Consider the following 1,153,433-nt stretch of genomic DNA (forward strand, 5'->3'; position numbering starts at 1 on the left):
CTGGCGACCACTCTCCTGTGCCCCCAGGTCACCATTACATGACCCAGCTCTAGGCATGTCTTTCCACTTTCACTCACTACTACTGACTGACTTGTCCACTCCCACCAGGCTGCCTAGTCCCCTGGTCTAGCTCCGCCATCTAGGTGGCCATCCCCTTTTATCTGACTAGTCCATGCCCCATGCTGTGTCGTGGGAACTAGGATTTTGGTGTGTGTATCTGTTACTGGCACTGGTGTTCCAGGTCCCAGGGGGTAGGCCCTGCATCCTGGTGAGGATTCAGTACCTAGTAGTGACCTGAGTGGCTCAGGGGTGCTACAGTAAGGCTTATTTTCTAACAGAAAAGCTGATGGACTGGTCTTCTGGTCAGATGCTGCTCCATCAGCAGTCATTTTATATCTAACAAGAGAGGATTATATAATAAAGAGAGGGAGCTGTGAATAACAAACATAATGAGAATACTATACATGTTACATAAGAGACAGTGCTATACATAACAAGAGAGAACACTACGTAATAAGGGACAGCGCCATACATAACTAGCGAGGATGCTAATAAGGGACAGTGTTATACATAATAAAAGGGGATACTATGTAATTAAAAATGACACTTTACGCAGTGAGTATGTGACGCCCTGGCAAAACCAGGTAGTCACAGCTAGGCCCCCGCATAACATCTTCCCTCACTAGGAAACACACAGCCAACCAGTAAACCCTAGTCACCCCCCCTTAGGGAAAGATAGACACACCAGTGGGCGTGACCAGGCAGTTGGGACACGCCCACCCTGGGGTCCAGACAGCTCAGGGCGGGAAAAGCAGGAGATGAGTTGAAGTCTGAGTTCAGTTTGGAGAGGAGTGTGGACTGGAGCTAGGGGCAGCTCCAGCAGAGAAGTTCAAGTTGAACGGTACCAGGGTAGGAGCCCTGGTGCCAGTGGCTAGGAGGCAGACAGTGGTCTCCTTTAGCAGGAGTCGGGAAGACGGCTCGGTGGAACTGAGGTGGACCGGGACAGGGTTGTAGCCCGCCGGTACCGACCCGGGGAATCGATCCGGAAACCGGAGCACAAAGGGGGGTACTCGGACCCTGAATCCAGGACCAGAACCAACTGGAGCTGGTTAATTTACTGATTGAAGCCAGGACAAGAGGTCCTGTCCCACCCAAAGTCCCTCATAGAAGACAACAGCCCACCGATTAGGGATAAGAGGTCACTGCCAGGGTCCATAGATCCCACAAGCCAGTGTCTGCAGTCACGGCTCCTTAGGCCACATCCAGCTGGGAGCGGACTCCTGAGTTTCACACTAGTAAAGTCCACCTTACACAAAGCAGTGCAGGAAAAGGATAGAGACCACCAGCCGGGTGGGGGACAAGAACGCAACCGGCCGCGGCACCGGCCACCATCATCTTGGTTTATCAGAGACTGGTTGAGAGAGTGTTTTACTAACAGTGAGTACACCAGCACCCCCCCTGCGGTCGCCATCCCCTGCACACGCCAACCGGGTCCCGGGGCTACCATCCCTGCCCATGGAGGGGTTAACAACTTGCTGCACAATATCTCCCCCAGGTGCCCCGTAACAGCAGCGGTGGTGTCCTACCTCACCACATACCGTGAGTGGCGTCACGAACTTAATACGATCCAGCCCGTACATATACGTCCCCCCATTTATTCGGCGTGTCCGCGAGACCCCCGGGTCCGGAGACCCTCGAGCCACCACCCCTGAAGGCCCGGATCCGAGCAGCGCCGGCTGCTGGCACGGGGGCGGCACAAGTACACTAAATAATAATGGACAGTGCTATACATAATAAGGTTACATTCCTATATCGGTGTGCAGTGTCAGTGTGCAGTTTTTTCTCGGCCAACAAAATCTTATTTCCAGCTCGCCACATGTTGTTGGAAGTCCATATCGGATGGTGCACTGAAAAAAGTATTGGCTAAAACACTAGGAACAAAAGGGGAAAATGTCCAGCAACAACATCCTGCTAATTAAAATTGAAAAATGTAATTAATCCATATTAAAATATATTAAAAAGTGGACAAAAAAGATGCGTTTCGGAATTGCTTCCTTACTCACAGTCCATCTCATATGACACATATGTCTCACATAAAAAGACAAGGGTTGGGAGAAAAAGCAGGAAATGACATCAAATACTTGAAAGAAAATACAGACATATGGTGGATAATTAGAAATAGAAAATTAATACAAGTAAAGCAAATCATTTTTGAGATCCATTCACTGTGGATATCTTGTATTTATATAATAAATCCATTTAGCTTCCTTGTAACGTAGAATTTCTTTTATATTACCACCTCTCTTGGGGAAACTGACCTTTTCTATAGCACTAACTTTGAGACTGCTGCAATCTCCACGATGTTCCTTTAAAAAGTGTTGAGAAGCCCCCGAAAGGCTTCTCGTGGCAGTATTGGCAGCATCATAAACATGTTCAGATATACGTCATCTCATAGTCCGCAGAGTACTCCCGACATATTGTTTTTTACATGAAATACAAGATATAATATATATGAGATTAGTTGTGCCACAATTAATTAGGGAGTTAATGTTATAGCTTTTATCGGTAACATAAGAGACTACTTGTTTGGTGTTATACATAAATTTACATAAACCGCTATTTTTTGGCCACATTTAACTGTTCCAATTGTAGGTAACCACATAGAGTTGTAGTTTTTTGGTTTTTTTTTTGAAACATGCATTTGATATTATGATCGCTACGGGAAAGAATATTTCCTAAGGTTCTATTATTTTTGGAAAAAAATGTAACCCCTTGTCCCAGATTTTTTTTTCAGTGTAGCATCAGTGGATAAAATTGGAAGAAATGTTTTGATAATGTGAGAAATGTCATGATTATCTTTGCTAAATTTAGTAGAAAAAACTACCCTAGATTTAGCAGGTTTTGATAAAGATTTGTTTACCAAATATTGGGTTCTTGTTTTAGTATCCGTTTTTATTTTTGCTTTTCCAATAATTTCATTCTGTGCAGCAAAAGAAATTGTGGAGCTGAAGACATTACCTAGACATTCCAAGATTTTTCATAATTCTGATCCAACTGCACTAAAGGTAAGAGGTATTAAATTGTTGGATGATGAAAGCAGCAGCAAGTGAAAAAAGTTTCTTGCGCAAGAGGAAACACGTATATTCCCTAAGGGCTTGAATGACACATCTAGTTTTAGATCCAATTTTATGATTTTTTTTCTGTTTCTGGCTATTAACTTGCTTTTTTTATTAATAAAATAAAAACAAATATTTATACTGATTTTGAATTGTTTTTGTATATTTATTTGTTTACTCTTTTTTTCTTGCAATAATTTCACCACAACCTAGGACCTATGTCATGACATATATTCCCTTATTTTACTATTTATATGTGGACTAATTTTTCACCATATTTATTCACGCTTTTAAATGTTTTTTGTGTTTTTTTCTACATGTATTTTTTATACATATATTTATTATTAATTTTCTTTTTGATATATTTTTTTTGACTTATTTTTTCAATTACACTCACCACCCTCCCATGGGCTGATGTTATCTCCCCTCAGAGCGGTACTGTCACGCCGGGTGCAAGAGGACAGCCGGCGAATGACGCATCACAAAGGGAAAACCAGGGAAGCAAACCTGAGGCTGATCCCTGCACTCCCTAGCATCCCAATACAGGTTCTTCCTCCTGTGCACCGTCACGTGCCTAGGCCCTCACTTGCTCTGAACTCATCCTGCCTACTTTGAAGGCCAGTGAGATGCTAGTCTTGCCACTGCAATAAGACAATACCAGGGACGTAAGACAAACAGCTGGGAAAAGACACGACAAATAGCACTCCTTGGCTTCTCCAGCGGGAAACTTCTCAGCTGCAACAGAAATCAACACCTAAGCTTCTTCAGAGACAGGCTCCTTCAAAGTGGACAGCATGGTATGAACTATAACTGACATAGAGAGGAATGAGGAGTGAATATTTATAGCTGAAGAAAGTGGCATTAGCTGAGATTACAACTACCTGTTAAATTACTGCAGGATAGAAAGGAACCTTAACCCCTTGCATACCGGATGGAATAAAATAAGCTCCAACTCGAAGGGGTGGAAAAAAGGATCTGCGATCAACTATACACTGTGACCTTCTGATCTCAGATCCCCTTGACACTACATTAGAACATTACACACTGGTGACAGGTACACGCCTTATGGGTGCACACCTATCTGAAGAGCTGTAACCTAAGGTTCCTGTTCCTGCCTCACTAGGCGCTCCAACATTAGAAAATATACCAGCAAAACACCGGGTACATATTTACTTATATCTGTGTTAACAGATCTTTCTTGCAGATGATTTAATTGGCCCACTGAGGTATAAAATGTAATGAATTCATATATTCAGTGTTCATCTATCAAAGCAATAGGCTAAATGCGTGTTGGGATATCAGCACTATCTCTGTGAGGGTCTGTATTACTTAAGTTACTGTAGGTGCATTAATGGTCTAACATTGAATTATCATTCTATTGGATAGCACTTTGCATTTTATATATCAAATACTGATCTAATCTACTTATTATACTATTTCTCTGCCCCACAACATATATGTACACTGTTTACATCTACACCCCTCATAGTATGTGTTGGTGCTTATTCATTTGTGGGGTTTTTTCTTTCCCTTTCAATGTGAATATGTATATTATATGCAGAAACGTAGGGGTTGAAAAGATCTAAGTGCCCCTAACCAGGTAACCCTGATTACAACTACGTGGACCATCCTAATTGTGGGTACAAGGAGGGAACCTAAGTAGATGACCACTTCACTGTTACTGAAAAGAAATCTCTACACAAAGCGCAGAACTGATATCCCCCACCATCTAGTGACCATATAGTGGTAGACACCAGTCCTGCAGAATATGCACTACTCACAAAAAGTTAGGGATATTTGGCTTTTGGTTAAAATGTCAGTATGACCCTAAAATGCCCTCTAACCTTTCCAGATGAACTTAATATGACCTTCTCTAAACTCTTGAATGCACATGTCCAACTGTTCAATGTTTCAGTACTTTTTGCACAACTTGCTGTTCTCTAACAAGGAGCTTAACGGCAAAATTCATATGCAGTGTTTGATCCATGAATCGCCCAATAAATTTTGGGGTTCTTTTAGAAATGGTATTTAAACAGTCCTGTTCACATTTTGACATCATGAGACCTAGACAATAGCTAACGATTGATCAATAGTACCACGCCATTGCGAGGCTTCAAGCAGGAAGTGGCCTCTGAGCTTGGAATGTCACAGAGTGTCATCAGCAGGTTGTGACTGAGATACAGAGAGACTGGAAGAGTCACTGAAAGGCATAGAAGTGGAAGTCTTTTGGCCACATCCCAAACTGATAACCGCTTGATTGTGAACAATGCTCTTCGGAACCAGATAATGAATGCCACACAACTCCATGCACATTTAAGGGAGGTCAGAGGAACCCAAGTGTCACGTCAGACCTTTCCATACTGTTTAGATTGGCGTGGTCTGCATGCTAGCTGTTGTGCAAGAGGCAAGAGTACCTGACCACTCCACCATATAAATATAAAATATGAAAACTTGTTTTAGCCGCGCTAAAAAACCACTGTTGCCAGGATATTAACAAAAATCTCTTTTTATTTCAGCATTCCAACGCGTTTCAGAGACAAAAACCGTCTCCTTATTCAGGGAAAGAAGAAATCATCATTGATTTTTCTTTTCCCTGAAGAAGGAGACGGTTTTTGTCTCTGAAACACGTTGGAATGCTGAAATAAAAAAAGATTTTTGTTAATATCCTGGCAACAGTGTTTTTTTAGCGCGGCTAAAACCCGTTTTCCTATTTTATATTTATATCACGTTATACACGGGGCTGCTGCTTGAACCACGCGGACACTCACATGCTCACCAAGGGGTTGTGACTGGCACAACCTTACCAGGTGAGTGTACCTTTCTATACTTCTATACGGTAAATACCGGGTAAGACCCTATTGCGCCTTTTGTCTCCCCGTCTTTAGCTGACCACTCCACCAGGCACAGACATCATCTACGCTGGATGAGGGACCAGTGGGCCTCAGTGCTGTTCACTGATGAAAGTCGATTCACAGTGAGCAGAAATGATGGATGTCAACTGTGCTATTGAGGCCACGTGACAAGTTATTGAGACATTGACATTTTTTTGGGGGTATACCCACTATACTTGGGTTTTGTTCAATACCTTATTTGAAATTAGAAAGTCATCATCATCTAGTCTTCCGGTATTTACCTGCACGTAACCTTCGATCCTCACAAGATCTCCTTCTCTACTCCCCTCTCATCTTCTCTTCCCACCATCGCATCCAAGATTTCTCCTGTGCCTCCCCCATGCTCTGGAATGCTCTGCCACAACATATCAGACTCTCACCTACCTTGACAAGTTTCAAAAGGAACCTGAAGACACACCTCTTACGACAAGCGTACAATCTGCCGTAACCCTGTCTGATACAGCACCTCACGACAATCTCTACCCTCATCTACTGTATCCTCACCCATCCCTGTAGACTGTGAGCCCTCGCGGGCAGGGTCTACTCTCCTCCTGTACCATTCTGTGCCTTGTATTGTTTATGACTATTGTACTTGTCTCTATTATGTATACACCTTTCATATATAAAGCGCCATGGAATAAAATGATGTTATAATAATAGATAATAATAATAATCATTGCTGCTTCTACTTGTACTTCTAGAAATGCCCTTTCTTTGATGATAAAATATTACTGCAGCATGCACTATTTACATACATTTTCCATAAATGTCACCCCGAAGCCCAATATCCCCACCTTTTTGAGAGTAGTGTATAAGAGATTACACTGCAGCTATAGATAGTGACATACAGCTAATGTTATTTCTGATGGAGTCATTCACTTCTCCTATCTTTTCCATTTGGCTCAGACTGACACAACGTCTTCCAGCCAGGACTCGTCTGCAGGGATTATAACAAAGACACATCTGACTGCTCACATTTCCTGCACCATCCAATCTACTCCCAACCAGAACAACCTCCTCATCCTACTGATACCCTAATGCTGACTGCTGTTGCCGCACGTGTTCCTATTACTGCACTTGCTCTGTAGCAAGAAAACAGTGCTCCTCTTACTGCCTGACATAATAATGTCCAAGATTGTGCCCCCTACAAAGTAAAATGCCTCCTTTGTGCCCTCTAAATGGTAAAACTGCTCATTAAAAAGTAATAATGCCCTGTGCAAATGCCCTAGATAAGTGTCCACATGTTGACCATAGAAATTAATAATGCCCCCTGTGCATCTTTGACTGTTTCACTACAATGAGTGCCCCTATAGCAGTAATGCTTCTAAAGTATCCAATTAACCTTTAATAATGTTCCCTGAGTCCCCCAATGTGCAGCTCCCCTTTACTCAGTGTGACTGGCCCACACCTCCCCTATACACAGTAGGATGGGTCCACAGTTTTCCTATACACAGTATAATGGGTCCACAGTTCTCCTATACACAGTGTAATGGGCCCACACAGGGACGGCGTCAGCACCTGGCAAACCCGGTCAAATGCCGGGGTCCTGGGCTGCCGGGGGGTCCACTCGCGGTGGCAATAATGGCGCACCGCTACTCAGGGGGGCCCGGTGCCCGCGCTGTCACCGGCCTCTCCCCGCCGAGGATCGGTGTTCAATAGTATCGGTATTGCAGTTGCCAATACAATTGAGAGCAATGATGAGAGAGGAAGCAGCGCACACCCTCTCTCATCATTCTCATCGCTGTGTCTGGAGTGTGGGCGCTCTGACTGCAGCGGACTGCAGCGGAGCTCGGTGACATCATCACTGCGTGCCTGCAGTGAGGTCAGAGCGAGCGACAGCAGTGGATTCGCTGATGAGACCAGAGCAGCGGGTGAACGAGGAGAAGGTGCCTAATGCTATCTGGCTCTGCACTGTGCTATATAGAGCTGTATACTACATGAAGGTGCCTGATGCTATCTGGGTCTGCACTGTGCTATGAAGGGCTGTATACTACATGAAGTGCCTAATGCTATCTGGGTCTTCATTGTGCTATATAGGGGCTGTGCACTACATGAAGGTGCCAAATGCTGTATGGCTCTGCACTGTGCTATATAGGGCTGTATGCTACATGAAGGTGTCTAATGCTATCTGGGTCTGCACTGTGCCATATACAGGCTGTACACTACATGAAGGTACCTAATGCTATCTGGGTGTGCACTGTGCTATATAGTGCTGTATACTACATGAAGGTGCCTAATGCTATCTGGGTGTGCACTGTGCTATATGGGGCTGTATACTACATGTAGGTGCCTAATGCTATCTGGGTCTGTACTGTGCTATATACGGGCTGTATACTACATGAAGGTGCCTAATGCTATCTGGGTCTGCACTCTGCTATATGCAGGTTGTATACTACATGAAGGTGCTTAATACTATCTGGCTCTGCACTGTGCTATATACAGGCTGTATACTACATGAAGTATATATAGGGGCTGTGCACTACATGAAGGTGCCAAATGCTGTCTGGCTCTGCACTGTGCTATATAGGGCTGTATGCTACATGAAGGTTGTCTAATGCTATCTGGGTCTGCACTGTGCCATATACAGGCTGTATATATTTGGGCTGTATACTACATGAAGGTGCCTAATGCTATCTGGGTCTGCACTGTGCTATATACAGGCTGTATACTACATGAAGTATATATAGGGGCTGTGCACTACATGAAGGTGCCAAATGCTGTCTGGCTCTGCACTGTGCTATATAGGGCTGTATGCTACATGAAGGTTGTCTAATGCTATCTGGGTCTGCACTGTGCCATATACAGGCTGTACACTACATGAAGGTACCTAATGCTATCTGGCTCTGCACTGTGCTATATAGTGCTGTATACTACATGAAGGTGCCTAATGCTATCTGGGTGTGCACTGTGCTATATGGGGCTGTATACTACATGTAGGTGCCTAATGCTATCTGGGTCTGTACTGTGCTATATGGGGCTGTATACTACATGAAGGTGCCTAATGCTATCTGGGTGTGCACTGTGCTATATGGGGCTGTATACTACATGTAGGTGCCTAATGCTATCTGGGTCTGTACTGTGCTATATGGGGCTGTATACTACATGAAGGTGCCTAATGTTATCTGGCTCTGCACTGTGCTATATAGGGGCTGTGCACTACATGAGGATGCCTAATGCTCTCTGGGTCTGTACTGTGCTATATGGGTCTGTATACTACATGAAGGTGCCTAATGCTATCTGGGCTTGCACTGGGCTATATAGGGGATGTATACTACATGAGGGTGCCTAATGCTATATTGGTCTGCATTGTGCTATATGGGGACTGCTTAATGTTATATGAGGGTTGCATAGTGCCATATGGGGTCTGCATAATGCCATATGGAGGCTGCATAATGCCATATGGGGGCTGCATAGTGCAATATGGGGCCTGCATAATGCTACATGGATCTACATAATAATATAAGGAGGACTATGGGGGCTTCATAACACTATATGGAAGAATAAGGGGGCTGCATACTACTACACCCCAGGAGTTGTATGTCCCCTCCACCTCAGAGCTGCATACCCCCAGAGCTGCATGTAATCCCCCACTTCAGAGCTGTTTGTCTCCCCACCTCAGAGCCACTGCCCCCCTCTAGAGCTGTATGCCCCCCTCTTGTGATGTATAGGTGCCGCCCCCACGATAGCCGACAGGCTGCTCGGATCCAGATCCGCAGTGGCTCGAGGGATCTCTGGACTTGAGGCGGGGTCACGCGGCTACTTGAAATGAAAAAAGGGTATTTACAAGGGGGTGAAAAATAAATAATGTTCGTGACGCCACCCACGGGTCATGGAAAAAGTGGGATACCCCCACTGCTGCGCTACGAGAGGGCGCCCGGGAGCGATGGCATGGCAGCTTGTGATGATAACCCCTCCGTGGGCAGGGGGAAGGTGTCCTGGAGCTCGGTGTTGGAAGGCTGGGGACCCATCGGGAGTAAAGGGGCACAAAGTACTCACACAGTCCAGAGATACTGACACTGACAAAGGGAAAACCAAAGTCCTGAATGCCCTGTAGCCTTTGTTTGAACACGCTGAGTCCGTGCCCTCTTGGCGTTGCTGGTTGGTCTGAAGCCTTGTCCCTTGGCACTGTTTACTCTTTGTGGATCCCTTTCACTTGAAACTACTCGGGTCCCGCTCACCGCGTGGCGGTGAATTACTAGGCTGCATAAAGCTACTTCCCAGCCTAGGGTTCGCGTACCCAGTTGTGCCCTGGCCCCTGCCCGGTTGCGGCACAAGGCAGCCGAACTGCCCTCCGTGGCAGTACCGTGCCCCCTGTCACTACCCCCTGCGACCGGGGTTCCAGCTCCTTCCAGGCCAGGCCAACGTCTGGCACCTGGGACGGGTACAGAAGCCCAGCTCCGCAGTGTGACCTTTTCCTGTCACGGCTCACTGACTACTCTTTGACACTTCTGGCCCTCCTTCTACCATCGCTCCATCTGGGTGGCCCTATTCCCTTCAGGCCGCCCAATTGGTGTCTGGTGGGTGGGGTGCAGAGTGTTCCTCAGGATTTGTGTATACCTGTTCTTAGCAACACCAAAGGGACAGGACCCGTAACCAAGGAGGAGCGGGTACCATACGGAAGGGCAGATTGCACGGCACCCTTGTGACGACCTGATAGGCCAGGGCATCACATTCCCCCTTGATTAAACGTAGCTCGTCCGCGAACTACAGGACACCAAGCATTTATTGAACTTGTAAGAGAAAAAAGGGTTATCATTAATAACATTTATTGACAGGTTCATCCCACATTAGGGAGGCCCTTTTACTTGAACGTTACCAATTTATTTGGGTTCCTCTGCTAACAGGGAGATGCCACCGGTTTTAATGGCAGCGGGGACTCAACCTGCCCCGTTGCAGTCCCTTCCTGCGACAGTCCAGTCCCAATGTCCCTGATCCCAATAACCCCCCACACAAACAACCTGTTCCCCCTGGAAACCTAAGGTGGGTCCTTGACCGGGTTAAGGTCCCGGGATGTGTCAGACGACTCTTGTGGGCACAGGAGGTGCAATTATTTACAAGACACAAGTTTGTGTTGGTCACTTCAGTCCTGTGACCGTGGTCCATTTTTACCTAACTATTAAAACAACAAAGTCCTTGTACCAGTTGTACACTTGTAGCAAATCTAGAGGAAAATCCGGTTACTTTTCCGTTCAATTTAAAACTGTTTCATTAAAGCACTCATTTTCTAGCAATTTCTATATGGAAAACAAGAAACTGTGAAAAACAACAAAAGAAAACACCGATACCTAACAATTCTATGGCATCGTTAACTTTGCAGTATTAACATTTTTAATAGTAGATGGCCGGATCTCGTAGCCACGCCTCTTTGTGGTTGCGTGCTACCTCTGCCGACACATACCCTTCTTCAAACATCACATGCTTTTTCACCTCTAGGGCATATTAGCCCCGTTCACCGCAGTGTCGGGTATCCGTGACCATTTCTTCAGGCTTCAAATTACGTGCGGGGTGCTTCCAAGGCAGATGCGGGGACACGTCCCGCCGAGACACAAACACCCCCGCTGTGAGGCCTGCTTCACGGATAAAACCCCATCCTTGCTCAGGGTCAAAATGATCCACAAGACCACGGCACCAAGGCCCTCTGACATGTGAAGCAGCCCTCCTCACCTGCTCCTTCTCTGCTCGGTTGCGGGCAGCAAGCTCCCGTCGTCGCCGCTCTCTGGTTACGATCTCCTGCTGTAACTCTTGGCTGTGTCGCTCCCAGTAGGGAGTGTTGGCGTCCGGCCTCAGCTCCCTTACTGGCTCTGGCTTGAACTGGACTCGTGAGGCCCCAACAGCCGTTGGGATGCCACGCGGTAGTGGACCTGGTGGACTGGAGGGTCCCACTGCTGTAGGTGGAAAGACCGACTGCTCCGCAGCCGGGGTTGCAGGGCCCGAGTGCTCCGCCTCTGATGACGGGCCCGGTCATGCAGCTGGGTCTGGTCTGGCTGGGGTCCGGGTGACCGTTGACGTGACTGGGACTCGGTGTTGGAAGGCTGGAGACCCGTCGGGAGTAAAGGGGCACAATGTACTCACACAGTCCAGAGATGCTGACACTGACAACGGGTAAACCAGTCCTGAATGCCCTGTAGCCTTTGTTTGAACATGCTGGGTCCGTGGCCTTTTGGCGTTGCTAGTTGGTCTGAAGCCTTGTCCCTTGGCACTGTGTTTATTCTTTGTGGATCCCTTTCACCTGAAACTACTCGGGTCCCGCTCACCCGCGTGGCTAGCGGGGTGAGCTTGCTCTCAGGGTTCATGCTTGGGTTTTTCTGGATGGTTTTGGAAAGTCCTATCCCCCTCGTTGCGCTAGTACCCCGATTTTGGAGCGGGTGGAGAACGGCTTGTGAAGACTCCGTCCTCGTCGGGTGAATTACTGGGCTGCATAAATCTACATCCCAGCCTAGGGTCCACGTACCCCGTTATGCCCTCTCCCCTGCCCGGTTGTAGCACAAGGCAGCCGAACTGCCCTCCGTGGCAGTACCGTGCCCCCTGTCACTAACCCCTGCGAACGGAGTTCCAGCCTCTTCCAGGCCAGGCCAACGTCTCGCACCTAGAATGGGTACAGGAGCCCAGCTTCACAGCATGACTTTTTTCTGTCACGGCTCACTGACTACTCTCTGACACTTCTGGCCCTCCTTCTACCATCCCTCCATCTGGGTGGCCCTATTCCCCTCAGGCCGCCCAATGGGTGTCTGGTGGGTGTGGTGCAGAGTGTTCCTCAGGATTTGTGTATACCTGTTCTTAGCAACACCAAAGGGACAGGACCCGTAACCAAAGAGGAGCGGGTACCATGCAGAAGGGCAGATTGCACGGCACCCTTGCGACAACCTGATAGGCCAGGGCGTCACATATATATAGCAGTGTTAGTGTTCTCTATGTGCAGACATGTCTCTTAGTGACGGTCACCAATCAGCGTGGCACAGACACATGCACAGGAGGAGCTGGATAGAGACAAGCGGGGAGGTGAATGCTTGTCTGTTGCCTGCTTCCCAAAATTAGAAATATCTCTAATGTGTCTGTGTGTGCATGTATGATGTGTATCTATGTATGTCAGAGTATATGACTGTGTCTAGATTTATGTCTGTTTATATGTGTTTTTGTGAATTTCTCTTTAAATATATGTGTACTTATGCCTGTATGTGTATGTATCTGTGCATGTCTATCTGTGGATGGGGCCCACTGAGACTCTCTTGCCCAGGGATCACAAAAACCTGGAGCTGGCCCTGGGCCCACACCTTCCCTATACACAATAATATGGGCCCACAGTTTTCCTATACACAGTGTAATGGGCCCATGGCTCCCCTGTGACGCCCTGGAAAAAAACAGGTAGTAACACGATAGGCCCCCGCAGAACACCATCCCTCACCTAGGTCACATACAGCCGACCTGAAACCTTAGTCACCGCCCCTCAGGGAAAGACAGGCACACCAGTGGGCGGGACCAGGTGATTGGGGAACGCCCACATAGGCGTCTAGACAGCCCACGGCGGGAAAACAGTCAGTTAACCCCTTCAGCCCCCGGGCATTTTGCATTTTTCCGTTTTGTTTTTTTCCTCCCCTTCTTCCGAGAGCCGTAACTTTTTTATTTTTCCGTCAATCTTGCCATATAAGGACTTGTTTTTTGCGGGACGAGTTGTACTTTTAAATAAATTCATAACTTTTACCATATAGTGTACTGGAAAATGGCAAAAAAATTCCAAGTGTGGAAAAATTGCAAAAAAAGTGTGATCACACAATAGTTATTGGGATATTTTATTCACCGTGTTTACTATATGGTAACACTGATGTGTCACTGTGATGCCTGAGGTGGGTGCGAGTTTGTAGACACCAAACATGAATAGGTTTACTTGTATTTAAGGGTTTAAAAAAAAATTCACAAGTGTGTCTAAAAAAAGTGGCGCACGTTTTGCGCCATTTTCCATAACCCGTAGCGTTCTCATTTTTCTTGATCTATGGCTCAGTGATGGCTTATTTTTTGCATCTCGAGCAGACGCTTCTAATGGTGCCATTTTTCGCAGATGCTATGTTTTGATCGTCTGTTATTGCATTTTGCGCAAAATTTGCAGCGACCAAAAAACGTAATTTTGGTGTTTGGAATTATTTGCCGCTACGCTGTTTACCAATCAGATTAATTGATTTTATATTTTGATAGATCGGGCATTTCTGAACGCGGCGATACCAAATATGTGTATATTTTTTATTTTTTTAACCCTTTAATTTTCAATGGGGCGAAAGGGGGGTGATTTGAACTTTAGTTTTTTTTTTTTTTTTTAATTTTTTAAAACTTTTATTTAACTTTTTTTTTTTATTTTACTAGTTCCCCTAGGGGGCTATAGTGATCAGCAATCTGATCGATCTGCCCTATCTGTAGATCTCAGCTACACAGCTGAGAACTGCAGATATGGTGCTTTACTTTCAATGCCGGTTGTATTCTGGCATTGAGAGGAAGTGACTCATGTTAGCTACAGGCGTCATCACATGACCCTGTGCTACCATGGCAACCACCGGAAGTCACGTGATCATGTCACGTGACTTCCGATGGAGACGGGGTAAGACACTGTAATGGTGACGCGCATATCTATCTCCCTGCCAGATTTTGGCAGCGATATGTAAGGGGTTAATAATCGCGGGTGGAAGCTATTCCACCAGCGACTAGCAGATACACATGTCAGCTGTTGAAAACAGCTGATATGTGCGCGGATCGCCGCGACCTGCCCATGGCAGGGGGCGGGGATTAACCATACACGATCCATGACGTACCCAGTATGTCATGGGTCGTTTAGGGGTTAAGCAAACAGTTCTAGTCTGTAGTTCAAGTTGAGAGAAGTGTGGGCTAGAGCTAGGTGTAGCTCCAGCAGAGGAGAAGTTCAAGTTGAACGGTGCCAGGGTTGGAGCCCTGGTGCCTTGGCTAGGTGGCAGACGGTGGTCTCCGTCAGCAGGATCTGGGAAGATGGCTCGGAAGATCCGAGGAGGACCGGAGTTGAGTTGGAGCCTGCCGGTACCAACACTGGAGACCCGACCGGAAACCGTGCACAGAGGGGCTACTCGGACCCTGAAGCCAGGACCGGAACCAACGGTCTAGCTAATCAACCGATTGAGGGCAGGATTACAGGTCCTGTCCCAACCAAAGTCCCAAAAGCAGACAACTATCCACAGATAGGGATAGGGCAACCGCCAGGGCCCATAGATCCCACGGGTCAGCATCAGCGAGCACGGCCCCTAAGGCACACAGCAAGCCGGGAGCGGACTCCCGTGTTCCACACCGGGAAGTCCAAACGTACAACCACAACCAGTGCAGAGGATGAGACGGCGACCACCAGCCCGGGTGGGGGAACAGAGTACAACCGGCCGCGGCGGCCGGCCACCAGCACCTTGGTTTACCAAAAGACTTGTGTGATTCATTTACTTGTGAGTAACCAAATATCCCCTGCTACGTCCGGGCGTACAGGCCCCTGCCATCGCCATCCCCTGCACAGAGACACTGGGCCCCGGGGCAACCATTCCTACCCACGGAGTGGTTAATATCCAGCTGCCATCACATCTTCCCCAGGTATCCCACAACAGCAGCGGTGGTGTCCCACTTCACCACACACCGTGGGTGGCATCACGAATCAAATACGGTCAAGGTCGTACAACTACATCCCCCTTTTCATTCGGCGTGTTCGCTTAACCCCCGAGTCCGGAGAATCCCTCGAGCCACGCAGCGGGTCCGGATCCGAGAAGCGCCGGCTGCTGGCACAGGGGCGGCACACCCCGAAACTTGGCATCACGAACAGGATTCATACCCATCCACCTACCTGGTGGAAGTGCGCCTTGAATTGGACAGTCAGCGGTGATCCGTTGAAAAATTTTCAGAAGTCGCCATTTTTGCCGTCATTTTTGGGCACAAAAAAACTACAGCCCAGCGTCTATTCCCCTGAGAAAGGGCGCAAAGCTGAAGCCCCGCCCCCCTGGGAACACAGCCGGAAGGAAACAACACCCTGAGGCCGAAAAACAAAACTAACCAGCCGCATGAAGGAGTGCTGGCAAAAGACCGAGGGGGAGAAGCGGAAAGATGTCCGCACCTAATCCCGATGGCTGTGCCGATCGCTGGAATGGCGGTGTCCCGAGGCCGAGTGGTGATTCCCGCGGAACAGCACGAATCAGATCGTTTACCAATGGGAACAGCTGCCTGGCTAGAGTGGGAGCTAGCGAGATTCTGTGTCCGGTGCTGGAATGGAAAGCGGAGGTCCGGAGAATGGTGGCTGTGGTGTAGGCTCGTGAGAGCTGGTTCGCCCATACAGTGCCGCGCTGGGAGAGAGGTACCCAGACTATCCCGACCTCGTTGGCCTGCCCGGAGCCGGAGCCTGTTCCCTACGTGGTGGGAGAGTGCCGGCCGGCACAGCTCCCCGGAGCGACAGCATCACCCACTATACCACCTCCGTTCCCGATAGAAGTTCAGAGTTCCGGGATGCATTGCAGCTGGTCCAGGGGTGCTGAATCCAGGGTGCCGAGTGAGCCATACAGCCCCATGCAGCAGTGGTAGCAAATTCCCGGCTACCCCAAGTGAGTTCCCCGTTGGGACCGTTAACCCTGTAAAATTCCCATTTAAAAGTTTTAAAAATGGACCATGGCCTTGAACTGGCAGGCCAACCCAAAAACTATTGGGCCTTGTAAATAGTCCCTGACCAACCTTCTAACCCTGCTGCTCTGGAGAGGCCTGCGGTAGAGTCGGCTGAGGTCCCGTCACCACCAAAACCGGTGACTACCCTTCGGGTCCGGGGTTTCCTTGGACGTGGGGCCCTTGAAAAAGACTGCCGGGTAAGGAACTTTTTACCCGGCCCATAAGGGCAACACCCGGACCTGTCCTGGACTTGGGCAAGGGGTGCGCACCAGTGCTTAGCGGTGGCACAAGGGGGCAGGTTGTTTTGGGTGGGGGTGAGGTGAGAAGGACCCGGTCCGTCCCGTCCCGGTTTTGCATGTGTAACGTTTAAGAAGAGTGCTTCCCGTAAGGGAAGAAAACCAAAATGTACCACTGTTAGTATACTTGTAAATGTTATATCTTTTCTCTTTTAAGTTCCCGTTAAAATAAATGTTGGTGGTCGGACAGCCCGCGGACGGTCTGTATTAAACCAAGGGGGAATGTGACGCCCTGGCAAAACCAGGTAGTCACACAATAGGCCCCCGCAAAACACCATCCATCACCTAGGTCACATACAGCCGACCTGAAACCCTAGTCACCCCCCTCAGGGCAAGACAGGCACACCAGTGGGCGGGACCAGGTGTTTGGGGAACGCCCACCTAGGGGTCTAAAAATGCAAAGCAAGAATGCCACGGAGACACCATCACATGTTTCTCAACGTTGGCAGGAAACTAGGCAGGTCTTTCACCGGGAAGGAACAACCACGGGAAGGGCAGTCTCCAGTCAAGGAGACCACCTATGCCAAACATGGTATCCATCCACAGACAGCTGTTTCGGGGTATTTGCCCCTCATCAGTGTGGAGTAGGAAACTGGCTAGTGGGAGCAGTGCCTAGTAGAAGACTACATAGGTAAGGATGGTTGACCTCAGGGAGATCAACATCCAACACCGCGGAGACACCATCATGTGTTTCTCAATGCAGTGACACTAGAACAAGGCCCCCTGGGAAAATATGCAAAACAAGAATGCCACGGAGACACCATCACATGTTTCTCAATGCTGGCAGGAAACTAGCCAAGTCTTTCACCAGGAAGGAACAACCACGGGAAGGGCAGTCTCCAGTCAAGGAGACCACCTATGCCAAACATGGTATCCATCCACAGACAGCTGTTTTGGGGTATTTGCCCCTCATCAGTGTGGAGTAGGAAACTGGCTAGTGGGAGCAATTCCTAGTAGAAGACAACATAGGTAAGGATGGTTGACCTCGGGGAGATAAACATCCAACACCGCGGAGACAACATCACGTGTTTCTCAACGCAGCGACACTAGAACAAGGCCCCCTAGGAAAATATGCAAAACAAGAATGCTGCGGAGAGACCATCACGTGTTTCTCAACGCTGACAGGAAACTAGCCAGGTCTTTCACTAGGAACGAACAACCACAGGAAGGGCAGTCTCCAGTCAAGGAGACCACCTATGTCAAACATGGTATCCATCCACAGACAGCTGTTTCGGGGTATTTGCCCCTCATCAGTGTGGAGTTGGAAACTGGCTAGTGGGAGCAATGCCTAGTAGAAGACTACATAGGTAAGGATGGTTGACCTCGGGGAGATCAACATCCAACACTGCGGAGACACCATCACGTGTTTCTCAACGCAGTGACACTAGAACAAGGCCCCCTGGGAAAATATGCAAAACAATGTGGATGGATACCATGTTTGGCATAGGTGGTCTCCTTGACTGGAGACTGCCCTTCCCGTGGTTGTTCCTCCCCGGTGAAAGACCTGGCTAGTTTCCTGCTAGCGTTGAGAAACATGTGATGGTGTCTCTGTGGCATTCTTGTTTTGCATATTTTCCAAGGGGGCCAAAATTCTGGCAATGGAATCTTGGGCTCCGGAGATGCCTCAGCCCGAGACCTGTAACCTGGCCTGTGGGGTACAGGATCTGCTGGGGCTAACTGAGCCAGGGCTGGATCATGGTGCCCCACTATAGTAGCACGATCCTGAAACATGCTTAACATATTCTCCATCTCCTCTGCCAGCTGCTTGGCTGGATCCATTAAATATCCCTCTCATTGATCAGCTGACACTGCTGTGGTAACTCCCAGTCTCCACCTTCAACCCAGAGGGGCAAAGAAGGGTGTGTGGAAGATTAAGTGGAAGCAACCTACCACCACATTGCTGAACCAGAAGACATGGCGTCCCATACCCCCTAGCAACAGCTGACACTAGAGGACCCGACGTCCTGGGACCCCTGCACAGCATAATTGCTGGGAGCAAAGCCACATCCCCTTCCAGCAATGCCATAACCTGAAGTGTTTTAGAGTGCAAAACTCTGCCAGAGCACCAGCACTAGCTCCGCCCTCCAGAGGCAATACCCCACTCCTCATGTCAGTGAGGGGTGATAGTGACCTGACAGAGAGACAGAATATGCCCAGGAGTGCAAGGGACTCATTTGGGGACAGAGGTATGAGAAGGATTTACCCCCCAGACCCCAGGAGACTTGCTATGATACCCATCAACATGCAAACTTCCAAACCTGACAATATAGTCACAAGATAGTGAAGGATGGTACGAACGCTGGTCTATGGAGGCTTCGCAGCCCTTCATTAGAGAGAGTCATTGTACGTATACCTTCAGGCAGGGGGTGCGATACTTACTATTTTCTTCTTGTTGGTGTCCATTACCCTGCAGCCAGTGCTCATCATAGACGAAGTAGACAAACACGTGTGTGACGCCCTGGGCAAGCCAGGGGTCACAGGTCACAACATCACATGCACCCCACATTCCCGGCAGGTACACCTAGGCTAACCTAAAATCCTTGTTGCCTTCCTCCAGGGGCTGGTGTCCACACCAGGGGGTGGGCCAGGTGGTTGGCTCCGCCCACCGAGGAGTTCACAGCCCTGGAGGCGGGAGAACCAGGCAGATAGAGTTTGGAGGAAGAAGTGGAAGGAGTAAACAGTGAAGTGGTAGAGGAGGACAGTGACAGAAAAGTGTCAGTTAAGAAAAGAAAGCCTGAAGTTGGTCCGGGTGTGTGCCCCGGACTGAGACAGCAAGGTCAGCAGACGGCGGTGATAGTCTGCAGGGGGACTGCTTGGAGGTTGCTGGAAGGACCGCGGACCGGTGGTGACCCGGCGTTACCGGAGCAGTATACGAAGAACAGTCAGCACCAGGGCAGGGGCCTTTCGGATCCCGGCAAGGCTAGGAGTCGCCATAATTTGCCAAATCCGTCAGTGAAGGGGGCCTCTGTCTCCTAACAACCAAGTCCCGATTGAAGGCAACAGTCCGACTGTTAAGGGGAGACACCGCCACCGCCAAGGCACCAGTTTCCCAGGGCCAGCACCTGCGGGCAAGAGAGAGGCTCCTCCGGCTCATGTCCAGGTCGGGGAGCGGGTAACCGGTGGGAACCCATCGCTACCAAAAAGACTTTACATAGGTGCAGGGAAGAGACCGTCACCGCTAACTGCAGGGAACAGCAGCACCGTAACCGTCCGAGGGACCCGTCCAACCAGCCATTTGTTTACCGAGAACTGTGTCGTGTTTACTGGCTGAGTGAGTACCTCCGTGCCGTGCGGTACAGCGCTGCCCCTGCGCCCCTGCACCTCCGCAGGCCCCATACCCGCCTGTCCACCATACCAACCCCATCACTGGGCCCCGGGACCACCAAAACCCCTACCCACGGAGGGGCAAACCAACAACTGGCTGCTCCATGCCATCACTCCCGGGCTCCCCAGAAAGAGCAGCGGCGGTGTCCACTTAATCACAACCATGGGTGGCGTCACGGACAATAAACTATCCCAAATCCCAATCCCCTTTCACTCACGGGCGAGGAGCGCCGCTCGAGTCCCTGGGATCCGGCCCATCGCTTGAGCCACCGAGCAGCAGCAGCAGCAGGCCGCAGCAGCAGCAGGCCGCAGCAGCCGCAGCGGCAGCCGGACCCGAGCAGTGGGAGAGCGCGGCGTCCCCTCCTCCGCCGGCGACACGTGACACTGAAGCACTCTTGGTAAACCAAAACTTTAACATTTTAATTTTTCACACTATGACACTACGACAGACATGGTCTCACTCCTAATGGTTCTATGGTAACTGTGCTTTTGTGGTTCTCTCACGACCTATCCCTGCTATCTTGGATATTGTTCTCAAGCTGCCAGACACTAGTGTCTCCATTTCCTCACGCTTTTTCTCACCGCTGTCTGCTCCTGGGACCCGATGGCTGTTTAATTGCATGGCTTCCCTGAGCCCGCTGGGGTGAGCTGTAGGCTCCGGACCTTTAGGTCCCTGACTGGCTCCTGACACCGTGCTGCCTCTTAACACAACAACTGAGGGTTTCCTCCTTGAGAAAGCAATAGTACCTTCGCGAAACGCGCGTTGGTGGTGATCCTGTTCCTTGTGGGTATGTGCACTTTATAACTAATCATGTATTTGATGTTGTCCTTTCAGTATTTGCACTGTATTGTATGAGACCGCAATTTACTGCACATAAGTCCCTTTGAATTTGGCATAGTTATGCACTTGCACTTTATGACTTTGACATTTATTTTTCATTTTTGACTGGGTACTTTGACTGCGGCATTTTTTGGTCTCTTCCAATCCAGTTTGCAACTGGCCTTACCTCTCCCACGGCTACCAGTGACAATTATATAGACATAACCCTGCCATCTTGTGTATCATTGTGCCTGTAAAATAGGTATTATACTCAATAAATAATGGGCATCAATGTTGGCTGGGTTTAACTCTGCTTTTGTGTTTGGTCCTTTCATCTCTAATTGATTGGCCTTACTCTTGCCACGGCTATTTGTGATAGACTTATATGGGCCAGATGTATTATTGTAAACTCTTTTCTTACATTGAATTATATGTACATTGTAGCCTTACCTCTTTCACGACTATTAGAGTTTGATTTGGACCGAACGCTTAGGCCCAGGTTCATTATATTTTTTCTTCCATTTTGAGTCTGGCCTTTACATGGACAACCTCGAATAATAATTAAAAAACTACACATCATGTGCCCCCCTTGATTATTGGTAGTTGTTTTTAATTATCTATGTCATGTTGCGTATGTCTCTTTCATATTAATAAAAATATTTCTATTGCATACATACTCGTTGTATCTCCTGTTTCTTGTATATTGTACGAGTAGTGCATGCACCCTGTCGGGGTACACACACACCGACAGCGTGCACACCATATGGCTCATCTATTGAGAATTGTTGTCACTCTTAACACAACAACTGCCTAATTTACAAAGTAGCTATATACGAACATCATTTATTTTCTCATTTTTGGAGAAAAAGTTGAAGTTTGTTAAAATGTAGACATTTAACTATACATAGAAAAAAAGGAGTTAAGCCAGCTCACCGTGATGTTTCGTTCAAATGGCCATATGGAGCACGGGTACGTTCCTCCAAGACGTGCATTACTATAGCTCATAGACTCCAGCCTCAAAGACTTGCAAACTTCTTTAATAGAAACATTTTTTTAGTGTAGTGTTGCCCAAAAATGTTTTATTTATTATTTTGCAATTTAAATTCGTAGAAAACTAATTAAGGTTAGAATAATTAACCTAACCAAAAATCTATATTCAGTATATCAGCATAATAAAAGAGCTATGCCGATTGGTGTTTCAACCCCGTTCTGTAAATGACAGTGCGGGAGACATTTCGGCATGAATATTCTATATGTGCTGGACATAGGTTGGAATCTGGTAGGCAAAGTCTGGATAATTCCTAAGGATAAGTGAATGAGGAGAGCCAAGCGGATTCACAATACTTGTCCCCGGGGAAAGAGATTGCCAAGAATGCTGGAACCGCACCGACACGGAAGAGAAGTATAGGGCCCCTTTCACACATGAGTTTTTTGCCATCAGTCACAATCCGTTTTCTTGACAGATCGAAGGATCCGTCACAGATTGTGGCTAAACTGATGCGACGGATCCATTTGTCGACGGATTCAACTAACTGAGGGCTAAATAATAAATTGGAGCATGCTCAGTTAAAAAAACGGAATCTGTCGCCAGATTCCATCATTTGACGGATGACGATGGGTCCTACGCCCATAGGCTTCCAGTCTACCAAACGATGGACGGCGACGGATCCATCACTATCCATTTTTTCAACGTACACAAAAAACGTTACTGTGGATGTCGTCTCCATCCGATGGACACTCATTTTTTGATGGATCCGTCGAATGACGGATGAAACGTGAGGCCATCCATCGCAATCCATCCCTAATACAAGTCAATGAGAGAAAAACAGATCCAGCGGCATCAGTCGCCAGATCCGTTTTTTTCAAACTTTGAAGGATCGTGACTGATGACAAAAAACTGATGTGTGAAAGGGGCCAAAAGGCTGCTTTACACGCAGCGACATCGCTAGCGATGTTGCTGGTGAAAGCACCCGCCCCTGTCGGTTGTGCGTCATGGGCAAATCGCTGCCCGTGGCGCATAACATCGCTCGGACCCATCACACGTGCTTACCTGCCTAGTGACGACACTGTGGCTGGCGAACCGCCTCCTTTCTAAGGGGGCGGTTCGTGCGGCATCACAGCGACGTCACACGGCAGCAGTCCAATAGAAGCGGAGGGGCGGAGAAGCAGCCGAAAGAAAGTCACGCCCACCTCGTTGCTGGAGGACGCAGGTACAGTGTTATTCCTCGTTCCTGGGGTGTCACACATAGAGATGTGTGCGCCTCAGGAACGACGAACAACCTGCGTCCTGCAACAGCAACGATATTTGGGATTAGAACGACGTGTCAACGATCAACGATTAGGTGAGTCATTTTGATCGTTAGCAGTCGTTCGTACGACATCGTTAGCGACATCGTTGTGTGTGAAACGTACGAACGACTGCTAACGAGGCCGGATGTGCGTCACGAATTCCGTGACCCCATCGACATCTCGTTAGCGATGTCGTTGCGTGTAAAGCCCCCTTAAGCCTTTTCATTTTAAAGGGGGACGAACATGGGGAGTGAGAAGGGGTTGTCTTAGTAGTGAAAAACCCCTTTAATTGACTTGTGCTAAAAATTTATCCCAAAAGATGAAATGTTTGGCTGTTGTACACTATTTTCACAATAGTATCCACAGTGCTATTTACAGCTTTGCATATATGCTTTGTAGGAATGTATCCTAAAGATATATCAACAGGGAAATGTGAATTCACGTAAATATTCTACAAACTGTACAGAAATCTGCATGAAATGTATATAGATTTTGCAGCAGATACACTGGATTTCAACCTGCTCAGTAAAGTGGTATAATCCGGTGTGTTTCAACCACTTCTCAATCGACTTTGCATATCAACTTATCAACTTACCTGCAGTTTTCGTGTACATTTTTCTGGCACCGTGTGTCTGAGATATCTCTCATTTACAATGCTGATAGTGCACAATCCCCAGCATATCCCCCATATGTGAACTCCCCCTTATAATGCAAAACTGCATGAACAGTTCTGCAGATGCTTCTAGAACTAGTCTAAGGCCGGTTCAGAACGTGACAATATTCATCCATATTGTCATCCATGTGTTTGTTTTTTACATACATGTGACATCCGTTTTTATTCCTCAGCATTTTACCATCTACATGATCAAATAGAGTATCTTAGGTAAATACAATCATTGTATCTGTAAAAAAAACACCAGATGCTGCACAGATGATCCATATGGGATCTGATTTTCCTTGCGCACCCAAAGACTTGAATAGACAAGTTTCATCAGATATTGGGTAGAGAAGGGGTCTCCAACCCGTGGCTTGCCAGTCTGTGATGTGTAACTTGCCAGCCCGTGGTGTGTGGCTTGCCAGCCCATGGTGTGTGGCTTGCCAGCCCATGGTGTGTGGTTTCCCAGCCTGTGATGTATGTGTAGCTTGCCAGCCTATAATGTATGGTTTGCCAGCCCATGGTGTGTGGCTTGCCAGGCCATGATGTATGGCTTATCAGCCCGTGGTGTGTGGCTTGCCAGGCCATGATGTATGGCTTGTCAGCCCGTGGTGTGTGGCTTGCCAGGCCATGATGTATGGCTTGTCAGCCCGTGGTGTGTGGCTTGCCAGGCCATGATGTATGGCTTGTCAGCCCGTGGTGTGTGGCTTGCCAGGCCATCATGTATGGCTTGTCAGCCCGTGGTGTGTGGCTTGCCAGGCCATCATGTATGGCTTGTCAGCCCGTGGTGTGTGGCTTGCCAGGCCATCATGTATCGCTTGTCAGCCCGTGGTGTGTGGCTTGAGAGCCCGTGGTATGTGGATCACAATTGTTTGCCAGCTTGGTACATTAGTGCCAAGTCTAGCATCTATGAAGGGAAGGTCTCCAGATGCTGGCTTTTTTGAGTGACCCTGCACCGTAGAGCAGATATATACCGGTCTTGAAGGTTTAGAGATAATTTAACTATGGTAAGCTGGAGATAGCACCCATCAGAGGAGGCGCTTGGACCTGGATGTGACAGTGTGATGGGAGCACTTGATGCGAAAACACTGACTGGGAGTAAGGTGGGCACCCCTGGATCTAGGTATTTTTCTATGTCACTATTGAAAGAGGGGTGGGCGCTGGTTTTCACTACTTTGGGGTCACTGGATGTGGCTTGCAACTCTTTCTCAGAGCAGAATGCGGCAAGGTCAGAAAGTTTGAAGACCACTGCAGTAGAGAATTGTACATATGTGACGCCCTGGACCCCCCAGGGGTCACAGTACACTAACATCACACACACACACCCCTTCCCCTGGGTAGGTGACACCAGTCAATCAAATCCTTGTTGCCTCCCTCCAGACTTGATGTCCACACCAGGTGGAGCGGAGCCAGGCAGTTGACCCCACCCACCGAGGAGTTCACAGGCCTGGAGGCGGGAAAAGACAGTAGTTAGTTTGTGGTAGGCAGTGAAAGAGAGAGGAGTGAAAACTGTTGGTGTCTGGGTTGGAGCCCAGGCACGTTCAGCAAGGTCGGCAGACGGTGGTGGCCGTCTGCAGGAGTTGGTGTAGGTCAGCAGAATCGTAGGACCGGGGTCGGGCGGTGGCCCACCGGTACCGAACCGGGGAGCAGATTGAAGCCAAGCACCAAGGCAGGGTACTCAGACCCCGACTAGGCTAGGAGCAGCCGAAAAGGTCAAATTATCTGATTGCGGTCTGGACCTCAGGGGTTCATTCCCACCTAAGTCCCGTCAGAAGGCAACAGCCCAACCCGTCCAGCTAAGTGCCACCGCCAAGGGCCAGAGATCCAAGGGCCAGCGCCTGCGGGCAAACGGGCTCTCCCGACACGTACACGCCGGGGAGCGGACTACCCGTGGGAAGCCATAGGAGTCAAATACACTTACACAGGTGCAGGAAAATGACAGCCACCATCAACCCGTCCGGGGAGAGTGAGAACACCGCAGCTGGCTGTGGGCCCCGTCCATCCAGCCGTTTGGTTTACCAGAGACTCAATCCTTCTGTGTCTGAGTAAGTACAACAGTGCCATCCAGCACCGCGCTGCACCGCAACGTTGCACCCGCGCCCACGCTGCCTCCCCGCCTCGGCACCTGCACCTATACCTCCTCCCTACTCCCCAACTGGGGCCCCGGGACCAACAGCCCCTACCCACGGAGGGGTCAACACCTCAGCTGCTCTCCGCCATCGCTCCCGGGATCTCCCGTCATCAGCAGCGGTGGTGCCCACCATCACCACAACCCCTGGGTGGCGTCACGACTGAAATCCCAAATACCCACCACAAACCTCCCCTTTTCACTCGTGGGCGAGGAGGCGCTGCTCGAGCCCCGAGTCCGGCCCCGTGCTCGAGCCACCGAGGAGCAGAAGCACCGGACCCGAGCGTCAGCGATTTCATTCGAGCGGCGTTCCCCACCCCTCCGCCCGCGACACATACAGTGATTTTTTTCACACAGAAACCTGTCCGTGTGGGAAAACTGTTGTTTGAACAGCCCAATTCTTAACTGTATATTATGCTCATCACAGTAAGCCCATAAAGGGCTTGTCCAGGTTTCTCATGAAAGTCTGCAGTCACTCTTTAGACTTGTGAATCCTCACAGTGCGCACAGTGTGTGCTGTGAGGATTCTCCTTTGCCGGTGGCGATGTGACCTTAAGTATGCGATATACATGCTCCTGGCCACATTCCGACTAGACATGCGCGGCCTCTCTGAATACAATTGAAGGCAGTATACATAGACCACTGGGCCTCACTGCTGACACCGAAGAATCCTCACAGCGCGGACTGTACACACGATGTGAGGATTTACAAGTCTGCAGTCACAAAAATAATAGCAGATTGTTGTGATAAACCTGGACAACCCCTTTAATCTTACTGACAGACCCAGTCCTAATACTATCACTGAACAGTACGTATGTCATATACCACAAAGTAGGGGGTAACTTGAAATTTATGGACCCTAGTGCATCCCTAACAGAGCACCAGACTATCAAGGGTCTTTATGAATTTTGGTCGTCTCATATTGGTCACTGGGACTTTTTTGTCCCCTTGAGTGTGACTTCACCCATTCTACAGTCATGGCCAAAAGTTTTGAGAATGACACCAAAATTATTTTTTCACATGATCTTTTGCCCTCTGGTTTTTAATTGTGTTTGTCTGATGTTTACATCACATACAGAAATATAATTGCAATCATATTATGAGTACCAAAAGGTTATATTGACAGTTAGAATGAGTTAATGCAGCAAGTCAATATTTGCAATGTTGACTCTTCTTCTTCAGGACCTCTGCAATTCTCCCGGGCATGCTCTCAATCAACTTCTGGACCAAATCCTGACTGATAGCTGTCCATTCTTGCATAAGCAATGCTTGCATTTTGCCAGAATTTGTTGGTTTTTGTTTGTCCACCCGTCTCTCGATGATTGCCCACAAGTTCTCAATGGGATTAAGATCTGGGGAGTTTCCATGCCATGGACCCAAAATCTCTATGTTTTGTTCCATGAGTCATTTAGTGATCACCTTTGCTTTATGGCAAGGTGGTCCATCATGCTGGAAAAGGCATTGTTGGGCGCCAAACTGCTCTTGGACAGTTGGGAGAAGTTGCTCTTGGAGGACATTCTGGTACCATTCTTTATTCATGGCTGTGTTTTTAGGCAAGACTATGAGTGAGCCGATTCCCTTGGTTGAGAAGCAACCCCACACATGAATCATTTCAGGATGCTTAACAGTTGGCATGAGACAAGACCTGTGGTAGCGCTCACCTCTTCTTCTCCTAATAAGCTGTTTTCCAGATGTCCCAAATAATCGAAAAGGGGATTCATCTGAGAAAATGACTTTACCCCAGTCCTCTGCAGTCCACTCCCTGTACCTTTTGCAGAATATCAGTCGGTCCATGATGTTTTTTCTGGAGAGAAGTGGCTTCTTTGCTGCCCTCCTTGAATCCAGGCCTTGCTCAAAGAGTCTCCGCCTCACAGTGCGTGCAGAAGCACTCACACCAGCCTGCTGCCATTGCTGAGCTAGCTCGGCACCGCTGGTAGTCCGATCCCGCAGCTGAAACAGTTTTAAGATATGGTACTGGCGTTTGCTGGTCCTTCTTGGGCGCCCTGGAGCCTTTTTGGCAACAATGGAAGCTCTCTCCTTGAAGTTCTTGATGATGCGATAGATTGTTGACTGAGGTGCAATCTTTGTAGCTGCGATACTCTTCCCTGTTAGGCCATTTTTGTGCAGAGCAATGATGTCTGCACGTGTTTCTTTAGAGATAACCATTAGTGATGAGCGAGCATGCTTGTCACTACTCGGTACTCGCACGAGTATCACTGTACTCGGGCTGCTCGGCGGGGACCGAGTAATCTCGCGATACTCGTGCTTTACTCGTGGTCTTCATTTCTGCATGTTGGCGCTCTTTTGAGAGCCAGCCCTCATGCAGGGATTGGCTGGCAGACCACTGCAATGCCACAGCCCTGTTAGTTGTGGAATTGCAGTGATTGGCCGGCCTGCACAGCGTCACCGAGCCTTTATATAGGCCGGCGCGCTGTGCTCTGCTCACAGCTATTCTGACAGTGAGTGTAGGGAGAGTGTCGCTGATTCAGGGAAAGCTTTGCGGCCCTTTATAGTTAGTTCCGGAGCAGGGCTGCAAACAGTGTGACCAGAAGTCCTTCTCAGGACTATTCTAGTTGTATACAGGCAGGCAGGGTATAGCCAGGTCGGAGTACAGTAGCAGAGTCCTTCTCAGGACTATTGTTGCTATATACAGGCAGGGTATAGCCAGGTCGGAATACAGGCTAGTGACCAGAAGAGTCCTTGTCAGGACTATTGTAGCAGTATACAGGCAGGCAGGCAGGGTATATATAGCCATTCCTAGTGGTGACCGTATACCAGCCTTCATCATATCTGGGGCTGGTGTACACAGTGTAAAACAGTCCAGATAGTGTCAGACTTCTCAGTAATTGTCGCTCCTAAAAACCAGTTATGTTCTTATTGCGTCCGTGCTTGCATTTAAAAACAGCACGTGTGTGGCAGTCGGTGGCAGGGTACAGGTGCGCGTTTTGCACAAACTATTATATAACGCACAAGTCTAGTGTATAATACACGTCAGTCAGCAGTGTCTGATAGTGTCAGACTTCTCAGTAATTGTCGCTCCTAAAAACCAGTTATGTTCTTATTGCGTCCGTGCTTGCATTTAAAAACAGCACGTGTGTGGCAGTCGGTGGCAGGGTACAGGTGCGCGTTTTGCACAAACTATTATATAACGCACAAGTCTAGTGTATAATACACGTCAGTCAGCAGTGTCTGATAGTGTCAGACTTCTCAGTAATTGTCGCTCCTAAAAACCAGTTAGGTTCTTATTGCGTCCGTGCTTGCATTTAAAAACAGCACGTGTGTGGCAGTCGGTGGCAGGGTACAGGTGCGCGTTTTGCACAAACTATTATATAACGCACAAGTCTAGTGTATAATACACGTCAGTCAGCAGTGTCTGATAGTGTCAGACTTCTCAGTAATTGTCGCTCCTAAAAACCAGTTAGGTTCTTATTGCGTCCGTGCTTGCATTTAAAAACAGCACGTGTGTGGCAGTCGGTGGCAGGGTACAGGTGCGCGTTTTGCACAAACTATTATATAACGCACAAGTCTAGTGTATAATACACGTCAGTCAGCAGTGTCTGATAGTGTCAGACTTCTCAGTAATTGTCGCTCCTAAAAACCAGTTAGGTTCTTATTGCGTCCGTGCTTGCATTTAAAAACAGCACGTGTGTGGCAGTCGGTGGCAGGGTACAGGTGCGCGTTTTGCACAAACTATTATATAACGCACAAGTCTAGTGTATAATACACGTCAGTCAGCAGTGTCTGATAGTGTCAGACTTCTCAGTAATTGTCGCTCCTAAAAACCAGTTAGGTTCTTATTGCGTCCGTGCTTGCATTTAAAAACAGCACGTGTGTGGCAGTCGGTGGCAGGGTACAGGTGCGCGTTTTGCACAAACTATTATATAACGCACAAGTCTAGTGTATAATACACGTCAGTCAGCAGTGTCTGATAGTGTCAGACTTCTCAGTAATTGTCGCTCCTAAAAACCAGTTAGGTTCTTATTGCGTCCGTGCTTGCATTTAAAAACAGCACGTGTGTGGCAGTCGGTGGCAGGGTACAGGTGCGCGTTTTGCACAAACTATTATATAACGCACAAGTCTAGTGTATAATACACGTCAGTCAGCAGTGTCTGATAGTGTCAGACTTCTCAGTAATTGTCGCTCCTAAAAACCAGTTAGGTTCTTATTGCGTCCGTGCTTGCATTTAAAAACAGCACGTGTGTGGCAGTCGGTGGCAGGGTACAGGTGCGCGTTTTGCACAAACTATTATATAACGCACAAGTCTAGTGTATAATACACGTCAGTCAGCAGTGTCTGATAGTGTCAGACTTCTCAGTAATTGTCGCTCCTAAAAACCAGTTAGGTTCTTATTGCGTCCGTGCTTGCATTTAAAAACAGCACGTGTGTGGCAGTCGGTGGCAGGGTACAGGTGCGCGTTTTGCACAAACTATTATATAACGCACAAGTCTAGTGTATAATACACGTCAGTCAGCAGTGTCTGATAGTGTCAGACTTCTCAGTAATTGTCGCTCCTAAAAACCAGTTATGTTCTTATTGCGTCCGTGCTTGCATTTAAAAACAGCACGTGTGTGGCAGTCGGTGGCAGGGTACAGGTGCGCGTTTTGCACAAACTATTATATAACGCACAAGTCTAGTGTATAATACACGTCAGTCAGCAGTGTCTGATAGTGTCAGACTTCTCAGTAATTGTCGCTCCTAAAAACCAGTTATGTTCTTATTGCGTCCGTGCTTGCATTTAAAAACAGCACGTGTGTGGCAGTCGGTGGCAGGGTACAGGTGCGCGTTTTGCACAAACTATTATATAACGCACAAGTCTAGTGTATAATACACGTCAGTCAGCAGTGTCTGATAGTGTCAGACTTCTCAGTAATTGTCGCTCCTAAAAACCAGTTATGTTCTTATTGCGTCCGTGCTTGCATTTAAAAACAGCACGTGTGTGGCAGTCGGTGGCAGGGTACAGGTGCGCGTTTTGCACAAACTATTATATAACGCACAAGTCTAGTGTATAATACACGTCAGTCAGCAGTGTCTGATAGTGTCAGACTTCTCAGTAATTGTCGCTCCTAAAAACCAGTTAGGTTCTTATTGCGTCCGTGCTTGCATTTAAAAACAGCACGTGTGTGGCAGTCGGTGGCAGGGTACAGGTGCGCGTTTTGCACAAACTATTATATAACGCACAAGTCTAGTGTATAATACACGTCAGTCAGCAGTGTCTGATAGTGTCAGACTTCTCAGTAATTGTCGCTCCTAAAAACCAGTTAGGTTCTTATTGCGTCCGTGCTTGCATTTAAAAACAGCACGTGTGTGGCAGTCGGTGGCAGGGTACAGGTGCGCGTTTTGCACAAACTATTATATAACGCACAAGTCTAGTGTATAATACACGTCAGTCAGCAGTGTCTGATAGTGTCAGACTTCTCAGTAATTGTCGCTCCTAAAAACCAGTTAGGTTCTTATTGCGTCCGTGCTTGCATTTAAAAACAGCACGTGTGTGGCAGTCGGTGGCAGCGTCAGGCTCCACGTTGTCCCTGGATAGAGACGTGCATGAGGGCCTCAAAACATTGTTCCCATTGCAAAGGAGTGGGTCTCCTGTCGTTGTAATGTCCATTCTGCAAAGAATGGGCGAAAAAATTTACCACTGGGGGTATACCTGAAACAAAGGCCTAAGTATTGCAATTTGTAACGGTCATCATCATGGTGGCGCATGAGGAGAAGGAGGAGCAGTCCAGCGATTAGCCAAACTCCAGAAGTGTGTACCCATGGGTGAGTGGAGGTACATGGCAAACTTTAAATTCCGCTCTCATTTGCTGGTGGTGTGGTGAAGTCTGGCCCAATCCAACCCTTGTTCATCTTGATCAGAGTCAGCTTGTCAGCATTTTCAGTTGACAGGCGGGTGCGTTTATCTGTAATGATTCCACCTGCGGCACTAAAAACACGCTCTGACAAAACGCTAGCAGCAGGGCAGGCCAGGCCTTCCAAGGCGTAGAGAGCCAATTCATGCCACGTGTCCAGCTTGGATACCCAATAATTGTAAGGCACAGAGGAATGTCGGAGTACAGTTGTTCGATCTGCAAGGTACTCCTTCAGCATCTGGGCAAACTTAGGATTTCTTGTGGCACTACCCCGCACCTCAGGGGCTGTGGTACGTGAGGGGCTGAGAAAACTGTCACACATCTTAAAGACTGTTCCCCTACCTCTGGCGGATTGGACTTGTGCCTCTCTCGGCTGTACGCCTCGGTTGTCCACTGATTCATGACCTATGCCGCTAGCGTTTTGTGAGGGGAATGCTTTGCCTACTTCCGTGACTATGGCCTTCTGGAACTGCTGCATTTTGCCTGACCTCTCCGCCTCGGGAATAAGAGACATAAAGTTCTCCTTTTAGCGTGGGTCTAACAGTGTTACCAACCAGTAATGATTGTCGGCCAAGATGTTCTTAACGCGAGGGTCACGAGACAGGCAGCTTACCATAAAGTCAGCCATGTGTGCCAGACTCTTAACAGCCATCACTTCAGTATCCTGACCGACACGATGACTGAACATGCTGTCCTCCTCCTCCTCATCATCTACCCTGTCCTCTGGCCAGCCACGCTGAACCGAGGATATGACTGCATGTCATATCCTCAATTTGGCCAGAGAGTTGCTCCATGTCTTCATCCTCCTCCTCGTCATAGTCCTCCACTGCACGTTGTGATGAGACGAGGCTGGGCTGTGTGTTATCATCACCCACACCCACTACTGTTTCTTGCTGAAACTCATCGCGCTCCGCCTGCAATGCATCATGTTTGTTTTCTGAGCAGAGACCATTTTAGAAGGCAGAGAAGCGGTATGGTGACGCTAATAATGTCGTCATCGCCGCTCACCATCTTGTTGTAGTCCTCAAAGTTTTGGCGGATGGTGCATAGGTCGGACATCCATCTCCACTCCTCAGGTGTTATGTGTGGAGTTTGACCCATTTCCCGACGGCTTAGGTGATGCAGGTACTCAACAACTGCCCTCTTCTGCTCACATATCCTGACCAACATGTGCAGAGTTGAATTCCAACGCGTGGGGACATCACACACCAGTCTGTGTGCCGGAAGATGCAAACGGCGTCTTAAGGCGGCAAGGCCGGCTGAAGCAGTAGGTGACTTTCGAAAATGTGCAGACAGGCGGCGAACTTTTACCAGCAGATCAGACAGCTCTGACTATGACTTTAGAAACCGCTGAACCTCGAGGTTGAGCACATGGGCCAAGCATGGAACATGTGTCAGCTGGCCTCGCCTCAAAGCCGCCACCAGGTTCCGGCCATTGTCACACACCACCTTTCCTGGCTTTAGGTTCAGAGTTGTGAGCCAGTGATCTGCCTGCTGTTTCAGAGCTGTCCACACCTCTTCTGCATTGTGGGGTTTGTCACCTATGCAGATTAGCTTCAGCACTGCCTGTTGCCGCTTCGCCGAGGCAGTGCTGCAGTGCTTCTGTGTCGCCCTGGACAAGCCAGGGGCCACAGAGCACAACACTTAAACACCCCACACTCCCTGCAGGCATATCATAGTCAAAACACAAAATCCTTGTTGCCTTCCCCAGGGGCTGTTGTCCACACCAGGGTGTGGAGCCAGGCGGTTGGTCTCCACCCACCGAGGAGGAGGGAAAACACAGGCAGTGAGAGTTAAGCTAAGGAAGTGGAAGGAGGAAAGTAGTAGAGAGGAGAAAAGTGACAGCAAAGAGCCTGAAGTTGGTCCGGGTGTGTGGCCTGGACAGGACAGCAAGGTTGGCAGGATGTGCTGACCGTCTGCAGTGGAGGCCGATTGGAGTCTGCCGTAAGGACCGTGGACGGGTGGTGACCCGGCCGTACCGGACCGGTATACAAAGCGAAGCCAGCACCATTGGCAGAGGACTTTCGGATCCCGGCAAGGCTTGGTGTCGCCGTGAATTTGCCAAATCCGTTATTGAAGGGGACCTCAGGGTTTCCAAACAGCCAAGTCCAGATAGAAGGCAACCGTACAACCGTGAAGGGGAGACACAGCCACCGGCAAGGGCAACCGTCTCCCAGGGCCAGCGCCTGTGGGCAAAAGGGGCTCCTCCGGCCCATATCCAGGTCAGGGAGCGGGTTACCGTTGGGAAACCATCACTACCAACACTTAACTTCGGTGCAGGGAGAGACAGTCATCACTAACCTGCAGGGAGGAACAACCGCAGCCGTCCGAGTGACCTGTCCATCCAGCCACTTGTTTTACCCTGAACTGTGTCATCATCATTGGGCTGAGTGAGTACCTCCGTGCCGTGCGGCACAGCGCTGCCCCTGCGACCATGCACTTCATCAGGCCCCGCAACCCGCCTGTCATCCATCTCTACCCCATCACCAGGCCCCGGGACAACCAACCCCCCTACCCACGTAGGGGAGAAATAACAACAAAGCTGCTCCCTGTCACAGGCTCCCGGGATCCCCGTCCAGAGCAGCGGTGGTGTCCACACAATCACCACAACCGTGGGTGGCGTCACGGACAATATCCCCAAAACCCAAACCACCCCTTTTCACTCACGGGCGAGTAGCGCCGCTCGAGTCCCCGGGATCCGGCCATCGCTCGAGCCAACGAGCAGCAGCAGCCGTAGAGCTGCGTCAGCCGGACCCGAGCAGTGGGAGAGCGCACCGTCCCCTCCTCCGCCAGCGACACTTACAGCTTGGGACTGGTGTGGAGGGTAAAGTGGATCAGGATGCGCAGGAGGAGGAGGAGGCTGAGGAGCATGACATTCCGGAGCTGTAGAGTGTGTGTGAAACCCTGACTGAGGTAGGGCCTGCAAAACTTGGTGTGTGAAGGACGTATTCCGTCCCTCGCTCAGACTGGGTCCCAGCTTGCACAATATTAACCCAGTGTGACGTCAACGAGATGTAGCGGCCTTGCCCACATGCACTTGTCCACGTGTCTGTGGTTAGGTGGACTTTGGCTGAAACAGCGTTGTTCCGGGCACGTGTGATGTTTTGTGACACGTGGTTAGTTATGCAATGCGGGGACGGCACACAGGGAGAAATAGTGGCGGCTGTGGACCGAGTAACGTGGGACAGCTGCCACCATCAGTTCGCGGAATGCTTCTGTCTCAACCAGCCTAAAAGGCAACATTTCCAGCGCAAGCAGTCGCGAAATGTTAGCATTTAGAACTGTGGCATGTGGGGTGTTGGCAGTGTATTTGCGCCTGCGCTCAAAGGTTTCCTGAATGGATAACTGAACGTTGCGCTGGGACAAGGACGTGCTTGATGATGGTGTTCTTTCTGCGTAGGCAACTGCAGGTGCAGGAGTGGAGGAGGCTTGTTCGCAGGCAGCATGGACAGGGGATTGGCTCGCATGCACAACCAGCGAAGACGTAGCAGTGACATCAGCAAGCACTGCTCCTCGACTCTGTTGTACTTCCCACAAAGTCGGGTGCTTGGCTGACATGTGCCTGATCATGCTGGTGGTGGTCAGGCTGCTAGTTTTGGTACCCCTGGTGATGCTGGCATGGCAGGTGTTGCAAATGGCCTTTTTAGAATCATCTGGAGCCAACTTAAAAAACTGCCAGTGTCAGAGTTCCTGGTTTTCCAGTTTTCTTTTGAAAGAGCTTGCCCTTTGTTAACATGGAGTTTTCTGTTATGTTGCCCTACTTCCTGTCCATCTGTTTAAAAGCCGCCCCTAAAGCTTAGTCCAGTGCCTGAGTATACTGCTTCCTGTGTGCTCCTGCCCTGCTGCTTTTGGTTCCTGATTGTTATTCGGATCCTCTTGGAAAACAACCGACACCGACTCTGGACTTCATCTGGTATCATCTAGCTGTACCTGGACTCCGTTTGCCGTCTTTGGTCGGAACTTCTGCCCGGTTCCTTCCGTTTAATACCACTCTGGACTCACATCACGTACAGACATTTTTCGACTTACCTATTGCCCTTTTGTGTCCCGGCTGCTGCGCATTTAGGGCTTCTGGGGTGATTGCCAGACAGTCCCTGTATAGGGGTTTGCTGTTGGTGGTCTCCCTGGGGGAGTCCGGTGCGCGGTACCGGGAATTCCCTTTCGCTCAGTCCCTGGAAGGTATTTCCTGTATTTATGTTCTACTGTGTTTTTGTTCCGTTTATGTACATATTTGCTGGTTGCATATTATAAATGTCTTGCACCAAGAACTCGTCTCTGGTTGTCATTGCCCTAACGCAATCGAAATCCTCAATACATACAATAGTATTACAGCCAGACTCGGGAAGACCTAACATTTGTACAGGCACCTTGTGTCGTGTTGTTCCGGGGAACAGTTGACTGACGTCTGCCTGGGGCCACCACTCTGCTTCTTACTGCCTGTTGTGATGCTACGCCTCCCTCCCCCTGTGCACTGCTGTCCTCGCTCTGCATATCCTCCTGCCAGGTTGGGTCAGTTACTGGATCATCCACCACGTCGTCTTCCTCTTCCGCACCCTGCTCCTCCTCCTGACTTCCTGACAATTGTGTCTCATCATCGGCCACCCCTTGTTGAGACACGTTGCCAACTTCGTGAGAACGTGGCTGCTCAAATATTTGTGCATCTGTACATACAATCTCGTCATGGCCCACTTCAACAGGAGCTGGCGAGAGGCCAGAATTTGTGAATGGAAACGTGAACGAACAGCTATTCCGAGTGTCCAAGTGTGGGATCAGTAATGTCCGTGGACGTGTACTCGGCCTGGTGGTAGGAAGGAGGATCAGGTTCTGAAATGTGCGGTGCAGTATCACGGCTACTGACACTTGACCGTGTGGAAGACAGAGTGTTTGTGGTGGTGCCAATCTGACTGGAAGCATTATCCGCTATCCAACTAACAACCTGTTGACACTGGTCTTGGTTCAAGAGGGGTGTACTGCTGCGGTCCCCAAGAATTTGGGACAGGACGTGCGAGCGACTAGATGTGGCCCTTTGTTGTGGCGAAATTAGAGCTTGCACACAACCTCGGTGTCTGCCTGCACCACCATCACGTCCACTTCCTTGTTCGTTGACAACGCCCTTGCGCATTTTGCAATGCTGTGCTGATGTGTATTCACTAGACTTGTGTGTTATATCCAAGTTTGTGCAAAACTCACACAAATGCAGCGGAAAGCTGCCACCAACAGGCACACACGTGCAATTTTTAAATGCAAGCACGGAGGCACTAAGAACCTAACAGGTCTCTATCCAGGGACAACGTAGAGCCTCCCAATGTTTGGCTTCCCTGCCTAAGGGCTATACTATAATACACCCACTTCCTTCCAATGGGCACTTCAGGTTTACAGGCCTTCATGCACGTCTCTATCCAGGGACAACGTGGAGCCTCCCAATGTTTGGCTTCCCTGCCTAAGGGCTATACTATAATACACCCACTTCCTTCCAATGGGCACTTCAGGTTTACAGGCCCTCATGCACGTCTGTATGCAGGGGCATTGGTGAACCTCACAATTTAGGACTGCCCTGGCAAAGGAAAATACTACAAAGACTCACTTCCTCAAAATGGGCACATTAGACTCAAGAGGCCTTCATGTACGTCTCTTCTCAGGGACATCGGAGTGCCACACAATGTTTTCACGTAAAATCTTTCATGTATTGATCTCAAAAAGTAACATACACCAGCTCTATCTCACTATTGGGTATGTGCCCTTAACATTTCCGCCATGAAAAATCATTTTGGGGTCATTTTGGAAGGTTTTCTGGTGAGTCCGTAAAAATGGCGTAAAACGCGGACAAAATTGTTCACAGCTGTGACTTTTGAGTGATAAATGCTTCAAGGGGTCTTCCCCATGCTGTTGCCATGTCATTTGAGCACTCTTCTGAGACTTTTGTGACATTTTTAGGGTTTCTCCATGCTGCCGGGAGGTCATTTCACAAAAATACTCGGGTCTCCCATAGGATAACATTGGGCTCGTTGCTCGGGCCGAGTACACGAGTATCTTGGGAGGCTCGGCCCGAGCTTCGAGCACCCGAGCTTTTTAGTACTCGCTCATCACTAATAACCATGGTTAACTGAAGAGAAACAATGATACCAAGCACCAGTCTCCTTTTAAAGTGTCCAGTGGTGTCATTCTTACTTAATCATGACTGATTGATCGCCAGCCCTGTCCTCATCAACACCCACACCTGTGTTAATGGAACAATCACTAAAACAATGTTAGCTGCTCTTTTTAAGGCAGGAATGCAATGATGTTGAAATGTGTTTTGGGGGTTAAAGTTCATTTTCTTAGCCAATATTGACTTTGCAAGTAATTGCTGTTAAGCTGATCACTCTTTATGACATTCTGGAGTATATGCAAATTGCCATTAGAAAAACTTAAGCACTAGACTTTGTAAAAATTAATATTTGTAGCATTCTCAAAACTTTTGGCCAAGACTGTAGTCATATGCCCCTGCCCAGAGGCAATCCATTGGAGGATAGAGCTTCCTAAATCATGCATTATACCATTTCTGATGTACATGCTAACAGAAGGCAAATCATAAGAGGCTACAATATTAGTAAATATGGGGATAACAGGCAATATGGGTGTATCTGAGTACACCCCGGGGTAGGATAAGGTATTGTTATGGGTGTACTCTGTATTTACCATGTCTGGTTGTAAATAAACAGCTTTTGGTACTTGTATCATTGTAAAGTCTGGATACAAATGACATGATGAAGAAGCAGTTGTATCTCTGGTGAATGTCTCCTGTGAAGTGTTCCCTGGATGGTGTGTATCAGGCAGATGGGAGGCTGCAGTACCGGGCGGCTGGGGCAGGGGGCGCCCTCTCCCCTTGTACCAGCAGCTGTCCTGCGTTCTGTCTGACTTTCCTATGTGCCAGGGAGTGGGAGTGAAGATGGATCAATACTGGAAGTGGCTGCACTGCCTGTGACTGAATGTTCTCCCCTGGATGAGGCTCTGCACACACTGGAGCGCCGCACAGCTGCTGCACTGCTGGGACCCTGTGTGGCAGCAGCACCCTCACCCCCTCTATTACACATAGCTGATGACAGGCACTCTCCAGGAGGACACTGATCCGGAGCAGCAGCTGTGTGTAGGGCTGGATCTGCCGCTCTATGTGTGACTACAGTGTGGCTACACCGTGCAGAGCTAGCCATTTCTGGGGGAAGCTTGCCACATGCTCAGGATCCCAGCAGTGGCAGCAGCAGCATGCTAAGTAATGGCTGATCTCCACTGACAGCTCGTCTGCCCGGCACCTGTCAGATCCGCAGCCGAGCACCCTGCCGGCATCCCTGCCCGGAGAAGCATGGCCCCGGGGAAAGTTACGGGTAATGTATAGAGATACACCGGCTCCACCACCGACCAGGGGAGCAAGGGGCAACCCCAGAGCATCCGGCACAGCACACACACCTGGAGGGTGTGCCCCTGATCACACTGCATGTAAGGAGGGGGCGAGCCAGGACTGGGGGGAGACAGGACCCTCTGCTGCTCTGTCTGCAGCTGTATCTAATACCTAGCTCATATCTATCCATCCATTATCTGTCTGTCTATCTATCTATCTATCTATCTATCTATCTATCTATCTATATCTATCTATCTATCTATCTATCTATCTATCTATCTATCTATCTGTCTATCCATCCCTCTATCTATCTATCTATGTATCTTTCTATCTACATATCTGTTATCTATCCATGTTTCTATTATCTATCCATCATCTATCTATCTATCTATCTATCTACCCATCTATTTTTCTTTATAATATCTATCTAGTATCTATTTATCTATCTATCTATCTATCTATCTGTCTATCTAATCTAATGTTTATCTCTCCATCTATTATGTATCTATTATCTATCCACTTTTCTACTATTTATCTATCTATTTTTCTATTTAATATCTATTATCTTTATCTATCTGTCTATTATCTAACTATCTATCTATACATTATCTATATACTTTTCTATTATCTATCTATGTATCTATTTATCTTTCTATCTAATATCTATCTATCATCTATCTATCTATCTATGTATCTATCTATTTGCCTAATATCTATCTATCTATCTATCTATCTATCTATTTGCCTAATATCTATCTATCTATTATCTATCTATCTATCTATCTATCATCTATCTATCTATCTATCTATGTATCTATCTATTTGCCTAATATCTATCTATCTATCTATCTATTTGCCTAATATCTATCTATCTATCTATCTATTATCTATCTATCTATCTATCATCTAATTATCTATTATCTATGTGTCTATCTATCCAGCCATCTATCTATCTATCTATCTATCTATATATCATCTATCTATCTATTATCTATCTATCTATTATCTATTTATCTATCTCTATCTATCTATCCCTCTATCTATCTATCTATCTATCTATATATCATCTATCTATCTATTTATCCCTCTATCTATCTATCCCTCTATCTATCTATCTATCTATCTATATATCATCTATCTATCTATTTATCCCTCTATCTATCTATCCCTCTATCTATCTATCTATCTATCTATATATCATCTATCTATCTATTATCTATTTATCTATCTATCTATCTATCTATCTATCTATCTATGTATCATCTATCTATCTATTATCTATTTGTCTATCTCTATCTCTATCTATCTATCGTATCTATCTATCTATCATCTATCTATCTATTATCTATTTATCTATCTCTATCTCTATCTATCGTATCTATCTATCTATTGTATCTATCTATCTATCGTATCTATCTATCTATGTATCATCTATCTATTATCTATTTATCTATCTCTATCTCTATCGCTATCTATCTATCTATCTATCGTATCTATCTATCTATAGTATCTATCTATCTCTATCTATCTATCTATTATCTATCTATCTATCATCTAATTATCTATTATCTATGTGTCTATCTATCTATCCCTCTATCTATATATCATCTATCTATCTATATATCATCTATCTATCTATCTATTTATCTATGTGTCTATCTATATCTATCTATCTATCGTATCTATCTATCTATCTATCTCTATCTATCTATTTATCTATCTATTATCTATCTGTCTATCTACGCCTGCAGCATGTGCTGTTTTCTTCTCTGGAGGTGTCCGTGGCCCCTCACCTCCAGGGCCCGTGGCCTGCGGTCTGTCCACCGCTGTATCTATCTTTCTATCTCGGGATATTCTGTTATATTCTGTATAGCATTCTCTAGTTATTACTAATCAATAAAAATAATTATTTTTTTGTAATTATTTCCCCCGTTAGAATCCCTAGTTTTATCATTTGATCCCCCATGTCCCTGTGCTGGATGTGATCCTATGCTCCTGGATCTGTATATCCATGATACAATATCCCTGTCTTTCCTGCCCACGTTCCCTGCGCTCCGGTATGGCATATTGGCTGGGCCACATCTCACAGAGTTGGGTGAAGGCCACTGATTTGTATTTTAATGCTGCACATTAATCCTGTACTTGTGTACATCTCATTATAAGCTGTGGCTGACATTGATGGTATTTCCTTTTCGGGAACCTATGTATGACTGTCGGCACACTTTTTTCCGACGGCCAAACATACGTCACAGCTTTGTGTACATACAGGAAGGCGCTCGGGAGCCACACTCCTTCGCTAAGGAGCCACTGTGTGCAGTTGGAACTTTGGGTGAGGTGCACAATGCTTACTGGTCCTTCAGGCCAGTATCTGTCACCCCGCTGGCGGTGATCGTTGTGGACACTTAGTAACACACGCGAGACCAGTACTCACTTAGCTAACCAGAAAGTTCACTTTATTCTTCACACTGTTATCACAGACATTGGCCTTCCTTTTCTTGCTTCCTCTTAGTATGGTGTACTACCTCTTGACTTGTCCCCCTCCACTATCTTGGATCCCATCCTCAAGCTCCAGGGTCTGTGTCTTCGTCACCATGACTCACTCACCTTCATCCAAGTTTGGACCCCGGTGGCTCTCTACTCGGACAACTCACTAAGCCCGCTGGGGTGTGCCATAGGCTCCATAACTTTCAACCATACCTCAAGGTTACCTGACTGACCCTAGCACCGAGGCCATGTCTTCTCAACCCTTAACGCTATCCTAGACTGCTCCTCTTGAGACCTCCCAGCCAACCTCTTTCCACATCTGTCATTACTCCTTTAACCCTATCTCTTCCATCCTGCCACTCTTAGCCCAACCACTAGGGGGTGCTTTTGGTAATGGTCCCACTCTCCTGTATCTGGAACCTCAACCTGGCTAGGCACAACACATTGCACTCTACATAACCATACACTTTACATTGCAGGGTTCGACAACCTCCTGCATATATTCCCAGAACATGGCGTAACTTGTTTTTATGTATTCTGGTGCATGTATTGTGACGTCGGAGTTTTATGTTTATTTTTATATTAGACTTTGCTTTCGCTGTTTTTCATTTCTCTCTGTATCCAGTCATCACACATAAATCCATGGTCAGTGGAGCAACACTTGGTGTAGAGATCAGTTGCTTTATGCTGAGTCGGTTTAGGTTTTATTACACTTTAGATGCTCTGAGTTCTGGTTTATTTATAACTTCATTATAAGGCATTAGTGAGAACTGTTCTGCCAAAAACAGAAGACTGAAATGAGATCATTCTGATCCATCACATCCTCAAAGACCATTGCCCACAGTCAGTATTGCTGTGGCATCAGAAATCTGGTTGAGGTTATGGACGTGTCCTCCTTACAATACATATTTTAGAAGTGAGAAGAAAATAAACAGGCGTGGATTTCACAAGTCAAAAAATACCCCATTATTAGGTTAAATTTATTGGCGAGGTAGGTATGAGTTGTCATAAGTAGTAGAACGCTTAGCATACACTAAACATATCGTATCCCTGATAGATGTCACCCTACTTCGTTCCATAGGCCTCTTTTTTCCATTTACGTCAGGAGCTTTTCTCGGTTTAATATATCATGTCCCTATGTAACTTAGTCATCAAAGGGTCACATTTGTGTGATGAACTTGCAGCTTTCTTGTTGGAAGAGATCTTGTATTTTTATCTAGTTTTATGCCAGCGTCACACGGTACGATATGTCGGGCGATATGTCGTCGGGGTCACGTCGTAAGTGACGCACATCCGGGATCGTTTGACATATCGTAGCGTGCGACAGCTACGAGTGACGGTGAACGAGCAAAAATGCTCACCTTATCGTTGCTCGTTGACACATCGCTCATTTTCAAAAAGTCGTTTCTTCTTCTGTGCCCCGGTTGTTCATCGTTCCCGGGGCAGCACACATCGCTCCGTGTGACACCCCGGGAACGATGAACACAGCTTACCTGCGTCCCGCTGGCAATGCGGAAGGAAAGAGGTGGGCGGGATGTTATGTCCCGCTCATCTCCACCCTCCGCTTCTATTGGCTGACCGCTGTGTGACGCTGAACGTCCCTCCCCCTTGAGGAAGAGGATGTGCGCCGCCCACAGCGACGTCATCCAGGAGGTAAGTGCATGTGACAGGGGGTTAACGACTTTGTGCGACACGGGCAACTAATTGCCCGTGACGCACAAACGACGGGGGCGGGTACGATCGCTCGTGCGATTGCACGATAGATCGTTACCGTGTGATGCCGGCATTAGAATGGGAATCTATAGATTTGCACTGGCTCCCCCAAGGAACAGGCCTACAAGGACCACCCATGAGCAGCTGAAAGTGAAGCAGAGCAACAATAGTCTTAAAGGGAATCTGCCACCAGGTTTTTGTCACCTAATCTGAGAGCAGCATAATATAGGGCCAAGACCCCAATTCAAACGACATATCACTTACTGGGCTGCTTGCTATAATTTTTATAAAACCACTGTTTTATCAGCTGAAAATTACAACTAGAGGACTAGTCGGCCTAGTCTCATATCATCCTCCACATTCATGAGCTCAGTATAGTCATCCCTGCCAGTAATTGGTAGCTCACTGTCTAAGCACAGTTTATACACATAGCTGTCAATCAGTGGTGTAGGCGGGGTTATGCAGAGCTCAGAAGGACAGTTATTTTATCAAAACTACATCAAGCATCCCAGTGTGTGGTACCTCTCTGGAGTTAAAGCTGCTCTCAGATGAGGTAGCAAAAACCTGGTGATAGATTCCAGCAATATCTTAATATGACCAGTCTGTTCCTCCGTTACTGAGAATTTAGTGTTTGAATTGATATGAATAGGACTATGTTAGATCTGAACCTTCCGTCACTCCAGCTCTGTTGCCTTTCCAGCATTTCCTCGTCCTGCTTCACGAACAATTCCTTTTCCTGAAGTCATACAGAATAGAGGAAATCAATGAAGCAGGAGGAGGCGGAGCTGGACAGGGAATAGAGCTGGAGTCGCGGAGGCTTCAGATCTACAGCCAAATTTGAATATCCAAACATTTATTTCTCAGTAAGTAAGGAACTAACGGATTGGCCATGTAAAGGTATTGTAAGACTTGACTTTGAAGGAGCTACGTGCACATATAAATAGTTTGGGGCTTGAAATCTTGCTGGCAGATTCCCTTTAAGTGCCTTATAGCATGTCAATTAGTATTAGTCTGAGATCACACATTATGCTAATGGACTTTCCCACGAGTTTCTCTGATCACGAGATCACTTTCATTGAATTGACACTCTGAGATGTTAAGGTAGCAAAGGGCAAAAGACTAGACTGATAAACATTTTTGGTCTTTTACTTTGTAGCTTTTTTCCCAGGGTGAATAGAAAATATAGATAAATATGTGGCTTAGAAATTGGTGCAGGAAGGAAGGGTTCGGGTTCATGGAGAACTGGGCCGACTTCTCAGTCGGCTACAGGCTCTACGGTAGGGACGGGCTGCACCTCAATGGGGAAGGTGCAGCTGTGCTGGGGGAGAAAATGGTCAGACGGATGGAGGAGCTTTTAAACTAGGATCGGGGGGGAGGGAGGGTAGTGGAGCAAATAAGGGGAGAGATAGAGCAGATAGAGACAGTGAGACGGTAGGGGTCAATGAAGGATTAGGGGGGGATGGGACATACAAGGAACGTAGGGAGGCTAGGAGTAATAAAGGTGTTAATAGGATTAAATGTCTACTGGCAAATGCAAGAAGTCTTGCAAACAAAATGAATGAATTGGAGACTCTTAAGCTGGGTTTACACACAGCAACATCGCAAAGGACATCGCTGTAACGTCACCGGTTTTGTGACGTAACAGCGACCTCCCTAAGTCTCTGCTAAGTCGCTGGTGAGCTGTCAAACAGGCAAACCTGGCCAACAACTCAACAGTGATCCGGACCTGCAGAGCGACCTAGCTGGTTGTTGGGGACGTTGATAAGCAGCCTTTTGAAAGGGAAGTTGCAAACAAAGTCTCTGCAAAGTCTTTCACACACGGAAACTTTCCAGCGATGCATGCTGCACAGCTGGAAACAAAGGACCTAGGAATGGTCCTGAACGATTTGTAACGATTACAACTTCACAGCAGGGGCCGGGTCGCTGATAGGTTTCACACACTGCAACATCGCAAACAACATCGCTATTGCGTCACAAAACCGGTGACGTTACAGCGATGTCGTTTGAGATGTTGCAGTGTGTAAACCCAGCTTAATGTCAACCATGGATTATGATGTGGTGGGCATTACGGAAACCTGGCTGGATGAAAGCCATGACTGGGTGACAAACATACAGGGTTATCGTACATTTAGGAAGGACAGGAAAGGCCAAAAAGGTGGTGGGGTGTGTATATTTATTAAATCTAACCTAAAACCTGTGTTGTATGATGACATTGAGGGGAACAGCAACAATGTAGAGTCAGTATGGGTAAATGTACATGGGGAGGGGAATAATGGAAAAATGCTAATTGGAGTTTGCTATAAGCCTCCTAACATACCTGAACAAATAGAGGGTGAAATGCTGGAACAAATTGAAAAGGCAGCTAATAATAATAATCGGGTTCTTATTATGGGGGATTTCAACTATCCAGACATACAGTGGGACATAGAATCTTCTGGTTCTGCTAAAAGCTGTAAGTTCTTATCTACCATTCAAGACCATTTCCTCTCTCAGATGGTAGATGAACCGACCAGGGGAGATAATTTGCTAGATCTGGTCCTGTCAAATAGACCGGATACAATTTCAGATCTACAGGTCCGGGAGTACTTGGGCACCAGCGATCATAATATGGTAAGCTTCAACATAATATTCAATAGAACATTTCAAAGGGGGAATGCTAAAACCTGGAATTTTAGGAAAGCTGATTTCAACAAATTAAGGGAAGAGCTTAAATGTGTAGATTGGGACAAAGTCATAATAACTGGGGATACCGAACATAAATGGGGTAAGTTTAAGGATATACTACTAGAGTCCTGTAAAAAACGTATACCCTCTGGTAATAAAATGTCCAGGAATAAAAAGAAACCACTATGGATAAATAAGACTGTACAAAGTATAATAAAACAAAAACAAAGGGCATTTAAAATCTTAAAGGCTGAGAATACAGAAATAGCATTTCAGAAGTATAAAGATATCAATAGGAAATGTAAAAAAGAAATCAAACAAGCAAAATTAGCTACTGAAACAAAAATCGCCAATGACATTAAAATAAATCCCAAAATCTTTTATAAATACATTAATGCCAAAAGGAAAACAAAGGATAGTATCGGCCCCTTAAAATATAATAACAAGTTAGTTATAGAGGACAAACAAAAGACTGAGATATTAAATAGGCATTTGTCATCTGTATTCACCAAGGAACTGACTGTACCAGGGATCATTCAACAAGTGAAAAATCAAAGTCCACCACCCGATATAATTAATTTAACACAAGATGAAGTACGCCTACGTCTGAGTAAATTAAACATTGACAAATCCCCAGGGCCAGATGGCATTCATCCACGAATATTGAGGGAATTGAGCTCTGTAATCGACAGACCGCTGTATCTCATCTTTTTAGACTCACTTGTAACAGGGTTGGTGCCTCAGGATTGGAGGATTGCTGATGTGGTACCGATATTTAAGAAAGGTAAGAGGGTAGATCCAGGCAACTACCATCCAGTAAGCCTGACATCAGTAGTATGCAAAGTTTTTGAGGGCATTTTAAGGGATGACATGCAAAAATATATTGCAGAAAATAATATGATAACTGACAAACAGCATGGATTCATGAAAGATAAGTCGTGTCTAACCAACCTGTTGGGGTTCTATGAGGGGGTAAGTTCAAACCTGGATATTGGTAATGCAGCTGATGTGATTTATTTGGACTTTGCAAAGGCATTTGATACTGTACCAAATAATAGCCTTATACTAAAGCTCCAGAAGCAAGGACTAGGGGACACAATATGCAACTGGGTAAGGAATTGGCTAAAAGATAGGAAACAAAGAGTAGTCATAAATGATACATTCTCTAAATGGGCTATAGTCAGCAGTGGGGTGCCGCAGGGATCTGTGCTTGGACCAATTCTTTTTAATCTCTTTATTAATGACCTTGTGGATGGGATTGATAGTACAGTGTCAGACTTTGCCGATGACACCAAACTATGTAGGATTTTAAAAACTGACCTGGATAGTACAATATTACAAAAAGATCTGGATAAGATGTCAGAATGGGCAGATACTTGGCAAATGAGATTTAATGTTGATAAATGTAAAGTAATGCACCTAGGACGGAGTAATCCTATAGCTGCGTATACATTAAATGGAAGTAAACTTGGGACTACAGAACAGGAGAAGGACTTGGGTATTCTCATTACAAATAAGCTGAGCAGCAGCACTCAATGTCAAGCAGCAGCTGCTAAAGCAAACAAGATTTTAGGGTGTATAAAAAGAGAGATTAGATCCCGTGATCCCAACGTATTGTTACCCCTCTATAAATCACTTGTAAGGCCACATCTGGAATACGGGATCCAGTTTTGGGCTCCACATTTTAAAAAGGACATTCAGAAGTTAGAGTCAGTTCAAAGGCGGGCAACTAGACTATTACAAGGAATGGAAGGCCTCCCATATGATGACAGGTTGAAAAAGTTAGATATGTTTAGCTTAGAAAAAAGACATCTCAGAGGAGATCTCATTTATATGTATAAATACATGTGTGGTCAATATAAAGGACTGGCACATGACTTATTTCTTCCAAAGACAGTACTAAGGACCAGGGGGCACTCACTGCGAGTGGAAGAAAAGCGATTCCAACAGCTAAATAGGAAAGCGTTATTTCCAGTTAGAGCAGTCAGACTGTGGAATGCCCGACCACAAGAGGTAGTAATGGCAGATACTATAACAGCTTTTAAAAAAGGGCTGGATGATTTCCTCACTACACAAAACATTGTTGGTTATAAATGACTTAGTGACTAAATGTAGAACTGGTGGAGGAAGGTTGAACTAGATGGACCTAGGTCTTTTTTCAACCTATGTAACTATGTAACTATGTTTTTAGAAATTATTTTCAGGTACATATGTGGTAGTGTTTGATTAATATGCTTTATTTTCTTTCAGCCTCAATTTTTTATACCATTTTTTTCCTACCATTCGGCACTGCTTTTCTTAAAACATGAATTTCATTGTGGGTTCATTTTGACTGCGGGGATACCTTTTGTGGATGCAAAAAAGGGTTTATTGTAAAAGAAAATGAAAAAAATACAATTATGTTATAAGATTTTAAAATGATTAATTTTTTTGTAATGATTTTTAACATTTTTAGTCTGATTTTACTTTAAATTACATAATTTAAACAGAAACATATTGTTAGATATTTATAGGACAGTGCCATAAAAATAAGGATAACCCCCTGTTCACATTCTCGTACCCAAGGCATCCCTTAAGTGATTATTCTCAAGTTGTGTCTTGAGCAGCTCAGAGCTCTGCAGTCTCCATACTTCCTGGTTAAAGGGAACCTGTCACCAGATTTGGGGCCTATAAGCTGCAGCTACCACTAGTGGGCTCTTATATACAGCAATCTAACATACTGTATATAAGAGCCCAGGCCGCTGTGTAGAACATAAAAAAACACTTTATAATACTCGCCTAGGAGGTCGCTCCAGTGCCGATTGGTCAAATGGGTGGCGCCGTTCTGCGGTGTCGGCGCCTCCTCTTTCCGCCATCTTGGTCTTCCTTCTTCTGAAGCCTGGGTGCATGACGCATTCTACGGCATCCACACTCGCTGGCAATAGGGTCATGCGCAAGCGCACTACAATACTTTGATCTGCTCTGAGCAATGCAGATCAAAGTGCACCTGCGCAGGACTTCAGTGAGTATTATAAAATATTTTGTATGTTCTACACAGCGGCCTGAGGTCTTATATACAGCATGTTAGAATGCTGTATATAAGAGCCTACTGGTGGTGGCCGCAGCTTATAGGCTTCAAATCTGGTGACAAGTTCTCTTTAAGCATTAAGTCCAGCTCACCATTAGATTTGTTCCTCCTCGTAATTGAGCCCAGAATCCAGCCTGTGCCAAAACCAACACAATCCAGCAAAGAAAAGAAGATTCTGTCTCTTTAACACTTGAGGTTCCATTTATTTTTCAATTTGGTGCACCATACAACATACAGTGGCACCACTCATGTTCTCACTGTATGTTGTATGGTGCACCAAATTGGAAAATAAATCATACTTCCTGATTCCTTGGGGCGAGTGCTCCTCCTTGAGTAAAATTTCTGGTGAGCTGATTTAGTGTACCACTACTGCTACGGCCGCTTTTACATTGCGTTTTTACATACATTCACTGGTCCCGTCGGGGCATCCATCCGAACCCCCCACTCAGAAAATGAGTTTCAGACCCATACGCCGACTGGGCCATTGACTATAATGGAGCAGACGGAGTCAGCGTGTGCTCCGTCTTGCACCATTTTTCAGGCATATACAATTTCTGCAAGCGGACACCCAAACGTAGTCTACTACGTCTGGGTGTCCGCCTGCAGAAAACATATACGCCTGAAAATGGTGCAAGACAGAGCACATGGTGACGTCATCTGCTCCATTATAGTCAATGGCACGATCAGCGCATGCGTGCGAATAATGTTTTGCGGGGGGATTTGGACGGATGCCCCGCCGGCACCAGTGAACGTAGGTAAAAACGCAATGTGAAAGTGGCCTACTATATTTTAACAGTCTGTTAGTGGTTGCTTTGAGTCTACATTGTTATTACTTTATTTACATATGGGGATAACATGACATTTCAACAAGTACACAGCTCAGGAAAGTGAGAGCCATGATTAGGAGAACTGTTGTGGTAACTACCCATGCTGGGGGCATGGGGATTATGATTCTACAGGCCCTGTCTGGAGCTCAGGGGGAGAGAGTGGAGTAGCTAATTGCTGTATAGAAATCAATAGGCTGGAGAGAGCTGACTAGTATGTTAGGAGTTAACCCCTCTCCTTAAATGTAGCTACTATGCTAGGGTCTGGACAGGCATCGGTCGTCAAGCTCCATGGAAACAAGCTGTATACTATGTTAGTACAAAGCTTTCATTGCAGAAGAATGACAGCATATAGAAAAAGCACATCAATTGCCATCTTGATTTTTTTATGCTGTCTAACTACACCAATTTAATAACAAGAGGCTACCCCATCAATAATACCTAAGTACTAGAGGTTTCAGTTGCTAGGTGGCAAAACCACTTTAAATGATGTATAGGGATAGGTCATTAATAACTAGTTCCTGAGAACCCCTTCTTTAATATCTAGTTCCTGACAACCCCTCTTTAATATCTAGTTCTTGACAATCCCTTCTTTACTATCTAGTTCTTGACAACCCCTTCTTTAATAACTAGTTCTTGACAACTCCTTCTTTACTATCTAGTTCCTGACAACCCCTTCAACCTTTAGCTCCCACCCCTTGCTTTATAGATAAGGCTTCTCCAGTGCATTTATGTACAATTTGTCATAATATTGTTTCCCTGAAGATTGTATTATTTCACTATGCGACTGTAGTAGTTTGCATACCATCCTAGACTATATATCTAATAGAATAATCATGCATGTTATTGGAAGAAAATGTGATAGTCTAAAAACTAAAAATATCCTTTCATTTAGGTAAAAAATGACTCTCAAGATATCCTAAATCTGGAATGGTTTAGCCAAACATGGAAACACTGGAGTCAGAACTAACCTGTCCTATTTGTCTGGAACTATTTGAGGATCCACTTCTGCTTCCGTGTGCCCATAGCCTGTGTTTCAGCTGTGCCCACCGTATACTGGTTTCTGGAAATTCTTCCAGCGAAATAGTGGAACCTGTTACAGCCTTTCAATGTCCAACCTGCAGATATGTCATTGCTCTTAATCATCGTGGTTTGGAAGGGTTGAAACGGAACGTGACTTTACAAAACATTATTGACCGCTTTCACAAGGCCTCCCTGAGTGTGCCAAGTTCTCCTAGTGACGAAAACAGAGACAAAATCTACAAAAGTATCCCAATCATGGCTACGGAACGAATCCCATGCCAGTTCTGTGAGGTGGAACCACCGAGAGATGCCGTGAAGACATGTATCACTTGTGAGGTGTCTTATTGTGACCGCTGTCTACGGGCAACTCACCCTAACAAGAAGCCTTTTACCAGTCACCGCCTGGTGGCACCAGTACCAGATGCACATTTTCGTGGACTTGTTTGTCTGGAACATGAGAACGAGAAGGTTAATATGTACTGTACTGTAGACGATCAGCTTATTTGTGCTTTGTGCAAATTAGTTGGTAGACACAGAGAACATCAGGTGGCTTCACTAAGCGATCGGTATGAAAAACTAAAGGTAAGACACAACTTACATTCCATAGCATTTATACAAACTGGAGGTGGAATTAAAGTTGTAGCGGCCTTCCATAGACCCCGCTATTGCAAGGTGGTCCATGGTGCCACGCAGGTAAGAAGAACCTACCTAGATCATGCAGTGCCACTTCTTACACTACCAACCCTTTCATTCAACAGTTCCAACCCTCCTGTTGTGCTGTCCACTTTGTAGGAAGTCACAGCAGTTACGGGTCGTGACTTTTTCAAGATTTTCTATGGGGGCTTTGATTTTCTAGTTATGCTTTCATTCTTTTGATGTATTTTTTTGTGTAGCCAGTAATTTGTTTTAGCTTTGCTTCCTCCATCACCATTAAATGTGATGTCTTATAAAGAAAACTGTCCTTACGCTCTATTAAAATATATGAATGTCCCAGAAGGAAGTATTTTGGATGGATTGTAGAGCTTCTATTCCTTGAGTATACCCATGGAGGCCATAAACAGCCTATCCTTGAAATGAAAGGTCTGTAATAACAAATGTTTAGTGCAGCTGTAGGCAAATATGTAACCAAAAGCAGATTTCCCATGGCAATAGCAGTTAATCTCCAGGGGTTATCTAAAATGTGATTATTTTGGTGACTCAAACTCTTTAAAGGGTTTGTCCAGTGAAGTTAAGGAAAGGTGATAACTAGTGATGAGCGAGCAGTGCCATCCTTGGGTGCTCAATACTAGTTACGAGCAGCTGGCACTCAGATGGGTTTGACTTGTGTACCGAGTATAATGAAAGTCAATGGGGTACTCTAGCATTTTTTCATTGGCTCCTGTGTGTGAACACAGCTTACAGGTTACAAATCATAATTACTTATTGACTTTTGCAATTGGTGTAACCAGTGGAGCCGCACAGGGGCCCGGGGGATGAGGGGGCCACTAACACCTCCAGCTTGTGGAATTGTGCATTATGATGAGCTATTGGCCTGAAAAAGGCCCATATATTGTTCTGCACAGGAGCCTTCTTCAGTCCAGTCTGAAAAGTTGGGGGCCCCAGAACCTCCTGTCATGAGATAAGAGGGAGATGGCATCAAGCATCATTTGAATGGGTCCTATGAGAAACAAAAACTTTCTTGAGCACAATCATCTGGTAATAAAACGTAGCATTTTTATTGAAAAAGGATAAAAACTGATGCGTTTCAGGCAATTTAAGCACTTAATCATACAGTGATTAAGGGCTTACATTTCCTGAAATGCGTCAGTTTTTAATATGGATCCAGTTCCTTTGTAACCTTTTTTCAATAAAAATTCTATTTTTTTATTACCGGATAGTTGTACTGAGAGTTAATTTGCGTTTTACGGTTTTCATTGGATTGCTAAATTCACCAGCATTATCGGCACCCAACGGTGACAGTCTCCTCCGCAAACTACAATTCAGTTTCGAGAGTCCTAATCTTTATTGTTGTTTGCAGATCCCCTCTTCTTTTATGATCATTGACTAAGATGTAGAAATATTTTAAAAGCTCTTTATTAATATTCTTCGAAAATACCTTGTTCCTGAATGAGGAAAGGCTGCAGTTCTGTAGGAAGCGAGTTTTGCTGTGGATTGATGGCTATGTCTGATATGTCAGGCAGCTCTTCTTGTCCTGAAATGTATCTGGATTTGCTCGTTCGCCCCACCTTCTGTAAAAATGTAGAGTCTGTTCACAGATACAGTGACAGAATGGGAATTGGATTTGTGAAAAGTGGGAAGTGCGCTGTCATTAAGTGCTGCCGGATCCCTCGATAAGGGCAGATCACTTTGTGAAGTTCACTGGTACACTTGGCAGGTGTATGGTGATTAGAGACTTGTCAGTCTCCTGTCATTATGGAGGTGTTCACACCTTCACTTCTTTCTACTCATTATTGTAAGTACCTTTGAGCACAGTCAGCTGTAGAGGAAAGTGCAGCTCAATGGCCTTTTCCTATAATATGGACACTGCATAAAACGTCTGTTGGATGGTTCTCTATGTTTCAGCACATTGACGGATTAGTTACATAACTACTTTGAGGCTATACAGGGGCATATATAGGAGGCAATGTGTACGTGTGTGACCACCAAGGCCCAAAACTGATGTTCCCTGAGGTGACATGACTTGTTGTGTCATATCCTGGCAGGAGACAATGAGCAGCTGCTCGTCCACAGAAAGCCATGGAACCCATAGGGTGGAGGGGCGACATGACTAGAGGGAAGGGAAGGAGTGATGGGGTTAATGGAAACAGGAATGGTTTGTTTATAAGGCAGAATAAAAGGGATTGGTGGGTAGGAGGAGTTCCCTGGAGGAAGAGGTGGGACAGTTGAGGGGTGTAAGTAAAGGACTTTGACTTACCCCCTCTCTCTTGACTTCCGGATATGGAACGATCTGACTGGAGAGGTTCCTATAAGGTGTCAGGACGTCACCTTCTATTTCTCCATGGAGGAGTGGGAGTATTTAGAAGGACACAAAGATCTGTACAAGGACGTCATAATGGAGGTTCCCCAGCCCCTCACATCACCAGACTTCCGGATATGGAACGATCCGGACGTGCGACAGGATGGCTGCTACCCGGGACCAGCGGATTCATCATGGCAGTGCACGGGCCCCTGGCAGCGCGGTCCCACGCCTTGGCTGCTGGGGGTTAACCCGTTGGCACTTTCCCCTCGCTCCCCTGTCAGCTGCGGGCGGCGTCCCCCCTCCCTCATATCTCAGGTACTTGCCGTGTGCGGGGGGAGCGAGGAGGAGATGTGAGAGCCCCTTCGGGGACCCTCCGCGGTAGGACGTGGGCAGGGCAGTACTCAGCTGCTGCTCCGGCCGCGGGAGGAATCTCCGTCCGGGCCGCGGCAGCCGGGAGGGGGGCGTGGCTTGTCTGCGGCCTATTTCCGGTCCGAGCCGCGGCCTGGATTGCTGGATGCGGCGGCTCCCGGACGGGGAGAGCGCCCGGCGGTGACAGAGGCCAGCTTTACCCCTCGCGGACAGTGGGGGGGGCCGCGGAGCTGCAGCCAGTGGTGGGTCCGGCACCAGGGCAGGCGGGCCTGGGGCGACGGGTGCCCAGGAGGCGTCGGTGAGTGGGGGTGACGGCAGGGGCCCTGCGGTTTCTGCTTGGTCACCCAGATCAGGTTGCAGCTCCCGGCCGCGGCGGTCTCCCCCAGGAGGGGGAGGGCCCAGCGGACAGAGGCTTTCATGGGGCCCAGGAGGGCTGGATGCGGCGGCTCCTGGCCAGGAGAGCGCCCGGCGAGGACGGAGGCCAGCGTTACCCCCCTTCCCCCGTGGGTGGAGGGGGGGTGGCCGGGGGGCTGCAGCCAGCAAGGGGTCCGGCACCAGGGCAGGCGAGCCTGGTGCGACGGATGCCCGGGAGGCGTCGGTACGTGGGGGTGACGGCGGGGACCCTGCGGTCCCCGCCTGGTCACCCAGAGCAGGCGTGCAGATCCCGGCAGCGGCGGTCTCCCCCAGGGGGGCGAGGACCCGGCGGACGGATGCCTTCTGGGCCCAGGTGGGCAGGAGGCTGGCGGCTCTGGATGGGAGTCTGCTGGCAGCGGGTCGGGCCACAGGTACCCCCTGTCCTTGCAGGCAGCAGGGGGGGGTCGGGCCAGAAGATGGGGCCCGCGGTGGCAGCCCGTGGGTCGGGACGGTTTCCGGGGTTGTCGCCGCGGGACAGAAGATGGAGCTTGGAGGATGGTGCCCACGCGGCGTACCAGGAGGACGGCCGTGGTGGTGGCAGCGCTTCGGCGGCGTCTGCATTACATGAGCCAGAGGCGGTCGGCTCCAGCGAGGAGGAGGAGGAAGCAGCGACGGAAGAATCAGACGTCTGGATGGCGTGACTTTTATTCCAGGATACGCCGGGTCGCGGTCGGGTGAGACGGCCGTGGATTCGGCAGGGTTGGGGCGCAGTTGGTGGGGGGGGCGGCTGCGGACACGGCAGCGCCGAGTGGGTTTGTGTTTTGACAAGGTATGGGGTTTACTGCAGTGGTGTATACGGTTGTGGAGGGTGCGCATGCACCGCCGGCGGCATGGACGGGATCGGTGGTTAGTAGGCGCAGGTGCGGCAGGCAGAGTGAGGGCGCATGAGGCGGCAGGGGAGCATTTTCGGGCAGGGGCGGCAAGGGCTGTGACAGAGTGAGTGGTGAGGAGCGAAGAGGGGGATGAGGTGGTGCATTGGGCTGACAGTGGTCAAGTGTGAGAGTTATGGGTGCTTCAAAGGCCCGCTGGGGGGGGGCTCACTTGCTGGAGGATGTGAGGGATAAGATTTGAATGGGGGAACGTGTAGCAATAGTTTCGCTGCTCCCCCTGGAACAGTTTCACCTGGATTAGGTTAAGCCAAGTGATTCCAGGAAGGATAAGTAGAGGGAGGGGAGCGCCGGTGGAGGCTCACCCCTCGTACATTTGCAACGTGGCTGCGGGCATTTGCGTTTTTGGCAAGGGTATCGGGGGAAGGAATTGGGTAATTGGTTCGGCATGGTTCGGTTATATGGATCCATTTGGGGTGGCTTGTTTAGGTCATATGGCGGTTTAGTCTGGCTTCAGTACGCCGTGTAATTTCAGCAAGGGAAGGTGTTGCGTGCCAGTATGCGGTAGGAGCATACGGGCACATCCTTATGGCTGCAGTGGATGGCGGCTCCTAGTCAGCCCCCCCCCTTTTGGGGGGTAGTTGGCTGTTCGGGGCGTGGAACCCGGCGACACGGTCGATGAGGGGTTTTTGGGGGGAATAGAATGATGGGTGGTGCAGATTTGGCGCGGACGGTTGTCTTAAGCATACGTGTTGGGTTGTGGTAAGGAACATAGTAATTCTGCGTCTTTCTATTTATATTGGTGGATCTTTGCCTCCTTATTGGAAGTTTGTGCTGGGCTAGGGGACACCTGGTGGTTGTCAGTGGAAAGAGGGGTCAGGACGTGGCTTTGGGCAGGATGGGTGGGCCATTCGGGGCCCTCCTTGTCATGATTGGGTTTCTCTGTTGGTGGGTAGTGCCGGAAATGAGCTGTATATAGATGTATATATTTCGGCTTGTTCAAAACGTATCTTATCTGGAGGAGTCATCGGTGTATGCCTGCTTGGCTCCAGAATTGTCGGCGGTTTATTATGTGTCGTTGGACAGAGGGTGGGATTTGGTAAAGGCGGTGAGCCGTGGAGCATTGATGGCAAAGGTGGATTTGGAGGCGGCATTTAGGTTGTTACTGGTCCACCCTGCTAGCTAGCAGTTCTGGTGCTGCGGTGGGGAGGGGAGTTATTATTATGCTGATCGGTGGGGGCTAATGGGTTTTGTCCCATTTTATGTTCCGTTGGGGGCGGTTATTTCTTTGTGGAGTGGTTTGTGCGTGGTGTGTCCCAGCTTACACCTCTTATTCATTATAGGTTGATTCTCTTTACATCGGGTTGGCGGGTTGATGATTCGTTGAGGTTGTTTGTTTCATTGCAGATGGTGGTGGATACTCTTTTGGGCCTGTTGGCGCAGGCGAAGACTGAGGGTCCAACGCCAGTGATACAGTTTGTGGGGGATAAAGTTTGATGTTATGGTCAGAGAGGTAGGATTCGAAGGTAATGGTGTGGTCCTATGGGCTGCGATAGAGGCAGTTAGGTCAGCTAAGACGGTGCGGTTTCAGGCGGTGCAGTCTTTGCAGGGGCGGTCGAACCACGGGTGCAGAGTTACGCCGCTGGGGGGCGTGTCTGCTGGACGGCTGGCGATGGCTGCGCCAAGGGTGCAGCCATCGGATCATTTGTGTGTGGTCACGAAGGAGATCAATGACGATCTGATGGTGTAGGAGGTTTTTTCTTACGGCGACTTAGTGGCCGCGGATTGTGGCTGGGTAAGGTGGTGTCTGATGGAACGTAGCTGCGGTACTCGGATGCAGCGGGTCCAGTTGGTTTTCTGGTTGGGCATTGTGGGGTAGCGCTTCCAATCGGTGGTAGTAGTCGGGTTGGGGAGGTTGGCAGTTTTTCCAAGAGGAAGGTGTGCTGTCATTCTGACTATCAGTTGGTGGAGAATTCGATTAATAGTTGGTTTGCTAATCCTGGGGCCAAGGGTGGCGTACTTGCGACAGTTGGTTTCGCAATTGTATGCGTTTAAAAAAAAAAAAAAAAAAAAAAATGGTATGCGTGGCGCAACCAGTACTGGGGTTCGCCAAGGGAATAGCAGCTGCTTTGTTTCCTTCCAGTTCTGCAGGTCTCGGGAGTTGAGGCCGCGTAACAGACGAGGTGGGCACGGTGTGTCCTGAGGGCTTGTGGAGTCTGGTGTGGCTGTGTTGGGGAGCGGCTCGGTGCCCAGTGACTGAGGTTATTTGGGGCTGATATCCAGAAGTGTGGGTGGCGCGGATAACGTTGTTTGGGACAATGTGTGAAGAAGGCCCGGTGGAGTATTTGGTGGGGGCGTTGGCAGTGGTGATTAACGGTTTTCAGGCTGCTAGGCCGGCGTCAGCAGTGGAGCAGAGGGTGGCGGCTGTGGCTGTCTTGTTGAGGATTAGATGTGGAGAGATGTTTTTTCGCAGGATCTTAGTGCGCGGCAGGCCTTGAAGGGTTTGGTCGTACGGGTGTGAAGCAGCGGGATACAAGGGTCCGTCTCCGTTGTTTTGTGGCAGCGTTTGGTGAGTGGTTTGTGGTGGCTATGTTCATCTGAGCACGAGCAGGTTTTGTTTCCCTTGTCCAAAACGGTTTGTGTTAGCCTTTTGGGAGGCTTTGAGATTGTGGGGTTGGTCAGCCCATCTACGGTTAGGAGCGGAGGTTGGATGTTGGAGGATGTGTCCGAGGTGGTGCAGTGGGTTGAGCGCCGGCTTTGTCGCTCACCGAATCAGATTAGGCGGGTGGTGAAGGTTGGTGTTGTTATACGCGGTCCCGGGTGCGGAATTTATGTTGTGAGGACGCCCAGGATCATTATTGTGTCGTGTTTGTTAAGGTACCATTTTGTGGCAGCGCTGCAGACTGGATTGCAGGTGGCGGGGGTGGGCGCCCGGAATACTACGGGTTGTCTTCCTTCTGGATTGGGCTTCCACGGAGGCCCCTCGGTGGGCTCAGAAAAGGGGTGGTGAGAAGTATTGGGAGGTGGGAGTCCTCTTGTTTCGGTGTTACGTTGGCCTCAGTTGTTATCGGGTTAAGGCCAATGGGGGCGTTTGAGTCTTTTGGGAGTGGAATGGGTTGGCGTAACAGGTTGGTGTTATCTGTGGGTTTATAACCTCTGGGTTTTGTGGTGAGGGTGTGCCTCATTTGGATATTTGGGCATTCGTTGGTTCTCGGGGCCTCGACGGTCTGAGGCTCGCCCAAATTTTGCCAGTGGGGTCTGGACAGGTCGATGGTACTGGTCCAGTGAGTGGGAGGCAGCGATTAGGTATCTCGAGAAGTTATTTATGAATGTTTTAAAAAAAAAAAAAATTGTTGGTTTGTTGCATTGTGGAAGACATACCCGGGCTTAATCGTGGGGTAGTTTTTGATAGTGTGACCGGTTTGGAATGGCGTGTGGCTTGTGCGGTAGGCAGTATCAATCGAGCCTTTATTGGGGGGCGGTGCCTAAAGTTGGTGGCGCTGAACTGGTGGTTTTGGTGATGCGATGGGGGTGCATCTTAACGTTCTTGGTGCTGTTTGTGGACGCTGGGATTGCGTGGAGGTGTGGTACAAGCTTTTGGTGTGTGGCGGGTCCAGGCCACGTAAGGAGTCACGTGCCCTGTCCTGTGGCGGGGGGTAGGTCTGGTCCAGAGGCGGTTGAAGGCAATGGTAACTGGACAGAGAGACACCATCTTGGTATGGTGGCTCCAGGTTCCGGGATGTTGCAGGCACGGGGTTCTGCAAAGTTGGAGGGTTAATCCGTAGGTGATTAATACCTCATCTCTGGGTCGGTGTGTTGCGGCCAGGGATACTGGGGTGAGAAGTGGTTCCTGGACTGGGCCTACTCAGGGTTGTATATTTACTGCATTGGTTACTGTGTTACCTATTGTTATTTGTTGGGGTCGCCCGTTGGACGGCGCCCCCTTGTGTTAGTATGTAAATAATAGGTAATAAAGGCTGCTGTGGCCAATTTTAAACCAAGTCACATGTAGTTCGTGTATTATTTACAGATGGTATTGGTGGGTAACACACATACAGCACGACTGGAGAATCCTTCCTCAATGGTCAAGAAAGCCATGGAACCCATAGGGTGGAGGGGCGACATGACTAGAGGGAAGGGAAGGAGTGATGGGGTTAATGGAAACAGGAATGGTTTGTTTATAAGGCAGAATAAAAGGGATTGGTGGGTAGGAGGAGTTCCCTGGAGGAAGAGGTGGGACAGTTGAGGGGTGTAAGTAAAGGACTTTGACTTACCCCCTCTCTCTTGACTTCCGGATATGGAACGATCCCCGCCCACCCTCCCTTGTGTTTAATACCGAGGGGAATTTTGTCTGGGTTGTTTCTTTGTCACAGCAGCGGGGGGTAGGTCTGGTCCAGAGGCGGTTGAAGGCAATGGTAACTGGACAGAGAGACACCATCTTGGTATGGTGGCTCCAGGTTCCGGGATGTTGCAGGCACGGGGTTCTGCAAAGTTGGAGGGTTAATCCGTAGGTGATTAATACCTCATCTCTGGGTCGGTGTGTTGCGGCCAGGGATACTGGGGTGAGAAGTGGTTCCTGGACTGGGCCTACTCAGGGTTGTATATTTACTGCATTGGTTACTGTGTTACCTATTGTTATTTGTTGGGGTCGCCCGTTGGACGGCGCCCCCTTGTGTTAGTATGTAAATAATAGGTAATAAAGGCTGCTGTGGCCAATTTTAAACCAAGTCACATGTAGTTCGTGTATTATTTACAGATGGTATTGGTGGGTAACACACATACAGCACGACTGGAGAATCCTTCCTCAATGGTCAAGCCTTTGCCATTTTATCAGAGCTTACAACCATCCTGATACAATATGCTAGCACTCATGGGCTGTAGCCGGCATCTCCGGGACCAATAGCACTAATATCGCTATAGGAGCATGTATCCAGGACTGAGTAAGTTGGTGTTGGCCATTATTGGACATGACTTGTTGTGTCATGTTCTGGTGGCAGCTCATGAGAAGATGCTCATCAGTGGCCTTTACCATTTTAGAGCTGACACCCACCCTGTTAGAATATGCTAGCACTCATGGGCTGTAGCCGGCATCTCCAGCACCAACAACAACAGTATCGCTGGTAGGAGCATGTATCCAGGACTGAGTAAGTTGGTGTTGGCCATTATTGGACATGACTTGTTGTGTCATGTTCTGGTGGCAGCTCATGAGAAGATGCTCATCAGTGGCCTTTACCATTTTAGAGCTGACACCCACCCTGTTAGAATATGCTAGCACTCATGGGCTGTAGCCGGCATCTCCAGCACCAACAACAACAGTATCGCTGGTAGGAGCATGTATCCAGGACTGAGTAAGTTGGTGTTGGCCATTATTGGACATGACTTGTTGTGTCATGTTCTGGTGGCAGCTCATGAGAAGATGCTCATCAGTGGCCTTTACCATTTTAGAGCTGACAACCACCCTGTTAGAATATGCTAGCACTCATGGGCTGTAGCCGGCATCTCCAGCACCAACAACAACAGTATCGCTGGTAGGAGCGTGTATGCAGGACTGAGTAAGTTGGTGTTGGCCATTATTGGACATGACTTGTTGTGTCATGTCCTTTTGGCAGCCAGTGAGCTGCCACTCGTCAGTAGCCTTTACCAGTTTAGAGCTGACAACCACCCTGATAGAATATGCTAGCACTCATGGGCTGTAGCTGGCATTTCCGGGAACAACAATACCAGTATCGCTGGTAGGAGCGAGTATCCTGGACTGAATAAGTTGGTGTTGGCTATTAGTGGACAGCCTGTCCAGAAACTGGATGTAGAAATAAACTGTGTCAAAGAGGGATGGAGGAGCAAATAAGTAAGAGTAAAGAGTTTTTTCAATGAAAACCCATGTAAGTTGTGTAAATTTGTATGATCTTTTAATGTGGCTGCTTGTAAAAGAGGCATCATGAGACAAACCCCTTTAAGACGTGGGAAGTACTTGTAATTTCTATAGATGCAGTGCCAGGTCTGTGATTCTCAGAACAGGTTTGGTATGCCTGAAGCAAATTAATGTCACACACATTCTGAAACTCCAGATTGCAGATGTAGCCGCGCTGAATCCACAATTTAACTTTAATGTAGAATACCCATGGCTACGTTGTGTGCCGCAGGTTGTACAGTGGCACAGATTGCCCCCTCGGGGATCCATGTAACGCTTCATGACACTCCACCAGGTGATGTTTGTTGGACATTATGCCTTCTACAAACCAATCTAACTAAAACAGCTCACCTGTACGGATACAGCCGAGGATACCGCAGCGCACAAAGCCTGCTGCCACATTGGGTGGCACAATATTCTTACTGGCTTGGAGGGATAACTCTTAAAAGTTGCGATCCACTTATTTTTCTTGGTCAGGTTTCTGTTCCCCTGGCAGGGACAGCAACCCATGTGTTACTTCACACTGTCTTACACAATATCTCAGTCTCGATTGTTTATCTAGAGAAAATATCACATTCTCTGTTATAGACTGACTCGTGAGACTCTGCCTTTCTGACCTACATTTTGCTTCTCAAGGACTCTGTCCACTCATACATTTGCTCGCTCTAAAGTTTATCGTCCAGTAAGCAGTCTTGCTAAAAGCCAATCAGTGACCCTTCCTGCCCACTCCTTTTTCACTCACAGACTTATATTAGGGATGTCTTCACAATTTGGCCCTGATTCTCAATGGCTCTAATGTGACAACCACTGTTTACAGTTCATTCAGTCCAGTCTAGTCCAGACTTTGATGCTAGTCACTACTTATGGATAGTATAGACTTAAGGGTAGTCAGAAAAGTCAGGGTCAGGAAACAGTAGGACACAACAGGACACAGGGAGTAAGCAGAAACAAAGTTAAGTCACAGGCCAAGGGTCAGAATTTCAGGAGAGTACATATTAGATTCCTGGAGCAGACTGAGACGTGGTCAGGTAACGGTCCGAGGTCAGGAGCAAGGAGGTAACGACAAAAACAGGGAGCGGGCAGAGAGGCGTCAAACAATGGCCCGGGATCAAAAAAATTAGATTAGAACACAAGAATAAACACAAGCCAAGAGCACAACTGCAGAACCAGAGGGTACGACTGGCGAGGTTCTGGGAAGGCATGCTCAGTAATGAAACAAAGCAATTACCAGGAAGGTGGAACACCTGAGTAATCAGCACCTCCCAGAACCTGCATGGAATCCTGTGCTGTCAAACAACCTGTCAACTAGTGCTCAAAGAAACACAGCTTAGCATCTCCAAATGCAAGATGCTCTGCACAAAGGAATAATGTCACTGCCGGCTCCGTAATTCAGGAAGGCGCAGCTGAGCATCACCTGTGTGCAAGATGCTCTGCACAGAGGAATCGTGACACAGACCATATCCCAGGCTTACAAGACAAGCAGACCTCACTATAGCTACTTACTGACACACTAGTCCCTGCTATATACCCTCCCAGCAGCTCAACCAACCACTGGTTCCCACATTCTGCAGGTTATTCTTACGGCCCCAGTCCCTATTCACATCTCTGCAAAGGCCTCTACCATTATTCAAAAATGTCCAGTTCTCTTCCTTCTCAGCCACAACTTAGAGATGTTCCATCTCTCTGCAGACAGAGACAAACTTTTTCCTAAACGCACATTTACACCGGTTGATAATCCAGCAAATTCTAACGGTAGTGACTAGAAATAAGGCGACCTGTTGAAGTTCAGTTCGACTTTAGATAAATTTTGGTTTGGGGCCTGGACTTGATCTGAACTAAAATGGAAGTCACTAATTGGGCAGTTCGGCTCTCCCCTACATGCAGCCAGCCACAAACAGAACACTTCCGGGAGAGGGAGGGGAGGTTTTTCCATTTTGTTACCCCCAGTGAGAGCCGTTCAGACACTATAAGCAGCTCGCACTAGGCTGATCACTGAGTGTACAGTGATGCATGCTCGAGTGGTCAGCATACATAAAGGGCCCAAACTCTGAACCCGAACGGGTTCACGTATCCCTAGTAGTGACCCATCGTTCATGATAATTGTGCACTCAATGGGTTGAGTGACTGATCGCTCTGTCCAAAAATGCTTCGTCATTGTACATTAAATTCTGTAGGTGATCAAAAATGTTCCTTCATCTTTTGCAGATTGTATAATGTAAATGGAGATTGTTCTGTTGTTGAATGAACCAGCAAAAACGAGGAGTGGAAGTTTTTCTGTTCAACCATATAATACATTATTATCAATCTGTAAAGCATTGTGTGCTACATTTCATCGTTCATTGAGCGAACCATGGTGAATTAAATCACGCCATGTTGTTTTTTTTTTGGATCTCTAAATACTCCTGATGAAGCGCAAATTGCAGCAAAACGTTTAGGATAATAAGGGGGATATAGAAGCACTTTACAGTCACACTGTGATTCCATGTTATGGTGATGAGGAATAATTATGAGCACTTTATCTCCACTTTATTTAATCGATATTGCTAGGACAGAGATTTGAAATGTTGCATAGAAGGAAACTATTATGATCACTTATGGCTGTTGATGAAGTAAGGAGATGTAGGAATTTGATTGTGAGAGGGAAATGTAATCCAAATGATGACATATAGGGTATATGTAAATGATATGAATGGAATAAAGAATAGTTATATAGATTGATAAGTAATGCAAAGTTTATATGCTACAGAATAGTGACCTAGAATCCCTCTACAGACATGTACATGATTAAAAAGAATGAATAGTAAGAAGTGATCTACTTACGCTGGAGCAATGACCCAAATATAACAACTGAAATATTTTGATTACTTTTCAATAATCAGATCACATATCTCCCGTCCTCAACAATAGATTAAATCTGAGATCGCTTCCTTTTATACAGCGAATAATATTGCATTGAGAAGTGGATGTGTAAAACAAATTTTATTAGACTCATGATTGCTTAAGCACCCCATGTCAAACAATATATTATGAAATCACATATTATTAAAATAGAGTTTTGTATTTTAATTTTAAATAGTACACCTCTATTCGGTCTGAAAAATAATGGAAACATATTTTCTTTCCCACTAAAATGTCTTCACATCAAATTTTTCATTTTTACACGAAATAAAAGAAAAAAAAACAACTCACAATTCATGACACAATTTATTTTAACTATGGCAAAATCCAATAAGGCTCAAAGGTATCATCCCCTGATGAAGCCACTGAAGTGGCGAAACATGCAGGGGAAAAAATTCTAATCTGTTTGAAAAAAAACATTGTTAGCTAAGTATTAACCAGTTATAGGACGATACCTTCTTTGCAGATAATTAAGTCACCAAACATATTCTATATGACATTCATTATGATGATCACCCCTAGCTACTGTCCAAGTTTTTAATTTTCACTTGATCCTCGTTTGTAAATAATTGTCATTATTTTAGTTTAAAATGGAAAAAAAGCAGCAGAATTAGGGGAGCTCAGGGATTTTTTCAATTTGTTTAACTCAATTTTTATAGCAAGTGCAAGGTGCTATTTAAAAAAAACAATGGTTTTTGGGATCACAGATTTTGCTAGATTGTTTTTTTGGCGCCAAGTTGCATTTCCCTAGTATTTTTTATTGTTCTGTTGACAAAGCCATAGGAGCCTCACAATTTGAGCTCATTCTGGGAAATGACTTTTTTTTTGTTAAGTGCTGTGTTAGAAGTGTTTGATCTTGAAAAGTCATTTATTAAAAAAAGAAACGAAGAAAAAAAAACTATAATTAACTGTGGGGGTGTAAGGGGAAAACGTTTCACCTTGCGGAGGATTTATGCCAGATCAGAACCTCAATTTGCAGACACGGTGTTTCGGGATAATTGTCCCTCATCAGTGCAAAGTATGAGATCTGATCTGGCTGTATGAGAAGCTATAGTGGGGTCCAAGGGGAAATCTTTTTTCCTTGCGGAGACTGAAAAACCAATCTGGCTGCCAGTGAGGAATCTTATAGCTTTAATGCTTGTCTGGGTAATAATTATTACTATATAGTTATTACTACTATATTATTACCCAGAGGAGTATTGCAGCTATAAGACTCCTCACCACAGCCAGATTGGTTTGTCGGTCTCCACAAGGAGAAAAGTTTTTCCCTTAGGCCCCACTATGACTTCTAATACAGCCAGATCAGATATCATACTTTGCACTGATTAGGGACAATCATCCCGAAACACCGTGTGTGCAAATTGAGATTCTGATCTGGCATAAATCCTAAGGGGTACTTTGCACACTACGACATCGCTAGCCGATGCTTGCGATGCCGAGCGTGATAGTCCCCACCCCCGTCGCAGCTGCTATCTCTTGTGATAGCTGCCGTAGCGAACATTATCGCTACGGCAGCTTCACATGCACTTACCTGCCCTGCGACGTCGCTCTGGCCGACGAACTGCCTCCTTCTTAAGGGGGCGGGTCGTGCGGCGTCACAGCGACGTCACACGGCAGGCAGCCAATAGAAGCGGAGGGGCAGAGATGAGCGGGACGTAAACATCCCGCCCACCTCCTTCCTTCCGCATAGCCGACGTGAGCCGCAGGACGCAGGTAAGGTGATATTCCTCTCTCCTGTGGCTTCACACACAGCGATGTTTGCTGCCGCAGGAACGAGGAACAACATCGTAACATCGTTCCTTCCGAAATTATGGAAATGACCAACGCTACACCGATGATACGATTTTGATGCTTTTGCTCTCGTTAATCGTATCAAATACGATTTACACACTCCGATATCGACAGCGACGCCGTATGTGCCTCACTTTTGATTTTACCCCACCGACATCGCACCTGCGATGTCGTAGTGTGCAAAATACCCCTTAGTCATATGAAAAGGCTTGTTAAAGGCCACTTTTGACTTTTAGGATTGCTACTTCCAATAGGTGGCGCTAGAGTTTGTCTCCTTCCTCCCTGAAGAGACAACTTGTATAGTAAACTATTACATTTCCCTGCAGTTCGCTATAGGTCCCAGTACCCCTCTGATCATTTTTATGACATTCTATGTGCAAAAATATTTTGTCCTATGAAGAAAGAATCAGGCTGTAACTAATAAGCAAACAAAACCTCAAAATAACATAAATGCCATAACAAGATCAGCATTACATGTGAATACAATACCTGTAAGTAGGATTGTAGTGGCCATGGAGCAGGACAGTCTCTAGGCCCTCGCAGTCTACTGTCATCACAGATCCGGTGGATGAATGCCTCGGCTCCTTCAAGTCAAGGTCTAACAATGATAAATTACTGGACTGATATTTACAGAAAGACACTTACATGAAGTTATTTCTGCCAGAGTATAAACCACTGTAATTGAATTATCCAGCAGCCTCTCTTTCTGTATGGGCATATTCCCTTTTTGCCTGTTCATCAATTTGCACCAAGCATCGCATGCATATTTCTTAATCACTTGAAATTAGCATAATTTAATTTCATTTGTACTCATACCAAATTAAAAAGAAAATAACCTAATCATATACTTGATGCAGGGAAATACTAAATTGTATTGTGCTAAAAAAAAAACCCCAACAGATTACCGGGTTTCCCTGAAAATAAGAAAGGTTCTTATATTATTATTTGCTCCAAAAGATGCGCTAGGGCTTAAATTCAGGGGACGTCTTATTATTTTTCCATGAACAAAAATCCAAATTTATTCTTGAACCAAAAAAATCAACATTTATTCAAATATACCATAATTATATTACATTCTGAAACATCAACATAACTCTCCAAACCCTCTGTGTAACCTGTGTAACCATGGTCTATCTATCCATCCATCTATCTATCTATCTATCTATCTATCTATCTATGTATCTATCTATCTATGTATCTATCTATCTATCTATCTATCCCTCTATCCCTCTATCTATCTTTCTATCTATGTATCTTTCTATCTATCTATGTATCTATCCCTCTATCCATCTATCTATCTATCCCTCTATCTATCTATGTATCTATCTATCTATCTATCTATCTATCTATCTATCCCTCTATCTATCTTTCTATCTATGTATCTATCTATCTATCTATCTATCTATCTATCTATCTATCTATCTATGTATCTATGTATCTATCCCTCTATCCATCTATCTATCTATGTATCTATCTATCTATCTATCTATCTATGTATCTATCTATCTATCTATCTATCCCTCTATCTATCTATCTATCTATCTATCTATCTATCTATGTATCTATCTATCTATCTATCTATCTATCCCTCTATCTATCTTTCTATCTATCTATCTATCTATCTATCTATCTATCTATCTATCTATCTATCTATGTATCTATCCCTCTATCCATCTATCTATCTATGTATCTATCTATCTATCTATCTATCCCTCTATCCCTCTATCTATCTTTCTATCTATGTATCTATCTATGTATCTATCTATCTATCTATCTATCTATCTATCTATCTATCCCTCTATGTATCTATCTATCTATCTATCTATCTATGTATCTATCCCTCTATCTATCCATCTATCTATCTATATATCTATCTATCATCTATCTATCCCTCAATCTATCTATCTATTTATTTATGTATCTATGTATCATCTATCTATCTATTTATCTATGTATCTATCTATCCCTCTATCTATCTATCTATCCCTCTATCTATCATCTATCTATCCCTCTATCTATCTGTCTGTCTGTCTGTCTATCTATCCTTCTATCTATCTCTCTATCCATCCATCAAGCCATCTATCCCTCTATCTATCTAGCTATCTATTAGCTATCTATCTATCTATCTATCCATCTATATGTCTCTTATATATCTGTTCTATCTATCTATTATCTTATTTATCTATTTTCTATCTTTTATATGTTATCTATCGATAACATATATTTCTTATCTATCTCTTATTTAGCTATTTATTATCTATATTTTATCAATCTATGTATCTATTATCTATCTATCATCTATTTATCTATCTTATATCTATTTTCTAGCTATCGCTTATCTATCTATCTATCCATTATCTAGCTACCTATCTGTCTACTCCATTATATTTCTATCTCTTATTTATCCCTCTATCTATCTATCTATCTATCTATCTATCTATCTATCTATCTCTATCTATCTATCTATCTATCTATCTATCTATCTATCTATCTATCTATCTGTCTGTCTCTTATCTATATCTATCTATCTATCTATAATCTATCTGCTACTTATTCACGTTTTATTTATCTATATATTCTATCTATCTATCTATCTATCTATCTATTTCTTATCTATTTATCTATCTATCTAATATCTAGTTATCTATTTTTTTAGTTATTATCTATGTATCTCTTATCTATTTCTTATCTATCATATATTATCTATCTCTATTATGTATCATCTCTCTTATTCATCTATCTATCTACAGTGCTGGCCAAAAGTATTGGCACCCCTGCAATGCTGTCAGATAATACTCAGTTTATTCTTGAAAATGATTGCAATCACAAATTCTTTGGTATTATTATCTTCATTTAATTTGTCTTCAGTGAAAAAAAATAAAAAAAATTGTCATAAAGCCAAATTGGATATAATTCCACACCAAACATAAAAAGGGGGTGGCCAAAAGTATTGGCACTGTTTGAAAAATCATGTGATGCTTCTCTAATTTGTGTAATTAACAGCACCTGTAACTTACCTGTGGCACCTAACAGGTGTTGGCAATAACTAAATCACACTTGCAGCCAGTTGACATGGATTAAAGTTGACTCAACCTCTGTCCTGTGTCCTTGTGTGTACCACATTGAGCATGGAGAAAAGAAAGAAGACCAAAGAACTGTCTGAGGACTTGAGAATCCAAATTGTGAGGAAGCATGAGCAAGCTCAAGGCTACAAGTCCATCTCCAAAGACCTGAAAGTTCCTGTGTCTACGGTGCGCAGTGTCATCAAGAAGTTTAAAGCCCATGGCACTGTGGCTAACCTCCCTAGATGTGGAAGGAAAAGAAAAATTGACGAGAGATTTCAACGCAAGATTGTGCGGATGGTGGATAAAGAACCTCGACTAACATCCAAACAAGTTCAAGCTGCCCTGCAGTCCGAGGGTACAACAGTGTCAACCCGTACTATCCGTTGGCATCTGAATGAAAAGGGACTGTATGGTATGGTAGGATAACTAGGAAGACCCCACTTCTTACCCCAAGACATAAAAAAGCCAGGCTGGAGTTTGCCAAAACTTACCTGAGAAAGCCTAAAACGTTTTGGAAGAATGTTCTCTGGTCAGATGAGACAAAAGTAGAGCTTTTTGAGAAAAGCCATAAACATAGAATTTACAGGAAAAAAAAGAGGCATTCAAAGAAAAGAACACGGTCCCTACAGTCTAACATGGCGGAGGTTCCCTGATGTTTTGGGGTTACTTTGCTGCCTCTGCCACTGGACTGCTTGACCATGTGCATGGCATTATGAAGTCTAAAGACTGCCAACAAATTTTGCAGCATAATGTAGGGCCCAGTGTGAGAAAGCTGAGTCTCCCTCAGAGGTCATGGGTCTTCCAGTAGGACAATGACCCAAAACTCACTTCAAAAAGCACTAGAAAATGGTTTGAGAGAAAGCACTGGAGACTACAAAAGTGGCCAGCAATGAGTCCAGACCTGAATCCCATAGAACACCTGTGGAGAGATCTCATAATGGCAGTTTGGAGAAGGCCCCCTTCAAATCTCAGGGACCTGGAGCAGTTTGCCAAAGAAGAATGGTCTAAAATTCCAGCAGAGCATTGTAAGAAACTCATTGATGGTTACCGGAAGCGGTTGTTCGCAGTTATTTTGGCTAAAGGTTGTGCAACCAAGTATTAGGCTAAGGGTGCAATACTTTTGTCTGGCCCATTTTTGGAGTTTTGTGTAAAATGATCAATGATTTGATTTTTGTTTCATTCTCTTTTATGTTTTTTCATTGCAAGCAAAATAAATGAAGATAATAATACCAAAGAATTTGTGATTGCAATAATTTTCAAGAAGAAACTGAGTATTATCTGACTGAATTGCAGGGGTGCCAATACTTTTGGCCAGCGCTGTGTCTATCTATCTATTCCTCTATCTAATTTCTATCTATCTATCAAATCAAATAAATCAAATTAAATAAGCTTTATTGGCAGGACCAAAATACAATTAGTGTAGCCAAAAGAAGAAAAAGAAATGTGACAGGAGAGTGAGTTAGGGTTGTGGGGATGGGGTGTTGGGGGCACAATTTGAGGAATAATGGTCTTTAGTTCCTCTCAGCTTATGACATGTGGTGACATATTGGGCAGCGATCTCCACCATTGATTCTTCTTCCTCCAGTAGGATAGAGAGATTCCTCTCCTCATCCATGGATGGTAAGTTTCTGGAAGTGGAAGGCTCTCACTGCTGAGTATTTGTTACAGTGCAGCAGGAAATGTACCTCATCCTCCAGAGCCCCCTGCTGGCAGTGCTGGCACAGTCTGTTCTCCCATGGCTTGAATGTCTGTCGGGGCCACCCTATTTCCACCTCTAGGGTGTGGGCACTCAGTCTGTACAGGCTCAGATATCTATCTATCCAACCATCCATCCATCTACACACATTGCGCATACATAGCTGCCCGTCTCCTCGTCAGCCTTAGAATCCTGCTATTAAGAGACCTTTTATTCACAACCTAGTCAACATGACATGATGTCACCAAGGTCCTTAAGCAGTATCCTCAGGACATAAATTATGGGGCCCTTAGGAGAATGGGGTCTTGTGAAATTGCTCAGTTTGCTCTCCCTTCCCCCTAATATCAGTCCTGCATGTTAGCCTGTCTCCTGTTCTTGTAGACTTCAACAATTAAGAATCCTTTGATTGCATCATGTCACATGACTGTGAAGTCATCAAAGGTCCTTAAACAATCTTAACCTGAGAATAGAACTGATGGGGTCCCTAAGAAAGTGGGGGCCCTGAGAAATTGTGCAGTTTGACTCCCCTTAACCCCGGCCCTGCCTGTAATTAGGGCTTATTTTTGGAGCAGGGCTTATATTTCAAGCATACCCAAAAATCCTGCAAAATCATGCTAGGGCTTCGGGGAAACCCAGTAACAGTTGAATGTTTATGAGATATATAGTTGAAGATGATAATCCTGAGGGGTGATAATAGAAGGTTGATTCTGCTATATTAATAGGATATTGATCCCGCATCTTTTCTGGCTGACTTCTTCATGATTTATGATTCTTCCATGATTCCTTCTTCTTATTTCGAGTCCATGAGTGACCAGCTGAGCTTTCATGGCATGTCATGGCATAATATGTATGGCTTTAAAATGTTGGGCTGTTCTTTCAAGCAAAAGCAGATGACAGGGCATGCTTCTGAGAGTATCTAAACACTTGGTAATTCATTTAGAAAAGAGAATTCAGGGCACTACTCAGCACTCGATAGATCCAATGTAATGACAGTCCTGCACAGAAGGCAAAATTCAGCGCAGCTCCGGGGTGCATACAATTGCAGAGATAGATATCATCCAATGTAGAAGATAAAAAATGCTTTCTGAGCTCTGCTACATTCTACATCTAATAACTGATTATGTCAAGGATGGAAACTGGTATCAAACCTACTTACATTAAAGTCAATGGAGCTGTCAGCTACAGGTCATTAACAAGAGCTCTGATTGGTTGCTATAGGAACAAAGGACATTCTTAGTATAAGACAGCTTATGTGTGAGGTAATATAATATTGGTAGAGGAGACACATACAGAAACACACAGAGACATAGACACACAGAGACACAAAGAGACAGACACAGAGACAGTGAAACACAAAAACGGAGACACACAGGGACAGAGATACACAGAGACACACACAGAGACAGAAACAGAGACACACGGAGACACACACAGATAAACACAGATATAGAGACAGACAGAGACAGAGATACACAAAGATACACAGAGATACACACAGACAGAGACACACAGACAGACACAGTGACAAACACAGAGACAGAAACACACAGAGATACACAAAAACAGACACACAGAGACAGAGCCACTCACACAGAGACACAGACACACAGAAACAGAGACAGACAGAGACACAGACACACACAAAGACACAGCTAGTACATAGTATTGTGGAATTTGAGGTTGGTTTGGTTTCGGGTCTGTGGAGAAGATCAGGATAAATGTGACTATAAGGCCTATAATAATCGCTTTAATGCATGGAACCATTTAATAATTTGGAAAAAAATGGAATGTGACACTTTATGGATCCATAATAATATATTTGCTATACAGTATACTAAATAATACAATGCAAGATTTATAAAAAGACAGGTGCCTCGTCTTCCAGAAGTGTTCTGCCGTCTCCTCCACTGACTGGCGGAAAGCATTCCTCCTTGTGATGATCTTTTACAGGGAGCCGTGATCTGAGCCTATAAAAGGAGACCAGGAACGAGAAGTGAGGAATGCCCTAGTTTATATAATGAAGACTCCAGCAATAGTCAGCCTGGTGTCTAAACACGGTGCACATAGCCTCAGCGTCTGGGATTACACCGGCACACGAGCACAGCAGGCGCATTATCTACCTGAATATGCAAGTTTATTTTCACACGGATTCATTTCCTGCGCTGACACAAAAAGCCCAGTCATTACACGGAGGGAAGATGGGCTGAGGGAAATTCTTTCCGAAGGAGTTATGTAAAAACAAACTCACAATGTCACCTTGAAGCCCGGTCTCCATATTAATATGATACCTTCATGGATTTCTGAGCAAGGTGCATCCAAATATTAAAGGGAACCTGTCACCACCTGAGAGCAGCATCATTTCAGCGATCAATTACAGGGCTGCTTTACAGTTTTGATAAAACCACAGTTTAATTTGCTGAAGATTTACCATTGTCATTCCTCGACTCTGCTCTATCCTTCGAGCCACACATCTAAACATCTAAACACATCCTTTTCACCTCCTGCCAACTACAACTCAAAAATATCTCCTGGATTCAAGCTTTCCTTAACCAAGAATCAACAAAAACACTAGTGCATGCCCTCATCATCTCTCTCCTCGACTACTGCAACCTACTGCTCTGTGGCCTCCCTTCTAGCACTCTTGCACCCCTCCATCTATCCTAAACTCTGAGGCCCAATTAATCCACCTGTCCCCTCGCTATTCCCTCGCCTCGCCACTCTGCCAATCCCTTCACTGGCTTCTCAAAGACTCCACTTCAAAACACTAACCATGACATACAAAGCCATCCACAACCTGTCTCCTCCTTACGTCTGTGACCTAGTCTCCTGGTACGTTCCTGCACACAACCTCAGATCCTCACAAGATCTCCTTCTCTACTCTTTTATCTCCTCTTCCCACAATCACATACAAGATTTCTCCTGTGCCTCCCCCATACTCTGGAATGCTCTACCCCAGCATATCAGACTCTCGCCTACTGTAGAAAGCTTCAAAAGGAATCTGAAGACCCACCTCTTCTGACAAGCCTACAGCCTACAATAAACCTCAGTTCATTACACGACTGCGCAACCAGCTCTGTCCTCACCTACTATGTCCTCACCCATTCCCTGTAGACTGTGAGCCCTCGCGGGCAGAGTCCTCTCTCCTCCTGTACCAGTCTGTTTTTGTAATGTTCATGATTGTTGTACTTGTTTGTTACGTATTGTTGTACTTGTTTGTTACGTATATGTCGCGGGTGGCGGGGCGCTGCGCTCACCACACTCGGGTCCGGCGCTGCTGCTGCTGCTGCTCGGTGGCTCGAGCGGTGGGCCGGATCTGGGGACTCGAGCGGCGCTCCTCGCCCGTGAGTGAAAGGGGGTGGTTTGGTTTGGGGATTTTGTCCGTGACGCCACCCATGGTTGTGGTGAAGTTGGGACACCACCGCTGCTCTGGACGGGGATCCCGGGAGCGATGACAGGGAGCAGCCGAGATGTTTCTCTCCCCTCCGTGGGTAGGGGGTTTTGGGGGTCCCGGGGCCCGGTGATGGTGACTGTAAGGTGGATGGCGGGGTTTGGTGAGGTGCAGGGTCGCGGGGGCAGCGCAGTGCCAGGCGCCACGGTAGTACTCACTCAGCCAGTGACGCAGACGGAGTCTCTGATAAAACAAATGGCTGGATGGACGGGTCCCGCAGCCGCCTGCGATGGTCACTCCCGGTAGGTTGGCGATGACTGTCTCTCCCTGCACCTGTAATGTGTCTTCGGCTCCAATGGCTTCCCACCGGTAACCCGGTCCCCAGCGGTGTATTTGCCAGAGGAGCCCCTTTTTGCCCGCAGGCTCTGGCCATGGGAACTCTAGCTGTGGCGGTAGCTGTATTTCCCTTCACGGTTGAGCGGTTGCCTTCAGTCAGGTCTTTGCTGCTGGGAAACCCCGGAGGTTCCCGTCGCTGACGGATTTGACCGGTTTAACGGCGACTCCAAGCCTGGTCGGTGTCCGTAGGCTCTGCTGAATGGTGCTGGCTTCTCTTCGCTCCCTGGTGCGGTACCGGCAGGCCACCGCCCGTCCCTGGTCCTTACGGTTGTGCGTCAATCGGCCTCGCCTGCAGACGGTCACCACCGTCTGCCAACCTTGCTCTTAGGTGCCCGGGCCACGTACCCGGACACGGTCAGTCTGCTCCACTACCACTTCACTCCTCTCCTTTCACTTTCCCTCACCCTTCTCAACTGCCTTCTTCCTGCCTCCAGGACTGTGAACTCCTCAGTGGGTGGGGCCAAATGCCTGGCTCCACCCCACCTGGTGTGGACATCAGCCCCTGGAGGGAGGCAACAAGGATTTGTGTGTGACTGATGTGCCTAACCGGGGTGTGGGGTGTGTTGTTGCAGTACCTGTGACGTCCTGGCTTGTCCAGGGTGCCACATATACCCTATGTTATGTACTTGTTTGTTATGAATACAGCCTCACCACCGTGCGGAGCTGCCGCCGCCTCACCACTGTGCGGAGTTGCTGCCTCATCACCATGTGGAGCTGCCGCCGCTTCCCCACCGTGCGGAGCTGCCGCCGCCTCACCCCTGGTTGGAGTTGCAGCCGCCTCACCACCATGCGGAGCCGTCGCCTGACCAACACCACACCTACTGTCTCCTCCCCAAAATCCTATAGAATGTAAGCCCGCAAGGACAGGGTTCTCTTCTCTCTGTACCAGTCTGTCTATTGTAACTTGGATATGTATTCTGTATGTAACCCCTTCTCATGTAAAGCACCATGGAATCAATGGTGCTCTATAAATAAATATTAATAATAATAATAATAATAATACCCTATTCACTTGTAAAGCGCCATGGAATAAATGATGCTATAATAATAATAATAATAATAATAATAATTCTCTGAAAGCTGAGTCCTGTATATTTTTGTGTAAACTGTGCAAAGGCAGAAAGCTGCTAATCAATAATGGGGGTGGGGTTATACAGAGCTTATGAATATAGAGGACTGCATGGTAGCAGGTTTACTAGTCCTCTAATGATAATCTCCTGCTGATAAAGCTATGATTTTCTAAAAACTACAACAAACATCCCAGTAAGTGACACATTACTGGAATCATAGTCTCTTTCTCTACATTATGAATATCTTTGGTTTGGTGGCAAATACCTTGTGAGAAATGCCTTTTACGTGGATAGATACAGAGATACATGGATAGAGAGATAGATACATAGATACATGGATAGAGGGATAGATAGATAGATAGATAGATAGATAGATAGATAATGGATAGATAGATAGATAATGGATAGATAGATAGATAGATAATGGATAGATAGATAGATAATGGATGGATAGATAGATAGATAGATAATGGATAGATAGATAGATAGATAGATAGATAGATAGATAATGGATAGATAGATAGATAGATAGATAGAATGCTGCTATGCGCAAATATTCCAGGAAAGAAAATTAAAGTCTATCTGATGCATTATAGTTCATTGACGGAAAACAAATTATAATAAATAATGCAATTTCCAAATTAATTACAAACACATAATGACAGATCTTTATGCATCATGAAGGCTGGAAATATGCACCTTGGACCTTGTAACAATGGAAGCCATTTAGCCTTGCTGTATTGATAACAAGGAGTTGGTGTGTTGCGGTCGCCTATGCTTGTGCATGAGGAGATGATATCTTTAGCAGTTGATTGTAGCTGGTAAGGTGAGCTATGAAGATATCACACGGGTCACTATCTACACTCGCATTATTATCTATCTATACCGTTTCACTAGGGCATGGTGATGTGTTCGGACGTCTTTAGTCGCTCTGCTCCCTCCATTCTCACACGCGGACTCTGATTTGCCTATAGATTTGCACCTGTCCTATTTTAATCTATCGTACACGTGTATCCTGGAGTTTTGATTTGCAAAATAAAAATTCCAATGTAGTTTTTGACTTTACAAGATGAACATTTACTTTTATTACGTTGAACTCCAACAATCTAGATACAATAATTATTGACACAAGGTAGTCACTAGTTGTTTAAGGTATATTTGCTAAACGTGCTGCACACAGGGCTGGAAACGTGATGGCAGCACAGTTTAGGATATCATTGCATAACCTGTGCAGGTTAGTCTGTTATTATGGGGGAACTATTGTTATTACCGTGGTCCTCATGTTTAGCGCCATTCTACCTCTACCCTTTATTCTTTTCCTGTACACATTCATGTGACTCGTTCTCTGATGTCACGGAGTCAGAATCATATGATTAGCTTTAGGACCCCGGGGAAAGTTGGCAGAGTATGTGTGCGCCATTACAATACCTTCTATTCACCATTCACAGAGCAATTCCAACTAATCTAGAAATAGGCAGAAGAGTCCAAATGCCAGGAGAACAATGCTCAGGGGAATCGCAAAACTGTCAGTTTAGTGTGCAGGAAGCATGGTTGAAGATTAACCTCTGAAATCCCTGTGGGCAGGTCATCAACCTTATCATCTTTACAGTTATGGTTTAATAGAGATACTCATTACTTTTGTGTAGACATTATTTCACAGTTACTTTACCAGTTTCATATAATATTGATCTCAATTTAGTGCTAATATGTTCCCTAGCTCTCAAATAGTGATGGTTGGACTCGCAAATACCCTGAATCGGCGGTGCAACCGGGTTTAAAAAACAACAACCTGGTTTGTGCCCAGAATTGATCCTGGTTATGGCCAGATGCCGGTCCCCATATAAGTCTATGGGGACCTGAATCAGGAGCTTAAGAATGGTGGTAAAAGAGATAGGGGGATTGGAGCATGCGCGTTATACTTACTGAGTCTCCTGCACAACTCTAATGCTACTTCCGGGGCCACTTATTAACCTCATACATATGCGCTACTTCCCCCAGCCCACCAGCCGTCCCCGCATTTCTGATTGTTTGCAGTCAGATGCGCCCCCACTCTGTGTGACAGAGTGTCTGACTGCAGCCAATTAAAGGTGCTGTGTGTCCATCTCTATTGCTGCTAGTTTTAGGCTGGGGGGCCCAATAAGCATGGGCATCCCCAACCTGAGAATACCAGCTCCCAGCTGTTAGCTTTATCATGGCTGGGTATCATAATTGGGGAGGACCATGCTTATTGGGAGACCGGTAAGTATGACGCAAGTGCTTTATTCTTATTTTCTTTCCTGTTGTTGATTTTTTTTTTCATTACCTGGGTGGCTGGACCTGGATCAATTCCCTGAGAACTCCGAGCCTGGGGTCGGTGCGTGGGTTCTTTTGAACCCGTGCAGAATCGGACTTTTACAGTCCGGGTCTGCCCATCACTACTCATAAGCTTACAATTTATAAAATTGGGATAATACAAAAGGTAGAAGTATTTGTCTAATGCAACGTTCCAGGGATCTTTTACTAAAAGAAAAAGTCTGCAGATATAGGTCCCTATCCCAGATGGATTTCCCTTTGGCCTCCATTCTAAATTATGTATGTGTAAGGAGCCCAGAAGCTCTTCGACACCTCCTTGAAGATTGTATAGTGGTATAGATGCATTGTCATTTTATATATGTGGTTTTATCTATTTGGTGGCCTGTTGCCCTTACTCGGCCAGTGGACAGAGTTAACTATCGGGGACAGCCCATGGTGGGAGATGTTACATGGGCAGAGGAAGTTACTTCCTGGTTATGAGGCAGATAGTGGAAACCACAGAAAAGGAAAAAGACCTACGGTCCTAATGTCTTCAGACTAGCACTGTCTTATGGATGTTCTGTGCAAAGAACAGAAACCATACTCAGATAGCAAGTGCTAGGGTGAACAATCATTAAGTGGCAGAAACATTCCTTTTCTCAGGCAATTAAGGATTTCAGCAAGAGTTATCTGTTAGATAAGAAGTGGAAGTGAAGCCAAACCGGCCTGGCTGGGACACCTGTTCCCCTACAGAGAATTGAAGATGCAGTGGCACACCAAGGAGCGTCTTGCCCACATTAACTGGAAGGTGAGAGTAGCTGTGAAGGGCCATAGTGACCCTTCTCGACCCAGACAGTGCTCACAGAGGAAGATGGATACTCCCCTGATGGTCTATTGGTTTAGTGCACTATGCATGTGTAACCGTGTAACTCTTAATTGTGCATAAGATGTGTTCTTTAAGTGTCGTGTCTGCTATTACATGTATATACATTTCACCAGTAAGTTTAGATTTGGACTTGGGTCTCCTTCCTTTATCTCACCTCATCGGGTCCTGGCCTGCCATGTCAAGGAGCAGCATGTAGTGTGCAGGGGTGTATCGCTAAGGTAAAAGCACACACACAGCCAGGATTCCGCTTTGTCTTTAGCATGGTGGGACACGGATATGACCCTTGTTCACGACCGTTCTTCCCGTTATATATGTGCAATAATAAGAAGTGCCAACTTTATTAAGAGGCTTACATCAATTAATGAGTCCAGCACATCTCATCAGTGCCTTGTGCCTCCATTGCACCTCACCAGAATAGTTACTCCACTCAGGGACTGAAGGCAAAGTTCTGCCACAAGAAATGACGATGCTTTTTATGAATTTTATTGGGAGTTGTAGTCATGCCCCTTCCTGCCATAGCTCATCCCCAACTATACTAATTTTGGCGCAGCTGCCAGAGACTGTTGTAAAAAATGCCAAAAGTTGCAAAACTTTTGTGCAATGCAAGTTTGTGACTTTTCATAGTGTTTTACTCCAGAACTTGCGTAAAAAAACATTCATGCCAATTTGGCTTCTCTGGTTTGGCTGTTTAACCTAAGTGATGGGGCAGTGCTCCTTATTGGATCAAAATTGACTTATAGGGTTTCTATATTCCTCTTGGAAGAGCATTTTAATTTATTTTTTTGCCAAGGAGTAATTCTTAGGGTATCTATCTGCTGTTCTAAAGGCGAAATGTACCTTCTAGACATTTATGAAAGACCTCTAACTCAGCCAACCAGTGTCCTACTCTGGAATCATGAGGGGTATAAACCTTGAAAGAGCTGTGTGCAATTTGTTGGCTTTTTTCTCTTGGAGAAGACTTTGGTTTGGCTGAACATCCTAAGTCACATGGCAAGACACAATGTAGGGGATACTAGATGTAAATCGTGCATGTTAATCTAATTGTAAGGGGTAATTGTCATGCTAGGTACGGGGAAGAACCAAGCGAACGATGAAAGGAAGGGAAACCCTGTGTCTAGGGAAAGTGAAGATGGTGACCCCGGACCAAACCTACTGCCGGTCCCTGGGGTCCCTCACCACCCTAGATAGGTTCCACTCCTACTGGCTGAGCCGGATATGTGACCATAAGTATCCCTAGTGCTGGGACCTAAATAGGGAACGCATGGAATGAGTTCTTCATCAAACCCACTAAGCAACTGTAGAAAATACAAGAGGGACACACAAGGGGGAAAGCATGAACTAGTTATCATTAGATGACTCAGATAGAAGTTCAGCAGAGTTTTCAGTAACGATACTACAGAGGAGTACAAGCCACCTGCTTGCAACCTTGGCTTGAAGTAACTGAAAATATCACCAGCACAGTACAAAGGAAGGAAGAGGTATTTAAACATCAATGGAATACTGAGGATTAACAGCTGGGTGGAAGTTGAGCTCCTGCTGGGTCCAAAAGGGAGAGAGATGAATCCAGAAGGAAAGCTACCTATACCAATGAATATTGACAACAGGAACAATGGAAAGTCAAAGCATTCAGCGCAGCCAGACACTGTGACCTTCGATGGCCAGAAACCACATGTGACACAACCGTGACAGTGATATATTCAACAGATAAAGAGTCGTATGTAGTCTATAGGCATGATTTAGGAAGAGGTTCGCTTCCGATATATTGTACACAGTCTAATGTCAGCACCAACAGGACACAGTCAGACTGTAAGACTATAGTACATTGACATGGAGAATGGTGACACTCAATTGTATACTTACCTATACAGTTCCAGTAGAATAACAGACAACACAGAGTACTAAGAAAAGATACTTCACAGCCTTCTGCAAATTGAAAAAGAAACCCTACAGAACCAGACGAGAACACTTGGAAAATGCTTGTTAAACACTCGTTATGTGTGAATGTAAAAGACATATGAAATGTAATAAAACGCAGCCTTTCTTGAAGGTTTACTCACTAGGCTCATCCCACCCTCCACAGTTCCTAAATTCTGTGCGGTGAAATAATGATGGCTGAGGGTCATTTAAGTCATTTATATAAATCTACCAAAGATAAAATACTAATTTTCCCGGCAGCAAATCTATAAAGGAAATCCTCGTGCAAATTGTTTTAGATGCTGTCTAAATACCAAAGATGAGAGAGAGGAATCAGAATGTACCAAACAGATGGGAGGAGATGAGTACAATTTCATAGACAACAGATCTGTGGAGCATTTCTAACAGCCATTTATAAAATTTGTTGGAATTCTGCATGAATCCACTTAAAGGGAAGCTATCATCAAAAAATTATTGATTATTCACATCAGGTTTTGGTGTTAGATGTATTTTTTCAGCAATGTGTTTTTTATTCCTCATATCACATTGTGTATTAAAAATAACAAATAGAAGTCATACTATTTTCACATTGGCTATTAGGGCTTTTTTTTGCCTGGCTTCCTTTTGTTTCAGGAAACAACACATGTACATAGCCACATGAGTAAACTACATTCCTATTTTTTTTATTGAAGTATTTATTGAGGTTTTTTAAAGGTCGTAGTGAAGGGAGGGAGAGCAGGGTAAAGTGTGAACTCACCACCTATTGTGAATGGTGGAATCTTCAATACTGAACCTTGGCTCTGTAAATTTTCACAATAACAGAAAAGAGGATGGGGGATGTCCTATGGTCTGATGATGTATTTATGAGCCGAGTTCCAAGGGGTTAGTGTGTAAAGGGGGTGTTACATGCTACGATATATCGGGCGATATGTCGTCGGGGTCACGGATTCCGTGACGCACATCTGGCATCATTTGACATATCGTAGCGTGTGACAGCTACGAGCGACTGTTAACGAGCAAAAATACTCACCCTATCATTGCTCGTTGACACGTCGTTCATTTTCAAAATATCGGTCACATTCCTGAATGCAGGTTGTTCGTCGTTCCTGAGGCAGCACACATCGCTCCGTGTGACACCTCGGGATCGACGAACACAGCTTATCTGCATCCCGCCGGCAATGAGGAAGCAAGGAGGTGGGCGGGATGTTACGTCCCGCTCATTTCCGCCCCTCCGCTCCTATTGGGCAGCCGCTGTGTGACGTCGCTGTGACACCAAACGTCCCTCACCCTTCAAAAAGAGGATGTTCGCTGCCCAGAGCGAGGTTGTTTGGGAGGTAAGTACGTGTGACAGGGGTAACCGACTTTGTGCGACACGGGCAACAAATTGCCCGTGACGCACAAACAATGGGGGTGGGTGCGATCACACATGCGATCGCACGATAAATCGACGCGTGTAACAGGGCCTTTACAGTTCCTATGTAAAATCTTTGGTACTGGACCCTGGCTTTGTCATTTGATATTGGTCTGTAAACATTTTGTCTCTCACGTGCTATTTTCAGTTTGATATTGGTCTGTAAACATTTAGTCTCTCACATGCTATCTTCAGTTTGATATTGGCCTGCAAACATTTAGTCTCTCATGTGCCATTTTCAGTTTACAAATTAAAAAAAGGATGGTGTCATGGAAAATGTCCAATAATCGGAAGTAATAAGGTTTATTGTGTAGATTGCTGTGAATTCTGTCATTCTGTTTCTTTTTCTCTTTGGGTCCGGGAAGCAGTGTTTTTTTAAATTAAGTAAATGGATATCCTCAACAACAAAAGTATTAAAATGCAATTATTTTGACTTTAGGCCAATCTTAAGTAACCGATAATCCGTCAGAATCTAACACAAACAATTCACGATAATTGTGTTATCTGATTAGACCTACAAATTTTAGGAAATTCAACTCAAAGTCGATTTGCAGTGGATCGATTTGATCATCTGTATTTATTATTTTTTGGTATTTGTGTGTAGTGTTTTAGAAAGCCATGGAACCCATAGGGTGGAGGGGCGACATGACTAGAGGGAAGGGAAGGAGTGATGGGGTTAATGGAAACAGGAATGGTTTGTTTATAAGGCAGAGTAAAGGGATTGGTGGGTAGGAGGAGTTCCCTGGAGGAAGAGGTGGGACAGTTGAGGGGTGTAAGTAAAGGACTTTGACTTACCCCCTCTCTCTTGACTTCCGGATATGGAACGATCTGACTGGAGAGGTTCCTATAAGGTGTCAGGACGTCACCTTCTATTTCTCCATGGAGGAGTGGGAGTATTTAGAAGGACACAAAGATCTGTACAAGGACGTCATGATGGAGGTTCCCCAGCCCCTCACATCACCAGACTTCCGGATATGGAACGATCCGGACGTGCGACAGGATGGCTGCTACCCGGGAGCAGCGGATTCATCATGGCAGTGCACGGGCCCCTGGCAGCGCGGTCCCACGTCTTGGCTGCTGGGGGTTAACCCGTTGGCACTTTCCCCTCGCTCCCCTGTCAGCTGCGGGCGGCGTCCCCCCTCCCTCATATCTCAGGTACTTGCCGTGTGCGGGGGGAGCGAGGAGGAGATGCGAGAGCCCCTTCGGGACCCTCCGCGGTAGGACGTGGGCAGGGCAGTACTCAGCTGCTGCTCCGGCCGCGGGAGGAATCTCCTTCCGGGCCGCGGCAGCCGGGAGGGGGGCGTGGCTTGGCTGCGGCCTACTTCCGGTCCGAGCCGCGGCCTGGCTTGCTGGATGCGGCGGCTCCCGGATGGGGAGAGCGCCCGGCGGTGACAGAGGCCAGCTTTACCCCTCGCGGAAGGCGGGGGGGGGGCCGCGGAGCTGCAGCCAGTGGTGGGTCCGGCACCAGGGCAGGCGGGCCTGGGGCGACGGGTGCCCAGGAAGCGTCGGTGAGTGGGGGTGACGGCAGGGGCCCTGCAGTTCCTGCTTGGTCACCCAGATCAGGTTGCAGCTCCCGGCCGCGGCGGTCTCCCCCAGGAGGGGGAGGGCCCAGCGGACAGAGGCTTTCATGGGGCCCAGGAGGGCTGGATGCGGCGGCTCCTGGCCAGGAGAGCGCCCGGCGAGGACGGAGGCCAGCGTTACCCCCCTTCGCCCCCGCGGGTGGAGGGGGGGGGGGCCGGGGGGCTGCAGCCAGCAAGGGGTCCGGCACCAGGGCAGGCGAGCATGGTGCGACGGATGCCCGGGAGGAGTCGGTACGTGGGGGTGACGGCGGGGGCCCTGCGGTCCCCGCCTGGTCACCCAGAGCAGGCGTGCAGCTCCCGGCAGCGGCGGTCTCCCCCAAGGGGGGGAGGGCCCGGCGGACGGATGCCTTCTGGGCCCAGGAGGGCAGGAGGCTGGCGGCTCTGGATGGGAGTCTGCTGGCAGCGGGTCGGGCCACAGGTACCCCCTGTCCTTGCAGGTAGCAAGGGGGGGTCAGGCCAGAAGATAAGGCCCGCGGTGGCAGCCCGTAGGACGGGACGGTTTCCGGGGTTGTCGCCGCGGGACAGAAGATGGAGCTTGGAGGATGGTGCCCACGCGGCGTACCAGGAGGACGGCCGTGGTGGTGGCAGCGCTTCGGCGGCGTCTGCATTACATGAGCCAGAGGCGGTCGGCTCCAGCGAGGAGGAGGAGGAAGCAGCGACGGATGAATCAGACGTTCGGATGGCGTGATTTTTATTCCAGGATATGCCGGGTCGCGGTCGGGTGAGACGGCCGTGGATTTGGCAGGGCTGGGGGAGGGCGGCTGCGGACACGGCAGCGCCGAGTGGGTTGGTGTTTTGACCAGGTATGGGGTTTACTGAAGTGGTGTATACGGTTGTGGAGAGTGCGCATGCACCGCCGGCGGCATGGACGGGATCGGTGGTTAGTAGGCGCAGGTGCGGCAGGCAGAGTGAGGGCGCATGAGGCGGCAGGGGAGCATTTTCGGGCAGAGGCGGCAAGGGCTGTGACAGAGTGAGTGGTGAGGAACGAAGAGGGGGATGAGGTGGTGCGTCTGGCTGACAGTGGCCAAGTGTGAGAGGTATGGGTGCTTCAAAGGCCCGCTGGGGGGGCTCACTTGCTGGAGGATGTGAGGGATAAGATTTGAATGGGGAACGTGTAGCAATAGTTTCGCTGCTCCCCCGGGAACAGTTTCACCTGGATTAGGTTAAGCCAAGTGATTCCAGGAAGGATAAGTAGAGGGAGGGGAGCGCCGGTGGAGGCTCACCCTCGTACATTTGCAACGTGGCTGCGGGCATTTGCGTTTTTTGGCAAGGGTATCGGGGGAAGGAATTGGGTAATTGGTTCGGCATGGTTCGGTTATATGGATCCATTTGGGGTGGCTTGTTAGGTCATATGGCGGTTTAGTCTGGCTTCAGTACGCCGAGTAATTTCAGCAAGGGAAGGTGTTGCGTGCCAGTATGCGGTAGGATCATACGGGCACATCCTTATGGCTGCAGTGGATGGCGGCTCCTAGTCAGCCCCCCCCCCCTTTTTGGGGGGTAGTTGGCTGTTCGGGGCTTGGAACCCCGGCGACACGGACGATGAGGGTTTTTTGGGGGGAATAGAAGGATGGGTGGTGCAGATTTGGCGCGGACGGTTGTCTTAAGCATAAGTGTTGGGTTGTGGTAAGGAACATAGTAATTCTGCGTCATTCTATTTATATTGGTGGATCTTTGCCTCCTTATTGGAAGTTTGCGCTGGGCTAGGGGACACCTGGTGGTTGTCAGTGGAAAGAGGGGTCAGGAAGTGGTGTTGGGCAGGATGGGTGGGCCATTCGGGGCCCTCCTTGTCACGATTGGGTTTCTCTGTTGGGGGGTAGTGCCGGAAATGAGCCGTATATAGATGTATATATTTCGGCTTGTTCAAAACGTATCTTATCTGGAGGAGTCATCGGTGTATGCCTGCTTGGCTCCAGAATTGTCGGCGGTTTATTATGTGTCGTTTGACAGAGGGTGGGATTTGGTAAAGGCGGTGAGCCGGGGAGCATTGATGGCAAAGGCGAATTTGGAGGCGGCATTTAGGTTGTTACTGGTCCACCCTGCTAGCTAGCAGTTCTGGTGCTGCGGTGGGGAGGGGAGTTATTATTATGTTGATCGGTGGGTGCTAATGGGTTGTTGTCCCATTTTATGTTCCTTTGGAGGCGGTTATTTCTTGGTGGAGTGGTTTGTGCGTGGTGTGTCCCAGCTTACACCTCTTATTCATTATAGGTTGATTCTCTTTACATCGGGTTGGCGGGTTGATGATTCGTTGAGGTTGATTGTTTTATTACAGATGGTGGTGGATACTCTTTTGGGCCTGTTGGCGCAGGCGAAGACTGAGGGTCCAACGCCAGTGATACGGTTTGTGGGGATAAAGTTTGATGTTATGGTCAGAGGGGTAGGATTCGTGGGTAATGGTGTGGTCCTATGGGCTGCGATAGAGGCAGTTAGGTCAGCTAAGACGGTGCGGTTTCAGGCGGTGCAGTCTTTGCAGGGGCGGTCGAACCACGGGTGCAGAGTTACGCCGCTGGGGTGCGTGTCTGCTGGACGGCTGGCGATGGCTGCGCCAAGGGTGCAGCCATCGGATCCTTTGTGTGTGGTCACGAGGGAGATCAATGATGATCTGATGGTGTAGGAGGTTTTTTCTTACGGCGATTTAGTGGCCGCGGATTGTGGCTGGGTAAGGTGCTACCTGATGGAACGTAGCTGCGGTACTCGGAGGCAGCGGGTCCAGTTGTTTTCTGGTTGGGCATTGTGGGGTAGCGCTTCCAATCAGTGGTAGTGGTTGGGTGGTGGAGGTTGGCAGTTTTTTCCAAGAGGAAGGTGTGCTGTCATTCTGGCTATCAGTTGGTGGAGAATTCGATTAATAGTTGGTTTGCTAATCCTGGGGCCAAGGGTGGCGTACTTGTGACAGTTGGTTTCTCAATTGGATGTGTTTTAAAAAAAAAAATGTTATGCGTGGCGCAACCAGTACTGGGGTTCGCCAAGGGAATAGCAGCTGCTGTGTTTCCTTCCAGTTCTGCAGGTCTCGGGAGTTGAGGCCGGGTAGCAGACGAGGTGGGCACGGTGTGTCCGGAGGGCTTGTGGAGTCTGGTGTGGCTGTGTTGGGGAGCGGCTCGGTGCCCAGTGACTGAGGTTATTTGGGGCTGATATTCAGAAGTATGGGTGGCGCGGATAACGTTTGGGACAATGTGTGAGGAAGGCCCAGTGGAGTATTTGATGGTGGTGTTGGCAGTGGTGAGTAACGGTTTTCAGGCTGCTAGGCCGGCGTCCGCAGTGGAGCAGAGGGTGGCGGCTGTGGCTGTCTTGTTAAGGATTAGATGTGGAGAGATGTTTTCGCAGGATCTTAGGGCGCGGCAGGCCTTGAAGGGTTTGGTCGTAAGGGTGTGAGGGAGCGGGATACAAGGGTCCGTCTCCGTTGTTTTGTGGCAGCGTTTGGTGAGTGGTTTGTGGCGGCTATGTTCATCTGAGCACGAGCGGGTTTTTGTTTCCCTTGTCCAAAACGGTTTGTGTTAGCCTTTTGGGGGGCTTTGAGATTGTGGGGTTGGTCAGCCCATCTACGGTCAAGAGCGGAGGTTGGATGTTGGAGGATGTGTCCGAGGTGGTGCAGTGGGTTGAGCGCCGGCTTTGTCGCTCACCGAATTAGATTAGGCGGGTGGTGAAGGTTGGTGTTGTTATACGCGGTCCCGGGTGCGGAATTATGTTGTGAGGGCGCCCAGGCTCATTATTGTGTCGCGTTTGTTAAGGTACCATTTTGTGGCAGTGCTGCAGACTTGATTGCAGGTGGCGGGGGTGGGCGCCCGGAATACTATGGGTCGTATTCCTTCTGGATTGGGCTGCCACGGAGGCCCCTCGGTGGGCTCAGAAAAGGGGTTGTGAGAAGTATTGGGAGGTGGGAGTCCTCTTGTTTCGGTGTTACGTTTGGCCTCAGTTGTTATCGGGTTAAGGCAATGGGGGCATTTGAGTCTTTTGGGAGTGGAATGGGTTGGCGTAACAGGTTGGTGTTATCTGTGGGTTTATAACCCCTGGGTTTTTGTGGTGAGGGTGTGCCTCATTTGGATATTTGGGCATTCGTTGGTTCTCGGGGCCTCGACGGTCTGAGGCTCGCCTGAATGTTGCCAGTTGGGTCTGGACGGGTCGATGGTACTGGTCCAGTAAATTGGAGGCAGCGATTTGGTATCTCGAGAAGTTATTTATGAATGTTTTAAAAAAAAAAAAAAAAAAAATTGTTGGTTGTTGCATTGTGTAAGACATACCTGAGCTTAATCGTGGGGTAGTTTTGATAGTGTGACCAGGTTGGAATGGCGTGTGGCTCGTGCGATAGGCAGTATCAATTGAGCCTTATTGGGGGGGCGGCGCCAAAAGTTGGTGGCGCTGAACGGGTGGTTTTGGGGATGCGATGGGGGTGCATCTTCACGTGCTTGGTGCTGTTTTGTGGATGCTGGGATTGCGTGGAGGTGTGGTACAAGCTTTTGGTGTGTGGCGGGTCCAGGCCACGTAAGGAGTCACGTGCCCTGTCCTGTGGCGGGGGGTAGGTCTGGTCCAGAGGCGGTTGAAGGCAATGGTAACTGGACAGAGAGACACCATCTTGGTATGGTGGCTCCAGGTTCCGGGATGTTGCAGGCACGGGGTTCTGCAAAGTTGGGGGGTTAATCCGTAGGTGATTAATACCTCATCTCTGGGTCGGTGTGTTGCGGCCAGGGATACTGGGGTGAGAAGTGGTTCCTGGACTGGGCCTACTCAGGGTTGTATATTTACTGTATTGGTTACTGTGTTACCTATTGTTATTTGTTGGGGTCGCCCGTTGGACGGCGCCCCCTTGTGTTAGTATGTAAATAATAGGTAATAAAGGCTGCTGTGGCCAATTTTAAACCAAGTCACATGCAGTTCGTGTATTATTTACAGATGGTATTGGTGGGTAACACACATACAGCACGACTGGAGAATCCTTCCTCAATGGTCATGTAATTAGAAGTAGGGTTTAGTGCAGTTGTAGTCATGATCTGTGTGTTATTGGATTGTAGTCCACTCCACAACTTTACCATTTATTTGGTCTAGCTCGCGGAGTGATCACTTCTTCTGCTTCATACGAGGGCTGTCGTATGTTGTCTGACTATTCCCTTCTGTGTACACATAACATCAGTATAAATCATAGTTATTACTGGAAGGACATTGGGGCTTTATTCAATTCATAAGGACCACAGAGTTAAATGGGTCTCAGTGGGGACATAAAATTGCTTCAATTACAGTATGTGGCTTAACATTACGCCAGAAAGCTCTCTGCTCAACATCTGTCATTGCTTCTGTCCAGGAACGATTTTAGTATCATGTTAAACTGCCTCTGTATGAGAATAAAGTTGAATAATAGGTTTGTAAATCCCTATATGACATTTTACCTTAACTTCCTCAACTCATTTATCCAATCATTGAAAAATTGTATTTGTATCCTTTATATTACAGGCATCAGAACATTTTTTGGGAAATTCTCCATTATATGTGTCTTTATTTAGCCAACCAAGAAGATTTTAAAATGAGAGATTAAATGAAAATGTCACCTACAGTATTTGATAACATTTCATTTTAAAGATCCTTGTTTTAGTTATGTAATTTATAAAAGTTGAAAAAAACCACAAGTGCAGCTATTCTCAGATCCAGCTATTTGACCAGTGGGTAATGGTAGCCAATTTTACCTCCTGGGGAAAAGAAAATTTCCTTCATGACCCCTCAAGGACATTCAGATACATGACCTGGATCAAGTTTATGGACAATACGCCGAGACTCCAGCATCACCAAGGATTAACTAAAGAGCTTGCACCATTGAACGGGTTAGAAGACCTTTCACCAAATTTTTCACATTGAGCACATATTATAACAGTGACTGTAGAGCAAAATAAAACTTTCCTTTTTTAAGTTCACCTCTTTTTTGGCGGAGATGTTAGCAGTCAATGTATTTGGCATCAAGTGAGTTAACAAGGATGTTATTAGATAATATTCACTAGGGTTGTATACTTCTCCTCCCTGTATGCATTTGCTATCTGATAGCCCCCACTTGGACTTAACCAAAGTTAACTCACTAATGTCACAAGGTGTCTGGCTCAAAACTCGTTGAGTGTCAGGACTACTTCTGACGCTGTTCACACAGCAGAATCAGACACTCCACCCGGCTCTGCTTTTGAGTTGCACAGTCAGGCTCAGGCGTCAACCAGCTGTGCACTTGTTAGTAATCGGGCTTGCAAGAGTTAATTTCTTCCAGCCTATGGATTACTGCTTGAGTCACATGCTGCAGGAGACCTATCATGGTCGCCTTGGTCCTTTTTAAGGTTGTAGAGTCTGTTCTCCCATGCTGATAATAGCTTAATGTGATTCTGGTCCTTGTGCTTTTATATCCAGTTACTAGGGTTCTTCTGTGTACTGTTTGGTGTGTTGTGGAAATTATATTGTCTGATTATTTCCTCCCTTCCTTTAGTTTCCTACTAATTACATATTATCTATACCTCTGTGAGTGATTGCTGTGAATTTGAGTTTTGATATTTCCCCTGTCTGTTTATTTGTGTGGGATTAACCACTCCTGTCCCAGCCCTCCACTGGGTGCAGGGAGGGGTCACTAGACCAGAGTTGTAGAGGAGCTAGGGAAGGAAGGTGACTCAAAAATCATCATCTTCAGACATACCTTTGGGATCAGGGTCAGCTCAGGTTCCCCTAGTCTGAGGGCCAGTTTTGGGTCCCTTGTTCATAGTGATCCCCTTGAAGCGACCGGTGGTAGGGCCGCGGGTGTGTGTGTATGCTCTATTCCAACAAAATCCCCATACTCAGATTTTACCGGTAGTAACATTTCTTTACTATGAAACATATTTATAACACAGTCAACCGAACTATCTGCGCACATGTGTATGGTGGAGTCCCCGGATCTTCACTCCTTCCGGGTATGCAGCAAGGAAAAAAAAAAAAGAAAAGAGAAAAACACAAAGAAATGGCGGCAACTTTCCCTAACTTTCCCTACAATCACGTACCAGTCTATCCCAGAAGAAGATGCCGCTCCCACGTCGCAGGCCTGGAGTCTCACGTTGATGGGTCCCGGTGCAGCGCTGAAGGGATGCAGCTCCTCGGTCTTCTCCTTTGATCTTCTCCCGCTGGTAACGGATTCTAGTCAGTCTCTTAGTCCCGGGGCACACCGAGCAGAAGAAGGGAGGTCACGGTTGCACGGATGGCTCCCTTGTGTCGGTAACGGCCCCTGCACTTGCACTCGGGGTGCGATGCTCTGCAGTCAAGTTGTCACAGCCCCTGGATATGCACTCCGGGCGCGATGCTCTGCAGTCCGGTTAGATCCTCGGTGAAAACAAAGTCCTGCAAACCGGGGATGACAGAAACCACTTTCACAGGGTGATTCTTCCAAGAATCCGGTTGCAAAAGAGCCCTCTGTTCAGGGAGACCACACGTAGCTCTGTGCTGGCTGAGCTCCGGGGCTGTACTGTCCTCCCGCTCTTTTTCTTCCTGGTTAGAACACACAAACTGTAGGGGATTTCCCACCTCTGTGTCTGTGATTGCACAGTCTGACACTGCCCCCTTGTGGGCAAGTGCTGAAGCAATGTTCAAATCCATTTCTACATTGATGATGCAGTCTGAATGGTTGATCCCATTACATACCCCCCCACTTAAAGGTTGGCAGTCCCTGTCAACTACCGTCGGTTCCCAGGCAGTGATGACTGCAGATGTCACAGGGGTTGTTTGAGAAGTGGGCCATATATACTGGTCCCTGTAAGACCGCCCGGGCGGGATCCCAGCAGTGGTGCGGTCAGTGCGTCTCAAGGGTCGGTTGTTCCCCTCCCCGTCACTGTCTTTACGCCCCACTTCAGTCAGCACTCCGGGGGAAGAACTGGGTTGTGTAGGTGGGTCACCGGTATCAGAGTCGACGTGATCACTATGCTGGGAAACGTCCGTGACGTCAGTCGTGTCGGCAGCGTCACCCCCTCCGGGTACTGTGGTAGGGGAGTCAGGCTGGGATCGGCAGGGACGCAACATATTTCAGTGCACAGTGCGGATGCTGCGACTGTCTTCACCCCGCACTCGGTATACATGCCCGTTGGGGTAGGGGCGTTCGATTACCCGGTAGACCTCAGTCTCCCACTTGGCTCGAAGTTTCCCTTGTGGCTTCTTGATACGGAGCACTTGTGGCTTCTTGATACGGAGCAGGACTAGCTGTCCCAACTTCAAGGGGTGCTCTTGCACGGGGAGTGGGTCAGCATGTATCTGGCCCCGGATTTGTTGGCTCACCAGCCGGTGTACAGTCTCCATCTTCTGTCGGTGAGCATTTAGCCAGGAGGGGTAGTTATGGCAGACATCATCTCCAGGGCGGAATAGGTTCAGGTCATGGACCCCTTTTCCGGGGCGGCCAAAGAGAAGGGTGTGTGGGGTGTAACCAGTCACGGAGTGGACCTGGTTGTTGTAGGCCCATACTAGATCGGGAAGGAATTGGGGCCATTGGTCTTTCTTATCATCGGCCAAGGTGCGGATCAGCTGGAGTAGAGTCCGGTTGAAGCGTTCACATGCACCGTTCCCTTGTGGGTGGTAAGGAGTGGTCCTTGACTTCTGGATCCCATACATTCGATGCAGCTCTTCGATGACTCGGCCTTCGAAACAAGCCCCCTGGTCAGAGTGCAACCTCTCCGGACACCCATAGACGTGGATGAACTGTCGACAGATGGCCCGTGCAGCCGATTCAGCCGTCTGGTCTTTGGTAGCAACAGTGACAGCGAATTTTGTGAAGTGATCCACCATGACTAGGCAGTACTGATAGCCACTGCTCGCCGTCCCAATCAGCAGATAGTCCACCATCAACAGCTCAAGGGGCCTGGATGTTTTAATTGTCTGGACAGGTGCACGCTGCTCAGGGGACTTGTGTAGTTCACAGGTGCGACAGGTTTGGCAGACGTCTTCAACCAGCTTGCGGAGCCCCGGACAGTAGATGGACTGTTGAATCCACCGAAAGGTCTTGTCTATTCCGAAGTGTCCATTCCTTTTGTGGGCTTTGGCCACCATCTCACGGGCCAATTGATCAGGCACCACAACTTGTGTGCATTCCTCCAGCATGTGCGACAAGAGAACCTTCCGGTATAGCACTCCTTCTCTCAGAATCAGCCGGTCCCACTGACTGAGCAGGGTCAAGGTCCCGGTAGACAGTCGTGCCCGTATATCGGCGGGAGGCTTCTGCTGCCGCTTCACCCATTGTTTGAGTAGAGATCATTCAGGGTTCTGGTCCTGGAGCCTGCACCACTCCTGGGGTGGCAAGGCGACCCCCACTGGAGTTCCAGCTTCGCCCACAACGAACTGGCGGTAATCCATCATCTGTTGGGCGAGCTTTGCAAAGTCAGGCGTCTCGTCCCCTTCTAATTCTTCATCCCGGTCTCGGTGGAATAAGGGGTATGACACTCTAGACAGGCTGTCCGCATTTTGATTCTCAGCTCCAGCCCTATATTTGATCTTGTAATTGAACTTGGAGAGCCGAGCCATCCAACGCTGCTCCATGACTCCGAGCTTCGCATTTTCTAAGTGGGCCAACGGGTTGTTATCGGTCAGGACTAGTACTTCGGTACCCTGCAAATTTCTCCGCCATAGCCCACGTTAGGGCCAACAGCTCCAGCCGGAACGAGCTATAATTGGTGGGATTCTTCTCGCCCTCATGTAGGGACCGACTGGCATAGGCTATGACCCGTTCCTTGCCTTCTTGTACCTGTGAAAGTACTGCCCCTAGACCCTGTAGACTGGCATCGGTGTGTAGTTGGAAGGGCAGGTTGTAGTCCGCATATGCCAGGATGGGGGGAGACATTAAGGCACCCTTTAGGGCTTGGAAGGACTCTTCCTGGCTGGGTCCCCAGCTGATGGGTCGTCCTCTGGGGCTGTTGGTTTTCCCTCGAAGCAGGTCATGCAAGGGTGCAGCAAGCCGGGCGAAGTTTTTGACGAACTGGCGGTAGTAGCCGGCCAACCCCAGGAAAGCCCTGACCTCCTTGACGTTTGTGGGCTGCGGCCAATCCCGTACGGCGGCTATCTTCTCTGAAGACGGCTGAACACCTTCGGCTGAGATCCGGTGGCCCAGGTAATTGATCTCGGACTGCAGAAGACGGCACTTGCTGAGTTTCAACTTCAGGCCATGTTCTCTCAACCTACTGAACACACGGCCCAGCTGTTGCAGGTGTTCTTCAAATGTGGCCGAATAGACTACAATGTCGTCCAGGTAGATGAGGGTGAAGTCAAAGTTGAAGTCTCCCAAGCAGCGCTCCATCAGCCGCTGGAAAGTCCCCGGTGCGTTGTTCAGACCAAAGGGCATCCGGTCGAACTCGTACAGGCCCATGGGTAGGATGAAAGCAGTCTTCTCTCTATCTTTCTCGTGCATGGGTACCTGCCAATATCCGCTGGCCAGATCCAACGAAGAGAAGTATTTGGCTTTCTTCAGGGCTGTCAGGGATTCTTCGATCCTTGGCAAAGGGTATGAGTCCCGGGTGGTGCAAGCATTGAAACGGCGGTAGTCCACACAGAACCTCAGGGACCCGTCCTTCTTCTTGACTATCACCACCGGTGCAGCCCAGGGGCTCTGGCTTTCTCGTACCACTCCAGCGTGTAGCATGGAATTCAGGAGATTTTTCACTTCTTGGTATTGCTGGGGAGGTATTTGGCGGTACCTTTCACGGATCGGAGCAGCGTCACCTGTGGGGATTTCGTGCTTGATACTGGTGGTGCACCCAAAGTTGGTGTCATGCCGGGCAAAGGACGCCTGATGCTCTTGAAGTAGCTCTTCCACCTGGGACACCTCCCGTTTGGAGTATTGGGATACGTCCAACTGACACTTCTCTCGTAGTTCTCGCCCCGCGTTGGTGTCACCCACGACAGCGGCCATGGCAGAGACCGTCACTGTCCAATCTCCCTCTGTAGGCGGTACAAACTGGAGGGGGCTCATAGGGTTCACCTCTTCGATTAGAGCGTAGACTCGGGCGAGCTGTGTCCCGGCTTCTAGGTCAACGCTCACGTTAGCTGTGTTGCCCAGCCTGACAGGAATTCTTCCCTTTCTCACTACTGCTAGAGTTCGAGCGACTAGTGGATTCAGCTTCCCTTCCTTCGGGGTGCGCGGCTCAAGCAGCACCTCCACGCCTTCAAGCTATCTCGTGGTGCTAAGGGGTAGTGAGATAACTGTCTCTTTCCCAGCCAGTAAGGTGATCCTAGTATGGCGGGGTACGGTGATCATGGCCAGTGGCAGTTGTTCTTCTGTCATTCGCTGGAGGTTGCAGGTCCGGACCACTTGCTGAAAGGCACGGCGGGTGGCCCTATGTGCGGTCACTTCTTGCCAGTACTTGGGCCCCCTCTTGGTAAACAACACCAGATTCAAGATGTTCATCCCAATAATCATGGGCGTATCTGATCCAAAGCCTTCCCTGACCACAATTATCCCTCTCTTCCCGAGATCTTGGCCACAGATTTCGGTGTTCATCCAGGCAACTCCCGTCACCGGAATGGGTAGATTATTGGCTGCTTTGATCTTGATGGCGGTATCAGGGTCATAGGCAACCCGCGGCTTTAGACACTCTTCGTAGAACTGCTCGGAGATGGTGGATACCTGAGACCCAGTATCCATTAACCCTTGTACGGCGATCCCTTCCAGTAATACTTCCAGGGTGGGGCTATTTGATGCAAGTTTGTTCCGTGGCTGGCTCTGTTTTCCCACACCCCTCTCTTTGGCCTCCCCTGCCGAGTGAGCCTCTTTGGCAGGGGCGTCTAGTTTAAAGGCGGCCGCTGTTGTGAGACATGACTTGCTGGTTCTGGTAGATCGGACCGTGGATGAACTTGAAAGTTCTGGGGGCAACGGTTGGCTCTATGGCGGGGGTCGCCGCATGTCCAGCATCTTCCCATCGGCCGGCTGGGTTGTTGTCTCGCTTGCCGGCCCGCCTGTTGGTCTAGGGTGAGCTGTAACACCTGTTTCTGCAACTCTGCCACCATCTGCTTCAGTTCTTCCGTGTCGCTGTTCGGAGTCCCGATACCAGATATGGACCTGCAAGCCGCGGTATATGTCTGTGTCTCCACGACAGGTCCCCTTGAACGTTCTATAGCTTCTTGTTTGACCTCAGCGAACGTCCGGACCGGATTTATCCGGAGTAGATCTTGCAATGAGCGGTTAAGGTACGGGTCTCTCAATCCGGTCACGAACTGATCTCTCAACACCAGGTCACGGGCACCCGTACTAGCTATCTGTTCTTCTTTTCTACAGGCTTGTTCTAGCAGCACTTGAAGGGCATTGGCATATTGAGGAATGTCCTCCGACTCGAGCTGAGTACGCCGGAAGAACATATAGCGCAATGTTCCCGCATATGTGGTCGGCCCATAGGTGTTCTCCAGCACCCGCACCAAGTCATCCAACGTACGCCGGCGCCTAACCGTCTCCAGCCTGACTGTCGTACACGCTTCCCCCTCTAATGTTAGCATGGCCATTTCTGCTAAGGTCTTAGGATCAGTGTTATACATTTCCCCCACTATCTTAAGTTGTTCAGTCCATTCAGTTACAGGATAGTTCCGTCCGTTAGACTTTCTCACCTGATTGACAATAGACGTCGGGGGAGCTGTCCGGTTATAAGTTACTACCGGGGGATGATTTTGTTGAGCACACATCCTGTCGACTACGCCACATGAAGCGACCGGTGGTAGGGCCGCGGGTGTGTGTGTATGCTCTATTCCAACAAAATCCCCATACTCAGATTTTACCGGTAGTAACATTTCTTTACTATGAATGAAACATATTTATAACACAGTCAACCGAACTATCTGCGCACCTGTGTATGGTGGAGTCCCCGGATCTCCACTCCTTCCGGGTACGCAGCAAGGAAAAAAAAAAAAGAAAAGAGAAAAACACAAAGAAATGGCGGCAACTTTCCCTAACTTTCCCTACAATCACGTACCAGTCTATCCCAGAAGAAGATGCCGCTCCCACGTCGCAGGCCTGGAGTCTCACGATGATGGGTCCCGGTGCAGCGCTGAAGGGATGCAGCTCCTCGGTCTTCTCCTTTGATCTTCTCCCGCTGGTAACGGATTCTAGTCAGTCTCTTAGTCCCGGGGCACACCGAGCAGAAGAAGGGAGGTCACGGTTGCACCGATGGCTCCCTTGTGTCGGTAACGGCCCCTGCACTTGCACTCGGGGTGCGATGCTCTGCAGTCAAGTTGTCACAACCCCTGGATATGCACTCCGGGCGCGATGCTCTGCAGTCCGGTTAGATCCTCGGTGAAAACAAAGTCCTGCAAACCGGGGATGGCAGAAACCACTTTCACAGGGTGATTCTTCCAAGAATCCGGTTGCAAAAGAGCCCTCTGTTCAGGGAGACCACACGTAGCTCTGTGCTGGCTGAGCTCCGGGGCTGTACTGTCCTCCCGCTCTTTTTCTTCCTGGTTAGAACACACAAACTGTAGGGGATTTCCCACCTCTGTGTCTGTGATTGCACAGTCTGACACTGCCCCCTTGTGGGCAAGTGCTGAAGCAATGTTCAAATCCATTTCTACATTGATGATGCAGTCTGAATGGTTGATCCCATTACACCCTCACACCCTTTGACATTGAAGTGACACTACTTTGATAGCTAATCTCTCCGCAAGAGATGCAAAATTATATATATATATTTCTCCAATCACCCAGTATAACATGAGGATAACTCCTCACCCTAATAAGGACAGGACACACAAAGAGTTTAAAAGGCCCCTCCCCACCCTCATCTGCAGTGTTTTTCCTGTCCCTATTGGGCATGAAAAGATTATCCTGTGGTGCCCATGGCCGGTGATTGGAGTTACCTAAATCTGGAACTGGGCAGCTGAGGTCGTGGCTCTGCCTCCTCCTTCTCTGTAGCTGCTCCCATCTCGTCATGATTCGGGACCCCCCACTCTTCCTGCGCCTTCGGGTAAAACGGAGTGGTGCACAAGCTGGGGGCTTCTCTGAGCTCCCTGGTTCTCCCTCCTCCTTCTCAGCCAGCGTCTCTGTGCATCAGCGTGCACCAAACGTGACTGTGGTTGTCACTTCTGGTTTCGGTTCCTGGCCTGTACGCATGCGCAGTGGTGCGTTCAAGGCCGGAATGCACAAGGCTTCCCTGTATATGCACTCTGCTGTGGTGGTATTCGCTTCTTCAGGTGCATTCCACCTTGGAGCGCACACCACGGATGACGTGGCTATCTGGGTGCGCACCTCGGGCCTACTCATGACAACCCCCCAGAGGGAGGAGCCAGCATCCAGTGATGCTATGCTGGAGGCCCGGGACTTCTGTATAAGTACCCATCCAGAAGACACCTCCAGGTAGGACACAATTACTCTGCATTTATGGAGAGTGAACTGTCGTCGCACTCTGCGTCTGTGGAGCCTGGCATCATCCACGGCACAGTGAGTCCTGTAACGGGTTGGGGAGAGTCAGTATATCTGCTCTCTCATACTCCCATTTCCTGTATGTTTGCGTAGTGTGTGGATTCTCCTCTGGTGCAGGTATCTGCGTAGCTTATTTTTTCCCCCTTAGGAGGACAAATTGCCTGCACACTTGTTCCACTCTACAGCTGCTATTGCATCATCTGTTTAGCTTAACATGAAAAATTTGGTGAAAAGTTGATTTATTATATAGTTGATTAAAAAATGACCAATTTTTTTAAAATTTTCATGCTTTATTCAACTAAAAATGTATGTACATACATGACTATATCAATATAGCTTTGTCGAAGATGAATACCAGGATGTATCAAAATAAAACTGGTTTCTTCAAAACATAAAATTTTAAGAACAGACAAAAATGCGCTAAAAACATGTAAAAGAGCATACTCAAAATTGCAATGAAAAAAAATAGCTAATAGGTGCATAAGTCAGCAAAATTGAAAACTCACAAAATGCCCATTGTGTGAACGTAGCCTTATGGGAAAAATCAACAAACAAAACTCAGTGCACTCACAAAAGAAATCGACATGTTGCGAATTCCAAACACGCACCGCAGGTCAGTGTACACAGCATAAAAACAAGCAGAGTGACCATTAGATTTCTACACCGTGTGCAGAATTATTAGGCAAGATGTATTTTAGAGGATTTTTTTGTTATTGAGCAACAGCTATGTTCTCAATCAACCCAAAAGACTCATAAATATCAAAGCTTAATATTTTTGGAAGTCGTAGTGTTTTTTTTTTTATAGATTTGGCTATCTTAGGAGGATATCTGTTTGTGCAGGTAACTATTACTGTGCAGAATTATTAGGCAACTTAATAAAAACCAAATATATTCCCATCTCACTTGTTTATTTTCACAAGGTAAACCAATATAACTGCACACAATTTAGAAATAAACATTTCTGACATGCAAAAACAAAACCCCCCAAAATTAGTGACCAATATAGCCACCTTTCTTTATGATGACACTCAACAGCCTACCATCCATAGATTCTGTCAGTTGCTTGATCTGTTTACTATCAACATTGCGTGCAGTAGCCACCACAGCCTCCCAGACACTGTTCCGAGAGGTGTACTGTTTTCCCTTCCTGTAGATCGCACATTTTATGAGGGACCACAGGTTCTCTATGGGGTTCAGATCAGGTGAATAAGGGGGCCATGTCATTATTTTTTCATCTTTTAGACTTTACTGGCCAGCCACGCTGTGGAGTAGTTGAATGCATGTGATGGAGCATTGTCCTGCATGAAAATCATGTTTTTCTTGAACGATACCGACTTCTTTCTGTACCACTGCTTGAAGAAGTTGTCTTCCAGAAACTGGCAGTAGGTCAAGGAGTTGAGCTTCACTCCATCCTCAACCCGAAAAGGTCCGACAAGTTAATCTTTGATAATACCAGCCCATACCAGTACTCCACCTCCACCTTGCTGGCGTCTTAGTCGGAGTAGAGCTCTCTGCCCTTTATTGATCCAGCCCCTGGCCCATCCATCTGGCCCATCAAGAGTCACTCTCATTTCATCAGTCTATAAAACTTTTGAAAAATCAGTCTTAAGATATTTCTTGGCCCAGTCTTGATGTTTTATCTTATGTTTCTTGTTCAAAGGTGGTCGTTTTTCAGCCTTCCTTACCTTGGCCATGTCCCTGAGTATGGCACACCTTGTGCTTTTGATACTCCAGTAATGTTGCAGCTTTGAAATATGGCCAAACTGGTGGCAAATGGCATCTTGTCAGCGTCACGCTTGATTTTCCTCAATTCATGGGCAGTTATTTTGCGCCTTTTTTGCCGAACACGCTTCTTGCGACCCTGTTGGCTATTTGCCATGAAACGCTTGATTGTTGAGTGATCATGCTTCAAAAGTTTGGCAATTTCAAGACTGCTGCATCCCTCTGCAAGACATCTCACAATTTTGGACTTTTCAGAGGCCATCAAATCTCCCTTCTGATGGATTTTTCCAAAGGAAAGGAAGTTGCCTAATGATTAAGCACACCTTATATACGGTGTTGATGTCATTACACCACACCCCTCCTCATTACAGAGATGCACATCACCTGATTTACTGTATTGGTAATTGGCTCTCAAGCCTATACAGCTTGGAGTAGGACAACATGTATAAAAAGTATCATGTGATGAAAATACTCATTTGCCTAATAATTCTGCATATGGTGTATAAATCCCATCTACTTTGCTGGAGCTGTAAAAGTCTGTGTTTTTTGGGACAGCAAAATAGGCAGCGTGAAAAACTCAATGTGGGAACTTAATACAGCCCTCAAGAACTCAGAAGGGTTACATATCGTTTCAGTAGATTTATGACCTTTATAAGTTCACAAATGAAGTCCTTATTATCTGAGTTTCACTGATCAGTATGGTTTTGTACCTTACACTGTATCTACCGTTTTTCTTTTCCATTAACCCCTACTGCCAATTTTCGTTTTTGCACTTTTTTCTCCGCCTCTCTTTCCAAGAGCCACGAGTAGTGATGAGCCAACTGCTCGGTGCTCAGGACACGTAACAAGGATTTTGATGCTCAAGTACTCGGTAGTCATTTTCCAAGTATAATGGAAGTCAATGGGGAACTTGACAAGCATTTTACAAGAAAATCTTTTGGATCCCAATTAATTTCCATTATACTCAGTAAATGAGTACTGACCACCTGAGCATCAAAATACTTGTTACGCGTCCATAGCACCGAACATCTCAATCATCACTAGAATTTCAATTTTGAATGACACGGCTGTGCCAAATAATGTGTTGAGAGATGGGAATACAATTGAATTGCAGTGAATTCTTTTTTAAAAAGTAACAATTCTTTCATTATTTTTTTTTTTTACAGTGTTCATTTTGCAGTAAATATGACCTAATAATTATGACCATTTTATGAAAAGTCTAAACACCAAACCTCAGGTTTGCTCATCTCTATTTATCACTAATGATGAGTGAGAGTGCTCACCACTGCTCGTTACTTGATTGAGAATTGGGGAATTGGGGTGCTTGGGTACTTGTGGAACTCGGCTGAGTATCGAGGGTGCTCAGATGTTTTGTCCATGAAACAATGACTACAACGCACAGGCTTGCCGCGGCCAGTCCGGGCAGTGTGATCCGATACTCGCACAAGTCGAGTTGGGCTCTGCATGCCACCACATTGGATTTGAAATGAAACCTCTACAACAGAATTCAAGTGCAGATTGTAATGTTTAATTTGAAGGTTTGAACAAAAATATCTGATAGAAATTGTAGGAATTGTACACATTTCTTTACAAACACTCCACATTTTAGGAGGTCAAAAGTAATTGGACAAATAAACCAAACCCAAACAAAATATTTTTATTTTCAATATTTTGTTGCGAATCCTTTGGAGGCAATCACTGCTTTAAGTCTGGAACCCATGGACATCACCAAACGCTGGGTTTCCTCCTTCTTAATGCTTTGCCAGGCCTTTACAGCCGCAGCCTTCAGGTCTTGCTTGTTTGTGGGTCTTACCGTCTTAAGTCTGGATTTGAGCAAGTGAAATGCATGCTCAATTGGGTTAAGATCTGGTGATTGACTTGGCCATTGCAGAATGTTCCACTTTTTTGCACTCATGAACTCCTGGGTAGCTTTGGCTGTATGCTTGGGGTCATTGTCCATCTGTACTATGAAGCGCCGTCCAATCAACTTTGCGGCATTTGGCTGAATCTGGGCTGAAAGTATATCCCGGTACACTTCAGAATTCATCCGGCTACTCTTGTCTGCTGTTATGTCATCAATAAACACAAGTGACCCAGTGCCATTGAAAGCCATGCATGCCCATGCCATCACGTTGCCTCCACCATGTTTTACAGAGGATGTGGTGTGCCTTGGATCATGTGCCATTCCCTTTCTTCTCCAAACTTTTTTCTTCCCATCATTCTGGTACAGGTTGATCTTGGTCTCATCTGTCCATAGAATACTTTTCCAGAACTGAGCTGGCTTCATGAGGTGTTTTTCAGCAAATTTAACTCTGGCCTGTCTATTTTTGGAATTGATGAATGGTTTGCATCTAGATGTGAACCCTTTGTATTTACTTTCATGGAGTCTTCTCTTTACTGTTGACTTAGAGACAGATACACCTACTTCACTGAGAGTGTTCTGGACTTCAGTTGATGTTGTGAACGGGTTCTTCTTCACCAAAGAAAGTATGCGGCGATCATCCACCACTGTTGTCATCCGTGGACGCCCAGGCCTTTTTGAGTTCCCAAGCTCACCAGTCAATTCCTTTATTCTCAGAATGTACCCGACTGTTGATTTTGCTACTCCAAGCATGTCTGCTATCTCTCTGATGGATTTTTTCTTTTTTTTCAGCCTCAGGATGTTCTGCTTCACCTCAATTGAGAGTTCCTTAGACCGCATGTTGTCTGGTCACAGCAACAGCTTCCAAATGCAAAACCACACACCTGTAATCAACCCCAGACCTTTTAACTACTTCATTGATTACAGGTTAACGAGGGAGATGCCTTCAGAGTTAAATGGAGCCCTTAGAGTCCCTTGTCCAATTACTTTTGGTCCCTTGAAAAAGAGCAGGCTATGCATTACAGAGCTATGATTCCTAAACCCTTTCTCCAATTTGGATGTGAAAACTCTTATATTGCAGCTGGGAGTGTGCACTTTCAGCCCATATTATATATATAATTGTATTTCTGAACATGTTTTTGTAAACAGCTAAAATAACAAAACTTGTGTCACTGTCCAAATATTTCTGGACCTAACTGTATGGCATCGGATATGAAATGCTAATCACACACAGCTCAAATTCTGCTGCGAGCATGAGCTGAGCATCATTCACTGTGCTCCGATCCTCTTGCATCCAAGAATCTGATCACAGGTGCGGAGAAGAAGGCGAGCGTAATCTCTCCATCTTCTCCATTGCTTATCTGTTGGAATATCGCATTGCACTTGCACTTGGATTTCATCAGTGCAGTCCAAAGTTTCACACGTCCTCATAGATATGTATGGGTGCGAGTGATTGGAAACTCGCTGACAATCAAGTATGCTGCAATTTTCTTCCTCTGTCCGATTACAGCTGGGGAAAAACTCCCCTTACTAACATAGGCCCCAGTTCATCGTCCGATTCATACGCTTGTGTGACCTCGGCCTTGGCCTAAGCTTCACTGTAGGACTAAGATGGTAGCCCTGGGGACCTTCACCAGGGTTCTGGTTGCCATAGCAACTAATATGCACCTCGCAATTGTGTTGTGGGGCCAATGGGAGTTGTGCTTGCTTGCACCAGCAATTACATCATTTACATGCAGCTATCAGTGATTGACAATGGCATTTAAATAGTTAAACAGCAGCAATTGGAGAAGGTTATGGTCGCTGCTGTTACAGATAAATACTGACTGTGATGTCTGCTGGGTACGGTGTCTTCCAGAAATTGTTTCAGTTATGGGGGTCTTCTTTATGTTTCATGCTACTTGTTATGGTTTTCACCAAAGGGGCGTGACTCATAGAATACTTATGCAGAACAATTTAAAGTCACTGCCCAGAGGATCCTGTGAGCAATGCTCCCTTGCTATACATTAGCACTAAATTAAAAGATCCACATTCGTGGAACAGTACGGCAGATCTTAAAAAATGAAACATAATACTCAGGGAAGCAAGGGCATAAATAGGATAAAAATGGCCATTTTTGAGCTGTTGACTATTCCTTTTAACAGGGAAGTGGACCTAGACATCAATTAGAAATTACGTTAAAAACTTAGCAAAAAAATGTGTATGTTATTTTATCACATTTTTTACAGTTATTTAGAGAGTCCTTTAGAAAGAAGGATTCTTATCCTCTAGACCCCAGGTAGATATCAATTTTTATAAGTCTGTCCAAAATGAGTAGCTACATTAATAATGTATTGGTTCATCCTTGCCCAAGGCTCTACTCGACATACATTTGATAAGAAACAATTACAAACAGGCAAAAAAGCAGCTATTTTCACTTTAGCCAGGGTGTATGTGTAAGCAGAGATATCTGAACTAGCATAACCTAATTGGATTTGTGGAGGACAGGAGTTCACTTACGAATACCGAGCATATCAAGAGTTTGATCTCCTGCCATTAGTCCAGTCAGTTCAAGCACTTGCGCAGCAATACTTCCTAAATTTGGTCTGGAATTCCTTTGATGAATATAAACATGAAAAAGTTTGTGCACGGTCACTTTCTTCACTAAGGTTTCCTATAAAGGCAAGGTTTGAAACAAGACCTTGATATACTGATGTGTCGGACAGGCATTTCCAGTAATTAAATTCTTTTTATTGTAGAAGTCATCACCAGTGTCGATGGTAGGGATGTACGCAAGGTTTTGGAAAGGGTGGAATTTATGAGAACAGGGTTATGCGGAAACTGACAGGGGCTCTGTGGACATGCAAAGCAGAGACAGTAGATAGGGAAGGTCTCAGTCATGGGGCAAACGGAAGAGATGATGTGGCGGTGCTAAGTGTGGGGTAGAAGCTGAGAAGTTGCAGAAGATGTGTCAACATGTCACAATTAGCCAGTTATATTCCCGTTGCTCTAGTGAGGATTCCATTTTTTTATATCTGTCCTATTGTTCCAGATACATGGGCCTTCTGTTTGGTGCTATTTTTTTATGATATTTACCAAGTGTGCATCTCATGCAGGATCTCCGGGGGCAGGTGTTTAGGCTCCTCTGCATTATTACCCTGTCTCCATTGGCCCCATGGTAAAGGCCATAAAAATTACTACAGAATAAAAAGGCACATATCTCTGGCACCATATTAGTGATTTAAAAACACCAATAATATAAGAATCAGGGGAGCAGCAAAAAGAAAATAGTGAAACCTGACCACTTTTGACTAATGATGAGCGAGCATGCTTGGGACTGCTTGTTACTCGGGTACTCGTGAACCCTGTCCGAGTATTGCGTGTGCTCGGATATTTCATCCATGAAACAATAACCACAACACCCAGGCTTCCTTCACTGCACGATGTATGCCGGCACCCTAGGGAGAGCCATTCGCAGTCTCTGAATGGCTCCCCCCGGGGACTAAAACAAAATTCTCAGACTTAGGGGTACTTTACACGCCGCGACATCGCTAGCGATTGCTAGCAATGTTGAGCGCGATAGCACCCGTCCCCGTCGTTCCAGCCATATGTGGTGATCACACGCACATACTTTGTCAGCGACATCGCTGTGACCGCCGAACAATCCCTCCCTCAAGGGGGAGGGGCGTTCGGCGTCATAGTGACGTCACTGCGGTGTCACTAAGTGGCCGGCCAATAGAAGAGGAGGGGTGGAGATGAGTGGGACATAACATCCCGCCCATCCCCTTCCTTCCTCATTGCCGGTGGAGGCAGGGAAGGAGACAGCTCCTGCTGTGTCACATATAGCGATGTGTGATGCCACAGGACCGACGAACAACATCGCTACGTACGAGACAACGATTTTTGGTGTTTGAATGACCTCTCTAAAACCAACGATTTTTGTCTCTTTTTCGATCGTTTAAGGTCGCTCGTACGTGTTACACGTTGCAATGCCGCTAACAACGCCGGATGTACGTCACAAACACCGTGACCCCGACGATAAATCGTTAGCGATATCGTAGCTTGTAAAGTACCCTTTAGTGTGACCAAAAAAAAAATGCCCTCCCTCCTGCTGGAAATGCTTTGTTTATGGCTGGCTGTAAGTAGACTTACACCCGAACAGGCCAATGATTGACTTACCTTGACTTACCATAATGCTCGTTACTTGTGTCACGCTCATCCGAGTATCTGACCAGCTCAAATCGAGTATCGAGCATTCGAGCATTTTAGTGCTCGCCCATTAGTACTATTGACCAAATGACTGGTTCTTTTGAAGTTACCAATCTCTCCAGTTGTAAGCTAAGCTAAATCATTTATTCAAGTTCTGACCACATAGAAGAGTGTCCAACAATAGTAAATGATAGCACATTAGCAAGAAATTAATTTCCTAAGTTTGACTACTTACTGTATATAAAGGGCTTGTCCACCCCTATGGAAAATTTCAACAAGCTCTAGTGCTTGCAAAATCCTAAAGGTGTGTATAGCACACCCCACTAAGATTCGGCTTCCCTTGCCGATTTCAGTGGTTGTCACAAAACGGCAAGTAGAGTTACAGTCACATGATGAACAGCGTGTCTATGCTTCTCTCAATGGAATTTATAATTAGGTTCTATAATATTTGAATCTTGTGATTTGGGCTCTGCATACCATCATTTTTTATTTAAAATGAAACAACTAAGATGCAATTGAAGTGTTGAATTTCAGGTTTAATTAAAGAGGTTGAATAAAATAATCCTGTGAAACATTTAGGAATTGCAACCTTTTTTCTACTAAGTCGCCTCATTAGAGATGAGGGAACATGAGTTTGGCGTTCATGCCAAACACAGACTTAAAAAAATAAGAGTTTAAATTCGGAGATCGTTGCTTTACATTTGAGAACCACTTTTGCGCGCATCACTGTGCTCGGGTACGCTTGGTGCTCACCCAGTGCAAGCTACTTGGAGTGTTTGAACAGCTCGCATTGGTGGTAACAACAGCGTGATTGGCTGTAGTGTGTACAAAAAAAATGGAATAACCTCGCTGACTCTCCCACGGACGTGAACGGTTATGTCTAGCTGCATGTGGGCGGAGACCCAACTTCCCAATTAGTGACTTCCATTGGGATTCAGGTCAAGTCCAGGTCCCAAACTGAACTTTATCTTTAATTCCACCTGCTGCCGCAAATCCAAGCTTTCACGGGTTCGCTCTTCTCTACTCCTAATTTATACATCTCAAAAGTTAATTGTATAAAGTAACTTTGCCATTAATAAAAAGTTACATACTTGGTAGAGAATCCTTTGCAGGCAATCACTTCCTGAAGTCTGTAAGACATGGACATCAGAAAATGCTGGGTTTCCTCATGTGCAATGATTTGCCACCTTTACTGCAGCTGACTTTAGTTGTTGCTTATTTCTAGATCTTTTTGTCTTAAATCTTTGTCTTAAGTATGTGAAATGTAGGCTGGATGGGGTCATTGCAAAATATTACACTTCTTTGCCTTAACAAGCTCCTGAATTGCTTTTTCAGTATGTTGTGGGTCATTGTCCATCTGTACTGTGAAGCTCCATCCAATCACCCTTGCTGCATTTGGTTAAAATTGACCAGAAAATCTGAGCAGAAAGTATTGCCTGTATTCTTCAGAATTCATCTGTCTGCTTCTGTCTTCAGTCATTAGTGACCCAGGGCCATTGGAAGTCATGCATGTCCATGCCCACCACACTGCCTCTACCATGTTTTACAGAGGATGTGCTGTGCTTTGGATCATGAGCCTTTCCAAGCCTTCTCCAAACTTTCTTCTTCCCATCATTCTGGTACAGGTTGACCTTAGATTCATCTGTCCAAAGAATGCATTTCCAGAACTGGGAGGCTTTTTTAGATGTCCTTTGGCAAAGTCTAATCTGGCCTTCATATTTTTATGACCAATTTTTGTTTTGCACCTTGTGGTGAACTCTCTGTATTAGGCCGGGGCCACACGGGGCACTAGGGCGATGCTCGCATGACACTCGGCTCGTGCTGGTAGTACAGCAGGAGCCGAGTGTCAAGCTAGTATCCCTGCGACTGCGGTCCGACCGTGCGAGAGGACCTCAGCTGCAGGGGGTGGGCCAGCTCTCAGGAGGGACGGGCCAGCGCTGCGGAGGGGCGGACTGGCACGGAGGAGGAGAGGGAGGGATTTATCTCCCTCTCTCCTCCGTAGCCGGCTATTGCGATTCTCGCTCTGCACGTGCGGTACACTGGAGTACCGCGAGTGCAGTGCTATTTTTTTCTCACCCCTTTCACTTGAATGGGTGCGAGAGAAATGAGTCTCGCATTAAAATCGCAGCATGCTGCGATTGTTTTCTCGGTCCGATTAGGGCTGAGAAAATAATCGCTCATGTGCGCTGACACACAGGCTAGAATTGGTCCGAGTGAAATGCAATGTTTTATGGCTTAGGCCTTAGCTCTTGTGTTGTCTTCTCTTTCTAATAGACTTAAGGTACCGTCACAGTAACCGACGCTCCAGTGATCCCACCAGCAACCTGACCTGGCAGGGATCGCTGGAGCGTCGCTACACGGGTTGCTGGTGAGCTGTCAAACAGGCAGATCTCACCAGCAACCAGTGGCCAGCCCCCAGCCAGCAGCGACGCGTGGAAGCGATGCTGCGCTTGGTAACGAAGGTAAACATTGGGTAACCAACCCGATATTTACATTGGTTACCAGCGCACACCGCTTAGCGCTGGCTCCCTGCACTCCTAGCCAGAGTAAACATCGGGTTAATTACCCGATGTGTAGTCTGGCTACATGTGCAGGGAGCAGGGAGCCGGCACTGACAGCGTGAGAGCGGCCGTCGCTGGTAACGAAGGTAAATACCGGGTAACCAAGGAAAGGGCTTCTTGGTTACCCGATGTCTACCGTGGTTACCAGCGTTTGCAGAAGCCGGCTCCCTGCTCACTGCACATTCAGTTGTTGCTCTCTCGCTGTCACACACAGCGATGTGTGCTTCACAGCAGGAGAGCAACAACTAAAAAATGGTCCAGGACATTCAGCAACAACCGGCGACCTCACAGCAGGGGCCAGGTTGTTGCTGGATGTCACACACAGCAACATCGCTAGCAACATCTCTGTTGCGTCACAAAAGTCGTGCCTCAGCAGCGATGTTGCTAGCGATGTTGCTTAGTGAGACGTGGCCTTTAGAAAAGAAACACCTACTTCCAGAAGAGTGATCTTCACTTGGGTGTATGTTTTGATGGAGGCTTCACCATGGAAAAGATTCAGTGATCATCCACCACTTTTGCCTTCCATGGATGTTAAGGCCTTTTTGAATTCCTAAGCTCACCAGTGAGCTCTTTTTCTTTCAGAATGTACAAACCCATCGATCTGGATGCTCCTAACATTTCTGCTATCTCTCTGATGAATTTCTTCATTTTTTTTTCAGCTTAATGATGGTCTGTTTCTCTTGTATTGAGAGCTCTTATGAGCCCATATCGTGGGTTCACAGCAACTGCCTCACCTGTAATCAGCTTCAGACCTTTCACCTACTTAACTGATGATAGATTAATGAGGGATTAATGAGGGAATAGCCCATACCGCCCATTAAAGATCTTTTGAGATTGTACATTTACCTTTAGTCCCTTGAAAAAGAGGCAGGTACATATTAAAAAGTTGTCATTCCTAAACCCTCTAATTAGGATGTTAGCAATAAATTAATTTTCAAAGGAAATTTTCAGCGAGCCCTAAAAGTGTGTAAAGTATAGCCCGCTAAGATTTGGCTTCACTTGCCGATTCCAAAGGTGGTTACATGACGGCAAATGCAGTTGTGGGGTGACGTGACATCTATAGTCTCTACTGAATTTCTCAACAGAATCTATTAAGTGGCTAAGACTTTAGTCTCCACTTGACTACAACTATCCAAATTACATACATGCATTCAATTGACGATCATTGATGCTGGCAAGAGGTGCCAAATCCTAGCAGTGCGTACATTACATTAGGATTTGGCTTGCCCAAAATTTACTCAGGTGAGAACAACCCCCTTATCTTAACTCCAAACATCCACGTGTCTCCTACCTAAGCTCAGCATGTTTTCCACCATATGCATATCATTTTCCAAGGTGCTTCTATGTATCAAGTATATGTATTGTAACATTGCGCCCTGCAACGTGGGGGTTCCACTCGCTTGCAGCGGTGTGAGGTAGCTTCAGCAACATATGTACACAGTCTCTTTATAGAAATTCCGGCAGTTTATTTAAAAACACTCAGCATAAACTGCCCTTAAACATAAACTATCCACGTACCGTGGGCATCCAGTCCATTATAAGTCCATAGTGGAAGTTTTAGCAACTTCCCTCCTCTCTGGCTCCTGCCAGCGTACAACTCTAGCCAAGGTTCCTTCCAGCACCCAGGGCCCTCTGCAGACCCGTCTGTCTCTCCTCCCGGAGAGATTCGACCCTACAGCCCTGGCCTGGCTGCACTCACCTCAGTCTCAACTCAGACTCAATTTCAGAGCTTTGTGTTCAGCCTCCACACAGGCTGATACACCCAGAGCTCCCTGCTCTGCTCTCACTCGTCTCCAGCACACACACTGGAAGTCTGGAGCCAGTCTCTCTCTAGACTCCCCTAGACACACTCCACCCAGGTTCAGAGACAGGATTGCTTTAACCCCTGGAGCCACAACCACAGGTGGTAAGGAGTGTGTAATCAGCATTACACACCCTTCCATGGCTCTGCATATAATGCAATCCTGTGCAACCACAAATCGCAGCCAACTTCACATTGCAGAGCACCCACGCTTCTGCAAAACATACCGGCCCTTTGTAATACAGCCGGTTGATACCTCACAGTATGCATATACTTTCTCCTTTGCTTTTTGGATTCTAACAGATTATAAGTCTGTAACAGAGTTTGATTTATATGCTGCATGACCTTTAGCGATCGCTAAGAAATCAGAGAGGAGGAGAGAATAAAGGCTGTTTGGAATCTGATAAGATATGTACTGTAGCTTCCTCCTTTTAATGTTAGGCTTACAAGATTAAAACCTGCTTGAAAGCATATCATTATATATAGCAATCCACAGAAAAGTCCATAAAGGATCCAGCACAATTCACAATGCCAGTTTCCTTAATAGGAATCTGTCAGCAGGTTTTTGCTATGTAATCTAAATACAGCATTCTTTTCAGGGTGAAAAGATTGCAATGATTTTTTTTAGCACCAGAACCTTATCATTGCTTTGACTACATTGCTTTATGTCTGGTAGTCTGACACGCCCCCTTCTGTGATTAGTAGCTCATTGTCTATAGACGTTGTACACAGAGCTTGGTATGGGGCAGCTTTATGAGCTCTGCTGCATTGCTAAATCTAAAACCTCTGTTTGTGTCCTAACTGCTGAACCTTGTAAACTAAGTGATACATCGATGGATTCAGCGTCTCTTTGCCTACATAATGCAGCTCTTAGATGAGGTAGCAAAAACCTGCTGACAGATTCCCTTTGAGGGTTTCCATTCTAAAGGGTCCACTTCAAATGCTCTTTTTTTACATATCTGCAGCATTTTCAGATTATGAAAAGGTGAAACACAAAGTAGTAATTACTATACAATTAAGCAGTTTATATTCAGCCATTTGTTTAATCCATTAGAAGTAATTATGTTTAGTTTAAAAATTTATTGAAGACAAGATGTCAAAATTAATTCAGACCATAGAACCCTTCTTAAATGCTCTATTTCTCTATTTAAAAAAAAAGAAAATAATTACGCACCATCACACTCTCACCATTCCAATCTTGTCAGTGCTGCATTTGTTGGCGTTTGTGTGACCTTTCCATGTGAGCTTCTGAGTGCTGCAGCCAGTCAGCGGCCACTAATGGACTGCAGCACTCACACCTTATGTCTAAAGGATGTGTGAGTGCTGCAGCCCATTAGTGGCAATTAATTTGCTGCAGCACTCAATGTCATACAAAGGCTTGCAGACCCATAATGGTGCCATTGCAGGAGGTGTGTATTTTTTTTAATTGGTGGAATTCAGGATTTAAGAATTAGCATCCCAAGTAGAGATGAGTGAACCTGAGATTCGAAGTTCAGGTTCGGGTTCGAAAACAGAGTTCCAATAAAACCAAGTTCAGGTTTCATGTTTGAATGAGTTACGAGAGCAAACCACTCAAGCGAGCAGCGCTGTGCTTGGGTATGAGTGATGCTCAGCTCTGTGTGAGCCGCATGCAGCGTTTGATCGGCTCACATTTGGGGTAAAATCAGCATGATCAGATACAGTGTCCACACAAACAAAAAAAATTTTGAAAAACCCTGCCCACCCTTACCCGGAAGTGTTCTGCTCATGGCTCATGGCCTGGCAGCATGTGGGTGGAGACTCGAACTGCCCAATTACTGTTCTTCCATTGAGGTTCGGATCAAGTTGGGGTAGAAAACCACACTTTTTTAGGGTTCGAATTTACCTGGCAAACTGAACCTCCAAAGGTTCGCTCATCTCAAATCCCAAGTCGACCCCTTATAAGATCTCTAATTTATAGAGAACCTGTCAGCAGGTTTTAAGATCCCAAAGTAACATGATCATAGTAAATTACATATAATGATTTCTTTAACCCTTTTATAGTATAACTAGAAGGTGGCCCGATTCTAACGTATCGGGTAGTCTAGAATGTGTATGTAGGTTAGCAGATTGAATAATAATATCATCAGTAAGTCTTGAATAATGATGGTTCATTTTTTGCTCGTTGGTCTCCTGCTGTGCAGCACGCATCGGCGTATTTGACAGTGGGAGACAAACGATCTGAATGGGCAGGGAGCCGGGTAAGCTAGTAACCATGGTACACATTGGGTAACTATGCAAAGCGGTTTCCATAGTTACCCGATGTGTACGCTGGTTAACAGCATACGCTGGCTCCGGCACACGTGTGCCAAGAGCCGGGGTAAGCTAGTAACCATGTTACACATTGGGTAACTAAGCAAAGCGGTTTCTATAGTTACCCGATGTGTACCATGGTTACCAGCCTACGCCGGCTCCGGCACACGTGTGCCGGGAGCCGGGGTAAGCTAGTGGTTTCACACATCCAGCTTTTCTCCACTTTGTCGGATCTGGCAAGCTGCCGTAGGCTGGTTTCAGACGTCCGTGTTTTAAGTACGTGTGACATCCGTTTTTAACACGGATGTCACACGTACCCATGTTATTCTACGATGTGCCTCACACGTCCGTGTTTGCACACGGACCGTGTGACTTTTCATGACCCCGCACGCACACACGCAAGCATCTCCGGCAGGACAGATGTCACACGGATCGCACACTGATGTGATCCGTGTAACATCAGTGTAAAACATACCGGAGAAAATATGGGTCTTTTTAATAAAAATATTTTCTATATTTACTTCTCTCCAGCGATGCGGTGTCCGGCTCTTCTGCCTCCCACTCCTTATCGCCGCTCATTATACTCACTGAATATTCAGTGCCCTGTGGAGCTGGAAGGGACAGCGCTGGAGACGTCAGTGCCGGGGACCGCATCGCTGGGTGAGTATACAGCAGAGTGTGTGTGTGTATACATGCATGTGCGCTATGTGTGTATGCGCTCGGTGTATCCATGTGTGTCTGCTATGTGTGTATATGTGCTCAGTGTGTGTGTGTGTGTGTGTGTGTGTGTATACATGCATGTGCGCTATGTGTGTATGCGCTCGGTGTATCCATGTGTGTCTGCTATGTGTGTATATGTGCTCAGTGTGTGTGTGTGTGTATACATATGCATATGCGCTATGTGTGTATGCGCTCGGTGTATCCATGTGTGTCTGCCATGTGTGTGTGTGTGTGTGTGTATGTGTGTCTGTCTGCTATGTGTGTGTGCTTAGTGTGTATATGTGCTCAGTGTGTGTGTGTGTGTGTGTACATGCATGTGTGTTATGTGTGTATGGGCTCGGTGTATCCATGTGTGTCTGCTATGTGTGTATATGTGCTCAGTGTGTGTGTGTGTGTATACATATGCATATGCGCTATGTGTGTATGCGCTCGGTGTATCCATGTGTGTCTGCCATGTGTGTGTGTGTGTGTGTATGTGTGTCTGTCTGCTATGTGTGTGTGCTCAGTGTGTATATGTGCTCAGTGTGTGCGTGTGTGTGTGTGTACATGCATGTGTGTTATGTGTGTATGGGCTCGGTGTATCCATGTGTGTCTGCTATGTGTGTATATGTGCTCAGTGTGTGTGTGTGTGTGTGTGTGTGTGTATACATGCATGTGCGCTATGTGTGTATGCGCTCAGTGTATTCATGTGTGTCTGCTATGTGTGTGTGTGTGTGTCTGTCTGCTATGTGTGTGTGATCAGTGTGTGTGTGTGTGTGTGTGTGTGTACTCAGTGTGTGTGTGCTCAGTGTGTGTGTGTGTGTACGTACATGCATGTGCGCTATGTGTGTATATATGCATGTGCTGACCTCTGCAGGGAGCTGGGGTAAGCTAATAACCATGTTACACATCGGATAACTAAGGAAAGCGGTTTCTATAGTTACCCGATGTGTACCATGGTTACCAGCCTACGCCGGCTCCGGCACACGTTTATCAGGAGCCGAGGTAAGCCAGTGGTTTCACACATCCGGCTTTTCTCCACTTTGTCTTGCCGGTGTAGGCTTCCGGGGGTGCAGCAGTCACCTGGGAGTCGGAGATCCATGTGGGTTCGGGGAATGCGTGCAGGGGGCGGGGCCAGGGCAGGCGTCCAATGCGTGAGGGGGGCGGGACAAGCGGCCAATCCGTGCAGGGGGCGGAGCCTGGCCAAGCGGCCAATCCGTGCGGGGGTGGAGCCGAGGCGAGCGGCCAATGCGACGGTTGTCACTGTAACAACATAATTTTGGAGCAAGACAGACAGACAGACAGACAGAATAAGGCAATTATATATATAGATTCTAAGTCTTCATTGTTTCATAATCCATAACCAAATTCTTATGCAAATGAGCTTGTTTGGGTTCGGCCTGGACTTACAGCTCTCCGACGTCTCCCCGTCATCCTCTTCCCGACTGTGCTGATCCTGGGAATAATGAGGCCTGCATGGGTTGGCAATGTCTATGACCTTCTCCCCACCTAAAATAGGTGCTGCTTTTTCCATAGATGGTGCTTCAAACAAATGGATACTCCTGATCTTGCACCTGCTGACAGGTACTCTTATTATTCAGACCACAGGTCCCACAGTTACAGAAATGTATACTTCCGCCTGTATCCCAATATGTCCTAATTCAGATCCATATTAAATTATTCAGGCCTATTTAAAAAGATTCCAAAAATAGACCCAAAAAGGCAATTCACACCATTAGACCAAACCTTTAAATGAGTTCCAACCCTAGGCCAGGTCCCAAAAATTATTGGGACCCCAGACAAGATTCCAAAATCAAATCAGACCCATTGAATTATTCAGATCTTATACCAGACTTCTTAAAGGGTATTCTCATGGTGTTCGATATGTTGAAGCAGATAGGCATCATGAAAATAAGTAAGTTTTGCCTTCTATTTGCCTCTGTTATTTGTCTCTATTCACCTGCAGTACACAGCCGGAACCCCCACCTCTGGTGTAGGTGGAGGCCGGGATGACTTTGGTTGGGGGGGAGGTGACCTAGGGGGGAGGGGTGGTTCTGAGGGGACCGTTGGGGTATACAAGGTTTTTCCTGGGGGGGGATCTCTTGGCCTGCGGCTTACCTGGGGATTGTAATGCTCACCCTCCCTTATGGAATTTTTTGCAGTGTCATGGTGGCTGTGGCGGATGGGGTGAGTCCTCGAAGTTCATGTAAATTAGATTGGGGATTGGCAATGAGATGTGGATACCTTTAATTTCTTGGTTTGGGTGGTGGTCTGGTGATTCTGGGGAGAACGCCGGCTATGGATTGTCGGGTCCCGTGTGTGGTGGTTTAACCCTTCCCCCTTCCCTTTTACATTGGTGCTCCTGAGTTGGTGGTTGTGGCTAGGAGTAAGTGTGGTTTAAGGGAAGGTAATGTTTGAGTTATTTGTTAATCACCAGATTTATGGGCTTCACCGGAACTCCACTATACCAAAGTCAAGAGTATTCTTTTGTATTTTTTGTTTGCTGCTTATTGTGAAGGAAACCAGCCATCACTCCAAGTAAGCAGTAGTGTCCTAGCCTCTTGACAATAGAATAGTGGTTGCCATATTCACTAAGGGGAGCCAGGATCTTGGGAGTGCTCATGTGTACTGACTCCTTATCATGGCTACCTCTCCAGCCCCATTTCTCTAGAATGACAGTTAGTAGTCCTGGAGCAGTTTGGCAGTATAGCTCCCATGTTGGCTTGATATCTTTTTTCAGACTTATACATTACAGTCATAAGGATTAGCTCTTTCGTCCCATCAGCTTTTGCTTTCTTCATCCCCCATCTGCCTACTGATGATCAGTGGTCCTCACCCCTCCAGATGGCTCTTGAACCGTTATCTGGGATATTACATTTCAGGTCAATAGGGCTATGGTGCTGTTGGGTTGAATTGTGAAGGATTGAGGAGCACCTGACCCCCAGCAACCAGGAAATTCGGCTTGATGAGCAGCGGTGTACTTGAGAAAATAGAAGACGGCTATATCCCTTTAAAGTAATTATGACTGAACACACTATATGGTCCAATATTTGAATTTGTCAACCAATGATGATGATCCGCTAAAAAAATCCAACTTGCCCATCCAGGGTTTTGAACAAATAGGAATGTTTGTTAGTTTTTCCTGGAAAAAGACCGATCGTTCTCTTTATCATATTAATCAACCAAGATTTTACCTAATTTTTATGTACTCCCTTCAAAGACACTAAAGGAAGGACAATCGCAATAGGATATTATCTTGGAGAAAATCAATAATGCTGACTAGCAGTGTGCCCACCTGGTGGGGGTTGTGTATGCACAACCACTGGAATTCACTCAAGAAGTGACTGCTGCGGCCCCTTGGATTGCAGAGATCGAAAACCGGAGATGAAGGGTTAAACTCCGTGCTGACAATGGACGAAATGCACAAGATGTGAAGAGGACAAGCCAATGCTTTTCATTTGTAGCAGTTTGTGTTCTGAAGTTTATACTTTGAAATGCGTTGTTCTAATAAATTACTTGGAAAATACTTACCTGGCTTGTCCCAAAGCTGAAGAAAAAGACAAGAACCGCACAACCAAAAATCATAAGTTGATCTAATGCCGCTAGGCAAAAATTAGTAAACTGAACATGCTATAGGGCTGAGTCCCCAAAACTCCATGCCACAAATTCACCGCAACAATAGCCGCCACACAGCACCAACACCCTGTGATAGGACCAACTCACCTTCCCCAGCTCCCAGACTGTGAACTGAGAGCAAAAAAGGCAGAACCTTTGTTGCAGTTCCTGCTAATTAAAACCGCTTGTGCCAAATGGGAGAAGTGCTGGTCCAAGTAAATAAAAAAAAGAAGGAACAGACCATGCAATATAACATAGCTGAAGAAAAAGACATGGACTTCACATCCAAAAATCATAAATTAATCTAATGCTGCTAGACAAAAATGATACAACTGAACACGAGCTTCTTAGTTTAACATTCTATTCACACTATATGAAGACAATTACCACATGACTGCGAACCTCTCAGTGAGTCCTTAAATTATTTAAGCCTTGAAGGAGCTGCACTGTGTGCTAACCACTGCCACATCGACAATGTGAAGAGTCAGTCGAGGGTTCTGCCGAAGCAGGGGGTTGTAGTTGTGATACCCCCGACCAACACATTTCATGAAACGGGGTTGTGTGAATGTGGGATCTGGTGTCAGGGGCTGATTTACTGTTACCTTCTTGATAATTTCACATCCCACTAAATCAGGAGGAGGACTGCAGCCAACATCTGTACTTTAATAACTTTATAAACTTCTTCTTTTCCAGAGAAAAGGCACAATTTCTTCACCGGACAAGACATACATTGCCACACAATTATCATTACCCCGGCTGTCAGAGAGTTCCATCGGCTTCCTGGATTACCAGCCCTTCTCCCTGCTGATTTGGACATTCTGGCCATTCTGATCCCCACTTTCTGGAACTCCTCAGCAATCCTACACGGTGGCGGTCCCTATGATTTGGCCCCACGCTTTCTGCATCCGTATCTTTCCATGCCAGTCCACAAGCCACAGGAGCGGCCTTCTACACCTCAGGATCCGATCTCTCTCCCACTCAGTTTGCACAGCCTCTCTCTACTTTGTCTTCTTCACTACACCTCCTCCTTTTTCTACTCTCTGCTGGGCTCATCCACTTCCCCCAACCAAACTATGGGGGTACTGTGTTACCTTGCAGTGGATGGCGAATCTACACCTCAACCCAGCCATTACATACCGTTAATTATCCAATACCCAATATATATCTCATACACCAACAAAGCCAGGTCGTCGGGGAGATTAATTTGGCTCTTGTCAACCCCTTACAAATGCACCAGCAGGGCAGGTGACCTGTTACCTCACAACACCCATGCTGCAAGGCTGAGTCCCCAAGACACCAGGCCACACCATCCCACAGAACAAAACCACTGCATCAATGGACGCCACACAACACAAACACCCTCTGAAAGATCGAAAACAAGAGATGAATGATTAAAATCTGCATTGACGATGAACGAGATGCACAAGATGTGAATAGGACAAACCAGGTAAGTATAACACTTGGCATTTGTAGTAGTTTCTGTGTTGAGGAAGAAGTTTATACTTTGAAATGCGTAGACCTAATTAACTACTTGAAATATACCTACCTGACTTGTCCTCTTCACATCTTGTGGATCTCATCCATTGGCAGTTCAAATTTTGTACTCCCTTAGCATTCACTGATGAACAAAAGGGTAACAATGTTTGAATTTTTGACTTTCAGGCTCTATATCTCACCATCCACTATAGCTTCGAGAGTGTGACTACCTGCATTCTATAGACAATCATCTTGGCTATCTCATACATAATTTTGACTTGCAGCTCTTTAACATTTGATTAATTATGGAAATGTTTGTCATGTCACTACATTGTTACTGTTTTGCTCCTGTTGCTGGAAAACAATCTTTTCTTCCGGTATACTTCAAATTACTACCTGTTCTCACATTTCCTAATAGCTCAGTGTGTTATTAAGTTGATTTCCAACTGAAAGGCTACTGGTTCAAATTGAGGATCAGCTATGAAGATTTTCCAAGAAAAAATAAACAAAATTAGTCTCTCGGTCAAGAAAATTGCCAAACTGCATCAAGTGTGTTCCATTACAGTTGGAAAAATACGAAAGGAACTCCGCCCATCAATTCAAAAGCCAAGTGTCATGGGTATGAGGGGATAACTGGGGACCGGGGCTTCTAGACTGTCCCTCAAGGTAGGGGGCCCTAGCTGTCCCTACTCCCAGAGATACGTCTAATGATGATGATGTCTGGGTCCTGTTTCTTGCCATTCTCCTGGCCAACCCTGATCTAATACCATCTTGTCTCCCCACCCCAGAGGAGGACCAGTACAAGAGTGGTAGAACCCACACATATGGACAAACTGTAGAAACCACAACTCCAGTACGCAGCACACTCACACAGTAATCAGACAACAAATAATAAAGAGGAAAATAAAGAGCACAGAGAAAATAACCAAACGACAGGAGGATTTCCACAACACACCAAGCAACATGCAGTAAATCACCAGTTACTGGAACACAACAGCACACAGACCAGTTTATCGAAAGCTATAGTCAGCATGGCAGCACAGATTCCTCCATCTTAAAATGTTGGGGAGTAACTGTGATAGGTCTCCCCTAACATGTGATCCAGAAGGTAACCAGCAGGCTAGCAAAAATTAACTCCTGCTAGCCCGATCACTAATGAGCACACAGCTGGTCGATGCCGTAGCCTGCTTGATCAAGCACCAGAGGAAACATAGTGTGGAATGTCAGAGTGTGTAGTCTGAACAGTGTCTGATGCCTCCATGACACTTGGTGAGTTTAGAGCCAAACACTGTTATAGTAACTCTCCCTCTACAAGGCGCCTCTACACTATCAGGTCCATGTCTCTTCAGATGACAGCAATGAAATGCCTTATCTAGGTACTTCACATGGATATCAGAGGCTAGTACCCAAGTCGTGTGCTCAGAACCATAATCCTGCAAGTGAACCAGGTACTGTAAAGAACGACAAACAATCTGAAAATCTATAATTCTTGCTATCTGAAACTCAAGCAGTCCATCAACTAAAGGCTGCATTACATGCAATGACATTGCTAACGCAATGTTGTTGGGGTCACTGAATTCGTGACGCACCTCCGGCCTAGTTAGCAATGTCGTTGCGTGTGACACGTACGAGCGACCGCTAACAAGCAAAAATACTCACCTTATCATTGACACGCTGTCCAGTTCCCAAATATTGTTGCTGCTACAGGCACGATGTTGATCGTCGTTCCTGCGGCAACACACATCGCTATGTGTGACACTGCAGGAACGAGAAACCTCACCTTACCTGCGGCCGCCGGCAATGCGGAAGGAAGGAGGTGGGCGGGATGTTACATCCCGCTCATCTCCGCCCCTCCACTTCTATTGGGCGGCCGCTTAGTGACGTCGCTGTGACGCCGAACGAACCACCCCCTTAGAAAGGAGGCGGTTCGCGGTCACTAGGCAGGTAAGTAGTGTGACGGGTCCGAGCGATGTTGTGCACCACGGGCAGCGATTTGGCCGTGACGCACAACCGATGGGGGCGGGTACGCATGCTAGCGATCTTGCTAGCGAGATTGCAGCGTGTAAAGTGGCCTTAAGACCGGAGGTGGAGGAGTGGGAAGAGGTGCTCCCAAACCCACAAATTTCTTTAATAGAGATTTATGGAAGACATTTTGGATTGTCTATGAAGTTGGTAAGGTCAGACAGAAAGCCCACGGATTGGTGAAAGCAGTAATCTTGAATAGACCAATGAACCGAGGTCCTAACTTAAGTGACGATACTTTAAGATCAATGTTTTTAGTGGACAACCACAACAGATCACCCACAGATAGGTCCGGCCAGGCACACATCTACAGTAAATCAACTAGAAATCCATAATTTATGGGCACACTTCGTTTAGACATAGTTACCACAACTCAGCATCGGGATCAACCTCAGCCAAGTAAGAAGTGATTAAACACCACAATTAGCTACAATAAATTTCAATTTTTATTCATAATGAATTTCATTTAAATACAAATAAACATGAGAGCCACCTGGGGGGCGCAGTGCAATCCAGATATAATAAGTACAATTGTGTCTACCTTAAAGCAGAATGATCTATCTATATATAATGATCACTATATCTCTAGAAAACTTCCACAGTGACTCATATTACATAATATAATCTATAAAGAACTGGAGAAACAAGAGTATAATGCTTGAAGGAATAACTTTATTAGAGGATACTGTGGCAATTAAAAAACCCCTAGAGGTTGAAAAAATAGGGGGAAATACGAGATAGTAGTGAAAAGAGGACCCAAAAACAATGGTTATGAGCTGATAAAAAATGTATAAACACATCCAATCAATACAGGGACAGAAAAATTACAATAAATTGCAGTAAATTAATTGCACAAAGCCCAAATGAATGATGGAAAGAGCGGACAAGAAATGAATAAATAACATATATAAAGTGCCTGTGTGCTACACAATATGTAAACAAAACCTGGCTGTGCAAGCCGGAGCTAAAGTGCTCATAGTGCAAAGGGGCGCCTTAAAATAAAGGTGCACACACCAGCAATTAAACACAGTATCAAGACATAAAGACAGGCATCAAGAGTCAGCAAACCATGGATCCTGGGACCAGAGAAAGACACCCTACGTACGTTTCACACGAGTGAGGTAACCACCAGCTTCATCAGGGGAAAGAAAGAGAAGTGATCCCAGGATGCGGTGTGCGCTGTTATAAACCCTCCGTCTAATGAGTTCATAGCGATCAGCTGATCGCGTATCAGGACACTGCTATAGAGGCGCATGCGTGCATTGTCCCACCCACCCCATCCACCGGATCCAGCCGTCCGGGCACACCGCGCACGCGCGGGCGGCACGGCAACAGCCATGACGACCGCGCAAGCGCAGAAGCCCTAGGGACGCCGGAGACGGAAGGCGGGGGAAGAGGAGCATGAACGCATGCGCACAAGCAGTGTACTCTGACAGAGATGGAAGTATACACATTGACATAGATTGCAGAAATGTATTAAAGACCAAAGTACCATAAATAGAAGATATATAATATAATATAATTAAACGGTAAGCCATATAGTAGTAACGGCAGTGGACCAAGATGATGGTATGTTTTCATATCCGCAGATACATCCAAATCCTCAGATGAAGTCAGTATCAAAATAGGATGAAAGCCAGGGCGCAGCACACAAATCACAGTAAATAACAATTTTATGTCTGGAAATTAAAAGACAAAAGAAGTAAAATTAATAAAAAATCATAAATAATATATATAAAAAGGCATCAAGGGAAAAGAAGGAAAACGTGAATAAACCAATAAATCAACAGTAAAAATAACCAACAGGGAAGAAACTTAAAGACAAAAACAAAATATCATAAGAATGACGAGAAACTGATATTCTCATTGAGGCCTTTGGGAGTAAGGGTCCCCAGAAAGGCAATCCACCTTGCCTCACAACGAGCCAGTACATTTTTTAGATTACCACCCCTATTGCCTCCGTGGATAACATCGATGCCCCTCACCTTTAATGAACTAGGGTCACAATTATGACACTTCATAAAGTGACGTGGCAGTGTTTTGAGGAGAGAGGCATCCTCCACTGATCTGGCTGCCCCAATCTCCCTCACATGCTCCCTCACCCGTACCCGGAGCTCACGAGACGTGAGGCCGACATAGATGAGGGAGCATGCACATGTGGCAAAATATACCACATGAGTTGTGCCACATGAGATGTGGTGTTTAATCCCATAAACACGTCCGCCATCAGCAGAGTGAAAAGTGGCACAATGAAGGACATTGGGGCACACCACACAATGGCCACATGGAAAACATCCGTGGTTTGGTCCCCTACTGCCAAAGGGGTTTCTGATAGGGGGGATGTAGTGGCTATGAACCAGTGCATCTCGTAAGTTGGGCGCTCTTCAAGAAGTCATGGATGGAGAGTCAGTTAGAACACTGGACAAGACAGGGTCTGTTCTGAGAACTGACCAATGCCGTTTGAGGACAGAACGAATAGTGTCCCACTCAGCGTTATAAGTGCTAATAAATCTGATCACTGGATCCTGTTTAGAGGTTTTCTTCTTGTATTGCAGTAATTCATTACGAGGAGTATTTTTGGCTCTTAAATAACCATGTTTGATGTTCCGCTTGCTATAACCTCTATCCAGGAAACGATGATGTAAGTCAATTGATTGTGCCTCAAATGTCTCCTGAGTGGAACAAATGCGTCTCATATGCAGAAATTGGCCCATAGGGATGGCGCGGATGGTCGAGGGGTCATGGGCTGAAGATGCATGTAAAAATGCATTAGTTGAGGTACTCTTTCTAAAAACATCAGTTTGTACCATATTACAAGAATCCACCGAAATGTTGATATCAAAAAAATCTATATGAGTTTTAATATATTTATATGTTAACTTGATACCAAACTCATTGCGGTTAAGATTCTGCATAAAAAGCTCAAGCTCCCCTGTTGTGCCCTGCCAAATCATAAAAATGTCATCGATAAAACGCAGCCAGCACTGCACATGGGCGCTGGCCTCGACACCTCCGTCACCAAAAACCAACTTCTCCCAGAAGCCCAGGAAGAGGTTGGCATACCAAGGCGCACGGGCCGCGCCCATCGCAGTGCCGCGCTGCTGGAGATAAAAGACACCCTTAAAAACAAAGAGGTTATGCGTAAGGGCAAAACGGAGGAGCTCTATGACCATATCGATCATCCTGCCATCCCGACCAGCTGCCTCCAAGTAAAAACGCACCGCTGCCAAACCATCCTCGTGTCTAATGATAGTATATAAAGTCTCCATGTCTGCCGTAACAAAATACATATCCTCCTCCACAAAGACACCGTCAATCCTGGTTAGGACGTCCGTTGTGTCCTGGACAAACGAGGGCAGTGTGTCCACTAATGATTTTAAGTGGAAATCAATAAATTTACATATAGGATCACACAAGCCCTCGATGCCAGACACAATCAGACGTCCAGGGGGAGTGACGGCGTCCTTGTGGATTTTCGGGAGGAGGTAAAACGTGGGAATACGAGGATATTTGACAAACAGGCCCTCGGCCATTTTTTTTATCAATTATGCCATCTTCAACGGCTTTAAAGAGTATCCCTTCTAACTGAGCAGAGAAGGAAGATAAGGGGCAAAAGTGTAATCTGCTGTAAGTTACTTTATTTTTTAATTGACGTAATGCCTCCCTTTCATACTTCTCCACCGGCCAAACCACTATGTTCCCCCCCTTGTCTGCTGGTTTAATAACTACATCATCCATCAGCTTCAGTTGTTCAAGTGCACTCCGCTGCAGATGTGTTAAGTTGTCAAAATTACGTCTTGAACTAATGGTTCTAAAATCTTCCATGACCAATTTAACAAACACATCGAGAGCTGGACATAAAGTAAAGGGAGGGAACCTAGTGGATTTTGGCAGTAGAGAAGAAGGAAACTTACCAGTAGAAGGAGGTAATTGTTCTTGCAGCAGATCCTCTAATGCCCTCAGAGCCTCCCTCTCCGCCCGATCTTCCGGGGTAGGTTCTTTGTGGTGAAGTTTAGCCAGGATAACTTTACGGGCAAAAAGGTGAACATCCTTCATGGCTGTAAATAGGTCAAAAGGGTTAGTAGGTGAAAAATTTAACCCCTTTGACAACACTTCAATCTGTGACGCCGAGAGAGCACGTGATGAAAGGTTGATTACCTGCAATTTATTGGTGGATTGTTTATGGTTCATGGCCACAGTTCGTGCAGGTTGATGGCGGATTTTGGTCTTTTTGGATCCTATAGCCATGCCAAGGTTATCATCACATGCTCTACTCGGACCCCCAGACTGCCATCTTCCATAGAAACCAAAGATTGTAACGAGGTAGATCGAGATAGTGAGTTATTACGAGTGGTTGATCTTCCTCGTGATTGATTATTCTTCCACTTGTAAATTCGGTTCGTAAGATAATCTTGTGAGTCTCTATGAAATTTCTTACACTTAAGGGTCTTGATTTCCTTTTCCCATTTAGTCAATTCACCCTCGACCTCAGTATTCAGTTTCTCAAGGGCCTCAGGTGTAAGCAACTTTTTCAAAGTGGAATCAATACCATCAATTTCCCGTTCAATTAGTAATAGGGAAGAACTATTGTGGTCTCTGAGTAATTCCAAGTACCCTTTAGAACAATTATGTGAGTATTGTTCCCATTGTGTTTTAAAATCGTCGTCTTCAATGGGAAAAGAGGGAAAAACTTGTACCCTGAAACCACGGGGAATGAGGTTTTTTTCCAAATATCTAAAAAAGTACGGTTCCACCAAATTTTAGTACGCTTATACAAGAGGCCCTTATACTTAGGAAGAAGTATAGCTGTTGACAAACTGTCCTCAGTTTCAGGATTAAAATTGCCATCAGTTTTCATTTCATCATTAAGTTTATTAAGCCACGTTTGGTCCCGGGCTCTGAAATCCATGGTAATCCAAGGAAAAACTGTGAAAAACACAGAGCAAATAGAAATAACAAGTTCCATAAGGATTACATATAGTGTGCCCTTAACAAAAAAGGAACAAAAAGCATACTCAAAATTAATAAAGAACTGGAGAAACAAGAGTATAATGCTTGAGGGAATAACTTTATTAGAGGATACTGTGGCAATTAAAAAACCCCTAGAGGTTGAAAAAATAGGGGGAAATACGAGATAGTAGTGAAAAGAGGACCCAAAAACAATGGTTATGAGCTGATAATAAATGTATAAACACGTCTGATCAATACAGGGACAGAAAAATTACAATAAATTGCAGTAAATTACACAAAACCCAAATGAATGATGGAAAGAGCGGACAAGAAATGAATAAATAACATATATAAAGTGAAAAGTGGCACAACGAAGGACATTGGGGCACGCCACGCAATGGCTACATGGAAAACATCCGTGGTTTGGTCCCCTACTGCCAAACCACGTATGTTTTCCATGTGGCCATTGCGTGGCGTGCCCCAATGTCCTTCGTTGTGCCACTTTTCACTCTGCTGATGGCGGACGTGTTTATGGGATTAAACACCACATCTCATGTGGCACAACTCATGTGGTATATTTTGCCACATGTGCATGCTCCCTCATCTATGTCGGCCTCACGTCTCGTGAGCTCCGGGTACGGGTGAGGGAGCATGTGAGGGAGATTGTGGCAGCCAGATCAGTGGAGGATGCCTCTCTCCTCAAAACACTGCCACGTCACTTTATGAAGTGTCATAATTGTGACCCTAGTTCATTAAAGGTGAGGGGCATCGATGTTATCCATGGAGGAAATAGGGGTGGTAATCTCAAAAAAGTACTGGCTCATTGTGAGGCAAGGTGGATTGCCGTTCTGGGGACCCTTACTCCCAAAGGCCTCAATGAGAATATCAGTTTCTCGTCATTCTTATGATATTTTGTTTCTGTCTTTCAGTTTCTTCCCTGTTGGTTATTTTTACTGTTGATTTATTGGTTTATTCACGTTTTCCTTCTTTTCCCTTGATGCCTTTTTATATATATATTCTTTATGATTTTTTTATTAATTTTTCTTCTTTTGTCTTTTAATTTCCAGACATAAAATTGTTATTTACTGTGATTTGTGTGCTGCGCCCTGGCTTTCATCCTATTTTGATACTGACTTCATCTGAGGATTTGGATGTATCTGCAGATATGAAAACATACCATCATCTTGGACCAACTGCCGTTACTACTATATGGCTTACCGTTTAATTATATTATATTATATATCTTCTATTTATGGCACTTTGGTCTTTAATACATTTCTGCAATCTATGTCAATGTGTATACTTCCATCTCCGTCAGAGTACACTGCTTGTGCGCGTGCGTTCATGCTCCTCTTCCCTAGGACTTCTGCGCTTGCGCGGTCGTCATGGCTGTTGCCGTGCCACCCGCGCGTTCACGGTGTGCCCGGACGGCTGGATCCGGTGGATGGGGTGGGTGGGACCATGCACGCATGCGCCGCTATAGCAGTGTCCTGATACGCGATCAGCTGATCGCTATGAACTCATTAGACGGAGGGTTTATAACAGCGCACACCGCATCCTGGGATCACTTCTCTCTCTTTCCCCTGATGAAGATGGTGGTTACCTCACTCGTGTGAAACGTACGTAGGGTGTCTTTCTCTGGTCCCAGGATCCATGGTTTGCAGACTCTTGATGCCTGTCTTAGTGTCTTGATACTGTGTTTAATTGCTGGTGTGTGCACCTTTATTTTAAGGCGCCCCTTTGCACTATGAGCACTTTAGCTCTGGCTTGCACATCCAGTTCTTGTTTACATATTGTGTAGCACACAGGCACTTTATATATGTTATTTATTCATTTCTTGTCCGCTCTTTCCATCATTCATTTGGACTTTGTGCAATTTACTGCAATTTATTGTAATTTTTCTGTCCTTGTATTGATCGGACGTGTTTATACATTTTTTATCAGCTCATAACCATTGTTTTTGGGTCCTCTTTTCACTACTATCTCGTATTTCCCCCTATTTTTTTAACCTCTAGGGGTTTTTTAATTGCCACAGTATCCTCTAATAAAGTTATTCCCTCAAGCATTATACTCTTGTTTCTCCAGTTCTTTATTAATTTTGAGTATGCTTTCTGTTCCAATTTTTGTTAAGGGCACACTATATGTAATCCTTATGGAACTTGTTATTTATAATATAATCTATTCAAGATCATTATATGTATTTAGATTAGTGATCCCAAATACACAGCATTAATGGAAAATAACATATACACAGTATATAGTGAAAAAAGATTATGTGACACATATCTAATCCATAGCCACTTTGTGATTCAGCTATATGAAAAAAGGGAAGAATCAATTGCCACTAGCCTGTGCATATGAATGAATCACCTATATGGCAAGACTGATTAACACTACTGCCACCTAATGCCTGTTATATCAAATAGACCTTATAATGTCACCATACAAATATTGGCGTCTATAGGTTCTGTGCCATAGTCTAACCTAAATATTACAAGTATATTTCCCAAATGCTGTTCAGATTAAATTAGTGGTAAAATACCTGGATAGATGATTCCTGGATGGAGTATCTGGCCACGCGTCCCACCACCCCTGACGTACGTTTCGCTGCTCACTTTTCCAAAAACCTATAGCTGCCATTATTAGCTAAACATTGAGTAACTCAATCAGAAACAATATCAGATAGGACTCCATGGAGTCTGACAATTTCACGTATAAATACCTAAGCAAACGTTTTAGCATTGGGCAAAGATGGTAAGGCAATAAAATGTGTCATTTTGGAAAATCTATATACTAGGGTATGAAAAAGAAAACATAATCTTCCAGCAGGACAACAACACGAAGCATACATCGACATTGCTGAAAAAACAGATCAATGACAATGAAGTAGAGGTGCTGGATTGGCCTCCACAGTCTCCAGACCTCAACCAAACTAAACACTTGTGGGTAGAATTGAAGAAAAAGCTGTACACATACCCAAGTGAGTCGACCAGTATACACCAACATTGGGAACGTGTAGTAGAGACCTGGGTTCAGATGTCGATCGAGACATGCTTGAATCTGGTACAGAGCATGCCCAGAACGATTCAAGCAGTGTTGAAAGCCAAACGTGGATTTATAAAATACTAACAAAATAATAAAAATTACAATTTAGATTTTTCAGAGAAAAACAGTAACAGTACAGTGACATAAGAAGAATCTGCATAACTAACCATATGCTAAATAAAAGCGAGTCAAATTTCTGTATGAGATAGCCAAGATGATTGTCTATAAAATGAAGGTCGTCTCACGCTCTAAACTGTAGTGGATGGGGAGATATGGAGCCTGAAAGTAAAAAGTTCAGAACATTGTTACACTTTGTTTGTCAGTCTATATTGCACCAAATTGTCATACATCACTGTACTGATTTTGTGCATTTCAGCACATCTGCAGTGTGTATGTTCTCCCCCTGTTTCGGTTTCCTGCGGGTTCTCTGGTTTCCACACCTTAAAGATAAAAAATGTTTGGTATCGCTGCTTTCAGAAATGCCCGATCTATCAAAATATAAAATAAATTAATCCGTTAATAGCATAATGAGAAAAAAAAATCAAAACACCAGAATTTCCGTTCTTTTGGTCCGCCAAACCAACAGAAAAAAATGTAATAACAGGCGATTAAAACATTATATATTTCCCAAAATAATGTCAATAGGGCTCTCGGAAATCGTGACACAAGCAAGATTTTTTTTTCAAAATTTTAGATTTTTTTTTTCACCATTTAACCCCTTAACAACCGCAGGCATTAATCTTATGTCCTAGCGGTCATAGTGTTAATCTCCCGCTGCTGCCGCCGGCAGCAGGGGGAGATCAGTGCATATCTCAGCTGATTTATATAGCAGATATGTGTGTCTGCCAGGCACAAGTGGAATCGCTATCTGCCCGTGCCTTTTAATCCCTTAAATGGCGCTGTCAATAAGTGACAGCGCCATTATAACCACAATCTCGCTGAAAATTTACAGACTGATACTAGAAGTCATGTGACGTGATCACGTGACTTTTGATGGTTGCCATGGTCATGTGATAACTCCTGTGCTTACATGACTAAGGTCCTGTAAACAAACGGCCAAATACTGGCTGTTACAGGAGATGATCATTTTTCCCGGTCTGAGCGATGGTTCTCTGATCGGGAGAAATGAATGAGCGATCAAATTGCTGATCCTTATAGATCCCTCGGGGACCTTGTAAAAAAACAAAACAAAAAACAGTTAAAAAAAGTTTTAAAAACTAAAAAAAAAACTAAAAGTTCAAATCACCCCCCTTTCGCCCCATTGAAAATGAAAGGGTTAAAAAATAAAAAATATACACACATTTGGTATTGCCGCGTTCAGAAATGCCCAATCTATCAAAATATAAAATCAATTAATCTGATCGACAAACAGCATAGCAGCAAAAAAAATCCAAACATCAAAATTACGTATTTTGGTCGCCACAAATTTTGCGCAAAATGCAATAACAGGCGATCAAAATGTAACATCTGCGCAAAAATGGTACCGTTAAAAACACAAAAAATAAGCGATAACTGAGCCATAGATCTCGAAAAATGAGAACGCTACGGGTTGTGGAAAATGGCACAAAATGTACTCTACTTTTTTCAAACAAACTTCTGATTTTTTAACCCCTTAGATAAAAATAAACCTATTCATGTTTGGTGTCTACGAACTCGCACTGACCTGAGGGATCACAGTGATACATCCGTTTTACCATATAGTGAACACTGTGAATAAAATATCTCAACAACAATAGTGCAATCACACTTTTTTTTTTGCAATTTTTTCCGCATTTGCCGTTTTCCAGTACACTATATGGTGAAACTCTAGGTTGTATTTAAAAGTACAGCTCGTTCTGCAAAAAAGGAGCCCTCACATGACCATATTGACTGAAAAATAAAAAAAGTTACGTCTCACTGAAGAATGTCGAAAAAAAACGGAAAGTGCAAAATCCGACAGTCGTGAAGGGATTAAATAAAACAAAAACTATACTTGTTTGGTATCTACGTAATCGTAATGACTTGGAGAATACTGCTGCTGGGTAAGTTTTATGGTAAATAGGAATGCTTTAAATAAAAACAAAAATACACATATTTGGTATCACTGTGTTCAGAAATGCCAAATCTATAAAAATATCAAATTAATTAATCTGATTGGCAAAGGGCATAATAAGACAAAAATCAAAGCGCCCAAATTATGTTGTTTTGGTTGCCACAACATTGCACTAAAATTTAATATCAGCCAATCAAAATATCGCATCTACCCAAAAATGGTATGATTAAAAACATCAGCTCAAGATGCAAAAAATGATGTCACTGAACCTAGATCTAAAAAATGAGAATGCTACAGGAATCAGGAAACAACGCCAATAGTGCTATTCTATTCTTTGACAAATGTCTGAATTTTTTCACCACTTAGATAAAAGTAAAACTCTACATATTTGGTATCTTTGAATTTGTACTGACCTGAGGAATCATAATGATAGTTCAGTTTTATCATATAGTAAACACGATAAATAAAAAATCCCGAAAAACAATTGTGGAATTGCACTTTTTTTTGCAATTTCACGCAGTTGATTTTTTTCCCCATTTTCCAGTAGAATATGGGGCAGAATGAATAGTGTCATTCAAAAGTACAAGATGTCCCACAAAAAACAAACCCTCATATGGCTATATTGACAGAAAAATAAAACAGTTATGGCTCTTGGAAGAAGGGGAGGAAAAAATGAAAACAAAAAACGGAAAAGTGCCGAGGAGTGAAGGGGTTAACTAACTTAAGTGTTCTCATGTCAATTAATATTGGACTTGTCTCTTTTTTCAAGCTATACAATAAGAGTTCATCACATTCTGTCTACATCTTAGGCCCATGCTATGGTACACTTGTATTCATGAGTTGAGATGAGCGAACCTGTACTGTTCGCGTTCGACAATTTCAGATTCGGTATGAACTTCGGGCTCGGCTTACCAAACATTTTCCTCAAAAGTTAGCAATCTTCGGTAAGTGTTTGTTTGCAGAAAACCCACTCCTGGCCCCATCACAGTCATGTCAAGTATTGGCTCCTCTTATTTAGATACACAGCCAAGATAAGCGCATGGCAGGGGCTGCAGCCTGTAGCCGTGGGCTTTACCTTGTAGACTGTGAGCCCTCGCGGGCAGGGACCTCTCTCCTCCTGTACCTGTCTGTGCCTTGTATTGTTTATGATTATTGTACTTGTCTCTATTATGTATACCCCTTTTCACATGTAAAGCGCCAAGGAATAAATAGCACTGTAATAACACATAATTATATCTGTGCTGGTATCAATAGATGGGGGGACCCTACACCAATTTTATTTATTTCTTTGTTTTATACCATGATAGACCCGCAGACAGCATCTGTGATTCCAACCAATCACAGATGCTGTCTGGAGGCGGGGTCACACTATAGCCAATCAGAGATGCTGGTGGGCGGGGAAAGCAATCAATATGTATGAGGGATAATCAGGGGACCCCGAAAGTACAGCTTTGGGAGCATTTACAGCCACGCCAGAGACTCAATAAGTATGTCCTGCTTTATTTTCTTTCTTTTACAGTCCCCCTCCACCATTTCACAACACATTAAGTTTTACCTACCATTGAATTCAATGGGCTCGGTATGTTCAGCGAATACTGGGAAGCTCGGTAAAGATCATCGAACCAAACTGTGAACAGTTCGCTCATATCTATTCATGAGACCTCACAGCTACATCTTAGGATTGTGGATATGTCCCTGGTATTATGTAGATCCACAGGGCCTTTGGGAACTCCACTTTCTGCTCATATACATTTGCAGATGTTGTTACGGGAATGTGGTGTCCCTCAGCATCTGTCTCTTGATGTCTGTTTACATAGTCTGATGAAAAGAGCAAATTCAGCATAAGTAATAGCCTTATATTGCTTTTATGAATTAGAAATAAACATAATGTAAAAGACCATATGCCAGTGGTAAACCAAGGTCTAATTAGCTCTTCCCGTAACATCAATCTGCAGTTAAATCCATACTACTATGGAAATACAAATACAGATAAACTAACAATGGTTCCATTTTGGGCTAAGGAAGGTAAACATAAAACATAATACATAATAGCAAAATACCCTTGGAGAAAAATAAATGCCGAAATCTAAAAACTTGGTTTCCTTGGCTTGAGTTGTCTACTCTAGTCTGAGAAAGCTTTCCACTACATCCTGGAAGAACGCCAATGGAATTCATGTCTTTATTCAGAAGACCACTAATGATGGTGGACACTGTCCTTGGGCAATATGGCTTGACTTATTCTGCATTCCCTTTTATCACAAAGGTGCTCAGTGGGGTTCATAGAAGGCTTTGTGTAGAGCTGTCAATTTCTTCCATACCATATTGGACACTCAGCTTACAATGTGAAGGTGGAAAAGCCATAAAGAGGTATAAATTAATATCATGTCATGTATTACAAGAGACACCGGCCTGTATCTTTCTTGGCTTTTAATGCATCAGACATCTTCAATACATACAAAAATGCCATTCAAACCCCCTGAATCCACTATTCTTGTGTCTTAGGTTATATAAACAGAGAATGAATGCAAACTAATTGCTCCGCAACGTATTCTTTATGAAGCTAGGAGGCTGATTGCTTCCCTTTGGCTCAGCAGCAATATTCCTGGAGTGTGAGAATTCCCAGATAGAATGAATACAGAGATGAGAGTAGAACAAGGGGGAGACAAGAAATGGAGAGCTCGAAATATACAATCATATCACCGGGAAACATTTACTGTATTTCTCTACATTTTCCATAGTTTTGGCTATACTGCAATATTTTTTGCGTCCAGCTATTAAAGGGAAACAATCAACCGGATTTTCCTATATAACCTAAAGCCAGTGCTATACTGGCACTATCAGGGTGATTCTATACATACCTGTAGTGATCAGCTCCGATGTTTAGGTTTTGAAATCCAAGAAAGTAACGTGTATAAAATCGGCAACTTCTTCAGTGACAGCAGCTGAGGATCAGATAATATCTGGGGGTATTCATAGTTATCCCCTCCCCCTGTTAGAATAAGGCTGGGGCCACACGGGGCACTACTGCTATGCTCGCATGAGACTCGGCTCGCGCTGGCAGGACAGCAGGAGCCGAGTGTCATACGAGTGTGCCTGCATCTGAGGTCCGATCATGTGAGCAGACCTCAGCTGCGGGGGGCGGGCTGGCACGGAGGAGGGGAGGGAGGGATTTCTCTCCCTCTCTTCTCCGTAGTCGGCTATTGCCATTCTCGCACTGCACTGGCAGTACACCAGTGTACCGCGAGTGCAGTGCGATTTTTCTCTCGCCCCATTCACTTGAATGGGTGCAAGAGAGAGAGTCTCGGCTTACAATCGCAGCATGCTGCAATTGTTTTCTCGGTCCGATTAGGGCTGAGAAAATAATCGCCCATGTGTGCTGACACACAGGCTAGAATTTGTCCGAGGGGAATGCGTTGTTTTATCGCACTCCACTCGCACCGATTTTCATGCCGTGTGGCTTAGGCCTAAAGGTCCAGTCACACTAAGCAACTTACCAGCGATCCCAACAACGATAGGGATCGCTGGTAAGTTGCTAGGAGGTTGCTGGTGAGCTGTCACACTGCGACGCTCCAGCGATCCCACCAGCAACCTGACCTGGCAGGGATCGCTGGAGCGTGGCTACACGAGTTGCTGGTGAGCTCACCAGCAACCAGTGACCAGCCCCCAGTCTCCTAGTTACAGCACACATCAGGTTAATTAACCCGATGTGTGCTGCAGCTAAATGTGCACAGAGCAGGGAGCAGCGCACAATGCTTAGCGCTGGCTCCTTGCTCTCCTAGTTACAGCACACATCGGGTTAATTACCTGATGTGTGCTGCAGCTACATGTGCACAGAGCAGGGAGCAGCGCACAATGCTTAGCGCTGGCTCCTTGCTCTCCTAGTTACAGCACACATCGGGTTAATTAACCCGATGTGTGCTGCAGCTACATGTGCACAGAGCTGGAGCCGGCACTGACAGTGAGAGCGGAGGAGGCTTGTATCAAAGGTAAATATCGGGTAACCAAGGACAGGGCTTCTTGGTTACCCGATGTTTACATTGGTTACCAGCCTCAGCAGAAGCTGGCTCCCTGCTCACTGCACATTAGTTGTTGCTGTCTCGCTGTCACACACAGCGATCTGTGCTTCACAGCAGGACAGCAACAACTAAAAAATGGCCCAGGACATTCAGCAACAACCAACGACCTCACAGCAGGGGCCAGGTTGTTGCTGGATGTCACACACAGCAACATCGCTAGCAACGTCACAAAAGTTGTTCGTTACCAGCGATGTTGCTAGCGATGTTGCTTAGTGTGACGGGGCCTTTAGCATAAGTATTTAATTTTTGACTTGCAAGACCTTTGGTGAGGTCATACCCATGTGACCAGAAGGGGCGGGGCATCAGTCAACAAAGTTGATACCAGGAAGCAACATTTTTTTATTGGCTGAAGCCCCACCCCTTCTCGTCACATGGGTATGACCTCACACAGGTCTTGCTAGTGAAAAAGTAAATCGATTGTATAATACTTATGCTAATTCTAACAGGGGGAGGGGATAACTATGAATCCCCCCCAGATATTATCTGATCCTCAGCTGGTGTCACTCAAGAAGCTGCAAATTTTATACGCTTTACTTTCTTGGGTTTCCAAACCTAAACATCTGAGGGGACCACTAAAGGTATGAATAGAATCAGCCTGATAGTGCCAGTATAGCCCTTTTTTAGTTTATATAAAAAAAATCATGATGATTGGTTCCCTTTAAGATGATCATCTCCATTGTACTCTAATGTTGTAAATTTCACGCTATTTTGCTTATGATCTTGATGTAGAGTGATGTAAAAGAAAATTTCTTTTTAACTGTTCCTAAAGACCCTGTCACACTAAGCAACATCGCTAGCAACATCGCTGCTAACGAACAACTTTTGTGACGTAGCAGCGATGTTGCTAGCGATGTTGCTGTGTGTGACATCCAGCAACAACCTGGCCCCTGCTGTGAGGTCGCTGGTTGTTGCTGAATGTCCTGGGCCATTTTTTAGTTGTTGCTGTCCCGCTATGAAGCACAGATCGCTGTGTGTGACAGCGAGACAGCAACAACTAAATGTGCAGGCAGCAGGAGCCGGCTTCTGCGGAGGCTGGTAACCACGGTAAACATCGGGTAACCAAGAAGCCCTGTCCTTGGTTACCCGATATTTACCTTTATTACCAGCCTCCGCCGCTCTCACTGTCAGTGCCGGCTCCTGCTCTGTGCACATGTAGCTGCAGGACACATCGGGTTAATTAACCCGATGTGTGCTGTAGCTAGGAGAGCAGGGAGCCAGCGCTAAGCATTGTGCGCTGCTCCCTGCTCTGTGCACATTTAGCTGCAGCACACATCGGGTTAATTAACCCGATGTGTGCTGTAACTAGGAGAGCAAGGAGCCAGCGCTCAGTGTGCGCTGCTCCCTGCTCTCTGCACGTGTAGCTGCGTGCGCTGGTAACCAAGGTAAATATCGGGTTGGTTACCCAATATTTACCTTAGTTACCAAGCGCAGCATCTTCCACGCAGCGCTGGGGGCTGGTCACTGGTTGCTGGTGAGCTCACCAGCAACTCGTGTAGCGACGCTCCAGCGATCCCTGCCAGGTCAGGTTGCTAGTGGGATCGCTGGAGCGTCTGACTGTGTGACATCTCACCAGCAACCTCCTAGCAACTTACCAGCGATCCCTATCGTTGTTGGGATCGCTGGTAAGTTGTTTAGTGTGACTGGACCTTTAACCAGATGGGGTAAGAGGGAAATTGGGGGAATTGATTTTATTTTTGCTTTTGTAAAAGGAAAAATCTTCCAAAAAATAAAAGTACATTGACTCAAAGGTCAGAGACATAATATTACTAGAGATGAGCAAACCCGACCTGTAAAGATCGAGGCTTGTACTGAATACTGGGTGTCCGGAGCTCGAAACCGAACACAGTGTTTAAAAAAAAAAGGTCCATGTCCGAGTTTGGGTGCTTTACGTATGCTGATCACACAATCGAGCATCGCTATGCTCGGGTACACTCGGGGCTCATCCCAGTGAGAACCAAGTGCAGTGTCTGGCTCTCACTGGGGGTGAAAACAACATTTATGGATGTTGTGTCTAAAAAAATATGTTTCTTTACCATGATTCCCTTTGGTGAATGTACGCCTCAGCATCAATCCTTGCTGTGGCCACTCTTAGGGGTACTTTGCACACTACGATATCGTAAGCCGATGGTAGCGATGCCGAGCGCGATAGTCCCCGCCCCCGTTGCAGCTGAGATATCTTGTGATAGCTGCCGTAGTGAACATTATCGCTACGGCAGCTTCACATGCACTTACCTGCCCTGCGACGTCGCTCCGGCCGGCGAACCGCCTCCTTCCTAAGGGGGCAGGTCGTGCGGCGTCACAGCGACGTCACACGGCAGGCATGCAATAGAAGCAGGGGGCGGAGATGAGTGGGACGTAATCATCCCGCCCACCTTCTTCCTTCCTCATTGCAGCCGGGACGCAGGTAAAGCGATGTGTGCTGCCGCAGGAACGAGGAACAACATCGTAACATTGGTCCTTCCGAAATTATGGAAATGACCGACGCTACACCGATCATACGATTTCGACGCTTTTGCGCTCATTAATCGTAGTAAAAACGATTCACATACTCCGATGTCGACAGCGACGCCGGATGTGCGTCACTTTCGATTTGACCCCACCGACATCGCACCTGCGATGTCGTAGTGTGCAAAGTACCCCTTAGGTGCAGACTTCCTGAGTGTATGTGCCCAACAGTGGGTACAAACGATGTCTGGTCCTAGCCTTTTTAACACATAGAGTGACGGATTTCAAAATTCTGGTCTGTTCAGAAGGTGATACTGGCTGTGGTGGGAAGGGGTTAAAATGAGAGATTATTAAATCATTAAAATTGAATTTGCCGGGTTCAACAACGCATTCCCTAAAAAATGATATATAGCAAATTGCAGTATTGGAAAGCCTCCAATAGCCTTAAAAAGTTGTACATAACACTTTAAAGTCGCTTAGAACTGTATCCAACCCCATTGAAGCTCTTTAAAGGGTCTCTGGCAGCAAAGAATGACTGTTCAAACCAAGTACAAGAACTTGGTACATTATGGCATGGCTAATCATTTCAGAGCACCTTCTCACCTGCTAGTTTTCAAACTATCTTTGTATTGGCACTACTGACTGAGATCGTTTGCTAGTGGTGGTGGTGCTTCCGTTGCTGCTACCAGCTTCCATGTTTTTGTCACGGGCGGAGGAGGGGACGCTGCGCTCTCCCACTGCTCGGGTCCGGCTGCTGCTCGGCGGTGGCTCGAGCGGTGGGCCGGATCCCGGGGACTCGAGCGGCGTTCCTCGCCTGTGAGTGAAAAGTGGTAGGGATTGGTTGGATGGTGGATTTGAGTATTGTCCGTGACGCCACCCACGGTTGTGGTGATATTGGTGACACCACCGCTGCTCTGGACGGGGATCCCGGGAGCGGTGACAGGGAGCAGCTTTGTTGTTAGTTCTCCCCTCCATGGGTAGGGGGTTGGTTATCCCGGGGCCCGGTGATGGGGGAAGGGATGGATGGCAGGCGGGTTACGGGGCCTGGTGAGGTGCAGGGTCGCAGGGGCAGCGCTGTGCCGCACGGCACGGTGGTACTCACTCAGCCAATGATGAGGACACAGTTCTCGGTAAAACACACGGCTGGATGGACGGGTCCCACAGACGGCTGCGGTGGTTTCTGCTCCCGGCAGGTTGATGGTGACTGCCTTTCCCTGCACCTATGTACGGTAGATGGTTACGATGGGTCCCCACCGGTAACCCGCTCCCCAGCTTGGATATGGGCTGGAGGAGCCCCTTTTTGCCCGCAGGCTCTGGCCCTGGAAAACGGTTGCCTTGGCGGTGGCGGTGTCTCCCTCTCACGGTTGGGCTGTTGTCTTTTGTCGGGACTTGGCTGCTGGGGAACCCAGGAGGTTCCCTTCGCTGATGGATTCGACAAATTCACGGCGACTCCTAGCCTTGTCAGGGTCCGTAAACCCCTGCCAGATGGTGCTGACTTCACCTTGTGTACCGGTCCGGTACCGCCGGGCCACCACCCGTCCACGGTCCTTACGGTAAACTCCGATCGGTCACTCCTGCAGACGGTCACCACCGTCTGCCAACCTTGCTGTACCGCCCGGGCCACACACCCGGACGCTGTCAGTTAGTTGCTCCACTACCACTTCACCTCCTTCCACTTTCACTTCCGTAGCTGATCTGATCTACTTTTCCCGCCTCCAGGACTGTGAACTCCTCGGTGGGCGGGGACAACCGCCTGGCCCACCCCCTGGTGTGGACATCAGCCCCTGGAGGAAGGAAACAAGGGTTTGTGTCTGACTTCGGTGTGCCTGACCGGGAGTGTGGGGTGTGTGGGTGTTGTTCTCTGTGGCCCCTGGCTTGTCCAGGGCGCCACATTTTTTTTTACATTACCCCATCAATTACCATTGTAACATTATACACAGGAGCTCTATATATATTGTATAGTGTGGAGATCATACAGGGATTACCAGTGACATTATACACAGGAGATATGCATATAGGGTACAGGTAATGCAGGGATCACCAGTGACATTATACGCATATGCTCTGTATATAGTGTCTAGAGTAAAGGGTAATTTACACGCTGCGATATCGGTACTGATATCGCTATCGAGCGTACCCACCCCAGTCGGTTGTGCGTCACGGGCAAATCGCTGCCCGTGGTGCACAACATCGCTAACACTCGTCACACGTACTTATCTTACGTACTTAGCGACGTCGCTGTGGCCGGCAATCCGCCTCCTTTCTAAGGGGGTGGTTCGTGCGGCGTCACATCGACGTCACACGGCAGCCGTCCAACAGAAGAGGAGGGGCGGAGATGAGCGGCCGGAACATGCCGCCCACCTCCTTCCTTCCTCATTGCCAGTGGACGCAGGTAAAGAGATGTTCGTCGTTCCTGCGGTGTCACACATAGCGATGTGTGCTGCCGCAGGAACGACGAAAAACATCGTAACTGCAGCAGCAACGATATTTGGAAAAGGAGCGACGTGTCAACGAACAACGATTTTTCACGTTTTTGCGCTCGTTGATCGTCGCTCCTTGGTGTCACACGCTGCGATGTCGCTAACGGCGCCGGATGTGCGTCACTAACGACGTGACCCCGATGATATATCGTTAGCGATGTTGTAGCGTGTAAAGCACCCTTAAAGGTAATACAGTAATGACCAGTGAAATTATACACAGTAGCTCTATATATAGTGTATAGTGTACAAGTAATACAGTGATCACCTCGGACAATATACTCAGGAGCTCCGTATATAATGTACAGGTAACCAGTTGAATCCCACCCATGTGTGTAATTATGAATTATGAATAATGCAAATCTGTACAATTTTCAAGATCTCGGCTTGTCATCATTTAGTAAGAAGTATCTGACTGATGCAGTTTTGTAGTGTATGAAATAACACAATTGTGAGAAGCACAGAAAAGCAATGTTGATTAGGTGAGAGGTGGGTCTAAGAAGCTAAAATGGGCTATATGACTTAAAAACGAGTCAAGCTTATGATGCTGTTAAAAAAAATAACATTTCACACTTACCTAACTTATCATGCGATACTCCTGTCCTGACGCTTCCCGATCTCTTTTGATTGCAATTATTGCCTGTGATTGGCTTAGTGTTTATTTTCTCTGAGCCATTAGATTGTCATAGGGTATCTGAAAAATGTCATTGGGGCAATGGTGACGATAGTACCATACCATAATCATGCGTTACCTGTCAATGTAATGTGGTACAGGAAAACTTTATATCAATTAAGAAAAGGAGTAATACTTGGATGCAATACTTTATATGAATATTGCAACCAGGAGTATGTATTAGAATGCGCTATTGGTAAATGCCAGGTGTTTTAGTACAAATCAATGTTTAATCAGTTTAGTAATGTTAATATATTCTAAATTACTTCTGACCCAGCTGTTCTCCAGCAGCTGCTATGAGATTACACTTGCTCCATATTGACAACTTTGATGTCACTTTTTTTGCATTTTTTTAATAAGTAGCTATGCTTAGTATGAAGCAAAATGGCAGCTTAGAAAAACCTCATTACAAGTTTCGGCTCAAGTTTGATAAATCGGAGAATTCTATAGGTTTGCTTGTTAATTCTGTAACTATACAGTTGGTATATTAGTATTAAAGTATTTTATCAGCTAACTTTATAGACACAGTGTAGCACAACACTTCCATTTAAAATGTTGGGATGTAAGAGGGAAGGTTTTCCTTGTGGAGCATGGCATGCCAGCATGAGGAGACTTAAGTGCCTTGTATGCTCCTCTGGGGAATTAAATATGAAAATTGCCTCTTCATGGAGGAAGAGGATTGAACTCTAGTGCTATCTATTGGAAGTCGTAATCCTAAAAGTCAATATCGAAACTTTAACAAGCCTTGTCATATGTTCATCCCTGAAGAGGCAATTTGCATATTTAATTCCCCAGAAGAGCCTATAAGGTGTTTAAGTCTCCCCATACTGGCATGTCTTTCTCCTCAAGGAGAAACAGAAACCTTACTCCTTAGATGCCAGTTTTAGCCTCTCACCTAATCAAACCAGATCTCATACTTTGCACTAATGAGGGGCAATCCCCCAAAACACTGTGTTTGGAAATAGAAATTCTAGTTTGACTTATATCCTAGGTCATATGACAAGGCTCGTTGACTTTTAGGATTGCTAAATCTAATTGGTAGCGCCAGAGTTTAAATTCTCTTCATCCCTGAAGAGGCAATTCGCAAACTTAAAATTTTGAGACATGTTAATATTAACCTTTCGGTGGCCCAGCACCAAAAATGTTCATAGAGATCAATAAAAAAACAACTCAAAAAAAGAAGAAGCTTTAATTGCAAATTTCTCAATAAATATAATATCTAGCTATGGGGATTTAATTAATATGAGAACTTTCTAAGGCTTAGAATAAATTCCAAATAATTTAGGTTTTGAAACATGTTATTCAATAGAGGAGTGCAAATGAATGATTTTTTTCATTGACCGATTCGTCATGTGAAAAAAAATTGTAGCATGAACAATTTTCCTCCGAGAATTAGATGGAATTCGGCCATTCAAGTCTATGGGTTTGTGAAAAAAATCAGACCCACTTGGATAACATCCAAGTAGGATCCGATTTTCATGCACTAACAGAATAGAGAAGGTGGAAAAAACTTTTTTCCCCCCTCCATGCCCAAGAAAAACTAATGCTGCTAGATAAAGCTCTGATTGTACTCTGAGCACACTGATCAGAGGCTGATCAGAATATTCAGACCTTTTTTCTTGAATGTGGAGAAAACACAAGTCCTTTATCAGGCTGGGTAACTGATTGCTGCATGCTGTCTATCATTACTTGACCAAGTATCGCAGGTGCTCACACGAAAGCTGGTCTGTTCTCAGATCTGGACATATGTCAAAATTGTAGGCATGAAGGCATGCAAAGAATATTATTCAGATTCACAGGATTTCTGAATGTAGCAGAGAAGTTAAACTTACTATTACAAAAAGGGCTTGGATTAGAAGACATAGCTCCTGTAGCTAAAGGCTGCTTTACACGCAGTGACATCGTTAGCGATGTCGCTCGTGAAAGCACCCGCCCCCGTCGTTTGTGCGTCACGGGCAAATCGCTGCCCGTGGCGGACAAAATCGCTAGTACCCGTCACACATTCTTACCTTCCTAGCGACGTCACTATGGACGGCGAACAACCTCTTTTTTAAGGGGGAGTGTTACGGTTGCTGCGAGCACTGGAGACTAAGTCCAGATTTCTTGCTACTGCACATGTGCGAGCGCTGGAGACAAAGTCCAGATTTCTTGCTACTGCACATGTGCGAGCGCTGGAGACTAAGTCCAGATTTCTTGCTACTGCACATGTGCGAGCGCCGGAGACTAAGTCCTATCTTGGAGCCATTGCACATGTGCGGGTGACATCATCGCTGACACGAGGTCACATGTCTCTGACACCTTCTATGCCGATTGGTCGCTGGTCATGTGCTTGTGACGCCTTGAACGGTGATAGGCCAGCATGACGTCACTCCTGTCGTTCTGGCAGCGGATTGGCCCTGGTGTCCTCCATCTTGGATGAGGCACAGAGTTTATATAAGACCCTGACACACGCCGCATGGCGCTCAGTCCTCTTGGTTCATGCATAAGAGTAGATGCTCTGTGCGCGTTCCTCTAGGTATTCCTCTGTCTATGCTAGGTGAGCGCTACCGGCAGGGTAGCATTCTTATACCTTACAGCTTCGGCTGCTGTCCGTATCCTTACCTCTTAGGGGAGCGGACATAGGCAGGTGCCTGAGGCACATGGTCTGGCTGGGCCTTGTGATTCGACTCGTAGGTGGACGTTGCCGCTAGGGTAACGTTCCTTATACTGCGTCTGGCAGTTGTTCGTATCCTCGCACACTAGGGGAGCGAACAGAGGTAGGAGCTTTGTGCGGCTTACGCTGCTGTTCGTCTCTTTTGCACCACTAGAAGAGCGGACCTAGGCAGGTGCCATATCTAGTGGTTCGTATCCTCGCACACTAGTGGAGCGAACGCAGGGAGGAGCTTTGTGCGGCTTACGCTGCTGTTCGTCTCTTTTGCACCACTAGAAGAGCGGACCTAGGTAGGTGCCATTTCGCACACATTGCCTTTGTCTCTGTGATTATTAACAGAGATCATTCTACACACCCTCCAAGTAAGGGAGGAATTGCTTTACTTACTTATTATATCCTTCTGTGAGTTAACAGAGGTATTGCACTCTGCCATAGTCTGCAGCAGAGTCTTTGCACGGTGGACCCTGACTGTCTGATACTCCTTTAGGTTATTATCAGACAGCCCCCCGTAACAGGGAGGTTCGTGCGCCATCACAGTGACGTCACACAGCGGGCCACCAACAGAAGCGGAGGGGCAGAGACCAGCCACATTAACGACACGCCCACCTCGTTGCCGGCAGGACGCAGATACGTTGTTGTTCGTCGTTCCTGGGGTGTCACACATAGCGATGTGTGCTGCCTCAGGAACGACAAACAACCTGCATCCAGCACCAGCAACGATATTTGGGAAATGAACGACGTGTCAACGATCAACGATTAGGTGAGTAATTTTGATCGTTAACACTCGCTCATAGGTGTCACACGCAACGACGTCGCTAACGACGGCGGATGTGCGTCACGAATTCCGTGACTCCGACGACATATCGTTAGCGATATTGTTGCGTGTAAAGCCCCCTTAAGAGAAGGAGAATAGAGAGAGTGAACAGATGGTTAAGTGATTTGTGAGAGCTTCTCTTGAGTAATATGATGGAAGTGAATAGATCTTTGTGGTATAAGAATGTGTAAAGAGCATGAGGGCATACATAGTAGAGGGGAGGAACAAGGAACTGATATAGATGGAGTGTACTGGGTGTGTGAAAGAGCGATAGATATGAGTGATTGAATCAGCTAGCATATAAATGATGCAAATACATATGGTGAAAACATTTTGCAACACAAATGAACTAGGAACAAGTTTGTTTGTCTCCTGCCCTGTATAACTGCCATGTTTAACTGTCAGGCACTTATAAAAACCTGTCACTCTGATAAAATCTGCACAGGTGCACCTCTGCACAACTGCCTTACCCTTAAAGCCGTTCTCACACATCCAGCTTTTCGCTGGTTTGCCGGATACGGCGCACGCCAGTAGAGTGTATACAGTACAATGTCAGCAAACTTCCGCCTCACATGCTCTGGTCACATGACAGCATGTGACCAGCACTTATCGCACTGCCATTGTACTGTATACACTGTACTGGCGTGCGCCGTATCCGGCAAACCGGCGAAAAGCCGGATGTGTGACAGCGGCCTTACTCTGTCCAAAAATATAGTGAGGTTTGTGCTAATTTAACTCGATAACAATCAATCAAGTAACTTAACAGCAGGGGGCGATAAGATACACAGGCAAACAAACTTGCTTGTGGGCCAAAAATCTTTGAACAAGTGATATGACTTTACAGCATCAAGGAACAAACTCCGTAAGATTTATGCAATATGTACCATTGATATAGGCTGATCAAAGTGGAGAAGGAGAAGGGGTTAAACCCGCGCAATCCGCCAGATAAATTCAGAGGAGATGTTGATAATTCAGAACATTCTTTTATTCCAATGGAATAAAAGAATGTTCTGAATTATCAACATCTCCTCTGAATTTATCTGGCGGATTGCGCGGGTTTAACCCCTTCTCCTTCTCCACTTTGATCTGCAAACACGTGGGGCCGCTGCAGCCGCCATTATCTGATGCTATCTATGGTGGTTGTGACCTCTCACAACCTGAATCGGTGAGTGTATTTTGATATATGCTAAACCGTATGTGTAATCTGGTAAAACCCTATCAGCGCTTCTCTTTTCTAGTTTCCATATTGATATAGGCTGGAAAGATGCGATAATCACAGCAGATATATGAAATATATACAATTGATACAGGCAGGAATTTTCTGAAATTGGGAATTTTCTGAAATTTCATGGATTCGTTGCAGAATTGAAGCAGTTACAATTCTGCAGCATGTCAATTAATTTAGTGTGTTTACTGTGATTTTTACTCATAATAACTGGGGAAAAACGCTTAAAAATGCATGCAAAATGCGGCAAAATTGCCTCAAAAAGACGCAGTTTTTAAGGTTTTTTGGTGCAGAAATGTCTGCAGCAAATACTTTGTGTGTGCACGTACCCTTACGGTTTTAATTAAAATAAATGTAACATAAGTGCCAGAGACTGATGGACTGGGTGGGCTTTTCTTGGCGCCTTGTATGTTCTCTGAGCAGTTCTCGGTTTCCCAATGTTCAGGTACCTCTCTCCCGACAGGTTATAAGATGTTGCCTTTCATCGCCTTTTCACCTAATAGCACATTTATTTCCTTTTCCATCTTGCATTCACGGTATTACTGTAGATGGACATCTTTGAGCAGTGAGACGTGTCTGCCAGCAGTATGGAGAATTCCGGGCGGCTGGAAAGTAAACATATTGCGGCTTCCCGTAATAAGATTTATTGCAAGCCTCAATTATTCACATGTTGGAACTTTAGCGTAATACTTTAGTTCATCTTTGTGGTGTTCGGAGGATTAATAATTTGGAAGCAGATGCCTTTTGTAGGGCAACTGTTTCAGTTTACGCTGGAGGCTCTTTTAGATGGACGGTACTGTTCCAGATTTCTTAGGGCACGGGCTCCAAATGTTGGAGCCAAATATTCTCTCTGTCAACAGCAGAGCGTATGTAAAATATTCTGAACTGGAAGATAAATGTTATTGGGGACATTATGTTGTGTTTCAGCAGAGATATTATACGATTTTCTTTCTATCTGTATAGAAGAAAGCAAATAGCAGTCGACAAGAACTGTCAAATAGGTATAGCTCCGAAAACTCTCATAGTGGTCATTTGTGTCATAAGGAATGATAAATTTACTGCAGATTGTTCTTCAATTTTGCACTTTTTGTTGCTCAAGGTCTCCGTAGTTTGACGCAAAGTAAATATATTTCAATAGGACAGTCTTATTATTGTGCTAGCCATAGCACAGAGGTGTCCAGCATGATCCCATCACTAATATACAGTGTGTCCACCCATAATCTGTCCACCGCCATTAACTTGAAAACGGCGGCAGCTATAGGCATAGAAGTGGTGTCTAGGTATAGTAAAGTAGCCATGCGCTACGCAATGAAACCACCTATAGCGCCACCTGGTGGAAAACAACAGAGCTAGCATTTTTATCACGAAAATGGAAAGAGATAGAAAAAAAAAGTGAATTACAAAGTTGTAGGGCATCATCAATTCAATACGAATCAACACCTTGCATACAAAAATGCTATGATATGAAACCCATGACCCTCCCCAAAACATTAAATGCTGGTCACGCATATGGTGCTCATTTAACTTTGATGCTCAAAGTATCCACCGTCAGCTGCAATGCACATACTATATATTGCTGCACGTTGTGCAATATGGTAGGTGACACATTTGCACAAGCATCTGTGATACGTCATCGTAGGTCCTGCAATGTTGGTGGAGGGGTCGCATACACCTGCTGTTTGATGTGACCTCACAGAAAAAAGGCCAGTGGGGTCAGGTCAGGTGAGCGTGGAGGCCACTCCACACAGCCACCATACACAATGACTTGTAGAAAGGTCTCCATGAGGTTCCGCTTCACGTCCGCAGCCTTGTGAGTTTTACACATTCTAATCATAGCATTTCTGTATGCAAGGTGTCGATTCGTATTGAATTGATAATGCCCTACAACTTTGTAATTCACTTTTTTTCTCTATCTCGTTCCGTTTTTGAGATAAAATTGCTAAATCCGTTGTTTTCCACCAGGTGGCGCTATAGGTAGTTTCGTTGCATAGTGCATGGGTACTTTACTATACCTAGACACCACTTCTATGCCTATAGCTGCCGCCGTTCTCATGTTAATGGCAGTGGACAGGATATGGATGGACACACTGTATAGTGTGCCAACAAAATCCAACACTAAGCTATATAGGGAATTGACAGTGACTCCATCCAGGAAAATTCAGTTGCAAGCTGGGGCAGTAGTCTCGAAAGAAGTCATCAAGTGATTGCTGAGTGGAGGCTTTGCCTAGGCACAGTCATCTACGGAGAACAGTGCAGCTCACTGTCACCATGTTCCTAAGTGTGATTAAGTAAGCATAAAAAACACAAATTGCCCAAAGGACAAATAGAGAGGGATAGGATGTTAGTATTATTAATGGTTTCGCCATGACTGGCTTCATCAGTAACTAAGGCTATATCCTTGATGAAGCCAGTCATGGCGAAAGATGTCGGGCAGGCTGATAGCTGAAATTTTAATTAGCAGATATTGGGGTAGGAAGCGATATTAGTTATATAGAAATACATAGGAATACAGTAATCAGTTGGTCCACAGCCAACTCACATCCTAATCTATATGAGGAATTAATACTATTAACATGCTATCCCTCTCTGTCTTTTTAATGATAGTCATTTAATTGTGAAATAAAAGTTATATTTTAATGATCTTTAGTTAGGGTACCTCTAGTTGTCCTTTGGGCAAATCATGTTTATAGTTAAATAGCTGTAGTATCCAGCGTTGCCTGGGATAATAAGTGTCTTTATGTCTCTCTCCCACTCTATCTGCCTCCCTCTCTGTCTGTCTCACTCTCTTTCTCCCTTTCTTTCTGTCTGCCTCCCTTTATTTCTGTCTGTTTGTCTTTCTCTGTCTGTTTCCCTGTCTGTCTGTCTCTTCCCTTTCTGTCTCTGTCTTTTTCCCTGTCTGTCTCTTTCCCTGTCTGTCTGCCTCTGTCTCTTTCCCTGTTTGTCTGCCTCTGTCTCTTTCCCTGTCTGCCTCTGTCTGTGTCTTTTCCTGTCTGTCTGTGACTGTCCATCCCTTACCCTTTCTGTCTCTCGCTGTCTGTCTCTTTCCCCGTCTCTCTCTGTCTGTCTCTGTTTGCCTCTTTACTTGTCAGTCTCTCTTTCCCTGTCTATCTCTGTCTGTTTGCCTCTTTCCCTGTCTGTCTCTTTCCCTGTCTTCCTCTGTCTATTTGTCTCTCTCATTCCCTGTCTGTTTCTGTCTGCCTCTTTCCCTGTCTGCCTGTCTCTTTCCCTTTCCGCCTGTTTCTTTCCCTGTCTATCTGTCTCTGTCTGTCTCTTTCCCTGTCTGTCTCAGTCTGCCTGTCTCCCTATCTCTGTCTCTGTCTGTCTCTATCTCTGTCTGTCTCTCTATCCGTTTCTACACTGATATATTACCTCACACATAAGCTTCTTATACTAACAATGTCCTCAGTTGCCTATAGCAACCAATCACAGCTCCTATTAATGACCTGTAGCTCCCAGCTCCATTGACTTTAATGTAAGCAGATTTTTTTTTGGTGAATAACTATAAAAATGTAAATTTTCCCCTCAAAACATAGACTATGATTTTCCCTGAGTCACATGGGGTGTCTGTGCAAAATTTTGTGATTGTAAATGCGACGGTGCGGATTCCTTTAGCGGACATACACACACACATACACTCAACTTTATATATTAGATTTAACCCTATGCTGATCAGGGAATTGTTTTGAGGGTTTTCGTGTGGTTAATTAAGTAAGCTTAGTAGAAGTCACCATAATCTTGGCTCACCAATGTGCACAGAGCCACAGGAGTGGATACGGACAGAAGATAGTGAGGGTGATCAGTGAGAGGAACAGGCTGCCACAAGAGGTGGTGAGTTCTCCTTCAATGGAAGTCTTTAAAAAGAGGTTGGACGGACATCTGTCTGGGATGATTTAGTGAATCCTGCTTTGAGCAGGGGGCTAGACTAGATGACACAGGAGTTCCATTCCAACTCTACCATTCTATGATTCTATGAGTCCCTATGCAAGAACAGTAGAGGTGGAAGTGGGCCCCTTTATCTCCTGGGCTGCAGGTTTCACCAACAGGATGTCCGCCCCTGTAGAGCCATAATTATACTCCAAGAATTAGTAGTTTGTTAGTGCAGTATTGTGCTCCACTAAGTGAAAAAATTACATCCTTGTAGTTTCTTACTCACATCACCCCAAGGCAGATAATCTGATAGTTTGGGTCACCAAGGTCTTCCCCAATCGTACATCTGCACTTAAACCAATAAACATTTTTCATTTTCATACTCTCAATTGTTGAGACATGGTCATGTTTCATTCTATAAATATACTGTTTGTTTTGTTTTTTGTTTTGACCGTAAGCAGCTTTTAACAAGACAATTGTCTAGCTACGCCGGATAACACTATGAACACATTATAAAGTATTGGAAATTGAATACCGTAATTGAAAAAAAAATATCCTCAGATTGTTGTACCATGTCAAAAGATAATGGTTTTGTGCTCTGTGCGGAGTCATAAATAAGACAAAGCCCCGGTATATTTCTCTCTGAAAGTTATCTTCGGTTAGACCTTAGATACACAACCTATGAATCACTACCTGAATTTTGCTCACAGAGTTTCACATTAAATTGACATATTTTCAGTACATTATTTGGTGCCCAAATTTCAGAAGAGACTTCTGGACCAGAATGTGCGGTACATAGATTTTAGAATACAAAACTACTTTATAAAATGGCTTCATTCTATTTTTTGTTGCCCCTTTACACCTTATCACCACCTGTCTGGTCCTTGTCCCATCTTTGGATCGGTGTCGGCAGTGCTGAAATCCCTGGGACTTTTGTCATTAGGCTGAGGCTTCTGAGATTGTTAGGCCAAGCATGGGTGTCAGATGTCATAGGCTGCAACCTTTCTGGACTCATGCGCAGAACTCTCCCAGGCTTACCTACCAAATCCTGAACCCTTGGCCTAGAGACCAAAGCCCAAAGTGATTTCAGAGCTGCCAATTCTTATGCAATGAGGCCAGACAGGTGGCTTTGAGTAGTTGAGGGGCCGGAGAGGTGAATGTACATTTTATTTTCATTTTTTTAATATTTTGATGACTTTTTATGGTTCAGAAAAATGGCGTCCATAGGCTGTCATTTTGCCGAATCCGTGCAGAATCAAATTACAAAAAAACCCCAACATTTTGGTTAAGGTGGATTTCCGTAAAATTCAAAATTCAGTTCCACTCTAATTTATTTATATACTAGCTGTAGTACCCGACGTTGCCCGGGATAGTAACTAAGTGACTCTCTGTCTCTCTCCCACTCTCTCTTTCTCCCACTCTCTCACTCTCCGTCTCCTTCTCTGTCTCTCTGTCTCTGCCTGTCTCTCTGTTTGTCTCTCGCTATCTCTCTGTACCTCTCTGTCTGTCTCTGTCTATCCTCTCTGTCTCTCTCTCTGTCTGTCTCTGTTTATTGGTCTGTTTCTCTCTCTCTGTCTGCCTCTCTCTTTTTCTTTGTCTGTCTCTTTGTTTCTCTCTGTCTCTCTCTGTCTGTGTCTCTGTCTGTCTTTGTCTGTCTTTGTCTGTCTTTCTGTATTAATAATAATAATAATATTAATAACAAATATTTATTTCTATAGCGCCAACATATTCCACAGCGCCTTACAATTCAGGAGGTTCATATACAAACAAATAACGGTTATAGAAAATACAATAATTAGAGGGAAAAAAAGAGACTACCCTGCTCGTGAGAGCTTACAATCTACAAATCTTCTGTCTGTCGCTCTGTCTGTCTCTCTCTCTTTGTCTCTGTCTCTCTTCATGTCTGTTTCTCTGTCTATGTCTATCTCTTTGTCTCTTTTTTTATCCTTCTCTTCACCGAAATCATATTACCTCACACATAAGCTTCTCATACTAAGAATGTACTTTGTTGCCTATAGCAATCAATCACAGCTCCTATTAATGACCTGTTGCTCCCAGATCCATTCACTTTAATGTAAGCAGGTTTTTTTGCGAATAACTGTAAAGTGCAGGCTTAAATCTTCCCCTCAAAACATAGTCTATGATGTTCCATGAGTTACGTGAGGCATCTGTACAAATTTCGTGATTGTAAATGCAATGATGCGGATTCATTTAGCGGACATACACACACATATTCACACACACACACACGCACATACATACGCACACACACTCACACATAAACACACACACACATACATACACACATACATACATACACACACACATACACACACACATACACACACACATACATACACACATGTGTACCATGTAACCATGGATACCTAAGGCCCTGCAATGCCCTGAACATGAGGCAAGGGACATAGTGAATCAGAAGAACTAAACTACATTTCTAATTGGAGGTATTTGCTAATATTCTTATTATTCTGCAGTTAAAGGCTCTTACAGGCTGCTCACTTGCATGGTCCTCAAAGGTAGCATCGTGCCTATGTAGTACTTATCTGGTTTCCCCTTTACATTGTAACGTATAACCCAATTCATTATTGCAATTTGCATATTTTTTTTTGCCTACTTTTTGTGTTTTTCTCCTGTTTTTCATTTGCATCTAATTTTTCTTGTCATTTGCGCCTTTTTCAAAGTCTACTTTTCAAAAAGGTGCAAATGTACTCCAGTCTCCCCAGGAGTAATTTTATGCACACCGGATAATTTGGTGTAATTTGGGTGCCTTTCTCCAAAAGATTTTGCTAAAAAGTTGCAAAATAGACCAAAGAAAAAAATAAAGATAATTTTTGACTTTGTGCACAATTCATGTGCTGCATGCGGCATTGTGATGGGGCATAAAAAATTACAACACAGACAAGAAAAGAAAAGTGGCTTAAAAAATACCCAAATGATGAATCGCAGTAGTAGTATCACCAAAATATTGCAGTGATGCAATGTTAAAGTACGGTATGCTACTTCTCAGGTTGCCCAATAAATCAAATAACACTGCAACATGTGCAGGGCTGCAGGGGCTTTTCTAGGTGCCCAGACTAGGTGCCTTATTTGCCATCTCAATTCAATGCTGACAGGAGATGATCTATCCTTTCAAGTTTGGATTCTTGTGGCTTAGATTGCACAAACAAAAGCTCTAAAGCCTGCTTTACACCATACGATCCAGCATACGATATCGTATGCGATCGTACCCGCCCCCATCGTATATGCGGCACATTCAATTTGTTTAACGTGTTGCACAAACGAGTAACCGCCCGTCACACGTACTTACCCGTCTATACGACCTCGATGTGGGCGGCGAACATCCACTTCCTGGAGTGGGAGGGACGTTTGGCGTCACATCAACGTCACGCGGCAGCCGGCCAATAGAAGCGGAGGGGCGGAGATGAGCGGGACGTAAACATCCCGCCCACCTCCTTCCTTCCGCATTGCCGGCGGGAGCCTCAGGACGCAGGTAGATCTGTTGATCGTTCCCAGGGGGGCCACACACTGCGATGTGTGCTACCCCGGGTACGATGAACAACCTGACGTTCAATTTTTAGGAATTGAACGACGTAATCACAATCAATCGTAATCACACGTAGCTGTTACATGCTTCAATGTAACTTACGATGCCGGATGTGCGTCACTTACGACGTGACCCCGCCGACACATCGTAAGATATATTGTAGCGTGTAAAGCGCCTTTTAGTCTCAATAGTGGTTTTTCATCCCCCCCCCCTCACTTTACATGTAAGGATTAAAAGAAGTCTCCAAATTGAAACAGCTTTGTTGCTATAGTTGTCCAGTGTACTGATAGCCTCCAGCACAGCTTAACATAAAAGTCTCAATTTTGGTATGGATATTCTTAGTATAATATGGGTAATACAATATTGCAGAAGACCTTATGTTTGGATAAGCAAGAGGTTATTTACTGTTATATATACACAAACAATGATACAATGTCCATTATACAAAAGTTTAGAATCCCAGTGGCAAGTGAAACTCTTGCCTTACATTGGGTTTCGCTTTCACAGCTTCTTCTTGGGTGCATAAACAACCATTGCAACCCAACTGTTCCACTTTGGAGACATTTTTAACCTCATGTTTATACAAAGGTGGTGAGTGGAAATCGTTATTCAGACTGTGACTATTTAAAGGTATGTTAAAGGGGTTCTCCACTACTAGGATAACCTTTTCTGATTCCATGTTTGCCCCAGGTAAATTAAAATAGCTTGTAGAGGTGGTAGGGGTCCATCGTCATGGGCAAGGTCGAACCCCTGCTTCCAGGCAGTGCTTCTCTTCTGGACTGCACATTGGCCACCTCCACAGTGCAACAAGAGACACCAAGACCCCAGTTTTCCGGGGTTAATTCAGACACAGAGTCCAGTATAACACTTAACACTTCTTCTAAAAAAACTCACATAGTGTACTTGCATCACATTCACTGCGGGCACAAAGCTTCAACATTATAGGATGGTTGCAGATTAGTTTCTTTTCACATTTTCCTGCACACTGTCCCCTTCTGTACATCACTCCAGCTACTTTAGGATTGTCTTTCTCTTCCAGCAACACCACATTGGCAGATGATGAATTCATAGAGTCCCACATGAATCTAACTGCGTCCCCTCCCACAGGGATTCATTTCATCACCAGACGGAGTTCCTGTTTCCATGCCGACCCGTTCGCCCAGGCCTATGTTACCTCATGCTGAGACCGGTCGTATTCGAGTCAGTCGCTTTCCAGAAGTCTCCTTAGAGCCAATGACCACTACTTCTGGAAACGGGCAGTGCTCTACTCTGACCCCGGCTACTAAAGAGTTTCTTTCCCACTTGCTCTGGTCTTCCTGTGATGACCATAAGGGTCTGGCCAAATTAACGCTTGACTTCCACTTGCTATACCTCCCACAGGTACAGCTTCTGTACTCCACTTTCTCATGTCCCTATCTGACTAAAACCAGGAAGTTCTCACTGCCATATTGCCTTAATGTGGGCCAGCCTCTTCCCTTTAACTCTCTTAGACCTTCCACTTCACCTCAGCCCTAAGCTCTCCCATACAGCTAAGGGACCGGTGACATCTAGTCGTGGCTGGCCAACAGTGCACCCGAAAGCCCACACATAAATAACATTTCACATAAACACACATATATAAACCATGACGTTTTCAAGGGTTTGCAGGGCAAAAAGACACCCTCCTACAAGCTTATACTCACCTCCTATGTCGGCACTGTCAAATGGGCTCCAGGCTTGCGTTCCCAGGGCTCATGTGATGTGACATTAGGTGAGCCCTGTGTCCAATCACTGCCAGCTTCTGTTTTCCCACCTTTGTTCTCCTTGTTTACAGTGTGGGAAGAATAAAAAGGCTGACCTGAAGGTGCTGTTACTTAATTATAGCCCAGATCAATGAATTCAGAATAAGGCTATGTGCCCATGTTGCATTGTGTCCCTGCAGAAATTTGTGCAGCGATTTGAACAGCAAATGTACCGCCCCGTGCTCGGCAGCCGAGCCGCTCGGATCCGGACCTTCAGTGGGTGGCTCGAGGTTCTCCGGACCCGGGGGTCTCACGGTCACTTCAACTAAAAGGGGGGTTGTGGTTTGGGGACGTAGATGTACGGCTGGAGCCGTGTTAAGTTCATGACGCCACCCACGGGATGTGGTGAAGGTGGACACCACTGCTGCAGTTACGGGCACCCGGGGGAGATGTTGCGCAGCAAGTTGTTAACCCCTCTGCGGGCAGGGATGGTGTCCCCGGGACCCGTTGGGGGTGTTTGGCGGTGCAGGGAGAAGGGCGACCGGAGGGTGCTGATGTACTCATTATTAGTAAACACACAAGTCTCTGGCAAACCAAGGTGATGGTGGTCGGTGCCCGCAGCCGGCTGCGGTCTGGTCCCCCAACCGGCTGGTGGTCTCTGTCTTTCTCCCGCACCTGTTTTGGATGGTGGTCTGCCTGTGCTTGCAACTTCAGGAGTCCGCTCCTGGCTTGTGGTCGCCTAAAGAACCCTTTGCCCGCAGACGCTGGCCCGTGGGATCTCTGAGCCGTGGACCCCTCGTTGGGCTGTTGCCTTCAGTCAGGACTTTGGGTGGGACAGGACCTCTAGTCCTGGCCTCAATCAGTTAATTAACTAGTGCCAGTCGCTTCTGGACCTAGCTTCAGGGTCTGAGTACCGCCCTTTGTGCTCCGGTTTCCGAGTCGGTTCCCCGAGTCGGTAACTGCGGGCCACTACCCTGTCCCGGTCCACCTCAGTTCCACCGAGCCATCTTCCTGGCTCCTGCAGACGGAGACCGCCGTCTGCCTCCTAGCCAAAGGTACCAGGGCTCCTACCCCGCCACCTGCTCAAATTGGTTTCTTTCCTCCACTGGAGCTGCACACAGTTCCAGCCCACACACCTCTCCAACTTGAACTCTAGACTTCAACTCCTCTCTTTCCCGCCCCAGGCTATCTGACACTCCTCGGTGGGCATCTTCCAACTGCCTGGTTCCGCCCCCTGGTGTGTCTATCAAGCCCTGAGGGGGTGACTAGGGTTTTAATGTTTAGCTGTATGTTACCTATGAGGGACAGGTGTAATGCGGGGCCCTATTTGTGACTACCTGGCCCGGCCAGGGCGTCACACACACGTGCGCTTCAAATCGCTGCAGAAACACTGCACAATGAATGCAGTGAAAAAGCCGATTTCATGCGCTCTGGATGCAACCCCCACCATAGACAGAGCGGGATCTGCATCCAAAGCGCATAAAAGAAGTGACATGTTGCTTTTTAGAACACAGCGATTTGGCAGTATGCAAATCGCTGCTTTGTAAAACGCAACGTGCGCATGGATTATGCACAATTTTCATAGATTGTGATGGGGACGCAGGACGCATGCAGTTACGCTGCAGTGCAATACGCAGTGTAACTGCATGCAATACGCACATGTGGGCACAGAGCCTTATACTGACTATGCAGCTCCTGCACCTTCCTATCTTTTTTGTTGCTTTGGATTATTACTCACAAATTGAGACTAAAGCCTGCTTTACACGCTGCAATTAATCGTGCGATCGCATTTGCGATTTCACCCGCCCCCATTGTTTGTGCGGCAAGGGCAATTTGTTGCCCGTGTCGCACAAAAGGGGGCTTTACACGGTAGCGATATCGCTAGCAATTTGTAGCGATAGCGAGCGTGTAAGTACCCGCCCCCGTTGCACATGTGATTGTTTGTGATCGCTGCCGTAGCGAACATTATCGCTACGGCAGCGTCACACATACTTACCTGGTCGGCGGCGGCGCTGTGACTGCCGAACAATCCCTCCTTCAAGGGGGAGGGACGTTCGGCATCACAGCGACGTCACCGCAACGTCACTAAGCGGCCGGCCAATCAAAGCGGAGGAGCGGAGATGAGCAGGACGTAATATCCCGCCCACCTCCTTCCTTCCTCATTGTGGCCGGCGGCAGGTAAGGAGACGTTCCTCGCTCCTGCGGTGTCACACATAGCAATGTGTGCTGCCGCATGAGCGATGAACCACCTGGATAAACAACCCTTACCGATTTTTGAGTTTGGGACGACCTCTCCATGGTGAACGATTTTCACCATTTTTGAGGTCGCTTCAGGTCGCTGGTCAGTTTCACACGCTGCGATATCGTTAATGATGCCGGATGTGCGTCACTAACAACTTGACCCCGACGACAAAACATTAACAATATATAAAGTCGTAACCCCCCGTCACTCGTACTTACCTTCCAAATGACCTCGCTGTGGGCGGCGAACATCCACTTCCTTAAGGGGGAGGGACGTGCGGCGTCACAGCGACATCACACAGCGGCCGGCCAATAGAAGTGGAGATGTAAACATCCCGCCCACCTCCTTCCTTCCGCATTGCCGGCGGGACGCAGGTAAGCTGCAGTTCAACGTTCACGGGGTGTCACACAGAGCGATGTGTGCTGCCTCGGGAACATTGAACAACCGGAGCACAGAAGGACGTTCGATATTTTGAAAATGAGCGACATGTCAACGAGCAACGATAAGGTGAGTATTATTTCTCGATCACACTCGCTCGTAGCTGTCACACGCTACGATATGTCAAACGATGCCGGATGTGCGTCACTTACGACGTGACCCGAACGACATATTGTTTGATATATCGTAGCGTGTAAAGCCCGCTTAACACTCCCATCTTCAGCACTGCAGCAGTACACCACAATCAGATTTAGGCTTTTTTCTATCCCTATGTATAATGAGCTGTGCACTCTGATTTTCTATCCCTAAACTGTAAGTGCATAAAATAGTGCTCCTTGGCTCCTTTCATCTTTTATACTGGCTGTGATAGCGCTTCTTATTGACAGCGGTACAACCATGTGATGCCATACCTGACAGGCATTATGGCAAAGACTGCACAGCCGTGCAAAACTCCATTAGTCTTCTCACTAATTCTTCAGCAGTGCGTGAAATGGCGCTGAACATTTATTTTTTGGCAATTCACTCAAATCAAAGTGCTCTAATTCACAGGGACCTAAGAATTTTAGGAAATTCAGCTCAAAGTTGATCTTCCGCGGATGAGTCCACTCATCTGTGTTCAGAAGTATATTAACAATTACCTTATTAATCAACATTCTGTGATCAAATTGATTGACAGGAGAAAGATGTATGTGGGTAACGATGTGTTCCAACAAAATGTAATGAAAAAGGATAAAAAAATGGAAAAAAAATCTCATTTCTAAATCCCTTGTCAGTGAAGTAAACTACATTTATGTGGCACTTTTTTCCTGGGATTTAATATTAGAAAATAACAAGTTGGCTGATTTGATGGAGCTAGTAATGAAATAAGCAACAATAAAACATTTACAACTTATCTGATGAGATGTATATAGCGGGTATAAAAGATGAAAACATTAGGCCTATATTCACTGTGATATAATGAGAGCAGTAAAAGTCGAAATATCGATAAAAATCCATACTGCAGTGTACAGAGGTAAATCAGTATACCTGTTCCCTGAAGGCTGAATACAGCTTTACAGTACATGAAGGGTCTGTAGGAATAAGGAAGCATTACTTAAAGGGAATCTCTTAGCAGGTTTTTGCCATGTAATCTGAGGACAGTGTGCTGTAGTGGTTAAAAAACAAAAGTCAACTATGCCTCTCTTATCAGGCTGTGTGTTGTTTACTTAAACTAAACGCTTTATCACCTGGTGATTATCATTGCTGGACTACAATGTCAAGTGTAGGGCAGTCTGGCACACCTCCTCCTTTATTAACACCTCACTGTCAATGTACAATCTCAATAGAGTACCTGGTATAGGTGGGACAGCACTCTCAGATCTGTGGCTTTGCTAAATCTAAAAGCTTTGATTATGTCAGAAGAGCTGCACCCAGTTATCTAAGTGATACATAATTGGATTCAGAATTTCGTCTCCTACATAATGTTGCAGTCAGATGAGGTAGCAATAACCTGCTTTAAATGGTATTTCAAGTTATATAGAAGTAAATTCTGCACATCATATTGAACCTGGGGTCATATTTCACAGAACAGAAAAATGTTAAGAACATAGCACCCTCCAGTCTTGCCAAATTACCTACTTTACCTGGGTTTACAGTTAACACTCTGTGTTATAGACACAAAGTGTTAACTGTAAACCCAGGCCTTAATATAATCTGCATGTCACGGCAGAGTGGAGTGACGCCAAGCACATGGCGAAAAGAAAAGTGAAACTGGTACAAGGGGGCCCTGGCGATAGGAGTGGTGGTATGGGTGACCCCTAAACACTCATCTGACATTGAACCCTGCCCCTAGATGAGTCCTTCCACCCATGCGCAATCACATGCTTAACCCTGGCTAGTGAGTTGGGCAGCAACTACTACAAAAAGACTACAACTACTAACTACTACAAAATGAAACGGGAACAGAGACAAACATGGGAAACATGGGAATAAAGCAACAAACAGATTTCCACAGCTTCCACAAGGACAACTTCTCCTGGGAAGCCAGTATAGAAGAACTGTCACTGGCATGTGGAAGATCCAGGAGTGAGTTTACATAATGAAGGGCAGTGGCAGCAAGGTGTAGCAGTGAGCTTAGAGCTAAATGGGATCTCAGCAGAATGACAAAGGAACTCTTAACACTTTCAACACCAAATGAAGTTAAATCCCCTCTACTCATGTTAAAGTGAGCCTCCGATCTGCAAATTGCCGTGCACTCAGCCCACCCAACAAATTGGTAATTAAATGACACAGCAGTGCCATCAGAGTTAACTACGACTGCTTAAAGGGGTCTAAAAACAACTGACACTCACTTACTGTACTGGCACCATTGCAGCAATATGACTGCTTGGACTCAAGGGGCACACAAGACATTATAATGCCATAGAAGCACTGCACCCTATCCGTAGCTGCTATTGGGTTGCTGTGAACTTGCTGCCTTGAGACATGCGGAAGTAGTGATGATGCAACAGCCCAATATGGGCCACTGATTACTTGCAGGGCTCACGTGACATAAACATGTCAAGTGAACCTCAGGAGACCTGGTGCCAACATATCTAAAATGGTGTCAGAGATAGAGGTGAGTAAATGTTTTGGGTTTTTTACAGTGGATAACTACTTTATTTAAAACGGGGTTGTCCGTAGTAGTGCCCTCAATAGAGATATCAAATTATTGAGTATTGAGGACCTGTTCTAGGATTATGATATTTTGACATTTACTCCTACATCTACATCAACATTTTAATATCTATATGGACGCACAATCAATTGAGATATACTGGCGGCACAGTGCAGAGACAAGCTCTCTGTACAGCTATAGCAATGCCATTCGCTGGCCAATCAGAGTCAGGCAGCAGACATTTGTATCTGACGTCAGCTACTGGCCTCTGTTTGATGTGTAATATCAGCTGCCCCCCTGGACCAAGGAGCGATTGTTAAGGGGTCTATTGTGCCTGTGGGCTGCATGTGTAGAAAAGAGAATGCAGAGGGAATGGAGGAAAGGTGAGAAGTATCTTTTTTATGTATATGTGAAGAACAGCACAATAGGGGATATTACAGAATGGGGACCAAGATGGAGACATTATTTCAAGAAGGTGACAAGGATGAGCACATTACTACAAGAAGGGGACAAGGGTGGGCAAATTACTTCAAGAAGGGAAGAAGGGTGTGAACATTACTACCAGATAGGAACAAAGGTGGGCACATTACTACAAGACAGAAACAAGAATGGGCACATTACTACATAATGGGAATAGTAATGGGTACATTACTACAAGTAGAGGACCAGGATGGGGCATTACTAAGGACCATGATGGGGCACTTTACTACAAGATGGAGACCAGGATGGGGATATTACTGAAAGGGGACCAGTATTGGATATTTCTTCAAGATGAGGACCAGGATGTTGTACATTGTTACAAGAAGGGTACAAGAATGGCCACATTGATACAGGAAGGGGACCAGGACAGAGCATTACTACAATATGAGGACCAGGATGGGGAACTTTACTACAAGATGGAGACAAGGATGGAGCACATAACCAGGATGGGGCATTACTACAAGATGAGGACCAGAATGTGGAACATTGCTACAAGACGTGCACAAGGATGTCCACATTAGTACAGGAAGGGTACCAGGATGGAGCATTACTACAATATGAGGATCAGGATGAGGAACTATACTACAAGATGGAGACCAGGATGGGGCCCATTACCAGGATGGGTCATTACTATAAGATGAGGACCAGTATGGGGGACATAACTGCAAGATAGGTACCAGGATGGGGGACATTACTACAAGAAGGGTACCAGGATTGTGCACATTACTATAAGATGTTGGACAAAATTATTATATGGTGTTAATGGAACGGAAATATGATAAAATGTACAGAAAGAGTAAAACATGTAAAAAAAATATCAAAAAGAAGGTATGATTTTATTTTTTACCACTGTTTATATATAAACTAAAATGAACAAAAAAAGCGCTCAAGTTTGTTATCACCACATCTGTAATGACTCAAGCTATAAAACTGTACCGTAACCCATACATACGATGGACAGCATTAAAAAAGAAATAAACAAGCTAAAAATGTTTAATGATCAAACGATGTATAGGGAAAAAAATACAGTATCACTAAAAATGTCACTTTGTCCTGCCAAGAATGCGGCCCCCCTAATTCAATTTTTTTCTATGTGCGGCCCATTTATTCAGCCGCGTTTGAAACCCCTGAAGTAAACTGACAATTTCTAGCAATCTATGAAGCTGTTAGTTTTGAGAACATAAGCCACGGAACTCGCGGTGACCTGGATTTCTTATTTTCTTATTGACTGGTAGTCAATATTTGGCCACAAAATGCATGGATAGACTTGCTGTGTGTGAAGAGTGTGGTGCGGCTGATACCTACAGAGTGGTGTCCTAATCCTACCACTCCATACCCCACAGGCAGTGTTAGAAGAGATTATCTGTTTGCTTTTCTTCTGGCTTAATCCATACAATTTCTCGGCTATTTTCTTCCTTTGTTTAGTTTTCCTCCCTAGCGTGTGAAGCATTACAAGTACAGCAAGAATATATAGGTCACATTGAAGTACCACCTAGAAAAACAGCGTTTATTTCTGATTGACCCTCATTTTTGTTACAAGAGATTTGCTCTAATTCTTATAGGTAACTTCTTTACTACCCCTCGATGTTAAAAAGGTTTTTTTCGGGGGGAATCAATATTTTTAGATCTCTGATTAGGGACTTTTTGGTTAAAGGGGTATTCTCATCTTATTTAGCCATGGGGTAAACAACAGCAACAACTAACGAGGCCGGAACTGCTGTGTGCACAAGTAGAAAAACAGACCCTCAAGAGGTTTACAACTGAGCCAAGGGCTCTGTGCAAAAGACACCCCAGTGGGGCTCAGCCGGCGAGATCAAAACGCAACCAAAATGAACAATGCAAAAGCAGAATTAAATCCTATCGCTGTACTCTTAATATACAGAAATAATGGTATTGGGATAAGGAATAGTCCAAAAAGCCATCAAAGTTATAGACTAAATCCACTACAAATATCTAACATAAGATCATCGGAGTATCAAGTCTCATTGATTAGCATGATCTTTGACCAGTTTTACATAAGGGAATATTCACTGTGGCATGTATGTTTCTGATGAATTTGTTCTATATGTGTCACGGGTGACAGACATTCATGTGATTTCTGGCAATAGAAGGTCACAGCGTTTGGCTGCACAAAATGTGCCCTTACTTTCCATTGTTCTTGCTGTTAGTATTCACTGGTATAGGTCTTCCCCTTTTGGACCCAGCATGAGTGCACCATCCACCCAGCTGCTGATGATCAGCATTCTCTCTGTGCTCTTATATTCCTTCCTTCCTTCCTTTGAACTCATTCTGGGTTTATTCTTCAGTTCATTCAAGCAGGTGGCTTGTACTCCTCTGTGGTCTTGTTGCAGAAAATTTTGCTGAACTTTTACCTGAGTCATCTGCAGATAAGTAGTTCATGCTTTTCCCCCCCGTGTGTCCCCCTTGTGTCATCTATGGTTGTTTAGTGGAGTTGACGTAGAGCTCATCCCACCTGTTCTCTATTTAGGGCCCAGCACTACGGATACCTAGGGTCAGGTATCCAGCTTGGCGCATAGATGTGGAACCTATCTAGGCTGGTGAGGGACCCCAGGGACCAGCGGTAGGATCAATCAGGGGTCACTATCTTCCCTTTCCCTAGTCTTAGGTATTCCCTTCCTCTCCCTTTTGCCATGCGCTTGGTTCTTCCCCGTACCTTGCATGACAATATGATGAGCATTACATGCTCTCTTTATATCGATAGTATATTTATAGTATATTTGTTGGTTTTATCAGTGCAAATGTGTCATAAATACATTTTTGAAATTTTGATGACCCCTATGGATATCTATAATAGTATATGTGCAAATGTTTCATAGCAGAAGAGACTAGTTGAGTCTAGAGTCTTACGAACAAATCTCCATGGGAAAAAGTATGTAAATTAATTTCTCTTGCTTTGCGAAAGGGCTACCTTGAACTCTAGGAAAGCGACCACCCTATAAGTTAATTTCTAACCCTTTAGAGAGCCTTGCAACATGGCCAGGAATAAATGCCAAGCCAGAAACTCATCTAAACATGGGATATATCACATTCTGTCTAAAATGAGGTGGAAAAAAGAGAAAGTAATAAAAAATATACACATAAAAACATTGGGAAAGTTCTGGTTCTCCTTAAGGAGTTCAGCTGAGTATGGCGTACTACAGAAAATACTCTTGGGAGAAAAGTATGCAAATTGGCTCCCTCACGGAGTGAAAGGACTGAAGGCTATCAGTCGTCACACCTAGGTGGGACATGTGAGACATTTGCTTTCATTCTAGTTTGCATAGTTCTCTAACATGGAACGTTGCCTGGAAAATGTCATACTCAACTGGTCTATTAAGGGGAATCAGTACTTACCCTACTTTGCACAGATGAAGACCAAACACTCCACTGTAGATGAGTTTTTGGCTTGGCATTTATCCCTAGTCATGCTGTAAGGCTTGTTAAAGGGTCGTACATTGACATATCAATTACCTAAGTACTTGTCAGATACTTTCTTTTTCTCTGCAAAGAAATGGCCTACGTGTATCATTAAAGTTATGTGTATTTAAGGGGTTCAAGTGAATTCCATGCCCTTGGTTAAGTATGGGAGGAGATGTAAATGCCTATAGATGTGGTCTATTTGTTTCTCATAGTAATATTTCTGTTTTGAGAAATCTGACAAGCGATTTATTAAAGCCTAGACTTCTTATTGCTATAATCAGAGGGAGTTGGACCTCTGTGTTATCTCTGTGGCCCCGCCAGAGTCTTTCCCACATGTTGGTGTCCCAGCCTCTTGCGGTGCAGGAAAACTAGAAATTGAGCATCATGTATTCAGCTGCTGCTATCTGCACAGCTGGGTGGCCAGAAATGCTGAATCAGCTCCGTGACCTCTTTATTCTGGATCAGTCGGGGCCTAGGAGGACAGAGTCCCACTGAACATACAGAGCCTTTAAAAAGTTTGTGAACTTTTCCACATTTTTTCACGTTACACTCACAAACTTAAATACATTTTTGGGGGATTTTATGTAATATACCAACACTAAGTAGCAAATATTTGTACATGGTTTTCACAATATTTTATAAATTTGAAAATTGTGATGTGCATTTGTATTCGGCCCCCCTGAGTCAATACTTTGTAGAACCACCTTTTGCTGCGGTTACTGCTGTAAGTCTTTTGGGGTATGTCTCTACCAGCTATACCCACCAGCCTTCCTCATCTAGAGGTGACATTTTTCCCCACTCTTCTTTGCAAAAAAGCTCTAGCTCAGTGAGATTGGATGGAGGCGTCTGTGAACTGCAATTACTATGTCTTGTCATAGATTTTCAATGGACAGTGATTGGGCTATTCACACACATGAATATGCTTTGATCTAAGCCAGGGGTCTCAAACAGGCGGCTTGCGGGCCACATGCGGCCCCTCAGGCTGCTTTGTGCGCCCCCCAGGCCCGTTTCCCTGTTCACTATCGCGGCCGGTGCAGGGGCCGCAGCCACTGTCTGCACTTTGTTAGATGAATGTTTTGCCGGCACTGCGCCCTCAGTCAAGGGCTCTGCGCGCGCAGCGCCGGCAAAACAATCATCTGACATAAATCTGCACCGACCGCGATAGTCACCGGGGGCACGGCCTGCAGACAGCAAGAAGCAGAGGTGAGGCAGCCGAGGGAACGCGGGACAGGTGAGAAGAATGGTGTGCTTTTTTGTGTGTGTGTGTATGTGAAGGACGTACTAGGTATATCATGGCTCCCTGGTACTTAAGGACCCATGACGTACCCAGTACGTCATGGCGAAATCGCGGCCCCGGAGCCCCGGTGGCTGAGACCGCTTTACATAGCAAATACCTTAGATTCGGGGAGGAGGGGACCTCAGGAGGGGTGGTGTCTCCTCCCTGGACCTACGGAGGCTGTGATTGGCTGATGAACACCGCTCAGCCATTCACAGCCACTGTAATGTTTTAGCCATTGAAAATGGCTGAAACATTAAAATCCAGCCCTGATCAGTGCAGCTATAGCACCGATCATTGGCTGGAGCTGGGTGACCTCTGCTTCACCCGCCCCCAGCTCTGATTGGAGACACCCATGTCTCCATTCACTGTGGATCTGGGGCCGGAGACCGCCCCCTCAGCTTCACTGCGGCGTCTGTGGAAGGTGAGGAGAGTGATCGGTAAGTCATAGCGCCACTGCTCACCCCCCTTCAGCCGCCGCCACTGATCCCCCCCCCGACCCATTACTACAGGATGGGGACATTACTATAGAATAGGGACAAGGTGGGCACATGACTATAGGATAGGGACAACGTGGGCACTTGACTATGGAATAGGGACAAGGTGGGCACATGACTATAGGATAGGGACAAGGTGGGCACATGACTATAGGATGGGACTTGTAGACTGTGAGCCCTCGCGGACAGGGACCTCTATCCTCTTGTACATGTCTGTGTCTTGTATTGTTTCTGATTATTGTACTTGCCCTATTATGTATACCCCTTTCACATGTAAAGCGCCATGGAATTGATTCCATGGCGCTATAATAATAAATAATAATGACTATAGGATGGGGACAAGGTGGGCACATGACTATAGAATAGGGACAAGGTGGCCACATGACTATAGGATAGGGACAAGGTGGGCACATGACTATAGGATAGGGACAAGGTGGGCACATGACTATAGGATGGGGACATGGTGGGCAAATGACTATAGGATGGTGAGCAGGTGGGCACATGACTATAGGATGGGAACAAGGTAGGCACACGACTATAGGATGGGGACAAGGTGGGCACATGACTATAGAATAGGGACAAGGTGGGCACATGACTATAGGATGGGGACAAGGTGGGCACATGACTATAGGATGGGGACAAGGTGGGCACATGACTATAGGATGGGGACAAGGTGGGGACATGACTATAGAATAGGGACAAGGTGGGCACATGACTATAGGATGGGGACAAGGTGGGCACATGACTATAGGATGGAAACAAGGTGGGCACATGACTATAGAATAGGGACAAGGTGGGCACATGACTATAGGATGGGGACATGGTGGGCAAATGACTATAGGATGGGGAGAAGGTGGGCACATGACTATAGGATGGGGACAAGGTGGGCACACGACTAGAGGATGGGGACAAGGTGGGCACATGTCTATAGAATAGGGACAAGGTGGGCACATTTCTATAGGATGGGGACAAGGTGGGCACATGACTATATCATGGGAACAAGGTGGGCACATGACTATAGGATGGGGACAAGGTGGGCACATGACTATAGGATGGGGACAAGGTGGACACATGACTATAGGATGGAAACAAGGTGGGCACATGACTATAGAATAGGGAAAAGGTGGGCACATGACTATAGGATCGGGACATGGTGGGCAAATGACTATAGGATAGGGAGAAGGTGGACATGACTATAGGATGGGGACAAGGTGGGCACACGACTAGAGGATGGGGACAAGGTGGGCACATGTCTATAGAATAGGGACAATGTGGGCACATGTCTATAGGATGGGGACAAGGTGGGCACATGACTATAGGATGGGAACAAGGTGGGCACATGACTATAGAATAGGGACAAGGTGGGCACATGACTATAGGATGGGGACATGGTGGGCAAATGACTATAGGATGGGGAGAAGGTGGACACATGACTATAGGATGGGGACAAGGTGGACACATGACTATAGGATGGGGACAAGGTGGGCACATGACTATAGGATGGGGACAAGGTGGGCCCATGACTATAGAATAGGAACAAGGTGGGGACATGACTATAGAATAGAGACAAGGTGGGGACATGACTATAGGATGGAAACAAGGTGGGCACATGACTATAGGATAGGGACAAGGTGGGCACACGACTATAGGATGGGGACAAGGTGGGCACACGACTATAGGATGGGGACAAAGTGGGCACACGACTATAGGATGGGGACAAGGTGGGCACACGACTAGAGGATGGGGACAAGGTGGGCACATGTCTATAGGATGGGGACAAGGTGGGCACATGACTATAGGATGGGGACAAGGTGGGCACATGACTATAGGATGGGGACAAGGTGGGCAGATTACTATAGAATAGGGGCAAGGTGGGCACATGACTATAAGATGGGGACAAGGTGGGCAGATTACTATAGAATAGGGACAAGGTGGGCACATGACTATAGAATGGGGACAAGGTGGGCACATGACTATAGAATAGGGACAAGGTGGGCACATGACCATAGGATGGGGAAAAGGTGGGCACATGACTATAGAATGGGGACAAGGTGGGCACATGACTATAGAATGGGGACAAGGTGGGCACATGACTATAGGATGGGGAAAAGGCTGGGGACATTACTAAAGGATGTGGACTAGGATGGGCACAGTACTACAGGATAGGGATATTACTACAAGGGGACAAGGATTAGAAACATTACTATAGGATAGGGATAAGGATAGGGATATTACTATAGGATGGGGACAAGGATGGGCACATTAGTACAGGATAGGCACATTATGATAAGATGGGGACAAGGCTGGGGACATTACTATAGGATGGGGACACTACTGTAGGATGGGCACATTACTAAAGAATGGGACAACTATATGATGAGACAGTACTACAGGATAGGGAGATTGCTACAAGGGGACAAGGATGGGGAACATTACTATAAGATGGGGACAAGGCTGGACACATTACTACAGGATGGACACATTACTACAGGATGGGCACATTACGATAAGATGGGGACAAAGCTGGGGACATTACTATAGAATGGGGACAATGATGAGCACATTACTATAGGATGGGGCACAATACTACAAGGGGACAAGGATGGGCACATTACAACAAGATGGGGAACATTACTATAAGATGTTGGCCAAAATTTCTATATAGTGATAATTGTAACACTATTAGTTACAAGAAAGGGATAAAATGTAAAAAAAGAAACCACAAAATAAGGCATGACTTTTTTTTTTTACCATCAAAATTTTTTTGAATGTGTTTTTAAAAAAAATGTTCCTGTGCAGAAATAATCTTATATATGTGCACCTGCTATGTACTGTGTAATAGTCATGTCTGTCCGTACAGAGACATGATCGAATTATACGACATCTCCTGGCCCAGTGGGGGAAGCAAAAGAGCTTAAAATCAGCTTCAGAGAGCATCAGTAGCGCTGTATGATCCACATTCAGTTGTGGTTGAGAGTTTGTGAAGCCTTTAGAATTTTCCATATTTCTACATAAATTTTACCTAAAACTTCATCAGGTTTTCATAGGTTCTAAAAGTAGACAAAGAAGATCAAATCACACAACCGAGTCAAAAATATTAGACTTTGTTATTTTTTAAATGAGGAAAATGATTCAATATCACGTGTGTGTGTGTGTGTGTGTGTGTGTGTGGCAAAAGTATGTGAACCTTTAGGACTACAAGCTATAATTAGCAATAATGATACACCCAGATACTAATTACACAATTTCTCAGAAAATATTTTAATATTAGGGTAATCGGCAACCAAGAATATATAAACAACTAGAAACATTTTTAATGCTGGCATACTAAAGAAATAGCCAAAACCCAGTATTAATTTAATAAAAGAACTGTCACACCGGCAGGACAAGTGTGACGCGTGCATTCAGATCTACAGGAAACCTGACGCATGATAAAAATACAACAAACAATACAACAAGTAAGGAGGAACACCGGGATACAATAACAATGATGGGCCTTAGCTCTAGTGAGAGGGGTAGATGGGTCACCTGCTATCCTCACCTGTAGCTTTCCCTACTCTCCTAGCCAGTCCCTATACAGTCTTCTCAACTGTCGCCGAGTAGGATCCTGAGACCCTGAGAAACCCTGTAGATGCCCTGGCTAGTGGATTGGCAGGTGGGAGATGTCAGCCCCACTGCTGCACTAATATTACTCAAGGAAAGGTAAGACAAATAGAGGAAAACAGCAACAAAAAAGGATAAAGTCTGGTTTCTAGAACACTCTTTCACAAGTCCTGCCACCAAGGCAGCAAAAGTACAATGGATTTGTATCTTCAGCAAGGACTTCTGGGAAAACACTACTACTTATACTTGAAGGGACGTGGCTACAAAGAAGGTACAGCTGAAATATGCTACTGGGAGCTGCTGGCAACAAAACTGATATTAACTCCTTAGGTCCCAAAGGAAGTGAAACTACATTTAAATATAGAGCCTAAGATGGTAATAAGTGACTCTAGTCTTGAACCTGTCACTAGCCTTCATTAACAGAGAGACGATCGTAACAGGAACATTTTATTAATACATTTCTACAATGATATAAATACACATATGACTATTAAAGTGCAAATTATCTCTCCAGGACAGGAGACAAACTCTATCACAGCGCCACCTATTGGAAGTAGCGATCCTAAAAGTTAAATGTGGATTTCTAACAATCCTTTACATATAACTTATGATATATATGCCAGATTAGAATCCCAATTTGCAGACATGGTGTTTCGGGGTGCTTGCCCCTCGTCAGTGCAAAGTATGGGGTGTCTGATCTGGCTCATGAGAAGCTTTGTGGGGACCACGGGGGAACACTATTCTCCTTATGGAGACTTTGCAAGCCAGTCTGGCTGCCAGTAAGTAAGGGGACTTATAGCTGCCACGCCCCTCTGCAAAATATTCAAATTACAGTTAGGTCCAGAAATATTTGGACTGTGACACAATTTTCGCGAGTTGGGCTCTGCATGCCACCACATTGGATTTCAAATGAAACCTCAACAACAGAATTCAAGTGCAGATTGTAACGTTTAATTTGAAGGTTTGAACAAAAATAACTGATAGAAATTGTAGGAATTGTACACATTTCTTTACAAACACTCCACATTTTAGAAGGTCAAAAGTAATTGGACAAATAAACCAAACCCAAACAAAATATTTTTATTTTCAATATTTTGTTGCGAATCATTTGGAGGCAATCACTGCCTTAAGTCTGGAACCCATGGACATCACCAAACGCTGGGTTTCCTCCTTCTTAATGCTTTGCCAGGCCTTTACAGCCGCAGCCTTCAGGTCTTGCTTGTTTGTGGGTCTTTCCGTCTTAAGTCTGGATTTGAGCAAGTGAAATGCATGCTCAATTGGGTTAAGATCTGGTGATTGACTTTGTCATTGCAGAATGTTCCACTTTTTTGCACTCATTAACTCCTGGGTAGCTTTGGCTGTATGCTTGGGGTCATTGTCCATCTGTACTATGAAGCGCCGTCCGATCAACTTTGCGGCATTTGGCTGAATCTGGGCTGAAAGTATATCCCGGTACACTTCAGAAGTCATCCGGCTACTCTTGTCTGCTGTTATGTCATCAATAAACACAAGTGACCCAGTGCCATTGAAAGCCATGCATGCCCATGCCATTACGTTGCCTCCACCATGTTTTACAGAGGATGTGGTGTGCCTTGGATCATGTGCCGTTCCCTTTCTTCTCCAAACTTTTTTTTTCCCATCATTCTGGTACAGGTTGATCTTTGTCTCATCTGTCCATAGAATACTTTTCCAGAACTGAGCTGGCTTCATGAGGTGTTTTTCAGCAAATTTAACTCTGGCCTGTCTATTTTTGGAATTGATGAATGGTTTGCATCTAGATGTGAACCCTTTGTATTTACTTTCATGGAGTCTTCTCTTTACTGTTGACTTAGAGACAGATACACCTACTTCACTGAGAGTGTCCTGGACTTCAGTTGATGTTGTGAACGGGTTCTTCCTCACCAAAGAAAGTATGCGGCGATCATCCACCACTGTTGTCATCCGTGGACGCCTAGGCCTTTTTGAGTTCCCAAGCTCACCAGTCAATTCCTTTTTTCTCAGAATGTACCCGACTGTTGATTTTGCTACTCCAAGCATGTCTGCTATCTCTCTGATGGATTTTTTCTTTTTTTTCAGCCTCAGGATGTTCTGCTTCATCTCAATTGAGAGTTCCTTAGACCGCATGTTGTCTGGTCACAGCAACAGCTTCCAAATGCAAAACCACACACCTGTAATCAACCCCAGACCTTTTAACTACTTCATTGATTACAGGTTAATGAGGGAGACGCCTTCAGAGTTAATTGCAGCTCTTAGAGTCCCTTGTCCAATTACTTTTGGTCCCTTGAAAAAGAGGAGGCTATGCATTACAGAGCTATGATTCCTAAACCCTTTCTCCGATTTGGATGTGAAAGCTCTCATATTGCAGCTGGGAGTGTGCACTTTCAGCCCATATTATATATATAATTGTATTTCTGAACATGTTTTTGTAAACAGCTAAAATAACAAAACTTGTGTCACTGTCCAAATATTTCTGGACCTAACTGTATCTCTCCAGGACAGGAGACAAACTCTAGCGCAGCCCCACCTATTGGAAGTAGCGATCCTAAAAGTTAAAGTGCAGTAATTGAATTGTACTGTATCCATAAAGGATAATAGTTTAATAATCACATACGGGTATTATGGATATATTAGTGTTATAATCTCATTGTCACTTATAAATATCAATTGCACAATATGTTATAATAGGAAAATAACCACCTAATATATCCATACAATTAACTTTATATTTTATTGGTGGGACTCAACTTAATCCTAAAAGGAAGAAACAAAAAACAAAAATATAGCTTTCTTCATACTATAACTTGAAATAACCATATATCTGAAGTCCACATCAGAGACTTTTAGGATTAGAAGATAATTTGAAAGTGAAATTAGAGTCTGGTATTTTCAATCCATGGGATGATAATCAGATGTGAGTGGGCAACCTGTTTTATTTAAAGGGGTATTCCAAGATCATATCCCAATATGTAGTACCTCTAGGTGTAATAATAAGAATATTATCAAACACCTCCAATTAGAAATATAGTATAGTTCTTCTGATTCACTATGTCACTTCCCTCATGTTCAGGGCATTGCAGAACTTTACTTATCCCTGGTTATGAACACTTGAAACTAACTAACTGTGACTATATGTGTGGTTGTAACCATGGATACCTAAGGCCCTGCAATGCCCTGAACGTGAGGTAAGCGACATAGTTAATCAGAAGAACTATACTACATTTCTAATTGGAGGTATCTGCTAATATTTGCATTATTACACCTACTACATATTAGGGCAGGATCTTAAGAAGGGGGGGAACTACACCCCTTAAGAAATGTATTAAGTGTTGGGGCAGGCATTTTGACCTTATGGCTTTGCTTTCATAACTTAATGCGCAGTGGGTGTTGCAAAGTAAAAATGTCAATGTTTCTACAGATATTCTATTTTACTCAATATGTTGTGCCCACTTGCTCAACTCCAAAAAAACAAGGTACTATATTATATTTGCTTTGGTGCACCAACCATTCCAAAAAATCTGAGGTCCAAAAATTACCCTTTCTTTCTTTCCGAGCATTGTGCTGTACCCAAACTTTACTTTACATCAAATTGTTTGGTGCTTTATCTTCTGTTACTCCTTGTGGAAATAACGTAATAAGCTCAAAATACAGATGTTTGAAAAAATGTGTACTATTTTTATTTCAGCTGCCCCCCCCTGCAATTTTATTAGCTTCTATGAAACATATGTAGGGTGTTTACTCTTAAAATACATTTACCGTAATCTCTAGCATACTTTATTGCTTGTGATTAGTGATGGGTGGACCCAGACTGTAAAAGTCCGGATCCGTACTTCTCAGGGAATTCCGGCTAATGATTGGGGTTCGTCAAAAAAAAAGTAAAGGAAAAATAAAAATAAAGCAAGTGAGCTATACTTACAGAGCATCCAGCACGGCTGTAACTGCTCCCGCAGCTGCTCATTCTTCTTCTGGGGCCGCTTATTAGCCTCATACATATTCACTGCTTCCCCCGCCCACCGGCAGTCTTGGTGACTGTTATGGGTTGTAGTCAGATGCGCCCCCAGCCTGTGTGACAGCATCTATCTGCTTGCAATCACAGACCCTGTTTGTAGGTCTCTATGATGGTATAAAAATAAATAAATAAACTGGCTTGAGGTCCCCCCGTATTATGATACCCAGCACAGATAAAACATACAGCTACGGGCTGCAGCCACCAGCCATGTATTTATCTTGGCTGTGTATCAAAAAAAGAGTAATCACATGCAAGTTTTTTTTTTAATTTTAATTATTTAAATAAATAAAAAAAATAGCGTGCGGTTCCCCTCAATTTTTATACGCAGCCATGATAAAGCTCAACAGCTGGGGACTGGTATTCTCAGGGTTGGGAGAGCCAAGCTTATTGGTTTCCCCCAGCCTAAAAATAGCAGCCTGCAGCTGCCCAGGATTGTTGCATCCATTAGATGTGACAATCCCAGCACTTTACCTGGCTCTTCCCGATTGTCCTGGTGTGCTAGCAATCAGGGTAATAAGAGGATAATAACAGCTGCCACTAAGCCCTAGATGAGTAATGGGAGGCGTGTATGACACCCCCCAATACTAATCTGTAAGTGAAAAGAAATAAACACAAACAATGAACAAATCCTTTATTTGAAATGAAATCCAAAAAACCCCACCCTCTTTCATCAATCTATTAACCCCAAAAACACCCAGGTCCGACGTAATCCACATGAGGTCCTATGACAATTCCAGCTCTGCTACATCTGAAGTGTCAGGGGGCAGCATAGAACATGACCATCCACTGTGAGATTCAGACAGAGAATTAATGAGTAGTGCGATCAGCGGTGACTTCACTCAGGTTCTTAGCGGTCACAACTGGAGGTTCCCATGGTCCTCCACCTGTGATTGCAGATAACCTGACCTTAGGTGACCTCAGTAATGCCCCCCCCCAAAAACAACCAAATTGTGTTGTAGAGAATGCATATGGTAAATGTTAGTTACAAATTGTGGTACAGCTACGTGTCTTACTAGTAGAAAAATTCCGATTTTGAAAATTTAATTAGTAATTTTTTGAAAAATTTCAACAAATGTTGTTTGTGTTAAAGCACAAGCACAAACTGTACTTTCAGATTGGAAATGTCTCCACACGTCTGGTGTTGACCTTAGTCATTGTTATAGTTGTTTGATGCTTTTATATTGTGCCACAGGAGCGGAGCAATAGAATATAAATGTATTTTAACAGAATTTATATGAATCGGAGATACATAGAACGTAGGGTTTTGCTGCTGTCTCTTGAAATCTTAGAAGAAATGCCTCTAGATTAAATTTGTTTTGACCTCAGAGCTCAGGTTCTAATAGGGGTGAAATGATTGCCTAGATCCCCGCTCCGCAGCCTCTAATTAACCGCGGCACATCATTTCATTTGTTCTTGCTGTCAACCGGAAACAATAGAAAATTTCATTCCTCGAAGGCCTAAACTATTAATAAGGTATCATTTACATGACGGGTTAAGCACCATTTCCTTTACCAACCCTTTCCTCTTAGTTGAAATCATATCATTTAATGGGAATTCTGTGTCACTTGAATTATTGATGTGTTATATAGTCTTCGGTGTTCAGAAATCTAGAAATACTTCCAAATGGATTATCTTTAGCTCCGCTAAGCTCTCTACAGCCTTTATAAATATTGCATAATGCACAGTGGACAGATAAACAGTGTATAATGTGGCGTCTGGTATGGTAAATGACAGCTCCGTTGAAGAGAGCCTGATTTTATGGAAATATATTCATATATTTATGCGTTTTGTGAAAGTAAACATTTCTGTTTGAGTGATTTTCACTTCACAAGACAGACGTGTGCACCGAAGAGACAGTATATCCACCTCCTTACTAACAGCCGCGCTCTGTATGTTATTAAGGCGCTATGCCTGTTACTACATTGCTCCGCGTGTTAGATTATTTCTCATTTTTTTGTCTGTCTTTGTGAATATCCAACAATGCAGAAACCAAATATTACTTATACAAAGTTAGAAGAATTTCTAGTTCAAAGCTCTTGTTTTGATTGGTTTGCATGAATACTTTTTAGTAAATCATATAGATGGAGGACATACTGTAGTTTTGTAGTATCTATCAACGGTTTTCCACTACACAGATCTTAACCTATCCATTTGGTAGAGGTTCCACACCTAACATCTCTATTTTTTCAGCTATTACCAATGGCTGCTCTTGGGTGCTGCAGATCAGTTCTTATTTGGATAGGAAATAATCAATAGAACACAGTGGAACCGGGCTGGAGCTGGAAACAGCTGATCTATGTTGGAGCTGACATTGATAACCTATCCAATGTGTAGGTCATCAAAGGGGTTGTCCACTACTAGGACAACCCCTATGATTTCACATGTTTCCCCCAGGTAAAATAATGAAGCCTATACTCACCTCCTGTAACGGCGTTGCTCCAGCAATGCCACAGTTCGCACTCATGTGACATTGTGATGCCACTTGAGCCCCTAGTCCATTCAGCGCCGGCTGCTGTCTCCCAGCATTCAGACAAATGAGTTAAGCAACAGGAAGTGAGCACCTTTCCCACGGTACCGCGGTTTGCCCTCATGTGACGTTGTGATGCCGCTTGAGCCCCACGTCCAATCAGCGCCGGCTTCTGTCTCCCAACATTCAGAAAAACGAATTAAGCAACAGGAAGTGAGTGCCTTTCCTGCGGTGCCGCGGTTTGCGCTCATGTGACGTTGTGATGCCGCTTGAGCCCCGCATCCAATCAGTGCCGGCTTCTGTCTCCCAGCATTCAGACAAACGAGTTAAGCAACATTAAGTGAGCACCTTTCCTGCGGTGTAGCGGTTTGCTCTCATGTGACGTTGTGATATTGCTTGAGCTCCGCGTCCAATCAGCGCCGGCTTTGTTTTCCAGCATTCGGACAAAAGAGTTAAGCATCAGAAACTGTGACTGCTCTTGTGACGCCCTGGCAAAACCAGGGTGTCACAGAGCCTGCAAAAATCCAGCAAAGTCCAGGCCATTCTCCTCCTTGGTAACCTGATCCCACACCAGTGCGGCAGGACAGACATCCCCCCCCAGTGTAAGAGCTAAACAGAGCAGCGAGGGAGGGGCTGGAGCAGAGTGTGTGGGGAGAGGGAGAGGAGAGGAGCCCGGAGTTGTAGCTCCCGGGTTGCTACAGAAGCGTGCTCCAAAAGGGCCGGGACAGGCTGTTAGTGAGGAAGGGACTTGAGGTGACCGGGGCAGGGTAGTGGCCCGCCGGTATCGAAAGAGATCCCGGATCACTGCAGGGGAGTGGACTCCCCATTCCCGTCTGAGGAGGAAAGAAAGAGTGGAGAAAGAGGCACCTGGCTGCAGGGGAAGAACAGGGGTCTGCTGCACCGTGTGTGGGACTTAAACACCCTCCGTACCAAAGTCTGCGGACTCCGGCAGTTTCTAGTTTACCAGAGACTCATTGAATTTGTGCCTGAGTGAGTACAACAGTGCCATCCGGCACCGCGCCGCGCTGCCCCTGCAACCCTGCACCCCGGCCATCCAGCCTCCCCGTACCGCCACAGGGCCCCGAGATCACCAACCCCCCTACCCACGGAGGGGACAACATCCCAGCTGCACCCTACCATCTCTCCTGGGAACCCCGTTACCAGCAGCGGTGGTGCCATCATCACCACGTCCCATGGGTGGTGTCACGAACAATCTCCCTAAACATACCACCCCTTTTCACTCACGGGCGAGGAGCGCTGCTTGAGTCCCCGGGTCCGGCTCACCGCTCGAGCCACCGAGCAGCAGCAGAAGCCCCGGACTTGAGCGTGGCGAGCGCGTCCCCTCTGCCCGCGACACTCTTACTTCCTGTTGATTGCTTGTTTGGTCCGAAGGTGGGGAGACAGAAGCTGGAGCTGTTTGGATGCATGGCTCGCGTGACACCAAAACCGCATGTGAGCCCCGGGAATGCGAACCACCACACCACTGGAATGGCATCGGTCCGGGAGGTGAGTATAGGCTTTATTATTTCCCAAGTTTGAAATATGTGGAATCAGAAGAGGTTGTCCTAGTTGTTGACAATTTAGTGAAAAACCTCTCTAATCAATATATGCTGTCAATCTCAAGAAGAAATTTCCTGTTACGTAATACAGTAATTGTAACAATTATAATGGATTACTCAGGAATCTCTTTGATTGGAGCAATTACACAACTGAACCCAGTCTATGGGTGATAAAGTTTATATTGTAACACACGTGATAAACAATTTGCAAGTGTCCAAAAAACAAGTAACAGAGCAATATGCAAGTGTCCAAAAAACAAGTAGCAGAGCAATTTGTAATATGTCCAAAAAACAAGTAGCAGAGCAATTTGCAAGTGTCCAAAAAACAAGTAGCAGAGCAATTTGCAAGTGTCCAAAAAACAAGTAGCAGAGCAATTTGCAATTGTCCAAAAAACAAGTAGCAGAGCAATTTGCAATTGTCCAAAAAACAGGTAGCAGAGCAATTTGCAATTGTCCAAAAAACAAGTAGCAGAGCAATTTGCAATTGTCCAAAAAACAAGTAGCAGAGCAATTTGCAAGTGTCCAAAAAACAAGTAGCAGAGCAATTTGCAAGTGTCCAAAAAACAAGTAGCAGAGCAATTTGCAAGTGTCCAAAAAACAAGTAGCAGAGCAATTTGCAATTGTCCAAAAAACAAGTAGCAGAGCAATTTGCAATTGTCCAAAAAACAGGTAGCAGAGCAATTTGCAAGTGTCCAAAAAACAAGTAGCAAAGCAAGCCGGCTTACGTGAAAACAAGGCAGATCAAGCAAGAACTGCATCAGGGGCTAGACATTAAAAGCAGGAAGCAACAGGAGGGCAGAAGTTGGCAGAACCTCTGATGAGCTGCAACAGGCGAGTCACACAGACTTTGCTGGGGTAGATGGAGAAATTTGAGACACAACTAGGAGGAAACCAGGCAGAATACTCAAGCAGAGAACTAGAGGCTGGACTGGAATTAAAAAGGCAAGAGAATGTAGGACACATGGAGAAGAATGAAGCAGGGGACATCATCTTGGAAAAGGGCAAAAAGCCCAAAAAGGATAAACAGAAAAACCAGAGTCCTGACAGTAACATTCCTTCTTAATCTGTCATATATAAAACTTGTTTTCTACAGTAAAATAAATATCTTGTGATACCTTTTTTGACCTGAAAATTCTAGGAGTATTAACCCCTTAACGACCTTTGACGTACTGGGTACGTCATGGTGACATGGTGCTAAACGACCCATGACGTACCCAGTATGTCATGGCGAAATCGGGGTCCCGGAGCCCCGGGGGAGTGAAATTTGTTTAATTAAACTGTAGATTCGGGAAGGTGGGGACCTCTGCCTGACCTCAGGAGGGGTTGTGCCTCCTCCCCGAACCTACAGAGGCTGTGATTGGCTGACGAACGCCGCTCAGCCAATTACAGTCACTGTAATGTTCCAGCCATTGAAAATGGCTGGAACATTGAAATCCAGCCCTGATCAGTGCTGCTGTAGCACTGGCCATTGGCTGGAGCTGGGTGATCGGTGCTTCACCCGCCCCCAGCTCTGATTGGAGAGACCGGTCTTGTGACCGATCTCTCCAATTACCGTGGATCTGGTGCCGGTGACCTGTGTCCGTCCCTGAAAGCCGAGGAGAGCAGTCTCTGCGGGTGCCCATCGGTAAGTTGCTGCCCCCGCCACCCGCCCCTGTCCCCGATCACCCTGCCAGCCCCGCCACTGTCTCCTATCGCCCTGCCCGCCACCGCCAGCCCCGCCGCTGTCTCCGATCGCCCCGCTGCTGTCTCCGATCGCCTCGCCCGCCACCCCCAGTCCTGCCACTGTGTCTCCGATTGCCCCGCCAGCCCTGCCGCTGTCTCCGATCGCCCCGCCAGCGCCAGCCCCACCGCTGTCTCCGATCGCCCCACCTGCCACCGCCAGCCCCGCCGCTGTCTCCGATCGCCCCACCCGCCAGCCCCGCTGCTGTCTCCGATCGCCCCACCCGCCAGCCAGCCCCAGCCCCGCCGCTGTCGCCGATCACCCCGCCCGCAACCGCCAGCCCCGCCGCTGTCTCCGATCGCCACCGCCAGCCCCGCCGCTGTCGCCGATCGCCCCGCCCACCACCGCCAGCCCCACCGCTGTCTCCGATCGCCACCGCCAGCCCCGCCACTGTCCCCGCCGCCACGTTCGCCACTGTCCCCGCCGCCACGTTTGCCACTGTCCCCGCCGCCGTCGCACCCACCTTTTTCAGCTGCTGCTGCCCCCGAATCGGTCCCCCACTGTTCTCGATTGTTGCCTCCTTCATCGGCTGCCCCTTCTCCATCGCCACTACACCTCCTCCCCCTCCATGTGCTGCAAGCCACCTTCCCCCCACATGTGCTGCAAGCCACCCTCCCCCCACATGTGCTGCAAGCCACCCTCCCCCCTCCATGTTCTGGGGGGCCCCCTCCCCCCGGGGCCCCCCCTCCTCCATGTGCCATCTCTCTCTCCCATCAGACTCTGCCCCCCTCCCTGATCTGCTGCCTGCTCTCTCCCATCCTCTTCATCTACTGCCCCCTCTCACACTCCTCAATCTGTTGCCTCCTTCATCTGCTGCCTCTTCTGTCTGCTGTGATCCTGCTGCCTAGATCCATCCTGTAAGGTAGGTATCCCCATCTCACCTCCCTCCCCCCCATCCTCCGCCGCTCCTCCATCCGCTGCGCCATTTCCCATCATCCATCCGCTGCGCCCTTTCCCATCCTCTGCCGCTCCTCCATCCGCTGCGCCCTTTCCCATCTTCCATCCGCGGCGCCCTTTCCCATCCTCTGCCGCTCCTTCATCCGCTGCGCCCTTTCCCATCTTCCATCCGCTGCGCCCTTTCCCATCCTCTGCCGCTCCTCCATCCGCTGCGCCCTTTCCCATCTTCCATCCGCTGCGCCTTTTCCCATCCTCTGCCGCTCCTCCATCCGCTGCGCACTTTCCCATCTTCCATCCGCTGCGCCCTTTCCCATCTGCCGCCCTGCCCTCTCGCATCGCATTATCTAGCGCAGTTGCTCGCTTCCAGACTGGAGTGGATGATGCGATGCGAGACTTGTGCATTGCTCTCACGTTTGGCACTGGTCTTAGTGGCAGGCGCTCATATTTTTTTTTTTTTTATTCATTTTTTTTTTTTTACTGATGGCTGTATTTTTTATTTCGCCAAACTAATTTTTTTGTATGGGGGGGGTCTAGTTTCCAAAATGGGATCACATGTGGGGGAGCTCCATTGTTTAGGCACCTCAGGGGGTCTCTCTCTGCTAATAATTCCAATCAATTTTACTGTGAAATGGTGCTCCTTCTCTTCTGAGCCCCGCCGTACGCCCAAACAATTGATTTCCACCACACATGAGGTACCTGTGTACTCAGGAGAAATTGCACAATACATTTTATGGTGCATTTTTTCCTGATACCCTTGTGAAAAAAAAGCTACCTGTTTGAAAAAACAATTTTGTGGTAAAAAAAAGAATAAAATATTGTCATGGCTGAACATTACAAACGTTTGTGAAGCCTCCAGGGGTTCAAAGTGCTCGCTAAACAGCTAGATAAATTCCATGAGGGGTCTAGTTTCCAAAATGGGGTCAATTGTGGGGGAGCTCCATTGTTTAGGCACTTCAGGGGGGTCTCCAAACGCAACATGGCGTCCGCTAATAATTCCAACCAATTTTGCTGTGAAATGGCGCTCCTTGCCTTCCGAGTCCTGCTGTGTGCCCAAACATTTGATTTCCACCACATATGAGGTATCTGCGTACTCAGGAGAAAATGCACAATACATTTTATGGTGCATTTTTTCCTGATACCCTTGTGATAAAAAAGCTACCTGGTTGAAGCAACAGTTTTGTGGTAAAAAAAAAATGTTCTTTTCACGGCTCAACGTTATAAACTTCTGTGAAGCCCCCAGGGGTTCAAAGTGCACATCAAACATCTAGAAAAAATATTTGAGGGCTGTAGTTTCCAAAATGGGGTCACTTATGGGGGAGCTCCATTGTTTAGGCACCTCAGGGAGTCTTCAAACCCGACATGGCGTCCGCTAATGAGTGCAGCTAATTTTGCACTCAAAAATTCAAATGGCGCTCCTTGCCTTCCGAGTCCTGCCGTGTACCCAAACATTTGATTTCCACCACATATGGGGTATCTGCGTACTCAGAAGAAAATGCACAATACATTTTATGGTGCATTTTTTCCTGATACCCTTGTGATAAAAAAAGCTACCTGGTTGAAGCAACAGTTTTGTGGTAAAAAAACTTTTTTTCTTTTCACGGCTCAACGTTATAAACTTCTGTGAAGCCCCCCAGGGGTTCAAAGTGCACATCAAACATCTAGAAAAAATATTTGAGGGCTCTAGTTTCCAAAATGGGGTCACTTATGGGGGAGCTCCATTGTTTAGGCACCTCAGGGAGTCTTCAAACCCGACATGGCGTCCGCTAATGAGTGCAGCTAATTTTGCACTCAAAAATTCAAATTGCGCTCCTTGCCTTCCTAGTCCTGTCGTGTGCCCAAACATTTGATTTGCACCACATATGAGGTATCTGCGTACTCAGAAGAAAATGCACGATACATTTTATGATGCATTTTTCCTGATACCCTTGTGAAAATACTAATTTTTATGGCTAAAGTAACATTTTTGTGTTAAAAAAGTAAAATTTTCATTTTTTCTTCTACATTGCTTTGGTTGCTGTGAAGCTCCTAAAGGGTTAATAAACTTCTTGGATGTGGTTTTGAGCAGAGTGAGGGGTGCATATTTTTGAATGGGGTCACTTTTGGGTATTTTCTTTCGCCTAGGTTTCTCAAATCACTCCAAATGTGATGTGGTACCTAAAAAATTTGTTTTTGTAAATTTTGTTGGAAAAATGAGAAATTGCTGATGAACTTTGAACCCTTCTAACTTCCTAACGGAATCTTTTTTTTTTTCAAAAATTGCGCTGGTGTAAAGCAGACAAGTGGGAAATGTTATTTAGTAACTATTTTGTGTGACATATCTCTCAGATTTATGGGCATAAAATTTCAAATTTTGAAAACTGCGAAATGTTCCAAATTTTCGCCAAATTTCCGAAATTTTCACAAATAAACTCAAAACATATTGGCCTAAATTTACCACTGACATGAAGTACAATATGTCACGAAAAAACAATGTCAGAATCGCCAGGATCCGTTGAAGTGTTCCAGAGTTATAACCTGTCAAAGTGACACTGGTCAAAATTGTAAAAAATGGCCGTGTCTTTAAGGTGAAAACAGGCTGGGGGCTGAAGGGGTTAAACTTTTCAGCAAATCCCCCAAAAAATGATGGCCGCCAATTCTTTAAGACCAGCCAGCATCATGCCAATCTTGATGAAGGGGCAGGGTGGAGCATGAGGTTTAGCATTGAAAACAAGACATTTAAGGACAAAGGGCATTTGCACACAGGGTAATATATCACTCAGTTAAACAAAAGTAATAAAACTAAGGTTTTGGTTATGTACGGAAGGCAAGAGAGGTGATGACGTAGAAGTTCAGGCATCGGTCAATATGGGTGTGATTTTTTTGCCTGTAATGGATTAGGAATCCAAGTGTTATGTCTGGTTTACACTGGACAATCTGCTGCCAAGAACGATCATTTTTAAGGGTGCTTAAAAGATTATTTCACCCAACGAACAAACGTTTTGCTCCGTCATGATGTGGTCGACAGCCTAATTACGCTTCACGATTATCAAAAAACGAGTGTTCCAAGAACCTTTAGACTGAATCCTTGTGGCAGTGACTTGAAAGTTCCTATCACTTCGAATTCTTAGATTTTTCTCTTTCATTCTTAAAATTACCTTAAGATATTTAAGAGGTTGTCCACTAATAGACACCTCCCTATCAGTAGCTGCCCTGTGAACATAAGAACATTATAATTGTGGTAACTGTGGACCCATGTTTCTGTCATGTTAGAATTTTTATGAAGTCCAGACTGAGCGCCCTAGGAGATCATCAATTTTGCAAGACACTGTATTAGTGTCGTATTGCTTGCATTGTAATGAAAGGGCAATCAAGCAAGCACAAATTTGAGTTGACTAAGGGGGCTAATAAAAAATGTAAAAGATACTGAATATACATGTGTATACAGTGCTCAGCATAAATGAGTACATCCCCTTTGAAAAGTAAAATTTTAATAACTATAACACAAGAACAATTTTGAAAATTTTGACAAAGACTGAGTTTCATAGAAAATTTTTTAACCCATAACATGAAAGTAAGATTAATAATATAACTTTCATTATAAATTCTTCAGCTTTTCTAAAATTAGATGATGCAAAAATGAGTACACCCCACTTTAAAAACAACTTCATCTAGTATTTTGAATGACCTCCCCTATTTAAGGACAGGAACAAGTCTTCTAGATATACCATCCAGGCACGATGATTTGTCTACTTTAGTAATTTTGGGGCAGTGCTGTACGTTACTGGGTTAAGTAGGTGACTTAATGGCGAATTTATGGTATCCATGATCATGTCATCAGTCATGGGATTTTCTTGTGAAACTACTGTAGAGAAAAATACATTTAGCATATTGGCATGTCCCTCTTTCTCTTCCACCATTTCACTCAGAATTTTTTTTGAGGGGGTACATATTAATCCCTTAACGACTAAGGATGTACTGGTACGTCCTTGGTCACCTCGTTCCAGTTACCACAGACTCCGGCGGAGATATTCCCCACATATGTCTGCTGATCTGATCAACTGACAGGTATGGCTAACAGGTGCGGGTGAAACAGAGATCCACCCGTGCCTGTTAATCCCTTAGATTGTGCTAGCAAACACTGACAGCTATTTAAATGGCCACAACGGGGATTGCGCCATTACCTGCCATCATTGGCAGCCCCGTGATGCGAAAAACAGGGTGCCAATGTTTTGTCATGGGTCAGCTTATGACTCCTGACACTATCATGACTCACTTCCTGTGAGAGCCGACAGAGCGTCAGCACCCACAGGAACATTACATTTCTGCTGATCAAAGCGATGCTGCTCTGATCAGCAGAGTGGCACAGGCGATTGGACTGTGCAGTGATAAAGTCCCCTTGTGGGACTAATAAAATCAATTAAAAAAAGTTTTTAAAAATATAAAAAAAGCCTAAAAGTTCAATCACCCTCCTTTTGCCCCATTTATAATAAAACAGTGCATCGGCACAGAAATGGTATAATTAAAAATGTCAGCTCAAAACGCAAAGAATAAGCTTTAACTGAGCCTCAGATCCCAAAAAATTTGACCTATGGGTCTCAGAAAATGGCGACAAAAGCACTACTCTTTTTTTGGACAAACGTCTGAATATTTTTCACTTCTTAGATAAAAGTAAACATATACATGTTTGGTGTCTATGAGCTTGTACCGACCTGAGGCATCACACCGACATATCAGTTTTACCATATAGTGAACATGGTGAATAAAATATCCCAAAACCATAGTGCAATTTCACCCTTGCTGGCCTGAAACAGTACAATATCACTGTGTGTGTGTGTGTGTGTGTGTGTGTGTGTATATGTATGTGTGAGAGTAGAGGGATCTGACGTGTGAGTGTGAGCGGAACAGTGCGAGATCTGTGGGAGAGCCTTGCTGGCTGTAGTTGTTCGGTGTCTGGTGAGCATAATTTTTTGGGGGGCTGTCTCATTCTTTTTGGGCTCTCTTCTCTCTTTTAAGGTGGTCTTCTCTGTTTTGGGTGATGTCTGTTTTCTTTAATGAGCTATCCAGCTGTATTCTTTAACTTTTTTAGCTGCCTGGATACTTAATTATTAAACCACAACTAGGGCTTATTGTTGAAGTAAGGCTTATATTTTAAATATACTCCAAAAGGGTTTATATTCGGGGTAGGGCTTAATTTTGGGAAGACATAGAAGTACCAAAACTTATACACCTCACTATCTCCATAATTTAAATATCAAATTTACTTGAAAGAATAGAAAAAAAGTACACCTTTCTGCAAACCGACCATTTCCAAGGCTCAATACCCTTCGTATATGTGTGGTAAATACCTAATATCCATATTTTTCTTATGGTGGTTTAGTAGTTTGGACTTTATCATCTTTCTGTACTATAAAGAAGGTCCTCATGAGCCTGTAGTACACTTGTGTTTACACATAGCAGCCAATCAGAGCTTCAGGGTGAGGTAGAGTGCAGCCTGAACCAATCATGAGGCAGGGGGTGTGTCTCAGACTACCTCCGACTTCCAGCAGACACTTTAACTAGTCATAGATCACAACTTTGCCTTAACTGAGCTGATAATAAGTAACCAAACAGCAAAATGTGAAATATATAAATGATAGAAGCAATAGTATTCAGTTATATATTATTTTCAAGATGTTTACTGAAGTTGAACTCAAAATTGATCTTTACTTATATCTAATCTTTAGCCTTTCTCTGTGTATTTTTCTATAGCAAACTCTGGAATATAATATCACCAATCTGGTCAAGCATAGCAGTGAACTTGAATCCCAAATGGCAAAGCTCATTCAAATTTGTCAGCAGGTTGAGGTAAGAACAACTTCTAAACTGACTATCTGATACTGTACTAACCACTACGTTATTAATTATTGAATATATAGTTGGACATGGTATTACTGTTGGAATTTTAAATTATTAATATATTTTTAGGCTCTATTCAGACTAGGGTTATGGTTTCCACCATTCCCCAGAACTATATACTATTTCTGTCATGGGTGTGCCATGGTTTACAGACAGTCATGTCATTTCTGACATTAGAAGGTCACAGCATTTGGCTGCATAAAATGCTCCCTGACTTTCTATTGTTCCTGCTGTTGGTATTCTTTGTAATAGGGTTTGCATCTATTACCCTTTAAGACCCAGCAGAACCCTCCTTCCATCCATCTGCTGATTATCAGTATTCTCCATGTGCTTAAATACTCCCATCTTACCTGGACTGGTGCTAGTACTATTTTTCAGTACATTCAAGCTCTGACTGCAAGCTGTTGTCTTCTTTAGTGTTTAGTGCAGTTAACGAAACGTTCATCCCACCCATTCCCTATTTAACACTAGAAGTCCCAGAGAGGGGTCATTTAACATTTCTACCATTGGAACCCTATGGAACTCGAAATGTCTGGGACTTCTAGTGTTAAGGCCCAGCACTAAGGATATCTAGGGTCAGGTATCTGGCTCGGCGCATTGGTGAGGAACCTATCTAGGGTGGTGAGGGACCCCAGGGCCAGTGGTAGATTTAGTTAGAGGTCACCATCTCCCCCTTCCCTAGACACAGGGTTTCCCTTCCCTTTCGCCATTCGCTTGATACTTCCCCATACCTAGCTTGACAGCTTCTCTGCAGCTTTTTCCACAGTGCTCTCAATTCTTAGTCATATATTCTTAGTTATTCAAAACTAAGTCAATTCAGAAAAAGTTATATTTTTATTATATCTGCTTTATGGCTTGCTTATGCTAAAAATTGTCTCTCCGCCACTGCTCTTTGTTTTTGTTGGTCGGCTACAGTGGTGATGTCATGACTACATTGCTCGTGACCACTGCAGCCAATCACTGGATGCTGTCAACATCAAGCAACCCGCTGAATGCAGTAATTGGCTACATTGGTCACATGTGCTGGAGTTGTGCGTGACCATATTGGGGATATTGTATTAGTTAAAAAATAATTTAGCCTTTTAAAAACTGTAAATGGAAGAGGTTCTATAGGAAGATAAAAAAAATAAAATGTCATACACCTTTAATTAGCAAATCACATTTGTTTTGTCTAAGGAGAGGATCACTACGGTATTGGAATATTAAGGTGCCTGTGAGAATGTTCATAAGTAAGCTCCATTGCTGTGATCATGCGAGCATGCGGGAGATTTGCATGGAGCCTGTGGCCATAATGCTCTTGCAAACAGGGACGGCATCAGCACCCGACACACCTGGGCAAATTCTGGGGCCCTGGACAGCTGGGGGAACCCACTTGCCATCTTCAGTCCTGCGATGCATGGACTGAGTTCCAGGGACTGCAGTGCTTGGGCTGGCAGTTGCACTATTCTAGATCTTGGATAGTGTGGTTGCCGGCCCTTTAATCCACACTGGCACACTTCATTCACTGCTGAATGCTCCATGCTACTCCTGCATTGAAGTTCATCTGTGGGTGGAGCTACCGCGCAGTATGCTCCAGTCCCACAGATGAAGAGGAGCTGCAGTTCAGCTTCAGCCAGAGCTCCATCCTGCACGCTGAGCACAGCGTATGTCCTAGCCCCCCTCCACCTGAGCTGTATGTTCCACCCCCCTGATTAGTATGGGGCCCCCCTCCACCTGAGCTGTATGTTGCCCCCCCCCCTCCCACCATCTGTATGGGGCCCCCATCCATCTGAGCTGTATGTTCCACTCCCTCTGATCTGTATGGGCCCCCACTCCTGAGCTGTATGTGCACCCACTCCTGAGCTGTATGGGTCCTATCAGAGCAGTAGGTGCCCCCCTAGAGCTGTATGGGACCCCCAGAGATTTATGTGCTGCCAGCCCGGGGCCATATGTGCTGCCACCCCAGAGCCGTATGTGCTGCCACCCCAGAGGCGTATGTGCGGCCCTACAGAGCCGTATGTGCACCACCCCAGAGCTGTATGTGCTGCCACCCCAAAGCCGTATGTGTGGCCCCACAGAGCTGTATGTGCTGCCACGCCAGAACTGTATGTGCTGCCACCCCAGAGCAGTATGTGCGGCCCCACAGACCTCTATGCCACCCACCCCAGTAATGTGTATGCCACCCAGAGTTGTATGCTACCCCAGTAACATCTATGCCCCCCATTACTATGTATGAACCTCAGTAACATGTATGCCCCCTAGTAATGTGTATACCCCCAGCCCCTCCTGTCATTTATATACTGTAGCCTCCAGCCCCTCCTGTGATGTATGTACAGCATTGTCAGTGTGCTCTGTGTGCAGTATGTCTGTTAGTGATGGCCACCGATCAGTGCGACACAGCCACATACCCGGGAGGATCTGGACTGGAGACAAGCGGGGAAGGTGAGTGAGGCTGCTGGCGGCTTCCCCATATTAACAATATCTTTAATATGTCTGTGTGTGCGTGTATGATGTGTGTATCTATGTACAAATTAGAGCTTCATAATTCATTATTCATAAGTAGGTTATGGATAAGGGGTATATCCCCGAAACGAGTAAACATCTGGGACATGTATTTAGACTTCAGATGGTGATATGGTAATCTCCTTTGTGTGATTTTACAATGGAACAATAAAGGATCGTTTTTACTGATATAATTGATGAATGTACTGGACTTCTCTAGTTTGTACTTTTGGATCTTGGGCTGTGTTCTGTGCACTCCTAGGACCAGGTGAGCTGGATTTCTGCTACTTTGGATATCCTGAGCTACTTCTAGTAGCAATGTCCCATCATGGTGTAATGTCCGCATCTTTGACCCTTCCAATAATATATGCCCTCCCTTCTTGGTATAATGCCTTCCATCCTGGATCCCCTCCTGGTATAATGTCATCTATCCTGGCACAGTGTTTCAATTCCCCATCTAGTAATATTGTCTCCATTTCCCTTCCAATAATATATCTCCCCCTTCCTAGTATAATGCCCTCTATCCTGGACCCCCTCCTGGTATAATGCCCTCCATCTTGGACCCCATCCTGGTATAATAACACCCATCCTAATACAGTAAATACACAAAAATTCATCCATGAATAAGACACTATGACTATTTAATATGTCGAAACGCGTTGGATCAATTATATTACTATTTGCCCTGTTCCTGCCTGAATTTGCTGGATTCCATACGTAATGGACTTTTAAATGTAAGGCTGGGTTCACATTTCCGTTGTTTTGCATCAGTCACATGCGTTGCTTGATGCATGTGACTGATGCGTTGTACAACGGATGACAAAGAACAGAAATCATTGTTGGACTCCGTTGTGTGCCGGGGCGGAGCGCGAGGGGGGCGGAGTGCGAGGGGGCGGAGCCGAGCGGGGCCATGGCGCTGAGGACGTCAGTGCTGCGGGGACTGCAGGGATGGGGACAAGTGAGTGTGTGTGTGAGTGTTTGTGTGAGTGTGTGAGTGTGTGTGTGTGTGAGTGTGTACACATGCGGAGTGCGGGAGGGGGCAGAGCCGAGTGGGGAAGTGTCGGCCTCCTTGCACACGTATCCAGGGTAAATATCGGGTAACTAAAAGCAAAGCACTTTTTTGCTTGGTTACCCGATATTTATCTTGGATACCAGCATACACCGCTTAGCGCTAGCTCCCTGCACACGTAACCACTGTAAATATCGGGTAACTAACCAAAGCGCATTGATGTGTATCCTGGTTACGTGTGCAGAGAGCCAGAGAGAGCATGCGCAGCAAAATCCTACGGATTGCGCTGCTCAAAAAACGTTACAGGCTGCGTTGCTCCCGCCCGGCGGTCAATTAAAAAACTACTGACGTGACGCAGCGGATGCAACGCAGCATCATCAGTCGCAATCTGTCACTAATAGAAGTCTATGGGGAAAAACTGGATTCCTGCAAAATATTTTGTAGGATACCGCAATTCCTCAAGGCGACGGATTGTGACTGATGCAAAACAACGGAAGTGTGAACCTAGCCTAAGAAATAAAGAAGCTTTTTTTATCTTATTTTGCCTGTGATCCGCTGGATATTTAGCCTTTTTCTGAATCCTAATACAGTGTTCCCATTGCCCATGCAGTAATATTGTCTCCATTCCCCATCCAATAATATATGTCCCCCTTCCTGGTATAATGTCCCCCATCCAGTAATATTGTCTCTATTCCTCATCCAATCTTATATGTCCCCCTTCCTGGTACGAGGGGCTGCTGATAAGTCTTTGGCTTTACCCAGAAAGAAATGAGATAGGATGATGAAACTTTACAGTTATTCCACATAGTCTCCACTGATGTCAACACACTTTTTACATCGATATTCCAAGTTCTGTAAGCCTAGCAAAAAGAAGGAGTTCGGTTGTGCCTCAAACCAGGCATTCGTAGCAGCCATGGCATCAGAAATATTGTGAAATTTGGTAACCTTGAAGTGTTTCTTCAGGTTTGGAAACACATGATAGTCGGAGGGAGCTAGATCTGGTGAATAAGGTGAGTGGTCAACCAGCTGGAAGCCCAGCTCTGCCAGTTTTGCTGTGGTCGCTTGTGCAGTGTGAGCGGAGGCATTGTCTTACAGGAACAAGATTCCTTTGGACAGCTTGACGAAACTTTTGACCTTCAGAGCTGCCTTCAATTGATCCAAAAGGTCAATGTAATTGTCTTGCTGTACAACGGGCTAGTAAGACATAGAGCAGCGTATTCTCCACTAGGTGGCAGCAGAGTAGTGAAGGAGAGTCAAAGTAACACTGTAACAGAAAGGCAGCCTAAGTACTGCAGAGTAACTTCAGCAGGCAGTAAACAAGCAAACCACCAGGGGGCAATAGAGCAGTCAAACAGTCAGGGTATAGCCAGGAAAGTGAAGTCACTGCAAAGAGAGAGTCAAAATCAAGTAAAAAAACAGAACCGAGTCGGAAGCCAGGAGATCAGGAATGGAGAGGAAAACACAAACAACAGACAGGAGTGGGAAGTCGGGGACTGGCACAGAAGGACGAACGGGGGAGGGTACAGGTCAGGTCATGATAACAAGGAGTCAGATCAAACAGGAAATCTCACCAGAGCCAGTCACAGGCCTCAGAGCAAAACTATAACCAGCACAGGAATGTCAGTGCTGAGATCATATATAGTGTCACCTAAAGCAGGTATAGTGCAGGGATCTGTGGTGAAGAAGGCCTGAATGCCTTTGAAACACGTTGGAACGTGCTCCTGTTTTGCCCCTTACTGGCTTCTGTAGCCCTCATTGAGTGACGTCACCCAGCTCTACCCTTGTACGCGGTCACTGGAGGAAGTAGTTTTCAGGCCGGAACTCTCCTTTACGTGTACCGCGTTTCACCGCCCACATTAGAGCGCCCACTGCTCCCATCAGATCCACGGTGTCTCTAAGCACACCTCTAAGGAAAATCTGTTTCTGTGTATCCAGCGCTTACACAGCTGACTACCGCTGCAAGGCAAGTGCACTATACCTGCTTCTCCTGCACCAGGCAGATCTTTAGTCATTTTGTTAATTCTGGAAATAGTCAGACTATCTTTGTTTATTTGTATATTTACAGCCTGTTAATCCTCCTTTGGACACCACATCTAATCCAATCTGGGCATTACATATTTGGACACCCCGATCAGACAGCCCCCATATGCCAGGTATTAGCATCACTGTACTATCCTATCTTGTAACAGTATTACCTAATCTTAACCTCCCCATTCACTAATTTTATTCCCTTAGGCAACATTCAGTCACCCATACATTTTTGTTGCCCTTTCAGAGTCCACTATCTAGGGAACTACAAACCCTATCTCCAACCAGGAACCCAAAAAGGCAAGTTTATATCTATCACCCCACTGTAATCCATTACCCCCTCCCCCTCTCCCCTCCCCCCCACTTTTTTGTTTCGTACTCATTTAAACATTTTTTGCCATAATAGTGAAACTCTGCATACTACTATGGAGTTACATTACCTCCTTAAAGATCACTCAGTTAACCTCCAAAACTGCAGGTACCCAAAATATTTTTAGTATTTATATATTTATACATATTTTATCCAATTCCCTTCTCACTGTGTTTCCTTGAACAGCTGAGGGAGTATTCTCCGGTCGTGATGTCTGTATTACCAAAACCCTTATCCTAAAAATAAACACACGGACTGCATGCGACTTGGTTCAAAAAATGGCCACAGCAGCCTTTTATTGCCTATTGTTCACAAACTAAGCACCTTAGGGACGCCGTCCAACGGGCGACCCAGAACAACAACACACAGATAACAATAGACAATGCCAATTACATGACCCTCCCGGGGGCAGGCCCAGTCCATAACTACTACTCCCCTTGCCCCTGGCCGCAACACACCGACCCAGAGACGAGGTGCCAATCACCCACGGATTGACACCCCCACACTTTGGCAGAACCCCGTGCCTGCCACATCCCGGAACCGAGAGCCACCATACCCAGACAATGACTCCTGGTCCAGTTACCAGTCACTTCCAACCTCTGGACCAGACCTACCCCCCCGCCACAGGACAGACCACGTGACACCTTACGTGGCCTGGACCCGCCACACACCAAAAGCTCGCTCAACACCATCCTGCAGGCCCAATGCCCATAAATCCACTCCAATGTCGTTGAGGTGCACTCCGTCACCCCTCCGAAACCGCCAATCTGCCGGCTCCAACTCCCTGTGCCTCACCACAATCCCACCGTTCCTGGTCACAAACCTGGCAACCACCCGATTCACCTGGGCCCTGGCCTTATTGACCTTTTCCACCGACCGGGCCCCCCTCCACGACAACCTGGTCACTATGTCTGACCACACGACAATCTAACCCGGGTACTGCTTCCACAACCGCAGCAAGTCGATCTTTATATCCCGGATCAGATCCCATGACGCCTGGACTCCCAGATCATTACCTCCCACGTGTAATACCAGCACATCCGGAGGCCGGTCAACCTTACAATAACGACCAAATTCTGGTACCACCCTGCCCCACTCCATGCCCCGAACACCGATCCACCGAACAGTCGCCTGCCCACGATCCAGCCCTAGCTGCCGACCATTCGGGCGAACCGCCGCCCGCCGAGCACCCCAGAACACGAAGGAATGCCCCAGAATCCAGATTAGGCACATCCCTACAACAAAGAAAGACAAACGAAAACAGAAATTAAAACCAATAACATCACCACCATCAATGCCGCTCAGAAAACCCCTTCTACCTCTGTCCTCCAACACTTGTACCTTACCCCTTCTTTTTTTTTTTTTTTATATATATAAAAACCACTTCCAAACCGCCAGACCACCTGTACCTAGACCCAAGTTACCATAATGCTACAACAGCTGCGGCCTCACGTACCGCCGAAAACAAGAAGATTCCCATCTACCAATACGCTTTACCACCTCATCTCCAAGCCCCCAACGAGCTGCCTCCGTAGCTGCCCCTATCCGAAAGGAATGCGACCCGAAATCCTCCGGGCGCTCCCCCACGTTCCGCAAACTTCGCCGCAGAACCGCTACAAACTGGAACCTTGATAAAAAAGACCCATCCACGTGCCGCAAAAACGGGCCCGGTAAACCCCCCCTTACGGCCATGAATTGCTCCACCAAACGTACTGGGCACAACTCCTCCCCCGGGACCGCGTATAACACCACCAACCTACCACGGCCCAGCTGATCCGTTTTCGACCGACTAATCCGGCACTCCACCTGATCACCGCCCACTCGCACATCCTCAAGCAGCAACCCGCCGCCTGTCACCCTGGACGGGCTTACCAACTCACCGATCCGGAAAGCCCCATAAAAAGCAAGACCGAAAGCCGTTGTAAACAAAACAGTCTCATAAACCGACTCACAAATGCCGCTCAGACCCCCCCCAAACCGTCTCAACAAACCTCTCCCGCACGGGCCTTGCAGGGGTTCCGGCGGAACCCCTGCAAGGCCCGTCGAACCCGAAAATCCTGCGAAACATCTTGTTCCCCTCTCATTTTTAACCAAAACGCCACTGCCGCCACCCGATGTGCCACGGCCGACGCCGATCGCCCGGCCGAGAAATCCCCACTCACCAACGCCAGTAATGCCACCAAGTAATCCACGCTTACCCCATCAAACATCTGACCCAGCAGCTCCTCCCATTCAGCCCACACCTTAGCATATCGGCACCAAGTCACCTCAGTCACCGAATTCCGAATCAATTCTGAAATCACCGCCTCACCAGATTCCATAAATCCACAGGACACTCCACTCCGACTTCGTCCGCCCAAGGCAGTAGCGCCCGAAACCTGCTGAACTGAAAACGAGACAAAGCGTCAGCCACCCCGTTGTGAACTCACGGAACGTGCTTTGCCACCACCTGTACATTCAGCTGCACACATCTCAACACTAAATGCCGCAAAAACACCACCACTGGCTCCGACTTAGCAGACAAGTTGTTAATAGCAAACACCACTGCCTGGTTATCACAATGGAAGCAAACCTTCCTCCCGGCAAAACGCGACCCCCACAGCTCCACTGCTACCACGATAGGAAATAGCTCCAACAGAGCCAAATTCCTGACCAAACCGCTCTCCCGCCACGCCTGTGGCCACTGACCCACACACCAGTGACCTCGAAATACGGCCCCAAACCCTGCCGACCCAGCCGCATCGGTGAACAGCTGTAACGCCCCGTTAGACGCCACCTTCTCCATCACCAGGGCCCGGCCATTGAAACACTGCAGAAATTGATCCCATACCAAAAGATCGTCCTTGATTGCCTTCGTGATACGCACGAAATGTGTCGGCGACCGCACACCTGCCGTCGCCGTTGCCAAACGTCTCGCAAAAACTCTCCCCATCGGCATAATCCTGCAAGCGAAATTCAATTTCCCAAGCAAGGACTGCACCACCTTAAGCCGCACCTTCTTTGCCGCTTTCACCCCTGCCACCGCGGCCCTCAAATCACGAACCTTCTCCTCCGGCAACCTACATTCCATGGCAATAGAATCAATCTCAATCCCCAAAAAACGCATCACAGGCGCCGGGCCTTCCGTCTTATCGGGAGCCAAGGGAATTCCGAAGCTGCCCGCGACTTTCTGCAACGCAAATAACAACCCCGCACAAACCATTGAACCCGCCGGCCCAACACAAAGAAAATCGTCCAAATAGTGAATAATGGACGTAAGCCCAGACACATCCCGAACCACCCACTCTACAAACGAACTAAACGCCTCAAAATATGAACACGAAATTGAACAACCCATTGGCAAACAGCGATCAACATAATAACTGCCATCCCACCAGCAACCTAACAAATGCTGACTATCTGGATGAACCGGTAACAACCGAAACGCCGCTTCCACATCAGCCTTTGCCATCAACGCCCCCCGACCCGCTGCCCTGACCAGGTCCAACGCCTTGTCGAACGACACATAATATACCGCCGCTAACTCCGGTGCAATGCCATCATTCACCGATAACCCCTTGGGTAAGACAAATGATGAATAAGCCGAAATTTGTTCAGCTCTTTCTTCGGCACCACCCCCAACGGCGAAACCACCAACTTTGAACACGGCGGGGCGTCATAAGGACCGCCCATTCTGCCCAAAACCACCTCCTTTCTCAGCTTCTCATCCACCACATCCGCATGATCCCGAGCAGAACGTAAATTACGGTACGGCGGGGGCGATGGACTAACAGCCGACGGGATACGGAAACCGTCAGAAAAACCAAACCATAACAACGCCGCTGCCTCGCCGTCCGGATACCTATTTAAAAAGGGGGCCATCACTTCTACCTTCACCGGCGTCATCCCTTTTTCCAACCCCGTCACCCGCTTTTCCTTTCCCCTTTTTAAAACACTTGGACAAGCCATGTCCTCCCCCACAACCTGAGCATTCATGCTTAAAGCGGCATGCCGCTCCAAACCTGCACTGCCCCTCATTATTTTGCCAACAGAAACCTTTTTTCTGACTTGCCGGGGACCCGGCCCCCGGTCCCCCGGCACCCCCCCGAAAGGGCTGAGTCGGTGCCGACATCAGTCGCATCCATAAGGAAATATCCTTATGGTCCCATCGCATATCCGGCCGCAACGCCTTCCGCTGCCGGAATTGCTCGTCGTAACGCAGCCACGCCAGCCCGCCATAAACCCGATAAGCCTCCCCTATCGCATCCATGTAACCAAACAAGGCTGAACAATGCTCCGACTCCTTTTCCCCGACCACGCTCGCCAAAATCGCAAACGCTTGCAACCAGTTTGCAAAAGTCCGAGGAATAAGCCTATAACGGCACTTTTCCTCCTCGTCCTTCTCCTTTTTGGAGTCGCTCGGCTTAACCCTATCCAAATTAAATTTCTCCAGGGGAAGCAGAGAAAAAATCTCCACATATTCCCCTTTCCAAATTTTTTCCCGCACCTCCTTCTTTAAATGAGCCCCCAGCGGGCCCTCAAAACAAACATAAACTTCGCATTTTGCCCTATCATCTAGGCGCACCACCTCATCCTCCTTCTCCTTTTCTTTTTCCTTTGCCCCCTCCGCCGCACTCCCCCCTTCACCCCCCCTCCCGCCGCGCCCGCTCCGTCCCCCGCTCCCGCCGCGCCCGCTCCGTCCCCCCCTCCCACCGGCGCCGCCCCCCGACCTGTCGTCCCCACCCACGCCGGCGCCTGCGCCGCCCCCCCCCCAGCCCCGGCAACCGCCGCCAACCCCTGCAACAGCCCCAACAACTGGCTCCACACTGCTACTCCGCCGGGCGCTGCCGTGTCCACAGCCGCCCTCCCGCCCCCAACACTCCCCGCCAGCGCAGCCCCTGCCGCCTCCGCGGCCATCTCACCCAACCGCGGCTCAGCGTCCCCTGATACCGCCGCCTCGCTGTCCTCCGTCTGCCGACCATCCGACTCATCCGACAGCACGACCTCCTCATCCTCGCCGCTGACATCTTCTTCCATCCGACATCCGGGGGGCGCCGCCGCGGCACCCCCCCCACCACGGCCGCCAGACCAGGCCGCCGCGTGGGCAGAACCGTCCCCGCTCCGTCTCTTGCCCTGGGGCAACAGCCCAGGAGACCGTCCTGTCCCCCGCGCCGGCACCCCAGGCCTCGACCTCTTGCGCCCGCGCCCACCCCCTCGCCGACTGCCAGGGGACTCTGGACACGGACGGATGGACGCCCAGCTCTGGATCCCAGCCGTCGCCGCCTCTGGCCCTCCTGGGCCGCTGCAGGCCTCCTGCCGCCGGGTCCTCCCGCTCCCACGGGACACCGCCACATCCGGGGGCTGCACAGCGGTCCTGAGTGACCGGGCGGTCGCCGCATGGCTCACGCCGTCACCCCCTGCTCACTGCCGCGCCAGGGTCAGGCACCACAGACCCCCCCCTGGCGCTGGACCGACCGCCGCCTGCAGCCCCTCGGTCCCCCCACCGACTGCAGGGGGAACTGCTGGCCTCCATCCCTCGCCGAGCGCGCTCCCGACCTGGAGCCGCTGCTGTCACTGAAAATCCAGCCCGGAGGCCGGGACCGGAAGTAGGCCCCGCGCTGGCCACTCCCACCTCCCGACCACCGCGGCTATAATGCAGATTCCTCCCGCTGCTGCTGGGAGCAGCAGCCGGACTGCGCTGCTGCTCGGCCCGCTGCGGAGGGTCCCTGGAGGGGCTCTGGCATCTCCTCCTCGCCCCCCCCGCACCCGGGGAATACCTGCGGGGGGGGCCGCGACTGGCGCACACCACGGCTGGGGGAGCGATGGGCAAGCGCCGACGGGTTAACCCCGGCATCCCTGATGTGGGTCTGCACTGCCAGGGGCCCGTGCGCTGCAATGGCTGCTGCAATCAAGCGCTGAAGTTCCTGGAGATCAGCCATGGTGGTCCTCGTGCTGCAGATCTTTTGGCGTCCGGAAGAAGAAGAGGAGGTAACCCCCTCCTCTCCCAGACTAACCCTTTCCCTACTCCTCCTCTTCCTCCCAAGCTAAAACCACCCCTTAATGCCATAATAGGTCTGCCTACCACACTGTCCCTATTAACCCCATCACTCCCTAACTCCCCCTTGGTCATGTCGCCCCTCCTCCCCAAGGGGGGATCCATGGCTTTCTTTATTAGCACAGCAGTCATATACATAATTCCATTTTGTTTTTTACCCTGACAGGTTCACGCGGACCCTGTCCACTGCTTGCAGCTTTCAAAATTGTGAGACTAGCTATCTTCTCAATAAACCTCATTTGTTTTAGACCCCTTTCATCTTTTTCCGTGAGCGCTAGTGTTTTGTTTTAAATTGTGTTAAAAACAGAACGAGGCTGATGGGAGTTAACCCCTGACATTACCAGGCTGGGTCTGGGAATCTCTGGAGTGGAGAATACCGTTCCTGGATCATGACAGTAATACCTTGCATTGATGGTGGAACCCTTTTGACGGTAGTCCACTAGCAGCATGCCCTCCTTATCCCAGAACACAGACGCCATCACCTTACTGGCTGATTTTTGCACCATGAACTTCTTTGAACGAGGAGAACCACTGTGCCTCCACTCTTGACTGCTCCTTGTTTTCAGGGTCATACAAATAAATCCAAGTCTCAACCTTAGTGACCAGTCAATCCAGAACCAGTCCGGAAATACTGACAAATGGACTGGGAAGTTTTTTACTAGCATGCTTCTATGATCTGTTGTCAAACATTTGGGGACCCACTTTGCAGATAGCTTCCTCATGTCCAAATGTTCATGGATAATAACACAAACACGTTCACGGGAAATCCTCATGATGTCTGCTATTGCTTTAGCTGAAATTTGTCGATTCTCCAGTATGAGGTTGTGCACAGCATCGACGATCACCGGAACAACCACCACTCTCAGTCATCCAGGGCATACCTCATCATTGGTGCTGAAGTGGTCCGTTTTAAATTTGGCAACCCAGTTCTTAACTGTGGAATATGAAGGGCATTGATCCCCCAATGTCTGCGACATATCACCATGAATATCTTTGCGGACTTTCCTTGGAGAAACAAGAATTTTATCACTCCTCTGCTCTCAGTTGCTGTGAATATCGCGTTAGACTCCGCCATTTTGTTTTCCTGCATGCGTAGAACACTGTTGCCATAAGCAACAAACACAACATTTTGAAAACATATATTAGACACATAAGGCTTTCATGTGATGTAACATTCGTTACCATAGAAACAAAAAAAAAATCACAAAGCCAAAGACTTATCAGCGGACCCTCGTATAATGTCCTCCATCCTGGACCCCATCCTCGTATAATGCACCCTTTGCAACCTAGTTAGGGCAGCTAACAGGTTCCCCTTAACTCCTTATTGATAATATTCATGTCAGGATTATTTAATCTGCAAAAAACAAAGGACCGCGCCGGAAAAGCTTTGTCTAAATTTCAATTTTTCTACTTGTCAGGACAACTGTGAATTGGGTTAAACCCCTCCTCCATTATCCATAGCAAACATATTTCTGGAAGCTAAAATGATTGAAGTTGCCTACTGAGCTTTCTGGAGTGTCCTGAAATCACTAATAATCTCTTACCTACTCATAGACTGGCTCTCCAGTTCTGCAGTTATACAAAAAAGCTCTTGCGTTTCCACTCCATTATCACAGAGCTCCCGCTATGGAGTTCTATGCAAAGGTAATGTCTATAATAATACTGTCTGTTCCTTTGCACACGTATAGGCGACTAGTTCCTCGCTCTCATATGTACAGTTACTTCCAGATGAGACATGCATATAATTCACAATTCTGTCCCTCCACGACCCACATTTTATCGTACCCCCTAATAGGTATCTGAAGGTCTCAAGGCACTAAAGGGATTATCTCGGCTCTAGATGATCATTTACTGGGAATCAAAGTTAGCTCCACTCCAATGCTGGCACAGGCAAAATGGAAATCCATAAATGGAATGTTCGACAGTTAAAATATATTTTTTCAGGCATTCATGCTCCATTCTCAGATGTTTCCTGACACTTCAGCATTTATCAATTCATTCAACGTACAGGACTTATCAAACCTATCTGAACCCTTAGTCATTTGTATAAATGCTTTCCTCTCTGTACTAGGTCAGCCCCCGCAAAGAATTAAAGGACATGGTGACTTTAAGAACCATGCTCCCCTCCGAACTCTGTGTATTTGGACTGGCCCAGACCCCCTTGGTGTCTTGAAGTTGGTTTAGGAATGGCTGGGGTTTGGAGTGAGAGAGTGGGGAAAAGGCGAAACCGTGGGAAGAGGAGGTCAGAGGTTGCGCGGCAAAAGGGAGTCAGACCGGAAAGTGTGTCGAACCAGCTGTCTCAGGACAGAGTGTGACACCTGGCTACCAGGAGACCGTTTAGCCAGACTGCAAGACAGAGAAGGAAGTCTACAATCATAGATTAAAGAGTCTTTAAATTTACCAAATATGAAAAATACCCAAGAAACGGACGTGATTTGAAATGTATAAACATTTTATTTTCAATGAATTCATAGGGTATAACATAGAAAAAAGAAAAAAGAAAACCAGAGTATGAGGAGTGGTGCACCTATTTTACCTGTCCCCCGACGTAGCACACCACGCAAAACACGTGTTGGGACGCCGGTCCCCACGTGTATACCTGGGTCAAATTTGGTGATCTGCCAGCTGGGTAAGCCATTCTGCCTTGTTAGGCTATATATTGAGACTTTTTCTATCTTTTCTATCTTTTTCTATCTCTTTGCCAGCAACTTTTTGCACTTGCATTTGGGCATTTAGCTGCTTATCTAGGCATTTGTGCAGATCACTTGTGAGATCTGGTATCCTTTCCTGGGTCACGTGGGGTTTCTTTCCCCTTCACCACTCCTCATACTCTGGTTTTCTTTTTTCTATGTTATACCCTATGAATCCATTGAAAATAAAATTTCTCTATCGTTTCATTGGGGGACACAGGACCATGGGTTATGCTGCTGTCACTAGGAGGCTGACACTAAGTAAACAGAAAAAGTTAGCTCCTCCCCAGCAGTATAACCCCTGAGCCGGAGGCGGGCTCAATCAGTTTTTTGCTTAGTGTCGTAGGAGGCTGATGTGGGCCGACTGGGCCCCCTTCAGCCACTTGATTTTTTGCGTATATTTTTTCATTTTTTCTCTCGGCGACGCTCGTCGCTCTCATCTGTTGGAATTCTCTTTTTCTGCAGGTATCGTTTTCTCTACTCAGCTCTCGCAGCCCGTGTGGGTACCACTCCCCTGGGTCGCAGAAGCTTGACTTGTCGGGCCCTCTCCCCCGTCCAATGCCACGGTACCACTCCCGGGTTGGCATGTGGGGCTATTCCTTCCGGGGCACCCCCTATTCACCCTGCGGTATCACCCCAAAGGGTGCAAGGGGCATACAGCAGGGACTGGACCTCGCAGCGCGTCTGGATGATTATCGGGCCCGCAGCGCTGCTTCACTACAGGGGGCTCCCTGCCCCCACCGGCGTCCACCTCCCTGCCTGCCTGCCTGCCTCATTCTTCTTCTGCGCAGCCAGCCCTCCGGTGTGCGGAGCACGCAGACACAGGTGCAGAGCTCCACGCCTGCACACTGCCAGATGCGGCGCCGCCGTCCAGGTAGGACACTCCCCCTACCTTCTCCCTGGCGGCTACAAGGTATAGGCCCCGGTCCGGGCCTACTCACCGAGCACCCCGGCCTCGCCCCCATCCGGCGCTGGAGTCCACACAGGCAGGGCTCGGCTGGTGCCCGGACATTGCTGCGCGCTGCCGCTCCCGCAGGTAGGACCGTCGGGCTCTACCTTTCCCCGCGCCGGCTGTTGCAAATTTAGGCCCCAGTCCGGGCCTACTCACCGGGCGCCCCAGCCACGTCCCCATCCGGCGCTGGAGTCCTCTCCACACCCGCAGTGCTCGGCCGGTACCAGCTGCCGCGCCGCCGCTCCCGCGGGTACAACCGCGGTCTCCAGATTCACATGCGCCGGCTGCCTCAAAATTTAGGCCCCGGCTTCGGCCCTGTCTCCGGCGTCACAGGCCCGCCCCCCGCCGCATCGCTATTGGCCGCCGGCGCTCCGTCTCCGCCCTCCGCTCAGCCCCAGGCATCACAGTGGGGGCGGTGGTTGCGTTTTCCCGCTCTCCTGGGCCCACCTCCAGCCTCCTCAGCGTTCATTGAAAAAAAAAAAAAAAAAAAGAGGGGATTATGTCAAACTCCTGGTATGCGGTTTGCTGATGCTGCAGCAGCCCGTATATCAGGAGAAAATAGACCCAGGTCTTCCATGATTATTAAATACAGTGGGGTTTTTTACTCAGGGCTTGCGTTTTGTACATTATATTTTTTAACCCCTTCAGGTACCTTTTTTCGGGCTTTGCATCAGACACATCCCAATAGGGTTAGTCTATAGAGCTCTCAGAGCTGAGTTTTTTAGTTAGTGGGACCGGTACCTCAAGTTTGCGTTTTCCTTAATGGTAATTTTCCGCACATAATGGCAGATTGGGGTTGACCGCTACCGCAGTCCCTGGCACCGCACGCCCCTGTATCTCGCCCCTGTCGGCTGGTTAATGCCCTGTCTCAGGCCAGATATTCCCTCGCTGACGTCCCTCGGGTTCGTGCACATGCGCTGCGTCCCCCGCCGACGCTTGATCATACCATCCACAGAACGGCGACATTCCCTCGGGGAGACGAGTCCCGTACCAGGGACCTTTTTCCTAGGCTAGAAGCGGACCCGCCAGGTCTCGTCTTTCGTGGCCCCCCAGTTTTTTCCACCTTATTCCCCAGGTCCAGACTGCCCTTCCTCCGGTAGTCTTCCGACCTCCCGGGTGATGGCCCAGGCTTTCCACCTCCGCTGGACTCCGAGCAGGACCTGGATGTTTTGGCGCAGGACGAATAGCAGACTAGAAACGGTGAGTCAGGCCGTAAGGCTACGGACAGCCCCTCTTTTCTTCGTGCACCCAGGTCTCCTTTAGGGCGTTTGGAGCAGACCCTTGATGTGCTCGGGGGACATCCAGAGTTCGCCGAGTTACTGCGTGTTCGCAGACAACCACCAGACACAACGTTTACCAGCGGTAAGCCATGTCATTGTCATTATTCCCTTCTCCAAAGGGGTTTTCGGAGAGTATGGCCATGCTACACTGGAGTCGTTGACCACAGACATCTACCAGACACGGCGTTTACCAGCGGTAAGTCGTGTTTTTTGGTCATTATCATTCCCCCGTAGGGCTCTGGCAGTCACCTTGCAGAGACGAAGAGGGCAGGCCCCTGCGGTTTCATTGGAATACAGTTCGCCGTGTGACTGCGTTATCACGGATAATCCCAGGCCTCGATTTTTACCAGTGGTAAGTCCTTGTATTGTCATTACCCCTTCTAGAAAGGGGGCTCCAAATGGAAGGGGCACCCCACCCTGTAGTCGACCCGCCTGTGTTCTTCCGGGTTTCTCGTCCTGAACGTGGCGTCCCTCAGAGAATCAGCGAACTCCATACGCAGCGGACCAAGTTCCACCTATGCCGTCCCAGGACTGGTTATCATCTTCAGTGAGTACCCTCTCTTCACATACCTGGGGCCTGCCTGCCGCTCGGCCTGAGCCTCTACCATCAGTGTGTCCACCCGTCGAGACCTCTGACTCGGGATCAGGAACGCAGATTCGGCATCTAGGAGGTCACTGACTTCCCTTCTGACTTTAGGGAACGCCCCTCTGAAGATAGGCGAGTTCAGTGGCCCCCCTTGGCTACGTCAGGGTAGAGTACTTCTCTCCCCTAGTCTACGTAAGGGAAGGGTTCATCCCTTTCCCTGCATCGACGCAGAGGCATCAGGATCATCCCCTCATACTAGGTCCCAGCCCGTTCACGCCGCTCTCGTCAGGAAGCCTCTATCCCTCCACCAGCCCTTCCGCCTTGCGTGGCAGTGGACCGTTCCAGTTTTTTATAAGAGCGCTGACAGGGATCTCTGTCCCTGCGCACCCTACTCTACAGGGCTGCTAGGTTCTCTACGCCCAAGTACGGCCTGGAGGTCCAGGGTTCTCCCTTCAAGGTTCCTTGCTTGAGGGTTAGACCGTCATATTCACTGTCCGCTACTAGAGTAGCTGAGATACCGGAACGAGTCCTCCCAGACCCCGGCTCGGTCCGTCATCCCTTAGGCACGGTTTTTTTCGGGCCCGTTCAGGGGGAGCTATTCCTCACGCAGGAATGGTTTCCTTCCTGGCACAGAGTTCCGCGTACCCTTGCCACCCGCTCCCGTTTTGGCTATGCGAGCCCTCGGCAGTCTGTGCAGGTGATAGCGACGGTGCACGTACCAGATTTCATCCCTTTCTCTCCAGTGGACCACACTGAAGATCGGAGACAAAGAAGGTTCCGTCTTCACGGTTGATCCGCCAATCTTCTCATAGCGGACCAGTCTTCGAAATCGTCCCTTGAGAAGCTTCCCTTCCCTCCGCTGGAGGATATTCTCAACCGTCACCAGTCTCCCGTGCTAGGGTATGCGACCCCCACTTTTTCCTCGGCACGGTCCCGAGGGACAGCCCTAGAGCGTTGTTTCCCCTTCAACATTCCGGAAGCCAGGGCCATCCGGTTAGCACGGCTACAATTCTTCTCTGGGTCGGGCCTTGCCCAGTCAGGTTCCAGTCGGACCATGCCACAGCGGTGACGTGCATCATCCACCAGGTAGACCCAGAGAGTGTCATGGCAAAGGAAGAGGCCAAGAAGATTTTGCCCTGGGACGGGTCCATTAACTCGCTATCTCGGCAGTCCATCCCTGGCATGGACGTTTTGGACGGCCGATTTTTTCGGTAGGAAAGATCTCCCTTAGGAAAAGTGCTCCTCAACAGGGAAGTCACCAGTCAGTTCACGGACGAGGGAAGACCTCCAGTCGTGGACTTATTGTTCTCCCGTTCCAACTTTCAAGTCAATAGTGCTTCGAGTGTACCACCTGCTCTGGACTAGGTGACGACACCCTCGACCGGTCGTGTGGGCCTGTTCAGGTTCTCCTGCATCTTCCCGCAGCTTCCCATGGTCTCGAGGGATCTCAGGATGGACCATGGCAACGATGCCTCTGGAGTGACCCAGGCGAGCATAGTTCGCATAGCCTACTCAACTCCTCACGGAGGCCCCGGGGCTCCTTCCCGACCGCCAAGTCCTCTGTGTCGGGGCCCCTCTCCTCTACCAGGACTCAAAGGTCCCAAGTTCGACGGCCTCACCAGTGGATCCCGGGTACTGCCTCGGTCAGGCCTGTTGACAAGAGGATTACAGACAACGTTGAGGGCCGGGAATCCAGTCTCCTCCAGGATTTATTTCCACTAGGAAAGAGCTCCCCCAGTGGGTGAGGACTACATCTTCCCTCCTTTTTGCTGGCATTCTTCCAGTCAGATCCGAATGCGGCCCTCTCGCGCCTCCCTGTATCGGCCAGGTGTCGGCCCGTTTCGCTTCGGTTTTTTTCGGAGTCTTTTCACTTCCGTCATCCAATCAGAGCCTTCGCTCTGAGAAGCGTCCATCTGGCTCGGCTGTTTCATCGTTTCACTAAAAATGTGGATTCTTTTTTCCAGTGAGGGGTTCGTTCAAGGTACCCCCTCTTCTCCCGGCTCCACCTGTTTTTGTTAGGTGGGCGCCTCGTGGCCATCTCGTTGTTACAGACAGCATCAGGGCGGACAGCCCTCTTGTCGTTCTTCCCCCCTTTTTGTTTTCCAGCGCCTCCAGCAGGACAGGGGGAGGCTCCGGCCAGAACTCTTCGTTTCTGTCCAAGGCAGCTCGCTGTTTCCTTCCAGAAGAGGTGTTTAGTATTCGGTTTTCGGTTCTAGTCTCCTCTCTCAGCCGGAAAGGGGCCTAGTTCGTTCCAGAACTGGTACGAGCCCTCAGTCTTACATGTCTGCAGGACACCCTTTTCAGTTACACCGACAACCAGTCCTCCCTTCCACCCGGTCCCAAGAGGCGCATGCCGGCGCCAGGGGCCAGATTTTCACATGGATCCATTACTCCATATGTGGAGACTATCGCACGAAGGGCGGACTTCCGCCGCGGTCTACCGAGCAAGGGGTACCCCTTGGGCGATTGGACTACAGAGGTCGACCGTCCAGGTTGCCTGGGCCGCCACCCGATCTAGTCGGCATACCTTTACTAGTTTCTACCAGGCTCACACCCAAGCTTCGGCAACGGCCAGCCTTGGAGTAAGGTTTGCGGGTGGCAGTGACACACCTGTAACAGCGTAGGTGCTTGTAAGTCTGGCGCAAGCCCGACGGGGAAGCGGTTACCTTCCTATCTCCGGTGATGGTTTTTCTTCCCACCCAGGGACTGCTTTTGGACGTCCCATGGTCCTGTGTCCCCCAATGAAACGATAGAGAAAGAAGGATTTTTGTGTACTCACCGTAAAATCTCTTTCTCTGAGTCTTCATTGGGGGACACAGCACCCACCCTGCTTGTGTTATTTGTTATATATATTACCTGTCGGTTACCTCAGTGGCTATTTCCCCAGGCCACTGGTCACACGACTACTATTCATAGTTTTTATCTGTATTATCCAGAATGGTTTGATTCTCCTCCTACTGCTTGTGCACTAAACTGATTGAGCCCGCCTCCGGCTCAGGGGTTATACTGCTGGGGAGGAGCTAACTTTTTCTGTTTACTTAGTGTCAGCCTCCTAGTGACAGCAGCATAACCCATGGTCCTGTGTCCCCCAATGAAGACTCAGAGAAAGAGATTTTACGGTGAGTACACAAAAATCCTTCTGTTTATACATTTCAAATCACGTCTGTTTCTTGGGTATTTTTCATATTTGGTAAATTTAAAGACTCTTTAATCTATGATTGTAGTATTTTCTGAGTTGTTGCCTATTATATGTTACCTACGGTTCCTATATGCTTTATAGAGAAGGAAGTCTGCATAACTGAGCCAAAAGGGTTGCCCCCGACACGTGCTAGCTGTAGATGTGAACAGAAATCCTCATCATGAAGGGAAGTGCTCTTCGCAGAGGCCGTGCCAAGATTTCAAGACTGATCTTGTGTATTTGGACTGGCCCAGCCCACATCAGTGTCCTGATGTTGGTTTAGACAGGGCTGGGGTGGGGTGTGAGAGAATGGGAAAAGGGAGGGTTGGGGTGTGTTCTGAGAGAGTGGGTAAAAGGCGCACCCGCAGGAAGAGGAGGTCAGAGGGTGCGTGGCAAAAGGGACTCGGACCGGAGATTGTGTTGGACCAGCGGTCCCAGCACAGAGCGTGACACTTGACTACTAGGAGACCATTTACCTGGACTGCGAGAGAAAGGGAGGAGAAGGAGCTCTGCATAGCTGAGCCAAAGGGGATTCCCCCAGATACCTGCTACTGGAGAGGTGAACGGGAATACTTGCCATGAAGGGAAGTGCTCTCCACAGAGTCAGTGCCAAGATTTCAAGACTGAACTAAAGTGTAAAAGCTCTTCCTCCCTACTGTACTGTGAGCGCGATATATCAAGGCGGCCCTGTGTTAGGGTTAGGATAGGCTACAGTAGATAGGGGCTGTAGTAGTGTAGCTCGAGTAGCAGAGGCTAGTTAGGCGTTAGGAAAGAGTAGCTGTTGATGATTGTTTTCATTGTGGATAGTGAACCTCTATGGTAATAGTTGGAGTGCAGCCAGTTGGCCACGTTCTACCTACTCATCCTAGTGTTTTAACTGCTGCTGTTAATATACTCAATATCAACTGCATATTCAGGCCTAATATTTTCTGTTTGCCAATAAATTCCTTTGTTTCTGTCTCCTTATCTACTGTACCATACTTGAGTCCTGCTAGATAGTGCATACCGGCACCATTACATGTCTACTATATATTATCCTACTCTGTGAACTTAACTTCCCTCTATTCAGACTAAAAGATGGAGAATGGCAACGTTATACTCAGTAATCATATTTATTTTAAGAAACTTTATTTCTAGCCAGGAAAACAAGACTGTGTTCCTTCACAGCTTTTATGTGACTTTTACGTATGCCAGTATTAGGATTTGCTCACATCTGTATTTAAAAATGGCGAGTGTAGTGCGGGAAACCATCACATTACACTTGCATTGCGCTGTATGAGGTCATAACCCTTCTAAATATAATACACTAGCACCCTTTAGTGCCTTTCATATGGCACTTAAAGAGAATCTGTCAGCAGGTTTTTGCTACTTCATCTAAGAGCAACATGACGTAGGTAAACAGGCCCTGAATTCAACGATGTATTACTTAGATTAGTGGCTGCAGCTGTTCTGACGACACAGTGATAGTTTAGATTTTGTATGTAGCAGTGCTGGGAGAGCTGCCTCTGCCCACACCAGGCATTCAATGTGAATTTCCATAGACCAGAGGCGGGGAACCTTTTTTCTACTGGGGGCCATTTGGAAATTTCTGCCAGCCTTCGGGGGCCGCACAAAATTATCAATGTGAAAATGAACCGGCTATATTTGGTCAAACAATTAATTAACTCACCCCTACTGTGGTGGCCGGAGCTGCTTCTCTTTGGTGCGGTTGTGATGTTTGGAGATATTGATCATATTGCTGCTCACAACTGCTTTTCCAGGTTTGTCTCGGTCTGGAGCGCAGTCAACTCTTTGTGATAATGGAGCATATACATCACACTGAAGATGCTGGGGGCATATACATCACATGCTGGGGCATATACATCACATTGGAGCCCCTGGGGCCATACATCTCACAGGAGAGGCTATGACATATACATCACAAGAGGGTCTGGGGACATGTGTATGCCCCCAGCCTCTCCTGTGAGGTATGTGCCCCCCAGCCCTTCCTGGCATGCATATGCCCCCAGCCCCTCCTGTGATGTATATGCCCTCAGCCCCTCCTGTGATGTATATGCCGCCAGCCCCTCCTGTGATATATATGCCCCTAACCTCTCCTGTGATGTATATACCATAGCCTCTCCGTATATGCCCCCAGCATCTTCAATGTGATGTATATGCTCCATCATCTCCTGTGATGTATATGCCCCTAGCATCTCCAATGTGATGTATATATCACAGGAGAAGTTGAGGCATACACATAACATGAGACGCTGGGGCATATAGATTGCATGAGGGGCTGGGGAATATACATCATAGGAGGGGCTGGGGGCATATACATCACAGGAGGTGCTGGGGCATATATATGACAGGGAGGGCTGGGGTATATACATGACAGGAGGGGCTGGGGGCATATACATGACAAGAGGGGCTGGGGTATATACATGACAAGAGGGGCTGAGGAACAGACATCACTAGGTCACTGGGAGGCATAAGCATTGCTGTGGGGCACAGATGGCACTGGGGGGGCATACATCACTAGGACGGCACAAAGAGCACTAAGGCTGCACTGAAAGCACTAGGTGGACACAGTCATCACTAGGGGTGCACAGTCATCACTGGGCAACTACAGGCATCACTAGGAGGAACAGACATCACTAGGGGGGCACAGACATCACTAGGGGGGCACAGACATCACTAGGGGGGCACAGACATCACTAGGGGGCACAGACATTACTAGAGGAGCACGGACATCAATAAGGGTGGCACAGATATCACTAGGGGGGCGCAGACATCACTAGGGGGGGCGCAGACATCACTAGGGGGGCACAGGCATCACTAGGGGGCGCAGACATCACTAGGGAAAACAGACATCATTAGCGGGGCACAGACATCACTAGGGGGGCATGGACATCAGCAGGGGGGCACGGACATCACTAGGGGGGCAGAGACGTCACTAGGAGGGCACAGAGAGCACTAGGGGGCACAGACATCACTAAGTGGGGGAACAGACATCACTAGGGGGGCACAGACATCAATGGGGGGCACAGACATCAATGAGGGCACAGACATCACTAGCGGGGCACAAACATTACTAGAGCGGCACAGGGAGCACTAAGGGGCACAGACATCACTAAGTGGGGGCACAGATATCATAAAGTGGGGGCACAGACATCCCAAAGTGGGGGCACAGACATCACTGAGGGAGGACACAGACATCACTAGGAGGAGACTGGGACAGCACTTGCAAAGCACAGACATCAATAGGGGGTACACAGCACTGGGGGTGGTACACAGCATTGGAGGAAACACAACACTGGGGGTAATACACATCACTGGGGAGGCTGCACACAGCACTAACAGCTGCTGACAACACTAGAGGGAAGTACGCTGCACTAGAGATGGGGTGGACAGCAAGCGGCACACATTAGTGGAGAGCAGGCGGCACACAGCTGCAGTGAGCGGGCGGCATACAGCTCCAGTGAGCGGGCGGCACACAGCTCCAGTGAGTGGGTGGTACACAGTGCCGGAGACCTGCCACACAATGCTGGAAGCAGTGATGGTGAAGCTGCTGTGGGACGGAAGCTCAGAGCGCTAAACCCTCCCAAAAAATAAGTCCTGAGCACACTGGCACTTGCCGGTGAGAGAGCCCGTTGATGCGCACAAGCAGTGCATGTGGGGATTTAAAGGGCCGGGGGCCGGTAAGACCGTGGCGGCGGCAGCACTGCCACCCCCAGAAATCTGCACCCCTGCCATAGACAGAAGCTGCTAATCACAGAACGGGGCGGAGTCGGACTAGAGTTCACGCCCCGCTGAGACCCACTAATGGTAAAGATAAGAAGCTTATACTAAGATTGCTGGTAAACAAAAAAGGATTGTAAGGATAGATAACAGATGCAGGGTTGAATTTTCTGTTTTAACTCTTGCAGTATGCTGTCTTCAGATTACATTGCAGAAACTTGCTGACAGAGTCCCTTTAAGGGTGTTTAGCTTGGTTTACCCTATTGATAAATAATTAATAGAAACAACGTGGGGTTCCCCTCTTTTTGATTACCAGCAAAGGTAAAGCAGACAGCTGGGGCTGATATTATCAAGCTGGGAAGGTCCATGGTTATTGGGCCCTTCCCAGCCTAAAGATATCAGGCCGCCGCTGCCCCAGAAGTGGTGTATTACATTTGAAGCACCAAGTCTGTTTCTTCACTTCGACTCTTTCCGATTGCCCTGGTGTGGTGGCAATTTATAGGGTAGCTGTGTAGTGTCAAATGGCATCAAGCCCTTGTGTAAGTAGTGGAGAGGCGTCTATCAGAGGCCCCCATTAGTAACCAAGTAAATGGAAAGAAATAGTACAAAAAATAGTTTATTTAAAAAAACTCTCCCCAACTATATCCCTGGATCATCAATTTATGTAAAAAATAACAAAATGCAAGTTCAACGTAGTCCAGTGTTCTGATATAGGCCATAGAAAACGATATAGACCACAAATGGAAACCTGAAAGGCATAAAAAGAGAGGAATAAAAACAAGAGACTGTCCCTTTGTTACGGTTGCTGCGAGCACTGGAGACTATGTCCAGATTTCTTGCTACTGCACATGTGCGAGCGCTGGAGACTAAGTCCAGATTTCTTGCTACTGCACATGTGCGAGCGCTGGAGACTAAGTCCAGATTTCTTGCTACTGCACATGTGCGAGCGCTGGAGACTAAGTCCAGATTTCTTGCTACTGCACATGTGCGAGCGCCGGAGACTAAGTCCAATCTTGGAGCCATTGCACATGTGCGGGTGACATCATCGCTGACACAAGGTCACATGTCTCTGACACCTTCTATGCCGATTGGTCGCTGGTCATGTGCTTGTGACGTCTTGCTCGGTGATAGGCCAGCATGACGTCACTCCTGTCGTTCTGGCAGCGGATTGGCTCTGGTGTCCTCCATCTTGGATGAGGCACAGAGTCTATATAAGACCCTGATACACGCCGCATGGTGCTCAGTCCTCTTGGTTCATGCATATGAGTAGACGCTCTGTGCGCGTTCCTCTAGGCATTCCTCTGTCTATGCTAGGTGAGCGCTACCGGCAGGGTAGCGTTCTTATACCTTACAGCTTCGGCTGCTGTCCGTATCCTTACCTCTTAGGGGAGCGGACATAGGCAGGTGCCTGAGGCACATGGTCTGGCTGGGCCTTGTGATTCTACTCGTAGGTGGACGTTGCCGCTAGGGTAACGTTCCTTATACTGCGTCTGGCAGTTGTTCGTATTCTCGCACACTAGGGGAGCGAACAGAGGTAGGAGCTTTGTGCGGCTTACGCTGCTGTTCGTCTCTTTTGCACCACTAGAAGAGCGGACCTAGGCAGGTGCCATATCTAGTGGTTCGTGTCCTCGCACACTAGTGGAGCGAACGCAGGTAGGAGCTTTGTGCGGCTTACGCTGCTGTTCGTCTCTTTTGCACCACTAGAAGAGCGGACCTAGGTAGGTGCCATTTCGCACACATTGCCTTTGTCTCTGTGATTATTAACAGAGATCATTCCACACACCCTCCAAGTAAGGGAGGAATTGCTTTACTTACTTATTAGATTCTTCTGTGAGTTAACAGAGGTATTGCACTCTGCCATAGTCTGCAGCAAAGTCTTTGCACGGTGGACCCTGACTGTCTGATACTCCTTTCAGTTATTATCAGACAGCCCCCCGTAACATTAGGACTGAGCCTAGGGTCTGGCAGTTATGGCAGAATATCAGCAGTTACACCGTTACATACAAGTACTTGAGTCACGGCTCAAGAGTATAGAGGATAAACCTCAGACCATGGTGACATCTGCACATGATCCTCGACTTGCTCTGCCAAACAGATATTCTGGCGATGCCAGATCATGTCGTGGTTTCATTAGTCAGTGTCAGATACACCTAGAGGTCAACTCTTCTCGCTTCTCTACGGAGAGGTCCAGAGTAGGCTTTATCATCTCCTTACTTCAGGACAAAGCCTTAGAATGGGCGACTCCCCTATGGGAGCGCTCTGATGTGGTTACTCTGAGACATCAAGACTTTCTTGATGCTCTTAAGGCGGTATTCATGGGTCCGCAGGTTACCCATGATGCGGCCCTGAGACTGTTAGATCTATCTCAGGGTTCGTTATCCACTAGTTCTTATGCCATTGCTTTTAGAACTCTGGTGGCAGAACTAGATTGGCCAGAGAAGGTGTTGATTCCTATCTTCTGGAGAGGGTTGGCAGGCTATGTCAAGGATGCCCTTGCTACTCGTGAGGTCCCTGCTTCTCTGGAGGACTTGATCACAGTAGCAACGAAGATCGATGTACGCCATAAGGAACGTAGACTCGAGGTCTCTTCCTCACGCCCTAAGCATCGGGCTATTCCAGTTGTTGAGGGTCCACTACCATCTTCCTCAGCATCTGAAACATCTCCCACTCCTATGCAGTTAGGTCATACGTCCTCCAGACTACGCAAGTCTTGTCCTCCTATATGTTACGTATGTCGTCAGGCTGGGCACTATGCCAACAAGTGTCCTAGTCGTCAGGGAAACTTCCTGGCCTAGTAACCATTAGAGGGGGGTTACTAGAGACGTCTTCTGCACCCTCTAAGTGTTGTATCCCAGGTCAGCTCTCGTTATCTGAGAATACATGGCCTATTATGGCTTTTGTGGATTCCGGAGCTGACGGGATTTTTGTGTCCTCAGGATTTGTAAAGGGACACAATATTCCCTCTATCATGTTAGAGGCGCCTATTCCTGTCCGTGTTGTTAATGGAACTATGTTGTCTGACTCCATTACATTGAGGACAGTTCCCTTGCGCCTTTCCCTGTCTCAGGGTCACATAGAGGAGATTTCTTTTCTTGTTTTGCCTGAGGGTATAGACGACGTCCTTCTGGGTCTTCCATGGCTTCGGACTCATGCTCCTCACATTGACTGGGAGTCTGACAGCATTATTAGTTGGGGTTCGAAATGTCAGTCCCGATGTCTTCCCTTACCACCTAAGGTCATTGCGGTTGCATCAACTGATCTCTCTCCCATACCTACACCCTATTTGGATTTCGCTGACGTGTTCTCCAAACAGGGTGCTGAGGTTCTTCCACCCCATAGGCCGTATGACTGTGCCATAGACCTTATCCCAGGTTCGGTTCCACCTAAAGGCAGGGTTTACCCCCTGTCGATACCTGAGTCGGAGGCCATGTCGACCTATATAAGAGAGAGTTTAGAGAAGGGGTTCATTCGTAAGTCTGTCTCTCCCGCGGGAGCTGGGTTTTTCTTTGTTCGGAAGAAAGAGGGTGATTTGCGTCCCTGCATAGATTACAGGGGTCTCAACGCAATCACAATAAAGAACAAATACCCATTACCTTTAATTTCGGAGCTCTTTGACAGACTGAGAGGAGCTCAAGTTTTTACGAAGTTGGATCTGCGGGGTGCGTATAACTTGGTACGAATTCGAAAGGGTGACGAATGGAAGACCGCTTTTAACACCCGAGACGGTCACTATGAATACCTCGTCATGCCTTTTGGGTTATGTAATGCACCCGCAGTATTTCAGGACTTCGTAAACGATGTGTTCAGGGATTTACTGTTATCCTCAGTAGTGGTGTATCTGGACGACATCCTGATTTTTTCTCCTGATCTGGAGACTCATCGTCAGGATGTCGTTCGTGTCCTTTCCCGTTTAAGGGAGCACTCATTGTTTGCTAAACTCGAGAAATGTGTATTCGAGCAGTCCTCATTGCCTTTTTTGGGTTACATTATCTCACAAGAGGGTCTGGCTATGGATCCTGCGAAGCTCTCTGCTGTCCTGCAATGGTCCGAACCTCATTCCTTGAAGGCGGTGCAACGCTTCTTAGGATTCATAAATTATTACAGGCAGTTCATACCCCATTTTTCTACTTTGGTGGCCCCTTTGGTGGCCTTGACTAAGAAAGGTGCTAATCCCAAAGCCTGGTCTACTGAGACATCTCAGGCTTTTGAGGCAGTAAAAAGACACTTTTCAACTGCTCCCGTTCTTCAAAGACCCGATGAGAATAAGCCCTTCCTCTTAGAGGTTGATGCCTCTTCAGTGGGTGCTGGTGCGGTCTTGTATCAAAAGAACGGTGCAGGTAGAAAAAGGCCGTGTTTCTTCTTTGCTAAAACCTTTTCACCGGCAGAGAGAAACTATACCATTGGGGATAGGGAACTGCTCGCCTTGAGATTAGCCTTGGAGGAGTGGCGTCACTTGCTGGAAGGAGCGAAACATCCTTTCCAGGTCTATACAGACCATAAGAATCTGACGTACTTACAAACCGCTCAGCGTCTGAATCCTCGCCAAGCCCGCTGGTCCTTGTTTTTCTCCCGCTTTCACTTCTCCATCAACTATCTGTCTGGGAGTAAGAATAACAAGGCAGACGCCCTGTCTCGCTCTATGCTTTCTACCCAGGAAGAGATTGACGAACCTCGTCTTATCCTTCCCTCCAGGGTTTTTCATACGCTCTCCCCTGTGACGTTAGACCAAATCCCACCGGGCAAGACCTTTGTTCCACCTGATCGACAGAATGATATACTGTCATGGGCCCACACCTCAAAGGTGGGTGGGCATTTTGGTATTAGGCGGACACGAGAGTTACTGGAGAGGTGGTATTGGTGGCCACACTTAGCCAGCCACGTCAAGAGATATGTCGGTTCCTGCTACTCGTGTGCTCGCAACCGTCCATTACGGCAGAGACCGGCTGGGCTCTTGCATCCTTTACCAGTGCCAGATAGACCATGGGAGGTGGTAGGCATGGACTTTGTGGGTGATCTTCCATGTTCACAGGGACATAGATTTGTGTGGGTCATTACGGACCATTTCTCTCGGATGGTTCATCTCGTACCGTTATCGAGAATCCCATCTTCCAGGGTACTAGCCAAACTATTCCTCAAGCATGTCTTTAGGCTTCACGGGATGCCAGATCGTATCATTTGTGATAGAGGCCCGCAATTTACTTCCCGTTTCTGGCGAGATCTTTGTAGCCTTCTGCAAATTGAGTTGAATCTCTCTTCGGCATACCATCCGGAGACTAATGGTTTGGTTGAACGTACCAATCAATCTATGATTATATACCTTCGACACTTTGTTGCTGAGAACCACGATAACTGGTCCTCCCTCCTACCCTGGGCAGAATTTGCCCTTAACAATTCGCTGGCTGAGGCCACTGGGCAGACACCGTTCGTACTCAATAATGGGCAACACCCTAGGGTACCAGTACCGTTTCCCGCTGCTGCACCTCCTCCTCTTGTGGCCGACTGGGCAACTAATGCCAGAGAGGTTTGGGATCGGACTCAAGAGTCGATCCAAGCAGCTAAGGACCGTATGAAGACGGTGTCCGATCGGTTTCGTCGCCCGGCTCCTGTCTTTTCTCCAGGGGACTTTGTGTGGCTCTCTGCAAAACACGTGAAACTTAGAGTGAGCTCTGTCAAATTTGCTCCTCGCTTCCTGGGTCCTTATGAGGTTCTTCGACAGGTAAATCCTGTAGTCTATCAATTGAAGTTACCTGTCCATCTTAGGATTCATGACAAATTCCATGTCTCACTGCTAAAGCCGGCTATTTTACCTCACGCTCGTGAAGTGCACTCTCCTGCCTCTGATTCCTCTCGCTCTAGCTATGAGGTACGAGCCATAGTTGGTTCTAAGATGGTTAGAGGGCGCAGGTTCTTCTTGATAGATTGGGAGGGCTATGGCCCGGAACATCGCTCTTGGGAGCCTGAGGAGGCTGTCCATGCTCCCGACTTAGTTGCCGATTACCTGCGTCGCCGGGAGGGGGGCCCTTGAGGGGGAGGTACTGTTACGGTTGCTGCGAGCACTGGAGACTATGTCCAGATTTCTTGCTACTGCACATGTGCGAGCGCTGGAGACTAAGTCCAGATTTCTTGCTACTGCACATGTGCGAGCGCTGGAGACTAAGTCCAGATTTCTTGCTACTGCACATGTGCGAGCGCTGGAGACTAAGTCCAATCTTGGAGCCATTGCACATGTGCGGGTGACATCATCGCTGACACAAGGTCACATGTCTCTGACACCTTCTATGCCGATTGGTCGCTGGTCATGTGCTTGTGACGTCTTGCTCGGTGATAGGCCAGCATGACGTCACTCCTGTCGTTCTGGCAGCGGATTGGCTCTGGTGTCCTCCATCTTGGATGAGGCACAGAGTCTATATAAGACCCTGATACACGCCGCATGGTGCTCAGTCCTCTTGGTTCATGCATATGAGTAGACGCTCTGTGCGCGTTCCTCTAGGCATTCCTCTGTCTATGCTAGGTGAGCGCTACCGGCAGGGTAGCGTTCTTATACCTTACAGCTTCGGCTGCTGTCCGTATCCTTACCTCTTAGGGGAGCGGACATAGGCAGGTGCCTGAGGCACATGGTCTGGCTGGGCCTTGTGATTCTACTCGTAGGTGGACGTTGCCGCTAGGGTAACGTTCCTTATACTGCGTCTGGCAGTTGTTCGTATCCTCGCACACTAGGGGAGCGAACAGAGGTAGGAGCTTTGTGCGGCTTACGCTGCTGTTCGTCTCTTTTGCACCACTAGAAGAGCGGACCTAGGCAGGTGCCATATCTAGTGGTTCGTGTCCTCGCACACTAGTGGAGCGAACGCAGGTAGGAGCTTTGTGCGGCTTACGCTGCTGTTCGTCTCTTTTGCACCACTAGAAGAGCGGACCTAGGTAGGTGCCATTTCGCACACATTGCCTTTGTCTCTGTGATTATTAACAGAGATCATTCCACACACCCTCCAAGTAAGGGAGGAATTGCTTTACTTACTTATTAGATTCTTCTGTGAGTTAACAGAGGTATTGCACTCTGCCATAGTCTGCAGCAAAGTCTTTGCACGGTGGACCCTGACTGTCTGATACTCCTTTCAGTTATTATCAGACAGCCCCCCGTAACACCCTTATTCACCAATTTATTAGAGAGCAAAGTACCCAGGTCTGTGGTTCCCATGACGTTCCTCGATTACATAGATTATTATTATCATTTATTATTATAGATGTATGTATACGTATTTTATACGTAGATCAAAGGCTTTAGAGCATCAGAACGAGGCAGTAGACTTTGAGCAGCAGTCACTCCTCATACATGCTGCGCTCCATGAGACCCTGCGACTGTAATGATCGGTGACATCATGAACATCACCATACATCACTCGGATGAGCAATAACATTCCTGACATCCCAACTCATCAAAGTGAAGAGTGATGGTGATGTTCCCAATGTGACCATTTATCATAGTCGCCGGGTGTCACAGTGCACAGCGTGAACCAGGACTGGCTGCTGCTCAAAGTCTATGAAGCCTTGTTCTGATGCTCCATAGTCTTTGATGCACGTAATCGAAGAACATTGTGGGAACCACTGGACCACGTTGGACCTGGGAAAAGCACTAAAGGGTGCAAGCTTAGAATATGTAAGGGGATTGTGACATTATTTAGCTGCAGGATATCTATTTTATGAATCTACCTATTCTATCTACTGTATCGATCTATCTAGAAAATTGGAACAGCTTGATAAAGGTTTGAAACAAACGAAATGTCGCCACGCCACAAAAGCCATAAGTCCACTTTTTCCTACATTTTTTTGGGGAGTGCTGCCTGTTATTCTTTTCTAATATCTATCTATATTATGATATTTTTTACACTTATTTCTGACAACTAGCTAAACATTTTACATACAGTATTCCAGTGTGTAAAAGATAATGGTAAGAATGCATTGCATATGGAAGGCATACGCATGAAATATGGTGTCACACAGAGTTTTGCACAAACTTTGCTGACTGTTATGGCAGCATCGGGCAGATTCTGAAACTCTGCCCGATGGTTTCTCTGGTGTCTGGAATCAAGACAGGCAGACTCGGGCATTGATCTGCTGTGTGCTGATTGATAGGCAGGCTAGCAAGAGATAATCTCTGCTAGTATGCTTGCTCCTTTGATCACGTGCTGTAGGAAGTCCTATCACATCTGCTCCATTCCTATTTATGTTGGTTGAATCATTCCACCCATGCCAGCCATAGTTTGGCTTTGTTGGTCTGTGAGGTGTGGTGTCCCAGACACTTATCGCTTGGTGCGGTTGTGGAGTTTACCCTTGTTGTTTTGTATTTTCTTTCTCCTCATGTTTTCCTCCTGAATCTCTTATTGTATTAACCTTTATGTGTGCATGCTGACAGCGTTTTGGTTTTCCCTTGTCTGTCTTTATCTGTGGGTTTCATCTCACTCCTGTCCTGTATCTCCCTGGGAGGAGGGATAGGGGGAATCAGATGAGGACTGGTAAGGTTCAGGGCCAGAAAGGAGACTCAGGAATCTCCACCATCAGGAGTATCTCTTAGGTTAGGTATAGCATAGCTTGAGGGACAGCTTAAGAGCCCCAGTTCCCCACTATCCTATAGTCATCGTGACATATTGATACTTCGTGAGAAATAAAAACGCACACTCTCATAGCACTCGTATGACATGGGACACTCAAACCACTTTTCAGTGTCAGAATTGGGGCGTTGTTTTATACACTTGTGGGAGTGAGGCCTATTAAGTAGGTACTGAGCTTCCCACACACTTTAGTATGACACAGAGCTAACACCCGCTGATAGATTTTGTTCTGGCCGCCAGTGTTTGCAGATTGATCAGCTGTCAGACCTAGTACGATATGGAATAAGACAGAATCTGGCAATTTTACAATTGTTAGTTTGCAGGTGAATGTGGAGGAAAAACCTATTGTTTCAGTGCTAAAAGCTATGTGGGCTGTGAGAGGGACTATTGCAGGGAATGCATATTGCTTTCCTAGGGAACATCTTATTAAGTTGCAAATTACTGTATGTGGCTGCCATTAGGCCAAACTGAAGGGCAGATGAGCATACTCTCCATTATTTAGCTTATTTCTGAATTGCCTCCACTCAAGCCCTTCTCTCACCCACAATGTAGTACTATGTTGGCCTTACACAGGTTACTGTTTGTTCGGCTATATTATGTGCAAAATTATTAGGCAATTTGTATGTTTGATGATATCAGTGCATCTCAATAAATCAGAATATCATCAAAAAGTTAATTTATCTCAGTAATTCAATACAAAAAGGGAAACTCATATATAACATAGAGTCATTACACACAGAGGGATCTATTTCAAGTGTTGATTTCTGTTAATGTGGATGATTATGGCATACAGCCAATGAAAATCCAAAAGTCATTATCTCAGAAGATTAGAATAATTACCACACAATACCTGCAAAGGTTTCCTAAGCTTATAAAATGGTCCTGTCTGGCTCACTAGGCTACACAATCATGGAGAAGACTGCTGACTTGACAGATGTCGAGAATGCAGTCGTTGACACACTCCACAAGGAGGGTAAGCCACAAAAGGTCATTGCTAAAGAAGCTGGCTGTTCACAGAGTGCTGTATCCAAGCATATTAATGGAAAGTTGAGTGTAAGATAAACATGTGGTAGAAAAAGGTGCACAATCAACCGGGATAACCGAAGCCTTGATAGGATTGGTAAGAAAAGTCCATTGAAAAATTTGGGGGAGATTTACAAGGAGTAGACGCTGCTGGAGTCAGTGCTTCAAGAGCCACCACACACAGACGTGTCCAGAACATGGGCTACAACTGTCGCATTCCTTGTGTCAAGTCACTCATGACCAATGGACAACGCCAGAAGAGTCTTACCTGGGCCAAGGAGAAAAAGAACTGGACTATTGCTCAGTGTCCAAGGTGTTGTTTTCAGATGAAAGAAAATTTTGCCTTTCATTTGGAAATCGCGGTCCCAGAGTCTGGAGGAAGAGTGGAGAGGCCACAATCCAAGCTGCTGAGGTCTAGTGTGACGTTTCCACAATCAGTGATGGTTTGCGGAGCCATGTCATCTGCTGGTGTAGCTCCACTGTGTTTTATCAAGACCAAAGTCAGCGCAGCCGTCTACCAGGAAATTTTAGAGCATTTCATACTTCCCTCTGCCGTCAAGCTTGTTGGAGATGGAAATTTCATTTTCCAGCAGGACTTGGCACCTGTCCACACTGACAAAAGTATTAATACCTGGTTTACTAACCACAGTATCACTGTGCTTGATTGGCCAGAAAACTCGCCTCACATAAATCCCATAGAGAATCTATGGGGTATTGTCAAGAGGAAGATGAGAGACACCAGACCCAACAATGCAGACGAGCTGAAGGCTGCTATCAACGCAACCTGGGCTTCCATAACACCATAGCAGTGCCACAAGCTGATCGCCTCCATGCCAAGCCACATTGATGCAGTAATTAATGCAAAAGGAGCCCGACCAAGTATTGAGGCATTTACTGTACAGACTTTTCAGTGGGCGCCAACATTTCTAAGTGTAAAATCATTTTTTCAGTTGGTCTTATATAATATTCTAATTTTCTGAGATAATGATTTTTGTGTTGTCATTGGTTGTAAGCCATAATCATCAACATTAACAGAAATAAACACTTGAAATTGATCCCTCTGTGTGTAATGACTCTATGTAATATATAGGAATAGATCCTTCTGTGTGTAATGACTATATAATATAAAGGAATAGATCCTTCTGTGTGTAATAACTATATATTCTAAAGGAATAGATCCTTCTGTGTGTTATGACTATATAATATAAAGGAATAGATCCTTCTGTGTGTAATGACTATATAATATAAAGGAATAGATCCTTCTGTGTGTAATGACTATATAATATAAAGGAATAGATCCTTCTGTGTGTAATGACTATATAATATAAAGGAATAGATCCTTCTGTGTGTAATGACTATATAATATAAAGGAATAGATCCTTCTGTGTGTAATGACTATATAATATGTGTTTCCCTTTTTGTATTAAATTACTGAAATAAATTAACTTTTTAATGATATTCTAATTTATTGAGATTCACCTGTACATTTCATTGAACAACTACATTGCTGTTGATTAAGCCAAAAGATTAATAAACCTGAATATTTAAGAACGAAAAAATTATTATTTTTTTTTCCTGAGAATATCTGGGTTCCACATTATTGGATAAATAGTGTGTAGAATTATTATGTAACTAAATAGAATTTTTTCCATCTCATTTTTTTATTTTGATTTGTTAAATGAAGAAGAATATCCAAACCACTCAAAATGTACAAAAATACATTTGACATTTAAAAAAAAATAAGAGTGACCAATATAGCCACCCTTCTTTTCAGTAACAGCCATAAACTCCATGGAGTCTGTCAGTTTCTTAATCCATTGATCAACTGTTTGGGCCGCACCAACCACAACCGTCAACACACTGTTCAGAGAGGTGACTGTTTTCCTTCACTTTAAAATCTCCCAACAATAAGGGTCCACAAGTTCTCGAAAGGGTTTATGTCCGGTGAGGAAGGGTCCGGTTCATTATTCTTTCACCTTTAAGACCTTTACTTGTAGCTGACAGTTAGGCTTTGTTCAAATAGAAGTAGAGCGGCATGCAGGGCTATTTTTTTTCCCAGTGAATTGAGAGACATTATGACAAAAAATTGAGTGACCCCCCCCCCCCATTATATTCAAAGTGGTCTGTCTGGTACAGTTTGTGTAAATTTTTGTCCTTAATCTAACAAAAAAAGTAAAGTAAAGTATTGCAGTGCGCATACTGTTCTGTGGCCTTTCCCTGCGCATGCGCACTACAATACTTTGCTCTGAGAAGTGCACATGCGCAGGAACGCAATGGAGGACACTGTGAATGACGTGGGATGCATCAGCCACATGAAGCAAGGAAAGAGGATGGCAATCGTAAGAAGAGAGGAAGCACGGAATCAAGACCAGCGACACACATCAAACCGGACTACCTCGCAGGTAAGTATAATTAAAGCTGTTTATTATGTTATACAGAGCAGCCTGGGCTCTTATATACAGTATTCTAAAATGCTGCATATAAGGTCTCACTGGTGGTGGCTGCAGTTTATATGGGAAAAACGTGGTGACAAGTTCCCTTTAATAAAGGATAGAGCAACACAGTGGCTCAGTGGCACAGGGGTCCTTGGTACCCATTTCACCAAGGAGAGATCTGCAAAGAATTTGATTTCATCTGGGTCCTTCAGTTTCCTCCCAAAACCCAAAGGGAATATAGATTGTGACGCCCAATGGGGACAGTGATGATGTCTGTAAAGCGCTGTGGAATATGATGGCACTATGTAAGGAAAAAAATAATTGTGCATATTACATTTTTGGCTACCCGTTTAGGGCTTCGTTGGGGCTACAAAAAAATGTTATGTAATGGAATAATTCCCAATGACGAGTTAGATGGAGTCACTGTTGTACTCCATCTGGCCTTTGTTTTGGTTGGTCTTTTTTAGGTGGCATGAAAACGTAGTGGATGGCACTTTTGTGCCGACCTAAATAACCGAACAATGGAAGAACGGAAGAGGGAAAGAACACAAAAGTGACTCCGATGAATGGCTGCTATTCCCATTTTGTAGTGCTTTAGAAGGATGTGTTGCCTGATATGATGTGATCTATGACACCTCTACGTATCGCTGTGTCTATAGCTGTCAGTGTATACAGCTGATTTCATAGGAAGTCTGTGTATAGTATAAAAAAACACCAGCTTTACTGCACACACTGTCTGCTCTCCGCGTCTACTACAGGCCAGCAGGACATGAGCTGAAAGCGATGCCATGTGGGCTACAAAGGGTGCACTCACTTAGATGTGTGATCAAATACATTCCCAAGAACAGCCCATGGCTCAAACCTGATAACAGCTGTGTGCAGTTTGATGAGAACCACGGGGTTCGCAGATCCTCCTGTAATCTTGCTCATTGCTACCTGGTATACTTTTCAACATTTTCAGAGGCTTTGCTGCTGCTTGTTTTCCCTGTCTGCTACAATATGTGAACGTCTAGATGTTAAATGATGTGTGAGGCTTTTAGTAATGTTCTTTTATGCTGAAGAAATCATTACCGAGCAGCGGTGTGTTCATAGGCAGATTGAAATCCAGCAGCTTTTATGGTAAATTTACCAATGGCCGATTTGTTGCTGAATTTCCTGTACTACCCTGCATATTAGAATGCAGCTTGCTATGTGCTGCCTTTCAGATGATGGCTGGGCTAATCGGCAGCTTTTGATACACATTGCGCAGCCAAAGATCGCGCCACTACATCTCAACATAATGTAAGTTAGGCCAGTATCACACTTGCAGTTGCCTCTCGTGTATCTTACGCGAGTCTTGCGTTGCATCACCCGTCACGGACTCACACTCTCCTCACAGGAGCGGATCGGTTGCATGCATCTCTATGTAGCTGAGACACTCCTGTGAGGAGAGTGTGAGTCCATGTCGGGTGATGCACCACGAGACACATGCGACAAACACACGAGGCACTCGCAAGTGTGACACCGGCCTTATTGTAATTCTCTTTGATTATAGTAATTCTCTATTAACACTAGAAGTCCCAGAGAGGGGTCATTTAACATTTCTACCTTTGGAACCCAGAGACGGGTCGAATGACCTGAAGGATTTTAGCTAACATCCTATAATCACCCTCTTTTGTTCTGTAATTAAGGCCATTACTGTCGCACCACAGGAGGTTGTTGTTTTCCATTGAGTTTAGCCCTTTAGTTTCTAGTTAGTTCTATTCAGTTTATTGTATTTGTCATTTGACCCTCTTTCGGGACTTCAGGGGGGAGCTCGAAATTTCTGGGACTTCTAGTGTTAATTAGTCTCCCCCCTCCCTAGACTTTCCCCTCTCCAGTCCATCTGTATTTAGCAGCCAGTGTCACCTATCTGGCTAATCATTGCTCAGACACTTCCTCGCTGTGCCAGTCATTGCACTGGTTGCCCATACATTATCTCACTCTCAATGCTCTTCACAGTGCGGCACCCCTCTATATCTCCACCCTCGTTTCTGTCTCTCACCCTACCCATTCTCTTTGCTTTCCGACTAACATCCGCACTAATCTCAAAGTCCCACTCCTGGCTCCAAGACTTCTCCCAAGCTGCACCAATTCCCTGGAATGCTCTACCCCAAGAAATTAGGACTAATCACAACTTACACAGTTTTGGACGCTCCCTAAAAACACATGTTTTTAGGGTGGCCTATCATGTTGCCTTATCGAAGTCCTTTCATATATAACTAATTCACTATTTCTCTGAACATAATTATCCATCAAACTCTACCGGACCCAAAAGCAAGATTGGCTGTTATTGGCTGTTATTGGCTCATGCAGACTTTATCTATCCCCCATTTCTTCAAGATTGAAGGACCATCATTGTAATAAGCACCTGTACTTTGTATCACCCCCACCTCACCCCATTGTAGATTGTAAGCTCTTACGAGCAGGGTCGTCATTATTTTTTGTTTAATTATTATATTTCCTATAACTATTACTTATGACTGTTTGTATATGAAACTCTGAATTGTAAAGCGCTGCGGAATATGTTGGTGCTATATAAATAAATATTTTTATTATTATTATTATTATTATTATGTTCCTAGAAGTGCAACCCAAAAATTGTAGAAAATTAAAAATAATTAGAAATTGTTTCAATTTGCATAATTAAAGGGAATCTGTCACCAGGTTTTTTCTACCATATCTCAGTGCAGCACAATGTAGGGGCATAGTCCCTGATACAAGCGTTGTATCACTTAATGGGATGCTTGCTGCAGTTTTGATATAATTACTGCTTTTTCTGCTGCAGATCTATCAGCCCTCTAAGTGCTGAGTTCTGTATAACCCCGCCCACACCGCGGATCATCTCCTGTTTATAAAACTGTGATTTTATCACAACTATAGCAAACAGCCCACTTAGTGACACATAACTAGAATCAGGGTCTCTACCCCTATATTATGCTGCTCCCAGATTAGGTGGCAAAACCTGGTAAGAGATTCTTTTGAATGCATTCTTGTACATTGGTTGTGTTATCCATCTTCCATGGAAGGGAATGTAATGTATAGTATGCATTGTATGTATGTTGTATCAGTTATTTTACCCCTCTCTGTGATATGTAGGTCGAGGGGAATTATCTCAGGTGACCAGATCATTTTTGATTTTTTCTAATGCCTCAGCTTCTGTAAACTCTCTTACACATAATATCTTGTCTAAATGTCATAATAATCTATCCAGCTGCGATTTTGTTCCGAAACACAATTTTTGCAGCCCTTAACTATAATTTCAGCTACATTTCTTTTACAAACATAAGTTGCAACAATGACTTGTCTAGGATTTCTTAACTAGACCTTTGGGAAAAAAAATATATATCTACAATATATATATACATATATATATATATATATATATATATTTATATATATATATATATATATATATTATATACAGTACAGACCAAAAGTTTGGACACACCTTCTCATCTCTAGAACAACTGTTAAGAGGAGACTTTGTGCAGCAGGCCTTCATGGTAAAATAGCTGCTAGGAAACCACTGCTAAGGACAGGCAACAAGCAGAAGAGACTTGTTTGGGCTAAAGAACACAAGAAATGGACATTAGACCAGTGGAAATCTGTGCTTTGGTCTGATGAGTCCAAATTTGAGATCTTTGGATCCAACCACAGTGTCTTTCTAGAAAAGGTGAACTGATGGACTCTACATGGCTGGTTCCCATCGTGAAGCATGGAGGAGGAGGTGTGATGTGTGGGGGGGCTTTGCTGGTGACACAGCTGGGGATTTATTCAAAATTGAAGGCATACTGAACCAACATGGCTACCACAGCATCTTGCAGAGGCGTGCTATTCCATCCGGTTTTGCATTTAGTTGGACCATCATTTATTTATCAACAGGACAATGACCCCAAACACACCTCCATGCTGTGTAAGGCTATTTGACTAAGAAGGAGAGTGATGGGGTGCTACGCCAGATGACCTGGTCTCCACAGTCACCAGACCTGAACCCAATCGAGATGGTTTGGGGTGAGCTGGACCGCAGAGTGAAGGCAAAAGGGCCAACAAGTGCTAAGCATCTCTGGGAACTCCTTCAAGACTGTTGGAAGACCATTTCCGGTGACTACCTCTTGACGCTCTTCAAGAGAATGCCAAGAGTGTGCAAAGCAGTAATCAAAGCAAAAGGTGGCTACTTTGAAGAACCTAGAATATAAGACATATTTTTGTTGCTTCACACATTTTTAAGTATTTCATTCCACAAGTTTTAATTCACAGTTTTGATGCCTTCAGTGTGAATCTACAATTTTCAGCACCCTTCAAATTGTCCAGAAAGTGAAGTATTTCTCCCAGAAAATTACAGCATTTACACATGTTTTGTTATACACATGGTTATTCTTTTGGTTTACTTTTTTATTTCTTTTGTGTTTATTGGGACAATATAAAAACTGAAAAGAAAGGCAAACTGGACAGAATTTTATACAAAACTTCAAAAATTGTCCGAACAAAATTATTGGCACCCTCAACTTAATATTTTGTTGCACACCTTTTGAAATAAATAACTGCAATCAATCACTTCCTATAACCATCAACAAGCTTCTTACACTTCCCAGCTGGAATTTTGGACCCTTCTTTATAAACTGCACCAGGTCACTCATATTTGAAGGCACCTTCTCCCAACAGCAATACTGAGATCTTAAGGTGTTCATTGGAATTTAGATCCGGACTCATTGCTGGCTACTTCATAACTCCCCAGCTTTTTGTTTTCATCCATTTTTGGGTGCTTCTTGAAGTATGTTTTGGGTCATTGTCCTACTGAAAGACCCATGACCCAGGACGCAAACCCAGTTTTCTGACACTGGGCACTACATTACAACCCAAAATCATTTGGTAATCTTCAGATTTCATAACACCTTACACCATCAAGACACCCAATGCCAGAGGCACCAAATCAACCACCAAAACATCTCTGAGCCTCCACCATATGTGACTTTAGGTGATGTGTTCTTATCTTTGTAGGCCTCATTCCATTTTCAGTAAATAGGAGAATGATGTGCTTTACCAAAAAGCTCTATCTTGGTCTCATCTGTTCACAAGACACTTTCCAAGAAGGATTTTGGCACATTAGCATACATTTTGCCAAACTGTAGGCTAGCTTTTTTATGTCTCTGTGTCAGCAGTGAGAATCTCTTGGGTCTGCTCCATAGCATTTCATTTCATTTAAATGTGGACAGATAGTTTCCGCTGATACTGATGCACTCTAATCCTGCAAGACAGCTTGCTTTCAATTTCTTTGAAACTTCATTGGAGCTGCTAATTCACCATCCAGACTATCCTGAGTTGCAACATTTCATCAATCTGCCATCCAAGTCCAGGGAGATTAGCTACAATGCTGTGGGTTGTAAAGTTCTTGATTATCTTGTGCATCGTGGACAAAGGAACATCGAGATCTCTGGAGATAGACTTGTAACCCTGAGATTGTTCATATTTTCAACATTTTTGGTTCTCAAGCCTTCAGACAGATCTTTATCCTCTTTTTCTGTTTTCTATACTTAGTGTGACATATACAGACACACAATGCAAAGATTGTGTCAACTTCTCTTTTTATCTGGATTCAGGCGTGATTTGTATATTGCCCACATGTCTTACTTGCCACAGTTGAGTGTAAACAAGCATCACATGCTTGAAATAAAGTTGTTTACCCACAATTTTGGAAATGTGCCAATAATTTTGTCCAGACTGTTTTGTTTTTCTTTTGTGTCTTTATGTCCAATTTGCCTTTTTGTGTATGTATATATATAATGTGTATTTGTATTGTCTCCTTTTGAAAATGTATAGAATCACAATGCTAATTAATATACACACCCCCACACCTTCATGTACCACAAAATTTTACCATTCCAGACAACAAATGAGAACTCTTTTAGCAATATTTCAAATTTGAAAGAATTGTGCTTTTATTGTCATATTCTGAGACGCATAGTGTTCTCATTTTTTGGGACTTGGGTGTGTCTTATTTTCGCGTCTTGAGCTGATGTTTTTAATTATTCCAGTTTTGGGTAGATGTGTTGTTTTGATCGCCTGTTATTACATTTTAATGCAATGTTGTGACGACCAAAACAAGCAATTTTGGCATTTGGAATTTTCTCGCCACACTGTGTACCAATCAGATTAATTAATTTTATATTTTGATCGATTGAGCATTTTTGAACACGGCGATACCAAATATGTGTGTGTTTTTTAAATTGTTTTATTTTCAATGAGGAAAAGGGGGGTGATTTGAACTTTTAGGGTTTTTTTTATTATTTTTCTAAAACTTTTTTTTCTTCACATCTTGTATTGATTTTACTAGTCCCCCTAAGAGACTTTATGACTGCAGTGTCTGCTCGCCTCTCCTGATCAGAGCAATGCTTCAGTGTTGCTCCGATCAGGAGAAATGCTCATCTCCTGTGAATGCCGACGCTCTGTCATCTCTCACAGTCATGGTAGTGTCAGAGGTCATCAGATGACCCTACGCTACCATGGCAACACCATGGCGAAGGGATCGCATCATGGGGCCGCTCCTTGGCAGCAGAGAACTGCGCAATCCCCACCACGGCCACTTAAATCGCGCAATCTGTGCGTTTAACAGGCGCAGGTGGATTTCTGATCGACCTGTGCCTGTTAGCCACATGTCTACTGACCAAATCAGCAGACGTGTGGGAAAAACGCAGGCTTGCCGCCGGAGCCCACGGTAACCAGAGGGAGTACGTTTTTGGTCGTAAAGGGGTTAAAGGGAGACTGTCACCCCAAAACTCAAACTAAACTGCTTTCACAGTCATATAGTTATAGAATCCAATTCAGAAAAGGGATGGCACTCACCGGAATCCAGCAAATTTCTTTATTAGAATGGGGTGCAATAAAAACGGCAGGAGCAGAGCGGACAGCGAGCCCCCTCACGGACGACGGCCGTTTCGCGTATGGATACGCTTCCTCGGGTCCATGTGGACAGGCATAGACCATCGGCTTTTGAGAGGACTGTGTCAAGTATACGTCACTGCCAATTAAAAACAGGTGAGGAGTGCAACGTGTTACAAAATAGTGCATGTTACTGACAATATTACATAGTATACCATTAAAATCAACACAATACGAAAACAGTACAAGGAACGCATAAAAATGCACAAGGATACACAGAAATATACAATATAAATTCACAAGAAAACCGAGAGATCATTTCTGTCATTTAACCCAAGGTCCCCCTGGGCTCTGTACCTAATAATCAATTTTGCTTTGGTTTGTAGGAGCAATTATGTAGATCACCTCCTTGAGGAGGGAGAGAAACTCTCTCTAAGCCTGCAAAACGCAGTATATTCGGATCGCCATTGTGCACACTACAAACATGCTCAATTAACCGAGGGGAACCTTTTCCAGACATCACGGAGTTAAAATGTTCTTTAAACCTTACATACATCGGTCTGATGGTCTTACCGATGTAAAAATGACCGCAACTGCAAAACACAATATAGACTACAAATCTAATCCTACATGAAATGAAACGCCTGACACGATGAACAAAAGAACCGTTTTTTATCGGATTGCCCGTATAATGTTGGTGACAAAACCTGCAATTGCCGCACCTATAATTGCCGACCAGAGTACTCCTTTCCAACCACATAGACGGCTGGATCAATCTGTTTTTCACCAACACGTCTTTTAGATTATTGCCCTTCCGGTAGGTAACTAACGGTTTTGCGGCAGTCATTTCTTTAAGGTTCTTGTTCTAAAATGTGGCAATTCTTATACAGGGCATTTTTTATTACTGATTCCAGGGGGCCAAACTTAAAATTAAAAATAAATCTATGGGGTTGTATCTTCCTAGTGGAATGGTCAATGAAGCCAAGGTCTCTTTCCTGAGCATGATTTACTATGCATTTATTGTAAGAGGTCTCTATCACACGATCTGGATACCCCCTCTTCCTTAGTCTAAGTTTTAAATCTGCAGACTGTTGCAAAAAAAACGCATCATCGCTGTTAAGTCGCCTTAACCTCAAAAATTGGCTATACGGCAATGCATTTTTAGTATGAAGCTGATGAGCACTATCAAAGTGCAGGAGGGTATTGGAAGCCGTCGGTTTCCGGAACACCTTACTTTGAATTACTCCCTCTACAATCGTGACTGCGACGTCCAACAAATTCAAAGACTGACTCCCAAAATCATGCGTGAACGACATATTAATCGTGTTACATGCATTCAAATAAGCAACAAAATCAGAAAATTGTGTAGGGGAACCATCCCACACAACGAATATGTCGTCCTTGTATCTCATATAATACTTGACAAAACAAAGAAACGAATTGGAGGCAGAAAAAACATATTGGCTCTCAAAAACTCCCAAAAAAATGTTGGCGAGGGCACATGTGATGGGCGTATCCACGGTAACCAGAGGGATTCAGCCAAGGACATACCAGTACGTTTTTGGTCGCAAAGGGGTTAAAGGGAGACTGTCACCCCAAAACTCAAACTAAACTGCTTTCACAGTCATATAGTTATATAGGGAACTTAGCCCTTATAAACATCAGGCGTGTAATATATAACACTTTGAAAAAATATTCATACCCTGTGAACGTTTCGACATAGTCTCACATTACACCCATAAACCTAAATGTAGTGTATTGGAATTTTTGGGATATACCAATATTAAGTAGGAAGTATTTGTGATCCCATCATGACACGGTATACCCAATCAGGATGGACCCTAACTCTTGTATTTTACCTCACTATGTGTCAGCAGACCATAACATTGACAGGGGTAGCAGGACATATACATTTTACATGTACTATTACTGTCATTTATTGCAGGGTATTTGCTCATTTTGGTTTTATCCTAGGTTTTGTCTGTTAAATTGCCACAATATGTATGTGAGGTCTGCTGACACATTGTGAGGTGACTACAAAAATTAGGGTCCATCCTGATTAAGTACACCTTGTCACAGTGGGATAGGTTTATTATCTTTTGATCAAAATAGTGTCAGCTAAGTACCCTATATTATTCACATCTTCCATAATTATTTATTTACTTACTGCAGGGAATATTTTATCATTTTTTATCTTAGGTTTTGTCTGGTAAATGACATGTGTGAATATGCCCCCCATTGCACTTGTACCAACATATGTTAAGGCTCAATTCTTTGGTTTTAATTAAAAAATTGAGTCCACCTGTGTGTAATGTATTCTCAGTATAACTACAGCTGTTCTGTGAAGGCCTCAGAAGTTTGTTTGAGAGCATTAGAGATTAACCAGCATCATGAAAACCAAGGAATGCACCAGACATGTCAGGTATAAAGTTGTGGAGAAGAGTAAAGCAGGGTTTGGTTATAAAATAACATAGTATAAGCTTTGAAGATCTCACAGAGTACTGTTCAATCCATTATCCAAAAATGGAAGGAGTATGGCACAACTGTGAACCTATTAAGACATGGCGTCCACCTGTAGGAGGGTGTCCAGCGCCCTGCAACTCCCATGAAGACGTCATGGTTTATATATTATTATTATTTATTATTATAGCGCCATTTATTCCATGGCTCTTTACAAGTGAAAGAGGGTATACGTACAACAATCATTAACAGTACAAAACAGACTGGTATAGGAGGAGAGAGGACCCTGCCCGCGAGGGCTCACAATCTACAAGGAATGGGTGATGGTACAAGTGGTGAGGACAGAGCTGGTTGTGAATTGGTCTACTGGACTGAGGGCTATTGTAGGTTGTAGGCTTGTTGGAAGAGGTGGGTCTTGAGGTTCCTCTTGAAGCTTTCCACAGTAGGGGAGAGTCTATATGTGTTTATGTGAAATGTCATTCATATGTGGGCCTTCGGGTGCACCATTTGCCAGCCACCACTAGATGCCACCAGTCCCTGGCCCCTTAGATGTGGGGAAAAGCTTAGGGCTGAGGTGTAATGGCAGATCTGAGAAAGTTAAAAGGAAGAGGCCAGCCCACAGTAAGGGGATATGGCAGTGAGAACTTTCTGGTTTTAGTCAGATAGGGACACGAGAGAGTGGAGAACAGAAGCTGTACCTGTGTGACATATAGCGAGAAGAAGTCCATTTGCTAATTTTGCCAGATCCTCAGGGTCACACGACGAAGTCCAGAGCAAGTGGGAAAGAAACTCTTCAGTAGCTGGGGTCAGAGAAAAGTCACTGCCCATCTCCAGAAGTAGTCATCCTTGGCTCCAAAAGGACTCCTGGGAAGCGATTGATTCCAATAGGACTGGTCTCGGTAAGAAGTAACATAGACCTGGGCCAACAGGTTGGCATGGACACAGTAATGAAGGAACCCTGTGTAGTGGTAAAATTAATCCCTGTGGGATCGGGTTCGGATAGAGCTATGCGGGACTCTTTGAATTTATTGCTTGCCACCGTGATGTTACTGGAAGAGAAGGACAGTCGTAGAATAACAGCAGTAATGTTCCTGAAGTAGCAGTCTGCAGCAAAATGTGAAAAGAAACTCAACTGTAACCATCCTGTAATGTTGAAGCTTTGTGCCTGCAGTGAATGTGATGCAAGTACACTGTGTGATCTCTCTAGTAAAGAAATGTTGAATGGTATAATGGACTCCATGTCTGAATTAACCCTGGAGAAATGAGGTCTTGGTGTCTTTAGTTGCACTGTGGAGGTGGCCAATGTGCAGCCCAGAAGAGAAGCACTGCTTGGAAGCAGAGGCTCCCCGACTATGGCCCCCCGCCACCCCTAGACACCTAAACTGACATCCCAACCAAAGAGAGTGCTAATTAGGGCACGGTTTCACTTTAGTATGACTCGTGTGAGTCTCACATCGGTATCACCTGGCACGGCCGCACACTCTCCTGATAGGAGTGGGTCGGCTGCATGTATTTCTGTGCAGCTGAGGCGCTCCTGTCCAGAGAGTGTGCGGCCATGCCAGGTGATACCGATGCGTGACTCGCACAAGTCATACGCAAGTGGAACTCCGGCCATATAAAAGCAGTAGCGAGGCCCATGTAGAAGCAAGTTACCTATATTGATTGAAAAAAATAACTCTGTGACTGCCTCACAAAGTGTGCATGTCACAAACATTACTGCTGATTTATAGCACACCCACTATATTCATTCTAATCTGATGCATATGTATGCAACACCAATACTGATGCGGGTCATGTGTGGAGGGGTGGGGGTCGTTTATCTAGAAAGTCTTGGCTAGACCTTTTTGGGATGGAGGGGATTTAGTAAATAAAATAAGGGAAAGAAAAAAAATACAGCTAATTACCATATTTTCCGGGTAAAATGGGGGTATAATGTGGGTGTGTCTTACAAAACAGATATGGTTTAGCAGGGCGATGATGGTGGAGCGAGGTCATAGGAGACAGGGTCACAGGATGCTCTCGGGGGTGTCATGGCAGGCACCAAGGGTATCACAGGACGGGGTGTCTCGGCGGGAGATGCATTGAGCTGATGCGGGCTGTATTGAATCACCTGAGGGTAACGCAATGAACTTCAAGCAAATGGACGCGGAGGCGGCGCATGCGCAGATTGATGCTATGAACTTCAAGAAAATGTCCACAGAGTCCTATTTGCACACGCACCGCATCGGTGGCCATTTTCTTGAATTCCATCTCGTCAACCATGGGCGATTCAATTGACCCCGCAGTCAGCTCAATGCACCCGCTGCCGAGACATCCCTGCAGCTCGCCGGCAGATCAATAGCATCCACCGCAACACCCACCCCTGAGCGCATCCTGTGACCCAGCCTCCTATGAGCCCGCTCCACTACCGCCGCCCCGGTAAGCCATATCCGTTGGATTCAACATATCCCCCAGTCAAATCAAGACATCACGTCCTGTGACCCTCCACCTTCTGACCCTCCTGAGTCGCTCCACTGCAGTGTCACCTCTGCAGACCACCGGTAGATCAATGGCGCCTGCCGCCATGACACCCCTGCGGCCCGCTGCTGCCGCGACACCCCCGAGCCTGCAGTATTGCTGACCCTTCTGAGCCGCATCACCCCATCCTCTGAGTCCGCAGCAACGCTGACCCTGACTCCTGTGACCTTCCTGAGCTGCTCTGCTCCCCCTTGGTAAGCATCAGGATTAAAATGCACTAGGATTCTAAAGCCTGCTTTACACGTTGCAATTTCGCATACGATATCGTATGTGATTTGCAACGCCCCCATCGTATGTGTGGCACGTTCAATTTGTTGAACGTGCCGCACAAACGATTATCCCCCGTCACATGTCACGTCACACGTCACACCTTCAATACGACCTCGATGTGGGCGGAGAACGTCCACTTCCTGGAGTGGGAGGGACGTTCGGCGTCACATCAACGTCACGCGGCAGCTGGCCAATAGAAGCGGAGGGGGGTGTCATACACTGCGATGTGTGCTACACCGGGGACGATGAACAATCTGACGTGCAATTCTAGAGAAAGGTACGATGTGTATGCGATGAACGTTTTAACGTTCAATCGCAATCGCACATACCTGTCACACACTGCAATGTACCTTACAATGCCGGATGTGCGTCACTTACGACGTGACCCCGCCGACACATTGTAAGATACATTGCAGCGTGTAAAGCAGGCTTAAGATGCACCCTCTTTGTAACAGTAAAAATATTTTTTTCTTATTTTCCTCCTCTAAATTTGGGTTGTGTCTTATCATTCGGTGCATCTTATAAAACGAAAAACACGGTAATCTCTTTTTTGCACATCCATTTTATTAATATCTAATTTGACTAATATGCCACACCAATACTATGGCCTTTTGACGTTGTTTTTTGGTGTATACCTAGCATTTTTTGATCGGTCTATTTGGGAATGGGGAATTGTGTAAAAAAGATACAAAAAAAGATCAAAGAAATTCAGACATTTAACCCTGTGACTGCCTGAAAGGTTATTTTTTGAACAACCATTTTATTAGTCTAATTTGAAGTTTGTTCATCTGACCTGATCTGAAAATATACCAATGCATCTAGTAATAAGAATGTGGAAGGGAAGTAATAGCAGCAGCAGCAGAAGAACTGACACATCTGGGCAGTATGACTACCAAATGTAGGTCCTTTGTCTTCAGCAAGTGTATTAGTAGGTAGAAAGCAGAGGACATTATGGGCTATGAATGACATCAAGATAACGTTGCCTCTGACGATGACACCATCAATTTCAGTCAGTGTTCTGCACATTCCTTCTCCTACATTGCCGTAACAGTTAATCCTCTCGACTGCAAGCTTTTCATTCCATCAATGACATCTTTATTTTATGTGACCCTAGTTCCTTAAGTCATAGCACTCCATGTGTTAGGGAAGAAATATCACAGCAACTCACTTGAGTTTTGGGATGAGCATAGTCAACATTTGGACTCAAATGAGATGCCGGTAGAGGAGGTGGAGGACATAACTACCAGCGACAAGTGTAGGGACACTGTCAATGGCAGCCAAAGTGTTAATGGTACTCTAAAGTAGGGCAAATCTAGAGGTGAGAACCACGAAGGGGCTAAGAAGCCCAGGACAATTCCTACAATGGAAAAAAAAGTCAGCAGAGTCAGGGATGATGAGGATGGTAATTTTTGGGCTCATCTCATATTGGAAAAGCAAACTTACTAGCAATACGAGCAAGACTTTTTCTGTCTTTCTGCTGCTCCCTGTGATCATCTTTCTTGTAGCCAGACGGCATCCTCAAGAAGTATCTGGTGGATATCATCAGCGTCATCTACTGCTTGTGGTACTCAAACTACTTTTTCCTCTTCTATTTTGCATCTTCAGGTACAGTATCCCTACCTGATTGTGTAGCCTGGAAAAAGGCACCCAGTGATTCACTTGTGTGCTAACTGAACAGTGGTCAATTTGCTATTGTGGCAGTCAATGCTGTGCCATTAGTGGACTCCACTGACTTTTGAGAAATAATCACATTTACTCAGTCTCTTTGAACATAGCCAACCACCATTATTTTTCATCTGCTCACTGTTTCCTGGACTTGTTCTTGAGTGCAAAAGTGCACTGTACCATGGGCAGTTGGAGCAGCAAATATGAAAAAGTATAGAATATTCAGCTCTGACAAAAATTAAGAGACCACTGCACATTTTTATAAAAATCAGCTTCTCTACAAGTCCGCCAGCTATTCCATTCCAGTGTCAGTTGAATTCCAACCAGAGTACAGACTGGCAGAGGGCAAAAGCAACTCTCCACTGACTAAGATGACCGGCATCTTATTTGAATGTCACTCAGCAACCGTAGGATGACATCAAGTGACCTACAAAAGTAATGGCAAATGGCAGTTGGGGTGAAGTGTACAGCAAGAACAGTTCATAACAGGCTACTAGAGGCAGGGCTCAAGTCATATAAAGCCAGAAAAATAGCCTTTCATCAATGAGAAGCAAAGGAGAGCCAGGCTGAAGTTTGCCAAAGACCATAAGGATTGGACCATAGAGGACTGGAGTAAGGTAATCTTCTCTGATGAGTCTAATTTTCAGCTTTGCCCAACACCTGCTCATCTAAAGGTTAAATGGAGACCTGGAGAGGCGTACAAGCCACAGAGTCTTGCACCCACTATGAAATTTGGTGGAGGATCGGTGATTATCTGGGGATGCTTCAGCAAGACTGGAATTGGGCAGATTAAACTTTGAGAAGGACTTATGAATCAAGCCGCATACAAGGTTATCCTGGAAAAACAGTTGCTTCCTTCTGCTCAGGCAATGTTCCCCAACACTGAGGACTGTTATTTCAGCAGGACAATGCACCATGCCACACAGCTAGGTCAATCAATGTGTGGATGAAGGACTACCACATCAAAACCCTGTCATGGCCAGCCCAATCTCCAGACCTGAACCCCATTGAAAACCTCTGGTATGTAATCAAGAGGAAAACAAAACACCAAAAAGGAGCCAAGACAAATGATATGTGCACACACAGAATGTGGTGAGCCTTCCTCATAAAGATGGCTGCAGCCAAGGTGCAAGATGCTGATGTCACAGCCACTCAACCTCCACACTAGAGGGGAGGGGCGGCTGCTTAGCATAAGACATGCACACTAATAAGGCTTGCACTGGGAGCCCATCATATAATGAGTGAAATGCACAGTGTCTGAACTGTAACCTATAAATGACGCCAGAAACCCAGGTCAGGCGGGCAAAACAGCACTATATAGGTGCATCTCGCACGGATACACGAGACGCACAGTGTCTGAATTAAGGCCTATAAATGACGCACAACACCAGGTCCAGGCGGGTTAGTTAGCACTATGAGTAAATAACACATGACAGGCTCACCATTTAACCACCTGAATTCAAAAGGTCCACACACATCCTGCAAAAATGGATAAAATGTGCCATCCCTCAAATAGTGAGATATTAGTTTATATTTTGGCCCAAAATATGTAAGCTCGCAATCCATTCGTCAAGGATTCTCACACTTGCGAGTCCCTACACTGAATTAGTTAGAAAAACCACAAAGAACTATATAAAAAAAAACACCAAAAAGGAGCCAAGACAAATGATATGTGCACACACAGAATGTGGTGAGCCTTCCTCATAAAGATGGCTGCAGCCAAGGTGCAAGATACTGATGTCACAGCACAGTGTCTGAACTGTAACCTATAAATGACGCCATTAGTTAGAAAAACCACAAAGAACTATATAAAAAAAACACCAAAAAGGAGCCAAGACAAATGATTGTGGTTTTTCTAACTAATTCAGTGTAGGGACTCGCAAGTGTGAGAATCCTTGACGAATGGATTGCGAGCTTACATATTTTGGGCCAAAATATAAACTAATATCTCACTATTTGAGGTATGGCACATTTTATCCATTTTTGCAGGATGTGTGTGGACCTTTTGAATTCAGGTGGTTAAATGGTGAGCCTGTCATGTGTTATGTACTCATAGTGCTAACTAACCCGCCTGGACCTGGTGTTGTGCGTCATTTATAGGCCATTATTCAGACACTGTGCGTCTCTTGTATCCGTGCGAGATGCACCTATATAGTGCTGTTTAGCCCGCCTGACCTGGGTTTCTGGCGTCATTTATAGGTTACAGTTCAGACACTGTGCATTTCACTCATTATATGATGGGCTCCCAGTGCAAGCCTTATTAGTGTGCATGTCTTATGCTAAGCAGCCGCCCCTCCCCCCTAGTGTGGAGGTTGAGTGGCTGTGACATCAGCATCTTGCACCTTGGCTGCAGCCATCTTTATGAGAAAGGCTCACCACATTCTGTGTGTGCACATATCATTTGTCTTGGCTCCTTTTTGGTGTTTTTTTTTATATAGTTCTTTGTGGTTTTTCTATGTAATCAAGAGGAAGATGGATAGTCACAAGCCATCAAACAAAGAAGAACTGCTTACATTTTTGCGCTAGGAGTGGTATACGGTCACTCAAAGCAGTGTGAAAAACTGGTGGAAAACATGTGAAGACGCATGAAACTGATTAAAAATCATGATTATTCCACAAAATATTGATTTCTGAACTCTCCCTGAGTTAACACATTAGTATTGTTATTTCTAAATGATTATGAACTTGTTTTCTTTGCATTATTTGAGGTCTGAAAGCAATGGATTGTTTTGTTATTTTGACCATTTCTCATTTTTAGAAAATAAATACAAAATGTATTGCTTAGAAATTCGGAGACGTTATCAGTAGTTTATAGAATAAAGAACAATTTACATTTTACTCAAAAATATACCTATAAAAAGAAGAATCAGAAAAACTGAAAATTTTGCGGTGGTCTCTTAATTTTTGCCAGAGTTGTATATTATTGAGCCTACTGTGTCAATATTATGAGCGGCAGGGATGAACCATCACAACCAAGACAGGTGGTGGAACCTGCACTGCTTGGTGCTAGGTCTTATTCCCACCCGATTCGGCACTTATTCACCTGCGCCTACATCTCATCCACATTCTCCATAATGGACATCATTGAGTCTCCAATAGCATTAAGGCAGATCATTACAACTATTCCCTGCCTTAAGTCTTCTTGTTCTTTTAAGCTTACGTGCTGCCAACCTCTTTTACAGCTGATGAGCATCTGTGACTAAAGCCATACAGTAGACAAAGCATCATAGTTAGCTGACAACAACTGAGCACTAGAGTAAATTCGTAACATGGGTCTGCACTACATTTAGGCAAAGTGACACATGCTCCCTTCATGCCACATCTTAAATTTGATCATGCAATTTTTTTCAAATGAAATATTCCCACCGGATGAAGGTGTTGTCCGTGGCCAAGAGAGTATTGGGCATTTCAACTGTTCAGAACTTGTAAAGCAAAGCCTCCAGGCTGTGAATAAACAGAGCAGCATAAAGCGGTGACTGAGGATATCATGCCTTAGGCAAACTGGACCTTAGGTTACTTTGAAGTCTGGAATTGGCAACTGATGACTCATGTTGCTTACCGAGGCCCTTCGAAGAAGCTACTAAATTTGTCACTAGAGACAACTATAGCATCAATATCATCCTCGTATTTATGTTGGAAAAAAACACTTGCAAAGATGCAATAATGGATAAAGGAAGAACTGTAACATTTACTTTGGGGGACATCCTTACATTCAGCAGGATGTGAAGGAGAAGAAGGGGAAGAGGAGGTTGACCATTAACCATTGATTGTTTAAAAGGACATTGAGTTATTTCAAGCATGTGAAAAGGACATGTCTGACATTAAAAATGAAATTAAGGAATCATCGGTCAAATGAATATCTATTGGATTTACATGCTTTTAGACCCCCTGTATAAAAAGAAAAAGAAGGAATCTCTTCTTATTTCTGAAAATTAGTTAAAATTGATGTAATAGCAAGATAAGCTGTTGTTCCTGCTTGATAAAGCTTTCACCGACGTCTCCATGCTCCCTGCAGAATCAACACTCCCCAGTCTGCACCAGCACCATCACTACAAGAAGCCAAAGCTGTAGCAATTACAGCATATATGACATGATGAACCAGATCTTAATCAGCCACTACATTAATCTTATGCACATCAGCAGAGATTCACTGTCCAAACAACTAGGTTCAGCTATAGTCAATCCTGAACTACATCTTTTGCCAGTAGATACTCCAATCCCTAGCCCCTTCTTGATCATTGATTCACCTATGTTAGATGTCAATCATCAGATCAGCTGTATAGTATACCTGCCTGTTCATTATGCTCTGTACAATTCTGCTGCCATCAGTGCTACAGCTCCTTGTCATGTGTGACAGACAGTCCTGTGGTGTCCGGCTATAGAAGGCCACAGCGTTTGGCTACACAAACTGCTCCCTGACCTTCTATTATTACTGCTTGGTGTATTTGGTATCCTATGTATCTCCTCTGCTTGGTTTTCATCCTTTTCCCTTTAGGTCCCTTTAGGACCCTGCGGAGTTCCTCACCCTTTCAGCTGTTTTTCATCAGCACTTCCCTTGGTGTCTTTATATACCCTAATTTCCCCTTACTCTGTATTTGTGATAGGTTTAATACCTTTAACAAGTCTTCAGTGCAAGCAGTCATCTTTTAAACAGCTACAGAAACTCTGTTGTTGCAGTTCCTCTCCCTGTTTCATCTGGAGATAAGATATTAATTTACTTTCAATCTGCTTGTTATAACTGTCTTCTTTGGAGCTTAGTGGGGTTGACTAAGCGCTCATCCCATCTTCAGGGTATGCCAGGGTCAGGTATCAGACTCGGTGCATAGGTATGGAACTAGGGTGGTGAGGGAAGCCAGGGCCCAGTGGTAGGATTGGTCAATGGTAACAATCTTTCCCTTCCCTAGACACAGGGTTTCCTTTCCATTCCCTTTTGCCATTTGCTTGGTACTTCCCTCTACCTAGCATGACACTCCTACACAACCGGGTTTCTCCTGGCCGGCCATCATGTTCTATTTATACTGTTGCTGTGAGGGCTGTCAGTGCGAGGCCTGTAAAGATGGACATTTCCTTCCTGTTTATCCTATTCTATACTGTGCTGTTGCTGCCAATCTCTCAGCACATGCCCACATCTCCTGCCTGTCCTAAGTGTTCTTTATCTACACTGTACTGCTGTTGGGAACTATACCCTGCACAAATTACACATAAGAAACCAGAAAAGAGCTCAAAAAGGGTTACACTTGTTATAGATTTTAAAAAAGAAATTGTTTCTTCACTTTCAAACAACATATCTGATTCTCATTCCACAAAAGGGACATTTTTCGGTATACCTGTTAAAAGCCATATTGCTTTTGTGCAGTGGACAAGAAGTTTTCAAATTTTTACAAAAAAATAGCTATTACTGGCAAAAAAAACCAAAATCAAGTTTGTGTCCCTGGTTGTAATAAGCCATAGCTTCTTCATTTTCTTGTTTCCTTTAACAAAACCAAAATATAAGTTTTCTTTTACTATTTTTTTTTTTTTTAAAAACCTACAGCTGCAAAATAAATAAAAAATAAAAAATTACCTCGGGTTGGATAAAATTAGTTATCTGCTAGTGGGGCCCTGGATAGGTTTTTCCTATTTCCTCTTTGCTTATTATATTGATTGGGCCCTGGTGTTTTCCCATTGAATATTCACTTAAAGGGAACCTGTCACTAGATTTGGGGACTATAAGCTGCGGCCACCACCAGTGGGCTCTTGTATACAGTATTCTAACATGCTGTATATAAGAGCCCAGGCCGCTGTGTAGAATGTAAAATGACTTTATAATACTCACCTAAACGGTCAGTGCGGTGCAGACCGGTCGGATGGGTGTCTCCGTTCTCCGGGTGCGGTGCCTCCTCTTTCGGCCATGTTTGTCCTTTTTCTTCTGAAGCCAGGGTGCATGATGCGTCCTACGTCATGCACCCACGCCGGTATTGAGGTTCTGTGCAGGCGCACTATAATACTTTGATCTGCGCCTGCACAGGACTTCAATATTGGCATGTGTGGATGACATAGGACGTGTCATGCACCCTAGCTTCAGAAGAAGGAGACAAAGATGGCCGAAAGAGGAGGCGCCGGAGAACAGAGACACCCATCTAATAATAATAATCTTTATTTCTATAGCGCCAACATATACCGCAGCGCTTAAGAATTCAGGAGGCTCATATACAAACAAGTAACAGTTATAGAAAATACAATAATTAGAGGGAAAAAAAGACAACCCTGCTCGTGAGAGCTTACAATCTACAATGAGATGGGGGAGGCAAGGTACAAGTGCTTATTTACAATGACAATCCAGCCATCTGCACCGTACTGACCATTTAGGTAGGTATTATAAAGTGATTTTTATGTTCTACACAGCAGCCTGGGGTCTTATATACAGCAAGTTAGAATGCTGTATATAAGAGCCCGGTGGTGGTGGCCGCAGCTTAAGGTCAACAAATCTGGTGACAGGTTCCCTTTAAAGGGGTTGTCCAGCACTTTAACGTTGATACCCTATCTTTGAGATAGGTCATAAATATCTGATTGGTGGGGATGTAACACCCGGTCAACTGATCTCCATGCAGCCAGCCATAACTGCACTCCCACCAAACAGACATGGATGAGCTTTCCCTTCCATTAATGTTAAAGTCCCGGACAAACCCTTCAACAAACCAGTTATCATCCATTTACCCCTAACCAATAATTTTGTGGTCACTTTGACATTGCTTAGTATATGTTTATGTTAAAGAGCTTCAAAGGATGTCGATACAGTCTAAGGCCTCTTTCACACGTTCGTGAAAATCACACACGTTTTCCACGGACGTGTCAAAGGTGGGTATTGCCCTGAGTGAGCCGTGTTTATGGCACACGTGTGTTCTCCGTGTGTTATCTGTGATAATAACACACGGAGAACGGGAACTTTCTGCTCACCTGTCCCTGGCATCGCTGTCCGTGGTGCTGATCTTCGGTCTCCGATCCTGCCGACTCCCCGCTGCTGCTGCTTCCATCCGCAGTGAAGTGAATATTCAATGAGCATAATGAGTGGTGGTCGGAAGCAAGTGACAGCAGCGGTAGAGACAGGAGGACTGGAGAAGGTGAGTAAAGGTTTTTGTTTTTTTTCTCAAACACGTGAGTTTTCTCTGGTGCGTGTCACACGGAACACCTCCGTGTGGTCCGTTTGCGTTCCGTGTGACACCTGTGATGCCGGAGAAAAACTGACATGTCTGCGTGTGGAGCACACGGACACACGTATGTTCCACATGGAAACACGGTCCATGGCAGAATATGCACGTGAGCCCATTGATTTTAATGGGTCTACGTGTGCCCTTGTCTCCGGTACGTGAGGAAACTGACCAAACACGTACCAGAGACACAGACGTGTGAAAGAGGCCTAAGGAGGTTTCAGTGTGTCTGAGGTTCCTATGAAAATTTGACAAAGATGGCAACTGTGAATTTAAAAAAAATGCTTTTTACTGTTTAAGACTAGAACTACTGAGGTAGTCATTTTGACTACTTTGCACTGTGTATTTCTATATAGGTGTCACGAGTCCAGTAGTTCTAGTGTTAAATCCTTATTTCTGCCATACAGATTAGAGTTTAACAAGACTTTGTAAACAGGTGCGTGATGCAACTGCACATAGAATGAGGAGTCAGTGGTAATTTAACCAACAGTGGTTTATTCACGTTATACAGATAAGGATTAGTACTTTAAATATAAGACAATGGTATAGCGTAAGTAAAATGCCTTAAAACATTCTCTCTCATTATTCTGCCATTCGGCAAATATAAATAATTTTGGTTCCTAATTGATCTCAAACGGGAAAGGTTTATTTTGATTACATGTCAGATAGTGAGAAAAACCTGCAGATGTGTCTTTATAGATAGTGGATGGAAACTTCTGGTTTCAACTGTAATTCCTTCCACTAGGCATTGGTCACAGTCAAAGTTACTAGAAGCTAAATCCTTTTGTCAGGGGAGAAAGTGGGTGTCACTCTACTCTTCACTATGGTCAACTTATCTAAATAATACTACTAAACAGGGTACAAGCCCTAATGGAGTTGGAGATACTATCCGCTAGGCCACAAGTCCAAATTGGGGAGTATTTTCACTCACCATACCAGCTGGCCGCCTCCACTCCGCTGAAGCGCGGCCTAAGTTCTCACTCTATACCATAAGTCTCTGCAACAAGCAACAGTCCTGCTCCCTCAGATTCTGCACTGGGGCATACATTTTGTTATCATTGTGTGACCATCGGAGTCTGTAGTCAGTTTTCAGTGCTTGACTATCAGCATCTGTTATTCCCTGTTCAGTCTTCGGGTTCTTTGTGTAGTTGGTATCAGTGTCTGGTATTCCATATTCAGTCTTCTGTTTTTTTTCTGTAGTCAATATTGGCATATGGTATTCAGTCTTCATGTTCCTTCTGTAGTGATGACCACGAACTTCCACTCAGCTCTGGGATAACTCAGGCCTGTTGCGGGATCTGACCACTTTTGTAACATTCTGTGACCGTGGGGCTATCCGCCCACTTCAGTGCTACACAACCCTACTGGTTCAGGATCTGGATCCAACTCCCCCTTTTCCCGGCCCAGCCAGGCCTTTTATATTTTGCAACTGTCATCTGATCTGGCGCCTCTTCTAAACTCTTCCCTTAGGGAAACACACATTCCGCTGTTTAGTTCCTGCTGTCTCCTCTAGCCAATAGATGGCGATGTTTCCCCACAGACACTGTGAGACATCACTTTAGTGTGTCTTCTGCTGTCTAATTTACTTACATCACACAATAAAGTACAAAAAATCTAGTAGTTCACCTAAATCTTGTCATAATCGGAAACAATTGACTTTAGTGTGCGAGGGACTTGATAATAACCTGTTGGCGCTAAGCTGCTGTTACATATCAGCATACACATTGTTATTACGGAATATGGGCTGCAGAGTATTCTACAGAGAAAGCTCATAATTAGGCAGATCCCCATTGTAAAGACATTTTGGATAACATTACACTAGGGAACTTGTTATCCTTTGAACAATATTCATTGTGGCAGCTGACCAAAATTTCACTTTACCCCATTAAAGACTTAACCTGTTAGCATCCGAATAACCTTAACTGTTTTGTACATCTGTTACGTGTGACTATTTGAAAGACTAATAGGGATGATCGAATATCACAAATATTCGGCAATATTCGGCTTCACGAATATTCGACGAATAGGTCGCCGATATGCGAATATTCGATGCGCAATGAAAGACTATAGGAAGCCCGAATAGTTGCTATTCGGCAACTATTCGGTTTTCCCATAGACTTACATTGTGCATCGAATATTCGCAAATAGTCAAATAGCGTCAACCTATTAGTCAAATATGGGCGTAGCCAAATATTTGAGGTATTCGATCATCACTAAAGACTAAAGGGTGCTTTACACGCTGTGACATCGCTAGCGATAGCTAGCAATGTCGTGCGCGATTGCACCTGCCCCCATCGTTCGTGCGACATTTGGTGATCGCTGCCCTAGCGAACATTATCGCTACGGCAGCGTCACACGCACATACCTGTTCAGCGACATCGCTGTGACCGCTGACAACAATCCCTCCTTCAAGGGGGAGGCGCGTTCGGCGTCATAGCGACGTCACTGCGGCATAACTAAGCGGCCGCCCAATAGCAGAGGAGGGGCGGAGATGAGCGGCCGGAACATGCCGCCCACCTCCTTCCTTCTTTATTGCCGGTGGACGCAGGTAGGAAGATGTTCATCGTTCCTGCGGTGTAACACGGAGCGATGTGTGATGCCGCAGGAACGACGAACAACATCGTACCTGCAGCAGCAACGATATTATGAAAAGGAGCGACATGTCGACGATCAACGATTTTTGACGCATTTGCGATCGTTGATCGTCGCTCCTTGGTGTCACACGCTGCGATGTCGCCAACGGCGCCGGATGTGCGTCACTAATGACGTGACCTCGATGATATATCGTTAGCGATGTCGCAGCGTGTAAAGCACCCTTTACTCTGTAGATCTTTTGCGTAACCAAGCAATTTTGGTATTGTTTTTTTTTGCCACATGTACTTTTCTCTTGGCAATGAAATTAAGTGAACAATTTTTGCGTTATTTATGAAAAAACATGAACAATTGCAAAAAATATAACTTTTAGTTCCTACTTTTATTTGCCGTACATACATGTTTGCTTACAAACTGTGATAATTCATGTATAGTCGCTTATTATCTTAATTATTACATTAACTGTTTTAAACAGTTTTTACATTTCGAGCATATTTCAAGTTTTAAAATGTTAACATTAGCTGTAAATTTTGGTTGTATTTTGTATGCCGAGCTTGCATTGGCTAAGAATTTACAAATTACATCCTTTCAGGTATTTATCTAGGCGTATAATGAGTATTTTAACCCCATTTTTATGGATTCAATGCAAAGCTAGTGAAAAATATATACCGGTATTTTCTTCACTAATATGCCATTCTTATGACAGATTTGCCTGTTCAAAGCAAAGGATATTAGAAAAGGCTCTCTAGCCTGCACACACGCTGCAGAGCTGGCTGCCAGTCAAGGTGAAGGGCAAGTGATTATTAATGAGAGAACCCAAACTGTAAAAGTCGAAGTTCATACCGAACACTGGGTGTTGGGGCTCAAACCCGATCATGGTCCTTTAAAAAAAAGTCTGTGTCCGAATTTGGGTGCTGTTTGTATGCAAACCTTTCAATTGAGCATCGGAGCGCTCAACCCAGTGAAAGCCGCTTGCAGGCTCTGTACACCTCTCACTGGGGATAAAAACTGCTCCCTCCCCCATATATGCTCTCTTCATGGCTGGCTACATGAGGGCGGAAAGCCGAACTGCCCAATCATTGACTTCCACTATACTCATTACGCTAGTCAAGCCCGTTAGTTCAGGTTCCCATTAACTAATATGGGGTTTGAGGTCCAGGGACATGTTTAGGTCAAATCTAGTTCCCGAAACAAACTTTTACCTAATGTCCAGTCGAACCTGGTGAACCCAACCATGGGTTTGCTCATCTCTAGATATGATAAGATCATGCTCACAGTATATTGAGTACTGACAGATCAATGCCTCCTACATCTCCTTGATGACTGGGAGTGAGCAGCTGCAGGGAGAATATAACTAGTTTCTCCCTGCAGCCGCTCTTCCAATTACACATCCTAAGATGTTTAAAATGCTATTCACTTGCAGATTACTGCTTCATTTTTTATAGCTGACAGGTTCCCCTTAAATTTCGATTTGAGAAGTTATATGTGGCTAATATTATAATGAGAAATGGGGAAAAACTTAAGTGAATCAGTAGAAATTAAAAGAATGGAACTATGTAAGAGGCTACAAATAGAATAAATCATATTAATAATTGAGGGATGTATGGTATAATGAAAAACTTTCCTGGACCCACATTTCTGGCTTGTCGGGACATGTACTGCATTAATACCGTGTTCCTTCTGTCATTTTCAAAACATACATATACATACCATCTCTTTTTGGCCCGTCTTTTATTAGCAGTTGTGGGTACTTTGGAATGAGATTATTTCCTGAAATGATCCCATTGGCCATGCTGGATTCCCTGTGTTCCCATTCAGTTTCCAAAATCTACCTTTTTTTATGACCTTGTCCTGGTAGTTTACATATGATCCCTGATTGCATGACTTCTATATTTTGAAACTATATCGCTATTTGGACCAAATGTATTGCAAAATAATTTTCAGGATTCAGTTTTTACTCATAGACTTGTATTAATGACGGATTGCGACTGATGGCCTTGCTTTGCATCCATCGCGCAACGGATCAGTCGTGGAATGACTGACCGTCGGGCAAAAGCAATGCACAATGTACCGTTTTTTTTCAGTGAAAAAACAGACAGCAACGGATCCGTCGGCGTCCGTCTTTTGTTATAATGAAAGCCTATGGGCACCGGATACATCATAATCCGTGAAATACTGTGTAAATTCCTTTCTGGTTATAAAAATCTCTCTCTAAGTGTATAAGGCTGCTGTCATCTGCATGGATAGAGATTAAATCAAAGACGTGTTTTTTGTCAATGTATTTAATCATCATCAATACACAAATACAAAGAGCCCTACTCTCATTGGTCTTTGGGGGATTTTTAGTACTCATGTTGACATCCCTATAGTCAGTAGCATACCACCAATGTAAACAGACAAGGCACCCACTATGGGACCCATGAGCCAAAGGGGCTTGGTGCCAACTCAGGCACCGGGCCGTCCTGCCCATCATCATACTTTCAACTGTATCGGCATGGCGGATTATGAAGGAGGGAACCATCCGTTGACGCTCCTTCATCAATCATTGTCCTGTACTTCTGAGCACTGATGAATCGGCGCAGCAGACATGATGATATCTCTGTTTCGCACCCACTGCGCTGATATTTGCAGCACATCAGAATGCTCTCTGAAGAGGCTGGATAAGCGGGCAACGGGGAGAGATGATTATTTTCCTTTTGTTTCAATCAATGAATACATTGTGGGAGCCATCATAATGTATTGGGTGTCGGGTTGCATTATACTATATGGAAAGCAATGTAGGGCTCATTATATTATATGGAGGACTATGTGAGGCCAATTATACTCGCACTATATGGAAGGCCATGTGTGAGCATTATACTATATCAAAGACTATTTGGGGTGCATTATACTATATAAAAAGCAATGTAGGGCCCATTATATTATATGGAGGACTATGTGAGGCCAAATATATGGCAGGCAGTGTGCGAGCATTATACTATATGGAGGACTATGTGGGTTGCATTATACTACATCAAGAGCAATGTGGGGGCATTATACTATATAGTGGACTATGTTGGGCCCATTATACTATATGGAAGGCAATGTGAGGGCATTATACCCACCAAGTATTAATATTTATTTTCCTTTTTTGGGGGAAGGGTTAGCAAGTAGAACTTCTGCTATGAGGCCCTATGATTTCTACGTACACCCATGCAGCATAGGCCAGTTTTTGTTCCTCTGGTTGTCAGCACACAAGGGGTATACTTTTGCTAGAAGTTGGTAAATCTGTTCCCATACAATGCGGCCACTAGGTTTAAAGGGAATCTGTCAGCAAGTTTTGCTATGTAATCTGAAGACAGCATGATGTAGGGGTTAAAACAGTGAATTCAAGGATGTGTCTCTTATCAGGCTGTATGCTGTTGTTTATTTACAATGAAGGTTTTATTACCAGAACTTTATGATTGTCTAGACTACATGGCATGTGACTGCTAGGCTGACCATGCCCCCTCCTGTGATAAGCAGCTCACGGTCTATAGATCAGGTACACAAGGAGCTGTATTGTGGGCGGGGTTAGCTTTCTCAGCTATGCTTCATCCTGCAGCTAAAAACTCCAATTGCTTCAACTGCTGCACCCAGTAAACTGATGTGATACATTATTGGAATCAGGGTCTCTTTTTCTACATTATGCTGGTGTGGTATGAGGTAGCAGGACCCTGGTGACAGATTCCCTTTAAGCATGGGGGGGTGCCAGTTTTTGGTAGGTTAATATTAGTGCCCTTGTCCTCATATACACTAAACTAATATGTTTAGATGGAGCTGTTTTCACAGCTTTTAATAAACCTTCATGATGTACTGGACTCTTTTGAAAGAAGTTGACAAAATGTTAATTTCCTCTCAAATACAACAAGGAATTTGTCACTGGCTACATTTTTCGCAAGGGAGAAAAATGTTAAGATAACATGGGAAATTAAGGATTTTATTTTATAGAGCTAATAATGGCTGGGGTCGCTCTTTGGGAAAAATATTGAATTATCATTATAATGGATAAAGCTCATAATTCCATCAAACTTTTGGCTTTTCAGTAGATCCCTATACATTGGGGTGTCATTAAGGACATCTGTCTACATATTTACTGATTTATATACAGTGGAGCTTTTAAACGAAAAATCATCAGCTCATTGGTATAGACGATGTGCCATACTGGGTGCACGCAAGCTCCAAGCCGGTTCCTATACGATGGAAAAAAGTGGACCAGGTGTCTTATTTTTTTACCTGCGTCTATTTACGCTCCTTTTGCTTTTAACCCCTTAATTACCCATGACGTATTATGTTTGTCATGGGTCGTGTCTAAGCCTTTGATATGGGTTCAAACGCCAAGCCCGCATCTTTCCCTTCACATGTCGGCTGATTTATTTAGCTGACTTGTGCCTCTAACAGCCACAGTTGGAGCAGTGCTCAGCCCACAGCTGTTAACCTGTTAAATGCCGTTCTCAATCTTTGACAGTGGCATTTAACGTGTGGTGGCAGGAGGGCGTGTTGTTCTAAACCTTTATTAGTGCCCCAACAACGCGATTGAGGGACACCGATGAGTTGTCATAACAGCCAGAGGTCAGTTGATGACTCCTGTTTCTGCCATCACTGTACTCCTATGAAAACCAGCCCATGGCCAGCGTTCATAGGAGACTGATGTCTTGTATATACAGCAATGCTATGGCATTGCTGTATACAGAACAAATGATCAGACCATTGCAGTCCGCTATGAGGTCTATTCAATACAGTAAAAAATATTTTAAATTATGCAACACATTAAAGAAATATAACACTTCAACATACCCCCCTTTACCATATTAAATATAAATAAATAAAAGAAAACATTAAAAAACACATTTGTTATCACTGCATTCTTTAAACTTTGATCTATCAGAATATAAATAAATTAATCCAATCAGTAAACAGCGTAACGACAAAAAAAAAATCAAAATTCCAGAATTGCAGTTTTTTGGCCGTCGCAACAGCAGAAAAGAATGTAATAACAGGCAATCAAAACATCATATATACCTCAAATAATAAAATTAAAAACATCAGTTTGGGGCACAAAAAACAAGCCCTCACACCACTCCATATCCCAAAAATTGAAAACATTGCGGCTCTCAGAAAGTTGCAATACAAACATGATTTTATTTTTTTAAAAAATTTCAGAATTTTTTTCACCAATTAAATAAATTAAAAACTATACATATTTGCTATCTACACAATCATACTGACCTGGAGAATCATACTGCTAGGGCAATTTTATGGTGAAATTAGCTATTGGAAGAAAAAAAACAATTTCGAATGTCACTTTTATTATTTTGCCACACTTGGATTTTTTTACTAGCTTACTATTATATCATATGATAAAATGGATGATATAATTGAAAAGTACATCTCATCCCTCAAAAAACAAGCCCTCACATGGCTATATATCGACTGAAAAAAATAAAAAGTTATGGATCTCTTAATATTCAAACTGCTGCCACTCCAGCAGTAGCACATCCATTAGATGCACCAATTCTGGCTCTTTGACTGACTCTTCCTGATTGCCCTGGTGTGGTGGTAATCGGGGTAATACTTTTGGAATTGATATCAGCTGTGAATTGATTGCTGGCATCAAGCCCAGGGGTTAGTAATGGAGAGGCGTCTTATCAGACACCCCTATTACTAACCCGGTAAGTATAGAGTTACAAAACACATACAGGAAAAAGAAGTTCATTTGAATAAAGATTCCCCCACACTCCCTCATTCACCAATTTATTAATTCAAAAGAAATCCTTAAAAGTTCTGCCGAGCATGAAAAATTGATTGTCTGCCACGTTGATGGTTCTCAAAACGAAACTCCATAGGATTTGATGGATGTTGTGGGACATTACACCATTGGATTACGTCAGAACTTTGAGGATTTCTTTTGAAGTAATAAGGTGAATGATGGAGTGTGTAGGAGTCTTCGTTCAAATAAACTTTTTTTTTCCCCTGTGTGTGTGTTTTTTTAACTCCTATAACTACGGGGTTAGTAATTGGAATGTCTGATAGATGCCTATAAATTACTAACCCCTGGGCTTGATGTCAGCTGTCAATTCACAGCTGACATCAACCCCAAAAGTATTCCCCTGATTGCCACCGCACCAGAGCAATTGGGAAAAGCTGGGTAAAGCACCGGAATTGGGGCATCTAATGGATGGCTGCTAATTTTAGGCTGGGAATGGCCATATAACCATGGGCCTATCCCAGCCTGGTTATACCAGCTGTCAGCTTTACCTTGGCTGGTTATGAAAAAATAGGTCAGACCCCACTTCATTTTTTTTGTTATTACCCATCCATATTTGTCTGCAGGGCAATTGTCCTCATTTTGCTTCCTTTTGCAGCCCCCTAGCTTTTACTACAATCATTTTACAAAAGTTTGAGTCCCTATTGAATTACATGGGGTTTGGGATCCGGGGTCAAGTTCGGGTCCCTAACTGAACTTTTAAGTAAAGTCCAGGAGAACCCGATCTTCCACGGGTCAGCTCATCCCAATTTGTAGAGTATAAAGGAACAATAGATGTTTTTCTAAATATTTAAAAAATATAAATCTCAAAAATTTTGACGTACAGTCAATACTTTGTAAGACCAACGTTTGCTGCACTTACTGCTGTAAGTCTTTTGGGAATGTCTCTACCACCTTTGCTTATCTATAGGCTGAAATTTGTACCATTCTTCTTTGTAATATAGCTCTAGCTCAGTGATATTGGAGGAAGACATCTGTGATCAGCAATTTTCAAGTCTTGCCATAGATTCTCAGAGATTTAGGTCTGGACAGTGACTGGGCCATTCACACACATGAATATGCTTTGATCTAAACCATCCATTTTAGCTCTGGCAGTGTGTTTAGAGTCGTTATTCTGCTGGAAGGTGAATCTTGACCCCAGTCTCAAATCTTTTGCAACCTCTAACAGGTTTTCCTCCAGGATTGTGCTGTATTTAGCTCCATCCATTTTACCATCAACTTTGACCTGCTTCTCTGTCCCTGCTGAAGAAAAGCCTCCCCACAGCATGATGCTGCCACCACCATGTTTGACTGTGGGGATGGTGCTTTCAGGGTAATGTACAGCGTTAGTTTTTCACCACATATAGTGTTTTGTCTTTAGCCAAAAAAATTTAGATTTTGGTCTCATCTGGCCAGACCAACTTCTTCCACATGACAATTGTGTTCCCTACTTTTTTGCCAACTATAAGCGGCACTACTAATGACTTGCTTTCAAAATGTTCCTAGGAAGCAAACGATGTGCCCCTTATCTCTAGGCCAAACTAACGCAATTAATGCCAAACCAAAATTGATCTATAGCCTAAGACTAATAAATGAAATAACACCCTATACCATACAATTTACTCTGATCACTAATCCTAATTACAAAACTATCTAGTACCGAATAATAAATGTATTTAATTTTTTGTTTTTTATTAAGTAAGTAAAATATATATTTACAAATTAAAACACAGAAAGAAAATGCAGGAGGGAGGGAGTTTGAGTCACTGTAAGGGGCACTTTGCACACTACGACATCGCAGGTGCGATGTCGGTGGGGTCAAATTGAAAGTGACGCACATCCGGCGTCGCAGGCGATATTGTAGTGTGTAAAGCCTTTTTGATACGATTAACGAGCGCAAAATCGGCGTAATCGTATCATTGGTGTAGCGTTGGTCATTTCCATAATTTGGAAATGACCAATGTTACGATGTTGTTCCTCGTTCCAGCGGCATCACACATCGCTGTGTGTGAAGCCACAGGAGCGAGGAACATCTCCTACCTGCATCCTGCGGCTCACGCCAGCTATGCAGAAGGAAGGAGGTGGGCGGGATGTTTTTTGTCCCGCTCATCTCCGCCCCTCCGCTTCTATTGGCCGGCTGCAGTGTGACGTCGCTATGACGCCCCATGACCCGCCCCCTTAATAAGGAGGCGGGTCACCAGCCAGAGCGACGTCGCAGGGCAGGTAAGTGCGTGTGAAGCTGGCGTAGCGATAATGTTTGCTTCACCAGCTATCACCATGATATCGCAGCTGCGACGGGGGCGGGGACTATCGCGTTCGGCATCGCAAGCATCGGCTTGCGATGTCGTAGTGTGCAAAGTACCCCTTAGGATCAGGAGAGCATTAAAAGGGTTTGATAATTTTGTAAATTTATACACTAATGTTCAAAAGTTTGGGGTCACCGAGACAATTTTGTGTTTTCCATGAAAATCATACTTTTATTTATCAAATGAGTTGCATAATAAATAGAATACATAGTCCAGACACTGACGAGGTTAGAAATAATGATTTTTACTTGAAATTATTTTCTCTTCACACTTTGCTTACGGCACAGAATGCTCCTTTGCAGCAATTCCAGCTTTGCAGACCTTTGGCATTCTAGCTGTTAATTTGCGGAGGTAATCTGGAGATATTTCATCCCATGCTTCCCCCTCTCACAAGTTTAATTGGCTTGATGGGCACTTTTTGCGCACCATACAGTCAAGCTGCTCCCACATCAGCTCTATAGGGTTGAGATCTGGTGACTGGGCTGGCCACTCCATTACAGATAGAATACCAGCTGCCTGCTACTGCCCTAAATAGTTCATGCATAATTTGGAGGTGTGCTTTGGGCGATTGTCCTGTTGTAGGATGAAATTAGCTCCAATCAAGCGCTGTCCACAGGGTATGGCATGGCGTTGCAAAATGGAGTGATAGCCTTCCTTATTCAAAATCACTTTTACCTTGTACAAATCTCCCACTTTACCAGCACCAAAGCAACCCCAAAATATTACATTACCACATTACCTCCACCATGCTTGACAGATGGCGTCAGGCACTCTTCCAGCATCTTTTCAGTTGTTTTGCGTCTCACAAATGTTCTGTGTGATCCAAACACCTCAAACTTCGATTCATCTGTCCATAACGCTTTTTTCCAATCTTCCTCTATCCAATGTCTGTGTTCTTTTGCCCATATTAATATTTTCCTTTTATTAGCCAGTCTCAGAGATGGCTTTTTTTTTGCCACTGCCCTGAAGGCCAGCATCCCGGAGTCGCCTCTTCACTGTAGACGTTGACATTGGCGTTTTTGCGGGTACTATTTAATGAAGCTGCCAGTTGAGAACCAGTGACCCTAAGTGACCCTAAACTTTTGAACTGTAGTGTATAATATTTTTTTGCGACTCCACTGCACAGAGTGCGCTATTTGTAGTGTGCGTTGTCTGATACTATCACCACAATGTAGTGATTGTATCCTGTGATTTCACTGTGTCACACATTCTGCCTCACTTTCTGAACACAGTGGCTTCACTTTTGTATTACTTGTAACATGTTATATCATTACTGTTTTGGTTGCCTCTCAAAGCCATTCGGTAATTACTGGGGATGAATTATCATATTCATCGTACATTGTGCTCAGCAGACACGTGACTACCAATTTCACTGAAGGCATTTATTAAGAGAAGAAATTCAATGTGCTCAGTTATCTCCATTCAAGTGGAAATATACATGTCCTAAACACATTAATCTTTAAATGGAAGCATGGAACACTCTTTCTGGAAAATATCTGCTTCTGGGCCTTTAGACAAAATCTAATACTTGGTAAATCATTCACTATGTAAATGTATGTTTCCCAGGTTGTCCAGGGAAAAATAATCAATGTCAAAAAATAATATCGGCAAAATATCATCTACGAAATAAGCAGAAGCCAGGTCACTTCATTATGCCAATAGTAACAGAACTGTCATGATCCAGGCCGGCTTTTCCCTTCTGTGGTTACACCCAGCTCTAGCCTGGTCATGTCAGGGGTTAACTTCCCTTACCTCCTTCTGGATCCCAGGACACTATATATTGCCTCTCTACCTATGGTTCAGTGCCAGTTATATTTCTGCCTTGCAGCTTGTATACTGGTTCTGGTGAGTGTTTCCGATCTGTCCTGCCTCCCTGCTACTGTGTCCTGACTTTGACCCTTCCTCGTTCGTCTGCCTGTCCCGGTCCCTGACTTCCGGCTCCTGTCTGTTTGTTTGTGTTTCCCTCTGCATACCTGATCTTCCGACTTCCGACTCGGTTCTGTTTTCTGACATGATTTTGATTCTCCCTTTACAGTGATTTGACTTTCCTGGCTAGACTCTGACTGTTTTGACCACTCTATTACCCTCAGTGGTTCACCTGTTAACTGCCTGCTGAAGTTACTCTGCTGTACTTCAGCTGCCTTTCTGTTACAGTGTGACTTTGTGTCTCCTTCACTACTCTGCTGCCATCTAGTGGGGAATACGCTGTACTACGTCTTACTAGCCTTTGGTACAGCGTGACAAGAACAGTGCATTATTAGTTAGTGTTATAAATATAGGGAAAGGATTATTCCTTTATTTTAATATTAGAAAGCAAAAATGCCTGGGAATCTAGGGAAGTAAGAACTGGCCATAACTTTCAATGTGTATTTTCAAGTCACTTTTTAGCTTTGGGTGTTCTTGGTCTGAATGTATTAAGGGTATACATACTATACAATGCTACAATATTTATGTTTCATTTCCTTTTTTCATATTCTTGTAATTTAATAAAAATTCCACTAGATGGTAAAATATGAGCAAAAAATAAGATCACAATGAAATGTAAATACCCAAGAGTAAGCACAGAGGGATAAAATTAATAGGTGGGAAAGAGCCAAGAGCGATATAGAGGTCAATATTTGCTTAAATACGAACTGTACTTTCAACAAACTTTGCATAAATCAATAGTACAAGCGATTATAAAAAACTTAGAATAAGAATTCTCCAGTAAGAAATATTACTTTCTCCTTTTATGAGTCACTTCTCACTCTACCTTCTGACCTCACCATTCTCTCAGGAAAAAGAACCTAAAACAGCTCAATTCTGTGTTGTTCAAGAAAAGACAAACTAACAGCACAGTGAGGTATCAGGTTACAACTTCTATTATACTCAATGGAGAGGGGAAGGGGGAGGAGGAATGAGAAACACAGTGAGAGAGACACAGAAATATTGTTTTGAGCTTTCTAACAAGTCTTTTATCTGACCCCAGATCTGGCTTTACATCTACACTGCTCAGTACTGCAGTATAGTGCTCTCCATATTTTTGCTGGTTATGTCTTTGTGCTGACTAAGGAATGCAGAGCAGGAATCCCTTCTTTTGTACTGTGCTGTTTTGGAAACATCATAGCAGCTTATCTCTTCCCACCAGCTTAGAGTTAATAGTGATGATGGTGACCAACAACAGCAATTCTAATGTTTTAATGATTTTTACAGATATGAAAATACCAAAAATGTTTTTTAATTACTATTTCTTTATTTTTTAATTGAGTTATAATGGTGATTTAAACTGTTATATATTTAATTTAAATATTTTTTAAACAGTTTTTCAATGTATTTGAGCTTTATTTTTGTTATCCCTAATACAATTAAAACAGCAATCATTTGTTCGCTTGTGCTATATACTGCAACTAGCTGTAGCACCTGGCATTGTCCGGGATAGTAACTGTCTCTCTGTTTCTCTCCCAGTATCTGTCTATCTCCCTCTCTCTCTGTTTCTCTCTCTCTGTCTCTCTCTCTATCTCTTTGTCTGTCTCTTTTCCTGTCTGTCTCTGTCTGTTTCTGTGTCTCTTTCCCTGTCTGTCTCTTTCCCTGTGTCTGTCTCTTTGTGTCTATCTGTGTCTGTCTGTTGCTTTGTCTGTCTCTTTGTCTGTCAGTCTCTTTGTCTGTCTGTCTCTGCCTGTCTCTTTCCCTGTCTGTCTCATTCCCTGTCTCTATCTGTCTCTTGTCTGTTTCTGTCTGTCTCTGTCTGTCTTTCTCTTTCCCTGGCTGTATTGTGACATGCCAACATTCCATTCAAGGGCGTGGCTGCTTGAGATTACCCTATATATGGTCACATCTCGAAGTAGAGGGGGCGGTTATTTTGTAGCTAGTTCTCGAGGTGGAAGGAGCTGCTGGAGCCCTTGTTGCAGTGAAGCAGTGTAGGCTACAGTCCTGATGTCTGACTGCAGCCGCAAAGCTGGGCTTATGCTGTGTTGTTTTCTCTGTCTGTCCTTCCCCTCTTGTTGTATTGGTGAGACTAGAGATTATCACCTTCCAGCTCACTAGCCAGGGCTATTATATGGTCTCTCAGTGTTTCAGGTGCGGAACCTTTATAGAGACTGGCTAGAAGTGCGGGGTGCAGCTGCAGGTGAGTGCAGGAGGTGTCCCATCATCCACCTCCCTAGTACTAGGGCCCACCGTTGTTTAAGTGTTCCAGGTGTACCTTTTGTTTGTTGTTGGTGAACCCCTTTTTGTTGTGTGTCTCGCCTCATGCCGGACCTTCCCTAAGTCCATACGTGACAGATAGCTGCAAGGCATTGTGAGGCAGCCCTCCCCTTCGCGAGCTTTGGCTGGTGCCATCTTTTACTATTGTTTGAATTAGTCGAGATCATCAAATTTCTTGAATCAATTGAATTGACCGGATCATCTCTGCCTTGTATTATAACTGATGTTTTTCTGTGTGACTTCCACAGGTATATAATTGAGGTGGTGATGACCACTGACGCCTCCTCGCATGTGTGGCGCCCCTGACCTGGTCAGGCACCACTGAGTACTGCACCCATGCTGGGGACAGTACAACACAGGTAATCCAGAAGGCTGACCGAGGTGTGACTACACAGGCGCATAGTGATCAGGTCTCACACATGTACCTTTGGGAGGACCCCTGGGGATCCCAGGAGGGGGAAAAGCCTTCACCTCCACTGGAATAGTGGAGGGGGCCAAAAGCCTCCATCTACACTCAAGGGGTGTGGTAAGAGAGCCTGGTTGCTAGGTGGCGTAGGCAAGAACAGGAGAGGAGGAGCAGTGAGCCAGTTCAGTGCAGAGTCCAGGGAGCTCCGAGAGGAGCAGACCCCTACCCCTGGGGCTGTTGCAGTCTGACAGCGTCCGCGCAGTGGCTACCGACGGGGGAGAACGGTCACCTAGGAGTGCTACCCGAAACCCATCTCCAGCTAAAGAGAGAGCACAGAGTGGGAAGTAAGGAGACTGCTAGGGAGTACCAGGCCCAAACGGGCGGCAGATCCCGGAGCGGGGATAGATCCACCTTTCCCTGCTAAACCTGCCGGTGTGGGGCCCTCAAAGCCCACACCACAACACCCAAAAGCCGCAGCCACGTAGCCACAGTTAGGGCCCATAGTTCACAGGAGGCAAGCAGCTGGAGTGATCTGGTCCAGGCGACAAGCAAACGGCAACCGAAGGGGAGAGAGGCTTCAGCAACTTCCCTGGGTGACCCCCATAGGGACTAAAAGTCGGGGTTACCCCAAACCACCAAGGGCTAAGGAAGGCGAGTCGGTAGTCACCATCAACAGTCAGCCTGAAGGATACCTGGTTCCAGCCTGGTTCATCCCAGCTACGCCCGGGTTACTCACTCTGCCACCTTCTGTGAGTAAAATCCCTGAAAGACATCCTGCGTGTGTGGAGTTATTCTGCGCCTTGTGGTACTACGCACCTACACAGGGCCCTGGGGCTTGCCTCACTCTCAGGAGGCTATTCCAACTAACTGCACTCACCATCAGCCCCAGGCGTCCCTCAACCTGCAGTGGCGGTCCCCACTGACCGCAATACTGAGAGTGGCGTCACGACAAATAGAAGATTCCCTACCAGTGACGAGATCCAGCCGAGTGGAGTCCCTGAAGGTAATGCACCGACACAACACCTGTGGGGCTTCACATCTGGCGTCACGAACAGGATAAGGACTAGACCTGTTCAGACAGGTGACCATGTGCCTGGGCGGTCCGCTTGAAAAATTGGAAGCGCCGCCATATTGCCACCATGAAAAGCGCGCCGAAAAACAACAGCAGCCCGCGCTGGGAGAAGTTGCCGCCCACGAAGAGGTGTGGCTACCCAGAGATCCCCTGCAGAGTTCTGACCTCGCTTGTGAAGAGAGCGGAAGCGTCCAGAGACGGCGGAACGGAAAAGAAGCCAGCAGCTTGTTGTTAGAGAAAATGGCGTCTGAATGCAGAAACCCAGAGCCAGGCTCCGCTGCCTGGTGGTGTCGGGAGCTTGCCGAGTTCTGCGAACAACTGGAAGCCAGGATCGGAAGGCAGATCAGAGAGGGACGTGCGGAGTTCCTGGGAATGACCGCGGCGGTTCAGGCCTATGAAGAGAGAGCCGCGCGCCGAGTGCCAGACCGGGCGGTGACGACTCAGACCCCGATGCTGCCACCGATGGGTGAGTCCAGTGATGCCCCTGCCAGCGCGAGTGCCCCGACCCCTGCTGCCACGTCCGCGGTCCCCGAAGAGGCGTCCGGCGCGGCGACGCTGAAGCAGGCCGCAGCCACGCCAGGTGCAGCCCGCCAAGCTCAGGCCGCCGCAGCGATGCCCTGCTCGGCCCACCAAGACCCGGTCCCTGCAGCGACGCCCAGTCCGGCCCGCAGAGAACCGGCTGCCACCGCGACCCTCATTCGCGCCGCAGGTGTGACGCTGACCCAGGCCGCCGCCTTGCTAGGCCCGGCCCGCCGAGACCCCACCGCAGCCGCAACGCTCGTCCGCGCCGCAAGTGAGGTGCTGAACCAGGCCGCAGCCCCGTCAGGTGCGGCCCGCCAAGCCCAGATCGCTGCAGCGACGCCCAGCTCAGCCTGCAAAGACCCCGTCGCAGCTGCGACGCCGATCCAAGCTGCGACAGAAACGCCTATCCAGGCCACCGCCATGGCAGGCGCGGCCCGCCAAGACCAGGCCGCCGCCATATCGGGCGCGGCCCGCCAAGAAAAGACAGACGTATCATTGCTTACCCCGGCCTGCAAGGCCAGAGCAGACACCGCTCCCCAGTCTAAGGAAGTCCCTGCTAGGAAGTCCCTGGTAGGTGAGGACACCGCATACTGGCAGCTGAAGGCTGACCTGGAGGCCAAGTTCCCACAGGAGATGGTGGACCGGTACATGCTCCCTCCGCATACCCCCAAGACGACTCCTGCAGCAACCACGCCAAAGAGTCCCCCGCCTGGGCCTGCTGATGAAAGTCCATCCCCAGCACTGCCACCAAAGGAGTGCTCAGAAGAACTAAGGGGGAGGGGAGGCCAGGAAGCTGAGGAGCTGACTCAGGAGCCACCAGCAGTGGATCCATGCCCAGAGCCAGAGATGTTGCCATACTCCCGCTGGGACAAAGAAGACCTAACACCGTCTGCTGAAGAAGATCTACCCAAAAGCCTCACCTGGGAGCTTGTAAGCTGTACCTCGCAGAATCCAGCCCGCAAGACACGGCGCCGTAACAGAACCCAGTCTTTCCCTGCACCGCAATCCCCAGAGCAGAAGGATGAAATAACGGCCAGAGACCTACAGGAGAAACGGTTCCTGAGAAGAGCCAAAGCCCAGGTCAGAGGACCCCTTTGTCGAGGAGTAGTGGAAGATTTCAGCCTAAAATCAGGATACGGCTTCATCGTAGCACCTGGTATGAAAGAAGGCATTTTTGTCAACAGAAGAGACGTGAGAGCTCATTTGCCCAGAGGACATCCTGGAAGAAACCTAAGGATGGGAGACACCGTGCAGTTTACCATGCATCAAGGAGAACGAGGCTGGTATGCGCTAGATGTAACACCATGTCCTAAAGAAAAAGAAACAGACACGGAAGAAGAAAGGAAAGACAGAGACAGAGAAAGAACAGACAAAGAACCCACTGATGAGACTACCACAGACGAAGAAAGAGGTCAAGAAAGCAACAGGTGCCGCAGCCCTACAGGCCCAAGCCCTGGTGAGGAGGAATCTGCATAGAGTAAAGTACACCAAGTTACTGTTTGACCAGTTTGAAGTTTTGCAACGTTTTCAAGTTTAAGCAATGTGCCCACATAAACTAATGTGAGAAATGAACCTTAAGGCTATGAACTGGCTATAGCCACAAACTCTCGCAGTGTACATAGTTACACCAGAGGGCACCACCACCACCAGAGTCAGCCTGTTTAGGGGCTTGGCTCGTCTGCAACCAGGGAGCACGTCCGTATATAGGGCCTTGGCTTACCTGCAACCAGAGAGCATGCCTGTTTATGGGGCCTGGCTCTCCACCACAAAGAGGGTACCTGGTCAGCACCAACTGTGGAGGCCGCCTCTACATCCTGCCAGAAGAGGCTGAAGGCGCGGATCCACCAGGCCAGGTATACCCTGAAGACCACCAGCCCATGAAAGCCGCCTCTACATCCTGCCAGAAGTGGCTGAAGGCGCGGCCAACGTGAGAGGGTTTTGGGTGGGTTAACGGACTTGTGGGTGGAGGGTGGTGATGTATGGTACCTGGTGGTTTAAAATGTTTTACCATGTTTTAATGTTTTATGCATTTTAAAATGTTGTCTTGCAGCCCGAGGACGTGCTGGTGATAACTAAGGGGGAATGTGGCGCCCCTGACCTGGTCAGGCACCACTGAGTACTGCACCCATGCTGGGGACAGTACAACACAGGTAATCCAGAAGGCTGACCGAGGTGTGACTACACAGGCGCATAGTGATCAGGTCTCACACATGTACCTTTGGGAGGACCCCTGGGGATCCCAGGAGGGGGAAAAGCCTTCACCTCCACTGGAATAGTGGAGGGGGCCAAAAGCCTCCATCTACACTCAAGGGGTGTGGTAAGAGAGCCTGGTTGCTAGGTGGCATAGGCAAGAACAGGAGAGGAGGAGCAGTGAGCCAGTTCAGTGCAGAGTCCAGGGAGCTCCGAGAGGAGCAGACCCCTACCCCTGGGGCTGTTGCAGTCTGACAGCGTCCGCGCAGTGGCTACCGACGGGGGAGAACGGTCACCTAGGAGTGCTACCCGAAACCCATCTCCAGCTAAAGAGAGAGCACAGAGTGGGAAGTAAGGAGACTGCTAGGGAGTACCAGGCCCAAACGGGCGGCAGATCCCGGAGCGGGGATAGATCCACCTTTCCCTGCTAAACCTGCCGGTGTGGGGCCCTCAAAGCCCACACCACAACACCCAAAAGCCGCAGCCACGTAGCCACAGTTAGGGCCCATAGTTCACAGGAGGCAAGCAGCTGGAGTGATCTGGTCCAGGCGACAAGCAAACGGCAACCGAAGGGGAGAGAGGCTTCAGCAACTTCCCTGGGTGACCCCCATAGGGACTAAAAGTCGGGGTTACCCCAAACCACCAAGGGCTAAGGAAGGCGAGTCGGTAGTCACCATCAACAGTCAGCCTGAAGGATACCTGGTTCCAGCCTGGTTCATCCCAGCTACGCCCGGGTTACTCACTCTGCCACCTTCTGTGAGTAAAATCCCTGAAAGACATCCTGCGTGTGTGGAGTTATTCTGCGCCTTGTGGTACTACGCACCTACACAGGGCCCTGGGGCTTGCCTCACTCTCAGGAGGCTATTCCAACTAACTGCACTCACCATCAGCCCCAGGCGTCCCTCAACCTGCAGTGGCGGTCCCCACTGACCGCAATACTGAGAGTGGCGTCACGACAAATAGAAGATTCCCTACCAGTGACGAGATCCAGCCGAGTGGAGTCCCTGAAGGTAATGCACCGACACAACACCTGTGGGGCTTCACACATGTTGTTTACCAGCACTAAATACCCCCCCTACACCTATACTCACACGAAATGTGAAGGCAGTATATTGAAGTAGTTCATTATACTGTATATGTTGTATTTTCAACTAATTAGAGGCCAGTGATAGTAAAAGGCTGCAGATCAATTGTAATTTGTACCTGTAACTAGAGCAGCCATTGATTATTCTAGCAGAAATCAGGCTGAGTTTCTTGTATCAGAGTTGGTTTAATAGATCCAGGAACAATGCCGTATTAGTAGATCAGAGGGGGTTGAGTGTTGTTTTATTGCTTCCTTTGCATAACGCCGTCTGCTAAGCTTGTTCTGATATTTTGGCTTATCACAGAGCAAATTTTCTTTGAGGATAAAATTGAAAGCCCAGAATGCATTGCGGCTGCCTTCACTCGGGCACACAGCCGCCTGACCGTAATTTTTAACAACAGAGAGACAGGATTTCAAAGCTGCGTGATGCAAGTTATGGCTTTTGTTAGACACATTGTAATGGCCCAGCCAGCTCCGGCATGACAAAAGATAATCACTAAACCAGTGCACCTTGCAAGGCACCGGCCAGGCTTACGGAAGAGCGGAACAGTTATATATAGGTTCAGCTCCTCATATATCAGCATCACCGGTGTCATCCATGGACATTAAACCCAATGATTGACTTTAGGAGAGATGGTGACCTAGCGGTATCACATTATTGGTTTATTGCGGAGAATATAGAGCACATGATGATTGGGAAATGTATTTCTATAACCCTATTGTTGTACTTTATTATGTTATTATAGTTACATAGCCTAAAGAAAACTCCATCAGGTTCTACCTTTGAAAATAATAATAGAATTTTTTTAGGCCGCTTTCACACTACGTTTTTTTAACATGCCTCATGAACATTTTTTTGCTGCAAAAGCAGATCCTGTTATTACCAAGAGAAACGCAAGTGTTATTTTACAGGATCCTGTCACTTGAAGTTTATGGGCGGGCATTGGAGTCATGTGATCGGGAGTGAGGGGAACTGAACGTGACAGACTGGAAATTCAGATTCAGTTGGGGGCAAAAGAGAGAGGACAAAGAGACAGGAGAGAGAGAGAGAAGAGAGGAGAGAGAGGAGGAGAGAGGAGAAGAGAGGAGAGAGAGGGTAGACAGGAGAGAGAGAGGAGAGAGAGAGAGAGAGGGGAGGGAGAGGAGAGAAAGAGAAGAGAGAGAGAGGAGAGAGAGAAGAGAGGAGAGAGAAGGGAGACAGGACAGAGAGAGGAGAGAGAAGAGAGGAGAGAGAGGAGAGAGGAGGAGAGAGAGGAGAGAGAAGAGAGGAGAAAGGAGAGAGAGGAGAGGAGAGGAGGAGAGAGGATAAGAGGAGAGAGAAGAGAGGAGAGAAGAAGAGAGGATAGAGAAGAGGGGAGAGAGGAGAGGAGAGAAGAGAGGAAAAGAGAGGAGAGAGAGAGGAGAGAGAGAAGAGAGGAAAAGAGAGGAGAGAGAGAAGAGAGGAAAAGAGAGGAGAGGAGGAGAAAAGAGGAGAGGGAAGAGAGGAGAAGAGAGGAGAGAGAAGAGGAGAGAGCAGAGAGGAGAGAGAAGAGAAGAGAGGAGAGGGAAGAGAGCGAGAGGAGAGGAGAGAGGAGAGAGAAAAGAGGAGAGAGGGAGAGAAGAGAGGAGATTGAAGAGAGGAGAGAGGGGAGATAGAGAGAGGAGAAAGAGAAGAGAGAGGAGAGAGAGAGAGGAGAGAAAGAGGAGAGAGAGAGGAGAGAGGGGGGAGCGAGAAAGAAGAGAGAGAGAAGGGAGAGAGAGAGAGACTGTGATCACGCCAGGCTGGTTTCTGGCCAAGCAGGACCCTGTCTATCAGCATACCACCGTTCACCTGAGTTTGCATGCTGTTTAGTCAGGATCCAGCAATTTGCAGTATTTAGGCAGTATTTAGACGCAGCTCAAAAAACTCTACAAGTAGCGTTTTGGAAAAAAATTAAAAAAACTGCAAGTCGCTGGATCCTTACTATAACGTATGAAAACGCAGGTGAACGCATGTTGACTCGAATCCATTGCAAATGCATTGAAATGAAAACGCTTTTTCACTGGATCCGTTTTTGCATTATAAAAATGTTCAGGATGTATGTTAAAAAACGTAGTGTGAAAGCCGCCTTAGCTAGATCATTTTTAACTAGCAATGGCAGTTAACCCCTTCACCACCCCGCAATTTTCTGTTTTTTCGGTTTCGTTTTTTCCTCCCCTTCTTCCAAGAGCTGTAACTTTTTTTTGTATTTTTCTATAAATATATCCTCATGAGAGCTTGTTTTTTGCCTTTTTTTTATGACTTCGTTCATTCTGTCGCATACTGTTCTGGAAAATGGGAAAAAGATTCCAAGTGCACTAAAATTGCAAAACAAAGTTCAATTCCACTATTCTTTTTTAGTTTTTTTATTTACCATCTCACTATTTGGTTAAACTGAGCTGGCATTTTGATTCCCCAGGTCAGTACAAGTTTGTAGATACCAAACATGTATAGTTTTATTTTTATTTAAGTGGTGAAAAAATTCAGAAGTCTGTAAAAAAAAAAAAAGAATTGTGCTTTTGTCACCATTTTCCAAGACCTGTAGCGCTCTTTTATTTCGGGATTTGGGCTCAGTGATGGCTTATTTTTTGCGTCTTGAGCTGACATTTTTAATCCTGCCATTTTTGTGTAGATAAGATGTTTTGATCGCCTGTTATTCCATTTTAATTCAATGTTGCAGCGTCCAAAAGAATCTTAATTTTGGTGTTTTGATTTTTTCTCGTTTTACCGTAAACCAATCAGATTAATTTATTTTATATTTTGACAGATCAGGCATTTCTGAACTCGGTGATATCAAATATGTGCATTTTTAATCTTTTTTATTGTTTAATTTTCAATCGGGCAATGATTTGGGGGGGGGGTGATTTGAACTTTTGTGGGGGTTTTTCAAAAACCTATTTTTTTACACTTTTTATTGACTTTTTATTGATTTTCCTAGGCCCCTTAGGGGACTTGAAGCTGACACTGTCCAATCGCTTCTGTGGCAGTGTCAGCCTCATCACCACTGTTGTATACAGCAGAAATACTGATTTCCTGGGAATGGTGGCGCCCAGCCGGCGCTCACAGGAACTATGTCATGGCAGTGACAGGAGTCATTGATTCACCCTGACTGTCATGACAACCCATCGGCAAAAAACCTAGTTAGGTATCAGAGACGGGGTTGATATAGACTAAGGGCGGCTTTGCACACTACGACATCGCAGGTGCGATGTCGGTGGGGTCAAATTGAAAGTGACGCACATCCGGCATCGCATGCGACATCGTAGTGTGTAAAGCCTAGATGATACGTTTAACGAGCGCAAAATCGTCGTAATCGTATCATCAGTGCAGCGTCGGCGTAATCCATAATTACGCTGACGCGACGGTCCGATGTGGTTCCTCGTTCCTGCGGCAGCACACATCGCTGTGTGTGAAGCCGCAGGAGCGAGGAACATCTCATACCGGCGTCACTGCGGCTTCCGTAGGATATGCGGAAGGAAGGAGGTGGGCAGGATGTTTACATCCTGCTCATCTCCGCCCCTCCGCCACTATTGGTCGCCTGCCGTGTGACGTCTCTATGACGCCGCATGACCCGCCCCCTTAGGAAGGAGGCGGGGCGACGGCCAGAGCGACGGTCGCAGGGCGGGTGAGTGCGTGTGAAGCTGGCGTAGCGATAATTTTCGCTACGCCAGCTATCACACGATATCGTACCTACGACGGGGGCGGGGACTATCGCGTGCGACATCGCAGCATCGGCTTGCGATGTCGCAACGTGCAAAGCCCGCCTAACACTGAGAGAAAAAGAACCCATTACAATTTATAAACTTTATTTATGAACTACAAAATCAAAAAAAGTGCATATATAAAAACCAGGTTGCTAAATATACAAATTAGGGAAGGGACCCAGGACAAATGTCCCTAATATCTCCCTTCCTGGCACCCAAATATGGCGTTATGGCATCACCGCTCAAGGATGGTTAGTCCTTAAGACTCAATATATTAGAAGTGCTGCTGATCTAAATGTGGGGCCTACAAAAATTACATTGAATAATGGATGATATCCACACTTTTTCCACCATTTTACAGTATCTGGATGGATTTACACAATCATGATTTTTCAACCATCCAATAACATGTTTTATTTATATTGTTCAAAGCAAGTTCATAATAGATCAGTAAAGATGTTCCCATATACCCATATATCTCAAGTAGCCACCACAAGGGTCAAGCCAGGCATCAGTAGTATGTGTGCAACAATATCAATCATATTATATTTAAATGATAAAAAAATTATCAAAATTAGCCAAATGGCCAGTACTTAGCTACAAGTTTGCAGCCCAATGGCCAACGTGTTTCTCCCCCAAAGGTGGTCAAATGGAAATTCATCAGGGGCTGTCTTCAATCAGATCACATCTATGGCAAGTTTGGGGCCATACTACTCAGGAACTGTCCTCAATCAGACCATGTCCTATGTGAGTCCGGGAACATGCCGCTCCACATGAATCAAACCTCCAGTGCCGGCAAGATGCTGGCGCCACCATCTTGCCGGCACTGGCGGTTTGATCCACGGATGGACTTCAAGTTGTAAACTGTTGTGCAGCTGAGTCACTGGCTCCCTGCCCCATCCTACCTTTATATGACGCCAGCCTATCAGAGGACAGAAGTAGCAAGTGATGTTGGACACCCCAACACAGTGATATGACTGCAATGAGCTACCTGTGCCGAGCAATGGAAGAGAATGAAGGAGCAGATCATCATGGGAATGGGGACAAGTCAGCAAGTGATTGTTTGTTGCTATGTAAAAATTGCTACAATGGTACAGAATGGAGGACATTATCAGTATAATGGGGCCAATATGGTTGACCTTTTTACTAAACTGGGGCCAAAATGGAGAACATTATTACTATATGGTTACCAAGAATGATGTACATTATAAGTGCATGGAGGCTACAATGAAAGTTTATTATTGTTTAGGGATCACAGAGTGGGGCATTTTTACTAAACTGAGACCACAATGGGGGACATTTCTTCCTTGTGTTGGTAACAAAGGGGAACATCACTACTATATTTATGTCACGGGAGTGATAGGTAACAGAGCAGGGGCACCTAGACTGCCCTCAGACTGGGGACCCTGTGCTACCCCTTAGGGAAGAAATAAACTGATAACAGGGATATTCCCATATCACACAAGATATCATACAACAGATCACCAGAATCGCTGAAGCAACGCTGGCGCTATAATCGGCAATGAGGAACTGGATCCATCACCTTATAAAAGGTGGAGGCGACTGTGGGTGGTCATAAGCAGCAGCTGTTCATAAGCCAGCAGGAATTAACTCCTGCTGGACTGATGAGCAGTGAACAAGAAACAGCCGTCGCCTGGCTCTGGCTGAACAACCGAGAGACACGAGATTGCCTGTCAGACTTTGCAGTGTGAACAGAGTCCGACGCCGCCATGACACCTAGCGAGTGCAGAGCAGAATACCGCATCACAAATATAATTTTAGGGGGGGTGTTGTTACTGTTGGGGTTGCAAAACCTGTTTTGTGCAGTCAGGATAGTAGCTTCTGTCGTGGGCGGAGGGGCTGCGCTCATTACGCTCGGGTCCGGGGCTGCTGCTGTTGCTCGGTGGCTCGAGCGGTAGGCCGGACCCGGGGGACTCGAGCAGTGCTCCTTCCCCCACGAGTGAAAAGGGGGTGGTTTGTTTTGGGGAGATAGTCCGTGACGCCACCCACGGGTCGTGGTGATAGTGGGTACCACCGCTGCTGGTGACGGGGATCCCGGGAGCGATGGCAGGGAGCAGCTAGGATGTTGGTTCCCCCTCCGTGGGTAGGGGTTGGTGATCCCGGGGCCCGGATGGTGATACGGGGAGGCAGGAAGGCCGGGGTGCAGGGTTGCAGGGGCAGCGCGGCGCGGTGCCGGATGGCACGGTTGTACTCACTCAGGCACAGATTCACAGAGTCTCTGGTAAACCAAACGGCTGGATGGACGGGTCCCGTAGCCGGCTACAGTGTCTTTGCTCTCCCCGGACAGGTTGATGGTGGCTGTCTTTCCCTGCACCTCTGTAGAAAGTATTGACTCCGATGGTTGCCCAACGGTAGTCTGCTCCCCGGCATGTATGTACCGAAGGAGCCGTTTTGCCCGCAGGCGCTGGCCCTTGGATCTCTAGCCTATGGCGGTGGCTTTTTATCCTCACTGTGTGGACTGTTGCCTTCTGTCGGGTCTTGGGTGTTAGGAAACCCCTCGGGTTCCGGTCACTCTCGGATTTGACCGTTGTCGGCGGCTACTAGCCTAGTCGGCGTCCGATAGACCTGCCTTTGTGCTTGGTACAAATCTGCTCCCCGGCTCGGTACCGGCGGGCCACCGCCCTTCCCCGGTCCTACGGTTCCGCTGACTTGCACCCCCCCTGCAGACGGCCACCACCGTCTGCCGACCTTGCTGACAGTGCCTGGGTTCCTACCCAGACACTAGCAGTTCCTCCACTCCAAACTCAACTCCTCACCCCACTTCCACTGAACTCCAAAACTCCACTGCACTAACTGCTTTTTCCCGCCTCCAGGCCTGTGAACTCCTTGGTGGGTGGGGCCAACTGCCTGGCTCCGCCCCACCTGGTGTGGACATCAGACCCTGGAGGGAGGCAACAAGGATTTTGTTTGACTGATGTAGACTATCCAGGGGAGGGGGGTGTGTGTGATGTTGTGTTTGTGACTACCTGGCTAGTCCAGGGCGTCACACTTCCTCTGGCATTTAAGGTGCAGGGGTCACAATAGGAGATCTAACATGCATTACCAATCGATGTGTGCCCCCTAGGAGCTGGTGGGCGCACCCTGAATGGTCATGCTTACATTTGACACCATTGTTTTGCCACTAATTGCGCCCTCGGCAGTGTCTTGATTGCCACCCCATTAGTTGCTTGGTGTGTCAGTATGAATCTTTCCATGTTATATCACTTAATCTGGTGGCTGGAGCTTATTATTTAAGTCTATTAAATGCAGGACATGCCATGATTATTGTCGTGACTACTTATTATAAGAAGCCCCCAGACAAACTCCCAGACAGTAAACATGGCAGGAGCTGCACTGCATTTAAGTCTCATAATTATATTTTTATGAGATTATTAAATGCAGTGCAGCTCCTGCCAGGATTACTCTCCGGATGCGATTATGGATGTTAATTTACTGCATGTGATTATGGATGCTAATTTATTGCATATCACGGTTGCATCCTACTTAGCGCTCCCCCCCACCCCTACGGTAACCATGATGTGCCGTAAATATTCATATATCACAGTGTCTAAGCTAGACTAGGCTAACGAAGGTCTACACTAGCCAACTTTCAGCATTAAAAGATCACCCATTAGCTACATGTTCACCGATTGGTGGTCGTTTAGTAGACCCACTACACTTAATATGGGCACAGTAATAGTAATCAGTAATAGATTGCAAAACTATCATTATTCTTCATAGCACATGTCATGCTTACAAAGGACAATATGCTGGCGAAAACGATGATTTTTAAACCAGTCCAAAAATCAGTATAGCTCATTAATCGGGTGATTGGCAGCCTGTTTACACCTCATGATTATCGGGAAATTATAATCGTCCAGTGTAAATTCATCATAAGAGCATGTGATGGATGATTAACACATGTTATTAGGTTACTGTCTGTGACCAAAAAAAGGGTGCAATGGGGATGGCGAATAGCACATGATGGATGAATCATCGTCATTGTTACTATGGTAATAAACTGGGGTATGGAGCATTCTTTAATAATTACAGGGGCGATAATACAGGATTATTACTATGTATGTAGATGATTCACTACAGCCCGCTGATATATACAGTATTTAAGTGTATTTTTTTTTTTTTCATTACTTGAGTGTGTGTGTGTGTGTGTGTGTGTGTGTGTGTGTGTGTGCGCGTGTATGTGTGTATATGCATATGTGTGTATGTGTGTATGTCCGCTAAAGGAATCCACACCGTCACATTTACAATCATGAAATTTTGCACAGACACCCCATGTGACTCAGGGAACATCATAGACTATGTTTTGTCGGGACAATTTAACCCTGCGCTTTACAGTTACTCTCCAAAAAACCTGCCTCCATTAAAGTTAATGGAGCTGGGAGCTACAGGTATTAATAGGAGCTGTGATTTGTTGCTATAGGCAATGAATGACATTCACACATAAGCTTCTTATACTAAGAACAATATGATGTCAGTGGAGAGACGAATAGAGAGAAAGACAGAGAGATAGACAGACAGAGAGATAGAGACAGAGGGAAAGAAACAGACATGGAAAGATACAGATAGACAGACAGGGAAAGACACAGACAGACAGGGAAAGAGACAGAAAGACAGGGGAAGAGACAGCCAGACAGGGGAAGAGACAGACAGACACACAGAGACAGACACAGACAGAGACAGACAGAGAGATAGAGAGAGACAGACAGAGACACACAGACACACAGAGACAGACAAACAGAAACAGACAGATAGAGACAGACACACAGATGCAGAGACAGACAGAGAGACACAGAGAGACAGATAGACAGATACATACAGACAAAACAAATGCAGAGGGAGGCAGATAGACAGAGACAGACAGAAAGAGACTAGGAGAGAGACAGCTAGTACACACACACACATACACACACATATATATATATATATATATATATATATATATATGTGTGTGTGTGTGTGTGTGTGTGTGTGTGTGTGTGTAGGGATAATTTGTTAATGATTGTATATTAATTTACTGCTACCATATAATTGTCTGTGCAGTTTATTCATTATTGGATGCTGGTATATACTCATGTATGTAGTTATTTAACTGCTAATATATCTTTGTCTGGGTGATTTATTCATTTCTGGATATTGGTACTCATGTGTATGGCGATGTATATCTGTGAGTATGGTTTATTCATTGCCAGATGCTGTTTTTGGATGGCTGGTAATTTATTTCAATTTTCACCGCAGGCAGCAGACAAACATCCCTACCCTGATTTTGTAGTTTTTAAAATTTTGTATTATGTGGCTGTAGTGTAGATGATGACTCAGACTTGTGCTTAACAAATGAAAGAGCACCTTATGGATCTTGAGATTCTTTTTTATCAAGACATTTTCCAGGCATACGTGTAGGTTTGTCAAGACCTTGAGGTGCCAAAGTCTTAGAAACACCCTGAAAAGAGAGCCCTCTTGAAAATAAAGATGCGAAAGCAGACATCATTGTGCCTACTTGGCTGGTTATGCGTCAAGTAGGCACAACATTGTCAATCAACATATGGTGTAGGTCCTAGTAGAGAACTTGATAGCTGATCATCCCTGCAAATATCTTGCACAAAGTCTGGAGGAAAATACTCAGCTTTTGACGTTGCTTCTTGCCAAAGTCCAGATGTGATTTGAATACAAAGTTGATCCAGTAGGATGTAAATTCAATGGGTATTTTATTATTAAAATGTTATGATCTGAGAGAGCGGCCTCTGCCCACACCAGGCTCTCTATAGAGATTGTACATTGACAATGAGGTGTAAACCAGAGGAGGGGGCGTACCGGACCGCCCTGTGTGTGACTTTGTAGTCCAGCAATGATAAGGGTCCTACTGCTTAAATAAATATAGCCAATAATCAAGTGATTGAACCTTGACAAGACAGGCATCCCTAAGTTTTCTGTGTTAACTCTTGCAGCATGCAGGCTTCACTAGAGGCTTACCAGTCCTGCTCCATCTACTAAGGCATAACTAATCTGTGATACGACCTCACATCCACCTCCCGGAATGTTGCATCCCATGTCTGCTTGTGAATGCTGCATTTTTAGACATGAGCAGTGGACCTCTATGCCCAGAAATAGAGGTCACACTGCACATGCCCAAAGCCATGCCGATTACAAGCAGCTGCAGGATGCAAAGTGCTAGGAGGTGACAGCGAGAGTGATCAGAGTTCTGGCTCACGCCTCAGTGGGCATGCTGTTGGCAGATGGGGACGGACTAGCCAAGGTCCTTCGGATATGTGGGAATAAGGTACGAAAAGGTGAGAATCACTATAAAGTGTAAACTTTCCCCATACAATAGGGTTGGCTGTACTGGCTCTTAAAATATGGATGGAGCCATAAAATTAGATTAAACATGTTGATCCAGTTCTCAGGTTCCCTTTAAATACCTTTCCATATAACCTTCTAGTAACAATGTTGGTACAGACGTTGATACTTACTAGTAATTGTTTCTTAGCTATTGTCATTCAGAATTGTTAAACTTTTGGGGGTCATTTTATTTTAAATCCATTCAGAACGATGAACTCTAGACATCTAATACAGTTAGGTCCAGAAATATTTGGACAGTGACACAATTTTCGCGAGTTGGGCTCTGCATGCCACCACATTGGATTTGAAATGAAACCTCTACAACAGAATTCAAGTGCAGATTGTAACGTTTAATTTGAAGGTTTGAACAAAAATATCTGATAGAAATTGTAGGAATTGTACACATTTCTTTACAAACACTCCACATTTTAGGAGGTCAAAAGTAATTGGACAAATAAACCAAACCCAAACAATATATTTTTATTTTCAAAATTTTGTTGCGAATCCTTTGGAGGCAATCACTGCCTTAAGTCTGGAACCCATGGACATCACCAAACGCTGGGTTTCCTCCTTCTTAATGCTTTGCCAGGCCTTTACAGCCGCAGCCTTCAGGTCTTGCTTGTTTGTGGGTCTTTCCATCTTAAGTCTGGATTTGAGCAAGTGAAATGCATGCTCAATTGGGTTAAGATCTGGTGATTGACTTGGCCATTGCAGAATGTTCCACTTTTTTGCACTCATGAACTCCTGGGTAGCTTTGGCTGTATGCTTGGGGTCATTGTCCATCTGTACTATGAAGCGCCGTCCGATCAACTTTGCGGCATTTGGCTGAATCTGGGCTGAAAGTATATCCCGGTACACTTCAGAATTCATCCGGCTACTCTTGTCTGCTGTTATGTCATCAATAAACACAAGTGACCCAGTGCCATTGAAAGCCATGCATGCCCATGCCATCGCGTTGCCTCCACCATGTTTTACAGAGGATGTGGTGTGCCTTGGATCATGTGCCGTTCCCTTTCTTCTCCAAACTTTTTTCTTCCCATCATTCTGGTACAGGTTGATCTTGGTCTCATCTGTCCATAGAATACTTTTCCAGAACTGAGCTGGCTTCATGAGGTGTTTTTCAGCAAATTTAACTCTGGCCTGTCTATTTTTGGAATTGATGAATGGTTTGTATCTAGATGTGAACCCTTTGTATTTACTTTCATGGAGTCTTCTCTTTACTGTTGACTTAGAGACAGATACACCTACTTCACTGAGAGTGTTCTGGACTTCAGTTGATGTTGTGAACGGGTTCTTCTTCACCAAAAAAAGTATGCGGCGATCATCCACCACTGTTGTCATCCGTGGACGCCCAGGCCTTTTTGAGTTCCCAAGCTCACCAGTCAATTCCTTTTTTCTCAGAATGTACCCGACTGTTGATTTTGCTACTCCAAGCATGTCTGCTATCTCTCTGATGGATTTTTTCTTTTTTTTCAGCCTCAGGATGTTCTGCTTCACCTCAATTGAGAGTTCCTTAGACCGCATGTTGTCTGGTCACAGCAACAGCTTCCAAATGCAAAACCACACACCTGTAATCAACCCCAGACCTTTTAACTACTTCATTGATTACAGGTTAATGAGGGAGACGCCTTCAGAGTTAATTGCAGCCCTTAGAGTCCCTTGTCCAATTACTTTTGGTCCCTTGAAAAAGAGGAGGCTATGCATTACAGAGCTATGATTCCTAAACCCTTTCTCCGATTTGGATGTGAAAACTCTCATATTGCAGCTGGGAGTGTGCACTTTCAGCCCATATTATATATATAATTGTATTTCTGAACATGTTTTTGTAAACAGCTAAAATAACAAAACTTGTGTCACTGTCCAAATATTTCTGGACCTAACTGTATATAGTTATATAGTTACTTAGGTTGAAAAAAAGACCTAGGTCCATCTAGTTCAACCTTCCTCCACCAGTTCTACATTTGGTCACTAAGTCATTTATAACCAACAATGTTGTGTACTGAGGAAATCATCCAGCCCTTTTTTAAAAGCTGTTATCGATAAAAGACTGTGGAGGAAAGAAGCGCAATAGGGTCTTACCCAAATAACAATGGGAGAGAAAAGTAGGGAGATACTACTCACCTATAGGGGTTGTGACAGTCACAACTCCTATAACAGCATGTATGTGGATAATCCAGAGTCACAGCAGCGGTCCCTCGGTTTTTGGCAGATAACAGAGAGTAATAGATTGAGGGTTTCCAAGCCGCGCCAATGACGATCAAGTTAAGCCATTAGATTAATGTTCCTTTATTCCAATTACAGGTCTACGCGTTTCGGAAGGCACCCCTTCCTTCTTCAGGACCAGATAGCAAGAAAAACATCAAAGCAAGATTTGATGTTTTTCTTGCTATCTGGTCCTGAAGAAGGAAGGGGTGCCTTCCGAAACGTGTAGACCTGTAATTGGAATAAAGGAACATTAATCTAATGGCTTAACTTGATCATTAAAAGCTGTTATAGTATCTGCCATTACTACCTCTTGTGGTCGGCATTCCACAGTCTGACTGCTCTAACTGTAAAGAACCCTTTCCGATTTATCTGTCGGAATCGCTTTTCTTCCACTCGCAGTGAGTGCCCCCTGGTCCTTAGTATTGTCTTTGGAAGGAATATGTCATGTGCCAGTCCTTTATATTGGCCACACATGTATTTATACATATAAATGAGATCTCCTCTGAGACGTCTTTCTTCTAAGCTAAACATATCTAACTTTTTCAACCTGTCATCATATGGGCGGCCTTCCATTCCTTGTAGTAGTCTAGTTGCCCGCCTTTGAACTGACTCTAACTTCTGAATGTCCTTTTTAAAATGTGGAGCCCAAAACTGGATCCCATATTCCAGATGTGGCCTTACAAGTGATTTATAGAGGGGTAACAATACGTTGGGATCACGGGATCTAATCTCTCTTTTTATACACCCTAAAATCTTGTTTGCTTTAGCAGCTGCTGCTTGGCATTGAGTACTTCTGCTCAGCTTGTTTGTAATGAGAATACCCAAGTCCTTCTGTTCTGTAGTCCCGAGTTTACTTCCATTTAATGTATACGCAGTTATAGGATTACTCCGTCCTAGGTGCATTACTTTACATTTATCAACATTAAATCTCATTTGCCAAGTATCTGCCCATTCGGACATCTTATCCAGATCAGATCTTTTTGTAATATTGTACTATGAAGGTCAGTTTTTAATATCCTACATAGTTTGGTGTCATCAGCAAAGACTGACACTTTACTATCAATCCCATCCACAAGGTCATTAATAAAGAGATTAAAATATCACCTGGGTCAGACGTAAAACAGTGTTTATTGGTGAATTATCTGTAGACTTTACTCCCAAGTGCTTCATCCCCCTCTCCCATTACACACTCTCCAAAGAGACTAATCAGTAATTGACCTGCTGTGAAATTGTATGTGGATGTGCTAATAAATAATACAGCATCAGTAGAAAAATATAACCTTATTATATAGTTGAGAACATATATCTAATTTGCTACATGCTTTTATTTTAATTTAATCTGAATAGCCAGATCCTTTTGGTTACAATCTGGATTGCAGTATATATATATATATATATATATGAGTAATGCTAATCGTAATTAAAAAAGACAAAGAAGCCATACTTACTGATCCTTCAAAGGGACAAGTGGAAAGAAGGAGAAGAAAATGGAATTCTTTAGTGAGAGATAGATTAAATATATAAAGAGAATAAAAGATGAGGAAGATAGAAAAACCTGGACTGCTTGAGGAATGAAATATTACGTTGTGAGGTGGTGGGAGCCTGGAGCACGAAGTTGGGGAAATATAGATTGAGGGAATAAATCAAAGAAAAAGAGGAACAGAACACACAGCCGATCCAGAAAGATTAAACACTGTACGGTTATTTACCGTCACTCTCTTCTCGAACATTTCTGCCTTATTCTGAGAACTCAGCATTATTACTGTAGGTAATGTAATGAGGAGATGAATAGACGCTGTATGTTCATGCATAGAGATGAGTGAATAAATTCAAGTGGAATTGAACTCGATGTGAATTTTACAAAAATGTTGATGTTTTTATTACCGTATTCGTTTTTGCCCGGAATCAGCAAAATGGTGTCACTAGTTTTCTTATTCGTAAAAGGTCATCTCTTAAGATTAAAAACCCACAGAAACACTTTACTCTCCTCACCACTTCTTCGGCTCCACCACTCCTCATGTCACCCATTCAGTCCTCGCCACATCTTCTGAAACACGCATAATGCTTCTGCTGAAATCCCCAAGCCTCTCATATTGAACTAGGACTAATGGCTCTGGAAAAGGCCTTCACAGTTCTGCGCATGCACTCTCAAGGTCACAGCTCATATCATGACATAACGATGTTGTGACCTGCCACACGCTTGGGCAGAACCCTCCTTTGCCTCATCGGAGATGGAAGTCTCGGCTCAGTGTGAAAAAATGTTGATTTTTTAAAATTTCTTTTATTATCTGCTTTTACGTGGATTCAGCATGGTGGTGTCAACAGGCGCTAGTTTTCTGATTCATGAAAGGCCATCCGTAAAGGTTAAAAAAAAAACACATTACTCGGCTCACCACTCACTTCTCCAGCTCCACCACTCCTCATGTCACCCGTCCAATTCTCACCACATCTTCTGAAACTCAACGCTCGTGCTGAAATCTCCAGGCCTCTCACACTGAACTAGGATTTATGGCTCTGGTGAAGGCCTACACAGTTCTGTGCATGCGCTCGCAACAAGGTCACAGCACACATCATCATATTACAACTTTGTGACCTTCCATATTCTTGGGTAGAACCCTCCTTGGCCTAATCAGAGATGGAAGATCCGGCGCAGTGTGAGAGACCTGAGGATTTATGCATATGTGGCAAGGATCAGAAGATGCAATGTGGACAGGATGGTTCAAGAATTTTTGTTATTTCTTACATATTACATTTGGAATGCTCTACTATCCGGAGAGACCCTAAAGCATAATAAAGGACATTAAATTTGCATAGCATACATTTTCATGAATCGAATTTCCCAGGAAATCAGCGTGAACATGCAAATTCGAATTTCACCTGATTTCCTTTCTCTATTCATGTAGAATGAATCTAATTCTTAGGCCTCATTCAGACATCCATGATTTTTCGGACGGTCACAAAATGATCTGAATTTCATCAGTATTTTGCATACGATTTTCATCAAGGACATGTGAACAGCTCCATAGATTAATGAGTGCATGTTTTATCCAGATAAGCATTAAAAACGAACGTCTAAATGATTTAGGGATCACAAGAAATTTGATAGCCATAAATGTGGTCTTGTGTGACATACATGGTCTGAATACTTCATTCTTTATTTTAACATTTTAAACTCCATTTTTCTCTGGTATTTTTTTTTTAATTTTTTTTTACTCTACAAATAAATAAATAATTCTGAATGTCTTCAACAGGCCTGTATTTGTATCTGAATACTACAAGGGCATGAAAATTGTTTGCACTGATATTGGCATCTAGAGAGGAAGAACTAAGAAAGGAATGGAGGAGCAGATGAGCAATATGGCAGATCATGCCCGAAAAGTGTTTAAAGGATTTTTCCTAAATTTAAAATTGTCCTCTATTCTTATGATAGGGACTAACATGCTGATTCCTGGGGGTCTGACCGTTGGAATCCCAAATACATAACTCCGAAACTGCCAAAATATGGCTCAGCAGAGCTCCATCTTGAAGGATTGGCCATGTTTTACCTCCCCTCCATTTGGCTTCTACTACTTTCATTGTCAAAGGGATTGCGGGAAACAGCCAAGCGCTGTATTCTACTTTCTCCGACAGTCACATAAACAATAAATGGAGGCAATCATGTGCAACCTTTGTTTTATTCAAGGAAGGACCCATTCTTGTGGCTTTTGAGCCTGGTTTTGGGATCACTGGAAGTCCCAGCCATGGAACGTACAGCAATTTGCAAGTTATACCCCTATTCCTAGTATAAGGGATAATTTGCATTTTTGGGAAAATCCATTTAAATGTCAGCTACTTCCCCACCTATGACATCAAAGTCAGTGGAAATCTGGAACACAGACAGCCAGCACCTAACCCCCCCGTTACTGCAAAATAAATTCATAAGCTCAGTAAAGTTTTCATCTTTGACTTCAACTCTGAATACATGATAATTCTTTGTGATATGCAAGTCCTTTTGGATCAAATCAATGCCTTTGTTAAGGCAAAATCAAAATGAGAATAATACATGACATTGCAGGCTAGAGAGTCTTGTCTGAGTAAACTTTGCAATTTGTAATATAAAACTAAAATAAATTAACAATGAATACAAATATTCATGAATGCATTGTGAAAACTAATTTCATTTAGATCTATTCCACCAAATATGGGACATTTTTCCAGAACCTATATGTTATTCTTTCAAGATCTAGTACATACGCTCTATACACAAAAGTATTGGGACACCTACACATTACACCTACAAGAGCTTGTATGACATTCCATTCTAAGTCCATATGCATTCATATGGAATGGGATCTCTACAGCTAAAATAGTTACTACTGTCCTGTGAAAGCCTTTCGTCAACATTTGTGATGTATGAGTGTCACAGGGTGTCACGGAATATGTAATGACAGTACAGGTAACCCTAGGCTGTCCCTTGGACTAGAATCCCTGTGCTCTACCTTATCTCAGAGGTAGATTTGATGGTAATCAGATTTGAGCCCCCAGCGTGACCCTAACTCCTGTTCAAGCCCTGAACTTACTCCCCCACTCCCACATCCTTGGGTTGGACCCGAAAAGAAAGACAAAACCCCACAAAACGATACGGAAAAGGAAGAACGAAAACTCATACCCGCAGCACTAAAACACAAAAGAGAGACAATATGTGTACTGGGAAACAATGGAAAAAGGGAGGGAAGTAGCGCACAACCGGGGATTGCTCACACCACTCAAACACAGCATGGATCACCATCAACAGGAAAAACACCAGGACCGGGAATCACTAAAGCTGAAGCAATCATCGGCACCTAAAGGAAGGAAGCCATGCAAAAAATAGGGTGGAGACAGCTACAAGAGGCAATTAGCAATCTAAGTTCTTAGGTCCTGCTCAAAAGTCTGCAGGAATTAACTCCTGCAGAGCTGGAGAAGAGTGAACCTGAACCAGCCAACACCTGACTCAGACTGAACAATACAGAAGGCTCTGGTTGCTTGTCAGGATCTGTGGTGTGAACAGAGTTTGACGACACCATGGCCGCAGGTGTGTGCAAAGCTGGACATCGCATGACAATGAGAATGCCTGGCTAGCAATCTCCATTCTACTTCATCACAAAGGTGTTCAATAGGGTTGAGAACAGAGCTCTGTGCAGCCAGTCTCCCAAAACTCCACCAAACATGCCTCTATGGACCTTGCTTTGTGCACTGAACCACAATCAAGGGAATGAAGAAGAGCCATCTCCAAACTATAACCGTTATTTTACACTGCAACATTATCATTAACAAATAAGCCTAGGAACGCTCCTTCCCTGATGTTGCAGTCTAAGCAGGCTGCTGATCACCCAAAGAATGAGAAAAATGGTCGTTCATCAGATGAAACGATCTTTTGTGCTGCACAAAAGATCATAGTTCTCAGCAGCACATTGTCCAGTGTAAATATCAAGTTATGCTAAAATAGTAAAAGTTGCCATCCCCTAAACTAAGAAGCCTGTGTCAGCCCCTGAAAAAGCAGTATCCTTGCTCCACAAAACCTTACAGCTGGCACAATGCAGTCAAGCAGGTTACGTTCTCCTGGCATTCACCAAACCCAAACATGTCCATCAGATGTCAGATAGAGGAGTGTGAATCTATGCTTCATAGAATGCGTTTCCACTGCTCCATTGGAGCTATATCCAGTGTCGGTGTGCTTTACCGTTGGTTACTTTTATGCACTATGCGCCTCAACACTATGCACCGCTATGTAATTCTACATTGTCTTCTACCTTATGGCTGAGTTTTTGTGGTTTCGAAAATCTTCCACTTTGCAATAATGCCACTTCCAATTATAGTGAATATTTAGGTAGAAAGAAATTTCACAAAATGACTTGTTACAATGGTTACACCATTTTACAATAACAGCTTAAGATACAGTAAGCCCTATTTCAAATGTTGGTAAAAGCACTGTTTTTTATATACCGATGGTAATGGGAGTTAAAAGGGTTTTCTACTGCTAATGTAATCCCCTTTCATTTGTCCTAACTATTCCTAACTAAAACTTTCCTAATATACTTCTGATATCTATCCTGTTCCTGTAGGCTGTTGTCTTTGTCGTGCATATGTTGATGTTTTGGCTTTGATCATTCTGGTCTGGAGACCGTTATCGGACCAACTGAGTATGGTACGTCACTGGTGGGGGCAAGGCCACTTCTCTGTGAGTGACAGCAGTCTAGACACGCATGCACAGATCATACTCTCTCCTCACAGTATGCTTTACCATGCGGTGCTTTTATATGATAAGCATTGGGTACATAACAGAAGTATAATAGGTTAGAAAGAGTTAGGACAAATGAAAGCAAGTCAAGTAATAGTGAAAAACGTGAACTTTTAGAGATGTGAGCCAATATTTTTTTCCATATACTGTATATGTAATGAAAAAATCTGTAGTCTGAGTAAAATCTTTTAGTTTTTTTTTTTTTTGGTACATTAATATTGTTCACATACCCTTAGATATTAACGTGTTTGCCGTCAAACTCTCAGCACCTCCTTTGATTAGTTGATTTAAGGGACAGTCAAGAACTGGTGGTGTTATACAGAGCTTGTGAATATGGAGACTTCATTACAGCTGGTTTACTGGTCCTCTAGTGATGATCTCCTGCTGATAACAATGTGATTTTACCAAAACTACAGCAAGCAGCCCAGTATGTGACACAACACTGGAATCAGATTTTATGTCTCTACATTATGTTGCACTTAGATAAGGTGGCAAAAACCTATTGAGTGATTCCTTTTAATTCTCATATTGGGCATATACAGTGCCTACAAGTAGTATTCAACCCCCTGCAGATTTAGCAGGTTTACACATTCGGAATTAACTTGGCATTGTGACATTTGGACTATAGATCAGCCTGGAAGTGTGAAATACACTGCAGCAAAAAAGAATGTTATTTCTTTTTTATTTTTTTTTTTAAATTGAGAAAAGTTTATTCAGAGGGTCATTTATTATTCAACCCTTCAAACCACCAGAATTCTGTTTGGTTCCCCTAAAGTATTAAGAAGTATTTCAGGCACAAAGAACAGTGAGCTTCACATATTTGGATTAATTATCTCTTTTTCCAGCCTTTTCTGACTAATTAAGACCCTCCCCAAACTTGTGAACAGCACTCATACATGGTCAACATGGGAAAGACAAAGGAGCATTCCAAGGCCATCAGAGACAAGATCGTGGAGGGTCAGAAGGCTGGCAAGGGGTACAAAACCCTTTCCAAGGAGTTGGGCCTACCTGTCTCCACTGTTGGGAGCATCATACGGAAGTGGAAGGCTTATGGAACTACTGTTAGCCTTCCACGGCCTGGACAGCCTTTGAAAGTTTCCTCCCGTGCCATGGCTATGCTTGTCCGAAGAGTCAAGGCTAACCCAAGGACAACAAGGAAGGAGCTCCGGGAAGATCTCATGGCAGTGGGGACATTGGTTTCAGTCAATACCATAAATAACGTACTCCACCACAATGGTCTCCGTTCAAGACGAGCCCGTAAGGTACCTTTACTTTCAAAGTGTCATGTCAAGGCTCGTCTACAGTTTGCTCATGATCACTTGGAGGACTCTGAGACAGACTGGTTCAAGGTTCTCTGGTCTGATGAGACCAAGATCGAGATCTTTGGTGCCAACCACACACGTGACGTTTGGAGACTGGATGGCACTGCATACGACCCCAAGAATACCATCCCTACAGTCAAGCATGGTGGTGGCAGCATCATTCTGTGGGGCTGTTTCTCAGCCAAAGGGCCTGGCCATCTGGTCCGCATCCATGGGAAAATTGATAGCACGGCCTACCTGGAGATTTTGGCCAAGAACCTCCGCTCCTCCATCAAGGATCTTAAGATGGGTCGTCATTTCATCTTTCAACAAGACGACCCAAAGCACACAGCCAAGAAAACCAAGGTCTGGTTCAAGAGGGAAAAAATCAAGGTGTTGCAGTGGCCTAGTCAGTCTCCTGACCTTAACCCAATTGAAAACTTGTGGAAGGAGCTCAAGATTAAAGTCCACATGAGACACCCAAAGAACCTAGATAACTTGGAGAAGATCTGCATGGAGGAGTGGGCCAAGATAACTCCAGAGACCTGTGCCGGCCTGATCAGGTCTTATAAAAGACGATTATTAACTGTAATTGCAAACAAGGGTTATTCCACAAAATATTAAACCTAGGGGTTGAATAATAATTGACCCACACTTTTATCTTGAAAATTTATTAAAAATTAACTGAGCAACATAACTTGTTGGTTTGTAAGATTTATGCATCTGTTAATAAATCCTGCTCTTGTTTGAAGTTTGCAGGCTCTAACTTATTTGCATCTTATCAAACCTGCTAAATCTGCAGGGGGTTGAAGACTACTTGTAGGCACTGTAGAGGTTATAGATCGTGAACTTGTATCCGCAGCATTAGCGCTTCAATGTGATCACCAGGTAATGGTGGGCTGTCAGTGTCAGCCAGCACATAGTGAGTGATCTTCTTTGCTTATATACATATTAGGCTCTCCCTGTTATAAACAAACAGACAAAAAAATGAAGGTTTTTTTGGCCACCTTGTTAACAAAACATGAAAACATGGTCAAAACATTATGTGATCCCCAGCAAATGCTTTTAGTAATAATTTCAGTAACCCAGCAAAAAACAAACCTAAGTCCACAGTAGGGTGAAAGAAAAAAAAATAAATTAGGGCTTACAGTGCTGGCCAAAAGTATTGGCACCCCTGCAATTCTGTCAGATAATACTCAGTTTCTTCTTGAAAATGATTGCAATCACAAATTCTTTGGTATTATTATTTTCATTTAATTTGTCTTCAATGAAAAAAAATTAAAAAAATTGTCATAAAGCCAAATTGGATATAATGCAACACCAAACATATAAAGGGGGTGAACAAAAGTATTGGCACTGTTTGAAAAATCATGTGATGCTTCTCTAATTTGTGTAATTAACAGCACCTGTAACTTACCTGTGGCACCTAACAGGTGTTGGCAATAACTAAATCACACTTGCAGCCAGTTGACATGGATTAAAGTTGACTCAACCTCTGTCCTTTGTCCTTGTGTGTACCACATTGAGCATGGAGAAAAGAAAGAAGACCAAAGAACTGTCTGAGGACTTGAGAAGCTAAATTGTGAAGAAGCATGAGCAATCTCAAGGCTACAAGTCCATCTCCAATGACCTGAAAGTTCCTGTGTCTACGGTGCGCAGTGTCATCAAGAAGTTTAAAGCCCATGGCACTGTTGCTAACCTCCCTAGATGTGGAAGGAAAAGAAAAATTGATGAAAGATTTCAACGCAAGATTGTACGGATGGTGGATAAAGAACCTCGACTAACATCCAAACAAGTTCTAGCTTCCCTGCAGTCCGAGGGTACAACAGTGTCAACCCGTACTATCCGTTGGCATCTGAATGAAAAGGGACTGTATGTTAGGATACCCAGGAAGACCCCACTTCTTACCCCAAAACATAAAAAAGCCAGGTTGGAGTTTGCCAAAACTTACCTGAGAAAGCCTAAAACGTTTTGAAATAATGTTCTCTGGTCAGATGAGACAAAAGTAGAGCTTTTTGGGAAAGCCATCAACATAGAGTTTACAGGAAAAAAAAAAAAGAGGCATTCAAAGAAAAGAACACGGTCCCTACAGTCAAACATGGCGGAGGTTCCCTGATGTTTTGGGGTTGCTTTGCTGCCTCTGGCACTGGACTGCTTGACCTTGTGCATGGCATTATGAAGTCTGAAGACTACCAACAAATTTTGCAGCATAATGTAGGGCCCAGTGTGAGAAAGCTGGGTCTTCCTCAGAGGTCATGGGTCTTCCAGCAGGACAATGACCCAAAACACACTTCAAAAAGCACTAGAAAATGGTTTGAGAGAAAGCACTGGAGACTACTAAAGTGGCCAGCAATGAGTCCAAACCTGAATCCCATAGAACACCTGTGGAGAGATCTCAAAATGGCAGTTTTTAGAAGGCCCCCTTCAAATCTCAGGGATCTGGAGCAGTTTGCCAAAGAAGAATGGTCTAAAATTCCAGGAGAGCATTGTAAGAAACTCATTGATGGTTACCGGAAGCGGTTGTTCGCAGTTATTTTGGCTAAAGGTTGTGTAATCAAGTATTAGGCTAAGTGTGCCAATACTTTTGTCTGGCCCATTTTTGGAGTTTTGTGTGAAATGATCAATGATTTGAGTTTTGTTTCATTCTCTTTTGTGTTTTTTCATTGCAAGCAAAATAAATGAAGATAATACCAAAGAATTTGTGATTGCAATCATTTTCAAGAAGAAACTGAGTATTCTCTGACAGAATTGCAGGGGTGCCAATACTTTTGGCCAGCACTGTACATTATAAAGTGAAAGAAATTTCAATTGTGTAATATAACATTTCTGTAATAATTTTTTCTATTCCTCCTCCATCTAGAAAAAAAATGAATTCATATAACTTATTGATCAACTTTAAATCAAAATGGTGGCATTGAAAAAAGTTTCTATTCACTATATAACACTTAATGTGTTACTTTGTCCAAAGCCGAGCAGCGCGAGCTAAGTGCTTTGTTCATGTCAGCATAGCACTGCTCATGCGCTGGCCGTTATCTCCGCCCGCCCATACTAGCGTCATGGTGAGGAAGGGAAGAGACAAGGAACCATACGCCCACACCACACGTGTCATGGTGAGGGAGGGGAGAGACAATGAACCATCTGCCCACACCACACATGTCATGGTGACGGAGGGGAGAGGCAAGGAACCATCCGCCCAAACCAAACGTGTCATGGTGAGGGAGAGGAGAGACAAGGAACCATCCGCCCACACCCCACATGTCATGGTGAGGGAGGGGAGAGGCAAGGAACCATCCGCCCATACCAAACGTGTCATGGTGAGGGAGAGGAGAGACAAGGAACCATTCCGCACACACCACACATGTCATGGTGAGGGAGGGGAGAGGCAAGGAACCATCCGCCCACACCACACGTGTCATGGTGAGGAAGGGGAGAGACAAGGAATCATCCACCCATATCATGGTGAGGGAGGGGAGAGGCAAGGAACCATCCACCCACACCATACGTGTCATGGTGAGGAAGGGGAGGGACAAGGAATCATCCACCCATACCACACGTGTCATGGTGAGGGAGGGGAGAGGCAAGGAACCATTCGTCCACACCATATGTGTCATGGTGAGGGAGGGGAGAGACAAGGAACCATCCGCCCATACCACACCTATCATGGTGAGGGAGGGGAGAGGCGAGGTACCGTCCGCCAACACCACATGTGTCATCGTGAGGAAGGTCAGCAGCGTGCAGACATCACATGACCTGAAGATGACTGTCCCTGTACGGAGGCTGCTGACTTGCGCACTGTGGTGCACTACATGGACTGTGGGGGCAGGGATTGCGGGATGGAGGTTTTTTGCTTCTGCACCAGGGAGTACGGGGTCTCCATGGAGGCTGCACGGTGCTGGATGTTTAAAGAGGCCAGAATTGGTGTCTCAGAACAGGACACCCGTGCAGGAGGAGGTGGAGGATCTGCTGAAGCAGGTACAGCAGTGTGGGGGCCAGCCGAGGTCACTGGTGTCACTGCACCAACCACAGGGGCGCGTGATGCTGCTCTCTTTTATCTGGCAATACACACACACACAATTCACTCACATCACCTGCACTGACCACCGCATGCTGCTGCTCTCTGTTATCTGCAACACACGCATATATACGGTATATTTATTCATTATATTCATTATATAAGACACTGTCTCTGTGAATATCACCAGTCACCAGTTTGTTTCAGATGATATTCGCAGACAAAAGTGTTTTCAATAAAATGGCGCTGGAGTTGGTGGTATGTGCACTCACTGACTCCAGCCCCACTTTAGTGAAGAAGTCAACTATGACGTGAACATAGCACTGCGCACACGACGGCCTTAGGGATGATGGCAACGGCTGTAGTGCAAAATTTAAATAAAAGGGAGGAAATCAGCCATGGGAGAAATAGATAAGAAAAGACCCCACATACAAAGTCCCACCCCGATGCTAAGTCATCGACATCCGGGTGTAGAACAGGTTCAATTGCTAGTATAATGTGTATTTCATAAATCACTATGGTGCATGTAAAAATAAGAAACAGAACCAGTCTGTATAGCACAAATGGTTCTCAGCCGGCTTTACTGGAACTTTGCTGACCCCTAGCTGTCATGAAAACCCATCGGCACTCGGTGACCACATCACGGGGGTCGCCAATGGGGGAGGAGAATGGCACTCTCCAAATCAGCTTGTGTTAAATTCTGCTGTCAGAGATTGACAGCGGGATCTAACTAGTTAATAGGTTGAGATCTGAGATCCACCCGCGCCTGTTAGCTGCATGTTGGCTGATCAGATCACCTGACATGTGCAGGTAAACAAGCAGGCTCACCACGCGAGCCCCGCATTAAAGGGATAGACTGACCTTGGACTACTGGTAAGGCCGAGGTCATGAAGAAGTTAAGAGAGTCGGGTCCATTATGCAAAACAAACTCTGATCAAACTCTGCTCCAAGGTAGATCAGAGTATGAGCATATTGGGATCCTTTTTCTTTCAGATGAGGAGAAGGTCGAAAATAAAAGTTCTACTTTCTGTCCGTCCATGGAAATCGCACTGTACTCAGATGTTATTCGAGTACAGTTTGATGTTTCCCACTGACTCATTGACTTGTATGGACGAATGTAATCAGATAGTAGGATCAAACTCAGGGAAGCAGTGATTATTTCCCTGGACAGCTTAGGTACGAGGAAAATATCTGACAAGTGGCCGGCCCATAGAGTAACATTGGTTCGAGAGCGATCCGATATTTAGTCCGATTCCACTTGGACCAAAAATACAGCCATGTCCATGAGTCTTGATGCTTTCCTGTTAACACACAGTCACCGTTCTGTGGCTTACGCCCATTTGGTTGAAGGAAATGTTTGGACCTTTATTACTAGGGAGCATAACTTTGGAACAGAGGAGCACAAAAGAAAAAGAAACAGTTCCAGAGTTAGAGGAGCAACGGACTTTGGAGGAAGAACTTAGATTTAGCTAAAAATGAAGTGAAAAGTCTTTAAGGGGTTAAAAGGAGTAAAAATCAGCAACAAAATCATTGCAGCAATGGGCATAATATAAAGAAACTACAATTTATCCTCATAGCTAGTTGCGTCAAAGAGTTCCTCCAAGTTGTGTCTCGGTTTGTAATTGGTTGTATCAATCTTCTAAGATGCTTAATTGCATCAATAGCAAAGATATTAAGATAAAAGATGTCATTGATCTCTCCCAGGATTTTTCTGACAATACTTCAGACTGTGCGAATTCCTGGAGAGATGTCGGATAACAAGGTGGCCTTTTATTGACAACTAATCTAACTTGTAAACCAGAATTGACTAGAGAACAATTAGAGGATCCAATTATGCTGCCTTGTGCTGGATGATTCAGCGCCGGACAGCAACCTTTTCCTGCATGACAGATGCCATTAGTTCAACATCACAATTACATTTGCTCATTTCGTCTTGTGTATTTTCCACTTTAAGAGGACAGGATAAATGTTATCCAGGTTAATACAATATATACAATTTTTGTATTCCTATCTAATATATAAAGCTGAGTGTATGTGTGTGTGTGTGTGTCCACTAAAGGAATCCGCACCGTCACATTTACAATCCCAACATTTTCCACACACGCCTCATGTGACTCAGGGAACGTCATAGACTATGTTTTGACAAGAAAATGTAATCCCGCGCTTTACAGTTACTCTCCAAAAATCCTGCCTCCATTAAAGTGAATGGAGCTGTGAGCTGCATGCTATTAATAAGAGCTGTGATTGGTTGCTATAGGAACAAAGGACATCCATAGTATGACAAGCTTATGTGTGAGGTAATATGATGTCGGTGGAGAGACAGACACAGACACACACAGACTGAGAGACAGACAGACAAAGACAGACAGACAGGCACAGAGAGAAAGAGGCACATAGGGAAAGAGACAGAGACAGACAGAGACAGATAGGAAAAAAATCCAGACAGACAGACAGAAAGAGACAGACGGAAAGACACACGGGGAAAGAGACAAACAGAGGCAGACAGGGAATGAGACATATGAGAGAGATACAGACAAGGAAAGAGACAGAGAGACAGACAAAGACAGACAGGCAAAGAAATAGACAGGGAAAGAGACAGACGGGAAAAGAGACAGACCTAGAAAGAGACAGACGGGGAAAGAGACAGACAGAGAGACAGACAAAAACAGACAGGGAAAGAGACAGAGAGAGACAGACAAGGAAAGAGACAGACAGAGACAGACAAAGACAGACGGGGAAAGAGACACACCTGGAAAGAGACAGACGGGGAAAGAGACAAACGGGGAAAGTGACAGACCTGGAAAGAGACAGACCTGTAAAGAAACAGACAGGGAAAGAGACAGATAGCAAAAGAGACAGATAGCAAAAGAGACAGACAGAGAGACAGCCAAAGACAGCCAAAGAGACAGATGGGGAAAGAGACAGACGGGGAAAGAGACAGATAAAGACAGACAAGGAAAGAGACAGACGGGGGAAGGAGACAGACTGGGAAAGAGTCAAACGTGGAAAGAGTCAGACGTGGAAAGAGTCAGACGTGGAAAGAGTCAGAAGGGGTAAGAGAGAGACAGAGAGATAGAGAGACAGACACAGAGAGAGAGAGACAGACATAGAGAAAGAGACAGACACAGAGAGAGAGAGACAGACAGACACAGAGATAAAGACAGACAGATAGACTCAGACATAGAGCCACACAGACACAGAGACACAGAGATAGAGAGAGACAGAGAGACTGATACAGAAACAGACAGAGAGATAGACACAGACAGACACACAGAGACAGAAAGGGAGACAGACAGACAGAGAGACAGACAGAGACTGGGAGAGAGACAGAGAGACAGTTACTATCCCGGGTAACGCGTGGGTACTACAGCTAGTATTTTATAAATTTATGTACTTTTTTTAATCAAATTGACCTTACTTTTGCCATTTCTTCAGAAGCGAGCTTCTACTTTTCACTACTTACTTTTCTCATGTTAATACTTTATGTGCTTACCCTCTGGTTCTTTCATTTTTTGCTTATATGCTTCACACATTTTCACTGTTTAATCAGGACATATATAGTTTTTATGACATAGCGTCATCATAAGTGGAGCTGACCTTTATTTGTGTGATTTTTTTCATGACCCTTTTTTTATGGACGGTCATGTATTAATTTTTCATTTATAATTCTCATAATTCTTTTTTGTACTATATGTGTATTTTGCATAGATCATCTATGTTTTTTAAAAAGTATTCTCACATTGTATGCTATAAGTCGTCTTTGGTGCTCACTTTATTATACCACTACATATTATAATGTCGTGTGCTGTTCTGCTCTGTTCTCACCAGGTGTCATGGTGACTTTGGACTCTGTTCACACTGCAGAGTCTGATACACCACTTGAGGCTCTTGAGTTGCTCAGTCAAAGCCAGGCATCGACCTGTTTTGTGCTATCTGGTGATTGGTCTAGCAGGAGTTAATTCCTGCTGGCTTGTGAACTGCTGCTTGGGTCACAGGTTGCTGAAGACCTATCACAGCCGCCTCCCCCCTTTAAAAGATGGTGGAATCTTATCCTCCATGTCGATTATAGCTCTAGCTTTGCTCCAGTGATTTTGGTCATTGTATGTTGACAACCAGCTATTGGTGAACTGCTGAGTGCTATTTAGTGTGCTGTGGAAATATCCTTGTTGTTTATTTCCTCCATGTAATTTATTTCTCCCTGAGCACCTAATGTCTTTTCCCTTGTGTGTACTTACAGATAGTTTGAGCCTAGGTTTTCCCCTGTCTGTTTTGGTGGAATTCAGTACTCCTGTCACAGCCCTCCCCGGGGGTGAGTGTGAGGGAATATTAAACCAGAATTTTACAGGAATTAGGGCTACGCTGGCGGTTTAGACCTCTTCGCCATTCTAAGTGCCTCTGGAATAAGGGACAGCTTAGAGTTCCTAGACTGAGGACCAGTTTATGTGCCCCAGTCCAAGTTACCGTGTGACACTCAGTGATAGCTAACTATTATATTCTGCTCTATTATTACTTACATTTGGGCGCAAATAAAAAATATATATTAGTGGTGTTGTCCTGGATGTTAACTTATGATAGGTCATCAAGCTCTAATAGTTGGGAGTGCGACACCTGGCACTGGTACTGCCACCGGCCGTAACTAGTGATGGGCGAATAGTAACTGTTTATGTTCGGATTATTCATAATGAATCCCAAAGTACTATTCTGGTATTCATCATAAATAATGAACCTAATGCAAGTAAATGGGGAACCCGAGTATTTTTCTGGTTAATCTTCATGAAAAATTCTTGGGTTCCCCATTGACTTGCATTAGGTTCATTATTCATGATGAATACTGGAATAGTACTTCAGGATTCATTACGAATAATCCGAACCCGAATAGTTAATATTCACTCATCAGCTATGCCATCTGTTTAGTGGCCATGGCCAGGTACTGTTCATCTGCCCCCATTCAAATCAATAGGTAGTGAATGTGCAGCACCCAGATGGCTGCTACTATTCTCTTGATGGAGCTGTATTGCGCTGTGCAGCTCAGCTACTGAGTAATTCCGCCAGGTGGCACCGGGGACAGCTGACTGGCAGTGGTGCCCGATGTCACATTAACATAGATCAGACATTGATGACTTATTCTGAAGATAGTCCATCAATGTTAAAGTCCTGGACAAGCCCTTTAAGGGGTATTCCCATCCCCAAGATCCTACCTCAATATGTAGTAGGTGTAATAATAATAATAATAATAATAATATTAGCAAATACCTCTAATTAGAAATTTTGTATAGTTCTGATATAGCCATGTCTCTTATCGCATGTGCAGGGCATTGCAGCTCCTCTCAGGTCCTCTCTGGTCGTCTTCTTGGTCATGTGATGGCTCTTCCAAGTTCATGGCTTACACTGGGGATTATGTGTGATCTAGAAGTTGCTTTTATAATGTAAGTCTGTGGAGTTTCAGAACAAGGATCCATAGCCTCACATTGTAAAAGTGACTTCCAGCTCAAACAGAGAGACCAGTGTGAGCCAGTCACTTCATATTATCCAGAAAAGGATCAGAGGCAAACGGGAGAAAATGGTGATCAGTGAGTATATTAATGCACCTACAGTCCCTATATACAGCATATGCAGGTTTAGATAATAAAAAGTAGGAGAGCTTGACGGGGACGTGCCGTTGGGGGATGTAAGGGTCACTTGTGTACTCACTCAGTTCATAAAGCTGAAACCGACAACTTGGTAAACCAGAGTTCTGGACACCGCTGCCGCTGAGGGGAGCACGTTTAGGTCCCGTTCCTGCTGGTGTTGCCTGATAATCTGTGACCTTTCCCTTGGCACTTTGTTCTCTTGTTAGTTCGCCCCTGTAGCTTGAAACTAGCCTGGTCCCGCTCCCCAGTATGGCTAACCAAAGGAGCTTACTCTCAGGGTTCACGCTTGGGATTTCCTTGACCGTTTTAGTGGAAAGTCCTATCCCCCTCATTGCGCTATTACCCCGATTTTGGAGTGGGTGGAGAGCGGATCTTAAAGGCTCCGTTCTCGTCGGGTCAATTGTCAGGTTGCCTGAAGCTACTCCCTGACCTAGGGTCCACGTACCCCGTCGTGCCCTGGTCTCAGCCCGGTGATGGTACAAGGCCGCCAGCTGTCCTCCTCGACAGTTCCGTGCCCCTTGTCACGATTCCCTGCGACTGGGGGTCCAGCTCCTACTAGGCCCAGACCACTGTCTGCTACCTAGTTACTTCCGAGGAGCCCAGCTCCTGACCTTTCTCCTTCACTCTCTAACTCTCACTTCCTCACACTGACTGCGACTATCTGACTCCTTACACTCCTGACCTCCCCCTAACCAACCCCCCAAGTGGGCGGTCCTATTCCACTCAGGCCGTCCACTGGTGTGTCTGGTGGGTGTGGTGCAGAGTGTTCCTAGGATTTTAATTAGCTGCTGTTGGCAACACCAACGGTTGGGGACCCACAACCAAGGAAGAGATGGATACTGCACAGAAGGGCAGATTGCACAATACCCTGTGACGACCTGATAGGCCAGGGCGTCACACTTCTTTAAAGGACATTTGTCAGTAGGATCAACTATCCTAATCTTTCTACATGACCATAGAGGTCACAGAAAGTTGAATCACATGATACTTTGATATTTGCAATCCGATGCATGTTTCCTGAGAAATCACCGTTATTCTTATATGCAAATGAGGTGAAAAGATCTTGGGCTATCTTTTCAGCTAATTTGCATAAAAGAATAAACATGGATTTTTCAGGCATCATCCACCAGATTGCAGTTGTCAAGGTATTATTTGATTCGACATTCTATTCTATGCATGTCCATATAAGCAGGATAAGTTCATCCTGCTGAAAGATGCCCTTTAAGTGGAGAGAAAACCAGTTAACCCAGCTCCTGTGCTTCCGGTGAAGTGGATGCTAATGTGTTTTGGGTGTGTTTAAATAAATAAACAGATCTACGTCCTCGTGACATTTTAAGTTTGTCCGTTTTATCTGCCATAATCTAATTCTGTTAAGTCATTATCCTTATTTGATGCATTTCTAAAAAACATGTTTATACCCTTGCCATGGAAAATGAAATTGTTTTTTGAATATACTGTAGAAGTGTTAATAATTTCATAGCACAGCAATGACAAACCTTTCAGTAGTGTTCGAAAAATAATATTTTGGGAAACATATTCTAAGTAGAAGGCAGCCTAGTAATAGTTGCATGATACTTAGTAATCCTCATTAACAGTCATGGACCCCAAGTAATAGCCAAATGATTCCCAACAAGGGTTTGTGTACACAACGTCTTTTTCAGGTGGGTACTCCAAAGAAAATACTTCAGGAAAATCACCGCTGGTATTTATACTTTTTATGCCAATCCCGTTCCATTTTTGGATGATGGATTGAACAGTGCTCCATGAAATGTTCAGAGCTTCGGTTATTTTATCCCTGACCTATCTGGTGTGTTCCTTGGTTTTCATGATGCTATTTAATCCCTAATGTTCTCAAACAAACCTCTGAGGCTTCGACCAAACAGCTGTAGTTATACTGATAATACATTATGCACAGGTGGACTCAGTTTACTAATTAGGTGACTTCTGGAGGCAATCAGTCTCTCAGGATTTTATTTAGAGGTATCAGACTACTGGGGCTGAAAACAAATGCACACCACATTTTTCAGATTTATATTTTTAAACTATTTAGAAACCCATGTACTATCTTATTTACACTTCAGAAACTCTTGCTACTTAGTGTTGGCATATCACAAGTTTGTGGGTGTAACATGAAAAAATCTGGAAAGGTTCAAGGGGGATAAATACTTTTTAAACGCACTGTATGCTATGAGTTTGTATAAAATAAAGTGACATCCACATGAATATTTTTTGGGGGTATTTTCTTATTATTTCCTTAACAACCTAGGACATATATATATATGTCTTATATCTAAGTTCCTCTCTTTGATGTGGGCTTGCGCGACAAGCCCACATGTTTTCCGCACATGTCGGATGATCCGATCAGCCAACATGCAGCTAACAGGTGCGGGTGGATCAGAGATCCACCCTTGCCTGTTAACACCTTAGATCATACTGTAAAACACTGACAGTGTGATTTAACGTGCTCCAGTGGGGATTGCACTGTTCCCCACCACCATCGGTCGCCCCGTGAAGTGATCACATGGAGCTAATGGTTTGTCATAAGAGCGCGTAGTCAGATGATGACCCCTGAAGCTACCATGACTCACTTCCTGTGAATGTCGGCAGAGCTCCTGCACTCACAGGAGATCAGCATTTCTGCTGATCAGAGCGATGCTGAAGCATTACTCTGATCAGCAGCAGCGATTAGACAGTGAAGGCATAAAGTCCCCTAAGGGGCCAAGTAAAATGAAGAAAAAATGTAAAAAAAAGTTTTTCAAAATATGAAAAAAATGTAAAAATCCCTAAAAGTTTCAATCATCCCCCTTTTGCCCCATTGAAAACAAAACAATAATAAAAAATACACATATTTGGTATCGCCACATTCAGAAAGGCCCTATCTATCAAAATATAAAATCAATTAATCTGATCGGTAAAGGGCGTAGTGACAAAAAGAATGAAAACGTCAGAATTTTGGGGTTTTTTTGGTCGCCGCAACATTGCAATAAAATGCAATAACAGGCGACCAAATCACCACATCTACCCAAAAATTGTATAATTTAAAATATTAGCTCAAGACTTAAAAAATAAGCCATCACTGAGCCCCAGATCCCGAAAAATGAGAACACTGTGGGTCTCGAAACATGGCGCCAAAAGCACAATTCCTTCTTTTTGCAAATTTTTTTTTTTTTTTCACTACTTAGGTAAAGGTAAAACTATACATGTTTGGGTGTCTACGACCTCGCACTGACCTGGGGAATCATATTACCAGACGAAACCAAAGCCGCAGCCAATTTTTAAAGGAAACCAATATATTAAGGACCAAAAAGAAAAATTCACATAAAAATAACCTTTAATATAACATTTTAAAGGTATATAAATTTACCAAAGTGTAACACTCACCCTAATAGTGTAGGGACAATGAGACAGGTAGATACCATAAGAGAAAAAGGGGGGGGGATATTCCTAATTTAACCTCTAAAAATACCCTACCTAAGTGACCCTTAATTCTCTGCCGCCTTCTACAGAATTAGCGATAATATGATAATTAGCCATGTGACAAATCATTATGGGGCGGATCTGCTTGTCCAGGCCTCACTTTCATTCCCCACCTACTTTAAAAGGGTATCATATCCTGTTGGTCCTCAGGGATTCTCCTCACAGCACCTGGACTCTGGCTGCCACCGGGATGTATCTCTAGTCCTGGAATTTATCTATAGCTGTCCCCTGATGAACCCTGTGAAGCTAACAGGGAGAAACGCGTCGGGAGGACGTCTGATAATGAGGATCTGATGCACTTTTGCCAGATAAGTCACACTATTATGTTGACAATATTTATTATCAGGTTTTTAATTTAAATTCACGTTTTGTGCACATATTAGTGTAGTCTAGGGCAATCTAGGGTTACTTAGGGGCTCCCGTTGGTGAGTGGGGGCGCCACAACCCTAGGGCGTCATACCCTCCATTGCTAGGTAGGGTATTTTTTAGGAGTTAAATTAGGGATATCCCCCCCCCTTTTTTCTCTTATGGTATCTACCTGTCTTGTTGTCCCTACACTATTAGGATGAGTGTTACACTTTGGTAAATGTATATACCTTTTAAATGTTATATTAATGGGTTTTTTTATGGGAATTTTTCTTTTTGGTCCTGAATCATATTACCAGGTCAGTGTATATTGACGGAAAAATAAAATAAAATTGTTATGGCTCTTGGAAGACGGGGAGGAAAAAAATGAAAACAAAAATGGAAAATCATGGAGGGTGGGGGGTTAAGGGGCTAAATAAGTTACCAATTGAATCGTCTATTAGAGCAGACCAGCCCTCACTGCCCATCCGGACGGTCTCCCTTGTGTTCATGGGTTTCGGAATATTATATGCAAAGTACCTCGTATTGTGAAGGGCTCTTGAAGATCTCCGTTGAAAGTTAAGCTGTCAGAGCGCCGTAAACTATAAGGAATGGCCTTAATATCGCAGAAATGAGATTTGTTGTTATTAGACATTTCTGCTCTTTCCGTAAGCTTTTCATTTTTCTCCGAGCTACAGTCTAAGGTAATTTTCAATAGTTCTCAAGTAATTGCCAAATTTCTCTTCTCTTTCCCTTGCGTTACCTAAACTAACACTGGCTCTTAAAAATACGTTTTCGGTATAACATAAGAAAACCGGACAGCTAAATAAAGAAGACAATTAAAAAAGTGAGCCGTTCTGAAACAAATGTTCGGCATGACCTTTACGTACTTTTTGATGTAGTGCGCAATTAGGAAATGTTAATCCACCATGACAGGCCTACATTAAATGTATTCCCAGCAATAAGGCATCTCGCTGTGTGGCTCCGGAGTGGAGGTTAAGCTGTTTTAGATTGAATTTGCCTCTAAGTCATGACTCAGGCTCACGCTGTACTGTACGCCAGCTCCTAGCATCCTGAAATAAGGGGTACTTTATTCTAGCCATCCATTTCCTCCGGATCGGGCAGCACGTTCCTTCCATACTAGCTTCATTTGGCTCTTTAAGTAGCAATTGTACTCGCATAATGTCTATTAGAGTTATGCCATTAGGCAGGCAGTGTAGTGAAAAGGAATACAGATTATACAGGGAGGCGGCTGCACACCACTAATGGGGAATTAAACATGTCACTTCATGGTTCTTTCCCCTTAACCCATTTAACCTATTAAACGTGTCATTATTATTCTGCTAAATGGTTTCACGTCTGTAATAAGTGGATGGTGAACAGGCCAAAACTTTGTATTTCTTGTCTTTTTACAGGTTAATACCAGCATGCATGAGGCGAAGCTCAACGAGGAGTGCGATGAACTCATGGACATTATACAGAGAAGAAAGCAAATGATTGCCGTGAAGATCAAGGAAACAAAAGTAAGAAAAGTGTGTACAGACATGATTTGTATAACATAGAATTACATTGTATCGCTGCAATACCGAAGTTTTTTGTTGTATGTATGTGAATATTAAAGGGAAGCTGTCAATTACTGACCTGTTTGGCGGTCCGGTCCTATGGGCATTGCTGACCTTGGTCCAGAGCCGCCTCTCTGTTTACATTCGCTTCATGTGGATGACGTCTCCTACAGCATCCATACAGTGTCCTCCATTGTTCTCCTGCGCATGCGCACTTCTTTCTTACCCTTCTTGCTTCGTGTGGATGAGGTCTCCTATATCATTCACACAGTGTCCTCCATTGTCCTCCTGTGCATGTGCACTTTTCTCTACCCTTATTTCATGTCGATCATGCCTCCTACATCATCCATACAGTGTCCTCCTTTGTCCTGCACATGCGCACTTCTCTCTACCCTTCTTGCTTCGTGTGGATGATGACTCCTACAGCATCCATACAGTGTTCTCCATTGTCCTCCTGTGCATGTGCACTTTTCTCTACCCTTCTTGCTTTGTGTGCATGACACCTTCTACATCATTGACACAGTGTCCTCTATTGTCCTCCTGCCCATGTGCACTTTTCTCTACCCTTCTTGTTTCGTGTGGATCATGCCTCATACATCATTCACACTGTGCCCTCCATTGTCCTCCTGCGGATGCGCACTTCTCTCTACCCTTCTTTGTGTGGATGACGCGTCCTACAGCATCCATACACTTTCCTCCATTGTCCTCCTGCGCATGTGCACTTTTCTCTACCTTTCTTGCTTTGTGTGGAGGATGCCTCCTACATCATTCACACAGTGTCCTCAATTGTCCTCCTGTGCATGTGCTCTACTCCCTACCCTTTTTGCTTTGTGTGGATGACGCCTCCTTCATCATTCATACAGTGTTCTTCATTGTCCTCCTGCACATGCACACCTCTCTCTACCCTTCTTGATTCGTGTGGATGATGCGTCCTACAGCATCCATACAGTGTCCTCCATTGTCCTCCTGCACATGCACACTTTTCTCTATCATTCTTGCTTTGTGTGGCTGACACCTCCTACATCATTCACAAAGGGTCCGAAATTGTCCTTCTGCCAATGTGCACTTTTCTCTACCCTTATTATTTTTGTTTTGTGTGGGTGATGCCTCCTACATCATTCACACAGTGTCCTCCATTGTCATCCTGTGCATGCGCTCTTCTCTTTACCCTTTTTGTTTCGTGTGGATGATGCCTGCTACATCATTCACATGGTGTCCCCCATTGTCCTCCTGCCCATGCGCACTTTTCTCAACCTTCTTGTTTCGCGTGGATCATGCCTGCTACATCATTCACAGTGTCATCACTTGTCCTCCTGCGGATGCGCACTTCTCTCTACCCTTCTTGCTTTGTGTGGATGAAGCGTTCTACAGTATCCATACAGTACAGTGTCCTCCATTGTCCTCCTGTGCACGCGCTCTTCTCTCTACCCTTTTTGCTTCATCTGGATGATGCCTCCTACATCATTCACACAGTGTCCCCAATTGTCCTCCTGCACATGCGCACTTTTCTCTACCCTTCTTGTTTCGTGTGGATCATGCATCCTACATCATTCACACAGTGTCATCCATTGTCTTCCTGTGGATGTGCACTTCTCTCTACCCTTCTTGCTTTGTATGGATGAGGCGTCCTACAGCATCCATACACTCTCCTCCATTGTCCTCCTGCGCATGTGCACTTTTCTCTAACCTTCTTGTTTCGTGTGCATCATGCCTCCTACATCTTACACAAAGGGTCCTCCATTTTCCTCCTGCCCATGCGCACTTTTCTCTAACCTTCTTGTTTTGTGTGGATGATGCCTTCTACATTATTCACAGTGTCCTCCATTGTACTCCTGTGCATGCGCTCTTCTCTCTAGCCTTTTTGCTTCATGTGGATGATGCCTCCTACATCATTCACAGTGTCCTCCATTGTCCTCCTGCACATGCGCACCTCTCTCTACCCTTCTTGCTTTGTGTGGATGACGTGTCCTACAGCATCCATACAGTGTCCTCCATTGTTCTCCTAACATGCGCACTTTTCTCTACCCTTATTGCTTCATGTGGATGACGCCTCCTACATCATTCACAAAGGGTCCTCCATTGTCCTCCTGCCCATGCACACTTTTTTCTACCCTTCTTGTTTTGTGTGGATGATGCTTCCTACATCATTCACACAGTGTCCTCCATTGTTCTCCTGTGCAAATTCACTTCTCTCTACTCTTCTTGCTTCGTGTGGATGACATGTCCTACACCATCTGTCCTCCTGCGCATGCACACTTTTCTCTACCCTTCTTGCTTCATATGGATGATGCCTCCTACATCATTCACACAGTGTCCTCCATTGTCCTCCTGCACATGCGCATTTCTCTCTACTCTTCTTGCTTTGTTTCGATGACGCGTCCTAAAGCATCCATATAGTGTCCGCCATTGTCCTCCTGCTCATGCGCACTCTTCTCTACCATTCTTGGTTCATGTGGATAACACCTCCTAGATTATTCACACAGTGTCCTCCATTGTCCTTCTGTGCATGCACACTTCTCTCTACCCTTCTTGCTTCGTGTAGATGATATGTCCTGCAGCATCCGAACAGTGTCCTTCATTGTCCTCCTGTGCATGCGCACATCTCTCTACCCTTCTAGCTTCATGTGGATGACAACTCCTACATCTTTCACACAGTGTCCTCCATTGTCCTCCTGCGCATGCGCACTTTTTCCTATCCTTCTTGCTTCATGTGGATGACACCTCCTACATCATTGGCTCAGTTTCCTCCATTGTCCTCTTTTTACGCGCACTTCTCTCTTCCCTGCAAAGTACTGTAATGTGCAGATGCTGGGGAAGGTTAGAGAATGCCCACACATGCGCACTACAATATTATAATCTGCCCTCAGCAGAGCATAGAAGTGCACATGTGCAGGATTGCGATGGGAAAGACTGTGTGAATGAAGACGCATCATCCACACAAAGCAGGGAAAGAGAATGGTGATCATAAAAAGAGAGGAGGCACCGGATCAAGACCATCGACGCCCATCGGACTGGATTACCCCGCAGGTGACAGATTCTCTTTAAAGGGATTATCCACTTCTCGGACAACCACTTGTTAATTCCTATGTTTCCCATGCAAAATATAAACAGCCTATTCCACTGTTGATGCCGATGCTGGTGCCGTTCCAGCTATGTCGACACCTGGTGGTTTTTATGCCAAGTGAGCATCATAGCTAATCAGCTGTCACTCCACTCTCAGTTCCTTCGGACACTAATGGCATTTGATAGAAGTTAGACGCTCTCACTTTTTCCACGTGTCATTAGGAAATGAGAGTGAAGCAGCTGCAGGGTTCATGCGGCATAAAAACATCATGTAAGCCCTGGGATTCCAAGCGCCAATGTTGCTGGAACGGCGCCTGTAACGGATCTGAGTATAGGCTGTTGTTATTTTACATGGGGGAATATAGCAGTTGAGAAGGGGTTGTCCAAGTCCTTGACAGCCCCTTAAAATAAAATATTAAATACAAAAATATTAAAATATATAATTCACATAATTAAAAAATATTGAAAATATGAAATACATTTTAATAAATATCTTAGTAAATAAATATTTTATGCTTCGGGTTCCACACCACGGTAAAGATCACTGCTTGCTGTGAATAAATCGAAACATTATTGTTTGCATAATTTTAATTATGCAGGTAAAATGTTTTATGTATTTTCAGCTTGGGAAAGATTAACTATTATGAAATGAAATGAATATTATATATTGAGGTGTATTGTGGCTGTGTAATTTCTCTTCACACTGATAAGCAGCGGCCATTGATCTAATAATCTTGTTGTAGCATCTGTGATCTGAGTTCATGCTGTATCCAATAGAATAAAAGTGTATGTCCACGTGGCGCCTTTTAAACACTGGTGAACCCACATTTTGTGGCGCCTTTTAAACACTGGTGAACCCACATTTTTATGAAGCAGAAGACACCTAAATTCTGGCTGTGTTTTTCTGGAAACATTATTATTATAGCGCCATTTATTCCATGGCGCTTTACAAGTGAAAAGGGTATACATAAAAAACAAGTACAACAATCATGAACATTACAAAAACAGACTGGTGCAGGAGGAGAGAGGACCCTGCCCGCGAGGGCTCACAGTCTACAGGGGATGGGTTGCGGATTCAGTAGGTGAGGACAGAGTTGGTTACCTAGTGGTGTACTGGTCTGATGGTTATTGTAAGTTATAGACTTGTTGGAGAGGTGGGTCTTCAGGTTCCTTTTGAAGCTTTCCATGGTAGCTGAGAGTCTGATATGCTGGGGTAGACAGTTCCAGAGTGTGGGGGAGGCACAGGATAAATCTTGTATGCGATTTTGGGAAGAGGAGATAAGAGAGGAGTAGAGAAGGAGATCTTGTGAGGATCTGAGCTTGCGTGCAGGAAGGTACCGAGAGACTAGGTCCCAGATTTATGAAGGAGACTGGTTGTGGATGGCTTTGTAGGTCATGGTTAGGGTTTTGAATTGGAGTCTTTGTGCAATGGGAAGCCAGTGCAGGGATTGACAGAGTGGCGAGGCTGGGGAATATGGGGTAGGAAAGGTGGATTATTAGGGCCGCAGAGTTTAGGATAGATAGGAGGGGTGCAAGAGTGTTAGAAGGGAGGCCAGAGAGCCAGAGGTTGCAATAGTCGAGGCAGGAGATGATGAGGGCATGCACTAGTGTTTTTGTAGATACATCTATTCTGATATCCTTTTGAAAGTATTTTGCCATGGCTTTGCCGTCTGCATTTCTGTTTTGTAACTCAATATAGTGGTAACGGCCAGAAGAATGGAACGGTCACTTTTTTTAGCCACTTTCAAACTGTGAAGTGATTAAATTAATAGAAGGTATCATAATGACTGATATGAGTCGGTTTGACATTACTGTGCATGTGAAGAATATTTCTGGTAGTTTTTTTATGTTCGGGTTTCTGTAAAATTGACCTGAAGAAGACGTCATGTGCACATACCTTAAAGTACCTTCATATAACAGATTACATTTTAGAAGAGATCTTGTAGAATATTTCTTGCTTTAAAGATTTGGCCTGGCTGATGTGAGACTCAGGAATTCTTCAATATATTTTTATACTATGATATTGCCCTTTTATAAAACTTTGGTGCCTTCTGAATGGATAATGAATAGAGATGAGCGATCCTGCCAAAGGTCGGATTGGTTCAGGATCGCCAATTCCGCCTGAGATCGGTGATCGGATCGGCGATCCTAGCCAAACCCATTAAATTCAGTGGGAGGCAAATGTTGTAAAATAGTGTAGGGGAGACTGTAAAAGAAAGATAATAAAAAAGGGTTAAAGCAGTATATACTGTACTTAACAAGTCTACCTGTGGCTGCAGAGCTGCTTCTTGGGTCAATAATTATTTCTAATGCATATTGACTGCTGTCTCCGGGCATCGGCGTCTCTGATTGGCTGCAGTTAGACCCCGCCACCAGAAAGCGTTTGGGATAATCATCAAACCCGGGGAAATTCACTAAGTATGTACTACCTTAACCCTTTTGCTACCTTTTTTTTTGCAATGGCCATTCACAGCCATGCCAATTCTTGACATGACTGTGATGGGCAGGGAGAGGATGGTTTTACTGATCCTTGGCAAGATCACCAACTTTTGCGGTAAATGTTCAGATGTCCGATCCCGATCCGGCCAGGGGTCATATGATTTTAACATTTTCCAATCTTTGCCGATCAGGATCGCTAATCTCTAATAATGATAAATAGAAAGGACATGGGAAGCTTTTTAGATGTTCTGGTTATCAGACTAACTACTAGATTGGGTTTCTATGTTTCTCTCTGGTTTACTTCACTATAAATATTATATAATAAGTTATTGGATATATTAGGAACAAGTTCATTTGTGATCTGGTTTATTCATCTCCTTTAAAAGATTGTAGACCTTTTTGTGTTGTTCTCGCTTTCTGGGTTAGTCATTTAAAGAGATATTCATCTTTCGGTATTTTACAGATAATCAAGTTGATAGCAATTAAGTGTGAAAGGGAAAGAGGTGGGTTCTCCTTATCCACACAGCCCACACAAGGGTCAATAAATCAATAAATCCTAATTACTAGACCTTCACTGTGCACAGCTGTTTCGGGAAGTATGAAGCCTCTTAATTATTATCAATGACTAGCTGCAATAGCAATCATTTGTCCTTTGTTAACTTTCCCAAGTACAATAACGGGGAGGTGGAAGATTTCCATTACAAATCTGTTCCTCTATAGAAGCAAGGCTGGAGAAAATCTTTGTTACATATCGTTTGATGACTTATGCCATGATTTTTTTTTCTGTCAGATTTATACTGAATATGACAGAACAATCCTCTTTATACCTTATTCTAACATTAGGGCATATGGAGGTACAGTAAGACCTCATATATGTAGCATCCTGTAATACTGAGGTTACTGTAAAGTGAGTAATGATATGATTTATGACTTTAAAGGATTTGTCTACTACTTGACAATCTCAGTTTACTTAATAAAAGGGGTATTCTCAAGTTGTCTCTTGAGCAGCTCTCAACTCTGCAGTCTCCTTACTTCCTTGTTTCTGGCAGGGCGGGCTCTCCTCCTTTGGTGTATAGCAGAGCTGTAGTATTAGGCTGGAGTCACACTAGTGTATGGCATACGATGCGAGAGCATTGGATGCGATATGCTAACGACCCTCGGCACCCGCTCTACTGTGAGCTTGAACTGAGTGTCATGCAACTGTGACCCGATCCTGCGATCGGATCACAGCTGTGGAGGAGAAGGAGGGATTAATCTCTCCATCTCCTTCATTGTCAGCTGATGTGTATTTCGCACTGCACTCCGGTATCTTCAGAGTCAAGTCCGATATTTTACTCGCAACCATAGACTTATATGGGTGAAAGTGACCCGAGACTCGCAGACAATCGCAGCATGCTGCAATTTTTTTCTCAGTTCAATTAGGGCTGAGATAAAACTCGTAGATATGAGCTGCACCATTGTCTTAAATAGAGCTGAGTGCAATGCGAAATTTTCTCACATTGTACTTGTGCGAGTCATATGCCAGTGTTACTCTACCCTTAGTAGAACTCTAAACACAGCAACACATTCAAGTTATCACTGGACTGTTCTGGGGGTGTGCCGCCCCCGTGCCAGCAGCCGGCACTGCTCGGATCCGGGCCTTCTGGGTGGTGGCTCGAGGGTCTCCGGACCCGGGGGCCTCACAGACACGCCGAAAAAATGGGGGACATAGATGTACGGGCTAGGCCGTATTAAGTTTGTGACACCACCCACGTTGTGTGGTGAGTTGGGACACCACCGCTGCTGTTATGCGGCACCCGGGGAAATGTAGTGGCAGCTGGATGTTAACCCCTCCTTGGGTAGGGATGGTTGCCCCGGGACCCAGTGTCTAGTGCAGGGTATAGCGACAGCAAGGGGATGCTTGATTACTCACAGTCAATAAATCATACGAGTCTCTGGTAAACCAAGGTGCTGGTGGCCGGTGCTGCGGCCGGTTGCATTTGGGTCCCCCACCTGGGCTGGTGGTCTCTATCCTTTTCCTCTGCACTGACTTTGTGTATCTGGACCTCCTAGTCTGGAACTCAGGAGTCCTCTCCCGGCTGGATGTGGCCTGAGGAGCCATGCCCGCAGACACTGGTCCGTGGGATCTATGGGCCCTGTCAGTGACCTCTTATCCCTATCGGTGGGCTGTTGCCTTCTATGAGGGACTTTGGGTGGGACAGAATCTCTAGTCCTGGCCTCAATCGGTTAATTAACCAGGCCGCTTGTTTCCGATCCTGGCTTCAGGGTCCGAGTACCCCCCTTTGTGCTCCGGTTTCTGGGTCGGTTCCCCGTGTCGGTACCGGTGGGCTACAACCCTGTCCCGGTCCACCTCGGTTCTGCTGAGCCGTCTTCCCGTCTCCTGCTGATGGAGACCACCATCTGCCTCCTAGCCAAGGTACCAGGGCTCCTACCGTGGCACTGTTCAACTTGAACTTTCTCTGCTGGAGCTACACCTAGCTCCAGCACATACTCCTCTCCAAACTGAACTCCAAATTTATCTGCTTGTTTTCCCGCCCCGGGCTGTCTAGACCCCTGGGGGGTGTCCAACCGCCTGGTCCCACCCACTGGTGTGTCTATCTTTCCCAAGGGGGGGTGACTAGGGTTTTAGGTCGGCTGTGTGTTTCCTAAGTTGGGGATGGTGTTATGCGGGGGCCTATTTGTGACTACCTGGTTTTGCCAGGGCGTCACAAGTCAATACTATATTTTTACATGTAGAGATACCAGAGGATTTGCACAAGCACAGATCTCTGGACAATAAGAGCAGAGAGCTGTGATTAACAAACCTGTTCTGAAATCTTTCATACTGGTGATTTATAACTACATCTCTTCAGAAAATAAGGGAAAGGGAGGTGAGCAGCTAACTGTTGTATAGAAATCAATGGACTGACTGCGATGTTAAGAGTTAACCCCTCTCCTGGAATGCAACTATTGCACACACTAAAGCTGGTGTCACACATAACGACGACGACAACGACGTCGCTGCAACGTCACCATATTCTGTGACGTTGCAGCGACCTCAACAGCGACGTCGCTGTGTGTGACACATAACAACGATCAGACCCCTGCTGCGAAATCGTTGCTCGCACCTGAATGCTCCAGGTCATTTTTTGATCGCTGCTATCCCGCTGCGCCGTGCTGATAAGCTGATAATCCTTGTGTTTGACACCGCAGCAGCGACGCTACGCTACGTCTGAAACCACACAACGACCGTCGACGTCGCTATGATCGCTGCTCCGTCGCTGCTTTTTAGAACATGTTTGACAGCTTACTAACGATCATCTATGGTCGCTGCTACGTCACAGAATATGGTGACGTTGCAGCGACGTCGTTGTCGTCGTCGTTATGTGTGACACCAGCTTAAGCCAGGATTTAGAAGCCAAGCTTCATAGAAACAAGCTGTACACTATGAAAGATCAAATCTGCCATTGTAGGAGAATAACAGAAGATTGAAAAGACAAGTCAGTTGCAAACTTGCTGATTTTCATACTAACTAATTAAAGCAATTTAAGAACTTATGCCTTTAAGCACCCTAATTAAATTAAGATACAGTATTCTCACCTCGATTCTAATAATGTTGGTGCAGCTGATCCCAGAGAGTGATGTGACTTGTGTAATTTGCTGGCTGCAGCAATATACGCCTGCATTTCGTATGCAGCTGCAGCTTATCATTATCCTACCAGAGTAGACATTTTTTTGGTGGAATGGTAAAGGACACAGCTGACAAGTGGCCACACATTGGCTGCATCCGGCACATGAGACAAGAAATCACATGACTCTCTGGGAACAGTGGCGCTAATATCACTGGAATGGAGTTGCTGCAAGAGTTTTTTTTTTTTATTTTAATAAGTGTCTTGGACAACCCCTTTAAATATGAAAATGAAATGTATTAATTAGCGGTTTATCGGGCGGCACGGTGGCTCAGTGGTTAGCACTGCAGTCTTGCAGCGCTGGGGTCCTGGGTTCAAATCCCACCAAGGACACTAACTGCAAGGAGTTTGTATGTTCTCCCCGTGTTTGTGTGGGTTTCCTCCGGGTTCTCCGGTTTCCTCCCACAATCCAAAGGCATACAGATAGGGACTCTAGATTGTGAGCCCCAATGGGGACAGTGTTCCTGATGTATGTAAAGCGCTGTGGAATTAATAGCGCTATAAAAATGAATACAATTATTATTATTATTATTATCTATTTGTTTGGTTTATATAGTAATATATGGTTCTATTTAAAGGAGTTGTCCCACAAAGTACTGTTTAATACATTTTAGAATAATAGTAAGTTCCAGAACTGGATGTATTAAGAAAAAAATGATTGTGCTGAGATAATATTATATATGTGCCCCTGCTATGGACATCGTAATGGCTGTGGCTGACCATGCAGAGCTGCTCCAGTTCACAGTTGGCACATACTGTATCACACCTCCGAGGGGGAAGCATAAGTCTCTTATGATAAGTGAGTATACAGACAAAACTGCAGGGTCTCGCAACTGCTGCTTTCTGAGGTAAAGCATTTTTCCTGCTTGAGATAACACATTTCCTTGTTTAGTCACAGAAGTGAGTACTTGTGCCACATCACCAGTCCTGTAAGCTCAGGGGCCACTGGAGCTCCTAGGTTACTCAGTTGACTTTTGATAAGCTAAGAGCGCTGGAGATGTGGCAGAAACACTCACTCCTGTGTTACTTCAGGCAGGGAAATGTGTTACCTCAGAAAGCTGCAGCTGTGACTCCCTTCTGTTTTATCTGTATACTCACTTATCATAAGCGAGTTATGCACCCCCTTTTACTGGCCATCTTTTTACTCAGTTATCATAAGTGAGTTATGCACCCCCTCTTACTGGCCATCTGTATACTCAGCTATCACAAGCGAGCTATGCACCCCTCTTACTGGCCATCTGTATACTCACTTATAAGCGACTTATGCACCCCCTCTTACTAGGCATCTGTATACTCACTTATCATAAGCGAGTTATGCACCCCCTCTTACTGGCCATCTGTATACTCACTTATCATATGCGAGTTATGCACCCCCTCTTACTGGCCATCCGTATACTCAGCTATCATAAGCGAGCTATGCACCCCCTCTTACTGGCCATCTGTATACTCACTTATCATAAGTGAGTTATGCACCCTCTCTTATTGGTCATCTGTATACTCACTTATCATAAGCGAGTTATGCACCCCTCTTACTGGTCATCTGTATACTCACTTATCATAAGCGAGTTATGCACCCCCTCTTACTGGCTAGGAGCTATGGTATGTGCCAACTATGAACTGGAGCAGCTCTGCATGCTCAGCCACATCCATTACACGGTACATAGCAGGGACACATATATAAGATTAGCTCAGCACAGGAACATTTTTTTACACATCCAATTGTGGAAATTATTATTACTCCAAGATCTATTGACTAAAATCAACTTTTTCATAGCATAATCCTTTTAGTATCTAGTTCAATGCACTAATTACTAGGTTATAAGATAGCATTAATTATATTAGGAACATGTTTTAGTTATTTATTTTTTTTTATATATTTTAAGGTAATGAAGTTAAGGAAACTTGCTCAACAAATTGCCAACTGTCGGCAAAGGCTTGAGAGATCAACAGTGCTAATTAACCAAGCTGACCATCTCCTTAAAGAAAGTGATCATGCAAGGTTCCTGCAAGCCGCCAAAACAGTAGTAGACAGGTATGGAATGAAAAATGTAATTGTTTTATATATTTGTACAGCTCTGGCAAAAATTAAGAGACCACTGAAAAATTTTTCATACGCTTGATTCATACGTCCTTCGTTAAGTTTAATCTGCCCAATTTCTAGAGTAAAGCCCGCTTTACACGCTTCAATATATCTCACAATCCGCCGTTGGGGTCAAGTTGTAAGTGACGCACATCCGGCATCGTTTGTGAGGTATCTGCGTGTGACAGCTACGTGCGATCTGGATTGAACGCAAAACCGTTCATCGCAAACACATCGTATCTTTGTCTAGAATTGAACGTTTTCTTGCACAAACCTAGTCAATTGAAACGTGTGACATCCCTCATACGATTTTGATGTCTGAGGCTATGTGCGCAGGTGTGCGCTCTGCACCGCAGCTTATAAAAGGTCCGCTTCAGAGCGCAGCTGAAAAGCTGCGTTCTGAAGCGCCTCACAATGTCTGTCATTCACTAATCTCTGTCAGTCGGTCACTATCTCTGTCCCTCTCTCTCTGTCCATGTCAGTCTATCCCTCTTACCGAAGAAAAAAAAATTATTCAGCTCACCCGTATATGTATCCGCTCAGTTCAGGTGGGATGCAGGATGTCCACCGGACAGGCAGGTCCGTAGAGGCAATAGCAAGGAGAAAGGACGGGACTCAGCACCAATTCCAGGATAGCAAAAATATAAATCCAACGAAAAAAATATAAAAGTGTAGAAACTTTATTCAATGATTAAAAATCCAAGAAAGACATCATCGGTTCCATGAAAACATCATGGCTTGACGCGTTTCGGACAGTTGGAATATAGATAAGTCCTTAATCATAAGCATAAAAATACACAGTGGAACCAAACATATAAAGCTTACCATGGAGAATGAAGGACTGACAAAAGGTGGGTGTAGTCCCAGGAAAATGCAAATGAGAACATGATGAGATTTAACCCTTGCATAGAAGGTAAATACCTGTTTGGATGTGGAAGAAAAATAAAAGGAGAAAAAAAAAATAAAAAATTGGAAAAGTAAAGAAAAAGTAAGAATAAAAATATGTAAATAAGGATGTATGTGAATAAGAAGTATTTATGTGCATGAGGTATGTTCGCATGGGACCCATATGGGAGGCTGTGCAGAAAAGCACTAGAAACAAAAAAAGCAGCAAGAATCAAAAAGTAAGGTGAGAACAAGCACCTAAGCAGTAAGATGAAAAAGTAAAATAAAATAAATTAAATAAGAAATATATATATAGAAACATGAGGAAAAGGAGTGATAATAAGTCACTAAGCTGCCTGTTGTTATATCATCCCAAAATAAAAGGGAAAATATGAGTTTTATGTTTTTATTATTTTTTTTAATTGTTTTTTTTATATATTTTTTTATTTATTCATTATCATTATTTCTTAAATGTAGTTGTATATAAACTAATATTATTTGTTATTGACTCATAAAAAGGACGTATTATATGAGCGTCCAAAAATATACATTTATTTGTGTAATTGACGAATAAGGATAATGATTCCATAATATATCAAAATGTATTTTATGTTAGATTCTAGTGTATCATGAAAACTGAAAAAGATTAAATTCTATGGAAAGGTAGTAGACTGTTCATATAGGTGCGTTATATTTGGGATTAGGGGAAACATTTCTGAGCAATCCCACGCATGAACAGATCAATGTGTGTGGCAAGGAATACTCCTAGAATCTAATTGCAATATGCGGTAAGAGTGATCAGGGAAAAGACAGGATCTTATAGGAGAGCAACCGTTTTTCTATGAAATGAGTTGCATCTGAAAGTGGGCTAAGGATTGGGACAAAGATTAAATGATCCCATGTGCACAAGGGTGTATGTTAAAATATATAGGCAATAAGATCATAGTTTATAAATGAAAAAAAAAAAAAAAAGGGGGGGGGGACAATGAAATGTTATCAAAGGTCAGCTTCCTATTCACAAGGTGCGTTATATATGGAAGCATAGGAGCATAGGAGATATATATCTATATAAGGGAAGACATGCACATGATTATATTATATATGCAGACAAATATCAAATAGTGAGAAAAAAAAAAGAGAAGAAGGGGGGAGGGGAGGGGCGGGGGGAAAACAATAAACTAATAAATACAGAACAGTTATATGTATGGAATGATATGTGAGGAAAATATTAAATATTTTTATCTTTTTGGTTGAAATATTTATTTAATATTTATAGATTTGTATTTTATGTGATTTTAATTTGATTTATTATCACTCCATAATCAGAGATAAAACATATGTGATGAATGAAATATGCATTATTTGTTATATGTAATGTTGGTAGTTAATTCTGAAAATACCTATATGGAGAAAATTCCAACAAAAAATAAAAATAAAAATATATTTGCAATGTGGTATGTAGACAACTCGGTGGAACACGTGTGATACAAAAATATGTTTTCATTGTTGATCCCTTCATGTTCGTTCTATAATACGTAACGAAGGTCAGAACGATAATTTAGTCCCATTGGGAATCTACTGTCCATCTTAAGGATCCATTTTGCTTCGGTTTGGAGCAAAAGTCGAAACCAATCTCTACCACGTATAGGTTTACATACATATTCAATTCCTGTAATGCTTAGAGTAGAAAAATCCCCTTGATGCATGTCCAAAAAATGTTTTGTTAAACCAGAAACGGAGCGTTTGTTTTTATTTTTACCAGTAGTGGGATCAAGATATGATGCTACATTAGTATGCTCGGAGATTCTTCTCTTGAGGGGTCTCGAAGTACAACCAATGTAATCTTTAGTACAAGTGTTACAGGTAGCCTTGTAAATAACATGTGCTGTGGAGCAATTGATAAAAGTTGAAATTTTATAGGTTTTGTTAGCACCATAGGTAATTATATGGGTCTTCTTCATATGCTTGCAAAGGCCACAGCGTGGAATGCCGCATTTGTATGAGCCCTTAGTATTTAACCAGGTGCCGGAATCAGTATCTGAGGAAGCAAAAAATGAGGAAGGAGATATTAAATTTCCAATCGTTCGGGCCTTTTTAGCAACCACATTTACTCCTTTGTATAGTATGTTGGCCAGATCAGAGTCCTGATACAGGAGAGGAAGATATTGAAGGAAAATTTCTTTAATTTTAGGGAAGTCTTTGCTGTAAGGAGTTGAAAAAGTGATGCGATTAGAAAAAGTTCTTGATGATGTTTTTGATTGGTCCCTATCCTGTAGCAGATTATCACGAGATCTTTGGTCAGCAAGATTGTTAGCTCTATTAAGAATTTTATTAGTGTATCCCCTATTCCTTAGGCGGATTTTCATATTCTCGACTTCAGCTTAGTAGGTCAAATCAGTGGAGCAAAGGCGACGTGCCCTCAGGAATTCGCCCAAGGGAAGGTTTGAAATAGTATGGGCCGCATGACAGCTATGGGCATGTAGGGTGGTGTTCCCACTAATAGGTTTGCGATATAGTTTGGTATGAATCAAACCTGAGTGTGGATCCCCAGACAGCCATATGTCAAGAAAGGGAGCTGAGTTCTGAAATCCCTCCACAGTAAACTTTAAATTCATGGTATTATTGTTAATATAATAACGAAAATCTTCAAGGAGTTCTTTTTGTGGGGTATTTTCGTCGAGCTGCCAGATCATCACCAGATCATCTATGTATCTGGCATACCAGATTATATGACTCAGGAAGGGGTTATCAAGAACATATATACGAGATTCCTCCCAAGTGACCATATAGAGGTTGGCAAGAGCACAAGAAAAGCTAGCCCCCATGGGGCAGCCCTTTATTTGTATGTAAAACTGTTGGTCAAATCGAAAGAAGTTGTGCTTCAATAAGAAATCACATACTGTAAGAATGTACTCCTTTGTGACCTCGTCCAAGTTGGATTGTTTAGTCAGATGGTAAGAGAGGGCATTAAGAGCATCCGCATGAGGTATACATGAATACAAAGCTTCCACGTCACTTGTCACCCAAAAATAGTTATGTTTCCACTGTAAATCAGGAAGACATTGTAAAAGATGCTTGGTATCCTTAATGTAACCGGTTGAGTTTTTTACCATGGGTTGGATCATATTGTCCAGCCAGTCAGACAAGCGGCTGGAAAGCGAGTCTGTACTGGCCACAATAGGGCGCATGGGTGGAGGGAAGCGACCTTTGTGGACCTTTGGCAGTCCATGGAAAACCGGACAAATAGGAAAGTCATTAATGAGGTACTCAGTAGTACGTTTATCCAATATGCCGATGTCAAAGCCTTTGTTAACAATACCCCGTAGTTTGTCCAGGAAAACACTTGTAGGGTCCACATTGAGTGGCCTATATGTAGTAACATCATTTAACATGCATAAAATTTGCTTTTCGTATAGTGTTTTATCAAGGACAACCACGGAACCGCCTTTATCCGCGGCCTTGATGGTAATATAGGGGTTGTTGGAAAGGCTTTGGAGGGCACGTTTCTCCACTGTAGAAAGATTGTCTTTGAGAGAGGACTCAGACAAAAGGGCTTTCTTAATTTCAATTTCCATAGTGTCCTGATATATATCCATAGCAGGCACACGTGATGAAATGGGGTAGAAGTCCTTATTAGATATTTTGAACGGATGAGGATCTAGTGTGGTATTATGAGACTCATCCAAATCAATCAAAATTCTTGTAGAAATCTGTTCTTTCAAATTCATGTATAGAGGAACAGATTTCTACAAGAATTTTGATTGATTTGGATGAGTCTCATAATACCACACTAGATCCTCATCCGTTCAAAATATCTAATAAGGACTTCTACCCCATTTCATCACGTGTGCCTGCTATGGATATATATCAGGACACTATGGAAATTGAAATTAAGAAAGCCCTTTTGTCTGAGTCCTCTCTCAAAGACAATCTTCCTACAGTGGAGAAACGTGCCCTCCAAAGCCTTTCCAACAACCCCTATATTACCATCAAGGCCGCGGATAAAGGCGGTTCCGTGGTTATCCTTGATAAAACACTATACGAAAAGCAAGTTTTATGCATGTTAAATGATGTTACTACATATAGACCAGTCAATGTGGACCCTACAAGTGTTTTCCTGGACAAACTACGGGGTATTGTTAACAAAGGCTTTGACATCGGCATATTGGATAAACGTACTACTGAGTACCTCATTAATGAATTTCCTATTTGTCCGGTTTTCCATGGACTGCCAAAGGTCCACAAAGGTCGCTTCCCTCCACCCATGCGCCCTATTGTGGCCAGTACAGACTCGCTTTCCAGCCGCTTGTCTGACTGGCTGGACAATATGATCCAACCCATGGTAAAAAACTCAACCGGTTACATTAAGGATACCAAGCATCTTTTACAATGTCTTCCTGATTTACAGTGGAAACATAACTATTTTTGGATGACAAGTGACGTGGAAGCTTTGTATTCATGTATACCTCATGCGGATGCTCTTAATGCCCTCTCTTACCATCTGACTAAACAATCCAACTTGGACGAGGTCACAAAGGAGTACATTCTTACAGTATGTGATTTCTTATTGAAGCACAACTTCTTTCGATTTGACCAACAGTTTTACATACAAATAAAGGGCTGCCCCATGGGGGCTAGCTTTTCTTGTGCTCTTGCCAACCTCTATATGGTCACTTGGGAGGAATCTCGTATATATGTTCTTGATAACCCCTTCCTGAGTCATATAATCTGGTATGCCAGATACATAGATGATCTGGTGATGATCTGGCAGCTCGATGAAAATACCCCACAAAAAGAACTCCTTGAAGATTTTCGTTATTATATTAACAATAATACCATGAATTTAAAGTTTACTGTGGAGGGATTTCAGAACTCAGCTCCCTTTCTTGACATATGGCTGTCTCGGGGATCCACACTCAGGTTTGATTCATACCAAACTATATCGCAAACCTATTAGTGGGAACACCACCCTACATGCCCATAGCTGTCATGCGGCCCATACTATTTCAAACCTTCCCTTGGGCGAATTCCTGAGGGCACGTCGCCTTTGCTCCACTGATTTGACCTACAAAGCTGAAGTCCAGAATATGAAAATCTGCCTAAGGAATAGGGGATACACTAATAAAATTCTTAATAGAGCTAACAATCTTGCTGACCAAAGATCTCGTGATAATCTGCTACAGGATAGGGACCAATCAAAAACATCATCAAGAACTTTTTCTAATCGCATCACTTTTTCAACTCCTTACAGCAGAGACTTCCCTAAAATTAAAGAAATTTTCCTTCAATATCTTCCTCTCCTGTATCAGGACTCTGATCTGGCCAACATACTATACAAAGGAGTAAATGTGGTTGCTAAAAAGGCCCGAACGATTGGAAATTTAATATCTCCTTCCTCATTTTTTGCTTCCTCAGATACTGATTCCGGCACCTGGTTAAATGTGTAACCTGTGCCTTTGCAAGCATATGAATAAGACCCAAATAATTACCTATGGTGCTAACAAAACCTATAAAATTTCAACTTTTATCAATTGCTCCACAGCACATGTTATTTACAAGGCTACCTGTAACACTTGTACTAAAGATTACATTGGTTGTACTTCGAGACCCCTCAAGAGAAGAATCTCCGAGCATACTAATGTAGCATCATATCTTGATCCCACTACTGGTAAAAATAAAAACAAACGCTCCGTTTCTGGTTTAACAAAACATTTTTTGGACATGCATCAAGGGGATTTTTCTACTCTAAGCATTACAGGAATTGAATATGTATGTAAACCTATACGTGGTGGAGATTGGTTTCGACTTTTGCTCCAAACCGAAGCAAAATGGATCCTTAAGATGGACAGTAGATTCCCAATGGGATTAAATTATCGTTCTGACCTTCGTTACGTATTATAGAACGAACATGAAGGGATCAACAATGAAAACATATTTTTGTATCACACGTGTTCCACCGAGTTGTCTACATACCACATTGCAAATATATTTTTATGTTTATTTTTTGTTGGAATTTTCTCCATATAGGTATTTTCAGAATTAACTACCAACATTACATATAACAAATAATGCATATTTCATTCATCACATATGTTTTATCTCTGATTATGGAGTGATAATAAATCAAATTAAAATCACATAAAATACAAATCTATAAATATTAAATAAATATTTCAACCAAAAAGATAAAAATATTTAATATTTTCCTCACATATCATTCCATACATATAGCAGTGTTCTGTATTTATTAGTTTATTGCTTCCCCCCCTGCCCCTCACCTCCCCCCTTCTTCTCTTTTTTTTTTCTCACTATTTGATATTTGTCTGCATATATAATATAATCATGTGCATGTCTTCCCTTATATAGATATATATCTCCTATGCTCCTATGCTTCCATATATAACGCACCTTGTGAATAGGAAGCTGACCTTTGATAATATTTCATTGTCCCCCCCCTTTTTTTTTTTTTTTTTTTTTCATTTATAAACTATGATCTTATTGCCTATATATTTTAACATACACCCTTGTGCACATGGGATCATTTAATCTTTGTCCCAATCCTTAGCCCACTTTCAGATGCAACTCATTTCATAGAAAAACGGTTGCTCTCCTATAAGATCCTGTCTTTTCCCTGATCACTCTTACCGCATATTGCAATTAGATTCTAGGAGTATTCCTTGCCACACACGTTGATCTGTTCATGCGTGGGATTGCTCAGAAATGTTTCCCCTAATCCCAAATATAACGCACCTATATGAACAGTCTACTACCTTTCCATAGAATTTAATCTTTTTCAGTTTTCATGATACACTAGAATCTAACATAAAATACATTTTGATATATTGTGGAATCATTATCCTTATTCGTCAATTACACAAATAAATGTATATTTTTGGACGCTCATATAATACGTCCTTTTTATGAGTCAATAACAAATAATATTAGTTTATATACAACTACATTTAAGAAATAATGATAATGAATAAATAAAAAAATATATAAAAAAACAATTAAAAAAATAATAAAAACATAAAACTCATATTTTCCCTTTTATTTTGGGATGCTATAACAACAGGCAGCTTAGTGACTTATTATCACTCCTTTTCCTCATGTTTCTATATATATACATTTCTTATTTAATTTATTTTATTTTACTTTTTCATCTTACTGCTTAGGTGCTTGTTCTCACCTTACTTTTTGATTCTTGCTGCTTTTTTTGTTTCTAGTGCTTTTCTGCACAGCCTCCCATATGGGTCCCATGCGAACATACCTCATGCACATAAATACTTCTTATTCACATACATCCTTATTTACATATTTTTATTCTCACTTTTTCTTTACTTTTCCAATTTTTTTTTTTTCTCCTTTTATTTTTCTTCCACATCCAAACAGGTATTTACCTTCTATGCAAGGGTTAAATCTCATCATGTTCTCATTTGCATTTTCCTGGGACTACACCCACCTTTTGTCAGTCCTTCATTCTCCATGGTAAGCTTTATATGTTTGGTTCCACTGTGTATTTTTATGCTTATGATTAAGGACTTATCTATATTCCAACTGTCCGAAACGCGTCAAGCCATGATGTTTTCATGGAACCGATGATGTCTTTCTTGGATTTTTAATCATTAAATAAAGTTTCTACACTTTTATATTTTTTTCGTTGGATTTATATTTTTGCTATCCTGGAATTGGTGCTGAGTCCCGTCCTTTCTCCTTGCTATCCCTCTTACCGCCTCTCTCATACTCACCGATCCCCGATCACCGGCGCGGCGCTGCACGGCATTCACACTGCTACGGCAGCTTTTACTATTTTGAAAAAGCCGGCCGCTCATTAAACAATCTCGTATTCCCTGCTTTCCCCGCCCACCGGCGCCTATGATTGGTTGCAGTGAGACACGCCCCCACGCTGAGTGACAGGTGTCTCACTGCACCCAATCACAGCAGCCGGTGGGCGTGTCTATACTGTGCAGTGAAATAAATAATTAAATAATTAAAAAAAACGGCGTGCGGTCCCCCCAATTTTAAAACCAGCCAGATACAGCCATACGGCTGAAGGCTGGTATTCTCAGAATGGGGAGCTCCACATTATGGGGAGCCCCCCAGCCTAACAATATCAGCCAACAGCCGCCCAGAATTGGCCAGAATTGCCGCATACATTAGATGCGACAGTTCTGGGACTGTACCCAGCTCTTCCTGATTTGCCCTGGTGCGTTGGCAATCGGGATAATAAGGAGTTATTGGCAGCCCATAGCTGCCAATAACTCCTAGATTAATCATGTCAGGCGTCTCCCCGAGATACTTTCCATGATTAATCTGTAAGTGACAGTAAATAAACACACACACCCGAAAAAATGTTATGTTAGGAGTTATTGGCAGCTATGGGCTCGCCCACCTCCTTCCTTCCGTATAGCCGCTGGCGGCAGGTAAGGAGATGTTCCTCGTTCCTGCGGCTTCATACACAGCGATGTGTGCTGCCGCAGGAATGAGGAACTACATCGTACCTGTCGCGGCACCGGCATTATGGAAATGTCAGAGCCTGCACCGATGACACGATAACAACGCTTTTGCGCTCGTTCATTGTATCATCTAGGATTTACACACTACGACATCGCAAGTGACACCTTGTACATTTTCAACACACTCCTTTGTTCCCACAATGACACATGGAACCATACCGAATTCACAGGGTATCTTGGCTTCATTATAAATATCAATTTTTACTCTTGTCACACCGGACTTATCAACCATCTCCTGCATGACTCTTCCATTTCTTCCAATCAGCTTCTTGACCAGTTCTCTGGGCACTTGTGTGACCTCCTCCACAAACTCCAACAACCTTCGAGCTGTCTTGACTGCTTCTGCAGTTTTCCCATAGATTCGGAATGTTCCACTGTTTTCTTCCACTTCAATAGCTGTAATACCTGGAACCTTCCTGGCTTGCTGAATGTTGCTCCTCAGTGCTCTTATTGCAAGCCCAATTAATGGTTTCTTCACAACCACCACTTCCTGAAACGCTGCGATGAACTGCTTCATATGCTCCAATTGTCTGGTGTCTTCTTCCATCTTTGTAGAGATGAGCCACTTCGTGCGAAGACACTGTAGGTGCATGCCACTCAGGATAGCCACCCGCTTCTTTGTGACATCACTTACAGAGCACACCACCAACCGACAAGACTCTGGGGCAAAGTACACTTTATAGGCTCCTACGGCAGTCTTGAATTTTTCATGTACTGCCTCACTGGCACAGGCTTTTCTCAAGTCTGCAGGGACTTCTACCATGCACGTAAAGACTGGCCGAATTTCTTTACCTGTAAGGCCATTGGGTCTTCCACATCCATCCTCTTTTCTTATCACAGGCTCCACTTTTGGAATTGCATTCTCCTCAGGTTTTTCCATAGCCTCAGAGCCTTTGAATTTTTCCTAATCTTTGACCTCAAGATTCTCAATCTTCTGAACCAAGTCCATCTTTATGGCCTCCATCTTGGTCTTACCAGTAAGTTCAGTTAAGCTCTCAGCTGCTGATGAGACTTCTGGGCTAGATTTCCCTGCTTTAAGGGTTCTCTCAACTTTTGCAGCTTCAGCCATCTCTTGGGACTTTGCAACCTTCTGCCAGAGTGTCATACCCTTCACCACAGTACTCTGTTCCTCTTAGAGCTTTGGGGCTGTATTCACTGTTATCCACCCTAACACTAGATAGTTCACCGGTCTGCTCACTATGACCATTGTGGATTTTTCCTCCACCAACACTCTCCAGGATTTCTTCGCTTGTAGTGTTTTCCAGAATTTCTTTTCCTATAGTGCGTTCCAGGATTTCATCTCCTATAACCCTCACTTGACAGATCATCAGCTTCATACTTGGAAATTATAGGAGACACCACTACTACTTCCTTAGTTGGCTCCTTTTCTGTGATTTCACCTTTCTGATTTCTGTCGTTACAGTGGGTCAGTTCAGTTTCTGACTCTTTCTTTTTCAGGATTTCACTGTCTGACTCTACATTAGCGGTTGCTACTGTCAACGTGCCTTCCTTAACCTTCTCTGCCCACTCAGACGATATACATTGCACTACCCCTCGGCGCTTATTACGTCTTCGGCGTCGAGAGGAGATTTTATCTTTCTCAACTGTCTGTACCTCACTGTACTCGGTCGTCAGGCTACTAGAGTCAGTGTCTTTACTAGAGTCATCATCACTACCCCTGGTGTCCTGGACTAACAAGCCCCCACTTAACCAAGTGTTGAACCCCCTGTCTGGAGCTCTCCCATTTTTAACGGTCACACTATCCTTTGTTACTGTAAACGTCATATCCCTAGAGGGGGCACGTCCATCTCTTTCTTTGGTCACCCCTAACTTAGTACTGTCACCTCTAGTAGGCACGGTCTTCCCCTTATTACACAATATCGTGCTACTAGGAACACTTTCAGCCTCCCGCTGTGATAGGGCTTCCTTTGAGCCTTTCCGGCTTTTACACAAGCAGCTGGCCATTTTCGCCATCGACCACAAGTCCTCAAAAAATTAAAGTCCCGGCCTATTATAATGGGATGCGGTAAGTCAGGCACTACCCCAACATTAACGGATCCAAACACCCCATCCGTCTCAACGACCACTCGGGACCGCGGATACTCTCCAATGTTCCCATGTCTGCAGCTGGCTTCCATCCTTCCAAGATCGGGTAGGTATCGAGCATGGCCCTCACCAGGGACACCAAGCTCACCGAGTCTACCAGCCCAGTCACACATTTGCCACCAACTTCCACAGAACACAGACGTGACTTCTCGTCAGCCGGGCAGTCTGTACCGCAGACCGGACACGCATAGCATGAACACCATTGTCCTTGGCTACTGTCCATTGGTGCCACTGCAACTTCAGATTTGGGATTCTCCGCCCCCTTTTGGGCAACCACCCCTTTATGGGACTCCACCCCCTTTTGGGCTTTCAGAAACTCCCTTATAGTGTCTTTAGACCCCAGTTCACACAGTTCCCAATTGTCTCGCTGGGCACCCTGTGTCCACACTGGACCCAGAAAGGAACTCACAAACTAGTCCACTGCTGCCACATCGGTGCGCACTGACGGCTCCTGCTGTCCACGCACAAGGAACTGGTACAGCTCCTCCATAGCGACCGTATGAGCTATCCTTCCTTTTGGAATCTCAGCCCCCACGGCTGTCGCTGGACCTCCTGGCACATGCTGTTGGTGCTGCTGCTGGCTCTGTGGCAGGTGTTTCAGTTGCTCCTTCATGCTGAAGCGAGAAGAGCAACAGGAGGGGTGCTCCAATGGGTAATACCCGGTGGTTCAAGAGGGGGGGGGGGTGTTTGGTTACCACTAACCTTTCCTGGTTGTACCGCCCGTACAACCAGGATCTCCAGCCTGTGGTGTATCACTGCTCACCAAGCAGGACCCAGCAATCCCGGATTAACCTGAAACCTCCAGTCGCAGGTCTCCCGCCACTGCAGCATGGAACCCCGCAGACCTGCCGATCCTCCGCCAGCTGCTTGAGTGCGCAGACAAAATTTTCGTGGACCCCCCAATCCACCGCAAACCACTTCAAAACAATTTTTCGTGGACCCACCGATTCACAGCAATACGTCCTAGGTCGTTGCCCTTAGCAACCAGGCTGCATTGCCCCTAGCAACCAGACCGCATGTCCGCATTCTCCACCATATGTAAGGTTGCACCCCGCAACCTGGGGGGATCCACTCACTTGCAGCGGTGCGAGGTAGCTTTAGCAACACAGCTACAGTCTCTTTATAAAAATTCTGGCAGTTTATTTAAAACACTCAACATAAACTGCTAAACAAAATGTAACAAAGCCTCTCCCGGCTTAAAGGAAAATATAACACATCCACATACCGTGGGCTTGCAGTCTATTAAATGTCCATAGTGGAGTCTCCATACTCTGGCCCCTGCCTCACTGTGGTTGCTTCCTGCAGCCACCAGCACTCTCCAGCCAGGCTGCAGTCTTTTCCCCAGTCCTCACCTGGACTGATTTCCAGAAGTCTGTCTCCAGTCTTCACACAGACTGAGACCTCCAGCACACATCCTCCATGTGTGCAGCACTCTCAGACCTCCCCCGTCTCTAAAACCAAACACAGTCTCTTAAACCCAACTGGATACACCCACAGGTGGAGGTATGTGATTCTCCAGCCCTGTCCATCACACCGGTCATAGTTTAAAGGGAACCTAACCCTTAATTACAACCCAAGTTCTGTGGAACTACAGGTCCCAAAGTCACAACACAACATTTGTGGTTGCTACCGCACAATATACAGTTAGGTCCAGAAATATTCGGACAGTGACACAAGTTTTGTTATTTTAGCTGTTTACAAAAACATGTTCAGAAATACAATTATATATATAATATGGGCTGAAAGTGCACACTCCCAGCTGCAATATGAGAGTTTTCACATCCAAATCGGAGAAAGGGTTTAGGAATCATAGCTCTGTAATGCATAGCCTCCTCTTTTTAAAGGGACCAAAAGTAATTGGACAAGGGACTCTAAGGGCTGCAATTAACTCTGAAGGCATCTCCCTCATTAACCTGTAATCAATGAAGTAGTTAAAAGGTCTGGGGTTGATTACAGGTGTGTGGTTTTGCATTTGGAAGCTTTTGCTGTGACCAGACAACATGCGGTCTAAGGAACTCTCAATTGAGGTGAAGCAGAACATCCTGAGGCTGAAAAAAAAGAAAATATCCATCAGAGAGATAGCAGACATGCTTGGAGTAGCAAAATCAACAGTCGGGTACATTCTGAGAAAAAAGGAATTGACTGGTGAGCTTGGGAACTCAAAAAGGCCTGGGCGTCCACGGATGACAACAGTGGTGGATGATCGCCGCATACTTTCTTTGGTGAAGAAGAACCCGTTCACAACATCAACTGAAGTCCAGAACACTCTCAGTGAAGTAGGTGTATCTGTCTCTAAGTCAACAGTAAAGGGAAGACTCCATGAAAGTAAATACAAAGGGTTCACATCTAGATGCAAACCATTCATCAATTCCAAAAATAGACAGGCCAGAGTTAAATTTGCAGAAAAACACCTCATGAAGCCAGCTCAGTTCTGGAAAAGTATTCTATGGACAGATGAGACAAAGATCAACCTGTACCAGAATGATGGGAAGAAAAAAGTTTGGAGAAGAAAGGGAACGGCACATGATCCAAGGCACACCACATCCTCTGTAAAACATGGTGGAGGCAACGTGATGGCATGGGCATGCATGGCTTTCAATGGCACTGGGTCACTTGTGTTTATTGATGACATAACAGCAGACAAGAGTAGCCGGATGAATTCTGAAGTGTACCGGGATATACTTTCAGCCCAGATTCAGCCAAATGCCGCAAAGTTGATCGGACGGCGCTTCATAGTACAGATGGACAATGACCCCAAGCATACAGCCAAAGCTACCCAGGAGTTCATGAGTGCAAAAAAGTGGAACATTCTGCAATGGCCAAGTCAATCACCAGATCTTAACCCAACTGAGCATGCATTTCACTTGCTCAAATCCAAACTTAAGACGGAAAGACCCACAAACAAGCAAGACCTGAAGGCTGCGGCTGTAAAGGCCTGGCAAAGCATTAAGAAGGAGGAAACCCAGGGTTTGGTGATGTCCATGGGATCCAGACTTAAGGCAGTGATTGTCTCCAAAGGATTCGCAACAAAATATTGAAAATAAAAATATTTTGTTTGGGTTTGGTTTATTTGTCCAATTACTTTTGACCTCCTAAAATGTGGAGTGTTTGTAAAGAAATGTGTACAATTCCTACAATTTCTATCAGATATTTTTGTTCAAACCTTCAAATTAAACATTACAATCTGCACTTGAATTCTGTTGTAGAGGTTTCATTTCAAATCCAATGTGGTGGCATGCAGAGCCCAACTCGCGAAAATTGTGTCACTGTCCAAATATTTCTGGACCTAACTGTATATATATATATATATATATATATATATATATATATATATATATATATATACACACATACATACATACACACACACGCACACACACGCACACACACACACACACACACACACACACACACATACACACACACACACATATATATATATTCAACTGGCTTAGCTGAATACTGCTTGTTCCAAGACCTCATTACTAAAATGTTGCCTGGTTTGATTGGTTCTGTGCTAGTGACATTATTGATTCCCCAGTGCTGTAAATATCATTTTATGAATACAGAGTAAGGAAGTTTATTTTTAATTAAAGTGCCAAATCAGCATAAAGGAGACTTATAAGCCATATAATGCTCCACTGGGAATATGAATATGCAAATTGCCTCTTGAGAGAGGAAGAAGACAGGAACTCTAGTGCCACCTATTGGAAGTAGCAATCATGGAAACCTTTATCAGCCCTTAAAAGGGCATTGCCAAATGTCTTAGGATAAAAAAACAGTCCAGAATCTCCACTTGTAGACGCATGTTTCGAGATTTCTACCCCCAAATATGAGGCACCAGAGATCCTGTCCACTTTTCTAAAAAGAGGTTATTGGCATATCTAATTTCCCAGAGGAGCATTACCTGGCTTTGTTGTCCGCAAGCCAAACCAGATCTCCTGCTTTGCACTGATCAAACATCTCCAAACCACATGTCTCCAATTGGAGTTTCTGATTTGGCTTCTTATCCTAAGTCATGTAGCAAGGCCCTTTAAAAAGTTAATATTGACTTTAGGATTGCTAGCCCAAATAGGTTGCACTAGCGTTCATGTACTCTTCCTCTCTGAATAAGATATTTGCTCACAGCAGGGAAATCATAGACCGTTACTAATTTTGGCTTCCAAGTTGACGATCACTGTAAGAGCTATTGTGGTGCCCTGGCGCCGCCAGATGTCACACACCAAATAGACCCCCACATAACAGCTTCCCTCACAGGGTTACACTGAGCCAACAAAACCCTAGTCACCCCCCCCAGGATAGGAAAGGCACACCAGTGGGCGGGACCAGGCTGAAGGGAAACGCCCACCTAGGGGTCTAGAGAACCAGGGGCAGAAGAAGTTGCAGATCAAGTGGAAGTTCAGTCGAAGTAGAGAGTGGAGTGGAATGCAGAGTGTGGAGAGTCGAAGTTGAAGTTGGAATTTGAAGTGGAAGCCAGAGAGGAAAGGCGACGGGGTTGGAGCCCCGGCGTGCTGGCTAGGTGGCAGACGGTGGTCCGTGTCTGTCAGGAGATGGGAAGACGGCTGCCGGAGATCCGAGGTGGACCGGGACAGGGTAGGAGCCCGCCGGTACCGACACCTGAGAACTGACCCGGAAACCGTGCACAGAGGGGGTACCTGGACCCTGAAGCAAGGACCGGAACCACCGGCTTTGTTAATTTACCAGTTGAGGACTACCACCCAAAGTCCCAAAAGCAGACCAGCAGCCCACCGTGGGGAATAGAGCATCCGCCAGGGCCCCTTTGGATCCCACGGTCAGCGTCTGAGGGCAAGGCTCCCACCCATAGTTCTTGGAGCGGACTCCTGTGTTCTATACCGAGAAGTCCAAGGAGAACTAAAAACCGTGCAGAGGAAAGTGACACAGACCATCACCCCGAGTGAGGGACCAGAATACACCCAGCCGCGGCGACCGGCCACTGGCACCTTGGTTTACCACAAGACTTGTGTGATTTCTTTGATTGTGAGTACACTGACCTCCCCCGGTCCGACCTGGCGCCCTGGCCCCTGCAGCCACCATCCTCCGCACAGAGACACTGGGCCCCGGGGCATCCATCCCTACCCACGGAGGGGTTAATATCCAGCTGCTATCCCATCGCCCCCGGGTGCTCTCCAACAGCAGCGGTGGTGCCACATCTCACCACACACCGTGGGTGGCGTCACGAAGAGTTTACAGAAACCCCTGTACATATACATCCCCTTTCATTTGAAGTGTCCGCGCGACCCCCGGGTCCGGAAAGTCTCTCAAGCCACACTGCGGATCTGGATCCGAGCAGCCCGGCGGCTGGCGTGGGGGCGGCACACTATAGCCCGTGACCAATAGGTTGACCACAACTGATTCCAGGGATAACCACGGTTCTTCATCTGGGATGGATATTTAAGGGATTCCCTGATAATGTAATATCCCAAAATATAGGAGAACAACGTGATGGATGTTTTCCTATTTACTATGTATTGAAAAGGTATTTTGAATAAATATCCCAATTTATTAAGATAACCCTCAATCATTCCTCAAATTGTTTATTGTGTCTACAGTGACTGAGACCGGCAATCATAATGGCGGATCAACATCTTCCCAGCATCTGAAGTAACAATGTTAAAGGGAACCTGTCTAAAAACGCTATTATCCTACAGATACGGATAGGCTAAATCAGCAGGTTAATAGCTTTTGGAACCTGCCTGGCGCCTGTACATTAAGCCCCGCTGCTGGGAGGAAATTAACTTTAATCCTCCCTGCAACCTTTGTGTTTCAGTCACTGGGGCGGCGCCGGCGTGAGTTCAGTCACTGCTTTGTGTATGGAGAGTGGCGGCTGTAACCACGCCCCCCACACTGACTGACAGCATGTTCTAATGCTGTGTGGCTGTCAGTCAGTGCCGGGGAGCATGGTCACAGCCGCTGCTCTCCATACACAGAACGGTGACTGAACCTGCACTGGCGCAACTTCCATGATCGAAACCGGATTAAAGTTAATTTCCCTGGTTAATAGCATTTTTACACATGACAGATTCCCTTTAAGGAGTTGTCCTAACAACACTTTATCTATCGACAGGAACAGGACTGTGCGGGTTTTTAGATTTCTTATAATTTCTCACTGCTGTGGTGGTCTCTGGTTTTGTCTGACTAATTTCTGTCAGCTTCTCAAAAAATTAGAGACATAAACAAAATTGGATGACATTTAAAGGGGTTGTCCACTACTGGAAAATCCTAACTTAATTGATTCAGGACCCAAAATAAAATAATTATGGCGCCATGCCAGCATTGTTATTACTGTTCTCATTAGTGACGTAACGGGAACAATGGTACGACATTTCTAGAATGACGCTGCTGAACGAGGTTAGTATTCACCGTGTTAGTGTTAATTAGGGTCCTGAATCGACTAAGCTGAGCTTTTGCAGTAATGGACAGACAGTATACAGCGCCTCTATCATGGGGGTTGGATCTTGTAGTATGGATGATACCTACTGTAGTTGAACTGCAGCATGTCTCTCCACTGCTTTTCCGTTTTCCTGCTCAGCACTGACACAAGGCATGGTTGTCAGCAAAACCCCAGGGTCTAATTAAATTTCTAAATGTTTGTTGAATTTTTCTATAAATCTCAGTTCTGTTGAGGACCTCTTTAACCTGACAGCAGTCAACTTGGCATACCTGGCAATGTATCATATATTCTGTGTATATTGATTTACTAGCTCAATGTTCTTATGCTGGATATTGATTATTTTTCCACTGTGGAAGCTTTTAGGATATTACTTTAGTTATTGACACACTGGAGCAGATATATTAATACTGTCATAATGTTAGGCAAGATAAAAGTAGACTAGACAAGTGAAAACTACACTGAAGTTATCAGAAAGTCACACGAAAAATAAATTTCACATAATGACACATGTCTGGCATACTTTGCACCAATATTTTGTACCAGAAAAATGCCTGGCAACTGGAAATGAAATGTTTTTCTCCCAGCATCCTCAGGCTTTCGGTCACAGAGTCGCTACCGGCTTTTAGTCACCACTCAGTGCATAGTGAGCATCGGCTCTAACCTTGCTCGCGGCTCTATACTAATGCACTGCTGAGTCAGCAATTATTCAGTGCCGGGTCTTGTTACAGCCGCTGCTCACTATATACTAAGGGGTGACTGAAGCTGGTCGCATCCTTCTGACTGAAAGCCAGAGGCTGCTGGGAGAAATAAAGTTTATTTCCTCCCAGTGGCCAGCTTTACTGCGGCAACCAGATGGCTTTAGAACACAATTAACTGACACATTTTCCCCACATCTGCAGGTTAATAGCATTTTTTTACATGACGGGTTTCCTTTAAACATTCTCATGGGAGTGATTTCACTTCAGGCTTTGGAAAAAGAAATATGAACGAAGTACGATTAAAGAGAATCTGTCAGTATGATTACCCTACAAAGTCAACTATACTATTATTTTTACTAGCTGTGGTACCTGGCATTGCTTGGGATAGTAACTGTCTCTCTGTCTCTCTCCCACTGTCCTTCTCTCCCAGTCTCTGTCTGTCTCTCTCTCCCTCTCTGTCTCCATCTCTGTCTGTCTCCCTCTCTGTCGGTCTCTCTGTCTGTGTCTCTCTCTGTCTTTTTCCCTGTCTCTTTCCTTATCAGTCTGTTTCTTTCCCTGTCAGTCTGTCTCTTTCCCTGTCTCTCTTTCCCTGTCTGTCTCTTTCCCTGTCTGCCTGTCTTTTTATCTGTCTCTGTCTGTATCTTTCCTTGTCTGTCTCTTTACCTGTCTGTCTCTTTTCTTGTCTGTCTCTTTTCCTGTATCTCTGTCTGTCTCTTTCCCTGTCTGTTTCTTTCCCTGTCTGTCTGTCTCTGTGTGTCTCTTTGTCTGATTGTCTATCTATGTCTTTCTCTGCCTGTCTCTTTCCCTGTCTGCCTCTGTCTGTGTCTTTGTCTGCCTCTGGCTATATCCTTCCCTGACAGTCTCTTTCCCTGTCTGTCTCAGTCTGTCTGTCTGTCTCTTTACCTGTCTGTCTCTTTAGGTCATAGGAAGCTGAAAAAATTGATACCTTGATATCTGTGACCTGATATCTTATTTCAGAGCAATCCACATTTTTCATATGTAAGTGAGCTGTTAAGATCAATTGGCTGTACACAGATCTCCCAGATAATCTACCTCCAGAGCTAATTTTAAATGAAAGGAGGAGCTACCAGTGTGAGACATGTAATGACTGACAGTCTGCTCTCCTGATCTACATGTCTCACACTGGTAAAGCCCCTTTCATTAAAAGTAAGCTCTGGAGGCAAATTCACAGGGAGATCTATGTCCGACCCATAGATCTTAACAGCTCATTTATATGTTAAGAAAAATGTTGATTTCTCTAGAAAAAGACATTGCACCGCAGATATCAAGGTATCATTTTATTCAACATCCTATGACCTACATGCCCCTATAAATTACTTAGGATGGTGGATCCTACTGGCAGATTCCCTTTAAAACGTTAAACTACTACGAAAGACTTAAATGATGTTTTCTGGGATTTTATTACATTTACTGTAGATGGTAATGTTCCAGCATAGTAATAATATGTATGAATCCCCTTCCTTTCGGATGTATGACATGTGACAAGCTACAGGACCATTTGGGATCACCGGTCATAGGGTTTACAGAAACTGTCTGCAGAAATGTTGCTACATTAAAGGTGAATGAATGAAAATTGAGGCATTTTGTTTTCATTCTGAGCTCATTTGAATAATGATCTTACAAAAAACTGTCACCAGAAAACTATTTAATACTTAATGGGTCAATTTAGATAACGGTGATGTAATTACTGTAATTAATTTAGGCCAGAGAAAGAAACATTTTCGAGAAACAGAATTCACAAAAGTGTTAAAAAAAAAAGTCGCAGAACAACCCAAATATTTAATGGTGCTGTTATCTTATGACAGGGTATCCATGGCAACTACATCTTCTCAAGTTCTTATCCCTGATGTCAATTTAAATGATGCCTTTGAAAACTTTGCCCTGGATTTCTCCAGAGAGAAAAAATTGTTAGAAGGTTTGGACTATGTAACAGGTAAGAAGATCCGATCCCGCACCTCGCTGCCAATATCTGCTCCGTCATCAAAGACGGGCTCACACTGATAACATTTCTCTTGTAGATTCATGTTTTCCTCTTATTAGTATTTGATTTCTTTTAAGTGTTTCAAAGGAAGTTTATAGGACGGCGAGTAATATATGAAGAAGATTGGAAGAATTCCTTCATTTATAGAGCGCTCACATACTCGGCAGCTGCGTGGAGTAGATGCAGTATAGTACCGCCAACATTCAGTAGATACAGTATAGTACCACCAACATTCAGTAGATGCAGTGTCGCGGGCGGAGGAGGGGACACCGCGCTCTCCCACTGCTCGGGTCCGGCTGCCGCGGCTGCTGCAGCCTGCTGCTGCTCGGTGGCTCGAGCGATGGGCCGGATCCCGGGGACTCTAGCGGCGCTCCTCACCCGTGAGTGAAAGGGGTTTGGGTGTGGGGATTGTTTATTGTCCGTGACGCCACCCACGGTTGTGGTGATTATGTGGACACCACCGCTGCTCTGGCTGGGGATCCCGGGAGTGATGGTATGGAGCAGCCAGTTGTTGTGTTGCCCCTCCGTGGGTAGGGGTTGGTGATCCCGGGGCCCAGTGATGGAATTGGATGGTGGGCAGGCGGGTAGGGGGGCCTGTGGAGGTGCAGGGGCACAGGGGCAGCGCTGTGCCACACGGCACGGAGGTACTCACTCAGCCAGTAAACACGACACAGTTCTCGGTAAACAAACGGCTGGTTGGACGGGTCCCTCAGACGGTTACGTTGCTGATGTCCCCTGCAGTTGACGGTGACGGTCTCTTCCCTGCACCTATGTGTTGTTGTTTGGTAGCGATGGGTTCCCACCGGTAACCCGCTCCCCAGCTTGGATATGAGCCGGAGGAGCTCCACTCTTGCCCACAGGCGCTGGCCCTGGGAAACTGGTGCCTTGGCGGTGGCGGTGTCTCCCCTTAACGGTTGGACTGTTGCATTCAAACGGGACTTGGTTGTTGGGAGACAGTCGTCCCCTTCACTGACGGATTTGGCAAATTATGGCGACTCCTAGCCTTGCCAAGATCCGAAAGGCCCCTGCCCTGGTGCTGACTAATCTTCGTATACCGCTCCGGTATCGCCGGGTCACCACCCGTCCACGGTCCTTTCGGCAACCTCCAATCAGTCTCGCCTGCAGACGGTCACCGCCGTCTGCCAACCTTGCTGTCTCAGTCCGGGGCACACACCCGGACCAACTTCAGGCTTCTTGCTGTCACTACTCCTACTTTCCTCCTTTACCACTTCACCAGCTTCACTTCACTTCCTTTCACTTTCAACTCTCAAGCTAATCTGCCTGGTTGTTACGGTTGCTGCGAGCACTGGAGACTATGTCCAGATTTCTTGCTACTGCACATGTGCGAGCGCTGGAGACTAAGTCCAGATTTCTTGCTACTGCACATGTGCGAGCGCTGGAGACTAAGTCCAGATTTCTTGCTACTGCACATGTGCGAGCGCTGGAGACTAAGTCCAGATTTCTTGCTACTGCACATGTGCGAGCGCCGGAGACTAAGTCCAATCTTGTAGCCATTGCACATGTGCGGATGACATCATCGCTGACACGAGGTCACATGTCTCTGACACCTTCTATGCCGATTGGTCGCTGGTCATGTGCTTGTGACGTCTTGCTCGGTGATAGGCCAGCATGACGTCACTCCTGTCGTTCTGGCAGCGGATTGGCTCTGGTGTCCTCCATCTTGGATGAGGCACAGAGTCTATATAAGACCCTTACACACGCCGCATGGTGCTCAGTCCTCTTGGTTCATGCATATGAGTAGACGCTCTGTGCGCGTTCCTCTAGGCATTCCTCTGTCTATGCTAGGTGAGCGCTACCGGCAGGGTAGCGTTCTTATACCTTACAGCTTCGGCTGCTGTCCGTATCCTTACCTCTTAGGGGAGCGGACATAGGCAGGTGCCTGAGGCACATGGTCTGGCTGGGCCTTGTGATTCTACTCGTAGGTGGACGTTGCCGCTAGGGTAACGTTCCTTATACTGCGTCTGGCAGTTGTTCGTATCCTCGCACACTAGGGGAGCGAACAGAGGTAGGAGCTTTGTGCGGCTTACGCTGCTGTTCGTCTCTTTTGCACCACTAGAAGAGCGGACCTAGGCAGATGCCATATCTAGTGGTTCGTGTCCTCGCACACTAGTGGAGCGAACGCAGGTAGGAGCTTTGTGCGGCTTACGCTGCTGTTCGTCTCTTTTGCACCACTAGAAGAGCGGACCTAGGTAGGTGCCATTTCGCACACATTGCCTTTGTCTCTGTGATTATTAACAGAGATCATTCCACACACCCTCCAAGTAAGGGAGGAATTGCTTTACTTACTTATTATATCCTTCTGTGAGTTAACAGAGGTATTGCACTCTGCCATAGTCTGCAGCAAAGTCTTTGCACGGTGGACCCTGACTGTCTGATACTCCTTTCAGTTATTATCAGACAGCCCCCCGTAACACTGGTTTTCCCGCCTCCAGAGCTGTGAACTCCTCGGTGGGTGGAGCCAACCGCCTGGCCCACCCCCTGGTGTGGACACCAGCTCCTGGAGGAAGGCAACAAGGATTTCTGTTTTGACTTTGTGTCTACCTGCAGGGAATGTGGGGTGCGTGTGGTGTTGTGACCTGTGACCCCTGGCTTGCCCAGGCCGCCATATTCCCCCTTAGCAAAATGCAGACCGTCCTCGGGCTGCCCGTCCAACACCGGTTTTATTTTCCTTTTTGTTTTCTGTGAAAATAAAAAAACGGTAACATATTTACAATTTATGACATCATCCCACATCGGGAGGTTCGGTACTTAAACGTTACGGTAACAAACGGTTGCGGCTGCCGCTCTCTCCCACCCAAGTAACCTGGCCCTCATGCTGCCCCTAAAACCCAGGCAGCACCCCTTGACCCCAGTCCAGCACAAGTTACCCGAGCGGGATCTGTCCTTCCCCTCCAGAGGGTAGCCACCGGTTCCTGTGGTGGCTGGGCCCCAGCCGGCTCTACTGCGGGCCCTCCCTCCAACCTGCCTCTCTGGAGGCGGTAACGGTAGCTGCAACAAACAGATTTTTATTTACATCCCACTAACGTTTGTGGTTGCCCTGCAAGTTCACGGGCTTGTCCATAAGGAGTCCCTTATGCAACCTTTTAAACGGTCCCCACGGGGACAACGGTGCCGGCAACGGCCGGTTTTCTCAATCACGGTTAATCAGATGACTGTTCGGTTTCATTTCTTATCATCACTTTAAACTTTAAAACTTTTTCAAACAAACACAGTGGTGGTCCCAACGGGGATGGTGCAGCGGGCATCCGCTGACCTTGAGGCCGCTACCACCGCAGGGGGTCGTCCCACTCCGGAACCGAGCGGTACATGGGGTTTTCCTTCCACTGGCAGTTCAACCCCGAATCACTGACAGCCGTTAGGAATGGCGGCGGAGGCGGCATACTTGGGACCTCTTCCTCCATCAACGACATTCTCTTCGGACCCCCGGCCGCGGTGCTGATGTCCATCTCCCACTCAATTAGGGCCGGTTCTGGGGTTTGGGTGGACTGATCTCGATGCGGCACGGCTGCAGCGGCCCCTTGCTCACGGGCCCCCACTACGGCAACCATCCTTCGCATCTCTGCCTTCCAATCCATCAACTGCTGCAAGCTCTGCGCCCTCACCTTCAAGCAGAACCGACCCAACTCCCGCTCCAGCCACTCAGCGGTCCCAGCGGGGAGCTCACCCGGGCCACAGTCTTCAAAGGCTACTCCTCCTCGTTTCCCCCAGAGCTTGGGTGCTCCGGTTGCGGGGATTCCCGCGCTCCAATTCGAGGACGCCGCCATCTCTCCATTCGTGTCCCTGTCTTTTATAGCTGCGTTCACATGCAGCCAGCCGCCATCGCATCCCCCTTAGCTTCTTTCCGGACCCTCCTCTATCGGGGCGGGGTTTTGGCCTTCGCGCCTCTGCTACTCGAGAAGACGCTTGAGCGGGAACTCTTCGCGCCAAAGATGGTGGCTTCTGAAATTTTCTGGTCGGACACCTCCGGCGGTAACAAGGCGCACCTCTACCAGACGGCAGAGCGGTAAGATCCTGTTCGTGACGCCAAGTTGTTGCGGGCGGAGGAGGGGACGCCGCGCTCTCCCACTGCTCGGGTCCGGCTGCCGCGGCTGCTGCAGCCTGCTGCTGCTCGGTGGCTCGAGCGATGGGCCGGATCCCGGGGACTCTAGCGGCGCTCCTCGTCCGTGAGTGAAAGGGGTTTGGGTGTGGGGATTGTTTATTGTCCGTGACGCCACCCACGGTTGTGGTGATTATGTGGACACCACCGCTGCTCTGGCTGGGGATCCCGGGAGTGATGGTATGGAGCAGCCAGTTGTTGTGTTGCCCCTCCGTGGGTAGGGGTCGGTGATCCCGGGGCCCAGTGATGGAATTGGATGGTGGGCAGGCGGGTAGGGGGGCCTGTGGAGGTGCAGGGGCAGCGCTGTGCCGCACGGCACGGAGGTACTCACTCAGCCAGTAAACACGACACAGTTCTCGGTAAACAAACGGCTGGTTGGACGGGTCCCTCAGACGGTTATGTTGCTGATGTCCCCTGCAGTTGACGGTGACGGTCTCTTTCCTGCACCTATGTGTTGTTGTTTGGTAGCGATGGGTTCCCACCGGTAACCCGATCCCCAGCTTGGATATGAGCCGGAGGAGCTCCACTCTTGCCCACAGGCGCTGGCCCTGGGAAACTGGTGCCTTGGCGGTGGCGGTGTCGCCCCTTAACGGTTGGACTGTTGCCCTCAAACGGGACTTGGTTGTTGGGAGACAGTCGTCCCCTTCACTGATGGATTTGGCAAATTATGGCGACTCCTAGCCTTGCCGGGATCCGAAAGGCCCCTGACCTGGTGCTGACTAATCTTCGTATACCGCTCCGGTACCGCCGGGTCACCACCCGTCCACGGTCCTTTCGGCAACCTCCAATCAGTCTCGCCTGCAGACGGTCACCGCCGTCTGCCAACCTTGCTGTCTCTTCAGGCTTCTTGCTGTCACTACTCCTACTTTCCTCCTTTACCACTTCACCAGCTTCACTTCACTTCCTTTCACTTTCAACTCTCAAGCTAATCTGCCTGGTTTTCCCGCCTCCAGAGCTGTGAACTCCTCGGTGGGTGGAGCCAACCACCTGGCCCACCCCCTGGTGTGGACACCAGCTCCTGGAGGAAGGCAACAAGGATTTCTGTTTTGACTTTGTGTGTACCTGCAGGGAATGTGGGGTGTGTTACGGGGGGCTGTCTGATAATAACCGAAAGGAGTATCAGACAGTCAGGGTCCACCGTGCAAAGACTTTGCTGCAGACTATGGCAGAGTGCAATACCTCTGTTAACTCACAGAAGGATATAATAAGTAAGTAAAGCAATTCCTCCCTTACTTGGAGGGTGTGTGGAATGATCTCTGTTAATAATCACAGAGACAAAGGCAATGTGTGCGAAATGGCACCTACCTAGGTCCGCTCTTCTAGTGGTGCAAAAGAGACGAACAGCAGCGTAAGCCGCACAAAGCTCCTACCTGCGTTCGCTCCACTAGTGTGCGAGGACACGAACCACTAGATATGGCACCTGCCTAGGTCCGCTCTTCTAGTGGTGCAAAAGAGACGAACAGCAGCGTAAGCCGCACAAAGCTCCTACCTCTGTTCGCTCCCCTAGTGTGCGAGGATACGAACAACTGCCAGACGCAGTATAAGGAACGTTACCCTAGCGGCAACGTCCACCTACGAGTAGAATCACAAGGCCCAGCCAGACCATGTGCCTCAGGCACCTGCCTATGTCCGCTCCCCTAAGAGGTAAGGATACGGACAGCAGCCGAAGCTGTAAGGTATAAGAACGCTACCCTGCCGGTAGCGCTCACCTACCATAGACAGAGGAATGCCTAGAGGAACGCGCACAGAGCGTCTACTCATATGCATGAACCAAGAGGACTGAGCACCATGCGGCGTGTGTCAGGGTCTTATATAGACTCTGTGCCTCATCCAAGATGGAGGACACCAGAGCCAATCCGCTGCCAGAACGACAGGAGTGACGTCATGCTGGCCTATCACCGAGCAAGACGTCACAAGCACATGACCAGCGACCAATCGGCATAGAGGGTGTCAGAGACATGTGACCTCGTGTCAGTGATGATGTCACCCGCACATGTGCAATGGCTCCAACATTGGACTTAGTCACCGGCGCTCGCACATGTGCAGTAGCAAGAAATCTGGACTTAGTCTCCAGCGCTCGCACATGTGCAGTAGCAAGAAATCTGGACTTAGTCTCCAGCGCTCGCACATGTGCAGTAGCAAGAAATCTGGACTTAGTCTCCGGCGCTCGCACATGTGCAGTAACAAGAAATCTGGACATAGTCTCCAGTGCTCGCAGCAACCGTAACAGTACCTCCAGCTCAAGGGCCCCCTCCCGGCGACGCAGGTAATCGGCAACTAAGTCGGGAGCATGGACAGCCTCCTCAGGCTCCCAAGAGCGATGTTCCGGGCCATAGCCCTCCCAATCTATCAAGAAGAACCTGCGCCCTCTAACCATCTTAGAACCAACTATGGCTCGTACCTCATAGCTAGAGCGAGAGGAATCAGAGGCAGGAGAGTGCACTTCACGAGCGTGAGGTAAAATAGCCGGCTTTAGCAGTGAGACATGGAATTTGTCATGAATCCTAAGATGGACAGGTAACTTCAATTGATAGACTACAGGATTTACCTGTCGAAGAACCTCATAAGGACCCAGGAAGCGAGGAGCAAATTTGACAGAGCTCACTCTAAGTCTCACGTGTTTTGCAGAGAGCCACACAAAGTCCCCTGGAGAAAAGACAGGAGCCGGGCGACGAAACCGATCGGACACCGTCTTCATACGGTCCTTAGCTGCTTGGATCGACTCTTGAGTCCGATCCCAAACCTCTCTGGCATTAGTTGCCCAGTCGGCCACAAGAGGAGGAGGTGCAGCAGCGGGAAACGGTACCGGTACCCTAGGGTGTTGCCCATTATTGAGTACGAACGGTGTCTGCCCAGTGGCCTCAGCCAGCGAATTGTTAAGGGCAAATTCTGCCCAGGGTAGGAGGGAGGACCAGTTATCGTGGTTCTCAGCAACAAAGTGTCGAAGGTATATAATCATAGATTGATTGGTACGTTCAACCAAACCATTAGTCTCCGGATGGTATGCCGAAGAGAGATTCAACTCAATTTGCAGAAGGGTACAAAGATCTCGCCAGAAACGGGAAGTAAATTGCGGGCCTCTATCACAAATGATACGATCTGGCATCCCGTGAAGTCTAAAGACATGCTTGAGGAATAGTTTGGCTAGTACCCTGGAAGATGGGATTCTCGATAACGGTACGAGATGAACCATCCGGGAGAAATGGTCCGTAATGACCCACACAAATCTATGTCCCTGTGAACATGGAAGATCACCCACAAAGTCCATGCCTACCACCTCCCATGGTCTATCTGGCACTGGTAAAGGATGCAAGAGCCCAGCCGGTCTCTGCCGTAATGGACGGTTGCGAGCACACGAGTAGCAGGAACCGACATATCTCTTGACGTGGCTGGCTAAGTGTGGCCACCAATACCACCTCTCCAGTAACTCTCGTGTCCGCCTAATACCAAAATGCCCACCCACCTTTGAGGTGTGGGCCCATGACAGTATATCATTCTGTCGATCAGGCGGAACAAAGGTCTTGCCCGGTGGGATTTGGTCTAACGTCACAGGGGAGAGCGTATGAAAAACCCTGGAGGGAAGGATAAGACGAGGTTCGTCAATCTCTTCCTGGGTAGAAAGCATAGAGCGAGACAGGGCGTCTGCCTTGTTATTCTTACTCCCAGACAGATAGTTGATGGAGAAGTGAAAGCGGGAGAAAAACAAGGACCAGCGGGCTTGGCGAGGATTCAGACGCTGAGCGGTTTGTAAGTACGTTAGATTCTTATGGTCTGTATAGACCTGGAAAGGATGTTTCGCTCCTTCCAGCAAGTGACGCCACTCCTCCAAGGCTAATCTCAAGGCGAGCAGTTCCCTATCCCCAATGGTATAGTTTCTCTCTGCCGGTGAAAAGGTTTTAGCAAAGAAGAAACACGGCCTTTTTCTACCTGCACCGTTCTTTTGATACAAGACCGCACCAGCACCCACTGAAGAGGCATCAACCTCTAAGAGGAAGGGCTTATTCTCATCGGGTCTTTGAAGAACGGGAGCAATTGAAAAGTGTCTTTTTACTGCCTCAAAAGCCTGAGATGTCTCAGTAGACCAGGCTTTGGGATTAGCACCTTTCTTAGTCAAGGCCACCAAAGGGGCCACCAAAGTAGAAAAATGGGGTATGAACTGCCTGTAATAATTTATGAATCCTAAGAAGCGTTGCACTGCCTTCAAGGAATGAGGTTCGGACCATTGCAGGACAGCAGAGAGCTTCGCAGGATCCATAGCCAGACCCTCTTGTGAGATAATGTAACCCAAAAAAGGCAATGAGGACTGCTCGAATACACATTTCTCGAGTTTAGCAAACAATGAGTGCTCCTTTAAACGGGAAAGGACACGAACGACATCCTGACGATGAGTCTCCAGATCAGGAGAAAAAATCAGGATGTCGTCCAGATACACCACTACTGAGGATAACAGTAAATCCCTGAACACATCGTTTACGAAGTCCTGAAATACTGCGGGTGCATTACATAACCCAAAAGGCATGACGAGGTATTCATAGTGACCGTCTCGGGTGTTAAAAGCGGTCTTCCATTCGTCACCCTTTCGAATTCGTACCAAGTTATACGCACCCCGCAGATCCAACTTCGTAAAAACTTGAGCTCCTCTCAGTCTGTCAAAGAGCTCCGAAATTAAAGGTAATGGGTATTTGTTCTTTATTGTGATTGCGTTGAGACCCCTGTAATCTATGCAGGGACGCAAATCACCCTCTTTCTTCCGAACAAAGAAAAACCCAGGTCCCGCGGGAGAGACAGACTTACGAATGAACCCCTTCTCTAAACTCTCTCTTATATAGGTCGACATGGCCTCCGACTCAGGTATCGACAGGGGGTAAACCCTGCCTTTAGGTGGAACCGAACCTGGGATAAGGTCTATGGCACAGTCATACGGCCTATGGGGTGGAAGAACCTCAGCACCCTGTTTGGAGAACACGTCAGCGAAATCCAAATAGGGTGTAGGTATGGGAGAGAGATCAGTTGATGCAACCGCAACGACCTTAGGTGGTAAGGGAAGACATCGGGACTGACATTTCGAACCCCAACTAATAATGCTATCAGACTCCCAGTCAATGTGAGGAGCATGAGTCCGAAGCCATGGAAGACCCAGAAGGATGTCGTCTATACCCTCAGGCAAAACAAGAAAAGAAATCTCCTCTATGTGACCCTGAGACAGGGAAAGGCGCAAGGGAACTGTCCTCAATGTAATGGAGTCAGACAACATAGTTCCATTAACAACACGGACAGGAATAGGCGCCTCTAACATGATAGAGGGAATATTGTGTCCCTTTACAAATCCTGAGGACACAAAAATCCCGTCAGCTCCGGAATCCACAAAAGCCATAATAGGCCATGTATTCTCAGATAACGAGAGCTGACCTGGGATACAACACTTAGAGGGTGCAGAAGACGTCTCTAGTAACCCCCCTCTAATGGTTACTAGGCCAGGGAGTTTCCCTGACGACTAGGACACTTGTTGGCATAGTGCCCAGCCTGACGACATACGTAACATATAGGAGGACCAGCCTTGCGTAGTCTGGAGAACGTATGACCTAACTCCATAGGAGTGGGAGATGTTTCAGATGCTGAGGAAGATGGTAGTGGGCCCTCAACAACTGGAATAGCCCGATGCTTAGGGCATGAGGAAGAGACCTCGAGTCTACGTTCCTTATGGCGTACATCGATCCTCGTTGCTACTGTGATCAAGTCCTCCAGAGAAGCAGGGACCTCACGAGTAGCAAGGGCATCCTTGACATAGCCTGCCAACCCTCTCCAGAAGATAGGAATCAACACCTTCTCTGGCCAATCTAGTTCTGCCACCAGAGTTCTAAAAGCAATGGCATAAGAACTAGTGGATAACGAACCCTGAGATAGATCTAACAGTCTCAGGGCCGCATCATGGGTAACCTGCGGACCCATGAATACCGCCTTAAGAGCATCAAGAAAGTCTTGATGTCTCAGAGTAACCACATCAGAGCGCTCCCATAGGGGAGTCGCCCATTCTAAGGCTTTGTCCTGAAGTAAAGAGATGATAAAGCCTACTCTGGACCTCTCCGTAGAGAAGCGAGAAGAGTTGACCTCTAGGTGTATCTGACACTGACTAATGAAACCACGACATGATCTGGCATCGCCAGAATATCTGTTTGGCAGAGCAAGTCGAGGATCATGTGCAGATGTCACCATGGTCTGAGGTTTATCCTCTATACTCTTGAGCCGTGACTCAAGTACTTGTATGTAACGGTGTAACTGCTGATATTCTGCCATAACTGCCAGACCCTTGGCTCAGTCCTAATGTTACGGGGGGCTGTCTGATAATAACCGAAAGGAGTATCAGACAGTCAGGGTCCACCGTGCAAAGACTTTGCTGCATACTATGGCAGAGTGCAATACCTCTGTTAACTCACAGAAGGATATAATAAGTAAGTAAAGCAATTCCTCCCTTACTTGGAGGGTGTGTGGAATGATCTCTGTTAATAATCACAGAGACAAAGGCAATGTGTGCGAAATGGCACCTACCTAGGTCCGCTCTTCTAGTGGTGCAAAAGAGACGAACAGCAGCGTAAGCCGCACAAAGCTCCTACCTGCGTTCGCTCCACTAGTGTGCGAGGACACGAACCACTAGATATGGCACCTGCCTAGGTCCGCTCTTCTAGTGGTGCAAAAGAGACGAACAGCAGCGTAAGCCGCACAAAGCTCCTACCTCTGTTCGCTCCCCTAGTGTGCGAGGATACGAACAACTGCCAGACGCAGTATAAGGAACGTTACCCTAGCGGCAACGTCCACCTACGAGTAGAATCACAAGGCCCAGCCAGACCATGTGCCTCAGGCACCTGCCTATGTCCGCTCCCCTAAGAGGTAAGGATACGGACAGCAGCCGAAGCTGTAAGGTATAAGAACGCTACCCTGCCGGTAGCGCTCACCTAGCATAGACAGAGGAATGCCTAGAGGAACGCGCACAGAGCGTCTACTCATATGCATGAACCAAGAGGACTGAGCACCATGCGGCGTGTGTCAGGGTCTTATATAGACTCTGTGCCTCATCCAAGATGGAGGACACCAGAGCCAATCCGCTGCCAGAACGACAGGAGTGACGTCATGCTGGCCTATCACCGAGCAAGACGTCACAAGCACATGACCAGCGACCAATCGGCATAGAGGGTGTCAGAGACATGTGACCTCGTGTCAGCGATGATGTCACCCGCACATGTGCAATGGCTCCAAGATTGGACTTAGTCTCCGGCGCTCGCACATGTGCAGTAGCAAGAAATCTGGACTTAGTCTCCAGCGCTCGCACATGTGCAGTAGCAAGAAATCTGGACTTAGTCTCCAGCGCTCGCACATGTGCAGTAGCAAGAAATCTGGACTTAGTCTCCGGCGCTCGCACATGTGCAGTAACAAGAAATCTGGACATAGTCTCCAGTGCTCGCAGCAACCGTAACAGGGTGCGTGTGGTGTTGTGACCTGTGACCCCTGGCTTGCTCAGGGCGTCACAGCAGTATAGTACCGCCAAAATTCAGTAGATGCAGTATAGTACCGCCAAAATTCAGTAGATGCAGTATAGTACAGCCAACATTCAGTAGATACAGTATAGTACCGCCAACATTCAGTAGATTCAGTATAGTACCGCCAAAATTCAGTAGATGCAGTATAGTACAGCCAACATTCAGTAGATGCAGTATAGTACCGCTAACATGCAGTATATACAGTATAGTGCTGCCAACATGCAGTAGATGCAGTATAGTACCACGAATGTAGATTAGATGCAGTATAGTATCACCAACATGCAGTAGATACAATATAGTACCAACTTGCAATAAATGCAGTATAGTACCATGAACACAGATTAGATGCAGTACAGTACCACCAACATGCAGTATATGCAGATACCATGCCTACCATGCCTGAGGAAGAGACCTGAGATGTCTCGAAAGCTTGGTTTATAACATGATATTTTATTTTAGTTAGCCATTAAAAGGTATCACAACTACAAAATTTTAATTTTGTTTCTCTCACGGAGAGCAATCAATCGTATATGCAGTATAGTACGGCAAGCATGCAGTAAATGCAGTATGGTACCATGAACATAGATTAGATGCAGTATAGTACTGCCAACATGCAGTAGATGCAGTATAGTGCTGCCAACATGTATTAGATACAATATAGTACCAACTTGCAGTAGATACAGTATAGTACCGCCAACATACAGTAGATGCAGTATAGTACCACGAACATGCAGTTAATGCAGTATAGTACGGCAAACATGCAGTAGATGCAGTATGGTAATGCAAACATGCAGTATTTGCAGTATAGTACCACAAACATGCAGTAGATGCTATATATTACCGCAGACATGCAGTAGATTCAGTATAGTACCTCAGACATGCAGTAGATACAGAAAGGAATTTCCAGCATCCAGGTTCCAGATTATTTTAAAAAAACGAATTTCTTTATTCCAAAATGATTTAAAAGGTCATTCCACATGTATAAAAACAAGTGGCAATTATCAAACAGGTACGCGTTTCGGAGGATCACCTCCTTAGTCTGAGACAACACCAATAGTAAAGAAATTCGTTTTTTAAAATAATCTGGAACCTGGATGCTGGAAATTCCTTTCTTCATATTCACACTTCAGTGGGTCCTGCTGATGTCCGTGCACCGGTCAGATTCTTATGGAACTCCAAGTGGGTGAGCTGGTGTTTTTTTCTACTGCTATGCAGTAGTTACAGTATTTTCCGCAAACATGTAGTAGATGCAGTATGGTATCACAAATATGCTGTATGTTATTGTGAACATGCAGTAGATCCAGTGTGGTATCATGAACATGCAATAGATGCAGTATAGTACCGTGAACATACAGTAGATGCAGTATAGTATCGCGAACATGCAGTATGGTATTGCAAAAATGCAGTATGGTACTACGAACATACAGTAGATGCAGAATAGTACCGGGAACATGCAGTATGGTACCGGGAACATTCAGTAGATGTAGTATGGTACCTGTGAACAGGCAGTAGATACAGTATAGTACCATGAACATACAGTAGATGCAATAACAATTCACAAGAACAAGATATAATGTATAACTGTAGCAATTTATACTAGAGCAATGATTCTCCCCATGTATAGGTATACTAGTGCTTCTTAAAAAATTAGAATATCATCAAAAAGTTCATTTATTTCAGTAATTCAATACAAAAAGGGAAACACATATATTATATAGAGTCATTACAAACAGAGTGATCTATTTCAAGTGTTGATTTCTGTTAAACTGGATGATACGGCTTACAGTCAATGAAAACCCAAAAGTCATTATCTCACAAAATTAGATTAATTAACACAAAATACCTGCAAAGGCTTCCTGAGCTTTTAAAATGGTCCCTTAGGGCCGCTTTACATGCTGCGATATCGTTACCGATATCGCTAGCGTGCGTACCTGCCCCCATCGTTTGTGCAACACAGGCAAACCGTTGTCCGTGGCGCACAAAATCGTGCGGATCCGTCACACTACTTACCTGCCTAGCGACGTCGCTGTGACCGGCGAACCGCCTCCTTTCTAAGGGTGCGGTTCGTTCAGCGTCACAGCGACGTCACTAAGTGGCCGCCCAATCAAAGCGGAGGGGCGGAGATGAGCGGGACGTAACATCCCGCCCACCTCCTTCCTTCCTCATTGCGGGCGGTTGCAGGTAAGGTGAGGTTTCTCGTTTATGCGGTGACACACATAGCGATGTGTGCTGCCGCAGGAACGACGAACTACATCGTCCAAGCACCAGCAACGATAATTGGGAATAGGGGTTGATGTCACCGATGAGCGATTTTGAACGTTTTTGCGACAATTCAAAAGTGCACATAGGTGTCACACACAACGACATCGCTAAAGCGGCCGGATGTGCGTCACAAATTCCGTGACCCCAACAAGATCGCTTTAGCGATATCATAGCGTGTAAAGCCACCTTAAGGGCCGCTTTACACGCTGCGATATCGTTACCGATATCGCTAGCATGCGTATCTGCCCCCATTGTTTGTGCGACACAGGCAAATCGTTGCCCGTGGAGCACAAAATCGCGTGGACCCGTCACACTACTTACCTGCCTAGCGACGTCGCTGTGACCAGCGAACCGCCTCCTTTATAAGGGGGTGGTTCTTTCGGCGTCACAGCGACGTCACTAAGCGGCCGCCCAATCAAAGCGGAGGGGCGGAGATGAGCGGGCCGTAACATCCCAACCACCTTCTTCCTTCCTCATTGCGGGCGGCCGCAGGTAAGGTGAGGTTCCTCGTTCCTGCGGTGACACACATAGCGATGTGTGCTGCCGCAGGAACGACGAACTACATCGTCCAAGCACCAGCAACGATAATTGGGAATAGGGGTTGATGTCACCGATGAGCGATTTTGAACGTTTTTGCGACAATTCAAAAGTGCACATAGGTGTCACACACAACGACATCGCTAAAGCGGCCGGATTTGCGTCACAAATTTCGTGACACCAACGAGATCGCTTTAGCGATATCGTAGCGTGTAAAGCCACCTTAAGTCTGGTTTAGTAGGCTACACAATCAAGGGGAAGACTGCTGACTTGACTCATGTCCAGAAGGCAGTCACTGACACACTCCACAAGGAGGGTAAGCCACAAAAGGTCATTGCTAAAGAAGCTGGCTATTCAGAGTGCTGTATCCAAACATATTAATGAAAATTTGAGTGGAAGGAAAAGTTTGGTAGAAAAAGGTGCACAAGCAACCGGGATAACAGCAGTCTTGAAAGAATTGTTAAGAAAAGTCCATTGAAAAATTGGGGGGAAATTCACAGGGAATGGACTGCTGCTGGAGTCAGTGCTTCAAGAACCACCACATGAAAGCTAGGGATAGAAAGCACAATAGGGTCTTACCCAATAAACATATGAAAGGTGATAAGGTGACACACAACCAATATCAAAGCACGTAATCAGCTGCTGCAGAGTCCATACGCTCAATAGTCGGAGTCAGTATAGATCAGGAACTGAATAAAGGTGGAACTGTTTCTGCACTACTGTAGGAATGACACAAATCCAAAATACTGAGGTAAATAAATAAAACCACCTATACTTGAGATACTTCAGGATTTTTGGATTTTTGTCATTCCTACAGCAGCGCAGAAATAGTTCCACCTTTATTAAAGAGTCACCACACATGGGCTACAACTGTCGCATTCCTTGTGTCAAGTCACTCATGACCAATAGACAATGCCAGAAGCGTCTTACCTGGGCCAAGGAGAAAAAGAACTGGACTGTTGGTCGGTGGTCCATAGTGGTGTTTTCAGATGAAAGTACATTTTGCATTTCATTTGGAAATCGCGGTCCCAGAGTCTGGAGGAAGAGTGGAGAGGCCACAATCCAAGCTGCATGAGGTCGAGTGTGAAGTATCCACAATCAGTGATGGTTTGAGGAGCCATGTCATCTGCTGGTGTAGGTCCACTGTGTTTTATCAAGACCAAAGTCAGCGCAGCCGTCTACCAGGAAATTTTAGAGCGCTTCATGCTTCCCTCTGCCGACAAGCTTTTGGGAGATGGAAATGTCATTTTCCAGAAGGACTTGGCTTGTGTAGACACTGCCAAAAGTACCAATACCTGGTTTAATAACCATAGTATCACTGTGCTTGATTGCCCAGCAAACTCGCCTGACCTCTCCATAGAGAATCTATAGGGTATTGTCAAGGGGAAGATGAGAGACACCAAACCCAACAATGCAGACGAGCTGAAGGCTGCTATCAAAGCAACCTGGGCTTCCATAACACCTCAGCAGTGCCACAGGCTGATCGCCTCCATGCCACGCCACATTGATGCAGTAATTCATGCAAAAGGAGCCCCGACCAACTATTGAGGCATTTACTGTACAGACTTTTCAGTAGCCAACATTTCTGAGTGTAAAATCATTTTTTCAATTGGTCTTATATAATAATCTAATTTTCTGAGAAAATGACTTTTGAGTTTTCATTGGATGTAAGCCATGATCATCAACATTAAGGCCTAAGCCACACGGCGAGAAAAACAGTGCAAGTGGAGTGCGATAAAACATCGCATTCCCCTCGGACCAATTCTAGCCTGTGTGTCAGCACACATGGGCGATTATTTTCTCAGCCCTAATCGGACCGAGAAAACAATCGCAGCATGCTGCGATTGTAATCCGAGACTCTTTCTCTCGCACCCATTCAAGTGAATGGGGCGAGAGAAAAATCGCACTGCACTCGCGGTACACCAGTGTACTGCCAGTGCAGTGCGAGAATGGCAATAGCCGGCTACGCAGGAGAGAGGGAGAGAAATCCCTCCCTCCCCTCCTGAGTGCCGGCCCGCCCCCCGCAGCTGAGGTCTGCTCGCACGAACGGACCTCAGTTGCAAGGACACACGCATGACACTCGGCTCTGCTGTACTGCCAGTATGAGCCGAGTGTCATGCAAGTGGATCGCAGTAGTCCCTGTGTGGCCCCAGCCTAACAGAAATAAACACTTGGAATAGATCTCTCTGTTTGTAATGACTCCATATAATATACAGTGGAACCTTTGGTTTACGAGAACAATCCGTTCTTGGAGTGTGCTTGTAAAGCAAGACAATTCGTTCCACCACTTGTTCAATGTCCCATCCTGGTCCCCTATTGTGCCATTCCACACACGCACAAACACACACACTATGCTCACCTTACCTTCCGTTTCATCGCTGGCCTCCTGGTTCTTGTTGTCCGCTGGTACAGGATGTGTATCGGGTAACCATCGCGACCGATGCCGGAGCTTCTGCTGCGTTTGAGAAGCGGCTGATAGCAGAAGTTCCTCCATCGTCGCGATGGTTACCCGATACACATCCTGTACCAGCGAACTACAAGAACCAGGGGGGCGGTGATGGAACGGAAGGCAAGGTGAGCATAATATGTGTGTGTGCGTATTTGTCTGTTTGTGCATGTTTGTGTGTGTGTTTGTGTGGACTGCAAGAGCAGGTCAGAGCGCGGTGAAAGTATGGAACCGGAAGTGTGTGCGGTGAGGATTTGCTCGTACAGTAAAGCATGCTCGTAAACTGAGTTACAAATTTACAGCAAGCTTTGCTCGTATAGCGAAATACTCGCACACCAAGTTACTCATAAACCGAGGTTCCACTGTATGCGCTTCTTTTTGTATTGAAGCACTTGTATATCCCTATACGTACAGCATGGTATAATGCTGTCTATATTTACTCCTCACAGTACACAAACAGGAAAACTATTATTCTGCTTACACCCAGATTGGTTGTGATTTTTTGGGTACTCACATTATGCACCTATCCTTGAAATCTAGATATTTTTTGCTTTTATATCTGACAATTATTTCCGGCTTCATTTCAATCTGCAGCTCCAAACCCTCCGACTATAAGAGAAGAACTTTGTACTGCGTCTCATGACACTATAACAGTCCACTGGATGTCCGATGATGAATTCAGCGTTGGTTCCTATGAGCTGCAATACACCATCTATACTGGACAAGCCAACTTCATCAGTAAGAGTGATCTTTCTCTTCTAAATCAGTCTGCAATGCTTTAATGACTCTGTTAGCAAATTTTTGCTATGTAATCTGAGATCAGTCTAATATAGTTGCAGAGACGCTGATTCCAGCGGTGTCACTTATTATTATAAAATCAATGTTTTATCAGTAGGAGACTGTCAGTACAGGAATAGGTGTCTCATGCAATATAGTCTTTCTGCTCTGCATAACCCATGTTCCCCCATCACTGATTGGTAGCGTTCTGTTAATGTGCAGTGTACATGCCAATCATTGATGTGGGTGGGGTTATACAGAGCTCAGCATTCTGAGCGCTGCTAGATTTGCAGCAGAGAAAACACTAATTGTATCAAAATGACAGCATAAAGACTAGCAAGTGATACTTCACTGGAATCAGGGTCTCAGCCCCTACATCATGTCGCCCTCAGATTCCATAGCAAAAACTGTTGGCAGAGTCTCTTTAATAATTAATTAGAGGCAGTCTGTCACCTAATCCATGCTGCCTAAATCACGTGCAGCATGAATCAGAGCCTGACTGCATATCAACCAAGTATCTTTTTCTCAACAATGCTCTGGCATTTCAGCGAGAGTATATTTTAAAGATTCAGCGATACCCTTAGCTTGTTTCTCCCAGTGCCGATCTAGATGATTGACATGTCTATTGCTATGGGACAGACCTGTCAATCACTTGCAGCGACACTAGGAAGAGCCGGCTGGAGGCATTGCCGGACACTAGATCTTGGAGCATTCAAGAGAATAATATACCTGGCAGCAATTATGCCTGCCTGCAGTTTGGACATTATTGGTGAGGTGACAGGATTCCTTGATTACAGCACAGATACTGGAAAAAGTGCATTGTTTGTTGTCTCTAATATTGTTTACATTAGAACTTGCATTTCATGACCCAAAAATTAAATTGTAGGCTCTATCTTAAAGCGCACCAATCACCAGGATTTTTGTATATAATCTAAAGCCAGTGCTATACTGGCACTATCAGGCTGATTCTCTACATACCTGTAGTGGTCAGCTCGGATTTATAGGTTTTGAAATCCAAGAAAGTAAAGTTTATAAAATCAGCAGCTTCTTGAGTGACAGCAGCTGAGGATCAGATAATGTCTGGGGGGTATTCATAGTTATCCCCTCCCCCTGTTAGAATTAGCATAATTTTAATGCAAACAACTCACTTTTTCTCTTTCAGGACCTGTGTGAGGTCATATCCATGTGACCAGAATGGGCGGGGCCTCAGCCAACAGAAAAATGTTGCTTTGTGGTATGAAATTTGTTGGCTGAGGCTCCGACAATTTTGGTCACATGGGTAGGACCTCACACAGGTCCTGCAAGAGAAAAAGTGAACTGTGTGTATAATACTTATGCTAATTCTAATAGCGGAAGGGATAACTATGAATACCCCCCCAGATATTATCTGATCCTCAGCTGCTGTCACTCAAGAATCTGCCAGTTTTATAAACTTTACTTTCTTGGGTTTCAAAATTTTGCTGTCACTCAAGAATCTGCCAGTTTTATAAACTTTACTTTCTTGGGTTTCAAAATTTATACATCCGAGCTGACTACTAAAGGTATGTATAGACTCAGCCTGATAGTGCCAGTATAGCACTGGCTTTAGGTTATATACGAAAATCCTGGTGATTGGTGCTCTTTAATAAATGCAACATGGAAACCAGCCTTGATCTTCATTACAGGCAGCTCACATTCTAATATCCCTTCCCGAGCTAAAACATTTCATAAGTATTGTGTGTTTTTTCAAAAATGGTTTTTGGACATGTACAGCAAAAATGTTATTTAACCTGGTGTCCATTGAAGTGAATGGATGACAGGCTGTTGTGGCATTAGCCTTTTTGGCCATCATGTGTATCGTACCTTGGATTTCTGGTTGATTCCATATTTTTCTGGAGCTTAATAAGTGTGGTAAAATACTTTTGTAGACATTATATAATGTCCAAAATGTATGATAAAGAAAACAATGGCAATTTCAAGAGTATGGAGTAGTGGAAGAGAATCAAATAATGTGATGGTTGCTAGCAGCAACACCAACAGCCGTCCCATTACTAGTATCAAATGCAGGGTACACCTGCCCTGTTTGCGCTTGGCGAGTGTGTTAGTTGGGAGGAAGTTGGGCGTAATGAAATATATGTCACGTAACTTATCCTTGTCAACGGAGGAAGATGATTAAGATTTGTGTTGAGGCGCCACTTTTCAGACGCATCAGATTCTCTAAGAGGCATGAGCACCTCATCTGATTCCATCATACTCCCTCAAGACCGGCATGAACAGTGCTAGTCTTGATTAATCAGAGCTTATACGTTTTTGCCCTCCCCATACGAGCATGCTTTTACAGGGTGATGTATCCACAGTGACATATCCACGAAGCTCTGCATTGTAAGAAATCACCGAATTGAACAAAGCATCACTTCTTGAAGAAGAGCCATCAGGCCAGTCAGCCCCCGAATAGGTAAAAGCTTCCATAGTCACTACTGTAGCCTAAACCGTCTGAGTATGCAGGCAACCTCCCAACCCCTCAGTGATGTTGGGCGTCTATGGATTACATAAAAATTACTTTTTCAGCATTTACCTCCCTATGTAATTCCACTCACAAGGTTTTAACTTCCTCACATTCTTTCTCCCTCATTCACACTCACTTTCATGGGAAGACACTAAAGGAAAGACAAGCGTAATAAGGTCTTATCTCTGACAAAAGAAGTATTGCTGAATTCATTGAGTGCTCACCTGGTGGGGGTTGTGTACTCACAACCTAAGAATATGCTAAAAGGTATGGCAGCTGCGGCCCCTTGGATACTAGAAATGGATATCAGGGAAAGAAGGGATAAATATCTGAGCTGCCGATGGACAATGTGCACAGGATTTAAAGAGGACAAGCCAGGTAAGTATAATCCAAGTAGTTTATTGTGTCTACGTGTTTTGAAGTTTAAAGCTTCTTCTTTAGGACAATACTATAACACTGACTTTCCTATCACTTCTAACATACAGACATGTTCCTTTGTCCTTTCCTTTTTTCCGTCTTTCCAAAAGAGCTTACAACCGGGAAGATTTACAGCACAATCATGTGAAAAGTCCAACCGAGTCTCATCAACTCCAACTAAATCAATGAGCTCCTCCAGTATCAAGGCTTCAAGCTTTCCCATTTTCCTTGCTAAACTCCTGGTATACACTTTAAGTTTTCATTCATTTTCCTACCTTTACTTTCAGAAATGCTAATTCCTTAAGTTTTGTTGGCACATTTATCCTAACTATTTGTTTGCAACACATGGATATCCACTGACCTAACCCTCCTTCCACAGTCCACGTCTCCACTCTCTAATATAGGGTGACCTCTCTCTAACCTACTTATACTTCTGTTTCATGTCTTTTCCTCGCCCCTTCATTCCTCAGTCTAAATTCGTCACCACTATTTATTTCAACTATTTTTGAAGTTTTTTTTATAACAGTATAACAAATACAAAAAAAAACCCCAAATGCTACACAGGTATATTTAGGTGAGCACATCATCAGAGTCATGCAAATCAAGGTAAACGAGAATCTATATAGGCTCGACTGGAGACCATGTCGATTAAGGGTGGGCAGTCCCTAGAGACAGAGTGATCTCACACTATCCAGTCCCTGGTTACAAGTTCCCCTAAGGGTCCCGGGTGGGGCACAGCACCAATCCGTCACATCTCATACGTATCCATATGGGCATCCCAAGGGGTTCAAGTCGAGACAAAGTTATTCATTGTATCGTGGAGCAATGCTGTCAGCTGTCCCATAACTCTGATGTCCTTTACACGGGCATATAGGTCCGAAACAGAAGGAGGGGCTATTCTCTTTCAGAATCTGCCGAGGGACATTGGAAGTACATTCAATAGATAAACAACAGGATCCCTAAAGATCACCTTATTCAAGATTTCACTTATCAAGGCCTCTATTTCACCCCAGAAGCCGGTGATCCTTGGACATGTCCAAAAAACATAGTACAAGGACATCCCCCAACCCCCACGTCTCCAACAGACATCTGGGAAGGTGTGGTTAAATTTGTGCAAGAGTTCAGGGATGTGGTACCACGTCATCAGGACTTAAATTTGGTTTTCTTTGTAGAGGGTGTTAACCGAGTACCTGAATGTCCTAGACCAAGCCACTGACCACACTGCCACTGGTAGGGAGCGTCCCACCCATCCCTCCCACCTCTGCATATAAAAATGTTTAGTTAGTTCCGGTAGGTTTCAGCCAGTCAGGATGGAGTAGATGGTTGAGATCAAGCCCCTGGTAGTGTTCTGCCCTGAACAAAGTGACTCGAACACCGAGGGGTACGAGGGCCCCGCCCCTCTCATGACAGTTGTGAAATAGTGTGCTATCTTTTGGTAGGAAAAGCATAAGTGAAATGGCAGCTTATGGTGGGAGCCTAAATCTGAAAATGATTTTATCTTTAATGTGGTAGGATCCACTATATACCGAAAACAAAAAAGGCTCACCTTCTCCCATTGACCCACCACCTCAGGACTCGTACAGTCAGTGAGATGCAGGGTAAACAGAAAAGGAGTCAGGAGGATGGAGTGTGTCACCAACTGGAACTTAATGCTACAGTGCCACCAAAGATCCCTCGTGAATGCCATCGGACCCAGCAAACTCTTAGAAGGTGTATCATTTGGATGTCCCCATATCAAGGAGCTTGGTTGATAGGGAGCTTGCCAGAGTTTCTCAATTTCTGTCCATATGTTATATGTCGACAGGGTCGACCATGGGGAAAGACTATGTAAGTATGTGGCGTAATAGTAGAGAGTAAAGGCCCCATCACAAACAGAGATAAATCTTTGGCAGATTTGTGGTTGCAGTGAAATCATAGACATATTGTTCCATTTGTACACAGCCACAAACCTGGCACTGATTGTCCACAATTTCACTGCAACCACAGATCTGCCGCAGATTTATCTCTGTGTGTGACAGGGCCTTAAGATTCGGACAGGACAGACCGTCCCACACACGAGAATTGTAAAGAACCGAATCTGGGATACGGTGCCTAACTGAGTGCCAGATGAATTGCGTAAGAGACAATTGGACCTTCTTTAGAACTACCATAGGGACCTGCATCGGGAGTGTTTCAAATAAGTATAAAAACCTGGGGAGAATCAACATTTTAACTGTGGCAATTATGCCCAGGAACGAGATCTGCATGAAGACCACTTTTTAAGTTGGTATTTGGGAGCAATGTTAACTCACAAATACCGCAAGGAGCCAGAGTGCCAAGTGTATTTAAAATTTTATTTAAGGATTTGCAATTTGGTTTCCGGTATATTGATAGGTAACGCATCTATTATACTTGAGTTAAGTTTGTATCCCGATAGATTAGCATATCTCATCACCACTTTCAATTTGTCTTTGAGCTCTTCTAGGTGAACATTTTGACCAATAGCGATACACAACTCCAACTGGGATAGGTAGAGAATCTACAAACGACTGTGAGCTATTTCAGTTTCCATTGCCAGGCAGTAATTATCTGTCTTCTCCAAGACCTCCTCTGGATCCTGCTCAATAGATATGATCGAATCCCCAACAGCCACAGGGTACAGTGTTGATTCCACCCATCACCCTCATTTGTTTTTTCGCCATGCAAGGTAAATCACTGACAAATGATTTTCCGATTTTCCACTTGAAAGCATAGGTGATAACAGTCATAAAATGAGCAAGATGCTGCTGTGTATCAAGCGTCATCGCTCATGGTGGCAATTATCACAAATGGCAATGCCCATTGTGCCTGCTTCATGGCTGGATACAGTAATTCATGCTTCGTTCATGTCACATGTCCTGAATTTAATCGTACTATATTTCTTCAGTAGTAGGCCGCTTTTACATTGTGTTTTCACCTACGTTTACTGGTCCTGTTGGGGCACCCGTCCGAACCCCCTCCCCCCGCAAACCGGGGGGGGGGGTCAGAAGGATGCCAAGACGGGACCAGTGAGCGTAGGTGAAAACCCAATGTGAAAGCGGCCTAATACTCACTAGAAGAAAGGTGGTGGGTGTGGCCAGGAAAGTGTCAGCTCATTTTAATTATTCTTATGTGGCAATGCATTTGCTCCTGGCTTTTGTTAAAGCGCCTTTGGTTTACAGCTTCTAAGCTTGCGGGAATTTGACACTGTATATATTGCAGCACCTGCACTAGTGACAGACTTTATGATATAGCAGATAACTGTTTTAGGAGGGGCGATGGACTCTGTGGAGAGTGAGTGCAGCTCCGGCTTCCTATGATGTCACGTTTCATACTCCTCTCAAATGAAATATCACAGGAAGGGCAATTAAAAAACACCTTTGGGAATTAGATAAATAGGGAGAAGTATAGGTATTCATATAAAAAGATAATGACAAAAGTGGTTGGGGGTAAGGATAAATAGTTAGAAAATACATTTTAGGTGTTGGACCCTTAATGAAATACACTGAAAATCACTTTACATACAAAAAAAGATAATATCTACAAGAGAGGAATAATTACTTTAATATCACTTTTAATAGTTCCCATTCACAGTAAATTACATAAAGAAGCAGAAACGTTTTTTCTAAAGTGATAAAATATATTATTTAGTAGTACCATAAAAACACGTTATCTATAAAGTGCAGCCATTGAATAGTATGGACACACTTTGAGAACGTTTTGGGGGAAGTTGGTTGTAGTTACAGTATATCTTATTTATTTCAGGAATAAAAATGTGAGGCACCTCATCAGTAATACTTTTATATTATACTTAGAGTAATCAGTCGTTTTTATCTCCTTTGAAATTTTATAAAGAAAAGATTCCATGTTGTCAAAGCTATGTTATCCATAAAGGAAATAAAAAGCGAGGAGGAATGCGTATAGTTGTATGCAGCAATAATTAAAATTGGGAAAGCAAACACAAAAGATACACCGGCTCTACAAGAGCAAACTTGAATATATAGGTTTTTTAAAAGGAACCGGTCAGGTGCAGTATGCATCCAGAACCATGAGCAGTTCTGGGTGCATACAGTGCCTTGCGAAAGTATTCGGCCCCCTTTAATTTTTCAACCTTTTCCCACATTTCAGGCTTAAAACATAGCAGTGTGCCCAAAAAGTTCGATTTTGGTTTCATCTGACCAGAGCACCTTCTTCCACATGTTTGGTGTGTCTCCCAGGTGGCTTGTGGCAAACTTTAAACAACACTTTTTATGGATATCTTTGAGAAATGGCTTTCTTCTTGCCACTCTTCCATAAAGGCAAGATTTATGCAGTGTACGAATGATTGTTGTCCTATGGACAGACTCTCCCACCTCAGCTGTAGATCTCTGCAGTTCATCCAGAGTGATCATGGGCCTCTTGGCTGCATCTCTGATTAGTCTTCTCCTTGTTTGAGTTTAAAGTTTTGAGGGACGGCTGGGTTTTGGTAGATTTGCAGTGGTATGATACTCCTTCCATTTCAATATGATCGCTTGCACAGTGCTTCTTGGGATGTTTAACACTATGACTACTGGACTCGTGACACCTACATAGAAATACATGGTGCAAAGTAGTCAAAATGACTACCTCAGTAGTTCTAGTGTTAAAATTGTGGAAATCTTTTTGTAACCAAATCCATCCTTAAGCTTCTCCACAACAGTATCACGGACCTGCCTGTTGTGTTCATTGGTCTTCATTATGCTCTCTGTGCTTTAAACAGAACACTGAGACTATCACAGAGCAGGTGCAGTTATACGAAGACTTGATTAGACACAAGTGGTTTATATTTATCATCATCAGTGATTTAGGACAACATTGGATCATTCAGAGATCCTCAATGAACTTCTGAAGTGAGTTTGCTGCACTGAAAGTAAAGGGGATGAATAATATTGCACGCCCCAATTTTCAGTTTATTCTTCTTTACAAAAGTTTAAAATAAGTAATAAATTTCGTTCAACTTCACAATTGTGTCCCACTTGTTGTTGATTCTTCACCATAAAATTAACATTTTTTATCATTATGTTTGAAGCCTGAAATGTGGGAAAAGGTTGAAAAATTCAAGGGGGCTGAATATTTTCGCAAGGCACAATACAAAACTGGAGAGAGACGTATAATTGCATATAATCTAATGAAAATGGCAAAAAATATATAAGCCCAATATTGGATCAGCAGATGGATAGTTGGTTGCATAAAGGTAGTGGATAGGTAAAAATCAAAACCCACGTGTCTAGCTGTTAAAGTTCATGTGCATGTGCATATATACAGAACATTCCTATCATGCAAGTGGTGGCAATACAATAATTCCCGTGTGACGCCGGCCTAAGTCACCAACATAGTCAGGAAAGTTCACATGAAGAGTGTACCTACACCATCCACCTGACCCAGGACTTCAAGACCCCTATGTACATTTCGCTATTCTTGATGTAGATGACAGGATGGCTGAGAGAAAACCGGGTTAAATGCTGCGCTAGAAAACCACGATTCCGATGGATAAAATAAAATCCTTTCCTTTATTGGCACAAGTCAACGCGTTTCGAAGGCATAACCGCCTTCTTCATCAGGACAAGACAGTACAAGAAAAGAACAGCATTGCATGCATGCAGTATGCTGTTCTTTTCTTGTACTGTCTTGTCCTGATGAAGAAGGCGGTTATGCCTTCGAAACGCGTTGACTTGTGCCAATAAAGAAAAGGATTTTATTTTATCCATTGGAATCGTGGTTTTCTAGCGCAGCATTTAACCCGGTTTTCTCTCAGCCATCCTGTCATCTACTATTTCTGCATCGGGGCTGCTGCTGACCACTGCTGCATAATCTGCCTATATGCTTGCATAGGAGTTGTGCCTGTCACAACCGAAACAGGTGAGTACCTGTCTTTACATGAGTATCCCCTCATCCACCAGATAAGACCCTATTTCTGTGCTTGTTTCTTCCACAGTTTTTTTCTCCTGCTATTCTTGATGTAAAATAGTAAGGACAGCTTTCTCAGAGGGATGTATCTAATCAATCAATGTCCATTGCGTAGCATCATCAGCGGTGACACACGTACCTGCGTCCGTTGTCACCGCTTCAGAACACCGGGCTTAGGCTCAGTGCGCATGATCAGAATGCCCGACACTTCCAGTCATGCGCACTAGACCTCTCTGAAGCCGGGACGCGTACACCGGGCTTCATAGTGTGCATGGCCGGAGTTGTGGGGCACTGACCCTAAACCCGGCGTTCTGAAGCGGTGACAATGGACACAAGTACGCGCGTTCATGCTGATGATGCTATGGGCATTGAATAGCATGTTAGCACAGCTAAGAGGGCAGAATTAGCACAGGAACTAATGCCCATGTGACTAGTTGCTGCGCTCATTAGCTAATCATAAAGGATACTTTTTCTAAAGATCTCTTTATCTATCCTAGTGTATACAGGGATGGTTAGGGAATAGGAATATGCACCCAGAACTGCTCGTGGGTTTGGGTGCATAGGAGACCTGACAGTTTCCCTTCAATATATATTATGACTATACTTTTATTTATTAAATTGTCTGCGTCTACCTGCTAGGGGAACTATTTTCCCATTTTAAACACTCACCTTTTTTTTTTTAAGGCTTAGCCTAACAAAACGATTCTTTTATTCCTTTTTGTTTGGAAGACTCTGCAAACTTTATATTTAGATGGAATATGGCGAAGCAATGGTACAAGAAGTTGCAACAAGGTCCCAGCTAATACCCTAAAGGGATTTTAGTGTCCTACTTTTAGCTTTGCAAATAATGAACTTTTGTATGTGCTCTCGTTTAGATGGTGGAGAACAGGGAGAAAAGCAGAAAAACCTTCACGAACAGATCCAAAAAGCTAAAACAGTGGGAAGTGTTCCTAATTCGCCTACTGCCATCGAGGTGCTTGTTAACTTTTCCAGACTTTGTGAAATATAAAATAATTGAAGCCTTTTCAGAAATTGCATTTTTCTGTTACTTTATAGTGATGTAAAATGTAAAAGCAATTATAGCAAAAAAGCAACAAAAACATAATACACACTGATTTGAATACATGCATAATATGTTTGTATATGGAGAAGTCTCGATAAATATAAAATATTAGAAAAATATTAGAAAAAATATATTAGTCCATTAATATATATTCTAGAATATCCAAATTAAAGGACTTTCATCGTATTTTATCCGGTATGTTTCACATATTAGGACATGTTTGAGAAAATAGTGAAGAAGACTTAAGTATGAAAGAAGAATCCTTGAATAAAGCCAGTTATCATGTGAGATTATGTGGCAACATTTGGCACACAATTACAATAAACAATAGGCCATTGTGCTATACAAATATACGGTAATAAAATGTGACTCCCCCTGGTGTATTGGCAAGCTAACAAAGCTAATATAACCGGTGAATAAACCTAGGTCTAAGAATGTAGGTCACGGGAAAATCCATTCATTTTATACTCTAAACTGCAATGCAATCTTTATGGATTTCTAGCAGTCTGTACATTAGGGAAAGAACGTTGATATATTATTTAAATAGGCCAGAGGTAAGATAAAAAAAAATATATATAAAGTTTAGGATATTTGATGACGATTAGGGTTACATTTTTGGTGACTTCATGCTGCAACTGAATTAGCACTAGATAAACTGCTTGTAAAATCTAAGAGAGTTATTGATATAAATAATACAATTATTATTATATTTATTTAGCGCCACCATATTCCATACCACTTTACATTTAAATGGAATCTATCAGCAGGTTTTTGCTATGTAAGCTAAATACAGCATGCTGCAAGGGTTAAAACATACAGTCAAAAGTTTTGAGAATGCTACAAATATTAATTTTTACAAAGTCTACTGCTTAAGTTTTTCTAATGGCAATTTGCATATACTCCAGAATGTCATAAAGAGTGATCAGCTTAACAGCAATTACTTGCAAAGTCAACATTGGCTAAGAAAATGAACTTTAACCCCCAAAACACATTTCAACATCATTGCATTCCTGCCTTAAAAGGAGCAGCTAACATTGTTTTAGTGATTGTTCCATTAACACAGGTGTGGGTGTTGATGAGGACAGAGCTGACAATCAATCAGTCATGATTAAGTAAGAATGACACCACTGGACACTTTAAAAGGAGGCTGGTGCTTGGTATCATTGTTTCTCTTCAGATAACCATGGTTATCTCTAAAGAAACATGTGCAGCCATCATTGCTCTGCACAAAAATGGCCTAACAGGGAAGAGTATTGCAGCTACAAAGATTGCACCTCAGTCAACAATCTATCGCATAATCAAGAACTTCAAGGAGAGAGCTTCCATTGTTGCCAAAAAGGCTCCAGGGCACCCAAGAAGGACCAGCAAACGCCAGGACCGTATCTTAAAACTGTTTCAGCTGCGGGATCGGACTACCAGCAGTGCCGAGCTGGCTCAGCAATGGCAGCAGGCTGGTGTGAGTGCTTCTGCACGCACCGTGAGGCGGAGACTGCTTGAGCAAGGCCTGGTTTCAAGGAGGGCAGCAAAGAAGCCACTTCTCTCCAGAAAAAACATCAGGGACCGACTGATATTCTGCAAAAGGTACAGGGAGTGGACTGCTGAGGACTGGGGTAAAGTCATTTTCTCAGATGAATCCCCTTTTCGATTGTTTGGGACATCTGGAAAACAGCTTATTAGGAGAAGAAGAGGTGAGCGCTACCACCAGTCTTGTCTCATGCCAACTGTTAAGCATCTTGAAACGATTCATGTGTGGGGTTGCTTCTCAGCCAAGGGATTCGGCTCGCTCACTTGCCTAAAAACACAGCCATGAATAAAGAATGGTACCAGAATGTTCTCCAAGAGCAACTTCTCCCAACTGTCCAAGAGCAGTTTGGCGCCCAACAATGCCTTTTCCAGCATGATGGAGCACCTTGCCATAAAGCAAAGGTGATCACTAAATGGCTCATGGAACAAAACATAGAGATTTTGGGTCCATGGCCTGGAAACTCCCCAGATCTTAATCCCATTGAGAACTTGTGGGCAATCATCAAGAGACGGGTGGACAAACAAAAACCAACAAATTCTGGCAAAATACAAGCATTGCTTATGCAAGAATGGACAGCTGTCAGTCAGGATTTGATTCAGAAGTTAATTGAGAGCATGCCAGGGAGAATTGCAGAGGTCCTGAAGAAGAAGGGTCAACACTGCAAATATTGACTTGCTGCATTAACTCATTCTAACTGTCAATATAACCTTTTGGTACTCATAATATGATTGCAATTATATTTCTGTATGTGATGTAAACATCAGACAAACACAGTTAAAAACCAGAGGGCAACAAATCATGTGAAAATATAATTTTAGTGTCATTCTCAAAACTTGTGCCCATGACTGTAGAGTTCAGGGATGCCTGTCTTGTCATGGTCCGATCTGTTGTTTATTTGCTATGTTTGTTTAACCAGCAGGACTTCTCTTTTTTTCCAACTATAATGTCATGCACACGGCAGGCCGCCACGTGTTCTCCTGTGATTGACATCTCGCTGTCAATGTACAAACTCAGTAGAAAGCCTGGTGTGGGTGGGACAGCTCTCTCAGCTAAATCTAAACATTCCGATTGTGTAAGAATGGCTGGACCCAGTAATCTAAGTGATACATTGTTGGATTCAGGATCTCTTTGCCTGCATCATGCTGCTCACATCATGGTAGCAAAAACCTGCTAACAGATTCTCTTTAAGTGGGGACATGTAAAGACAATAAAGACAACACACAGAAACACATAGTTCAACAGCTCCAGGAGGAGTGAGGGCCCTGCACGCAAGCTTACAATCTGTAAGGATATATGGCAGCACACAATAAGTAGAAAGTGCTTGTCATGTATGGTGCAACCATCATTAGAATAAATAGGGTTTTCATATAAAGCTGCATGATTCGGTCATCAGCCAGTATATGTCTAGGAGCAGTTACCAGGTGTTATTGGGGGCATGGTGGATGTGGAGACAGATGAATAGTAGGGAGAAGATTCTGATTAACTTTTAGAAATAAGAACAATGGGAGCCTTAAGGCCCCGTTACATGCAACGACGGATCTAACGATATATCGCCGGGGTTACGGATTCCGTGACGCACATTCGGCATCGTTAGCGACGTCGTTACGTGTGACAGCAAGGAACGACCGTTAACGATGGAAAATACTCACCAAATCGTCCATCGTTGACACGTCGTTCCTTTTTAAAATATCGTTGATTGTAGAGGTCTCCGGTTGTTCATCGTTAGCGAGGCAGCACACATCGCTACGTATGACACATCGGGAACGACGACCTGCAGCTTACCTGCGGCCGCCGGCAATGAGAAAGGAAGGAGGTGGGCGGGATGTTACATCCCGCTCATCTCCGCCCCTCCGCTTCTATTGGGCGGCCGCTGTGTGATGTCGCTGTGACGCCGAACGTCCCTCCCCCGTCAAGAAGAGGATGTTCACTGCCCACAGTGACATCGTTAGGGAGATAAGTACGTGTGACGGGGGTTAACGACTTTGTGCGCCACGGGCAACTAATTGCCCATGACGAAGAAACGACAGGGCGGGTGCGATCGCTCACGCGATTGCACAATATATCGTACCTTGTGACGCCGCCTTAAGAGATTTTTGCAGTTTTAAAGGTGAGAAGAGGTCAGATTGTGGGGATATTTTTTAGATGCAGGTAACATGAGCTAATGAGAGATTGAATATAGAGAATAAAGGAAGGTTTTGTGTAAAATATGACCGCAAGACTGCTAGCATGCTGCCTGGGAGTTATGGTTGAACCAGGCAATGTAATTGCAATATTGGGTATAGGTAGGTTAGTCGAGGGAGGAAACACGAGAAGTTCAATTTTGTAGAAATTCAGTTCAAAATAGAGGGAGGATATGTTGTTGGAGACAGCGGACAGACAATCCATGGTATTTTGTATTAAGATGGCGGTGATCTCAAGAGAAGAGATGTATAATGTGGTGTAATCAGCATAGAGATGATACTAGAAACCAAATCTGCTGATAGTTTGTTCAATAGGGGTAGTATATAGAAAGAAAAGGAAGGACTGACCCTTGAGGAGCCCCAATAGTAATGGGAATATAAGAGGAGATGGAGCTGAGAAAAAGATACAGTGAAAGAGCGGTCAGAAAAGTAGGAGCAGAAGTATGAAAGAAGAGTTTCCTCCGATAGAGTGGAGCATAATGAGGAGGATCTAGTTATCCAATGTCGAATGCAGCAGAGAGATCCAGAAGAATCAGCAGGGAGTAGTGATTATTAGATTTAGCTGTTAGTAGATCATTAGAGACTTTAGTAAGAGCAGTTTCAGTAAGTGTAAAGGGCAGAAACCGGATTGTAAAGCACATATGTCAAACTCTGGCCCACGATTCAAATCTGGCCCAATGGCTGATTTTATTTGGCCCTCGATGCCAGGCACGCCATTAACCAGTATGGAGGACTATGTGGGGCCCATTATTCTGTATGGAGGGCTATGTGGAGCCCATTATTCTGTATGGAGGACTATGTGGGGCCCATTATTCTGTATGGAGGGTTATGTGGAGCCCATTATTCTGTATGGAGAGCTATGTGGGGCCCATTATTCTGTATGGAGGGCTATGTGGGGCCCATTATTCTGTATGGAGGACTATGTGGGACCCATTATTTTGTTTGAAGGACTATATGGGGCCTTTATTCTGTGTGGAGGACTTATGGGGCCTGTTATTCTGTATGGAGGACTTTGTGGGGCCCATTATTCTGTATGGAGGAATATGTGGGGCCCATTAATTTGTTTGAAGGACTATATGGGGCCCATTATTCTGTATGGAGGGTTATGTGGGGCCCACTATTCTGTGTAGTTGACTATATGGGGCCCATTATTCTGTATGGAGGATTATGTGGGGCCCATTATTTTATGTAGTGGACTATGTGGGGCACATTATTCTGTATGGAGGGCTATGTGAGGCACATTATTCTGTATGGAGGACTATGTGGGGCCCATTATTCTGTATGGAGGGCTATGTGGGGCCCATTATTCTGTTTGAAGGACTGTATGGGGCCCATTATTCTGTATGGAGTACTATGTGGGGCCCATTATTCTATTTGGAAGACTATGTGTGGCTCATTATTCGGTATGGAAGACTATGTGGGGTCCATGACTTGGTAGGCCCACAACTTTATCCAAGTTTTTAACTTTAGCCTTCTGTGTATTTGAGTTTGACATTTCTATTGTACAAAGTCAAGAAGAGTGTTATCTCAGAGATAGTGGATTAGACAGTACTGGACCAAGTGTTCCAGGAGTTTAGACATGAAAGGGAGATATAAAGACAGTTAGCAGCACAGTTCTGGTTGAAGGATGTTTTTTTTAAGCAAAAGGGTTATGATGGCGTGTTTAAATAACAATTGAAAGATACTGGAAGAAAGAGAGAGGTTAAATATTTTAGTTAGGTGAGTGGTGACAGCTGTGGAGAAAGACTAAAGAAGATGTGAGGGAAGAGGGTCACTGGTGCAGGTAGTGGGACGGTAAGATGTGAGGGAAGAGGGTCACTGGTGCAGGTAGTGGGACGGTAAGATGTGAGGGAAGAGGGTCACTGGTGCAGGTAGTGGGACGGTAAGATGTGAGGGAAGAGGGTCACTGGTGCAGGTAGTGGGACGGTAAGATGTGAGGGAAGAGGGTCACTGGTGCAGGTAGTAGGGCGAGAAGATGTGAGGAACCGGGTAACTTCTTTCTCTGTGACAGGCTCAAAGGTGGAAAGTGAACTTGAGGTGCTGGAGGGAGGAAGATTCTCAGGTTACAGTCCCCAGAGACAGTTTAATTGTAACAGAGCTTGAATTTTGGAAAAAAGGCCAGGGCTACATGGCGACTTTGGCTGTGACACCTGTCGAGCGGCCAAACCTCACTGTGTTGCTGCCTTCTCACAGTGCAATATAAGTAAATTGAGCCACAGTTTGATCTTCTGTGTACGTACTTCCACCGCAACAAGCAAATTGCTGAAAATCAAAAGTGGTTCCACATTTTGCTACTGGCTTGTTCCTCAGCTGGGGAACAGCACCTGCACAAGATGTTGAGAAGGGGAGGTGTAGACATGACCAACATTTCTGATGCTTTATATAGATAATATGAGATTAATTCCCAATAACAGAGCGATGAGGTAGACCACGCTGTGTGCTGTGTGCACCTTTCTAATAAAGAATTTTCATATTTGCATATATACTCGCCTTCCTCCTGTTTTTTATATAGATAATGTTAGTTTAGGGTCTAAAAATTTGCTAACAGGTTCCCTTTAAAGCAAAACTATTTGTATCCTGCTGAATATATTATAATATTCCAGGTGTAATATTTCTGCTGTTTTGCATACATGCTCAATATTTTACGCTAAAGAGGGTTTTATCTATAAGTACAGTATACATTTATGATTTGTCCTATGGACCGGTGATAAATGTACAATTGCTGGGGGTATCATTACTGAGAACGAAGAAGACAGGGGTTTGGGGGGGCCCAATTTTTCCACAACCTGTAGCTCTTCGACTGTTGTGGAACTAGAAATATCAGAATGAGAGTTCATGGCTGTTAAGATATGCCAAGATATGATTCTTCAACAGCTGAAGAGTCACACCGTAATACTGACCTAATAACGAAGCGATCCTCAATTACTTTCACACTTAGAATTCACATAAAAAGCCAAAAATGGAGAAAAAAAATGCAGCCTTTTCTACCAACACCAGATCACAACACCAGAGCACTAAAGGATAAAGGATGCAGTAGATCCACATGCTCAAGGCGAGGGCAGCCCAGGTGCAAAATACTAAAGAGACTAACATCTCTGCCATTCATGGAGGGGGGCTGCCTAGTATCATAAATGCACACAGATGAGGCTCCTATAGGGTGCCAGTCACACAGGTACATGTGATACAGTGTGCCTGGCTTACATTATATTGATGAAGCCTATATGTTTAGATATGGGCGTCATCAATATAATGTAAGCCAGACACAGTGTATCACATGTACCTAGCCCCCATACAATATAGTGTCCCCCACAGCCCCTTATGCAATCCACTAAAGACCCCTGTACAGTATAAGGTCTACCACAGTATAGTGTCCACCACAGCCACGCACACAGTATTATGATCACACCCCCCCTCTCCACACTGTCTGATTTTTCCCACAGTTCCCCGTACAGTATGATGTCCCTCCAAACACACCATACAGTATGATGTCCCTCCAAACACACCATACAGTATGATGTCCCTCCAAACACACCATACAGTATGATGGCCCTCCAAACACACCATACAGTATGATGTCCCTCCAAACACACCATACAGTATGATGGCCCTCCAAACACACCATACAGTATGATGGCCCTCCAAACACATCATACAGTATGATGGCCCTCCAAACACATCATACAGTATGATGGCCCTCAAAACACACCATACAGTATGATGTCCCTCCAAACACACCATACAGTATGATGGCCCTCAAAACACACCATACAGTATGATGTCCCTCCAAACACATCATACAGTATGATGGCCCTCAAAACACACCATACAGTATGATGTCCCTCCAAACACACCATACAGTATGATGGCCCTCCAAACACATCATACAGTATGATGGCCCTCAAAACACACCATACAGTATGATGGCTCACAAAACACACCTTACAGTATGATGGCCCTCCAACACACCATACAGCATGATGGCCCTCCAAACACACCATACAGCATGATGTCCCTCCAAACACACCATACAGTATGATGTCCCTCCAAACACACCATACAGTATGATGTCCCTCCAAACACACCATACAGTATGATGTCCCTCCAAACACACCATACAGTATGATGGCCCTCCAAACACACCATACAGTATGATGGCCCTCAAAACACACCATACAGTATGATGTCCCTCCAAACACACCATACAGTATGATGGCCCTCTAAATACACCATACAGTATGATGTCCCTCCAAACACACCATACAGTATAACGGCACTCCAAACACACCATACAGTATGATGGCTCACAAAACACACCTTACAGTATGATGGCCCTCCAACACACCATACAGCATGATGGCCCTCCAAACACACCATACAGTATGATGGCCCTCTAAATACACCATACAGTATGATGTCCCTCCAAACACACCATACAGTATAACGGCACTCCAAACACACCATACAGTATGATGTCCCTCCAAACACACCATACAGTATGATGGCTCACAAAACACACCTTACAGTATGATGGCCCTCCAACACACCATACAGCATGATGGCCCTCCAAACACACCATACAGTATAACGGCACTCCAAACACACCATACAGTATGATGTCCCTCCAAACACACCATACAGTATCATGGCCCTCCAAACACACCATACAGTATGATGGCCCTTATAACCCCCCCCTGCCGTACATTGTAATGTCTCCAACAGCCCTCCATGGAGTGTAATGCCCCCATCATTTGACTCCCAGTTACAATAATATAAGAGGTAATAGAAGTAGAAGTAGTAGACATATCAGCAAAGTAGCCTGTATCCTACTGGAGTCAGTGACAAAACATGGATCCGGTGGCTCCATTCTCCATAGTTGTTAACAGTATCGACGTCCCGAGCTGAGCTAGCCCACCTGATATTTACCAGATTTGCCCGATGGTCAGTCTGATCCTGCATATATGCTCTATCATCAAACTGTAAGCAAGACTGAATTCCCACATATGTGTAAAATGTCTGTGATTTTTATGGATGTCTAAATATATCCATTCTACTCAAAGGGTTTGTGTGCTGTCTGATGAAAAATCGGCAGCACATACCGTAGGTATTTCACACGGACGTGTGAATACAGCCTAATGCTAAGGAAGAAAGGTGAGTTTTGAATAGAATTGAAACATAATCCCCTTTATTTTAATTACAAGGTGCTTTAATTCAATGTGAGATTCATTGTGGAATGGAAAGCTTGCTTAATGGATTTTGATTTATTTTGACCTGCAATCGTCTGCAAGTAATTGTTTTAAAATAGTTCTGTCCAATTTAATTATCCACATAGCGGTGTGTAAATCTGCCCGTCAGGAACTGGATTGAAATAATCATCTACAAATCTCCTGTGATGCAGTCACAAATCCTGGAGATGTTAACCGAGCATTTCAGCTGCACAAATGAAAGTATATATTGTAAGTGATGTGGCCTCCTGGCATAATGGATGCTGTAATGTGACTTCTGCTTCAAGAACATTATTGGATATGGCAACAACATGTAAGGAAGGTATTTTTTTTTTTCATCTTTTTTTGGGAGGGGGAAGTCAGGCGAGGTTTGAGCTCGAGAAGATAGAATTTGATGTATGTTGTCCATTTTCATGTGAGGGAATAACTAGGTCGTTAGTGTGTATGGTCATGTTTTACACATAATGTATTAATTACATGATACGGCCAAAAATACATTGACACCTGTCCGTCACACTCATGAGCTTTATGGAAATCCTATGCCCTTCTTCAGCTGTAACTACGTCTTCTCTTTCTGCAGAATTTTGGAGTGTATCTTTGGTAATTTGTTGATGTTGAACAGGAAAGTCTAGGTCACAAGTTGCATGCTAATTCATCTCAATGGTGTCCAATGCGGCTGAGGTCAGGAGGACTTGTGTTCCTCCACACCAATTTCTTCAAACCATGTACTTCTAGACCTGACTTTATTCAAAGGGTCATGTTGGAGAAGGATAAGCCTATTTCCAAATTGATATCACCAAGTTAGAAGCAAGTAATTGTCTAGAATTTCTTTGTATGCTGTAGCTTAATCAGTAACTACTTCTCAAAATAAGGGCCTATACCAAACCCTTAAAAACCCTCATATCATTATCTCTCCACCATATTTTACAGGCAATATGCTTTCTTGTAGGTAGTTTTCTACATACATTCAACAAAACCAGATTCCTCCATACAGGGAGAAGTATCTACAACCAAATAATGTGCTGACATTGCTTAATCCGGTAATCTGACATTGAGTTCAAGGAGTTCACCTGAGGTCACAGCTGGAGGTTCCTACAGTACCCCAGCTGTGACCTCAGGTGAACTGACCTGAGGTGAAGTCATTGAATTGAGGGACCTCACCTCAGGTAAAGTCATTGATGTCACTTACTACTACTTAGTTACTGGATATAACAGTGGTTAGCACTGCAGTCTTGCAGTGCTGTGGTCCTGGGTTCAAATTCCATCAAGGATAACATCTGCAATGAGATTTTATGTTCTCACCATGTTTCCGTGGGTTTCCTCTGAGTACTCCGTTTTTCTCCCTCACTCCAAACACATACTGATAGGGAATTTGGACTGTGAGCCCCATTGGAAGCAATGTTGCTGATGTATGTAAAGCGCTATGGAATCAATGTAGCTATATAAGTGAATAAATATGTATATATATATATATATATATATATATATATATATATATATATACACAATGGGTATGGAAACTATTTAGACCCCTTTACATTTTTCACTGTTTGTTTCAGTGCAGCTATTTGGTAAGTTCAAAAAAAGTTCATTTTTTTTCCCATTAATGTACACTCTGTACCCCAACTTGACAGAAAAACTCAGTAATGTAGAAATTTTTGCAAATTTATTAAACAAGAAAAACTGAAATATCACATGGTCATAAGTATTCAGACGCTTTGCTCAGTATTGAGTAGAAGCACCTTTTGAGCTAGTATAGCCATGAGTCTTCTTGGGGATGATGCGACAAGTTTTTCACATCTGGATTTGGGGATCCTCTGCCATTCTTCCTTGCAGATCCTCTCCAGTTCCATCAGGTTGGATGGTGAACATTGGTGTACAGCCATTTTCAGGTCTCCAGAGATTCTCAATTGGGTTTAGGTCAGGACTGTGGCTGGGCCAGTCGAGAATGGTCACAGAGTTTTTCTGAAGCCACTCCTTTGTTATTTTAGCTGTGTGCTTAGGGTCATTGTCTTGTTGGAAGGTGAACCTTCGGCTAGGTCTGAGGTCCAGAGCGCTCTGGAAGAGGTTTTCTTTCAGGATATCTATGTACTTGGCCGCATTCATCTTTTCTTCAGTTGCAACCAGTCATCCTGTCCTTGCAGCTGAAAACACCCCCATAGCATGATACTGCTGCCACCATGTTTCACTGTTGGGATTGTATTGGGCAGGTGATGAGCAGTGCCTGGTTTTCTCCACACATACCGCTTAGCATTATCACCAAAAAGTTCTATCTTCATCTCATCAGACCAGAGAATCGTATTTCTCATAGTCTGGGAGTCCTTCATGTGCTTTTTGCAAGCTCTATGCGGGCTTTCATATGTCTTGCATTGAGGAGAGGCTTCTGTCGAGCCACTCTGCCATAAAGGCCCAGCTGGTGGAGGGTTGCAGTAATAGTTGACTTTGTCGAACTTTCTCCCATCTCCCTACTGCACCTCTGGAGCTCAGCAACAGTGATCTTGGGTTCTTCTTTACCTCCCTCACTAAGGCTCATCTCCTCATCTCCCACGATTGCTCAGTTTGGCTGGACGGCCAGGTTTAGGAAGAGTTCTGGTGGTCCCAAACCTTCCATTTAAGGATTATGGAGGCCACTGTGCTCTTAGGAGCCTGGAGTACTGCAGACATTCTTTGGAACCTTGGCCAGATCTGTGCCTTGCCACAATTCTGTCTCTGATCTCCTTGGGGAGTTCCTTTGACCTCATGATTCTCATTTGGTCTGACATGCACTGTGCGCTGTGAGGTCTTATGTAGACAGGTGTGTGCCTTTCTAAATCAAGTCCTATCAGTTTAATTAAACACAGCTGGACTCCAATGAAGGAGTAGAACCACCTCAAGGAGGATCACAAGCAAATGGACAGCATATGACTTAAATGAGCAAAGGGTCTGAATACTTATGACCATGGAATATTTCAGGTTTTCTTGTTTAATAAATTTGCAAAAATGTTTACATTTCTGTTTTTTTTCTGTCAAATTGATTCCCCTGGGAATGTCTGCACCTGCGTGAGATGTCAGTCTTTGTGACCTGGCTCCTTGGCCAAAAATCTCGCACAAGTGCCGTCAATCCCAGCGGCAGTGCATGCGCAGATGGATAGTCCGACTCACACAATGTCATCAGGACCTTAATGCACATGCGGTGCCCCCAGAAATAATAGCACCTGTGTGAGAGGTCGACCAAGAAAGCAGGTCACAGAAAAGATAGACCTGTCAATCACTGGCAGCAGGGCGATGCTCGGAACAGATAAAGGAAGAAAAGCCGGAGAGCTGTAACTCCAGGCCTAGTCCCTGAACTTGCAAGCTTGTTTGCATAGCAATTTGCTAATGGATTACAAGGCAACTGAGACACATACTTATAATATAATGGTATGGAAGTGATTACCATTACAGGTACCATTAACTGCGATGATGTTACCTTGGGGTATGAAAGCCTGCTGACAGATTCCTGTGAATACAACAGGAATACATTTCATTTTTCATGGTATTTGGTAATCTCAGATAGATGTAAAGGTTCATGCATCACTATAAAAATTACATACTAAATTTAGGGGGAAAGGAGGAGGACAAAAGTGGATTTGATGCAAAAAAGTATAGAAGGGTTTATTACATCATAAGGAATAAAGCACAAGGTTAACATATACGTGCAAAGACAAAGGGAATACTGGCACAAATAGAAGTCATATGGCAATGATGGAGAATCACAATTTGTAATGCAGAATTCATTGGTCGATGTAAATAGAAATACAAGCCATATGACAACAGGAAATCACTGGTTTTCTGGTGGAAGTGCTGAACAGCACACACAAATTGGTTGCAAGGTATAATCAGTGCTACATACCAATAGCCGTACAGATCAAAAAATCGCCAACGAGTAAAGTTGTCGTCAAGACAGAACGACCTGGAGTCCCCCCTAGGGAAGGGGGTCAGTTATATGCATTTTTTTCTTTTGCCTTCCTCTAGATCGATATAATAATGATTTGCCCCTCTCTTCGTCTGTCTAGTTGAGGTTGGCAGCATCATCTATGTTTCAACCTTACGAGACCACTGCAAATTTTTCAGTTTTTTTTATTTTTCTCTTTATAGGTATATTTTTGAGTAAAATGTAAATTGTTCTTTTATTCTATAAACTACTGACAACGTCTCCGAATTTTCAAGCAAAAAGTTTTGCATTTATTTACTGAAAATGAGAAATGGTCAAAATAACAAAACAATGCATTGCTTTCAGACCTCAAATAATGCAAAGAAAACAAGTTCATAATCATTTAAAAACAATAATACTAATAATGTTTTACCTCAGGGAGAGTTCAGAAATCAATATTTTGTGGGATAACCATGATTTTTAATCACAGCTTTCATGCATCTTGGCATGCTTTCCTCCAGTCTTTCACACTGCTTTTTGGGTGACCTTTTGCCACTCCTGGTGCAAATATTTAAGCAGTTCTTCTTTGTTTGATGGCTTGTGACTATCCATCTTCCTCTTGATTACATTCCAGATGTTTTCAATGGGGTTCAGGTCTGGAGATTGGGCTGGCCATGCCAGGGTTTTGATGTTCTGGTCCTTCATCCACACATTGATTGACCTAGCTGTGTGGCATGGCGCATTGTCCTGCTGGAAAAAACAGTCCTCAGAGTTGGGGATCATTGCTTGAGCAAAAGGAATCAACTGCTTTTCCAGGATAGCCGTGTATGCGACTTGATTCATATGTCCTTCACAAAGTTTAATCTGCCCAATTCCTGCCTTGCTGAAGCATCCCCAGATGATCACCGATACTACACCAAATTTAACAGTGGGTTCAAGAAACTGTGGCTCGTACGCCTCTCCAGGTCTCCGTCTAACCATTAGATAACCAGGTGTTGGGGAAAGCTGAAAAGGACAATGCGCCATGCCACACAGCTAGGTCAATCAATGTGTGGATGAAGGACCAGAACATCAAAACCCTGGCATGGCCAGCTCAATCTCCAGACCTGAACCCCATTGAAAACCTCTGGAATGTAATCAAGAGGAAGATGGATAGTCACAAGGCATCAAACAAAGAAGAACTGCTTACATTTTTGTGCCAGGAGTGGCATAAGGTCACCCAAAAGCTGTGTGAAAGACTGGTGGAAAGCATGCCAAGACGCATGAAAGCTGTGATTAGAAATCATGGTTATTCCTCAAAATATTGATTTCTGAACTTCTCCTGAGTTATAACATTAGTATTGTTGTTTCTAAATGATTATGAACTTGTTTTCTTTGCATTATTTGAGGTCTAAAAGAAATGCACTGTTTTGTTATTTTGACCATTTCTGATTTTCAGAAAATAAATACAAAATTTATTGCTTGGAAATTCGGAGACGTCAGTAGTTTATAGAATAAAAGAACAATTAACATTTTGCTCAAAAATGTAATATATAAAGCTGAGTGTATGTATATGTGTATGTGTGTACATATGTGTGTATGTCCGCTAAAGGAATCGGCACTGTTGCATTTACAATCACAAAATTTTGCACAGCCACCTCATTTGACTCAGGGAACACCATAGACTATGTTTTGACGGGAAAATGTAACCCTGCGCTTTACAGTTACTCTCAAAAAAACCTGCCTCTATTAAAGTCAATGGAGCTGGGAACTACAGGTCATTAATAGCAGCTCTGATTGGTTGCTATAGGAATGAAGGACATTCTTTTTATAAGAAGCTTATGTGTGAGGTACTATGATTTCTGTGGAGAGACAGACAGAAACAAACTGACAGACAAAGGCAGAGACAGACAGACAGGGAAAAGGACAGACAGGGAAAGGGACAGACAGGCAAAGGGACAGACAGGCAAAGGGACATACAGGCAAAGGGACAGACAGGGGAAGGGACAGACAGGGAAAGGGACAGACAGGGAAAGGGACAGGCAGGGAAAGGGACAGACAGGGAAAGGGACAGACAGGGAAAGAGACACACAGGGAAAGAGACACACAGGGAAAGAGACACACAGAGACATACACACAGAGACAGACAGACACACAGACACAGACAGACACACAGAGACAGACAGACAGACACACAGAGACAGATAGAGAGAGACAGACAGAGACACAGAGACAGACACACAGAGACAGACACACATATAGACATACAGAGACAGACACACAGAGACAGATAGAGACAGTCAGAGATATAGATAGATAGAGAGACAGACAGAGACAGATAGCCAAAAAAAATACAGAGACAAACAGAGACAGACAGACAAAGAGACATACAGAGACAAGACAGAGAGAGACAGACAGATACAGACAGAGACTGGGAGAGACAGATACTATCCCGGGCAACGCTGGGTACTACAGCTACTACACTATAAAGAGAAAAATTAGAAAACTGACAATTTTGCAGTAGTCTTTTATTTTTTGCCAGAGCTGTAGGTATCTTTTTACATTAACATCTATGAGTTTCTTTCATCTTGTATTTCGTTTACACTTCTGCTTTAGATTTGTTTTTGTAAAACACTTTGTATTTTCTCCAGTTTCTTTCTTAGTGATAGTTCTTTTCAGGGCTGTCAATATGTTTAAGGTTTCTAGAATGGTGTCTAATTTGTGAATAACCCATCTGGGAAGTGTATATTGTGATCAGAGTGGATAGGGAAGGGCCATAAAACACCATCTGGGTTACACTATAACAACAAAATCAAGGATGTTTTGATTTTTTTCTCTACCAGACATCTGGTATATGTCATGTCATTTATAAGGTGGACAAATATATGGGCGATGCATTAAAGGACTCATATTCTGGCCTCTTATGATCAGCTAGGAAGAAAAGAATAAGCAAAGTGCCAGTATTTTTATGTAGAATTTGTGTCTTCTTGCATATTTTGTGCTTGAATGTGTCAGAGAAGGAACGGCTAGAGGGAAAGAGGAATGTGTAATACAGGGACGTGTGTGATGTTTGGAAAGATGAGAGAATAAGACTGTAGGGGAAAGAAAGACGAGTGTGCGAGTGAGAGACAGACACACGTTACAGTTGAGGGGAGGGGGGAAGAATGACAAGCAACTTGAAAGCACAGAGCAACGGGGACGAATACTGATGAAGGAAATATGGGAACTGCAGAGGAACATGCACCGCAAAATGGCAAAAATTATAACCGCAACCTTAAAGGGGCAGTCTACTCTCAATAATGTGCAGTTATTTAAAAAATTACAAACCTTGCTGTAGTCACCTTCCTCTGGTCCACTGGTGAGTCTCCGCCACTGTTCCCAGTGTGTGGCTCTGACTGCGGCGCTGACATTACGTTACCAGCATGGCGGCTAATCAGTGAGCTCAGCGGCTTTCAAGAAGGTGTTACATCCTCATGCACAGAGCCACTGAGCTCACTGATTGGCTGCCCTGCTGCCAGAAGTAGCAGCGGACACTCACAGTTGGACCCAGAGAAGGTAAGTAATCTGTTTACCAGGAATAAATATTGCCTAAAAGGGGACAACCTCTTTAAGTTTGTTAGTATTGGTTATACATAGGGAAGAAGCACTACAAGTGCGAAACGTGCGTTGGAGAGGGTGTGGGACGCCATTACTTTTGTCTATTGTTCCCCTGTAGGTATATTGCTATTATTAGGTTTTCTTATGGTTTATTGTAGCCATTATATCTTTATAACCACACACTTGTGTCACTATTTGTATTCTTAATCCATATATATACTATAATTTTCTCTATATGGGGTGACTTTTACATGATTTCTTGACCTGGTATTCCCAACATGATAATCTTTTGATACATATTTACCCTTTGAGGGGTGTGTTTGTTTGAGACATCTTGTCTACGTTGTTTAATGTTTTATATTTGATAAAAGTTATTTTTATGCAAATCGCATAATTTGTTGGTGATATACATAGGTTGGGATAACTTTGGGAATAGTGATGTAACTAGAGTTCGATGAGGCCGGTGCACCCCCACCTGCATGTTAGTCAGATGTATGGCCTCATTCTAGATCCTATAAAGACTTGTGTGTTCACCCTCCATGTAATAATGTCCCACATCCTGGCTTGTTCCTGTAACAATCTCCACCATCATGGCTTCTTCCTGTAATAATGTCCTCCTATTGTGGGCCCCTTCTTAGTATAATGTCCCTTATCCTGGGTATAATCTCCCTCATCCTGGTATAATGTCCCCCATCCCAGGCCCTTTCTTGGTATAATGTCCCTTCCCCTGGGTAAAATGAGCCTCATCGTGGTATAATGTCCCCATCCAAGGCCCCTTCCTGGTATAATATCCCTTATCCTGATATAATTTCTGCCAATCTTGGGCCCCTTCCTGGTGTAATTTCCCCAGTCCTGAGCCCTTTTCATTAATAATGTGCCTTCCCCCCATTCTACCTCACCCCCAGCACATTTTAAAGGGAGGGAACATATCACCAGATTTTTCCCATGTAAAGTGCATCTACTTCCTCTATGCCCTTACATACAGTGCCTTGCAAAAGTATTCGACCCCCTTGAATTTTCCAACCTTTTCCCACATTTCAGGCTTCAAACATAAAGATAAAAATGTTAATGTTATGGTGAAGAATCAACAACAAGTGGGACACAGTTGTGAAGTTGAGCGATATTTATTTCTTATTTTAAAATTTTGTAAACAATAAAAAACTGAAAATTGCGGCGTGCAATATTATTCATCTCCTTTAAGTTAATACTTTGTAGCGCCACCTTTTGCTGCGATTACAGCTGCAAGTCGCTTGTTTTATGTGTCTATCAGTTTTTCATGTCGAGAGACTGAAATTCTTGCCCATTCTTCCTTTGCAAACAGCTAAAGCTGAGTGAGGTTGGATGGAGAGTGTTTGTGAACAGCAGTTTTCAGCTCTTTCCACAGATTCTCGATTGAATTCAGGTCTGGAGTGTGACTTGGCCATTGTAACACCTGGATATGTTTATTTATGAACCATTCCATTGTAGAATTTGCTTTATGTTTGGGATCATTGTCTTGTTGGTTGCTTGCACAGTGCTTCTTGGGATGTTTAAAGTTTTGGAAATCTTTTTGCAAGCAAATCTGCATTAAAATTCTCCACAACAGTTTCACGGACCTGCCTGTTGTGTTCCTTGGTCTTCATGATACTATCTGCGCTTTAAACAGAACACTGAGACTGTCACAGAGTAGGTGCATTTATACGGAGACTAGATTACACACAGGTGGATTATATTTATCATCAACAGTCATTTAGGACAACATTGGATCATTCAGAGATCCTCAATGAACTTCTGCAGTGAGTTTGCTGCACTGAAAGTAAAGGATAATATTTCACATCCCACTTTTCAGTTTTGTTTTTTTTACAAAAATTTAAAATAAGCAATACATTTCATTCACCTTCACAATCATGTCCCACTTGTTGTTGATTCTTCACCATAACATTAAAATTTTTATCTTTATGTTTGAAGCCTGAATTGTGGGAAAAGGTTGAAAAATGTAAGGGGGCCGAATACTTTCGCAAGGCACTGTACATCATTCTGGAATTCTCTATATAAGTCCCCAAGTCAATCTACATAACGTAAAAAAGACCATTTATTATACTCACCTGCGGAGCGGTCCAGTCCGATGGGCATTGTTGGTCTTAACCTGGCCCTTCTCTCTTCTTGCTTCATGTGGATGACGTGTCCTACGTCATCGACACAATGTCTTCCTTCACGCTCCTGTGCATTGCGGACGGCACATGGAAGTGACGTCATAGGCTGCCAGTGCTGGTACGCCAAAGTCTGCTGAGGCCAGATCAAAGTATTGTAATGAGCATGTGTCGCGGGCGGAGGAGGGGACGCCGTGCTCTCCCTACTGCTCGGGTCCGGCTGCCGTGGCTGCTGCGGCCTGCTGCTGCTCGGTGGCTCGAGCGATGGGCCGGATCCCGGGAACTCTGGCGGCGCTCCTCGCCCGTGAGTGAAAAGGGGGGTTTTGGGTGTGGGGATTGGTTATTGTCCGTGACGCCACCCACGGTTGTGGTGATTTGTTGACACCACCGCTGCTCTGTATGGGGATCCCGGGAGTGATGGTATGGAGCAGCCAGTTGTTGTGTTGCCCCTCCGTGGGTAGGGGTTGGTGATCCCGGGGCCCAGTGATGAGGTGGGAGATGCAGGGCTTGGTGGGCACAGGGACGCGGGGGCAGCGCTGTGCCTTGCGGCACTGTGGTACTCACTCAGCCTGAGACGATGACACAGTTCTCGGTAAAACACACGGCTGGAAAGACGGTTCCCACGGACGGCTGCACTTGCTTTCCCCAGTAGGTGACGGTGACGGTCCCTTTTTCCTGCACCTAAGATGATGATGGTTGCAATGGGTCCTTCCAGCAACCTTCGAGCAGTCCCCCTGCGGACTATCACCGCCGTCTGCTGACCTTGCTGTCTCTCAGCCCGGGGCACACACCCGGACAACTTCAGGCTTTACTACTCTCACTTTTCTGTCACTTCAGCTTTTCTTCTTAGCTCCACTACTACTTCACTTCCTTCTACTTTCACTTACTTAACTCGACTGCTTGTTTTCTCCTCTCCATCCCTAGCTGGACTCTACTCTAGCCCTCAGCTAGACTTCCACTGCCTGGTTCTTCCCGCCTCCAGAGTTGTGAGCTCCTCGGTGGGCGGAGCCAACCGCCTGGCCCACCCCCTGGTGTGGACACCAGCTCCTGGAGGAAGGCAACAAGGATTTTAGGTTAGCTTTGGTGTTCCTAACTGGGGTGTAGGGTGTGGTGGTGTTTTGACCTGTGACCCCTGGCTTGCCCAGGGCGTCACACATGCGCAGGCACTCTTTAGCTTTTCCTTGTGCACGCGCTTTGCAGTATTTTGCTCTGCCCTGGGCAGGAAAGAGAGAAGTGCGCACTACAATACTTTGATCTACCCCCAGCAGACTTTGGCGTGCCAGCACGGTCAGCCTATGACGTCATTACCATGTACCATCCATCATGGATGTCTGCTGTCAGCCTCTATTGCCGTGCAGTGCAGGTAGTCGATGGGTCTGTGCGCCGCAATACATTTCAGCTGAATGTGCGCCCTCGGATGCACATTCAGGTGATACAGGCAATGACGTGAATGGGCTCCCTTATCACATGGGCACATTTGCGGTCGCATCCTGTGTGACCGAGATTGGGGACAATTATGTGGAAAAGAAAAGCAATGGGGGAGGAAAGTGGTATAGAAAAAAAGGAAGAAAGGATGGCATCGGTTATGTGCACATTACTATTCAGATGCTGTTAGATGCACAAAGCTAAATCTCAAAGGTGAGTCTGCCCTGCTGTGTGGCTTACAATACCTAATCATTTACATGCAGGCACATAATAATATGGTGAAGATCGCAGTGATGCTCTATGCATATCTACACTGACCTACCAATGTGCAACATGACTAGGTTACAATGACTCCATAATGGGGCTGTTTTACATTATTACTTACTGCTGTACAATAACTAAAGACTTTATGTGCAATAACACAATTAAATTATACATATCATGGCCATGCAAGCACCAAATAACAGGAATGTACAAAAAGTTATATTTTCTAATTTGTAGAAATCTTTTTGGGTCACATATGTTTAAAAAATCAGACGCAAGTCCATCAAGTTCAAGCTTTCTTATTAATTTATACATTATCTATAGATTTCTTGCAATTAGACATGAGCAGACCCATTCTACCCAAACTGTAGGTAGATGTTCGGTTTGGTAACTGAACTTGATCTCATAACCCGAACCCCATAGAAGACAATAGGGTCTCGAACTTTGGTGCTGTAAAATGGTCATAGTAAAGGCTAGAGGGCTGCAAAAGGAACCAAAAAAGGGGGTAAGAGCAGGACGATTGCCCTGAAAACAAATGTGGATAGGGAAAGGACTTAAAGGGACTTAAAGGGAATCTGTCACCAGGTTTTTGCTCCCTCATCTAAGAGCAACATAATGTAGAGACAGAGACCCTGATTCCAGCGATGTGTCACTTACTGAGCTGTTTGTTTTTTGGTAAAATCAATGTTTTCTCTGCTGCAGATCTAGCAGTTATACAGGGGCTCATGAATATGCTGAACTACCTGCAGCATGCCAAGTAGTCCTTTAATGGTAATCTACTGCTGATTAAATAGTAATTTTAGCAAAACTACACTAAGCAGCTCAGTAAGTGACAGATCACTGGAATCAGGGTGTCTGTCTCTACATCATGCTGCTCTCAGATTAGGTGCAAAAATCTGCTGACATATTCCCTTTAAACAGGTTTTATCACCATAGTAATCATGGATAAATAGGAAATAAATGAATAAAATACATTTTAAGAGTGCCCCCACACAGCCTGTTTTCAGAGTTCCCCCATAGAGCCCACAAAACCCCTTTAAAATAGCGTAGAATTAAAATAATAATCTATATATATAATTGCCTTATTCTGTCTGTCTGTCTTGCTCCAAAATTGTGTCACTGTGACAGTGTCATTTCAGTGACAACTGTCGGATTGGCCGCTGGGCTCGGCCTAGCCCCGCCCCCCCCACGGATTGGCCGCTCGCCTCGGCCTGGCCCTGCACCCCGCATAGATTAGCCGCTCGCCCCGGCCCTCCGCACGCATCGCTCGCTCCAGCGTACACCGGCTCCCGGTACACATGTGCAGGGAGCCGGCACACGCTGACGCCTCGCCCGCTCAGCCCCGCTCCAACGTACACCACCTCCCGGTACACATGTGCAGGGAGCCGGCACCCGGCCCTCCGCACGCATCGCCCGCTCCAGCATACACCGGCTCCCGGTACACATGTGCAGGGAGCCGGCACCCGGCCCTCCGCACGCATCGCCCGCTCCAGCGTACACCGGCTCCCGGTACACATGTGCAGGGAGCCGGCATACGCTGACGCCTCGCCCGCTCGCCCCTGCCACACATTGGCACACTCGGCCCCGCCCCCGGCGGACATAACCTTGCGATGCTGGGATCGTGATGGAGCCGGTGTACGCTGGTAACCATGATACACATCGCGTAACTATAGGAACCGCTTCCCTTAGTTACCCGATGTGTATCATGGTTACCAGCGTACACCGGCTCCCGGTACACATGTGCAGGGAGCCGGCATACGCTGACACCTCGCCCGCTCAGCCCCGCCCCCGGCACACGTTGCCACGCTCGGACCCGCCCCCGGCGGCCCCAGCATGGGGGATGGAGCACGATGGGGGTGTGCAGCATGGAGGATGGAGCACGATGGGGGGTGTGCAGCATGGAGGATGGAGCACGATGGGGGGTGTGCAGCATGGGAGATGTAGCACGATGGGGGTGCGCAGCATGGGGGATGGAGCACGATGGGGGGTGTGCAGCATGGGAGATGGAGCACGATGGGGGGTGCACAGCATGGGGGATGAAGCACGATGGGGGGTGCACAGCATGGGGGATGAAGCACGATGGGGGTGCGCAGCATGGGGGATGGAGCACGATGGGGATGCGCAACATGGGGGAAGGAGCACGATGGGGGGTGCGCAGCATGGGGGATGGAGCTTGATGGGGGTGCACACCTCCCCCCAAAACGCACGCACACACACACACCGCCACACGCGCACCGCACAACACACCACACACACACAGGGAACCACAAACACCGCCCTACACAGACACCCCCACACACACACAGACAACGCCGCATACACACAACACCCAACACACAAACACTGCGGCATACATAAATATACGCACATACCGTGCAACACACAAAACATACCTCCCCCAAAACATACACACGCACCCCACAGCCACACCCACACAAACCACGCAACACACACAGCACCACACATACAGAACACTGCAGACACACAGCGCTCCACAAACAACACAACAAACACAACACACATACAACACCGCTCTCACACACCCCCACACCCAGACAACACCCAGAACATTTACAGCACCCTACACAAACACTTGGTAACTACACACAACAACCTCTATATATATATATATATATATATATATATAACAAAAATCATACATTACCTACACAATACGTAAATTCTAGAATACCCGATGCGTTAGAATCGGGCCACCTTCTAGTAATAATAATAATCTTGAACCAGGAGGCGGAGGTCTAAATGGAGGAGGAGGTTGAGGAGAAGGTGGAGGTGGCGGTGTAGGTGGAAGAGGTATCCAATATTGTAGGGGTTTTTTTGTTTGTTTTTTTTTTTCATTTGGGGAAGCCCCACACCTTGGGAATGGCAAATAGAACAAACTGCGGTAAAGTATAACAATAACTACAGTATATTGTTATTACATACCCTGTACTGATAAAGCATTTCAGGGGATTATAGCAACGCAGAAATAATTGACATGCTGAGAAAAAAAAGAGTTAGGATTCTCATAGACTTTGCTGGGATGCTTTATTCCCTGCAGTATTGATTAAAATCTGCAAGGAAAAATGCATGAAAAAACACACAAAAAAACCCGCCATGTGTCCACATAGCCTTATACTTAAGATTTTACTAAATTTGTTATATAGAAAAACAGTTTTATAACAAATGTAACTGAGGATTTGTTGCACCGTTGACTGGACCAGGGACCTGGCGCACCATTCCCCTCCACAATTACCATCCGCCGCCCCTCCTTTATAATGATTGATAGCTATGTAGCTATGCCTGATGTAAATCCCCAGCCCTGCGCACGCTGATATTCCAGGGGCTGATCGCAGGTACACACCTTACTAGATTATCTTCCTGTTTCCTCTTTTAGCTTATGGGAATAAACATATTTTATCATTCTTAATATGTTAAAAATGTAAAATTGTGTTTTTATTGCATCAAACATATATTACAGGAAAATTGTGTTTCTATGTTAAAGTGGGATAATTTTGATAAGCTGAAGTCAACATATTACCCCTTTAACAATCAGACCACAAAGCATTTCTATTTTGCCCAAATATGATCTTGCTGCCTCTTTTTAAAACAAATTTTGTTGTACATCATGTTCTACGTGTGTTCAGGAACTCAAGCCCTATATGTTTTAGAATTCAACCTTAGTATTCTGCCAGCATTGTAGGTGCTGGACCTTTATATAGTGCCAACCTATTCAGTAGCACTTTACAGACATTTTCATCACTCCCTGTCCCCTTTGAGACTTACAATCTGAATTCCCCATTAGTATATTTTTTTTTAGAGTATTGGAGGAGATCAGAAGAAACCAAACCCACTCAGATTCGATCCCAAGATCATATTGATACAAAGCACTTGATTGCTGGTAGCCTGACTATCCACAGAAATTCCAACAATACAACTCTGAAACCCAAGAACTGGGCTCTTCTAAACAAAAAAATGAACTCTATCCCTCTTGGGAGCCGCCGGCTTTCAGTCATACACTTTGCGAGCCGCCGGCTTTCAGTCATACACTTTGCCGCCACAGCTACACTCACTGCTTAGTACACAGTGAGTATTGGCTGTAGGCATGCCCCAGCACTTTGACTGTCATCTGGCCCTGCACTTTTGCACTGGGAAACATCTGTCAGATAATGTATTGAGGTGGGCTTACAGCCATCACTCTCAGTGCTCTGAGATGTGGTTGCAGCTGCACCAGCACGCCTGTGTGACTGAAAGCTGGCGGCCTCCAAGAGGAACAAAGTTCACTTTCTCCCAGGAGCCACTTTTTCCGTACGATGACCTTTAAAACACTATTAACCTGCAGATATAGGGCTAATCGCTTATCTGATGTAACAGGTTACCTTTAACATTAAACATCCTACAGTTTAAGTATATTTTTCTTTTACAACTAGGTCCTTATATTCAAATCTCTGTGTCTATCTGTAATTATCCTACATTTGAAGAGGTCAATGCCTAAGGAATGAATTGTAAGAGTATGAATAGGAAATTAGGGCACATCTATTGTTCTGACAAACCTTTATTTGAAAACACAGAATAAATAAAATTCTATAAAATTCCATAAATTAACAGAAAGGTATAAAGTTTTCATAGTGTTGGTGCCTTTACCACTTATCCTTCATTCTCACGGCAAGACTCAATTTGTCCTTGACCTATCTCGCTGCATTTTCATGGTGAGCTGCTATTTGTCCCTGACCTATCTTATCTATTTCTTTGCTGCAGAATATGTCATGTTCTGTATTCTGGCTGTGATTGTCAGAATATATCATTTTTATATTGTAGAACTTTAAGATTTATTGCTGTTGTGAATGTAAAAATGAATTAAGGTTTTTGCTTGGAGGTCATGTCACTTTAGGAGGTGTCTGCTTAGATTTTGTCTTAAAAAACTTGAAAAAAGGCAAATCTTATTTCATTTTTTTTTCTTTTCTGCATATAAATTGATCTTATATTTTCAGCAGTATTGAGTTCTGGAGTTGTAATTTTATTTTTATATTATTAGCTATCCAATAAATTATTTCAGCCTATCCAGAGTTATAATAATAATACCACTACTACTACTACTACTACTAATAATAATAATAATAATAATAATAATGATATGCCATTGCATGTAAAGCGCTGTGTAATTAATAGTACCATATAAAATGAATAAATATTATTATTATTATTATTATTATTATTATTAATAATAATAATAATATTTATTCACATATAGCGCTATTGATTCCACAGCGTTTTACATACATTGGCAATATTGGCATACATTGGAATTGGCTAATCTAGTTTATGTTAGAAGAATTTAGCAATTCATCCCAAAATGTAAAATCTTGTGTATTTTGTGGCTCAGTAGCACTATAACCTTAAAATCCCACCAAAGACAACTGTAAGGAGTTTGTATGTTCTCCATTTGTTTGTGTGGGTTTCCTCCAGGTGCTCCCCTTTCCTCTCATACCCCAAGGACATACTGATAGGGAATTTAGATAGTGAGCGTCAATGGGGAGAGTGATGACAATATCTATAAAGTGCTCTGGAAATAACAGTTCTAGTATGTATATACTTTGCTGCATCGATCATGTGATCTCTGCAGCTAATCAGTGGCTTCAACGGTGATGCCTGTATGGTACGAGACTGATGAAGTAGTAATTATTTATTACTGACCAACCTTAGTAATTAGTAGTCATGTGACTATAAGGAACGTGACCAATAATTATAAATCATCGGGATTGGCAATGGCAATGTTGGAGTGGTGGGGGAATCACCAAAAGAGTAATTTTTTTTGCTTTTTTCTATCACCCTTTGTATTTTTTTTTTAGATATTAATTTGGGCATACAGGTGGCATAGAGGTGAAATTAGCCATACCTGTATGCCTTCTGGATGAGGGCTCGTTTGGCAAAAATTCTCTTTTATATCATCTGTCTTCCGGGCTATGGGGCGTGTGAAGATAAGATATTGTCACAGGGACACCAGGGAAGAGAAGGGGAGGAGGAATCCTGTATAATGAAGACCGGATGTCGGCTTATCTTCCGGGCTATGGGGCGTGTGCTGCCGGAAGATAAGATATTGTCACAGGGACACCAGGGAAGAGAAGGGGAGGAGGAATCCTGTATAATGAAGACCAGAGGCAGGCTTATCTTCCGGGCTATGGGGTGTGTGCTCCCGGAAGATAAGATATTGTCACAGGGACACCAGGGAAGAGAAGGGGAGGAGGAATCCTGTATAATGAAGACCGGAAGCAGGCTTATCTTCCGGGCTATGGGGCGTGTGCTGCCGGAAGATAAGATATTGTCACAGGGACACCAGGGAAGAGAAGGGGAGGAGAAATCCTGTATAATGAAGACCGGAAGCAGGCTTATCTTCCGGGCTATGGGGCGTGTGCTGCCGGAAGATAAGATATTGTCACAGGGACACCAGGGAAGAGAAGGGGAGGAGGAATCCTGTATAATGAAGACTGGAGGCAGGCTTATCTTCCGGGCTATGGGGTGTGTGCTCCCGGAAGATAAGATATTGTCACAGGGACACCAGGGAAGAGAAGGGGAGGAGGAATCATGTATAATGAAGACTGGAGGCTGGCTTATCTTCCGGGCTATGGGGCGTGTGCTGCCGGAAGATAAGATATTGTCACAGGGACACCAGGGAAGAGAAATGGAGGTGAAATCATGCATAATGAAGACCGAAGGCAGACTTATCTTCCGGGCGATCGGGGCGTGTGCTGCAGGAAGATAAGATATTGTCACAGGGACACCAGGGAAGAGAAGGGGAGGAGGAATCCTGTATAATGAAGACCGGAAGCAGGCTTATCTTCCGGGCTATGGGGCGTGTGCTGCCGGAAGATAAGATATTGTCACAGGGACACCAGGGAAGAGAAGGGGAGGAGAAATCCTGTATAATGAAGACCGGAAGCAGGCTTATCTTCCGGGCTATGGGGCGTGTGCTGCCGGAAGATAAGATATTGTCACAGGGACACCAGGGAAGAGAAGGGGAGGAGGAATCCTGTATAATGAAGACTGGAGGCAGGCTTATCTTCCGGGCTATGGGGTGTGTGCTCCCGGAAGATAAGATATTGTCACAGGGACACCAGGGAAGAGAAGGGGAGGAGGAATCATGTATAATGAAGACTGGAGGCTGGCTTATCTTCCGGGCTATGGGGCGTGTGCTGCCGGAAGATAAGATATTGTCACAGGGACACCAGGGAAGAGAAATGGAGGTGAAATCATGCATAATGAAGACCGAAGGCAGACTTATCTTCCGGGCGATCGGGGCGTGTGCTGCAGGAAGATAAGATATTGTCACAGGGACACCAGGGAAGAGAAGGGGAGGAGGAATCCTGTATAATGAAGACCGGAGGCAGGCTTATCTTCCGGGCTATGGGGCGTGTGCTGCCGGAAGATAAGATATTGTCACAGGGACACCAGGGAAGAGAAGTGGAGGAGGAATCATGTATAATGAAGACCGGAGGCCGGCTTATCTTCCGGGCTATGGGGCGTGTGCTGCCGGAAGATAAGATATTGTCACAGGGACACCAGGAAAGAGAAGTGGAGGAGGAATCATGTATAATGAAGACCGGAGGCCGGCTTATCTTCCGGGCTATGGGGCGTGTGCTGCCGTAAGATAAGATATTGTCACAGGGACACCAGGGAAGAGAAGTGGAGGAGGAATAATGTATAATGAAGACCGGAGGCAGGCTTATCTTCCGTGCAGCACACGCCCCATAGCCCAGAAGATCAAAGATATAAAAGTGCATTCATATTTCTAGTCAAATGTGTTTACAATCAATGATCTATCTTCATTCCATAAATAAATGTGGTATAATCTGGAATACATTACTGGGCATCATTTAAAATTTGTTGTTATATGTAGAAGTTGGTATCCATATGTGTCGATTTGAGTCTTGAAAAATCTATATAGATTTAAAATAAAATCTGTCACCAGGTTTTTGACTGCTAGTCTGAGATCCGCATAATGGAGAGATAGAGAACCTGATTCCAGTAATGTATCACTTACTGGGCTGCTTGCTGTCATTTTTCCAACAGTTCTCCGAATGCTGAGCTCTGTATAACCCCATCCACAACACTGATTGTCAGCTTTCTGCTTATGCACAGTGTACACAGAAACCTGTCAGTCAGTGGTGGGGGCGGGGGTTATATGGAGCTCCTAAATATGGAGGACTATATGACAACAGGTTTATTAGTCCTTCATTGATAATCTCCTGCTGATAAAACAGACAGCACGCAGCCTAGTAAGTGTCACATCGGTGGAATCAGGGTCTCTGACTTTACATTATATTACTCTCAGATTAAGTGTCAAAAACGTGTTGCCAGCCTAACGTTAAAGCTAGTCCTTTACCTACTGGAAAACTGATTTCTGCACGCTGGTTGGATTCCTCCCTTCCAAATGTGTGTGAATTTATTGAGAAAATGCAGTTGGTTCTACGGTTAGAAGAGAGCGTTTACTGGAAATAGAACAGAAACTATTTTAGAATTTTGAAGAAATGGAAAGTGTCTCATGGGGTGACTCTTCTCTCTTCTAGAACTATCCTCAAACCTACTGCCTTTAAGTATTTTGAGCTAATGTTATTTGCTCTCTTACTCCGAATATGAAATATTTGATGTTTTTAATATTGATTTACATCATATACTTACATACTAACATACAGCTCTGGCAAAAATTAAGAGGCCGCTTCCAAATTGTCAGTCTTTCTGATTTTTCTCTTTATAGATATATTTTTGAGTGAATTGTAAATTGTTCTTTATTCTATAAACTACTGACAACGTCTCCAAATTTCCAAGCAAAAAATGTTGTATTTATTTTCTGAAAATGAGAAATGGTCAAAATAACAAAACAATGCATTGCTTTCAGACCTCAAATAATGCAAAGAAAACAAGTCCATAATCATTTAGAAACAACAATACTAATAATGCTTTAACTCCGGAAGATTCAGAAATCAATATTTTGTGGAATAACCATGATTTTTAATCACAGCTTTCATTCGTCTTGGCATGCTTTCCACCAGTCTTTCACACTGCTTTTGGGTGACCTTATGCCACTCCTGGTGCAAAAATGTAAGCGGTTCTTCTTTGTTTGATGGCTTGTGACTATCCATCTTCCTCTTGATTACATTCCAGAGGTTTTCAATGGGTTTCAGGTCTGGAGATTGGGCTGGCCATGATAGGGTTTTGATGTGATGGTCATACAATTACAGTATATTATTATTTATGATATTATAATATAATTATATTATATTGTTATTTATTATATTATAGTATTGTTGTTTCTAAATTATTCTGAACTTGTTTTCTTTGCATTATTTGAGGTCTGAAAGCAATGCATTGTTTTGTTATTTTGACCATTTCACATTTTCAGAAAATATATACAAAATTTATTGCTTGGAAATTCGGAGACGTCAGTAGTTTATAGAATAAAAGAACAATTTACATTTTACTCAAAAATATACCTATAAAGAGAAAAATAAAAAAAACTGAAAATTTGGAAGTGGTCTCTTAATTTTTTGCCAGAGCTGTATATATGAATGGTTGCTTTTTGTATATTCTAAGAATATGTATAATTTAGCTACTGTGTCTTATATGCTGTTTTATCAGCAAGAGATTATCACTAGAGGTAAACCTGCTGCCATGTAGTCCTCCAAATTCATGAGTTCTGTATAATCCTGCCCCAACCACTGATTGGTTGCTTTCAACCTACACACAGAAATCTGCCAATAAGTGGTGTGGGTGGGGTTATACAGAGCTCAGCATTCAGAGAACTGGTAGATCTGTAGCAGAGAAAATGGTTTTTAAGCAAAACTACTAATAAGCAGCCTAGTAAGTGACAAATTGCTGGAAACTGGGTTTCTGCGCCTGCATCAGGCTGTTCTCAGATGTGGTATTAAAAAAAGCTTGTGGTAGAAGTGCCAGCTCTAAAAACAAGTGTTAATATCACTAGTCCATGAAGTGTTAAAGGGAACCTGACACCAGGTTTTTCCCTTATAAGCTGTGGCCACCACCAGTGAGCTCTTATATACAGTATTCTAGAATACTGTATATAAGAGCCCAGGCTGCTCTGTATAACATAAAAACCACCTTTATAATACTTATTTGGCAGTCCGGTCTCATTGGTGTCGTAGATTTGGCACCCCCTCCATCTTGTGCGATCGCTTTCCTCCTTCTTCCCAGCCCAGTGTGGATGACACGCCCTACGTCATCCACACAGGCCATCATTGCGATCAAAATATTTTAGTGCACATGCGGAGGCAGTCTTTCACCATTCCTCATGCCTGCGCATTACAGTACTTTGATCTACGCTCAGCAGGGCAGATCAAACTGCACCTGCGCAGCACCGCAATGCTGGCCTGTGTGGATGGCGTAGGACACGTCATCCACACGGGGCTCAGAAGAAGAATGACGGAGATTGCAGCAGAGAGGAGGCCCAGTCCCTCAAGCAGCATCGGACAGGACCACCCCCTAAGTGAGTGTTATAAAGGTGTTTTTTACAGAGCGGTCTGGGCTCTTCTATACAGTATTTTAGAATGCTGTATATATGGGCTCACTGGTGGTGGCCGCAGGTTATACGGGACAAATCTGGTGACAGGTTTCCTTTAACTATTAACCAATGGATATATACAAATTTCTACATTAGGTAGCCCTATGGTAGCCGAGTTTCCATCTCGTGTTGCCTATGTGATATCCATCAGAGCATTAGTGTGTACATGACTGGATATGACAGGGAAATGGCAAGCCTGGGGCACCACATAAAGGAAGGCAGAGGAACTACAGGGCATATTAACACTGATGAATCCACAATATGAGCAGAGTCCCAACAACTGTTCCTTAGCTTACTGCAACTGATGGGTTGATCTTGAGGGTGACTAGCTGATATTTCATCAGCAGAACTAAGAAGATGCAGGAATCAGGAAAATCTCAAGATGCCTGGACAGTGTAAATGGATGGGGGAACAAAAATCTTGAACTCTAGAGTCTCAATACTAAAGGCCGCTTTACACGCTACGATTTATCTGATGATCTCATTAGCGATGTGACATGCCCAGATCGTAGTTACGATTTGCCGAGATTGCACATAGGTCGCTTATTAGCGGTCACACGTAACGATCTCACAAGCGACGCCAAATCGTTCAGCGATATATTATTTGACCAAGGCGGTCGTGTGGATGTTGTTCGTCGTTTGCAGGTGTCAAACGTACCAATATGTCTGCTGCAATCCAAACGACGAACAATATTTTGAAAATGAATGACGTATTAACGATCAACGATTTTCAACCTATTTGCGATCGTTCGGAGACTTCGGTGTCACACGCAACAACGTCGCTAACGATGCCGGATGTGCGTCACGGAAACCATGACCCCGCCGACATATCGTCAGATAAATCGTAGCGTGTAACGCCGCCTTAAGACACAGATGTGACTCTAACTGGGCCTTAATGGGTCTAAGGAGATGATGTCACAGACAAACCTGACAATGAGCACAGCCCAAAGGTGGACGCCATATGGGAAAGAATGGAGCCTGGTCTAGCCCCAGAGCAACAGCACATCCACAGTCAGGACATTGGGCCACATAAAACAGATGTAGTGGAGCTATTGCATATTGATACTAGATTGTACCTGTCATTCTCCACACTGATCAAAGCTATCAAACACTATCTGTGTATTAATTATGTATGAGGCTTAATATCCATATCTACAAAGTCATATACGCACTGTAGCTACTGAATATATCTATTTCTTAGAGTCCTAGGATGTAAACTTTTGATCATTCCCACTTATTATACCACAGCAGTCACTTGTAACGCTTGGAGATTATTGCACTGTCGGCATTTTTATTTACATAGAAATGGTCTATTAGTGGATGAAAGAGTTTTCCTTTGCACATTTCAAGAGGACGGCAGTCTTTTCAGCTGTTTGCAGTTTTTGCTAAGGAGGTATTGTTGTGTTTGGGTCAGTAATATTGTACAGAAAACAACAGCTCTTCAGATCTGTGAACAGCGCTCAGCGACAATTGGAATATCTTTGTAACATAATAGGTTCCATTACAAAATGGTAAAGTACATATTTCCTTGTACAGATTAGGAAACTGTCATATGGATATTCGAAGGGATCCTGCTTGTGATGGAGTTGGGATTCACATTTTCATGGGTTCCATGGGCGCCCAATCTTTTGAATTTCTGGCATGATATATCAATGGCTACGTAGCACTCCCATAGAATAAGTCTGCATCGATGCTGCTCCCCTCAAATAGAAAAAGCTGCTCGACTAGATCAGTGTTTCCCAACTCTAGATTTTAACCAATAAATCATGTTTTCAGGATTTGGAATTATCGCAAATGCCAACCCTGAAAACATAATCTGTTGGTGGCTCATGAGGACGGTAGTTGGGAAACACTGGACTAGGGTTTCAGAAACTAGACCAACAATTATATGGACAATGTGTTGGCTTTTTTTACCCTTGTGTATACTTGTGTTATCCATTTTTGTCAGGCTAATTTTGCGAATGCAATCAGTACACCTTCTGTGGAAGATACAGCTATATAGCTGTCATGCTAGAGCGTACAGAAGCTCAGTGTGCAGCACAATACAAGGGTAACAACCGGGGTAGTATAGAATGAAGGTCCAGGTGATAGGATACATTCTGCCATTTACATGAGCCGGTACCCTAACGTTCTTATACGGGTGCTTCCTCCCTTCATCGTCACGTGCCTAGGCGCTCACATACCCTGAACTCACCCTGGCTAGTTAGAAGGCAAGAGTTCTAGTCTCACCACTACAATAATACAACACAGGGGAAGGGAGATAGACAGAGGAAAAATAGACACAAAAAGTAAACAATCCAAGCTCCTCCAATGCAGCTAAACACCATAGCTGTAATTATCATGATTCCTCAGCTTCTTCCAGAGACAGGCTCCTTATAAAGTGGTCAGCATAAGAATGAGACTCTATAACCGGCATCAGATGGTATGGCACATGACTTTTATAGTGAAAGGGAGTGGTCACAAAGAGCTGCACCTGAGATTAAGGCTACAAATGTTAACCAGATAGGAAACAATCCTTAACATCTACAGCACCAAAAGACAGTAGATTCACTCAAACACAAGCTGCAGAACGACACATAATTAGGTGTTGTGACCTTCTGGTCCCAGACTCGCTAGTTGTCTCCTCGGAGCGGGACACATCCATGACAATAGCACAGTCCTTCTCTGACTATAAATTCCTGTTTTGGTACTAGCCCCAATCACTGCAGTTTATTCATTTGAATGCCCAAACCAGTAGAAAACGTAATATTAAGGGTGTTTGAGAGGGGTTGCCCTGTGTTACCCCGTCAGCTACACTTTGATACGATTGCAGGATGCCTATGAGTTGCTATGGCAGGTTGGGGCCCAACAATGTTATGGGTCTAACAATTATTATATCTGTTAAGAAATAATACACTGCAGTAGAAGTATTGCAGTGTATTATCAAATAAGTCAATACACGTCTCTGTTCCTTAGTAGGAAAAGAGTAAAGAAAATGAGTTTAAGAAAATACCTTGTTTTCCCTATTCAAAATGATTTATTATGAGCAAATATAAAAAGTAAAAAAAATAAATCACATAATGGGAATCACTTTTGTAGCAACGGAAGTATTAAATGATATAGGATGCAGGAAATAAGACAGCATGCTACATGTACTGCATGGCGAACCGCACAAAATATACAATTTTGAGCAAAAGAATGGCGGAATCACTGTCTATTTTATTTCTACATTTTTCCCCAGTAAAAGTTCATAAAACTTAAATAATACATTATATATATTCAAAATTGAAAATTGAATTCAAATTGAAAATTGAAAATTGAAAGATTAAACTATCTATACAACTATGTTGAAAAAAAATAATAAAAAGTTATGACTTTTGGAATAAAAGAAAAAAGTTTGGTCAGCCCTTAAGGACAAACTAGGCCTGGTCTATAAAGGGTTGAGTTTGCTTCCCTCTATTCTTCTTCAGAATGCTCCTATTTCTTACCTCTTTGTGGCTTTTTTTAGTATATTCTTTGCTGGCTCTATGTCTTCTCATCTGCCTCTTGCTGTTGGGATTTCTTTTCGGATGCAATTCTTTGTTTCTTTGTTTTCTTACTCTCAGCTATGAGTATCATCTCTAAGCTGGCGACACTCGGTAATATATTTCTTGCCGTGACCTCACTCCTGCTATTCTCCAAAATACCAATGTTTGTCCATCAGCCGTCCTACTCTTTAACATTATTTCTTTTTACTACTTGAAAATGAGCATTTGAAGAACTAATCTTGTGTTCTCCTCATCTACTAAACTTTCTAAAACCTGGTATCTCTCTTCCAACATATGGTGCTGCTACAACTTCTAGGCAGCCGGCCAACAGTCTCACAGTTATGCTTTCTCAGATTTTTATTGTGCTACCCATATTCAGTTAAAGTGGATGAAGCAATTTGTTACATAACCTCTCCCAAACAAGGGAATAACCCACACGTGGTGATACTACAGTTTGAGTACACAGTACGGCTCAGAAAGAAGCGCAATGGATTTTTAATAACCAAATTTCGATGGAATAGATTGTGGACATGTGCTGCCCCCATGGAAGCAGCCGAGCTCCACTGGGTGTGGTGTACATTTCTAACGCACAATTTCCTGAGGTTCTGTCATGATGTGAGTACAGGTGTCGAGCCAGGAACAAGGGGACTCCCAGCGAGTGGTGTAAGACAGTGGAAACATCAGGCTAATGTCACGCCTGGGGAGGAGAGGACTAACAGCGAGCAATGGAACACAAACTGTATACCAGGGAAACTATACAACGGTTGTCCCTGGTGCTATGGAGAGGAGAGTGGGGTCACCTCCTGACACTCATCAGTGGCTGATCCCTGCAATTCCTAATGTCCCTCGATTAGTCTCCTGTATGCCAATCATGTTCCTAGGCCCTCGCTCGGCCTGAACTTACCCTGATTAGTGAAGGCCAGCGAGACACTAATCTTGCCACAAAATAAGACGACATAAGGAAGGTAAGGTAAATGGGTGGAGAAAGACACAACAAAAACCACTCCTTGTATTCTTCTGCATAAAACTTTCCAAATGCAATAGTAACGACACAACTGCTATGCAGCGACAAGGTCCTGTAACATGATCAGAATAGGAATGAGCTATAGCCGGCATAGGGAGGAGTGTGGAGCAATTATTTATAGTTGAATTAAGTAGCTACAGCTGAGGTTACAACTACCTATTAGATCACTGCAGGATAGAAATGCACCTTAACCCCTTCAGTACTGGATGGAATTAAATATGCTCCAACTCAGGGTAAATGATGAGCAGGCACTAAAGAGGATCTGCAATCAACAATGCATTGTGACCTTCTGATTCCAGATAACCCCGAGATCATATCAGGCTGTGCCACACTCATGACACATTCTGATGTAAATTGAAAAAAAAAATGCATTTTTTCCACAAAAAGTTGCTTTAGCCCCAAATTTTTCATTTACACAAGAAGTAACAGGAGAAAATTGGCCCAAATATTTGTAATACAATTTCTCCCAAACATAGCCATGCACTGTATGTTGACAAAAACTATTGCTTGGATACATGAACAAATGCTATGCGGCTTTTGGAATGTAATATTGGCTTGAATAGTTTGTGGGTGCCCCTTGTAAAGGAATGCAGAAAATACTGAAAAGTGACACTTACCTCCAGGACCCCTGTGCAACCGCACAGGTTGCACCACTGGTATGTACGCCCCTGTGGGTGACTGCTGTGTTCTGCCTATGTATTGCTTAGTTCTGACTGCTGACGGAACAGTTTTCAGCTGATCAGTGGGAATACCGTGTGTCAGATCCCTACTGATCTCAGTTAAGGGCCAGAGAACCGTTCTATGTCAGTTCTCTACTTTACAGTAATACCATTCATGTTGGCATTAACTGTGTTTTCGGCACACTATGGGGCTCAGAAGAAGGGGGAGAATTTTCATTCTGAAATGATTTTAATGGCATTGCTTTTTGGGTGCATTGGTGCGTTTTTAGCACATGTGATCTACTAGTAATGGGGAAAACCTCTATTTTTTCCATTGACAGATGACAGATCTGAGAGGGGTTTTTAGTTTTTTTTTAATTGAAGTCTTTATTGGAATCATTATGCTTTACATAACAATTTTTTATCACTATTATTTCCAATTTTGGGAGGGCAGAGTGAACAAAAAATAGCATTTCATGAATTACTTTTAGGGTTTTTTTTTCACCATTTACCATGTGGTAAAAGTGATAAGATAACTTTATTCTGCAAGTCAGAAATATTTCATTGATACCAGATTTATATAAATGTTTTATGTTTTGCCACTTTTGCCTATGATGCTAGGTCAATACTTCACGGGTTAGCCATAAGGCTGGTAGTCAAGAGGTCCGGGTTCAGATACCAGGAGGTCTCATAATACCCAAGGGGTAAGACAAATTTGTAGTCAGGTCATGGTCCAAGGTGAAAAGTCCAGAAAAAAGACAAAGGAGCTAGGCAAGCAGGTAGTTAGAAGCGAGGTCAGAGATCAGGTGACAACAGATCAGAGAATGAGCACAGGAACAAGGCACGCAGACACCACTGAGCTTAAAGCTACAACTGTCAGTAGCTAATCAGCCATATAATCACCCTAAATGGTGACACCTAGAAGAAGCCCAGCAACCTCATCCAGTGATAAGGCTATAAAGCAATCCTTTTACTTGGGAATGGCCCATCAGTCCCAGATTGGGCGATTTTGCTGTAATTCAGAATCTTGATAGCCTAGTATGCCCCTGCCATCTTGGGCGTCTGAACTGTCACTCAGAGCCTCTTTGTGACACAGCGAGTTGCAGATTTGGGATCATACCCCCTCTTGTAGGGGAGCCACTTAGCCCAAGTTTCCCAAGGAATGGAATGGAAGGCCTGAACCAAATGATTGGCCTTCAGATCTCAAGCTGGAACCCAAGATCTCTCCTCAGGTTTATATCCCCTCCAATGAACAAGATTCTGGAGAGAATTTTGGACCTTCCAAGAATCCACAGTCCTCTGTACCTCAAACTCCAGAACTCCATTGACTGACACCTGAGGCGGCAAGGGCAAGGTAGATACTAGCAATGAACCCAATGAACTTTGGACCCAATTTTGCCGACACTACTTTAAGTTTAATATTTTTGGATGACATCTAAACCTTATTGCCTACTTTAAAGGTAGGACCAGTCTAATGTTCTCTTTCAGCCTTCCATTTTTGGTTTATCTAAGCTGCCCAATATAATTTTGAATTTCTTTCCAGACATCCCCTAGTTTCTGAGGCAAATCTGTGATGAAATCCATGGACAGATGAGTCCATGATATTTCTGGAATTGGCAATAGACCCAATTCCCTGGCCGACTGTTATGACAGACTTTATCGCATGTGCAAACTTCATAAGCGAATACAAATTTTTTAAAACTCATAATTCATTAACAACCAGTAAAAGAGCCTGGCAATAGCTCCTTGCCTAGCCGTGGCCCCCGGAAACCCACTCAAGACAGAATCATGAAACTCCTACAACAAACGGATCTTAGGTATATCAGTAGAAATAATTTAGACCCGGGAATGGCATAAAGGGCCAACAACTGGCCTTTACTGATCTCCACTTCCTGCTCCGAAGATACCGCAGAAAACGCAATGTCGTTAGGGAAAATGGAGGATGGATGTTCTGAAGGAAATACTGAATTAAAACTGAGTGACAATGCGTGATCCTTCACTTTCTTGGACTGAATGTGATAGAAAAATGTTATGTATCGAAAAACATGTTCAATTTTGTAAGTTTTTGCCTAGCAGTGTTAGATCAATGTATGATTTTTGGATGTGTGGTTCATGTATTTTTTTTTTACAATTATGGCATTAATGGTCTCAAGGACCCCATGAAGTCACATGTGAGTGTAGCCATCAAATATTTTCTTGACATCTAAATGGACTGTAGCCATTAAGCCAGTTGTGCCTGTGTTTGAGTTCTAAAATAAAGCCATTCATTTGGCACATTTCAGCAGTTTGCATCTCAGTTACAAGGAATACAAAGAAGTAAAAAACAATATAAAAGAGCAAAAAGAGTGGAGGCAATCAGTTACAATCATGTATTGTCATTAATCTCATGGTCCACGAATCTTGGGGTTAATTAGATATTCTGGCTTTCCTTTCTATTTTTCCAATACAGTAGTAAAATCTTTATACAATTCTCTAATATTTTATGCAAAGTGTTACTAGAAGAAGCAAAATATATTCAATGAGTTTTAGTCTATCGACTCTTTTTAATTTTCTCTCTGCAGTGTTGCTTCTAATCTAAGTTTCCCGACCCTACTTTTATACTTAACCATTGCTGTCTTCATTTTCTATTATTGCTGATTTAGTCAGTCACAGATTGTGACCTTCCGGCTCGCTCCAGTGTTACATGGAGCGTGCTGGGATCACTCTTCAATACAAGTCTATGAGAGTCTCATTCTGGCATCTCTGTCTCTCATAGATGCATTGCGAGCTTGTGACGTAACGTCTAATCTCCGGACAGTAAGAAGTTACAGTCACAAAATTGCGATTATGGACCGGAGTTTTGTTGGTAAAAGGAGGAGGCCGTAGAGTAAGTATAAGGCTATGTGCCCACAGGACAATGTACCAGCGGATACTTACGCAGGTTTGTCTGCAGGATTCCCGCAGCTGCTCCCCGGAATCTGCAGCTATCCATTGCTGCAGGTTCCAAGCATTTTTGTTGCGGTAAACTTGCCGGACAAGTGCGGAAATACCTGCGGAATTCCCGCTATGTATCTCCATAGTGGAGGAGCGTGAATTCCGCAGATATTTCCGCATTAATAATTGACATGCAGTTATGTGTGGCTGCGGGAAATCCGCAGCATATTCCGCAGCTGCACATACCGCAGCATTGATACAGCACTCCCCAAATCCCATAGGATAACATGGGGAGTGTCTGTACTTGCTAAAACCTGCGGATTTATCTAGAAAATCCAGATAAATCCGCAGGTTTTCTGTGGCAAAATCCGCGGGTACGTTGTCCTGTGGGCACATAGCCCAAAGGCCACTTTACACACAACGATATCGCTAGCCTTCTTGTTAGCGATGTGACACGCCCAGATTGTTGCTACGATTTGCCATGATCGCTCATAGGTCATTGTGTAGCGGTCACACGTACCCATCTTACAAACGACGCTACATTGTTCAGCGATAAATTGTTTGACCAAGGCGGTTGTGTGGACACTGTCACACAGCATGCCTCCCAATGATTCCGGCAACGACAGGCGTATAATTGTCCATAGCATCAACCATGGCTGCCAAATCAGAGCGCAGTTGGGACCACACGCAACGACGTTGTTAACGACGACGGAAGTGCATCACGAAAACCGTGACCCCGATGACATATCGTCAGATAAATCGTAGCTTGTAACGGGGCTTAAGACCAGGGGCAGGAACCTTAAGTTAAAAGACCCACTGTAGAGGTGAAAAAAACTAAATGCCAGAGTGGTCCTTTAAGTATCATCCATTCTCCAGACAAAGTGTGGCGCCGTGGACAAGCCAGGGGCCACAGGTAACAACACACATACACCCGCACCCCCAGCAGTTTCACAGCAGACATCCCCAGTGAAACTTGATTCCTTTCCTCGGGCTCAGACTGACACACCAGGTGGGCGGAGTCAGGAGATGGAGACGCCCACCCAGGAGTTAGCTGGCCTGAGGCAGGAAACAAGCCCAGTCAAGTCCTAGGAGAGGAAGAGAGAAGAGGTCTGCAGAGTGGCAGACGCAGACTGGGGCCTAGGATTGGAGCCTAGGGCCCTCGTGCAGCAGAGAGTCAGGCAGACGGTAGTGGCCGTCTGCAGGGAGTCGGGGAGACAGTTGGTGGAACCGTAGGTAGCCGGGGCTGGGCGGTGGCCCACCGGTGCCGAACCGGGGAGCCAGCTGGAAGCCGGAGTGCAGGAGGAGCGTGCACGGAGGTGGAAGAAAGGACTTACACCACCAAACTGGGTCAGGGGAAAACACCGCAGCGTCTGTGGGACCCGTCCATCCAGCCGAGTGTTTTACTAAGAACTGTGTCCTGATTTCTGGCTGAGTGAGTACCACCGTGCCGTGCGGCACAGCACTGCCCCTGCGACCCTGCACCTCACCAGGCCCCGCACCCGGCCTGCCATCCACCCCTACCCCATCACCGGGCCCCGGGACAACCAACCCCCTACCCACGGAGGGGACAAATAACAACAAAGCTGCTCCCTGTCACCGCTCCCGGGATCCCCATACAGAGCAGCGGTGGTGTCCACACAATCACCACAACCGTGGGTGGCGTCACGGACAATCTCCCTTACCAAATCCCCTTTTACTGTGGAGCCTGGGATCACAGACCAGGTCACGCCACCGTGATACCCACAGAAGTGACCCCGTGGCCCGGATCTGAGTGCCCCTGGTCCCCGGGCGACACAAAAGCAAATGTATTTATCTGTCCTATTATGAAGTCCATCCTTCAATATTCTTGGCTTATCTACCTAAAGTCCCCGTCACACACAGAGATAAATCTTTGGCAGATCTGTGGTTGCAGTGAAATCATGGACATATTGTTCCATTTGTACACAGCCACAAACCTGGCACTGATTGTCCACAATTTCACTGCAACCACAGATCTGCCGCAGATTTATCTCTGTGTGTGACAGGGCGTTAAGTCCTAGCAGCTGTGCTTTGTGTGTTATTTCCCCAATTTTCACTTTTACAAGCTTTCTACTTTACTTTTTGATAATCTGTAACATGGATAGGAAAGGTCTACAAATGTCACATAGCTTTCCTCCTTGAAGCTGATCAAGTGAACAGGCAGAAGATGACCTACAAAAGTTTTCGAGTTTTGGTGAAACCTTTACAGTATATTATACACTGCGCATTCTGGGACTCTGTTACCTCATAATTTCTGTCCAAATGGCACTTTGTTACTTCTCTTGGGATTTATGCTTAAAGCCTCATTTTTTTCTACATTTGAGAACCAGCTGTTTTATCGATGTTTTCTCTTTCTGGCATATGCGCTCTTCCTTTCCTGAGGGTATGAATCTGCTGCAGACACTACTGCCCATTCTTCCAGTGTCACAAGAGAAACCTCTGTTGTAAGGGGAATGTGAGGCCAAGAAGGATGACCCATAATTCTATTAGTCTGGGAATTTCTCTATTCTTTGACATTTTACTGAATCTTGATATTGTCCCCTTACCCAGTAGGACATTAAAATACTATACAGGCTTTAATTAGGAAGCAGCATTAGTGTGTGTAATTTAAAAGGTCATCAATAGTATATCAATAGTATATTGTATTTATAGCAGATTTTAAGATAAGTTTAGAAATATTAAAGGGAATCTGTCAGCAGGTTTTTGCTACCTCATCTGAGAGCTGTATGAGGTAGGAAACAAGACCCTGATTCCACCAATATATCACTTAGTTTACTAGGTGCAGCGGTTGTGACACAATCAGAGTTCCTTAAGCGGGCTTTACACGCTACAACATATCTAACGATGTGTCGGCGGGGTCACGTTGTAAGTGACGCACATCCGGCATCGTTAGTGTTGTTGTAGCGTGTGACAGCTACGTGCGATTGCGATTGAACGTAAAACCGTTCATCGTACATACGTCGTTCATTTGCTAAAAAATTGCACGTCGGGTTATTCAATGTTCCCGAGGCAGCACACATCGCAGTGTGTGACACACCGGGAACGATGAACAGATCTTACCTGCATCCCGCGGCTCCCGCCGGCTATGCGGAAGGAACGAGGTGGGTGGGATGTTTACGTCCCGCTCATCTCCGCCCCTCCGCTTCTATTGGCTGGCTGCATTGTGACGTCGCTGTGACGCCAAACGTCCCTCCCACTCCAGGAAGTGGATGTTCGCCGCCCACATCGAGGTCGTATGGAAGGGTAAGTACGTGTGATGGCAATTAATCGTTTGTACGACACGGTCAACAAATTGAACGTGTCACACATACGATGGGGGCATGTCACATCGCATACGATATCGTATGCTTAATTGTAAGGTGTAAAGCAGGCTTAAGGCTATGTGCCCACGGGAGCTCGCACCTGCGAATATATCCACAGGTACGGCCACAGGTTTCCCGCAGCTGCTCGCCAGAATCCGCAGCTTTTTTTAGCTGCGGTAGTACAGTGAAATAGCTGCGGAAAACCTGCGGGCATTCATGCAACGTACCTGCGGAAGTCCCGGCCCTATCTCCATAGTGGAGGGCCGGGATTTCCGCAGGTAATTCTGCTGAAAGAATTGACATGCAATTATGTGCGGCTGCGGGACATCCACAGCATGTTCCGCAGCCTCACATATCCGCAGCATGGACACAGACACTCCCCATGTCCCATAGGATAACATGGGGAGTGTCTGTGCATGCTGAAACCTGCGGATTTATCTGAAAAATCCAGAAAATCTGCGGATTTTCCGCATATAAATTCGCAGGTTTAATCTCCCGTGGGCACATAGCCTAAATCTAGCATGTGGCAAAGCTCAGAAAGATGCCTCCGCCCACACCACAGGTTTCTGTGTACATTGTCTATTAACAGTAAGCTGCTAATCAATGATCGGACCAGGGCTCACATGCCATGTAGTCCAGGCAGTAATAATCTCTTGGCGATAAAACGTTCTTTGTAGAAAAACAACAGCACACAGTCATTGCTGAAATCTGTGTCCCAGCCGCAAACGTATGCTGTCCTCAAATTACATAGCAAAAACCTGCTGATCTATTCTCTTTTACTGCTTCAGCACCCAGCAATTTTCTTGTTTTTGTTTTTTTCTTCCCCTTCTTCCAAGAGCCATAACCTTTTTATTTTTCCTTATATATAGCCATATGAGAGCTTGTTTTTTTGTGGGATGAGTTGTACTTTTGAAAGACATCATTCATTCTGTCATATATTGTACTGAAAAACAGTAAAAAAAATTCCAAGTGCAGTGAAATTGCAAAAATAAGTGCAATTCTACGATTACTTTTTGGGTTTTTTATTTACTATGTTCAAAAAAATTGAGATATTTGTAAAAAAAAAAAAAAAAAAAAAAAAGAATTGCATTTTTGGCATCATTCTCCAATAAGTGCAGCGTTCTCATTTTTTGGAATATAAGGCTGTTTGACGGCTTATGTTTTGCGTCTTGTTTTTAGTTATATATTTTTTTTTTGTAGATGTGATGTTCTGATCGCTTTTTATTGCAATGTTTTGGTGACTAATAAAACATAATTCTGGCCTTTTTTTCTCGATACACCCATGACCGATCAGATTAATTTATTTTATATTTTGATATATCGGGCATTTCTGGACATGGTAATACCAAATATGTGTATTTTTTAATAGCTTTATTTTCATAGGGGCAAAAGGGGGGTGATTTGAACTTTTGTGGGGGGGGGGGGTGTCATATTTTTAAAAACTTTTTTTTTATTTTACTTTGTATTGATTTTACTAGTCCCCTTAGGGAACTTAAAGCTCACGCTGTCTGATCGCTTCTGCTGTTCAGAGCGATACTTTAGCAACCCTCTGAATAGCAGAAATGCTGATCTTTGGTTTTTACATGTCAGCACTCTGCCGGCATTTACAGGAACTTTGTCATGACAGCAACAGGAGTCAGCAGCTGGTTCCCCGCTATCATGACAACTAGAGATGAGAGAACCCGAGGTTCATTGTTCAGTGTTCGTACTAAACACAGACTTTACAAAAAATAGTTCGGGTTCGGAGTTCAGGTGCTTTACATATCCTGACCACTTGCGCGAGCATCACTGTTCTTGGGTACACTCGGTCCTTGCCCCAGTGTCAGCCCCTTGCAGTGTTTTTAATGGCTTGCATTGGGGGTAACAACAGCATTATCGGATGTAGTGTGCACCAAGCAAAAAAAGTCCTGGCCACCCGCCCCTGGAAGTGTTCTGTTTATGGCTGGCTGCATGTATGTGGAGACCCGAACTGCCCAATTACAGTAGTAACTTCCATTGGGGTTCAGGTCATGTCCGGGTCCAGAACAGAACTTCATCTAAAGTCTGGCAGAAGTTGCCGAACTGAACTTCCATGGGTTTACTTATCCCTAATGACAATCTATCGGCGTCCCAAGATTACTTCAATGGCTCAATCCTCGCCGGAGATTGACAGTGGGATTTAACTAGTTAACAAGCGTGGGTGGATCTCCATTTTTAATGATTTGTAAGGCAATGTTCATACCTTGAGTATTTGGTGAGTTTTTTACCTCAATATTTGTAACCAAAACCAGGAGTGGAACAATCAGAGGAAAAGTATAATAGAAACACGAGCACCACTTTTCACCCATTCCTGGTTTTGGTTTACAAATACTGAGGTAAAGACTCAAATACTCGACGTGTACACGTGGCCTAATACTGAGTCAAAAACCTCAATAAATGCTCTACAAATGCATATGGCCTTAATACTCAGGTAAAAATTTCACCAAATACTCAATGTGTGAACATGGCCTTAATACTGAGGTAAAAAACTCAATAAACACTGAACAGATGCATATAGCCTTAGTACTGATGTAAAAGTTCATCAAATACTCAATGTGTGCACATGGTCTTAATACTGAGGTAAAAAACTCAATAAACACTGAACAGATGCATATAGCCTTAGTACTGATGTAAAAGCTGATCAAATACTCAACGTGCGCACATGGCCTTAATACTGAGGTAAAAACTCACCAAATACTCAGTGTGTGCACGTGGCCTTAATACTGAGATAAACAACTCACCAAATACTCAGTATGTGCACATGGCCTTAATACTAAGATAAACAACTCACCAAATACTCAACGTGTGCACATGTTAGGGCCAGGTGGACGGGCAGACCCAGGAGGTGGATCCACTGGGCCGAACTCCAAGATGGTGGTAAGGAGTCCGGTAGCTGGAGCACTTATAGGCAGCAGAACAGTCCGTGCACACGAGTATAGCGGAGAAGTCCCTGGGACCACGGAGTCACTGGTGGTAGTCCGGGTGACGCAGCTCAGGTTCGGAAGCCGAGAAGATGTCAGGCGGGATCCGGAACCTTTGGAGCGAGATGACGGGTCACCGCAGCGATCCGAGATGGTGCGGACTGTCAGGATGGCAGATGGACAGCGTTCGGGGTTCGGGATTCGGCAGGACCGGATGGCGAGGCAGGCACGGCTCTACAAGAGAGAGAGGTGAGTATATCACAGCGACACCAGGAGACCTGACTCCTAGCTTAAGAAACACGAAGATCAGGCCCCGCCCTCTTGGACATTACACCCCTTTATACCCTGTACCTGTTTTGCATCATTTCCTGTTAATGGACGCTGGCCCTTTAAGAAAGGGTCAATGACCGCGCGCGCGCCCTAATGCGCATGCGCGCGGCCCGAGTGCCAGAAGCCAGGGCAGGAAGCTGCGAGGAGGAAGCAGCAGGGCCGGGCTGGGGCTGAGAAACCGACGGGCGCCGGGAGCGGGGACCAGGACGCTGGGGACGCGCCGGCAAAGGGTGCTGGAGAGCGGGGAGCGTGACAGGTGAGCCGGGGGACAGCGCAGGGGACCCGGGGAGCGTGACAGTACCCCCCCCCACGCCCCCCTCCCCGCAACCGGGACAGGAAGGCACGGATCAGCGGAGTACCCACATTCTCCCGGGGCTCCCAGGACCTATCCTCAGGACCATACCCTGCCCAGTCCACCAGGAAGAACTGTCGGCCCCGTACGGTCTTCATGGCCACAATATCCCTTACCGCATAGATGTCGTCATCGGCAATAGGTGGAGGGGCCGAACTGGCAGCAGCGGAGAAGGGACCCAGGACAACCGGCTTGAGCAGGGAGACGTGGAATGAGTTGGGTATCCTCATCGTGGCCGGAAGCTGTAGCTTGTAGGAGACCTCATTGATCTTGTTGAGGACTTTAAACGGCCCGATGTAGCGAGGACCCAGCTTGTAGGATGGTATCTTCAATCGGACGTACTTGGATGCAAGCCAGACTAGATCTCCAGGAGAGAAACACGGAGGGTCCAGACGTCTCTTGTCTGCGTGTCTTTTCATCCGCAGGGAAGCACGCCCAAGGGACGCCTTGACAGAGTCCCAAATGTTCGCAAAGTCACGGGCTACAGTATCAGCAGCAGGGACATCCGAAGAAGGGGATACAGGCAATGGAACGGAGGGCTGAAGTCCGTAAACGACATGGAAGGGAGAACTGGAGGACGACTCACTGATGTGGTGGTTATGGGAGAATTCAGCCCAAGGAAGAAGAGCGGACCAGTCGTCGTGATGGGCGTTGACATAGTGACGTAAGAAAGAGGTCAAGATTTGATTGACCCTCTCCACCTGGCCATTAGACTGAGGATGGTAGGCAGATGAAAAGTCCAGAGTCACTCCCAGATGTTTGCAGAGAGCCCTCCAGAAGCGGGAGGTGAACTGAGTTCCTCTGTCAGACACAATGTGTGATGGAAAGCCATGCAAGCGGAAGATGTGTTGTATATATGCGTCCGCGAGTTCCTGAGCAGAGGGCAGTCCAGCCATAGGGACGAAATGAGCCATTTTGGAGAACCGATCCACCACGACCCATATGACTGTGTGTCCGGAGGACAATGGCAAGTCCGTAATAAAGTCCATCGCTATGTGTTGCCACGGAACTGAGGGTATCGGCAGAGGCAGAAGACGGCCATATGGCAGGTGTTTGGGCGTCTTGTTCCTGGCACAAGAGGAGCAGGCAGAGACAAAAGCAGCGACGTCCGTGCGAAGGGATGGCCACCAGTAATGACGTACAATGGCACCCCATGTTCTTTTCTGACCAGCATGACCGGCTGTTTTCGAGGCATGACCCCAGTGTAACACTTTTTGCCTGTCAGTCTCAGAGACATAGGTCTTCCCGGGCGGTATCTGGGCCAGGGTGACAGGGGCCACCGGAATGATTTTACTAGGACAGATGATGGGTTGAGTAGTCTCCTCCTCCTGCTCCATGGGCATGAAAGACCTGGACAAGGCATCAGCGCGTACATTCTTGTCCGCGGGTCGGAAATGAAGCTGGAAATCAAACCTGGCAAAGAACAAGGACCACCTGGCTTGCCGTGGGTTCAGTCGCTGAGCGGACCGTAGGTATTCCAGGTTCTTGTGGTCCGTGTAAATAATCACGGGGTACACTGCTCCTTCCAGAAGGTAGCGCCATTCCTCCAGAGCCAGTTTGACTGACAAGAGCTCACGGTCACCGATGGTGTAGTTGCGTTCAGGCGCTGAGAAGCTCTTGGAGAAGAATCCGCAAGTCACCATCTTCCCGGAAGAGGACTTTTGCATGAGCACTGCTCGGCTCCTGAGGAGGAGGCATCCACCTCCAAGGTGAACTGGCGGTTTAACTCCGGACGGTGGAGTACAGGAGAGGAGGCAAATGCCCGCTTCAGAGAGTCAAACGCGGCATCGGCCGCAGGTGACCAGTCCTTTGGATTAGCCTCCTTCTTGGTCAAAGCGGAGAGAGGAGCAGTCAAGGCAGAGAAGTGAGGGATGAACTGGCGGTAGTAGTTGGCGAATCCCAGGAAGCGTTGGATTGCCTTCAGTCCAGAAGGAGGAGGCCAGTCGAGAATGGAGGAGACCTTCTTTGGATCCATCTGCAGTCCGGTATCAGAGATGATGTACCCCAGGAAGGGGAGAGAAGACTGCTCAAAGACACACTTCTCATACTTGGCGTACAGACGATTCTCTCTCAGTCTTCGTAGAACCAGCTGTACGTTCTCTCTGTGGGTCTGGAGGTCCGGAGAGAAGACAAGGATGTCATCCAGATACACTACCACACAGACGTAGAGAAGGTCCCGGAAAACGTCGTTCACCAGTTCTTGAAAGACGGCTGGGGCGTTACACAGGCCGAAGGGCATCACGCAGTATTCATAGTGCCCATCGCGCGTATTGAACGCGGTCTTCCATTCGTCCCCAGAGCGGATGCGTACCAGATTGTAAGCACCCCAAAGATCCAGCTTGGTGAAGACACGAGCTCCTCTAAGCCGGTCAAACAATTCGGGGATGAGCGGCAGAGGGTACTTGTTTTTTACGGTGATTTGATTCAAACCCCGGTAGTCTATGCATGGGCGTAAGTCGCCCTCTTTCTTCTTGACGAAGAAGAAGCCTGCTCCAGCAGGAGAGGAGGATCTCCGAATGAATCCCCTTGCCAGGCTCTCTGTGATATAAGTAGACATGGCCCTTGTTTCGGCTGGAGACAATGGATATATCCGTCCTCGAGGTGGTGTTGTTCCTGGGAGCAGGTCGATGGCACAATCGTAAGGACGATGTGGCGGAAGTACCTCGGATTCCTTTTTATCAAAGACGTCTGCAAAGGACCAATAGGCCGAGGGCAGCCCCGGTAGGTTCTCTGGAACCGGAGGTCGTCGGATGGGTTGTAGGGTCTTCAGGCACTTCTCATGGCACGAAGAGCCCCATCGGGTGATTTCGCCAGTGCCCCAGCTGACTGATGGTTCGTGTGTCCGCAACCAGGGAAGTCCCAGCAGGATTTGATGGGACATGTGTGGGAGGACGTAGAAAGCGATGTTCTCGGTGTGAAGGGCACCGATACGCAGTTCGACCGGCCTGGTGATCCGGGAGATGGTGTCAGAGAGGGGTCTCCCATCCACAGAGGCAATCACTAGGGGCTTGTCGAGTGGAATAACAGGCACCTGGTACTTGTCCACCGTGGCCTGCTGGATGAAATTGCCTGCTGCCCCGGAATCGAGGTAGGCCTCAGCCGTGAACCGCGTCTCTCCTGTTGTCACTTGCACAGTCCACGTAACCGGGTCTGAGAGAGTCCCAGCACCTAGGGTGGCCTCTCCTACCAACCCTAGGCTTTGGAGTTTCCCGGCCTCTCTGGACAGGAGCGTAGCAGGTGTGTGCCCTCTCCGCAGTAAAAGCAGAGACCCTTGGCGAGCCGCTCTGCTCGACGTTCTTCAGACTGCCGCACTCGGTCGATCTGCATGGGCTCGTGGACGGGGGCCCCAGCTGTCGATGACTGAAGTACGGAGGGCTTCTGCGGAGGAGAGGAATGCCGTACCGGACGTCTCTCACGGGACACTTCCTTGGATCGCTCCTGAAAGCGAATGTCCACTCGAGTCGCTAGGGCAATCAGGGCATCCAGGGTGGTCGGTACGTCACGACCCGCCAGCTCATCTTTAATTCGCCCTGAGAGTCCTTCCCAGAAGGTGGCGGTTAGGGCCTCGTTGTTCCACCCGAGTTCCGAGGCCAGGGTGCGAAACCGGATCGCGTATTGACCCACCGTCAGAGTCCCCTGACGTAACCGGAGAAGAGACGAAGCAGACGCGGAGGCGCGTCCGGGCTCATCAAAGGTGCCACGGAATGCCTGCAGGAACTCCTGGATGTTCGTGGTCACAGGATCCCCCTTCTCCCACAAGGGGTTCATCCACGCCAGTGCCTCGCCTTCTAGATGGGACATGATGAAGGCGACCTTGGCTTGGTCGGAGGCAAACAAATGCGGCAGCTGCGTGAAATGGAGGGAGCATTGGTTTAAGAATCCCCTGCAGGTCTTGGGGTCTCCGGCGTACCGGGGTGGTGAGGCCAAACGAAGTCTGGAAGTATCTGAAGAAGTCGCCACGGGATCTGGATCCGTGGATTGACAAGTGGAAGCCCGGGATGTTGAAGACGTAACTGCCGCTTGTAGCGTGTTCAGGCGGGCGTCCACAGAAGACATGAATTGCAGCATGCGGGTCTGGACTTCACGCTGGCGTTGGAATTCCTCCTGTACGGCTGCTAGTGCTGCAGCGGGATCCATGGCCTGATCTTACTGTCAGGGCCAGGTGGACGGGCAGACCCAGGAGGTGGATCCGCTGGGCCGAACTCCAAGATGGTGGTAAGGAGTCCCGTAGCTGGAGCACTTATAGGCAGCAGAACAGTCCGTGCACACTAGTATAGCGGAGAAGTCCCTGGGACCACGGAGTCACTGGTGGTAGTCCGGGTGACGCAGCTCAGGTTCGGAAGCCGAGAAGATGTCAGGCGGGATCCGGAACCTTTGGAGCGAGATGACGGGTCACCGCAGGGATCCGAGATGGTGCGGACTGTCAGGATGGCAGATGGACAGCGTTCGGGGTTCGGGATTCGGCAGGACCGGATGGCGAGGCAGGCACGGCTCTACAAGAGAGAGAGGTGAGTATATCACAGCGACACCAGGAGACCTGACTCCTAGCTTAAGAAACACGAAGATCAGGCCCCGCCCTCTTGGACATTACACCCCTTTATACCCTGTACCTGTTTTGCATCATTTCCTGTTAATGGACGCTGGCCCTTTAAGAAAGGGTCAATGACCGCGCGCGCGCCCTAATGCGCATGCGCGCGGCCCGAGTGCCAGAAGCCAGGGCAGGAAGCTGCGAGGAGGAAGCAGCAGGGCCGGGCTGGGGCTGAGAAACCGACGGGCGCCGGGAGCGGGGACCAGGACGCTGGGGACGCGCCGGCAAAGGGTGCTGGAGAGCGGGGAGCGTGACAGGTGAGCCGGGGGACAGCGCAGGGGACCCGGGGAGCGTGACAGCACATGGCCTTAATACAAAGGTAAACAACTCACCAAATACACAATGTGTGCACGTGGCCTTAATACAAAGGTAAAAACTCACCAAATACTCAACGTGTGCACGTGCCCTTAATACTGAGATAAACAACTCACCAAATACTCAACATGTGCACATGGCCTAACACATTGGGAAAAAATCATAAGCCTTATACAGACGCTCGGGTTTTTTAGCATGTGAAAAATACCCTTTTCATTAGTGATGGATCAGATTCTCAACAGTGTTTGATCCTTGTGTCAGCTTTTACCATGTGTTTAGAATGCAGGTAAGGTGCCATTAGGGTCCTATCTGAATATTTCACAAACCCATAGTCTTGCATTGATGAGTTTGATCCATGGTTTACATCAAAAACGACCTTGGCTCGGTTTTTTTCTGTTTCTTTGTTTTTTTTGCAGCAAAAGAGAAATGGATATGCGAATGGCACCCAGACTATAATGGATATGAGTTCTCTCCTTGAAAAGCCTGGGTAAACACATACTTGAGAAATGGATGCTGGGATGAGGCCTAAGGAGTTCTGCTTTAGTTATAGCGTGTGTATGACAATATTTTAACAGTTAGTATATAGTGATGAGCGAGCATGCTTGTAACTACTCGGTACTCGCACGAGTATCACTGTACTCGGGCTGCTCGGCGGGTACCGAGTAATTTTGCAATACTCGTGCTTTACTCGTGGTCTTCATCCCTGCATGTTGGCGCTCTTTTGAGAGCCAGCCCTCATGCAGGGATTGGCTGGCAGACCACTGCAATGCCACAGCCCTGTTAGTTGTGGAATTGCAGTGATTGGCCGGCCTGCACAGCGTGACCGAGCCTTTATACCGGCCGGCGCGCTGTGCTCTGTACACAGCCATCTCATATTCCCTGCTTTCCACGCCCACAGGCGCCTATGATTGGTTGCAGTGAGACACGCCCCCACGCTGAGTGACAGGTGTCACACTGCACCCAATCACAGCAGCCGGTGGGCGTGTCTATACTGTGCAGTAAAATAAATAAATAAATAATTAAAAAAACGGCGTGCGGTTCCCCCCAATTTTAATACCAGCCAGATAAAGCCATACAGCTGAAGGCTGGTATTCTCAGGATGGGGAGCCCCACGTTATGGGGAACCCCCACCCTAACAATATCAGTCAGCAGCTGGCCAGAATTGCCGCATACATTATATGCGACAATTCTGGGACTGTACCCGGCTCTTCCCGATTTGCCCTGGTGCGTTGGCAAATCGGGGTAATAAGGAGTTATTGGAAGCCCATAGCTGCCAATAAATCCTAGATTAATCATGTCAGGCGTCTATGAGACACCCTCCATGATTAATCTGTAAGTTACAGTAAATAAACACACACACCCGAAAAAATCCTTTATTAGAAATAAAAAACACACACATATACCCTGGTTCACCACTTTAATCAGCCCGAAAAAGCCCTCCTTGTCCGGCGTAATCCAGGATGATCCAGCGTCGCATCCAGCGCTGCTGCATGGAGGTGACCGGAGCTGCAGCAGACACCGCCGCTCCGGTCACCTCCACACAGCAAATGAACACAGCCGCGCGATCAGCTGCTGTCACTGAGGTTACCCGCTGTCACTGGATCCAGCGGTGGCCGCGGGTAACCTCAGTGACAGCAGCTGATCGCGCGGCTGTGTTCATTTGCTGTGTGGAGGTGACCGGAGCGGCTGTGTGTGCTGCGGCTCCGGTCACCTCCATGCAGCAGCGCTGGATGCGACGCTGGATCATCCTGGATTACGCCGGACATGGAGGGCTTTTTCGGGCTGATTAAAGTGGTGAACCAGGGTATATGTGTGTGTTTTTATTTCTAATAAAGGATTTTTTCTGGTGTGTGTGTTTATTTACTGTAACTTACAGATTAATCATGGAGGGTGTCTCATAGACGCCTGACATGATTAATCTAGGACTTATTGGCAGCTATGGGCTGCCAATAACTCCTTATTACCCCGATTTGCCAACGCACCAGGGCAAATCGGGAAGAGCCGGGTACAGTCCCAGAACTGTCGCATATAATGTATGCGGCAATTCTGGGCGGCTGTTGGCTGATATTGTTAGGGTGGGGGGCTCCCCATAACGTGGAGCTCCCCATCCTGAGAATACCAGCCTTCAGCCGTATGGCTTTATCTGGCTGGTTTTAAAAATGGGGGGAACCGCACGCCGTTTTTTTTAATTATTTATTAATTTTAATTATTAATTTTAATTATTTATTAAATAATTAAAAAAAACGGCGTGCGGTTCCCCCCATTTTTAAAACCAGCCAGATAAAGCCATACGGCTGAAGGCTGGTATTCTCAGGATGGGGAGCTCCACGTTATGGGGAGCCCCCCACCCTAACAATATCAGCCAACAGCTGCCCAGAATTGCCGCATACATTATATGCGACAGTTCTGGGACTGTACCCGGCTCTTCCCGATTTACCCTGGTGCGTTGGCAAATCGGGGTAATAAGGAGTTAATGGCAGCCCATAGCTGCCACTAAATCCTAGATTAATCATGTCAGGCGTCTCCCCGAGATTCCTTCCATGATTAATCTGTAAATTACAGTTAAAAAACACACACATCCGAAAAATCCTTTATTAGAAATAAAAAACACTAACAAAGTCCCTCATTACCAATTTATTAACCCCGACAAACCCTCCATGTCCGGCGTACTCCACAGTCCTCCAGCGTCGCGTCCAGCTCTGCTGCATGGAAGTGACAGGAGCTGCAGAAGACACCGCCGCTCCGGTCACCTCCACGCAGCTAATGAAGACAGCCGTGCGATCAGCTGAGCTGTCACTGAGGTTACCCGCTGTCACTGGATCCAGTGACGGCGGGTAACCTCAGTGACAGCTCAGCTGATCGCGCTACTCACCTCATTTGCTGCGTGGAAGTGACCGGAGCGGCGGTGTCTTCTGCAGCTCCGGTCACCTCTATGCAGCTGCGCTGGATGCGACGCTGGAACATCCTGGATGACGCCGGACATGGAGGGCTTTTTGGGGCTGATTAAAGTGGTGAACCAGGGAATGTGTGTGTGTTTTTTATTTCTAATAAAGGATTTTTCGGGTGTGTGTGTTTATTTACTGTAACTTACAGATTAATCATGGAGGGTGTCTCATAGACGCCTGACATGATTAATCTAGGATTTAGTGGCAGCTATGGGCTGCCATTAACTCCTTATTACCCCGATTTGCCAAAGCACCAGGGCAAATCGGGAAGAGCCGGGTACAGTCCCAGAACTGTCGCATATAATGTATGCGGCAATTCTGGGCGGCTGCTGACTGATATTGTTAGGCTGGGGGGCTCCCCATAACGTGGAGCTCCCCATCCTGAGAATACCAGCCTTCAGCCGTATGGCTTTATCTGGCTGGCATTAAAATGGGGGGGACCGCACGCCGTTTTTTTTTTAATTATTTATTAATTTATTTTACTGCACAGTATAGACACGCCCACCGGCTGCTGTGATTGGGTGCAGTGTGACACCTGTCACTCAGCGTGGGGGCGTGTCTCACTGCAACCAATCATAGGCACCGGTGGGCGGGGAAAGCAGGGAATAGGAGATTGTTTAATGAGCGGCCGGCTTTTTCAAAATAGTAAAAGCCGCCGGTCACCTCCACGCAGCTAATGAAGGGAATAGCGCGATCAGCTGCTGTCAGTCAGGTAACTCCCGGCCACCGCTGGATCCAGCGGTGCCGCGATTAACCTCAGTGACAGCAGCTGATCGCTCTACTCACCTCAGTTGGTGCATGGAGCTGACTGGAGCGGCGGTGAGTAGCGCGATCAGCTGAGCTGTCACTGAGGTTACCCGCGGCCACCGCTGCATCCACCGCTGGATCCAGGTAACCTCAGTGACAGCTCAGCTGATCGCTATACTCATCTCATTAGCTGCGTGGAGGTGACCGGAGCGGCGGTGTCTTCTGCAGCTCCTGTCACTTCCATGCAGCAGAGCTGGACGCGACGCTGGAGGACTGTGGAGTACGCCGGACATGGAGGGTTTGTCGGGGTTAATAAATTGGTAATGAGGGACTTTGTTAGTGTTTTTTATTTCTAATAAAGGATTTTTCGGGTGTGTGTGTTTTTTAACTGTAATTTACAGATTAATCATGGAAGGAATCTCGGGGAGACACCTGACATGATTAATCTAGGATTTAGTGGCAGCTATGGGCTGCCATTAACTCCTTATTACCCCGATTTGCCAACGCACCAGGGTAAATCGGGAAGAGCCGGGTACAGCCCCAGAACTGTCGCATCTAATGTATGCGGCAATTCTGGGCGGCTGCTGACTGATATTGTTAGGGTGGGGGGCTCCCCATAACGTGGAGCTCCCCATCCTGAGAATACCAGCCTTCAGCCGTATGGCTTTATCTGGCTGGTATTAAAATTGGGGGGACCGCACGCCGTTTTTTTTAATTATTTAATTATTTATTTCACTGCACAGTATACACACACCGGCTGCTGTGATTGGTTGCAGTGAGACAGCTGTCACTCAGTGTGGGAGCGTGTCTCACTGCAACCAATCATAGGCGCCGAAAAGCAGGACAGCAGGGAATAGGAGATTGATTAATGAGCGGCCGGCTTTTTCAAAAGAGGAAAAGCCACCGGAGTTTGAACAGCTGTGCAGCGCCGCGGCAGTGATCGGGGAACGGTAAGTAAGAGAGAGGGGGGGGAACTGACCGACAGACTGTGAGAGGGGGACAGACAAGACAGAGAGAGACAGACCGACGGACTGAGGGAGATAGAATAAAAAAAAAAAAATGACCGACATCGCTAGTAAAAAGCACAAAACGTGCGTTTTGGACATCGGAGTGCCACACAAGGTTTTCATGTAAAATCTTTCATGTATTAATCTCAAAAAGTAACATACACCAGCTCTATCTCACTATTGGGTATGTGCCCTTAACATTTCCGCCATGAAAATTCATTTTGGTGTCATTTTGGAAGGTTTTCTGGTGAGTCCGTAAAAATGGCGTAAAACTCGGACAAAATTGTTCACATCTGTGACTTTTGAGTGATAAATGCTTCAAGGGGTCTTCCCCATGCTGATGCCATGTCATTTGAGCACTCTTCTGAGACTTTTGTGACATTTTTAGGGTTTCTCCATGCTGCCGGGGGGTCATTTCACAAAAATACTCGGGTCTCCCATAGGATAACATTGGGCTCGGTGCTCGGGCCGAGTACACGAGTATCTTGGGAGGCTCGGCCCGAGCTTCGAGCACCCGAGCTTTTTAGTACTCGCTCATCACTATTAGTATATAAATTCAGTGTTTGAGATGCTGCCATTCTCATCAAACGTACAGACTTGCCCTCATCTCTGTACTGTAGCATTGGTTTTACATAGCACTATTTTGGCTGTGTGCCCACAATGAGTTTTTATGCTGCCTGTTTGCTTACAGTTCCAGTAAAGTGGATGGATTTATAGAAATCTCTGGCCCACTGTGCTTCTTTTGTCCTTAGTGTAATCTGTAACATGTCAAGTACTCTTGCGGAAGTTGCGGATACTCTGAGTTTTATGTGCGGATTTAATTTGCAGGTAAAAAACACACATGCATTTTCAGTGCGTTTCCACTGTGGTGTCTAAGGAGAACGCTATGCTCCTTGTGGAGACTGACATACCAATCCAGCATGCCAGTGATAAGGAGACTTTAAGTCGCAATGTTCCTCTGGAAAATAGAGGAGCATTGCGGCTTTAAGTCTCCTCAGCTGTTACTGTTCAAATCAGCTGACATGTGCGCGGATCGCCGCCGGCTGCCTGCAGCAGCCGCAAGTGATTACAACTATATGGCTTAGGACGTAATGTTATGGCCCGCGGTCGTTAAAGGGTTACATATCAAAAGGAACTGCAGCTATAAAAACGCACGTTAAAAAAATGCACACAAAGTACACTCATCTGACTACATCAAAATAAAATTCTCCAGAACTATCTGAGAATTTTTCAATTTATGCACATTAAACATTTAGCGTTATCGCTGTACGGTTCAATGGGAGTTTCTCGACCAACTGAGTTTGAGAAGCTATGTAGAAGGGGTTTGTCAACTAAGGGGCTGATATCTAAGGTTTACAAAACTCAGATCAGGTTGAACCACTGAAAAAAACACTCTTATATGTGTACATGGGAATCTCTCATTTATGAAAGGGCGGTGAAATCATCCAAAAGCAGTCTTTGTAACGAGAATCCGTATAAGATCTTGATGTTCTGGTGGCATACCTCAGAGTTTTTAGGGCTCATGCGCACGTTGCATTTTTTTTTTTCGTTTCTGCAGCGTTTTAAGCTGCAGCGTCATATTGGCAAAATGCATGCGTTCCGCTTCCCCAGCAAAGCCTATGAGAATCATGCAAAATCCGTGCGCACGATGCTTTTTTACACGCAGCATTTTGATTGACAAAAATTTGACAAAATCTCTGCATTTAAAAAAGCAGCATGTCGATTCTTTTGTCCGTTTTGGCAGCGTTCTACACCCATTGAAATCAATGAGTTGTTGAAAAACGCTACTGAAATGCTAAGCAGTGCGTTTGCACTGCATTTTTGTTGCGATCCGCATGTTTATTTGACATAACAAACGCAGGTCTTTCGGTCTCTCTCTCTCTTTCAATGTCGGTCTCTCCCTCCCACCCCCTCCCTCATACTCACCGATCCCTGATCACCGGGGTTGCGCTGCACGGCTGTCACAAAGTTCCGGCGGCGTTTCCTCTTTTGAAAATGTCGGCCGCTCATTATTCCATCTCGTATTCCCTGCTTCCCCCCACCCACCAGCGCCTATGATTGGTTGAAGTCAGACATGCCCCTATGCTGAGTGACAGCTGTCTCACTGCAACCAATCACAGCCGCTGGTGGGCATGTCTATATCGTGCAGTAAAATAAATAAATAAATAATTTAAAAAAAACAACGTGAGGTCCCCCCCAATTTTGATACCAGCCAAGATAAAGCCACACGGGTGGAGGCTGGTATTGTCAGGATGGGGAGCTCCACGTTATCGGGAGCCCCCCAGCCTAACAATATCAGCCAGCAGCCGCCCGGAATTGCCGCATCCATTAGATGCAACAGTCCCGGGACTCTACTTGGCTCATCCCGAATTGCCCTGGTGCAGTGACAATCGGGGTAATAAGGAGTTAATGGCAGCAGCCCATAGCTGCCACTAAGTCCTAGGTTAATCATGGCAGGCGTCTCCCCAAGATACCTTCCATAATTAACCTGTAAGTTAAAGAAAATAAAAACACACATCCAAAAAATCCTTTATTTGGAATAAAAGACGAAAAAAACCCTCTTTTACCACTTTATTAATCCCCAAATACCCCTCCAGCCCCAACGTAATCCACACGACGCTTTCAGCTCTGCTACATGAAGCTGACAGCGAGCGGCCACAGACCACGACCGCTCTCTGTCAGCTCCATGCAGCAACTGAAGTGAGCTGTGCAATCAGTGGTGATGTCACTCAGGTGACCTGCGGCCACAGCTCTCAGGTGGAAGACTCTAGCTGGCCGTGGGTCACCTGAGTGACGGCACCGCTGATCGTGCTGCTCACTTCAGTCACTCAGGGGATTTGCGGTCACAGATGAGTCCTTCACGTGTGACTGCAAATCAGGCTGTGACACAGAGAGAGAGCTGCGCGATGTCAGTGAGCTCGGGTGAAGCTCTGACATCACTGCTGCGGACTCCTGTGTCCTGACACTGACCTCGGAGGTACATCGGAGTTCATGACAGCACACAGAGACAGAGCCGTGGGATGACAATGGTGAAGTTCATCTGAGTTCATTCGCATTGTCCGGCTCTGTCTGTGTTTGCTGTCAGCGGGCATGTAGCAGAGCTGAATTGCCGGGGGACCGCACTGCCAAAATTGCATCCAAAATGCATGTAAAATGCATGCAAAATGCATCCAAAATACATGCATTTGGATGTATTCTTTTTGTCAAAACGCAGTGTCAAGTCTGCCATTTATTTCTGCACTGGTCAGGACGCAGTGTGCGCACGAGCCCTTACATAAATTTAATCCTCAGTTCCCGGATGCCTGTTGGCATTGTGGTCAGGCAACCAGATCTCAATACATTTTTTGGACTGGTTTTTGGGATTCAGTTAAATCCTTAATATAAAAAGTACTCTATGCGGAGGAGGGGCTGGACCGTGCAATCTAGCTTCACTCCTAGAGGTTTGGGGAAGAACCCATCCAAATTATTACTGCGGATAGGTGCTTTTGCTCTACAGTGGAAAATGGTAAATCACCCTCCAATCAGGACCTGCTATGCAGAATCTTTGACATTCTCAGAATGGAATACTGTATATGACAGCTTTATTGAAAAGGTGAATCGCTTGAAAAGCATTTGGTCTCCTTGGGATTACTTCTGGGCTCAACATAATAATTAAGATACTCATGTGAAGCAGTATCAGTCCCTCCCCCAATGTGTGGGAATCCTTTCCCTTTTGTCTGGGTACTGTTAATAAGGAAATCTTGTACAGATAAGGTGAAAAGGGTTGGGTTTACATTGGGTCCGTGGATAACTAGCAAATCAGGATGCGATATGTCTTAGGGGCCACTGGAGAACCATTTGGTCCTAATGATGTTTTCATCCTCTTCACCCACTGATCTATTTTTCTTTAATGTAAATGTTTTGTGTTAATGTTTACGCTGATTTTTAAACTTTATAAATCTCAATAAAAATTACAGTTGTAAAGAAAAGCACACAAAAATGCAATGAAAAAACTCAAGTAACTTAATGGAACTGTTAAGGGTGGTTTACACGCTGCGACATCGCTAGCGATAGCACCCACCCCCGTCATTCGTGCGACATGTGGTGAAGATTGCTGCCGTAGCGAACAATATCTCTACGGTAGCGTCACACACACATACCTGTTCAGCGACGTTGCTGTTGCTGCCGAACAATCCCTCCTTCAAGGGGCTGGTGTGTTCAGCGTCACAGCAGCGTCACAAAATGGCTGCCCAATAGAAGAGGAGGAGAGATGAGCAGCCGGAACATGCCGCCCACCTCCTTCCTTCCTCCTTTCCGATGGATGCAGGTACGATGATGTTCGTCGTTCCTGCGGTGTCACACACAGCAATGTGTGACATCACAGGAACGACGAACAACCTGCGGAATCAAACACCAACGACATTATGATTTAGCTGTCACATGCTGTCACATGCTGTCACACGCTGCGATGTCGCTAACGACGCTGGATGTCCGTCACAGACACTGTGACCCCGACAATATATCGTTAATGATGTTGCAGCGTGTAAAGCACCCTTTACATATCATTGATCCTTAACTTGCTGCTCAGGAGGCTCATGTGGCTCACTAAGGCTATGTTCCCACCGATAAGCTTTTGGTGAGTTTTTAATGTTTTAGATTTTCTGCAGTATTTCTGCAATAATTATGTAAATTTAAGGGAACTTATCCCTAGGTTTTCCCCATACAAAGTTCGGGTAATGATGTATAACAGTTCTACGGTATTTGGGCTCATTTAGACATTTTTCTCTTTAGTGTGTTCATGCATAGCACTCGTAGCTATGATAGTCTATGGAGTAGCGATTTTTTTCCCACAAACAAAGTGATCAAACTCACAAATGCAAGTCTATAACTCTGTAAAAATCAAGCACCATTCATGTGTTGTCTGTTTTTCACAGTATGATAGGAGAAGATTTAAAAGTCTTCATTATGGATGAGCAAACCCCAAACTGTAAAGTTTGAGGTTTGTACTAGACACCCGGTCTCCGAGTCTCAGATTCGAACCCTGACTTTTAAAATAAGTCTGAGTTCGAGTTTGGAGTTTGGGTACTGTTCATATGCTAATAAAGTTTGTTAAAAAGCTGCAGCATAGCCAATCAACAAGCTTTTTTTAATGCAGAAAATGACTGTACACTGCTGTGAACAATAAAAATAAGGAAAAATTACATGGACTGCCTCCTATCTTCATAAACAAACACAGGTAAAACAGACAGCTAAGGGCTGCAGTCTTCAGCTGTTTCCTTTACCTTGGCTGGTTACCCAACATTGTTTTTGAAAATCATTTAAATAAATAATTAAAAAAATGTCATGGTCGCCACCCTATTGTTGATATTTTTGATAAGCAGTCATGATAAAGAAGACAGATAGGGACTGGTATTGTCAGGGTGGGAAGGCCCATGGCTGTTTGACCTTTCCCAACCTAAAAATAGCAACCCGCAGCCACCCCAGAAATTGCGTATCTGTAGCGCCCCTGAGACACTCAGGGAACTACAGGGAACTGCATCCTCACGGAGATGCAGGACCTACCACCAGGGACCTGGAACACTAGTTTCAGCAACACCAACACACACCAAAATTCTATTTACCACACCACACCAGGGGGCACTGCCTAGCCAGACAAGGGGATGGCCACTTAGAGGGCGGAGACTTACCAGGGGACTAGACAGCCTGGTGGGAGGGGTCTGCAGTCAGTCTACAGAAAGTAAGTAGTAGTGAAAGTGGAAAGACGTGCCTAGAGCTGGGTCGTGTAACGGTGGTCTGGGGTCACGGGAGAGTGGTCGCCAGGGCAGGTACACTCGAGTACCGCTGGGACCAGAGCATGCATGGAGCACAGAGCCCTAGGTCAGGCAACAGTTTCAGATGGCCTGGCAAATACCTGCACAGTGAGGGGACCTTCACGGACCTTACTGACCCACAAATCCGGGGGCATCAGCAGTAAAGCAAGGATCAGGGTTTGGACACATACCTGCCCTACAGGGTACACACTGCCCGGCGTACGGAGAAGGAGACTGCCACTGCAAAGGGACAGTTGAGCCCACGCTCCACGCTGCGGGGACCCAACCACACTGAGAGTGCCAGGAACAGAGCAACCGAGTCATCAACTGGCACGGAAAATACAGGGACCTGAACCAGCCGTCCAAGGGTCCAGAGTGAGTGGAGACTGTTAATTACAATCCCGGTGTGGTCTCCCTTATTATTCCATCATAAGTCTCCCGAGCTCAGCTCTACCTGTGGAGGGCCTACCACCACAGCTGCCATTACCACCAGCCCTGGGGGATAATCAACTAAGCAGTGGCGGTTCCACAATCCTAACCGCAACCCGCAGGTGGCGTCACACAAATGATTTTAATCTCCCCTGTAAATACTCCCCATTAAAAAGCACCCAGGGCATGGGACCGGGCAACGGCCACCAAAGTGACATTCCCTAGTGATACACTACCCGGGACCAAGTACCCCATTCCCTGGGCGACACACATCCACTGAATGCTCCAATTCAGACACTTTACCTGGCTCTTCCGAATTGCACTGGTGCATTGTAAAATAAAATAATACTTTTGGAAATTATGTCAGCTGTGAATTGACAGCTGGCATCAACTTCAGGAGTTAGTAATGGATGGGCTTCTATCAAACACCTCCATTACTAACCCAGCAAGTTTAGAGTTATATTTATTTGAATAAAGCGACACTCACCCTCGTCCACCAGTTTATTATTTCTGATCCCCCACCACTTGCACTGACAGCCTCACACACTTTCGGGACTTCTGGCTCTGATTGGGCCTAGTACGTTTATGCACCTCATCAGAACCTGAAGTCCTAACTCAGTGGGAAAATCACAAAATTTTGCTGCACCTTTCAGTAGCGCAGTAACATTTTCTGACATTTGAAGGTAAATTATGCCCGAATTACTTCAGAAACACCTTCATAAATAGAGGCCTTAATATGCACGAATTCTAATGTCCTCAGTATTTTGTGATATGGTATTACATATTTATATTAAACCTTTAGTTATATAATTCAGACTTATTTACTATCTATATTGAATTGTATTCATTGCTTGTGTGGTATATGTTTGTATATGCACCTCTACTGGCCCTTTATCCTTATGTTATTGAAAGTTTCCTAAATAATATTGCCCCTATATTCATTAATGACTTCATGTTATGTATTTGTGTGAATTCCTTTTGGCTATCAATTTTATGGAACTGTATTAGTGCCCACTTTAACCTACCCACCTACCTACCTGCAGTATTTTAATGTTTTATCATGTAGAATGTTTTTCATGTTTAGCTAATTGTTTTCAATAATGATGAAATTCTGAATTAGCATTTTTATATATCCTTCATTTTTAGGTTTTTATGTAACTCTATTTATGATGTTCACTCTTATGCCGGTGTCACACGGTACGATATATCGGGCGATATGTCGTCGGGGTCATGTCATTAGTGACGCACATCCGGCATCGTTTGACATATCGTAGCGTGTGACAGCTCCGGACGACTGTGAACGAGCAAAAACACTCACCTTATCGTTACTCGTTGACACGTCGTTCATTTTCAAAATGTCGGTCCTCCTTCTGCTCCCCGGTTGTTCGTCGTTCCCGAGGCAGCACACATCGCTCCGTGTGACACCCCGGGAACGACAAACACAGCTTACCTGCGTCCCGCCGGCAATGCGGAAGGAAGGAGGTGGGCGGGATGTTACGTCCCGCTCATCTCCGCCCCTCCGCTTCTATTGGCCGGCCGCTGTGTGACGTCGCTGTGACGCCGAACCTCCCTCCCACTTCAGGAAGAGGATGTTCGCCGCCCACAGCGACGTCGTCAGGGAGGTAAGTACGTGTGATGGGGGTTTAACGACTTTGTGCACCACAAGCAACTAATTGCCCGTGACACACAAACGACTGGGGCGGGTGTGATCGTTCATGTGATCGCACAATAGATCGTACCGTGTGACGCCGGCCTTAGGTGTGCAGATATGTAGAATTCAGAGTCTGAAATCCACTTTCCTTTACAACTTTACATTAAAGAGGATATCCACTATGTTAACATTGATGACCTATCCTTAGGATAGGTCATCAATGCCTGATTGGCCCGGGTCCGACACCCCGCACCCCTGCCAATCAGCTATTCTTGGTGCGGGTGGCAGCAGCAGGTGACCCAAAATGCTCAGTTCTGGAGCGACTCCATCTTCTGATAGTGGCCGGGTACTTTACATCGGCCTCTTATCCAAATTAATAGTAGGCGAATGCACAGTTCACGGCCACCAGCAGAAGATGGAGCAGTTACAGAACTGAGCATTTCTGATCACCTGCTGCTACTACCTGCACCGACAGCAGCTGATCAGTAGGGTGCGGGGTGACGGACCCCGGCCATTCAGACTTTGATGACATCCTAAGGATAGGTCATCAATATGTAAGTAGTGGATAAGCCATTTAACTAACTTCATTTCGGGTTCCAATAAGTTCGAATTGGTGCAGCAAGCCAAACGCTTCATTCTCTCTGAGTGGCCCTGGTTCATGAAGACTGTCAACATTCTTTTCAGTCTTGATGAGGGGATGTGGTGGAGTCAGATGCCTCTGATTCATTAAAAGGTGTGTGACGAATTATTAACAGAGTATGTAACGAGTGGCTTGCACATCCGTGCGCCACTCCAAAAATCTTACTCCAGTCAGGGACTGGAGTTTGATTCCCGGCATAGGGAGAGTATCATGAATTAGAGGAGCTGTGGCATCTCATCCCCTGCTGTGTCCTTTGTCCTACTGCAACTCCACCTAACTACTGTGAAAAGGCCAAAAGGCATAAAATTTTGCGACTTTACAAATCTATTACACTCTTTTTGGGTATAAAAACTCTAATGAATCGGCGCTTATGTTGTCTGTTATACTAGTAATAGCAATTCGACTATTGCCTTATACCATGTAATAGTGGGACATTCTACCCTGTTTTTCCAATAATAAGCCCTAACAGGAATTTGCAGCATTTTCGGTGTCAAGCTTAAATATAAGCTCTCACCTGAAAATAAGCCCTAGTCGCGGTTCAATAACAAAGTGTCCATGCAGCTAAAAAAGGTAAAGTATACTGCAAGACACTTCATTAGAGAAAGCAGACATCTCCAAAAGAAAGAAGACAGAAGACCCCGCAATCATACTCACTGACGCCGAATGGGAGGACCTGTGGTGGAACACATCAAGGACCTGCGGTGGAATGCACACCAACATACATCAGATCGCACACCCACACACATCAGATCGCACACCCACGCACATCAGATCGCACACCCACACACATGAGATCACACACCCACACACATCAGATCACACACACACATCAGATCACACACACACATCAGATCACACACCCACACACATCAGATCGTACACTAACACACATCAGATCGCACACCCACACACATCAGATCACACACCCACACACATCAGATCACACACCCACACACATCAGATCACACACACACATCAGATCACACACACACATCAGATCACACACCCACACACATCAGATCGTACACTAACACACATCAGATCTCACACCCACACACATCAGATTGTACACTAACACACATCAGATTGCACACACACACACACACACATCAGATCTCACAATCACAGATCAGATTGCACAAACAATCACACATCAGATCACACACACAATCACACATCAGATCGCACACACATCAGAACACGCAAATGATCACACGTCAGATCGCACTCACACATTAGAACACACACACGATCACTCATCAGATCACACACACATACATCAGATCACACAATCACACATATCTCATACACACAACAGTGTGTATGAGTTATGGTGCAAGAGTGTGTCTGTGCAAATCTGATGTATGTGAGTGTGTAGGCCAGAAGCAGGGGAGCACCACGTGGAGCATACCTGCAGGGAGCGCTCACCGAAGATTGCAGGAGGACCTGGGAGCCATGCAGATGTCTGGGGTCTGGTAAGCATGAGTCTCCCGGGAAGTGGGGTCTGCTTTTTTTGGGGGGGTAAGCTTACCCCCAACCATGTTTCCCCATAAATAAGACCTACCCCGAAAATAAGCCTTACCGCTTTTTTTTTCAGGTCAAAAAAAGTATAAGACAGTGTCTTATATTTGGAAAAAACATGATATCAGCTTTATCTTGAGATAATGTGTATGTGTGAGATGGGGCGAATTATGGAAACTGTATTTCTTTCCATTAGTAATGCTGTGCACAGCAATGCTTTACAGCATGAAAACTACTTTGCTGCACACAGCTTTAGAAGCTAAAAAATAAAAAGAGCTATATCTGAGCTACCTCAGACACATTGCAGAGAGTTTCTTTTTTTTATATGTCAGAATAATTTTTTAATGGGAACTTGTGACATCTAGCCTGCTCTGTAGGCAGCATGTTATGGAGCAGAATATGATGCAGAGTTCTGAAGAAAAAGATTCAATAATGCATGTAATTTTAGTCATTAAAATATTTTATTCCGCGATTGACAGTAATATCTGGTGGGCACAAAGGATTGTCAGTCATTGAGTAAGACCACCCACTGAACTACTAAGCATAGAAATAGCAGGGATCTCAATTCATAAGTTTAAAGTTGTATAGGTTTATAGTAAATATTCCACATATCAATCTATACAGATTATCCTGTTCTATATCATAAACCTTCATGCCGCTAGATTGAATAGATTTATCCCAGTGACAGGTTGGCTGTAATATGTTTAGCGTATACCAAAATGCAAATTAATTAGTGCGACAGTCAAGCTATCATATTTCATTTGTTGTATCCTGCACAGGGTTGCCAACTTGATTTTATTTATTCTGAAAAGCTTATCAAAAATTATGGACAGACAATATTTTTTATGGACGCATTGAAGAAACACCATGGTTATGATTTTAGGTGACCTATGTCTATAGCCTGTAGCAAAGCCAGTTAGGACTGGGTTAATCCTAGCACTGTAGGTCTTGATTACATGCACCTAGCTAGCTTTCATTAATGTCCAGGACAGGTGATCACCTTTGTCTCTGGGTCTGCTAGGGATTGAGCAGAGTGCAGTTGTAAAAACTGCTGAGTGACCAGGCAACTTAGGGTAAGGCTGAGTTCACATGTCCCGCAATCATCCGTTAGAATGGATCCAGCAGCATCCCTTGGCAAAAAAAGTTATGCAGACACCACTTTTTTTGTCTGTTTTTTTAATAACTGATTTCAGATTTTTTTTGCTAACTATGAAGGAGGTGGATCAAAAATGATGCGGTGTACGGTGCGCTGCCGATCACTGATGCCACATAGGATGTTTCTGTGAAAAGAACCTGGTGCAGTTAGCAACTAAACCACCAGGGGTCGCTAAAATACAACCGAACAGGATATACTAGCAGAAACCCTAGGAGGAGCAGAACCCAGGGGAGAGTAATCAAAACAGGCCGAGGTCGATGAATACAGAGTAACGTCAGGGCAAAAGGGGAAAACTGAGACAGTGTCAGAACAAGCCGAGATCAGTAAACTAAGGAATTCAGTCAGAGGGTAGGGAAGAGAATGGACAACAGAGATGGGAAAGAAAGGAGAAGGAGGGTAAGACAGGTCTATGGAGTTAGTTGAGCAATACTCCGGGACGGGTAGAGACAAAAAGGTGAGATGGAGGGGGTCACAGGGAGATCAGGGAAAGCAGAAATGGGTGGAGGAAGGCAGTTAAGAGGGCTGGAGATGGGGAGCGATAGCGGGACAGCATCAGGGAAGACACAAGCAAAGCACTAGCGAAGCACTAACCTAAGCCTGAAATATCACTAGTAGCGTGACAGCAGGATCGGCTCAGCTATAAAGTAGATGAAGGTCCAAATCGAGGTTAGAAGGACCCCTCCCTCATGGTCAGGGAGAGGCTGAAAACCCGGAGGGGATAGCACGGGGTAAGCCAGCTCTGCAGGGGGACGGCCAGCAGAGCAAGGTGAGAAACTGGCTCTGCAGGACGATGGGCCTGCAGAGCATGGTCATGACAGTTTCACTCAAACACAAAGCATTTCTGGGATGAACCATCTCCTTCTTCAGGTGCCTGATACCTGAAAAAGAGAACTGATCATCCCAGAAACACGTGTTTGATTAATGAGTTAAACATCCCTTGTGGTATCAGTGATGGGCAGCGCCCCGGACACTGCATCATTTGTAATCCACCTCCTTCACTGTGTTTACTCACCTGTGGGAGTGGGCTGATAATCACCCACCAAGGCTGTAAGGGTCCGATCTCTACCTGCAAGGATTGGAACATAATTGCTGTGAAAGACAGTGTGCAGAAGCTCCTATTGCCATGCAGACTGGCCTGTTGGCTGTGAGGGTCTAATCTATACCTGCAGGGAGCGGGACCAGATCTTTTTGGAGGACGTTGTGAGCGGTTCCCATTGTCTGCGTACCTGCCGGAATGGCATCCTCGCACGGAGTTTGCCAGCAGCTTCTGGCAGTGGCATCCTATGGTCTCCAAGCGGTCCACGTTCAGTGCTTGATTCCAGTATTGTGCCTGTCCGCACAACCTCTCCAGGTGATTGGATCTCACTAGAGATGAGCAAACGTTTGGAGGTTTGGTTTGCAGGGCTCATTTGAACTTTAGATAAGGTTCGATTTGTGACCCTGACTTGAACCGAACCTCAATGGAAGTCAGTAATTGGGCAGTTTGTGTCTTCGCCCACATGCAGCCAGCCACAAGCAAATCACTTCCTGGGGCAGGTGGGCAGGGTTTTCAATATATTTTTTTTTGTGTGTGTGTGTGTGCACATTACATCGAATCACGCATATGTTAACCCCAGTTCAAGCTGTTCAGACACTGCATGCGGCTCACACGGGGCTGAGCATCAATCATACCCAAGCACAGCACTGCTTGCTTGAGTGGTTTACACTTGTAATTCGCTTAAAACTTCTAATCTAGATTTTATTTTTTTGGAAGTCGGTTTTCAAAACTGAACCTCGAACCTCAGGTTCACTCATCTCTAGATCTCACCTGTACTCCGCAGATTCTTATTCAAAGCAGATATACACAGAAGCTCTCCTTCTCCCTCTTTTGTTATTTTGCTAATGGAATCAGTTTCAAAAGGAAGATAAAAAGTAATCCATTAATGAATCCATTTCCCATAGACTTCAGTGTCAAAAAATGGATCCTGCTGAAATCAGTTATTTAAAGCCGTGAAAGAATGTTGCGTCTGCACAACTTTTTTGCCAACGGATTACTGCTGGATCCATTCTTTTTGGATGATTACTGGACATGTGAACTTAGTGTGGTCTGTACACGCAATGGAATACTTCTGCTGGTGCTTGAAGCTACAGAAGCTCAGCCTGAAGAAAACACTTAGAACCATACCCCTTCTTTGTGGAACGTTTGCTCCAGAAAAACGGACTGTTAAATGTTTGGGTGAGCTAGTTCTGACCTGTTTTGAATCACTGACACTTTAAATTTCTTTTATGAACAAGTCAAATAATTGTCCTATTTTTACTGACTACCCTGGAACACTCTTGAACCCCTCCAATCTATCCTAAACTCTGCGGCCCGCTTAATTCACCTCTTCCCTCTCTATTCCCCAGCCTCGCCACTCTGCCAATCCCTTCACTGGCTTCCCATTGCTCAAAGACTCCAGTTCAAAACAATAACCATGACATACAAAGCCATCCACAACCTGTCTCCTCCATACATCTGTGACCAAGTCTCCCGGTACCTACCTGCACACAACTTCACATCCTCACAATATCTCCTTCTCTACTCCTCTCTTATCTCCTCTTCCCACAATTGCATACAAGATTTCTCCTGTGTCTCCCCCATACTTTGGAATGCTCTATCCCAGCATATCAGACTCTTGCTTACTGTAGAAAGCTTCAAGAGGAACCTGAAGACCCATCTCTTCCAGCAAGCCTACAACCTAGAATAACCCTCAGTCGAGTACACCACTGCGCAACCAGCTCTGTCCTCACCCATTCCCTGTAGACTGTGAGCCCTCGCGGACAGGGTCCTCTCTCCTCCTGTACCAGTCTGTTTTATATTGTTAATGATTGTTGTACTTGTTTTTATGTATCCCCTTTTCACTTGTAAAGTGCCATGTAATAAATGGTGCTATAATAATAAATAATAATAATAATAATAAAAATAATAATAATAATAATTTCTAGACGGTTGGCAATCCAGTTTCTGACCTTTATCTTTTTAGCTATTGTGACGCCCTGGCAAAACCAGGTTGTCACAGAGCCTGCACAAATCCACCAAAGTGCAGGCCATTCTCCTCCTTGGCACCAGCACAGTCCCCACACAGATACACACCAGCCAATCAGGCCCTACTCACCCCCTCCCAGGAAAATGGGAGAGATCGAAAGAGCTCAGGAAGTTACAGAGCAGAGTTTAGCTCCAGTTTGAGCTGTAGTCAGTGAAGAGCAGACAGGAGGGAGTTGGAGCTCCCTAGAGAGGTTGGTAGTCGGGGTTGGAGCTCTGGACTACCGGACTAGGTGCAGTAAGGGACACAGGCACGGAGATCCGGTCACGGGGAAGCTGAGGCCGACCGGGGCAGGGTTGTAGCCCGCCGGTGCTGAGAGAGGGGATCCGGTCCGGATGCCGTTGAGGCGGACTAGTCCAGACAAGAAAGGGACAAACAGAGAGTGTGGAAGAAAGGGCCCCTAGCTGTATATCTGGGTGTGGTACCCGAAGACAAATGCCAAAGGTGACCGGCCATTGGCAATTTGGTTTACAATACAGACTGTGTGTGGTCACTGACCGTCCAAATCATCAGCAGCTCATCCAGCACCACGACAACCAAACTGTGAGTTTCCTGCTCCTTGCAACCTCTCACAATACCCTGGGCCCCGGGACTACACCTCCCCTACGTGTGAAGGGGATCCCACCTTGCTGCCCTCTCCATCAGCCCTGGGCACCCACATACAAGGCAGCGGCGGTTTCACCACCCCTCACAGCAACCCACGGGTGGTGTCACTGATAAAGACTCTATCTGTAGACCCTGTAAATAACCCCTTTTCACTCGTGGGTGACGGACGGCTGCGCGAGCCCCGGATCCGGCTGCCACTCAAGCCACAGCCACCGCCCGGATCCGAGTGCCTCGAGCGGCCCCCCGGTTGTGATCTGTCCCCCGCCCGCGACAAACTGGCGTCACGAACAGGATTCCTACCACATCTGTAGACTTTGATGACATGCACCTTGCTTTGAATTCTGTGAACTGTTGAAAAATTTTGAATTGCCGCCATCTTGCCCGCCGTCTTTGGCGCCAAAACAACAACACCATCATCTTCTTCCCCGAAAAAGGCACGAAGCTGAAGCCTCGCCCCCTAAGAACGCGGACGGAACCCGGTGACTCCCAAAGCAGGAAGTGCAAAAGGACAGTGGGTCCCACGAGAGACTACTGTCGAAAACCAAGGAGAGGGCAGGAAGGAGCGGCATGTGATTCGAGAAGATAAAGGGCAGGGACACCAGGACTCTGCAAAAATCCGTTCCTGGACACCAAAGCGGCAAGATGTCACAGCAGGCCGCAACAGCGATGGCGTCGGGTCCGGCAGTCTGCCCGGCCGCACAGTGATGACGTCGGCTCTGGCAGTCCGCCTGGCCGCAACGGAGGCGGCCCTTGACCTGAAGTCTACCCCAGTAGCAGCGCCAACCGCTCCCAAATACCTCGTCCCGGCTGTGGGCAGCCGGAGTGCACCTGCAGAGAGGCAGAGGAGGCCACCGATCAGTGGGGCCCACGACAGTATGAGAGGCCGGTCATCGCCGGCGCTGAGGGCATCCGAGAGAGCCTGGCTCCTGAGCAGGAGGCGGAGCACGGAACCCATGCCCCATACTGGGAGGCACAGCAACAGTAAGCTACCCGAATGTTCTATTGTTTACAAGTTAAAAGTTACCAGATGACTGTTTAAGGACTGCACCCTTGTTGAACGTCCTCATGTTCATTGGAGGAGGCCATCTGGATCCCCAGGTAGAGGGTGGCAGAAGAGTTAAAGTTAAAAAGTTGAAGAAAGTAGCTGCACGGGGGGCTGTGCTGGCAGCGGTTGTAAAATGTTGTTCTATGGACTTGGTAGCGGGACTCGGCTATCTCTTTTCTCCAGGACAGTTTTGTAACGTTAAAAATGTTTTTTTTATTTTTTATTTATATGATGTGCCTTCCCTCCGGGGAATGAAATGTTTTGAAATGGTTTACTCGTTATCTTTCTCAATTGCAGAAGCAGAAAAATAAATGTCGGTGGCGGACAGCCCGAGGACGAGCTGTGTTTTACCAAAGGGGTGTGTGACGCCCTGGCAAAACCAGGTTGTCACAGAGCCTGCACAAATCCACCAAGGTGCAGGCCATTCTCCTCCTTGGCACCAACACAGTCCCCACACAGATATACACCAGCCAATCAGGCCCTAGTGACCCCCGTCCCCAGGAAAATGGAAGGGATCGAAAGAGCTCAGGAAGTGACAGAGCAGAGTTTAGCTCTAGTTTGAGCTGTAGTCAGTGAAGAGCTGACAGGATGGAGTTGGAGCTCCCTGGAGAGGTTGGTAGTCGGGGTTGGAGCCCTGGACTTCCGGACTAGGTGGAGATCCGGTCGCGGGGAACCTGAGGCCGACCAGGGCAGGGTTGTAGCCCACCGGTGCCGAGAGAGGGGATCCGGTCCGGAGGCCGTTCAGGCAGACTAGTCCAGACAAGAAAGGGACAGACAGAGAGTGTGGAAGAAAGGGCCTCTGGCTGCATATCTGGGTGTGGGACCTGAAGACACCCGCCAAAGGTGACCGGCCTTTGGCAATTTGGTTTAAAATACAGACTGTGTGTGGTCACTGATCGTCCAAATCATCAGCAGCTCATCCAACACCACGACAACTGAACTGTGAGTTTCCTGCTCCCTGCAACCTCTCACAATACCCTGGGCCCCGGGACTACAACTCACCTACCCGTGGAGGGGATCCCACCTTGCTGCCCTCTCCATCAGCCCCGGGAACCCACATATAAGGCAGCGGCGGTGTCACCATCCCTCACCGCAACCCACGGGTGGCGTCACTGACAAAGACTCTATCCCCTGTAAATAACCCCTTTTCACTAGTAGGCGACGGATGGCTGCGCGAGCCCTGGATCCGGCTGCCACTCGAGCCACAGCCACTGCCCGAATCCGAGTGCCTCGAGCGGCCCCCCGGTTGTGATCTGTCCCCCGTCCGCGACACTATAACCTGAACTAAACTACTATCATGCATATTTTCTACTTTTAGTGTTGAAATAAATAGCAATCATCATTCACTTATTCACTATAGATTAATTTGCTAGCTTTATAGGAACAAAAGTAAAAATTGTGAAGAAAAACTGTAAAACTTAAATACATGGGAATCGATAGAAGACTTGTTGACAGGGCTGTGAAGCACGGTGCTGTCAGAGAGACGCAGGTCAGGTAGAGTTACACAGCAATGTGCTATGTGTTGATTATAACAAAAACTATGAAGCCCAGAGAGGCTTGTGCAAGTGTCAGGTCACCACCGTACAAATCAAAGTAATTGAGGCACACAGAAACAAATAACTAGAGAAGAAATAGTAAAATGTCCAACTACATGATAGGAATCACTTTTCTTGACATAATACAAATTAATGACTTACCCTTTTTGTGCATTTTGACCGAAAATTAATGTAAACTAAAGCTAAGCCAACTATTCTAGGTCTTCTTTGTTAATAACCTCAGTGTAAATGTGCACCTACAAGGAATGCTGACCATGATTTTGGTTGTGCTGTACCTTTTTGTGTGTGGTGCATTTGGGGGCCACTCTTCTTTGGGTTGTGCATAGTCTATATAGCTATCCTCAGGTACAAAATAGTCAGGTCTGGGTCCCGCTCTGCCCCTGCCTATTTTCAGACTTACTGACGCATAACATGATGAATTACAAAAGTTAGCGTCCATCCTGATTAGGTACACCTTGTCACGGGGGGGGTAGCTTTCATGCTCTTTTTATCAAAATGGTGTCAACTAAGTACCCTATGTTTTGTACATGCACTATTACTGCAGGGGATCTATTGTTTTTATTCTAGGTTTTGGAAATTAATATAATCTCAGATATATAGGTGCAACTACATATCATGTTATTAAAATATTACAATTTGCGCAAACTGCTCCCTGAGCTTCTATTAGTTCTGCTTGATTTTCATCCCTTTCCCTTTAGGACCCTATGGAGTTCCTCAGCCTTTCAGCTGCTTTTCATCAGCACTTCCCTTGGTGTCTTTATATACATTCACTTCCTCTTACTTGGTGCTGGTGATAGCTCTTATACCCTTAATAAGTCTTCAGTGCAAGCAGGCAGCTTGTTTACATCTAGAAAAACTTTGTGGTTGTTGCAGTTCCTCCCCCTGAGTCATCTGGTGATAAGTTAATTGGTCCCTTTTCCTCCTGATTGTTATCCTTGTGTCTTCTTTAGAGCTTAGTGGGGTTGACTAAGTGCTCATCCCATCTGCACCCTACCTAGGGCCCAGATCAGGGTCAGCCTAGGGCCAGTTATCGAGCTCGGTATCATGGGTGCGGAACCTATCTAGAGCAGTGAGGGAACCCAGGGCCCAGCGATAGGCTTGGTCAGGGGTCACCATCTCCCCTTGCCTAGACACAGGGTCTCCCTTCCTTTTCACTGCTCACTGGGTACTTCCCAAACCTAGCATAACACAGCCCTTTAATCATACATTGCCTATTGTCAATCTCAATGTAATCATATATGGCTAAATATGAAGTATGCACCAGGCAAGTAAACACCAACAGATAGTAAGAATACATATCTGCTGCCAACATTTATATAGGATGGGACGTCCTCCTAGTGGTATGGGTAATTGTGCCATCTTTGGTGATGCTGCCACTCCTGAAGAACAACTTGTTGGCATTGTGTATTTGGTGACTCTGCTGATACTGTTATAAAGGACACTCCATGGAAGCGGTGATGAAGTCTGTTGTACTTATGGGATGGGGTTCAGACATCTTCTGCTGAGAATCCACATGTTAAATGTGGAAAAAAATCTTAAGTCATGCATTTTTAATCATCACCCTTAAATAAAGAGAATAATTACTTTGTAACAGCTTGAAATAAAAGTATTTATTTGCATCAAATCTCTTCCAAATACTACTGAAATGTCACTCGTTTACAGACCCTACATTCATTAGACAGGGTGTAAAAGAATAATGTTTTATGCTAAACGGATTTTCAGTTTTCTGTAAACTACTGTCTTCAGATGCAGTTATGTATAAAAAACACCAAGCTGTACCTTTGTTAACCTCTGTGGGTCTAGCGCTTTCTCCGGCACCACCCCATCTCTATTTTTTGGTCTGTGAGCGTGACGTCAGTGCTGCAGTCTGTCAGTGCGCTTAACAGACTGCAGCAAGGCATGACCTCTGAATGCCAGAGGAGTGTCTGCTCCAGTAAGGGGGGGAATAGGAGTGCAGGTTAGGTTAATCGTATGAACGTATATCTTACCATCATATAAAAATAAACACCAGACAATAGACAGTGATTGAAAAATATCAACAGGATAAAAATCAAATTTGAATATCAAGATTTTCTATATATGCAATAGTGTTATCATTTACAATATAGAAATCCTTCTTGTCACCATGGTAGGATCTCAGGGGGCACTCCTCAACAATGTGCTGGATAGTTTGACGATCTGCTCCACAGTCACAGGTCGGAGAGTCATATTTTCCCCACTTATACATAAAATCTGCACAGACGCCAAAGTTTGTTCTGATACGATTTAGAGTAACCCATGTTTTCCTTGGTAGATTGAAGCCTGGTGGAGGGTTTTGTAAATTAGGGAACATTTGGGGATCACCGTCTACTACATTGACCCAAAGTTCTCGCCATTTCTCCTCTAAATTGAAGTTTTGTTCATGCAAGGTGATTGCAGTTCGGATGGGTGGATGTCTTGATTTCAATCGTTGTATTGTAACATCTCTGATATTTTGGTGTATTGGAAGTTTTTCATTATTTCCTACTTTAGTGTACTCTTTAAGTAGGAGCTTTTGTCTTCTTAGATTTGCGGGTGCGATATGACCCAGCACAGGTAACCAGTGAACAGGTGTAGGTCTAATAGCACCAGATATTATACGCAAAGAGTTGTTCAGCTGAGTGTCAATTAAGTTTACATGACAGCTATTCAACCATGCTGGAGCACAGTATTGTGCAGCAGAGTACACCAGGGCAAGAGTAGATGTTCTCAAAACAGATGTTGCCGAGCCCCATGAGGATCCACAAAGTTTCTGAATAATATTATTACGTGCTTTCAGTTTCTGTGCCAATTTATCCAGATGGGATTTAAAAGTTAGACTTCTATCAAGGGTTACACCTAAATACTTAGGATTGAAATTGTGTTTAACAGATTGGCCTTCAAATTGTACTTTAAGTTCAGTCTTGGCACTTGCATTGTGTAAATGAAAGCAACAAACTTCCGTTTTTGATGGGTTAGGTTTTAATCTCCATTGTCGGAAGTACTTTCCCATTACACTAAGATCTTTTGTAAGAACATCCTCTGCTTCATCCATTGTTTTGCTTACCATAGCAAGTGCCCAGTCATCGGCATATCCAAATTTCCGTGACACTGTTTTAGGAATATCAGCTAGGTACAGTGCAAACAGGAGAGGTGCCAGCACTGATCCCTGGGCCAGTCCGTTGTTTAAAGATTTCTTACAACTGGTTGAATCGCCCATAATAAGATGAAAAGTTCGATTTGCAATCATATTGTTCAAGAGGTACATCATTTTCTTACATGGAATCACCTTCAGAAATTTATATAAAAGTCCTTCCCTCCACACAGTATCATATGCAGCAGAGAGATCGATAAACGCCACTGAAACTTTCTTGTTCTTCTGGAATTCAGCTTCAATGAGAGTTGTCAAAGCTAAGACTTGGTCACTACAGTTTCGAGCAGGTCTGAAGCCGGCTTGCTCTATTGGTATTGAGTCGAAAATCTTTAGACTGATCTTGTTATATATTAAGCGCAGTGCAGGGCAGGCAAGACAGGTACTGGTAGTGGGGGACTCAATTATTAAGGGGACAGATAGGGCAATCTGTCACAAAGACAGGGATCGCCGAACAGTGTGTTGTCTTCCTGGTGCTCGAGTTCGGCACATTGCTGATCGGGTTGACAGATTACTGGGAGGGGCTGGGGAGGACCCAGCGGTCATTGTACACATTGGCACAAATGACAAAGTTAGAGGTAGGTGGAAGGTCCTTAAAGATGATTTCAGGGAATTAGGTTGTAAGCTTAAAGCATGGACCTCAAAGGTGGTATTTTCGGAAATACTACCTGTGCCACGAGCCACACCAGAGAGGCAAAGAGAGATCAGGGAGGTTAACAGGTGGCTCAGGAATTGGTGTAGGAAAGAGGGTTTTGGGTTCCTGGAGAATTGGGCCGACTTTTCAGTTGGCTACAGATTCTATGCTAGGGATGGGCTGCATCTTAATGGGGAGGGTGCAGCTCTGCTGGGGCAGAAAATGGCTAGAAGGTTGGAGGAGTGTTTAAACTAGGAATGGGGGGCGAGGGTATTCACTTTATAGAAGGGGAATGTAGTGCAGATAGTGACCAGGGCACAAGTGATGAAATTGGGGGTGGTACGGGGGGAAGGGTTAGGACAGTCAATACAGTAAGCAGGAATATAGGTACAGAGTCATACGTAACGTGCATGTACACTAATGCCCGAAGCCTCACAAATAAGGTGGAGGAATTAGAATTAATATTGTTGGAAGAAAATTATGATATAGTGGGGATATCAGAGACATGGCTGGATGAGAGCTATGACTGGGCTGTTAATTTACAGGGTTATAGCCTATTCAGGAATGACCGTACAAATAAGCGAGGGGGAGGTGTGTGTCTATATGTAAAATCATCCTTAAAACCCATCCTGCGTGACAACATATGTGAGGGTACTGAGAATGTAGAGTCCCTATGGGTGGAGATAAGGGGGGGGAGAATGAATAATAAAATACTGATAGGGGTGTGTTATAAGACGCCGAATATTATGGAAGAGGTAGAGAATCTCCTCATAAAGCAAATTGATAAAGCAACGAGTCTCGGAGAGGTAATTATTATGGGGGACTTTAACTATCCTGATATAAATTGGGGAACAGAAACTTGCAGTTCCAGCAAAGGAAATAGATTTTTGATAACAATGAAAGATAATTACCTTTCACAAATGGTACAGGACCCCACAAGAGGGGGAGCACTACTAGACCTTGTACTAACCAATAGGCCAGACCGCATATCAAATATACAAGTTGGGGGTTACTTGGGGAATAGTGATCACAAAATAATAAGTTTTCATGTATTCTTTAGTAAGATGTATAGTAGAGGGGCTACAAGGACACTAAACTTCAGGAAAGCAAATTTTAAACGGTTGAGAGATGATCTTAGTGCAATAAACTGGGATGATGTACTAAGTAATAAAAGTACACAAAGCAAATGGGAGACTTTTATGAGCATCCTGAATAGGGCTTGTGCAGAAAATATACCCTATGGGAACAAACATGCTAGAAATAGGAGGAAACCCCTATGGCTAAATAGAGCTGTAAGGGAAGCAATAAAAGAAAAACAGAAAGCCTTAAAAGAATTAAAGAGGGTAGGTAGTGATGAGGCATTATATAATTATAGAAAATTAAATAAAATATGTAAAAAGCAAATTAAGTTAGCTAAGTTTGAGACAGAGAGACTCATTGCGAGAGAAAGTAAAAATAATCCTAAAATATTCTTTAACTACATAAACAGTAAAAAACTGAAAAGCGATAGTGTTGGCCCCCTTAAAAATAGTCTTGGTGAAATGGTGGAAGGAGATGAGGGTAAAGCCAACCTGCTGAATGACTTTTTTTCTACGGTTTTTATACAAGAAAATGCCATGGCAGATGACATGACCAGTGATACCATAAATTCACCCTTGAATATTACCTGCTTAACCCAGCAGGAAGTACGCCGCCGCCTCGAAATCACTAAGGTTGACAAATCTCCGGGCCCGGATGGCATACACCCTAGAGTACTACAGGAATTGTGTTCTGTGATAGATAGACCATTATTTTTAATCTTCTCAGATTCCTTAATAACAGGGTCGGTACCGCAGGACTGGCGCATAGCAAATGTGGTGCCAATATTCAAAAAGGGGACAAAAACTGAGCCGGGAAATTATAGGCCGGTAAGTTTAACCTCTACGGTTGGTAAAATCCTTGAGGGTTTCTTGAGAGATGCTATACTGGAGTATCTTAAGAAAAATAACCTTATGACAGAGTATCAACATGGGTTTATGAGGGATCGATCCTGTCAAACTAATTTGATCAGCTTCTATGAAGAGGTAAGTTCAAGCCTGGACCAGGGAAATGCAGTGGATGTTGTGTATATGGACTTTTCAAAAGCTTTTGATACGGTGCCACACAAAAGGTTGGTGCATAAAATGAGAATAATGGGGATAGGGGAAAATATGTGTAACTGGGTTAAAAACTGGCTCAGTGATAGGAAACAAAGGGTGGTTATTAATGGTACGTACTCGGACTGGGTCTCAGTTCATAGTGGGGTACCACAGGGGTCAGTATTGGGCCCGCTTCTTTTCAACATATTTATAAATGACCTTGTTGGGGGCATGCGGAGTAGAATTTCAATATTTGCAGATGATACTAAACTCTGCAGGGTAATCAATAGAGAGGAGGATAATTTTATATTACAGGGAGATTTATGTAAATTGGAGAATTGGGCTGAGAAGTGGCAATTGAAGTTTAATGTAGATAAATGTAAGGTCATGCACTTGGGTAGAGGAAATAACATTTATGATTATGTACTTAATTGTAGAACACTGGGTAAAACAGACACAGAAAAAGACTTGGGTGTATGGGTGGATGGTAAACTTCACTTTAGTGGACAGTGTCAGGCAGCTGATGCCAGGGCTAATAAAATAATGGGATGTATTAAAAGAGGTATAAGTGTTCATGAAAAAAATATAGTTCTACCTCTGTACAAGTCACTAGTGCGACCGCACTTAGAATACTGTGTACAATTCTGGTCACCGATATATAAGAAGGACATAGCTGAACTGGAGAGGGTGCAGAGAAGAGCGACCAAGATTATTAGAGGAATGGGTGGGCTGCAATACCAAGACAGGTTATTAAACTTGAGGTTATTTAGTTTGGAAAAACGAAGGCTTAGGGGGGATCTAATCACAATGTATAAATATATGAGGGGACAGTACAGAGACCTTTTCAAAGATCTTTTTACACCTAGGCCTGCGACTGGAACACGGGGGCATCCGCTACGTCTTGAGGAAAGAAGGTTTAATCATAATCACAGACGAGGATTCTTTACTGTACGAGCAGTGAGACTATGGAACTCTCTGCCGCATGATGTTGTAATGAGTGATTCACTACTAACATTTAAGCAGAGCCTGGATGCCTTTCTTGAAAAATGTAATATTACCAGTTATGTATATTAGATTTTATGACAGGGTATTGATCCAGGGAACTAGTCTGATTGCCGGATGTGGAGTCAGGAAGGAAATTTTTTCCCCATTGGAACTTGTTTGCCACATTGGGGTTTTTTGCCTTCCTCTGGATCAACATGTTAGGCTACGGGTTGAACTAGATGGACTTAGAGTCTCCCTTCAACCTTAAAAACTATGATACTATGATACTATGAACAGCTTGCTCCATCCACATCGCCAGTGCCGCCCAGCTCACTGATTGGCTGCAGCACTGTCAACATCAGAGCTGCAGACAAACAAAACAGACCAGGCTGCAAAGGAGACACAGCACTGGATCTAAGGGGAGTAAGTAAGGCACAGTTATTTTTTTTAATGCTGCATTGTTTGAGGACAATAGTTTACTAAGGATAGTAATTCCTTTTTAAAAAGTGTTAGTCATAGTTTTTTTTTAATGTTAAAGGGTTATTCATTTTATTTGAGTAAAAACATCCCCCCCCAAACAAAATGGCACATTAGTAAAGTGTTTTGTGTGACTTACTATGCACACTAGAAATTTCTTTTAGTACAGCATTGCACATATAAGCTGATTTTCTTTTTAAAAAATCTTTGTTCTATTAAACATAAATGACTTAAAGGGAATCTGTCAGCAGGTTTTTGCTACTTCATCTGAGAGCAGAATAATGTAGGCAAAGAGATTCTGAAACGAACCATGTTTAACTTAGATTACTAGCTGCAGCTGTTCTGAGTTTATCAAAATTGAGTTTAGCAGAGCTGGGAGCTGTGCCCACCCACACCAGGCCCTCAATAGAGAATGTACAATAGAGATTGTAGACTCTGAGGTGTCAATCACAGCGTGGGGGTTTGCCAGACAACTTGGCATGTGACATTCTTGTCCTCTAATGCTAATAACAGGGTAATAAGGCCTTTAGCGTAGGTAAACAATAGCTCACACACTGATAAGAGAAGCACAGTTGTTTTTTCTTTTTTAACCCTTGCAACTTGCTGTCGTCAGCTTACATTGTAAAATCCTGCTGACAGATTCCTTTCAAGGAGAAGTTACCTTGTCTACAAAGGAGTAGAAATCAATATGTACTTAGAAATTAGAAAACCATTTCGATCTATTCTAGGTCACAGTGACATCACTGAACTTCATAGCAGAAAATGCCATCATCATATGTAAGATGTTCTTCCCTTGATCTTGAGCCTGTAACTTCTGATTCTTCATAAAATGTAAAAAATATACATATATATATTTGCAATTTTTAAAACACAATCAGGAACTTTTAAACATTATTTTCTTGCACATTTTTTTTTTAAAAAGAGTTATCAAAAGTTAAAGGGAACCTGTCACCAGGTTTTTCCCTTATGAGCTGCGGTCACCACCAGTGAGCTGTTATATAAAGCATTCTAGAATACTGTATATAAGAGCCCAAGCCGCTCTGTAGAACAAAAAAACCCTTTATAATACTCACCTAGTGGGTAGTCCGCTCTGATGGATGTTGCTGCTTTTGGCCAACGCCTCCTCCATCTTGTGGGATTGTCGTGCTCCTGCCCAGTCCTGTGTGCATGATGCTTCCTGTGTCATTCACAGAGAGTCCTACATTGACCTCCTGCACATGCGCACTGTGATCTGCCCGGCTGAGGGCAGAACAAAGTACTGTGGTTTGCAGGATCGAGAAAAGGGCAAAAAAAACATCCGCGCATATGCACTACAATACTTTGATCTTCCCTTAGCAAGGCAGATCAAAGTGTACACGTGTGGGATCGCAATGGAGGCCTCTCTGTAAATGATGCAGGACACGTCATGCACATGAGTCCGGGCAGTAGACGGCAACCAGACAAGATGGAAGAGGCGCCGGACCAGCAACACCCATCAGACCAGACCACCCCTCAGTGTTTTTTACATTCTACAGAGCAGCCTGGGTTCTTATATACACTATTCTAGAATACTGTATATAAGAGCTTGGTGGTGGTGGCCACAGTTCATAAGGGAAAAACCTGGTGACAGGTTCCCTTTAAAGCAATGAGGTAGAATTTACAAAAATCCACAGTAATTCTAAAGTATTAGCCTTTCATCACCTACTACCATAATATAAAGTATAAAAATGTTGTTAGTTTTATACATCAAAAACACAACAAAATACACAGCAAAATGCAGGAAAGATTGATTGCTATGTTTTGGTTTGTTGCGTTTGTTGCTTGCTCATTGCTTTCTATGGGTGGAAAAACACTACAAATATGCCACGTATGAACATAAATCTATCTCTACCTACATTGTTAATGTATTGTTAATAAGTAGAGCACTGAGAGTTTGTGTACCGATAGAGTTACTACTTAAGGGTTCACAGTTTTAAGAGTTGAAATGTGGGTTGTAGACTCCGTAGAGAAATCAGGTTGTGTTGGAGCCAAGCAGGATTTTTGCATATCTAAAGGCGAATCTGGATGGAGTACAATTGGCCATTAGCTTATTTCATTTTTGTAAAAGGAGAAAACGTCTGTAGAGGATGTAATAGACAAATCTAACATTAAGACTAAACATAGTTTTCATACTGTATATTTTGCAAGTTTAATACCAATTTCAACTCATTTAATATACAGTATGATGATAGTGATGATAGTGATAATAATATTGTTTACCATAAGAGCTAATGCTAGTGACAGTTCATGATAAAATATCTAAAAAAGGAAAAAAAATATAATATAATACGTGATTTTGTTTAACTTTTTTAGTAATGACTGATTAATTTTCAGAAATATCAATAGTCCCACTTTGTGTTGTTCAACTACTTAGCGAACTTCCAACCAAAATTTACCATAAATGTGAGACATGTACAGAATCTACTAGAAGGTCAGAGCTACTCTGGCCACCCATCTGACAACAGCTTCAAAAAGGTTAGGACACCAATAAAAGCCGACCATGTGGCTTTTCCCCATTGATACTTTGAAAACTAATTTTATAAGTCCCTAAGCCCTTACATAAAGGGAATCTGTCAGTAGGATCAACCCTCCTGTACTTGTAGGTCATGGAACATTGAAAAAAATGATATCTGGATATCAGCGATCCACTGTCTTATTGCAGAGAAATCAATGTTTTTGTTATATCTAAATGAGCTTTTAAGATCTATGGGCCTGACACAGATTTCCCTGAGAATCTTCTTAAGGCTGCTTTACACGAGTTGATCTATTGTGCGATGCATCGTTGGGGTCACGGATTTTGTGACGCACTTCCGTCATTCGTAACGACATCCCCTCATGTGACAGCTCCTTGCGAGTCCAACCGATGCCTAATCGTTTGAAATTCGGCCATCGTGTACTCATCGTTTAATTCCATAAAATCGGTCAGTTTAGTCTTAATGAACGACATATTGCAAAGTGTGACACCGTGTAATCGGCCATCCTCGTAGTTGTTTGTGACGTCAGTAAACGTTCAGGGCGTATTTGTGGTTTTAAAAAATCACGCCTTATCTAATCGGATTGGTTGTAGCAGATGCGTTTTGATTGGTTATTACTGCTATAAAATACGGAGCTGTAGTCATGATGTGTGAACATTCAGCCTTGGCGTCATGCACAGTGTTTTATAGTGCATTACTCCTAATTTTTCTTACGTTTGTTTGTTCGCTGGATTTTCCGCCCTCACTCCTTGTTATCCCTTTTTTGTGGTAAGTTGTTATATGCCAATCTTTCCTTTTTGGATCAAAATCGACATTAACCAGACCACAAACAACAAACAAGAATGATGCTAAGGACACACGAGGCAACAAAGACAGACGCAGAAGAGAAACTATATATATGGGATGTAACCAATCAACCACATTAGCAGAACTGGATTGAGCAGGTGTTACGGGGGGCTGTCTGATAATAACCTAAAGGAGTATCAGACAGTCAGAGTCCACCGTGCAAAGACTTTGCTGCAGACTATGGCAGAGTGCAATACCTCTGTTAACTCACAGAAGGATATAATAAGTAAGTAAAGCAATTCCTCCCTTACTTGGAGGGTGTGTGGAATGATCTCTGTTAATAATCACAGAGACAAAGGCAATGTGTGCGAAATGGCACCTACCTAGGTCCGCTCTTCTAGTGGTGCAAAAGAGACGAACAGCAGCGTAAGCCGCACAAAGCTCCTACCTGCGTTCGCTCCACTAGTGTGCGAGGACACGAACCACTAGATATGGCACCTGCCTAGGTCCGCTCTTCTAGTGGTGCAAAAGAGACGAACAGCAGCGTAAGCCGCACAAAGCTCCTACCTCTGTTCGCTCCCCTAGTGTGCGAGGATACGAACAACTGCCAGACGCAGTATAAGGAACGTTACCCTAGCGGCAACGTCCACCTACGAGTCGAATCACAAGGCCCAGCCAGACCATGTGCCTCAGGCACCTGCCTATGTCCGCTCCCCTAAGAGGTAAGGATACGGACAGCAGCCGAAGCTGTAAGGTATAAGAACGCTACCCTGCCGGTAGCGCTCACCTAGCATAGACAGAGGAATGCCTAGAGGAACGTGCACAGGGCGTCTACCCTCATGCATGAACCAAGAGGACTGAGCGCCATGCGGCGTGTGTCAGGGTCTTATATAGACTCTGTGCCTCATCCAAGATGGAGGACACCAGAGCCAATCCGCTGCCAGAATGACAAGAGTGACGTCATGCTGGCCTATCACCGAGCAAGGCGTCACAAGCACATGACCAGCGACCAATCGGCATAGAAGGTGTCAGAGACATGTGACCTCGTGTCAGCGATGATGTCACCCGCACATATGCAATGGCTCCAAGATAGGACTTAGTCTCCAGCGCTCGCACATGTGCAGTAGCAAGAAATCTGGACTTAGTCTCCAGCGCTCGCACATGTGCAGTAGCAAGAAATCTGGACATAGTCTCCAGTGCTCGCAGCAACCGTAACAGTACCTCCCCCTCAAGGGCCCCCCTCCCGGCGACGCAGGTAATCGGCAACTAAGTCAGGAGCATGGACAGCCTCCTCAGGCTCCCAAGAGCGATGTTCCGGGCCGTAGCCCTCCCAATCTATCAAAAAGAACCTGCGCCCTCTAACCATCTTAGAACCAACTATGGCTCGTACCTCATAGCTAGAGCGAGAGGAATCAGAAGCAGGAGAGTGCACTTCACGAGCGTGAGGTAAAATTGCCGGCTTTAGCAGTGAAACATGGAATTTGTCATGGATCCTAAGATGGACGGGTAACTTCAATTGGTAGACTACAGGATTTACCTGTCGAAGAACCTCATAAGGACCCAGGAAGCGAGGAGCAAATTTGACAGAGCTCACTCTAAGTTTCACGTTTTTTGCAGAGAGCCACACAAAGTCCCCTGGAGAAAAGACAGGAGCCGGGCGACGAAACCGATCGGACACCGTCTTCATACGGTCCTTAGCTGCTTGGATTGACTCTTGAGTCCGATCCCAAACCTCTCTGGCATTAGTTGCCCAGTCGGCTAGAAGAGGAGGAGGTGCAGCAGCGGGAAACGGTACCGGTACCCTAGGGTGTTGCCCATTATTGAGTACGAACGGTGTCTGCCCAGTGGCCTCAGCCAGCGAATTGTTAAGGGCAAATTCTGCCCAGGGTAGGAGGGAGGACCAGTTATCGTGGTTCTCAGCAACAAAGTGTCGAAGGTATATAATCATGGATTGATTGGTACGCTCAACCAAACCATTGGTCTCCGGATGGTATGCCGAAGATAGATTCAACTCAATTTGCAGAAGGCTACAAAGATCTCGCCAGAAACGGGAAGCAAATTGCGGGCCTCTATCACAAATGATACGATCTGGCATCCCGTGAAGCCTAAAGACATGCTTGAGGAATAGTTTGGCTAGTACCCTGGAAGATGGGATTCTCGATAACGGTACGAGATGAACCATCCGGGAGAAATGGTCCGTAATGACCCACACAAATCTATGTCCCTGTGAACATGGAAGATCACCCACAAAGTCCATGCCTACCACCTCCCATGGTCTATCTGGCACTGGTAAAGGATGCAAGAGCCCAGCCGGTCTCTGCCGTAATGGACGGTTGCGAGCACACGAGTAGCAAGAACCGACATATCTCTTGACGTGGCTGGCTAAGTGTGGCCACCAATACCACCTCTCCAGTAACTCTCGTGTCCGCCTAATACCAAAATGCCCACCCACCTTAGAGGTGTGGGCCCATGACAGTATATCATTCTGTCGATCAGGCGGAACAAAGGTCTTGCCCGGTGGGATTTGGTCTAACGTCACAGGGGAGAGCGTATGAAAAACCCTGGAGGGAAGGATAAGACGAGGTTCGTCAATCTCTTCCTGGGTAGAAAGCATAGAGCGAGACAGGGCGTCTGCCTTGTTATTCTTACTCCCAGACAGATAGTTGATGGAGAAGTGAAAGCGGGAGAAAAACAAGGACCAGCGGGCTTGGCGAGGATTCAGACGCTGAGCGGTTTGTAAGTACGTCAGATTCTTATGGTCTGTATAGACCTGGAAAGGATGTTTCGCTCCTTCCAGCAAGTGACGCCACTCTTCCAAGACTAATCTCAAGGCGAGCAGTTCCCTATCCCCAATGGTATAGTTTCTCTCTGCCGGTGAAAAGGTTTTAGCAAAGAAGAAACACGGCCTTTTTCTACCTGCACCGTTCTTTTGATACAAGACCGCACCAGCACCCACTGAAGAGGCATCAACCTCTAAGAGGAAGGGCTTACTCTCATCGGGTCTTTGAAGAACGGGAGCAGTTGAAAAGTGTCTTTTTACTGCCTCAAAAGCCTGAGATGTCTCAGTAGACCAGGCTTTGGGATTAGCACCTTTCTTAGTCAAGGCCACCAAAGGGGCCACCAAAGTAGAAAAATGGGGTATGAATTGCCTGTAATAATTTATGAATCCTAAGAAGCGTTGCACCGCCTTCAAGGAATGAGGTTCGGACCATTGCAGGACAGCAGAGAGCTTCGCAGGATCCATAGCCAGGCCCTCTTGTGAGATAATGTAACCCAAAAAAGGCAATGAGGACTGCTCGAATACACATTTCTCGAGTTTAGCAAACAATGAGTGCTCCCTTAAACGGGAAAGGACACGAACGACATCCTGACGATGAGTCTCCAGATCAGGAGAAAAAATCAGGATGTCGTCCAGATACACCACTACTGAGGATAACAGTAAATCCCTGAACACATCGTTTACAAAGTCCTGAAATACTGCGGGTGCATTACATAACCCAAAAGGCATGACGAGGTATTCATAGTGACCGTCTCGGGTGTTAAAAGCGGTCTTCCATTCGTCACCCTCTCGAATTCGTACCAAGTTATACGCACCCCGCAGATCCAACTTCGTAAAAACTTGAGCTCCTCTCAGTCTGTCAAAGAGCTCCGAAATTAAAGGTAATGGGTATTTATTCTTTATTGTGATTGCGTTGAGACCCCTGTAATCTATGCAGGGACGCAAATCACCCTCTTTCTTCCGAACAAAGAAAAACCCAGCTCCCGCGGGAGAGACAGACTTACGAATGAACCCCTTCTCTAAACTCTCTCTTATATAGGTCGACATGGCCTTCGACTCAGGTATCGACAGGGGGTAAACCCTGCCTTTAGGTGGAACCGAACCTGGGATAAGGTCTATGGCACAGTCATACGGCCTATGGGGTGGAAGAACCTCAGCACCCTGTTTGGAGAACACGTCAGCGAAATCCAGATAGGGTGTAGGTATGGGAGAGAGATCAGTAGATGCAACCGCAATGACCTTAGGTGGTAAGGGAAGACATCGGGACTGACATTTCGAACCCCAACTAATAATGCTGTCAGACTCCCAGTCAATGTGAGGAGCATGAGTCCGAAGCCATGGAAGACCCAGAAGGACGTCGTCTATACCTTCAGGCAAAACAAGAAAAGAAATCTCCTCTATGTGACCCTGAGACAGGGAAAGGCGCAAGGGAACTGTCCTCAATGTAATGGAGTCAGACAACATAGTTCCATTAACAACACGGACAGGAATAGGCGCCTCTAACATGATAGAGGGAATATTGTGTCCCTTTACAAATCCTGAGGACACAAAAGTCCCGTCAGCTCCGGAATCCACAAAAGCCATAATAGGCCATGTATTCTCAGATAACGAGAGCTGACCTGGGATACAACACTTAGAGGGTGCAGAAGACGTCTCTAGTAACCCCCCTCTAATGGTTACTAGGCCAGGGAGTTTCCCTGATGACTAGGACACTTGTTGGCATAGTGCCCAGCCTGACGACATACGTAACATATAGGAGGACCAGACTTGCGTAGTCTGGAGGACGTATGACCTAACTCCATAGGAGTGGGAGATGTTTCAGATGCTGAGGAAGATGGTAGTGGACCCTCAACAACTGGAATAGCCCGAGGCTTAGGGCGTGAGGAAGAGACCTCGAGTCTACGTTCCTTATGGCGTACATCGATCCTCGTTGCTACTGTGATCAAGTCCTCCAGAGAAGCAGGGACCTCACGAGTAGCAAGAGCATCCTTGACATAGCCTGCCAACCCTCTCCAGAAGATAGGAATCAACACCTTCTCTGGCCAATCTAGTTCTGCCACCAGAGTTCTAAAAGCAATGGCATAAGAACTAGTGGATAACGAACCCTGAGATAGATCTAACAGTCTCAGGGCCGCATCATGGGTAACCTGCGGACCCATGAATACCGCCTTAAGAGCATCAAGAAAGTCTTGATGTCTCAGAGTAACCACATCAGAGCGCTCCCATAGGGGAGTCGCCCATTCTAAGGCTTTGTCCTGAAGTAAGGAGATGATAAAGCCTACTCTGGACCTCTCCGTAGAGAAGCGAGAAGAGTTGACCTCTAGGTGTATCTGACACTGACTAATGAAACCACGACATGATCTGGCATCGCCAGAATATCTGTTTGGCAGACCAAGTCGAGGATCATGTGCAGCTGTCACCATGGTCTGAGGTTTATCCTCTATACTCTTGAGCCGTGACTCAAGTACTTGTATGTAATGGTGTAACTGCTGATATTCTGCCATAACTGCCAGACCCTTGGCTCAGTCCTAATGTTACGGGGGGCTGTCTGATAATAACCTAAAGGAGTATCAGACAGTCAGAGTCCACCGTGCAAAGACTTTGCTGCAGACTATGGCAGAGAGCAATACCTCTGTTAACTCACAGAAGGATATAATAAGTAAGTAAAGCAATTCCTCCCTTACTTGGAGGGTGTGTGGAATGATCTCTGTTAATAATCACAGAGTCAAAGGCAATGTGTGCGAAATGGCACCTACCTAGGTCCGCTCTTCTAGTGGTGCAAAAGAGACGAACAGCAGCGTAAGCCGCACAAAGCTCCTACCTGCGTTCGCTCCACTAGTGTGCGAGGACACGAACCACTAGATATGGCACCTGCCTAGGTCCGCTCTTCTAGTGGTGCAAAAGAGACGAACAGCAGCGTAAGCCGCACAAAGCTCCTACCTCTGTTCGCTCCCCTAGTGTGCGAGGATACGAACAACTGCCAGACGCAGTATAAGGAACGTTACCCTAGCGGCAACGTCCACCTACGAGTCGAATCACAAGGCCCAGCCAGACCATGTGCCTCAGGCACCTGCCTATGTCCGCTCCCCTAAGAGGTAAGGATATGGACAGCAGCCGAAGCTGTAAGGTATAAGAACGCTACCCTGCCGGTAGCGCTCACCTAGCATAGACAGAGGAATGCCTAGAGGAACGTGCACAGGGCGTCTACCCTCATGCATGAACCAAGAGGACTGAGCGCCATGCGGCGTGTGTCAGGGTCTTATATAGACTCTGTGCCTCATCCAAGATGGAGGACACCAGAGCCAATCCGCTGCCAGAATGACAAGAGTGACGTCATGCTGGCCTATCACCGAGCAAGGCGTCACAAGCACATGACCAGCGACCAATCGGCATAGAAGGTGTCAGAGACATGTGACCTCGTGTCAGCGATGATGTCACCCGCACATGTGCAATGGCTCCAAGATAGGACTTAGTCTCCAGCGCTCGCACATGTGCAGTAGCAAGAAATCTGGACATAGTCTCCAGTGCTCGCAGCAACCGTAACAGCAGGTCAGAAGAATTCAGGGCGTGCAACAATCCAGACAACGTCACGGAGGGCTGTAGTTTGCCTAATTACTCCCATACAAAAGACAGATTGACCAAAGGAAAACATGTGTGAAGCCTTTTGGACGTCCGCCATGGCCAATCAATATATCGATGAGCGCTTTGTGGTCGTTTGACAACACTCAACGTGTGACACATGGACAACTACCTATCAGCGATACAAACAAAAAAAAGACTTTGCCAAATAAATCGCACGATGGATTGACTCGTGTAAAGCAGCCTTTAGAATCTTCTTCCGGAGATTATCTAAGATTAAAGTGCAGATTACCAGTGTGAGACATATAGGTCGGAAGAGCAGACTGTCAGTCATTATATGTCTCACTGTCATTCGTATGACCCGTTCTGGGGAGACCTCTGGAAACATCTGACCTCTAATTGCAAACAAAGGTTTCTGTATCAAATATTAAAGGGATGGTTCACCCATATTCATTATTGTCCACAACGATATTATGTTGAAAAACAAGGTTTCTCTCAAATACCTTATATTGGCAATAGTGCTTGTGAGCAGCGCTGTTGCGGACCACACTTCCCCATCACCTGACCCACGGGTTTCGTGACCTCAGAGATCCGGTGATGTCACGTCAACTTCCTGCTCACCTGACATCACCGCGGTTGGCCCCAGTCTCCGTGAATCACTTGGCTGTGGGTGATGTTTCACAACTCATCACAGCCCATCATCTCCTTGCTCTCTCCTCCTTCGCTGCAGAGTGCCGCAAGCAGGAGATTTGCTGGAATGGGATGAGCGGTGAAACACCGCCCACAGCCAAGTGAATCACAGAGACTGGGGCTGGCCGTGGTGATGTCAGGTGAACAGGAAGTTGACGTGACATCACCGGATCCCGGAGATCACGGAGCCTGGGGGTCAGGCAATGGGGAAGAGTGGACTGTAATAGCGCCACTCACAGGCAGAATTAGCAACACAAGGTATTTGAGAGAAACCTTTTTTCTCAACATAATATTGTTGTGGCCAGTAATGAATATGGGTGAACCACTTCTTTTAAGTTCTGTTTTTCTATTGTATTAAATACTTACTTCATGTAATAAAATGCAAATTAATTGTTTAAAAATCATACAATGTAATTTTCTGGATTTTTTTCTTTTATTCTGTCTGTCACAGCTGAAGTGTACATACGATAACAATTACAGACCTCTCCATTCTATGTAGCTGGGAAAACTTGCAAAATTGGCAGTGTATCAAATACTTATTTTCCCCACTGTACCCCAAAATGTTACCAATAAAAACCCTAAGTTATCACACACAAAACCAGCCCCTATTCAGATCTGTTGTCTGTCACTAGAAATATAGGGGGCGTCCCATGTTACTGGTAGAACAAAGACTGGAAAAGTGATATGGCTCCCACCCTTCAAATAGAATCCAAATGCCCCCTTCTTCTGAGCCCCTGTTCCTAAACCACAGTAAGTGGTCACATGTGTGGTATTAGTATCATAGTATCATAGTATCATAGTTTTTAAGGTTGAAGGGAGACTTCAAGTCCATCCAGTTCAACCTGTAGCCTAACATGTTGATCCAGAGGAAGGCAAAAAAAAACCCCAATGGGGCAAACAAGTTCCAATGGGGAAAAAATTTCCTTACTGACTCCACATCCGGCAATCAGACTAGTTCCCTGGATCAATACCCTGTCATAAAATCTAATATACATAACTGGTAATATTAAATTTTTCAAGAAAGGCGTCCAGGCTCTGCTTAAATGTTAGTAGTGAATCACTCATTACAACATCATGCGGCAGAGAGTTCCATAGTCTCACTGCTCGTACAGTAAAGAATCCTCGTCTGTGATTATGATTAAACCTTCTTTCCTCAAGACGTAGCGGATGCCCCCGTGTTCCAGTCGCAGGCCTAGGTGTAAAAAGATCTTTGGAAAGGTCTCTGTACTGTCCCCTCATATATTTATACATTGTGATTAGATCCCCCCTAAGCCTTCGTTTTTCCAAACTAAATAACCCCAAGTTTAATAACCTGTCTTGGTATTGCAGCCCACCCATTCCTCTAATAATCTTGGTCGCTCTTCTCTGCACCCTCTCCAGTTCAGCTATGTCCTTCTTATATATCGGTGACCAGAATTGTACACAGTATTCTAAGTGCGGTCGCACTAGTGACTTGTACAGAGGTAGAACTATATTTTTTTCATGAACACTTATACCTCTTTTAATACATCCCATTATTTTATTAGCCCTGGCAGCAGCTGCCTGACACTGTCCACTAAAGTTAAGTTTACCATCCACCCATACACCCAAGTCTTTTTCTGTGTCTGTTTTACCCAGTGTTCTACAATTAAGTACATAATCATAAATGTTATTTCCTCTACCCAAGTGCATGACCTTACATTTATCTACATTAAACTTCAATTGCCACTTCTCAGCCCAATCCTCCAATTTACATAAATCTCCCTGTAATATAAAATTATCCTCCTCTGTATTGATTACCCTGCAGAGTTTAGTATCATCTGCAAATATTTAAATTCTACTCCGCATGCCCCCAACAAGGTCATTTATAAATATGTTGAAAAGAAGCGGGCCCAATACTGACCCCTGTGGTACCCCACTATGAACTGAGACCCAGTCCGAGTACGTACCATTAATAACCACCCTTTGTTTCTTATCACTGAGCCAGTTTTTAACCCAGTTACACATATTTTCCCCTATCCCCATTATTCTCATTTTATGTACCAACCTTTTGTGTGGCACCGTATCAAAAGCTTTTGAAAAGTCCATATACACAACATCCACTGCATTTCCCTGGTCCAGGCTTGAACTTACCTCTTCATAGAAGCTGATCAAATTAGTTTGACAGGATCGATCCCTCATAAACCCATGTTGATACTCTGTCATAAGGTTATTTTTCTTGAGATACTCCAGTATAGCATCTCTCAAGAAACCCTCAAGGATTTTACCAACCGTAGAGGTTAAACTTACCGGCCTATAATTTCCCGGCTCAGTTTTTGTCCCCTTTTTGAATATTGGCACCACATTTGCTATGCGCCAGTCCTGCGGTACCGACCCTGTTATTAAGGAATCTGAGAAGATTAAAAATAATGGTCTATCTATCACAGAACTCAATTCCTGTAGTACTCTGGGGTGTATGCCATCCGGGCCCGGAGATTTGTCAACCTTAGTGATTTCGAGGCGGCGGCGTGCTTCCTGCTGGGTTAAGCAGGTAATATTCAAGGGTGAATTTATGGTATCACTGGTCATGTCATCTGCCATGGCATTTTCTTGTATAAAAACCGTAGAAAAAAAGTCATTCAGCAGGTTGGCTTTACCCTCATCCCCTTCCACCATTTCACCAAGACTATTTTTAAGGGGGCCAACACTATCGCTTTTCAGTTTTTTACTGTTTATGTAGTTAAAGAATATTTTAGGATTATTTTTACTTTCTCTCGCAATGAGTCTCTCTGTCTCAAACTTAGCTAACTTAATTTGCTTTTTACATATTTTATTTAATTTTCTATAATTATATAATGCCTCATCACTACCTACCCTCTTTAATTCTTTTAAGGCTTTCTGTTTTTCTTTTATTGCTTCCCTTACAGCTCTATTTAGCCATAGGGGTTTCCTCCTATTTCTAGCATGTTTGTTCCCGTAGGGTATATTTTCTGCACAAGCCCTATTCAGGATGCTCATAAAAGTCTCCCATTTGCTTTGTGTACTTTTATTACTTAGTACATCATCCCAGTTTATTGCACTAAGATCATCTCTCAACCGTTTAAAATTTGCTTTCCTGAAGTTTAGTGTCCTTGTAGCCCCTCTACTAGACATCTTACTAAAGAATACATGAAAACTTATTATTTTGTGATCACTATTCCCCAAGTAACCCCCAACTTGTATATTTGATATGCGGTCTGGCCTATTGGTTAGTACAAGGTCTAGTAGTGCTCCCCCTCTTGTTGGGTCCTGTACCATTTGTGAAAGGTAATTATCTTTCATTGCTATCAAAAACAATTACTTTAGTGTAATTAGTAGTATTACTTTAGTGGAGAGCCCAATTAGCAATTTACAAGGTGTATGTCTCCACAAGCACAAGCTGGGCACACTGTATGCTACTGTGCCTACTACACACACTATGCTGCTGGCATATTTGCAATTTCCTATAAAAAAAAAAAAAACCGTGTGGATGTCATACAATAGTCATCGCAGGTGTAAATGAAATCATTGAGAGGTGCAGTTACTACAATGGAGTCACTTTTCGGGTGTTTCTGCTGTTCCGCACCTTAGGAGCTCCACAAATGTCACCCCTGGACTATTCTAGCAAAATCTGTGCTCCAAAAACCAAATAGCACACCTTCTTGCTTAGCCCCGCCATGTGGCCAACCAGTGATTCTGAGGAAAGTGCATCACCACATTTCGAAGAAATTATGTTATAATTTGTGACATCCAGTTTCACCTTTTAACCCTTCTCTAACTGACAAGTTTGCAGCTAATTAAAAAAAATACAATTTTACCACTAATTTATATTTCCATGTCCTAATATTCTGTGAGGCACTTGTGGGTTAAAATTACTCACTACACCATTAGATTAATTCCATTACCAGTGACATTTCCAATATAGGGTCACTTGTGGGGGTTCAACTGATCTGGCACCTCAGAGGCTTAGGTAATGGAGACCACAATCTATGGAATCTATGTTCTAAAAACCAAGTAGGGCTTCTTCCTATCTGATCCCCGTCGTGGGCTCAAACAGTAGTGTACAATTGCATAGTGTGTGTTCACTAAAAGCTACATAACAAATTGTCCTGTCCATTTTCTCTTCTTACCCCTTGTGTCAATTACAAATTTGAGGCTACAGTAAAATTTTAGAGGGAAAAACGTACGTTTTTCATTTTCACGGCCCAATATTCTAAAATTCTGTGTAGTTTGTGGGTTTAAACTGCTCACTACACCAATGGATGAATTCATTATGGGGTTTAGTTTGCCAAGGGGCATCAAATTTGGCTGTTTATGCTTTTTTGGCACCTTAGGGACTCTACAAATACAATGTGGTATAGACAACAAGAAACATAGTATACGGCCAAAATCAGTCAATTTATTAACAAATTTTATTAAACATAAAGCATAAAACATACAAAATGCCAACAGGTATTGGGAGGACAGAGAATATTGCACACTCTAAAGGTAGATCAAAATGATGTCCAAGGATTAATAAATATAAAGTGAGACAGTGCTTGTAAACATCCAAGGAAAATTCATTATGTAATCAGCCTGAATTGCAGCCTATAGGATTATAAAGTGCAAAAGTGCACGTTCTAGCAGTGAACAAACAGCAGGGGTGTTGTGTGGTGTCCAAATTTGCATTCCAAAAATTAGCTCTGTTTTCTTTCCAAGTTTTGGTGTGTGGCCAAACATTACTTTTTCACTGCTTATGGGGTATCACTGTGCTTAGAAGAATTTGCATAACAAATTACTGGGTCCATTTTCTCCGATTATCCCTTGTGAACATTATAAATTTGGGCTAAAACAATATTTTAAGGAAAAAAACATATTTTTTTTCACATCCACATTTTAAAATGCTCAACACAGCCCTTCATAAATTTCTTCATTGGCCTAGTTTCTAATATTGGGTCACCTGAGGAGGTTTCTAATGACTAGTGATGGGCAATCATGCTTGCGACTGCTGATTACTCGATCGAGCATCGGGTTGCTCCGAGTACCGAGTATAAAAAAAGTCAATGGCAACTTCAACCTCAGATGCTTGAGGCTCAATCCAGTAATGAGCTTTGGTGAAATCAGCCGGAAATCAGAATAATTAGGATACATTGAAGAGTTCCAGAGTTCTTAGCACATAAAGTGACACTGTCAGGCATGTGTCACAGCTTTTCCCCCGTGTGTCCCCCTTGTGTCTTCCTTTAATGGGGTTGACGAACAGCTCATCCCACCCTCTCCCTATTTAGGGTCCAGCTCTTAGGATACCTAGGGTCAGGTATCCGGCTTGGCACATAGGTGCCAGAACCTATGTAAGGTGATGAGGGACCCAAGAAACTAGCTCTACGTTTGATCAGGGGTCACCCTCTCCCCATTCCCTAGAAGAAGGGGTACCTTTTGCCACTCGCTTAGTACTTCCTTAGTACCTAGAATGACAGAAACTGGTCAGATTTCAAAAATTTGCCTGGTCATTAAGGTAAAAATTAGCTCTATCACTAAGGAGTTAAGGAAAGACATCCTAAAATTTGCTTATTTTTTTAGCTTTGTCTTCTGCTCAAACCACAGTGTGAGAGAGAATAGGAAGAGAAGTAAAGTGGAACCCTGGTTTTCATGTTGTAATATAAATTCTCAATTGGTAATGGCTCTACTATTGTGACCGATCTCCCTGTTTTCACTTTTGTGTATGAAACCTATTCTCAGGCAACTTTCGGTTAATGCAACCCCTACAGCATGAACAGGTTTTGTATTTTGACCGGTTGCAGGTAAATGTCCCTGTTGGTGTTGGAGAGGATAGGAAGCTTTCAACTATGATAATTCTCAGATCGGCGGCTGTATATAATACACAGGAGCGGGTCTAAGAATATTACTTTTCAATGCTAATCTTTCTGTAAACCAAGCGTTTCACAAATCCTACAGTTGGTTACATTTGAGAATTTCTATAGCATAATTTGCATACATATTGTAATTGTTTTTCCGAGATAAGAATTTATTCAGATGTCATACTGCACAGTATTTGCTGAAGCATAAAGCTTTTATATTGTGTTATAATTTTTATATTCTATTTGCTAGGTGGACACGGCATTTTCAATGAAAAGTTATTGTGAACAAATCTTCTTAAAGGGAATCTGTCTGCAAGTTTTTGCTATGTAAGCTGAAGACAGCATGCTGCAAGGGTTAATACATAGAATTCAGGGATGTCTGTTTTGTCAAGGTCATAGAATCATAGAATAATAGAGTTGGAAGGGACGTCAAGGGCCATCGGGTCCAACCCCCTGTGAGTGCAGGTTTTCGGAAATCATCCCAGCTATATGTTTATCCAGTTTCTGCTTGAAGATTTCCATTGATGGAGAGCTCACTAGCTCCCGTGGTAGCCTGTTACACTCCCTGACTGCGCTCAGTCCAATTTGTTCGATTTGTTGTTTACTTGCAATGTTTGTTTAAGCAGCAGGACCCTCATCATTGCTTGGACTACAATGTCATGCACAGGGCAGTAAGGCATGCCCACTGCTGTGATTGACAGTTCACTGTCTATATACAAGCTCTACAGAGAGCATAGTGTGGGCCGGGAAGCTCACTCAGCTCTGCTAGATGGCTAAATGTAAAAATTCTGACTGTTTCAGAACAACTGCAGCCAGTAATCTAAGTGATACATCATTGGATTCAGGATCTCTTTTCCTACATTATACTGCATTCAGATGAGGTAGTAAAAATCTGCTGACAGATTCCCTTTAAGTACACCTGTCTTAATTACCCAAAAGATCACTTCACCCGATGACTGATCATTTTGCTTGTTCATCTGGTGAAATGATCTTTAAAATAAAAATGCCTACAAGCAGAGGTCAGCGCTTTAACCCGACAAACTTAATCCAGCAGCTATGTTTATTGGCAAAGAATCCCCTTTACTTTGCCTAGTGAGGTAAAGGTTAAAAAATGGGATTTTGCAGAAAATACCCTGAAAACAGCGCTACAACAAGTTTGTAGATTTTAATTAATTATTTTATTTCTAATAGCTGCTATCCTTGTTCTTGGTACAAAAAGTAAAATAGTATAATAATACCACATTCATAAACCACACATTGCAAAAAATACAAGAATTATAAGCATAAAAATTAATGCACATTAAAACATGAAATTGCGTTTGCGTAAACCAATAGGAGTGCCAATATAAGAATGGTAACAGTGGCACGTCGCAAATAACAAGAGACCAGTGAGGTTACTATAACCGATTGTCCCGGCTAATGGTAGAACTTTCTAGGTTGCCGTTAAAATATGTTAGTTACATGCCAAGGTTGCTGTGATTAGAAATACTGCACCTCTCCTCTTTAACCTCCACGAAGATGTAATAATGCAGGATTCCACAATAGTTGCAGCCGAGATGAGCAGAACAAAGCCGGCACTTAATAAGGTTAAGCTCCAATCAGAGCATGGGGCGCCTACCAGCGCTTGCAGTGGAGATGAGGCAGAGCCGAACGACCATACAACACGGCTGATTTCGTTAGGGGTTAGTTCACATAGAGGTTACGGTTTCTCCACCTCATCAGAAGACCAACCTGTAGTGGATGGTTTCCTCCACGGGGGTGTATATTGGATGCAAGAGCCCCTCAATAGTTACAGCCGAGATGAGCAGAGCAGAGCCGGCACTTGGCAAAGTTGTGCTCCAGTCAATCCACGTGGCGCCTGGCAGCGCTAACAACGCAGATGATGTAGAGCCGACAGATCACCAAATTCGGATGGTTCCAATAGGAGGTGCTTCTTGTAAGAGTTGCGGTTACTCCACCTCGTCAAAGGATAGCCTCGGCAATTGGACTGCTAGGCTGAGTAAATCCGTACAAGGGAGAAGTCGTTTGCTGAGGTATCGCTACACAAGTAGACTAAGCTGAGTGAATATCCGACGCGCGTTTCGGGGGCATCAACGGTCCCCTTCCTCAAGGATAACCCAGCTGTTGCCTAAGGCACCATTTATACAAGAATTTAATTGGAATGCAAATTACATAGAAAACGCCTTCACATTATCTCAGTCATTACTTATGGGATCCATTGCTGATATTACAATGTCCCTGCATTGTAGCACACATAAACATGAATAAAAAGATTAATACACTAAAAACTAATACATTATATTATAAAATATATTACAAAACCGGTGCAAAGGTTTGGCCAGACAGTATTCTAATTAGCCCAACGGCAACTACTGCAATAATACCATTGCATAAGGGGACCAATATAGATTATGTCAACTTATTATGATAGCTGAGGGCATGAATATGTGCCCAGCACAAAATTGATAAAAACGTGCTATATTGTATACACATATATATGACTTAAAATACAACACAACGTAATAGAGGCCCTACATTCTTAAGAGGTTGATTAGATTATGCTTATATAATGTTCACTTTTTTTTTTTTTTTTTTTTTTTTTTTTTCCCTCTTCCTCCCCTTTGCATTTCAAATGCTTTTAAATTTAAATAAGCTATAATTTAATTAAAGGCGAACAATTCAATGTCATTATTAAGTCCGTAGGGCTTCAGTGTATTCAGTTCAAAGATCCATTTGCTTTCTATGCGTGACATTTTTCTAATAAAATCACCACCTCTCCAATCTTTTGTCACTTTTTGTACGCCCCATACTTGGGACCCTTTAAAGGACCCTCCATGTTTTAGCACATAATGTTTTGACAGGGGGTGTTTCATACATTTATTGTTGATACTTCTAATATGTTCACCCACTCTCTTCCAAAGGGGTCTAATAGTTCTCCCAATGTATCTTTTCTGGCAGGGGCATTGTATACAGTATATGACTCCTTTTGATCGACAAGTGATTAAGTCTTTTATACTTATTAGTTCTTGCCCTTGCAAAAAAGATTTCCGTGTAACATTTTTTATATTTTTACAAATAGTACAATTCTTACATGGGAAATAGCCTTTCAGGCCAAAAAGTCCTCCACTATCAACAGGCACTTTAGTATTCCGTATGGTTGGTGCTACTAGATTGCCAATATTATTGGCCTTCCTGTAAATAAAACTGGGATTCATAGGTAAAAGGTCCCCTATTGTTTTATCTTCTTTTAAGAGATTCCAATACTTTTTGATAATATTTTTTAAAGACTTCACTTGTGTGGTATATTGAAGAATTATAGGAATATTAAATTCATTAATTTCGTTAAGTAATGAGGATATGGGTTTATGTTGTTTATTCTGGAGTAGAGTCTTTCTTTCGATTTGTTTTACCTGTACACAAACATTCTCCAGAAACCCCTCTCCATAGCCTTTTTGCACAAATTTTTTCGTTAATAAGCCCACTTCCAAGTCGAAATCTTCTTGCTTACTGCAATTCCTATAAGCTCTAATATACTGGCTTTTTGGAACATTGAAAAGCCAGCTAGGTAAGTGGCAGCTTTTCAAGGAGATATAACTATTGGTGTCAGTGGGCTTATGATAAGTCTTCGTGAAAACATTGCCATTTTCAATGAAAATATTTAAGTCAAGAAAATTTATCATAGTAGTGCTAGTAGTGTGGGTAAACTTCAGATGGTACTCGTTATTATTTAAACTTTCTAAAAATTCGTGCATAAGGCTTTCCTCACCTGCCCATATGAAAAGAACATCATCAATGAAGCGACGCCAGAGGACCAGGTTTTCCCGAAGCACTGAATACACTCCCCTAGGTAGTCAACCTGTAGTTGGGGATAATAAAGGAATATTGAATAAGAATGAAGCAACATTTATTAAGAATCATAATCCCAGATTGGCAGTCTTCTACCATGTACCAAAAATCCATAAAACTATAGTAAATCCCCCAGGACGTCCCATTATCTCGGGAATAGGCTGTTTGACAGCCAACCTATCTAAGTATATAGATACTCATCTCCAAAAGTGTTTCCCTTTATTACCTGCGTATTTAAAAGATAGCACTCAAGTGTTACAGCTTCTACAAGAAGTAAAATGGCAGAGCAACTATATTTTAGGATCAATTGATGTCACTTCACTGTACACTATCATTGAGCATCAAAAGGGTTGTGAAGCATCTAAATATTTTCTATCGAAATCGGGTTTTTTTTCCCCAACTACAGGTTGACTACCTAGGGGAGTGTATTCAGTTTATTTTAAATCATAATTTTTTTCGGTATGGGGTCCAATACTTCTTACAAAAATGGGGAACAGCCATGGGGACCAGGTTCGCCCCAAGTTACGCCAACCTATATATGGGCAGGTGGGAGGAGCTAGCCATATACCCTGGGGGCGTGCTTCGGGAAAACCTGGTCCTCTGGCGTCGCTTCATTGATGATGTTCTTTTCATATGGGCAGGTGAGGAAAGCCTTATGCACGAATTTTTAGAAAGTTTAAATAATAACGAGTACCATCTGAAGTTTACCCACACTACTAGCACTACTATGATAAATTTTCTTGACTTAAATATTTTCATTGAAAATGGCAATGTTTTCACGAAGACTTATCATAAGCCCACTGACACCAATAGTTATATCTCCTTGAAAAGCTGCCACTTACCTAGCTGGCTTTTCAATGTTCCAAAAAGCCAGTATATTAGAGCTTATAGGAATTGCAGTAAGCAAGAAGATTTCGACTTGGAAGTGGGCTTATTAACGAAAAAATTTGTGCAAAAAGGCTATGGAGAGGGGTTTCTGGAGAATGTTTGTGTACAGGTAAAACAAATCGAAAGAAAGACTCTACTCCAGAATAAACAACATAAACCCATATCCTCATTACTTAACGAAATTAATGAATTTAATATTCCTATAATTCTTCAATATACCACACAAGTGAAGTCTTTAAAAAATATTATCAAAAAGTATTGGAATCTCTTAAAAGAAGATAAAACAATAGGGGACCTTTTACCTATGAATCCCAGTTTTATTTACAGGAAGGCCAATAATATTGGCAATCTAGTAGCACCAACCATACGGAATACTAAAGTGCCTGTTGATAGTGGAGGACTTTTTGGCCTGAAAGGCTATTTCCCATGTAAGAATTGTACTATTTGTAAAAATATAAAAAATGTTACACGGAAATCTTTTTTGCAAGGGCAAGAACTAATAAGTATAAAAGACTTAATCACTTGTCGATCAAAAGGAGTCATATACTGTATACAATGCCCCTGCCAGAAAAGATACATTGGGAGAACTATTAGACCCCTTTGGAAGAGAGTGGGTGAACATATTAGAAGTATCAACAATAAATGTATGAAACACCCCCTGTCAAAACATTATGTGCTAAAACATGGAGGGTCCTTTAAAGGGTCCCAAGTATGGGGCGTACAAAAAGTGACAAAAGATTGGAGAGGTGGTGATTTTATTAGAAAAATGTCACGCATAGAAAGCAAATGGATCTTTGAACTGAATACACTGAAGCCCTACGGACTTAATAATGACATTGAATTGTTCGCCTTTAATTAAATTATAGCTTATTTAAATTTAAAAGCATTTGAAATGCAAAGGGGAGGAAGAGGGAAAAAAAAAAAAAAAAAAAAAAAAAAGTGAACATTATATAAGCATAATCTAATCAACCTCTTAAGAATGTAGGGCCTCTATTACGTTGTGTTGTATTTTAAGTCATATATATGTGTATACAATATAGCACGTTTTTATCAATTTTGTGCTGGGCACATATTCATGCCCTCAGCTATCATAATAAGTTGACATAATCTATATTGGTCCCCTTATGCAATGGTATTATTGCAGTAGTTGCCGTTGGGCTAATTAGAATACTGTCTGGCCAAACCTTTGCACCGGTTTTGTAATATATTTTATAATATAATGTATTAGTTTTTAGTGTATTAATCTTTTTATTCATGTTTATGTGTGCTACAATGCAGGGACATTGTAATATCAGCAATGGATCCCATAAGTAATGACTGAGATAATGTGAAGGCGTTTTCTATGTAATTTGCATTCCAATTAAATTCTTGTATAAATGGTGCCTTAGGCAACAGCTGGGTTATCCTTGAGGAAGGGGACCGTTGATGCCCCCGAAACGCGCGTCGGATATTCACTCAGCTTAGTCTACTTGTGTAGCGATACCTCAGCAAACGACTTCTCCCTTGTACGGATTTACTCAGCCTAGCAGTCCAATTGCCGAGGCTATCCTTTGACGAGGTGGAGTAACCGCAACTCTTACAAGAAGCACCTCCTATTGGAACCATCCGAATTTGGTGATCTGTCGGCTCTACATCATCTGCGTTGTTAGCGCTGCCAGGCGCCACGTGGATTGACTGGAGCACAACTTTGCCAAGTGCCGGCTCTGCTCTGCTCATCTCGGCTGTAACTATTGAGGGGCTCTTGCATCCAATATACACCCCCGTGGAGGAAACCATCCACTACAGGTTGGTCTTCTGATGAGGTGGAGAAACCGTAACCTCTATGTGAACTAACCCCTAACGAAATCAGCCGTGTTGTATGGTCGTTCGGCTCTGCCTCATCTCCACTGCAAGCGCTGGTAGGCGCCCCATGCTCTGATTGGAGCTTAACCTTATTAAGTGCCGGCTTTGTTCTGCTCATCTCGGCTGCAACTATTGTGGAATCCTGCATTATTACATCTTCGTGGAGGTTAAAGAGGAGAGGTGCAGTATTTCTAATCACAGCAACCTTGGCATGTAACTAACATATTTTAACGGCAACCTAGAAAGTTCTACCATTAGCCGGGACAATCGGTTATAGTAACCTCACTGGTCTCTTGTTATTTGCGACGTGCCACTGTTACCATTCTTATATTGGCACTCCTATTGGTTTACGCAAACGCAATTTCATGTTTTAATGTGCATTAATTTTTATGCTTATAATTCTTGTATTTTTTGCAATGTGTGGTTTATGAATGTGGTATTATTATACTATTTTACTTTTTGTACCAAGAACAAGGATAGCAGCTATTAGAAATAAAATAATTAATTAAAATCTACAAACTTGTTGTAGCGCTGTTTTCAGGGTATTTTCTGAAATGATCTTTAGATTTTTCCCAAATGATGATTGCTCTTGGCAATGTATTGTCGTTTGTAACAAGGCTTACACTGCCAAGAGCAATGGCAGCCTATGTGACTCGCCCACCCCAGGGCTATGGGACACCCGGTGCCAGGCCGGACTAGTCCGGGGGTCGTCAGTGGTGGCGGGGCCCGACTCCGTGGCCCTGGTGGGTGTCAGATAAATATGGCTGGTGAATAAACTTTATGGTTGCCGTGACACCACCTGTGGTTTGCGGCTATTAAGCCGCCACTGCTGTATGGGGCCTCCGGGGCTGATGGAATGGCAGCTTGGATGGTCCTGCTCCCCACAGGTGGAGCGGTACCCCAGGGCAACAGTTGGTGCTCGTGAGAGTCTATGGTGTGATGTTGTGTGAATAATACGGTGCAGGGCCGACAGGCAGTGAAAGAACCAGGCACAAACAGTAGTCTCTTTAACTTTTCCTCTTTTACTTGGCAACAGTTTAGTCCAGGGAGACCGTCACAGGTGGTAAAGATGATCCGGCCGGCCTGGAAGTGCCTGGGGGTGATATCCTTGGCCAGTTGAGTATGAGGCCTACTCCCTAATCTTTCTTTTCTTCTACAGGACCCTGCACTCTGAATTTAGCAATGGCCCTCTTGCTGCTGGGACTGGTGGTTTGTCCCTTTTTCTGTGTGGTAGGCTGCGCAGGCCCTCTCTGGTGCTTCTCTGCTGGAGTCCACACCGGGCCCTTGGGATGCAGCTGTACCTTTAGATTGCTTCTGGGCCAGGGGGCTTGCAGCTCTCCTGCCCTCCGGATTCGGCCACCAGGGAAGGATTTCATACCCTGGCAACCACAGACTCCGATGTCTGAGTCTCTTCTGTGCCTCTCTACAAATCTTGCTTCACTGGGCCAAGCTATTCCAGCTCCAGGCCCCAGTTCCACAAGACAGCACACTTTACGTCTGCTTTCTCTGCTTTCTCTCTACAGACTGACTCTAACTCCTCCCTCAGGTCAGACTTAAGGAATGCTCCCTGGAACTCCAGGTTCAGAGCTCCCCCTGCTGGCCTGAGGGAGAAACTACGTTGGATGTTAAACTTACTGGCCAATGATTCCCCCAATTACCTCCAGGCTCAGCATTAACCCTTTGGAGGGGCAATGCTGTTGTGGCGACCAGGTCCTGGGGCGCCACATATGCGCTTGGACAATCTAATAAAGATTGTTCAGTGTGCATCATGTCTGCATGTGTGAACAGGCTGTTAAACCCACTGCTGATCAGTAAATGTTTACCCATGGGCAGTCATTTAGTGCCACTGCTTGGTCCAGTGTAAATGCACTCTTAAGGCCCCGTTACACGCAACGACATTGCTAATAAGATGTCGCTGGGGTCACGGAATTCGTGACGCACATCCGGCCTCGTTAGCAATGTCGTTGCGTGTGACACGTACGAGCGACCGCTAACGATCCAAAATACTCAACATCGTTGATTGTTGACACGTCGTTCATTTTCAAAATATCGTTGCTCGTTCTGGATGCAGGATGTTCGTCGTTCCTGAGGCAGCACACATCACTACGTGTGACACCCCGGGAACGACGAACAACAGCGTACCTGCATCTTCCGGCAACGAGGTGGGCGTGACTTTCATGCGGCTGCTCTCCGCCCCTCCAGTTCTATTGGAGGCCTCCTGTGTGACGTTTCTGTGACGCCGCACGAACCGCCCTCTTAGAAAAGAGGTTGTTTGCCACCCACTGCGACGTCGTTAGGCAGGTAAGTACGTGTGACGCGTACCTCCGATATTGTTTGCCAGGGCAGCGATTTGCCCATGACGCACAAATGACGGGGGCGGGTGCGATCGCTAGCGACATCGCTAGCGATGTCGCAGCGTGTAAAGCGCCCTTTAGGCCATTATATTGGGGCAGCATGGTGGCTCACTGTTAAGCAATGTTGCTGTGCATCGCTGGGGTCCTGGATTCAAGGATGTCAGCAAGGAGTTTGCATGTTCTCCCCATGTTTGTGTGGGTTTCTTTGCACACTCTGAAGACATAGTGATAGGGGAATTTAGATTGTGAGCCCAGGCTGTGACATTAATTGAGCTTTGTAAGCGACTAAAATAGTTAATGTTGACAAAGACGTACGGGATCTAGAAGCACTGTCTCACTAGCAGAACGTGACTTTCTTAAATTTAGGAATTCCAGTTGGAAAAATTACACAAATGCAAAAATAATGTCCAATGACAGTGTCCAATTGAGATGTAAGAAAAATACAAAAATAATGTATTCTCCCTAATATATAATTGATACGTTTCGACCTGTTGTAGGTCTTTCTCAAGCAAGCATAGCAAGATTTAAACTGAATTTAAATAGGAAAACATACATGACCAAAATAATAACGAAAAGGACCACGGACATAATTTGCCTATCATAAAAGTTTGAAATCTAAGTTCCGTACCGGGGTGTAAAATTCCAAATATCAAATCTTTCCAAGCATGAATACAATATAATTAGGGATGATCGAATACCTCAAATATTCGGCTTTGCGAATATTTGCCAAATAGGTCGCCGCTATTCGACTATTCGCGAATATTCGATGCGCAATGTAAGTCTATGGGAAACCCGAATAACAACTATTCGGGCTTCCCATAGACTTACATTGCGCATCGAATATTCGCAATCTATTCATCGGATATTCACGAAGCCGAATATTTGAGGTATTCGATCATCCCTAAATATAATCAATCAATATAACTCAATAAGTGCTAAGAACCTTTGCCGGAGGATCATGTTTCTTTATCTACCGAAAGCAGTCATGCTTTGCTCAATCACCGGTAAAATACAATCACAATATTGGAGATTCCTTGCCTGTGTGGTGAGAGTCATTGAAGTACTCGACGTCCAAGTAGCCAAAATAATGTGATCGCAAGACACCATGACAGAAAGAAGGGCATAGTCAACAGATGTGAAAGCAAATAAATACAAATTAGAAATATAAATGTGAACCATGGGTCATTAATCCATAATGACTCATAGGAGACCTCTAGAACTCGCTACCAGCCTCCCAATAGTATACATGACTGCTCAAAAAGTATACACCACTAGCATTACAGATCAAGGAAATAACAAACATCTTTCACAATTGTGTTAATCGGCATCTGGAAAATATCACCATTACCAAAGATTAAAAGGGTCGTCCGAAGTTTCAATCTTAATCCCTATTTATTTTATGTCCCAGTCTACACTAATTTCTAATATGGTTGCATTAAAAATCCCGGCCCTTTCCTGATGACACTATATAACCACTATTGATTTTTTCCCTTCTTCACGGCTGATGATGTCCCAGTACACGCTGGAATACGCAAACTAAGCGTCATCAGGGGCAGAGGTTGTGGCTATTGTCATAGCCTCTATCTGATCCCTGACACAAATCATTAGCAGTGATGCTCATTTTCAGGGGCAGCTCTGTACCTGCTGTGTCTCTGCGCAGTGTCAGAGTGATGTCACCGCATGGACGACGCTGTTCTCTGTACACCACTGAGTATTGTAACGGTACTGACATTATGAGGAGCTGGGTCTTTCTGATCTGAGCAGCACCAGAGCAGAGGCTACCATGGTGCTGATTGCACAGTGCACAGTGAGAAGGGAGGGACACAGCAGGACAGAGTAGTCTCTGAAATGATCGTCACTGATGATGCTTTATTTCAGAGAGCAGGAAGAGGCTATGACAGTGACGACAGCCTTTGCTCCTTCATGATGACTTGTTGAGTATCCCAGCATGCACTGGGATTCTCAAACAAAGCGTCATCAGACAGAAAGTAGGGGAAAAAAATCAACAGTAGTTAGATAGTGTAGTCAGGGAAGGATAGGACATTTTTATTACATTCATATTAGAAATTGGTTAAGATTCGGGCAAAAAGTAAATAGGGAATTGAATTTGAATTGTGTCAGCCTTTGAACCACTCCTTTTTCTTGAGTCCAAGTTGCAAAGATGTTCTTGTTGACCAACTTTTTTGGCTCCCGTAATGAGTCCTATCCTGGCTGTCCCACCAATATAAAAAGCAAGGGTACTTCGTGCATCCTGCTTGCTGCCCTTGGAGCAAAGAGAGAACACCATATATTATCCATTCTTGATCCTTGCTGTTAAGTGTCTTGAGAATAAAGTCTAAATTCTCGTAGCTTTCCTTCAAGAGTTCAAGTGTAATGAACTGTGAGAATAAAAATATGTTTTACTGCCCATAACAACCAATCACAGCTAGCTTTCAGTTTTTATACTGTGGAGGTTAAATGAAAGCTATGCTATGGTTGGATGTTATGGACACCACCACACTCTTTGGAAACTGCATTAAAAAAATCTTCTCTGCCCACAGCAGCCAATCACAGCACAGCGTCAATTATTTTCTAACCAATCTAATGACACCAAAATCATCCACTAAAGGTCCCACAATGGGGTCAAAGTACGGTGCAAGAAAAAGCCTACGGAGTCAGTGTTTGTGAAGAAACTGTACGTGATGGAATTTTTTCAACATTTTTACCAACTTCAGCTATTGAAAGTAGATAAAAATCACCTCTTTTCAAACTATTTTACCATTGCAGACTAGTGTTATTGTTGAAGAATGGGGAACATATTTTTAAATATATTTAGTGATCTTTTTTGGTCATAAGAAAAAAATGGGAATAAAACCAGACACTTACCGTATTTTTCGGACCATAAGACGCACTTTTTTCCCCCCAAATGTTGGGGGAAAGTTGGGGGTGCGTCTTATGGTCTGACTATAGGGCTGCGGCCGGGAATGAGGGTGCTGCAGGTCATCGGGGGCACGAGCAGGCAGCAGCAGCGCCTGCCGTGACCACGTGGGCCCGCTCATTACATATGCACGCCCATCCTCCCGCCCATCTCTCAGCGCTGAAGCCGGCACTGACAGTTGGGTGGGAGGACGAGCGGGGACGCGCGCATAGTAAAGAGCCGGCCGCATGATCACCCCTGGCAATTACAGCCTGGAGTGATCATGTGCGGCTGTATTCACTGCCCCCCGTGCGTCATTACCAGCGCGGGGTGCAGTGAATCAGTACACTCACCCGTCCCCGTGTGTGGAGCCGCCCCCCTGCTGCACGCGATGTCTTCCTGTCTGTGCTGGTCAGCTGATCTGTGCCGAGCTGGTCAGCTGATCGGCACAGACAGGAAGACATCGCATGCTGCAGGGGAACGGCTCCACACACACAGATCAGCGTGCAGAGAGGAAGATATGATCGGTGCTGCAGGGAGTGAGGAAAAGGTGAGTATAAACGTTTATTTTTTTCTCTGTGCTATAGGATACAGGCTATATACCAGGATGGTATATGAGCACGATGGGGGTATGTGAACAGGCTGGATGGGGGGGGTATGTGAACAGGCTGGATGGGGGGGGTATGTGAACAGGCTGGATGGGGGGGGGGGTATGTGAACAGGCTGGATGGGGGGGGGGGTATGTGAACAGGCTGGATGGGGGGGGTATGTGAACAGGCTGGATGGGGGGGGTATGTGAACAGGCTGGATGGGGGGGGTATGTGAACAGGCTGGATGGGGGGGGTATGTGAACAGGCTGGATGGGGGGGGTATGTGAACAGGCTGGATGGGGGGGGTATGTGAACAGGCTGGATGGGGGGGGTATGTGAACAGGCTGGATGGGGGGGTATGTGAACAGGCTGGATGGGGGGGGTATGTGAACAGGCTGGATGGGGGGGGTATGTGAACAGGCTGGATGGGGGGGGTATGTGAACAGGCTGGATGGGGGGGGTATGTGAACAGGCTGGATGGGGGGGGTATGTGAACAGGCTGGATGGGGGGGGTATGTGAACAGGCTGGATAGGGGGGGTATGTGAACAGGCTGGATGGGGGGGGTATGTGAACAGGCTGGATGGGGGGGGTATGTGAACAGGCTGGATGGGGGGGGTATGTGAACAGGCTGGATGGGGGGGGTATGTGAACAGGCTGGATGGGGGGGGTATGTGAACAGGCTGGATGGGGGGGGTATGTGAACAGGCTGGATGGGGGGGGTATGTGAACAGGCTGGATGGGGGGGGTATGTGAACAGGCTGGATGGGGGGGGTATGTGAACAGGCTGGATGGGGGGGGTATGTGAACAGGCTGGATGGGGGGGGTATGTGAACAGGCTGGATGGGGGGGGTATGTGAACAGGCTGGATGGGGGGGTATGTGAACAGGCTGGATGGGGGGGTATGTGAACAGGCTGGATGGGGGGGTATGTGAACAGGCTGGATGGGGGGGTATGTGAACAGGCTGGATGGGGGGGTATGTGAACAGGCTGGATGGGGGGGTATGTGAACAGGCTGGATGGGGGGGTATGTGAACAGGCTGGATGGGGGGGTATGTGAACAGGCTGGATGGGGGGGGTATGTGAACAGGCTGGATGGGGGGGGTATGTGAACAGGCTGGATGGGGGGGGTATGTGAACAGGCTGGATGGGGGGGGTATGTGAACAGGCTGGATGGGGGGGGTATGTGAACAGGCTGGATGGGGGGGGTATGTGAACAGGCTGGATGGGGGGGTATGTGAACAGGCTGGATGGGGGGGTATGTGAACAGGCTGGATGGGGGGGGGTATGTGAACAGGCTGGATGGGGGGGGTATGTGAACAGGCTGGATGGGGGGGTATGTGAACAGGCTGGATGGGGGGGGGTATGTGAACAGGCTGGATGGGGGGGGTATGTGAACAGGCTGGATGGGGGGGGTATGTGAACAGGCTGGATGGGGGGGGTATGTGAACAGGCTGGATGGGGGGGGTATGTGAACAGGCTGGATGGGGGGGTATGTGAACAGGCTGGATGGGGGGGTATGTGAACAGGCTGGATGGGGGGGGTATGTGAACAGGCTGGATGGGGGGGGTATGTGAACAGGCTGGATGGGGGGGGTATGTGAACAGGCTGGATGGGGGGGGTATGTGAACAGGCTGGATGGGGGGGGTATGTGAACAGGCTGGATGGGGGGGTATGTGAACAGGCTGGATGGGGGGGTATGTGAACAGGCTGGATGGGGGGGTATGTGAACAGGCTGGATGGGGGGGGGTATGTGAACAGGCTGGATGGGGGGGGGTATGTGAACAGGCTGGATGGGGGGGGGTATGTGAACAGGCTGGATGGGGGGGGGTATGTGAACAGGCTGGATGGGGGGGGGGTATGTGAACAGGCTGGATGGGGGGGGTATGTGAACAGGCTGGATGGGGGGGGGGTATGTGAACAGGCTGGATGGGGGGGGGTATGTGAACAGGCTGGATGGGGGGGGTATGTGAACAGGCTGGATGGGGGGGTATGTGAACAGGCTGGATGGGGGGGGGTATGTGAACAGGCTGGATGGGGGGGGTATGTGAACAGGCTGGATGGGGGGGGGGTATGTGAACAGGCTGGATGGGGGGGGGGTATGTAAACAGGCTGGATGGGGGGGTATGTAAACAGGCTGGATGGGGGGGGGGTATGTAAACAGGCTGGATGGGGGGGGTATGTGAACAGGCTGGATGGGGGTTTATAGCAGGATCATATACAAGGCAGGAGGATCATTACCAGGATGGGGTACCTTAGTAGAGAATTTGGGGACATTACCCCCATAACAGTGTCAGCAGCAGATCCTCGCCCCATAACAGTGTGTCATGACCACATTTTTTGCTTAAAGTTTTATTTTCCCATTTTCCTCCTCTAAAACCAGGGTGCGTCTTATAGTCCGGTGCGTCTTATAGTCCGAAAAATACGGTATTTGCCTTATTTTCCCACTATGTCCCGATATAACCCAAAAAATAAAAAAGAAGAGACTATGATAGTAACATAAAAATGAAGCCCCATGTATTCCAAAAAAAACAAAAAAAAAAAACAAGAAATTTTTTTCCGTATTTATGAAAGAAAACAAAAATGTGCCACCATAAAAGACATAGAAAAGATGTGAAAAAAAATGCTTCAGGTAAACTTTCGAGGGTACACCGACATTTTAAAGAGGACCAACCACCAGGATTTCCATATATAAACTAAAGCCAATGCTATATTGGCGCTATCATGCTGATTCTATACATTTGTGGCACCCCCACGTCAGCAGCAGCCGGGCTGCTCGGATCCGGATCCGCAGTGGCGCGAGGGGTTTCCGGACCCGGGACGTATATGTACGGGGATTGCTCTGGATACTTCGTGATGCCACCCACGGTGTGTGGTAATATGGAGTACCACCGCTGATGTTAGAAAGCACCCGGGGGCGATGGAGTGGCAGCTGGTTGTTTAACCCCTCCATGGGTAGGGGTGGATGCCCCGGGGCTCAGTGTCCAGGACACGGGGAGTGATGTAGGCCGGAGGTGGTGCGCCGGGCCAGACCGGGGAATGTTGTGTACTCACTGTTGAATAATTGCACACAAGTCTTTTGGTAAACCAAAGTGTCAGTGGCCGGCTGCCGCGTCCGGGTGTACTCGGGTCCCACACCCGGCTGGTGTACCGATGTCCCTTCCTCCGGCACTCTGTGACTTTCTCAATTCTAGACAATCCCATATGGAATGGGGAAGTCCGCTCCCGGTGCTGTTGTAGTTGGGAGTCATGTCCGTGAAAACTGACCCTTGGGATTTCAGTGGGTGTTTGCGGATACCCTATGCCACGCGGCGGGCTGCCGTTTCGCTCTATCTGGGCTAACACTTCTGGAACAACGTTTGGAACCTTGCTCCCGGCCTGGTTAATTTAGAGAAGGGGCTTGCAACTGTCTTCTAACTAGGGTCCAGGTACCCCGCCAGTGTATGGTTTCTGGACCGGATCTCCGCTGTCAGTACCGGCAGGCTCCAACCCTGTCCACTTTGGATATCCCGCGACCGTACTCCCGTCACCTTTGGACTTGGTCCTCTGCTTGCCACCTAGCCAGTAGACTAGGGCCACTACCCTGGCTACCTTTCACTAGGCATAGCCTTGACCTTGCGCGGTCACTAGAACTCTGCACAACTTGAACTTCCATTTCAAACTCCACTTCTACTTTCCACTACTGTGTTCCCGATCCTCAAGACCCATAGGTGGGCGGGCGCTCCCAATCCGCCTGGTCCTGCCCACTGGTGTGTCCTTCCAACCCTGAGGGGGGTGTCTAGGATTTTGTGGCCGATGGTACCTGATGTGGGATGGTGTTATGTCGGGTGAATTGTTCCTCTGTGACCACCTGGCGGCGCCAGGGCATCACACATGCCTTTAGTTGTGAGATCGGATGTATACTTTCTGAAATACAGGCAAGTAAAGTTTGTGAAATGCTGTGTTATTTGATTGATAGGTGCTGCAGAATATCTAATAGGTGGGTCAGGTTTTGCTAGCTATTCCCGCCCCTACCTGCCTGCCCTTCTTCCCCCTGTCCTCCCTCCCTCCTTCTGTAATAACAGAGACAGGGGGAGGAAGGACAGGCAGCAGACAGGGGTGAGAATAACTAGCAAAACCCGACCCACCTATTAGATATTCTACAGCACTTATCAATCAAGTAACAGTGCATTTCACAAACTTTACTTGCCTATATTTCAGAAACTACACACCCGGTCTCACAATTAAAGGTATGTATAGTATCAGCATGATAGCCCAGGTATAGCACTGGCTTTAGTTTATATAGGAAAATCCTGGTGGTTGGTCCTCTTTAAAATGTCGTTATACCCGCGAAGGTTTGCCTGTCACATAGCAATGTATTTGACAAACCTGTATTTCAGAAACCACAAATCTAATCTCACAACTAATGGCATGTTTAGAATCAGCATGATAGTGCCAGTATAGCACTGGCTTTAGTTTATAAAGGAAAATCCTGGTGGTTGGTCCTCTTTTAAAATGTCGGTGGTTTGCCCATCAAATAACAGTGTATTTCACAAACTTTATGTTACCGGCCAAGATCCTGCCTTGCCTCGGTCAGATTCCTCCCCATCTACTTCCCGGTCGTGGCGTGCCACTCGTCGGTCTGCTTCTCAGTCTTTGAGCTGAATTCTGTGTGCTTTTGGAACTAAAGGCTACTTTACACGTTGTCATATCGGTCCCGATATCGCTAGCGTGGGCACCTGCCCACATCGGTTGTGCGACACGGGCAAATCGCTGCCCGTGTTGCACAACATCGCCCAGACCCGTCACACATACTTACCTGCCCGGCGACGTCGCTGTGACCGGCGAACCGCCTCCTTTCTAAGGGGGCGGTTCGTTTAGCGTCACAGCAATGTCACAGCAGCGTCACTGAACCGCCGCCCAATAGCAGCGGAGGGGCGGAGATGAGCGGGACGTAACATCCCGCCCACCTCCTTTCCTTCGCATAGCGGCCGGAAGGCAGGTAAGGAGAGCTTCCTCGTTCCTGCGGCATCACACATAGTGATGTGTGCTGCCGCAGGAGCGATGAACAACTTCGTTACTGCTGCAGTAACGATAATCGAGAATGGACCCCCATGTCACCGATGAGCGATTTTGCACGTTGTTGCGACGATGCAAAATCGCTCATCGGTGTCACACGCAACAACATCGCTAATGCGGCTGGATGTGCGTCACAAAATCCATAACCCAAACGACTCCGCATTAGCGATGTCGTAGCATGTAAAGCCCCCTTTAGTCCAAAGAACAGGGCAACTGCGCATGCGTTAAGTAAAGTAACAGAGTTTTGCATTAAGTGCGGTTTAATCCATTTTGAGCATGTCTGCCACGTGGCAGCCGTTCATTGGCTGTGGGTGACATCACAGATGATGCGGGGATCACATGTTCTCGGCGTGTGATGTGGCATTGCCTGATTGGCCGCGGGTGACATCACTGATGACGCGCTGGCGTCTGATTGGTTGTGGTGATGTCAGTAATAACGCTATCTCTTCCTATTGGTCCAGGTTCGGTCTTGCCCTGGACGTCACCATCTTGTGGGTGGTTCTTAGTTAATAAAAGATCGTGGAGCACGCCGCACGGCGCTCAGTCGTTCTTGTGCATGCATGAGGTAGCCGCCCATGTATGTGCTCTCCTGCTGTACTACCATAGTGAATCGCTACCCATACACTAGCGATACTGTACTGCCACTTCAGCAGCTATCATTCCCTCTGCTCTGCATTGGCCGGTTAGGCTCATTCCTCTTCGAGTGGGGTCTGGTTGTGGGTTGCACACAGGCTGTCTGGCAGGTGCAGGTAGTCTGTGTACCACCATATGGTGTAGTTAGCACCTGGTACACGCAGGTCAGTGTGGTTAACACTGAGCCAGGATACAGCTAGTACGGTTAGTGCTGCTGTTATTCATCTTTATACTGTGTGTGTGTTTAAACACACAGTGTTCTATACTTTACACTTTGCCTCTGTGAGGCAACAAAGGTAGTGTTGTTGGGACCTTCTCCTAATACACAAAGGTGTCCTTTGTGATGTAACAAGAGGTTCACTTCCTTTTATACCCATGTGTCCGGTAGTTGCTATAAGTTTAAGGCTATGTGCGCATGTTGCGTTTTTTTTTCATGGAAACGCTGCGTTTTGAACTGCAGCGTAACTGCATGCGTTCAGCTTCCCCAGCAAAGTCTATGAGAAAGCCGAAAAATCAATGCAAACGCAGCGTTTTGGATGCCCAAAATCGCTGCGGAAAAAAAAGCAGCATGTCACTTCTTTTGTGCGTTGTACCTGCGTTCTCCACCTATTGAAATCAATGATGTGGGTCAGAACACAACCAAAATGCACTTGGACTGCATTTTTGTTGCGTTCCGCATGCTTTTTTGAGAAGCAAAACGCAGGTCTTTTCAGTCTCTGTGATGTCGGTCAATTTCTGTCTGTGGATGTCGGTGAATCTCCCTCTGTCTGTCGGTCAGTCTCTTTCTCTGTCAGTTGGTCGCTCTGTCTGTCTCTCTCTCTCTCTCTGTCGGTCTTTCTGTCTGTCTGTCCCTCTCTCTATCCGTCATTCAGTCTCTCCCCCTCTCTTATACTCACTGATCCCCGATCACCAGCGTGGTGCTGCACGGTGTTCACACTGCTCCGGCGGCTTTTCCTCTTTTGAAAATGCCGGCCGCTCATTATTCAATCTCGTATTCCCTGCTTTCCCCGCCCACTGGCGCCTATGATTGGTTGCAGTCAGACACGACCCCACGCTGAGTGACAGCTGTCTCACTGCAACCAGTCACAGCCGCAGGTGGGCAGGTCTATATCGTGCAGTAAAATAAATAAATAAATAATTATAAAAAAACGACGTGCGGTCCCCACCAGTTTTGATACCAGCCAAGATAAAGCCACATGGCTGAAGGCTGGTATTCTCAGGATGGGGAGTGCCACGTTATGGGTAGCCCCCCAGCCTAGCAATATCAGCCAGGAGCCGCCCGTAATTGCCGCATCCATTACATGCAACAGTCCCGGGACTTTACCCGGCTCATCCCAAATTGCCATGGTGCGGTGGCAATCGGGGTAATAAGGGGTTAATGGCAGCAGCCCATAGCTGCCACTAAGTCCTAGGTTAATCATGACAGGCGTCTCCCCGAGATACCTTCCATAATTAACCTGTAAGTGAAAGTAAATAAACACATACACCCGAAAAAATCATTTATTTGGGATAAAAGCAAAAAAAACACCCTCTTTCACCACTTTATTAAAATCCCCAAATACGCCTCCAGGTCCGGCGTCGCATCCAGCTCTGCTACATGAAGCTGACAGGAGCGGCCGTAGAACACCGCCGCTCCTGTGAGCTCCACGCAGCAACTGAAGTGAATCGTGCTGTCAGCGGGGATGTCACTGAGGTAATGCCGGTGTGTGTGCGGTGATGATGAGGGCTGTAGTGTCGGGATGTGTGCGGGAATGTTGGGATGTGTGCGGGAATGTCAGCGGTAATGTCAGGATGTGTGCGGGAATGTCGGGTTGTGTGCGGGGATATGGGCGGTAATGTCGGGATATGGGCGGTAATGTCAGGACGTGTGCGGGGATGTCGGCGGTAATGTCGGGACGTGTGCGGGGATGTCGGCGGTAATGTTGGGATGTGTGCGGGAATGTCGGGATGTGTGCGGGGATGTCAGCGGTGATGTCGGGATGTGTGCGGGGATGTTGGCGGTAATGTCAGGATGTGTGCGGGAATGTCAGGTTGTGTGCGGGGATGTGGGCGGTAATGTCGGGATATGGGCGGTAATGTCATGACGTGTGCGGGGATATCGGCGGAAATGTCGGGACGTGTGCGGGGATGTCGGCGGTAATGTCAGGATGTGTGCGGGAATGTCGGGTTGTGTGCGGGAATGTCGGGTTGTGTGCGGGGATATCGGCGGTAATGTCGGAACGTGTGCGGGGATATCGGCGGTAATGTCGGGACGTGTGCGGGGATGTCGGCGGTAATGTCGGGACGTGTGCGGGGATGTCGGCGGTAATGTCAGGATGTGTGCGGGAATGTCGGGTTGTGTGCGGGGATGTTGGCGGTAATGTCGGGACGTGTGCGGGAATGTCTGGTTGTGTGCGGGAATGTCGGGTTGTGTGCGGGGATGTCGGCGGTAATGTCAGGATGTGGGCGGTAATGTCGTGACGTGTGCGGGGATGTCAGCAGTAATGTCGTGACGTGTGCGGGGATGTCGGTGGTAATGTCTGGATCTGTGCGGGAATGTCGGGATGTGTGCGGGGATGTCGGCGGTAATGTCGGGACGTGTGCGGGGATGTCGGCCATAATGTCGGAATGTGTGGGTAATGTCGGGTTGTGTGCGGGGATGTCAGTGGTAATGTCAGGATGTGTGCGGGAATGTCGGGTTGTGTGCGGGGATGTCGGCGGTAATGTCGCGACGTGTGCGGGGATGTCGGCGGTAATGTCAGGATGTGTGCGGGAATGTCGGGTTGTGTGCGGGGATGTCGGCGGTAATGTTGGGACATGTGCGGGGATGTCGGGATGTGTGCGGGGATGTCGGGATGTGTGCGGGGATGTCGGCGGTAATGTCGAGATGTATGCGGGAATGTCGGGTTGTGTGCGGGGATGTCGGCAGTAATGTCGGGATGTAGGCGGTAATGTCGGGATGTGTGCAGGGAAGATGATAATCAAGCTGCCACACACAGACAGAGCTGTGGTATGACAATGAAGTCGGGTGCAGTTCACTCGAGTTCATTCTCATCGCGCGACTCTGTCTGTGTCTGCTGTCAGCCGGCATGTAGCAGAGCTGAATTGCCGGGGGAACGCAATGTCAAAAATGCATCCAAAATGCATGGAAAAAGCATCCAAAATGCAAGCGTTGTGGATGCATTTTATTTTATAAACGCAGTGTCCAGTCTGCCAGAGGGTGCGTTCTTTTCCGCACTGCAGAGAACGCAACGTGCGCACATAGCCTAATAGCGTACTACCTTATTTAACATATATTATAATTTACTTATCTCTGTGAACTTATGGAGACTGCTTTAGTTCTGTTATTGCTGGCAGCAGTCTACTATCACCGCACGGTGGAGCCTGACTGTCTGAATATTTACCATCTATATTATATCAGACAGCACCCCCATAACACTTTATTTGCCTGTATTTCAGAAACTATACATCCAATCTCACAACTAAAGGCATGTATAGAATCAGCATGATAGTGCCAGTATAGCACTGGCTTTAGTTTATATCGGAAAATCCTGGTGGTTGGTTCTCTTTAGGCCCTGTGCGCACTGGAAAATGGAATTTTCTCAAGAAAATTCCGCAGGTATTCAAAGATTACCGCAACCGCGGCAAACCGCACCTGAAAACTGCATGCAGTTTTCCGCGGTTTGCTGCGGTTTTACCGCGGTATTTTTCGCGGTATTGTTCTGTCCCCACTTAAAGGCGATGGAAGGTGCGTAGTTGTGAGAGGTTGTGAGAATCTTACCTTCGTTTTTCCTATAGGTGGGGCAGACAGGACCAGAGCACTCCAGAGTGAAAACATGCACATGCTGAGATGAAACAATGGTGGTTTATTTTCTCCAAAGGTTAGGACATGCAGAGTGCAGTAATCCAAGTACTTGGCATTGTAATTCTCGAGTGATGCTTGCCTCTGTAGCTACTACGTGGTCAGAAGACTTTTCTCCTAGTAGCTCCAATAAGGGATGTTGTTCTCACAGACTCTGCTTTGGAAAAAAATATAGGAAACAGAGGAGCCGAAAGGTCTGACCAGTAGATGGCAGCAGAAACAAGCATGAAAACATTAAATAACAGTTTTAACTAAGACAAATAAAAACAGCACACTCCCCGTCTGAAATTCACTTTGGGGATTTCACTATTGAGTCCATAATACAACCTGAAAGGAAAGGCATGTTAAATGCAAAAACAAGCTCAATTGAGTCCAAAACAAGAAGGATGGCTCAAAGTTCAGGTCCGGTAGCGTTCATCCTGTAGGGACGCTCTCTATGGGCAAAAGCAGAACAAGTTTGTGGATTGGCCTTGCAAAGGTATTCGTCTCACCTTTCCTGATGACCTTTAGCTCCACCTTCCGAACATTGCCGTCCTGACTAGGCAGTATCCTAGTAATTAGTCCCATAGGCCAGTCAGTCCTTTCTGTGGTCTGATCTTTCATGAGGACTAGGTCTCCTTCCTTGAGGTTCGGCTTGGGATGTCGCCACTTCTTTCTTCCTTGAAGAATGGTGAGGTATTCCTTCCTCCATCGGTTCCAGAAGTAGTCAGCCAAGTATTGAACCCGTTTCCAGTGTTTTTGATAAGTGTTCGCGTGGGTGAACTCTCCGCTGGGCATTACCGCGTTGTCAGTTTTTTGGGTAATGAGAATAGTAGGAGTTAATATGGTTGGTGTTTCTGGATCTATGGTCACCGGCACAAGGGGTCTTGAATTGATAATGGCTGAGACTTCAGCTAAAAGAGTGACTAGAGTCTCATGTGTGAGTCTTGAGGAATTGACGTCCATTAGCATGGAGTTCAAGATGTTGCGTGAAATCCCGATCATCCTCTCCCAGGAGCCTCCCATGTGAGAACTGTGAGGGGGATTGAAGATCCAGGTGCAACCTTTCTCTGCCAGCTGATCTTGGATAGGTTTGGTGTCGATGTTCAGTTCTCTACATGCACCGACGAAGTTGCTTCCACGGTCAGACCTCAGCTGTTTCACTGGTCCTCTGATGGCAAGGAACCTTCTTAAGGCGTTGATTAGGCTGGAGGTATCCATGGACTCTAACACCTCAATGTGAACGGCTCGAACACTCATGCAGGTGAATAGCACAGCCCACTGCTTGCTGTTTGCTTGGCCTCCGCGAGTTCTGCGTGTGGACACCATCCATGGTCCGAAAACGTCTAGGCCCACGTAGGTGAAAGGTGGCTCTGTGGAAAGTCTGTCTGTAGGCAAGTCAGCCATTTGCTGGTACAGTTGTTTTCCTCTCGCTTTACGACAGTGCACACAATCGTGTAGTATGTGTGCTACACGTCTCTTCATTCCAATAATCCAGAGGCCTGCAGACCGTAAAGCACCTTCTGTAATTTGCCTGCCTTGGTGTTCAGTCTTTTCATGGTGGTGTCGGATCAGCAAGACTGTAACATGGTGTTTGTTGGGAATGATAAGAGGATTTTGTTCTGCAACTCCAAGATGAGCCTGATTTAAACGACCACCAACTCTCAGTAAGCCGAAACTGTTGATGACTGGGTTTAAATTGGCGAGAGGACTTCTTAATGGAATCTGCTGTTTGTTGTATAAACACTTCCATTCTATGGCGAATTCACTCTGTTGGAGGTGGCGTATTATGAGGGACTCGCTATGGGAGATGTTCTCAGCAGAAAGGGCTTTGTGGCAGACATGCCAGCGATGACAGTCTTTGGTTTTAAGGTCAGTACGACAGCATCTGGCGATATGCACTAACCTAGCGACAGTCCTGACGAGCCTCATCCAGCTGGAGAAACGTTCAAAACGTTGGCAACCGAAGTTGGAAGTTTTTTCTGCACTGGTGGCCAGGGTATTGACTTCAGCTCGGACATCTGGATCGTTGTCTGGATCTAAGATGCTGAAGGCTTCCTGGACACCTTCTTCTGACTGTCTCAGCAGGAACTCTGGACCTGTAAGCCAAGAAGAGTTAGCAAAAGAACTTATAGACATAGGTCTAGTTGCGTGATCTGCTGCATTCAGTTCAGATGGTACATAACGCCATTGTTCTGGTTTGGAGGATCTCCTGATCCTTTCAATGCGGTTACTGACGTACACATAAAATCGTCTTGATTGATTGTAGATGTAACCTAAAACGACCTTACTGTCAGTGTAGTATTGGACCTCATCTATTTCGACACACAGTTCTTGTCGTATGAAGTCGGCAATTTCCACTGCCAAAACGGTGCCACAGAGTTCCAGTCTGGGAATGGTATGGTCGGGCTTCGGGGCCAGCTTCGCCTTGCCAAATACAAATCCAACGTAGGTTTGTCCATTGGGGTCTGTCACTTTCAGGTATGCAACTGCTGCTATAGCTTCTGTGGAGGCGTCTGAGAAGATGTGCAGTTCCTTCTTTATGCTAGAGGTGAGGGAGATTTTGAGATAACATCTTGGGATGTGGAGGTTGTTCAACCCACACAACGACTGTTTCCAAGCTTCCCATTTTTGCTGTTTGTCGGAAGGGAGTGGGGTATCCCAGTCCTTGACGGTTTCAGAGAATTGTCTCAGCGAGGATTTGCCTTGTATAGTGATAGGCGCCACAAATCCCAGTGGGTCGAACAAGCTGTTCACTATAGAGAGGACACCACGTTTTGTGAATGGCTTGTCTGAGCAACTTACTTGAAATCCGAAGGAGTCGGCTGCAAGATCCCATCTGATGCCCAGGCTCCTCTGCACGGGTGGACTGTCTAACCCCAAGTCAATGTTCTTGAACCCAGGGGCGTGATCACCCGACTCAAAGGCTCTCATTACGGTCAGGCTATTGGAAGCAATTTTGTGTAACCTGAGTTTTGCCTGGGACAGCATGCCTTGAGTCCTTTTGAGCAAATCAATGGCTTCTTCCTCGGTGGGTAGTGATTTGAGCCCATCATCTACATAAAAGTCTTTCTCAACAAAGTCTCTGGCATCTGTTCCATACTCGGACTCTCCCTCTAATGCGATTCTCCGGAGACCATAGGTTGCAACTGCGGGTGAAGGGCTGTTTCCAAACACGTGGACCCTCATACGATATTCCACCATCTCTTTATTGGTGTCATTATCCTTGTACCACAGAAATCTGAGGAAGTTCCGGTGGTCCTCTCTGACTAGGAAACAGTGGAACATCTGTTCAATATCGGCAGTGATGGCGACAAGCTCTTTTCTGAACCTCAGCAATACTCCTACCAAGTTGTTTGTTAGGTTAGGACCTGTGAGGAGAACATCGTTAAGGGATACGCCTTCGTGTTTGGCGCTGGAGTCGAAGACAACCCTGATTTGATTCGGTTTTCGTGGGTGGTATACACCGAATGAAGGCAGATACCAACACTCTTCGTTCTTCTTCAAGAATGGAGCAGGTTCTGCGTGGTTGTTGCGGAATATTTTGTCCATAAAGGCAACAATATGTTCTCTCATTTCAGGTTTGCTGCTCATAGAACGCTGAAGAGAGTTAAATCTGGTCTGAGCTTGAGCTCGGTTATTTGGGAGTCTTACCCTGGTAGATCGGAAGGGTAATGGAGAGACCCAATGGTTGGTTTTGTCTTTAGAAAACTCACAGTCCATTATTTCGATGAATTCTCTGTCCTCTACTGACAAGGCTACTTTATCGTCGTCCTTGGTTGTGTGAAAGACTGATCTTCCCAAGTTGTCGATATGCAGAGAAGAAGCGATGTCAGGTAGCTGTATTGTGTCTGGAGACTTCTCTTTCACTCCATAGTGATGAGGACATGGCTTTAAGCAGGTTGTGCGCCCATCTTCATGCACATAAGTCTTGAAGGAATCAATTTCTGATCGATCAACGCACACATTTCCTATGACTACCCACCCCAAGTCCAGTCTCTGGGCGTATGGTGCATAGTCAGGCCCATTACACTGCTGTCGCACCTTGTGTACCCTTAGATTGTCTCTGCCGAGCAGGAGTAAAATCTCTGCGTTATTGTCCAGAGGTGGGATAGCGCTAGCGAGGTGTCTTAGGTGTGGTTGATGAAATGCAGCTTCTGGGGTAGGAATTTCATTCCTGTGGCTGGGTATTTGGTCACATTCAACGAGCGTTGGTAGAGGTATTTCAGTCTTCCCATTGATGGGAGAAGCAATGAATCCCTGGGCTCTTCTGCCGCTAGTCTCTATGCGACCCGAGCAGGTGTTCAAGGTGTAGGGTTCTGATGGTCCATTAATTCCGAAGGCTTCAAAGAATTTGGTTCCTGCTAGGGACCGGTTGCTTTGGTCGTCTATGATGGCATACACCTTCATTGCCTTTTCTGGATGTCCCTCGGGATAAACCTTGATGAGGCATATTCGGGCACAACATTTCTGTGTTTGGCCCTCTCCACATACCTCTGAGCATGAGCAGGAGACGGCTGTGGTGGTGTCAGTCTGATTCTTGGACTCCCCGCCATGACTTGGAGTGGGAGTGGTGGTGACTGCAGCCGGTGTGTCTCTAGCTAGCTGGGTTGGGTGCATGGCTGAAACATGTTTTTCACTATGACACTCCTCACACTTGACGATGGATTTACAGTCCTTGGCCATGTGCTCAAGTGATGCGCAGCATTTGAAACAAATCCCAAGCTCTGTGAGGACTTTCTTGCGCTCCTGTAGGGTTTTGGATCTAAACCCTCTGCACTTGTTCAGTGAATGCGGTTTTTTATGGATGGGACATTCTTGATTGAAAGACTTATCTCGTGATGGGATGGTGTTCTGTTTATCTGTGCGTGCTGCAGGTGATGGTAGCTCAGTCTTCCTGACACTCACAGTGTTCTTAATGTCTCTGCGTTTGTGTATGGCACCTTCATACCTTGATGATGATGTTGCGGCTGCCGAAGTGTTGAACTCTAGGAAGTCGAGGCTGGGGTCGTTCCTCATCTGGGCCTGCTCATCGATGAACTTGCAGAACTGAGTAAATGGGGGAAAGGTGACGTCATGCATTCTTTTGTACCTTGAGACTGACGTTGCCCATTTCTCCTGCAGACTGTATGGCAGCTTCACCACGATTGGGTTCACTCCATGGGCTGTATCCAGGTAGCACAGCCCAGACAGACGAGGATCTCTTTTGGCGAGCTCCAGCTCCATGAGCAGATCACTTAGGTCTTGAAGCTTGTGGACTTCTTTAAGGTTGATCTTTGGGATGTCCTGCAGTCTCTTGAATAGGGCTTTCTCTATTGCTTCTGCGCTGCCAAAGGTGCGTTCCAGTCTCTGCCATGGAGCAGCGAGACCTGCTTCTGCTTGTCCCACATAGACGGTTCTGAGGCTCTTGATACGGTTTGTAGAGCCTGGGCCCAACCACTTGATCAGGAGGTCGACCTCCTGTTCTGCAGTGAAGTTGAGATTGGCGATGGCTGCCTTGAAAGTTGCTTTCCAGGCCCTGTAGCTCTCTGCACGATCATCAAATTTCGTGAGACTAGTGTTGATTAGCTCTCTGCTCACCATGAACCTGGCAAACTCAGACATATCTGATTTCTCACTTGTTGCCACGACGACTCGTGATGCCCCTGGGGCGTATGGGCTGCCTGGCGTGAATGGATGAGATGTTCCCGGGTAGAATGACGTTGCTGCAGGGTTGAGCTGTGGTTTAGCCTCTGTAGATTCTGATGACCGCTGCTTGAGCTGTGGAAGCGGGTCAGGAAACACTTGGTTGCCATCTTGCTGTGGTGACTGTGTTTGAGAGGGGACCTCTTGGTGACTGTTATTAATTTGCTCGGGTGCTTTAGGTGGCACTGGCACTGGTAGAGGTAAGTTGGAGGTTTCGGTGTTGTCGGCTTCGACGGTACTGCAAACCGGGGTTGCTACAGGTAACTGATTCAGTACATAGTCTCTGGTGCGATCAACTGGATTGTCTGCTTCCAGTGGTGGCGAGTCAGCTGGATCAGGACCTTGGATCAATGCTTGCTCAAGTAGTCTCACTTTAGCTAGCGCAACTTCCTCTTCCATCTGTGACCGAAGAATCTTTATCCGAGCCTCCGCTTCTGCCCTTTTTGCTTCCGCTTTAGCAGCTTCTGCTTTTGCATGGGCTTCTGCTTTAGCGGCTTCTGCTTTTGCAAGGGCTTCTGCTTCTGTCCTTTTGGCTTCAGCTTTAGCAGCTTCTGCTTTTGCAAGGGCTTCTGCTTCTGCCCTTTTGGCTTCTGCTTCTGCCCTTTTGGCTTCTTCCTCTACTTCTCTTTCTGTGAAGGAATGTCTCACCTTGTATTCCTCTGCTCTTATGCGGGCCTCTAGTATCCTGTCGCTCAGGGCTGAGCTTCTTGAGGATGATGACCTGGATGACCGAGAGGAACGTCTTGATGAGGTTGATCGGTGTGATCTGGTTTCTTGCTGGTGAGAGATACGGTGTTCGGCCTTGTCTATGGCATCTTGCACCTTGGCATCTCTTTCCTTGTCTACCTCTTCTGCCTTGCTCAGGTCTGAAAGAGCTTCATCAATTTTAGAGTCTTTTAGAAAGGTAATGTACCTTGTTGACAGTCTCTTGTATCTTTCATGAGCTGTGTTCAGCTGTTCCAGAGCGGCTTGTAAGCATGTGGCATCACCTGATGAGGATTCAAGTCTTGACATGTAATAGGTGACTCGTTCCCACTGTTCTTCCAGGTGTTCACATAGCTCATCTTTCATAGTGTGATAGTTTTCAGCGGCCTTTATCGTGGGTTTGGAAGAGCGCTTCGGTCGGACAACTTGGTCTGCTGAAAGCGTGGGCTCTGCCTCCTGGGCTTCATAATGGACAGTATCAGGTTGTATTTGCTCTGTTTCAGCAGTGGGGAACTGTCCGAGGTCTTTTTCGGCCATTTTTATTTAAGGTGTACTGTCTCTTTAAGAAACTTGACTTTTGAATAGGGATCCAAAATCGTTGTGCAGCTCTGCAAGGACTCCCTGATGAGATTCCCAAGGTGTCTTTAGTAAAACTTGGGGTTCGGAGTGCAGCGATGTGCAGTAATGAGGTATAATGTACTGCAAGTCTATAGAAGTGGTATGGCTAGAGGGAAACAGCAGGTGCATAAACTGTCCCTTTACAATGCAAGCAGAGGTGATATATGACATGGCAGATGGGAGAGCTTCCCCTTAGGCTTGTCCAGGCATGCACTGTGCAGGCAGACTAGTGCACAAGGCTTGTTGCTAGGCAGATTACATGGGAAGTTACAGGGCTCTTAGGGATCTGTAGCCGGGGTATTGAGCTCTTAAGCAGTCTTCTGACTGTTCTGTCCCCACTTAAAGGCGATGGAAGGTGCGTAGTTGTGAGAGGTTGTGAGAGTCTTACCTTCGTTTTTCCTATAGGTGGGGCAGACAGGACCAGAGCACTCCAGAGTGAAAACATGCACATGCTGAGATGAAACAATGGTGGTTTATTTTCTCCAAAGGTTAGGACATGCAGAGTGCACTAATCCAAGTACTTGGCATTGTAATTCTCAGCGATGCTTGCCTCTGAAGCTACTACGTGGTCAGAAGACTTTGCTCCTAGTAGCTCCAATAAGGGATGTTGTTCTCACAGACTCTGCTTTGGAAAAAAATATCCCAGGATGTGATGCAAGAGGGTCATCGGACACTCCCATGGGCTGGGCAAAGGAAACAGAGGAGCCGAAAGGTCTGACCAGTAGATGGCAGCAGAGACAAGCATGAAAACATTAAATAACAGTTTTAACTAAGACAAATAAAAACAGCACAGGTATTGCCGCGGTTTTGCCGCGTGTGGGTTAGTACATGTGCTTTATTGCATTCAATGCAATAAAGCACATTGAAGAAAAAAAAAGTCATTTCATTCTGAGATAGATAGAGAAATAGACAGAAGAATGGATAGAAGAATAGATAGATAGACAGACAGAGGGATAGATAGAGGGATAGATAGATAGAGTCCCCGTGAGCACGCTGCATTTCTCACAGTCGGCAGTGAGTTCACATTACCGGCCGTGGGAAATGCCCTGGAGTTACCTCTGCTGTCTCGCTGCGAGGCTGCATTCAGCAGTGTCTGTGTCAGTCGCGGCTGGATACAAGCATCGCAGGACGCAGGAGCTGTGGATTACGTCAGAGCTTTGTTTCGGGAGGGGTTAATAAAAGGGTGTACGGGGCTTTTTTGTGTTTTATTGAAAATAAAGGATTTTTCTGTGTGTGTTTTTTCACTTCACTTACGGGTTGATCATGTCAGCTGTCACATAGACGCTGCCATGATCAAGCCTGGAGTTAATGGCGGTGATCCGCCGCCATTAACTCCTTGTATTACCCTGACTGCCACTGCATCACGGCAGCAAGAAGAGCCGGGGACACTCCGGTAGTGCCGCATAATGCATGCGACAGTCCCGGGGCAGCTGTGGCTGATATTCTCGGCTGCGGGAAGTGGGGGACATTAACTCTGCCCCTCGCCCTCCCCAGCCTGAGAATACCGGGCCGCCGCTGTGTGCTTACCTCGGCTGGATGGTAAATATACAGCGGAGCCCACGTGTTTTTTTTTCTATATTTCCGTTTGCTTTCTATGTGTATTCTATATGTCTGTGTGTGAGTGCGATCTGTGTGTATTGTATGTCTGTGTCTGATATGTGTGTCTGTGTTCTATGTCTGTGATGTCTGTCTGTGATCTGTGTGTGTGTGTGTGTGTGTGTTTACTCTCTCCTCCGCTTCCTCTTCATGTAATGACATCACTTCCCTGCAAATCGCAGGGCAGCGATGTACATTACCGCAGGTAAACCGCAAAATACCGCAGGGAATAGCGCAGGAAAACGCAGTGAACTTCACAGAATTTGCTGCCTGCGTTATTTCTCGATTATGAGTGAAATCCCGCAGCAACGTGCGGAAAAGAATTGACATGCAATTGTTTTTGCTGCGGGAATCCCGCAGCAAAACATGCAGCTGTCAAAATCCGCCTAGTGCGCACAGGATTTTTTTTCCCCTTAGGTTTTGCTGGTGATTCACTGCAGAGATGTTATGAACATTTTCTGCAGCGAAACATGCAGCAAATCCGCGGCAAAATCCGGTAAGTGCGCACAGGGCTTTAAAGTTGTGGTGTGCTCATGCTCGTTGGGTGATCTGTCTCGGTCATTTGCAGACATATTGTATATAGACATTTAAGACTAGTCAGTTCACTGGAGCCAGATGTGGATTTCATTGTATTCTGGTGTTTTCACATATAGATGATAAAATTAAGGGGATGTCCTGCCCATTCTGCCATAAATGTTATAAGGAACATTAGTCTTGTTCTGGAGAACGCTCTTCTCCACTAATCAGATCTAGTCACAATGACTCTACATCATGTCTTAGTATGGCCTTTTCACTGTTTCTAATGAAACTACTCTTCTAGACAGAATGGACTCCTTAAATCTGTCACTGCCGTCAGCTCACTGTGCTTCATTAGACAGCGCTGTGAGAAGTACTGGCTGGTAAAATATCCACTACAAGGAAGAATAATCACATCTCTTAGAAATCCCAGGCGCTTATTGTAATGCACGTAATATCATACCATAAATCTTAATTAGGACTGATTCTGACTTGCATGAGTGCCATATCAGTCAATGAGTTAGCCAGGAAAATATTAATACAGCGCGGTTATTCAAACATGTCTTCTTTAATACCCTGGAAATAAAGAATACAGATGGCATATAAATAGGAAAATACTATGTGGCAATAAAATAAAGCAGGTGACATTGGTAAGAGGAATATGAAGAACCTACTGGCTATACATAAAGAAGAGCGATCGCAATGTGAATATGGCTATGTGAGATTAATAGATCAATAAAAATAACGAGCAGTGCACACGTCTCCACTGTAATGATACATCCGAGAAACTGTTTTCCTATTTGGATTTGGGCATTTTTTTCCTGTCTGTTATCTACTATTATCATCATCATCATCACATTTTTAGTGGATAATAGTAGTAAACCATATATTGGGAATCTGCAGTTACTATTATATTAGCAGCAAGTCTCTACTGCAGTCCCCTCTAATCTATGGCCCAGAAGGCCACATGTGCCACTTTGGCTGGTGCATACGGTTCCTCAGGAAACTGTTATGCCCAGGAGACACCATGTTCGGCACAGTAGTCCTGATGGAGAACCAAAAACACGGCGTGGTGATGACTGCCATGCTGGGAAGTAACAGAGACCAATGCACTTTGGTGGTTTATTTCTCAACGCGTTTCGAAGTGATCACATTACTTCCTCAGGAGAACCAACCTGGTCGTTCTCCTGAGGAAGAAGTGTGACGACTTTTTTAAACACGTTGAGAAATAAACTGACAGTCATCTGGAAATAGTACATTGATCTCTGTTACTTCCCAGCACGGCAGTCACCAACACACCATTTTTCTGATTCACAACTCAGCAAGGTGAGCACACACTCTGCATATGTTGATATCAGTAGGGGCGGACACTGAAAGCTTGGGGCCTATGTGCAAGAAATTGTGCCTGGGCCCGCCTTTCTTTTATGGCGACAAAGCTACAGACATATATGTATATACATATATAATACATAGTGCCCTCTTTTGTTATGTACAGCACCATCCCTTATATGTTGGATTCTCTTGTTAATTTTGCTATATATTGCGCCTTCTCTTATTTCATAGCATTCTCTCTTGTTAGATATAAAATGACATGACTGCTGATGGAACATGATAAAGCTTCTTGTCTGATGGACTGGTCTTCTGGTCAGATGCTGCTCCATCAGCAGTCATTTTATATCTAATAAGAGAGGATTATATAATAAGGAGAGGGTGCTATGAATGTAAAAAATAACAAGAATACTATATATGCTATATAAGAGACAGTGCTATACATAACAAGAGAGGACACTATATAGTAAGGGACAGTGTGACGCCCCTGGACTATCAGGTCGTCTCAGGGTACTGCACAAGCTGCCCTTCCATGCAGTATTCCGCCTCCCTCTTGGTTCTGGGTCCCTATCTAATGGTGTTGCATCCAACAGCAAATCAGATCCTAGATACACCCTGCATCACACCCACCAGACACACCAGTGGACGGCTTCAGTGGAATAGAGTCGCCCACCTGGTGGGGGGCAGGGAGGGGAGGTGAGTTGCTTAGTCAGTCAGTTAGTGAGAGGAGAGTTGGGAAGTAGCCCTCGAGCTGTGAGGAGCTCAGAGGAGGTTGGAAGTGGTGGCTCCCAAGAGAAGCTGTCTAGGTTGCAGACGGTGGTCTGGACCTAGAGAAGTTGGACCCCGGTCACAGGGAATTGCGGCTAGGTGCCTGGACCTGTCAAGGAGGACAGTTGGCAGCCTGGCACTGTCACCGGTCAGGGAACGAAGGCACTGCGGGGTACACGGACTCTAGGTCAGGGAGAAGCTTCAGGCAACCCGACAATTCACCTGAGGAGAACGGAGCCTTTATGATCTGTTCCCACCCGCTCCAGAATCGGGGCACTATCCCCATTACGCCAAGATTTGGTTTACCCGGTTGTCAGCATCTGCTTATTGACTGAGTGAGTACCTGAGTGACCCCTGCATCCCACGGCATCCCACCGAGTCCCGGGGCACACCCCTACCCATGGAGGGCCACGACACCTTGCTGCCCCACTCCATCACCCTGGGTACTCCCAACGGCAGCGGCGGTACTCCCAATTACCGTACACCACGGGTGGCGTCACAAACTCTCTCTCCCCTGTAAATAACCCCCCATCAAGTTTTGGAGTGACCCTGAGCCCCCGGATCCGGAGACACTCGAGCCACGAGTAGCAACGCCCGGATCCAAGCAGTTTGACCGCTACTGGGGCGGTACACGTCCGGGACAACAGCGCCATACAGTCATATGAAAAAGTTTGGTCACCCTTATTAATGTTAACCTTTTTTCTTTATAACAATTTGGGTTTTTGCAACAGCTATTTCAGTTTCATATATCTAATAACTGACTGAGTAATATTTCTGGATTGAAATGAGGTTTATTGTACTAACAGAAAATGTGCAATCCGCATTTAAAAAAAATTTGACTGGTGCAAAAGTATGAGCACCTCAACCAGGGGTGGGATTCAGCCGGTTCTGTCCGGTTCTGGAGAACCGGTTTTTTTTTTTTGTCCCCGCCCCTCCGCGCCACACTTCCTGGTTCAGTGGAGCCTGTCTGCTCCCTGACCCGGCATGCAAAGACATGCTGACGCTGCAGACAGTTCACGGCAGTGAGAGGAGGGAGCTCCTCCTCCTGCCGTCAGTCAGCGTGCAGAGTGACGCGGAGGAGGACGGGAGACACAGGAGAGGCCGCCGATGCAGGTAAGTGCTTAGTGAGCCGAAAATGCAGGAAGAGGGGCCACATAACATGGCAGCTATATGGGGAGAGGGGCCACATAAGAGGGGAGCTATATGTGGCTATATGGGGAGAGGGGCCACATAAGAGGGAGCTATATGTAGCTATATGGGGAGAGGAGGCCACATAAGAGGGGAGCTATATGTGGCTATATGGGGAGAGGAGGCCACATAAGAGGGGAGCTATATGTGGCTATATGGGGAGAGGGGCCTCATAAGAGGGAAGCTATATGTGGCTATATGGGGAGCGGGGCCACATAAGAGGGGAGCTATATGTGGCTATATGGGAAGAGGAGGCCACATAAGAGGGGAGCTATATGTGGCTATATGGGGAGAGGAGGCCACATAAGAGGGGAGCTATATCCACATATAGCTCCCCTCTTATGTGGCTTCCTCTATATGGGGAGAGTAGGCCATAATAGGATGGTATTTGCATGGAGAAAGGGGTCATAATGGGATGGGATCTGCAGGGGGAAAGAGGCCATAATGGGATGGGATCTGCAGGGGAAAGAGGCCATAATGGGATGGGATCTGCAGGGGAAAGCGGCCATAATGGGATGGGATCTGCAGGGGGAAAGGGGCCATAATGGGATGGGATCTGCAGGGGGAAAGGGGCCATAATGGGATGGGATCTGCAGGGGGAAAGAGGCCATAATGGGATGGAATCTGCAGGAGGCAAGAGACCACATGGGATGGGATCTGTTGGGGGAAAGGAGCCACATGGGATGGGATTTGTATGGGGAAGGTCGCCCATTCCAATTTTAGCAGGGCTCCTTTAGTAATAATTTTTAAAAACTGTAGAAAAATTGTTTAATACAATAAGAGTGACAGTGACTGGAACATCTCATGCTAGACAGGAGAGTGAAGGTAGAGGAGGGGAAGAAGAGGAAAGAGATTTTACCTTAAATTACTTGTATTTTTTGGTTGAGGAAAGTATGTGAAAATGGGTGTGGCTAACAAAATGAGTGTGGTTACATAATGGGTGTGGTTTTCAAATGGGCGGGGTTTACAGAGAACCTGTTGTTAAAAATTTGAAGCCCACCCCTGACCTCAACATAAAAGGGACATTAATATTTTGTAGATCCCCTTTTTGCAAAAATAACAGCCTCTAGTCGCTTCCTGTAGCTTTTAATGAGTTCCTGGATACTGGATGAAGGTATATTTGACCATTCCTGTTTACAAAACAATTACAGTTCTGTTAAGTTTGATGGTCGCCGAGCATGGACAGCACACTTCAAATCATCCCACAGATGTTCAATGATATTCAGGTCTGGGGACTGGGATGGCCATTCCAGAACATTGTAATTGTTCCTCTGCATGAATGCCTGAGTAGATTTGGAGTGGTGTTTTGAATCATTGTCTTGCTGAAATATCCATCCCCTGCGTAACTTCAACTTCGTCACTGATTCTTTTGAAAATTATTGTCAAGAATCTGCTGATACTGAGTTGATTCCATGCAACCCTCAACTTTAACAAGATGCCTGGTGCCGGTATTAGCCACACAGCCCCAAAGCATGATGGAACCTCCACCAAATTTTACTGTGGGTAGCAAGTGCTTTTCTTGGCATGCCGTGTTTTTTTGCCTCCATGCATAACGCTTTTTTGTATGACCAAACAACTCAATCTTTGTTTCATCAGTCCACAGGACCTTCTTCCAAAATGTAACTGGCTTGTCCGAATGTGCTTTTGCATACCTCAGGCAACTCTGTTTGTGGCGTGCTTGCAGAAACGGCTTCTTTCGCATCACTCTCCCATACAGCTTCTCCTTGTGCAACGTGCGCTGTATTGTTGACCGATGCACAGTGACACCATCTGCAGCAAGATGATGTTGCAGGTCTTTGGAGGTGGTCTGTGGATTGTCCTTGACTGTTCTCACCATTCTTCTTCTCTGCCTTTCTGATATTTTTCTTGGCCTGCCACTTCTGGGCTTAACAAGAACTGTACCTGTGTTCTTCCATTTCCTTACTATGTTCCTCACAGTGGAAACTGACAGTTTAAATCTTTGAGACAACTTTTTGTATCCTTCCCCTGAACAACTATGTTGAATAATCTTTGTTTTCAGATCATTTGAGAGTTGTTTTGAGGAGCCCATGATGCCACTCTTCATAGGAGATTCAAATAGGAGAACAACTTTGAAGTGGCCACCTTAAATACCTTTTCTCATGATTGGATACACCTGCCTATGAAGTTCAAAGCTCAATGAGGTTACAAAACCAAATTAGTGCTTTAGTAAGTCAGTAAAAAGTAGTTAGGATTGTTCAAATCAAGAAATTGATAAGGGTGCCCATACTTTTGCACCTGTCAAATTTTGTTTAAATGCGGATTGCACATTTTCTGCTAGTACAATAAACCTCATTTCAATCCAGAAATATTACTCAGTCCATCAGTTATTAGATATATGAAAGTGAAATAGCTGCTGCAAAAACTCAAATTGTTCTAAAGAAAAAAGGTTAACATTAATAGGGGTGCCCAAACCTTTTCATATGACTGTACATAACTAGCAAGGATGCTAATAAGGAACAGTGTTATACATAATAAAAGGGGAAACTATGTAATTAAGGACGGCGCTTAACATAGTGAGTACACTAAATTCTAATGGACGGTGTTATACATAATGAGGTTGTATCCTGCATCCATGTGCAGAGTCGGTGTGCTGCCTGACTTTTTTTTCTCGGACAACGCGCAGGCCTTTGGAGTATGTCCTATTCCTCATAATCAGATCAGAACAGCACATGCTCGCAGTCTCGCAGATCTCATTCTCGGATCTATGATTTTCACAGATATGTGAATTGATTTATGAAACTATATGAGTCTGTGTGCCGCCTAATAAAAAAGTCTGGCAACACATGGAAATGTCACACAAATGTAAGAATGTGGCCTAATGGATTTAGCAAATGACAGCAATCCTCCACGTCATACCGTACAGAATAAATATTTTCAAAAAGTTACTTACTGCTGACATCTCTTCTGCTTAGTTATTTTCTCTTGTTTCTTCTCCGTCTGTTCAGACCGTCATGTTGCCAACTTCCAGCCACAACTAGTCTTATCACACTGATCACCGCAGCCCTAATAAACGCCTAACACCCTATCAACTAGTCAGGACCCTAAACACTTTATAAATGCTTTGTTTTTTAAATATTCATTTTAGTGAATAACATTACACAAGGCTGATTAGGCAGGGAATTCTGACAAACAGATGTGAATGCTGCTGGAGGGCATAGAGGACTGGACAGGTTGCTTTGAAATTCACATATAATGTCTTCCTCCCCATCCACCCCAACCTCCCCACTCCTCCTTGCATTTATCATAAGGCCCTGAAGCCCCTCTTCCACCCTCTTCTGATCCCAATCCTTGCCCTCCTTATTGTTCCTTCCTCAGGTTATTAGTCACACCTCACCTCCCCCTCCTTATTGTCCCCTTTTTAGATTATTAGTCATCCCTCATCTCCCCCTCCTTGTTGTACCCTCCTCAGGTTATTAGTCACCCCTCACATGCCTCTCCTTATTGTCCCCTCCCCAGGCTATTAGTCACCCCTGACTTACCCTCCTTATTGTCCCCTCCTCAAGCTGTTAGTCACCTCTCACCTTTTCACCCCTGTCACGCCACTGCTTCTCCTGCCGAGTACTTTTCGAATGATACAGGTGCGCGCGGCGTTCTGACGTCATCAAGGTGCGCGGTACACAGAAAAAGTGTCGGGCAAGGAGCAGAGAACAGATTCCTGCGTTCCGCTGCCTGCGCTGTGCGGAGCTGCGGGATTGCTCCCTGCCCGTCATGCTGCATGTGATAAGGGCAGTCTGGCTAGGGGCCCCCCGGAGCCTCGAGCTCCAGACAACAGGTCAGATTGCCATCATTATTAACCAGCCAGCGTGGGCTTCCTGAACCTCCGGGCCCTGGTACAGCTGCACTGGCGGTATATCCGCCACTGGATATTAGTCTGTTAGATAAGACCCTATTTATGCTGTTCTGTCTTATAGTTTCTCATTTACAGCAGTCCTGGTAGTGCTAGACAAACTATCCGAGATTAAACCATTTCACTGCCTGTTTAACACTAGGGTAAACCCATTTAGTTTGGTCATATATTGTGATCAGGGCCGGATTATAGGCGGGGCAGACGGGGCTCCAGCCCAGGGGCCCCCACCAAAAGAGCTTCTAAGGGGGCCCCCACCATACTTGGCACTAGGCACCTGTCAGCATTTTTTTTTTTTCGTCACACCCTCACCCCCTCCGTAAAGACAGTCTAATAAATCAGCTGTGTTTTCGGGGGGGGGGGGGGGCGCGGGGGTGTTGAAGCACCGCTATTTATTTGTATCTGCGTCTTTAAGACGCAAAAACAAACTGCAGGCACAGGACGCTGATTGACACCGGAAGTACCAGCGGCCGCTTGCACTTCCGGGGTCAGAGGTGTGCTAATGCTCCCTGCTATGTGCTGCGGCCGTACCCAGCGAGAGGCGGGGCAGCTGCCCCCCCTAGAAGCAGGGGCACGGTGTGGTGGTCCGCTGTATCTGCTGTCCCCGCTGCGCTCCTCTACACTGTGTACATGCCAGGCACACTAGCAGGAGGCAGCGCGCTGTGCTGGCTCTGCTGTGTGTTGTGCTCGGCATGCACCCAGTGTAGAGGAGCGCAGCAGAGCCGATGACCGCAGCTTCCTCTTTCCGTTCCTATTCAAATGTATTTGCGTCTTTCAGACGTAAATACATTTGAACTGCGCGCCGGGACTGGGCCCCGCCCCCGACGTGCAGCAACGTGATGAGATCAGCACCTTGCTGACGTCATCACACAGTGCTGCAGGCACCACACAGGGGACAAGAGGAAGTGAGCGCTCCATGAAGGAGCTGAAGAGACAGGTGTAATGAATGGGAATGAGTGAGAAGGGGCTGAGGACACATAACGGGGAACATTTGTGAAGGAACACAGCTCTGTGACAGGCAGAGGAGGAGCACTGTATTCCAAGGGAGGGGGGGAGGCAGGAGTGTGTAGGGATGGGGCAGTGTAATTTGTGTGTGTAGGGGGTGATGAGGGTTGTATTGTGTGTGGGGGAAGGGGTAATGGAGGGTGCATTGTATCATGTGTGTGGGGAGGGGTAATGGAGGGTGCATTGTATTCTGTGTGGGGAGGTTTAATGAGGGGTGCATTGTATTGTGTGTGGGGGAGGGTTAATGGGGGGGTGCATTGTATTGTGTGTGGGGGAGGGTTAATGGGGGGGTGCATTGTATTGTGTGTGGGGGAGGGTTAATGGGGGGTGCATTGTATTGTGTGTGGAGGGAGGGGTAATGGGGGGGTGCGTTGTATTGTATGTGGGGGGAGGTGTAATGGGGGGGTGCGTTGTATTGTATGTGGGGGGAGGGGTAATGGGGGGTGCATTGTATTGTGTGTGTGTGTGTAGGAGGTGATGTGGGGTGCATTGTGTGTGTAGGAAGTGATGTGGGGTGCATTGTGTGTGTAGGAGGTGATGTGGGGTGCATTGTGTGTGTGTGTAGGAGGTGATGTGGGGTGCATTGTGTGTGTGTAGGAGGTGATGTGGGGTGCATTGTGTGTGTGTGTGTTTGTGTAGGAGATGATGTGGGGTGTATTGTGTGTGTGTGTGTAGGATGTGATGTGGGGTGCATTGTGTGTGTGTAGGAGGTGATGTGGGGTGCATTGTGTGTGTGTAGGAGGTGATGTGGGGTGCATTGTGTGTGTGTAGGAGGTGATGTGGGGTGCATTGTGTGTGTGTAGGAGGTGATGTGGGGTGCATTGTGTGTGTGTGTAGGAGGTGATGTGGGGTGCAATGTGTGTGTGTGTGTGTGTGTGTGTAGGAGGTGATGGGGGGTGCATTGTATTGTGTGTGTGTGTGTGTGTGGGGTGCATTGTAGTGTGTGTGTGTCAGAGCTGTGTGTGTAAGCAGCAGTACTGTGTGTGTATATATGAATTAGAGCAGTCTGTGCGCCCCCCCCAGAACTATATGGGTCCCCCAGAGCGCTATGTCACCCATCCCAGTAATGAGTACACCACCAGAGCTGTTTGCCACTTCAGTAACGTCTATGCCCCCTGCCCCTCCTGTAATGTATATATTGTAGCCCCCAGCCCCTCCTGTGATGTATATACAGCAGTGCTGTCAGTGTGCAGTCATGTCTGTTAGTGACAGCCATCGTGAAACACAGCCACATGTCCTGGAGGAGCTGGACGGAAACAAGCGGGAGAGGTGAGTGAGGCTGCTGGCGACTTTCCCATATTAATACCTGTAAGGGCTCATGCGCACGTAACTGCTGAATATTCTGCAGCGATTTGACAGCACATGTGCGCGTCAAAGCGCTGCAGAAACACTGCATAATGGATGCAGTTTTTCTGTACAAAAAAAGCCGATTTTATGCGCTCTGGCTGCTGCCCCCACCATAGGCAGAGTGGGAGCTGCATCCATAGCGCACGGAATAATTGACATGCTCATTTTATAAACGCACAGATTTGGGTCAACATTTTAGCACCCAAATCACTGCGTTCATAAAAGCTACATGCGCACGAGTCATGCACAATCTTCATAGACTGTGCAGGGGACGCAGGACGCATGCATTTACACTGCAGTGCTATACGCAGCGTAAATGCATGGAATTACGCAACGTGCGCACGAGCCCTAATGCGTCTGTGTCTGCATGTATGTCAGTGTATATGACCATGCATATATTTGTATTTTTCTGAATTTGTCTTCAAATATGTATATGTACGTATGCCTGTATGTGTATGTGCGTGTCTGTGTGTGGATAGGGTCCACTGAGACTCTTTCACCCGGAGGCCACAAAAACCTGGAGCCGGCCCTGCTGCCTTAACATTGGGATGAATAAAAAATGTGAGTAAAGCGAGCTTTACATGCTACAATATACCTAACGATGTGTCGGCAGGGTCACGTCGTAAGTGACGCACATCCGGCATCGTTAGTGATATTGTAGTGTGTGACAGCTACGTACCACCCTGATTGTGCGTTAAAACGTTGATCGCATACACGTCGTTCAATTTCTAAAAATTGAACGTCTGGTTGTTCATCGTTCTTGAGGCAGAACACATCGCTACGTGTGACACCCCGGGAACGATGAACACAGCTTACCTGCGACCCGCCAGCAATGCGGAAGGAAGGCGGTGGGCGGGATGTTTACGCCCCGCTCATCTCCGCCCCTCCGCTTCTATTGGCCGGCCGCTGTGTGACGTTGCTGTGACGCCGAATGTCCCTCCCACTTCAGGAAGTGGATATTCGCCGCCCACAGCGAGGTCGTTTGGAAGGTGAGTACGTGTGACGGGGGTTAATCGTTTGTGCGACACGGGCAACAAATTACCTGTTCCGCACATACGATGGGGGCGTGTATGATCGCATACGAGATCGAAATGTGTAAAGCAGCCTTAACTCTACTTTCCGTGTATAAGTGACGGCTGTGAGTTATCCTGGACTGTGTCTGTATTGTACTGTGTGTATAAGTGACGGCTGTGAGTGATCCTGGACTGTGTCTGTATTGTACTGTGTGTATAAGTGACGGCTGTGAGTGATCCTGGACTGTGTCTGTATTGTACTGTGTGTATTAGTGACGGCTGTGAGTGATCCTGGACTGTGTCTGTATTGTACTGTGTGTATAAGTGACGGCTGTGAGTGATCCTGGACTGTGTCTGTTTTGTACTGTGTGTATAAGTGACGGCTGTGAGTTATCCTGGACTGTGTCTGTATTGTACTGTGTTTATAAGTGACGGCTGTGAGTTATCCTGGACTGTGTCTGTATTGTACTGTGTGTATAAGTGACGGCTGTGAGTGATCCTGGACTGTGTCTGTATTGTACTGTGTGTATAAGTGATAGCTGTGAGTGATCCTGGACTGTATCTGTATTGTACTGTGTGTATAAGTGACGGCTGTGAGTGATCCTGGACTGTGTCTGTATTGTACTATGTGTATAAGTGACGGCTGTGAGTGATCCTGGACTGTGTCTGTATTGTACTGTGTGTATAAGTGACGGCTGTGAGTGATCCTGGACTGTATCTGTAATGTACTGTGCGTATAAGGGATAGCTGTGAGTGATCCTGGACTGTATCTGTATTGTACTGTGTGTATAAGTGACGGCTGTGAGTGATCCTGGACTGTGTCTGTATTGTACTGTGTGTATAAGTGACGGCTGTGAGTGATCCTGGACTGTGTCTGTATTGTACTGTGTGTATAAGTGACGGCTGTGAGTGATCCTGGACTGTATCTGTAATGTACTGTGCGTATAAGGGATAGCTGTGAGTGATCCTGGACTGTATCTGTATTGTACTGTGTGTATAAGTGACGGCTGTGAGTGATCCTGGACTGTGTCTGTATTGTACTGTGTGTATAAGTGACGGCTGTGAGTGATCCTGGACTGTGTCTGTATTGTACTGTGTGTATAAGTGACGGCTGTGAGTTATCCTGGACTGTGTCTGTAATGTACTGTGCGTATAAGGGATAGCTGTGAGTGATCCTGGACTGTATCTGTATTGTACTGTGTGTATAAGTGACGGCTGTGAGTGATCCTGGACTGTATCTGTATTGTAGTCCTGTAAATCTGAATGTGGCAGAACAGGATAAGATAAATGTTCATTGGATTTATATCTAAATGCTACGGTTCGCGCTCTACTGTTATGGCTAAAAATGTTAACGTTATGGGGCCCCCACCAGATTTTCTGCCCAGGGGCCCCCCCAACCTTAATCTGGCCCTGATTGTGATTCATGTGTTCTTTAATATTCTATGGGGCTGAGCATGGTCTATACAAGACTTGTGTTCTGAGTATGTGACTTTCAGTGCAGATATCACTGTGTGGTGAAGGGCATTGGAACAGCTGCTGATCACAAAGTACAGCACATGTATTCCTGGCACTGCCTGCAGCTAAACTGCAATCTTGAGAAATTCTCTTCTCCGTTGGCAGCCATTTTGTTTAAACAGGTATAGTAATCAATGTTGGTCCAAACTATGTTTGTATGCAGTCACAGACTCATAATCCAGCCTTCCTGGCAGACTCCTGGTGGGCCAGTCAGTTAGGGGTCTGTCTGCATATATTCAGCAGAAACTGCACTTGTAGTGCCCATATAGAATGGACATAATGCCAAATGTGCTGCCCTGTGGTACTTGCCATTGCTTGTTCCAACAAATACGACAGTGCGACATTAAACACCTCCCAAGTATAGATGGAAGATTCGATTCTCTCGACTTCAGTCCATCAATCAGGTCAGTAATCTGTGACCACTAAATAAGAGGTCTGTGAATCTCCTTATGTCCCGGAATTCCCAGTTTGTCTCGATGTCATTATTATGGCATGACACACACGGGGTTTCGCCAGTTTGGTTAATCAAAATAAGAGTTGGAAATGCTGGGAGGTAAGGAGATTCACCAGCCCCCTGTCAAGCGGTCATAGATCTGACCCAGTTGATGGACCGGAGTCATGCTCATCAATTCTCCCATCTCTACTTGTGAAGTGTTTAATCCTGCACTGTGGTATTTGTTGGGAACTTCTGTGGAAGTATGCTGTGCTGTACAGTCACATTTGTTGCGAACGTTTGGGGCGATACGTTTGCACTGTTGTGTTTGTTGGCAACTTCTGCGGGGGTATGTTATGCTACACAGTCATATTTGTTCGGACTTCAGTGGAGGTATGTTATGCTGCACTGTTGTGTTTGTTGGCAACGTCTGGGGAGGTTGTTGTGTGCACGGTCATATTTATTTGGGAACTTATAGGGCAATATGTTTTGTTCACTGTTGTGTGTGTTGGCAAATTCTGGGGAGGTGTGTTGTGCTTAACATTCATATTTGAAAGGAAGTTCTGGGGAGGTGTGTTATGCTGAACAGTCAAATTTGTTGGGACCTCTAGGGAGGTATGTTGTGCTGATCAGTCATATTTTTTGGGACTTCTGGTGAGGTATGATGTGCTGGACAGTCATATTTGTTAGGAACTTCTGGGGAGGTGTGCTGTGCTGAATAGCCATATTTGTTGGAACTTCTGGGTAGGTATGTTGTGCTGAACAGTCATATTTGTTGGGACCTCTAGGAAGGTATGTTGTGTTGAACAGTCACATTTTTTGGAACTTCTGGAGAAGTATGTTCTCCTGCAGTCATTTTGTGGGAGCTTCTCAGGAGTTTTGTTGTGCTGCACAGTCATATTTGTTGGGAACTTCTTGAGAGGTATGTTGTGCTGGACAGTCACATTTGTTGGACTTCTAGGGATATTATGTCATGTTGAACAGTTACATTTGTTGGGACTGCTCGGGAGGTACCGTATTTTGTGCTGCACAGTCATTTGTTGGGACTTCTGTTGAGTTGTGTTGTGCTGCAAAGTCGTGTTTGGGAGCTGTGCTGAACTGTCATATTTGTGTGGTCCTGTTGGGGTGGTATTTTGTAATTGTAGCACCTACTGATGTATGTTGGTCACAGCTAATTTCAGAACTGGCTTACAGCGAAATATAGAGAGGAGGAGACCTGTGGATGCCCAGTCACAAACCCTCATCCGCCATTGTCAAGATGTTCTGATCTCAATCTGTGGAGCCCTCATGTGTCACACATTTATGGTTTTCCTGTGGGTATGCTGTAAATGACTAAGATATCATCAATATATCACGGACACAGGAAGTTGACGATAGCTTAAACATTCCCTGCATTTTGTGCAACAATTCTTCTCTGATATGAGGGAACGGGGGTGATAGTGTATGTGGGTGGGTGGCCTTCGTGAGCCAAGGATGCTGCGTAATCTGCCCTTGCTTGTATGTAATAATGGAGATACAGAGAAATATTAGTAAGTGAATAATGTAAAATATTTGTTGTGAGAAATCTATATATAAGAAATACATAGGTTGGTAAGATATTGTGCTATGAATAAATATTTTAGGCTGCGGCAGGAGATTGCATTTCTATCATTTTTGTGGAGTTTTCGTGTTTCGCCTAATGATCAATGTGTGATATAGAATAAAATAAATCAGAAATTAATTTTACAATGCAGAACCGTGTTTCCGCTGATTCCTAAAATGTAAAACCCTGTCTTGTGTGTGGTATAGTGTGCTGCCAGGTTTTACTATCGGACAACCCCCACTGCACCCTGCTTAGTATGCAGCGACTCGGCTGCCTCCTAACGCTGACTCTTTCTGTCAATCTCCGCGCTGACGGCATGTATACTTCAGGATTCAGGTGCGTGAAATTACACACGAATTCAGGAGCCTGAGACTATTTCACTTGATATGGTGTTTAGTGAATCAAGTACATAAAATAGAAAATTTCTTATAGACTCAGCTTTTAGGTAATTTGGTCCTGCTTAAAATGCTAGTGCTGTAATAAATATAGGATAATAAAAATCAGTAATACTTTGAGGAGTTTGCAGACCGTCCTCCTCATGCAGAAGTATGCATCTGTTTAGTGATACATGAGTCTATCCTAAATATTCTTTCTCTTCTTCGATTTTTATCCTTCCTACCTTCCTCTACTGAAGACTAGCAGCCATGTTTTTTCAGTAAGGTTATATGCCCACGTTGCGTTTTTGCGTGCAGAAAATCTGCACATAAACATGCATGTTTTGGCAAGAAAAATGTGCAGTTTTTATTGCGTTTTTTTCACATCCTTTTTTCCATACTTCTTTTTGTGCTTTTTTTAAGTCATGGCATCAACAACGGTTTAAGCACTGCACCCCCGTGATTAGCGCCAAGTCTCTTGCTGATCCTACAGTTGGGACCCGACTCTCGCTGCCAGTAGCAGCCCCTGCGCCGCTCCTGGTAGTTTAACCCCCTAAATGCTGCAATCAGTGCGATTAGTAAAGAAGAGCAGATAGAGTCTTTAAATTTGCTAATAATGAAAAGAATACCCAAACAAGCAGAATTTGAGAAAAATTTGAATATTTATTACAATTAGGCGCTATAGGGTATGACAATAAATACATACAGTACAAGGTAGAACCGGAAGGGAAGGTGCTGAAGGGGAAAGAATCCCACGTGTCCCGGAGAATGGAGAAAAAGGAAGTTTTTCACTGCAAAGTGATCATAGAAAAGACTATAGGCATTTAGCCCAGGGCAGTAAGGGGAGCTGCATCAAAGTGAATCAAAAGCTCACATGGAGTGCTTCCATGTGTAGCACAATAAAGGCAGCACTACTCACCAAGGCCAGATCACTGTAGACACCGGGATAACACGTGGGGACCGGCGTCCCAACACGTGTTTCGCGTTGGTATGCTTCGTCGGGGGACGGAATCAGTGCGATTGCAGCATTCAGGAGGCAGGGAGAGGAATCGCTTTCCTCTCCCTGGCAATCGTATCTCTGTAATGCAATCACAGGGATCCAATAGCTGCCATAGTAACCTTGTGTCGTCATCATGACGACCTCGGGTTACTGAGGTACGGATCGCCTCACAGACCAGGACACCTACGCCATTGGAGTTCCCTGCAGCAAGGTCCCGCGGTAAAGACCTCAAGATGAGAAAATGTCTACTGACACTGGCTATGTTTGAGTCATAAGGTATCAGTATTTATTATCGACTCAGGTTTCTCCTGTTTATAAGTTATGGCTTGAGTGTATCGGTGTTTATTGACAATGGGTTTTCGGAACTTTTCTGTCATGACACTGGCTATGTGGCCTAGGTGCAGTCAACCCCGGTGACATGACACGGTGACCCGAGTTCATGCAGGCGGATCTGCAGGAAACTAAATGAACTCAAGTCACCTTTTGACGTCACTGGACTTCCCTGCAGTAAGGTCCCACGGTAAAGACCGTGAGATGAGGAAATGGCTGCAGGGATGTAAAAAAAGCATATAAATATGCACAAAAAAAGCAAAGTGGGCATTACACATGCGTTTTTCACTGACTCCATTGAAGTCAATTGGTGAAAAAAAGCAGGAAAAACCCAAAAGCAATTGACATGGTACTTCTTTTTTCAGCAACAAAAACTGCAATGAAAAAAGAAGCAACATGTGCACAGTACACAGTAGTCAGGATCCTCATAGAATTTGCTGGGATGCTTTTCCCTTTCTTTTGTTGATTAAAAGAAGCAAGGAAAAAAGCATGAAAAAGAACATGGGCAACGTGGGCTCAAGGCTTAAGTTATTTAGAAGGAACTTGTCACCTGATTCCTACTGCCCAAACCACGTGTAGCATGAATTAGATCCTAGCTCCACGATTACAGCCATGCATGTCAGAGAAAATATACTTTAAAGGTCCATGGACCATAGCCAGAGATGTGGCTATTTCAGTTCTTCCCCCTAATAACCCCTCCCAGCCCCGATCTGGTGATTAGAATGGGGTAACTCCGGCACACTAATCGTTTCCAGTGGGTATAGGAAGTAAATACACGAAAAAATTGATTTCAGATCCTATACATTTATTAGTGCAAAAAATCGTGAAAAAAGGGGTGCTGTACAAAGTAATGTCCGCCAGGTGACGTTTCGGCCAGGTCGGACAGACTGGATTCAGCAGGTTATATATGTAGGGTACATATGTACGTAAACGACCATATATGTAGGATCACATAGTCACAAGATCGAAGCGGCTATGATGAGCCGGATGATTCAATTAGAGATGAATATTAGCAGCACTATACTGTGTATAGAAGGAACTGATCAGATCAAGCAATCAAATGGACGCTTCTATGTTGTGACTAAAATTGAGGACCAGAGAGTTGATGTCCTCGGGGTTGGTAAGGATGATCTCAATTGGTATATGCAAATCCCGCAAGGTCTGGTATCACATAGGAAATGTGGTTCTCCAATGGTGTATCGCTCATAAGCAGGGAAATATCTCAAGCAAAAGTATATGTAGATAAGTTGGTAGATGTAGGTCTCTGGATGGCTGTGGCTTCAAGGGGTTAACCTGGGAAAGGGGTCCATAGGTTATACTTGGTAATAAGTCCAGAGACTACCAGGCTACAGATGCCTGTGATGTGGTGGTGATGGCCGACCGAGTGTCCTGTGCGTCCTGTGAGGACCTCAATTGAGATCATCCTTACCAACCCCGAGTGTGCCGGAGTTACCCCATTCTGGATACGCTTTTTTCTCCTGAGAACCTATGTGAGGCGACGCGAGGTCTTCTCTCTATAATCCGATCTGTTGATTGACAGGACTTTCCCTATGTACGCACACAATGGAGAGACCTGTCAATCACCTGTAGCAATGTTAAACTACATCTTATGTGAAAATTCAGAGTTTTTCCTGGAAAATATATCTGGCTTCAATCGTGCATCTAGGATTGGATTCATGCTACCCGCAGTTTGGGCAGCATGAATCATGTGACAGGTTCTCTTATAATAATGATAATTTTATTTATATAGCTTCAACCTAATCCACAGCACTTTACAATTAAGCGGGGGACATGTACAGACAACAAAGACATTACAAAGTAACCCATGGTTCAATAGTTACAGGAGTGAAGACCCTGCTCGCAAGCTTACAATCTATAAGGCTACTTTCACACATCAGGTTTTTTCCATCAGGCACAATCCGGAAAAAAACGAGTAAAACGGATCCGGTACCGCATCCGTTTTATCCCCATAGATTTGCATTGTTACCGGATTGTGCCTGATGGCTTTGCATTGCATCTGTTTTTTTCCGGATGCGGCAAAATTAATTAAAGCGGCGACCGGAGGCAACATATCTTGTAACGTTTTTTTTGTTCGGCAAAAAAACCGCATCGCGCCGGATACGGCGCGATACGGCGTGTTTTACAATTGAAGCCTATGGATGCCGGATCCGGCGCAATGCGGCAAAAACCTGATGCGGCTGCCGGATCCGTTTTTGTAAACTTCACATGCTCCAACGTTTTGAAAAATACGGATCCAGCAAAAAAAAAACCAGACAAAACAGATTCAAAAACAGATGCAAAACGGATCCAACGGATCCGTTTTTTTACGCATCCGGCATAACGGATCCGTTAAAAAACGGATCCGGTGGATACGGTATTTACATTTTTTGCCTGATCGTTGGATCCAAAAAAAAAGGATTGTGCCTGAATGCAGAAAACTGATGTGTGAAAGTAGCCTAAGGAAATGGGAGGGACACAATAAGGGCTTCTCCTGTATGGTCCAGCTATCCTTATATCAAATATATAAAGTTGCAAGATCCGGTCGTCAGCCAGGGTGTGCAAAGTGCAGTTATCCTGTGCTATTCTGTGCATGTGGAGACAGATGAATAGAAGGCAGCAGATTCTGAGAACAAATTAGAATGGGTAACAGGGAAAAGTTAGATTGGTAAAGTAATGGTTAGATTAGTGAAGCCTGCCTAAAGGGATGTGTTTTGAAAGCACACTTAAAAATATGGGGGCTAAGTATTAATTTGATCATCCAGGGTAGCGCATTCTAGAAATTTGGCTCAGCACGAGAGAAGCTTTGGACACCAAAATATGACGTTTGAATTATGGAGGTTGATAGTCTTAGATCAGTTGCAGAATGAAGCGTACAGGTTTGGTGATAAACAGTGATGAGTTTGGAGACGTAAGGGGGTGCAGAACCTTGGAGAGCTTTATGGGTGAGAGTGATAAGTTTATATTGTTCTCGGTAGCTGATGGGTAACCAGTACAATGAGTGGCACAAAGTAGAGGCATTGGTCTAGTGACTAGACAGAGATAGAATCCTGACTGCTACATTTAGGACGTAATGAATAGGAGAACCTTTAGTAAGACTGAGACCAATCAGTAGAGAGTTGGAGTAGTCAAGACGAGAGTTTTTACAATTTTAAGTGAGAGGAAAGGTTAAATTCTGGAGATGTTTTTAAGATACAGGTGATGTGATGTGAGTGAGTGATTGAATATAAAGAATAAAGGAAAGTTCTGTGTCATATATATCCCCAAGACAATGAGTCCTGTTTGTGAGTTCTAGATGGACCACCCAAAGAAATTGCTATATTAGTATAGGTAGGTTAGTAGAAGGCAGAAAAATCAGTTCCAAATAAAAGTAGAACATTGAATTGGAGATAGACAATCATTGTTTTTGTAGTATTGTGGGGGTGATGGCAGGAGCAGAAGTGTATAATTGGGTGTCATCAGCATGGAGCAAGGGTGAGGAACCTCTTTTCTGCCCGGGGTTATTTGGAAATTTCTACCAACCTTCGGGAGCCACAAAAAATTATCAATGTGAAAATTACTCTGCTATATTTGGTCAAATAATTATTTAACTCACCCGTACTGTGGTGGCTGGAGCTGCTTGTCTTTGTTGTGGCATTTCATTTTTGGTGATATTGATCAAGGTGCTTCTCACAAATACTTTTCTAGGTTTGTCTCAGTCTGGAGCGCAGTCAACTCTTTGTGATAATAAGATCAGTAAATCATATACATCACATAACAGACACTGGGACTGCTGTACATACATCACAGGAGGGGCTGGGGGCATATACATTGCATAGGAGTTGCTGGGACTGCTGTATATACATTACAGGAGATTTATATGCCCAGGCCCTCCTGTGATGTATATGATCCAGCCCCTCCTGTGATATATATATGCACCTGCCTCTCCTGTGATTTGTATACCCACAGCATCTCCAATGGGATGTATTTGCCCCATCCCCTCCTGTGATGTATATGGCCCCAGCATCTCCAACATGATGTTTATGCCCCAGCCTCCCCCCAGTGATGTGTATACCCGAGCCCCTCATGTAATGTATATGGCCCCAGCATCTCCTGTGCTGTATATATCACAGAAGGGACTAGATCATACATATCACAGGAGACGCTGGGGGAATACACATCACAGGAGACGTTGGGGCATATACATCACAGGAGGGGCTGGAAGCATATACATCACAGGAGAGGCTGAGGGCATATACATCAAAAAAGAGGCTTAGGGCATATACATCAAAAGTGAGGCTGAGGTCATATACATCATGCTGAAACACAGACATCACTGGGAGGCATGGATATGGCTTTGGGGCACAGACAGCATTTGGGTGGCACATGCACCATTGGTGGAGCACAGACAGCACTGGAGGAGCATATACATCACTAGGGGGCACAGACATCACTAGGATGGCACATATATCACTAGTGGGCACGGAAATCACTAGGGGACATGGACATCACTAGGGAGCACGGATATCACTGGGGGAGCACATACAACACTAGGGGACACAGACAACACTAGGGGGGCACAGACATCACTATGGGGCACAAACATCATTATGGGGGTGGCACAGACATCACTAGGAGGCACAGACCTCACTAGGAGAAGCACAGAGCACTAGGAGGCACAGATATTATGGGGGACACAGACATCACTGAAGGCACAAACATCACTGGGGAGACTCATACATCACTGGGTGGACACAGACATCACTGGGGGGCGCTGACATCACTGGGGTGGAATGGACATCACTAGTGGGTATGGACAGCATTAGGGGGCACAGACAGCACTAGGGGGGCACAGACATCACTGGGGAGGCACAGACATCACTGGGGAGGCACGGACATCACTGGGGGGCACGGACCTCACTGGGGGCCACGGACATCACTGGGGGGCACGGACATCACTAGGGGGGCAGGATAGTATTAGGAGACACGGACAGCAATAGGGGGCACAGACAGTACTAGGGGGGCACGGACAGTGCTAGAGGGTCACTGGGGGAAGCAAAGAAAACTTGCAGAGCACAGACTTCGCTAGGGGTGCACGGACAGCATTGGGGAGCATGAACATTACTTGGAGGCACAGCACTGGGGGGTGGTACACAGAAATGGGAGGCAGTCACACCACCCTGGGGGAGGGGGGCATAGAGAGGCACACAGCCCTGGTGGAGGGGTTACACAGCACAGTGGGAGTGGGCACACAGCACAATGGGAGTTGGCACACAGCACAGTGGGACCCAGCACACAGCACAGTGGGAGCGGGTACACAGCACAGGAGGAGTGGGCACACAGCACAGGAGGAACGAGCACACAGCACAGGGGGAATGGACACACAGCATTGGGGGGTGGGCACACAGCCCTGGAAGCCGTGAAACTGATGCTGCTACTGCTCTTCTTTTGTGGGATGGGAGCGCAGAGTGCTAATCCCACCCACACGTGGGCACTGACCAGCGTTTAGTAGTAAATGCTGAATGTGCGTCATCGCAGCGCACATGGAGATTTAAAGGGCCGGCAGCCGGCAAGATGTGGCGGAGGGCAGATTCCCAGGGGCTGTAGAAAAGGAAATCGTGCGCCGCATACAGCCCGCGGGCTGGAGGTTCCCCACCCCTAGCATAAACAGAGGATACCGGAAACCAAATCTGCTGATGGTTTGTCCAATAGGGACAGTATATATGGAGTAGAGGAGGGGGCATAGGACTGAACCCTGAGAAACACCAACCGTAAGGGGAAGAAAAGAGAAAGAGACAAGGATAAATTAAAGAAGGTCTCAGAGGTGTAGGAGGAGAACCAGGAGAGATTGGTCTCCTCGAGCCCGATAGAGAAGCACATAATGAGGAGGAGCTGGTGATCCAGTGTCAAATGCGCAAAGAGATCCAGGAGAATCAACAGGGAGTAGTGATCATTAGATTTAGCTGTTATCTGCTCATTAGAGACTCTAGTAATAGCAGTTTCTGTAGAGTGTGAGGAGCGGAAACCGGATTGTACGGAGTCAAGAGTATTATCTGAGAAATAGCAAGTTAAATGAGAGTGGACCAAGCAATCCCTTTATCATTCTAACCTATGTGTTGGTGTACATCCCTTGTAAGTGCATTTACTAATGTCCATGCACTATACTTTAGCTGACAGTGGTTGCGGCACCGGGTTCACTGCTAGTGTTGAACGTGTCAATTCATATTTTGTCTTCATCTCTGCTTGTCAGAGAAGATTACCAAAGTGCACATAGTCATTTTCAAGCAGATTGACTAGATAGCCCGCTGGCCAGCCCTGCACCTCAGCTGAAGACTCTCCACAGCACACACATGCACACTGAGCTCATACGGTGGATAGACTCACAGTATTGGGGCACTATAGAAAATACGTGGTATAACTAGGTACAGCATTAGGCTGTGAATATATAAAGAAAAATTACTTATTGCACATTCTCAAATCCTAATAAAAAATGATTCCTAAGATTCCTATTTCTGTCATCTACTGAATGACGCTGCTCCAGTCCCACAGGCACATGGACATTTTGCATGGTCACCCGCTCTTAAGACCCCGTCACATGCAACAACGGATCTAACGATATATCGCCAGGGTCACGGATTACGTGATGCACATCCGGCATCGTTAGCGGCGTTGTTGCGTGTGACACCAACGAACGGCCGTTAACGATCAAAAATACTCACCTTATCGTTGATCGTTGACACGTCGTTCACTTTCAAAATATCGTTGATTGTTGAGGTCGTAGGCTGTTCGTTGTTCCCGAGGCAACACACATCGCTACGTGTGACACCTCGGGAATGACGAACTGCAGCTTACCTGCGGCCGCCAGCAATGAGGAAGGAAGGAGGTGGGCGGGATGTTATGGCCGCTCATCTCCGCCCCCCCGCTTCTATTGGGCGGGCGCTTAGTGACGGCAGTTCGCTACCAACAGCGACGTCGCTAGGCAGGTAAGTCCGTGTGATGACTCCAAACGATTTTGTGCACCACGGGCAACGATTTGCCTGTGACACACAAACAACGAAGGCGGGTACGCTCGCTAGCGATATCGTTCACGATATCGCTGCGTGTATCGGGGCCTTAATTCTTACTGGATTTCTTAGCCATGTTCATTTTACCGAGACCTGAAATCATTCATGTTGCGTTCTCCAGCCCATGGCATCATGTTTAATTTCATTATCATAATCTTCTCTAATTGTGTTATCATTTGACATTATCCAGATTTCCTGGACATACACAGCCTGCATAATATAATCCAACATTTCTCTTGACACAGTCTTAGTAGCTATATAAATGCGTTCAGTTTCCTTGTATGTATTCACTGTAATTAAACTTTTTCCAATGCTGCGCGGAGTCATTTGTATTTTATTTCTCATTTTTTATATTCCAATTTGTGTATCCCTGGGTGATGGATTTTTTATTCAGCCCCGGTATAAACATTTACTCATCAGATTGAACTTTATTTGCACTCCCTGTAGAATCTATAATTTTAAGATGTTTGGAAACCAGGCAGAGATTAATTCAAGATTAGTTATGACAGAAAGTAATACATTAAATGCTTCATATCCTGGATTAAGTGGATCCTCTAATTCACAATCGGAAACATTGAACACAATATTATACTAAATCTCATTGTTTTATATGAAGAGACTTTGTTCTGGAATAGACAGTAAACACAGGTCATGGAATTAAGCTTGCTCTTTGGAACAGTCGGAGATAGATGATTAAATGACTGATTTGCCCTTGAACCTGTTATGGCTCACCTTGTGATGTCGCTATGCCATAGGTCAGGGTGAGCATCATGGACCAAAGGCATCAGAACAGCTGGGCTGGTAGTCCTAGATTCAGTAGAACAAAGTGTGCAGACAGCACCTTAAATCAGTAGACATGAGGAGACAGGCAGATACTGTCATGGGTGTATCTCCCTCATGGGAGACCCCGGGTGAGTCTGGTGTCAGAAGGTCACAGGGCCTTGCCACTGGCAGGTTCACTACTGTTATTTGATAACATCTCCTTGCTTCTGGTGCTGTAAGGCTTAAGCACCCTTTCTTACCAGGCTGCTGGCTGTAGCTTCCAATCTCAGATGTGGCTCTTCGGGATCACTCCCCTTCCCTTTTTAAGTCATATGATCTGATCACATGATGCCTGTGATAGAAACTGAATCACTAATTTCTATTTGGTTGACTTTGGAAGGAGCCTGCTTTGGAAGAAGTTTGTCTTGTATGCAGCTGTGGTGTCAGCTGCACTGAAGCCGCCTGTAGTGTTTTTCCTTTGCATGTCTATTTACCATGTTTGTATTCCTACCCTTGTGTTTCTGTATTGTAGTGGTGAGACTAGTGATCTCGTCGGCCCGCTCATTAGCCAGTGTGAGTGTAGGGCTATCTGAGGGCCTAAGGGATCAGGCTCGGTGACAGGTTGCAAGAACCTGTATAGGGATGCTAGGAAGCTCAGGAATCAGTTTGAGGTGAGTTCAGGAGGTCTCCTCATTGCCCTCCGCAGCGGCAGGGACCTCCATTGTATCGTGAACTCTATGTTCCCTATGTGTTGTTACATCTTCTGGGGGTTTACCAGGTACTAGGTAAACTCTGTTAGTCACGTGCATGACAGGTACCTTCAGTGGGCAGATGACACTTTGAATGAGTAGGCAGTTGGGCACCCTGTTGTAGTAGAGTTGGATGTGGAAATAACACTTAAAAACAGCACAACTGAGTAGCGGAGAAGGTACCTTGTTGTAGTTAAATAGAATCTGTCAGCAGGTTTTTGGTATCGTATATAAGAACAGCATGATATAGGGGCAGAGACCCTGATTCCAGTAATGTATCACTTACTGAGCATGCTGTTATTTTGATAAATTCACTATATTTTTTACTGCAAATCTTGGTGATATCTGAATAATGTGCTCTGTATAACCTTGCCCACACTACCACAATGTACACAGAAACCTGCCTGTCAGTTATGGGGGAGGGGTTATACAGCGCTCATGAATAGACTTTAATACCTGGCAGCAGGTTAACTAAGGGGTGCTTCACACATAGCGAGATCGCTACCGAAATCGCTGCTACGGCACGGTTTTGGTGACGCAACAGTGACCTCATTAGCGATCTCGCTGTGTGTGACACTGAGCAGCGATCTGGCCCCTGCTGCGAGATCGCTGCTCGTTACACACAGCCCTGGTTCGTTTTTCTTCAAAGGCGCTCTCCCGCTGTGACACACAGATCGCTGTGTGTGACAGCGAGAGAGCGACGAAATGAAGCGAGCAGGGAGCAGGAGCCGGCGTCTGGCAGCTGCGGTAAGCTGTAACCAGGGTAAACATCGGGTAACCAAGGTGGTTACCCGATATTTACCTTAGTTACCAGCCTCCGCAGCTCTCACGCTGCCTGTGCTGCTGGCTCCGGCTCTCTGCACATGTAGCTGCAGTACACATTTGGTTAATTAACCCGATGTGTACTGTAGCTAGGAGAGCAAGGAGCCAGCGCTAAGCAGTGTGCGCGGCTCCCTGCTCTCGCAGTTATGATCGCTGCTTCGGCTGCTGTGTTTGACAGCTAAGCAGCGATCATAACAGCGACTTACAAGGTCGCTGTTACGTCACTGAAAATGGTGACGTAACAGCGACCTCGTTGTCGCTGTCGCTTAGTGTGAACCAGCCCTAATGCTCTAGTGATAATCTCCTGCTGATAAAACAGTGATTTTATCAAAATTACACTAAGCAGCCCAGTAAGTGACACATCAGTATTTCTGTCTCTATATTATGTTGGTTTCAGATTATGTGGCAAAAACCTGGTGATAAACTTCCTTTAATGTGTGTGTCTGTTTGTCAATAGGGTCTGGAATAGCAGATCTTAGCAGACAATCAGCTATCTTGTTGTAGAAGAGATGTGGTCAGCACTTGGAAACAGCAGAGCCGAGAAGGCGACAGGCACCTTGTTGTGGATAGCACTTAGCAGCCGCAGAGTAGACAATTAGGGCACCTAGCTTCAGCAGAGCCAAGTATGAAGTGTGCCTAAACTCCTGTAAAGCACATACTAGCAATATGCATATTCTACCTGAATATTCTGGTGGGTAGCCTTCAAACAGAAATTTCTATGGAAAAATAAAGACATTATGATAATGAAGAGGGAGGCGACCTCCAGGCCTAGGGTTCCCCGCACCCCTGCTCCACTAAAACTATGTATCTGTGACCTGCCGGACTGTGTAGCACTGACTTCAGCCTTCAGGGTCTCCTCCACCACCCTGCTGTCGGTCCCCGTTGTAGACATAGCAGAGTCACACACGACACACAGAACACGACACACAGAGTCTTTTTTTATGAAACAATCAACAGGAACGGCTTTATTCTTGGTACAGATTCATCAGGACAGACATGGTTTGCTAGGGGTACTTTTGCTTCTAGCCCTCGCGCTGGATACTAGCCCTCCAGCCACTGAGACTACTCTGTAATTCTTCCCCGTTAGTTATGTTTGCGGCAACCGTGTCCCAAGCATGACCCCGGATGACTCTCTAGGTCCTGACCAATATAGTAATTTGGCGGCGGCGCTCTACCCCAACGTCCTAACGATCCTGGGATGCTCTCTTTGCCTAATCCTTGAGGCGAGCCTTAAGCGAAGGGCACAAGGGAGGTTTCCTCCCAATTCCCGGACAGGCCCAAGCTACAAGGTCCCGCCAGTACTCCTGGAGCTACTCTGCAAAACTCCCTTCTTGGCGTGTTTGGCAACTCACTCCCTGCCACTCTTCTATCTGTCCTTCACATCTCCCGGATTACCAAAGTATCTCTGTACCAATTCTGCCCCTCCTGCACACATGGGCCCTACGTTACACTAAAACTTGACTAAAAACATTCCTATGGAATTCTACATTTAGTCACACATAACAACTTACACTTATATACAGTATATACTGTATATACAAACACAGAATACACTCAGTAGGAGTGGGGCAATCTGACCCCCTCCTACAATGACTACTAAAAAAGATGAAAAAAGCGATTATTTTTAACAAAAGTAGTAAAACATAAACACAGATATATAAATTTGGTATTGTCCTTATAGTATCCCAAAGACACATACTGTATGCCTACTATAATGTGTACAATATATTTTGAATATACTTTATGACCATCTACTTGAGACGGTTACTACATCTATTACTTATCCCGATTTCTGCTCTACTTATTGGACCTCTTATTCTTTATATCACAGTTTGGGGAGATGAAGGTCCGAAATTATAGGCCGGAAATGTTCTGTTTTAGATTGTACAAGAATAATTGATCTCATCTACTTCTCATAGTGGAGTGCTGAGTTCTTAATTACAGACCTTCATTACTTCATTCCATTACTTCATGCTGGAGCACTGATTTACGCATAGGTCATCAATTGCTCAGTCCTGGACAAATCACTAATGAGAGATGGTCTGTCCTACAGTACTGCGGATACGGTAAAGCCTTAAAATACCACCGAAAGCATTAGTTACATAAGAATACCCTGCTGTCTTTCACAGCTACATTATGGGTTCACTTGAGGGTCATTGGTTGTGATCAGACTAGTGATTAGACACAAGGACCCTTCTGTATCTGACGTAGACAGAAAACCAGTTCAAAAATTCTGCTCTTATTCTTTTATTTCAACTTTGCTTAAAATAGTCCGCGTTGATTTCAGTTGTGTTCACCCTTGTTTTTACCCTCTATTACAGGTCTATACAGCTCCATGGACAGCTGGATGATTGTCCCCAATATCAAGCAGAACCATTACACTGTGCACGGACTCCAAAGTGGAACGCGTTATATATTTTTGGTCAAAGCAATTAACCAGGCTGGGAGCAGGCACAGTGATCCGGCAAGGCTCAAGACTAACAGTGAGTATATGCTATCACTAGCTGGTAAAGCCAGAGTGGGATCTTATGGAGATTCCTCAATTGCATGACAACCATAGTATTGAAATAATATACTCATCAATCACCCCCGATATCATTGAAAAAAAAAAAATAAGGTACTGCCAGGCTACAGATATATACAGATTGTAAAATTACTGAAACACATAGGGGAGCATACAATGTAAAATAGAGATCTTGATTACATAAACCAGGGGTGGGTAACCTTTTTTCTGCCAGGGGCCATTTGGAAATTTCTACCAACCTTCGGGGGCTGCACAAAATTATCAGCTTGAAAATGAACCTAATATATTTCAGCAAGCAATTAATTAACTCACTCCTTCACTCCTACTGTGGTTCCTGGAGCTGCTTGTCTTTTGTGCGGCTGTGATGTTCGGTGATATTGATCCTGTTGCTTCTCACAACTGCTTTTCCATTTTTGTCTGAGTCTGGAGCATAGTCAACAGATTGGTAAATCATATACATCACATAGGAGACACTAAAGGCACATACATCACAGGAGGTGCTGGGGACATATATACATCACAGGAGGGGCTGGGGGCATATATATATAACAGAAGGGGCTGGGGACATACATCACAGGAGGGACTGGGGCATATATACATCACAAGAGGGACTGGGGGCATATATACATTACAGAAGGGGCTGGGGGCACATACACATCACAGGAGGGATTGGTAACATATATACATCACAGGAGGGGCTTGGAACATATATACATCACAGGAGGGACTGGGGGCATATAAACAGCACAGAAGGGATTGGGGGCCTATATACATTACAGGAGGGGCTGGGGACATATGTAGATGACAGGAGAGGCTGGGGACATATATACAGCACAGGAAAGGTTGGGAGCATATATACATGACAGGAGAAGCTGGGGACATACAGTATATACATCACAGGAAGGACTGGTGGCTTATATACATCACAGGAGGGGCTGGAGATATATATACATCACAGGAGGGCTGGGGCATTTATTCAGCACAGGAGGGGTTGGGGGCATATATGCATGACATGAGGGGCTGGGGACATATATGCATCACAGGAGGGGCTGGGGACATATATACATCACAGGAGGGGTTGGAGACATATACACATCACAGGAGGGGCTGGGGACATATATACATCACAGGAGGGGCTGGGGACATATATACATCAAAGGAGGGGTGGGGGCATATATACATCACAAGAGCACTGGGAGACAGGAGGCTCACAGCACCGGGAGACAGGAGGCTCACAGCACTGGGAGGCAGGAGGCTTACAGCACGGGGAGGCAGGAGGCTTACAGCACCGGGAGGCAGGAGGCACAGACCAGCAGGCTGAGGACCTAATAGTATGCGCACCACACATTCTGATTTAAAGAGCTGGCAGACAAGACTGCAGCTGCCGCCCGAGTACTGTGGTCCCCGGGAATGTGCCTGCGCGCCGCATAGAAAGTCATCGGGGGCCGCATATGGCCCGCGGGCCGGAGGTGCCCCACCCCTGACATAAACCATGAAGCAAAGTACCATATCCACTGAAATAGCACAGGAATAGCACAGAAATAGCAAAGTGCTATCTCCATTGAGATAGCACAGAAGAATCAACTTACTGAAAAGACTGTAATATGGAATTAGAATGTAGAGAACAATACATCTGGTATTACCACACTGGAGGTACCAAGTAGTAGCTTAAATAGTAGCATAAACAGGAACATGCAATGTGGTAGTAATAAGCCGGTGCTAAAACACATACAGATGTTATATCTAAGGAGTAGAGCAGGGTCCACTTACTGGGCATAATGTTCTTTAGCTGAGATGCAGAATAGTCGTATCAATACCAAAAGTTCAATGTGCAGGTATTCCAAAGTATCCACAAGGTAGCATGAGTGATGAAGAACATGGCGCACCGGCTGGTAGCATCCCTGGTAACCACACGTATGGATCATGAGAAGGTTTGTGACACCCCTTGCCTGCTGGGTACGGTTCACAGGTAACCTGTTTTAGGCATTGGCCATACACTGATGAAGAGAAACTGTCTTCTGTGGAACACGTTGGCATTTTTAATCTCTACAGAACACTGTACCAAGCAGCCGAGTGATGTCACACTAATTTTGGCCATGATCAGACATTTTTCTTTTTAAAGTGGGTGGAACTTTGTTAAAGTTGAGTTACCAGGCTCATTAGGCAAATTCATCATATTTTATGCTAGAAAAGTTATGTAAATTATGACGAAAATATTATTCTGTCCGTAAGTGGAGTAAGATGCCTGGGGGGGCACCACACAGCAGCTAATGATGAACCAAAATCATTAAGCAGCGCATGGGATTCTGAAATGAAGCGTCATCAAAAAAAAAAGGAAGATTGTGGTAATCTTGGCACTATAACTTTTAGTAACCATCTGCTGTGACTGCATCTAAAGCCCTCCTGATGAACCAATATAATGATTGGGGAAATTAGTTTAGGTAGCCATCTGGTTCATAGCTATGGAGGTTTTCTTCATCAATGTAGGGACCTTCTCTAGTTGATATTTATCATTGTTGCCTGATGAATCTATAAAGATCCTTCTTATTTGAGTGGACCTCTCATATATTGAAGATCTTAGCCCTCTATACTGTGTTGTGTATACATACTGTACAGTGATATGATCTCTGCACTGACTTGGCATCCTATGCACTTTAATAGAGGCATTTACAATGACTTTGCATCTAGTGCACTTTTACACAATTACTGCTATTTTGTGATATGTCCAGAAATGGCTACTTGTTTAATGGGCATGTCTGGGCCAGATCCCTACTGATTGTGCCATACTCTTGAAGTGGCCGCGGGTAACACCGCGGCTGAGTTCCCATAATCTGCGCCAACAAAATCCCCACGCTCAGATTTTATGCAAGGGTACATTTCTTTACTGGTAAACATTTCAATGACACACGCACCAGAGTTTGCTATCCGGGTCTCTAACTTCGGACACACGGCACAGAACACAAAAAAAAACAGCAATGATAAACAAGAATTCTGTCCCTGACTTGCCCTATGGGTTATATTACCAGTCCAAAACACAAGGAGGGAGGGCTCCCACGTAGCAGGCCTGGACTCCGGGTGAACAGCGGCGACTCCAAGGGAGAGAGATGGGAAGATCTTCAGCCCTCTCCACAGAGGACTAGCTTACAGTCTCTTGGTATGGAGGAAGGTCTGGAGGTCCCTTGAGTCCAGTATCACGTCTGCAGCAGTTCTGGCAACCCCTCACACTTCAGCGATGAGGGCAGTCTGAGGCAGATCTGTTCAGGTCCAACTCCAGAAGCTCAGTGATCTTCTTTCCCGCACTTTTTCTGTACAACCACTCCCTGTGGGAGGGGATCAGATTTTACAGCGTTCGCTTCTCGAGCAATTTCAGCACTTGTCCACAAGGTGGCAGCACCATCCTGTGTAATGTCAGTCTCCATGTCCTTTTCAATCACAAAACAGTCAGAGCTGCTTGCCTCATTACATATCCCCCCACTGAAAGGTTGGCAGTCCCTGTCAACATTCACAGGTTCCAAGGCAGCGAGGACTGAGGCTGTGGCAGGGAGAGGCTGAGAAGCAGACCATAGATACTGGTCCCTATTAGACTGTCCAGGAGGAACCCCGGCAGTGGTGCGGGTAGTACGCCGCAGAGGTTGATTTCCCTCTACTCTATCACCGGTTACACTCTCAATCTCCGTCAGTTCCCTAGAGGGAGAGCCAGTACTTGGGTCCCCGCTTGGTAAACAATACCAGGTCCAGGTCTTTCAGGATGTTCATCCCAATAATCATGGGCGTTTCCGAACCGAAGCCTTCTTTGACTACGATTATCCCACTCTTCCCGAGGTCCTGTCCACACATTTCAGTGTTCATCCAAGCTACTCCCGTTACTGGAATGGGTAGATTATTGGCCGCTTTGATCTTGATGATGGTATTCGGGTCATAGGCAGCCCGTGGTTGTAGATATTTATCGTAAAACTGCTCTGAGATGGTGGACACCTGGGATCCAGTATCCATTAGTCCTTGCACGGCAACTCCCTCTAGCATTACTTTCAGTGTAGGGCTGTTTGATGCAAGCTTGCTCCTTTGTTGGCTCCTTTTTTCTTTGGCCTTCCCGGTCGAGTGAGCCTCCTCAGCTGGGGTGTCTAGTTTAAAGGTGGCTGCTGTTGAGAGGCACGGCTTGGCGGTTCTAGTGAATAGGCCTGGGGCTCCACCCGCTGTTTCGAGTGAAACTCCGCTTCCTGGGGTGTTTGAGAGTCCATTCGATGGAACGGCTGCAGATCGGGTTGGAAGGAGTTCTGGGGGCAACGGTTTGCTCTGTGACGAGGATCACCACATGTCCAGCACTTTCCCATAGGCCGGCTAGGTTGCTGTCTCACTTGCCCATCTGCCTGTCGGTCTAGTGTGAGCTGCAGCACCTGCTTCTGTAAGTCCGCCACCATCTGCTTCAGTTCCTCCGTGTCGCTGTTCGGAGTATTTGTACTGTACATGGATCTGCAAGTAGCGGTATAAGTCTCTGTTCCCGTAACAGGTCCCCTAGAACAATCTATGGCTTCTTGTTTAACCTCAGCAAACGTAAGGGCTGGATTCATCCGGAGTAAGTCCTGCAATGAGCGGTTGAGATATGGATCTCTCAGTCCTATTACAAATTGGTCCCTCAGCACCAGGTCGCGGGAGAATGTACCAGCTAGATTTTCTCCATTTTTGCAGGCTTGTTCCAGCAGTACTTGGAACGCGTTCGCATATTGGGGAATGTCCTCCCACTCGAGCTGTGTATGCGGGAAGAACATGTAGCGCAGTGTTCCCAGGTATCTGGTCGGCCCATAGGTGTTCTCTAGCACCCGTATCAAGTCATCTAATGTACGCTGACCCCTAACCGTCTCTAGTCTGACTGTCGTCCATGCCTCCCCCTCTAACGTCAGCATAGCCATTTCCGCTAAGGTCTTAGGGTCAGCATTATACATTTCCCCCACTATCCTAAGTTGTTCCGCCCATGCAGGTACAGGGTAATTGCGTCCATTAAACTTCCTCACTTGATTTACAATAGACGCCGGAGGAGCTGTCTGACTATAAACTACCACCGGGAGGGGATTTTGCTGGTCACAGATCCTGCCGACTACGCCAGATGAAGTGGCCGCGGGTAAGACCGCGGCTGAGTTCTCATAATCTGCGCCAAAAAAATCCCCACGCTCAGATTTTATGCAAGGGTACATTTCTTTACTGGTAAACATTTCAATGACACGCAGATGGCTTAGCAGCACACATAACCAGAGTTTGCTATCCGGGTCTCTAACTTCGGACACACGGCACAGAATACAAAAAAAAACAGCAATGATAAACAAGAATTCTGTCCCTGACTTGCCCTATGGGTTATATTACCAGTCCAAAACACAAGGAGGGAGGGCTCCCACGTAGCAGGCCTGGACTCCGGGTAAACAGCGGCGACTCCAAGGGAGAGAGATGGGAAGAACTTCAGCCCTCTCCACAGAGGACTAGCTTACAGTCTCTTGGTATGGAGGAAGGAGACGGTCCGGAGGTCCCTTGAGTCCAGTATCACGTCTGCAGCAGTTCTGGCAACCCCTCACACTTCAGCGATGAGGGCAGTCCGAGGCAGATCTGTTCAGGTCCAACTCCAGAAGCTCAGTGACCTTCTTTCCCGCACTTTTTCTGTACAACCACTCCCTGTGGGAGGGGATCAGATTTTACAGCGTTCGCTTCTTGAGCAATTTCAGCACTTGTCCACAAGGTGGCAGCACCATCCTGTGTAATGTCAGTCTCCATGTCCTTTTCAATCACAAAACAGTCAGAGCTGCTCGCCTCATTACACTCTTCCATCAAGAGGTGCCAGTGACACGCCCGCACCGGGGCCTGGGGGTTACCCATTACTGGGCCTTGGTTCCATTTCTGGGATGCTGCGGTGGCAAGGCCTCGCTCTGTGACCCTGGCGGTGTCAGTACAAGTAGGGATGATGATGGGGATGGTAGTTTGTGATGCCACCTGTGGTATGCGGCAAGTTAGGTGCCGCTGCTGCTGGATGGGGACCTCTGGGACAGATGGTGACGTAGCTTGGTTTGTACAGCTCTCCACAGGCAGAGCTGGGCCACAGGGCGGATGGAAGTAGTAGTCTATGATGGCAGGGGTGCAGGGCAGGAGGCGCAGGCAAATAACGGAGTGACACAGGGATGCAGTCACAAAGGTTTTTACTCACTGAGGCAGGTTCCAGATTATCATGTCCGAACGATCAAATGCTGCCCTTGGAATGCTGGGGTTCACTGTGATAGGCTCCAGTCAATCCCAGATAGTTCCGAGGTCAATACCGGTGCACCCTTAATCTGTTCCTTCCCTGGTCATCTTCCTGCGCTAAATACTCACCCTCTTGTCCTTTGTCTACGTACACAGTGCCCTGAGCCCGGTGTCCGCGGATCCTTCACAAGGGGAGCCCCTTGGCCTAGTCTCTTTGGTCCTATGTGGTCACCTTCCAGCAGATTTGTGTTCGGGTTTGGCTTCAGCTTTTGAAGTGACCTCAGCTTCTGGTTTTACTAGCAGAGTACGTTGGTGGTTCTCTTCTAGTCTAGGGACCAGTCCCCGTTCGGCGGCCAAGTACCTTCACTCCAATACTGTATGTAGAATGAGTCCACAGGGGTTTGGCACACTCCCCGTGGGCTCTAGGATCCCTTCTGTCTTGTGCCCGGGCTGAGCTGCACCAGCTCCAGGCCACAGGTCTTCACTCCTCCACTGCTCCTTCTCACTGCCTAACTTCCTACAGTATAGACTTCCCTCTCTCACTAGACTCTACCCCAGGTCTGTCAACTTAAGGGAGGGAAGTTTCATCACTCACAGGGGCTATACATATCCTGATGGCACCAAGCCCCAACCCTGACCCGGTGGGAGTTGCTAACTGAGAGTGTTATGTGTTTTGTGTGAACCGTTGTATGACCTCTTCCTTACCCAGGGATGGACTACCACAACTCTGGATGAGGTGCAGTACCTCTGTGGCGACTAAAGCCTCAGGGGTGCCACACTCCCCCACAGCAAATCCCAGCACGTCCTAGGGCTGGAACAAAATAAAAATACAGCGGTGTCATGACATGCAAATTTTGTATGCTGTAAACATTTTAAACATTTTCTTTTGTGGGAGGCATTATCTTGAACGTTACCAACATGATAAACTTTTGCATTACAATATAAAACTCAACAGTATAAAACATCATATTCACATAGTAAACTTTGCTAAGGAGCCACAATGCCAAAGTTCCTTGCGCCGCTCCTGATATGTGCAACTTCAGCAACAAATTTAACAATGTGGGGGACCCGCCACCAACAAACCCCCAATGTAGGCTCTGGGTGGGCTACAGAGAGCTTTCCTGATCACGCTTCATTACTTCTGCCGCACCAGACGGGTTTTACCTCCTGTGATCTGTGAATTCTGCTAGAGGGCGCTGTAATCAGCGCAACTATTTACAAGGCTGTCCTGGCCACACATAGTCCAGTGGCCCAGTTGTCCATTTTTCAAATGCACATACGAAAAAAAACATTATCAGTAGCATCTTAACGTTATCAAACCTATCACAAACCGGTCAACTTTTTACATTATGTTAAGTGCTGTTAAATCTACTTATTTCTTGTCTCCAGGCCTGTGACTTCCCAGCTCAGGGCAGTCCATGTACCCCTGCATGCGGTAGCTCAGATCCAGTGTCTGTGTCCCCTGGTCATAGGAATACATGTCTGTCTTGCTGACTGGGGCACATTCCCACTCTGGTACAGGATCAGGTCTGCACGCCGATGCTGGTTCCTCCTCCGTACGGTGGATCTTAACGTCCAGGGCATACCAGCCCCTTGCTCCACTGTCTGCTTCCTGGGGAGGCGGAGCTTTGAGTCATTTGGTAACTTTCGTTTCTCTGCAGTGTCTGTTTTGGGCGGGCTCGACTTTTTGCGCCATTTTGCAATCCAGCCCACGAAGGGTGGACGCACCCCTCCTTTCCGATTACACATGGTGCCTGTCTTTTACAATGGCCTCCAGTGCATAGTCTTTTTGCACAGTCTTTTAATGCGCCCAGTACCCGTGGCAATGGGCACGAAATCCTGTTGATGATGCCAAGTTGACACGCCCGCGTCGGGGCCATGGGGTGACTCGTTACCGGGCCGCTGTTTTGGCTTTGAGACGTAGCGGTGGCGAGGCCCGGTTACGTGACTCTGGTGGTGTCATTTCAGGAAAAGGAAGGGGATGATGATAGTTTATTCGTGACGCCACCTGTGGTATATGGCAAGTTAGAGGTAGAGCTGGGCCCCAGAGCGGATAGGAGTAGTAGTCTATGATGGCGGGGGTTGCAGGGCTGGTGGCGCAGGTGAATAAAGGAGCGACACAGGGGTGGAGTCTCAAGGTTTTTACTCACTGTAGTAGGTTCCAAGGTAACACGACATCAGTGACGGCCTTTGGAGTGCTGGAGTTTCACTGTGATGGGCTCCAGCTGATCCCGGGTAGTTTGGAGGTCGAGTTCGGTGCACCTTTCTTATGTGTACCTTCCCTGGTCGTCTTCTTGCTCTTTCTTCTCCCTCCTGCCTTGCACCCTTGCTCACTGAAACCTGATCCGGTGCCCGTGGACTCTTTTGGGTGGTGTGAAGCTCTATCCCTCTGTCCCTTGGTGTCACCTTTCAGCGAATTCATGTGTGGATGTGGCCTTGGTGCTTGCAGTCACCTCAGCCGCTGTATGTGAAATGAGTCCACGGGAGTTTGGTGCACTCCCATTGGGGCCCTAGGACCCCTTCTGTCTTATGCCCAGGCCGAGCTGCACTAGCTCCAGGCCACAGGTCTTCACTCCTCCACTGCTCCTTCTCACTGCCAAACGTCCTACAGTACAGACTTCCCTCACTCACTGGACTCTACCCCAGGTCCGTCGTATTAGGGGAGGGAGGTGTCATCACTCACAGGGACTATACATAGCCTAATAGCACCAAGCCCCAACCTTGGTGCTAACTGAGAGTGTTGTGTGTTTTTTGTGAACCGGTGGATGACCTCTTCCTTAACCAGGGAGAGAATACCACACCTCTGGATGAGGTGCAGTACCTCTGTAGTGACTGAAGCCTCAGGGGCGCCACACCAGCTCCTCCTTTTCTGTAAGAGTGGGGATTGATCTATGGCCGGGAAATCTAGGGAGATTGAAGGTCAGATGATGGTAAGCGGGCGCATCACAACTAGCGTGCTTTATCTAGGGTACTAATCGCCGCGGTAAAGCAGATGTCAGATTTAGGGTGCCTGAATTAGGGAAAGCATGTGGGCACCAACCTGTGGGACCCCTCTTTTACGCCTGCTCCTTATATTTGTGGAATTATTAAGACTGGAAAATTATCACTAGCCTGATTTGTGTTGTATGTGCTTATGGGAATTTTATGTAGCTTCCCTTTTAAAATTATTATAATAAAGGTTGTTTTTCAACACAGGGATTTTTTCCACTATAGTAGAAATTAGTTTAGATTATGGCATTAAGTAAATAGGGATTTAGCAAGAAAATTACTTTGTAAATTGGGCCACCCTTTTAAAGAAGCCTCCCATGAACATTTTTTTTCCTAAACTGTTGTATATGTGTTTGTACTGTAGTGTCAGCGTGTTAAAGGGGTTCTCCACTACTTAGACAATCCCTTCTCATTACGCATGTTCGTCGCCATAAAAACAAATAAGCCTATACTCACTCTGATGTGTGAAGTCACGTTCCCAGGGCCCATGTGACATTATTATGACACGCGGGTCCGATGACCAATCAGTGTCATCTTCATGGACATTTGAGCAGCAAGTCAGCGCAGCATTCAGATCTTGCTTAAATGTCCGAAGGCGGGGAGACAGACGCTGGGAGCTGATTGGTCACAGGGCTCATGTGTCATAACATCGTCAAATGGGCCCCAGGAGCGCAACTTCAGTCATTGCTGGAACCGCAGCCACACCGGAGATGAGTATAGGCTTATTTATTTTTACAGGGGCGACAAAGGGAAATGATAATGGGTTGTCCAAGCAGTGGATATCCTCTTTATTATACTCCCCTAATGGGGTCTTTTCTGGGATCTAGTCCATTTCTGAGTAACGTGACAGCATTTAAGACTATCAATGTAAGCTTATAGAGCCTTTTTCTGATACTTCAGCTTACATTGTGTAACCTGGAAAGTCGGGAGAGCACAGACATTGCTCTGACTCAGAGAAGAATGGTGCTGGGTACTGGAAAAGAAGGAAAACAGTGAGTATATTAAAGGGAACCTGTCACCATATTTGGCGACTAAAAACTGCAGCCTTTACCAGTGAGCTCATATACAGCATTCCAGAATACTGTATATGAGAGCCCAGGCTGCTTTGTATAATATAAAAATCACATTTATTTTACTCTACTAGGGGAGAAGCCCGATCCGATGGGTGGTGCTGATCTCCGTTCCGGTGCCTCCTCTCTGCGGAGATCTCCATCCTCCTACCCAGCCCAGTATGGATGACGTCAAGAAAAGTGAAAACATGGTCCGAATGAGCGATAAAGAAGCCAGGTTAGATGGTGAGTTTAAAAATATTTTTCTTTTATTTAATAACCTCCCGTTTCGATATGTAAAATATTTTCATCAGGGGGATGATATTTTACATATCGAAACGCATTGTGGCAGGTTATTAAATAAAAGAAAAATCTTTTTTAAACTCACCATCTAACCTGGCTTCTTTAGCGCTCCTCCGGACCGCGTTTTCACTTTTCTTGATCCATTTTCCCCTTGTGGGATCCACGGCAGGAGCTGTTTTGTTTAGAGGCCTTAATTACAAACAGGTTCAGCGGTGTGCAGGCTCCCCAGTGATCGGTCTTCTGACTGCCCTGTGAAGCTCCAGTCTTCATAGACGGACTTATCTGGAGCAGCGTCCTCACACCTTTAACAGGAGTTTATCCACGCTATTACCGCGGTTGTGCAGGGGTGCACAACCACAAATGGTGAGCGGCTCCACTTTCCCCGTTTCTACTATCCTCGAAAATCCTTCACATGCGCTCCTTTCTCCAATTTATCCAGCATGGATGACGTGCCCTACATCATCCACACAGGCCGGCATTGCGGTCTTGCGTAGGCGCACTTTGATTCCCCTTCAAAGTATTGTAATGCACATGCGCGGGCGGTCTCTAACCTTCCCTCAATAAGGAGGGAAGCTCTGCGTCACTGAATTATAGGTGCTCAGGGAAAAAAAACGGACAAAAATAGAGATAATCCCGGGACACTATTACTCCCAAATAAGAAAAATCATGCAACTGTTCATATGCAAATTTCTTTTTATTGATCAAATTGTGTTGAAATTCATGGAATATGGTTCGTCCAAACAAGTCGACGTTTCGGCTGTAGGCCTTCGTCAGACTGGACTTTATTTTATCACTGAGAGTATGTTAGAATGCAATCACGCCGTAGCGTGAGCCAAGAGGCAGCGGAAGACAATGCGTCAATTATGATATGCGCTGCATGTCAGTGGGAGGAGGTGTAGCTGGAGACTGCTCTGATGCAGACCAATATACGGTGGGTAATATAGATGTTTCCTAAGTTCTGGTCAATTACATGTATTATTGCCGGTGGGACCGGAAACAACAGAGAACGTCACCTGTAATATATTTGGCGGCAGAGATAGTGTTGCTGACTAGTGAGGAATATCTGGCCGTTCTAGTGCAATATCACCGGTAGGACCGGAATCAGAGGTGGCCGTTTTCACACTGGTGCTGGACGTGCGGTCTGCAAGTGGAGGCTCCTGCACTGCCAGTCTGACGAAGGCCTACAGCCGAAACGTCGACTTGTTTGGACGAACCATATTCCATGAATTTCAACACAATTTGATCAATAAAAAGAAATTTGCATATGAACAGTTGCATGATTTTTCTTATTTGGGAGTAATAGTGTGCCGGGATTATCTCTATTTTTTTCTAACCTTCCCTCACACCTGCGCATTACAGTACTTTGATCTGTCCTCAGCAGGGCAGATCAAAGTGCGCATGTGCAGGAGCGCCATCAAGGCCTCTGTGTGGATGATGTAAACGTGTCATCCTTACTGGGATAGTTAGAAAGAGGATGGCGATCTCCGCAGGGAGGAGGCGCCGAACCGGAGAGCCAGCGACACCTATCGGAGCGCCCCTTAGTTGAGTATTAGAAAAGTGATTTTTACGTATTACACAGCGGCCTGGACTCTTATATACAGCATGTTAGAATGCTGTATATAAGAGCTCACTGGTGTTAGCTGCAGTTTATAGTCACCAAGTGTGGTGACAGGTTCCCTTTAACACACTGACACTACAGTATGTACACAGGTACACAGGTTTAGGGGAAAAATACTCATGGAGGCTTCTATAATGCTGAACATCATCTTCTCTCGGAAACATTAACCCACGGGAAACTATCATCAGATGCTTTGTACTTACTATATTCAAGGGACTCAGTGCTTCTATTAAAACCACATTTTTTTGCCTCTACTTAGAGGAAACTGCTATTCACTATGAATTCTCAATTTAATGTTATCTCATACAGCTAAAATGGCTTTGCCCTTGTAGGATCCAGCAATTCATTGTGAGCATGCATTTTCTGTATAAGTCTTGGCGTCTGTCTCAGACTGAAATAACGGCCTTTAAAAGCTTAGACACTCAATAAGATTTCCAATCAGAAGTCTGACAAGCCAAATATAAAGCGTAGACCATTTACCAATATAACTCATATCTACAATTTCAAATTGATTAATCTGCCTGCAGCTAATGCATCAGGCTTGTGATATGTTGGGAATTTTGACCCCATTTAACAATAAATGTTAAATAGGTTACGGCAGATTACATCAATCCAGACTGTTTATTAATGGGAAAAAATTGGTTTATATCAAACATATTGTCTGTGTTCCCAGAAGTAATTCTGCTTCTCAGATTGTACCTGAACGTCCCTCACAATGCTCCCTACTGCTTCTGTAATTGCCACTGTCAAGACACACTCATAAGATGCATGGGGCTGACTTTCAAGATGCTACATCATTGTCTGCCACATTGTACAAAAAATAGCTGTAAACCATAGCAGTGACTGCAGAATGTAAGATAATGCACATAATCCCGAGGAAAGCTCCTGAGCCTTGTAGGAACAATATTATGTATTAAACCTACCCCACACTCAATTTTACCTACAATTATTAGCTCACGCTTCATTATGATTGTTAATGACCAGGCGATTTTCCGTTCTTAATTTTTCTTTTTTTGCTCCCCTTGTTCCGAGAGCTGTAAGTTTTTATTTTTCCTTCAATCTTGCCATAGGAGGGCTTTTTTATGCGGAACAAGTTGTACTTTTAAACAAAACCACATGTTTTACCGTATAGTGTACTGGAAAACGACAAAAAAAATCCAAGTGCGGAAAAATTGCAAAAAAAGTGCAATTGCACAATTGTTTTTGGGGTATTTTATTCACTGTGTTCACTTTATGGTAAAACTAATATGTCCGTGTGATGCCTGAGGTCAGTACGAGTTCGTAGATACCAAAGATGTATACGTTTACTTTTATCTAAGGGTTGAAAAAAAATTCAGAGGTTTTTCCAAAAAAGAGTGGCACACTTTTTGCGCTATTTTCCGCAACCCGTAGTGCTCAAATCTTTTGGGATATGTGGCTTAGCAATTACTTATTTTTTGCATCTTGAGCTGACGTTCTTAATGGTACCATTTTAGTGCAGATGCGCAGTTTTGATCGCTTGTTATTGCATTTTGCGCAGAATTTGCAACAACCAAAAAACGTAATTTGGGGGTTTGGAATTTTTTGCTGCTATACCGTTTACTCATCAGTTTGATTGATTTTATATTTTGATAGATTGGGCATTTCTGAACTCGGCAATACCAAATGTGTGTATATTTTTGTTTTTTTATTGTTTAGTTTTCAATGGAGCGAATGGGGGTGATTTGAACATTTAGGTTTTTTACTTTTTTTTTTAACTTTTACTAGTCCCTCTAGGGGACTATGAGGATCAGCAGAAATGCAGCATTCCTGTTAGAGCTGGTTCTCTGTTGGCTCTAACAGGAAATACGTCACGATAGCGACAGAAGTCATCACATGACCCATCGCTACTTTGGCATCCATAGTCTCCCGTGATCATGTCACGGGGCCTCCAATGGTGGCGGGAAAAGGTGCGTTCCTCATCACAGCCATTTAAATTGTGCTGTCACATATTTAAAGTGCGATCTAAGGGGTACTTTGCACGCTGCGACATCGCAAGCCGATGCTGCGATGCCGAGCGCGATAGTCCCCACCCACGTCGCAGCTGCGATATCCATGTGATAGCTGCCGTAGCGAACATTATCGCTACGGCAGCTTCACATGGACTCACCCGCCCTGCGACGTCGCTGTGGCCGGCGAACCGCCTCCTTATTAAGGGGGCGGGTCATGCGGCGTCACTGCGACATCACACGGCAGGCGGCCAGTAGGAGCGGAGGGGCGGAGATGAGCGGGATGTAAACATCCCGCCCACCTCCTTCTTTCCGCATATCCTACGGAAGCCGCGGTGACGCCGGTACTCGCGCCTGTTAGCTGCATATGTCTGCTGTTCCAATCAGCAGACATGTGCAGGATCACCACAGCAGCCAGCGGTGATTACCCCGACATGATATAGGATGTACTTGTACGTCCTAGGTCGTGAATGGGTTTAAGGGTTTTTTCCACAAACAAAGTTAACTTTAATCAATAGATCTTGGGATAATAATGATTTTCACAATTTGATGTGTTTAAAAAAATGTTCCTATTGTTGAGATTATCTTATATATGTGTCCCTGCTATATGCTGTGTAATGGCCGTGTCTGACCGTACAGGGACATGGTCTGATCATATCACATCTCCTGGGCAGGGGAGGAAGTAATGAAGTTTACAGATATTACAGCACGGGATTGCAAATAATTCTTTCTTTGAGGTAAAACATTTTTACAAACAGGCAGGGAAATGTTTTACCTCACAAAAAGAATTGGCTATGACCTTGCACTCTTTTATCTTTATACTCTTTTGTTCCTTCCCTGCCTAGGAAATGTGGTATGATCAGACCATGTTCCTGTACGGTCAGACACGGCCATTACACAGTACACAGCAGGGACACACATATAAGATTATCTCAGCACAGGAATATTTTTTTTAAACACATCCAATTGTGGAAATTAGTATTATTCTAAGATCTATTGATTAAAATTAACTTTGTGGGAAATCCCCTTTAAGGACAGGAAATAGTTTAGTCAATCTTTTTTATTTTCTATTGTCGCATTCCAAGAGTTATAATATATATACTTTTTTAGCTTTAACAGAAGTATGTGAGGCCATGTTTTTTGGAAGACTAGTTGTATTTGTCCATGGCAAAATGATATAGTAGATATGTACCAGTATTTTATTAAAAAAGTTATCCACTTACAGGAAAGTGATCCCCAAACTGTGTAAAACAGCTAAAATAGCATCTTTAGCAGGTGCTCTTGAGTTCAGCGCCGGCTGTCCACTGCAGCTGCAGTGTCGGTGTTTTAGCTGCAGTGCTGATGTCACATCTTCAGCTTGACACTAGCCAATCAGTGAGCTCTGCGGTATAGATAAGCGGATGTCTTTACACAACCACAGTCCTTCTGGGATCCCCTGCTCATCTTTTGATTTTGTTGTATGGCGCATCATCATCTGTGCACCATACGGTAAACACATAATATCACTACAGGTTGTTAAATTAAATTTTTCTCTTTTTTGTGAGGTTGATAGATGGGTTGAAAAATTTTAGCAGCAATTTTTGATTTTTTTTTTCCAGGGAAATTTATAAAACCTGTTTTTTTAGGGAGCAGTTTACATTTGAAGTGACTTTGAAGTACCAATACAGTGCCTTGGAAAAGTTCGTACTCCGTGAATTTTTCCACAGTTTTTCACATTACACCCACAAATTTAAATGTATTTTATGTGATTTACTAACACTAAGTGGTCAATAGTTACGAGATGTAAAGGAAATGATGAGAGAGAGAGAAAAAAGAAAAAAAAAATCCGGCAAGGGCTCAGCAGACCAAGATTGTAGTAAAACTTTCTTTTCTTTATTAATCTTAAAAAACTACGCGTTTCGGCGGTCTTGTTCGCCTTCTTCACGGTCCAAACTTAATCTGCTCCTTGTGTATGTAGCCATATAAAGGGCAATCTTGGATAAAATTAGTGCAAGTGATTACAAACATATGTGATAAGTTAAAAGCAAAGGAATACAGACAAAAGGGTTAACCATTTGCTAATGTGAACCTACAAACAACATTGCTACTAAATATGCAACGTTATAAGTACTAAAAAGGCATAGGAAAATTACGTCTCATATGAAGTCAGGATTTTACATAAAAGAAGCATATAAAGGATATATGGCTAAGCAAGTCATATTGAAAGAGGCAAATGGATATAGTAATATTACGAAGATAGCAATTCAGTAATACATATGGGGAGGGAAAAAAAAATTGATATATTTCTTCTCCCTTTTACCCCAGATGTCTCAATAATGTAGAATAATATCCGTACGATTATTAAATCCTAGAGGTGTTCTCGTGCCCATTTCAAATATCCACTTGCGTTCTCTAGCTAAAACGTTTTTGTGCATATCACCCTCTCTAAGAGAATTTTTTACTTGTTGAATTCCCATAAAGGAAAAACTAGATAAATTACCACTATGTGTGGTGAAGAAATGGCGTGAGACAACTGAAGCTCCTACCAATGGTAAGTTTTTTGCATTGGAAATATGTTTCCTCATCCTGGTTTTCAGGGAATTCATAGTACAACCAATATACTGAAGTCTACAGATGCTGCAGCTAATCAAATAAATCACATTTTCTGTGTTACAATTTATGAAAGATGCAATACTAAACTGTTTTTTATTGGAAAATGAACCTATAAGATCAGCTGGTGAACAAAAAGGAGGCTAATGAAGAAGCCAGGAGCTGGGGTGCAAATCCAGCAAACAGAGCACCACTCCCTGTTATATACATTATACAATAGAAAAAAACAGAATGAATAAGGGGTTCCCTTGCTGGTTTCCCATGCTGGTACTAACCTGAGTTCAAATCGTACTGGCAGCACCTTTACAATGTGGACAGGTGCGTATCTGGATGGTGTATAAATATGAGAAAAAATTCCAGCCGCACACTGTGAAAAACCAAAATAAATTCTACCTTATACATAAATGGAGGTATTTAGAATATTATAATGGCCATTGCAATACCAGCCCAGCGCCCCTTCATGGCAACCTCCTGTGCTGGGTCCTACACTACACTGCATCTTCTCTGGGTTTTAAAAACCTACAAGATCAGCTGGTGAAAAAAAAGGAGGCTAATGAAGCAGCCAGGAGCTGGGGTGCAAATCCAGCAAACAGAGCACCACTCCCTGTTATATGCATTATACAATAGAAAAAGCTGATCTTGTAGGTTTTCAAAACCCAGAGAAGATGCAGTGTAGTGTAGGACCCAGCAAAGGAGGGTGCCGTGAAGGGGCGCTGGGCTGGTATTGCAATGGCCATTATTATATTCTAAATACCTCCATTTATATATATGGTAGAATTTATTTTGGTTTTTCACTGTGCGGCTGGAATTTTTTCTCATATATATATATATATATATATATATATATATATACAGTACAGACCAAAAGTTTGGACACACCTTCTCATTCAAAGCGTTTTCTTTATTTTCAGGACTCTGAAAATTGTAGATTCACATTGAAGGCATCAAAACTATGAATTAAAACATGTGGAATGAAATACTTAAAAAAGTGTGAAACGGCTGAAAATATGTCTTATATTCTAGGTTCTTCAAAGTAGCCGCCTTTAGCTTTGATTACTGCTTTGCACACTCTTGGCATTCTCTTGATGAGCTTCAAGAGGTAGTCACCGGAAATGATCTTCCAACAGTCTTGAAGGAGTTCCCAGAGATGCTTAGCACTTGTTGGCTCTTTTGCCTTCATTCTGCGGTGCAGCTCACCCCAAACCATCTCGATTGGGTTCAGGTCTGGTGACTGTGGAGGCCAGGTCATCTGGCGTAGCACCGCATCACTCACATTCTTAGTCAAATAGCCCTTACACAGCCTGGAGGTGTGTTTGGGGTTATTGTCCTGTTGAAAAATAAATGATGGTCCAACTAAACGCAAACCAGATGGAATTGTATGCCGCTGCAAGATGCTGTGGTAGCCATGCTGGTTCAGTATGCCTTCAATTTTGAATAAATCCCCAACAGTGTCACCAGCAAAGCACCCCCACACCATCACACCTCCTCCTCCATGCTTCACGGTGGGAACCAGCCATGTAGAGTCCATCCGTTCACCCTTTCTACAAAGACATGGTAGTTAGATCCAAAGATCTCAAATTTGGACTCATCAGACCAAAGCACAGATTTCCACTGGTCTAATGTCCATTCCTTGTGTTCTTTAGCCCAAACAAGTCTCTTCTGCTTGTTGCCTGTCCTTAGCAGTGGTTTCCTAGCAGCTATTTTACCATGAAGGCCTGCTGCACAAAGTCTCCTCTTAACAGTTGTTCTAGAGAAGAGAAGGTGTGTCCAAACTTTTGGTCTGTACTGTATATATGTATGAAAATTGTAACTTGCATTTGTATTCAGCCCTTGCCACTTTTTGCAGCAAATTACTGCTGTAAGTCTTTTTGGGTTTGTGTTTATCAGCTTTGGACATTTAGACACTAAGGGGTACTTTGCACGCTGCAACATCGCTAGCCGATTGTAGCGATGCCGAGCGCAATAGTCCCCGCCCCCATCGCAGATGTGATCTCTTGTGATAGCTGCCGTAGCGAATATTATCGCTACAGCAGCTTCACACGCTCTGGCCGGCGACCCGCCTCCTTCCTAAGGAGGCGGGTCTTGCGGTGTCACAGCGACGTCACACGGCGGGCGGCCAATAGAAGTGGAGAGGCAGAGATGAGCGGGACGTAAACATCCCGCCCACCTACTTCCTTCCTCATTGCAGGCGGGACGCAGGTAAGGAGATGTTCCTCGCTCTTGCGGCTTCATACACAGCGATGTGTGCTGCCGCAGGAACGAGGAACAACATCGTACCTGTCACTGCAGCGAAATTATGGAAATAACCGACACTACACAGATCACCGATTTTCGACGCTTTTGCGATCGTTTATCGGTACTTCTAGGCTTTACACGTTGCGACGTCGTTACTGGCGCTGGATGTGCGTCACTTTCGATTTGACCCCGACAACATCGCAGTAGCGATGTCGCCACGTGCAAAGTACCCCTAAGGCCTAAGACACACGGCATGAAAATCGGAGCGAGTGGAGTGCGATAAAACATCGCATTCCACTCGGACCAATATTAACCTATGTGTCAGCACCCATGAGCGATTATTTTCTCAGCCCTAATCACACTGAGAAAACAATCTCAGCGTGATGCGACTGTAATACTTCCTGGCTTCTCTCGCACCCATTCAAGTTTATGGGGCGAGAGAAAAATCGCACTGCACTGGCGGTACACCGGTGTAATGCGAGTGCAGAGCGAGAATGGCAATGGCCGGCTACAGAGGAGAGAGGGAGATAAATCCCTCCCTCCCCTCTAGAGCGCCTGCCCTCCCTCTGCAGAGCCAGCCCGCCCCCCGCAGCTGAGGTCCGATCGCATGATCGTACCTCAGTCACAGTGACACTCGCATGGTATTCGGCTCCCGCTTTGCTGCCAGCGTGAGCCGAGTGTCATGCAAGGATCAAAGTAGTCCCCCGTGAGGCCGTGGCCTAACATTTTTGCCCATACTTCTTCGAAAAATAGCTGTAGCTCGGTAAGATTGGTTAGAGGAGTCTGTGAATGGCAACATTTCAAATTTTACCACAGATTCTCAATGGGATTTAGGTCTGGACTGTGACTGTGCCTTTCTAACACACGAATATGTTTTGATATAAAGCATTCCATTCTAGCTCTGGCAGTATGTTTAGGGTCATTGTCTTGCTGGAAATTTGAACCTATGCCCCAGTCTCAAGTCTTTTGCAGCCTCTAACAGTTTTCCTCCAAGATTGCCCTGTATTTGGCTCAATCAATCTTCCCATCAACTCTGACCAGCTTCCCTGCCCCTGCTGAAGAAAAGCCTCCACACAGCATGATTCTGCCACCAAATTGTTTGACAGTGAGGATGATGTTTTCAACGTGATGTGCAGTGTTAGTTTTACGCCACATATAGTGTTTTCTATTTAGTCCAAACAGTTCTACTTTGATTCCTTCTGACCAGAGCACCTGTTTTCACATACTCTCTTTGTTCTCTACATATGGCTGTTTGCAAATTGCAAATGGGACTTCGTATGGCTTGCTTTCAAAAATGGGTTTCTTCTGGCCACTCTACCATAAAGGCCAGATTTGTGGAGTATATGAATAATAGTTGTCCTATGGACAAATTCACCCTTTGGAGCGATGGATCTCTGCATTTCCTCCATTGGGCTCTTGGATGCTATTCTAATTAACGTTTTCTTATAATGGGGTGGCAGCTTAGGTGGACAGCCATGTATTAGTAGGTTTGCAGTTGTGCCATATTTCTTCCATTCTTGGATGACAAATTTGACAGTGCTCTGTGAGATGTTCAGAGCTTGGGCTATTTTTTTTATAACCTAACCCTGCTTTATTTTTCACCACCACTTTATCCTTGACCTGTCTCATGTGTACCTTGTTTTTGTGATGCTGTTTGAGTTTTAATTTTCTCAAAAAAAACCATGAGGCCTTCGCAGAACAGCTATAGTTATACAGAGAAAAAAAATACACACAGGTTAACTCAATTTATTAATTAGCTGACTTTTGGGGGCAATTGGTCAGACAGGTATCAGTCCAAAGGGAGCTGAATACAAATGAATGTCACAATTTTCAGATTTATATATTTAAAATATTTAGTAAACAAGTATAATTTCCTTGACACTCCACAAATACTTGCTACATTTTGTTGGTTTATCACATAATTTCAGAACAAAATGCATTTAAGATTGTGGGTGCAACATGAAAAAATGTGCAAAATTTCACAGGGTTTGAATACTTTTTCAAGTCACTGTTTGTAGGAAAAAACTAAATAATACCCAATTTTAAAATCTGCACCCTTGAAAGTATTAAAAAAGAAATTCATGAAGTTTATTAACTATTAAGGTGCTTCACAGGAATTAATGCAGGGGGTCTCAGGTAGAAGATAGAATCACTTTTGGAGTTCACGTTTTGCTAAAATATATTACAGGTACCACATTTCATTAGCACCAAAAATATCAAAACAACAACAAAAAACAAAAAGTGACCCCCATTTTGAAAACTACACCACTCAATAAATCCATCTAAGGATGTGGTGAGCAGCTAGACCTGCGTCACAGAATTTTACAACAGTCAGCTGTGAAACCGAAAACTTATTTTTCTTCCGTTAAACTGTTGGTTCTCTCCACATTTTTCATTTTCAATAGGTTAACAGGACAAAAATTACCTCATAGTTTGTTGTGCAATTTCTCCTGAGCATATGTTGTTAGAAGCTACTGTTTCGGCACATGGCAGAGCTTGGAATAGAAAATGTGATTTTTCACTTTTTGAAAGCACATTGCGGATGCCATGCCACATTTGAAGAGCCCTGCTGTGCCAAAACAGCAAATACCCCATAAGTAACCTTATTTGGAAAACTGGACCCCTGAAGGAATTCATCAAGTGGTGCAGGTTCATTTTTACAGGTCTTAAATGTTAGACCATGGACATTAAAATGTGTAATGTATTGTCTGCTGATTATGCAATCTATAATACATAGTTAGCAACTATAGTTTGGGCCCACTGAAACATTTAGCAGAGAAGGAGCACTATTTTGGAGTGCAGATTCCTCTAAAATGTGTTTTGGTTCTCCGTGTTACATTGGTAGAGCCCCTGAAGTTCCAAAACCGCTGAAACCACCAGGAGCAACTCTATTTTAGAAACTACATACATACAACAGATGCCTGTCCACTCTCTTTTTGAAGACTTCCATTTGAGGGCACCTCACCGTCTCTCTTGGCATCCTGTTCCATTCATTAATCACCCACACTGTCAAACCATGTTTCTTATATCTAACCAGTGTCTCCTCCCATTCAGTTTCATCCCATTGCTTCTGTGTCGCCCTGGGCAAATCAGGGGACACAGGTCACAACAACACACACACCCCACATTCCCTGCAGGTACACCAGCTAACCAGAAATCCTTGTTGCCTTCCTCCAGGAGCTGGTGTCCACACCAGGGGGTGGAGCCAGGCGGTTGGTGTCCACCCACCAAGGAGTTCACAGTTCTGGAGGCAGGAAGAAGCAGGCAGATAGAGTGTGGAGTTTGAAGAGAATGGAAGTCTAGCTGAGGGCTAGAGAGGAGTTCAGCCAGGGAAGAGGAGGTGGAAGGAAGTGAAGTGTAGTGGAGCTGAAGAAGAAAGCTGAAGTGACAGAGAAGTGAAAGTAGAGAAAGTGCAAAGTGGCAGTTTAGTACAGCCTGAAGTGGTCTGAGGCTGTCTGCCTGGACAGAGACAGCAAGGTCAGCAGACGGCGGAGATTGTCTGGAGTGGGACTGTTTGGAGGTTCCTGGAAGGACCCCGTAGGCTGTGTGCCCGGCGGTCTGGAGCAGCATGCAAAGGACAGTCAGCACCAGGGCAGGGGCCTCTCGGACCCCGGCAAGGCTAGGAGTCGCCAAATTTGCCGAATCCGTCAGTGAAGGGGACGTAGATCCCCCAACAACCAAGTCCCGATTGAAGGCAACAGCTCAACCATTACAGGGGAGACACCGCCACCGCCAGGGCACCAGTTTCCCCAGGGCCAGCGCCTGCGGGCAAAGTGTGGAGCTCCTCCGGCCCAGATTGTAGTCGGGGAGCGGGTAACCGGTGGGAATCCATCGCTACCAATAGACGTAACATAGGTGCAGGGAAGAGTGACCATCACCGCCAACTGCAGGGAACCGCAGCACCGTGAACCGTCCGAGGGACCCGTCCAACCAGCCGTTTGTTTACCAAAAACTGTGTCGACGTCTAAGGCTGAGTGAGTACCACCGTGCCGCAAGGCACCGCGCTGCCCCCGCGTCCCTGTGCCCACCAGGCCCTGCACCTCCCAAGCCATCACCGGGCCCCGGGATCACCAACCCCTACCCACGGAGGGGCAACACAACACCTGGCTGCTCCGCATCACCATCCCCGGAAGCCCTGTATAGAGCAGCGGTGGTGAAATCACCACAACCGTGGGTGGCGTCACGGACAATAATCATCCCCACACCCAACAAATCCCTTTCACTCATGGGCGAGGAGTGCCGCTCGAGAACCCCCCCCGGGATCCGGCCTACGGCTCGAGCCACCACTGAGCAGCGGCCGCCGGACCCGAGCAGAAGGGGGTGAGCGTAGTGTGCTGACACCCTCCTCCCCGCCCGCGACAACTTGGCGTCACGAACAGGATCTTACCGCTCTGCCGTCTGGTAGAGGTGCGCCTTGTTACCGCCGGAGGTATCCGGCAGGAAAATTTCAGAAGCCGCCATCTTTGGCGCGAAAAGTTCCCGCTCGAGCGTCTTCCCGAGTAGCAGAGGCGCGAAGGCCAAAACCCCGCCCCGAGAGAGGAGGGTCCGGAAAGAGCTAAGGGGGACGCAATGGCGGCTGGCTGCATGTAACTGCAGCTATGGAAGCAGGGACGCCAGGACTCTGCAGCGATATTGAGTTCCTGGAAGGCACGCTTGCCAAGATGTACGATCCAACTCCCAACGAGGAAGCCCCCACGCCCGGCACGGCGACGTGGTTGAGGGACCGGACCGTCCCGCTGAGTAACCGTCTGCAGGCTCATATGCAACTCCTCCTGGAGGAGTGGGAGACCGACATGGCGGACGTGGTGGCTGCTATGTGGAGACGCGAGGCAGAAGAGGATTTGGAGGAGCGGGTAAGCGACCCACGCCCCTGTATTCCTGAGGGATCGGCCGTTGGAGCTGAGGGGCCCGGCCGGCTTCCGCTCACCCTACCTCTCTCCCTACTACCCGTAATAGCTGCTGCCGCCCCACCATTAGGCCCGCTACCTGCCTAACCGGTAGCGATACCCTGCCCAGCCGCTCCGGCGGACCAGCCGGCTGCAGACGTCCGGGACGTCCCTGAAGTACACCAGGGGGAACCGCTGGAACCGCGACCCCTTAACAGCATGGTGCCAGAAGTCCCAGCAGTGACTGTGCCAGACCCTGAGCCTGGAACCGTGGCCTGGATGAAGGCCCGGGTGATTCAATTCCACTGGCGTCAGCAGGAGCAGATCTTCCGGATGATGGAGCAGTGGACCAACGAGGCGGAGGAGCTGATTACAACTGCCCCGATGTACGGAGGGGAAATGGATGTAGCTGAGTCGACTGGTGACCCACGTCCCTATGTCCTACCTGGACCGGCCGCTGCGGCTGAGGGGCCCGGCCTAGTCTCGGCCTATGCATCACCCTTGCCGTTACTTATGGGGCGCCTCAGTGTAGGCTCGCCTGATCTGCTGCTCCGTGCTACCGCAGAAGGGTCTGAAATGCTGGATGCTGGAGGCCAGGAGGCTGCGACAGCTGGCGGCAACCCGCCTGACGCAGGAACACGAGATGACGACTCCAGCCCTAGTCCCGGGTCTGCTGCTGAGTTTGAAGAGGCAAGTGAGCGTTCCCGCTATGTAGGAGACCCCGTGGTTGTTCATACCCCGCGTACCGGTGGAAATGGGTACCGGGTGCCCTTGTCACCGCAGGCATGTCAGTGCATGTTTGATGTGCTAGTGGCAGAGGATGGGTCCGCCTCAGCAGAAAAGTACGAGTAGGGCAGTGGATGCCCGTTGCACCGTCCCCGTTGGGACCACCAGGAGTTTGTTTGTTTAAAAGTTGAAAATGAAAAATGATTGATCCAAGAAGAAGTTACCTGATTGTCTGTAGTGATTGAACCGGCCGGAGCCGGCACCGTTGTCCCAGTGGGGACCGTTTAAAGTTTTGCATGGGAACTATCCATGGACAAGCCCGTGAACTTGCAGGGCAACCACAAACGTTAGTGGCTTGTAAATATGTTGTTTACCGTTACCGTTTTCCGCAATGCCGCCTCCGGAGAGGCAGGTTGGAGGGAGGGCCCTGAGCAGAGCAGGCTGGGGCCCAGCCACCAAAGGAACCGGTGGCTACCCTCTGGAGGGAAGGACAGATCCCGCTCGGGTAACTTGTGCTGGACTGTGGGTCAAGGGGTGCTGCCTGGGCTTTAGGGGCAGCATCAGGGCCAGGTTGCTTGGGTGGGAGAGAGCGGAAACCGTAACCGTAGACCGTTTGCAACGTTAAAAGAAATGTGCCTCCCGATGTGGGATGATGTTATAATATAGATGTGTTTATTCTTTTTACTTTTACAGAAAAATAAAACCGATGTTGGACGGGCAGCCCGAGGACGGTCTGCATTTTGCTAAGGGGGAATGTGTCGCCCTGGGCAAGCCAGGGGACACAGGTCACAACAACACACACACCCCACATTCCCTGCAGGTACACCAGCTAACCAGAAATCCTTGTTGCCTTCCTCCAGGAGCTGGTGTCCACACCAGGGGGTGGAGCCAGGCGGTTGGTGTCCACCCACCAAGGAGTTCACAGTTCTGGAGGCAGGAAGAAGCAGGCAGATAGAGTGTGGAGTTTGAAGAGAATGGAAGTCTAGCTGAGGGCTAGAGAGGAGTTCAGCCAGGGAGGAGGAGGTGGAAGGAAGTGAAGTGTAGTGGAGCTGAAGAAGAAAGCTGAAGTGACAGAGAAGTGAAAGTAGAGAAAGTGCAAAGTGGCAGTTTAGTACAGCCTGAAGTGGTCTGAGGCTGTGTGCCTGGACAGAGACAGCAAGGTCAGCAGACGGCGGAGATTGTCTGGAGTGGGACTGTTTGGAGGTTCCTGGAAGGACCCCGTAGGCTGTGTGCCCGGCGGTCTGGAGCAGCGTGCAAAGGACAGTCAGCACCAGGGCAGGGGCCTCTCGGACCCCGGCAAGGCTAGGAGTCGCCAAATTTGCCGAATCCGTCAGTGAAGGGGACGTAGATCCCCCAACAACCAAGTCCCGATTGAAGGCAACAGCTCAACCATTACAGGGGAGACACCGCCACCGCCAGGGCACCAGTTTCCCCAGGGCCAGCGCCTGCGGGCAAAGTGTGGAGCTCCTCCGGCCCAGATTGTAGTCGGGGAGCGGGTAACCGGTGGGAATCCATCGCTACCAATAGACGTAACATAGGTGCAGGGAAGAGTGACCATCACCGCCAACTGCAGGGAACCGCAGCACCGTGAACCGTCCGAGGGACCCGTCCAACCAGCCGTTTGTTTACCAAAAACTGTGTCGACGTCTAAGGCTGAGTGAGTACCACCGTGCCGCAAGGCACCGCGCTGCCCCCGCGTCCCTGTGCCCACCAGGCCCTGCACCTCCCAAGCCATCACCGGGCCCCGGGATCACCAACCCCTACCCACGGAGGGGCAACACAACACCTGGCTGCTCCGCATCACCATCCCCGGAAGCCCTGTATAGAGCAGCGGTGGTGAAATCACCACAACCGTGGGTGGCGTCACGGACAATAATCATCCCCACACCCAACAAATCCCTTTCACTCACGGGCGAGGAGTGCCGCTCGAGAAACCCCCCGGGATCCGGCCTACGGCTCGAGCCACCACTGAGCAGCGGCCGCCGGACCCGAGCAGAAGGGGGTGAGCATAGTGTGCTGACACCCTCCTCCCCGCCCGCGACACTTCTTTTACATACAGTGAAGGATATAATTATTTGATCCCTTGCTGATCTTGTAAGTTAAAGTTAAAGGGAACCCATCACCAGGATTTTTGTATATAACCTAAAGCCAGTGCTATACTGGCACTATCAGGCAGATTCTCTACATACCATTAGTGGTTAGCTCGGATGTTTAAGCTTTTAAATCCAACTAAGTAAAGTTTAAAAATTCGGCAGCTGCTTGAGTGGCAGCTACAATGCAGCAGATAATATATGGATGGGTATTCATATGGATTCCCGTACCCCTGCCTGTTGTTCCTCCCTCTCTCTGTTCTCTATGCTAATTTTACTATTCACTAATTTCTTCACTAAAATGGCGTTGGAATTGGCGCCTGCGCATAGCGCTTATCTCCAGCACCATCTTTGTGAAGATCGTGTTATCCCCTGCTATTCTATTCTTGCGGCGGAGAGAGCCGTGCATACGCCCTCGCATCTTCTGGCCTCACATCTTCTGCTCTCATTGTGACCGCGGGAGAGCGCACGGTCACAACAGAAGTGGAGAACAGCTGATCGGAGGATGCAATTAGCTGCAGAAGAGGACACCATGCCAGCACAGCGGCACTGACGTTACGGGGTTAGGTAAGTCCATTGTGAACTTACCTCACCTGATCCTGCGCCGTGTAATCCAGTGCCGATGTCGCTGGCACGCTGCTGTCGGCTTGTTCCTGCGGTCTGTCGCGTCATCCGATGAGCTATTTCAGGGGGCGGTCTCCACTTCTCCCACTCAAGCAGCTGTCGTATTTTTAAACTTTACTTTGTTGGATTTGAAAGCCTAAACATCCGAGCTGACCACTAATGGTATGTAGATAATCTGCCTGATAGTGCCAGCATAGCACTGGCTTTAGGTTATATAGGAAAATCCTGGTGAATGGTTTCCTTTAAAGTCTATATTATTTTAAGAGCAACTTAATTTTAACAGTGAGACATAGATTATCCTATATACAATCCAGAAAATCACATTGTATAAATTATATAAATTAATTTGCATTTTGCAGAGAGAAATAAGTATTTGATCCCCTACCAACCATTAAGAGTTCTGGCTCCTACAGACTAGTTAGATGCTCCTAATCAACTTGTTACCTGCATTAAAGACAACTGTGTTAAATTGTCACCTATATAAAAGACTCCTGTCCACAGACTCAATTAATCAGTCAGACTCTAACCTCTAATACATGGGCAAGACCAAAGAGCTTTCTAAGGATGTCAGGGACAAGATCATAGACCTGCACAAGGCTGGAATGGGCTACAAAACCAGAAGTAAGACGCGGGATTAGGAGACAACTGTAGGTGCAATAGTAAGAAAATACAAGAGATGCAAAATGAGTGTCAGTCAACATCGATCTGGGGCTCCATACAATATCTCACCTTGTGGGGTATACAGGATCATGTGGAAGGTGAGAGATCAGCCTAAAACTACACAGTGGGAACTTGTTAATGATCTCAAGGCAGCTGGGACCACTGTCACCAAGAAAACCATTGGTAACACATTACGCTGTAATGACTTAAAATCCTGCAGTGCCTGCAGAGTCCCACTACTCCAGAAGGCACATGTGGACTTGGCCCGTCTGAAGTTTGCCAATGAACACCTGGATAATTCTGAGAATGATTGAGAAGGTGCTATGGTCAGATAAGACAAAAATTGACTTATTTGGCCTGAACTCAATTCGCCATGTTGGGAGAAACAGAAATGCTGTCCATGACCCAAAGAACAACGTCTCCACTGTCAAGCATGGAGGGAAAACATTTTGTATTGGGGATGTTTCTCTGCTAAGGGCACAGGACTACTTCACCGCTTCAATGGGACAATGGATGGAGTCATGTACCTTAAAACCCTGAGTGACAACCTCCTTCCCTCCGCCAGGACATTAATTATGGGTCGTGGCTGGGTCTTCCAGCATGACAATGACCCAAAACATACAGCCAAGGCAAAAAAGTAGTGGCTCAAAAAGAATCACATTAAGGTCATGGAGTGGCCTAGCCAGTCTCCAGACCTTAATCCCATAGAAAACTTATGGAAGGAGATGAAGCTGGAAAACTGGATCCCATATTCCAGATGTGGCCTTACCAGTGATTTATAGAGGGGTAACAATACGTTGGGATCACAGGATTTATTGCTTCTTTTTATACACCTTAAAATCTTGTTTGCTTTTGCAGCTGCTGCCTGACATTGAGTGCTGCGGCTCAGCTTATTTGTAATGAGAATACCCAAGTCCTTCTCCTGTTCTGTAGTCTTTCCTTGTGCAAATGAGAATAATGATGATCCCTCTACAGTGTGACAGCCCTTGAGATACAGTATGTGTACATAGTTAAGTTTCTTCTTAGCCATCCTTTATGGCAAGCTAAACATTCCCAAAACCTGCAAGGCTGTGTGCACACAGTACTTTTTATTGCACTTTTTGATGCGTTTTTGAGTGCAGTTTTGTCACAAAACTGCAACCAAATGCCTATGCCAGCAAAGTGAATGAAAATCCTAAACTGTAGTGCACACATTGAGTATTTTCTGTTTGCAGATTTGGTGCAGAAAATAATTTGCAGTATGTCAATTCTTTCAGTGTTTTTTCTTGCGTTTTTCACCATTGAATTCAGTTGAGAAATGCATGCAAAAATGCATCAAAAACATGTTTTTGCTCTAGGTTTTTCTGCCAAGAGATGCAGAAATAGTGCAGAAAGTTCTGCAACTAAATGCTCAATCTGTGCACATAACCTTACTGTTTCTCATAGGACATAGTTTGTAGACCGGTCACTATCCTGGTTGCTTTTCTTCTGAACATGTTCAAGTTTGTTGATGTCTTTTTCAAAATGTGGTGCCCAAAATGAATTGCAAATCTGTCATTATAGTGCCCAATACGTTGTGCCCAACTTGATCTTCTGGAGACATTCATTCCGTAAATTGATGTGTACTGTCCCGACTACAAGAATACTAAACATGTGGATCCAGATTAGAAACAGCAAAGAGCCGTGTGCATTTGGCTTTAGGATTGCAGATTTCACTCAATTTTTAAGGGGGAGAGCCATGTTGCTTTTCTAGAGCCTTTGTGCTGCCATTAACGTAGAAACGCCCCATATTTACAATGACAGGTGGTGGACCTGAGTGAGGGCTTGTTTTTGTGGGATAAGTTGAAGTTTTTATTGATAACATTTTGATTAGTGATCGGTGTACCCAGACTGTAAAAGTCTGGATCTGTGAAGTTTTAAAAGTATCCAGGTGCTGAGCCCAGGCCAGGAGTTCTCAGGGAACTCCAGCTAATGATGCAGATCCAGCGAATCAAGAAATAGAAAAAATAAATGAAAAATAAAAGTAAAGCAAGCGCGCTATACTTACCGAGTCTCTAGCGCAGCTGTAACTGCTTCCGTGCCGCTACTCTTTTTCTGGGGCCACTCATTAGCCTCATGCATATTCACTGCTTCCCCTGCCCACTAGCAGTCCTGGCATCTGTGAATTGTTGCAGTCAGACAGCACCCTCAGCCTATGTGACAGTGTGTCTGATTACTTGCAATTACATACCCTGCCTACAGGGCACTGTAGATTGGAGTAAAAATAAAGAAAGAAAGAAAAAAATTGGCATAGGATCCCCCCACATTATGATACCCAGCACAGATAAAGCATACGGATACAGGATGCAGCCCCCAAACGTGTGCTTATCCTAGCTGTGCATCAAAATAAGAGGAACTGCATATGGCTTTTTTTTTTAAATATTTAATTAAATATTATAAAAAACGGTGTGCGGTCCGACTTACTTTTGATAGCCAGCCATGATAAAGCCCACCAGCTGGGGGCTGGTATTCTCAAGCTGGGGAGAACCATGCTTATTGGGTACCTCCAGCCTAAAAATAGCATCCTGCAGCCACCTAGGACACAGAAAAAATCCTTTATTTGAAATAAAATACAAAAAACCCCACCCTCTTTCACCAATTTATTAACCCCAAAACACCCAGGTCTGACGTAATCCACATAAGATCCCACAACGTTTCCAGGTCTGCTACATCTCAGGTGATGGGGGCGGCCATAGAACATGACACCCATTGTGGGAATGAGCTGCAGCGATGAGCGATGGCATCACTCAGCTTATTTGCGGTCACAGCTGGAAGATCCCACGGTCCTCCACCTCTGATCACTGGTAACCTAACCTTAGGTGACCTCAGTAAACTCAGCGACCTCACCTGAGAGGTCATTGAGTTCACAAACCTGCATCTCCTGGCAGAAAACCTCATTTTTGCCAAGAGATGCAGATTTGGTGCTGAAATTTCAACAGCATATTCCTGCACCCAATGTATGCCTCCTGGCAAAAACTCGCATCACTGCGGTAGTAATACAACTGATGCTGTTTCAGTGCGGTTTTCTCTGGGAGGTGCAAATTTGGTGCTGAAATCTAGTGCTAAAATCTGGTGCAGACATTTCAGCACCAACTTTGCCCCTCCTGGCATAAACCGCACTGAAACAGTGTCAAAACCGTTTTTTTGCAATTTTGGGCCAAGAGATGCAAACTTGGTGAAGGGTTTTTTACACCAAATTCATGCAACCAAGCTACATCTCCTGGCATAAAAAAAGCATCAAAACCACATGCGGTAGTGATGCAATAGTAATGCCATTTTTTGCCAGGAGGTGTAGATTGGGTGCAGTAATAAGGTGTAAAATTTAAGCAACATATCTTTATCTCTTAGCAAAAAAACAGCCATTTTCTACCGGGAGATGCAGGTCTCTGAATTCATTGACCTCACCTGTAGGCTGCTATTTTTAGGCTGAAGGGCTTTATCACGGCTGGGTATCAAAATTGGGGAGGATCGCATGCTATTTTTTAAAACTATTTATTTTAATATTTAAAAAAAACAGCAACAAAAAACGCATGTGGTACCTTTAATTTTAATACACAGCCCAGATCAGCGCACAGTTGGGGGCTGCAACCGGTAGCCATATGCTTTGTCTGAGCTGAGTATCATAATATGGGGGGACCTTTCGACAATTTTTTAAAAATGTATTTATTGTACACCAATTTTACAGTGACCCGCAAACAGGGTCTGTGATTGCAAGCAGTACAACATGCAGTCACACCGTGGTGGCGCTGTATGACTGCAACCAATCACAGATGCCAGAACTGCCAGTGGGCGGGGGAAGCAGTGAATATTTATCAGGTTAATGAGTGGCTACTGAAGTAGAGTTAGCAGAACGGAAGCACTTACAGCTTCACTGGAGACTCAGTAAGTACAGAATGCTTGCCCTAATCCTCCTATTCCTTCTACCACCATTTTTAACGCCAGATTCTGGTCCCCATAGACTTATATTGTGCCCGGTATCGAGCCAAATATCAAGGATCAATTCACGGATATCTACGAGTCCACCCATCACTATTTTTGATCATTTTCAGTATATAGCTGGGATCACATTCTTTTGCGCACACTCTTACATTGAGTTTTCTGACTAAATCTGCAATTCAGACAGAACTCCCCTGACAGAACCATTAACTATACCGAGGTACAGTTCAGTATGATTACACTGATACTATATATAGGTTTATCAAACATATAACAGGAACCAAGTTTCAAACTCTGAGTATAAAAGGGTCATATATTTATTGGCCAGATTAAAAATAAATAACAACAACAATAGTAATTATATCAAAAGCATTCAGGTCTATAGCAAAATATACCAGCACATATTGTGAATAATCCATTATGTAAGTCACCAATCAATTACAATAATCAAATAACTAAGTATATAAAGAGTTAAATCTCTCTCTATATATATATATATATATATAGGTTTATGATTTGCTGCTTTTGCATTTTATAGAAAAAAAATGTATTGCTATATTATGAGATCTATAGCTTTCTTTTTATTTTTCAGCTGACAGAACTTCAGTGGAGTCTAGTTTTTATGAGATAAATCCCTTTTTGGTTTATATACAACTGTTTAATTGTTTTCTATTACTATTAATATAGCGTAAGGCTTTGTTCACATGTTGCTTTTTTGCTGCTTTTTTCTGCAGTCAAAACCTGGTCACTTGGCAGTAAAAAGACGGCAGCTAAAATGTAGGTTTCCTGCCTTTTTTTGCTTTACTTTCTGCTTTTCTTGCTGCGTTTTGCTGCTTTTTTTTCTTGTTGCATTACCAAAGGTTCCCGGAATTCAGCTTTCCTTCCACCCTGCAAGCATTTTGTACTTAAAACTTTGGTAAGGCATTGAATACCTAACACGTTGGTAGGTCATTGTTTACTTTAAGGAGGGAGAGAAAAAGAGACCGCATACAAACCAGGGGCACACCAACTACGACAATAAAGATGAATAGGATAAGGCTTTATTCAACACACACAAGTAAAAACATTAAAAACATGAAGGACGACACATTCTGAGCAAGACTGGATCAAAAAATCCATGGTAAATGGGAAACAGGGACAACAATGCGTATAAATGCACAGAACCATATAAATGAATGTACAATTGCATACGTATCAAAAAATGAAATATATGTGACACAATGCGCTCCTATAAACCTGCTCTCATAGTAAATGGATTCATGAACATGGGAAGTGAAGCACTAAAGGGAACTTCACCAACATTGTTATACAGGTGATTTGCCAAAAAACCTGAATATAAACACTAATAACAGACCATGGTTCAAATGCGTCACGTGTCGAGCGAAGATGGTAGTGTCCAATAACAGAGGATCTGTATATCACTAAATGTCACCATAACATGAGTGATGCCAAATCAGGCACCACTGCATTGGAAAGCGGTATAAATAATGTAAATGGTTTACCAACACACTTGAAACAATATAACCGCACCAGTGTGCATGGTGTGGACAATTAAGTATACATATCATGAACCAAAGTTCAGGGGAATCAAAACCTAGTTGAGGAATGTTATACTAGATATCGCTATTATATATAAACAATGCATGGAGGAGCACCAGTATATTAGCGGATGGTTCTAGCATGCTGATATACATGGGACGGGAGGTTGGAAACCCAGACAGTGTGTATTACATACAGTATAGTAGATACCCATGTTAGGGATAAGCAAATAGAGTAGCAGATCCACCAGATGGTCTAGGTGGAAAAGTAATGTCCCACAATCCTACCCATAAATGACCAGGTTCAATCGTGCCAGTAATCAAAGTAGGCAATTACACCCCATTGAATAAGAAAGTTGCAGATGGTAGAGATATATACAGGAATAATATTGCTCGCACATGAATCAAAGATAACTATGAGTAAAAGGAGGGGAGGGGGGAAAAAAAGGACCCCCTATGGTGTATGGCATTCAATAGAAAGGAGTAATTTGTCATGCATTAATATGCCATAATACAAAGAAGATTGAAGCCGTAACAACCATAGGACACAGGATGGCAAATGAGAGGAGCACAGAATACAAGAGATACCATTACCAAATGAAACACATAAAAGGGCTCAGAGTGGGCAACCCCACGCATATCGCCACCAGAGTGGCTTCATCAGGGAAAAGTGCAGGGGTATAGAGAAAGGCGCCTATATATATCAAGGTTAAAAACAACAATCGCACCCACCTGTGGAGTTAGTGACAAAGCGTGGCGAGCAGTGTGAGGCGCCATATTCACGCATGCGCAGACTGATCGGACGGAAGCCTGCAATGATCAAGCTCCGTCCCTAATGCGCATGCGCAGGGCTCAATGGAGCTCGTGTATACAAATCATGGGTAAATACGAGCCTGCCTGTAGCGGTACCGCAAATGGGAGCAGGAATCCATGTGCGTACATGAGATGCTAGTCCCAACTACCGGTATCTGGAGAGAATTAGATGTTCCGGTAGAGGCAAACTATTTACAGTCAAATCTGCAAGATTTTAACACAAACCAGATACAGGATGGAATAAATGCTAAAATGCAAAAGGGTATCAAAGAGACATGTAGTGTATGAATACACGCGTATATCGGAATATACATATATGCGTATGTGCATAGGCTAGATCGGCGCAACTAGGTATATCACAAAGGACCATATCAATCCCATTGTAGCATAACCAAGTTAGTATACAATGTGCGTACAATATGCGTATTGAACTTAAAAGACCCATAACATAATACGATGGAGTACGAGGTGCACAACAATCAAGAGGAGATGGGTGCAACGGACAAAGACAAATCCAGCTAAGGATTGCACGTTGCAAAAATGAAAAAATAAGAGGATAAACAAATCCCCAGTGAACATTTTTCAAAGAGAGATACATGACAGAATGTCCAAAAAAATTTTTAATATATTTATGCTTTTATTAATTAATTACTGAGAATATATTGTCTTAAAACACCCAGTCAGCATGTTAGTATTATTATAATCATATATTGTAGATAAGATCACATGTGCACTGAATGAGATGTGCATGAAGATACCAATAAAACCAATACAAACTTGCACAAGAAAACAGGTCAATAGATTATGTCCCTTATGCATAGGCAAAAACCCATGATTCTGGTCAGTTCATGCAGAGGCCGCACCAAGGAGGGGGAAGGGAAAGGGGAGGAGGGGGGGTGGGGGGGTTTGTTTGTCGCTACCAATAGGAGGACCAACAGGATGGACAGCAACAAGGATATTGAGTCGTATGTACATGATTGCCCACAGACAGGAACCTCATGGGATAGTAATCTTAACTGGAGACAATCCAGTGAAATAGGAGGAAGGAGTATATGGCCTAATCCAAACCTGCAAAAATATGTGTATACATGCATATCAGCAAGCTAGAAGGGAGAGAAGAATACCGCACGTAAGATTGCTTAAGATATCAAAACATGTTTAGACAGAAAAGTGCAGCCTGATCAAAATGCGACAAATATATCACCAAAATACAGTGGTCATTCCAGAAATCATGGAAGAAAAGATACCAACGGATGGGTCCGTTGCACCCATCTCCTCTTGATTGTTGTGCACCTCGTACTCCATCGTATTATGTTATGGGTCTTTTAAGTTCAATACGCATATTGTACGCACATTGTATACTAACTTGGTTATGCTACAATGGGATTGATATGGTCCTTTGTGATATACCTAGTTGCGCCGATCTAGCCTATGCACATACGCATATATGTATATTCCGATATACGCGTGTATTCATACACTACGTGTCTCTTTGATACCCTTTTGCATTTTAGCATTTATTCCATCCTGTATCTGGTTTGTGTTAAAATCTTGCAGATTTGACTGTAAATAGTTTGCCTCTACCGGAACATCTAATTCTCTCCAGATACCGGTAGTTGGGACTAGCATCTCATGTACGCACATGGATTCCTGCTCCCATTTGCGGTACCGCTACAGGCAGGCTCGTATTTACCCATTATTTGTATACACGAGCTCCATTGAGCCCTGCGCATGCGCATTAGGGACAGAGCTTGATCATTGCAGGCTTCCGTCCGATCAGTCTGCGCATGCGTGAATATGGCGCCTCACACTGCTCGCCACGCTTTGTTACTAACTCCACAGGTGGGTGCGATTGTTGTTTTTAACCTTGATATATATAGGCGCCTTTCTCTATACCCCTGCACTTTTCCCTGATGAAGCCACTCTGGTGGCGATACGCGTGGGGTTGCCCACTCTGAGCCCTTTTATGTGTTTCATTTGGTAATGGTATCTCTTGTATTCTGTGCTCCTCTCATTTGCCATCCTGTGTCCTATGGTTGTTACGGCTTCAATCTTCTTTGTATTATGGCATATTAATGCATGACAAATTACTCCTTTCTATTGAATGCCATACACCATAGGGGGTCCTTTTTTTCCCCCCTCCCCTCCTTTTACTCATAGTTATCTTCGATTCATGTGCGAGCAATATTATTCCTGTATATATCTCTACCATCTGCAACTTTCTTATTCAATGGGGTGTAATTGCCTACTTTGATTACTGGCACGATTGAACCTGGTCATTTATGGGTAGGATTGTGGGACATTACTTTTCCACCTAGACCATCTGGTGGATCTGCTACTCTATTTGCTTATCCCTAACATGGGTATCTACTATACTGTATGCAATACACACTGTCTGGGTTTCCAACCTCCCGTCCCATGTATATCAGCATGCTAGAACCATCCGCTAATATACTGGTGCTCCTCCATGCATTGTTTATATATAATAGCGATATCTAGTATAACATTCCTCAACTAGGTTTTGATTCCCCTGAACTTTGGTTCATGATATGTATACTTAATTGTCCACACCATGCACACTGGTGCGGTTAAATTGTTTCAAGTGTGTTGGTAAACCATTTACATTATTTATACCGCTTTCCAATGCAGTGGTGCCTGATTTGGCATCACTCATGTTATGGTGACATTTAGTGATATACAGATCCTCTGTTATTGGACACTACCATCTTCGCTCGACACGTGACGCATTTGAACCATGGTCTGTTATTAGTGTTTATATTCAGGTTTTTTGGCAAATCACCTGTATAACAATGTTGGTGAAGTTCCCTTTAGTGCTTCACTTCCCATGTTCATGAATCCATTTACTATGAGAGCAGGTTTATAGGAGCGCATTGTGTCACATATATTTCATTTTTTGATACGTATGCAATTGTACATTCATTTATATGGTTCTGTGCATTTATACGCATTGTTGTCCCTGTTTCCCATTTACCATGGATTTTTTGATCCAGTCTTGCTCAGAGTGTGTCGTCCTTCATGTTTTTAATGTTTTTACTTGTGTGTGTTGAATAAAGCCTTATCCTATTCATCTTTATTGTCGTAGTTGGTGTGCCCCTGGTTTGTATGCGGTCTCTTTTTCTCTCCCTCTTTGCATGTATTTTCTACCGCATTAGGGAGCACCCACTTTGATCATTTTGATTAGTGGTGCACTCCAGTCAAAACTCTCCACCCTGTTTTCAGGTTGTGTCTCCTTTGAGACATATTCTTGGTGTTGCACACCGTTGTATATGAACGTAACTGAATAATTTTTTCTTATATATATTCTCTATTTTGGTCCTCAATTTTCGCATCTCACTTTGGTTGGTGATATTGCGTGGTCTGTTGTGATAGGGCCATGGATTGGGATACGCGTGAGGCTGCTTGGCGGGAACGTTCTGATAACATATTTTCTTCAGGGGCCCCTTCAGTTGTTTCTGATGAATTTTCTCTCCTCACCTCTGATCTAACATCTGCCCACAAAACGGGCATACGTTTGTGGTGGAACATACGCAGCCTTGAGGAATACCTCAGGGCTGGTATTGTTCCACGGGGTTTACGTGTAAATATTTTTCCGGCGTGGGAACCCTCTGCCACATTCCAAGATACGTGGGAACAGGGCTTGTTGAAATGTTCGAATATTTTGATTAATATGTTGCTTGAACACGACAGGGTTTTACTTGCTACGACCAAAACTAATATCAAGGACCTAGAGGCCAAGTTGGCAAGGGTTGAGGACTGCCAATTGGTAACTTCCTTTCAAACTAAACTTAAAGATCAAATGGATAGATATGAGAAGGATATCGTTGATAAAAAACGTGGCAAGTTCCAGAGAGACAAAGATGATTTTGATCACAGGATGGCCTTTAAGTGGAGGCATAGAGGCAACCTGAGAGGTTCCAACCCTAATAGATCCCATAAGCAGACCACAGATAATCCTGCCCTGGCACATCGTAGTGGGTCCAGTGATTTTTTATCCACCAGCAGCGACCCAGACGCAGGGTCAGAAGAGGTGGCCGCAAGAGGAAAAAATGCAAGAAGAAAAGCGGGTTATGCCAATCGGACCTTGCCCTTTCGACACTCGAGGTAAAGGTTCTAGATACCGACAATGACTCTATGAACACGAACGACCCTGAGGTAAGAGATTCTCTGCAAATTATCAACTTGTCCTCTCATTCTCTATCAACAATAGAAACCTCAGTGTTGGAGAGAGGTCTCACTTTTTCACCTACTCATGGCTGTGATAGGTTCACGCTTATCAAGGATCTCTACCTCTTCTGTCGAAACCTCATTTTTCAGGTTATCTATAGGAGGCCGCAACTCATGGATGGACTTGAACATGATGAACGACAAACCTTTCAAGATCTTTTGGACCTTCTTGATGAGAGTTCGGAGACACACAGCAGACGACCATTTCCACTCCGGAACAAATCAGTGGCTACCCCCTCTTTCTCTTTGGTGCCGGCTATTAAGATCTTCTTCGAACTGGTAAGGAGTGACTTTATCAAACTTTCCTCCAGCACCCCTAGGGCCCCGAATTTGTCACCTTCAGAAAATAGGGCCATCCGGCAACTTCAAAACAACAACAGCTTCCTTATTAAGGAGGCTGATAAAGGGGGTAATGTGGTTCTCTGGCCAACACACATGTATTTGGAAGAAGCTCATAGGCAACTCAACAATACGGCCTTCTACATCAAGCTGCCTTCAGACCCAACAAGGGTTTTTTTGTCTAAGCTCCACCATCTTTTGACATCTGCCCACCGCTTGGGTATAATTACAGACAAGGAGAAACAATACATGTGGGTCAGTGAACCCATTACCCCCACGTTCTATATGCTGCCCAAGGTCCACAAGTGTACAACTAAACCCCCCGGTCGTCCTATTGTGGCCAGTATAGGGAGTTTATGTGAGAGGGCTAGTACTTATGTCGACTTTTTTCTACAATCACTAGTCAATAAACTCCCGTCATTCATCCAGGACACCACTCACATGGTCAAAGTGTGTCAAGAGATTACTGTACCTCCAGGTGCCCTATTGGTCACCTGTGATGTAGAATCTTTATACACTAACATCCGGCACACCGACGGCATGCGGGCTGTTACATATTTCTTGGATTTACAGATGCAATCCGACCGCATGCACGACTCTTTTCTAGTGGATCTCCTGGACTTTATACTGTGCCACAATTATTTCCTTTTTGACCGTACTTACTATAGACAGGTATCTGGAGTGGCAATGGGTGCACGTTGTGCACCTTCTTTTGCCAACCTTTTTTTGGGGTGGTGGGAAACCACTATCGTTTTTCCATCATGTGATTTTAAGGAACATGTATTGGCCTGGCACCGTTACATAGACGATGTGCTGTTTATCTGGAAGGGTACACAGGAAGAGTGTTTGTCTTTTATTTCTGGCTTGAATTCTAATACTCTCAACATCTTCCTTACCCACAGTATTTCGTCCACGGTGGTCACATTCCTTGATTTAGAAATTTCAATCAAGGGTGATAAATTATCAACCAATCTATACAGGAAATCTACCGCCACGAACAGCTTACTGCATTTCACGAGTTTTCATCCATCACATATCAAAGCAGGTATACCCACTGGCCAATTTTTGCGGGTCAGGCGGAATTGTAGCCAAGACAGTGATTTTTCTGAACAAGCCCTTAATCTTACCCACAGGTTCGTGGACCGTGGCTATCCAAAACGGGTGATTTCACAAGCCTATCAAAGAGCCAGGTCCGAATCTCAGGGCTCCCTGATCAAAACGTCTCCCAGGCCAAAGGATGGTTTTGTGAGGTTCATCACCATGTACAATAATAAGTGGAGGAAGGTAAGAGAGATTCTGCAGAGACATTGGTCTATACTTACCACTGATACGCAGACGGCACCGGTAGCTGCCCCCCGCCCCCTTCTCACTGCTCGCCGGGCTCTCAACTTGAAGGATATGCTTACACCCAGTCACTTCACTAGACCCACATATAAATTGCAACGTGGAATAACTTTGAGGGGCTCCTTTCCTTGCGGAGATTGCAATATATGTGGTTATATGCATTCTACTCACAATATGTTCCATAACCCTCAGGATTCATTGGACCATTCTATTCATTCTTACATCAATTGCAAGAGCAGGAATGTTATCTACTGCATGGTGTGCCCCTGTGACAAGGTGTACGTGGGGCAAACCACTCAGGAGCTGCGTAAACGGATCCAGAAGCACTTCTCCACCATAAATCTAGCAGCATCTGATTCCAGACAAGGTAAATCTTTGACTCCGGTGGCCGCCCATTTTCTAGCCAACCACCATGGCAATCCACGCGGTACACGTGTCTATGGTTTACAAAAACATACAAGTAGCGCAAGAGGTGGTTTATGTGTTAAATGGCTTCTTCAGAATGAGGCCCGCTGGATCTTCAAATTACACTCAGTGGCGCCCCGGGGCCTTAATGAAGAATTACTCTTCACTGGTTTTTTGGGCTAATGTCTCATGCATTGATTCTTACCTTCTGTTTTTTGAACAGGTTCTTCCTTCACTCTACCCAACATGAAGCGACTTGATCCCTCAGGCATTCCATTCCTGTATATTCCACGGCTCACTTGTGTATGACAACCCACGCTTCAATCCCCCGACTGTTTCATCTACAACTCTGGATTCGTCATTCTGGGTCATGTCCATCTTATTTGGATTGTTATTATATTTGACATCTACACGGACGTTCGACTTATTAATGACTTGTTCTACTAAATGTGTTGGGGAGACATTGTAAGCAGACACCTTACAGTGGGGTTGGGTTTCTCCATTCAATCCCTAGATACCCAGTTGGTATCTTTTCTTCCATGATTTCTGGAATGACCACTGTATTTTGGTGATATATTTGTCGCATTTTGATCAGGCTGCACTTTTCTGTCTAAACATGTTTTGATATCTTATGCAATCTTACGTGCGGTATTCTTCTCTCCCTTCTAGCTTGCTGATATGCATGTATACACATATTTTTGCAGGTTTGGATTAGGCCATATACTCCTTCCTCCTATTTCACTGGATTGTCTCCAGTTAAGATTACTATCCCATGAGGTTCCTGTCTGTGGGCAATCATGTACATACGACTCAATATCCTTGTTGCTGTCCATCCTGTTGGTCCTCCTATTGGTAGCGACAAACAAACCCCCCCCCCCCTCCTCCCCTTTCCCTTCCCCCTCCTTGGTGCGGCCTCTGCATGAACTGACCAGAATCATGGGTTTTTGCCTATGCATAAGGGACATAATCTATTGACCTGTTTTCTTGTGCAAGTTTGTATTGGTTTTATTGGTATCTTCATGCGCATCTCATTCAGTGCACATGTGATCTTATCTACAATATATGATTATAATAATACTAACATGCTGACTGGGTGTTTTAAGACAATATATTCTCAGTAATTAATTAATAAAAGCATAAATATATTAAAAAAAATTTTGGACATTCTGTCATGTATCTCTCTTTGAAAAATGTTCACTGGGGATTTGTTTATCCTCTTATTTTTTCATTTTTGCAACGTGCAATCCTTAGCTGGATTTGTCTTTGTCCGTTGCACCCATCTCCTCTTGATTGTTGTGCACCTCGTACTCCATCGTATTATGTTATGGGTCTTTTAAGTTCAATACGCATATTGTACGCACATTGTATACTAACTTGGTTATGCTACAATGGGATTGATATGGTCCTTTGTGATATACCTAGTTGCGCCGATCTAGCCTATGCACATACGCATATATGTATATTCCGATATACGCGTGTATTCATACACTACATGTCTCTTTGATACCCTTTTGCATTTTAGCATTTATTCCATCCTGTATCTGGTTTGTGTTAAAATCTTGCAGATTTGACTGTAAATAGTTTGCCTCTACCGGAACATCTAATTCTCTCCAGATACCGGTAGTTGGGACTAGCATCTCATGTACGCACATGGATTCCTGCTCCCATTTGCGGTACCGCTACAGGCAGGCTCGTATTTACCCATGATTTGTATACACGAGCTCCATTGAGCCCTGCGCATGCGCATTAGGGACGGAGCTTGATCATTGCAGGCTTCCGTCCGATCAGTCTGCGCATGCGTGAATATGGCGCCTCACACTGCTCGCCACGCTTTGTCACTAACTCCACAGGTGGGTGCGATTGTTGTTTTTAACCTTGATATATATAGGCGCCTTTCTCTATACCCCTGCACTTTTCCCTGATGAAGCCACTCTGGTGGCGATACACGTGGGGTTGCCCACTCTGAGCCCTTTTATGTGTTTCATTTGGTAATGGTAGCTCTTGTATTCTGTGCTCCTCTCATTTGCCATCCTGTGTCCTATGGTTGTTACGGCTTCAATCTTCTTTGTATTATGGCATATTAATGCATGACAAATTACTCCTTTCTATTGAATGCCATACACCATAGGGGGTCCTTTTTTTCCCCCCTCCCCTCCTTTTACTCATAGTTATCTTCGATTCATGTGCGAGCAATATTATTCCTGTATATATCTCTACCATCTGCAACTTTCTTATTCAATGGGGTGTAATTGCCTACTTTGATTACTGGCACGATTGAACCTGGTCATTTATGGGTAGGATTGTGGGACATTACTTTTCCACCTAGACCATCTGGTGGATCTGCTACTCTATTTGCTTATCCCTAACATGGGTATCTACTATACTGTATGTAATACACACTGTCTGGGTTTCCAACCTCCCGTCCCATGGATATCAGCATGCTAGAACCATCCGCTAATATACTGGTGCTCCTCCATGCATTGTTTATATATAATAGCGATATCTAGTATAACATTCCTCAACTAGGTTTTGATTCCCTTGAACTTTGGTTCATGATATGTATACTTAATTGTCCACACCATGCACACTGGTGCGGTTATATTGTTTCAAGTGTGTTGGTAAACCATTTACATTATTTATACCGCTTTCCAATGCAGTGGTGCTGTTACGGGGGGCTGTCTGATAATAACTGAAAGGAGTATCAGACAGTCAGGGTCCACCGTGCAAAGACTTTGCTGCAGACTATGGCAGAGTGCAATACCTCTGTTAACTCACAGAAGGATATAGTAAGTAAGTAAAGCAATTCCTCCCTTACTTGGAGGGTGTGTGGAATGATCTCTGTTAATAATCACAGAGACAAAGGCAATGTGTGCGAAATGGCACCTACCTAGGTCCGCTCTTCTAGTGGTGCAAAAGAGACGAACAGCAGCGTAAGCCGCACAAAGCTCCTACCTGCGTTCGCTCCACTAGTGTGCGAGGACACGAACCACTAGATATGGCACCTGCCTAGGTCCGCTCTTCTAGTGGTGCAAAAGAGACGAACAGCAGCGTAAGCCGCACAAAGCTCCTACCTCTGTTCGCTCCCCTAGTGTGCGAGGATACGAACAACTGCCAGACGCAGTATAAGGAACGTTACCCTAGCGGCAACGTCCACCTACGAGTAGAATCACAAGGCCCAGCCAAACCATGTGCCTCAGGCACCTGCCTATGTCCGCTCCCCTAAGAGGTAAGGATACGGACAGCAGCCGAAGCTGTAAGGTATAAGAACGCTACCCTGCCGGTAGCGCTCACCTAGCATAGACAGAGGAATGCCTAGAGGAACGCGCACAGAGCGTCTACTCATATGCATGAACCAAGAGGACTGAGCACCATGCGGCGTGTGTCAGGGTCTTATATAGACTCTGTGCCTCATCCAAGATGGAGGACACCAGAGCCAATCCGCTGCCAGAACGACAGGAGTGACGTCATGCTGGCCTATCACCGAGCAAGACGTCACAAGCACATGACCAGCGACCAATCGGCATAGAAGGTGTCAGAGACATGTGACCTCGTGTCAGCGATGATGTCACCCGCACATGTGCAATGGCTCCAAGATTGGACTTAGTCTCCGGCGCTCGCACATGTGCAGTAGCAAGAAATCTGGACTTAGTCTCCAGCGCTCGCACATGTGCAGTAGCAAGAAATCTGGACTTAGTCTCCAGCGCTCGCACATGTGCAGTAGCAAGAAATCTGGACTTAGTCTCCAGCGCTCGCACATGTGCAGTAGCAAGAAATCTGGACATAGTCTCCAGTGCTCGCAGCAACCGTAACAGTACCTCCCCCTCAAGGGCCCCCCTCCCGGCGACGCAGGTAATCGGCAACTAAGTCGGGAGCATGGACAGCCTCCTCAGGCTCCCAAGAGCGATGTTCCGGACCATAGCCCTCCCAATCTATCAAGAAGAACCTGCGCCCTCTAACCATCTTAGAACCAACTATGGCTCGTACCTCATAGCTAGAGCGAGAGGAATCAGAGGCAGGAGAGTGCACTTCACGAGCGTGAGGTAAAATAGCCGGCTTTAGCAGTGAGACATGGAATTTGTCATGAATCCTAAGATGGACAGGTAACTTCAATTGATAGACTACAGGATTTACCTGTCGAAGAACCTCATAAGGACCCAGGAAGCGAGGAGCAAATTTGACAGAGCTCACTCTAAGTCTCACGTGTTTTGCAGAGAGCCACACAAAGTCCCCTGGAGAAAAGACAGGAGCCGGGCGACGAAACCGATCGGACACCGTCTTCATACGGTCCTTAGCTGCTTGGATCGACTCTTGAGTCCGATCCCAAACCTCTCTGGCATTAGTTGCCCAGTTGGCCACAAGAGGAGGAGGTGCAGCAGCGGGAAACGGTACTGGTACCCTAGGGTGTTGCCCATTATTGAGTACGAACGGTGTCTGCCCAGTGGCCTCAGCCAGCGAATTGTTAAGGGCAAATTCTGCCCAGGGTAGGAGGGAGGACCAGTTATCGTGGTTCTCAGCAACAAAGTGTCGAAGGTATATAATCATAGATTGATTGGTACGTTCAACCAAACCATTAGTCTCCGGATGGTATGCCGAAGAGAGATTCAACTCAATTTGCAGAAGGCTACAAAGATCTCGCCAGAAACGGGAAGTAAATTGCGGGCCTCTATCACAAATGATACGATCTGGCATCCCGTGAAGCCTAAAGACATGCTTGAGGAATAGTTTGGCTAGTACCCTGGAAGATGGGATTCTCGATAACGGTACGAGATGAACCATCCGGGAGAAATGGTCCGTAATGACCCACACAAATCTATGTCCCTGTGAACATGGAAGATCACCCACAAAGTCCATGCCTACCACCTCCCATGGTCTATCTGGCACTGGTAAAGGATGCAAGAGCCCAGCCGGTCTCTGCCGTAATGGACGGTTGCGAGCACACGAGTAGCAGGAACCGACATATCTCTTGACGTGGCTGGCTAAGTGTGGCCACCAATACCACCTCTCCAGTAACTCTCGTGTCCGCCTAATACCAAAATGCCCACCCACCTTTGAGGTGTGGGCCCATGACAGTATATCATTCTGTCGATCAGGCGGAACAAAGGTCTTGCCCGGTGGGATTTGGTCTAACGTCACAGGGGAGAGCGTATGAAAAACCCTGGAGGGAAGGATAAGACGAGGTTTGTCAATCTCTTCCTGGGTAGAAAGCATAGAGCGAGACAGGGCGTCTGCCTTGTTATTCTTACTCCCAGACAGATAGTTGATGGAGAAGTGAAAGCGGGAGAAAAACAAGGACCAGCGGGCTTGGCGAGGATTCAGACGCTGAGCGGTTTGTAAGTACGTCAGATTCTTATGGTCTGTATAGACCTGGAAAGGATGTTTCGCTCCTTCCAGCAAGTGACGCCACTCCTCCAAGGCTAATCTCAAGGCGAGCAGTTCCCTATCCCCAATGGTATAGTTTCTCTCTGCCGGTGAAAAGGTTTTAGCAAAGAAGAAACACGGCCTTTTTCTACCTGCACCGTTCTTTTGATACAAGACCGCACCAGCACCCACTGAAGAGGCATCAACCTCTAAGAGGAAGGGCTTATTCTCATCGGGTCTTTGAAGAACGGGAGCAGTTGAAAAGTGTCTTTTTACTGCCTCAAAAGCCTGAGATGTCTCAGTAGACCAGGCTTTGGGATTAGCACCTTTCTTAGTCAAGGCAACCAAAGGGGCCACCAAAGTAGAAAAATGGGGTATGAACTGCCTGTAATAATTTATGAATCCTAAGAAGCGTTGCACCGCCTTCAAGGAATGAGGTTCGGACCATTGCAGGACAGCAGAGAGCTTCGCAGGATCCATAGCCAGACCCTCTTGTGAGATAATGTAACCCAAAAAAGGCAATGAGGACTGCTCGAATACACATTTCTCGAGTTTAGCAAACAATGAGTGCTCCCTTAAACGGGAAAGGACACGAACGACATCCTGACGATGAGTCTCCAGATCAGGAGAAAAAATCAGGATGTCGTCCAGATACACCACTACTGAGGATAACAGTAAATCCCTGAACACATCGTTTACGAAGTCCTGAAATACTGCGGGTGCATTACATAACCCAAAAGGCATGACGAGGTATTCATAGTGACCGTCTCGGGTGTTAAAAGCGGTCTTCCATTCGTCACCCTTTCGAATTCGTACCAAGTTATACGCACCCCGCAGATCCAACTTTGTAAAAACTTGAGCTCCTCTCAGTCTGTCAAAGAGCTCCGAAATTAAAGGTAATGGGTATTTGTTCTTTATTGTGATTGCGTTGAGACCCCTGTAATCTATGCAGGGACGCAAATCACCCTCTTTCTTCCGAACAAAGAAAAACCCAGCTCCCGCGGGAGAGACAGACTTACGAATGAACCCCTTCTCTAAACTCTCTCTTATATAGGTCGACATGGCCTCCGACTCAGGTATCGACAGGGGGTAAACCCTGCCTTTAGGTGGAACCGAACCTGGGATAAGGTCTATGGCACAGTCATACGGCCTATGGGGTGGAAGAACCTCAGCACCCTGTTTGGAGAACACGTCAGCGAAATCCAAATAGGGTGTAGGTATGGGAGAGAGATCAGTTGATGCAACCGCAACGACCTTAGGTGGTAAGGGAAGACATCGGGACTGACATTTCGAACCCCAACTAATAATGCTGTCAGACTCCCAGTCAATGTGAGGAGCATGAGTCCGAAGCCATGGAAGACCCAGAAGGACGTCGTCTATACCCTCAGGCAAAACAAGAAAAGAAATCTCCTCTATGTGACCCTGAGACAGGGAAAGGCGCAAGGGAACTGTCCTCAATGTAATGGAGTCAGACAACATAGTTCCATTAACAACACGGACAGGAATAGGCGCCTCTAACATGATAGAGGGAATATTGTGTCCCTTTACAAATCCTGAGGACACAAAAATCCCGTCAGCTCCGGAATCCACAAAAGCCATAATAGGCCATGTATTCTCAGATAACGAGAGCTGACCTGGGATACAACACTTAGAGGGTGCAGAAGACGTCTCTAGTAACCCCCCTCTAATGGTTACTAGGCCAGGGAGTTTCCCTGACGACTAGGACACTTGTTGGCATAGTGCCCAGCCTGACGACATACGTAACATATAGGAGGACCAGACTTGCGTAGTCTGGAGGACGTATGACCTAACTCCATAGGAGTGGGAGATGTTTCAGATGCTGAGGAAGATGGTAGTGGACCCTCAACAACTGGAATAGCCCGATGCTTAGGGCGTGAGGAAGAGACCTCGAGTCTACGTTCCTTATGGCGTACATCGATCCTCGTTGCTACTGTGATCAAGTCCTCCAGAGAAGCAGGGACCTCACGAGTAGCAAGGGCATCCTTGACATAGCCTGCCAACCCTCTCCAGAAGATAGGAATCAACACCTTCTCTGGCCAATCTAGTTCTGCCACCAGAGTTCTAAAAGCAATGGCATAAGAACTAGTGGATAACGAACCCTGAGATAGATCTAACAGTCTCAGGGCCGCATCATGGGTAACCTGCGGACCCATGAATACCGCCTTAAGAGCATCAAGAAAGTCTTGATGTCTCAGAGTAACCACATCAGAGCGCTCCCATAGGGGAGTCGCCCATTCTAAGGCTTTGTCCTGAAGTAAGGAGATGATAAAGCCTACTCTGGACCTCTCCGTAGAGAAGCGAGAAGAGTTGACCTCTAGGTGTATCTGACACTGACTAATGAAACCACGACATGATCTGGCATCGCCAGAATATCTGTTTGGCAGAGCAAGTCGAGGATCATGTGCAGATGTCACCATGGTCTGAGGTTTATCCTCTATACTCTTGAGCCGTGACTCAAGTACTTGTATGTAACGGTGTAACTGCTGATATTCTGCCATAACTGCCAGACCCTTGGCTCAGTCCTAATGTTACGGGGGGCTGTCTGATAATAACTGAAAGGAGTATCAGACAGTCAGGGTCCACCGTGCAAAGACTTTGCTGCAGACTATGGCAGAGTGCAATACCTCTGTTAACTCACAGAAGGATATAGTAAGTAAGTAAAGCAATTCCTCCCTTACTTGGAGGGTGTGTGGAATGATCTCTGTTAATAATCACAGAGACAAAGGCAATGTGTGCGAAATGGCACCTACCTAGGTCCGCTCTTCTAGTGGTGCAAAAGAGACGAACAGCAGCGTAAGCCGCACAAAGCTCCTACCTGCGTTCGCTCCACTAGTGTGCGAGGACACGAACCACTAGATATGGCACCTGCCTAGGTCCGCTCTTCTAGTGGTGCAAAAGAGACGAACAGCAGCGTAAGCCGCACAAAGCTCCTACCTCTGTTCGCTCCCCTAGTGTGCGAGGATACGAACAACTGCCAGACGCAGTATAAGGAACGTTACCCTAGCGGCAACGTCCACCTACGAGTAGAATCACAAGGCCCAGCCAAACCATGTGCCTCAGGCACCTGCCTATGTCCGCTCCCCTAAGAGGTAAGGATACGGACAGCAGCCGAAGCTGTAAGGTATAAGAACGCTACCCTGCCGGTAGCGCTCACCTAGCATAGACAGAGGAATGCCTAGAGGAACGCGCACAGAGCGTCTACTCATATGCATGAACCAAGAGGACTGAGCACCATGCGGCGTGTGTCAGGGTCTTATATAGACTCTGTGCCTCATCCAAGATGGAGGACACCAGAGCCAATCCGCTGCCAGAACGACAGGAGTGACGTCATGCTGGCCTATCACCGAGCAAGACGTCACAAGCACATGACCAGCGACCAATCGGCATAGAAGGTGTCAGAGACATGTGACCTCGTGTCAGCGATGATGTCACCCGCACATGTGCAATGGCTCCAAGATTGGACTTAGTCTCCGGCGCTCGCACATGTGCAGTAGCAAGAAATCTGGACTTAGTCTCCAGCGCTCGCACATGTGCAGTAGCAAGAAATCTGGACTTAGTCTCCAGCGCTCGCACATGTGCAGTAGCAAGAAATCTGGACTTAGTCTCCAGCGCTCGCACATGTGCAGTAGCAAGAAATCTGGACATAGTCTCCAGTGCTCGCAGCCACCGTAACAGGTGCCTGATTTGGCATCACTCATGTTATGGTGACATTTAGTGATATACAGATCCTCTATTATTGGACACTACCATCTTCGCTCGACACGTGACGCATTTGAACCATGGTCTGTTATTAGTGTTTATATTCAGGTTTTTTGGCAAATCACCTGTATAACAATGTTGGTGAAGTTCCCTTTAGTGCTTCACTTCCCATGTTCATGAATCCATTTACTATGAGAGCAGGTTTATAGGAGCGCATTGTGTCACATATATTTCATTTTTTGATACGTATGCAATTGTACATTCATTTATATGGTTCTGTGCATTTATACGCATTGTTGTCCCTGTTTCCCATTTACCATGGATTTTTTGATCCAGTCTTGCTCAGAGTGTGTCGTCCTTCATGTTTTTAATGTTTTTACTTGTGTGTGTTGAATAAAGCCTTATCCTATTCATCTTTATTGTTGTAGTTGGTGTGCCCCTGGTTTGTATGTGGTCTCTTTTTCTCTCCCTCCTTGCATGTATTTTCTACCGCATTAGGGAGCACCCACTTTGATCATTTTGATTAGTGGTGCACTCCAGTCAAACCTCTCCACATTGTTTACTTTAACACATTGGTAGGTTATTGTAATGTTTACTTTAACACATTGGTAGGGAATTGTTTACGTTAACACATTGGTCTGGCATTGTTTACTTTAACACATTGGTAGGCCATTGTTTACTTTAACACATTGATAGGTCATTGTTTACTTTAACACATTGGTAGGGCACTGAATACCTGACATGTTGGTAAGGCATTGTTTACTTTATAACATCACTGATTTAATTAAACTGTACTTGGAGTCAGGAGAAGACTTTATGGTTTATAATCAGGAAAATAAAAAAAATAAATGAGTTTTACACCCTCCTGTATCTAGGTTATTTTCACCAAAAATGCTGTGTTTGTTTGCTTTTTTTGTTTTCTAGTTCAGCCAGGAAAAAGAATCTGTGTTTGCATGATATTTCTAAAATCACATGCTGGTACTGTAAAAAGCAGCAATAAAAAAGCAGTAAAATGCAACATGTGAACATACCTTAATGATGAAAACAGTATTTTTTTCTGAGATATTAATTTAATTTAACTACAATATTCAATGTAGGGATTAAATAATATAAGAGTTTCAGACATTGGGTCATTTTGGATGCGATAATACCAAATATATGTTCTTTTTAAGTTTATTTTTGTTTTTACATAAAAAAAATTGTGTATACATAACATTTTTCTTTGCATTTTATGCTATATTTTTTTTAAAATATTGTTAAAAAATTTTTTTACTGTCTCTTTCCTTTTTTATTTAGCCCTTTTATTTGAATATTTTACAGTTTACTCACTGGTCTAATACTCTGCAATAATTATGTATTTCAGAGTATTAGGCCTGCCATTGTTTCGGTAGGCTCACATGAACTTATAAAAAAATCGGTCAGATAAACATCTAAAAAATTGGTCCAAGTACTGTCCCGTTTTTTTGCTGATACTGGTTCTCAGGTCAACTGGTAGGGAAGCTAAACTCCCAGCAGTGATTATGCAGTCGGAACCATTGGAGTAGCATGCCTTTCCATTAATTTGATGGGTGGGCATAGCCACATTTCATCTCTGCCCATTGTATCAGAGCTGCTTGAAACTGGTGTAAAAACACCAAAAGTCACTACATTTTGGCCCGACTCTCCAACTATTTTCTGCTATAAACACTTTTCTGTATCAGCTTGTGTATGTCTCATTATTTTGAGATCATTAACCATTTTCTTTTTTTTCTTTTTGTGTGTCTTGTTTTTTTACATAACGAGTTCTGGATCTTTGTACCGCTGTGGGATATATGGGACTTTTTGATCACTTTCTTTCATTTTTTGTCAAAAAAGATAAAAAAAATAGGAATTCTGGCATTAGTTTTCTTTTTCTTTTGCGGTAGTCAGCATGCATGACAAATAATGATGTAGCTTTGTAGTATAGGTAGTTATAGTATGGGTTGTTTCAGAGGCAGCAATACCAAATAAGTATCCTGGGGGCATTTGTTTGTTTTTTTTTTTGTTTGTTTGTTTTTTCAGAATAAACCTTTTTTTATTGGGAAAATTGGTATTCTCTTTTTTATTTTTTACATTTATTATTTAAAACACTTAACCTTTTTTTAACAATGTTTATTAGTCCCTGAAGGGGTCTTGAACATGTGATCCTTTTATAGCAGAGGTATTACACTGCATTACCTGTATGTGTCATACTGGGTGGAAGCCTCTGGCCGAATCTTATATACACCAGCATATAGCAGACATAGACACTATTGTTATGCCCCAGTTGCCATGGTAACCTATAGGCACCTTGTAGCAGCGCAGAGAGGGTGAGGGGGCGATGGGATGACAGAGGCCCTTTTTGTTCTGTCAACCTCTTCATGTGCCACGGTCACGACTAACCCCGGAATTTGAGGGGTTAAACTGCCAGATTGGTGAGAACTCTGATCCTAGCAAGTACAACGCTACTCCTTCAGCTAATCGCACATATAGAAGCAATACCCATGAAAACACCATGACGTACAGTATCTATCCACTAACTATAGAGGTTGTCCAGTACTTTTATATTGATGGCCTATACTCATGATAAGTTATCACTATCAGATCAGTGGGAGTGGGACACCCGGCATCCCCACCGCTCAGCCTCAGCTCTTCCCGGTGTTGGCAGCAGCCATAGATGCTCAGATGCAGAGCTACACAGCAGAACTCAATCAACTGCATAGTATCCACAGCCCGTTACTGTACATCCGCTCCTGATTGAACGCAGAGGATCTTCAGTACCCCAATGCGGCTAATGTTCCGCTACTGATCACATCCAGCCGCTGCCAACACTGGGTACAGCTGATCAGTGAGAGAGCTGAGTATCATAGCCCCACAGTTATGGTATTGATGGCGTATCCTAAAAATATACTATCAATATAAAAGTACTATAAATATAATATAATATTTAATATAATAATATAAAAGCAAACTTTTATCAAATGCTCATGACAATTATGCATCATATATTGTTACTAAGTTAATAAAATAATAACAAAAAAAATGGCATGGTTTAGTCCACCATGTTAGAGCTTTTCCTATTAAAGTATTTGAGATATAAATTCAAAGATTATCCTTTTTTATAAATCATCAGTAAACATGCGTATAAGACAAAATAAAAAATAATTCCTTTCTAACTTATCAATTACTTATTTTTTTCAATGTGCTGATCATTCATTCTCAAAATCTGCTCGAATCTGTCTACAGATCTGTTTTCAGTAAGATACCAAATTACATCTAAACTCTAGAGAAACAGAATGACACAAAGAGAAACCGCTGTAGGCTAATGCCAGCGGAGGGGTAAACCGCTAAAAATTGCAGGATACAAGCCAGATAATGGCACAAAATAGTGTCTTTTGTACACAAATGTCGGCTTATTATATAAAGTCACTGTCACGCTGTACAAAGGCTAGTAAGACGCAGTACAGTGTAATCCCCACTAAGTGGCAGTAAAGTAGTGAAGGAGAGATAAAGAAACACTGTAACAGAAAGGCAGCTGAAGTACAGCAGAGTAACTTCAGCAATGTTAACAGGTGAAACACCAGGGGGCAAAAGAGTAGTCTTCATTCAGGGTCTAGCCAGGAAAGTCGAGTCACTGCAAATGGAGGATCAATATCAAAGTAAGAAAGCAGAACCGAGTCAGAAGCCGGGAGATCAGGTATGCAGAGGGAAACACAAACAACAGACAGAAGAGGGAAGTCAGGGACCGGGACAGGCAGACAAACGGGGGAGGGTCAAAGTCAGAACACAGTAGCAGGGAGGCAGAACAGATCGGGAACACTCACCAGAGCCAATATACAAGCTCCAAGGCAGAAATATCACTGGCCCTGAGCCATAGGTAGAGAGGCAATATATAGCATCCTGGGATTCAGAACGAGGCAAGGGAAGTTAACCCATACATGACCAGGCCAGAGCTGGGTGTAACCACAGAAGGGAAAAGCCAGTCTGGATCATGACAGTCACGTCTCAGAATAAAAGTGAAACTTTTGATTACAACCAGTATGGTAAAAAATTAGTAGGTACATGTCAACCTTTTAAAACTATTTTCCTTGAGAAGAGGGAGAGCAGCTGCTGAATAATTACTTGCCTAAACTTCACATTTTTTATCAAGGTGCATGCCCTCCATAATCTTTTTCTGCCCCTGAATGTTCCTTAAGACTCAAGTATTTGACATAGTATGGTGGTACAACATATTTAGGAAGGTATCAATGGACAACTACAGCACTTGGGAGATTTGACAGCTCTTCTTGGAGGAAGGGAGACCTCCCTTTATTCCTGAAAACCACCTGAACCCATTGGCACAGATGGCAAGTATCATTAACACACTGTGATATTGGGCTATTTTTCAGTGTTGTCAGAAGACCTGCTTTATATGTATCATTTATATTAGTTTATTATGTTTATTACTTAATTTCTCATTTTGTCTACTTCTAATTACAGGTCAGCCATTTAAACTTGACCCTAAATTCGCACATAAGAAGCTAAAGATAACGAATGATGGAATGCAGATGGAAAAAGAAGAAAGTTCCCTGAAGAAGAGTCACACGCCGGAGCGCTTCAGTGGAACAGGATGCTATGGGGCCACAGGCAATGTCTTTATTGACAGTGGATGTCATTACTGGGAAGTAGCTATAGGAAATTCTACTTGGTGAGTAAGTCGTATAAGTAGAATTATAAGATTGTTTATTGTTTAATATATTTCCTATGAGTTCTAAGGGTTCTTTCCAGTTAGAGCAGTCAGACTGTGGAATGCCCTACCACAAGAGGTAGTAATGACAGATACTATAACAGCTTTTAAAAAATACTGAATGATTTCCTCACTACACACAACATTGTTGGTTATAAATAATTTAGTGACGAAATGTATAATTGGTGGAGGAAGGGGGAACTAGATGGACTTAGGTCTTTTTGCAACCTACGTAACTATGTATAAAAGCAAACCCCTTAATGTCCAAAAATATGCCTATTATCTGACCTGATAAATAAGTGAACAGCCTCTCTGGGTTAAAATGTATTGGATGTTAGCTGTGTACTACAGCTGACGCCCTACTGCATTGCCTACGTTCAGTTATAGTGGCTTGTCGGAATGTCAGGAACATTTTAGTGGGAAAAAAAACCATAATATTGCATTCTATTCATTCCACCTTGCATTAATTCCTGTGACCCTACTGAAGGGTTAATAAACAGAAGTTTTCAATACCTTACGGAGTGCTGTTTTTAAAATGGTGTCAAATTTGGGAGTTGTCTAATATATACAGTCATATGAAAAAGTTTGGGCACCCCTATTAATGTTAACCTTTTTTCTTTATAACAATTTGACAAAGGCTACACTCCTGTAGCCGAAACGCGTCGCTGTTGTGTCACTATCCATGGAGGACATTGTCTTAACTGTTCATATTTTTATATGATCGTTTTTACTGGAAACCAAGCAGAATAAAGCATCTGGAAATTTACTGGCATATCTCTCCTTCTTGCGCTGGGCAGAACTCTTCTCTCTTCATTAATATTTTGTAGATCCTCCTTTTGCAAAAATAACAGCCTCTAGTCGCTTCCTTTAGCTTTTAATGAGTTCCTGGATCCTGGATGAAGGTATATTTGACCATTCCGGTTTACAAAACAATTCCAGTTCAGTTAAGTTTGATGGTCGCCGAGCATGGACAGCACGCTTCAAATCATCCCACAGATGTTCAATGATATTCAGGTCTGAGGACTGGGATGGCCATTCCAGAATATTGTAATTGTTCCTCTGCATGAATGCCTGAGTAGATTTGGAGCAGTGTTTTGGATCATTGTCTTGCTGAAATATCCATCCCCTGCGTAACTTCAACTTTGTCACTGATTCTTGCACATTATTGTCAAGAATCTGCTGATACTGAGTTGAATCCATGCGACCCTCAACTTTAACAAGATTCCCGGTGCCGGCATTGGCTACACAGCCCCAAAGCATGATGGAACCTCCACCAAATTTTACTGTGGGTAGCAAGTGCTTTTCTTGGAATGCCGTGTTTTTTTGCCTCCATGCATAACGCCTTTTTGTATGACCAAACAACTCAATCTTTGTTTCATCAGTCCACAGGACTTTCTTCCAAAATGTAACTGGCTTGTCCAAATGTGCTTTTGCATAACTCAAGCGACTCTGTTTGTGGCGTGCTTGCAGAAACGGTTCTTTCACATCACTCTCCCATACAGCTTCTCCTTATGCAATGTGCGCTGTATTGTTGACCGATGCACATTGACACCATCTGCAGCAAGATGAAGCTGCAGGTCTTTGGAGGTGGTCTGTGGATTGTCCTTGACTGTTCTCACCATTCTTCTTCTCTGCCTTTCTGATATTTTTCTTGGCCTGACAGTTCTGGGCTTAACAAGAACTGTACCTGTGTTCTTCCATTTCCTTACTATGTTCCTCACAGTGAAAACTGACAGTTTAAATCTCTGAGACAACTTTTTGTATCCTTCCCCTGAACAACTATGTTGAATAATCTTTGTTTTCAGATCATTTGAGGGTTGTTTTGAGGAGCCCATGATGCCACTCTTCATAGGAGATTCAAATAGGAGAACAACTTGCAAGTGGTCACCTGAAATACCCTTTCTCATGATTGGATACACCTGCCTATGAATTTCAAAGCTCAATGAGGTTACAAAACCAATTTAGTGCTTTAGTAAGTCAGTAAAAAGTAGTTAGGATTGTTCAAATCAAGAAATTGATAAGGGTGCCCATACTTTTGCACCGGTCAGATTTTGTTTAAATGCGGATTGCACATTTTCTGTTAGTACAATAAACCTCATTTCAATCCAGAAATATTACTCAGTCCATCAGTTATTAGATATATGAAACTGAAATAGCTGTTGCAAAAAACCCAAATTGTTATAAAGAAAAAAGGTTAACATTAATAGGGGTGCCCAAACTTTTTCATGTGACTGTAATCCCATCAAAGACACTTCAGAACTATAAAAGTCTCAAAAAAATGTAAGTATATAAGTTTCCTTGAAAAAAAATGAAGAAATTGCTACTAAACTTCTAAACCTACCAACATCCTAACAACATAAAAGAACATTTGAAAAGTGATGCTGACATAAAGTGGGTACAGTTAGGTCCAGAAATATTTGGACAGTGACACAATTTTCGCGAGTTGGGCTCTGCATGCCACCACATTGGATTTGAAATGAAACCTCTACAACAGAATTCAAGTGCAGATTGTAACGTTTAATTTGAAGGTTTGAACAAAAATATCTGATAGAAATTGTAGGAATTGTACACATTTCTTTACAAACACTCCACATTTTAGGAGGTCAAAAGTAATTGGACAAATAAACCAAACCCAAACAAAATATTTTTATTTTCAATATTTTGTTGCGAATCCTTTGGAGGCAATCACTGCCTCAAGTCTGGAACCCATGGACATCACCAAACGCTGGGTTTCCTCCTTCTTAATGCTTTGCCAGGCCTTTACAGCCGCAGCCTTCAGGTCTTGCTTGTTTGTGGGTCTTTCCGTCTTAAGTCTGGATTTGAGCAAGTGAAATGCATGCTCAATTGGGTTAAGATCTGGTGATTGACTTGGCCATTGCAGAATGTTCCACTTTTTTGCACTCATGAACTCCTGGGTAGCTTTGGCTGTATGCTTGGGGTCATTGTCCATCTGTACTATGAAGCGCCGTCCAATCAACTTTGCGGCATTTGGCTGAATCTGGGCTGAAAGTATATCCCGGTACACTTCAGAATTCATCCGGCTACTCTTGTCTGCTGTTATGTCATCAATAAACACAAGTGACCCAGTGCCATTGAAAGCCATTCATGCCCATGCCATCACGTTGCCTCCACCATGTTTTACAGAGGATGTGGTGTGCCTTGGATCATGTGTCGTTCCCTTTCTTCTCCAAACTTTTTTCTTCCCATCATTCTGGTACAGGTTGATCTTTGTCTCATCTGTCCATAGAATACGTTTCCAGAACTGAGCTGGCTTCATGAGGTTTTTTCAGCAAATTTAACTCTGGCCTGTCTATTTTTGGAATTGATGAATGGTTTGCATCTAGATGTGAACCCTTTGTATTTACTTTCATGGAGTCTTCTCTTTCCTGTTGACTTAGAGACAGATACACCTACTTCACTGAGAGTGTTCTGGACTTCAGTTGATGTTGTGAACGGGTTCTTCTTCACCAAAGAAAGTATGCGGCGATCATCCACCACTGTTGTCATCCGTGGACGCCCAGGCCTTTTTGAGTTCCCAAGCTCACCAGTTAATTCCTTTTTTCTCAGAATGTACCCGACTGTTGATTTTGCTACTCCAAGCATGTCTGCTATCTCTCTGATGGCTTTTTTCTTTTTTTTCAGCCTCAGGATGTTCTGCTTCACCTCAATTGAGAGTTCCTTAGACCGCATGTTGTCTGGTCACAGCAACAGCTTCCAAATGCAAAACCACACACCTGTAATCAACCCCAGACCTTTTAAGTACTTCATTGATTACAGGTTAACGAGGGAGACGCCTTCAGAGTTAATTGCAGCCCTTAGAGTCCCTTGTCCAATTACTTTTGGTCCCTTGAAAAAGAGGAGGCTATGCATTACAGAGCTATGATTCCTAAACCCTTTCTCCGATTTGGATGTGAAAACTCTCGTATTGCAGCTGGGAGTGTGCAATTTCAACCCATATTATATATATAATTGTATTTCTGAACATGTTTTTGTAAACAGCTAAAATAACAAAACTTGTGTCACTGTCCAAATATTTCTGGACCTAACTGTATATGCAAAATGGTATTTAATTTATTTTTGTACAGCATAACTATCTGATTTAAGGATATAAACATTAAAAGTTGAAGCATTAAATTGAAGATTATTTTACTTTTTTTAGAAAAAATTCCAATAGATTTTATAAACACAAAACATATTGTCATAAAAAAATAAGCTGACATCCACTGGGATATGTTGAAGCATTCCATAGTTCACATAAAGTGATACATGTTAGATTTGAAAACGTTCCTTGGCCAACAAGGGGTTAAAATTAGTGATGAGTGAGCGTGCTCGGCACTGCTCATTACTCAATTGAAAATAGGGGTACTCGAGACACTCGATACTCAGCCAAGTATCAGGTGTGCTCATATGCTATGCTTGCATCCCCACCCCACATAATTTGAGGCTGTGTTTTAGCCACTAAACATGTGTGGATTGCCTGCCAATCATGGTAATGCCATAGCCATTTTGGTTACTGGAATTACTGTTATTGGCCTGCTGCATCTTCTCTTTGGGTCTTATATGAGACCTGGGGTTGCAATGCTCGGCACAGTGCAGTTCAGGGAAAGTTGATATAGTAAGCACTGCTTAGATTAAAGCATGCATATTGTCACGGTTTTACAGTTGCACCCTTTATGCTATTAATGTGGCACTAAAAGGTGTATTTAGGCTGGTTTCATTTAATAAATAAATCATTTAAATAAATGGTGTGGGGTCCCCCCATTTTTGATAATCAGCCAAGGTAAAGTAGACAGCTGTTGACTGATATCAGTCTGGGAAGGCCCATTGTTATTGGGCCCTTCCCAGCCTAAAATAGCAGCTCGCAACTGCCCCAGATTTTCTTCATCTATTACTTGCACCAATTCTGGCTCTTAGCCCTAACTCTTCCCGATTGTCCTGATGCAGTGGCAATTGGAGTAACATTTTTTGGGTTTGATGTCTGCTCTGAATTTTAAGCTGGCATTAAGCCCAGTGGTTAGTAATGGAGAGGGGTTTATCAGTCATCCCCATTACTAACCCAGTTAGTGTAAAGTTAAAAAAACACACACAGGAAAAAATTATTTATTTGAATAAAGATTCCCCCACGCTTACCCTCTTTCACTAATTTATTTAAAGAAAAAAAAATATGAAGATACTGAAACCTATGGAAACTCATTCAGACAACTGCGGGCTCGAATTATCAGCCTCGAAGGCCCATGGTTATGGTTCCTAAAAATATCAGCCTGCAACCACCCTAGAAGTGGCCCATGAAATTAGATGCACCAATTCTGGCGCTTCACCCCGGCAGTAAGGCAATCAGGGTAATAAGTTAATGGGGTTGATGTCACCTGTGATATTAGGTGGAGTGAAATCCGGGGCTAGTAATGGAAAGGGGTCTATCAGACACCCACGTTACTAACTTAGTAACTGTAAAGTTAAAAATATACACACACTGGAAAAAAATAGTTTATTTGAATAAAAACTCCTCCACACTATCCCTCATTCACTAATTTATTAAAAAAAAGTAAATAAATAATTTAAAAAAACGGCCTGAGGTCTTCTCTATTTTTCATACCCAGCCAAAGTAAAGCAGACAGGTCTGTTGTATCTTGGCTAGTTATCAAAAATGGGGGGACCCCATGCTTTTTTTTATTACTATTTATTTTTTTACTAGCTAAAATTGTCTGGACAAATATTTTGTTACCCCTTGAAAAGTTTGAAATTAATTGGACCATAGGTACATGATAAATTAAGATCCTGTAATTAGCATAGCATGTGTCTACAAAATTGTAACAAGTCAATCTGCCTATTGACAGGGTGAAAAGTGGTCAATGTACTGTTTGGTATCATGATATGTACTAGACTAAACAGGGATATCCAGGTGCCTGCATAAAGGGCAGAAAAATTAGGGTCAACCCTGGAAATTAGGAGTCATTACCTAAACTTGATGTATTTGTCAACAAAAGTTTGAAAGACGTATGAAATGCTGATCATTGTTCTTCAGTACCCATAGACACACATGATTAAACATCTAAAACACTGAGGCAGCAAACTGTGAAACCAACATTTTTTTGGGCAGTGTCGAAACTTTTAGCCTTGCATGTAATGTCTGCTCAGAATTGGAGCCACATGCCTCTTTAAGTTTGGTATCCGATCTGTAAATAGATAAAATATACGTGAATGACTGTTCCAGATTTTAAATAATGGCCCATGGGGGTGATTCATCAAAGACTTTTGACATTTTGACTCTAGTTTCAATACTTTTCGCCTAAATGGATGGAGCTGGGGAGGGTCCAGGGTGGCTACTCATGCCTGTTAAATTCATCAATGCCAGTAATGTTCCTCTAGTCCTTGACTAGAGTAACATTTCTGTCAAGGCACAAGGAGGCGCACACCAGTAATAAGATTAACCAAATTAATTTAGTGGAGTGCGCCTCCTAATGAATTCAATGCATCTTATTTCTTCAAGCCCCTTATTAAGAGTCTTAATGAAACAGGACCAATGTATTAATACTTTCTATTTACACATGCAAATCCAAGACCACAGAGAGAAAATTTAGCTTCTGCAGGTTCATAGCTGGACACTTTCTTGGTGCTGTAGACCCATTTTTTAGCCTATGCTGCATTTTCTTACTCTCTTGGTTACAGGAGCTCTGCCCCTTCTTCGTAACATAATATATATATATATATATTTTTTTTTTTTTTTTTTAAAGATAAAACATTAGGGGATATAAGACGGCTTTAAATTTGGGGCCATTAAACATCATAAATGGGGTACACATACTTTACATTATCACATGTCTGACTGTACTTACAGATCAAAAGCTTTTTAGATGGTGTGACCTTTTCATACTAAGGAATGAGCATTAGGGACGAGCGAACCCGAACGGTAAAGTTTGTACGAGACACCAAGTGTACGAGTCTCGGACTTGAACACGGATTTCTAATAAAAGTCTGTGTCCGACTTCGGAGTTCGGGTGCTGTTTGTATGATAATAAAGTTATGTTGGCTCTGACCTATTTTTGATAATCAGTGCAGGTAAAGCAGACAGCTAGAACTCTTGTCAAACATAGTGGGGATCCCATGCCATTTTTTAAAATGATTTAAATAACTAATTTTAAAAATTGACGTGGAGTCTCCCCTATTTTTGATAATCATTCAAGATAAAACAGACAGCTGGGGACTGGTTTTATCAAGCTGGGAAAGCCCATGATTATTTGGCCCTTCCAAGTGTAAAAATAGCAGCCTACAGGCGCCCCAGAAGTAGTGGATCATTAGATGCACCAATTCTGGTGCTTTGCCTGGCTCTTCCTCATTGGACTGAGATGGTGGCAATCTGATTAATACTTTTGGGGTTGATGTCAGCTGTGAATTGAGAGCTGGCATCAAGCCCTGGTGTTAGTAATGGATAGGCATCTATCAGAGACCCCATTACTTGATGTAGATGCCGAATTAAAAAAAACACACACACAGGAAAAAAATAGTTTATTTGAATAAACACTCCCTCACACTAGCTTGTTCACCAATTTTATTAATTAAAAAGAAGTACCTACAGTGGTTCCCAAACTCCAGTCCTCACGACCCCCAAGAGGTCATGTTTCAGGATTTCCTTAATATGGCACAGGTGATGCCTTGATAATGATTCCATCACCTATTTAATAGTAAGGAAATCCTGAAAACATGACTTGTTGGGGGCCATGAGGACTGGAGTTTGGTAAACACTGGCCCTCACGACCCCCAACAGGTCATGTTTTCAGGATTTCCTTAATATAGCACAGGTGATGCCTTGATACTGATTCCATCACCTGTTCAATAGTAAGGAAATCCTGAAAACATGACTTGTTGGGGGCCATGAGGACTGGAGTTTGGGAAACACTTTACAAGAAGTTACAACTTAATACAGTTGAGTAATGTCCCACAACTTCCATTGATTCCTATGGAGCTTTGCTCTGAGAACATTCTTGAAACAAGGCTCCATAAGTCACTCCAAGTCAGTGGTAGATATGCATTTTTTCATGAGCTCAATAGGTATTGATTGAGTGTCATTTTCTCATTTCACCATTGTTTTATGTCGAATCTTCGAGGAGTTCTTTTTAATTAATAATTTGGTGTATAAGAGAGTGTGTGTGGGGAGTTTTTATTCACCATTGGATTACATCGGAACTTTGAGGATTTTTTAAATTCAATAAATTGTTGAACAAGTGAGTGTGGAGGCGTCTTTATTAAAAAAAAAAAAAACAACTATTTTTCCCTGTGTCTGTGTGTTTTCTAACTGTACACTTGCAGGGTTTGTAATGAGAATGTCTGATAGATGCCTATCCATTTCTAACCCCTGGGCTTGATGCCATCTGTCAAGTCACGGCTGACATCAGGCGCTAAAGTGTTACCCCAATTGCCATCACAACAGGGCAATCAGGAAGAGCTTGGCAAAGTGTCAGAATTGGCGCATCTAATGGGTGTGCCACTTCTGGGGCAACTGTGGGTTTCTATTTTTAGGCTAGGAGGGGCCAAATAACCATGGGTCCTCCCAGCCTAATAATACCAGCCTGCAGCTGTCTGCTTTACCTTTGCTGGTTATCAAAAATAGGGTGGAGCCACCATACATTTTTAGAATTATTTATCTAAATAATTAAAAAAATAATGTTGTGGGATCCCCTCTGTTTTTAATAACCAGCCAAAGTAAAGCAGTCAGCTAAGGGTTGCCGCTGGCACTTGTCTGCCTTAACTGCGCTGGTTACTAAAAATACAGAACCCTACATCTTTTTTTAAAAAGTTTTTTATTTTATTTTATTCTTTTACTTTTTATTTTCATTTTTTTCTCTATCAACATTTGTTTGCAGGGCAATTGCCGAAGTTGAGGTCACTATTGACTTATGTGGGACTGTTAAGTTTGGGTCAAATCCAGATCTAAACTGAACTTTTTACTAATGTTTGGCCGAACCTGGCCAACCCAAACTTCCACTGGTCCGGTCATCCCTCATGAGGACCTCTCCTCCCAAGCTGCTTCCTTCTTGCTTCTTTTTCACCCCAAATTTCAGGCCTCTCTTGCACCGATTGACATATAATTGGCGAGTCTGGATCAAAATAGTGCATGGTGTGATGTTTTACATACAAACCACTGGTTCATATGCAAAATTGTTCAGGACAACAGCCACATAGATTTGCACCGGTCAGTGCACTACCTTTATGCTACTTGTTTGGCTTATGGACAACACGTCTTTATAATACGCTTGTCTGAACAAGCCCTAAGTGACTTTTAAAAAATGTCTCTTTACTTTATCATAGCATGGTTTATATTAATTCTCTGGTGTTCTGCAGGCAGAGCACTTATACAAGACAGCCTCAGGCCACTTTCAGCAGGTTGTAATACAGGTCCATGTGGAAGTTGTTTAATTCATGCCACATAGCTGAACCAGATACTTTTAAAACAAAGAAGGAAATCTTAAATTTAAGGCCTAATTCACACATCCTTTTCATTCCTATACACATAATACAGCAATTTTTAATCAGGGTGCTGGATCCGATTTTCATCCGTTTTCATGTCTATGTGCCCGTTCATACCATCTAGGCACCATGTGTTTTTAAGATGAGAAATAAAAGGAATCTGTCAGCTAGGTTTCACTCTCTAAACTATTTATATGTGCATGTAGCTTGCTATAGGCAAGTCCAGCCATACCTTTACATGGCCATTAGTGAGAAAACAACTTATTGATATGCAAATTGATATTGTAGATGTGAAGTTTTTGTCACTCCAGCTCTATTCCCTGCCCAGCACAGCTCAGCAGACAGTATCACACAGGACAGGATTAGATACACGGCTCAGCAGACAGTATCACACAGGATAGGATTAGATACACGGCTCAGCAGACAGTATCACACAGGACAGGATTAGATACACGGCTCAGCAGACAGTATCACACAGGATAGGATTAGATACACAGCTCAGCAAACAGTATGGGGTACTTCTCACATAGCGAGATCGCTAGCGAGATCGTTGCTGAGTCACGTTTTTTGTGACGCACCAGTGACCTCATTAGCGATCTCGCTGTGTGTGACAATGAGCAGCGATCTGGCCCCTGCTGTGAAATCGCTGCTCGTTACACACAGTGCTGGTTCATTTTTTGACCGTTGCACTCCCGCTGTGAAGCACACATCGCTGTGTTTGACAGCGAGAGAGCAACGATCTGAATGTACAGGGAGCCGGCTTCTGACAGCTGCGGATGCTGGTAACCAAGGTACACATCGGGTAACCATGTGAAACACTTTGCTTGGTTACCTGATATTTACCTTAGTTACTAGCGTCCGCTGCTCTCAGACTGCCAGTGACGGCTCCCTGCACACGTTGCCAGAGTACACATCGGGCAAATAAGCAAAGCGGTTTGCTTATTAACCCGATGTGTACTCTGGCTACGAGTGCAGGGAGCCAGCGCTAAGCAGTGTGCGCTGGTAACCAAGGTAAATATCGGGTAACCAAGCGAAGGGCTTTGGTTGGTTACCCGATATTTACCTTAGTTACCAAGCGCAGCATCGCTTCCATGCGTCGCTGGGGGCTGGTCGCTGGTGAGATCTGCCTGATTGACAGCTCACCAGTGACCATGTAGCGACACACCAGCGATCCTGACCAGGTCAGATCGCTGGTGGGATTGCTGGAGCATCGCTAAATGTGACAGTACCCTATCACACAGGACAGGATTAGATACACGGCTCAGCAGACAGTATCACACAGGATAGGATTAGATACACAGCTCTGCAGACAGTATCACCAGTACACACACAGGCCGACAGGTGGCAGGCGGAAGGGGGTGGGAGCGGGGGGTGTATTTGGAGATGGTAGCGGTGGTGGGGGGAGGGGCACCAGTACTCATATGCAGAGGCACACAAAGACACACACAAGGATTTGAGTCTTCATGACTTCGGGGCTTCCAGCGCCAACTATCTCAGTCCAGCAGCATCCTGCTTTTGGTGGACATCCGCTGAGAAGAGATAGCGGTAAGCTTAGGAAGCAGTTCTTTGTTTTTTCAGTTGGAACCTAAGTTCCTCGGCTGACATTATGTAGAGTCCTTCTCTTGGTGCAGTTCTGTGATTCCCCAGCTGGAGCCAAAGTTCCTCGGCTGGGGGCATATAGAGTCTAACCGTGGTGACATTGGAAGGCCCGTGTATAGCTCTCAGTTCTCAATTCAGGGTATTGGGTTTTACAGTTTACAGGATTGGCGGAGATGGCTGCACTCTTATGGGTCATAAGTTACTATTATTCTTATTTATTATTATAGCGCCATTTATTCCATGGTACTTTACATGTGTAAAGAGGCATACATAGATAAGTACAATAAACGTAAACATTTCAAGGTACATAACTGGTACAGGAGGAGAGAGGACCCTGCCCGCGAGGGCTCACAGTCTACAGGGAAGGGTAAGTGTGTCGCCCACCTGTAGCGGTCGTCCCAGGGACTTCACTCCACCTTCAGGGACGCCACAGGGTCTCCACTTTGGTAACTTTGGCGACAGGTATGTCAGTTTTATGTATGTAGGAGTCGTGACGCCACTCACGGTTTGCGGTCAGGTATATGGGTGACAGCCACTGCAGATTTAACAAGCGTCAGAGGCTGATGGAGTCTGCAGTCTGATGGTGTGGCCTCCCGTGAGTGAGGCTGGCCCCAGGGGCTCGGGTGTGTAGGACAACAGGTCCCAGAATAACTCAGTCTCAGTCCGGAAAGTCTTTCATCTTGTTTTACTCACTTTTAGATGTTATCGTGAGGTAACCCGGGCGATGCTGAGATAAACCAGGTGAAACCAGGAACTCCTTCAGGCCGATCAGAGGGTAACCATTAACTCGCCTTCCTAGCACTACTTTGTTCGGATAACCCCTGACTTGAAGTACGTGGGATCTATCCAGGGAAGTCGCTGCTGCCTTTTCTCCCCTTTTTGGCCCATTTGCCGGCAGCGTGGACCAGGTGAGATGGCTTCTGGCTCTGTCTCCTTATGGATCCCCCTGTTGCTGCTGAAGCTCGGACTCTAGATGGTTGGTGAGGTACCTCCAGTTCCCTCACCAGCAGGTTTAGCAGATCAATAAATGGACATCTACTCTAGGAACCTGTTCCCTGTGCGTGCCTAGTCACCAGCAGTCCCCGTACTCGACTGCCTCTCTTCAGGTGTCTTTCAGACTGACTATCTGGTAACCGGTCTCCCCTGCTAACGGCTACCTTACGTGCAGGGTCTGACTAGTGTGTGCGTGCGCTTGAGTCTCCTAGCAACCGCCGCTCACTACTACCAGACTGGCTCACTCCACTTCTTTCCTGACAGCCTCTGCAGCTTAGCTTCCAGCCCCTCCACTACACCCCTTGACAAGAATTGAAGGCCAGACCCCTCTAGGGAATGCCCAAGGGTCCCATCTAATGGTGTGGGAGACCTAATTGCTATGTGTCTGTGCGTACACACCTCATTCTGGCCTTTGGAATTACCTTTAAGCACTGTCCCAGCGTGGGTGCAGTACTCAGTGGTGCCTGACCAGGTCAGGGGCACCACATAAGCATACAGTAGATGAGAGTCCGACTGCTTAATTTTCCTCTGAACTCTGCAATCAGAGCTGCTGAGACAATACACTTATACAGACAATAAGGCACCGATCAGTCTGGGAAGAGACAATGGTTAACTTCTCTTGACTGAAAAAATAATACGACTCATGCGTCTGGCCTAATTAAAAACAGTTCATCTTCATATAAGAGGCAAAAACGCTGACTTGTCACACCTGTCTTATCTAGAAATGCTATTTCCCTGCAGATGTAGTAGTAATTTACAGGTAAAGAGCATTTTTATCATGCCTGGCTGTTACTGGGGCAGTGGCTAAAGGGAGAAAATTAAGTTTTATTCTCCCTGCACCCACTCATTTTCAGCCATGCGCAGTGTGACCACAAGCCTCTGGCATGTCGATAGAGGTCCACTATGCATACCAAAGTTACACTGTTCACAAGAAACCACAACACACAAAGTTCTGGTGGGAGTAGGTGAGACTGAATTGTGTCAGGTATCACAGCTATGGCTATGAGCAGATGGAGAAGGACTGGTTCGCCTGTAGTGAACACCTCTAGATTCATTCTTTTGGCTATGTGGTGGAAGAAGGTGGAAAAGGTAAGTATCATGAAATACTGTAAACTTTCCCCACACAAAGGCCTCTAATCAGCCGTAAGGGATGGAGCCATATAAATAGTTTATAGGTGTTGACCCAATTGTCAGGTCCCCGTTAAAGTTCCTTGATATTGATTTGACTGTGTAATATAAAGATATAAATGACTGGCTTCATTTTATTAGCAAATCTATTTCTCTCGTGTTTCCCTTACTTTTAAGACTGAGAGCAAGTCTGTCATCTTATACCAACATAGCCATATGTACACCAAGGGATCCTTTACTTGTTTTTCTGATCCAGAGCGCACTGTGAATGGATGTCTAAGTGTGTTAGGACAACTTTTAATGGTCCGGTGTTCTTCGTGCACTCGGCCTCCCTCCTGGCCCCAGGTCCCACACTACAGTGTACGTGGTCATTTGGTTCCTGACAACTTCCATTAAAATGATGCTGTCGACTCGGCTTAAAATTCTCACACGCAGTCTGTTTAACATGCAGCGTGCAGTCCTCCAACATTCATTTTTAATAAGGTACATAGCACTTCAGGCTTTCTAAGCGTAAAAAATCCCATTCCTTGCTGCAGAGGTGTTCATAATGTTTAGGTTCCAGTGCAAAGGAAATCTGTTTTACCGAGTTAATAAAAACCCACAAGCAAAATCTCTGCTTATTGTGGACGTCTTACCCAGAATCCCTTTCTAGTGACACTGTGCAGTTAATACATTTTTAACATTGTTATGCATTAGTCAGAGATTAGGTAGAGAAATACATCAGTAAAGTGTTTACCTCCTGCTGGCATCAAGTAAATGGCAGATTAGAAAACTCCACACATTTTGACATTAACATCTTTGCTCTTGGCAATGTTAGGGTCAGGACATAGTTCTTAAAATACTTTCTGTAACCTGGTTTATAAAAGATGGGCGGCATCGGAGGTTCTTCATCTCAGCTGCTGATACTTTTATTGTAGCCCAAATAAAGATGGGGTGGATCCAGCACTGCAGAAATATTGTACTTTCCATAAGATCAGTAACAAGAAGGATGTGTCAATGTCTACGAAGAGAACCACAAGTTCCTAAAGAGAAACATACGGCTGACTTTGGTTTGAAGCCCGCCACTTCTTATTTCTAACTCATAACTCAGTTCACAAGTAATGAGCAGTGCGCTTCAAAACGCGTCAGTAATGTGTTTCTCTTAAGGGGTTGTCCACTACTTGGACAACCCCTTCTCATTCACTGTTTGGACTCTTACATTCGCTTCCTGTACCGGCGCGTTTCCAGCTGTGTCAGCACTTGCGTTCCCAGGGCTCATGTGAGGTTGTGACATCACATGAGCTCCACACTCAATCATCACCGGTTTCTCTCTCCCTGCCTTTGGACATATGATTAATTAAAAGGAAGTGAGAGCTGTGGCTGACCGCTCACTTCTTATTGTAGTTTTCTATGTCCGAAGGCGGGGTGAAAGAAGCCGGCACTGATTGGGCACGTTGCTTGCATGACGTCACAACTAGTGCTAAGCGAATACTAACTATTCAGGTTCAGGTTATTTGTACAGAATAGCTAGTATTATTCTAGTATGTGTCACGAATAAGAAACCTAATGCAAGTCAATGGGGAACCCGAGCAATTTTATGGGAAATTGTCAAGAAAAAATGTTCGGGTCCCCCATTGACTTGCATTAGGTTCATTATTCATGACAAATACTGGAATAGTATTAGAAGCATTAGAATTTTTTTTTTCCAGCAACACGTTCAAATAATTACTTAAAAAGCAACTTATTTCCAAAGATTAAAACAATACTAAGTTGTATGGATATCCATAAGAAAACATAAAACATGTCTTACGCGTTTCAAACCTTGTGGTGTCTTAATCCTAGACATAATAGATAAGTAAATGCAACAAGATATAGTAGAGCATGGGTAAACCCCCCCCCCTCCATTGACACATCATATCCGGTTTGAAACATGTGAAGATTAGATTAATTAATAACTAAGAACAAGGTACGAAACGCGTAAGACGTGTTTATGTTTTCTTATGGATATCCATACAACCTAGTGTTGTTTTAATCTTTGGAAATAAATGGCTTTTTAAGGAATTATTTGAACGTGTTGCTGGAAAAAAAAAAATCTAATGCTTTTGGACCTCACCTCTTAGACACAGAGCTGACCTCCTTGCACTGTTCCTTCGAGCAAGCACCCAGGTGATTCTATAATCAGGTGAGCTGAAAACTCTTTTTTGATTACCTGGAATAGTATTAGGTTTTCGGTATGAATAATCCGAACCCAAATATTTAGTATTAACCCATCACTAGTCACAACCTCACGTGAGCCCCGGGAACGCGAGTGGGGACACCATTTGAAATCTACACACACTGGAAAAAAGGAGTGTTTTTATTTTATTGGGCCAAACATTAGGAAATACATGGGGTTGTCCTATTAGTGGACAACTCCTTGAAGGGATATGAAGTTGACGTAGACTTGGTAGGCTCAGCTTTATAATGTACTCGAGTCTGTTATGTTCTCCTGTAGCACTCTAAATAGACACCATATAACTTCTACAACTTCTTTGTTAATTCCAGATAAGAACATCAAATCAGACCCATCAGTAACAAAGAGAGCACACTTTACCATTTAATACAGTAGAAGAAGGGAACTTATTGGTAGTAATGGAAACAATTAGGCTTTATTCCACTTGCAATATTGCGTTTAAAGAGAATTAGTCACCAGATCTTTGCTACACCATGTAAGAGCAGCTTCAACTAGAGGCAGAGACCCTGATAATCCCGGTAATATATCACTTACTGCTCTACTTGTTGTTGTCGCGGGGTACGAAATTACAGAACAGGAGCTCCTAGGCTGGCCATCAGACTTGAGACCCTGTGCTGTCCCTTATCTCAGAGGTAGGCATGATGGTAGCCAGGTCTGAGTTTCCAGCGTAACCCTGACTCCAGTCTGAGCCCTGATCTTACTCCCCTTCTCCCCTACCCTTGGGTAGGGCCGGAAACACAGTAACAAAACCCCACAGAGATGACATGGTCAAGGGAGAATGGAAAATCATACACACTGCACTCAAACGAGAAACTATACATGTACAGGGAAATAAAGAAAAAGGAAGGAAGTAAACACACAACAAGGGAACTTCCATACCACTCAAAATCGCAACTACAGAACACCATGAACTGGATAACCACAAAGACCGGAATTGCAGGAGCTAGGCTGAATCTATAGTCAGCACTGTGTAGCAAGGTCCAGAATCTTATATAGGGAGGAGACTGCTGTTGTTGGTAATTAGAAACCTGAGGTCCTAGTAGAGTTCCCCAGGTTAACAGGAATTAACTCCTGAAGGACTGAGGAGCAGAGCACATGAAACAGCGGACACCCAGCTCTGTCTGAGCAACTAGGAGACATCAGGTTGCTGCAGTGTGAACAGAGTCTGACACCTAATCAGTCTGGGTCTGAACACCGCATGACAGTTGTATTTCTGATACAAAATCATAGTTTTTTCTGCTGCAGATCTACTAGTTCTCTGAATGCTGAGCTTTGTATAACCCCACCCACATCACCGATTAGCTACTACATCAAGCAGCCGAAAAAATAAAATTTTCTGGAATTATGGTCCTGACCCCGACATTGTGCTGCTCTCAGATTAGATGGTAAAAAATGGTGACAGATCCCTTTAAAAGCTGTGATAATCTGGAAATAAAGATTTACAACTAATGTGTTTTTAAGCCACTGTTGCTCTTAGTTGTAGAAAACGCAAGACATTGCTACAAGACCGGACACTAAGTGGGTGAGCTAATTATTTTTCTAATAAGATATATTACAAAGTTCTTTAGATTTGCTTGTACTATTGAGTTATGTAACTTTCTAGAAATGACACTGATCATTTACTACTTTATGAATATTTAATCTAGAACCACCTAGCCAACTACAGGACTCCTATTGCTAATTGTAGCTTATTGAAGAACTAAGTATTACCAACATTAAAAAGTGTTTCCATTGAATAAACTACCACATAACCAACCTCTGTTGTTCTATAATACAATAGCCTATGCACAGGACAGATGATAAATGTCTACTCACTGGTAGACCCCCATGGATCACAAGAGCGACAGTCTAGTATATCCTAATTGACTGGTGCAGCAATTTTCTATGCATGTTGTCTGAGACTAATAGATATAAGTCACAATTATATTTGTCAGTCCTATAAACAATAAGTCTGAGTGGTTGGTCTTATGAGTGTGCTCAAACTCCATTCAATTTTTCTCGTTGGACACCTGATCATTGTTGGGGGTGTTCGCAGGGAGGACCCCTGTAAGTCCTGGGAAAGCTAAGTATTAAATATAATCTGTCAGCAGGTTTTTGCTATGTAATGTCAGGTTGGGGCTGAGACACAGATTTCAGGAATATGTCACTTATTAGGCTGTGTGCTTTTTTTTCAACAATTTTTTTTTTTTACAATGAGTATTTTATCAGCAGGAGAATATCACTGCCTGGACCAGGTGCCTGCATGAGCCCTGGTCTAACCACACCACCAGCACTTATAGGCACCTTATTGTAAATAGACAATGTACACAGAAAGCTGTGGTGTGGGTGGGTTTATCTTTCTAAGATCTGCTACATTCTACAGCTAAAAACTAACTAAAATAACTGCTGCATACAGTGAACCAAGTGATACATCAGTGGAATCGTTTTTTTTTATCTTAAATTATGCTGCTCTCAGATGACATAGAAAAAACCTGGTGACAGATTCCCTTTAAGACATTAACTAAAGTCATGAAAAAAAGGAAATGTACAGTTCATCTTAATTCCTTTTCCATCTTATACATTTTATCTTTGTAACTTTGAAACAAGGGCTTTCATCAGAAAATGAATTAATATTTAACTTAGGCTTTTGTGTTACATATATTTTTAAAAAAATGGTCTTTTTTCCAATTAAATTTTTTATTATTGGCTTTATAATTAAAGAAAGTAACATACAATGAAAAGTCAATTACAAGAAATGAGAATCAGAACAAATATAGTACAGGTAATCCAATAAGTAGAAATTGCGATATATATATATATATATATATATATATATATATATATATATATATATATAACATTTATAATGTAAAGCAATTAATTTGTTATTAGTTATCTAAGTTAAGAAATGAGAAAGAATAGAAAAAAGATTAGGAGCTATAGCATTCAGGAACCATGAATACCAGTCTAATTACCAAATTATATTTGTAATATGGCAGAAGATAAAAACCTACAAGTGAATTCTTTTAAAGATGGGCGTAGGGGGTTGGACCCCATGGCCATTGAGGCCCCTTCCAACTGTACCATTCTATGATTCTATATCAATGGACATCTTCAAGCAGAAACTGGATAAACATATAGCTGGGATGATTTAGGAAAGCCTGCACTCGCAGGGGGTTGGGACCCGATGGCCCTTGAGGTCCCAACTCTACCATTCTATGATTCTGTGGTTCTATATCAATATATAAGGACTTCCAATGTTTTGACCACCTATTAGTGATTTTTTTTGGTATTTATATATGGGAAACTAATAGGGTTGCTTCAGGGCATTGTGGATTATCTATCATCTCCTGAGTGGCCTTAAGGACTCCATCCCAAAAGACCCCTGAAACCAAACATGGCCACCTGATATGTGATTTTGTGCCCTTGTGTGCTCCAACTCAGTGCCAAAACAGATTAGAGACTTTAGAGAACCATTTGTGTAGCATAGAGGGACCTCGATCCCACCTTGAAAGAATCTTGTAACTTTTTTCTTGAGATTTGGTGGCTCTTATGGATTTATGGGACTAGTAAAAGCATTTATTGCTCACTTATAATTGTCTGATAAAGCTTAGGGCGGCTTTGCACACTACGACATCGCAGGTGCGATGTCGGTGGGGTCAAATTGAAAGTGACGCACATCCGGCATCGCATGCGACATCGTAGTGTGTAAAGCCTAGATGATACGATTTACGAGCGCAAAATCGTCGTAATCGTATCATCGCTGCAGCATCGGCGTAATCCATAATTACGCTGACGCAACGGTCCGATGTGGTTCCTCGTTCCTGCGGCAGCACACATCGCTGTGTGTGAAGCCGCAGGAGCGAGGAACATCTCCTACCGGCATCACTGCGGCTTCCGTAGGATATGCGGAAGGAAGGAGGTGGGCAGGATGTTTACATCCTGCTCATCTCCCCCCCTCCGCCGCTATTGGTCGCCTGCCGTGTGATGTCGCTATGACGCCGCACGACCCGCCCCCTTAGGAAGGAGGCGGGGCGACGGCCAGAGCGACGGTCGCAGGGCGGGTGAGTGCGTGTGAATCTGGCGTAGCGATAATTTTCGCTACGCCAGCTATCACACGATATCGTACCTGCGACGGGGGCGGGGACTATCGCGTGCGACATCGCAGCATCGGCTTGCGATGACGCAACGTGCAAAGCCCGCCTTAGTCTCCCAGTCCAGACAGAAGGAAGGAAGCATTTCCAAATTCAAATTTATCAGTAATTTATAAATGTCTGAGATGGCATGTGGAGAACCAGAGGAAGCTGTGCAAATGACTTCAAATGAGGACAAATAATGAGTACGTCTAACAAGTGAATAGAAAAAGTAACAAAGTTGAGCGTTTTCAAAATTATGGCGACGCTTTAGAATGTGATCACCTAAAATAGTAGAGAGTGGCAATAGCACACCTCCTGGGGCCACCTGAAAAAGATGGAAAGGGGTCCAATTTGAGCTGTTCAAGAAAGAGTTTATTGAGGCTCCTGGTATGAGCCCCAGGTTATGAGTTGTTGGCATCATTGGTCCACAAAGGTCAATCTGAATACCTCTTACATTTGGAATATGAATTGTTTGAGTGTTTGCCGAATGCTTTATGTTACTTAAATATTACCTCTACGGAGGATCAGGTCCAAGGTAAGGTAGAAACCGATACAGATCAAATATCTTGTTTGATATGAACCAAAAGCTTTAATTTGGAGAAATGTAGTAAATTGAGAATCCTTGCATGGGCAGACTGTCAGGTAAACCAACACTCACAATGTCTTTTAGACAAACTAGAATATTACTCTGAATTCTTCGATTACCAGTTGACCAAATAAATGGACCAAAGAGGAGAATATACAGTTAGGTCCAGAAATATTTGGACAGTGACACAATTTTCGCGAGTTGGGCTCTGCATGCCACCACATTGGATTTGAAATGAAACCTCTACAACAGAATTCAAATGCAGATTGTAACGTTTAATTTGAAGGTTTGAACAAAAATATCTGATAGAAATTGTAGGAATTGTACACATTTCTTTACAAACACTCCACATTTTAGGAGGTCAAAAGTAATTGGACAAATCAACCAAACCTCAAAAAAAAATTTTTATTTTCAATATTTTGTTGCGAATCCTTTAGAGGCAATCACTGCCTTAAGTCTGGAACCCATGGACATCACCAAACGCTGGGTTTCCTCCTTCTTAATGCTTTGCCAGGCCTTTACAGCCGCAGCCTTCAGGTCTTGCTTGTTTGTGGGTCTTTCCGTCTTAAGTCTGGATTTGAGCAAGTGAAATGCATGCTCAATTGGGTTAAGATCTGGTGATTGACTTGGCCATTGCAGAATGTTCCACTTTTTTGCACTCATGAACTCCTGGGTAGCTTTGGCTGTATGCTTGGGGTCATTGTCCATCTGTACTATGAAGCGCCGTCCGATCAACTTTGTGGCATTTGGCTGAATCTGGGCTGAAAGTATATCCCGGTACACTTCAGAATTCATCCGGCTACTCTTGTCTGCTGTTATGTCATCAATAAACACAAGTGACCCAGTGCCATTGAAAGCCATGCATGCCCATGCCATCACGTTGCCTCCACCATGTTTTACAGAGGATGTGGTGTGCCTTGGATCATGTGCCGTTCCCTTTCTTCTCCAAACTTTTTTCTTCCCATCATTCTGGTATAGGTTGATCTTGGTCTCATCTGTCCATAGAATACTTTTCCAGAACTGAGCTGGCTTCATGAGGTGTATTTCAGCAAATTTAACTCTGGCCTGTCTATTTTTGGAATTGATGAATGGTTTGCATCTAGATGTGAACCCTTTGTATTTACTTTCATGGAGTCTTCTCTTTACTGTTGACTTAGAGACAGATACACCTACTTCACTGAGAGTGTTCTGGACTTCAGTTGATGTTGTGAACGGGTTCTTCTTCACCAAAGAAAGTATGCGGCGATCATCCACCACTGTTGTCATCCGTGGACGCCCAGGCCTTTTTGAGTTCCCTAGCTCACCAGTCAATTCCTTTTTTCTCAGAATGTACCCGACTGTTGATTTTGCTACTCCAAGCATGTCTGCTATCTCTCTGATGGATTTTTTCTTTTTTTTCAGCCTCAGGATGTTCTGCTTCACCTCAATTGAGAGTTCCTTAGACCGCATGTTGTCTGGTCACAGCAACAGCTTCCAAATGCAAAACCACACACCTGTAATCAACCCCAGACCTTTTAACTACTTCATTGATTACAGGTTAACGAGGGAGATGCCTTCAGAGTTAATTGCAGCCCTTAGAGTCCCTTGTCCAATTACTTTTGGTCCCTTGAAAAAGAGGAGGCTATGCATTACAGAGCTATGCTTCCTAAACCCTTCCTCCGATTTGGATGTGAAAACTCACATATTTCAGCTGGGAGTGTGCACTTTCAGCCCATATTATATATATAATTGTATTTCTGAACATGTTTTTGTAAACAGCTAAAATAACAAAACTTGTGTCACTGTCCAAATATTTCTGGACCTAACTGTATATTGGATACTGGGATGGTTTGCAGTAGATATAATAGCCTGGAAAGACTGTCATTTTAAGGATATTGACTCTACCAAACCAAGAGAATTCTACATGTTTCCAGGAATTAAGATCCTCCTCAAGTCTGGCCAAAAATTGCTGAAAGTTAAGGAGAATCAGTTTGGAATGATAGGAAGGAATATGGGTGCACAAATAGTTAATGTTATTGTTTGGAGGCCATGTAAAGGGCAAGTTGGATGTTATGTAATCATCAAATGCTGGGATAAAGGAATGTGTTAAGCCTCAGATTTCTGAAAATTAATCTTAAAACCGAACCATATACCAAATCTCGCCAATTTGGGAATGAAGAGATATATGTGGACTTGTAAGATAGATTGAAAGATCGTCTCCAGTGCTGATCATTTATATTCTAGACATGCATTCTTTATTCCATGTATGTAGGATTGGCGCATATGGCTTCCTTAAGAAGTTCCATGATTATGATATACAACAAGGAGGAGAGAGGACAGCCTTGCCAAGATTGTTTCAGGGGCACTACATTTTCATGGTGTAATCTTGTGCTTCTCTGCCTGGGAAAAAATCTGGATCTGGGTGAATAAGGCTAGGGAGAAGTGGTTTCAATCTATTTCCAAAGAGTTTGGCATAAAGTTTCATGTGAATAGTTAATAGATTGATCAATAACTACTATATTTGTTGTGGTGTTTTCTAGGTTTAGGGATGACCATAACATGTACTGCTGTGAAGTGACATGGGATGGGGTGGAATCTGAGATGGAGTTAAAAGCCTGTAACATTAAAGGGGTCTGTTGCTTGGAAAATTATTTATAGAATTCAGTAGTAAAACCTTCTGTTCCTGGGCTTTTATTTCCTTGTAGATCTGTGACTGGGGCGAAAAGTTCTTGAGAGGCAAAAAGATCTTCCAGATCCTAAATTATTTCCACATTCAGATTTTTAAGGCCTCTTTCACACGTCAGTGATTCTGGTACGTACGTGACCAATTTTATACGTACCAGAATCACAGTCATACGCAGACCCATTAAAATCTATGGGTCTGCGCACACATCAGTGATTTTTCACTGACCGTGTTTCCATACGGCGTACACACGTGTCCGTGATTTCCACACAGAGACATGTCTGTGTTTTTTTCTGTCATCACTGATATCCCACGGAACACACTATGGTGTGATCCGTGAAACACGTACCAGAAAAACACGTACATTTAAAATAAAAAGTTTTTTAACTCCATCGACGCATTGTTCAGCCGCTGCTCTCTTCTGCTTCCAAGCCGGCTAATTATTCTCAGAAATATGCAGTTATGCACTGCACAGCCATCCCAGAATTAGGTGCAGAGGGGAGACAGTGGCGGCCGGACACAGGAGAGCCGGAGATTAAGCACCATGAACAGCATGGTGAGTTTGGAGTACGTGATCTCAATGTGCTATCACAGATAGCACATGGAGAACACATGTGTGCTGTGAATCATGGCACATGGAAGGACTTAAGCATTTTTAACACATCAGTGAAAAACGACTGTGTTTTTCACTGACGTATGAAACAGGCCTAAAGGAAAGGGGCAAATTAACGAGGCTGTCTGTGTCTTAGGTTATGGAAGATAGATTATACAGGGCAGAGCAGTAAGATTGGAATTCTTCTGCAATTTCAAGAGTAGGTTGTATTAATTTGTCATGTGAGTTCTTGATGCAGGGAATTGGAGTATGGGTTCTTTTGGAGCTGAGGATTTAAGCTAACATGCTCCTGGGTTTGTTTACGAATTCTAAGAACTTACTTTGATTAAGCTGAAGTAGACATTTGCACGAAGAACCTGGTAATTGTTTGACCTCCAATCAAGACTTAAAGAGAACCAACCACCAGGATTTTGCTACATGAAGTAATGGCAACACAGAACACCCTTCAATAATTATATGACGAGCCATGAACTCATAATAATAAGAACAAAACAGAACAAAGTATATGGCAAAAAATGATTATCCTTATTACGTACAATAAAACATTTTTTTACAAGAGGTTAAAAAGTTGAAAAAGTGGTCAACAGGTGTATAGGACCAGAAAACACCCAATATAACATTCAAATGCTTGAAAAAATATTTATTATATTGTATATAGTGCCCAATAATTATATACAAATTTCATGTACCAAATGGTAATTTACAAAGGGCAACAATAAGTAATGAATAGCATAATTTAGATATTAAAAATGACAGTCACTGCATAGAGGAGAGCATGAAATAACATATAAAGAGTGGATAATATACTGGTTTGCACTGTAATAAATATATTAAATAGTTGTAAGAGGACAGTGTAAAATATTGTAAATAACAATACTTTATTTTGTTATAGTAAAGTGCTAGTAATAAGATAAGCGAAAATTCAAGAAAAATTAATAATTATGAATGGTTCAAGTAAAGTGCAATGTGCTGACAAAAAACCTATAATACAAAAAAGTGCTGCGTGCCAAACCAGGTAGTATCCAGACAATGCTGGGCGGATTAATTGCTAGCGAAATTTAGTTAAAAAGTATGATAGCAGCAATTAATACATGTTACTAACACTGATTGGTTTGTCTTCCTTTATAAACCAGTTCCTGCCGCTCCACTGTACGCTCCTTGAAGAAGTTATACATGAAACGTACGTCGGAGTGGCAGGACCAGCTTTCACCCTTGTAAGTGACGTCTCACTGTAGCCTTTTGTTACTTTATACTCTTTAGCACATTAAGTTGTCTTGTGCATTTTGGCTATACTGGCAAACTCTTATAACATGTATTAATTGCTGCTATCATACTTTTTAACTAAATTTCACTAGCAATTAATCCGCCCAGCATTGTCTGGATACTACCTGGTTTGGCAATGCAGCAATTTTTTTGTATTATAGGTTTTTTGTCATCACATTGCACGTTACTTGAACCATTCAGAATTAGTAATTTTTCTTGAATTTTTGCTTATCTTATTACTAGCACTTTACTATATAAAATAAAGTATTGTTATTTACAATATTTTACACAGTCCTCTTACAACTATTTAATATATTTATTACAGTGCAAACCAGTATATTATCCACTCTTTATATGTTATTTCATGCTCTCCTCTATGCAGTGACCGTCATTTTTATTATCTAAATTATGCTATTCATTACTTAATGTTGCCCTTTATAAATTACCATTTGGTACATGAAATTTGTATATAATTATTGGGCACTATATACAATATAATATATATATTTTTTCAAGCATTTGAATGTTATATTGGGTGTTTTCTGGTCCTATACACCTGTTGAGCACTTTTTCAACTTTTTAACCTCTTGTAAAAAATTTTTATTGTATGTAATAAAGATAATAATTTTTTGCCATATACTTTGTTCTGTTTTGTTGTTCTTATGAAGTAATGGCAGTATCATATTGGCACTACGATGCTGAATACAAGCATACCTTTTGTTGAAAGATCGGATGTCTGGTTGCTGAAATATCTTTATTCAAAGTTGCAGAAATGCAGTGCACTTTGATTTACAAGTGCATCTGGTGCGGGTCCTTGTGGATTAGGTCCTCAGCCTCTATTCCTCCTCTTGCGTGTGGTATTGCATGCCCCCTTTTTTTAATTTAAATATTGTGCCACGCCGCCATTGCTGCTGTCGGCATGCAATACAAGATGCAGGAGGAGGAATTTACACTAAGGAACCAACTCACAAAGGCCCGCCCCTGTTGCACACGTCAGTCAAAGTGCAGTGCATTTCTGCAATGTTGATTAAAGATACAGTTAGGTCCAGAAATATTTGGACAGTGACACAATTTTCGCGAGTTGGGCTCTGCATGCCACCACATTGGATTTGAAATGAAACCTCTACAACAGAATTCAAGTGCAGATTGTAACGTTTAATTTGAAGGTTTGAACAAAAATATCTGATAGAAATTGTAGGAATTGTACACATTTCTTTACAAACACTCCACATTTTAGGAGGTCAAAAGTAATTGGACAAATAAACCAAACCCAAACAAAATATTTTTATTTTCAATATTTTGTTGCGAATCCTTTGGAGGCAATCACTGCCTTAAGTCTGGAACCCATGGACATCACCAAACGCTGGGTTTCCTCCTTCTTAATGCTTTGCCAGGCCTTTACAGCCGCAGCCTTCAGGTCTTGCTTGTTTGTGGGTCTTTTCGTCTTAAGTCTGGATTTGAGCAAGTGAAATGCATGCTCAATTGGGTTAAGATCTGGTGATTGACTTGGCCATTGCAGAATGTTCCACTTTTTTGCACTCATGAACTCCTGGGTAGCTTTGGCTGTATGCTTGGGGTCATTGTCCATCTGTACTATGAAGCGCCGTCCGATCAACTTTGCGGCATTTGGCTGAATCTGGGCTGAAAGTATATCCCGGTACACTTCAGAATTCATCCGGCTACTCTTGTCTCTGTTATGTCATCAATAAACACAAGTGACCCAGTGCCATTGAAAGCCATGCATGCCCATGCCATCACGTTGCCTCCACCATGTTTTACAGAGGATGTGGTGTGCCTTGGATCATGTGCCGTTCCCTTTCTTCTCCAAACTTTTTTCTTCCCATCATCCTGGTACAGGTTGATCTTTGTCTCATCTGTCCATAGAATACTTTTCCAGAACTGAGCTGGCTTCATGAGGTGTTTTTCAGCAAATTTAACTCTGGCCTGTCTATTTTTGGAATTGATGAATGGTTTGCATCTAGATGTGAACCCTTTGTATTTACTTTCATGGAGTCTTCTCTTTACTGTTGACTTAGAGACAGATACACCTACTTCACTGAGAGTGTTCTGGACTTCAGTTGATGTTGTGAACGGGTTCTTCTTCACCAAAGAAAGTATGCGGCGATCATCCACCACTGTTGTCATCCGTGGACGCCCAGGCCTTTTTGAGTTCCCAAGCTCACCAGTCAATTCCTTTTTTCTCAGAATGTACCCGACTGTTGATTTTGCTACTCCAAGCATGTCTGCTATCTCTCTGATGGATTTTTTCTTTTTTTTCAGCCTCAGGATGTTCTGCTTCACCTCAATTGAGAGTTCCTTAGACCGCATGTTGTCTGGTCACAGCAACAGCTTCCAAATGCAAAACCACACACCTGTAATCAACCCCAGACCTTTTAACTACTTCATTGATTACAGGTTAACGAGGGAGACGCCTTCAGAGTTAATTGCAGCCCTTAGAGTCCCTTGTCCAATTACTTTTGGTCCCTTGAAAAAGAGGAGGCTATGCATTACAGAGCTATGATTCCTAAACCCTTTCTACGATTTGGATGTGAAAACTCTCATATTGCAGCTGGGAGTGTGCACTTTCAGCCCATATTATATATATAATTGTATTTCTGAACATGTTTTTGTAAACAGCTAAAATAACAAAACTTGTGTTACTGTCCAAATATTTCTGGCCCTGACTGTATTTCAGCAGCTAAGCATCCGATCTTTCAAAAAAAGGTATGTCTGGATTCAGCATCCAAGAACCAGTATGGTACTGCCTTTACTTCATATACAAAAATCCTGGTGTCTAGTTCTCTTTAAGAAGGTTCCTAAGGGTCTTAGTGGAGAGTGCTGTTTTATGAATCAGTTCTAAATTGGTAACTGTCTGGAGAGATGATTTAATAGCACACGCCCTATCTTTTCTGTTTGTGAATCATGTTTGATAAATACCCAACTAGGGACACATTTGAGAACTTACCATCTGATTGTAGAAGCTATTGGACAAGTGATCCGCGAAAAAATGATTTGTGGAAGATTGTATGTCAGAACTGTATAATGTATCAGAGAGAAGAGATTCATCAGACTGCCAGGACCATACCGTTTTGGCGAGGATGTGCACCTTTAAAGAGCATAATACTGGAGTATGATCTGACCAGAGAATATTTCCAATGCTGATATATGAGAGCTAGCGTAAGGCATTGTGTTGAAGAAGAATATAATCCAGGCGACTATGCGAATCCTGTGGGTGGGAATAGAAAATGTAGCCCCTATTTGAATGGTGATGACGTCTCCAAGTATCATATGATTGACGTTGTAATAATGCTTTCTTAAAGGGAATCTGTCACCAGTTTTTTGGTACCCCATTCGAGAACAGCATAATGTAGAGACAGAGACCCTGATTCCAACGATGTGTCACTTACTGAGCCTTTGCTGCTATTTTTGATAAAATCAGTGTTTTCTCTGCTGCAGATCTAGTAGTTATACAGACCTGTAATGATAATCTACTGCTGATTAAATAGGAATTTTATCAAAAGTACACTAAACAGCTCAGTAAGTGACACATCACTGGAATCAGGGTCTCTGCCACTACATTATGCTGCCCTCAGATTAGGTGGCAAAAATCTGATGACAGATTCCTTTTAATTTGCTTAAAAGGAACCTGTCACCAGATTTGGTGACTATAAGCTGCGGCCACCACCAGTGGGCTCTTATACACAGCATTCTAACATGCTGTATATAAGAGCCCAGGCCGCTGAGTAGAATGTAAAAATCACTTTATAATACCTGAGGGGCAGTGTGGTGTAGACTGGTCGGATGGGTGTCTTCGTTCTCCTGTACCGGTGCCTCCTTTTTCGGTCATCTTTGTCCTTCTTCTGAAGCCTGGGTGCATGACGCATCCTACGTCATCCACACAAGCCAACACTGTGGTCCTGTGCGAGTGTACTTTGATCTGCCATGAGTAGGGCAGATCAAAGTATTGTAGTGTGCCTCCGCGGTACCTCAATGCTGGCTAGTGTTGATGACATAAGACGTGTCATGCACCCAGGCTTCAGAAGAAGGAGGACAAAGATGGCCAAAAGAGAAGGCGCTGGTACCGGAGAACGGAGACACCCATCCGACCAGTCTGCACCGCACCGCCCCTCAGGTGAGTATTATAAAGTGATTTTTACATTGTACACAGTGGCCTGGGCTCTTATATACAGCATGTTAGAATGCTGTATATACAGTAAGAGCCCACTGGTGGTGGCCGCAGCTTATAGTCACCAAATCTGGCGACAGGTTCCCTTTAACAATGAAAGATGGGATTGACCTTTGGAGTTATCCAACACTGGATCAAGAGTGGCCTTTCATTTTCCACAAAAGTAGACCACTCCCTCATATCAATGTTGGGTCAGTATTAGCAATGGGGGTTTTTTCATATCATGATTTTTATTAAAAAACAAACTTACTTATCTTTAAATTTTCAGACAGACCTCTGGGGCTTTTTAAACTCCAAATTCCTTCCTTTCAAGAAGAGTTTTCAGCAGGCTTCTTATCAGTAAAGACATGGTTACAATGATAGCACCTCTATACAAAGCTGATAACACAAAATCCACATTCACAATAAACAATGACATAGCTGACTCTACACACACTTATTAGATGCTTCAATATAAAAGATAGGGTAAGAATAAGTTCATTGAGGCTAATATGCATGTGTTTTCTGAAGCAACAGGAAGTCAAAAGGCCACGTCTCACTAAGCAACATCGCTAGCAACATCGCTGCTGAGGCACGACTTTTGTGACGCAACAGCGATGTTGCTAGCGATGTTGCGGTGTGTGACATCCAGCAACAACCCGGCCCCTGCTGTGAGGTCGCCGGTTGTTGCTGAATGTCCTGGACCATTTTTTAGTTGTTGCTCTCCCGCTGTGAAGCGCACATCGCTGTGTGTGACAGCGACAGAGCAACAACTAAATGTGCAAGCAGCAGGAGCCGGCTTCTATGGATGCTGGTAACCAATGTAAATATCGGGTAACCAAGAAGCCCTTTCCTTGGTTACCTGATATTTACCTTCCTTACCAGCGTCCGCCGCTCTCACGCTGTCAGTGCCGGCTCCCTGCTCCCTGCACACATAGCCAGACTACAGATCGGGTAATTAACCCGATGTGTACTGTGGCTAGGAATGCAGGGAGCCAGCGCTAAGCGGTGTGCGCTGGTAACCAAGGTAAATATCGGGTTGGTTACCCGATATTTACCTTAGTTACCAAGCGCAGCATCGCTTCCACACGTCGCTGCTGGCTGGGGGCTGGTCACTGGTCGCTGGTGAGATCTGCCAGTTTGACAGCTCACCAGCAACCATGTAACGACGCAGCAGCGATCCCTGCCAGGTCAGGTTGCTGGTGGGATCGCTAGAGCGTCGCTTAGTGTGACGGTACCGTTAAGGGGGCTTTACACGCTACGATATCGTTAATGTTTTATCGTCGGGGTCAAGTTGTTAGTGACGCACATCCGGCATCATTAACGATATCGCAGCGTGTGACACTGACCAGCGACCTTAAGCGACCTCAAAAATGGTGAAAATCATTCACCATAGAGAGGTCGTCCCAAAACCAAAAGTCGGTAATGGTTGATTATCGATGTGGTTCGTCGCTCATGTGGCAGCACACATCGCTGTGTGTGACACTGCAGGAGCGAGGAACGTCTCCTTACCTGCCGACAGCCGCAATGCAGAAGGAAGGAGGTGAGCGGGATGTTACGTCCTGCTCATCTCCGCCCCTCTGCTTTGATTGGCCGGCCGCTTAGTGACGTCGCGGTGATGTTGCTGTGATGCCGAACGTCCCTCCCCCTTGAGGGAGGGATAGGTCGGCAGTCACAGCGACGCCGCCGACCAGGTAAGTGCGTGTGACGCTGACGTAGCGATAATGTTCACTGTGGCAGCGATCACACGAAATTGCATGCGCGACGGGAGCGGGTGCTTTTGCGTACGATATCGCTAGCAATTGCTAGTGATATCGTAGTGTGTAAAGCCCACTTTAGTCTAAAAATGCCCTGGTAGCCTCTGTGAAAATTGCAAGATTTCTAATGTTATATATATAAAAAATACTATAAAAGGAAAATACAGTAAACCTGACCTAAACAATAGATCATTCTCTGATGATAGTTTTCCATTAAGCCAAGTAGATCTTTAAAATAGAATGATTTTCTTCTCTTTCTCCCTAGGTACGCAGTAGGAATTGCTTACAAGTCTGCTCCGAGGAATGAATGGATTGGAAAGAACACCTCGTCTTGGGTTTTCTCTAGATGTAATAACAATTTCCTAGTTAGGCACAATAATAAAGAGTTTCTCCTAGATGTTCACCCTCAGCTGAAACGTCTGGGTGTCCTCCTAGACTATGACAACAATACACTGTCTTTCTATGATCCGGCTAACTCTCTTCACCTTCACACATTCGAGATCTCATTTATCCTGCCTGTTTGTCCTACTTTTACAATATGGAACAAGTCACTACTAATCCTCTCAGGGCTCCCAGCTCCAGATTTCATGGACGCCTTCGTGACTCCTCAGCCCGAGTGTATTTGTCGACCACAAGAATCTCCATATGTATCTGGACTCAAAGCTTGCCAATGAACGCCATTATGATGACCTGCTCCAAGGCCTTCTTAGAGTAATCAAAGATATTGGGCACCTGTATCCTGCCATTAGTGAGAATACACAAAGTTCTCTTACTATATAAAACCATGTTCTACATCTACTACTGGATATAGATTACTGTACTAATGTAGCTTTACATTTTATTTTATTTTTTTGTTTTATTTTGCATATTATGATGTGTTACTCTAAAAGAAAGTCCTCCTAAAAGTCTTCCGTGGAAGGAATATTATATGTACATTATTCTAAACTTTATTTTGTGACTGTGTATATATTCCAGACTTTCATTACAGAGGAAATAATTCCCTTCCCTTTTATGTTAGTGCCATTATTTATAACCGATGGTCAGGCAACTGTCCTTGATGAAGAATGTGTGGACCGGACGCCATTGAAAGAGTTTTTGTTGCTTTTTATCCATATACTTAAAAAATCTACCGGCTTCTGATCATCCTTAGAAATAAATCTATGCAGATAAATCTTGATCTCTGCTGACACTACATTATGCCTTCCTGTCTTTGTAGGTTTTGATAGGTGATGAAACAGTGTAAAATGCCAGGAAAAATGCTATTTTCTGTCAATTAACGGAGAGTTATGAAGTCACTTTACTGAAGACAGTTTCACAGGGGCACAGTCATGATTATAGTAATTGTAGTCATCTTAGTGTCCAAAATCATAAATTGACCTGTAAAAAAGGGGATTTCGATATACAGATGTATAGGAGTAGCACATAAAAATTGCCAGATTCATTTAATTTCTTTATTTTTTGTAACAATAACAAATCAATATATTGGAAGGTTCCAAATCTTTTTATTAGGCCAAAGCTTTACATATAAATATAATTCCATGGCAAGTACATCTCGTGTGGAACCATATGACACTCTACGGTTTCCACTACAGTTCAAAGGTTTGGGGTCACTTTCTCTTTTCCATGAAAAATCATACCTTTATTTAGCAAATGAGTTGCATAATGTATAGAAAATATTGTCTAGACATTGACGAGGTTAGAAATAATGATTTTTACTTGAAATAATACTTTTCTCCTTCAAACTTTGCTTTCGGCACAGAATGCTCCTTTGCAGCAATTCCAGCTTTGCAGACCTTTAGCATTCTAGCTGTTAATTTGCGGAGGTAATCTGGAGATATTTCACCCCATGCTTCCCCCCTCCGACAAGTTGGATTGGCTTAATGGGCACTTTTTGCGTACCATACGATCAAGCTGCTCCCACAACAGCTCAATAGGGTTGAGACCTGGTGACAGGGCTGTGGCCACTCCATTACAGATAGAATACCAGCTGCCTGCTTCTTCCCTAAATAGTTCATGTAATATTTTGAGTTGTGCTTTGGGTCATTGTCCTGTTGTAGGATGAAATTAGCTCCAATCAAGCGCTGTCCACAGGGTATGGCATGGCTTTGCAAAATGGAGTGATAGCCTTTCTTATTCAAAATCCCTTTTACCTTGTACAAATCTCCCACTTTACCAGCACCAAAGCAACCCCAGACAATCACATTACCTCCACCATGCTTGACAGATGGTGTCGGGCACTCTTCCAGCATCTTTTCAGTTGTTCTGCAGCTCACAAATATTCTTGTGTGATCCAAACACCTGAAACTTTAATTTGTCTGTCCATAACACTTTTTTCCAATCTTCCTCTGTCCAATGTCTCGGTTCTTTTGCCCATATTAATCTTTTCCTTTTATTAGCCAGTCTCAGATATGGCTTTTCTTTGCAACTCTGCCCTGAAGGCCAGCATCCAGGAGATGCCTCTTCACTGTAGACGTTGACACTGGCGTTTTGCGGGTACTACTTAATGAAGCTGCCAGTTGAGGACGTCAATTTCTCAAACTAGAGACTCTAATGTACTTGTCTTGTTGCTCAGTTGTGCAGTGCGGCCTCCCTCTTCTATTTCTACTCTGGTTAGAGCCTGTTTGTGCTCTCCTCTGAAGGGAGTAGTACACACCCTTGTAGGAAATCTTCAGTTTCTTGGCAATTTCTCGCATGGAATAGCCTTCATTTCTAAGAACACGAATAGAATGTCGAGTTTCACATGAATGTTCTCTTTTTGTGGCCATTTTGAGAGTTTAATGGAATCAACAAATGTAATGCTCCAGATTCTCAACTAGTTCAAAGGAAGGTCAGTTTTATAGCTTCTCTAATCAGCAAAACTGTTTTCATCTGTGCTAACATACTTGCACAAGGGTTTTCAAGGAATTTCTAAACATCCATTAGCCTTCTAACACAGCAAACACAACGTACCATTAGAACACTGGAGTGGTGGTTGTTGAAAATGAGCCTCTATACACCTATGTAGATATTGCATTAAAAAACAGACGTTTGCAGCTAGAATAGTCATTTACCACATTAACAATGTATAGAGTGTATTTCTGTTTAATTTAATGTTAGCTTCATTAAAACCATGCTTTTCTTTAAAAAATAAGGAAATATCTAAGTGACCCCAGACTTTTGAACTGTAGCGTACTTTGCGAAGATTTCAATTACTTGACTGAAACGCGTGAGGTGTAAAACTCCTGGTCTCCAATTCAAATCATCTAAGAAGGATATGTTTACACTGGGATTTGTGTGTGAACAACTCCTAAGGGTATGTGCATAAGTTTCAATTCATCTAGTCTTTCAAAAATCCTTCACCATGTTGCTAAAACAATTCACTTTAGACAGACAGAACATATTAGGCATCAAATATATGAAGTGTATGATATCATCTTGGACCCCTAAATGCACCAATGCTCAAGGGATATTGCTATCTACAGTCCGATGTATATTTCATTGCTATAGCACCAGTGAGGTACACTTATGCATATTTTACAAAATACAACTAAATTATCATTTTTGAATGAAAACAATGGAAGGATCATTGGCTAAATACATAATGCCTATTCAGAGACTTTTTTTGAGCTCTTATCTTTAGTAGTGCCTAAAGCTGCACCAAATCTAAATCTGACTTAGTAACACTTAAGCCCTCCCCCCAATCATTCTTTTTAGTTGACCAAAAAACTTTTATTCCAGTAACCCCTTAAAATATCCAATTTATTTTAAATCCATAAAATTAATTTCATATGTAAGGAAAAACAGTCCATGATGACGCATTTCGACCAACTGGTCTTCATCGTATGATTGATACAATTAAGACCAGTTGGTCGAAACGCATCAAAATGGAGTGTTTTTCCTTACATATGAAATTCATTTTATGGATTTACAATAAATTGGATATTTTATGGGATTATCAGAATCTTTTGTTTTTTGGTCTTCTAATATTGCCCAGCTGTGGTCGATGGGCTTTCCGGTCTCCTAAACAAGAATTTATGATCGCAAGTAAAGACAAAGCTGGTGGTGAGTTTTTCTTGGACTATGCTTTTTATTTTTAGCTGGTGGTCGAGCTATGGTTTGGCCATTATCTATGACCCTGACTCCTCCATATACAGGAATGCTCAGCTGGCCCAGACCTCTTGTGTTCTCTATGAGAAAGCTGCTGCCAGATATGTCTAAGGCCTCGTGCACACAACCATATTCTCTCCATCCGAGTCAAACGGTCTGATTATGCTAATTAGACTCTGATCAGAGTAGGACCCATTATTCATGGACATGGAAAATAATAAAAAAATGTTTATCCTTCTCCATTCTGTCAATCCATGAAAATCAGACCGGACTGATGTCATCTGAGTGCAATTATAGCTTTCTAGACAAGCTCTAACAGTGGCTTATCTCTTCAAGAGCAAAAGTACTGGCAGTGTGATATCGAATAGTCTGGATGATTTTGTCCCCTGACATGTAAACACTCATACATGTTAGACTATCAGCCGAACCCTTTCAATATCAGTGGGTTTGGCTGATTAGTCAGTGTGTATAGACGTATTTAGACAAGCTCCATCCAGAATGGCCCACTATGCATGCCATAAAGCATGCTGCCAAAAACCTTTTCCCCTAGACATGTCCCTATGCACTGTATAAATACACTGATGAGCAAAAGGGTAACAATGTTTTGAACTTTTGGCTTACAGGCTCTATATCTCACCATCCACTAGACTATCATAATTTTATAGACTATCATCTTGGCTATCTCATACATAAATTTGACTTGCAACTATTTAGCATATGATTAGTAATGCAGATTCTTGTTATGTCACTGCATTGTTAGTGTTTTGCTCCTGGTGTTTGAAACATTTTTTTCTTTCTGTATTCTACAAATTACAACCTGTTCTCACATTCCCTAATAGCTCAGTGTGTTATTAGGTTGATTCCAAAGTAAATCGCATTGAAGAGCAGCCATGTAGAAGATCTCCCAAGAAAAGATAAACCACATCATCCAGCTCAACAATAACGGTTTCTCAGCCAAGTAAATTGCCAAATTGCATCATGGGAGTGCCATGACAGTTGAAGAAATATGAAATGAAGCACGTCCATCCATTCAAAAACTGAAAGATCGATGTCCAGGCAAAATATCAGCGTCAACAGGTCAGCAAATCACAAGGTCTATCAGTTCTGGTGGTACAAACACAGCAGTGGAGGTAGCTCGTATGCCTCTGTATAGTGATATCACAGATGTCCATGTACGCACCGTGCAACACACATTACATAAATTTGAAATGGTGGCCTGGAAAAAGGTGAAGAAACCTCAACTTCAATATCATCATGGGATGCGACGGCTCAAGCTTGCAAAAAATTACGAAAAGGGAACATTAGAAGATTGGAAACAGGTGATTTGAAGCAATGACACTAAAGTCAATAGACTAGGCTCTGATGGGTACAAATGGGTCTGGACAAAACAAGGGAAAAAGGGCTAAAGGATCAAAAAATTGAAGGAAGTGTCAAGTTCAGTGGAGAAAGCCTGATGATATGGGATTGTTTTACAGCCAAAGACGTTGGATACTTAACTAGGATCGATGCCAGTCTCAATGCTGAGCTAATAGTAAGTGTTCTGCAAGATGAGTTACTTCGTACATTCAAGTATTATGGGTATGAAAAGGACGAAATAGTGTTCCAGCAGGACAACAACGCAAAGCATACTTTGAGATTGGCAAAGAAATTGTTCAATAGCAAAGAAGTAGAGGTACTGGATTGGCCCCCAGAATCCTAAGACCTCAACCCAATCGAGCACTTGGGGGAAAAGTTGGAGAAAAATCTGTATACAAACTCAAGTGAGTCGACCAGAATGCACCAAGACTGGGAACGTGTAGAAGAGACCCTGGGTCAGATTTCGGTTGAAACATGCATGAATCTGATGGAGAACCTGACCAGAAGTGTTCAGGCTGTGTTGAAAACCAAAGGGGGATTTACAAAATATTAACAAAATAATAAAAATGTTAAATTTAGAATTTTAGAAACAAAACAGTAACAATGCAGTGACATGAGAAGAATCTGCATAACTAATCATATGATAAATAGTTACAAGTCAAATGTATGTATTATTATTAATAGCCAAGATGATTGCCTATAAAATGAAGGTAATCTCATGCTCAAAGCTGTAGTGGATGGTAACAAATGGAGCCTGAAAGACAAAAGTGCAAAACATTGTTACTGTAGGTATTGCAAAAAAATTATGTTTTCCAAGACTATAATTCTAGGAATGATTCAATGCCCAGGAAATTTGGCTGCTCTGCAAAAAATCAGGGGTTTCTTTTTCATCCCTATCGGTGAATATGATGGAAGAGTTAATCTAATTACCCAAAATATACACTGATATTCATTTAGTTATTCAACATTTAGTCCTAAATGAAACCGCACTTCAATATATTATAATAAACAACCTTGAACATGTATACATGTTCAATAAAGAAGTGATAACGTGAAATGATTAAAACCGATTTTTTATTGATATATACCGTATATATTAAAAATTCACACAAAAAAATTACATAGAAAAACAGCAAGTAAAAGTGCTAAGTGATGAATATAATGTTAAGGGTCACGGACGGAACATCAAATTTATTGTTCTATTCATTATAGTTATCCCATATATACAAATTTCATGGGAATTTGATAATTAAATAAATACCACCTGTATTAAATATATATGAATAAAAATGCCAAACAAAATTGCTTCAAAAAGATTTTCTGAATATTGCAATTAAAGTGCCAATGTGCTAGGGGGGAGGGGAAAAAGGGGAAATAGGAGCCACCACATACGGATGAAATATAGATAAATAGTTGAATAAATAATTAAATGAATGGTATCAAAATATCCAGCCAGTAATTTAAACAACCATCCTATTAGGTGCAACCCTCCCAAACCTCACTGCACTGACATGCAATGGCAATTATTAAACATATAATAAAGGCATCATATATTAGAAGGTATATTTACCAATATATACAGGTGGTATAGCAAAACCGTCCACGACCCCTCACTCCGACACGTGTTTCGCTCTGTTGCTTTATCAAGGAGCTGTTTTTCTGTGTAATTTTTTTTGTGTAAATGTTTAATATATATATCAATAAAAATCGGTTTTAATCTTTTCACGTTGTCACTTCTTTATTGAACATGTATACATGTTCAAGGTTGTTTACTGATATTCATTTGTATATTTTAAAATGGACATTAAATTACTTGTAGTGAAACACATGGCCACCAGGAGCTTCACACCCCAATTCACATTGCCCATGTTCTCACTTGGCTCCATGTATACAGATCCAGTCTCACCTTGAAGACAAGCTATTCTGCAGCTTAAAAGTAAAATTGTGTCCCCCATTACTTCTCTTGTTTTAATCAAGCCCAAGTAGAAAAATAAGAGCATAACACAAAACATGGAGGCCCACTTATGGAAACTAGGGCTCACATTTTTGCATTGCTATTAAAGTGTGCACCTGTAAGGTGCAATATGCACCCAGAACCACGAGCAGTTCTGGGTGCATATTTCTAATCCCTGCCTAACCGTCCCTTGGGACTAGGCCCCTCACTCATTAGCATATCATAAAGGATCATTAGAAATACTTTTTCTACAGATCTCTTTATCTATGCTAGTGTATACAGGGACAATTAGGCAGGGATTAGCAATATGTACCCAGGACTGCTTGTGGTTCTGGGTCCATATTGGACATGACAGGTGTCCTTTAAAATGCATATGATAAAACAAGGGAGACACTATGATACCCTATAAAACCTTCTGGGTAAATTAAATTTTAGCCCCAGGTATTTCATACTGCTGTATATGTATCAACTACTGTGTCACTCTTAGATCGCTATATAAATATATATGTAATATATACAAATGTTGTATGATATATTTATTCCAAAACCTATATTAATGTTGAATATAATTGACCTCCAATGAAAACGTCATCACGGGCGATCATTTTTTATTGGAAAATATTCAAGCTTAAGGAATAAGAAGAATGTGAGATTTATATAAATAAACTTTGTGCAGAAGGTATTTCTCGTCATTGTTTTATTTTCTTCTTTCCAGATTATACAAAAATTGATCCTAGACTTGTATTTTGTTTTATTTTATTTTTAATTAAAGCATATTAATCGCTCAGGAGGTAGAGGATGCGAGCCCATATAATGGAACACACTTGAAGGAGCCAGGCAATCAATTCATAGACTCAATCCCACTTTTATTTCCTATCAATCTTCTCCACTAGCAGAGAGCTTGGTACCGTGCCATGGAGCAACTGAACACAAACTGAAGGCAAAAAGCCGATAATTCTTAGTTTTCACATTGGTAGCTGTAAGAAATGAACAAATTCGATGTTTGGTGTTCGTATCAAACCCAGACTTTACATAAAAAACAAACTTTGGGTCCTTTACTTATGTTGACCACTCAATTGAAGAGTGCTGTACTCGGCTACCCTTGGTGCTTGGCCAAATGTGAGCTGCTTGTAGTGTTTGATCGGCTCACAATGGGGGTAAAATCAGCATTATCGGACATAGTGTGCACCAAAAAATGGAAAAATCCCACCCACCCTCTGATGTGTTCTATTTATGGCTGGCTGTATATGGGAAGAGACTCATACTGCTCAATCAGTGACTTCCATTGAGGTTCAGGTCAAGTTCAGTTCCCGAACAGAAGTTTACCTAAAGTCTGGCTGCACCCACCGAACCAAACTTCTATGGGTCCGCCCATCTCTAGTAGCTATACATTTACTAACCATACATATGTAATTTAATGAGATATGGGGTCATTTAGATCTAATTTCACTCTCACAGTGCCCACTGCTCAGTATCTACCCCATTTATTAGCAAAGGATGAGCTCCCTCAAAAATACAGCTCCCAGGATGCAACCTGATCATGTGTCGCTTCATTGCCTATTTTATTAAACCTCATGCAAAAAAATTCTACTGCAACTATCGAGGGACTGAATGAACTGAACTGAACTGAATATCAATATAATATAGTAATGGAAACTTAATTATCCCATCTGTCCTCAAGATTCCTCTTTTCAGAAGATACTATCTTGAAACCACCCTTCAAAAAGGGAAGAAAGGGGCAAAGTTACTAATAGTTGCGGCAAATTTACCATGCTCATAAATTTGAGACATGTGTAAAGAAATTAGATACTTAAGAATAGCTTTCTTTACACCAGTATTTTTTTGGCACAAATTCGGCAAGCACTATCAACGAGGTTGCCCTGACTTGAGAAAAAATTCTGCAGCACTGTGTGACCACAGACTGACAAAACATGGCAGCATGGGATGCCAACAGTGTCATGATTCCCTTGTATTTCCTTTGAAGATGGGCGGTTTTCATACTTGTGGACTTGTGCCAACTAGACTACTAGTCTTTTCTTCTATTGAGAGAAATGAGATGAGACAAGTCGGCACGTGACTGCAAGTATCCAAATTATATACATGTGATCATGTGACTACCCATCCCATAAGAGACCTTTGATACATTTTCATAATTCGTGTGAAGTTTGCCTGGAGCCATGGACTCAGGATCTGTAAAGCAGGTGAATAGAGGGAATCTCCCACAAAGCAGGAACCCAGACCCCGCAACCCTTTAACCCCTATTCAGGGATTTGGAATTACGACAGGGCCCAGGCGATCACTGCCTGCAGAAGACTGCGGTCCTGAGAATAGCAGTAACCAGGCAGGGTCAAATCCAGAAGGTAGTACAGGGACAAAAATCGTCAGGCGGGAGAGTGGTCAGATATCAGGCTAAGTGTCAAAACTGTAACTAGCAGCGAAGTACAGAAACGGCAGGCAGAAGAGTGGTCGGGCAAACAAGCTAAGGGTCAAAACTGGACTAGCAGGGAAGTACATGAACGGCAGGCAGAAGAGTGGTCAGGAAGTCAAGCTAAGGTCAATATACGGGAATACAACCAAACAGCAAGGAACCAGAGTCTAGCAGGCAATTACAGGACTATATCTGGAACCATTGGCCCCAGCTGAAAGAGAGCTACTCCAGCCGGAAGGCACACACCACCACAGTCAACCAGTGGTACTGCAGGTCCTAGTGAAACCAAGCCAAATAGATGAGCGGAGCGTGCACCCAGCAGAGACACTGACTGCTCCCTTGTCCTCAGCACCGCCCATAGTGGTGACTTGGTGGCATCTGGTGATTGAAGCAGAAGTCAACTCCGGTGGAGACATGACAATTCGGCAGTCTGCAGTCACAATGACTGAAAGTAGACTTTTCATTTCAACTAGAACAACCCCTTTAATAAATTTGGTGCATTTCACAAAATCACCATGTATCATTTCCTTTACACTTCAGAAATACTTGGTACATAGTGTTGATATATCACAAAGTCCCAATAAAATAATATCTAGGTTTGTGGGCGTAATGTGAATAAATGTGAAAAAGTTCACACGGTATGAAAGCTTTTCATGGCTCTGTATCTACAGCTGACTTCAAACCAACATTCTGATTGTCAATATTCTATTCCATTTTGCAAACAGATAAAATGAATGCTAGCATTGTTAGAGCCATTACATGGTAAACTCCATCAGTACCACGTGAACCAAGTGAAATTCTAAAAGTGTCCCTCAGGTATACGATAGTGTATACTTTTTGTTAAACAATCGGCAACAAAATCTCCGTTTACAGTCTCCAACACAAAACACTCTAAAGACATACTGATAGGGAATTTAGATTGTGAGTCCCAATAGGGACAGAGATGATGATGTATGTGAAGCGCTAAGAGTATGATGGCGCTATATAAGCAAAGTATTATAATAAATCTACAATGCTTATTTTTTCAGCAGTATGATTTATACACGTTTTTGTTAGTGAGCCTGTGAATGAATCTTGGCAATCCTCTACTGAAAATGTTTCTGTTCTTTTGACCACTTTGCATATAATTTGCTTAAAAGTACTTGATTCATTAATGATGTTATTATAAATAATTAACAAGTGTTCTTTTTGTTATTTTACTCTTAATTAGCAACCTGGAGAATTGAGATGAATTATGATTCTCACCCATGCATTATTAAAGGGTTATTCTCAATATGTGTCTTAAGCAGCACACAGCTCTCCAGTCTCTTCACTTCCTTGCTGAAGTAGGCACATCTCTTTGAGTGACAGTTCTGGTCAGTATCCTTCTTCAGGCTTTACAGTGCTACTGTAACACACTGAGGTTTGAAGTCTACTTTGTGATCACTATATTTGAAAGAGAGATATCGGGGCCTTTCAAAAAACTAATTTCTTGGGAAAGTGTTATGGTCATTTCTTTTTTTTTGTAGACTAGTTACTAGAGTCACTCATTACCATCTTAGACTCTATATTTAAACGTAGTTTTATTTCCTTTGGGACATAAGGAGTTAATGTCAGTTTTGTTGCCAGCAGCTCCCAGCAGGGTATTTCAGCTGCAGCTGCTTTGTAGCCACTTCCCTCCAGGTATAAGTAGCAGTGCTTTCCTTGCAGTCCTTGCTGAAGATACAAATCAATTTGTTCTCTGGCTACCGTGGTGGTAGGTCCTGTGAAGCAGTGTTACAGAATGTCGGACTTTATCCTTTTTTTGCAGTTTTCCTCTGTTTATCTTACCTTTCCTTGTGTGTATTAGTTCAGAAGTAGGGCTTTCGTCTCCCACCTGCCAATGCACTAGCCAGAACAGGGTTTTCTCAAGGTCTCAGGTCCCTGCTTGTGACAGTTGAGGAGCCTTTATACGTCTTGGCTAAGAGAGTAGGGCCAGCTACAGGTGAGGACTGGAGGTGTCCCATCTACCCCTCTCACTAGAGCTAGAGCCTACCATTGTTATTGTGTCCCCAGTGTTCCCCACATACTTGTATTAATTGTTGTAGTTTTGTCGTGTGTCAGGCTCCCCATTGGTCTGAAAGCATGTGCCATGCTTGTCATACCCGGCAGCATGACAGAATGTAACAAAATGAGTGATTATATCAAGCAACAGAGGAACTAGATACCTGTATTACCTTGAGAATTGGCAGGTAATGAGGAACATGAGTTGCTTACTGAAGCCATTAAAGAAGCTAGAAAATTGTGTTGTAGGGTCAAATGTGGCATCAATTGGATAATTCCCCTTATAATTATATTGGAGACAATACTGTCAAGGATACAGGAACAATAGCACTTAACACAATTTTCTTGCCATTTTGTTTTTTTGGAGCCCCATGGTGTGTCACATTTCTTTATGATCGGCCCTAGTGCATAGGTCTACCCCTGCTGCTTTATATTGTTTTGTGAATATATTGTGAATACTTTCTTTGGGCTTTTTTATCGGATGTGATAAAGAAGAAAATTGAACATTTTTAGGTATTTTATGAGCTGACAAAAATATTTATTTTGTTACAGCCTTAAAATACTCATTGCTTCCATGATTCTTTATTTACCAGCTACGCAGGATTGGAACCCTGTGTAGGGCTGGACACAAGAGTTTTCCATTTCTTTTCAACACAAATCTATGGCTTTAATGATTACTATTTTGTCTACCAACTTCCTCATTTTTGTTAACATGTATCATTCATAGAGATGAGCGAACCCGAAGTTCAATATTCTTACCAAGCATAGACCTTACAAAAAAATCCTGAGTTCGGGTTCAGAATTTGGGTGCTTTTCTCGGGCAAGCTTCGTTGTGCTTGGGTACGCTTGATGTTCCACCCAGTTTGAGCCGCTTGCAGTGTTTGAACGGCTCACACTGGAGGGTAACACCAGCTTTGTCAGATGTAGTATGCACCCCCAAAAATGGAGAAACCCCACCCCCGTAAGTGCTCTGTTTATGGATGGCTGCATGTGGGTGAAGACCCGAACTGTGCAATTAGTGACTTCCATTGGGGTTCAGGTTAGGTCTTATCCACAATTGGGCCCCTAAGGAAGACTAGACACCAAAGGTTTAAACTTTTTTCCACATAAATTACTTCCATGATTACTATTTTATTGACTGTCATACTCATTCTTTTGTGGGAATTATGATTTTATAGGAATTGATGTGAATTCCCATTAGGCACTGGACTAGCCAAAAAAGCTGATATATAGCATTTTATAGTTGACATGATGTACTGTATTTTTCGACTATAATATGCACTTTTCTTCCCCCAAATGTTGGGGGAAAGTGGGGGGGTGCGTCTTATAGTCTGAATGTAGGGCATGACTGTGGGGAATGAGAGTGCTGTGGTGGAGCGGGTCATCGGTGGCATGCGCAAGCTGTAGCAGCGCCTGCTGTGACCACGTGGGCCTGCTCATTTCATATGCATCCTCCTGCCCATCATCTCTCAGCGCTGAAGCCAGTGCTGACAGGTGGGCAGGAGGATGTGTGGGGTAGTCGACCCGCGTGATCACCCCTGGCAACTACAGCCTGGAGTGATCATGTGCGGCTATTATCATCAGTGCAGGGGGCAGTGAATAAGTATGGTATATTCACCGGCCACTGATCCCTGCAGCACCGCGATGTCCTCCTGTCTGTCGGCCAGGTGATCTGTGTAAATAGCGGTGATCACAGGGAACGGTGACGGCTCCACAGAGGTTAACGGCGCTGCTGCTGACGCAGAGAGGAAGACGAGCGATGTTGCTGGAATGAGGAAAGGTGAGTATAAACGTTTATTTTTTTCTGTGCCACAGGATTCAGGCCATATAGCAGGATGGGGGTATATGAGCAGGATGGGAGTATATAGCAGGATGGGGGGGTATACAGCAGGATGGCAGTATACAGCAGGATGGGAGTATATAGCAGGATGGGGGTATATAACAGGATAGGGGTATATAGCAGGATGCGGGTATTAATCAGGATGGGACTATATAGCAGGATGGGGGTTTATAGCAGGATGGAGTATATAGCAGGATAGAGGTATACAGCAGGATGAAATATAGCAGGATGAGGGTATACAGCAGGATGGGGGTATATAGCAGGATGGGGGTATATAGCAGGATTAGGGTATATAGCAGGATGCGGGTATTAATCAGGATGGGAGTATATAGCAGGATGGGGGTTTATAGCAGGATGGGAGTATATAGCAGGATAGAAGTTTACAGCAGGATGAAATATAGCAGGATGAGGGTATACAGCAGGATGGGGGTATATAGCAGGATGGGGTATTTATCTGGATGGAGTTATTTATCAGGATGGGGGTATTTATCAGGATGGGGTATATAGCAGGATGAGGGCTATAACAGGATGAGGGACATATATACAAGGATGGGGATCATGTACAAGGCAGGAGAGTCATTACCAGGATTGGGTACCTTAATAGAGAATTTGGGGACATTACTCCCATAACAGTGTCAGCAGCAAATCCTTGCCCCATAACAGTGTGTCATCACCACATTTTTTGCTTAAAATTTTATTTTCCTATTTTCCTCCTCTAAAACCAGAGTGCGTCGAATATTTGTAGCTGCGACGAGGCACTAAGAAAACAAGGCATAGCGCTATTGACATATCTTCAAAGGGCGGTGATACGGTGTAGAAATTTCTGCACCAAATTCTTAATGTCTGCAGATATCCTCAGGCATTGAATATTGCAGATACTGTGTATGCAAACATGTATGTGCAAATATTCAATAGAAATAATTTTGATTAAATCAAATGTTTTAATTAAGAATTAGCGATATCTCTGCTATATACTATATTGACTACAGAAAAGAGAAACAAATCCTTTGAAAAAGGGATTTAGATAGCAATATGTTAGGGATACACATCAATGATGCAGCAGATAATATGAAATATATGTGTGTTATACCCAGAATTAAAACTATCACTCTCTGAGGAAGCATGTGTGAAATGAGGCGTCAGAGTTAGAGATGAGCGAACCGGTCGCGGTTCGGCTCGAGTTCGGTTCGTCGAACGTTCGACGAACCGAACTCGAACTGCATAGGAAACAATGGCAGGCAATCACAAACACAGAAAAACACCTAGAAAACACCCTCAAAGGTGTCCAAAAGGTGATAAACAACTCACAACACAACACAAACACATGGGAAAGTGACAAGGACATATACTCATGCGAAAACAAAACAGCTGGACAAGGAAAAAGAGGAGGAGACACAGATATATGAGTATATGCAAGGAAACATCGATGCCATTACTGTGCAACTTGAGCCCTGCTCATTTTAGGCTTCCAATCTGGATAAATTGCCTGAGCTCGCCACGTACGCCTTGGGGATCTTGTCGTGTCCTGCAGCCAGCGTTCTCTTGGAACCTGTCTTCAGTGCTGCTGGGGGTCTGCTGGCAGATAAGCACACGTGTCTGTCCACTGACAATGTGGACATGGCTCTCAGAGGACTTTTCTTCCCCTGGGTCAGCCAGGGGAGGCGAAAGGCACGCGTATTTTTGAGAGTGCTTCATGCAAAGCATCTTTTTCATTTTGAATAGGGGGGTCAAGTGATGCCAGTCAAGTGGGGTGTGTGTGGCCCAATTAGTGGCAACGAGGAAGACTGTGGTTGGAGTCCCCTTGCTGTGTTTCTAAAAGAACCAAGATGAACAAGTCATGGTTCTCAGAGGACTTTTCTTCCCCTGGGTCAGCCAGGGGACGGGAAAGGCACGCGTATTTTTGAGAGTCTCTTAGTCTTATGGCCAGTGTGAACATGGTCTCACAAGTTCCATGTATACCATCTCATACTCCGGCTCACTTTTTTGTTTTTATGTAGTTTTTTTGTATTCAGTACAAACAGGGAGTGGCCCCCTTCTCAGCGAGCTGGACATTTCATTCTGTGAATCCCCCTGACTGTGTGTGTCCTGTTGGGACCCGGTCGCTCTCAGCCCTTAGCCACATTGAGGCCTATTTTAGACCCATGGTAAGGTTTTAATATTAGAGAGTGTAGGTACTATCCCAACTGGGTACACCTTGACGTTTGGTGGGATAGCTTTATGCTTTTTTTGATCAAAAACAGTGTTTACTAAGTACCCTATGTTTATATGCACTATGCTTTTATTTAGTTACAGCAGGGTATGTTTTCACAATTTTTTTTCCTTGGTTTCTCTTAGTCTTATGGCCAGTGTGAACATGGTCTCACAAGTTCCATGTATACCATCTCATACTCCGGCTCACTTTTTTGTTTTTATGTAGTTTTTTTGTATTCAGTACAAACAGGGAGTGGCCCCCTTCTCAGCGAGCTGGACATTTCATTCTGTGAATCCCCCTGACTGTGTGTGTCCTGTTGGGACCCGGTCGCTCTCAGCCCTTAGCCACATTGAGGCCTATTTTAGACCCATGGTAAGGTTTTAATATTAGAGAGTGTAGGTACTATCCCAACTGGGTACACCTTGACGTTTGGTGGGATAGCTTTATGCTTTTTTTGATCAAAAACAGTGTTTACTAAGTACCCTATGTTTATATGCACTATGCTTTTATTTAGTTACAGCAGGGTATGTTTTCACAATTTTTTTTCCTTGGTTTCTCTTAGTCTTATGGCCAGTGTGAACATTGGCTCACAAGTTCCATGTATACCATCTCATACTCCGGCTCACTTTTTTGTTTTTATGTAGTTTTTTTGTATTCAGTACAAACAGGGAGTGGCCCCCTTCTCAGCGAGCTGGACATTTCATTCTGTGAATCCCCCTGACTGTGTGTGTCCTGTTGGGACCCGGTCGCTCTCAGCCCTTAGCCACATTGAGGCCTATTTTAGACCCATGGTAAGGTTTTAATATTAGAGAGTGTAGGTACTATCCCAACTGGGTACACCTTGACGTTTGGTGGGATAGCTTTATGCTTTTTTTGATCAAAAACAGTGTTTACTAAGTACCCTATGTTTATATGCACTATGCTTTTATTTAGTTACAGCAGGGTATGTTTTCACAATTTTTTTCCCTTGGTTTCTCTTAGTCTTATGGCCAGTGTGAACATGGTCTCACAAGTTCCATGTATACCATCTCATACTCCGGCTCACTTTTTTGTTTTTATGTAGTTTTTTTGTATTCAGTACAAACAGGGAGTGGCCCCCTTCTCAGCGAGCTGGACATTTCATTCTGTGAATCCCCCTGACTGTGTGTGTCCTGTTGGGACCCGGTCGCTCTCAGCCCTTAGCCACATTGAGGCCTATTTTAGACCCATGGTAAGGTTTTAATATTAGAGAGTGTAGGTACTATCCCAACTGGGTACACCTTGACGTTTGGTGGGATAGCTTTATGCTTTTTTTGATCAAAAACAGTGTTTACTAAGTACCCTATGTTTATATGCACTATGCTTTGATTTAGTTACAGCAGGGTATGTTTTCACAATTTTTTTTCCTTGGTTTCTCTTAGTCTTATGGCCAGTGTGAACATGGTCTCACAAGTTCCATGTATACCATCTCATACTCCGGCTCACTTTTTTGTTTTTATGTAGTTTTTTTGTATTCAGTGCAAACAGGGAGTGGCCCCCTTCTCAGCGAGCTGGACATTTCATTCTGTGAATCCCCCTGACTGTGTGTGTCCTGTTGGGACCCGGTCGCTCTCAGCCCTTAGCCACATTGAGGCCTATTTTAGACCCATGGTAAGGTTTTAATATTAGAGAGTGTAGGTACTATCCCAACTGGGTACACCTTGACGTTTGGTGGGATAGCTTTATGCTTTTTTTGATCAAAAACAGTGTTTACTAAGTACCCTATGTTTATATGCACTATGCTTTTATTTAGTTACAGCAGGGTATGTTTTCACAATTTTTTTTCCTTGGTTTCTCTTAGTCTTATGGCCAGTGTGAACATGGTCTCACAAGTTCCATGTATACCATCTCATACTCCGGCTCACTTTTTTGTTTTTATGTAGTTTTTTTGTATTCAGTACAAACAGGGAGTGGCCCCCTTCTCAGCGAGCTGGACATTTCATTCTGTGAATCCCCCTGACTGTGTGTGTCCTGTTGGGACCCGGTCGCTCTCAGCCCTTAGCCACATTGAGGCCTATTTTAGACCCATGGTAAGGTTTTAATATTAGAGAGTGTAGGTACTATCCCAACTGGGTACACCTTGACATTTGGTGGGATAGCTTTATGCTTTTTTTGATCAAAAACAGTGTTTACTAAGTACCCTATGTTTATATGCACTATGCTTTTATTTAGTTACAGCAGGGTATGTTTTCACAATTTTTTTTCCTTGGTTTCTCTTAGTCTTATGGCCAGTGTGAACATTGGCTCACAAGTTCCATGTATACCATCTCATACTCCGGCTCACTTTTTTGTTTTTATGTAGTTTTTTTGTATTCAGTACAAACAGGGAGTGGCCCCCTTCTCAGCGAGCTGGACATTTCATTCTGTGAATCCCCCTGACTGTGTGTGTCCTGTTGGGACCCGGTCGCTCTCAGCCCTTAGCCACATTGAGGCCTATTTTAGACCCATGGTAAGGTTTTAATATTAGAGAGTGTAGGTACTATCCCAACTGGGTACACCTTGACGTTTGGTGGGATAGCTTTATGCTTTTTTTGATCAAAAACAGTGTTTACTAAGTACCCTATGTTTATATGCACTATGCTTTTATTTAGTTACAGCAGGGTATGTTTTCACAATTTTTTTTCCTTGGTTTCTCTTAGTCTTATGGCCAGTGTGAACATGGTCTCACAAGTTCCATGTATACCATCTCATACTCCGGCTCACTTTTTTGTTTTTATGTAGTTTTTTTGTATTCAGTACAAACAGGGAGTGGCCCCCTTCTCAGCGAGCTGGACATTTCATTCTGTGAATCCCCCTGACTGTGTGTGTCCTGTTGGGACCCGGTCGCTCTCAGCCCTTAGCCACATTGAGGCCTATTTTAGACCCATGGTAAGGTTTTAATATTAGAGAGTGTAGGTACTATCCCAACTGGGTACACCTTGACGTTTGGTGGGATAGCTTTATGCTTTTTTTGATCAAAAACAGTGTTTACTAAGTACCCTATGTTTATATGCACTATGCTTTTATTTAGTTACAGCAGGGTATGTTTTCACAATTTTTTTTCCTTGGTTTCTCTTAGTCTTATGGCCAGTGTGAACATGGTCTCACAAGTTCCATGTATACCATCTCATACTCCGGCTCACTTTTTTGTTTTTATGTAGTTTTTTTGTATTCAGTACAAACAGGGAGTGGCCCCCTTCTCAGCGAGCTGGGCATTTCATTCTGTGAATCCCCCTGACTGTGTGTGTCCTGTTGGGACCCGGTCGCTCTCAGCCCTTAGCCACATTGAGGCCTATTTTAGACCCATGGTAAGGTTTTAATATTAGAGAGTGTAGGTACTATCCCAACTGGGTACACCTTGGCGTTGGTGGGATAGCTTTATGCTTTTTTTGATCAAAAACAGTGTTTACTAAGTACCCTATGTTTATATGCACTATGCTTTTATTTAGTTACAGCAGGGTATGTTTTCACATTTTTTTTTTCCTTGGTTTCTCTTAGTCTTATGGCCAGTGTGAACATGGTCTCACAAGTTCCATGTATACCATCTCATACTCCGGCTCACTTTTTTGTTTTTATGTAGTTTTTTTGTATTCAGTACAAACAGGGAGTGGCCCCCTTCTCAGCGAGCTGGACATTTCATTCTGTGAATCCCCCTGACTGTGTGTGTCCTGTTGGGACCCGGTCGCTCTCAGCCCTTAGCCACATTGAGGCCTATTTTAGACCCATGGTAAGGTTTTAATATTAGAGAGTGTAGGTACTATCCCAACTGGGTACACCTTGACGTTTGGTGGGATAGCTTTATGCTTTTTTTGATCAAAAACAGTGTTTACTAAGTACCCTATGTTTATATGCACTATGCTTTTATTTAGTTACAGCAGGGTATGTTTTCACAATTTTTTTTCCTTGGTTTCTCTTAGTCTTATGGCCAGTGTGAACATGGTCTCACAAGTTCCATGTATACCATCTCATACTCCGGCTCACTTTTTTGTTTTTATGTAGTTTTTTTGTATTCAGTACAAACAGGGAGTGGCCCCCTTCTCAGCGAGCTGGACATTTCATTCTGTGAATCCCCCTGACTGTGTGTGTCCTGTTGGGACCCGGTCGCTCTCAGCCCTTAGCCACATTGAGGCCTATTTTAGACCCATGGTAAGGTTTTAATATTAGAGAGTGTAGGTACTATCCCAACTGGGTACACCTTGACGTTTGGTGGGATAGCTTTATGCTTTTTTTGATCAAAAACAGTGTTTACTAAGTACCCTATGTTTATATGCACTATGCTTTTATTTAGTTACAGCAGGGTATGTTTTCACAATTTTTTTTCCTTGGTTTCTCTTAGTCTTATGGCCAGTGTGAACATGGTCTCACAAGTTCCATGTATACCATCTCATACTCCGGCTCACTTTTTTGTTTTTATGTAGTTTTTTTGTATTCAGTACAAACAGGGAGTGGCCCCCTTCTCAGCGAGCTGGACATTTCATTCTGTGAATCCCCCTGACTGTGTGTGTCCTGTTGGGACCCGGTCGCTCTCAGCCCTTAGCCACATTGAGGCCTATTTTAGACCCATGGTAAGGTTTTAATATTAGAGAGTGTAGGTACTATCCCAACTGGGTACACCTTGACGTTTGGTGGGATAGCTTTATGCTTTTTTTGATCAAAAACAGTGTTTACTAAGTACCCTATGTTTATATGCACTATGCTTTTATTTAGTTACAGCAGGGTATGTTTTCACAATTTTTTTTCCTTGGTTTCTCTTAGTCTTATGGCCAGTGTGAACATCGTCTCACAAGTTCCATGTATACCATCTCATACTCCGGCTCACTTTTTTGTTTTTATGTAGTTTTTTTGTATTCAGTGCAAACAGGGAGTGGCCCCCTTCTCAGCGAGCTGGACATTTCATTCTGTGAATCCCCCTGACTGTGTGTGTCCTGTTGGGACCCGGTCGCTCTCAGCCCTTAGCCACATTGAGGCCTATTTTAGACCCATGGTAAGGTTTTAATATTAGAGAGTGTAGGTACTATCCCAACTGGGTACACCTTGACGTTTGGTGGGATAGCTTTATGCTTTTTTTGATCAAAAACAGTGTTTACTAAGTACCCTATGTTTATATGCACTATGCTTTTATTTAGTTACAGCAGGGTATGTTTTCACAATTTTTTTTCCTTGGTTTCTCTTAGTCTTATGGCCAGTGTGAACATGGTCTCACAAGTTCCATGTATACCATCTCATACTCCGGCTCACTTTTTTGTTTTTATGTAGTTTTTTTGTATTCAGTACAAACAGGGAGTGGCCCCCTTCTCAGCGAGCTGGACATTTCATTCTGTGAATCCCCCTGACTGTGTGTGTCCTGTTGGGACCCGGTCGCTCTCAGCCCTTAGCCACATTGAGGCCTATTTTAGACCCATGGTAAGGTTTTAATATTAGAGAGTGTAGGTACTATCCCAACTGGGTACACCTTGACGTTTGGTGGGATAGCTTTATGCTTTTTTTGATCAAAAACAGTGTTTACTAAGTACCCTATGTTTATATGCACTATGCTTTTATTTAGTTACAGCAGGGTATGTTTTCACAATTTTTTTTCCTTGGTTTCTCTTAGTCTTATGGCCAGTGTGAACATTGGCTCACAAGTTCCATGTATACCATCTCATACTCCGGCTCACTTTTTTGTTTTTATGTAGTTTTTTTGTATTCAGTACAAACAGGGAGTGGCCCCCTTCTCAGCGAGCTGGACATTTCATTCTGTGAATCCCCCTGACTGTGTGTGTCCTGTTGGGACCCGGTCGCTCTCAGCCCTTAGCCACATTGAGGCCTATTTTAGACCCATGGTAAGGTTTTAATATTAGAGAGTGTAGGTACTATCCCAACTGGGTACACCTTGACGTTTGGTGGGATAGCTTTATGCTTTTTTTGATCAAAAACAGTGTTTACTAAGTACCCTATGTTTATATGCACTATGCTTTTATTTAGTTACAGCAGGGTATGTTTTCACAATTTTTTTTCCTTGGTTTCTCTTAGTCTTATGGCCAGTGTGAACATGGTCTCACAAGTTCCATGTATACCATCTCATACTCCGGCTCACTTTTTTGTTTTTATGTAGTTTTTTTGTATTCAGTACAAACAGGGAGTGGCCCCCTTCTCAGCGAGCTGGACATTTCATTCTGTGAATCCCCCTGACTGTGTGTGTCCTGTTGGGACCCGGTCGCTCTCAGCCCTTAGCCACATTGAGGCCTATTTTAGACCCATGGTAAGGTTTTAATATTAGAGAGTGTAGGTACTATCCCAACTGGGTACACCTTGACGTTTGGTGGGATAGCTTTATGCTTTTTTTGATCAAAAACAGTGTTTACTAAGTACCCTATGTTTATATGCACTATGCTTTTATTTAGTTACAGCAGGGTATGTTTTCACAATTTTTTTTCCTTGGTTTCTCTTAGTCTTATGGCCAGTGTGAACATCGTCTCACAAGTTCCATGTATACCATCTCATACTCCGGCTCACTTTTTTGTTTTTATGTAGTTTTTTTGTATTCAGTGCAAACAGGGAGTGGCCCCCTTCTCAGCGAGCTGGACATTTCATTCTGTGAATCCCCCTGACTGTGTGTGTCCTGTTGGGACCCGGTCGCTCTCAGCCCTTAGCCACATTGAGGCCTATTTTAGACCCATGGTAAGGTTTTAATATTAGAGAGTGTAGGTACTATCCCAACTGGGTACACCTTGACGTTTGGTGGGATAGCTTTATGCTTTTTTTGATCAAAAACAGTGTTTACTAAGTACCCTATGTTTATATGCACTATGCTTTTATTTAGTTACAGCAGGGTATGTTTTCACAATTTTTTTTCCTTGGTTTCTCTTAGTCTTATGGCCAGTGTGAACATGGTCTCACAAGTTCCATGTATACCATCTCATACTCCGGCTCACTTTTTTGTTTTTATGTAGTTTTTTTGTATTCAGTACAAACAGGGAGTGGCCCCCTTCTCAGCGAGCTGGACATTTCATTCTGTGAATCCCCCTGACTGTGTGTGTCCTGTTGGGACCCGGTCGCTCTCAGCCCTTAGCCACATTGAGGCCTATTTTAGACCCATGGTAAGGTTTTAATATTAGAGAGTGTAGGTACTATCCCAACTGGGTACACCTTGACGTTTGGTGGGATAGCTTTATGCTTTTTTTGATCAAAAACAGTGTTTACTAAGTACCCTATGTTTATATGCACTATGCTTTTATTTAGTTACAGCAGGGTATGTTTTCACAATTTTTTTTCCTTGGTTTCTCTTAGTCTTATGGCCAGTGTGAACATTGGCTCACAAGTTCCATGTATACCATCTCATACTCCGGCTCACTTTTTTGTTTTTATGTAGTTTTTTTGTATTCAGTACAAACAGGGAGTGGCCCCCTTCTCAGCGAGCTGGACATTTCATTCTGTGAATCCCCCTGACTGTGTGTGTCCTGTTGGGACCCGGTCGCTCTCAGCCCTTAGCCACATTGAGGCCTATTTTAGACCCATGGTAAGGTTTTAATATTAGAGAGTGTAGGTACTATCCCAACTGGGTACACCTTGACGTTTGGTGGGATAGCTTTATGCTTTTTTTGATCAAAAACAGTGTTTACTAAGTACCCTATGTTTATATGCACTATGCTTTTATTTAGTTACAGCAGGGTATGTTTTCACAATTTTTTTTCCTTGGTTTCTCTTAGTCTTATGGCCAGTGTGAACATGGTCTCACAAGTTCCATGTATACCATCTCATACTCCGGCTCACTTTTTTGTTTTTATGTAGTTTTTTTGTATTCAGTACAAACAGGGAGTGGCCCCCTTCTCAGCGAGCTGGACATTTCATTCTGTGAATCCCCCTGACTGTGTGTGTCCTGTTGGGACCCGGTCGCTCTCAGCCCTTAGCCACATTGAGGCCTATTTTAGACCCATGGTAAGGTTTTAATATTAGAGAGTGTAGGTACTATCCCAACTGGGTACACCTTGACGTTTGGTGGGATAGCTTTATGCTTTTTTTGATCAAAAACAGTGTTTACTAAGTACCCTATGTTTATATGCACTATGCTTTTATTTAGTTACAGCAGGGTATGTTTTCACAATTTTTTTTCCTTGGTTTCTCTTAGTCTTATGGCCAGTGTGAACATGGTCTCACAAGTTCCATGTATACCATCTCATACTCCGGCTCACTTTTTTGTTTTTATGTAGTTTTTTTGTATTCAGTACAAACAGGGAGTGGCCCCCTTCTCAGCGAGCTGGACATTTCATTCTGTGAATCCCCCTGACTGTGTGTGTCCTGTTGGGACCCGGTCGCTCTCAGCCCTTAGCCACATTGAGGCCTATTTTAGACCCATGGTAAGGTTTTAATATTAGAGAGTGTAGGTACTATCCCAACTGGGTACACCTTGGCGTTGGTGGGATAGCTTTATGCTTTTTTTGATCAAAAACAGTGTTTACTAAGTACCCTATGTTTATATGCACTATGCTTTTATTTAGTTACAGCAGGGTATGTTTTCACATTTTTTTTTTCCTTGGTTTCTCCTAGTCTTATGGCCAGTGTGAACATGGTCTCACAAGTTCCATGTATACCATCTCATACTCCGGCTCACTTTTTTGTTTTTATGTAGTTTTTTTGTATTCAGTACAAACAGGGAGTGGCCCCCTTCTCAGCGAGCTGGACATTTCATTCTGTGAATCCCCCTGACTGTGTGTGTCCTGTTGGGACCCGGTCGCTCTCAGCCCTTAGCCACATTGAGGCCTATTTTAGACCCATGGTAAGGTTTTAATATTAGAGAGTGTAGGTACTATCCCAACTGGGTACACCTTGACGTTTGGTGGGATAGCTTTATGCTTTTTTTGATCAAAAACAGTGTTTACTAAGTACCCTATGTTTATATGCACTATGCTTTTATTTAGTTACAGCAGGGTATGTTTTCACAATTTTTTTTCCTTGGTTTCTCTTAGTCTTATGGCCAGTGTGAACATGGTCTCACAAGTTCCATGTATACCATCTCATACTCCGGCTCACTTTTTTGTTTTTATGTAGTTTTTTTGTATTCAGTACAAACAGGGAGTGGCCCCCTTCTCAGCGAGCTGGACATTTCATTCTGTGAATCCCCCTGACTGTGTGTGTCCTGTTGGGACCCGGTCGCTCTCAGCCCTTAGCCACATTGAGGCCTATTTTAGACCCATGGTAAGGTTTTAATATTAGAGAGTGTAGGTACTATCCCAACTGGGTACACCTTGACGTTTGGTGGGATAGCTTTATGCTTTTTTTGATCAAAAACAGTGTTTACTAAGTACCCTATGTTTATATGCACTATGCTTTTATTTAGTTACAGCAGGGTATGTTTTCACAATTTTTTTTCCTTGGTTTCTCTTAGTCTTATGGCCAGTGTGAACATGGTCTCACAAGTTCCATGTATACCATCTCATACTCCGGCTCACTTTTTTGTTTTTATGTAGTTTTTTTGTATTCAGTACAAACAGGGAGTGGCCCCCTTCTCAGCGAGCTGGACATTTCATTCTGTGAATCCCCCTGACTGTGTGTGTCCTGTTGGGACCCGGTCGCTCTCAGCCCTTAGCCACATTGAGGCCTATTTTAGACCCATGGTAAGGTTTTAATATTAGAGAGTGTAGGTACTATCCCAACTGGGTACACCTTGACGTTTGGTGGGATAGCTTTATGCTTTTTTTGATCAAAAACAGTGTTTACTAAGTACCCTATGTTTATATGCACTATGCTTTTATTTAGTTACAGCAGGGTATGTTTTCACAATTTTTTTTCCTTGGTTTCTCTTAGTCTTATGGCCAGTGTGAACATGGTCTCACAAGTTCCATGTATACCATCTCATACTCCGGCTCACTTTTTTGTTTTTATGTAGTTTTTTTGTATTCAGTGCAAACAGGGAGTGGCCCCCTTCTCAGCGAGCTGGACATTTCATTCTGTGAATCCCCCTGACTGTGTGTGTCCTGTTGGGACCCGGTCGCTCTCAGCCCTTAGCCACATTGAGGCCTATTTTAGACCCATGGTAAGGTTTTAATATTAGAGAGTGTAGGTACTATCCCAACTGGGTACACCTTGACGTTTGGTGGGATAGCTTTATGCTTTTTTTGATCAAAAACAGTGTTTACTAAGTACCCTATGTTTATATGCACTATGCTTTTATTTAGTTACAGCAGGGTATGTTTTCACAATTTTTTTTCCTTGGTTTCTCTTAGTCTTATGGCCAGTGTGAACATGGTCTCACAAGTTCCATGTATACCATCTCATACTCCGGCTCACTTTTTTGTTTTTTTGTTTTTATGTATTTTTGAGAGTGCTTCATGCAAAGCATCTTTTTCTTTTTTAAAAGGGGGGTCAACTGATGCCAGTCAAGTGGGGTGTGTGTGGCCCAATTAGTGGCAACGAGGGAGACTGTGGTTGGAGTCCCCTCGCTGTGTTTCTTAAAGAACCAAGATGAACAAGTCATGGCTCTCAGAGGACTTTTCTTCCCCTGGGTCAGCCAGGGGACAGGAAAGGCACGCGTATTTTTGAGAGTGCTTCATGCAAAGCATCTTTTTCTTTTTCAAAAGGGGGGTCAACTGATGCCAGTCAAGTGGGGTGTGTGTGGCCCAATTAGTGGCAACGAGGGAGACTGTGGTTGGAGTCCCCTCGCTGTGTTTTTAAAAGAACCAAGATGAACAAGTCATGGCTCTCAGAGGACTTTTCTTCCCCTGGGTCAGCCAGGGGATGGGAAAGGCACGCGTATTTTTGAGAGTGCTTCATGCAAAGCATCTTTTTCTTTTTCGAAAGGGGGGTCAACTGATGCCAGTCAAGTGGGGGGTGTGTGGCCCAATTAGTGGCAATGAGGGAGACGGTGGTTGGAGTCCCCTCGCTGTGTTTCTAAAAGAACCAAGATGAACAAGTCATGGCTATCAGAGGACTTTTCTTCCCCTGGGTCAGCCAGGGGACAGGAAAGGCACGCATATTTTTGAGAGTGCTTCATGCAAAGCATCTTTTTCTTTTTCATAAGGGGGGTCAACTGATGCCAGTCAAGTGGGGTGTGTGGCCCAATTAGTGGCAACAAGGGAGACTGTGGTTGGAGTCCCCTCGCTGTGTTTTACATGATTTTCGAAGGGCATGACATGCCTAAGAGGTTGAGTTTCATCATCTGCAACTTGTTGGCAACAGAAAGGCTGCCTTTACACCCTTTTGAAATTGAGGATTTTCGAGACCTTATGCCCATTGCAGTGCCCCAAGAGCCGATGGCCAGTCGTCACTCCTTCTCCAAGAAAGGCGTGTCCGCGCTACCACAGCAGGTCGCACACAACCTCACCGATTCCTTGAGAAGCTCTGTGTGTGACAGGGTGCATTTCACCACAGATACTTGGACCAGTAAGCATGGACAGGAGAGTTACATGTTGCTGACTGGGTACTGGGTAACTATGGTGAGAGATGGAGAAGGGTTTGCTGTACAAGTCTTGACGTCCACACGACTTGTGTGTCAATCCTTCATCTGTATGTACAAGTTCCTCCACTGCTTCTGCCTCCTCAACCTCGTGTGGGTCATCCACCTCGGCCCAAACCCTGTGTGGTCAGGCCACCCGCGTTGTAACTGCACCCAAGGAATCCCACACACCTCCTTACTATGCTGGCAGCAGAGCTCAAGGCCATCAGGCGGTCAAATGTTTACTTTGAAATGTAGGGGAAATGTGAGACACCGCTGAGGAATTGTGGACGGTTAGCTCTGGAGAGTGAGACCGAGTTTCATCAATGGTTGTCTCCACTCAACCAGCAGCCAGGGAAGGTCGGGTGCGACAATGATGCAAACCAGTCTGCGACCCTTCTTCAGCGCAATGTGGCACACGTGCCTTGTATGGCTCACGTGTTGAACCTGGTTGTCCAGCAATTTTTAAAACACTATCCCGGCCTACATGGCCTTCTGCAGAGGGCACGGTGTAACGCCTGCCTGGATCGACACACTCAGATGGGCTGTAAAGGATAGGCTAGAGGCATGCCACTCACCAAGCTGGACACCCAGAACCCTGAAACCCTTTAACCCCTATACAGTGATTTGGAATTACACAGGGCCCAAGTTGATCAATACCTGTGGAAGGCTGCAGTTCCAGAGAATAGTAGTCATGCAGGGTCAAAAACATTAATTGAGGAAGAGGAACAGAATGGGATGGCCAGGACTTAATCAGAAAACAAGCAGAGGTGAAATGCGGATCGGCCAACGAGGTACATAAACAGCAAGCAGGAAAAGTAGTCAGGTAACAAGCACACAAACTCATAAAACTGAACTGGGGGTAACAGTAACAAGAGGTTCATAGCTTTGTCTGGCAGTGGTCTGCAGACAGGAGGGGCCTAAAAAAGGGTGTGGTGTCTTCCCATTGGTTGTAGCTGAATGATGGTACTTCATCTGTGAGATACCCACCACCTACATTCAGCCTGTGGTTCTGTATCTGTCAAGGTAATGCAACCCAGTGGGTGACCATAACCTGCGTCCACCTGCGCCGCAGGCATCGACTCCTTTCCCATCATCAGCACTATGCACGAAAGGAACACGTTGTCACCTGGCGACCGGAGTACAAATTGATTGAGTGGACTACGTTGGTGACTTAACCTCATAACGACGGCCGTACGACTTAAAGCGGCGGCAAAACAGGGTACTTATACTGTTCCGCCGCTTTAAAGCGGCGGCCCGAAAAAACCCTGTAGCGCCCCCCAGCGACCGAAAATCTCGGGGGTTTCAGCTACCGGGGGTAGCTGAGACCCCCCAGATTATGAATCGGGGTGTTTTTTTTTGGACCCCGATCATGTGATCGGCGGTATACACCGTATACCGACGAACACATGAAAAAAAAAGAAATGGCCGGTAAAACTGATTTCTTTTTCATCTGACATGATCAAACATGTCAGATGAGAAAGAAATCTAACCCCCTAGTGCCCCCAAAGCCCCCGGTACCGGAGAGTCCCCCCACCCCCACCCCTACCCCCACCGGACATCCAAAATGGCGCCGAAGCGCACAGAAAACTGCCGCCGGCGCCGGCTCTGCAGTCATTTCCCTCCGATCTGAAATGATCAAACATTTCAGATCGGAGGGAAATGTCCTCCCCCTGACCCCTCCTCCGGTCCACCGGAGCCCTCTGGTCACCGGAGCCCCCTCCGGTTCTCCAGAGCCACCACCCCCCTCCCCCCTCCGGAGCGTGGAAGATGGCGGCGCACAGCGCGCGGCCGCCTTCATTCTGCTCTTTCTGCCGCATGTGACACGTCACATGCGGCAGAAAGGTGTCCCCAGGTCCCACTAGGTCACCCTCCGTCACCCCCCCCACCCCCCCAAGCCCCCGGTTATACGTTACCTGTCTGCCGCTCCGGGCCCGCGATCGCCGCCTCCTTCTTCAATGCTGGCGGCGCATGCGCAGACAGCGGCTGTCAGCTGGATCCCTGCAAGCAGGGATCCTGCTGACGTCGCTGATGCACAGGCTCCACTGTGGACCGGGGGAGGGTGAGTGCAGTGATCTGCAGCCACACTCCTCACATGGAGAGGCTGCTGTTCCAGAAAATGGGGGGTACGTTCTGTGAGCGTGCCCCTCATATTCTGGAATGAGGTTACTGCAGGTCACTCTGCCCTAGGTTGGACCGGGGCAGTGTGAGTGCAGTATTCTCAGATTACTGCACCCACACTGCTCATGGAGAGCTTGCTCTTCCAGAAAATGGGGGATACGTTCCCTGAACGTGCCCCCCATATTCTAGAAGATCCAGAGTCGGCGTGGGACCTCCAAAATGGATTACAGCGACCGGAATTTCTTTATTTTCAATAAATTGGTAAAAGAGGAATGTTTCGGGGAGTGTTTTTTCAAATAAATTTTTTTTTTGTCTTTTTTTTTTCTATTACTGACTGGGTTAGTGATGTCGGGTATCTGTTCAGATGCCGTGACATCATTAACCCCAGGGCTTGATGCCAGGTGACATTACAGCTGGTATCAACCCCATATATTACCCCGTCTGCCACCGCACCAGGGCGCGGGATGAGCTGGGGCGAAGCGCCAGGATTGGCGCATCTAATGGATGCGCCACTTCTGGGGCGGCTGCGGCCTGCTATTTTTAGGCTGGGAAGAGTCCAATAACCATGGCTCTTCCCACCCTGAGAATACCAGACCCCAGCTGTCCGCTTCACCTTGGCTGGTGATCTAATTTGGGGGGGACCCCACGTTTTTTTTTTTTTTTTAAAAAACGCCTGGGGAGCCCTCCAAATTGATCACCAGCCAAGGTGAAGCTCTCAGCTGTGGTTTGCAGGCTACAGCTGTCTGCTTTACCCTAGCTGGCTATCAAAAATAGGGGGGACCCCACGTCGTTTATTTTAATTATTAATTTTTTGGGGGGCTAAATACAAGGCTAGGCACCCTTTAGTGCCACATGAAAGGCACTAAAGGGCGCCAGCTTAGAATATGCAGGGGAATGGGACGTTATATTTGTTTGACATCTATCCATTCATCCATTGTAGCATTTTACGCTGTGTGCCCACAATCAGGGTTTGCAGCGTTTTGGGCGCAGAGTGTTTTCCCTGTGTCCATAATGCTGCGTTGTGCAGTAGAAGCACAGTGGAAGGATTTTTAGAAATCCCATGCCCAATGTGCTTCTTTTCTCCGCAGCATAAACCGACCTGTGGCGCAGCTTCCCGAGCCTCAGCATGTCAATTTATGCTGCGGAGATGAGTGTTCTCTGCAGGTAGCATAGAGCTCCACAGCGGCCTGAACCCAAATCGTGGGCTTGGGCAGCTGCGTTCTCCCGTGGACAACACTCACATCTCTGCAGGAAGGCTGACACTGTGTACTAGATGCCGTGTCGCTGGATCATGGCCACAGAGCCTAACAGTGAGACATTTGTTGCTACAGCAACATTTTTGTGAAGTACCTGTGGATTCAAAATGCTTATTATACTCCTGAATAAAATCCAGTTTCCAAAATGGGGTCACTTGTGGGGGTTTTCTGATGTATAGGTACCCAAGGGGCCCTGCTAATGTGACATGGTGCGCGCAATTTATTTCAACTTTTCCAGAATTCAAATGGTGCTCCTTCCATTCCAAGCCCTCCCATTTATCCAAACAGAGGTTTTTGGCCATATGTGGGGTATCCCTGTGCTCATAAGACATTGGATAACAACCTGTGGGGTCCACGGTTTGTTGTTGTCTCTTGAAAAAGTGAGAAATTTGATGCTAAAGCAACAGTTTTGTGAAAAAAATGAAAATTTTCAATATGGCAACCTAAGCTTATCAAATTCTGTGAAGTACTCGTGGATTCAAACTGCTCACTATACACCTTGATAAAAGCCTTGAGGTGTCTTGTTTCCAGAATGAAGTCACTTGTGGGGGACCGCCACTGTTTAGGCACCTCAGGGGCTCTCCAAATGCAACCTGGCGTCCGCTATTGATTCCAGCCAATTTTGCAGTCAAATGGCACTCCTTCCCTTCCGAGCCCTGCCATGCGCCCAAACAGTTGATTTCCACCACATATAAGGTATCGCCAAACTCAGGAGAAATTGCACAATAAATGTTATGCTGAATTTTTTCCTTTTACTCTTGTAAAAAAAAAAGCTACCTGGTTGAAATAACAATTTTGTGGTAAAATTTTATTTTTTTTTTTTCATGGCTCAACGTTATAAAATTCTGTGAAGCACCTGAGGGTTCAGGGTACTCACCAACCATCTAGATAAATTCCTTGAGGGGCCTAGTTTCCAAAATGGGGCCACTTGTGCGGGGTTTCTGCTGTTTAGGTACCTTAGGGGACCTCCAAATGCGACATGGTGCCCGCAATCTTTTTCAGCCAAATTTCCTTTCTAAAATTCAAATATTGCTCCTTTCGTTCCAAGCCCTCCCATTTGTCCAAACAAAGGTTTCAGACCACATGTGAGGTATCACCGCGCTCATAAAAAAGTGGTTAACAAACCTTGAGGTCAAATTTTTGGAATTACCTCTTGAAAAAGTGAGAAAATTGATGCTAAAGCAACATTTTTGAGAAAATTATTAAAATTTTCAATATGACAACGTAACGTTAACAAAATCTGTGAAGTACCTGTGGATCTAAAATGCTCACTATACCCCTAGATAGAAGCCTTGAGGGGTCTAGTTTCCAAAATGGTGTCACTTGTGAGGGATTTCTTCTGTTTAGGTACCTTAGCGGACCTGTAAATGCAACATGGTGCCCGCAATCTATTTCAGCCAAATTTGCTTTCCAAAATTCAAATATTGCTCCTTCTGTTCCGAGCCCTCCCATTTGTCCAAACAGAGGTTTCTGACCACATGTGGGGTATCGGCGCGCTCATAAGAAAGTGTGGAACAAGTTTTGAGGTCCATTTTGTTGTGTTATTTCTTCTAAAAGTGAATAAATTTGGGTTAGAGCAACATTTTTAGGTAAAATTTAATTTTTGCTTTTTTTCATTCCACATTGCTTTTGTTCATGTGAAGCACCTGAAGGGTTAATAAACTTCTTGAATGTGGTTTTGAGTACTTTGGGGGGTGCAGTTTTTAGAATGGTGTCACTTTTGGGTATTTTCTGTCATCTAGGCCTATTGAAGTCACTTCAAATGTGATGTGGTCCCTAAAAAACTGGTTTTGTAAATTTTGATGTAAAAATGAGAAATTGCTGATAAACTTTGAACCCCTCTAACTTCCTAACAAAAAAAAATGTTGTTTCCAAAATTGTGCTGATGTAAAGTAGACATGTGGGAAATGTTATTTATTAACTATTTTGTGTCACAGAAATCTCTGGTTTAACGGTATAAAAATTCAAAAGTTGAAAATTGCTAAATTTTCAAAATTTTTGCCAATATTCAATTTTTTTCATAAATAAACACAAAAAATATTGTCCTAAATTTGGTACTAACATGAAGTCCAATATGTGACGAAAAAACAATCTCAGAATCACCGGGATCCGTTGAAGCGTTCCAGAGTTATAACCTCATGAAGTGACACTGGTCAGAATTGCAAAATTTGGTCTGGTCATTAAGGTGAAAATTAGCTCCGTCACTAAAGGGTTAACAGCCGTGTGCGGCAATGATGCAAACCTGTCTGCGGCCCTTCGTCAGGGCAATGTGACACACGTGCCTTGTATGGCTCACGTGTTGAATCTGATTCTCCAGCAATTTTTAAAATACCATCCTGGCCTACATGGCCTTGTGCAGCGGGCACGCTGCTATGTGCTCACTTTCATCCTTCGCACCCAGCAGCTCAACAACTTTCATCGCTCCTGAAGTCTTAGGGTCTGGCGGTTAAACGCCGGAAATGCGATGTTCCGACACGCAGGAATTGGAATCTGCACATGTTGCAGCGTCTGTGGCAGCACCACAGAGCCCTGCTGAAATAGGGTATGATGTATACACTGGGCTAACTTGATCTAGAGGTGGTGCAGATCACGCTGCTGGAGTGGTGTCAGATCAAGGACCTATGCACCCTTCTACACAGTTTACAAATGTCGACGAAGATGTTTAGCACTAGCGATGCCATTCTCAGCGTGACAATTCTGGTCATCTACAAGATGGAGCACACTGTAAGCATTATTCGGAGTCAGGTGTTGGTCCAAGAGGAAGGGGAGGAAGTACAGGAGGAGTCATATGCAGAAGGGATAATAAGATATACAAGGTCCATACGTTGAGCGGCACCTAGGCGGCAGTCATGGTGGGGGATAGGGATTAACAAGGGCGCATAGTATCAGCAAAAATTGTTGAGGAAGGTGCAGGAGCCCATGAAGAAATGGAGGACGAACTTGCGATGGGCAGGAAAGACTCAGCAGATGAGTGAGAGCTTGCTCACATTTCGGTTGTGCGAGGTTGGGGGGAGAGGGCAGAGGAAGGAGGCATGATTCTCACCTTTCTGCCACCAACAAACCAAGGACTTTGTCCTCCTGGATGCACAAGACACATGAGCGCCTTCTTGCTGCACTACCTACAACATGACCCTCGGATTGTACGAATTCGAAGTAATGCTAACTACTGGGTTGCCACACTGTTAGATCCCCGATACAAGACAAAATTTGGCTAAATAATTCCTGCTATAGAAAGGGACGCACGTATACAGGAGTATCTGCAGAAGGTGGTACGGATTCTTAGATCTGCTTTTCCAGTAAACACCAGTGCTGCACAGAGTGAATCTCAACGCTTTGTCATGGATAGGAGGAAATGGTCTTTTCCTTGTCCACATCTGAGGGACCGAGGGCTGGCTGCTGTGCTGAGATGGCGTTGAGTACGGTGTCCCTGCAACTCTTGTTGCATATACCAAAATGAGTTGAAAAAGGACAAATGCTGGTGGAAAGGGGAACAGGTGTGTTGGAAAGGGGAAAAAGGTTTTTGTCCGTGGGTTTGGTGGTTAAGCAAAAGTAACATTTGATGAAGAAACACCATCTGTTACGGTGGGACTGGCAGATTTGGATAAGGTGGTATATACTGTTACCGGTATATAACGAAAATTAATAAGAAAAGAAAGAGAAAGGTATATATCCCCATCAGCAGTCAATGTCCACCGGGCTCCCAGATGGAAAAGGAGAGGTTGGCAAATGGAAGGTTAGGTGGAGGATACAGATCTGTGTGGCTATGAAACTAATAGTTGCCTGAACCGAGTTAGACGCCACTCGGATCTTGAGACTGGGAGCCCTGTTAGCGTCACAGGGTCCACACGCCCACCCAGCCCAGGAACTTCCTGTTAACATCACAGGGGCCATTCAGTACGCTGACCGTGTGCATTGGGGCCACACCTGTGGACAGCAGGCGCATCAGCAGCAGCAGGCCTGTTAATGCCACTGGGCTGCACAAGCAGGACTGGTAGGACAGGAGCTGGTCTTAACCGTTCTGCGTTACCAACTGTGGTGGAGGCCTGCATCGACGCCCTATCCCTGCCTACCTCTGGCCTAAAGCTGCAATGGGTTCAACACATGGAGGTGTGCTCTTTCGGAGCATAATAGAAGACTGCGCACCTTCTTGTTGGCTCCAGCCCGTTTTATAACCTGGGTCCGCCCCAAACCAGGGTGGACCACAATGCACCTCCTGGAGACAAAAGCAGAGTGACACGTCATGAGTGGCATAACTAGCGTCCTATTTGGAACCGCAACTTCAATAATGACCTCATGGCTGCCACGACACAAACACCTCACCAGTCATCGTCTGACCATCAATAATGAGGTGACAAGTCATAGGGGCGGGCCTCTGCAAGCCATTTGGGAGTGGCCTGGCCACATCGTCAGGACACCTGATGCCCTGTGGTCTATATGGGCCCCCCCACATCAGGGGCAGGGCCAAAGAGTTCATTACCGGACCTAGTTTCTGATGCAGTAAGTGCCTGAGCATGGTCAGTTGCATGAAATAGAGTCTCTGAAAAAAGACTATCAGCTTTAGCATGGTGTCTCGGCACAAAACAGGACTTAGACCCGGCACGGAATGCAAGTACCTGTGCAAAGAGGCTTTTCGCACTAAGTGTGGGAGCATGCGCTGTATCCCGAAATGAAGACTTAGCCTCAGGAATGGCACAGTCAGGCTGAGCATACTCACTAGGCGAAACACTGTAGTTAGGCTGCAGCTGGGGTAAATCGGCACACGCATGCGCACTAGCTGCCTCTCCATACTTACACGTGGAGGAGAAATTGCTCTTCGGGTGTGGACTTGGAGATGCTGTCTATGAACAGAAGGAAAAGATAAAGGAAGCCTCACTTTCTATCCCTCCGAATTATCAAATGCAGCAATGAATTCCCTGAGTTTGCTTATAACATTAGCGTAGCAAAATGTGCATGAGGGTGTCATGTAGAGGTGCTAGAAATAGCTTGGCACCAGTGGGACAATAATGAAATACAACAGCCAGTTCTATGATGCCACTAAATGGCAGTATTTTTTGCTATCATTATAGCTTATTAAAAACAGAGCAGGAGGGTGTCATGCACAGGTGCTGCACATAGATTTGCACCAGTGGGGCACTAATGGAGTACAACAGCCACTTCTTGTATGCCACTAAGTTTACTCAATTTTTGGTATTATAATGTCCTAGTAAGTAACAATGAGTTTGAGTGTGCAATGCAGGCAGACGTGCTGCAAATATCTTTGCACTAGTGGGACTATACAGAAGTCCAATAGCCACGTTTAGGATGCCACTAGGTTCACTCAGTGTTTGCTAGTATAATGGCTTAGTAACAATGAGTTTGAGTGTGGAATGCAGGCAGACGTGCTGCAAATATCTTTGCACTAGTGGGACTATACAGAAGTCCAATAGCCACGTTTAGGATGCCACTAAGTTCACTCAGTGTTTGCTAGTATAATGGCTTAGTAACAATGAGTTTGAGTGTGCAATGCCGGTAGACGTGCTGCAAATATCTTTGCACTTGTGGGACAATACAGAAGTCCAACAGCCACGTTTAGGATGCCACTAAGTTCACTCAGTGTTTGCTAGTATAATGGCTTAGTAACAATGAGTTGGAGTGTGCAAAGGGCAGGAGGGTACAGTGGCAGGGTTGTGGGTCTTTGGGTAGAGGAAACGAAGCCTGCCTTTCTATCCCTCCTAATGGGGAAATGTAGCGAGGAAATCCCTGACCTTAGCTACACAGACGCTGTCATCTTGTGTAGCTGTTAAACTCTGTTTTCAGGGTCTGTCACCTATGGCTCTGACCCTGCCGGTATTAGCCCTTAAAAGGACTGATAGAAAGTGCTATCCCTAAGCTGTCCAGCGCTGTGTATGGAGCGTACACAGCAGTATCGGCGATAGGAGCTGCGCCAGTGATGTCTGACACCAAGGACGCAGAAGGCAGATAATGGCGTGCTGGAGGAAAATGTCCGGTTTTATAATGCAGGGACATGTGACATGGACATCCTATCACACTTCTCTGGCTAAAAGTCCACTTAGCTGTGTGTGTGTCTGGGATTGGCTGACATGCTGGCCCTCCCCACTACACGCACGCGCTTAGGGAAGGAAGACAAGGAAAAAAAAAAAATGGCGTTCGCCATTATCCATACAGCAGTGATCTGAATGCGCTGTTCCCGCACACTATACACTGAAATGCCATAATAGTGTGAGTCACAGAGTGACTTACACTATTACAGCGGAAAGCCAGCTAGGAATTAGCTGGTTTTTTTGCTGCTAGAACCGTTCTCGAACGTATCTAGAACTATCGAGCTTTAGCAAAAAAGCTTGAGTTCTAGTTCGATCTAGAACAGCCCCCAAAATCACTCGAGCCGCGAACTGGAGAACCACGAACCGCGAACCGCGCTCAACTCTAGTCAGAGTATGGGGCGGCAGGAGCATTTCAGCATGAATTTGGGTCAGTAATTCGACTTCAGTTACTATCTCTTCCACATTTACAGTACATATTAGTATATAAATAGTTCTACTGACCTTTATTCTTTCTAGCCTTCTTTAGCAGCTTTACATAATCTATTTTACATTTATTTAATCCAAATTGGATTGAAAGGGTTTTTAATCCATGCACAGTGGAGTGGATTGCTCAGGAACCAAATTGAACAACACAGATACAAGTTCATCTCAATAAATTAGAATATCATCAAAAAGTTAATTTATTTCAGTAATTCAATACAAAAAGGAATCGCATATATTATATAGAGTCATTACACACAGAGGGATCTATTCCGATATATTATATGTAGTCATTACACACAGAGAGATCTATTTCTATATATTATATAGAGTCATTACACACAAAGGGATCTATTACTATATATATATACAGTGCCTACAAGTAGTATTCAACCCCCTGCAGATTTAGCAGGTTTACACATTCGGAATTAACTTGGCACTGTGACATTTGGACTGTAGATCAGCCTGGAAGTGTGAAATGCACTGCAGCAAAAAAGAATGTTATTTTTTTTTTTTTTTTTTTTTTAAATGGTGAAAAGTTTATTCGGAGGGTCATTTATTATTCAACCCCTCAAACCACAAGAATTCTGTTTGGTTCCCCTAAAGTATAAAGAAGTATTTCAGGCACAAAGAACAATGAGCTTCACATGTTTGGATTAATTATCTCTTTTTCCAGCCTTTTCTGACTAATTAAGACCCTCCCCAAACTTGTGAACAGCACTCATACTTGGTCAACATGGGAAAGACAAAGGAGCATTCCAAGGCCATCAGAGACAAGATCGTGGAGGGTCAGAAGGCTGGCAAGGGGTACAAAACCCTTACCAAGGAGTTGGGCCTACCTGTCTCCACTGTTGGGAGCATCATCCGGAAGTGGAAGGCTTATGGAACTACTGTTAGCCTTCCACAGCCTGGACAGCCTTTGAAAGTTTCCACCCGTGCCGAGGCCAGGCTTGTCCGAAGAGTCAAGGCTAACCCAAGGACAACAAGGAAGGAGCTCCGGGAAGATCTCATGGCAGTGGGGACATTGGTTTCAGTCAATACCATAAGTAACGTACTCCACCGCAATGGTCTCCGTTCCAGACGAGCCCGTAAGGTACTTTTACTTTCAAAGCGTCATATCAAGGCTCGTCTACAGTTTGCTCATGATCACTTGGAGGACTCTGAGACAGACTGGTTCAAGGTTCTCTGGTCTGATGAGACCAAGATCGAGATCTTTGGTGCCAACCACACACATGACGTTTGGAGACTGGATGGCACTGCATACGACCCTAAGAATACCATCCCTACAGTCAAGCATGGTGGTGGCAGCATCATGCTGTGGGGCTGTTTCTCAGCCAAGGGGCCTGGTCATCTGGTCCACATCCATGGGAAGATGGTCTACCTGGAGATTTTGGCCAAGAACCTCCGCTCCTTCATCAAGGATCTTAAGATGGGTCGTCATTTCATCTTCCAACAAGACAACGACCCAAAGCACACAGCCAAGAAAACCAAGGCCTGGTTCAAGAGGGAAAAAATCAAGGTGTTGCAGTGGCCTAGTCAGTCTCCTGAACTTAACCCAATTGAAAACTTGTGGAAGGAGCTCAAGATTAAAGTCCACATGAGACACCCAAAGAACCTAGATAACTTGGAGAAGATCTGCATGGAGGAGTGGGCCAAGATAACTCCAGAGACCTGTGCCGGCCTGATCAGGTCTTATAAAAGACGATTATTAGCTGTAATTGCAAACAAGGGTTATTTCACAAAATATTAAACATAGGGGTTGAATAATAATTGACCCACACTTTTATGTTTAAAATTTATTAAAATTTAACTGAGCAACATAACTTGTTGGTTTGTAAGATTTATGCATCTGTTAATAAATCCTGCTCTTGTTTGAAGTTTGCAGGCTCTAACTTATTTGCATCTTATCAAACCTGCTAAATCTGCAGGGGGTTGAATACTACTTGTAGGCACTGTATAGTCATTACACACAGATGGATCTATTTCTATATATTATATAGAGTCATTACACACAGAGGGATCTATTCCTATATATTATATAGAGTCATTACACACAGAGGGATCTATTCCTATTTATTATATAGAGTCATTACACAAAGAGGGATCTATTCCTATATATTATATGTAGTCATTACACACAGAGAGATCTATTTCTGTATATTATATAGAGTCACTACACTCAGAATGATCTATTTCTATATATATGATATAGAGTCATTACACACAGAGGGATCTATTCCTATATATTATATAATCTCATTACACACAGAGAGATCTATTTCCATATATTATATAGAGTCATTACACACAAAGAGATCTATTCCTATATATTATACAGTCATTACACACAGAGGGATCTTTTTCACATGTTTATTTCTGTTAACGTTGATGATTATGGCTTACAGCCAATGACAACACAAAAGTCACTATCTCAGAAAATTAGAATAATTAGCACAAACCACCTGTAAAGGCTTCCTAAAAGTTTAAAATGGTCCCTTAGCCTGGTTCAGTAGGCTACACAATCACGTGTGGTATTTAATTACTGAAATAAATTAACTTTTTGATGATACTCTAATTTATTGAGATGCACTTGTATATTTGATGGGGTGAGATGCATCCATAAACTTTCCCATATTGGATGGACTACTTTCATAACATGTTTTAATTCTGGCTGTTCAATTTTTTTCCCCATTTTTGATTGACATGATTACTTATCTAATTTCTTATTTGAAGGAGCTGGTTTGATTTTCATATTTAGTTTTTTTATAGGAAGAGAATGTATTTACAAAATAGGGCCATTCATTTTTTTCTTTTATTCATATTGGTGCTCGTTAGTGATGGGTGAGCACTAAAATGCTCGATGCTCGTTACTAGAGTCAAGCAATTTCTAATGCTTTGTTGCTTGTCTCAATTAACAAGCATAATGAAAATCAATGGAAATTCAAGCATTTTTCTGGTAGATACGCCCAGGAGTCAAAACCAGTATCAAATAATATATCGTAAAGAGGGTATACTGTATAAACCAGAAAAAAACTCTAAAAGATAACATTTATTATATTACTTAAAATAGGCAATCTCAATTTAAAAACACTGGAATCATATCCATTTGTTACGGTCACTCAACAAGGTCGTGAAGTGTAATAATATGTGAGGCCCTGAAATAGGGCAGTGGTCAAGGGGTGTGCAGCACCCATTATGAGTAAATTTACTCATAACGGGTGGTGCACACCCCTTGACCACTGCCCTATTTCAGGGCCTCACATATTATTACACTTCACGACCTTGTTGAGTGACCGTAACAAATGGATATGATTCCAGTGTTTTTAGATTGAGATTGACCATTTTAAGTAATACAATAAATGTTATGTTTTAGAGGTTTTTATCTGGTTTGTATAAGATACCCCCAGGAGGTCAGGGGAAGTCCTGAAAATCACTGAAATGGGATGAAAACTGAAGTGGGGAAAATGCCTAGACATCTCTGACTCCCAGGTCACTACTGAAAACAATGTTTTCAGAGTATTACCCCCCTTTTAAGGACTGACAATAAAACATAAAACCTACAATAAAATTGATTTTATAGGACAAAATATTAGGCAACATTTTTCTTGTATGACATTTTTCTAAGGCAAATTTAACTAGAGAGAAAAACCGTCTCCTCCACCTCTTTAGCTATATTCACACTGAGACGGGCTTTGCACGCTGCGACATCGGTAACAATGTGTTACCGATGCTGCAGCGATAGTCCCGCCCCCGTCGCACGTGCAATATCTAGTAAAAGCTGCCGTAGCGATTATTATTGCTATGCCAGCTTCACATGCACTTACCTGCCGTGCGACTTCCCTCTGGCCGGCGACCCGCCTCCTTCCTAAGGGGGCGGGTCGTGTGGCGTCATAGCGACGTCACATGGCAGGCGGCCAATTGAAGCGGAGGGGCGGAGATGAGCAGGATGTAAACATCCCGCCCACCTCCGTCCTTCTCATTGCAGCCGGGAGGCAGGTAGGTGATGATCCTCGCTCCTGCGGCTTCATACACAGCGATGTATGCTGTCGCAGGAGCGAGGAACAACATCGCACCTGTCGCTGCACCGGCATTATGGAAATGTCGGAGGCTGCAGCGATGATACGATAACGACGCTTTTGCGCTCGTTCATCGTATCAAAAATGTTTTGCACGTTGCAATATCGACTGCGACGCCGGATGTGCGTCACTTTCGATTTGACCCCATCGACATCGCACATGTGATGTCGCAACGTGCAAAGCCGCCCTTAGGGCTCATGCACACGTTGCGGGGTTTTTTTTGCGTTTCTGCAGCGTTTTAAGCTGCAGCCTCACATTGTCAAAATGCATGCGTTCTGCTTCCTCAGCAAAGTCTATGAGAATCATACAAAATCCATGCGCACGATGCTTTTTTAAATGTAGCGTTTTGATTGTCAAAAATTTGACAAAATCTCTGCATTAAAAAAAGCAGCATGTCACTTCTTTTGTCCGTTTTGGCAGCGTTCTACACCCATTGAAATTAATGAGTTGTAGAAAAATGTAACCAAAATGCTAAGCAGTGCGTTTGCACTGCATTTTTCTTGCGATCCGCATGTTTTTTTAACATAACAAACGCAGGTCTTTCGTCTTTCTCTCTCTGTCAGTCGGTCTCGCTCTCTGTCCATGTCGGTCTCTCCCTCTCACCCCCTCTCTCATACTCACCGATCCACGATCACCGGCGTGGCGATGCACGGTGTTCACACTGTGGCGGCTTCTCCTCTTTTGAAAATGCCGACCGCTCATTAATTTGTCTCGTATTCCCTGCTTCCCCCCCCCACCGGCGCCTATGATTGGTTGCAGTCAGACACGCCCCCACGGTGAGTGACAGCTGTCTCACTGCAACCAATCACAGCCGCCGGTGGGTGTGTCTATTTCGAGCAGTAAAAAAATAAATACAAAATTTTAAAAAAACGATGTGCGGTACCCCCCAATTTGGATACCAGCCAGGGTAAAGCCACACGGCTGAAGACTGGTATTCTCAGGAAGGGGAGCTCCACGTTATGGGGAGCACCCCAGCCTAACAATATCTGCTAGCAGCCGCCCGGAATTGCAGCATCCATTAGATGCGACATTCCTGGGACTCTACCCGGCTCATCCCGAATTGCCCTAGTGCGGTGGCAAACGGGGTACTAAGGAGTTAATGGCAGCAGCCCATAGTTGCCACCAAAGGCCCCGTTACACGCGTCGATTTATCATGCGATCGCATGTGCGATCGCACCCGCCCCCATCGTTTGTGCATGACGGGCAATTTGTTGCCCATGTCACACAAAGTCGGTAACTCCTGTCACACGTACTTACCTCCTGAACGACCTCACTGTGGGTGGTGAACATCCTGAAGGGGGAGGGACGTTCGGCGTCACAGCGACGTCACACAACGGCCGCCCAGTAGAAGAGGAGGGGAGGAGATGAGCGGGATGTAACATCTTGCCCACCTCCTTCCTTCCTCATTGCCGGCGGGACGCAGGTAAGCTGTGTTCCTCATTCCCGAGGTGTCACACGGAGCGATGTGTGCTGCCTCAGGAACGATGAACAACCTGCATCCAGGAATGTGACTGATATTTTGAAAATGAACGACGTGTCAACGAGCAACGATAAGGTGAGTATTTTTGCTCGTTAATAGTCGCTCGTAGCTGTCACACGCTACGATATGTCAAACGATGCCGGATGTGCGTCACGGAATCCGTGACCCCGACAACATATCGCCCCATATATCGTAGCGTGTAACGGGGCCTTAAGTCTTAGGTTGATCATGGCAGGCGTCTCCCCGAGATACTTTCCATAATTAACCTGTAAGTTAAAGAAAATAAACACACATCCTAAAAATCCTTTATTTGTAATGAAAGACAAAAAAACACCCTCTGTTACCACTTTATTAACCCCTCAAAAACACCTCCAGGTCCGACGTAATCCACGCAAGTTCCCACGACGCTTTCAGCTCTGCTACATCGGAAGCTGACAGGAGTGGCAGTAGAACACAGCCGCTCCTGTGAGCTCCATGTAGCAATTGAAGTGAGGCGCGCGATCAGCTGTGCAGTCACTGAGGTTACTCGCGGCCACCGCTCTCAGGTGGAGGACTGCAGCTGTGGCTGCGAGTAACCTGAGTGAAAGGACAGCTGATCGCGCAGCTCACTGCAGTCACTCAGGAGATTTGCGATCACTGGTGAGTCCTTCATGTGTGACCGCAAATCAGGCTGTAACACAGAGAGAGAGAGACGCGCAATGTCAGTGTAATCGGGTGAAACTCTGACGTCACTGCTGTGGACTCCTGTGTCCTGGCACTGACCTCAGGGGTTTATCTGAGTTCATGACAGCACACAGAGCCAGAGCCGCGGGATGACAATGAAGTCGGGTGCAGTTCATCCGAGTTCATTCTCATCACCTGACTCTGTCTGTGTGTGCTGTCAGCGGGCATGTAGCAGAGCTGAAATGCCAGGGGACCGCACTGACAAAAATGCATCCAAAATGCATGTAAAATGCATGCAAAATGCATCCAAAATACATGCATTTTGGATGCATTCTTTTGGTCAATATGCAGCGTCAAGTCTGCCAGAGGGTGCATTTATTTCTGCACTGGCCAGGATGCAACGTGCGCATGAGCCCTTAGTGTTGTTTTAAAAATGCAGCAGTTTCCCATTTCAATCTGGAAAAATAAACAATCATGTGCATTAGCTTAGAAATCTCATCTCTTTTGCTGGGACTGTAAAGTCAGCTGTTAACTTGCATCAAACTCGTTAAAAACAATGCAAAAAAAGCTGCAAAAACGCAAAGTGTGAACATAGCCTTATTAACCGGGCCATCACTCACCGTATTTCTCTCTCACCTATGACTACAGGAAATAACATAGTATAGGGAGAAATAAAACTAATAGTCACCGGTAACTGTAAAGTTAATATTTTACTACCTTATCTGGGCATGTGGTGGTTAGGGCATGGTCAGACATATCCTGTTTAATCTATGATGGTGGTACTCTGAAATTCACAAAGTCTATGTGGACAAGTAAGAACTGCTGAAAATTAGAAAGAAGGAGTTTGATACACTCTGTATTAGACATAGCAGAGGGCTCATTCTCACTCTATTAAAATTGCTAGGTATTGGGAGTTCTACATTCATAAAGGCTATGCCCTAAGTGCAAGGGTTTAGAAGGAGGAACTGCAATACCCTCTGGAAAATATGTAGAGGAGGGCCACATACAATTTTTTTTACCAGTTTTAAGGAGTGGGACTGCTAGCTGCTAGACTGATAAATGTTATGCACTAAGTACAAGGGCTGCCAAAATTAGGAGGGAATGGAATATAGCCAGCAAGAGAGGTAGAGGAAAGAATTTGATTAAATTACGGTGCAATATTACAAAGAATCTAACTCCGAAACTGACAAAGGGTATGCACTCAGTACAAGGCCTAGCTAGGATTCCATCGACGGATTGTAATACACACAGCAAGAGATGGAGAGTAGGGCCTCTTACTACATTTTGTGTCAATTCTAAAAATATTCAGACTCCTACCCTGGTACAGCCTATGCAGTCATTGCAAGGACTATCTAGAATGCAATGGATGGATTGTAAAAGCAGCAAGAGACAAAGAGGGCCTCTGACTACATTTTGAGTCAATTCTGAAAAGATTCAGACTCCTACTCTGGTAGAGCCAATGCACTCATTGCAAGAACTATCTAGAATTCAAATGAGGTATTGCAAATGCAGCAAGAGATGGCAGCAGACACTCTGATTCAATTTTGGGATCATTTTAAAAACATTTTTTGCCATCCAACCAACAACCTTTTGGCACTGTTCAGGCTTCAGGAGTGTTGTTTCACCAAAATGGCTAGGAGGCATGGCAATATAGCCAGCAACAGACATACAGGAGACACTCTGATCTCAGTTTGAGGTTAATATTGAAAAGACTCTTAATTTTGACTCAAATTGCCAAAGGAGGTACAGACAGTTGTCATTGTAGCACAGGGTCATGTGATGACTCCTGTACTACACCTGACTTGCTTTCACTTTCGCTGTGCCAGCGGCACAGCAAAGGAGAAGGAGAGCGTATCTGCTGTTTACAGCCTTGTAGCTGTGATCAGCAGATACTGCAGAGCGATCGGATTGCTGATCGCAATAGCCCCCTAGGGGGACTAGTAAAATAAAAAAAAAAGTTAAAAAAAAGTTTTAAAAAATTAAAAAAAAAACAAAAAAACCTAAAAGTTCAAATCACCCCCCATTCGCCCCATTGAAAATTAAAGGGTTAAAAAAATAAAAAATATACACAGATTTGGTATTGCCGCGTTCTATCTAGAAACGCCCGATCTATCAAAATATAAAATCAATTAATCTGATCAGTATACGGCGTAGCGGCAAAAAAATTCCAAATGCCAAAACTACGTTTTTTTGACGCTACAACTTTTGCGCAAAATGCAATAAGAGGCAATCAAAACGTAGCATCTGCGCAAAAATGGTACTGTTAAAAACATCAGCTCGAGACGCAACAAATAAGCCATCACTGAGCCATAGATCCTGAAAAATGAGAACCCTACGGGTCACGGAATATGGCGTAAAACGTGCGCCACTTTTTTCGATTTTTTTTTTAACCCCTTATATAAAAGTAAACCTATACATGTTTGGTGTCTATGAACTCGCATTGACCTGAGGCATCACACTCACACATCAGTTTACCATATAGTGCACACAGTGAATAAAATATCTCAAAAACCATTGCTATCGCACTTTTTTTGCAATTTTTCTGCATTTGGAATTTTTTTGCCGTTTTCCAGTACACTATATGGTAAAACTGATGGTTTTATTTAAAAATACAGCTCGTTCCGCAAAAAATGAGCCCTCACATGACCATATTGACTGAAAAATAAAAAAGTTACGTCTCTCAGAAAAAGAATGGCGAAAAAAAAAACGGAAAGCGAAAAATCGGCCGGTCGTGAAGGGGTTAAAACACTAATAATTTATGACGCTCAAAGTGGTAAAGGTGAGGCCTAGCCAAAATGACTATGAGGCATGGGTGATGTAATGAAACACGTGCTTGCTTGTATAAGGCACACCATGAGAAATAGTTAGAGGTGGGGAACGAGTAGCGAGGAATGGCCAAGGATGCGGAAAGCCTGATTGTCCACAAGCCTAAATGCAAAAATTTTCAGGAAAAGCAGTCTGGAAATGTGGCCATTTAGTGTTTTGGCTTGTGGGTGGATGGCTGCCTCTACCCCAGGCCTTGTGTTCCAAGGCCTAGGGTAGATACAGCTGTATGCTGCACTGGGACAAAGAAGTTAACATGGTTGCTGATGGTGTTTATGAATATGCAAAGACACGTTCAGTGTGGGAGACATCTGTACCTGCGTCCTAGACAGGGAATGGACCAGCTCATAGCACATGGGAAGAAGCAGTGGGGTCACCCCCAGATAATGATTGTGGACTAAGGCATTCGGTCCACTTCATTGGGTGTTTGGATGACATGTTCCTAAGCATGCTGCTGGTGGTCAGACTGGTAGTGGTATAGTCCCTACTGAGCTTGGTATGGCACAGGTTGCAAATGACCATTTTCTCGTCTTCGGCATGTTCTGTAAAAAAGCGCCAGAATGGGTAGTGCCTAACTCTTGTCCTGAGATCTTGCAACGTTTGGGTGCTCTGGGGAGCAGTTTTCCACCTTCCCCTCTAGATCCACCACTGTGTCTTGCTGCCTGTTGCAGTGCTGCGGATCCCTCCCCTCATGAGCTGCTGTCCTTCCTCTGCATGTCACCTTGCGAGGTTGGGTTAGTGACTTCATCATTCGTGACCTTGTCTTTCACTCTCATTTTGGTCCTCCTCCTGACTTGTAGACTTGTAAACAGTAATCACCGTTGCCTTCTTCTGACCATTGCTGCGCAAATATTTTGGCATCACCGCACACAATCTTCTTATGTGCCTCTTGAAACATGCACAGTGAAAGGCCTGAAGAAGCCACCATAAATGTAGTGTCTGTAGTGTCCAATTGTGGGGTCACTTGTCTACATGGTCTAGACTTGCCATAGTGGCATGAAGAAGAATCAGAGTGAGGATTATGTAGTACTGACTCTTGACTAGTTAGACTGGACCATGTGGAAGGCAGGGTGATGCTGGTAAACAAATTTTAAGCATTCAATGCCATCAAGTCCACAACCTGCTCACCTGTTCTGGCTTCACCAGTGGTGTCCCGCGCCCCTCTGCAAAGTGAGACAAGAAGCTAGGTCTAGATGATGTGTGTTCGCTTTGCTTCTACAGCAGGCCCAGTTTGCCCTGGCTCACGGCCACAGCCTATGCATGCACCACCATCTCCTTCTTCAGGATTATCACAATGTACAGCTATACATACAGCTGTACATTGTGATTTTCATCAAGCAGGAGATATCTTATCTATGAAATGCATTGCAATAAATCACATTTCAGTCATCTTGATGGTCTTGTGTTTCCACGGTGCTTAGTTTTCCTCTGAACTATGTAGACAGAAAAGCTAAGGCAATCCACATTTAAGGACAATTGAGCACCAATCAGTATGTCATGAGACAATAGCTAGACAAAACAATCACTGGTCTCTGTGAGACCAGCCAGAGAAAACACTGCCGGCAGCCAGCAAAGGCGCTCAACACAGTGAAATCCTAGGTGCATTGTCCTCTGGGAAGTATGTGTGGAGCCCCTGACCCGGTCAGGCGCCACTGAGTACTGCACCCATGATGGGACAGTACTTCCAGGTAATTCAAAGGCCCAGAACGAGGTGTGTACGCACAGACACATAGCAACCAGTTCTCCCACACCAGTAGATGGGACCCTTGGGCAGTCTCCAGAGGGGGCTGAGCTTCAAATCTTGTCAAGGGGTGGAGCGGAGGGGCTGGGAGCTAGAGTGCAGACGTTGTCAGGAGGGGAGGAGAGTCGAGTTCTGAGTAGAAAGAGAGCCAGTCTGGTGGTGGTGAGCGGCGGTCGTGAGTAGAGTTGAGCGCGGTTCGTGGTTCGAGGTTCTCCAGTTCTAAGCTCGAGTGATTTTTGGGGCTGTTCGAGATCGAACTAGAACTCGAGCTTTTTGCAAAAGCTCGATAGTTCTAGATACGTTCGAGAACGGTTCTAGCAGCAAAAAGCAGGGCTTTTTACAGCTACAGTGTGCAGGAGCCATCGCTGGCAGCCTGCCAGAAGCTGGTAACCAAGATAAACATCGGGTATCCAAGCAAAGCGCTTTGGTTAGTAACCCGATGTTTATCTTAGTTACATGCAGGAAGCCCACACTTCCCCGCTCAGCTCGCTCCGCCCCCTCCTGTCCGCGACATGTACACATATACACACACACACACACACTCTCACACACGCACACCCCCCCCCCCCCTCCCAGCTACAGTGTGCAGGAGCCATCGCTGGCAGCCTGCCACAAGCTGGTAACCAAGATAAACATCGGGTATCCAAGCAAAGCGCTTTGGTTAGTAACCCGATGTTTATCTTAGTTACGTGCAGGAAGCCCACACTTCCCCGCTCAGCTCACTCCGCCCCCTCCTGCCCGCGGCATGTATACATACATATACACACACACACACACTCTCACCCCCCCCCCGCTCGGCTTACCTGCGGTGATGAAGTCCCGCCATCCCGACCTCAGCGCTGTCACTGTCCTCCATGGCCGCCGCTTGTCACATCACCTCTCGCTTCCGACCCGAGACTGACACTGGCGGTGACGTCACGGACCTCTCGCAATATTTGGCTGTGAAGGCGGCGGTCATTGACCTCAGTGACAGGGGCTGTCGGCAGTGCTGGAGATCAGAGCAGGAAATGTACCTCGCTGACAGCAGCACTTGTCATGCCCTGCAGTGACCTGGGCTGACCCATTGATGTTAGCTCAGGTCACTGCATTGCTCTCCCAGCCAATGGGGAACATCCTGCTCTTCATTGACTGGGACAGTGTGGATCGTCATGGCAACCCCTTGGATTACACCAGACCTGGATTTGTTTTTCATTCTAATAAATTGGTTAAAGAGGGAATGTTTTGGGGAGTGTTTTTTCAAATAAAAATGTGGTTGTCGTCTATTTTTTTTTATTACTGACTGGGTTGGTGAGGTCGGGTATCTGATAGACGCCTGACCTCACCAACCCCAGGGCTTGATGCCAGGTGACATTACACATCTGGTATTAACCCCATATATTACCCCGTTTGCCACCGCACCAGGGCGCGGGATGAGCTGGGGCGAAGCACCAGGATTGGCGCATCTTATGGATGCGCCACTTCTGGGGCGGCTGCGGCCTGCTATTTTTAGGCTTGGGAGAGTCCAATAACCATGGACCTCCCTAGTCTGAGAATATCAGGCCCCAGCTGTCTGCTTTACCTTGGCTGGTGATCCAATTTTGGGGGACCCCTACGTGTTTTTTTTTTTTAAATTATTTATTTAATTTAAAATAACAGCGTGGGGTGCCCTCAGTTTTGGCTTACCAGCCAAGGTGAGGTTGCCAGCTGTGGTCTGCAGGCTGCAGCCGTCTGCTTTACCCTAGCTGGCTACAAAACTAGGGGGAACCCTACGTCATTTTTTTTTTCATTTTTTTGGCTAAATACAAAGCTAAGCACCCCTTAGTGCCACATGAAAGGCACCAAAGGGTGCTCCACTTTTTCTCCACTTTTTCTCCATTTTCTCTCCACTTTTTCTCCACTTTTTCTCCACTTTTTCTCCACCTTTTCTCCATTTTTTTCTCCACTTTTTCTCCACTTTTTCTCCACTTTTTCTCCACTTTTTCTCCATTTTTTTCTCCACTTTTTCTCCATTTTTTTCTCCACTTTTTCTCCACTTTTTCTCCACTTTTTCTCCACTTTTTCTCCATTTTTTTCTCCACTTTTTCTCCACTTTTTCTCCACTTTTTTTCCATTTTTTTCTCCACTTTTTCTCCATTAATTCTCCACTTTTTCTCCACTTTTTCTCCATTTTTTTCTCCACTTTTTCTCCACTTTTTCTCCACTTTTTCTCCACTTTTTCTCCACTTTTTCTCCATTTTTTTCTCCACTTTTTCTCCACTTTTTCTCCACTTTTTCTCCACTTTTTCTCCACTTTTTCTCCACTTATTTTCCACTTTTTCTCCACTTTTTCTCCATTTATTCTCCACTTTTTCTCCACTTTTTCTCCATTTTTTTCTCCACTTTTTCTCCACTTTTTCTCCACTTTTTCTCCACTTTTTCTCCACTTTTTCTCCATTTTTTTCTCCACTTTTTCTCCACTTTTTCTCCACTTTTTCTCCACTTATTCTCCATTTTTTTCTCCACTTTTTCTCCACTTTTTCTCCACTTATTCTCCACTTTTTCTCCACTTTTTCTCCATTTTTTTCTCCATTTATTCTCCACTTTTTCTCCACTTTTTCTCCACTTTTTCTCCATTTTTTTCTCCACTTTTTCTCCATTTTTTTCTCCACTTTTTCTCCACTTTTTCTCCACTTTTTCTCCACTTTTTCTCCATTTTTTTCTCCACTTTTTCTCCACTTTTTCTCCACTTTTTCTCCACTTTTTCTCCATTTTTTTCTCCACTTTTTCTCCACTTTTTCTCCACTTTTTCTCCACTTTTTCTCCACTTTTTCTCCATTTTTTTCTCCACTTTTTCTCCACTTTTTCTCCACTTTTTCTCCATTTATTCTCCATTTATTCTCCACTTTTTCTCCACTTTTTCTCCATTTTTTTCTCCACTTTTTCTCCACTTTTTCTCCACTTTTTCTCCACTTTTTCTCCACTTTTTCTCCACTTTTTCTCCATTTATTCTCCACTTATTCTCCACTTATTCTCCACTTTTTCTCCACTTTTTCTCCATTTTTTTCTCCACTTTTTCTCCACTGATTCTCCACTTTTTCTCCACTTTTTCTCCACTTTTTCTCCACTTTTTCTCCACTTTTTCTCCACTTTTTCTCCATTTTTTTCTCCACTTTTTTCTCCACTTTTTCTCCACTTTTTCTCCACTTTTTCTCCACTTTTTCTCCACTTATTCTCCACTTATTCTCCACTTATTCTCCACTTTTTCTCCATTTTTTTCTCCACTTTTTCTCCACTTATTCTCCACTTTTTCTCCACTTTTTCTCCACTTTTTCTCCACTTTTTCTCCACTTTTTCTCCACTTTTTTCTCCACTTTTTCTCCACTTTTTCTCCACTTTTTCTCCACTTTTTCTCCACTTATTCTCCACTTATTCTCCACTTATTCTCCACTTTTTCTCCATTTTCTCTCCACTTTTTCTCCACTTTTTCTCCACTTTTTCTCCACCTTTTCTCCATTTTTTTCTCCACTTTTTCTCCACTTTTTCTCCACTTTTTCTCCACTTTTTCTCCATTTTTTTCTCCACTTTTTCTCCATTTTTTTCTCCACTTTTTCTCCACTTTTTCTCCACTTTTTCTCCACTTTTTCTCCATTTTTTTCTCCACTTTTTCTCCACTTTTTCTCCACTTTTTTTTCCATTTTTTTCTCCACTTTTTCTCCATTAATTCTCCACTTTTTCTCCACTTTTTCTCCATTTTTTTCTCCACTTTTTCTCCACTTTTTCTCCACTTTTTCTCCACTTTTTCTCCACTTTTTCTCCATTTTTTTCTCCACTTTTTCTCCACTTTTTCTCCACTTTTTCTCCACTTTTTCTCCACTTTTTCTCCACTTATTTTCCACTTTTTCTCCACTTTTTCTCCATTTATTCTCCACTTTTTCTCCACTTTTTCTCCACTTTTTCTCCACTTTTTCTCCATTTTTTTCTCCACTTTTTCTCCACTTTTTCTCCACTTATTCTCCACTTTTTCTCCACTTTTTCTCCATTTTTTTCTCCATTTATTCTCCACTTTTTCTCCACTTTTTCTCCACTTTTTCTCCATTTTTTTCTCCACTTTTTCTCCATTTTTTTCTCCACTTTTTCTCCACTTTTTCTCCACTTTTTCTCCACTTTTTCTCCACTTTTTCTCCATTTTTTTCTCCACTTTTTCTCCACTTTTTCTCCACTTTTTCTCCACTTTTTCTCCATTTTTTTCTCCACTTTTTCTCCACTTTTTCTCCACTTTTTCTCCACTTTTTCTCCACTTTTTCTCCATTTTTTTCTCCACTTTTTCTCCACTTTTTCTCCACTTTTTCTCCATTTATTCTCCATTTATTCTCCACTTTTTCTCCACTTTTTCTCCATTTTTTTCTCCACTTTTTCTCCACTTTTTCTCCACTTTTTCTCCACTTTTTCTCCACTTTTTCTCCATTTATTCTCCACTTATTCTCCACTTATTCTCCACTTTTTCTCCACTTTTTCTCCATTTTTTTCTCCACTTTTTCTCCACTTTTTCTCCACTTTTTCTCCACTTTTTCTCCACTTTTTCTCCATTTTTTTCTCCACTTTTTCTCCACTTTTTCTCCATTTATTCTCCACTTATTCTCCACTTATTCTCCACTTTTTCTCCACTTTTTCTCCATTTTTTTCTCCACTTTTTCTCCACTTATTCTCCACTTTTTCTCCACTTTTTCTCCACTTTTTCTCCACTTTTTCTCCACTTTTTCTCCACTTTTTCTCCATTTTTTTCTCCACTTTTTTCTCCACTTTTTCTCCACTTTTTCTCCACTTTTTCTCCACTTTTTCTCCACTTATTCTCCACTTATTCTCCACTTATTCTCCACTTTTTCTCCATTTTTTTCTCCACTTTTTCTCCACTTATTCTCCACTTTTTCTCCACTTTTTCTCCACTTTTTCTCCACTTTTTCTCCATTTTTTTCTCCACTTTTTCTCCACTTTTTCTCCACTTTTTCTCCACTTTTTCTCCACTTTTTCTCCACTTATTCTCCACTTTTTCTCCATTTTTTTCTCCACTTTTTCTCCACTTTTTCTCCACTTTTTCTCCTATTTTTCTCCACTTTTTCTCCACTTTTTCTCCATTTTTTTCTCCACTTTTTCTCCACTTTTTCTCCACTTTTTCTCCACTTTTTCTCCACTTTTTCTCCATTTATTCTCCACTTTTTCTCCACTTTTTCTCCATTTTTTTCTCCACTTTTTCTCCACTTTTTCTCCACTTTTTCTCCACTTTTTCTCCACTTTTTCTCCACTTATTCTCCACTTTTTCTCCATTTGTTCTCCACTTTTTCTCCACTTTTTCTCCATTTTTTTCTCCACTTATTCTCCACTTTTTCTCCACTTTTTCTCCATTTTTTTCTCCACTTTTTCTCCACTTATTCTCCACTTATTCTCCACTTATTCTCCACTTATTCTCCACTTATTCTCCACTGTTTCTCCATTTTTTTCTCCACTTTTTCTCCACTTTTTCTCCACTTTTTCTCCACTTTTTCTCCACTTTTTTCTCCACTTTTTCTCCACTTTTTCTCCGTTCTTTTTCTATGGTCGGTCTACCCATTAGCTCTGCCATGCATACTGTAGCTCTACACCTACTGCACATGTTACTTTATGATTGACATCTCTTTCGTACCAGAGCTGTCTAAGTCTACTCTGACCCCATATTTGTCATTACTATATTGTCCTTGTACTGTATTATGACATTTGTATCATGTGTTTCATTTCTTGCTGTGTTGCAGTTTTTTTGCTGCATCCCAATTGTACCTCTACATTGTTCGAGTTTATGTTATTGTTCTCTCACTCTTATGTGATACTGATTATTGTCATTTTTCATGATTACATGCAGATAAGTCCAATCTGACGAAGGCTCAGGCCGAAACGTCAATTGTAACTTGTTTTGGACAAAAACATATATGCTTATGAAAAAAAAAATGTTCTTAATACGGACCAATAAAGAGTGATTTTGCATTACTATCCATTGGGACTTACTGACTTAGTCTGGGAGATTTAGAGTGCCGAGGTTACTCACTAATTTTATCTATTATTACCTCTGAGCACCTATATACCAGTGAGCAGAGCTTCCTCTACAGTAGTTCTCCTGATTAGGCATGCCCTTACCTCATGAGCAGGGCATTGCAGCTTTGGTAGCAACCATTACGACATGGACTCTGCTGCTGTGGACCCGGGGAGAGTGAGTGCAGATTCATTGCACCCACACTCCTCACATGAAGGGTCCGCACTCCTAGAAAATGGGGGATACGTTCCCTGAGTGTCTCCCCCCCATATTCTAGACGGTCCAGAGTCGTCGTGGGACCCCTTTTTTTTTTTTCTTACAATAAATTGGTGAAAGAGGAAATGTTTTGGGGACTGTTTTTTCAAATAAATTTCTTTTGTCGATTTTTTGTTTTTGTTAGTACTGACAGTTTATGATGTTGGGTATCTAATAGACGCCATGACATCACAAACTGCTGGGCTTGATCTCAGGTGACTTTACAGCTAGTATCAACCCGATTTATTACCCCGTTTGCCACTGCACCAGGGCACGGGATGAGCTGGGGTGAAGCGCCAGGATTGGCGCATCTAGTGGATGCGCCACGTCTGGGGTGCCTGCGGCCTGCTATTTTTAGGCTGTGAAGGCCCAATAACTATGGACCTTCCCACCCTGAGAATACCAGACCACAGCTGTCCGCTTTACCTTGGCTGGTGATCCAATTTGGAGGGGACCCTACTTTTTTTGTGTAATTATTAATATTTATAAAATAATTATAAAAAAGAGCCTGAGGGGACCTCCACATTGGATCCCCAACCACGGTAAAGCTGCCAGCTGTGGTTTTCAGGCTACAGCCGTCTGCTTTACCCTAGCTGGCTATCAAAAATGGGGGGACCCAACGTCATTTTTTTTTTTTAACTATTTTTTAAATAGAAAAAATTAATGGGCTTCCCTGTATTTTGATTGCCAACCAAGGTAACGGCAGGCAGATGGGGGTGGCAACCCATAGCTGTCTGCTTTATCTGCGCTGAGAATCAAAAATACCGCGGAGCGCTACGTCATTTTTTTAAAGATTTATTTTTACAGCACTGTGATGTCCAGCAATCAAAATACAGGGAAGCCCATTTTATTTTTAGTTATTTATATAAATAATTAAAAAAAATATATATGGGCTCCCGCTGCATTTTTTGTATTGCTAGCTAAGGGTAATCCAAGCAGCTACTGGCTGCTAACCCCCACTGCTTGGTGTTACCTTCACTGGCAATGGAAAATCCAGGGAAGCATTTTTTATTTTTTTTGCCAAAAAACTACAAAAAAAGGACGTGAGTTTCGCCATATTTTTGTATGCTAGCCAGGTATAGCAGGCAGGTGCTGGAAGAGTTGGATACAGCGCCAGAAGATGGCGCTTCTATGAAAATGCCATTTTCTGAGGCAGCTGCAGACTGCAATTCGCAGCAGTGGGGCCCAGAAAGCTCAGGCCAACCTGTGGTGCGGATTCCAATCCCCAGCTGCCTAGTTGTACCTGGCTGGACACAAAAATGGGGCGAAGCCAACGTCATTTGTTTTCTAATTATTTCATGAAATTCATGAAATAATAAAAAAAGGGCTTCCCTTTATTTTTGGTTCCCAGCCGGGTACAAATAGGCAACTGGGGGTTGGGGGCAGCCGTACCTGCCTGCTGTACCTGGCTAGCATACAAAAATATGGCGAAGCCCACATAATTTTTTCAGGGGGCAAAAACCTTCTGCATACAGTCCTGGATGGAGTATGCTGAGCCTTGTAGTTCTGCAGCTGCTGTCTGTCTGTATGGAGAAGAGCAGACAGCAGCTGCAGAACTACAAGGCTCAGCATACTCCATCCAGGACTGTATGCAGAATTTTTTTGCCCACCAAAAAAATGACGTGGGCTTCGCCATATTTTTGTATGCTAGCCAGGTACAGCTGGCAGCCACGGGCTGCCTCCAACCCCCAGTTGCCTATTTGTACCCGGCTGGGAACCAAAAATATAGGGAAGCCCGTTTTTTTTTTAATTATTTCACTTATTTCATGAAATAATTAAAAAACAAATGACGTGGGCTTCGCCCCATTTTTGTGTCCAGCCGGGTACAACTAGGCAGCTGGGGATTGGAATCCGCAGCACAGGTTAGCCCGAGGTTTGTGGGCGCCTCTGCTGCGGATTTCAGTCCACAGCCGTCCCAGAAAATGGCGCTCTCATAGAAGCGCCATCATCTGGCGCTGTATCCAACTCTTCCAACAGCCCTGGAGCCGGGTGGCTTGTTGGGTAATCATGAGTTAATACTGGCTTTGTTTTACTAGCCAGTATTAAGCCAGAGATTCTTAATGTCAGGCACGTTTGACCCGGCCATTAAGAATCTCCAATAAAGGGTTAAAAAAAAGACACCACACAGAGAAAAAATACTTTAATAGAAATAAATACACAGACACATTAGAGACTCCATCTTTATTACCCCCTGTCAGCCCTCCACGATCCTGCTCTTCTGTCTTCTTTCTTTCTAGTGTAGTAGTAGTGACGATTGTAGTGAGGAAGGATGAGATTCACCAGCTCATCACTTGGGGCTGGGGAACCTCCATCCTCACTACAATCATCACTAGTGTAGTAGTAGTGACGATTGTAGTGAGGAAGGATGAGATTCACCAGCTCATCACTTGGGGCTGGGGAACCTCCATCCTCACTACAATCATCACTACAATCGGGAAGCAGCGTGCAGCCTTCACTCCGTGAGTGATCAGTGCTGGCTGCTAGCGGTAACGCTGACAGACGCGTTACCATAGCAACGGTGCTCTCGGAGCCGCGGTTAGCGGTGACGTCACCGCTAACTGCGTTGCTATGGCAACGGTGATCTCCGTTAATGACCGGCTGTGTCAGCCGGTCCCTAACAGAATGGGGAGTCGACCGTGTGCTAGAGCATGTCGCCGGTACACGGCGATACACATATGTGCACCGTGTACCGGAGAGATGCACTCGCAGGTCCTACATGACGTGTCATAGTCATGTGACCAGTCTGTAGCCAATGAGATAATAGCCACGTGACTGGTCACATGGCTATTTTGACGTCACGATAGGTCCTGCATCTCTGCTGGCAGTGCAGGTCACCGGGAGGATTCAGCGATCATCGGATGGAATAGCGGCAGGAGACAGAGTGCAGAAGGGATCGCGAGGACCGGTAAGTGTTATGGCAATGTTTATTAACTGTTTGTGTATAATGCATTTTTATGTGTTTGTGATTGCCTCCCATTATAGCCTATACGTTCGAGTTCGGTTCGTCGAACGTTCGACGAACCGAACTCGAACGGGACCCCCGTTCAGCGAACCGGCCTCGAGCCGAACCGGGACCAGTTCGCTCATCTCTAGTCGTGAGGCGGATACGCGCGCTGCCACTAGTCAGACCCTGCACGGGGTAGTAACCGTTAGTGGGGGAAAACGGTCACCTAGAGAAACAGCGGGGTGTTCCTGGTGACTAGGCATGCACGGGGTACAAGTCCCTAGAGCAGACTCCAGTTAAGCTACCTGCTAAACCTGCTGGTGAGGGGAACTACACGTACCTCACCAACCTCACAGTGTCCGAGCCTCAGAAGCAACGCAGGGACCCATAAGGGGACAGAGCCTGGAGCCATCTCACTTGTTCCACGCTGCCGGCAAAAGGGCCAAACACAGGGGAGAAAAGGCAGCAGCGACTCCCTGGATAGACCCCCATGGTACTCCACGTCAGGGGGTTATCTGAACACAGAGTGCTAGGAAGGCGAGCTAACAGGTTACCCTCAGACTGGCCCGAAGGAGCCCTGGTCCTACCTGGTTCATCACAGCAATGCCCGGGTCAGCTCACCGCAACATCCAAAGTTAGTAAAAGCCAGTTAAAAGACGTTTGGACTCAGCCTGTGTTATTCTGGGACCCGCTACCCTGCTCACCCGAGCCCCTGGGGACTGACACTCACTCACCGGAGGCTACATCATCTGGCTGCAGACCCCATCAGCCCCAGACACTCGTAAAACCTGCAGCGGCGGTCATTCACATCTCTGACCGCAAGCCATGAATGGCGTCACGACATATAAAAACTGACATTACCTGTTCGCCATATTGAACAAGCCCTGTGGCGTCACTGAACAGGATTGGCACCCCTGGGGCGTCACATATGGAAATCAAAAAAGGGCTGTGGAGCCTCTGTTAGGAGTCTCGACACAGAAAATAGCCAGATATCCCTCTGGGAAGGACCTAGCCAAGGAGTGGCTCTTTTTAGGAGACCACCATAACCACCATATTAAGTGGGCCTCCAACTCTTTGACAAGTTTAAAGATATAATTTAAACACAACCTGGACATCAGTAGATGACCAATTAAAGGTGCAGTTCTGTGGTTCTATTCACGTGATCGCGGCGTTCTGGAGGCTCCTTTCATTCAGCGGTGGTGGCAATTGTTGCTATGCGCCGTCTATTGGACCAACTCTGCTTCCTGCTTCGATCAGAACAGTTTACCCCTCACATTGGCCACTCTGCCCTTCTTAAACCAGCCCGCCCCTCACCTCTGACACGCTCCTCGAAAAAGCTATTGCGAAACACGTGTCGGAGTGTGAGGGTCACAGCAGTTCATCAGTCCCCAGGTGATGTAATTTGAGTGGTTATTATACTTTCCTGTTTGCCTCTTCCACACTATGACTTTTTGATGACTCGTGCATTTCTCTGCTCTCTTTTTGCGCTTCATATGCATTGTATTTCTAGGCATTCATGCCTTTTTTCTGTGTGAGGAACCTTACATCCATATACCCTTTTATATTTATTTTTATGTATATGGGCATGAAATTTTGGATGGGGTACTCATCAGTAAAGACTAACCATTTTATGATGCATTATTATTAGCGCAAATAGAACCACAGAACTGCACCTGCCCTTAATGAATGGTTTTTGGCTCAGGGTTAATACATATTCACTTGGTGTTTTTGATGTGTATGTCCCGGATACAATTTTTCTGATTACTTATTGGGACTCAATCTACTTATTGTCTGTGTCTCTCTATCTATTCGGCACCTCTATGCTATACAAATTTTAGTGTTTTAATGAATATAAATAAAGATTGTTATTTTACTATAACCTTTGTCACTCCTTTAATTGGTCATCTACTGATGTCCAGGTTGTGTTTAAATTATGCTGTTTTGGAGTGCTACATGCTAATATATTAGGACATGTGGTTGTTAAGTTTAAAGATATGACAAGGGAAATACCAAGGCCAGGTATCCATCCACAGAGTTGTTTCGGGGTATTGCCCCTCATCAGTGTGGAGTAGGATTCTGGCTAGGTGGGAGCAATGCCTAGTAGACCAGCAAGCAAGACAAAACAATCACTGGTCTCGGGGAGACCAGTGATTATGGTGGTCTGCTAAAAAGATCCTCTCCTTGGCTAGGTCCTTCCTGGAGGGATATCTGGCTATTTTCTGTGTCGAGACACCTAACAGGGGCTCCACGGACATTTTTTGATGAGACAAGAGCTAACTTTTCTTGGTTTACAAAACAAAGGAACCATATGTCTGGCCTAATTAAGAATATTTCACCCCTCACATAAGAGAGAGGCTAATGAATCAAAAAAATTGAAGGAACTGTCAAATTCAGTGGAGGAAGCCTGATGATATGTGAATGTTTCGCAGCCAAAAGTGTTGGATACTTGATCAGGATCGTTGGTGATCTTAATGCTGAGCTATAAGTGAGAAGTCAGATGAATTACTTCATACACTCGAGTACTATGGATATGGAAAGGATGATATTGTGTTCCAGTAGGACAACAACCCGAATCATATATTGAGAAATTATTCAAGAACAATGAAGTAGAGTTGTTGTTTTGGCCTCTGCACTACCAAGACTTCAACCAAATAGAACACTAGTGAGCCGAGTTGACGAAAAACCGTAAACATACTCAAGTGAGTTGACCAATCTGCAGCAACATTGAGAACGTGTAGAAGAGACAAGATGGAGAACATGCCCAGAAGGATTCAGGCAGTGTTGAAAGTCAAAGGTGAACTTACAAAATATTAACAAAATAATAAAATTTAGATTTGAAGAAGAAAAACAGTAACAATGCAGTGACATAACAAGAATCTGCATAACTAATTATATTATACTAGAAGGTGGCCCGATTCTAACGCATCGGGTATTCTAGAATTTATTGTGTAGTTAATGTATGATTTTTGTTATATATATAGATGTTGTTGTGTGTAGTTGCCAGTGTTTGTGTAGGGCGCTGTAAATGTTCTGGGTGTTGTCTGGGTGGGGGTGTGTGAGAGCGGTGTTGTATGTGTGTTGCGTTGTGTGTGTTGCATTGTTTGTGGAGCGCTGTGTGTCTGCAGTGTTGTCTGTGTGTGGTGCTGTGTGTGTTGCGCGGTTTGTGTGGGTGTGGAGTGTGTGTGTGTGTTTTGGGGGCGGTATGTTTTGTGCAGTGTGTGTGTTGCGCGGTATGTGCGTATATTTGTGTATGCCGCGGTGTTTGTGTGTTGGGTGTTGTGTGTGTGCGGCGTTGTCTGTGTGTGGGTGTCTGTGTAGGGCGGTGTTTGTGGTTCCCAGTGTGTGTGTGGTGTGTTGTGCGGTGCACGTGTGGCGCTGTGTGTGTGTTTTGGGGGAGGTGTGCACCCCCATCGTGCTCCATCCCCCATGCTGCGCACCCCCATCGTGCTCCATCCCCCATGCTGCGCACCCCCATCGTGCTCCATCCCCCATGCTGCGCACCCCCACCATGCTCCATCCCCCATGCTGCGCACTCCCCATCGTGCTCCATCCCCCATGCTGCGCACCCCCCATTGTGCTCCATCCCCCATGCTGCGCACTCCCATCGTGCTCCATCCCCCATGCTGCGCACTCCCCATCGTGCTCCATCCCCCATGCTGCGCACTCCCCATCGTGCTCCATCCCCCATGCTGCGCGCCCCCATCGTGCTCCATCCCCCATGCTGCGCACCCCCATCATGCTCCATCCCCCATGCTGCGCACCCCCCATCGTGCTCCATCCCCCATGCTGCGCACTCCCCATTGTGCTCCACAGTCACACATCAGACAGTATACATGCACACATCTGATCGCATACACTCACACCCCACTTCTCCCTGTGCCCTCCGGTGGGCGGTCCCAGCAGCTGTGCTGCACGCCGTGCTCCTCTGCCTTCTGCCGACACTCACAGATCCGATCGCATACACGCACACATCCGATCGCATACACGCACACATCCGATCGCATACACGCACACATCCGATCGCATACACGCACACACACACTGACGATATCGCACATACGCGCTCACACACTCACAACATCCGGAGATACCACATGCTTCTGGCCATGTGATCCTCCGGCAGGTCCTGGAAGGTCACTGCACGCACAGTGTCGCCGCCAAGAAGTAAATGATATCACTGGATGTTGTGAGTGTGTGGATGCGATCTGATGTGTGTGTGAGGTGTGTGTGAGAGTGAGTGAGTGTGATCTGATGTGTGTGTGTCTGTTCTTATGTGTGTGCGTGTGTGTGTGTTCCGCCGCTGCAGGACCTTGATGCGCTCACCTGCTCCCGGTCGGTGTCTGGTGAGTATGACTGCGGGGTCTTCTTTTTTCTGTCTTCTCTCTTCTGGGGGTGCCCGCTGCCTATAATGAAGTATCTTGCAGTGTCTTTAACTCTTTTACTGCTGCATGACACTTCATTATTGACCGCAGCGTATGCCGGCTCCCTGCACATGTGTACCGGGAGCCGGTGTACGCTGGTAACCATGATACACATCGGGTAACTAAGGGAAGCGCTTTCTATAGTTACGCAATGTGTATCATGGTTACCAGCGTACACCGGCTCTGTCACGATCCCAGCATCACAATGTTATGTCCGCCGGGGGCGGGGCCGAGTGTGCCAACGTGTGGCGGGGGCGAGCGGGCGAGGCGTCAGCGTATGCCGGCTCCCTGCACATGTGTACTGGGAGCCGGTGTACACTGGAGCGGGCGATGAGTGCGGAGGGCCGGGGCGAGCGACTAATCCATGCGGGGGGCGGGGCCAGGCCAAGGCGAGCGGCCAATCCGTGGGGGGCGGGGCCAGGCCGAGCCCAGCGGCCAATCCGACAGTTGTCACTCTAACGACACGGTGACACAATTTTGGAGCAAGACAGACAGACAGACAGAATAAGGCAATTATATATATAGATGATAAATAGTTGCCAGTCAAATTTATGTATGATATAGCCAAGATGATTGCCTAAAAACTGAAGGTAGTCTCATGTTCAAAGCTGTAGTAGATGGTGAAATATGGAGCCTGAAATGTCTTGTCACTGTATGTATACCAAATTTTGTTAATTTGAGTGATAATAAATTAATTTGTAAAATCATGATAAGTAAAAAAATGAAAGGAAAAGAAAAGGAAAAGGAAAAGGGAAGAAACAGAAATAGAAGAAAAAAAAGAAAAGAAATGGGAGGAAAAAAATGCTGGTGTGTTTGCTGCAGTCGTTCATGCCAGTATAGCAGTTGAGACTCTCACAACCCTATGAGGTGAGCCTCCTCTTGTCTTAATGTCGAGGGCGGGAGCCAGCTTTCCCCGTCGTGGGGGGCTGCTCGGGGAGATCGCGCTCGGATCTGGTGCCTTCTCCTCGGTGGCTCAAGTGGGGCCGGACCAGGGGCTTGAGCAGCACTCCTAGCCCATGAGTGAAAAGAGGAGGAATTTGGTGATTTATATAGAGTTCGTGATGCCACCCACGGGTTGTGGTGATGGTGGGCACCACCGCTGCTGGTGACGGGGTTCCCGGGAGCGATGGCGGGGAGCAGCTAGGTGTTGACCCCTCCCTGGGTAGGGATGGTTGGTCCTGGGGCCCGATAGGAGGTTGGATTCCCGTAGGATGGGATGCAGGGTTGCGGTACAGAGCGGCGCGGTGCCGGATGGCACAGGTGTACTCACTCAGACACAGATGGACAGAGTCTCTGGTAAACCAAACGGCTGGATGGACGGGGCCCGCAGCCGGGTGCGGTGTTCTCCCTGGATGGGTTGATGGTGGCTGTCGTTTCCCTGCACCTGTGTTTTGTGTCTTGACTGCAATGCCTGGGCACCAGGGGTCCGCTCCCCGACGTATATGTGCCGGAGGAACCCTTTTGCCCGCAGACTCTGGCCCTTTGGATCTCTGGCCCTTGGCGGTGGCACTTATCCGGAACGGTTTGGCTGTTGCCTTCAATCGGGACTTGGGTGGGAATGAACCCCTGAGGTCCAGACCGCAATCAGAAAATTTGACTAGAGGTTGGCTTTAAGCCTAGTTGGGGTCTGAGTATCCTGCCTGGTGCTTGGCTCTAATCGGCTCCCTGGTTCGGTACCAGCGGGAAACCGCCCGACCCCGGTCCTACAGTTCCGCTGACCTTCGCCAACTCCTGCAGATGGCCACCACCGTCTGCCGACCTTGCTGGAAGTGCCTGAGCTCCAACCCAGACACCAACAGTTTTCACTCCTCACTCACTCCTGCCCACAACTGGACTGACTACTGTGTTTTTCCCGCCTCCAGCCTGTGAACTCCTCGGTGGGCGGGGCCAACTGCCTGGCTCCGCCCCACCTGGTGTGGACATCAACCCTGGAGGGTGGCAACAAGGGTTTAATGTTTGACTGGTGTGACCTGTCCAGGGAAGGGGGGTGCATGGTGTTGTGTAGTGACCTGTGACCCCTGGGATCCAGGGCGTTACATTATCATATATGGGTAAGACCCTATTTGCACTCTTTGTCTCTCCAGTATGTACATAGCTGTGAGCTTTAGCAACTTCTTACTATCCTAAAATCACTCTAAAATGGTTGCTGCATTCCCTACCTATACTTTTCACAAGCCATTCTGATTTCAAAGCATTATGAGAATGAACTCGCAATCTCAACTGAGGTCCTGTCAGATTTCTGTGACTGAGGCAATTTTTTACAATAATTAAAAAAGCAGTGGGCCTTTTATTGTCGATCCGATCCTCTTGACAAACTGAGGCTACCACTCTCATTGTCCATGTTATTCAGCACCGTAATAGTACACAACATTAAGATGTCTAAATCTTATCCCTAATGATGAGCAGTGCACTCTGACCACATATCAATAGGGTATAGAATTCTAAATTGGCCACTGCTTTCCCTGCCCTAACTTTTATAGTGGCTGTAATAGTATCCCCTGCTTGGCTGGTTTAAATTTCCGTCTATACTTGCAATAGATGAGATGTATTGGGCATTTTTTTTAGTTATCCATGCAAATCAAATCACTTTTTGTTCAAATTCACTGGGACCCGCAAATGTCTTTTAATTTGGCTCAAAGTAGATTCGCAGTGGATCGATTCAGATGTCTCTAGTGAGAATGTAAATTTCAAATGGCTGATTTAAGATGCGTCCTCGAAAGACACTTAACTGTCTTATTATATTCCTCAGATGATATACTTAAAATCTTACAGTCCCTATATCAAGATTGAGAACTGAATGATAAATGACTGCTATCATTTATGTTAAATTTAACCATCAACCTGCTTCTGTATATGTGTGACAAGGCGCCATAAATTGAAGGTCACCACAAAATCACAGATGAGAAAGGTTTGATTTAGTCTAGGATAGAAAAGGAGAGAAGACATCAGAAGAGAGAAGACAGTGCTGCTGGGCTCCTCTCCTGAATATTTCTCCAAGTCCCTTGTACAATAATAGAGTATTTTATATACAGTAAGTGTCTGATGTTAATGATGATACTATTTTCTTCTGTGACTATAATGTAGTGTTTTTCAAGAAATACGTGAGATTTAATTTAATGACACTGAATTGTGTGCAAACATTTCACAACTATGATTTGTTTAATGTTGTTTCATCAAACTCTGCATAAATCAATAGTACAAGAAAATATGCAGAACTTTATAATATACAGTATCTCATCAGAGAAACATTCTTTTTACTCTGTTTAACCCCTTCACCCTGGGCGATTTTCCGGGTTTTCTTTTGCTCCCCTTCTACCGAGAGCCGTAACTTTTTTATTTCTCCATCAATCTTGGCTTATTTTTTGCGGGACGAGTTGTACTTTTAAATAAAATCATGAGTTTTTCCATATGGTGTACTGGAAAACAGCAAAAAAAATTCCAAATGTGGAAAAATTGCAAAAAAAAGTGTGATCACATAATTTTTTTTGGGATATTTTATTCACTGTGTACACTTTATGGTAAAACTGATATGTTGGTGTGATGTCTCAAGTCGGTTCGAGTTTGTGAACACCAAACATGTTTAAGTCTACTTTTATCTAAGGGGTTAAAAAAAATTCACAACTTTGTCCAAAAAAGTGGTTCACGTTTTGCACCATTTTCCAAAACCCGTAGCGTTCACATTTTTCTGAATTTTGGGCTCATTGATGGCTTATTTTTTGCATCTCAAGCTGACGTTTTTAATGGTACCATATTTGCACAGATGTTACGTTTTGATCGCCTGTTATTGCATTTTGCGCAACATATGCGGCAACCAAAAAACTTAATTTTGGTGTTAGGAATTTTTTTGCCGCTACATCGTTTACCAATCAGATTAATTGATTTTATATATTCATAGATCAGGCATTTCTAAATGCGGTGATATTAAATGTCTCTATATTTTTATTTTTTTAACCCTTTAATTTTCAATGGGATGAATGGGGGTTGATTTGAACTTTCCGATCGCTTGTTCATTTCTGTAGATCAGAGCAGCATTGCTCTGATCTGCAGAAAAGCTGCTCTCCTCTCACACATGACCCTCTGCTGGCTGTAAGAGGAACTGATTCATGATAGCTGCCGGAGTCATCACATGACCTTGTGCTACCATGGCAACCATCAGCTCTACATGACTTCCGATGGTGCCGGGTAAGTGAATGTTTAACATGGCCCGCTGTTACATGGTGCTGTCTGATTTTGACAGCGAGATGTAAGGGGTTAACAGGAGCAGGTGGATCGTGGATTGGGATTACAGTGACACGATTCATGATGAACCCAATATGTCATGTGTCATGAAGAGGTTAAATAGATGGTCCCCTTCAAAGCAAAAAGGTCACATTGATGTAAAGCTGAAACAAAAGGCTTTTCTAAATACCTTCGGTTTTCCATTCTGTCTATGAGTGGTGCTGTCTACTCATCCCCTATCACGTGACACAGGCTGCAGTGACCTCTGATGTCCGATGATGTGACGTAATTGGAAGTTGACTCGGAATCATGGGAGCGGGACCCAGTCTCCGTGAGTGACAGGGCTGGGGACGGAGTTTCATTGCGTGTCACAGTCTATCATCAAGCATGATAGATGAGGGGCTGTGATGTTTGGTGAAACTCCGCCCAGAGCCCTGTCACTCACAGAGGCTGGGTCCCACCTCGGTGATGCCGGGTCAACTTCTAATTCTGGAAGTTGATGGGATATCACCAGATATCAGAGGTCACTGCAGCCCGGGTCACGTGATGGGGATGAGTGGACAGTGATAGCGCCACTCACAAGCAGAATAGAAACCAGAAAGTATTTAGAAAAAGCCTTTTGTCTCAGCTTTACACTGCTGTGGCCACCATGCTTTGTAGTGGTGTACCCCTTTAAGGGACAGTTTTTCCCCTTTTAGACTCCTGACCTAATCATTTACTAAAATCTATGCATTGCTAGCTAAGGAAGTAATTATATCTGCCTATCAAAGTTTATGTCATGGGGATGAAAAGGGAGGAGCAGAATGATTGAGATAAGACGCAAAAAGAAACATGAAGACCTTGATGCTGCTTTCTCATCTCAGAACTGGATTCACTGCTACACTGCTCAGTACTAATATAAAATGTCTAAGTTGCAGCTGCTAATAGTTATGTTATTACTTCAGCTTCATCCTAAATAAAGTATTGCTTTGAATATTCAGAATAAAGTTACTTTGAAAGCCTTTGTTTTGTTATTTTCTGTAAACTGCTCCTTTACAGTTGTCTATTTGACCCTAATTGGTATTGGAAAATCTGAAGAGTGATTACCTTGTTAGCAGATTTTACAGAAGTCTTCAGTTGCCAATAAAACTCCTGAACTGGAAAAAATGCATCTGAAACTTTAAGCTGCTTTTAAACTATCCCAAAATAAAGTATTTTAATTTGCAATCTAATTTTTCTTCAAGTCTATTAGTAGCCAATTATTGCGTTTCCCAATAATTAATTATTTTAAGTAAACGGGCTATTTATCTAACGACGTAATCAGATCAATGAATAAAACAATTATAGGGGATGGAGAGATTAAGGTTATTTATGTCTGGTTGCTTATACAGCAGTAACATATTTTGCAGAGTAGTATAAAGATTATTACTTTTCTAACTTAGACAATAGTGAAAATGTTATGGCTCCTCTGATGCGATGGAAAAATGCAGTCCTCTCTTGACCGGTCAGACAAAAATTGTCATGGACAAAGTTCAAAATGCACGGTAGACTGGTTAAGAAAACCTCGGAAGATCTTAAGATTCTCATCAGAAAGATGTTGAAGTAGGTCAATGTGGAGATGATCCCCAAGAGGAATGTCCAGGCTGTTGAATGTTGAGAATCTAGAGATTACGCAATAGGTGATTAAGCTTCTAAAGAAAAGACTAGGATTTTGATCAATAGAATGCAAAACCAGCAAAAAAGAGAAAAAAAAATCATAAAAATTAATCAAAAACACAGGAAATATATAAAAAATTAATAGAAAAAACACTAATTTTGAAGGATATTCTATCTCGTATTGAGACTAAATGGATTCGACTTCAAATGAAACATCCAATATGTCTCCTGAAATAATCATCCCCTCTGATTGGTTTGCTAAGACTTTCAATACCCCATACACCTAAAGGAGATATATTATCATTGTGTGTTACTGTAAAGGGAGTAAAAACTGCTGAAATATTTTTGCTGGTCTTTCCAAAATCTGAAAGATGCCTTTGAATTCTCATTATAAGGGCTCTTGTCCACTTGCGATTTCCATGTGCAAGTGCGATCCGATAAAAAATTGGATCACACTCGCACCAGTGTTAAGCTATGAGGCCGTGTCCTCTTGCTAAATTTTTAACGGCACGACTCGTGCACCAAGTCTCAGCTCTCGCACCCCCATGCAAGCCTATGGGAGCGAGAAAAAAAATCAGAATACGGGTGGCATACGCATGTCATACAGTTGGCATACGCATGTCACATGGATCCGTGACACTTGCATACCGCGTTGGACTGGCTACCGGAGGAATGTCCAGTAATACCAGTCCTGGCCGCAGTTACATGTACTGAACTCCGGAGCTGTCACCTGAGCTCCGGAGTGCAGCCTTGACTGAACAGCGAGCGCCAAGTGATTAATTCCCCAGCTATTGCTGTTCAGTTCATGACAGCTGCAAACAGACCGGGCTGAACTCCGGAGCTCAGGTGACATCTCCGGAGTTCAGTGCAGGTAACCGCGGCGAGGACTGGTATTACTGGAGATTCCTCCGGTAGCCAGTCTGACGCTGCTTGCATAACACTCACATAGCACTCACATGACACTCACATGTCATACGGATGCTATGTGAGAAAAATAAACATTGTACACAGACCATACGCAGGACACTCGACTCACATTTGTAGCCGAGTATCGCAGTGATTTTTTTAACGCAAGTGGACAAGAGCCCTTAAATTAAAAGTTGACAACGTATTGAACATCACATTCCTTGAATACTGTATGACCCATTTCACTGTTAACATGGGGACAGGATGTGAGTCATCACATTGATACAGGATGTACTTTCAGATCTGTGGAGCGCACAGACCGTTCCACCTCTTGTTCATACCGGAAGTGCTCACAAGAAGCATATTCGACCTCCATATTAAAATGTTTAGAGGCAACGCCACCACATGACAATACCATGAAGAGCTATTATGCCTGTTATTGCCTGTACCCAGTGGCGTACCATCAGTAGAGGTAGGCCACACCACTGCTATGAGGCCCGTGACCTGAGGGGGGCCCCATGATGGCTGCACGCTGTGTCTGTGATTTCACTTTTCCTCATTCCCAGCACAGGCTGCCCAGTTACCAAGCACTGATTAAGGCCGCAGGGGGTCCACACTGTTTGTACAGCGGCAGTCTGCGGCAACACAGAAGAGCAGACTCACCGACACTGCACACCGGGCGGCCTCTGCTGATGAGGAGGGAGTGGCCGGGCAGCATCTTCTTCCAATCAGAGAGATGTGAGAGATGCCAGGCGGAGAACAGCCAATCAGGAGAGGGGGAGGAGCTTGTTCACTAAGCACGAGAGAAAAAATATGGAAAGCTAAGCAGGGCAGAAGGACCAGAGACCTGATTATTGGGATTTATACAAGGGCTGCATTGAGTTGGGATGCTGATGGTATACATGGCCTACAATATGATACCAGACCCAGAAAAATTCTGAGTTGTGTGTAGAGATGAGCTCGAGATTCGCCAATTTCATGTTCGAGTGATTTTGGGGGGTGTTCGAGATGTTCGACGAACTCGAGCTTTTTGCTAAAAGCTCGACAGTTCGAGTTACGTTCGAGAACGGTTTGAGCACCAAAAACGTGCCTTTTCACAGTAAGGCTATGTTTACACGTTGCTGTCTGCATGCGTCCTGCGTCCCCAGCACAATCCCTCTCTCTTTCCTACTCACCGATCACGGGCGTCTCGCTGCACGGCTGTCACAAATCTGCGGCATCTTTTCCTCTTTTGAAAATGGCTGCCGCTTCATTATTCAGTCAGTTATTCCGTGCTTTCCCCTCACACTGGCGCCCATGATTGGTTGCAGTCAGACATGCCCCCACGATGAGTGACAGCTGTCTCACTGCAACCAATCACAGCCGCCGGCAGGCTGGTCTATATCGTGCAGTAAAATAAATAAATAAATAATAATAAAAAAAAAAAATGCGGTTCCCCCCATATTTCCCCAGGATAAAGCCACACGGCTGGAGGCTGGTATTATCAGGATGGAGAGCACCACGTTATCGGGAGCCCACCACCCTAACAATATCACCCAGAAGCCACCCGGAATTGCCACATGCATTAGATGCGACAGTCTCGGGACTCCACCCAGCTCATCCCGAATTGCCCTGGTGCGGTGGCAATCGAGATAATAATGTGGATAATCATGACAGGCGTCTCCCCGAGATACCTTCCATGATTAAACTGTAAGTGAAAATAAAGAAACACACACAGCGAAAAAAAAACTTTATTTGGAATAAAAGACAAAAAAACACCCTCTTTCACCATTTTATTAAAATCCCCAAATACCCCTCCAGGTTCGAAGTAATCCACACGACACCGTCAGCTCTGCTACAGCACACGAGTGCTCTGTGTCCTCCCCATGTAGCACATGAAGAGAATCGCGCTGTCACCTCAGACTTCAGTCTGCTTTGCATATCTCAAGATAACGAAATCTGCCTATGTTCCTCATTGGAGCCAGTTGCTGAATGGATAGAGTGCTCGCCTAAGAAGCATAGCTTCACGAGTTCAAGTCCCAGCTGTGTCGGTAAAACATTTTTTTTATTCTAAATTTTAAATTAATTATTATTCTTTATTTATAATTAATTATAAAATATTATTATTTTAATTATGCACAGAGGGGAGTAGCCAGACATCATCTATGAGCCGCTTCACGGAATGAGGCTGCATATTCTCTCTCTTTATCTTTCTCTCTCTCTTTCTCTTTCTCTCTCTCTCTTTTTCATTCTCTTTCTCTCTCTTTATCTCTCTTTCTTCCTTCCTTTCTCTTTCTTCCTTTCTCTTTCTTCCGTTTTCTTTCTTTCTCTTTCTTTCTCTCTCCCTCTTCTTTCTCTTCTCTCTCTCTCTTTCTTCTTTCTCTTCTTTCTCTCTCTCTTCTTTCTCTTCTTTCTCGCTCTCTTCTTTCTCTCTCTCTCAGACCTGGCGATGATCAGCTGATGCGGTCACCTGACGGAATCAGCTGACACTATAAGTCGAGTGGTGAGGCCGGCTTTTTACCGCCCGGCAGGCTAAACTATCAGCTGATGCTGTCGGACAGGAGTCTGCATAGAAGTGTGTAGTTTTTTTGGGTTTTTTTGCATTGATGCATCAGCTGATTGTATAAAAGCCGTTTATACAATCAGCTGCTTTGTCATGTGATTCAGGCCCTTGAACCTGACACATAATCTGATCACTCTGCCTTCCAGCAAACCGAGCAGATGATATTGGATCCGGATTGGATAGCGGGACCCTTGACCCAGGATTACTGCGAAGGGGGGTTCTTTATTTCAATAAAGATGGAGCCCCTAATTGTGTTGTGTTTTATTTCTAATAAAAATATTTTTCTGTGTGTTGTGTTTTTTTTTATCTGTATTAGAAATTCATGGTGGCTATGTCTAATATTGGCGTGACACCATGAATTTCAGGCTTAGGGCCAGTTGATAATATACAGCTAGCCTTAACCCCATTATTACCCAGCGATCCACCCGTCACCAGGGCAGCTGGAAGAGTTGGATACAGCGCCAGAAGATGGCGTTTCTATGAAAGCGCCATTTTCTTAGGCGGCTGCGGACTGCAATTCTCAGCAGGGGTTCCCAGAAAGCTTGGGCACCCTGAGCTGCAGATTCCAAATCCCAGCTGCCTAGTTGTACATGGCTGGACACAAAAATTGGGCGAAGCCCACGTCATTTTTTTTTAATTATTTCATGAAATTCCTGAAATAATTAAAAAAAAAAAAAAGGGCTTCCCCATATTTTTGGTTCCCAGCCAGGTTCACATAGGCATCTGGGGGTTGGGGGCAGCCCGTAGCTGCCTGTTGTACCTGGCTAGCATACAAAAACATGGGGGGCAAAAATTTCCTGCATACAGTCCTGGATGGAGTATGCTGAGCCTTGTAGTTCTGCAGCTGCTGTCTGTCTGTATGGACGAGAGCAGACAGCAGCTACAGAACTACAAGGCTCAGCATGCTCCATTTACTAGTGTATGAAGGAGAGCAGACAGCAGCTGCAGAACAACAAGGCTCAGCATGCTCCATTCAATAGTGTATGCAGGAGAGCAGACAGCAGCTGCAGAACTACAAGGCGCAGCATACTCCATCCAGGACTGTATGCAGGAATTTTTTGCCCCCCAAACAATGACGTGGGCTTCGCCATATTTTTGTATGCTAGCCAGGTACAGCAGGCAGGTACGGCTGCCCCCAACCCCCAGTTGCCTATTTGTACCCAGCTGGGAACTAAAAATATAGGGAAGCCCTTTTTTTAATTATTTCATGAATTTCATAAAATAATTAAAAAAAAAAATTCGTCATAGACTTTGCCCCATTTTTGTGTCCAGCCAGGTACAAATAGGCAGCTGGGGATTGGAATCCGCAGAACAGGTTGGCCCGATATTTCTGGGCCCCTCTGCTGTGAATTGCAGTCCGCAGCTGCCCCGGAAAATGGTGCTTTCATAGAAGCGCCATCATTTGGCACTGTATCCAACTCTTCAGGTGGGTGGCTTGCTGGGTAACAATGAGTTAATACTAGATTTGTTTCACTAGCTAGTATTAAGCCACAGATTCTTAATGTCAGGCAAGCTTGACCCGACCATTAAGAATCTCCAATAAAGGGTTAAAAAAAAGACACCACACAGAGAAAAAATACTTTAATAGAAATAAATACACAGACACATTAGAGACTCCATGTTTATTACTCCCTGTCAGCCCTCCACGATCCTGCTCTTCTGTCTTCTTTCTCCTTCAACCCATGCAGCTCTGCTACATCAGACAGCACTGCATGGGAGGAAGACGCTGCTGCTTTCCGTGCAGTCTATTCACTTAGTGAGTGAGCAGCAGCTGCATGCTGTAAGCGGTTACGTCACCGCTGACAGATGGGTTACCATAGCAACGGTGCTCTGATTACGTGATTCCCGCTGCCGCTATTCACCGGCTGTGGCATCTAGTCCATGCATGTGGGCTGACTCTGTAAAGAGCGCCGACATGCATGGACGGGGAAGCCGATCATGGGCCAGAGCATCTCACCGGTAAAAGGACATGCTCAAACGAGCACCGCTTACCGGAGAGATGCACTGACAGGACCTAGCAATGATGTCTAGCCATGTGACCAGTCTGTAGCCAATGAGATAATAGACACGTGACTGGTCACATGCTATTTTGACGTCACGATAGGTCCTATCCTCAGTGCTGGTTACCGGGAGGACGCAGCGATTATAGGAAGGAAAAGCGGCGGGAGACAGATTGCAGGACGCGTCGCGGGGACCTGTAAGTGTTATGGCAATGTTTATTAACTGTATGTGTACATGTATAATGTGTTTTTATGTGTTTGTTTTTGACTGCCATTGTTTTCCATGGGGTTTGAGAGGTTCGTCGAACAGTTCGTTGAACGGTTCTTGAACGGGCCTCCGTTCGACGAACTGAACCGAACTCGAGCCTTCAGAGGCTTGCTCATCTCTAGTCGTGTGATGTTTTGGGTTAATTTAAGCTGTTGTATTGCAGCCATTCTTTTCTATGTGAGATGTTTGGTGCCTTGAGCCAAACAATGACCTAAAAAAGACTACTGTCTGCTGACAGAACTGTAGTTTAGTCTGTAGTTTAATAGAAGTCATTGTTCAGTAAAAAATTGAGTATGAAAAAGATGACTCAGCATAAAGCAGGACTTAGATGTCATTGGTAGACAATTACAAAGGGAGCTACCAGCAGAGGATCTTGATGATTTGCAGAAGTCCGATTAGTGCAGCAGAACATTCCTCAGACAATAATTAATATCCTCATTTATAGCATGCAAAGTCATCTAAAGGGGGTGTTATACGCAGCGTTATCGCTAGCGATATCGCTGGTGAAAGCACTCACCCCTGTCGTTTGTGTGTCATGGGCAAATCGCTGCCCGTGGCGCACAATATCGTTAGGAGCCGTCACACGGACTTACCTGCCTAGCGACGTCACTGTTGCCGGTGAACCGCTTCCTTTCTAAGGGGCAGTTCATGCGGCGTCACAGTGGCGTCACTAAGTGGCCGCCCAATTGAAGCGGAGGGGCGGAGATGAGCGGGACGTAACATCCCGCCCACCTCCTTCCTTCCACATTGCCGGCAGCCACAGGTAAGCTACAGTTTGTCATTCCCAAGGTGTCACACATAGCGATGTGTGCTGCCTCGGGAACGACGAACAAGTTGCGTGCTCAACAATCAACGATTTATTAAAAATGAATGATGTGTCAGCGATGGACGATTTGATTGAGTATTTTCCATCGTTAATGATCCTTCGTGCGTGTCACACGCAACAACGTCGCTAACGATGTCGGATGTGCGTCACGGAATCCGTGACCCCGGCGATATATCATTAGATACGTCGTTGCGTGTGACCGGGCCTTAAGAGCGGAGATTTCTGCCTTTGGTCCTCATACTCGATACTAAATAAATAAAGTTTTTTTGCTTGTTTTCATTTTTTTATCATTTTCATTTGATTCATATGTTTTTATCAATCTTATTATTTTCCTTATTCCATAACTCTATTTTAGGGCTGCAATTTCAATGTTGAGGTGTCAATAAAACAACAGTCTGCCATATTGCTAAATGTTCTCTGAGGAAACTATGGAAACAATATAGGAGTGGAAGCAAAAGTTAAAAATAGAGAATAGTTTACAAGCCACAAATAGTGGAAAACGTCTCAGGTGAATAGAAGAATCCATGAAGAAAAAGGATGGAGAGAATGGAAATATACAGATTTTCTGGAAATGTAGACAACAGAAGCATTAGAAAGCTGAATAGATGCTTATTGATGAAAACGGCGTCTCGGAGAATATAAGTGATAACAAGATAATAAAAAAATAAATTACAGGTAATTAAAATGAAAATAAAAAATAACAGTTTTACTAGTGTCAAAATGAATGAAAAATCAGATAACTGCATGGTCCAAGGAGGAAAGTTGTTTATTTACACTTTGCTATAAATGTGATAAACAATGTAAAATTATATGGAAATAAATAAATAATAAATACATAAATAAATAATACTTATTCAATTTTATCATTTAGTCCATCTGGGGATCATGTAAATCCAAAAGGATTCTCCTTTATCAAGTTTACAAAGTCTATTAGGGTAATTTTGCGGTCCGTTTAGTGTGAATTTAATATTATCTCCATATTTGATACTAGATAAGTTTTGCTTTGATAAGTCACTCTTAACCCTTTCACCCCCTAGCTTGTTTTCACCTTCCAGACCAAGACAAATTTTAAAATTCTGACCTTTGTAGCACCCCCACATGTGCCCAAGGTGTAAGGGTAAGCATTTTCCTTTAGCATCTTCACCCCTGATGCTGTTTTTATCTTTCTGACTAGGGCAATTTTTTTTTAATTTTGACTACTGCCAGAATTGGGTGATTCATGGTTCAATCACTTGTGAATGTTGCCATTAATCTCCTTATTAGAGAACAGAAATTTGTGCCAACAGTACTTGAACAGTTGGACATGTGCATTCAGAAGTTTAGAGAAGGTCACATTAGGTTCACCAGAAAAGGTTAGAGAGCATTTTAGGATCCCTCTGAAATTTCACCAAAAAGGCAAATATCCCTAAGTTTGTGTCAGTAATTTATATCTATATCTGTACAGATACAAGGAAAAATAGCAGCACAGTCCTAATGCTTTTGGTGCAATACGTACACAGGCAACTAGCAAAAAAAATCCAAATGTAGACAAAATGGAACATATTTACCAGTGCCACATAAATATGTGTTATACTTGAGAAAGGCTTCAAATAAGGAGCTGAAACGTTGCATGTATCTGGGTGAATAAAGTCCACTTTATTTATTTTCATTGGAATTCTATTTACATTCTATTTTTCTATTTCCATAGATGTATACCTTTACATTGGGTGAAATAATTATTGAACGTCACTAGTGTTGAGCGAGTATGCTTGTCACTACTCGGTACTCGCACGAGTATAACTGTACTCGGACTACTCGGCGGGGACTGAGTAATCTCGCGATACTCGTGCTGTACTCGTGGTCTTCATTTCTGCATGTTGGCGCTCTTTTGAGAGCCAGCCCTCATGCAGGGATTGGCTGGCAGACCACTGCAATGCCACAGCCCTGTTAGTTGTGGAATTGCAGTGATTGGCTGGCCTGCACAGCGTGACCGAGCCTTTATACCGGCGGCGCGCTGTGCTCTGCACACAGCCATCCAGACAGTCAGTGCAGGGAGAGGGTCGCTGCTTCAGGGAAAGGTTTGCGGCCCTTTATAGTTATTTCTGTAGCAGGGCTGCAAACAGTGTGACCAGAAGTCCTTCTCAGGACTATTGTAGTTGTATACAGGCAGGCAGGGTATAGCCAGGTCGGAGTACAGGAGCAGAGTCCTTCTCAGGACTATTGTTGCTGTATACAGGCAGGGCAGGCAGGGTATAGCCAGGTCGGAATACAGGCTAGTGACCAGAAGAGTCCTTCTCAGGACTATTGTAGCTGTATACAGGCAGGCAGGCAGGGTATATAGCCATTCCTAGTGGTGACCGTATACCAGCCTTCATCACCATATCTGGGGCTGGTGTACACAGTCTAAAACAGTCCTGATAGTGTCAGACTTCTCAGTAATTGTCGCTCCTAAAAACCTGTTAGGTTCTTAGTGCGTCCGTGCTTGCATTTAAAAAACGCACGTGTGTGCCTGTCGGTGCCAGCGTACAGGTGCACTTGTGTGCGTTTTGCACTAACTTGGATATAACGCACAAGTCTAGTGAATACACGTCAGCACAGCATTGCAAAATGCGCAAGGGCGTTGGCAACGAACAAGGAAGTGGACGTGATGGTGGTGCAGGCAGAGGCCGAGGTCATGGGCAAGCTCTAATTTCGCCACAACAAAGGGCCACATCTACTCGCTCGCACGTCCTGTCCCAAATTCTTGGGGACCGCAGCAGTACACCGCTCTTGAACCAAGACCAGTGTCAACAGGTTGTTAGTTGGATAGCGGATAATGCTTCCAGTCAGATTGGCACCACCACAAACACTCTGTCTTCCACACGGTCAAGTGTCAGTAGCCGTGATACTGCACCGCACATTTCAGAACCTGATCCTCCTTCCTACCACAAGGCTGAGTACACGTCCTCGGACATTACTGATCCCACACTTGGACACTCGGAAGAGCTGTTCACGTTTCCATTCGCACATTCTGGCCTCTCGCCAGCTCCTGTTGAAGTGGGTCATGAGGAGATCGTATGTACAGATGCCCAAATATTTGAGCAGCCACGTTCTCACGAAGTTGGCAATGTGTCTCAACAAGGGGTGGACGATGATGAGACACAATTGTCAGGAAGTCAGGAGGAGGAGCAGGGTGCGGAAGAGGAAGACGACGTGGTGGATGATCCAGTAACTGACCCAACCTGGCAGGAGGATATGCAGAGCGAGGACAGCAGTGCACAGGGGGAGGGAGGCGTAGCATCACAACAGGCAGTAAGAAGCAGGGTGGTGGCCCCAGGCAGAAGTCAGGCAACCGTTCCCCAGAACAACAACACGACACAAGGTGCCTGTACAAATGTTAGGTCTTCCCGAGTCTGGCAGTTTTTTAAGTTGGCTCCAGATGATTCTAAAAAGGCCATTTGCAACACCTGCCGTGCCAGCATCAGCAGGGGTACCAAAACTAGCAGCCTGACCACCACCAGCATGATCAGGCACATGTCAGCCAAGCACCCGACTTTGTGGGAGGTACAACAGAGTCGAGGAGCAGTGCTTGCTGATGTCACTGCTACGTCTTCGCTTGTTGTGCATGCGAGCCAATCCCCTGTCCATGCTGCCTGCGAACAAGCCTCCTCCGGCCCTGCACCTGCAGTTGCCTACGCAGAAATAACACCATCATCAAGCACGTCCTTGTCCCAGCGTAGCGTTCAGTTATCCATTCAGCAAACCTTTGAACGCAGGCGCAAATACACTGCCAACGCCCCACATGCCACAGTTCTAAATGCTAACATTTCGCGACTGCTTGCGCTGGAAATGTTGCCTTTTAGGCTGGTGGAGACAGAAGCATTCCGCGACCTGATGGCGGCAGCTGTCCCACGTTACTCGGTCCCCAGCCGCCACTATTTCTCCCGGTGTGCCGTCCCCGCATTGCATAGCCACGTGTCACAAAACATCACACGTGCCCTGAACAACGCTGTTTCAGCCAAAGTCCACCTAACCACAGACACGTGGACAAGTGCTTGTGGGCAAGGCCGCTACATCTCGTTGACGGCACACTGGGTTAATATTGTGGAAGCTGAGACCCAGTCTGAGCGAGGGACGGAACACGTCCTTCCCACACCAAGGTTTGCAGGCCCTACCTCTGTCAGGGTTTCACCCACACTCTACAGCTCCGAAATGTCATGCTCCTCAGCCTCATCCTCCTCCTGCGCATCCTCATCCACTTTACCCTCCACACCAGTCCGAAGCTGGAAGCACTGCAGCACTGCCTCGGCGAAGCGGCAACAGGCTGTGCTGAAGCTAATCTGCATAGGTGACAAACCCCACAATGCAGAAGAGGTGTGGAGAGCTCTGAAACAGCAGGCAGATCACTGGCTCACACCTCTGAACCTAAAGCCAGGAAAGGTCGTGTGTGACAATGGCCGGAACCTGGTGGCGGCTTTGAGGCGAGGCCAGCTGACACATGTTCCATGCGTGGCCCATGTGCTCAACCTCGTGGTTCAGCGGTTTCTAAAGTCATACCCAGAGCTGTCTGATCTGCTGGTAAAAGTTCGCCGCCTGTCTGCACATTTTCGAAAGTCACCTACTGCTTCAGCCGGCCTTGCCGGCTTTCAGCGCCGTTTGCATCTTCCGGCTCACAGACTGGTGTGTGATGTCCCCACGCGTTGGAATTCAACTCTGCACATGTTGGTCAGGATATGTGAGCAGAAGAGGGCAGTTGTTGAGTACCTGCATCACCTAAGCCGTCGGGAAATGGGTCAAACTCCACACATAACACCTGAGGAGTGGAGATGGATGTCCGACCTATGTACCATTCTCCAAAACTTTGAGGACTCCACCAAGATGGTGAGTGGGGATGACGCCATTATTAGCGTCACCATACCGCTTCTCTGCCTTCTAAAACGGTCTCTGCTCAAAAACAAACATGATGCATTGCAGGCGGAGCGCGATGAGTTGGAGCAAGAAACAGTAGTGGGTGTGGGTGATAACACACAGCCGAGCCTCGTCTCATCACAACGTGCAGTGGAGGACTATGACGAGGAGGAGGATGAAGACATGGAGCAACTCTCCGGCTAAATTGAGGATATGACATGCACACCAGTCATATCCTCGGTTCAGCGTGGCTGGCCAGAGGACAGGGTAGATGAGGAGGAGGAGGAGGACAGCATGTTCAGTCATCGTGTTGGTCAGGATACTGAAGTACTGGCTGTTAAGAGTCTGGCGCACATGGCTGACTTTATGGTAAGCTGCCTGTCTCGTGACCCTCGCGTTAAGAACATCTTGGCCGACAATCATTACTGGTTGGTAACACTGTTAGACCCACGCTACAAGGAGAAATTTATGTCTCTTATTCCCGAGGCGGAGAGGTCAGCCAAAATGCAGCAGTTCCGTAAGGCCATAGTCACGGAAGTAGGGAAAGCATTCCCCTCACAAAACACTAGCGGCATAGGTCAGGAATCAGTGGACAACCAAGGCGTACAGCCGAGAGGGGCACAAGTCCAATCCGCCAGAGGTAGGGGAACAGTCTTTAAGATGTGGGACAGTTTTCTCAGCCCCTCACGTACCACATCCCCTGAGGTGCGGGGTAACGCCACAAGAAATCCTAAGTTTGCCCAGATGCTAAAGGAGTACCTTGCAGATCGAACAACTATACTCCGACATTCCTCTGTGCCTTACAATTAATGGGTATCCAAGCTGGACACGTGGCATGAATTGGCTCTCTACGCCTTGGAAGTCCTGGCCTGCCCTGCCGCTAGCGTTTTGTCAGAGCGTGTTTTTAGTGCCGCAGGTGGAATCATTACAGATAAACGAACCCGCCTGTCAACTGAAAATGCTGACAGGCTGACTCTGATCAAGATGAACAAGGGTTGGATTGGGCCAGACTTCACCACACCACCAGCAAATGAGAGCGGAATTTAACGTTTGTAACGGGAATTTGCCATGTACCTACACTTACCCATGGGTACACACTTCTAGACTTTGGATAATCGCTGGACTGCTCCTCCTTCTCCTCATGCGCCACCATGATGACCGTTGCAATAGTTAGGCCGTTGTTTCAGGTATACCCCCAGTGGTAAATTTTTTCGCCCATTCTTTCAGAATGGACATTACAACGACAGGAGACCCGCTCCTTTGCAATGGGAACAATGTTTTGAGGCCCTCATGCACGTCTCTATCCAGGGACAATGTGGAGCCTCCCAATTTTTGGCTGCCCTGCCTAAGGGCTATACTACAATAGACCCACTTTCTTACAATGGGCACTTCAGGTTTACAGGCCATCATGCACGTCCCTATCCAGGGACAATGTGGAGCCTCCCAATTTTTGGCTGCCCTGCCAAAGGGCTATACTACAATAGACCCACTTTCTTACAATGGGCACTTCAGGTTTACAGGCCCTCATGCACGTCTCTATCCAGGGACAATGTGGAGCCTCCCAATTTTTGGCTGCCCTGCCAAAGGGCTATACTACAAAAGACCCACTTTTTTACAATGGGCACTTCAGGTTTACAGGCCCTCATGCACGTCTCTATCCAGGGACAATGTGGAGCCTCCCAATTTTTGGCTGCCCTGCCAAAGGGCTATACTACAATAGACCCACTTTCTTACAATGGGCACTTCAGGTTTACAGGCCCTCATGCACGTCTCTATCCAGGAACAATGTGGAGCCTCCCAATTTTTGGCTGCCCTGCCAAAGGGCTATACTACAATAGACCCACTGTTACGGTTGCTGCGAGCACTGGAGACTATGTCCAGATTTCTTGCTACTGCACATGTGCGAGCGCTGGAGACTAAGTCCAGATTTCTTGCTACTGCACATGTGCGAGCGCTGGAGACTAAGTCCAGATTTCTTGCTACTGCACATGTGCGAGCGCTGGAGACTAAGTCCAGATTTCTTGCTACTGCACATGTGCGAGCGCCAGAGACTAAGTCCAATCTTGGAGCCATTGCACATGTGCGGGTGACATCATCGCTGACACGAGGTCACATGTCTCTGACACCTTCTATGCCGATTGGTCGCTGGTCATGTGCTTGTGACGTCTTGCTCGGTGATAGGCCAGCATGACGTCACTCCTGTCGTTCTGTAAGCGGATTGGCTCTGGTGTCCTCCATCTTGGATGAGGCACAGAGTCTATATAAGACCCTGACACACGCCGCATGGTGCTCAGTCCTCTTGGTTCATGCATATGAGTAGACGCTCTGTGCGCGTTCCTCTAGGCATTCCTCTGTCTATGCTAGGTGAGCGCTACCGGCAGGGTAGCGTTCTTATACCTTACAGCTTCGGCTGCTGTCCGTATCCTTACCTCTTAGGGGAGCGGACATAGGCAGGTGCCTGAGGCACATGGTCTGGCTGGGCCTTGTGATTGTACTCGTAGGTGGACGTTGCCGCTAGGGTAACGTTCCTTATACTGCGTCTGGCAGTTGTTCGTATCCTCGCACACTAGGGGAGCGAACAGAGGTAGGAGCTTTGTGCGGCTTACGCTGCTGTTCGTCTCTTTTGCACCACTAGAAGAGCGGACCTAGGCAGGTGCCATATCTAGTGGTTCGTGTCCTCGCACACTAGTGGAGCGAACGCAGGTAGGAGCTTTGTGCGGCTTACGCTGCTGTTCGTCTCTTTTGCACCACTAGAAGAGCGGACCTAGGTAGGTGCCATTTCGCACACATTGCCTTTGTCTCTGTGATTATTAACAGAGATCATTCCACACACCCTCCAAGTAAGGGAGGAATTGCTTTACTTTCTTATTATATCCTTCTGTGAGTTAACAGAGGTATTGCACTCTGCCATAGTCTGCAGCAAAGTCTTTGCACGGTGGACCCTGACTGTCTGATACTCCTTTCGGTTATTATCAGACAGCCCCCCGTAACACCCACTTCCTTACAATGGGCACTTCTGGTTTACAGGCCATCATGCACGTCCCTATCCAGGGACAATGTGGAGCCTCCCAATTTTTGGCTGCCCTGCCTAAGGGCTATACTACAATAGACCCACTTTCTTACAATGGGCACTTCAGGTTTACAGGCCCTCATGCACGTCTGTATGCAGGGGCATTGGTGAAACTCACAATTTTTTTTTACTGCCCTGGCAAAGGAAAATACTACAAAGACTCACTTCCTCAAAATGGGCACATTAGACTCAAGAGGCCTTCATGTACGTCTCTTCTCAGGGACATCGGAGTGCCACACAATGTTTTCACGTAAAATCTTTCATGTAATCTCCAAAAGTAACATACACCAGCTCTATCTCACTATTGGGTATGTGCCCTTAACATTTCCGCCATGAAAATTCATTTTGGTGTCATTTTGGAAGGTTTTCTGGTGAGTCAGTAAAAATGGCGTAAAACGCGGACAAAATTGTTCACAGCTGTGACTTTTGAGTGATAAATGCTTCAAGGGGTCTTCCCCATGCTGTTGCCATGTCATTTGAGCACTCTTCTGAGACTTTTGTGAGATTTTTAGGGTTTCTACATGCTGCCGGGGGTCATTTCAGAAAAATACTCGGGTCTCCCATAGGATAACATTGGGTTTGGTGCTCGGGCCGAGTACACGAGTATCTTGGGATGCTCGGCCTGAGCCTCGAGCACCCGAGCTTTTTAGTACTCGCTCATCACTAAACGTCACCAATTTTCCAAGTAAATATATTCCTAAACATGCTATTAATATGAATTTTTCACAAGATATCCGTAACAACCCATTCAATCCACACAGGCAAAGAAATAAAAATATGGATGTCTATAAATTAAGGTATGTGCAATAATGAGAAATGTAAAAAAGGTGTCTCATTACCAAGGTGCCATACAAGAAACATCTCATGTTTGGTAAAACCAGTGAGCCGTGTCAAGACCTTCACAACCTTACTTTTGCAAAACAAACTAATTAGGGATGACCGGACACAAAGATAGACTTTTACCTGTATGTCCGGTTCCTGTTTGAATTTGTCATCCAAATAACGCTTTTTTAAAGGCTGCAGAGCAGCCAATCAGCAAACTTTTCTGGTGTGGGCACTTCTGGCATTATCTCAGCCATGTCAAGTGTTAGTATGGCTATGTTTGTGAAACCACTGTGAAAAAAATAACAAAAAAATTATGAAGATTCCCGCCCTATTTTTGATAACTAGCATGGGTAGAACAGATGGCTATGGGCTGCAACCACCAGCAGACTGCTTTACCGTGGCTGGTTATCACAAATAGAGGGGATACCATGCCATTTTTTAAATTTATTTAAATAAATAATTAAAAAAAACGGCATTTAGTCCCTCCTATGTTTTATAACAAGCCAAATTAAAGCTGATATATTATAAAGGTGGCAAGAGCCATAGTTATTTGGGCCCTCCCAGCCTGAAAATAGCAGCCTGCAGCTACACCAGAAATGAAATTTAAATGAAACCCAGCTTATCTCAATTGATCTGGTGTGGTGTCATCAACCCTAAGTATTACCCAGATTGCCACTACACCAGGATAATTGGGATGAGCTGGGTAAAGTGTCGGAATTAGCGCAGCTAACAAATGTGTCAATTCTAAGATGGCTGTCAGCTGCTATTTTCAGGCTGAGAGGGACCAAATAACCACGGACCATCCCACCCTGATAATACCAACCCCAGCTATCAGCTTTACTTTAGCTGGTTATGAAAAGTAGTGTTGACTCCACACCATTTTTTAAATTATTTAAGTAATTAAAAAAAAAAGTGAGTTATCTCTATTTTTGATAACCAGCTACGGTAAAGCTAGGGGTTACAGCCTATAACCATCTATTTTAACTACGCTGGTTAACAGAAATAGGGCAGGAGCCCAGGTAATTTTTTTAAATTATTTATTTCTTTAATAATACCAATACAGCAAACTGACAGCAACCAATTACAGTCATACACACAGGGAATGGGGTGCATTTATATCAGTCTGCAACCAATCACAGACCATGGCATAGAAGGTGGGCAGGGAAGCAGTGAGTATTCATGGAGTTTTTTTGAGTGGACCCAGAAAAAGCCTAACTACTGTGTTATCTTCCTGGAAACACTGGGAAACATGGTATGTATGACTGTCCTACTCCTACCCCCATTTTGCTTCCTTTTACAGCCTCCTGGGTCCTTACTATGACCATTTTACAGCACATAACTTCTTGTCCTCCTTAACTTGTATGGGGTTCGTTGTATGTCCGGGGTCAAAACTAAATTTTTTTTTTCAAGTCCGTGCAAATTCAGCGAACCTGAATATACACGGGAACACTCATCTTTAATACTCATAGCATTGGATACAGAATTTCTAAACTATTGAATGATACAGTAGTCCTACTTTATGGAAAAATTTGTCACATACTTTGCTCAGGTGCAATTTTGTATCATTCTTCCACACAAACACTCTTCAAATCCCAAATGTTTTGTGTGCTCTTTCTATGAACTCTGACCTTTGGTTCCTTCCATACATTTTTTATTGGCTTCAGGTCGGGTGATTGGTTCGGCCATTCTAGCAGGTTTATTTTCTCTATCTGAAACCAATTGAGAGTTTCCTTGGCTGTGTGTTTGGGATCCTTGTCTTAGTAACATATCCAGCCTCTTTCATCTTCATCATTCTGGTAGATGGCAGCAGATTTTTAATCAAGATTGCCTGGATACATTTGTCCCTTAAACCTTCCTTCAATAATGTGAAGGTGCCATATGCTATAAAGCAGCCCAACATCATATTATTACCCCCTCCAAACTTCACTGTTTGTTTTTAGGGTCATATGTCATATGTCATAGGGTCAGCCTTTTGTCCTTCAAACATGGTGTGTATTATTGCATCCAAAGAGTATAATCTTGGACTCATCTGACCAGACTATATTCTCCCAGTATTTCACAGGCTTGTCTAAATTTTTTTGAGCAAACTTTAATTGCGCTTCTACATGCTATTTGTCCAGCAGTGGAGGCTTGCGTGGTGAGAATGTATATAGGCCATAGATGTGCAGTGCATTACTTATTTTCTTTGAAATTATTTTTACCTGCTGATTCCAGATATTTCTGTACCTGTCCACAGCTAGTCCTTGGCTCTTGGAGAACTCTTCTAATAATTCTTTTTAGTCCTCTGTCAGAAATCCTGGTCATGGCCGGTTTATTATGAAATAATGATCTTTCTTCTTCCGGATTATGACCCTAGCAATGCTCACTGGACACTTCAGTAGTTTAGCAATTCTTTTGTAACCAATACCATGAAGGTTTTGCAACAACAAGGTTGCAAGAGTGTTGAGACAGCTCACTGGTTTTATCCATCATGAGTGTGGATGAGTGAACCCTCCTCTGGGCTTTAAGTTGTACATCGATTGTAAAAAAAAAGTCTTTGTCTGAGTTTAGAGTTTGGGTGCTGTTAGTATGCTAATAAAGTTTGTTGAAAGCTTTGTTCCATGGGGAAGAAGGAAGGAAGGAAGGGAAGGTGGAAAGAAGGAAAGAAGGAAGGAAGGGAAGAAGGAAGGAAGAAAGGGAAGAAGGAAGGAAGGAAGTGAAGAAGGAAGGAAGGGAAGAAGGAAGGAAGGGAAAAAGGAAAGAAGGAAGGGAACAAGGAAGGAAGGGAAGAAGGAAGGAAGGAAGGGAAGAAGGAAGGAAGGAAGGGAAGAAGGCAGGAAGAAAGGGAAGAAGGCAGGAAGAAAGGGAAGAAGGCAGGAAGAAAGGGAAGAAGGCAGGAAGAAAGGGAAGAAGGAAAGAAGGGAAGAAGGAAGGAAGAGAGGGAAGAAGAAAGGAAGGAAAGAAGGAAGGAAGGGAAGAAGGAAGGAAGGAAGGAAAGAAGGAAGGAAAGGAAGAAGAAGGGAAAGGAAGAAGGAAAGAGGAAAGGAAGAGAAGAAGGAAGGAAGGGAAGAAGGAAGGAAGGGAAGAAGGAAGGAAGGAAGGAAGGGAAGAAGGAAGGAAGGAAGGGAAGACAGAAGGAACTGAAGACGGAAGGAAGGGAAGAAGGAAGGAAGGGAAGAAGGAAGGGAGGAAGGAAGGGAAGAAGGAAGGAAAGAAGGAAGGAAGAGAAGAAGGAAGGGAAGAAGGAAGGAAGGGAAGAAGTAAGGAAGGAAGGAAGGGAAGAAGGAAGGAAGGGAAGACGGAAAGAAGGGAAGATGGAAGGAAGGGAAGAAAAAAGGAAAGACGAAAGAAGGAAGGAAGGGAAGAAGGAAGGAAGGCAAGAAGGAAGGGAGGAAGGAAGGGAAGCAGGAAGGAAGGAAGGGAAAACGGAGGGAAAGAAGAAGGAAGGGAGGAAGGAAGGAAGAGAAGAAGGAAGGAAGGGAAGAAGGAAGGAAGGCAAGAAAGAAGGGAGGAAGGAAGGAAGGGAAGATGGAAGGAAGGAAAGACGGAAGGAAGGAAAGAAGAAGGAAGGGAAGAAGGAAGGAAGAGAATAAGGAAGGAAGGGAATGAAGAAGGAAGGGAGGAAGAGAAGAAGGAAGGAAGGGAAAAAGAAGGAAGGGAAGAAGAAAGGGAGGAAGGAAGGAAGGAAGGAAGGAAGGAAGGGAAGAAGGAAGGAAGGAAGGAAGGGAAGACGGAAGGAAGGGAAGACAGAAGGAAGGGAAGACAGAAGGAAGGGAAGAAGGAAGGAAGGGAAGAAGGAAGGAAGGGGAGAAGGAAGGAAGGGAAGAAGGAAGGAAGGGAAGAGGGAAGGATGGGAAGAAGGAAGGATGGGAAGTAGGAAGGAAGGGAAGAATGAAGGAAGGAAGGGAAGAAGGAAGGAAGGGAAGAAGGAAGGAAGGAAAGAAGGAAGGAAGGAAGAGAAGAAGGAAGGGAAGAAGGAAGGAAGGGAAGACGGAAAGAAGGGAACATGGAAGGAAGGGAAGAAGAAAGGAAAGAAGAAAGAAGGAAGGAAGGGAAGAAGGAAGGAAGGGAAGAAGGAAGGGAGGAAGGAAGGGAAGCAGGAAGGAAGGAAGGAAGGGAAGATGGAGGGAAAGCAGAAGGAAGGAAGGGAGGAAGGAAGGAAGAGAAGAAGGAAGGAAGGGAAGAAGGAAGGGAGGAAGGAAGGAAGAGAAGATGGAAGGAAGTAAAGACGGAAGGAAGGAAAGAAGAAGGAAGGAAGGGAAGAAGGAAGGAAGAGAATAAGGAAGGAAGGGAATGAAGAAGGAAGGGAGGAAGGAAGGGAAGAAGGAAGGAAAGAAGAGAAGAAGGAAGGAAGGGAAGAAGAAGGAAGGGAAGAAGAAAGGGAGGAAGGATGGAAGGAAGGAAGGGAAGAAGGAAGGAAGGAAGGGAAGACGGAAGGAAGGGAAGACGGAAGTAAGGGAAGACAGAAGGAAGGGAAGAAGGAAGGAAGGGAAGAAGGAAGGAAGGGGAGAAGGAAGGAAGGAAGGAAAGAAGGAAGGAAGGAAGGGAAGAAGAAGGGAAAGGAAGAAGGAAAGAGGAAAGGAAGAGAAGAAGGAAGGAAGGGAAGAAGGAAGGAAGGGAAGAAGGAAGGAAGGAAGGAAGGGAAGAAGGAAGGAAGGAAGGGAAGACAGAAGGAACTGAAGACGGAAGGAAGGGAAGAAGGAAGGAAGGGAAGAAGGAAGGGAGGAAGGAAGGGAAGAAGGAAGGAAAGAAGGAAGGAAGAGAAGAAGGAAGGGAAGAAGGAAGGAAGGGAAGAAGTAAGGAAGGAAGGAAGGGAAGAAGGAAGGAAGGGAAGATGGAAAGAAGGGAAGATGGAAGGAAGGGAAGACAGAAGGAAGGGAAGAAGGAAGGAAGGGAAGAAGGAAGGAAGGGGAGAAGGAAGGAAGGAAGGAAAGAAGGAAGGAAGGAAGGGAAGAAGAAGGGAAAGGAAGAAGGAAAGAGGAAAGGAAGAGAAGAAGGAAGGAAGGGAAGAAGGAAGGAAGGGAAGAAGGAAGGAAGGAAGGAAGGGAAGAAGGAAGGAAGGAAGGGAAGACAGAAGGAACTGAAGACGGAAGGAAGGGAAGAAGGAAGGAAGGCAAGAAGGAAGGGAGGAAGGAAGGGAAGCAGGAAGGAAGGAAGGAAGGGAAAACGGAGGGAAAGAAGAAGGAAGGGAGGAAGGAAGGAAGAGAAGAAGGAAGGAAGGGAAGAAGGAAGGAAGGCAAGAAGGAAGGGAGGAAGGAAGGAAGGGAAGATGGAAGGAAGGAAAGACGGAAGGAAGGAAAGAAAAAGGAAGGGAAGAAGGAAGGAAGAGAATAAGGAAGGAAGGGAATGAAGAAGGAAGGGAGGAAGAGAAGAAGGAAGGAAGGGAAAAAGAAGGAAGGGAAGAAGAAAGGGAGGAAGGAAGGAAGGAAGGAAGGAAGGAAGGGAAGAAGGAAGGAAGGAAGGAAGGGAAGACGGAAGGAAGGGAAGACGGAAGGAAGGGAAGACAGAAGGAAGGGAAGAAGGAAGGAAGGGAAGAAGGAAGGAAGGGGAGAAGGAAGGAAGGGAAGAAGGAAGGAAGGGAAGAGGGAAGGATGGGAAGAAGGAAGGATGGGAAGTAGGAAGGAAGGGAAGAATGAAGGAAGGAAAGAAGGAAGGAAGGAAGGAAGAGAAGAAGGAAGGGAAGAAGGAAGGAAGGGAAGACGGAAAGAAGGGAACATGGAAGGAAGGGAAGAAGAAAGGAAAGAAGAAAGAAGGAAGGAAGGGAAGAAGGAAGGAAGGGAAGAAGGAAGGGAGGAAGGAAGGGAAGCAGGAAGGAAGGAAGGAAGGGAAGATGGAGGGAAAGCAGAAGGAAGGAAGGGAGGAAGGAAGGAAGAGAAGAAGGAAGGAAGGGAAGAAGGAAGGGAGGAAGGAAGGAAGAGAAGATGGAAGGAAGTAAAGACGGAAGGAAGGAAAGAAGAAGGAAGGAAGGGAAGAAGGAAGGAAGAGAATAAGGAAGGAAGGGAATGAAGAAGGAAGGGAGGAAGGAAGGGAAGAAGGAAGGAAAGAAGAGAAGAAGGAAGGAAGGGAAGAAGAAGGAAGGGAAGAAGAAAGGGAGGAAGGATGGAAGGAAGGAAGGGAAGAAGGAAAGAAGGAAGGGAAGACGGAAGGAAGGGAAGACGGAAGTAAGGGAAGACAGAAGGAAGGGAAGAAGGAAGGAAGGGAAGAAGGAAGGAAGGGGAGAAGGAAGGAAGGGAAGAAGGAAGGAAGGGAAGAGGGAAGGATGGGAAGAAGGAAGGATGGGAAGTAGGAAGGAAGGGAGGAAGGAAGGGAAGAATGAAGGAAGGAAGGGAAGGAGGAAGGAAGCAAGGGAAGAAGGAAGGAGGGGAAGAAGGAAGGAAGGGAAGAAAGGAAGAGATGGAAGGAAGGATAAATATGACATGGGCTTACACCTATTTTTTTATCTGCTTTAGTTTTCTCTCTGATTATTTATATTTTTGTTCTATTTTGAGTATAATCTATAGTGTTTAGCTTTTTTCATGTCTGCTCCTCTGAGGCAGGTAAAGCAGTTCAGAGATTTATTTTAAAGCAGACATACAGGAATAAGAAGCCCCAGTCAAAAAATTGCTAATTATTATAGACATGCTTTACGATGTGTAGGGAGTGGAAGGTGAACTGTAACCATTAACTATTGTACTGTGACCATGCCATCTAAATTACAGAGCACCGAAATTTACATATGTTTAACATATAAAGTTGTTTCAGCCACTAAATAATTTATGACTTAAAATTCTGGAAATATATACATTCAATTTACTTTAAGTAATGTTAACATTTTTTTTTTATCATATTAAATTAATATATCACAAAGTTACTGGTGCATTTTCCTGAAATGTTTGCTGTTGATAAAACCAGACATTTGCACATATTTTATTCAAATATTCCAGATACTCAGTAATCCAGAACCCTGATATATACTGTATATGTATAAATAGGTCCTTATATATGACAAGCACTATTAAGATCAAGGAATTGACCCCGGTCTTTTTCCTTCAGTGATTTTTCCCTGTGGAAATTGCTCAGATTAAGTTTAAATAGAACTGGAATTTGGCTGATGATGGAAGAATCCTCCTTCTACAAACGGTAGGAGAGAGTAGAATATAAATGTACTTGAAATGTTCTGTAAATGTGTCTCTCATTATCGTTAAACATTATTCCTGTAATGGTGCCTTATCATTACCATGCAGACAATCAGTTTACTGCAGAATAAAGCCTCAGAATTAAGTACTGCAGACAGCGGGTCCCAGAGGAGCCCAGAACAGAAGCCAGAACAATATGAGATTTTAACATCTTTCTACTCTGTGTTCACAAAACCGAGAAATATAATCCACGTGATGTACAAGCTGACTTAGCAGCAAATTCTTATCAACCTCCAGTGAATTAGTTACACAGTATTACATAGTCCGCTCCTACCTATCAACACAAAAATATGTTCTGATTATGTTTCCAGCAATGTGTGATTTCTGCTGCGGAGCAATAGGGACTAGAAACAAGGCTTGTATCTGTAAAGAAATGTTTGCAATTCCTTTAAACTGAATGCGTCTTGTGTTTAGTGATGATTGGACTGTGTGGCTCCTCATACATAAATAATGTCTTCACGCTTTAGGAGAATGTTTGTTATTTCAAGCTGTTATGGATAGCACAATGTACAGTTTTGTAACTTTTGCTAAAAGTGTGAACTGAAATAGTGTTTTAATGTATGGAAAATTAGGTTGTAGTCATTAAATGCTAAGTTTTAAGATAAGCAAGTGCTAGATATGGTGGGGAGTAAAACAATTTAACTCATAGTCCACTCACTAAAGGGTGCTTTACACGCCGCGACATCGCTAACGATATATCGTCGGGATCACGTCGTTAGTGACGCACATCCAGCGCCGTTAGCGACATCGCAGCGTGTGACACCAAGGAGTGACAATCAACGAGCGCAAAAACATGAAAAATCGTTGCTCATTGACACATCGCTCCCTTTTCATAATATCGTTGCTTCTGCAGGTACGATGTTGTTCGCCGTTCCTGCGTCATCACACATCGCTACATGTGATGCCGCTGGAACGACAAACATCTCCTTACCTGCGTCCACCGGCAATGAGGAAGGAAGGAGGTGGGCGGCATGTTCCGGCCGCTCATCTCCGCCCCTCCTCTGCTATTGGACGGCTGCCGTGTGACGTCGCTGTGACGCCACACAGACCGCCTCCTTAGAAAGGAGGCGGCTCGTCAGCCAGAGCGTCGTCGCAGGGAAGGTAAGTCCGTGTGACGGGTGTTAGCGATGTTGTGCACCACGGGAAGCGATTTGCCCGTGACGCACAACCGACGGGGGTGGGTACGCTCGCTAGCGATATCGGTATCAATATCGCAGCGTGTAAAGTACCCTTTAGACTATGATAAAAGACAGGTTATATATCTTTTTACCGTGTTAGCAAGTAGAGATAAGAAATTGTTTAAAAGAACTGAAAGTCCTCAGTGGTTGATACCTTTTAATGGCTAACTGAAAAGATGGTAATAATAGCAAGCTTTCCAGACTACGCAGGTCTCTTCATCAGAAGTGATGAAATATAAAAAATAAAAAATATATACATATTTGGTATCGCTGCATTCCGAAATGCCAGTTCTATTAAAGTCAATTAATCTGATTGGTAAACGGCGTAGTGGCAAAAAATTCCAAACAACAAAATTACGTTTTTTGGTCACCGCACGTTTTGAGCAAAATGCAATAACAGGCGATCAAAACGTAGCATCTGCGCAAAAATGGTACCATTAGAAATCTGAGCTCAAGATGCAAACAATAAGCCATCACTGAGCCATAGATTCTGAAAGATGAGAACGCTACTGGTTTCGGAAAATGGCGCAAAACGTGTGCCACTTTATTTGGACAAACTTGTGAATTATTTTAACCCCTTAGATACAAATAAACCTATACATGTTTGGTGTCTACAAACCAGCACCGACCTCTGGCATCACAACACATCAGTTTTACCATACAGTGCACATAGTGAATAAAATATTCCAAAAACTATTGTGCGATCACACTTTTTTTGCAGTTTTTCCACACTTGGAATTTTTTTGCTGTTTTTCAGTACACTATATGGTAAAACTTATGGTTTCATTCAAAAGTACAACTTGTCCCGCAAAAATCAATCCCTCATATGGCAAGATTGACAGAAAAATAAAAACGTTACTGCTCCTGGAAGAAGGGGAGCCAAACCCCCCCCCGGAAAAACGGAAAATGCTCGGGGGTTGAAGGAGTTAATAAGTGGGATTTCTTGTCTTATAAATGGGGTTGGGACCATCAGTTGTGCAGAAGTCTGGTGGACACACAGCTGATAGTTCTACTGAATAGACTGTTAGAATTTGTATTTTGGCAAGAAAAAAGCAGCTAAGTAAAGAAAAATGAGTGTCCATCATTACTTTAAGAAATGAAGGTCAGTCAGTCCGAAAAATTGGGAAAACTTTGAAAGTGTCCCCAAGTGCAGTGGCAAAAACCATCAAACGCTACAAAGAAACTGGCACACATGAGGACCGCCCCAGGAAAGGAAGACCAAGAGTCCCCTCTGCTGCGGAGGATAGGTTTATCCGAGTCACCAGCCTCAGAAATCGCAGGTTAACAGCAGCTCAGATTAGACACCAGGTCAATGCCTCACAGAGTTCTAGCAGCAGACACATTTCTAGAACAACTGTTAAGAGCAGACTTTGTGCAGCAGGCCTTCATGGTAAAATAGCTGCTAGGAAACCACTGCTAAGGACAGGCAACAAGCAGAAGAGACTTGTTTGGGCCAAAGAAGAAATTTGGTCTGATGAGTCCAAATTTGAGATCTTTCGATCCAACCAGCATGTCTTTGTTCGATGCAGAAAATGGTAACGGATGGACTCTACATGCTAGGTTCCCACCGTGAAGCATGGAGAAGTAGGTGTGATGGTGTGGGGGTGCTTTGCTGGTGACACTGTTGGGGATTTATTCAAAATTGAATTCATACTGAACCAGCATCGCTACCACAGCATCTTGAAGTGGCATGCTATTCCATCCGGTTTGTGTTTAGTTGGACGAACATTTATTTTTCAACAGGACAATGACCCCAAACACACCTCCAGGCTGTGTAAGAGCTATTTTACTAAGAAGGAGAGTGATAGGGTGCTACGCCAGATTACCTGGCCTCGAGATGGTTGGGGGTGAGCTGGACCGCAGAGTGAAGGCAAAAGGGCCAACAAGTGCTAAGCATCTCTGGGAACTCCTTCAAGACTGTTGGACCATTCCTGGTGACTACCTCTTGAAGTTCATCAAGAGAATGCCAAGAGTATGCAAAGCAGTAATCAAAGCAAAAAGTGGCTACTTTGAAGAACGTAGAATATAAGACATATTTTCAGTTGTTTCACACTTTTTTGTTAAGTATGTCATTCCACATGTGTTAATTCATAGTTTCGATGCCTTCAATGTGAATCTACAATTTTCTGAGTCATGAAAATAAAGAAAACTTTTTGAATGAGAAGGTGTGTCAAAACGTTTGGTCTGTACTGTATAGACAGTACATATATATATATATATATATTTTGCCTAAAATACAAAGGAAATCTGTCATTTTTAACGTTATGCCTTATAGAGATACTGTCATTTAATCTTCAACTTGCTTAACTGTTCAAAATAACAGTAATTTTGACCAGGGGTGTCCAAACTCTTAGATGCCATTGTAACTATTTTAAAATTTAAAAACTTGGGATGCAAGTTACATTTTAGTGGAAAAAATAATAATTCTCCATTTGCTCAGCCCAATGTTATAAAATTCTACTAATCGCTTGTGGGTTAATAATGCTCACTATACCCCTAGATGAATTTCTCAAATTGTGGGGTTTTCTGTTGGTTTGGTATTTCAGGAGCTTTTCAAATGTGACATGGCATCTGCTATCTATGCCAGGCAAAATTGTGCTCCAAAATTCTATTAGCGCTCTTTCCCTTATGAGCCCTGCCATGCACCCAAACAGTAGTTAACCACTATGTACGGGGTATCGATGAATTGAGGAGAAATTTTCTTATGTTAACTTTGTGAAACTGAAAAATGTGGGGCCCAAGTAACATTTTTGAGGGAAAAATGTATTTTTTTAATTTTCATGGCTCAACATTATAAATTCTATGTAGCACCTGTGAACTCAAGGTGCTCACTACTCCTAAAGATAAATTTCTTGAGTGGTGTAGTTTCCAAAACGGGGTCACTTGTGGGGGTCTCCATATTTAGGCACATCAGGGGCTCTGCAAACATGACATTGCTTCCACTATCAATTCCTTAACAGAGAAGAGTAGAGAGGGGTGATAAATGCCGCGCCAAATGATCACTTGTTAAAATGTCAGATTAACGTGTCTTTATTATGGGCATAGGTCTATTTTTATATATTGGCATAGTATAGGCTACGTTATGTTTTTATGTGATCTGATGAGAACAGTTTTTAGAGAAATATATTACATTTTATACCCCTTTTATGAGCATTGCTTCTATGTCAGCACCCCTTTTTATACTGAACATAATTTCTGTTCTACCTTTGTGCTTTTCTGTTATATTTATATATCCTCTTTTTTCTTATGTGGTATGTATTATTTCACTTTTAATCTAGTCCTTCCACATTCTTTCGGTTGGTTGAGCGGGTTCTCCCGCTGCTATGTCCAGCGGAACTATCACACATACTTGTCCGTGTTCCCGGCTTCTTGCTAGGACGCTGGTCCTAGTTAATCCTTATATGCACTATTAGGTATGTCAGGGCTATTGGAAGGTAGTCTTCACCTCTACCTTTATTCTTTGCATTTCTCGCATCTATTTGTGAGCCTTTGTATGTTGGCATGGACACTGTTTCTATCGCTCGGGTTGTACACATGCGCTCTGTCTTCTTTCCCACGCTTATGAACTCCTTTAACCTGCCTGCTCCTGATACATATCCTTGGCGCAGGCGCGGTTTATCTTTTTCCCACGCTATTGAACTCCGGTGAACCGCTGTCAGTATATGAGGATCTGTAGCGATTTCACACACTATTCTCACTATCTTTATTCCTGGTTCTTTTTAGTCGGAAAAATATATATAAATTTGTCCTAGCTTCACATTCCTTTATAGGTTGTTTCACCCCCATTCTTATAGTTGTCCTCTTCAGTAATGTTTTCTTCTTTCTAAAAAAAGATCACATGCCTTGGTGGCTACGGTGGATCTTCTCTATCTTGCAAATCCCTAATGTTCTGCACTGATACAAATGCATGTGAGTTCTGGTCCCTATACACATTTGTAGTGGGACATACTATTACATATAATACACATTTAATTTTTATTTTTTATATATAATTTTGCTCACACACATCACAATAAATACACAGTTTTTGAACAAATTTTAATATTTATTTTTCATATAATCTTTGTATGTATATATCATTACACCTTTATTTTTAGGTATGCAAATGTATCCATGACGTCATGACTTCACTGCATTGCTCTTTTTTCCCGCTCGTTTTTTTCAAGAGGGATGGTCCTTGTGACGTCAATGTGGCTATTTAATGTATGTCTGCTTTCACAGTTGTAGATTTGATGTTTCTTTGGTGCTTGACGGTCCTGAGGAAGGGAGCAGAGCTCCTGAAACGCGCAGACCTATGCCAATAATAAAGACACGTTAATCTGACATTTTAACAAGTGATCATTTGGCGCGGCATTTATCACCCCTCTCTACTCTTCTCAGTTATCTGCCATCGGGTGGCTGCAGCCTGGATCAAAGTTATACACGCGAGTAAAGGAGTTGTGACTTGCACAACTGCATCTGGTGAGTATTTACTCCCCCCTCCTCACCCCACATATATTGGGGTAATACCCTATATGCGCTTTTTTTTCCACAGCTCTTTACTATCAATTCCTTACAATTTTGCACTCCAAGTGTCAAATGGTGCTCCTTCCCTTCCAATCTCTGTCATGTCCCCAAACGGAAGTTTTCTACTACATGTAAGATATTGGTGTACTCAGGAGAAATTGTAAAACAAATTGTATGGTGCATTTTATCTTGCTACTCTTGTGAAAATTAAAAAATTGGTGCAAAACAACACTTTTGAGGGAAAAATATATCCTCCCGTGCCTTTTAACCCCTTAACTGGTGCTGTTGTACTGCCCCGCGGGCTCGGCTGCGACCGCTGAGCTGCTCGGATCCGTGCTCGTACTGCGAGTGGTGGCTCGAGCCTCTCATGGACCCGGGGGTCACGTCGCTCTGCAAGGGAGTTGGCGGTACACGCGGGGACTTGGGTGAGGAGTTCCACGGCCGGGGCCGCGGTTGTTTGGTTTGGATTGTAAGTTCGTGATGCCACCCACAGGTTGTGGTGAATGGATGGACACCACCGCTGCCGTTAACTAGGCCTTCCAGGGACGGTGTTGCACAGCTTGGTGTTGACCTCTCCGTGGGTAGGGGAGCGATGGTCCCGGGGGCCCGAGGCAGGTGCTGAGGCGGGGGAGCAGGTGATGCGTGTTGGACGCTGGTGCGGTGCGGCGCGGTGTGCGGCCCGAAGGCACTGGTGTACTCACTTTGACACAATACACTGGAGTCTCTGGTAAACCAAACGGAGTGATGAACGGGGCCCGCAGCTTCTCCCAGTATAGGTTGGTGGTTTCTGCCTTTCTCCTGCACCTCTGTGTTTAAATGTTTGACTCCTATGCCTAGACACCGGTAGTCCGCTCTCCGACTTGTATATGCCGTAGGAGCCCGTTTGCCCGCAGACGCTGGCCCTTTGGGTCTCTATTAGAGATGAGCGAACCGGTCCCGGTTCGGCTCGAGGCGGTTCGCCGAACGGGGGGTCTGGCTCGAGTTCGGCTCGTCGAACGTTCGACGAACCGAACTCGAGCCCATAGGAAACAATGGCAGGCAATCACAAACACAGTAAAACACCTAGAAAACACCCTGAAAGGTGTCCAAAAGGTGACAAACAACTCACAACATAACACAAACACATGGGAAAGTGACAAGGACATATACTCATGTGAAAACAAAACAGCTGGACAAGGAAAAAGAGGGAGACACACAGATATATGAGTATATGCAAAGAAACATCGATTCCATTATTGTGCAACTTGAGCCCTGCTCATTTTAGGCTTCCAATCTGGATAAATTGCCTGAGCTCGCCACGTACGCCTTGAGGATCTTGTCGTGTCCTGCAGCCAGCGTTCTCTCGGAACCTGTCTTCAGTGCTGCTGGGGGTCTGCTGGCAGATAAGCACACGTGTCTGTCCACTGACAATGTGGACCTGGCTCTCAGAGGACTTTTCTTCCCCTGGGTCAGCCAGGGGAGGCGAAAGGCACGCGTATTTTTGAGAGTGCTTCATGCAAAGCATCTTTTTCTTTTTCAAAAGGGGGCTCAACCGATGCCAGTCAAGTGGGGTGTGTGTGGCCCAGTTAGTGGCAACGAGGGAGACTGTGGTTGGAGTCCCCTCGCTGTGTCTCTAAAAGAACCAAGATGAACAAGTCATGGCTCTCAGAGGACTTTTCTTCCCCTGGGTCAGCCAGGGGACGGGAAAGGCACGCGTATTTTTGAGAGTGCTTCATGCAAAGCATCTTTTTCTTTGTCAAAAGGGGGGCTCAACCGATGCCAGTCAAGTGGGGTGTGTGTGGCCCAGTTAGTGGCAACGAGGGAGACTGTGGTTGGAGTCCCCTCGCTGTGTCTCTAAAAGAACCAAGATGAACAAGTCATGGCTCTCAGAGGACTTTTCTTCCCCTGGGTCAGCCAGGGGACGGGAAAGGCACGCGTATTTTTGAGAGTGCTTCATGCAAAGCATCTTTTTCTTTTTCAAAAGGGGGCTCAACCGATGCCAGTCAAGTGGGGTGTGTGTGGCCCAGTTAGTGGCAACGAGGGAGACTGTGGTTGGAGTCCCCTCGCTGTGTCTCTAAAAGAACCAAGATGAACAAGTCATGGCTCTCAGAGGACTTTTCTTCCCCTGGGTCAGCCAGGGGACGGGAAAGGCACGCGTATTTTTGAGAGTGCTTCATGCAAAGCATCTTTTTCTTTTTCAAAAGGGGGCTCAACCGATGCCAGTCAAGTGGGGTGTGTGTGGCCCAGTTAGTGGCAACGAGGGAGACTGTGGTTGGAGTCCCCTCGCTGTGTCTCTAAAAGAACCAAGATGAACAAGTCATGGCTCTCAGAGGACTTTTCTTCCCCTGGGTCAGCCAGGGGACGGGAAAGGCACGCGTATTTTTGAGAGTGCTTCATGCAAAGCATCTTTTTCTTTTTCAAAAGGGGGCTCAACCGATGCCAGTCAAGTGGGGTGTGTGTGGCCCAGTTAGTGGCAACGAGGGAGACTGTGGTTGGAGTCCCCTCGCTGTGTCTCTAAAAGAACCAAGATGAACAAGTCATGGCTCTCAGAGGACTTTTCTTCCCCTGGGTCAGCCAGGGGACGGGAAAGGCACGCGTATTTTTGAGAGTGCTTCATGCAAAGCATCTTTTTCTTTGTCAAAAGGGGGGCTCAACCGATGCCAGTCAAGTGGGGTGTGTGTGGCCCAGTTAGTGGCAACGAGGGAGACTGTGGTTGGAGTCCCCTCGCTGTGTCTCTAAAAGAACCAAGATGAACAAGTCATGGCTCTCAGAGGACTTTTCTTCCCCTGGGTCAGCCAGGGGACGGGAAAGGCACGCGTATTTTTGAGAGTGCTTCATGCAAAGCATCTTTTTCTTTTTCAAAAGGGGGCTCAACCGATGCCAGTCAAGTGGGGTGTGTGTGGCCCAGTTAGTGGCAACGAGGGAGACTGTGGTTGGAGTCCCCTCGCTGTGTCTCTAAAAGAACCAAGATGAACAAGTCATGGCTCTCAGAGGACTTTTCTTCCCCTGGGTCAGCCAGGGGACGGGAAAGGCACGCGTATTTTTGAGAGTGCTTCATGCAAAGCATCTTTTTCTTTGTCAAAAGGGGGGCTCAACCGATGCCAGTCAAGTGGGGTGTGTGTGGCCCAGTTAGTGGCAACGAGGGAGACTGTGGTTGGAGTCCCCTCGCTGTGTCTCTAAAAGAACCAAGATGAACAAGTCATGGCTCTCAGAGGACTTTTCTTCCCCTGGGTCAGCCAGGGGACGGGAAAGGCACGCGTATTTTTGAGAGTGCTTCATGCAAAGCATCTTTTTCTTTGTCAAAAGGGGGGCTCAACCGATGCCAGTCAAGTGGGGTGTGTGTGGCCCAGTTAGTGGCAACGAGGGAGACTGTGGTTGGAGTCCCCTCGCTGTGTCTCTAAAAGAACCAAGATGAACAAGTCATGGCTCTCAGAGGACTTTTCTTCCCCTGGGTCAGCCAGGGGACGGGAAAGGCACGCGTATTTTTGAGAGTGCTTCATGCAAAGCATCTTTTTCTTTGTCAAAAGGGGGGCTCAACCGATGCCAGTCAAGTGGGGTGTGTGTGGCCCAGTTAGTGGCAACGAGGGAGACTGTGGTTGGAGTCCCCTCGCTGTGTCTCTAAAAGAACCAAGATGAACAAGTCATGGCTCTCAGAGGACTTTTCTTCCCCTGGGTCAGCCAGGGGACGGGAAAGGCACGCGTATTTTTGAGAGTGCTTCATGCAAAGCATCTTTTTCTTTGTCAAAAGGGGGGCTCAACCGATGCCAGTCAAGTGGGGTGTGTGTGGCCCAGTTAGTGGCAACGAGGGAGACTGTGGTTGGAGTCCCCTCGCTGTGTCTCTAAAAGAACCAAGATGAACAAGTCATGGCTCTCAGAGGACTTTTCTTCCCCTGGGTCAGCCAGGGGACGGGAAAGGCACGCGTATTTTTGAGAGTGCTTCATGCAAAGCATCTTTTTCTTTTTCAAAAGGGTGCTCAACCGATGCCAGTCAAGTGGGGTGTGTGTGGCCCAGTTAGTGGCAACGAGGGAGACTGTGGTTGGAGTCCCCTCGCTGTGTCTCTAAAAGAACCAAGATGAACAAGTCATGGCTCTCAGAGGACTTTTCTTCCCCTGGGTCAGCCAGGGGACGGGAAAGGCACGCGTATTTTTGAGAGTGCTTCATGCAAAGCATCTTTTTCTTTTTCAAAAGGGGGCTCAACCGATGCCAGTCAAGTGGGGTGTGTGTGGCCCAGTTAGTGGCAACGAGGGAGACTGTGGTTGGAGTCCCCTCGCTGTGTTTTACATGCTTTTAGAAGGGCATGAAATGGCTTGGAGGTTGACTTTCATCATATGCAAACTGTTGGCTACCAAAATGCTGCCTTTCCAACAACTGTGGTTATAGGCAATGAGGAACATACTGATGAAGATGAGACGCAGATACCCGATTGGGATGACAACTTAAATATTCGGTCAGGGCAAGAAGAAACTCGGTCTGAGGGGTAGGGGAGTGCAAACACAACAATTGATGATTAAGTTCTAGATCACACCTACTGTCAACCCACAGTCAGACACTCGAGGAGGTCAACAGAGGCGGTGGAGGAGGATGCAACCGACGTCGAAGTAACCTGGCGCCTTCCTGGACACAGTCGGAGCACTGGTAGCACGTCTACAACTGCATCCTCAGCCACCACTCTGCCTCTGAGCATTATTCGGGGTGGATCAACAGGTCGCATGGCCTCTAAGCCTTGCCTAGCCAGGTCCTTTTTTGACATAGAAAAAGATCGCCCAAATTATGTGATCTGTAAAATTTGTCATGGTTCTCTTAGTAGAGGTCAAAACCTCAGCAGTTTGACAACTTCTTCCATGAATCGTCACATGAATAAATATCATATGGCCCGATGGGAAGCTCACCGTGCTGCAATGCGGCCTAGCGGAGCGAACCATCCACCGCCTGCCCCTTCCAGTGCATCCGCGCGCTCGTCATCTTCTAGGACTGTGGGGACAGCTGTCACACCTGTTTTTCCACCCACAACTTCCACCACTGTAACCGCAACAGGCAGTTTGCTTGGTAGGTCGTCAGTTGGTTTGGAAGGGGAAACAAGTGAGTGTGTACAGCTCTCTCAGACATCGATAGCACCAACTTTGGATGAAGGCAACATCATGTCTCCGCCTGCACTTTCCTCACAAAGCTGCATTTTTCCAGGGACACCCGACTCAACACCGTCTACACACAGCAGCCAGATCTCTGTCCCTCAGATGTGGTCAAATAAAAGGCCACTTCCTGCGACCCATGACAAAGCGAAGAGGTTGACTCTATCCCTCTGTAAGCTGTTGACTACAGAAATGCTGCCTTTCCGCCTAGTGGACACACAGGATTTTAAAGACCTTATGTCTGTCGCTGTGCCCCAGTACCAGATGCCTAGTCGCCACTACTTCTCTAAGAAAGGTGTGCCCGCGCTACACCAGCATGTCGCACACAACATCACCGCTTCCTTGAGAAACTCTGTGTGTGAACGGGTGCATTTCACCACCGATACTTGGACCAGTAAGCATGGACAGGGACGTTACATGTCGCTGACTGGCCACTGGGTAACTATGGTGATAGATGGTGAAGGGTCTGCTGCACAAGTCTTGCCGTCCCCACGACTTGTGTGTCAATCCTCTGTCTGTCCAAGTTCCGCCACTGCTTCTGCATCCTCCACCTCATCTGGGTCCTCCACCTCCGCCCCAAGCCTGCCTGGTCAGGCCACCAGCGTTCTCACTGCGCAGAAGGAATCACGCACCCCTCATTACTATGCTGGTAGCAGAGCGCAACGGCATCAGGCGGTCTTTAGCTTGACATGTCTTTGAAATAGGAGTCACACAGCGACTGAGTTGTGGGCAGCTCTGGAGACTGATTTTGATAAATGGTTGTCTCCACTCAACCTGCAGCCTGGTAAGGCCGTGTGCGACAATGCTGCAAACCTGGGTGCGGCCCTTCGCCTGGGCAAGGTGACACACGTGCCTTGTATGGCTCACGTGTTTAACCTTGTTGTCCAGCAATTTTTAACACACTATCCCGGCCTAGATGGCCTTCTGACCAGGGCACGGAAACTGTCTGCAGTGCTCACTTCCGCCGTTCAACCGCCGCACCTGAGCGACTTGCATCGCTCCAGAAGTCTTTCGGCCTGCCGGTTCATCGCCTGAAATGCGATGTGGCGACACGCTGGAATTCAACTCTCCACATGTTACAGCGACTGTGGCAGCACCGGCGAGCCCTGGTGCAATACGTCATGATGTATAGCCTGGGCCAACGAGATGCAGAAGTGGGGCAGATCACCCTGATGGAGTGATCTCAGATCAAGGACCTATGCACCCTTCTGCACAGTTTCGACATGGCGACGAATATGTTTAGCGCTGACAATGCCATTATCAGCATGACGATTACAGTCATTTACATGCTGGAGCACACGCTAAACACTATTCGTAGTCAGGGGGTGGGACAACAGGAAGGGGAGGAACTACAGGAGGATTCATATGCGCAAGACACAACAACATCACCAAGGTCCAGACGTTCATCATCACCAACGCGGCAGGCATGGGACCATGGGGGACAGGGATCAACAAGGGCGCATGGTAGCAGGTGAGATGTTGAGGAAGGTGCAGGAGGACATGAAGATATGGAGGACGAACTGTCCATGGACATGGAAGACTCAGCAGATGAGGGGGACCTTGGTCAAATTTCAGTTGAAAGAGGTTGGGGGGAGATGACAGAGGAAGAAAGAACGGTTAGCACCTCTATGCCACAAACACAGCGTGGACTTGGTGCGCATGGCTGCGCAAGACACATGAGTGCCTTCTTGTTGCACTACCTCCAACATGACCCTCGTATTGTCAAAATTAGAAGTGATGATGACTACTGGCTTGCCACACTATTAGATCCCCGGGACAAGTCCAAATTTTGTGACATAATTCCACCCATAGAAAGGGACGCACGTATGCAGGAGTATCAGCAGAAGCTGTTACTCGATCTTAGCTCGGCTTTTCCACCAAACAACCGTGCAGGTGAAGGGAGTGATTCTCCCAGTTGTAACTTGACAAACATGGGACGGCCTCGTCATCTTCAACAGTCTACCCGTACCAGTAGGACCGTATCTGGTGCTGGTAACAGCAATTTTATGGAATCTTTTCATAATTTTTTTAGACCCTCCTTTGCAAGGCCACCAGAGACAACAAGTCTGACACATAGTCAACGGATGGAGAGGATGATACAGGAGTATCTCCAAATGAACATCGATGCAATGACTTTGCAAATGGAGCCTTGCTCCTTTTGTGCTTCAAATCTAGAAAAATGTCAAGAGCTCTCCAGTTACGCCTCGAAGATTTTGTCGTGTCCAGCTGCCAGCGTTGTCTCTGAACGTGTCTTCAGTGCTGCTGGGTGTGTGCTGACAGATAAGCGCACGCGTCTGTCCAGTGACAATGTGGACAGACTGACGTTCATCAAAATGAACAAGTCATGGATCCAGAAGGAATTTACTACCCCTGTGTCATCCTGGGGAGAGTAAATGCTTGTGGATTTGGAATGTGCTTGATGCAAATCAAAACATCCTGTTTGCAACTAGGGCACAAGTGCTGCCACTGATAAGGTGTCTGTGTGGGGCCCAATTTTTGGAAAAAAAGGGAGACTCCGCTTGGAGTAACCCTTGCTTGCTGTGTTTTTTAAAAATGATACAAGATGAACAGATCTGAAGGCAAGATGAAGCCAACATCATGTCTCCGCCTGCACTTTTCTCACAAACCTGCATTTTTCCAGGGACACCCTACTCAACACCGTCTACAGACAGCAGCCAGATCTCTGTCCCTCAGATGTGGTCAAATAAAAGGCCACTTACTGCGACCCATGACAAAGCTAAGTGGTTGACTCTATCCCTCTGTAAGCTGTTGGCTACCGAAATGCTGCCTTTACGCGTAGTGGACACACAGGATTTTACAGACCTTATGTCTGTCGCTGTGCCCCAGTACCAGATGCCCAATCACCACTGCTTCTCCAAGAAAAGCATGCCCGCGCTACACCGGCATGTCGCACACAACATCACCACTTCCTTGAGAAAATCTGTGTGCGACAGGGTGCATTTCAACACAGATACTTGGACCAGTAAGCATAGACAGGGTCAGTACATGTCACTGACTGGGCACTGGCAAACTATGGTGAGAGATGGAGAAGGGTCTGCTGTACAAGTCTTGCCGTCCCCACGAGTTGTTTCAATCCTTGTTCTGTATGTAGAAGTTAATACACTGCTTCTGCCTCTTCAACCTCGTGTGGGTCCTCTACCTTTGCGCAAACCCTGTGTGGTCAGGCCACCCTTCCTTGCAACTGCGCACAAGGACTACCACACACCTCCTTACTATGCTGGCAGCAGAGCTCAATGCCATCAGGCGGTCAAAGTTTTACTTTGAAATGTATGGGAAATGTGAGTCACACCGCTATTACAGAGAATAGTAGTCAGGCAGGGTCAAAACATTAATTGAGGAACAGGAACAGAATGGGACGGCCAGGACTTAATCAGAAAACAAGCAGAGGTGAAATGCGTATCGGCCAACAAGGTACATAAACAGCAAGCAGGAAAAGTAGTCAGGTAACAAGCACACAAAATCATAAAACTGAACTGGGGGTAAAATTAACCAGAGGTTCATAGCTATGTCTGGCAGTGGTCTGCAGACAGGATGGGCATAAAAAAGGGTGTGGTGTCTTCCCATTGGTTGTAGCTGAATGATGGTATTTCATCTGTGAGATACCCACCAGCTACATTCAGCCAGAGATTCTGCATCTGTCAAGGTAATGCAGCCCAGTGGGTGAGCATAACCTGCGTCCACCTGCGCCGCTGGCATCGACTACTCTCCCATCATCATCACTATTCATGAAAGGAACACGTTGTCACCTGGCGACCGGAGTACAAATTGACGGAGCGGACTCCGTTGGTGACTTAACAGCCGTGTGCGGCAATGATGCAAACCTGGCTGCGGGCCATCCTCAGGGCAATGTGACACACGTGCCTTTTATGGCTCACGTGTTGATCCGAATTCTCCAGCAATTTTTAAAACACCATCACGGCCTACATGTCCTTGTGCAGCGGGCACGCTCGCTATGTGCTCACTTCCATCGTGCGCACACAGCAGCTCAACAACTTTCATCACTCCGGAAGTCTTAGGGTCTGGCAGTTAAACGCCGTAAATGCGATGTTCCGACACGCAGGAATTGGAATCTGCACATGTTGCAGCGTGTGTGGCAGCACCGCAGAGCCCTGCTGAAATACGGTAAGACATATAGCCTGGGATAAGTTGATCCAGAGGTGGTGCCGATCACGCTGCTGGAGTGGTGTCAGATCAAGGACCTATGCACCCTGCTACACAGTTTTGAAATGTCGACGAAGATGTTTAGCACTGGCAATGTCATTCTCAGCGTGACAATTCTGGTCATCTACATGATGGAGCACACTGTAATTATTATTCGGAGTCAGGTGTTGGGACAAGAGGAAGGGGAGGAAGTACAGGAGGAGTCATATGCGGAAGGGATAACAAGATCTACGAGGTCCAGATGGTCAGCGGCACCTATGCGGCAGTCATGGTGAGGGAGAGGGATTAACAAGGGCGCATAGTATCAGCAAAAAGTGTTGATGAAAGTGCAGGAGCCCATGAAGAAATGGAGGACGAACTGGCGATGGGCATGGAAGACTCAGCAGATGAGTGAGAGCTTGCTCACATTTCGGTTGTGCGAGGTTGTGGGTAGAGGGCAGAGGAAGGATGCACGATTCTCACCTCTCTGCCACCAACACACCAAGGACTTGGTCCTCCTGGATGCACAAGACACATGAGCGCCTTCTTGCTGCACTACCTACATGACCCTCGGATTGTATGAATTTGAAGTAATCCTGAATACTGGGTTGCCACACTGTTAGATCCCCGGTACAAGACAAAATTTGGCGAACTAATTCCTGCCATAGAAATAGACGCACGTATACAGGAGTATCTGCAGAATGTGGTACGCAATCTTAGATCTACTTTTCCACTAAACACCAGTGCTGCACAGAGTGAATCTCAACACTTTGTCATGGATAGGAGGAAATGGTCTTTTACTTGTCCACATCGGAGGGACCGAGGGATGGCTGCTGTGCTGAGATGGCGTTGAGTACGGTGTCCCTGCACAGTTGCACTTTTGGTCATATCCCAAAATGAGTTGAAAAAGGACAGATGCTGTTGGAAAGAGGAACAGGTGTGTTGGAAAGGGGAAAAAAATTTGGGTCCGTGGATTTGGTGGTTAAACAACTGTAACATTTGCTGAAGAAACAACATCTGTTACAGTGGGACTGGCAGATTTGGATAAAGTGGTATATAATCTGTGACCGCTATATAACAAAAATTAATAAGAAAAGAAAGAGAAAGGTATATATCACCTTCAGCAGTCAGTGTCCACCGTGCTCCCAGTTGGAAAAGGAGAGGTTGGCAACTTGAAGGTTTGGTGGAGGATACAGAGCTGTGTGGCTATGAAACTAATAGTAGCCTGAACCGAGTTAGACGCCATTCGGATCTGGAGACTGTGAGCCCTGTTAGCGTCACAGGGTCCACATGCCCACCCAGCCCAGGAACTCCCTGTTAACAACACAGGGGCCATTGAGTACGCTGACCGTGTGCGTAGGGGCCACACCTGTGGACAGCAGGCGCATCAGCAGCAGCAGGCCTGTTAATGCCACTGGGCTGCACAAGCAGGACTGTTAGGACAGGAGCTGGTCTTAACCGTTCTGCGTTACCAACTGTGGTGGTGGCCTGCATCCACCACCCTATCCCTGCCTACCTCTGGCCTAAAGCCGCAATGGGTTCAACACATGGAGGTGTGCTCTTTCGGAGCATAATAGAAGACTGCGCACCTCCTTGTTGGCTCCAGCCCCTTTTATAACCTGGGTCCGCCCCAAACCAGGGTGAACCACAATGCACCTCCTGGAGACAAAAGCAGAGTGACACGTCATGAGTGGCATAACTAGCGTCCTATTTGGAAACGCAACTTCAATGATGACCTCATGGCTGCCATGACCCAAACACCTCACCAGTCATCGTCTGACCATCAATAATGCGGTGACAAGTCATAGGTGTGGGCCTCTGCAAGCCATTTGGGAGGACACCTGATGCCCTGTGGTCTATATGGGACCCCCACATCAGGGCCAGGGCCAAAGAGTTCATTACCGGACCTAGTCTCTGATGCAGGAAGTGCCTGAGCATGCTCAGTAGCATGAAATACAGTCTCTGAAAAAAGACTATCAGCTTTAGCATGGTGTCTAGGCACAAAACAGGACTTAGACCCGGCACAGAATGCAAGCACCTGTGCAAAGAGGCTTTTCACACTTAGTGTGGGAGCATGCGCTGTATCCCGAAATGAAGACTTAGCGTCAGGAATGGCACAGTCAGGCTGAGCATACTCACTAGGCGAAACACTGTAATTATGCTGCAGCTGGGGTACATCGGCACACGCATGCGCACTAGCTGCCTCTCCACACTTAGACGTGGAGGGGAAATTTGTCTTGGAGATGCTGTCTATGAACAGAAGGAAAAGCTAAAGGAAGCCTGACTTTCTATCCCTCCGAATTATGAAATGCAGCAATGAATTCCATGAGTTTGCTATAACATTAGCGTAGCTAAATGTGCATGAGGGTGTGATGTAGAGGTGCTAGAAATAGCTTGTCACCAGTGGGGCACTAATGGAATACAACAGCCAGTTCTATGATGCCACAAAATGGCAGTATTTTGTGCTATCATTATAGCTTATTAAAAACAGAGCACGAGGTTGTCATGCAGAGGTGCTGCACATAGATTTGCAGTAGTGTGAATAGACAAAAGTACAATAGCCACGTTTAGGATACAACTAGGTACACTGAGTGTTTGCTACTATAAATGGCTGAGTTTAAAAAAGTTTGAGTGTGCAATGCAGGCAGACGTGCTGCAAATAACGTTCCAATACTGTGAATTGACAAAAGTACAATAGCCACGTTTAGGATACAACTAGGTACACTGAGTGTTTGCTACTATAAATGGCTGAGTTTAAAAAAGTTTGAGTGTGCAATGCAGGCAGACGTGCTGCAAATAACGTTCCAATACTGTGAATTGACAAAAGTACAATAGCCACGTTTAGGATACAACTAGGTACACTGAGTGTTTGCTACTATAAATGGCTGAGTTTAAAAAAGTTTGAGTGTGCAATGCAGGCAGACGTGCTGCAAATAACGTTCCAATACTGTGAATTGACAAAAGTACAATAGCCACGTTTAGGATACAACTAGGTACACTGAGTGTTTGCTACTATAAATGGCTGAGTTTAAAAAAGTTTGAGTGTGCAATGCAGGCAGACGTGCTGCAAATAACGTTCCAATACTGTGAATTGACAAAAGTACAATAGCCACGTTTAGGATACAACTAGGTACACTGAGTGTTTGCTACTATAAATGGCTGAGTTTAAAAAAGTTTGAGTGTGCAATGCAGGCAGACGTGCTGCAAATAACGTTCCAATACTGTGAATTGACAAAAGTACAATAGCCACGTTTAGGATACAACTAGGTACAGTGAGTGTTTGCTACTATAAATGGCTGAGTTTAAAAAAGTTAGAGTGTGCAATGCAGGCAGACGTGCTGCAAATATCGTTCCAATACTGTGAATAGACAAAAGTACAATAGCCACGTTTAGGATACAACTAGGTACACTGAGTGTTTGCTACTATAAATGGCTGAGTTTAAAAAAGTTTGAGTGTGCAATGCAGGCAGACGTGCTGCAAATAACGTTCCAATACTGTGAATTGACAAAAGTACAATAGCCACGTTTAGGATACAACTAGGTACACTGAGTGTTTGCTAGTATAATGGCTGAGTTTAAAAAAGTTAGAGTGTGCAATGCAGGCAGACGTGCTGCAAATAACGTTCCAATACTGTGAATTGACAAAAGTACAATAGCCACGTTTAGGATACAACTAGGTACACTGAGTGTTTGCTACTATAAATGGCTGAGTTTAAAAAAGTTTGAGTGTGCAATGCAGGCAGACGTGCTGCAAATAACGTTCCAATACTGTGAATTGACAAAAGTACAATAGCCACGTTTAGGATACAACTAGGTACACTGAGTGTTTGCTACTATAAATGGCTGAGTTTAAAAAAGTTAGAGTGTGCAATGCAGGCAGACGTGCTGCAAATATCGTTCCAATACTGTGAATAGACAAAAGTACAATAGCCACGTTTAGGATACAACTAGGTACACTGAGTGTTTGCTACTATAAATGGCTGAGTTTAAAAAAGTTTGAGTGTGCAATGCAGGCAGACGTGCTGCAAATAACGTTCCAATACTGTGAATTGACAAAAGTACAATAGCCACGTTTAGGATACAACTAGGTACACTGAGTGTTTGCTAGTATAATGGCTGAGTTTAAAAAAGTTAGAGTGTGCAATGCAGGCAGACGTGCTGCAAATATCGTTCCAATACTGTGAATAGACAAAAGTACAATAGCCACGTTTAGGATACAACTAGGTACACTGAGTGTTTGCTACTATAAATGGCTGAGTTTAAAAAAGTTAGAGTGTGCAATGCAGGCAGACGTGCTGCAAATAACGTTCCAATACTGTGAATTGACAAAAGTACAATAGCCACGTTTAGGATACAACTAGGTACACTGAGTGTTTGCTAGTATAATGGCTGAGTTTAAAAAAGTTAGAGTGTGCAATGCAGGCAGACGTGCTGCAAATATCGTTCCAATACTGTGAATAGACAAAAGTACAATAGCCACGTTTAGGATACAACTAGGTACACTGAGTGTTTGCTACTATAAATGGCTGAGTTTAAAAAAGTTAGAGTGTGCAATGCAGGCAGACGTGCTGCAAATAACGTTCCAATACTGTGAATAGACAAAAGTACAATAGCCACGTTTAGGATACAACTAGGTACACTGAGTGTTTGCTACTATAAATGGCTGAGTTTAAAAAAGTTTGAGTGTGCAATGCAGGCAGACGTGCTGCAAATAACGTTCCAATACTGTGAATTGACAAAAGTACAATAGCCACGTTTAGGATACAACTAGGTACACTGAGTGTTTGCTACTATAAATGGCTGAGTTTAAAAAAGTTTGAGTGTGCAATGCAGGCAGACGTGCTGCAAATAACGTTCCAATACTGTGAATTGACAAAAGTACAATAGCCACGTTTAGGATACAACTAGGTACACTGAGTGTTTGCTACTATAAATGGCTGAGTTTAAAAAAGTTTGAGTGTGCAATGCAGGCAGACGTGCTGCAAATAACGTTCCAATACTGTGAATTGACAAAAGTACAATAGCCACGTTTAGGATACAACTAGGTACACTGAGTGTTTGCTACTATAAATGGCTGAGTTTAAAAAAGTTTGAGTGTGCAATGCAGGCAGACGTGCTGCAAATAACGTTCCAATACTGTGAATTGACAAAAGTACAATAGCCACGTTTAGGATACAACTAGGTACACTGAGTGTTTGCTACTATAAATGGCTGAGTTTAAAAAAGTTTGAGTGTGCAATGCAGGCAGACGTGCTGCAAATAACGTTCCAATACTGTGAATTGACAAAAGTACAATAGCCACGTTTAGGATACAACTAGGTACACTGAGTGTTTGCTAGTATAATGGCTGAGTTTAAAAAAGTTAGAGTGTGCAATGCAGGCAGACGTGCTGCAAATAACGTTCCAATACTGTGAATTGACAAAAGTACAATAGCCACGTTTAGGATACAACTAGGTACACTGAGTGTTTGCTACTATAAATGGCTGAGTTTAAAAAAGTTAGAGTGTGCAATGCAGGCAGACGTGCTGCAAATATCGTTCCAATACTGTGAATAGACAAAAGTACAATAGCCACGTTTAGGATACAACTAGGTACACTGAGTGTTTGCTACTATAAATGGCTGAGTTTAAAAAAGTTTGAGTGTGCAATGCAGGCAGACGTGCTGCAAATAACGTTCCAATACTGTGAATTGACAAAAGTACAATAGCCACGTTTAGGATACAACTAGGTACACTGAGTGTTTGCTAGTATAATGGCTGAGTTTAAAAAAGTTAGAGTGTGCAATGCAGGCAGACGTGCTGCAAATATCGTTCCAATACTGTGAATAGACAAAAGTACAATAGCCACGTTTAGGATACAACTAGGTACACTGAGTGTTTGCTACTATAAATGGCTGAGTTTAAAAAAGTTTGAGTGTGCAATGCAGGCAGACGTGCTGCAAATAACGTTCCAATACTGTGAATTGACAAAAGTACAATAGCCACGTTTAGGATACAACTAGGTACAGTGAGTGTTTGCTAGTATAATGGCTTAGTTAAAATGAGTTTGAGTGTGCAATGCAGGCAGACGCGCTATGCAAATGTCTTTGCACTAGTGGGACTATAGCAAAGTCCAATAGCCACGTATAGGATGCCACTAGGTACACTGAGTGTTTGCTAGTATAATGGCTTGGTTTTAATGAGTTGGAGTGTGCAATGCAGGCAGACGCGCTCTGCAAATGTCTTTGCACTAGTGGGACTATAGCAAAGTCCAATAGCCACGTATAGGATGCCACTAGGTACACTGAGTGTTTGCTAGTATAATGGCTTGGTTAGAATGAGTTGTAGTGTGCAATGCAGGCAGATGTGCTCTGCTAATGTCTTTGCACTAGTGGGACTATAGCAAAGTCCAATAGCCACGTATAGGATGCCACTAGGTACACTGAGTGTTTGCTAGTATAATGGCTTAGTTAAAATGAGTTTGAGTGTGCAATGCAGGCAGACGCGCTATGCAAATGTCTTTGCACTAGTGGGACTATAGCAAAGTCCAATAGCCACGTATAGGATGCCACTAGGTACACTGAGTGTTTGCTAGTCTAATGGCTTGGTTAGAATGAGTTGTAGTGTGCAATGCAGGCAGACGCGCTCTGCAAATGTCTTTGCACTAGTGGGACTATAGCAAAGTCCAATAGCCACGTATAGGATGCCACTAGGTACACTGAGTGTTTGCTAGTATAATGGCTTAGTTAAAATGAGTTTGAGTGTGCAATGCCGGCAGACGCGCTATGCAAATGTCTTTGCACTAGTGGGACTATAGCAAAGTCCAATAGCCACGTATAGGATGCCACTAGGTACACTGAGTGTTTGCTAGTATAATGGCTTGGTTTTAATGAGTTGGAGTGTGCAATGCAGGCAGACGCGCTCTGCAAATGTCTTTGCACTAGTGGGACTATAGCAAAGTCCAATAGCCACGTATAGGATGCCACTAGGTACACTGAGTGTTTGCTAGTATAATGGCTTGGTTAGAATGAGTTGTAGTGTGCAATGCAGGCAGACGCGCTCTGCAAATGTCTTTGCACTAGTGGGACTATAGCAAAGTCCAATAGCCACGTATAGGATGCCACTAGGTACACTGAGTGTTTGCTAGTATAATGGCTTGTTTAGAATGAGTTGTAGTGTGCAATGCAGGCAGACGCGCTCTGCAAATGTCTTTGCACTAGTGGGACTATAGCAAAGTCCAATAGCCACGTATAGGATGCCACTAGGTACACTGAGTGTTTGCTAGTATAATGGCTTAGTTATCAGTTGGAGTGTGCAGAGGACAAGAGGGTACAGTGGCAGGATTGTGGTGCTCTGGGTAGAGGAATGGAAGCCTGCCTTTCTATTCCCTCCTAATGGTGAAATGCAGGTAGGAAATCCCTGACCTGGGCTACACAGACGCTGTTGCTGTTTGCAGGACCTGTCACCTATGGCTCTCTGACCCTGCCGGTTGGAGCCCTTAAAAGGACTGCTATAAAGTGCTCTCCCTAAGCTGTCTAACGCTGTGTATGCAGCGCATACAGCTGTATCGGCTATAGGACTCAGGAAGACGGAGCTGCGACAGTGATGTCTGACACCAAAGACGCAGAAGGCAGATAATGGCGTCCGTGAAGAAAATGTCCGGTTTTATAATGCAGGGACATGTGACATGCAGATCCTATCACACATGCCGTTGCTTCTCTGGCTCAAAGTCCACTTAGCTGTGTGTGTGTCTGGGATTGGCTGACATGCTGGCCCGCCCCACAAGACGCGCGCACTTAGGGAAGGAAGACAAGAAAAAAAAAAAAAAAAAATGGCGATCGCCATTATAGAAACAGCAGTGATCTGAAGGCGCTGTTCACGCACACTATACACTGAAATGTGATAATAGTTTGATTCACAGAGTGACTTACACTATTACAGCAGAAACCAAGCTATGATTTAGCTGTTTTTTGGCTGCTAGAACCGTTCTCGAACGTTTCTAGAACTACCGAGCTTTTGCAAAAAGCTCGAGTTCTAGTTCGATCTAGAACATGCCCCAAAATCACTCGAGCCGCGAACTGGAGAACCACGAACCACGAACCGCGCTCAACTCTAGTCTCTATGCCTTGGCGGTGGCTCTACCCTGTATGGTTGGGCTGTTGTCTTCTAACGGGACTTGTGTGGGATAGGTCCTTAAGTCCAGACCGCAATCAGTTGATTTGACTCAGCCCTGTCGGTTCGGGGCTTCGTCTGGGTCTGAGTACCCCTCCTGGTGCTCCGGTTTCCAATCGGTTCCCCGGTTCGTTACCAGCGGGCAACCGCCCGACCCCAATCCCTACGGTTCCACCGGCTGTAATCCCAGCTCCTGCACCTCCACCGTCTGACTCCTTGCCAAAGGTGACTGGGCTCCGACCCAGCCACCGTAGTAGTCTCTGGCAGGCCTGGACTCAGGTCTGCCCTTGGACTCAACCTCTCTCCTTCACTGTCAAAACTACTCTGCACTGTCAACTTGAACTTGTGTCTGTGTTTTCCCGTCTCCAGGCCTGTGAACTCCTTGGTGGGCAGAGCCAACCACCTGGCTCCGCTCCCCTGGTGTGGACATCAAACCTGGAGGGTGGTGACAAGGTTTTTAGTTTGACTGATGTCACCTAATCAGGAGGGGGGTGTGGTGTTGTGTGTGACTACCTGGGACGACCTGACTAGTCCAGGGCGTCACACTGTCAATAAGTGAAACTTTACTTACAGGCCTAGTAGGAAGTCATGTGACATGATCACGTGACTTCCAGTGGTTGTCATGGTAGCACAGGGTAATGTGATGACTCCTGTACTCATATGACTAAGGTCCTGTATACAAACAGCCAAGTACTGGCTGTTACAAGAGATGTTCATTTTTCCCGGTTGGAGCGATGCTGCTCTGATCGGAAGAAATGAATGAACGATCAGACAGCTGATCTTGATAGCCCCCTATGGGACCTAGTAAAACAAAAAAAATAGTTTAAAAAAGTTTTAAAAAAATAAAAAATACTAAAAGTTCAAATCACCCCCTTTCGCCCTATTGAAAATGAAAGGGTTAAGAAAATAAAAAATATACACACATTTTGTATTTCCGCGTTCAGAAACACTCGATTTTATCAAAATATAAAATCAATTAACCTGATCAGTAAACAACGTAGCGGCAAAAAAATTCCAAACGCCAAAATTATGTTTTTTGGTCGCCACAAATTTTGCGCAAAATGCAAAAACAGGTGAAACATAGCATCTTGTGCAAAAATAGTACGGTTAAAAACATCAGCTCGAGACGCAAAACATTAGCCATCACTGAGCCATAAATCCCAAAAAATGACAACTCTACAGGTCACAGAAAATAGTGCAAAACGTGCACCACTTTTTTCGGACAAACTTCTGATTTTTTTTAACCCTTTAGATAAAAGTAAATCTATTCATGTTAGTGTCTATGAACTTGCACCGACCTGAGGCATCACGGTGACACATCTGTTTTACCGTATAGTGAACACTGTGAATAAAATACCCTAAAAACAATAGTGCAATCGCACTATTTTTGCAATTTTTCCACATTTGAAATTTATTTGTCATTTTCCAGTACACTATATGGTAAAACTCTTGATTTCATTTAAAAGTACAGCTTGTTCCGCAAAAAATGAGCCCTTAAAATACCAGATTGACTGAAAAATAAGAAAGTTATGTCTCTCGGAAGAAGAATGGTGAAAAAAACCCCGGAAAGTGCAAAATCGTACGGTCGTGAAGGGGTTAAAATGTTATTTAGAAACTATTTAGTGTGAAATAACTGTATGATTTAAGGGTATATAACTTTAAATTTAAAAATTGCTACATTTTCACCAAAATTCTAATATTTTCACAAATAAAAATATAAAATATTGAATCAAATTTACCATTATCATGAAGTGCAATATGTCATGAGAACAAATCTCAGATTCACTGGAATGTATTGAAGCGTTCCAGAGTTATTACTTCATAGAGTGACATTAATCAGAAATGGCTTGGTCAGAAAGGTAAAAACAGTCTCAGAGGTGAAGGGCTAAGGGACTGGAGGGATTTCAAATCAAAGGAAGGGTAGAGAGGTAGAGAGGGCATATTACTTGGGCAATATGAATCCAAGGTTTTTTGGGGTGATGAATAGAAAAGGGACCAGAATTTGGGTGTTGACAGTTGCCACATCATAAAGGCACCATTCCAACAACTTTTGGGCAAGTGAAAACATTTCCATTGAGCCAAGGCTGAATATAGGACCAGATAAAGGATCCAAATCATGTGTGTAGATGGAGCCTATAAGAGGCTAGGATGAAGATAGGTAGGGTCTACAGAAGGTACAGCAGTCAGGGGAGCAGGTTGACCTGAAGAAGGCTTCCCGCCGAAACGCGTTGTGTGTTATATATCGACCATCTGTCAGTGTGATCAAGCCGGTGCCATAATACCTATTTGGATATATTTTAACAAGATGAAATAAAAGTCTAAGTTTTATTCAATCCTTGGAGTCTGAGCTGGATCTTTCCTTCCATCCCTTGTTTCATATTACTATATGGCTGGCTGCCGAGAACCGTGCTGGGACTCAGGATATTCATTTGGAGGACTAATACAGGCTTGCTCCTGCAGCAGTGAGAAGTTTTTTCTCTTTTTTTAGTGTACAAAATGAATTTCTACACTCACCTGTCTCCATTGATGCTGTCTTCGGCACTGCTGTCACGTGCTTCAGGGCCCACTCATTATGCTCATTGCATATTTACTGTACCGCTGACCTGGAAGCAAGTGTGACTGCAGCACTGGAGACATCAGCACCATGGACTGCAGCACCAGAGACAGGTGAGTAAAAAGTTCCTGCTCTCCGTGTGCTATCACATGGAGAACACACTTGTGCCAAAATCACGGCACACGCTGAGCCATACGCACCTTCAACACATCCCTGAAAAATGTGTGTGTTACTCACTGACGAGTGAAAGAGGCCTTAATGCTTAGGCACTTTTTTCCCCAGATACACCCTTTAACCCCTTCACCCATCAGAGATTTTTCAGTTTTCATTTTTTCCTCCTCTTTTTCCAAGAGCTACAATTTTTTTTATTTTTCTGGCAATATATCTACATGAAGACTTATTTTTTGTGGGACGAGTTGCACTTTTGAATGACACCATTCATTTTGCTACAAATTGTATTGGAAAATAGGAAAAAAAAATCCAAGGGCGGTGAAATTGCAAAAAAAGTGCAATTCCATGATTATTTTTTTTTTATTTATCATGTTCACTAAATAGTAAAACTGACATGTCCGTATGATCCCCAGGTCAGTACGAGTTTGTAGATATCAAACATGTATAGTTTTACTTTCATTTAAGGGGTGAAAAAAATATCAGAAATTTGTAAAAATAAAACCAAAAAACCCCCCAAAGTTTTGCGCATTTGTCACCATTTTCTCAGACCCGTAGCGTTCTCATCTGGGCTGTGTGAGGGCTTATTTTTTGCATCTTGAGCTGATGTTTTTAATGATAAGTACAATGTTTTGATCTCATGTAATTATATTTCATTGCAATATTACGGTGACTAAAAAAATATAATTCTAAACTCATTATTTTCTCGCTACGCCCTTTACCAATAAGATTAATTTATTTTACATTATGATAGATTAGGAATTTGTGAATTCAGTGATACTAAACATATGTATTTTTTTAAAATTGTTTTCTCTTCGATGGGGCAAAAGGGGGGGATGATTTGAACTTGTGTTTTTTAATTTTTTTATGTTTTTAAGAGTTTTTTTCTTTTTATTGACTTTAGTACTGGAAGCTCACACTGTTAAATCATTTCTGCTGTTCAGAGTAGTGCTCTGAACAGCAGAAATGCTGATCTACCATGAATGCCGGCATTCACAGGAACATCATCATTACAGAGAAAGGGGTCATCAGCTGCCCCTGGGTGTCATGACAACTAGAGTTGATTGAACCCGCCAAAATCCGGGACTGGCGGATCACTGCCGGATTAAAGAAAAAGTCTGGATCCCCTCTGGATTTCGGTGCCCATATAAGTCTATGGGTACCAGAATCCGGAGATTAAAAATGTTTGTGGAGGTGATGGGGGGTAGAAGCATGTGCAGTGTACTCAACCAAGGCTGTGTCATGGCAGTAAACTCCTTCCGGGTCACGCTTTTCCTTTTCGGAGCTGACAATTCAATATTCATTGTTTTGCCCGCGCACCGGCACGTGTAATTGCTTGCAGTTAGACACGCCCGCACCCTGAGTGTCAGCGTGTCAGCTGACTACAACCAATCACAGGCAGCAGGACGGCCGGTGGGCGGGAAAGCAGTGCAAGTGTCTGCGGGTCAGTATGGTGAACGTGCATGTGTTTCAGAAACACATACATGCTCCTGTCAGAAGTGTCCACGGCTGTGACAGTGATGTGATTCAGACTCGTGCGAGTCTGGCAGGACAGCACCTGGCACGGCCTACCGCGCTCTGAACATGAGCGTGCATGTACCTAGAAACACATGCACGGTCCTGTCAGAAGTGTGCGCGGCTGTGCTGTGTTGTCAGACTTGCGGGAGTCTCTCACAAGTGTGACTCTGGCCTAAAAGAAACCGCATATGGCTTTTTTTTTATTATTTAAATAATTAAAAAAAAAAACAACGTGCGGTCCCCCATAATTGTGATAACCTGTAAAGATAAAGCCGGATGGGGGCTGGTATTCTTTTAGATATGACAATCCTTGTGCAATACTGGCTCTTCCCGTTGGCCTGGAGTGGAACCAATTGGGGTAATAAGGGGTTAATAGCAGCGCACAGCTGCTACTAAACTCTAGGTTAACCATCCAAATTTAAGAAAAAACATGAAACCCATGTTAAACCATGCTGCCACTCAGAATTCATTAGAACCAAGGAAAAAAGGAGTATTAAATGCAGCTAATGAAAATGTGTAAACACTTATGTGCATCTAAAGGGAATCAAAGAATGACCAAAAAAGACCCATTGTAAAGTACAAAATAGTCATTTTAATATAGTCAAAAACAAGTCCCGGCAGGCAGATACTGTCACAGGCAGGGGGCGCGTCTGCCTGCAGCCAATCACAGATGAGATGACGGCCGGTGGGCGGGGAAAACACGAAAAGCTGTGTGTATATGATGCACAGTACAGGAAGTGAATGTGCGACCCAGAAGCAGTGTGCCACCATGACACCGAGTCTCGGTAAGTATGAACGGCACCCGGAAATCTTTGAAACCACGCGGATCCTCGATCCGCTCAGCCCTAATGACAACTCATCGGTGACCGGGTATTTGGGCCGCCGATGGCGCTGGAGAATGGTGTGCTCCTCACCAGAGCTTGTTTGATCCCATTGTCAGAGATTGACAATTGATAAATATCTTTTAACTAATTCAATTTATATCTACAATATTACAAATAAGTTTAAATTATATGAAAATTAAGATAAATAATGAAATATAATTTATCCAAAATATATTATACATATATTTATATTTCTTTAGTAATTATTACTATATTTTTCGGATTATAAGATGCAGTTTTCCTCCCAAATATTTGGGAGGAAAATGAGGGGTGCATCTTAAAATCCGAATATAGCTTATCGGGAAGTGGAGAATTGGCGTGGGTGGCTGTCTGTGCAGCTGCCTCTTTGTGCAGCTGGCTGTCTGTGCGGGCGGCCGGGTGCCTCTCTGTGTAGGTGGCTAGCTGGCTGCCTTAGTGTGGCCGGTTAGGTGTGCAGGCTGTGGTGGCTGTGCTGGGAGCAGATGCTGCAGTGGCTGTGTGGCGGGTGTCCCAGATGGCTTCAAATGATGGCGCACGGAGTCAGCATGTGCGCAGATGGAGCTGTTGGCTGAGAGCTCCATCTGCAGATTCGCCGCTCCAAGCACAATTTTTTTTAAGCCCGTATCACCAACAGAGCATCTGGGACACTCACCGCACTGGCCTGCACCACACAGCCAGCACAGCTTCCGCTGCCAGCACAGACCCCACCACTGCCAACACAGACCCCACTAACACCGCTCCTGCCTCCTGTGACTCCACTCCACTACCGCTGCCGCCCCCTCTCTGGTAAGACAACACCGGAGTATAAGACAGAGCCCATTTTTTTTTACCTTTTTTTATCTCTAAATTTGGGGTGTGTCTTATAATCTGGTGCGTCTTATAAAACAAAAAAAATGGTATATCGTGATTTAGCTAACTGTGAATAAGTGCTAACACACATCAAAGGTTTATCCAGACGACTCACATTCTAGAACAATAATTTCTAATGTTTATACTTTTATTGAATTTTATATTATTTTCTTACAATGGATACACAGATTGCTAAACATCTTTTTAAAACAAATACTTTAATATAAAGGTGATATGGATAGATAGACCATTATTTTTAATCTTCTCAGATTCCTTAATAACAGGGTCGGTACCGCAGGACTGGCGCATAGCAAATGTGGTGCCAATATTCAAAAAGGGGACAAAAACTGAGCCGGGAAATTATAGGCCGGTAAGTTTAACCTCTACGGTTGGTAAAATCCTTGAGGGTTTCTTGAGAGATGCTATACTGGAGTATCTCAAGAAAAATAACCTTATGACAGAGTATCAACATGGGTTTATGAGGGATCGATCCTGTCAAACTAATTTGATCAGCTTCTATGAAGAGGTAAGTTCAAGCCTGGACCAGGGAAATGCAGTGGATGTTGTGTATATGGACTTTTCAAAAGCTTTTGATACGGTGCCACACAAAAGGTTGGTACATAAAATGAGAATAATGGGGATAGGGGAAAATATGTGTAACTGGGTTAAAAACTGGCTCAGTGATAGGAAACAAAGGGTGGTTATTAATGGTACGTACTCGGACTGGGTCTCAGTTCATAGTGGGGTACCACAGGGGTCAGTATTGGGCCCGCTTCTTTTCAACATATTTATAAATGACCTTGTTGGGGGCATGCGGAGTAGAATTTCAATATTTGCAGATGATACTAAACTCTGCAGGGTAATCAATACAGAGGAGGATAATTTTATATTACAGGGAGATTTATGTAAATTGGAGGATTGGGCTGAGAAGTGGCAATTGAAGTTTAATGTAGATAAATGTAAGGTCATGCACTTGGGTAGAGGAAATAACATTTATGATTATGTACTTAATTGTAGAACACTGGGTAAAACAGACACAGAAAAAGACTTGGGTGTATGGGTGGATGGTAAACTTCACTTTAGTGGACAGTGTCAGGCAGCTGCTGCCAGGGCTAATAAAATAATGGGATGTATTAAAAGAGGTATAAGTGTTCATGAAAAAAATATAGTTCTACCTCTGTACAAGTCACTAGTGCGACCGCACTTAGAATACTGTGTACAATTCTGGTCACCGATATATAAGAAGGACATAGCTGAACTGGAGAGGGTGCAGAGAAGAGCGACCAAGATTATTAGAGGAATGGGTGGGCTGCAATACCAAGATAGGTTATTAAACTTGGGGTTATTTAGTTTGGAAAAACGAAGGCTTAGGGGGGATCTAATCACAATGTATAAATATATGAGGGGACAGTACAGAGACCTTTCCAAAGATCTTTTTACACCTAGGCCTGCGACTGGAACACGGGGGCATCCGCTACGTCTTGAGGAAAGAAGGTTTAATCATAATCACAGACGAGGATTCTTTACTGTACGAGCAGTGAGACTATGGAACTCTCTGCCGCATGATGTTATAATGAGTGATTCACTACTAACATTTAAGCAGAGCCTGGATGCCTTTCTTGAAAAATTTAATATTACCAGTTATGTATATTAGATTTTATGACAGGGTATTGATCCAGGGAACTAGTCTGATTGCCGGATGTGGAGTCAGGAAGGAAATTTTTCCCCATTGGAACCTGTTTGCCACATTGGGTTTTTTTTTGCCTTCCTCTGGATCAACATGTTAGGCTACGGGTTGAACTAGATGGACTTAGAGTCTCCCTTCAACCTTAAAAACTATGATACTATGATACTATGATGGAGAGTTATACAGAATATTAACAATTTTTTTTTTTAATTTAATCTTAATTTATATCTTAATATTAATCATTTCATAAAATGATAGTGGTAGTAAGGGGAAATGTGTTATTGATCCCGATTACATAATCACGTTTGATCAATACATACAGTGCCTACAAGTAGTCTTCAACCCCCTGCAGATTTAGCAGGTTTGATAAGATGCAAATAAGTTAGAGCCTGCAAACTTCAAACAAGAGCAGGATTTATTAACAGATGCATAAATCTTACAAACCAACAAGTTATGTTGCTCAGTTAAATTTTAATACATTTTCAACATAAAAGTGTGGGTCAATTATTATTCAACCCCTAGGTTTAATATTTTGTGGAATAACCCTTGTTTGCAATTACAGCTAATAATCGTCTTTTATAAGACCTGATCAGGCCGGCACAAGTCTCTGGAGTTATCTTGGCCCACTCCTCCATGCAGATCTTCTCCAAGTTATCTAGGTTCTTTGGGTGTCTCATGTGGACTTTAATCTTTAGCTCCTTCCACAAGTTTTCAATTGGGTTAAGGTCAGGAGACTGACTAGGCAACTGCAACACCTTGATTTTTTCCCTCTTGAACCAGGCCTTGGTTTTCTTGGCTGTGTGCTTTGGGTCATTGTCTTGTTGGAAGATGAAATGACGACCCATCTTAAGATCCTTGATGGAGGAGCGGAGGTTCTTGGCCAAAATCTCCAGGTAGGCCGTGCTATCCATCTTCCCATGGATGCGGACCAGATGGCCAGGCCCCTTGGCTGAGAAACAGCCCCACAGCATGATGCTGCCACCACCATGCTTGACTGTAGAGATGGTATTCTTGGGGTCATATGCAGTGCCATCCAGTCTCCAAATGTCACGTGTGTGGTTGGCACCAAAGATCTCGATCTTGGTCTTATCAGACCAGAGAACCTTGAACCAGTCTGTCTCAGAGTCCTCCAAGTGATCATGAGCAAATTGTAGACGAGCCTTGACATGACGCTTTGAAAGTAAAGGTACCTTACGGGCTCGTCTGGAACGGAGACCATTGCGGTGGAGTACGTTACTTATGGTATTGACTGAAACCAATGTCCCCACTGCCATGAGATCTTCCCGGAGCTCCTTCCTTGTTGTCCTTGGGTTAGCCTTGACTCTTCGGACAAGCCTGGCCTCGGCACGGGTGGAAACTTTCAAAGGCTGTCCAGGCCGTGGAAGGCTAACAGTAGTTCCATAAGCCTTCCACTTCCGGATGATGCTCCCAACAGTAGAGACAGGTAGGCCCAACTCCTTGGAAAGGGTTTTGTACCCCTTGCCAGCCTTGTGACCTTCCACGATCTTGTCTCTGATGGCCTTGGAATGCTCCTTTGTCTTTCCCATGTTGACCAAGTATGAGTGCTGTTCACAAGTTTGGGGAGGGTCTTAATTAGTCAGAAAAGGCTGGAAAAAGAGATAATTAATCCAAACATGTGAAGCTCATTGTTCTTTGTGCCTGAAATACTTCTTAATACTTTAGGGGAACCAAACAGAATTCTTGTGGCTTGAGGGGTTAAATAATAAATGACCCTCTGAATAAACTTTTCACAATTTAAAAAAAAAAAAAAAAAAAATAACATTCTTTTTTGCTGCAGTGCATTTCACACTTCCAGGCTGATCTACAGTCCAAATGTCACAATGCCAAGTTAATTCCGAATGTGTAAGCCTGCTAAATCTGCAGGGGGTTGAATACTACTTGTAGGCACTGTATTCTTCACAACATTTTGATAGAGAATAAATATTAATGAGGTACAAAAGGTATACTATTCAGTATAGTAAAAATAAAATATGGTAATCATAAGTTATTTTTTATACTGAAAAAGAGTATCTATATACAAAGTTACATAACTTAATTATTTTGATTATAATATATTAATATAATTAATACTAAATAATTAATATATTATTATATTATAATTAGAGATGAGCGAACCGGTCGCGGTTCGGCTCGAGGTTGGTTTGCCGAACGGACCTCCCGTTCGAGTTCGGTTCGTCGAACGTTCGACGAACCGAACTCGAACTGCATAGGAAACAATGGCAGGCAATCACAAACACAGAAAAACACCTAGAAAACACCCTCAAAGGTGTCCTAAAGGTGACAAACAACTCAAACACATTGGAAAGTGACAAGGACATATACTCATGCGAAAACAAAACAGCTGGACAAGGAAAAAGAGGAGGACACACACAGGGCCGGATTATAGGCGGGGCAGACGGGGCTCCCGCCCAGGGGCCCCCACCACGAGAGCTTCTGAGGGGGCCCCCACCACCATCAGTGTGGGCGCCATTTTATTAACGCCGCAGTGTGGTTCAGGACCGCACTGTACCTTTAAAGAATTTCAATCCCGGCCGTCACTTTTCTGCAGACACGCCCACTGCACGCTCTGTGGGCTGCGTCTGCTAGGATGACGTCACCGCGCACCTGTTGCTGCTTCTAAGTTCTTGCCGTAGAGGAGCTTGTGGGAGGACCGGAGGTCTCAGTGGATCCCGGTAAGTATGATGTTATTAATCATGGTGCCGGCCGGGCAGGAGGCTGCAGTGAGGAGGGAGCAGGACGCCGCTGATAACTCCAGACCGGATTCCATAGTGTCAGCGGCAGCTCTGCCCGGGATCATTGTGAGTTATTGCCGGAGTCTGAACTGCAGCAGATCAGGTCGGGCTGTCAGTACGGGTCGGGCTGTCAGTGCCGGGTCATCGGCTGCAGCCTCATCTCTCCCTTGCAATAACTCACACTGATCTCCAGCACAGACAGCACTACACAGAATCCTGCACTGATCACATCTGAGCCTGCAGCACACATTACACTATATGGCCCATATTACATTTAGAATATGTTACATCCTGTCCTGTAGGCCCAGGTGTGATCAGTGCAGAGGATTGTATATCTATGTACATGGTATACCGCATCCAGTGTACAGAGTAGTGTGATATACTGTGTACACACATCAGATGGTATATAATAATGTGTATATTGTATAACATCTGGTGTCTGTATCACAGTAAACCCGGTCAAATTTCGGGGGGCCCACTCGCGGTGGCAGGAGTGGCGTAGCGCTAGTAAGGGGGGCCCGGTGCCCGCGCTGCCTCCCCCCGCCGAGGATCGCGCTTTCAATTGTATCGGCATCGCAGCTGCCGATACAATTGAGAGCAATGATGAGATGGAGCGGCGCGCTCTCTCTCATGATTCTCGCTGTGTCTGTCGGCATTCTGACAGATCTGCAGCAGAGCGTGGTGACGTGATCACTGCGCGCCTGCTGAGAGGTCAGAGAAAGCGACAGCAGTGGACACGCTGAGGAGACCGGAGGAGCGGGGGAACGAGGAGAAGTGAGTATGTACAATCACTGTGGCCAGACGACCATGGGGGTGCATTAAATGATATGGCGGCTGTATACTACATGAGGGTGCCTAATGCTATCTGGTTCTGCACTGTGCTATATAGGGGCTGTACACTATATGAGGATGCCTAATGCTATCTGGGTCTGCTTTTTGCTATATACGGGCTGTATACTACGTGAGGATGCCTAATGCTATCTGGCTCTGCACTGTGCTATATAGGGGATGTATACTACGTGAGGATGCCTAATGCTATCTGGCTCTGCACTGTGCTATATAGGGGCTGTGAACTACGTGAGTGTCTAATGCTATCTGGCTCTGCACTGTGCTATATAGGGGCTGTGTACTATGTGAAGGTGCTTAATATTATTTGGTCTGCTCTGTGCTATATAGGGGCTGTGTACTATGTGAGGATGCCTAATGCTATCTGGATCTGCACTGTGCTATATAGGGGCTGTGTACTACATGAGGGTGCCTAATGCTATATGGGTGTGCATTGTACTATATGGGGGGCTGCATAGTGCCATATGGGGGGCTGCATAGTGCCATATGGGGGCTGCATAGTGCCATATGGGGGCTGCATAGTGCCATATGGGGGCTGCATAGTGCTACATGGGGGCTGCATAATACTATATGGAGGACTATGGGAGCTTCATAACACTATATGGAGGAATATGGGGGCTGCATAATACTATACCCCCAGAGTTGTATGTCCTCTACACCACAGAGCTGTATATCCCCAGAGCTGCATGTCATCCCCCACCTCAGAGCTCTTTGTCCCCCCCACCTCAGAGCCACTGCCCCCCTCTAGAGCTGTATGCCCCCCATTGCTATGTACCCCTTTCCTCAGTAATATGGATGTCCCCAGTAATGTGTATGTCCCCAGCCTCTCTTGTGATGTATATACAGCAGTGTTAGTGTTCTCTGTGCGGCCATGTCTGTTAGTGTCAGCCACCAATCAGCGTGGCACAGACACATGCCCAGGAGGAGTTGGATGGAGACAAGCGGGGAGGTGAATGAGGCTGTTGCCGGCTTCCCAATATTAAAAATTAGATAAAAATATAAAAATTTGTCTGTGTGTGCATGTGTGATGCGTATCTATGTGTCATCTATGTATGTCGGTGTGTATGACTGTGTCTAGATTTATGTCTGTTTATATGTGTTTTTGTGAATTTGTCTTTAAATATATACTGTATGTGTACGTATGCCTGTATGTGTATGTACAGTATCTGTGCATGTCTATGTGTGGATGGGGCCCACTGAGACTTTTTCGCCCAGGACCTACAAAAACCTGGAGCCGGCCCTGCGTGTACCAGTCATGTATTTTCCTGTACACTGTACAGGGGCGTACCTTTGGGGGGCATGCGGCATATTTGTCCCTGCACAGCAATCAGGGGGGCACCATTTGAAAATGTGAGGCAGCAGTATGGTGGGAGAAAATTGTAAGTGGACAGTATTGGGAAAGAAAAGTGTGCGGGGCATAGAATGGAGACTGGGTAGTGGGGGGGGATAAGCAGTACAGAGAAGTAGCAGCATGGTGGCCAGTGTGAGGGCACAGTATGGAGGACACAGTATGCTGAGGAGAGGGAATGTGAGACTGAGGTGCAGTATAGTGACTGTATAGTGAAGGAGATAGGCAGTATAGAGAAGGGGCAGCATGGTGGGCAGTGTGAGGGCACAGTATGGAGGACACAGTATGCTGCGGAGGGGAATGTAAGACTGAGGTGCAGTATGGTGACTGGATAGTGAAGGAGGTAGACAGTATAGAGAAGGGGCGGCATGGTGGCCAGTGTGAGGGCACAGTATGGAGGGCATAGGATGCTGAGAAGGGGGAAAGTGAGACGGAGATACAGTATAGTGACTGGATAATGAAGCAGGTAGGCAGCATAGAGAAGGGGCAGCATGGTGGCCAGTGTAAGGACACAGTATACTGAGGAGGGGGAATGTGAGACTGAGGTGCAGTATGGTGACTGGATAGTGAAGGAGGTAGGCAGTATAGAGAAGGAGCAGTATGGTGGCCAGTGTGAGGGCACAGTATGGAGGTCACAGTATGCTGCGGAGGGGAATGCAAGACTAAGGTGCAGTATAGTGACTGGATAGTGAAGGAGGTAGGCAGTATAGAGAAGGGGCAGCATGGTGGCCAGTGTGAGGGCACAGTATGGAGGACACAGTATGCTGCGGAGGGGAATGCAAGACTAAGGTGCAGTATAGTGACTGGATAGTGAAGGAGGTAGGCAGTATAGAGAAGGGGCAGCATGGGGGCCAGTGTGAGGGCACAGTATGGAGGGCACAGTATGCTGAGGAGGGGGAATGTGAGACTGAGGTGCAGTATTTATATCTAAATGCTACAGTTCGTGCTCTACTGTTATGGTTAAAATGTTAACGTTATTGGGCCCCCACCAGATTTTCTGCCCAGGGGCCCCCACCAACCTTAATCCGGCCCTGGACACACAGATATAGGCATGGCACGCCCTTCTAAAATCATGTAAAACACCGCAAGGTGACTCCAAGCGGAGTCTCCCTTTTTTCCAAAAATTGGGCCACACACACACCCACCCCTTCAGTGGCAGCACTTGTGCCCCAGTTGTACACTTCACAGCTACATTTGCATCAAGCACATTCAAAAATACGCCATTCTTATCCGTCCCCAGGATGACACCGGGGTAGGTAGCAAAGTCTTTCCTGATCCCAGCTCTGTTCATCTTGGCTTCTTTTAAAAACACAGCAAGCAAGGGTTACTCCAAGCGGAGTCTCCCTTTTTTCCAAAAATTGGGCCCACACACACCCACCCCTTCAGTGGCAGCAGTTGTGCCCCAGTTGTACACTTCACAGCTAGATTTGCATCAAGCACATTCAAAAATACGCCATTCTTATCCGTCCCCAGGATGACACCGGGGTAGGTAGCAAAGTCTTTCCTGATCCCAGCTCTGTTCATCTTGGCTTCTTTTAAAAACACAGCAAGCAAGGGTTACTCAAAGCGGAGTCTCCCTTTTTTCCAAAAATTGGGCCACACAGACACCCACCCCATCAGTGGCAGCACTTGGGCCCTAGTTGCAAACAGGATGTTTTGATTTGCATCAAGCACATTCAAAAATACGCCATTCTTATCCGTCCCCAGGATGACACCGGGGTATGTAGATAAAGTCTTTGCTGATCCATGACTTGTTCATCTTGGCTTCTTTTAAAAACAATGTAAGCAAGGGTTACTCCAAGCGGAGTCTCCCTTTTTTTCCAAAAATTGGGCCACACAGACACCCACCCCATCAGTGGCAGCACTTGGGCCCTAGTTGCAAACAGGATGTTTTGATTTGCATCAAGCACATTCAAAAATACGCCATTCTTATCCGTCCCCAGGATGACACCGGGGTAGGTAGCAAAGTCTTTCCTGATCCCAGCTCTGTTCATCTTGGCTTCTTTTAAAAACACAGCAAGCAAGGGTTACTCCAAGCGGAGTCTCCCTTTTTTCCAAAAATTGGGCCCACACACACCCACCCCTTCAGTGGCAGCAGTTGTGCCCCAGTTGTACACTTCACAGCTAGATTTGCATCAAGCACATTCAAAAATACGCCATTCTTATCCGTCCCCAGGATGACACCGGGGTAGGTAGCAAAGTCTTTCCTGATCCCAGCTCTGTTCATCTTGGCTTCTTTTAAAAACACAGCAAGCAAGGGTTACTCCAAGCGGAGTCTCCCTTTTTTCCAAAAATTGGGCCCACACACACCCACCCCTTCAGTGGCAGCAGTTGTGCCCCAGTTGTACACTTCACAGCTAGATTTGCATCAAGCACATTCAAAAATACGCCATTCTTATCCGTCCCCAGGATGACACCGGGGTAGGTAGCAAAGTCTTTCCTGATCCCAGCTCTGTTCATCTTGGCTTCTTTTAAAAACACAGCAAGCAAGGGTTACTCCAAGCGGAGTCTCCCTTTTTTCCAAAAATTGGGCCACACAGACACCCACCCCATCAGTGGCAGCACTTGGGCCCTAGTTGCAAACAGGATGTTTTGATTTGCATCAAGCACATTCAAAAATACGCCATTCTTATCCGTCCCCAGGATGACACCGGGGTACGTAGATAAAGTCTTTGCTGATTTATGACTTGTTCATCTTGGCTTCTTTTAAAAACAATGTAAGCAAGGGTTACTCCAAGCGGAGTCTCCCTTTTTTTCCAAAAATTGGGCCACACAGACACCCACCCCATCAGTGGCAGCACTTGGGCCCTAGTTGCAAACAGGATGTTTTGATTTGCATCAAGCACATTCAAAAATACGCCATTCTTATCCGTCCCCAGGATGACACCGGGGTAGGTAGCAAAGTCTTTCCTGATCCCAGCTCTGTTCATCTTGGCTTCTTTTAAAAACACAGCAAGCAAGGGTTACTCAAAGCGGAGTCTCCCTTTTTTCCAAAAATTGGGCCACACAGACACCCACCCCATCAGTGGCAGCACTTGGGCCCTAGTTGCAAACAGGATGTTTTGATTTGCATCAAGCACATTCAAAAATACGCCATTCTTATCCGTCCCCAGGATGACACAGGGGAACGTAGATAAAGTCTTTGCTGATCCATGACTTGTTCATCTTGGCTTCTTTTAAAAACAATGTAAGCAAGGGTTACTCCAAGCGGAGTCTCCCTTTTTTTCCAAAAATTGGGCCACACAGACACCCACCCCATCAGTGGCAGCACTTGGGCCCTAGTTGCAAACAGGATGTTTTGATTTGCATCAAGCACATTCAAAAATACGCCATTCTTATCCGTCCCCAGGATGACACCGGGGTAGGTAGCAAAGTCTTTCCTGATCCCAGCTCTGTTCATCTTGGCTTCTTTTAAAAACACAGCAAGCAAGGGTTACTCCAAGCGGAGTCTCCCTTTTTTCCAAAAATTGGGCCACACAGACACCCACCCCATCAGTGGCAGCACTTGGGCCCTAGTTGCAAACAGGATGTTTTGATTTGCATCAAGCACATTCAAAAATACGCCATTCTTATCCGTCCCCAGGATGACACAGGGGAACGTAGATAAAGTCTTTGCTGATCCATGACTTGTTCATCTTGGCTTCTTTTAAAAACAATGTAAGCAAGGGTTACTCCAAGCGGAGTCTCCCTTTTTTTCCAAAAATTGGGCCACACAGACACCCACCCCATCAGTGGCAGCACTTGGGCCCTAGTTGCAAACAGGATGTTTTGATTTGCATCAAGCACATTCAAAAATACGCCATTCTTATCCGTCCCCAGGATGACACCGGGGTAGGTAGCAAAGTCTTTCCTGATCCCAGCTCTGTTCATCTTGGCTTCTTTTAAAAACACAGCAAGCAAGGGTTACTCCAAGCGGAGTCTCCCTTTTTTCCAAAAATTGGGCCCACACACACCCACCCCTTCAGTGGCAGCAGTTGTGCCCCAGTTGTACACTTCACAGCTAGATTTGCATCAAGCACATTCAAAAATACGCCATTCTTATCCGTCCCCAGGATGACACCGGGGTAGGTAGCAAAGTCTTTCCTGATCCCAGCTCTGTTCATCTTGGCTTCTTTTAAAAACACAGCAAGCAAGGGTTACTCAAAGCGGAGTCTCCCTTTTTTCCAAAAATTGGGCCACACAGACACCCACCCCATCAGTGGCAGCACTTGGGCCCTAGTTGCAAACAGGATGTTTTGATTTGCATCAAGCACATTCAAAAATACGCCATTCTTATCCGTCCCCAGGATGACACCGGGGTACGTAGATAAAGTCTTTGCTGATCCATGACTTGTTCATCTTGGCTTCTTTTAAAAACAATGTAAGCAAGGGTTACTCCAAGCGGAGTCTCCCTTTTTTTCCAAAAATTGGGCCACACAGACACCCACCCCATCAGTGGCAGCACTTGGGCCCTAGTTGCAAACAGGATGTTTTGATTTGCATCAAGCACATTCAAAAATACGCCATTCTTATCCGTCCCCAGGATGACACCGGGGTAGGTAGCAAAGTCTTTCCTGATCCCAGCTCTGTTCATCTTGGCTTCTTTTAAAAACACAGCAAGCAAGGGTTACTCCAAGCGGAGTCTCCCTTTTTTCCAAAAATTGGGCCCACACACACCCACCCCTTCAGTGGCAGCAGTTGTGCCCCAGTTGTACACTTCACAGCTAGATTTGCATCAAGCACATTCAAAAATACGCCATTCTTATCCGTCCCCAGGATGACACCGGGGTAGGTAGCAAAGTCTTTCCTGATCCCAGCTCTGTTCATCTTGGCTTCTTTTAAAAACACAGCAAGCAAGGGTTACTCCAAGCGGAGTCTCCCTTTTTTCCAAAAATTGGGCCCACACACACCCACCCCTTCAGTGGCAGCAGTTGTGCCCCAGTTGTACACTTCACAGCTAGATTTGCATCAAGCACATTCAAAAATACGCCATTCTTATCCGTCCCCAGGATGACACCGGGGTAGGTAGCAAAGTCTTTCCTGATCCCAGCTCTGTTCATCTTGGCTTCTTTTAAAAACACAGCAAGCAAGGGTTACTCCAAGCGGAGTCTCCCTTTTTTCCAAAAATTGGGCCCACACACACCCACCCCTTCAGTGGCAGCAGTTGTGCCCCAGTTGTACACTTCACAGCTAGATTTGCATCAAGCACATTCAAAAATACGCCATTCTTATCCGTCCCCAGGATGACACCGGGGTAGGTAGCAAAGTCTTTCCTGATCCCAGCTCTGTTCATCTTGGCTTCTTTTAAAAACACAGCAAGCAAGGGTTACTCAAAGCGGAGTCTCCCTTTTTTCCAAAAATTGGGCCACACAGACACCCACCCCATCAGTGGCAGCACTTGGGCCCTAGTTGCAAACAGGATGTTTTGATTTGCATCAAGCACATTCAAAAATACGCCATTCTTATCCGTCCCCAGGATGACACCGGGGTACGTAGATAAAGTCTTTGCTGATCCATGACTTGTTCATCTTGGCTTCTTTTAAAAACAATGTAAGCAAGGGTTACTCCAAGCGGAGTCTCCCTTTTTTTCCAAAAATTGGGCCACACAGACACCCACCCCATCAGTGGCAGCACTTGGGCCCTAGTTGCAAACAGGATGTTTTGATTTGCATCAAGCACATTCAAAAATACGCCATTCTTATCCGTCCCCAGGATGACACCGGGGTAGGTAGCAAAGTCTTTCCTGATCCCAGCTCTGTTCATCTTGGCTTCTTTTAAAAACACAGCAAGCAAGGGTTACTCCAAGCGGAGTCTCCCTTTTTTCCAAAAATTGGGCCCACACACACCCACCCCTTCAGTGGCAGCAGTTGTGCCCCAGTTGTACACTTCACAGCTAGATTTGCATCAAGCACATTCAAAAATACGCCATTCTTATCCGTCCCCAGGATGACACCGGGGTAGGTAGCAAAGTCTTTCCTGATCCCAGCTCTGTTCATCTTGGCTTCTTTTAAAAACACAGCAAGCAAGGGTTACTCCAAGCGGAGTCTCCCTTTTTTCCAAAAATTGGGCCCACACACACCCACCCCTTCAGTGGCAGCAGTTGTGCCCCAGTTGTACACTTCACAGCTAGATTTGCATCAAGCACATTCAAAAATACGCCATTCTTATCCGTCCCCAGGATGACACCGGGGTAGGTAGCAAAGTCTTTCCTGATCCCAGCTCTGTTCATCTTGGCTTCTTTTAAAAACACAGCAAGCAAGGGTTACTCCAAGCGGAGTCTCCCTTTTTTTCCAAAAATTGGGCCACACAGACACCCACCCCATCAGTGGCAGCACTTGGGCCCTAGTTGCAAACAGGATGTTTTGATTTGCATCAAGCACATTCAAAAATACGCCATTCTTATCCGTCCCCAGGATGACACCGGGGTACGTAGATAAAGTCTTTGCTGATTTATGACTTGTTCATCTTGGCTTCTTTTAAAAACAATGTAAGCAAGGGTTACTCCAAGCGGAGTCTCCCTTTTTTTCCAAAAATTGGGCCACACAGACACCCACCCCATCAGTGGCAGCACTTGGGCCCTAGTTGCAAACAGGATGTTTTGATTTGCATCAAGCACATTCAAAAATACGCCATTCTTATCCGTCCCCAGGATGACACCGGGGTAGGTAGCAAAGTCTTTCCTGATCCCAGCTCTGTTCATCTTGGCTTCTTTTAAAAACACAGCAAGCAAGGGTTACTCCAAGCGGAGTCTCCCTTTTTTCCAAAAATTGGGCCCACACACACCCACCCCTTCAGTGGCAGCAGTTGTGCCCTAGTTGTACACTTCACAGCTAGATTTGCATCAAGCACATTCAAAAATACGCCATTCTTATCCGTCCCCAGGATGACACCGGGGTAGGTAGCAAAGTCTTTCCTGATCCCAGCTCTGTTCATCTTGGCTTCTTTTAAAAACACAGCAAGCAAGGGTTACTCAAAGCGGAGTCTCCCTTTTTTCCAAAAATTGGGCCACACAGACACCCACCCCATCAGTGGCAGCACTTGGGCCCTAGTTGCAAACAGGATGTTTTGATTTGCATCAAGCACATTCAAAAATACGCCATTCTTATCCGTCCCCAGGATGACACCGGGGTACGTAGATAAAGTCTTTGCTGAGCCATGACTTGTTCATCTTGGCTTCTTTTAAAAACAATGTAAGCAAGGGTTACTCCAAGCGGAGTCTCCCTTTTTTTCCAAAAATTGGGCCACACAGACACCCACCCCATCAGTGGCAGCACTTGGGCCCTAGTTGCAAACAGGATGTTTTGATTTGCATCAAGCACATTCAAAAATACGCCATTCTTATCCGTCCCCAGGATGACACCGGGGTAGGTAGCAAAGTCTTTCCTGATCCCAGCTCTGTTCATCTTGGCTTCTTTTAAAAACACAGCAAGCAAGGGTTACTCCAAGCGGAGTCTCCCTTTTTTCCAAAAATTGGGCCCACACACACCCACCCCTTCAGTGGCAGCAGTTGTGCCCCAGTTGTACACTTCACAGCTAGATTTGCATCAAGCACATTCAAAAATACGCCATTCTTATCCGTCCCCAGGATGACACCGGGGTAGGTAGCAAAGTCTTTCCTGATCCCAGCTCTGTTCATCTTGGCTTCTTTTAAAAACACAGCAAGCAAGGGTTACTCAAAGCGGAGTCTCCCTTTTTTCCAAAAATTGGGCCACACAGACACCCACCCCATCAGTGGCAGCACTTGGGCCCTAGTTGCAAACAGGATGTTTTGATTTGCATCAAGCACATTCAAAAATACGCCATTCTTATCCGTCCCCAGGATGACACCGGGGTACGTAGATAAAGTCTTTGCTGATCCATGACTTGTTCATCTTGGCTTCTTTTAAAAACAATGTAAGCAAGGGTTACTCCAAGCGGAGTCTCCCTTTTTTCCAAAAATTGGGCCACACAGACACCCACCCCATCAGTGGCAGCACTTGGGCCCTAGTTGCAAACAGGATGTTTTGATTTGCATCAAGCACATTCAAAAATACGCCATTCTTATCCGTCCCCAGGATGACACCGGGGTACGTAGATAAAGTCTTTGCTGATCCATAACTTGTTCATCTTGGCTTCTTTTAAAAACAATGTAAGCAAGGGTTACTCCAAGCGGAGTCTCCCTTTTTTTCCAAAAATTGGGCCACACAGACACCCACCCCATCAGTGGCAGCACTTGGGCCCTAGTTGCAAACAGGATGTTTTGATTTGCATCAAGCACATTCAAAAATACGCCATTCTTATCCGTCCCCAGGATGACACCGGGGTAGGTAGCAAAGTCTTTCCTGATCCCAGCTCTGTTCATCTTGGCTTCTTTTAAAAACACAGCAAGCAAGGGTTACTCCAAGCGGAGTCTCCCTTTTTTCCAAAAATTGGGCCCACACACACCCACCCCTTCAGTGGCAGCAGTTGTGCCCCAGTTGTACACTTCACAGCTAGATTTGCATCAAGCACATTCAAAAATACGCCATTCTTATCCGTCCCCAGGATGACACCGGGGTAGGTAGCAAAGTCTTTCCTGATCCCAGCTCTGTTCATCTTGGCTTCTTTTAAAAACACAGCAAGCAAGGGTTACTCCAAGCGGAGTCTCCCTTTTTTCCAAAAATTGGGCCCACACACACCCACCCCTTCAGTGGCAGCAGTTGTGCCCCAGTTGTACACTTCACAGCTAGATTTGCATCAAGCACATTCAAAAATACGCCATTCTTATCCGTCCCCAGGATGACACCGGGGTAGGTAGCAAAGTCTTTCCTGATCCCAGCTCTGTTCATCTTGGCTTCTTTTAAAAACACAGCAAGCAAGGGTTACTCCAAGCGGAGTCTCCCTTTTTTCCAAAAATTGGGCCACACAGACACCCACCCCATCAGTGGCAGCACTTGGGCCCTAGTTGCAAACAGGATGTTTTGATTTGCATCAAGCACATTCAAAAATACGCCATTCTTATCCGTCCCCAGGATGACACCGTGGTACGTAGATAAAGTCTTTGCTGATCCATGACTTGTTCATCTTGGCTTCTTTTAAAAACAATGTAAGCAAGGGTTACTCCAAGCGGAGTCTCCCTTTTTTTCCAAAAATTGGGCCACACAGACACCCACCCCATCAGTGGCAGCACTTGGGCCCTAGTTGCAAACAGGATGTTTTGATTTGCATCAAGCACATTCAAAATCCACAAGCATTTACTCTCCCCAGGATGACACAGGGGTAGTAAATTCCTGGTGGATCCATGACTTGTTCATTTTGATGAACGTTAGTCTGTCCACATTGTCACTGGACAGACGCGTGCGCTTATCTGTCAGCACACACCCAGCAGCACTGAATACACGTTCAGAGACAACGCTGGCAGCTGGACACGACAAAATCTCCAAGGCGTAACTGGAGAGCTCTGGCCATTTTTCTATGTTTGAAGCCCAAAAGGAGCAAGGCTCCAGTTGCACAGTCATGGCATCGATGTTCATTTGGAGATACTCCTGTATCATCCTCTCCAGCCGTTGAGTATGTGTCAGACTTGTTGTCTCTGGTGGCCTTGCAAAAGAGGGTCTAAAAAAATTATGAAAAGATTCCATAAAATTGCTGTTACCGGCACCAGATACGGTCCTACTGGTACGGGTAGACTGGTGAAGATGACGAGACCGTCCCATGTTTGTCAAGTTACAACTGGGAGATTCCCTCCCTGCACCTGCACGGTTGTTTAGTGGAAAAGCCGAGCTAAGATCGAGTAACAGCTTCTGCTGATACTCCTGCATACGTGCGTCCCTTTCTATGGCTGGAATTATGTCACAAAATTTGGACTTGTACCGGGGATCTAATAGTGTGGCAATCCAGTAGTCATCATCACTTCTAATTTTGACAATACGACTGTCATGTTGGAGGTAGTGCAACAAGAAGGCACTCATGTGTCTTGCGCAGCCATGCAGACCAAGTCCACGCTGTGTTTGTGGCATAGAGGTGCTAACCGTTCTTTCTTCCTCTGACATCTCCCCCCAACCTCTTTCAACTGAAATTTGACCAAGGTCTCCCTCATCCGCTGAGTCTTCCATGTCCATGGACAGTTCGTCCTCCATTTCTTCATGTTCTCCTGCACCTTGCTCAACATTTCGCCTGCTACTATGCGCCCTTGTCGATCCCTGTTCCCCATGGTCCCATGCCTGCTGCGTTGGTGATGATGAACGTCTGGATCTTGGTGATGTTGTTGTCCCTTGCACATATGAATCCTCCTGTAGTTCCTCCCCTTCATGTTGTCCCACCCCCTGACTCCGAATAGTGTTTAGCGTGTGCTCCAGCATGTAAATGACTGGAATCGTCATGCTGATAATGGCATTGTCAGAGCTAAACATATTCGTCGCCATGTCGAAACTGTGCAGAAGGGTGCATAGGTCCTTGATCCGAGACCACTCCATCAGGGTGATCTGCCCCACCTCTGCATCTCGTTGGCCCAGGCTATACGTCATGACGTATTGCACCAGGGCTCTGCGGTGCTGCCACAGTCCCTGTAACATGTGTAGAGTTGAATTCCAGCGTGTCGCCACATCGCATTTCAGGCGATGAACCAGCAGGCCGAAAGACTTCTGGAGCGATGCAAGTCGCTCAGCTGCGGCGCTTGAACGCCGGAAGTGAGCAGACAGTTTTCGTGCCCTGTTCAGAAGGCCATCTAGGCCGGGATAGTGTGTTAAAAATTGCTGCACGACAAGGTTCAACACGTGAGCCATACAAGGTACGTGTGTCACCTTGCCCAGGCGAAGGGCCGCACCCAGGTTTGCAGCATTGTCGCACACGGCCTTACCAGGCTGCAGGTTGAGTGGAGACAACCATTTATTAAACTCGGACCGCAGAGCTGACCACAACTCCTCAGCTGTGTGACTCTTATTACCAAGACATGTCAAGCTAAAGACCGCCTGATGCCGTTGCGCTCGGCTGCCAGCATAGTAATGAGGCGTGCGTGATTCCTTCTGCGCAGTGAGAACGCTGGTGGCCTGACCAGGCAGGCTTGGGGCGGAGGTGGAGGACCCAGATGAGGTGGAGGATGCAGAAGCTGTGGCGGAACTTGGACAGACAGAGGATTGACACACAAGTCGTTGGGACGGCAAGACTTGTGCAGCAGACCCTTCACCATCTATCACCATAGTTACCCAGTGCCCAGTCAGCGACATGTAACGTCCCTGTCCATGCTTACTGGTCCAAGTATCGGTGGTGAAATGCACCCGTTCACACACAGAGTTTCTCAAGGAAGCGGTGATGTTGTGTGCGACATGCTGGTGTAGCGCGGGCACACCTTTCTTAGAGAAGTAGTGGCGACTAGGCATCTGGTACTGGGGCACAGCGACAGACATAAGGTCTCTAAAATCCTGTGTGTCCACTAGGCGGAAAGGCAGCATTTCGGTAGCCAACAGCTTACAGAGGGATAGAGTCAACCTCTTAGCTTTGTCATGGGTCGGAGGAAGTGGCCTTTTATTTGACCACATCTGAGGGACAGAGATCTGGCTGCTGTGTGTAGACGGTGTTGAGTAGGGTGTCCCTGGAAAAATGCAGGTTTGTGAGGAAAGTGCAGGCGGAGACATGATGTTGCCTTCATCCAACGTTGGTGCTATCGATGTCTGAGAGAGCTGTACACACTCACTTGTTTCCCCTTCCAAACCAACTGACGACCTTACAAGCAAACTGCCTGTTGCGGTTACAGTGGTGGAAGTTTTGCGTGGAAAAACAGGTGTGACAGCTGTCCCCACAGTCCTAGAAGATGAAGAGCGCGCGGATGCACTGGAAGGGGCGGGCGGTGGATGGTTCGCTCCGCTAGCCGGCATTGCAGCACGGTGAGCTTCCCACCGGGACTTATGATATTTATTCATGTGACGATTCATGGAAGAAGTTGTCAAACTGCTGAGGTTTTGACCTCTACTAACAGAATCATGACAAATGTTACATATCACATGAGTTGGGCGATCTTTTTCGATGTGAAAAAAGGCCCAGGCTAGGCAAGGCTTAGAGGCCATGCGACCTGTTGATCCACCCCGAATAATGCTCATAGGCAGAGTGGTGGCTGAGGATGCAGTTGTAGACGTGCTACCAGTGCTCCGACTCTGTCCAGGAAGGCGCAAGGTAATTTCGTCGTCGGTTGCATCCTCCTCCACCGCCTCTGTTGACCTCCTCGAGTGCCTGACTGGGGGTTGACAGTAGGTGGGATCTAGAACGTCATCATCAATTGTTGTGTTTGCACTCCCCTCCCCCTCAGACCGAGCCTCTTCTTGCCCTGACCGAATATTTAAGTTGTCATCCCAATCGGGTATCTGCGTCTCATCTTCATCAGTATGTTCCTCATTGTCTATAACCACAGGTGTTACAGTTTGTGACAAAGGGTCAACATTATGCTCAGAAACTTGGTCCTCACGGCCTGAATCTGAGTCACAAAGGTTCTGGGCATCACTGCAGACCATTTCCTGTTCTGTACTCACTGTAGCTTGGGAGCAGACCTCTGATTCCCAGGCTATAGTGTGACTGAACAGCTCTGCAGACTCAGCCATCTCAGTTCCACCATACTGTGCAGGGCTGATGGAGACTTCAGAGCTGGGAGAAATCAAGTGTGATTGGGATGACAACTCAGAGGAATGGTGTTTTTTGGATGCGGTACTTGAAGTGGCTGAGAGGGCACTTGTTGGACCACTTGAGATCCATTCAAGCATTTTCCTTTTTTGCCCATCATCTACCTTTGTTCCTCTTGTTCGTGTCCGTAAAAAAGGGAGCACATCGGATTGTCCACAATAAGTAGTAGACATCTTACTTTTGCTAGTAGATGGTCTATCTTCAGCAGATGATAATGGAGCTTTGCCACCTTCCCCACTGACAAAACATTTTTTGCCTTTTCCACCACGCCTCTTCCCCTTTCCACCAGCATCTGTCATTTTGCCACTCATGTTGATTGCGACAAGATTGTGGACTGAAAATGTGGTAGTAAAAATTGAGAGGTGGTGAAGATTGCAGTGGTGGTCTAGCTTTATTAACAGCAGAATAATAAAGAATATATATCCCTGACAATGTAACTTAGTTATAATTCGTTGGAGTGTGCAACGCAGGCAGACGTGCTGCAAATGTCTTGGCACTAGTGGGACTATAGCAAAGTCCAATAGCCACGTATAGGATGCCACTAGGTACACTGAGTGTTTGCTAGTATAATGGCTTCGTTATAATTAGTTGGAGTGTGCAACGCAGGCAGATGTGCTCTGCAAATGTCTTTGCACTAGTGGGACTATAGCAAAGTCCAATAGCCACGTATAGGATGCCACTAGGTACACTGAGTGTTTGCTAGTATAATGGCTTCGTTATAATTAGTTGGAGTGTGCAACGCAGGCAGATGCGCTCTGCAAATGTCTTGGCACTAGTGGGACTATAGCAAAGTCCAATAGCCACGTATAGGATGCCACTAGGTACACTGTGTGTTTGCTAGTATAATGGCTGAGTTTAAAAAACTTGGAGTGTGCAATGCAGGCAGATGTGCTCTGCTAATGTCTTTGCACTAGTGGGACTATAGCAAAGTCCAATAGCCACGTATAGGATGCCACTAGGTACACTGAGTGTTTGCTAGTAAAATTGCTTAGTTTAAAAAACTTGGAGTGTGCAATGCAGGCAGATGTGCTCTGCAAATGTCTTGGCCCTAGTGGGACTATAGCAAAGTCCAATAGCCACGTATAGGATGCCACTAGGTACACTGAGTGTTTGCTAGTAAAATTGCTTAGTTTAAAAAACTTGGAGTGTGCAATGCAGGCAGATGTGCTCTGCAAATGTCTTGGCCCTAGTGGGACTATAGCAAAGTCCAATAGCCACGTATAGGATGCCACTAGGTACACTGAGTGTGTGCTAGTATAATGGCTTCGTTATAATTAGTTGGAGTGTGCAACGCAGGCAGATGCGCTCTGCAAATGTCTTGGCACTAGTGGGACTATAGCAAAGTCCAATAGCCACGTATAGGATGCCACTAGGTACACTGAGTGTTTGCTAGTATAATGGCTTCGTTATAATTTGTTGTAGTGTGCAACGCAGGCAGATGCGCTCTGCAAATGTCTTGGCACTAGTGGGACTATAGCAAAGTCCAATAGCCACGTATAGGATGCCACTAGGTACACTGAGTGTTTGCTAGTATAATGGCTTCGTTATAATTAGTTGGAGTGTGCAACGCAGGCAGATGCGCTCTGCAAATGTCTTGGCACTAGTGGGACTATAGCAAAGTCCAATAGCCACGTATAGGATGCCACTAGGTACACTGAGTGTGTGCTAGTATAATGGCTTCGTTATAATTAGTTGGAGTGTGCAACGCAGGCAGATGCGCTCTGCAAATGTCTTGGCACTAGTGGGACTATAGCAAAGTCCAATAGCCACGTATAGGATGCCACTAGGTACACTGAGTGTTTGCTAGTATAATGGCTTCGTTATAATTTGTTGTAGTGTGCAACGCAGGCAGATGCGCTCTGCAAATGTCTTGGCACTAGTGGGACTATAGCAAAGTCCAATAGCCACGTATAGGATGCCACTAGGTACACTGAGTGTGTGCTAGTATAATGGCTTCGTTATAATTAGTTGGAGTGTGCAACGCAGGCAGATGCGCTCTGCAAATGTCTTGGCACTAGTGGGACTATAGCAAAGTCCAATAGCCACGTATAGGATGCCACTAGGTACACTGAGTGTTTGCTAGTATAATGGCTTCGTTATAATTTGTTGGAGTGTGCAACGCAGGCAGATGCGCTCTGCAAATGTCTTGGCACTAGTGGGACTATAGCAAAGTCCAATAGCCACGTATAGGATGCCACTAGGTACACTGAGTGTTTGCTAGTATAATGGCTGAGTTTAAAAAACTTGGAGTGTGCAATGCAGGCAGATGTGCTCTGCTAATGTCTTTGCACTAGTGGGACTATAGCAAAGTCCAATAGCCACGTATAGGATGCCACTAGGTACACTGAGTGTTTGCTATTAAAATTGCTTAGTTTAAAAAACTTGGAGTGTGCAATGCAGGCAGATGTGCTCTGCAAATGTCTTGGCCCTAGTGGGACTATAGCAAAGTCCAATAGCCACGTATAGGATGCCACTAGGTACACTGAGTGTGTGCTAGTATAATGGCTTCGTTATAATTAGTTGGAGTGTGCAACGCAGGCAGATGCGCTCTGCAAATGTCTTGGCACTAGTGGGACTATAGCAAAGTCCAATAGCCACGTATAGGATGCCACTAGGTACACTGAGTGTTTGCTAGTATAATGGCTTCGTTATAATTTGTTGTAGTGTGCAACGCAGGCAGATGCGCTCTGCAAATGTCTTGGCACTAGTGGGACTATAGCAAAGTCCAATAGCCACGTATAGGATGCCACTAGGTACACTGAGTGTGTGCTAGTATAATGGCTTCGTTATAATTAGTTGGAGTGTGCAACGCAGGCAGATGCGCTCTGCAAATGTCTTGGCACTAGTGGGACTATAGCAAAGTCCAATAGCCACGTATAGGATGCCACTAGGTACACTGAGTGTTTGCTAGTATAATGGCTTCGTTATAATTAGTTGGAGTGTGCAACGCAGGCAGATGCGCTCTGCAAATGTCTTGGCACTAGTGGGACTATAGCAAAGTCCAATAGCCACGTATAGGATGCCACTAGGTACACTGTGTGTTTGCTAGTATAATGGCTGAGTTTAAAAAACTTGGAGTGTGCAATGCAGGCAGATGTGCTCTGCTAATGTCTTTGCACTAGTGGGACTATAGCAAAGTCCAATAGCCACGTATAGGATGCCACTAGGTACACTGAGTGTTTGCTAGTAAAATTGCTTAGTTTAAAAAACTTGGAGTGTGCAATGCAGGCAGATGTGCTCTGCAAATGTCTTGGCCCTAGTGGGACTATAGCAAAGTCCAATAGCCACGTATAGGATGCCACTAGGTACACTGAGTGTGTGCTAGTATAATGGCTTCGTTATAATTAGTTGGAGTGTGCAACGCAGGCAGATGCCCTCTGCAAATGTCTTGGCACTAGTGGGACTATAGCAAAGTCCAATAGCCACGTATAGGATGCCACTAGGTACACTGAGTGTTTGCTAGTATAATGGCTTAGTTAGAATGAGTTGGAGTGTGCAGAGGACAAGAGGGTACAGTGGCAGGATTGTGGTGCTCTGGGTAGAGGAATGGAAGCCTGCCTTTCTATTCCCTCCTAATGGTGAAATGCAGGGAGGAAATCCCTGACCTGGGCTACACAGACGCTGTTGCTGTTTGCAGGACCTGTCACCTATGGCTCTCTGACCCTGCCGGTACGAGCCCTTAAAAGGACTGCTATAAAGTGCTCTCCCTAAGCTGTCTAACGCTGTGTATGCAGCGCATACAGCTGTATCGGCGATAGGACAAAGGACGGAACTGCGACAGTGATGTCTGACACCAAAGACGCAGAAGGCAGATAATGGCGATCGTGAAGAAAATGTCCGTTTTTATAATGCAGGGACATGTGACATGCAGATCCTATCACACATGCCGTTGCTTCTCTGCCTCAAAGTCCACTTAGGTGTGTGTGTGTCTGTGATTGGCTGACATGCTGGCCAGCCCCACAAGACGCGCGCGCTTAGGGAAGGAAGACAAGAAAAAAAAAAAAAAAAATGGCGATCGCCATTATAGAAACAGCAGTGATCTGAAGGCGCTGTTCACGCACACTATACACTGAAATGTGATAATAGTTTGATTCACAGAGTGACTTACACTATTACAGCAGAAACCAAGCTAAGATTTAGCTGTTTTTTGGCTGCTAGAACCGTTCTCGAACGTTTCTAGAACTATCGAGCTTTTGCAAAAAGCTCGAGTTCTAGTTCGATCTAGAACATGCCCCAAAATCACTCGAGCCTAGAACTGGAGAACCACGAACCACGAACCGCGCTCAACTCTAATTATAATATAATTTGATGGCAGGACAGATATGGAAATCATATGGAATATTGGTAATATTAAGGGTATCTGTTACCAATTATATAAATCGGTCATGCATACAATAAAGGCCTCATTTTTATTTTTTACTTTTATTCTAAATTTTTATTCTAATTTTTTTAATATCTCAATTGAGAAAACATCAATATTTAATAAAGTAAAGTCTAGTATAAGAATATTGTTTAATTACATATGATTGATAATGAGATTAAACCATTAAAAAAAAGTGATTTTATTTTTTGAGTGAAAATATTTCATTCACTGTTTTAATAAAAAAAGACAGTTGCACTCTGAAATGGTAAAGCATACAAACAATGATTGTAAGAATATAGACATGCATTACTGCTTAAAGAAATCTAGGAAAATTGAGATATTTAGCCATTTTTATATCTGCCCAGTAGCCACATCAAGGCATATCTCGTATACTGGGTACCTACTCTACCGTCTCTCTCTCGGTTAACAACCTCTATGTGTAGGAACCTGCTACTAGAGAATAAAATCTCTTGTGGCTAATGGGGGAGGGGTGCACAGCCAGAGGGCATGACTCCATAATCTAGACAAAAAAACATAGCACTCCCAATATGCAGTTTGAACAGGTGCAAAACTGAGCATGACATATAATAACAAAAAAAGGACAGTTGCACGCTGTAGTGCTAAAGCATGCAAACCATGAATGTTAAAGGGGCTTTACATGCAACAACGACGTCGTAGCGTGTGACACGTACGAGCGACCGCTAACGATGCAAAATACTCACAAAGTATCAAAGTAGTTGATTGTTGACACATCGTCCATTTCCCAAATGTCGTTCCTTGTTCCGGACACAGGTTGTTTGTCGTTCCTGAGGCAGCACACATCGCTACGTGTGACACCCCGGGAACGACAAACAACACCGTACCTGCGTCCTCCGGCAACAAAGTGGGCATGACTTTCATGCGGCTGCTCTCCGCCCCTCCGCTTCTATTGGACCGCTGCCGTGTGACGTCGCTGTGACGCCGCACGAACCGCCCCCTTAGAAAAGAGGTTGTTCGCCGCCCACAGCAACGTTGCTAGGAAAGTAAGTATGTGTGACGGGTATTAGCGATTTTGTACGCCATGGGCAGCGATTTGCCTGTGACGCACAAATGATGACGGGGGCGGGTGCTTGCACGAGCTAGCGATGTCACTGCGTGTAAAGCAGCCTTAAGACTATAGACATGCAATACTGCTAAAGAAAATCTTGGAAAAATTTAAATATTTACATAGTACATTAATTCACTGATATATTCATTCATTCTGATTTATGGTTATACTTTTTTTATATTACTAGGTTATTAATAAATGTATGTAAAAAATATAACATTTGAATAATAAAGATGGAAACATTAGTTACATCTAGACACATTGACACCTATGGGTTGAAAAGGCAATTGCATCAATGACAAAGTTATGTTATATCACAAGAAAAATGTTATATCACATGTAGTATTATAAAATATTGTTTTATTATTTTAATCATCAATTATATTAATATTCTCATGATAATAATGAAATGGGTATCACTGATTGCTATGGTACACTGTGATATTATAGGTTAGGAAAATTGCCAGTTTTTGGTATATAGTTAGGGAATTAGGTCTACAATCAAGCTGCCAAGAGTATGACTTGAACTATTCTTAAATCCAAGTGATTCTATAAATTTTCCAAGAAGAAAAAGCTGATAACCATAAATCTGAAAGTTAAAGTTGTAAATAAGACTGTGTCAATTACAACTCACTGCCAAACCTGACAATCAGGACTGCAGTTGGTGATGACCTTATGATGTCAAAATGGACAATTTTATTATCAAGTTTTATTTGTGGATTGAACAATAATGAATACAATAATGGACTGTATCATATCTATATGCAGTCATCTATTTCAAAATTATCATCTAATGACTGTGTTTATACTGGAAATTATCATCAACAGACATCAAATGAAGATGAAAAGACACAACATGATGACCAGATGACAGCAGATGATGATCAGATCCTTTTGCATCACTTAAGATTTAGTGAAGTATGATTATGCGTTTTATATGAATATTAGTCACAGCTTACAATAACATGAATCCACAATATTATAGTTTATTGAACATATCACAATAATACAATATTGATGATGATGATGATTATTATTATTATTGACATTAAAACACTATTGCCAAAGAAGAAGAAAATTAGAGAGATCTATTATCCTAATGAAGAATTTATCTACTTTAGAGGGCTCCATTAGATGTTTTACCACCCACAACAGGGTGGAATATAAAATCCTCAATTTAAATAATTAAGGGTTACTCGTTAACCGAGGTTCCACTGTATACTGTATTGAGTACATATACTGTATATCTGTATGTAGCTTTCGAAAAGGATTACGTCATGCAAGTTGGAGTCCCCTAGATAGACTAAAACAGGTGCAAGGAAAGATATCAATAACCCATCACATGACACGCAGGGTTTTTTCACTCACTCGAAGGTCTACACAGGAAACACATGCAACCCCAGCATGTCACACTATAGCATGAAGAGCTGACACTGAGCTTTTATTATGAGGAAAGAAACAAACATCTGATGATTTAATAGAGAAATTGACTATTGTCTGCTAGAACCTCCAAACAATTCATTACATAAGAACCAATCAAATATTACTTTTGCCTTCTCTCACCGAAAACTAACATAATTTTTCGTGCAATGAACTCTTTTATTTTTTTGTCAATATTTTTTGCTATATATATATATATATATATATATATACTGTACTGTATATGTATGTGTGTATATATATATATATATATATATAAAAACAAAAATGTGTGCATTTATAACAGCATGTGTGCAGAAAAGCTGGGTGATTTTCTGGGATCCACACAGACTTTTGCATCTTTCATCCAGCATTGAGGTTTTTGGATTGTGAGTCATGAGGAAAGCAAAAGAATTGTCAACGGATCTATGGGAAAAGATAGTTGAACTGTTTAAAACATGAAAGGGATACAAAAAGATATCCAAGGAATTGATAATGCCAGTCATCAGTGTTCAAACTGTGATTAACAAATGGAAAATCAGGGAATCTGTAAAAACTAAATCACGATCAGGTAGAGCAAAAAAAGTGTTGTCCACAACTGCTAGGAAAATTGTTTGGGATGCATAAAAAAACACACAAATAACATCAGCTGAAATACAGGACTCACTGAAAACTAGCGGTGTGGCTTTTTCAACATGCACAATAAGGAGGCATTTGAAGAAAAATGGGCTGCATGTTGCCAGAAGAAAATCCTTACTGCGCATATGCCACAAAGTATCTCACCTACAATACGCCAAACAGCACAGATACAAGCCTCAAAACTTTTGGAACAAGGTAATTTGGAGTGATGAGACAAAAATCTAACTTTTTGGCCACAACCATAAACGTTACATTTGGAGAGGTGTCAACAAGGCCTATGATGAAAGGAACACCATTCCTACTGTAAAGTACGGAGGTGGATTTCTTATGGTGTGGTGAAGTATGAGATACAAAGGCACAGGAGACTTGGTCAAAGTTGAAGGAAAGATGAATGCAGCATGTTATCAGCAAATACTGGAGGCAAACTTGCACTCATTAGCCCAGAAGCCGCGCATGGGATGTACTTGAACTTTCCAACATGACAACGATCCAACACACAAGGCCAAGTCGACCAGTGTTTGGCTACAGCAGAACAATGTGAAGGTTTTGGAGTGGCCATCTCAGTCTCCTGATCTCAATATCATTGACCCACTCTGGGGAGAACACAAGCACGCAGTTCATGCAAGAAAGCCCAGGAATTTACAGGAACTGGAGGCTTTTTGCTAAGAAGAATGGGAAGCTTTACCATCTGAGAAAATAAAGAGCCTCATCCACAACTACCACAAAAGACTTCAATCTGTCATTGATGTTAAAGGGGGCAATACACGGTATTAAGAACTGTGGTATGTGCACTTTTTTGGATGTTTTTGGTTGTCATTATGATTTAAAAAGAGAAACACAGTAGTATGACAATAAATAGCTTCACCCAACCACTAACCATGAGCGGCAAAAATGTTTTTGTGTTATCATTCCTATTATCTGATAAATGGCCAAGAAAGCAAAAAATCTGCCGTGGTATGTAAACTTTTGAGCACAACTGTTTATATATATTAAATCCATTTTATTTTTATAAACCCTGAAAGTCTTCTTTTTCTTCCTTCTCATCACATTCTTACTTAAAAAAATTAAGACACATTTTTTAACAGTAAGTAAATAAGTAATTAGTAATAGTACAAGTAAATACCATAAGGTATTTAGTTAACACTATTTTAATAAAAAAAAAGCCATCTCAACGCAACAAGGTGTACCCAATAGGGATGATCCTAACCTGTCTCCAGTATTAAATGAAATGCCTGGCTCAGAAAGGGGAGCCAGGCAAGAAATAATCTGGTATACTAACAATGTGTAAGAGCATGTTTACACTGTGGCCATTTCACAAACAAAATACCCACAAAAAACAAATGAGCATATACCTTTTAGCAAGTTAATAGTGATAGTACATGTAAATGACATAGGGTACTTAGCTACTGATGGTGGGCTTGCCATTGCTGGCCCTACACTGCCAGATATTTACTTGCCTGCTCTGTCATATTCTATTCTGCGTGGTTGTTACAATGCCAATAGATGCTAACATAACTCTATTAATTGTTCATTGTGTTGTACAATTATACTGGACAGCTAATAGGAAGCATACCCTGTTATGGTATGGAAACATGGTTCTTCTCCCACAAAAAGGATATCTTTGCATGGCTTGTTGAGAAGCCAATGCTTCTTCCGTTTCAAAATAGCAAACCTGTTCCTGCTTTCAGGTTAATAATTTTTGGACAAATTAGTAAAAAAAATATTTCTTCATTTTGCAAATAGCAAACTTAAAACTATAAGAGAATCCAAGAAACATCCAGCAATCTCAAACGATAAAAAATTCCAAAACTTTATTTCACATTTTAAAATTCCATGGTTAAGACTCCACTAAAAGGGAAACACATTTCGGATGCAAAAAATCCTTACTCATATATATGAAATAAGAGTAAGGATCTGTTGGATCCGAAAGGTGTCATCTGTTTCCCTTTTAATGGAGTCTTAACCTTGGAATTTTAAAATGTGAAATAAAGTTTTGGAATTTTTTATTGTTTTGGATTGCTGGATTTTTCTTGGATTTTTTTGGCTTGCTTCTTGTGACCAGCTGGACTCTTATCCGTGCATCCCCTTCTCTATACCAGGAATTGCAGATGGTGGGGGAGTGGCTGATAAGTATTTATTTGCTTTTGTTAAAATTATAAGGACAATTTATACATGGCTAGTTGAGAAACTAGTCACTTTAAATACATCAAACCTGTTTAGGCACCCTAAATAAAGGGATCATTTTTTGCACAGTTTGATAAAAATCCATTGTTTCTTCATTTTTCAAGCAGCAAACTTGTTGCTAATCTTAAAATAGGAATCATTCTTAAACGGACAGTTAAAAAAAAATCAGATTATTAATTTAAAATAACAAGAAACCTCTTGCTACTCCCCAAACGGATCATTTTCTACTCCAACCCTTGTGTATAAGTTGTCTCTTAGAGCACTATTGCTGCTGAAGAAGAAGAGAATTAGAAAGATCTATTAATTTGTTTAATTTGTCATTAAACAGACTGTTTATCAGCAGTTACCATCCATTCACCCATAGCCAGATATATTGAGGTCACTTTGACATATCTAAAGCAGAAAGGATTAGGTAAGGTCCTGGGAGGTTGGAAACATTTATTTCTGGGCAATCCATGGCTAAGCATTACTTGCAATGCGTGGTGAATATATTTCCTGTAAATCGCATTTTTTTGTAAAAATTAGTCAAAACTTGCAAAGTGAAATGTTAAAAGATTTTATACTTTCTCTTATCAATTAATACATATGCTTATGGGGGTAGAATATTGCATAAAGTTAGGGGTGAAGCTAAATTTTAGAAAGCAAGTGTCATGAAATACAGAATTCATTCTGTAAATTGCATCCATCATGAGAAATAGGTGGTTCTTGGTCTTATGTCTGAAGGAGAAAGCATTTAGGCTATGTGCCCACACTGCGGAAAATGCGCGGATTTTGCCACGGATTTCTCACGGAAAAGCCGCAGATTTTCCAGAAATCTGCAGCACAGCTAGTCCCCAGCCATTTCTATGGCATTTGGGAAATGCTGTGCCCACGCTGCGGATTTTTCCGCAGCAGAAATCGTGCGGATTCTCATGCGGAAAAATCTGCAGCATGTCAATTATTGTTGCGGATTTCTCCGCAGGGTCCCATATACTTACCTGCCTTGATAGAGACCCGAGTCACTTTCTCCGTCCGGTGTAGCGGCAGCGGCAGCAGCACGGTGGATCCAGCCAGGTACAGGAAGGAAGAGACGGGCGGGGCTTGCACGAGCTCCGGTCATGTGACAGCCGGAGCTAGTTCAGGCCCACCCACCTCCAGCACAGTGAACCAGACGCTGCCTGAGAGTGACCCGGCCGCCGGAAAGCGAGGTGCTGCATGATGGAGGTAAGTATGAGCACCCCGATCACTGCAGCACTTGTTCTGCATTGAGGATGCAGTGCGGAAGCCATGGTACTGTATCCTCAATGCAGAATGCCCGCACCATATCCGCACGACATTCCGCTGTATATCCGCAGCATTGAAACAGAGAAAGTTCTGTTGCGGATTTCTGGGAGCACCTGCGAAATGTCTTGCGGATATATCCGCAGGACAATATCCCCGTGGGCACATAGCCTTAAGACATTGTAGGTATTGTCTTGGCTTTCTCTTCCAAAAACAAAATCTAAAGATGTCAGAGGGGATGATGATGGGAAACATTAGTTACAAACCCAAAGCTAATAGCTTTGCACTCAGAGCTTTAGATATGTTTTTAGGAGCAAAATGGTGCTATAGCTAGGACAATTATTTTGATCTTTCTCTGGTTTGTGGGTAAGAATTTTATTAGCTGATAAGGATAGGGAATCCTGTCAAAGGGTCATTGAATGCCCTGAGGAGGAGTGGAAATAGAGTGTCAAAAAGAAAGCAGTAATGGGTAGTGAATCCATTGAGGCCAGGCGCATTACCTCTACTGGTAGATTTAATCACTTTGCTTAGTTCTGCTGCAAATATTAGGCTTGTAGAGCTGAAGAGCTTTTTGTTCAATGATGTCTTACAGTTTAAAGGGAACCTGTCATCAGAAATTTGGCTTTCAACCTAAATGTTTCCCCCTCTGCAGCTCGTGGGCTGCATTCTAGTAAGGTTTCTATACTTTTTGTGCCCCCTTTTAAACCAAAATAAATACTTTATAAAACTGTACCTTTCGGTTTGAAAATCTTGTAAATTATTCATGGGGGCGGGCCGTGTGGCGTCCGTTGCTGTATCTTACGCCGTCCCCCATGCTCCAAATCATCCCTCAGGACGCCGCCCACTGCGCCCGAGATCCCGTGCACGCCGGGACACCTAGTGACGTGGTCGCAAGCACGAGAGTATGGGCGGCGCTGTGATTGCATCGCAAGTGCCCGCCGATACTCTCGTGCCCGCCCTTTCCCCACTGCCTCCAGCGTTCTGCGCCGGCCCGACGTCACCTCCTTCCCATCGTACCCTGCAGCAGGAAATAGATGGGAGGAGCGGAGCAGGCCACTACAGGAGAAGCGGAGGATCTGAGCGACATACAGAGGGGAGAGCGCGCCCACGAGAGTACGGGCGGGCACTTGCGATGCAATCACAGCGCCGCCCATACTCTCGTGCTTGTGACCACGCCACCAGGTGTCCCGGCATGCACGGGACCACGGGCGCAGTGGGCGGCATCCTGAGGGATGATTTGGAGCATGGGGGATGGCGTAAGATACAGCAACGGACGCCACACGGCCCGCCCCCATGGATAATTTACAAGATTTTCAAACCGAAAGGTACAGTTTTATAAAGTATTTATTTTAGTTTAAAAGGGGGCACAAAAAGTATAGAAACCTTACTAGAATGCAGCCCACGAGCTGCAGAGGGGGAAACATTTAGGTTGAAAGCCACATTTCTGATGACAGGTTCCTTTTAAAAGAGTTGAGTAAATCAGAAGTTAAGACAATTTTGTGAAAGTTCCATCAAGTTTGTCATACAAATTGAATTTGTAGAGAGCTATAATATTTATCGAAGACATCTGCAATCTGATCGGTGTCTACAATCTATTGACCAAAATTCTAGATTTGTTTTTTTTTTCTTCATTAAATTAAAGTGAGCATAAATTTAGTTTGTTTCTTTCTGGGGACAAAACAATTGTGCTATGTGGACATGAATAATTTGCTAAAATATTATTTGAACAGGTCCTTTAAATCAGTTCTTAAAGGGACCTGTCACCAGTTTTTCGGCCTATAAGCTGCGACCACCACCAGTGGGCTCTTATATACAGCAATCTAACATGCTGTATATAAGAGCCCAGGCCGCTGTTTAGAAAATAAAAATTACTTTATAATACTTACCTAATGGTAGTGCTGCGGTGGAGTTGGGTCAGATGGGCGTATCCGTTCTCCGGTGCTGCCTCTTTTGGCCATCTTGGTCTTCCTTCTTCTGTTGCCGGGGTGCATGACGTATCCTACGTCATCAACACTCGCTGGCATTGAGGTCCTGCGCAGGCGCACTTTGATCTGTCCTGAGTATTGTAGTGTGCCTCCGCGGGACCGGTGAGTGTGTATGACGTAGGATGCGTCATGCACCCAGTCTTCAGAATGAGGATGAAGATGGCCGAAAGAGGAGGCGCCGGCACTGGACAATGGAGACGCCCATATGGCCCAACTCCACTTCAGCGTGACCGTTAGGTAAGTATTATAAAGTGTTTTTTTATGTTCTACACAGGGGCCTGGGCTCCTATATACAGCATGTTAGAATGCTGTATATAAGAGCCCACTGGTGGTGGCCACAGTTTACAGCTTATAGGCCTAAAAAACTGGTGACAGGTTCCCTTTAAGTTTAGTGAGTTCTGGGAAGTGGTGTGTCCTCTAAGACGTTTTCATAGAAAGATTCAAGATTCTCCCCACTAATTATTGGGATTCATCAAGGGAATCAGAGATAGCTATCAGGGGCCCAATCGCTTCCTGATTGCTCAAAGTATCACCCCATAGAGAGAATCCCACAAAGTCATCAGGTGCCCGGTCACGATGTCCCGTTAGGTCAGACTAGGGTGCCAGTAGTTTACACCGCGGTCCTGTTTCGTGGGGGGAAACACGTTGGGAAGGATAGATTCTCTTAAACTAGACAATAACAGGAACACGGTTATAGGAACGTACACCCAGAAATGTGGATCCTCCATGTAGCCCTGGAGGACTACCGCCTAACAGTAATGTACCCCATTGATGCGATTAATGTGACTTTATCGTATATGTCTAATAAGTTAGGGCTATAGGTTCAACAAATATATCGGTTACCTGAGTGACAAGTTCTTATCAGGAAGAACTATAATTGACATATCCCCATTCTGGTGAGAATGTTATGTGTACCAGGTTTACCTGCACTAGCACTTTTTTGGAGGGGAGGTTGGTGGTGAGTATCTTATGAGGTAGTGAGGGATAACAAGAGACAGCCATTGTGGAATGGGGGCACCACACATTTAGGGTGCTTAAAGCTCCATTGTTAGGTAGGACTGAATAGAGGGGGAGCAATTCCCCCAGAGTCCCCTATTTTGGATAGCTATTTCTATCTTCATACCACAACTGCACATTAGTCCCAGATCACAGATCCCAATACCTCCTGCCTAGTGTGTATTGATCACACATCACACGCACATTGTGTGTAATTGTTTTGAGTGTTTAAAAGAGACAGAGAGATATACAGATAGGGAAAAAGACAGAGAGACAGACAGACAGACAGGGAAAGAGATAGTGAGACAGAGAGGGAAGAGATAGAGAGACAGACAGAGACAGATGGGGAAAAAGACAGAGAGACAGACAGACAGACAGGGAAAGAGATAGTGAGACAGAGAGGGAAGAGATAGAGAGACAGACAGAGACAGATGGGGAAAGAGACAGAGAGAGAGACAGACAGACAGAAAGAAACAGACAGAGAGGGAGACAAAGAGAGATTGGGAGAGAGACAGAGAGACAGTTACTATCCCAGGCAACGCCAGGTAGTACAGATAGTAATCAATATATTTGAACAGTCATTATGCTTCCAGAGGCTTACCGTTTTTACATTAGGTCTAGGGACTATATAGCAGATTTAATAAGTCAATGCTCTTATAGCAGAACATTAACTACAATGCAGTAAATTACTTGGAAACAACACTCTGTGACATTGGCAATTTGGAAGTTTGTACGCGTCAACAATGGGAAAGAGCTGGCTTGAAAAACAAAGGATTGCAGTAACTAATTACATCTTTATTACAGAGACTAAAATAGAAATAAATGAATCTTTAAATATTCTATTCTCTGATTCTCAAGCCAGAAATCACTGTGTATTTCCAACTTACTCATGACAGCCACAAGAATCTTGTCATTTTCCTGTTGTGTTTAGATCTCCATTTATTCATATAAAACTTTGTTAAAGAGGAAGTAATGTAAAAATAATCATTTGATACGTACTAGATATATAAGTAAGATCACATTGTGGACTTTTGTTATCTCTATTTTTGAAAACCAAATAATTCAAGTGCAATGTTATCAGTTTGAATGGATCATGTACATTGTAGAATGCCTTTAGTTACAGGTGATGTCCACTTCTCAGTCAACCCCTTCTCTATCTCAATGTTTTCCCCCAACAAATTAAAACATCTACCTATACTCACCTCTGCTGTTGGCGCTGTTCCAACAGTGTTGACACTGTCTCTCCTAGAGATCACGTGACATTGACTAAAGAACAAAACAGTATAAACTAAAGGCAATGAATTAAACGTTTTAACAGAATCGACCTCCAATATAAATATGTTAAAATATAAACCTATAATAAATAAGTTTAAAATAACTTATATCCTACAAAAATAGACACACAACATTACATAAACACAGAATTGCCCAAATACAGCTCAAAGGGTTTATTTATGATACCCATGATGATGATATGATTGGGTCATCGATAATCCTAGGCAACAGATAAATGGGGAAATATAAATGATCCCTAGGAGAAAGCTGTCCAATACCTAGCAATGGAGTTATAACACCCTAGGGTTCAAGTGGTGCCCCCATTCCATGGTGGCTATCCCTATATCCTGTCCCTACACTTCCTGTTCTGACCAAGACAAAATGGACTAAGTTAAGGCTACATAAACATTAATTCCATTTTGTGCAATAATATTAATAAAGCCAAAGAGGCCACAAAGAGTTTTCAGGATGGTATCACCGTGGATATTTTTTCATATGGCATGATTACCAAAAATAGGCATTACTGGATAGGTGTCAAACAAGAGGATTCTCCCAAGCTCAAAGCATTTTCTCCCTTTTATACAGTGTCTTGCGAAAGTATTTGGCTCCCTTGAAGTTTTCAACCTTTTCCCACTTTTCAGGCTTCAAACATAAAAATAAAAATTTTAATGTTATGGTGAAGAATCAACAACAAGTGGGACACAATTGTGAAGTTAAACAAATTTTATTACTTATTTTAAATTGTTTTAAAAAATAAATAATTGAAAAGTGGGGCATGTAATATTATTCGTCCCCTTTACTTTCAGTGCAGCAAACTTACTCCAGAAGTTCATTGAGCATCTCTGAATGATCCAATGTTGTCCTAAATGACTGACGATGATAAATATAATCCACCTGTGTGTAATCAAGTCTCCGTATAACTGCACCTGCTCTGTGATAGTGTCAGTGTTCTGTTTTTACCCGTTTTTCTCCTGTATGTATATATAGTGTTCTGTTTAAAGCGCAGATAGCATCATGAAGACCAGGGAACACAACAGGCAGGTCAGTGATACTGTTGTGGAGAAGTTTAAAGCCGATTGGTTACAAAAAGATTTCCAAAACTTTAAACATCCCAAGGAGCACCGTGCAAGCGATCATATTGAACTGGAAGGAGTATCATACCGCTGCAAATCTACCAAGACCCGGTCGTCCATCCAAACTTTCATCTCAAACAAGGAGAAGACTGATCAGAGATGCAGCCAAAAGGCCCATGATCACTCTGGATGAACTGCAGAGATCTACAGCTGAGGTGGGAGAGTCTGTCCATAGGACAACAATCAGTCGTACACTGCACAAATCTGGCCTTTATGGCAGAGTGGCAAGGAGAAAGACATTTCTCAAAGATATCCATAAAAAGTGTTGTTTAAAGTTTGCCACAAGCCACCTGGGAGACACACCAAACATGTGGCAGAAGGTGCTCTGGTCAGATAAAACCAAAATCGAACTATTTGGGAACAATGCCAAACTATATGTTTGGCGTAAAAGCAACACAGCTCATCACCCTGAACACACCATCCCCACTGTCAAACATGGTGGTGGCAGCATCATGGTTTGGGCTTGCATTTCTTCAGCAGGGACAGGGAAGATGGTTAAAATTGATGGGAAGATTGATGGAGCCAAATACAGGACCATTTTTGAAGAAAACCTGTTGAAGTCTGCAAAAGACCTGAGACTGGGTCTTCCAACAAGACAATGATCCTAAATATAAAGCAAAATCTACAATGGAATGGTTCACAAATAAACGTATCCAGGTGTTGGAATGGCCAAGTCAAAGTCCAGACCTGAATTTAATCGAGAATCTGTGGAAAGAGCTGAAAACTGCTGTTCACAAATGCTCTCCATCCAACCTCACTCAGCTCCAGCTGTTTACAAAGGAAGAATGGGCAAGAATTTCAGTCTCTCGATGTGTAAAACTGATAGACACATACCCCAAGCGACTGCAGCTGTAATCGCAGCAAAAGGTGACACTACAAAGTATTAACTTAAAGGAGATGATTAATATTGCACTCCCCAATTTTCTGATATTTATTTTTTAAAAAAGTTTAAAATAAGCAATAAATTTTGTTCAACTTCACAATTGTGTCCACTTGTTGATTCTTCACCATAAAATTTAACTTGTTTTATCTTTATTGTTGAAGCCTGAAATGTGGGAAAAGGTTGAAAAGTTCAAAGGAATCGAATACCTTCGCAAGGCACTGTATATTAGGGTTCATCAGGAGGCCAGGATAGGGCACAATTGCCATTTTTAGTGTCTGCCAGTACTGCATGTGTGGCAAGAGATCACATGACATTGTTATATCATGCAATTCATGTGGCCAATAAGCGCTTGTTTTTTCCCTCCTTCTTTGGATAAATCAAGATATCAAGAGGAAGAGTAATGACAGCTTCTTTCTCATTTCCTCTGGGTATCTTGATTTGTCCAAAGGAGGGGACAGCAATGCCAGTGTTGATTCGGCACAGGGATTACATGACAAAATAATGTTATGTGATCCCTAGAAGAGACTAGAACAGCGCCATCAATTGACATGAGTATAGGTGTTTTTGCTGAATGTAAACATAACAATAAAGAAGGTGTTGTCCAATTATTGGACAAATCTTTTAAGGCACCATGACATACATGTACATCATAGAATGTCTTTAGTTCATGCACCATGGTATACATGTATATCACAATGGTCACACAGCCTAAGAAGTTGTCGCTTATCCATGTCTGACTGCCATCGTAACAGTCTGAGTCAAAAACCTCTGAGATAGTTGACCACATATCAAAATGCTTAGATCACGGAGCACCCGCTGTCACCCAATCAGCTTAACCAAAAGGATGGAGGTGTGGAGATGAACGAAAGCATGCTATAGCAACCAGAAGGCTAAGAATAACCTCAGGGCCTACAAAAAACAGAAGCATTTTAGGCTGTTGCAGAAAAAACTTGGCAGTCCAGAACTATTTGTTTAGTCCTTTTGGCTTAACCCCTTTAACCCCTTCAGCCCCCGGGCACTTTCCGTTTTTTTTGTGTTTTTGTTTTTTGCTCCCCTTCTTCCGAGAGCCGTAACTTTTTTATTTTTCTGTCAATCTTCCCATATGAGGGCTTATTTTTTGCGGGACGAGTTGAACTTTTAAATGAAACCATAAGTTTTACCATATAGTGTGCTGGAAAACAGAAAAAAAAATCCAAGTGCGGAAAAATTGCAAAAAAAGTGTGATCGTACAATAGTTTTTGGGATATTTTATTCACCGTGTTCACTATATGGTAAAACTGATGTATCTATGTGATACCTCAGGTCATTGCGAGTTTGTAGACACCAAACATGAATAGGTTTACTTGTATTTAAGGGGTTAAAAAAACCACAAGCTTGTCCAAAAAATGTGGCTCACGTTTTCGCCATTTCCAAAACCCGTAGCGTTCTCATTTTTCGGGTTCTATGGCTCAGTGACAGCTTATTTTTTGCGTCTCGACCTGACGTTTTTAACGGTAACATTTTTGCGCAGATGGTACGTTTTGATTGCCTATTATTGCATTTTGCGCAAAATTTGCGGCGACCAAAAAAAACCGTAATTTTGTCGTTTGGAATTTTTTTGCCGCTACGCCGTTTACTGATCAGATTAATAGATTTTATATTTTGATAGATCGGGCATTTCTGAATGCGGCGATACCAAATATGTGTATATTTTTTTATTTTTTTAACCCTTTAATTTTCAATGGGGCAAAAGGGGGTTGATTTGAACTTTTAGGTTTTTTTATTTTTTTTTAATTTTTTAAAAAAAATTTTTTATTTTACTAGTCCCCCTAGGGGGCTATAGAGATCAGCAATCCAATTGCTCTGCCCTATCTGCAGATCACAGCTACAGAGCTGAGAACTGCAGATTTGGTGCTTTACTTTCAATGCTGGCTGTATTCCGGCATTGAGAGGAAGTGACTCATGTTAGTTACAGGCGTCATCACATGACCCTTTGCTACCATGGCAACCACCGGAAGTCACGTGATCACTCACGTGACGTCCGGTGGGGGCGGCGGTAAGTAAAAATCGTGACCGCACGTATATACATCTCGCTGTCAGACTTTGGCAGCGAGATGTAAGGGGTTAATGTTATGGGTGGAATATGATTCCACTCGTAACATGCAGGAACACATGTCAGCTGTTGAAAACAGCTGATATGTGCGCCCATTGCCGCATCCTGCCCGCGGCAGGGGGCGGGGCTTAGCGGCACACGCTCCATGACGGAAAGATCCGTCAAAGGTCGTTAAGGGGTTAAGACCCTTGACGTGCTTTGTACGTCATGAGTTATATCCCTGCCTATGATGTGGGCTGAGCCCACATCTTTACCTGCAGATGAAGGCTGAATCATTCAGCGCTTCACCACCGGTTGTTAACCTGTTAAGTGCCACTGTCATTCTCTGACAGCAGCATTTAATGCACGTTGTTAGGGGTGCACACTCTTCTGTACCCTCATCGGCGTCTTTGTAATGCAAACACGAGAGATCGAAGTGTTGTTATGACAGCCATGGGTCAGCTGATTACCCCTGTGTCTATCATCACAGTACTCCTGCAAAAACCCGCCCGTAGCTGGCGTTTATAGGAGACTGGGATTTTTTCTATATACAGCAATGCTGTGGCATTGCTGTATGTGGAACAAGTGATCAGACCATTGCAGGTTCAAGTTCAAGGATACTATTAAATATGGTAAAATGTCAAATTTTAATAAAAATAAATTATTCCAAAATAAATATAAACATTCAAATAACCCCCTTTTTACCAAATTTAAAGTTAAGAAATACAAAAAAACCCAAAACACTAATTTGGTGTCACTGCACTTGTAAAAGTACGGTCTATCAAAATATAAAATAAATTAATTTGATTAGTAAAAAGTGCAACGAGAAAAAACATCAAAATGCCAGATCAGCAGTTTTTCGACTGAAAAGAATGTTATAAAAGGCAATCAAAACATTGCATATACCCCAAAATAATTTAAATAAAAATATCAGCTTGAGACAAAAAAGATAAACCCTCACACAGCTCCATATCCATAAAATTGAAAACATTACAGCTCTCAGAAAGTCGTCGTGACACAAGCAAGATTTTTTGTTTTCAAAATGTCTGACTTTTTTTCACCACTATATAAAAAAACTGTACTTGTTTGGTATATAAGTGATCATACTGATCCAAAAAACTATTTCAGAATTTCACACTTGGAACTTTTTCCCTGCTTGCCACTACATAATATGATAACATGGATGGTGTCATTGAAAACTACAACTCATCCCGCCCAAAAATGAGCCCTCAAAAGGCTATATTGATGGAAAAATATAAACATTATAGCTCTTGTAACAAGCGGAGGAAAAAACTAAAGCACAAAAGTGAAAAAAAATCACCCAATCCTTAAGGAGTTAATAATAAATAGTCAAGGCATAAATAATGTGTGAATATTGCAAACTTGACAAGTAGTATGAGTATATGAAATGTAAAAGTCTTCTCACATCCTATTTATGACTATTTGTAAAAAAAAATAAAGATTATAAAAATGAAGAGTGCTGTTGGATTTTTTTCAGATTATGCATTTGCTTTAGAGATTTTCTGTACGTCTATGATTCTAAAGCAACATCGGTTGGTCATCCAAGAATGTGTATATCTCAAGTGGATTTATATGACAGAGTTAGCCCTAGTATCTTTGTATACAGATCAAAATTAGAGAACAACACGCAATTTCCAAATTATTGTGGCCATTGTGTAGTCCTATGTGATTATATCCTAACATGAGTAAACTAGCCATATTTTAAGCTTATTTCAGAAATTGATTTACTTAAAAAGCACATAATAAAAATGTAAATGAGATAAATTAAAAGAACACTGATCAAAATTAAAGAACATGTTCAGATACCTGCAAGTTATTGATGTTAATCTGGCACCTGGTGCTAATTTCCTTAATTATCTGACAAACCCTATGTAACTGTCAAGGGGGCTTTACACGGTACGACCGATTATGCAATTTCACAATCGATCGTACCCGCTCCCGTCGTTTGTGCATCACGGGCAAATCGCTGCCCGTGGCGCACAAAGTTTGTAACCCCTGTCACACATACTTACCTCTCGTGCGACCTCGCTGTGGGCGGCGAACGTCTACTTCCTGGAGTGGGAGGGACGTTCGGCGTCACAGCGACGTCACACGGCCGCCGGCCAATGGAAGCAGAGGGGCGGAGATGAGCGGGACTTAAACATCCCGCCCACCTCCTTCCTTCCACATAGAGCCGGCGGCGGCCGCGTGACACAGGTGAGCTGCTGTTCATCGCTCCCGGGGTGTGTGCTACCCCGGAGACGATGAACAACTAAATGAAACGATATTATGGAACATAGCGAGCAGTACACGACTCACAATTTGTGAGCGATACTGCGTCGCTAGGAGGTGTCACACAGGCCGGCATCGCCAGCGATGCCGGATGTGCGTCACAAAAACCGTGACCCCGGCGATCTATCGCACGATAGATTGTCTGGTGTAAAGCAGCCTTTAGCCTATCTTTCCAGTTTGCACTGACTTTGCAAAAATGTAGTGGCGTTCCAAAGTGACTGAAACCCTCCGGCAGCAGGTTGTTCAAATGAAGGCCAAAGGGGTGACCCTATCGGCCATACCAAGAAAAATTGATCATTCCAAGTCTGTGATTTTGAGAATATTGCATCTTTATAACATCACTAAAAGCCGCTTTTTATGCTGCGACATCGCTCAAGCGATCTCGTTGGGGTCACGTAATTTGTGATGCACATCCGGTCGCTTTAGCGATGTCTTTGCGTGTGACACCTATGAGCGATTTTGAAAAAATAGTCAAAATCGCTCATCGGTGACATGCCCTCCTATTGTCGAATATCGCTGCTGCTCGGTGTACGAAGTAGTTCGTCGCTCCTGCGGCAGCACACATTGCTATGTGTGACACCGCAGGAACGAGGAACCTCACCTTACCTGCGGCCGGCCGCAATGAGGAAGGAAGGAGGTGGGTGGGATGTTACATTCCGCTCATCTCCGCCCCTCCGCTTCTATTGGGCGGCGGTTCGGTGACGCTGCTGTGACGTTCCTGTGACGCTGAACGAACCGCCCCCTTAGAAAGGAGGCGGTTCGCCGGTCACAGCGACGTCGCAGAGCAGGTATGTGCGTGTGACGCTGCCGTAGTGATAATGTTCTCTACGGCAGTGATCACACGATATCGAATGTACGATGGGGGGGTGCTTTCGCCCTTGACATCGCTAGCAATTGCTAGCGATGTCGTAGCGTGTAAAGCGGCCTAAACTCTTTCAAATCCCCCAAGAAGGCTGATCGCCCTTGCAAGAGAGGATAGGATAATGCAGAGAATCTCCATGGATAACCGTTTACACACTGCATCTGGAATTGCTCGGCAGTTTAGCACTGAACAGGGTAAGGATCTGTCTTGTCATAAAGTGTCACTACTTTAAGAGCATTTGGACTGAAAGCCCACTCTGCAGTGACCAAATCTCTGATTACCGTAAAGAATTAAAAGGCTAGACTCATCTTTGGTGAGGAGCATGTTGTATGGACAGAGGAGAAATGTCCACAGTTCATTTTAGTGATGAAAGCAAGTTAAATTTATTTGGGTCTGATGGGAAACATTATGTTCGTCGACAAACTGGGGAAAGACTGAAGCCAAAGTGTGTTAAGAAGTCAGTGAAAGATGGTGGAGGGAGTGTCATGGTTTAGGGAAGGTTTTCTGCAGCAGTAGTTGGACCTTTCATACAGCTACATGGCAGAACCTTCTTCAACAACACGTGGCTCCTTACTTGTGTTCATCACTCAATCAGCCAGCAATTTTCATGCAAGACAATGCCCCCTGTCACACTGAAAAACAGGTAAAGCAGTTCCTTTAAACAGAAAACATTGAAACAATGAAATGGTCAGCCCAGAGTCTGATCTAAACCCAATAGAAAACCTCTGGAAATTCCTTGGTGAAAAAGTTATGGCCAAAAAGCCCACAACAATCAAAGAATTGGGGGAGTGACTGGAAGATAAATAGTGTATTAGAGGCAGTTACGCAAGGCTTATTGCCTTTCCGTACATTGCTGCTGACATGTATAACCAACAGTCCTTATCAGGCCAAATTTAAATACATTCTAGTCTCTAATAACACTGCTCTAATCTACATACATAATTTATAATTCACAAGGTGTACAGTAAGGAACATGGAATTGAAGTGGATGTCCTGTTGATGGTGGTGCATACAGAGGTCATGACTGTGAGCCAGAGTAAAATGGACCTGATGTGGCAGCATACAAAACACCCTTATTATCTAACCCTAACTTCCTGTCTCACTTTGCAAGAACACCACTAAGGAAGCCAGAACAGTGCTACCAGTTTATGGGCTGGATAGCAGATAATGCTTCCAGTCTGTTTACCAGCACCACCCTTTTGTCATGAGAGTGTCAGGGTAACTGAAGCAAGGACGTCTAGGCTGGCTCTCAGATTAAAGATTCTGTACTATCCATCATCCCAGAGGTACTCTTAATGGTAGCAAGGGCTGGACCACCAGCGTAACCCTAACTCCTGTCTGAACCTTGATCTAACCCCTCCTCCTCTACCCCAGGAGAGGGCTGGGACCGGAGTAACAATCCCCACAAATACCACAGACATATAAAAAACCCAAACACATTCAAACAGCAATCAGTCACAGGCGAGAGGAAATAAGTATCCAGGAAGAAATAAACACAGAGAGCAAATAAACTAACAACAGGGATATTTCCACACCACACAGGAAAGCACACAACTGATCACTAGGCTTTGGATCACCACGAAAGGACCAGTATTGCTGTAGCAAAACTGAGCTGTATTCAGCGCCGAGAAACCAGATCCAGCCCCTTGTAAAGAGTGAAGCAGGCTGTGAATGGTCATTAGCAGCCTGAGCTCCTAGCAGCAGTTCACAAGCCAGCAGGAATTAACGTCTTCTGAACTGAAAAGCAGTGAACCTAAAACAGTCAATGCCCAACTCAGGCTGAACAACTAGAAGACCTAAGGTTGCTTGTCACACTCTGCAGTGTGAATAGAGTCAGACGCCGCCATGACACCCAGCAAGTGCAAAGCAGAACACTGCATGACACCAGTATTCCATATGGTCCTCTGACTAGTCAAGAGTCTAGACCACATAATCCTCACCCCGATACTCCTCCTTGCTCCCAGCATGGCAAGTCCCAGGAGACAAGTGACCTCACTCTTGGACACTTTGAGGAGCCCTTTACCTTTCCATTTATGGCTTCTTCTGGCCTCTCATCATGCACATTTTAAGAGGGACATGAGGAGGTCATGTTTGGTGATATACTAATATTTGAGCAGCCAGAGTCAGTAGAAGCCTATGGTGGGGAGTGGCAATTACTGCCTCAAGAGGTGGATAATGATGATGACACACAGTTGTCATCAAGTCATGTTAAGCCAACAAGTCAGGAGGAAGACCAGTTTGGAAGTGGAAGACAAGGTGGTGGATGATTGACCCATTCTGGGAAGCTGGCATGAAGAGCAAGCACAGTGGTGCAGAGGGAGATGGATTTTCAGCATTGCAACTGTGGCGCCCTGGACTAGCCAGGTCGTCACAGGTAACACTCACACACCCCCCACCCCCACTAGACAGTACCATTAGCCAAACATAAAATCCTTGTTGCCTCCCTCCAGGGTCTGATGTCCACACCAGGTGAGACGGAGCCAAACGGTTGGCCCCACCCACCGAGGAGTACACAGGCCTGGAGGCGGGAAAAACAGACAGAACAGTTCAGGAGTTGAGTGGAGGAGGTTGAAGAGAGGAGTGTCTGGGTTTCTGGCCCAGGCACTGACAACAAGGTTGGCAGACGGTGGTGGCCGTCTGCAGGCATGGTGAACCGTAGGACCGGGGTCGGACGTTGGCCCGCCGGTACCGACCGGGGAGCAACGTGAAGCCAGCACACACAGGCAGGGCCATCGGACCCCGACCAGGCTTGGAGCCGCCGACAATAGTCAAAGCCGAGTGTGACCGGAACCCCAAGGGTTTCCTAACAGCCAAAGACCCGTTAGAAGGCAACTTCCCACACCGTGAGGGTTTACAGCTACCGCCTAAGGCTAGAGACCCAAGGGCCAGCACCTGCGGGCAAATGGGCTCCTCCGGCATCCATACACCGGGGAGCGGACTACCGTTGGGGATCCATCGTAGTCAAACACGTACACAAAGGTGCAGGGAAAGACAGCCGCCATCACCTGTCCAGGGAGAGACACTGCAGCCGGCTGCGGGACCCGTCCATCCAGCCGTTTGGTTTACCGAGGACTTTGTGCATCTCTTGCTGAGTGAGTACACCCGTGCCATCCGGCACCGCGCCGCACTGTCCCTGCAACCCTGCACCTCACCAAATCTGCCTCCCCGTCACACCACCGGGCCCGGGACCACCGACCCCTACCCACGGAGGGGGAAAACAACATCCCAGCTGCTCCCTACCATAGCTCCCGGGATCCCCGTCACCAGCAGCGGTGGTGCCCATCTTCACCACAACCCGTGGGTGGCGTCACGGACTAAATCCCCCAAACCAACCACCCTTTTCACTCACGGGCGAGGAGCGCCGCTCGAGTCCCCGAATCCGACCCACCGCTCGAGCCACCGAGCAGCAGCAGCCGCAGCAGCGCCGGACCCGAGCGTTAGCGAGCGCGCGGCAGCAGCGTCCTCCCCACCCGCGACACAACAGGCAGCAAGAGGCAGTGGGTTGGCCAGAGGAAGAAGACAGACAATTGTTCCGTAGAGCACCCACAAGTGACAGGATCCCAGGCCAAGGGTTGGGTGTTCCTCAGTCTGGTGCTTTTTTACGGATAGTGCAGAAGAGAAAAAAATGGTAATTTGCAACCCGTGCCATACCAAGCACAGCAGAGCTTAGGCTACCACCAGCATGTTCTGGCACATGTCTTACAGGCACCCGACTATGTGGACTGAATGCTTGGGTCCACAATCAGTGACACCACTGCCTCTTCCTCTGTACTATCTGCTGGATAATCCCCTGTCCAGGAAGCAGGTGTGGATGCCTCCTGCCCTGTGCCTGTCGGTGTATATTTGCAACCACCATCAAAAACCATAATCACTTCTTTCTCTCAGTGCAGGGTTCAGCTCTTTTCCCCCCAGGCCTTGGAGCGCAATCAGAAATACCCATCCACAGACCCAAACACTAAACAGCCACACTTCCAGAGTTCTTGCTCTGGAAATGTTCTCGTTTAGGCTTGTGGACACTGAAACTTTCAGCAACATCATGGCGATGGCTGCCCCTTGCTACTGGGTCCCCAGAGGCCACAATTTATCCTAGTATGCCATCCCCACCTTACACAAGCACGTGTCCTATAACATCACCTGTGCCTTCACCAATGCAATTACTGGGAAGGTCTACTTAACCACCAACATGTGGACAAGTGCTTGTGGTCAGGGATGCTACATTTCCCTGATAGCACACTGGGTGAACCTGGTGCATGCTGGTTCTGACTCAGACCCTGAAACGGCACAAATGCGTCTGATGCCTATAATTGTGAGCCCTAGTTCCATCAGGCTTTCTCCTACCTCCTACAGTAGTGGGAGCATTCGGCATCTTAGGAGATTCTTATTTTTTTCCATAGATCTCTCATTAATTAAATATGTGGGTTTGGAAGCTGCTCTTCCCTTGCCTCCAGTCTGCTCTTCCCTTGCCTCTCAATGGGTTATTAGAATTTCAGGTGTCCAAAATTGTTGATTCTCATTTTGTTTGCCAATATTTACAATACTTGGTTCATTGGCGAGGTTATGGTCTTGAGGAGAGGACTTACCGTATTTTCCGGCCTATAAGACGCACCGGACCATAAGACGCACCCTGGTTTTAGAGGAGGAAAATAAAACTTTAAGCAAAAAAAATGTGGCCATGACACACTGTTATGGGGCGAGGATCTGCTGCTGACACTGTTATGGGGGTAATGTCCCCAAATTCTCTACTAAGGTACCCCATTCTGGTAATGATCTTCCTGCCTTGTATATGATCCTGCTATAAACCCCCATCCTGCTCATATACCCCCATCCTGCTCATATACCCCTATCCTGCTCATATAACAGCATCCTGCTCATATTCCCCCATCCTGTTCATATACCCCCATCCTATCGATATACCCCCCATCCATCCTGCTCATATTCCCCCATCCATCCTGCTCATATACTCCCATCCTGTTCATATACCCCATCCTGCTCATATACCCCCATCCTGTTCATATACCCCCATCCTGTTCATATACCCCCATCCTGTTTATATAACCCCATCCATCCTGCTCAAATACTCCCATCCTGCTATTTGCCCCCATCGTGCTCATATACCATCCTGGAATATGGCCTGTATCCTATAGCACAGAGAAAAAAAATAAACGTTTATACTCACCTGTTCCTCACTCCCTGCAGCACCGACCATCTTCCTCTCTGCGCCGCTGACCTGCGTGTGTGGAGCCGTTCCCCTGCAGCATCGCGATGTCTTCCTGTCTGCACCGATCAGCTGATCAGCACAGATCAGCTGACCGGCACAGACAGGAAGACATCGCGTGCTGCAGGGGGACGGCTCCACACACGGTGATGGGTGAGTGTACTGATTCACTGTCCCCCTCGCTGATTATGACGCGTGGGGGGCAGTGAACACAGCCACACATGATCACTCCAGGCTGTAGTTGCCAGAGGTGATCATGCGGACCGGCTCTTTACTATGCGCGCGTCCCCGCTCATCCTCCTGCCCACCTGTCAGTGCCAGCTTCTGCGCTGAGAAATGGGCGGGAGGATGGGCGTGCATATGTAATGAGCGGGCCCACGTGGTCACAGCAGGCTGCTACAGCCTGCTTGTGCCCCCGATGACCCGCTCCACCGCAGCACCCTCATTCCCAGCCGCAGCCCTATAGTCTGACCATAATACGCACCCCCAACTTTCCCCCAACATTTGGGGGGAAAAAAGTGCGTCTTATGGTCCGAAAAATACGATACGTACCAGCTTCAGATATCCATGCTGAGCGCCTGGGTAGGACATTCTATCATCTCCATCCTGAGAGCCCAGGCCCTGAGGGTCCAGAGGCCCGTCTTAGAGGGAGGGGTAACGTCATACAGTTTTGCACAATCTTTGCTGACTGTTATAGTGGCATTGGGTGCTGTTCTGATTGCAGATTCTGACTCTCCACCTGATGGTTTCTCTGGTCGGCTCGGACATTGACCTGTGTTGTGCTGATTCATAGTCAGGCTAGCAAGAGTTAAATCTTTGCTGGTCTGGTGGCTTCTTTGTTCACATGTTGTCGGGAGGCCTATCACCACTGCTCCCCTTTAATTTATACTGGTCGAAACCTTCCACCCAGGCCAGCTATAGCTTATTCTATGATGGTCTGTGAGGTGTAGTGTCCCAGACTTACAGGTGAAAGTTGTGCTGATTGCTTGGTGCGGTTGGGGAGTTTACCCCTGTTGTTTTGCAGCTTCATTCATGCTCTTACTTTTCCTCCTGATTCTCTTGATGTCTTTACGTTTGTGTATGAGTGTGCTGTGTTTTGGTTTTCCCTTGTCTGTCTTAGGCCTCTTTCACACGTACGTGCCTCCAGTACGTGTTTGGCAGTTTTCTCACGTACCGGAGACACGTACACACGTAGACCTATGTATTCCTATGGTTTTGGACACACGTAAATATTTTCGCACGGAATGTGTGTCCGTTCCGTACTTACGTGTGTCCGTGTGTTTCTCACAGCAACATGTCCATCTTCTCTCCGGCATCACGGGTGTCACACGGAACGCAAACATGTCACGTGTAATGCAAACGGACCACACGGATGTGTTCCATGTGACACGCACCGGAGAAAAGACGTGTCTGTGAGAAAAAAACCACCAAAACTTTACTCATCTTCTCCAGCCCTGCAGTCTCTGCCGCTGCTGTCACTTGCTGCCGACCGCCGCTCATTATGCTCATTGTACTTCACTGCAGCCGGAAGCAGCAGCAGTGGGGAGTCGGCAGGACCGGAGACCGAAGATCAGCACCACGGACAGCAACGCCAGGGACAGGTGAGTAGAAAGTTCCCGTTCTCCATGTGTTATCACGGATAACACACGGAGTACACACGGAGCCCATAAACACGGCTCATGGAGGGCAAAACGCACCTCTGACACGTCCGTGAAAAAAGTGCGTGGTTTTTCACGAACGTGTGAAAGAGGCCTTAAGCTGTCAGTTTCGTCCCACTCCTGACCCATACCTCCCCGGGGAATGGGGGTGGAGATTCAGATCAGAACTGGTCAGGAACAAGTATAGAATGAAAAAGCAAAAACTAGCGCCGCACACGCAAGTGATGTCAATTCTAATCAGAACCAGTGAGTGAGTGGACATTCATTGTGCACTGAGAAGAGTTGTGTACAGTGAAAACATTCTACTGAGCATCCATTGGAATTGACAGCTGGTGAATGCTCAGTAGACTGAGTAGTCACTGATGATGCTTTGTTTCAGCGAGAGGACAGAGGTTGCGGAATGACCACAGCCTCTGCCCATTCATGAGGTTTGAGTATCCCAGGATGCTTTGGAGATTGTCAAACAAAGTGTCATCAGATTAAGTAGTAAAAAAATAAATTAAGCAGAGTAGTGAGGGAAGGAGAGGGAATTTCTTAATGTATGTTAGAAAAAAAGATTGGATTATGACAAATAGAGATTTAGGAGTAAAATAAAATTTAGTTTTGGACCATCTCTTTACTGAATCATAGTCAATAATTATAGGCCGCTAATCATGGGATATTGCTCTGTGCTTGCCCCAGGCAAAAAAAATTTCCAGTCAACTCCTGATGGGCTGCGTGCTGTAGTTTTCATCAAATTAATGTTTTAAAGGCAGGACATTTTCATTTAAGGACTCATACCTGCTGCCATGTAGTCGTCCATATTGATGAGCTCTTTATGACCTCACGTCCACCACTGAATGGTAGCTTTCTGCCTATATACAGTTACACAGAAATCTGCCAATCAGTGGTATAGATGGGCTTTTACAGAGCTCAATATTCAGAAAACTGGTAGTTCTACTTCAGAAAAAAACAGTGATTAAAGGCCGCTTTATACGCTACGACATCGCTAATGCGATGTCGTTGGGGGTCACGGAATTTGTGACGCACATCCGGCCGCATTAGCGATGTCATTGCGTGTGACACCTATGAGCGATTTTGAATAGTCGCAAAAACGTTCAAAATCGCTCATCAGTGACATGGGGGTCCCTTCTCAAATATCGCTGCTGCAGCGTGTACGATGTAGTTCGTCGCTCCTGCGGCAGAATACATCGCTCTGTGTGATGCCGCAGGAACAAGGAACCTCACCTTACCTGCCGCCGCCCGCAATGCAGAAGGAAGGAGGTAGGCGGGATGTTACGGCCTGCTCATCTCTGCCCCTCCGCTTTGATTGGGCGGCCGCTTAGTGACGTCGCTGTGACGCCGCATGGACTGCCCCCTTAGAAAGGAAGCGGTTCGCCGGTCACAGCAACGTCGCAGGGCAGGTAAGTAATGTGATGGGTCCGGGCGATGTTGTGCGCCACGGGCTGCGATTTGCCCGTGTCGCACAACCGATGGGGGCGGGTACCCGCGCTAGCGATATCGGTACCAATATCGCAGCGTGTAAAGTGGCCTTTAGTCAAAACTATAGCGAGCAGGCCAGTAAGTGATACATCACTGACATCAGGAACACTGCCAGTAAATCATGTTGTTTTCAGATGGGGTAGTTAAAAATTGTGATTTTTTTTGGGGGTGCACACTACATCCAATCATGCTGTTGTTAGCCCAGCCCAGTGTGAGCCGTTCAAACACTGCAAGCGGCTTGCACTGGGCTGAGCACCGAGCGTACCCGAGCACAACGATGCTCGCGAGAGTGGTTTGAATATTTAAAGCACCCGAACTCCGAACTTGAACTTTATTTTTTCGTAAAGACTGTGTTTGGTATGAACACCGAACACTGAACCTTGGGATCGCTCATTTCTAATTACAAATGTGCGTGGCATTCAGAGTTATAATTCTTTTAGTAAGTGGTGGAGTAAGGGGTGAATATTAACTTAAGCTATGGAGTATTGTGGACCCTTTATAGTCGCTCACCACGTCACGCAGAATAAGTGAGGGCCTTGCCCAGGACAGATTGGTGGCTTGCCTTAATTTTTTTATTTCACAAGTAGCTCAAATCAGTTGTATAAAAAACAAAACTGAAAATAGAACCCAAAAAACTAAAATAGTTAAGATTGATGTGACTTATGAGAAATATCAGTCATATAAAGTTATCACTACAGTTAATAGTTCTCAAAAATGTTATTGTTCTAAACAAAAATCATCTGGATATAGCTTGTATGTTCTCCCTGTTTTGTGTGGGGGGTTTTACGGGTACTACGGTTTCCTTCCATACTCCAAAGACACCCTGATAGGGAATTTCAATCGTGAGCCTTAATGGAGGCAGTGATGATGTTTGTAAATAGATGTGGAATTAATGGGGCTATATAAGCGAATAAAATAAATAAATGAATATTCCATGACTGAATCTTTTTATACTCATTAGATCAATGTTTATTCAAGCGTCTCCTGATCGTCTGCACTGTCCTTCCCATATATTGTACATTGCAGCCACATTCCTGGAGATATGTTACATTATTTGTGGCACAATTTAAAAACTGTTCAGTAGGAAGAGGCTCATTTGTAATAGATGAATACAAATCCTTTCTACCATGCAAAATCACATTACAACACAAATAGTTTTATTGCATCTAAAAGCTCTTCATCATGGAAATAAGGATAATTTATTCAGATTTTGATACCAGTTTTGAGTGGTTTCAATTTACAGAGAGCTAAGTAATTCTGTACAATTGTTCCTCTTCTGAATGTGATTCGTAGTCTCGATGGATTGATTTTACCCAAAACTGGACTATTTTTGATAAATAGCCAATTTTCATTAAAATGTTCCTAATATATTTTGAGCACTATTAAAAGTAGTAATAATATTGAACTGATATTTTTCACAAGGTACATCAATCCCAACAGTTTTAGTTCATTTTATTTATTTTCTTGTTTATATACAATTGATTATTGGATTTACATAGCTCCTTGTTAAAAAAAAAAAAATTAAGGCAGGCCAGCAGTCTGTCTGAGACAAGACGCTCACTTAGGTTGGCTTTGCACGTTGCGACATCGCAGGCCGATGCTGCGATGTTGCACGCGATAGTGCCCGCCCCCGTCGCAGGTACGATATCGTGTGATAGCTGGCGTAGCGAAAACTATCGCTACGTCAGCTTCACATGCACTCACCTGCCCTGCGACCATCGCTCTGGCCGGCGACCCGCCTCCTTCCTAAGGGGGTGGGTCGTGCGGCGTCACAGCGACATCACACGGCAGGCGGCCAATAGGAGCGGAGGGGCAGAGATGAGCAGGATGTAAACATCCTGCCCAGCTCCTTCCTTCCGCATATCCTACGGGAGCCGCAGTGACGCCGGTAGGAGATGTTCCTCGCTCCTGCGGCTTCACACACAGCGATGTGTGCTGCCGCAGGAGCGAGGAACAACATCGGACCGTCGCGTCAGCGTAATTATGAATTACGCCGACGCTGCACCGATTATACGATTACGACGATTTTCCGTTCGTTAATCGTATCATCAAGGCTTTACACACTACGATATCGCATGCGATGCCGGATGTGCGTCACTTTCAATTTGACCCCACCGACATCGCACCTGCGATGTCGTAGTGTGCAAAGCCGCCCTTAATCTGTATGATGTTGTGAGAGACTATAAGGGGTCCCCAACACTCCACAGCTTAAAGGGGTTTTTCTACAAACAAAGTTGATTTTAGTCAATAAATCATGGAATAATAATAATTTCTACAATTGGATGGGTTTAAAAATAATGTTACTGTGCTGAGATAATCTTATATGTTTACCTGTGGTCACCTGAGTGACAAAGTTTTTCATCATGAAAGGCTATAATTACTATATTTGATATATTCTCTATCTGGTGTGAATGTTATGTGTACAAAGTTTATTTGCACTAGCACTTATTGGAGGTTGTTGGTGGGTATCTTATGATGTAGTGAGGGATAATAAGGGGCAGCCATCATGGAATGGGGGCACCACATACCTAGGGTGCTTAAACCCCATTGTCAGGCAGGACTGAATTGAGGGAGAGAGTTTCTCCTAGAGTCCCGTGGTCAATAGCTATTTTTATCTTTATTCCATCAATGCCCTTTTGGTGTAAACCTCGAGATCATGAAGCCGGGCAGGGCCACCCGTGACATCCCAGACCCGACATCGCCGGCCCGGTGACGAGTATTTAACCTATGCCTCGTGGGTGCTACATTTTGGCATCACGAACAGGATTACGTGCCCACAACAATGATTACTGTGCACCTTACAGAACAGTGTTAAACCGTATTTCTTACAATGGACAGTAGCCATTAACCATTCTGCACGGGAAAAGAAGGGGCGTGTCATCGTAGGCGGAAACAAAAAAGAGCGTGAATGCATGGGTGGAGCCCAGAAAGAGCACAAAGGAGAGCCCCACTGCTGTAAACGAGCAAGAGACCCTGTGCCTCTAAGCCAGAGCAGGAAACCACTGGTCGAGACATGTCCAGTGAGGAAAGAGACCAAACCGTCCGTGTTGCCGGAGCTGCAGCATTAATCCCAGCTCTGGTGCTATCGTTTACCATGCCGTAGCTCCCAGGAGCAACATGGCTACCCCAGTATTCCGGGGAGGCATATACCCTGACTGACTTTAAGGCGAGACTGTACAATTTATTTCGGGTGTATCCTATGACGGAGGACCAGAAAGCTAGCATCCTTATTGGCCAATTGACCGGGGCAGCTCGGCGAGAAGTCAAGTCCTGGCCGGAGACCAATAAAAGAGTGGCAAAGGACATTTTGACTAAACTTAAGTAGCTGACATAAAGATGTGATTTTACGGGTGCAAGCAAAAGGCACAGGAGAGTATTTAGAACTATGCTTTAAACCTTCAGGAGGCAATGAAAGCTGATCGGCAGGTGGAACCGGAGGGGATGATAGATGAGAACCTCCTGCTGACCGATCAGTTCATTGAGGGGCTTCTGTCCGATACCCACCGGACCCAGCGGCACATTGTGTCCTTGCAAAACCCTGACCTCAGTTTTGTGCAATTTAAAGACTGGGCCAACCGATTTTTGCGTCAGCTGGATCACTGCAGCACTATGCTTCAGCAACTGGGGTTGGGGCCAGCTATACCATTACTGGTGGGAGCCAAGGAACAGACCGTGGATCAGGACTCCATCAATGAACTGCAGCTCCAGATCCTGGAATTGATCAAAGGTATGGCTACTCTGACCAAAGTGGTGCAATCCAAGCAAGGGGCTCAGCAACCTGCAACCATTGAACTGGCTTCCAGTGATGATGACCTCCCCTGGTGGCGACGTGGGAGAAATTCGTTGCCTCGGGTTCTTGATCATTATGACGCTGATGGGCAACCGATTTGCCACAGGATGTCCCATGATTTTCCAGGACCAGGGGGCTGGGACCAGCCTTCTTGTACTACCAGCAGCCAAGAAAGAGTAAATGTTGTCTTATGCAAATGTTGATGTTTCTTTTCTTGTTGCATTTGATCACACTGCTGACCAATAAATATTTATCTTTGAAATGTTTGAGTTGATAATGTCTCCCATAAAGGGAAAATTGTTTATATGTTTTTTTTCTGCATAACAAAATTGCAGTATACCATTGTGTCAGGTTTCCAGGTTTTCCAGTTCTCTTTTGAATGAGCTTGCCCTCGGTTAACATGGAGTTTACTGTTCTGTTGCCCTACTTCCTGTCCAGCTGCTTAAAAGGCCGCCTCTAAGCCTAGTCCAGTGCCTGAGTATACTGCTTGCTGTGTGCTCCTGCTTTGCTGCTGCTAATCCTGATTACCTTTGGATCCTCCTAAAGACTACCGACCGACCGACTCTGGACCTTACCCGGTTTCTCAAAGCTGTGCCCGGATTCCTTCTGCCATCTTCGGTCAACACTCTGCCCGGTTCTCTCTGGTTCGTAACCACTCTGGACAATCATCCCGTACGGACACTCCTGGACTTTTACCGCTTGCCCCTTGTGTCCCGGCTGCTGCGCATTTAGGCCTTCCGGGGTGATTGCCGGACAGTCCCTGTATAGGGGTTCGCTCTGGTGGTCTCCCTGGGGGAGTCCGGTGCGTGGCCCCGGGAATTCCCTTCGCTCCGTTTCGGGAAGGTATTTGTGTATTTGTACCGCTGTGTTTTCCGTTGTGTATCTACCGTGGTTACATATTATAAAATATCTTGTACCAAGAACTCGTCTCTGATTGTCATTGCCCTACGCTATCGAAATCCTCAGAACATATATAAGTATTACATTATACTCAGGCCATAAGAGGATTTCGCTGGGGCAATGACTGAGACACGAGTAGACCAGCTCTTCTCCATGATTAACTCCCTGCAGCAGGAGATGGAGGCGGTACAGAATAAACTTAGAGATGTGGAGGCACAGCTGGGCCATGATCACCAGGTACTGGGGCCGGCTATACAGGATTTGCAAGTCAGAGTGGAGGCTCAGGAAGCCGTCCCCACTACGTCCGTATCAGCTGCCGGTATGCCTAGGTTACCCCCATTCCGTTTCAATGGTGATCGTAGTCAGTTCCGTGGATTTGTTAACCAATGTATACTGTTTTTCGATGTACATTCTGATTATTACCGTTCTGATCGGTCAAAGGTGTTATGTATCATCATGTTATTAAACTCACGAGCACTGGCTTGGGCTAATCCCATGATAGAGAATCGGGACATCCGTTTGAATCACCTGGATGACTTTCTGAACGCAATGGCGCAAATGTTTGATGATCCGAATCGCCGTGCTACCGCTGAAGCGGCTCTCCTTTCCTTACGTCAGGGAAAGCGTTCTGTCGTTGAATACGCCACTGAGTTCAAGAGGTTAGTGGTAGACACCGATTGGGGAAACAATGCCTTATTGTCTGTTTTCAGAAAAGGTTTGTCCGGTACCATCAAGGACGAGTTAGCCCGTTCCAAATCTCCAGGGGATTTTGAACTGTTTCTCCAGCACTGTGTGCGCATTGATACCCGTTTGACGGAACGTAGACAGGAAAAATGGGCAGCTGTAAACCGTGTAAACAATATTGCGTTTCCTTCCAGAGAACCCGCTCTCAGGACGCCACGGGAGGCCGAGGACGTACCTATGCAAGTGGACTCTCTGCAAAAACGAGAGACCAATGAACGTCGTGAACACCGGCTCCGTGAGCGTTTGTGCTTCTATTGCGGTCAATCGGACCATTTCTTGATCGACTGCCCGAAACGTCCAAATCGCCCAAATAAGGTATTGGCAGCCATGGCCGAGTGTGACAACACGGACGCAGAGTCCGATATCTCTGAGGCAAGTGGACACTTGGATGCGGTATTTCCCTTGACGGTAATGTCCACCTCACCAAAGGACTCAGAGGGAAAATACACCCATTGCTCACTCCCCATTCAGATCCGTTGGGAGGGACAGCTAATTCCTACCTCTGCAATGATAGACTCTGGGGCAGGGGGAAATTTCATGGACTCTTCCTTTGCCAGGAAACACGGTATCCGGACTCAGCAAAGATCCTCACCGGTTACCATGGAGACGGTAGACGGATCCCCGTTAATCTCTGGACCAGTGGATCGGGAAACAGTACCGCTCGAATGCGTGATGAAGCCAGGTCAGCAGGGGACCCTTGTTTTCATGATAATTTCTTCTCATTTTCCGGTTATTCTAGGTATTCCGTGGCTACGGTCTACAAATCCCGTCATCGATTGGGAGACTAAAGAAATATCCTTCCCACCGCAGAGTGGTCCGACCATTTGTCCAACTGTTCCGGTTCCAGTAACATCAAATACGGAGGGCACTGTACAGGTACCTGTTTTACCCCCGGTTTACCGTGACTTCGCTGATATATGCGACAAAAGAAAAGCTGATCGGCTTCCCCCGCATAGACCGTATGATTGCCCCATAGACTTACTCCCAGGGGCGGAGATTCCGTTTGGTCATGTCTACCCGTTGGCGGCACCTGAGCTAGAAGCACTAAAAGAGTATATTGATGAAAGCCTAGCCAAGGGATTTATTCGTCCGTCTACCTCACCCGCAGGGGCACCCATCTTTTTCGTGAAAAAGAAGGAGGGGACTCTGAGACCCTGTATTGACTACCGGGAACTGAATAAGATAACCATCCGGAACCGGTATCTGTTACCGTTGATTCCTGAGCTATTGGAGAGGGTCCAACAGGCAAAAATATTCACCAAATTAGACCTCCGTGGGGCATATAATCTGCTTCGTATACGTCCCGGAGACGAGTGGAAGACCGCGTTCCGATGTCGGTATGGACATTTTGAGTACTTAGTGATGCCTTTTGGACTTTGTAACGCTCCCGCGGCATTTCAACATCTGGTTAACGATATTTTTAGGGATATCATGGACCAATTCATGGTGATCTATCTGGACGATATCCTAATCTTTTCTGATTCTCTACAGGAACACCAGGAGCACGTTAAGACCGTACTTACCCGTCTGAGGGAGAACCACCTGTACATTAAACTGGAGAAATGCGAGTTCCACTGCTCACAAATACAGTTCTTAGGTTATGTCATCTCTCCTCAGGGACTGAACATGGAATCTAGCAAGATACAAGCCATTCTAGACTGGCCGGAACCGGGAAACATCAAAGAGGTACAACGCTTTGTCGGTTTTGCCAACTTTTACCGATGCTTTATCCGTAACTTTTCAGAGATTGTTCGTCCCATCACTCTGTTAACCAAGAAAGGACAGAAGTTTGTGTGGTCCGCCCAGGCCCAGGAAGCATTCCATCGTCTCAAGGTATGTTTTACCTCAGCGCCAATATTAGTACATCCGAATCCCGCACTTCCCTTTATCGTGGAGGTCGACGCTTCCGACTATGCATTAGGGGCCATTCTTTCTCAAAGGACCGGGGACAAGAGTCTCTTGCATCCGTGTGCCTTCTTTTCCCGCCGGTTGTCCCCGGCAGAAAGGAACTATGACATTGCGGACAAGGAATTATTGGCGATTATTTCCGCTTTCAAGGAATGGAGACACCACTTACAGGGAGCCGCGCAGCAAGTGATAGTACTCACAGATCATCGTAATCTGGAATTTCTTAAGTCTGCCAGGTGCCTGTCTCCACGGCAAGCCCGTTGGAGCCTATTTCTTAACCAATTCAATTTTATCGTTACATACCGTCCAGGTTCACGTAATGGGAAAGCCGATGCCTTGTCCCGAATCCACGCCGTGGACTCCGTGCCTGGAACCCCGTCTCAGACCGTGTTATCGGATGCCAATTTCGTTGGAGTAATCCAGGACCAGGACTTGTGGAAGGACATCAAGCTGGCCTATGATGGTGACGTATTTCTTGCTGCCCCCCCGAAAGATGTAACGCTTGTTCTTCGGAATGGTGTGTGGTTGAGAGAACGACGCATTTATGTCCCGGAGGCCGTAAGACTTCGGGTTCTCAAATTGGTCCATGACTCCGTGTTGGCTGGTCATAGGGGGGTACTGAAGACGCAGGAATTTCTGAGCCGTTTTTTCTGGTGGCCTACCTGTTTAAAGGATGTGAAGGACTATGTCCACTCATGTGTGGTTTGTGCCCGGTGCAAGGTCCCTCGTGTGGCTCCTACGGGACTCCTCCAACCGTTACCCGTGCCATCTCGCCCTTGGGGGTCTATCTCCATGGATTTTATTGTGGAGTTGCCAGTCTCAGGCGGGCACAATACCATTTTAGTGGTGGTGGATCGATTGACTAAAGCTGCTCACTTCATTCCGTGTACCGGTCTTCCCTCAGCCGCAGAGACAGTGGATTTGGTTATCCAGAACGTATTCCGATTGCATGGGGTAGCAGACGAGATCATCTCTGACCGGGGCGTGCAGTTCACGTCTAGATTCTGGAAGGGGTTTTGTACGGCACTCCAGATTGATGTCTGTTTGTCTTCTGCATACCATCGTCAGACAAATGGGCAGACCGAACGGATGAATCAAACCCTGGAACAATACCTTCGATGTTATGTCAGCCATCTCCAAGACGATTGGTTGAAGATGCTTCCGTTGGCGGAGTTCTCATATAACAACACTCAGAGCAGCTCCACTAAGGTAACGCCCTTTTTCGCTAACTTGGGTTACCATCCGACTGTTTTGCCTAGGTCACCGGTTGCGGTTTCGGTGCCAGCGGTGGAGGACAGATTGACGGAACTACGACAAAATCTGGAGGTTTTAAAGGACACTGTGGCTACGGCCCAGGAGCGTTACAAGAGGTCGGCAGACACTCACCGGAAACCGGCACCCATGTACAAGGTAGGGGACTCTGTATGGTTATCCACCAAAAACCTGAGATTGGGTGTTCCTTCGCAGAAGCTGGGACAAAATTCATCGGTCCGTTTAAGATCACCGGGATCGTGAGCCCTGTGGCCTGTCGGCTACGGTTACCGCACCATCTAAAGGTACACCCGGTCTTTCATGTGTCTCTCCTCAAACCCGTTTCCCCTAATACGTTTCATGGTCGTGTTGTGCCTCCTCCTCCGCCTGTGATGGTCGACGGCGAGGAACAGTTCGTGGTTGAGGACATTATTGACTCCCGGCTCCATCGTCGTCGGCTTCAGTATCTGGTACGTTGGCAGGGGTACGCCCCCGAGGACGATTCCTGGGAACCGGTGGGTAACATTCGGGCACCCCGGAAGATTGCTCAGTTTCATCGGCGGTACCCGGACAAGCCAGGCCCTGATCCGTCCTGAGGCCGTCTCTGGGGGGTGGAGTAATGTCAGGTTTCCAGGTTTTCCAGTTCTCTTTTGAATGAGCTTGCCCTCGGTTAACATGGAGTTTACTGTTCTGTTGCCCTACTTCCTGTCCAGCTGCTTAAAAGGCCGCCTCTAAGCCTAGTCCAGTGCCTGAGTATACTGCTTGCTGTGTGCTCCTGCTTTGCTGCTGCTAATCCTGATTACCTTTGGATCCTCCTAAAGACTACCGACCGACTGACTCTGGACCTTACCCGGTTTCTCAAAGCTGTGCCCGGATTCCTTCTGCCATCTTCGGTCAACACTCTGCCCGGTTCTCTCTGGTTCGTAACCACTCTGGACAATCATCCCGTACGGACACTCCTGGACTTTTACCGCTTGCCCCTTGTGTCCCGGCTGCTGCGCATTTAGGCCTTCCGGGGTGATTGCCGGACAGTCCCTGTATAGGGGTTCGCTCTGGTGGTCTCCCTGGGGGAGTCCGGTGCGTGGCCCCGGGAATTCCCTTCGCTCCGTTTCGGGAAGGTATTTGTGTATTTGTACCGCTGTGTTTTCCGTTGTGTATCTACCGTGGTTACATATTATAAAATATCTTGTACCAAGAACTCGTCTCTGATTGTCATTGCCCTACGCTATCGAAATCCTCAGAACATATATAAGTATTACACATTGTTATTTTATTGCAGCCCGGGAGTGCTGTGATTTGTTGTGGGGGAATGTGGTGCCCCTGAGGTTTTAGTCGCCACAGGGTACTGCATCTCACTTAAGGTGCAGTACTCATCCTAGGTAAGGAAGATGTTAATTGCTGGTGTTTCTCACATTCACAAACCACACACAGGTGCTTTCCCACTGGGATTGGCCTAGGGTAGACAAGAGGGTGGCCATCACGAGGCATGGGACTTTTCCAATCACTAGGACAACCACCTGGGGGCGGGCACTATTTGCTGAAAAGGAAGGAGCATCTTCTTATTTGGGCAGTTAACCCCAGGCACAGCTTGGGGTGAGGAGCACAGTCAGGACCTCGGTCCAGGCATTTCTCTACCTTACACTTCTGGGAGCACTACAAGACCCGTAGCTTGGAGCAGGCAGCTCAGCCCAGGCTCTCTACAGCTACCGGGGATTCCAGGGTCTGTGGATAGTGCAGGAAACACCCGCAGCCCGTTCCACATAACATCCACGGAATTGGAGGGACCCCAACCAGAAAGGACACACAGTGGAAACACCGGTGGTGACCTCCGAATTATCCGGCATTGGCTGGGGCCCATCACAGCAGAGACCGTCACTCTAAGGGTGACAACTGGACAGTGAGTAAAAACCTTGACCGGCAACTACTGAGTCAACCCTTCATTGTCAGCGCTGTCGCCCCGCGCTCTGGCGCCAACAACCACTGCTACCACCACCATCATACTCCCTAGGGACTAGGTTCACCTGCGGGAAGCTGAACTATCCTTGCTGCGACACCATCCTCGCCAAAGGACAGCGATTGTATTGACGGCTCATCCATGGCTGCATACCACAGGTGGCATCACGAGACAACTACTACTCCCAACATCCACAACCCCTTTGTCCTCATCATCCCACCATCCTCCTCCACATTTCCCTTTTGGTGTACACCTCGGGGCCACGAAGCCGGGCAGGGCCACCCGTGACATCCCAAACTCAACATCTCCGGCCCGGCGACGAGTATTTAACTCCTGCCCTGTGGGTGCTACACTATGCAAAGATGAAAAAATATCAGCACATCCAACGTAAAATAATTTCTTTCTTTATTTTCACATAGTACTAAAAAGTCCATCCATATTCAGAAGACCCTGACGCGTTTCTGACGCAAAAGAGCGTCCTTAATCATAGGCTATGATTAAGGACGCTCTTTTGCGTCGGAAACGCGTCAGGGTCTTCTGAATATGGATGGACTTTTTTAATACTATGTGAAAATAAAGAAAGAAATTATTTTACGTTGGATGTGCCGATATTTTTTCCTCTTATTCAAGTTATAGTCCACCTGGCGGACTTCATATCGTTGCACTCCATGGATGTGTGGTGACCTATTCCATTGGGCGTGTCAAGCTTTCCTCCACTTCGTCTGTTGTACTATGCAAAGATATAACTCCTGAACTTATGTGCCAAGGGTCAACCATGAAACTCCTAGAGGTGTATGTTATCTTGGATGATCAGAGCAACCAATCACTTGCAAGGTCAGAAATTTTTTATATCTTCAGCTTAATCCCTACACAAGATTTGAAGTACCTTATACATCATGGTCAGATAGGGGTTTCCAACTGATGCCGTATCGGTACATCACGGTGATCGTGTGGGGCACAGGAGCTGTGCCCGCACAATCACTGCCAGAAGCTCGGTGTAAGTTATAGCTGAGCTCTGGCTTTCTGGTGAAAGCTGTTAACTCCCTAAATGCAGCGATGAATAGCTATTGCAGCATTTAGAAGGGGCTCCCTCTTCCACCTGATCGGGATGCCCATGGAGTGTTCACAGGGGCCCAATCATTGCCATGACAACCTGAGGTTGTGAAGATGACCTTCGGGTCGGCCATCTATGGTAAGCCTGTTAGACCGTGCCAAGAGCATGGTCTAAGTGGCTTCTATCAGTGCAGCACTTCCAGGTATAATCTATTGTAATGCTGGTTCATTCCAATACATTATACCCACAATCAAACTAATAAAAGTTACTATGCAAAATAGGGACTAAGTAAAAAAGTAGAAAAAAGCTAAAAAAAACATTCAGAAAAATCAGAAAAAAGAACAAAAAACTTAAGAAAATGTACCAATGAATCTGTATATTTATGTAAAATAAAGTGAGCAAGAAAGTACACACATTTGATTTTGCCGCGTCCGGTACAAGCTGACCTATAAAACTGTCACACTACTCAACCCCTTCATTGCATATAGTAAAAAAAAGAAATAAAAAGTAGCAAAAAGTCTTTTCATCATAGAGCTGACAAGAAGGGGGAATAGAACGTATTCATATACATATGAATAAAGAGAAATAAAGAGTGATGTTTTTTTAAGTTTTTGCACCCAGTTCAGACTTAGAATGGTGTTCCAAATCTTATTCCTTATTTGTTAGTAGTTTTTCGTTTGTGAACCCACCCCACTCACACCTATTACCAATCCACATGATACACATATATAGCCTGGGTCTCAGCTTCCCATACACGATAAGTTTTATAACTGCATGAGAGGACACACACAAGCTAGGGACCCCAACGTAGAGAAATACTTTGGCGTAGTGTTGGGGCTCTATTGCATTGATCAATTCAATAGCTAAATTTCTCTTTATTCATATGTTCATGGCAGTAATGCAGATTCCATTTTTCACATTTTCACACTTGCATATAGCTATTGGATTTTTCATGTCAGTATTCACACAGCAGTTTCTGCTATTACATGTATTCCCCTTGCATAGTCACTGGTGTGCATACCTTATCTTCATATAGTGATTTTTTTTAGGTTTTTGCACCCAGTTCAGACTTAGGCTAGCTTCACATTAGCGTTTTTTTGCCTTAAGGCAAAAAAACCCAAACTGCATGCGACTGGATCCTTTTTTTTAGGATTCCAACGCATGCCACCGCTAGTGACCTGAACGTTTTTTTACTGGATCTGTCTACTTGCGTTTACATGCGTTTGGGTGCAGTTTTTCAGCTTAGTTTTGACAGATCCGTTTATTCTATGTCATCTGCCATTCAGCTTTGCTACATGGCCGGTGACAGCAGAAACAGACAGAGCCATGTAGCAGAGATGAATGGCCGCTGACGGCAGACACAGACACAGCCGTACGATCAGAATAAAGTCGGATGAACTTCACCCGACTTCATTGTCATCCCGCGGCTCTGTCTGTGTGGCATGGCGTGTTTTTCGGTCTCCGGTGAAGGTCTCACCAGTGACCACAAATCCCCTGAGTGACCGCAGTGAGCCGCGCGATCAGCGGTGCCGTCACTGAGGTTACCCGCGGCCACAGCAGAAGTCCTCCCGCTGAGATCTGTGGCCGCGGGTAACCTGAGTGACGTCATCGCTGATAGCGCTACTCACTTCAGTCGCTGCGGGGAGCTCATAGAGAGCGTTCGTGGTCTGTGACCGCTCACTGTCAGCTACCGATGTAGCAGAGCTGACAGCGTCGATGGACCTCTGCGGATTACGACGGACCTGGAGGGGTATTTGGGAGTTTAATAAAGTGGTGAAGGAGGTTGTTTTTTTTTTGTCATTTATTATGTCGCGGGCGGAGGGGCCACGCTCGCTATGCTCGGGTCCGCTGCTGCTCGGTGGCTCGAGCGGTGGGCCGGACCCGGGGACTCGAGCAGCGCTCCTCGCCCACGAGTGAAAAGGGGGTGGTTTGTTTTGGGAGATAGTTCGTGATGCCACCCACGGGTCGTGGTGATAATGGGCACCACCGCTGCTGGTGACGGGGATCCCGGGAGCGATGGTAGGGAGAAGCTAGGATGTTGTCCCCTCCGTGGGTAGGGGTTGGTGATCCCAGGGCCCGGTGGTGTAACGGGGAGGCTGGATGGCTGGGGTGCAGGGTTGCAGGGGCAGCGCGGCGCGGTGCCAGATGGCACTGGTGTACTCACTCAGGCAGTCAATGACAGAGTCTCTGGTAAACCAAACGGCTGGATGGACGGGTCCCGCAGTGCAGTGTTTGTGCTCTCCCCGGACGGCTGATGGTGGCTGTCTTTCCCTGCACCTGGTTAGAATGTTCTGACTCCTGTGGTTGCCCACCGGTAGTCTGCTCCCCGGCGTATAGGTACCAAAGGAGCCCGTTTTGCCCACAAGCGCTGGCCCTTGGATCACTAGCCTATGGCGGTGGCTATATATCCTCACGGTGTGGACTGTTGCCTTCTGTCGGGTCTTGGTTGTTGGGAAACCCCTGGGATTCCGGTCACACTCGGATTTGACCGTTGTCGGCGGCTCCAAGCCTAGTCAGGGTCCGATGGCCCTGCCGATGTGCTTAGCTTCAAACCACTCCCCGGTTCGGTACCGGCGGGCCACCGCCCGACCCCGGTCCTACGGTTCCGCAGAGATCCACTAACTCCTGCAGATGGCCACCACCGTCTGCCAACCTTGCTGTTTGTGTCTGGGCCCCTACCCAGACACCGACAGTTTACTGACCTTTCGCTTTCAACTCTCAAACTAGACTGTCTCTTTTCCCGCCTCCAGACCTGTGAACTCCTCGGTGGGTGGGGCCAACCGCCTGGCTCCGCCCCACCTGGTGTGGACATCAGACCCTGGAGGGAGGCAACAAAGGTTTTTGTTTGACTGGTGTGACTGTCCAGGGAAGGGTGTGGTGTTATGTCTGTGACTACCTGGCTAGTCCAGGGTGTCACAATTACAAATAAAGGATTTTTGGATGTGTGTTTTTATTTTCTTTAACTTACAGGTTAATCATGGAAGGTATCTCGGTGAGACATCTGCCATGATTAACCTAGGACTTAGTGGCAGCTATGGGCTGCTGCCATTAACTCCTTATTACCTCGATTGCCACCGCACCAGGGCAATTTGGGATGAGCCGGGTACAGTTCCGGGACAGTCGCATCTCATGGATGCGGCTATTCCGGGCGGCTGCAGGCTGATATTTTTAGGCTGGGGGGCTCCCCATAATGTGGGCCTCCCCATCCTGAGAATACCAGCCTTCAGCTGTGTGGCTTTACCCTGGCTGGTATGATAATTGGGGGGGACCGCACGTCGTTTTTTTAAACTATTTATTTATTTATTTAACTTCATGATATAGACCCGCCCACCAGTGGCTGTGATTGGTTGCAGTGAGACAGCTGTCACTCATCGTGGGGGCGTGTCTGACTGCAACCAATCAAAGGCGCTGGTGGGCGGAGAAAGCAGGGAATACCAGATTGAATAATGAGCGGCCGTCATTTTCAAAAGTGGAGAAGCCGCCAGAGCAGTGTGAACGCCGTGCAGCGCCGCGCCCGTGATCGGGGATCGGTGAGTATGAGAGAGGGGGGGAGAGGAATAGACCGACATGGACAGAGAGAGAGGGAGAGACCGAGAGGGAGACTGACCGACAGAGAGAGAATAGAGACCGAGAGGCAGACCGACCGACAGAGAGAGAATAGAGACTTTAAATTAAAACAAAAAAAAAATAAATAGCTAAACCAATAGTTAGCTAATGAAGAGATACAGATATATATATATATATATGGAGAGAGAGAAATATATAGATGTATAGAAATATATATATAGATAGGAAGTAAGCAAGATTATGGAAAGAAATACATATAGATCGGTAGATAGATAAATAGATAAGTTGATTTTAAATTTTAAAAAACAAAACAAAAAAAAGATAGACACATTGCTATAGATAGATAAAGATAGATGAATGAATATTGATAGATATAATGTTAAATATAAATGTAGATATATTTAACATTATATATATATATATATATATATATATATATATATATATATATATATATATATATATATATATTTAATGTTTAAATAAAGATTTTGAGCATCTAGAAAGAAAACTATCTGCTTCAGACCATGTTTGCAACGGCAAAAAGGATCATTCCGGCCGCAGGCAACCGCAAATGTGAAAAATAAATACGGCGCCCATTGAAATACATTGCAGCTTGGCTGAAATGTACAGGATCTGGTGAGCTGCAGTTTTTGATCGGGGGGAAAAAATGCTGCATGTTGCGTTTTGGAAACATGGTAGAAAACTGCATCTCACAGGATCCATACAATGGCGCATCCAAACGGATGCAAACGCATGTTGCCGCAAGTCCATTGACATTGCATTGTGCTGTCAACGGATCCAGCAAGGTGCGCTTTCAGTTTTTCTGTCGACCGGCAGATAAATGCTAATGTGAAGCTAGCCTTAGAATGGTGTTCCAAACGTTATTCCTTATATGTTAGTAGTTTTTCGTTTGTGAACCCACCCCACTCAAATCTATTGCCAATCCACATTATACGCATATATAGCCTGGGTCTCAGCGTCCCATACACGGTAAGTTTTTTAACTGCATGAGAGGACACACACAAGCTAGGCACCTCAACGTAGAGAAATACTTTGGCGTAGTGTTGGGGCTCTATTGCATTGATCAATTCAGTAGCTAAATTTCTCTTTGGTCATATATTCATGGCAGTAATGCAGATTCCATTTTTCACATATAGCTATTGGATTTTTCATGTCAGTATTCACACAGCAGTTTCTGCTATTACATGTATTCCCCTTGCATAGTCACTGGTGTGCATACCTTATCTCCATATAGTGATTTTTTTTAGGTTTTTGCACCCAGTTCAGACTTAGAATGGTGTTCCAAACGTTATTCCTTATTTCTCCATTAACCCCTTCAGCCCCCGGGCACTTTCCGTTTTTGCGTTTTTGTTTTTTGCTCCCCTTCTTCCGAGAGGCGTAACTTTTTTATTTTTCCATCAATCTTGCCATATGAAGGCTTGTTTTTTGCGGGACGAGTTGTAGTTTTAAATGAAACCATACGTTTTACCATATAGTGTACTGGAAAACGGCAAAAAAATTCCAAGTGTGGAAAAATTGCAAAAAAAAGTGTGATCGTACAATAGTTTTTGGGATATTTTATTCATTGTGTTCACTATATGGTAAAACTGAGGTATCTATGTGATGCCTCAGGTCAGTGCGAGTTTGTAGACACCAAACATGTATAGGTTTACTTGTATCTAAGGGGTTAAAAAAATTCACAAGCTTGTCCAAAAAACGTGGCGCACGTTTTGCGCCATTTTCCAAAACCCGTAGTGTTCTCATTTTTCAGGATCTGAGGCTCTGTGATGGCTTATTTTTTACGTCTCGACCTGACGTTTTTAATGGTACCATTTTTGCGCAGATGCTACATTTTGATTGCGTTATTGCATTTTGCGCAAAATTTGCGGCGACCAAAAAACGTAATTTTGGCGTTTGGAATTTTTTTGCCGCTACGCCGTTTACTGATCAGATTCATTGATTTTATATTTTGATAGATCAGGCATTTCTGAACGTGGCGATACCAAATATGTGTGTATTTTTTATTTTTTTAACCCTTTAATTTTCAATGGGGTGAAAGGGGGGTGATTTGAACTTTTAGGTTTTTTATATTTTTTTAATTTTTTAAAACTTTTTTTTTACTTTTTTTTTATTTTACTAGTCCCCCTAAGGGGCTATAGCGATCAGCAATCCGATCGCTTTGCACTATCTGCAGATCTCAGCTACAGAGCTGAGAACTGCAGATTTGCTGCTTCACTTTCAATGCCGGCTGTATTCCGGCATTGAGAGGAAGTGAGTCATGTTAGCTACAGGCGTCATCACATGACCCTGTGCTACCATGGCAACCGCCGAAAGTCACGTGATCATGTCACGTGACTTCCGGTGGGGGCGGGGTAAGTGACTGTCATGGCGGCGCCCATATACATATCGCTGCCAAGATTTTGGCAGCGAAATGTAAGGGGTTAATGGCCGCGGGTGGAAGCGATTCCACCCGCGGCTAGCAGGCACATATGTCAGCTGTTGATAGCTTATATGTGCGCGAATCACCGCCGCCTGCCGGTGGCAGGGAGCGGGGCTTACCGCCACACGATCCATGATGTACCCAGTACGTCATGGGTCGTTAAGGGGTTAAATGGAGGCATCACAGGTGCAAAGGAGCTAGATGGTAAAATTTCACACTTGTGGCTTGCATAGGACACTGTTCACACACGCAGGTCCACAGTATCTGGTATGCAGCCTATTAGTTACACCTCATCACAATAGATGCAAGCGGGCTGCACCAGTACTAAATATGTGCTCCATGCAGGGACAGTGAGTATAGTATGCAAGGCCTAACAAAAAGAGGCCTGGCTGCATCCTATATAAAATATTCTGTGCAAAAGAATAAATAAATATATGACGTATTGGTAGGTAATATGGCCATAGTACGGAAGCCCACAATCGACGTCATGGATCCTCATTTTTGTGGCTCCCTACACTAATATATCATATATGTATATATATAAAAAACAACAACAAAAAAGAGGAAATAAATCCTCCAAAAGCTAAGCAAACACTCACAGACTAATGGCAGAAGATGTAAAATGCCCAGGCCAAAAAGACTAATGTACTTCCAGGATACAGCAAGACCTCCATTAAATGTAGACATAAGAGTTAGTTTTTGTTAGTGTTTGCTTAGCTTTTGGAGGATTTAATTCCTTTTTTTTGTTGTTATCTCTGGGAGCTCCTTCAAGACTGTTGGAAGACCATTTTCGGTGACTACATCTTGAAGCTCATCAAGAGAATGCCAAGAGTGTGCAAAGCAGTAATCAAAGCAAAAGGTGGCTACTTTGAAGAACCTACAATATAAGACATATTTGCAGTTGCTTCACACTTTTTTGTTAAGTATTTCATTCCACGTGTTAATTCATAGTTTTGATGCATGTGTTAATTCATAGTTTTGATGTCTTCAATGTGAATCTACAATTTTTAGAGTCATGAAAATAAAGAAAACTCTCTGAATGAGAAGGTGTGTCCAAACTTTTGGTCTGTACTGTATATAATGTCCCACTCTCCAGCATTTTGTAATCTTGCACCCCTTGATGCCTTTCATGTGGCAGTAAAGGATGTTTATGTGACGCCCTGGCAAAACCAGGTAGCCACAAAAGTTGTATATCCTCCTAGTTACCACCAGAAACCCACACTCAGGCATAACACACAGCCATTGAACCCTAGCCACCCCCTCATGATAATAGGGACACACCAGTGGGCGGGATCAGGCGGATGAGAATGCCCACCTAGGGGTCCTGAGGTGTCAGAGGCGGGAACACGTCAGTTTGAGTTTGAGTTTGAATTTGGAGAACAGAGTTGACAGTTGAAGTGAGAGGAGCGAAGTGTGCAGTGTAGTCAGCGGTAGTAGCCCTTGGACCACCCGGCTAGGTGGTAGACAGTGAACAGGGCCACAGGCGACGGTTGCGGGAGACCTAAGGTGGACCAGGGCAGGGTTGTAGCCCGCCGGTGCTGACAGCGGGAACCGGTCTGAAGGCCATGCACAGTCGGGGTGCCTGGATCCTAGGGCGGGGAAGGTTGCAAGCCCCTCTCCAATTAACCAGCCGGGGACAAGGTTCCAGACTTTGTCCCGTTAACTGCCCAGATAGAGCGAAACGGAAGCCCAACGCGGGGGATAGGGTGTCCGTCAGAATCCACTGAGATCCCAAGAGTCAGCTTTCACGGGCCACAGCTCCCAACTACACACAGAACCGGGAGTGGACTGCTCCGTTCCATGTGAAATCGTCCAAAAGGAATGAAAACACAAAGTGCAGGAGGAAGGGATACCTGTTCATTAACCTGGGTGCGGGACCCGAATGCACCCTCCTAAGGCAACCGGCCACTGGCAACTTGGTTTACTACTGGACTTGCGTGAAATTACTGAACTGTGAGTACTCCATTGTCCCCCGGTCCAGCACAGCGCGCCACCCCCAGCAGCCATCAATCCCGTGCTCAGACCACAGGCCCTGGGACTACACCTCCCCTACCCATGGAGGGGATCCCATCTTGCTGCCCCGCTCCATCAGCCCCGGACGCTCCATCACCAGGCAGCGGCGGTGCCACCATCCCTCACCGCAACCCACGGGTGGCTTCACAGACACAACAACTCCCCTGTAAATATCCTCTTTCCAATGGTTGTGAGGACGGAAGGCCATGCGAGCCCGGGTCCGGTCACCACTCGAGCCACAGCAGCGAACCTGGATCCGAGCAGGCCCCCAAGGAGAAGCGGCAGCTGCCCCCGCCCACAACATTCAGCCTTGTATTTAGTCAAAAAAATGAATAAATATTTTAAAAAATTTACGTGGGCTCCCCCCTATATTTTTATAGCCAGCTAGGATAAAGCAGACGGCTGAAGCCTGCAGACCACAGCTGGAAGCTTCACCTTGGCTGGTAATCCAAAACAGAGGGTGTCATGAAACGGGGGGTAGGAAGAGGAAGTTACACCCCCCCTTTCCACCCGACAGAGCACGTGACTCGCTCTCTAGCGCCCCTCTTATAATCAGGCCAATTATGGAATTGCCTGACAATAAGCAAGGAGGCCGCTATTCTACTATGCCAATGATTGAAGGGTTCCGGTGAGAGTAAGGTATATATTCCCCTGACCTCTGCGGACGGAATATATCTAAACCTCCCCAGATCTCACTGGTTGCCCCACAATGATCCTTGGCATAAACTTGCTGCCACCAATCGATAACGATAACTATTTAGCCGAGCCCACAGACGTGGAATTCAGGATCGAGATAACAGAACAGCCCAAGATTAAATTATATATTTTAATTGCCCTAAGGCACACTAGATACTGCAATATATACAATAAGGAATTTACAGAAAATATATATATATATATATATATATATATATATAGGTCAGAGTACATTTGCAGACAAGACAGGGTTATGATAGAGTCAGATCAAGCAGTTACCTTATGTGTCTGGCTACAGGGGGGCGCCGTTCGACCAAGGTTTCATGGACTTCCTCACATGTGTAAAGTACGCATGGCCCCGAGAAAAGACAAGCCAAGAAGCCTACATTGTCTTTATAAAACTGGCAACAATCCATGCCCCCTCCTACCTGGTGACCTTGCAGGGGTGTACTGCCCTACCCCTGTCCTAAGTCTAAAATAATATGCCAAAGTGAATATGATCCGCAACTCCAGACTGGGACGTCCGATCGGGACGGTTCTGGTGTCATCAGATCCGTCTGTGTCCCCTCTGCATACTGAGTCCAAGCACGACTCCAATACCGGACTCCTACTCGCAGTTCTCTGTATCTCGCCGCCCCAGGGCGCGACAAAGAATTCGAGGGTATACAGAGGTGCAGCTCGAAGTCTCGATTTTAACGATGTAGTGGGTGTATGGCTCAAACGCACAGTAATATCATAGCTGTGTATAACGTTACGGAGCCAGGAATATGAACTCCTGCTGGGATAGAGCATCCTGGATCTCTTTTGAAGCTTCCATTGTTCTTCTAGTTTCCCACCCACTCCCTTTGATGAATGAACATAACCCCCAGGGGGTCTTCCTCTGGCTTGGCCGTGTAATTGGATTCGACACCTTCCCAGATGCTGAGCGATCTGAGGGGAATCTCTGTGTGTGCAGGGAGGGGGGTATATGTGTGGGACCAGCTTGCTGACATGAATAACTGTCATAATCATCCAGCATAATCCTCACAGAGGGCATCCCACATTGTTATTTTAAATTAAATAAATAATTGAAAACACTAAATGTGGGGTACCCCCCAAATCGAACACCAGCCAAGGAAAAGCTGACAGTTGTGGTGTGGTATTCTCTGACTAGGGAGGTCCACGATTATTGTACCCTTTCAAGCCTAAAAATAGTATGCCGCAGCTGCGCCGGAAGTGGCGCATTCATTAGATACGCCAATCCTGGTGCGTCGCCCCCAGCTCATCTCATTGCCCTGGTGCGGTGGCAAACGGGGTAATATATGGGGTTGATACCAGCTGTGTAATATCACCTGGCATCAAGACCTGACATTATTGATGTCACGGCATCTATTAGATACCCTACATCACTTGGGTTGTCAGTAATAAAAGAGATAGACAAAAAAAAATTATTTCGAAAAAACACTCCCCAACTCATTTCCTCTTTCACCAACTTATTAAAAAGAAAAAAGAAATCCGGGTCCGGTATAGTCAATAAGGAATATGGATCATCCCATGATGATCCATATTTACTGTCACAGTCAATGAAGAATAGAATGTTCCCCATTGGCTGGGAAAGCAGTGCAGTGACCTGAGCTAACATCATGAGGTCACGCCAGGTCACTGCAGGACATAACGAGCACCGAAGTCCTGAGGTTAGCAAGGTACATTACCTGCGGTGATGAAGTCCGCTGCACTCATGACGTCAGCGCTCATTACTGAGTTCAATGACCACTGTGATCTCACCGCAAGTCTCGCGGGCGGCCCGAGACTGTGAGCAGCGGTGATGTCACGAGCTCCCATGAGACTCAAAGTGATATCGCTGCGGGCAATGGAAGTCATTGATGAGTGCTGACGTCAGTGGTGCAGCGGAGACCATCAATGCAGGTCATCAATGATCTTGGCTAACCTCCTAACAGCAACGCTCCTCATCCCCACAGCTGCTCGCGCTCCTGTGCAAGCAGATGCTGACACACTGCAGTTTGAGCAGCCACGGGGCTGGTGCGGGAGCGGGACACAGACTGCAGGTGCACCCAACAGAGGTCACAGGGACCCATTGACTTGTGTCACACTCCGCAATTACGCAGAAGAATTGGACATGTTCCATAATAACGGAATGGACATATGGCATCCAATGTGTTTTTTTGTAGTAACAGATGCATCCGATGTGCTATCCGATCCTACACAAAAGACATTGAAAAGATGGTCTTGTCAGTAAGTCCGCAAAAAAGAAGGAACTGACCAGGACAAACAGACGGTCGTCTGAATGAGCCCTAAAAATATACAAATGTGTCATCGCTGTAATAGTAATATTAGAAAGAAAAGAATGCCCAGCAAAAGTCTACCATATATAATGGTGAGGGTGCAAGGCCCATAAACCACCAAGATAAAATTTAGAAAAAAGCATGGACCAAAAAGACCACTAACTCACAAGTAGAAAGCTATCAAATTTATTAGACATCTTTAAAACCATATAAAAATAAAATGCAGCAAAATATGAAGATCAATATACTGAAAAAATGTATATAAATATGTGTATTACACCACATATAAATCATAAACCACTATAATCCATTTGGAAATATATCTGGGAGAAAGAGTTTTTGTGTACAAGATATTGTATTATCCACAATATTCAAAAATAAGAATAACCACTTTCCCGGAGAGATGAAAGAATAGTCAAATGGAACGATAATATACGACACATGGGTATGTGTCTGAAAAGACAATATGTATAACAAATTCTTTCCACAGTAAATCAATAACCAATAATTACCAATAGGTATAGGGCTAAATATGAATGGAATAAAGGGGGCTTTACACGCTGCAATATCGTTAATGAATTATCGTCGGGGTCACGGTGTTTGTGACGCACATCCGGCGTCATTAACGATATCGCAGTGTGTGACAAGTACGAGCGACCTTAAATGATCGCAAAAGCGGTCAAAATCGTTTGCCGCGGAGAGGTCGTCCTGAAATCAAAAATTGTTCTCTGCTTATTAGCGATGTTGTTCGTCGTTCCTGCGGCAGCACACATCGCTGTATGTGACACCGCAGGAGCGACGAACATCTGCTTACCTGCCTCCACCGGCAATGCGAAAGGAAAGAGGTGGGCGGGATGTTACGTCCCGCTCATCTCCGCCCCTCCGCTTCTATTGGACGCCTGCCGTGTGACGTCGCTGTGACACCGCATGAACCTCCCCCTTAGAAAGGAGGCGGTTCGTCGGCCAGAGCGACGTCGCAGGGCAGGTAAGTCCGTGTGACGGGTGTAAGCGAGGTTGTGCGCCACGGGCAACGATTTGCCCGTGTTGCACAACCAACGGGAGTGGGTACGATCGCTTGCGATCTTGCTAGCGAGATCGCAGCGTGTAAAGTACCCTTTAGAATCAAACAGAAAGTAAATAGTTAATCCAGATAGCTGCAACATGTATAAGAGTAACGAGAATAACAGCATATATCTAGGCACCCTCAGCGTATACCATCAATACATGCATGATAAAAAAGCATAACAAAACATCATTAGACTAAAGATACCAATGTATGCCCAAGCAATCTAGATAAATAATATCAGCATAGACATGATGGGGAGTTATACCCCGACCCAATGCGTGTCGCTTAAGAAAGCTTTATCAGAGGAAGAAAAAAAAGAGTATGAGCATTTAGGACAAACAAAAAAAAAATAAAAAAATACACAAGACATGATGTCTAAATGAAGTACCAGTGTGCAGTGGTACACATGGATTCCTCGGTGTCCGGAAATCGCCATTGTGTATGTACAGGAAGTGTAATATTATGGAAAATGAATAAATCGCACAGTGCATGCGCAAACTACGCAACTACAATAGTGCTCTCATTCACAGATGTATAATAAGCAAACAAGATGTGTATAACAAGACAAGCTGTATAGCGGACACGTCGGCCACGTATTCACACTAACGCCACAATTCACATAAACTTAGTGCACAAAAATAGTGTGCATCACATCATAGTGTATAAAGATCATGAATTGTACACACACAAGATATGCCAAATAGATATACAGTTAGGTCCAGAAATATTTGGACAGTGACACAAGTTTTGATATTTTAGCTGTTTACAAAAACATGTTCAGAAATACAATTATATATATAATATGAGCTGAAAGTGCACACTCCCAGCTGCAATATGAGAGTTTTCACATCCAAATCGGAGAAAGGGTTTAGGAATCATAGCTCTGTAATGCATAGCCTCCTCTTTTTAAAGGGACCAAAAGTAATTGGACAAGGGACTCTAAGGGCTGCAATTAACTCTGAAGGTGTCTCCCTCGTTAACCTGTAATCAATGAAGTAGTTAAAAGGTCTGGGGTTGATTACAGGTGTGTGGTTTTGCATTTGGAAGCTGTTGCTGTGACCAGACAACATGCGGTCTAAGGAGCTCTCAATTGAGGTGAAGCAGAACATCCTGAGGCTGAAAAAAAAGAAAAAATCCATCAGAGAGATAGCAGACATGCTTGGAGTAGAAAAATCAACAGTCGGGTACATTGTGAGAAAAAAGGAATTGACTGGTGAGCTTGGGAACTCAAAAAGGCCTGGGCGTCCACGGATGACAACAGTGGTGGATGATCGCCGCATACTTTCTTTGGTGAAGAAGAACCCGTTCACAACATCAACTGAAGTCCAGAATACTCTCAGTGAAGTAGGTGTATCTGTCTCTAAGTCAACAGTAAAGAGAAGACTCCATGAAAGTAAATACAAAGGGTTCACATCTAGAGGCAAACCATTCATCAATTCAAAAAATAGACAGGCCAGAGTTAAATTTGCTGAAAAACACCTCATGAAGCCAGCTCAGTTCTGGAAAAGTATTCTATGGACAGATGAGACAAAGATCAACCTGTACCAGAATGATGGGAAGAAAAAAGTTTGGAGAAGAAAGGGAACGGCACATGATCCAAGGCACACCACATCCTTTGTAAAACATGGTGGAGGCAACGTGATGGCATGGGCATGCATGGCTTTCAATGGCACTGGGTCACTTGTGTTTATTGATGACATAACAGCAGACAAGAGTAGCCGGATGAATTCTGAAGTGTACCGGGATATACTTTCAGCCCAGATTCAGCCAAATGCCGCAAAGTTGATCGGACGGCGCTTCATAGTACAGATGGACAATGACCCCAAGCATACAGCCAAAGCTACCCAGGAGTTCATGAGTGCAAAAAAGTGGAACATTCTGCAATGGCCAAGTCAATCACCAGATCTTAACCCAATTGAGCATGCAATTCACTTGCTCAAATCCAGACTTAAGACGGAAAGACCCACAAACAAGCAAGACCTGAAGGCTGCGGCTGTAAAGGCCTGGCAAAGCATTAAGAAGGAGGAAACCCAGCGTTTGGTGATGTCCATGGGTTCCAGACTTAAGGCAGTGATTGCCTCCAAAGGATTCGCAACAAAATATTGAAAATAAAAATATTTTGTTTGAGTATGGTTTATTTGTCCAATTACTTTTGACCTCCTAAAATGTGGAGTGTTTGTAAAGAAATGTGTACAATTCCTACAATTTCTATCAGATATTTTTGTTCAAACCTTCAAATTAAACGTTACAATCTGCACTTGAATTCTGTTGTAGAGGTTTAATTTCAAATCCAATGTGGTGGCATGCAGAGCCCAACTCGCGAAAATTGTGTCACTGTCCAAATATTTCTGGACCTAACTGTAGATCAAAAGTATGCTCTAAAGGCAAAAAATATGCAGATATCATCCCATAGGTCTCTGTTTAAACCTGATCAGGATTGTTCCTAAGTAGTCTTATCAAAATGTAAATATAGGATATATCCCATTCATATCATTGTGCAATTTTAATATATTCTTGATAATGTACATCAGCCCTTGATCAATAAGTACTTTAAATACAGTTAGAAAGATACATATATATATATATATATATATATATATATATATATATATATATATATATATATACAATAAAGAATAGATCAAGAGGCCATGTCAAGGACCCATAGAAAACAGGGCATAAATAACTTTGCCACAGAGCAGAAATACAGTGGAACCTTGGTTTAAGAGTAACTTGGTTTGAGAGCGTTTTGCAAGACAAGTAACGCTTTTTACAAATTTGTAACTTGGTTTAAGAGCAATGCTTTGGAATAAGAGCAAATTCCCACCATGTACACTTCCGGTTCCGTCCTTTCACCGCGCTCTGACCCGCTCTGGAGGTCACTTTCTGTCCATATGTATTGTATACTATATACACTATATCAATGTACAGTACAGTATATACTATATAGCATTTCTATCAATCTGCATTTGTGGATACAGTATTGTACTCTCTTTCGGCTAACCATTACAGCACATTGCTTGTATTGTACCTCCCGCACCAACAATTCTATTAGAAGCTAACGTGCAGTTTAATTTGCTTTTTACTGTACAGTATTTTATATTGGTGCACTGTAATAATTTCATATGAATACAGTTCATTATTTTGTATTACTGTAATAAGTTTGTATAAATGCAGTAAATATTTTGGGGTTGTGGAACGAATTGTCTGCGTTTCAATTATTTCCTATGGGTAAATTCGCTTTGATATAAGAGTAACTTTGTTTAAGAGCACACTCGCAGAACCAATTATGCTCGTAATCCAAGGTTCCACTGTATATGCATATAAAAATATTCTATTTGGAATTTAAGAATGATGGATATTACATAGATACAATATTCAGCGAGCACTATAGAAAAAAAAATAATATATATCTCATTAGTGCCTTCCTAATACATAGAAGATTAGATGCTCACAAATCGAATATAAACAGAACGAAACTCACCAATGGTAAGTACAATGTGCCCCTTATAACAAAGTAAATGGAATGTACATATTTTATAGTGAAGCGGACCAGAAATAGATTCACAGTAATGTTGTACAGAGACATAAAACAGCAATAAATGATGGTTAATCATAATTATCAACAAGGACTCAGTGTGAATCTATAGAGAACCATGGGAAAAACTATTCAAAATGTGAAGAATTATAATAGCTAACAAGACATACTCAAATCACAGAACGAATATACAGTAAATTGGTGATGCCTAGCATCAAGGTTGATCAAATGATGTATATAACCATATTCCTAGATTAAACATGTCATTCAACCAGCATACATCATGCATATATAATGAACAGCCCGTTCCATATACAGTATCCGTGCTAGGCTATGTATCACATAGCCACGATAGATTAAATTCAACAATTTCTTGGTGAACAGAATATTAAACAAAATATGAGAGACCAAAAGGTCAGAAACTCCCAGATATATATCCATAGACAAATGCAATATAATTACAGTGAAGTATAAAGCCATAATAATATTGTGACTGGATGTCTTGATAGTAGTCTTCAAAGAAAGTTCTTCAAATCGCTGTAATAGTACTGACCCAAAAAATAAAGATGTCTTATCACTTTTATGGCACAGTAAACTGTGTAAAAGAAAAAAAAATCCTGAATTGCCATTTCTTCTTTGCTCACTTAAAGCAAAATAGAAAGCAATAAAAAATATCATTTGGCCCAACATGGTACCAATAAAAACTAACTTAGGGCCCACTCACACTTGCGCTATTTTGACGCAAACGGAATCCGTCACTAATGTAGTACAGTTCATTTATTTACAGTGGAAGCGCGACATCGTGTGGACACAAGCGGGTACTGCATGACACACGCACGCGCCATAGTAACGCGCTTCCACTGTAAATAAATGAACTGTACTACATTAGTGACGGATTCCGTTTGCGTCAAAATAGCGCAAGTGTGAAACTAGCCTAATCCGGCAAAAATCAAACCCTCACTTGACTCTGTTGGTCGAAAAAAAAATATTTAGTCTTCAATGTTCTGTGGTGCCAAAAACCTTTAATTAAAAAACAGATATTTTTTTAATGTGATATTAGCCAAGCCTACAAAAAACTATGTAATTCTGCAACTGATGTAATTTTACTGACCTGAGGAATAAAGGGCACTTTACACGCAGCGATATCGCTATCGATATCGCTAGCGAGCGTACCCGCCCCCGTCGAGTCTGCATCAAGGGCAAATCGCATACACCCGTCACACATACACACCTGCCTAGCGATGTCGCTGTGGCCGGCAAACCGCCTCCTTTCTAAGGGGGCGGTTCGTACAGCGTCACAGCGGCGTCACTAAGTGGCCGCCCAATAGAAGCGGAGGGGCGGAGATGAGCGGGACGAACATCCCGCCCACCTCCTTCCTTCCTCATTGGGGGGGCCGCAGGTAAAGTGATGTTCCTCATTCCTGCGGTGTCACACATATCGATGTGTGCTGCCGCAGGAACGATGAACACTCTGCGTCCTGCAACAGCAACGATAATCAGGAAAGGAACGACGCATCAACGATTAGGTAAGTAATTTTGATTGTTAACGGTCGTTCCTGGGTTTCACACGCAACAACGTCACTAACGAGGCCGGATGTGCATCACGAATTCCGTGACCCCAACGACATCTCGTTAGCGATGTCGCTGCGTGTAAAGCGGCCTTAAAGCTGCAAAGTGAACAGCGTAAAAATTAGTAATAAAATCAATTCTGCAACTGCTGTTGATTTGTTTATTCTGCCTCCCAATGATAGCAGTAGGGCTCAGATTACAGTTATCCTGCTGTCTACACTCCACTTACATCAGGGATTACGTGTAAATCTCTGAAAAATGTGATTCAGACAATATTTCAAATGGAAAATTCACTGTAATGAGGGAGAGGGAGTAACTTTAAACTCCCGTCTGGCCTGTAGTCCAGTAGTGTCCATAATTTTACGCATTTTTTTAGGTGTGCATAATGTGCACATTTCAAAAGAAAGGACACTGTGGGGAAAAGCCCAAACAGACTCTAGAGCAAATATGTTGCCTCACTATAGTGAATGGATCCATCGGGGGTTTCACCTGAGTCACATATTTTGGAGATGAAGATGTAAACCTTAATTTAAGTGCTGAAGGATAAATCTAAACTAATACAAAATGTTTAGTAGCTGAAATTGACACCAAATAGCATTCAACTCAATCCACAAAAAACAAATCCCCACTCAGGTCCTCCATCTGTTAACCCCTTCATCCTCCATTTTTTTTTTACTTGTTCCCTTAGGGGGCTAAAAGTAGAGATGAGCAAGCCTCTAGAGACTCGAGGTCGATTCGTCGAATGGAGGCCGTGTTCGCGTTCGGCTCGACGAACCTTTCGAACCCCATTGAAAACAATGGGAGGCAAACACAAAAACATAAAAACACATTATAAATGTACACATACAGTTAATAAACATTGCCATAACACTTACAATCAATAACAGAGATCACCGTTGCTATAGCAACGCACCAGTCAGCGATGACGTCACCGCTTACAGTCTGCTGCCTCTGCTACTCACTGAGTGATATAGTCTGCACGGGAAGCAGCAGCGTCTTCCTCCCATGCAATGCTGGCTGATGTAGCAGAGCTGCATGGGTTCAAGGAGAAAGAAGACAGAAGAACAGGATCGGGGAGGGAGGAGAGAGATTAATAAACATGGAGCCTCTAATGTGTCAGTGTATTTATTTCTATTAAAGTATTTTTTCTCTGTGTGGTGTCTTTTTTTAACCCTTTATTGGAGATTCTTAATGGCTGGGTCATACTTGCCTGACATTAAGAATCTCTGACTTAATACTAGCTAGTAAAACAAAGCTAGTATTAACTCATTATTACCCATTGCAGAACTACAAGGTTCAGCATACTCCATCCATACTCCATCCCCCAGCTGCCTATTTGTACCTGGCTGGGAACCAAAAATATAGGGAAGCCCTTTTTTTTAATTATTTCATGAATTTCATGAAATAATTTAAAAAAAAATGACGTGTGCTTCGCCCAATTTTTGTGTCCAGCCAGGTACAACTAGGCAGCTGGGGATTGGAATCCGCAGCTCAGGGTGCCCAAGCTTTCTGGGCACCCATGCTCCGAACCGAATTGCAGTCCGCAGCGGCCCCAGAAAATGGCGCTTTCATAGAAGCGCCACCTTTTGGCGCTGTATCAAACTCTTCCAGCTGCCCTGGTGACGGGTGGTTCACTGGGTAATAATGGGGTTAGGGCTAGCTGTATATTATCAACTGGTCCTAAGCCCAAAATTCATGGTGTCACGCCAATATTAGACATGGCCACCATGAATTTCTAGTAGAGATAAAAAAAACACAACACAGAAAAATATTTTTATTAGAAATAAAACACAACACAATTAGTGACTCCATCGTTATTGAAATAAAGAACGCCCCTCCGCAGTAATCGTGGGTCAAGGGTCTCGCGCCGTCCAATCCGGATCCAATATCATCTGATCAGTTTGTTGGAAGGCAAAGCGATCAGATGTTGTGTCAGGTTCAAGGGCCTGAATCACATGACACAGCAGCTGATTGTATAAACGGCTTTTATACAATCAGCTGATGCATCAGTGCAAAAAACCCCCCAAAAAACTACACACTTCAGTGCAGACTCCTGTCCGACAGCATCATCTGATAGTTTAGCCGGCCGGGCAGTAAAAAGCCGACCACACCGCTCGACTTATAGTGTCTGCTGATTCCGTCAGGTGACCGCATCAGCTGATCATCGCCAGGTCTGAGAAAAGGAGAGAAAGGAGAGAGAAGATAGAGAAAAGAGAGAGAGAAAAGAAAGAGAGGAGAGAGAGAATAGAGAGAGAGACAAGAGAAGAGGGAGAGAAGAGAGAGGGAGAAGAGAGAGGAGAAAGAGAGAGAGGAGAGAGAAAGAGAGAGAGAAGAGAGAGAGAAGAGAGAGGAGAGAAGAGAGAGAGAAGAGGAGAGAAGAGAGAGAGGGGAGGGAGAGAAGAGAGAGAGAGAAGAGAGAGAGGAGAGAGAAGAGAGAGGAGAGAGAGAGAGGAGAGAGAGAAGAGAGAAAGAGAGTGAGAGGAGAGAGAAGAGAGAGAACAGGACAGAGAAGAGAGAGAGAAGAGGAGAGAGAAGAGAGAGAGGAGAGAGAGAAGAGAGAGAAGAGAGGGAGATAGAAGAGAGAGGGAAAGAGAAGAGAGAGGGAGAGAGAAGAGAGAGGAGAGAAAGAGAGAGAGAGAAGAGAGAGAGGAGAGAAGAGAGAGAGAGAAGAGAGAGAAGAGAGAGAGGAGAGAGAAGAGAGAGCATAGAGAAGAGAGAGGGAGAGGGAGAGATTGAGAAGAGAGAGAGAAGAGAGAGGAGAGAGAAGAGGAGAGAGAAGAGGAGAGAAGAGGAGAGAGAACAGAGAGAGGAGAGAGAAGAGAGGGGAGAGAAAAAGAGAGACTGAGAAAAAGAGAGAGAGAGAGAAAAAGAGAGAGGGAGGCGAGAGAGTAAGAGAGAGAGAGGAGAGAGAGGGAGAGAGAGAGAAAGAGAGAGAGAAAATGAGAGAGAGAGAGAAAGAGAGAGAGAGAAAGAGAGAGAAAGAGAGAGAGAGAGAAGAGAGAAAGAGGGAAAGAGAGAGAGAGAGAAAGAGATAGAAAGAGAGAGAAAAAGAGATAGAAAGAGAGAGAAAGAGAGAGAAAAAGAGAGAGCGAGAGAGAGAAGAGAGAGAGGAGAGAGCAATGCAGCCTCATTCCTTGAACTGCTCCGATTTTAGAAGTGTGTCCCGCGGCTCACAGCTGATGTCCGGCTCCTCCCCTCAGTGCATAATTAAATTAAATTATAATTATAAATATGCAATAATTATAATTTAAAATTAAAAATAAAAAAATAAAATAATAAATAAATTAAATTCTTTACCGGGACTAGAACTCATGAAATTATGCTTCTTTGGCGAGCGCTCTATCCACTGGGCTACTGCCTGTAATGATAATGGTAGAGAGATTTGGTAATCTTGAAGTCTGCATTGCTGAAGTCTCTGCTGACCGCGCGATTCACGTCATTGCTACTTGGAGCTGATACAGAGCACTCGTGTGGGGATTTTAATAAAATGGTGAAACAGGGTGTTTTTTTGTCTTTTATTCCAAATAAAGGATTTTTCGCTGTGTATGTTTCTTTACTTTCCCTTTCAGTTTAATCATGGAAGGTATCTTGGGGGACGCCTGGCATGATTAAACTCATTATTACCCCGATTGCCACCGCACCAGGGCAATTCGGGATGACCTGGGTGGAGTACCGGGACTATCGCATCTAATGGATGCGGCAATTCCGGGTGGCTGCTGGGTGATATTGTTAGGGTGGTGGGCTGCCCATATTGTGGCGCTCCCCATCCTGACAATACCAGCCTCCAGCCATGTGGCTTTATCCTGGCTAGTATCAAATATGGGGGGAACCGCATTTTTTTTTTATTTATTTATTTTACTGCACGATATAGACCTGCCCGCTGGCGGCTGTGATTGGTTGCAGTGAGACAGCTGTCACTCATCGTGGGAGCGTGTCTGACTGCAACCAATCATTGGCGCCGGTGGGCAGGGAAAGCATGGAATACCTGATTTAATAATGAAGCGGCAGCCATTTTTTAAAGAGGGAATCATGAATGGATAAGAAAGTCGGGTTTAACACTGCGCTAAAACCATGAAGCCAAACGATGTGATGAATTCTTTGCTATATTTTCTTTATTTAGGCCAGGTCTACGCGTTTCAAAGGCATGTCCGCCTTCTTCATCAGGACAAAGGAAAAAACAGCATGATACCAATTGCTACTTGGGGATACATATATATTGAAAAAGAGGCTCCACACCTACACAGGTGATGTCAGTCAGGGAGTGGCTGAACATCACGTGTATGAATAACAGAAAGCAGTGGAGAAAAAAATGGAAGAAACAGAAAGAAAAAAAAAAAAAAAAAAAAAAAAAAAGGAATTGGAAGGGGTTAAAACAGAGGGGTGTACGCATATGTCTGTAAAAAATTTTTTGCTTTAATAAAAAAACAAATGTAAAAAAATGTGCTTTATTTATAAAGCTTGCGCCTAAAAATACATAAAAATATAATGTCAGGTCGCTGCCAAAACAATCAGCAAGAAGGTGCAAAAATATATCAGCAAGAAGGTGCGAAAATATATATATGTATATAATACTGGAGATGATCCAGCAGTAAAAAAAAGGGGGGTTTATGCTTTAATAAAAACAAATGTGCTTTATTTGTAAAACTTGTGCCTAAAGATACATAAAAATATAGTGTCAGATCGCTGACAAAAACAATCAGCAAAAAAGTGCAAAAATATATATATGTATGATACTGGAGATCATAGCACGTTGGAGTTTTTTTTTTTTTTTTTTTTTTTTTTTTTCCCTATGCCCGTGTGTCCTATTTTTCTTTCACTTTCTTGTACCTCACAAAACCCCTTTTTTTCACTGCTGGATTATTTCCAGTATCATACATACATATATTTTTGCACCTTTTTGCTGATTGTTTTGTCAGCGACCTGACACTATATTTTTATGTATTTTTAGGCGTAAGCTTTACAAATAAAGCACATTTTTTTACATTTGTTTCTATTAAAGCAAAAATCCGTGTGTCCCATTTTTCTTTCACATTCTTGTACCTCACAAAACCCTCTTTTTTTCATTGCTGGATCATCTCCAGTATTATACATATATATATATTTTTGCACTTTTTTGTTGATTGTCTTGTTAACGACCTGACACTATATTTTTATGTATTTTTTAGGCGCAAGCTTTACAAATAAAGCACATTTCTTTACATTTGTTTTTTATTAAAGCAAAAACCCGTGTGTCCCAACCCCCCTTTTTTTCACATTTTTGTACCTCGAAAAAAACCCCCCTTTTTTTCACTGCTGGATCATCTCCAGTATCATACATATATATATTTTTGCACTTTTTTGCTGATTGTTTTTGTCAGCGATCTGACACTATATTTTTATGTATCTTTAGGCACAAGTTTTACAAATAAAGCACATTTGTTTTTATTAAAGCATAAACCCCCCTTTTTTTTACTGCTGGATCATCTCCAGTATTATATACATATATATATTTTCGCACCTTCTTGCTGATATATTTTTGCACCTTCTTGCTGATTGTTTTGGCAGCGACCTGACATTATATTTTTATGTATTTTTAGGCGCAAGCTTTATAAATAAAGCACATTTTTTTACATTTGTTTTTTTATTAAAGCAAAACATTTTTTACAGACATATGCGTACACCCCTCTGTTTTAACCCCTTCCAATTCCTTTTTTTTTTTTTTTTTTTTCTTTTTTTCTTCTTTCTGTTTCTTCCATTTTTTTCTCCACTGCTTTCTGTTATTCATACACGTGATGTTCAGCCACTCCCTGACTGACATCACCTGTGTAGGTGTGGAGCCTCTTTTTCAATATATATGTATCCCCAAGTAGCAATTGGTATCATGCTGTTTTTTCCTTTGTCCTGATGAAGAAGGCGGACATGCCTTTGAAACGCGTAGACCTGGCCTAAATAAAGAAAATATAGCAAAGAATTCATCACATCGTTTGGCTTCATGGTTTTAGCGCAGTGTTAAACCCGACTTTCTTATCCATTCATGATTCCCTGTTGCATCATCGGGGCTGCTGCTTGACCATTTTCTGCATACATAGGAGTTGTGCCTGTCACAACTTCCATAGGTGAGCACCTGTTTTCATTTTCTAAGCCTGCATTGTTTGCCAGATAAGACCCTATGTGCGCTTTTCTCTCCACAGCATTTTGATTTTTTAAAGAGGAAAAGACGCCGCAGATTTCTGACAGCCGTGCAGCGAGACGCCCATGATCGGTGAGTAGGAAAGAGAGAGGGATTGTGCTGGGGACGCAGGATGCATGCAGATAGCGACGTGTGCACATAGGCTTACTGTGAAAAGCCACATTTTTGTTGATCGAATCGTTTTCGAATCTAACTCGAACTGTCAAGCTTTTAGCAAAAAGCTTGAGTTCGAGCTCGAACACCCCCCCAAAATCACTCGAACATGAAATTGGCGAACCTCGAACATCGCTCACCTCTAGCTAAAAGTATCAGTAGTCTGCTCGCTTGGGCATTACTGTAAATCACAGCTGCACAGATTTTATCTGCAGAGATGCTGCTTTTCTCTTTTAGCCAGCTTTCTCCTGGCGGTAAGAGGAAGTGAGTCATGATAACTACAGGAGTCATCACATGACCCTGTGCTACTATGGCAACCATCAGCTCCACGTGATCACGTCACGTGACTTCCAGTTGCGGAGGGGTGAGTGAAAGCTTACTGCAATGGGCATTTACATCGTTCTGTCACATTTCAACAGCGTGATCTAACGGGTTAACAGGCTCGAGCAGATCCATCTGCGCCTGAAAGCCTCACATGTCAGCTGTTCAAATCAGCTGACATATGCAGGACTCACGGCCGCCTCAGCACAGTAGCTGACGGTAATTACCCTGACACAATTCATGACATACCCAGTACGTTATGTGTTGTGAAGAAGTTAATGGAAATTTAAGCTAATATATGTTAGCACTCACATGTTTGGCATTGTTGTATTGAGGAAAGCCCGCCTAATTTATTTGGTGCGTGTCTCCAGAAGCATGTGTTGGACACAATGTATGGGCATTAGAGTGTACTAGGCACTTCAAAGGTTTATTTGCAAATTTTTATTCTGCAACATTCACTGCATTTAACTCCACTGGTGTTTTCCAGTTACAAAATTATCACTACACCAGTAGATAAATTCCCAGAGGGTGTAGTTTCCAAATTGTGGTCACTTGAGGAGTTCTCTCTTGTTCTGGCACCCAGAGGCTCTGCAAATGGAGTCTGCAAACTTTTCTAGGAAAATCTGTGCTCCTAAAGTCAAATGGCGCTGCTTCCTTCCATAGACTTGCTGTGTGGCTAAACAGTGTTGTACAGTCACATGTGAGAAATTGCCTCATTCAGGAGAAATTGTGTAACACGGTATGGGGCCTTTATTACCTATTGCCCTTGTGAAAATTGAAAATATGGGATTAAAACAACATTTTAGTGGAAAATATGAAAATCATTAGGGGTGCAGTTGGTAAAATGGGGTCACTTGTGGGGGATTTCTGATGTTCAGGCACCACAGAAGCTCTGCCAATGTGCCATGTCACCTGGAAACCATTCTAGAAAATGCTGACGCTCCTTCCCTTATCAGCTTTGCATTGTACCTCAAAAATACTTCCCAATTACATGGAGAAAATTGGCGCACTGAAGAAAAAATGGACCACAGTTTGTTGTTGAATTATTCCTATTAGCCTTGTAAATATTAAAAACTTGGGGTTAAACATCATTTTAGTGAATATATGCAATTATGCCTAATGGTATACAGTGGCATTCAGTGACACACCTGTGGTGTCAATATGCTCACTGCACCCTTAGATTAATTCATTGAGGGGTGTACTTTGTAGAAAGGGGGGAATATATGGGGGTTGGCTATTCTTGCATTTCAGGGACTCTGCTAACGTAACATGGCACCCCCAAACCATTCCAACTAAATCTGAACTCCAATATGGCGCTCCTTCCCTTCTTCACTTTTCACTGTGCCTCAAAAGTAGTTTTGACCACATATGGGGTATTGGCGAACTCAGGAGAAATTGTCTAACAAATTGTATGCTCCATATTCTCCTATTACCCTTTTTAAAAATTAAAACTTTGCGTTGATGCAACATTTTAGTGGAATAATGGTATTTTTTATTTCACCGCACAATTGAATAGAATACCATGAATCTCCTGAGGGTTAAAATTGCACACTACACTCCAAAATGAATTAATTGAGAGGTGTAGTTCCCAGAATGGATTCACTTGTGGGGGGGTTTCTGCTCTTTTGGCATGTCCAGGTATTTGGGTATCTTCAAACATGACATGACGTAATTGTGGAGAAAGCGGGCGTATCCCCAAAACGTTGCATTTAGAAGTAGCTGCTCCTGTGTTTGACACATGTATTGGTGTCTGGATCTGATATTGAAAAAACACATACTGTAATTGCCTAAAAAGTATTACGAATGTTTCATCTGTATTTAGATGGTAATGTACGAGTTATGAAAGTATGTATTGAAAAAAATGTCTACACAGTATAAAGTGTTTATAGAATGTTCATGCTGTTTGGACTTGGAGTGCATTCCTTTCTTTTTTGCTATGTTTCTTGAATAGCAAGAATCCATTTATGCATTCATATCCTGGACTCATTTTATTTCCTTTCATAAATTTTTTTTTTTTAAAATCTGAGGATGATGCAGCAAACTTAAAGGACCTAGTTCTGGGTTCTGATGTTTCTCCTATCAACGCAGCCTTGGGTTACTGTGGGGACAATAAACAGGACACGTTCCCATTCTAGCTGTCAGCCTGTGACAAACCCTTCACCAACTGAGCAGTCTTATCTGTTGTGAACAGCATCCATGATTCTCTTGGGTTTATAGCACCTATCATCTTTCAAGGCAAGATGCTGCTGAAACAGTTTGATGCTGAAAGCACAGAATGGGACTCTTCATTATCACTCCAGAAACAACAAAGGTGGGAGTCATAGAAGAAGAAATCTCTGAAGATCTTCGAATACAGCAAAATTCCACATTGTTATTGTCGCGGGCAGGAAGGACGCCGCCGCTGCTGCGCGCTCGCTAACGCTTGGGTCCGGCGCTGCTGCTGCTCGGTGGCTCGAGCGGTGGGCCGGATCCGGGGACTCGAGCGGCGTTCCTCGCCCATGAGTGAAAGGGGTGGTTGGTTTGGGGGATTTAGTCCGTGACGCCACCCATGGGTCGTGGTGAAGATGGGCACCACTGCTGCTGGTGACGGGGATCCCGGGAGCGATGGTAGGGAGCAGCTGGGATGTTGTTTTCCCCCTCCGTGGGTAGGGGTCGGTGGTCCCGGGGCCCGATGATGTGACGGGGAGGCAGGGTTGGTGACGTGCAGGGTTGCAGGGACAGCGCGGCGCGGTGCCGGATGGCATGGGTGTACTCACTCAGTAAGAGATGCACAAAGTCCTCGGTAAACCAAACGGCTGGATGGACGGGTCCCGCAGCCGGCTGCTGTGTCTCTCCCCGGACAGGTGATGGCGGCTGTCTTTCCCTGCACCTTGATGTTCTTGTTTGACTACTATGGATCCCCAACGGTAGTCCCTCCCCGGTGTATGGATGCCGGAGGAGCCCGTTTGCCCACAGGCGCTGGCCCTTGGGTCTCTAGCCTTAGGCGGTAGCTGTATACCCTCACGGTGTGGGCGGTTGCCTTCTATCGGGTCTTTGGTTGTTAGGAAACCCCTGGAGTTCCGGTCACATTCGGATTTGACTATTGTCGGCGGCTCCAAGCCTGGACGGGGTCCGATGGCCCTGCCTGTGTGTGCTGGCTTCACTTCGCTCCCCGGTCGGTACCGGCGGGCCAACGCCCGACCCCAGTCCTACGGTTCTGCGTTGCTTCACCACTCCTGCAGACGCCCACCACCGTCTGCCAACCTTGCTGTCAGTGCCTGGGCCACAAACCCAGACAATCAAGTGTTCACTCCTCACTCCTCAAACTCCAACACTCCACTGTCACTTTTCCCTCCTCCAGGCCTGTGAACTCCTCGATGGGTGGGGCCAACCACTTGGTTCCGCCCCACCTGGTGTGGACATCAGACCCTGGAGGGAGGCAACAAGGGTTTTATGTTTGGCTAATGTTACTGTCTAATGGGGGTGGGGGTGTTTGTGTGTTATCTGTGACGACCTGGCTAGTCCAGGGTGCCAAATTCCCCCTTGGTGAAATGCAGACCGTCTGAGGGCTGCCCGTCCATCACCGGTTTTATTTTTTTTTTTTCAAAAACTGTAAAAATATAAATTAACACGTAAACATTTCAAACATATAAGCATTTTTGTTAGGTCACTTAAACGTTGCACATATAAAAACATTTTTAATAATGACGGACGGACGGACGGATGTCCTCCGCTCTCCCACCCAAGCAACCTAGCCCTGATGCTGCCCCTAAGAAGTGGGCAGCACCCCTTGACCCCAGTCCAGGTTCAGGCTGCCCGAGCGGGAACGGGTACGGTAACTTGCACCCGACTGTCACTTCAGGGGGCTCCACGTCCAGGGGGACCCCTGACCCCCGGAGGATGGCCACCGGTCCTGGTGGTGGCCGGGCCCCAGCCTGCTCTGCTGCGGGCCCTTCCTCCAATCTGCCTCTCCGGAGGCAGCAACGGTTTCCATCCCATAGAACTATTTACATGCCCACCAGTTCGTGGGTGGCCTGCCAGTTCTCGGCCATTTCCATAAGTAGTGTCTCATGCAGGTGGTAGACACATAAAGCCCCTCCGGGGACAACTTGCCAGCAACGGCCGGAATAATCAAGTGGAAAATCAGATGAAGATCACGGTTGATTAAGGTCATTCAATCACATATTTACATACTTAACATATGACACCCCTAAATGGTAGTTTCCCTGTACCTAAGCGGGGGTTGGCCTAGGTTGGGGCGTGTGGACCTTCTGGGCCCAATGCTATCAGTGGAGGGCAAGGGGACAGAAGAGACAGTCAGCTCCTCTTCCCGTCTACTGTGTGGGGCCGGCGGAGACTCAGGGGGACTGGGTACAGGTGCAGCCCTGGGCACTATTTCAGTGGCGGTTACTTCCGTCTCCTTTTCCTCCACGGGTTGTGGGAACATTATTACCGGAATAAGCACCACACCATTCTGTGTAGGCCAGTCCGCTGGAAAATCACCCATTACTGTGTGGATCACCTCTTTCTCTTTCTCCCCGGTTAGTCTGGGGGTTGGAACTTCAGCTGCCACCTTCAACGGCGATGGGCACCTCTTCAGGTGGTCCCTGGACACCGTGGCCGAAGTCTTCCCCTGGTCACGACTAATCTGGTAGGCCTTCTTATTCTCCCATTCAGTGGGTTGTATGACATACGGGGTCTTTTCCCACTGGTCATCAAGTTTATGGGTTCTTCTTTTTCGTTTCAGCACTACATCTCCAGGTTTAAAGGGGCCAGCTGGAGCCCGCTTGTTGAAGTACTGTTCCTGCTGTTCCGGGCTCCGACACAGGTTCCTCTCTACGTACTCCTGGACCTGTCGGTACTGCGCTCTCCGCCGAGTGTCCAGCAGTCGAAGGGAGGGCTTCTGGAGCTTACAAGCCCATTTCTAGGTCCACCGGCCACCGGCCTGGCCGACCTCTCATCAAATACGCTGGTGTTCATTTGGTAGAGCTGGAAGGGATGTTATTGTACATATCGACCAGGTCAGGCAGCTTTTCTGGCCACAGGTTCCGCTCTTCCAGCAGTAACATCTTGAGGAGACTCAGGACCAGATGGTTCATCTTTTCACACATGCCATTAGTCTGGGCATGGTAAAGTGTGGTCCGAATCTTCTTGCAGCCATACAATTGGCAGAATTCTTGAAACACCTCCGCTTCAAAAGCCGGGCCCCGGTCGGTAAGCACCCTCTCCGGGTACCCGTGCGGTCGGCAGAAATAGGCCTGGAATGCTCTAGCGGCGGTACGGCCGGTCAGGTCCTTGACTGGGACAACCACCATGAATCTCGAATAGTGGTCTACAATGGTCAGGGCGTAGGTGTACCCACTTCGGCTAGGGGTGAGTTTACCGTGGTCGAGGGCGACCAACTCCAGCGGCTGATGAGTGATGATTGGGCATAGAGGGGCCTTCTGGCTGGCCTCGTCCCTTCTTCTCAGTGCACAGGGACCACACTCTCGGTACCAGGCCTCCACAGACTCCCGCATCCCACTCCAATAGAACCGCTCTCTCAACAGCATCTCCAGCTTTTTCCATCCAAAGTGCCCGGCACCGTCATGGTAAGCCCATAGAAATGTGGGCACACTAGCCTGTGGAACCACCAGCTGATGAACCTTCTCATGGGTCTTCGGGTTGATCAGTTCCCGATACAGTTTCCCCTGGTCCAGATGCAGCCGAGCTCGTTCTTTCCACAGCTGTTGGGCCTCAGGCGGGGCAGCAGGGTCCAGTCTAGTGGAACCTTGTTCAATCATGGTATTGACCACTTGGACGGCGGGCGCTTGGTCTTGGGATTCTTGCCATCCCTGACTGGGCAGCGGGTCCAGGTTCGCCTGCTGCTGCTTGACATTCAACTGTTTGACTGGTGGTCGGTGAAATGCAGGCAGCTAGATTTCTTTGACATCATCCCCTTCCGGCCCATCATCTGATAGGTGGGGCATCCGGGATAGTGCGTCCGTGTTGGTGTTCTTGCGGCCAGCTCGGTACTTGATCGTGAAGTCATAATTAGACAGCCTGGCCACCCACCGCTGCTCCAGTGCGCCTTGCTTGGCCGTGTCCAGATGGGTTAGCGGATTATTGTCCGTGTAGGCGGTGAACTTAGCGGCTGCGAGGTAATGGCGGAATCGCTCAGTAATGGCCCACACCAGTGCTAAGAACTTAAGCTTGAAGGAGCTGTAATTTTCAGGGTTCCTCTCCGTGGGCCGGAGTTTTCTGCTGGCGTAGGCGATCACTTTTTCCCTTCCGTTCTGGACCTGGGACAGGACGGCTCCCAAGCCTACATTACTGGCATCGGTGTAGAGGATGAATGGGAGATTATAGTTGGGATACGCCAGGATTTCTTCCCCTGTCAAGGCCGTCTTCAGCTGGCGAAAAGACTCTTTGTGTTTCGCTTCCCATGCCAACGGGGGTTCCAGAGGGCCTGCCACCCTTGGTCTGTCCCACGAGGAGGTCTTGCATGGGGGCGGCCATCTTCGTATACCCCTTAATGAAGCGATGATAGTAGCCCACCAGCCCCAGGAACTGTCTCACCTCTCTCACTGTGGTCGGTCTCGGCCAGTCCTGAATGGCAGTGATCTTCTCGGGATCTGGGGCAACACCTTCCACGCCCACCACGTGTCCGAGGTACTGCACCCTGGGTTTCAGTAGGTGGCACTTAGAGGGCTTCAATTTCATCCCATATTTGGCTAGGGACGCGAACACTTCAGCCAGATGTTCCAGATGGGCCTCGTACGTCTGGGAGTACACGATCACATCGTCCAGGTACAGTAGGACTGTTTCGAAGTTGAGATGTCCCAAGCAGCACTCCATTAGCCGTTGGAAGGTTCCAGGTGCATTGCACAGCCCAAATGGCATGCTGTTAAACTCACAGAGTCCCATGGGAGTGGCGAATACTGTCTTCTCACGGTCCTCTGGCGCGACCGCCACCTGCCAGTACCCGCTAGTGAGGTCAAGGGTAGAGAAGAAGTTAGCAGTTCTCAGTGCAGCTAGCGACTCTTCGATACGGGGGAGAGGATAGGCATCTTTATGCGTGATCTGGTTGATCTTCCGGTAATCCACACACATTCTCATGGTGCCGTCCTTCTTCTTTACCAGCACCAGTGGGGCTGCCCAGGGACTACAACTATCCCGAATGACCCGGTCTCCTTCATGTTCCTCAACATGTCTTTAGCGCATTGATAGTGTGCTGGCGGAATGGGCCTATACTTCTCTTTGATGGGTGGGTGTAGGCCTGTAGGGATATGGTGTTGAATCCCCTTAATCCTCCCGAAATCTAATGGGTGCTTGCTGAAAACCTGCTCATACTCTTGCACTACCCGGTATACCCCCTCTTTGTGATGCGTGGGTGTGGTTTCAGTACCTACGTGTAGCTCCTGGCACCACCCCTCTAACTGTGCAGAGGGTGTATGGTTACTGGCAGGGGATGCCGAGGTAGGAGGGACAGCTTTGTGAATGGTGTGAGGGTCTAAGGTGAGCAACTTGGCGAGGGTAGCATAACGGGGGAGCCTGACTTCCTCCTCTCCACAATTCAGCACTCTTACAGGCACTCTCCCCTTTTTAACGTCAACAACCCCTCTGGCCGCCATCACCGTGGGCCAGTGTTCCGAAGGCATGGGTTCCACCATCGCCGGGTTGTCGCGCCCCTGGGGGCCTACTGCTGCCCTGCACCAGATCATCATTTCACTTCGGGGTGGCACTACCAAGGGGGCCACATCCATCACCCTCACTCCACCAATCTCTCTGCCAGTCGAGCTCACTTGCTGCCGATACAGAAGGGCCCGGATCTCACGCTGCACAGCCCTCTGCCGGCCTCCTCCTGCTGTGGCGGCCAATTGCTGCAACAGATTCAGCACCTCACTCATACAATGCTCCATCACGTTGGTTACCCAAGATTACTTTCGGGGTGTGATCACTGGGTTAATTCATTACCACAATCATCCCTTGATTCTTTAACTAAGCACGTCCCACAGTCAGGGTCACTTGCTTGTATCCCACCTGGGTTAGCGGGAGTCCATTGGCTGCGATCAGGGTCAGGCTATCATCAGAGGGGGCAAGTTCGTCAGTGCCCCTATACTGCTGGTACAGTGTATATGGTATAGTGGTTACCTGTGATCCTGTGTCCAATAGGGCCATGAGCGGGACGCCGTCCACTGCCAGGGGGATGATGGGGCGAGCTCCGACGTACCGGTCTCGCCAATCAGGGGGGCCGTTGGTGTCTACTCCTGAGGACTGGCCCTTGGCCCCAGGGGTTGCTCGTTTAACGGGCACCGCCTAGAGTAGTGGCCAGGCTTGCTGCACCTGTAACAGATAGGAAGCCCATACCATGAGTCATTGGTCCTTCTCCGCTGCATCCAGGGGATGTCCTCTGGGCTGTCGGCGAGCTGGATCCCTCCTGGGGGCTTGACTCTCGTCAGAATCTGGAGTGTGGCGAGGATCTTGGCTAGGTCTCCATCCATGCGGCGGACCTGGGCTGCTAGTTCCTCCATCATCCCGATGGGTGCTGCAGAAGCCAGTAGAGCCAGGGGTGGAGGCGCCACCGTGATAGGAGCGGTCTCAGCCAGCCACGGGGCCGCCTCAGGAGCGTCTGGCGCTGGGGCCTGCAGGGCCTTGATGGCCCGCTCTTTCAGTACTGCAAAGTCCAGATTGGGGTGTTCCAAGGCCCACAGCTGCAGCAGCTTGCGGTCTTCCACGGACCCCAGCCCCTGCAGGAATTGCTCTACTAGCATCTTATTACTGTCCACATCATTGATAGTGTCCACCCGCTTCAGCGTACAGAGGGCCGTTTGCAGGCGCAGGGCATAGTCTCTTACATTGTCCGCAGGCCGTTGTCGGCACTGATAAAACTGCATCCTCAGCTCCGCTTCGGTGCGTGTCTCAAAAGCGATTTGAAGTTTCTCGAAAATGGTAGTCACCGAGGCCCGGTCTGCGTCGGTCCAGGTCTCCGCCTCCTGCTCAGCCGCGCCGGTTAGCTGCCCTAGCACTACCGCTGCCCGTTGTCTATCAGCCAAGGGATACAAATCGAGGACCGGGCTAATCTTTTTCTGGAACACATGCAGAGCATCAGGCTTCCCATCGTACTGCGGTAGCCAGGTAGCACCGGGCACATAGGGCAGGGAGAACGGCATCACCTGGGCGACCGCTGGGCCTGCGGCCCCCCCCCGCTCCTGCGACCGGAGCAGGGGCTATCCCGTTTCCAACTACGGGTGCGGCGGAAGCTGCAAACGCCACTCCTCCAACAGCTCTTCCGTTTGTTGGGGTCGGGGCTTCGCTTTCGCGCCTTCCCTGCTCGGAGAAGACACTCGAGCGGGAGATTTTCAGCCGGACACCGCCGTCAGAGATCAAAAGGTGCACTTCTACTGGTAAGTAGAGGGGTTCAATCCTGTTTGTGACGCCAAGTAGTCGCGGGCGGGGAGGATGCCGCCGCTGCTGCATGCTCGCTAACGCTCGGGTCCGGCACTGCTGCGGCTGCTGCTGCTCGGTGGCTCGAGCGGTGGGCTGGATCCGGGGACTCGAGTGGCGCTCCTCACCCGTGAGTGAAAGGGGTGGTTGGTTTGGGGGATTTAGTCCGTGACGCCACCCACGGGTCGTGGTGAAGATGGGCACCACCGCTGCTGGTGACGGGGATCCCAGGAGTGATGGTAGGGAGCAGCTGGGATGTTGTTTTCCCCCTCCGTGGGTAGGGGTCGGTGACGTGATGATGTGACGGGGAGGCAGGGTTGGTGAGCTGCAGGGTTGCAGGGACAGCGCAGCGCGGTGCCGGATGGCATGGGTGTACTCACTCAGTAAGAGATGCACAAAGTCCTCGGTAAACCAAACGGCTGAATGGACGGGTCCCGCAGCCAGCTGCAGTGTCTCTCCCCAGACAGGTGATGGCGGCTGTCTTTCCCTGCACCTTGATGTTCTTGTTTAACTACTATGGATCCCCAACGGTAGTCCCTCCCCGGTGTATGGATGCCGGAGGAGCCCGTTTGCCCGCAGGCGCTGGCCCTTGGGTCTCTAGCCTTAGGCGGTAGCTGTATATCCTCACGGTGTGGGCGGTTGCCTTCTATCGGGTCTTTGGTTGTTAGGAAACCCCTGGAGTTCCGGTCACATTCGGATTTGACTATTGTCGGCGGCTCCAAGCCTGGTCGGGGTCTGATGGCCCTGCCTGTGTGTGCTGGCTTCACTTCGCTCCCCGGTCAGTACCGGCGGGCCAATGCCCGACCCCGGTCCTACGGTTCCGCGTTGCTTCACCACTCCTGCAGACGGCCACCACCGTCTGCCAACCTTGCTGTCAGTGCCTGGGCCACAAACCCAGACATTCAAGTGTTCACTCCTCACTCCTCAAACTCCAACACTCCACTGTCACTTTTCCCGCCTCCAGGCCTGTGAACTCCTCGGAGGGTGGGGCCAACCGCTTGGCTCCGCCCCACCTGGTGTGGACATTAGACCCTGGAGGGAGGCAACAAGGGTTTTATGTTTGGCTAATGTTACTGTCTAATGGGGGTGGGGGTGTTTGTGTGTTATCTGTGACGACCTGGCTAGTCCAGGGCGCCACATTATTCCTTACCGTCCATTTCAGCCGCTGTTGCTATACAAGTCCACACTTTCTTTGATGCATCTATGATGCATCTATGGAGGCCATGGCTGCAGTGGTCTATCTGAAGACTTCAGAGGCAGGTGTGCCACCCCTGCAGCAGTCGAACTGCTTGAATCCAGGGTTGCTGTGGCTCGAGAGTCTCCGGACCTGGGGGCTTGCGTCCACTCACCGCAGTCTCTACGGGGGGAGCCCGTCAAGGTCCTGCTCCCACCAGTGTCACTTGGTGAGTCCGGAGCTCTGCCTCTATGCACAAATTGATTGACAGTTGTGGCCCCTTGGCTTGAAGCTTTCGGGGCCCTGCTACCCGTGTGTATGGCAGCTGTGCTCTTGGTGGCTGGCACTTGGGATTTCAGTGGGTTGTGTATTTTGGAGAAATCTATCCCCCACGTTGTGCTGTGCGGCAGATTGGCACCACAACAACAATGGTATCAGCCGGAGACTCGTCATCTGAGGAGGATTCCTATTCACACTTCATCACCAGCAGCTCCGGCACCGAACGTGCTGGCAGGGATATTTGGTAGCTATTTCCTCCAAATCGCGGGACCTAGGCTGCTTCCAGTGTACTGGAGCCCGAATCTCTCTCTTCCTCCATCTCATCTGGGTCTGAGGTGATGGGGACCGGGAAAACTCGATCAGCGTCCGTGGACTGGCCTGATCTAGCCGGTGGTGAGGCCGGAGGCGCAGCGGCAGGGTCATCCTCCACAGGGACCAGGGGTTCCACTGCCGGTGTTGAGGGCACTGTCTCGATGGCAGCTTCAGTTGAGGACGGAGGAGGTGGTATGATGGTAGCGGTGGCCGAGGGCAGACTGGGTTCTGCGGCCGGGTAGGCCGGGTCAACCGGAACTGGGCTTCTGCTTACCCGCTCCACACGCAGAGCTTCCATCTCGTGTGCCCGCACCACCGCGGCCACGCTCCTCATCCCGATCCAGGCAGCCGTCCCAGGAACAGCACTTTCAGGTGACCAATCTCGTTGTTCCGACATCTTGCTGCTTCTCCTTCCAGGAACTTTAATGCAGAGTCCTGGTATCCATGCGCCAATCTCTGCCTTCACATCCTGTCTCCCCCCCCCTCGGTTTTCGTGGCCAAGCTCTCCTGGGACAGGGGCAGGGATTCAGCTTCACGCTCTTTTGCCGGGGATGATGGCACAGTTGTTGTTTTTGGCACCAAAATATGGTGGGCAAGATGGCGACAAGGTAATTTTACAGTTACTTTTTAGATTTGGACAGTTCTGTAAGGCGCACGTCACCTGGGTTAGCGGGCCCAGTTCTTATCCTGTTCGTGATGCCAGGAAATTTGAAGTGTGCCGCCCCTGCAGCAGTCGAACTGCTCGGATCCGGGGTTGCTGTGGCTCGAGGGTCTCCGGACCCGGGGGCTTGCGGCCACTCAAATGTAAAGGGGGTATTTACAGGGGATGAATGTTCGTGACAAAACCTGCTGGTTGCGGTAAAGGGGAGTACTGTCACTGCCGATGGGAGTACCGGGGTAGATGGTGTGGGGCAGCCAGGTGCCAGTCCCTCTGCAGGTAGGGAAGGCCCTGGATATTGGGGATTTGGTGAATGGGTGGCTTGGCCTTGGGAAGCAGGGTGTAGGGGTCAGATTACTCACTGCAGTAGTCGTGGTGCTGGATCAGGTGGATTAAGCAGATACTCACACATGGTAAACCGCAGTCTCTATGAGGGGAGCCCGTCCAGGTCCTGCTCCCACCAGTGTCACTTCGTAAGTCCGGAGCCCTGCCTCCGTGCAAAAATTGATTGACAGTTGTGGCCCCTTGGCTTGAAGCTTTCGGGGCCCCGCTACCCGCTAGTTGTGTATGGCAACTGTGCTCTTGGTGGCTGGCACTTGGGATTTCAATGGGTTGTGTATTTTGGAGAACCCTATCCCCGTGTTGTGCTGATGCCTCCAATCTCTGAGCTCTTGGGGAAAGTTCATAAAGAGACTATCCTCCACACGTTAATTATCAGGTTGCTTGAAGCTACTCCCTGATCTAGGGTCCAGTACCCCGCCGTGCTCGCTACCGGTAAGGTGGCTGGGCTTTCTGGTGCCAACAGTCCTCCTAAACTGCGTCTGTTACACTCCTGTCCAGTGTTCCTAATACCGGTCCCCGACTCCTGTGGTCTCGGACCACCGTCTGTGACCCAACCTGTTGCCTCCCTGGGAGCTCCAACTCCCCTGCTCCTCACTCTCTGAGGGCTAACTCTGTTCTCCTTGTCTCCCCTCCCACCAGTCTGCCTGACCCCTAGGTGGGCGGCCCTGCTCCAACCTGACCAACCCACTGGTGTGTCTGTACAGGTCTGGTGTGAGGTGTGGTTGGGATTTGTAGTGCAGATATCAGTGACACTGTTGATGGCAACCTGGAACCATGGGGGACGGTAGGCCCTGCACCCTGGGGTACAGGATGCAGTTCCCTGTAGCACCCTGATACAGTCATGGGTGCTACACAAACAACAAGATACATTGTGGAATTGTCCTTGGTAGGGTGAAGCTTGTTCCGAAACCTACATACTATGTACAAAGGCTTTAACTTTGTGCTGCTGTACTGGTAGTGAAAATTGACACAATTAATCTTGTGTTGTGGCACCACATCTCCATTGGTCTGCGCCAGCTAATCAAAAAACAGAATCCATGACTGCATCTAGCCTTGGCGACAAAATGTTTCCGTTGCCTCCAAGCTTCCTGTACAAGGATCCTTGTTCTATTGATGCCTCTGTACATCTGGGATGTCAAGATCAAAGCTGAACAAAAACAACTTGGCACTCAAATCTTGATGCATAGTAGGTGAATATTTATTCCCAACTCTGAATAGCACAAATGTTTCGGTCATTAACAGACTTTCCTCTGTGTGCAGAGGTGATTCAACCGCTGAAGTGAACGAGCGCTCGCTTACTTCAGCGGTGCACACCACAAGGTTAAGATAAGCGCCAGCCTCTCCCAGGATACCTCTCACTGAATCACCTCTGCACACTGAGGAAGATCTGTTAATGACCGAAACGTTTGTGCTATTCAGCGTTTGGGAATAAATATTCACCTTCTATGCATCAAGATTTGAGTGACAAGTTGTTTTTGCCTTTGTTTATGGATTTTTATCCTACTTGTGCACCAGCTACAGAAGTGCCATGTATTCCATTTCTTTGCTAAGATCAAAGCTGAAGTCATGGATAGCACACGGTGAACAGTAGTGTGCCAAAATGATGGTACACGAATGGTCCATACGCACCTTCATCAGGGCTGTTCAAAACACAAATGTTTTTCAAGGACATGTTAAGGGGACCTTAAATGTAGGACAAGACAGGTCATCTAAATCGAAAGATGTTTTTGGTCGGCCAACAAATTCCTAAACTAAAGACTCCTACTCAAGATCCCTCTTGATTTACTCTAACAAAGAGTTAGCAAAATGTATACATTTCTTGCCAGTAAAGCCACCAATATCAAATCCCATATATATCACTGAACTGAAGAACTGCCATATGAGTTAATGTTCTCATTGTACCATAACTTTCAAATCCAGAAAACCTTCCAGCAATCTGCAGCCTTTATAACATGTACTCTGTGTCCCCTGAGGAAGCCACGCCGAAACATGAGTTGTTTGAATTGCCAAAAAGAATTACGTAAGGTCCTATTTTTTATGATATAATATTTCTTTACTGTGAGTGTATCTTTGCATATTGTATCTACTTTTATATTTAATTTTCCATGTACTTATAATTTATTTGTTTCTACTGGCATTTATAAGCTTTAACTGCCTTTTTATACACATAAGCACATTCTAATATTGCCTTTAGCCAGCCATCTTCTATACTTCCTAATGTTTAATAGAAAATGCATTAGATACATGTACTGGATGCATTAGGATTATTGATCCTGTAACCTATGCCCTTTTCTTGTGTTTTACACTCAAACTTTTATGACTTTGTTGCATTTTTTTGATATCCTGCATAAAGATGCTTTCTAATATGAACTGAATGTGAAATGGTGAACTTGTTTCTTAAAGATGCTATATAAACAAAAGTACACAGAAGGGACAAACCGGAGCAACTTGAAAGTAAAACTATACTCCCACAATTTAATTATCACTTCTCAAAACAAATCTTTGTATGCTGGCAATGTGGTTGCTAAAGAGATCACCTAATTAAGTGGTGACCATCTAATGAGAGCAGAAACAATGTGAAAAAAACAACAGAATCTCAAAAAAAATCTAGATTGTATTTCTCCTTGACAACAATTAATCAGTTCAGCACAGAGGAAAATGTCCTTGTACAAACTACTCACATTAAAACATATGTAAGTAATACTAAGGAAGAAGACTTTATAATGGTGACAGTTTGGGATTTTGATGGTGTGAGTGGTTCAGAATTCTTTATTTTTTTTAAAAATGTAGGATTGTATCTGTAGCGCCCCTGAACCACTCAGGGCACTACTAGGAACTGCATCCTCACCGGGATGCAGGGCCTACCCTCAGGGACCTGGAACATCAGTGGTAGTGACATCTGCACATGCCAAAATCCCAGTTTCCACTCCACACCAGGGGTAATTGGCTAGTCAGAGACAAAAGGGATGGCCACCTAGAGGGCGGAGCCAGTCCAGGGGACTAGACAACCAGGTGGGAGGGGACTCTGAGCAGTCAGCAGTAGAGAGTCAAGCAGTAGAGACGTGTGCCTAAAGCTGGTGACCTTGGGGCACAGGAGAGTTGTCGCCAGGGCAGGTACACCCGAGTACCGCTAGGACCAGAGCTCTGACGGGGAACAGGGCCCTAGGTCAGGTGTCAGCTTCACGCAGCCTGGCAAATACCTGCACAGTGAGGGGACCTTCACGGACCTCACTGATCCACAGATCCAGGGGCATCAGCAGTAACGAGCAGATCAGGGTTCGGGACCATGAACCAGCCCTTCAGGGTCCACACTGCCGGCCGTACAGACGAGGAGCCTGCCAAAAGGACAGTCGGGACCCAAATCAGGTCCAAGCTATGGGGACACAACCACACTGAGGGTGCCGGGGACAGAGCAACTGAGTCATCAAGCTTGCACTGGAATTACAGGGACCTGAACCAGCCGTCCAAGGGCCCAACTGTGAGTAAAGACTGTTAAATTACAATCCACGGTGTGGCCTCCCTTCTTCAGCAAAAGTATCCACCATACATCTCCCGGGCTCAGTCCACCACAGCTGCCATTACCACCAGCCCTAGAGATAACCAACTCAGCAGCAGCGGTTCCACCATCTTAACCGCAACCCGCAGGTGGTGTCACACCAATGACTTTAATCTCCCATGTAAATGTGACGCCCTGGCCTATCAGGTCATCACAGGGTATTGTGTAACCTGTTCTTCTGCACAGTATCCACCCTCCTTGGTTAACGGATCCCAGCCCTCTGGTGTTGTTAACAGCTAGTCCAATTACAATCCTGGGACCACTTCGCACTTGAATCTACCAGACACACCATTGATGGGCCTGAAGGAAATAGCGCTGCCCACATGGTGAGTTGGTGAGGAGAAAGTGAGGACAGTGTCAGTTGAGTTGAGTTGAGAAGAGTTGAGAGGTGAGAGTGAAGGAGAGAGGAGGAGAAGTGGCTCTCGTGAAGAGAGGCTACGGAGGAGAGCTCCTGTATCCCAGGTGGCAGACATTGGTCTGAGCCTGGTAGGAGCTTGAACCCGGTCGCAGGGTACAGTGTCAAGGGGCATGGACCGCCGAGGAGGGCGGCCTGTGGCCTCGAGCTATCACCGTGCAGGGGCCAGGGCACGACTGGTACGTGGACCCCAGGCCGGAAAGTAGCTTCACGTGTTCCGGTAATTTACCCGAGGATGGTGAAGACTTCAAGTGTCATCCCCAACGCGCTCCAAAATTGGGGTACTAGCGCACCGATGGGATAGGACTTTCCCACTACAGCTCAAAGAAATCCTACGCGTGAACCATGAGAGCAAGCACACTCCGTTAGCCATATGGGTGAGTGGGTCCCGGAGAGTTTCATACCAATGGGTCCAAGTGAGACTAAGGTGCCAGGGATAGGGCCACAAACCAATAACAACACCAAGGGCACGGATCCAGGCGTACTCTCCGCAGACTACGGTGGTGCTTAGAACTTTGGTTTACAAGCTGTCGGTGTGGTTATTCTGGGACTGAGTGAGTACACTGGAAGCCCCTTGCACCTATTCCCTAACGGCACCCAAACACAATCCAACACCAACGGGCCCCGGGACACGAACCCCCTACCCACGGAGGGGTTAAACATCAGGCTGCCACACTATCGTCACGGGGCTCCCCAACGGCAGCGGTGGTCCCTCACATTACCACGCACCGTGGGTGGCGTCACGAACTTTCCAACATCCTCCTGTACATATCAAGCCCACTTCTTTTAATCGAGTGGCCCAGTGATCCCCGGGTCCGGAGACCCCTCGAGTCACCGCGGATCCGGATCCAAGCGGCTGCAGCAGCCCGGCTGCTCACACAGGGGCGATACATAAATATTCCCCATTAACAAGCACCCAGGGCATGGAATCGGGCAACGGCCACCAAAGTGTCATTCCCCAGTTATACACTGCCCGGGACCAAGTACCCCATAGCCCTGGGTGACACATATGCCCCATTAAATGTAATAAAGGCTGTAGTGGCTTCTTGGTGGTAAATGGATAGAGGCATAAATTGTAGTCAGACGAAGAAAATTACACAGAAGGCGGCAACAAGCTTGATGGTGCAACAATCACCAGCTCTGATGGACACCAACCAAAAAGGGCCTTTGTTTAAAAACAGTATATGGGCTCTTTTGGTCCAAAAACTATCAAAATGCACAAATCTAGCGGGTTTAGGGGTAGAATTGGCCCCTCTTACATCTTAGGCCCCTCATTAGCTGCCCACTGATATGTCCATCCTTGATCTCCAGGAGACAATGCCTTTTAAATGCTCTCTATGAAGCTACAGGGGTTGTGAGGATGGCTGTTGTTCTGACCTGTGACGTAATCTGTTTACGAACAACCCAGTGCATGTCTAAGTTTAACCTCTTAACATATTGGTAAAATTACATGCATCACTGTAAATGGAGAGATGTCTGCAGCTGGGCTATCTCCACATTCAATAGATGATGGCTATATTACATAGCTGGTATCTGTGTCTAACAGCAGCAACTGGAGCTGAGCTCTGATTGCTGCTGTTAACCATTAAAGTGCCGCTGTCAATTTCTGATGGCATCAATACTGGAAAGGAGAAACGGGGTTAATGCCGAGCTGATGCCGATCAATTTTTCTTTATTTTACAGGTCTACGCCTTTCGGAGATCAAAGCCTACTTCATCAGGACAAATTAACAAATCAACAATGTACGGACATACAAGACAGGACATCTATATATACATGTGTCAAATACAGGACCCGCTTACAAAAATTCAAGAAAAGGTGGGCCAGTAACTGGTATGGTGAAAAAATATTATTAACTCATGTATTCAAAGAAAAGGTCAAATACCTTGATATCTGAAATCCTTGTAATGTTTTCTTTTTCAAAAAATTAAAAGACTGTATAGAATAAAAAGACCCTGGAAATTACTGGAAGAAAAACTAGAAAAAAAGAAAGAGAAAAAGAAGTGGAGGGGGGAAGGGTCAGATTCAAATAGATACTTTAAATATATATATTCAGGTTGTGCAATGATATTATTTCTAATCGAAATAATTTAACTATATGCTGTAAGTTTTTATAAGGTGGTCTTTCTACATGTCACTCTGGAGGTAAAATCAGTGATATCGGATGTAGTCTGTACAGAAAAAAAATCCTGCACTCCCACCCCAGAAGTGCTCTATTTATGGCTGCCTGTATGTGGGTAGAGACTAGAGAGCCGAACTGCCCAATCAATGACTTCCAATGAGGTTCTGGTCAGTTTTTGAACTGAACTTTATTTAAAGTCCAGCTGAACCAGAGAAACCAGAACATCAAAGAGTCCGCTCATCTCTACCAAGGAGATAATGAGATATAGTGCTCCCCTGAAAGGGTTGTGAAGGCACGACCACCTGTAGCATATACAGTGGGGGAAAAAGTATTTATTCAGCCCCCATGCAAGTTCTCCCATTATAAAGATGAGATTTGTCTGTAATTGACATCATAGGTGACCACAACTATGAGAGACAAAATGAGAAAGCAAATCCAGAAAATCACCTTGTCTGATTTGGCAAGATATTTTTGCAAATTATGTTGGAAAATAAGTATTTGGTCAATAATAGAGTTGAGTGCGGTTCGCGGTTCGTGGTTCTCCAGTTCGCGGCTCGAGTGATTTTGGGGGCTGTTCTAGATCGAACTAGAACTCGAGCTTTTTGCAAAAGCTCGATAGTTCTAGATACGTTCGAGAACGGTTCTAGCAGCAAAAAGCAGGGCTTTTTACAGCTACAGTGTGCAGGAGCCATCGCTGGCAGCCTGCCAGAAGCTGGTAACCAAGATAAACATCGGGTATCCAACCAAAGCGCTTTGGTTAGTAACCCGATGTTTATCCTAGTTACGTGCAGGAAGCCCACACTTCCCCGCTCAGCTCGCTCCACCCCCTCCTGCCTGCGGCATGTACACACGTACACACACACACACACACACACACACACTCTGCACACATGGCCCCGCTCGGCTTACCTGCGGTGATGAAGTCCCGCCATCCCGACCTCAGCGCTGTCACTGTCCTCCATGGCCGCCGCTTGTCACATCACCTTCTCTCGCTTCCGACCCGAGACTGACTAGCGGTGACGTCACGGGCCTCTCGCGATACTTGGCTGTGAAGGCGGCGGTCATTGAACTCAGTGACAGGTGCTGTCGGCAGTGCAGGAGATCAGCGCAGGTAATATACCTCGCTGACAGAAGCACTTGTCATGCCCTGCAGTGACCTGGGCTGACCCATTGATGTTAGCTCAGGTCCCTGCACTGCTCTCCCAGCCAATGGGGAACATTCTGCTCTTCATTGACTGGGACAGTGTGGATCGTCATGGCAACCCCTTGGATTACACCAGACCTGGATTTGTTTTTCTTTCTAATAAATTGGTTAAAGAGGGAATGTTTTGGGGAGTGTTTTTTCAAATAAAAATGTGTTTGTCGTCTATTTTTTTTATTACTGACTGGGTTGGTGATGTCGGGTATCTGATAGAAGCCTGACCTCACCAACCCCAGGGCTTGATGCCAGGTGACATTACACATCTGGTATTAACCCCATATATTACCCCGTTTGCCACCGCACCAGGGCGCAGGATGAGCTGGGGCGAAGCACCAGAATTGGCGCATCTAATGGATGCGCCACTTCTGGGGCGGCTGCGGCCTACTATTTTTAGGCTGGGGAGAGTCCAATAACCATGGACCTCCCTAGTCTGAGAATATCAGGCCCCAGCTGTCTGCTTTACCTTGGCTGGTGATCCAATTTTGGGGGGACCCCTACGTGGTTTTTTTAAATTATTTATTTAATTTCAAATAACAGCGTGGGGTGCCCTCAGTTTTGGATTACCAGCCAAGGTGAGGTTGCCAGCTGTGGTCTGCAGGCTGCAGCCGTCTGCTTTACCCTAGCTGGCTACAAAACTAGGGGGAACCCTACGTCATTTTTTTTTCATTTTTTTGGCTAAATACAAAGCTAAGCACCCCTTAGTGCCACATGAAAGGCACCAAAGGGTGCAAAATTACAAAATGCAGGAGAGTGGGACATTATGTGTCTTTCTGCCATTATAATGACAGAAAAGACTGATATGAAGTGCACAAGCACAGGAAAATCACCAGAGCGCTCTACGCTGTGAAAACCAGTAGAAAATGGCACTGGAGGGAACATGTGACCGCCTCATGTAGGATGAAGCTATGGATCCTGGGTAAATTTATGCATTTACCCTCCTTCAGTTTTTTTGCAGTACACAAAAAAAACGGAAGGCACACGGATGACATACGGACCGTCTACGGAACGGAAACGGATGCCACACGGATGCACCCGTGAAAAAAAACGGACTGTTTTTTGCAGACCGCAAAAATGGATCGGTCGTGTTAATGTAGCCTTATTCTGATCTGCCGTTTATAAACAGCAGGCAGAAATAAGTGAATAGCGCCCCCCAGGGTCAGAAAATCTCCTGGGTTTCAGGGCTAGCTGAGACCCTGGAGATCATGATTCAGGACGGTTTTTCCGGTCCCCGCTCACGTGATCACAGGTTTACACCGTACACCGATGATCATGTTACAGTAAATGACAGCGCCGTAAAAAATTATTTATCTCCCATCTGGCATGAACAAACACTTCTTCTCCACTTCTTCTCCACTTCTCCACTTCTTCTCCACTTCTTCTCCACTTGTTCTCCACTTTTTCTCCACCTTTTCTCCACTTTTTCTCCACCTTTTCTCCACTTTTTGTCCACTTTTTCTCCACTTTTTCTCCACTTTTTCTCCACTTTTTCTCCATTTTTTCTTCACTTTTTCTCCACTTTTTCTCCACTTTTTTTCAACTTATTCTCCATTTTTTCTCCACTTTTTCTCCACTTTTTCTCCATTTTTTTCTCCACTTTTTCTCCACTTTTTCTCCACTTTTTCTCCATTTTTTCTCCACTTTTTCTCCACTTTTTTTTCAACTTTTTCTCCATTTTTTCTCCACTTTTTCTCCACTTTTTCTCCACTTTTTTTCAACTTTTTCTCCATTTTTTCTCCATTTTTTCTCCATTTTTTCTCCACTTTTTCTCCACCTTTTCTCCACTTTTTCTACATTTTTTCTCCACTTTTTCTACATTTTTTTCTCCACTTTTTCTCCACTTTTTCTCCATTTTTTTCTCCATTTTTTTCTCCATTTTTTCTCCACTTTTTCTCCACTTTTTCTCCGTTCTTTTTCTATGGTCGGTCTACCCATTAGCTCTGCCATGCATACTGTAGCTCTACACCTACTGCACATGTTACTTTATGATTGACATCTCTTTCGTACCAGAGCTGTCAAAGCCTACTCTGACCCCATATTTGTCATTACTATATTGTCCTTGTACTGTATTATGACATTTGTATCATGTGTTTCATTTCTTGCTGTGTTGCAATTTTTTTGCTGCATCCCAATTGTACCTCTACATTGTTCGAGTTTATGTTATTGTTCTCTCACTCTTATGTGATACTGATTATTGTCATTTTTCATGATTACATGCAGATAAGTCCAATCTGACGAAGGCTCAGGCCGAGACGTCATTTGTAACTTGTTTTGGACAAAAACATATATGCTTATGAAAAATTTTTTTTTCTTAATACGGACCAATAAAGAGTGATTTTGCATTACTATCCGTTGTGACTTACTGACTTAGTCTGGGAGATTTAGAGTGCCGAGGTTACTCACTAATTTTATCTATTATTACCTCTGAGCACCTATATACCAGTGAGCAGAGCTTCCTCTACAGTAGTTCTCCTGATTAGGCATGCCCTTACCTCATGAGCAGGGCATTGCAGCTTTGGTAGCAACCATTACGACATGGACTCTGCTGCTGTGGACCCGGGGAGAGTGAGTGCAGATTCATTGCACCCACACTCCTCACATGAAGGGTCCGCACTCCTAGAAAATGGGGGATACGTTCCCTGAGTGTCTCCCCCCCATATTCTAGACGGTCCAGAGTCGTCGTGGGACCCCTTTATTTTTTTTCTTACAATAAATTGGTGAAAGAGGAAATGTTTTGGGGACTGTTTTTTCAAATAAATTTCTTTTGTCGATTTTTTTTTTTTTGTTAGTACTGACAGTTTATGATGTTGGGTATCTAGTGGATGCGCCACGTCTGGGGTGCCTGCGGCCTGCTATTTTTAGGCTGTGAAGGCCCAATAACTATGGACCTTCCCACCCTGAGAATACCAGACCACAGCTGTCCGCTTTACCTTGGCTGGTGATCCAATTTGGGGGGGACCCTACTTTTATTGTGTAATTATTAATATTTATAAAATAATTATAAAAAAGAGCCTGAGGGGACCTCCACATTGGATCCCCAACCACGGTAAAGCTGCCAGCTGTGGTTTTCAGGCTACAGCCGTCTGCTTTACCCTAGTTGGCTATCAAAAATGGGGGGACCCAACGTCATTTTTTTTTTAACTATTTTTTAAATAGAAAAAATTAATGGGCTTCCCTGTATTTTGATTGCCAACCAAGGTAACGGCAGGCAGATGGGGGTGGCAACCCATAGCTGTCTGCTTTATCTGCGCTGAGAATCAAAAATACCGCGGAGCGCTACTTCATTTTTTTAAAGATTTATTTTTACAGCACTGTGATGTCCAGCAATCAAAATACAGGGAGGCCCATTTTGTTTTTAGTTATTTAAATAAATAATTAAAAAAATATATATGGGCTCCCGCTGCATTTTTTGTATTGCTAGCTAAGGGTAATCCAAGCAGCTACTGGCTGCTAACCCCCACTGCTTGGTGTTACCTTCACTGGCAATGGAAAATCCAGGGAAGCATTTTTTATTTTTTTTGCCAAAAAACTACAAAAAAAGGACGTGAGCTTCGCCATATTTTTTTATGCTAGCCAGGTATAGCAGGCAGGTGCTGGAAGAGTTGGATACAGCGCCAGAAGATGGCGCTTCTATGAAAATGCCATTTTCTTAGGCGGCTGCAGACTGCAATTCACAGCAGTGGGGCCCAGAAAGCTCAGGCCAACCTGTGCTGCGGATTCCAATCCCCAGCTGCCTAGTTGTACCTGGCTGGACACAAAAATGGGGCGAAGCCTACGTCATTTGTTTTCTAATTATTTCATGAAATTCATGAAATAATAAAAAAAGGGCTTCCCTTTATTTTTGGTTCCCAGCCGCGTACAAATAGGCAACTGGGGGTTGGGGGCAGCCGTACCTGCCTGCTGTACCTGGCTAGCATACAAAAATATGGCGAAGCCCACATAATTTTTTCAGCAAAAAACTTCTGCATACAGTCCTGGATGGAGTATGCTGAGCCTTGTAGTTATGCAGCTGCTGTCTGTCTGTATGGAGAAGAGCAGACAGCAGCTGCAGAACTACAAGGCTCAGCATACTCCATCCATGACTGTATGCAGACGTTTTTTGCCCACCAAAAAAATGACGTGGGCTTTGCCATATTTTTGTATGCTAGCCAGGTACAGCAGGCAGCCACGGGCTGCCTCCAACCCCCAGTTGCCTATTTGTACCCGGCTGGGAACAAAAAATATAGGGAAGCCCGTTTTTTTAATTATTTCACTTATTTCATGAAATAATTAAAAAAACAAATGACGTGGGCTTCGCCCCATTTTTGTGTCCATCCAGGTACAACTAGGCAGCTGGGGATTGGAATCTGCAGCACAGGTTAGCCCGAGGTTTCTAGGCGCCTCTGCTGCGAATTGCAGTCCGCAGCCGTCCCAGAAAATGGCGCTCTCATAGAAGCGCCATCATCTGGCGCTGTATCCAACTCTTCCAACAGCCCTGGAGCCGGGTGGCTTGTTTGGTAATGAGTTAATACTGGCTTTGTTTTACTAGCCAGTATTAAGCCAGAGATTCTTAATGTCAGGCACGTTTGACCCGGCCATTAAGAATCTCCAATAAAGGGTTAAAAAAAAGACACCATACAGAGAAAAAATACTTTAATAGAAATAAATACACAGACACATTAGAGACTCCATCTTTATTATCCCCTGTCAGCCCTCCACGATCCATGGTCTTCTGTCTTTCTCGTTCAACAAATGCAGCTCTGCTATATCACTGCTGCATGGGGGAAGACGCTGCTTCCCGTGGAGCATTCACTCCGTGAAAGCTGCACGAGAAGCAGCGTGCAGCCTTCACTCTGTGAGTGATCAGTGCTGCTAGCGGTAACAGCGGTAACGCTGACAGACGCGTTACCATAGCAACGGTGCTCCCGGAGCCGCGGTTAGCAGTGACGTCACCGCTAACTGCGTTGCTATGGCAACGGTGATCTCCGTTAATGACCGGCTGTGTCAGCCGGTCCCTAACGGAGCGGGGAGTCGACCGTGTGCTAGAGCATGTCGCCGGTACACGGCGATACACAAATGTGCACCGTGTACCGGAGAGATGCACTCGCAGGTCCTACATGACACGTCATAGTCATGTGACCAGTCTGTAGCCAATGAGATAATAGCCACGTGACTGGTCACATGGCTATTTTGACGTCACGATAGGTCCTGCATCTCTGCTGGCAGTGCCGGTCACCGGGAGGATTCAGCGATCATCGGATGGAATAGCGGCAGGAGACAGAGTGCAGGAGGGATCGCGGGGACCGGTAAGTGTTATGCAATGTTTATTAACTGTATGTGTACATTTATAATGCATTTTTATGTGTTTGTGATTGCCTCCCATTATAGCCTATTGGTTCGAGTTCGGTTCGTCGAACGTTCGACGAACTGAACTCGAACGGGACCTCAGCTCGGCGAACCGACCTCGAGCCGAACCGCGACCGGTTCGCTCATCTCTAGTCAATAACAAAAGTTCATCTCAATATTTTGTTATATATCCTTTGTTGGCAATAACAGAGGTCAAACATTTTCTGTAAGTCTTCACAAGGTTGGCACACACTGTTGGTGGTATGTTGGCTCATTCTTCCATGAAGATCTCCTCTAGAGTAGTGATGTTTTAGGCCTGTTGCTGAGCAACATGGATTTTCAACTCCCTTCAAAGGTTTTCAAAGGGTTGAGATCTGGAGACTGGCAAGGCCACTCCAGGACCTTCATATGCTTCTTATGAAGCCACTCCTTCATTGCCCTGATGCTGTTCTTGGGATCATTATTATGCTGAAAGACCCAGCCACATTTCATCTTCAATGCCCTTGTTGATGGAAGGAGGTTTGCACTCCAAATCTCACAATGCATGGCCCCTTTCATTCTTTCATGTACATGAATCAGTCGTCCTGGTCCCTTTGCATAGAAATGACGCACCCACGAAGTCTGGTGTTACCCATAACCGGGCCACGGTTCTTCTTCTGGGACACCGCGGTGGCCTTGCCCGGTTCTGTGACCCCGGCGGTGTCAATAAAGATGGGGACGGGGATGATGGGGGTAGTTGTTTGTGACGCTACCTATGGTGTGCGGCTATGATGGGAGCTGCCACTGTGGGACTTCTCTGCTGGGGCGGATGACAAGGCAGCTCAGATGGTTCAGCTCACCACAGGCTGAGCTATGACCCCAGGGAGGATGATGGTGATGGTACTCTCTCAGGCACTAATGGCGCAGTGGCGCGTTGGGGAGGGTGCCGGCAGTAACAACACGACACAGGTGGAACAGTTCAAGGTCTTTTAGTCACTGGTCACACACTGCCGTTGGAGCAGCGAGCTACGCTGTGATGGGCCTCAGCTGACCCTGGATACTTCGGAGGTCATGGCCAGTGGTTCCTTCTGTTCATCACTTTTCAATGGTTTCCCTCCACCCCAGCTCCTGGGCCATGGGACAGGCCATGGAACAGGTCATGGGTGCCTTCTGCACTCCCAGCGAACCCTGGGATTCCCCTTCTTTCCTAAGAACCCAGGTCGAGCCTCCGGCTCCAGACCACGGGCCCCGAAACTTTATGTGTCTTTGCTTGCTTGTCTGTTCTCGAGTCCGATCTGACTCGGATGCTGTCCGGTGCTAACTGCCTGTAGTGTGTCTGATGGCTCCTCACTTCCCCTATCTGGATGATCCGCCTCCCGGGTCACTGAACTAGTGGGCATGAGGTCCCATACCTCGTGATGGCCACCCCAGCACCTACCCTTGCCCGGTCCGAGTGACAGAAACCCCATGTTATGTGTTGGTTTAGTGTGGTTGTGGTTGTTACCGGCGATAACCTCCTCCGTATCTGCAATGAACACTGCACTTCGGGTGAGGTGCAGTACTTTGTGGTGCCTGAGGCTGCAGAGGCGCCACAGAAACAGCCCAAAGCATGATGTTGCCACCCCCATGCTTCACAGTAGGTGTGGAGTGAAGTGAAGGTGTGGTTTGGATGCAACTTAGCTTTCTGTCTCCTCCAAACACGTCGAGTTGTTTTTCTACCGAACAGTTCTACTTTGATTTCATCAGACCATATGACATTCTCCCAAAACTCTTCTGGATAATTCAAATTCTCTCTAGCAAACTCCAGACAGGCCCAGACATGTACTGGCTTAAGCAGGGAAACACGTCTGGCACTGCAGGATCTGAGTCCCTGGTGGCATAGTGTGTTACTTATGGTAGCCTTTGTTACGGTGGTCCCAGTACTATGGAGGTCATTCACTAGGTCCCCCTGTGTGGTTCTTGGATTTTTGCTCATCGTTCTTTTGATCATTTTGACCCCATGGGATGAGATCTTGCGTGGAGCCCCAGATTGAGTTAGATTATCAGTGGTCTTGTATGTCTTTCATTTGCTTATTATTGCTCCCACAGTTGATTTCATGCCACCAAGCTGCTTGCCTATTGCAGATTCAGTATTCCCAGCCTGGTGCAGGGCTACAATGTTGTTTCTGGTGTCCTTCGACAACTCTATGGCCTTCACCATAGTGGAGTTTGGAGTGTGACTGTTGGAGGCTGTGGACAGGTATCTTTTATACTGATAACAAGTTCAAACAGGTGCCATTACTACAGGTAATGAGTGGAGGACAGAGGAGCCTCTTAAAGAAGAAATTATAGGTCTGGGAGTGCCAGAAATCTTGCATGTTTTTAGATGACTAAATAGTTATTTCCACCATAATTTGCAAACAAAAATCTTGTCAAATCAGACGCAGTGATTCTCTGGATTTGTTTTCTCATTTTGTCTCTCATAGTTGTGATCTACCTATGATGTCAATTACAGGCCTCTCCCATCTTTTTAAATGGGAGGACTTGCACAATTGGTGGCTGACTAAATACTTTTTTTCCCCACTGTATCTGAGGAAGGCTGCTGTGTTGTGAATGTTAGTTATGTTTTGGCTGCTGGGAGGCTCCCTCTGGTGGCCAGGAATGGTTTGGACTTGGACCAGGTGTGTTGTGCAGTGGGTGTTTCCTTTGCTAACTCTCTGCTTATTTAAGTCCTGGTCTGATTGCAGGCTGTTGCCGGATGTCAGTTGTTCTTTGTATCTCCAGCCTGCTTAATCCTGCTTTACACCACATCTACTCCAGATAAGTGCTTGCTCTTTATTTATTGTCTGGTTCTTTTGTTTATCTGGGTTTGTCATTTGCTGTGGTTGGTTTCAGTTTATTTCCTTCCAGGGATTTTCCTCCCTCAGTGGATTGTTGAGGAACTCCCTGCAGTTCTGTGTGGAGTATAGCGCCTTTGGGTCCATGTCTTTGTGGCTTGTTGAATTTGTTATAATTCTTGTTTTCTGTTCATTGGTATGACAAGGGCACCTGGTATAGGACGGAGTTCAGATCGAGCGATCTGAGGGCCTTTTTGTACTATTAGGAAGTTGGTATTTTGCAGGATTTTTCTCTGGTCACCATCAGTCCCCTTTCCTGTCCTTTCCTATTTTAGTCAGCGGGGGCCTCACCTTTTGCCAATGATTTGTGGTGGTCTTCCATGGTTCCGGATCATAACACTGCTGTAGAACAGTGTTGTAGAAAGTATCAAAAACAATGGAGATGAGTGAGCTAAAAATCTGTATTGTCAAAGATCCAATGAAGAAACAGGAGTAGAGGCATATTGAAGTGTGGCTTTATTAGTCAACACGTTTTGAAAAATAAGTCTTTATCAGGACAAACCACAAAGATGCTTTTAGTTCACAAGTGTGGGTGTATATGGACACAACATTTAAAAAAAGGCATGCATTAGCAGGTTCCTGAGGTCATCTTACCAGACCAAGATTACATAGTGAAATAACAGAAATGTAAAATAAAAATATAAAACAAGTGTGAGAGAAGTATCTTTTGGCAAAAAAATAAAAAACAAAAATTGGTGAAAAGAACAAAAATAAAATTTAAAAATTGCAAGAAAGATGAGGGAAAATGGAATTAAACTTGCACTCATGTGATCAATGTATATATGAAAAAACAGGTACAGGTGCTTCTCAATAAATTAGAATATCATCAAAAAGCGAATTTATTTCAGTAATTCAATACAAAAAGGGAAACACATATTATTTAGAGTCATTACACACAGAGGGATCTATTTCAAGTGTTTATTTCTGTTACTATTGATGATTATGGCTTACAGCCAATGAAAACCCAAAAGTCATTATCTCAGAAAATTAGAATATTATATAAGATTATATAATGGATATATCCTGGTTGTTGAGGGAACTAGAGGCAGAATGGAAGGAGTGTCAGAAAGCAGACGATTGGTTAGTGAGCAGGCCAAGAAGAGAGTAGTTCTACAGAATAGTTGCTGGAGTGAGGACGATCTGTGTACCAGAATCCATTGCGGACCAGGAGTATCCTCCAACGGTCTGGAGCCTACGGCTCATCACGTGACAGGCTTAAAAGAGTCCAGGGATGAGTCGGGCATTGGGGCATGTGTACCGCCCATATACAGGCCAAGAGGATAAAAACTCCGAGGTAGTGGAGAGGACAAGGGAAGCCAAGGAGACAAGGATGAAGGAAAGCAGACGTTTAAACTCGACTGCTGGAAAGCTTATACCCAGGGTGAGGGCTGGACAGAAAAGTACCCTAACAAACAGTGGCAGCAGAACAGGAATATATGTCCATGTCTATAAAGAAGATTGAAGAACAAATATAACAGTTGCTGTTCTGTAAAGATGCTGTTTGTATGATGTGTTATCCTGTTACGTCTACAGCGGTAAGCAGCTGCGAGTTGGTGGACGTGTCCCTGAAGACGCAACTAAGACCCCCTGGGCCGGGTCAGAATATAAACCCAAGTTCAGTTTAGTGAAGTAGAACAGAGCCCTGCTGGCCATCCGTTGGCTCCCTTCTACATATACACCGACACATAATTTGCCATATTTTATTAGTTACGAAACATCTGTTAACAACTAAATGGAGACAAACGACTGCACCTTCTATAACAGAAATAACGGAAAGAATATTCTCAGTCAATATTTATGAGTTTAACATGGCTTTGAAAGAAAAAACTACTCTAGATATAAATTGAGATGGTCTAAAGATTTTCTGCTGAGACTTTTATCACATATTCCCATGACATCTAAAGTTTTATTTGTGTAGTTTAAATCATATAAATATGCAAAACACGAACCCTGTTATATTGTTGAAAAAATGTTATAATACTTACCGTAATAGCAATTGATCATTGAAGAAAGCTGATTGTTTTATTTCCTTCTTCCCTTCATGTCCATTCCTGATTTTTCCTTTCTTAACTTCCCTTCCCTTTTTCTTTTTCTGTATTTCATTAAAAGTTTGTAAAATATATAAAAATATGCGAATAAACAGATCCAAATATAAAGAATAGTTCCTTCCAAGCTGTCAGCTCCGGTGGCAGCGTCTTCAATTTCCTCTACAAGTGAAGGTGCTTGTTCCAGAAAAATGAAAGAAGTTTACTTAAGAGTGGCACTCGTTTTGAAGTTGGGACAATGTATACTGTCCCGGATCTGCATGATGCCGTATCAAAGTGAAACACATTCAGATTCAACTAGTAGTCGTAGAACATTTTGAATGAAGGAAATATAGAATTCTAGACATGCCCTTTTGTGTATGCTAGAAAGAAGGGCATTGCACAAACTGTGCGTGGCACATAATCTGTCTATGCTGTAGTTTTTACTGTGCTAGATTACAATTGCTGTACCAACATTGTCAATCATCCTCAGCCAAAGTTGAGTTAACAATTTTCTTTCCAAACGCTATATTATTTGTTAAAACTCAGTGGTGAAGTTTTTCTAAAGCCAATTTCATACATCCCAAGTTTTAAAGTACAGAAAGAAGGACAAACTATGTGGATGCATGGGACTCCAATCCACAGTCCAGGTCAGTAGTAGCTGGCGACTAGATGAAAGGCAGGGAATCTGTTACCTTCCAGCCATAGAGCCAGTCCCCACCGGGTCCAAGGAGGGCTCCCCTCCTCCCAACTGCCTTAGTCCAGCTTGGCTCCCACGCGCTCCCAGTCTCTGGCAGGGGCGTCCTCCCTCTCACCTGTCCCACAGCTCCGTAGTCTTCTCACCTGCTCCAGGACTTGCCGCGGCCTCCTAATACTCCCAGGCTGCGTACTCTGTCTTTGTGTCTGTCCCTAGGGTCCCTAGGCCAGTACCTCATTACCTGGAAGCTGTTCATGAGGTCACTCATTACCCTAAAAGTATTTAACTCCGCCTCCTCTGACAGGAGGTGCCTGAGCAACGTTGCTAATAGTGCGTTGCTAGTTCTCAGGTCCCCGTACTTCTGTGTCTAGTCCTGCGTTGTTTTAGTACCAGTCCATGTTACTAACCTCTGTCTCATCCTAAAGCCTGCTCTCCATCTGTGTGCCGACATGTCTCAACCTTCTCCAGAATGCCGCCACGTCTGAGCCATTTCCACAAGTACCATCACGTTTGAACCATCACCAGTGTGCCACCATGTCGGAGCCATTGCTACAAGTGCCATCTCCTTTGAATCATCACCAGAGTGCTGCCACATCTAACCTACACCACAGTGCCGTCTCGTTGGAGCCTTCACCTCTATGCCACCATATTTGGGCACTCTTGTACTGGACATTGTGACCTTACCTGTCCTAAAAGACTGCCTCATCCAGTCCATGGCTGCCGTGCATTTAGGCCTTCTGTTGGAAGCAAAGCACAGTATTTGTATAAGGGTTCGCTGCTGGTCGCTTCCTCAGGGAAGTCCAGTGCACGGTCCAGTGGGTCCACCCCCGGACGGTCGCCGTCCCTCAGTGACCATAACACCAGTGTCTCCACAGCGGCTTTTTATTATTCCAGAGATGGCTCATCATCATCTGTGTGTCATACTCATCTCTAGTTGGGATCTACTATGGATTTATTTTTTGTCCATTCATTCATATTCGCAGCAGCCAGAAGTTTCTCATCTTAATATCAATATCTACAATATCTAACTTTTTGTGTCTGTAAGGTCATTACACATTTTGTGCTGCATTTTTTATGACTTTTCCCTATTATTTGAAGCATTTTTAAGTTTTTTTTAGTACAGAAAAGCTTTGATTCTGTACTTAAAAAAGTACCTTCAGTTTTTTCCATGTTTTTTTTTAGGCTCCACATTACTCACTGGAGTAATTTTTTTTTTAAAGCGGTCATACAGTTTCTAAGACATGGAACTTTCATGGTGTTTATAAGGAGGCATTCATAAAATGATTCTATGCAGCGTTTCCCTATGCCCTTCTACATTATTACCCTTTCAGCACCATCCCCTTAATAAAAGACCATAAAAAGTAGCATTAAAGAGGACCACCCACCAGGATTTCCATATATAAACGAAAGCAAGTGCTATACTTAAATATTCCAGCCCATGTCTGCTGCCTGTCCTTCCTCCCCATGTCTCTATTATTATAGGGGGAAGAAGGAGTGAGAGAGGATGGGGGAGGAAGGACAGGCAGACAGACAGGGGCGGGAATAACTAGTGTGACACCCTGGCCTATCAGGTCATCAAAATGGTGCCATGCAATCTGCCCTTCTGCATGGTACCCGCTCCTCCTTGGTTACGGATCCTGTCCCTTTGGTGTTGCTAGTAACAGGTATACACAAATCCTGAGGAACACTCTGCACCACACCCACCAGATACCCATTGGGCAGCCTGAGGGGAATAGGGTCGCTCAGATGGAGGGATGGTAGAAGGAGGGCCAGAAGTGTCAGGAGTGAGAAAAAGGAGAGTAGTGGAGAAGTGCCAGTGAGCAGTGACAGCAAAGGTCACGCTGCGGAGCTGGGCTCCTGTAACAGACCCAGGTGCCAGACGTTGGTCTGGCCTGGAAGGAGCTGTAACCCCGTTCGCAAGAGGTAGTGACAGGGGGCACGGTACTGCCACGGAGGGCAGTCCGGCGGCCTTGTGCTAAAACCAGGTAGGGGCCAGGGCATGACGGGGTACGCGGACCCTAGGCTGGGAAGTTGCTTCACGCAGCCCAGTAATTCACCCGACGGGAACGGAATCTTCACAAACCGCTCCCCACCCGCTCCAAAATCGGGGTACTAGCGCAACGGAGGGATAGGACTTCCCAGAATCGTCCAGAAAATCCCAAGTGTGAACCCTGAGAGCAAGCTCACCCTGCTAGCCACACAGGTGAGTGGGACCCGAGTAGTTCTAGGCGAAAGGGATCCACCAAGTGTAAACACGGTGCCAAGGGACAAGGCTTCAGACCAACCAGCAACGCCAAAAGGGCACGGACCCAACATGTTTGGACTAAGGCTGCAGGATGTTCAAGACTTTGGTTTACCTGGTGTCAGTGTCAGCATCTCTGGACTGTGTGAGTACGTTGTGCCCCTTTACTCCCGACGGGTCCCCAGCCTGCCAGCACCGATCCCTGGGACACCTTCCCCTGCCCATGGAGGGGTTAACATCTACAGCTGCCATTACATCGCTCCCGGGTGCTCCCTTTTCCCCTAAACGTAGCAGTGGTGGTATCCCTATTTTTACAACGACCCGTGGGTGGCATCACGAACATTATCCAAATCCACCCTCTCTACCCCCCTTTTATTTTCGAGAGGCCGCGCGACCCCGCCTCGGGTCCGGAAACCCCTTGAGCCACTGCGGATCCGGAACTTAGCAGCCCGTCGGCTGTCACGGGGGCGGTACACCTCCGATAACACTTGACGTCACGAACAGGATGCGAGCAGGACCCATTAACCTGGGTGACGTGTGCCTTGAAAAGTGAAGTCCGGGAGTCCAAATTCTTTTTCCCGCGACGTTCGCCATTTTTCCACTGTTTTCACGCCAAAAACGCCATCTTCCTCGGAAAGAGCGCAAAGCCGAAGCCCCGCCCTTCGTCCTCAGCCTGGAACAGGAACCGAAAGTTCCCAGAGGGCCACAGCACGCGAAAGAGTGCTGGGAAAAAAATGAGGGGGCGTGCCTGAATGTAGCGAAAGCAGAAGAGAAGCAGGGACACCAGGACTCTGCCATACTGTTCCTGGACAACGCAGAGGCAAGATGGCGGAGCGGAGCTGGTCACCGGAACGTGCTGTTCCCGGGACCGCGACTTGGATTGAAGAAGAGACCGAGCAGCTTTGCAGGAGAATGTGGACGCAGTTTCTGTTCATGTTGAATCACTGGAGGGAAGGAATGAGGAGTCTGGCGGTGGCGGTGCGAGCCCGTGAGATTGAAATCCCACGTGAAGAAAGGGTGAGCGGTTACCCAGTCCCTGTTGATTACCCTAATCTGGCAATGGCGGCTGAGGGATCCGGTCCGCCTCCACTTGCGGCAACCACTCCACCGTCACCTACCCCACCCTCGGCGGACGCCGAGCTGCCATCACCCATCCCGGCAGCGGAACCTACAGCATTTTCATATGAAGCTGCAGCAGCAGCCCCGATGTCTCCTGTCGTCCCAGTCACATCAGCGTTTCCCCTGAGCCCGGCCAGATCAGACCCGGCCGCATCACCGGGCCCGTCCTCAGAGGTGGAGCACCCGGGCCCTGCAATACCGGCTGCGGAGCAGTCGGTCTTTCCACCTACAGAAGCGGGAGTGGGACCTCCCAGTCCACTGGTTCCACTATCGCACGGCATCCCGATGGCTGATGGGGCCGCCTGAGTCCATCTAAAGCCAGAGCCAGTCAGGGAGCTGAGGCCGGACGCCGATGCCCCCTACTGGGAGCAACACAGTCAAGAATTACAGCAGGAGATCGTCACCAGAGAACGGCGATGGCGGGAGCTTGCCACCTGCAACAGGGCTGAAAAGGAGCAGGTGAGGAGCGCTGCTTCATGGGTCAGAGGTCCACGGTGCTGCGGTCTCGTAGATCGTTTTGACCCTGAGGAAGGATGGGGTTTCATCCGTGAAGCAGGCCTCACAGTGGGGGTATTTGTGTCCCGGCCGGACATATCCCCGTACCTTCCCTGGAAGCACCCTGCACGTAATCTGGAGCGTGAAGAAATGGTCACCTATACCCGACACTGCGGGGAACGGGGCTGGTACGCCTTGGAGGTGACCAAACACGTAATGTTTGAGGAAGGGTATGTGTCGGCAGAGGTAGCACACAGCCGCAAAGAAGCATGACTACGACACCCGACCATCTACTACTAAAGTAAAAATGTTAATACTGAAAAGTTAACGATGCCATAGAATTGTTAGGTATCAGTGTTTTCGTTTGTTGTTTTTCCACAGTTTGTTATTTTTTATATAGAATCTTCTAGTAAAAGAATGCTTTAACACTAGAAGTCCCAGAGAGGGGTCATTTAACATTTCTACCTTTACTTCAGGGGGGAGCTCGAAATTTCTGGGACTTCTAGTGTTAATGAAACGGTTTTAAATGAAACGGGAAAGTAACCTGATTTTCCTCTAGATTTGATACAAGTGTACAACCGGTACATGGACTTTGTCGGCTTTTTCAAGGACTTTGTAGCCTTAAATAGTTAAGTAAAAATGGACCACAGTCACAGGACTGGCGTGACCAACACATACTTGTGTCTTGTACATAATTGCACCTCATGTGCCAAAGAGTCATCTGACACACCCTGGGACCTTAACCCGACCAAGGACCCATTTAGGTTTCCAGGGGAACCAGGTTATTTGGGTGGGGGTTATTGGGATCCGGGACGTTGGGACTGGACTGTCACAGGAAGGGACCACAACGTGGTAAGTTGGGTCCCCGCTGCCATCACAACCAGTGGCGTCCCCCCTGCTGACAGGTGAACTCTAAGTTTAAGTAGCGTTAAAGTATAAGTACCTCCCTAATGTGGGATGAACCAGTTGAATAAATGTTATTAATGTTAACCTTTTCCTTTTACCAGTTCAATAAATACTTGGCATCTTGTAGCTCACGGACAAGCTACGCTTAACCAAGGGGGAGTGTGACGCCCTGGCCTATCAGGTTGTCACAAGGGTGCCGTGCAATCTGCCCTTCTGCATGGTACCCGCTCCTCCTTAGTTACGGATCCTGTCCCTTTGGTGTTGCTAGGAAAAGGTATACACAAATCCTGAGGAACACTCTGCACCACACCCACCAGACACCCATTGGGCAGCCTGAGAGGAATAGGGTCGCCCAGATGGAGGGATGGTAGAAGGAGGGCCAGAAGTGTCAGGAGTGAGAGAGAGGAGAGTAGTGGAGAAGTGCCAGTGAGCGGTGACAGAAAAGGTCACGCTGCGGAGCTGGGCTCCTGTAACAGTCCCAGGTGCCAGATGTTAGTCTGGCCTGGAAGGAGCTGGAACCCTGGTTGCAGGGGGTAGTGACAGGGGCTTCAAGTAGCTTCATGCAGCCCAGTAATTCACCTGACGGGAACGGAATCTTCACTAACCGCTCCCCACCCGCTGCAAAATCAGGGTACTAGCACAACAGAGGGATAGGACTTCCCAAAATCGTCCAAAAAATCCCAAGCGTGAACAAGCAACACCAAAAGGGCATGGACCCAACGTGTTTGGACTAAGGCTGCAGGACGTTCAAGACTTTGGTTTACCTGGTGTCAGTGTCAGCATCTCTGGACTGTGTGAGTACGTTGTGCCCCTTTGCTCCCGACGGGTCCCCAGCCTGCCAGCACCGAGCCCCGGGACACCTTCCCCTGCCCATGGAGGGGTTAACATCTACAGCTGCCATTCCATTGCTCCCGGGCGCTCCCTTTTCCCCTAAACGCAGCAGCGGTGGTATCCCCATTTTTACCACGAACCGTGGGTGGCGTCACAAACATTATCCAAATCCACCCTTTTTACCTCCCTTTTATTTTCGAGAGGCCGCGCGACCCCGCCTCGGGTCCGGAGACCCCTCGAGCCACTGCGGATCCGGATCCGAGCAGCCCGTCGGCTGTCACGGGGGCAGTACACTAGCAAAACCCGACCCACCTATCCGATATTCCGTTGCACCTATCAATCAAGTAAAAGTGCATTTCACAAACTTTACTTGCCTGTATTTCAGAAACTATACATCCGAACTCACAACTAAAGGTATGTGTAGAATCAGCATGATAGTGCCAGTATACCACTGGCTTTAGTCTATATATGAAAATCTTGGTGATTGATCCTTTTTAAATAAAAATGTTCTTATGTTTGAAATAGTATGGTTCATTAAGAAATAAAAACAAAGCGGAATTCTCAGGAAGTAACGGGAATAATATAGGAGCTAATGTTAAAATGTGTTACAACAAAGCTGTCAGGGCTATGGGGATGATATTATGATAGGGCCTCGAGGATATTTTATTGGACATGGAAATAGGTACATCTGAGCATACTCTACTTACTGCTTTAAAACTAGTGGAGGACAGAAAACGTTACACCAGGGGGTATATAGAAAGACCTGGGAGTCATCATTGAAGAGGCAGTTCACCCCTTTTCACTACTGGCCACATCAATATTTTGTTGAGAAACAAGTTTTCTCTCAAATACCTTAAGTTGATAATAGTTGCTGTGAGTGGCGCTATTGCGGACCGCTCATCGCCATTGTGTGATTTCCCCAGGCCTCGTGACCTTTGATGTCCGATGATGTTACGTCAACTTCCTGTTGACCTGACATCACTGTGGCCGGCCCCAGTCTTCCTGAGTGACTGAGCTATGGGTGGAGTTTCACAGCTCGTAACAGCCCAGCATCGCTCCTGTTGGCGCACTGTGCAGTGAAGGAGGATGGAGCAGGGAGATGATGGGCTTGACACTGGGCTGTACTGAACGGTGAGACGTCGCCGACAGTCCAGTCACTCAGCAAGACTGCGGCCCGCCTCAGTTGACGTGACATCACCGGACATCAGAGATCATGGAGCCCATGGGGGTCACACAATGGGGATGAGCAGACAGCGATAGTGCCACTCACAGTTCACTATTGGCAACACAAGGTATTTGAGAGAAACCTTGTTTCTCAACATGATATTGACGTGGCCAGTAATGAAAAGGGCTGAACCACCCCTTTAAGGGGTTAAGAGCTTAAAATCAGTCTAGATTCCAAAATTAGGTTGTTATGGGCACACATGAACTCTATATGCATGGAAATAACCTCCCTTTTATCAATGACTACCAGAACTTTTTTTCTCTTCTTTATCTTCACTCCAAATTATCTGATGATACCCCCTTCACATGGTCAATATTACTCATCAAACTCATGTTGGAAGTAAAGTTCTACGTAGGGTCTGGCCCTCAAGACTCCCATCATTTCAGATCTTTTTTAAATCTATTTAAAAATCTTAGAACATTGATTTATACCTAATTTCTCTTGTTACAGTTGTACAATACATATTCATGAACTGTCCATCATGTGGAGATGTGAGATGACAAGTCACCATTGTCTGGAGCTTTTCAGCAGTGAGTGAGGGGAATCTGTGCTGATCTGTTATTCACAGCTATGAGCATTGCAGAGGACTTTAAAAATGTTTTCTTGTGAACATTTACTTTATCCTCCGGATTCAATGCTTATGATTTATCTTCCTCAAAATGATTGCCAAGAACCTAACTTTAATAAATAAAAAAGTTGAATTTAGTGATAATTTGCAGTACCAAGGGATATAGCTAGCAATGTTGGAAATCATAGTTGGTGAAAAAGCCAGAATCAGATACCAGGAAATGGAAAAAAGGGAAATGAGACAGGCATAGATCAAAATCAGGGGAGATCACAGTGGCAGATATAGTCAGGGCCACATGCCAAGCCAGAATCAATAAGGAAACTTCTGATTTATAGCTAGAACTCACAAAATAAGCCAAGCAGGATATCTCGCATCTCCCTGCCGTACACTAGAAGTTTAAGTAAGATGCTGTGCTTCTGGAGAGCACACTCTTAATGTACTGCCTGGTTGTGCAGCACCTCACTGACAGCTGTAAACAGGTGCCAAGAAAGGCAACTCAGTGGTGACTCCCAACAAGAATTTATTAAACAGTAACACGGAGTTAGAGGGAGGACAGGTAATCGATTGATGATACAAATATTCACGATAAGGCAAATCAATTCACAGCTGGCAATATGCAGGGTAACAATCCACTGATCTATTACATATAACTTGAAGAGATTCTAGTTAACAAATTTCCCTAGCGTTAACCCAATCCCAGTCTTCAGTCTTTCTGTCAGTGTCACCCTACTGATCATAGTATATGCTTATGCAAGAAAATTCAAGTTTTATATAAGTCTATCGTTCTTACTGTTACAGTTTTACTGTTTTTGACTGTGCAGTCTAGTCTGGTCTTCCTCTGGAAATGGTGATCACTGTTCTATCTTCGGTGCTAGACCACAAAGTTTGGCCTTTTTCTAGAGACGGTGAAGCGACCGGTGGTAGGGCCGCGGGTGTGTGTGTATGCTCTATTCCAACAAAATCCCCATACTCAGATTTTACCGGTAGTAACATTTCTTTACTATGAAACATATTTATAACACAGTCAACCGAACTATCTGCGCACATGTGTATGGTGGAGTCCCCGGATCTTCACTCCTTCCGGGTACGCAGCAAGGGAAAAAAAGAAAAGAGAAAACAACAAAGAAATGGAGGCAACTTTCCCTAACTCTCCCTACAGTCACGTACCAGTCTATCCCAGAAGAAGATGCCGCTCCCACGTCGCAGGCCTGGAGTCTCACAATGATGGGTCCCGGTGCAGCTCTGAAGGGATGCAGCTCCTCGGTCTTCTCCTTTGATCTTCTCCCGCTGGTAACGGATTCTAGTCAGTCTCTTAGTCCCGGGGCACACCGAGCAGAAGAAGGGAGGTCACGGTTGCACGGATGGCTCCCTTGTGTCGGTAACGGCCCCTGCACTTGCACTCAGGGTGTGATGCTCTGCAGTCAAGTTGTCACAGCCCCTGGATATGCACTCCGTGCGCGATGCTCTGCAGTCCGGTTAGATCCTCGGTGAAAACAAAGTCCTGCAGACCGGGGATGGCAGAAACCACTTCCACAGGGTGATTCTTCCAAGAATCCGGTTGCAAAAGAGCCCTCTGTTCAGGGAGACCACACGTAGCCCTGTCCTGGCTGAGCTCTGGGTCTGTACTGCTTTGCCGCTCTTTCTCTTCCTGGTTCAGACACACCAGCTGTAGGGGATTTCCCGCCTCTGTTTCTTTGATTGCACAGTCTGACACTGCCCTCTTGTGGGCAAGTGCTGAAGCAATGTTCAAATCCATTTCTACATTGATGATGCAGTCTGAATTGTTGATCCCATTACATACCCCCCCACTTAAAGGTTGGCAGTCCCTGTCAACTACCGTCGGTTCCCAGGCAGTGATGACTGCAGATGTCACAGGGGTTGGTTGAGAAGTGGGCCATACATACTGGTCCCTGTAAGACCGCCCGGGCGGGATCCCAGCAGTGGTGCGGTCAGTGCGTCTCAAGGGTCGGTTGTTCCCCTCCCCATCACTGTCTTTACGCCCCACTTCAGTCAGCACTCTGGGGGAAGAACTGGGTGGTGTAGGTGGGTCACCGGTCTCAGAGTCGACGTGATCACTATGCTGGGAAACGTCCGTGACGTCAGTCGTGTCGGCAGCGTCACCCCCTCCGGGTACTGTGGTAGGGGAGTCAGGCTGGGATCGGCAGGGACGCAACATATTTTGGTGCACAGTGCGGATGCTGCGACTGTCTTCACCTCGCACTCGGTATACATGCCCGTTGGGGTAGGGGCGTTCGATTACCCGGTAGACCTCAGTCTCCCACTTGGCACGAAGTTTCCCTTGTGGCTTCTTGATACGGAGCAGGACTAGCTGTCCCAACTTCAAGGGTTGCTCTTGCACGGGGAGTGGGTCAGCATGTATCTGGCCCCGGATTTGTTGGCTCACCAGCCGGTGTACAGTCTCCATCTTCTGTCGGTGAGCATTTAGCCAGGAGGGGTAGTTATGGCAGACATCATCTCCAGGGCGGAATACGTTCAGGTCATGGACCCCTTTTCCGGGGCGGCCAAAGAGAAGGGTGTGTGGGGTGTAACCAGTCACGGAGTGGACCTGGTTGTTGTAGGCCCATACTAGATCGGGAAGGAATTGGGGCCATTGGTCTTTCTTATCATCGGCCAAGGTGCGGATTAGCTGGAGTAGAGTCCGGTTGAAGCGTTCACATGCACCGTTCCCTTGTGGGTGGTAAGGAGTGGTCCTCGACTTCTGGATCCCATACATCCGATGCAGCTCTTCGATGACTCGGCCTTCGAAACAAGCCCCCTGGTCGGAGTGCAGCCTCTCCGGACACCCATAGACGTGGATGAACTGTCGACAGATGGCCCGTGCAGCCGATTCAGCCGTCTGGTCTTTGGTAGCAACAGCGACAGCGAATTTTGTTAAGTGATCCACCATGACTAGGCAGTACTGATAGCCACTGCTCGCGGTCCCAATCAGCAGATAGTCCACCATCAACAGCTCAAGGGGCCTGGATGTTTTAATTGTCTGGACAGGTGCACGCTGTTCAGGGGACTTGTGTAGTTCACAGGTGCGACAGGTTTGGCAGACGTCTTCAACCAGCTTGCAGAGCCCCGGACAATAGATGGACTGTTGAATCCACTGAAAGGTCTTGTCTATTCCGAAGTGTCCATTCCTTTTGTGGGCTTTGGCCACCATCTCACGGGCCAATTGATCAGGCACCACAACTTGTGTGCATTCCTCCAGCATGTGCGACAAGAGAACCTTCCGGTATAGCACTCCTTCTCTCAGAATCAGCCGGTCCCACTGACTGAGCAGGGTCAAGGTCCCGGTAGACAGTCGTGCCCGTATATCGGCGGGAGGCTTCTGCTGCCGCTTCACCCATTGTTTGAGTAGAGCCCATTCAGGGTTCTGGTCCTGGAGCCTGCACCACTCCTGGGGTGGCAAGGCGACCCCCACTGGAGTTCCAGCTTCGCCCACAACGAACTGGCGGTAATCCATCATCTGTTGGGCGAGCTTTGCAAAGTCAGGCATCTCGTCCCCTTCTAATTCTTCATCCCGGTCTCAGTTGAGCAAGGGGTATGACACTCTAGACAGGCTGTCCGCATTTTGATTCTCAGCTCCAGCCCTATATTTGATCTTGTAATTGAAGTTGGAGAGCCGAGCCATCCAACGCTGCTCCATGACTCCGAGCTTCGCATTTTCTAAGTGGGCCAACGGGTTGTTATCGGTCAGGACTAGTACTTCGGTCCCCGTGAGGTACCCTGCAAATTTCTCCGCCATAGCCCACGTTAGGGCCAACAGCTCCAGCCGGAACGAGCTATAATTGGTGGGGTTCTTCTCACCGTCATGTAGGGACTGACTGACATAGGCTATGACCCGTTCCTTGCCTTCTTGTACCTGTGAAAGTACTGCCCCTAGACCCTGTAGACTGGCATCGGTGTGTAGTTGGAAGGGCAGGTTGTAGTCCGCATATGCCAGGATGGGGGGAGACGTTAAGGCACCCTTTAGGGCTTGGAAGGACTCTTCTTGGCTGGGTCCCCAGCTGATGGGTCGTCCTCTGGGGCTGTTGGTGGTCCCTCGAAGCAGGTCATGCAAGGGTGCAGCAAGCCGGGCGAAGTTTTTGACGAACCGGCGGTAGTAGCCGGCAAACCCCAGGAAAGCCCTGACCTCCTTGATGTTTGTGGGCTGCGGCCAATCCCGTACGGCGGCTATCTTCTCTGAGGCTATCTTCGGCTGAGATCCGGTGGCCCAGGTAATTGATCTCGGGCTGCAGAAGACGGCACTTGCTGAGTTTCAACTTCAGGCCATGTTCTCTCAACCTACTGAACACACGGCCCAGCTGCTGCAGGTGTTCTTCAAATGTGGCCGAATAGACTACAATGTCGTCCAGGTAGATGAGGGTGAAGTCGAAGTTGAAGTCTCCCAAGCAGTGCTCCATCAGCCGCTGGAAAGTCCCCGGCGCGTTGTTCAGACCAAAGGGCATCCGGTCGAACTCGTACAGGCCCATGGGTAGGATGAAAGCAGTCTTCTCTCTATCTTTCTCGTGCATGGGTACCTGCCAATATCCGCTGGCCAGATCCAACGAAGAGAAGTATTTGGCTTTCTTCAGGGCTGTCAGGGATTCTTCGATCCTTGGCAAAGGGTATGAGTCCCGGGTGGTGCAAGCATTCAAACGGCGGTAGTCCACACAGAACCTCAGGGACCCGTCCTTCTTCTTGACTATCACCACCGGTGCAGCCCAGGGGCTCTGGCTTTCTCGTACCACTCCAGCGTGTAGCATGGAATTCAGGAGATTTTTCACTTCTTGGTATTGCTGGGGAGGTATTTGGCGGTACCTTTCACGGATAGGAGCAGTGTCACCTGTGGGGATTTCGTGCTTGATACTGGCGGTGCACCCAAAGTCGGTGTCATGCCGGGCAAAGGACGCCTGATGCTCTTGAAGTAGCTCTTCCACCTGGGACACCTCCCGTTTGGAGTATTGGGATACGTCCAACTGACACTTCTCTCGTAGTTCTCGCCCCGCGTTGGTGTCACCCGTGACAGCGGCCATGGCAGAGACCATCACTGTCCAATCTCCCTCTGTAGACGGTACAAACTGGAGGGGGCTCATAGGGTTCACCTCTTCGGTTAGAGCGTAGACTCGGGCGAGCTGTGTCAATGCTCACGTTAGCCATGTTGCCCAGCCTGACAGGAATTCTTCCCTTTCTCACTACTGCTAGAGTTCGAGCGACTAGTGGATTCAGCTTCCCTTCCTTCGGGGTGCGCGGCTCAATCAGCACCTCCACGCCTTCAAGCTGTCTTGTGGTGCTAAGGGGTAGTGAGATAACTGTCTCTTTCCCAGCCGGTAAGGTGATCCTAGTATGGCGGGGTACGGTGATCGTAGCCAGCGGCAGTTGTTCTTCTGTCATTCGCTGGAGGTTGCAGGTCCGGACCACTTGCTGAAAGGCACGGCGGGTGGCCCTATGTGCGGTCACTTCTTGCCAGTACTTGGGCCCCCTCTTGGTAAACAACACCAGATTCAGGTCTTTCAAGATGTTCATCCCAATAATCATGGGCGTTTCTGATCCAAAGCCTTCCCTGACCACGATTATCCCTCTCTTCCCGAGATCTTGGCCACAGATTTTGGTGTTCATCCAGGCAACTCCCGTCACCGGAATGGGTAGATTATTGGCTGCTTTAATCTTGATGGCGATATCAGGGTCATAGGCAACCCGCGGCTTTAGACATTCTTCATAGAACTGCTCGGAGATGGTGGATACCTGAGACCCAGTATCCATTAACCCTTGTACGGCGATCCCTTCCAGTAATACCTCCAGGGTGGGGCTATTTGATGCAAGTTTGTTCCGTGACTGGCTCTGTTTTCCTACACCCCTCTCTCTGGCCTCCCCTGCCGAGTGAGCCTCTTTGGCAGGGACGTCTAGTTTAAAGGCGGCCGCTGTTGTGGGACATGACTTGCTGGTTCTGGTAGATCGGACCGTGGATGAACTTGAAAGTTCTGGGGGCAACGGTTGGCTCTATGGCAGAGATCGCCGCATGGCCAGCATCTTCCCATCGGCCGGCTGGGTTGTTGTCTCGCTTGCCGGCCCGCCTGTTGGTCTAGGGTGAGCTGTAACACCTGTTTCTGCAACTCCGCCACCATCTGCTTCAGTTCTTCTGTGTCGCTGTTCGGAGTCCCGATACCAGATATGGACCTGCAAGCCGCGGTATATGTCTGTGTCTCCACGACAGGTCCCCTTGAACGTTCTATAGCTTCTTGTTTGACCTCAGCGAATGTAAAGGCCGAATTTATCCGGAGTAGATCTTGCAATGAGCGGTTAAGGTACGGGTCTCTCAATCCGGTCACGAACTGATCTCTCAACACCAGGTCACGGGCACCCGTACTAGCTATCTGTTCTTCTTTTCTACAGGCTTGTTCTAGCAGCACTTGAAGGGCATTGGCATATTGAAGAATGTCCTCCGACTCGAGCTGAGTACGCCGGAAGAACATATAGCGCAATGTTCCCGCAAATGTGGTCGGCCCATAGGTGTTCTCCAGCACCCGCACCAAGTCATCCAACGTACGCTGGCCCCTAACCGTCTCCAGCCTGACTGTCGTCCACGCTTCCCCCTCTAATGTTAGCATGGCCATTTCTGCTAAGGTCTTAGGATCAGTGTTATACATTTCCCCCACTATCTTAAGTTGTTCAGTCCATTCAGTTACAGGATAGTTCCGTCCGTTAAACTTTCTCACCTGATTGACAATAGACGTCGGGGGAGCTGTCCGGTTATACGTTACTACCGGGGGATGATTTTGTTGGTCACACATCCTGCCGACTACGCCACATGAAGCGACCGGTGGTAGGGCCGCGGGTGTGTGTGTATGCTCTATTCCAACAAAATCCCCATACTCAGATTTTACCGGTAGTAACATTTCTTTACTATGAAACATATTTATAACACAGTCAACCGAACTATCTGCGCACATGTGTATGGTGGAGTCCCCGGATCTTCACTCCTTCCGGGTACGCAGCAAGGAAAAAAAAGAAAAGAGAAAACAACAAAGAAATGGAGGCAACTTTCCCTAACTCTCCCTACAGTCACGTACCAGTCTATCCCAGAAGAAGATGCCGCTCCCACGTCGCAGGCCTGGAGTCTCACGATGATGGGTCCCGGTGCAGCGCTGAAGGGATGCAGCTCCTCGGTCTTCTCCTTTGATCTTCTCCCGCTGGTAACGGATTCTAGTCAGTCTCTTAGTCCCGGGGCACACCGAGCAGAAGAAGGGAGGTCACGGTTGCACGGATGGCTCCCTTGTGTCGGTAACGGCCCCTGCACTTGCAATCAGGTTGCGATGCTCTGCAGTCAAGTTGTCACAGCCCCTGGATATGCACTCCGGGCGCGATGCTCTGCAGTCCGGTTAGATCCTCGGTGAAAACAAAGTCCTGCAGACCGGGGATGGCAGAAACCACTTCCACAGGGTGATTCTTCCAAGAATCTGGTTGCAAAAGAGCCCTCTGTTCAGGGAGACCACACGTAGCCCTGTCCTGGCTGACCTCTGGGTCTGTACTGCTTTGCCGCTCTTTCTCTTCCTGGTTGAGACACACCAGCTATAGGGGATTTCCCGCCTCTGTGTCTGTGATTGCACAGTCTGACACTGCCCCCTTGTGGGCAAGTGCTGAAGCAATGTTCAAATCCATTTCTACATTGATGATGCAGTCTGAATTGTTGATCCCATTACAATGGTATTCGGTCTTTGTGTTCCTTTGAACATGGTATTCGGTGTGGGTTCTTCTGTAGATGGTAAAACTCAGGTCTCCTTTGCACTCAGTTTGCTCCCAATTACTTCCACTACAGTCGATACAGGCCTGCTCCACTGTATACACATCCACTACCCTGCTAGTTTTGGCTCTAACTCCACCTTTTTGCTGCCTGCCTGGCCTTTTATATTTTGTAACTGTAACCCAATTGTCACCTGCATCAGCATTTTCTCCTAACTATTCCCTCGAGGAAACACACTCTTTACACTTCAGTTCCTGTTGGTTCTGTTCCACCAGCAGAGGGCAATATCTGTTTACAAGTACTGTGGGATGTTTTATATGAGCATCTTCTGCTTGCCGATCCCTTACACAGCCATACCAGCATTCATCAAAACAACAACCTGAGCACCATAATGTTCAGGTATGAAGTGAGAAACATATGAATTACAACCTTTTAAAAAGTACAAAACTTTATTAATACACTTTCATAAATATAAAAAACAGGAAAAGAACCCACAAAGTGGAGTGCATCATACCCATTGGTTAGCCCTCAAAATACATGAATAAATTCACAGGCATATATCACTATAAACAGCCATTATTGCTTGACAACGGAGGCAGTGTATGTTTATTTATTTATTTATGGGACACCTATACACGCAATCATCTCATTACAGACACAACCGTCGTGCCAACCAAAAAATGAACACCCCTTCATGCATATACAAGAAAATAGGGGGGAAGCCAGCACTGCTTATGAGTGGGATGCAATTATGACGAGATAAAAAGTGTATCATTCACAAATTCATTCCTACTGTATCAATTCAATGAGATTTTTAGCAAATAATTGATCAATGATTTGAGCCCCCCTGCCCCGTCACGGCAAATCTCTATAAGGGGGGTCCCTACACTACAGTATATAATATACATGTGTACCATGTGGTCTCGTGTAATGTGCAGGACCATATAGACATATATACATAGACCATATACACGCAATCATCTCATTACAGACACAACCGTCGTGCCAACCAAAAAATGAACACCCCTTCATGCATATACAAGTATAATTAAATGCAGTTGCTGTCACAGATGTTAATATTATCCTATCCATATGTCGCGGGCGGAGGAGGGGACGCTGCGCTCTCCCACTGCTCGGGTCCGGCTGCTGCTGCCGCTGCTCGGTGGTAGCTCGAGTGGTGGGCCGGATCCCGGGGACTCGAGCGGCGTTCCTCGCCCGTGAGTGAAAAGGGTGGGGATTGATTGTGGGGATTGGATATTGTCTGAGACGCCACCCACGGTTGTGGTGATATTGGTGACACCACCGCTGCTCTGGACGGGGATCCCGGGAGCGATGACAGGGAGCAGCCTGGATGTTAGTTCTCCCCTCTGTGGGTAGGGGGGGCTGGTTGTCCCGGGGCCCGGTTATGGGGGTAGGGGTGGATGGCAGGCGGGTTACGGGGCCTGGTGAGGTGCAGGGTCGCGGGGGCAGCGCTGTGCCGCACGGCACGGTGGTACTCACTCAGCCAATGATGAGGACACAGTTCTCGGTAAAACACATGGCTGGATGGACGGGTCCCACAGACGGCTGCGGTGTTTCTCCTCCCGGCAGGTTGATGGTGACTGCTTTTCCCTGCACCTGTGTAACGTATATGGTTCCAATGGGTTCCCACCGGTAACCCGCTCCCCAGCTTAGATGGGTGCTGAAGGAACCCCTTTTGCCCGCAGGCTCTGGCCCTGGGAACTTTAGCCTTGGCGGTGACTGTGTTTCCCTCTCTCGGTTGGACTGTTGCCTTCTGTCGGGACTTGGCTGCTGGGAAACCCAGGAGGTTCCCTTTGCTAACGGATTTGGCAAATTCACAGCGACTCCTAGCCTTGCCGGGGTCCGTAAGCCCCTGCCGGATGGTGCTTGCTTCTCTTTGCCTACCGGTCCGGTACCGCCGGGCCACCGCCCGTCCACAGTCCTTACGGTTAGCTCCAATAGGCCACTCCTGCAGACGGTCACCACCGTCTGCCAACCTTGCTGATCCGTCCGGGCCACACACCCGGACCAACTTCAGGCTGCTTAACTGCCACTTTCCTCCTTCCACTTTCACTTCCAAAACTAATCTGCCTTACTTTTTCCCGCCTCCAGGACTGTGAACTCCTCGGTGGGCGGGGCCAACCGCCTGGCCCACCCCCTGATGTGGACATCAGCCCCTGGAGGGAGGCAACAAGGGTTTTTTGTCTGACTTAGGTGTGCCTGACCGGGAGTGTGGGGTGTGTTGGTGTTGTTCTGTGACGACCTGGCTTGTCCAGGGTGCCACATTCCCCCTTAGTAAAATGCAGACCATCCGCGGGCTGCCCGTCCATCACCGGTTTTATTTTCATAAACTGGAAAAGATAAACGGTAAACATATTACAAGTATAATAACATCTTCCCACATCGGGAGGCATGGTACTTAAACGTTGCTAAAACAGTTACGGCTTCCGCTCTCCCACCCAAGTAACCTGGCCCTGATGCTGCCCCTAAGCAAACAGGCAGCACCCCTTGACCCCAGTCCAGCACAAGTTACCCGAGCGGGTTCTGTCCTTTTCAGGGGACCCACGTCCATGGGGAGCCCCTGAAACCCCCGGAGGATCGCCACCGGTTGTGGTAGTGGCGGGCCTAGGCCATCACTTCCCTCCAGGCCCATCCTCCAAATCAGCCTCTCCGGAGGCGGTCACGGTAAAGCCATAAAAACATATTTTTATTTACAAACCACAAGTTCGTGGTTGCCCTGCCAGTTCTCGGGCTTGTCCATAGTAGTAGTTCCTACGCAGTGGTAAAGGGGTCCCAACGGGGACCAGTTGCCGGCAACAACCGATGCAAATCAAGGCTTCAATCAAGTGAATCTTTGGTAATCATTCTTATCATTCATTTTCAACTTTTAAACAGTATTTTCAACTCTGGTGGTCCCAACGGGGGACAATTGCAACGGAGCTCCGCTGCCATTACTCTGACTCTTCGGTATCGGTCGGGGGAGGGGGTGCGGTGCACACTCGGGCCTCTTGGCTGCCCCTCAGCTTTGCATCCAGCGCAAACCACCCCTTCTCCCCGCAGTGCCGGGTGTACTGTACCAGGTCTCCCGGCATCAGGTTGCGGCCTGGGTGCTTCTCCGGCAGGTGGGCATTAACATCCCGCCGGGCTATAAAGACTTCGGCCTCCAGGCCCGGTTCGTAAATAAAGCCATAGCCCCGGCGGACATCATACCGCCTCACCTGCCCTTCATACAGGGGGCCCCGGACACGGAAGGTCGCTTGCCGGAGGCTCTCTTTTTCCCGGATCGTGCGGGCCACTAACTCTGCTTTCTTCCTCTCCCTTTCAGCAATCTCCGAGCCCAGCGGTGTCGGCTCCCTGTCCCAATACGGGGCTGCTGCGAGCTCCGGCGCACGGGTCGGGCCCCGAGAGACCTTCTGGACACTGCCCACCACTGGCAATCTGGGTGGAAGGTCCCGCGGTGACTTGGCCTGGGGTGCTGCCTTGCAGCGGCAACCCGGCGCAACCTCAGCCAAGGTGTGAGGGATGGGCACAGGGGTCCTCTTCCGCCGGGCCTCCTGCACGGAGCGGCTGGTCGGCTCCAGTTCGGGGGAAGTCTCCGCAGATGCCTCCAATTCAGGCTTCGGCACCTTCCACGGTAGCTGTTCTGGTCGATCACGGGCTCCGGCTACAGGCCGATCCGCCTGGCGGACATGCGGGGTACCGCTACCGGTTGTGGGGGTAGCGGGCCTAGTGGCGGGGGCGCGGCGGCCAATACGGGTAGCGGGGGAGGTAGCTGGGCGAGCAGGTGTTAACCGGGTCCCTCGGCCACGATGACCGACCCACTAGGGGCACATGGGCGTGGGTCACTCACCCTCCCTTCCGAAGCTCCCTCTTCCTCGCGTCTCCGCACGGTCGCTACAACCTCCGCCATGTCGGCCTCCCACTCCTCCAAGAGGAGCTGCATCTTGACTTGCAGCCGTTGTTGGAGCTGCGCGGTCCGGATCTCCACCCACGCCGTGGTTCCAGGCGCGGGGGCTACGGTGCTGCGGGACGGCATGAACATGGCTCTGGCGGCCTCTTCCAGGAACCAGCAACAAGATCGCCGCAGGGTCCTGGCGTCCCTGCTTTTATAGCCGCGCGCTACATGCGGCCAGACGCCATCAGTCCCCCTTAGTCTCTTACCGGCTCCTCCTCTACAGGGCCGGGCCTTCGGCCTTCACGCCTCCACTACTCGAGGAGACGCTCGAGCGGGAATTTTTCGCGCCCAAGATGGCGGCTTCTCCAATTTTTCGGCCGGACACCTCTGGCGGTAACAAGGTGCACCTCTACCAGACGGCAGAGCGGTAAGATCCTGTTCGTGACGCCAAGTTGTTGTGGGCAGAGGAGGGGACGCTGCGCTCTCCCACTGCTCGGGTCCGGCTAACGCTGCCGCTGCTCGGTGGTGGCTCGAGCGGTGGGCTGGATCCCGGGGACTCGAGCGGCGTTCCTCGCCCGTGAGTGAAAAGGGTGGGGATTGATTGTGGGGATTGGATATTGTCCGTGACGCCACCCACGGTTGTGGATCCCGGGAGCGATGACAGGGAGCAGCCTGGATGTTAGTTCTCCCCTCTGTGGGTAGGGGGGGGAGGCTGGTTGTCCCGGGGCCCGGTGATGGGGGTAGGGCTGAATGGCAGGCGGGTTACGGGGCCTGGTGAGGTGCAGAGTCGCGGGGGCAGCGCTGTGCCGCACGGCACGGTGGTACTCACTCAGCCAATGATGAGGACACAGTTCTCGGTAAAACACACGGCTGGATGGACAGGTCCCACAGACGGCTGCGGTGTTTCTCCTCCCGGCTGGTTGATGGTGACTGCTTTTCCCTGCACCTGTGTAACGTGTACGGTTCCAATTGGTTCCCACCGGTAACCCGCTCCCCAGCTTGGATGGGTGCTGAAGGAGCCCCTTTTGCCCGCAGGCTCTGGCCCTGGGAACTTTAGCCTTGGCGGTGACTGTGTTTCCCTCTCTCGGTTGGACTGTTGCCTTATGTCGGGACTTGGCTGCTGGGAAACCCAGGAGGTTCCCTTTGCTAACGGATTTGGCAAATTCACAGCGACTCCTAGCCTTGCCGGGGTCCGTAAGCCCCTGCCGGATGGTGCTTGCTTCTCTTTGCCTACCGGTCCGGTACCGCCGGGCCACCGCCCGTCCACGGTCCTTACGGTTAGCTCCAATAGGCCACTCCTGCAGACGGTCACCACCGTCTGCCAACCTTGCTGATCCGTCCGGGCCACACACCCGGACCAACTTCAGGCTGCTTAACTGCCACTTTCCTTCTTCCACTTTCACTTCCAAAACTAATCTGCCTTACTTTTTCCCGCCTCCAGGACTGTGAACTCCTCGGTGGGCGGGGCCAACCGCCTGGCTCACCCCCTGATGTGGACATCAGCCCCTGGAGGGAGGCAACAAGGTTTTTTTGTCTGACTTAGGTGTGCCTGACCGGGAGTGTGGGGTGTGTTGGTGTTGTTCTGTGACGACCTAGCTTGTCCAGGGCGCCACACATACTCCATTCAATGCAACATCACCCATGGTAAGATACCAAGCCTTATACATGAATAAACAGCTCTCAATATACACTGCTTTAATTAAATAATAAAATAATATAGGTGCTGCAGCATCCACCCACCAGGGACAGCCAGTATTCATACATCCACCGTGTTTGTAAAGACTAGCAATTCACGGTGGGACTGATTTTCACCTTGCTGGGAGGACGGTGCAGCCCTCCAATAATAGCCACCATCCAGCAGGCAGCTGAAAGCAGACAGTAAGGCAGCATGGACTGGAGATCTAAATAAATGCGAAATAGCTGGCAACAATAATGCATATACACAATGCTCTGCATAAACGGGGCATCATATTAGGTAGTACAAAATAGAGACAATATACCTTAGGAGAGGGTCACTTGGGCGAGCGCTCCACCACCCCTGACGCTGTTTCGCCTCGCTTCTTCAAAAGGGGCGCCTTTTTAGACTTGGGAGAATTAAGGGGGTTCAGCATCATATCCCCACAGGCACACATCCACTCATTAAAGAGAGGTACACCTGCACAATACCAATGCGCCAAAGACATGTTGAGGAACATGAAAGAGGCAGGGGTCATCCGGGATAGTTGTAGTCCCTGGGCAGCTCCCTTGGTGCTGGTAAAGAAGAAGGATGGTAACATGAGAATATGTGTGGATTAACGGAAGATTAATCAGATAACGCATAAGGATGCATACCCTCTCCCTCGCATGGAAGAGTCGCTGGCTGCGCTGCGCCAATTATTTCGCTACCCTTGATCCTTCGAGACTGTTCTACTGTATCTGGATGACGTGACTGTTTATTCCAAAACGTATGAAGCCCACCTGGAGCACCTGGCAGAAGTGTTTGCGGCCCTCTCCAAGTATGGGATGAAGTTAAAGCCCTCTAAGTGCCACCTGTTAAAACCCAAAGTGCAGTACCTCGGGCATGTGGTGAGCGCAGAGGGCGTGGCCCCGGATCCCGAGCAAATCATCGCTATCCAGAGTTGGCCGCAACCTACCACAGTAAAAGAGGTGAGGCAGTTCCTGGGCCTGGAGGGCTACTACCGTCGCTTTATCAAGGGATACACGAAGATGGCCGCGCCCATGCAAGACCTCCTCATGGGACAGTCCAAGAATGGCAGAGCTCCCGGCCCCCTGTTTGTCTGGGGTGAGAAGTGTCGCGGGCGGGGAGGATGCCGCCGCTGGTCGCTCGCTAGCGCTCGGGTCCGGCGCTGCTGCGGCTGCTTGGTGGCTCGAGCGGTGGGCCGGATCCGGGGACTTGAGCGGCGCTCCTCGCCCGTGAGTGAAAGGGGTGGTTGGTTTGGGGGATTTAGTCCGTGACGCCACCCACGGGTTGTGGTGAAGATGGGCACCACTGCTGCTGGTGACGGGGATCCCGGGAGCGATGGTAGGGAGCAGCTGGGATGTTGTTTTCCCCCTTCGTGGGTAGGGGTCGGTGGTCCCGGGGCCCGGTGGTGTGACGGGGAGGCAGGGTTGGTGAGGTGCAGGGTTGCAGGGACAGCGCGGCGCGGTGCCAGATGGCACGGGTGTACTCTCTCAGCAAGAGATGCACAAAGTCTCCGGTAAACCAAATGGCTGGATGGACGGGTCCCACAGCCGGATGCAGTGTCTCTCCCCGGACAGGTGATGGTGGCTGTCTTTCCCTGCACCTTTGTGTACTGTGTTGACTCCAATGGCTTCCCAACGGTAGTCCGCTCCCCGGTGTATAGATACCGGAGGAGCCCGTTTTGCCCGCAGGCGCTGGCCCTTGAGTCTCTAGCCTTAGGCGGTAGCTGTATACCCTAACGGTGTGGGCGGTTGCCTTCTATCGGGTCTTTGGTTGTTAGGAAACCCCTGGGGTTCCGGTCACACTCGGATTTGACTATTGTCGACGGCTCCAAGCCTGGTCGGGGTCCGATGGCCCTGCCTGTGTGTGCTGGCTTCACTTCGCTCCCTGGTCGGTACCGGCGGGCCAACGCCCGACCCTGGTCCTACGGTTCCACGTTGCTTCACCACTCCTGCAGACGGCCACCACCGTCTGCCAACCTTGCTGTTAGTGCCTGGGCCACAAACCCAGACACCCAAGTGTTTACTCCTCACACTTCAAACTCCAACTACCAACTGACACTTTTCCCACCTCCAGGCCTGTGAACTCCTCGGTGGGTGGTGCTAACCGCTTAGCTCCGCCCCACCTGGTGTGGACATAAGACCCTGGAGGGAGGCAACAAGGATTTTGTGTTTGTCTAATGTTACTGTCTAATGGGGGTGGGGGTGTTTGTGTGTTACCTGTGACGACCTGGCTAGTCCAGGGCGCCACATTCCCCCTTGTTGAAATGCAGACCGACTGCGGGCTGCCCGTCCATCACCGGTTTTATTTTTTTTTTTTCAAAAACTGTAAAAACATAAATAACATGTAAACATTTCAAACATAAGCATTTTTGTTACACTTGAACGTTGCACATATAAAACACATTTTTAATAATAACGGACGGACGGATGTCTTCCGCTCTCCCACCCAAGCAACCTAGCCCTGATGCTGCCCATAAGAAGTGGGCAGCACCCCTTGACCCCAGTCCAGGTTTAGGCTGCCCGAGCGGGAATGGGTACGGTTACTCGCACCCGGCTGTCACTTCAGGGGACCCCACGTCCAGGGGGACCCCTGACCCCAGAGGATGGCCACCGGTCCTGGTGGTGGCCTGGCCCCAGCCTGCTCTGCTGTGGGCCCTTCCTCTAATCTGCCTCTCCGGAGGCAGCAACGGTTTCCATCCCACAAAACTATTTACAAGCCCACCAGTTCTCGGTCATATCCATGAGTAGTTCCTCATGTGGGTAGTTAAAACACAGAGTGTCCCTCCGGGGACAACTTGCCGGCAACGGCCGGAATAATCACACAGATAATCAGATGAAAAACTCGGTCGATTTTTGTCATTCATTTAAACTGCTGAGGGTCCCAACGGGGACAACTTGCCTGCAACGGAGGACCGCTGCCACTACTTGAGGTCGTACTCATCTAGGACCTCTTCCAGCTAAACATCCGGACGGCTTGGTGGAGGAGGAGGGGGCTGGGGCCGCATCTGCTCACCGCGGCTTTTCCTCTGCTTAACATCCAGGGCGAACCAACCCCTCTCCCCGCAGTGGCGGGTGTAAGTCACCAGGTCGCCCAGCAATAGATCGCGACCTAGGTGGTCCATGGGAAGGTGTGAGTTGACATCGCGGCGGGCCACAAACACTTCAGCCTCCAAGCCCGGCTCGTATATGAATCCGTACCCCCTCCGCGTGTCAAACTGTCGGACTTGGCCTTCGTACACCGGGCCCCGCACCCGAAAGGTGGCATGACGGAGTGCATCTTTTTCTTTAATCACTCGCGCCATTACCTCGGCCCTCTGCTGCTCTCTGGCGGCAATCTCCCAGCCCAACGAGTTTGGTTCCCTGTCCCAATAAGGGGCGTTGTCAGACCCCTGCGCCCGGGTCAGGCCCCGCTGGACCGCGCCCACACCGGCCACTACCGGTACTCTCTCGTGGGGGTCCTGCGGTGACGTGGCCTGGACTGCTGCTTTGCAGTGGCGGCCCGGCGAAGCCTCAGCCAAGGCGGGGGATTCAGGGACAGTTGGCCTCACCGGTTGGGCCTTCGGGCCGGCAGCGGCCGCTTCTTCCACGACCGGGCGGACTGCCGGAGACGGGACGGTCTCGGGTGCAGCCACTTCCGGGGCCGACATCTTTTCGTCGCGGACGGCTACTTCCCGCGGGGCCTTCCATGGCAGCGGGAGGGACACAGGCCGTTCCCGAACAATGCCCCCAGGCCGGTCTTCTAGGGCGGACGGGTTGGATTCCGCTACCGGTGTTGGGGATAGCGGACCGAGCAGAGGGGCAACAGCAACTGGTACGGATGGCGGGGGAGGCAGGAGGGTGAGTGGGCGCAGGCCGGGCCCCTCAGCCGCAGCGGCCGGTCCTTCTCGGACACAGGGGCGTGGGTCGCTTACTCGCTCCTACAACTCTGCCTCCACCTCGCATCTCTGCACAGCCGCCGCCACTTCCTCCATCTCGGCCACCCAGCGCTCCATCAAGAACCGGACCTGGGCTTGAAGGCGGCAGCACATTTGTGCTGTTCTGGCTTCCACCCACGCCGCTGTTCCTGGCGTGGGCTCGGGACTTTCCGCGGTGCAGGATGGACGGGACATCGTGCGCAGCAGTGTTCCAGGAACCAAAGGTTTGCAGAGTCCTGGCGTCCCCGCTTTTATAGCCTCGGCTACATTAGGCAGACACACACCCGCCCTACCTTGGTTCTCTTCAGCACTTCCGTTTGTTGGGGGCGGGGCTTTGCTTTCACGCCTTCCCTGCTCGCAGAAGACGCTCAAGCGGGAGATTTTCGCGCCAAGATGGCGGCGCTTCAAAATTTTCTGCCGGACACCGCCGGCGGAGATCACAAGGCGCACTTCTACTGGTAAGTAGATGGGTTCAATCCTGTTCGTGACGCCAAGTTGTCGTGGGCGGGGAGGACGCCGCCGCTGCTGGTCACTCGCTAACGCTCGGGTCCGGCGCTGCTGCGGCTCGAGCGCTGTGCCGAATCCGGGGACTCGAGTGGCGCTCCTCACCCGTGAGTGAAAGGGGTGGTTGGTTTGGGGGATTTAGTCCGTGACGCCACCCATGAGTTGTGGTGAAGATGGGCACCACCGCTGCTGGTGACGGGGATCCCGGGAGCGATGGTAGGGAGCAGCTGGGATGTTATTTTCCCCTTCCGTGGGTAGGGGTCGGTGGTCCCGGGGCCCCGTGGTGTGACGGGGAGGCAGGGTTGGTGAGGTGCAGGGTTGCAGGGACAGCGCGGCGCGGTGCCGGATAGCACGGGTGTACTCACTCAGCAAGAGATGCACAAAGTCTCCGGTAAACCCAACGGCTGGATGGACGGGTCCCACAGCCGGCTGCTGTATTTCTCCCCAGACAGGTGATGGTGGCTGTCTTTCCCTGCACCTTTGTGTACTGTGTTGACTCCAATGGCTTCCCAATGGTAGTCCACTCCCCGGTGTATAGATACCGGAGGAGCCCGTCTTGCCCCAAGGCGCTGGCCTTTGGGTCTCTAGCCTTAGGCGGTAGCTGTATACCCTCACGGTGTGGGCGGTTGCCTTCTATCGGGTCTTTGGTTGTTAGGAAACCCCTGGGGTTCCGGTCACACTCGGATTTGACTATTGTCGGCGGCTCCAAGCCTGTTCGGGGTCCGATGGCCCTGCCTGTGTGTGCTGGCTTCACTTCGCTCCCCGGTCGGTACCGGCGGGCCAACGCCCGACCATGGTCCTACGGTTCCACGTTGCTTCACCACTCCTGCAGACGGCCACCACCATCTGCCAACCTTGCTGTCAGTGCCTGGGCCACAAACCCAGACACCCAAGTGTTTACTCCTCACACTTCAAACTCCAACTACCAACTGACACTTTTCCCGCCTCCAGGCCTGTGAACTCCTTGGTGGGTGGGGCCAACCGCTTGGCTCCGCCCCACCTGGTGTGGAAATCAGACCCTGGAGGGAGGCAACAAGGGTTTTGTGTTTGGCTAATGTTACTGTCTAATGGGGGTGGGGGTGTTTGTGTGTTACCTGTATGACCTGGCTAGTCCAGGGCGCCACAGAAGCATGAGGAGTCCTTCCAGCAGCTGAAGTCGGTCTTGACAGGTGAAGAAATCTTGGCTTATCCCGACTATGGCCTCCTGTTCATTCTTTACACTGACACCAGAAATGTGGGCTTAGGTGCAGTCCTGTCCCAGATGCAAGATGGAAGGGAGAAGGTGATATGCCAGCAGGAAGCTCTGGCCGACAGAGAGGAATCCCGAGAATTACAGCTCCTTTAAGCTGGAGTTCCTGGCCCTCGTCTGGGCGATAACGGAGAGGTTTAAACATTACCTGGCGTCAGCGAAGTTTACTGCTTACACGACAACAACCCGTTTACCCATTTGGACACGGCAACACTGGGTGCCTTGGAGCAGCGATGGGTGGCCCGGCTATCCAACTACGAATTCACCATTAAGTACAGGGCTGGTCGTAAGAACACCAACGCAGACGCCCTGTCTCGAATGTCACACCTGCCCGATGAGGGGATAGGAGAAGACGGTCTGGAGGAGATTGAGCTGCCCGCATTTCATCAGCCAAAATATGTATACCCTGTGTTGGCCAGCAGCAAGCGAACCTTGACCCAATGCCCGGTCAGGGATGGCAGGAAGCTCAGGATCAGGAGCCCTCAGTCCAGCTCGTCAAAAGATGATTGCCCAAGGTGCTTCCAGGCTGGACCCTACAGCCCCCTCTGAAGCTCAGCGGGTGTGGAAAGAGAGGGACCGCCTCTACCTGCATCAAGGCAAACTGTATAGTGGGTTGATTAACCCGAAAACATATGAAAAAGTTCGCCAGCTGTTGGTACCCCAGGCATGTGTGCCCAAGGTCCTGCAGGCCTACCATGACAGCGCAGGGCACTTCGGCTGGAAGAAGCTGGAGATGCTGCTGAGGGAGCGCTTCTACTGGAGTGGGATGCGGGAGTCTGTGGACGCCTGTTGCCGAGAGTGTGGTCCCTGTGCGCTGAGAAGATGGGATAAAGCCAGTCAGGAGGCCCCACTGCAGCCGATAGTCACCCACCAGCCGTTAGAGTTGGTTGCTCTGGACCATGTCAAACTCACGCCTAGTCGGAGAGGATACACCTATGCTCTGACCATCGTAGACCACTACTCAAGATTCATGGTGGTTGTCCCCATCAAGGATTTAATAGGACGCACTGCAGCCAGAGCCTTTCAGGCCTGCTTCTGCTGGCTGCATGGCTACCTGGAGAAGGTGCTCACGGATCAGGGCCCGGCTTTTGAAGCGGAGGTGTTTCAGGAGTTCTGCAACCTGTACGGGTGCAAGAAGATCCAGACCACGGCCCACCATGCCCAGACTAACGGGATGTGTGAGAAGATGAACCATCTGGTCCTTAATCTCCTCAAGACACTGCCCCTGGAAGAGCTTAGTTTGTAGCCCGAGAAGCTGCCCGACTTGGTGGACATGTACAATAACATCCCCTGCAGCTCCACCAAGAGTACACCTGCGTACCTGATGAGAGCTCGGCCGGGACGGCTGCCAGTGGACCTGGAATTGGACATAGAGGTGCCGGAAACTCTTGCCCCCACTGCCAACTGGGATGCCACTCGACAGAAGCAGTACCAACAGATCCAGGAGTATGTGGAAAGGAATCTGCGTCAAAGCCGGGAGAGGCAGGAACAACGCTTCAACAAATGGGCTCAGGCTGCCCCTTTTGGACCTGGAGATGTGGTGCTAAAGTGTAAAAGGGAGACGCACAAGCTTGATGATCAGTGGGAGAGGACCCCCTACGTCATACAGCCTACTGGATGGGAGGACAAGAAGACCTATCTGATTAGTTGCGACCAGGGGAAGACCATGGCCACTGTTTCCAGGGCCCACGTGAAGAGATGCCCAGGGCCCCTGAAGCTGATGGACGAGGTTCCTGCCCCCACGCCGAGCATGGAAAAGAATAAAGAGGTGATCCATGCATTGATGGGTGATTTTCCAGCTGTTTGGCCTATGCAGAATGGCGCGGTGATTGTTCCCGTTATAATGTTCCCACAACCCCTGGAAGAAATTGAGTCAGAGAGGTTCGTCAGCGAGCTACCAGAACAAGCACCCAGGGATGCACCTACACCACGCCCCGCAGGTCTCTGCCAGCCATACCTGATACTCAGGAAGAGGGACCTGCCATCCCCTCTCCTCCACCTGCCCCACATGAGAGTATTGGGGTCAAAAGGCCCACACGCCCTAACTTCGGTCAGCCTCCGCTCAGATACAGGGAGACCGCAATATATGTTGATTGTGTAAATAGATGTGTGAATGAACGCCAATTAACCGAAATTCTCACCAGATTCAGACTGTTAAGTGGTAGCGGTTCCCGGCTACCTTTCAGCCTTCAGCCCGTTGACTTCCCATTGTTTTACCCCATTTATAAATAATGACATGGCTGAGAACTTGCAGGCCACCCAAAAACTATTGGGCCTTGTAAATAGTCCCTGACCACCCTTTTCATCGTCCTGCAGTCTCCGGAGAGGCTGGTTGGAGGAAGGGCCTGCGGGAAATTGTAGGCCGAGGTCCCATCACCATGCAGACCGGTGACTACCCTCTGGGTCAGGGGTCCCCTGGACGTGGGGCCTCTGAGAGAGACTGCCTGGTAAGGAACTTATTACCCGGCCAGTGTGGGCAACACCCGGACCTGAACCCGTTTCCTTGACTGGGGAAAAGGGGTGCTGACCTGGTTTTTAGAGGCAGCATCAGGGCTCGGTTTGCTTTGGTGGGCAAAGATGAAAAGGACCTGGTCCCGTCCCGTTCCCGGTTAATAAAAATTTTTTAATTGCAACGTTTACGTAACCTGCCTCCCGTAAGGGAAGATATCCACAAATATGCTTGATTGTATGAAAGTTATTATAATTGTACATATGTTCTTATCTTTTTCAGTTAAAGCAAAATAAATCGGTAGTGGTCGGACAGCCAGCGGACGGTCTGTGGTTAACCAAGGGGGAGTGTGACGCCCTGGCCGGGTCAGGTAGTCACAGATAGTCCCCCGCACTACACCGTTCCCTAACAGGTGACAGCAGCCAAACACACAAAACCCTAGTCACCTCCCTCAGTGCTTGATGGACACACCAGGGGGTGGAACCAGGCGGTTGGAAGACGCCCACCGAGGAGTCTCCGACAGCCTGGGGCGGGAAAGTTCAGTTAGTTGTAGTAGTAGTAGGAGAGTTCAAGTGGAGAGGTGTGTGGGCTGGAGCTGTGTGCAGCTCCAGCAGAGGGAAGATCCAAACTGAACCGTTGCCAGGGTAGGAGCCCTGGTTCTGCTGGCTAGGAGGCAGACGGCGGTCTCCGTCTGCAGGAGCCGGGAAGACGGCTCAGTGGAACCGTGGTGGACCGGGACAGGGTAGTGGCCTGCCGGTATCGACCCGGGGAACCGACTCAGAAACCGGAGCACAAAGGGGGGTACTCAGACCCTGAAGCTAGGTCCAGAAGCTACTGGGGGCTAGCTAATTCACTGATTGCGGCCAGGACTAGAGGTCCTGTCCCACCCAAAGTCCCGACTGAAGGCAACAGCCCAACGAGGGGGATAGAAAGCCACCGCCACGGCTCAGAGATCCCACGGGCCAGTGTCTGCGGGCAAAGAGGCTCCTCAGGCAACCACAAGCTGGGAGCGAACTCCTGAAGTTGCAAGCGCAGGTAGCCCACCATCACAAAGAAGTGCAGGAGAAAGACAGAGACCACCAACCGGGTGGGGGACCAGACTGCAGGCACCGACCACTATCACCTTGGTTTACCAGAGACTCGTGTGTTTATTAATAGTGAGTACATCAGTGGCCTCCGGCCGCCCATCTCCCTGCACCGCCAAACACCCCCCAACGCGTCCCGGGGCCACCATCCCTGCCCACGGAGGGTTTAACAACTTGCTGTGCAACATCTCCCCCGGGAGCCCCGTAACTGCAGCGGTGGTGTCCACCTTCACCACATCCCGTGGGTGGCATCACGAACTTAACACGGCTCCGGCTATACACCTACGTCCCCAAACCGCAAACCCCTTTTTGATTGACGTGACCGCAAGACCCCTGGGTCCAGAGACCCTCGAGCCACCCACTGAAGGTCCGGATCTGAGCGGCTCAGCTGCCGAGCACGGGGCAGTACACATCTCCTTTAAGATGTAGTACGCAGCCCGGGTAAGGACAGGTTAATCGCTGGTGTTTCTCACATTCACAAATTACAAACAGGTGCTTTTCCGAACAGGGCCGGCCTGGGGTAGATAGGGGGTGGCCATCATGAAGGGTCTGCGGAGAGTGCAGGAAACACTTGCAGTCCGTTCCACATTCCACACACTGGGATTGGTGGGACCTCGACCAGAAAGGACTCATAGTGGGAACTCCGGCGGTGACCTCAAATTGCTCGGGATCGGCTGGGGCCCATCACGGCGATGACGGCATCTTCCGGGTAATGACCAGGACTGTGAGTAAAAAGAAATTGAACCCGCAGAGACTGTGTCCGCCTCTCCTTGCCGGTGCCGGCGCCCTGCACTTCGGTGCCTGCCATTAATACTCCTATCTCCGTCATCCTTCCTGGGGCCCGCTCCACCTGTGGGGAGCAGAAACAGGATGGCGACAGCAGCGGTGGCTAAATCCCTGGCCGCATACCGCAGGTGGTGTCATAACAACTTTTCACCTCCAACTAATACCCCCATCCTTCACCATCCTTTCCTCTTTTTATTGTACGCCTCGGGGCCACGGAACCGAGCAGAGCCACCCGTGACATCCCCAGACCTGACATCGTTGAGCCCGGTGACAAGTATTTAACCCCTTGCCCCATGGGTGCTACACTTCTGCTATTGGCTCATTGTTGTAAAAATAATGTACCACATCCATTAAAACACCTATCTTTGTGTATTCAAATATAACCATCCATGGGGTACACATGACTATGGTCCAAAATTGTGGTTTAAAATGGGAGAAATTGAGGACTACTAACATAACTGAATTGACAATATCAATCAAGGTAATAACCTCAAGACATTATACCCAGCCCTCCTTTGGTAGTAGAGGTGGAGATCGTCTTTTCCAGCATACCCTAACAGCATCTTCAATAACAAAAGTGGTGGGTGATACTAATGCTATTTTATGACTTTTTTAACTTCAAATTCAGCTACAACTTAGAAATATTGGTGCCCACGCAGTACTAGATCCAATGAGAAACTTAAATATGATAAATGAGATAATTAAACCAAAAAATCACAGGAGAAGCATATTATAACTCTGTGAAAGAGGGAATTATTGTACCATTCTAAATGTAAGCTAATTGACTAGATCAAATGGATTTTTAAAAATGCAATGGCCAATTAAACAAATACATTCAATAATTTTTTCTTCTCTCCAAATCATAAATGAAGAGTTTCATTTGCCATTATGTTGTCTAAGTTGTTGGCCAAAGCATAAAATTTTATACATTTGATCAAATGCGAGCGACTAATGGCTTCAAGCCTAAAAAAGTCACAAACATGATTACATAAGATGGCTGAGAGAAAACCGGGTTAAATGCTGCGCTAGAAACCACGCTTCCAAGGGATGTGATAAAATCCTTTCCTTTATTGGCACGAGTCAACGCGTTTCGAAGGCATAACCGCCTTCTTCATCAGGACAAGAAAGTACAAGAAAAGAACAGCATCAAGATGCTGTTCTTTTCTTGTACTTTCTTGTCCTGATGAAGAAGGCGGTTATGCCTTCGAAACGCGTTGACTCGTGCCAATAAAGGAAAGGATTTTATCACATCCCTTGGAAGCGTGGTTTCTAGCGCAGCATTTAACCCGGTTTTCTCTCAGCCATCTTATGATCTACATGTCTCCATCGGAGCTGCTGATGACTACTACCGCATAATCTGCCTATATGCTTGCATAGGAGTTGTGCCTGTCACAACCGTAACAGGTGAGTACCTGTCTTTTCACGTATATCCCCTCATCCACCAGATAAGACCCTATTTGCGCTTTTCTCCTCCACAGTTTTCCGCCTGACAAACATGATTACAGGAGAAACAACGGGAGTATTTTGTACAGATCCTTCGTTTAGGGTACCGTCTCACTAAACGACGTACCAGCGATTCCGACCACGATAAGACCTGGTCAGGATCACTGGTACGTCACTATAGGGTCGCTAGTGAGCAGTCAAACAGTCAGATCTTCCCAACGACGCAGCAACGACAAGGTGGTCGCTGGGACCCTGTCACATAGCACGATTCAAATCTTGATTAGTAACATAGGTGTGCATCTACATTGCCTTTTCTGCGCCCCCTCTGCTCCGATTGGTGGTCGTAACTGCGTTGTGACTGGGTGGCCTTGCCTTTAGAGAAGGCAACATAATAGCGCTTCCATCCTTCTCCATCCTTGTCCATCCTACAGACCTGATGCAGAATGGACTGTATTACGATCTGCTGCCACACGCAGTCTGGGACAAGTGAATTCAGCCCTCTGAAATGTACTGCGATCTAAAAGCCAGAACAGAGGATGGAAGCGGCCAATGCAAATGCAGTAGCGATCACCAATCGGAACAGAGAGGGCGCGGAAAATAACGAAGATGCACGCCTACGTGAGTCGTGAATGAGGTCATTGGGTAAGGTGTCAAACACACCGATGCATGCTGCCCTGCGGGACCCCAAAGACCAAAAAATAAACCAGAACAGTGTGTAACAATCAGCAATTTCACAGCAGGGGCCAGGTCGCTGCTTAGTGTCACACACAGCGAGATCGCTGATGAGGTCACTGGTACGTCACAAAGCCTGTGACTCAGCAGCGATCTTGCTAGCGATCTCGCTATGTGACAGTACCCCTTAGTTAAGAGTGTTAAATGTATCTATACACTATTAAGATTCTTACAATAATTCTATGAATATATGATCTTGTAAACAAAGAAATAAAAAGGATAGAGGCACAACAGGCATATACGGGATCTGAGGAGTAGAAAGTTGATCCAGCTCAGCTGTGGCAAAATCCGGCATGCCAGGATACACTCTAAAGGGGCAGGGATGCAATTGAAGAAGAAAAAATCCAGCTTCCGGAATATGATAAAATCTCGTACAAACTTTATTGTGAAAAATTGTAAAAAGTTTTTTTCATTATAAAATGGACAGGATAGGGAGCCCAGGTGTGTCAACGCGTTTCGAACGCTCCCTGCATTCTTTGTCAAGCCAGATTTTATCATATTCTGGAAGCTGGATTTTTTCTTCTTCAATATATGGGATCTAAACCAATAACACATCTTTCATGACAAAGTGAACAAGAAAATAAAAGTGAAGATGGTGTGTAAACCAACTGGGATCAAAAATATGATAAAAAAGAAATTTTATTAACATGTAGAAAGAACAAACAATGACACACATTTAAAAACACTTAAAAGCATGAAGATGTACAAACATCTACCAAGTGCTGTCCTGTTGGGAATCACACTTCTCCAACAAACAATGAATAAATGTATCCAGGAAATGTACCATCAAAGTAAAAAAATATAAAATAATTACATGTACAGACACAAAAAAGAGGTTATTTTCCAAAATGAATAGCCTGGATAAAATAAATATCCAAATATTCTACCAGAAATAAAAAAAATAACAGGTGCCTCAATCAGATATATAAATAAAAGGATAGCGTGAAGTGATACACAGCACTCATGGCCTGTGTTGGTAGAAAGGAGGACTGCGAAAAAGAAGAGAATAGGAGGAAAAATCTGAAGAACCTGGCGAAACCTGTTAATGGAGACAGACACAGCATGTGGAGGAATGGCGACCCAGATCTGCCCATGTGAAAGGTTCCTTATGAAACACTCTGTCTATCATCCATGCACTAATATCCAAATGTAAATGTTCTCCTGTATAATACCTGCATTTTTTTCAAAATAAATTCATTTAGTAAATCTATGAATATTTGCTAATAAATAGAGAAGGAAAAATAGTAAAATATTCGGGTTCACATTCATCGTGCAGAATAATATCTATTATTTGTGTATTTGCACCGAATAATAAACCTAATGCAAGTCACTTGGAAATGTGACGCCCTGGCCTATCAGGTCGTCACAGGTTATTGTGCAATCTGCCCTTCTGTGCAATATCCACCTCCTCCTTGGTTATGGGTCCCCAACTACACGGTGTTGCCTACAACAGCCAATTAAAGTCCTAGGTACCCTTTGCAACACACCCACCAGACACACCAGTGGACGGCCTGAGTGGAATAGGGTCGCCCAGCTGGGGGGTTGGTAAGGGGAGGTCAGGAGTGTCAGGAGTAGTTCAGTTGAAGTTTGGAGTTTGAGAGAGGAGGACAGGAGTCGGGCTCCTTGGAAGCGACTAGGTGGCAGACGGTGGTCTGGGCCTAGTAGGAGCTGGACCCCCAGTCACAGGGGATCATGACAAGGAGCACGGAACCGTCGAGGAGGACTGCCGGCGGCCTTGTACCATCACCGGGCTGGGACCAGGGCACGACGGGGTACATGGACCCTTAGTCAGGGAGTAGCTTCAGGCAACCTGACAATTTACCCAACGAGAACGGAGCCTTCAAGATCCACTCTCCACCCGCTCCAAAATCGGGGTACTAGCACAACGAGGGGGATAGGACTTTCCACCAAAACGGTCCAGAAATCCAAGCATGAACCCTGAGAGCAAGCTCCCACAGTTAGCCACACTGGGGAGTGGGACCCGATTAGTTTTATGCTACCGGAGGGCAACCAAGAAGTAAACTAAGTGCCAGGGAGAAGGTCACAGATCAACAGGCAACACCATCGGGGACGGGACCCTAACTAGCTCCCCTCAGCGGCAGCGGTGTCCAGAACTTTGGTTTACCCAGTTGTCGGTGTCAGCTTTATGGACTATGTGAGTACGAAAGTGTCCCTCTTCGCTCCCCACGGCACTCCCCAAACACCATCACCGAGTCCCGGGGCATCCCCCTACCCATGGAGGGATCTAACATCCGGCTGCCCCACTCCATCGCCCCCGGGTACTCGCAACTACACACCACGGGTGGCGTCATGAACTCTACAACTTCCCTTGCAAATAACCCCCTTCATTTTAGTGGCAGCACAACCCCCGGGTCCGAACGCCCCTCGAGCCACCGCAGATCCGGATCCGAGCAGCCTGGCTACTGACACGGGGGCTGCACAGAAACATGAATAATTTTCAGAAGGACCTTGGAAGTTGGTCTGGAAGGGCTGTAAAAATGCTGCAATGGATGGAAGAGTGCTTAAACTGAATTGTGACACCATAGGGAAGATGCTTGGATGCATTTCTGACTCACAGTTGGTTTATGGGAATAATGTTGTCAGGGTATTACAGGGATTAAAGAAGGAGAATTATAATTACTGAGTTTTCCCAAGGCTGGCACACTACTTCCTGGTTCGATCATTAAAGTTCATGAATATACACTGATTCACCCGCCCACTCTCTGTGAAAGTGTCTGTGATTGCTTGCAGTCCTGGTTCCCCCCACACTTTCGGTGCCAACATCTGTGATTAGTTGACCTCACACTAGCTGTCTGGGTCCCCAAAGTGGAAAAAAATAATTGGAAAAAATGGCGCAGGGTCACCTGTATTTTGATACCCAGCACAGATAAAGCAGACAGCTACAGTCTGTGTATTAAAATACGAGGGACACCGGCATTTAAAAAAAAAAAAAATGTAAATAAATTTAAAAAAAGTTGTGAGGTCCCTCCAAATTTTGATACACAAACAAGATAAAGCAGACAGCTGGGGGCTGGTACTCTCATGGTTATTGAGCCCTCCCCCACCTAAAAATAGCAGCCTGCAGTCACCATAAAATTGGCACATCTACAGTTAGGTCCAGAAATATTTGGACAGTGACACAAGTTTTGTTATTTTAGCTGTTTACAAAAACATGTTCAGAAATACAATTATATATATAATACTAGAAGGTGGCCCGATTCTACGCATCGGGTATTCTAGAATTTACGTATTGTGTAGTTCATGTATGATTTTTGTTATATATATATATATATATGTAGATGTTGTTGTGTGTAGTTACCAAGTGTTTGTGTAGGGGCTGTACATGTTGTGGGTGTTGTCTGGGTGTGGCGGGGGGTGAGAGCGGTGTTGTATGTGTGTCGCGTGTGTTGCGTTGTTTGTGGAGCGCTGTGTGTCTGTAGCGTTGTGTGTGTGTTGCGCGGTTTGTGTGTGTGTGGTGTGTTTTGGGGGGAGGTATGTTTTGTGCAATGTGTGTGTTGTGCGGTATGTGCGTATATTTGTGTGTGCCGCGGTGTTTGTGTGTTGGGTGCTGTGTGTGCGCAGCGTTGTCTGTGTGTGTGGGTGTCTGTGTAGGGCAGTTGTTTGTGGTTCCCAGTGTGTGTGTGTGTGTGTGGTGTGTGGTGTGTGGTGTGTTGTGTTGTGCAGTGCGTGTGTGTGTGTGTGTGTGTGTGTTTTGGGGGGAGGTGCGCACTCCCAAACGTGCTCCATCCCCCATGCAGCGCACTCCCCATCGTGCTCCATCCCCCATGCAGCGCACTCCTCATCGTGCTCCATCCCCTATGCTGCGCACCCCCCATCGTGCTCCATCTCCCATGCTGCGCACTCCCAAACGTGCTCCATCCGCCATGCTGCGCACTCCCAAACGTGCTCCATCCGCCATGCTGCGCACTCCCAAACGTGCTCCATCCGCCATACTCCGCACTCCCCATCGTGCTCCATCCCCCATGCAGCGCACTCCCTATCGTGCTCCATCCCCTATGCTGCGCACCCCCCATCGTGCTCCATCTCCCATGCTGCGCACTCCCAAACGTGCTCCACCCGCCATGCTGCGCACTCCCAAACGTGCTCCATCCCCCATGCTGTGAACTCCCCATCGTGCTCCATCCCCGATGCTGCGCACCCCCCCATCATGCTCCATCCCCGATGCTGCGCACCCCCCCATCGTGCTCCATCCCCCATGCTGCACCAGCATCAGCCTCTCTGCCCCCAGCATCAGCTTCTCTGCCCCCAGCATCAGCCTCTCTCCTTCCAGCATCAGCCTCTCTCCTCCCAGCATCAGCCTCTCTCATCCTAGCATCAGCCTCTCTCATCCTAGCATCAGCCTCTCTCCTCTCAGCATCAGCCTCTCCTCTCTGTCCCCAGCATCAGCCTCTCTCCTCCCAGCCTTCCCCAGCATCAGCCTCTCTCCTCCCAGCCTCCCTCCTCCCACCCTCCCCCAGCATCAGCCTCCCTCTCCCAGCCTCCCCCAGCATCAGCCTCCCCCAGCATCAGCCTCTCTTCTCTCAGCCTACCTCTCCCAGCCTCCCTCCTCCCAGCCTCCCTCAGCATCAGCCTCCCTCTCCCAGCCTCCCAAAGCATCAGCCTCCACCAGCATCAGACTCTCTCCTTCCAGCCTCCCCCAGCATCAGCCTCCGCCAGCATCAGCCTCTCTCCTTCCAGCCTCCTCCAGCATCAGCCTCCCTCTCCCAGCCTTCCCCAGGATCAGCCTCTCTCCTCCCAGCCTCCGTTCTCCCAGCCTTCCCCAGCATCAGCTTTCCCCTCCCAGCCTCCCTCAGCATCAGCCTTCCCCAGCATCAGCCTCTCTCCTCCCAGCCTCAGCCTCTCTCCTTCCAGCCTCCCCCAGCATCAGCCTCTCTCCTTCCAGCCTCCCTCAGCATCAGCCTCCCTTTCCCAGCCTTCCCCAGGATCAGCCTCTCTCCTCCCAGCCTCCTTCCTCCCAGCCTCCCCCTCCCAGCCTCCCTCAGCATCAGCCTTCCGCTCCCAGTCTCCTCCAGCATCAGCCTCCCCAAGCATCAGCCTCCACCAGCATCAGCCTCTGTCCTTCCAGCCTCCCCCAGCATCAGCCTCTCTCCTTCCAGCCTCCCTCAGCATCAGCCTCCCGTTCCTAGCCTTCCCCATGATCAGCCTCTCTGCTCCCAGCCTCCTCCAGCACGCCGTGCTCCTCTGCCGACACTCACACACCCGATCGCATCCACTCACACACACCCGATCGCATCCACTCACACACACCCGATCGCATCCACTCACACACACCCGATCGCATCCACTCACACACACCCGACCGATCGCATACACTCACACACAACCGATCGCATACACTGACACACACAGACACTGACGATATCACACATACGAGCTCACAGTCACAACATCCGGACATACCACATGCTTCTGGCCATGTGATCCTCCGGCAGGTCCTGGAAGCTCACAGCACAGTATCGAGGCCGAGAAGCAAGCGATATCGCCGGATGCTGTGAGTGTGTGGATGCGATGTGTGTGTGAGGTGTGTGTGAGGTGTGTGTGAGGTGTTTGTGAGAGTGAGTGCGATCTGATGTGTGTGTGTATGCGTGTGTGTGTGCTGTTATGTTTGTGCGTGTGGAAGTTCCGCCGCTGCAGGACCTTGATTTACTGGTAACTATGCAAGCATGGTTACCAGCGCAACACGTCCCCTGCTCGCACGGGAGCCAACACCAGCATACGGCGGCGGCGTACGCTGATGTGGGCTCCCGTTGGTGAGGGGGGAAAGGGGGGGGGGAGTACAGTACTCACCTGGGATTCGTGGCTCCGTGACCGTGTCAGTTCGGGCAATGCGGGTGGGGGGGGGGCGAGAGCTAACGTCTATTGCGTGAGGGGGGCGGGGCGTGGCGTGGGCGAGTTGCCAATGCCTGCAGGGTGCCGGGGTGAGAGGCCAATCTGTGGGGGGGGGCAGAGCCTGGGCGAGCGGCTGGCCAATCCGTGTGGGGGCGCAGCCGGGGCGAGAGGCCAATCCGTGTGGGGGGGCGGGGCCATGGCGAACCCAGCGGCCAATCAGCTTTGTGTCACCGTAAGGACATGTCACGGTGACACAATTTTGGAGCATGACAGACAGACAGACAGAATAAGGCAATTATATATATAGATGGGCTGAAAGTGCACACTCCCAGCTGCAATATGAGAGTTTTCACATCCAAATCGGAGAAAGGGTTTTGGAATCATAGCTCTGTAATGCATAGCCACCTCTTTTTCAAGGGACCAAAAGTAATTGGACAAGGGACTCTAAGGGCTGCAATTAACTCTGAAGGCGTCTCCCTCGTTAACCTGTAATCAATGAAGTAGTTAAAAGGTCTGGGGTTGATTACAGGTGTGTGGTTTTGCATTTGGAAGCTGTTGCTGTGACCAGACAACATGCGGTCTAAGGAACTCTCAATTGAGGTGAAGCAGAACATCCTGAGGTTTATTTATCCAATTACTTTTGACCTCCTAAAATGTGGAGTGTTTGTAAAGAAATGTGTACAATTCCTACAATTTCTATCAGATATTTTTGTTCAAACCTTCAAATTAAACGTTATAATCTGCACTTGAATTATGTTGTAGAGATTTCATTTCAAATCCAATGTGGTGGCATACAGAGCCCAACTCGCGAAAATTGTGTCACTGTCCAAATATTTCTGGACCTAACTGTATTAGATGCGTCAATTCCGACACTTTACCCAGCATATACTGATTGTGTTGCAGCAATTAATGACAGCTGTGATTTGTCAAAAAACAACAGCTGTCATCAAACTTGAGGATAGTAATGCAGATGGGTCTATGAGACCCCCCATTGCTAACCAAGGAAGTCAAAAAAATAAACAGAAAACAGAGAAAAGTCCTTTATTTAAAAACAAAACAAAAAAACACCCTCTTTCTCCAATTTATTAACCCCAAAAACATCCATGCAGACCCGACGTAATCTACAGATATGATGTCCCACAACAATCCCGGTTCCTGCTACATCTGAGGCTGCAGTGCACGGTCACATTAGAAAATACGACCGAGTACTGTGGTATAAGGGACACACTGACGGAGCCTCAGCTATAAGAGCAGTGACGACAGTGATTTCACTTGACATCACAGCTGAGGTTCCCACAGTACCCCACCTGAGACCTCAGGTGAACTGACCAGAGGTGAACTCAGTGACCTCACCTCAGGTGATGTCATTGAACTCCAAGCTGGATTACCGTATTAGGCGATGTGCGCAAATCGAGTATTTGGTTGCAGACATTTCTGCACTATATCTGCAGCTCCTGGCAGCTAGTGTGAGGGAAACCAATCACAGATGCTAGCACAGAGGGTATGTGGGAGAAACAGGACTGCAATCAATCACAGACACTGTTGCAGAGGGTGGGCGGGAGAAGCAGTGCACATTCATGAACTTTAATGAAGCAGTGTGATAGCCACAAGGAAACTCAGTAAGTTTAATCCTGCTTTAATGAACACAAGTCATTCTTTCTTTTTGTCACTGCGCCTCCCAATCACAGGAATGACAGTAGCAAAGATGACTACATCATTACTGTGATCGGCAAGCAATCTCATCATCTTTCGTGACCGAGAAACAGGCGCCAAAATGCTTGATGAGTAGTGAATATCGCGAATACCTTAATATTCTTGAGAGTAATGAATTGTGCCGAGTACAGTATATTCGCTCATCACTACTAATAAATTAATCCCTGATTCAGTAACTAATACTAATATTTTTAATTGTGCTTTTCAAGTCCACATCTGGAATATGAGATCCAGTTTTGAGCTCCACCTTTTAAAAAGACATTCAGAAGTTAGAGTCAGTTCAAGGGCGGGCAACTAGACTACTACAAGGAATGGAAGGCCTCACATATGATAGTGAGGATGGAAAAGTTGGATTTTTTTAGCTTAGAAAAAAAGACATCGAAGAGATCTCGATTATATGTATAAATACTTGTGTGGTCAATCCAAAGGACTGGCACATTGTAGCGTTGGCGTTCTGGTTGCATACTGACGCCAGCACCACGGGCAGTTCTAGCGCTGATGTCCCTGCACTCTCCTTCCCCCTACCCATCTGGTATACCATTGCCTTTTCCTTTTGGTTGCTTGTGCATTTCCCTGCTCTGCTGCACTGCCACTCACGTATTGTGTGGTCATCTGCTGTCCTATACGGCCAGCCACGTGTGTCCCAGGCCCTGAGTTTGTCCTGCTGGCTCCCTGGTTAAAGCCTAGGGTGCATGTGCGTTCACCTTCCCCGCTTATATTAGGGTGGTGCGCGTACCTTGAATTGGTGTCCCCAGCCTATGCTTCTGATATAAAAATTCCTCTTCCCTGATGGGTGGGCTGGGCAACTGCTTTAGGTTACCTAACCTACCTCTGTTTTGGTCCTGCCACATTCCTCTGGTCTACCCGTATCCAGCACCAGTCCTGACTGCTAATAGTTCTGGCATGCTGATATCTGCCCTGGACCTGTCCTGTTCATGTGTTCCCCTGGTACCAGTTTCTGTATCCTGTTCCCATAAACCTGCTGTGTCCTGTACTTGTAAATAAAGTCCTGTTTGTGTTTTGAACCTGAAATTTGGAGTTCCTACTGTTCCTGCACCATCCTGCTATGGTCCTCACCTTCTGTTCCTGCACCACCCTGCTACGATCCACAGCTGCTGTGTCTGTGCAACCCTGCTATGCTTCATGCCCGCTGTGCCTGCACCACCCTGCTGCAGTCCAATTCTGCTGTGCCTGCACCACCTTGCTGTGGTGGAAGCCCGCTGTGCGTTCACCACCTTGCTGCTGTTCAAGCCCGCACCACTGTGCCTGCACTACCTTGCTGCGATCCAAGCCCGCTGTGCCTGAACTACCTTGCTGCAGTCAAAGCCTGCTGTGCCTGCACTGCCCTGCTGTGGTCTGTCCCTGCACCGCCCTGCTGCAGTCTGTACCTGCATGGGAAGGTCTTGTTCCATCCTGCTTCGTTCCGGAGGTTGTGCCGCCATATCTTGGTGCTGCTACCTACGGGATACCGCCAGTAATAGTTCCTGCTCTGCAGCATGCACAACTGGTTCCCGTGAGTCTGATTCTGATTCGTCCCATCTCCCAGCTACATCTTCCTGACCTGTTTTCTCTCTGTCCCGCTTGTCCTTCTCGTTCTTCTCGTCCTCCTCGTCCTCTTGATCCTGGTCCCGTCCTGTGTCTCCACCTCCTCTGTACATACTTTGATCTCCCGACTACTGACCTTGGTTACTATTCCCGATTCCATTGCATTGTTTTGGCCTTCTACCTCTGACATTACTTCCTGGTTTTCTACCCCTTGTTTCCACCTGTTAATGGCTTGCTTACTTCCTGGTACTGACAAGACATCGTGGTATTAGACTTTGGCTAGCTGACTATTCTTTTGTGTGGTCTATTGCCGTCTTGTGCGTTTTTTGCTAACTGCACCTTGGAGCTGCCACTCCAACTTGCTTCAGTGTTCTCCACAAGCGGAGCGTGACATCCATATTAATAAGTAACAGTGGTAGGATTCCGCAATTAATTTATTCACATTTTTTTATCTACGGTATATACTCAAGCTTCTCTCCATATTCTAATTATCTTAAATTTCAATGTACAAAAGAACATTTATTTAACTGTGTGTCTGGAATTTAGATTCATATTGTTCTGTCCATACTGTAAAATTATCTTACAAAAGGTTACATTAAGGCCACATTTGCACAGTCAGTATTTGGTCAGTATTTTACATCAGTGTTTGTAAGCCAAAGCTAGGAGTGGGTAAAAAATGCAGAAGTGGCGCCCGTGTTTCTATTATACTTATCCTCTGGTTCCTCTACTTCAGATTTTAGTAAAATACTGACCAATTACTGAACATGGTACGGTGGCCTAATAGTATCTGCAAAAAAATCTACCTTGGTGTCTGGTTTGAAGACCAATTACCTGTCCTCTAATGACCCTGTTCTTTTTCACCACGTACCTTGATGGATAACATTCGGGGAGGTCTAAAGGGTAAAGATGAAGCGTTGTGAGCGGGTAAATAGGACAACCGCACAAAATGAAACAAAGGGGAAGACAGAAAGAAACCTAGCTTCACTGATTTTAGTTTTCATGAATATTTTTGGCGGATCTTTCTTCTCTATTCTTCCTTTGTCAAAAATTGTCTGCTTTTACTAAATATATAAATCTGGAGTTACAGACACATTCCCACAATTCACATTATTATTACTTAAATCCTCTGCCCGGATTACTCTATAACCACCAGGATACTGAAAACCTAGATTCACATTCTCCATTATAACAGCAATTGTATCTAACAATTGAAAGGACTATATTGAGCTATATTTAACTTTTCCACACAAAGAAAAAAATGCCGTTACCCCATACAGCCTGGCAATTACTCTGGGCTGCTGTCTATAGTATTACATAACACTTACAAGCTACTGCCTTCCATTCTTGCACAATAACATTATTTAAACAACCAATTTATTTCTTTACTTCCCTTGAAACTTCCATATTATGAAGCATTTATACATCCCTCATCGGGAGGAAGTATTTCCATTATTTGTTGTGCACACTAATTTTTGCTACACAAGTAAAAGATATTCGGATTGGAAAGGTGTGCATAAAAAAATATTAAATTGTTGCTGCATATTTGCTTTGCTGCTATCAACAGTTCATTATATGTAAGAGTTTTACCAATGGTTTACCATAAGGGGGTGAAGGTATAAATGAGAGCGGGGTGCTTTCTCTTACAAGGTCTTCTTTTCACAGCTGACCAACACTGCAGTCACTCCTGTCGAAGACTGCTCTCATACAGTTTGCACTCACTTGCTTCTGTGATAAATTTCTATCACCCTAACAATTGTTTTGGTTCTTGCTCCTTTCTGCTATCCAACAACTCACTACTAGGGATGATCGAATACCTTAAATATTCGGCTTCGCGAATATTTTCCTAATAGGTCGTCGCTATGCGAATATTCGATGCGTAATGTCTATGGGAAGTCCGAATAGTTCCGAATAGTTGTTATTCGGGGTTTCCCATAGACTTACATTGCACATCGAATATTCGCGAATAGTCGAATAGCGGCAATTTATTCTGCAAATATTCGCGGAGCCGAATATTTGAGGTATTCGATCATCTCTACTCACTACACTTGTCTGTTTCTATCAGATGTTCTTACCACAATCCACACTCTACTGAGCTCCAAACAGGAACTGCCTCACCTTTTGTGCCATGTAACTGTACACACTCCCCTGGCTACTAAGAGTTAACCCTATCATTTTCATCTACAGACTTCTACAGACCTCAAGGGAATCTAAGCCTACTAAAAGGGAAACAGTGATCTCTTGTGGCCAGTGGTAATACTGCAGACAACCTAGCAGATATAAAACATAAAACAATACTATAGGGCTATTGGTGTCTTAAAGGCGAATATGACATGCTCGCGCCAGGGCTGTGGGGTTACTCGTTACCGGGCCACGGTTCTGTTTCTGGGACGCTGCGATTGCAAGGCCTGGTTCCCTGACCCCGGTGGTGTCAGTTAAAGTAGAAATGATGGGGATGGTGGTTCGTGACGCCACCTGTGGTACTCGGCCAGAGATAGCCGACGCTGAGGGATGGGACCTTTGGGGCAGATGGTGACGCAACTTGGTTGGTATAGCTATCTACAGGTAGAGCTGAGCCCCAGGGCGGATGAGGGTAGTAATAGCCAATGGCGAGGGGGGGGGGTAGGTGAATAACGAAGCGACACAGGGATGCAGTCTCAAGGTGTTTACTCACTGTAGCAGGTTCCAAGGTAACACAACTAGTCAGTGACTGCCTTTGGAGTGCTGGGTTTCACAGTGATGGGCTCCAGTCCATCCCTTGACACTACAGTGTCCCTTCTCTAACTAGATTCCACCCCCAAGCCCTGTCGGATTAGGGGGAGGGAGGTACCATCTCCAATGGTGGCTATACATAGCATTAATGGAACCAAGCCCTAACCCTGACCCATTCGAGAGCTGCTAATTTAGAGTGTTGTGTGTTTTGTGTGCATACTGGTGCATAACATCTTCCGTACCCATGATGGAGCACCACACCTCTGGCTGAGGTGCTGTACCTCTGTGGCAACTGAAGCCTCAGGGGCGCCACAAATACAACAACCCAACCACCTTTTTGCAGATGAGCAAATTGAGATACACCAGGTGAATATTTTGACCATATCAACATATTTCTGTAGATTTTACCCCTCCAAGCTGTATAAACTTGAATGCTTATTGGATGAAGCAGATCAGGTGATGTGTATTTGTGTAATGAGGAGGGTGCAGCTTAAGGATACAAAACCCTTTTTCAAGGTATGTAGAGAGATTTTTGGCAAACTCCTCCAGGTCTCTCATATTTAAATGGTGGCTTCACCCAACATTACATTTAAGATCTCTCCACAGATGTTCAATGGGATTCAGATTCGGACTCATTGCTGGACACTTCAGGAGTCTCCAGTGCTTTCTTTCCATCCATTTATCGGTACATTTGGAAGTATGTTTGGGTGTCGTACTGCTGTAAGACCAATGACCTAGGGCGCAAAAACAGCTTACTGACACTGAGCACTACATTGTGATCCAAAATCCGTTGGTAATCTTCAGATTTCATGATACCTTGCACACATTCAAGGCATTCATTTGCAGTGGCATCAAAACAACCCCAAAACATCTTTGAGCCTCCACCATAATTGACTGTAGGTACTGTGTTCTTTTCTGTGTTAGCCTCATTCCATTTTTAGTAAACAGCAGAATGACGTGTTTTACCAAAAAGCTTCATGTTGGTCTCATATGTCCACAAGATGCTATCCCCCCAGATAGATTTTGGCTTACTCATGTATATTTTGGTAAACTGCAGTCTAGCTTTTTATGTCTATGTGTCAGCAGTAAGGTCCTCCTGGGTCTCCTGCCACAGCATTTCATTTCATTTAAATGTCAATAGATAGTTCATGCTGACACTGATGCAGGCAAATAGCTGAATCCAGGCAAAAATAGGTGCTAAGGAAAGGAGACCTAAAATATAACTTTTATTTCACGTGCTTAGTAAAAAGTGAACCTAGGCTCACTAGGGGTGAGTAAAAACAAACCACAGACGTAATTAAAATCCTGTTAAACGCAGGGACAGAAGAAACAGACCAATTAAATCTTGGCCCTTAGTGATAGGGTACGGCAAAAGTTGGCCTCAAAACTAAGTTGAGGATGCTACCAACAAACCACCCACCACGGTATATGTTAACAATTGTATTGAAAACACAGCCCTACTCATTCATAAAGCTGAATTTGATAACAGCAAAAGGGCATGTGTCACAGGTATCAAAAGAGTGGACCACAGGGAGTCATATTAAATTGTCCCACCATGGTATATGTTAACAATTGTACTGAAACACAGCCCTACTCATTCATAAAGCTGAATTTGATAACAGCAAAAAGGGCATGTGTCACAGGTATCAAAAGAGTGGACCACAGGGAGTCATATTAAATTGTCCCATAAGGGAACGATCTTACCCGGTCCAGCTGATATATAGGAAGGGCGACATATGGGAGGACCAACAGAAACGGCTTATCCAGGGGGGCTGTCCACCAGCTCATCAGATCCCACAATAATAATGCCAGAGGGTCACTTCCATACCAGGGCAGATACTCACTCCCAACGCGTTTCATGGAGAACAATCATCAGGGGAGTCTGGTGAGTTAAATCATATATGGCCCATACCATCCTATGTGGCCATTTTATTATGCCCGAAGAAATTCTAAATAGAAACAAAGTTCACAATAAGCCCTCATATACATAGACAAGAATAGAGGCCTATTTCCTTTGCCCCACAAATCATATACTTACCGCACTCTTGAGTGCGTCAGTCATAGGCCTCTTCAAAAGTGCCGCGCTCCGTCTCCGGAAGCGGGCTCCCTCTTATAGAGAGGCGCATGCGCAATAGCATCGTCCCGGCCGATGACGCGCGTTCCCAGAAGACACTGGGACCGGAAACACGCGTCATCGGCTGCCGCATCGCAACAAGGCGGGCGCGGCCTCACCAGGTAACGTCATATCCTGGTGAGTGACGCCTGCTGGAAAGCACAAGCCAGAGCACGGAGCGCGTTGCCATAGCAACGCACAGCAGCTCCGGTTCTGCCTGCAGAACATCAATATATAGAAAAACCATGTTTGTTAGTTAGTACATGGTGGGTATAAATAGCTATGACCAAGTGTTTTCCAGCAGGCGTCACTCACCAGGATATGACGTTACCTGGTGAGGCCGCGCCCGCCTTGTTGCGATGCGGCAGCCGATGACGCGTGTTTCCGGTCCCAGTGTCTTCTGGGAACGCGCGTCATCGGCCGGGACGATGCTATTGCGCATGCGCCTCTCTATAAGAGGGAGCCCGCTTCCGGAGACGGAGCGCGGCACTTTTGAAGAGGCCTATGACTGACGCACTCAAGAGTGCGGTGAGTATATGATTTGTGGGGCAAAGGAAATAGGCCTCTATTCTTGTCTATGTATATGAGGGCTTATTGTGAACTTTGTTTCTATTTAGAATTTCTTCGGGCATAATAAAATGGCCACATAGGATGGTATGGGCCATATATGATTTAACTCACCAGACTCCCCTGATGATTGTTCTCCATGAAACGCGTTGGGAGTGAGTATCTGCCCTGGTATGGAAGTGACCCTCTGGCATTATTATTGTGGGATCTGATGAGCTGGTGGACAGCCCCCCTGGATAAGCCATTTCTGTTGGTCCTCCCATATGTCGCCCTTCCTATATATCAGCTGGACCGGGTAAGATCGTTCCCTTATGGGACAATTTAATATAACTCCCTGTGGTCCACTCTTTTGATACCTGTGACACATGCCCTTTTTGCTGTTATCAAATTCAGCTTTATGAATGAGTAGGGCTGTGTTTCAGTACAATTGTTAACATATACCGTGGTGGGACAATTTAATATGACTCCCTGTGGTCCACTCTTTTGATACCTGTGACACATGCCCTTTTGCTGTTATCAAATTCAGCTTTATGAATGAGTAGGGCTGTGTTTTCAGTACAATTGTTAACATATACCGTGGTGGGTGGTTTGTTGGTAGCATCCTCAACTTAGTTTTGAGGCCAACTTTTGCCGTACCCTATCACTAAGGGCCAAGATTTAATTGGTCTGTTTCTTCTGTCCCTGCGTTTAACAGGATTTTAATTACGTCTGTGGTTTGTTTTTACTCACCCCTAGTGAGCCTAGGTTCACTTTTTACTAAGCACGTGAAATAAAAGTTATATTTTAGGTCTCCTTTCCTTAGCACCTATTTTTGCCTGGATTCAGCTATTTGCCTAGGTTGATACTGTGGATCCTCTGGGTATTTTGCTATTGCTGACACTGATGCACCCTAAGCGTTCAGGAATGCTAGAAGTTTTTTGGAACTTGATTAGGGATGCTTATCCAGCATCCAAACTATCATGCATTGCAACTGTTCAGCAATTTTTCTCTGCCATCCACGTCCAGTGAGTTTAGCAATTGTGACAAATATTTATAGTCCTACTGCCCAGAGAACCTGTACCACAAGACTGGTACCAACAAACCCCTTAGCTGTTTTATCTGAATCATTTGAAACAGATATTACTCACCAAGTAGTAATGAAACTGTGGCCCTGTCCTAATTTGATTCAAAGCTAAATTTAGTCCACAATCAATAGGGTATCACAAATTAATATACACAGGCTTTTTATCATTTTTCCGTTGGAGGGTCACTTACCACATACACGTTGCTTCAGCAATCGTTTACAACATTACTGGGACTCATACCGCAAAATGTGTTACCTGTAACATCTGAGTGGTTAAGTAATAATTAGCTAGCCGACAGTGACATACTGTAAGCCTTAACTGAGGGATGTCTCAATTTGGTTTGAAGCTAAATTTGGCTCCCAACCAATAGGGCATCTTCTAATATCAATTTATAAATGTTTCTCTTCCTGAGAGTGGTGATAAAAAGTAATGGGCGAATAGTGAACTATTCGTGTTTGGATTATTTGTCTCAAATATTTCATACTATTCATGTATTCGTCATGAATAACAAAATTAACGCAAGTCAAGGGGGAAACACAAATAATTTTCTGGTGGACCCACCGAGGATGTCTGGCTGGGCTGTAAAAATGCTGAAATGGATGTAAAATGGCTGAAAATGAATGGGAACAGTATGGGGAAGATGCCTAGATGCATCTTTGAAACACAGGTTGCTTCTGGAAACAATGTTTTCAGAGTATTATACCACTTTGCTTTGCGATCCCTTACATATTTGTGATAACCAGCGCACTTAAAGTAGATAGCTGGGGGCTGCAGCCCCCAGCTGTATACTTGATCCCAGCTGGTTATCAAAATAGAGGCTCCCTTCACAATGGTTTGTTTTTAAATTATTTAAATAAATAGTAAAAAAAGACATGGGCTCCTGCCCATTTCTGATAAACAGTGCAGATAAAGCAGACACCTGGAGACTGGTATTCTCAGGCTGGGAAGTCCCATTGTTATTGGGCCCTCCCAGCCTAAAAATAGCAACCAAAAACTCCAGTTGACCTAACTGACATCACCGCTTCTCACAGCCGGGTCCCCCGCTGCCCTCTTTGTGTCTCAGAAGCTTAAATGATCATTTGTGTCTTCCATCACTGGATGTAGAAGAACCAGGATCATTATGGGATGCTGTGTTGGACCTGTGGACAGGATCGTGCTTTGGGGGGGTTAATAAATTGGTGAAAGAGGGTGGGTGTTTTTCATTATTTAAAATAAAGGATTTTTGTGTGTTTGTATTTTTTTCTTTTTTTACAAAGTTGCTAATGGGGGGTTGGTAATAGACACCACTCCATTACCAACCCAGGGCTTGATGGCAACTGTAATTTTTGACAAATCACAGCTGACATCAACCCCATATATTACCCCGATTGTCACCGCACCAGGACAATATGGATGAGCTGGGTAAAGAGCTGCAATTGGCATATCTAATTGATGTGCCAATTGGGGGGCAGCTGTGGACTACTATTTTCAGGCTGGGGGGGGGCAAAAAAGAATGGACTTTCCCAGCCTGAAAATACCAGTCCCCAGCGGTCTCCTTTACCTGTGTTGGTTTTCACAAATAGGTGTGGAACCGAATGCAATTTTTTTTTTTTTTGCTGAGACTGCCAATTATAGTAATGCCAGTAGCAAAGATTGGGCAGTTCGGCTCTCCACCCACATTCAACAAAAACATGAACATTGATTTTTTTTTTGTGAAGTCAGTGTTCAGTACTAACACCAAACTTTACTATTCAGTTTCACTCATCTCTACTCAGCTAGTGCAGACTTGTACTGATGAGATTTCCCCAATTTTGAAGTTGCTGGCAAGTTGAATTCAAGCTTTGGGAATACATCAAGGTCACCAAGAAATGCTCTGGAATACCACTCAAAAGACAGAATCTTTAGGAAGATAAGGTTTATTACAAACAACAAGGAGCATTAACACTTTCATTACATTTCAAGAAATACATTGATACTATTGGTTACATAATGATTGCATAGCTCATCGTTCTTTCATGGTCAACACATAACATTACATAACATTGTCCTGTGAAAGTTAATAAGTACACAAAGGCATCTTATTTAATCCCTTACTGACATATGATGCACTGGTAAATAGAGATAAGTGAACTTGTTTGATAAAGGTTCACCAATCTCAAATTCGGTACATGCCTTAGCCAGTTCGGCTCGGGTTCGGTAACAAGAGCACTTTCCTCAAAAGTCGGCAATGTTTTGTTTTGTTCGATAACTGGTTGCGTTTTCCAAAAATGCTTTTCTAATAACATGTTAAGCGTTTGGATAGGATTGTGGTGCTGTATGATGAACAGGGGATGTGTTTAATGAGTGGAGGAGGAGGGAACTCGGAGAAAGCCAGAGAAGAAGCACACTTTTTATCCTTAACTTTATTTGTGGATGTTCCTGCAGCCAATCACGGAACAGGAAACATAAACGAGGTTAAGACACAATGGCTTTTGTGATTGGCTGCCTAAGTCACATGTCACTCTGCATATAAAATGAGGATATGCTGCATCAGCACCATTTTGTGAATGTTAAAGCTTAGAGAAGATGATGCCACCATTGCTGCGTAACAGTTAGCTTAGCTAGGGGTATAATCATAGGCAGTTGAGATAGATAGAAGAGCGATAGTGTAGAATAGGGATATTAAGGGTAGAGAAAGGTGTGCCACAAATTGGCATTTCATGATAAATATGGATTGCTACTTGTGAGTGCCTGCTAAAGAGTTGCCAGTGAATGACCTAAATAGGTATTGCAACTTTTTAATGCCTGCTCAAAATTAGCCAGGGAATTAGCTAAACAGGTCTTGGCACTTTTTAGTGCCTGCTCCAAATTACTCAGTGAACCACATTTCTAGATATTTCTGCCTAGTAATTCTTGCTCAAAATTAGCCAGTGAACCACATTTCTAGGCTTTGCTACTTATTACTGCCTGCTTAAAATTAGCAAGTGAACCACATTTTTAGGTATTTGTTATTTATTAGTGCCTGTTCAAAATTTGCTAGTGACATAGCTAAATGGGTCTTGGCACTTTTTAGTGCCTGCTCAAAATTAGCCAGTGAACTAAATTTCTAGGTATTGGTACTTTTTAGTGCCTGCATAAAATCTGCTAGTGAACCACATTTCTAGGCTTTGGTACTTTTTAGTGCCTTCCCAATATTATCATCTCAGACAAGAAATAAAGAATTTATTTTTTGTGTCAGGTATCTGACAGGTGTCAGTATAGGGTTGCGACACATCTATTTCAAAGGGGTAGTGTACATCAACCATGAGTGGCAAATCATGGCGAGGTTGTGGTGGAATGGTAAATAGGTGGGGTGTTCGAGATGTGGGGCGTTCTAATATTAGTTTAAGTTCTACTGAGCAAACACCGGCTCATCCTATATAAAGAGATATGAGAACAACTTCCATTACTGGACAGTCTACTCCACTAAATTTCTTTGGCAGTCGCTCATTACTTCATCTTTGAAATGAGGGGGAGAAACAGCATGTGCTAGAGTGGCTTGCAAGCGTTGCATCATGTGGCCTCTCCTCTTCTTCCTGCACCTCAACATCACACACAGTTCATTCATCAGAGGTACCAACCCAATTACACTTGTTTCTCCCCATATTACAAATCTACAATCACCAAGCTGTCTGTACGGAATCACACATGGGCAAGTTTTCTGAGCTGTTCACACATTTTATCCCATGGGCATCAGAGGTCTATTCCAAAAATTCCTAGACTTAAGAGGAGGAATCCATGTGCACCGATGCCCAACATCTTAGTCGCTTGGATCCTGGCCCAGACAAAATAGGGTTCGAGAAGGATCCCGATGCTCATCATCAGATGTTAACCCCGAGGGTGGAGGTGATGATGATGAGACTCAAATATCTGTGGCGCATGCACACTGTTCTGTGATGTCAGGTTAGATAGGGGTGGGACAACATAGAGCATGATTATGAAGTTGTAGATCAAACTTGTTGTGAACCCAGAGACACAAAGCTGAGTAGGTCAGCAGATGAGGAGGAGGAGAAAGATGAGGAGGTTATGTTTATGATTCACACAAAAATACGTAGTGATGCAACCATTAGAAGCACTGCATACTCAGCCACAACTCTGGCTGTGGCCAGCAGCGGTGGCGGGTCTGCAGTTCGCAGGAAGGGTTGCCTAACCTGTGACTTTTTTGAGTGATGACCCAAGTTTCATTTCCTGTCAACATTGTAAACAACGACTCAGTAGAAAGATTCAAATAATTTGATTACTACATGTATGAACCAGCACATGCACAACTAACATGCATTACCGTGGGAATTTTACTGCAGTAAAATGCGGACTACCTGGCCTACCCAACTAGCGGCTGCCAAATCAACCACGTCTGCTGCTTCTTCCTCCTGTTTTTGTCAAAACTATTCTCACACAGGTCTCCAGCCGTAGAACCTCTACTTGTTTACCTGCTACAGTCGGGGTGAGTGAGAGCCCATCAGCTGTTACAGAAGTGACCATGTCTGGTGTTGAGCACACCACAAGTTTCTCAATCCACCATTACATCTTCGTCTACACCTCCCTTACAGTCCACTGCATGGTCATGTACACCCTACTTCACCCTCTCTCAGCATGGCGGCACCCTCATTTCCGCAGTTTTGTTCACATGTTGATCATTTTCTGTGACACATGCCAAAGCAAAGAGCTTGAACTTCATATCTAAACTGCTGGCCACAGAAATGCTGCCTTTCTGCCTGGTGGATGCAGATGGCTTCTGAAACCTGATGGTCGTTTCAGTATCCCAGTACCAGTTGCACAGCCACCATTGCTTCTCTAATAAAGCTGTGCAAGGCACTACACCATCATGTCGCAGACAACATTACCTTTTCCATGAAAAACTCTGAAGCTCCCAGGGTGCATTTCACCACTGACACCTGGATGAGCAAGCATGGCCAGGGGTGTTACATCTAGCTGACTGTGCACTGGGTTATTCTGGTGGCTGCAGGGGTAGGTGGCGAAAAGGCTGTGTCCCAAGTTTTAAAATCCCCAATGCTTAGGGGACAAAGCTCTGGATCCACCGCTTCATCCACTGCTTCTGTTTCCGCCACCTCCTTATATAGTATCTGTGATTGAATGCAGCATATGTAAATTACAATATGTAGGTTGCACTACTGGACAACTTAAAAAACCCAGCAGAAAACACCTTTCTGATGCGGTAAATCCTACCGATGTCATGACTTCAGCAATAGCCAATGGAGAGCAAATGGATATTTACACTGGAAAGTCAAGTGCCTGTGGGAGTGAACAACAGGTAGGATCTAACAACACAATATTAGTGCATTGGATGGACATATATGCTGATTTATGCTTGGAACAAGACGAGATAACGTTGGACAGAATACTTTACCATTTATTATTATATGCCTTGATGTTGAATATATTTAATGTTATATACCATATAACATAGACGACATTTCATGTATATGATTTAGGGTATAAGCATAAATAAGTAGAGTGGTTACGAGTGTTCTTCACTGAACGTTCCATGATTCATAAAAAGAATACACATATAATTTCAAATTTGCGGTTAGCGAGTAATAAACTTGTGATAAAGATTTCTTTGGGATCACAACACTCAATTTTAGTTAGACACTCCCCAGGATGTCAGGGTTTCCAGACTCTTTTTTTAATAGGCTGGTCATTTTAAACAACAGTATAGACCATGATGAAGGCGAGTTAGATTGCCGAAATGCCTAGTCTTGTACATACTGCTATATTGTACTGCCAGACTGAAAGCTGTAGCCAGTTTTATGTATGAAAAGAAAAGGGAAATTTTAAGGAACCTGGAATTCATGGTATTTCTGCTGGATTATCCTTTCAAGTCCATATTTTAAAGTGTGGTGAGCTTCCACCCTATTTCCCTTGCGGACATCTCCAGGTGAACAGCTACTAGCATTCACATCATCTTAAGCTAAGCTGGCTAACTTTATGTTATATTTGAAGGTGCCTTCTCCCAACAGCAATTGCCCATTGCTAAATACAGCAAAGTAACCAAAAAAATATTTGACTCTTCCCTATACCCTATACCTGACTCTAGATATTGTGCTGTTTTCTTTGTAGGCCTAATTCCATTTTCAGAAAACAGTAGAATGATGTGCTTTATCAAAAAACTCTATCTGCTCTACCTACCAGAAGCTTTCCCAGAAGGATTTTGCCTTATTCACGTACATTTTGGCAAACTGCTGTCTAGGATTTTTTTATGGATTTATGTCAGCAGTGGGGTCCTCCTGGCATAGGCAGATATATTTCTAAAGGTATTATTGACTTGAATTTCTCAACAGATGTCAATAATAACCTATCCAATCTACTAAGGCAAAGAAATCAAACCATAGGTGTTCATAAATTAAGTTATGTGTAATAATGAGAAATGACACAGGGAAAAAGTATTGAACACAGGAAAAGAGACCCATGGAAAGTCATGACAGCAGCTTAAATCTATCAGTAATTAGAAAGCAATCATGTCACCTAGTGAAAAATAATATCAGCTGGGTCAACTGATGGCCTATAAAAAGGTGCCTCATTATCAAGGTACCACACAAGAAACATCTCATGATGGATAAAACCAGTGAACTGACTTAAGACTTTTGCAACCTTATTGTGGTAAAACATACTAATGGAATTGGTCACAGAACAATTTCTAAACTACTAAAGGTTCCAGTGAGCACTGTTGGGGCAATAATCCGGAAGTGGAAAGAACATTATTACAACATACACTATCCATAACAGGTGCACTGAAGAGGGACAATCAACCCGAAATACCGTGTCTGCAAATAGAGGTTCTGATCTGGCATAAATCCTAGGTCATATGAAAAGGCTCGTTGGAGAGTCACTCTTGACTTTTAGGATTGCTACTTCCAATAGGTGGCGCTAGAGTTTGTCTCCTTCCTCCCTGCATAGACAATTTGAATATAACATATAGGTACCGTAATACATTCCTTGTAATATTTTTCCAGATATAGTTATATTATAAAATAACCCTTTATTTTTTATTTTGCTTTATCAAGTAGTTTAGTGTTTAGCTGCAAATGGAGGATTTTCTATCTCCCTCTTTATATGTTTTATTAGTTAACTCTCTAAATAAAGCGGCACATTCTTTTCTTCACTAGAAATCAATGACAGATTTTAGAGTTTCCAGACATCATAGGGTAAAGTAAAATCAATACCATAGAAAGTAATTTCAGTATAACCTAGATATCTGATTGTGCTTTGCCTTTGTAAACAGACATCCATCCTGCAATAAGTTTTTTATTTGTCCCTCAACCTATATCATTCATGTTTTACAAATGGAATATACGGTACAGTAGAAGACCTTGTATTCTTATGAAAAGGATTTCCATTTGATTATGGTAAATAATATTATTTTTATTTATATTGCACAAACATATTCTGCAGCAACTTACAATTCAGTCCATATATGTACAAACAATATCAGAAATTACAGAATAAATCTTAATTCCGCAATGCAAACAAAAAGTGAGAGCCCTGATCACAAACTTACAATCTATAAGGAGTAGCAAATAGGAGCGACATAAAAGTGACACGTTCGTCTATTGTATGATCGTCCTGCCATCTTTGCAGTAAATTAGTGTATTTCTATAAGACTGCATGAGCAAGTCACAAGCCAGTAACTATATATGTCCTGATACAAAGTGCTACTGATTGCATGGTGTGTTGGAACAGATGATAAAAAGGACCAGATTATGAGAAAAATGTAGGAAGAGAGAACTGAGAAGGTAGATAAGTGAGGTGTTACTATAGCCCTTTAACACTAGAAGTCCCAGAAATTTCGAGCTCCCCCCTGAAGTCCCGAAAGAGGGTCAAATGACCCTTAGTCCAAACTGAATAGAACTAACTATAAACTAAATGGCTAAACTCAATGAAAAACAACAACCTCCTGTGGTGCAACAGTAATGGCCTTAATTACAGAACAAAAGACAGTGATTATAGGATGTTAGCTAAAATCCTTCAGGTCATTTGACCCGTCTCTGGGTCCCAAAGGTAGAAATGTTAAATGACCCCTCTCTGGGACTTCTAGTGTTAAAAATGTGTTTTAGTGCCTGCTTAAAATTGTGGACACTGTGAATTATCCAGATTGTCTGCAGGAGTGCATTCGAGGAAATTGGTGCAGCACAAGAAAAGTCTTAGAAGTGGACATGGAAGATTCAGATTAAGGGATGGTACACAGAAATGAGGGAGGAGATATAGGTTACTATAGTATATGATTTCATTTATGTTGCATTTGGTTACGGATGGGCAACAAGTGCAATGACTGGCAAGTGGTGGAGGTATCTGAATAGGTCCCGGACATAAATATGAGCTTGACTGCTTCATTAATGATAGATTAGAGAGGGGAGAGTTAATGAGAGGAAGACCAATTAGTACTCAGTTGTAATAGTCCAGGCAAATATGAATCAGAACAACAGTAATAGTTTTCAAAGAATCTTAGAATATAAAAGGGGTGTTACACACAGTGATATCGCTAGCGAAAGCACCCGTCCCCGTCGTTTGTGCGTCACGGGCAAATTGCTGCCCATGGCGAACAATATCGTTAGGAGCCGTCACACGGATTTACCTGCCTAGCGACGACGCTGTTGCCGGCAAACCGCTTCTTTCTAAGGTGGCGGTCCATGTGGCATCACAGCGACGTCACTAAGCGGCCGCCCAATAGAAGTGGAGGGGCGGAGATGAGCGGCCGTAACATCCCACCCACCTCCTTCCTTCCGCATTGCCCGCGGCCGCAGGTAAGCTGCAGTTCATCGTTCCTGACGTGTCACATGTAGCGATGTGTGCTGCCTCGGGAACGACGAACAACCTGCATCCTCAAGAATCAACGATTTTATGAAAATGAACGACGTGTCAAAAATAGACAATTTCGTGAGTATTTTCTATCGTTAACAGTCATTCGTGCGTGTCACATGCAACAACGTCGCTAACGATGGCGGATGTGCGTCACGGAATCCGTTACCCCGGCGATATATCGTTAGATACGTCGTTACGTGTAACGGGGCCTTTAGAGTTGGAAGGGACCTCCAGGGTCAGCATGTCCAACACTCATTCTAGTTTTGCAGAGTCCATGGATACATCCATGAGTGAGGAGTATATTTACATCTGTGGGAGAAGTTGCAAAAATTTTAGTAGCTAGCAACCTACAAGAAAGCAACATCGCCCTTCATTATGGTTGTATGTTTGAGGTCAATGTCCTGGTGATGATTATGTTCGAAACCAATCAGATGTCTCCCAGATGACATTGAATGATTATCTTTGTGTGTAAGACCAATTGCTTGCAGCCCCCAAAGTACCCTCCCCCATGCTTTACTTTTGCCTGCAGACACTAGACATTATTGTACCACCCTCCAGGTCTTCAAAGAAAATCTGCTTTCTGTCACAGCCAATTATTTCAAACCCCAACTCCTCAGTCTAGAGCACATGCGGCTATTTTTCTGCACCATGGTTCCTACTATATGTTTATGTGCTCAGTTGAGTCACTCGATTATTTTTTCACATAAAAGGTATACATTTTGGCCACAATTTTTCCCTGAAGACCACTACTGGCAAGGCATTTCCAAACAGTAGATGAGTGTACCTGAGTTCCACTGGTTGCTATCAGTTTTGAACTGATGGCACTGCTGGGCATCTTCTGATTTCAAAGGGAAGTAATTATGCTGTGTTATTCTGCTTCCCTACATCTACGGTTCTCAAGTTTTCCAATTTCTTGGTATGCTCAATAACTAGTGCTCTCCTGCCTATACTAGTACTTTCGCCAGATCAAGTAGCCGAGGCAATAGCAATAATTACTATATATATATATGACATAAACCTATAAAACGTGAGTGACCAAGCCAAATAAAAATATATATAATCTTTATTGAAAATCATTAAAACAAACATGTAGGACAAACAATGATGAGGACACATTCAGTTAACCTCAGGTAAACAGAAATATACAAACAATAAATAGCAAATATGCATACTGGCCGTGTGTCAAAAAGGCATAAGATAGTGCACCAGAAAAAATACTGTCAAGTTTCTTAGGGAGCCGAAAGTCTTTGGGTAGATAAGAAATGTCCCAAAGAACGCCTATGAAATAGGACTATATTAAATGCAAGCTGAACAAAGCTTAGTCCTTCACTAAAGACTAGAAGTATGAGATCCGCATTCCCATTACCGCAACACGTGGCATATATCAAGGAAAGCCAAGAGAGCATATGTCTATGATAATAACAGGATTGTAATCCTATAGGATGTAAGTGTAATGGTTATAAAAACATAGAAAAATCAAGTGGTATAACCACAAAGTGTTTCCCAAATGCCTACAGTCCCAAAAGGGAGGGACAGGATCTCAACCACACATATAGGGATGAAGACAGAAACCGACACAAAAAAAAAAAAAAAAAAAAAAAAAAAGGTGCCAGAATGACACTGTAGCAACAGGGCTAGACTAAGGAAGTCATATTCCCAGTGTTATAATGCATGAAGAGGATTATAACAAACAAAGAAGGCGGCATGGCTTACAATACCAACAGTGTTTACACCTTACAAAGGCACAAAACCAGCCATAAAGACCCACCTTAACACTGGGTTATCAGCCCACAATGACACACACCAAAATGATGTTAACCTGAGGGTAGAATACCCCGACACGTGTTTCGCAGAAAAGCTTCTTCCAAGGGGGAAGAAGCTTTTCTGCGAAACACGTGTCGGGGTATTCTACCCTCAGGTTAACATCATTTTGGTGTGTGTCATTGTGGGCTGATAACCCAGTGTTAAGGTGGGTCTTTATGGCTGGTTTTGTGCCTTTGTAAGGTGTAAACACTGTTGGTATTGTAAGCCATGCCGCCTTCTTTGTTTGTTATAATCCTCTTCATGCATTATAACACTGGGAATATGACTTCCTTAGTCTAGCCCTGTTGCTACAGTGTCATTCTGGCACCTTTTTTTTTTTTTTTTTTTTTTTGTGTCGGTTTCTGTCTTCATCCCTATATGTGTGGTTGAGATCCTGTCCCTCCCTTTTGGGACTGTAGGCATTTGGGAAACACTTTGTGGTTATACCACTTGATTTTTCTATGTTTTTATAACCATTACACTTACATCCTATAGGATTACAATCCTGTTATTATCATAGACATATGCTCTCTTGGCTTTCCTTGATATATGCCACGTGTTGCGGTAATGGGAATGCGGATCTCATACTTCTAGTCTTTAGTGAAGGACTAAGCTTTGTTCAGCTTGCATTTAATATAGTCCTATTTCATAGGCGTTCTTTGGGACATTTCTTATCTACCCAAAGACTTTCGGCTCCCTAAGAAACTTGACAGTATTTTTTCTGGTGCACTATCTTATGCCTTTTTGACACACGGCCAGTATGCATATTTGCTATTTATTGTTTGTATATTTCTGTTTACCTGAGGTTAACTGAATGTGTCCTCATTAGTGATGAGCGAGCATGCTTGTCACTACTCGGTACTCGCACGAGTATCACTGTACTCGGGCTGCTCGGCGGGGACCGAGTAATCTCGCGATACTCGTGCTTTACTCGTGGTCTTCATTTCTGCATGTTGGCGCTCTTTTGAGAGCCAGCCCTCATGCAGGGATTGGCTGGCAGACCACTGCAATGCCACAGCCCTGTTAGTTGTGGAATTGCAGTGATTGGCCGGCCTGCACAGCGTCACCGAGCCTTTATATAGGCCGGCGCGCTGTGCTCTGCTCACAGCTATTCTGACAGTGAGTGTAGGGAGAGTGTCGCTGATTCAGGGAAAGCTTTGCGGCCCTTTATAGCTTTTTCAGTTGCAGGGCTGCAAACAGTGTGACCAAAAGTCCTTCTCAGGACTATTCTAGTTGTATACAGGCAGGCAGGGTATAGCCAGGTCGGCGTACAGTAGCAGAGTCCTTCTCAGGACTATTGTTGCTATATACAGGCAGGGTATAGCCAGGTCTGAATACAGGCTAGTGACCAAAAGAGTCCTTGTCAGGACTATTGTAGCAGTATACAGGCAGGCAGGCAGGCAGGGTAGTGGTGACCGTATACCAGCCTTCATATCTGGGGCTGGTGTACACAGTGTAAAACAGTCCAGATAGTGTCTGACTTGTCTGTACTGTAATTGTCGCTCCCCAAAAAAACCTGTTAGGTTATTATTGCGTCCGTGCTTGGTTTTTAAAACCGCACGTGTGTGCCTGTTGGTGGCAGCGTACAGGTGCACTGGTGTGCGTTTACCAAACTATTATATAACGCACAAGTGTAGTGTATAATACACGTCAGTCAGCAGTGGCTGATAGTGTCAGAGTTCTTAATTTTTGCTCCTAAAACCTGTGTTAGGTTATTATTGCGTCCGTGCTTGGTTTTTAAAACCGCACGTGTGTGCCTGTTGGTGGCAGCGTACAGGTGCACTGGTGTGCGTTTACCAAACTATTATATAACGCACAAGTGTAGTGTATAATACACGTCAGTCAGCAGTGGCTGATAGTGTCAGAGTTCTTAATTTTTGCTCCTAAAACCTGTGTTAGGTTATTATTATTGCGTCCGTGCTTGGTTTTTAAAACCGCACGTGTGTGCCTGTTGGTGGCAGCGTACAGGTGCACTGGTGTGCGTTTACCAAACTATTATATAACGCACAAGTGTAGTGTATAATACACGTCAGTCAGCAGTGGCTGATAGTGTCAGAGTTCTTAATTTTTGCTCCTAAAACCTGTGTTAGGTTATTATTGCGTCCGTGCTTGCATTTAAAAACCGCACGTGTGTGCCTGTCGGTGGCAGCGTACAGGTGCACTTGTGTGCAATTTCCAGAAACTTTGATATAACGCACAAGTAGTGAATATACACGTCAGCAGTGCACAGCATTGCAAAATGCGCAAGGGCATTGGCAAGGAACAAGGAAGTGGACGTGATGGTGGTGCAGGCAGAGGCCGAGGTCGTGGGCAAGCTCTAATTTCGCCACAACAAAGGGCCACATCTAGTCGCTCGCACGTCCTGTCCCAAATTCTTGGGGACCGCAGCAGTACACCGCTCTTGAACCAAGACCAGTGTCAACAGGTTGTTAGTTGGATAGCGGATAATGCTTCCAGTCAGATTGGCACCACCACAAACACTCTGTCTTCCACACGGTCAAGTGTCAGTAGCCGTGATACTGCACCGCACATTTCTGAACCTGATCCTCCTTCCTACCACCAGGCTGAGTACACGTCCTCCTCGGACATTAATGATCCCACACTTGGACACTCGGAAGAGCTGTTCACGTTTCCATTCACACATTCTGGCCTCTCGCCAGCTCATATTGAAGTGGGTCATGAGGAGATCGTCTGTACAGATGGCCAAATATTTGAGCAGCCACGTTCTCACGAAGTTGGCAACGTGTCTCAACAAGTGGTGGACGATGATGAGACACAATTGTCAGCAAGTCAGGAGGAGGAGCAGGGTGCGGAAGAGGAAGACGACGTGGTGGATGATCCAGTAACTGACCCAACCTGGCAGGAGGATATGCAGAGCGAGGACAGCAGTGCACAGGGGGAGGGAGGCGTAGCATCACAACAGGCAGTAAGAAGCAGGGTGGTGGCCCCAGGCAGAAGTCAGGCAACCGTTCCCCGGAACAACACGACGACACAAGGTGCCTGTACAAATGTTAGGTCTTCACGAGTCTGGCAGTTTTTTAAGTTGGATCCAGATGATTCAAAAAAGGCCATTTGCAACACCTGCCGTGCCAGCATCAGCAGGGGTACCAAAACTAGCAGCCTGACCACCACCAGCATGATCAGGCACATGTCAGCCAAGCACCCGACTTTGTGGGAAGTACAACAGAGTCGAGGAGCAGTGCTTGCTGATGTCACTGCTACGTCTTCGCTGGTTGTGCATGCGAGCCAATCCTCTGTCCATGCTGCCTGCGAACAAGCCTCCTCCACTCCTGCACCTGCAGTTGCCTACGCAGAAAGAACACCATCATCAAGCACGTCCTTGTCCCAGCGCAGCGTTCAGTTATCCATTCAGCAAACCTTTGAACGCAGGCGCAAATACACTGCCAACACCCCACATGCCACAGTTCTAAATGCTAACATTTCGCGACTGCTTGCGCTGGAAATGTTGCCTTTTAGGCTGGTGGAGACAGAAGCATTCCGTGACCTGATGGCGGCAGCTGTCCCACGTTACTCGGTCCCCAGCCGCCACTATTTCTCCCGGTGTGCCGTCCCCGCGTTGCATAACCACGTGTCACAAAACATCACACGTGCCCTGAACAACGCTGTTTCACCCAAGGTCCACCTAACCACAGACACGTGGACAAGTGCTTGTGGGCAAGGCCGCTACATCTCGTTGACGGCACACTGGGTTAATATTGTGGAAGCTGGGACCCAGTCTGAGCGAGGGACGCAACACGTCCTTCCCACACCAAGGTTTGCAGGCCCTACCTCAGTCAGTGTTTCACCCACACTCTACAGCTCCGGAATGTCATGCTCTTCAGCCTCCTCCTCCTCCTGCGCATCCTCATCCACTGTGCCCTCCACACCAGTCACAAGCTGGAAGCACTGCAGCACTGCCTCGGCGAAGCGGCAACAGGCTGTGCTGAAGCTAATCTGCATAGGTGACAAACCCCACAATGCAGAAGAGCTGTGGACAGCTCTGAAACAGCAGGCAGATCACTGGCTCACACCTCTGAACCTAAAGCCAGGAAAGGTCGTTTGTGACAATGGCCGGAACCTGGTGGCGGCTTTGAGTCGAGGCCAGCTGACACATGTTCCATGCGTGGCCCATGTGCTCAACCTCGTGGTTCAGCGGTTTATAAAGTCATACCCAGAGCTGTCTGATCTGCTGGTAAAAGTTCGCCGCCTGTCTGCACATTTTCGAAAGTCACCTACTGCTTCAGCCGGCCTTGCCGGCTTTCAGCGCCGTTTGCATCTTCCGGCTCACAGACTGGTGTGTGATGTCCCCACGCGTTGGAATTCAACTCTGCACATGTTGGTCAGGATATGTGAGCAGAAGAGGGCAGTTGTTGAGTACCTGCATCACCTAAGCCGTCGGGAAATGGGTCAAACTCCACACATAACACCTGAGGAGTGGAGATGGATGTCAGACCTATGTACCATCCTCCAAAACTTTGAGGACTCCACCAAGATGGTGAGTGGTGATGACGCCATTATTAGCGTCACCATACCGCTACTCTGCCTTCTAAAACGGTCCCTGCTGAAAAACAAACATGATGCATTGCAGGCGGAGCGCGATGAGTTGCAGCAAGAAACAGTAGTGGGTGTGGGTGATAACACACAGCCCAGCCTCGTCTCATCACAACGTGCAGTGGAGGACTATGACGAGGAGGAGGATGAAGACATGGAGCAACTCTCCGGCCAAATTGAGGATATGACATGCACACCAGTCATATCCTCGATTCAGCGTGGCTGGCCAGAGGACAGGGTAGATGAGGAGGAGGAGGAGGAGGAGGAGGAGGAGGAGGAGGACAGCATGTTCAGTCATCTTGTTGGTCAGGCTACTGAAGTCCTGGCTGTTAAGAGTCTGGCGCACATGGCTGACTTTATGGTAAGCTGCCTGTCTCGTGACCCTCGCGTTAAGAACATCTTGGCCGACAATCATTACTGGTTGGTAACACTGTTAGACCCACGCTACAAGGAGAACTTTTTGTCTCTTATTCCCGTGGAGGAGAGGTCAACCAAAATGCAGCAGTTTCGGAAGGCCATACTCACGGAAGTAGGCAAAGCATTCCCCTCACAAAACGCTAGCGGCATAGGTCAGGAATCAGTGGACAACCGAGCCGTACAGCCGAGAGAGGCACAAGTCCAATCCGCCAGAGGTAGGGGAACAGTCTTTAAGATGTGGGACAGTTTTCTCAGCCCCTCACGTACCACAGCCCCTGAGGTGCGGGGTAGTGCCACAAGAAATCCTAAGTTTGCCCAGATGCTGAAGGAGTACCTTGCAGATCGAACAACTGTACTCCGACATTCCTCTGTGCCTTACAATTATTGGGTATCCAAGCTGGACACGTGGCATGAATTGTCTCTCTACGCCTTGGAAGTCCTGGCCTGCCCTGCTGCTAGCGTTTTGTCAGAGCGTGTTTTTAGTGCCGCAGGTGGAATCATTACAGATAAACGCACCCGCCTGTCAACTGAAAATGCTGACAGGCTGACTCTGATAAAGATGAACAAGGGTTGGATTGGGCCAGACTTCACCACACCACCAGCAAATGAGAGCGGAGTTTAAAGTTTGCCATGTACCTCCACTCACCCATGGGTACACTTCTCGACTTTGGATAATCGCTGGACTGCTCCTCCTTCTCCTCATGCGCCATCATGATGACCGTTACAATAGTTAGGTCTTTGTTTCAGGTATACCCCCAGTGGTAAATTTTTTCGCCCATTCTTTGCAGAATGGACATTACAACGACAGGAGACCCGCTCCTTTGCAATGGGAACAATGTTTTGAGGCCCTCATGCACGTCTCTACCCAGGGACAACGTGGAGCCTCCCAATTTTTGGCTGCCCTGCCTAAGGGCTATACTGAAATACACCCACTTCCTTACAATGGGCACTTCAGGTTTACAGGCCATCATGCACGTCTCTATCCAGGGACAATGTGGAGCCTCCCAATTTTTGGCTGCCCTGGCAAAGGGCTATACTGAAATACACCCACTTCCTTACAATGGGCACTTCAGGTTTACAGGCCATCATGCACGTCTCTATCCAGGGACAATGTGGAGCCTCCCAATTTTTGGCTGCCCTGGCAAAGGGCTATACTGAAATAGACCCACTTCCTTAAAATGGACACTTAATGTTTTGAGGCCATCATGCACGTCTCTACCCAGGGACAATGTGGAGCCTCCCAATTTTTGGCTGCCCTGGCAAAGGGCTATACTGAAATACACCCACTTCCTTACAATGGGCACTTCAGGTTTACAGGCCATCATGCACGTCTCTATCCAGGGACAATGTGGAGCCTCCCAATTTTTGGCTGCCCTGGCAAAGGGCTATACTAAAATAGACCCACTTCCTTACAATGGGCACTTCAGGTTTACAGGCCATCATGCACGTCTCTATCCAGGGACAATGTGGAGCCTCCCAATTTTTGGCTGCCCTGGCAAAGGGCTATACTGAAATAGACCCACTTCCTTACAATGGGCACTTCAGGTTTACAGGCCATCATGCACGTCTCTATCCAGGGACAATGTGGAGCCTCCCAATTTTTGGCTGCCCTGGCAAAGGGCTATACTGAAATAGACCCACTTCCTTACAATGGGCACTTCAGGTTTACAGGCCATCATGCACGTCTCTATCCAGGGACAATGTGGAGCCTCCCAATTTTTGGCTGCCCTGGCAAAGGGCTATACTGAAATAGACCCACTTCCTTAAAATGGACACTTAATGTTTTGAGGCCATCATGCACGTCTCTACCCAGGGACAATGTGGAGCCTCCCAATTTTTGGCTGCCCTGGCAAAGGGCTATACTGAAATACACCCACTTCCTTACAATGGGCACTTCAGGTTTACAGGCCATCATGCACGTCTCTATCCAGGGACAATGTGGAGCCTCCCAATTTTTGGCTGCCCTGGCAAAGGGCTATACTAAAATAGACCCACTTCCTTACAATGGGCACTTCAGGTTTACAGGCCATCATGCACGTCTCTATCCAGGGACAATGTGGAGCCTCCCAATTTTTGGCTGCCCTGGCAAAGGGCTATACTGAAATAGACCCACTTCCTTACAATGGGCACTTCAGGTTTACAGGCCATCATGCACGTCTCTATCCAGGGACAATGTGGAGCCTCCCAATTTTTGGCTGCCCTGGCAAAGGGCTATACTGAAATAGACCCACTTCCTTACAATGGGCACTTCAGGTTTACAGGCCATCATGCACGTCTCTATCCAGGGACAATGTGGAGCCTCCCAATTTTTGGCTGCCCTGGCAAAGGGCTATACTGAAATAGACCCACTTCCTTAAAATGGACACTTAATGTTTTGAGGCCATCATGCACGTCTCTACCCAGGGACAATGTGGAGCCTCCCAATTTTTGGCTGCCCTGGCAAAGGGCTATACTGAAATACACCCACTTCCTTACAATGGGCACTTCAGGTTTACAGGCCATCATGCACGTCTCTATCCAGGGACAATGTGGAGCCTCCCAATTTTTGGCTGCCCTGGCAAAGGGCTATACTAAAATAGACCCACTTCCTTACAATGGGCACTTCAGGTTTACAGGCCATCATGCACGTCTCTATCCAGGGACAATGTGGAGCCTCCCAATTTTTGGCTGCCCTGGCAAAGGGCTATACTAAAATAGACCCACTTCCTTACAATGGGCACTTCAGGTTTACAGGCCATCATGCACGTCTCTATCCAGGGACAATGTGGAGCCTCCCAATTTTTGGCTGCCCTGGCAAAGGGCTATACTGAAATAGACCCACTTCCTTACAATGGGCACTTCAGGTTTACAGGCCATCATGCACGTCTCTATCCAGGGACAATGTGGAGCCTCCCAATTTTTGGCTGCCCTGGCAAAGGGCTATACTAAAATAGACCCACTTCCTTACAATGGGCACTTCAGGTTTACAGGCCATCATGCACGTCTCTATCCAGGGACATTGGTGAACCTCACAATTTTGGACTGCCCTGGCAAAGGAAAATACTACAAAGACTCACTTCCTCAAAATGGGCACATTAGACTCAAGAGGCCTTCATGTACGTCTCTTCTCAGGGACATCGGAGTGCCACACAATGTTTTCACGTAAAATCTTTCATGTATTAATCTCAAAAAGTAACATACACCAGCTCTATCTCACTATTGGGTATGTGCCCTTAACATTTCTGCCATGAAAAATCATTTTGGGGTCATTTTGGAAGGTTTTCTGGTGAGTCCGTAAAAATGGCGTAAAACGCGGACAAAATTGTTCACAGCTGTGACTTTTGAGTGATAAATGCTTCAAGGGGTCTTCCCCATGCTGTTGCCATGTCATTTGAGCACTCTTCTGAGACTTTTGTGCCATTTTTAGGGTTTCTCCATGCTGCCGGGAGGTCATTTCACAAAAATACTCGGGTCTCCCATAGGATAACATTGGGCTCGTTGCTCGGGCCGAGTACACGAGTATCTTGGGAGGCTCGGCCCGAGCTTCGAGCACCCGAGCTTTTTAGTACTCGCTCATCACTAGTCCTCATCATTGTTTGTCCTACATGTTTGTTTTAATGATTTTCAATAAAGATTATATATATTTTTATTTGGCTTGGTCACTCACGTTTTATAGGTTTTTGTTATTGAATGAGTGTAGCTATCTTTACCTTTTGGTCATTTAATTGGTTCTTATATATATGACATGATGAATCAGATGTTTTATCTGCTCCTGCACCAACCTGACACATTTCATCAACCAGAGACACCAATGAATAGTCAGGTTACGTTTTACCTGGATTGTTTCCTTTCTCCAACAGATATCCTTATCCCCTAAAATATGGATTTCTTGGTCAGCAAATTTACCACTGGCAAGACCTGGCCCAGTTTGCCATTGGTATAGTGCCTATTTCAACCTTCAGTGTACAATCTCAGAGGATATTCAGAATGGCAGGTGGATTTTTTTTGCCAAAGCTAACAGATTGTATTCTGCAAGTGAGGGAACCTTATGCTTTTTTAAATGAATCAGCATGGAACAGTGCAAGTTTTCATTTAGGTACAGTTAATGGTAATTATTAGATAAGCTGTAACATCTGCCTGCCTACTGTTGCATTCCATAATGCTCTGATGAGGCTAGTGCTGAACCCCACATAACCAAGCAGATGGGTATCTCCTGCCTAACATCATATTATAACTAATGATGAGTGAATATACTCAGCAATATTCATTACTCGCACAAATATTAAAATAGTCGCAATATCCGGTTACTCGTCAAGCATTTTACTCCTCACCTCGTAAGTTTCGAGTTCCCTCAATGGATGCGTGGTGCCATTAAACAAATGAGGAGGAGTGCTTACCAATTACAGTAATGCCGTAACCATCTTTACGGTGATTGGAAGGCACAGTGAAAAATAAATTACATGCTGTCATTAAAGCAGGATAACTTTACTTGCTGAGTTTCCCACGGTTGTCACACTGCTTCCTGGTCTAATAATTAAAGTTCATGAGTATGCACTGCTTCCCTCGACCACCCTCTGTAGCGTGGTCTGTGATTGTTGCAGTCCTGCTTCCCACGCCCACCCTCTGTGCTGATGTCTGTGATTGGTTGCTCTCTCATTAGCTGTTTGGGTCCCTGGAGGGGGGTGTAAAAATAAATAATCAGAAAAAATGGTGCAAGGTTGCCCATATTTTGATACCTAGCGAAGATAAAGCAGACGGCTACAGGATGCAGCCCCCAGCTGTGTGCATTATCTCAGCTGTGTATCAAAATATGTGGGACCTCATCCTTTTTTGTTAATTATTTAAATAAATAATTTAATAAAATATTGTGAGGTTACCTCCCAATTTTGATGCCCAGACAAGATAAGTGGACAGCTGAGGGCTGGTATTCTCAGACTGGCGAGGCTCATGGTTATTGGACCCTCTTTAGTCTAAAAATAGCAGCCTGCAGCCACTCCAGAGTTGTGGCATTCATTAGATGCGCCAATTCTGGCATTTTACCTCATCCTTATTGCCATGGTGCAGCGGCAATTAGGATAATATAAGGGGTTAATTACAGCTTTGATTTTTCAAAAATGACAGCTATCATCAAGCCCTAGGTTAGCAATGGGGAAGGGTATATGAGATTCCCATTACAAACCCTGTAAGTCAAAGAAAAAAACACAAAACATAGAAAAAATCCTTTATTTAAAAAAAAAAAAAACCCACCAAAACTCAGCCACTTTCTTCTGCAATTTATTAACGCGCCCCCCCCCCCCCCCCAAACACCCCAGCAGGTCATATGTAATCCACAGACACAATGTCCCACGATGATCCTGGCTTTGTTGACCACACACAGCTGGACATCTCCTTACATGTCTCTACATAGTCTATACTGTGTGGCTACCACTGACAGTAGACATCTCTTGCCTGTCCATTGTGTTATATACTGTACTGCTGAGGCTGCTTGTGCTGACCCTATAAGCCAAACATCTCCTTAAGCGCCGTTCACATCAGCGGTATTTTGCCGCAAAGCCAGATCTGCTACAAATGCGATTCAGTTCCTTTCATTTCCAATGGAATTGCAAGATGCGGTCACATGCGGTTGCATGCGTCATACACGGCCGCATATGGCTGCATCTTGCTGCGATTCGATTGGAAATGAATGGAACTAAAAAGCATTTGTAACGGATCCGACTTTGCAGCGAAATACTGCTAATGTGTACCTGTCTCACCATATTAATTAAATATGTAGAAACAAATCCAGCGCTGATGTCGCGGGCGGAGGAGGGGACGCTGCGCTCTCCCACTGCTCGGGTCCGGCTGCTGCTGCGGCTGCGGCCTGCTGCTGCTCAGTTGCTCAAGCGATGGGCCGGATCCCGGGGACTCGAGCGGCGCTCCTCGCACGTGAGTGAAAGGGGTTTGGTTGTGGGGATAGTTTATTGTCCGTGACGCCACCCACGGTTGTGGTGATTGTGGCTACACCACCGCTGCTCTGCTTGGGGAGCCCGGGAGTGGTGATGGAGCAGCCAGTTGTTGATTTGCCCCTCCGTGGGTAGGGGATTGGTGGTCCCGGGGCCCAGTGATGGGGTTGGGATGGTGGACAGGCGGGTTATGGGGCGTGTGGAGGTGCAGGGGAAGCACTATGCTGCACGGCACGGAGGTACTCACTCAGCCAGTAAACACGACACAGTTCTCGGTAAATAAACGGCTGGTTGGACGGGTCCCTCGGACGGCCACGGTGCTGATGTTCCCTGCAGTTAGCGGTGACGGTCTCTTCCCTGCACCTATGTAATGTTTGTTGGTAGCGATGGGTTCCCACCGGTAACCCGCTCCCCGACCTGGATGTGAGCCGGAGGAGCCCCTCTCTTGCCCGCAGGCGCTGGCCCTGGGAAACTGGTGCCTTGGCGGTGGCGGTGTCTCCCCTTCACGGTTGGACGGTTGCCTTCAATCGGGACTTGGTTGTTGGGAGACCCAGTGGTCCCCTTCACTGACGGACTTGGCAAATTATGGCGACTCCTAGCCTTGCCGGGATCCGAAAGGCCCCTGCCCTGGTGCTGACTGTTCTTCGTATACCGCTCCAGTACCGCCGGGTCACCACCCGTCCACGGTCCTTTCGGTAACCTCCGAGCAATCTCCCCTGCAGACGGTCACCGCCGTCTGCCAACCTTGCTGTCTCAGTCCGGGGCACACACCCGGACTAACTTCAGGCTTCTTTCTGTCACTTTTCTCTGTCACTACTCTCACTGTCCTATTTCTCCTTCACTGTTTACTCCTTACTCTTTTAACTCTAACACTCATCTGCCTGGTTTTCCCGCCTCCAGGGCTGTGAACTCCTCGGTGGGAGGAGCCAACCACCTGGCCCACCCCCTGGTGTGGACACCAGCCCCTGGAGGAAGGCAACAAGGATTTCTGTTTTGACCTAGGTGTACCTGCAGGGAATGTGGGGTGCGTGTGGTGTTGTGACCTGTGACCCCTGGCTTGACCAGGGCGTCACATTCCCCCTTAGCAAAACGCAGACCGTCCTCGGGCTGCCCGTCCAACACCGGTTTTATTTTCCTTTTTGTTTTTCTGAAAAAGATAAAAAAAAAAACGGTAACATATATACAAGTAGAAAAACATCATCCCACATCGGGAGGCACATTTCTTAAATGTTACGGTTTTAACGGTTAACGGTTACGGTTTCCGCTCTCTCCCACCCAAGCAACCTGGCCCTGATGATGCCCCTAAGAAAACAGGCAGCACCCCTTGACCCCAGTCCTGCACCAAGTTACCCGAGCGGGCTCTGTCCTTCCCCTCCAGAGGGTAGCCACCGGTCCCTGTGGTGGCTGGGCCCCAGCTGGCTGTACTGCGGGCCCTCCCTCCAACCTGCCTCTCCGGAGGCGGCAACTGCAGAAACGGTACCGGTAACACAACTTATTTACAAGCCACTAACGTTTGTGGTTGCCCTGCAAGTTCACGGGCTTGTCCATGAGCAGTTCCTCATGCAAACAACTGTGAACGGTCCCCACGGGGACAACGGTGCCGGCAACGGCCGGTTTTCCCAATCACGGTAGACAATCAGGTTACTGTTCAGTTTCATTTACTTATCATCATTTTCGAAAACTTGCAACCATAAACACACTTTGATCCCAACAGGGACGGTGCAATGGTGCTCTGCTGCCATCACTCAGTGTCTTCGGCTTCATCTGAGGGAGGGGGTGCAGAACTCACACGGGCCTCCTGACTGCCCCTCAGTTTTGCATCTAGGGCAAACCACCCCCTCTCTCCACAGTGCCGGGTGTACTGGACTATGTCATCCGGCATCAGGTTACGACCGGGGTGCTCCTCGGGCAGGTGAGCATTCACATCCCGCCGGGCTATAAACACTTCGGCCTCCAGGCCCGGTTCATAAATAAATCCATAGCCCCGGCGGACATCAAACCGCCTCACCTGTCCTTCATACAGCGGGCCCCGGACACGGAAAGTCGCCTGACGGAGGTTCTCCTTTTCTCGGATTGCACGGGCCACCAACTCCGCCTTCTTCCTTTCCCTCTCACCGATTTCCAGGCCCAGCGGTACCGGCTCCCTGTCCCAATACGGAGCTGCTGCGAGCTCCGGCACACGGGTCGGGCCCCGCGGGACATTTTGGACGCTGCCCACTGTCAGGGATCTGGGCGGCAGGTCCCGCGGCGTCTTGGCCTTGGGCGCCGCCTTGCAGCGGCAACCCGGCGCAACCTCAGCCGAGGTGTAGGGGATGGGCACAGGGGCTTTCCACTGCTGGGCCTTCGGCACAGAGCGGGTTGTCGGCTCTGGTTCGGGGGACTTCTCGGGGGACGCCTCCGGCTCGGGCTTCGGGACCTTCCACGGCAACATCTCCAGGCGGCTACTGGCTCCGGCTGCAGGTCGGCCCGCTGGGGCGGGCATGCTGGGTATCGCTACCGGTTGTGGTGGCAGCGGGCCTAGTGGCGGGGTCACGGCTTCCGGGACGGGTGGCGAGGGAGGTAGCAGGGGGAGAGGGTCCGGACCGGGTCCCGCAGCCGCGATCACCGGCCCTTCAAGGGCATCGGGGCGTGGGTCACTCACCCTCCCTTCCTCAGCCTCCTCCTCGCGTCTCCGTACGGTTGCTATCACGTCCGCCATGTCGGCCTCCCACTCCTCCATGAGGAGCTGCATCTTGACCTGCAGCCTCTGGTAGAGCTGCGCGGTCCGGATCTCCACCCACGCCGCGGTTCCCGGCGCGGGGGCTACGGTGCTTCTAGACGGCATCCACATGTTGCTGGCGGTCTCTCCCAGGAACAAGATGGTGGCAGGGTCCTGGCGTCCCTGCTTTTATAGCTGCGTTCACATGCAGCCAGCCGCCATTCCGTCCCCCTTAGCTTCTTTCCGGCCCCTCCTCTATCGGGGCGGGGTTTTGGCCTTCGCGCCTCTGCTACTCGAGAAGACGCTCGAGCGGGAACTCTTCGCGCCAAAGATGGTGGCTTCTGAAATTTTTCGGCTGGACACCTCCGGCGGTCACAAGGCGCACCTCTACCCAACGGCAGAGCGGTAAGATCCTGTTCGTGATGCCAAGTTGTCGCGGGCGGAGGAGGGGACGCTGCGCTCTCCCACTGCTCGGGTCCGGCTGCCGCTGCGGCCTGCTGCTGCTCGGTGGCTCGAGCGATGGGCCGGATCCCGGGGACTCGAGCGGCACTCCTCACCTGTGAGTGAAAGGGGTTTGGTTGTGGGGATAGTTTATTGTCCGTGATGCCACCCACGGTTGTGGTGATTGTGGGTACACCACCGCTGCTCTGCTTGGGGAGCCCGGGAGTGGTGGTATGGAGCAGCCAGTTGTTGATTTGCCCCTCCGTGGGTAGGGGATTGGTGGTCCCGGGGCCCAGTGATGGGGTTGGGATGGTGGACAGGCGGGTTATGGGGCCTGTGGAGGTGCAGGGGCGCAGGGGCAGCGCTGTGCCGCACGGCATGGAGGTACTCACTCAGCCAGTAAACACGACACAGTTCTCGGTAAACAAACGGCTGGTTGGACGGGTCCCTCGGACGGCCACGGTGCTGATGTTCCCTGCAGTTAGCGGTGACGGTCTCTTCCCTGCACCTATGTAATGTTTGTTGGTAGCGATGGGTTCCCACCGGTAACCCGCTCCCCGACCTGGATATGAGCCGGAGGAGCTCCTCTCTTGCCCGCAGGCACTGGCCCTGGGAAACTGGTGCCTTGGCGGTGCCGGTGTCTCCCCTTCACGGTTGGACGGTTGCCTTCAATCGGGACTTGGTTGTTGGGAGACCCAGTGGTCCCCTTCACTGACGGATTTAGCAAATTATGGCGACTCCTAGCCTTGCCGGGATCCGAAAGGCCCCTGCCCTGGTGCTGACTGTTCTTCGTATACCGCTCCGGTACCGCCGGGTCACCACCCGTCCACGGTCCTTTCGGTAACCTCCGAGCAATCTCCCCTGCAGACGGTCACCGCCGTCTGCCAACCTTGCTGTCTCAGTCCGGGGCTCACACTCGGACTAACTTCAGGCTTCTTTCTGTCACTTTTCTCTGTCACTACTCTCACTGTCCTCCTTCTCCTTCACTATTTACTCCTTACTCTTTTAACTCTAACACTCATCTGCCTGGTTTTCCCGCCTCCAGGGCTGTGAACTCCTCGGTGGGTGGAGCCAACCACCTGGCCCACCCCCTGGTGTGGACACCAGCCCCTGGAGGAAGGCAACAAGGATTTCTGTTTTGACCTAGGTGTACCTGCAGGGAATGTGGGGTGCGTGTGGTGTTGTGACCTGTGACCCCTGGCTTGCCCAGGGCGTCACACTGAGACTCCAGAAAATTCCAAACTTTTATCAAGTGCTTCCAAGTATGATAAAAAAAATGTTTGTCACATTGGGGTGAAGTGAAAAAAATTTAAATCATGCGGGTTTCAATGAATAAGGCAGGAGTCTAATACATTCCTAGGACACCACAGGATGGGACACACAAAGAGGTCTACTACATTCCCAGGGCACCTCAGGGTTTGACACACAAAGAGGTCTACTACATTCCTAGGACACCTCAGGGTAAGACACACAAAGAGGTCTTCTACATTCCTAGGACACCTCAGGGTGTGACACACAAAAAGGTCTACTACATTCCTAGGACACCTCAGGGTGTGACACACAAAGAGGTCTACTACATACCTAGGGCACCTCAGGGTGTTACACACAAAGAGGTCTACTACATTCCTGGGGCACCTTAGGGTGTGACACACAAAGAGGTCTACTACATTCCTAGGACACCTCATGGTGTAACACATGTCTTCTTTATCCGATTGGAGGTCTGATTTTCTGAAAATCTGTTATTTTTGTAAAAAATTAAAGAAGCTAATGAATTCTAACTGAACTAACTTTAAAAGATTAGTTCTTATCTAGTAAATAATTATAGCAAGTGAAGTGACTCCTGTTGGATGAAATAGCATAAACAAATTTGATAGGATGGTTTATTATGTGGATCCTTCTCGGAACGTTCAGTGTACTACTTGATCCTGACCACTGGAAGGTGTCTCTACAACTAGCACACCTCATCCTCCTTACATATATGCAATAAAAGCAGGTGAGGTACTTTCTGTAATCATATGTTGCAATTCAAATGACAGAAAAATGGAAATGTACCACAAAAGATTTGTGAGAGACTGAGTTTTGAAGTTTCTGTTAAATAATCCTAGGCATTGATGAAGTGAAAACCTCTATATTTGACCAAGATTAGTAATGGGCGAACCCAAACTGTTAAGTTTGGGGTCCATACCGAACAGATAGTGTTCGTGCACATTATCCTGATCACAAGCTTTCCTGGGAAGGTCATGTTACAGTTTGGGTCCAGGCGCTGTGAAAGCAAGCACATTATTAAAAAACATTATAATTATACTTACAGGTCCCATGACGCGTCCTGCAGACCTGCCCAGCCGCTGTCTCCTGGCCGCTTCTGCTTCCGGGTCTGATCATTAATTTCCTGGGGTATTTACCCGGTAGTCTTCAGCTGTTTTCGACCGTGTTCGCGGTGACTTCAGGGTTCACCTGAGTCCAGGCCATGCAGGGTGATGCAATGCGACACTGCACGAGTCATACGCAAGTGGAATCATACCCTCACTGTCAACTTGCTTCTCGCTCTGTAGAGACACATGTCTGTACAGAGTGAAGAAGCAGAGCTGAGATTGTTCTCTCTGCTTCTCGCTCTGTATAGACACTTGTCTTTGGGCTTAGTACCAGCTGACAATACATTGCCAGCCAAGGTAAAGCCAAGCAGATGGGGGTGGCAGCCCGTAGCCATCCTCTTTATCTGTGCTGAAAATAAAAAATACTGCGGAGCGCTACATCATTTTTTTAAATTAATTATTTCTTTTTTCACTACTATAGAGTATGTGTGAGGAACCCAACAGACAATCTCATATGCTGTCACGCAGCATGGGCATCTGTGATTGGCTGGTATAGTAAACTTGAATCTGCCCATATATTCTAGATGCTAGAATGTATGGGCTGGTTTCAGGTTACTCCAGCATCCAATCACAGACGCCCACTCTGTGACAGCGTCTGTGATTGTCTGTTATTTTAACAGTAAAATAAAACAACAACACAGAGAAATAAATATTTTATTAGGAATAAAACAGAAGACATTTAGGACTCCATCTTTATTACTCAAAAAAAACCTCCGACGTAGTCCAAAGGTGGGCGAGCATCTTCAGCCCTGCTACATCTGTGTAAGGAGACAAACACAGGTCTGTTCACACAGACTCAGCTGAGAGCAGTCAGAGACTTCACCCGACTGCATAGCTGAGGCCGGTCAGCTATGCCCCCGGGTAACCACCACTGACTACAGGACCTTCCATGACATCAATGCCATGTGACCAGTCTGTAACCCATGAAGTAATAGAACATTCACACCAGATTGGTCACATGGCTGTGAGGTAATAGAAGGTCCTGTAGTCAGTGGTGGTTACTCGGGGGCACAGCAATGATGGGACCCGGAAGCAACAGAAGCAACCGGGAGACAGAATCTGCAGGATGCATCGCAGGACCTGTAAGTATAAAGACAATGTTTATTATTAACTACATTCTTTATTTTACAGCCCCCACGCCCCATCACATAACTGTAAAGTCCAAGTTCGGGGTTTGGACGCAAGTTCACATTATCTCTGACTCTGAACATGAACTTTACAAAATGTTCGGGTGAAGCTCCCAATCTCGAACATCGGGGGGTTCGCCCATCACTAACCAAGATGTAATACATTTCAGTATATACAGTATATCCTTGACTGTCCACTGCATTATATAATATGTATTTGTGTCGCCCTGGGCAAGCCAGGGGACACAGATAACAACACACACGCACCCCACATTCCCTGCAGGTACACCAGCTAACCCACAAATCCTTGTTGCCTTCCTCCAGAGGTTGATGATGCACACCAGGGGGTGGGCCAGGCGGTTGGCTCCGCCCACCGAGGAGCTCACAACTCTGGAGGCGGGAAGTAACCAGGCAGATAGCTCAGGGACGAGCTTGAGTAAACAACAGAGATAGCTCAGGGAGGAGCAAGTGTGAGGAGCTAAGTAGAGGAGTTAAGAAAGTGAAAGTAAGAAAGTAGTAAAGGAGGAAAGCAAGTGAAGTGACAGTAAAGAAAGAAAGCCTGAAGGGTCCAGCTTTGTGGAGGGCCAGATCAGCAAGGTCAGCAGACGGTGGTGAAGATCTGCAGTGGGACTGTCTGGAGGTTGCTGGAAGGGCCACGGAGGCTGTGTGTATCCGGGGGTCTGGAGCAGTATACAAAGGGCAGTCAGCACCAGAGCAGGGGCTTTCGGATCCCAGCAAGGCTTGGAGTCGCTGTAAATTGCTAAATCCGTTAGTGAAGGGGACGTAGATCCCCCAACAAGCAAGTCCTGATTGACGGCAAAGGTCCAACCACAACGGGGAAACACCGCCACCGCCAAGGCACCAGTTTCCCAGGGCCGGCGCCTGCGGGCAAAGTGTGGAGCTCCTCCGGCACAGATTGCAGTCGGGGAGCGGGTAACCGGTGGGAATCCACCGCTACCAAACAGACATTTCAAAGGTGCAGGGAAGAGACCGTCACCGCTAACTGCAGGGAACCGCAGCACCGTGAACCGTCCGAGGGACCCGTCCAACCAGCCGTTTGTTTACCGAGAACTGTGTCGTGTTTACTGGCTGAGTGAGTACCTCAGTGCCGCAAGGCACAGCGCTGCCCCTGCGCCCCTGCACCCCACTGGGCCCCGGGATCACCAACCCCTACCCACGGAGGGGCAACACAACAACTGGCTGCTCCACATCACCATCCCCGGGATCCCCACATTGAGCAGCGGTGGTGAAATCACCACAACCGTGGGTGGCGTCACGAACTATAACAATCCCCACACCCAACCACAAAACCCCCCTTTCACTCACGGGCGAGGAGTGTCGCTCGAGAAACCCCGGGATCCGGCCCACCGCTCGAGCCACCACTGAGCAGCTGCCGGACCCGAGCAGAAGGGGTGAGCGTGGTGTGCTGACACCCTCCTCCCCGCCCGCGACATATTCACATTATCAACCTACTTTTCTTTTTCATATCACTATATTTCATATTTTCATATATTCTATTATGGCTGCATTCACGTGGCAGATGTTTGTTTTTGCCATATGCAAAAAAACACATTTTTACCATTGTGCGGGATCCGATTTTCATTGATTTTTTTGGTGTATTTATTCATTTTTATCATCCGCGTCTTAGATGATTTTTTCATATGGAAAAAAACCTCATGGACGTTTCTCAAGCTTCTCCTGGCAATAGTTAATGGATGCAGTTCTGTCTTTTTTTTGTTGATTCATTCACTTGAACGTATCAGTTTAATCCACAAATCAGAACAAAAACAGATGTATTTTTTTTCTTTTCCTTTCATCGTAGTAATAGATGCATTTTATTGTAACAAGTCCAAGATGTCATTGTCACCTTCTCACGGGTTGAAGAAAAGAAGGTAAATAATATTTTCTATATTTACAAAAATATTCAATTTCATGAAATGAGTTAAACATGCATTTTAATATTATATACAAATCTGTGATGTTGGATGTGTTAGGCACTACAAAGCCGAGTTATCAAGGGCAAACTATCGAGAGTGCTCCAAATCTGATGAAATTTCTGTTGATAATTCTCTTTGATATTTTGTGCGGAAAGATGAAGAGAAAAATCATGAAACAGTGAGTGTTCAATAACTAAATTATCAAATTTTTCTTATATAAATGATCAAGTAAGAAATGTATAAAATGCATTTATATAATTGTCACATGTGTTAGGAGGACATGGTGGTGGAAACACTGGAATGTACACCGGATTCCCCGGGTGAGGCAACCAGGCCAGTCACCCCACCAGAGGGCCTTGATGCACGGCAGCCGAAGCACTCCTGGTAGCAAGACAGTACATACGGAGAAGGTAGTCCAGGTGACGAGGCTCAGGGTCAGAGGCCGGGTAGATGTTAGGCGGAATCCGAAACCAGCTGAGCAAGATGGCAGGTCACCACACAAATCCAGGGACTGGAGACTGGTGGGACTGAAGAGGTAGTGGATTATCAACCGACAGTCACAGACAGCAGTTCTGGAGCTGGCGTGGTTAGGACCGGTTGGCGTGGCAGGACAGGCTCTATGAGACAGAGAAGGGTTAATACCGGACAAGGCAGAAGGGGACCTGAACTCCTAGCTTACTAAACACGTAGAACAGGCCCCGCCCACCTGGAAGGGGAATCCTCTTATACCCTGTACCTGTATAGGCAATATCCTGTTTCTGGGTGCTGGCCCTTTAAGAGAGGATCAGTGACCGCGCGCACGCCCTAATGCGCATGCGCGAGGCCCGTATGCCAGAAGCCAGTGCAGGAAGCGGGGCAGAGGAAGCAGGAGTGCCCGGCAGAGTGTCCTGTGAAGCAGAGGAGCGCCGGGAGCGGGGAACAGGACACATGGAGGACTCAGGCGAGTGAGAGGGAGCAGGGAGGCCGTGGAGGGAAGGACCGGGAAGCGCAGCACGGGGACCGGGGAGCGCAGCACGGGGACCGGGGAGCGTGACAACAAGCAACCAGGTTCAATATTACTTGGATAAAGTTATCTTAGTGAAATTTTGCAATGAAGGGTAATAAAAATTAATTTATGGAGAAAGAAACATAAAGAAGATCTAAATTTACCATTTAATTATATTTTTCGATAGCTCAGTAGGTTTGTATGGCCTTTGCGCAAAATTTCTCATTCATTTTTTTAAATATAAATTACATTAGTTGCATTTTAATTTTCAAATTGGCCATGTTTATTGTAAATCTTGTATGTTAAATGTTGCCTTCCTTATCTATTGACTTTTTTGATAAACTAAAAGATCCTGTCATTGATGATGAAAACACAAATCTTTGAACGCTTTCTAGGAGATGCTATCCAAGAGTTTCTCCAAAAATGTATCTCATAACCGAAAATCAGCGAGGGAACAGTCCTCTCCTATTAATTTGAGGACTTTTTACTTTTTGAATCACTTGATGGATCTATACAGCTCAAAAAGGTGGCCAACAATTTTGTAAAACCACATGGAAGTGAATTACAAAAAATTTTAAGTAGGCATCAGTTTCACTTCAGTAGTGATCGACGAGCATGCTCGGCACTGCTCAATACTCAATCGAGCATCGGCATGCTTGATCAAGCTTGAAACTTGATCGAGTACCATGGGTGCTCAAGTGCCAAGCTTGGGTCCCCACCTTGCATATTTCAAAGTTGGTTTTTCTGCCACTAAACATGTGAGGATTACCTGCCAGTCATAGTAATGCCATAACCATGTTGGCTGGCATAAAAAAATTAAATAAAATGGCTTGGTGTCCCTCCTATTTTTGATCACCAGCCAAGATAAAGCTGACATTTGCAGGCTGGTATTATCAGACTGGGAAAGTCCATGGATATTGGATCTTCATGATTTTTTTTTAAATCAATTGGTGAATGAGGGAAAGTGTAGGAGACTCTTTATTCACGTAAACTATTTTTTCCTGTGTATGTGTTTGTGTTTTTTAACTTTACACTTACTGGGTTAGTAATCTGTGTGTCTTATAGACGCCTCCCCATTACTAACCCCTGAGATTGATGTCAGCTGACATAACACAGCTGACATTAACCCTATTAACTTATTACCCTGATTGACATCGCACCAGGGCAATTGGGAAGAGCAGGGGCGAAGCACCAGAACTGGTGCATCAAATGTGAATGTGCCAATTTTGGGGTGGCTGTGGTTTGCTATTTTTAGGCTGGCAAGGGCCAAATAACCATGAGCCTTCCCAGCCTGATAATATCAGCCCACAGCTTTACCTTTATATATCAATTGTCCTATTATTCAACACACACTTCAAGCTTTACAGATATAAACAAAACCAACCACTTATATTTGGTTAGATACGAAGTGAAAGCGTATACAGTTATTTAAAAAAAAATAGAAAACTTTATTGATAACATTAATTTCCAATAATCAATTAAAAACAGGAAAAACCCACCGAGCAGAACACATAATCCCAGGGTAACATCCAATAGAATCAATTTTCAATCAAGAATATTCATAAAGATATATTGTAGCAGTAAAAAATTAATCCATATCTCAAATTTTTGAAAAATTCAGACTAACCCACATTCGCTATAGGGCAAGATGTTTCAATCAATAGCCAATACAGCTTCTTGTTTCCCTGTTGATGTCAAAACCCATGAACATGCTTATTCAATCTCTATATAGCAGGTAAAGTAAATTCAGGCATAAATGGCTTCAGCACCAACAGGGAAACAATGTTAACCTCACTTTGAATTAGAACCATATAAAAACCCGCAGCAACAGGTGGGTCCATGTCCCATATAGAGCACCCGAGGCTATAGTTGTTTAAATACTCATATATGACATGAATTAAGATTACCTGCAGGGGATTCCAAAGGGACGAGTAGTTCACCTATCACCACTGCTTAGTAAAGGACTAAATGTGAGCAGTTTGAATAAAGATAATGTTTACCAATGGAAGCTCTCGGATCACCTAGCCATGTGTTCCACCACCCCTGACGCCGTTTCGCCTCGCTTCTTCAAAAGGGAAATTAATGTTATCAATAAAGTTTTATCAATAAAGTTTTCTATTATTTTTTTTTTAAATAACCGTATACGCTTTCACTTCTTATCTAACCAAATATAAGTGGTTGAGTTTGTTGGTATCCCCACAGCTTTACCTTGCCCGGTTATCAAAAATGGGGGGACCCCATACCATTTTTTAATATTCTTTATTTTTTTATAAATAAAAAAAACAACATGGGGTTCCTTCTATTTTTGATAACCAGCCAAGGTAAGGTAGACAGGTGAGAATCCAGGCTTTTCTGTTTTTAAAATTAACTAATTTTAAACTTTCCAGAAGCAACCTGGGAATCAGAGATGTATCCAGGTATCTTCACGATGCATTTTTCCAGCCTCCCCAGCCCTCTAGCGGGGTCTGTAAAAAAATGCTTGATTTCTTCTTATACTTCCATTATTCTCATCACTCAAATTGAGTGGGTCCGAGCATCAGACCCACTCAATTTGAATTACAAACACTCGAGGATTTTCTTTTGACCTACAGGGTAAGTAATGGGGGTCTCATAGAACCCTACCCATTACTAATCCAGGGTTTAGTGACACCTGTGATTTTTGACAAATGACAGCTGTCATTAACCCCTTATATCACCCCGATTGCCACCGCATTAGGGCAATTGGGATGAGCTGGGTAATGTGCTGGAATTGTCGCATCTAATAGATCCAACCCTTCTGGGCGGCTGTGGGCTGCTATTTGCTGCTATTTTTAAGCTGGGGTAGCCCAATAACCACCGGCCTTCCCAGCTTGAGACTACCAGCCTCAAACTGTCGGCTTTATCTTGGCTATCAAAATTGGGAGGGGGGGAAGCGCATGTGGTTTTTTAAAATTATATATTTAGATAATTGAAAAGATGTCTCATGGAGTCCCTAGTACATTGATATACAGCCAACATAACGCGCATGGCTGGAGGCTGAAACCTCTAGCCGTCTGCTTTATCTGCACTGGTATCACAGACAGTGTGTTTGATTCCCACCAATCTCAGACACTGGGACAGATGGTAGGTGGGGTAAGCAGTGAATATGTATAAGAGCGAGTGATCAGACCCAGAAGCAATGTTCCAGTTGCCGGGAAGATTGGTAAGTATAACTGTTCTACTTTATTCCCTATTTTCTTTTTTTTACAGCCCCGCTAGACCTTACTAACACCATTTTATAACTCATAAGTTCAGGTCCCTTAGACTTAGATGGGCTTCGGTATCCAGGGTCAAGCTTGTTTCCGAACCCGAGTTTTTTTTCAGGTCATGCTGGTTCGGAAAACCCAAACATCCATGGCTTGGCTCATTACGTTTTTTTATTAAATTTTTTTCTGGCAGCTAAATAGGAATGTTAAGTGCAGTTAGAGCAGTCAAACTGTGGAATGTTCTACCACAAGAGGTAGTAATGGCCGACATGCAGTTCGATTTTTTTCTCTCATTTCTCCATTAATGGATCAGGTCAGTTCATTTTATATTTTGATAGATCTGTCTTTTATTAAAGTAATAATGCACAATATGTGCATTTCTTTACTTATTAATTTTTAATGGGGAAAAGAAGGTTGATTTTTAAACTATACATATTTTTTGTTACTTTTTATTGTGATTGTCACTCTCTTTAGGGGACTTGAACCTGCAATTCTCTGTTCCCTTGTGCTGTATACAGCAATACCAAATTATTGCTGCGTATAGTAAAAATCACAGTCTCCTAAAAATACCAGCCAAAGGCTGGCTTTCACAGTAGCATGTATATAGCAAACATCACAGTCTCCTAAGACCACCAGCCATAGGCTGGCTTTCACAGGAGTACCGTCAAGACATGAATTAGAAAAAAGCAGAGTGTGACGCCCTAAACAAGCCAGGGGTCACAGGTAATGACATCACCACACCCTACACCCCGGTTAGGCACATCAAAGCTAGACACAAAAATCCTTGTTGCCTTCCTCCAGGGGCTGATGTTCACACCAGGGGGTGGGCCAGGCGGTTGGTCCCGCCCACCGAGGAGTTCACAGTCCTGGAGGCGGGAAAAGAGAGCAGATGAGTTTTGGACGTGAGAGTGTGAGGAGTAAAGTGGTAGTGGAGCAACTATCTGAGAGCGTCCGGGTGTGTGCCCCGGACAGAGACAGCAAGGTTAGCAGACGGCGGTGACCGTCTGCAGGAGTGGCCTATCAGAGTTGCCGTAAGGACCGTGGACGGGCGGTGGCCCGGCGGTACCAGACCGGTACACAAGGAGAAGCCAGCACCATTGGCAGGGGCCTTTCGGATCCCGGCAAGGCTTGGAGTCGCCGTGAATTTGCCAAATCCGTCAGTGAAGGGAACCTCCGGGTTTCCAAACAACTAAGTCCCGATTGAAGGCAACAGTCCAACCGTATGAGAGAGACACCGCCAAGGCACCAGTTTCTCAGGGCCAGCGCCTGCGGGCAAAGAGGGGCTCCTCCGGCCCATATCCAAGCCGGGGAGCGGGTTACCGGTGGGAACCCATTGGAACCAACAGAAGTACTAGGTGCAGGGAAAGAGACAGTCACCGTTAACTACCGGGGAAAAGCAACAGCAGCCGTCCGTGGCAACCATCTTTCCAGCCGTGTGTTTTACCGAGAACTGTGTCATCGTCTCAGGCTGAGTGAGTACCACCGTGCCGTGCGGCACAGCGCTGCCCCCGCGACCCTGCACCTCACCAGGCCCTGCAACTGGCCTGCCAGCACCCATCCTCAACCCCATCACTGGGCCCCGGGACAACCAACCCCTACCCACGGAGGGGAGAACTAACAACTCAGCTGCTCCCTGTCACCGCTCCCGGGATCCCCATACAGAGCAGCGGTGGTGTTACCAAAAATCACCACAACCGTGGGTGGCGTCACGGACAATAACCAAATCCCCACCACCAATCCACCCCCTTTCACTCACGGGCGAGGAGCGCCGCTCGAGTCCCCGGGATCCGGCACACCGCTCGAGCCACCACCGAGCAGCAGCAGCCGCAGCGGCAGCCGGACCCGAGCAGTGGGAGAGCGCGGCGTCCCCTCCTCCGCCCGCGACAACTTGGTGTCACGAACAGGATCTTACCGCTCTGCCGTCTGGTAGAGGTGCGCCTTGTTACCGCTGGAGGTGTCCGGCCGAAAAAATTTCAGAAGCCGCCATCTTTGGCGCGGAAAGTTCCTGCTCGAGCATCTTCTCGAGTAGTGGAGGCGCGAAGGCCAAGACCCCGCCCCGATAGAGGAGGAGCTGGAAAGAGGCTAAGGGGGAGGGAAACAAGATGTCTGCGCCCAACGGAGCTGTTGGAGGAGCGGCGGTCGCAGCCGCAGTGGCACCCGTGGATGGGAATAGGCCTACCCAGGTCCCATCCGCGCTGGCGGGGGGTGCCGTGGCCCCAGCTCTCGCTCAGGTGATGCCGTTCTCCTTGCCCTATGTGCCCGGAGCTACCTGGCTGCCGCAGTACGACGGGAAACCTGATGCGTTGCAGGTCTTCCGGAAAAAGCTTAGCCCGCTCCTAGAATTGTACCCCCTGACTGATAAGCAACGTGCAGCGGTAGTGCTGGGGCAGCTAACCGGCGCGGCTGAGCAGGAGGCGGAGACCTGGGCCGAGGGGGACCGGTCCTCTGTAGCCACCATCTTTGAGAGACTACAGACTGCCTTTGAGACCCGTACCGAAGCCGAGCTGAGAATGCAGTTTTACCAATGTCGGCAACGACCTGTGGACAGTATTCGGGACTATGCTTTACGTCTGCAAACCGCCCTCCGCACACTGAAGCGGGTAGACACCATCAATGAGGCGGACAGCAACAAAATGTTAGTAGAGCAATTTGTGCAGGGAATGAGGTCCTCCGAGGATCGCAAACAACTCCGGCTGTGGGCCCTAGAACAGCCTGATGTGGACTTTGCTGTATTAAAGGAACGGGCCATTAAAGCTCTGCAACCCCCAGCTTCGGAAGTCTTGGAGCCAGCCCCATGGCCAGTTGAGACAGCCCCCGTCGTGGTGGCCCCTGCCCTACCGGCGTCTCCAGTACCTACAGCTCCAAGCAGTACGATGGAAGAACTGGCTGCCCAGGTCCGCCGCATGGATGGAGACCTCGCCAAGATTCTCGCCGCACTCCAGCCTTTGACCAGATCCCAGCCTCCAGCAAAGATACAGCTTGCCGACAGCCCTGAGGATGTTCCCTGGATGCAGCGAAGAAGGGCTAATGATTCGCGGAACAGACCCCCAATCTGTTACAGGTGCAGCAAGCCTGGCCATTACTTCCGACAGTGCCCGTTAAACGAGCAACCCCTGGGGCCACGGGCCAATCCTCAGGAGTAGAACCCCATGGCCCCCCAGACTGGTGGAACCGGTATATCGGGGCCCGGCCCATCATCCCCGTGGCTGTGGACGGTATACCGGTGATGGCTCTCTTGGACACTGGATCACAGGTAACCACCATACCATACACATTGTACCAACGGTATTGGGGGACAGACGAGCTGGCTCCCCCAGATACTAGTATAACACTGATCGCTGCTAATAGACTCCCACTGACCCAAGTGGGATATAAACAAGTGGCCATGACCGTGGGGCGAGCTGAACTGCACCACCAGGGTATGATTGTGATAATGAATGAACTCAGTGACCATAACCCTAAGATAGTGCTAGGGACCAATGTGATGGAGCACTGTATGAGTGATGTGTTAACCCTACTGCAGCAGCTGCCCGCCACGGCAGCGGGGAGCCGACAGAGAGCTGTGCAGCGTGACATCCGAGCCTTGATGTACCGCCAACATGTGAACTCGACAGGGGGAGAGATTTGTGGGGTGAGAGTGATGGATGTTGCCCCGTTGATTGTGCCTCCCAGGAGTGAGATGATGATTTGGTGTAGGGCAGCAGTAGGGCCCCAGGGGCGTGACTACCCCGCTATGATAGAGCCCATGCCCTCCGAGCACTGGCCCACGGTAATGGCTGCCCGAGGGGTGGTAGATGTAAAGAAGGGGAGAGTGCCTGTGAGGGTGCTGAACTGTGGGGAGGAAGAAGTCAGGCTCCCCCAGTATGCTACACTTGCTAAGTTGCTCACTCTGGATCCCCACGCCATCCACGAGACAGTTTCCCCAACCACCCAACCAACTGCCAGCACTCACCCGCTCAAAGAGGAGTCAGAGGAGTGGCACCGACAGTTACATGTAGGCACTGACGATACCCCTGCACATCACAAAGAAGGGGTATACCGGGTGGTACGGGAGTATGAACGAGTTTTTAGCAAACACCCCCTAGACTTTGGGCAGATCAAAGGGGTCCAACACCATATCCCCACCGGTGAGCACCCCCCTATCAAGGAGAGGTACAGGCCTATTCCCCCTGCACACTACCAATGTGCCAAAGACATGTTGAGGAACATGAAAGAGGCAGGGGTTATCAGGGACAGCTGTAGTCCCTGGGCCGCCCCGTTGGTACTGGTTAAGAAGAAGGACGGCACCATGCGGATGTGTGTGGATTACCGGAAGATTAACCAGATAACGCATAAGGATGCTTACCCACTGCCCCGTATTGAAGAGTCCTTAGCCGCACTGAGAACCGCAAACTACTTCTCTACCCTCGACCTCACCAGCGGGTACTGGCAAGTGGCCGTGGCACCCGAGGACCGGGAGAAAACTGACTTCACCACCCCGATGGGGCTCTGTGAATTTAATAGCATGCCGTTTGGGCTGTGCAACGCCCCTGGAATCTTCCAACGGCTGATGGAATGCTGTCTGGGACATCTAAATTTCGAGACCGTCCTGTTATACCTGGATGATGTGATTGTGTACTCCCAGACATATGAAGCCCACCTTGAGCACCAGGCCGAGGTGTTCGCGTCCCTTGCCAAATATGGGATGAAGTTGAAGCCCTCCAAGTGTCATCTGCTGAAACCCAGAGTGCAGTACCTGGGGCATGTGGTGGGTGCAGAAGGTGTCGCCCCCGACCCTGAGAAGATCACTGCCATCCAAGACTGGCCGAGACCAACCACAGTGAGGGAAGTAAGGCAGTTTCTGAGTCTGGTGGGGTACTACCGTCGCTTCATCAAAGGGTACACGAAGATGGCTGCCCCCATGCAAGACCTCCTCGTGGGACAGACCAAAGGTGGTAGACCCCTCGGGGCTCCACTGGTGTGGGAAGAGAGGCAGGAAGAATCCTTCCACCAGCTGAAAGCGGCCTTGACCGGGGAGGAGATCCTAGCGTATCCTGATTACAGCCACCCGTTCATCCTCTACACCGATGCCAGCAATGTAAGCTTGGGGGCAGTCTTGTCCCAGGTCCAAGATGGGAAAGAAAAAGTGATTGCCTATGCTAGCCGGAGGCTCCGACCGACTGAAAGGAACCCTGAAAATTACAGCTCTTTCAAGCTTGAGCTCCTGGCACTGGTGTGGGCTATCACCGAGCGGTTCCACCATTACTTGGCCGCAGCAAAATTCACCGCTTTCACGGATAAAAATCCGCTGACCCACCTGGACACGGCCAAGTTGGGTGCGTTGGAACAGCGGTGGGTGGCCAGGCTAGCCAACTACGACTTCACAATCAAATACAGGGCCGGTCGTGTCAACGTTAATGCTGATGAACTCTCTCGGATGCCCCACTTGTCAGAAGCAGGGTGCGAGGATGACGACCTCGAAGAGATCGAGTTTCCTGCATTTCACCAGCCACCCACTGAGAAGGTACATGTCCACCAACAACGGGTGAACCTGGACCCGCTGTCCAGTCAGGAGTGGCAGGAAGCTCAAAACCAGGCGCCCGCTGTCCGCCTAGTCAAGACCCTGGTGGAGCAAGGCGCTGCTGAAATAGACCCTGCCGCCCCAGTTGAAGCCCAACACCTGTGGAAAGAATGGACCCGGCTGTATCTACACCAAGGGAAGTTGTACCGTGAGCTGATTAACCCAAAGACTCATGAGAAAATCCACCAGTTGGTGATTCCCCAAGCTAATGTGCCCACTGTTCTACAAGCGTACCATGATGGTGCCGGACACTTCGGGTGGAAGAAATTGGAAATGCTGTTGAGGGAGCGATTCTATTGGAGCGGGATGCGGGAGTCTGTGGAGGCCTGGTGCCGAGAGTGCGGCCCGTGCACGCTGAGAAGGAAGGACGAGGCCAGCCAGAAGGCGCCCCTACACCCGATCGTTACACATCAACCGCTGGAGCTGGTCGCCCTGGACCATGTGAAGCTCACCCCCAGCCGAAGTGGTACACCTAAGCTCTCACCATAGTAGATCATTATTCAAGGTTCATGGTGGTTGTCCCGGTCAAAGACCTAACCGGCCGTACCGCCGCTAGAGCGTTCCAAGCTTACTTCTGTCGACCACATGGATACCCTGAGAAGGTGCTTACTGACCAAGGCCCAGCCTTTGAAGCGGAGGTGTTCCATGAGTTTTGTCAGCTGTACGGCTGCAAGAAGATCCGGACCACGCCTTACCATGCCCAAACCAACGGCATGTGTGAGAAGATGAACCATTTGGTCCTTGGCCTCCTCAAGACGTTGCCGCTAGAAGAGCGGAACCTGTGGCTGGAGAAGCTACCTGACTTGGTCGATATGTACAACAATATCCCGTCCAGCTCAACGAAGTGCACTGTAGCATATCTGATGAGGGCTCGCCCCGGCCGACTGTCGGTGGACCTGGAAATGGGATTGGAAGCCCCAGAAACACTCCCTTCGACAGCTGAATGGGACACCCGGCAGAGGATTCAGTACCGACAGATTCAGGAATATGTGGAGAAGAACTTGAGTCGGAGTCGGGAACAACAGGAGCGGCGCTTCAACCAGAGGGCGTCTGCTGGCCCTTTCCAGCCTGGAGAAGTAGTGTTGAAGCGGAAGAGGAGGACCCACAAGCTGGATGATCAATGGGAGCAAACCCCATATGTCATACAGCCCACAGGATGGGAAGATGGGAAGGCCTACCAGATCAGCCGAGACCAAGGGAGCACATTGGCCACGGTTTCTCGAGACCATCTAAAGAGGTGCCCACCAGCATTGAGGGCAGCGGCTGAAGTTCCGATTCCTAAACCGGCAGAGAAGGCAAAAGAGGTAATCCACACTGTGATGGGTGACTTCCCGGCGGACTGGCCTACACAGAATGGCACGGTGATTCTTCCAGTGATACTGTTCCCACAACCCGTGGATGAAGAAGTGATGGAGGCGGTCAACCGTGAGCCAGTGCCAGTGCCCAGGGATGAACCTGTACCCAGCTCCCCTATGCCTCCGCCTGCCCCACACGATGACAGGGAAGAGGAACTGATTGTTCCCTCTCCCCCACTGCCTGTCACCACTGACACCGGACCCCGGAGGTCCACTCGTCCCAACTAGAGTTGAGCGCGGTTCTAGGTTCGTGGTTCTCCAGTTCGCGGCTCGAGTGATTTTGGGGGCTGTTCTAGATCGAACTAGAACTCGAGCTTTTTTGCAAAAGCTTGATAGTTGTAGATACGTTCGAGAACGGTTCTAGCAGCAAAAAAAAAACAGCTAATTCCTAGCCGGCTTTCCGCTGTAATATTGTAAGTCACTCTGTGACTCACACTATTATGAAATTTCAGTGTATAGTGTGCGGGAACAGCGCATTCAGATCACTGCTGTATGGATAATGGCGATTGCCATTTTTTTTTTTTTCCTTGTCTTCCTTCCCTAAGCGCGCGCGTGTAGTGGGGAGGGCCAGCATGTCAGCCAATCCCAGACACACACACAGCTAAGTGGACTTTTAGCCAGAGAAGCAACGGCATGTGTGATAGGATGTCCATGTCACATGTCCCTGCATTATAAAACCGGACATTTTCCTCCAGCACGCCATTATCTGCCTTCTGCGTCCTTGGTGTCAGACATCACTGGCGCAGCTCCGTCCTGAGTCCTATCGCCGATACAGCTGTATGCGTTCCATACACAGCGCTGGACAGCTTAGGGAGAGCACTTTCTATCAGTCCTTTTAAGGGCTCGTGCCGGCAGGGTCAGAGCCATAGGTGACAGGTCCTGAAAACAGAGACAGCGTCTGTGTAGCTAAGGTCAGGGATTTCCTCGCTGCATTTCCCCATTAGGAGGGAATAGAAAGGCAGGCTTCCTTTCCTCTACCCAGAGCCCCACAAACCTGCCACTGTACCCTCCTGTCCTCTGCACACTCCAACTCATTATAACTAAGCCATTATACTAGCAAACACTGAGTGTACCTAGTGGCATCCTAAACGTGGCTATTGGACTTCTGTATAGTCCCACTAGTGCAAAGATATTTGCAGCACGTCTGCCTGCATTGCACACTCCAACTCATTATAACTAAGCCATTATACTAGCAAACACTGAGTGTACCTAGTGTCATCCTAAACGTGGCTATTGGACTTCTGTATAGTCCCACTAGTGCACAGATATTTGCAGCACCTCTGCCTGCATTGCACACTCAAACTGATAGTTACTAAGCCATTATACTAGCAAACACTGAGTGAACTTAGTGGCATCCTAAACGTGGCTGTTGGACTTCTGTATTGTCCCACTAGTGCAAAGATATTTGCAGCACATCTGCCTGCATTGCACACTCAAACTCATTGTTACTAAGCCATTATACTAGCAAACACTGAGTGAACCTAGTGGCATCCTAAACGTGGCTATTGGACTTCTGTATAGTCCCACTAGTGCAAAGATATTTGCAGCACGTCTGCCTGCATTGCACACTCAAACTGATAGTTACTAAGCCATTATACTAGCAAACACTGAGTGAACTTAGTAGCATCCTAAACGTGGCAGTTGGACTTCTGTATTGTCCCACTAGTGCAAAGATATTTGCAGCACGTCTGCCTGCATTGCACACTCCAACTCATTATAACTAAGCCATTATACTAGCAAACACTGAGTGTACCTAGTGTCATCCTAAACGTGGCTATTGGACTTCTGTATAGTCCCAGTAGTGCACAGATATTTGCAGCACGTCTGCCTGCATTGCACACTCAAACTGATAGTTACTAAGCCATTATACTAGCAAACACTGAGTGAACTTAGTGGCATCCTAAACGTGGCTGTTGGACTTCTGTATAGTCCCACTAGTGCAAAGATACAGTTAGGTCCAGAAATATTTGGACAGTGACACAATTTTCGCGAGTTGGGCTCTGCATGCCACCACATTGGATTTGAAATGAAATCTCTACAACAGAATTCAAGTGCAGATTGTAACGTTTAATTTGAAGGTTTGAACAAAAATATCTGATAGAAACTGTAGGAATTGTACACATTTCTTTACAAACACTCCACATTTTAGGAGGTCAAAAGTAATTGGACAAATAAACCAAACCCAAACAAAATATTTTTATTTTCAATATTTTGTTGCGAATCCTTTGGAGGCAATCACTGCCTTAAGTCTGGAACCCATGGACATCACCAAACGCTGGGTTTCCTCCTTCTTAATGCTTTGCCAGGCCTTTACAGCCGCAGCCTTCATGTCTTGCTTGTTTGTGGGTCTTTCTGTCTTAAGTCTGGATTTGAGCAAGTGAAATGCATGCTCAATTGGGTTAAGATCTGGTGATTGACTTGGCCATTGCAGAATGTTCCACTTTTTTGCACTCATGAACTCCTGGGTAGCTTTGGCTGTATGCTTGGGGTCATTGTGCATCTGTACTATGAAGCGCCGTCCGATCAACTTTGCGGCATTTGGCTGAATCTGGGCTGAAAGTATATCCCGGTACACTTCAGAATTCATCCGGCTACTCTTGTCTGCTGTTATGTCATCAATAAACACAAGTGACCCAGTGCCATTGAAAGCCATGCATGCCCATGCCATCACGTTGCCTCCACCATGTTTTACAGAGGATGTGGTGTGCCTTGGATCATGTGCCGTTCCCTTTCTTCTCCAAACTTTTTTCTTCCCATCATTCTGGTACAGGTTAAATCTTTGTCTCATCTGTCCATAGAATACTTTTCCAGAACTGAGCTGGCTTCATGAGGTGTTTTTCAGCAAATTTAACTCTGGCCTGTCTATTTTTGGAATTGATGAATGGTTTGCATCTAGATGTGAACCCTTTGTATTTACTTTCATGGAGTCTTCTCTTTACTGTTGACTTAGAGACAGATACACCTACTTCACTGAGAGTGTTCTGGACTTCAGTTGATGTTGTGAACGGGTTCTTCTTCACCAAAGAAAGTATGCGGCAATCATCCACCACTGTTGTCATCCGTGGACGCCCAGGCCTTTTTGAGTTCCCAAGCTCACCAGTCTATTCATTTTTTCTCAGAATGTACCCGACTGTTGATTTTGCTACTCCAAGCATGTCTGCTATCTCTCTGATGGATTTTTTCTTTTTTTTCAGCCTCAGGATGTTCTGCTTCACCTCAATTGAGAGTTCCTTAGACCGCATGTTGTCTGGTCACAGCAACAGCTTCCAAATGCAAAACCACACACCTGTAATCAACCCCAGACCTTTTAACTACTTCATTGATTACAGGTTAACGAGGGAGACGCCTTCAGAGTTAATTGCAGCCCTTAGAGTCCCTTGTCCAATTACTTTTGGTCCCTTGCAAAAGAGGAGGCTATGCATTACAGAGCTGTGATTCCTAAACCCTTTCTCCGATTTGGATGTGAAAACTCTCATATTGCAGCTGGGAGTGTGCACTTTCAGCCCATATTATATATATAATTGTATTTCTGAACATGTTTTTGTAAACAGCTAAAATAACAAAAACTTGTGTCACTGTCCAAATATTTCTGGACCTAACTGTATTTGCAGCACGTCTGCCTGCATTGCACACTCAAACTCATTGTTACTAAGCCATTATACTAGCAAACACTGAGTGAACTTAGTGGCATCCTAAACGTGGCTGTTGGACTTCTGTATTGTCCCACTAGTGAAAAGATATTTGCAGCACGTCTGCCTGCATTGCACACTCAATCTCATTGTTACTAAGCCATTATACTAGCAAACACTGAGTGTACTTAGTGTCATCCTAAACGTGGCTATTGGACTTCTGTATAGTCCCAGTAGTGCACAGATATTTGCAGCACGTCTGCCTGCATTGCACACTCCAACTCATTGTTACTAAGCCATTATACTAGCAAACACTGAGTGAACTTAGTGGCATCCTAAACGTGGCTGTTGGACTTCTGTATTGTCCCACTAGTGCAAAGATATTTGCAGCACGTCTGCCTGCATTGCACACTCCAACTCATTATAACTAAGCCATTATACTAGCAAACACTGAGTGTACCTAGTGTCATCCTAAACGTGGCTATTGGACTTCTGTATTGTCCCACTAGTGCAAAGATATTTGCAGCACGTCTGCCTGCATTGCACACTCAAACTCATTGTTACTAAGCCATTATACTAGCAAACACTGAGTGAACCTAGTGGCATCCTAAACGTGGTGTAGCGGGGTGGGGGTCCCCCAGGACGACAATGAGGCAGTGACCCAAAACAGTCTGATCCAAACAGTTTTATTGTCCTTGCTGTACAGGAAAAGTCATCCGGAACACAGTCCATACGGTTCCCCATCACACAGGCACGGCTTGCCGTAGGAGACGGTCTTACTATACTCCGTTTTGCTATTCCCGGGGGTCCACAGACCTGTGTTATAGTTCCACACAGGGCTGAACTCTCTTCAGTTTCCTGCTCTGCAGCTTAGACAACACGCTCTGCCCCACCCAGGCCTTTACAAAGAGCTTTTAAATGAGAACTGTGGACATGAGCCACCTGCATAACCCGGCCTGGAGGTTTCCGGACTGACCACTATGTAGGGCTCTAATATGTTTCTGTGCGCATTCTGGGAGATACGTACCGTCCGTCACATATCAATGGCCCCGCTATGTCACATACCCCCCCCCCTCCGTTCAAACCCGAGGGGATGAACAGACGCACCCACACAGGCCACCCGAGACAGGGCATCGGCACCGGCCCGATGTTCTACCGTAAAACTGAAATTCTGAAGGGACAGGAACCAGCGGGTGACCCGGGCATTCCGTTCCTTCGCATTTCTCATCCAGACGAGGGGCGCGTGGTCCGTTACCAACCGAAACTGTCGCCCGAGCAAATAATAGCGCAGGGACTCCAAGGCCCATTTAATAGCGAAGCACTCCTTCTCCACTACGCTATAATTCTTTTCTGCCGGGGTAAGTTTCCGGCTCACATAGGTAACCGGATGCTCAGTTCCGTTCACCTCTTGCGAGAGTACGGCACCCGGACCCACCTCGGAGGCATCTGTTTGTACCAGGAAGGTGTTACCGAAATCGGGGCTAATGAGGACCGGTTGACCACACAAGGCAGTCTTCATGGACTGAAACGCTTCCTCAGCCTGAGGGGTCCAGCGTACCATAGCCGCCTTTTTCCCCTTCAGCAGATCGGTCAAAGCTGCTGTTCTCCCGGCAAAGTCCGGTATAAACCGCCGGTAATACCCGACAATGGAACGCTCTCACCTGTTTAGTGGACACTGGTCTGGGCCACTTTTGGATGGCCTCTATTTTATTTACTTGAGGTTTGATCACTCCGCGGCCAATCACGTACCCCAAATAGCGGGCTTCCTCCTGACCGATTGCACATTTCTTTGGGTTTGTGGTCAACCCTGCCGCCCGCAGGGAGTTAACGACGGCCTGGACCTGGGACAAGTGGGTCTGCCAATCGGAACTGAAGATGATGATGTCGTCTAGATAGGCGGATGCGTACTTCTGATGGGGTTCCAACACTATGTCCATCAGTCTTTGGAAAGTAGCCGGGGCTCCATGGAAACCAAAAGGCAAGACAACATAGTGATAGAGCCCCTCTGGTGTAATAAAGGCCGTTTTTTCCTTGGCTGACTCTGTCAGCGGCACCTGCCAATAGCCTTTGGTAAGGTCAAGCGTCGTGAAATATTGAGCCTTTCCCAACCGTTCAATAAGTTCGTCCACCCGGGGCATAGGGTAAAGGTCGAACTTGGAAACCTCATTCAATCTCCGGAAGTCATTGCAGAAACGTAGCGACCCGTCGGGTTTTGGAATCAGCACAATGGGACTAGCCCAGTCACTCTTTGATTCCTCGATCACCCCTAGGGTAAGCATCTGTTTCACCTCTGCTGCAATGGCTTGTCTCCGGGCCTCGGGCACCCAGTACGGTTTCATACGCACCTTTACCCGAGGCTCGGTGACAATGTCATGTTGGATAACCGAAGTACGGCCGGGTATCTCGGAAAACACATCCGAGTTCTGCTGCACCAACTTCCGAACCTCCCGACGCTGCAGTTTAGTGAGGGTGTCGCCTAAGTGTACACTCCCTTCTGTTCCCAGGATGGGTGGCACTACAGGTTCCCCCCAGGGCCCCACCGGTGTTACTCCCGTCACCATACAGTCACGTTCTTTCCAGGCTTAAAGCAAGTTAACATGATACAGTTGTTCCGGCTTCCTCCTCCCCGGCTGGAATATTCGGTAGTTCATCTCCCCCACCTTTTCCCGAACCTCATACGGCCCCTGCCATTTGGCCAACAGTTTACTCTCGGCCGTGGGCACCAAAACCAAGACCCGATCCCCTACATCAAAAGATCTGATGGTGGCTCGTGTGTTATAAGTGCGCCTTTGTGCCCCTTGTGCCCTTGTTAAATGTTCTTTTACAATAGGCAAAACCGCTGCGATGCGGTCCTGCATTAGAGCCACATGTTCAATCAAACTTTTATATGGGGTGGGCTCCTGTTCCCATGTTTCCTTGGCTAGGTCCAGCAAGCCCCTAGGGTGTCTGCCATAAAGCAACTCGAATGGCGAAAAACCCGTGGATGCCTGCGGCACCTCTCGGAGCGCAAACATAAGATAGGGCAACAGCATGTCCCAGTCCCTCCCGTCCTTGGCAACCACTTTTTTAAGCATGGACTTAAGGGTTTTGTTGCACCGCTCGACTAGCCCATCGGTTTGCGGATGGTACACCGATGTGCGCAGGTGCTTTATTTTCAACAGTTTACACAATTCTTTTGTCACCTTGGACATAAACGGGGTCCCCTGGTCAGTAATGATCTCCTTTGGTAACCCAAGACGACAAAATATAGCAAATAACTCCCGAGCAATAAGCTTCGCGGAGGTATGGCGCAGCGGAATGGCCTCTGGATAGCGTGTGGCGTAATCCACAACCACCAATATGTGTTGGTGACCGCGTGCGGATTTTACCAGGGGCCCTACCAGATCCATTGCGATCCGTTCAAAAGGTTCCTCTATAATTGGAAGAGGCACCAATGGACTCCGGAAACTCGCAATGGGCGAGGTCAGTTGGCAGTCCGGGCAGGATTCACAGAATTTCTGTACATCTGCGTACACTCCTGGCCAAAAGAAGCTCCGTAAAATACGCTCTTGTGTCTTGGTAGCCCCTAAGTGTCCCCCCAGAGGGTGTGTGTGAGCCGTGTTAAGCACTGCCTGACGATGGGCTTGTGGCACGACCAGTTGTTCTACTATCTCTTCCCTGCTTTTGTCTATTCGGTAGAGTAAATCATTATAAACCGCCATGCGGGGAAAGACAACTTCTGCCCCTGGTTGTTGAGCCACCCCATTCACCTCTTTTACATTCTCCCACACCTGGGAGAGAGTAGGATCCCTTAGCTGGGCCGTCCCGAAGTCCTCCCGGGATGTTTCCAGCTCCGGGATTGCTACAGTCTCTTCACTTTCCCCTGCCAACACCTCTAGTGGACCCCTGTCAGGGTCTCCCCCCGTCCCAAGGTCGGCGATCCCTACAGCAGGTATCACCGACTCGGGATCATCGGGCTCCGCACCCAGATTCATTTTTGCCTGGGAAAAGGTATTATTTCTATCCCACAGGTACCAAAACAACGGAAAATCCCTTCCCATTACTACCCCATATGGTAGGGTTTTCACCACTCCTACCACATGCGTCACGTCCCCGCACGAAGTGGAGACGCATACCTCTGCTGTTGGATATTTGCGGAGTTCACCATGTATACACACAATCCCAACCTCCCTCTCTGTGGACTCCGACCCCGAGATCAGAGACCCATGAACGAGGGTCACTATACTGCCTGAGTCCAAAAGGGCCTCTGCCCGATGTCCATTTACATACACATGACAGAGAGGAGGTTCAAGAATAGGGCGTGCAGCATACACCGTATTAGCATACATAGACATTCGGCGGGTGTACCCACAATCCATGGACTCCGTAATCAACGGGCAATAAGCGGCGATATGGCCGGGCCCTTGACATCTCCAGCACTTCATAGCAGTGGCCCCACCAGTTTTTGTTACTATTCCTGGGGGAACTAGTCTTTTGCCGCTCTCAGTGTGGGTTGCCCCCTCAATATGGGCTTTGTTTTTGTTGTTCACCAGTGCCGTACGTGTCTCTCGGCCAGGGTCCTGTGGCCGCCGGGCTTGACGCACTGGGGCAGAGTCTCGTATAAAGTCCTGTGTGGCGGTATATCGCTCAACTAAACTCACCACCTGGTCCAGGTTACCCGGGTCTCCTTGCCCCACCCAACGTTGAATAGCGACTGGCAAAGTCCGCACCAACCAGTCGACCACCACCCTTTCCACCATCTGGGCTGGAGACAACACCTCCGGCTGTAACCACTTTTTAACCAGTTGTAGTAAGTCGTATGCCTGAGACCTGGCTGGACAGGTCTCCACATAGGCCCATGAAAACACTCGCTGAGCCCTCACGTAGGTATTGACCCCCAGACGTGCAAGGATCTCACCTTTCAATTTCTTGTAGTCCAGGGCATCCTCCCGGCTGAGGTCGAAGTAGGCTTTCTGGGCGTCCCCTATCAGGAACGGAGCCACCACTTCCGCCCACTGGTCTGCCGGCAGTTTTTCCTGCTCCGCTGTGCGCTCAAAAACCGTAAGAAAAACCTCCACGTCATCCTCCAGGCTTAGTTTCCGCAGGGCAGAGCGAACCCTGTCCCGGGGCACCCGTCGGTCGGAGTCAGTTGCTGCCGGTGTCTCACGCAGAGCCGCAATCTGCTGCCGTAGCAATGCATTCGCCTCTTGTTGTTGTCGCTGGGTCTCCTGATGCTGCCGCCGGGATTCCTGATGCTGCCGCTGGGACTCCTGGTGCTGCTGCTGGAACAGACCCAATTGCTCCTGTTGCTTTTGCTGAATTGTTACCAACTGCCGCAGAAGCTCCTCCATGTTATTAGCCGGTTTATACTGTAGCGTAGCCGGCCTAATTATGGACATGCAGAGCCGTCACAGACTTCAGCTGGTGCAGCGGTGGGGTATGCCTCAATGCTCCATGCCCGCATTCTCCACCATAATGTCCCCCAGGACGACAATGAGGCAGTGACCCAAAACAGTCTGATCCAAACCGTTTTATTGTCCTTGCTGTACAGGAAAAGTCATCCGGAACACAGCCGGGTTACTCACAGTCCATACGGTTCCCCGTCACACAGGCATGGCTTGCTGTAGGAGACGGTCTTACTATACTCCGTTTTGCTATTCCCGGGGGTCCACAGACCTGTGTTATAGTTCCACACAGGGCTGAACTCTCTTCAGTTTCCTGCTCTGCAGCTTACACAACACGCTCTGCCCCACCCAGGCCTTTACAAAGAGCTTTTAAATGAGAACTGTGGACATGAGCCACCTGCATAACCCGGCCTGGAGGTTTCCGGACTGACCACTATGTAGGGCTCTAATATGTTTCTGTGCGCATTCTGGGAGATACGTACCGTCCGTCACATATCAATGGCCCTGCTATCTCACAGTGGCTATTGGACTTCTGTATAGTCCCACTAGTGCAAAGATATTTGCAGCACGTCTGCCTGCATTGCACACGCCAACTCATTATAACTAAGCCATTATACTAGCAAACACTGAGTGTACCTAGTGTCATCCTAAACGTGGCTATTGGACTTCTGTATAGTCCCAGTAGTGCACAGATATTTGCAGCACGTCTGCCTGCATTGCACACTCAAACTGATAGTTACTAAGCCATTATACTAGCAAACACTGAGTGAACGTAGTGGCATCCTAAACGTGGCTATTGGACTTTTGTATTGTCCCACTAGTGCAAAGATATTTGCAGCACGTCTGCCTGCATTGCACACTCCAACTCATTGTTACTAAGCCATTATACTAGCAAACACTGAGTGAACCTAGTGGCATCCTAAACGTGGCTATTGGACTTCTGTATTGTCCCACTAGTGCAAAGATATTTGCTGCATGTCTGCCTGCATTGCACACTCAAACTGATAGTTACTAAGCCATTATACTAGCAATTTATGCTGCCAGTTTAAGGGCCGTAGTTGCATTGTCAGGGATATTTATTCTTTATTATTCTGCTGTTAATAAAGCTAGACCACCGCTGCAATCTACACCACGTCTCAATTTTTACTACCACATTTTCAGTGCACAATCTTGTCGCAATCAACATGAGTGGCAAAATGACAGATGCTGGTGGAAAGGGGAAGAGGCATGCTGGAAAAGGAAAAAAAGGGTTTGTCCGTGGGGAAGGTGGCAAAGCTCCATTATCATCTGCTGAAGATAGACCATCTACCAGCAAAAGTAAGATGTCTACTACTTACCGTGGACAATCCGATGTGCTCCCTTTTTTATGGACACGAACAACAGGAACAAAGGTAGATGATGGCCAAAAAAGGAAAATGCTTGAATGGATCTCAAGTGGTCCAACAAGTGCCCTCTCAGCCACTTCAAGTACCGCATCCAAAAAACACCAGTCCTCTGAGTTTTCATCCCAATCAAACTTGCTTTCTCCCAGCTCTGAAGTCTCCATCAGCCTTGCACAGTATGGTGGAACTGAGATGGCTGAGTCTGCAGAGCTGTTCAGTCACACTATAGCCTGGGAATCAGAGGTCTGCTCCCAAGCTACAGTGAGTACAGACCAGGAAATGGTCTGCAGTGATGCCCAGAACCTTTGTGACTCTGATTCAGGCCGTGAGGACCAAGTTTCTGAGCATAATGTTGACCCTTTGTCACAAACTGTAACACCTGTGGTTATAGACAATGAGGAACATACTGATGAAGATGAGACGCAGATACCCGATTGGGATGACAACTTAAATATTCGGTCAGGGCAAGAAGAGGCTCGGTCTGAGGGGGAGGGGAGTGCAAACACAACAATTGATGATGAAGTTCTAGATCCCACCTACTGTCAACCCCCAGTCAGGCACTCGAGGAGGTCAACAGAGGCGGTGGAGGAGGATGCAACCAACGACGAAGTTACCTTGCGCCTTCCTGGACAGAGTCGGAGCACTGGTAGCACGTCTACAACTGCATCATCAGCCACCACTCTGCCTCTGAGCACTAGTCGGGGGGGCTCAGCAGGTCGAATGCCCTCTAAGCCTTGCCTAGCCTGGTCCTTTTTTGACATAGAAAAAGATCGCCCAAATTATGTGATGTGTAAAATTTGTCGTGATTCTGTTAGTAGAGGTCAAAACCTCAGCAGTTTGACAACTTCTTCCATGAATCGTCACATGAATAAATATCATAGGTCCCGGTGGGAAGCTCACTGTGCTGCAATGCGGCCTAGCGGAGCGAACCATCCACGGCTTGCCCCTTCCAGTGCATCCGCGCGCTCTTCATCTTCTAGGACTGTGGGGACAGCTGTCACACCTGGTTTTCCACGCACAACTTCCACCACTGTAACCGCAACAGGCACTTTGCTTGGTAGGTCGTCAGTTGGTTTGGAAGGGGAAACAAGTGAGTGTGTACAGCTCTCTCAGACATCGATAGCACCAAGGTTTGATGAAGGCGACATCATGTCTCCGCCTGCACTTTCCTCACAAACCTGCATTTTTCCAGGGACACCCTACTCAACACCATCTACACACAGCAGCCAGATCTCTGTCCCTCAGATGTGGCCAAATAAAAGGCCATTTCCTGCGACCCATGACAAAGCTAAGAGGTTGACTCTATCCCTCTGTAAGCTCTTGGCTACCGAAATGCTGCCTTTCCGCCTAGTGGACACACAGGATTTTAGAGAACTTATGTCTGTCGCTGTGCCCCAGTACCAGATGCCTAGTCGCCACTACTTCTCTAAGAAAGGTGTGCCCGCGCTACACCAGCATGTCGCACACAACATCACCGCTTCCTTGAGAAACTCTGTGTGTGAACGGGTGCATTTCACCACCGATACTTGGACCAGTAAGCATGGACAGGGACGTTACATGTTGCTGACTGGGCACTGGGTAACTATGGTGATAGATGGTGAAGGGTCTGCTGCACAAGTCTTGCCGTCCCCACGACTTGTGTGTCAATCCTCTGTCTGTCCAAGTTCCGCCACTGCTTCTGCCTCCTCCACCTCGTCTGGGTCCTCCACCTCCGCCCCAAGCCTGCCTGGTCAGGCCACCAGCGTTCTCACTGCGCAGAAGGAATCACGCACCCCTCATTACTATGCTGGCAGCAGAGCGCAACGGCATCAGGCGGTCTTTAGCTTGACATGTCTTGGAAATAGGAGTCACACAGCGGCTGAGTTGTGGGCAGCTCTGGAGACTGAGTTTGGTAAATGGTTGTCTCCACTCAACCTGCAGCCTGGTAAGGCCATGTGCGACAATGCTGCAAACCTGGGTGCTGCCCTTCGCCTGGGCAAGGTGACACACGTGCCTTGTATGGCTCACATGTTGAACCTTGTTGTCCAGCAATTTTTAACACACTATCCCGGCCTAGATGGCCTTCTGACCAGGGTACGAAAACTGTCTGCGCACTTCCGCCGTTCAACCGCCGCAGCTGAGCGACTTGCATCGCTCCAGAAGTCTTTCTGCCTGCCGGTTCATCGCCTGAAATGCGATGTGCCGACACACTGGAATTCGACTCTCCACATGTTACAGCGACTGTGGCAGCACCGCCGAGCCCTGGTGCAATACGTCATGACGTATAGCCTGGGCCAACGAGATGCAGAGGTGGGGCAGATCACCCTGATGGAGTGGTCTCAGATCAAGGACCTATGCACCCTTCTGCACAGTTTCGACATGGTGACGAATATGTTTAGCGCTGACAATGCCATTATCAGCATGACAATTCCAGTCATTTACATGCTGAAGCACACGCTAAACACTATTCGGAGTCAGGGGGTGAGACAACAGGAAGGGGAGCAACTACAGGAGGATTCATATGCGCAAGACACAACAACATCACCAAGGTCCAGACGTTCATCATCACCAACGCGGCAGGCATGGGACCATGGGGGACAGGGATCAACAAGGGCGCATGGTAGCAGGCGAAATGTTGAGGAAGGTGCAGGAGAACATGAAGAAATGGAGGACGAACTGTCCATGGACATGTAAGACTCAGCGGATGAGGGAGACCTTGGTCAAATTTCAGTTGAAAGAGGTTGGGGGGAGATGTCAGAGGAAGAAAGAACGGTTAGCACCTCTATGTCACAAACACAGCGTGGACTTGGTCCGCATGGCTGCGCAAGACACATGAGTGCCTTCTTGCTGCACTACCTCCAACATGACCCTCGTATTGTCAAACTTAGAAGTGATGATGACTACTGGCTTGCCACACTATTAGATCCCCGGTACAAGTCCAAATTTTGTGACATAATTCCAGCCATAGAAAGGGATGCACGTATGCAGGAGTATCAGCAGAAGCTGTTACTCGATCTTAGCTTGGCTTTTCCACCAAACAACCGTGCAGGTGCAGGAAGTGAATCTCCCAGTTGTAACTTGACAAACATGGGACGGTCTCGTCATCTTCAACAGTCTACCCGTACCAGTAGCACCGTATCTGGTGCTGGTAACAGCAATTTTATGGAATCTTTTCATAATTTTTTTAGACCGTCCTTTGCAAGGCCACCAGAGACAACAAGTCTGACACATAGTCAACGGCTGAAGAGGATGATACAGGAGTATCTCCAAATGAACATTGATGCCATGACTTTGCAAATGGAGCCTTGCTCATTTTGGGCTTCAAATCTTGAAAAATGGCCAGAGCTCTCCAGTTACGCCTTGGAGATTTTGTCGTGTCCAGCTGCCAGCGTTGTCTCTGAACGTGTCTTCAGTGCTGCTGGGTGTGTGCTGACAGATAAGCGCAAGCGTCTGTCCAGTGACAATGTGGACAGACTAACGTTCATCAAAATGAACAAGTCATGGATCCACAAGGAATTTACTACCCCTGTGTCATCCTGGGGAGAGTAAATGCTTGTGGATTTGGAATGTGCTTGATGCAAATCAAAACAGCCTGTTTGCAACTAGGGCACAAGTGCTGCCACTGATGGGGTGGGTGTCTGTGTGGCCCAATTTTTGGAAAAAAGGGAGACTCCGCTTGGAGTAACCCTTGCTTGCTGTGTTTTTTTAAAAGGAGCCAAGATGAACAAGTCATGGTTCAGCAAAGACTTAGCTACCTACCCCGGTGTCATCCTGGACAGTTAAGGATGGCGTATTTTTGAATGTGCTTGATGCAAATCTAGCTGTGAAGTGTACAACTGGGGCACAACTGCTGCCACTGATGGGATGTCTGTGTGGCCCAATTTTTGGAAAAAAGGGAGACTCCGCTTGGAGTAACCCTTGATTGCTGTGTTTTTTTAAAAGGAGCCAAGATGAACAAGTCATGGTTCAGCAAAGACTCTGCTACCTACCCCGGTGTCATCCTGGGGACGGTTAAGGATGGCGTATTTTTTAATGTGCTTGATGCAAATCTAGCTGTGAAGTGTACAACTGGGGCACAAGTGCTGCCACTGAAGGGGTGGGTGTCTCTGTGGCCCAATTTTTGGAAAAAAGGGAAACTCCGCTTGGAGTCACCTTGCGGTGTTTTACATGATTTTAGAAGGGCGTGCCATGCCTATATCTGTGTCTCCTCCTCTTTTGTTTTCGCATGAGTATATGTCCTTGTCACTTTCCCATGTGTTTGTGTTGTGTTGTGAGTTGTTTGTCACCTTTTGGACACCTTTGAGGGTGTTTTCTAGGTGTTTTTATGTGTTTGTGAATGCCTGCCATTGTTTCCTATGCGGTTCGAGTTCGGTTCGTCGAACGTTCGACGAACCGAACTCGAACGAGACCTCTGTTCGACAAACCGAACTCGAGCCGAACCATGACCGGTTCGCTCATCTCTAGTCCTCATATATATTTCACATATATACATTTTTGGCATAAATGTCTGTTACAAATGCCTATTATACTGTTGCTTTGGATGGCATATACACACATACGAGATAGTATGAGCATTCATATACTTACAGTTAGGTCCAGAAATATTTGGACAGTGACACAAGTTTTGTTATTTTAGCTGTTTACAAAAACATGTTCAGAAATACAATTATATATATAATATGGGCTGAAAGTGCACACTCCCAGCTGCAATATGAGAGTTTTCACATCCAAATCGGAGAAAGGGTTTAGGAATCATAGCTCTGTAATGCATAGCCTCCTCTTTTTCAAGAGACCAAAAGTAATTGGACAAGGGACTCTAAGGGCTGCAATTAACTCTGAAGGTGTCTCCCTCGTTAACCTGTAATCAATGAAGTAGTTAAAAGGTCTGGGGTTGATTACAGGTGTGTGGTTTTGCATTTGGAAGCTGTTGCTGTGACTAGACAACATGCGGTCTAAGGAACTCTCAATTGAGGTGAAGCAGAACATCCTGAGGCTGAAAAAAAAGAAAAAATCCATCACAGAGATAGCAGACATGCTTGGAGTAGCAAAATCAACAGTTGGGTACATTCTGAGAAAAAAGGAATTGACTGGTGAGCTTGGGAACTCAAAAAGGCCTGGGCGTCCACGGATGACAACAGTGGTGGATGATCACCGCATACTTTCTTTGGTGAAGAAGAACCCGTTCACAACATCAACTGAAGTCCAGAACACTCTCAGTTAAGTAGGTGTATCTGTCTCTAAGTCAATAGTAAAGAGAAGACTCCATGAAAGTAAATACAAAGGGTTCACATCTAGATACAAACCATTCATCAATTCCAAAAATAGACAGGCCAGAGTTAAATTTGCTGAAAAACACCTCATGAAGCCAGCTCAGTTCTGGAAAAGTATTCTATGGACAGATGAGACAAAGATCAACCTGTACCAGAATGATGGGAAGAAAAAAGTTTGGAGAAGAAAGGGAACGGCACATGATCCAAGGCACACCACATCCTCTGTAAAACATGGTGCAGGCAACGTGATGGCATGGGCATGCATGGCTTTCAATGGCACTGGGTCACTTGTGTTTATTGATGACATAACAGCAGACAAGAGTAGCTGAATTCTGAAGTGTACTGGGATATACTTTCAGCCCAGATTCAGCCAAATGCCGCAAAGTTGATCAGACAGCGCTTCATAGTACAGATGGACAATGACCCCAAGCATACAGCCAAAGCTACCCAGGAGTTCATGAGTGCAAAAAAGTGGAACATTCTGCAATGGCCAAGTCAATCACCAGATCTTAACCCAATTGAGCATGCATTTCACTTGCTCAAATCCAGACTTAAGACAGAAAGACCCACAAACAAGCAAGACCTGAAGGCTGCGGCTGTAAAGGCCTGGCAAAGCATTAAGAAGGAGGAAACCCAGCGTTTGGTGATGTCCATGGGTTCCAGACTTAAGGCAGTGATTGCCTCCAAAGGATTCGCAACAAAATATTGAAAATAAAAATATTTTGTTTGGGTTTGGTTTATTTGTCCAATTACTTTTGACCTCCTAAAATGTGGAGTGTTTGTAAAGAAATGTGTACAATTCCTACAATTTCTATCAGATATTTTTGTTCAAACCTTCAAATTAAACGTTACAATCTGCACTTGAATTCTGTTGTAGAGGTTTCATTTCAAATCCAATGTGGTGGCATGCAGAGCCCAACTCGCGAAAATTGTGTCACTGTCCAAATATTTCTGGACCTAACTGTATATAATGTGGATGAATATATACAGTATGGACAATGTTTTCATTTTTTCTTTTTTATGTAGTCCTTGTTCATAAATATTTTCATTTTTTTGTCTCAAGAATTACCAGTATTTCATATCATTGCTGTTCCATTTTATTATGATATTTATATATCCCCTCTTTACTATGAGGAATACTAATTGATATTTTTCTAAATAGATTCTTTGAATATATCCAAAAGGCTTCTGTGAGTCCAGTATATATGTATCCTCTAATACTATAGGTAATATGAGTTTTTCAAGTATATACATATATTGTATTATAAAAAGCAAAAATATCCAGCATCCACGTCCAGGTATAATATAAAAGTTGTATCTTTATTCAGAATCCTTTAAAAACATAGGGTGATGAACATCACATCCCCAACAAATATAAAAGTCCTTTTGGACCCCTCATACAGATGGTACGCGTTTCGAGCTCCTCGCTCTTAGTCTGAGTCCAACATCCAAAAAGCTGATTTTCCTTTTTTCTTCTCCTATATATTGTATTATGTCTGTACACAATGCTGTTCTGATGATGTAATACCTTGTACATTTTTTTGTATTCCTTATTGTTTGGAAATGATGTACCTTTTTGTTCTTTATTGATATACAGAGTAACAAAATTGAACAAGGCGAATAGCCGAAAACGTTTTTTTGAATGTTTCTCCTATGAAATGAAAATAAAATAAATTGCAAAAATAAAAGAAATTGCAATATGCTTTGAGTGCCGGAGTTATTCACTTTATTACAAATTCAATCAGTCACACTCCAACCTCTCCACCATAGCCAAGACAAAAGAGCTGTCTAAAGACACCAGGGACAAATTTTTAAACCTCTACAAGACTGAGATGGGCTACGGGACATTAGGCAAGCAGCTTGGTGATAAGGTAACAACTGTTGGTGCAATTATTAGAAAATGGAAGAAACACAAGAGGACTGTCAATTTTACTTGCTCTATGGTTCCATTCAAGATCTTGCCTCGTGGGGTAAGGATGATTCTGAGAAAGGTCAGCAATCAGCCCAGAACTACATGGGAGGACCTGGTCAATAACCTGAACAGAAATGGGAGCATAGTTTAAAAGATTACTGTTAGCAACACACTATGCCATCATAGGGAAGTGCGCCAGTGACCATCTGGGTGACCCAGAGGAGGGGTGGGAGAAGCTTATGAGGTCTGAGAAGACCAAAATAGAACTTTTTCGTATCAACCCCAAGAACACCACCCCAATCATGAAGCGAGAGGGTGGAAAGATCATACTTTAGGGGTGCTTTTTCAAATAGGGGAAAGGACCATTGCACCGTATTGGAGAAAGGATGGATGAGGTCCTGTACCGCATGATTTTGGCCAACAACCTCCTTGCCTTAGTAAAAGCATTGAAGATGGGTCCTGGCTGAGTCTTCTAGCATGACAATGACTTGAAACACACAGCCAGGGCTACTAAGAAGTCACTCTGTTAGGCCTGTTTCACACGTCAGTGAAAAACACAGACGTTTTCCACTGACGTGTTAAAAACGCATATATCCCTCTGTGCTCTGTGATTCACGGCCCACGTGGTTTATCCATGTGCTATCCATGATTTGTCATCCGTGATAGCACATGGCGATAAACTCACCTGCCCCCGCTCCTGCTGTCCGAGGTGCTGAATCTCTGGCTCTGCTGTATCCGGCCACTGCGGACTCCCCTCTGCATCTATTTCCTGGTCGGCTGTGCGGTGCATAACTGCATATGCATGAGAATAGTGAGTCGGCTTCAAAGCAGCAGAGAGCAGCGGCCGGAAACAGCGTCTCTAGAGAAGGTGAGTATAAAAAGCTTTTGTTTTCAATGTATGTGTTTTTCTGGTACATGTTTCACGGATCACACCATAAACTCACCTGTCCCCGCTACTGCTTTCCTCTAACTCTGCTGTTTCTGACCGCTGCAGTCTCCTCTCTGCAGCTACTTCCGAGTCGGCTGTGCGGTGCATAAATGCATATGCATGAGAATAATGAGCTGGCTTGGAAGCAGCAGAGAGCAACGGCTGAAGATAGCGCCGCTAAAGAAGGTAGAGAAAGGTAGAGAAAGTATAAAAAGCTTTTTATTTACAATTCACATGTTTTTCTGGTACATGTTACACAGATCACACCATAGTGTGGTCCGTGGGACATCAGTGATGCCAGAAAAAGACGGACATGTCTCCGTGCAGCAATCACGGACATGCGCGTATGCTGCACAGAGACACGGTCAGTAAAAAAAAAAATCACTTTTAATGGATTAAATTGAATGATTCTACGTATGTCCATGATTCTGGTATATATAAAAACAGTAACATACGTACCAGAATCACTGACGTGTAAGGCCCCTTTCACACGTCAGTGATTCTGGTACGTTTGTGCTTTTTTTTAAACGTACCAGAATCACTGACATACGCAGACCCATTATAATGAATGGGTCTGCTCACACGTCAGTGTTTTTTCACTGCACGTGTCTCCATGCGGCGTACCCGCGTGTCCGTGATTGCCACACGGAGACATGTCCATTTTTTTCTGGCATCACTGATGTCCCACGGACCACGCAGTGGTGTGGTCTGTGAAACACGTGCCAGAAAAAAACGTGCTTCTAAAATAAAAAACATTTTAACTCACCCGGCTTCAGCCGCGCTCTCTGCAGCCTGTTCTCCCTGCTGTTTCTGAGCCGGCTGATTACTGTCGCGCATATTAATGATGCGCGACACAGCCGACCCGGAAGCAGCTACTGCGGGGGTCAGCGCCGGCCGGATGCTGCACCGCGGGAGCGATCAGGACCATGGAGAGCGGGAACGGGCACAGGTGAGTTAATCTCTAAGTGCAATCACGGGCCACGGAGAACGGAGCCCGGATTGCACTTAGACAACCCACGTGTGCCGTGATTCACGGCACACGGAGGGACATGTGCGTGTTTTACACGCCAGTGAAAAACGTGAGTGTTTTTCACTGACGTGTGAAATGGGCCTTAAAGAGGCCTAAGAAGTATTTCAAGGTCCTGGAGTGGCTTAACCAGTCTTCACACCTGAACCCAATAGAAAATCTTTGGAGAGAGCTGAAACTCAATGTTACCCAGCGACAGCCCTAAAACCTGAAAGATCTGGAGAAGATGTACAGTGCCTACAAGTAGTATTCAACCCCCTGCAGATTTAGCAGGTTTACACATTCGGAATTAACTTGGCATTGTGACATTTGGACTGTACATCAGCCTGGAAGTGTGAAATGCACTGCAGCAAAAAAGAATGTTATTTCTTTTTTTATTTTTTTTTTTTTAAATTGTGAAAAGTTTATTCAGAGGGTCATTTATTATTCAACCCCTCAAACCACAATAATTCTGTTTGGTTTCCATAAAGTATTAAGAAGTATTTCAGGCACAAAGAACAATGAGCTTCACATGTTTGGATTAATTATCTCTTTTTCCAGCCTTTTCTGACTAATTAAGACCCTCCCCAAACTTGTGAACAGCACTCATACTTGGTCAACATGGGAAAGACAAAGGAGCATTCCAAGGCCATCAGAGACAAGATCGTGGAGGGTCACAAGGCTGGCAAGGGGTTCAAAACCCTTTCCAAGGAGTTGGGCCTACCTGTCTCCACTGTTGGGAGCATCATCCGGAAGTGGAAGGTTTATGGAACTACTGTTAGCCTTCCACGGCCTGGACAGCCTTTGAAAGTTTCCACCCGTGCCGAGGCCAGGCTTGTCCGAAGAGTCAAGGCTAACCCAAGGACAACAAGGAAGGAGCTCCGGGAAGATCTCATGGCAGTGGGGACGTTGGTTTCAGTCAATATTATAAGTAACGTACTCCACCGCAATGGTCTCCGTTCCAGACGGGCCCGTAAGGTACCTTTACTTTCAAAGCGTCATGTCAAGGCTCGTCTACAGTTTGCTCATGATCACTTGGAGGACTCTCAGACAGACTGGTTCAAGGTTCTCTGGTCTGACGAGAACAAGATCGAGATCTTTGGTGCCAACCACACACGTGACGTTTGTAGACTGGATGGCACTGCATACAACCCCAAGAATACCATCCTTACAGTCAAGCATGGTGGTGGCAGCATCATGCTGTGGGGCTGTTTCTCAGCCAAGGGGCCTGGCCATCTGGTCCGCATCAATGGGAAGATGGATAGCACAGCCTACCTGGAGATTTTGGCCAAGAACCTCCGCTCCTCCATCAAGGATTTTAAGATGGGTCGTCATTTCATCTTCCACCAAGACAACGACCCAAAGCACACAGCCAAGAAAACCAAGGCCTGGTTCAAGAGGGAAAAAATCAAGGTGTTGCAGTGGCCTAGTCAGTCTCCTGAACTTAACCCAATTGAAAACTTGTGGAAGGAGCTCAAGATTAAAGTCCACATGAGACACCCAAAGAACCTAGATAACTTGGAGAAGATATGCATGGAGGAGTGGGCCAAGATAACTCCAGAGACCTGTGCCGGCCTGATCAGGTCTTATAAAAGACGATTATTAGCTGTAATTGCAAACAAGGGTTATTCCACAAAATATTAAACCTAGGGGTTGAATAATAATTGACCCACACTTTTATGTTGAAAATTTATTAAAATTTAACTGAGCAACATAACTTGTTGGTTTGTAAGATTTATGCATCTGTTAATAAATCCTGCTCTTGTTTGAAGTTTGCAGGCTCTAACTTATTTGCATCTTATCAAACCTGCTAAATCTGCAGGGGGTTGAATACTACTTGTAGGCACTGTATATGGAGGAGTGGGCCAAAATCCCTGCTGCAGTGTGTGCAAACCTGGTAAAGAAATACAGGAAACGTCTGACCTCTGTAATTGCAAACAAAGGTTTCTGTACCAAATATTAAGTTCTGTTTTCCCATTGTATCAAATACTTATTTCATGCAATAAAATGCCAATTAATTATTTAAAATTCATAGAATGTGAGTTTCTGGAATTTTTTTTGGATTCTGTCTGTCACAGTTGAAATGTACTTATGATAAAAATTACAGACCTCTCCATTCTTTGTAGGTGGAAAAACTTGCAAAATCGACAGTGTATCAAATACTTATTTTCCCCACTGTACTTCTCTGGTTTAAGGGTTTAAAAATTTAAAAGTTTGAAAATTATGAAATTTTCTAATTTTTCTCCAAATTTCAGATTTTTTCAGCTTGGTCTCTAAGGTGATATACTGTTTGAGCACATGGAACTGAACAGTATCTGTTTATGTGCAGGGAAAACACTAGGGTTTACAGTTAACAATATGAATACATGACGTTCAGTCGTCTTTTGAAGTGAAAATGAGTTCATACTGCAAAAGTCTCATGGAACTGCAGTAGCCATGGTAACAACTGATTAATGTTAGTATAGGTTTTGCTTTTAAATTATTTGAAGACATTTTCTGGTGTCTAAAAAAATAAATTCTCCTGGAATATGATGTTTAGAAAAGAACTGTTTCTGTTTTCAAAAAGCCAAATATCTGTCCACTGAAAGCTGTAATATATTTTTTAGCAATTTGATTAACCCCTTCCCACCTTGTGTTGTATGTACACGGTAAAAATTCAAGGTTTTTAATTCAAACAATCGAATAACTAGACCATGCACTCAAATGGTGTGGGCTTAAGTAGCTCAGCCTGAGCCATAGGCAGGGATAACCGAATTCGAACTGTAAAGTTTGAGGTTTGTGCCGGATACTTTGTGTTCAGTGCTTAAATCCAAACACGAACTTCTCATGGAGGTTTGTGGTCGCATTCGGAGTTTAATGCTGAATAAAGTTAGTTGAAAGGATGCAGGGCAGCCAATTAACAAGCTTTACAGTTGTGAGCCCTTCTACAGCCCTCACAACCATGCCAACTACTGGCATGGCTGTGGTTGGCTGGTGCACCAGGTGACCTGGCCAGTATAACCGACGGATCACACGGGTGGCACTGCCATTGTGCTCTGACTGGCACACGGATGCTGCTCGAGTGAGGGATAGAGATAGGTTACTCCTCTTACTCCTCTGTCTGCATAGTTAATAATAATAATAATAATAATAATAATAATAATAATCTTTATTTCTATAGCGCCAACATATTCCGCAGCGCTTTACAATTCAGGAGGAACATATACATATCATATACATAAACATATACAAACAAGTAACAATTATAGAGGATACAATATTTAAAAGGAAAAATGGCAACCCTGCTCGTGAGAGCTTACAATCTACAATGAGATGGGGGGAGGGGCAAGGTACAAGTGTTTATTTAAAATGACAATCCAGCCAGCTCATGGGGGATAGATGATGGCTTCCTGGACCAGTTGGCCAGAGCCTTGAGATGCATTTGGGTGCCATGGAGTTTGACATGGGGTTATGTTCTGAGAAGTTGTAGAGGGATTAGGTGAAATTAGTTTGGCTAGGGAGTGTGATAGGCCACCCTAAAAAGATGTGTTTTTAGGGAGCGTCTGAAGCTGAGTAAGTTGTGATTTGTCCTAACGTCTTGGGGTAGAGCGTTCCAGAGGTTTGGTGCAGCTCGGAAGAAGTCTTGGATTCGGGAGTGGGAGGTTCGAATTAGTGTGGATGTTAGTCGAAAGTCATAGTCATAGTTACTCCTAAAACAGACTCTGCATGGCCACTCTGCATCTAGCTCTGTGGGGGTACTCGTAAAAAAGACTGTGTTGGGGTACTCTTAAAAAAGACTCTGTGGGGGTACTCTTAATAAAGAGTCTGTGTGGTCACTCTGTACCATGCTCTGTGGGGGTACTTTTAATAGAAGGCTCTGGGGGGAAATTTTAACAAAGGCTCTTCAGGGGTACTCTTAAAAAGGGTCTGTAGAGTCACTCTGCTCCAGGCACGGTGTGGGTACTCCTAAAAAAAGGTCTGCAGCAGGAATTTTAATAAAGGCTTTGTGGAGCCACTCTGCACCAGGCTCTCTGGGAGTACTCTTAAAAAAGGGCCTGTGTGGTCACTCTGCACCAAGCTCTGTGGGGTTATTCCTAAAAAGGGTCTGTTGGAGTACTTTTATTAAAGGCTCTGTGGGGGTACTATTAAAAAGGGTCTGTGGGAGTACTCTTAAAAAAGAGTCTGCATAGCCACACTGCATCAGGCTCTGCCTTCCCGCTCACCGCCATATATGCGATGTAACAACAAGGTGGAGATACTGTATGACTCGTAGAGTTGAGTGATGTTCGAGTCGAACGGTTTGCCAATTTCAAGTTTGAGTGATTTTGGACGGTGCTCGAGTCGTTCGACGAACTCAAATGATTTGCTTCAAGTTCGGCAGTTCGAGTTACCGTTCGAGAACGGTTTGATCACCAAAAGCGTGGCTTTTCACAGTAAGTATGTGCGCACGTTGCATATCTGCATGCGTCCTGCGTCCCCAGCACAATCCCTCTCTCTTTCCTACTCACCGATCACGGGCGCGAGGCTGCACGGCTGTCACAAGTCTCCGGCGGCTTTTCCTCTTTTGAAAATGGCTGCCGCTTCATAATTCAATCAGGTATTCCGTGCCTTCCCCACCGACCGGCGCCCATGATTGGTTGCAGTCAGACACGCCCCCACGATGAGTGACAGGTGTCGCACTGCAACCAATCACAGCCGCTGGTGGGCGGGTCTATATCATGCAGTAAAATAAATAAATAATTAAAAAAAAAAAATTGCGGTTCCCCCAATTTTGATACCAGCCAGGATAAAGCCACACGGCTGGAGGCTGGTATTGTCAGGATGGAGAGCACCACATTATGGGGAGCCCACCACCCTAACAATATCAGCAGGCAGCCATCCGGAAATGCCGCATCCATTAGATGCGGCAGTCCCGGGACTCTACCCAGCTCATCCCGAATTGCCCTGGTGCGGTGGCAATCAAGGTAATAACGAGGTTAATCATGACAAGCGTCTCCCCAAGACACCTTCCATGATTAACCTGTAAGTGAAAGTAAAGAAACACACACAGCGAAAAATCCTTTATTTGGAATAAAAGACAAAAAACCCCTCATTTACCTCTTTATTAATCCCCAAACAACAATCCAGGTCCGAAGTAATCCACAAGATGCTTTCAGCTCTGCTACATGAAGATGAGCCCCATAGAACACGAGAGCTCTGTGTCCTCTCCACGCAGCACCTGAAGTGAGCCGCGCTGTCACCAGAGACTTCACTCTGCAATGCAGAGGTCAACATAACCAGATCTTTCTATGTTTCTCACTAGAGGCGGTGGCTCAATGGTTAGAGCTACTGCCTAGGGAGCATTAGTTCAAGTCCCAGCTGCCCCGCTAAAGAATTTAATTTATTTTTAAATTATAATTATTATTTATTTATAATTATAATTTAATTTAATTTAATTATGCACTGAGGTGAGGAGCCGGACATCAGCTGTGAGCCGTGGGACACACTTCTAAAATCGGAGCAGTTCATGGAATGAGGCTGCATTGCTCTCTCCTCTCTCTCTTCTCTCTGTCTTTTCTCTCTCTCTCTCTCTCTCCTTTCTCTTCTCTCTCTCCTCTCTCTCTCATTTCTCTCTGTCACTCTTTTTTTCTTTCTCTTTTTCTCTCTTTTTCTCTCTCTCTTGTTCTCTTGTTTCTCTTTTTCTCTTTCTCTCTCTTTTTATCTCTTTTTATCTCTCTTTCTCTCTTTCTCTTTTTCTCTTTTTTTTCTCTCTTTCTGTCTTTTCTCTCTTTCTCTGTCTTTTTCTCTCTTTTTCTCTTTTTCTTTCCTTCTCCCTCTCTCTCCTCTCTCTCTTCTCTCTCTTCTCTCTCTCCTCTCTCTCCTTCTCTCTCTTCTCTCTCCTCTCTCTTTTCTCTCTTCTCTCCTCTTCTCTTTCTCCCACTCTCTTCTCTCTCTTCTCTCCTCTTCTCTCTCTCCTCTCTCTTCTCTCCTCTTCTCTCTCTCCTCTCTCTCTTCTCTCTCTTCTCTCTCTCTCCCTCTCTCTTCTCTTTCTCTCTCCTCTCTTCTCTCTCTCTCTCCCTCTCTCTCTTCTCTTTTCTCTCTCTTTTTTCTCTCCCTCTCTCTCTTCTCTTTTCTCTCTCTTTTCTCTCTCTCAGACCTGGCGATGATCAGCTGATGCGGTCACCTGATGGAATCAACTGACACTAAAAGTCGAGCGGTGAGGCTGGCTTTTTACCGCCCGGCTGGCTAAACTATCAGCTGCTGCTGTCGGACAGGAGTCTGCACAGAAGTGTGTAGTTTTTTTTTTTGCAGTGATGCATCAGCTGATTGTATAAAAGCCGTTTATACAATCAGCTGCTGTGTCATGTAATTCAGGTTCTTGAACCTGATACATCATCTGATCGCTTTGCCTTCCAGCAAACCGATCAGATGATATTGGATCCGGATTGGACGGCGCGGGACCCTTGACCCAGGATTACTGCGGAAGGGGGTTCTTTATTTCAATAAAGATGGAGTCACTAATTGTGTTGTGTTTTATTTCTAATAAAAATATTTTTCTGTGTGTTGTGTTTTTTTTTATCTGTACTAGAAATTAATGGTGGCCATGTCTAATATTGGCGTGACACCATGCATTTCGGGCTTAGGGCCAGTTGATAATATACAGCTAGCCCTAACCCCATTATTACCTAGCAAGCCACCCGTCACCAGAGCAGCTGGAGTTGAATACAGCGCCAGAAGATGGTGCTTCTATGAAAGCGCCATTTTCTGGGGCAGCTTCGGACTGCAATTCACAGCAGGGGTGCCCAGAAAGCTTAGGCACCCTGCGCTGTGGATTCCAATCCCCAGCTGCCTAGTTGTACGTGGCTGGACACAAAAATTGGGCGAAGCCCACGTCATTTTTTTTAAAATTATTTCATGAAATTCATGAAATAATTAAAAAAAAGGGCTTCCCTATATTTTTGGTTCCCAGCACAAATAGGCAGCTGGTGGTTGGGGGCTGCCTGAACCTGCCATGCAAAAACATGGCGAAGCCCACGTAATTTTTGGGGGGGCAAAAAACTCCTGCATACAGTCCTGGATGGAGTATGCTGAGCCTTGTAGTTCTGCAGCTGCTGTCTGCTGTCTGTCTGTATGAAGGAGATCAGACAGCAGCTGCAGAACTATAAAGCTCAGCATGCTCAATTCACTAGTGTATGCAGGAGAGCAGAGAGCAGCTGCAGAACTACAATGCTCAGCATACTCCATCAAGGACTGTATGCAGGAGTTTTTTGCCCCCCAAAAAATGACGTGGTCTTCGCCATATTTTTGTATGCTAGCCAGATACAGTAGGCATGTTTGGCTGCCCCCAACCCCCAGCTGCCTATTTGTACCCAGCTGGGAACTAAAAAATAGGGAAGCCCTGTTTTAATTATTCATGATTTTCATGAAATAATTAAAAAAAAATTCGACATGGGCTTCGCCCCATTTTTGTTTCCAGCCAGGTACACCTAGGCAGCTGGGATTGGAATCCACAGCACAGGTTGGCCCGAGCTTTCTGGGCCCCTCTGCTGCGAATTGCAGTCCGCAGCCTCCTCAGAAAATGGCACTTTCATAGAAGCGCCATCATCTGGCACTGTATCCAATTCTTCCAGCAGCCCTGAAGCCGGTTGGCTTGCTAGCTAATAATGGGTTAATACTAGCTTTGTTTTACTAGCTAGTATTAAGCCAGAGATTCTTAATGTCAGGCAAGTTTGACCCGTCCATTAAGAATCTCCAATTAAGGGTTAAAAAAAAGACACCACGCAGAGAAAAAATACTTTAATTGACATAAATACACAAACACACTCAGGGATTCCATGTTTATTACTCCCTTTCAGCCCTTCAAGATCCTGGTCTTCTGTCTTCTTTCTCCTTCATCCCATGCAGCTCTGCTACATCAGACAGCACTGCATGGGAGGAAGACGCTGCTGCTCCCGTGCAGTCTAATCACTCAGTGAGAGTGAGCAGAGGCTGCGGGCTGTAAGCGGTGACGTCACCGCTGCCACACTTGCTAAAGTAATCTCACAGGCGGGTTACTATAGCAACGGTGCTTCGATCTCGTGATTCCCGGTGCCGCATTTCACCGGCTGTGGCATCCAGTCCTTGCATGTGGGCTGACTCTGTAAAGAACGCCCACATGCAGAAACGGGGAAGCCGACCATGTGCCAGCGCATCTCGCCGGTACACGAAGATGCACAAATGAGCACCGCTTACCGGAGAGATGCACTGACAGGACCTAGCATGACATCTAGCCATGTGACCAGTCTGTAGCCAATGAGATAATACACACGTGACTGGTCCCATGCTATTTTGATGTCACGGAAGGTCCTATCATCAGTACTGGTTACCGGGAGGACGCAGCGATTATCGGAAGGAAAAGCGGCGGGAGACAGAATGCAGGATGCGTCACGGGGACCTGTAAGTGTAATGGCAATATTTATTAAGTGTATGTGTACATGTATAATGTGTTTTTATGTTTGTGTTTGCCTGCCATTGTTTTCAATGGGGTTCGTCGAACGTTCGTCGAATGGAGCCTCCGTTCGACGAACCGAACCGAACTCGAACACTAGGGGGTGGCTCATCTCTAATGAGCAGCAGCATGCAATAGTGGAGTTTCAGCTGCAGTAGTAAGTGGAACTTATTGGATCTCAGTGGAACAAAACCACTTCACTAGCTATGAGTGGGTGTCCATGTGGGACATGTGTCCCTTATTAGAGAAAAAGAGGAGGCCTGGCTCGACTGTAGGTGGTGCTCTGGAGAAAAATAGCAAAGAAAAAAATGGGAGAAGTCCAGAATGCAAATATGCTTAACAGAATAATTTTATTGAGAAAAATTGATGCAAGGAAATGGACAGTCAGATGGTGACGTTTCGACTATGGTAGCCTTTGTCAAACATACTGTCTAAATGACAAAAAAACAGAAAAACATTTTATCAATAACCAATTTTACATATACACATTACATCATAGTTACAATATGAATATTCCATAACAGAAAGAAGTAGTGAACACAATGCATATAGAATTATGAGGCGCATGTGATTTCTTTCTTTTTTACATGATGTTTTTACCTTTTCTTCATCCTTGTAGTCTCTTATACATATGATCGATTTACAGTCAAGATCTATCATTTACAAGGTTTCTTTTCAATAAGCCCCCTGCTGGTGAGTGCATGTCCATACGTGTAACAAACACCTTGGTATATCACACTGTGTCTACTTACCATACCACAAATTTCCCTTTCCAGACGCGTCGTGCATATTTCTCTCAACATTCACATTTCCGCGTCACCACAAATCTTCATTAATTCTGGCTTTTCCTTTTACGATTGCTAATGATTCTATATGCATTGTGTTCACTACTTCTTTTCGTTATGGAATATTCATATTGTAACTATGATGTAATGTGTATATGTAAAATTGGTTATTGATAAAATGTTTTTCTTTTTTTTTGTCATTTAGACAGTATGTTTGACAAAGGCTACCATAGCCGAAATGTCACCATCTGACTGTCCATTTCCTTGCATCAATTTTTCTCAATAAAATTATTCTGTTAAGCATATTTGCATTCTAGACTTCTCCCATTTTTTTCTTATTGAGTGCCGGAGTTATATTTTCTTGGATGTGTCCCTTATTAAGCTGCTTTGAGTCCTCCACGTACATGGCCAGCACTGATGACTTCATCATCAGCGTTACTATCCCACTTATATGCCTTTTTGAACGCTTCAGGCAATGATGGATGAGGTGATGGCACAGGAGCATAAGGAGGAGGAAGAGGGTCCATTCACACGATTATCAGTCCAGTAATCCACACATGGATTGAAGGGTGGGTTCCTGTACCAAGAGAAGCCAGAAGCCAGGTACACAACTGTCCATCCAGGGGACAGTTTAGAAGGAGGAGGAAACATGTTCACAGCAGGGTGGTATCCAAAGCAGCTCATGGGCATCACTTTAGTGTGGCTGAGGGAATACAAGGACATAGGCGATACACGTTCCACCAAGGACAGTTTGTTGTTGCCTCTGGGCATACTGGTACACTTGAGCGAATACATTTTGCGGTACTAATGACCGTTGAGTTGCCTGGATTGTTACCAAAGCCAATTACTGGGTGTCACCCTGCTGGATCCCCGATACAAGGACAACGTAACATCCGTACTTCCATCAATTAAAATGAACCAGGAATAGATCCCACAGGACTTGTCCGTACCTTTGGCTGACTAGAGAAGTATACCAGCTACCCCCAGCCATTGCTATACTGCATTGCAGGTTGTTCATTCTGTTTGCCATTCCCAATATTTGGGGCTTTCCCAAATTAAAATATATATATATATATATATATATATATATATATATATATATATATATATATTGTCTACCTGCTGCTCTTTTGCCATTTCCACTTCCACCTCCTCCTCCTGGGTCAAGATCAGTATTTTTTTCATCACAAGGTCTCTCAGTTCTGGCATGACGTACAGTTGTGCTGAAAAGTTTACATACACAGGCAGATTTTTTGCTTGCTTGGCATTTTTTTCTGAGAATATGAATGATAACACAATTTTTTTTCACTCATGGTTAGTTTATTGTCAAATTATTGTGTTTAATCTTTTTAAATCATAATTACAACCAAAAACATCCAACTGACCCTGACCCTGGTCAATAGTTCACATACCCCAGTTCTTACTACCATGTATTGCCCCCTCTAACATCAATGACAGCTTGAAGTCTTTTGTGGTAGTTGTGGATGAGGCTCTTTATTTTCTCAGATGGTAAAGCTGCCCATTATTCTTGGCAAAAAGCCTCCAGTTCCTGTAAATTCCTGGGCTTTCTTGCATGAACTGCATGCTTGATTTCTCCCCAAAGTGGCTCAATGATTTATAGAACAGAAGACTGAGATGGCCATTCCAGAACCTTCAATTTGTTCTGTTGTAGCCAATGACAGGTCCACTTGGCTTTGTGTTTTGGATTGTTGTCATGTTGGAACGTCCAACTACACGTCTCATGCGCAGCTTCTGGGCTGATGAGTGCAAGTTTGCCTCCAAGATTTGCTGATAATTTGCTGCATTCCTCTTTCTTTCAACTTTGATCGTTTCCTGTGCCTTTGGAGCTCACACATTCCCACATCATCAGTGATCCAGCTCTGTGCTTTACAGTAGGATTGATGTTCCTTTCATCATAGGCTTGGCACCTCTCCAAATGTAACGTTTATGGTTGTGGTCAAAAAGTTCGGTTTTGGTCTCATCACTCAAAATTACCTTGATCCAGAAGTTTGGAGGCTTGTCTCTGTGCTGTTTGGCGTATTGTAGGTGAGAGTCTTTGTGACATTTGCTCAGTAATCGCTTTCTTCTGGCAACTCGACCATGCAGCCCATTTTTGTTCATGTGCATTTTGCATCTTGAAACAGCCATACTGCTTGTTTTCAGGGAGTCCTGTATTTCAGCTGATGTTATTTGTGGATTTTTCTTTGCATCCTGAACAATTTTCCTGGTAGTTGTGGCAGACATTTTTGTTGGTCTACCTTATCGCGGTTTGCTTTTTACAGAGCCCCTCATTTTCCATTTGTTAATCACAGTTTGAACACTGGTGATTGACATCAATTCCTTGGATATCTTCTTGTATCCCTTTCCTGTTTTATACAGTTCAACTATCTTTTCCCGTGGATTCGTTGACAATTTTTTTGCTTTCCCTATGACTCACAATTCAGAAATGTCAGTGGCTGGAGGAAAGATGCAAGAGTCTGTCTGGATCCCAGAAACTCACTCAGCTTTAATGCACACACACTGATTACAAGCAAACAGGTCACAGGTGAGGATGTTACCTTTATTAGCCATTCAAACACATTTGTGTCAACTTCTGCGCATATTATCAGGCCAAACTCACCAGGGTATGTGAACGTTTGATCAGGGTCATTTGAATTGTTTTGATTGTCATATCATTTAAAAAGGGAAAACATAGTAGTTTGACAATAAATGGCTTCACCCAACAACTAACCATGATCAGAAAAAAAATATTTTGTGTTATCATTCATATTCTCTGAAAGAAGGCCAAGAAAGCAAAAAATATGCTTGGGTATGTATATTTTGAGCACAACTGTACACGGCAGTGGAGGTGGCTTGTATGATTTGTAATAGTGAGATTACAGACATCCATGCAAGCACACCATGCAATGCATGTTACACAAGTCTGGACTGGTGGCCCAAAATAAGGTCACGAATAGAGATGAGAGAACCTGAGATCCGGTGTTTGGTGTTCATACTGAACACAGACTTTACAAAAAAAAAAGAGTTTGGGTTTGGCGTTCGAGTTCTTTATGTATGCAAACCATTCGAACGAGCATCCCTCTGCTCTGGAACGCTCAGGGCTTAACCCAGTGCAAGCCGCTTGCAGTGTTTGAACAGCTCGCTCTGGGGGAAACAACAGCGTGATTGGATGTAGCGTACAGCAAAAGAAACTGGAAATACCTCACCTACCTGCCTCCGAAAGTGATCTGTTAATGGCTGGCTGCATGTGGCCGAAGACCTACACTGCCCAATTAGTGACTTCAATTGGGGTTCAGGTCAAGTCTGGGTCCCAAACCGAACTTTATCTAAAGGCCGGATTAAGCCGTCAAACTGAACTTCAACTGGTCCTCACATCTCTACTCTAATCTCTAGTGACGAAGCCATGATTTCAATACCATCATGAGAAGTGTCAGCTCAAGTTTGCAAAAAAGTAGCAAAAGTGGACAGTAAAAAATTGGAAACGGGTGATTTGGAGTGACGACACGAAAGGCTCTGATGGGTGCACGTGGGTGTTAAAGAAACAAAGGAAAAGGGGGTTAACAGATCAAGAAATTGAAGGAACTGTCAAGTTGGATGGAGACAGCCTTATGATATGGGGTTGTTTCACAGCCAAAAGTGTTGAATTCTTGACCAGGTTCCAGGTGGTCTCAGTGCTGAGCTATATGTGAGTATCCTACAAGATGAGTTACTTTGTACACTTGAGTACTATGGGTATGAAAAGAACGACTTAGTGTTTTAGCCGAACAATGACCTGAAGCATACTTTGAAATTGACGAGGTAATAGCTTAATGACAATGAAGTAGAGGTGCTGGATTGGCCCCCACAGTCCTCAGACCTCAACCCAATTATACACTTGTGGATGGAGTTGCAGAAAAAGCTGTATACATACCCAAGTGAGTCGACCAGTATGCACCAACGTTGGGAACGCGTAGAAGAATCCTGGGATCAGATTTCAGTCAAAACATTCTTGAATCTGATAGAGAGCATGCCCACAAAGACCCAGGCAGTGTTAAAAGTAAAAAGTGGATTTACAAAATACTAACAAATTAAAATATAGATTTTTAGCAGCAAAAAAGTAACAATGCAGTGATATAACAAGAATCTTCATAACTAACCATATGATAAATAGTTGCAAGTTAAATTCATGTATGAGATAGCCAAGATGATTGTCTATAAAATGAAGGTAGTCTCACATTAAAAGCTGTAGTGGATGGTGAGATATGGAGCCTCAAAGTTTAAAGTTCAGAACATTGTTACCCTTTGCTCGTCAGTGTACCAGAAGGAATTCTTGCCTCTTATTTGATTAGCTGGCCTGACGCACTGTCCTCATTGTGACGTGATGCACTTGTGACCTTGTACCAAGCTGAGTAATCAAAAGAGTGTGGATGCGGTTGATGAGTGTAGTGTTCTAATAATAATATGGTGATTCAATTGATAAAGGAGAAAAAGAGAGTGAGAGGATCTGCTAACCACAGTGCTAGACATGGTTAATCAGTAAGTGACATCTGTCCTTCTGCATTTGAATTGAAATTATAAATTATACATTTTTCTCTTCATTCATAATGAACAACAAATCAGCAGCAAGGCCACAAAATAGTTTTCCAGATAAAAAAACCCCCTGAAATTATTTTCCACCAGACATGTGGCAACTGGGCAGATATAGATATGGCCATTTTTGTACGTTGAATATCTCATTTTTCTTTGATTTCCTTTAGCAGTATTGCATACAGTTAGGTCCAGAAATATTTGGACAGTGACACAAGTTTTGTTATTTTAGCTGTTTACAAAAACATGTTCAGAAATACAATTATATATATAATATGGGCTGAAAGTGCACACTCCCAGCTGCAATATGAGAGTTTTCACATCAAAATCGGAGAACGGGTTTAGGAATCATAGCTCTGTAATGCATAGCCTCCTCTTTTTAAAGGGACCAAAAGTAATTGGACAAGGGACTCTAAGGGCTGCAATTAACTCTGAAGGCGTCTCCCTCATTAACTTGTAATCAATGAAGTAGTTAAAAGGTCTGGAGTTGATTACAGGTGTGTGGTTTTGCATTTGGAAGCTGTTGCTGTGACCAGACAACATGCGGTCTAAGGAACTCTCAATTGAGGTGAAGCAGAACATCCTGAGGCTGAAAAAAAGAAAAAATCCATCAGAGAGATAGCAGACATGCTTGGAGTAGCAAAATCAACAGTCGGGTACATTCTGAGAAAAAAGGAATTGACTGGTGAGCTTGGGAACTCAAAAAGGCCTGGGCGTCCACGGATGACAACAGTGGTGGATGATCGTCGCATACTTTCTTTGGTGAAAAAGACCCGTTCACAACATCAACTGAAGTCCAGAACACTCTCAGTGAAGTAGGTGTATCTGTCTCTAAGTCAACAGTAAAGAGAAGACTCCATGAAAGTAAATACAAAGGGTTCACATCTAGATGCAAACCATTCATCAATTCCAAAAATAGACAGGCCAGAGTTAAATTTGCTGAAAAACACCTCATGAAGCCAGCTCAGTTCTGGAAAAGTATTCTATGGACAGATGAGACCAAGATCAACCTGTACCAGAATGATGGGAAGAAAAAAGTTTGGAGAAGAAAGGGAACGGCACATGATCCAAGGCACACCACATCCTATGTAAAACATGGTGGAGGCAACGTGATGGCATGGGCATGCATGGCTTTCAATGGCACTGGGTCACTTGTGTTTATTGATGACATAACAGCACACAAGAGTAGCCGGATGAATTCTGAAGTGTACCGGGATATACTTTCAGCCCAGATTCAGCCAAATGCCGCAAAGTTGATCGGACGGCGCTTCATAGTACAGATAGACAATGACCCCAAGCATACAGCCAAAGCTACCCAGGAGTTCATGAGTGCAAAAAAGTGGAACATTCTGCAATGGCCAAGTCAATCACCAGATCTTAACCCAATTGAGCATGCATTTCACTTGCTCAAATCCAGACTTAAGACGGAAAGACCCACAAACAAGCAAGACCTGAAGGCTGCGGCTGTAAAGGCCTGGAAAAACATTAAGAAGGAGGAAACCCAGCGTTTGGTGATGTACATGGGTTCCAGACTTAAGGCAGTGATTGCCTCCAAAGGATTCGCAACAAAATATTGAAAATAAATTTTTTTTTTTGGGTTTGGTTTATTTGTCCAATTACTTTTGACCTCCTAAAATGTGGAGTGTTTGTAAAGAAATGTGTACAATTCCTACAATTTCTATCAGATATTTTTGTTCAAACCTTCAAATTAAACGTTACAATCTGCACTTGAATTCTGTTGTAGAGGTTTCATTTCAAATCCAATGTGGTGGCATGCAGAGCCCAACTCGCGAAAATTGTGTCACTGTCCAAATATTTCTGGACCTAACTGTATCTATATTCTTACATTCATGGTTTTCATGCTTTAGCATTTCAGAGTGCAAACTGTCTCGTTTTTTGTAATTTTTTGTCATCTTCAGTTATGCACCTGTACACATTGCAGTTTGGTGAGTGCCGTCAGTCTTTTTGTCCAGAACAATAAAACTGTCATCACTTTTATGACATGGTGAACAGTGTAAGAAAAACAACAAAAAAAAAACATTTCCTGAATTGTTGATTCTTATTGAATCTGCCTCACAAAATGTGGAATAGAAAGCGATCAAAAATATTACGGTATGTGGCCCAAAATTGTACAAAAAAATTCCAACTCATCCCACAAAAAACAAGCCCTCACATGACTCTGTCAGCAGAAAAAAACAAAAAAAGCTATAGCCATCAAAATTCAGTAATACAAAAGAAACCTTTATTCTGTAAAAAAAAAAATTAAAAAAAAAATTGTAGTGTGATAGTAACCAAACCTAAAAAAACTATACAAATCTGGTATCACTGTAATTGTACTGACCAGAGGAATAAAGTTGCCCTAAATCTTCAGCTCTCTCACTGCCTTTGTGTGTTCTGAATGCCGCAGCGAGCATTTTCTAATGTCACCGCTCACCATGGCCTCCAAATGTAGCAGAACCCAGGATCATAATGGGACATTGTTCCGGATTATATTGTATCTACAAGAGTATTTTTGGGGTTAATAAATGTTTGAAAGTGGGTGCCTGGGTTTTTTATTTCAAATAAAGGATTTTTCTGTGTTTGTGTTTATTTCTTTTGACTTACAAGGTTAGTAATGGGGGTGTCTCATAGACACCTCTTCATTACTAACCTAAGACTTGATGGCAGCTGTGATTATTGACAAATCACAGCTATCACCAACCAGATATATTATCCTGATTGCCACCGCACCAAGGCTATCGGGATGAGTCAGGTAAAGCACCAGAATTGGCTCATCTAATGTGATGCAACAATTCTGGGGTGGCTGCTGGCTGGTATTTTTTGGCTGGGATGGGACAATAACCATAAATCTTCTCAGCTTGATAATACCAGCCCCCAGCTGTCAGCGTTACCTTGACTTGTTATTGAAATAATAATAAAAAGTAATAATAAATCAGTTTAAAAAAACTCTATTTTTGATAATCAGCCAAAGTAAAGCAGACTGCTGGGGGTTGCCACCTGTAACTGACTGGCTTGTTATAAAAAATGGGGTGGAAGCCCAAGTCTTTTTTTATTTTTTTCAAGTGGTTTGGTGGCCAATCACAGCCATGCCAATACCTGACCTAACTGTGATGAGGCAGGAAGTGCCCACATGAATAAAGTACAGCCTTTACAGGCTTTTTTCGGATGACATACCCGAACAGGAACTGCCCTTACAGGTAAAAGTCCTTGTTCAGGTCCAAGATCTGAACACCAGGTGTTTGGTACGAAACCCGAACTTTACAGTTTGGATTTGCTCATCATTAGCCATGACTAGAAGAAGTTGTTACGTCAGTCTGGGCTAGATGGAAAAGATGGGAAAAGTGAACAACTACATTAGAAAGAATGTCTGCTGTGCGCCACTATCTATAACTTTATATGTTCTGCAAAACTAGTATTTACCCTTATAAGGTGATCATTTGGAGGCAACATCGGTGTTACTAATTTTCAGTAACAGCCCAGTCATATGCTGAGGTTCCTCTATACCTATTATTAGGCTGCTCCATAGATGTACACATGGTTACCTTGCTAAGGACCCACTCAGATGTTTCTAACCTCTGACTATGCCTCTCCAGTATGTGATACGTTGGTAAGGGGTTAAAGAGTTGTAGAATGTAGTGATACTTCAGACTTAAAGAGAATCTTATGCAATGTTCCGGATGTTCATTTTGCATGAGGCATCATTTCTAAACTGATCAATGCTTTCAGTGTATTTAGAACACTTTCAGACATCTCTCTCATTTTCAAGGATAATTGGATTGAATGGATTCTGTAGTAAATTTGAGTTAAGGGTAAGTCACAAATAACATTTTTTTTATTCCACTGGAGATCAGTTGTCAAATTGTATTTTTCACATTGTTTCACAGCTTGCTGGAATACATTGGTTGAGCTGGAGACCATGGAGAATTAACTTTATGCTTGACTGTATCCTAACAGAATATTACTGAGGCAATTCTTTTGATGAAATTTAGTCCAAGTTCTTCACAGTGTACACCTCGTGTGCATGACCTTATTATGGATCGATCCAGGCTGTATTCATTTAGACTTTTGGGAAGTAGGCTTATCTGCAATGGAGGATACTTGTTCTTAAAAAATAAACAGAATCTCTATAAATTTCAGTATAATAAATAATTGCTAAGTAGAGATGAGTGGATCAATCCACTGCAGATAGAGTTGAATTTCCTGAAATTCACAAGTCCTGCAAATTCTAAAGATTTGCTACTCAGTTTGTGAAGATAAAAAAAAACCTTTCTTCAACAAGGATCTCGTGGTAGTCTTTTATACAAGTATTCATCAATAATTACATTGATGATTATTGAGTTTCTGTGTTTGTATTAAATCTAATTGAGGTGGTGTGATGGTGTGATATTGTGGGTTATCATTTTTTGTAGGTTTGTAATTTAAAAGCCTTGCTCCATTCATTCTGTGTATTCCTTGTCTTGTTTGCAGGTTAATTAACTCAGCTCAGTTACCGTTTGCTTGCCTTGTGTGTACATTGTCCTGTTTGCAGGGTAAATCACCCCCTGTTGGGCTTTTGTCACTAGGTCTGGGGGAGGGGGGCCTGGAATTCACTCAAACTCTCTGCTTACCTGTGGAATTATTCAGTCTGAAGAAGGACAAAAGACAAGCAGGAAGATTCATCCTCTGGGGAAGAAGCTGCAGCTCCCCAGAGAGACCTGGACATTTTTCACTTACTGGACTGTATACGTGTTCCTGGTCTATTTTACCCTCCGTGTGGCGGATTATTTTTATGGACCTTCTGATTTGCTTGGAATAAATTTTCTTTAGATTGCTCACTCGTCTATCGCTTTGTTGATTGTGTGATATCAGCGAAGGACCACGTGACAGGTGAATTTAGATGTGAAAGTTTTTTTTGTTATTTACATGTATCAAACTGTTGCTACATGAGTTCAGCCATATGTAATTCCAAAATGCTGCAGTGTATCAGGGAAAAACATAGTTTAATAGTCACCTGGGACTGAGCTTCAGACAGGTGGGTCCACGGTTTTCCCTGCCCGCTGCCAGGGATTGGCATGTGTCTCACTGCATACAGATATAGGGCAAGACCTGTCAGTCATTAGCATTGGGCAGGGAAAATCCACCAGGGACCTGCCTATCACGCATTGACTTGGGGAAGGTCCGGCGTGCAGGCAAGACACACTACAAACAGGGGTTACGCCACAACAAACAAAGGGAACACCGGGGACACTTTAACAACAGGGGGCCCTAGAACTAGTGAGAGGGAAGATTGACACCTCCTCCAATTACCTGTCACTGTCCCTTGCATTCCTAGCCAAGCCTATACAAGTTCCTCACTTGTTACCAATCAGGATACCTGAGACCCTATAATAGACCCTGGCTAGTGAGTGGCCAGGTAGGGGATGATAACCCCATCACAGCACTAAAACAACACACAAAGTAAGACAGACAGGGGGAAAACAACAAAAGGATAAGCCCAGCTACAAGGCTGCAGTCAGACACCAGGACTGCAGCCTTCACCGCTACACTTCAACAAAGGCTCAGCAGCTCCTTACCCCTTCAGGGCAATCTTTAGACTGGATACAGAATAGCCAGCACTCTTAACTGGTAGATTTGACAATATTTTAGGGAAGGGAGTGGTCACCAACCAAAAACACCTACAACCTGGAGTCAGAAGCTGCTGCAAACAAAACTGATATTATCCATTTCAGCACTGAAAGAAAGAGAATACATTTAATGAGAGGAGTCTCCGATGGCAAAGAGAGACTCTGGCCCAGATCCTGTCACAAGTCTATAGTAACAGACAGACAGTCATGACGCTGCCTGTCCAACTAGTCTACTGTTCAACTTATCCCCTGAAGCTATTAACCCTAGAACGCATACCTGGGGCCTCGCAGGCCTGCTAGGTCATTTGTTTTCTATGGTAGTTGAATTGCTTGCGCGTTCTAGGGTTAAACTATGTTTGGCTGCTGAATGATCAACTGTAGTTTATCCCTGTTTACACCGTGTCACAGATGTTCCAACATATGCAACATTGAATACCAGGGAATTTTGATTTCACTAATCAGGTAGTGCTTCCCAAGACCATCTTGTTTTTGCAAAGTCAAGGGGGCGTGCTTTGTCAATTAATTGAAGTAACACTTTCATGACATATATACTTCTAGCAGGTATATTTCTAAAAAAAAAATCATCATTAAATTCAGATCATAATAGATGCAGGGACCAAGAGTTACTTTACCCGACTGTTAGCCAGAATATTCCAGACATTGTTGCTCTCAACAATTCCCAGCTGTAGTTAATGGGTAGCTTGCAGTATGAGTGTTACTGCTTGATTTACAGCGGTAACTTATCCAATGTAGGTCTTTTTCACACAGTTTTTGAAGCTGTAAAACCACTTGGCAACGTTTTACCTTATATGAGCGCAGTAATGAAGATGGCATGTAAAGTCAACACAGAGCCCTGTGACTGTTGGGTCTAGAAAAGTGCTGCCAGAAACAGATAACTGCCACATGGCAGTGGAAACAGATGTAGTTCACAGTCGCGGAAGTTCCACCACCTGCCCCAGTTGTGGTGGTGCATTACTGCTGCTTAAAACATTCACTTATGGGGCCGTGTAACTAATTTTTTGTCCCTACACATTAATGTTGCTACAGGTATTTAGCAGGCAATGCACATTATAGCTCAAATACAAGTTCAGAGAATGGCCTGTGTTTTCCTGCACATGAGAGCATAAAGAAGGCCCCCTTTTCTGTAAGAATGATGATGGTTGAGTATCTTCCAAGGAGGGAGAGTGCACATCATCAATTCTTGAAAGGTATCTGATTCTACAAGGTGGTGCTACAGCGACCAGCAAGTTGACAAGGTGAGAGTTTAGTTGGCAAACCGGCAAATGATGGGGTGCATTCGTATTTCCTCAACAAACAATCAGGGATGGATATTTGTCAGTGTGTTGGAGAAAGAGGAGGAGGCATCAAAGGAGTGCAACAAACAGTAGAGGTGGAGGACATTGATGATGACATTGAGCTTAACCCACACACAAGTGATGCCTGAATGTATGACTCGTCACCACTATGACCAAGCCATTCAGGTGCTGCTGAGCCTTTTCAACCACCAACATGTGCAGTATCAGCAAAATAGAAAAAATATTTTGCCAGAGGATCTTTTAGCCACACATTGTCTGTGCTGTGTTTCACCAAAACAAACACTCTTTTCCTCTGCTCCACGGCACCCTCTCTCATCAGCACCCTGTTTGGTTCTCAGGTTTTGTCCACCACAAACTCATCACTACCATAATTACCACTATACTTGATTAGGATGATTGATGTCTTTGTGTGGGAAATAGCCTGATCTTCCTGACACCCTCTGCCTGCCTGACTCCCTTGATATTTGCCCTGTCCCTGAGTGCTACTATCACTGCCAGTGCCACTATTATCACAGTTCGTAGAGCATGCAACACAACTCAGAGTTATATTCTTATCATCCATCTCCTCCAGCCTTGTGAAATCCAATTACAAAGGTTGGCTGTTCATATCTTCCAGTAAATGTAGGGACTATGGGGCAAAACAGAAACACATATCATAGGATGAACGGAAATTCTGCAATGTACAAATTAAGTGTTACGGTGTCATAAGAGGTGAACTTGGATAACTTTCACTTCATTTGATCTTGTCACTGTTAGAGAATACATCATACTGCTTAGACATGGGATATGACATATGTTCCATCATGTATTCTGCTTCAAATCCACTGATACACATGTAGAAGGCAAAGATGGCCACTGAGACCTGTGTTTGGTAGCACCATTGCTGCCGGGATGGTTGCTGCAAGTGTCGCGGGCGGGGAGGACGCCGCCGCTGCCGCGTGCTCGCTAACGCTCGTGTCCGGCGCTGCTGCGGCTGCTCGGTGGCTCGAGCGGTGGGCCGGATCCGGGGACTCGAGCGGCACTCCTCGCCCGTGAGTGAAAGGGGTGGTTGGTTTGGGGGATTTAGCCCGTGATGCCACCCACGGGTTGTGGTGAAGATGGGCACCACCGCCGCTGGTGACGGGGATCCCGGGAGCGATGGTGGGGTACAGCTGGGATGTTATTTTCCTCCTCCGTGGGTTGGAGTCGGTGGTCCCGGGGCCCGGTGACGTGACGGGAAGGCAGGATGGCTGGGATGCAGGGTTGCAGGAGCAGCGCGGCGCGGTGCCGGATGGCACTGGTGTACTCACTCAGGCAGTCAATGGCATAGTCTCTGGTAAACCAAACGGCTGGATGGACGGGTCCCGCAGCCGGCTGTAGTGTCTCTCCCCAGACAGGTGATGGCGGCTGTCTTTCCCTGCACCTTGATGTTCTCAGTTGACTACTATGGATCCCCAACGGTAGTCCGCTCCCCGGTGGATGGATGCCGGAGGAGCCCGTTTGCCCGCAGGCACTGGCCCTTGGGTCTCTAGCCTTAGGCGGTAGCTGTATACCCTCACGGTGTGGGCGGTTGCCTTCTATCGGGTCTTTGGTTGTTAGGAAACCCCTGGGGTTCTGGTCACATTCGGATTTGACTATTGTCGGTGGCTCCAAGCCTGGTCAGGGGTCCGATGACCCTGCTTGTGTGTGCTGGCTTCGCTTCGCTCCCCGGTCGGTACCGGCGGGCCAACGCCTGACCCCGGTCCTACGGTTCCACGTTGCTTCACCACTCCTGCAGACGGCCACCACCGTTTGCCAACCTTGCTGTCAGTGCCTGGGCCACAAACACAGACACCCAAGTGCTTGCTCCTCTCACTTCAAACTCCAACACTCAACTGTCACTTTTCCCGCCTCCAGGCCTGTGAACTCCTCGTTGGGTGGGGCCAACCGCTTGGCTCCGCCCCACCTGGTGTGGACATCAGACACTGGAGGGAGGCAACAAGGGTTTTTGTTTGGCTGGTGTCCCTGTCTAATGGGGGTGGGGATGTTTGTGTTATATGTGACGACCTGGCTAGTCCAGGGCGCCACACAAGCAGTGAGGTGCTCACTGCGAGTACCACATTTTTGCGAGTACCACATTTTTTCTCAGGTATAATTTGCTTTACTTTCATGCTACCATGTCCGTTGTCAGCACTAGAGTTGAGCGCGGTTCGCGGTTCGAGGTTCTCCAGTTCGCAGCTCGAGTGATTTTGGGGGCTGTTCTAGATAGAACTAGAACTCAAGCTTTTTGCTAAAGCTCGATAGTTCTAGATACGTTCGAGAACGGTTCTAGCAGCAAAAAGACCAGCTAATTACTAGCTGGCTTTCCGCTGTAATAGTGTAAGTCACTTTGTGACTCACACTATTATGAAATTTCAGTGTATAGTGTGCGGGAACAGTGCATTCAGATCACTGCTGTATGGATAATGGCGATCGCCATTTTTTTTCCCTTGTCTTTAGTGATGAGCGAGTATGGTTGTTACTACTCGGTACTCGCACGAGTATCACTGTACTCGGGCTACTCGGCGGGGACCGAGTAATCTCGCGATACTCGTGCTGTACTCGTGGTCTTCAGCCCTGCATGTTGGCGCTCTTTGAGAGCCAGCCCTCATGCAGGGATTGGCTGGCAGACCACTGCAATGCCACAGCCCTGTTAGTTGTGGAATTGCAGTGATTGGCCGAGCCTTTATACCGGCGGGCGCGCTGTGCTCTGCACACAGCCATCCAGACAGTGAGTGCAGGGAAAGTGTTGCTGCTTCAGGGAAAGGTTTGCGGCCCTTTATAGTTAGTTCCGGAGCAGGGCTGCAAACAGTGTGACCAGAAGTCCTTCTCAGGACATACAATAAGTTGTATACAGGCAGGCAGGGAATAGCCAGGTCGGAGTACAGTAGCAGAGTCCTTCTCAGGACTATTGTTGCTATATACAGGCAGGGTATAGCCAGGCCGGAATACAGGCTAGTGACCAGAAGAGTCCTTGTCAGGACTATTGTAGCAGTATACAGGCAGGCAGGCAGGCAGGCAGGGTATATAGCCATTCCTAGTGGTGACCGTATACCAGCCTTCATCATATCTGGGGCTGGTGTACACAGTCTAAAACAGTCCAGATAGTGTCAGACTTCTCAGTAATTGTCGCTCCTAAAAACCTGTTAGGTTCTTAGTGCGTCCGTGCTTGCATTTAAAAACCGCACGTGTGTGCCTGTCGGTGGCAGCGTACAGGTGCACTTGTGTGCGTTTTTCACAAACTATCTATTATATAACGCACAAGTGTAGTGTATAATACACGTCAGTCAGCAGTGGCTGATAGTGTCAGACTTCTCAGTAATTGTCGCTCCTAAAAACCTGTTAGGTTCTTAGTGCGTCCGTGCTTGCATTTAAATACCGCACGTGTGTGCCTGTCGGTGGCAGCGTACAGGTGCACTTGTGTGCGTTTTTCACAAACTATCTATTATATAACGCACAAGTGTAGTGTATAATACACGTCAGTCAGCAGCTGATAGTGTCAGACTTCTCAGTAATTGTCGCTCCTAAAAACCTGTTAGGTTCTTAGTGCGTCCGTGCTTGCATTTAAAAACCGCACGTGTGTGCCTGTCGGTGGCAGCGTACAGGTGCACTTGTGAAATTATCTATTATATAACGCACAAGTGTAGTGTATTATACACGTCAGTCAGCATCGGCTGATAGTGTCAGACTTCTCAGTAATTGTCGCTCCTAAAAACCTGTTAGGTTCTTAGTGCGTCCGTGCTTGCATTTAAAAACCGCACGTGTGTGCCTGTCGGTGGCAGCGTACAGGTGCACTTGTGTGCGTTTTTCACAAACTATCTATTATATAACGCACAAGTGTAGTGTATAATACACGTCAGTCAGCAGCTGATAGTGTCAGACTTCTCAGTAATTGTCGCTCCTAAAAACCTGTTAGGTTCTTAGTGCGTCCGTGCTTGCATTTAAAAACCGCACGTGTGTGCCTGTCGGTGGCAGCGTACAGGTGCACGATTTGCACAAACTTGGATATAACGCACAAGTCTAGTGAATACACGTCAGCACAGCATTGCAAAATGCGCAAGGGCGTTGGCAAGGAACAAGGAAGTGGACGTGATGGTGGTGCAGGCAGAGGCCGAGGTCGTGGGCAAGCTCTAATTTCGCCACAACAAAGGGCCACATCTAGTCGCTCGCACGTCCTGTCCCAAATTCTTGGGGACCGCAGCAGTACACCGCTCTTGAACCAAGACCAGTGTCAACAGGTTGTTAGTTGGATAGCGGATAATGCTTCCAGTCAGATTGGCACTACCACAAACACTCTGTCTTCCACACGGTCAAGTGTCAGTAGCCGTGATACTGCACCGCACATTTCCGAACCTGATCCTCCTTCCTACCACAAGGCTGAGTACACGTCCTCGGACATTACTGATCCCACACTTGGACACTCGGAAGAGCTGTTCACATTTCCATTCGCACGTTCTGGCCTCTCGTCAGCTCATGTTGAAGTGGGTCATGAGGAGATCGTATGTACAAATGCCCAAATATTTGAGCAGCCAGGTTCTCACAAAGTTGGCAACGTGTCTCAACAAGGGGTGGACGATGATGAGACACAATTGTCAGGAAGTCAGGAGGAGGAGCAGGGTGCGGAAGAGGAAGACGACGTGGTGGATGATCCAGTAACTGACCCAACCTGGCAGGAGGATATGCAGAGCGAGGACAGCAGTGCACAGGGGGAGGGAGGCGTAGCATCCCAACAGGCAGTAAGAAGCAGGGTGGTGGCTCCAGGCAGAAGTCAGGCAACCATTCCCCGGAACAACAACACGACACAAGGTGCCTGTACAAATGTTAGGTCTTCCCGAGTCTGGCAGTTTTTTAAGTTGGCTCCAGATGATTCTAAAAAGGCCATTTGCAACACCTGCCGTGCCAGCATCAGCAGGGGTACCAAAACTAGCAGCCTGACCACCACCAGCATGATCAGGCACATGTCAGCCAAGCACCCGACTTTGTGGGAAGTACAACAGAGTCGAGGAGCAGTGCTTGCTGATGTCACTGCTACGTCTTCGCTGGTTGTGCATGCGAGCCAATCCCCTGTCCATGCTGCCTGCGAACAAGCCTCCTCCGGTCCTGCACCTGCAGTTGCCTACGCAGAAATAACACCATCATCAAGCACGTCCTTGTCCCAGCGCAGCGTTCAGTTATCCATTCAGCAAACCTTTGAACGCAGGCGCAAATACACTGCCAACGCCCCACATGCCACAGTTCTAAATGCTAACATTTCGCGACTGCTTGCGCTGGAAATGTTGCCTTTTAGGCTGGTGGAGACAGAAGCATTCCGCGACCTGATGGCGGCAGCTGTCCCACGTTACTCGGTCCCCAGCCGCCACTATTTCTCCCGGTGTGCCGTCCCCGCGTTGCATAACCACGTGTCACAAAACATCACACGTGCCCTGAACAACGCTGTTTCACCCAAAGTCCACCTAACCACAGACACGTGGACAAGTGCTTGTGGGCAAGGCCGCTACATCTCGTTGACGGCACACTGGGTTAATATTGTGGAAGCTGGGACCCAGTCTGAGCGAGGGACGGAACACGTCCTTCCCACACCAAGGTTTGCAGGCCCTACCTCAGTCAGGGTTTCACCCACACTCTACAGCTCCGGAATGTCATGCTCTTCAGCCTCCTCCTCCTCCTGCGCATCCTCATCCACTTTACCCTCCACACCAGTCCCAAGCTGGAAGCACTGCAGCACTGCCTCGGCGAAGCGGCAACAGGCTGTGCTGAAGCTAATCTGCATAGGTGACAAACCCCACAATGCAGAAGAGGTGTGGACAGCTCTGAAACAGCAGGCAGATCACTGGCTCACACCTCTGAACCTAAAGCCAGGAAAGGTCGTGTGTGACAATGGCCGGAACTTGGTGGCGGCTTTGAGGCGAGGCCAGCTGACACATGTTCCATGCATGGCCCATGTGCTCAACCTCGTGGTTCAGCGGTTTCTAAAGTCATACCCAGAGCTGTCTGATCTGCTGGTAAAAGTTCGCCGCCTGTCTGCACATTTTCGAAAGTCACCTACTGCTTCAGCCGGCCTTGCCGGCTTTCAGCGCCGTTTGCATCTTCCGGCTCACAGACTGGTGTGTGATGTCCCCACGCGTTGGAATTCAACTCTGCACATGTTGGTCAGGATATGTGAGCAGAAGAGGGCAGTTGTTGAGTACCTGCATCACCTAAGCCGTCGGGAAATGGGTCAAACTCCACACATAACACCTGAGGAGTGGAGATGGATGTCCGACCTATGTACCATCCTCCAAAACTTTGAGGACTCCACCAAGATGGTGAGTGGTGATGACGCCATTATTAGCGTCACCATACCGCTACTCTGCCTTCTAAAACGGTCTCTGCTCAAAAACAAACATGATGCATTGCAGGCGGAGCGCGATGAGTTACAGCAAGAAACAGTAGTGGGTGTGGGTGATAACACACAGCCCAGCCTCGTCTCATCACAACGTGCAGTGGAGGACTATGACGAGGAGGAGGATGAAGACATGGAGCAACTCTCCGGCCAAATTGAGGATATGACATGCACACCAGTCATATCCTCGGTTCAGCGTGGCTGGCCAGAGGACAGGGTAGATGAGGAGGAGGAGGAGGAGGAGGACAGCATGTTCAGTCATCGTGTTGGTCAGGCTACTGAAGTCCTGGCTGTTAAGAGTCTGGCGCACATGGCTGACTTTATGGGAAGCTGCCTGTCTCGTGACCCTCGCGTTAAGAACATCTTGGCCGACAATCATTACTGGTTGGTAACACTGTTAGACCCACGCTACAAGGAGAACTTTATGTCTCTTATTCCCGAGGCGGAGAGGTCAACCAAAATGCAGCAGTTCCGGAAGTCCATAGTCACGGAAGTAGGCAAAGCATTCCCCTCACAAAACGCTAGCGGCATAGGTCAGGAATCAGTGAACAACCAAGCAAGGCGTACAGCCGAGAGAGGCACAAGTCCAATCCGCCAGAGGTAGGGGAACAGTCTTTAAGATGTGGGACAGTTTTCTCAGCCCCTCACGTACCACAGCCCCTGAGGTGCGGGGTAGTGCCACAAGAAATCCTAAGTTTGCCCAGATGCTCAAGGAGTACCTTGCAGATCGAACAACTGTACTCCGACATTCCTCTGTGCCTTACAATTATTGGGTATCCAAGGTGGACACGTGGCATGAATTGGCTCTCTACGCCTTGGAAGTCCTGGCCTGCCCTGCCGCTAGCGTTTTGTCAGAGCGTGTTTTTAGTGCCGCAGGTGGAATCATTACAGATAAACGCACCCGCCTGTCAACTGAAAATACTGACAGGCTGACTCTGATCAAGATGAACAAGGGTTGGATTGGGCCAGACTTCACCACACCACCAGCAAATGAGAGCGGAATTTAAAGTTTGTAACGGGAACTTGCCATGTACCTCCACTCACCCATGGGTACACACTTCTGGACTTTGGATAATCGCTGGACTGCTCCTCCTTCTCCTCATGCGCCACCATGATGACCGTTACAATAGTTAGGCCTTTGTTTCAGGTATACCCCCAGTGGTAAATTTTTTCGCCCATTCTTTGCAGAATGGACATTACAACGACAGGAGACCCGCTCCTTTGCAATGGGAACAATGTTTTGAGGCCCTCATGCACGTCTCTATCCAGGGACAACGTGGAGCCTCCCAATTTTTGGCTGCCCTGCCTAAGGGCTATACTATAATACACCCACTTCCTGACAATGGACACTTAATGTTTTGAGGCCCTCATGCACGTCTCTATCCAGGGACAACGTGGAGCCTCCCAATTTTTGGCTGCCCTGCCTAAGGGCTATACTATAATACACCCACTTCCTGACAATGGACACTTAATGTTTTGAGGCCCTCATGCACGTCTCTATCCAGGGACAACGTGGAGCCTCCCAATTTTTGGCTGCCCTGCCAAAGGGCTATACTACAATAGACCCACTTCCTTACAATAGGCACTTCAGGTTTACAGGCCCTCATGCACGTCTCTATCCAGGGACAACGTGGAGCCTCCCAATTTTTGGCTGCCCTGCCTAAGGGCTATACTATAATACACCCACTTCCTGACAATGGACACTTAATGTTTTGAGGCCCTCATGCACGTCTCTATCCAGGGACAACATGGAGCCTCCCAATTTTTGGCTGCCCTGCCTAAGGGCTATACTATAATACACCCACTTCCTGACAATGGACCCTTAATGTTTTGAGGCCCTCATGCATGTCTCTATCCAGGGACAACGTGGAGCCTCCCAATTTTTGGCTGCCCTGCCAAAGGGCTATACTACAATAGACCCACTTCCTTACAATAGGCACTTCAGGTTTACAGGCCCTCATGCACATCTCTATCCAGGGACAACGTGGAGCCTCCCAATTTTTGGCTGCCCTGCCTAAGGGCTATACTACAATAGACCCACTTCCTTACAATGGGCACTTCAGGTTTACAGGCCCTCATGCACGTCTGTATGCAGGGGCATTGGTGAACCTCACAATTTTGGACTGCCCTGGCAAAGGAAAATACTACAAAGACTCACATCCTCAAAATGGGCACATTAGACTCAGAGGCCTTTATGTACGTCTCTTCTCAGGGACATCGGAGTGCCACACAATGTTTTACGTAAAATCTTTCATGTATTAATCTCAAAAAGTAACATACATTAGCTCTATCTCACTATTGGGTATGTGCCCTTAACATTTCCGCCATGAAAATTCATTTTGGTGTCATTTTTGAAGGTTTTCTGGTGAGTCCGTAAAAATGGCGTAAAACGCGGACAAAATTGTTCACAGCTGTGACTTTTGAGTGATAAATGCTTCAAGGGGTCTTCCCCATGCTGTTGCCATGTCATTTGAGCACTCTTCTGAGACTTTTGTGCCATTTTTAGGATTTCTACATGCTGCCGGGGGTCATTTCACAAAAATACTCGGGTCTCCCATAGGATAACATTGGGCTCGGTGCTCGGGCCGAGTACACGAGTATCTTGGGATGCTCGGCCCGAGCCTCGAGCACCCGAGCTTTTTAGTACTCGCTCATCACTACGTTGTCTTCCTTCCCTAAGCGCGTGCGTGTAGTGGGGCGGGCCAGCATGTCAGCCAATCCCAGACACACACACAGCTAAGTGGACTTTTAGCCAGAGAAGCAACGGCATGTGTGATAGGCTGTCCATGTCACATGTCCCTGCATTATAAAAACGGACATTTTCCTCCAGCACGCCATTATCTGCCTTCTGCGTCCTTGGTGTCAGTCATCACTGGCGCAGCTCTTATCTCCGATACTGCAGTGTACGCTCCATACACAGCGCTGTTCAGAATAGGGATAGAAGTTTCTATCAGTCCTTTTAAGGGCTAATACCGGCAGGGTCAGAGCCATAGGTGACAGGTCCGTGAAAACAGAGTTTAATAGCAAACACTGAGTGAACTTAGTGGCATCCTAAACGTGGCTGTTGGACTTCTGTATTGTCCCACTAGTGCAAAGATATTTGCAGCACGTCTGCCTGCATTGCACACTCAAACTCATTGTTACTAAGCCATTATACTAGCAAACACTGAGTGAACTTAGCATCCTAAAAGTGGCTGTTGGACTTCTGTATTGAACATCCAAGCTCATTGTTACAAAGCTATTATACTAGCAATTTATGCTGCCAGTTTAAGGTCCGTAGTTGCATTGTCAGGGATAATTATTGTTGTTTATTCTGCTGTTAATAAAGCTAGACCACCGCTGAAATCTACACCACCTCTCAATTTTTACTACCACATTTTAAGTGCACAATCTTGTCGCAATCAAAATGAGTGGCAAAATGACAGATACTGGTGGAAAGGGGAAGAGGCGTGTTGGAAAAGGAAAAAAAGGGTTTTTGTGGGGAAGGTGGCAAAGCTCCATTAACATCTGCTGAAGATAGACCATCTACCAGCAAAAGTAAGATGTCTACTATCTACCGTGGACAATCCGATGTGCTCCCTTTTTTACGGACACGAACAACTGGAACAAAGGTAGATGATGGCCAAAAAAGGAAAATGCTTGAATGGATCTCAAGTGGTCCAACAAGTGCCCTCTCCGCCACCTCAACTACCGCATCCAAAAAACACCAGTCCTCTGAGTTGTCATCCCAATCAAACTTGCTTTCTCCCAGCTCTGAAGTCTCCATCCGCCCTGCACGATATGGTGGAACTGAGATGGCTGAGTCTGCAGAGCTGTTCAGTCACACTATAGCCTGGGAATCAGAGGTCTGCTCCCAAGCTACAGTGAGTACAGACCAGGAAATGGTCTGCAGTGATGCCCAGAACCTTTGTGACTCTGATTCAGGCTGTGAGGACCAAGTTTCTGAGCATAATGTTGACCCTTTGTCACAAACTGTAACACCTGTGGTTATAGACAATGAGGAACATACTGATGACGATGAGACGCAGATACCAGATTGGGATGACAACTTAAATATTCGGTCAGGGCAAGAAGAGGCTCGGTCTGAGGGTGAGGGGACTGCAAACACAACAATTGATGAGGAAGTTCTAGATCCCACCTACTGTCAACCCACAGTCAGGCACTCGAGGAGGTCAACAGAGACGGTGGAGGAGGATGCAACTGACGACGAAGTTACCTTGCGCCTTCCTGGACAGAGTAGGAGTACTGGTAGCACGTCTACAACTGCATCCTCAGCCACCACTGTGCCTCTGAGCACTAGTCGGGGTGGATCAGCAGGTCGCATGCCCTCTAAGCCTTGCCTAGCCTGGTCCTTTTTTGACATAGCAAAAGATCGCCCAAATTATGTGATCTGTAAAATTTGTCATGATTCTGATAGTAGAGGTCAAAACCTCAGCAGTTTGACAACTTCTTCCATGAATCGTCACATGAATAAATATCATATGTCCAGGTGGGAAGCTCACCGCGCTGCAATGCGGCCTAGCGGAGCGAACCATCCACCGCCTGCCCCTTCTAGTGCATCCGCGCGCTCTTCATCTTCTAGGACTGTGGGGACAGCTGTCACACCTGGTTTTCCACGCACAACTTCCACCACTGTAACCGCAACAGGCAGTTTGCTTGGTAGGTCGTCAGTTGGTTTGGAAGGGGAAACAAGTACGTGTGAACAGCTCTCTCAGACATCGATAGCACCAAGGTTTGATGAAGGCGACATCATGTCTACGCCTGCACTTTCCTCACAAAGCTGCATTTTTCCAGGGACACCCTACTCAACACCGTCTACACACAGCAGCCAGATCTCTGTCCCTCAGATGTGGACAAATAAAAGGCCATTTCCTGCGACCCATGACAAGAAACTCATTGATGGTTACCGGAAGCAGTTGTTCGCAGTTATTTTAGCTAAAGGTTGTGCAACCAAGTATTAGGCTAAGGGTGCCAATACTTTTGTCTGGCCCATTTTTGGAGTTTTGTGTGAAATAATCAATGATTTGATTTTTGTTTCATTCTCATTTGTGTTTTTTCATTGCAAGCAAAATAAATGAAGATAATAATACCAAAGAATTTGTGATTGCAATCATTTTCAAGAAGAAACTGAGTATTAGCTGACTGAATTGCAGGGGTGCCAACACTTTTGGCCAGTACTATATAAAATATATATATATATATTGACCATAGTGTATTTGTGCACCTGCATTTTAATTTATTATTTTATTTTTATTTTTGTTTTGTAACTTGAAGAAATTGACTCAAAAGTCATAAAATCCAAAAATCCAAAAAAGAAAATTCACTTACCCCCCCAACACACACACACAATCAAAAAAAGAAAATTCACTTACCCCCCCCAACACACACACACACACACACACACACACACACACAATGCATTGGGGCTACAGTCTACATTATTTTTTGACAAAAAAAAATGAAAATAGTATAACTTGTTGTTAAGGAGCAACTAACTAAAATTGTATAGACTATATAATTTATATTTTATAAAAGTTACAAGGTTCTTGCCATGATTCATTAGATAGGTGAATTTGACATTAATCATGGGGAAACTATTTGGAGAGCTCCTAGGGAAGGTACAAATAATTACCTGTCTGTCAATAATTCTATCAGCAGATGTCAAGATGGCTTTATAGGAGATTGATCTGTCAAATGTAATTAGTATCTAGGTGGAAACAGCAGCTCTGAGCATCATGTTGTTACCTAAACTCAAGCCAACACCTGACACAGTTATACTGATATGCAAAAATGTTTGCCCCCCTTACCACACTCCTGTTATTGAATATTTTGTCAGTCTCTATGGTATTTAAATTGTTATGTTAGACCTGAGGTATCTGAGATTATAAATTGAACATAAAAATAGTAATATTAATTGAAACTTTTGTACTTATGCACATGGTAATGTCATGTACACAAACAATGCACAAGGATATATGAAGCCACTAAGGGTCTGTAGGGTTTTGTGGTTACGGGTGGCAAGTGAATGCACGCAGCTAAGTACTGCCAGATGTTGCTATTCTGTATGAATCAATGCCGATTTTACCCCCCTCTAAATTAGATCAAATATTTAAAACCAAAAATCATATTTGTATACAATTTTAAATTTATTATAATAGTTAAGTAGGTTAGGTATGCCCGCCACACAGGCTGACCAGATGATACAAATGTCATCTATGTAGCGACTGTATTATGCTATACCTTGTAAAAGTATATATTAAAAAAATAAGACACTATGATTAGTGATGGGCAGATCCAGACTGCAAAAGTCTGGATCTGCACTGGTTCAAAAGAACCCGAGCATCGACCCCGGGCCTGGAGTTCTCAGGGAACTCTTGGTAATGATCCAGGTCCGGTCACTTGAGTAATTAAAAAAAAAATCAAAGAAAAAAGAATGAAACTTAAGAAACTAAGTTTATACTTACCAGTCTTCGCGTAGCTTTACACTGCTTCAAGGTTTCCTACTCTACTTCCGCGTATTATGATACCCAGCATGGATAAAGCATAAGGCTACAGGCTGCAGCCCCCAGCCGTGCGCTTATCTTGGCTGTATATTAAAATAGGAGGAACCTCATTCGGCTTTTTTTTTTGTTAATCATTTAACCCCTTCAGCCCCAAGCCTATTTTGACCATAAAGACCAGGCCATTTTTTGCAATTCTGACCAGTGTCACTTTATGAGGTTATAATTCTGGAACGCTTCAGCGGATCCCAGTGATTCTGAGATTGTTTTTTCGTGACGTATTGGGCTTCATGTTAGTGGTAAATTTAGGCCGATAGTTTTTGTGTTTCTTTGTGAAAAAACGGAAATTTTGCGAAAATTTTGTAATTTTCAAACTTTGAATTTTTATGCTCTAAAACCAACGAGACATATTACACAAAATAATTAATAAATAACATTTCCCATATGTCTACTTTACATCAGAACAATTTTGGGAAAAAAAAAATTTAAGGAAGTTATAGGGGTTCAAAGTTTATGAGCAATTTCTCATTTTTACAACAAAATTTACAAAGCCACTTTTTTTAGGGACCACATCACATTTGAAGAGATTTTGAAAGGTCTACATGACACAAAACACCCAAAAGTGACACCATTCCAAAAAACAGCACCCCTCAGGCTACTCAAAACCACATTAAAGAAGGTTATTAACCCTTCAGGTGCTTCACAGTAACTAAAGCAATGTGGAAGGAAAAAATAAACATTTTACTTTTTGCAACAAAAATGTTAATTTAGCCTCAAATATTGCATATTCACAAGGGTAGCAGGATTAAATGAACCCCCAAAATTTGTTGGGCGATTTCTACTGAACACGCAGATACCTCATATGTGGCGAAAAACCACTGTTTGGGTGCACGGCAGGACTCGGAAGGGAAGGAGCGCCATTTGACTTTTTTGAACAGAAAATTAGCTGGAATCGTTAGCCGCACCATGTTGCGTTTGGAGAGCCCCTGAGGTGCCGAAACAGTGGAGCTCCCCCACATGTGACCCCATTTTGGAAACTAGACCCCTCATGGAATTTATCTAGATGTTTATTGAGCACTTTGAGCCTCTGGGGGCTTCACAAAAGTTAATAGAGTGGAGCTGTGAAACTAAAAAAATTTTTTTTTACCACAAAATTGTTACTTCAACCAGGTAGCTTTTTTTCACAAGGGTATCAGGAAAAATTGCACCATAAAATGTATTGTGCAATTTCTCCTGAGTACACAGACACCTCATATGTGGTGGAAATAAAATGTTTGGGCGCACAGCAGGGCTCGGAAGGCAAGGAGCGTCATTTGACGTTTCAAACGCAAAATTGTCTGGGATAATTAGCGTATTCCATGTTGCGTTTGGAGACCCCCTGAGGTGCGAAACAGTGGAGCTACCCCACATGTGACCCCATTTTGGAAACTAAACCCCTCATGGAATTTATCTAGATGTTTATTGAGCACTTTGAGCCTCTGGGGGCTTCACAAAAGTTAATAGAGTTGAGCTGTGAAAATAAAAAAAAATTTTTTTACCACAAAATTGTTACTTCAACCAGGTAGCTTTTTTTCACAAGGGTATCAGGAAAAATTGCACCATAAAATGTATTGTGTAATTTCTCCTGAGTACACAGACACCTCATATGTGGTGGAAATAAAATGTTTGGGCGCACAGCAGGGCTCGGAAGGCAAGGAGCGTCATTTGACGTTTCAAACGCAAAATTGTCTGGGATAATTAGCGTATTCCATGCTGTTTGGAGACCCCCTAAGGTGCCGAAACAGTGGAGCTCCCCCACATGTGACCCCATTTTGGAAACGAGACCCCCATGGCATAGAAAAAAAAAACAGCGGCAGATGGGGTGGAGGGGGGTAGTTACCCTGCAGGATGGATCTAGGCAGCTGGATCACAGGAGATGAAGGAGGCAGCAGATCGGGGAGGGTGAGAGGTGGGGGAGGGAGCGCAGCGCAGATCACGGAGGAGACAGGTGAGCAGAGCACAGATCACGGGGGTGACAGGTGAGGGAGAGCAGACAGCAGATCACGGGGGTGACAGGTGAGGGAGCACAGATCACGGGGTGACAGGTGAGGGAGCACAGATCACGGGGTGACAGGGGAGGGAGCACAGATCACAGGGTGACAGGTGAGGGAGCACAGATCACGGGGTGACAGGTGAGGGGGCACAGATCACGGGGTGACAGGTGAGGGAGCACAGATCACGGGGTGACAGGTGAGGGAGCACAGATCACGGAGTGACAGGTGAGGGAGCACAGATCACGGGGTGACAGGTGAGGGAGCACAGATCACGGGGTGACAGGGGAGGGAGCGCACATCACGGCGGTGACAGGTGAGGGAGCACAGATCACGGGGTGACAGGGGAGGGAGCACAGATCACGGCGGTGACAGGGGAGGGAGCGCACATCACGGGGGTGAGAGGTGAGGGAGAGCGGACAGCAGATCACGGGGGTGACAGGTGAGGGAGCACAGATCACGGGGTGACAGGTGAGGGAGCACAGATCACGGGGTGACAGGTGAGGGAGCACAGATCACGGGGTGACAGGTGAGGGAGCACAGATCACGGGGTGACAGGTGAGGGGGCACAGATCACGGGGTGACAGGTGAGGGAGCACAGATCACGGGGTGACAGGTGAGGGAGCACAGATCACGGAGTGACAGGTGAGGGAGCACAGATCACGGGGTGACAGGTGAGGGAGCACAGATCACGGGGTGACAGGGGAGGGAGCGCACATCACGGCGGTGACAGGTGAGGGAACACAGATCACGGGGTGACAGGGGAGGGAGCACAGATCACGGCGGTGACAGGGGAGGGAGCGCACATCACAGCGGTGACAGGGGAGGGAGCGCACATCACGGGGGTGACAGGGGAGGGAGCGCACATAACGGGGGTGACAGGGGAGGGAGCGCACATCATGGGGGTGACAAGTAGGGGGCGAGTAACCGATCACGGGGGTGAGAGGTGGGGGGGAGCGGGCAGCACATCACGGAGGTGAGGGGGAGAGCAGCACATAACAAAGGAGAGGGGGCACGCAGCATATAACGGAGGGGAGGGGACGTGCAGCACATAACGGAGAGGGGGCGCGCAGCACATAACGGAGGAGAGGGGGCGGGGCCGGGCAGCACATAACGGAGAGGGGGCGGGGCCGGACAGCACATAACGGAGGAGGAAGCGGGCAGCCGATCTCGAGTGGAGGGGGCTGGCAGCACATCACGGAGGTGAGGGGACGAGCAGCCGATCACGAGGCAACGGGACCGGGCAGCAGATCGATGGGGACCGGTGGCACTGTGGCAGATGGAGGGCGGCGGCGGTGGATCGGGAGGTGTGGGGGTGAGGGTGCGGGCAGCAGATACGAGGGGTGGGGTTGCGGGCAGCAGATCGGGTGGCAGATCGCGGAGGGCAGAGGCGGATCGGGAGGTGTGGGGGTGAGGGTGCGGGCAGCAGATACGAGGGGTGGGGGTGCGGGTGGCAGATCGCGGAGGGCAGCGGCGGCGGCGGATCGGGAGGCCAGTTTCATACAGTGCAATGGCAGCGCGGCAACTTCCGGGTCCCATGCTCCGGTCTCATAACAGCATGAGACCGGAGCTTGTCGCCCTGCCATTGCACTGTGTACACTCACTGTGCTGGCGTGCTGCAGGGACGATGACGGGGGCGGTCACCGGCAATAGGTCCACTGTGATTGGAGACAGCGGTCACAAGGCCGATCTCTCCAATCAGAGCTACTGGAGCTGGGGGAGGGTGATCCAGTGAGGTCACCCAGCTCCAGCCAATGGCCAGTGCTATAGCTGCACTGGCCAGGGCTGCATTTCAATGTTTCAGTCACTTTAAGTGGCTGGAACATTACAGTAGCTGTGATTGGTTGAGCGGCGTTTGTCAGCCAATCACAGCCTCCGTAGGTCCGGGGAGGAGGCACCACCCCTCCTGAGGTCAGGTACAGGTCCCCTCCTCCCCGAATCTGCGGTTTATGTTAACCGATCGCAGTCACCGGAGGCTCCGGTGCCGCGATTACGCCATGACGGAAAGATCCGTCCTTGGTCGTTAAGGCCCAGGGCACCATGACGGATCTTTCCGTCCATGGTCGTGAAGGGGTTAAATAAATTATTTTAAAAAACAGTATGTGCATCAATTTTTTTTTTATTCAGGTTGGACCTTCTAATCCTGGGTATCTGTGAGTTTGCCAATCACTAATGATGATATTCATATCAAACCATATAAAAAATTGTCCACAGAAAGGGGATAGCTTACACCCCATGAAAGTATTTGTTTTGGCAAATACAATTGTTGACTAAATGTACACTAAGGACAACATCTGCAAGGAGTTTGTATGCTCTCTCCCTTTTTGCGTGAGTTTCCTCCGGGTTCTCCGGTTTCCTCCCACATGCCAAAACATACAGATAGGGAATAAACTTTGTACTTGCATTTATATGTTGTGTGCCACGCTGAGTCTTTGGAGTGGGGCGGCATACAAGTTTGACAAATAAATAAATAAATGTAAGTAAAAATTTTATGGAAAAACCATTAAAAAATAAATTTGGAACATCAGAAAAAATTACTATAAACATCAAGAAACCACATCACTGCTTCCCAGGTCATGTGGAATTGATATGCATAAAAAAACGAAGTCTCAGGTAACCCCAAAATACAGTGAAACCTCGGTTTTCATTCATAATCCATCTGAAAACAATCAATGAAAACCGAAATCAATGAAAACCGAAGCAATTATTTCCATAGGAATCAATGTAAATCCAATTAATTTGTTTTAGACACTCTAAAATACATACCAAAAACACATTTTATAGAGAATAAAGATAGTGTTTAATACTAAAAAACAAGAAGAAATAAATATAAAATTAATATTAAATGAATAGAAAATACTAATCTATATATACAATTGCCTTATTCTGTCTGTCTTGCTCCAAAATGACATCATTACAGTGACAACCGTCGCATTGGCCGCTTGGCTCGGCGCGGCCACGCCCCCGCACGCATTGGCCGCTCGGCAAAGCCCCCCGGACGCATTGGCCGCTCGACCACACCCCCCGCATGCATTGCCCGCTCGTCAACGCCCCCGCACACATTGCCCACTCAGCCACGCCCCCCGCACACTGTGCCCGCTCGGCCACGCCCCCCACACACTGGACTACTAGTACCAGGACTACTCCTATTATACTCCTCTCTCCCCAGGACTACTCCTCCTATTATACTCCTCTCCCCCCCAGGACTACTCCACCTATTAGACACCTCCCCCCAAGACTACTCCACCTATTAGACTCCTCTCCCCCCAGGACTACTCCTCCTATTAGACTCCTCCCCCTCAGGACTACTCCTCCTATTAGACTCCTCACACCCCAGGACTACTCCACCTATTAGACTCCTCTCCCCCCAGGACTACTCCTCCTATTATACTCCTCACACCCCAGCACTACTACTCCTATTATACTCCTCTCCCCCCAGGACTACTCCTCCTATTATACTCCTCACACCCCAGCACTACTACTCCTATTATACTCCTCTCCCCCCAGGACTCCTCCTCCTATTATCCTCCTATCTCCCTCCAGGACTACTCCTCCTATTATATTCCTCTCTACCCAGGACTACTCCTCCTATTATACTCCTCTCCCCCCAGGACTACTCCTCCTATTATACTCCTCTCTCCCCAGGACTACTGCTCCAACACACACACTGCACAAAACATACCTCCCCCCAAAACACACACACACACCCCACACATACACACCCACACAAACCGCGCAACACACACAGCACCACACACACACACAACGCTGGAGACATACAGTGCTCCACACACAACGTATCACACAAACAACACCGCTCTCACACACCCCCACACCCAGACAACACCCAGAACATTAACAGCGCCCTATACAAACACTTGGCAACTACACACAATAACATCGATATATATAACAAAAATTATACATTAACTACACAATAAATTCTAGAATACCTAATGCGTTAGAATCAGGCCACCTTCTAGTATAAAGAATAAATACATTTTATCTTACATTTATTACATACATTTTGAAACTGATGAGCCGTTATGAGATATACTCACATAATGCCACACAGAGCAGGAGAATGCGTGGATCACCCTTTGTTGTCACAAAATTAGTAGCGTAGTAGTAGGCAACCAACGAAAACCGAGGCAAATTTTTAGTGGAAAAAATCAACAAAAACTAAAACCAACAATAACTGACATCAACGAAAACTGAGGTATCACTGTATATTGGGGTGTCCATGTCAAATCTTTAAAAAGTGCTAAAATATGGTTATTGCGTCATGAAACTGAAATGGCCTAAGAAGGGGGACGCAAATGGTGTCTTATCCGGTGGTACCAGAAAGATTTTTAAAGGTGCACTAACCTGGTGCGGTTGTGTTAAAGACACAACCACTATAACCACGTGTTGAGGAAGGCTGCTGCAGAACCCAGAAAGATGGCATTGGAGGAAATGGAAGAAAAGGATCTATCTGTGCTGCCAGAAGAAGATCTTCTTCTGGCAGTGCAGGTAGATCTTTTTCTTCCATCTCCTCCAACCCCAAAATACGGTTATTGGATTTGATATACCGTATTTTTCGCTTTATAAGACGCACTTTTTTTACCCCAAAATTGTGGGGAAAATAGGGGTGTGTCTTACAAAGTGAATGTAACTTACCGGGCAGTGATGCAGCGGTGGAGTGAGTCACAGGAGGCTGGTGCTGGTGCTGCCGCTGGAGCGGAGGCGGCCGCCATGGATCCCGCGGCAATCGGCTGCGGTGGCGGCCGCCATGGATCCCCCGGCAATCGGCTGCGGTGGCGGTGGCGGCCGCCATGGATCCCCCGGCAATTGCTGCGGTGGCGGCCGCCATAGCCGAAATCTTTATCTGCGCCTGCACTGCCTCCAACGCGACTTCCGGAAAATGGCGGAGGTGACGCAGGCGCAGATGGAGATCTCAGAGAAGCGAGATCTCCATCTGCGCATGTGCTGCCTTCCGTAGCCATTTTCCTGAAGTCCATCGCGTCGGAGGCTACGCAGGCGCAGATAGAGATCGCGGCTCTCGAAGATCGCGATCTGCGCATGCGCGGGCTCCATTTTAGATCTCCGCAGCAGACGGAGACTATCATAAGAAAGAGGAGAGAGAGAAGAACGATTCTCCCTCTCCTCGCTAGGGCTGGATGCTGATTGGTGGATACAACTTCTGCAGAGCTGCCTCCACCAATCAGTGATCTGAGCCTGACAAAGTGTTGTCAGTTGAACGAAGGGTCCTAATAGGTGAGCAAAAAACACTGAAGGGGAACACAACCCCCATCATCAGCCTTCAGAATATACTGTATCAATCGGTGTATTCTGAAGGATGATGGGGGCTGTAGTCCTTTATTGTAAACACTCCAGGGAGGGACTAATGTAGTGGCCAAAGTGTAAATGTAACTACAACCCCCCTCATCTTTCAGAATACAGCCATGTATGGTATACAGTACATGGGTGTATTCCTAAGGATGAGGGGGGTGGTAGTCCCAGATCCCCATAAAAGTGCATCATGCAGGTCCCCCATAGCCGTGTCATCCACGGATCCCACATAACAGTGCATCATCCACAGGTCCCCATAATAGTGCGTCATCCACAGGTCCCCCATAATAGTGCGTCATCCACATGTCCCCCATAGCAGTGCGTCATCCACAGGTCCCCCATAGCAGTGCGTCATCCACAGGTCCCCCATAGCAGTGCGTCATCCACAGGTCCCCCATAGCAGTGCGTCATCCACAGGTCCCCCATAGCAGTGCGTCATCCACAGGTCCCCCATAGCAGTGCGTAATTCCCAGGTCCCCCATAATAGTGCGTCATCCACATGTCCCCCATAATAGTGCGCCATCCACAGGTCCCCCATAGCAGTGCATTATCCACAGATCCACCACAGCAGTGTCATCCACAGGTTCCCCATAGCAGTGCGTCATCCACATGTCCCCCATAATAGTGAGTCATCCACATGTCCCCCATAATAGTGCGCCATCCACAGGTCCCCCATAGCAGTGCGTTATCCACAGATCCCCCACAGCAGTGTCATCCACAGGTCCCTCATAATAGTGAGTCATCCACATGTCCCCCATAATAGTGCGCCATCCACAGGTCCCCCATAGCAGTGCATTATCCACAGATCCCCCACAGCAGTGTCATCCACAGGTTCCCCATAGCAGTGCGTCATCCACATGACTAAAGCTTTCCTTCCTATGTTGTTCACAAACATGGTTCATGTTACAAACAATGCTGCTATTGACTCCTGTTGAGTCTAAATTGTTAAAATAATGTTATTTTAATTTTATTAAAATGTTCTAGCACACTATTTGGCTCAATTTTTTTTTTAATTTTCCTCCTCCAAAACCTAGGTGCGTCTTATAATCAGGTGCGTCTTATAAAGCGAAAAATACGGTAACTTGGGATATGATGTATAAGTGACTGTAGAAGACTGTCTATCCATTCACTAAGATTCTCATTTAAAGACCCCATTCTAGCCATTATGGGGTGCATGGGATGAGGAAAAACCATCTTGTGAAATTTAGGTGAAGACTGGAATATTGCTATTATTGGTGATACAGGAACTACAAAAAGTCTGAATTTTTTATGAGTTCCTAAATCAAGACTTTTGTTCACTAGTTAATTTAAAACTGAATTATAAGTATCTGTTGGATTATAATCTAATTTCTGAAATATTTACTGATTAATTATTGTTCCTTTAGTTTTTATATAATCCTATATTTAAAAGGGTCATTGGCCAAAGCTCCCCCTTCTTTGCCTTCTTTATTACAGTATATTTATTCTGTTCTAACTGTTTTAATTCCTTGATAGCCTCTTTTTTTGTCGATTTGTTATTAGTTTTATTTATATTTTTCAACTTTGTATTGTTGTGTAGGTTAGTAAATTCTCATTTTAATACATTTAGAAAAAAATATCCATTGTATCTACTATATTTTGTATGGAACAGAAATCATTTTTTTACATAAAAACATCTTGAATTTTTCACTTCCTCCAAGTCAGAAGCAGAGTAGATTTCTAATGACTGCAAGTCTTAGGACGCATGCTCAGATCACAGACTTCACTTTTCCTGCCGATGCTTTGGAGTACCGACCCTTCATTTGATAAGTGCTGGTTGCTATTAGAAAGCATATTACAGTGCTTTCCAGGTGAAGGGGCTGGAAATTGAAAGCATTAGAAGGATCTAAGCGAAGAAGGAGAGTGAAGCCTAATCTGACTCTTCTGATGCTTTAGAGCACTGGCCATTCAATTAAAAAGTGTTGATATGTTACTCGTCATTTTAAAGCATATCACAGTGCCTGTCAGCTGTAGGAACAGTGCTCCAAAGTTTCATCAGGATTAAGCAGGGGAGAAGAGTGGAGTCTGTGATCTGATCTTGTGTGTTCAGACTGCTGTCAGTCATTGAAAGGTGATGTGCGCTGACGTGCTCTTCTCATTTCGTTCAATATGGCATGACAACAGAGGAAAATATGATCCACACAGAGATGTGCTCACTAGAGATGAGCGAGTACTGTAGTATTCATAATTGATACACTCGTATCGAGTACTTTGTAATGCTTGAATTGTCTCTTCAGGGAAGAATGAGACGATATTGTAATACTTGGGTATTCATCCCGAATAGCGAGTACAATGCAACAGGGCTGCCATCAGTGCATTACAACCATGACTGGTGTAGGGGGCCTGGTGAAGACGGGTAGCTCGGCTGAGCCTGGAGTAATTACTTAGCTTTATTAAGCCCTGGGTCGGCCAGGCTCCCCTCTTCACTAGGCCCCAGTCACAGCCGCAGCAGAGGGGCCCGGCAGTGTCACTTCAGCTACTGTAGATGGATAATTTGCATGTTAAGGGGTGGAACATGCAAATTAGCCATGTGCTGTACTGGAGACTGGGTCAGTGGAACAGGGGAGACGGGGGGTGTTTGTGCAGGAGAGATGCGCGTCAGATGGCGCACCCTGTGAGCAGAAGCACACAGGGGGGCCCAACAGGCTGGCAGCCCAGGCCCCCTCCTCTTTTATTCTTCTACTCACCGGGCCCCAGGGGCAGAGGACCAGAGCCATATGTAGAGGATACAGGTGAGCGCAGATGGCAGGGGGGTGCCTCATGCGGGGGTCTGCAGTATCTCCCAGCAGCTGCATGGGAATCGGACGTTCTCTGAGCCGCTGTCAAGCTGACCGCAGCTCACAGAATCTTCAGCGCCAGCTCCCAGGGATCAGAAATAGCACCTATTAGACGCCAGTACAAGCCCTGACCCGGTGACATCAGAAGTGTGATCCAGTCAGTTGATCACAATGCTGATGTAACTTGGCACCACAAAGGCATGAACAGAGCTAGTGGAAAATGCTCCAATGGAACTGAAGACACCAAAGATTGATTGTAATTAGTGGATGGGGAGGGGGTGTGTATGTGGAGCAAACGGGGTTCATTTGAGAACCCAGAATGGTGAGCAAGGGGGTGATAAATACACACACAGTATGGGGACTGAATGGAGGGGGAGTATAGTGAGCCATGGGTTAACTTTAAAGACACAGTATTTGGAGCATGAGGGTAGAATGGGTGCGGATACAGTATGAAAAGTGAGGGGGATGAGTGCGGACACCATGTGAGAAGTGAGGGGGATGGGTTCGGACATAGTATGGGAAGGAAGTGAGGGGTAATGGGAGCAGACACAATATGAAATGTGAGGGGGATGGGTGCAGACACAGTATGAAATGTTAGGGGAGGATGGGTGCAGACAGAGTATTAAAAGCGAGGGGGGATGGGTGCAGACACGGTATAAAAAGTGAGGGTAGAATAGGTGCGGACACAGCATGAAAAGTGAGGGGGATGGGTGCAGACACAGGATGAGGAGTGGGGGGATGGGTGAGGACACAGCATGAGGAATGAGGGGGATGGGTGCAGACAGTATAAAAAGAGATGGGGAAGGGTGCGGACACAGTATGAGAATTGAGGGGAGGATGGGTTATGGGTTCGGACACAGTATGAGGAGGGGGATGAGTGCAGACATAGCATTGGGAGAGGGGGATAAGTGCAGACAAAGTATGCAGAAGGGGGATGGATGTAGATATAGTATGGGAAGTGGTGGGGTGCAGACACACTATGGGGAGTGAGTATGGAGGGGTGCGGAAATAGTATTGGGAGAGAGCGGGATGGGTGCAGACAAAGTATGCAGAGAGGGGGATAGGTGCGGACACAGTATGAGGAGGTAGATGGGTGTGGACACAGTATGAGGAGAAGGATGGGTGCAGACATAGTATGAGAAGCAAAAAGGTGATGACTATGGAGGTCTTTATGAGACCGTATGGGATGAGAAAAATTGCACATAATAAAGACTGGGTAGGGTGGGATAGATGCAGGCATGAATGGGTAGTGTTGGTGGTGGGTGGTTTGTAGGAAAGACTTCATTAAGGGAGAGTGCGATGAGAGGAAACGGTATAGAGACTGGTCAGTGTAGGAGGACACATTATAGAGGAGTATAAAGAGAGGGCCCAGTATGGAAATGAGAGGGCAGTGTGGAAGTCATGTACCATAAGAGGGACTGTGTGTGCATCATGTTTTATGCAGGGAACATAATGATGGGCAATTATTTATTCAGGAATGCAGTGTGGGGAGGATATTTTTAGTCAGGGACATTATACTGCTAACTCTTATTACTTGTGATTACTCTTATTTTTCAGACATCATGTCGGGATGTGCTGCAGAAAAGCGGAGAAGATGGAAGTCTGCTGAAACGAGCTGTGGCCATGAAAATTCATAACAGTATCTGGACAAGATAAAGATAAGAAAAAGAAAGATTCTTCAGAGACGATGTCATCTATAAGGTACCTGGATGTAAATGTTTATTTGTACTACTGACTAATTCTCATCAGTACTGTGATTCCTGTATGGTCTGATAAGGACTGATAGCTACAACATTGTTAAGGACATACTGAAAGTTCTAGGTTCATGCGATAACTATTTATACAAGGGACACATTTCGAAATATGCTTCCTTATTCACAGTCCTGACTGTCAGGACTGTGAATAAGGAAGCATATTCCGAAACGCATCCCTTGTCCAAATTTTTAACCCTTTAAACATGGATTAATAAAGAAGAAAAATCTTTTTACCTTAAGATCTCGTGCTGGACCTTCATGTTTTTTTCCTAGTGTCATGGCCAAGATATAGTTCCGTGCACCATCTACATGAACTTCCATCTTACTGGTGAGCTGGAATTGAGAGTTTACTTTCCTTTTGTTTCTTGTTTCTAATTTGACTGCACACTGTCAGTATTCTCTGGTGCTGGTGCCAGCGGTGAGAGTGGGAGGTCAGAAAACTGCAAGTATGCTATTTACGTAGATGTGGTCATGTGATGACTAGACATGCATGGCCTTGATCAACGAAAATGAATTGCATGAGGCCGGACACGTCTAGTCAGAATGTGACCAGAAGTATACAAATCGCATACTTGTGCTCATGTGACGCCCTGGGCAAGCCAGGGGTCACAGGTCACAACACCACACGCACCCCACATTCCCTGCAGGTACACCGAGGTCAAAACTGAAATCCTTGTTGCCTTCCTCCAGGGGCTGGTGTTCACACCAGGGGGTGGGCCAGGCGGTTGGCTCCACCCACCGAGGAGTTCACAGCTCTGGAGGCGGGAAAACCAGGCAGATGAGTGTAAAGCCCACTTTACACGTTGCAATTAGTTGTACAATCGCATTTGCGATGTGACACGCCCAGGTTGCATACGGGATCTTTGAGATTTCACGTTGGTCGTTCATTTGCTGTCACACGAGCGTTAGTAGTCTATGTTAATTTGGTCAATTTTGTGTGCGATCCTTTAGATCATGTGTTCTGTGACGTATGCATTGAGCACCTTTTTTTTTTTTATTTATTGACTTGCCAAGCGTGTGTAATGTGTAGGGATGCGTTTTTACTATGTCATCTGCCATTCAGCTCTGCTACATGGCCGCTAACAGCAGACACAGACAGCCATGTAGCAGAGCTGAATGGCAGATGACAGCAGACACAGACAGAGCCGCACTGTCAGAATGAACTCGGGTGAACTTCACCCGACTTCATTGTCATGCTGCGGCTCTGTCTGTGTCGCGCCCTGATTAGCGGTCACCAGTGAAGACTCACCGGTGACCGCTAATCTCCTGAGTAACTGAAGTTAGCAGCCCTCTCTCATACTCACCGATCCCCGATCCCCGGCTCTGCACGGCTTTCTCACTGCTCCGGCGGCTTTTACTGTTTTGAAAAAGCCGGCCGCCCATTAAACAATTTCGTATTCCCTGCTTTCCCCGCCCACCAGCGCCTATGATTGGTTACAGTGAGACACGCCCCCACTCTGAGTGACAGGTGTCACACTGCACCCAATCACAGCAGCCGGTGGGCGTGTCTATACTGTGTAGTGAAATAAATAATTAAATAATTAAAAAAAACGGCGTGCGGTTCCCCCCATTTTTAAAACCAGCCAGATAAAGCCATACGGCTGAAGGCTGGTATTCTCAGGATGGGGAGCTCCACGTTATGGGGAGCCCCCCACCCTAACAATATCAGCCAACAGCCGCCCAGAATTGCCGCATACATTATATGCGACAGTTCTGGGACTGTACCCGGCTCTTCCCGATTTGCCCTGGTGCGTTGGCAAATCGGGGTAATAAGGAGTTATTGGCAGCCCATAGCTGCCAATAAGTCCTAGATTAATCATGTCAGGCGTCTATGAGACACCCTCCATGATTAATCTGTAAGTTACAGTAAATAAACACACACACAAGAAAAAATCCTTTATTAGAAATAAAAACACACACATATACCCTGGTTCACCACTTTAATCAGCCCCAAAAAGCCCTCCTTGTCCGGCGTAATCCAGGATGATCCAGCGTCGCATCCAGCGCTGCTGCATGGAGGTGACCGGAGCCGCAGCAGACACAGCCGCTCCGGTCACCTCCACACAGCAAATGAACACAGCCGCGCGATCAGCTGCTGTCACTGAGGTTACCCGCGGCCACCGGTGGATGCAGCAATTCTGGGCGGCTGTTGGCTGATATTGTTAGGGTGGGGGGCTCCCCATAACGTGGAGCTCCCCATCCTGAGAATACCAGCCTTCAGCCGTATGGCTTTATCTGGCTGGTTTTAAAAATGGGGGGAACCGCACGCCGTTTTTTTTAATTATTTAATTATTTATTTCACTACACAGTATAGACACGCCCACCGGCTGCTGTGATTGGGTGCAGTGTGACACCTGTCACTCAGAGTGGGGGCGTGTCTCACTGTAACCAATCATAGGCGCTGGTGGGCGGGGAAAGCAGGGAATACGAAATTGTTTAATGGGCGGCCGGCTTTTTCAAAACAGTAAAAGCCGCCGGAGCAGTGTGAATGCCGTGCAGCGCCGGGGATCGGGGATTGGTGAGTATATGAGAGAGGGGGATAGACTGACATGGACAGAGAGTGAGGGACAGAGATAGTGACGGACTGACAGAGATTAGTGCATGACAGACATTGTGAGGCGCTTCAGAACGCAGCTTTTCAGCTGCGCTCTGAAGCAGACCTTTTTTAAGCTGCGGTGCAGAGCGCATACCTGCGCACATAGCATCAGACAACAAAATCGTATGAGGGATGTCACACGTTACAATTGACTAGGTTCGTGCAACAAAACGCTCAATTCTAGAGAATGATACGATGTGTTTGCGATCAACGGTTTTGCGTTCAATCCTGATCGCATGTAGCTGTCACACGCAGATACCTCACAAACGATGCCGGATGTGCGTCACTTACAACTTGACCCCAACGACGGATTGTGAGATATATTGAAGCGTGTGTAGCGGGCTTTAGAGTTGAAAGTGAAAGGAAGTGAAGTGAAGTGGTAAAGGAGGAAAGTAAGAGCAACAGAGAAAGTGACAGCAAGAAGCCTGAAGTTGGTCCGGGTGTGTGCCCCGGACTGAGACAGCAAGGTTGGCAGACGGCGGTGACCGTCTGCAGGCGAGACTGATTGGAGGTTGCCGAAAGGACCGTGGACGGGTGGTGACCCGGCGGTACCGGAGCGGTATGCGAAGATTAGTCAGCACCAGGGCAGGGGCCTTTCGGATCCCGGCAAGGCTAGGAGTCGCCATAATTTGCCAAATCCGTCAGTGAAGGGGACGACTGTCTCCTAACAACCAAGTCCCGTTTGCAGGCAACAGTCCAACCGTTAAGGGGAGACACCGCCACCGCCAAGGCACCAGTTTCCCAGGGCCAGCGCCTGCGGGTAAGAGTGGAGCTCCTCCGGCTCATATCCAAGCTGGGGAGCGGGTTACCGGTGGGAACCCATCGCTACCAAACAACAACACATAGGTGCAGGGAAGAGACCGTCACCGTCAACTGCAGGGGATATCAGCAGCGCAACCGTCTGAGGGACCCGTCCAACCAGCCGTTTGTTTACCGAGAACTGTGTCGTGTTTACTGGCTGAGTGAGTACCTCCGTGCCGTGCGGCACAGCGCTGCCCCTGCGCCCCTGCACCTCCACAGGCCCCATAGCCCGCCTGTCCACCATCCAACCCCATCACTGGGCCCCGGGATCACCAACCCCTACCCACGGAGGGGCAACACAACAACTGGCTGCTCCACACCATCACTTCCGGGATCCCCAGCCAGAGCAGCGGTGGTGTATACTCAATCACCACAACCGTGGGTGGCATCACGGACAATAAACAATCCCCACAACCAAATCCCTTTCACTCACGGGCGAGGAGCGCCGCTAGAGCCCCCGGGATCCGGCCCATCGCTCGAGCCACCGAGCAGCAGCAGGCCGCGGCAGCCGCGGCAGCCGGACCCGAGCAGTGGGAGAGCGTGGCGTCCCCTCCTCCGCCCGCGACAACTTGGCGTCACGAACAGGATCTTACCGCTCTGCCGTCTGTTAGAGGTGCGCCTTGTTACCGCCGGAGGTGTCCAGCCGAAAAATTTCAGAAGCCGCCATCTTTGGCGCGAAGAGTTGCCGCTCGAGCGTCTTCTCGAGTAGCAGAGGCGCGAAGGCCAAAACCCCGCCCCGATAGAGGAGGGGCCGAAAAGAAGCTAAGGGGGACGCGATGGCGGCTGGCTGCATGTGAACGCAGCTATAAAAGCAGGGACGCCAGGACTCTGCAGTCACCCTGTTCCTGGAAGAAGTCGCCAGCAGCATGTGGATGCCGTCCCGAAGCACCGTAGCCCCCGCGCCGGGAACCGCGGCGTGGGTGGAGATCCGGACCGCGCAGCTCTATCAAAGGCTGCAGGTCAAAATGCAGCTCCTCATGGAGGAGTGGGAGGCCGACATGGCGGACGTGATAGCAACCGTGCGGAGACGCGAGGAGGAAGCTGAGGAAGGGAGGGTGAGTGACCCACGCCCCGATGCCCTTGAAGGGCCGGTCATCGCGGCTGCGGGGCCCGGTCCAAGCCCTCTCGCCCTGTTACCTCCCTCGCCACCCGTCTCGGAAGCTGTGACCCCGCCACTAGGCCCGCTGCCACCACAACCGGTAGCGATACCCAGCATGCCCGCCCCGGCAGGCCGACCTGTAGCCGGAGCCCGTAGCAAGTCGGAGGTGCTGCCACGGAAGGCCCCGAAGTCTGCACCGGAGGCGTCCCCTGAGAAGTCCCCCGAGCCGGAGCTGATAACCCGTTCCGAGCCGAAGGCCCAGCAGTGGAAAGCCCCTGTGCCCATCCCCCACACCTCGGCTGAGGTAGCGCCGGGTTGTCGCTGCAAGGCGGCGCCCAAGGCCAAGACGCTGCGGGACCTGCCGCCCAGATCCCTGACAGTGGGCAGCGTCCAGAATGTCCCGCGGGGCCCGACCCGTGCGCCGGAGCTCGCAGCAGCATTGTATTGGGACAGGAAGCCGGTACCGCTGGGTCCGGAGATCGGTGAAAGGGAAAAGAAGAAAGCAGAATTGGTGACACGTTCAATCCGGGAGAAGGAGAACCTCCGCCAGGCGACGTTCCGTGTCCGGGGCCCGTTGTATGAAGGACAGGTGAGGCGGTTTGATGTCCGCCGGGGCTATGGGTTTATCTACAAACCGGGCCTGGAGGCCGAAGTGTTCATAGCCCGGCGGGACGTGAATGCCCACCTGCCCGAGGAGCACCCTGCCCGTAACCTGATGCCGGGTGACATCGTGCAGTATACCCGGCACTGTGGAGAGAGGGGGTGGTTCGCCCTAGATGCGAAGCTGAGGGGCAGCCAGGAGAGCCGTGTGAGTTCTGCACCCCCTCCCTCAGATGAAGCCGACGACCTGGAGTAAGGCAGCGGAACCCCGTTGTCCCCCGTCCCCGTTGGGACCAAAGTGTTTGTTTGAAAAGTTTAAAATGATGAAAAATGATGATTACCGAAAAGTAACCAGATTGTCTAACCGTGATTGAGAAAACCGGCCGTTGCCGGCACCGTTGTCCCTGTGGGGACCGTTTAAAAAAAAAAAAAAAAAAAGTTGCATGGAGAACTTTCCATGGACAAGCCCGTGAACTTGCAGGGCAACCACAAACGTTAAGTGGCATGTAAATAAGTTGCTTTACCGTTACCATTTCCGCAGCTGCCGCCTCCGGAGAGGCAGGTTGGAGGGAGGGCCCGCAGTAGAGCCGGCTGGGGCCCAGCCACCACAGGAACCGGTGGCTACCCTCTGGAGGGGAAGGACAGATCCCGCTCGGGTGACTTGGTGCAGGACTGGGGTCAAGGGGTGCTGCCTGGGTTTTAGGGGCAGCATCAGGGCCAGGTTACTTGGGTGGGAGAGAGCGGAGACCGTAACCGTAAACCGTTTGAAACCGTTTAAGAAATGTGCCTCCCGATGTGGGATGATGTCATAAGTTGTAAATATGTTACCGTTTTTCTATTTTCACAGAAAACAAAAGGAAAATAAAACCGGTGTTGGACGGGCAGCCCGAGGACGGTCTGCGTTTTGCTAAGGAGGAATGTGATGCCCTGGGCAAGCCAGGGGTCACAGGTCACAACACCACACACACCCCACATTCCCTGCAGGTACACCGAGGTCAAAACTGAAATCCTTGTTGCCTTCCTCCAGGGGCTGGTGTTCACACCAGGGGTTGGGCCAGGCGGTTTGCTCCACCCACCGAGGAGTTCACAGCTCTGGAGGCGGGAAAACCAGGCAGATGAGTGTTAGAGTTGAAAGTGAAAGGAAGTGAAGTGAAGTGGTAAAGGAGGAAAGTAAGAGCAACAGAGAAAGTGACAGCAAGAAGCCTGAAGTTGGTCAGGGTGTGTGCCCCGTACTGAGACAGCAAGGTTGGCAGACGGCGGTGACCGTCTGCAGGCGAGACTGATTGGAGGTTGCCGAAAGGACCGTGGACGGGTGGTGCCGGAGCGGTATACGAAGATTAGTCAGCACCAGGGCAGGGGCCTTTCGGAACCCGGCAAGGCTAGGAGTCGCCATAATTTGCCAAATCTGTCAGTGAAGGGGACGACTGTCTCCTAACAACCAAGTCCCGTTTGCAGGCAACAGTCCAACCGTTAAGAGGAGACACCGCCATCGCCAAGGCACCAGTTTCCCAGGGCCAGCGCCTGCGGGCAAGAGTGGAGCTCCTCCGGCTCATATCCAAGCTGGGGAGCGGGTTACCGGTGGGAACCCATCGCTACCAAACAACAACACATAGGTGCAGGGAAGAGACCGTCACCGTCAACTGCAGGGGAAATCAGCAGCGCAACCGTCTGAGGGACCCGTCCAACCAGCCGTTTGTTTACCGAGAACTGTGTCGTGTTTACTGGCTGAGTGAGTACCTCCGTGCCGTGCGGCACAGCGCTGCCCCTGCGCCCCTGCACCTCCACAGGCCCCGTAGCCCGCCTGTCCACCATCCCAACCCCATCACTGGGCCCCGGGATCACCAACCCCTACCCACGGAGGGGCAACACAACAACTGGCTGCTCCACACCATCACTCCCGGGATCCCCAGCCAGAGCAGCGGTGGTGTACACTCAATCATCACAACCGTGGGTGGCGTCACGGACAATAAAAAATCCCCACACCCAACAACCCCCTTTCACTCACGGGCGAGGAGCGCCGCTAGAGTCCCCGGGATCCGGCCCATCGCTCGAGCCACCGAGCAGCAGCAGGCCGCGGCAGCCGCGGCAGCCGGACCCGAGCAGTGGGAGAGCGCGGCGTCCCCTCCTCCGCCCGCGACACTCATATGACTATCCAATCTAACCATTGACACTAAAGAATCCTAAAAGTGTGCAGTGCAAGTGCTGTAAGAATTCAGAAGCCTGCAGTCACTTAACGTGACTGCAGATGCTCATCTTAAACCTGGACAAAGCCTTTAATTATAAAATTAAGCCCTGTAGCATGCCCAATCCAAACAGCGTGCATTATACTCACTGCCAGGATTCGGCTCTGCTTGCTGGTTCCAGCAGTCATCACATGGCCTTCCACTCATATGTGATTTTCATACTTACAGTCATCTGACAATTAGCTTTTCTTTTTCACTGAACACTGAAAGAATTAGAAGGCTTGTCATCACATGACTCTAAGTATGAAAATCGCATATGAATGATTGGTCATATAACGACTACTCAGACCACTTTGGGGAAGGAAGTGGAGTGCAGATGTGGAACTTTTCCAGAGTGGGCAGTGGGATTGTGTAAGGTTTGAAGAGTGGAGGTGGAGCTGGGGCTTGGGTGGAGCCTGGACAAAGTTTCACGGGGGACCCGAACATTTTGCCAGTATGGGGCCCTGAAATTCCTGGTGGGAGCCCTGCAATGCAACTCAATGGGAAATGCGAGTAATTTTCTGGGGGCCTGAGGAAAAAGCTGAAATGGATGGGAAAGGGATGAAACTGAATGGAGAGAGCTTGGACAATATGCCTGCATGCATATTCTGACTCACATATGGTTTCCGGGAATAAGGATGTCACACTATGACGCCACTTTTACAAATGCACAAGAACACCTACCAAACCTAACCTAAATTGCATTTTATAGGCCAAAAACGTTAATAAATAGTTGTTCCTGCATAATCACTTATATATAAGGCTATATAAACCGGAAAAAAAAAATATCCCTCTTAGCGTTTGTTCACACGTAGTGTTTTGGCTTTTTTTTACTTTTACAATTGGGAAGCCCTGACATACATTTTGTAGGTCCCTCTGTCATACATAGTTTCTAGTTAGCTATTCCCCAGCACTACAAGGCCAGCTAGAACGTGCCCGTTGGTATGTTGATCTTTGACCTGACATGCCTCAAGTGGTCCTGTAGCATACGTTTTGGAGAGACTGCTGTTACTTAAACATTTGGGAGGTCCTCCCTCATTGAGACTCAGATAGTGGAATACATATTCCATAGCAGTTTACAATGTGCCCATTGTGGCGGTGGGCTTTACCCTCCTCCTCATCTATGTCATTCTGCGGCCCTCAATTCAAGTTTTCAGAGGGCCTGCAGGTGTCAGGAAACAGTTTGATGAGGGCCCTGAGGTGGCCCAGTAAGGTGCGTTTGGGAGGGACTGCTCCTACCTATACATTTGGGTGGTCTCTCCCTCATTGAGACTCAGATAGTGGAATACATATTCCATAGAAGTTTCAAATGTGCCCATTGTAGCATTGGGCTTTACCCTCATCCCCCTTCTCCTCCTCTTCAAATCTCCTGGTCTAGACCGAGATGAGGGATGAGATATAGGGTGGTGAAGACCTGTGTAGAGCTTTGTCGTTTGTCGGTGAGAGTGAGACATTTGTATTGTATTTTTTCCCTAATGGCTAGCCAGTGCAGTGACTGGCACAAGGTGGAGGCATTAGTGAAGCAGCTAGTCAGAAATACAACCCTTGCTGTCTTATTTGGGATGGATTGGAGAGGAAAAAATGTAGTTACAGGGAGATCGATCAGTAGAAAATTGCAGTAGTCTAGATGAGAATGAATAAGAGCAACAGTAAGAACTAAAGGTAATAAAGGATATTAGAAACCTTATAGTTAGGACATATGAAAGGGAGTCAAATAGTCTATCATTGGAGAAAATCCACTAATGTTTAATATAGTATTAAACAGATTAAAGTGGTGTGTAAGAGAAAATGACAAACCCTTAGACAGAGTTGCCAACTTCCAGAAATTCCAGGACAGTCCAAACAATAAGGCAGTTTTTTGCCCTGTTTGTTAATAAAATGTTAAAGTGTGTGTGATTTTTTTGAAGCTGCAGAAACTTATACAGATTTTTTTGACTGTAATTATCAACATTTTATAGTTTACAGTAAATGCAGCTGATGTCTTCATATCAGAATTGTGGGCTGTAGACTGACTGTATATCAATTATAATCATAACGATTTACTATGGTTTAAAATGTGTCCTTAAAACACATTGTTTGTGCAGGAGATTTTTGATAAGCTGTCCATAAAATGTAGAAAACAGGTTTGCAACTGTGCCCTTAAACAAGACATTGATGTGATCATCGGACAACATACATGCTGGTAAGTTAACTATATATAGCACTTCTTTCTCATTCTCTGCAGATGTTAACCTCATCTCTGGATCTAAATTCCATGTAGCTACTTCACAACATAGTGTTTTAGGGTAAAGTAATTTTTCGGTTCAAAAGGGTTAAGAGGGATTAAAAAATGCATTTTAAAAAAAAAATAAAATACTAAGTAAAAATTAGGTTTCGCAACTGTTTAACTAGTCAAATTTAATAATCATAGATGCCACATACAGATGAGAGGATACATTTGTGGAAGATCTAATTTGAAGCAAAAATTTTCCTGAAATCCACAGTTCCATGCAAAGTCAAACAATCTGTGATTCAATGCACAAATATCGGTAACACAAAAAATCTGATGCTGAACACTCACTGAGCGGTAGAGTTTACCTATAAAGGTGTGCGCGTTGTTTAAAGTATGTTTTTGAGACCTCGTCAATGCTCCAATTAGTCTAATATTAAAAACATGTGTGGCAAACCCTGAGGCTCAGTTGCCACAGGGCATTGCATTTAATTTGGGGTGCAATGCTTGGACTTGGGTGATGAAGGAGTTAACCACTTGTGTTTGTTTCACTTACACAAAGCATTTAGCTATGAGTCACCACCTTCACATGAAGCTAGGCAATGTGGGAAAATCCAGATTACCAGGGCAACAGCCACTAAGAGTCATCCCAAGGGTGGGGACATGGAGTGAGGGAGTGAAACACACAACCAGTTGCTAGTCAAAAAAATCTGAGACGCTGAACAACACAGTTGCAGTAGAGAGTGCTGCTTGGGGAGTTTCTCCTGCTAGAACCAGCCAGACCGGAAGAGGGCGAGAGGCAGCCAGTGGAGTTATTGAGACAGAGGAGAGAACATGGTAGCTGGAGGTCAAGCCTAACCGTTCCCACAGTTCCAGCGCTGACAGGGAGCAGAAGCCCTAGGGCAGATTATACTCTATTTTGTCTGCCAGAATCTGCAGGGGATGGGGATTTCAAGTCTTATCGCCCACTACCCATTTTCTCGGAGCACAGTGACACATAGGATCCGGGGTCAGGATTGCAGTCAGACCCCACAGCGAGGATCCACGCCACCTGCATATGGGATGGGACACTTAGCAGAGAAACTGGGGTCCCCAAGCCACTTCAAGCCATGGAGATCCACAACCAAACACAAGGAAAGGAGGTCTCACAGTTTTGTATCAAAATCAGTGACTTTCTTAATTTCCCTTTTTTGTGGTCCCATAAAGATTCCTTCCTTGATCTTTGCCTTACTGATTTGTGGAATCTTGTTTCTGAAGTCTGGAAAACCCTCACATCACGATCCAGTGCCTAGAGAAAGTTCTTCATCAGCCCAGGTATTATGTGGAGTGGTGGAAGGAAAATTCTGGAGCTACCAGAGGCTGGTGAAGGACATACTTTCCCCCAGGAGTCAAACTTTTTCTTGGTGGCCAATGTTTTTTTATGAAAACAACAAACTTTGTATAGCCAAGCAGCAACTAATGCACCAAGGCTATTACCTTCAGATCACCAGAAATATTCCACTTATAGTTTTCGTATTGCATTTTACAGTGCCTTGCGAAAGTATGAATTTTTCAACCTTTTTCGACATTTGAGGCTTCAAACATAAAGATATAAAATTTAAATTTTATGCTGATGAGTCAAAACAAGTGGGACACAATTGTGAAGTTGAACGAAATGTATTGCTTATTTTAAACTTTTGTAAGAAATAATAAACTGAAAATTGGGGCGTGCAATATTATTCGGTTCCTTTACTTTCAGTGCCGCAAACTCACTCCAGAAGTTCATTGAGGATCTCTGAATGATCCAATGTTGGCCTAAATGACTGATGATGATAAATATTATCCACCTGTGTGTAATCTAGTCTCCGTATAAATGCACCTGCTCTGTGATAGTCTCAGTGTTCTGTTTAAAGCACAGAGAGAATCATGAAGACCAAGGAACAAAACAGGCATGTCTGTGATACTGTTGTGGAGAAGTTTCAAGCTGGATTTAGTTACAAAAAGATTTCCACAACTTTAAACATACCAAAAAGCACTGTGCAAGCAATCATATTGAAATGGAAGGAGTATCATATCACTGCAAATCTACCAAGACCCGGCCGTCTCTCAAAAATGTAATCTCAAACAAGGAGAAGACTGATGCAGCCAAAAGGCCCATGATCACTCTGGATGAACTGCAGAGATCAACAGCTGAGGTGGTAGTGTTTGTACATAGGACAACAATCAGTCGTACACTGTACAAATCTGGCCTTTATGGAAGAGTGGCAAGAAGATAATAATAATATAATATTATATTTTTCTCAAAGATATCCATAAAAAGTGTCATTTAAAGTTTGCCACAAGCCACCTGGGAGACACACCAAACATGTGGAAGAATGTGCTCTGGTCAGATGAAACCAAAATCGAACTTTTTGGGCACAATGCCAAACAATATGTTTGGCGTAAAAACAACACAGCTTATCACCCTGAACACACTATCCCTACTGTCAAACATAATGGTAGCAGCATCATGGTTTGGGGCTGCTTTTCTTCAGCAGGGATAGGGAAGATGGTTAAAATGGATCGGAAGATGAATAAAGCCAAATACAGGACCATTCTTGAAGAAAACCTGATGGAGTCTGCAAAAGACCTGAGACTGGGACGAAGATTTGTCTTCCAACAAGACAATGATCCCAAACATAAAGCAAAATCTACAATGGAATGGTTCACAAATAAACATATCCAGGTGTTAGAATGGCCAAGTCAAAGTCCAGACCTGAATCCAATCGAGAATCTGTGGAAAGAGCTGAAAACTGCTGTTCACAAACACTCTCCATCCAACCTCACTCAGCTTGAGCTATTTGCAAAGGAAGAATGGGCAAGAATTTGAGTCTCTCAATGTGCAAAACTGATAGACGTATACCCCAAGCGACTTGCAGCTGTAATCGCAGCAAAAGGTGACGCTACAAAGTATTAACTTAAAGGGGCTTAGAAATATTGCACGCCCCAATTTTCAGTTCATTATTTTTTATAAAAGTTTAAAATAAGCAATAAAATTTGTTCAACTTTACAATTGTATCCCACGTGTTGCTGATTCTTCCCCATAAAATTAAATTTTTTTATCTTTATGTTTGAAGCCTGAAATGTGGGAAAAAGTTGAAAAATTCAACGGGGCCGAATACTTTCGCAAGGCACTGTATACAGCAAAAGGTGCATATTTTCATATGTTTTTTTAAGACTTGCTGCATAATCTAGAGAAACAGATGGATTTTCGCTGCCATTATGCAGAAGTAACGCTTTTACACTGATTATTGAAGAGTCTATAAAAAGCTTCCTTTCTTGAGGTCTGAGCTCTTGTCCCATTGCAGTAAACTAGGTGCCTTTCCATTGAAAATAAGTGTTGAAGTTCTTGCTACCTATGGCAAAAAAGAGCATATTATGGTCCCCTGCTTCAGCTGGTGCAAGCCTCTGAGCACAGAAGCCAACAGCTCCGCCTTACTAATTAATAGCCAAAGTACAAAAAATATTTCCATTTCACCGCTATGGTATCAGCTGCTTCCAGAGTAAATCACTTGATCCAGCACGGAGAGTCCCAGGCAAAGAGATCCACAGCAAATGAATGAAAAAAAAACCTCCAGCTGATCATAGGCTTGGGTGAAGTAAAAAACTTACATCTTTATTTGTGAAAATTAAAAATCCATTTCGCAGGTGGTATCCACAAAATCAGGATAGTATAAGATTATTTCATCCAATGCGTTTCGACATGAGACATGGCCGTATGATCTTATTCATGGATCCATGAATATGATCATACGGTCATGTCTCATGTTGAAATGCGTTGGTGAAATAATCTTATACTATCCTAATTTTGTGGATACCACCTGCGAAATGGATTTTTAATTTTCACAAATAAAGATGTACATTTTTTACTTCACCCAAGCCTATGATCAGCTGGAGGTTTTTTTTCATTCATTTACTATTTAATAGGTTCCAATCACAAATTAAATCATTTAGGTCAACTTGGTTTAGTTTGTGAGGCTCCCAAGAGTCAGGGCCTAGAAAATCAGGATCTTCTTGATCAGCTTCTTCTTCTACCAAATCAGCGTCTGAATCTTCTTCAGGTTTCAAGATGTTGGTGGAGTGAGGACTTGCAGCTCTGAGTTATGTGTGATTGGCCAAATTGCTGAAGGTATATTTGGATATTTCACTTAATTTCTTGTTGTACTTGATATTCCAGCAACCTTTGTCATATAGAAATTACAATTGTAGAATGGTTTCTTGGCTTCCTCCATAACATTGGAGCAGCAGGTGCCATGGTTTACTATTGAACAAACTTGTGTGAGAATAAATATGGAAGCCCAGAGTTTGCTGATTTCCAATTTTTCACTGAAAATATAGAAAATAACTTTTGTTCACCAATGGCGTTAAGCTTCTCTGTGATTTTCAAGTCACTTTGCCAGTAATACAACAGAAGTTATAGGGGTGATTTACAAAACTGCACAAGTTTAGTAGAATGTCCTACGACACAAGAATAATAACATTTATTATAATAACAGTTTAAAATAAACGAAAACTTAGAGATAAAAATACAAAGGTCAGTGAGATAATGAAGCTTTTTGGTATATAACCCATGAAACCCCAAAGCGCTCAAATCAATAAGATTCGTCAACCTTGGAATAAACTTAAAGCTCTGTTTGTTACCAAAGTATGAAAACAAGCCGAATTCATAAGAACAGTGCAAAATTATACAATCCCAGCATCTAAAAGGCCAAAGTTATTTATGACGGGGGAATGTAGGCTAAATTCCTTGGAAAAAAAGTGGAATTAGAGAACAAAAATGCTTTAAGAACAACCAAGCGTACTCATTTAACCGAATCTTTGTTGATCAGTGCTATTTGACGGATTCACTGCCCTCCTTGAGAAGTTAGCTTTTCTATTTAAACAGGGGGTATGAGGACTTTTTCATTTTTTTTTTATAAAAGGTAGCCAAGGCTCTTCTGGGGGTGGGTGCACAAATAAAATCCTGTCCCGTGGATAACTAGACATAAATTTGGCACTCCAGATAGGTGAAATGATGAGGTTTATTATTAAGAGCAATCCAGATTGGTAATACATGTCTTTTCCCCATGGTCCTCACATAGCTTCTCATAAACTGGATCAGATACCCACACTTTGCACTGACGAGGGGCAATCACCCCGAAACACCGTGTCTGCAAATTGGGATTCTGATCTGGTACAAATCCTAAGGGGAACTTTGCATGCTGCAACATCGCTAGCTGATTGTAGCGATGCCGAGCGCGATAGTCCCCACCCCCGTCACAGATGCAATATCTTGTGATAGCTGCCGTAGCGATAATGTTCGCTACGGCACCTTCACACACTTACCTGCCCTGCGATGTCGCTCTGGCCGGCGACCCGCCTCCTTCCTAAGGGGGCGGGTCATGCGGCGTCACAGAGACGTCACACGGCAGGTGGCCAATAGAAGCGGAGGGGCGGAGATGAGCGGGACGTAAACATCCCGCCCACCTTCTTCCTTCCTCATTGCAGGTGGGACGCAGGTAAGGAGATGTTCCTCGCTCCTGCGGCTTCATACACAGCGATGTGTGCTGCCGCAGAAACGAGGAACAATATTGTACCTGTCACTGTAGCGAAATTATGGAAATGACCGACACTACACAGATCACCGATTTTCGACGCTTTTGCAATCGTTTATCAGTGCTTTTAGGCTTTACACGTTGCGACGTCGTTACCGGCGCCGGATGTGCATCATTTTCGATTTGACCGTGACGAGATCGCAGTAGCGATGTCGCAACGTGCAAAGTACCCCTAAGTCTTATGAAAAGGCTTGTTTAAAAAACTACTTTTGACTTTTAGGATTGCTACTTCCAATAGGTGGCGCTAGAGTTTGCCTCCTTCCTCAATGGAGGGACAATTTGAATAATTCCCAGAGGGGCATTGCAGCTTTAAGTCCCCTCACTGGCAGCCAGACTGGTTTGTCAGGTCTCCTTAAGGAGAATAGTCTTTTCCCCATGATCCCCACATAGCTTCTCATAAACCAGATCAGATACCCACACTTTGCACTGACGAAACACCGTGTCTGCAAATTGGGATTCTGAACTGGTACAAATCCTAAGTCTTATGAAAAGGCTTCTTTAAAAAGCTACTTTTGACTTTTAGGATTGCTACTTCCAATAGGTGGCGCTAGAGTTTGTCTCCTTCTCCGCTGGAGGGACAATTTGAATAATTCCCAGAGGGGCATTGCAGCTATAAGTCCCCTCACTGGCAGTCAGACTGGTTTGTCAGGTCTCCATAAGGAGAATAGTCTTTTCCCCGTAGTCAAAAATAGGCCTTCATCAGTACACAGATTGCAACCTTGAGACTGCTGGAACTCAGCTCGTGTGTGGTGCTGCGGCGACTGTTCATGTGTTCATAAAGTATGTTCAAAGGATGAAGAACATCTAAACAGCAAGCTTTATGTGGAAGTGGCCTATGTGGTGCTGTAAACAATAAAGATTAAAAAATTACGTGGGCTTACGCATATTTTTGATAACCAGCACAGGTAAAGAAGACAGCTATGGGCTGCAACCTTCAGCTGTCTGCTTTACTTTGGCTGGTTATCAAAAATAGAGATGATCCCATTTTTTTTAATTACTTATTTAAATAATTTTAAAAAACAAATGGCATGGGGGTCCCCCATATTTTAAATAACCAATCAAGATAAAGCAGACAGCTGGGGGTTGTAATTATCAAGGTGGGAAAGCCTTTGGTTATTTGGCCCTTTCAAGCCTAAAGATAGCAACCCACAGCCTCCTCAGAAGGGGCGCATCTATTAGATCTAAATTTGATTAGCTCTGTACAATTGCCCTGCTTTGGTGGCAATCAGGGTAATATTTTAGGGTTGATGTCAGCTGTGAATTTACAGCTGGCATCAAGCCTGGGGGTTAATAATGGATAGGCATAGGGAAAAAAAAAGTTTAAAGGTGAATGTGGTGAGTGCAGGACCAAGTTTTAAATTGTGGTAGGAGCAATCACTCCCCAAGGAGTGTGAAGACTATAAATTAGTGATAACACATTTGAGTTAACATTTAAGTTGACAAGAAGTAACAAGAAAAGTACGGAAAATATATATCCAGGGTGGGCCATAAGTATGGATACACCCTGATAAAATGGAAGTGGTTGCTGATATCACCTTACCGTTTGTGGCATATGAGTACATGGGAGGGGCCAAACATTTGAGGCTGGGTGACGTCCATGGCGGCCATCTGCAAAGCCACCATTTGGAATTCAACTTTAATTTTTTTCAATGAGAAGGGGGTCATGTGACACATCAAACACATTGAGAATTGCACAAGAAAAACAATGGTGTGCTCCTTTGTAACGTAGCTTTATTCATTATCGAGTTATTGACGCGTTTGTGACATGGAACAACGACAGTAACCCACTAAAGGATGTGTTCAAAGTGCTGCCCATTGTGTTGAATTGTCAACGCGATTCTCTTCTCCCACACTTGACTTATGGCCCACCCTGTATATTTATAAATGTGTAAACTTGCTGGGTGTATATATGAGGAAAAATAAAAGGAAGGGGAAGACATATGTTTATATATTTATTTATTTAGTAGTTTGCTATAAAAAGAGGGGGGACTGAATAAATAGTGGCCGAAGTGAAAGGTGTTCATTGTACGGCTGCTACTTAATGAATGGTATTAGCATGTAGCACTAGAGAAAACAGGGTATCTGCAGTAAACCAGATTGCGATAGGAGAGGACACCTAGTTCAGTGTGGTGACCTGAAGATGGATGAATGGCTGTATAAAGGGATTTTGGAGCTTGAAGGGAGGGTGACTGAATATAAAACAAACCATATTAAGGAATTTATGGGACTCCATATCACCCCAATAGAACATTTCAGAGAACAAAATCCATTTTGTTATCATGGTATCCATATTTTCTTAAAACTTTATGATGTCATGGTCATCAGATAAGACTGATGAGCGCTAATGTTTCACATTTCTCTTCACAACTCTACTGCTCTTATTGGTGCATAGTTCAGTAGGATATGGTTCTTTGTCCAACATCCTATATAATCTGGTCAAATGATTTAATAAAACAGAAGTCTCCAGTACACCATACCTCTATACTGTGCTTTTATGATTTCCCGAACAAATCTTATTAATTTGGAGTTCAAATGGCATAGGAGTGTGTTTTGCTCACAAACATATCCCCTTAGGCACCCCTAACCGCTCTGAACTTAACAGAAAAATGGTTTACTGGATCTATAAGCTAAACACTCTGCGTCCCAATGGTCTTAATGAAAAATCAGATGATTTTTACGAAGTATGATTTTATGCACTTACATATTTATACAAATGCTTTATTATATATTATTTAGTAGCAGTCTTCCCCTTCCTTTCATTTTTTTCTCATGGATATACACCCAGCACGTTTACACATTTTTTATATAGTTATTATTCTTCAGTCCTTTTCTTGTTACTTTTTGTCAACCTATGACTTATTGCATATGAGTTCACTGTTTTATACTCTTTATGCTCGCTTGTTATTGCACTCACCACATTCCACGGTATGATTTCTTTTAATCCTATTTTTAGGCACATATATATTTTGTATCTCTTTCTCTCTCTTCCTGTTACATTACATATTTCTTACCACCAACATATTTCTAATCACTACATCCATTTAGTAAGAATGTTTTTTTTATTTTAATTCATATCTTCACATTATATAACAATTTATCTCTCTCTAACAATTGCTTTTTCATTTTCACTTTTTTCAGCAACTCCTTAATAATTACAAAATCCCCATGCTCTGCATATACTGTCAAGCACTGAGATCTCCCCTCATTCAACTTCACTCTCACTACCTAACCCTCGGTTAACCCTGATTCTATAATATGGTGAACACTACTACAATATCTATGGGCCACCCCAGCCTGAGAATATCAGCCTCCAGCTGTTGGCTGGTTTCATCATGGCTGAGTATCAAAATTGGTGGGCTGTTATTAACCCCTCATTACCCCGATTGCCATCGCACCAGGTCAATGGGGAGGAGCTTGTTAAAGTTCAGGGATTGTCACACCTAATGGAAGCGACAATCCTGAGTGGCTGCAGGCTGCTATTTTTATACTGGGGGGCCCAATTAGCATGGTTCTCCCCAGCTTGAGAACACCAGCCTCCAGCAGGTGGGTTTTATCATGGGTGGGTATCAAAATTCAGGGGGACTGCATGCTGCTTTTTAAAAATATTTATTTAGATATATTTGAAAAAAGCCGCATGAACTCCGTCTTATTTTGATACACAGCTAAGATAAGCGCACAGCAGGGGGCTGCAGCCTGTAGCCATATGTTTTATCTATGCTGGGTATGGTTGAACCCTATGCCAATTAATTTTGTTATATATTTATTTTTACATTATAGGTATGCAGACAGCGTGTGTGATTCCAACCAATCACAGATTCTGTCACACAGGGTGGGGGCTAAGTCTAATTACAACCAATCACAGATGCTAGTACTGCCAGTGGGCGGGGAAGTAGTGAATATGTATGAGGGTTAATGAGCGGACCCGGAAGTAGTGTTACATCAGTTTGGAGACTGGTAAGTATGATGTGCATTAACCATTTTGCTTCCTTTTTTATTATATTGATTTCCCTTTCCAATCACAGCCATGCCAATATTTTCTGGCTGTGATGAGGCCAGAAGTGGATAGTTTCTGCAATAGTGTTAACAAGAGCAGTTACCAAACAAAGCCGAACTTTGCCCGATTTCTGAAAAAAGTGTTAGTGAATCTGATCTCGACCCGAATGAGCCAAGGCTTGTGCCAAATTTGAGATTGGTGAACTTCTTTGAGCATGTTCACTCATCTCTAGTAAGGATAATTCTGAGAAAGGTCACAAACCAGCCCAGAACTGCACAGGAATACACACTACGCCATCATGTATTAAAATCCTGCAGGGCACACAAGGTACCCTTGCTCACGCTTGCACATGTTCAGGCCCATTTTAACGTCACCGATGACCATCTGGATGATCCAAAGGAGACATCAGGAAATGTCATGTGGTCAGATGAGACGAAAATAAAACTTTTTGGTATCAACTCCACTCGCTGTGTTTGGAGGAAGAAGAAGGATGAGTACAACCTCAAGAACACGTCCCAACTGTGAAACATGGGGGTGGAAACACAATTATTTGGTGGTGGTTTTCTGCAAAGGGGACAAGACGACTGCATTGTTTTGAAGGGAGAATGGATGGGGTCATGTATCACAAAATTTTGACCAACAACCTCCTTTTATCAGTAAGAGCATTGAAGATGGGTTGTTGCTAGCTCTTCCAGCATGACAATGACCAGAAACGCACAGCCAGGGCAACTAAGGAGTGGCTCAGTGAGAAATATTTCAAGGTTCTGGAGTGGCCTAATCAGTCTTCATACATGAATCCAATAGAAAATCTTTGGTGTGAGCTGAAACTCAATGTCCTCCAGTGACAGCCCCGAACCTGAAAGATCTAGAGAAGATGTATATGGAGGAGTAGGCTAAAATTCCTGCTGCAGTGTGTGCAAGCCTGGTCAAGATCTACAGGAAACATCTGACCTCTGTAATTGCAAACAAAGGTTTCTGTACCAAATATTAAGCTGTGTTTTGCTATTGTATCAAATACTTATTTTATGCTATAAAATGCTAAATAATTATTTAAAAATCATACAATGTGATTTTCTGCATTTTTGTTATTCTGTCTGTCACAGTTGAATTGTACCCATGCTAAAAATTACAGATCTCTTCATTATTTGTACAGTAGGTTGGAAAACTTGCAAAATCAGCATTTTCACACTGTATGTGTTGCACATTTTTTTAATCCTCAATCCTTTGTATAATTTTATTCAACTTGACAATTAGGGGTACTTTGCACACTACGACATCGCAGGTGCGATGTCGGTGGGGTCAAATTGAAAGTGACGCACATCCGGCATCGCAGGCGACATCGCAGTGTGTAAAGCCTAGATGATACGATTGACGAGCACAAAAGCGTCATAATCGTATCATCGGTGTAGCGTCGGCGTAATCCATAATTACGCTGACGCGATGGTCCGATGTTGTTCCTCGCTCCTGCGGCAGCACACATCGCTGTGTGTGAAGCCGCAGGAGCAAGGAACATCTCCTACCGGCGTCACCGCGGCTTCCGTAGGATATGCGGAAGGGAGAAGGTGGGCGGGATGTTTACATCCTGCTCATCTCCGCCCCTCCGTTCCTATTGGCCGCCTGCCGTGTGATGTCGCAGTGTCACCGTACGACCCGCCCCCTTAATAAGGAGGCGGGTCGCCGGCCAGAGCGACGTCCCAGGACAGGTGAGTCCATGTGAAGCTGCCGTAGCGATAATGTTCGCTACGGCAGCTATCACAAGGATATCGCAGCTGCGACGGGGGCGGGGACTATCGCCTGCGACATCGCAGGATCGGCTTGCGATGTCGCAACGTTCAAAGCCCGCCTTACTCTGTCACATGACATTTAAACACATTGGCGCTAAATAAGTGTGCTTTGTTTAACGCTTGTCATTTATAGTAGTTTCTGTCCTGATGAAGAAGTTTACATACCTAATAATAATATTAGCAAATACCTCCAATGTGAAATGTAGTATAGTTCTTCTGATTAGCTATGTTGCTTACCTCATGTGAAGGACATTTTGGTAATTTAGGTATCCATGGTTATGACCACTCATATAGTGAGTTAGTTAGTTGCTAGTGGTAGTAACCATGGATACCAAAGCTAATGCAATGCCATGCACATGAGGTAAGTGGCATAGATAATCAAGAGAACATCCGCATCCTGAATTAGATCCTTACTTTATTAGAATTTTCCAGTCCTGTTGTTAGATTTATACACCTAAATTTCTTGTTTGTGTAGTTTTCATTTTGATGGACAGATAAGAGAACTATTAATGGGGAAAATCAGAATCCCGGGAGAGTAAAAGATAGCACTCTGCTAACTCAAGCAGTCAGTTCCTCATCAGCAGTTGCACAGGACAGGGTTTTTCCTTGGGAAATATGAAGAGTTTCCTTGAGGTTATCAGTAAGCGGTTGGGCCTATCATTAAACATCCTAGCTGTGAACATAATGGGAACATCACATTGACAGAACATTGTCAGTTCATAGTGATCTGTGACCTGCCTCAACTCTCAGATTCTCAACAGCAGAAAGCTAAGATGCTAAGCAAGATATCGATCCAGCTACTGGTAAAAATAGCTATTGTCTCTCATCTGGGTCTGCGCACAATGTCAGCTTACGGTAGTAACTTACATACAGTATTTGGATTGTGCAGGCTTGGGTTTAAGAATAGGAAAAGAAAAAATGGGTAAATTGCATTACTCAATTATTTCTAATCCTTCACCCACAATACATCACAAAATCATGATTTTAAACTTCAAATATATGTATTGTATCTGATTATTTTAACCATTAATTACAGTCTGAATTTGAGAATCTGGCATGTGTGAATATATGAAATAAACTTTTTAAAGGTGTATTAATTCAAAGCAAATCTGCCACTTTTTTGTCAATTATTGTGCTATATTTAAGTTGTAAAAGCAGAAAAAAAACTATTTGTATTTTTTTAATTAAAGCGCACCAATCATCAGGATTTTCGTATATAACCTATAGCCAATGTTATACTGACACTATCAGGCAGATTCTCTACATAACCTATAGTGGTCAGCTCGGATGTTTAGGTTTTGAAATCCAAAAAAGTAAAGTTTATAAAATCGGTAGCTGCTTGTTGAGTGACAGCAGCTGAGGATCATATAATATCTGGGGGGTATTCAGAGTTATCCCCTCCCCCTTTTAGAATTAGCATAAGTATTATACCATCGATTTAATTTTTCACTAGCAGGACCTGTGTGAGGTCATACCCATGTGACCAAAAGGGGCAGGGCCTCAGCTAACAAAGCTGATACCAGGAAGCAACATTTTTCTGTTTGCTGAGGCCCCGCCCCTTCTGGTCACATGGGTGTAACCTCACACAGGTCTTGCTAGTGAAAAGTTAAATCAATTGTATAATACTTATGCTAATTCTAAAAGGGGAGGGGATAACTATGAATCCCCTCCAGATATTATCTGATCCTCAGCTGCCGTCACTCAAGAAGCTGATGATTTTATAAACTTTACTTTCTTGGATTTCAAAACCTAAACATCCGAGGTGACCACTACAGGTATGTAGAGAATCAGCCTGATAGTGCCAGTATAGCCCTGGCTTTAGGTTATATAGGAAAATCCTGGTGATTGGTTTTGTTTAAAGATGCAATAACAATTTAAAAAATAAACTGATTGACTCCCTTTTGAGCTCCAAATGTCATGTCACAGTAATAATTAAAGATAATCAAATTTTTTGAAATTTGAATTTGCCAGGTTTGACAAATTTTTCCCAAATATTTGATTTTAAAGTAATCAATTTTCCACAAATCTCAATGCTGCAAAGCCGCTAATTGCCCAAAAATAAATGTATATAAAACTCTTGAGGTCTCATGGGTAGAGTTAAGCGCGGTTCGCGGTTCGAGGTTCTCCAGTTCTAGGCTCGAGTGATTTTGGGGCCTGTTCTAGATCGAACTAGAACTCGAGCTTTTTGCAAAAGTTCGGTAGTTCTAGAAACGTTCGAGAAGGTTCTAGCAGCAAAAAAACAGCTAATTCCTAGCTTGGTTTCCGCTGTAATAGTGTAAGTCACTCTGTGAATCACACTATTATGACATTTCAGTGTATAGTGTGCGGGAACAGCACCTTCAGATCACTGCTGTTTCTATAATGGCGATCGCCATTTTTTTTTTTTTTCCTTGTCTTCCTTCCCTAAGCGCGCGCGTCTTGTGGGGCGGGCCAGCATGTCAGCCAATCCCAGACACACACACAGCTAAGTGGACTTTTAGCCAGAGAAGCAACGGCATGTGTGATAGGATGTCCATGTCACATGTCCCTGCATTATAAAACCGGACATTTTCCTCCAGGACACCATTATCTCTTCTGCGTCTTTGGTGTCAGACATCACTGTCGCAGCTCCGTTCTTTGTCCTATCGCCGATACAGCTGTATGCGCTCCATACACAGCGCTAGACAGCTTAGGGAGAGCACTTTCTATCAGTCCTTTTAAGGGCTCAAACCGGTAGGGTCAGAGCCATAGGTGACAGGTCCTGAAAACAGAGACAGCGTCTGTGTAGCCAAGGTCAGGGATTTCGTCGCTGCATTTCACCATTAGGAGGGAATAGAAAGGCAGGCTTCCATTCCTCTACCCAGAGCCCCACAATCCTGGCACTGTACCCTCCTGTCCTCTGCACACTCCAACTCTTTTTAACTAAGCCATTATGCTAGCAAACAGTCAGTGTACCTAGTGGCATCCTAAACGTGGCTATTGGACTTTTGTGTAGTCACAGTAGTGCAAAGATATTTGCAGCACGTCTGCCTGCATTGCACACTCCAACTCTTTTTAACTAAGCCATTATACTAGCAAACAGTCAGTGTACCTAGTGGCATCCTAAACGTGGCTATTGTACTTTTGTCTAGTCACACTATTGCAAAGATATTTGCAGCACCTCTGCCTGCATTGCACACTCAAACTTTTTTTAACTAAGCCATTATACTAGCAAAGAGTCAGTGTACCTAGTGGCATCCTAAACGTGGCTATTTGTCACGCTCCCCGGGTCCCCTGCTCTGCTCCCCGGCTCACCTGCCATGCTCCCCGCTCTCCAGCCTCCATTGCTCGCGCTTCCCAGGCCTCCTGGTCCCCGCTCCCGGCGCCCGTCGGCTTCCCAGCCCCAGCCCGGCTCTGCTGCTTCCTCCTCACAGCTTCCTGCTCTGGCTTCTGGCACCCGGGCCGCGCGCATGCGCATTAGGGCGCGCGCGCGGTCATTGACCCTTTCTTAAAGGGCCAGCGTCCACTGACAGGAAATGAAGCACACAGGTACAGGGTATAAAGGGGTTTAGTGTCCAAGTGGACGGGGCCTGTTCTTCGTGTTTCCCAAGCTAGGAGTCAGGTCTCCTTGTCTTCCTGTGAGATACTCACCTCTCTCTCTTCTAGAGCCGATCCTGCCTTGCCATCCGGTCCTGCCGAATCCTGAACCCCGAACGCTGTCTATCTGACATCCTGACAGTCCGTACCATCTCTGATCCCTGCGGTGACACGTCATCTCGCTCCAACGGTTCCGGACTCCGCCTGACATCATCTCGGCTTCCGAACCTGAGCTCCGTCACCCGGACTACCATCAGTGACTCCGTGGTCCCAGGGACTTCTCCATTATACTCGTGTGCACGGACTGTCCTGCTACCTGTAGTGCTCCAGCTACCGGACCCCTTACCATCATCAAGGAGTTCGGCCCAGTGGATCCACCTCCTGGGTCTGCCCGTCCACCTGGCCCTAACAGTAAGAACAGGCCATGGATCCCGCTGCAGCACTAGCAGCCTTACAGGAGGAACTCACACGCCAGCGTGAGACTCAGACCGGCATGCTGCAATTCATGTCTTCTGTGGACGCCCGCCTGAACACGCTACAAGCGTCAGTTACATCTTCAGCATCTCGGGCTTCCACTAGTCAATCCACGGCTCCAGCTCCCGTGGCAGCCTCTTCGGATGCTTCCAGACTTCGTTTGGCCTCACCACCCCGGTACGCCGGAGATCCCAAGACCTGCAGGGGATTCATAAACCAATGCTCCCTCCATTTCACGCAGCTGCCACATTTGTTTGCCTCCGACCAAGCCAAGGTCGCCTTCATCATGTCCCATCTAGAGGGTGAGGCACTGGCGTGGATGAACCCCTTGTGGGAAAGGGAGGATCCGGTGACCACAAACATCCAGGAGTTCCTGCAGGCTTTTCGTGGCACCTTTGACGAGCCCGGACGCGCCTCCGCGTCTGCCTCATCTCTTCTCCGGTTACGTCAGGGGACTCTGACGGTGGGTCAATACGCCATCCGTTTTCGCACCTTGGCTTCGGAACTCGGGTGGAACAATGAGGCCCTAACCGCCGCCTTCTGGGAAGGACTCTCGGGTCGAATTAAAGATGAGCTGGCTGGTCGTGACGTACCGTCCACCCTGGATGCCCTGATTACCCTAGCGACTCGAGTGGACATTTGCTTTCAGGAGCGATCCAAAGAGGTGTCCCGTGAGAGACGTCCGGTACGGCATTCCTCTCCTCCGCAGAAGCCCGCCGTACTCCAGTCAACGGCATCTGGTGTCTCCGTCCACGAGCCCATGCAGATCGACCGTGTGCGGCAGTCTGAACAACGTCGAGCAGAGCGGCTCGCCAAGGGCCTCTGCTTCTACTGCGGAGAGGGCACACACCTGCTACGCTCCTGTCCAGAGAGGCCGGGAAACTCCAAAGCCTAGGGTTGGTAGGAGAGGCCACCCTAGGTGCTGGGACTCTCTCAGACCCGGTTACATGGACTGTGCAAGTGACAACGGGAGAGACGCGGTTCACGGCTGAGGCGTACCTCGATTCTGGGGCAGCAGGCAATTTCATCCAGCAGGCCACGGTGGACAAGTACCAGGTGCCTGTTACTCCACTCGACAAACCCCTCGTGATAGCCTCTGTGGATGGGAGACCCCTCTCTGACACCATCTCCTGGATCACCAGGCCGGTCGAACTGCGTATCGGTGCCCTGCACATCGAGAACATCGCTCTCTACGTCCTCCCACACATGTCCCATCAAATCCTGCTGGGACTTCCCTGGTTACGGACACACGAACCATCAGTCAGCTGGGGCACTGGTGAAATCACCCGATGGGGTTCTTCTTGCCATGAGAACTGTCTGAAGACCATACAACCCATCCGGCGACCTCCGGTTCCAGAGTCCCTACCGGGACTGCTCTCGGCCTATTGGTCCTTCGCGGACGTCTTTGATAAAAAGGAGTCAGAGGTACTTCCGCCACATCGTCCTTACGATTGTGCCATCGACCTGCTCCCGGGAACTACACCACCTCGAGGACGGATATATCCACTGTCTCCAGCCGAAATAAGGGCCATGTCTACTTACATCACAGAGAGCCTGGCAAGGGGATTCATTCGGAGATCCTCCTCTCCTGCTGGAGCAGGCTTCTTCTTCGTTAAGAAGAAAGAAGGCGACTTACGCCCATGCATAGATTACCGGGGATTGAACCAAATCACCATGAAAAACAAGTACCCCCTGCCGCTCATCCCCGAATTGTTTGACCGGCTTAGAGGAGCTCGTGTGTTCACCAAGTTGGATCTTCGGGGTGCCTACAACCTGGTCCGCATCCGCTCGGGGGACGAATGGAAGACCGCGTTCAATACTCGCGATGGGCACTATGAATACTGCGTGATGCCCTTCGGCTTGTGTAACGCACCAGCAGTCTTTCAAGAATTGGTGAACGACGTTTTCCGGGACCTTCTCTACGTCTGTGTGGTGGTGTATCTGGATGATATCCTTGTCTTCTCTCCGGACCTCCAGACCCACAGAGAGAACGTGCAGCTGGTTCTACAAAGACTGAGAGAGAATCGTCTGTACGCCAAGTACGAGAAGTGTGTCTTTGAGCAGTCTTCTCTCCCCTTCCTGGGTTACCTCATCTCCGATACCGGACTGCAGATGGATCCAAAGAAGGTCTCCTCCATTCTCAACTGGCCTCCTCCTTCTGGACTGAAGGCAATCCAACGCTTTCTGGGATTCGCCAACTATTACCGCCAGTTCATCCCTCACTTCTCTGCTCTGACTGCTCCTCTCTCCGCCTTGACCAAGAAGGGGGCTAATCCAAAGGACTGGTCACCTGCGGCCGACGCCGCGTTTGGCTCTCTGAAGCGGGCATTTGCCTCCTCTCCTGTACTCCACCGTCCGGAGTTAAACCGCCAGTTCACCTTGGAGGTGGATGCCTCCTCTTCGGGAGCCGGAGCAGTGCTCATGCAGAAGTCCTCCTCCGGGAAGATGGTGACTTGCGGTTTCTTCTCCAAGAGCTTCTCAGCGCCTGAACGCAACTACACCATCGGTGACCGAGAGCTATTGGCAGTCAAACTGGCTCTGGAGGAATGGCGCTACCTTCTGGAAGGAGCAGTGTACCCCGTTATTATTTACACGGACCACAAGAACCTGGAATACCTGCGGTCTGCTCAGCGACTGATCCCACGGCAAGCCAGGTGGTCCTTGTTCTTTGCCAGATTCGATTTCCAGCTCCATTTCCGACCCGCGGACAAGAATGTACGCGCTGATGCCTTGTCCAGGTCTTTCATGCCCAAGGAGCAGGAGGAGGAGACATCCCAACCCATCATCTGTCCTAGTAAAATCATTCCGGTGGCCCCTGTCACCCTGGCCCAGATACCGCCCGGGAAGACCTATGTCTCTGAGACTGACAGGCAAAAAGTGTTACACTGGGGCCATGCCTCGAAAACAGCCGGTCATGCTGGTCAGAAGAGAACTTGGAGTGCGATTGTACGTCATTACTGGTGGCCATCCCTTCGCATGGACGTCACCTCTTTTGTCTCAGCCTGCTCCTCTTGTGCCAGGAACAAGACGCCCAAACACCTGCCATATGGCCGTCTTCTGCCTCTGCCTATACCCTCAGTTCCGTGGCAACACATTGCGATGGACTTTATTACGGACTTGCCATTGTCCTCCGGACACACAGTCATATGCGTCGTGGTGGATCGGTTCTCTAAAATGGCTCATTTCGTCCCTATGGCTGGACTGCCCTCTGCCCAGGAACTCGCGGACGCCTATATACATCACATCTTCCGCTTGCATGGCTTTCCATCACACATTGTGTCCGACAGAGGAACTCAGTTCACCTCCCGCTTCTGGAGGGCTCTCTGCAAACATCTGGGAGTGACTCTGGACTTTTCTTCAGCCTACCATCCTCAGTCGAACGGCCAAGTGGAACGGGTCAATCAGATATTGACCTCCTTCTTACGTCACTACGTCAACGCCCATCATGACGACTGGTCCACGCTTCTTCCTTGGGCTGAATTCTCCCATAATCACCACGTCAGTGAGTCCTCCTCCAGCTCTCCCTTCCATGTCGTTTACGGACTTCAGCCTACCGTCCCATTGCCTGTATCCTCTTCCTCGGATGTCCCTGCTGCTGATGCTGTAGCCCGTGACTTCACAACCATTTGGGACTCGGTTAAGGCGTCCCTTGCACGTGCCTCCCTGCGGATGAAGAGACACGCAGACAAGAGACGTCTGGACCCTCCGTGTTTCTCTCCAGGAGATCTCGTCTGGCTTGCTTCCAAGTACGTCCGATTGAAGCTACCATCCTACAAGCTGGGACCTCGCTACATCGGGCCGTTTAAAGTCCTCAGCAAGATCAATGAGGTCTCCTACAAGCTACCCAACTCCTTCCACGTCTCCCTGCTCAAGCCGGTTGTCCTTGGTCCCTTCTCCGCTGCTGCCAGTTCGGCTCCTCCTCCTATTGCCGATGACGACATCTATGCGGTAAGGGATATCGTGGCCATGAAGACCGTACGGGGTCGACAGTTCTTCCTGGTGGACTGGGCAGGGTATGGTCCTGAGGATAGGTCCTGGGAGCCTCGGGAGAATGTGGGCACTCCTCTGATCCGTGCCTTCCTGTCCCGGTTGCGAGGAGGGGGGCATGGGGGGGGTACTGTCACGCTCCCCGGGTCCCCTGCTCTGCTCCCCGGCTCACCTGCCACGCTCCCCGCTCTCCAGCCTCCATTGCTCGCGCTTCCCAGGCCTCCTGGTCCCCGCTCCCGGCGCCCGTCGGCTTCCCAGCCCCAACCCGGCTCTGCTGCTTCCTCCTCACAGCTTCCTGCTCTGGCTTCTGGCACCCGGGCCGCGCGCATGCGCATTAGGGCGCGCGCGCGGTCATTGACCCTTTCTTAAAGGGCCAGCGTCCACTGACAGGAAATGAAGCACACAGTTACAGGGTATAAAGGGGTTTAGTGTCCAAGTGGGCGGGGCCTGTTCTTCGTGTTTCCCAAGCTAGGAGTCAGGTCTCCTTGTGTTCCTGTGAGACACTCACCTCTCTCTCTTCTAGAGCCGATCCTGCCTTGCCATCCGGTCCTGCCGAATCCTGAACCCCGAACGCTGTCTATCTGCCATCCTGACAGTCCGTACCATCTCTGATCCCTGCGGTGACCTGTCATCTCGCTCCAACGGTTCCGGACTCCGCCTGACATCATCTCGGCTTCCGAACCTGAGCCTCGTCACCCGGACTACCATCAGTGACTCCGTGGTCCCAGGGACTTCTCCATTATACTCGTGTGCACGGACTGTCCTGCTACCTGTAGTGCTCCAGCTACCGGACCCCTTACCATCATCAAGGAGTTCGGCCCAGTGGATCCACCTCCTGGGTCTGCCCGTCCACCTGGCCCTAACACTATTGTACTTTTGTGTAGTCAAACTAGTGGAAAGACATTTGCAGCACGTCTGCCTGCATTGCACACTCCAACTCTTTTTAACTAAGCCATTATACTAGCAAACAGTCAGTGTACCTAGTGGCATCCTAAACGTGGCTATTGTACTTTTGTCTAGTCACACTATTGCAAAGATATTTGCAGCACCTCTGCCTGCATTGCACACTCAAACTTTTTTTAACTAAGCCATTATACTAGCAAACAGTCAGTGTACCTAGTGGCATCCTAAACGTGGCTATTGTACTTTTGTGTGGTCAAACTAGTGGAAAGATATTTGCAGCACCTCTGCCTGCATTGCACACTCCAACTCTTTTTAACTAAGCCATTATACTAGCAAACAGTCAGTGTACCTAGTGGCATCCTAAACGTGGCTATTGGACTTTTGTGTAGACAAACTAGTGCAAAGATATTTGCAGCACCTCTGCCTGCATTGCACACTCAAACTTTTTTTAACTAAGCCATTATACTAGCAAACAGTCAGTGTACCTAGTGGCATCCTAAACGTGGCTATTGTACTTTTGTCTAGTCACACTATTGCAAAGATATTTGCAGCACCTCTGCCTGCATTGCACACTCAAACTTTTTTTAACTAAGCCATTATACTAGCAAACAGTCAGTGTACCTAGTGGCATCCTAAACGTGGCTATTGTACTTTTGTGTAGTCAAACTAGTGGAAAGATATTTGCAGCATGTCTGCCTGCATTGCACACTCCAACTCTTTTTAACTAAGCCATTATACTAGCAAACAGTCAGTGTACCTAGTGGCATCCTAAACGTGGCTATTGTACTTTTGTCTAGTCACATTATTGCAAAGATATTTGCAGCACCTCTGCCTGCATTGCACACTCAAAACTTTTTTTAACTAAGCCATTATACTAGCAAACAGTCAGTGTACCTAGTGGCATCCTAAACGTGGCTATTGTACTTTTGTCTAGTCACACTATTGCAAAGATATTTGCAGCACCTCTGCCTGCATTGCACACTCAAACTTTTTTTAACTAAGCCATTATACTAGCAAACAGTCAGTGTACCTAGTGGCATCCTAAACGTGGCTATTGTACTTTTGTGTAGTCAAACTATTGCAAAGATATTTGCAGCACCTCTGCCTGCATTGCACACTCAAACTTTTTTTAACTAAGCCATTATACTAGCAAACAGTCAGTGTACCTAGTGGCATCCTAAACGTGGCTATTGTACTTTTGTGTAGTCAAACTAGTGGAAAGATATTTGCAGCATGTCTGCCTGCATTGCACACTCCAACTCTTTTTAACTAAGCCATTATACTAGCAAATAGTCAGTGTACCTAGTGGCATCCTAAACGTGGCTATTTTACTTTTGTCTAGTCACACTATTGCAAAGATATTTGCAGCACCTCTGCCTGCATTGCACACTCAAACTTTTTTTTAACTAAGCCATTATACTAGCAAACAGTCAGTGTACCTAGTGGCATCCTAAATGTGGCTATTGTACTTTTGTGTAGTCAAACTATTGCAAAGATATTTGCAGCACCTCTGCCTGCATTGCACACTCAAACTTTTATTAACTAAGCCATTATACTTGCAAACAGTCAGTGTACCTAGTGGCATCCTAAACGTGGCTATTGTACTTTTGTGTAGTCAAATTAGTGGAAAGATATTTGTAGCATGTCTGCCTGCATTGCACACTCCAACTCTTTTTATCTAAGCCATTATACTAGCAAACAGTCAGTGTACCTAGTGGCATCCTAAACGTGGCTATTGTACTTTTGTCTAGTCACACTATTGCAAAGATATTTGCAGCACCTCTGCCTGCATTGCACACTCAAACTTTTTTTAACTAAGCCATTATACTAGCAAACAGTCAGTGTACCTAGTGGCATCCTAAACGTGGCTATTGTACTTTTGTGTAGTCAAACTAGTGGAAAGATATTTGCAGCATGTCTGCCTGCATTGCACACTCCAACTTTATTTAACTAAGCCATTATACTAGCAAACAGTCAGTGTACCTAGTGGCATCCTAAACGTGGCTATTGTACTTTTGTCTAGTCACACTATTGCAAAGATATTTGCAGCACCTCTGCCTGCATTGCACACTCAAACTTTTTTTAACTAAGCCATTATACTAGCAAACAGTCAGTGTACCTAGTGGCATCCTAAACGTGGCTATTGTACTTTTGTGTAGTCAAACTAGTGGAAAGATATTTGCAGCATGTCTGCCTGCATTGCACACTCCAACTCTTTTTAACTAAGCCATTATACTAGCAAACAGTCAGTGTACCTAGTGGCATCCTAAACGTGGCTATTGTACTTTTGTCTAGTCACATTATTGCAAAGATATTTGCAGCACCTTTGCCTGCATTGCACACTCAAACTTTTTTTAACTAAGCCATTATACTAGCAAACAGTCAGTGTACCTAGTGGCATCCTAAACGTGGCTGTTGTACTTTTGTGTAGTCAAACTAGTGCAAAGATATTTGCAGCACCTCTGCCTGTATTGCACACTCAAACTTTTTTTTAACTAAGCCATTATACTAGCAAACAGTCAGTGTACCTAGTGGCATCCTAAATGTGGCTATTGTACTTTTGTGTAGTCAAACTAGTGGAAAGATATTTGCAGCATGTCTGCCTGCATTGCACACTCCAACTCTTTTTAACTAAGCCATTATACTAGCAAACAGTCAGTGTACCTAGTGGCATCCTAAACGTGGCTATTGTACTTTTGTCTAGTCACACTATTGCAAAGATATTTGCAGCACCTCTGCCTGCATTGCACACTCAAACTTTTTTTAACTAAGCCATTATACTAGCAAACAGTCAGTGTACCTAGTGGCATCCTAAACGTGGCTATTGCACTTTTGTGTAGTCAAACTATTGCAAAGATATTTGCAGCACCTCTGCCTGCATTGCACACTCAAACTTTTTTTAACTAAGCCATTATACTAGCAAACAGTCAGTGTACCTAGTGGCATCCTAAACGTGGCTATTGTACTTTTGTGTAGTCAAACTAGTGGAAAGATATTTGCAGCATGTCTGCCTGCATTGCACACTCCAACTCTTTTTAACTAAGCCATTATACTAGCAAACAGTCAGTGTACCTAGTGGCATCCTAAACGTGGCTATTGTACTTTTGTCTAGTCACACTATTGCAAAGATATTTGCAGCACCTCTGCCTGCATTGCACACTCAAACTTTTTTTAACTAAGCCATTATACTAGCAAACAGTCAGTGTACCTAGTGGCATCCTAAACGTGGCTATTGTACTTTTGTGTAGTCAAACTATTGCAAAGATATTTGCAGCACCTCTGCCTGCATTGCACACTCCAACTCTTTTTAACTAAGCCATTATACTAGCAAACAGTCAGTGTACCTAGTGGCATCCTAAATGTGGCTATTGTACTTTAGTCTAGTCACACTATTGCAAAGATATTTGCAGCACCTCTGCCTGCATTGCACACTCAAACTTTTTTTAACTACGCCATTATACTAGCAAACAGTCAGTGTACCTAGTGGCATCCTAAATGTGGCTATTGTACTTTTGTGTAGTCAAACTATTGCAAAGATATTTGCAGCACCTCTGCCTGCATTGCACACTCAAACTTTTTTTAACTAAGCCATTATACTTGCAAACAGTCAGTGTACCTAGTGGCATCCTAAACGTGGCTATTGTACTTTTGTGTAGTCAAACTAGTGGAAAGATATTTGTAGCATGTCTGCCTGCATTGCACACTCCAACTCTTTTTAACTAAGCCATTATACTAGCAAACAGTCAGTGTACCTAGTGGCATCCTAAACGTGGCTATTGTACTTTTGTCTAGTCACACTATTGCAAAGATATTTGCAGCACCTCTGCCTGCATTGCACACTCAAACTTTTTTTAACTAAGCCATTATACTAGCAAACAGTCAGTGTACCTAGTGGCATCCTAAACGTGGCTATTGTACTTTTGTGTAGTAAAACTATTGCAAAGATATTTGCAGCACCTCTGCCTGCATTGCACACTCAAACTTTTTTTAACTAAGCCATTATACTAGCAAACAGTCAGTGTACCTAGTGGCATCCTAAACGTGGCTATTGTACTTTTGTGTAGTCAAACTAGTGGAAAGATATTTGCAGCATGTCTGCCTGCATTGCACACTCCAACTCTTTTTAACTAAGCCATTATACTAGCAAACAGTCAGTGTACCTAGTGGCATCCTAAACGTGGCTATTTTACTTTTGTCTAGTCACACTATTGCAAAGATATTTGCAGCACCTCTGCCTGCATTGCACACTCAAACTTTTTTTTAACTAAGCCATTATACTAGCAAACAGTGTACCTAGTGGCATCCTAAATGTGGCTATTGCACTTTTGTGTAGTCAAACTATTGCAAAGATATTTGCAGCACCTCTGCCTGCATTGCACACTCAAACTTTTATTAACTAAGCCATTATACTTGCAAACAGTCAGTGTACCTAGTGGCATCCTAAACGTGGCTATTGTACTTTTGTGTAGTCAAACTAGTGGAAAGATATTTGTAGCATGTCTGCCTGCATTGCACACTCCAACTCTTTTTAACTAAGCCATTATACTAGCAAACAGTCAGTGTACCTAGTGGCATCCTAAACGTGGCTATTGTACTTTTGTCTAGTCACACTATTGCAAAGATATTTGCAGCACCTCTGCCTGCATTGCACACTCAAACATTTTTTAACTAAGCCATTATACTAGCAAACAGTCAGTGTACCTAGTGGCATCCTAAACGTGGCTATTGTACTTTTGTGTAGTCAAACTAGTGGAAAGATATTTGCAGCATGTCTGCCTGCATTGCACACTCCAACTCTTTTTAACTAAGCCATTATACTAGCAAACAGTCAGTGTACCTAGTGGCATCCTAAACGTGGCTATTGGACTTTTGTGTAGACAAACTAGTGCAAAGATATTTGCAGCACCTCTGCCTGCATTGCACACTCAAACTTTTTTTAACTAAGCCATTATACTAGCAAACAGTCAATGTACCTAGTGGCATCCTAAACGTGGCTATTGTACTTTTGTCTAGTCACACTATTGCAAAGATATTTGCAGCACCTCTGCCTGCATTGCACACTCAAACTTTTTTTAACTAAGCCATTATACTAGCAAACAGTCAGTGTACCTAGTGGCATCCTAAACGTGGCTATTGTACTTTTGTGTAGTCAAACTAGTGGAAAGATATTTGCAGCATGTCTGCCTGCATTGCACACTCCAACTCTTTTTAACTAAGCCATTATACTAGCAAACAGTCAGTGTACCTAGTGGCATCCTAAACGTGGCTATTGTACTTTTGTCTAGTCACATTATTGCAAAGATATTTGCAGCACCTCTGCCTGCATTGCACACTCAAAACTTTTTTTAACTAAGCCATTATACTAGCAAACAGTCAGTGTACCTAGTGGCATCCTAAACGTGGCTATTGTACTTTTGTGTAGTCAAACTAGTGCAAAGATATTTGCAGCACCTCTGCCTGCATTGCACACTCAAACTTTTTTTAACTAAGCCATTATACTAGCAATCAGTCAGTGTACCTAGTGGCATCCTAAACGTGGCTATTGTACTTTTGTCTAGTCACACTATTGCAAAGATATTTGCAGCACCTCTGCCTGCATTGCACACTCAAACTTTTTTTAACTAAGCCATTATACTAGCAAACAGTCAGTGTACCTAGTGGCATCCTAAACGTGGCTATTGTACTTTTGTGTAGTCAAACTAGTGGAAAGATATTTGCAGCATGTCTGCCTGCATTGCACACTCCAACTCTTTTTAACTAAGCCATTATACTAGCAAACAGTCAGTGTACCTAGTGGCATCCTAAACGTGGCTATTGTACTTTTGTCTAGTCACATTATTGCAAAGATATTTGCAGCACCTTTGCCTGCATTGCACACTCAAACTTTTTTTAACTAAGCCATTATACTAGCAAACAGTCAGTGTACCTAGTGGCATCCTAAACGTGGCTATTGTACTTTTGTGTAGTCAAACTAGTGCAAAGATATTTGCAGCACCTCTGCCTGCATTGCACACTCAAACTTTTTTTAACTAAGCCATTATACTAGCAAACAGTCAGTGTACCTAGTGGCATCCTAAATGTGGCTATTGTACTTTTGTGTAGTCAAACTAGTGGAAAGATATTTGCAGCATGTCTGCCTGCATTGCACACTCCAACTCTTTTTAACTAAGCCATTATACTAGCAAACAGTCAGTGTACCTAGTGGCATCCTAAACGTGGCTATTGTACTTTTGTGTAGTCAAACTATTGCAAAGATATTTGCAGCACCTCTGCCTGCATTGCACACTCCAACTCTTTTTAACTAAGCCATTATACTAGCAAACAGTCAGTGTACCTAGTGGCATCCTAAATGTGGCTATTGTACTTTAGTCTAGTCACACTATTGCAAAGATATTTGCAGCACCTCTGCCTGCATTGCACACTCAAACTTTTTTTAACTAAGCCATTATACTAGCAAACAGTCAGTGTACCTAGTGGCATCCTAAATGTGGCTATTGTACTTTTGTGTAGTCAAACTATTGCAAAGATATTTGCAGCACCTCTGCCTGCATTGCACACTCAAACTTTTTTTAACTAAGCCATTATACTTGCAAATAGTCAGTGTACCTAGTGGCATCCTAAACGTGGCTATTGTACTTTTGTGTAGTCAAACTAGTGGAAAGATATTTGTAGCATGTCTGCCTGCATTGCACACTCCAACTCTTTTTAACTAAGCCATTATACTAGCAAACAGTCAGTGTACCTAGTGGCATCCTAAACGTGGCTATTGTACTTTTGTCTAGTCACACTATTGCAAAGATATTTGCAGCACCTCTGCCTGCATTGCACACTCAAACTTTTTTTAACTAAGCCATTATACTAGCAAACAGTCAGTGTACCTAGTGGCATCCTAAACGTGGCTATTGTACTTTTGTGTAGTCACACTATTGCAAAGATATTTGCAGCACCTCTGCCTGCATTGCACACTCCAACTCTTTTTAACTAAGCCATTATACTAGCAAACAGTCAGTGTACCTAGTGGCATCCTAAACGTGGCTATTGTACTTTTGTCTAGTCACACTATTGCAAAGATATTTGCAGCACCTCTGCCTGCATTGCACACTCAAACTTTTTTTAACTAAGCCATTATACTAGCAAACAGTCAGTGTACCTAGTGGAATCCTAAACGTGGCTATTGTACTTTTGTGTAGTCACACTATTGCAAAGATATTTGCAGCACCTCGGCCTGCATTGCACACTCAAACTTTTTTTAACTAAGCCATTATACTAGCAAACAGTCAGTGTACCTAGTGGCATCCTAAACGTGGCTATTGGACTTTTGTCTAGTCACACTATTGCAAAGATATTTGCAGCACCTCTGCCTGCATTGCACACTCCAACTCTTTTTAACTAAGCCATTATACAAGCAAACAGTCAGTGTACCTAGTGGCATCCTAAACGTGGCTATTGTACTTTTGTGTAGTCAAACTAGTGGAAAGATATTTGCAGCATGTCTGCCTGCATTGCACACTCCAACTCTTTTTAACTAAGCCATTATACTAGTAAACAGTCAGTGTACCTAGGGCATCCTAAACGTGGCTATTGGACTTTTGTGTAGTCAAACTAGTGCAAAGATATTTGCAGCACCTCTGCCTGCATTGCACACTCAAACTTTTTTTAACTAAGCCATTATACTAGCAAACAGTCAGTGTACCTAGTGGCATCCTAAACGTGGCTATTGTACTTCTGTGTAGTCAAACTAGTGGAAAGATATTTGCAGCATGTCTGCCTGCATTGCACACTCCAACTCTTTTTAACTAAGCCATTATACTAGCAAACAGTCAGTGTACCTAGTGGCATCCTAAACGTGGCTATTGTACTTTTGTCTAGTCACACTATTGCAAAGATATTTGCAGCACCTCTGCCTGCATTGCACACTCCAACTCTTTTTAACTAAGCCATTATACTAGCAAACAGTCAGTGTACCTAGTGGCATCCTAAACGTGGCTATTGTACTTTTGTGTAGTCAAACTAGTGGAAAGATATTTGCAGCATGTCTGCCTGCATTGCACACTGCAACTCTTTTTAACTAAGCCATTATACTAGCAAACAGTCAGTGTACCTAGTGGCATCCTAAACGTGGCTATTGGACTTTTGTGTAGTCAAACTAGTGCAAAGATATTTGCAGCACCTCTGCCTGCATTGCACACTCAAACTTTTTTTAACTAAGCCATTATACTAGCAAACAGTCAGTGTACCTAGTGGCATCCTAAACGTGGCTATTGTACTTTTGTCTAGTCACACTATTGCAAAGATATTTGCAGCACCTCTGCCTGCATTGCACACTCAAACTGTTTTTTAACTAAGCCATTATACTAGCAAACAGTCAGTGTACCTAGTGGCATCCTAAACGTGGCTATTGTACTTTTGTGTAGTCAAACTATTGCAAAGATATTTGCAGCACCTCTGCCTGCATTGCACACTCAAACTTTTTTTAACTAAGCCATTATACTAGCAAACAGTCAGTGTACCTAGTGGCATCCTAAACGTGGCTATTGTACTTTTGTGTAGTCAAACTAGTGGAAAGATATTTGCAGCATGTCTTCCTGCATTGCACACTCCAACTCTTTTTAACTAAGCCATTATACTAGCAAACAGTCAGTGTACCTAGTGGCATCCTAAACGTGGCTATTGTACTTTTGTCTAGTCACACTATTGCAAAGATATTTGCAGCACCTCTGCCTGCATTGCACACTCAAACTTTTTTTAACTAAGCCATTATACTAGCAAACAGTCAGTGTACCTAGTGGCATCCTAAACGTGACTATTGTACTTTTGTCTAGTCCCACTATTGCAAAGATATTTGCAGCACCTCTGCCTGCATTGCACACTCAAACTTTTTTTAACTAAGCCATTATACTAGCAAACAGTCAGTGTACCTAGTGGCATCCTAAACGTGGCTATTGGACTTTTGTCTAGTCACACTATTGCAAAGATATTTGCAGCACCTCTGCCTGCATTGCACACTCCAACTCTTTTTAACTAAGCCATTATACTAGCAAACAGTCAGTGTACCTAGTGGCATCCTAAATGTGGCTATTGTACTTTTGTGTAGTCAAACTAGTGGAAAGATACTTGCAGCACCTCTGCCTGCATTGCACACTCAAACTTTTTTTTAACTAAGCCATTATACTAGCAAACAGTCAGTGTACCTAGTGGCATCCTAAACGTGGCTATTGTACTTTTGTGTAGTCAAACTAGTGGAAAGATATTTGCAGCATGTCTGCCTGCATTGGACACTCCAACTCTTTTTAACTAAGCCATTATACTAGCAAACAGTCAGTGTACCTAGTGGCATCCTAAACGTGGCTATTGTACTTTTGTCTAGTCACACTATTGCAAAGATATTTGCAGCACCTCTGCCTGCATTGCACACTCAAACTTTTTTTAACTAAGCCATTATACTAGCAAACAGTCAGTGTACCTAGTGGCATCCTAAACGTGACTATTGTACTTTTGTCTAGTCCCACTATTGCAAAGATATTTGCAGCACCTCTGCCTACATTGCACACTCAAACTTTTTTTAACTAAGCCATTATACTAGCAAACAGTCAGTGTACCTAGTGGCATCCTAAACGTGGCTATTGGACTTTTGTCTAGTCACACTATTGCAAAGATATTTGCAGCACGTCTGCCTGCATTGCACACTCCAACTCTTTTTAACCAAGCCATTATACTAGCAAACAGTCAGTGTACCTAGTGGCATCCTAAACATGGCTATTGGACTTTTGTGTAGTCAAACTAGTGCAAAGATATTTGCAGCACCTCTGCCTGCATTGCACACTCAAACTTTTTTTAACTAAGCCATTATACTAGCAAACAGTCAGTGTACCTAGTGGCATCCTAAACGTGGCTATTGTATTTTTGTGTAGTCAAACTAGTGGAAAGATATTTGCAGCATGTCTGCCTGCATTGCACACTCCAACTCTTTTTAACTAAGCCATTATACTAGCAAACAGTCAGTGTACCTAGTGGCATCCTAAACGTGGCTATTGTACTTTTGTGTAGTCAAACTAGTGGAAAGATATTTGCAGCATGTCTGCCTGCATTGCACACTGCAACTCTTTTTAACTAAGCCATTATACTAGCAAACAGTCAGTGTACCTAGTGGCATCCTAAACGTGGCTATTGGACTTTTGTGTAGTCAAAATAGTGCAAAGATATTTGCAGCACCTCTGCCTGCATTGCACACTCAAACTTTTTTTAACTAAGCCATTATACTAGCAAACAGTCAGTGTACCTAGTGGCATCCTAAACGTGGCTATTGTACTTTTGTCTAGTCACACTATTGCAAAGATATTTGCAGCACCTCTGCCTGCATTGCACACTCAAACTTTTTTTAACTAAGCCATTATACTAGCAAACAGTCAGTGTACCTAGTGGCATCCTAAACGTGGCTATTGTACTTTTGTGTAGTCAAACTATTGCAAAGATATTTGCAGCACCTCTGCCTGCATTGCACACTCAAACTTTTTTTAACTAAGCCATTATACTAGCAAACAGTCAGTGTACCTAGTGGCATCCTAAACGTGGCTATTGTACTTTTGTGTAGTCAAACTATTGCAAAGATATTTGCAGCACCTCTGCCTGCATTGCACACTCAAACTTTTTTTAACTAAGCCATTATACTAGCAAACAGTCAGTGTACCTAGTGGCATCCTAAACGTGGCTATTGTACTTTTGTGTAGTCAAACTAGTGGAAAGATATTTGCAGCATGTCTGCCTGCATTGCACACTCCAACTCTTTTTAACTAAGCCATTATACTAGCAAACACTCAGTGTACCTAGTGGCATCCTAAACGTGGCTATTGTACTTTTGTCTAGTCACACTATTGCAAAGATATTTGCAGCACCTCTGCCTGCATTGCACACTCAAACTTTTTTTTAACTAAGCCATTATACTAGCAAACAGTCAGTGTACCTAGTGGCATCCTAAACGTGACTATTGTACTTTTGTCTAGTCCCACTATTGCAAAGATATTTGCAGCACCTCTGCCTGCATTGCACACTCAAACTTTTTTTAACTAAGCCATTATACTAGCAAACAGTCAGTGTACCTAGTGGCATCCTAAACGTGGCTATTGGACTTTTGTCTAGTCACACTATTGCAAAGATATTTGCAGCACCTCTGCCTGAATTGCACACTCCAACTCTTTTTAACTAAGCCATTATACTAGCAAATAGTCAGTGTACCTATGGCATCCTAAACGTGGCTATTGTCCTTTTGTGTAGTCAAACTAGTGGAAAGATATTTGCAGCATGTCTGCCTGCATTGCACACTCCAACTCTTTTTAACTAAGCCATTATACTAGCAAACAGTCAGTGTACCTAGTGGCATCCTAAACGTGGCTTTTGTACTTTTGTGTAGTCAAACTAGTGCAAAGATATTTGCAGCACGTCTGCCTGCATTGCACACTCAAACTCTTTTTAACTAAGCCATTATACTAGCAAACACTCAGTGTACCTAGTGGCATCCTAAACGTGGCTATTGTACTTTTGTCTAGTCACACTATTGCAAAGATATTTGCAGCTCCTCTGCCTGCATTGCACACTCAAACTCATTGTTACTAAGCCATTATACTAGCAAACACTCAGTGTACCTAGTGGCATACAAGAAGTGGCTATTGTACTCCATTAGTGCCCCACTGGTGTAAATCTATGTGCAGCACCTCTGCATGACACCCTCCTGCTCTGTTTTTAATGAGCTATAATGATAGCAAAAAATACTGCCATTTAGTGGCATCATAGAACTGGCTGTTGTATTCCATTAGTGCCCCACTGGTGCCAAGCTATTTCTAGCACCTCTGCATGACACCCTCCTGCTCTGTTTTTAATAAGCTATAATGATAGCAAAATATACTGCCATTTAGTGGCATCATAGAACTGGCTGTTGTATTCCATTAGTGCCCCACTGGTGCCAAGCTATTTATAGCACCTCTACATGACACCCTCATGCACATTTTGCTACGCTAATGTTATAGCAAACTCAGGGAATTCATTGCTGCATTTGATAATTCGGAGGGATAGAAAGTCAGGCTTCCTTTAGCTTTTCCTTCTGTTCATAGACAGCATCTCCAAGAGCAATTTCTCCTCCACGTCTAAGTGTGGAGAGGCAGCTAGTGCGCATGCGTGTGCCGATTTACCCCAGCTGCAGCCTAATTACAGTGTTTCGCCTAGTGAGTATGCTCAGCCTGACTGTGCCATTCCTGACGCTAAGTCTTCATTTCGGGATACAGCGCATGCTCCCACACTAAGTGTGAAAAGCCTCTTTGCACAGGTGCTTGCATTCCGTGCCGGGTCTAAGTCCTGTTTTGTGCCTAGACACCATGCTAAAGCTGATAGTCTTTTTTCAGAGACTGTATTTCATGCTACTGAGCATGCTCAGGCACTTACTGCATCAGAGACTAGGTCCGGTAATGAACTCTTTGGCCCTGCCCCTGATGTGGGGGTCCCATATAGACCACAGGGCATCAGGTGTCCTCCCAAATGGCTTGCAGAGGCCCACCCCTATGACTTGTCACCGCATTATTGATGGTCAGACGATGACTGGTGAGGTGTTTGGGTCATGGCAGCCATGAGGTCATCATTGAAGTTGCGGTTCCAAATAGGACGCTAGTTATGCCACTCATGACGTGTCACTCTATTTTTGTCTCCAGGAGGTGCATTGTGGTTCACCCTGGTTTGGGGCGGACCCAGGTTATAAAAGGGGCTGGAGCCAACAAGGAGGTGCGCAGTCTTCTATTATGCTCCGAAAGAGCACACCTCCATGTGTTGAACCCATTGCGGCTTTAGGCCAGAGGTAGGCAGGGATAGGGTGTCGATGCAGGCCACCACCACAGTTGGTAACACAGAACGGTTAAGACCAGCTCCTGTCCTACCAGTCCTGCTTGTGCAGCCCAGTGGCATTAACAGGCCTGCTGCTGCTGATGCGCCTGCTGTCCACAGGTGTGCCCCTACGCACACGGTCAGCGTACTCAATGGCCCCTGTGTTGTTAACAGGGAGTTCCTGGGCTGGGTGGGCATGTGGACCCTGTGACGCTAACAGGGCTCCCAGTCTCCAGATCCGAATGGCGTCTAACTCGGTTCAGGCTACTATTAGTTTCATAGCCACACAGCTCTGTATCCTCCACCAAACCTTCCAGTTGCCAACCTCTCCTTTTCCAACTGGGAGCACGGTGGACACTGACTGCTGATGGGGATATATACCTTTCTCTTTCTTTTCTTATTAATTTTCGTTATATAGCGGTAACATAGTATATACCACTTTATCCAAATCTGCCAGTCCCACTGTAACAGATGGTGTTTCTTCAGCAAATGTTACTGTTGCTTAACCACCAAATCCACGGACCAAAACTTTTTTCCCCTTTGCAACACACCTGTTCCCCTTTCCACCAGCATCTGTCCTTTTTCAACTCATTTTGGTATATGACCAAAAGTGCAACTCTGCAGGGACACCGTACTCAACGCCATCTCAGCACAGCAGCCAGCCCTCGGTCCCTCAGATGTGGACAAGTAAAAGACCATTTCCTCCTATCCATGACAAAGCGTTGAGATTCACTCTGTGCAGCACTGGTGTTTAGTGGAAAAGCAGATCTAAGATTGCGTACCACCTTCTGCAGATACTCCTGTATACGTGCGTCCATTTCTATGGCAGGAATTATTTTGCCAAATTTTGTCTTGTACCGGGGATCTAACAGTGTGGCAACCCAGTAGTCAGGATTACTTTGAATTCGTACAATCCGAGGGTCATGTTGTAGGTAGTGCAGCAAGAAGGCGCTCATGTGTCTTGTGCATCCAGGAGGACCAAGTCCTTGGTGTGTTGGTGGCAGAGAGGTGAGAATCGTGCCTCCTTCCCCTGCCCTCTCCCCACAACCTCGCACAACCGAAATGTGAGCAAGCTCTCACTCATCTGCTGAGTCTTCCATGCCCATCGCCAGTTCGTCCTCCATTTCTTCATGGGCTCCTGCACCTTCCTCAACACTTTTTGCTGATACTATGCGCCCTTGTTAATCCCTCTCCCTCACCATGACTGCCGCATAGGTGCCGCTGACCATCTGGACCTCGTAGATCTTGTTATCCCTTCCGCATATGACTCCTCCTGTACTTCCTCCCCTTCCTCTTGTCCCAACACCTGACTCCGAATAATAATTACAGTGTGCTCCATCATGTAGATGACCAGAATTGTCACGCTGAGAATGACATTGCCAGTGCTAAACATCTTCGTCGACATTTGTAAACTGTGTAGCAGGGTGCATAGGTCCTTGATCTGACACCACTTCAGCAGCGTGATCTGCACCACCTCTGGATCAAGTTATCCCAGGCTATATGTCATAACGTATTGCAGCAGGGTTCGGCGGTGCTGCCACAAACGCTGCAACATGTGCAGATTCAAATTCCTGCGTGTGGGCACATCGCATTTCAGGCGTTTAACCACCAGACCTAAAGACTTCTGTAGCGATGAAAGTTGTTGAGCTGCTGTGTGCGCACGATGGAAGTGAGCACATAGCGAGCGTGCACGCTGCACAAGGCCATGTAGGCCGTGATGGTGTTTTAAAAATTGCTGGAGAATTAGGTTCAACACGTGAGCCATACAAGGCCCGTGTGTCACATTGCCCTGACGATGGACCGCAGCCAGGTTTGCATCATTGCCGCACACGGCTGTTAAGTCACCAACGGAGTCTGCTCCGTCAATTTGTACTCCGGTCGCCAGGTGACAGCGTGTTCCTTTCATGCATAGTGCTGATGATGGGAGAGGAGTCGATGCCAGCGGCGCAGGTGGACGCAGGTTATGCTCACCCACTGGGCTGCATTACCTTGACAGATGCAGAATCTCTGGCTGAATGTAGCTGGTGGGTATCTCACAGATGAAGTACCATCATTCAGCTACAACCAATGGGAAGACACCACACCCTTTTTTATGCCCATCCTGTCTGCAGACCACTGCCAGACATAGCTCTGCTTTTACCCCCAGTTCAGTTTTATGATTTTGTGTGCTTGTTACCTGACTACTTTTCCTTCTTGCTGTTTATGTACCTTGTTGGCCGATCCGCATTTCACCTCTGCTTGTTTTCTGATTAAGTCCTGGCCGTCCCATTCTGTTCCTGTTCCTCAATTAATGTTTTGACCCTGCCTGACTACTATTCTCTGGAACTGCAGCCTTCCACAGGTATTAATCACCTTGGGCCCTGTGCAATTCCTAATCCCTGTATAGGGGTTAAAGGGTTTCAGGGTTCTAGGGGTCCTGCTTGGTGAGTGGCTTCCCTCTAGCCTTATCTATCATTTACAGCCCATCTGAGTGTGTGGATCAAGGAAGGTGTTACACCGTGCTCTCTGCAGAAGGCCATGTGGGCCAGGATAGTGCTTTAAAAATTGCTGGACAACCAGGTTCAACACGTGAACCACACAAGGCACGTGTGTCACATTGTCACAGCGAAGGGCCGCACCCATGTTTGCATCATTGTCGCACCCGGCCTTCCCTGGCTGCTGCTTGAGTGGAGACAACCATTGATGAAACTCGGTCTCCAGAGTTAACCGTCCACAACTTCTCAGCGGTGTGACTCACATTTCCCATACATTTCAAAGTAAACCTTTGACCGCCTGATGGCATTGAGCTCTGCTGCCAGCATAGTGAGGAGGTGTGTAGTAGTCCTTGTGCGCAGTTACAAGGAAGGGTGGCCTGACCACACAGGGTTTGCGCCAAGGTGGAGGACCCACACGAGGTTGAAGAGGCAGAAGCAGTGTAATACATACAGAAGAAGGATTGAAACAACTTGTGGGGACGGCAAGACTTGTACAGCAGACCCTTCTCCATCTCTCCCCACAGTAACCCATTGCCCAGTCAGCGACATGTAACGCCCCTGTCCATGCTTACTGGGCCAATTATCTGTGGTGAAATGCACCCTGTCACACAGAGTTTCTCAAGGAATCAGTGATGTTTTGTGCGACATGCTGGTGTAGCGCGTGCACGCCTTTGTTGGAGAAGGAGTGGCGCCTGGGCATCGGCTCTTGGGGCACTGCGATGGGCATAAGGTCTCGAAAAAGAAAAAGATGCTTTGCATGAAGCACTCTCAAAAATACGCGTGCCTTTCCCGTCCCCTGGCTGACCCAGGGGAAGAAAAGTCCTCTGAGAGCCATGACTTGTTCATCTTGGTTCTTTTAGAAACACAGTGAGGGGACTCCAACCACAGTCTCCCTCATTGCCACTAATTGGGCCACACACACCCCACTTGACTGGCATCACTTGATCCCCTTTTGAAAAAGAAAAAGATGCTTTGCATGAAGCACTCTCAAAAATACGCGTGCCTTTCCCGTCCCCTGGCTGACCCAGGGGAAGAAAAGTCCTCTGAGAGCCATGACTTGTTCATCTTGGTTCTTTTAGAAACACAGCGAGGGGACTCCAACCACAGTCTCCCTCGTTTCCACTAACTGGGCCACACACACCCCACTTGACTGGCATCGGTTGAGCCCCCTTTTGAAAAAGAAAAAGATGCTTTGCATGAAGCACTCTCAAAAATACGCGTGCCTTTCCCGTCCCCTGGCTGACCCAGGGGAAGAAAAGTCCTCTGAGAGCCATGACTTGTTCATCTTGATTCTTTTAGAAACACAGCGAGGGGACTCCAACCACAGTCTCCCTCGTTTCCACTAACTGGGCCACACACACCCCACTTGACTGGCATCGGTTGAGCCCCCTTTTGAAAAAGAAAAAGATGCTTTGCATGAAGCACTCTCAAAAATACGCGTGCCTTTCCCGTCCCCTGGCTGACCCAGGGGAAGAAAAGTCCTCTGAGAGCCATGACTTGTTCATCTTGGTTCTTTTAGAAACACAGCGAGGGGACTCCAACCACAGTCTCCCTCGTTTCCACTAACTGGGCCACACACACCCCACTTGACTGGCATCACTTGATCCCCTTTTGAAAAAGAAAAAGATGCTTTGCATGAAGCACTCTCAAAAATACGCGTGCCTTTCCCGTCCCCTGGCTGACCCAGGGGAAGAAAAGTCCTCTGAGAGCCATGACTTGTTCATCTTGGTTCTTTTAGAAACACAGCGAGGGGACTCCAACCACAGTCTCCCTCGTTTCCACTAACTGGGCCACACACACCCCACTTGACTGGCATCGGTTGAGCCCCCTTTTGAAAAAGAAAAAGATGCTTTGCATGAAGCACTCTCAAAAATACGCGTGCCTTTCCCATCCACTGGCTGACCCAGGGGAAGAAAAGTCCTCTGAGAGCCATGACTTGTTCATCTTGGTTCTTTTAGAAACACAGCGAGGGGACTCCAACCACAGTCTCCCTCATTGCCACTAATTGGGCCCCACACACCCCACTTGACTGGCATCACTTGATCCCCTTTTGAAAAAGAAAAAGATGCTTTGCATGAAGCACTCTCAAAAATACGCGTGCCTTTCCCGTCCCCTGGCTGACCCAGGGGAAGAAAAGTCCTCTGAGAGCCATGAGTTGTTCATCTTGGTTCTTTTAGAAACACAGCGAGGGACTCCAACCACAGTCTCCCTCGTTTCCACTAACTGGGCCACACACACCCCACTTGACTGGCATCGGTTGAGCCCCCTTTTGAAAAAGAAAAAGATGCTTTGCATGAAGCACTCTCAAAAATACGCGTGCCTTTCCCGTCCCCTGGCTGACCCAGGGGAAGAAAAGTCCTCTGAGAGCCATGACTTGTTCATCTTGGTTCTTTTAGAAACACAGCGAGGGGACTCCAACCACAGTCTCCCTCATTGCCACTAATTGGGCCACACACACCCTACTTGACTGGCATCACTTGATCCCCTTTTGAAAAAGAAAAAGATGCTTTGCATGAAGCACTCTCAAAAATACGCGTGCCTTTCCCGTCCCCTGGCTGACCCAGGGGAAGAAAAGTCCTCTGAGAGCCATGACTTGTTCATCTTGGTTCTTTTAGAAACACAGCGAGGGGACTCCAACCACAGTCTCCCTCATTGCCACTAATTGGGCCACACACACCCCACTTGACTAGCATCACTTGATCCCCTTTTGAAAAAGAAAAAGATGCTTTGCATGAAGCACTCTCAAAAATACGCGTGCCTTTCCCGTCCCCTGGCTGACCCAGGGAAAGAAAAGTCCTCTGAGAGCCATGACTTGTTCATCTTGGTTCTTTTAGAAACACAGCGAGGGGACTCCAACCACAGTCTCCCTCGTTTCCACTAACTGGGCCACACACACCCCACTTGACTGGCATCGGTTGAGCCCCCTTTTGAAAAAGAAAAAGATGCTTTGCATGAAGCACTCTCAAAAATACGCGTGCCTTTCACGTCCCCTGGCTGACCCAGGGGAAGAAAAGTCCTCTGAGAGCCATGACTTGTTCATCTTGGTTCTTTTAGAAACACAGCGAGGGGACTCCAACCACAGTCTCCCTCGTTTCCACTAACTGGGCCACACACACCCCACTTGACTGGCATCACTTGATCCCCTTTTGAAAAAGAAAAAGATGCTTTGCATGAAGCACTCTCAAAAATACGCGTGCCTTTCCCGTCCCCTGGCTGACCCAGGGGAAGAAAAGTCCTCTGAGAGCCACGACTTGTTCATCTTGGTTCTTTTAGAAACACAGCGAGGGGACTCCAACCACAGTCTCCCTCGTTTCCACTAACTGGGCCACACACACCCCACTTGACTGGCATCGGTTGAGCCCCCTTTTGAAAAAGAAAAAGATGCTTTGCATGAAGCACTCTCAAAAATACGCGTGCCTTTCCCATCCCCTGGCTGACCCAGGGGAAGAAAAGTCCTCTGAGAGCCATGACTTGTTCATCTTGGTTCTTTTAGAAACACAGCGAGGGGACTCCAACCACAGTCTCCCTCATTGCCACTAATTGGGCCACACACACCCCACTTGACTGGCATCACTTGATCCCCTTTTGAAAAAGAAAAAGATGCTTTGCATGAAGCACTCTCAAAAATACGCGTGCCTTTCCCGTCCCCTGGCTGACCCAGGGGAAGAAAAGTCCTCTGAGAGCCATGACTTGTTCATCTTGGTTCTTTTAGAAACACAGCGAGGGGACTCCAACCACAGTCTCCCTCATTGCCACTAATTGGGCCACACACACCCCACTTGACTGGCATCACTTGATCCCCTTTTGAAAAAGAAAAAGATGCTTTGCATGAAGCACTCTCAAAAATACGCATGCCTTTCCCGTCCCCTGGCTGACCCAGGGGAAGAAAAGTCCTCTGAGAGCCATGACTTGTTCATCTTGGTTCTTTTAGAAACACAGCGAGGGGACTCCAACCACAGTCTCCCTCATTTCCACTAACTGGGCCACACACACCCCACTTGACTGGCATCGGTTGAGCCCCCTTTTGAAAAAGAAAAAGATGCTTTGCATGAAGCACTCTCAAAAATACGCGTGCCTTTCCCGTCCCCTGGCTGACCCAGGGGAAGAAAAGTCCTCTGAGAGCCATGACTTGTTCATCTTGGTTCTTTTAGAAACACAGCGAGGGGACTCCAACCACAGTCTCCCTCGTTTCCACTAACTGGGCCACACACACCCCACTTGACTGGCATCGGTTGAGCCCCCTTTTGAAAAAGAAAAAGATGCTTTGCATGAAGCACTCTCAAAAATACGCGTGCCTTTCCCGTCCCCTGGCTGACCCAGGGGAAGAAAAGTCCTCTGAGAGCCATGACTTGTTCATCTTGGTTCTTTTAGAAACACAGCGAGGGGACTCCAACCACAGTCTCCCTCGTTTCCACTAACTGGGCCACACACACCCCACTTGACTGGCATCACTTGATCCCCTTTTGAAAAAGAAAAAGATGCTTTGCATGAAGCACTCTCAAAAATACGCGTGCCTTTCCCGTCCCCTGGCTGACCCAGGGGAAGAAAAGTCCTCTGAGAGCCATGACTTGTTCATCTTGGTTCTTTTAGAAACACAGCGAGGGGACTCCAACCACAGTCTCCCTCGTTTCCACTAACTGGGCCACACACACCCCACTTGACTGGCATCGGTTGAGCCCCCTTTTGAAAAAGAAAAAGATGCTTTGCATGAAGCACTCTCAAAAATACGCGTGCCTTACCCGTCCCCTGGCTGACCCAGGGGAAGAAAAGTCCTCTGAGAGCCATGACTTGTTCATCTTGGTTCTTTTAGAAACACAGCGAGGGGACTCCAACCACAGTCTCCCTCGTTTCCACTAACTGGGCCACACACACCCCACTTGACTGGCATCACTTGATCCCCTTTTGAAAAAGAAAAAGATGCTTTGCATGAAGCACTCTCAAAAATACGCGTGCCTTTCCCGTCCCCTGGCTGACCCAGGGAAAGAAAAGTCCTCTGAGAGCCATGACTTGTTCATCTTGGTTCTTTTAGAAACACAGCGAGGGGACTCCAACCACAGTCTCCCTCGTTTCCACTAACTGGGCCACACACACCCCACTTGACTGGCATCGGTTGAGCCCCCTTTTGAAAAAGAAAAAGATGCTTTGCATGAAGCACTCTCAAAAATACGCGTGCCTTTCCCATCCACTGGCTGACCCAGGGGAAGAAAAGTCCTCTGAGAGCCATGACTTGTTCATCTTGGTTCTTTTAGAAACACAGCGAGGGGACTCCAACCACAGTCTCCCTCATTGCCACTAATTGGGCCCCACACACCCCACTTGACTGGCATCACTTGATCCCCTTTTGAAAAAGATAAAGATGCTTTGCATGAAGCACTCTCAAAAATACGCGTGCCTTTCCCGTCCCCTGGCTGACCCAGGGGAAGAAAAGTCCTCTGAGAGCCATGAGTTGTTCATCTTGGTTCTTTTAGAAACACAGCGAGGGGACTCCAACCACAGTCTCCCTCGTTTCCACTAACTGGGCCACACACACCCCACTTGACTGGCATCGGTTGAGCCCCCTTTTGAAAAAGAAAAAGATGCTTTGCATGAAGCACTCTCAAAAATACGCGTGCCTTTCCCGTCCCCTGGCTGACCCAGGGGAAGAAAAGTCCTCTGAGAGCCATGACTTGTTCATCTTGGTTCTTTTAGAAACACAGCGAGGGGACTCCAACCACAGTCTCCCTCATTGCCACTAATTGGGCCACACACACCCCACTTGACTGGCATCACTTGATCCCCTTTTGAAAAAGAAAAAGATGCTTTGCATGAAGCACTCTCAAAAATACGCGTGCCTTTCCCGTCCCCTGGCTGACCCAGGGGAAGAAAAGTCCTCTGAGAGCCATGACTTGTTCATCTTGGTTCTTTTAGAAACACAGCGAGGGGACTCCAACCACAGTCTCCCTCATTGCCACTAATTGGGCCACACACACCCCACTTGACTGGCATCACTTGATCCCCTTTTGAAAAAGAAAAAGATGCTTTGCATGAAGCACTCTCAAAAATACGCGTGCCTTTCCCGTCCCCTGGCTGACCCAGGGAAAGAAAAGTCCTCTGAGAGCCATGACTTGTTCATCTTGGTTCTTTTAGAAACACAGCGAGGGGACTCCAACCACAGTCTCCCTCGTTTCCACTAACTGGGCCACACACACCCCACTTGACTGGCATCGGTTGAGCCCCCTTTTGAAAAAGAAAAAGATGCTTTGCATGAAGCACTCTCAAAAATACGCGTGCCTTTCACGTCCCCTGGCTGACCCAGGGGAAGAAAAGTCCTCTGAGAGCCATGACTTGTTCATCTTGGTTCTTTTAGAAACACAGCGAGGGGACTCCAACCACAGTCTCCCTCGTTTCCACTAACTGGGCCACACACACCCCACTTGACTGGCATCGGTTGAGCCCCCTTTTGAAAAAGAAAAAGATGCTTTGCATGAAGCACTCTCAAAAATACGCGTGCCTTTCCCGTCCCCTGGCTGACCCAAGGGAAGAAAAGTCCTCTGAGAGCCATGACTTGTTCATCTTGGTTCTTTTAGAAACACAGCGAGGGGACTCCAACCACAGTCTCCCTCGTTTCCACTAACTGGGCCACACACACCCCACTTGACTGGCATCACTTGATCCCCTTTTGAAAAAGAAAAAGATGCTTTGCATGAAGCACTCTCAAAAATACGCGTGCCTTTCCCGTCCCCTGGCTGACCCAGGGGAAGAAAAGTCCTCTGAGAGCCATGACTTGTTCATCTTGGTTCTTTTAGAAACACAGCGAGGGGACTCCAACCACAGTCTCCCTCGTTTCCACTAACTGGGCCACACACACCCCACTTGACTGGCATCGGTTGAGCCCCCTTTTGAAAAAGAAAAAGATGCTTTGCATGAAGCACTCTCAAAAATACGCGTGCCTTTCCCATCCCCTGGCTGACCCAGGGGAAGAAAAGTCCTCTGAGAGCCATGACTTGTTCATCTTGGTTCTTTTAGAAACACAGCGAGGGGACTCCAACCACAGTCTCCCTCATTGCCACTAATTGGGCCACACACACCCCACTTGACTGGCATCACTTGATCCCCTTTTGAAAAAGAAAAAGATGCTTTGCATGAAGCACTCTCAAAAATACGCGTGCCTTTCCCGTCCCCTGGCTGACCCAGGGGAAGAAAAGTCCTCTGAGAGCCATGACTTGTTCATCTTGGTTCTTTTAGAAACACATCGAGGGGACTCCAACCACAGTCTCCCTCATTGCCACTAATTGGGCCACACACACCCCACTTGACTGGCATCACTTGATCCCCTTTTGAAAAAGAAAAAGATGCTTTGCATGAAGCACTCTCAAAAATACGCATGCCTTTCCCGTCCCCTGGCTGACCCAGGGGAAGAAAAGTTCTCTGAGAGCCATGACTTGTTCATCTTGGTTCTTTTAGAAACACAGCGAGGGGACTCCAACCACAGTCTCCCTCGTTTCCACTAACTGGGCCACACACACCCCACTTGACTGGCATCGGTTGAGCCCCCTTTTGAAAAAGAAAAAGATGCTTTGCATGAAGCACTCTCAAAAATACGCGTGCCTTTCCCGTCCCCTGGCTGACCCAGGGGAAGAAAAGTCCTCTGAGAGCCATGACTTGTTCATCTTGGTTCTTTTAGAAACACAGCGAGGGGACTCCAACCACAGTCTCCCTCATTGCCACTAATTGGGCCACACACACCCTACTTGACTGGCATCACTTGATCCCCTTTTGAAAAAGAAAAAGATGCTTTGCATGAAGCACTCTCAAAAATACGCGTGCCTTTCCCGTCCCCTGGCTGACCCAGGGGAAGAAAAGTCCTCTGAGAGCCATGACTTGTTCATCTTGGTTCTTTTAGAAACACAGCGAGGGGACTCCAACCACAGTCTCCCTCATTGCCACTAATTGGGCCACACACACCCCACTTGACTGGCATCACTTGATCCCCTTTTGAAAAAGAAAAAGATGCTTTGCATGAAGCACTCTCAAAAATACGCGTGCCTTTCCCGTCCCCTGGCTGACCCAGGGAAAGAAAAGTCCTCTGAGAGCCATGACTTGTTCATCTTGGTTCTTTTAGAAACACAGCGAGGGGACTCCAACCACAGTCTCCCTCGTTTCCACTAACTGGGCCACACACACCCCACTTGACTGGCATCGGTTGAGCCCCCTTTTGAAAAAGAAAAAGATGCTTTGCATGAAGCACTCTCAAAAATACGCGTGCCTTTCACGTCCCCTGGCTGACCCAGGGGAAGAAAAGTCCTCTGAGAGCCATGACTTGTTCATCTTGGTTCTTTTAGAAACACAGCGAGGGGACTCCAACCACAGTCTCCCTCGTTTCCACTAACTGGGCCACACACACCCCACTTGACTGGCATCGGTTGAGCCCCCTTTTGAAAAAGAAAAAGATGCTTTGCATGAAGCACTCTCAAAAATACGCGTGCCTTTCCCGTCCCCTGGCTGACCCAAGGGAAGAAAAGTCCTCTGAGAGCCATGACTTGTTCATCTTGGTTCTTTTAGAAACACAGCGAGGGGACTCCAACCACAGTCTCCCTCGTTTCCACTAACTGGGCCACACACACCCCACTTGACTGGCATCACTTGATCCCCTTTTGAAAAAGAAAAAGATGCTTTGCATGAAGCACTCTCAAAAATACGCGTGCCTTTCCCGTCCCCTGGCTGACCCAGGGGAAGAAAAGTCCTCTGAGAGCCATGACTTGTTCATCTTGGTTCTTTTAGAAACACAGCGAGGGGACTCCAACCACAGTCTCCCTCGTTTCCACTAACTGGGCCACACACACCCCACTTGACTGGCATCGGTTGAGCCCCCTTTTGAAAAAGAAAAAGATGCTTTGCATGAAGCACTCTCAAAAATACGCGTGCCTTTCCCATCCCCTGGCTGACCCAGGGGAAGAAAAGTCCTCTGAGAGCCATGACTTGTTTATCTTGGTTCTTTTAGAAACACAGCGAGGGGACTCCAACCACAGTCTCCCTCATTGCCACTAATTGGGCCACACACACCCCACTTGACTGGCATCACTTGATCCCCTTTTGAAAAAGAAAAAGATGCTTTGCATGAAGCACTCTCAAAAATACGCGTGCCTTTCCCGTCCCCTGGCTGACCCAGGGGAAGAAAAGTCCTCTGAGAGCCATGACTTGTTCATCTTGGTTCTTTTAGAAACACATCGAGGGGACTCCAACCACAGTCTCCCTCATTGCCACTAATTGGGCCACACACACCCCACTTGACTGGCATCACTTGATCCCCTTTTGAAAAAGAAAAAGATGCTTTGCATGAAGCACTCTCAAAAATACGCATGCCTTTCCCGTCCCCTGGCTGACCCAGGGGAAGAAAAGTCCTCTGAGAGCCATGACTTGTTCATCTTGGTTCTTTTAGAAACACAGCGAGGGGACTCCAACCACAGTCTCCCTCATTGCCACTAATTGGGCCACACACACCCTACTTGACTGGCATCACTTGATCCCCTTTTGAAAAAGAAAAAGATGCTTTGCATGAAGCACTCTCAAAAATACGCGTGCCTTTCCCGTCCCCTGGCTGACCCAGGGGAAGAAAAGTCCTCTGAGAGCCATGACTTGTTCATCTTGGTTCTTTTAGAAACACAGCGAGGGGACTCCAACCACAGTCTCCCTCATTGCCACTAATTGGGCCACACACACCCCACTTGACTGGCATCACTTGATCCCCTTTTGAAAAAGAAAAAGATGCTTTGCATGAAGCACTCTCAAAAATACGCGTGCCTTTCCCGTCCCCTGGCTGACCCAGGGAAAGAAAAGTCCTCTGAGAGCCATGACTTGTTCATCTTGGTTCTTTTAGAAACACAGCGAGGGGACTCCAACCACAGTCTCCCTCGTTTCCACTAACTGGGCCACACACACCCCACTTGACTGGCATCGGTTGAGCCCCCTTTTGAAAAAGAAAAAGATGCTTTGCATGAAGCACTCTCAAAAATACGCGTGCCTTTCACGTCCCCTGGCTGACCCAGGGGAAGAAAAGTCCTCTGAGAGCCATGACTTGTTCATCTTGGTTCTTTTAGAAACACAGCGAGGGGACTCCAACCACAGTCTCCCTCATTTCCACTAACTGGGCCACACACACCCCACTTGACTGGCATCGGTTGAGCCCCCTTTTGAAAAAGAAAAAGATGCTTTGCATGAAGCACTCTCAAAAATACGCGTGCCTTTCCCGTCCCCTGGCTGACCCAAGGGAAGAAAAGTCCTCTGAGAGCCATGACTTGTTCATCTTGGTTCTTTTAGAAACACAGCGAGGGGACTCCAACCACAGTCTCCCTCGTTTCCACTAACTGGGCCACACACACCCCACTTGACTGGCATCACTTGATCCCCTTTTGAAAAAGAAAAAGATGCTTTGCATGAAGCACTCTCAAAAATACGCGTGCCTTTCCCATCCCCTGGCTGACCCAGGGGAAGAAAAGTCCTCTGAGAGCCATGACTTGTTCATCTTGGTTCTTTTAGAAACACAGCGAGGGGACTCCAACCACAGTCTCCCTCGTTTCCACTAACTGGGCCACACACACCCCACTTGACTGGCATCGGTTGAGCCCCCTTTTGAAAAAGAAAAAGATGCTTTGCATGAAGCACTCTCAAAAATACGCGTGCCTTTCCCGTCCCCTGGCTGACCCAGGGGAAGAAAAGTCCTCTGAGAGCCATGACTTGTTCATCTTGGTTCTTTTAGAAACACAGCGAGGGGACTCCAACCACAGTCTCCCTCATTGCCACTAATTGGGCCACACACACCCCACTTGACTGGCATCACTTGATCCCCTTTTGAAAAAGAAAAAGATGCTTTGCATGAAGCACTCTCAAAAATACGCGTGCCTTTCCCGTCCCCTGGCTGACCCAGGGGAAGAAAAGTCCTCTGAAAGCCATGACTTGTTCATCTTGGTTCTTTTAGAAACACAGCGAGGGGACTCCAACCACAGTCTCCCTCATTGCCACTAATTGGGCCACACACACCCCACTTGACTGGCATCACTTGATCCCCTTTTGAAAAAGAAAAAGATGCTTTGCATGAAGCACTCTCAAAAATACGCATGCCTTTCCCGTCCCCTGGCTGACCCAGGGGAAGAAAAGTCCTCTGAGAGCCATGACTTGTTCATCTTGGTTCTTTTAGAAACACAGCGAGGGGACTCCAACCACAGTCTCCCTCGTTTCCACTAACTGGGCCACACACACCCCACTTGACTGGCATCGGTTGAGCCCCCTTTTGAAAAAGAAAAAGATGCTTTGCATGAAGCACTCTCAAAAATACGCGTGCCTTTCCCGTCCCCTGGCTGACCCAGGGGAAGAAAAGTCCTCTGAGAGCCATGACTTGTTCATCTTGGTTCTTTTAGAAACACAGCGAGGGGACTCCAACCACAGTCTCCCTCGTTTCCACTAACTGGGCCACACACACCCCACTTGACTGGCATCGAGTTGAGACCCCTTTTGAAAAAGAAAAAGATGCTTTGCATGAAGCACTCTCAAAAATACACGTGCCTTTCCCGTCCCCTGGCTGACCCAGGGGAAGAAAAGTCCTCTGAGAGCCATGACTTGTTCATCTTGGTTCTTTTAGAAACACAGCGAGGGGACTCCAACCACAGTCTCCCTCGTTGCCACTAACTGGGCCACACACACCCCACTTGACTGGCATCGGTTGAGCGCCCTTTTGAAAAAGAAAAAGATGCTTTGCATGAAGCACTCTCAAAAATACGCGTGCCTTTCCCGTCCCCTGGCTGACCCAGGGGAAGAAAAGTCCTCTGAGAGCCATGACTTGTTCATCTTGGTTCTTTTAGAAACACAGCGAGGGGACTCCAACCACAGTCTCCCTCGTTTCCACTAACTGGGCCACACACACCCCACTTGACTGGCATCGGTTGAGCCCCCTTTTGAAAAAGAAAAAGATGCTTTGCATGAAGCACTCTCAAAAATACGCGTGCCTTTCCCGTCCCCTGGCTGACCCAGGGGAAGAAAAGTCCTCTGAGAGCCATGACTTGTTCATCTTGGTTCTTTTAGAAACACAGCGAGGGGACTCCAACCACAGTCTCCCTCGTTTCCACTAACTGGGCCACACACACCCCACTTGACTGGCATCACTTGATCCCCTTTTGAAAAAGAAAAAGATGCTTTGCATGAAGCACTCTCAAAAATACGCGTGCCTTTCCCGTCCCCTGGCTGACCCAGGGGAAGAAAAGTCCTCTGAGAGCCATGACTTGTTCATCTTGGTTCTTTTAGAAACACAGCGAGGGGACTCCAACCACAGTCTCCCTCGTTTCCACTAACTGGGCCACACACACCCCACTTGACTGGCATCGGTTGAGCCCCCTTTTGAAAAAGAAAAAGATGCTTTGCATGAAGCACTCTCAAAAATACGCGTGCCTTTCCCATCCACTGGCTGACCCAGGGGAAGAAAAGTCCTCTGAGAGCCATGACTTGTTCATCTTGGTTCTTTTAGAAACACAGCAAGGGGACTCCAACCACAGTCTCCCTCATTGCCACTAATTGGGCCCCACACACCCCACTTGACTGGCATCACTTGATCCCCTTTTGAAAAAGAAAAAGATGCTTTGCATGAAGCACTCTCAAAAATACGCGTGCCTTTCCCGTCCCCTGGCTGACCCAGGGGAAGAAAAGTCCTCTGAGAGCCATGAGTTGTTCATCTTGGTTCTTTTAGAAACACAGCGAGGGGACTCCAACCACAGTCTCCCTCGTTTCCACTAACTGGGCCACACACACCCCACTTGACTGGCATCGGTTGAGCCCCCTTTTGAAAAAGAAAAAGATGCTTTGCATGAAGCACTCTCAAAAATACGCGTGCCTTTCACGTCCCCTGGCTGACCGAGGGGAAGAAAAGTCCTCTGAGAGCCATGACTTGTTCATCTTGGTTCTTTTAGAAACACAGCGAGGGGACTCCAACCACAGTCTCCCTCGTTTCCACTAACTGGGCCACACACACCCCACTTGACTGGCATCGGTTGAGCCCCCTTTTGAAAAAGAAAAAGATGCTTTGCATGAAGCACTCTCAAAAATACGCGTGCCTTTCCCGTCCCCTGGCTGACCCAGGGGAAGAAAAGTCCTCTGAGAGCCATGACTTGTTCATCTTGGTTCTTTTAGAAACACAGCGAGGGGACTCCAACCACAGTCTCCCTCATTGCCACTAATTGGGCCACACACACCCCACTTGACTGGCATCACTTGATCCCCTTTTGAAAAAGAAAAAGATGCTTTGCATGAAGCACTCTCAAAAATACGCGTGCCTTTCCCGTCCCCTGGCTGACCCAGGGAAAGAAAAGTCCTCTGAGAGCCATGACTTGTTCATCTTGGTTCTTTTAGAAACACAGCGAGGGGACTCCAACCACAGTCTCCCTCGTTTCCACTAACTGGGCCACACACACCCCACTTGACTGGCATCAGTTGAGCCCCCTTTTGAAAAAGAAAAAGATGCTTTGCATGAAGCACTCTCAAAAATACGCGTGCCTTTCACGTCCCCTGGCTGACCCAGGGGAAGAAAAGTCCTCTGAGAGCCATGACTTGTTCATCTTGGTTCTTTTAGAAACACAGCGAGGGGACTCCAACCACAGTCTCCCTCGTTTCCACTAACTGGGCCACACACACCCCACTTGACTGGCATCGGTTGAGCCCCCTTTTGAAAAAGAAAAAGATGCTTTGCATGAAGCACTCTCAAAAATACGCGTGCCTTTCCCGTCCCCTGGCTGACCCAAGGGAAGAAAAGTCCTCTGAGAGCCATGACTTGTTCATCTTGGTTCTTTTAGAAACACAGCGAGGGGATTCCAACCACAGTCTCCCTCGTTTCCACTAACTGGGCCACACACACCCCACTTGACTGGCATCACTTGATCCCCTTTTGAAAAAGAAAAAGATGCTTTGCATGAAGCACTCTCAAAAATACGCGTGCCTTTCCCGTCCCCTGGCTGACCCAGGGGAAGAAAAGTCCTCTGAGAGCCATGACTTGTTCATCTTGGTTCTTTTAGAAACACAGCGAGGGGACTCCAACCACAGTCTCCCTCGTTTCCACTAACTGGGCCACACACACCCCACTTGACTGGCATCGGTTGAGCCCCCTTTTGAAAAAGAAAAAGATGCTTTGCATGAAGCACTCTCAAAAATACGCGTGCCTTTCCCATCCCCTGGCTGACCCAGGGGAAGAAAAGTCCTCTGAGAGCCATGACTTGTTCATCTTGGTTCTTTTAGAAACACAGCGAGGGGACTCCAACCACAGTCTCCCTCATTGCCACTAATTGGGCCACACACACCCCACTTGACTGGCATCACTTGATCCCCTTTTGAAAAAGAAAAAGATGCTTTGCATGAAGCACTCTCAAAAATACGCGTGCCTTTCCCGTCCCCTGGCTGACCCAGGGGAAGAAAAGTCCTCTGAGAGCCATGACTTGTTCATCTTGGTTCTTTTAGAAACACAGCGAGGGGACTCCAACCACAGTCTCCCTCATTGCCACTAATTGGGCCACACACACCCCACTTGACTGGCATCACTTGATCCCCTTTTGAAAAAGAAAAAGATGCTTTGCATGAAGCACTCTCAAAAATACGCAATGCCTTTCCCGTCCCCTGGCTGACCCAGGGGAAGAAAAGTCCTCTGAGAGCCATGACTTGTTCATCTTGGTTCTTTTAGAAACACAGCGAGGGGACTCCAACCACAGTCTCCCTCGTTTCCACTAACTGGGCCACACACACCCCACTTGACTGGCATCGGTTGAGCCCCCTTTTGAAAAAGAAAAAGATGCTTTGCATGAAGCACTCTCAAAAATACGCGTGCCTTTCCCGTCCCCTGGCTGACCCAGGGGAAGAAAAGTCCTCTGAGAGCCATGACTTGTTCATCTTGGTTCTTTTAGAAACACAGCGAGGGGACTCCAACCACAGTCTCCCTCGTTTCCACTAACTGGGCCACACACACCCCACTTGACTGGCATCGAGTTGAGACCCCTTTTGAAAAAGAAAAAGATGCTTTGCATGAAGCACTCTCAAAAATACACGTGCCTTTCCCGTCCCCTGGCTGACCCAGGGGAAGAAAAGTCCTCTGAGAGCCATGACTTGTTCATCTTGGTTCTTTTAGAAACACAGCGAGGGGACTCCAACCACAGTCTCCCTCGTTTCCACTAACTGGGCCACACACACCCCACTTGACTGGCATCGGTTGAGCCCCCTTTTGAAAAAGAAAAAGATGCTTTGCATGAAGCACTCTCAAAAATACGCGTGCCTTTCCCGTCCCCTGGCTGACCCAGGGGAAGAAAAGTCCTCTGAGAGCCATGACTTGTTCATCTTGGTTCTTTTAGAAACACAGCGAGGGGACTCCAACCACAGTCTCCCTCGTTTCCACTAACTGGGCCACACACACCCCACTTGACTGGCATCGGTTGAGCCCCCTTTTGAAAAAGAAAAAGATGCTTTGCATGAAGCACTCTCAAAAATACGCGTGCCTTTCCCGTCCCCTGGCTGACCCAGGGGAAGAAAAGTCCTCTGAGAGCCATGACTTGTTCATCTTGGTTCTTTTAGAAACACAGCGAGGGGACTCCAACCACAGTCTCCCTCGTTTCCACTAACTGGGCCACACACACCCCACTTGACTGGCATCGAGTTGAGACCCCTTTTGAAAAAGAAAAAGATGCTTTGCATGAAGCACTCTCAAAAATACACGTGCCTTTCCCGTCCCCTGGCTGACCCAGGGGAAGAAAAGTCCTCTGAGAGCCATGACTTGTTCATCTTGGTTCTTTTAGAAACACAGTGAGGGGACTCCAACCACAGTCTCCCTCGTTTCCACTAACTGGGCCACACACACCCCACTTGACTGGCATCGGTTGAGCCCCCTTTTGAAAAAGAAAAAGATGCTTTGCATGAAGCACTCTCAAAAATACGCGTGCCTTTCCCGTCCCCTGGCTGACCCAGGGGAAGAAAAGTCCTCTGAGAGCCATGACTTGTTCATCTTGGTTCTTTTAGAAACACAGCGAGGGGACTCCAACCACAGTCTCCCTCGTTTCCACTAACTGGGCCACACACACCCCACTTGACTGGCATCGGTTGAGCCCCCTTTTGAAAAAGAAAAAGATGCTTTGCATGAAGCACTCTCAAAAATACGCGTGCCTTTCCCATCCCCTGGCTGACCCAGGGGAAGAAAAGTCCTCTGAGAGCCATGACTTGTTCATCTTGGTTCTTTTAGAAACACAGCGAGGGGACTCCAACCACAGTCTCCCTCATTGCCACTAATTGGGCCACACACACCCCACTTGACTGGCATCACTTGATCCCCTTTTGAAAAAGAAAAAGATGCTTTGCATGAAGCACTCTCAAAAATACGCGTGCCTTTCCCGTCCCCTGGCTGACCCAGGGGAAGAAAAGTCCTCTGAGAGCCATGACTTGTTCATCTTGGTTCTTTTAGAAACACAGCGAGGGGACTCCAACAACAGTCTCCCTCATTGCCACTAATTGGGCCACACACACCCCACTTGACTGGCATCACTTGATCCCCTTTTGAAAAAGAAAAAGATGCTTTGCATGAAGCACTCTCAAAAATACGCATGCCTTTCCCGTCCCCTGGCTGACCCAGGGGAAGAAAAGTCCTCTGAGAGCCATGACTTGTTCATCTTGGTTCTTTTAGAAACACAGCGAGGGGACTCCAACCACAGTCTCCCTCGTTTCCACTAACTGGGCCACACACACCCCACTTGACTGGCATCGGTTGAGCCCCCTTTTGAAAAAGAAAAAGATGCTTTGCATGAAGCACTCTCAAAAATACGCGTGCCTTTCCCATCCCCTGGCTGACCCAGGGGAAGAAAAGTCCTCTGAGAGCCATGACTTGTTCATCTTGGTTCTTTTAGAAACACAGCGAGGGGACTCCAACCACAGTCTCCCTCGTTTCCACTAACTGGGCCACACACACCCCACTTGACTGGCATCGAGTTGAGACCCCTTTTGAAAAAGAAAAAGATGCTTTGCATGAAGCACTCTCAAAAATACACGTGCCTTTCCCGTCCCCTGGCTGACCCAGGGGAAGAAAAGTCCTCTGAGAGCCATGACTTGTTCATCTTGGTTCTTTTAGAAACACAGCGAGGGGACTCCAACCACAGTTTCCCTCGTTTCCACTAACTGGGCCACACACACCCCACTTGACTGGCATCGGTTGAGCCCCCTTTTGAAAAAGAAAAAGATGCTTTGCATGAAGCACTCTCAAAAATACGCGTGCCATTCCCGTCCCCTGGCTGACCCAGGGGAAGAAAAGTCCTCTGAGAGCCATGACTTGTTCATCTTGGTTCTTTTAGAAACACAGCGAGGGGACTCCAACCACAGTCTCCCTCGTTTCCACTAACTGGGCCACACACACCCCACTTGACTGGCATCGAGTTGAGACCCCTTTTGAAAAAGAAAAAGATGCTTTGCATGAAGCACTCTCAAAAATACACGTGCCTTTCCCGTCCCCTGGCTGACCCAGGGGAAGAAAAGTCCTCTGAGAGCCATGACTTGTTCATCTTGGTTCTTTTAGAAACACAGCGAGGGGACTCCAACCACAGTCTCCCTCGTTTCCACTAACTGGGCCACACACACCCCACTTGACTGGCATCGGTTGAGCCCCCTTTTGAAAAAGAAAAAGATGCTTTGCATGAAGCACTCTCAAAAATACGCGTGCCTTTCCCGTCCCCTGGCTGACCCAGGGGAAGAAAAGTCCTCTGAGAGCCATGACTTGTTCATCTTGGTTCTTTTAGAAACACAGCGAGGGGACTCCAACCACAGTCTCCCTCATTGCCACTAATTGGGCCACACACACCCCACTTGACTGGCATCACTTGATCCCCTTTTGAAAAAGAAAAAGATGCTTTGCATGAAGCACTCTCAAAAATACACGTGCCTTTCCCGTCCCCTGGCTGACCCAGGGGAAGAAAAGTCCTCTGAGAGCCATGTCCACATTGTCAGTGGACAGACACGTGTGCTTATCTGCCAGCAGACCCACAGCAGCACTGAAGACAGGTTCCGAGAGAATGCTGGCTGCAGGACACGACAAGATCCCCAAGGCGTACGTGGCGAGCTCAGGCAATTTATCAAGATTGGAAGCCTAAAATGAGCAGGGCTCAAGTTGCACAATAATGGAATCGATGTTTCCTTGCATATACTCATATATCTGTGTGTCCTCCTCTTTTTCCTTGTCCAGCTGTTTTGTTTTCGCATGAGTATATGTCCTTGTCACTTTCCCATGTGTTTGTGTTGTGTTGTTAGTTGTTTGTCACCTTTTGGACACCTTTGAGGGTGTTTTCTAGGTGTTTTTCTGTGTTTGTGATTGCCTGCCATTGTTTCCTATGCAGTTCGAGTTCGGTTCGTCGAACGTTCGACGAGCCGAACTCGAACGGGACCTCCGTTCGGTGAACCGACCTCGAGCGAACCGGGACCGGTTCGCTCATCTCTACTCATGGGTCTACACTGAAATGTCCAAGTGACCTCAACATACAGTGGGGGCAATGCACGGTATTAAGAACTGGGGTATGTGAACTTTTGATCAGGGTCATTTGGATTGTTTTGGTTGTCATTATGATTTAAAAAGAGAAAACACAGTAGTTTGACAATAACTGACATCACACAACCACTAACCATGAGTGGAAAAAGAGATTTTGTATTATTATTCATATTTTCTGAAAAAAAAGCCAAGAAAGCAAAAAATCTGTTGGGGTATGTAAACGTTTGAGCACAATTGTATTTAGCTAGGAGAAAAGAGATGGTAACCGGGGGAACCTAATAACACACTGCATTAAGATAATGATGTACTGGAAAGATAAATGGCGCAATTAGGTTCTTACGATATTACATGGATCGAGAAATGTACGTAGAATTGATAATCTGGACAGGTTGTCAGCAGTCACAGCCACTATAGTTCCATACAGGAGATGACAGCCCTGGCCCTCGAAGAGGGTAGTTTGCAGGATGGAGAAGAAGGGGTTAATTCTACGCCGCCATGAAAAGACCATCCAGTGGTGATGACTTGAACAGTGATTTATATCTATGTGTTTCGGAGACAAAAAAAAACTTTTTCAGGAAAACTTCCAAATGTGCATCGTTCTGACTCACAAGGAACATACTATATATAAAGATAACCGAAATGTGACAAATAAAGGCACATGGATACCGCACGAGTCACCTGATCCGGCATCATATAAACGTGCATAGACAACTGCAATGAAGATTACATAAAAAGATATGGCATATACATGAAAATATTATAATACTAAAATAAATAAACAAATAAAAAGTAGAAAAAAATAAAAATAAAATGAGATTTGAACATGTGTCCAAAGATGTCATTCATTGTAAACGTTGTGTGCAAAAGTGTTGAATGCTACAGGAGATTACAATAGACAAGGTGTTTAACACATTATTATGATCGTTTTATTCAGTCAAAGCACTAGGGAAAGGTATTATTATAGAAAAATATTAAGTACATTTTATAAAGATAGTATAGAGAATGTGCAGTACTTTGGATACACATCATTCAAAGAGTTTTCTTTATTTTCATGACTCTAAAAATTGTAGATTCACATTGAAGGCATCAAAACTATGAATTAACACATGTGGAATGAAATACTTAAAAAAGTGTGAAACAACTGAAAAATTCTTCAAAGTAGCCACCTTTTGCTTTGATTACTGCTTTGCACACGCTGGGCATTCTCTTGATGAGCTTCAAGAGGTAGTCACCGGAAATGGTCTTCCAACAGTCTTGAAGGAGTTCCCAGAGATTCATAGCAGTTGTTGACCCTTTTGGCTTCACTCTGCGGTCCAGCTCACCCCAAACCATCTTGATTGGGTTCATGTCTGGTGACTGTGGAGGCCAGGTCATTTGGCGTAGCACCCCATCACTCCCCTTCTTAGTCAAGTAGCCCTTACACAGCCTGGAGGTGTGTTTGGGGTCATTGTCCTGTTGAAAAATAAATGATGGTCCAACTAAGCGCAAACCGGATGGCATAGCACACCACTGCAAGATGCTGTGGTAGCCATGCTGGTTCAGTATGCCTTCAATTTTGAATAAATGCCCTACAGTGTCACCAGCAAAGCACCCCCACACCAACACACCTCCTCCTCCATGCTTCATGGTGGGAACCAAGCATGTAGAGTCCATCCGTTCACCTTTTCTGCGTCGCACAAAGACATGGTGGTTGGATCCAAAGATCTCAAATTTGGACTCATTAGACCAAAGCACAGATTTCCACTGGTCTAATGTCCATTCCTTGTGTTCTTTAGCCCAAACAAGTCTCTTCTGCTTGTTGCCTTTCCTTAACAGTGGTTTCCTAGCACCTATTTTACCATGAAGGTCTGCTGCACAAAGTCTCCTCTTAACAGTTGTTTTAGAGATGTGTCTGCTGCTAGAACTCTGTGTGGCATTGACCTGGTCTCTAATCTGAGCTGCTGTTAACCTGCGATTTCTGAGGCTGGACGACTCGGATAAACTTATCCTCAGCAGCAGAGGTGACTCATGGTCTTCCTTTCCTGCAGCGGTCCTCATGTGAGCCAGTTTCTTTGTAGCGTTTGATAGTTTTTGACAGTTTCAAAGTTTTCACAATTTTTCAGACTGAATGATCTTCATTTATTAAAGTAATGATAGCCACTTGTTTTTCTTTACTTAGCTGCTTTTTTCTTGCCATAATACAAAGTCTAACAGTCTATTCAGTATGACTATCAACTGTGTATCCACCAGACTTCTGCACAACACAACTGATGGTCCCAACACCATTTATAAGGCAAGAAATCCCACTTATTAAACCTGACAGGGCACACCTGTGAAGTGAAAGCCATTTCCGGTGACTACCTCTTGAAGCTCATCAAGAGAATGCCAAGAGTGTGCAAAGCTGTAATCAAAGCAAAATATGGTTACTTTGAAGAACCTAGAATATCAGACATATTTTCAGTTGTTTCACACTTTTTTGTTAAGTATTTCATTCCACATGTGTAGTTTAAATGCCTTCAATGTGAATTTACAATTTTCATAGTCATGAAAATAAAGAAAACTCTTTGAATGAGAAGGTGTGTCCAAACGTTTGGTCTCTAATGTATATAAAATTAAAAATGAGGGTGAATGGAACTTGTGTATAGGAATATCACCATGTGTCAGAATTACATGAAAAGAGCCTTGGATGCCACAGGGGAATACAATGGATGGTCCAAGAAATGGTTGAAGAGTATACAAATAATAGCATAAAATTAGATTAAATAAAATTAGTAAATTAAACCTCTTAGTTAAAGGTCTAATTAAGTTAAGTAAAATTACAATAGCATTTATCTGTAAAAAATGTTATTTCACTCAATATACAGTCATATGAAAAAGTATGGGCACCCCTATTAATGTTAACCTTTTTTCTTTATAACAATTTGGGTTTTTGCAACAGCTATTTCAGTTTCATATATCTAATAACTGATGGACTGGGTAATATTTCTGGATTGAAATGAGGTTTATTGTACTAACAGAAAATGAGCAATCCGCATTTAAACAAAATTTGAACGGTGCAAAAGTATGGGCACCTCAACATAAAAGTAACATTAATATTTTGTAGATCCTCCTTTTGCAAAAATAACAGCCTCTAGTCGCTTCCTGTAGCTTTTAATGAGTTCCTGGATCCTGGATGAAGGTATATTTGACCATTCCTGTTTACAAAACAATTCCAGTTAAGTTTGATAGTCGCCGAGCATGGACAGCCTGCTTCAAATCATCGCACAGATTTTCAATGATATTAAGGTCTGGGGACTGGGATGGCCATTCCAGAACATTGTAATTGTTCCTCTGCATGAATGCCTGAGTAGATTCGGAGCGGTGTTTTGGATCATTGTCTTGCAGAAATATCCATCCCCTGCATAACTTCAACTTTGTCACTGATTCTTGCACATTATTGTCAAGAATCTGCTTATACTGAGTTGAATCCATGCGACCCTCAACTTTAACAAGATTCCCGGTGCCGGCATTGGCCACACAGCCCCAAAGCATGATGGAACCTCCACCATATTTTACTGTGGGTAGCAAGTGCTTTTCTTGGAATGCCGTGTTTTTTTGCCTCCATGCATAACGCCTTTTTGTATGACCAAACAACTCAATCTTTGTTTCATCAGTCCACAGGACCTTCTTCCAAAATGTAACTTGCTTGTCCAAATGTGCTTTTGCATACCTCAGGCGACTCTGTTTGTGGCGTGCTTGCAGAAACGGCTTCTTTCGCATCACTCTCCCATACAGCTTCTCCTTGTGCAAAGTGCGCTGTATTGTTGACCGATGCACAGTGACACCATCTGCAGCAAGATGAAGCTGCAGGTCTTTGGAGGTGGTCTGTGGATTGTCCTTGACTGTTCTCACCATTCTTCTTCTCTGCCTTTCTGATATTTTTCTTGGCCTGCCACTTCTGGGCTTAACAAGAACTGTACCTGTGTTCTTCCATTTCCTTACTATGTTCCTCACAGTGGAAACTGACAGTTTAAATCTCTGAGACAACTTTTTGTATCTTTCCCCTGAACAACTATGTTGATTAATCTTTGTTTTCAGATCATTTGAGAGTTGTTTTGAGGAGCCCATGATGCCACTCTTCATAGGAGATTCAAATAGGAGAACAACTTGCAAGTGGCCACCTTAAAAACCTTTTCTCATGATTGCATACACCTGCCTATGAAGTTCAAAGCTCAATGAGGTTACAAAACCAATTTAGTGCTTTAATAGGTCAGTAAAAAGTAGTTAGGTGTGTTCAAATCAAGAAATTGATAAGGGTGCCCATACTTTTGCACCGGTCAAATTTTGTTTAAATGCGGATTGCACATTTTCTCTTAGTACAATAGACCTCATTTCAATCCAGAAATATTAGTCCATCAGTTATTAAATATATGAAACTGAAATAGCTGTTGCAAAAACCCAAATTGTTATAAAGAAAAAAGGTTAACGTTAATAGGGGTGCCCAAACTTTTTCATCTGACTGTACTACAATTATCAGTTGGGTTGCAATTATCAAATCAATAAATCTATTACAATGGCCCAAAAGTTAATAAATTAATGTTATTTAATTTAGGCCTTGTGATTTCAGAGTGTTCAACTTATAGATTCAGTTAGTTTCTTTATTATTCAGGGTTTCTATATGGTTATAGGTACCCAGAAGGATGTAATCAATGGGGGTAATACATAGATCAGTGGGGTCCTTGTTATGGACTATTGTGTTTGGAAAGTCCCTATAATAGGTATCTTTTCTATATATTGCAAAGATGGGAAGTGAGACGATTCTAGAGGGCTTGCGTTGTCCTCTCTATATATTGTTTGTCACAACCACATTTTAACACATAAATAACAAAGTCAGATGAACAGTTTTAGGCTTCTTTTTGAGAAAAGATATGTTTTTATTCAAGGAGGACTTGAAAAAAGTTTGCAGCACATACATTTAGGGTATTACATCTGTAAGAGCCCAAGGGATGTATCATATTCATAACATTATTGAGGCTAGGTGCTCTCATCCTACTTGGAGATATAATATTTCTCAGGCTAGTTGCCCTTCTAAATGTGATACCTGATTTAATTGGAAGAGATTTACTGAGAATAGGATTATTTAGAAGAAACCCCCAATATTTTTACAATCACATTTTTCTTAAGTGATTGTTATCCGAACTGAAGGTGGTAATAAAATTAGATGCAACATTGTTTGTTTCAAAGGATATGTCCTTTGTACGAGGGACAATTAAATCATTCTGAGTGATTTTGAGATAGCTTTTTAAATTTTTTTTGGGGGGTAGTTATCCTGACCTGGAGAACCAAGGACTGTTCCATTAAGTCTTTATCTTGGGAGCAATTCTTCCTATTGCATTTGAATTGGTTAAATGGGATATTTTTCAACCTTTTGTGGTAATGGCTATTGTCAATGTGGACATAACCATTTGCATCCACCTTTTTGAAAAATGTATTGGTGTATAATGACCTTACATTGTGAAAGATAGTTAAATCCAAATAATCAATTTTTGAATTGTCTATAGTGGGGAAAAAATTAGACCCTACTTGTTCTCTAGAATATTGTTGGATGAGTTGTTCCAGATCAAAAACAGGTCATCTATATAGTGTTTATATAGAATCATGGAGGAATTGAAGGAAGAGTCATAAATGAAGAAGGACTCAAAGATACCCCATAAAAAGCTTAACGTAAGTGGGTGAGGCATTTTAAAACTTTGCTGTCCCAAGTATTTGATAGCATGTCATATTTCAAAATGTTCAACAAAACAATCACTGATCTCAGGGAGACCAGCCAGAGAAAACACTGCTAGCAGCCAGCGAGGGCGCTCAAGACAGTGAAATCCTAGGTACATTGCCCCCTGGGAAATATGCAAATCAAAAAGGTCCGTGGAGCCTCTGTTAGGAGTCTCAACACAGAAACCAGCCAGATATCCCTCCGGGGTATCCCTCCTTCCCTTGTCATATCTTTAAACTTGTCAAAAAGTTGGATATTGACTAAAAGGGCCACTTCATATGGTGGTTATGGTGGTCTCCTAAAAAGAGCCACCCCTTGGCTGGGCCCTTCCCGGAGGGATATCTGGCTGGTTTCTGTGTTGAGACTCCTAACAGAGGCTCCACGGACCTTTTTGATTTGCATATTTCCCAGGGGGCAATGTACCTAGGATTTCACTGTCTTGAGCGCCCTCGCTGGCTGCCGGCAGTGTTTTCTCTGGCTGGTCTCCCCGAGATCAGTGATTGTTTTGTTGGTCTACTAGGCATTGCTCCCACCCAGCCAGAATCCTACTCCACACTGATGAGGGGCAATACCCCGAAACAGCTGTCTGTGGATGGATACCTGGCCTTGGTATTTCCCTTGTCATATCTTTAAACTTGTCAAAAAGTTGGATATTGACTAAAAGGGCCACTTCATATGGTGGTTATGGTGGTCTCCTAAAAAGAGTCACCCCTTGGCTGGGCCCTTCCCGGAGGGATATCTGGCTGGTTTCTGTGTTGAGACTCCTAACAGAGGCTCCACGGACCTTTTTGATTTGCATATTTCAAAATGTGAAATAGTTATTATTTAGAATAAATTCCAGGCCTTGTAGGATAAATTATTTTTGTGGGATCTTGTTATTATGTAGCAGAAATTGTTTGAAATAGGAGACCTACAGTACAGACCAAAAGTTTGGATACACCTCATTCAAAGAGTTTTCTTTATTTTCATGACTCTGAAAATTGTAGATTCACATTGAAGGCATCAAAACTATGAATTAACACATGTGGAATGAAATACTTAAGAAAAAAGTGTGAAAGAACTGAAAATATATCTTATATGGAAAAACGAGTGGCCATCATTTGAGAAATGAAGGTCAGTCAGTCCGAAAAATTGGGAAAACTTTGAAAGTGTCCCCAACTGCAGTGGCAAAAACCACCAAACGCTACAAAGAAACTGGCTTACATGAGGACCGCCCCAGGAAAGGAAGACCAAGAGTCACCTCTGCTGCAAAGGATAAGTTTATCAGAGTCACCAGCCTCAGAAATTGCAGGTTAACAGCAGCTCAGATTAGAGACCAGGTCAATACCACACAGAGTTCTAGCAGCAGACACATCTCTAAAACAACTGTTAAGAGGAGACTTTGTGCAGCAGGCCTTCATGGTAAAATAGTAGCTAGGAAACCACTGCTAAGGACAGGCAAAAAGCAGAAGAGACTTGTTTGGGCTAAAGAACACAAGGCATGGACAGTAGACCAGTGGAAATCTGTGCTTTGGTCTGATGAGTCCAAATTTGAGATCTTTGGATCCAACTACCATGTCTTTGTGAGACGCAGAAAAGGTGAACGGATGGACTCTACATGGCTGGTTCCCACCGTGAAGCATGGAGGAGGAGGTGTGATGGTGTGGGGGTGCTTTGCTGGTGACAATGTTGGGGATTTATTAAAAATTGAAGGCATACTGAGCCAGCATGGCTACCACAGCATCTTGCAGCGGCAAGGGCTATTTGACTAAGAAGGAGAGTGATGGGGTGCTACGCCAGATGACCTTGCCTCCACAGTCATGAACCCAATCGAGATGGTTTGTGGTGAGCTAGACTGCAGAGTGAAGGCAAAAGGGCCAACAAGTGCTAAGCATCTCTGGGAACTCTTTCAAGACTGTTGGAAGACCAATAACGGTGACTACCTCTTGAAGCTCATCAAGAGAATGCCAAGAGTCTGCAAAGCAGTAATCAAAGCAAAAGGTAGCTACTTTGAAGAGCCTAGAATATAAGACATATTTTCAGTTGTTTCATACTTTTTTGTTAAGTATTTCATTGCACATGTGTTAGTTCATAGTTTTGATGCCTTCAATGTGAATCTACAATTTTTAGAGTCATGAAAATAAAGAAAACTCTTTGAATGAGAAGGTGTGTCCAAACTTTTGGTCTGTACTGTATATTGTGAAGAATGTTAGAGAAAAGTAATGCGACATCAATGGAAATAAATATATAGGAGTCTTTCCACTGGATGTTTTTCAATAAATCAAGTTCCTTTCACTTGTCACTAAATTAACAATCAGTAATTATTTGCTGAGATAGCGTGGCAGGAGCACAGAATTATCAATCACTATTTATATGCTAAAATTTCTATCTGGGCAGGCCGCAGGACCACATATTTAGCTATCAGAATTTAGATGCTGAAATTTCAGTTGCTGGCAGAAGCACAAATTCAGCAAGCAGTATTTAGATGCTGAAAAGTTTATTTGTGCCAGGATCATAGAGTTATGAATTTGTATTTATCTGCTGTGATTCATATGCTCTATCAGCACCCTCCCCAATCTGTAGCAGGCTCAAAATGGCGGCAATGCTACATATCCACTTCTTATATCCAGAGAGACAAGCCCTTTTGTCTGAGCCTTGTGATTGGTTTCTGTGCCCTGATTGGCTGCCGGAACATCCACACATTAAATTAAGGAAAAAACAGTCCGCCACTCCTTTGACCTCTCCTCACACCCTCTCCTCATCAAAAACCTCCCCCTGCTCATCATACAGCACCACCATCCTAGTCAAAGTAATAATAAGTTAGAAGAAAAGCATTAGTACAAACACAATTAGTTACTAAACAAAGGTGAAATTTTACCAATTTTGAGAAAAGTGTTTGGGAATCCGAACCCAAATGCAAATGGGTAAAGCTCGTGTCGAATTTGAGATTTGCTAACCTTTTTCGAACATGTTCGCTCATCTCTAGTTAGAACTGCTTCAAGACGTTTGTCTCCTGTAGGCATATATGAATGAAAATGATGTACAACAGAGCACACAATGACTCAATCTGCATAATCATAGTCAATGGACCCATTGGCACATACACCCAAATACTATTGCTAAACAGGTACAGATATATCTATCATTAGGCGTTAAGGAGTTAAACAATATTGTGATCTAAATGTTATAGTTATACTCAGGTCATATCTTCCATAAAAAGTCAAAAGTAATGAAAAAAATATGACAACCTTTTTTATTATTATAAAGCATAAATCGAAATAGGATAATATACTGTGGTTGTGAAATGTTCTGTTATCAATGGAATCCTGTGCAGATGTAATCGGCAATTTCATTTTAAGGCCTGATAGAATGACAATAGTAAATCCTCAGGAATCAGGAGTCAGTTACTTTTCTTGAATTTCTCCACTTTTTATTATAGCCGTATAGATGCATCGTGACTCATTTTTGAATGCCGTTCTGTCAAAATACTTGCTTTAATAGCCACAATTATGTACTCTGTTTGTCGCTTTACCATTTGTCATATGCTTGTGCTTTCAGTATCTGCTTTAGTATAATAGCATCTCTTCATAGAGACGGAGCACAGATGTCTTGGTTATTAATGACCAGGCCAGTCATGGAGCCCAGCAGACTGTGACTGACTGCTGGTGTCTATAGCACCTCTTGCTCCCCACATCATTCTCTCTTTCTCTCTCTGTATCCTTTTTACTGCCTGAATGCTTTTTTTTCTCATTTGTTTTTTTCCTAGTCTCCATAAAAATGTAATTGTTTATCTTTATTGTTCTTGTTTTCTCATTGTTTACTTTTTACTAAATATCATCACTTATCACACTTATGTCTCCAGACTAGAGTTGAGCGCGGTTCGAGGTTCTCCAGTTCTAGGCTCGAGTGATTTTTGGGGCTGTTCGAGATCGAACTAGAACTCGAGCTTTTTGCAAAAGCTCGATAGTTCTAGATCCGTTCGAGAACGGTTCTAGCAGCAAAAAGCAGGGCTTTTTACAGCTACAGTGTGCAGGAGCAATCCTGGCAGCCTGCCAGAAGCTGGTAACCAAGATAAACATCGGGTATCCAACCAAAGCGCTTTGGTTAGTAACCCGATGTTTATCCTAGTTACGTGCAGGAAGCCCACACTTCCCCGCTCAGCTCACTCCGCCCCCTCCTGCCCGCGGCATGTACACACACACACACACACACACACTCACACACACACATACACACACACACATACACATACACACACACACACACATGGTCCCGCTCGGCTTACCTGCGGTGATGAAGTCCCACCATCCCGACCTCAGCGCTGTCACTGTCCTCCATGGCCGCCGCTTGTCACATCACCTCTCGCTTCCGACCCGAGACTGTCTAGCGGTGACGTCACGGGCCTCTCGCGATACTTGGTGTGAAGGCGCTGGTCATTGAGCTCAGTGACAGGGGCTGTCGGCAGTGCTGGAGATCAGCACAGGTAATGTACCTCGCTGACAGCAGCACTTGTCATCCCCTGCAGTGACCTGGGCTGACCCATTGATGTTAGCTCAGGTCACTGCATTGCTCTCCCAGCCAATGGGGAACATCCTGCTCTTCATTGACTGGGACAGTGTGGATCGTCATGGCAACCCCTTGGATTACACCAGACCTGGATTTGTTTTTCATTCTAATAAATTGGTTAAAGAGGGAATGTTTTGGGGAGTGTTTTTTCAAATAAAAATGTGTTTGTCGTCTATTTTTTTTTATTACTGACTGGGTTGGTGATGTCGGGTATCTGATAGACGCCTGACCTCACCAACCCCAGGGCTTGATGCCAGGTGACTTACACATCTGGTATTAACCCCATATATTACCCCGTTTGCCCCCGCACCAGGGCGCGGGATGAGCTGGGGCGAAGCACCAGGATTGGCGCATCTAATGGATGCGCCACTTCTGGGGCGGCTGCGGCCTGCTATTTTTAGGCTGGGGAGAGTCCAATAACCATGGACCTCCCTAGTCTGAGAATATCAGGCCCCAGCTGTCTGCTTTACCTTGGCTGGTGATCCAATTTTGGGGGGACCCCTACGTGTTTTTTTTAAAAATTATTTATTTAATTTAAAATAACAGCGTGGGGTGCCCTCAGTTTTGGATTACCAGCCAAGGTGAGGTTGCCAGCTGTGGTCTGCAGGCTGCAGCCGTCTGCTTTACCCTAGCTGGCTACAAAACTAGGGGGAATCCTACGTCATTTTTTTTTTTCATTTTTTTGGCTAAATACAAAGCTAAGCACCCCTTAGTGCCACATGAAAGGCACCAAAGGGTGCTCCACTTTTTCTCCACTTTTTCTCCACTTTTTCTACATTTTTTCTCCACTTTTTCTACATTTTTTTCTCCATTTTTTCCTCCACTTTTTCTTCATTTTTTATCCACTTATTATCCATTTTTTCTCCACTTTTTCTCCACTTTTTCTCCATTTTTTCTCCACTTTTTCTCCACTTTTTCTACATTTTTTTCTCCATTTTTTCTCCACTTTTTCTTCATTTTTTATCCACTTATTATCCATTTTTTCTCCACTTTTTCTCCACTTTTTCTCCATTTTTTCTCCACTTTTTCTCCACTTTTTCTACATTTTTTTCTCCATTTTTTCTCCACTTTTTCTTCACTTTTTCTCCACTTTTTCTCCACTTTTTCTCCACTTTTTCTCCACTTTTTCTCCATTTTTTTCTCCATTTTTTCTCCACTTTTTCTACATTTTTTTCTCCATTTTTTCTCCACTTTTTCTTCACTTTTTCTCCACTTTTTATCCATTTTTTATCCATTTTTTCTCCACTTTTTCTCCACTTTTTCTCCACTTTTTCTCCATTTTTTCTCCATTTTTTTCTCCATTTTTTCTCCACTTATTCTCCACTTTTTCTCCATTTTTTCTCCACTTTTTATCCATTTTTTCTCCACTTTTTCTCCACTTTTTCTCCATTTTTTTCTCCATTTTCTCTCCACTTATTCTCCACTTATTCTCCACTTATTCTCCACTTTTTCTCCACTTTTTCTCCATTTTTTCTCCACTTTTTCTACACTTTTTCTCCACTTTTTTTCCATTTTTTTCTCCATTTTTTCTCCACTTATTCTCCACTTATTCTCCACTTATTCTCCACTTATTCTCCACTTTTTCTCCACTTTTTCTCCACTTTTTCTCCATTTTTTCTCCACTTTTTCTCCACTTTTTCTCCATTTTTTTCTCCATTTATTCTCCATTTATTCTCCACTTTTTCTCCACTTTTTCTCCACTTTTTCTCCACTTTTTCTCCATTTTTTTCTCCATTTTTTTCTCCACTTTTTCTCCACTTTTTGTCCATTTTTTTCTCCATTTATTCTCCACTTTTTCTCCACTTTTTCTCCACTTTTTCTCCACTTTTTCTCCACTTTTTCTCCATTTTTTCTCCACTTTTTCTCCATTTTTTCTCCACTTTTTCTCCACTTTTTCTCCACTTTTTCTCCACTTTTTCTCCACCTTTTCTCCACTTATTCTCCACTTTTTCTCCACTTTTTCTCCATTTTTTTCTCCACTTTTTCTCCACTTTTTCTCCATTTTTTTCTCCATTTTTTCTCCACTTATTCTCCACTTTTTCTCCATTTTTTCTCCACTTTTTCTCCACTTTTTCTCTATTTTTTTCTCCATTTTTTCTCCACTTTTTCTCCACTTTTTCTACATTTTTTCTCCACTTTTTCTACATTTTTTCTCCACTTTTTCTACATTTTTTCTCCACTTTTTCTACACTTTTTCTATGGTCGGTCTACCCATTAGCTCTGCCATGCATACTGTAGCTCTACACCTACTGCACATGTTACTTTATGATTGACATCTCTTTCGTACCAGAGCTGTCTAAGCCTACTCTGACCCCATATTTGTCATTACTATATTGTCCTTGTACTGTATTATGACATTTGTATCATGTGTTTCATTTCTTGCTGTGTTGCAATTTTTTTGCTGCATCCCAATTGTACCTCTACATTGTTCGAGTTTATGTTATTGTTCTCTCACTCTTATGTGATACTGATTATTGTCATTTTTCATGATTACATGCAGATAAGTCCAATCTGACGAAGGCTCAGGCCGAAACGTCATTTGTAACTTGTTTTGGACAAAAACATATATGCTTATGAAAAAAAATGTTTTTCTTAATACGGACCAATAAAGAGAGATTTTGCATTACTATCCGTTGTGACTTACTGACTTAGTCTGGGAGATTTAGAGTGCCGAGGTTACTCACTAATTTTATCTATTATTACCTCTGAGCACCTATATACCAGTGAGCAGAGCTTCCTCTACAGTAGTTCTCCTGATTAGGCATGTCCTTACCTCATGAGCAGGGCATTGCAGCTTTGGTAGCAACCATTACGACATGGACTCTGCTGCTGTGGACCCGAGAAGAGTGCAGATTCATTGCACCCACACTCCTCACATGAAGGGTCCGCACTCCTAGAAAATGGGGGATACGTTCCCTGAGTGTCTCCCCCCCATATTCTAGACGGTCCAGAGTCGTCGTGGGACCCCTTTATTTTTTTTCTTACAATAAATTGGTGAAAGAGGAAATGTTTTGGGGACTATTTTTTCAAATACATTTCTTTTGTCGATTTTTTTTTTTGTTAGTACTGACAGTTTATGATGTTGGGTATCTAATAGACGCCATGACATCACAAACTGCTGGGCTTGATCTCAGGTGACTTTACAGCTAGTATCAACCCGATTTATTACCCCGTTTGCCACTGCACCAGGGCACGGGATGAGCTGGGGTGAAGCGCCAGGATTGGCGCATCTAGTGGAAGCGCCACGTCTGGGGTGCATGCGGCCTGCTATTTTTAGGCTGTGAAGGCCCAATAACTATGGACCTTCCCACCCTGAGAATACCAGACCACAGCTGTCCGCTTTACCTTGGCTGGTGATCCAATTTGGGGGGGACCCTACTTTTATTGTGTAATTATTAATATTTATAAAATAATTATAAAAAAGAGCCTGAGGGGACCTCCACATTGGATCCCCAACCACGGTAAAGCTGCCAGCTGTGGTTTTCAGGCTACAGCCGTCTGCTTTACCCTAGCTGGCTATCAAAAATGGGGGGACCCAACGTCATTTTTTTTTTAACTATTTTTTAAATAGAAAAAATTAATGGGCTTCCCTGTATTTTGATTGCCAACCAAGGTAACGGCAGGCAGATGGGGGTGGCAACCCATAGCTGTCTGCTTTATCTGCGCTGAGAATCAAAAATACCGCGGAGCGCTACGTCATTTTTTTTAAAGATTTATTTTTACAGCACTGTGATGTCCAGCAATCAAAATACAGGGAAGCCCATTTTGTTTTTAGTTATTTAAATAAATAATTAAAAAAAATATATATGGGCTCCTGCTGCATTTTTTGTATTGCTAGCTAAGGGTAATCCAAGCAGCTACTGGCTGCTAACCCCCACTGCTTGATGTTACCTTCACTGGCAATGGAAAATCCAGGGAAGCATTTTTTATTTTTTTTGCCAAAAAACTACAAAAAAAGGACGTGAGCTTCGCCATATTTTTGTATGCTAGCCAGGTATAGCAGGCAGGTGCTGGAAGAGTTGGATACAGCGCCAGAAGATGGCGCTTCTATGAAAATGCCATTTTCTGAGGCGGCTGCAGACTGCAATTCGCAGCAGTGGGGCCCAGAAAGCTCAGGCCAACCTGTGCTGCGGATTCCAATCCCCAGCTGCCTAGTTGTGAAATTCATGAAATAATAAAAAAAGGGCTTCCCTTTATTTTTGGTTCCCAGCCGGGTACAAATAGGCAACTGGGGGTTGGGGGCAGCCGTACCTGCCTGCTGTACCTGGCTAGCATACAAAAATATGGCGAAGCCCACATAATTTTTTCAGGGGGCTAAAAACTTCTGCATACAGTCCTGGATGGAGTATGCTGAGCCTTGTAGTTCTGCAGCTGCTGTCTGTCTGGAGAAGAGCAGACAGCAGCTGCAGAACTACAAGGCTCAGCACACTCCATCCAGGACTGTATGCAGAATTTTTTTGCCCACCAAAAAAAATGACGTGGGCTTCGCCATATTTTTGTATGCTAGCCAGGTACAGCAGGCAGCCACGGGCTGCCTCCAACCCCCAGTTGCCTATTTGTACCCGGCTGGGAACCAAAAATATAGGGAAACCCGTTTTTTTTTAATTATTTCACTTATTTCATGAAATAATTAAAAAACAAATGACGTGGGCTTCGCCCCATTTTTGTGTCCAGCCGGGTACAACTAGGCAGCTGGGGATTGGAATCCGCAGCACAGGCTAGCCCGAGGTTTCTGGGCGCCTCTGCTGCGGATTTCAGTCCGCAGCCGTCCCAGAAAATGGCGCTCTCATAGAAGCGCCATCATCTGGCGCTGTATCCAACTCTTCCAACAGCCCTGGAGCCGGGTGGCTTGTTGGGTAATCATGAGTTAATACTGGCTTTGTTTTACTAGTCAGTATTAAGCCAGAGATTCTTAATGTCAGGCACGTTTGACCCGGCCATTAAGAATCTCCAATAAAGGGTTAAAAAAAAACACCACACAGAGAAAAAATACTTTAATAGAAATAAATACACAGACACATTAGAGACTCCATCTTTATTACCCCCTGTCAGCCCTCCACGATCCTGCTCTTCTGTCTTCTTTCTAGTGTAGTAGTAGTGACGATTGTAGTGAGGAAGGATGAGGTTCACCAGCTCATCACTTGGGGCTGGGGAACCTCATCCTCACTACAATGCTCACTACAATCGTGCAGCCTTCACTCCGTGAGTGATCAGTGCTGGCTGTCAGCGGTAACAGCGGTAACGCTGACAGGCGCGTTACCATAGCAATGGTGCTCTCGGAGCCGCGGTTAGCGGTGACGTCACCGCTAACTGCGTTGCTATGGCAACGGTGATCTCCGTTAATGACCGGCTGTGTCAGCCGGTCCCTAACGGAACGGGGAGTCGACCGTGTGCTAGAGCATGTCGCCGGTACACGGCGATACACATATGTGCACCGTGTACCGGAGAGATGCACTCGCAGGTCCTACATGACGCGTCATAGTCATGTGACCAGTCTGTAGCCAATGAGATAATAGCCACGTGACTGGTCACATGGCTATTTTGACGTCACGATAGGTCCTGCATCTCTGCTGGCAGTGCCGGTCGCCGGGAGGATTCAGTGATCATCGGATGGAATATCGGCAGGAGACAGAGTGCAGAAGGGATCGCTGGGACCAGTAAGTGTTATGGCAATATTTATTAACTGTTTGTGTACATTTATCATGCATTTTTATGTGTTTGTTATTGCCTCCCATTATAGCCTATTGGTTCGAGTTCGGTTCGTCGAACGTTCGACGAACCGAACTCGAACGGGAGCTCCGTTCGGCGAACCGACCTCGAGCCGAACCGGGACCAGTTTGCTCATCTCTACTCCAGACCCAAGAGCCTAAGAAACAAAAGAAATAAAACATAAAAATAACCTCATACTCCCTCACGACTCTTGTCACCTCACCACCACTTGTCTGGTCCTTACCACATCTTCTGATCGTCATTGTTCTACGCTAGGTTGGGACTTCCAGCTCTGATGAGACCTAGGAGAGTTCTACATGGAACGTCACGTTGTCCTGACATAATGGCGTGTGTTGTGACCTCATGCAAGCATGCACAGAATGTGCCTAGCGTGAGAAATCTGTGATTTGTCAGTCAACAAATCACAGTCATCAAAGGATGCGCTGAGGTCCTCATTGGTGATGGTGATAAAGATGTGTATACGGATTTAATTTCTTAACGTTTTGATAGCCCTTTACTGTTCAGAATTGACATGGAAGCAAATTACAAAAAAATTCCTCTTTTTGGCAACTATAGATTTTTATAAATTTCAAGCCAAATTAATTTCCAACTGAATATATTTGCTCATGCCTATTGATGACCTCAAAATATTAGATTGTGAAGTTTGGCTCTTCGATGATCAGCAGGGTGCTGACAGTTGTCCTCTACTGATTTGATGGCTTATCCTAAGGATAGAATTTAAAAAATGGTGAGTGAGCTCTAATGGAACTCTGGTGAGTTCCATTAAAGCTAATCTAACACTAAGATTTTGCTGGCTTTTTTGAGAGAAGTATAACATTGAAGCAGAGAGCTTGATTAGTTACTAGTAGAGATGAGCCACCACCCTAGTGTTCGAGTTCTGTTCGGTTCATTGAACGGTGGGTGTGTTCGTCGAACGTTCAACGAAAGTTCGTCGAACATTTTCGAACACCTTCGAACACCATTGAAAACAATGGCAGGCAAACGCAAACACATACAAACATGCAAAAACACGAATGCACACACACATAATATGCTCACCTTACATTCCGTTCCATCGCCGGTCTCCTGGGACTTGCAGTTTGCCGGTACAAGATGTGTATCGGGAAACCATGCGACCGATGCCCCGAAGCTTCCGCTGTCAGCGCACTGATGTCAAAGGCAGGACCTGCTTGCCTCTGATTGGCCAGCGCACTACCTTTCAGTAGCGTCTGAAAAGGAAGTTCCTCCCTCGTTGCGATGGTAGTTCGCTGCTACAGGATGTGTATCGGGTAACCATCACGACCGATGCCAAAACTTCCGCTGGCAGAGTGCTGACGTCAAAGGCAGGAACCACTTGCCTCTGATTGGCCAGTGCGCTGCCTTTCAGTAGCGTCTGACAGAGGAAGTTCCTCCCTCATTGTGATGGTTACCTGATACATGTAGTTCGCCGCTACAGGATGTGTATCGTGTAACTATCGCGACGAGGGAGGAATTTCCTCTGTCAGATGCTACTCAAAGGCAGCGCGCTGGCCAATCAGAGGAAAACGGCTCCTGCCTTTGACGTCAGTGCGCTGGCAGAGGAAGCTCCGGGGCATCGGCCACATGGTTACCCGATACACATCCTGTACCGGCGAACTGCAAGTCCCAGGAGGCCGGCGATGGAACGGAAAATAAGGTGAGCATAATATTTGTGTGTGCGTGTATGTTTGTGTATGTTTGTGTGTGTTTGTGTATTTGTGTATGTTTGTACGTGTTTGTACGTGTTTCTGTGTGTTTGAGCATGTGTGGAATGGCCCAATGGGGGACCAGGATGGGACATTTAACAAGTTGTGGAACGAATTATCTGCATTGCAATGATTTCCTATGGGAATTCTTGCTTTGCTGAATGAGTAACTTGGTTAACAATACACTCCAAGAACGGATTGTTCTCGTTAACTAAGGTTCCACTGTATTAACATTGAATGACAGTATTACTGTGAAAAGCCAGTTACGCTTTTGGTGATCGAACCGTTATCGAACATAACCTCGAACTGTCGAACTTGAAGCTAATTGTTTGCCTTCATCGAACGACTCGAACATCGCCTAAAACAGGTCGAATTTGAGATTGGCGAACAGTTCGATTTGAGCACTGCTCATCTCTAGTTCCTAGGGTTCTTCCTGTGCATTTGCAAAACACTACTTTATCTGCTGCAGCTCTGCTAGTCCTTTCACTGAAGACAGGACGCTTCTCTTCACCATCCAGAAATTGTCAGCTTTCTGCCTACGTATTGTGTAGAATCGGAGCTAAGGAGTTAAAAAGCACAATAGAGTCTTATCCAAATAATATAACAATGACATGCTAGGATAACTTGCTCACGTTGTTAGGCTGTGGTAGACACAAGAAACATTACACATATTTGGACAGGTGCTTCAGAATCCATGGACCAAAGGTCCAACGATATCAGGATGGAAGGAAGATTGTAGCTGTCTCCGCACTGCTATTAATGTCATTGAAAGAACCAGGATACACGAACAGGACTTGATGCGGTTTATTGTGAACAAGTTTCAAAGTGTTCCACACTTTTTCTTCAGCACAAACCAAGAAGAAGAAATGCTGAAGAAGTGTGGAAAACTTTGAAACGCATTCAAAATGAATGGCATCAAATCCTGCTTGTGTATCCTGGCTCTTCCAATGGTATTGACAGCAGCATGGATATAGCCACAATCTTCCCTTCATCCTGACATGCATCGTGTAGCCAGAAGATGTCAAGGACTGGTTTGACAGAGCTCATCATTGAGAAGACTAGCAGATCTGCAACAGATAATACTTATTCACTTATATAGTACCATTAATTACATAGTGCTTTAAACTCCTAGCTAAGCTGTCTAGCAGCACTGGCGGTAGCCCCTTACCTAATCTTTAACTTTCACAAAATGGCGCCGACACCACATGTCCTCATTTTATTTGCAGAGGGACATGTAACTTAGGCAGCTAATGACACAAGCCCTTCTGTCAGAGCTTTGTGGATGTTTGCTGCATCATGAATGGATGCAGAAACAAAATAAAGTTAAGAAAAAAAAAATCGCCGTACTCCTCTGACTTTCTTGAGTCCCCACTCCCTCCACCCATTAAACACATCTTGCATTCATCATATAGCCCCACAATCCTATCAAAAGCATAACATGTTATTAGAAAAAAACTTTTGTAAAACACGTTCATTTATCGAACAAAACTGAACATTGCCGACTTTTGGGGAAAGTGCCTGTGTTACTGAGCCGCAACTGGACAGGCTGAGGCTCATACTGCATTTTAAATGGGAAACCTTTATCAAACAGGTTTGCTCATCTCTAGTGACAACTGAGCAAGTTCATCCCGACAATCGTGTATGAAGTCCGACTAGAGGGGCAGGAGGAAGCACCGGGTACTGCATCACAATATGCTCCACCCCAGCGTATCAGAAGGAGAGAATCCCACAGTTGAGATCACAAAGGATCAACACGCTACCATATGTAGAAGGTCTGTTGATGAGGAATATGAGTGGTCTACAATGCCTATTGATCTTTGAGGACTAGAACCCTCACCTCTCACTAAACTGGAGGATGGGCCTGAGCCTGAGCCTCTGCATGAAACGCACAAAGTCTCAAACATGCCAGCGTCTCGCCCATGAGATATGCACAGGATGAGTTTACTTGGCAGAGTATTATGCCGAAAGTCCAGGAGTATGAACAACTGTTGGCTACATTAGAACATCCGTCAAAAAACACTGGGTTGCAAAACGAATCTCTTCATCTAAAGTCTAAAGACTGTCAAAATATAAACAGGGAGGAATGTAAGAGAGTGGCCAGAAGAAGATACTCAGGTTATGTGGCACATAGCATTTGTGCACCAACATTGCCATCTGCTGGAGGACCAGGGTCACCAGGAACCAATTTGTCAGGAGTGTGTTTCCTCAAAGGAAAAGTTAGGAGGAGACACCGAGTCAGTTGACCACTGTGGCACAGTTACTAAATAAAAAAGGTTGGGCAAGCAGCAGGAAGATAGAGTTGGCACCAAGAACAACAAGGGAACAGACATTTGTGCAGCAGGGCAGGCCCATGTCATCTGCAAGGGAATCATCAGGAAGTGAACTGAGCCCAGTAGAACCCGAAGACCGCATACTGTGACTAGATGAACCCAAAGATTTCCCGCATACCATCACCAGAGGATCCTGAAAACCAAATATCATCACCAGAAAACCTGAAACCTGAATATCATTGCCAGAGGAAGCCGAAGACCAAACACTGTCCCCAGAAGAGGATTTATCTACGTAATCAAACACTTAGGGATACTCTGCACGTCACGACATCGCTACTGCGTTCTCGTCGAGGTCAAATCGAAAGTGACGCACATCCGGCGCCGGTAATGACGTTGCAACATGTAAAGCCTAGATGCACCGATAAACGATCGCAAAAGCGTTGAAAATCGGGGATCTGTGTAGTGTCGGTCATTTCCATAATTTCGCTGCAGCGACAGGTACGATGTTGTTCCTCATTCCTGCGGCAGCACACATCACTGTGTTGTGTTTGAAGCCGCAAGAGCGAGGAACATCTCCTTACCTGCATCCTGCCTGCAATGAGGAAGGAAGGAGGTGGGCGGGATGTTTACGTCACGCTCATCTCCACCCATCCGCTTCTATTGGCCGCCTGCCGTGTGATGTTGCTGTGATGCCGCACGACCTGCCCCCTTAGGAAGGAGGCGGGTCACCGGCCAGAGCGACGTCACAGGGCAGGTAAGTGCGTGTGAAGCTGCCGTAACGATATTGTTCGCTACGGCAGCTATCACAAAATATCGCATCTGCAACAGGGGCGGGGACTATCGCGCTCGGCATCGCTACAATCGGCTAGCGATGTCGCAGCGTGCAAAGCACCCCTTAGATTGGGCATCGAAAACCAGGGACTGAGAAATGGATATTTGTTCTGGGGCAGCTTCCAAATGAGCCAGACCGTTCAGTGGAGTGTGACTGTGAAACATGCCAACTGTCAATTAATTTCTTTTGCTTTGCATTTCTTCTTTGTATATTGTTTACTCTTACTCAGCCCTCTTACATCTCCCGCCTCCCACCTAATAAAACCCTGTTGAAGGTGAATCATCCTTAGGTCAGTTTCAGACGTCCGTGTTTTATCAGGTACCAGTCACATGCATGGTTATGGTCACACATGTGTTATACGTGTCATACGTGTGTCACATGTGACGCCCCTGGACTATCAGGTCGTCACAGGGTACTGCACAAATGTCCTTCTGTGCGGTATTCCAAGTCCCTCATGGTCCTGGGTCCCTAACTAAGTAGTGTTGACTACAACAGCAAATCAAATTACACCCTGCACCACACCCACCAGGCACACCAGTGGACGGCGTGAGTGGAATAGAGTCGCCCACCTGGGGGGTCAGGGAGGGGAGGTGAGGAGTGTAGTCAGAGTGTGTGAGGAAAGGAGAGTGAGAGGAGGTCAGGAGCGGTGGCTCCTGGAAAAGCTGTCTAGGTTGCAGATGGTGGTCTGGGCCTAGAGGAGTCGGACCCCTGGTTGCAGGGAGTTGTGGCAAGGTGCATGGACCTGTTGAGGAGGATAGCCGGCAGCCTACCACTATCACCGGTCTGGGACTGAAGGCACGACGGGGTACATGGACCCTAGCTCGGGGAGTAGCTTCAGGCATCAGCTTCAGGCATCTCGACAATTCACCTGAGCCTTTATGATCTGTTTCCGAAAATCCCAAGTGAGACCCCTGAGAGCAAACTCCCACACATAGCCACAGTGGGGAGTGGGGCCCAGCAAGTTCCATACTGCTGGGCCACCACGTTAAAGTTAAACTTAGTGCCAGGAGGCAGGTCACGGATCACCAGGCAACACTATTGGGGACGGGACCCGGGCGAGCTCCCCTCAGCGGCAGCGGCGCCCAGAGAGTTGGTTTACCCGGTTGTCAGCATCTCGCAAAGGCAGCGGCGGTACTCTCCAAATTACCGTACACCACGGGTGGCGTCACGAACTATATATTTATCAACTCCCCTGTAAATACTGCCCTTCATTTGAGTTGCCGCACGACCCCGGATCCGGAGACCCTCGAGCCAGAGCGAACCCGGATCCGAGCAGCCCGGCTGCTCCCACGGGAGCGGCACACATGCGTGAGTCACAAGTGTGACATCCGTGTTTGCATACGTGTGACACGTACCGGGTAAAACACGTGTCTCAGCAATGAAAAGATGTTCTATATTTACCTGTATCCAGGGATGCTGTCTTCTGCTCTGCTACGTCCCGCTCCTAACCCCCGCTCATTATTGTCATTGATTATTCACTGCCCGAGGATCTGGAAGCCGGAGCATCGCGGGGACAGTGCCGGACAGCACAGCCGAGGACAGCACCACCAGGGACATTGCCGGGGACATCGCCGGTGACAGGTGAGTATATACAGCAGTTTGTGCAGTGACATCCAGGGGGTCATCGTAGTACCCAATTAACTCTCATGAACCCTGGAAGTCACCGTCGTGACACTCGCTGTAGTGCAGTTGTCGCAGGGGTGTTATCAGGAGGTCATCAGAGTTCATTGGGAAATCTGATGACCTCCTGGACGTCCCTGCCGACACACTGCTGGCAGGATACTCACCTGTCACTAGCGATGTCACCAGTGATGCTGTCCTCGGCGATGCTGTTTCCAGCACTGTCACCGCGATTACCCTGCTTTCAGCTGCTCACTGCAGTGAATCAATAAAAATAATGAGCAGGGGTCGGGCGCGGGAGGCAGAATCGCTGGATACAGGTAAATATAGAAAATCTTTTTATTTAAAAACCGCTGTTTTCTCCGGTCCGTGTCACACTGATGTCACGCAGATCACATCAGTGTGCGGTCCGTGTGACACCAGTGCTGCCGGAGAAAAAACGGACATGTCTGTGTGTGTGCATCCGGAGTCATGAGAGGTCACATGGTCCATGTGAAAACATGACGGTGTGAGTACACAATAGGATAACATGAGTACGTTTGACATCCGTGTTAAAAACGGATGTCACACGTACCTAAAACACGATCGTCTGAAACCAGCCTTACTGCGTATTGCATTCCTGACTTCTGCGTTACACTCCTTGTGTCAGGCATTGGCTGCAATAATGACAGCAAGGCATTCAATCAGTCAGCTCAGCCCATTTAGACAAAATGCCACTCAGAGTTGCTGGTTCACTGACTGGTTGATGTGCTGTTGACGTGACGTCAGCGCTGTAGACAATACCAGACACCGAGAGCTGTGGGAGAGATTTAGCAGCGGACCTGGGAATGGTGGCGAACGAGCAGCTTCTATAAATATATATATATATATATATATATATTTTATTTTTTTTTTAAAGAAACTGTACCTAAAGGTTTTTCTGCAAGCGCAAAAACATGTAAATAATTGTAGATATCTGTATCTCACTCTTTCCAGTACTCCTTCTTTTTGTCCGTGTGGTAATTTATATTGCCTATCTTTCGGAAAAAATGTATTACATATGTCTTGGTACAGTGTTAGGAACAGGAAAACAAAATGCATTATATACGGTAAATGTGAGTGACTACATCAGATGAACAGACTGGCAATGACTTGTAAGTTTCATGATATATAATTTTCTAATGTCAAAATAGGTCACGTAGAGCATCTAACTGTTCTGGTTCTTTCTAATTCAGACATAAAATAACAGTATAAAATATTCACTGTGAAAATCAAATGTAAGATGGAATTTGTTCTCTGAAGTTTTATTCTGCTTAATGTTATGAAATGCTGTGTTAACATATTCACACCACTCCCATTCTTTCCATCACCTAATGCTTGAAAAAAAAATGTTATTGAGCTATTCAGATCTTTTAGCTCAGCTGACTTGCTGTAATAGTATGGGATATACAGTTGGGTCCAGAAATATTTTTATATTTGTTCAGTGACACAAGTTTTGACATATTAGCTTTTTGCCAAAATATATTCAATATACCGATGTATAATTAAGAGGGGCTTAAATTGTAGACGCTCAACTTTGATTTGAGGGTATTTACATCCTAATTGGAGTAAGAGTTTAATATGTAATTGCCTCATTTGCAAAAAGTAGTTGGACAATTATCTCAAAAGCTCTTTAATAGATGTTTTGGCTTTTCCCTTTTTAATTCATCATCAATTAAGCAGTTAAAAGGTCTGGAGCTGATTCCAGGTGTGGTATTTGCATTTGCATTTGCATTTGGAAACTGTTGCTATGAACCCACAAGCTCTCAATGGAAAAGAAACAGACTATCATTAGGCTAAAAAAAAAGGAATCCATGAGAGATATCAGAAATTTAACAAAAAAAAGCGCACATGTGACCTTAAAAACTAAGAAAAGCATGGACATCCTTTGAAGACAACAGTGGTGGATGATCATCGGATCCTTTCAATGGTGAAGAAAAACTCACAACATCCAGCCAAGTGAAGAACATTCCACAGGAAGTAGGTGTTTCAGAATTTGTCTACCATAAAGAGAAGACTTCATGAGAGTGTGGTGCCCCAGCAGTCTGGTTGCCACAGCAGTGTTGCCCTCCTCAAAAGCGTTAATGCTGAGCCTGGAGGTAGTTGGGGAAATCCATTGGCCAGTAAGTACCATCATCCAACACAGTTTCTCTCCCAGGCCAGCAGAGGGAGCTCTAAACCTGGAGTTCCAGGGAGGATCCCTTAAGCTCTGACCTGGGGGAGGAGTTAGTTAGTCTGTGAGAAGAGTTCAGTGAAAGAGGAACTCGAGTAGTGTGGTGTGTGAGCTGGGAGCTGAGCCAGATTGCTCAGCCCAGGAAAACACAGGCCATAGAGAGGTATAAGAGGAGAAGAACATTGGGGAGTGGAGCACAGCCAGCTCACCCTGACGTGATCGCTAGAAAACTTGAATATCGGAGTTCAGGGCCACTTGAGTACTCGAGTACCGGTGGTCGCATTTAGAGGACGAGAGGACTGCAGGTCTCTGTCCGCCCCGCACCCGGAGGTGCAGCTGTAGAGCCAGGACTAGGAGCCCAGATAGAAACAATGGCACCTTTGACAGTCCACACAGCCCGTCATACGGGGAAGGTAACATATTACCTCAGAGCAACAGAACGGGTCTCAGTATACTGAAACAGTGGGACCCCGGTTACACCAGCAGAGCCGGAGCAGCAGCCCTACATGTAAGAAGAAGAATTAACTGAACTGTAAATAGCCCATTTTGCCCCTCATTCTTTGTGAAGATGTCCACTCTGCACCACCCCTCCCCTTATTCTTTTTGAAAATGCCACCCTTCCTGAATTCCTGCCTCTCATTCTTTTTGAAGAAGTCCCTACCCCCCACACTGCGTTATACCGGGCCACTGGACTTGAAGTGGCCGGTGTGTAGCATGCAAATAATATGTTGATAAATAACCAGGCCACTGGACGTTAGGTGGCTGGTATATTGTAGGTTAATGGACAACTGGGCCACGGGACTATGTGTGGCCAGGACTTTATTGATGTATATAGTTGCACCTGTTGTGCCCCCTACCAGAATTATGGTGGGATTGCACCTTGAGAAAAGGTTGTGCATTGGACTGCAAAGTGCACCAAAGTCTTTAAAGTTTGTTTAAAATTTTATGCAACGTTCAAGTGAAAGTGCCTCCCATAAAGGGATGAAAAGTTATTGTTATTTTAGCATTACCAAAAATTTGCAGTTACACCACTGTCTTTTTTGTTTCAGCCCGCGGACGTGCTGGGATTTGCTGTGGGGGAGTGTGGTGCCCCTAAGGCTTCCGTCACCACAGAGATATTGCACCTCAGCCAGAGGTGTGATGTCCCATCCTGGGTAAGAATGAGGTCATATGTCGGTCCACAGACTAAACTTGCACACACCAATTGGTAGGCATACACTGGGTCAGGATAGTGGCAGCAACCCCCATAGATGTATTCATGGGGCTGTAAGTCCCATTTCTGGTCCCAATAGTGTGGGTGGGGCACTGGGTGTGTGGGAGAAGTCAGAAAGAGAGTAGACAAAGGGAACCAGGAAGTTCAAGTTCAGTCAAGTCTAGAGTGTGAGAGGGAGGAGGAAAGGGAGGTAGTTACCTCAGGAGAATGAAGGAGTAAATTTTGAGGAGAAAGTGACAGAAGGAAGTTCCTGGTGGAGATCCTGGGGTCTAGTTAGGCCCAGGTGACACCAAGAAAGAAAGGATCCCAGGGCCACAGAAGGGCATATTCGCTCGTGGCCTGTTCCACTGAAAGATCGGGTTGAGGAATCTGGCGGCATTCAGGGACGGTCCCTAGACAGAGGGAAGAAAGACAATTACTCAAAAGTAACACCGAAAGGCCTGGGGTGGTTGCAAGCGCTCAGGGCCACAACCTGTCACAGATCCCCTGTGAAGGAGGCAAGATACAACTGCGGTTAGCTCCCTTTGTTCAGGCTCTGTGGTGGAGGCCAAGACCAGCACAGCTACAACGGTCAAGGCTAGGAAGTCAGTCAGGAAAGAGACACAGGAGGGGGGCACCGGTATTGACCTCTGAACTACCCGGGATCGGCGGAGGCACCTGACGTTGGATCCCAGCATACTGTGGGCAACCGGTTTGTTGCAGCACCAAAAACAAAACAGTGAGTAAAGATCTTAACTGCAAGCCCTGTGTCGTCTGCTTTATCCTGCACTACATCTACAACACCATAGAACCTACAAAGTACCAAGGGCTGCCCCGGGGTACCCGCTCTACCTGTGGAGAGCAAGCAACATTTCAGCTGCTATAACATCAGCCCCAGAGGTCCCTTCCAGCAGCTGCGGCCCTAAAGAGCTGCAATTTACCACAGGTGGCGTCACAAATCTTTCATAAACTTTATTATAATCATCACCCCCACAGCCACCACATTAATTGACTCCACCAGGGTCACGGAGTCGGGCCCCGCCACCTCTGACTACCCCGGACTAGTCCGGCCTGACGCCGAATCACCCAAATCCCTGGGGTGGGCGAGTCAAGAGCAAATACAGAGGGTTCACCACAAGATGCAAACCATTAAACAGCATTAAAAATAGATAGACCATATTAGACTTTGCAAAAAAAATCTAAAGACAGAACCTCAGTGCTGGAAAAGCATTCTTTAGACATATGAAACTAAGATAAACCTGTATCAGAATGATGTGAAGAAGAAAGTCTGGAGAAGGCTTGGAACGGCTCATGATCCAAAGCACACCACACCCTCTGTAACACATGGTGGAGGCAGTGTGATGGCTGGGCATGCAGGGCTTCCTATTGCCATAGGTTACTAGTGTTTATTGATGATGTGACTGAAGACAGAAGGAGCCGGATGAATTCTGAAGTGTGCAGGGTGAGACTTTCTGCTCAAATTCAAAGAAATGCAGCAAGGTTGATTAACTGGCGCTTTACAGTAAACATGAACAATGAACCAGGAGTTATTTAAGGCAAAGAAGGCATATTCTGCAATGGCTGAGTCATTCACCAAATCTCAACCGCATTGAGCTACAATTCACATGCTTAATCTCTTAGTGATGAAGCCAATTTTGTACTTAATGACCAGGCCATTTTTTTTTGCAATTCTGACCAGTGTCACTTTCACAGGTTATTACTCTAGAACACTTCCTCCCTCAAAGTACTCAAAACCACAGCCAAGAAGTTTATTAACCCTTCAGGTGCTTCACAGGAATTAAAACAATGTGGAATGAAAAAAAAAATAAAATATCATTTTACCTAGAAATGTTGATCTAGCCCCAATTTATTCACTTTTAGAAAAAATAACAACAATATGGACCCCAAAATGTGTTACCCGGTTTCTTCTGAGCGTGCTGATACCCCACATGTGGTCAGAAACTTCTGTGACAAAAGGGAGGTCCCAGAACAGAAGGAGCAATATTTGAATTTTTTAACACAAATTTGGTTGAAATAAATTGCGGGCACCATGTTGCATTTGCAGTCCCCTCAGGCACCTAAGCAGTAGAAATCTCCCACAATTGATGCCATTTTGGAAATTAGACTATAGAAAGCATTTTGAACCCACAGGTACTGCACAGAATTTGATAACATTAGGCCGGAATATTGAAAATTTTCATTTTTTTCACAACAATGTTCCCTTTTCACCAAATTTTTTACTTTTTCAAGAGGTAACGCCAAAAGGTGGACCCCACAGTTTGTTACCCACTTTATTATGAGCACGGTGATACTCCACAAGTAGTCAGAAACCTCTGTTTGGACAAATGGAAGGGCACGGAACAGAGGGAGCATTATTTGAATTTTGAAAACCAAATTTGGCTTAAATAGATTGCAGGCACCATGTTGCATTTGCCGGGCCCCTAAGGTACCTAAACAGCAGAAACCCCCCACAAGTGCCCCATTTTGGAAAATTGATCCCTCAAGGAATTTATCTAGATGTTTGGTGAGAAATCTAAAGCCCGTTTGGAGAGCCCCTGAGGTGCCTAAACAGTAGAGCTCCTCCACAAGTGAAACCATTCTGGAAACTGGACCTCTCAAGGATTTTATCCAGTGGTATAGAGAGCATTTTAAACCCACAGGTACTTCATAGGATTTGATCATCTTAGGTCATCAAATTTTCATTTTTTTCGCAAAAATGTTGCTGTAGTGCCAAATTTTTCCCTTTTAGGCTATGTGCCCACGATTCGGCAATACTGCGTCTCGTACATAGTGTCAGCTCTACTGCGGAGATGCGAGTGAGTCCATGGAAGAACATAGCTTGTGCCCACGATCCGGGTTTGGGCTGCTGGGGACTTTAGCACTATTCTCTACTCAGAGAACACTCATCTCCACAGCATAAATTGGGCTCAGGAAGTCATGCCACAGGTCAGTTTATACTGCGGAGAAAAGAAGCATAGTGGACATGGTATTTCTAAAACTCCTTCCACTGTGCTTTTACTGCAAAACGCAACATTTTGGAAGCAGCGAAAACACTCTGTGCCCAAAACACTGCAAACCCTGATCGTGGACACACAGCCTAAAAAGCTAGGATGGATGGATGGACACATAGATAATGTCCCACACCCCTGGATATCCTAAGCTGGCATCCTTTAGTGATTTTTTTTGTAGCACTAAAGGGTGTTTAGCCTTGTATTTAGCCAAAAAAATAAATATTTAAAAAAATGATGTGTGGTCACCCCATTTTTGACAGTCAGCTAGGGTAAAGCAGATGGCTGCAGCCTGCAGATCTCAGCTGACAGCTTTACCTTGGCTGGTAATCCAAAACAGAGTACACCTCACATTGTTTTTTTAAATTACTTATAAACAAATAATTAAAAAAAAAATTTGGGGTCCCCCCAAAATTGGATTACCAGCCAAGGAAAAGCAAACAGCTGTGGTTTAGTATTCTCAGGGTAGGAAGGGCCATGGTTATTTGGTCCTTCCTAGCCTAAAAATAGCAGGCCACAGCCGCCACAGAAGTGGCACATCCATTAGATGCGCCAATCCTGGCGCTTTACCCCGGTTTATCCTGTTGCCCTGGTGTGGTGGCAAACGAGGTAATATATGGGGTTGATACCAGCTGTAATGTCACCTGGGATCAAGCCCAGTGGTTAGTAATGTCGCAGCATCTATCAGATACCCAACATTACTATCAGTAATAAAATAAAGACAAACATTTTTTATTTGAAAACACTCCCCAACACATTCCCTCTTTCACCAATTTATTGAAAAGAAAAAAATCTGGTCTGCCATAATCCAGTTTGGAGGTTCCACAATAACTCTGGACCTTCCAGATTATGGGGGGCATGCAAACGTATCCCCCATTTTCTGGAAGTGCAGGCACTTTATGTGAGGAGTGTGGGTGCAGTGGCCTCAATGAGAATACTGCAACCACACTCCCCGGGTCCACACCATGGCAGTGTGCAGGCTGAGAGCTGCTGTCTGCGCATGCACCCGTCATCTTTTGAGAAGGAGGAGGGATTGCGGGGATCAGTGCTGCTAGAAGTACCAAGGAGATTGCGGGAGACCGGGGGGTGGTGACAGGGGGTGATCTGGCTGGACCTGGGGATGACTTTTCTGTCTCATCTAATATATTGCAAAGTTGCTTATTTTCATGTGTACAACTGAGTTATGAAATAAAAATAAAAATTATGATTATGCTTTAAGACAGAACTTAAAGCAGAAGGACTCATCATCAAGCGACAAATGAAATCGGCTGCAGTAAAGGCTTCATCACAATGGAGGAAACCCAGTGCTTTGTGACATCCATAGATTTCAGACTTCAGGCAGTTATTGCCTGCAAAGGGATCTCCACAAAATATTAAAAATGAACATTTCATTTATTGTAAATTTGTCCAATTACTTTTCAGCCCCTGAAATGAGACTTTGTAAAAAAATAGTTGCAATTCCTTAAGGCTTCAAAAGATATTTATATTCCACCCCTCTAATTAAGCCTGAAAGTCTAAACTTCACATGTATCTCAGAGGTTTCTTTTTAAATAAAAAAATTAAAAAACTGGATGCCGAGCCCAAATCATGAAGATTCAGTCACTGTCCAAATATTTCTGAACCTAGCTGTACATGTATTAAATTAATTCTAGCCCATTCCTTTAGGCACAAATGTGCGTTGCAAACCTATTGCTATAAATCGGCGCCACCATACCCGCAAGCAGCCTGCTGCGGTTCCTGCTACGCCCAGGCGCCATCCGCTATTTTTGACCGTGCATCGGGTCGTCCTGCTGGCTGCTTCTTCCTCCATCTCTAAGTGTGGAGAAGCGGCTAGGGTGCATGCACATGCCAAATTACCCCGCTAGATCCAATGTCCAGTGTTTCGCCTAGTGAGCATGTTCAGCCTGATAGTGCCATTTCTGAGGCTAAGTCCTCAGGTCAGGCTGCTGAGCATGCTCCCACACTTAGTGCGAAAAGTCATGGGCATGTCCGTGAGGTGGTACGCACTGATAGGCTTTATAGCGTCAGGTGTCCTGATGATGTGGCCATTCCGGACTGGCTCGCGGAGGCTCGTCCCTTTGACCTGGTACCCCATCATTGGTCATCAGACGATGACTGGTAGGGTGTTTGGGGTGGTGCTGCCATTGTGTCATCAGTTACGTGGCGGTTGCGGATAGGCTGCTGGTGACGTCATTGATGATGTTGTACTCCGCTATTGGCCCCTGGAGGCGCCATTGTGGCTCACACTGGGTTTGGGGCGGACCCTAGGTGATAAAAGGGCTTGGAGACCGTACCATGGTGCGCAGCCTTCACATGTTCTGACATGATAGAGCCACATTGCGGCAACACCCACTAGTTCTGGAAGCAGTAGGTAGGGTTAGGCGTCTAGTGCCTGTCACGCCAAGACTTCATGACTCGGCACGTTAGGGTCAGGCGCTGCGCTTTGCCTCCTATCGCTCCAGTCCTGTTGTAGCAGCCCAGTGGAATTAACTGGGCTGCGGCTGCTGCGCCGTCCGTCCTGGTGTGGCTCCTACGCACAGGGACGTTGTACCCCAGGACTACTGTGGTGCTAACAGGAGTTCCTGGTTTGGGTGTGTGGACCCTGAGGCGTGAACAGGGTTCACAATAGTCCTGGTCCAAGTGACATTCAACTTGGATCAGGTTCATATTATTTCTGAGCCACCCAGCCCTGTATTATCCGCCTGACCTACGGGTTGCCAGCAGCTCCTTTGCCATTTTGGAACATGGTGGACCCCGACTGGCAATTGGAATATACACCACCTTTATCCTAATACACCAGTCAACCCATAACATCAATGATGCTCACTTTAGGCCGGAACTCTAGAAGCACATGCATGTCGTTAAGTGTCAATAACAAGCTGTCGTGACATGTGCCACAACTTTAGAATATGTATGTGCATGGACATCACAGGCCAATTCATGCCCAAAAGTCATGGTCTAGCATGAAGATACCACTCTGTACTCGTAAGAATGGGCTCCGAGGACTGTACGGGGAACAGTAAGTAGCGGATGTGAGTGCTGAGTATTAGTTGTTTTTCTACATTTTATGTTTATTATGCTATTGGTTCTTTCTAGACCCGAGAGCATAATTAGGGACATTCAATTCACAGAGAATACATTTGCTGCAAATAAAAGTTCCTTGTAAAATCTGTGCTATTGAGCAAATTTCAGTCTCGTCAGATCCACTCATCTCTATCAAAAGAAATATATATTGTATTTTAAAATATAAATATAAGTGTTCTGAAAATATAAAGCTTTATGCTAAATAAGCAATCTGACAACAGTTTGTTGTTTACTGTAAATAGTCACCTGCATATACCGTAATATGAGCATTTTCCAATATAAAGCAAATAATATACATTTTGCGGCCATCGTTCATTGATATATGTGTCAATATTGTTATATATTGCAATATGTCTGAGTAAATTCTACTTGTGCCTTATATTAATTCTGCATCATAGATATATACCCCACAGACGCATAATAACAACCGGCTTCCTGCCCTTTAATAAATGTCATTGAACAAGCTGATATTGTTTACTTATTTTGTGTAACAAAATTTCAAGCAAAACACATTATTTTCAAAGAGTGACCTGTCAGCATTGCTTAAGAGAACAACGTCTGAAAGTCTGAGGATTGAGCCTGCGGAGAGACTTACCTGCACATCAGAAGGAATTAATGACTAAGGTGTACACTGAGGTGGACTCGGCTGTGGAATATTTATGTCTCTTAAAGCGCACCAATCACCAGGATTTTCCAATATAACCTAAAGCCAGTGCTGATTCTATACATACCTTTAGTTGTCAGCTAGGATGTATAGGTTTTGATATACAGGCAAGTAAGCTTTGTAAAATGTTTTTTGACTGACAGCAGCTGCAGCAGCTGATAGCTGGGGGTGGGGTTTGATAGTGATTCCTGCCCCCCTGCCTGTGCATCCTCCCACTATTATGTACACTAATTCCATTATAGAAGTGTGGTTGTGGCTAAAGGCCCCGTCACACTAAGCAACATCGCTAGCAACATCGCTGCTAACGAACAACTTTTGTGACGTTGCTAGCGATGTTGCTGTGTGTGACATCCAGCAACAACCTGGCCCCTGCTGTGAGGTCGTTGGTTGTTGCTGAATGTCCTGGGCCATTTTTTAGTTGTTGCTCTCCCGCTGTGAAGCACAGATCGCTGTGTGTGACAGCGAGACAGCAACAACTAAATGTGCAGGCAGCAGGAGCCGGCTTCTGCGGAGGCTGGTAACCAATGTAAACATCGGGTAACCAAGAAGCCCTGTCCTTGGTTACCCGATATTTACCTTTGATACCAGCCTCCCCCGCTCTCACTGTCAGTGCCGGCTCCTGCTCTGTGCACATGTAGCTGCAGCACACATCGGGTTAATTAACCCCATGTGTGCTGTAACTAGGAGAGCAAGGAGCCAGCACTAAGCATTGTGCGCTGCTCCCTGCTCTGTGCACATTTAGCTGCAGCACACATCGGGTTAATTAACCCGATGTGTGCTGTAACTAGGAGAGCAAGGAGCCAGCACTAAGCATTGTGCGCTGCTCCCTGCTCTGTGCACATTTAGCTGCAGCACACATCGGGTTAATTAACCCGATGTGTGCTGTAACTAGGAGAGCAAGGAGCCAGCGCTAAGCATTGTGCGCTGCTCCCTGCTCTGTGCACATTTAGCTGCAGCACACATCGGGTTAATTAACCCGATGTGTGCTGTAACTAGGAGAGCAAGGAGCCAGCGCTCAGTGTGCGCTGCTCCCTGCTCTCTGCACGTGTAGCTCCGTGCAGTGGTAACCAAGGTAAATATCGGGTTGGTTACCCGATATTTACCTTAGTTACCAAGCGCAGCATCTTCCACGCTGCGCTGGGGGCTTGTCACTGGTTGCTGGTGAGCTCACCAGCAACTCGTGTAGCCACGCTCCAGCGATCCCTGCCAGGTCAGGTTGCTGGTGGGATCGCTGGAGCGTGGCAGTGTGACATCTCACCAGCAACCTCCTAGCAACTTACCAGCGATCCCTATCGTTGGTGGGATCGCTGGTAAGTTGCTTAGTGTGACGGTACCTTAAATCATGGTGGCTAAAAGGATCTGTGCTTATATCATACCCATGTGACCAGAAGGGGTGGGGCCTTAGCCAACATAGCTGATACCAGGAAGCAACATTATTTTTCTGTTGGCTGAGGCCCCGCTCCTTCTGGTCACATGGGTATGACATCAGCATAGGTTCTTTTAGCCACTATGATTCATAGCCACAACCTTTTATAATGGAATTAGCATAAATAATAGATAGTGGAAGGATGGACAGACAGGGGCGGGAATAACTATGAATACCCATCCCAGCTAATATCAGCTGCATCTGCTGCCAATCAAAAAGCTGCTCAGTTTAGAAGCTTTAATTGCTTGTGTTTCAAAACCTATATATCCGATCTCACAACTAAAGGTATGTATAGAATCAGCCTGATAGTGCCAGTATAAAACTGGCTTAAGGTTATATAGGAAAATCCTGGTGATTGGTGTGCTTTAAAGCAAGCAGGACCAGATTATTGGCAAATTTTGGAATGTGGCCTTTCTCATTATAGGTTTCAGATTAATGCAAAGTAGAAACATCAGTTGGATGGTGGTCAATGTTCTACACATTACTAAAATCCAATTTCAACTTTTAAATAAAATGCTTTTGTGCCCCCCCTACGCCAGCAGCCAGGCTTCTCGGATCAGGATCCGCAGTGGCGGCTCGAGGGGCCTACGGACTCGGGGGTCGTGCGGACACTCAAATAAAAAGGGGTTGTAACATGTATCAGGAATTGTTGTAGATAGTTTGTGACGCTACCCACGGTGTGTGGTAAGATGGAGTACCACCGCTGCTGTTGGGAAGCACCCGGGGGTGATGGATTGGCAGCTGGCTGCTAACCCCTTCGTGTGTAGGGGTGGATGCCCCGGGGCTCAGTGTTAAGAACACGGGAGGTGATGGCTGCTGGTGGTGGTGCACCGGGCCGGACCAAAGGGTGTTGGTGTACTCACGATTAAATAATTGCACACAAGTCTGCTGGTAAACCAAGGTGTCAGTGGCCGGCTGCCGCTTCAGGGTGTATATGGTCCCCACACCCGGCGGGTGTACCAATGTCCCTTCCTCCGGCACTTTGTACTTTTTTGCTGTTTTTTATACAACCTCGTATGGAACGGGGAAGTACACTCCCGATTTGGTTTCGGTTGGGAGATGTGCCCGCGAAAACAGACCCTTGGGAACTCAGTGAGTTACATAGTTACATAGGTTGAAAAAAGACCTAGGTCCATCTAGTTCAACCTTCCTCCACCAGTTCTACATTTGGTCACTAAGTCATTTATAACCAACAATGTTTTGTGTACTGAGGAAATCATCCAGCCCTTTTTTGAAAGCTGTTATAGTATCTGCCATTACTACCTCTTGTGGTAGGGTATTCCACAGTCTGACTGCTCTAACTGTAAAGAACCCTTTCCTATTTAGCTGTTGGAATCGCTTTTCTTCCACTCGCAGTGAGTGCCCCCTGGTCCTTAGTATTGTCTTCGGAAGAAATAAGTCATGTGTCAGTCCTTTATATTGACCACACATATATTTATTTGTTGCAGATACCCTAGCCCCCGCGGTGGGCTGCCGTTTCACTCTATCTGGGCTAACACTCTGGAACAACGTCTGGAACCTTGCTCCCGGCCTGGTTATTTAGAGAAGGCGCTTGCAACCGTCTTCTAACTAGGGTCCAGGTACCCCGCCTGTGCACGGTTTCCGGACCGGATCTCCGCTGTCGGTACCGGCGGGCTCCAACCCTGTCCCAGTCCACCTTGGGATTTCCCGCGACCGGTCTCCCGTTGCATTTGGACATGGTCTACTGCTTGCCACCTAGCCAGTAGACCAGGGCCACTACCCTGCCTACCCTTCACTAGGCGCAGACTTCTTTTCCACTTGTGTGATGCCCTGTACTAGCCAGGTAGTCACAGATAGTGCCCCGCACAATACCAGTCCCACACAAGGTAACACCAGCCAAACCACATAAACTCTAGTCACCTCCCTCAGAGCTTAATGGACATACCAGGGGGGCGGAGCCAGGAGGTTGGCAAGCCCACCGAGGAGTTCAGAGGGCCTGAGGCAGGAAACACCCAGAGTTCAGTTCAGATCAGTTTGTAGTGTTGAGGAGTGAGGAGGTCAGGCCTGTGGTACAGGCCTGGGACAGACTGACAGGTGCCAGGGTCGTAGCCCTGGTACCTCGGCTAGGAGGCAAACGATGGCCTTATCCTGCAGGAGCCGGGAAGACGGCCAGGTGGAACCGTGGTGGAGCGGGACAGGGTAGTGGCCCGCCGGTACCGACCCGGGGAACCGACTGGAAACCGGAGCACACAGGGGGGTACTCAGACCCTGAAACGAGATCCAGAAGCCACTGGACTGAGTTAATTCACTGATTGAGGTCTGGACTATAGGTCCTTTCCCACCCAAGTCCTGACTGAAGACAACAGCCCACCGAGGGGGATAGAAAGCCACCGCACAGGCAGAGAGATCCCACGGGCCAGCGTCTGCGGGAAAACGGGCTTTACCGACACACATACCGCCGAGGAGCGGAGTCCCGTCGCTGAAGTGAAGGCAGTCTACATACACACTACACGGTGCAGGAGAAAGGCAGACTACCGAACCGGCTGGGGGACCAGACGCAGCCGGCTGCGGGCACCGACCACCATCAACTTTGTTTACCAGAGACTTGTGTGTGTCAATAACAGTGAGTACCACAGTGCCCTCCGGCAGCGCATCGCCCTGCACCGCCCTACTTCTCCCCCAACGGGTACCGGGGCCATCATCCCTGCCCAGGGAGAGGTTACATCTTGCTGCCTAACCATCTCCCCTGGGTGCCCCGTAACTGCAGCGGTGGTGTCTACACCTTCACCACATCCCGTGGGTGGCGTCACGAACTCAAACACGGCTCCGGCCGTACAACTACCTACCAACCCCCATACGTAGCACCAGCATCCTTTCAGAGGGAAGTGACCCCGGGTCCGGAGGCGCTCGAGCCACCCACCAACGAGCCCGGATCCGAGCGGCTCGGCTGCAGCCGAGCGCGGAGCGGTACACTTGCACCTCAATCTGCACTCCTCCTTGAACTTCAATTCCAAACTCTACTCTTCAACTCACTGGTTCCCTCCCTCAGATCCTCAAGACTCCTAGGTGGGCGCTCCCAATCCGCCTGGTCCCGTCCACTGGTGTGTCCTTCTTACCCTGAGGGGGTGGCTAGGATTTTATGGCAGATGGTACCTGGTGTAGGGTGGTGTTGTGTGGGGTGTAGTGTTTCTCTGTGACCACCTGGCAGCGCCAGGGCGTCACACTTTGAAGCTACACTCCAATCAAAATAAGTAAATAAAAAACAGCCACCATATTTTGCTTACTTTTACATGTATTTGTTATCTTTTGACTGGCTTCATTCATCTGTGTGGCTGGCCACAGGTCTCCTTACCTGAACATGACAACCTCATAAATGCATTTAAAGACTCACATGATTGTATTTTCGGTCCAAGTGCAATCTGACAAAACATCGGATAGCACTCAGAACAATGTTATTCTGTGGGACGGTGCACATGTCCGTTTTTTTTTTCTCGGACCTAGTCTGTCAGAGGAAATAAATGCAGCATGTCCAAGTTGCCTTTGTAACTGAATCATATTCGGCCATGCAAGTCAATGGGTACGTGGCAAAAATCAGGCCCCACTCAGATGATATCGATGTATAGTTCGATTTTCACGGACTTACACAATGAAGAAGACAGAGTTTTTCTTTCTTAATCTTCTCCACATTCGAGAAAATCAAATTACACTATGATCGCACTCTACACTCTGACCAAACTCTCATCACATTCTCTGATCACATTCTAACTATTATCTGATCACACTCTGATCATACTCTCATCACACTCTGATAACACTCTGATCACTCTCTACACTTTGATCATACTCTGATCACACTCTGCTTACACTCTGATTACACTCTGATCACACTCTGATTACACTCTGATTATACTCTCATTACACTCTAATTACATTCTGATCACACTCTGATCACACTCTCACCACACTCTCATCACACTCTCATCACAATCTCATCACACTCTCATCATCTTCTGATTCCATTCTGATCATACTTTGATCACACTCTGATTACACTCTTATCACACTATCACCACACTCTCACCACACTCTCATCACACTCTGATTCCATTCAGATCATACTCTGATTACACTCTGATCACATTCTGACTACATTCTGACCACACTCTCATCACACTCTCATCACACTCTGATTCCATTCTGATCATACTCTGATCACATTCTAATTACACTCTCAATACACTCTGATTACATTCTGATCACACTCTGATTACACTCTGATTACACTCTCTTTACACTCTAATTACACTCTGATCAAACTCTGATCACACTCTCACCACACTCTCATCACACTCTGATTCCATTCTCATCATATTCTGATCACAGTCTAATTACACTGTGATCATACTGTGATCATACTCTGATTACAGTCTAATTTCACTCTGATCATACTCTGATCACACTGTGACGCCCTGGACTATCCAGGTCGTCCCAGGTAGTCATACACCCCACCACACCCCCCTCCCGGTTAGGTAACACCAGCCAAACCAAAACCCTTGTCACCACCCTCCAGGTTTCATGTCCACACCAGGGGGGCGGAGCCAGGCAGTTGGCTCCGCCCACCGAGGAGTTCACAGGCCTGGAGGCGGGAACCTAAGTAGTCAAGCTCAGGCTCTAGAGGAGTCAAGTTCAAGTTGAAGTAGAGAGTAGTTTTGACAGTGAAGGAGGGAAGTTGAGTCCAGAAGCAGACCTGCCATCAAGCCTGCAAAAGACTACTCCGGTGGCTGGGTTGGAGCCCAGTCACCATTGGCAAGGAGGCAGATGGTGGTGGTCGCCTGCAGGAGACCGGGAAAACAACCGGCGGAACCGAAAAGGACCGCGACAGGGTAGTGGCCCGCCGGAACCGAACCGGGGAGCCAACTGGTTACCGGAGCACCAGGCAAGGTACTCAGACCCAGTACAAAGCCCTGAACCGACAGGGCCGAGTCGAATCAACTGATTGCGGGCTGGACTCAAGGACCTACCCACACAAGTCCCTTTAGAAGACAACAGCCCAACCATACAGGGTAAAGCCACCGCCAAGGCATAGAGACCCAAAGGGCCAGCGTCTGCGGGCAAATGGGCTCCTCTGGCATATACCAGTCTGGGAGCGGACTACCGGTGTCTAGGCACAGGAGTCAAAACATTTACACACAGAGGTGCAGGAGAAAGGCGTACATCACTAACCTAGTCTGGAAGAAGCTGCAGCCGGCTGCGGGCCCCGTTCATCACTCCGTTTGGTTTACCAGAGACTCCAGTGTCTTGTGTCAGAGTGAGTACACCAGTGCCATCAGGCACCGCACTGCACTGCACCGCAACACTTCACCCTGCACCCCGGCCCTCGCCTACCGGGCCCCGGGACCAACATCCCCAACCCACAGAGGGGTCAACACCTAGCTGCGCCATTACATCGCTCCCGGGAGTCCCATACCTTCACCGCAGCAGTGGTGTCCACAATCACCCCAACCCGTGGGTGGCGTCACGAACTATCATCCCAAACCAAACACCCAAATCCCCGCGTGTAGCGCCAATTCCCTTGCAGAGCAACGTGACCCCCGGGTCCATGAGAGGCTCGAGCCACCACCCGCAGTACGAGCACGGATCCGAGCGGCTCGGCGGTCGCAGCCAAGCCCGCGGGGCGGTATACATCGACTCTTCTGGCACTGTGAACAGGATAGAACTGTCCACTTACCTGTGGAAGTGCGCCTTCAGATCATCGCCAGTGGCGTCCTGCTGAAAAATTGGAGAATCTGCCGTCTTGGGCGCGAAAAGTTCCCGCCCGAGCCGTCTTCCCTGAACAGAAAGGGCGCGAAAGCGAAGCCCCGCCCCCCGAGAGTAAAGTGGAGCAAAAAGCAAGAGAAGTGCTTGGAAAACACCAAGGGGGGGGGCGGGTGAAGATTCGGCCTCATGTGGCTGAGGAGATAAAAGGCAGGGACGCCAGGACTCTGCTACCCGTCTGGTTCCTGGACATCTGGCAAGCAACATGTCCGCCCCGCCAAGAGAACCCGAGTCCCCGGAGCTTGCACCCGGGTCAGCGGTGTGGCTGGAGGTCCAGACGATGCTACTGTGTCGCCGCAACTGAGCTTAAATGCGCCTCCTGATGGATCGATGGACAGCCGAGGTGGAGGAGCTGGTGACAGTCGCGCGGTTGTACGAGGTGGAGACCATTCTTGCGGAGCGGGTAGGTGACCCACGCCCCTATGTCCCTGAGGGACCGTCCGCTGCGGGTGAGGGACTTGGTCTGCCCCTGGCCCCTGTATGTTCTTCCCCTTTGCCCGTGCCGGCCGTCGTTGCTTCCCCGCCCGGCCCGATGCCATCTCCACCGGCGGTGGAGTCTGTGGCCCTGGCCCGAGAGGATCCGGATACCCCTAGAATCGTTGGCCCGGAAGAGGGCATAACAGTGCCCGCGGGAGCTGAAGGAGCGGCCCCCGGTGCGACAGCTGGCGGTGAGCGGCCTGCAGCTGAAAAAGGGGTGGAACCCGGCCCGCGGGGTCCCGTCGCCAGTCCCGAAGAATTGGATAGCAGTGACTCGGAGCCCGAAACGGAGCCAGTTTCGGAAGATGAGAAGACCCCCGGCCTGATCGACATGGAGGCCATGTAAATCCCGCGGAATGGTGGGAACGGGTACCGGGCGGCCCTCTCCCGCCGTGCCTGTTGTGTGCTGGAGTTGTACGAGGGCGAGGCGGAGTCTACCTCAGAGGATGAAATCCCTTGCCCCCGACCAGAAGACAACTAAGAAAATTAAAGTGCGGTAGCGGTTCCCGGCTACCATGCTGAAGTCCCCGTTGGGACCCTGACTGCCCGTCCCTGTTGGGACTTTTGTTGCCCCGTTTTACAAAAGACAAGGCCGAGAACTTGCAGGCCAACCCAAAAACTTTTGGGCATGTAAATAATCCCTCCCCTAACCGGCCGTCCGGTTTCACCGCGTCCGGAGAGGCAGACTGGAGGATGGGCCTGCGGGAAGCTGATGGCCAAGGCCCGCCACCACTACAATCGGTGGCCATCCTCCGAGTCAGGGGTTTCCTGGGCGTGGGGCCTCTGAAGAGACTGTGAAACCCGCACCTGTCCCGTTAACACCTGGGCCCGTTCCTGGACTGGGGAAAAGGGGTGCTGCCAACTTCTTAGGGGCAGCATCAAGGTCTAGGTTGTTTGGGTGGGTGACTGAAGACCCGGTTCCCATATTATTAAAAAAATATCAGCGTAACGTTCAAGTACAGTGCCTACAAGTAGTATTCAACCCCCTGCAGATTTAGCAGGTTTACACATTCGGAATTAACTTGGCATTGTGACATTTGGACTGTAGATCAGCCTGGAAGTGTGAAATGCACTGCAGCAAAAAAGAATGTTCTTTCTTTTTTTATTTTTTTTTTAAATTGTGAAAAGTTTATTCAGAGGTTCATTTATTATTCAACCCCTCAAACCACAAGAATTCTGTTTGGTTCCCCTAAAGTATTAAGAAGTATTTCAGGCACAAAGAACAATGAGCTTCACATGTTTGGATTAATTATCTCTTTTTCCAGCCTTTTCTGACTAATTAAGACCCTCCCCAAACTTGTGAACAGCACTCATACATGGTCAACATGGGAAAGACAAAGGAGCATTCCAAGGCCATCAGAGACAAGATCGTGGAGGGTCACAAGGCTGGCAAGGGGTACAAAACCCTTTCCAAGGAGTTGGGCCTACCTGTCTCCACTGTTGGGAGCATCATCTGGAAGTGGAAGGCGTATGGAACTACTGTTAGCCTTCCACGGCCTGGGCAGCCTTTGAAAGTTTCCTCCCGTGCCGAGGCCAGGCTTATCCGAAGAGTCAAGGCTAACCCAAGGACAACAAGGAAGGAGCTCCGGGAAGATCTCATGGCAGTGGGGACATTGGTTTCAGTCAATACTATAAGTAACGTACTCCACCGCAATGGTCTCCGTTCCAGACGAGCCCGTAAGGTACCTTTACTTTCAAAGCATCATGTCAAGGCTCGTCTACAGTTTGCTCATGATCACTTGGTAAACTCTGAGACAGACTGGTTCAAGGTTCTCTGGTCTGATGAGACCAAGATCGAGATCTTTGGTGCCAACCACACACGTGACGTTTGGAGACTGGATGGCACTGCATACGACCCCAAGAATACCATCCCTACAGTCAAGCATAGTGGTGGCAGCATCATGCTGTGGGGCTGTTTCTCAGCCAAGGGGCCTGGCCATCTGGTCCGCATCCATGGGAAGATGGATAGCACGGCCTACCTGGAGATTTTGGCCAAGAACCTCCGCTCCTCCATCAAGGATCTTAAGATGAGTTGTCATTTCATCTTCCAACAAGACAACAACCCAAAGCACACAGCCAAGAAAACCAAGGCCTGGTTCAAGAGGGAAAAAATCAAGGTGTTGCAGTGGCCTAGTCAGTCTCCTGACCTTAACCCAATTGAAAACTTGTGGAAGGAGCTCAAGATTAAAGTCCACATGAGACACCCAAAGAACCTAGATAACTTGGAGAAGATCTGCATGGAGGAGTGGGCCAAGATAACTCCAGATACCTGTGCCGGCCTGATCAGGTCTTATAAAAGACGATTATTAGCTGTAATTGCAAACAAGGGTTATTACACAAAATATTAAACCTAGGGGTTGAATAATAATTGACCCACACTTTTATGTTGAAAATTTATTAAAATTTAACTGAGCAACATAACTTGTTGGTTTGTAAGATTTATGCATCTGTTAATAAATCCTGCTCTTGCTTGAAGTTTGCAGGCTCTAACTTATTTGCATCTTATCAAACCTGCTAAATCTGCAGGGGGTTGAATACTAATTGTAGGCACTGTATGTGCCTCCCGCATGGGAAGATCCGAAAAGATAAAAATGTTGAAATGTTATTATACTTGTATTATTTGTCCAGTTTTCTATTTTTCAGAAACAAAAATAAACTGGTGATGGATGGGCAGCCCGCGGACGGTCTGCATTAAACCAAGGGGGAATGTGACACCCTGGACTATCCAGGTCGTCCCAGGTAGTCATACACCACACCACACCCCCCTCCCGGTTAGGTTAAGATTGGGGGTTCATTATATTTGAACACTAGGTTGTAACATGGTTTACTTTGATTCCCCCCCATTTATGAAAACTGTTATAATAGTTATATCTGTGTTTATCACAGTTTTGTTTTCAGAACCCATGGACTTCAGAGCGTGAGATAATAATTGGCGCTCTCATATTAATGAGGCTTTTAAAGAAGACCTTGCCTGTGGTTTTAACAGTAAGCATAGTGATTGCCAAGCAGATATGCAGAGGTTAAAACAACTACTTCATAAAAGGACAAAATTGTGGTGGAACAGAGGTTTTCTGGAACAGTATGTAGCCCGGGGTTTGATCCCTCGTGGTTTACGTATTCAGGTATTTCCTTCATTCCCTATCCATGAGGAATGGTTCATTAACGCCTGGGAAGATAGTGCTAATGCATGTTCAAAACACTTCATGGAACTTCTCATTAAATTAAATGAAGTGAATGTGGGAGAAATGGAGGTGGAGATTGAGGCTATTCAAGAGAAAATTAAAAAGGAGTTAACGGAGGAACAACTGGCAAAATTTAACACTGAAGTAGAGGGAGACTTTGCCAAGTGGGAAAACGAGATTAGAATTACCAAAACTAAGAAATTGCAAAGGGATAAGAATGACCATGGCAATAAACAAGTTTATAGATGGAAGAAGGGCCGTCCAGGTCAATTTTACCATGGGAGACCCCGATCAATCTCTATGTCATTCCATACTTCTGGGGAGAGTTTGGGGATGGAGGATAAGGAAGATGATCCAACGAATCAAAATAAAAAGTATAATGATATCCCCAAAAATAACCGAGGAGCGACACAGGGAAAGAGAAAGGGAATCTCACCTACCGTGTCCCTAGAACAACGCAGTAAAAAGAACCAACTTCAGGTAATTAACCTCTCAACTCATACTTTAACAGAGGCACAGACCCAGGTTCTTCAACTGGGTCTGTCTTTTGTGCCAACTGGCACCTTTGATTTATTTACTGTCGTGAAGGACCTCCATTTGTATGCCCGTAAATTGCTTTTGCATAGGTTACATCATAAAGCAAAGAGGGGAAATGATAATCTGACTGACAGGGAACAGGAGGCTATTTCAGTGTTGGAGGACTTAGAGAGGGAGGGTGAGCTGGGCATGTCTGGGGTGTTTCCCCGGGATATTCTCCCAAGATCTACCACGTTCCCCCCATTGTCCCTGTGTCCACAAATAGAGATATTCGTCAGACTGGTCACCAAAGAGTTTGAACAAATTCCCAAATATAGCTCTAATGAAAACCTGACAAAACAACAGCGGTTGGCGATCAGGGAATTACAGAATATGACGGATATTGTGATTAAAAATGCGGACAAGGGGGGGAACGTGGTGATCTGGCCCGTTCTGAAATACGAACGAGAGGCATTTAGACAACTCAATAATAGGGAGACATACACCAGACTTGACAGCAACCCTATCCCGGACTTTAGGTTAAAATTAAAATCCATTCTTGATGAGGCATTTTTGGATGGGATAATAACATCAAAGGTAAGAGATGGATTGTTGGTTAAAACACCAAAATTACCCACCTTTTATCTGCTACCGAAGGTGCACAAGGATGCCGCCAATCCTCCAGGATGGCCCATCGTCTCTGGGATTGGCGGCCTCTGTGGGCCTATCTGTACATTTGTAGACTTTTATTTAAAGCCTTTAGTGCAGAATCTCCCATCGTACCTGAAAGATACAAATGACCTCCTCAAGAAATTGGATGGAATCCATGTTGATGCGGACATGTGGCTTGTTACGGCGGACGTGGAGTCCCTGTATACTTGCATCGAGCACGAACAGGGTCTAGAGGCCTCTAGACATTTCCTGTTGGGAGGGTCTTTGGAGGGATCTCTCTGTGAGCTCATTTTGGAACTCCTTGAATTCATTCTCCACCATAACGTCTTCACTTTTAAAGATCGATTTTTCCTGCAGAGGCGTGGCACCGCCATGGGGGCAGCATGCGCACCATCTTACGCGGTGCTGTTCCTGGGCAGGTGGGAGCAAACGGTATTACACGAGCTTCCACTTGCCCAGAGGATAGTCTGCTGGTATAGATATATAGACGATGTGCTGTTCCTGTGGCAAGGTGCCCGTCCTCTGCTGGACACCTTCATGGAAGATCTTAATCAGAACAACATGAATATTCGGTTAACCTATAAGGCTGACCAGAAAAAAATGGAATTTTTGGACGTTATGGTGGAGGTTGGTGAGGGAGGTATAATTGAGACAGATCTTTTTAGAAAAGCCACATCTGTTAATGCTTTTCTACACGCAACATCGGCTCACCAGAGATCCACGATAAGGGCCATTCCCACGGGACAATTTCTGAGGGCAAAAAGAATATGCTCTACGCCTCAGAAATTTGAGTGTCAGGCCAAAGACCTTAGTGCCCGATTCAGGGATCGAGGATATGGTGCCCGTGGCATCAGGCAGGGTTATTTGCGAGCTAAACATAGTCCTAGAGAACAACTGCTATATGGTCCGAGTGGGGTAATCAAGGATGAAAGTGGGAACCAAACTAGATTCATTTCCACATTTAATGGACAATGGGGGCGTGTCAGAGATGCCCTAATAAGACATTGGTCAGTGTTGCAAACAGACTCAGTTCTGGCCATTGACCTACCGGGGGCCCCGTTGGTGACATCTAGGAGGGGTAAGTGCCTACGGGACCTCCTTGTGGATAGCCATTACGTGGCTAAAACACAGGGCGGTCTCTATGGATATAGCACCCCCAGGGTGGGATGTTTCACTTGTGGGGAGTGTTTGGCGTGCGGATCTGGTAACATTATTAGAGGTAAGGAGTTCTTTTCAGCGGACAAAAAACAACGATTCCAAATTAAGAATTATATCACATGCAGTAGTACGTATGTCGTCTACTATGCAAGATGCCCATGTGATTTAGTTTATGTGGGACTTACCTCTAGACAGTTACGGGTCCGCATCCGTGAACACGTTCGGGACATCCAAACAGCTCCATCTGTGACGGATCTTACCCTTCTCAGGTCTCTCCCCAGACACTTTAAGGTCCATCACAATTGTGATCCAACTGGATTGAAGGTGATGGGGCTCAACCTGATTAAGGGTGGCATAAGAGGGGGTAATCTGAAGTTGGCCCTATCTAGATTGGAAGCTAGGTGGATTTTTAGTTTGGGGAACCTTTCCCCCATGGGTTTAAACGAGCAACTAAGTTTTGCCCCTTTCCTGAATACATGAGGCACCCCTCTTAACATCTATGTCTTCTACTAATTTGAGGTTCTGAACTGAGGATATGATTACCTCTGTTCTGTATATCTTGCAGCATTTTTTTAGCCTTTGGGCCACTATGTTTTTTAACTATATTTTAATTGCATGTTGTTTGTTTTTCTGTAGTAACTTTACTGTAACTGAAGATCTGCCAAGTGTCCTTTCCGTCTTGCACCTTTTGGACCCCTACAGAACTAGGAATATAATGGACAGCCCTCTGGACCTGGGAATGCAATTTTGCATAGTTATTTGTACATGAGATGTATAATGTAATTTTCTATAAATTCTGTTTTTGATTTATAATGAGGGTTTTCTGATAATATTCCTGTCTGTTTGATGAGCATAGTGACATGGACCCTGTTATTATTATTTTTGCTTCATTCCTTACTTTTCTAATATTGACACGAGACTATTGTCTCCTATATAAATATATATGTCTATGATTGTTAATAGATCTAAATAATCGGACAATGATTTTTCATGATGATATGGACCGAGGGGCATCCAAACTGTCTTATGGGACCTTCCCATATAGTGGATCTATGTTTATGCTCTATTTGCCGGTCGGAATGCTGTTAGTACAAGTTGTGTATATATATATGATCACTATCTGCCTTCCGATCCGCCCCCTTCTGTTACGTACCTGCGCTCACGTTGCAGGCGTTGCCTTTGGGTGCATGCGCCCGGCGGCACCTTTTACGGTTCCGCGCATGCGCTAATGACGTCATGGAGCTTTGGCTCCGGCGCATGCGTGGAGTGCCGTGACCTGCCGCCGAGTGTATGTATATAACACCCGGGGCTTGCCGCAGGTGAGCGCAATTACTGCGTAATAGGTGGGCGGACGGAGGTGGACCAATTGGGGTATTTAAAGGTAATACTTGGCGGTCTACAGACAACGTGTAACGGCCCTTGAGAAAGGTGTGCCGAAACGCGCGTCGGGCCTGTGATCCTTGGTATACCCCCCACCTGTCTGAACAAACTGGTATGTATTGCTTTACTTGTCCGCTAAAAGGTTGGGCTTTGGATTTATGGTAACCACCCATTGCGGTTTATATTTACTTCACCATTGTGTCTAGACTTTTGGGGGATTATGTTACTGTCCTGCACTCCATGGGTATGGTTCTTAATGGTGTGATATAAGTCTCATCTACCACCCTAAACAAATATCCATGTGTGGGTTATATTATTGTTATATCTGGATCACTATATAGCAAGGTTACTTCTTTTAGCCTTTTATTGTCAGTATGTTTACACTATTGTGTTGGTGATTGTTTGACACTTTTTCTAATAAATCAAGCATAAAACTCCATTGTGTGGCATCACATTGTTTTACCCCCTCCCGGTTAGGTAACACCAGCCAAACCAAAACCCTTGTCACCACCCTCCAGGTTTGATGTCCACACCAGTGGGGGCAGAGCCAGGCGGTTGGCTCCGCCCACCGAGGAGTTCACAGGCCTGGAGGCGGGAACCTAAGTAGTCAAGCTCAGGCTCTAGAGGATCCAAGTTCAAGTTGAAGTAGAGAGTAGTTTTGACAGTGAAGGAGGGAGGTTGAGTCCAGAAGCAGACCTGCCATCAGGCCTGCAAAAGACTACTCCGATGGCTGGGTTGGAGCCCAGTCACTATTGGCAAGGAGGCAGACGGTGGTGGCTGCCTGCAGGAGACTGGGAAAATGACCAGCGGAACCGTAAGGGACAGGAACAGGGTAGTGGCCCGCCAGAACTGAACTGGGGAGCCAACTGGATACTGGAGCACCAGGCAGGGTACTCAGACCCAGTACAAAGCCCTGAACCAACAGGGCCAAGTCGAATCAACTGATTGCGGGCTGGACTCAAGGACCTACCCCACACAAGTCCCTTTAGAAGACAACAGCCCAACCATACAGGGTAAAGCCACCGCCAAGGCATAGAGACCCAAAGGGCCAGCGTCTGCAGGCAAACGGGCTCCTCCGGCACATACCAGTCGGGGAGCGGACTACCGGTGTCTAGGCACAGGAGTCAAAACATTTACACACAGGTGCAGGAGAAAGGCGGACATCACCAACCTAGTCTGGAAGAAGCTGCAGCCGGCTGCGGGCCCCGTTTATCACTCCGTTTGGTTTACCAGAGACTCCAGTGTCTTGTGTCAGAGTGAGTACACCAGTGCCATCAGGCACTGCACTGCACTGCACTGCACTGCAAAACTTCCCCCTGCACCCCGGCCCTCACCTACCGGGCCCCGGGACCAACATCCCCTACCCACGGAGGGCTCAACACCTAGCTGCGCCATTACATCGCTCCCGGGAGTCCCATACCTTCACCGCAGCGGTGGTGTCCACAATCACCCCAACCCGTGGGTGGCGACACGAACTATCATCCCAAACCAAACACCCAAATCCCCACGTGTAGCGCCAACTCCCTTGCAGAGTGACGTGACCCCCAGGTCCGTGAGAGTCTCGAGCCACCACCCGCAGTACGAGCACGGATCCGAGCGGCTCGTCGGTCGCAGCCGAGCTCGCAGGGCGGTACAACACTCTCACCACACTCTGATTCCATTCTGATCTTACTCTGATTACACAAAAAAAAAACTCATTGACTAACATTGGTCCAAGTGCAATGCGAGATTTTCTTTCACTGCACTCGGCCGATTCATATGCTCATGTGAGCGAAGCCTTATTAACCTGATTTTCCTAGATGAGAAAACAAATGATCATCTGCATCTAGCCTAAACTGTGTTGAGTTTGGGTCTGGAAATTCTCCCAGAGTCCGTGCATCGCAGTCTCATTACACTTGTTGTGTGAATCCAGTGTTTGATTATAAAGACTTTATGAGGAAATTGTTAAGATTAGTGTTTTTTTACAACAATCTTTAATCTCTAGCCCACTAGATGAGGGTGTACCAAATTCATTACGAGATGAGCCCTTAATGTGAAGAGGAGGGTGAGCCGCAGTACCCATTCCCCTCCTCCGCCATACAGTCCCGAGGATGAAGAGGAGTGTTAAGGTAGCGGTTCCCGGCTACCATACTGCCGTCCCCGTTGGGACTTTGTTTGATCCTGTTGTTTACCCCATTTTAAAATGAACAAGGCTGAGAACTTGCAGGCCACCCAATAACTTTTGGGCTTGTAAATAATCCCAGACCACCCTTTCAGGTCCTACAGTCTCCGGAGAGGCTGGTTGGAGGAAGGGCCTGCGGCAGAGGAGGCCGAAGTCCCGTCACCATAGCAACCAGAGACTACCCTCCGGGTCAGGGTCCCCTGGATGTGGGGCCTCTGAGAGACTGCCGGGTAGGGAACTTTGTTTGGGCAACACCCGGAACTGAACCCGTTTCCTGGACAGGGGAAAAGGGGTGCTGACCTGTTTTTAGAGGCAGCATCAAGGTTCAGGTTTGTTTTGGTGGGCAACTGAAAGGATCCGTTCCCGTCCCGTTCCCGGTTAATAAAAATGTTTTTACCTGTTTGCAACGTTTAAGCAGAATGCCTCCCGTCAAGGGAAGACCCAAAAAGCCTTCATAATTGTAAATATGTTGGTATACTTGTAATGTCTCTTTTATATTTTCCAGTTCAGAAAAATAAACGGTGGTGGTCGGACAGCCCGCGGACGGTCTGTAGTTAACCAAGGGGGAGTGTGATGCCCTGGACTAGCCAGGTAGCCACAGATAGTGCCCCGCACAACACCAGTCCCACACAAGGTAACACCAGCCAAACCACATATACCATAGTCACCCCCCTCAAAGCTTAATGGACACACCAGGGGGGCAGAGCCAGTCGGTTGGCACGCCCACCGAGGAGTTCAGAGGGCCTGAAGCAGGACACAGTGCAGTTCAAGACAGTAGTTTGTAGTTGGAGAGTTGAAGTGCAGCAGGCCTGTGGTGACAGGTCTGCACTGGGAACTGACAGGTGTCAGGGTTGTAGCCCTGGTACCTCGGCTAGGAGGCAAACGGTGGCCTTAGCCTGCAGGAGCACGGAAGACAGCCAGGTAGAACTGTGGTGAACCGGGATAGGGTAGTTGCCCGCCCATACCGACCCGGGGAACTGACTGGAAACCGGAGCACACAGGGGGGTACTCAGACCCTGAAACGAGGTCCAGAAGCCACTGGACTGAGTTAATTCACTGATTGAGGTCTGAACTATAGGTCCTTTCCCACCCAAGTCCCGACTGAAGACAACAGCCCACCGAGGGGGATAGAAAGCCACCGCACAGGCAGAGAGATCCCACGGGCCAGTGTCTGCGGGCAAACAGGCTTTCCCGACACACATACCGCCGGGGAGCGAACTCCCATCACTGAAGCGCAGGCAGTCTACACATACACTACATGGTGCAGGAGAAAGGCAAAGACCATCGAACCAGGTGGGGGACCAGACGCAGCCGGCTGTGGGCACCGACCACCATCAACTTTGTTTGCCATAGACTTGTGTGTGTCAATAACAGTGAGTACAACAGTGCCATCCGGCTGCGCACCGCCCTGCACCGACCAGCTACTTCTCCCCAACGGGTCCCGGGTCCATCATCCCTGCCCACGGAGGGGTTAACATCTTGCTGCCTCACTATCCCCCGGGTGCCCCGTAACCGCAGCGGTGGTGTCTACACCTTCACCACATCCCGTGGGTGGCGTCACGAACTCAAACACGGCTCCGGTCATACACCTACCTACCACCCCCCTAAGTAGCGCCAGCACCCCTTCAGAGCGACGTGACCCTGGGTCCGGAGGCGCTCGAGCCACCCACCAACGAGCCCAGATCCGAGCGGCTCGGTTTCAGCAGAGCCCGGGGCAGTACACATCGACTCTTCTGGCGTCACGAACAGGATACTTACCTACTCACTTACCTAGTGAAGTGCGCCTTGAAGTGAAGTCAGCGGTGATCCGTTGCGAAATTTGCAGAATCCGCCATCTTTTGGCGAGAAGATTCCTGTCAGAGTCTTCTTCCTTGCAGAAAGGGCGCGAAAAGTCGAAGCCCTGCCCCCTGGGAACACAGCCGTGCAGCAAAGCGCGCGGTCGGAAAGCGAAACTGCCCAGCAGAAAAAGGGAGTGCCGCGAAAAGACCAAGGGGGTCGGGTGAAGATTCAGGTGACCGAACTGATAAAGGGCAGGGACTTCTGGACCCTGCCATACTTCTGGTTCCTGGACCCGTCCCGCAAGCCCGCAGCATCGGAGCCTAACGAGCCCGAATCCGAGAGGCTCGGCTGCAGCCGAGCGCGTGGCGGTACATTGCCATAAGCAACAAACACAAAATTTTGAAACTATATATTAGACACATATGTGCCGCCCCCCCGTCAGCAGCTGGGCTGCTCGGATCCAGATCCGCAGAGGCTCGAGGGGTCTCCGGACCCGGGGATCGTGCGGACACTCAAATAAAAAGGGGCGTAATATGTACAGGGGATTGTTGTAGATACTTCGTGATGCCACCCACGGTGTGTGGTAAGATGGAGTACCACCGCTGCTGTTGGGGAGCACCCAGGGGCGATGGAATGGCAGACGGATGTTAACCCCTCCGTGGGTAGGGTGGATGCCCCGGAGCTCATTGTCCAGAACACGAGAGGTGATGGCTGTTCATGGTGATGCACCGGGCCGGACCGGAGGGTGCTGGTGTACTGACGATTGAATAAATGCACACGAGTCTGCTGGTAAACCAAAGTGTCTGTGGCCGGCTGCCGCTTCAGGGTATATACGGTTCCCACACCCGGCTGGTGTACCAATGTCCCTTCCTCCGGCACTTTGTACTTTCTTGCTGTTTTTTATACAACCTCGTATGGAACGGTGAAGTACACTCCCGATTTGGTTTTGGTTTTGAGATGTGCCCACGAAAACTGACCCTTGGGATCTCAGTGGGTTGTTGCAGATACCCTATCACCCGCGGTGGGCTGCCGTTTCACTCTATCTGGGCTAACACTCTGGAACAACGTCTGGAACCTTGCTCCCGGCCTGGTTAATTAGAGAAGGGGCTTGCAACCATCTTCTAACTAGGGTCCAGGTACCCCGCCTGTGCTCGGTTTCCGGACCGGATCTCTGCTGTCGGTACCGGCAGGGTCCAACCCTGTCCCAGTCAACTCTGGATTTCCCGCGACCGGACTCCCGTCGCCTTTGGACACGGTCCACTGCTTGCCAGCTAGCCAGTAGACCAGGGCCACTACCCTGGCTACCCTTCACTAGGTTCAGACTTGATCTTGCACTGCCACTTGAACTAGACCTTGCCTCCACTCTACTCAACTTGAACTCACGGGTTCCCTCCCCCGGATCCTCAAGACCCCTAGGTGAGCGCTCCCAATCCGCTTGGTCCCGCCCACTGGTGAGTCCTTTCTACCCTGAGGGGGGTGGCTAGGGTTTTATGGCTGATAGAACCTGGTGTGGGATGGTGTTGCGTGGGGTGTATGTCTTTCTGTGACTACCTGGCGGCGCCAGGGCGTCACACATAAGGCTTTCATGTGATGTAACATTCGCTACCATAGAAACAAAAAAAATCATTAAGCCAAAGACTTATCAGCAGCCCCTCGTATTTAAGATACAATAACAGCTACAAAATATGACAGCTTTCTGGCAGTAATTTGCAAAGCAAGAGAGCAAAATTTTATGCAAATACCTTCTACCTTTTACTTAGCTGAGGGAGCTAGAGTAAGGGTGGAACGCCCCAGTGCCGGCCGGACTGTAGCGTGCACCATATAGTCTTGAATTAGTGTAATCCAACTGCCGTCAAGACAGCAACAATGCTTAGGTGGAGAAAAAGAAAGTTGAGAAGGTTTGCAGAATGTTATAGAACTAGTGACAGACAGAGAGGAAAAGAAAGTTGTGCGCCATGCCTCAGAGATTTCTAAGGTGTTAGGTTTGCCTAGGAGCGGATGGCTATAGCCGTCACATGGAATGCGGCGCTGAAGGGAAAGAAAGTGAAGTTGAAAGATAAAGGATTGTGGGAAGATGCACAGGTGTTTGGTAAAGTGTAGCGCAGATGTTGCAGTCAGAAGGATAGGTTGAAATAGAAGAAGAAGGTGCAGGAGACAGGGGTGTATGTTAACCCAGCTAATTCAAATTTACATCATGCTGGGGGAAGTTGCCCAGCAAATGGTTTTACAAGGTGGTCAGACGATTCAGGAAGAATCAGAGGAATATGTTGGATAGCCTGGTGAGAATAGAGAGTTTACAAGTACAAAATTTGTTACTTTGAGTCCCTGAAGTGTCGACCCCTTATTGTACAAATAAGTGAAAATTTTGAACAATTGGTGTTGTAAAAGAGTGGCAGCATTATATCTTAAAATAGAATAGGGGCAGGTAAATACATATTTTTGCACCGTGTTAGCTAATCTAAAAATTCATAAAGACTTACCCCAATAATGTTGGAAGGTATTATATCCATTTAGAAAAAATAGATCCAACAGAGACGTGTATTATGGAGAATTAGATTTCTTGAGATACAAACTGCCAGTATTTCATTAATATTTTGATTTTCCTTTCTTTCATGGATATTAGTGTACAGTATATACAAACTGTGTTATCTATTGTAAGGTCTCAAAATTCCCCAGCAATGTATATTGTTGCAGAGAACTTTGCTAGATTAGTACACTAAAAAAAAAAAAAAAAAAAAAAAAAAAAGGTGTTTTGAAAAACAATGCATGGGGAAGGGTTTCTAAAAGTCTATATAGTGTCTATATAGAGAGAATTGGGTAGAAGGGGAAAGGGAAAAGAAAGACAGAATTTTGAGTTATGTATATAATAAAAATGTACCTTGTGAGCGACCAAAAAAAAATGGCGATGGTGTGGTATGGGCCTGTTCTAGCTGTCACTGGAAAAATCCGGATGATAGTGAACTTTGTTGTGGATGTGGAGACTCTAGGCCGCAATACTATGATAAACCATGTGCTATTTTAGGTCAGATCTAAAAATGGTGGATGAAGCACATGGTGGTCGAGGCATGGTTATTACAAAAGAAGTGAGAGGGGGATGTGTGAAGAAGACCATGTAATGTGTAAATGTTTAAACAACAGATTGGGTGGACTACTACATACTCAGACAGAAAAAAAGGTGTTTTATCTATAATTAGACTAAGATCATGGTTAAATATATATAAAGTAATATTTGGGACTTGGGTCAGTCATAAAGAGAGTGTCAGGTTAGTAGGAAATTGGATTTAATGAGTATTTGCAATGTGAGCCTCAGGGATCAAAATGTTAACATCCATTGCTATATTGAAAATATTAAATTAAAGCTGTTAGTAAAAGTTTATAATACTGAAAGATTTAATATGAATGAATGAATGAATGAATGAATGAGTGGTTGTGCTGGAGATGGCAGTGGAAGACATTTAAGATATATCCAGTGTGTAGGTTGGATTGAGTAAGCACAGTCATAGGGGGAATGCCTTAGGCTATGTGTCCACGGTAGAATGTACCTGCGGATTTTTCTGCATGAAAATCCGCGACTTTCGCGGCAAATCCGCCGCGGAAAAATCCGCAGCATGGACACAGCATTTCCTAAATGCCATTGAAATGGCTTGGAAGTGCCGCTGCTGCAGATTTTCAGGAAATCCGCGGCAAAATCCGCGCGAAATCCGCAGCGTGGGCACATAGTCTTATTAATTAGTAAGCAATAAACTAAGAGGAAAAAAAAAAAACTTAAATAAACGTACCTTTGAAACAGATATGATGGAAGATAAGAAGAAAAAATGAAAAAGGATGTATTCCAGTTGTGGATGGGATGGGTGAATTTTGAGAGTTGCATGTTTTGTTTTTTTTTTGTTAAAAAGAAATAAATAAAGGAGTAGATAGATTTTTAACCCAACAAGGGGAAGACAAGCCCCGTGTGCTTTTGGCTTCAGGGTGTGGACCCAAAATACAGATATTTCCAGTTTGTGGGTCAAACAACTATAGTTTCAACTTACAGGGGGGGTAGTCCTATTGTTTGCTATAAAAAAAGGAGACTTTTCTCTACCTTAGCAATGCATTGTAAATTATATTGGAAAAAGTAATTGACAATAGTGTTTTATTTTACTGATTTTATCTAAACAGAATAAGTTGAATTGTGGACATGTTTAGATTTATTGGCAGATATTGGAGCATAGAGGTCAGGCTGTGTACAATTAGTTAATTATTATAATCTTTATTAATAATCTAATTTATTAATAATTATACTAATTTGGTTTACGGTGGATGATTTATGGCATTCTGTGTTTGATATATAATGTATTGAATAATCTGTTTTCTTTTTATAGAAAGATTGAAATGCAGATTTCTGTGTTTCAAGCAAAGGTTGAAAAGTCATTGAAATCGTTTTCCATTATAAGGCTACACATAACATATTTATGGTGTTCCCGGTTAGGTATGATCTATACAATGTGACTTTTGTGCCTAAATGTAGAGCTCCGGTGACACACACTTTTTGAATCTAATTATGCTTTGGATAATGGATTCAAAAAGGGGGGAAAGACCTATTTTTAAGTTTTTAATTTGTTAATCAATTGAGTTTTTCTATTAAGTTTTCTTTATATTTTTATCTGTAATGGAGGATACAGCAGACAGACATATATCTCATGATTGCTCTGCTGTAACAAGAATTGTCAGATTTTGAACATGTCTCAGATGAGCCCATTGCTAATGCAGATTTTAAGTTTTTTCGTAGATGGATCCAGATACCAAGATGCTGGTTGATTTTGCACTGGATATGCTGAGGTTACACAACATGAGGTAATAAAATCGAACCACTCCTCTCCCATCAGAATAGGAGAACGAGATGAAGATTTGCGATTGCTGTGGTTCGTAGAGCGGAAAGGGGTAAGATAGTCAAATGTGGCTATAGGCAGCAGATCTTTTCTAGTGTGACGTGAAAACCCTATAAAGACCGTAGAGTGCATATGAGCCCAGGTGGAGGCTCTCGCACAGGTGCAGACAGCAAAGAAGCAGTGAATGGGCCTAGAGTTGAGAGTCCTTTACCAATGCAGACCAGTACCTTGGTGGCTCCTGTCACGTCCGTGACATTGGTCACTACTTGTGTTTTTAAATCCCTACAGAAACAAGTGATTCAGCAAGGAACGGAGTGTGAGACGCAGGGAGCCAGCTGACTGAGGAAGGTCTGTGGATAAAGGGCGGTAAGCTTTCTCTGCCATGAGTGCTTTACTCAATAATGGCCCAGGTAACCCATGAACACATGTGACAAAGATCATTATAAGTGTGGTGGTGGACAAGATATGGGCGGCACCAGTGCTCAGTACCCAGGTGGCCAGACACACCAAGTCTTGTAAGACCTGTGCTTAATACAAAGTAGAGAAACTAAAAAGACCTCGTAGAAACACTCCCCTCATCCGCTCTACTGCTCCGGTGATTGCAGATTAGTCATATACATCTACCATGAGTAGGTTTATGTGAGTTTGTGCGTGTTGTGTAAATTTCTTTCCAGGTTTGGTCAGAGGCATTCCAGTGCAGAAAGCGACGTTATTGCTGAAAAGCATATGATGGAGGTGGTATGTAAAAAATGGGTTTACAGAAGTAAAGAAAGTGTATATTTTTATAGAAAGGTGGAAACTTCTTTTCGTGATAAACAGGTCTATTTGTAAGATATTTTTTGGTTTATCTCAGGCATGTACAATTTTTTGATATGATTGACTAAATAGTGTGATAAACAGGTGTATTCTCCAATTCCAGATTTTAAATCAGTGTCAGGAGCACGTGGTCTTCAGTCAGGGGACTGATTGATCCTAAAAGGACAAGCGAGAATGAGCCATCCAGCCACAGACATGTCAATAAGCACGACGGCAGGGCAACATGGATTCACACGTCGCATTGCAGAAGGGTCGGCCCACCGAAGCTACACTGAGCGTCTTGCTTGTATTTATCCTTTTTAAAAGACCTGTACAGTGTCAGACCATCATTGCCAAAATACGTAGAAGAGAGGACTTAGAGAACCTTGAGACATGGGAAAGTCCAACTACAAAGGGTGAGGACTCGTCTAGGAGTCTTTAGTCTCAAACCGGTGAAGAAAACCCTTTCCCCTCTCCGCCCATGCCTCAACGTTCAGTCAGGCAGGTTTTCCCAAACGATCTCTTTCCCTCTCTTCCTAAGGGAACACAGTACCCTTAGTATTCGGAAATGGCAGAAATAAGTCTTTAGGGGGGACTGGCACCATAAGAATTGAGTAACCTGAAATACTTAATTCAGCCATTTCACAGACCCCTATACGTAGTTTAGTCGATGTAGCCTAATATACATATTTATGAATGCTTTTGTTTTCTTCTAACACATATATAAATATATTCGTTGATTTGCCTTAATACAAAATGCCAGCTGTTAACCCTCTAATCCTGGGAAAAGTTTTGGGAGAGCCCATCCCACCAGGCTGATGTCTCCCCGGCCTAGTCTGCTGAGCACTGGCAGTGACACGCGAGTTAAGATCTTCGCCTCAGAAACCAATGGACCTAAAACAACTGAAGCAGAGAGCGGCTGCCATTCCACCCATTATCTCAGAAGGCTTCTTTGAGTCAACGCCACAAACTGTTCACATGAAGCCTCATCACGCTTTGGATCTTTATCAAGAGCAGATCACCAAGGTTCACGAGTCGGCCCTGGACAGGACTAGCACCAACCAAGTATCCTCCTTCTCATTTAACATCTGGAAAAGACCACAGACAACGTGTAGCAAATGTGTTTTTGGTTATGTGCTAACCTCAAGATAAGATCTAGACTCAAACTTCCTTGGTCAGGATAATGTGCCCTAATGAAAGTGTTAATGCCGATCCTAATAAGCCCTGTAAATCATGGAGTTACCCTTGAGCAGATAAGAACAAGTAACCAAGGTAGAACCAGGCCCCGTAGAACTGTGTCAAACAATGACCTATTGGAAGACCCCCATGTATATATTGATGTAATTGGAGACCCAAGGGGGGTCCCAGATGAGAATAAGGCCAGAGAGGAAGTAGCAGCAGGATTTAAGTCCTTACTTCCCATTATTACTGTGAATAAAAATGTTGCATGGATCAATTATCTCTATTATAATCAACAGAGATTTGTTAATTACTTCAGGAACTCCTTAACTGGGTTAGCTACTCAGTTGGGTCAGACTACTCTGCTGGCCAACCAGAACCGGATGGCTCTGGATATGCTATTAGCAGAAAAAGGAGGTGTCTGTGCAATGATAGGAGAGGCCTGTTGTACTTATGTCCCAGATGAAACAGGCCCAAATGGTAAGGTTACCCAGGCCCTGAAACAATTAAATTCCCTATCTAAAGAATTGAAAGAAAATTCAGGGGTAACCAATCCTTGGGGTGACTGGTTTAGTTGGATGACCTCTCTGAAAGGGATACTAATTCATATAGGGATTATAACCCTTCTAGTGTTGGTTTTTGCTATAATTATTGTTTACTGTATTTTGCCTTGCTGTAAGAAGATTTGTAATAAGGGGACAAACGAGGCTATAGCCATGGCAACCTTCTCTTCAGTATTACATACACCAGTAGCCCCCTCCAAATCTGACACAATGGTTACCATCAAAGCTCAACAACCCAAAGTCAGACTTAGCAGGTTGTTATAGAAGGGCACCATGGGGCCCGGATCCCCTCTGTGGGAACTGAGGTGAAGATGCTAGGAAAGAGCGTGATAGCACGCACCTATATACCATATCTATAAGACACTGTAGTCTCTGGGTAGCCCTCACGGAGTAAGTAGACAGATAATCTTATTAAGGGGGGACTGTGAAGGCCTAGGCTATGAATCGTTTGTCCAGTATGATATTATATTATAATAAGATTAATCTGTATTTTCTATGTTTTATGTATTGCTTTTTACATATACCTGAATGAAATGTTGCAAGGATTGTAAACGTAAACCAACTATGCTTAGGGCTAAGTAATGAGTTTGCAGTCTCATAAATAAGTAAAGTGACATTCTTCAATGTCTTCTTCCAGTCTTGGAAAACCGGTTAGACTCATGATTAAGCAATATTCTTGAATAGACTTTCCTCTCTTCCCAGACACACCTGAATGCCTTAAAGGAATGTTGTTTTACAGGACTGTCCAAAAAGCTGTATAAAATGTTATGCTTTTGAATACACTGGCAGAAGGCATCCACTTCTCCCAAATAGAGACACGTTTCTCTGTGTGGTCATTTTCCTGATTCATATACATCTGCGCAGTTCTGATTTGAAATTCACCTCCGTGACCCTGAGAGACCGGGAGGTCTCCCCCAACAGTACCTCTTAATGACTAACAGAAATAAAATGAGTGATGATACAAAGCAAGCTTTCGAAACTACTTAGGTTTCTTCATCAGGCATGGCATAACAAAGAATCTGAAGAAACACAAATATATACACTAAAAAGACAGTGGTGGTGTAATACATGGACAATAAAAAAATGATCACAGTGACTGAATCCTTAATTAGCTTAGATACGTGGTGTGATTGTTTTTATTGTTCCAAGATCCATTTTTGGTATACCTTTCTCTTTAAGAAAGATCCATGCAAGTGTAGCACCCATGGGGCAAGGGGTTAACTTTACTCGTCACTGGGCCGGTGATGTTGGGTCTGGGATGTCACGGGTGGCCCTTGCTGGGTTTTGTGGCTCTGAGGTGTACAATAAATGGGGGATGAAGGATGGTGGATGGGATGATGAGAGTAGTTGTCTCGTGACGCTACCTATGGTATGCGGCCAGGGATTAACCGCTGCTGCGGTCACTGTCCTCCGGGGCTGATGGTGTCGCAGCAAGGATGTTTCTGTTCCCCACAGGTGGAGCGGGCCCAGGGGAGGATGATGAGGGACTGTGATGGCTATTGGCGTCGAAGCGCTGGGCAATAGCACCGGTAATAGGAGGCTGAGTCAGCTGCTGCGGTTCCAGGTACTTTACTCACAGTTCCAATGCTGCTCTCAGGGTACTGGTCTTTGCTGTCATGGGCACCAGCCAATCCTGGATAAGTTGGAGGTAGCCACCACTGCTTGAAAGAGTTCTTTCCTAAGGGATGCCCCTCCAGAAGTGAGGAACCCAGGTTGAGCATTCCACTTCAAACCTCAGGCCCCGTGAAGAAGAACAAGGAAGAAAGTGGTGTCGTGTCGCCAGAACTGTAGTCCCGACTTGACTGAAGTTTGTGTAAGAGTACACTGTGGGGACTGAAGCCTCAGGAGCGCCACACAAGACCAGAGACCTGGTGCCCTCACCTTCTCTGGAGCAGAATCCTCAGATTTTCTAGTAAGTTAAAAATCCTTGTGACACATTTTGTCCTGTTTGGAGGGTATCAAAGACTGTCGTATGTTCTTAGACCCTTTGGAGCTTTTGTGATTGAAAGTTGCCTTTATACGTGTACTAAAGTATGACAACTTTCATATTATTTATGTTGTGTCCTGGACCACAGAAATGTTTGGCCACATGTAGATGCGTTTTGTTTGATCTGTAACCATGTGGCAATGAGACCTCATCCTTGCTCTCAATTTCTGTCCTGTTTTTCCACATAGAGATCCCTAGTAGGACATAAGGTGCAGAGTCTAAAGTAAACCACATTGGAAGAGGGACAGGTGAATGTCCTGGGAATCTTATAGTCCTGATGTGCATTGCTCTTCACATTCCAAGGATAAGATCCTCTTGGTTTATCAGAAGGCATTGAGCTTCTGATCATCATATTCTTACATTTTAAAGTTTGTCTGTAGCACAACAAAGGAGGGTCTTTGAATACTATTTTTTTGTGATTTTTGTGTAAGAACTGGTGAAGTTTTCCAGCTGTTTTTCTCAGCATTTTAAACTGTGAGTTATAGGTCACCACCAGAAGTACACAATTATTTTCCTATTTTTCTACATATTGAAGTAGTAGCCTTTTATGGATCCTTGTGGATTTAATGATCAAGTCATCAATGGAGGTAAGCATATACAGTTAGGTCCAGAAATATTTGGACAGTGACACAATTTTCGCGAGTTGGGCTCTGCATGCCACCACATTGGATTTATTTGAAATGAAATCTCTACAACAGAATTCAAGTTCAGATTGTAACGTTTAATTTGAAGGTTTGAACAAAAATATCTGATAGAAATTGTAGGAATTGTACACATTTCTTTACAAACACTCCACATTTTAGGAGGTCAAAAGTAATTGGACAAATAAACCAAACCCAAAAAAAAATTGTTATTTTCAATTCTTGAACCCATGGACATCACCAAACGCTGGGTTTCCTCCTTCTTAATGCTTTGCCAGGCCTTTACAGCCGCAGCCTTCAGGTCTTGCTTGTTTGTGGGTCTTTCTGTCTTAAGTCTGGATTTGAGCAAGTGAAATGCATGCTCAATTGGGTTAAGATCTGGTGATTGACTTGGCCATTGCAGAATGTTCCACTTTTTTGCACTCATGAACTCCTGGGTAGCTTTGGCTGTATGCTTGGGGTCATTGTCCATCTGTACTATGAAGCGCCGTCCGATCAACTTTGCGGCATTTGGCTGAATCTGGGCTGAAAGTATATCCCGGTACACTTCAGAATTCATCCGGCTACTCTTGTCGGCTGTTATGTCATCAATAAACACAAGTGACCCAGTGCCATTGAAAGCCATGCATGCCCATGCCATCACGTTGCCTCCACCATGTTTTACAGAGGATGTGGTGTGCCTTGGATCATGTGCTGTTCCCTTTCTTCTCCAAACTTTTTTCTTCCCATCATTCTGGTACAGGTTGATCTTTGTCTCATCTGTCCATAGAATACTTTTCCAGAACTGAGCTGGCTTCATGAGGTGTTTTTCAGCAAATTTAACTCTGGCCTGTCTATTTTTGGAATTGATGAATGGTTTGCATCTAGATGTGAACCCTTTGTATTTACTTTCATGGAGTCTTCTCTTTACTGTTGACTTAGAGACAGATACACCTACTTCACTGAGAGTGTTCTGGACTTCAGTTGATGTTGTGAACGGGTTCTTCTTCACCAAAGAAAGTATGCGGCGATCATCCACCACTGTTGTCATCCGTGGATGCCCAGGCCTTTTTGAGTTCCCAAGCTCACCAGTCAATTCCTTTTTTCTCAGAATGTACCCGACTGTTGATTTTGCTACTCCAAGCATGTCTGCTATCTCTCTGATGGATTTTTTCTTTTTTTTCAGCCTCAGGATGTTCTGCTTCACCTCAATTGAGAGTTCCTTAGACCGCATGTTGTCTGGTCACAGCAACAGCTTCCAAATGCAAAACCACACACCTGTAATCAACCCCAGACCTTTTAACTACTTCATTGATTACAGGTTAACGAGGGAGACGCCTTCAGAGTTAATTGCAGCCCTTAGAGTCCCTTGTCCAATTACTTTTGGTCCCTTGAAAAAGAGGAGGCTATGCATTACAGAGCTATGATTCCTAAACCCTTTCTCCGATTTGGATGTGAAAACTCTCATATTGCAGCTGGGAGTGTGCACTTTCAGCCCATATTATATATATAATTGTATTTCTGAACATGTTTTTGTAAACAGCTATAATAACAAAACTTGTGTCACTGTCCAAATATTTCTGGACCTAACTGTACAGTACTATTATATCTATGGCCTGGCTGTAGACAATGGACTTTGATACCCAGGACAGCTAAAGCATATGGCTACAGGTTGCAGCCCTCAGCCATGTGCTTATCCTGGCTGTGTACCAAAATAAGAAGAAACCGACGTGGCTGTTTTACAAAAAATATTTAAATAAATAATCTTAAAAAATGGCGTTCGGTCATCCCAATTTTCATACCCAGCAATGATAAATCCTGACAGCTGGGGGCTGATATTCTCAGGCTGGGTAGACCCAACCTAAAAATAGCAGCCTGCAGCCGCCCACGATTGTCGCTCCATTGGATGTGACAATCCCCGAACCTTACCCGACTCCTCCCGATTGCCCTGGTGCAGTAGCAATCGGGGTAATAAGAGGTTAATAACAGCCAACAGCTGCCACTAAGCCCAGAGATTTGTAATGGGAAGTGTCTATGAGACCCCCATTACTAATTTGTAACTGAAAATAAGTACAAACATCAAAAAAATCCTTTATTTGAAATTAAATCGAAAATCCCACCCTCTTTCACCTCTTTATTAACCCCCAAAACACCCAGGTCTGATCTAATCCATATGAAGTTCCATGATGATTCCAGCTCTGCTACATCTGAAAGCACAGCAGGCGGCCATATAGCATGTCCGCCCACTGTGAGCTTCAGGCATAGAATGAGTTGCAGTGATAAGAGATGTCATAACTTAAGTTATTTGCAGTCACAGCTGGAGATTCCCACTGTCATCCACTTGTGATTGCAGGTAACCTGACCACAGGTGACCTCAGTAATCCTAGTGAGCTCAGCTCATGTAAGGTCACTGAGTTCACAGACCTGCATCCCCTGGCAGAAAACTGCGGGGGGTTTTTTTGCTAAAAGATGCAGATTTGGTGCTGAAATTTCTACAACATATTCCTGCACCCAATCTACCTCCGGGCACAAAAGCTTGCAGCACTATCGCTTGCAGTATGACGCAGTAGTAAGGCAATTTTTCTGCCAGGAAGTATAGATTGGGTGCACGAATATGGTGTAAAAATTTCATCACCAAATTTGCATCTCTTGGCTAGTAAATGCTTTTTTTTTTTGCCATTTTTGGGCTAAGAGATGCAAATTTAGGGATGAAATGTTTACACCATAGTCATACACTCACTCAAGACCTCCTGGCAAAAAAATGCATCAAAACCGCATGCAATATGATGCGGTAGAGATGCGATTTTTTGCTAGGAAGTGTAGATTGGGTGCAGGAATATAGTGTGAAAATTTTAATACCAAATCTGCATCTCTTGGCAAAAAATCAGTGGTTTTCTGCCAGGAGATACAGTTCTGTAAACTAAAATTTAATAAGGTTACCTAAGGTCAGATTACCTGTGATCACAGGTGAAGGACTGTGGGAACCTCCAGCTGTGAACGCAAATAACCTGAGCAATGTCACTGCTCAACACTGCGACTCATTCTCTGCCTGAAGCTTACAGCGGTCATGCTCTATGGTCGCTCGCAGTGCCTTCAGATGTAGCAGTCTTAAAATCATCGTGGGACCTCATGTGAATTACATCAGACCTGGGTGTTTTGGGGATTAATAAAGGGGTGAAAGAGGGTGGATTTCTTGGATTTTATTTCAAATAAAATATTTTTTTGGTGTTTGTGTTTATTTCTTTTCATTTACAGATTTGTAAATGGGGGTCTCGTAAATGCCTCCCACTACTAATTTAGGGCTTAGTGGCAGCTGTGGAATGTTATTAATCCCTTATTACCCCAATTTCCACTGCACCAGGGCAATCAAGAAGATACGGGTATAGTTCCGGAATTGTCAAATCTAATGGATGCGAGAATTCTGGACGGCTGCAGGCTGCTATTTTTAGGCTGGAGAGCCCAATAAGCATGGATCTCACCAGCCAAAAAATACCATCTCCCAGCTCTGGCTTTAGCATGGCTGAGTATCAAAATATGGGGGGACTGCACACTATTTTCAAAAAATATTCATTTAAATGATTAACAAAAAGTCACATGCAATTCCTCTTATTTTGATACATAGCCAAGATAAGTGCACAGCTGGGGGCTGAAGCCTATAGCTGTGCACTTATTTTGGCTGTGCTGGGTATCATAATCTGTGCTGGGTATCATAATATGGGAGGAGCCTATGACAATTCTACAATAGTGGGTTTGTAAGATGACAAATTAATAACATCTGACTGTAGCTGTGTACATCTCATGTTTTGCTCTATGCTGCAGGGTCCAGATGTGTGCTTTATCTTTGCTGTGTATCAAAATACCAGGGACCCCAAGAGGGCTTTTTTTAATTATCTCAATAAACAATTTAAAAAAGCAACATGGAGTCCCCCCTAATTTTAATACCAAAATAAAGCACACAGCTGGGGAGTGGTATTCTCAGGCTGGGGAGGCTCATGGTTATTGGGCTCTTCCCAGGCTAAAAATAGCAGCATGCTCCTGCCCCAGAATTGGCAAATCCATTGAATCTGTTGGTCCTGGCGCTTTACCCGGCTCATCCTGATTTCCCTGGTGTGGTGGCAATCAAGGTAATATAAGAGATTAATGACAGGTGTGATTTGTAAAAAAAAAAAAAATCACATCTGTTACATAGCCCTGGATTATTAACTGGAGAAAGAGGATGTTTTTTGAGTGTTTTTTTTTACATAAAGGTTTTTTCTTCATGTTTTGTGTATTTATTTTTACTTACATGATTAGTAATTAGAAAATGGGACCTATCACTGCGGACTGCAGGACGCACAGACAGAGCCGCAGCTGTAAGAACAGTGATGTCAGGGAGTTCACTTGAGGTCACAGCTGTTGGTTCCCATGGTACCGGAGCTGGGATGTCTAGTGAATTCACCTCTGGTGAATTCATTGCAGTCTGCACCAAATATTGGTACAAAATTTGCATTCCCTGGCAGAAAACTGCACCAAAACGGTGTTAAAACCGTTTTTGTGTGTTTTTTTTGCCAAGTGATGCAGATTTGGTGCTAAAATTTATACCCCAAATTCCAGCACCAAATCTACATCTTCTGCCAAAACAACACATCAAAATGCGATGCAGTATTGATGCGATATGAATGCAATTTTTCACCAGGAGATGCAGATTTGATTCAGGAATTTGGTGTATAAATTCCAACACCAAATCTGCATCTCTTGGCAAAAAAAACATGGTTTTGAGTAAGGAGATGAAGGTCTGATTGAACTCAGTTCACCTGAGGGGAGGTCACTGAAATCAATCATTTCACCTGAGGTGAGTTTACAGTCGGTGAAAGGTGGGGTACTGTGGCAGGCTCCAGCTGTGTCCACAGATAAACTGACAGAGACATCACTACTCAGAGCTGCGGCTCAATCATTGTCTGCCTGAAGCCACAGCGTGCGGTCATGTTCTCTAATGTGCCCGTGTGCTACGATGTTAGGATGTAAAATAGCTGGGAGCATCATGGGAATTATGTCGCACCTGGGTGCTTGGTTGGTTAATAAATTGGAGAAAGAGGGTAGGTTTTTTGTATTATATTTCAAATAAAGGATTTATTCAGTGTTTGTGTCTTATTTCTTTTTACTTACAGTTAGTAATGGGCAGATATCATAGAAGCATCCAATTACTAATCTAGAGTTTGAAGGCAGGTGGAATTTGCTGACAAATCACAGCTGTCATTAACTCTTTATATTACCTTGATTGCCACTGACACCAGGGCAATCGGGATGAGCCAAGTAAAGCACTGGCAATGGCCCTCAACTGTTGGCATTATCATGGCTGGGTATCAAAATTGGGAGACTAAATGTCGTTTTTTAAATTTTTTATTTTAATGATGTTAAAAAGCCGCCTGGGTTCTGTACTGGGTATCACAATATGGAAGATCCCTATGCCATTTTTAAAATGTACTTATTTTTACACCAGTATAGGGATGCAGAGAGCGTGTGTGATTCCAACCAATCACAGACACTGTTGTGGCGCCCCTGAGGCTCTGGTCGCCACAGGGTACTGCACCTCAATTAAGGTGCGGTATCTATCTCAGGTAAGGAGAGGTTAATCATCGGTGTTCCACATTAACACACTACACACAGATTAGGAGCCGTCACACAGGGTCGGTATTAGAGACAGACCCGTCAGGACCATAGTTCTGACAAAACATCTCTGGACAACTTGGATTTTACTGGGCCGGGGCTTGGAGCAGAAGCTCAGCCAGGGTACCTAAGTGTGGAGAGGGACACCCTAGAAATAGGACTCTCACTCCTTCTCTCTCAAAACACTGGTGGTGACTCCTTACCGGATCTGGGATTGACCTGAGCCCATCACGGCAGTGACCAGTGTGACCAGTCTGGCAGCTGAAGTTGTGAGTAAACTACACCCTGAACCCGCAGAGACTGTGTTGGCTCGTCCTTACCAGCGCCGCCGCCCAGTGCTTAGGTGCTAACAGCCATTATAACTCTCATCTTCCACCCGGGGCCCGCTCCGCCTGTGGGGAGCGACACCATCCCGACTGCCATAACACCTGCCCAGGCGAGGAACCCGGCAGCGGTGGCTACTCCCTGGCCGCATACCACAGGTGGCACCACGACAAACTTTTCCCAATACCCCGCTTCCCCCACCATTAACTGTACGCCTCGGGGCAACGGAACCGGGAAAGGCCACCCCGTGACAACACCTGACCCGTCCCGAAACGGCCCGGCGATGAGTAGGTTAACCACATGACCCATAGTGCGCTGCAATGTCACACCAGGTGGGGGCGCAGTCTGACTGTAACCAATTACAGACGCTAGGACTGCCAGTGCTCGTGGGAAGCAGTGAATATGTATGGGCTTTAATTAGCAGACCTGAAAGTAGTGTTTTAGCCTGGATGAAGGTCGTTAAGTATAACTGTCCTGCTTTATTCCTTATTTTCTTTGTTTTGCAGCCCCTCTAGCCCTTACTATAACCAGCCCACCTAGCTCTTACTAACATCAGTCCCCTTAGAACTTACTAACATAAGTTTTGCTTCCTAATGAATTCAATCATGTTCGGATATGTTTGTCAAACTGTTTGTCGAACTATTCAGTGAACACCCGGAAATTCGACAAACCCGAACCGAACCAAACCTTGAAAGGTACGCTCATCTCTAAAGAAGAGCACTATGCCATTATATTATAACATTGATTATGTGATACCTCGCTTTTACATATTAGAGCCATAAGCACTTACAAGTTATTCTTTGCTTGTGTTTATCATCCATAGATTATCCTAAAACATTGATCATTTTTTATTCATATTTGCACTCTGCATATCACTATAATTATTGTTATTGTGTGAATTATTGTCAATGCTATTTCCTGGCCACTGATACCAGCAGCCGCTCCTCACATGTGTCTGGATTATTGCTTTTCTCTTTCCTGTTCATTTAGTTTGCGTTTTATTTAGTTTTCTAATTTAAAAGTGAACCTGTCAGGTCCAATATGCACCCACAACCACCAGCAGGTCTAGGTACATATTTCTAATCCCTGCCTAACTGTCCCTCCATCTAGTAGCACAGTTAAAGAGATCTTTAGAAAGATCTTTTATAATATGCTAATGAGCGCAGTGACTAGTCGCAAGGGCGCTACTTCCCCTGACGACTCCGCCCTCTTAGCATTATAGCACGCCCACAGGGGGGCAATGCCCAGGGTAATCGGCCTCAGATGCCGGGTTTAGACGGAGTGTGCTTCCCCCGACACTTCTGGTCAAGCACACTAGACTGCTCTGATGCTGGGACTCATAGTGCGCATGACCAGATGTTGCGCGGGAAGCACACTGCACAGGTACGCACGTCACCACTGATTACGCACGTCACCACCGATTACGCTGGGCAATGGATATTGAATAGAATATTAGCATGCCCCTGTTGTTCATTTATTTAAGACATTTTCTGCACCAAAAAACACAGGTTGTGGCAGAAAAATGCATCAAAAAATGCATTCATTTTTGGGTGCGTTTTTCGGCCACGCATTTTTTTAGTAAAATCAATTTTTAAAAAATGCAGGTAAAAAATGCACCAAGAATTGACATGCTTCTTTTTTTCTGTACCCAAAAACGCAAGGGAAAAATAAGCAACGTGCCTCGGCACTTCAGAATTCTCATTGACTTTGCTGGCATATGGCTAGGCATGCAGATTTGGTCCACAAATTACACCAAAACGGCACAAAAAAAATCATCAAAAACTGCACCATGTGCACAAGGCCTTAGATTAAGCCACATAAGTTGTGCCTCATATAAATGTTATAACCATCAAGTATTCAATCCCACTCTTTCTTAAGAAATGAAGTAGAATATGGCTAAGCTGTTTTAGATAATTTTTTTTTTTTTTTAAAAAGGGAATCATTTTCAAAACCTTACAATTACAGCCCAAGACCTTAGGATATGATTATCCTGTGGAATGGTGAAAGACAAATCCCAATCCCAGAGGGTCGAAAAGTGACACAAAGGAAACAATAATATCATGTAAAAATATGAATATTTTTATTTCAAAATTTAAAAAAAATATTTTTATACAGCCAGGGTAAATGTGTAAAGACAGGGTAAATTCCCATGAAGGCTATACAAAAAATGATCAAAAATATGAGGCCAAGCAGGTCTGTAAAAAATGTATAAATAGCAAGATATAAGATTAAAGTGCAAATTTCAAATTGTGATGCTGTAGATATTTGAAGCATTAAATAGTTATCAAAAATTACAATGTTATGAATAAAATACCAAATAAGAAATATTGCTGAGATAGTAATAATATATCAAATATAAATAAATTTATAAAAAATATACTATGCAAAAAATTCAAAAGTGCCTAGTGCAAAATATCCATACATTTTTTATAAACACATGAAACAATAAATAAATAAATATGATATAAAAAAGTGCTCAGTGGCACGTCATTAATAAAAATGTAAACATGTATGGAGATACATAAATAGAGCAATCAATAGATAGCCAAAAAAGCTCAATGGTAAGTCATTCATAAGAGTGTAAACATGTATGGAAATAAATAGACAAATAGAACAATCAATAAATAGCTACAACGAAGTATAAAGCGTCAAAGGAACAGCACTATTACCTGCTGCAAGGCTATTGTGTGTGCAAGCCTCCATTCCCGACACGTGTTTTGTCGTGTATGGACTTTCTCAGGGGGGATTTGGTGTGAGACTCTTAGGATAGCCTGCTCACCAACTGCATCCTTCCAAGATACTGTGTTTCCCTGAAAATAAGACACTGCTTTATGTTATTTTTTTACCCTGAAAAATGTGCTAGTGTGGTGCCCCTGCGGCTTCAGGCGCCACAGGGTACTGCACCTCACCCGAGGTGCAGTATTCATCCTAGATACGGAGGAGGTTGTCACCGGTAACCACCACCATAACACTCATCCAACACATAAACATGGGAGATTTTCCACTGGGACTGGGCTAAGGTAGGTGTTAGGGTGGCCATCATGAGGTATGGGACCTCTTGCCCACTAGTTCAGGAACCCGGGAGGCGAGGCATGCACAGGGGAAGTTAGGAGCCCTCTCAAACACAATTTAGTCAGAAGTTAGCTCCGGTGCAGCAAGCATTAGGAGGGAGTCAGAAACAGACAAGCAAGCAAAGACACGGATAGTTCGGGGCCCGTGGCCTGGATCTGGAGGTTCGACCTGGGTTCTTAGGAAAGAAGAGGGATCCCAGGTTCGCGGGGAGTGCAGAAGGCACCCGTGACCCTTTCCATGGCCCAGGACCTGGGGTGGAGTGAAACCATCAAAAGGTGACGCACAGAAGGAAACACCGGCCTCGACCTCCAAAGTATCTGGGATCGGCTGAAGCCCATCACAGCGTAGCCTTGCACTCCAATGGCAGTGTGTTTTCAGTGAGTAAAAAGAACTTGAACTGCACCCTCTGTGTCGTCCCATCACTGCCAGTGCTTGCAACCTTTTGCCCCTCCTCCATAGGAAACTTCTACCACCATCATCCTCCCTGGGGCCTGAGCTCTGCCTGTGGAGAGCTGTACCATCTGAGCTGTGTTATCATCTTCCCCTTCCCCTTCCCCAGAGAAGAAGTCCCGCAGCAGCGGCTAATATTTGCCGCACACCACAGGTGGCGTCATGTACAACTACTCCCATCTTCCCCTTCCCCAGCTTTATTGACACTGCCGGGGTCACGGAACCGGGCAACTGCCACCGCGGCAACCCAGAAGAAGAACCATGGCCCGGTAACGAGTAGTCCCCGACCCCGTGGGCGCATCACTTGGACTTATTTTCGGGGTAGGGCTTATTCTTGGGGACTCACAGTTGGGGGTAAATTTACCTCCCAAAAAAGCTGACCCCCTTCCCAGGAGAATCATAATTACCAGACCCTAGACATCTGCATGGCTCCCAGGTCCTCCTGCAATCTTCGGCAAATGCTCCCAGCAGGTATGCTCCATGCGGTCCTCCCCTGCTTCTGGATGACACTCGCACACATCAGATCGCACACACACACACACACATCAGACCTCAAACACTCACACATCAGATCATACATACAATCACACATCAGTGATTGCTTCTGGCCAGCAGGAGAACTTGGGATGCAGTGCAGTGAAGCGCGAGGACCTGTGGTGGAATGCATCGACGTGTGTGTAATCTGATGTATGTGGTTTTGCGATCTGATGTATGTGGGTGTGCGATCTGATGTGTGTGGGAGTGCGATCTGATGTGTGTGGGTGTGCGATCTGATGTGTGTGGGTGTGTGTGCAATCAGATGTGTGTGGGTGTGCGATTTGATATGTGTGGTTATGCAATCTGATGTGGGTGTGTGTGCGATCTGATGTGTGTGAGTGTGCAGTCTGATGTGTATGAGTGTGCAATCTGATGTGTGTGATCTGATGTGTGTGGGTGTGCGATCTGATGTGTGCGTGATTTGATATGTGTGGGTGTGTGATCTGATGTGTGTGGGTGTGCGTTCCACCGCAGGTCCTCCCGTTCGGAATCTGGTGAATATGATTGCAGGGTCTTCTCTCTTCTTTCTCCTCTCTTTTATGGGTGTCTGCTGTCTATAATAAAGGGTCCTGCAGTATCTTTAACTTTTTAAGCTGCATAGACGCTTCATTATTGAACTGCGACTTGGGCTTATTTTCAGGGTAGGGCTTACTGTATTTTACGCCTTATGCCAAAAATGCTGAAAATTCCTGCTAGGGCTTATTTTCGGGGAACCACAGTACTAATTATGTTACAAAGAAGAGGAAACAAAGCACATGTGACATATTGCCACATTTGTACAGATAGTCAGTATTTTAAATAATTTGGTACATTAACATTTTAATATTATTAGAGGTTCAATTTATACAATTGCCCTTATGAAATGTAATGAGTATAAATATATTGTGGGATAACCTTTTAACACTAGAAGTCCCAGAAATTTCAAGCTCCTCCCTGAAGTCCCAAAAGAGGGTCAAATGACCCTTAGTCCAAACTGAATAGAACTAACTAGAAACTAAATGGCTTAACTCAATGGAAAACAACAACCTCCTGTGGTGGGACAGTAATGGCCTTAATTACAGAACAAAAGACGGTGATTATAGGATGTTAGCTAAAATCCTTCAGGTCATTCGACCCGTCTCTGGGTTCTAAAGGTAGATATGTTAAATGACCCCTCTCTGGGACTTCTAGTGTTAATTACACATACAGCCACTTTTACATATTGTAACATTTCCTTTACTATGCCAGGTACTTGCCCTTACTGCCTGCTTGTCAAGGTCTTTCTGCAACATATTGCAAAAATGTATGTTAAGAGGTCTTTTACTGTTCTGCAGACTGCATTTATATTTAAGAATATATATAACTAGTGATAAAAGTGGTGTACAATCCCTCCTTTATAAGAAGTGGTTGGCTGAAGCCATTATGATATATACAAATGTATGAAGAAGGGAAACATGCGAGATCAAAAATTGTATTGTCTTTCACTTTATTTTCTAGACATTATTTAGTCCGTCCATTCAGCATTCATTTCCAAATTTCAATTTATTTTTCCGCTATCAATTTTTAGTTATTAAAAAGTTAAAATGTACTGTGCTTTGTGAATTACGAGGAGGAAACGTAGAAAATGAAATTCCTCCTTCAAAAAATGATGGTCGGGGATTGAATAATACTCCTGTTTTCAGCAACTCCCATAGACTCACTGGAAAAAGGAAAGAAAAAGGGATAAAAGAAAAATAATTGGTACTAAATATGCTAATGTATAAGAAAGCATTTACCTCTCCTGGGTGCAATTCTCTACAAATACTTATTAAAAAATAAGTAAAATGAATCTTTTACAAAAGTCTCTTATTTCTACCTACTGTTCTTTTTTCTTTTCTTATGTTCCCTTTTTTTAAATAATATTATTGGAACACAGTGAATCTGAAAAGAAAACCTCTTACAAAGATACTTCTCCCATCTCTGTCAAACAAGGATATGGAAAGTAGAAGTAAATCCTTTTTCTTGCCTATAAACCTAATTGGCTTTACATTTTTATCAACAGCATACATAAAAGCGTAAATGAGATGCTTCAACCCAAGCAAAATTGAAAATGTGGCCACCTACAGGTTTTGGTTAACAAGATCACAAGGGGACTGAGCGTTCAGCACAGGGGGACAAAACAAATCTCAGTGAGCCCCTTATGTAGTTGACCAGCTTAACAATTATGGTGGCCCACCCTAATCATAGTGGGTAAAGGTGAACCTGAGCAGATGACTGTGACATTACTGGAAACACAGTGTCTTGTGAAAGTATTCACCCCCTTGGCTTTTTACACATTTTGTTACATTACACCCTATGTTTAAATATTTTTATAATCTGATTTCTGTGTGATGCATTACACTAAGAAGTCTAAGTTGGGGAAGTGAGGTAAGAAAAATATAAGCAAAAATTAAATTTATGGCATAAAATAAATAAAACTTGCCAGGTGTGTCATGATTCAGGCCTGGATCAGCTGGTTAACTTCTTGCGGTCTCGTTCTGGGTTGCAGAACTCTATATCCTGGCACCTCACCAATTGTTTGGCAACAGTAATAGTTTTTGCTCAGCAGCACTTGTTTCCTCGCTCCTGTGAGTACCCAGTTTGTCCTGCCTCCCCACTGCTTTGTCCTGACCCATGTTCCCCCTCTCCATTCATCCGTACCACGTCCCTGACTCCCTGTCCCGGTCCATGTATTTTCCCTCTCGTTTGTCTGTCTCTGTCCCATTCTGTGTACCCAGACCCCAATACGTTACTTGTCTGCCTGGCTTCTGACCTTGCTTTGTTCGTGACTTTGGCTCCAACACACCCTCCTGCTTCACACATGAGACCCTGGCTCTGACCCCTGGCAAACCAATTGACTATTCTTTGCTAATTCCTTTTGTAACCCTGTTGCTGCTGACTCTAGTCGTTGACTATTCTACTGTTCTCTTTTGGCTGTATTTCAAAATGAACTGTGGAGAATTCTCTCCAGCCCCGGTGCATACACTAGCATTTTGTGACAATGTGCATATGTATTCGCCCATTTTGCTATTGACGCACCCCAGGGCCTTGGGGTACTCGGTCCCGGGCCTTGTTTCACAGGGACGTATCATGGGTGACCATTGCCCGGTTCCGTGACCCTGGGGGTCGCTTAAAAAGGGGATTAATAACAGGGAAAAATAAAAATAAAAATAAACTGTTTTTCGTGACGCCAATTGCGGTATGCGGCTATGTGGGGATAAGCCGCCGCTGCAAAGTCTCTCACTGCTGGGGCTAATGATATTGGGCAGTTTGGATGTTATGACTCTCCACAAGTAAAGCTAAGCCCCATGGGAGAATGATGGTGGTTGTAGTATGGTGATACAGACATGTAGTAAGAAGTCAGACAACACAGGGGCTGGGGTTCAACTTTTGCTTTACTCCCTGGTTTGGAGGAGCTGCAACCCGGCTGGTGCTGGTCTCTACCAATCTGGGCCTCAGGTGTTTCGGTATTCCCTTGATCCCAGTGCCGGCGTAGTGACCTGGTGAACTTTACTTCCATTCACCCGTCTGTAGTGTATGGGTCCCCGTGGCCTGAAGCGTTTTGGGGTCCCCTTCTGTTGTCACAGTCTTGGCCCATATGGCAGGCAGCTTGAACCTCTCTTGAGTCAGACCTCTGTCCCCATTCCCGGGTTCCCTCTTTGCTGCTGTGCCCCGGACACTAACGTTGGTGAGGAACCGTGATGATTCCCTCCCCGGGCAGATTTATCAGGTGAAATTGAAGTGTCTTCCTGAACTAGGGCTCTGCACCCTGCCGGTGCTCGGTCCAGTGAGTACTCACACCATACTCTCCCTGGCAACTGTACTCCTTTAGCCCAATAAGCCACTTTACACTTTCTGTCAGCACATCAACTTCTGACCGACTGTCTGACGTTTTACTATCTCACAAGATGTTCGTCTTCCGTCACTCCACTGACTAACCCCTCATCCTCCCATGGTTCTGACTAGGGGATTGGATGAATTCAAACCAATAGGTGGCCATCCATTAGTTCCGTCTCTAGCCTGTTACCCAGTCTGGGGGAAAGGGCGTGGATGTGTGTGTTTGGATGGTATTTTACCAGCATTGGTCTTCCAGGAGTCCAGGGTTAGATGCAGTACCTTGTGGCACCTGGCACTCAGGGGCACCACACTATGAGGCTCCCTAAACATTTCTAGTGTAAGCAATAACCTCCATAAGTCACGTGTTTAGTAAAAGGAAGTCCCCCTGTGTGCATAGATCAGAGGTAGCAACACCATTAAGAATGAGGTGCCACTAACCAAATAACACCATGAAGACCAAAGACAAAGTTGTTGAGAAGTACAAGTCAGGGTTAGGTTCTAAAAACATATCACAATCTCTGATGATCCCAAGAGCACCATGAAATCCACTGACATGAAATGGAAAGAACCTGGTACCACAACAAACCTGTCAAGAGAGGGCCGCCTACCAAAACTCTTAGCCTGTGCATGAAGGGCATAATCAGAGAGACAGCACAGAGACCAAAGATAAGCCTGAAAAAGCTGCAAAGATCCCAAGCAGAGACTGGAGTATCTGCCATACTACCACAATAAGCTGTACACTCCACAGAACTGGCCTTTATGGAATAGAGGCCAGAAAAAAAGCGTTTACTTGCAGCCAAAAATTGGAAGACTCATTTTGACTTTGCCAAAAGGCATGTGGGTGACTCCCCAAATGTATGGTGGAAGTGCTGTGGTCAGAAGAGAACAAAATATTTTTTTTTTTGCCCCCAAGGTAAAAGGCATGTCTGGCACAAAACAAACACAGCTCATCAACCCAAGAACACCATCCCCACAGTGCAACATAATGGTGACTGAGTCATGCTGTGAGGATGATTTTCCATAGCAGAGAAGGAAAAAAATGGTCCGCGTTGAGGGAAAGATGGATGGTGCAAAATACAGGAATATTCTTGAGCAAAACCTGTTTCAGTCTGTCAGTGATTTGAGACTGAGAGGGAGGTTCACCTTCCAACAAGACAATGACCCAAAGCTACTACTAAAGAGACACTCAAGTGGTTTAAGGAGAAAAGTGTAACTGTATTGGAGTGGCTTAGTCAAAGCCCAGACCTTAATCCAATTGAGAATCTGTGGTCAGACTTGAAGATCACTGTTCATCAGAGGAAACATCTAATGTGAAGGAGCTAGAGCAGTTTTGCCTTGAGGAATGAGAAAAATCCCAGTGGGAAGATGTGGAAAGCTCAAATAGACTTATCCAAATCGACTTGCAGCTGTAATTATGGCAAAAGGAGGCTCTACAAAGTACTGACTTAAGGGGGTTGAATAGTTATGCATACTGACGGTTCAGTTATTTTGACAAATTTGTTTGTTTCACAATGAAATTAAAAGGAAATGTTCACATTTGTAGGAATGTTCTTTACATGAACTGATGCAAACTCTCAAAAAACAGTGAAATTCCAGGTTGTGAGATAGTAAAAGACAAAAACCGCCAAGGGGGTGAATACTGTTGCAAGGCACTGTAGCAATATTAAATTAGTAAAATAAATGAATACAATATTATTTGACCAATTATAACAAAGCATATAAAGAAAATTTGTAATTACTATGAGTAATGAAAGTTAGGTTCTAATTTGTAGAGCTTATTTCACGTATAATAAAAACTGACTGCTTCTTTATCATTTTCTAAACAGTTTCATTATTATAGTTGATTCAATACCATCATATTAATTTATTTTACACTTTTAATATTCCACGAGGTCCAAATGGAATTAATTTTTCTGGATCAGATTTCTAGTTATATTTTTTGTATTTAAGCCCCTAATTTTATACATTTTTTTTGTTTGCTATGTTGTGTGTACCTCATTGTTATCATCGGTATTTATACACTGACGAGTAAAAAAGTAACAATGTTTTGAACTTTTGAATTTCAGACTCCATATCTCACCATCCACTACATCTTTGAGCATGAGACTACCATAATTTTTTGAAATAGGATAAAGAGTTGCACACCAGTCACAATGTATAGGGGAATGATGAAAAACAGAACTGCTATGGAAATACTAGACTGAAAAATACAATGAATTATCTGAAAAAATGAAAAACATGAAAATGGAATATGCATAACTGCTATGAATAATAGGAATATAAGAGATGTTTAGCCATTGTATTGATCAATGCAAAAGAGCCCCAAAACCATGCCAAGGTAATCTCTATTTTTGGGGTCACTAACGTATGTGAAAGATATAATCCAGTTGGGTACAACAACGGTGTTTCTTTATTTGTGCAAGGACAGACAGTGCACAAACTAACGCTTATGCATGTCTGGCTCAACGCCCTTAGTCATAACCACTAAGGGTGTTGAGCCAGAAATGCGTAAACATTAGTTTATGCACTGTCTGTTCTTGCACAAATAACGAAACACTGTTGTTGCATCCAGCTGGATTATATCTTTCATTGTTTGCTCCGCGGCCAGGGCAGGGCAGATATCTGAGTCTGGGGGACAGTGAGGTCAGGTGGCGGTCAGCTGGATTTTCATTATTTTTTTAAAAGAAAAATGCTGAAAAAAACATTATACCAATAAATAAGTTTATTTAGGTAGAAAAATAAACAAAAAAGTACACGTTTTGTTTTGCCGCATCCAGCACAACCTGATGTATAAAACTGTCATAATATTTAACCCCTTTGGTGAACATTGTAAAAAGAAATAAATAAAAAAACATGGCAGAATAAATTATGCTTTTTCATCATGCCACCAAAAAAGTGGAATAAAAGGCAAGCAAAAAGTTGCATGGAAATAAAAATAGTATTGCTGGAAATGCCTTCTTGTCCTGCAAAAACAAGCCATCATACATCTCTTTCAGTGGAGAAAAAAAGCTATAGCTCTCAGAATACAGCAATGCAAAAACATAACAAAAAAAATATATATAAATGTGGTATCTCTGTAATCTTACTGACCTGAGGAATAAAGCCACCATGTCACTTATACTGCAAGGTGAATTGTGTAAAAAATAGTAATAAAGGCAATTATTCAACTGGTTTTAATTTGATTATTCTGCCTCACAAAGATCACAGTAAGGCTTGACTCACACTTATCCTATGCTCTGTGCTGAGAGCTTACACCGGGGTATCATGAGGGTCTCCAGTGGTTGGGAGGTGTTTGACAGGTTTGGGATCTAAGCCTCACATTTCCTTGAGAGACTCTGGGTTTTAAACACATTTGCTTTTCTTAATGCTACAAGGGATAATAACTCTTTCCTTGCTGATCGTTCCTTGTCAGTTCAATCTCAGGTGCAGCCGGTTTGGGACTACTCCCATTTCCTTTTAAGTAGTCACATATTACATCACCTGATGCTGGTTACAGAATCTCATCATTCTGAATTGATGATGGTGGCAGAAGCAAGTCTCTTAAAGTTGATGAAGTTGAGTCTCTCGCAGCCCTAAAGTTTGGCTATAATAGATGGTGTATATCCTTTTTGTCTAGGTCTCCCCACTGTGTTCCTTGCCTTGTGTCTTATTACTATAGTGGTGCAATCTAGTACACTCACCAGCCTTGGCACTATTCAGGGAGGGTGGAGGGACACTTAGGGACTAGGCATGAGATGGCAACATAGGACTCGTATAGGGACATTAGGGGAGCTCAGGATTCAGACACAGATTAGTGCCAGATTACCCATTCCCCAATCCCTATTATTAGGGCCTTCTTCTCTTTTTACATTCCCCCGTAACTTCTATGTTGCACCGTGCGCCAGGCATTCCCTTGCCCAAGCATGACACAGGGCATAAGTGTAAATCTCTGTAAAACGGGATTCAGACAAAATTTTCAATGGACAATTCACTGTAATGAGGCAGAGGGAGTCACTGTGAGCTCTTGTCTGGCCTGTGGCCGGAGGTGTACACTTTTTAAGTGTCTTTTTAGGCATGCACAAAAGTGTGGTCAACAACAGTTTTGTGCACCTTTGAAAATACAGTTTTGTGCACCTTTGAAAAGGTCAAATGGAGTAAGGAGTAAGGGCGGCTTTGCACACTACGACATCACAGGTGCGATGTCGGTGGGGTCAAATCGGAAGTGACGCACATCCGGTGTCACTTGCGATGTCGTAGTGCGTAAATCCCAGATGATACGATGAACGAGCGCAAAAGCGTCGTTATCGTATCATCGGTGCAGGCTCCGACATTTCCATAATGCCGGTGCCGCGACAGGTACGATGTAGTTCCTCGTTCCTGCGGCAGCACACATCGCTGTGTGTGAAGCCGCAGGAACGAGGAACATCTCCTTACCTGCCGCCAGCGGCTATTCAGAAGGAAGGAGGTGGGCGGGATGTTTACATCCTGCTCATCTCCGCCCCTCCACCGCCATTGGCCGCCTGCCGTGTGACGTCGCTGTGACGCCGCATGACCCGCCCCCTTAGGAAGGAGGCGGGTCGCCGGCCAGAGCGACGGTCGCAGGGCAGGTGAGTGCATGTGAAGCTGGCGTAGCGATAATTATCGCTACGCCAGCTATCACAAGATATCGTACCTGCGACAGGGGCGGGGACTATCGCGTGCGACATCGCAGCATCGGCTTGCGGTGTCGCAACGTGCAAAGCCCGCCTTACTCTGCTGACTCAATATAGTCACAAAGGACAGTTTAAGTGATGACGCCCGTACCACACCCCAGAATACACTCTCTATATATATATATATATATACATTCACACACACACATATGCACTGTATACTATGTATTCATCTATGTGTATTTTTTATTTTGTGCTTCTAGGGGTGCAGGGGTACAAAAGGACCATGAGACCACTTCGGGGATTACTGATAAGACCAAAAAAAGAAAAAAACGAATACGAAGGTCTATAATGTATACAAAATATTTTATTAATTAAAACCATTTAATCTCAAGAGACACAGCCGAAGCTGGACAATAGGCGTCACAATCCATACGATCATATCATCCCTGTCTCAAAGTTCAATATAAATATGGAGTATATATATAAAAATAAAAAACTGAAGAATATATCACATTATATATGATCAACCATATAGGAGTTCATCAAGTTATGTGTCAGACCAATAGATGTATAGATACAATAAAATACATTTATCAGTTAAACATAAAGTGATAAATATATAGATAAGCAAATCTTGGACCAATACATAAAATGTGCCCAAGAATTAACACAATTGCATAAAAGTGTGGTCAACAACAGTTTTGTTCACTTTTGAAAATACAAAATGGAGTAAGGAGTTAAGGCTGCTTTACACCAGACAATCTATCGTGCGATAGATCGTCGGGGTCACGGTTTTTGTGACGCACATCCGGCATCGCTGGCGATGCCGGCCTGTGTGACACCTCCTAGTGACGCAGTATCGCTCACAAATCGTGAGTCGTGTACTGGTCGCTAGGTTCCATAATATCGTTTAATTTAGTTGTTCATCGTTTCCGTGGTAGCACACGCCGCTCCGTGTGACACCCCGGGAACGATGAACAGCAGCTCACCTGCGTCACGCGGCCGCCGCCGGCTATGTGAAGGAAGGAGGTGGGCGGGATGTTTACGTCCCGCTCATCTCCGCCCCTCCGCTTCTATTGGCCGGCGGCCGTGTGACGTCACTGTGACGCCGAACGTCCCTCCCACTCCAGGAAGTGGACGTTCGCCACCCACAGCGTGGTCGCACGAGAGGTAAGTACGTGTGACGGGGGGTTACCGACTTTGTGCGACACGGGCAGCGATTTGCCCGTGACGCAAAAAGGACGGGGGCGGGTATGATCGATTGTGAAATTGCACAATTGGTCGTACCATGTAAAGCAGCCTTAACTCTGCTGACTCAATAAAGTGAATAGATCTGTAGAGGGTTTCACCTAAATCACGTACTTCAGAGAAGTAAATGGAAACACTGAAGTAAGTACTCAGCATAAAGCATAGGAAAAATGTGAACTTATCGAAATGCTCTGTACCCCAAATTGCCATCAATAGCATTCAATTCACTATGGGGAGATAAGGTATGCACACCAGTGACTATGGAAGGGGAATACATGGAATAGCAGAAACTGCTGTGTGAATACTGACATGAAAAATTCAATAGCTATTTGTAAGAATGAAATGTGAAAAATGGAACCTGCATTACTGCCATGAATATATGAATAAAGAGAAATTTAGCTACTGAATTGATCAATGCAATAGAGCCCCAACACTACGCCAAAGTATTTCTCTACGTTGGGGTCCCTAGCGTGTGTGTGTCCTCTCATGCAGTTAAAAAACTTACCGTGTATGGGAGGCCGAGACCCAGGCTATATATACGATGTGGATTGGCAATAGGTGTGTATGGGGAGGGTTCACAAACGAAGAACTACTAACATTAAGGAATAACGTTTGGAACTCCATTCTATGTCTGAACTGAACGTTTGTGAACCCTCCCCTAACTGCATGAGAGGACACACACACGCTAGGGACCCCAACGTAGAGAAATACTTTGGCGTAGTGTTGGGGCTCTATTGCATTGATCAATTCAGTAGCTAAATTTCTCTTTATTCATATATTCATGGCAGTAATGCAGGTTCCATTTTTCACATTTCATTCTTACAAATAGCTATTGAATTTTTCATGTCAGTATTCACACAGCAGTTTCTGCTATTCCATGTATTCCCCTTCCATAGTCACTGGTGTGCATACCTTATCTCCCCATAGTGATGTTTTTTAGGTTTTTTGCACCCAGTTCAGACATAGAATGGAGTTCCAAACGTTATTCCTTAATGTTAGTAGTTCTTCGTTTGTGAACCCTCCCCATACACACCTATTGCCAATCCACATCGTATATATAGCCTGGGTCTCGGCCTCCCATACACGGTAAGTTTTTTAACTGCATGAGAGGACACACACACGCTAGGGACCCCAACGTAGAGAAATACTTTGGCGTAGTGTTGGGGCTCTATTGCATTGATCAATTCAGTAGCTAAATTTCTCTTTATTCATATATTCATGGCAGTAATGCAGGTTCCATTTTTCACATTTCATTCTTACAAATAGCTATTGAATTTTTCATGTCAGTATTCACACAGCAGTTTCTGCTATTCCATGTATTCCCCTTCCATAGTCACTGGTGTGCATACCTTATCTCCCCATAGTGATGTTTTTTAGGTTTTTTGCACCCAGTTCAGACATAGAATGGAGTTCCAAACGTTATTCCTTAATGTTAGTAGTTCTTCGTTTGTGAACCCTCCCCATACACACCTATTGCCAATCCACATCGTATATATAGCCTGGGTCTCGGCCTCCCATACACGGTAAGTTTTTTAACTGCATGAGAGGACACACACACGCTAGGGACCCCAACGTAGAGAAATACTTTGGCGTAGTGTTGGGGCTCTATTGCATTGATCAATTCAGTAGCTAAATTTCTCTTTATTCATATATTCATGGCAGTAATGCAGGTTCCATTTTTCACATTTCATTCTTACAAATAGCTATTGAATTTTTCATGTCAGTATTCACACAGCAGTTTCTGCTATTCCATGTATTCCCCTTCCATAGTCACTGGTGTGCATACCTTATCTCCCCATAGTGATGTTTTTTAGGTTTTTTGCACCCAGTTCAGACATAGAATGGAGTTCCAAACGTTATTCCTTAATGTTAGCATTCAATTCAAGCCACAAATGAACAAATACCCACTAAGCTCCATCATCTGTTAATGGATATACGTTATGTCTACGGATGTCTACGTTACTGACAGCACAAAGGCTCTGGAAAAGCGCTATGGCTCCCCTCGATGAAGGAAAGCAGCAAAACCTACACTCCTAAAACCCAACGGCTCCCATCCCTTCTGAACTCGATAATGTGCCTAATCCACAGTTAACATCCATATGTTTGGCATTGTTGTAGTGAGGTGAGCCTGCTTAATGTATGGGATGTGTATCTCCAAAAGAACAAGCTGGGCACAATGTGTGGGCACTACAATGTACTAGGCATGAGAAGGGCTGATTTACAATATTTTCATTTTCCAACATTCACTGTATTCGAATCCATGGGTGTTTTCCAGGGACAAAATAACCACGACACTTATAAGTGAATTCCTACAAGGGTGTAATTTCCAAAATGTGGTCACTTGAGGGGGTTTCTGCTGTTGTGGCACTTAGGGGCTTTGCAAATGGATTCCACCAACTGTTCTAGGAAAATCTGTGGCCAAAAATAACTACCAAGCTCTGTGGCGCAGCCAAACAGTACTGTACAGTCACATCTGGAGTGTTGTCACATTCAGGAGAAATGGTGTAACAATGTACATTTTCATCTGTTACCCTTGTGAAAATGGAAAATGTGGGGCTAAAAAAAGCATTTTTGTGGGAAAAAGAAAAATTTAAAGTTTTTTACTTTCACATTGCTTTAAATGCTGTAAAACAGTTGAAGGGTTAATAAACTTCTTAAATGTGGTTCCGAGCATTCTGAGGGGTGCAGATTTTAGATTAGTGTTAATTTTGTGTATTTTCTGTCACATAGGCACTTGAAAGTCACTGCAGATGGGATGTGGTCACTAAAAAATAATTGGTTTTGTAAATTACAGTATGTTGGAAAAATGAGAAATGCTGATAGTTGTAACCCTCCTGATTTAACTTACTAACAAAAATATGCTTCAAAAATAGTGCTAATGTAAAGTAGATAAGTGGTAGATGTTACTTTATTAACTATTTTGCTTGATATACATTTTTGGCTTAATGGCATAAATATTGAAATATTGAAAATTGCCAAAACTTTCACCAAATTTTTGATATTTTCACAAAAAAGCGTTATAACAATTTGTACGAAATTTGACCATTTTCATGAAGTATAATATGTCAGAAAAAACAATCTCAGAATCACTGGGATCCATTGAAGCGTTCCAGAGTGTTACCTTTTAAATTGACACTGGTCAGAATTGTACAAGTTGGCCTTGTCAGGAAGGTTAAAACAAGCTGGGTGGTGAAGGGGTTAATCACTGCCAATATGTCTGCTCTAATCTAAGCTCTTCCTCCTAGATCAACACTCCCTGAATTGCTTCCAGAGGAGAGTGTGACGAGCACATAAGACCCGATGACTCGATGTGGCCGGCCAATTACAGTAATACCAGTAGTCAACTTGGCTATGGCACTACCATTTAGTGCAGGGAATCCCCATATGTTGATGATTTGCGTTTGAATAATGAACATACCCAAGCACCCCGATGCTTGATCAAGTATCAAGCAGTGGCAAACACACTTGCTCGTCACTATTGCTTAAAGCATCCCCTTTGTATCCCTAAAAAATAGAAATGCCCTCAGTGAGTGCCATAGAATGTAATAGCACTTTCATTTTGGCCCCTGGAAAAAATAATACCTTCTTTGTTCTGCTTTAATGGTTAAAATTCCCTGTGTGCCTCTCTAATGTAATACTGTCTATTAAGTGCTCACTTAACATTTAATATTATTCCCTGAATCCCCTTAAAATGTAATAAAACCCCTTAAAGAGAGCCGGTCAGCTAAAGTTGGTAAAATAAAGTAAATATATGGCTGTAATGCTGATTAAATTGATACCTTTGGTGAAGAGATCCACTTTATTGTAGTTCTTTGGAGCCGTTTCACACTTCAGTTTTTTTCCATCAGTCATAATCCGTTTTGTGACTGATCTGATGGATCTATCGCCTGATTCCGTCATTTGACAGATGATGACGGATCCTACGCCCATAGGCTTCCATTGAAAAAAAATACGGACGGCGACGTATCCGTCATACAACGGATAAAACGTGAGGCCATCCGTCGCAATCCGTCACTAATACAAGTCAATGTGAAAAAAACTGATCCAGCACTGGATCTGTTTTTTTCACATCTTGACTGATTGTGTCTGACAGTCAAACAACTGAAGTGTGAAACGACCCGCAGGTTTTCTGATAATTAGATTTGTGTGCACAAAAGCTAGACTGTACACTAGGTCTTCTCATCCCCGTTTGTGATTCCCCGGCCCTTTGCAGCCTCCTTTTCTATGAATAACAGTTCCCTGCTCAGGTTTCAAATAAACAATACAGACCAAAAGCATAGTGAGGTCAGGGAATCACAGACAGGGATAAAAAGATCCAGTGTTCAGTCTTGCCCATATGCACCAAAAACAATTTTTCAGAAAGCTTCAAATGCTGATTAAAGAATACCAGAGTTATTTGATAGCATGATAACTAGAGATGAGCGAACCTGAGGTTCGGTGTTCGGACTTTTATAAAAAACAAAGTTCGGGTTCAGAGTTCGGGTGCTTTACAGATGAACTTCACTCCCGTGAGTATGGCTGTGCTTGGGTACACTCGGTGCTCAGCCCAGTGCGAGCCACTTGCAATGCTTGAACGGCTTACACTGAGGGAAGCAACAGCGTGACCGGATGTAGTGTGCACCCAAAAAAAATTGAAAAAACCCCGCCCACCCTCTTCTGGAAGGGATCTGTTGATGGCTGGTTGCATGCTGGCGGAGACTCGAACTGCCAACTTAGTGACGTCCATTGGGATTCAGGTCAAGTTCCCAAACCAAACTTATTTTACAGTTTGCCCGAACTTCCACGGGTTCGCTCATATCTAATGATAATACAATTATTTATTATTGTAAGGCAGCGCTTTGTAAAAAAATATTTGCCGGTACACATCTCTGAGGCGAGGAGCGAGGGGGGGGTGCTGTCAGGGGCGCTGGCGGCCGAGATTGAGGAGCAGGGAGGTTGTGCTGTCAGGCAGCCGGGCGATCCTGTGCACGGTTTACCTGTTGAGGCGCTGGGCAGTCCCCATACAGCTCCGCCCCCTGGCCACATTGCCGCCCCCCTGGATATAGTGCTGCCTGAGCAAACTGCTCAACTTGTCCACTGGACGGTGCGACCCTGTTTCTCATTATTCAGTTTTGTAGTCCGTACGCTAATTTCAATCAAAAACTATGTAATTCAGATTTCAAAAGAAAAATAAAAAATGAATAATACTGTATAATCATTTTTTTTACTTGTAAAATATGGTTTTCGATTTACCTAGGCTGTATTCTATAAGAAACGCCAAATTTCAACCAAATTCATCAGGATCATTAACCCTAGCTGATGCAGGTTCGATAGTTGAAGAACCGGTGGGCACATTCTGCTCTATCATCTGATTTGTTTCTGTCTCCACATCTGTTCAGGGTCTTTTGCGTGCTGGAGCCGCACCGACCGAGAAATAGTGCGTTATTTTATCCATCTAAGACAAGTTTGACAAAACAAACTCAATGAACCCTGCTCCCTCCATTCTCCATCCCCCTGTTCCCTCCATTCTCCATCCCCCTGCTCCCTCCATTCTCCGTCCCCCTGCTCCTTCCATCCTCGATCCCCCTGATCTCTCCATCCTCCTTCCCCCTCGCCTATTAATTCTCCATACCCCTGATCTCACTCTATCCCGCCTGCATCCTTCTTCCCCCTGCCAGCCTGCCACCCTCTGCACCCCTCTCTCACATACCCTGCACTCCTCCATCTTTTCCAGCTTCTTTCCCGTTGGGCAAAACTCCAAGGCTCCGGCCACCCGGGTCACATGTACGTGACATCATCGCAGGTCCTGCAGCTCCAGTAGCTGCTCTGCTTGTGCCTCCGCTCCACACATGGCTAATTTGTATAGTTTACAAATTAGCCATGTGGACAGAGCCAGAGGTGCTTTCCCACAGCGCTCTTCAGATTTTCCGGTACCCCGTACTGGCACTAACCGCCGCAAAAAAAGCACTGTTGTAAGGGCACAGCCCTGACAAGGATGCTTCTGCACATCCCAAAATTTGTGATATCATTATTTCCCGGCCAGGATGTAAAAACTATCTGATATATATTGTCAGATACAGTAATTAAAAATACAACTTAGGTGCAGTGCATGTCTTATGGGCAAACATTTGTTACCAGAGATTAAATAAGCTTTGAAGAAAACATCATTTTAGTGAGGAAATGATATAAGCAGATTTCACACACCAGAGGCAGCACCAAGTTTAAAATTAAACCCTGCTGTGCTCATATAACAAAAAGGAGATTAAACAGGACTTGTTCTATTTAGGGCAGTACGGAAGAAGGAAAAGGAAAATTAGAAAATAATGTAAAATATCTTTTTCTACTTTTCTGACCTTTGAGTATTTCTCTTTGGGTAAGTTAAGGGAATGTTAAAAATATATGATGAATTTACTATTTAATTTTTATTTACATTAAAAAGAAATAAACTGTACTAAATGTCAACAAAATTGTAAAGCATTCCTGTTATTTCAGGTACCTTTTCAGAATAAGCTGCCATATGTGTGTACAGTGTTTTGAAAAAGTATTCATACCCTGTGGACCACGTGAACTTTTACATATTTTTTCACATTACACACATTAAACCTCTTTACAACCAAGGACATACCAGTATGTCCTTGGTCATGTCAGGGTACTGCTGCGGTGAGCCGGCGGTAATCCCTGCACATGACTGCTGATTTGAACAGCAGACTTGTGTGGCTAACAGGCGCAGGTGGATCTGCGATCCACCCACGCCTGTTAGCCCCGTAGATCGTGGTGTTAAAATGTGACAGCGCGATTTAAATGGCTGCAGCCGGGAAAATGCCGTTCCCTGCCGCCATTGAAGGCCCTGTGACACTATCATGAGGAGCTGATGATGGTTGCCATAGTAATGATGGATCATACGCCGACACTCACAGCAAAGAAGCATTTCTGCTGATTAGAGTTGTGCATCTCTGATCAACAGAAATGTACAGGCGATCAGACACTGCAGTGTAAAGCATGAAAACCATGAATGTATGAATATAAATGCATTACTGCTAAGGAAAATCTAAGAAAAATTAGATATTTAGTATTATTTAGTATACAAAAATGGTTATTTTTATATCTGCTCAGTTGCCACATCACGGCATATCTCGTATACTGGGTACCTACTCTATGTTGAAGCCTTTCTCTGGGTTTAAAAACCTCCTGTGTATGGGCAAGTAGGAACCTGCTATATAGGGTAAAATCACCTGTGGCTAGTGGGGGAGTGGTGCACAGTGAGAAGGTATGACCCCCATTTATCTAGACAAAAAGACTGCGCAAACTGTCATTTTTTGTACTTTTATGTATGTTATGTTTTGTTATGCACCTGTTCACATTGCAGTTTGGTGAGTTCCATCAGTCTTTTTGTCTAGATTAACTGCAGTTAAAAAGTCTGCTAGGGGGAGTAGTAAAATAAAGAAAAGAGTAAAAAAAAATGTAAAAAAAATATTAAAAAATAAAACGAACCTAAAAGTTCAAATCACCCGTTTGCCCCATTGAAAATAAAACTGTTAAAAAAATAAAATATATACACATATTTGGCATTGCCGCTTTTAAAAATGCCCGAGCTATCAAAATATAAAATCAATTAATCTGATGGGTACACGGCGTGGAGATATAAAAAAAATCCCAAACGCCAAAATTACAGTTTATGGGCATCGCAAAAGTTTTTAAAAATGCAATAACAGGCGATCAAAACATAGCAGCTACAGAAAAATGGTATAATTAAAAATATCAGCTCAAGATGCAAAAAATGAGCTATTACTGAGCCCCAGATCCTAAAATATAAGAACGCTATGGGGTTTTGGAAAATATCACCAAAAGCGTAATTCTATTTTTTGGACAAACTTTTTAAACATTTTTAACCCCTTAGATAAAAGTAATAGTAAACATCTTTGGTATCTACGAACTCGTACCAACGTGAGGCATCATACGGACACATCAGTTTTACCATATAGTGAAAACAGTGAATGAAATATCCCCCTAAACAATCGGCAATTGCACTTTTTTGCAATTTCACTGCACTTAGAATTTCTTTCCCGTTTTCCAGTACACTATATGGTAACACTAATGCCTTCTTTCAAAATTACAACTCGTCCCCCAAAAACAAGCCCTTGTATAACAAAATTGATGGAAAAATAAAAAAAAGTTAGGTCTCGTGGAAGAAGGGGAGCAAAACATGAAAATAAAAAATTGAAAATTGGCCGGAGGTGAAGGGGTTAAATGTATTTTATGTGATACGCCAACCCAAAGTAGTAATTATCTGTGCATGTGAAGAAAATAATACGTGGTTTTCTAAATATTTTAAAAATATCAATCTGAAAATTGGGATGTGCATTTGTATTCAGCCCCCTGTGTCAATATTTTGTAGGTTCAGAAGATCTAGAAGATGTCACTGTCCAGTTGTGCCAGTTTCTTCAGAATATTTTGTAGGATAACCTTTCGCTGCAGTTAGTGCAAGTCTTTTGGGGGATGTCGCCACCAGCTTGTCACATCTAAAGGTAACATTTTTGCCCGTTCTTCTTTGCAAAATAATTCTAGCTCAGTGAGATTGATGGAGAGGTGGAGATGTCTGTGAACAGCAATTTTCCAGTCTGTCACAGATTCTCAATGTAATTTAGGTCTGGATTGTGACTGTGCCATTCCCACACATTAATATGCTTTGATCTAAACAATTTCATTGTTTCTCTGGCAGTAGGTTTAGGGTCATTTCTCTGCTAGAGGTGAACCTACACCTTAGTCTCAAGTCTTTTTCAGGCTCTATCAGGTTTTCCTCCAGGATTGTTCTGTATCTAGCTTTATTCAGCTTCCCATCAACTCTGACCAGCTTCCTTGTTCCTGCTGAAGATAAACCTCCCCACAGCATGATGCTACCACCATGTTTGACAGTGGGGATGGTGTTTTCAGAATGATGTGTTAGTTTTTGTGCAGTGGTAGTTTACGCCACTTATAGCATTTTCAATTTAGCCAGAAAGTTTGCTTTAGGCTGTGTGCGCACGTTGCATCGTGACCCTGCAGAAATGTCTACAGGAATTTGACAGCATGTGCGCGTCAAATCGCTGCAGAAACACTGCATAATGAATGCAGTGTTTCTGCAGAAAAAAAGCCTATTTCATGCACTCTGGATGCAGTTTCTCCCATAGACAGAGCAGGAGCTGCATCCAAAGCGCTGATGGATGATGGATTGAACAGTGCTCTGCGAGATGCTCAGAGCTTGAGCTATTTTTGTATAACCTAACCCTGCTTTATTCTTCTCCACAACTTTATGCCTGACATGTCTGGTGTGTTCCTTGATTTTCATGGTGGTGTTTGATCCATATTGGTCTCAAACAAACCTTTCAGATCCTCAGAGAACAGGTGTCATTATACTGAGAATATATTACATACACGTGGATGTAATTTACTAATTAGGTGACTTCTGGAGCCAATTGGTCACTCAGGATTTTATTTAGAGTATCGAACTACAGGGGACTAAATAGAAATGCTCATCACAATTTTCAGAATTATGTTTTTAAAATATTTAGAAAAACATGTATCATTTATTTTACATTTCAAAAATACAAATCACATAAAATCCAAATAAAATACATTTAAGGCCCCCATCACATGTAATTGTTTCCAGTACATGTCGGGTCTATTTTTTTTTTTTCATGGATACCACACGTACCTATTAGAATTAGTGATGGATGAACCCGAACTGTAAAGTTCAGGGTCCGTGCCAGACACCAAATGTCTGTGCACAGACCTCGAACACGGACTCCTCAGGGAAATCAGTGTTACTGTTTGGATTTGGCCACCAGGATTAAAAAATGGGAAAGTGGGGATTAAAGCAGGACAATTATACTTACTGAGTCTTCTGCATGGCTATCAAACTGCTTCTGGGTCCGCTCAATAAACCTCAGGAATATGCATTACTTACCCCGCCCAGCCTCTGTGACAGCATCTGTGATTGGTTACAGTCAGACTGCACACATTAGCTGTCTGGGTCCCTGTAGTGCAGTGTAAAAATAAGTAAATAATTGGAAATATTGGTATAGGGTCGCCCGTGTTTTGATACACAGTGCTGATAAAGCAGACAGCTGCAGGATTTTTTTTTTTTTTCCAAAAAAAGACACCTCCCCCTCCTTCTTCTCAAATTTATTAACCCCTAAAACACTCCTACATGGATGTAATCCATAGACATGACATCCCAAGATGATCCCAGCTCTGCTACATCTGAGTTCCGCAGTGTGCAGTCAGATTTGAACACGCGACTGATCACTGAGGCGTCAGGGATTCAATGACAGAGCCGCAGCTGTGAGCGGTCACCTGAGGTCACAGCTGTGGTTCTCACAGTACTCCAGCTGTGACCTTAGGTGAACTGACCTGAGATGAACTCATTGAACTCAGTGACCTCACCTCAGGTGAAGTCATTCAACTCAATGCCGGAATACTCGATTAAGTTATGTGCACACATTGACCAAAATTAGTGAGATGGTCCGATTGTACCACATATCCTGGGCTGGAAGGAGGAAGGGGGTGGGAGTAAAAGAGTTTAAAGACATTAAAGCTGGGGATCACAGATGGTTCTTTCTGTGAGGTAAAACATTTTTCTGCCTGTTTTTACATCTTATCTTACATAACATTCTCTCTTCTTATATATAATGCTTATATGCCATTTTAACACACATTTTTTAAGGTGACTTTAGTTCATTCTTCTGTATAAAGAAGTCTATGGAAAAACACCTGAAACACAAAAGTTAGGAAAGCATGCAGTGGAACTGTTTCACTCTTCCACAAATTATTTGTGGTACCATCAATATACTTGCTTTATTTATTTATATGCAATAATTTACTAAATCCAGACAACGCTTTCTGTACATTGTTCCCAGAAGTCATCATACCGTAGGTTGTCCTGCCCGAACCTTACCATTTTTCTATTAGTCACATGGCTCATCCTACAGGGTGATGACATGGAGCATGCCACAAGAGAAAACAAACTGAATGCTTTTTGTAAACTCAAATATTTGCCTAATTGATCTGCAATTCTTTTACTTGTCACCAAAGATCATTAGGCTAGCCTCCTAGCAGTCCTTCAGTGTGAACTATACCCTAGCGGGTTACAATCCCTACGATTGAGATTTTTTTTGTTCTTATTGTTTAGAGAATCTAAGCGTCTATATGAAATAATCTATCATTTACAACATTAAGTGAGTTGCGTATTACGCATCCATAAATCTATTTTATATTTACACTTTAGCATTGCCAACACTTTTTATTTGCATTCTTGCAGAATGACTGTTTATTTACACACAGAGCTTCTTCTTGGAGGCATACGGAGCCCTCGAGTCAACCTCTGCGCCTCATAATAAGTCTAATAATAAGATTCTATTTGCAATTCTTCGGGCTACGGAATAATTGGATACAAAATTCCAGCAAGGCCTGAAATCCCTCTCTCTTTATCTCACCGCTAATTAGGCAGCTCGTTAGTATCACAGCCTTTCTCCTGCAGCCCAGCAGATCTTATCTCCTATGGGAGACTGAGCAATGTCTTTTAAGTTTCTCCTTAGCGGAGATGGAGAATGCAGAGCGCAGCAGGATATACAGAAGAAAATCTCAGCTCGCAAAGTATTTTTCTCTTCCATCTTTTGAGGTGAGATTGAAACCACAGCGCTGCTACAACCTCTTTTTCACATTTTCAAAGAATAAATGCTGGTCCTGCACTAGTGGTTTTCACATCCATTCCTGATTATATTTGGTAAATCTCTTTTAAAAATAAAGCAGATTAGCAAAAATGTCAAGTTTACATGTTACATAGTACAAAATATTCAGGCAAGTGTCTGACTGTTCTGTAACCTTGGGGTCATATACGTAATGTCTTCTAAAAATAAAAGTAAGGCGTAAGTCAAACATGAGTGCAGAGTATATATATATATATATATATATATATATATATATATATATATATATATATATATATATATGTATATATATATATATATATATATATATATATATATATATATATATATATATATATATATATATATAAATACAGTGCCTACAAGTAGTATTCAACCCCCTGCAGATTTAGCAGGTTTGATAAGATGCAAATAAGTTAGAGCCTGCAAACTTCAAACAAGAGCAGGATTTATTAACAGATGCATAAATCTTACAAACCAACAAGTTATGTTGCTCAGTTAAATTTTAATAAATTTTCAACATAAAAGTGTGGGTCAATTATTATTCAACCCCTAGGTTTAATATTTTGTGGAATAACCCTTGTTTGCAATTACAGCTAATAATCGTCTTTTATAAGACCTGATCAGGCCGGCACAGGTCTCTGGAGTTATCTTGACCCACTACTCCATGCAGATCTTCTCCAAGTTATCTAGGTTCTTTGGGTGTCTCATGTGGTCTTTAATCTTGAGCTCCTTCCACAAGTTTTCAATTGGGTTAAGGTCAGGAGACTGACTAGGCCACTGCAACACCTTGATTTTTCCCCTCTTGAACCAGGCCTTGGTTTTCTTGGCTGTGTGCTTTGGGTCATTGTCTTGTTGGAAGATGAAATGATGACCCATCTTAAGATCCTTGATGGAGGAGCGGAGGTTCTTGGCCAAAATATCCAGGTAGGCCGTGCTATCCATCTTCTCATGGATGCGGACCAGATGGCCAGGCCCCTTGGCTGAGAAACAGCCCCACAGCATGATGCTGCCACCACCATGCTTGACTGTAGGGATGGTATTCTTGGGGTCGTATGCAGTGCCATCCAGTCTCCAAACGTCACGTGTGTGGTTGGCACCAAAGATCTCGATCTGGTCTCATCAGACCAGAGAACCTTGAACCAGTCTGTCTCAGAGTCCTCCAAGTGATCATGAGCAAACTGTAGACGAGCCTTGACATGCCGCTTTGAAAGTAAAGGTACCTTACGGGCTCGTCTGGAACGGAGACCATTGCGGTGGAGTACGTTACTTATGGTATTGACTGAAACCAATGTCCCCACTGCCATGAGATCTTCCCGGAGCTCCTTCCTTGTTGTCCTTGGGTTAGCCTTGACTCTTCGGACAAGCCTGGCCTCGGCACGGGTGGAAACTTTCAAAGGCTGTCCAGGCCGTGGAAGGCTAACAGTAGTTCCATAAGCCTTCCACTTCCGGATGATGCTCCCAACAGTGGAGACAGGTAGGCCCAACTCCTTGGAAAGGGTTTTGTACCCCTTGCCAGCCTTGTGACCCTCCACGATCTTGTCTCTGATGGCCTTGGAATGCTCCTTTGTCTTTCCCATGTTGACCAAGTATGAGTGCTGTTCACAAGTTTGGGGAGGGTCTTAATTAGTCAGAAAAGGCTGGAAAAAGAGATAATTAATCCAAACATGTGAAGCTCATTGTTCTTTGTGCCTGAAATACTTCTTAATACTTTAGGGGAACCAAACAGAATTCTTGTGGTTTGAGGGGTTGAATAATAAATGACCCTCTGAATAAACTTTTCACAATTTAAAAAAAAAAAAATAAAAAAAGAAATAACATTATTTTTTGCTGCAGTGCATTTCACACTTCCAGGCTGATCTACAGTCCAAATGTCACAATGCCAAGTTAATTCCGAATGTGTAAACCTGCTAAATCTGCAGGGAGTTGAATACTACTTGTAGGCACTGTATATATATACATATATATATATATATATATATATATATATATATATATATATATATATATATATATATATATATATATATATATATATATATATATAATATATATAAAGTGTGTGTGTATGTGTGTATGTGTGTGTGTGTGTGTGTGTGTATGTATGTCCGGGATTGGCATCTGCACCGTCGCAGCTACAGCCACAAAATTTTGCACACTTACACGCCTGGACCCTGAGAGTGTCATAGGCTATGTTTTGAGGGGAAATTTTAACCCCGTGCTTTACATTTATTCGCCAAAACACCTGCCTCCATTAAAGCGAATGGAGCTGGGAGCCACAGTGCAGCCAGAACTTCAGAAGAATGCGCAGCCACACCCTTCTATGGAATGTTGGCATGTCACAATGCAGCCAGGGAAAGAGACAGACACAGACAGGGAAAGAGGCAGACACAGACAGGGTAAGAAACAAACATAGACAGGGTAAGAGACAGACACAAAGAGACAGACACAGACAAAGAGACAGACTGACAGGAAAAGAGACAGACACAGACAAAGAGACAGACACAGGGAAACAGACAGGGAAAGAAAGGGAAAGAGACAGACAGGGTAAGAGACAAAGACAGGTAAAGAGACAGACAAAGAGACAGACACAGGGAAAGAGACAGAGGGAAAGAGACAGACAGGGAAAGAGAGGGAAAGAGAGACAGGGAAAGAGACAGAAAGGGAAAGTGACAGAGATAGATAGACAGACAGGGAAAGAGATAGATAGACAGATAGGGAAAGAGATTGAGACAGACGGGGAAAGAGACAGAGACAGTCAGAGACAGACAGGGAAAGAGATAGACAAAGAGATAGAGAGACAGAGAGATATATACAGAGGGGGAGACAGACAGAGAATGGGAGAGAAACAGAGAGACAGTTACTATCCCGGCATTAATACATTCTATTTATACATTCTATCCTGGGAATGTTAATCTAATATATAAAGCTGAATGTGTGTGTGTATGTGTGTATGTCCGGGATTGGCATCTGCACCGTCGCAGCTACAGCCACAAAATTTTTCACACGTCTGGACCCCGAGAGCGTCATAGGCTATGTTTTGAGGGGACATTTTAACCCCACGCTTTACAGTTATTCGCCAAAAAACCTGCCTCCATTAAAGCGAATGGAGCTGGGAGCCACAGTGCAGCCAGAACTTCAGAAGAATGTGCAGCCACGCCCTTATATGGAATGTTGGTGTGTCGCAATGCAGCCAGGGAAAGAGACAGACACAGACAGGGAAAGAGGCAGACAGACAGGGTAAGAGACAGACACAAAGAGACAGATACAGACAAAGAGACAGACTCACAGGGAAAGAGACAGACAGGGAAAGAGAGGGAAAGAGAGAGACAGGTTAAGAGACAGACACAGACAGGTAAAGAGACAGACACAGACAAAGAGACAGAGACAGACTCAGGGAAACAGACAGACAGGGAAAGAGAGGGAAAGATAGACACAGGTTAAGAGACAGACACAGACAGGTAAAGAGACAAACACAGACAAAGAGACAGAGACAGACACAGGGAAACAGACAGACAAGGAAAGAGACAGACAGGGTAAGAAACAGACAAAGACAGGTAAAGAGACAGACAAAGAGACAGACACAGGGAAAGAGACATAGGGAAAGAGGTAAAGAGAGGGAAAGATACAGACAGGGAAAGAGAGGGACAGAGACAGACAGGGAAAGAAACAGACAGCGAAAGTGACAGAGATAGATAGACAGACAGGGAAAGAGATTGCGACAGACGGAGAAAGAGACAGAGACAGTCAGAGACAGACAGGGAAAGAGACAGACAGACAAAGAGATAGAGAGAGAGACAGAGAGATATATACAGAGAGTGAGACAGACAGAGAATGGGAGAGAAACAGAGAGACAGTTACTATCCCGGGCAGCGGATATTGTGTGCAGAATAAATTTTTGTTAATACATTCTATTTTGTTAACAACAGTTATTAACCCGGGCGAAGCCGGGTAGTACAGCTAGTATATATATATAAAAATAAAAAAAGCTGAGCGTGTGTGTGTGTGTGTGTGTGTGTCTGTGTGTCTGTGTGTATGTCCACTAAAGGAATTCGCACTTCTGCATTTACAATCCCAAAATCCCAAATCCATTTGACTCGGGGGACGTCATAGACAGTTATTTGCCAAAAAACTGCCTCCAGTCTGTATCCAAAGAGACAGACACAGACAAACAAAGAGACAGGGAAAGATACAGACAGAGAGGGAAAGAGACAGACTGGGAAAGAGACAGACAGACAGAGAAAGACAGACAAAGAGACAGACTGACAAAGAAACAGAGAGAAATAGACAGCGACAAAGAAACAGACACAGGGAAAGAGACAGACAGGGAAAGACAGGGAAATAGAGAGACACAGGGAAAGAGATAAAGAGACAGACAGGGAAAGAGACAGACAGAGACAGACAGAGATAGACAGACAAAGAGACAGACAGACAAAGAAACAGACAGACAGAAATAGACACAGACAAAGAGACAGACACAGGGAAAGAGACAGACAGGGAAAGAGACAGACAGGGAAAGAGAGAGATAGAGAAAGAGAGAGACACAGGGAAAGAGATAAAGAGACAGACAGGGAAATAGACAGACAGGGAAAGAGACAGACAGACAGAGATAGACAAAGAGACAGACAGACATACAAAGAGACAGACACAGGGAAAGAGACAGACAGGGAAAGACAGGAAAAGAGAGAGACAGGGAAAGAGATAAAGAGACAGACAAGGGAAAGAGACAGACAGGGAAAGAGACAGACAGGTAAAGACAGGAAAAGAGAGAGACAGGGAAAGAGAGAGACACAGGGAAAGAGATAAAGAGACAGACAAGGGAAAGAGACAGACAGGGAAAGAGACAGACAGGTAAAGACAGGAAAAGAGAGAGACAGGGAAAGAGACAGACACAGGGAAAGAGATAGACAGAGAGACAGACAGAAACAGACAGGGAGACAGGGAAAGAGACAAAAAGACAGACAGGGAAAGAGACAGATAAAGAGATAGCGAGAGAGATAGACAGAGAGGGAGACAGACAGAGACTGGGAGAGAAACAGAGACAGTTACTATCCCAGGAAACGCTACAGCTAATATATACAGTATATATACAGTACAGACCAAAAGTTAGGACACACCTTCTCATTCAAAGAGTCTTCTTTATTTTCATGACTCTGAAAATTGTAGATTCATATTGAAGGCATCAAAACTATGAATTAACACACGTAGAATGAAATACTTAACAAAAAATTGTGAAACAACTGAAAATATGTCTTATATTCTAGGTTCTTCAAAGTAGCCACCTTTTGCTTTGATTACTGCTTTGCACACTCTTGGCATTCTCTTGATGAGCTTGAAGAGGTAGTCACAGAAAATGGTCTTCCAACAGTGTTGAAGGAGTTCCCAGAGATGCTTAGCACTTGTTGGCCCTTTTGCCTTCACTCTGTGGTCCAGCTCACTCCAAACCATCTCGATTGGTTCAGGTCTGGTGACTGTGGAAGCCAGGTCATCTGGCGTAGCACCCCATAACTCTCCTTCTTAGTCAAATAGCCCTTACACAGCCTGGAGGTGTGTTTGGGGTCATTGTTCTGTTGAAAAATATAGTCCAACTAAATGAAAACCGGATGGAATAGCATGCCACTGCAAGATGCTGTGGTAGCCATGCTGGTTCATTATACCTTCAATTTTTAATAAATCCCCAACTGTGTCACCAGCAAAGCCCCCTGACACCATCACACCTCCTCCTCCATGCTTCACGGGGGGAACCAGGCATGTAGAGTCCATCTGTTCATCTTTTCTGCGTCGCACAAAGACACGGTGGTTGGATCCAAAGATCTCAAATTTGGACTCATCAGACCAAAGTACAGATTTCCACTGGTCTAATGTCTATTCCTTGTGTTCTTTAGCCCAAACAAGTCTCTTCTGCTTATTGCCTGTCCTTAGCAGTGGTTTCCTAGCAGCTATTTTACCATGAAGGCCTGCGGCACAAAGTCTCCTCTTAACAGTTGTTCTAGAGATGTGTCTGCTGCTAGAACTCTGTGTGGCATTGACCTGGTCTCTAATCTGAGCTGCTGTTAACCTGCGATTTCTGAGGCTGGTGACTCGGATAAACTTATCCTCCACAGAAGAGGTGACTCTTGGTTTTCCTTTCCTGGGGCGGTCGTCATGTGAGCCAGTTTCTTTGTAACGTTTGATGGTTTTTGCCACTGCACTTGGGGACACTTTTAAAGTTTTCTCAATTTTTCGGACTGACTGATTTTCATTTCTTAAAGTAATGATGGCCACTCATTTTTCTTTACTTAGCTGCTTTTTTCTTGCCATAATACAAATTCTAACAGTCTATTCAGTAGAACTATCAGCTGAGCTGTGTATCCACTAGACTTCTGGACAAAACAACTGATGGTCCCAACCCTATTTATAAGGCAAGAAATCCCACTTATTAAACATGACAGGGCACACCTGTGAAGTGAAAACCATTTCCGGTGACTACCTGTTGAAGCTCATCAAGAGAATGCCAAGAGTGTGCAAAGCAGTAATCAAAGCAAATGGTGGCCTTTTTGAAGAGCCTAGAATATAAGATATATTTTCAGTTGTTTCACACTTTTTTGTTAAGAATTTCATTCCATATGTGTTAATTCATAGTTTTAATGCCTTCAATGTGAATCTACAATTTTCAGAGTCATGAAAATAAAGAAAACTCTTTGAATGAGGTGTGTCCAAACTTTTGGTGTGTACTGCACATATATATATGTATAATATATATATATATATATATATATATATATATATATATAAAAGTTTAACCTGTTATTTTATTGAGGAGGGGGACAGAGTGCATGTTATCAAGCAATAAAATAGTAGCTACTGGTTCGTCATGTAGAGATTTACCAATAGGAAGTCTTTAAGAAACGTTTTTAACACTTCAGGGATAAAAATATGCAATATGAAAATAGTTTTTGGGTTGTGTTTCTTTTCTCTTAAAGTCCTAAGTAAGATAAGTCCATAGATCCATCATGATCAAGTAGATCCTATTCACTTTCATGGAATTGAATTTTATAGCAATTTGCATTTGGCTTCTGATGTTGCAGAATTGATGCAGCTGTAAGAGATGGCCAGATTATGCCAAAGAGAATAGTTCAGCAGAAAGGTTCAAGGTGTGCAGACGTGTTTGGTAACTTGGGCCCATCAGGGAACTAGGACGTATCCTTTGTTGTGTATGGAGCCTGTGGATCACCTCATGATGGGCATAGTATAGCTATCCGCGGCCGCGATTGGACACAGGAAGTCACAGAAACAAGAAACGGGGAAAAAGTAGAAGTTTACACTTGGCTGCTTGAAAACTAATACCAGTTTTTGGGAGGAAAAGTTTGCCTTATAATCTGAACCATACGGTAGTTTTGCGGGCACCATATAGCATTTGCAGGGCCCCACAGGTACCTAAACCCCTACAAGTGACCCCAGTTTGGAAAGTAGATACATCAAGGATTTTATCCAGGGATATAGTGAGCATTTTGAACCCACAGATACTTCACAGAGTTTGATAATCTTAGGTCATCATATTGAAAACTTTCATTTTTTTCACAAAAATGTTGTTTTATCACCAAATTTCGCATTATTACAAGAAACACCAAAAAGTGAACCCCAATGGAATGGAAGGAGAAATATTGAAATTTTGGAAAGCGAATTTAGCTGAAATAGATTGCGAGCACCAGGTTGCATTTGTAGGGCCACTAAGGTACCTAAACAGCAGAAACCCCAACAAGTGACCACTTTTTGGAAATCAGACTTATCAAGAAATTTGTGTAGGTATGTTGAGCATTTTGAACCCATAGGTGCTTCACAGAACTTTTTAAAATGTGGCTATAAAAATTATTGTTAAGTTTTTTTCCACTAAAATGTTATTTTAGCCCAAGATTTGTAATCTTGACAATGAATAATAGGAGAAAATGGACCAAACTTCGTCCAGCTGAGTGGGTACAATTGTAACTATTCCGTTTTAAAATTGCAATAATTTTTTTTTTCTAAAAGCCGTAGAGGGCTGAAATTTCGTGACATCTCTGCAGTTTTGGTCCAGAATATATTGGACAAATTTCAATAAAATATCTCCACCCCCTTCCGAGATAAGGGGTCGCTGATAACATTGTAAAATTATGCAGCCTTACGAAGGTTTAACAATTTCTCCTGATTCAATGATACATGGTCAAAAACAAATGTTTGTGCACATGGCAGGGCTCGGAAAGCAAAAACCGCTATTTGAGTTTTGGACAACATGTTGCATTTCCAGAGCCCCTGAGGTGCCAAAAATGTAGAAACATCCTCATGTGACCCCATTTGGCAAACTAAACCCTACAATGAATTCATCCATTGGTGTGATGAGTATTTTTAACCCACAAATTACACAAAATTGTATTAGCATGGTCTCTAAAAACAAAAATTGTAGCGTTTTTCCACTAAAAGTTTACTTTAGCTTCAAAATTGTATCTCACTTGCCCCTGATAAAGCCGCAATAGGCAGCAACACGCGTCGGGCAGACTGCCTGACTGTCCCTCTTACCTTGGGTCCCCATATTTCTCTTGGAGTGGTTACCAGGGTCCAGACATGGTATTGTAGTATCCAAGGATTTACATTCTCCCTTGCACAGTATTGATTTTTTGATTTTTCATTCAATGTGTGGCTAAAGGTTTTTTCCTTTCTAATAGGGTATTGTCTTCTGGTTATCCGTGTCATTTTGTCCTTTCATAGGGTCTCTGTAATTAGTTATCGATCATGGATTATTACAGTGGCTACTCTTTATAATACATGTCTGGAGACCAATTGTGACATTGTGTACCTGGTTGTAGTCTTTGCAATAGGCCATTACAGTTACAACTATTTCTTGTATTTTGTATGGCCTTTCCACAGGGGTCATCCTATATATTATTCTATTATGGTGTCATAATGTGACATTGTTGTGCCCTGTGGGTGCATTCTAATATAGGATATATTCAGGTTTAGCCATTTGTCATCTTTTCACTATACTACTTCTTGAGGTTATCCTGTATCCTTATTATTTGCTATAGACTATATAGTAATACAGTGGAACCTTGGTTAACGAGAACAATCCGTTCTGGGAGTGTGCTTGTGTCGCGGGCGGAGGAGGGGACGCCGCGCTCTCCCACTGCTCGGGTCCGGCTGGCACTGCGGCCTGCTGTTGCTGCTCAGTGGCTCGAGCGACGGGCTGGATCCCGGGGACTCGAGCGGCGCTCCTCGCCCGTGAGTGAAAGGGGATTGGGTGTTTTGGGATAGTTTATTGTCCGTGACGCCACCCACGGTTGTGGTGATTTGTTAACACCACCGCTGCTCTGTATGGGGAGCCCGGGAGTGATGGCATGGAGCAGCCAGTTGTTGATGTGCCCTCCGTGGGTAGGGGTTGTGATGCTCCCGGGGCCCGATGATGCGATTGGGATGGTGGACAGGCGGGTCTGGGGCCTGTGGAGGTGCAGGGGCGCAGGGGCAGCGCTGTGCCGCACGGCACGGAGGTACTCACTCAGCCAGTAAACACGACACAGTTCTCGGTAAACAAACGGCTGGTTGGACGGGTCCCTCGGACGGTTCACGGTGCTGATGTTCCCTGCAGTTAGCGGTGACGGTCTCTTCCCTGCACCTATGTAAAGTCCTTTTGGTAGCGATGGGTTCCAACCGGTTACCCACTCCTCGGCTTCAAGCTGGGCCGAAGGAGCTCTACTCTTGCCCGCAGGCGCTGGCCCTGGGAAACTGGTGCCCTGGCGGTGGCGGTGTCTCCCCTTCACGGTTGGGCTGTTGCCTTCAATCGGGACTTGGTTGTTAGGAGACAGACGTCCCCTTCACTGACGAATTTGGCAAATTATGGCGACTCCTAGCCTTGCCGGGATCCGAAAGGCCCCTGCCCTGGTGCTGACTGTTCTTCATATACTGCTCCGGCATCGCCGGGTCACCACCCGTCCGCGGTCCTTCCAGCAACCTCCGAGCAGTCCCCCTGCAGACTCTCACCGCCGTCTGCTGACCTGCTGTCACTGTCTTGGGCACACACCCGGACCAACTTCAGGCTTTACAAACCGTTTCTTACACTTTACTCCACTTCAGCTTTTCTCCTTAGCTCCTCTACCACTTCACTTCCTTCTACTTTCACTTCCTAAACTGTTCTGCCTGGTTCTCCCGCCTCCAGGGCTGTGAACTCCTCGGTGGGCGGAGCCAACCGCCTGGCCCACCCCCTGGTGTGGACATCAGCCCCTGGAGGAAGGCAACAAGGATTTTTGGGTTAGCTTGATGTACCTGCAGGGAATGTGGGGTGCGTGTGGTATTGTGACCTGTGACCCCTGGCTTGCCCAGGGCGTCACATTTGTTAACCAAGTTACTCGTTCAGCAAAGCAAGATTTCCCATAGGAAATCATTGCAATGCAGACAATTCGTTCCACAACTTGTTAAATGTCCCATCCTGGTCCCCTATTGTGCCATTCCACACATGCACAAATGCACACAAACACGTACAAACACATACAAACTCACACAAACACACACAAGCACGCACGCACACGCACAAATATGCTCCCCTTACCTTCCATTTCATCGCCGGCCTGCTGGGACTTGCTGTTCGCTAGTACGGGCTGTGTATCGGGTTACCATCACGACGAGGGAGGAACTTCCGCTTCCAGAGCGCTGACGTCAAAGGCAGGAGCCGCTTGCCTCTGATCGGTCAGCGCTCTGCCTTTGAGTAGCGGTGACAGAGGAAGTTCCTGCTTCGTCGCTATGGTTGCCGATCCACAGCCTATACCGGCGAACTACAAGAC

General features: G+C 45.6%; 1 protein-coding gene across 3 annotated transcripts; it reads left to right on the forward strand.

The window, feature by feature from the left end:
- The first annotated feature begins 38,920 nt into the window (after positions 1 to 38,920).
- Positions 38,921 to 600,764, forward strand: LOC142251341 (putative E3 ubiquitin-protein ligase MID2). Of its 3 annotated transcripts, none has more exons than XM_075324036.1 (10): positions 38,921 to 39,479; positions 51,029 to 51,738; positions 185,076 to 185,171; positions 297,426 to 297,542; positions 308,626 to 308,774; positions 329,266 to 329,393; positions 346,930 to 347,073; positions 511,866 to 512,027; positions 566,215 to 566,422; positions 597,282 to 600,764. In XM_075324036.1, the coding sequence occupies exons 2-10, from the start codon at positions 51,079 to 51,081 to the stop codon at positions 597,688 to 597,690; spliced, it is 2,073 nt and encodes a 690-aa protein (XP_075180151.1). In that variant the 5' UTR covers positions 38,921 to 39,479; positions 51,029 to 51,078; the 3' UTR covers positions 597,691 to 600,764. The 3 variants fall into 3 exon arrangements, with proteins under 3 accessions (XP_075180151.1, XP_075180150.1, XP_075180152.1); XM_075324035.1 differs by having other exon boundaries at positions 38,921 to 39,367; XM_075324037.1 differs by having other exon boundaries at positions 38,921 to 39,367; positions 297,426 to 297,533.
- Positions 600,765 to 1,153,433: the final 552,669 nt, after the last annotated feature.

This window comes from Anomaloglossus baeobatrachus, chromosome 9 (assembly GCF_048569485.1).
Source record: "Anomaloglossus baeobatrachus isolate aAnoBae1 chromosome 9, aAnoBae1.hap1, whole genome shotgun sequence".
In the NCBI taxonomy this organism is placed as follows: Eukaryota; Metazoa; Chordata; class Amphibia; order Anura; family Aromobatidae; genus Anomaloglossus; species Anomaloglossus baeobatrachus.

What these genes read in the sequence shown, in the direction of transcription:
- LOC142251341 (XM_075324036.1), top strand. Translation starts at nt 51,079, where the DNA reads ATGGAAACACTGGAGTCAGAACTAACCTGTCCTATTTGTCTGGAACTA. An exon ending in AAATTTGTCAGCAGGTTGAG is followed by an intron (nt 185,172 to 297,425) that starts GTAAGAACAACT and finishes GTCTTTTTACAG; the next exon opens with GTTAATACCAGCATGCATGA. An exon ending in GCCAAAACAGTAGTAGACAG is followed by an intron (nt 308,775 to 329,265) that starts GTATGGAATGAA and finishes ATCTTATGACAG; the next exon opens with GGTATCCATGGCAACTACAT.